Source organism: Hemicordylus capensis, chromosome 3, assembly GCF_027244095.1.
Source record: "Hemicordylus capensis ecotype Gifberg chromosome 3, rHemCap1.1.pri, whole genome shotgun sequence".
NCBI lineage: Eukaryota > Metazoa > Chordata > Lepidosauria > Squamata > Cordylidae > Hemicordylus > Hemicordylus capensis.
The window spans coordinates 128457484-129364224 of record NC_069659.1 but is presented as its reverse complement, the minus strand read 5'-3'; the positions used below and the strand labels follow the sequence as shown (position 1 = coordinate 129364224).

Below are 906741 nucleotides of genomic sequence, written 5' to 3'. Positions count from 1 at the left end.
GATCCAACATGACCCTCTTGCAGGGTCTAATCTGGAAAGCACCCTGGTGGCTACTCAGGGATGGGCCTTCACCGCTGCTGCCCCAAAGTTTGGAACACACTCCCTGCTGAAATAAAAGCCTCCCCACCTCTGACAACTTTTAAAAAGTATTTAAAGATGCATCTATTCACCCAGGCTTTTAATTAAATATTGAAGCTATTCCCACAATCGGTAGAAAGTGGGCTAAGGGAGCCTAGCCTGCTTTCTATCGATCATGGGAGCCACCGGGCTCACAGGTGATCCCAGCTGTTCCCAGGTGGCTAGCCTGCCTAATTCACCCTCCTCTTAAATGAGGTTAACAAAGCAAGCACTCCATTGATCTCATTTTACTGTGCGTGGCGACACACAAGTAGACCCCCAACCAGGAGGCTGGAAGCAGCCTCCCAGGCTTGGGGGTCCCCCAGAATGCCCCATGCACTCATGTGGGGCATCCTGGGACTTCCGGGGGTCAGGCAGCCTCTGATCCTGGCGCCCCCACCATTCTGCATGGAATGTAGGTTGGTATCAAGCTCAGGAAGAATTCACCATCAGATCTTTGAAAGGCATACCAGGCCTGAAATTTTTATCCAGTTCTAACTTACAATAATATATTTCAATGATTTCCCATAATTTCCTATGGGCCATTAAATCTTATCAGATGATGCATCAACCTGATAACAGTGCGTCCAACAATTTGATCCAGGCTGGTAGTCATCAGATGTATGATTTGATAATCACTTACATCAGATCAGAACTGGAGTGGATCCAATAATTTTGTCCATGCACAGTCCTACTGTGCATGTGTACATTTTGTGTGTGAAGGATTGTACATGCATTCATGTAAAAAGTGAAGTTGGCAATAGGTCCCCTTAGATGCAGAGTACCGATAGGATGTGTACAACTAAATGTGCATTGATTGTAATATGTGAACTGTACATGCATATGCTCTATAGACAAGGAGGCTATTCTCACGACCACGCGGAAGTGGTTTAAGGGAGGCCAGCCCAGTTCTGTGTGGTCATGTGGTACAATGGGAGCCGCATGGCTCCCAGCAGCAAACCTTCAAAAATGCCCCTCTCCTTAAACCAGGTTAATGGAGCAAGCACTCCATTAATCTTATTTTCCCAATCGTGAGATGCCGCAGTGCAACGACTCATGAGGAGAGCCTCCCTGTGTGGAACATAACAGGGGCTGTCAGTGGTAAACTTCAGGAAAAAAGGAGAGAGAGAGGACCTGCATTCATTACCACCCATCTATTCCCTTCTCTCATGCACCCAAGTGAGCTGTGCTATTAAAACTGCCCATGCCAACCCTTTGGCAGATACTCATGTTCAGTTCACTGCTGTTACTGAAGCTGTGCATACAATTCCAGTATGGACCTCTGCATGTGAAATTTCAAGTGTGGCAATGGAGTGTACTCACACAGCATTGTTGTGCAGTCAGAGAACTTCGTCTAACTAGAGAATACACATGCATAAATTTGTGTCAATGTGTTGATGGTCTTTTCTGGATTCTTACACATAACTGTTAGCTACATAAAGAAAGGCATGCTTGTAATCTACAGGATACTTGACACTTTGCAGCCCTTAACTTCTGAATGTATACTTGTATCGCTTTATGTTGTTAAAATTATTTTAAGTTTTACATGCACTTGCACAACTAGCCCAGAAATTTATAAAACAGCTATTGTAATCACTAGGCATCACTACCATTAATAGGAAGTGCAGAATGTTTATTGATAAATGCTGGAATCTATTACATACAGTACCAACGAAATACTAGGTCTTTTCACACAACCATTTGGGAGTGGGTTGGAGAGCTCTTACCTCATTAGCAGCACACAAGCAAAACCTCTGTTTGGGTCAGCAAATCTAGGAAATGCACAATTAAGTCAGTCCATTGTTCAAATTGGGAACAGAAAGTCCTCCAAGGTCTCAATCCATGCCTTTCCACTTCGAAGGACCAGGAGGCAGGACCCAGCCCTGCTGAAGCTGCTTCAGCTACAGGATCATACAGTGCACTTTGCAAAGTGGCATATCCATGGATGGCCTCCCCTGTAACCGCAGCTCTATTGTTTTCATGCCTGCTGGGTCCTGATGGCTAGTAGAAGAAGTAAGTGGATCCACATGACTAGATAAGCTAGCTATGAGAGCTCTCCTCTTCTCCTAACTTGGTTAAGAGCAGGGTACAAAAGTTAGGTTACCCTGCTTTGAGCAAGCTGAGCAGAGAGGATTTGCATGGGTTCTCACAATAATGTAACCCAGCTCATGCCCTGATTTTAATGGTTATGTGAACAGGCCTACAGTTTAGTATAAGCCTTTTTCCTGCCCATAATAAAGTTTGGCATTGCATTCATTAAATAGCTAAGCATGCGGAAGAAAAATTCACATCCTTATTTGACAAAACCTTTTGCCCTAGTGAATTTCATGAGAACATCCCCAGTTAGTGTCATGTGACAGTGTTGTTGTCATTGTTTTAGGTTTTTCTGAAATGGAATGACAAAAATAATAAAAATATACATTGTGAGAAGTTGATACAGTAGTGTGGAACCATTCTTTTCATGAGCATTGCACCTTTGTTTTTAAATGCGTTTATTCACATATTGACCGGACAATTTAATTTCCAGGTTGACTTCTTGTTTTCTCTTTATTATCCGAGTAAAAACATTTCTGGTCAGGTGTGGTAATAAGACTAAAATAAAAAGACACACACATTTTGGGTTATGCACCATGTATATTGTTATGAGTATTTCATCTATAGTGATGAAGGACATTCCTGTGCTAGCTACAATGGATGTCAGTGGGAAATATTGTGCAATTTCTTGAAAAGTACATCGGTAGAAAAATTACATGGATAATAGTGAGAAACAACCACAGCATGCTTTGCCCCTATTGCTAGCCAAACTAACATTTATTAGACTATTAAGTCCTTAGTAAGGAAGATACATATTTTGTGTTTGCTTCCCATTGTTGCTTAGAACATCACAGCATTAGCAACAGTGTATTTTCTGCTGATTTGCAGTTTCATGCCCAAGAGAGAAAAAGTAAATGCAGTAATATTGATATGATGACCAATCAATGGCTTGTATCCTAAAGTGCCCCTCTGCTAGCGGAAAGCCTCTTCCACTCACAGAAAGGATGTTTCCACTTTAGTGGAAGAACTTTGCATGACAAAACTGATGTAAAATCCAGAACTGTTCTTCTGCCTCACAACACTGTGAGCTATTTGTTCCTCTGGATTCTGTGCCTTTGCAATTTAAATCCCTTACAAATATGTGCACAGCAAGTACAACAGTTGCAGAACAAACATTTGTCCATTGGAAAGCTAGTTTTGCAATGAGGAACTGCACATGCACCCCAGCCATTAGGGCTTGCTATGCAATGGGAAAGAGGTTCAGTGCGGGGTCATAATAGACACAGCAAGCTACCTGACCTCTTCTAGTAGGTAGCAGGCAGTATCTGGCAGAACATGATAGTACACAATACCAAAGCATAGGCATACACAGTATTGTAATTTCATCCTTGAGGTAATATCAGACTTATAAAATGGTTCAGTCACCAAGAAATTGAATACCAGTAGAACCCTCATTATCTGCACTAGGTTGCTTCTCATCTCCAACAAGTAGAGTTTTTCCTTTATGGTGGATTTCTCTCAGTTACGTGCCTCTGGACACCGTCCAAAGCAGCATCATTTTCATGCAGGGCAGGATCATGCATGCAGCCCAAGCACTGCTTTATTATGATGTGGCAGAAGTTATTGCTGCTGAAGAGCCAAGATGCATTTTAAATGGAACAGTGGGGTTGTCTCGTGGATGGCAGGAACCGCTGAAGCACCAATTGCTTATTTGGATCATGGAAGCAGCCTTTTCAGAACCTTGAGCAGTGTTCACTACAGTACATTATTTTATTCCAGATGTATTCATTCATTATAGCTGCTGTTGCTTCCACATTGTGACTGACACCTAAACTAGCACTGCATTAGTGCAACAGTAGATGTCCAGACTAAGGCTGCACAGTTGCACGAGTGGGGGGAAGGGGCAATTGTTCTCATTCTCCCCTTCCCACTGAAAGCCCCTGTGTGATTTTCAAAAGAATGCATTCAAGTACTGAAAAATGCCTTATCATTCTTCAAATGCCCTGATTTACAAGACCTAAGTACATATGTATGGTTGGCAATATGAAACCCACCCCCCACCCCCAAACATCCAGAGCACTAGGTAGACAGTCCTGATAACATGGCTAATAATCCAAAATGTTTTAGGATGTTCCTCAGTTAAATAAACCTCTCTACATATAGAATAATCACATTTCCCATAAAAATACATATTTGTAGGAAAACACTGGACAGATTAAAAGGGATAATTTTCCGTTTCAAATCCTTGTCTGAATGTGTTCCATTTTAAAACACAATGATGTATATTTCATTTTGCACAGCTTGCATATTTGCATATCAACTGCAGCTAGCACAGGTTGAATATTACATGCTTTAATACAAATAGCTAAATATATTGACAAAGATGAAGGAAGCTCTAATGAGAAACTACTGAACACCTGCCATTGCAAGTGGAGTTTTCACTGTAACTACACTCAGACTATAGCAATACATTATTTCAGGAGAAAATATAGTCCCTTGTGATTTTAGTGTCTCAGTTAGTATGCATATGCATATGAATTAGAGCTGAGCCAAAAGAGACAGGCCATGATCCACAAAATCTTTGTGAGCTCTCCAATTTTTGGTAATGGGGGTGGGGTACAGGTAGGTCATTACAAAAGAGCTAAACAAGTGTTTATTTTGTAATGATGCCAGATTGACGAAGATTTCCTATAGCATGTGACCTGAATAGGAAGCATTTCTGTCACTCTAGATGGACTTCATTTGCCCTTAGTGACATGAGCAAATAGCTAAATCAGAGTCATGACATTATCATGTCCTGTATGTGATCCCTGGTTAACTAGGATGACCACTGGAAGAATGAAACAAAGTACAAAATGAACACGGAAGCAGCACCAAACATGAAAAGTAATTATGAACAGTAGTGAAAGACCATTAAAAAAAAGAGAGAGAGATAGGATTAAGGACTGGAGTACCATTGCTCCTACACAAATTCTGAGTTAAAAGTGAACCTGGAGAACCTGTCTCGGGCTTAAATTACTAATATCTGAACAAGACAGTCTGGCAACCGTAACACACAATACTCTGTTCTGGAAGATGATCAAAGAACACAAAGCCATAGGGGCCAATAACGGAGCTGAAACATAGTATCCAAAAGGCCGTATGATCGATGCAACATTTGTTTGGCAATACCGACTGCAGATGGAAGATCATGTTGCATGCTCCCCTATATTTTTTAAAAAAATCTCCCTGCACACACAAAACTAGAATGTCAAGTGGAAGGGTTGAAGCCCAACCTTTTCCTTAACATGCTCATTTTTATACTGTAGAGCATTCAGATCACAATTCTTCCACTTGCACTCTGAAATGGTTCAGCCCTTTAAAAGTTGCCCCATGAGAGTCTTTTGGTCTTGTGCCTCAGCTGTTTGGTTGCCAGATCTTGCATTCACAGTACTACTTGTTCATTTCAGTGGAGGCAGCCAACCTACTGAGAAGCAATGTGCACACATATTAGCTTCCCACACTGAAATGAAAGAGAACATCCTTTCCAGGTGGGAAAATCTGAAGCAGACATCTGAGCTCTCATTCATGAAACAGTAAGCTGGACCAGGGTGGGTGAGTAAGTAAGTGTGTGTGTGTTTCAATTTGCTTTCATACAGCCTTTTAAAAGTACAGTATAGGCTGAAAAGGATGGAAAGCATCTTTTGGTTTTCCATACACTTATATTAAAATATATATATTATTAGGTCCAACCCAATACAACATGAGTAACAAGGAGATAGCACATTCCAATGATACAGGAGATGATCATCATGGGGAAACCCAACCTGGAACAACAAAAATAAGGATAGGTCAGTGACAACAAGTTTTCTTGCTGAAATTCTAAATTGATCTATCAATGACTCAGAAGCACATATAAAAATTTTCACATGCAAGACCTCAGTACATTCATGTAACTTCCAAAACTGCAAAATGCAAAGGCATTCCAAATTTGGCATTGTATCTATGGAACTAATGAACACATTACTCTTTTACAGAATTTTACTTATGCTGCTGCAACCCACTAACTCACCCTGGGGGGGAAGTAATCAACATCCAGTAAAAGTCACGTTGCCCACTTATTTTGGTAAGAAGAGTAACATTTATTCATTGTCTCAGACCATCAATGAGAAAGCAGATGTTTAGGTTCCACAAAATTACCAACTGATCGTGAGCTCCACCTCAGCGAGGAATGAGAGTCTTTGTGTGCAAATCACTCCTCCAGTACATATGCACAAGCAAGAATTTACCATGCGAGGAAAATTTTCATGCTTTCTACTCTGGGGAGGGGGGATTGTAATTTTGATCCAGATGAGGAGTGCACAGGCAGACCTGAAAAACCAAGCACATCTGCCATGGAGTTGTCAGCCACAGACTCAAGCCTGAGTCGGAATCTAAACAGCTCAGCCGAGCCGGGGCGTAACTATAATAGGGCAAGGGGAGACAGTTGTCTGGGGGCCCACTGCCTTGGGGGGGCCCATAGCAAGTCATATGACTGACTCCCCCAGCTGCACACCCACCTGGGCTTCCTTCAGTTGTATTTATCCTCTGAAATTGATGTGAGTGTTAAGACCTGGAGCTACCGGACCACAAGCAGCATATATGTTTTAGCATTGTGCGTTTTTGGGGTTTTTTTCTGTTTTGTTTTTGGCCCAAATCCGAAACACCCCCATTTTGTTCTTTGTTCAAAATCAGCCAATCCAAAACATCCCAGTTTTGTTCTTTGTTCAAAATTGCAAAATCCGAATCCGAAACATTTTGGATTTTAAAAAGTGGCCCCAGGGGGAAACTAGTGGGTGGTGGTGGTAGTGCCCAATGGGTGGAAAATACCACTCACATTTCAGAGGAATTGGGCAAAGGGCTGATTTTTGGTGAATTTTTGAAGTATAGGATTATTCCCATAGGGAAGAATGGAGGTTTCAGCAAAAGTATAGCTTCATGTTGGGGGGAAAGAGGTGGCCCAGAGCAGGGTAGGGTGGGTGGTAGTGCTCAGTGGGGGCAAAGAAGCTGCCAGAATTATTTCAAAGGAATTGGGCAGAGGACTGATTTTTAAAGATGTAATGGAGTTTGCACGTCTGTAAAGTTCTTCCCCATAGGGAATGATGGACCTCCATAATTCCTGCCCCATAACTGCACTTAGGGGGCACCAGAGTGTCCCAGAGCGAGTGGTGGTGTCGAGCACATAGGGTGCCAACCACCCCCATAGGTTGCTAACCCATGGGGTACTGGGTTCTGTTGTTTCTAAGATGTTTTGAGTGTAGATTCAGATTCTCTAGTAGCATATGAGAGTGGATTCATGGTTTGTCATTGAAAATCTCATATACTACCAGAGAATCTACACTCAGAACACCTCAGAAACAAAAGAACCCAGCACCCCATGGGTTAGCAACCCATGGGGGTGGTTGGCACCCTATGTGCACTACACCACCACTCACTCCGGCACCCCCCCCAGTGCCCCCCAGGTGGAGTTATGGGTCTGCTGAGACCTCCATTATTCCCTGGGGGGGGACCTTAAAGAAGCGTAAACTTCCAACAATTCCTAAGAAATCAGTCCTTTGCCCTATTCCTTTGGAATCTGAGTTGTGGCAGGCACCCCTTGGGGCACTGCCACCCAGCCCACTGTTTTGCCCCTCAGGTCCCCTTTCTGCCCCAGATCTGCCCCAAAGCTCTTTTCCCAATTCCTTTGGAATCTGGGTGGCAGCAGGCACCCATTGGGGCACTACCACCTGAACCACTCTTCTGCCCCCAAAGCCCCCTTTCTGCCCTGAATCCACCCCAAATAACATCAACATCACACATCAACAACAGCAGAGCTTTGGAAAAAATCAGGCAGATTTCCAAAGGTCATGCACATCTACATCCCTCCCGCCCAAAACACAATTGATCTACACACAACAGTGTGAAACAACAACAATGAAATGCACACTGCCCCACTGGCCATTGAGGGTAAAATTTACCCTTAAATTTGCTTAAAAGGAATAAGGAGGCTATTGCCAGCAGATCAGCCCATGCTTTTGCTGGCCAATCTGTGGGCTGGAAAGGCTGGTGTCAAACTGATGTCAAAACTCAAAATGGAGACTGAAGGAGAAAGATTTTTTGCGATTGCAAAATGGAGTTCCGGAGCAGCCGAAACAACAAAACATTTTGTATCCGAAACAGGGATGTTTTGTTTTGGCTACAAAATTTTCTGTTTTGAGCATTGGGTGTTTTGTTTTGGCTACAAAACAGCCGAAATGGCCTGTTTTGTGCACAAAACGTTTTGTATCCGAAACGAAACGCACATCCCTAATATGTTATTAAATATCACCTTCATCATTCTCTTAAATACTGTTGCCTTCTCCATCAAAAGTAGCTTGTATGTGAGTGTATCTTCTTTATGTATTTCAGAACCTAAAAATGATTCTGTATTTGCCCCTTGATGACAAAGGCTAAGGTGTGATTTCTTCAAGACCAGACAAATTTGACTTCTGATTTATTTGTTCATGTGATGAAGGCTACTTAAACATGGATCATTTTCCCCTGAGAAATCCCAAGTGGACTTTACAATAATTTCTTAATTAGAAGTAATTTCAGAAATTTAAAGTAAGAGGAATGAAGTTGCTTGTTGCTTGGTTAAGTATTAAGCAGCTTTATCATGTATTCCTTTTTTATTACTAAGTATAGTCTCTTTGTTCTTTTTAATTCAGTTAAAGCATGTATTGATTTTTAAGTTGAAGACTATTACATTTCCTTATCTTACAGGTCAGTTCCTGGCTTCTGAAGGTAACTTGTTTTATCTCTTCACCATATTATAAGTAAAATTATGAAATTACTAAACAGTGTTTGAACTTTAGAGTGGTGGTGGTTGTATGAAATAAAAGATTAATTAGATGGTTAGATTTAACTGCTTTTCACATAATGAAAAGGTTCTCTCCTATCTCCTCGCACACAATTTTCTTAAAGGCTTCTATCTCCCTTTTAGCCAAATAAGGGAAGTCTTACCAAAAAAAGCAAAAGCAGTTCAAAATGGGTATCACAAATTGCAAATGGAGTGTGTGTGTGTATGTGTGTGTGCACGCGCGCCTCGTCCTGGCGGGTAGACCGGGCCTCCGGCGATCGGAGGCCCGGTCTACCCGTCGCGTCAGGGAGACGTGAAGCTCGCACGCTGAGAGCGCGTGCGCAGAAGGCTTGTCACAGCCTTTTGCAATGAGGAGGAGGCAGAAGGGGCAGCGGGGAGGTATCCTGCCGCCCCAATTTCTACAGTAACTACGGGCGCTGGAGGGGGCAAAGTGGCAGGAGGGGTAAGTAAACCCTCCCTGCCCTTAAAGGAACCCCCTCCACAGTGCCGGACCGCAGCTGTGAGGTTCCGTGCACACCCCTAGAGAAGAGCACATTTGGGTCTGCCAGCACATTCACAGGGATGCCCAAGTTCACATCCCTGCTTGGGCCATGAAGCTCACTGGCTGGCTCTGGGCCAGTTACTCTCTCTTAGTCTCACCCACCTTGATATGAAGTTAAACAGGAATAACCCCATCCATGTACAACTTCCTTGGAGTAAAGATGGGATATAAATATGAAGAAGGTGGGGGAAGTGAATTAAAATGTCTGTTTCAGGCTCAAGCATTGTTTTGCTTGTTTATGTTGCACTTTGGAGTCCTATTCACACAGTATGTTCAACTAATGTACAATATGTGTACAGTGCACATACACATAGCTCTGTAACATGTCCAGTTACATGTTATGTGATAACACACGAAACTGCAACATCACGGTCAGGTCTTTCCTCCTCACCCCTATATTTCCAGCTGAAGATTGTCTAACTAATACTGAAGTCCACACAGACTCAATTCCTCAAGTCCACCACAGACTCAATTCCTGAACAATCTCTTTCAATAGTCTGTCTTCCACATGCGGGTCATTCATGGCTTTTCCAACTCCAACATATATAGGTTTCAAACAAATTAAGAAAATATATATCTTATTAGATTCTACAGTAATGTCACATTTGCATGTGCTCAGTTACAGTCTGGCCAAGAGCAGGGGTCAGCCACCCCTGGAACACGTGAGGTAATTCTGCATGGCACTCCAACTGGCTGCTGGCTGGTGTGAAGATTCATGAGGAGAGAGGCTGAGGATGCATGTGGGAAGGAGGTGAAGCAGCCACACTCCTGACATTGGCATGAGAGGGGCTGCTCCACCTCCTTCCCACACATTTCCTCAGCTTCTCCTGGCTGGCTTAGTTACAGCTGGTTCGCTAGCGGGGAGGCTTGCTTGCTTTCTCTCTCTCACTTTTTAGCAAGGGAAAAAGCAAGCCTCCCAGCTAGCAAACCAGCTGTAACTAAGCCAGCCAGGAGAAGCTGAGGAAGTGCACAGGAAGGAAGTAGACTGGCCCCGCCCCTGATGTTGGCATGAGAGGCATGGTCAGTGGCTTCTAGGCATCACCTCCAGACTTGGCATGCCATTTCAAAAAGATTGCTGAACCCAATGTTTGTGAGGAGAGAAAAAGAGGGAGAAGAAACGTTACAGCTTAGTTGACTGGAGTGGAGAGTGGCAGAGCTACATATTTTAATTCCTCCCCCCCCCCCCGCCCCGCCTTTCAATAGATGGTAAGAGTGGGGGAGAAACATTATTGCTAGAGCCAACAGAAGAACTGAAGCCATGGAGGAGATGGAGACAATTATACTGGCCTGATGGGGAATGGCTGATGCAGCTACCTAAGCTACCTCACAGGGTTGTTGTTGGAGATAAGCAAGTTGTGAAAGGGGATCACAAAAGCAGTGCTTTTCTCTCTCTCAGACTAAGCTACCTCACAGGGTTGTTGGGAATAAGTCATGGGGTTTTTTTGGGGGGGGCGGTTGTTTTTAATAAACTAAGTGCACTCAAGCAGTTGCATGCCCTGTTATTAGGGGATGGGGGTGGATCTGTAACCAAATATTTTTCTATGGTCCCTATAGTGCAGGGATGTCAAACTGTGGCCCTTCTGCAGATGTTGGCCTACAACTCCCATCATCCCTGGCTATTGGCCACTGTGGCTGGGGATTATGGGAGCTGTAGTCCAAAAATGGCTGAAGGGCCACAGTTTGACATCCCTACATAGTGCTATGACAGATGCATGCATGCATGCAGGTATGAAGAAGAAGAACACAGCTACCATACAATGCAGTAAGTCGACATTCTCCATATAATAAGAAAAGTATAAGCATATGTTGTTATTGTTATTTAATGAAGCACAAAACAATAATTAATGTATTCTTGCACTCCATTAGAACAATTATATCTTTATCAAATAAAGTTGTTGCTTGTTTTAAACCCAAGCATTCATGTCTGCCTCTTTATTACACCTGGCAATGCTAAGGTTTGGTGCTGGGTGTTTAGGAGGTTTGGTGCTGGGTGTTAACAGTATGCTGATGACACCCAAATCTACTTCTCCTTTTCATCTTCAAGAAATGGCACTCATTCGTTCATTCATTCATTCGATTTCTATACCGCCCTTCCAAAAAATGGCTCAGGGCAGCTTAACCAAAGAAATAACAAACAAATAAGATGGAACCCTGTCCCTAAAGGGCTCACAATCTAAAAAGAAACATGAGATACACACCAGCAACAGACACTGGAAGTACTGTGCTGGGGGTGGATAGGGCCAGTTACTCTCCCCCTGCTAAATAAAGAGAATCACCACATTAAAAGGTGGCCAAGTTAGCAGGGGAAATGCTAACTTCATTCACTCATTCTCTAAATGCCTGCCTACAGACAGTAATGGGCTGGATGAGGGAGAACAAATTGAAGCTGAATCCAAGCAAGACGGAGGTGCTCATTGTGGGGGCTCAGAATCTGAGGGGTGAGTTAGATCTTCCTGTCCTGGATGGGGTTACACTCCCGCAGAAGGAGCAGGTGCGCAGCTTGGGAGTATTCCTGGACCCAGGCCTTACCCTGGTATGTCAAGTGGAGGCCGTGGCCAGGAGTGCTTTCTATCAGCTTTGGCTGATTCGACAGCTGTGCCCATTCCTTGGAGAAGATGACCTCAAAACAGTGGTGTATCAGCTGGTAACCTCTCAGCTTGGCTATTGCAATGCGCTCTACGTGGGGCTGCTTTTGTATGTAGTCCGGAAACTTCAGTTAGTTCAGAATGTGGCAGCTAGATTGGTCTCTGGGGGTCTCTGGGGCAACCCGGAGATACCATATTATGCCTGTCTTGAAACAATTGCACTGGCTGCCGATATGTTTCTGGACAAAATACAAAGTGCTGGTTATTACCTTTAAAGCCCTGAACGGCTTGGGTCCGAGTTACCTTAGAGAGCGCCTTCTTTTACATGATCCCCACCACATGTTAAGGTCATCTGAGGAGGTCCATCTCCAGTTACCACCGGTTCGTTTGGTGGTGACTCAGAGGCGGGCCTTCTCTGTGGCTGCTCCTGGGCTGTGGAATGCACTCCCAGCAGAAATTCGTAATCTTAATTCCTTACTGACCTTCAAGAGAGCCCTTAAAACCCATCTATTTGGCCTGGCCTTTCAGGGTTTATAATTAGTTTTAATTGTTTTAATGCTAAGCTGGTTTTCAGGGTTTTAATTGTTATGATAGTTTAATTCTTTTTTAAAGATGTTTTTAAATTGGTGTTAATATTTATATCTCTGCTTTAATTGTTATTGGTTTTAATGGTTTCTGTTTTAAATTGTAAACCTCCCTGAGCCAATTAGGAAGGGCGGTATAAAAATTGAATACATAAATAAATAAATAGGCAGCATTTTCACATTCCTTGTTTGGAACACACTTATATTAAGTGTGGCACATTTGGGAACCTCTAGGTTCAAAAATGAGGACATTCAATTAAAGCAAAAAACCTTTGGTTTGCAGGGATAGTTATGGGTATTTGAGATATCTAGTCGGAGATATTTTGCTGGTCCAACAGCAAAAGCTGAGGCATTTGGTAACATGTGCCTGTGGTGAGTGCTGTCATCTCTTTTACTAATTATGCTGATTGTAGTTGATGCTTGCTGGGATGACAGCACTTACCATATGCTCAGAAGCACAGTTTACCAAATTCTTCTTAAATACTGCTGTAACACTAATTTTATAGGTCAGTATAATATCTCAGACAAGACATCAGGTTTCATAGCCCCATGGATTTTGATGCAGCATGTTTGGTATGGATGAAAGAATGGATAGTTTTAAGAAACCCAAGAATTTTGGATTTGGAGGGTGTTGATAGATGATTTGGTTGGCATGCGGATTTATTTTATGATAAGACCAAAGTACATAGGGACTTTCTTAATCATTATATCAGAAGAAGTTTGATAATAGTTTGGGAAAGAAATAAGAATTACTTAGAAAACAAGGTACCTCTGTGGTTATCCCCGCTAGACGATGTTATGTGTAAAGAAATGAATATGAAAACCAGATGGCCGACATATAATGAAGTGTTGAATAAGTGTGATAATAAATAGGAACTGAAAAAGGAGGAAGAACTAAAAAATAGAGTGACCAATATTATCAGCTAAATGAGGTTTTTAAAAAAGATTCAAAAATAGGCTTTGATGAGCAGAGAACAAAATTTGAAATAGAGTTATGTGAAAGTGATGTAAAACTAATTACCAAAATGTACAATTTGTTATTATGTGAAGAAACAAGAGATGAAGTGGTAAAATCAACAATGGTAAAATGGGCACAAGAGGTAGGTCATAATATTAACTTAGAGGCCTGGGAGAAGCTATGGAAGAAAGATCTTAAATTTACAGAGTGTTATAATTTAAAAGAAATTTTAATAAAAATGATGTACAGGTGGTATTTAACACCTAAGAAACTAGCTTTAATGTATAAAAATGTATCTAATAAGTGCTTGCAATGTAAAGATAGCGAAGGGTCCTTCTGTTACATGTGGTGGTCCTGCAGAGAGGTAAAGAGGTTTTGGGATATGATTTATGATGAACTTTAAAAGATTTTTAAATGTGTGTATTTCATAAGAGAACTGAATCCTTTCTGTTGGGCATAATTAATGAAGAAATCTCAAAAGAAAATAGAAATTTATTCCTATATCTTACGACGGCGGCTAGAATAGTTCTTGCTCAGAAATGGAGATCTGCGGAAATTCCAGCAAAAGAAGAATGGCTGATGAAGGCATATGGATATGCAGAAATGGCAAAACTTACTGTATCAGTAAGAGATAGTCATATAGAAAACTTTGTAGAAGATTGGAAACCCTTTTTGCGGTATATGAAAAACAATGTGAATTTGGATTTATTAAAGGGGGTTGGAATGTAAAAATAACAGTTGGAGAATTTGTTATAGTAATGAAACTAACAGATTACTATGGTGATGAAAACAAGGATTATGACATAATAACCAGATATATAAATACGAAGAAAATATTTACATGAGAGCAAATATGGATGTTGCAGTATAACTGTGTTGAAAGATGAACGGGAAGTCACATTTATATGTTGAAAATTAATAAAAATAAAGTGTTAAAAAAAAGTTGCACACCCCCATGGCATGAACATCATAGGCCAATGAATTTCATCACCTTTTACATTTCATTTGGAGCTGCCACACCCATAATTATTCGTGTAAACCAGAGGTCTTCTGCTTTAATCAAATCATGTATAAATGGGGCTTAAACGACTATGAATATTTATTTATATACCGCTCCTCAACCAAAGCTCTCAAAGCAGTTTACATAGAAAAATAAATAATACATAAATAAGATGGTCCCCTGTCCCCAAAGGGCTCACAATCTAAAAAGAAACATAAGGCAGATACCAGCAACAGCCACTGGAGGGATGATGTGCTGGGGTTGGATAGGGCCAGTTGCTCTCCCGCTGCTAAATATAAGAGAATTACTGCTTTGTTGCCTGTATATATGCCCTAATTCAGTTCTAATCATGCATAGCTATGTATGACTAGTTGAGGATGGTGCATCAATGCAAACTCTGCTGAGTCTAATTCAGTGCTGATACATATTTATATACAGAGGCATGTCTGGATGCTCATTCAATGTCTGTTTTTTCCACTCAAATTTGGCTGTGCAAAAGTTTGTGAATTTGGCTGTAAATCCCATGCCTATAATGGCAAGTAGGTTACATAGAATCAGACATAAAGGTTCTAGATCAGAGCTGCACAACTTTGGCCCACCAGCTGTTGTTGGGCTACCAATCCTATTATTCCCCAGCCACAGTGGCCAAGAGTCAGGGATGATGTGAGTTGTAGTCCATCAACAAGTGGAGGGCCAAAATTGTGCAGCCCTGTTCTAGATCATTGTTTGCACCAGCAGAATAAAAATATCCACATTGGAAACTGAACCTGGTGAATGACCATGGCATTTAACTAGGAAACTCAGTAATATCTATCAACTTAGCAGTGTCAACCTTCTACTTTCTTTACTGACACTCACTCATCTGGTTCATCTTCTGACTAATATCTGGAATCAATTAAGATAACCACAAATATATACTTATGGACTGTAACCAAGGATACACCTCCTTTTCTGTACAGAAAATGAAAATCTGTTTACAACTCTCCCTTCTTTGCTTAGTTGCTAACTCTTCATATACTAATGACAGAAACATACAATTTGTAAACTTGTTAGATCGCAAACAAAACATAGAAAGTTCACCTTCTGGGATGTGATATTTATGCCATTAAAAGAATTATAATTCCTCTCTTTCATCCATGCCCTCAAAGCCAAATACATCAATTTGGTCATTCATTTAATCCTCTTTTCTCCCCTGTATCTTGCCTTGCACTATAGGTTCTTCTTTTCAACTTCTTTCAGTATTTATATCAACCTACAGGATATAAATCATTGCAGATCTTTAAGTTACTGATTTAAAAGTTTGAAGGGACATATTCCAGAATTAGTTCTGTTTCCATTGTAAATGCCTTGATTGTTTCCTGCTTTCTAATGTATTAATGTTCATATTGATTACAGATATCAAAATGTAGTAAATAATTATAAACATCCTCATCATTTTCATCTAAGTATCCCCTTCTCTCGTACAGGTCAATGCGGCCCTACATCTTAGAGGTGTCCAGAACACCGTCTAACTTTAGACATGTGTTGTGATTGATACTGCAAGTGCAAAAGCTATGTCTGATCATTAATGGATTTGTAACATAAAAATTGCTATGGATTCCAGACAGTTTTAATTTGCATAAGAATTACTATGTCTTATCTACTAGTTACATGCATGGTAGTTACTAACCAGGTGAAATCACTATAATAAAACCTACAATCCCATTTTATTCTGATTGCTAAAATTACAAGAATTATTTTTAGTTTTCTGCCTCTTGAGCCTGTGCCCAGATTTTCCATGCAGTGGCTGTCAACAATAACCCTCATATCAAGGAACAGGGGCGGAGGGAACAAAAGTTCTCAATAGAAACACGTTAAAAGCTAAGTTTGGTTCTACAGATTTGGAAAATCTTGCTAGATTTGTTTTGCTGAAATATGTACTCTTTCCCAAACAAAATATGTACTAAACATTCTATTAACCTTCTGGAGAAAGCATAAGCAGCATAGTTCTCTCATAAGATCCAACCCACTACTTTAAATTAATTTGTGACCTCAGAAATTTATAAGCACATTTTTCTGTATAAGGGATATAATGTAACCACCCACTGTCTTTTCCCATAGATATATTTGGAAAAATACAACAAAGTTTCCCATGGCATCCTGCCAGGCACCATGGTACTATAGAACTAGCACCCATTGCCTGAATACAGGACACAAGCGGGGGGGGGGGGATCTTGGGGGTGGGGTCATCTGTGTGTGGAGTTATCCTAGAAGCTTGAGTAGCAATGCATTTGTAAAAACAACAAAACAAGTGTCAGGTGAAAAATTAAGAGACTCCCCCAGGTTTACACACACACGCGCTACTTCCACACCACCTTCCCCACTGAAAGCCTCATGGAAAGGTTTTTTTAATCTGCCTGAAGTGGTGAGTCAGTTAGCAGGAGTCTGTAGGTCTATTTACATTTGATAAGTAAACAATTAGCAACTTGCAAGATGTAAATAAAACCAGGCAGTTGCTCCTGCAAGTTTGCAGAGCAGCTGGGGCTTTCTTTGTGAGCTTTGTTGTTTCTTCTATATTGTAATATGGACTTCACCCAGACTTCACAGGGCACAATGCAAATGCATTGAGGAATGAGGAGAGCCCCATTATCCTTGGCCACAGTAGCTGAGGATGATGGAAGCTGCAGTCCAACAACATCTGGAGATGCAAGGTTAGGAACCCCTGCACTTAACCCCTTGCTGTATTTCAAATTGCCAACATGTAGATAAGAGCTCCTGGCTGGATTGGGTCCATATGGAAGGGGGAATCCACATATACTGACCAGTGTGCCCTGAGAAGAAGGCATGAAAGGAGGCACCCAGGCCAGGGAGCTCTTGTCTTCAGCTCCTGAAAAGACCAACAGCCTGAGAAGTTTTAATCATCTGCTGTAATTTGCTCCTTTAAATATTGTAAATCACTTTGGGTGCCTTTGTCAAGGCAGAAAGGTGGTATAAAACTGTCACAAATAAAATAAAATAAAATAAAATAAAAAAATAAAAAAAGAAAGAAAGAAAGAAAGCATCCTATTTGGGACAAGAGATTTTTGCCTCAGATATGGGACTTCCCGTATAATATGGGACTCTTGGGAATGCTCTAGCAATGGGACAGCTGGTGAAAGGGATGGTTTTAACCAGCCACATCCAGTTTGTAGATGACAACTTTTCATAGAGCACAAGGATCTAGCAATGGTTATTTATGATCCTGCTACCTTTAGCAGGATTACTGATTTCTGTAATGTGCTACCTATTAGGATGAAGAGAGCACAGTAAAAACCCTGATCACAGAAATGGGGAGATTTCTTTAAAGTAGAACATTCATGAAAAGTGTACAAAAGAGAAAGACTCAGAACATGGATGAGTTTAAATATTCATTCAGATGTGCTTATATTCAGATATAGTCACAAGATTTTTTTTTTTAAAAATTGCTAACTCTAAGCCCTTTTCAACAGTCCAAATTAAATATGATTGTGTCCATTTGCAGCTTAATTCACAATATATTCACTATTCAAAAGTTGAGGAGAGAATGAGGATGTGGGTCAGTTTCATCTCATATGATGGAGAAAACCAAAAGTAGTATAAGATAAGCATGCTGAAATTATGATGAAACTCACTATACTGTATACGGGACTTGAAAAGCAAGCAAAATATTGATGTGGAACAGGCAATAGCAGATGGTGAATCCAATAACTTTCCAATTGAAATTAAACTCTGCAGTTCCCTTAAAACAGGAACAACTTTGGCACTCCAGCTGTTACTGAACTACAACTCCCATCACCCTCAGCCACAATTTATTGAATAAATTGAGCTGATTACAATATGGATAAATTCAGCTGATATCTATGAACTTTAAAATTAAAAGGCACAGAAAACTGTAATTCAGAACAAGTGTTTGTCAGAACAGCATGCTGTCAGATAGCATGCCATTTCTGATCATCTGAATTCTATCATACATACAGCCCTAGTTTTCTGTGAGGGATTCCATGTTCAATGTGGCATAACTTAAGACAAAGTCTCAACTGATTAACTGCTGGTCAATTACCAGTCTGAACTGGTAACTGAACTGGAACCCTCCTGAACTTAATTGTTACATTGCAGGGCCAGTTCACAATGAGTGACCCACATTCATACAGAAGTACACAGAGGCGTATCTAGGGAAAATAGCGCCTAGGGCAAGCACTGAAACTGCACCCCCTGTCCAAACATCTGACACCCATCTTTCAGATAATTTTACTATAATATCAGCTGAAAAATATAAGTCAAGCTCATTAATCTTTTAAAATTTCAAAAACTATTTAGCAGTGGACATAGCCAGACCAAAAATTGCTGGAAAACTACAAATTTCAATATGCTGGGGCTCATGAAAAACCCAAATACTATGTGGAGGTGTACTTGGGAAACTAAACAGAAGTGCCTATCTAATTCTCTACTATGCATTGTAGCATTACTATTACATCAGTTTTAAAAATAAATGGAGAATTTGGCTTTTCCCAGATACTCTGAAAATAATTAAAGGATATGCAGAATAAAATGTGTCACTGCTTGGAATATATTCTAGTCTTTCAGAAAGACAGTTAAAATGAGAGAAAGAGAGCAAGAAACTCCCAGTGGGCCTTAATATTAAGGATTTCACACTGATTCAAAGACAAACTCACCATTAATAACCATATTATTAAGACACCACATTTAACTCACTTATCATAAGAAGCAAAGTAAGAGCAACTGAATACAATTCTAGCTCATAAGCTTCATCTCAGTATTCACAAGCCTTGATTCTCTGTACATAGTGCCAAACTGAATATGTGTACAGTGACATATTATATTAAATTATTATTTTTTACCTGTAGCCCCTTTGGGGCGCTTCCTATAGGCTATGGGAGGGGGGCATCTGCAAAGGTTACCTCTCCCACTGCTGGCCTCTAGGGCCTCGCAGAGACCATTTGAGCATGTGCAGTGGCCATTTTTAAAAATAATTGTGTGTTTTTTAAAATGGCCGCTGAAAATAAAATGGCCACCACGCATGCTCAAATGTCCTCTGCAAGGCCTGGCATGGCCTAGGGCCTCACAGAGGCCATTTGAGCATGTGCAGTGGCCATTTTGTTTTTAGTGGCCATTTAAATAATAATAATTTTAAGAATTTGCGCCCCCTTCAAGTGGCGCCCGGGGCATGTGCCCTGGCTGCCCTACCCTAGATACACCCCTGGAAGTACACTCCACACATGTAAAAAGCACACAGGTGGAGTGTAGCAACACAGCTGTCATGTAGGTATGCAAAGATCACACACAGGGGTATAGACAGAAAATCAGCCCTCAAAGCTATTATCCTCTCTAGTCTAGCTCAGGAAAGAGAAAATTGGAATGACAAGTAAAAATGGATTAAACATATCAAGCCAGCAACAACAACAACAACAACTCTGAACAATAAGCTTTATGTAAAACATGCAATCTATCACCCTTCAGAACAGTTCCAAGTGATTTTGAACTTGGATCAGATAGCTGATGGTGGAATGTTCAAATCTGTTTATGCCACAGAAGTGAAAGCCTTTGAAGATAGCATGAGATAGAACTCACAGTTACCTTGAAGAACTGGAGCAATGGAGTAGAAAAAGTATACAATTACATCTAATAAGAAAAGATGAAAGGCAACAATGCAGAGAAGTGGTATGCACACATGGAGGATTATCAGGAGTCCTCTTCAGATGTTGCAGGTGTTGTTTTAGACATTGACAGTATCACAGATAAAGCAGGACCACCCATGGTATGGCGTGCATCATAAGAACATCCCTGCTGGATCAGGTCCAAGGCCTATCTAGTCCAGCATCATGTTTCAAACAGTGGCCCACCAGATGCCTCTGGGAAGCCCATAGCAAGAAGGGATAGCAGCATGCCCTCACTCTTTTGCTGTTGCTCCCCTGCAACTGGTATTTAGAGGCTTCTTGCTTCTAAGGCTGGAGGTGTCCTATATCCACCAGACTAGTAGCCATTGATAGACCTGTCCTCCATGAATATGTCTAAGCCCTTTTTTAAGCCATCCAAGCTAGTGGCCATCACCATATCCCATGGCAAAGAATTCCATAGATTAACTATGTGCTGTGTGAAAAAGTACTTCCTCTTGTTGGTCCTAAATTTCCCAGCCTTCACTTTCATGGGATGACCCCTGGTTCTAGTGTTGTGAGAGAGGGAGAAATATTTCTCTCTCTCCACTTTCTGTACTCCATGCATAATTTTATAAACCTCTAATATGTTCCCCCTAGGTTGCCTCTTTTCCAAACTAAAAAGCCCCAGATGCTGTAGCCTTACTTCATAAGAAAGATGCACCAGGCCCACGATCATCTTGGATGCCCTTGTCTGTACCTTTTCCAGTTCTACCATTTCCTATTTAAGAGACAGTGTACAGAACTATAGGCAATACTCCAAATGTGTCCACACCAAAGATTTGTATATAGACATTATAATATTAGCATTTTTATTTTCAACTCCCTTCCTAGCATGGAACTGGCCTTTTTCACAGCTGATGTGTACTGAGTCAACACTTTCAACGAACTGTCCACCGAAACCCCAAGATCTCTCTCCTGGTCAGTCACCAACAACTCAGACCCCATCAGCGTATATGTGAAGTTGGGTTTTACTGCCCCAATATGCATCACTTTATACTTGCTTACAATGAACCGCATTTGCCATTTTATCACATTCTCACCCAATTTGAAGAGAGCCTTTTGGAGCTCCTCTTTTTGGATCTCCTGTTGTGTGCATTCAATTATCCTAAATAGTTTAGTGTCATCTGCAAATTTGGCCACTTCACTGCTTACCCCAACTTCTAGATCATTTTAAAACAAGTTAAAGAGCATTGGTCTTTACAGATACCTGGGGGACCACACTTCTTACTACTCTCCTTTGTGAAAACTGTCCATGTATTCCTACCTTCTGTTTCCTGTCTTTCAACCTGTTAACAATCCACACATGAACTGGTCCCCTTATCCCATGACTGCTACATTTACGCAAGAGCCTTTGGTGGGGAACTTTGTCAAAAGCTTTTTGGAAGTCTTAAATATACTATGTCAACTGGATCACCTTGGTCCACATGCCTGTTGACACTCTCAAAGAACTCCTAAAGGTTAGTGAGGCAACACTTGCCCTTCCAGAAGTCACACCGGTTCTCTTTCAGCAAGGCCTGTTCATCTAAATGTTTAATAAGTTTGTCCTTGAGTATGTTTTCCATAAATTTAGCCACACAGAAGTTAAGCTAATGGGCCTGTAGTTTCCTTGATCCCTTTTTGAAAATTGGTGTTACATTAGCTACTTTCAAGTCCTCTGGTTTAGAGCCTGGTTGTAGGGCAATTTACATATTTTTGCTAGGAGACCAGCAATTTCACATTTGAGTTCCTTCAGAACTCTTCGGTGGATGCCATCTGGCCCTGGCGATTTGTTAATTTTTAGTTTTTCAAGACAGCTTAGTACATCCTCTCTTGTCACCTCAAATTGGCCCAGTTCTTCAGCCTCTGAGCCTGAGAAACTCAGTTCCAAAACAGGTATGTGGTCAGCATCCTCTGTAGTGAAGACAGATGCAAAAAACAAATTCAGCTTCTCTGCAATCTCCCTTATCCTCCTTAATAATCCCTTTCAAGCCCTCAACATAAGAACATAAGAACAGCCCTGCTGGGTCAGGCCCACGGCCCATCTAGTCCAGCATCCTGTTTCACACAGTGGCCCACCTCAACATCTGATGGTTCAACTACCCCACCCTGGCAAGTTTTCTACTTCTGATATATTTAAAACTTTTGTTATTCCCCTTGACACTTCTAGTGATATGCTCCTCAAACTCTCTTTTTGCATCCCTTATTGTCTCCTTGCATTTCTTTTGCCAGAGTTTATGTTCTGTTTTCTTCATTTGGGAAGGACTTCCATTTTCTGAAGGAAATCTTCTTCCCTTTTATAGCTTCCCTGAATCTACTTGTTAGCCATGCCTTTCCTCCTTCTCATTATACATTTCAACTATTTCTATTATTATTGCAGTTTTAATTAAGTTCTATGCTTTCTGGAGTGATTTGACCCTCCTGACTTTCCCTTTCAGCTTCCTTTTTAACAGTCCCATCATTTTTTTTCTAGTCCAACACATCTGTGGTCAAAGCTTCAGCCCAGCCCCACCCCCGACTCATCACTCCCAACACCTGTGTTGGACTTCCTTGGCAATGCTCTGCTTGCATATAAGGCGAATTAGCTATGCCGGATTAACCTATTAACAAAGCTAGCATTTACTACGGGCCCCGCACTTTCAAGGGCCCTACACTAAATGTTTGGGTTGCAAGCTTTTCTCCTATTCCTATAATCTCCTCTCATGTCTGGAGATCTCTCCTCCTCTCTGCTTTGGCAATCCACCCTAGGCGGGAAAAGAGCCATTGCAGTCTTAGTGCTCACCAGTTACCTAGCCCTCGTAGCTTCATTCATTCTGTCCTGCCCTCTCCCAGACTTATTGGTTCTGCTGGAGTCTTGTGCTCCTCCCCCGCTTGGAATTGGTATGTAACTGCAGAGCCAAGGATACTGCTGCTGGTCAGTCTCGCTCAAAGAAGGGAAGTATAACATTTTGTTTAAATCAACCCTTTGCTGTTTGTTCTGTTTGTGTGTGATTTGTTCCCCTTGGTCAAGTGTTTCTCTCCCCGCCCCCCATGAACCGTGTGTGTACATGTGAGAGAAGTCCCACCCCATGTGTGTGTGAGAAAGTGAGTTTTAAGCTGCTGCTTCTTTTAAATCATTTTCAAAGTATGCCAAAACTGTTCTTCTAGTACAAATCTGTTAGAAAAACTCTCCCCATCCCAACAGTATACCTTCTTGTGAGGAAATTAGTCAGTACAAAAGTATTAAAAGCTTTAAAAATAATCGGGGAGGGAGGAGGAATGCTCTGACAAAATGGCTGTTTATAGCTCTAATCTGGTCTCTGTGTGTTTCTTTCTCCCCCCTACCCCACCTTATTAAAAATATTTATATGCTGCTTTTTTTAGCAACAGAGTTCGCAAAATGGCTTAAATAGCAATATATGAGAAAATGGTTCTCTCAACATGTTTCCCCTTTGAATCACTGCTGTTTTGTTTTGCTTTGTGCTTGTAACATGCTCCCCCACCAAAAGTCTATTTTTGTATACTTGCTTCAAATAAAGACTTTGCAAATCAGATCACAAGAAACTCATTTTAAAAATTCCCTTGCCCATGAAAATGATTGGTTTGTCTTTAAAGTCTAAGAAATTGGGGTAACTCCATATATGACATTCTGCTGTCCTATTTGAAATCAAATTGGTGGCTTTTCTTTCTGTACTCTATAGACACACATTATATACTGTATATAGTCTGTAGTATATAGACATACACTATAGCTCATATGACTTTTGCTTAAATGAAATGTAGCAGTAGAAGAGATAAAATTGGATTGCTTGCTGCTTCGATAGGTGTAAAAAACGCTATTTGAATTTGCTTCTAAGTTACATGCTTAGGAATGGAGTGCATACGGCTAAAAATCTATCTATCTATTGACACACACCCTGTTCTTCCTCCAAAGAGGTAGTGTACATGATCTTCTTCCCCACTTTTATCCTCACAACAATCCTGTGAGGCAAGTTTGGAGGCAAGAGAGAGAGAGCTAAAGTCTCATAGTGAGTTTCATGACTGATTGGGGAGTCTTAACACTCCTAGTCTTAACACTCTAATCACTACACCACATTGGTTCTCAACCATGTGCATACTGATTACAGGAAAATCTGATGGCAGGAGAAAAAGGAGATTAATTTTTAGGGTGAAGCAAACTAGTGGGGAGGAGAGTGTTGGATATCTTTAAGGGAGCATGGAAGGGTTTAATTATCAAAATGTGGGGAGGCTGTGGACCCAAGCCCTGGATCTTTTAAGTACCTCGCAACACCTCTGTAAGGGAGAGAATAGGGAAGAGTGGCAGGTTTGTCCATGCAAAACCGGGTATTGGCAGGTATGTTCAGAATTTCTTCTAAAAATACCCCCCCACACACAAAAAAATCTTTCCCTGAGTGTATTTTAGTGTAAAAAGTAGTGAATTCAGCTAATTTAAGTGGCAGGGCAAGGGTTGTGTGTGTGTGTGTGTGTGTGTGTGTGTGTGTGTGTGTGTGTAAGAAAAGGAGTGAGAGAAAGAGCAGAGAGGAGGAGGAAGACAGAAGGTGGTGTGAGGTGGGCGCAAGGCTATGTGTGGCTCCCCAGAGGTGCATCAGAATCTAATCTGGCCCACCACCAGATTTGAGTTTGACACCCCCTGGCATAAGTGCATTTGCAAGAGAGAGATAAAATCCAAGCCCCAATATTTTTATATGGGGGGGGGATTATTGTTGCACCCCCTGTAATTTCCTGCTGGATCCAACCCGGCTCTTGAAAATTTATTGTCACGCTTGCTTTTTATGTGCATTTTGAAAATTTAGGGCCCCTTTATAACATATGCTACAGGCCCCGCACTAGCTTAATCTGGCCCTGAGAATTAGATCACACTATGGTCACCGTTGCCCACTGTTTCTACAACTCTGACATCTCGCACTGGCATCATGTCAGTTAATATGAGGAAATTTGGACTCTGAAGATTTGTCACTCATTGGCTTCTGGGGATGGTAGTCCTACTCATAACTTCTCAAATGGGAGAAGTTTGGAGCAGGACTACAATCCCCAGGAGCCTGCACAACTTCCCAGCAGCTGCATGGGTTTCCCAGCATGCACCACATCACTCCCTGCCTGCCCGCACCAAACTCCGAAACATCACTACACCATCCAGTCACCCCGTGCCAGGTCTGGGTGGCCAGTTAATTGCCCCTCCCCACCAGCGTGCTACCTTGCACATTTGCCCTGTGTGCTGATGTCTCCAGATAGTGGGGGTCGGGAATTCTGACAGAATTCCTGAATTTCCGACTTGCACAGGCCTACATTTTTGCATTAACAGAACCTGCTTTTTTATTTCTAACTTGTTTTACTCAACTCTCTGATTTGATATTCAAACGCTCAAATCAAAATGACAAAGGCTTTAAAATATTTTCACCTTTCGGATAGATGGTATAGTTGCTTTTTAAAATTTTTGATTATTTGTGATACCCTAATTGATATTAAAAATGTAAGAATGAAGCTTTATGCCAACATTTAGTTGCTACAGAACATGGATTTTGGTTTATTGGCTGTATAGCCTTTATACAGACTGTATTAGTTCCTACTAATATTACAGACAATATTAGTCTGTATAGACTAAAGAAAATATTAACAGAAAAGGTTTTAATTTATTCAGATCCTACTGTATCTTGTGGCTTAAGCTGTCTTTAAGAGTTTACATCTTTTTCAAATACTGATGACAAAACATCATGAACAAAATTCCTTTAAGATATACCAACAGACTAGAAACAATCTAGTCTTCATGATTAAGGAAAAATACATATTTTGATTTCTGCAAGTGATTTCACCAATATGTCTTACAAGCTGGTGTGTGTTGTTTGTGTGTGTGTATGTATATGTAGATAGATAGATTTAGAATGTAATTTTAATGCTGTCTTGTTTTGCATGTTTTTGTACACCGCCCAGAGTCTTCGGAGTGGGCGGTATATCAAATGTTTCAAATAAATAAATAGTGTGTGTATACACACACAAACGCATTCCCCAATCCACTTTATTTATTTTTAATTCAGTTAATTTTCTTCACCCCACAAATAGATGGTCATGTCTTTTTCTCCTGAAGGTATCAAGTGATGGAGCTTCCAAAAATTCCCCTTGTTTATTAGGCATGGTTTTCATACTTTCCTAATAACTACTTGTTAGATACACTCAGCCCAAGATTGGTGTGATTATGTAATTATAATTCGGACATATGGCAGCTATTATAGGTATGTTTGAAGCTTCATCTCTAGAGGGAGTTACTAAATTTGATCTGGAAAATAATCATTGAGCAGGATGTTATTATGCAAGGGCTCTATGCATCTTGAAAATTGTGTAGATTAATAAAACGCTGCATCTGCAGGAACGTGGCAGGGAAAGTATTTAAGATTTCTACTAATCTTTGGCTGTGAATCACCCTGAGATAAGAATTATAGGTGATATATAAATATGTTAAATAAATAAATAAGCAAGCAAGCTGTAATAGATACAGCTGCATATAGTTTTTCAAAGACTGAATTTCTGGTTGAAATTTTGGTTTTGAAAGGGCTGATGTATTCCAGTAGGCATATCTAAAACCAGAAAAAGGCCCAAACTCTGACTTAAACTTTGGGGTTTGTCATTTTATAATGGACTATGGAAATAAATTGTGATTAGAGTGAGAGTGAAAGAAAGGAGATTAGAACCACAGCAGAAGAAACCAAAGGTTATGCCCGTTGTTAATGAAGCTTCTGAGTACAGAAGATATTTTTAACCAGCCCAGGAAGATTAGATTTTCCCTCCTAATTACTAAAGCGCAAATTCTTCCATTTAAATCTGTTGGTTTCTTCAATACAACTGATGGTAGTACTGTACCCCAAATGAATTCTGTCTTCCTAATTTAGTAGTTTGGTGAAAACAGGAAAATGCAAGCGATTCAGGAGATGGGGTAGTGTGCATAACCTGAAGAGCAGTAGATTAAGGGTGGCTTAGGAGAAAAAGGAAGATTTGCATAACATAGAGGAAGGTTTTTGTTTTCTTAGCCCAGCAGCAAATATTTGCCAGTGGAATGAGAGCTCTTAAGAAATAGCAGCTGCACCCTGACAGACTGACTGAAAGCTTTTCTGTTGTGATTTACCAGGGACTAAGATCCTTAACTACACACAGCTCTATGTCAGATCCTGACCTTTGAATATTAATAGAAATGCTCTTGCCAAGGATACCTCCTGATGATGAAAAAATCCCTAAAAATATTAAGTATGCTCTATGTTTGCTACAAATGATGTGACTGACCTATATAATACCAATAATATGTTAACTCTGAAGTCATAGAGAGATAGACAACACAATTGATCACATAACTTCTGACTTTAAAACAATGAATTCAAGTCCTTTGTGTAACATTTCAAAGCTGTTTCTCTCTGCTTGGTTCTCAGCCTCACCAGTCAAATTTATATCGGCCCCTTATAGTGTGTGCACCCATACAGAAGTTTTTGCTATTACATCTAAAATGGTGGGAACAGAAAGGAAAAAACAGAATTGAATTTAACATCAAACAGTGCACAAGCTACTATACTGAGATATTGATTTTATATTTATTTAAAACGTCTGTGGCTTTTATATGTAAGCTGAATTCCTCCAACAGCTGCAACACTTAATTGCAACACTTTGTTCCAAGACTGAGATATAGTTCCCAGATCAAGGTTTCAAGAGAGCCAGTGTGGTGTAGTGGTTAGAGTGCTGGACTAAGACCGGGGAGACCCAAGTTCAAATCCGCTTTCAGCCATGATACTTGCTGGGTGACTCTGGGCACTTCTCTCTTAGTAACTTCTCTCTCAGCCTAACCTATGTCACAGGGTTGTTGTGAGGAGAAACCTAAGTATGTAGTATACCGCTCTGGGCTCCTTGGAGGAAGAGCGGGATATAAAATGTAAAATAAAATAAAAATAATTCTGTAGAGAGCTATGGAGCTGATACTCTGAAATGCCTGTTGCATTCTAGACAGCTATGAGATTTGAAACAAGATCTTTGTATTAGATGGGGCTGTCCCTTAGAAGGAACCATATAGCAAGTACTGCAAAGCAGGACTGACCCAGTGGATTTCTGACTCACAATCTAGTGAAAAAAAAGAATGTATCAAAGACTAGACATTCTTAGAATAACTCTAAAACCAGTGAATCGTCAGGGAGCACTAAATCCTAAGGGGATGTGGACCTAATCATCAGTACCTCAGTGGGAGACTATTAATTCAATGCAACACACTCACTCAGAAATCAGTGATGTAGAATCTATATATTTAATTCTCTTGGGTGAGCCTTCGAATGTGCCTCCCAGCGCCCAGCTGATTGGCTGGGCGGTGGAGGCGCCTGATTGGCTGAGGCGCACCCAGGAGAATTGGTCACCAGCTGGAGACTGGGGCAGAAGGTGGGAGGGGGAGAGGTAGCCAGCCCCCAAGAGTGCACAGATGCTCTGTGTGGGGTTGGCTAGTGGTCTATAATTCAAATAAATACACAAATGATATGTTAACAGAAACTGTATTCTGTCTAAAGATACACTGTTCATGGCATCTGACTTAATCATAAGAACATTAAGAGGCGCTCTTACCCCTGGACTTGCGGGTCAAAGTCCAGGGCCTCCACTGCCCCTGCCACAATCCTCTTTAGTCTGTCCTGGATGGTGTGGTCGCCCAGCCAAGCATGATGATGCTTAATTTGCAGGGGAGGAGGGCCTCAAAAGGCCTTTTGGTCCAGGCTCCAAAATCACCTAGGTGCATCTCTGATTACTTGAGAGAAAAGACTGACACCCTCATTAACAATGTGCATATGCAGCAAAAGAACTCATGCACTAACTACTAGTGGCCACATTCTGAAGCATGGATGGGTGGAGCAATTTTCATGGATGGGTGGAGCAATTTTCATGGATGGGTGGAGCAATTTGAAGCATGGTGGGGAGCAATTTTCACTTATTCCTCCTCCCTCCAGAAGCACTTAGTGTGATGTAGAAATAGGTTTCTCATGGCTGATCTCTCCTTCTGCAAAAAATGCTCTGTATAATGTGCAAACATGCCCCCTTAGGGCTGTGCAGCCCTAATGGTCATATTTGTGCACTGCATAAAGATTTCTGGGTAAAGGGAAAATGAGCGAAAATAGCCCCACTGTGTTTGAGCGGCCAGAAGCAGGGTTGCATCCACTTCATGTTTATTTTGCGTGTTTCTTTTGGCTGCACATGCACAGCCTTAGTCAGGAAACTGGCCAATATATACAGATATCTTTCTAGAGGAATGATCTGGTATGAGCATCAGCAAATAACATTCTTTTAAATACTGACACTGCAACAGTGCTGAGGCAAACAACAATTTCTGGATGGCTGCCCAGGAGAACCACATCTGCTACTAACCATGTTCTGCTTCCTCTTGCAGAAAAGTCTTTCTTCTTTTACAGTTGCTCCCTAAGATATGTTATTCTACTAAACTAGAACAGACATTTTATGTAAACCTCCAGTGGCTGAAGAGACTGGACCACAAGCTAAGTATAAGCAACAATGGGGCGGGGGGGGGTTGATATTCTCATATTACATGAAGTTCATGGAAAGCATAGAACACTGGGGGTTTTATTGTTTCTACTGTTGTTCTGGTTACAGAATTAGAACTTTTGAAAATATCAAATACTGTATGAACAAATAACTCACGTCAAATCACAGATGGGCAGCTACAGGCCAACTAAATTACCAAATAATCCTGAATGATGTAAATAAAATTATAGAAACACTTCCAATTATTTTATACTGTAACCCAATTATCCCAGTGGCTCAAGCCACCTGTTTCAAGAAATGGTGATTGCAGAGGAGAAGGCTTTCCAGTTTACTTCCAAGCCTACTTTATTTTTCATTCCCCACCCCAATACACACACACACACCCCAAAACAGTCAAAAATACAAAATAATGACTGCATACTCTTGAGGGGCATTTCTGAAAAGTGGGTGCTGATTCCCATATGTGTGTGTGTTTGTGTATGTGTCCAGAAAATATCACTCAGAGATATTCTGAATGAGAACCCGAATTTTTAAAACCAAAAGATGGCAACTCAATTAGCTTTTATTTGGTAGCGTTAAGACCTGCTGATTGCCTTCACCTCCAAACCTGTAGAGGACAGATAGAAGAAACTGATAGTGGCTGAACAGGTAAGCTTTAATGAGCCTTGTTTTCCCTGCAACCCAGAATCTCTCTTGAGTGGCCTGGATGGCAAGTTAAAGTAAGCAAAGCACATTTGATTTGCAGAAACATTAATCATCTATTAAGTCCTCTAAAGTGCACTTTCCTTCAAAGCCAGTCTAGTAAATAAGATAAATTATTACTGTCACCAATTCAGAAAGATTTCTTTCTCTTCTCACCTCCTATTTTTAAGATGTATTAGATAATTTGACACCCCAATATCAACTGAATACTTTTTAAAAAATAAGCACTTGCACTTCCTACATACCAATCTTATTAATGGTTTCCAGGTTCTGTCAGCTTGAAGAAAGTCCTGTTATTTTGACTGACCTTTTCACCCCATTTCTAAGTGCTTTGACTGTTTTGTCAAAAGCTCTTCACTGTACTCTAGAAAACATTAGCATTAGTATATCCAGGTGAGGGCGGGGGTGGGGGGGACAAGAAGTATTTCACATATTTGACATTTTAGAAGACCACTGATGGCTTCAGATGCAAAATTGTTTTTTGGTATTGTGGCTTCTTACGAGGTACATGAAAATGATGACTGCCATATTAACACATAGATCCTTACATGTCTCTCTCTCTCTCTCTCCCTCTCTCTCTGTGGCCACCTTCAGCTGCAAAGCAGAAATATGGTTCCACTTCCACTCCCTCTGCTCTCCCGTCCAAATCTGGACATTCAGGAGAGCTCCTCTCTGCAATCTGACTGTAGAGAGGAGGGGGAACTGACTGCTTGGGATTCCTTCTTTAATCAAGCACAGCCTCGGCAGCCAATAGCAGCTGGAGCAAGGGAGGAGCGTCTTCCCTCAGCTCTGGTTGCTGTGCCAGCGTTCGGACATAATGCTGGCACCATGGAACCAGTGGTCCAGGGGGCGGACCTCACTACAAACTGAAGGTACAAAGCACATTCTGGGGCGAGAAACCGTGGGTCCCTTTTTTGATGGTTGCCCGCATTCGAACAAAAAAATTTAAACTGGAGGTCCCTTCACCTCCAGTTTCATGTTACATGTGAATGTGGCCTCTCTCTCTCTTTCTGACAGATAAATTCACCCTGCAGCTAAGTCAGGTGATGGCTTACTATGATGGTAGCTGGATTTCACCTTTTTAAATTTTAATGGCAGAGTGGCTGCCATTTTGTGTGAGTGTGGGAGAAGGGGGGAGGGAGAGAGAGAGAGAGCGACTACATAGTTATGATTTGACCTGTCTGAGTCTTGACCCACTTCATTTTTGTCAGTTACCTGCTGGCCCTCTTCTTGTGGTGAACTGGGTTGCACTAGACAGAGCATTTCCCATGGGCACTGCCTGTGGACCTACTAGGGTTCATCCCCACCTGGGCTGGTATCACAATATTATCCAGGCTTCTAAAAATCCACCAGTCTGCCTAAGAACAAACTCATCCATGCTGCAAGCTGCACCCTATTCAAGAAAAAAAAAATCACTTTGCCAGTTGCTTGGACCTCCCTGGCCTACCTGTGTTATCAAATTCATCTTCTTTCCTTTCTCTCTCTTCCTGATCCTGAGCAAGCAGAAACATCATGTAATATATAGTCACTGTGTCTGGTCCAAACAGTATTGTTTTTTAACAGCAAAGGAGTTCAGAAGAACACATACATCAGGCAGTATCCATCTTGTGGCACACAGCTCACAAACAGAAGAGAGAAACACACTGAGCATGCTCAGCCCACCAGACAAAGAGAACCCCACTGGGCATGCGCAACAATCCAAGTAAGTTAGACTACTAACAGTCTAGAGATAAAACTCCTAAACTACAAAAACACTACACACCAAATCAGTGTTGTGGAAGAATGATCCATTTTTAATTTTGTTCTGTAATTACCAAAGAATGGGAGAAGCTCCTGTCATGCTCCCACTGTGTTCTAAAGTATTTGGACTTGCTAAGTGTGTACATCAGCCGAAAGGAAAGCAGTGAGGGGAGGGGATAAATAGTATTTATTTATTTAAATAACACATTTTTATACCACCCATATGCAAGTCCCTGGGCAGTTCACAATAAAAAAACACACAATTAAAACATTAACACAATTAAAACAGATAAAAACTCTAAAACTTAAAACTTTAAAACTAAAAGCCTGAATAAAGAGGTATGTTTTCAGGTCCTTTTAAAAAACATCCAGAGAAGGGGAGGCTCTAATTTTGTTAGGAAGTGCATTCCAAAGTCCCAGGGCAACCCTAGAAGAGGCCCAGTTTCGAGTTGCCAACAACTGAATCAGTGGCAACTGCAACCAGACTTCCCAGATGATCTTAATAGGAAGTGGGGTTCATGAAGAAGACAGCGTTCTCTTAAATACCTCAGACTCAAACCATTCGGGGCTTTATAAGTAATAACCAGCGCTTTGTATTTCACCTGGAAACCTATTGGCAGCAAGTGTAATTCTTTTTAAATGGGTGTAATATAATCTCTTCAGGTAATCCCGGAGACCAAACTGGCTACTGCATTCTGTACCAACTGCAGTTTTTGGACTACATACCAAGACAGCCCAACACAGAGTGCATTGCAGTAGTCAAGACTGGATATTACCAGCATATGCACCACTGGTTCTATCTATCTATATCTATCTATCTATCTAATATACTGCCCAAACTTTTGTCTCTGGGAAGTTAACATAAAACAATTAAAAACGCATATAAAAGTTAAAACAAATCAACAGTTTAAAATCAACCATAAAATTAGAACAGACCATTTTAAAAAACTGAGAAAGCTTGTGCAAAAAGATGGGTTTTCAGGTGTTGTTGTTTTTTAATTGCCAGAGATGGGGAGGATTGTATCTCAGCAGGGAGCACATTCCACAATCTGAGAAGACCTGTCTCTGTGTAGCCACCAAACGAGTTGGTGGTAACTGGAGATGGACCTCCTCAGATGACCTCAATGGGTTGTGGGGCTTGTAGTGAAAAAGGCGCTCTCTTAAATACCCAGGGCCTAAGCCGTTTTAAGGTTGTTTATCTCTGGAAATGGACATAGCTGGTGTATCAGCCAAAGCTGATAGAAAGCCCTCCTGGCCACTGCCTAAACCTGAGAGATCAGGGAGAGGTTTGGGTCCAGAACAACTCTCAGACTATATACCTGCTCTTTCTGGGGGAGTGTAACCGCATCCAGAACAGGCAGATCTAAGCCAATTCCTAAGTTCCAAACTGCCACGATGAGTACCTCCATCTTGCTTGGATTCAGCCTCAGTTTGTTCTCCCTAATCCAGGCAGGCATTTATGGAATTTAGGCCATTTCCTGATGAAGTTGACATGAAGAAATAGATTTGGGTGTCATCAGCATACTGATAACACCCTGCACCAAATCCCCTGATTATCTAGTCCAACGCTTTCACATAGATGTTAAAAAGCATTGGAGATAGAATGGAGCCCTGAGGGACCGCATATATTGGATCTTGTTTTGAAGAGCAGCAAACTCCAAGTGACACCATCTGGAACCTACCCAAGATGTAGGAGCAGAACCTCTGCAAAGCAGTGGCTTCCACTCCCAACCACTTCAGGCGCTCCAGGAGGATACTGAGGTCGATGGTATCCAAAGCCACCGAGAGATCCAAAAGGATCAACAGAGTCACATTTCCCCCATTAATTCCTAACCAGACATAATCTAATAGGCCTACCAAGGCTGTCTCAACCCAATAGCCCGCCTGAAAGCCATTCTGAAATAGATCCAGATAATCTGCTTTTTCCAAGACTGTCTGGAGCTGAGATGCCACCACCCTCTCAATCACCATGCCCAACCATGGAAGGTTGGAGACAGGCCTATAATTGCCTAATTCTGAGGGATCCAATGCAGGTTTCTTCAACAGTAGGGATGTGCACGGTCCAGTGCCGATGGGGGGTGGTTCTTTAAGGGCGGAGGGGTGGCACTTACCCCTCCCACCACTTTTCCCCCACTGGCGTTCCGTTTTTTCAAAACAATTTTGGGGCAGCAGTGTTCCTCCCTGCCGCCCCTGCCCCTGTTGTTAGCCGGAAATACCGGAAGTAACGAGCGCACATGCGCCCACTGCCATGCACACTCCTGCCTACACGTCACACATTGCGTGCACACATCACACACGCAATGTGTTCAAGCAACGTGCAGTGGGCGTGCGCGGCGGGAACATGCATGCTTGTTACTTCTGGTATTTCTGGCTAACAATGGGGGCAGGGGCGGCAGGGAGCAATGCTGCCACCCCGAATTTTTTTAGAAAAAACAGAGCGCCGGCGGGTGGAAAGTGGTGGGAAGGGTAAACGCAACACCCCGCCCTTAAAGGGAGACCCCCGCCTGCACCAGAGCGCGCCTCTGCAGTTCCGTTCACATCCCTATAAGACTCTCTCTAATAACCACCCTGCTAGATTGTAAAAGCCATGTCAGGCAAGGATCAAGAGAATCGGTAGTAAGGCGAAGTGTCCTAAGCAGCTTGCCCACATCCTCGGGAGTCACAAACTGAAACTGATGCAGTTTAACCATACAAGAGGAGCTGCTGGACACCTCCACTGTAGGCTATACAGTAACTGAAGACATATTGAGATTATTCTCATGACTTCACTGCTCTGCTGTTCACCCAAAACACAAGCAGCACTGCAGTGATCAGCATAGCCGGGAGCTGGAGGAGGAAGTCCTATGGCATCCCACAATGCACCACACCAAGAGCACAGTGCATTGGGGGATTCCCCTGCTGCCGGGCACTCCTGCCACCCAGCGTTGTGAATGTGATAGGGAATGGGGTAGAAGGGTACGCTCATGGTCTTCTATCCCACTATTATCCCAGGCTGCCCTGTCACTGAGTGCCGGAATCGAGACCAATTCCGGCTCTTTTCACAATCAAACTACTCAATATAGCTAGTCGTAAGAATGACCTCATTGTCTAAGACCAACACATACATTTTCTAGATTGATAGTACATTGTAGCTATCACAAAACCAGCACACTAGATTCTAGTCATACTTTAGACAACATCTACACTGAAGTTTTCAAACATCCAAGTTTGAATTATGACACCAATACGTTGGGGAGTGTGCAAAATATATATCCCTCTAGGAAGAGGAACTTTCCGTGAGCATCCTTCCCAGGCTTTGTGATTTACACCCCCATAGCATTGTGATGACACACAGAGCTGCCATATATAACAAAAATTGATGGGAAAGCAGCTTTGCCTGAGGGCAGATAGTGTGAGCTACCTGAGTTCAATGCACATTAGAATGCTGAGAGGCAGTGGGAATCCTGGGCAAAAGTGTCATCAAGCGAACGTGTATTATACAATCATGAATGAGGAATAATATTATTGATTATAGAGTTGACTTGAAGGTCAATCAATCATCTTTATTCGGTCCACTGACCAGCAAGTTGACTTGAAGGGTACTTTTGCCAGGAAAAAGGACCACTGGCGTTTTGTTAGCTGCAGTGCAATTGTGCAATTTGCCTCCAAGCCTCAGATAATGGTTACCTTGTTAAACAGTTTTCCCAGTAGGACCCATAAAATACTTACTCTTTGACAACTCTACGGCTCATTTGCTTATAGTGTTCATCTAACTGGAGGACTTACAATAGCTAATATATTGATATAGAATGGCAAGACTGGTAAAGTAAGTTTGGGAGTCTTTTTATACCACATCACTAACTCTCAAGCGGCTGGCAGATGTGTCAGTTTTGGTGACACATTTATTCATTCATTCCAGAGGCATAGGTAGGGGAGAGGGGGCCGTGTTCTTCCCTCTCTCTGGCGGCGGCCCATAGTGAAGGAGATAGTGAAGAAAATAGGGATTGGTGGAGGGCCCTCAGGAGCTGGGGACCCCATGTTCTTTGAACCCTTTCGCTCAATTATAGCTACGCCCCTGGTTCATTCATTCATTTGATTTCTACACCATTTCAAAAAATGGCTGTGATCTGTAACTTTAGTTTGAAAAGACTTTTATGTGTTTTTAATCTTCTTTGTATAGCAAGGAATTTCTGGATTCTTCCTTTGGATATGATTGTTTTGAGATTCACTTCTGACAATCTATCTTTGTTGTGAGCCCCTAAAATGGTCTCAGGTAAATTCATCCAATGTACAATAGTAGGCAGCTGGCTAACCACAGAAGTCGATCTTTCATTCTCTTGGTCTTAGGTTTGATAAAAGCTATTTTCTCCTTTGATCTCAATTTCCTAGCATTCTCCCTTGAAACATTTGTGCCAAACCACAGAAATTGTTTGGCTGGGTGGGGGGTGGGGGCTACTATTCACAGCAGGGGAGCCTTTTAGCAAAAGCTCTGTCTGAAGCATTACTCCCTGGCAACAAGAGAATTTCTGACTTCCCTAATATTACATGGCCATGCGATTAATCAGACTTGTGACAGATTTGCAATACATGCACACAGCTGGATGTGTGTGAACACAGGCTTTGTAGAGCCATATTGCTTCAGATATTATTGGCATATTTACAGTAAAAATATCTTCCCATAAAAAGCTTTCATTTGTATTCAGAAGCAATTTGTTTCTGTCACACACACAAAAGTCTTCAGCTATTTTTGACTAGATGCAGCTACATAGTACTTTTTACACACTTTAGTACTGAAAAATAACATTAGGTATCCAAGAACTCAGCTCTTTATAGACTTGCTACAAAGAGGATACACTGACAATTACTCATTTCCCAAAGTAATAAGCACCCAGGGGGGGAAAGGGGTGGTGGTAATTTAACCATCAAATCCTAGAAATCTTCACATGACACGGCAAGCTATAAAATGTCATTTTTATGAATTGAGATATTGATCAATGATATTGAGATATGGATTAAAAGAAGAACAGAAGGCATCATCACATTAGATCTATTTATTTCCCACAATATGTGACTGCCAATGATCTTTAAATATTTTATAACATGAGCTTCATATTTAAGCTATTTCAAGACAGATGTGGGCTGGGCTGGCATACTTCCAAAGTAATTAAAACTCTGCTTTTTAATTAACTACATCACAATCATTTATAATAACTCCTTTTATATAGTTTTCTATCTCTCTGTGTTAAAAATAAACACATATTTTTTTAAAAAAATTACTTATTTTTGCCCTGAAATTTTGCCCTGAGTGCCCTGAAAATTACCATTGATTAAGGTAATCAATGCAAGGACATACTGTATATGCACTGGGTGTTTCCTCAAACCCAAATACAAAGAAAAGCCATTCTGATGCCATCTATCTCTCTAACTCTGTCATTACAGTGTATTTTCTACCCACAACAAGTTCAGATAATACAACCACATATTTTAAAAATAAAATTCAGGAGAACCCCTTCATCTACGAGGATTCCGTTACATGGGCAGTGGGGACAGCAGACAGCAAAACTGTGGATAATAGGGCAATGGGAACTGGGGGGTTAGGTTCCTGAGGCAGTGAAAAATGGGACAAAAAGAACTGAAAGTCCTTCTTCTATATGAACTCCATTGCATGTTGAAGTCATCTGGAAAGTCTGTCTCCAGTTACCACCGGAACATCTGGTGGCAACTCGGAACCAGGTCTTCTCTATAGCTGCTCCTGGCCTATGGAATACACTCCCAGCAGATATTTGCAGTTTAGGCTCGCAGTTGGCCTTTAAGAGTGCCCTGAAAACTTATTTGTTTGGCCTGGCCTTCCATGGTTTTAAAATTGTTTGGGGTTATTTTAATTGGTTTTTAAAAGTTTTGAATTGTTTATAATTGTTTTTAAATTGTTTTAAGTAGGGTGTTTCAGATGGTGTTTGTTTTGTGTCTCTTTAAACTTGTGCACCGCCTAGAGCTTTTGGATGGGGTGGCCTTTAAATTAAATAAATAAATGGGGGGAAATTGGAGGAGGGCTTTAACATGCTCTGTGTACCCCAGTGGTCCAGCAATGGCCCCCCAAAGTTCAAAATCATGGTTTTTCTGTGGAAAATCACATTTAAAAAAAAAGATTTTCACATAAATGAGCCACAAAATGGCTCCTTTCCTCAAAATGGTGGGTGGAAATGACCTCAGAGGTCATTTCTGCTCATCCCCAACCCGCAGTTACATGAGGCTTAACTATTTAATTGCTAGATTTTATTGTATATACCGAGATTGGATGGCAATTACCCAACAACAGATGCTGGGGTCAAGATTAGCGAAGTTTGCTTGTACATGGTACTTAACTTGAAAGACTTGAATGAGCATCTTCCCGACCATGTTTTTTTAAAAAGCTGCCAAGTAACTGACAAGCTCACTGGACTTATTAAAGATTATTAAAAAGCCAAAAATCTTGTCAATATCAACTGAGAAAGCAAACTAAACAGTTAAAGGAACTTAATTTTTGGTCTTTTTTAACAATAAAAGGTGCAATTCTCTAGTTCAGTACGATCCTATTTATTTATTTATTACATTTCTAGACTGCCCCAACCAAAGGCTCTAGGCAGTACATGGCAAGTTTAAAAAACACAAAAACAAACACCATTTAAAACACACTGCTTAAACAATATAAAAAATTTTAAACAGATCAAAACCATTTAAAATCAATTAAAATAGCTAAAAACAATTCTTAATCTAATCACAATACTGTGCTATATGGAAATGAAAAATAGTAATCTCTAACAGTAATAATAGTAATCTAATCTAATAATAGTAATCTAATAGTAATCTCTAAGCCCTAACAGATCATGTTAAAAACTAAAAAATATTATTTGACTATAAACTAGTCTCAAGCAATCAAATTAATCTGAAATTCAGTTCTTTAAAATGTCTGCAAAGCAATGATTAGTTTTTTCTTAAATGCATAGCAAGAAATCAAACCATTTATTTATTTTCAGTGGCTGACATTAAGGGTGTCATCAACCGAGGTTCGAGCACTGGTTTGGTGCCCCAGGGAGTTGGGAGCAGGAGCTGGCACCACATGGAGGTACTTGTGACATGCACCACCCCAGCAGGAAGCTGCATAGGGCAACGGAGAGCAGGTAAGGACCTGCTCTCCTCTTTCTTAAAGCTCCCACTCCCCACTCCAAACATCTCTTCCCGCGGCACCAAACTGGTTTGGTCCAGCAATGGCCCCCCAAAGTTCAAAATCATGGTTTTTCTGTGGAAATTCACATTTTAAAAAAGATTTTCACAAAAATGAGCCACAAAATGGCTCCTGTCCTCAAAATGGTGAGTGGAAATTACCTCAGAGGTCATTTCCACTCATCCCCAACCCGCAGATACATGAGTCTTAACTATTTAATTGCTAGATGTGGAGCTGGCACCACATGGGGGTACAGTTGCATAGGGCAGCAGAGAGCAGGTAAGGACCTACTCTCCTCTTTCTTAAAGCTCCCACTCCCCGCTCCCAACACCTCTCCCCGCAGCACCAAACCAGTTTGGTGCTGAACCAGTGCTCAAACCTCGGTTCGTGTACATCCTTACCTGACATTCAGAATAACTTACTGAATACTCAGGAGTTACTCTAAAGAACTACTAAATTTCAATAGGACTTCCTCTAGTAAATTTAACCAGGGTGTCAGCCAGAGTACTGAAGATAATACTTGCATAAGCTGATTTGATAGATACTTTATTTACGGCCGATGGTCAAAACAATAAGCTGATTTTAAATGACAGCTGATTTTAAATCTGATTTTAATAACAATCATAAGTTGATTTTAAATGAAAATCATATTTCCACATAATGTCTGAATTACACACCTCCCAAATTAATTCTGTGCCTCACTGGCATTTCATATCTCTTGATACTTCTGCTCTTCATCTTTGGCTTCTTAGTGTACTGACAAGTGGCAACCCCATCCCAAACATAAGCACCAATGTATCTGCCTACAACATCAGTAAAATAGCATGACTTGTAATATTATGCTGATATAGTGATGCTTCTGAAACATCCAAAGGATTTAGACAAAGATATAGCAGGCTCTAAGACACATTGCCCAAGTTATGACTGGCTCTCCATGGCAGATATTTTAGCTAATTTAAATTTAAAAGAGCATAGCATAGTTAGACTAATGTTCAATTTGCCTTAAAAGTTTTAAAACAGGAAATAAATTATGAGGTGGATAATGAAGATTCCTTAAATGCTAAAGATAATGACACCTAAATTATTAAAGCTTTTTAAACACATTGACCAAGATGTGATAAATGTGTTACCTACATGCACACAGTGGGACCAGATTAAAATCCAAATGCCAATCAACCATGGATGTGGATATGATCTCATTGAAGCATGACATCAATAACTTTTTTCATTTGGGTGGTTTCCCGCAAATGACATACATTTGGCTTTTTCTGAGCTTCTTGTTTTTTTTAAAAAAAATGTTTTTAATTAATATAGAAAAGTAAGATAAAGATTACACCTCTGAGCCACCAACTTGTCCAATAACACATAATATGATATAACACACATGTTCATACCCATGTATGTGCTATGTAAATTCATACTTATCATAGTTAATCGTTTACATACAGAACAGATGCAAAAATAAACTAGATCTTGCCCATCAATAACTTTCTAACACAAACCCAGATGATATGAAGAAGAAAATTATTAAAAAGTGAGAAAATAATAATTGAACAACTAATAATCCTGTCTTGAGAAAATGGTAATTGAATTATAAGTAGGAGAGAGAGAGAAAAGAGATCAAATTATTTAAAAATAAAGACCAATATTACTAAAATAAAAATGTTACAGTTATTTTGAATATTATTTTAAATTGCATCCATAGTTTTCTGTATCTGTATTCTGGTTAAATTTCCTGGAAACAAAACATATTCAGAATTTTAATGTATGTTACTAATTGGACAGTTACCTATATCTAAAGACGACCCAAAAAGGAGCAACCATATGAAAAAGAAAAATGCTACTTTGGTGGTGGAACTGAAACTTCTGTAGTGCCTCTGTGGTGACAGAACTGAAACTAACAGCAACACTTCTAAGAACATCAAAAGGATCTATTTGTAACAAAAAATACATATATTTATAGATACTCTTCCCTAATATTACTTCTCCCTAGAAAATCTTCAAAAAATGAGTTACGGGTTTACTTGCATTACTAAATCCATAACCTTTCATATACTTCAAATCAAAAAAGAAGAAAGAGGGAAACAAAAAGACAGGGGGGGGGATGTCATTTCCCGCAAATGACATACATTTGGCTTTTTCTGAGCTTAATGTAGATCCATCACCACAGGAATGCATCCTTAGCAGCTCCCACTTGGAGGTGGGGCTAATATTAGAATTAGGGGTGTGCACAGAACCAGCTGGCCCAGTTCGGTTCAAGTCTGGACTGAACTCAAACCTGACCCGCAAAATTCGGTCCGGCCCCCATCGAACCCCACCAGTCCGGTCTGGTCCGGGGGGGTTCGCAATTTTTTTAAAAAAAATTAAAAATAAATTTAAAATAGCCCCTTTGGGGGGGGTGTTCCTGTAGGCCATGGGGGGTGTCTGCAATGGTTCTCCCTCCCCCCGTCAGCCTCTTAAATCACCACTGCGACCCGGGAAAGTGCTTCATTTTGGCCTGTTCAGGCTTCCGTAATTGTGCATGGCAGCCATTTTGGCCACCACTGGCCTCTGTGAGGCCTGGCATGACTTGGGGCGCAGTGGCCATTTTGGAAAAAACAAAATGGCCACTGCGCATGTGCAGATGACCTCTGAGAGGCCCTGGGTCATGCCAGGCCTCGCAGAGGCCATTTATGCATGTGTAGCGGCGGCCAAAATGGCCATCACATGCACTTAAGGAGGCCCAAATGGGCCCAAATGGAACATTTTCCTGGGCCATGGCGGTGATTTAAGAGGTCGGCGGGGGGAGGGGGAACCTTCATGGACACACACATACCTGTGGCCTACAGGAAGCCCCACAAAGAGGCTAGAGGTATTTTAAATTTATTTTTTAAAAAATCAAAAAAATTCACGGTCTTGTCTGGAGGTTCGGTTCCGGTCTGGATGGAACCGGGGTAGGGTTCGGTTTGATCCCAAACCCCCAAACCTCTGGACTGATCCACACATCCCTAATTAGAATTTAGCCTAAATATAATGGGTTGGATCCAAAGGTATCTTTCCATACTTCTTTATTAACAAAAATAAAAGATTTGTTCTTTTTTAATAATATAATTTCCATACTGCATAATGTAAAAAATCACAATATAACTGACTTCAGAAAGATTAACAACTTCATAGTTAATATCATCATATTTCACTCCAAGCGTCTAAAAAGTGTGGTTTGTTCTAAGACCAAAGCATTCCCATTATGTATTCATGCTCCAAGTATTGAACACTTTTTCACTGTTGATAATATAAGTATGCATTTCTAAAGTCGGAGGGATTGCATTGACTGTACAGGCACCAATTTATAGTAACTGAAAGTCTTTCGTTAGATGCTAAGAAGTTAATGGGAAGGGTTGCTCCAGATTGCCAACATATAGTGCTGGTTTGGGCAATCCTTGGCCAGCATGCATGAAATGGTCAGGGATGCAACGAGAACACCTACCCTGATGTCACAAGAGGATGTCCTGAAGTGCTTTCAAGGCATCCCTTAATTGCATGAGGGGTGTGTGCATCTGAATTGCCCCTCCACACACGCTTCTAAAGCCTGTGTAAATTGATTGTTTGAAAAATGTCTGCATTGACCTCCTCTAAAATTACCAAATGTAATTTTTCTTTCACCAGACAGTGCTTTCCCTCTTGTGTATAAACTACAGTAATGACAAGCATATCAACATAATGATCCAAATGACCTTTACTCTTTCACTATGCAGTTTAACAAAAACATGTTTACTCAGAATCAGGAATCGCGCACGAGACTCTTCCTCTTCTGACAAATGTTTTCTCCATGGGAATGCTTATACTCTCATCTCCCATGGATGCACACATGTAGAAAAGGTTACATCAGAACTAATTGTCTGCACAGCTGTTCAGTAAGTATCCTCTTTTATGAAAAATGCACATGAATAACCAGTGTTAATGTTATAGCTTCTAAAACAATCCTATAAAGAAAAGTGCTACATCAGATCCAGTCTAAATGTATTAGTTAAGGTATTTAAACCAACACATTAATTAAGTCCAGTACAAAATGTTCCTCGAGTCAATTAAGCTGTCTTCTCAACATTAATGACCAACCATGACAATGCTGAAAAACAATGGCAGGGGGAAACATGATGGTCCACCTCAGTGAATACACTGATTTGAATTCTGAAGTATTTTTCAGAAGTTAAAGACAATGAAGCCACATCATATCTCACATGAAAGAAAAAGTAAATTGAAAGTGCTTATATCATAAGAAACTGTTAGTCTTTAGGGTGCCACATAAGGAATGTTAACATATTGCTAACCTTTATGTTGCTCGGGTGTTTTGGTTCAGGGTGCTTGTGTGTTTTTGGACTCAGAAGAGATTAGATATCATATGACAAATAAACCTCAATTCAAAAACTCCCTCATAATAAGCAAAAACAAGGTGACAAACATTTTGATGGTAGAAACAGGAGAGACAATGAGGTTGTGCACACGACTGAAAAATGCCAGCATGGGGGATGTCTGGCGGGTAGGCAGGCTCCCGCCTGCCTCCCCACACACGATCAACCTTCCCCATTAGGCTCTGCCCCTCACTGCGGCACACGATCAGAGTTGCAGCAAGTGGCAGAGCAGGGAGCCGAAGGAGGAAGTCTTCCAGCATTCCTCAATGCACTGTGCCAGGAACAGTGTGCACTGAGGGATCCTCCTTCAGCTGGGTGCTCTTGCCACCTAGCTATGTGTCTGAGCAGGCTGCATGCAGCCTGCACACACACACATGACCCCAAACCTGGGATTAAGTGCACACTTGTGCACTTAAACCCAGGTTAAAGCCTGATGTAAATTCCTGGGCTTGAGGCCAAGCAGCACTGGGATCAGGATCGATCCCGGCAGTGCACATGCGCAGCCCAGCCCAGGCTGGGCTGCCCATGTGAATACCCTCAACTACTTATTACTAGCAAAAATAAAAAAAAAGTAATCTCTGGAGATCAGTAGCCTTTATCATGGCCTTCATCCAAAGTGCCATCAAATATTATTACATATTGATTTCTCTGAAGGAGGGGATTTAGAATGGTAGCAGAGAACGTGTGATGAATTAATCAAGAATCTGTGCTGTGAATTAATCAAGAATCTTATCATTATATATATATATATATATAAAACTATTCACATATGATTTATGAGTCACAATGAATGAAAGGATGAATGAATGACATTTTATTGCTTAGGCTGTCAGCCCATAACAAATATTAAAAATACTGTAAATTGTTCATAAATAGGCTATTTTTGGCAGTGGAGAGTGCCACAGGCCTCACACATGTACATCACACTTCAACAAACAGTACTCGGCAACTGAGAAGAGAAGGAAGGAGGCCCTCAAATGAACATTGAGCTACAGGCCTCTTAGTCCAAAAGGGCTTCTGTTTCTAAAGGTCATTTGTCACAATCAAAGCAATGTGAGCTTACTGGCAAATCCCAGATTGCCAAGTTGCACACACTCCTGCAAAGTATGTTGTGTGCAATCAATCAATCTTTATTACGGTCACAGACCAGCATAAAGTATAAGAGTGATTACAAGTTAAAAGTGAGAGCAGATAAAAGTTATTACATGTAAAATGGTACATAATAATACTAAAAGGACTAAGAAATAGTAAAAGTCATAAAAATGCATAAAAGGCATAAAAAAGGGGGGGGAGGTGAAGTTGTAATGTTAAAAGGCATAAGAAAACAGAAATATAGAAAATATATAAAATCCTGAGTAATAAAACTAGAATACAGCCGGATTGAGGGTTATGAGGAGCAGTAAAAGGGAGGTGTGTGAGCAATTGCAGGGCCTACCCAAGCCATTGGGAGTCAGATTAAGGTTGATAGGACTCACTGCTCGTCATCCGCTGACGAATGCTGATCGCTGCCGCACAGTACCGGGCGACGCTATATGTGATGGCAGGCTTAGAGTCAGAGAGTAGCAAGGAGCTGTAGAATTGGCTTGGATGACCTGGATACTTGCTTAGCAATGGAAGGATGAGAGAAGCATGTATGTTTCTATAGAACAAGCAGTATAGGAGAACATGCTCAGTAGTTTCGATCTGCCCTAAGCCACAGGGGCATAATCGCTCTGCAAGTGGGATCCTTCTATAATGGCCTTCTAGCACTGCTGAGGGGAGGCCATGGCAGTGAGCCAAAGTGAATGCCATTCTGTGGCTTGGAACCTCCAGTTGGGTGAGGTATGCTGCTGGGGAGGCAGAATAACTAAGCCCATCACTGATATGAAATTTTGGAACTCTGCTGAGATCAGTTTGGCGCTCAATGTCTATAATGCGCTGCTTGATGGGGCATGTTGTGTGAACTCAGACATTTAGCCAATTCCCAAACTAAGATCAACAATCCTGGTTGGTACAGTACCAACCCACTTTGACATTTTTCTCAAATTCACACAACTGACCAGGATAATGAGATTATGAAACCTCAAATGTCATAACCCTTTCCCTCAGCCACTCAGAAGACGTAAGAGGTTTATAGTTTATTTCCTTGCCCATTACAGACAGAGTGGCACCCTCAGTTTCAGGCTACACTGCAGCAGATCCTCACCTGCCCATTAAGGAATCTGACAGATGCAGCTTGAAATTCCAAACTGTTATACAGGAGATATAGGAAGGGAAAATTTTATATATTTAGTTAACATATTTATATACCTCCCAAAACTTATGTCTCTGGGAGGTTTACAATAAAAACAATACAAATTAAAACAAAGTTAAAACATGTAAACTTTAAAACAATTTAAAATTTAACACAATCTTAAAAACTGTAAAGGCCTGGGTGAACAAATGTGTCTCAAAAGCCTTTTTAAAAGTTGCCAGAGGTAAGGAGGCTCTTATTTCAATAGGGAGCACATTCCAAATCCTTGGGACACCAATGAAGAAGGTCCATCACTGAGTAGCCACTAGACAAGCCGGTGACAACTGCAAATGAACCTCTCCAGATGATCTCAATGGGCAATGGAGCTCATGGTGAAGAAGACATTCTCTTAAATACCCAGGGCCTAAGCTTTTTAGGGTTTTATAGGTAATAACCAGCACCTTGTATTTTGGCTGGAAACCAAAGCTGGAAACTTATTGGCAGCCAGTGTAGCTCTTACAATACAGGAGTAATATGGTCTCTCCCAAGATCACCTAGAGACCAACCTGGCTGCTGCATTCTGGACCAACTGCTGTTTCTGGACTACATACAAAGGTAGCCCTACATAGAACACATTGCAGTAGTCAAGTCTGGAGGTTACCAGCAGATGTACCACTATTCTGAGGTAGTTTATCTTAAGAAACTGACACAGCTGGCATATCAGGCAAAGCTGATAGAAAGCACTTCTTACCCCCACCTCAACCTGGGACACTAGGGAGAGGTCTGGATCCAGAAATACTCCCAGACTGTCTACCTGTTCCTTCTGGGGAAGTGTGATCCCATCCAGAACTGGCAGATCAAAATTGTCTCCTGAGTTCCAACCCTGCACAATAAGCACCTCTGTCTTATTTGGATTCAGTCTCATTTTGTTATCCCTCATCCAGCCCATCACCGACTCCAGGCAGGCATTTAGGGAGGTTATTCCTTCTCCTAGAGCTTTCCCACAGCTGTTACCTCGAATCTCCACTGGAAGGGAGTGTGTATGTTCACACATCTGCTAGATTTACCCCCAAATCTTTGGAAGCACCCCATACACAAATTGGGCTTTCCCTTCTGAATTCTAGCTTGTCCTGATGTATGTATTTTTTTAAAAATCCTGTTTTTAAGAAAGTGTTCTCAAAAGCAGCTGCCAGGGAGACAAATTGAGGAAGAGTCTTCACATAATCATTAATGTGATAAGAGCAAAGCACACTTTAGAAATGCAAATAGAATTTGCCTTGCCTAGATGCAAAGAGTGGAAAAACCAGTTTTCAGGAAGCATGCTCTTTGAAATTTATAGTTACAAAATCTCGGTGTATGCTCAAGTGAACTTTTTTGAACAATACTAGTCTGTTTTCTTAAGGTTCTCACTGGCTTAAAAGAGGTTTTACAAACAAACTGCTGTAAAGCACACTACGCATGTGTTGGAAATAAGGGGGACGTGGTGTCCGCCTCCTCTTGGAAGCCAATGCCATTGACTAGAAGGAAAGCACGGAGGCAGGCATTGGGAACTGGCACAAAAAGAAAACCCTAGAGTAGGGGTGTGCACCGGACCACGGACCTGCGGTTCGGCACAGGGGTGGGGGGTTCCATTAAGGGGGGGGGCTTTACTCACCCCTCCCGCGCTTTGCTGCTTTGGCGCCATAATTCGTTTAAAAAATGCGCCGCAGAATTGCTCTCCGCTCGCTCGCCGCTCCTATGGCTCCGGACCGGGGCTCCTTCTTGTCTACAAAATCGGGCGGCAGGATACTTCCCTGCCGCCCCCGAAGCCCCCTCAAGCCATTTTAGCTCTTTAAATCTCGTCCCGGACCGAGTCCTATAGCGCTCGGGCAGGCGGCGGGGAGATGTCCGTCCATCCGCCCGCCCCCTTCCCTGCCTTCTGCGAAGTGCAGGGAGCCTTCTGCGCGAGCCTTCTGCGAAGTGCAGGGAGCCTTCTGCGTGGGCGGCAGGGAAATATCCTGCCACCTGATTTTGAAGACAAGAAGGAGCCCCGGAGCGGCGAGCGGGCGGAGAGCGATTCTGTGGCGCATTTTTTAAATGAATTATGGCGCCAAAGCAGCAAAGTGCAGGAGGGGTGTAAAAGCCCCCCCCTTAATGGAACCCCCCACCCTAACCCTCCCGAACCAAAACCACCCCTTGTCCGGACCGGTTCGGAGGCCAGGAGAATGGCCTCCGAACCGGTCCGTGCACACTAGAACCCTAGAGCAGAGGGCAGGGTTGCTTCCATAATGCTGCGAGTGTAATTCAAAGTGGCTTCGCTTATTGGATACTCTGAGACCTAGAAGCCCTGTGCGGGAAAGCTCCTGATGATGCTAACATGGACACTTTCCAGATTACATCCTGCAACGGGGTCCCAACGTATCTCTGAAGTGTGCTTCTGCACTTCCTGTGTTGTGACACCGCAGTCCCTATGCTGACAGCAGGGTGCCGTTCATATTTCCAAAGCCTTGTTTCAATTTTCATTGCTATGATATAGTGCTATAACATCGTATATCCAGCATTTAAAAGTTGCTGTTATTTCGGGTTGTTGGTTTTCGTGAGACTGCTCCCCACTGTTGGGTGCTTTGCTATGTACATTTTGAATGTGATTTGCCTGAACGGAAGCATTTTGCAGCTGTTGAGTGGCTAATCTGGAAAGCGCCTTGGATAAATAAATCTCTTTTTCCTATGTGACCCTCGCTACAGACAGTGTAGAAACAAGTCAGGCCTTGAACTCAGGACCTGCAGATTCATAAAGTTTCCCATTTGCTGTGATCCTACACTACAACAGTTCCTCAAATTACATATCAAGGAATTTGATAGATGCAGCTTTGAATTAGCAAAATTGCTGAGTTTATAAAGTGAGCCCAAGATCCTGCCAGACTAAAAATGTCAAGACATTCCCTGATACCCCATGCAAAGAAAGGAAGGCATGATTATAAACTGTTTCTGATTTTAATAATTAATCATCTAATAGAAAAAGCTGTTCCTCAATAGTTTTGCTAAGCTCACAATCACTTGCACACTTGTGGACTACACAGGTCTCTTCACTGATTGTGAAGTTAGTGGACTTAAGCACACACAAGCTTTGTTGTCAGGACAAAGGAATCCTTCAAACAAATTTCTAGACACAGGCAAAAAGGTTGCTGTTCAGCTGGTGACAACAGAGAATCAATAATACAATTTCAAAAAAAAAAAAAGATCCCCAACCCCTTCAAGAAAATACTATAATATAAGATTACTGTATTGAAATCGGAAGGAAAAAGTCTCCTTATGTTTATGTAGCTTGGAATTCAATACCATTGCAAATAAGATAAAGGAGCAGATTGAAATTCAAAACTGTGCAATGCAAGATATGAGGTAACAATTTCTGACAGATTTATCTTCAGGATAAGGGCGCTGGCTACAAACAAAGACTGAGCATGCCCTTTTCTTGCCAGCTTTCCAGGCATTTCACAGCACTTCAAATGGTCTAAATACCATTGTAGACCCTTCATCTTGGGCCAGCCAACCCATTAAATTGGGCTAAGCGCCTGCTTAGAAAACAAAGCTGGTAAGGATGGCAACTGGCACCACCCCGGTTGGTCCCCTGGGCACCCTCCTGGCCACAGTGGGCAGGAGGGTGAGCAGGCAATGGGGTACCTGCCCTCCTCTCTGCTGTCCCTACCCACTCTGCGGTGGTGGCAAGGAGGGTGGGTGGGTGGGTGATGGGGAACACCAGCCCGCTCGCCCACCTTCCTCACCACCACCACAAAAGTGATGGGTGGGGGAGGAGGCAGTGGCAAGGAGGGCGGGCGCATGCTCCATATCACCCACTCTCTTGTACATATACATAGTATGTGTGTGTATTGTATTGTACATAACATAGTATCTGTCACACTTACTATTCCATCCTTCTATGTGTACCAATTACACTATTTTCCATAAGCTATTATCACAAATGGCAAACATGACTATAGATATTTTTGGTAGTAATGTGCTTCCTAAATTATGAATATTACAAATAAAACAACAGTTGTAAAATGCTATTGCCACAAAGTGATATTTTCCTATTATTGATATTAGTTCAACCTGCCATGCAACACAGTATGAAGCAAACAGTCAAGATTAAAGAGCAACTATGTATCAAAAAATACATTTATTTTAACCTACTGGCTCTTATAAGAGCATTTTTAATAGACCTCATAAACCCAAACCAGTCACTTGCCCCAATTTAAACTCTTTGTGTGTGTGGCAAAATACAGACAGTTAGGGATGTGTCTGATCTTGCCTACTGGCTTCCTCCTGCTGGCCTCCCTCCGTCTCCTCCAGGCTATTTTGGCCTGTTTTCAAAATCAGGCCAAAACAGCCTGGGGGAGACCAGGGGGAAAGCTGGCGGCGGGAGTGGGAACCGCCGGAGACCCCTCCCCTGTGGCCACCAGCAGCACCCCCTGAGGTGGTGAGTGCACCAAATTTTTTTTTTTTTTTTGGTGGGGGGGACATCCCTGGCACCACCAAACTGGGCCTGAACTGACTTGAATTTAAGCCAGGTCAGATCCCTCTTTCGGGGACATGCCTGGTTCAGTTCAAGCCCAGTTTGGACTCGAATCCAATCTGGAAATCTAGTTTTGTGCACATCCCTAGGCAGAGTTTCTGGGCAAGTGAGCTTGTATATTTTCTCAAAAGTGAGGTGATTAAATGCAGTTTAACCACAGTGGTTTGACCAGGATTGCCCAGAAATTCTGGGTTCTCACAATCAGCTCTGCAGGGGCCAGTGATCCTGGTTAACTCTTTAACCAGGATCACCATGACTGTGTGACTGCAGCCTGTATAAACCATCTGGATATACAAGTTGAGATGGTATATAAATGTGTAAAATAAATATATAAATAATGGCAATTAAACATGTTTGGAAAATCTGGCTGAAATTTGTAATGGAGACCCACCCACCTTTATACAGGTAACATTGTTCCCATTTCTCAAATTGTTCTACTTTGGTTTAATCTGAACAGTATACATGTGAAAACTCTAAGCTTGAGCACAATTTCAGTAAAAAAGACATGAAGTGGAGTTAGATCTCATTGATATTCTTTCAGTTTTAAGTATGAACCTAATGCTTAATTCCTTTTGGTTTGAATGGGAAATGAATTTCCATCCATACAGAAAGTCAAATTCATGCACAGATTTCAATTCTAAAAATGTACCTGAAAAATTCCATGAAAGAGAATCCATAGCCATGTTGCTCTGCAATTCCTGCACAAACAACATTTGCAGATGCTCCAATCAATGTCCCATTACCTGCAATTCAAAAAATAAATTCCAATTGAAATTTGGACTCTTTATCCTTTTTTCCTTTGCCACTTCATTAGATCAGCTTGCAGACAAGATGCAAAGGGAGAAAAATCAATCATTTACACGCACTTGAAAGAAAAAATCAGCTAAACAATAACCTTCTTGTCTATAAATAGCTAAATGTTTTCAAAGTCAGACCTGTCTGTATTCTCTTATTTTCAATAAGGAAAAGAAATATGAGGAAGCATAGTCGCAATGTTTGACACCTTCTGCATATAGTCAAATAAACTTGCTCATTATTTGCTTTAAACAAAAAAAGTAACATTCTAAAACAAACTTATGAGGAATAAGTTAAGAAGAACCACATCTTTGCTAACAACATGTTGGGCTATTGACTGTTGGAACATAGATGGTTCCCCACGAAAGGCACACTGGATCCGTAAAATGAGTCACTTACAGTTAAATGTGGCCTTTAAGCAGGTGTACAATGTGCTTAGCACAAAATGGGAAACTAGCAGGTACAATGTTCAAAGCAAAGCTCTCAGTGTATGGTATGATTTGAACACAATGGTTGCACAACTCTCAGGGACATATTTCTGGATGGCATAGAGCATTAATGGAGGCAAATATCGCTCAGTCCTTGCCCTGCACACTCTGCTGCTCAGTAAGGCAGCTGAACTCCCTTCCTGCTCAGGGACACAGTTCCTTCACAGAAGTGGATGGCTGCTCAACATGTGGGCCACTGTGATTTTGGGCCTGTATATTTACACTCAGATCCTAAATCTATTTATCTTTATTTATTTATTTTAAATCAATATTCCACTTCTCTCAGTTTTAAAAAACCCCCAAAGTGATTAACATCTATGAAAACCAATAAAACATTAAAATACAACAACAATAAAAGCAAAATACAACCAACCACAGACCAAACAGCATTTTAAAAACACCAAGGAGCTCCCAGCAACTTGTAAAAAATAATAATAGAAAAAGTGCAGTTGATTATACAAATTGTGTAACGCCTATCTAAAAATTGAGATGGATGGGCAACGTCACAGATAACCACACAACATTGCATCTGTATGGTCAGCCTCCACACAGGAACCAGTTCATACAAATAGAACATCTGTGTAATCTCTAGCCTTCGTCGCCCTATATACTCCCAGAAGTGGTTGTGGGAGTGCTGCTGGATGCATCAACTGGCCCTGTGTCTTTACCTTTCTTTGCTTTTGCTCCAGCACAGGAGAAAGCAGAATAGGGTCCCCCAACTCTCAGGGACATAGCTTTGGGAGACAGAGGAGGATAGATCATAATAAATCACCCCTCCCCCTCACATGATGGAAAACTGTGGTGCATTATGACAGGGTTAGAATAACAACAACAATACCAACAACAACACCATTTAATTGTGTCAATAATACTTCAAGGAAAAATAGAATCCATGCAAATGTACAACTAACAGCATAATCCTCCATGAGTCTCTCCATAAACAAGAAAAACTGCACTTGACACCTTAATGCACTGGCACAACACAGTTTAGTGATTGCTCTGGACTTTGACAGTGAACCTGAACCTGCACTGTGCTATTGCAAAATAACCAAGCCATGCAGCTATGGAAGAAAGACAAGTGATTGAAGAAGGGGTTTGTGGTGAAGAAGGGCTGAAAGCTTAGTCTTCATCCTGTTCCATCCATTGCACTGGTAAAGGGCTGTTCACAGAAACCACAAGGCACTCACTCAAAATATATGTCCAACAAACAGGCCCATAGAACAACTTCAGGATTGAAAAAGAAATTAAAATATCCTGGAATACATTGTCCCAAAACAAAGTTTAGTTATTATTTGTTGCCCTTGACTCCACATGAACAACTTTCCTGAATACTGATGTCAGAGCTGTACATAAAAGTACCCCTTTGTGTATCTTTAAAAAAACACAAACACAAAAAAACCAGCAGCAGCATTTCAATCTTTGTTTCTTCACTAGATTAAGGACATAAGAACAGCCCTGCTGGATCAGGCCCAAGGCCCATCTAGTCCAGCATCCTGTTTCACACAGTGGCTCACCAGATGCCGCCGGAAGCCACAGGCAGGAGTTGAGGGCATGCCCTCCTTCCTGCTGTCACTCCCCTGCAACTGGTACACAGAGGCATCCTGCCTTTGAGGCTGGAGGTGGCCCACAGCCCTCCGACTAGTAGCCGCTGATAGACCTCTCCTCCATGAAATTATCCAAACCCTTTTTAAAACCATCCAGGTTGTTAGCTGTCACCACATCTTGTGGGAGAGAATTCCACAAGTGGATTATGCGTTGTGTGAAAAAGTACTTCCATTTATTAGTCCTAGATTTCCCAGCAATCAATTTAATGGGATGACCTCTGGATCTAGTGTTATGGGAGAGGGAGAAGAATTTCTCTCTATCCATTTTCTCCACACCTTGCATGATTTTATAGACCTCTATCATGTTTCCCCGCAGTTGTCTTTCTTCTAAACTAAAAAGCCCCAGTGTTGTAGCCTTGCCTCATAAGAAAGGTGCTCTAGGCCAGTGTTTCTCAAACTTTTTGGAGTCAAGGACCGCTAAATTCTTCGTGCAGAGTTTCAAGGACCGCTACATTCTTCATGCGCAGTTTCTCGGACCAGCAGTTAGTAAAGGGGTTTCAAGTCTGTCTATCTATCTATCTGACTTCTATACTGCCCAAAACTTGCATCTCTGGGCAGTTTAGAGTGAAAATAATATAAGCATTAAAATAATTAAATTTGGAATCTTTTGCAAACATGGAATATTAGGGGTTCTTAACCTTGGGTCCCTCAGTTAAACTCCCATAACCCCCAACAACAATGGCATTTGGCCATTATGGCTGGGGATTATGGGAGTAGAAGTCCACCAACGTCTGGGTACCCAAGGTTGAGAACCCCTGAATCTAAAAGCCTGGGTGAACAAATTTATCTCCAGTATGTCTTCAGTATGTGCGGGGTGGTGGTGGAGGTGCTTCTGATTACTCAGTGGAGAGGGGATGTTGGGCCATTAGAAAAATTCAAAAGCTACATGGGGCCAATGAAAACAACATACAAGCAAGCCCCACTGATGCAAGAGGGAAACAGCGTTCCCTCTCAAGGCACCTCGACCACAACAGGCAGCTGGGTTTCAATCAACCAACCTTTGGCTGCAAACAATGAGCATGCAAGAACCAGCAGCCCTTCAAGTGGCGCCCACTGCCATACCTTTTCCTCCATGCCCCTGCACCGCATACAGTTTGAAGCTGTAAAGATAGGGAATAAGATAGCTGTAGGAAGATCTCAGCAGCACGTGGAAGCAAGGCACAAGAAGGGTCCCATGCCTCCGTGATACTCTTCCTCTTCCGTGCCATGTGCAAAATTGAGGAAGTGAGTGCCTTGATTTCAGTTGTGGGGGGGTTGACTCCCAGTCAGGGACCGGCACTCAACCCTTTGGGGACCGGCAGCGGTCCAGGGACCGGTGGTTGAGAAACACTGCTCTAGGCCTCTGACATCTTGGTTGCCCTCTTCTGCACCTTTTCCAGTTCTACAATGTCCTTTTTTAGATGTGGTGACCAGAATTGTACACAGTACTCCAAGTGTGGTCACACCATAGTTTTGCATAAGGGCATTATAGTATTAGTCGTTTTATTTTCAATCCTCTTCCTAATGATCCCAAGCATGGAACTGGCCTTTTTCACAGCTGCCGCACATTGCGTCGACACTTTCAACGAGCTGTCCACCACAACCCCAAGATCCCTCTCCTGGTCAGTCACCGACAGCTCAGATCCCATCAGCGTATACTTGAAGTTGGGGTTGTTTGTCCCAACGTGCATCACTTTACACTTGCCAACATTGAACCGCATTTGCCACTTTGTCGCCCACTCCCCCAGTTTGGAGAGATCCCTTTGGAGCTCCTCACAATCTGTTTTGGATTTTACTACCCGAAAGAGTTTGGTATCATCAGCAAATTTGGCCACCTTGCTGCTTAACCCTGCTTCTAGATCATTTATGAATACATTAAAAAGCACCGGTGCCAGTACAGATCCCTGGGGGACCCTACTTCTTTCTTCCCTCCATTGTGAAAACTCTCCATTTATACCTACCCTCTGTTTCCTGTCCTTCAACCAGTTAGCAATCCACACATGTACTTCTCCCCTTATCCCATGACCGCTAAGTTTCCTCAGGAGTCTTTGATGAGGAACTTTGTCAAAAGCTTTTTGGAAGTCCAGGTATACTATGTCAACTGGATCACCTTGATCCACACACTTGTTGACACTCTCAAAGAACTCCAAAAGGTTGGTGAGGCAAGATTTTTCCTTTGCAGAAGCCATGCTGGTTCACTCCGAGCAGGGCCTGTTCTTCTGTGTACTTTACAATTTTATCCTTGAGGATGCTTTCCATCAATTTGCCTGGAATGGACGTTAGGCTAACTGGCCTGTAATTTCCTGGATCGCCCCTTGATCCCTTTTTGAAAATCGGTGTTACATTTGATACTCTCCAGTCCTCTGGTACAGAGCCTGATTTCAGGGACAAGTTATATATTTTAGCAAGGAGGTCAGCAATTTCACCTTTGAGTTCTTTGAGGACTCTTGGATGGATGCCATCCAGCCCTGGCGATTTGTTAGTTTTTAGTTTTTCAAGATAGTTTAGAACATCATCTCCTGTCACTTCTATCTGACTCAGTTCTTTAGCTTCCATCCCTAAAAAGCCTGGTTCAGGAACAAAAACTTCTTTAAATAAATAAGAAGCAGGAAACCTGCCAGGAAGACGGTTGGACCACTAGACAATGAGGGAGTGAAAGGGATTATTAAGGAAGATATAGAGGCTGCAGAGAAGCTAAATGAGTTTTTTGCATCCGTCTTCATGTCAGAGGATACAGAGCATATACCTGTTATTCCCCTTGATACTTTTGGCTAAATGTTCCTCAAACTCTCTTTCTGCCTCCCTTATGGTCACCTTGCATTTCTTTTGCCAGAGTTTGTGTTCCTTTCTGTTCTCTTCATTTGGACAGGCCTTCCAACTTCGGAAGGAAGTTTTCTTCCCTTTTATGGCTTCCTTGACAGTACCCGTTAGCCATGCTGGTATCTCCTGGACTTAGTGGTACCTTTCCTCCTTTTGGGTATACAATCTAACTGGGCTTCTAGTATTGTGGTTTTGAGTAAACTCCATGCACTTTGGAACGAAGTGACTCTCCTTATTTTCCCTTTCAGCTTTCTTTTCACCATACTCCTCAGTTTGGAGAAGTTTCCTCTTCTGAAATTCAAAATGTCTGTGTTAGACTTCCTTGGTGATTCTCTCCCCGCATGTATCCTGAATTTGATGGCACTATGGTCACTGTTCCCTAAAAGGTCGATGACACTGACATCAAGCACCAGGTCCTTGGTGCCACTCAGAATAAAGTCCAAGGTTGCCTTCTCTCTAGTTGGTTCCAAGACCAACTGTTCTAGGGCACAGTCATTTAGCATATCTAGAAATCTGACCTCTTTGTCATGACCTGACTGTGAATTTACCCAGTCTATGTGTGGGTAATTGAAGTCACCCATTATTACTGCCCTCTCTCTCCTTGATGCCTCCCTAATTTCCTGCTGCAACTCCCAGTCACTGTCAGCGTTTTGATCCAGAGGGCGATAGCATGTCTCCAGTAGCACATTCCCTTTCAGGCCTTGTATTGTCACCCACAGGGTTTCTGTGGAGGACTCCAGTCCACCTAGGTTTTCTAGTTTGTTAGATTCTATGCCTTCTTTAACATACAGTGCTACTCCACCTCCAAGGCACTCCACCCTGTCCTTTCCATAGAGTTTATATCCAGGGAGAACAGTTTCCCACTGGTTCTCACAGTTCTACCATGACATGAGATTCTACCTTAGGGATAAACTACACATTAAATGCAAATGAGTGTAACAATGGGGGAATTCCAGGCAGTTCCCAATCCAAACACTGACCAGACCTGAGCTACAGCCACATAGCTGTATTGTGTGCTCTCATGCCCTGGAATTCTGAGCAGCAAGGCAAAAAGTTGGCCATTTTCTTCCCCTCCTGATTCCTTTTCCCATCATGAAGTTTCACGTACATTTTTACAAGGTGGTTTTTTTCCCCCTGTGGGGAAAGAAAAGCAGTTGCAGGGCAATTCTGAGCAGAACACAACAACAAATATTTATATACTGCTTTTCAACAAAAGTTTCCAAAGCAGTTTACATAGAGAAATAATACATAAATAAGATGGATCCCTGTCCCCAAAGGGCTCACAATCTAAAAGAAATGTATGATAGACATCAGCAACAGTCAATGGAGGTACTGTGCTGGGGGTGGATGGGGCCAGTTACTCTACCCCTGCTAAACCAAGAGAATCACCATGTTAAAAAGGTGCCTCTTTGCCCAGTTAGCAGGAGTAACTAGAAAACAAGTTGTTCTAGTAATAACTAATTAGCCTACTTTCCTTTCACTGGCTCTACAACTGGATTAAATTTGGTTCAAATTAAGGTCCACAAGTTAGATCTCTTACACCTCAAGTGTTCATGTGTCTGCCATCTTGGATTGGGGGGATGACATCATTACAAACTACACCATAGAGGTGTCCCTGTGTGTCACTCACTACAACTTTAACAAATTTGGGTTAAATTGGTTAGATAGTCCACAAATTAGCCCTCTTGCTCCTCAGATGTTCACATGGCCGCCATCTTGAATTTGAGTGGATGTCATCAACACACACCACACCATTTGGGTATCCCTACAGCTGTAGCAAATTTGGTTCAAATCGGTTAGGTGGTTCACAAGTTAGCCCACATGTGCCTCAAAAGTTTATGAGTCCACCATCTTGGATTCGGGTGGATGACGTCATCACAAACTACACCATTGAGGTGTCCCTAGGTGTCCCTATAACTGTACCCAATTTGGTTCATATTGGTTTAGGCATTGCAAAGTTGATGACACACACACATGGACGGATGGACACACACACACAGAATGTCGGGTGATCTCAGCCTACTGAAAAGTAAGCTAAAAAAGAGAGTGAAAAAATAAGGAAAAAACCCATTACTTTGATATTTTGGGAAACCAAACTACATGTAAACTAAACTAAGCAAGCAATAGTTGCTCTCTACATGTAAACTAAACTAAGCAAGTAAACTAAACTGGTACCCAGGTTCCTATATAGTGTACATCCTTTCCACGTTAGTAAAACATACAATTATCTACCGAGCTGTGTGCTAGATACCTACCATTTGTTCATTGATTTTGTAAGAGGCTACTTTTGATTTGGGCAAGAGGAACTCTGGAGAGAACTGGAATGAAATCTCCAGTAAAGGGTGGACCATGAACTTGACAAGAGGAAGGAGGACTTGAACCAGAAAGTTGCAGTTTGTGGGATGATATGAGAGGCCTGGAAAGGCAGGCAGCAGCAGAATCTCATTTTGCAAAGAAATCATGATTGGAACACTGAGACCAGCAAAAGGTTAGCCATGGCAGGCTGTACTTGTGAAAAGTCTGTGGCAGTTTCAGAATGGCACTAATCCCAGTAGTAACTGAAAACCTATTACATCCAATTTGGGTTTCCTTCTCTGTGACCTCTGGAGAGAATCTGAACATTATTCCCTTGCAAAATGAAAGTGAGAGCATGCTGCCCATTGTTTCCACAGGAAGTTAAGAGACCCATTAGAGGAACATTAGCAAGGGTGTTTGAAAGAAGCCTGACCTATACAAAAGGAACTTGACCTGAGACATCCAAATCTAGGCCAGAGTGATGCTTTTTTGTCATGGAACCCAGGCTGTTGCTACAACTAAAACTGTCAGGCCTCTAGATAAGGATTTGCAATGGTGATTTTTCAACAAAGATAGGTGGAGGTCAAAGTGAACAAATAATTGTTAAACCAATGACTGTGTAGCATCAAAATCATGTTAGGCATACTGTTCTTCTGAGCCATATGTTTTCTTAAATATTTTTTGGCTTAAGATACAGAACTGGGTTTGTGTAAATAGATTCACTGCACCTGTGGCTTCCAGAGCAATTGTTCAGGCACACTGCTAATCAGGGTCATCCCGCCCATTGAAGTTGGTTAAGCATCCGCATAGGACACAAAGCCAGCAAGGGTGGCAACAGCCTGGTGCTTTATAACTGCTTCCCTTGTAAACACAAAGAAATATTATGCAGCTTTAACTAAGGCTTTATTCAGAAGCAACTCCAATTTTTCTCCGTCTCCTTTCCCTCCTATTTCTTTTTGACCCCACCCCACCAAACACACTCTACAGGATCCCCACTGGGAGAAATGTCCAAACTGTAGGGGAAGAATGGCAGTTCAGTCCCAAAATAGCAGAGCAAAACCAGTTTGGGGAGAAAGCAGCAAAGCAAGAGGTCTGGAGACAGTTCTTTAAGTTTGAAGCCCAACAAAAATTTCTTTAGAAGTTACAAAAGGATAGGAAAGCTGAGCTTAAGACTGAAAGCAGAGAGAGACTAAACAAACAGCCATTTCTGGAGAGACAAAATGGAGACTAACACTGGAAGAACAAAGTGGGGAAGAGTCCTGCACTTTTCTACATGACTCTAACACCCCCCACAGTGGTCACTATGAGACATTGCAGCTGGGAGCTGATGCTGCCAGGGTCCTAGCTCCAATACAAACAACAAAACACAAAGGATTACTAGGAAGAATACAATACCTGGGTCATGAAAAAGCAGTGGCCAACGGGTTCTCCTCACTGTCACCAAGCAGTGGGTAGCATTGCCAGTGAGGAGGGCAAGAACAAGCTACCCATAGCCCACCCTCCTGCTCGCTGTGGCCAGGAGGGCACCAAGGTGGGCAACAAGAGCCCCTGGTGGCGCAGTGGTAAAACTGCCACCCTGTAACCAGAAGGTTACAAGTTCGATCCTGACCAGGGGCTCAAGGTTGACAGCCTTCCATCCTTCCAAGTTCGGTAAAATGAGTACCCAGAATGTTGGGGGCAATATGCTAAATCATTGTAAACCGCTTAGAGAGCTCCGGCTATAAAGCGGTATATAAATGTAAGTGCTATTGCTATTGCTATTGCTATTGCTATTGCTAACAAGGCAGTGGGGGGCACCTGGGCAGGTGGGGTGGGGGGCACCCAAGTGGGCTTCCCCTGGGGTGCCCCTGAGCTTTGAGCTAGTCCTGCTGCAAATGTTTCCCTTCTCTTTGGTTTAAAACCAACTGGCAGGCAAACATGAAGAAAACAGGAAAGCCTAGACCTATAAGAGGCTAAAACACAGCCTTGAGCAAGGATTTTCAGTAGGCAGAATATCAGGTGTCTGTGTTCCATAATGTTCATTGTCCCATAATTCTGGGACACTGTTCCACAATTTATCCCAGTTCTTTTCTTCCTTGAGTTCATCACCTGAGTCTTTGACAAAGTAGTCAAACATGCTAAAGGACCTCCATTTCCAAGCAGTAAATTGCAGTGTGATGTCTCACAGACCTGTGTAGAAAGAAGCATCTACTTCGGTAATCTGAAATAACATACTTTTCATTTGTGGCATACCTGTAGTCAGAAATATATGCCACACCTGCCAGGCTGCTTGGCCATGCTCCCCACTCCCCGCCCCTACACATTCACAGGCATGTCTCTATTGTCATCAGTGAAATGTTGGAGGATATAACTTAGGCCACAAGGTTCCTAATTCAAGCCCAGAAATTCTTGGCAACAGAATACTATGCTGTGCTGATTCTTTAACAGATCTAGTTGTTTCAGTGTTTTATAGTATCTCCATTTGTGTTCCAGAAAGATTGGAACGGCTATGTTTAAGAAAGCACTCCCAGTTACAAAATCCTTCTCTCCTGCAGTCTTCAGATTGCAGAAGAATGAATTTGGGTGGTTTAAAAAAAAAAAAAGCATGCCTAAGCATGACAAAAATGTAAGGTTTTAAGATTAGACCTCAAATGCACTTTGGGCTCCAAAGCAAATAACTGAAAGAAGATTAAGTTGAAACAAGATAAGTGGCTCATTGAAGAGGACATGTGAGAAAAAGAATAGATTGTATTTGAAAAATGGAGGGCGACTGATTAGTATAAAGCATTGACATTTAAGAGCAAATTAAAACATGGATAAAACACAACTGAACAAATTGAGGCATAGAGAGGGAAAGGGTGAGATACAGTAGATAACAAGCTATTGACGCATGTTCAGCGTATGTACAATATTAGTACAGAGTAGGCACAGACAGATCGATGTCCACGTCGCATTATCCACTCTACACATGCACAGTAGTACACTTCCCAGTTGCAACATGCATTTGAGGCCTATGCCCACGTTCAGTTTTTAAATAAATGCATGTGCAGTCATTCACACAAGAACAAGTATATGCATACAGGCACCCGTATGTAAGCAAAACTTAATGTCTTAAAGGGGGTACAACAAACAAACCAAGAATCCTCACATTAAAAGGAAAAACTTTCAAATGGCTAGTTTGGATGATACCATCCCTGCCCACACATTCAATGAACTCCCATTCTGTTAATATCCTCCTGGACATCCCCTCTGGACATCCTCATGGCATGTTCATACTAGGAACATCGGAACTTGCCATATACTGAGTCAGACCATTGGTCTATCTAACGCAGTATTGTCTTCACAGACTGGCAGTGGCTTCTCCAAGGTTGTGGGCAGGAATCTCTATCAGCCCTATTTTGGAGAAGCCAGGAAGGGAACTTGGAACCTTCTGCTCTTCCCAGAATGGCTCCATCCCCTAAGGGGAATATCTTACAGTGCTCACACCCTGCTTAGCTAAGGGGACAAGTCATGCTTGCTACCACAAGACCAGCTCTCTTCTCCTGGTGTCCTTGATGGCTCAGAAGGGCATAGAGGGTACCTGCATGCAAGAGAGGAGCTGTGGAAGAAGAGGCAGCATGCAATACCATGGGCCACTCCCAACTTTGAACCATTGTCCGTGTTGAGTTAGTTCTTAAGTTTTTAGTTTTTTATTGATAATTTGAAATTTTTAAAATTTGTAATTTAAAATGTGGTTTTAGCTTGGTCTTTTAACTTGTTTAATTTTATTAATCTTTTACTTCATATTTTATCTATTTTATTCTTTATTATTGTGAGTCACCCTGAGATTGGTGTCCTGGAGAGGTGGGGAATAAATATTTTAAATAAATAAATAATGTTACATCTGCACCAGCACTGGAAAGAGCTTATATATTCTCCTAGTGAATATCCATGCTCCCTATGGAGACCCCAATACTAAAGAGCTGCAAAGTCTCTGCCTAGCTTTTTAAATCACACAAATTACACAAAGCCTGTGCCTAAATAATTAAACTGGAAATGCCCAGTGAAATAAACATAATCATACATGAATTAGGAAAAAGAGCTTACTCATCACAACGGTAAAATGGGCATTTTCAATTTCATGAATGGAGACCCCTTTTGATGTTTTAACTAGGCAGAAGATTGATTTCAATCTTCTGCCTAGTTAACAGTGTTGCCTAATTTAGAAATTGAGTTAACAGAGTTGACTAATTTAGAAATGGAGCAAGATTTTACTTGCTTTTTAAAAAAAAGTTCAAAGCAATTTTACAGTTAGCACAGCACATTTAGTGCATCCCTCCCTCAGGAGCCACTGACTTCTGGATTGCAGCTGGCTGTTTGGCAAGATTGGCAGAAAAGTGAGCTTAATGAGAATCTGTTTTCCCAACAACATTTCTAAAAAATAAGATGGGGCATAGGAAAAATGATAAAGGGATAAACAAGTGCCAGCCTCCGGAGGTGATAATGTGCAGGAACTGACTGAGGTGGCAGCAGAAGGAAGCCATGGGGAATAGTTAGCAGGAACTGAGTGGGCAGAGTCAGGAGGAGGATAATTTCCAAATGGCCTCCATTCTGTGCCAAGATCTACTTGCTCATCTGTGGAAGAATAGCAATGTGGATAAGGAAGTTATGAAAGGGCAGAGGTTATAAATGTAAGTACATAAATGTAAGTATAAATGTAAGTACACACATATTTATATCACTAATATCCTTGGGTAATTCTACAAATTGTATCATTAAACATCATTATAAAAAGACATTATACTTTCTTATAAAGCATTAGCACATTTTACGTCTTTCTTGGGTTAAAAAAAGGTTTCTTAAGTTTGTTTTTTTCTTAGCAACTTGTATTTGTTGTAACTTATTGCCAATATTTGTGAAATATAAAACCATTAGCATAAAGATGAATTAAAGAGCAACCAGATGGCTGTTCTATATTGCTCTTATCCATTACAAATAAAACCAAATCTTCCATACTCCTTTGTGGGGTTGTTTGCATGACAACATTTGGCAGAATATAAATCTAAAACACCAAGCAGTGTGATCCAACAAGCCAACCAGACTAAAACTTCCAAAATGATTACATTTAATTTCAAAATGTACACCCTTCATTACTCAGATTCAACTTCAGTTGACTTCATACACAAGTCTAAGTTGTTTCTAGTGAGGCTCTGTGCCTTTAAGAGGTACATGGCTCTGTGCCTTTAAGAGGTACCGTTGAATCTTTGTCTGTCATGCAGCTGTTAAAGATACTTCTGTCAGATAATGTGGTCATGGGAAGGAATCTTAAAACAGGTCCACTTAATCAGTCTATTTGCAATCCCAAAAGTTACTGATAACCATTTACACCAGACCAGGTACAAGTCCCCACCCCAGTGCCTGGTGAGGTGCTGCCAGTGACACCAACCCCACAGCATGCAGACCATACCAAACAAACATTTCACCCTTACATTCACCCAATTTCCTACCCACCTGATCCTTTCCTACCCTCGGCTCCATGATGTACACCCATTATTTGTGAAATAAGCTGTGGAAAGCTGTTGCCAGAACTACCCCAAGATGCTGACTAGACACCTTGACTATGTTTTTGGTGTAGACTGGAGAATTAGCTTGGCTAGAGGGAGCAGTTTGGTCCCAGTATCAAATCTGAGCAAGTTTGAGGTCTTAGAAAGATGAAGAGAGGTAGATGCAGTTCAAATGTTTTATTAAGGGTAAAATGGGGATTCAGAAGGCAAATGTTTAGTTAGGCAAGACAATAAATCTTAACTGATATTCTAGGCAAGAATATGACTAATTTAGCTTCAAATCCTAATTACAGATTGATCGACTTGGTTAATGTGCTTAGACTAGAGCCTGTCTTAAAGCTTGCCGTTGAAATTGGGGAGGCTGAAGAGGGGGGCAAGGAGGCTTAGAAGGGCAAAAGATTAGCTTACCTATCCCTCCCGGTTAAGTTGGTTCATTCGTTGCACGTTGGTGGAGGTCTCCTTGCAAGGGACAGGCAGAAAGGCAGGGAAGATAGGCAAGGAGCAAAGGGCTACCACATGCCAATATGAAAGTCCATAGGATAGTGATCCAAGCAGATTCTGAGGTCATGTGCTTAGATATACCTCAAAATGCGCCCTGAGGCAGTTTCCAAGCCACTTGACCCACTCCGAAGGTGGCAGATTCCATGCACAACAAAGAAGTTCTTTGCTGCGTGGCATTAGTCATTTTGAGTGCAAATTTGCCTAGTAAAGGCAAAGGTAATGTAATGTAGACTATCTCATGAACTGGATGTCTTCTGGGTGTACAAGATTACACATCTCCAATTTTGATGCGTTAATTTCCCCGAGTCCTTGCCAGATAGGTGGTTACTTCAAAATGGGTTAAGGAATGTGCTGCTTATTTTTGGGCCTCCCTAGGAGTGCTTCACCATTATCTCTTGTTCCTGATTGTTTCACTTTTTAATGGAGTCTGCTTGCCAGCTACTGCCTTCTCTGGCGAAATAGAGGGATGGGGGCATCCCATTCAGTCTTTGCTATTCTGACTATGATCCTGTAGTCTCAGGCTAATAAAGCCTTCCAAAGCAATGTAGATAGAGGGGTAATTTCTGGTCTACCCTGAAATCGGGCTGACTTGCAAGAAAGCCCAGTTCCACAGGGATGAACATGGAGAACAACAGGGTCTCGGCCAAGCCAGAGCACACCTCAGAACATGGTGCCTCATGGGTAATATCAGGGATGGTAATATCATACCCCACAGCGCTGCAGGGAAGATCAGGTTAGGGGTGAGGAGTAGGTGGGTAGAAAACCGATTTGCACTGATTTTGTCATGCTACAATGCATCATTTAGTTTTTGGAAGCTGATATGGGTTTTGTTACAGTGTTGTTCTTGTTTTAATTGCTTTATGTTTTTATGTTGTGAGCTAATTTGGGTGCTTTGACAGAAAAGCAGCATCCCCAAGCTAACTTGGCAAAGAGGCACCTTTTTAATGTGGTGATTCTCTTTATTTAGCAGGGGTAGAGTAACTGGCCCCATCCACCCCAGCACGGTACCTCCAATGACTGATGCTGGTGTCTATCTTATGTTTCTTTTTAGATTGTGAGCCCTTTGGGGACAGGGATCCATCTTATTTATATATTATTTCTCTGTGTAAACCGCCCTGAGCCATTTTCAGAAGGGCGGTATAGAAATCGAATTTATAATTATAATTATAATTATAATTATATAAATCCTATTATTAAAAAAACTTGTGTTCAACGATACCAAAAGCTCCACAGTGAGTTTTAGTGAAAAGCTGAAAGCAACAATTTTCTTCAGGTTTGGGGAGGCTGTTCTTCACAGCTGAAAAAAGCCACAGCCATCTTCTAGATGCATATTAATTTCCCACACTACCACAGGAGAACTTTCATTCAAAAGCTATTGAAGAGCAACAGTCTTCCAAAATGAGAGAGGGTGTCATGCACTGGACTGGGGTGGGTGCTTCTTCACATACACAAGTCTGTACATGAGCAACGCCATAGGAGAGCAGGCTGAGATTGGCACAACGAGCCAAAAGTCGACCCATGAACGATCAGCCACGTTCAGGCAATTCACTAACAAGAACAGGCAAAGCCAAAGTTCAAGAGCAGGAGAGAGGCTCCAAGGAAATCAATTCTTGCTGTGGTCAGGACAAGAGCAAGATGAGCAGGGGAGTCAGGTAGGTCTCAGTTAAAGCAAGAGACAGACCCAGAAGAAGCCGACACAAGTGGATGTGAAAAAAGGTGGGTCTGGGAAGCAATGCACAGCAAGCTTGTTGCAGGGTTGAGCTGAGAGAGTGGCTTCTCTAAGGTGATCTAATAAGTTTGCAACTGAGGTGACATTTGAATCAAGGACTTCTCTGTTCACAGCTAACAATCTTAGCTACAACACTGCTCTAGCTCCAAAATTATAGTACAAAGCCTGTACATTTAGATAGCCGTGATAAATGGTTATTGATTATTTGTGTTAATAATTTAATACTATTTACTTTTACAGAATCCGCAAGAACTAGTGGGGGAGGGGGGAAATGAAGGTTATCGTTCATTACTGATACTTCACGGTTGAATGATAAATTTGTTTGAAGAAGATACTGTGGAAGCCTTTACCCTTCTTTCTCTGGAATACATCCTATGATGCATCACTAAGAAAGAAGTACTCTGCCGTCTTCCAAAATGGTATTGTTGCTCATTACTGCTCAGTTGACAAAGGACACTAATATTTTAAGAGGCAACATAAGAAACTTAGTCTCTGACAGATGAACAAACTGCTCACACACACTAAGGATGTCCAGACTGAACAGTGTCCCACGTTACCATTACAGAAATGAACACAATGCCATTAGAGAAGTGTGGCATGCCAGATTAACTTGGAATTCATGACACCGACTTCTGAAATGGCAAGCAGGAGACTCAACAAAAACAAATATCACATGAAAAGGACAAACATTAAAAGGCAAGGGTAACACCTGCATTTCTTAGGAACTATTATGCTGTATAATTTTATTATAATTCCCTACCTCCAAGACAGGCACCCATAGCCAATGAAAAGATCAGGGGCTTCACAGGTAAATTAACATCAGGATCTTGACTCAAGTTGAGAAGTACAGGGATCTGCAAAATTAAATAACAACAACATCATTATTGATCATAAACATTATTTGCCTCAATGACCACTTATACTGAAACAGAGTGGAAACAAGTTGTGTCAGAATGAATTTGATGTCTAATTTTTTTATTTCTTTTAAAATTGTGATTGCTACTCTTAGAGATGATTCAAACAAGCACATGATACTTTAGGACAGTTCTGTAGACATTGCATCTGTGAAACTCTTCTATGTTCAAATGTTCTCAAATGTGGAAAGTTAGCATAAGGTTGAAAGCTTTGCTAGAATCACTGTTCCTGATATGCAAGTTTTCCACATTCAGGAAATGTTTAATGGAAGGAGCATTCAAACATGAAGGACAATGGGTTGTTGTTTCTCTTACCAAAAGTAAGCATACAGGAGACTGTAGTCAAAGGGAGGGATCAAAAAGGACTAGCACCCCCTTATATATATACTCAGGTTTATCACTAGCAGAACACAACCAGTTATGTACAGGTGTAACTCGAAAAATTAGAATATCGTGCAAAAGTCCATTAATTTCAGTAATACAAATTAAAAGGTGAAACTGATATATGAGACACACGCATTACATGCAAAGCGAGATAAGTCAAGCCTTAATTTGTTATAATTGTGATGATCATGGCGTACAGCTCATGAAAACCCCAAATCCACAATCTCAGAAAATTAGAATATTACATGGAACCAATAAGACAAGGATTGTAGAATAGAACAATATCAGACCTCTGAAAAGTATACAGCGTACTGTGCTTGATTGGCCAGCAAACTCGCCTGACCTGACCCCATAGAGAATCTATGGGGCATTGCCAAGAGAAGGATGAGAGACATGAGACCAAACAATGCAGAATTGCTGAAGGCCGCTAATGAAGCATCCTGGTCTTCCATAATACCTCATCAGTGCCACAGGCTGATAGCATCCATGCCACGCCGCATTGAGGCAGTAATTGCTGCAAAAGGGGCCCAAACCAAGTACTGAATACATATGCATGCTTATACTTTTCAGAGGTCCAATATTGTTCTATTCTTCAATCCTTGTCTTCTTGGTTCCATGTAATATTCTAATTTTCTGAGATTGTGGATTTGGGGTTTTCATGAGCTGTACGCCATGATCATCACAATTATAACAAATTAAGGCTTGACTTGTCTCGCTTTGCATTTAATGCGTCCGTCTCATATATCAGTTTCACCTTTTAATTTGCATTACTGAAATTAATGGACTTTTGCACAATATTCTAATTTTCCGAGTTTCACCTGTATATAAGGAACAGACCCAGAGTCTGCATTGGAGATTACAGCCCCTGTAATTTTAGAACTGTGAAAGAGTTCCACTCTTCATAATATGACCAGATCTTCTAATATTCTTGTAGAGCAGTTGCAGCTAGAATGTCCCACAAAAGCTGTTGATATCAGGAATGTAAGACCCATAACTCTGTCTTCTCTCTCTATGAGAGTCTGAGGGGGAGTAAGACAAGTATAATGGAGTTGTCTGAGGTGCTTGGCAGTATGTAAAAAAATGTCAGGATCAAGGAAATCACAAGAAATAAGTTGTTGAAGGCCACCCAGAGACATGGGTTTGGGGCAGTACAGAAATATACTATAAATAAATAAACAGCCTAAGAATGCCATAGCTCTCCTGCCTCATGGTGATACTAAAGCAGCAGTTCGCAATGGTGGGACAATAACATTGCCACTCAATGAAAGCAATAAACATGATTCATTAAAAGGGGGCTTTCTGTTTTAAAATGGCCTTGAGACGTGCTTACTTGTTTATAACTTGCTTTCTGAAGAGAGAAAATTTCACTTTCTGTTTATCAATCTCTGTTTATCTGACAGATTAATTTCCTCTTAAGTCACAAAGCTTGGGGTTCTTAAGAGTGACTGCTCTAACTATGCCACACTGCAATTATGTGACTGCTGTGTCAATATGGTAATAGTTGTGTCTCGCGGCTTTAATCCCCTCTTCTGCAGCAAAAGGAACAAGGCTGACTAAATTATGCACTATAAGATTACAGCCGTCCTTTATTATACAGTATGTTAAAGGCATTAGAAAAATCACAGTCATAATGTCTTTGTACTACAATTTCTACTTGGCTGCCATATAAGTGGAATATAACTTCAATCTAAGACTGCATCCAAAAGGCAACTTGCCATGCTGCTGTTGCATTAGCATGATTTCGTGAAATAAAGAAAATAGACCAAAGCAGCTGCCCTTCTGAATGATCTTTTCCTAAGGATGACCTTCCATACTCCTGTGACTGAGCATCTGAGGGTATTGGCTTGTCAGGAACAGCAGCTTCTCTCTTCTGTAGTGAACAACTTGTCTCTTCAGTAGTGATCTACTCTGCCTTGTATACTTACACAGACGAAAACATTGAAACATCCAAGAAAAAGTACCAAGAGAAAGAAGGGCATCAGGAGCCAGGATGCAGCAGTAGGAATAGTGATGTAGCTGTGAGTCAAGGCCCTAGCCCATGTCTCTAACTGGGCTGTTTTCCTATGACAGCAGATATGGGGTTGTGAAAAGTCTATGTTGTCGGTAAGAGGCCACTTAGAGGAGGAATTGCTCTATACACCTGGTTCAGCTGAGGTAAAAAGGATAGTGGCAAAGAGAAGAAGAGGCTTTTCAGTGGTGACACTCAAATTGTGGAACTCCCTCCACTGAACAGTTCCTTGCTGACTTTCAGAAGACTGGCAAAGAACAGTGGGATCTTTTTAGGAGGGGCTTCAAGGAGGGATCTTTGTTCAGATTGATGGGAGATTGTTAGTGTGTGCCTGTTTTATATTCATTTTAACCATAATTATTTATGGATTGACCATTGATTGTTACCAATTTTATTGTGAGTCCATAGGGCAAGGGGTAGCTATCACAGGACCTTATGAAGAGGCTTTATACCAAGTCAGACCATTGGTCCGTCTAGCTTAGCATTGTCTACACTGAGTAGCAGTAACTCTCCAGTGTATCAGATAAGGTTTTTCTCCAACTTATGGAGTCAGCAAGAATTATTTTTCTCATTATAAACTATGCCCTTGAGCCATCTCTATGTGTCCCTAAACCTGTAGCAAATTTGGTTCAAATCAGTTAGGCAGTCCACAGGTTAGCCCTCTTGTACCTCAAATGCTCAGGCATCTGCCATCTTGGATTGGGGTGTATGACATCAGCACAAACTATGTCATCGCTGTGTCCCTATAACTGTACCTAATTTGGTTCATATTGGTCCAGGCATTGTGAAGTAGATAGGGGACATACACATGGACAGACACACATACACATAGACATACGGATGTGTGTGCGCACACACATACACACACACACTCACACACACACAATCCCAGGTGATCTCATAAGCCTACTGGAATGTAGGCTAAAAATTGAACAAGGCACCCCCAAGAGGCAAGAACTGGACGAAACAGGGACAGATTTACTGGGGACAGAATGCAGAAAATAAGGAATGTCCCTGGTAACAGGGAATCTATGGCATTTGCCATATTTATGACAATTGTGATCTGTAAACTATGAACCTGTAAAGAGAAAAAGCAACTATATAAAGGGGCATGACTATGGATATATTCACACTAGCACTTTATTTCTGTCTTACTGCTTAAGGAGCCATGGGTACTGAACCCGTGGATTCATTTGTAGGATTCTCTATCCCTGGTAGTTTTGATGTTAAATCCAATTTGGCTGCCACAAAGATTCAACCATTGCTTCAGCATACCCATGGAAATGTTAAAAATACATGAAGGTCATTCACATGACCAGCCCTACCTTGGTAGGACAGGGTTAGCCAGGTAGGGCTGTCGTCGTCAACAACAGCTGGAGAGCCTCAGATTGCTCATTCCTGATCTAAACATCCTTAACATAATGAAAGACAACAGCCCTGATCTCACCTTATATCCACTCATTGAATGAATTGGTGATGGGAGAGCAACCCGCTCACCCCACCCCATCCCAGCCTCCATGCAGTCAGCAGAAAATGAGAATAGGCTCTACACTGTATGTGCACAGTGACTGAACAGGCCAGTACGTATAAGCAAAATACTTGAAGGAGAAACCCATATCTTTAAGTGTGCAAAGAATGGGGATGGTAGAGCACTTGTTTTGCATGCAAACAGTCCCAAATTCAACACTAGCATCTCCAGGAAAGGCTGGGGAAAAACCCTGCCAGAAAACTGGAGAACCCCTGAGAGTCAATGAACACAATTCTGAGCTAGGTGAACCAATGGTCTAACATGGCATGAGGTAGATCTCCTTTACAGATCTTTTTTGCGTATAAAAGTGGGGTTAAGGGAAATTATGGCATAAGGCAGTTCATATGTTTATAAATTCAATCTCTTAGCACCATGTCTCTCTTAAGATAGATAGATAAACTTTATTACAATTGTAGATCAGACTGTACAACAAAAACATTACATATGTCTCTCTTAATATCTGGATCAATCTTGTGGGCTTTAGTAATGTGGAGCTCCCTGACTTGACACACTCTCCAATACAATCAGAGGCGTATCTAGGGAAAATAGCGCCTAGGGCAAGCTCTGAAATTGCGCCCCTGTCCAAACATCTGATGCCCATCTTTCAGATAACTTTACCATAATATCAGCTCAAAAATACAAGTCAAGCTCGTTAATCTTTACATTAACAAATTAATAATCTAATATAACCTTAATGCATATTCAGAGATAGATGTGGGTTTCTTTTTAGAAAATAGGTACACACTGTAATAGGTACACACATCTCATAATGCTGTTTCATTCAGGCAACTGGGCCTTGCATTCCTTTGTTGCACTGTTTGCATTTCACGCACATGCCTGTCTTACCCACAAAAATGTCATTAAAAGGTTCCCAAATGGGGTCTCTTTCACAGCTTGCTGCCATGTTAGGTATTTCCCTTCTACAGTGGAGGATACACTCCAAAATCATTTCCTCAGGACTGCATGACTAATTTGTTCACTTTGGTTTTCCCTTTCTATTCCCCACCCCCATCTCTTACATTTATAATAATTTATAACTTCTCCTCATTCAGGTCTACTCCATCATCCCAAATCCTCAATTAATTTGTTGACCATCTTTGTCACTGCACTTTGGGGGTGGCAGGGAAAGGCTTGACTGTGTATGTGTGCTACATGTACACCACCTGCAGAATAGGATTGATCAGGACTATTATCTCTTATCCTCATATACTGCTCTTAACATGTTCATATAATAGAATGAGGTTATGATTATTATGCATGATGATATCTTTGACCTAGGTTCTTTTTTTAATGAATAAAAAAAATGAAATCAAATTTAAATAAAAAAATCAATTCAATTTTTTTAAAATCAGATTTAGATGTTAAATAATCAGATTTTTAATTTTTAAAAAATCCATTTTTCTCAACCCTGATTAAAACACAATGACAATGACAGTTTCCAATGCAAAAGGACTTTGCACTCTGTGGTATTTAAGCATTTCAGTTTGGCAACTGAAAGGGTTCCTCTGTTGGAAATTGTGGTTTGCAGCATTTGTGTACAGAATATCTTTTACATACAAAGGTAAGTCCCATTTCCCTACACCCTGAAGGAACTAATTGAATTGTCATTTGCCTGTTGCATAGCAGTAATCAAGGGTCTCTTGTTTATTATTATAAACAGCCTTCTGGCCCTCTAATCATGGAGTCTGATGAATGCTATAAGTTGCAAATGCATGCTATAAGTACTTGCCATTTATTTCAGCCAGCCTTTGCAGCATAAAAGACTCTATTCCCCTTTCTCTCCCTCCAAAGAGGGAGAGAAAGGAAGAATAGATGCTTTCAGGTAGAAAGCTCTGCCTGAAATTATTCCAAAGAGCTTGCGCAGGCTCAAGGTCACACACCCTTTGCATATGATGTCAAGGGGGCATGGCCTCAAGCTCCGAAGAGCGGGAGCAAACTCTTCAGTGTCATTTCAGGCAAGGCTTCCTGCCTGAAAGCATCTATTCTGGAGGGAGAGAAAGGGTAATCAATGCTTTTAGGCAGCAAACGCTGCCTGAAATAAACAGCAAGTGTTCGCTGGGGTGTGTGTGTGTGTGTGGAGTGGTGCCTCTCCAACCGCAGTTGGGGTGGGGTGGCATGGCAGGCACTTTGCGCCCCCCTGCAATGGCACCCAGGGCATGTGCCCTGCCTGCCCCACCCTCGTTACGCCTCTGAATACAATACCTTGTGATAACTGATGCTTGACTAGCAACAGTCAGACTGGTGGAAGCACCAAAGGTCATAACTAATCCATCCTTTTTTTAAAAAAATCAACCCATATTTGCAACAGAAGATAGCAAGAAGTTTTTTCTGACATTTCCATTGTATTTGGGGCTCTCTTGTCCAATATATCTTACTTTTCTAGTCTTTTTCATTACACATCATATTCAAGTTCAGAAGAAACAATATTTTTATTCTTGGATTTCACAAACAATGCACTGGTGTTGACGGAAGAATTTCTGAACTTCAGCCCACGGTTAAAGAATCAGAATCATTTTTATATATTTATTTTTATTTATTTTAACCAATTTTTATACCGCCCAAATCACAACTTCTCTTAAAAGTACCAAGAGTCTGAAAAAGCTGCTGTAGAACACAGTTTTTCAAGGTAGTCATTTTTTAAAAAAGAAGACACCAAGTTTGTACCTAAAGCACTTTTGTTTTTATTGCACTTTATTAACTTTTAAAACTCTCCTCATAGCAATATCAAAATGAACTTCTTGGTAACAAAGCAACTATAGGTACAAAAACAGACTTTTGTAAACAAATACGTGGGGTTGAAAGAAAGTCTGCACTGACCTATCATCCAGTAATGTGGAAAGAACTCTGGATTGTACTTAACAAAAGGAAGTAAAGACAAAGCAACTTACCATTGTAGCAGTAAATGGAATATTGTCAATTAGGGATGATGCTAGAGCAGAGACCCAGAGTACCAAAATGATAGCAACTGTCAAACGCTGGTCCTCAGGCACCACCTGGCACACACATGCACAAAATTAAATAAGAGTCCGTTCTGACATGGAAGCTATTATTTTACAACTAAAATTATCAAGTTGGTTGTTCTTTCTAGAGCCAGAATTGTACAGATTCTCCATGTGACTCAACCGCAATGTTTCATATACTGGTGTGAAGTCTAATATATATAGTGAAAATAGCACAACTGTCTGATTCAACAGAAATATTTTTTAAAAAGAAATACAGCTGTTAACATTTCTAACAGCTAAACTGATCCATGATACATCAATCTTATGGATAACTATAAAATAGGTTATTTAACTTTCTCCATGTAACTCAAGTTACATCAAGGATGTTCCTGTTTTGTCCTCACAACTATTTGTAAGGTAGGTCAGTCTGAGAGAAAGTGATTAGCCTAAGAGAGCTTCATGGCTGAGGAGAGATTTTATCCCCAGTCTCCTCAGTCCAAGTACAATACTCTCTCCACCATACCACACGGTTTTGTTCTTAAAACAAATTTAACTGATTTTAAGGTTTTAAATGTGATTTTATGGAGTTTAATTGTATTTTACTTTCTGTACGCCACCTTGGGATGCCTTATGAAAGGCAGTATAAACACTGAACAACAAATATATTGAACAATAAATAGCATCCAAGAGACCATCTACTTCATCTGAGAGCCATTTAGTCCAACCAGTATGTTCAAAAACTATTCCCTGAATCTTCCTAAGGTACATTTTATTGGGTTCATCTCCACCCATCCAATACCCTTGCCTTTAGTTAAGTATCTGGCAAAACAGAAGTAAACATTTTTACTCAGTCAGAAGCCTTTGGTTCAAATTTCAGCTTCACCATGAGTTCACTTAGTAGTCTTAGGAAAGCTAATATATCTCTGTGTCAACCTTTGTATTTAATGAGGATAAGAACACCAGAGCATAAGATGAGTTCTACAGGACCAGACCAAAGATCCATCAAGTCCAGTGTGCTGTTTCCCACAGTGGCTAGCCAGATGGCTCTGGGAATCCTACAATTAGGGCACAGGGGCAATAATTCACTTTTATTGTTTGTCTTCCAGCAACTAGTATTCAGACACATCGCTTACCTCTGAGCCTGGACGTCCCATTATGGCTAAGAGCCATTGATAGGCTATCCTCCATGAATTTATCTAATGCCCTCTTAAAGCCATCCAACCCAGGAGCCATCACCACATCTTCTGGTAGTGAATCCCAGAAACCAATTATGCAGAAAGAAATGCTTTCTTTTTTCTGTCACAATCTACTATAACTACAACAAATATTTATATACCACTTTTCAGCCAAAGTTCTCAAAGTGGTTTAAATAGAAAAAAAATTATAAATAGATGGTTCCCTGTCCCCAAAATCCTTACAATCTAAAACACACACGACAGACAGCAGCAACAGCCACTGGAGGGATGCTGTGCTGGGGTTGGATAAAGCCAATTGCCCTCCCTGCTAAATAGAAGAGAATCACCATTTTAAAAGGCATCTCTTTGCTGAATCCACTGCCAAGTTTGGCCTGGCCTTTCAGGGTTTTTAATTTGTTTTAATTGTTTTAATGTTAACCTGGTTTTCAGGGTTTTAACTGTTTTGATAGTTTAATTGTTTTAAAGATGTTTTTAAATTGGTGTTTATATTTGTATTTCTGTTTTAATTGTTTTTAATTATTTCTGTTTTTTAATTGTAAACCGCCCTAAGCCAGCATGGAAGGGCAGTATAAAAATCAAATAAATAAATAAATAAAATAAAATAAAATAAAAAAGTATGGAATGACTCTGCGTTCTGTCCACTTTCTCCACTCCATGCATAATTGTATAAACCTCTGTTATGCCCCTGCTTTGGTTCTCTTTAATTAGAATAAACACAAATAAGACAGGGGCATGACAGAGGTTCGGACAATTATGCGTGATGTGGAGAAAGTTCCAATGATTTAAGCCTTTCCTCTTAGGAAAATTCAAGCCCTAGTGTTGTTTCCCTCTGCACTTTTCCCAGCTGCATGATGTTCCCGGAGAACCAGAATTGTACCCAGTGGCTAACATGTTCTGCAATGCTAGGAGGGTAGAGCAAGAGCAGCAGCACCCTTGTAGAGAGACTGCTGCGGAACTGAGCCAAAGGCTTGTCCTAGAGCCAAGTGTGTGCAAAGTAGTAATGCCAGGAAGAAGTGGACAGAGCAGGAAAGAGACTCAGCTTGGTAAATTCTGATAGTTGAAGGGTTGCTTTAGCCACTGCAGCATTGTAATTTGGCAACCTTAAGGGGTAAGGAGACAAAAAAACAGTGGAATGGGGAGTATTGAACTTCATGTATTGAACTAATGAGCCCATTCTTTGGGCTTCTAGTCTTAAAACGTAGTTATAAGGATTAGAAAGACAATTGTATGTACATAAATTTGAACACTGTTGGGTACAGGGATAACTTCTGGGTTGTGACAGCTCTCCCAAATGCAGGCATAGCTATGTTGTTTTCACCCTAGTGCAGAAGCTAGGAGGAAATGCCCATTTATTTATTTATTTAGTTATTTAGTTATTCGATTTTTATACCGCCCTTCCGAAATGGCTCAGGGCGGTTGTGTCATCTATGAGGGAAATAGACATCTGTTTGGCAGTGCTATTGCTCTGTTGACCATATTAGAATTGCATGACAAATAGGGGGGAAATCCATGGTCCCATTGCTAGAATTGCAGCTTTAGCGTTGAATACCGATTTAGAGAAAAAGGCCAACACATACTTTTTGTGTTCCTGACCACAAAATATAGTCATAATTTATGAAGACAATACAGACATTCTCCACCTTGTGAGTGATACAATTTTATTATAAAACATACCTTTATTAATAAAGCTGTCTGTTCTCCTATATATTCTATTAAGTGAAGATGAGCCAAAGCCTAGTTTAAAAAGATTTAATAAAAATAAATCAAATATATAAAATCCACAATTCAAATGTTTATGTAAAATAGCCTTTTCGTATAGAATTCTACTGCCATCTTGATCCCAAAATTTAAGAAAGTCTACAAAGGGTGGCCTAACCTTACTTTTATTAAGATTCTTACAAAGAAAACTATCTATAGGTAAGCACAAATTTATAGAATTAGAATCTATGAGTTCTCTAAAGCAACCTGAGAGCTGTTTCCAGTTCTAACAAATATAAATCCCAAAATCCTTAGAAGCTTTATCAAGGGCGGGAGGGACGGGACGATAAACAGAAAGCTCTGGTGAGGCAGAAATTACGATCAGAACAGATTTTAATTTTTTGTGATAACATATAGGAATAAAATGAGCCCTAATCTATCCTCATTAGCTTAAGCTATCTGAAACTGTAATTTAGAAGACGCTTAGGGGGATTTAACTCAATGGGAAAGTCACAGTGTCTTAAGATTTAAAGATCTGGTTAATCATAATAATATTCCAACTCATGATGAGATTGTGAGGAAATTCTATGGGTGGGCACCCCCATGGCATCAATATATCTGGGTCAAGTCAGGCATTTTGTTTCCCAAGAGTCAATAAAGGAGTGCCATCTACATCCCTTAACAAAATGTCAGAAATGATAAAGGAAAAAACTAAGAAAGGACCATGTTCACAATTATACAACATGATTGCCTCCTTGAAACCTAGCAGAGAAGATAGTATAAAATACTATGGGCAAGGGATTTAGAGAATGATATATAAGACAGTTCTTTGGGGAAAGATTCACAGTATAATAATACAATTTTCATTGTGTTCATCTCCAAGGGAAGCTCAATATAAATTGGTGTTCTAGTTATATACTACCCCTTTAAGATGAAACAGATTCTTGGAAATTAAAACCATTAAGAGTTGGAAATGACAGTGATTATGCAGGTATTTTCAATTTCTTCATGAGTTGGAATATTATTATATGAAGATACTGGGATCAAATTATTGAGATAAATAACAGGTAAAAGTCTTGAACTGTAACTGTGTTACTGGCCATCTTTAAAGATGAATGGAGTAGTACTGGATTACCACAGAACTGGTTAGTTTCAATTTTTCATTAGTCAAAAATTGTGTGGCTCTACTACCAGTGGAAAGCTGTAACTACTCCAACAATGGAGAAACAGCTTGGTAGGACAATGGAGGCTGTAAATATTGACATATTGACAAAATGAAAGACTAGCTTTATGTACTTTGCCTCTCCAAAAATAACCATGGCACATTGACAATTTCTTCACAAAAAGCTAGTTTTCAACATCATCCTGAGATAGCAAGCAGGCAAATATTTTTAAATATTGGGCTTAATTGCACAATAAAGGGCTTAATTGTCCATTCTGGCCAGCCTAGGAGACCATGGCACATGAAGCTGGACCTGGTGGTGACTGATTTTCTGCTGGGGTTGCTCAATAGCAAATTGCAGGTTCTGGCAATAGATAAACATTCTAACTAGCAGGCTCTGCAGGACCTAGGAGAGTTTCCAGTAGGATCTCACAGGGAAGGTAGCTATAACTCTAATAGAATTCCTCATCAGCCATTATTAAACTGGGTATGTTGTAGTCTACCCATGAATGGAAATGAAAGGGGAAGACAGGGAGAAAGTCTCCCTGGAATCAGCGCTTTCTTCTGCAGATGTGCACTAAGCCTGAGGAGAGTAGGGGGCATTGCTACAGAGTGAGTTGATTCCGGTGGGAAAGGCTAGCCAGTGCACTCTCATTCCCCTTGTATCTGGGAACAATGTACCCAGTTTAATAAAGTCTGACGAGGGCTAGAGTCTAGAGTTTAACTGAGCCCCTTCTGTTCCCTGGTAGAATCTGATGACTTCCAGAGCCCCATGCCTCAAACATAGCTGCAGTGATCATAAAGTTTTTTATAAAAAAACTTTTAATTAGATTTGTATTTTTATATTCCAGTGTAATATTTTTGATCGTGTAACTGCTTTATGGTTTTAAATTGTTTTAAATGTTTTTATATCATTTTAAATTGTTTTTGTAAACCACCTTGAGATTGTTATAATGAAAGGCGGTATAAAAATCTAACAATAAATAAATAAAGTCTCACACTCGGTCATCATTGAATGGCCTCAGATTACCACCTTTGCCTTCTTGGATGGGTGTTGATACGAAATCAAGTTGGGCAATGGGAAGCCCAATCCAGACTCTGAAAGTTCTGAGGTGCCCCTCTCAGGTTCAGGGGCAGTAACTCACTTTCCTTTTCAGAAAGGTTTTTAATGTTCCACCTCAGGCAACCAGTACAGTGGGCCGAAGGGCCACAAAGCCTTCAGGACAAATGGTCCCAATTTGGGAATAAAACTACTACTGCTCTTTATATACTGCTTTTCAACATTATGCAAAGACCAAGCTCCCTTGAGAAGTCCATAATGCTGGGAAAAGTTGAAGGAAAGAAAAGGAGAGGACAACCAGCAGCAAGGTGGATGGACTTGATTACGACCGCAATGAATGCACCACTGAGAAACCTTAAAGGCCAAGTTGAAGACAGATCGTTCTGGAGAGAATCTATTTATGTGGTCGCTAAGAGTCGATACCAACTTGACAGCACTTAATCAGTCAATCTACCAATCAATGAATCAATTTCAACAAAACAGTTATCAAAGCCATTTACACAGATGAATGAGAATAAGTCCCCCAAAGGACTCGTTGTCTAAAAAGAAGCACAAGGCAGACACCAGCAATACACACTGGAAGGATGTTGTGCTGGGGTTGTACAGGGCCGTTTGCTTTCCCCCATGCTAAATACAAGGGAATCATCACTTTGAAAGATGCCTGTTTGCCTGATTAGCAGGGAAGAAATTTCAATAATAAAGAGATTTGAGAGCCAGGTCACAACATGAATTGCACATTAAAAGCATTACATGTGAGTTCAAGAGCCTCTGAATAAAAGGAGCTCTTGCCTTGCTTCTGTTTTCATCTTATGGCAAGTATATCTCAGCACATGAGATTCTCAGCAAAATTCAAATAATTCACACTAAGAATTTAGGGACTGGAGTGAGATTTGATTAACACACTTCAATTTGGTGCCTAAATACATAAACATGACGAAGTTGTTGCTTTTATATAATCCTTGAAGCAACAAACTCTGGAATAACCTTGGTTATCTTTATAAATAAGCAAAAAATAAAAATAAAGTTGTTTACCCATCCCACCCTCTATAGTATCAGCAACAAAATGCAGCATGACTGGAAAAGCTAAGGAGATTAGTAGTCATTGCACAAGACACATTTATTTGTATTTGCTGTGCTGGAAACCACATTTTATCAAAAAGTAATAATGCAGACATTTTATTCCCATTTAGAGCAATACTTCAAAAGTCAGCTCTCTCTTAGAAACAGATATACTGGTTCAAATCACTGCTTGAAACCTAATCTTTTATTGGGAATCACACAAAGTTCCAACCCTGAAAATAATCCAGACAATTCCACCTGGCCAAATCTATTTATTCATATACCAGGGAGAACTATGGGGAGGTAAACTACATTTTATTTATAGCCTCTCTTGTCCCATGGAGTCCAAGAGATTTATGTTCCTTTTAGCTTTGATAATCCCCCTGCCCGCACTCCTTACTAAAACTAAAAAAGAACATTGGCCAACTGGAGCCCATGGAATAGGGATTTCCTGGCAACAGCATGCATCACAGAGACCATTCTAATTCCCTCAGACAGCCTCTAGTTTTAAAGATACCCTATGCCAACGGAAGACCAACATTCTAAAGTAACATTCCGTGGCCTATGAAAGGACCTTTTAACTGGTACTTAAGACTGTGCATCTTGTATAGTGCATCAGTTCTGCCAAAGACTTAATCCAACACTTCCACATCTATAAGGTAACTGATGTTCTAAAGCCAAAAACCTCAGTAATCATTTCGAATTAACATTTGAAATTCAACTCTTCTCACCAACCATACACTAGGCTGATTCACACAATCACCATTAGGATAGGCGGAGCATCCCACCAAGGTAGGAGAGCCGAGTGCATTCCCAATTGGCAGTCATGAGAACATTAAGGGAGGAAGAGAGTGTGATTGTCTGCGTGGAAGGAGCTGGTATCTAAAAAAACAAAGTGATGAAGCCAGGCAAACCTCACTGGGAAGGCTATTCCATAAATGGGGTGCAACCACCAAAAAGGCAGTCATGTGAACTAGGCTTGAGCCCAAAAGAGCTGTGTCACATTTTGGTGGCAGCGGGGGTGGCTCCTTAAGGGCGGGGGAGGGTGCACTTACCCTTCCTGCCGCTTTTCCCCCACCGGCGCTCCGTTTTTACCGAAACCCATGGGGCAGCAGTGTACCTCCCTTCCACCCCTTCTTCTTTTCGTCACCATAAGTCACCGGAATTAGCGGCTGCATGTGTGCCCATCATGTCCGCATGTGTGCATGGCAGACAGACATGCTCATGTGCAGCCACTACTTCCGGTGACATGGCAATGAAAGGGGGGAGGGGCAGCAGGGAGGTACACTGCCGCCCCAAGGGTTTCAGTAAAAACACAGCACTGGCGGGGGGAAAGTGGCGGGAGGGGTAAGTGCACCCTCCCCCGCCTTAAGCTGAAATGGCCTCAGCTTCCAAAATGTTTCGGACTCAAGCCTAGTTCACTCATGTGAACTAATGGCAGTCATTTTAACTAGCCTACTGTATTTTCCGTCCTTAGACCTTGGGTGAGATTTTCCCTGATAAAAGGAACTTTTTATTTCTCTCCAGACAGCTGCACTAATTTTTAACCATCTACAACTTAACCTTCCTCCAGCCCCAGGCAGAATTCTCTTAAGCTATTTGATATTGCAGGTGCTCAGACATGTAGACATGAAAATCAGTTTCTAGCTCACTTTATGTATAAGTTGCAAATGTTTATCTTTTGTAGCCACATACGTCCAACCTTTTCAGGCTTCTCATTTTTTCCAATGGGAATCATTGTGTACTTTTATCTCCTGTGTTGAACAATGTAACAGTTAGGGATGTGCACAGAACTGGTTTTGCTGGTTCAGCTTGAATCTGGATTTGAACTGGCTCGGCCCAGTCTGGGCTTGGCAGAACTGAGTCCGCTCCAGTTCAGCCAGCGATCCACTCATGGGGGCAGGGGTATAACAAGGTTGGAGTGGGCCCAGAGACAAAATTTTAAAATGCCCCCTGTCACTGCCTTCCTCTAATTTTTTAAAAAAAATATTCAAGGAAACTCGGGTGGGCGTTGGGTAGGGGAGACATGTCTCTGCCCTCCCCAAGGCAGGGGGCCCTGAAACCGGATAAGATTCCCCTTTACAATTGAAGGGGATTCCCTAGGCTAAAAAGGGGAGGTGGCAAAAGGGGAATCCTTTACCTTTAGTTTTGGAACGGAGGCAGGCAGCATTGGGGGCAGTAGCAGGGGCTCTTCCAAATCCCCCCACTGGCCTCCCAGATGACAGGCAGAGCTGGTTGTGGCCTGGTTCAGGCCTCTGCACATGCACAGAAGTGCATGTCACCACACGATTTGCATGGTGACAAAAATTATTATTTCTTGTTTACACAGTCAGACAGGTGTTATTGACTGGTTTGTTTTATCCAGACATCGAGTCCTTTCCAAGGACCTGGGATGGCTGAATTTTATTGTCAATGTTGTTATAGATATCGTCGCAGAATATAGGCTGTTCCCAGTAAAGCTGCTTTTTGTAATTGGCTGATGGTGATTTCTGTGGCCCCTATGGTGTTGAGGTGCTCTTCAAGGTCTTTTGGAACTGCACCCAGGGCGCCAATTACCACTGGGATTATTTTGGTCTTTTTCTGCCACAGCCTTTCAATTTCAATTTGTAGATCTTTGTATTTTGTGATTTTTTCTATTTCTTTTTCTTCTATTCTGCTATCCCCTGGTATTGCTATGTCAATTATTTTAACTTGTTTTTCTTTCTTCTCAACTACAGTTATATCTAGTCGAGAAGAAAGAAATAACTACTACTACTACTACTACTACTACTACTACTATTATTATTATTATTATTATTATTAATTCGATTTCTATACCGCCCTTCAAAAAATGGCTCAGGGCGGTTTACAAAGAGAAATAACAAACAATAAGATGGCTCCCTGTCCCCAAAGGGCTCACATTCTAAAAAGAAACATAAGACACACACCAGCAACAGTCACTGGAAGTACTGTGCTGGGGGTGGACAGGGCCAGTTACTCTCCCCCTGCTAAATAAAGAGAATCACCACGGTAAAAGGTGCCTCTTTGCCCAGTTAGCTGGGGTTGTGCAGAGGCCTGAACTGGGCCACAGCCAACCTGGCCTGTCATTTGGGAGGCTGGCAGGGGGGGTATTGGAGGAGCCTCCATCGCCACCACTGTTTTTACCAGTGGGAAACGAAAGGAAAAGGATTCCCCTTTTGCTGCCCCTGCTTCTTAAACTAGGATGTCCCCTTTACAAGTATACCCCCCAAGCCAGCCTGCAAGCCAATTCTTAGAATTGAGGGCGGTCCAGTTTGAACTAAGACCAGCACCCACCTTTGGGGGGCGCGTTTGGTTCGAGCTTGGGCCACTCCAACTCGATGCGAGCTGGCTCACACATCCCTGGTAACAGCGATGCAGCTGACATTTTATGCAGCATCCTGAGTCCATTGCTGTTCCATAGGTTCGACAGGTTTTTGTCACAGTAAACACTAACATTGTGAAGAATGATTCACACCTGCATACAGCCACGGATCAGTGCCACAATTCTATGACACACATCCACCAAGTATGTAGAGATCTTCTGCATCTTCTGTTCCTGCTTTATGTTGACTGTAACAAATACAGGTGGAACACTTGCAGACTCTGGCTGCTACCTGTATGTGAATCTGCACAGTCTATCTTCCATAATTATTTTCCAAAGAATATTTACTGGTACATGGCCCAAATCCAACTTTCTGTTTTTCTCAAATATTAACAGCTCCAGTGGTGAAAGAAGACCATAGAGACAAAAAGAAAATATCACTGCCTCTGACATAATTGATTGATTGATTGATTGATTGATTAAGTGCCATCAAGTTGGTGTTGACTCTTAGCGACCACATAGATAGATTCTCTCCAGGATGATCTGTCTTCAGCTTGGCCTTTAAGGTCTCTCAGTGGTGCATTCATTGCTGTCATAATCAAGTCCATCCACCTTGCTGCTGGTTGTCTTCTTCTTCCCTTTCCTTCAACTTTTCCCAGCATTATGGACTTCTCAAGGGAGCTGGGTTTTCACATAATGTGTCCAAAGTACGATAGTTTGAGACTGGTTATTTGTGCCTTGAGTGAACATTTGTTCTATGATCCATTTGTTTGTTTTCCTGGCTGTCCATGGTATCCTCAAAAGTCTTCTCCAGCACCAAAGTTCAAAAGCGTCAATACTTTTTCTGTATTGCTTCTTCAAAGCAATGCATCCATAGAGTGTCATGGGGAAAACCATTGTGCGAATGATTCTAATCTTTGTAGATATAGAAACATTATGGCATCTAAATATCCTTTTCAAGGCCTTCATTGCAACCCTACCAAGTGCTAGTCTGCGGCATATTTCTTGACTGCTGGATCCTTTACTGTTGATGGGCAATCCTAAAAGGTGGAATATCCACCAATGTCTTCATTATCAGTTCTGAAGCTGGTTGCTGTACCCGTTGTCATTAGTTTAGTCTTCTTTACATTTAGTCATAGTGCCATTTTTTCACTGTGCTCCTTGACTTTCATTACTAGAACTTGCAGATCATCCATGTTCTCAGCTGAGTGGTGTCATCAGCATAACACAGGTTATTTATTTGCTTCCTCCAACTTTAAAACCACACTCATTTTCTTCCAAGATGAGTATATGTTCAGCATATAAGTTGAATAAATAAGGAGAAAGTATACAGCCTTCTTACTCCTTTGCCGATCTGTAACCAGTCTGTTTCACCATGTTCCATCGGGAACAAGATGGCAATTCTGACAGAATAGCCATCTTGAAATAATCTTAACTCCCAATAATCTAATCTGTTGAAGTTTCTCTTTCTGTTTCCACATTAAGTCAGGATGGTGAATACTCAACAATCATCAGAACTGGGAGCCATAAGCAGCCAAACCTAGGCAGTATATCTGCAGAAATGCAGCTCAGCTGAAAGGTATCATTCAATTGTTGTCCCAGGACCCACTCCAACCTTGATTTGCCCTAGCTGTAGCTTTTTCAAATTAGTCAGGCTGATGACAATAATGGATGTAGCATATTTCTGTTAAGCCCACTGTTATATTATACAAGAAAGGCAGGAGACAATTCTGTGTTATAAGCATCTCTCATACCAATAAATGGCTGCCTTTCACTTCTGTGCAAAAAATATAGCTCTGCACTTAGGGAGGACATTGCAGCAAAATTTGCTCCCCACTACCAGTACAATGGATGCTCTGACCTAAACTGACTAAGACTCTTTGGAGGAAGCCATTTGCAATGTACATTATTCCCTTCACACACACACACACACACACACGTGCCCTGTCATGATAACTGGCATTTCACTGATAGAGTACAGAACTTAATTTGCTACAAAAGAGTAGCTTTCATCTCTCTGTAATTTCAAAGTAATGGTTTTTTACAATTAAACTTGTTTTAAAATCTGTCCCCCTTCTCTCCAAATGAGTGATCAAAGACCTCCTAACTGTTCTGGAACGTCTGTTAAAACCATCAAAATGAAGGAAGCAAAAAGCAAAGGCATTTTCACCTTCTTACCTCCATTAAAACAAACAATGCTGCAAAAAAAAGGAGCGTTGCCCATTCCACTCTATTCAGAATCATCTCAAAATCATGAATGTCGGCTAACACGAGAAGCCATATAGCTCCCAACATAGCAATCCAGCCTGCATATAAGGGGTGAAATAACATGAAGACAACCTCATCAGTTTTTACAAAAAATTATACAATTGTTCATTTTCTATATAAGTACATTAAACATTTCTATGCTATACCATTGTATATACACTCAGAAATATCACACGTGTGCACACACACACACACACACACACACACACACACACAACTCAGCTTTGGTTGGTGCACCAGCTGCGATCATTCCTGGACTAGACAGACCTTGCCAGAGTGATCTATGCCCTTGTTTCATCTCAATTGGATTACTGTAATGCACTCTATAGACATACAGCTGCTCTTGAAGATTCTTTGGAAATATCAATTAGTTCACAATACAACTGCAGAAGTATTGATGGGATTAAGACTCACCGATCATATTACATTTTCCTTCATGAGCTGTCTGGTTACCAGTTTCTTTCTGGGCATGATTCAAAGTGCCTTTCAAGTCCTTTATGGCTTGTTGCCAGGTCACTTCTCCCATATGAATCTGAGGATATGCCACGCTTGTTGGAGGTTCTGTTGCAGCCAGGCAGGATAGGGCCTTCTGTGTGGTGGCCCCCTACCTGTGGAACGCCCTCCCCTCAAGCGGTCCATTGTGCCCCTCCTTCTCACATTTCAGATGCCTGAAATGTGTTTTAACTGAAGCAACTTTTTCTGTTAATAAGCTTGTGCATTCTATGTTTTAAAATTAATTTATCTCTTACATCTGTGCTGCTTTTATCCCTTGAACTATGACCTCATCATGTCATCAGCTGGTAATGTGAATGCAAATAAGGGGGTCCCCCCCACCCCTCTGTGGCCCCATTGGCCAAAAATGGGGCAGGAGGAGGAAGCAGAGAATACATTTAAAGAGGAATATGAGCAGTCCCTTCTTGGAAAATATGTTTAAATGGTCAGCAATACAAACAGTCACAGCTTTACCATGAACCATTGAAACCACTGGAGAAGCACAGGAGCCAAGAAAAAAGGCAGCAAACTATTTCTATATCATACCCATACCAATCTTTTCTGCTCTAAACCTAAACCAAACATTTAGTCATTTAAATGAGCCTGCACTGCCCGGCTCAAATTTAACTGTTTGTATCAATCTACAGGACCAATATACCTGGTATATACAGAACCTAGAGAAAAGCATTATCTTTGTCTTAGAAAAGTTCTGTTCACAGATAAAAAATCCAGCTGTGCAGAATATATGCCAAGAGGCCCCAAGGAGGCTCTGCAATGAGAAAACTGTCTTTAATAAGCAGTGCTTAAGTTTGCTTGATAATTGCACACCTACATCCAGCTTGATAATTAAGTTTGCTTGATAATTGCACACCTACATCCAGCCTAGTGGCCTGTGAGAACCATGCAGATCCCGGCAGCCCCACGGCACCAAACCCAATGCTTAAGCCCGGCTCTTAGCCACGGTTAAGGGAGCCAGTGCTCTCTTATTGAACTCTCAAACTCTCATTGAAAATAATACCCAAAAGCTAGTAGTTATTTACAAATAGCAGAAACTATTTAGATACGTATAAATCATCTCTTCCCGTCCAAAGATTCTTGTCCCAAGCATAACTTCTCCAATATATCCAATAAAAACCTGTATTACTTACAATATATTTTGAATTGTCATAAATTTGCCTAAACTGCCCTGTTTAATAGTGCCTGGAACTTTTTGTCTGAACTGAATATGTATCTATGCATATTTCAGTGGCACAGTAGTAGTTTTTAACACCACTGTTTTTTCCAAGGTGAGGTTTGAAGATGCTTACAGTAACAGATCAGTAACAACAACAACAAAGGATTGTGCCAACCTGTACTCCCCTCTTCAAAATGTTTGGCAAGAACTTTGAAATAAATTATTTAAAGTTGTGAATGGTAGTATAGGATAGACCTTCATCAAATATTCTGTAAAAGCTTGTACTAATTCTGACTGTTTGACATGGGTTAAAGAAGGTTAGGGTTTCTTGCCACAGAAAAATATCCCCCAGATTCATTCAGTATTCATATACTATTTCAATATACAGGGTTATGTAAAAAGTGATCTACTCTGTTTAATCTTTATAAGGCTTTCCTCCATGGTATCCAGGGTTATAATAGTCATCCAGTGCAATAGAAGTGAATTGATGGATTTTGACTGTAAAAAATAACATTTCAAAAGGCAATGAATTCCCATTGATATGTAGATTGTTAACTGCTGATATTCTTTTTGGCATCATCTTCATGGCTAATGTGTTTCTACGCAACCTGGTAAATGAGAGGACTGAGCACAAGCTTATTTGGTAAATATATGAGGACTATTTTTAAGGAGTATTAGTGGAGAGTAGAACACAGTATAATGATATTTATTCTACTCCAGAGTAATTGTCAATTTTGGCTCACTATGCCAACAGTAATGAAGAGTATGCTGTAAATTGTAATTTCTTCTGTTTGGAAGTCCAAACAGAAGTCATTTTTATCAAGTAATCTAATATGCTTTGATGTTTCTAAGGTTTTCATTGATGCACAATAGATCTTTTGAGCCAACCCAAGAGCATTCCAAAAAGAACAAACAGAGGATGCAACTACCCATTACAAAAAGCATAGGGTTGCCACTGAAACCTGCACTGTTCTCCCATCTCCTTCAGTAACCTATAATTCAACTCACCTCATGTTCTCAAACCATTACAATAAGCATTTGCTACCCTGCCAATGTGATGTCAGTGCTGTGTAAATACTCTGTGTAGAACACCAATTAAGTTAACTACCGGATGGACCAAAGATGAGATTAAATAGAAGTCAGCTTTATATGTACAAGCTATTACTGAACTCTAAGAGTACGTAACTTGGTCCTTTTATCCCATGACTTTGTCAAAGGTTATTTGAAATTCCAAGAACACTCATTCCACTAGATTGCCTACCCAATGTTGACATCCTCAAAGAATTCAAATACATTGGGATCACATCTCTCCTTTTATTTATCCTGTGGTAGACAAACGGTTGGCAGGTTTGGCTTTTTAAAAGCCAAACTTTGGGTTACGGCCCATTTGACCCACGAGTATACCCCTTAGTGGCTGCTTTCCATACTATTCAAGTAAAAATCAAATGGGTTGGCCAACTGACACAATTACTTCCCATGCCACCATTGCTGGCCCCAAGAAGTAGACCGTAGAAAAGCTATCTTAAGATGCCTACTGCTATATTAAACTACATGTGAGTTGTACAAAAACCCATATTCTGAGGCCCAGCATATACACTGTATAAACTCCTATGAGACACCCATTTTTGGTATAGGGATGTATACGAAACATGCTGACCATGCAAATGGCACCTGCACATGCATGGATGCCATGTGCATGCCGTAACCATGTGGGGGTTATTGGGACTCACATCATCCCAGCTATATGGTGGGGAGGCAAGACCAGGTAAGGACCTGCTCACCTTTTCCTTAAAATTCCAGGTCCCCTTGCCCAAAAAGTGCTTGAACTTTTCAGGCACATCCCTATTTTGGTGGTATTAAAATGTTATATACAGGTGAAACTCGGAAAATTAGAATATTGTGCAAAAGTCCATTAATTTCAGTAATGCAAATTAAAAGGTGAAACTGATATATGAGACAGACGCATTACATGCAAAGCGAGAGAAGTCAAGCCTTAATTTGTTATAATTGTGATGATCACGGCGTACAGCTCATGAAAACCCCAAATCCACAATCCCAGAAAATTAGAATATTACATGGAACCAAGAAGACAAGGATTGTAGAATAGAACAATATCGGACCTCTGAAAAATATAAGCATGCATATGTACAGTGGTCCCTCTACTTACGAAATTAATCCGTTCCGAATGCACATTTGTAAGTCGAAAAGTTCGTAAGTCGAAAAGCGGTTTCCCATAGGAATGCATTGGGAACGGATTAATGCGTTCCGGAGCCTAGAAAAAAGTCCCAGACCCCCAGTAAGGCTTGCAAACTGCACAGGAACATTTCTTTTCAAGAATAAACAGGCAGTAAACAGGCAGGCAAGTCAAGGAAACCGCATGTAAAATTCATAAGTCGAGGAAACCCCATCTAAAAATTTGTAAGTTGAAAAAACCCCATCTAAAACCGGATCTAAAACTGCCGTTTGTAACTCGAAAAATACTTATGTCGAGTAGTTCATAAGTTGAGAGACCACTGTATTCAGTACTTGGTTTGGGCCCCTTTTGCAGCAATTACTGCCTCAATGTGGCATGGCATGGATGCTATCAGCCTGTGGCACTGATGAGGTATTATGGAAGACCAGGATGCTTCATTAGCGGCCTTCAGCTCTTCTGCATTGTTTGGTCTCATGTCTCTCATCCTTCTCTTGGCAATGCCCCATAGATTCTCTATGGGGTCAGGTCAGGCGAGTTTGCTGGCCAATCAAGCACAGCACACTGTATACTTTTCAGAGGTCCGATATTGTTCTATTCTACAATCCTTGTCTTCTTGGTTCCATGTAATATTCTAATTTTCTGGGATTGTGGATTTGGGGTTTTCATGAGCTGTACGCCGTGATCATCACAATTATAACAAATTAAGGCTTGACTTCTCTCGCTTTGCATGTAATGCGTCTGTCTCATATATCAGTTTCACCTTTTAATTTGCATTACTGAAATTAATGGACTTTTGCACAATATTCTAATTTTCCGAGTTTCACCTGTATACCAGAGCTACTTGCTCATTTACCCACACTCACACAAGCATACAAAGACAAGTACCCTGTTCCACAAACGTCATACCTGAACTGTTCAACATAGTTATAGTTATTCTATTTCTCACCTGAGCAAACAATCAGAACAGTATAATGAAAATAATAGGCACTGCTGTCCTGCCATGTGATGAGAGAACAGCTGTTAATGTTCTGAACTGTGGGAAACTCCTTTGTTTCCTTTTTAAATCAAGGATTTCTCATGAATTTATATTTACAGATCCAGCACTTCTCAAGAAGTTTGTGCAGAAATGATGTTAATAAGAAAAACAGTTGTAAAGTAGAAGATTAATTTAAAAAAAAACAGCTCATGGATCATGGGATAGGTACAGACCTAACTTTTGCAGGTGGGTCTGTACAAGCTACACCATTCCACTAGTGTGACACCTTCCAAAGTTTTGCATCCATAGATGTATTTTGAGGCTTGGTATCTTATCTTTCCTTCTGCATTCAGGGCCATCAAGCTATTTGGAGAGGCTTTGTGCTAAGCTAAGAGATGTTCTTGGCAGAGCCGGTTTAAGTCTACGGCATCTGCAGGGGGCCACAGCATTTTGGAGGCCCCACATTGGGCCAGGGCATGAGGTTTACTCTCCCCCTTTCCAGAATCTACCAAGGGGTTTCTTTGCTTATTTTTTCTTGGCTACATAGATCTAATTTCAGGACATTATCATTTGCTCTGCTTCCCTCACCCTCCCCTTTTAATGGATTCATCTTTACTATAGGGTCTGTCCCTTTAACATTATAGATCCATATGCCTTCAGACTTTGGTTATCCCATTTTTTCAGATTTTTTTGTGTTCATTGGACATTTAGCATGTGTGATCCTGGAAGTTTTTAATACAATTAAAGGGTTAGGAACATAGGAAGCTGCCATATACTGAGTCAGACCATAGGTTCATCTCGCTCAGTATTGTCTACACAGACTGACAGTGGCTTCTCCAAGGTTGCAGGCAGGAATCTCTCTCAGCCCTATCTTGTAGATGCTGCCAGAGAGGGAACTTGGAACCTAGATGCTCTTCCCAGAGCTGCTCCATCCCCTAAGGGGAATATCTTACAGTGCTCACACTTCTAGTCTCCCTTTCATATGCAACCAGGGCAGACCCTGCTTAGCTAAGGGGACAAGTCATGTTTGCTACCACAAGATCAGCTCTCTTCCCTTTTGTTATGTCTGGAAAATGACTCTCTGGGTCGGAGATCTTAGAGAGCTACAGCCAGTCAGAGCTGGATGAACTGATTGTCAGACTCCTTCTAAGGCATATAGGTTTTCCCTGGACATAGGAAGCTGCCTTGCTCTGAGTCAGGACTTTGGTCCACCTAGCCCACTATTTGTCTTTCCTGACTGGCAGCAGCTCTCAAAGCTCCTCCTCAGCTCTGCTACCCAACAACATTGCAGTTAGAAATTGAACCTAATTCAATTAAGTTGAACCTTCTGCATGCAAAGTGTATTCTGAATTACTTTGATTTAATGACACACAGTGTGAAGAAGTCCTCCCTTTTCTCCACCCTACATCTCCTGCCAATCAGCCTCACTGGATGACTCCTGCAGTGAAAATGAGGCAAATAAAAATGAGGAAAGGAGAAGTTGCTTGGAGGCTGTAAGTTCTCTTTCTTTTGTTCTAGATTGTTGCCAACTTAGCTGAAGCAAAGGAGCAGTCGTGGGATCAAGGTGCCAACAACCTCCCCACTCTTTAGATCAAAGGAAATTAGCTGTGAAAAAGGGCCTCCAAACCTAATTTTGCAGGCCACAAAATTTCTAGAGCCTGCCCTGGTTCATAGGATGGGAGAGGTCTGTGATTAACTTCCTCAGCAGGGGGTGGAGGTTGCTGCTGAGCCACCTTGCATAGTAAAAGCAGGTGAATTTGTTAAAACGGCCAATATAGGATGCACCATAAGACCTTCTCTCTTAGAACCAGTTCACATGACGCTGGTCATTGCTCAGTTCATGTACTGAATTCATCACAGATCAATGGTTTGCACTCAGTTGCAACAGAACCTGGTTCATAAATCCCAACCAAGTGCAAAAATCAGATCCACCTAAGTTCATCATGGGAAGGCAACATTTATATATATCCATTGGCTCAGTCTGTGGCAGTACAGCTGAAAGATGACTCACATATCTTGCGGACTAAGGGGGAAATATGTATGATCTTGTTTTTTCTTCCCATAGAAGAATAGGATCTAGGGATGTGAACAAGTCAGTTCAGGGCTTCCAAAACGAAGCACCGAACTGGCTCCACAGGACTGCATCACTGCTTCCTGCAGCCCCAATTGACGTGGGCATGCACGTGGCTGGGGCGCATGTGCACCAGACATTTCCGTGGTCTGCACTGCAGACCAGCACGTCTCTTAAAAACTGAGCACTGGTGGGGGGGAAAGCAGCAGGGTGGGATGAGCAGGTAAGCAGCTCCTTACCTGCTCTTTTAAAGACACCCCCTGCTGCCCTGGGGAGTGCACGAACTGTTCGTGCACATCCCTAATAGGATCCCAGCCTAAGGTTACAATCCTATGCACATTTTCTTCTAAGTAAACTCTATCAAATTCAGTAGCTTTCTTGACAGTATAAATGCATAGGACTGGGCTGCTAGTATTTGTCTGTGAGGAAGAATGTCTGGCTGTCCATCTATGTAGAGGAGAAAGGGCACACAGACACTTATTTTGGACTCATCTTCCCTTCTCTCAGTGACTACAGCTGTCAGCTATCAATCTAAAAAGGAAATCATAAGAGAGTGAGCTAGCCTGGTGTGCATGTAGCACAGACAACCCACTACGTTTGATGACTGCACTGGCCTAGGAACTGGCTGCACATTCTGCCTTTCAATTTGCCTATTTGTGTACCTGCCCACCATCACCTCTCCTTCTCCTCCTTCTCCTCCTCATTGTCCACCTGAGGATGCAATGGAGAAAGCGCCTGAGATGATGAAAGTACTCCAGGACTGCCATCCTTTCCCCATCCACTGCATGCTCTAATGGAATGGGGAGATTCAACAATCATTTCGCTTTGCATCCGTCACTGAGAAAAGTGGAAATTGTGACACTTCTTCATTTCCTGGGTATTCTGCACAAAGGAAAGAATCAGTGCCACCCTATCTCCATGTCCTGCTCCTAGTCTTCCAAATTAGGCAAGGGAACAGTCCAGCTGTGCCAGCAAGGTTTATCAAGAGTCAGAGGCCTAGCAGACATAGTACTGAACCGCAAGGGAAATATCCAGAGGTACCAGCAAAGTTATCAAATATCAAAGCCCTTAAGCTCAAGTGCTAAACAGCAGGGGAACTATAGGAAGTTGCTAGTGCTAGAAACTAGGAGCTGGTCCACAGGGTTGCTGCCTTAGCTTCCAGAGAGAAATTCAGGATTTCTGTAGGCAGCCTTGCTACTCCACCTTTTCAGGTGCAATACTGGGGCCTCTGATCCTGGCCATACTCAGTCTAAGGATTCCAAAATGGGCTGCTTAATCCAAGTACTGGTCCAGGTTTTGCTCTTGAGGACCCAGGGGTGCCTGTGGGAAGTGTAGATGGTGGTGGTGGTGTGAGTCCAGCCAGGGGTATCAGGTGCCCCAGGAGTGGCATTTTCCTAGGTTACAGTCTTATGGTCTCCTTCAGATGGCCCCAATCTTTTACTCTCGTTCCCATACATTCTGGGCTGTGCAATGGGGTCCTCCTCCAAGAGGTCTCGTTTGATTTTGTTTTGGGGCATGGACTGAACCTGACACCTTTAACATGCAGGGGAGCAGAGGATGACAACTCTGAATCCCCCTCCCTTCCCAGGCACCCTATCTAAAGAGCACATTTTTTCCACATGGCCCTTTCTTTGGGTTGTTTGAAGACTGAGGGAGAGGCATTGTACAGAGCAGTAGATAATCTGGTCATGCATGAATCGTTTGTGGTGAAGCTTTACGGCCACAAACACATTATAACATAAATCCTAGGAGAGAACTAATTCTAAGCAAGACAAGCACTGTTACAGCTCATGCTTTGCTTCATTTTAAAACTTCAAAAGTAGTTTCTAGTTGAGCATACGAGACACCCCAGAGTAATGTACACATTTTATTGTTGCCAGACAGTGCTCCAGGCAAAGGTCACATATTGTTACTCAGCTACCAGCCTCTTAAAGTTCATTCATTTAGCCACGGAAATGATGGCAAAAGCTACCAAACTTGTGTGACTATCTAAGCATCAACAAACAGAAAAATAAAGAGAATTACCTGTGCAAATCCTGCCAATTTGCTAGGTGTCATTTGTTCGCATATTAAGACAAAATATCCCCTGTGATTTGCATACTGCATTCAATGTCCTTTGTTTAAGAGAGGGGGGCATAATGCTGAAGGGGTTTTGCTGCTGCCCTTTGCAATTAGAGGGTTTGATTTCTCTGGTGAATTTCTTCAGAAATCCTTACAAATTATGCAAATGGGTCAATAAATCTACCAACTGGTTTCCAAAGAAATAACAATAACGCAGGGACCTTCTATTCATAGTGGTTCAAAACATTCCTAATGGAATGCTCTGGCAATAATATGATTTGCTGAATAATTTGGATGTCAGATTTAATAAAATGAAGACATTTTACAGTGCTCAAGGCACATCTTTAAAATGCAGGCTACAAGGGCAAAATATTGATGTCACTGAATATGATGGGTGGCAGTAAAGTTTATGAATATGTATATGGTTCACTTAAAGCTACACTATTTACTCCAGTTTAATAATCCACCCCCAGGGCCATTCTCATCTACCCAAAGAAACAAACAGTTTTTGCCGTCTCTGCCACCATCCCTTATATCACTCTAGCTCCTGAATGTCAGTTCTACAACTTCTTTGCTACTAATTCAGTTTTGTTACTAATTCCCTTGCAGAATTCTCAGCAAGTTCCAGAGAAGATATTTTAAAAATGCCTTTCAGTTCCAACTTTGAATGAGTTCACACAGACATGTCCATCTCTCAATTTCTGTAAACTGAGTGATAATTTGTATGTGTGAAACTTGTAGATCAAACCACCACAGATCAAGACCTCTTGTCATCCCAGACAGAACACTTTTTTAGATGGAGAAAGATCACACACTTGATTGCAAGTAGTTTGATGGGGAGATATCTAATTATGTGTATTAGATTGTGAATCAGACCTAAAATTACAGTTCACATGGTGAATTGTTTCCCCTTCTCACTGTTTTCCCATCTTTGACAAGGAAAAGATGCCAAGGATGGAATGATATTGTGGGCTAACATGATGCATGACATGTATTTAATTTGTCACTTTTGACAACAGCACCAGCCAAATACAGTGGGGTACTCAGTCAGGCAAGCTGTTAGACCTAGATCAGGTCGGCACAAATTATGACCCACCAAGCCAAAAACAGCCCGCCAGACATACTGTGGCTTGCCAAATGATTCATAACTCCTCCCCCATTTTTCCCAGGCAGCTCAACCAAGAGATTTATCAAGCCCCTGGTGGGCTGCCTTACATGTCTGGTGAGCTGCATTTGGCTCGTTGGCTGACAAACTGTACGGGCCTAATCTAGAGCAACCAGAAGCAAGCTTCTCATGCCATTGCACAGCTGGCCCACATTATTGCTGGACAACTGCTAACAAGTACAAAAAATAGCCCAGAACACCCACATTTTGCATTGACTGCAAACACTGACTGTCTGAGATAATGCTCCACAATAAGCCTTCAAAATGACTAATTTGACTCTTTCATCTCTGATAAGCACAGTGTCAAAAGAGAAGGTAGAAAGTGCTTCTGTCCCAAACTTTGGCCGCCAGCTTGAGAACTCCTTTAGGTAACAAGGGTTTGTGGGTTCTCAGTGTAACCTATAATGCTCGAGCAGTGGTGAAATACACCTGCCCAAGTAGCCCTTTATTTTGTTATGGTTATGTCATGCTTTTCTGCTTCTTTTCTGTCATAAAATGTTTAATTTAAGAGGGACTTTTGTTCAGATGGTATCAAGTTTGCATACATGTTGTATACAAGAGACTGCACTGAGATTGCTTGGTTACATGCTTCTTGAAAAGGGTTTTAAACCCAGATTAGCACAGGTAAAGCAGAATTTTGGTTGGGTCAAACAAGGATATCCAGAGCCTTAAAGCATTTCTTTCTCCACAGCTTTGCTTGATTTGGGACTGTTCAAACCTACAAGAGTGACAGCTACAGAGAAACAGCCCTTGCTAACAGATTATAATGTTAAATAGGCTTGAACTGACAATTTTACTTTCATGCAAAGACCTCTGGGAGTTTAGCAGCAGAAGCATTTTCATGGTGTCTAAATAGATGACTAACCATTCAGGGAGGTAGGAGATAGGACAGGAGAGGGGCCCCTGAATCAAAGCATCAATGCATATACTCCAGCTCCTTCCTCATCTCACAGTTATTGTATGCATAAAAGACAGCTCTAAGATGTAAATATACTCACAGCCCTTACTTATCACACAGCCAAGAGAACCCCAGATTCTGAAACACAGGCATTCTATGTGCATGAATCACATCTTCTTTTGCAGGGGAGAGCACCAATGCTAAACCGAAGCCCAGGAAAATCTTCTTCCTAGATGCACAGTCTTCTCTGTGTCTCATACACGTATGCTCTCCCTCCCCACATAAGACTGTGTCCACAGGTAGGGATGTGTGAGCTGGCTTGCTTCGGGCCAGACTCAACATCGAGCCAGCCCAGTTCAAGCGGTCCGGGTTCAAACTGAACCGACTCCCAGTTCAAAGAACCGGCACACAGGCTAGCGCGAGGGGTATATTTGTAAAGGGGAATCCAGTGAGGATTCCCCTTTACAAGTAAATGGCATTCTCTAGTAATGTAGAGTGTGGGATGGGTGGGAGAAAAGCTACATTTTACCTTTTGGGGCTCCTCCAACCCCACCCCCCGGCCTCCCAAATGACAGCCTTGACCAGCTGCGGCTCAGTTTGGGCCTCTGCGCACATGCTGAGACCATTTCCATGACCTTCATGCATGCGCACAGGCCATTGGCATCACTGTGGTGATGCCAATGGCCTCTGCACGTGTGCGGAGGTCATGAACCAGGCCGCAGTTGGCCCAGGCAGTCATTTGGGAAACCAGCGGCGGGATTGGAGGATGCCTCCACCTCCAGCAACTGAAAAGTAAAGGTTTATTGTAGCCTCTCCCACCCCCACTCCCCACATTATTAGGGAATTCCCCTTACTTATAAAGGGCAATCCTCACTGGATTTCCCCATTACAATTATACCTCTCAAGCTGGCCTGTGTACTAACTCAGCCCCATTTGATGGCTGGACCGGACCTGGACCAGACTGGGATGGGTCAGTTTAAACCTGGTCCAGATTCTAGATGAGCCAGTTGAATAGCCAGCTCACAAATCCCAATCCACAGGCATCATATGAAATCCAAATGATTTGTTGGATGATCCATAGTAAATATAATCATTTCTCAAAGCTTGATTATATCCAGTTCCTGTAAGCAATATATTTCAGTAAAGACAAGATAAATAAGGCACACTGTAAAATTAAGTATGAAATGGGTTTATGCATAATCAGATATGAAGATATTTAGCCAGGATGCCTGGCACTATAGATAGTGGAATTAAGGAAATTCTTGGCTAGCAAGGAGTTTTATATATTTACTGTTTTCTTTAGATTTAGCCCATTTGGTGATTTAGAATGCTGCTGTTTAATTAAACGTAATTCACACTAGGCTTATGACACTTCATGGGGCAATATGCCCATGTTTGGTTGCAAAAGGTTTTCAAGAGAGGCAGACTTTAAATAATTTGTCTGATAATGCTCTAAACAGTGAGCAGAACTACATGCTTTGCTGTGTTATGTCAGAATCGGGGACTATGCAACATTTAACATCTGATAAGTCAAGATATCTAAAATTGAGGTACTGAGGTCAGTCTCACGATCAATGAGACTTGCCGGGAAGGGGTTTGCAGGGAGAGAGGGCTTAACCCCGCAGCCCTGGGCGGCTGGATCAGCTGCCCACACGACTGCAGAGTCCATCACGGAACAGGCGGGGGCTGCGGGGATTGGGGGCAGCGCAGCCCCCGGAATTTCCAGAATGCCCCGCACAAGCTCGTTTCAGCCTCCCGGCTGGGGTCTCCTTATGTGTTGCCATGGCATGGAGCCACACCGCAGCAATACACGATCCAAAAGATGGAAGAAATTCAGGCAATGCAGGGAATTCTAGATATAGTTTCTTTTCGTGTTGCAGTTTCACTTCTTTCACTTTCAGTTCCAAACTCATGAGGCATGAGTAAGCATTGTATGATTGCCTTTCCATGTATGTATCTGGTTTGTGTTGCATTTGGGTGAGTATACTACATAGGGAATCAATAGCTTCTTTATGAAGGGAATAGCCAGAAAGAGCTGTACTGGAATAAGTGCACGTAATAAGCAACTACCTCACATGAGAGTATTTATCAGCATAACTATTTTTTCCCTTTAATCTCTGGTGAATTTTCTTTTGTAGTGCAAAGAATGGTGGATACAAATTCTGGAAACGAAGGTCCTTCTACACCCCCCCCCCCAAGCAAGACTAATTCAAGGTGAACTGAAGAAAGAAGAAAAAAGAAAGCCATTTGTTAAAAAGTTTAGAAAGGTATGGTTGGGACTGCCTCAGTTTAAAGGGTGGTTAGGGAAAAATGTAATACTACAGCACTGTGCAGAGCTTGTAATATTATAATAAAATGTGGGAAAGTGACATCAAAAACATGCCAAAACTGTAAAGCATAAAAGTGCAGCTTCATTATTCAGCCTTTTGCTGAGTCAAAAGCCATTGTGGTATCTATATAAAACTTAGGACTAGCTGATCAATTTTCTGTCTATTGCATATATAATTTTTAATTCCTCCAGGGAATTTCAAGGTCAAAAAAGGAATTACTGCAGGGAATTTCAAAGGCAAGTAGGGAATTTCTGGGCCCCTGGTAGGGAACTTCGGCTTACGGTGAGGAACAACACTGACCAGTTTGTGCAGCCTGTACTCAGCACAGATTGTCAGATCGTTTGTCAGACCCAAGATGTTGCCTCAGTTACAACAAACATCAGATCACAATTCCCTTCATGGCTATGGGTGCAGGTGTACAGCCCACCCCTCAACATAGCTCAAGGAGCACACATTGTGAAGCAACCACAAACACAGTCATTCTCATGATGATGGACACATTCACACTGCTGTCTCTCTCAAGGAGGCAATTTTGTGTAAATGTGTCGTTACACTAGATATGTGTACATTAGGCATTATTAGATTAGAGATTATTATTGTGTACATTAGATATGTGTAAATGTGTCTCCTGAGGACTCGTAGCCCAATGTCTAAACTGGGAACTGAAATATGTGTGGGCATTAGGTAATATATTAGATTTCTGCATGTAATTGTTTATCTGCAGTGGCTGATTCACACATATAAGACATGATGTGTAATAGTCAACAAGTAATAAACATGTATGTGTGAAATAGCCTAAGATGATCAGAAATCAGAAATGGATACTCATTACAAGGTTCCACATATAAAGTCTGCATTGTAATGAATATGACAACATGTTCTTTCCCTTTAAAGTTTCTTTTCATTAAACTAGTGACTAGAAATAACATTCTAACATCTGTGAATCTGTTGCTAGAATGCACATAAAACACTGAAGCAGTGAGCTGCATGTGCTTGAGTTACCCAGTACTGCTGTGACAATAGAGTTCTCAAGACTGTCTTTGGCTATTTGGTTGAATCTTCAGCTGGTTGTGTTGGGGTCTGGCATCGGTTCCCAATAAAATACCTGTGGGACAACTCTCTTTGTGTGAGAAGGAAGACAGCTCCAATTACATATGATCATTTTTTCACATATATTCCCTGTCTCTTACACAAACACATATGGAAAGAATACTTCTGACTTTTATTTATTTAGTTAGATTTATATGTTTCCCTAATCCCATAGGACTCAGGGCGGCTTACAAGCAATAACATACACAACAACACAATTTCACAAAAATATATCTTACATAGGCTCATAAACCACTACCCTATACAATACACATTCCACATGACATAATAACCATGGATTACAAGATAACTCTACAACCAGCTATCTCAGCGACCAAACACCCGGCGGAACATTTCAGTCTTACATGCCTTACGAAAGGCCAACAGATCATGGAAAGCTCTGATATTATCCGGGAGACCATTTTCTTTTTAAAGACATGTTGAGATCATTCACACAATAGAAAACAGTGTCCTACCCAGGTTTGGCAGCTGTATGTGCTCCCAATTTTTGGTTGCGTGGGCGCAAACAACTAGGTAGAAGGGGGAAGACATGACTGTGCAGAATCAAAGTAGGAGATAAAGATGGATAGCTAACCCTTGCTAACTTGGCAGAGAGGCATCTTTTTAACATGGTGATTCTCTTTATTTAGCAGGGAGAGAGTAACTGGCCCTGTCCACCCACAGCACAGTACCTTCAGTGACTGTTGCTGGTGTTTATCTTAGGTTTCTTTTTAGATTGTGAGCCCTTTGGGGACAGGGATCCTACTTACTTATTATTTATCTATGTAAATGACTTTGGAAACTTTTGTTAAAAAGCAGTACGTAAGTATTTGTTGTTGTTGTACCTTGATTCCACACAATCACTTCTCTTTCCTCCTCCCTAGTTGTTTTCACTCATACAACCAAAAATTTGGGAGCACATGCAGCTCCCAAATCTGGGTAGGGCACAGTTTTTGATTGAATTGCCTCTTTCTCTTTTCTAGTTCCTATTATTCCAATCATGACTCTTGGAAGTAGGTGAAGCAATTGGAGAAGACAGCAGAAAATGAGCATAGTGAGGTCTCTGCCTATTCCTGGTACAAAATTAAGGACACAACCTATGAATAGCTTTGTTTATCCTTCCCTAAACAGCATCACAGTCGGAAAAGGAGTTGTGTAGAGAAGGCTAAACCAAGCTATTCATACAGGTGCTACCTTGATGATGATGATGATGATGATGATGATGATGATTTAGGGAGAGTATTGGTTTCAGACTTCATAAGATTCCACTGAGAATCCTACAGTGTCTTCTGTTCGGGGCCATTTTAATGTTTTCTTTTTGCCCAATATGCTGGGAACGTGTATTGAAAATACTCAGAGTCACTTCAAGCATTACACTTTTTGTATAAGAAGAACACTTCTGTGTTTAGCACTGAAATGTACTACTGTACATGTTGTTGAAAAAACTGATAACAATGAATTAATAGCCCTATTCAAGCACATTAGCAGCTATGTACAATGTACATGGTTAGAACTCCGACTGAAAGCATCCTCACATGGAAAAACAGATTTGGGTGTCATCAGCATATTAACAACACCCTGCACCAAATCTCCTGATGATCCCTCCCAGCGGTAGATATTAAAAAGCATTGGAGACAGTATGGAGCTTGGGCAGCAGGGATGGGGGGGCATATAAAAGTTCATGTGTTGAAAAACAACAGTCTCCAAGCGACACTATCTGGAATCTGCCTGAGAGGTAGGATTGGAACCACTGCAGAGCAGTGCCTCCCACTCCCAACCCAACCGTCAAGAAGGATACTATGGTTGACAGAGGGTTGCTATTATTTCTCACATGATTTCAGGGTTGCCATTATTCACTTACTGAGGCAACTGGAGCACTTTAAACACTCTGCAGCCCTCTATGAATGTGTGCAGCTCAGTTCTGTGCATATTTACTTTAAAAGTCTCACTGTGCTAATGGAGTTTACTCCCAATTAAGTGTTCATAGAATGGCAGCTTAAAATATTCTGAAGGTATCTCACTTTCCTTTTTCTTTTAAAGTAACAGTGTTGCTCTAACAAAAGTTAGCAGGCACAAACTGTATTTCACTAGCGGCCTTCAATTGTGATGGGAATGCTAAGTTCCCAGCAAGAGAAAAATTGATCTGGAAGGAAGCCATCTATATTCCTTATATCCCTTATAAGATGTCCAAGTGTGTTGTCATTCTTCAAAAAGCCGAACTCTCAGTCAAGGCCTTTTTACAGTGCATGGTAAAGATATAAAGATATCTAAGTGTACATGCAAACGGCTGTATGAAGCCCCCCCCCCATTAAAATGCAAACTTTCTATTATCCAGACCCAAGAAGACAAACTGAGCTTACCAAGAGCTAGGTGAATTCCTGGAACAAATGAATTGAGAAAGAACATGAGGATAACAAATCCCAAAACAGTCAGGCATTTGACGAGAAGCATCTTGTCAGTTATTCTGTGCTGTTGACAGGAGAGAATATGGAAACCATGTTAAAAGAAGAAAATGATCATCAGACATATATTTTCAAACAAGCATGCTTTTCTTAGTCATTAAAAAATGACTTGGTCATTTTAAAAAATGTGGATTTACACTATAAGGGTAATTCCATTAAAATAACAGAGGGAAACTGAGGTGTGAAAACAATATTTTAAAATTTAGAAAGAAAATAGGTTTTCGGTGTTCCAGTCAGGAGTGTCATAGGTTGTGCAGGGCAGATCTACACCACGGTGTCATTTTCATTTTAGTTATAGACATTAAAGCAAACCTAATGCCTATCTGTGACAGGAAGAGGCGCTCTTAGCCACGGACCTCGAGGAACTGGTCCGTGGCCTCCTGCCTCCAGGTGGGGCTCCAAATGTTCTGGGGGGCCTCCCCAGAGCTCCACACCCACCCTATCACACCGATATTTGCCATTTGTGTGGCCTGGGGTTGGGGGGTGAGCCGGGCGGAGCAGGCCTCCCCCCGTGGTCATGGTGGCAGTGGGCTCAGTGGCTGGTGGGCCTGTACATCGGGATAGCACTTCTAGTATTTGCAATGAGGTCAGACATGCAGGGGAGGGTTAATTGCCATAGCCAAGGCAAAACCCCGAGGCTGTTCAGAAACGTTGTGATGCTCCATTCGCTGGAGTCAGCCACTGCTTAAGGAGACAGAAGCAGCCTCCTAAATTCAAGCGTGGCAGGTTTCCTGTGCTTTGCCCCAGGGGTATCTGCAGCTAGGCTTCCGTGCCATCACTATGTGCTCTCACACACTTTATTGGTTCTTCCTCAAGCTTTGCCTGGGCAGGATAGCATGCTGGCCCCAGTAGTGACTTGTCCTGGGGAGCTCAGAGGGTGCTGGGGGTTGCTCTCCTCTCTCCCACCACCCCGGCCGTGGAAATGGCAAATATCGGTGGGTGCAGCAGCGTGGTGAGGCAGGCATGGGGCAATGGTGGGACTCTGGAGAGGCCCCCCAGAACATATGGAGGCCCCTTGGAGGCAGGAGCAGTAGCAGGGTGGTGGCAGTTATTTAAAATAAACTTAAGGGGGGTCCTCGTGGTGGAGGGGCCCTTCGCAGCCCTTCAGGTCCAGGCTGATTTTGGACCTAGGTGTGCCATTGGTGACAGGAGCAGAAAATGAATGTGTTTGTTAATGAAGTTTATTATTTTTATTTATTTTATTTGTTTTTACATTTTATATCCCGCTCTTCCTCCAAGGAGCCCAGAGCGGTGTACTACATACTTAGGTTTCTCCTCACAACAACACTGTGAAGTCAGTTAGGCTGAGAGAGAAGTGACTGGCCCAGAGTCACCCAGCAAGTCTCATGGCTGAATGGGGATTTGAACTCGGGTCTCCCCGCTCCTAGTCCAGCACTCTAGCCACTACACCAATAAAGCTGGGAAGCAACTTCCATTGTAAGTTAATATTTACTGCCCAGAGAAGTAAATGAGTACAGCATTTGTTCGAAGAGACAAATGCTGTTCACGGGGAGAGCTTTTTTCTGTGATTAGGAATGCTGGGAATGTATTAGTGGACAGAACATGCATCAGAAGGGAGGGGGCGGCCTCCAGTTGGCATTATAACATGTACACCATACATGGTTACTTAACAGTTGAATAGGACTATAGAGGGGAAAGCAATTCAATTACCTTTTTTTGGAGTTCCTGAATATTTGTTTCCCAGTTTTTATCTTCTTGTGAGATTTGTCTGAAAGATGTCCACACAGACAAACTTGCATTGATAAAGAGAGCACACTTTCAAAATTGTTGTTGAACTGCAGTACTAAAACAAACCAGCTTTGTTGTGAATTACTCTAGCTGAGATTCTGCATCCACTTATGGATTGTGAAATAGAATCAAAACCAAAGGGACTTAAGCACTTATAACTAACAATAGGATTTCAGCCTTTAATGGAGCAGCGGGAAATGACTTGCCTAGCAATCATGAGATTGCCGGTTCGAATCCCCACTGGTAGGAAGATGCTGAAAGGCATTATCTCATACGGCGCGGGAGGAGGCAATGGTAAACACCTCCTGTATTCTACCATAGAGAAAGTATGCAGAAGGATTTATAATTTAAGCAAAAGGGAAAGTTAATCCCAAACACAGGCTTCCAGAGGCTTGCAGAATGTTGAGGACATCGAGATAAGAAAATATTATAGCTCATCTAGTTACCCAGAGAGGGGACTCCTGATTTCACTGCTACTTTTTCTTGTGGAGGAGGAGACACACTGCTGCCACTCTGCAATGCTGAGTGTCCCAGATTTCACCATTGTTTTCTATGAGACACTCTCATTTCCACACAGGCAGTGGCACCATTCCCACTGCCTGTGTACTCAGCAAGATTTCCAGTCAATCCTCATGCCTGATTAATGAACTTGTATAAAACATGAGCTTCCAAATGCGTTTCTCTCATTCACACAATCAATTTTTAGGTATACACATAAAATGTAAATCAATTGTGTGTGAATTGTCCCTAACCCAATCCCAATTTTCTATCTACTTTTCATATTTTTTCTTGAACAATGCACATTTTGATAAGCACAATATCAGAAGCACTTACACCAAGTTATCAAGAACTGAGCTGAAATGGATCCCTACCTATGGAATGTTTTGAGCTTTTTCCTCAGCAGGATCTCCAGAGTAAGAACTTTTTGCATTAAGAGACACTTTACAGCTGTTTCTTCTCGGCTGGCAGGATTGATTCTCTGTGCTGTCAGTCTCCAAACATGGATTTCATGTTTCAGTTCTAAAGAAGAAGAAATATAATCATGTAGCTAGAAGTGAAGATATGCCACATTTAATCAGTTTCCCTAACCACAACAAAAGTAAATGCCAGCAAATGAATGATGCATTCAAGTGAAAAGTTAAGCCACTAAAACAGAAGTGTATAGAGGATAATTGTAATCTTGAATTCCTCCACAAAGAATTTCTAAAATAAATTTAGTTTTTAAGACATGTGTTCATAGTTTTTTGAAGAAGAAAATCTTCTTGTAGATCTATATGCACTAATATTGACAGATGCAATTCTTTGTGAACTTTGGATAATTTCTATTAAAAGAAAATTGATGGTTTCCCCAGATTTGCAAGACATAATCCAATGTTTGGAAAATCCAAACCTCCACCCAGATTCATTTTCACTGAAGTTGAAACTAAGGGAGCTGAGATGTTTCCTATTCCAATGTACTCTCAGTCAAAACTTCACTGGTCATGTGGAATCTTAAAAACATAAGAACAGCCCTGCTGGATCAGGCCCAAGTCCATCTAGTCCAGCATCCTGTTTCTTACAGTGGTCCATCAAATGCTTCTGGGAAACTCAAAGGCAAGAGATGACGTTGTGTCCTCAATCCTGCTGTTGCTCCCCCTGCAACTGGTATTCAGAGGCATCTTGCCTCTGGAGGTGGCCTGTAGACTTCAGACTAGTAGCCATTGATAGACCCATATTTCATGAATTTGTCTAAGCACCTCTTAAGGCCATTCAGGCTGCTGGCCATCACCACATCCTGTGGCAGAGAATTCCAGAGACCAATTATGTGCTGTGTGAAAAAGTACTTAATTTTGTCAGTCCTAAATTTAGTCAGTCCTAAATTTCCTGGCCATCAGTTTTATGGGATGACCCCTTATTTTAATGTTATGAGAGAAAGAGAAAAAATGCCCTCTCTCCACTCTCTCTACACCATGCATAATTTTATAGACCTCGATCATGTCTCCCCTTAGTCGTTTTTTTGTAAGCTAAAAAGCCCAAGGTGTTGTAGCCTTGGCTCATAAGGAAGTTGCTCTAGGCCCCTGAGCATCTTGGTTGCCCTCTTCTGCACCTTTTCCAGTTCTACAATATCCCTTTTGAGATATGGTGACCAGAACTTAACACAGTACTTCAAATGTGTCAGCACTACAGATTTGTCTAATGGCATGAGATTAGCAGTTTTATTTTCAACCCCTTCCCTAATTATTCTGAGCATGGAATTTGCCTTTTTCACATTGTGTCAACACTTTCAACAAGCTGTCCACCACAACCTCAAGATCTCTCTCCTGGTTAGTCACCGACAGCTCAGACCCCATCAGCGTATATGAGAAGTTGTGGCTTTTTGCCCCAATATGCATCACTTTACACTTGCTTATACTGAACCGCATCTGCCATTTTATTGCCCATTCCCCCAGTTTGGAGAGATCCTTTTGGAACTCCGGGCAGTCTGTTGTGGATTTCACTACCTGCAATAGTTTGGAGTCATCTGTAAATTTGGCCACCTTGCTGCTTACCCCAGTTTCTAGATCATTTATGAATATTAGTTAAAGCGGGGCTCCACACAATATCTCTGGACCTCAGGAGCATAATTCCCCATCCCTGCACAAGCATTCCCGTCTCAGGTAAAATAAACCAAGATCAGTCATTACATCCAAATCCACCAATCTCAGGCCTAGCCTACACATCTCAAATAAACCTAGACCTGTACCCAGATTTTGAAGTAAGTTACAGATATTGTTTATTTGAAGCAAGTAGGCTAGAATAAACTGGGATTGGTGGGTTCAGACATCACGCCTGATCTTAGTTTATTTTAACTTTCACAATCAATCTTGGTTTATTTTAACTTAGATGGGGTGGATGCTTGTGTGGGACTGAGAGAGGAGAATGTGCACTCCCAAGGCTCAGAGACATTGTGTGGAAACAAGCTTTAGCTTGTAACATTTGAACCAGCCCACTGTGTGAGCTTAAGCCTTCAATTGTTTGTCAACTTCCACTCTCTGTCTTCAATGTAGAGATTATACTTCACAAGATTAGTCCTATTGGGATGACAAATAAGCATACATTGAACACATGGAGAATGGAATGGTACTGTTGTGAAATTATAATAGTGATTGCTGACTAATGGGTGAAGATATTTGGACAATGTTTTTCTAATGACTCTAGATGCTCCTAGATGGCTCTCATCCTGGGCTACTATTGACTATGGCCACATTCGCACATAACAAGAAACTGGAAGTGAAGGGACCTCCAGTTTTGAAAACTGTATGTCTGAATGTAGGCAACTGCAGTTTCATCAAAAAATGGACCTGCGGTTTGCCTCCCTGAGCTATGATTTGTACCATTTGTTTGTAGTGAGGTCCACCGCCATGGTGCCAGCATTACATTCGAATGCTGGCACTGCAGTCTGGCTGCTTTGCAACCGGAGTCGAAGGAGGAAGTTCCTTCCTCACTCCAGCTGCTATTGGCTGCCGGGGCTGTCCTTCAGTAAAGTGGACAGAGCAAGCAGGCACAATCCTGCTTCCTTCCACACAGGTCTGGTACAAGCTTCCCTCGTACCTAAGGCAGTGTAGTGAATTGCTGCCCCGCATGCAATGTGCATGACTCCATGCATTGCAAAGTTCATGGCACACAATTCTCCCTTCCCCATCAATTCTCTCGCAACCCCACCAGATCTCCTCCTATTTTCCCAATTTTTACCTACCCCCCACAGTGTCATGGCCAGTTCTCATTCACCCCTGCAGCATGCAGAGAGGTTTAGTGCTACAGTTTGAAGAATTTTTAAGCCACAGTACTCTCTGATAGGCATTTTTGCTCTTATGTATACTTAATTTTTAATCTCCAATAGGTTAAATATTCATGGAACCATTATTTTTAGCTATGTCAATTTGTGTAATTACTCTACCTAGAGAGCACTGAAATCTTATTCAACATTTAAATCCCCTTCCTCTTCTTGATACCTGATTGTTTTGGTATATTAAAGATTAATGCACTGTTTAATGTGGATCTGTTCCTAATTGAACATCACATATAGCACCATTGTCAATATGGTATGGTAGCATTAGTGTGTGTGTGGGGGGGTATGTATAATCACTGTGGTTCTATGCTGAAATGGAATTTCCACTTGATTCATTGTATCTGATTATCTTTATTACAGAGGTTCAGGCAGAATATGTGCTATCATGAGTCTTCTTGATATGCTACACCTGCATTTTTCGAGATTTCTTCCTTCATGGAATCCTTCCCACTTATTTTATTTATTTATTTATTTATTATTTAATTATTATTATTTAACATATTTTTATACTGCCAAAAACTTACGTCTTACGTCCACTTGCCTTTTACAAACCTGGGCACAGAACGTCTGCATCTTGCAAAGGATTCTGGGGCATGTTCTTAGGCACACACTCATTTCACGTAAGGCACTGGAAAGGCATTTTGGGCCTCACTGTGGCCTCTATAAATTTGTGCGTGCACTTGAGATCACACTCTACAGTCCTCTGTCAATTGCAAAGGAAGATATGTGCCTGCCAGCAAGCTGTCTTTCAAAGAAGGCTATCCATGAAAACTGATCTGCTAACTGAGAAGCCCAAGGGTTCTTTCAAACTCAGCTTGAAAACTGTGGTACTTGCCTGCACTGCTCTTGTTATACTAGAGAAAAAGATCCCAAACCTCATTTGCTATATAAATCTAAAAAAATATCAGATAGGAAAACTGTTACAGGTAAGTAAATATTCTCATACTGCTATCTTGTCTTTGGAGCTTAAACTAATATACATGGAGTATTGTCAATTTAAGGAGCAGCGGTCTTCTGAAAGTTTTGACCATCTGATTTACAGAATATTTATTTTTCTATGTAAACCACTTTGAGAACTTTGGTTGAAGAGTGGTATATAAATATCATAGTAGTAGTAGGTGAGTCAGTAGGAGTAGGAGTCAGAACTGGCTGATTTTCTGTCTTACTTTTACAAAACCTTTCTCTTTACCTTTATTGACTTCCTGTTGACACAATTCAAGGTGCTAGCTTTAATCCCTACTGTTCTAAATGGATTCATGTGTACGGTTGTGATTTTAATGTAATGTAAGCTGCCTTGATTTTAAAGGAAAAGTTAAGCATTTTGTAAAATTTAAGACAAAAAACAGCAAATCTGAAATTCTGCCCATTATTCATATGGAGATGTATACAAAAATCCAAACTGCAAGCAACCCTCATATGCTCTGAACCCATGCAAAGTGGTCCAGGTTGATAAAGTGTACATAAACAGATTGAAACCAGAAATTTAAGGGATGAAATTCAAGGTAGAGTTAACATGATTGCTCAAAGTATTGTGCTACATCATTATCAATTTATCTGTATGCTAGTCTCATTATATTCCATGTATATTGAAGGTATTAGGCAAATAGAATTATTATAACAGTGTATAATATAAGATTTAAAGCCATTTAATACCATGGTACTGGGTCAAAACTCTTTTCAGTAGTAGTAGCTGTTGTTATATATCATTTTTGTAAAACAACATGATGTACAGTGTACTGTAGCACACAGCAGTTCGCAATGTCACTAGTACGCTCTACATCACGTTGGCTGTAGTATTCTATCGATCTATCGATCAAATTTGTACACCACCCCAAACTTTCCTCTCTGGGCTGTTAACAATACCATAAAACAAGTTAAAAACATATACAAAAAACTTTAAAACAATTTAAAAATTTAAAAATAAACCAGAGATTAAAACCTAAGAAAATTTAGGAAGCTGAGAAAGCTTGGGCGAAGAGATGGGTTTTAGGGTGTTTCTTGAAAATTTCCAGAGATGGGGAGGATTGTATCTCAGCATGAAGCACATTCCACAATCTCAGGGCAGCGACCGAGAAGGCCCGTCTCTATGTAGCCACCAAACGAGTTGGTGGTAACTGGAGACGGACCTCCTCAGATGACCTCAATGGGCGGTGGGGCTTGTAGTGAAGAAGACGCTCTCTTAGATACCCAGAGCCTAAGCCATTTGGGGCTTTATAAGTTATAACTCTCAAGCCCAGTTTTAGAGGGTCTTAGAGGAAACTGGTTATCTTAATTCTTATCAGTTGGGTTTCAGGCCTCGGCATAGCACAGAGACAGCATTGCTCGCTCTGGTAGATGACCTTCTTTGGTCATCTTGATGAGGGTAGTTTCCCTCTCTTGGTCCTTTTAGATCTCTCAGCAGCTTTTGACACTATCGATCATGCTATCCTCCTTGACCGCCTGCATGGGTTGGGTATCAGGGGCGCTGTCTTACAGTCGTTCCATTCTTACCTTAGCGGGCGTGTCCAGTCAGTGCTACATCATTATCAATTTATCTGTATGCTAGTCTCATTATATTCCATGTATATTGAAGGTATTAGGCAAATAGAATTATTATAACAGTGTATAATATAAGATTTAAAGCCATTTAATACCATGGTACTGGGTCAAACTCTTTTCAGTAGTAGTAGCTGTTGTTATATATCATTTTCTTGTTCTTGTTTTTGCATGTCATTGAGGACAAATGCTCTGACCCATGGCCACTTCTTTATGGAGTTCCCCAGGGTTCAGTTCTTGCCCCTGTCCTCTTTAACATCTATATGGAGCCACTGGGTCAGGTCATTTCCCAGTTTGGGGTGAGATTTCATCAATATGCTGATGATACTCAGCTGTATATAGCCATCCCAGACCATTCTGGAGATGCTGTTTCTGTGCTTACTCGATGCCTGGAAGCTGTTAAGGTCTGGATGAATCAAAATAAGCTCAGACTGAATCCCACCAAGACTGAACTACCCTTACTCAGCCCTCGTACTGGCCAACAGCTGGATGTGAACCTTGTTTTAGATGGGGTGGCGCTCCCGCCGAAGGAGCTTGTACGTGATTTGGGGGTCCTTTTGGACTCGCACCTCCTGCTTGAACAGCAGGTGGAGGCTGCAGCCAGAAGTGCCTTTGCCCAGCTCTGTCTGATTTGTCAATTATGCCCTTACCTTGATCAGTAAGCAGTGACCCATGCCCTTGTTATCTCCCGCCTAGATTATTGTAACGCCTTCTATCTAGAGTTACCTTTGAAGATGATCAGAAAGCTACAACAGGTCCAGAATGCAGCAGCTCGTTTACTTATGGGTGCCAGAAAATATGACAGGGTAACACCTCTCCTGTAGTCATTGCACTGGTTGCCTATTTGCTACCGAGTTCAATTTAAGGTCCTGGTTTTGACCTTCAGAGCCTTGTGGGTTATAGCACCTGTTTACCTACAGACCCACCTCTCCCATCCAGTTATATCCCGTCTAGTCAGATCTGCTCAGATGGCCCTTTTGTCGGTCCTTGATTTCCGAGAGGTTCAGGGTGCTAGGACCCGTGAAAGGGCCTTCTTGGTTGCTGCCCCACTTCTCAGGAATTCCCTTCCCCTGCAGATTCATTTAGCTCCTTCCTTGTTGATTTTTAAATCTCTATTGAAGAATTTTCTTTTTCGCCAGGCATTTACCCTGTAGTTTACATTTCTCTCTCTCTCTCTCTCTCTCTCTGTTAGTTACTTTAGTTTTATTTAGAATGTAATTTTAATGCTGTATTGTTTTGCATGTTCTTGTAAACCACCCAGAGTCTTCAGTGTGGGCGGTATAATAAAATGGCGGTATATAAAATGTTTCAAATAAATAAATAAATAAATAAATAACACTTTGTATTTTGTCCGGAAACCTATTGGCAGCCAGTGTAGCTCCATGTGGTCTCTCCGAGATGACCCATAGACCAACCTGGCCGCTGCATTCTGAAACATCTGAAGTTTCCTGATTAAAGAGGCAGCCCCACATAGAGCGCATTACAGAAATCCAGTCTGGAGGTTACCAACTGATGTACCACTGTTTTGAGGTCATTGATATCGAGAAACGGACACATCTGGCATATCAGCCGGAGCTGACAGAAAGCACCCCTGGCCACCGCCTCCACCTGAGAAACCAGGGAGAGGTGTGAATCCAGAAGTACTCCCAGACTGCAAACCTGTTCCTTTGGGGGAAATATGACCCCATCTAGAACAGGTAGATCAAAATCATATCTAGTGTTCTGGCCCCCGCACAATAAGTACCTCCGTCTTATCTGGATTTAGCTTCAGTTTATTCTCCCTCATCCAGCCCATTACTGCTTCCAGGCAGGCATTTAGGGAAGTTATGCCATCTCCTGAAGAAGCTAACATGGAGATGTAGATCTGGGTATCATTAGCATACTGATAACACCCTGCTCCAAATCCCCTGATGATCTCTCCCAGCGGTTTCCTGTAGATGTTAAAAAGCATTGGAGAAAGTACAGAGCCTTGAGGGACACCATACTTAAGTTCAGATTTCAAAGAGCAACAATTTCCAATAGACACTATCTGGAATCTATCCGAGAGGTAGGAGAGGAACCACTGTAAAACAATGCCTCCCACCCCCAACACCCTCATATGTTCCAGAAGGATACTATGGTCGATAGTATCGAAAGCCGCCAAGAGGTCCGAAAGAGCCAACAGAGTCACACTTCCCCTGTCAATTCCCAATTGGAGATCATCCATCAGGCCGACCAAGGCAGTCTCCACCCCATAGCCCACCTGAAAACCAGTTTGAAATGGGTCTAGATAATGTTTTTTCAGCGCACAAAAGTGTTCTAAAATAAGAAACAAGTACAGAGCAGTTCATGCCCTGAAAAAATTACAGAAATTTTAAATAATTATAATGATTGCTACTCCAGTTTTTTCAGTGCACATTTTTTTCTGTTCCAGTGTAGTTTGTGTTTCCAGTGTACAATCTTCACAATGCACAACCATATGAAGTAGGTTAGGTTGATTTGATACTGACACTCAAGGCTACCCAGTGAGTGTCATCGCTGAGTGAGGGTTTGAACCAGGATTTTAGAAGTCCAAGCCCAACACTATTCCACATGTCTAGACTATGGGTTAAAATATATTTTCAGTGAGGAAAAAAAGGGGCCTGGGCAGAGGTTCTTGTAACTAAGTCCAGCTTTGTGGTCTTTTCAGAGTCTTCCATCTAGTTGTGAGTAATATGTTAATGCCTTGCAAGTTTCCAGTACAGTATTCAGCTTATGAACATTGAAAATGGTACCAGTAATACAATACTCCTATTTGGAATGGGAGGATTTGCCTCTCTGTTTTGCATCTGATCCCTACTGTCATGGAGCTCCGACCTCAGCTGGGAAATGTGCCATTATAGAGATAAAAACTGCCTGCTTGTTTTACCATCTCTTTGGCTACTAATCACTTATTTGCACAATAGTCGTGTATATTTTGTGTCCTTTTGCATCATCAGCGGAGCAAGTTCAAAACAATAAATTACTGCTCTTCACTCAACTAAAACCCTGACAATGTAATTTGTTGCCAAGAAAATTGCATCAGCTTTGAAATCTATCAAAACAATTCCCATTTACTCCCTACTGAGAAACTGTAACTCAGAGTGTCAGGCTTCTAGGTCACATTTCCAAAATCAAGTTAGTCGACATTTTTCATTAAAGTATGAGCTTACACTTTGGCAACTGTCTAGAGAAAAAGAATCCTCTCTGCAATTCATTATATTCTTTTCAGTAGTGCATACCTACTTTTTATTCTGGTAAAAGTGTTTGCACAATTAAATAACCGCCTAGGTCAAGAAAATAATGACTGCTGAAACTGCCATCTAAACTGGATAGATTCAACTGTTGAAAAAAGGGTTACAAATTCCAGTACTATAACTAAACAAATGAATATTTTACCTAATACTTGTTCTGTGACAACATAGGCTGCAATAAGAGGGTCCAGTATGGGACCAAGAAGCGGAATACACATATTTCAATTTATTTGTTTATTTTATTTTATTTTATTTTATTTTATTTTATTTCTATACCGCCCTTCCACAAATGGCTCAGAGTGTACAGTAATGGCATTTCTTCAGGACATAAGAAATATTTCTGCAATTAATACTGGTGCACAAATAAGGTTTGGCATTTTCTATTAAATACACTGGCAAAAATAAGCAAATACAAGACTGTATTTGCTGAAGAGTGAATGCACAGGGAAGGCATTCATGTCCATTTTTCACACTTTCAGTATAATGTCTGGAAAAATATTCCCATAGTAAGCTGTGTGGCCTATCTCCACAGCTGAAACTAACATATCATTCTGTGTTGGGGATCTGCAAGTTCCCCCTTCAAAATGTAACACCAGAGAAGGGAAAGGAAAAAAAGTGGGGGGGGGAAGCAGATGCACAAGTCACTCATGCATTCACTTTACTCACTTTTGCATTCAAATCCAATCTGTCTGCCAGTGGAAAACACTTTCTCCAAACACTGAAGGGTTTTCTGGGCCTCACTTTGAATCAGACTACCAATTACGCACTTATCACAATTTATGTAGGGAAGGGTAGTAAACAATCTATAATCAGACAGATTCTTATCCACAGAGATTTAGCAAGGCCAATAAAGGGAAGTGAATATGCAGAAATGTTATTCTCATATGTCCAGCCAGTAGGTGGTAATAGCATATGCTAATAGTGATCCTAATTAGAGGCAGAGTCCTTTCCTGCTTCCTTTCTGTTACCTCTTGCTGGACATGTCTCTTCTTGTAACACAATAAAAGATGTCTTATTTCTAATATCTGCCTTCCTCTGAACTCCCATGGCATGGTGTCAGAAGTCTGAGTTTTAAATCCACAAACTTACGAAATAGCTCATTTTCCTGCACCAGAAGCCTTCAGCTTTGCCAGTCCTGCTGCCTGGCCAGAATGGCAAGAAATATTTGCCTGCTTAGGACTAGCTACAAAGCTCCACAAAGAAGAAGGCATTGTGCAAGTAAGTTCCTTTATGCTATGGAAAAGGAAGCAAATAACATTTATAAATCTTTTATCTTTGCTCATGAGGATCATAAAAATGACTATGACTGTTCTGGCTAAATCTGATGCCCATTCCGTTCCAAAATGGAATGTGCTCTGTGAAAGGGTTTGTTTCTATCAAAGGACACAGCAGCCTGGAGAAAACATTGAGTTATTTGTTAGAGGGCTTTATGAGCTCACTGAGCAATGTGATTTTACAGACAGGAAGGAAGAACATCTTAGAGACAGGCTTGTCTTTGGGATTCTAGATAAAAGGCTATCAGAGTGAATGCAACTCACAGAAAATCTGACTCTTCATAAAACTGTTGAAATCACAAGGCAATCAGATTTAATAAAAGTGCAAATCAGGGAGCAGAGGAAACCAGTTTGGAAGAAATAGCCTTTTCTCCACAAGGCATTAACAGCAGAAAGAGCAGCTCCTTTGGAAATGCAAAATTTAAGTCTGTAGCTGCAAGAGCTGAACAAAATAAACTCCAAGTAAAGCAGCCCAGCCATTTCAAAAGCACACCACAGCCAAAAAAAAAAGCAAAAAAAAAAAAAAGCATGTTCCTGATATCTCAGAGAAGACCTATGCTAGCTTCCAGAATCTCCTCCACTACACAAAGCAGAGACTGTTCTACACAGCCCAGAAGGTCCCTTAGACTGCCTAGGACACATTCTAACACAAACCAGTCATAAAGGCAATCAATATGAGTTTTCTGTGTATGTGATTAGAGGCCATGATATAGATAATCTCCTCAGTAGTGGAGTAGTTATCAGAATGGGACTAATGAAAGCCAGTGGGAGAAAAAGAAGGCACATTTGGGGACACTGACCTACTCCAGGGAGACCCTGTGGACATTGTCTTAAGACAGGATTCTAAGCCACATAGTATCCATGCTCCCTGCAGGATTCCCATTCCCTTACTCCACGAAGTGGAAATTGAACTGAAAAGGATGAAAGCACATGGAATAATTAAAGAAAACACGAAGCCTATACCATGGTGCACTCCAATGGTCCCAGTCACAAAATAAAATGGAAAAATCAGTATTTGTGTAGTTCTTAAAAGGCTCAATGAAGCAATAGTTAAGAGAAAAATATGGACTGTACTCGCAAAGCTGGAAGTCACTTCCAAAAGTGACTGAAGCTATAGTATTTTCCAAATTAGATGCTTCAAGTGGCTTCTGGCAAATACCTCTGATAGATCAGAGTGCCAAACTAACAACATTTATAACACCTTTGGGAGATTCTGTTTTCAGAGCTTGCCCTTCGGGATCACCAGTGCTTCCGAGATCTTCCAGAGGAAGATGACAGAACTCCTTAGAGGCATAAAAGGGGTCACTGTTTTCATGGATGACATTTTCGTATTTGGCATATCACTAGAAGAACATGATAGAACTCTAACCTCTTCCTAAATATGATCCAGGAGTCTGGGCCTAAACTCAACAAAGAAAAATGCATCTTTCACCAAACTGAAATAGAGTTCTTACTAGGACAAGTGATTACTGAACAGGGTATGAAGCCATGCCCCGAGAAAATAAAGCCATTAGGAACCTACAAGCATCTACGTCACTGTATTGAGACACTTTCTAGGAATGGTGAATTATATCAGTTGATACCTGCAGGATCTCTCCACAGAGACACAGCCACAAAACCTGCTACTGCCACCTTTATGAAAATAAAGGACATGATCTCAAATGCCTGTTTTGCACTCTATGATGCTAAAAAGCCTACAATGGTAGTCCTGATGCAAGCAGTTATGGACTAGGTGGTGTTCTACTCCAATTACACGGGTTGGAGTGGATGCCAGTTGCATTCTGCTCTAGGTCCCTTACAGAAACAGAACAACGTTATGCACAATTAGAGAAAGAATGCCTAGCCAGTGTTTGGGCATGTGAAACCTTGTGCGGTCTACCATCCTTCAGACTGTTCACTGACCACAAACTCTTGGTGACACTAATAAAGGGGAAAGATTTGGATTAACCACGACTACGATGTCAACATCTTTGATAAGAATGATGAGGTTCAACCCAATAGCTGAATACATTCCAGAGGGGAAACTGGTACTTGTAGACGCCTTATCACGTAGTCCCATAAGATGACCCAAATCTAGCTCTTCTGAGCTACAGATCCACACCATTGATAGCTACTAGATATAGCCCTGCAGAACTGTTAATGGGAAGACAAATCAGAACATCTGTTCCAACCCTAGAGAAAAATCTGGCTCCAGAGAGGCTCAATCTGTACCGATTTGCATCTTCAGATCGCAAAGCCAAGGACAGCTATGGGAATTTCTACAATATTTATTCATTTACTATTTATTATTTATTAAAACATTTTATACCACCCAAAACTTACGTCTCTGGGTGGTTTACAACAGAATAAAAACAAAGTAAAACATTCGTTAAGACAAAAATGGGGCGGGGGACACACACACATTACAATTTAAAAATTTTAAAATAATATTTTAAAACAGCATTAAAACCATTAAAACAACATTAATTAAAAGCCTAGATGAAGAAATGTGTTTTTAAAGACTTTTTAAAAGCTGTAAGAGATGGGGAGGCTCTTATTTCACTAGGGAGCGCATTCCAAAGCCTCAGGGCAGCAGCAGAGAAGGCCCATCCCTGAGTGGCCGCCAGACGAGCCGGTGGCAGCTGCAGATGGACCTCTCCAGCAGATCTCAGTGGGCAGTGGGGTTCATGCCAAAAAAGTCGTTCCCTTAAATACCCAGGGCCCAAACTGTTTAGGGCTTTATAGGTTATAACCAGCACCTTGTATTTTGCCTGGAAACATATCGGCAACCAGTGTAGCTCCTTCAATACAGGAGTTATATGGTCTCTCCGAGATGACCCAGAGACCAGCCTGGCTGCCGCATTCTGGACCAGCTGTAGTTTCCGGACTACATACAAGGGCAGCCCCACATAGAGCGCATTACAATAATACAGTCTGGAGGTTGCCAGCAGATGTGCCACTGTTTTGAGGTCATTCACCTCAAGAAACGGACACAGCTGGCGTATCAGTCAAAGCTGATAGAAGGCACTTCTGCCCACCGCCTCAACCTGGGACACAAGGGAGAGGCTTGGATCCAGAAGCACCCCTAAACTGCGTACCTGTTCCTTCTGGGGAAGTGTGACCCCATCCAGAACAGGCAGATCAAAATCATCTCTCAAGTTCCAACCCCACACAATGAGTACCTAAGTCTTAGGCAGATTCAGTTTGTTATCCCTCATCCAGCCCATCACCGACTCCAGGCAGGCATTTAGGGAAGTTATGCCTTCTCCCGATGATGCTGACATGGAGAAATAGATTTGGGTGTCATCAGCATACTGATAGCACCCTGCACCAAATCTCCTGATGATCTCTCCCAGCGGTTTCATGTAGATATTAAACAACATTGGAGACAATATGGAGCCCTGGGGCACACCATACAAAAGTTCAGATTCTGAAGAACAGCAGTCTCCAAGGGACACCACCTGGAACCCGCCTGAGAGGTAGGTGTGGAAACACTGCAAAGCAGTGCCTCCAACTCGCAACCCCCTCAGACGCTCCAGAATGATACTGTGGTCGACAGTATCGAAAGCTGCCGAGAGGTCCAGAAGGACCAACAGAGTCACACTTCCTCTGTCAATTGCCAATTGGAGATCATCCATCAGGCCGACCAAGGCAGTCTCCACTTCCAATTCTCCATAGCCGGCCTGAAAGCCAGTTTGAAATGGGTCAAGAAAATCAGTTTCATCCAAGACTGTCTGGAGCTGTGAGGCCACCACCCTCTCAATTACCTTGCCCAGCCATTGAAGGTTGGAGACAGGCCGGTAGTTGTTCAAGTCCGAGGGATCCAGGGTAGGCTTCTTCAGAAGCAGTCTAATAATTGCCTCCTTAAGATAAGGAGGCATCCTACCTTCCCTCAGAGACGCATTTATAATCTCTACTAGGCCTTCTACAACAACCCCACTGCCAGATAATATAAGCCTTGTCGGACAAGGGTCAAGAGAACAGGTGGTAGGCCGCACCATTCCAATCAGCTTGTCTACATCCTCAGGAGTCACAAACTGGAACCGATCCAACCTAATCACACAAGAGGAGTCGCTGGACACCTCCACATCAGACACTGAGGTAATTGTGGAGTCGGAGTCTAAGCTGGCCTGAATACGAGAGATTATTTCCACAAAGAATTCTTTAAACACATCACAGCGGGTAATCGATGGTTTGAGGTTTTGATTTAAGGGAGGAGGGGCACTCACTAGCCCTCTCACAAGGCTGAACAACTCCGCCGGACGTGAACTTGTGGATGCAATACGGGCAGAAAAGAATTGCTTCTTTGCTGCACATATCGCCTGAGCATAGGTCTTCAAATGAGCTCTATGTTGCAATCTGTTGGATTCAAGCTGAGTCTTTCTCCACTTGCGCTTCAGTCGTCTACCTCGCTGCTTCAGCCCCCGTAGTTCTTCTGTATACCAAGGGGCCAGTTTTGAAGCAGGTTGGAGAGGACGCTTAGGAGCAATCATGTCTACTGCCCCAGTGAGTTTGCTGTTCCAATTCTCCACCAGGGCATCAACAGTATCACCAGCAGAGCCAACACTAAATCCCTCCAAGGCTTCTTGAAATCCTATTGGATCCAATAACCTTCTCGGGCGGATCATCCTAATAGGTCTCTCACCCCTGTGAAGGTGGGAAGTGATTGTGAGTCCGACCTTAACCAGATGGTGGTCCGTCCATGACAATGGGGAAATCACAGGATTCCCCACCCACGGAACACCACCCTGATCAGAGTGAAAGACCAAATCAAGCATGTGACCAGCAATGTGTGTCGGCCCCAAGACCACTTGGGATAAGTCCATAGTCATCATGGCCGCTATGAACTCCTGAGCCGCCCCGGACAAATTGGTCCCAAAGTGAACATAGAACTCCCCCAGCACCACAAGCCTGGGGGACTCCAACACCAAGTCCGAGACCAAGTCCGTCAGCTCAGTTAGGGACCCCGTTGAGCAGCAGGGAGATCGATACACCAACAGAAGTCCCAGTCTATCCCTGGTCCCCAGACTTAAGTACACACATTTGATATGGTCCGATACTCTAACAGGGATCCTGATAAAGAAAAGGTTATTCTTATAGACCACAGCCACTCCACCTCTCCGCCCACGGTCCCTCACCCACTCCTCAACAGAGTAGCCTGGAGGAAGAAGCTGGGACCACACTGGGCCCCCAGCCTCCCCTCTGTAATACATACCAAGTTGGCACCTTTATCCAGAATCAAATCATGGATGGTTTTTTATTTGTTCTGGACCGACCTGGCATTACAGAGGAGCAAGGTGAGGTTCCAAGGATGATTGGCACTGCTCCCCAAGGTCAAAGAGCTGGCAGCACAGCCGGAAGGGGAAACAGCTATTAGATTTCCAAGTCCCCTTCCCCTGTAATGGCCTGCTGACCTGCCAACATTACTTCCTTTGTTCCCCACCACGACTGGAATTGCCACCCGACAGTCAGTGGACACGCCCCCTGTCTCCCCATCTCCAGTTAAGCCCAGACACATTCTAAGACTGTCTCACCCAGGACAAAATAAACAGAAGCTCCACTATTAAATGCCCCCCCCATACAAATACCTAGGCCAAGAGACCTGGCCCTTGCCCTCGCTGTCCCCCGAAGTGGCTCCCCCAAAGGGGCAACCCCCTTTGGTGTCACTCCACTGGTGGCGGGCCCGCCACCACTGGCAGAAGCCTAAATAGCCCTGAGCAGGCAGCTCTAGGCAGATGGAATGCAGGAAACTGCCAAGTCACCCTCCTCCCTGGCCCCAATCCTGGAAGGCCTCACCTCAGCACAGCAACCAGTCCTGGGGGGCAGATAACAGACAGGGGCAGCAGGACAAGCAGGACAAGCAAACAGCCAGTCACCCAGTCTCACACCCTGGGGTCTACCTGGGAGCAGATGTTGTAGGCAACATTCAGTTCCACCACTACCACACCTAGAGCCTGGCATTAGAGTCTATATAAAACATGATGGAGAAAAGTCATGGCATCCTGCTACAGTTATAGGAAAGAGAGAGACACCCAGATCATATTTGGTAAAGATGGACAGAAATCTCAGACATCTCCTTGTCATTCCTGAGAAAGAACAACCTTCTGATGTGGAAACGGTACCTCCACCCCCACTTTCCTCTACTGAGACTGTGCCAGGGCCAGCCACCAAAAATAATGATAACAGTACTCAGCTCACTACTTGTTTTGGTTGAATTATCCAGAAACGCTTGAGGTTTCAAGTTGAGTAACAGACCTACAAAATGCCCCCTACAAAATGCTATTGTAAGTGCTATATGTGTTGTTAAAATAAATAAAATAACAATAAAAATAACAACAATAATAAGGGATGTGCAAGAATTGATTTTTCAATTCAATTTGTGCCCAAATCAAATCACCCCTGATTTGTTTTGTGTCCAAACCTGTTCTCCTGAATCACCCCAGATTTGATTTGATTTGGATCGATTTGGACCACTTATAAAGGTCCTAGGGGCACCAAATTTGGGTATTGGCTAGGTCCCCATGGGTGCCACCTACCATCCATATTTCAAGGCAGTGGAGCACTTGGTTGATTTTTAATGATTTTTTATATTTTACTGATTTTGTATATTTCCACCATAGGAAATAATGGAGATTAGAAGTCACCCTATCCTAACCCTAACATGGATCCCCAGCTTTAATTTTTAAAATAAGATAAGCTCTAGGCCTTGTAGAAGTGGAGCTATGGAGCAAAATGTGAGTCACTATTTTTCAAGTATTTGGATTCTTTGGTACTAGCTGGGCTAGGTGCAGAGCATCTGCGACTCTGCCACCTGGCCCGCTTCTCCCCCCTTGCCTGCCCATGTTTTCTGGCTGGCGGGCCAGCCGGAAAGCTGTCCCGCTCCCTCCTCCCACCCGCCCACACATTCCTGACAGGAGGACCAGCACGCCACCTGCTCCTGACCCACCCACCTAACGCTGCCTTTTAGTCATCCCTCTGCTGCTTACTGGCCAGCCGGCCACTTCTCTCCTTCCTCCCTGCAGCTTTCTGGCTTCTTCTCCCCCCACCCCAAGCAGACTGGGCTTTCCACTTTCTGGCCAGCCACTTCTTGGCTGCCTGTCCGCCAGCCTCCCAACCTCCTGCCAGCCACTCCTGCCTTCTCTGCCTGCCAGTGCTGTCGTTTTCCCAGCCAGCCAGCCTTCGGCCAGCCACCACTGTTAACTCCTGGCCTGCTGGCTGGCTGCCGCCATTTTCTCTCCCCCTCCCCACACCCCGCTCACCCCCGTCCCTATCTGGAAGCTCTCCGAACTCTCACGAGAGCTGCCATGCATGGGATTAGCAACAGGTATGTTTAAGAGAATTAATTATATAGATACAATAACTTTTCCTCATAATGAATCCCTATGAGAATTCATTGCACACCTTAATTTCTTCTATACATTTTGACTGTCATTGGACAGTGCCAACTATCAACTGCCATGTGCAAACTACACACACACACACACCCCACACACACACACCTGCAAGGTAGTGGGGTACTCGGGTTATTTTTTAGAAATATTTGAGTGTTTAGATTATTTGGTGTCTAATAACTTTTTCTCATAGTGAATCCCTATGAGGATTCATTATACACCTTCATTTCTTTTGTTCATTTTGACAGTCATTGGATAGTGCCAACTGTCAACTGCCATGTTTCAACTACACCACACACACTGGGGTACTCCATTCTCTTTTAAAGGAATTTTTAAAGTGTTTAGATTCTTTGGTGTGTAATTAATCCTCATAGGGATTCATTATGAGGAAAGGTTCTTAAACACCAAAGAGTCTAAAATTCCTAGAACATAAACTGAGTAGTACCCCACTTCCTTGCGGGTGGGAGGGGGGTGTAATTGGCACAATTTGAAGTGATTCGAATAGAATCTGGCATGATTTGATTTACTGAATTATTTATTTATCTATCAAATTTGTACATCACCTCAAACTTTCATCTCTGGGTGGTTAATAGAATAAAACAAGTTAAAAACATATACAAAAACTAAAAAACAATTTAAAAATTTAAAAATCAACCACGGATTAAAACCTAAAAATTTTAAAGAGCTGAAACAGCTTGGGTAAAGAGATGAGTTTTCAAATGGTTTTTAAAAATCGTCAGAGATGGGGAGGATCATATCTCAATAGAGAGCACATTCCATAGTCTCGGGGCAGCAACCGAGAAGGCCTGTCCCTGTGTGGCCACCAGCCGAGCTGGTGGCAACTGGAGACGGACCACTCCATATGACCTCAAAGGGCAGTGGGGCTAAATACCCAGGGCCTCAGCCATTTAGGGCTCTATAAGTTATTTATTTATTTATTGTTAAATTTGTAAACCGCCTTTCATTGAAACAATCCCAAGGCGGTTTACAGCAAAATTTAAAACAAGATGGTAAGAAAGACACAATTAAGATATTAAGTGAAAAATATTGAAGAAATCTGATTAAAAATTTAAAACAAAAGCATATAAGTAATACAGAGTACAAAGAGCAGCAGCAGAGAATCAAATAAATGCCTGGGCAAAAAGCCAAGATTTTACATTCTTTCTAAAAGCTGCGATGGAGACCAGGGAGCAAACAGCCACCGGGAGAGCATTCCAGAATCTGAGGGCAGCAACAGAGAAGACCCTGTCCCACGTGCACGACAACCGAGCCTCCCTCATTGTCGGCACCCAGAGCAGAGCCCCCTCAGATGACCTCATCAAGTGGGCAATAAGCCTTGGGAGCAGGTGGTCCCTCAGGTATCCCAGGCCCAAATTGTTAAGGGCTTTAAAGGTCAAAACCAGCACCTTGAATTGGACCCGGAAACAAACTGGTAGTCAGTGCAGCTCTTTCAAAATGGGTGTGATGTGCTCCCACCAGGCAGCTCCAGATAAAACCCTGGCTGCCGCATTTTGCACTAGCTGCAGTTTCCTATTCTTCAAGGGCAGCCCCACGTAGAGTGTGTTACAGTAATCCAGCTGTGATGTGACTAAGGCATGGGTAACTGTGGCCAGATCTGCCTTCTTGAGAAAGGGACACAGCTGGCACACTAGTCAAAGCCATGCAAAGGCACCCCTGGCCACCGCCTCCACCTGAGCTTCCAAAAGCAGAGCCAGGTCCAGTAATACCCCCAAGCTGAGTACTTGCTCTTTCAAGGGGAGTGCAACCCCATCCAGAACCAGTAAAAACTCCTCATCCCGATTGGCTCTCTTACTGACCAACATTACCTCCATCTTGTCCAGATTCAATTTCAGTTTATTAGCCCACATCCAACCCATCACGGCTTCCAGCCCCTGATTCAGGACATCCACTGCCTCCCTAGGATCAGGTGACAAGGAGAGATAGAGCTGAGTGTCATCCACATATTGCTGACAACTCAGTCCAAGTCCCCGGATGACCTCTCCCAGCAGTTTCATGTAGATGTTCAACAGCATAGGGGACAAGACCGAACCCTGAGGGACCCCACAGGCCAATGGCTACGGAACCGAGCAGTAGTCCCCCAGCACCATTTCTGGACCCTCCCCCCAAGAAAGGACCGGAACCACTGCAATGCAGTACGTCCGATTCCCATCCCATGTATCGAACGCCGCCAAGAGGTCCAGCAAAACCAACAGGGACGCACTCCCCCTGTCTAGTTCCCGGCATACGTCATCCACTAGAGCGACCAAGGCAGTCTCAGTCCCATACCCAGGACGGAAGCCAGATTGAAAAGGGTCCAGATAATCAGTATCATCCAAGACCCTCTGCAGCTGGGACGCCACCACACGCTCTATCACCTTACCCAAAAAGGGCAGGTTAGAGACAGGTCTATAGTTGTCCAGGATGGAGGAATCAAGGGAGGGCTTTTTTAATAATGGTCTTACCATCGCCTCCTTGAGGCATGATGGCATCCTGCCATCCCTTAATGGGGCATTAATAATCACCTCCAACCATCTACCTGTCCCCTCCCTGGCAGCCTTTATTAGCCATGAAGGACAAGGGTCAAGAGCACATGATGTCACGTGCACACTGCCCAGGATCTTGTCCACATCCTCGGGCTGAACCAACTGAAAAAAATCCAACAGAATAGGACCAGATGGTACCAGAGGCACGCCTGTCGGAACTGTCAAAACTCAACTATAACTAAAACTAGCATGTTGTATTTTGCCTGGAAACCTATTGGCAGCCAGTACAACTCTATCAACAAAGGAGTGATGTGGTCTCTCTGAGATGACCCGGAGACCAACCTGGCCGCCACATTCTGTACCAACTGAAGTTTCTTGACTACGTACAAGAGCAGCCCAACATAGAGCGCATTGCAGAAGTCAAGTCTGGAGGTTACCAGCATATGTACCACTGTTTTGAGGTCGTTCATCTCAAGAAACGGATGCAGCTGGCGTATCAGCCAAAGCTGATAGAAAGCCCCTCTGGCCACTACCTCAACCTGAGAAACCAGGGAGAGGTGTGGATCTAGAAGTGCTCCCAGAGTGCAAACTTGTTCCTTTTGGGAAGTGTGACCTCATCTGACCCCACACAATAAGTACCTCCGTCTTATCTGGATTCAGTCTCAGTTTATTCTCCCTCATCCAGTCCATTACTGCTTCCAGGCAGGCATTTAGGGAAGTTATGCCATCTCCTGAAGAAGCTGAAATGGAGAAGTAGATCTGGATGTCATCAGCATACTGATAACATCCTGCTCCAAATCCCCTGATGATCTCTCCCAGCGGTTTCATGTAGATATTAAAGAGCATTGGAGAGAGTATGGAGCCTTGAGGGACACCATACTTAAGCTCAGATTTCGAAGAGCAACAATCTCCAGTTGACACCATCTGGAATCTGTCCTAGAGGTAGGAGTTGAACCACTGTAAAACAGTGCCTCCCACCCCCAACACTGTCTGATGTTCCAGAAGGATACTATGGTTGATAGTATCGAAAGCCGCTGAGAGGTCTAAAAGCACCAACAGAGTCACACTTCCTCTGTCAATTCCCAATTGGAGATCATCTATCAGGCCAACCAAGGCAGTCTCCACCCCGTAGCCCGCCCAAAAGCCAGTTTGAAATAGATCTAGATAATCAGTTTCCTCCAAGATCACCTGGAGCTGATAGATTTGGACCCAAATCTAGCCAATGCACAGGGGCGATTTGTTCTGTCTCCAAATCTCCCAAATCAGCTAGATTTGAGTACAAATTGATTTGTACCTGAATCGATTCGCACATCCCTATAAATAATTATTGGTGATTCAACAAGGTGGAGGGGAAAGTGTGGAAATTTTAGCAAGTGCTAATAGTGATCCTAATTAGAGGCAGCTTCCTTTTCTGCATCCTGCCTGTACCTCTTGCTGAACTTGTCTCTTCCTGAAACACAATAAAAGAAGTCTTATTTTATAATGGCTGCCTTCCTCTGAACTCCTATGACAGTGTACTATTAAAGCACCTGAATAGTAACAGTTGCTCAGCTCAACTCACTCACACCAATTACAGTTGCTCAGCTCATCACACTGCTAACAAGATTCTTTTTGTTTTAAGAGTTGCCTTCCCACCACTGACATTTCTAGGAGTGACATCTGGAAGTAACTTAAGAAAACTAATCCCTAAACCATGTGAAATGCCCTACAGCAAACACAAACAATCTTGTCACAAACCAAGTCAAGTACCCCAGTCCCTATTAGAGGAATAAACTGTATATGACACATAATTATCATTTCCATGTATCCAGCACTGAAATTGCTGGATACATTGTTTTGTTTTTGTTTTGTTGTTTTGAAGGTGCAGTATTGAGTGACTACAATTTTAAAATACTACCATTTTTATCACTATTAGCTAGGTTTTGTATGAGATGTGCCATTTTGGGAGCATACATATTAAAAGTGCATATTAAAAGATATTTAATCTAAAACAGTTACCTTGATATACATGAAGGTACAAGAGCTAAGAAGCTGCCTGATGCAGCAAGCTCATGCAGATGTTAATGCAGCTGGTTTAACCATGAAAATAACCACTCATATCAATGGTCTATTCATGTGAGCAGCATAATATCTGGGAAGGAAACCCATAGAGGATCACAATTTTTTTTTAAAAGGAAGATTCATGTTTTCCCTAATCATGGAGGGATCCTCTTCCCAGATAGGCATTAGTGCAGTCTGCACTGGGCATAGGAAGCATGAGAGAGGAATGAGGGGGAAATCACTCCCCCTGACCACAACAAGCAACTCACCCTCCCCAATCCTCCCCTTTTCTGAATACCTGTGACAACTTGAAAGGAATTTACTTTGTATATAGTTAATTTCTATGCTATGATTAATCAATAGCTTGATAAAAATCAACAATTAATATAAATAGCCATGCTCCATGGACACACTTCTGTTTATGATTAGAATAGAAGAATTAACATCAAATATACCTCTTCTTTCACATATGGAAAAAGTTTACTCCACACCCAGAAACCCACTTTGCTTCTTCTGTGCACTTCCCCCACCCCCCAGTGGTGCCACAATTGAGCCTGGCGCTTAATCTAATGGTCCACAAAGCCCAGTCTCCATCTAATGTTAGCATCTCTTCAAGGTCTCAAGCAAAGTTTCCAGCCCTGATGTCTGAAATCCTTTAACAAGAGACATCTCTGCTTTTTGTCACTTCAGGCAAAGACAATATACTAGTATTAATAGTGGTAGTACTGCTCAGCCTCCGTCACCAGCTTCGCCTCCCACACCCAACTCCTTGCTTTCCCTGCCCCTCTACCTAGCCCAGATGCTGCCCCTTCCCCCCCACCGCATCAACCTCACTTTCTGGACAGGCTCTGCCCTCCACAGTACCACTTTTTGTTTGCTGATGCAGCTAGCAGCTTCAGCTGCATGCTAGCCTCTCCTGATTGTCACTGCAGCTGCTATTCCAAATCAAACACAGACGCTCACTTTCTCTTCTGCTCTGTCTCTTCAGCATGAAAGCTGAGAATTGGCCTAAGGTCAACACTGACTTCATGAGCTGTGCAGGGATTTGAAGCGGAGTCTCCTTGGTCCTGGTTCAATATTCTAATAAATAACACTCAGTAACACCATTCCTAATTTAATTTGATAGTTATAATTATCAGATAGCATAAATAAGGGATATCACAAAACAACATACAAATTCCCAGATTTATTTATTATGCATTAGTCAGGCAATGCCTAATTTGTCCTTTTAATTTCAATGGGAAATTCCTCATCACATTAGCCACTGTCACCTTATTTAACTAATGCACTAATTTGCCCTTTTATTTCTCAAAAGAAACGTAGAAACATGTTCTTATGTACCTGCCTTATACGGAGGTACAGCTGCCTTATGCCATTGACCCATCTAGCTCAGTATTATTGACAGTGACTGGCAGCAGCTTCTCCAGGGTTTCAGAAGAAGCTGCTTCACCTCCTTGGAGAGGCCGGGGACTGAACCTGAGGCCTGTCATGATCCTCAAGCCTGACCTCTCCTCATCCAAGATGGAGCCTGAAGACTCCAAAGAAGAAATGGGATATGATGAAGTCCCCCACCCCAGGACTCAGAGGGTCCTTATTTCCTGAACCCCCATTTTGATCAGAAGACTCTGAGGAAGAAGCAGGACATGAGGTTTCCTGGGCCTCAAGGGATTCTGAACCCCAATTCAACCTGAGGATGCCCCCTTGCCCTCTTCCTCCCCCTCCAGTTCAGAAGATGAAGCCAAAGTCCCACCAGTTCCACTGCTGTTTCTTCAGCTGCACCACAATCAGCAACTCTATAACAAGGCATTGGGTCCCTTAAGCCTTCCAGCACTCTAGAACAGGCCACCCTCCATTTCTCCTTCAAAAGAGCTCAGTCTGCTGCAGGACATTGCTAAAGCAACATTGTTGCAAGAGCTCCTAGCCCAATCCTTGAACTTAACTTGCTCCTGGATAGACCTGTCCTCGGCTTTGCCTCGACCTGACTTACCTTGCTCCTGTGTAGACCCGAGTTCCTGGGTTTTTTTTTTACCTTAGCTTGTAACTTGACCTTGATTTATGCCTAGCTCCCCCAGTGAGTCCTCACAATGAAAATGGCCCTACCCAGTCCTTCAAGACATGCTGTGGTCTTCTGCATGCAAAGCAGATGCTTTACCATTGTGCTGTGGCCCTACCCCTAAAGGTGACATAAAGGGGTCCCCCATCCAGGCACTGACTACATCAAGAGCTGCTAAGCTTCAGCAAGGTTTTTATACTAGGCGGTATATAAATTAAATAAATAAATAGATAGATAGATAGATAGATAGATAGATAGATAGATAGATAGATAGATAGATAAGGCTGTATCATGTGTCCTTAGACCATGTTCTGGGGGAAAATGATATTTCTTCAAAATATCAGTGATAAAGAATGCAATGAACATATTACCGTTCAAATCCCCATTCAGCCATGAAGCTCACTGGGCCAGTCACTTATCTTTCAGCCTAACCTGAGCAATAATCTCTTTACAGCAAGGTTGCTGTGAGGATAAAAATAACCATATACACTGCTCTGGGCTCCCTGGAGGAAGAGCAGGATATAAATGTAAAGTTAAACAAACAAACAAACAAACCAGTCTCTAGCTTAATATGACTGAATCTTTATATCAATAGTAGAGGAAAATAGGGTTCAGAATGATCCCCACCTCCTCCTAAGCCCCCCAGCTCCCACAAACTAGCAAGGGTTGAGGGTTGCATGTGTACACTGCTGCCATGCTTCCTAGAGGGCAACAGAGAGCAGTGCAGGCTCTAGTCTCAGCTAGCAGGGTCTAGGAAGAGGAGGTTTTTCTGATGGAAGACAATCTCTTTGCCACTGAATACATTAGGGAAATTGAACTCAGAGAACAGGCCTCTTATTAGCTCAGTTTCCCCCTCCCCATTTATCCTGTGAATCTTCATGTGTCCCAATTTGTCATTATGTTATTTTTATCCATGACAGAATTAGGATGGGATCTGAAAGATCTCCAAAGATGTTCTGCTGTCCTTTTGCAAAAGACATATTCTCTTCCAGAAAACAGCTATGTATCCCTTATGGAATTTGAAAACATCACAGGAAAAAGATGTACAGAAGAGACGAAATCATTATTCGTTCACTAAGTCAGCTGAAGAATGTAGGAAGTTAAAAGATACTGTGAACTACGATAGTACCAGTTGCTCAGATTACTAGACAACTGCAATGGCAGAGCTGAAGAAGCAAGAACATGCAACTGGGAAATCAGAACATTTAAAGTTTATTAATTTGAAGAGGAGTTGAAATACTCTGCAGAGCACAAACCTATATGGGTTTACTCTGATGTAAGACCCACTGAGTTTTATGGGACTTGCTCCGTAGTCTTTTTAGGATTGCTTAGTTTGTGTAAAGCATTAACGGCTGGTTTGGGCTATCCTTCCAATCATCCTGATACTCTTACTGTAACAACAGTTGTTTTAAAAATACACATTCTAGCCTATTTTGGTTCTTAGATTTGGGTTATAAGCCCACTTATAATGATATTATAACCGCAGTGCCTGCTCCTGTTTCTTGTGAAGGTTGAACTCACAAGACCATTTTTCCAATCTTGAGAGGATTTATTTTGCACTTACTGTATGATGAAAAGAATAATAGAATAATTCAACAGAATAATTCAAGATGGATTCTTGATTTTTTTTAGACTGCAGAGCAAGCTACAGTCTGAAAATTATCAGAGCAAGATTATCAGAGCAAGCTACAGTCTGAAGATTATGAGATACATGGCCAAGTTTTAAGAAATTTGAAAGGTCTACTAAGAGGCATATGAAAACACATCTCTAGAAGAATAAAATATTCAGTGACCCAGGACACCATTCCATTGCCATCCACTTTTCATTTCTTCCTTCCTTCTGTCTGTATACACTTATATATCATGACAATTAATAAAGTCCTTGGAGTGGCATGGAAGAAACAAAGGACTATAGGAGTGCAGCTTGTACATTGCTTGCTGGGGAAACGATGAAGTTCTCTAAAACTGTTCAAAAAACTTGCAATACTCAGTTAGGTTAAAAAAAAACAGTCTGGGATGCCACATGGAGTGTAAGTAGTCTCATTAGAGTTAAAAGATCTGTCCTGTGAATCCATTTTAATTTAAGCAGCTGAATACAAGATACTCAAAAGGATATGACAAGCGAGGAAATCAAAGCCGTGGAGAACAGTAAACTGGTGCTTTTTATATACATTCAGTGCTTGTTTGATTGCTAATCAGAGGGCAACATGGCAGACACTGAGTTGATTGAAACAGCTGCTTCAAACAATCTATTGGAGGTTATCACAAAACCATGGCAATTAGAGATCGAAAAGACCCATTAAGACATCTTGCACACATTCTGTTACTGCTCCAAAGCCAAATTATTCCAACTCCCTTTTAATGAAATGTTCTTTGATCACCTCTCTCATCTCGTTTCACAAAAAATGTTAATAGAACTAGTACTTTAGCATTTGCTTTTATTGAGCAGGTACTGATTAGCTTCATCATGATATAGCTACTGCTGATTATCAAAAAAAGAACATCATTTACTAATGATGAAAACTGCTGAATCTGACAACAGTAGACAAGAGAGTACTATAGATGGCAAGTCTAATTTAAGACCGAATACGCTTGTTTCCTGAAAGGATGGAACATTTTGGCTGATTAAATATAACATTTATGAGGCACGGTTATATTATTTAAATAACAGTGGCCATCAGCTAGACGAGCACTACATGTGTGCAGCAAAGCTGAGATCCAGACTACCACTGCACTGTTTTGTGAGTGGGGGAAAGGGTGACCTTCAAGGATCTCCCCTTCCCTCTGAAGCCCACCGTGTATCACAAAAAATATATTCAGAGGGTCACTGAAAAAATCCTTAGTAGCCTATGAACACTCAGGGGCTGAAGGGGACTTGGATCTAAATTATGGACTCTAAATTATGTTAATTTATTTTTTAAAAAACCCAAAAAAATCCTGTTAGTATTTATTTGATGTATATGTTCATTCCGGGCCACATCTATATGATTTCGCTCTAAACTCACCAACAATTTCACTTGGCTCTTTGTTGTAAAGCTTTTTGTTCCAGTAGAGAAGCCTTAGGAAAGGAAAGGAGACCAGAAGCACAAGACAAATTCCAACGAACATGTGTCCTGTAAATTCTGCAAAATCGATTCCCTGAGAATAAAAATACAGTTGAAGCAAAATCAATATAACAGCTCTAATCAGTGAAAATCAATGTTGAACATAAATTGCCATCTACTATTATTGTAGTATCTTCTTAGCAGCACAACTGCAGAATGTTTTATTTTTATTTTTGTACTTGGGACGCCCCTTTCACTTATCTGGATTTGCACACACCTGAGATTCTCCTATATTGCTAATTTTGACCCAAATACTCTCCAGTGAAAATGTTCAGTGCAGTACTTTAAAGTCCTTTTGATTTCAGTGGGAGAGTTAATCACATGCTTAGCAGTCTCTTAGAATACCAATCCACATTTAGCTCCTGCTCAATTGTCCTTGGTTTTTCTTTCCTATGTGCAGAACTTTCAACATCATTGTTGAATCTCAGCTCATCTTCAGCCCAGTTTTGCAATTTCTCAAGAGTGTTTGTAATTGTAATATTGGATAGTCAAATGGATTTTATTCCCAACTAGGGCCAGAACCCACAGCAGATCCACGGCTTGAAAGAGGGGGCAGATCCCTCTGGTTTCTGGCAAGTCCAGGGGCAAGCCCAGTCAAGGGGTGGATCCCAGTGAAACAGCTGTCTAACTAAGGTGTAAGGCTAAAGAGGTGGGGGAAGCTGGCCCTGTGTTTTGATTTTGATTAGTGTTGGGGGGTTTTCCTGATCTGCTGGCAAATCTAAGGGTAGTCACCTTCCTTTGAGACTTCATTGATGTGGCTATTGCTTGATACAGGACTTTTGTAAGCAAACCAAATCTCTTGCATGAGCTGAGCATGCTGCTTATTTAAAGCGCCCAAATTCAAAGGCTAGTTGAGTATTCCCAGCTTACATATACAACAGGTTTTCGCACCTCTGATGCAGAGCAGATGATCGTGTTTTATGCTGCCTTCACCCAAAGAGTTTCCTTCTATGTACTAGGATAATCCCTTTAAAACTGTCAAACACACTTCCAAGATTGAGTGAAAAGGAAATACATGATACCACAGTGTCAAACTCTTAAGACAAACTGTCAATTCAGTTTTAAAATTATTATCCATTTTGCATTGAAGTTGTGATGGTGAAGTTTCTGACACTGACTGGCTGAGATGAACGCTCCTATTAACAAACATTCTAAACTGTCCAGGAAACAATGGACCAATTCAGAAAATATTATCCATTGGCCCCACCTACTATACAATGTGGTGTGTGAGTAAGCACATCCCCTTCCCTCTCGTTGTGCACCATTCCATTCAACATAGTCATGTGGGAAGCAAACCTCCCAAACCACCCTTCACATAAAATTTAAATATTACATTAAAGTAGTATTTAAATTGCATGTAGGGGCAGTTCAGACACTGTCGCCCATGCAATTATATAAAGCAGAACAGTGTGCTAGGAAGGGTGGTGGGACATATACTCATACCCCTCATCACATGGTGGGTTAAGCCAGCAAGTAGCATTGTCCAAACTGGCTCGGAGCTGTTTGAGTGTTTGCAGAGGTAACAGGGAACTGCAGAAAGAAGAGGCTCTGAAGGAATCTCATAAGGCTTAAAGTCAGGAGGGGCTGTATGCTATGGTTGTTGTGTGGGAGACAGAAGTTCTAGAGAGTCTGGCCAAGAAACAAATCATCTAAAGGAAAAAGGACAGAGTGGATTGTGGACTGAAAAATAGGAATCTGAGGAGGCCAGGACTGGTGAAGAAATATAGGAGAAAGCAGGATGACTGAGGTCTTATTTATTTATTTATTTATTCAGATCCCCCCCCCAACTTCTGTCTCTGGGCAGTTTACAACAATATAAAACAAGTTAAAACACAGAAAATAAAAACCTTAAAATGATTTAAAACTGCAGCCAAATTTTAGCAGCTTGGATGAAGAGATAAATCTATAAGTACTTTTTAAAAGTTGTCAGAAATGGGAGGCTCTTATTTCCACAGGGGGTGCATTCCAGAGTATCAGGACAGCAACAGAGCATTCCAGAGTCTTGGGGCAGCAACAGGGAAAGTGAGGTCTAGGAAGAACAAAGGGCTATACACTATTGATGGGAAGAAAGTAGGCAAACAATAGAGGATCGTGGACTGTAGGACAGGGAGCAGAAATTAAGAAAAGTTTCCTTCACCTACAGTCTAAACTCTGACAGGGCTGCTGTTCCCTTAGGGAGTAGTACAGAAGAGTCTTGGCAAATGTGGTTTCTGTTGTCACTGGAGAATTATGACAATTATTTATTTATTTATTTATTTATTTATTTATTTATTTATTTATTTAAAACATTTAATATACCACCCACTCCAAAGACTCTGGGCGATGCACAAAAACATGCAAAGCAACATTATAAATTACATTCTAAATTAAAAACTAAAGTAACTAACAAAAACAAATGAAGTAAACTACAGGGCAAAAGCCTGGCGAAAAAGAAAAGTCTTCAATAGAGATTAGAAGATCAGTAAGGAAGGGGCTAGATGAATCTGAAAGGGAAGAGAGTTCCAAAGAAGTGGGGCAGCAACCAAAAAGGCCCTTTTGTGAGTCCTAGAGCCCTGAACCTCTCGGAAATCAGGGACTGACAAAAAGGCTATTTGAGATGATCTAACCGGATGGGATGTAACTGGGTGGGAGAGGCGGGTCTATAAGTAAACAGGCGCCAAGCCCCACAAGGCTTTAAAGGTCAGAACAAGGACCTTAAATTGAACTTGGAAGCGAATGGGCAACCAGTGCAGTGACTACAGGAGAGGTCTTGGTACCCTAAGGGAATGGCAGGGTCAATAAATGGTGCAGGAAGGAACTGAACTTCACGTACTGATTGGACTACCCAGTAAGTTCATGACTGCAGCTTCCAAAGGATTATGTATTTGAAATGTTGGTTCAAATGAAAACGTGGTTAGGAAAGTCATTACATGTAATTTTCCAGCTTTGTGGGGAAAATCATTACTTTTAATTCTACAACATGAATAGAAAATTCATACTGTACATTATCCTAACGTGTGTGATGCAGGGCCAGTACATATAACCAGTTTGCAACACGCACAATCAGGGAAATGTTTGCATAGGTTGGTGTAACCTTAAGTGGTTGTCTCCTTGTGGAATAGGGCTGGTAATGTAACAGGAAAATGTGTAATTTAGAAAGTGATTATATCTACTGAAACAAACTAGTAATCATTGTCACTTCTTCTGAAAACGAAAATCATGAATAGCACATAAGACCAGCTCCTGCAGACCCGCAGTCAAAGAAAGCCTGACTGTTCTAGACAAGCACATTAAAAATAAATAATGGGCTTTAAGCTTTAGAAAGTTGCCAAAAGCTTTGTGCAGTTATCCAGGAGAAATGCTCTGAAACTGTAGGTGACACTTTCACTTTATGGTCTAATATTTTATGACCCCTCAGGAATGGTAAAGATATGAAATTGCTACAATCTCCAAAGCCTCAAAGTCATAGATGCTGAAAATTTATGAGTACACTGCTACTATTTATGGTTATCTATTCTAGCCAATCCTGCATTAAAAAATAGATTTATTTGATGTTTTAAACAATTTGGCAACTCCATGGCTGAGATTTCTAGGTAAAAGCAGAAAAGTGTTATAGAAATAAACAGAGAGGATTCTAGCATTACAGTGATAAACACAGTATAAGTTTCAAGACACATTGCTACTGGCACTAGGATGTCCTTTGCCTGCTAGGCCTATCCAGCAGAACCGATGAAAGGATCTCCATGTATAAAGCTGTACATGCTACAATCCATACACACTTATTGGGGACCCTTGAATGGGAAGGGTCCCCAATTATATATACAGAGCCTACACATGTACACTTTGTCTGTACATATGCTCTTTCACAGGTGATGCCATGCAGGGGAAAAGGCACCCTTTTTGCTCATTTATTGTAAGGTGAGTAATCCTAAACTAAACTTCATTGAGCAACACTAAAATAAATATTCTGGTTAGCACTGAGTAAATCTTTGATAGCAGTTCAGAATATACTTATGTGTGATAGGTCCCTCTTTTCAGTGCTGAAGGCTTTCAGATGTAAATTCCAGACAATAGACTTTTGATTTCCGTTAGAACACACTACACAACTTGCGACCCACCAAGCCAAATGCAGCCCATTAGTCATGTATAGTGGCCTTTCTGGGTCTTAATAATTCCTCTCTTCATTGCTGGTGGGCAACAATCAGCTTAGTGAGTCAGGAGTTAGAAGCAGGAGTTATGTTTTGCTTTTTAGGGTTTCAGTGTTAAGATTTTCTGTACATTTGTTGTTGTTGCAAATGCTGTGATCAGAGAGCATGGAGTCTTTTCAAATTTCACTAGGATTTGAAATTCAGTAGGGACGCGCTGAATCCATTTGGCGCGGCTTGCCAAATCATTTCAGCAGGGCAGGGAACAGTACCTTTAAGCAGGTCCTTACCTGCTCCTCCGCCACCATGCTGCTTTTCCAGGCACGGCACGGTGCAGCTCAGAAGTCAGCATGCAGCCGCGGCATACCATAGTGTGCAGGCTGCTGGGTGAAGCCCCGCGGCTGCACACAGACTTCTGAGCAGCACAATGGCATGCCCAGAAAAGCAACGGGGTGGCAGAGGAGCAGGTAAGGACCTGCTTTACCCATGCTTAAAGGTACTGCTCCCTGCCGCACAGAAACACTCAAGCACTTCCCTAAAATGCAGTTTCTTCCAATATAAAAACAGTGCAAGAAAAAACATGATTTGTCCCCCCAAAAAGGGGGGGGGTCCAAAAACTCAGTTATCCATTTCCTTGGACACCAAGAACCCATTCCAAGCTGCAGTTTTCATACTGGGAAAGCTTTCTTGTCATTCACATGATCAAAGTCAGAACATAATAAAGGTTTACTTCCTTGGCAACCCATGAGCTGGCAAAGTGCTATTCCAAGCCATTCCTACACTTTTAAAGCAGCAGAATATATCTTCTGTCAATTTTCCATGTTGGAATTTTTACCCTTAGACTAATTTGCAGGGGCCTTTCTGTGAAAGAGTACAGCTCTAGGCACCTGATGGCAGTGACAAACATCAGGGGAGGCTTACCACCTTCTTTTCCTGCTGACCAGGAAATATTTATGGGAGTACTGCATAAGCTACTCTATCCTATGATTGTTAATCATATCTTAAGCAATGTTATCATGCTTTCTGATTGCTTTTGCTGTGTTCCCTCCCTGGACTGGGCAGTGATATACAGGCAAAACCTTTACCCAATATACCTTAGAACTCAAGTTCTGGCACCTGCCCAATTCTGTGACATGCAACAACATAGCACAAATATATTAAGTCTCATCCTTTAATCTTGGCAGGATAGCATATTGCTGTAGCATGGCATCCTGGGTTAGTCTGGAATGCCAGTACAACTGTATCAGCCTATTTCCCTCAGTCTTAAACCTGTTTCTGGCAACAAAATACCTTAGAAGATCAAGTTGATACTTTAATTTCTTTCAAAAAATACATATTGCCAATTGCACCTATGAACAAACAAAAAAGAACATATCCTCTGTTGTATAAATGGGTGCCTGCAAATGTCATTTCTTTGTGAACTGAAGAAGAGGGGCTATTAGTAACTGCTGAAAAATATTTATCCAATTTTCATTAACTTTTGTATTTCTACAAATATCTCATCACTACATTTTAATGAATAAACAAATCCAATGGCAAATCCAAATATATTAAAACAATCCTTGAACAAGATGTTTTTCAACCTAACATGGGATAGAGTCCTCTATCCTCAAGAATTCTCTCAACAACAGTAAAGTGATGATTCATATCCAAAATAGTAGCTTCTGTATTATTTTATTTCAATTTCAAACAGACTGCTTTCAGATTTCCATAGCTAGCTCAGAGAAATGTAGATCTGAAGACTGGATTTTATCTTTCTAGTGAACATTTATTTAAAAAAATAAGCTCTCAGGCAATAGAGATGTCTATGTGAATCATGCATTTCCAAACACATATGAATGGCTCCAAACCAGTTTCAAATGTACTCATAAGACATTTTAATGCAACATACAGACTACTTAGCACGGTTTATCCTGCTTAGCTGTCTACACAATCACCTTGTGTGTACACAATCTTATTGTCCACACAAACCTGATAGTTAAAATGCATAAATATCTAGATAGCTATGTTGGTTCATTAGAAAAATAAACTAAAACCCAAAGTAAGATGACACTTCTAATAAAATAAATTAAAATGTCATCAATTAGTGAGCAAGCTTTTAAAGTCTCCAGAGTTCTTCTTCCATCCAGCCTGAATAAAGGTTCTGAAGAACTCAAGAGCTTGCTCACTACTTTGTGACATTTTATTTGGTCTTTACTTTGGTTGGTAGTTCACAGACGCAGGCTGGCCATTTATTTTCCTCCTATACAGAGAATTGTCCATGTGAACTTGGGGGACACTGATACAGCCCACAGTGGCCAGTAATCATTTCCACAACTGTAACAACACTTTCAATGGCAGCCACTCAAGATCTTTGTGGGAATCACACATCTTTGAAAGTTGTGTTTTAAATATAAAGAAAAGGGAAATACAGAACATTCTATGTAAATGAAAGAAGTGCTAACATTATTTGTTTAACATGAAGGAAAGACTAGGAATCTCTACATTGGCATGCTGTGTTCAGTACATGGCAAGCTATGCCAAAGAAAGTGCATGCAAAAACAATGAACCAGAAGTCATAACACTGATGATATATAACCAGATACATACAAGAGCTGTTAGTTTGTATACACCTAGTACGGGCAACAGCTTCGCACAATCGCTGCCAAGTCAGTAAGCCAAGAACCAATAGTTCCCAGCAAGCATGCGCTCCCAGCAGGTATGTCATGTGAACCTGACAACTGCTGGTTCCTCTGCCAGGATGCCAAGATTTCCCGCCCAACTACAAATCTAGATAATAAACCCCAGGCGAATCTTGGGTTGAAGTCGGTAACCCAGCATGGGAATCAGTAGTTGGCAGTACACAGAGGACATCAACTAGGAGCACATGCTCACTGTGAGCCTCTGGTGTCCGGCTTACTGAATTGGTGATGATCATGCAAACCCAGCCAGAGGTGTGCAGTCGTTCACATTTCAGCATAGTGGGACAAACAAATCAGTATTACTAAATATTGCAACGTCTGTATATCTTTTTCATTAACACAATAGTCAGCAATACGCACCGCCTTCCTCAGCTCCTGCTTAGACACAATAATCACATTTGGTGGATCCCCAATAGCTGTGGAAGCCCCTCCAATATTTGTGAAGACTACTTCTGCAATCAGGACATGCCTAGGATCAAGATTAAGCACCTCGCATAACCTGCAGTTATACAGAGGACAAAAACAAAGTCAGATCCTTAATCCTTAAACGTTCTCCAAAAACACTTATTTGTTGAAATATTTTACAAACCATAGAACATGAAGGAAGCAAATGTAATATATATAACTGATCAAAATAAATCTTGGACTTTTCTCATGGATACAATCATTTTAACAGATTTATCATAAGGGGAGCATTCAGAAACCAGCCTTGTCGACTTCTTTTAGGCTGTTCCAGAATAATTGGACTAATTCCAGAATAAACTATTTGAAGTCCACAGTATAACTGAATATTTGACAGCAGACATAAAATAAAGACCTGATTCACTAAATATTAACACATAATTCAGGCTTGAAAGTATGAATTCAGGCTTGAAAGCCCTGTATGTGGACAGGACATTTTGTGGAAATTATGTAGGGAGCAAAGCTATGTGTCTTTGAAGCTGCTAGTGTGTGTTTCTGTTTACTTTGCCTTAATGTACCCTGGCTTCCAGAGGCTGGAACTGCTCTTGAACTTTACTTGGTCCATTTTCCTGCCTTTGAGTTTCCTGCTCATGGTCAAACTTACTTCTTCAGCCTCATAATCTAGGTACTCCATGTCCTGACTTGCTACCTAGCAAAAAGCTAATGAGGGGGACTAGGATGTATTACTGATGTGCCAGGGACTCTTGTTCACTTCTGCAATATACTTGTGCCACAGGATAATCTGAGATATTGCGGCAGTGTTTCAATATTGAGAACCTTGCCCCAGTGAAATGGGTAGAGCTTTAACTACATTCAAAATTTTAAATTCTAGTGTAGTTCTATAGAGGTCAAATTTCTAGATACCCTGAATGACTGTGCCCTAGAACAGTTGGTCTTGGAACCAACCAGAAAGAAGGTGACCTTGGACTTAATCCTGAGTGGCACCCAGGACCTGGTGCGTGATGTCAGTGTCATTGACCCTTTAGGGTATAGTGACCATAGTGTGATCAAATTCAGCATACATGTGGGGAGAGAATCACCAAGGAAGTCTAACACAGACACTTTAAATTTCAGAAGAGGAAACTTCTTCAAAATGAGAGGAGTGTGGTGAAAAGAAAGCTGAAAGGGAAAATAAGGAGAATCACTTCGCTCCAGAATGCATGGCGTTTACTCAAAACCACAATACTAGAAGCCCAGTTAGATTGTATAGCCAAAAGGAGGAAAGGTACCACTAAGTCCAGGAGGATACCAGCATGGCTAACAGGTAATGTCAAGGAAGCCATAAAAGGGAAGAAGACCTCCTTCTGAAATTGTAAGGCCTGACCAAATGAGGAGAACAGAAAGGAACACAGGCAAAAGAAATGCAGGGAGACAATAAGGGAGACAAAAGGAGAGTTTGAAGAACATTTAGCTAAAAGCATCAAGGGGAATAACAAAAACTTCTTTAAATACATCAGAAGCAGAAAACCTGCCAGGGAGGCAGTTGGACCATTAGATAATGAGGGAGTGAACGGGATTATGAAGGAGGATATGGAGGTTGCAGAAAAGATAAATGCGTCTTTGCGTCTGTCTTCACGGCAGAGGATACGGAGCATATACCTGTTCCTGAACCAGACCTTTCAGGGATGGAGGCTAAGGAACTGAGTCAGATAGAAGTAACAAGAGATGATATTCTAAACTGTCTGAAAAAACGGAAAACTAACAAATCACCAGGGCCGGATGGCATCCATCCAAGAGTCCTCAAAGAACTCAAATGTGAAATTGCCAGCCTCCTTGCTAAAATATATAACTTATCTCTGCAGTCAGGCTCTGTACCGGAGGACTGGAAAGTAGCAAATGTAACACCCATTTTTTAAAAAGGGATCCAGGGCAAGCCAGGAAATTACAGGCCGGTTAGCTTAACGTCCATTCCAGGAAAATTGATGGAAAGCATCCTCAAGGATAAAATTGTAAAGCACATAGAAGAACAGGCCCTGCTGGGAGTGAATCAGCATGGCTTCTGTAAAGGGAAATCTTGCCTCACAAACCCTTTGGAGTTCTTTAAGAGTGTCAACAAGTGTGTGGATCAAGGTGATCCAGTTGGCATAGTATACCTGGACTTCCAAAAAGTTTTCAACAAAGTTCCTCATCAAAGACTCCTGAGGAAACTTAGCAGTCATGGGATAAGGGGACAAGTATATGTGTGGATTGCTAACTGGTTGAAGGACATGAAACAGGGTAGGTATAGTTTTCACAATGGAGGGAAGTAGGAAGTGGGGTCCCCCAGGGATCTGTACTGGTACTGGTGCTTTTTAATGTATTCATAAATGATCTAGAAGCAGGGGTAAGCAGTGAGGTGGCCAGATTTCCAGATGATACCAAACTCTTTTGGGTAGTGGAATCCAAAACAAATTTTGAGGAGCTCCAAAGGGATCTCTCCAAACTGGGTGACTGGGCGACAAAATGGCAAATGTGGTTCAATGTTGGTAAGTGCAAAGTGATGCTCATTGGGACAAAAAAAACCAACTTCAAGTATATGTTGATGGGATCTAAGCTGTCAGTGAATGACCAGGAGAGGGATCTTATGGTTGCTGTGAAAAAGGCCAATTCCATGCTATGGATCATTAGGAAGGGGATTGAAAATAAAACTGCTAACATTATAATACCCTTATACAAAATGATGGTCCGGCCACACCTGGAGTACTGCATACAATCCTGGCCACCACATCTAAAAAAAGACATTGTAGAACTCGAAAAGGTTCAGAAGAGGGCAACCAAGATGATCAGGGGCCTAGAGCACCTTTCTTATGAGGCAAGGCCACCTGGGGCTATTTTGTTTAGAAAAAAGACAACTGCAGGGAGACATGGTAAAGGTCTATAAAATCATGCATGGTGTGGAGAAAGTGGAGAAAGAGAAATTCTTCTCCCTCTCACATAACACGAGAACCAGGGGTCATTCCATGAAATTGATTGCAAGAAATTTAGGACCAACGAACAGAAGTTTTTTTTTCACACAATGCATAATCAACTTGTGGAGTTCTCTGCCACGAGATGTGGTGACGGCCAACAACCTGGATGGCTTTGAGAGGGGTTTGGATAACATCATGGAAGAGATGTCTATCAACAGCTAATAGTCAGAGGGCTATAGGTCACCTCCAGCCTAAAAGGCAGGATGCCTCTGAGTACCAGAAGCAGGGCAGTAACAGCAGGAGAGAGGGCATGCCCTCAACTCCTGCCTGTAGGCCACTGTGTGAAACAGGATGCTGGACTAGATGGGCCTTGGGCCTGCTCCAGCAGGGCTATTCTTATATTCTTATAGTTCACTTCTGATAATCAGAGCTGGTGTGGTGTTACTTGTGAACCTGGATATCCTTAGCAATGAATTAATGACATGCCTCAGGCAAACCACTCTAAAGCTCAGCTGTTCATCTGCAATATGTAGATAATAATACTAACCTATCTTACTAAGTTACTGTAAGTATTATTGGTTGCCTTCGGACATCACACCAAACTGGAAGTAACCATGCCAGAAGTTCAGGTTTGTGGTCATCCGAATACGGGAGTCCACAGTTTCATCACAAAAGTAATTGGAGGTTAACAACCACAAATTTGAACTTAATTTGAACTGTCAGTTGCTCTTCAGATTTGGAAAACTCCAGTTAGAAAGTGGTGCTATGTCGTCCGAAGGCTGCCACTGGTTGGAACCAGAGTTGAGGGTAGGAAGCTCCTCCCTCTCTTAGTCTCCGATTGGCTGCTGTGGCTGTCCTTCATGAGAAGAAGGAAGCCCATGCAACCAGACTCCCCCAGATTGTATCATCTGCAAACATGGCAGAGGGAATGGGGGCAAACCATGGGTTCATTGGAGCAAAGGCAGCCATTGAGATAATATATGTGAAGCATTTTGTACATTCAAAGCTTGGTACTGCTGTCATTATGATTTCTATATATTACGTTATTTAAGAAATAGTATAGGATTAAATGGAAAATGCAGTGCATTACCACAAAGAGTTAAGATAGTGTACCAATTGTGTTCTCATTTTATTTAAAGATCAGACTCTTGTTGATGGAGCTCCACAGATTAATTTTGCAAAAGGCTATTCCCTAACAGTCTATAAAAGCAGTGATAACAAGAGATAAGTAAATTGTTGTGATGCTATAAGACTCTGTTATGGATACACTTAGGCAAGATTTTATTTTCATATGAAAGAGCAATTTTGCATAGCATTGCCACATAAATGTAGGTAGGCAGGGTTTTTTTTAACAATAGTTTAAAATACAAGCCACAGAATAGGGTTGTTTTTAAAAAAAAAAAATTTTTTTAAGAGTTCACCACAAAATGTGACAAGAAAATAAGATCATATTTCATGCATCGTTGATAAAAGGCTAAAGCCTTATTGTCAAGGAATCAGGAGAATTTTCTACTAAGCTTCATCACCATGGTAATAGCAGCTTACACCACCATTTTAAAGTTGGACTGAGGAAGCGTGAGAAAAACAGCAACAAGACAAACTGAATGACTAACAGAACCGGGGGGAGGGGACATATTGGGTGGGTTTTTTTAAAAATCTGTTAAAAAATATATGTGTATGTTTAACCAGCAAATTAAATTTAAAAATTTGTCAGGTAACAGTGACATCTGCATATGAAATGTATTTGTGCATTCAGATCATTACCAGCTGAATCAACTTTAAATATACCTAGAACTGATGTTTTAAAAATATGCAGTTTACCCAGGGGCATTATGAGATGAAGCGTAGTGCCTTTCTCACCTCCCCATAATAAGAGGGGGGGCGGGGTTACGCAAAGACAATTGTATCAATTTTATTCATTTATTTTTATACTCCAGCCTAATCTTCAATTCAAATACAAACAAATTCAAATACAAAATACAGTCAGGCAGAAGAAAGGGGAGTCTGCCAAGTGAAGGCCAAGCTACATGTGATAGGGCAGCCATGTTTGCTGTTCACGTGCCTACTACATGTATAAAACAAGGAATGGAGAGTCTAATTTTCACACAAAAAGAGCATGGTGGTGAGAGACACTGAACCCATTGGAACACTTTCCCTAGCCCAGTGCTGAAACCAGAAGTCAGCCACTCAGAGACATAAGTTTGGGCGGGGTATAAATTTAATAAATAAATAAAATAAGTCAGATGGGCTATGGAGAAAAATGCCTGAAGCAACAAAATATAGTTTAGCTTCCCTTCACCCACTTGTTGTATAGTCACCTCTCCCATGACACACACATATTTTCAGGAATGGGGTAGACCTGTGAATAAATAAATATGGCTACTCCATCACATCACACCTAATTTGACCTTTGGTCACCTCAGGCTTCCTCACCTTTCTTTGGAATGGAACAAACAAACCCCTCCCATGAAGAGAGTCTGCTAACTTATTCTGTATGAAGCAGACATGGCAAACTCCACACTGACAGACAACAGTAGTACAAAGAGTCTGTTTAGAGAGACAGTTAATTTTGGCAGTGAGTTCCTAAAACAAAAATCACTGAGTGTGACATCCATGCAAGCATGAGACTCCATGATTTTCATTCTAGAAATTCACTACCAAAATTAACTGTCTCCTACATACCTTGAGCAAGCCACCTAATGGCACAGCGGGGAAATAACTTGCCTAGCGAGCAAGAGGTTGCCGGTTCGAATCCCATGGGAAACACCTATATTGGGCAGCAGCAATATAGGAAGATGCTGAAAGCATCTTCTCATACAGTACGGGAGATGGCAATGGTAAACCTCTCCTGTATTCTAACCAAAGAAAACCGAATGGGTCTGTCGACACTGACTCGACGGTGCAACTTTACCTTTACATACCCTGAACCCAAGATATATGCAGGATACTTTTGATTATGATGAGAAGTACTCTGCATATTGTCAGAGATTATTACTGTACATTTATAGGACAGAATGATGGCATTGTGTTGTAAATCTGTTAGCTTGGCTAACCCAATAGGATTTACAACCCTCTTCAGCACTCCCCGGTGAGTTAACAGAAAGCAGCAGTGGAACTGCACGGATGAAAAATAAAAGGCTCACAAAGAAAAACAGTAAGTGAATTAAGTCTCCTGAACTGAACTAGGTACCCCACTTTAACAATAACTGAGTAATAAGTGAAAAGAAAAGACAGAGCAAAGAATGAAAACAGCAAAGGATGACAGAAGCAAGGAATTAACAGAACAAAGCAGGAAAGCATAAACAAGGCAAACTGGAACTCAGACAAAGTTTTGGAATTCAAATAGCACACTGTCTGTAGCCAGCGAAAGTTGAAAACAGCATCTGAGCAAGTGAGAGACTGCTAAATATATATGGCTCAAGAGAACCAGCAGCCAATCAGGCTTCCCTGAGTCGGCACTTCGGCTTCCTCTCTTGTGATCTCCTGCACCTGCATGACTGCCACTGAGTTTGCCTCTTGAGACGCCTTCTCAAGACAGGTGAAATCCCAGGCTCCTCCCCATCAGAAATCATGTCTGGCAGCTGTTGCGAATCCTCAGCTCCAGAGTCTGGTCTCCCTGCCAAATCCTGTTGCTGTGCCTCTGAGCCCTCACTAGCAGGTGAATCCTCCTGCTCTGACTCTTCTGAGTCAGACGTCTGAGTCATGACACATTGGAAGTAGGGTCTCCTGAAGCTAAGCTGTGGCCCCTGGCTTAAACAAATAATTATTTTAAACCATTATTTTTATACATTTGGACAAAAATATTAGTTCTTTCCATTTTAGGGACAGATGAGGTTTGTAATCAAGAGCTCCCTGATATTTTAAAAAATGTTTGTATTATTATTATTTTTTAAATCTTACATACCACTTTTCAACAATGAGTTATCATACAGCAAAAGATAGGAGAAAATGACCCACAGGGGCTCACACAAACACACACAAAGGAGACATCAGCAACAACCACTGGAGAGATACTTTACTCGGCAGAATAGAGGCAATTTATCTCTCCCTGCTAAATATAAAAGAGTCATCAATTTAGAAAGTGCTTTACCCACTTAGAAGGGGTACAAATGATAGCTTCTTTATCAAAGGAAATAGCAAGCACAAGGTACTGGATCAGGCAGGGCTGTCCTTAGGGCATGGCAAGCAGGGTGACCGCCCCGGGCCCTGCTCTTTGGAAGGGTGCCCCTCACTGGCTGATTTGCCATGGGCCCCACACCCTACCAGGGCTCTCTAAGGACAGCCCTGGGATCAGGGACATGGCAGGGAGTGCATTAAACCCTTCCCTGCATGGTTCTGGCCCAGTTCACATGCCCTCAATGGCGCTTTTCTTTTCTTACAGGAAAACTATAGCATCATCAGATGCATTCAGAGTAACATCTAGCTTGATTTTTAATTTCTAAATGAGCAGTATTGGGACTCAGCTTTGCCTGGAAATCATACTCATGCCTTCTCACAAACAAGCCTTGGGTGTATAGATAATAGTTTGTATTTCCCAGTGGAGGGTATCATGGCATTCTGCACATCTTGCCCTTTGATTGTGCTGTACAAGTCCGGGGGGGGGGGCGGTTGACAAGAAATTATATCCCCACCTCAAAAGATCACAAGCTACTATTGATTTCATCTATTATAAATAATCACAGTATTGATGGGAGTGGGGGGAATGGTGCAACGATAAATTATTGCACCACAGCAAAGAAAGCAACTTATACCCATCAGCTACTTTCTTGTTCAGAATAAATTCATTAATAAAATGGATTTCACTAGGGTAAATGATACCTATTGAAAGGTGAAGTTATTAATAACATTCCATGTACTGTATTTTACAGAAAGACTGAATATTCAGGTTTTATAATGAAAATAATTTTCTCTAAACTGAACCCCCAGCAACCTTTACTTACTTTACTCTGCTACCCCCAAATCCCCTGGATTACTAATATCTTGGTTAACCATATTACACCTGTGTTGAAGGAACTACACTGGCTGCCGATACACTTCAGGGCAAAATACAAGGTGATGGTTATTACCTATAAAGCCCTAAACAGCTTAGGCCCTGGGTATTTAAGAGAACGTCTTCTTCGCCCTGAGCCCCACCACCTGTTAAGATCATCTGGAGAGATTCATCTGTTGTTGCCGCCAACTTGTTTGGTGGCTACTCAGGAACAGGCCTTCTCTATTGGTGCCCCTGGACTTTGGAATATAGTCCTTATTGAAATAAGAGCCTCCCCATCTCTGGCAACTTTTAAAAAGGCACTGAAGACACATTGATTCACCCAGACTTTTAATTAGATTTATAGTTTTAATATTTTTAATATTGGGTTTAAAATGTTTTAAATGATTTTAATTGTTAATTGATTTGATGTTTTAAATTATTTTAATTGTAAACCACCCAGAGACGCTAATTTGGGGCAGTACAGAAATATTTTAAATAAATAAATCTAGGTAACATTCAAGCCAAATAAAATTTCAAAACAATGTCATATAAATAGTTAGGGGTGTACACAAGCCAAAAGTCATGGTTCAGCTTGAATTCGAATCTGCATGCTGCTGAACCAATTTGGTCAAACCGGCAAGCTGGCCAGTCCAGTCCATTTGACCGAACCAGTTCGGCAGTTCAGGTGGCTAATATTTGTAAAAGGGAATCCAGTGAGGATTCCCCTTTACAAGTACAGGGGTGAAGGTCCCTGGCAATGCTAAGGGGCAGCCAGGCAGGGGTGGTGAGAGAGGTAGTAAAATGCTTACCCAACTGGCACAGCTGCCAGAGTGGCCCCAAGTGTGCATGCTGCCTTGTTTAGGAAGCTGCCAGTGTGGTGGCAGAGTGGTTCCAGCCTCTGTGCATGTGCGGAGCCAGATCCACTTTGCCACTGAATGGGCAGCTTCCTAAACAAGGTAGTATGCACACTTGGGGCCGCACCAGGGAGGGTGAGTGGTAGCGAGCAGCGGCAGCAACTACGCCAGCTGGGTATGCATCTTACTGCCTCCTCGCTACCTCCGCCCAAGCATCCATTTCCTGCCGAACCAATTTGCCTGAACCAGGCCTGGTTCAAATAGATCATGGACCGAACCACCCATGATCAGTCCATGATCAAACCACAAAACTGGCCCGGTTCGATAACAGGTTTGGCAGCGAACCATACATTCACACCTTATAAAATGTAATTTTGCTGCAATTCGTATTGGGTTAGTTCAGACAATACTTTACACATGGATGGATGGATGGATGGATGGATGGATGGATGGATGGATGGATTTGTTTGTTTGTTTGTTTCTTTGAAACATATACCTACCAACAAAATCTTGTGTCTCTATTTTGCAATTCAAAATAAGTGCAGAAAAATTAAAATAAGCATAAAAATTAAAAGCAAAACAAATATTTTAAAATAATTAAAAAGCTACTTAACTAACCAAACAGCCACTCGACAAGTATTTATAGCATGCAGAGCAGCTATTCAGATGAACAACCTTACCTGCATGCAATAAAGGAACATGCCTGGAGGGTATTGGGATATCCATGAAAGAAGTCATGATAGGTGTACTCTCAGCACATCCCCCTTTTATGTATTTATTTATCATATTTTTATACCGTCTGATATGTACATCTTTAGGCAGTGTACAAAATTTAAAAGTCAAAACAGATTAAAATACATGACACAATAAAAACAGCATAAAACTGTTATTAAAACAAATTGTTAAAATTATTTTAAAAATTAATTTTAATTAAAAGCCTGCAAAAATGGGAGAGTTGAGAGTCTTGAGGGTCTTCGGGTGGGGGGTGGGAGAGAAGGAGATGCTCTTATTTCAGCAAGGAGCTTATTCCAAAGCTAGGGTAGCCACAGAGAAAGCCCAGTCCTGGGTTGCCACCAAACGATCTGGTGGCAGCCATAACTGGACCTCTCCAGAAGATCATAGCAGGCAGCAGGGCTTATGACAAAGGAAGCGCTCTTTCAAATAGCCTGGTCCCAAGCCGTTAAGGGCTTTATAGGTAATAGCCAGCACTTTGTATTTCAGCCAGAAACATATTGGCAGCCAGTGTAGTTCTTTTAGAACCGGTGTTATGTGGTCCCTTTGTGTTGTCCCAAAGACCAATCTGGCTGCCACATTCTGTACCAATTGTAGTTTCCAGACTACGTACAAAGGCAGCCCCATGTAGGGTTTTTTTAAATCACATGGACCAGTAACGTATCGTCTGAACCAGACCAATATTATTATGTTTATTGTGAGCCTCTTTGATTGACACTTGTCTAGGAGAGAAGCTAGTTAATATTTTTAATTAATAACTATTAAAAGTTAACAAATTCAAAAACCCATAATTAACCAAGTTCTCTACTTTAACTGCAAACTAGCGATTAGCCAGAAAAATGGGGAGAATCTGATTGATGGTACTAATTGCAAAATAGCCAGTTACATAGGATACTAATCCTTCTGTTTGAAAAACACAAGTTCTGCCACTCGAGACAGAAGAAAACAGATCTCAAATGTTATTAGTATGCACAAATCTGTACAATAATTTATAATCATTTCACTGTACAGCAAGGCTGATTAGAAGCCATAACTGCTGCACCAGCTGGCACAGCAAAGTATATGCAAATGTAATAAGATGCAGGATGACCAGATGAAAGTCAATCAAGGTTCAGTTAAAGTTCAGCTAGAGATGGGGGGGGTGCACATGCGCATGTACACACACACACAATCACACACACACACACACACACTGAGAGCCTTGTTTTTGTGAGTTTTTTCAGAGCATTATCAGGAAGGGAGTCCAATTCCATCGCCATTTCCAACAGGATAGGAAGAGCTGGATCAAATGCCTCATTTGACTTGTACAACAAGGAACTTAGATATGCAGCTCCAAGTTCTAGGTCAGAGAACAGAGGGAGGAGCCTGTCAAGCATATCAGCAATCCAGCTATAGCATATTCAACAAAACCCTATAACACAGGGTTTCTCAATGTGTGGGTCCCCAGATGTAATTGGACTTCAACTCCCATAATTCCCAACCCACGGCCACTGGGGCTGGGGATTATGGGAGTTGAAGTCCAACAACATCTGGGGACCCACACATTGAGAAACCCTGCTATAACAAGTATGTTCAGTTCTCTTGAATAAATCAAGCAACTATTAAATTAACATTGCTTTAAACTATGAAACCCACCACGACATAGGAAGAAAAAGCAATTCATAATATTTAGCACTTACTCCAGTAACATTTCATCCCAAAATTATAGAATAAAAAAACCTGAGAATAAATTAGTGAGATTGAGAGATGTATATACCATAAAGATACATTTAAGACACTCAATCAAATAAAATCACTTCTCATGGAACACAGTTGGTCGTGGTTTCAGCTGATACAACAGAAGTCATTTCTATCATCTCCCCAGAAGTTATCTATGGCCAGAAGAGACGACCAATTTTGAAAAGCTTGAAATAGAAAGTGGCTATGATGCAAAACGATTAATATCTAAGCTCTATTCAACTCTGTTAAAACATGAATTAAAATCATTGACCAGAATAAAACTTGTCTGGGAGACGGATTTGTCAAGAACTTTCCACGAAAGAGGATGGGGGAAAGTCTGGACTAGTAAATCTTTATAATCAGTCTCAGCTAAAATTAAGGGAAGTTATATGAAAATAGTCCATAGTTGGTATATGACTCAGGTGAGATTAGCGCATATTGCAAAGAACACGTCTGCTAAATGCTGGAACAATGATTGTAAGGAGAAGGGGACTTACTACCATCTATGGTGGACTTGTCCAACAGTTAGGAATTTCTGGAAATTGATTTTTATAGAGATGGTGAAAATCACTGGCCAGCAGATTCAGCCAGATCCCCTTTTCTCATTGTAAGGTATTTTTTCAGGGAATCAGAGACTAAAATCTAAAGATTTACTGTCCATTTTTAAAATTTAAAATTTATGGAAGGGAGGGGACAACCCAATTCTCTCAAGTTTGGAAAGATAGATTTCTTTAAGAATGACCTTGATGTTGTGGAGTATTATGTGTCTAATGTCCTGTAGTCTTAGGTTTGGGTTTCTTTTTCTTTTTAATGTGAGTTTTTATAAATGTATTGTAATGGTGTCTGGTAATTTTAAATAAAAATTAATTACAAATACATTATTATTATTGTTATCATCATCATCATCATCATCATCATCATCATCATCACAGTCAGACAGGTGTTATTGACTGGCTTGTTTTATCCAGACATCGAGTCCTTCCCAAGGACCTGGGATGGCTGAATTTTATAGTCAATGTTGTTGCTGCTGTTATAGATATCGTCGCAGAATATAGGCTGTTCTCAGTAAAGTTGCTTTTTGTAATTGGCTGATGGTGATTTCTGTGGCCCCTATGGTGTTGAGGTGCTCTTCAAGTTGTTTTGGAATTGCACCTAGGGCGCCAGTTACCACTGGGATTATTTTGGTCTTTCTGCTCGGTTCTTGACTTGTTCTTTTTTGTAGGCCTGCTTTGTTTCATTGGTGTTGAATAGTTTCGCATTATTGACCATTTGAAGTGCATCTTCTTCACTGTCCTTTATATATTCTTCAAGGCCTCTGTCTTTTCTCCTCCTCTACTGTTGGATGGACTTGCAGCATTCCTCTTCCACCTGAGCTGCAAGGGAGGTATAGCCTATCTACATCACTGCAGGGCAATTTGTGTTCTGTGTGCATGCATATCTGAATACTTAAACCAGTAATTCTTAATCAGACTAAGCTAGCCACTTCAAGGACTAACAGCTACTTTGGGGGCAATTTCCAGCATGCAAATCAGGAGGAAACTATTAACCCCCTTCACATTGTGCACCACAGTTTCAGACCAGATTGGCCCCTTGTGACAGGCTTATGTATTTATTTTAAAGGAACAACTTCTAATTCACTTCCTTCTTAAGCCGATCAAGCAGTGATGGGTTTAACACAACGTGCTGTTTGGCTGCATTGAAGAGATCAGTATTTCGATTATACCCCCAAGTACTGCATTTGATGCTGGTCTGGGGCCTTATGATTACCATTCAGGCAGAGTGCTTTAGCAGGAACTTTATCAGTTCCTAATAAGGGTGTGCACCAACCAGTTGGCGCAGTTTGGTCCCAATTCGAATCAAATTCAGACTGAACCACCAATATTCAAACTGGTTCGGTCGAACCAATAGGCTGGTCTGATCAATTAGATGAACCAGCTTGAACCGGTTCAAAGCAGTTTGCGATTGAACTGCTCGAACTGGTCTGGTTCGCAGTGGTCCCGTTCACTATCGAACCAGTTCTGGCATAATATCCACAGCACTGTTAAAAGTATTGAACAAAACCACAAAATATAGTTTAGGAAAGAAACTTGCAAAATGCAGTTCTGAAAGACCAAAATTAAAAAAACCCTGTAACAACTGAATAACAAATTCTCTGCTGACAATTTAATTAAGTAGAGCTGATGGAAGTTCATTCATTTCTGGGTAAGCATCATTTCAATTCAAAGCAAAATTCAGACAGAGGAAAGTTAATAAAACAATTTGCAGATTTTATAAACAGAATAAGGACCACAAATATTCATATACTATCCTCTTAATAGCCATCACATTATAGCTTTGTACTGAAAACTCCTTGATCACTAGGATGGAAACACATAAAACATTCATATTTATTTTTTTGAGATCTAAATTTTACTCCAGGCTAATGAGTTGGATTGAATATGGATTGGATTAAAATCATTGAGGTTTTTTAGATTCTTATGTACTATTTTGTTTGTATTATATATGCACTGCTTTTAGACTGTGATCATCCTTGAGCTCCCTGCCCAAATGGAAAAGCAGGATACAAATATGACAAAACAGATAAATAACTGGACAGAACATAAAACACTATATAATATAAACATGTACCTTATGGTTACTGGAGTAAAGAGCAGCATGGTAGTAACATTGTCCAAAAAGGCTGAAAGAATGGCAGCAATAAGACAAAGAATGATAATCATGGCCCACACTCGGCCTCGAGACAGTCTGTAAGCCTAATGAAAACAGACATACATAAAAGATAATGAAGATAATGATAATAATAGTGATAAATGATAATGATAAAGATAAAGATAATGAAGAGCCAGCATGGAGAGGTGATTAGAGTGGTGGACTTGGACCAGGAAGACCTGAGATCAAATCCTCATTCAGCCATGAAGCTCACTGGATGTCTCTCTGGGCCAGCCATGTATCTCTCAGCCTAACCTCTCTCACAAGGTTGTTGTAAGGCTAAACATAGCCATGTACATCGCTCTGGGCTCCTTGGAGGAAGAGTGGTATGTAAATGGTTAAAATTAATTAATTATGTGAAAGTAACAAAAACAACATTTGGCTCCTGGTGAACAACTTAAATTTGGGTCTTTTGTGGCACACTATCTTAAGTCGTTTTGGATATTCAATAAGACCCATTTATTAGGACTTATTAATTTTGTAATCAATTTGTCAATTTAAAGGAGAGAAACCCTTAAATTCTAAGAATGTGTGTTTCTGAAGACAAGAAAGCCAACTTTATCATAATATAGCCATTCCCCAGTGTGCTTAAGTGAGGTTAGCTTCTCTCCATGATAGAAACTTACTTACTTATCTATCTATCTATCTATCTATCCTATATACCGCCTAAACTTTCATCTCTAGGCAGTTAACAATGACATAAAAACAATTAAAACAAATATAAAAGGTTAAAACAGTTTAACAATTTACAAACAGTATAAAATTAAAACCTACACATTTAAAAAGCTGAAAAAGCTTGGGTGAAGAGATGGGTCTTCGAATGTTTTTTAAAAATAGTCAGAGATGGGGAGGATCGCATCTCAGCAGGGAGCATATTCCACAATCTCGGAGCAGCAATCGAGAAAGCCCGTCTCCGTGTGGCCACCAGACAAGCTGGCGGTAACTGGAGACAGAACTCCTCAAGTGACCTCAATGGGTGGTGGGGCACATAACGAAGAAGGCGTTCTCTTAAATACCCAGGGCCTAAGCCGTTTAGGGCTTTATAAGTTATAACTAGCACTTTGTATTCTGCCCAGAAACCAATTGGCAGCCAGTGTAGCTCCATCAGCAAGGGAGTAATGTGGTCTCTCCGAGATGACCCGGAGACCAATCTGGCTGCCTCATTCTGAACCAATTGAAGTTTCCGGACTACGTACAAAGGCAGCCCCACATAGAGCGCATTACAGAAGTCCAGTCTGGAGGTTACCAACAAATGTACCACTGTTTTGAGGTCATTGATCTCGAGAAACACGCACAGCTGGTGTATCAGCCGAAGCTGATAGAAAGCACCCCTGGCCACCGCCTCAACCTGAGAAACCAGGGAGACGTGTGGATCCAGAAGTACTCCCAGACTGCAAACCTTTTCCTTTTGGGGATGTGTGACCCATCTAGAACAGGTAGGTCAAAATAGTCTCTGGAGTTCTGACCCTGCACAATAAGTACCTCCGTCTTATCTGGATTCAGGCTTCTGGGGGGCTGAGGCCACTGGTAGGGGTGTGCACGGTCCGGTGCACCCCCCGGTCTGGCACGGGGGGGACTGTTGCTTTAAGTGTGGGGGTGGTAGTACTTACCCCCCCCCGCCGCTCTTCCCCCTCCAGCGCTGGTCAGTTGAAAAATCTTCTTGGGGCGGCAGAGGTCCTCTCTGCCGCCCCTGCCCCCGTTGTCGTTTGGAGAGCCTAGAACAGAGACGAGCGCTAGCGGCGCGCATGTGCCCTGCACGGCACGCGCGCTCATCTCTGACGCTGCCACGTGCACGCCGTGACGTATGCGGCGCGCGCGTCAGCGTCAGAGACGAGCGCGCGCCGCACAGGGCACATGCGCGCTGCTAGTGCTCATCTCTGTTCTAGGCTTTCCAAACGACGACGGGGGCAGGGGTGGCAGAGAGGACCTCTGCCGCCCCAAGAAGATTTTTCAACTGACCAGCGCCGGAGGGGGAAGAGCGGCGGGGGGGGGAAGTACTTCCACCACCCCCGCTTAAAGCAACAGTCCCCCGCCCAGCCGGTCCGGCGGTCTTTTGAATTGTGCCGGACCGAACCGTGCACACTCCTAGCCACTGGCAGTCTTCCTATACAGGCTGAGCAGCAAGCTTAGCAGGTGGGACCAGTTTATTCTCCCTCATCCAGCCCATTACTCCCTGCAGGCAGGCATTCAGGGAAGATATGCCATCTCCTGAAGAAGTTGACATGGAGAAATAGATCTGGGTGTCATCAGCATACTGATAACACCCTGCTCCAAACCCCCGATGATCTCTCCCAGCGGTTTCATGTAGATGTTGAAAAGCATTGGTGAGAGTACAGAGCCTTGAGGAACACCATACTTAAGCTCAGATTTTGAAGAGCAACAATCTCCAATTGACACCATCTGGAATCTGTCCAAGAGGTAGGAGTGAAACCAGGCTAGTATGTCTGTTCAGAAATTAATATGCTGAGGTATATTGCCATGTAGTTCAATTTTACTCAAGTGAAATTGAGTAATTCCCTAACATTACATTTTATGAATGGTGTAAAATGTTGCTGGTGTGTGTTGCACAGATGCATGCATCAAGAAAATGGAACTGAGTCCAGGGCAACATACACACAGAGGCACACATTCATTTGCCACCACTTAATTTGCACCGTGGCCCTTTAAGCCCTATTGATACTAAAGGCACGTAAGTACCATTAACTCTAACAGAGTTTAGCAGAGTCTAACCTGAAGAATGTGCCCAGGGTTTTTACCCATCACTTCAAAGATAATTTCTTTAAAAGCTTAATCAATCAGTTGAACCATTTACAAAATGACAGGATGAGCACTATCGTTTTTGCAAGGACACTAAGCAATGGTGAAAGCCCAAATAGGTTCTGAAGCAAGTAATTAGCCCATGAGATAAAACTAAATGGTGTTTTATTTATTCAGTATAATATAGATGTCAGAATATTCTAAACTCAGGTGTTAAATGGGGTATACTTGATTGCCATTAAAAAATATATATACCTACCTTTACTGCACAATAATCAAAAAATCCAGTTTCTGAGAAGATGGCAACTAAAAGCATCTACAGAAAAATAGATTTTAAAAAGAACTGTATTGCTCTGGTACATTTACTTTATGAAAATAAATAATGCTCTAAATTCCTCCCGCCCCCGCTTTGGAGAATACTTCCAGTCAAAATTCAAAACTGCATTTTTATTTCTAAACAATTGTCATCTGATACACTAATGGGAAAACTGTCATCAGATGTACTTCACTACAAACTGTGTTTTGCTTTTAAAAGAAATATTTGTGTTATGTGATTACCCATAAGGCAGCAGGGCACATCACAGTGGGCAACATCCAGACTAACATTGCCCTTTTGTTAGATGGTTATACACATGCAACCACTGCCCCCAATCCCCCCTTCCCTCTGCTACCCCCAAAGCTCCCTGAAAATATATCCCTGAGGGACAGACATCAGGGGCAGCAGAGGGAAGGAGGGAATAGAAAAGCATTGTTGCAGTGTTCTAACATAAGGGTAGCTAGGGATGTGGGAGCCAGCTTGCTTCGAGCCAGGCTCAACATTTAGCCAGTCTGGTTTGAGCTGTCAAAGTTCAAACTGTACTGGCCCCCCAAAGGAGGGTGCCAGTCTGAGTGTGAACCAGACCAACCCCCAGGTCAGTGAACCGGCTCGCAGGCTGGCTCAGGGTGTAGAATTGAACAAGTAAAGGGCATTCTCTAGAATAAATGCAGAGGGTGGGGAGAAATGAGGTAATGTTTACTATTCAGGCACCAGGAGCAGTGGAGGCTTCTCCAACCCCGCTGCCAGCCTCCCAAATGACAGCCCAGTTCCCTAGAGTAAGTGTGTGGTGGGGAGAGAAAAGGTAGTTCTTACCTTTAAAATTCAGGCACCAGGGCAGCGGGGACAGCGGAGGGGTTGGCAGAAACATTTGAGGTGTGTGTTTGGGGCTCCTCCAAACCCTGCCCCCAGCCTCCCAAATGATAGCCTGGTCGAACTGCAGCCCTTTTCAAATCTCTACAAACACACACACACACAGAGGCCATTTCCGTTACCTCTGTGCATACAAGAAGGTCACAAAATGGCCTTCATGTGTGTGCAGAGGCCCAGACCAGGCCGCAGCCAGAACAGGCTATCATCTAGGAGGCCGGTAGAGTGGGTAGAGGCTGCCCCAGCGCCTGAATTTTAAAGATAAAAACTACCTTTTCTCCTCCCCGCCCCCACACACTCATTCGACAGAATGCCCTTTACTAAGTATACCCCCTGAGCTAGCCTGTGATCTGACAGCCGGCTCTTACCAAGGGTAGCATTATTCTGGATATTGCCCAGTGACTTGATAGTTAAAGAGGTTGTTCTCATGTACATCCTAAACTAGGCTTGGGATGCCCAGCCTGGGTTAGGCTGCATGTGAGAACTGCCAGGATTGGGCCCAATCCTGGCGTGCCAGCACCACCTAGCCTGGCTTTGTAGCCCGTCCGCTAGCCAAGGTTAAGGGAGCAAGCGCTTCCTTAACCCAGGCTACTTGCTCGTGTGTGAGCCAGGCTGCTTCCAGCCCGGCCACACACAGAGATGGGCACCAAGAGTGCCCATCTTTGGGGGGAATCCCCCCATGCATTGTGTAGTGTTGCACGGTGCACTGTGAGATTTCCAGATCTCCATCTCTGTTTATCCGTGCTGTTTATCCCAGCAACGCTGGTCACGTGGGCGTGTGGCTTGGGCACATTCGGGGCTGTGAGTGGTCTTATGGGGGTATATAAGTTGAACCCTACCTACCCCCCCCCCCCCCCGCTGCCCGGCCATGCGTGTGCAAAACTTCAGCCCGCGCGCGCAGAAGGCTCCCTGCACTTCGCAGAAGGCAGGGAAGGGGGCGGGCGGACGGACAGACATCTCCCCGCCGCCCGCCCGAGCGCTTTGGCACTCGGTCCGGGCGAGATTTCAAGAGCTCAAATGGCTTGAGGGGGCTTCGGGGGCGGCAGGGAAGTATCCTGCCGCCCGATTTTGAAGTCAAGAAGGAGCGGCGAGCAACGAGAAATTCTGCGGCGCATTTTTAAAAATAATTATGGCACCAAACTTGCAAAGCGCGGGAGGGGTGAGTAAAGCCCCCCCCGCCCTTAATGGAACCCCCCACCCCAACCCTCCCGAACCAAAACCACCCCTTGTCCGGATCGGTTCGGAGGCCAGTGGAATGGCCTCCGAACCGATCCGTGCACACTACTATGTTGTACTACAACTGCCATCCCCCCGGAAATGTAGCCAGTAGTGAAGGATGATGGGAGTTGTAATCTCACAACAGCTGGAGGGCTGCAATTGTGTAGCTGTGCTCTAGAGTAAGTGATTATGCTAAAGCAGTAGCATAATGTGCAAGATGGCACCACCCTTAAAAAAAATGTCTCTAGGAAGTTTGTGTGCAGCATGCCTAACCATCTTGAAGGACTTTCTCTGACTCAAGAGCGAACTGATCCAGTGCCTACACATGGGGGGGGGAAAGTAATATAAAATTTGGCACCCCTAAATTTGCCTAGAGTCGGATGAGCGGCTGGATGATTTTGGAGTCTAAATGCCTGACTGAAACAGCTTATAACACTTAACATTTTTGTCACTCCTCAAAATAATAGTACATTATAACATTTCCTGAGCAACAATTATGCTTCATATTTTTTAAACTCAAAAACTTTTAGGGTACAAGGTGTATATGAAGGATTTTAATTACCATTCCAAACAATAGCGCCAGAGTTTCATAATCAATCCACTCCACTACTTTGACCAGGCTTGGCTTCTGCAATTAAAGAGTGCAATTATCATTTAATCCCATGGATCTTCTAACTAGTGATTAGCTTTGGAAATGCAAACTCCATTTTTAAACAAAACTATTAAAATACACTTTGAAGGAAATTAATTAGTCTTTTTGTAAGAAGCCCAAAGGAGGCACTTCTCTATTGGCTATGTAAAATGTTTACAACTCAAAGGTCTCATTTACAAAGGTCTCATTTACATTAAGCATTTTTATTTTCACCTTTAGAAAATAAATGAGAACTGGATTATTAGGTGCTCTGCTTTCCTTTCTGCTGACAAAATAATTCAACTTCTTCTGTGGAGAGTTTAGAAGGAAAGAAACAATCTAAAAGTTTAAAGGACTAGCAACAAAATGTTCAAAGCTTTTAACATTTTAGCAGAGATGTGTCTGATTTGTCAGGGAAAGTGCTTGGTTTAATTTCAATGAAGAGGAGGAGAAAATCCCAACAAAAATGGTATTGTATCCAGTGTCCAGTGATCAGGATGTTAACAGGTTCTGCCCAGCACACCTGTTTCTTTCCATGTCCCATCCTGATGCATATTTGATCATATAAAGTGTGTGACATTTTAACTGTGCCATCCATATGAAGTGTTCTAACAGAAACACTCCAGAAGGACATCCTAGGTGGCTGCATCACAACTGTGGAAATCTCTTTTCGTAGACTTTGTGCAGATAAAACATTCCCAGTCTCCTAGTCATGGTTATGAGATCAGGAAAGTACCATCAGCTCATGAGCTCTCTTCCCCTCCCTACATCTGCAACTATGTTAAACCCAGGCTAACACCAATTGGGATTACCCAGTTCGGATGATGCGGCAATCCTCAGTTAAATTCACCTGAGGTCGGCGTTCCTCATCATCCAAATGCAGGAAAATCCCGCAACCGCGGTTCCTTTGCCACCTTCAAATTGAGGACTGAACCCTCGGTTTGAAGTGTAGGGGTGAAATGGCAGTTCAGTCCCCAAATAGCAGAGCAAAAGCAGTTTGGCAAGAAAGCAGCAAAGCAAGAGGTCTTGAGACTTAGTATTGAAGAACTACAAGGATTTATTTAAAGAAAAGGTTACCAACAACTGAAAAAGTCTGCAGCTTATTTCAGCTGTAGCTCATGGCTGAAGAGAGAGAACAAAAATAAACAGCCATCTCTGGAGAGACAAAATGGAGACTAACACTGGAAGAACAAAGAGGGGAGGACTCCAGCACTTTTATCCATTACCCTAACCCCCCTAACTCCCCCAGTGGTCACTATGAGACATTGCAGCCGAGAGCTGATTCTGCCAGGCAGAGGCATTCTTACCCCCAGACTTTGGGGGCCCGGTCTGTTGCCTCCAAGGTCCGGGGAGGCTCCTGCACCATCCCACAGTCACTCTGCCACGAGGCCTTGCCACACCAAACCTCTGCTTTTCTGTGATTCTAGCCGCCGCCATGTGCATGGCCGGGGGGTGGGGTGAGCCGAGCTGAGCAGGCTTCCCCCCTCCTGTGATGGTGGGGGTGGGTGGAGCAGCCACTGGGCCTGTCCATCCAGCCCAGCAGCTCTTTTAAACTTTGAGGTGCTCCAGTGTGCCTGCTCAGTTGGAATAGATAGTTGTAATTCCGTGACCGTTTTCAACCCTAACTGTTTTCAAGAGTCACTGGGCCAGATGGACAGGCCCAGTGGCCACTCCACCTGCTGCCTCTGCCACGGGGGCAGGAGGCCTGCTCAGCAAACCCCCCACCCCCTGACTGTGCACATGGCAGCTAAAATTACAGAAAAGTGGTGCTTCAGTGCAGCGGGGCCTTGCGGCGGGGGCGGTCTAGGTGCCGGAATGTGCACCACTGTTGCCAGGCTCTTAGCTCCAACATGAAGTTAGGTAGAGTGCAGCAACCTGGGTTTTGTGGTCAAGCTCCTCCCACAAGCACATCCCCTCTCATATCAGGGCCAATGGTTGCCAGGCAAGTGATACACTTGGCGGAAAAGGAAGAGGGAAGGGGATTGCAGGTGGAGGCAATAGAACCACAGCTGCCAGATCATCTGCTGTATGATTCTTGGCTTCCAAGGTTAAATTCAGGTAAGCCTACCCTCCATTTCACTTGTCATTCAAATGGGCCCAGAGTTTGAAACCAGGAACTGAAAACTGTGGTTACAGGGAATCTGGTTTATTTAATGGACATTAACCATTGTCTGTACCAATGCAGATGTAATGCCACACCATAAAGTTAAACCATGGACTGAAAGGATCTCATGTGAGTGCAAACTTTTTTTTTACATTGCTAAGTCTTTGCATACACAGGAGATAAGGAATGTTATGTCTTTTTACATCGAGATTAGAGACTAATCTTAGACACCAACTAAAGTCCAACTAGAAGCCTCTTTCAAAGGGTAAGTTTTTCTTGTACTCTTCAAAGTAAAAGCAGACTTTTCTTATACTCCATAGCTTTGCTTTTTTGGAGACAGAGTTTTTAGCCTCTGCCATACCTTTATATCCCTGTATCTATCCTATTGCAGAGTAAAGAGGGCAAGTACCAACAGCTACACCAGTGGAACATACAAAATAGAACATTACTTTTGCATGTTCGCAGTACATTCAGTTGTACCACATAAATGTTTACAATCCTAGTGTAAGGTGACAAAGTTCAGATGCCCCATTATAGATGAAAATGACAACCGTCAAGTGAAACTCATTTCAAATTGTTCATGCTTGAATTACAGCTTCAGCAAAAAATGGAGCATAATGGCATGCTTGTCTTCTTTTCAGCTTCAGATACAATCAAAGCTAGCTCCAGACTAACCCATCACAGGCACACTGGGCTAATTCTACAGCATATATATTCAGAAACCATAAGCAAAATTGTGTTCCTCTTCGTTAATTGCTATGCAAAAATCCAGGTGGCTTGATCATAACCACCACTACCTTGCTTATGTACCAGGAGGTAACTATCTCTTGAGTCAATTTCAGTTGTACAAACACACCTGTAGCCCCTTAGGACAGTGGAGCTGGTTCTGTGGTAGCAAGCATGACTTGTCCCCCTAGCTAAGCAGGGTCTGCCCTGGTCACATATGAATGGGAGATTTGATCTGTGAGCATTGTAAGATATTCCCCTCAGGGGATGCTCTGGGAAAAGCATCTAGGTTCCAAGTTCCCTCCTTGGCATCTCCAAGATAGGGCTGAGAAAGATTCCTGCCTGCAACCTTGGAGAAGCCGCTGCCTGTCTGTGTAGACAATAGTACTGAACCAGATGGACCTATGGTCTGACTCAGTATATGGCAGTTTCCTGTGATCATATGTTCCCCTGCAGCCATGACTACTGTTTTGTTCACGACTCAAAGAGGAGGAGAGAAGACATTGGTCATATTTCCCAAGAATGCATTTGCAAGAATTGCATATCCATCAGTGGCTTGCCAAATATTGCAACATATTTTGCCAAATATTGCAACATTTTTGTCCTCCCCAGAATCACCATTTAAAGAAAGCTAAGTTTAAAAATCATTTTGGCAATTTGTCTGTAACAGACAACTAATGAAACTACAGCTCCCAAGATTCCTGGTTTACACACAGAGAAACCCTTCTGCACAGATGCCTCTGCTAAATTCTGAAACCCCTGACAGATTCTAGGGCCATTCATACATTCAGCAGAAGCCTCCTACCTTAATTTGGGAGCTCTCAATTTTCAGTCATATGTTAGACTGACCATCAGTCAAGCACCAGCTGGGTAAGACAATTTTCCTGCCTACGTTGTTATGAAGCTGGGGATGGAATCTGGGTAGGTCCTACCCACCGAGGGCTTGACTGACAATTGAGCTCCTCACCTCTAATCTTGTATTTATCTAAGACATGATTGAAAATACGGAGTGCATCCAACTCCCAAATTAGGGTAGGGGGCTTCTTCTATCCTAATGCCAATCGTGCAAACTGCCCAAATGCTATCCAAATGTTTTCTGCCTCCCAAAAACTGCTGGTCTTGGCAGCAGTTTTTATGCAAAATATTTTGAGTTTAAGAATCAGCACCCTGGAGGTGTCTACAATTAATATATGAGATTTTTCTACTTACATCACCGATCACAGCTAAGGCAGCTAAGGCAGCCAAGGAACCCAGCATCGCTGCTAAAGTTCTGTGAACAATCTGTAACAAAAAGGCATGGCGTTACTACGTCTGTTCCTAAGGCCACAATCCTATACACACTTATGTAGCAGTAAACCCCTTAAAATCATTTTGAGTAGGACTTATCCCCTTTGACAAGCAGGGCCCACCCTGGTAGCATATGCATGGGAGACTACATGTGTGAGCACTGTAAGATATTCCCCTTAGGGGATGGAGTCACTCTGGGAAGAGCATCTGCATGCTTGCATGCAGAAGGTTCCAAATCCCCTCCCTGGCATCTCCAAGATAGGGCTGAGACAGAGATTCCTGCCTGCAACCTTGGAGAAGCCACTTCCAGTCTCGGTAGACAATACTGAGCTAGGTGGACCCATGGTCTGACCCAGTAAATGGCAGCTTCCTTTGTTCCTGTACAAGGGATTGTGCTGCATGTTACAAAAGGCATGAGCCAACATCCTGTGCAATCCAGCACCGGCATTTCTGACCTGCCGGACAGCTGCACACACGAATGGCAGCCCCAGCAGCATTGCAGAGATGGACAGTTGCTTGATGACCTAAAACAGGGCACAGCAGCCCTGGTGAATTGGAAACGCCACTGTTGGATTGTGCAGCATGTTATGGAGTATTTAAGCCTGCTTGAGAGAGGGCTAAGAACCAATAGAAAAAACACGTTAGAACGTTTTAACAGCATACTCAAGCAGAGTTGGAAGGAAATGATGGGCGGGGAGCAAGGGTGGCCCTAGAGGGGGGCAAGTAGCCCCTCAGACAAGCATGTGCCCTCGCCACCCACCTCCCATTTCTGTTTGAGAAATCTAACACATGGACCCAGCATGCAAACCCAGAGATGCACTTTGCCCTTCTGTGACCTTCCCCTCAATATTTTTTTAATAGCATATCAGCATTTTTATAGTATTTTTTATAAGATGGAAAGCAAGGGGGATTCATAATTGATCTTTAGGGAGGGAAAGATCAGCTTTTGAATCCTACCTTGCTCTTTCTCCTCTCTGCATCTCCCTCCAACAATTCTTCAGGACACTGTAAAGAGCTGCTCACTTGACTTCTCTACGTGGATCTTGGCCCTATCTCAGATCAGTATAGCAACAGAAAAGGCTTCTTTGGGAGATTGGAGGTCTTCAAGGGACAGACAAATGTGTGTCCGGGGTGTTATTCTATAAACTAGTGTTATGTACTCTGCCAACTAATGCTATCCTGTTATCCTGTACACTAGTGTTTGTTTTTTTTACATTAAGACATATTCAGGTCTTCTGCTGGCCCCACAAGAGCCTTGAAAATAGTCATCCAGCTACTGGGGAAATGGTAGCAGCAGCAGCAAATAGCACCAGGCAAATTCTGTATTCCTTTTAAACCCATTTAGAACCTGTAGAAATGTGATGGTTGGCTTCACAAGACTTCCTTAGACTGGTTAATATGAATATTAATTTGAAATTTATATTATTTATAACAAATTGTTTGAAGTATATGCTACCCTTACCTTTCTAAAAGTAGATAAGAAAGAGATGTAGAAAAGTTGTCACTCTACATGGAGATGAAGGCTTGGAAAAGCAAAAATTCTAATTAGGAGAAAGACTATGAACTGGGTTTAGAAGGATAATCTAAGGCCATTTTCTATAAAGGACAATTATAAAGGCAACAAGAAGAGAAAACTGAATCGGGGCGTAACTACAATAGGGCAAGGGGAGACAGTTGTCTGGGGGCCCGCTGCCTTGGGGGGGCCCCAGAGGCAAGTCACATGACTGACTCCCCCAGCTGCACACCCACCCAGACTTCCTTCAGTTGTATTCATCCTCCGAAATTGATGTGAGTGTTAAGACCTAGAGCTACCAGAACAGCGTGTCTTTCTCTAGTACCATTAAATGACTTGCTTCGTCCACAATTTACAAAGCCTTTCTAAAAATAATTTAGGATGATGTTCTGTTGTGGCACATAGGTATGTATGTATATGTGTATATATATATATATATATATATATATATATATATATATATATGCTTTTTGTTACCACTATTCAGCCTCATTTAAGATTTCTTTAGTTCATGAGCTGAGGTTCAGTGAGGGGGGCGGCATTTTAAAATCTTGTCTCTGGGCCCACTCCAACCTTGCTACACCCCTGAACTGAATGGCATCATGACAATGACGCAGTGAATAAACGCAGTGTTTACCATTGAATGTTAACAATGAGCTGCTTCAAATGTCCAAAGGAAACCATGAGCAAGGAAACATGGGTGACTTGCACTTCCTCACTGCATGCCTCATTCGAAAATCTGCTTGTTCTGCCTCACCTCCCACCCCTGTGTTGAAAGACTATGCATCATCCCAGAGAGGATATGTATCCCCTTTGTACAAAACCTGGAATCATAGGTAGAGGATACACAAACCATTTTTCCTCTCTCACAGTGAGACGGGTCTCACTATCACTGAGACCCAGTTATGGAGAGTGAGTGTCCCTGCACATGAGCAGGGCAGGAGCCCTGGACGGCCGGATCGACCGCCCACACAATTGCTGGCTCCATGATGGAGCCAGCGGGGACTGGGGGGAGCAGGGGCCGATCAGCCCACGGAAGCTCCAGCATGCCCTGCGCGAGTGCGCAGGGCATGCCGCTGAGACCCCTGGAGCCGGGAGGCAGCTTTTCCCCTCCCCTCTGTGGGTCTCCTCATGAGTAGCTGTGGCGCGGAGCTGTGCCCTGGCTACTCACGATAAAAAAAACCTGGGTTTAGAGGAGGGGTACTTAGGTGGGTTAACCACCTGGGAGCCACCGGGCTCGCCTGCGAGCCTGGTGGCTCCCACAATCAGGCAAAATCAGGCTAGGCTCCCCTAGCCCGATTTTGCCTGATCATGGGAATAGCCCAGCTTCTTTCAAATTGAAGCTGCTCAGCATTTTATTCATTCATCCAAACATCTCAAGCACATTTAACAAGTTAAAGAAGCTGATTAGCTCTTGGGGAGACATTAAGCTGTCAGTTATGGCGCATAACTTGCACCATAAGGGGAAGTAACTTGCCTAGGGAGCAAGAGGTTGCTGGTTCGAATCTCCGCTAGTATGTTTCCCAGACTATGGGAAACACCAATATAGAGCAGCAGTGATAGGAAGATGCTGAAAGGCATCAGCATATACTGCGCGGGTGGAGGCAATGGTAAACCCCTCCAGTATACTACCATAAGAAAACCACATGGCTCTGTGGTCACCAAGAGTTGACACCGACTTGACAGCACAACTTTGCTTTTCCTTTATAATGTGTGGTTTTGTTTCTCATGATAGCAATTTGTGAGTTTTGTTGCAACTAGATAACTCTGCCATAGATGTTCCTATCACAAAAAGAAAACTAAAGCATTTAATTGAGTTTATGTTACTTTGCCAACCTTTGTAAATATTTAAAAGGAATTTAACAAGTAACAATAAATGGTATGTTTTTAAAGACATCGTTGCTGACTTGATTCAGTGTGTCCAGAAGATCTGTTTGACAAATTGAATCATCTTTTACCATTAAATGGGTAATTTCATTGAATGAAATGCAATTGTAAAAGGTTTAATATAATTAAAAGAATTTACTGTTATTCACTGTATCACTCTCAAATGAGTTAGCAATGCTTAATATATTACCCAGAGGAAAGTCAGATTTATTCCTGATGAAAGGATCATTTCACTAAACCCCATTCACTGCTAATTTTATTAGAAAAACTCCAGTTGAACCAAAACTAATATAGCAACCTCTGAGGTTCCCTCTGTTTATTTCTTTCACAATAGAAAGAAGTCTGAGAAAAGGTTTAGGCTGCAGCTTTTTGTTTGGATTGGCATTTCAAAATTACATTTTAACCTTATACAGTATCCCAGAAATGGAGAGAATCTATCTATGTGGTCGCTAAAAGTCGACACCAACTTGACGGCACAATATCATCAGCCCAGAAAGCATAGCAACTAAATTATTTATTTATTTATTATTTATTATTATTATTATTATTATTATTATTACATTTATATCCCGCTCTTCCTCCAAGGAGCCCAGAGCGGTGTACTACATACTTGAGTTTCTCTTTCACAACAACCCTGTAAAGTAGGTTAGGCTGAGAGAGAAGTGACTGGCCCAGAGTCACCCAGCTAGTATCATGGCTGAATGGGGATTTGAACTCAGGTCTCCCTGGTCCTAGTCCAGCACTCTAACCACTGCACCACGCTGGCTCAAATAAATTAAATGGCCCAATACTGTGTGCAGAAATTTGCAAAACCACACTGCATGATTCCTAGTGGCGTCTGGTTCAATGGAGACTTCCTCCCTCTCTTCTGTCTCTGGTATGTATGCCAGGAGTGTAGATATAGTTGAGTAGATGAGTTCAAATAACCCGGGACCCCCAACTCCTAAGCGCCCCCCCCCCAGTTCCACCCCACATTGTCTTCATTATCTCCCTCACTCCAATGGGGCCGCCAGATAGAGGGGCAAACATGGACCCCCTCTCCCCTCGCTATGCCTCTGGTGTGCACAGTGCAGCATACAAGCCATTGCACAGACTGAGAGGCCCAAGCACACTGCCATACACTGAAGGTCTGGTTAGGTGACAGAATACGGGTTGTGCCACACAGTTATAAGGCAGAGAGGGATTGATTTCATGAGCGAGGGAGGGAGAGGGAGGGCTGAACTCCATTCCCCCCCCCACTAAAATTACTTCCCTCCAGCTGTGACCTCCAGTTAAATGATTCGCAGGACTAAGAAAGACCTTCCTTTGCCTGAGACTCTAGCCCTGTTCAGTCATTCTACAAAAAGAAGCCCACTGTATATGCTTACAGTGGGCCTAGTGAATTAGAATCCAATCCCTGTCACATCAGTCACCCTCCCACCTGGGCTCTTCATGCTTAAGGAGTTGGTCCAAAGAGGCAAATTCTCTAAACATGATAGCCGGCAATTCCACGATCAGCAGGCTGGGGTGCCCCAGCCCGCTGATAATGGAAACACCAGCAATCATACTCTGGGTGTTTGCTTCTTCAGACCAAGGCCTTAAATATGAAGAGCCCATTTGTAGAATGATGGGACAGAGCTACTGTCAGTCAGAATAGACAATCCTAGGGCAGATGGATAAATGCCTGATTCAGTATATGGTGGCAGTCATGTCAAAATGACTCCCTCCCTAGTTAACTGGAGTCTACTGTGCGGCTCCTTTTCCACATTTGGAAAGGCCCAGAAACAGCAGCGGGTCGGGCAGGAGAGGCACCACCCTACCTGTCTACACAACCACTCCTCTGCACCATCACTGCTGCAAGGAGGCCAATAGTGGCTCGATTGTCTCTGTGAAGACCATCTTGTCTGTCTGTTTGTTTGTTTTTCAAATTGAATTTTTATTGATTTTAACAGTAATAATATTCATTCATAACAAACATTATAAACAGAAGTGGACTTCCCGCGCATCTCTCTTCGTGAAACATCAGCTATAAAATTTACCCTTGCTATAATAATAATTCAAAACATAAATCTAAACCCTTACAAACACAATTAGTCTACCCAATCTGCATTTTCTCCCTCTCTCTCAATTTCAAATCCAGCTGTAAGGTCCATAGTAGAAAAATAGTTTTTTAGATACACCAAAAATGGTTTCTAATCTTCTTTGAAACATTCTAAGTTTTGGTTTCTTATCAGTGTTGTAAGTTTTGCCATCTCCGCATATTCCAAAATTTTTATCAGCCAATCTTCTTTTGAAGGCAGTTCATTACTCTTCCATTTTTGTGCGTATATTATTCTGGCTGCCATAGAAGCATACATGAAGAATGTTAAATTATTTGTAGAAATTAAACCTTATGTTATTCCCAGTAGGAAGGATTCTGGCTTCTTAGGAAATGTCATTTTAAATATTTTCTTTAACTCATTATATATCCTATCCCAATAGGCCTTAGCCTTCCCACAGGTCTACCACATATGAAAAAAAGTACCTTCAGAATGTCCACACTTCCAACATTTGTTTGAAACATTTTTATACTTTAATGCCAATTTTTTTGGTGTCAAGTACCATCTATACATCATTTTATAATAATTTTCTTTTAAAGCATAACCATCTTGTCTGTTTGGATAAGAACATAAGAACAGCCCTGCTAGGCCCAAGGCACTTCCAGTCCAGCATCCTGTTTCACACATTGGTGCTTTCCAGATTAGCTGCTCAACAGTGGCAAAATGCTTCAGTTTAGGCAAATCGCATTCAAAATGTAAATAGCAAAGCACCCAGCAGGGGGAGCAGTCTCACGAAAACTAACAACCCGAAAAAACAGCAACCTTTTTACACCGGACATACAATATTTTATCAATAAATTGCAACAATTAATTCTGAAACAAGGCATCTGAAATGTGAACGGCACCCTGCTGTCAGCCTAGGGACTGCAGTGTCACAGCTCAGGAAGTGTGGAAGCACACTTCAGAGATACACCATTACCCCGTTGCAGGGTCTAATCTGGAAAGCACCCAGAAGCCTTTGGGAAGCCCACAGGCAAGAGCTGAGGGTATGCCCTCTCTCCTACTGTTCCTCCTCTGCAACTGGTATTTAGAGGCATCTTGCCTCTGAGGCTGGAAGTGGCCTATAACACTCAGACTAGTAGCCACTGATAAATCTGCCCTCCATGAATTTATCTAAACCCTTCATAAAACCATCCAGGCTGCTGGCTGTCACCACATCTTGTGGCAGAGAATTCCACAAGTTGAGTATGCATTGTGTGAAAAAGTACTTCCTTTTGTCAGTCCTAAATTTCTTAGCAATCATTTTCATGGGATAACCCTTAGTTCTAGTGTTATGAGAGAGGGTGAAATTTTTCTATCAACATTCCCCACACCATTCATGAGTTTATAGACCTCTAAAATGTCTAACCTCAGTTGTTCTTTTCTAAACTAAAAAGCCCCAGGTGTTGTAGCCTTGCCTTGTAAGGAAGGTGCTCTAGGTTGCCCTCTTTTTAGTTGCCCTCTTCAGCACCTTCTCCAGTTCTATAATGTCCTTTCTAAGGTGACCAGAACTGTACACAGTACTCCAAATGTGGCCACAGCATAGATTTGTGTAAGGGCATTATAATATTAGCTGTTATCCCTTTCCTAATGATGGCAAGCATGGAGTTTGCCTTTTCCACAACTGCTGCACATTTAATTGACACTTTCAACGAGCTGTCCACAACGACCCAAAGATCCCGCTCCTCGTCAGACACCGGCAGCTCAGACCCCATCAGTGTATATGTGAAGTTGCGGGTTTTAGCCCCAGTATGCATCACTTTGCACTTGCTTACACTGAAACACATTTGCCATTTTCTTGCCCAGTTTGGAAAAATCCTTTTCGAGCTTTTCATAATCTCTTTTGGATTTCACTACCCTAAATAGTTTGGTGTGATCGGAAAATTAGGCCACCTCGCTGCTTACCCCAACTTCTAGATCATTTATGAATAAATGTAAAAGCACTAGTCCCAGTAAAGAACCCTGTGGGACCCCACTTCTTACTTCCCCCATTTAGTGAACTGCATTTATGCCTACCTTCTGTTTCCTGCCCTTCAACCAGTTACCAATCCATACATGAACCTGTCCCCTTATCCCATGAATGCTACATTTTCTCCAGTCTTTGATGAGGAGTTTTGTAAAAAGCTTTTTGAAAGTCCAAGTATACTATGTCAATCAGATCACCTTTATCCACATGCCTGTTGACTCAAAGAACTCCAAAAGGCAAGGTGAGATTTACTCCAAAAGGTGAGGCAAGATTTACCTTTGAGGAAACCATGCTGGTTCTCCTTCAGCAGGGTCTGTTCTGCTGTATGCTTAACAATTTTATCCTTGAGAATCCTTTTCATCAATTTGCCTGCAACAGACATTAAGCTGAACGGTTTGTAATTTCCCAGATCCCCCTGGATCCCTTTTTGAAAATCAGTGTTACATTGGCTACTTTCCAGTCTTCTGGTACAGGAGCTGATTGTAGGAATAGTTTATATGTTTTTGCAAAAAAGTTGGCAATTTCACATTTCAGTTCTTTAAGGACTCTTGGATGGATGTCATCTGGCCCTGGCAATTTGTTAATTTTTTCAAACAGTTTAGAATGTCATCTCTCGTCACTTCTATCTAACTCAGTTCTTTAACCTCTGTCCCCAAGAAGCTCGGTTCAGGCACAGTCATACACTCAGTATCCTCTGCTATGAAGATAGATGCAAAGATCTCATTTGGCTTCTTCACAATCTATATATCCTTCTTAATAATACCTTTCATTCCCTCATCATCTAACCATCTAAACCTCCCCAGCAGGTTTCCTGCTTCTTAAGTATTTAAATGTGTTTTTGTTATTCCCCTTGATGCTTTTAGCTAAATGTTCCTAAAACTCTCTTTTTGCATCCCTTATTGTCTCCTTGCATTACTTGTGCCAGATTTTGTGTTCCTTTCTGTTCTCTGCATTTGGGCAGGACTTCTAATTTCTGAAGGAAGTCTTTTTCCCTTTTATAGATTCCTTGACTTTATTTGTTAGCCATGCTGGCATCCTCCTGGACTTGGTAGTTAGGGATGTGCATCAACAGCAGTTCAAACACATTTTGGGAAGTTTAAAAGAGAATATTAAGAAAAAGGAGAGCAGGACTTACCTGCTCTCTGCTGCCTCATTCAACTTCCTACTGGGGCAGCACGCATCCCAATAACTTTTGTGTGGTATTGCTGACCACACAAATGGTTGCCCTGCCATGTGTATGCTGATGCTGCATGGGTGGTTATTGGGATGCATGCCACCCCAGCAAAAACCTCAATGGGGCGGCAGAGATCAGGTAAGGACCTGCTCTCCTTTTCCTTAAAGTTCCCTTTTGAATTTCCCAAAATGTGCTCAAACCATGGTTTGGAAACATCCCTGTTGGTGGTACCTTTTCTCCTTTTTGGTATACATTCTAACTGGGCTTCTGTTATTGTGGTTTTAAATAAACTCCATGCATTGTGGAGCGAAGTGACTCTCCTGATTTTCCCTTTCAGTTTTCCTTTCACCAAACTCCTCATTTTAGATAAGTTTCTTCTTCCGAAGTTCTAAGTGTCAGTGTTAGACTTTCTTAGCAATTCTCTCCTTGCATGCATTGTGCCCAGAATGGAGCCTGTGCCAGCGTGGGGCAGGGGATGATCACCCTGGTTGCCTCACCCTAAAGACAGGCCTGGGTCCATGACACTGACACCGAACACCAGGTCCTGGGCATTAAATCATCAAGATTAATTCCAAGGTCACCTTATCTCTGATTGGTTCCACGTCCATCTGTTCTAGGGCACAGTCATTCAGCATATCTAGAAATTTGGCCTCTTTGTCATTACTTCAATGTGAAATTACCCAGTCTATGTGTGGGTAATTGATTTCACCCATTATCACAGCACTGTTTCTCCTTGGCGCCTCCCTGATTTCCTTCGGCAACTCCCAGTCACTGTCAGCGATTTGGTCAGGAGAGCGATAGCACATCCCTAGTAACACATTTCCTTTCAGGCCCGGTTTTGCCATGCAAAGAGTTTCTGTAGAGAACTCCAGTCTTCCTAGGTTTTCTAGCTTGTTAGACTCTATCCCTTCTTTAACATACAGTGCTACTCCGCTCCTATTCACCCTTTCCTGTCCTTTCTAGAGAGTTTATGTTCAGGAATAACAGTGTCCCACTGGTTCTCACGTTTCCACTATGCCCACTATATCTATGTTTTCATTAGCAACCAAGCACTCCAGCTCGCCCATCTTGGCTTGGAGGCTTCTGGCACTGGCATATAACCCCATTCAGCCATGAGACTTGCTGGGTGACTCTGGGCCAGTCACTTCTCTCTCAGCCTAACCTACTTCACAGGGTTGTTGTGAGCAGAAACCTAAGTATGTAGTACACTGCTCTGGGCTCCTTGGAGGAAGAGCGGGATATAAATGTAAATAAATAAATAAATAAATAAATAAATAAATTCTTACATAAGTCAGTTTCAGTCAACAACCAGACCAACAATAGTTATAAACACATTAGTATTATTAACAAACTATCAACAGAACCAGGGAATTAACACATCAACATATTAATACGTTGATTGGTCGATGCATCTCTTCCGAATTCTGCTGGCAACTACACAGAATCTAGCAACATTAAGAGAAATTTTAAAATTTTTATCTGAAAGGATGAGAACAACATAGAAATCATTAGAGCTAATTAAGGTAAGACTAGGAACAATCATTTTTTGACGAATATTCTGATAAAACTGACAATGCAAAAGGACATGGTCCACTGATTCAACTTCCAGATTACTGCACAGACATAGTCTATTCCTATAAAGGATGTTATGAAATCCGCCTTCTAAAACAACCAAGGGTAAGACATCACAGTGAGCCTTTGTAGAAGCTTGTCTCAAGTTGGGAGCATAAAGCAAGATTAAAAATTAGCTGTCTTAATAAATCCATTCTCACCTAATCTAGCATATTTAGGAACAGAGCTCAAATCCCTCTGCCATTCCATATCCAGAATGTGCTGCCTCATTGAAATGAGGAACTCCACTGATAGTCCATATTTCATGAGTTTTCTAATTATAATCTTTGATCAATCTGAATTATATGAATCATTCAGTACCAACAGGGCCAAGCCAGACAGAATGAAAATTAAGCCAAAAATTGAAAATATAAAGCCAGGCATTCGGTAATTCTACTTCTAGCTGCACAAAGGTATTGAGTATGCATCTCGGAACTGCCAAAATTGATCAGAATTGAGATTGTACTACTTCCAAAGAGCAAAAATCCTGGTAAACACATATCTGTGAGCCATATAATAACTGATGGAGCAGCTAGCCCGGAAAACCCTAATAGCTGAAGGGGCATGATGGCCTGCTTTGGAGACATAGAATCGAAAAATAGCATTTGCTGACCTCTGGGAAATCTCTTACCTATATTTCTCATGGCCATTGATCTCTTTGACCAGCTAGCACATCCTTTTGTCTCTGCTCTTTATCTGGTTCCACTCTGTCCCCTTCTGGTTTATCTGAAGCATTTACACCCTTGCATCTTAAGGGATGGCATTTTCTGAATCAGATACTGCCCAGCTCCAGGCGTCATTTTAAAAGCTGCTCTGCAACCTTTTTTTAATTTTATTTTAAGCACCAGCAGTCTGGTTCCATCTTGGTTCAAATGGAGCCTGTCCCTTTTGTACAGGCTCATCTTGTTCCAAAATGTATCCCAATGCCTAACAAAACTAAACCCCTCATCCCAGCACCACCATATCATCCATGCATTGAGACCACTCAGCGCTGCCTACCTCACTGGTCCTGCGAGTGGAACAGGTAGCAATTTGGGGTCCTGGACTTTAAAATACTACCTAGCAGCCTAAATTTGGCTTCCGGGTCCTCCCAATTGCATTTCCCAACATCGTTGGTGCTGATGTGAACCACGACAGCTGACTCCTCTTCCAGCACTGCCTAACAGTCTATCTAGAAGCCACATGATGTCCACAACCTTCACACCAGGCAAGCAAGTCACCGTGCAGTCTACACATGGGTCACAGACCCATCTCTCTATGCCCCTAATGATCCCCCAGCAGACAAGCAGCAGCTGTGCTTCCTTCCACTGCACAACACACCCACATGAGTGCTGGCGCAGTGATAGCAAGAGTTGGGAGCAGGAGGACTTTCCTCTCCTGCATCCCAGGATGCCCCATGCCATGAACATGGTGGCTGCTCTAAGGAGAGCAGGATGCCCCATGCCATGAACATGGTGGCTGCTCTAAGGAGAGCAGCCACCACACTCAGCACAGCTGCTCCTCTCCCTGTAGCTCACTGCCGGAAATGGCGGCGGACCAGGCAGAAGCCTCTTAACCCAGAGGCAGTTGCCCAGATAATTGCCTGCTGGGGTTAAATTAACCTCGCTTAACCTCGGCTAAACACCAGGTTAAAAAGTGGGGATAGTATGGTTTGGAGCAGCCAGGAGCCCTTCGTTTCTGCCACTCCAGACAACAAGAGCCACCTGGGGTAAACTAGGCAGCCTTGTTGTGAGAACAGCTTCAATATATTGGTCTTTTCCTTCCATAATTTTCATGGGCACAAACCCATGGTCCAACATGAGATTTAGGTGATGATTAAGTAGGGAAGTTGATGGCAATGATGGTGAATGGTGGGCTAGATGGTGGTGATCCAGTGGCTAGATATGGTCCATTATCCTCAAGTGCAAACCATTACAAGGGCAACAACCAATGAAAGCAATGCTATTTCTTTTTTTAGATCATTCTTACTGATTTATTGATGCATACAATCAAAACTTGGAAAGAGACAGGCATGAATACAGAAATATACAATCAACAATAAGCAAAAGGAAAATATATCAAACAAATTAAGATTTGTATCTGAATATCATCAAAAATTACCTCATACATGTTCTAATCCTCTCTCCTCACATTATTATTTCTATAGAATCCCCTATAAACATTTCTCTCCATAAATCCCCTATAAAGAACGTATTTGTCACTGCAACTCAGGAGATATTGAAACTACGGCACACATACTCCTTTATTATCGAATTTATCTAGATATACGGCATAAATATATAACTCCTCTTATAAGTTATCATCCAGGTTGTACAAATTCTTTTTATCTTGATTATTTCTTAACCGACCAGAATGACCTAATATCTTATAATGTGGCTACATTCTGTCTAATAGACAATAAAATTCATCAGGAGCTCATTAAGAACCAAATCTAGTTGGTCTATGGTGATGCTTATCTATTGTATTACAACCTTGATGGTTTATTTTGCTGGGCTTCTATATGTAAGTATTATTTTTGTACTAGCCTGTAACTGTAATAAAGTATTGGATTGGATTCAACATTTCTGTTATTGTTATTCTGACAAAAAATACCCACTGTTTCTGAAATTCAGTGACTGCTCAATATAGGCCTTTGCAAAGGTGTCTATAGGATGTCAGAACCGGCCACAACTTTTGCAGCCAATCTGTCCGAAAACATACAACTTGACTGGATTTCCAGTTCTCAGCTATAAAAATGCAAAATAACCTCTGATGACTGGGCAAAGAAGCACCTTTTAAAGCATAGTGTTTCTCTAGTGGGTGATGCTGATATCATGTATGTGTGTGCATGTACTTTGAAAAATTGAGAGGCCTTTTGAAACAGGGAACCAAGTTCTCACATTCTTTATTATGTAAACTGCTCTAAGAATTTGTTGTGAAAAGAAGCAAGTAAGTAAGTAGGTAAGTAAGTGCCACGAATAAGAGATTAGCTACTAGACATCTATTTTGCAAGTGGGGGGTGGGGGTTTACAATCCTAAGCATAACCTAAAAGTAAAGTTAGAGGGGCAACTTAAATTTGCCAGCCTATCATATCTTGTATGGAATTCTCTGCCACAAGATGTGGTGACAGCCAACATCCTGGGTGGCTTTAAGAGGGGTTTGGATAACTTCATGGAGAGGTATATCAATGGCTACTAGTCGGAGGGCTATAGGCCACCTCCTGCCTCAAAGGCAGGATGCCTTCAAGTACCAGTTGCAGGGGAGTAACTGCAGGAGAGAGGGCATACCCTCAACTCCTGCCTGTAGGCTCCCAGCGGCATCTGGTGGGCCACTGTGTGAAACAGAATGCTGGACTAGATGAGCCTTGGGCCTGATCCAGCAGGGCTGTTCTTATGTATAACATTTGTGACTTTGGTCCAGAACATGTTTGTGTGTTTGTGACTCACAGCTTTATTTACCTGAGAAACCATGAAAATGTTATCAATAAGGTTTATACAAAATTCCCTGTTAATGGCCAACATCTTGACTAACAGTGCGGTTGTACAATGAACAAAGCTGCACTCCCTCATGAAGGTTGTACTGCTGAGCCAATTTGTGATGCTCTATGATGTTACACAACCACTAGTGGAAAACCTCTAAGATATATACAAGATTGTGCAATGCGTATTGTGCTTCAATGCTGTGGAACAGCCATTAGCAACAATGTTGTGCCATTATGTTGTGAAATACCCCTTGCATAACAAGGTTATGCAACAAGTGTTGTGCAACTTGCCAACAGTTGCTAGCACAAAGACTGGTCTCAAACAGATATTCCTTTCTTTGTCCAACATTCTTCAACTACACCCTTAAGCTAGCAAAACAGCATTACACCAATACTAGTCTGGAATGCAAACTCCCAATTGAACGGAACTCACCTGCACAATTTCCTTGCACAAGCGCAATATCCTTCTGCAAGCACACCATTAGTCAGGATGTTGGCCAATGTTGACTTTAAAAAAAAACTTATATAAATTGATACATTTTTGGTATCTTACTCCAAAGAAGCTGATGAAAATGTATTATATTAAAAATGGATACTATTAGAAATATAATGAAGCGATGGGTGCATATATTCATATGTGGTGGTCTTGTAATGCTATTTCTAACAGACTGAGTTTAAAAGCTCAGTCCAAACAGCTATAGCATGGCTTTTCATTCCAGCAAACAAGGGATCAGCAGCAATATAAAAGCAATAACATCCTAAAAATCCATTTCTGTGCAGTCTGAAAAAGCTATACTATTGATCAGAAACTTATGAGCCTTGTAGTCCTGACATTTTTGAACAGGCCTTTTACATTAACCATCTCTCTCTCTTTTTTTCAAAGTCTTTTGAGAGACTGAAACACTTACAGAAGATAATAGTGACCTATAAAATAAAAGCTTCTTTAACTTCAAAAGAACTGTTCAGTGGGTCTAAAAATGAACATCTGTTATAAGGCTTCACAAAAACAAAGTATAGAAATGCTTTATATATAAGATTAATATTTGCATTATGTTACTTTTGCAGCATTGTAATTTTGTAGCATTTTAATACAGTTTGTATTCAAAAGTTTATCACATCTTATTTACCAAAACAGACATGACCAAATATATTTGGCAAATATCTGGCCGCTCACCACACAAATGGGTGGCGTGGCTTGTTTGCCCCAGCCCCTTCTTCAATCAAGGAGCACGAGGCTGGGGGCTCTCCTGATTGGTTGCTTTGTGGGCTGGGGGCGGGGCTTGAACGGCAATGGCCATGTCGGCGTTCCCCTCGTCAGTCCACTTCTCACAGGCATTGAGAGTGGATGTTCGGAGAGGAGTTCGGTGGTTGGCCTGGGGGCTATAGGAGGCAAAGGCTGGGTGTGGGGGCCACTTGTCTGGCCTGCAGCCACCTGGGGAAAGCATGGAGCTCGGTGCGGGGAGCAGTCAAGGCTTTGCAAGTAGGGCAGGCATCTGGAGGTTTCAGTGGCCGGGCTTTCCCGGCCCAGGTTTGGAGTGAGTCTGGGTGTGGGTTGGTGGTGGCGGCGGTGGTGCCTACTGGGGGTCGGTTTTTCTGGCCGCAATAGTCATCAACAGCATTTTACAGAATCTTAACTGGGAAGTCTTTGAGCAGCATCTTGTGGGGATGTAGGGGGGCTGAGCTGTGGACACTATACATATTGTCCAGCTGTTTGGGCTTAATTCCTGCCATGGACCCTAAGAAAGCCAAAGGGAAGAGTGGGGCTAAACTGGTTCACCCTCCCAGGAGACCCCCTCCTCCTGAGTCCTCCTCTTCAGATGATGAGTCTCTGGGTATGGGTACAGTCAAAGCACTCATTGCTCGTATGGAAGCATTTGGGAAAGAGTGCAAAATGCCCCAGGAGGGAGGGGTATGAGGGGGTCCATCAGGGGTACCAGTGCAGCCAAGGAAGCACACTAGGTCAGCTAAACAGGCTAAACTAATGGAAATGCTTTCTGATAGACTGTCTGCTCTCAAGGATGAAAGGATGAATGCAGCGCCAGTGCCTATGGAGGTGGCCATGAGTCTGGGCCAAATGAGGTGAAATCCTGATGCTGGCTGCACAGCACCAAGACCCCAGAAGGATGGCGGAGACGGCTATGAGCAAGGAGAGGCGGGCTCAGGTGAGTACCCCCAGGGTTTTTGTCCCTGGGGCAGGCCACACTATGGCATCCCGCCTGGCCCTTATGGCTGGTTTCCCGGTGTGTTTGATCAGCCCACACCTTATGCTGCCTGTAACCAGGTATGGCAGGGTTTGCCTGCGCAGGGGTTGGCAGGATGGCCAGCATCATCCACCCCATTAACACCACAAGCCACATCTCAAGAGCCTCCTGGTGATACTTCCCTGACATTGGGGGATCACTTTCTACCTGCTGTTAAGAAGTGCATATGGAAAAGCGACTTTGTTGATGTATCCCAGCTCTTATTCAGGGAGCCCGAGCCAGTGGACAAGCAGGGTGAGAAGGATAGGGAAAAGGAAAAGTCCAAAAGAAAACTGGTAGAACATAATTGGGTGAACTGGGTTTCAGCTTTCACCATATACAGTATATGGGGGTGGTAATGCAGGTGCAGCCGGCTAAGGGGCTTCCATTGGTAATATATTTCAATATAATCCACAGAGGCTATGTGGATTTTATGGGAAATGTGTGGGAACGCTATGATTGTGCCTTCCACCTAAGAGCATCTTTAAATCCAGCCATCCCTTGGGACAAACAACACCAAGAATTGTGGCTGGTGATCATGACACCATCTAGGCCCATCCAAGGGGAGATAGCCAACACTAAGCACATTATATCTAGGGTGCCGGCAGCACCTGCCGCTTTAGGGTCAGGTGCTCAGGGGGTTCAAAGCCCCCTCATCTGCTGGGAATTTAACAGCAATGGCAGATGCGCTCAATCCCCATGTAGGTTTAGGCATGATTGTAAGTTCTGTGGAGGGAAACACTCAGGAGTTAGCTGCCCACATGCCAGGGGTTTCTGGGGAGGATTCAGGGATCAAGGCAGTGGAAGCAAATGAGGTGGTCGTGTGTACCAGGGGAGAGGGTCTGGAAAAGGGGGGCAGCCCAGTTAGGCTACCAGTCTTGCAGAGTTTGTTGCACAATTTCCCTGACTGGGAGTGTGCTGAATACTTATTATCAGGGTTTACGTTTGGTTTTAGGATCCCGTGCCAGTTGCCAAGGGTGCATAGTTTTGCCCAAAATTTGAAGTTAGTTCAGGGGTTGGAGGTGGTAGTGTCCAAAAAGATCTGGAAAGAGGTAACCCTTGGTAGAGTGCTTGGCCAATTCGCAGTTCTTCCGCTGCCCACACTTTGGGTTTCTCCATTGGGAGTAATTCCTAAGAAGGCACCTGGGGAATACAGACTCATTCATCACCTGTCGTTTCCCCGGGGTGGCTCGGTGAATGACGGGATACTGCCCGAGCTTTGTTCAGTGTGGTACACCTCATTTGACGAAGCTGTGGTGATGGTTAGGTCATGCGGGCGGGGGACCATTATGGCCAAATGCGATATTGAGTCTGCCTTTCGCCTATTGCCCATTCATCTAGATGTCTTTGATCTTTTGGGATTTTCATTCCAAGTCAATTATTACATCAACAAGGCATTGCCTATGGGTTTCTCTGTGTCCTGAACCACTTTTGAAGCCTTTAGTTCCATGTTGGAATGGGCTGTGTGGCGCAGGGCGGGCCTTCAATCTTCGGCACATTAACTCGATGATTTCCTTTTCTCGGGCAAGGCAGGCACATCAGAGTGTACACGCCTGCTTCATTCCTTTATACCCCTTTGCGGCGAGTTCAGAGTTCCTTTGGCTGCAGATAAGACCGAGGGTCCTGCTGATAAATTGACATTCCTAGGGATTGAGTTGGATACCAACTATGAGTGTTCACACCTTCCAGCAGAGAAGTTGGTGACCCTTAAAGGTCTTCTGCACGACAGTGAGCATTCTAACAATGTCATGCTCAGGCGTTTACAAAGGCTTATTGGCCATTTGAATTTTGCCTACAGAGTCATGGCTCCAGGCCGGGCCTTCCTCAGACACTTGTGTGATGCCACAGTTGGGGTGCAGGAGCCACATTATCACATTCAAATCACAGCACCAATGCAGGCAGATATTAGGCTCTGGTACACCTTCATCGACTCTTTTAATGGGGTTTCGTTCTCCAGCTGTTAGAGACGGACCTGCAAGTGCACTCTGACGCTGCTGGCGATCTTGGTTTGGGGCTATATTTCCGGGGCCATTGGTGTGTGGAGCACTGGCTGGCTGAATGGGTGGACAGTGGAGTCACACAGGATCTTACCTTCTTAGAGTTTTTTCCCATCATAGTTGCAATCCACATCTGGGCTGAACTCCTGTGGGACTCGACGGTAAGGTTTTGCTGTGACAACCAGGCCACTGTGCATGTTATCAACCACCAGACTTCTAGATCCCCTAGGGTAATGGGATTGGTCTGGGCATTTGTGTTGGTGTGCCTGCAGCATAACATCCTTTTTTTGGCAAGCCACATCCCGGATGTCCAGAATGACACTGAGGATGCCCTGTCTTGTTTTCAGGTGCACTGTTTTGGCCAGCTGGCTCCAGGAATTGCTCTGCAGTCTGCTACAATGCCACATTGGCTGTGGAGCCTTGGCGCCTAGAAGCTGACAGAGCTATTAGCGCTTCCTTGGCGCCAGGCACATGTAGAGCATATGAGCGAAAGGTTCCAGCACTTTAGGTCCTAGGTAGGACTGGGCCGGCTGTGGCCAGCCCTGCCAGAACATCTCATGCAATGCATGATATGTCTTCGATCACAGAGACTGGCTGAAGGGACTTTATCAGGACATTTGGCAGCCGTTTTTTGCTAAGTCCAAGTGTTGGCAGGATCACTCTAGTGATTTTAGAGTCAGGCGTATGTTAGAGGGTTGGTCCCGAGAGGCGCCCACGCCAGGGGACCTGTGGCTGCTGCTTTCCCCAGAGACCTTGCAGGGCGCAATTGAGCACTTTGTTCATCGCCCTATGACACAACACTCTTTCATGCAGCCGTTCTGGTTGCCTTTTTTGGTGCCTTCCGGGTGGGGGAGTTGTTTGTCGAGGGAAGATGTGCCCTCACCTCCAGGGTACTGCAGTTTCAGGACCTGTCCTTTGGTTCTGGGGAAGTACAGCTGCTGTTGCAGTTCTTTAAAACAGATCAGTGGGGGAAAGGACAGCTGGTCACCCTTCACAGATCAGACAATGCAGTGCTCTGCCCAGTTGAGGCACTGGAGCATTTCAATACACTGAGAGGGTTTGATGAGCAACCCTTGATGATGATGGGCGACCCTTCTCACAGTATCAATTCTGGGTTGTGATGCGCAAGGCACTAGATGCTGCTGGGGTTCCCACGCAGTGGATGTCATTGCACTCATTCAGGATTGGGGCTGCCTAAGCAGCATTGAAACTGGGTTACCCAGGGACAGCCATCCAACGATTGGGTTGGTGTGGCGTTCAGGGGTGTAACGGAAGATATGTGCATTAGGGTGCATGGTTGCTGTTGCTAGTGTTTGTTCTTTCCTTGCGGGACCAACGTCACCGGCTGAGCGTGCTCGATTCTTCATAGTCGGGCACTTGTTTGTGTTCTGGGCATTCAATTGGCAAGTGGTGCCGCACACAGAACGCAACTTGGCCTGGGACAGTGGGCCTCAGTCACTTGGCTTGGCCAGAGGGGCATGATGTTTGCCCAATTTTTGCCTCTGTAACTTGGATTTCTAAAGGATAATCCACCGCTGGATATCCTTGTGGTCCACTTGGGGGAAATGACTTAGTTAGGCAGTCAGGGCTATCCCTTATTCATAAAGCATGCGCAGACCTGGGGGTGGTGCAATCGTGGTTTTCAGACCTGATTGTGATTTGGTCTGACATAATCCAGCATAGAGTATGGAGGGGCACACTCAACCCGGGTAGGACTGATAGGACAAGGAGGAAGGTCAACATGGCCCTGTCCCATTTCGTGGGCAGCCTGGGAGGGGATTGCTTAACTCACCCTGACTTAATATTTTCAGAGCCCCACCTCTACCGAGGTTATTGGGTACATCTCTCACCAGCTGGCATGAGGTTCTTTGTGGAGGACTTGAGGCTGAGATTGGCATCGATTATGCGGGGTTGGTGGGTGGTGCTGGGTGTTAAGCTAGGCTAACCCCCACCATGGCAGGTGTAGTGTGGTGGGAAATAACAATGAATCCTTGGTGAGCACCTTAGGTAAGCGCTTGGCTACAAAGAGGGTGGTCAGATCCCTTGAGTCTTGGCGGATCAGGGATGCTGACTTAGCCGCTCAACTCTGTTAGACGACATCCTTCTGAAAGGCTAGGCAGCCTTGGAGGGATGTCACCAATGACACAGACCCGATCTTAGGTCAGCAAAGATAGGCAGCCTCCACTCTTGAGCCATGGGGCTGCTCTGAGCCAAGGTGTTATTGCCCATGTCATCTAGGCTAAGGCGGCCCCAGGTGGGCTGGCCTTTTAAGACTGCACTGTGGGGGTGAAGCACCAATCCCAGATCAGTCTGTTAACATTCAGTTAATTAGGTTTAGATAAAATTGTGGCCCTTTTCACCAAAAGCTTGTGTTTTATGTCTCCATGGGGTGTGGGTGCAATGCCTTTGTTGTATATTCTTCAAAATTGACATTTCATTTAAAAAAATTTCAAAAGCAAATCTTTGACAAAGTCCAATTTCAATTTGGACTTTGAAGAAGCTTGCAGAAGAGAGAAGAAGAGAGACAACACCTGCTCCTAGGTAGACCGCAGGGTGAGAGACTGGGTGCCTGGCTGTTTGCTTCTCCTGTTGCCCCCCTGTCTGTTATCTGCCCTCCCCCAGGACTGGCTGCTGTGCTGAGGTGAGGCGTTGCAGGATTGGGGCTGGGGAGGAGGGTGACTTGGCAGTTTCCTGCATTCCATCTGCCTAGAGCTGCCTGCTCAGGGCTATATAGGCTTCTGCCAGTGGAGGTGGGCCCGTCACCAGCAGGGTCGCCACTGAAGGGGCAACATCAAAGGGGGTTGCCCCTTTGGGGGAGCCACTTCGGGGGATAGTGAGGGCCAGGTCTTTTGGACTAGGTATTTGTATGGGGGGGGGGCATTTAATAGTGGAGCTTCTGTTTTAATTTGTCCTGGGTGAGATAATCTTAGAATGTGTCTGGGCTTAACTGGAGATGGGGAGACAGGGGGCGGGTCCACTGACTGTGGGGCGGCCATTCCGCTCATGGTGGGGAACAGAAGTAGTAACATTGGCAGGTCAGCGGGCCATTACACGGGAAGGGGACTTGGAAATCTAATAGCTGTTTCCCCTTCCAGCTGTCCTGCCAGCTCTTTGACCTTGGGGAACAGTGCCGATCATCCTTGGAACCTCACCTTGCTCCTCTGTAATGCCAGGTTGGTCCAGAACAAATCAGAAACCATCCATGATTTGATTCTGGATGAAGGTGCCAACCTGGTATGTATTACAGACACCTGGCTGGGGGAGGCTGGAGGCCCAGTGTGGTCCCAGCTTCTTCCTCCAGACTACTCTGTTGAGGAGCGGATGAGGGACCGTGGGCGGAGAGGTGGAGTGACTGTGGTCTATAAGAATAACCTTTCCCTTACCAGGATCCCTGTTAGAGTGTCGGACCATATCGAATGTGTGTACTTAAGTCTGGGGACCAGGGATAGACTGGGACGTCTGTTGGTGTACTGATCGCCCCGCTGCTCAACGGAGTCCCTAACTGAGCTGACGGACGTGGTCTCGAACTTGGGAGTCCCCCAGGCTTGTGGTGCTGGGGTGTTCAATGTTCACTTTGGGACCAATTTGTCCGGGGCGGCTCAGGAGTTCATAAAGGCCATGGCGACCACAAGTGGTCTTGGGGCCGACACACATTGCTGGTCACACGCTTGATTTGGTCTTTCACTCTGATCAGGGTGGTGTTCCGTGGGTGGGGAATCCAGTGATTTCCCCATTGTCATGGACGGACCACCCTCTGGTTAAGGTGGGACTCACAATCACTTCCCACCTTTGCAGGGGTGAGGGACCTATTAGGATGATCCGCCCGAGAAGGTTATTGGATCCAATAGGATTTCAAGAAGCCTTGGAGGGATTTAGTGTTGGCTCTGCTGGTGATCCTGTTGATGCCCTGTTGGAGAATTGGAACAGCACACTCACTGGGGCAGTAGACATGATTGCTCCTAAGCGTCCTCTCTGATCCGCTTCAAAATTGGCCCCTTGGTATACGGAAGAACTACGGGGGCTGAAGCAGCAAGGCAGACGACTGGAGTGCAAGTGGAGAAAGACTCGGCTTGAATTGATTGCAACATAGAGCTCATTTGAAGACCTATGCTCAGGCGATACGTGCAGCAAAGAAGCGATTCTTTTCTGACCGCATTACATCCGCAAGTTCACATCTGGCAGAGTTGTTCAGGCTTGTGAGAGGGCTAGTGAGTGCCCTTCCTCCCTTGAATCAGAATCCGGAACCATCGATTACCCGCTGTTATGTGTTTAAAGAATTCTTTGTGGGGAAAATCTCTCGTATTCAAACCGACTTAGACTCCGTCTCCACAATTACTTCAGTGTCTGATGTGGAGGTGTCCAGAGACTCCTCTTGTATGATTAGGTTGGATCAGTTCCAGTTTGTGACTACTGAGGATGTGGACAAGCTGATTGGATGGTGGGGCCTACCACCTGTTCTCCCGACCCTTGTGCGACATGACTTATATTATCTGGCAGGGGAGTTGTTGTAGAAGGCCTGGAAGAGATAATAAATGCATCTCTGAGGGAAGGTAGGATGCCTCCATGTCTTAAGGAGGCAATTATTAGACCACTTCTGAAGAAGCCTACCCTGGATCCCTCGGACTTGAACAACTACAGGCCTGTCTCCAACCTTCAATGGCTGGGCAAGGTAATTGAGAGGGTGGTGGCCTCACAGCTCCAGACAGTCTTAGATGAAACTGATTATCTTGACCCATTTCAAACTGGCTTTTGGGCTGGCTACAGGGTGAAGACTGCCTTGGTCGGCCTGATGAATGATCTCCAATTGGCAATTGACAGAGGAAGTATGACTCTGTTGGTCCTTCTGGACCTCACGGCGGCTTTTGATAATATCGACCACAGTATCCTTCTGGAGCATCTGAGGGGGTTGGGAGTTTCAGGCACGGCTTTGCAGTGGTTCTGCTCCTACCTCTCAGGCAAGTTCCAGATGGTGTCCCTTGGAGACTGCTGTTCTTCAAAACCTGAACTTTTGTATGGTGTTCCCCAGGGCTCCATATTGTCTCCAATGTTGTTTAACATCTACATGAAACTGCTGGGAGAGATCATCAGGAGATTTGGTGCAGGGTGCTATCAGTATGCTGATGACACCCAAATCTATTTCTCCATGTCAGCACCATCAGGAGAGGGCATAACCTCCCTAAATGCCTGCCTGGAGTCGGTGATGGGCTGGATGAGGGATAACAAACTGAGACTGACTCCAGCTAAGACAGAGGTACTCATTGTGCAGGGTCAGAACTCGAGAGATGATTTTGATCTGCCTGTTCTGGATGGGGTCACACTTCCCCAGAAGGAACAGGTACACAGTCTAGGGGTGCTTCTGGATCCGAGCCTCTCCCTTGTGTCCCAGGTTGAGGCGGTGGCCAGAAGTGCCTTCTATCAGCTTTGACTGATACGCCAGCTGCGTCCATTTCTTAAGGTGAACGACTTCAAAATAGTGGTACATCTGCTGGTAACCTCCAGACTAGATTACTGTAATGTGCTCTATGTGGGGCTGCCCTTGTACGTAGTCTGGAAACTACAGCTGGTCCAGAATGCGGCAGCCAGGCTGGTCTCTGGGTCATCTTGGAGAGACCATATAACTCCTGTATTGAAGGAGCTACACTGGCTACCGATATGTTTCTGGGCAAAATACAAGGTGCTGGTTATAACCTATAAAGCCCTAAACAGTTTGGGCCCTGGGTATTTAAGAGAATGCCTTATTCGTCATGAACCCCACCGCCCACTGAGATCTGCTGGAGAGGTCCATCTGCAGCTGCCACCGGCTCGTCTGGTGGCCACTCAGGGATGGGCCTTCTCCGCTGCTGCCCCAAGGCTTTGGAATGCGCTCCCTAGTGAAATAAGAGCCTCCCCATCTCTGACAGCCTTTAAAAAATCTTTAAAAACACATCTCTTCACCCAGGCTTTTAATTAATGTTGTTTTAATGGTTTTAATGCTGTTTTAAAATATTATTTAAAAAATTTTAAATTGTTGTAATTTTTCCCCTCCCCCCATTTTTGTCTTAACAAATGTTTTACTTTATTTTTATTCTGTTGTAAACCGCCCAGAGATGTAAGTTTTGGGCAGTATAAAAATGTTTAAATAAAATAATAAATAAATAAATAAATTATTTTATGGCAGATTTATCTAATAAATGAAAAAAATGGAACTGCACACATTGGACTGAAATAAAAAAGGTCCTGTGGGCATACTTAAAGCAGAGGTAGTTGCTCCAGTTGCTGTTGGACTACAATTTCCACCATTATCACCATCTCCAGAGAGAATGTATTATGGCTGGGGATGATGGGAGTTGTAGTTGAACAACTAGAAAGCCAAGGTTGCCTACCCCTGCCTAAAGTGGTTCCATGTGCCGCAGGGATTGTTCTAATTTTCCCTTCCAGCTGCAGATTTCATTTTGCCCTGGAGTCTGCTCCACTGTTCAGAGGTTGCATCTGAGGGAGTGTGAGGAGCTGTGGTGGGAAAAGAGCCCATTAGGATTGCCAGTGCTCAAGGCCTGGCCTCTTGTTCATAGAGACAAATTCATGGAGGACAGGTCTATCAATGGCTACTAGTCTGGTGTCTATAGGCCACCTTCCGCCTCAGAGGTAAGTTGCCTCTAAATACCAGTTGCAGGGGAGCAACAGCAGGAGAGAGGGCCTGTCCTCACCTCTTGCCTGTGGGCTCCCCAGAGGCTTCTGGTGGGCCACTGTGTAAAACAGGATGCTGGACTAGATGAGCCTTGGGCCTGATCCAGCAGGGCTGTTCTTATATTCTCCAGAAATTGGCATCAGAGTACAGGTGACTATTGAAAGCAATACTGAACATTTTATTGGTTTGATCTTTTGAAAAATATTGCCGGGGGAGGGGGATTCCAGGAATAACTTTACTGTAGAGACTATGAAAACTTCTGGAGTGTATGCAGAAGTCCACACCTGGGTCACTATATCCAAAGGCCAAACTAGATGTAACTTGGACCTGTGTTCAAACACACCCCAATTAACAGTGCAAAGGGGCACCTTTTTAACATGGTGATTCACTTTATTTAGCAGGGGGAGAGTAACTGGCCTTATCCACCCTCAGCACAGTACCTCCAGTGACTGTTGCTGGTGTCTATCATGTTTCTTTTTAGATTGTGAGCCATCTAAATCAATCAATCAATCAATCAAATAAATATAAATAAATATAATCAGACATTGCAGGAGGGGGGTAGTAACCAGAAGTCCAGTTGTTGGGTAGGATGCTATACCTTTTTTCAGCTGATTAAAATTGTTGATGTGATGCGCCATCTTATCATTATACCTAATTCTTTTAGCCAGCCACCAGCCATGCGTAGGGATGTGGCAAGTCTATGCGTGCCGGCGAGAGAGGCACCTGATTGGCTGGGTGCCAGTTGGCTGCTGTTGGCAGCGAGGAGAAACAGGTGAGGCGGCAATGGGCCCAGCCACGTTGGGGAGGCGGCGGCGGGCCCGGCCTCGGGGGTGGGGAGATGGCGGTGCCAGCTCGCCCGGCCGTGGGGGCAGGGAGATGGTGGCTGCAACGACGGGCCCGGCCGCAGCGGGGAGGCGAATGCGATGGCGGGCCCGGCAGCAGCCGGGAGGCAGCAGCAGCGAGGAGGCAGCAGTGGGCCAGCCACCAGGGTGAGGAGGAGGCGGCTGAATGGGAGGGGACGGGACGGATTAAAAGCCAGCCAGAAACGGGGCAGGGGGAAGCAGGCCGGGCGGGTGTCAGAGATGCCCCTGGGAAGAGGGCGCAGACGTTCTGCGCCAGGTCTGCTAGTTTATTTATTATTTCTCTGTGTATAAATATTTGTGGTGGTGGTGGTGTATCTGAGGGTTTTGTCCTTTGATAAATAGTAGCAAGTGGGGGAGGGGGACGGACTGGTATGAATATGGTTTACAGGATGCCGACAATCTAATCTTTTCTTCCTGCTGCAGGAGGACCCACAACTGCTATTTGTACTGAGAGGGAAGCTATCACTAGAAACAATGGCAGCTTCCCTCTTGAGGCAAGAGCAACTGCAGCAGACCCTGATTTAGGGTCTAAATTGGGGAGAGGGCTTGTGGCAGGGCCAGAGGTTTACATCCTCCCCCCCCCATCCCATGTTCTTGATCCAGATTTGGAGGTCCTGCAGCTGCTATAAAACAAACATGCAAGGGCCAACTGGCCTTTGGTCACTAACATTTATTTCCTGTCTCAGCATCTATCTCCTGTTTTGCTGTCTGTGGTACAGCTAATTCTTAATCAGGCTTAAAGGTACTACTTTAGTCTTTATTACATCCCTTCAGAGAATTCCACTGAGATGAAGAATACCCTGTCACAAGGCGCCCCCTGAAGATGCAATGGATATCAAAAATGCTGCAAATTACCTGTGGTGTTTGAATTGGAAGTTGAATATTTAAATGAAACTCCATCAGCTTTTTGTCAACTATATGCCACCAAAGTGTGAAAGTATGCAGTGTTTTTGCTATCTGACCCTATTTATTCCCTTCTAGTGACCTCTGCCAGATGCTGTAGAATAATGCAGTTCCTAAAAATAGGACAAACTGAAACAGAACTTCAGATATCAGACTTTGAGTTTGTCCTGTTTTTAAGAACTGCATTACCCTACACCATCTGACAGAGGTCAGCAGCAAAAAAGAATAAATTAGTTGCCGACAGCAAAAACAACTGAGATACTCTACACCATGGGTGTGCATGAACTGATTTTGGCAGTTCAGTTAGAATTTTGTTCATGGTCACGCAGATGGCCCCCTTGCATACGTGGAGGCCGGAACCATGCCACCAACATGTGGGCAGGCTGCTTGTGGGAGCAGCAGAGCTGCCACCGCTAGATCAGTAAGCACCTACTTTTAAAGGTGCCCTCTTGGTGCCCTTCCCGGCTGCCCTTAGAAGCCTTTTAAAGGCAGGATTCCCCTTTGCTTATAAAGGGGAATCCTCACCGGATTTGCCTTTACAAGCATAGCCCCTCAGACCATCGGACCAGGACAAATTGGTCCGCAATGATCCGGGCTCATTCTGTTTCAATCGCAGACCTAACCTTCTCTCCTGGAGACCGGTTTGGTTCACGATCAAATCAGCCCAGTTAGTTGCGGAACGGTTCATGCATACCCTTACTTTGCACTTTTGTGGCATATTGTATGTAAGCCACCTAGAGATGCAAGTTGAGGCAGTATATCAATTAATCAATCAATCAATCAATCAAATAAATATAAATAAATATAATTGGACATTGCGGGAGGGGGTAGTAACCAGAAGTCCAGTTGTTGGGTAGGGTGCTATACCTTTTTCAGCTGAGGAAAATTGTATTTGTTTCCATGGGATTCACCACATAGAGCAAACTGAGGATTTGGCTGAAGTATGAGTATTAATGAGTATTAATGGGGCTCTCTCAGGGCCCATTCCAAAGTAATGTTATCCTTAAGGTATCCCTCCCCTCAGGAGGAGGATACTAGAAGTAAATTTGTAGATGTGTATGCACATCCATATCCTCTTTGCAATCAGCACTCTCATAACAGCCTCTTCCAGGTTCATCCACACACTGGAACATTTTTTAAATGAGGTATAGAGGGCATGGGCCTGGTTGATAAAGTGGTTTGATGGAATATGAGCAACACTGCTCATATTTGGCTTTCTAAATCCGAATTCCCAAGAAAGCCACAAAGTATAAATCCTAAAAACACAGCCTGGCATATGTTGTTTCTGTTCTTTTTGCTACCACAGCTGGATCTAAAGCTAATGTCACAGTAACATATTTATTTGACTGTGTTTTGTGTTATTGTTTTTAACATTTTGTACACAGTCTTGGCATCTTTTTGATGAAAGGTAGTATAGAAATCTGTTTATACCAACCTGGTTTGGGCAGATTGTGGGTTTTTATTTATTAAAGTGCAAATGAGACTCAGAGCTGCTTGGAAGCAACCACAGGACAGCAGCAACCATGTCATTCCAGGTAACGTGTTTTAAATGGATCTATAGTCAGTCTTCTTCCATGCAGTTTCTTATCAATTTGGGTGCAACACAGCCTTATATGCTGCCTTTAAAAATATGTGTCAACGGTTTTGTTGTGAATCAAATGCTTGATTAGTGGTGGCAGTAAACAAAAACTGGGGGTGGAGGCAAGGAAGGTAAATGTAGGTTTTGAGGGGGTTTGAATGGAGGAAGCACTGGAAAAGCTCATGTGCTTATCCAGCTTCTGCAGTTCTAGGCATAAGCATCTACTAGTGCTGCTGTCAACAGTGCTCTAAGAGCATGGTGGGGAGTTGTTTGTGCCACCCCTCGCCCCTTTATGGATATCAGTACAAAAAAGTATAAAGCATTTATTTTAAAAAATATATATATCAATTAAAAAAACTTCCAGATGAACTAAATTATTAAAAACATTAACAACCAACACAGAGAGTTGTGAATTAATTATTTATTCACCTCTTCAGTTTTAAACTGAATGCAGCCATGCAAGTCCATCTTGAAGAATGGGAAGGACAGTCTGTAAAAATTGCACCACAGGGACCCATATCTCATTCATTTCTTTAAATGATACTTGAGATTTTAAACATGCAGCTACTCCAGTCATTCTTGAAGTCCCCCATAATTTATCTATGAATTTATATTTATAAATTTGTCCTTCATGAACTTCTCTAATCCCCTTTTAGAGCCATCTAAGCTAGTAGCCATATCTTCTGGCAGCAAATTCCATATATTAATTATGCACTGATTTACAACGGCCTTCTTAATTAAGATTCAATATTGCCTTGCAAATTATTATTCCAACATGTTATAAATAAAAATCAATTTTTGAACAAAGTTCTCCTGTTGCAGGTGCCTGTTGGTCTTCTATAGAAGACTGTAAATGTAATTAGGAAAGTAATTGATTTACAAAAACAATTTTAATGAAATTTTTATTTGGTTTTCATCAGCAGAGTATTATATAATACAAGCCCGGGCCTGTCCCTTGCATCCCTGCCTCCCTGCACCAATGGCCTCGGTAGCCCCAACAGCAGCAGTGGTTGACTGGGCCCTTCCTTGATGCCACCACCACCATGGCCACTAGTTCCCCACAGGCCGCTGACATGCTCAGGCCCATCCCTTGTCCTTCCTTCTTTCTCTCTTCCCCTCCCTTCTTTTTCTCTCTTTCTCTTTCCTCCACTCACTCTTCCTATCTTTCTCCCTCACTTCTCTCTCTCTTTCTCCCTTCCTGAGTTAATGACCTGTGCATTTTTTGAATTCCAATACTGAAATTGCTCAGATATCAGAATTGTCAGAATTAATTCCAATACATTATAGGGTCCACTATATCATATCAGAATTGTTGGAAATAATTTTGGAATTTTGGCATTTCTTTCAGAATGTCAGAATTGTTAAAATGGTGTCCACAGCATGCTTTAGCTGTAGCATTCAAATATATCCAAAATACAGTGAAAAATCATAATAATTATATAATTCCTAAAGTGTTTGGCATGTGGGAAGGCTGGAGAATCATTTTTTTAATTGTTCAAATTGTTAAAATTTGGCGGGGGGGGCATTCTCCATCTGAAAAGGTGGTTGCCATGGTGAATCCTTATATGGAAGAGCTTTCAGAGGGGAAAGTGGTGAGAAAAAGTCTTGAGTGGCAGAGCATGCTGGCCAATTCAAATGCATTTTATCACATGGTCTCATGCTTGTCATCCAAACACAGAGCTTTAGGGGAGGGACACAGATCCCTTTATTATCCTTGCCCAACTGATTTATTTGTCCTTTTGCTCATTGAGTAATGTGCTTGCTGCAGTGTGGCCTGGCCTATCTCTGTGTTATTCTATTTTGTTTTTCTATCTTCTTATGTTATATTAATCATATTGTTTGATGCTTCTTTCAGTTGCTTCTGCTGCTTGTGTGTATTGTGTGTGGTTTTTTAATGGGAAGAGGTTATCACCACCACCCATCCCTTTAGTGCAGGCCTCTGTGTATTTGTTTGTCTCAGTCATGGAGTTTAGTTCTGACTGTATTTCAGGAGGACACCATGCCACCTAGACTCTGAGCACAGCCAGGCCAATCCGCATGCCAGCAGGGTACCCCCAAGCCGATCTTCCTGCCGTGTTGCAGGAAGACGTGCATGCTCGTCTACCTGGGTGTAGTCTTTCTCTTTTTTTAGTTTCTGTTCTGCTGTTTTCTCTAAACTAATCTCTGCCTCCACCAACTGCAAACTCCACCATCTGCCAGCCTCTGCCAACATCCACCAACTGCCACCTGCCCATCTGAGGCACTGCTGTTCAGCTCTGAGTACACTCCTTCACAGGGTGCAAAGCTGTATGCCTGCAGCCAAGTGCCGAGCCAAAATGCTTCTGAGTTACCATCTGCCAACAGTATGCCTGCTTGCCACCATCCTCTGCCATCTATATGGCAACTCCACCATCTGTAAGTCTGCAGCCCTGTGCCAGGCCAATGTGCCTCTGACTTCTTTGCCAGCCTGGCTCCACCAGCTGCCAGCTGCCTACCCACCCACCCACTTGCTTCTGCAGGCTGAGGCATTTATTGGTTTTAACCTAAATGGAGGGAAGTAAAAAGTGGGGTCCCCCAGGGAACTGTACTGGGACCAGTGGTCTTTAACTTGTTCATAAACGGTCTAGAAATTGGGATAAGCAGCAAAGTGGCCAAATTTGCAGATGACACTCAACTATTTAGGGTAGTGAAATCCACAACAGATTGTGAGGAGTTCCAGTAGGATATCTCCAAACTAGGAGAGTTGGCAACAAAATGGCAAATGCAGCTCAATATAAGCAAGTGTAAAGTGATGCACATTGGGGCAAAAAACCTCAACTTCACATACAGGTGAAACTCGGAAAATTAGAATATCGTGCAAAAGTCCATTAATTTCAGTAATGCAAATTAAAAGGTGAAACTGATATATGAGACAGACGCATTACATGCAAAGCGAGATAAGTCAAGCCTTAATTTGTTATAATTGTGATGATCATGGTGTACAGCTCATGAAAACCCCAAATCCACAATCTCAGAAAATTAGTATATTACATGGAACCAAGAAGACAAGGATTGAAGAATAGAACATTATCGGACCTGGATTTGGGGATTTCATGAGCTGTACGCCATGATCATCACAATTATAACAAATTAAGGCTTGACTTATCTCACTTTGCATGTAATGCGTCTGTCTCATATATCAGTTTCACCTTTTAATTTGCATTACTGAAATTAATGGACTTTTGCACGATATTCTAATTTTCTGAGTTTCACCTGTATACACTGATGAGATCTCAGCTGTTAGTGACTGACCAGGAGAGAGATCTTGGAGTTGTGGTGGACAGCACATTGAAAGTGTCAAATCAGTGAGCAGCAGCTGTGAAAAAGGCAAATTCCATGCTAGGAAGGGGATTGAGAATAAAAATGCTAATATTATCATGCCCTTATACAAATCTATGGTGCAGCCACATTTGGAGTACTGTGTTCAGTTCTGGTCACCATATCTTAAGAATGATATTGTAGAACTGGGAAAAGTGCAGAAGTGCAGAAGAGGGCAACCAAGATGATCAGGGACCTGGAGCAACTTCCTTATGAGGCAAGGCAAGAGAGAGAGTGGACAAAAAGAAATCTTTCTCCCTCTCTCACAACACTATAACAACAGGTCATCCCATTAAACTCAAGGTCTGGAAGTACTTTTTTACACAGTACCTAATTAATCTATGGAATTCTCTGCCATGGGATGTGGTGAAGGCCACTAGCTTGGATGGCTTTAAAAGGGGCTTAGACAAAGTCATGGAGGACAGGTCTATCAATGGCTACTAGTCTGGTGGCAATAGGCCACCTTCGGCCTCAGAGACAAGAGGCCTCTGGATACCAGTTGCAGAGGAGCAACGGCAAGAGAGAGGGCATACATATACCTCTTGCCTGTGGGCTCCCCAGTGGCATCTGTGTGAAACACAGTGGCAACTGTGTGAAACAGGATGTGTGAAACAGGATGTGGCAACTGTGTGAAACAGGATGCTGGACTAGATGGGCCTTGGGCCTGATCCAGCAGGGCTGTTCCTATGTTCTTAACCCATTTGAAAAGCAATTAGTGGATTCTCGGATATGACCAGAATTTCATTTGGGTTCTCAGGTGTGTGCACACTTTTCTACTGGGATTCACTTATGTTAGTCCAATTTAGATGAACCAATTTACTCCAAATTAAATAAACAGACACCTGAAAACCTGTACTGTAACTATGCAGCTTTTTACATCATTCTGTCAAATTATTCCATAAATATATAACGGGGAACACAAAAGTGGGTTGCTGTTCCATTTTTATGGGAAGGCAAAAGGTAGGCTCCTCCAAATGAGTCTGGAATGATGTTCAAATAGGGAGCCCCCACTCCTGAACTTTTTGCAATTTTATACCATGAAACAAGCTGTTCAGAGCAATATTTATTTATCTACCACTCAAAACTCACATCAGAGTAAAACAGCAAATTTAAATATTAAAACAATTTAAAATTTAAAACAATGTTAAAATCTATAAGTCTAATTAAAAGCCTGGATGAAGAAATGTGTCTTAACTGCCTTTAAAAAAAGTTTTCGGAGATGGGGAGGCTCTTATTTCAACAGGGAGCGCATTCCAAAGCCTCGAGGCAGCAATGGAGAAGGCCCGTCCCTGAGTAGCCACTAGAGGAGCTGGTGGCAATTGCAGACGGACCCCAATGATCTCAATAGGTGGTGGGGCTCATAACAAAGAAGATGTTCTCTTAAATACACTGGACCTGAGCTGTTAACTTTAGAGCATTATAGGTTACAAATACCTCTCAGTTGCTGCCCCCAGACTCTCCCAGTGGGCATCCGCTCCTCAGTCTCCATCACAGTTTTTAGAAAGCATGTCAAATTGTGGCTTTTTATCCAGGTTTTTATATGATTGTCTCCACTGCTGCTTCTTGTATTTTGTACTATTTTTATGCTTGTGTTTTAATTTTTTTTAAAATCAGATTTGTTTTTATACTTTTTAGCTCAATATTTTAATGTGTCTTTTTATAATCGTGTTTTTAAATTTTATTGTGAGCTGCCTTGGGATTTTCTTAATGAAAGGCGGGGTATACATTTAACAATAAATAAATAAATTTAAATAAACCAGCACTTTGTATTTTGCCCAGAAACATAGCCAGTGCAGTTCTTTTCATATAAGTGTAATTTCTATCAGCCAAAGCTGATAGAAAGCACCTCTGGTCACTGCTCCAATCTGAGACACCAGGGAAAGGTCTGGATCTGGAAGCACTCCCAGTCTGCGTACCTGTTCCTTCTGGGGGACTGACTGTAACCCCATCCAGAACAGACAGATCGAAGAGTCTCCTGAGTTCCGACCCCAGACAATCAGTACCTCTATCTTATTTGGATTCAGTCTCCATTTGTTATCCTTCATCCAGCCCATCACTGCTTCCAGGTAGACATTTAGGGAGGTTTATGCCTTTTCTCAGTGATATGGAGAAATAGGTTTTGGTGTAATCAGCATACTGATAACACCTTGCATCAAATTTCCTGATGATCTCTCGCAGTGGTTTCATGTAGATGATGATGATGATGATGATGATGATGATGATGATTACATTTATATCCCGCTCTTCCTCCAAGGAGCCCAGAGCGGTATACTACACACTTAATAATAATAATAATAATAAATTAAATTTAAGTTTCTCTTTCACAACAACCCTGTGAAGTAGGCTAGGCTGAGAAAGAAGTGATTGGCCCAGAGTCACCCAGTTAGTATCATGGCTGAATGGAGATTTGAACTCAGGTCTCCCTGGTCCTAGTCCAACACTCTAAGCACTACACCATGCTGGCTGATGTTAAAAAGCATTTAATTTTAGGATTATCGTTTTCAGAAATTCATTAAACTCCAACTTCAAATTAGAAACACAGAGTTTTGTCACATGTGTGTCCAATTTCAGATCTCTCTGCCTAGCCATTCTTGATTTATGGTTAAAAATAAAAAAATAAATTCCACTGACAATGTTAAAAATTTCCTCCCCCACCCCGAATTTCCAGTCAGAAATTGGATAATGAAATGATATCCAATATCCTTAGGGGTCCCTAAATCCAATTCCAAAAATTATTTTATCAGAAAAATATTGTATTGTTTCAGATCCAAAATTTTCTGTGGTGCACAGGCTGAAGATGCGATGCACCACCCACTAATCTAGCTCATCTATTCCGGTTTGTTTATCCAGATTGCAACATACTGACATGAAGCAGAACATCACATCAGTCTGGTTGCATCAAGCTACATACATCTTTTTTTCAATTATCCAGTTTTATGCTACGTTCCTGCAATATGGCCTTTCTCTAAACATGATGGAGGATGTGTCTCTAAAGTTGCTTTGGTGACTAAACATATAGATAGATCTATAACACAGGAAGCCTAAATACAGACTCCAGCAAAAGAGTGCTGAGGAAAGGACTTGGGCATAAAAGAAAAGATTGTTGTAAAACAGGCACAATGTCCCAGATAAACAGGACTGAAAATCCAAAGCAACTAGGCTGCAATCACAGATTATAGTCCTGGTATAGCCACACACTTCCCTTCTCTTCCCTAACTCCCCATGACATCCCATTTTTTCTTTTGTTTTATTGTATTGGTTGATGGGGCACTGGGTTCTGGAGGTGGAAGTGACTCATGGTAAATTAGAAAGCAATAAAATCCACAAATAGAACCAACCACAAAAACTCCCACTTCTATGAGAGAGGCTGCAAAGGTCAGATTAAAACTGGTCTTGGTCGATGCAGAAACCAAGAATAATGTCTCTTGCTCTTCTTTTTAAACCAGGCAAATAGGGCAGAAATATTTAAACCAGGGATAAGCCAGGATAAGTTTCTATCTTACATTATAAATATTTTATATTGGTCAGTGTTTTGTCACTGAAAAGAAAAACAGAAAAATGCAGGTGATCTCTCAAGGTGTATTCAATAATATGCTGTTGAATATATTCAGGAAACCTAATTACTTAGGGAACGACAATGAGTGACTCTTGGGTCAATTCTAAGATAAAGAACCACACATGTATGCCAGTCAGACAATCTTCATTCCTTTTTATAAAGTATGGCAAGTGGTTCAGATTTAAAGTCAGCAGCAGGACAAGTTATAACACAATCTCTGCCTCAAGGAAAATGCAAAGAAGGCATCCGTTTTGTCACATTCCTAATGCACTATTTGATTCACCTGTAACTAAATATGATGTTTAATGAAACATTTGCTGAGCTGAAATGTTCATTCACCAGCCTATAAGGTTAGAATTACTATGTTTCCCTGGATCCATGAATAGGAAAAGCCAAAGTTTAAATAATATGCATTCTAACCCTATGTATATTTAGAATGAAGGGAGGAAGGGGAGAGAAGGAAGGAAGGAAATGAATTCAGTAGGACTTACTCTATAGTAAAAGTCCTTACAATTGAAACATTAGCTTTTCCACAGCTGCCTGTTCAAGTCTGATTTTTTGTTATTATTCATAAAGGTGAGACCTAGAATTAGTTGCCTTTTTATATTTCAGCTCATGAATTCAGCCTTCTGCTTCTGAATTGCTCACAAATTAACATGGAAACTGATCATGGATCCTACAAATACATTTACAGTTCCAACAATCTTCAAATAATATGCACAACCATTTTACAGGATACTACACAAAAAGCACATTCAACCTCTTTAAATAATGCACTTTAATCATCTAAAACAATCTGATGAAGAATCTTTTGGAGTATTGTAATCAGCTACTGTACTTCGTTGCACTCCCTATCACTATTCAAGAGATTGTCATATTATGTACTATGGGAGAAAGTAATCTCAAGCATGAAAAAAATACCATTCAGATACTGAGAAAATGGTCTCGGTATTCTTTAATACCAACAAGTTCTTAGGCATTTTGCTTCATTCAGAAACAAACTGATTGCTATTGTCACAGGTCTTCAATACTGGTTCTATGGGAGCATTTTCACGGAAACCATCAGAAAGCCATTATATCCGGTTCATCACCATTAAGCAGACTTAACCCAGTACTTCCCATCAACCCACATAACATGACTACAATGTGCCACAAGCAGAATAATGCAGGAGTGACAGCTTCAGGTTAATCTGAATCACATCATTGAGTACAAATGAGTACCCAGAATGTTGGGGGCAATATGCTAAATCATTGTAAACTGCTTAGAGAGCTTCGGCTATAGAGCGGTATATAAATGTAAGTGCTATTGCTATTGCTATCATTCAAATGAATGACTGATTAACGGAAACCAATCCACATAGTTAAAGGGAGCAGGTTTGCAAGCCTGTCTGTCTTGAGGAAAAGATCCTTCACAAACCCCTTCAGATCCATTATCAAACCTTTGTTTCTACTTTGTAACTTCTCAAAAACACCTTTCAAAGGATGCATTTGTTTGCAGTATGAGTGCAAACAAAGTCTATTTCTCAAGTCTCCCCAATGAAGAGGTTATTGGTGTGAAGTTCAGCTCCTTGGTACCAAGACTTGGAGACTTGGTTTACTTCACTCTCATCTGACTGATCACCATATTTCAGGATTGCAGACCAAGTGGCCCACCAGCACCTGAACACGCATGAGGGGATCAATATACTTATTTTTTGCTGTCTGCCTGAGATTGCAAAAACAAGTCATAATACCTGGGCTGGTGGGTGGCATTTGGATTGATGGCAACTGTTGCTAGAGCAGCCTCCATTCCCCCCCACCATTTAAGCATCCATTTTGAGTGAGCCAGACTGCCACATAGTACAGAAGCTTGTGCCCTGAAGTTGCTATAATGGGAAAGGTGGGAACAGCACTCAGTGTCCATGTATTTTAATAATAAGAGTTGCCAGCCAAGCAGACAAAAGTTCTAAGTCAAAGGGGAGTCCAAACAGACCAACTCTGCCCAATGTTACGTATGCCCCCATCTTCATGGCTATACTGCCACTGTATTATGCAGTACCCCAGCTTTCACAAGATTTTGCTGTTTTATTTTAATCATTTCTACTACTATAGCTCTCCTCTATCCAGACTAAATGTGAATGCACAAATATGAAGGATGTGCAAATTATTTCAAGGCTAAATTGATTTGACTCGAATCTGGTTGATTCAAGTCATTCGAGTTCGAAACAAATCTGCCCTGTCACCTCTGGCCAAAATAGAACTCGAATCAAATCACCCGAGATACAATTTGAATCAATTTGAGATTTGATTATCCCTCTGTCATTGCCATTGCATCATGCCCCATGGGTGCCAAATACCACACAAACCCCAAAGGAATTGAGCAAAGGGATATTTTAGGAATTTTTGTGTTTGAAGTGGTTTTATTTTTTCTGCTATAGGGAATAATGGGGATTCAAAGTAGCCCCATTACTCCCCATGTGTAATGCCAAAGTGATCCAAAGTGGGTTGGGGGGGTCGAGCACATTGGGTGCCAACTACTCCTAGCATCTGAGTCATTTCCCCAGCTCCTTAGAGTAAATCCTTCCAGAACTGTTTCAGTGTCCCTGCTCCAGACACACGAACTAGTGTACACATGTATTCAGAAATGGGTCATATTGTGCAGGTCTACCATTGTGCAGGCCTAATATGTTGTTGTTTTTTAAGATAAAATTTTGTTTTCAGAACCTCTTCAGTGAAAGCTGACTTAGAGTAATTACTTATCCTCTATAAGTAATTGTACAGGAAGCAACTTTAACTGAGTTAAAGTTGACATAACTAATGTCTATGGGGAGAAACCAACAAAAGCAACATTGGGACAGCTCAGACATCCCACAGAGCCATGATCAAACATTAGCTTCGCACACCGTCAGGCAGCCTTGGGAACATGCACTTCCCCTCTGTTGCCTGCATATGAGTAAGAAAAATTCTACTTTCACTTGTAGTTACAAATAAACCAGGACCAGTCATGACATCCAAATTGACTGATCCTGACTTATTCTACCCAAAGTGCTTAAAATAAACAATGATCTAAACCCAACTGCAAACTTTATGTTCAGATCATGACTTATTCCAAGACTTTTGGTTAGAATTAGCTGGGATCAGCTGGTTTAGACATCATGAATTTTCTTGGTTTGTTTGCCAATCTTCAACCTTGCATGGTTGGATAAGATGGTTGAGAGGAGGCTGCCCAGCTCCATGGAGTCTTGGAGGAAACTAATTATCTAGACCCATTTCAAACTGGCTTTAGGGTGGGCTATGGGGTTGAGATAGCTTTGGTGGGCCTGAAAGCTGACCTTTGCCAAGGAATTGACAGAGAGAGTGTGACTTCCTCTTTTCTTTTGGGTCTCTCAGCAGCTTTTGATACCATCAGCCATGGTATCCTTCTGGATTGCCTGAGGGATTTAGGGATAGGAGGCACTTTTTTACAGTGGTTCCACTCATTTGTCTCGGGTAAAGTTCAGATGGTGGTGCTTGGTGACAGTTGCTCTTCAAAATGGGAGCTACTATAATACTACCAATGCTTTTTAACATCGACATGAAACCGCTGGGTGAGGTCAACATGGGATTTGTTGCTCCGTGTTATCAATATGCTGATAACACACAAATGTATTTCTCCTTGTCATCAATATGACCCCTTTGGATGGGGTGGTATAGAAATGTGATAAATAAATAAAAATAATAAAATAAAATAAATCAATATCAGGAAATGGCATGATCCCCTTAAATGCCTGCCTACATAAAACAAAAATAAATATATACATGCAGTAATGGGCTGGATGAGGGATAATAAACTGAAGCAAGATGGAAGTGCTCATTGTTGAGGATTGCAATTTGCAAGATGGGATATAACTTTCTGTTCTGGATGAGGTTACACTCCCCCAGAAAGAACAGGTCCATAGCTTGGGAGTACTCTTGGACCCAGGTCTCACCTTGGTGCCTCAGGCTGAGGCTGTGCCAGGAGCACTTTTTACCATCTGCGATTGGTTCAACTCTGCTTGTTCCTTGAGGAGAATGACTTGAAAACAGTGGTACACCAGCTGGTAACCTCCAGGTTGGACTACTGCAATATGCTCTATGTAGAGCGGCCTTTGTACATAGTTCAGAAACTTCAGTTAGTTTAAAATGCAGCAGCCAGATTGGTCTCTGGGATATCCCAGAGAGACCACATTATGCCTGGTCTTAAACAGTGTGTTTCTGGGCAAGATACAAAGTGCTGGTTATTACCTTTAAAGCCCTGAATGGCTTGGGCTGGGGTTACCTGAGATATTGCCTTTCTCTACGAGATCCCCACCATTCATTAAGATAATTAGGAGAGGTCCATCTTTGAGTGCCACCAGTTCATCTGGTGGCGACCTGAGATTGGGTGTCACTCCTGGGTTGTGGAGCATGCTCCCCATGGATAGAAGAGGGTTATCTTCCTTGGAGGCCTTCAGGAGAGCCTTAGAACCATCTTTTTAGCCTAATATCATCTAGTTTTAGTTTTAGTTTTAATCTGGTTTAAATGTGTTTTTTAATTGTTTTATTATGTATGTTTATTTTAATGTAAACTGCCCTTAGCATACAAATTGAATAAAATAAAATATGTAAATAAAATAACTAGAATCAGAAGTAAATTCTTCCAATTCACATGAAGGCAGAGGAGGGGAAAGCATGCATAGGCCCAAGAAGGCACTGTAATAAGTTGTACAGGCCTACCAACTTTGTTGCTGAGATGGAAATTTGTTGTCAGAATCTCTACAGTGAAAGCATCGAGTCAGTTCAGACATCACACAGAGCCGCAAACCTGTAAATAATGCTGATACCTGTATGCCTTTCCATAAATTGTTGCCAAGGATGGTCTGAGTTACTGATTGAATACCACGTAATGGTCAAATTCAGCTGGTAAAGAAAAATATGCAGCAAACCTCAGACTGTAGGTTCCAAACTACATGGATATCCAGAGAAATGAACAAGTTAAAATTGCTTTACAAAAACAATATATGGCCAGTGTAAGAAGCCAAGTTCTTAAAACCAGGTTCCTTGTTTAAAACATAATATACAGGGCTACATACCTGTTGACTTTCTTCATCAAAACCCATGTAATTTTAAAAGAACAAAAAAAATCTTTATTTCATTTGCTTCTAAAACATGCAGTTTTAGCTGTATCATTGGGATGCTGTGATTTCTACTGAGAACAGACATAATATTGTTCTCTAGGCATTTTTTTTAATGCAGCCTTTCCTTGACATGTCTGCTCCCTATTGCTAATGTTTCACCTTCTTGATTGCAACTATTTTTTCTGTACTTTTTAGCTTTATTGTCCATTCTTTCAGTACCTCATTTCCTTTGTAGCTATTTGTTTTACTACCATTTACTCATCTTCTTAAGAAGAAACCCTTTGCTGCCTAATAAAAAGATGCTGAAAGTTTGGATGCATGGGAAATATCTCTCTGTGTGTGGAAGGGTGTTCTTGCACCTTGTTAAATTTTAAAGACTTTATGGCTCTCTTTCCCCTTGGATGCCTAAGGCAGACTGGAAGCTGTACAGTAGCATTCAATTAACCTAGCTTAATTTTCTGCTACCTGCTTGCCTCCATGAGAAAAAGAAAACACAAATATGTGATGCAAGATGGAGTTTGTGCACATCACTCATATCAAAACGTGACACATCTCAAAATTAATTTTATGAAGCCGGTGAAAATATAAAAATGGGAAGCCTTTAAAGTTGCTTTTCTGCTTGATGCTGGGAAAAAGGAACCATGCTGATTGTTGCTAGAAAACAACACTCTTTGTGCAAGAAAGCTAGGGAAAAGCAGACACTTCAGCTGAGAGGAGCACCCAAGTCTTAGAATAGCAAGCAGCACCATCCAGTGGTTGAATATCAAATGCATCCTTAATTTTCAGCCCACGTTATGATTTCCATCTTATTATAGATGAAAAACTCTTATGTCTTCATACAAGAAAAAGATGGGATGTTGAAAAGTTATCCCCAACGAACACAACTGTAAAAGAAATTTAAAACATAGAGGGCAATTGAAGTATAGCTACAATAATTAGATGGTGCTGTCAAAATGAAAGATCATTGCAAGAGTGGAAATCTGTATTTGGGAGATGCATCTGAGCAGGGGGCGTTATACAGTTGTATGATTTGAAAGAAATCATCCAATTTTAGTTGTCTCTGCTTAGGAACATAGGAGCATAGGAAGCTGCCATATACTGAGTCAGACCATTGGTCTATCTAGCTCAGTATTGTCTTCACAGACTGGCAGCGGCTTCTCCAAGGTTGCAGGCAGGAATCTCTCTCAGCCCTATCTTGGAGAAGCCAGGGAGGGAACTTGAAACCTTCTGCTCATCCTAGAACGGCTTCATCCCCTGAGGAGAATATCTTGCAGTGCTCACACATCAAGTCTCCCATTCATATGCAACCAGGGTGGACCCTGCTTAGCTATGGGGACAAGTCATACTTGCTACCACAAGACCAGCTCTCCTCTCCTATATATACTTCAAACAATTGTGAGGGCAGGAACTAAGTCCTGTGTTTTCCAAAATATCCTGCAGCAGAGGTGTGGATCCTTCAACTGTGGAGCCAAAGCACTTTACCCTGCTTCTGAGACACATTTTGGTAGAAATACAAACACAGTGTATATTTATATACCGCTTTTCAGCAAAAAGTTCCCAAAGCTGTTTACACAGATATAAATAAATACATAGAATGGCTCCCTGTCCCCAAAGGGCTCGCAATCTAAAAAACAGCCACTGGAGGAATGCTTTGCTGGGGATGGATAGGGCCAGTTGCTCTCCCCCTGCTAAATAAGGAGAATCATCACTTTTTAAAAAGGTGCATCTTTGCTCAGTTAGCAGGGGTTGCTATCAAGGCCTGAGGGTTATTAGTGGAGCCATCCTTGTTGCTGTGTAGAAAACAGTCTATCCTGAATAGGCAGTTGCTATTGGAGTAGCTCATCTTCGCATGGCTTCCTAAACGTCAAGGCAAGCCTTACTCCATCTTCCTTCTGCACTGAACTCTGTTGGTCCGCCTTAATACCTTGAGGTAAGTTCACAAAGACCAGCTGCTCCCTGCAGTGGCATGCGGACCTGATCCCCAAGGATGGCTAAATCTGCCTCTGGCTCCCTGTGGCCAAACGCTTATACAGGAAGCCCAGTTAGAACAGCATATATCCAGTAGATTCTATTTTATTATTTTGTTTAACTCGTTTTTATACCACCCCATACGCAAGCCCCTGGGCAATTCACAATCTAAAAACACAACACTTAAAACATTAACACAATCAAAGCAGTTTAAAATACAGATAAAAACTCTAAAACACTAAACTTAAAAAAAAAAATAAACTAAAAGCCTGATTAAACAGGTATGTCATCAGGTTCTGCTTAAAAACAGGCTTAGGAGAAGTGTGTTCCAAAGTCCCAGGGCAGTTGTTGTGAGTCACCACCAATTGAGAAGGTAGCAGCCGCAACCGCAACCAGATGATCCTAATTGCTGACGGGGTTCATGAAGAAGAAGTTGTGCTACAAGTTGAGAGCAGGCATGAAAAAGGTGTTTCTGGGAATCTTCCTCCAGTCATCACAAACTCCTCAGTGCTGCTGTGACACCCTTCTGATCTGCTAAACAGCTTCTAATAGGCTTAGAAGCCCTGCTAAATGAGCAAAGAGGCACCTTTTAAAAGTGGTGATTCTCTTTATTTAGCAGGGGGAGAGCAATTGGCCCTATCCAACCCCAGCACAGCATCCTTCCAGTGGGTGTTGTTGGTGTCTTTCTTATGTTTCTTTTAAGATTGTGAGCCCATTGGGGACAGGCATCCATTTAATTAAATAATTATTTTCTGTATGTAAACCGCTTTGGGAACTTTGGTTGAAAAGCAGTCTATAAATACTGGTCGTATCTGTATTCGTATTAGAAGCAGCCAGAAGCATTTAAGTGGTTCTCATTCAGTTCCTAAGCATATTAAACTAGGGCATTGGCCTTGGCCTCCCGAAAAAATGCATCCGTGGAGCTGCTATTTCCCAGAAGGCGGCTCTGTTTTAGACCAGCTCTAACAGGTTTTGACAGGGAGCCATGATGCCTAAATATTTAACTGCAGCACCAAGAGAAAACCAGCTCAGTGATGACTTCATAGCATTTCCACACCCTGGCAAGAGCCCACTATCACCTCTGTGCCTCCCTTCCGCTCTGACACCATCCTTTTTACCTCCTCTTTTCCTACTCCGAGCCCTCCCAGATGCATCCTCCTCCTCTTCCTCCTTCAGCTTCACCATGTAGGCAGACACACCCCTTCCCTTTTTGCATGGAAAAGTATTGCAAGAAGCAGTCAGACTGTGAGAACAACAGCTGGTGGTCAGTGTATGCAAGGAAGGCTCTACACTGGGGAGGGCTGGCAGCAGGCAGGATATATTGCTTGCCATAGTTTTGGAGTAGGACAACACGCACTTGCTGGCCAAGAGGGAGCAAGGAGGCCGGTCATGCAACAGCTGGACTTGCTGTTACTGCACGGACAGAAGGAAGTTCTGGGCTGCATGTTCCTCCCCCTTCAGGGAAACGAGCAACTGCTGCTCCCTTTTCCTTCCCACCTGCCCCTCTCAGGGAATGCTCTGACATCCGCCATTGCTGCTGTTCTAGGCTTTGTGCAGTTTGTGACACCATTGCTGTGCTGTGGCTCTCTCACTTGCTGGCCTGACTACTGCCATCTCCCCAAGACTAAGGATGTGCATGAATCGATTCGGTGCGCCTGCCGAATCGTTTTGGTGGGACAGGTAGCAGTACCTTTAAGCATGAGTAAAGCAGGTTCTTACCTGCTCCTCCACCACCCCACAACTTTTCCAGGCACTGCGCTGTGCCACTCAGAAGTCCGTGCATGGCCATGGGGCTTCACCCAACAGCCTAGATGCGGTGGCAGGATACACATGGACACCACACCATGTTAAGTAATGGCCAGGTGAGTCCCGCTGCCATGCGCAGGCTGCTGGGTGAAGCCCCATGGCCACACATGGGCACATCAGAGTGGCACAGCACCTGGAAAAGCAGCATGGCAGTGGAGGCTGTGTTCTTCTCTTTTCGAGGAAAGTCACTGTTGGGTCACAGCAGCTGGTGGCAGTGGTGCCAGTGTCAGCCATCAAAATGTGCCCTGGGAGTGAGAGTTGGAAAGGAAATGTGGGTGGGTGGATTTCTTAAGGACATTTTATATCTCCGCTTTAAACAATAATTCTTTTGTTGAAGTTGAGACAGAGATGTGAATGCTTTCCCCACGGACAGAATATGCATTTGTTTCACCATTCCTATGGTGTATACCTTTTTAGTTTTTTGAGGGGTGCAAGCTTAAGTAATGGACTTTGAAAATATATGTATTTATAGAGCTTACTTGTTTAAAAGGTATGAGGGGATCTGTTCCCCCACCCCACTTTTTTCATATGAGTGTGTTGGCACTAGTCCTCCTGATTAAGATATTCAGAGACAAAGTAATTTAATAAATAAAACCTTAAATTGCCCCACGGTCACCCTGTTTCTTTCCAAAGCATGTTCCTTGTAGAGAGGGTAAAAAGAAGCACATTAACGCTCCCTGGCCCACAGTGCCCAACACGAAGCCTGGTAATTTTGTCAAGTGTCCATTGTCTGGCTCCTAAATTTGTAAGGCCTGAATAAGAGAGCTTTACCCTCTCTAACCAAAGAGTTGATAGAACCCTGATGAGTCTAGACAGCTATCGTTTCAGGCTAACTATCCTTCCTGCCCTTGGATTGATGCCTGGCTCTTGACTTCAGCTCACCTCTTTACTGCACCAGCTCATCAGTCTGCAACAGGCATGCCAATACAACATCATACAATATGACCTCATGGCAGCATTATTGTAATTTCAAGTGAAAACACAAACATCAAGAGTTAGGATCCAAGGTTGACAGAACAACCACCCAGTCATGAGACTTTCTGCACCAGCACATAAAGGCTTAGGATGGAACATACCAATACTTACAAACAAAAGATGTCATGCCAACAGAACAACAAAATGGTAATTATAATGGTTCTAGAAATTAATGCTTGGTTCAGCACAAATCATTTCAACTTAAGTTGAGCTTTCTCAGAGAAACCAGGGACCCAAACAATGCTTTTCTTTTTAATTTGTTATAATTTCATTGAACAGTCAATTTCCAATATAATAAAAGATGCTGGATTTAAGATAAATGTGAAGTGGCCCATGCTGATAGAACATCATAGGAATAGTTTTCTGCTTAACTGTCAACAACTATTCTGTTCCTTCTTCGCTTGAATAAAAAATAAATTGAAAATATTGTACTTACCTCAAATATGATCAGCACATAAACACCTGCTAAAATGACCGATGCAATTGTTACTTGTGTCTCTACATTTGCATGAAGGTATTGATGTGTCATGGAAAGAGGAACAATATCTGATTCCTGAAGAAAAGCTTGGATGCTTATTGAGGTCTCCCGGCTGTTAAAGAGAGATATCAAAAATGATGCTTGGATAGGTTGAAATGGCAATAGCTGTGTTTTCTACAGCTCAAAATCGATCTCTTTGGTTGAATATTAAGATAGCATTCCTGAAGCTATTGTGGTGTTCTAAAAGTCAGCCAATGTCATGATTTAGAATTTCACAGAACATTAGGAATTAGATTTAAGGTACTGCCACAACTACAAGTGATGCTAATTAGGGATGTGCAAACCAGTTTGTGGGTTTGCGGTTTTAGTTTGGGGGTTCAGCAGTTCGGGGGTTGAACCAAACCCCCCTGGTTCTGTCCAGACCAATCCCCCCCCGAAGTTTGGGGGGTTCACGAACCAAAAATGCTTTAAAAAATTAAGATGTTTTTAAACCTTTTACTCCCCTCAGGGGAGTTCCTGGAGGTGGCGGGGGGGGGTTCTGTAAAGGCTCCCCCTCCCCCCTCCAACCACAGGCACCCAGAACACAACATGGTCACCAGGCCACTGGGTGAAGGTCAAAAACCAGCCAAAGAGTGCCCAAACGGGGTGAGGGGGTAATTTGGAAGGCCGGCAGAGGAAGGGGGAACCTCTGCGGACCCTCCGCCACCTCCACCTCCAGTAACTCCCCCAAGGGGAGTACAAGGTTTAAATTTTTTTTAAAAAATAAGCATTTTCGGTCCACAACCCCACCCCCGACCAAGCCGAAAGGGGGGGAGTGAGGAGGTGCCAGTCCAAACTGGTCCAGTTGGGTTCGAGACCGATCTGGCCTCGAACCAAACCGAGAAAGCTGGTTCCGTGCACATCCCTAATGCTAAGGCAGCATTCCACTTCAGTCCAAAACATGGAACTTCTGAAGGTTTTTTTAAAAAATACAGATCAGAAAATAATGCATGAAATAAAAAAACTAATTTAAGCATCACTTGTGAAGACAGCCTTCTCTTCTGCCGTCTGACTATTCAGATTGTTAGGATGTAGTCCTTTAATTTAAGGAAAGGGAAGGAGGTGTTTAAGTCAAAATCTTCTTTCCAACAGAAGGAAGGGTGAAAGAGGGGCTTCTGCTCTGTACATAGAGACACCTGGACTCACACTCTCTATGAGCAATTGCTGGGTGAGGAGGAAATGGCCATGCAAATCTCTTACACATGTGAGGAGTATTATCAATGCACAGAAACCTGAATCAGAGCCATATGCCCTGTTTGTATAAATGCTGTATTCATATAAAGCTACTATTTTAAGTAGTTTCTCTGGATTAATTAACCAACCTGTTTAACATCTCAAATGTTCTAGTCACGATAACTTGTTCATTTTTCCTAAAATTTAAAGGTAGGGTCCAGTTGTACAAGATCTGCAGAAAAACAAAAACAAAGCATGACATCACTAAGAAGATTAAAGAGATTAATGTTTTTGCTTGATCTTTTCCCCTGCTGCTTTACCAGTTGCTAATTTGATGGAGACAGCTCCTTATAAATAGACACAATATACAGATATTCTAAATGGCAAAGGCAGTCATGAATCCTACATATTATTATGGCTGCTGGCTAACTATTCCTTTGTTAGACTAATAGCCCGGGATGGTTGGTTGATGTTTCATCAATGGGAACCAATAGTCAACAGATAATTTCCTGATAGCTAGGGGTGTGTGTGTGTGTGTGTGTGTGTGTGTGTGTGTGTGTGTGTGAAATAATCATTGCAGTTGAAGAAAGTAACTCCCCTCCACTTGAGAGGAGGGGCAGGTGTAAAGTGCATGTGTCAGAAAAAGAATGAGGCAATTTGGAAGAAAGACAAAAAGAGAGCCAAACTAAACAAGATGATGGAGATGTGCGATTGCATCTGCTACTTGAAATGTTTTTATAAATCGCAGATGTGGGGGGAGAATGACGGGATCCAGATTGGGACCATGCTGTGGTGGAAGGCAGTTTAATGCTTTCCCTCTGTGTCATTTTCCTAATGAAAGTTCCTGATCCGCCCACCCCTAACCTCCAGCTGTTATTTGTCCAGGTATCTGGGCAAACAGCAACTTCAAGGGAACAATTTTCAATCTAAAAAAAGGAGGGAGGGTTAAAAAACAAAAACAAAACCCCACTGTGCCAATCTGCATCAGGCAAACCCAATAGCTGTCATTTAGCAAACATTTTATGCTATACATATGCATTTACAGGTGGATCTCGTTATCTGTTGGGGTTCCATTCTTGGCTGAAGCCATGGATAGTGAAGCCACGGATAATGAGTCACTGAGTGAATAGAGATTAGGGGGTTAGGTTGCCTGAGCACAAAAAAACAGCTAAAAATTGAGGAAATAGGAGCAAAAAAGCAATGTACCATGCTCTCCAGGTCTCCGTCTGTCCAGCCCAAATGCCTGAATTTGGACAATTTCCCACAAAAATTTGGCGGTGGTGGTGGTGTTGTAACAGAAGAGCTACAAAATGACTCCTTACAGCAAAATGGTGACCAGAAATTACCTTGGAGGCCATCTAGGATCTGTGGATCTCAACCCTTTGTTTTACCGCATATCCCGAGGTCGAGTGCGGGGGCCGCGGAAGATGAGATCCACCTGCATACACTTTCCATCGTCACATCTAGTTTGTCCCAGATGTTATAGTTTGAGAAATTTAAAAGCAGCCTTGCTTTTTAAAATTGCTCAGCAAATAAAGTAAATATATATATATATGATATATTGGAAGGGCTGCTGATAGCATTTCTGTGTTCCACACTCTACTAAAGGGTTTCTTTTTAGAAGAGAGTGGAACATAGAAATTATATCAGAACACCTTTCTATATAGAGTTATTCACTGTTGTACACTCTCTATATTTCATTAACGTACATGTACACCAGTGGTCCCTCTAATTTTTTTTCATCTCTGTGCAGAATGGGTTTTGTTCTTGGCAGCAGTATCAAGGCAGTGTCTGCGCACCTGCATTCAGAATGGGGCCTTCCTGATTCAATCTGAGCAGGATCTAAAATGAGCTGAGCAGACATCCAAAAACTTGGGAGTGCGCACACCTTAGAGGGAACAGTGATGTCCACCTGAGCAAAAGAAAAGAGGCCCAAAAGGGGAAAACTACTTGTTACATTAGCAAATGTGTTCCCATCAACCAAACTAATGCAAATTGAGAGATGGGGACATCTGTAGAGAAATCAACAGGAGGAAGGGGTGCTTACCCCTTCCCCTTCCCTTCCCTTCCCTCCTCTTCCCTTCTAATTCTCCTCTGCTCCAGCATTTCCTTTCCGCTGAGTTTGCGGATCAGATGGATAAAACATTTAATAAATAGCCCAACAGGCATTTTCAGAGGACAATCTGTGGATAGAAGCAAGTTTTAAGCACCCACTGAAAATGCACTCTGTGTTCCCAAAATGTATCAACAGTGTTCTGAAGTCACTAGGCTTTGAGTTCTCACTATTATGAATATAAGTCATCTCCTACCCAAGTTTGGGAGCTGTGTGTGCTCCCATTTTCTGCTTGTGTATGAACGAGAAACAAGACCAGGGGGCCAACTGTAAGCAGCAGCTGGGCCAATGGGCTTTTCCTTATGAAAGATTTGGGCGCAGCTCGTAGGCTGGAGGAAGCCCTGAGACACAGCTGCTGCTTAACACACATTCTCTGCTGGCAACTCCAACCTTGTTGTTAATTCTCACACAAGTGGAAAACATGAGTGTGCACAGCTCCCAAACTTGGGTAGGAGGCTTCTCCTATCCTGTTCATAATAATGAAAAAGAGGCTCTTGTATTTGCAGGTGGAAATCTTCACCCTCTCACATGACCTTTCAAAACACGGTAGTGAGATGCTATCCATGTCTTATGAACACAAAATGGCAGCAAATCCAAATCTCTAAAACCTTACCTGCTGCTGACGTCTCCTTCTAAGCCCAGAATCTTCTACTTGCGCAATTTGAATCACAATATATTCTTCTGGTCTCTGATCAACAAGATCGGCTTCAAATGGTCCTCCCAGTTCCACCTTCAGAAGGGCAGAGTCACGAAAATTGGTAACATTCCAAGCTGATAGCAAAACAGTCAAGGACTACAGTTCTGCTTTGATGTGGAGGACCTGAAATTTTAGCTAACCCGGTTCATGCTGCCACCATAAAAAATATCATCCTTTGGAGGGTTTGTTTGTTTGTTTGTTGGCTTTATAGTAATGTGAACAGATTCACCATGCTTACAACCTTGTTCTTTGCTGTTTCTATAACTACTACAGTATCTGGAAATGTGTTCAAAAACGGGCAGCTCTCTTGTTCCAGAAAATTAAAATTAAGAACATTATAAATGCTTATATAAACACTTCTATCGCAAACCCTATCAATGAATGTGTGCAAATCTATAATTGTAATAAAGCAGAACAATAAGAGCAGCAACAAGAAGCTGCATATACTTGCAGGGGGGGAAATACTTGTAGGTCAGAGGAGTGCTCAGTCTCCCTTTGCCCGTGTGGCAACAATGGAGAGAAGGGCTTTGCTTTACCATGAAACAGGGTGGAAATTAGGTCACAAATTATGGCCCAGTTCTCAGCCCATCCAGCACAACCCAACATGGCTACCCTGCAGAGGAAAGAAGGTAAAATGCCAAGAGCATTTCCTCTTGCCTTCTTTGTGATGGTTTGCAATTTTTAGTACTGAGATATATAGATATAGATATAGATATATTATTTATTTATTTATTTACAGTATTTATTCTGTAATGGCGGTCTAGAAAGCAAACAAAAAAACAAATATTTCTATCCTGCCCAAAACTTGCATCTCTGGGCATCTCCATAAGTTTTGAAATTTATGTTTGTAGCAAAGTGTAAGTCTTTGCAGGAAGTTGACTGGCAGCAGCAGAAATAGTGCAACCCCTGCAGGAGAGACAAGGCAACACTGCCTTGGAATGCAGGAGAGGTCAGGCAACTCAAATCTAATTGACCCCAGATTCGAGCTAAGGATTTGGGGGGTTTTCTCCTGAACAAGCACAGGCTTTCTGAGAGGCTGAGTAGAAACTCTGTAACCAGCAAGGCACCTGAATCCCAAAGTGGAGAAAGAAAGATTGTTAACGATAAGTACTGTTAGTGCTTACACACACACTGTTCTACATTTATGAAACTCTAGTACTTGTAACTACGACGCTTAAAGAACATGCATGTTTTATTTCCTCTCCCACATCACCTGAAGAGAGACCCACCCCCATGCTACTACACAAACAAGGGGGGGGGGAGTGAGTGTTGGTCAGATCCTGCCTGATCAGATCTGAGTGGTGGCCATCACTGAAGTAGGATGGACACTCACATTCTTAATCCGCCCTATCCACATCCGCCCTATCCATTTTGGAAGGGCTGTATAAAAATCAAATCAAATCAAATCAATCAATCAATAAGAGAAAAGTAGTCATGAAAAGAGATGGGGAAGGAAAGCACTGGCCAGGAGGTGGCAAAGCAAAAATAGCACAAGGAGAGTGCTCCCCTTCTGGCTGCAGTGTCAAAAATCAAATGAGGAACAATGAGTTCCTTCAGAAGTAGACTCGGGTGTCTGGAGCCTGCACAACAACCCATCATTAACTAACTAAGGAGTTTTTAACAAAAGAGAACATAAATGTCTGGATATGCCCTCAGGCTTCTTTTCTTCCTAAGGTGGCCATAGGGGGAGGAACTTCCTGCTTCTTGTATTGGCAAAGGGAAACAAGGTGGTACACTTATTTCTCTCAACCAACACAATTAATATCCTTGTTTTGGGTCAGGCCTTCCTCCTGTTGCTTGCTGCCAAGGATATTCCATGGCAGCAGAGATGTGTGCACAGCCAGAGATGATTTGGGGCGAGTGGGGAGGCAACGGATTCCTGCAAGGGGAAGAAGGAGAGAGACCTTCCTCCTACTTTGCTCCACCTTCACCATAGTTTGGCCATTAGCATCCTCACACAGAGGACTCACTATATTAAAGCAACAGTAGGCACTTATTTAGCCACCTAATGGTGCAGTGAGGAAAGTAACCTGCCTAGAGAGCAGGAGGCTGTTGGTTTGAATCCCCACTGGCGTGTTTCCCAGAATATGGGAAACTCCAATATTGGGCAGCAGGGATATAGGAAGGTATTGAAAGGCATCATCTCATACTGTGCAGGAGATGGCAATGGTAAAACCCCTCCTGTATTCTACCAAGAAAACCACATGGCTCTGTGGTCACCAGGAGTCAACACCTTCTCAACAGCACAACCTATCCTTTCAGGCTTTTATGTAGCACTTTTTAAGATCATTTTTCAGGCTCTTATATAGCCCCAAAGATCATTTTTAAAGATTATTCCAGTCCACTTTCTCTTTAAACTATTTTGTAATGAGTGGTTTAGCATCACATGTAGTTTGGCCTTCAGTCAATATTTTATTCTTGAATTTCATATGATTTGGGTTCTTTTTGAATGTCAGGACTCCAAATATTATATAGCTTAGGAATTGCTACACTGCCTTTGCTGCACTTGTTTTCTAGAATGGACTTATATCCTACAACATTACCTACAATAGATGATCTGACCTTTCCACAAGTATTGAGTTCAAGGTTTAAGGGTTATAAATTGAATGACTACGCAGAAGATTAATAATACTGCTGGACAGCCACAACTATACCCATTTAAACAAATTGTCAGTAGGAAAAGTTTAAAATCACAACTTCAGGGTGGGGTAATAACTGCCACAGATGAGCTGGATACTGTACAATTCTAATCCTTTTTCAGTTTTTGAATGGTTGTGCTTCAAAAGGTTTGCTGACCTGTATTAATTAACCTAATGACCCAGGGCCTTTTGACAGCCTGTAGCCCATTTTATGAGTACAGCCAATAATTTGTATCTGCAAAAAGCTTCAGGTGCACAGATAATTACAGCGGCTTCCTTTTTCACAATATGACTAAAATATAACCTATAATTACACAAATGGCACATTCTGAAGCCATTACAAAGGAAACTTAAAATTACAGGAAGGAAAAGCTAACTTTATTTTCACTATATCATATACATATAGAACAAAGTGGATAGCAGAACTTTGGCGGGAAGCTTTTACCTTTAAAATGTGACATGCTTTGCCCAAGTACCTGCAAAGCATTCAGTGAAGAGCTGAAAGAGGCCTCATTTGAAGCTCTTAACCAGAAAGTTCGTTGGATATATGTTAATTTAGACAATAGTAGCAACCTAACTTACAAAGCGGTTTCAGCTGTTATTCTTGGGTTTTGAAGCCAACATGCAACTATCGTCTTCAAAAAGCTCTGCACTAAGTTTCCTAGTTTATCATAATTTGAAGCATAAAATAAGAGAGAGAAAACTTATGTCCAATATAGCTACTTTCATGGCCAAAGATTATTTCCCATCACCACTGCAGTTTCTTTTTATCCTTCTCATCTCCCTGCACTTATTCCATTTATCCCAACTACAACACTGTCATCCTATTATTTTCTCTCCTCTCCTCATCTCTACAGCATCTTCCCCAATAATGAGGTTCTGCCACCCTCTCTTCGCTGGCATCTCACATTTTGTTTCTCTGTTCATTTGCATACTTGTACTTATTAAATCTCTTCAAAGTGTTTATTTCTCAAGGATCTGTCTGTTCTGCACCTCTGTTTGACTTTCTGTTGCCAGCTTCTCAAGAGTCCCCTTTATAATATTAATATGGGAGGGAAGCTGGTCTTGTGGTAGCAAGCATGGCTTGTCCCCTTAAGCTAAGCAGGATCCACCCTGGTTGCATATGAAAGGGAGACTAGATGTGTGAGCGCTGTAAGATATTCCCCTTAGGGGATGGAGCCACTTTGGGAAGAGCATCTAGGTTCCAAGCTGCCTCCCTGGCATCTCCAAGATAGGGCTGAGAGAGATGTCAGCCTGCAACCTTGGAGAAGCTGCTGCCAGTCTGTGTAGACAATACTGAGCAAGATGGACCAAGGGTCTGACTCAGTATATGAAAGCTTCCTATGTTCCTATTGCTCACCTTTACCTGTCTACAGGGGTGTAGGATCATATATATTGACATACTGTGCAATATTACGCACACCTTGTAGCATTGCATTAGTGCAGTTGTGTCAATGCAAAAATAGTGCAGTTGAAGTTACACAATGATATGGGCACTGAAAATAATGGCTGTATGGTTGCAAAAATCCAGACGCACTGTTTTTGTGTTCGTGCACGTGTACTTCCACGCAACTGTGAGACTTCACCATTGTAAGATGTGTGTAACGTTGCATGGTATGTCAGTCACTGTCCACATTCTCCAACTTCCATGCAGTCAGCTGAAATTTTCCTTGCATATAACAGTATGTTTTGTAGGGCTCTCTCCATCTGGTTGGGAACCAGGAAATGTGGGGTGGGTTACATTCAGTGAAGATGCACAGAGAAGGAGTGGCAAGTCTTGCCACCCGACAAAAATTTAGCTGATAATTGAAACTGACCCAGTGCATGTATAACAAGCCATGCACAATAAGTATTTTATGCATGGTTGGAAACCCTACCAAAAAAACAGGGACCTGGGCCATGCGGACAAGCCTACAGACATAGTTCTTATGTGCACAGGTCAGAGACAGGGCTTGCCTCTCCAATGCTACTGAACATATGAAAAGCCTAAGAGCCTCTAAATTGTACTGAGAGGTCCTTATGTACATACAGATGTATACATAATAATTGCATGCACATAGGATCTTTTCTGCCTTTCAGCTGAGCATATGGGGGTTCGGGATCAGTTTACAGGACACACAGTTCTGCTCCTCCCCATGCATTCAATGAAGTGCTGAAAGGGGCTTCTGTTTTGCTGATTGTGAGCCCATACAGAAAGGAATGTTACCATCCATGGGGTAAAACAAGCAACAAATGTGTGATTCATAAACTAGCTGTGGTAAAGCAGTCATAACTAATCTTGATGTAAGCGGAGGGGGCAAAAGGCAACACAAAAAAGGAAAGTAAGATGGCATTTGGATGGATGGATGGATTATTTTAATACCAAATGAGAATCCTTATTTTCTCTTTCAGAAAGTCAGTTTCTAATATTTTAATTTGGTTTGTTCCAGCGCTGCCTTCTATTTGCCAAAATAAAATGTTATAGTTTTGCGTAGATTAGAGCAGAAGTTATTAGGAACACAGCATGAAAGGAAGTGCAGTAATGAATAGCAAAGGAGAGCAAGTAATTCAGAACAGGCCAATAAAACTAAAAATTGCTTTCATTATGGCAAAAAGCAGGCATATTTCATTGTCATCTCTAATTTGCTCACCCAAAGTATTTGAGGCACTAATGGTGATTTTAAAGCTACCAGGCCTGAGATCATTGAGGATTATCAGTTAATAATATCCCAGCAACCCTACATGGAGAAACATCAGATCCTATCTAAGTTGACGAGAGAAGGGTAGGAGTGCTTATAACCCAGTTCTCAGAGATGTTTCCTTTCTCAATTACCGATATTTCACACTCAGCGCAGATACTTGGATTGAACTGGAAATGCTTCACAAACATAAAGCCAAGCACACAGAAGAACACTTCTAATAAACAAACGCCTGCAGTTGGGCATGCTGGCACCAAACACCTCCCACAGTAAACTCTCTGAGCTTTTAAGCCAATAAGTCACAGATGGAAAGAGGAAGGGTGACCCAACCATTTTGGAAAATTACACTAAAGCTATTTAATTTGAACCATTGCCAAAGTAGAAAGCAAATGCATTTGTGATCAAAATAGATTTAGAGCAAATCACAGACATGGAAAATTCCCATCAATTCAAGGGAGCACGTGTGGGCTAAGGCGGGGGTGGAGGCATGGTTCGCTGGCTCTGCATTTGTTAGCAGCAGCCCCACCAGCCCAGCATGGAGCTCCAAGTGTGCATTAGTGAGATGGTAAAGCAAGGAAAATCAATAATGGGGAAAACAAGAGGAGGCAAACAAAATGCTATGGAAGCTGGGCCAGATTAGTGATGGTATGGATGGACCATCTCCCTGGGCTTTTGGCCAGAAGAGTGCTCTTAAAAACAAAAAGGGGATTACCGTTATTTTAAAAATCAAAATGTTATCCCAACATACTTCTTTGAATTGTTCTGTCTACTTCTGGGTTCCCACGTGTAGTTCAGGCAAACAGTCCACTCTCTGGATTGCTTCTATGCCACCCTCATAACCAATCACAGTAAGCCGAAAGACAGAAGCAGAGGCACAAACAAGAAATGATTACTTGGGGATGGAGGCATGGGATGGCGCTCTCAGCAGGCACACCGGGATGGAAAATGCCAATACCCTCTACAGGTCACTGTGTCCTGGGGAAGGCCATCCCCTAGTGTTTAACTTCATGAAACATTTTAATTAGAAATTGCCATTTATTTGATTTCTTTAGAATACACATATTCAACAACAAAAAAATGTCCTCAAAGTGGTTTATGTAGAAAAGGAATGAGAAGATAGTTCCCCGTCCTCAAAGGAGTCACAACAATCTCAAAAGAAACACAAGGGGAACACCAGCAACAACCACTGGGAGGGACTGGGCTGAATAAGGACATTGACTAATTAGAGGAGAGCCATCATTTTAAGAAGATGCCCCTTTGTCCAGTTAGCAGGGGTGGGAATGTTCACGACCCCTGCTCTATCACACAGCCTAGAAAGTCAGGAGGGGAAGCTGCACTCTGGCCCTGCACCAGCTATAGCCTGTGTAGTAGATGCCGACTGGACTGGCAGGCTGCCTTTGCTGACCCCTGAGTGACGGAAGGAGCAGGGAAGAAGAAGGGTCGGCTTGACCGTGCAATGCAAACACCCCAGCTCAGTCGTAGCTTGTGTCAGCCAAAGGGGGGCAAACCAGTGAAGTCATGCTAATTAAAGGGCACGGCATAGACTGGGGACGTGTGTCCACGGCCTGGCCCACTCCCTCCTCTCATCATCACTCTGCTTCCAGGAAGCGCAGAAACCCTCTTCACTCCCCCATCATTTGCCCCTTAGTATTGGAGCCTACCCATCCACCTTGTATGGGTTATGACTGACTGTTGAGTCTGAAGTAGTAGAGATCTTGTTCCTGGTATGAACAGCATATGCAGGAGAGTAGGCGAAAGCGTGGCACACAGGCTTCCTGGCAGATCCTGCAGAATGCCTTGGGCTGTGATGTTGTGGCTGGCTGTTCTGGGATTTTCCCCTCGCATGGTCATGGGACAGTGGCATGGGGCTCTGTTTGTGTGTTGTGCACTATGGCAAAACTCTAGTGGCTGAGTGGACCCAGCCATTGGTATACATGCAAAGCCTTCCCACCCAGCCTCCATGATGAGCTGTGGGCAAAATTGTAGCTCTGGCAACAAAGAATAGCTCATATTCCAGTGCAAACTGGAAAGGTTCCCGGTTTAGTTTGTTGCTGCCATCCAAATTTCCACACAGCCTCTGCTACTTACATTTTTGGAAATTGCATTTCATTTGTCACCTACTTATTTTCCCGGGGAGATAGAGAGAGCATCTAAAGGAAATATAAAAGAAAACCAAACCTTTTCAGTCTGCATTATCACTTGGATAACAAACTTGGGAAACAGATTTGTGAATGGATTAATTTACTAATTTAAAAGCAGTCTCACGGGGCAGTATCAGAGGCTCAAAAGAAATAAATCACTGTCAGTATTTAATTTAGCAAGCAACGAGTCAGCCATTTCGTATCAACTATTTGGAATCAGCTTATCATCAGTGACTTAATAATATTATGCTGCTCAATAGTTTATTTTCAAACACACAAACAAAATGTAATTGTCAAAGGATACTGTAGCTATCCGTAGGTGACACAGCCAGCATCTGCCAGGGAGCTCCATTTTCAGGATTAATGCTAAAGAAAATCTGAGATGGTATATAGAAAGGTTACACAGTAATTGCCAAACAGTTTAAAAACTGTGTCTAAAACTATTAAGATCTGCAAACACATTGAAGGAGATTGCTATTTTCTTACCATGATCCCCTAAAGCAGGAATCCTTTTACTAAGATTTACATCCCAAATTCATACCTACCAAACTGTGAGATAAATTAAGGAAGTTTTCACACAAGAATCTTCACACTTTGAGCTTCTTGAATACTACTCATTTCCACACGTGAACGCTGCTAACTTGGTATTAAAAGTGAACACAGCCTATTTTTAAATTATATGTACATTCTAGCCAATTGACATAAGGGATGTGCCTGAACTGGTTCGGCACCTCCTTAGGGAAGTGCAGAAGCGGTTCAGGTGTTGGCATTCAAACTGGTTCGGCGGGGCGGGAATCACTTCCTTTAAAAAGCAGATAAGTAGGACCTTACCTACTCCTTCAGCACCATGTGCGTGCCGACGCCACGGGCAGGCTGCTGTGAGCAGTGCTTCAGCCACGTGCAGCCTTTTGATCAGCGAGCGCCATGCCCAGAAAAGCAGTGGGGTGGAGGAGGAGCAGGTAACATCTTGCTTACCTGCTTTTTAAAGGAACCGAACCCCACAGCTGCCTGAGCCGTTCTTGCAGATCCCTTACACATTATAGATTCAAAAAACGCAAAACGTGGTTTTAGCATCATGTGTGAAAACACTCTAAGGCTCCTCACCCAAAGCTTCATGTCCGCCTTCTTTCCCTATGCCTTGCTGAATGTAAAACTGATGAAGCTGGTTAAGATATTTTGATATTCATATAAAGTTCCTAAAGGTCTGTAGCAAAAAAGCATTTAGGACATTTTATATTGCTACAAGCTAAGACTAGAGAGCAGAATTCTCCCTGTTTGCAAGTCTAATCTTAATTCATTTGTTGCTAGCCCTTTGCATCATTTTTCTATCTTATCTTAATCTCCATAGAAGCTAAAGTATTAAAAAGGACTCTAGTTTTACCCAGTAGTTTTATTGCAATGCATGTATAATTTATCCACAGATTGGTATCATTTCATTCTCCAAAGTAAACACCTAAGGGTGTTCCAGCTCATTTTGGCTCCTCAACCCTTTTCTCCAGTTCAAGTGGTGAACAGAAACCATTGCAGGGCCAGTTCAGGATGTATAGCTTATACAATAAGCTTTCCACATGGTTGCCAAAGGGCAGGCCATATATTTAAAAAAGCATTTAGGGAGCAGATTCCACATCTGGCTGATACACCCCTCTGATAATATCTGTTATAATAACCCACATCCCTCAGGTGCTTTCTCATACCAAAGTTATTCATGCCTTAGGGCTAGGTGGCTCTGGTGTGATGGGAAGGAATCATGTGAGCTACATAACCCATGATGTGGTTCTTTCTAAGAGATATTACCAGAATGGTGTGGTTCAGCAACATTATGAGTTTCCAACCTCGCATTCCCAGATGTTGTTGGACTACAACCCCCATCATCCCCAGGAATGATGAGAGTTGTAGTCCAACAACATCTGGGGACTCAAGGTTGGAAACCCCTGAGCTACATGATAGGAGCAACCACACTATTCTGACAGCACATGAACTGGTACTAGCATAGCTAGGAAAGGTCCGTTCTGTGCCCTAGTCCAAGCCAGGATATTACTTTCCAATTTTTATTTATTTATTTAGAAAATGTATTGACCCCTGACTTCTTTAGACTCGAGGTGGTTTACATGAATTAAAATTCAAAACCCAGGCATGGAGCTGCTTTGAGTTACATGTTTCTAACAGGCTCAAGCAATGTTCCCTCCAACAGGGATTCCCAGATGATGTTCACCACAACTCCCAGCATCTCCAGGTGCAATGGCCTTTGGCTGGGGATTATGGGAGTGGCAGTCCATAACACCCGGGAATTCCTGTTAGAGAGAGCACTGAGCCCAAGTTACTGCTGGGACAGCTGAACAGGCCTTCTGGTCTAGAAAGACAGGGGACTCTGGGGAAATGAGCTAAATATTTATTTATTTGATTGATTGATTGATTGATTGATTGATTGATTGATATACCACCCTTCCAAAAATGGCTCAGGGCAGTTTACACAGAGAAATAACAATCAAATAAGATAAATAAAATGGGGGGGACGGCTCCCTGTCCTCAAAGGGCTCACAATCTAAAAAGAAACATAAGATAGACACCAGCAACAGTCACTGGAGGTACTGTGTTGGGGGTGGGTAGGGCCAGTTACTCTCCCCCTGCTAAATAAAGATAATCACCACGGTAAAAGGTGCCTCTTTGCAAAGTTAGCAGGGGTAAATAGACATCAAACAGTATGCCCATGAGTGATTTTAAACATTCAGTTCTCTGTCTTCTAAGCATTAGTGCACATGGATACATAACTCAGGCAGGAAGGACCTTGTGTTTTTCAGGAACATCATTCCTTCTCCTGGCTGAGTTCTACAGCACTGAACTGGGACTGGGAGTAGGCAATGGGCATGCCCACTGCCTTCATATGGCACAGTGGATCCTATCTACAACACTATCAGAGATTGAATTGGAAATCCAGTACTTACAGAGCATACAACTACAAAAATAAAAAGGCCAGAAACTTTTAGGAATCTTAAGCAGCACCTGTAAAAAATAAGGGAGAAAGGTTTGACAAGGAAAAGAACAGATAAACATATTAGTCCGTCCATCCCCCACCACGTATTTTTAAGGTAGGATTTTGATATACAAGGGAGAAAGTAAAGCTGAAAGAGTGACTTGCCAGGGATTACTCAAGGATGCTATGGCTGAGATTTTCATTAGTTTGTGTGGTAGGGATCCAAGGAGGTGCCTTGCACTGAATCAATCCATAGAAGCTATACTAGCTACTCTGATGAGTTGCAGCTTTCCAAAGTTCCAAGCATAGGCCTTGATGTCCCAACAACATCAAGGAGAAACTAGATGTGATGCCACTGAAAACAATTCCCCACTGCCATTCCGTATCTTCCATGTCTCACCTCCCATTAATGTCCTGAAATCACAACATTCTATATTTCCCTACTTCTGGGAGTGAATGAAATGGAGTTGTTACAGGGGAACACGGAACGTTGGGACATTCCATGGGGAAGGGGGAGCAGAATGTTGCATCCAACTTGGCCCTCAGCTAGAGATGCCACGGATTGGACCTGGGACTTTTTAACCAACAAGGATTTATGCTTTACCACTGCGTAATGACCCATCCCAGCTATATTGCATGTGGTATATGCCTTGACAATAAAATGCACTGGCATCCCAGTACTATATATTTAAAAAGTGCTAAAACTGTTAACCGCCCAGAGATGAAAGTTTGGATCGGTGTACAAATGTGATAAACAAACAAACAAAAAACAGTCCTGTGATTTGGAAAATTGATAATAAAGACTTTGAAATTAAAAAGGCATCATCAGTGGATAATCAACAGTATCTCAGAGTTGCTAATGCTTGTGAGATCCCCCCCCCAAGTCATATGTATTTAAAAACTGAGGCTACAGCTCTTTTTAATTATAGAGCTGCCTACCTCTAGATTATCCCAAGGCTCCTTTCTGTACATTGAAGGCTGTACTATTGTTAAAATTATGCGATTTTATATATTAGTTTATAAATTTATTTAGCAAATTTAATGTTGAACAGCATCCTGTGCATTAAACACAATATTGATTTAAACCTTTCAAAATAAGATTAAAATTATGATTACTAAAACAGGCCAACATTACTGCAATACAGTTAGCTGCAAGAAAAACAAGTATAAACCCTTGTTTTTCCAAGAAAAACAGTATAAACCCCTCCCCTGCACTTGCTCCTTCCCTGTGATCATTTACTCACCCCCACTCTCTGAATCAAATATATCCAATTTAGCATAAGGAAATAAAAAATACAAAGTGCCTCAAAATGTGAAATATGCATTCCACCCTATGCAACACCAAAAGTTTTATGGAGCTTCTGAGAACATTCCTTTTATGAAAACACCTCCTGCTCCCAAAGGTCCTGTTCCCAACAAACTTGTGGGAACAGCCTCCAACACAGGACTGTAGTGAGCAGCCTCCTCACCCCCACTAGAGTTAATAGGAAGTGAACTCCTGTGCTTGACTGACAGGCTGGCAACCCCAGGTCTTGACCTATCAATCCACCAGGTGGGTGAGACATGAGGGCTGCTGCTAGGGCTTCTGGGAAGGAGGAAAAGGAGGAAGAAGAGGGAGAGTGCAGAGCAGCATGGATTTTGCTCCCACATGGTGAATGCTGCAGGACAATCTCTCAGGGTGAGATATTTGCAGAAGGCTTGAACTTGCCAGGAATTTTGGTGAGTTTTCAAGGGAAATGAAGCCAGGGCATTTTGGCTTCGGAAATCTAGCATAGGGGGAAAGTTGTTTAGTCAGACGTTGCATTCGGAATTTATTTTGCTTTCTGTCTTTGCATATTCCTAAATATCTGTTCTTTGTAACTGTGTAACTAAGTTCCATTATGTACCGCCCAAGAAAGATCTGGGTGCTTTGAAAAATTCTTGTAACCAACCTAAGCATTTTTAAGTGCATCTAAAAAGCTAAAGCCTCAGATGGACCAGTCTGTAGCGACTGAATAAACTGTTTTTGTTCTTTTCTTTGTACAAGAGTCTCAGAGTTGGTTATTAACTCAGAAGTAGGGAGGTGGGGGAAAGCCCACTAGTGCACAGTGTCTCTGAGAGTTCAGCTCAGCTACCAGTAACCCACATGCACTCAAGCGCATGGGGAGCAGGTTTTTGTTTGTATTTGCCCAATAACCAGTTCAAGAGAGACCCCAAGACTAAAGCACTCTAGTCCAGAGGTCCAATCTTTGACAGTTTTTAGAGTGCTTGGTGGCAGCAAATTTAAACTGCCAGAATATTTTCTTTTTCTTTGGGGGCTTTTGAAAGTAAAAGATTTTAAACCAACCAGGCTGCTTCTCAGAGCCCTCAGAGCTGTGACTCAGCTGACAAGAGTCTTCCTCATGAGCTAGCTGAATGAGAAAGCTGGTCAGAATTGGCCAGCCAGGGAAGCAGTAACCTGGCTGGGTCAAGGGAAAATTCATTACAAGGACAATAAGTTGTGGTCAGATAAAAAGACAAAGAAAGACTTTTTATAAGCACAGGAGCACTTGTCTGCACCCAAAGAGCATTCTGTAAGTGAGTGTGGTGAACTTGGGTACAGAGGGACTGAGAGCATGCCAGCCAGCTATCCAATGGCCAACACACAGTGATGCAGTCTTCAAATTCAGAAGAGCAGGCACTCTCCAGGACAGCCCCATAGCCACACCCACTCTGACAGCCATGCCCCATGGCCACACACCCCACTTCGATAAATACATTTCGGGGGGGGGTTCTGTTACAAGAAGTCAAGGATCATGCAGACTCTGGGGAATGAATGACATGGAATGCCCTCTGAAATACACTGAGACCATAGAGAACTGCTGCCAGTCAGTGTACACAATGCTGAACTAGTTGGATCAAGGGACTGGCTCCTTGATAAGGCAGCTTCTTATGCTCCTAAGACAAGAAGAATGGTAGTAAACAATTGAAATAACAAGACCAGCACATTATTTCCATGTAGAAAGCCAACAGCTTTGCATCCCTGCTGAGACCCTGGAAGAAATAAGTTCCAGGACTGCGTCCCTACCCATCCCTGCAGCACTACACCACTGCCCCCACAGCACCACCACACTTTGTATTAATGCCCCCTGTTGTCCCCAGGTTCAGCACTGCTCTGCCAATGCAAGCACTGAGTGCAAGGAGAGCCAGTTGCTGCCTCGTTTTCTGCCCCCTTGCCCCACACAGATTGTCTACAGAGGCAAACACTGAACCTGGAGTTAACACCACAGTAGGGTGAGGTTAGGGAGAATGAGGCAAAGACAGTTTCTCCTCATGGGATTTTGGCCACCCAAAATTCCAAATTGTGGATAGAATTTCTCTCCAGGTTCAATGCTTTCCTCTGTAGACAAGTACTGGTCTAGATGACGGCAGAGGTTATGACCACAGAGTGTGTCAGCACCAGGCAATGGTGGTCCATCTGGGTGGGGCAAGGGAGCAGAACGAGGGAACTCCCTGGCTGCCTCGTTCTCCCTAACCTCATCCCACCATGGCATTAACCCCAGACATGTGGGCTGGTCTTTCACGAGGTTGGGGAACTGGGCAAATGACCAGATCATGCACCTGGGGTTAACACTGGCAGCACAAAGTGAGGGAAAGTGAGGCAGATGGGTCAGGGTAAGAAGAGTGGGAATAAGCCACACCTGCAGCTCATTTTCCATACCCTCCCCACCTGGATAGGCTACCAATGACCCCAGGAGGCATGAGTAGCTGCCACACTCCCATTTCCCCTCTACCTAGGTGTAGCATACCTACTTAAAAAATGCCTGAATAGGGAAAAACACTTTTAGATTCTAGCTCAAGTGCACATATCATAAATCTTATCACAGTCAACCCATGTGCTTCAGAAAACATAAGTACATTCTTTTTGTTAACAGGAATCTCATCGTAAGTGACAGCCAGGATCGCCACTTCACATATTACAGTTCTGCATGAATGACTCCCACCATCTGTAAAACTTAACATCGCCAAAGAAGGAGAACAATTTTCAAGGATATTTCTGTAAGGGTCCAGTGGTGCACCCTTCAGTAATTTGTGGGATAGGACTGTTCACTTATTCAAGAAACACTCTAAATTGGCTTCAGTTGCCCTGAGAAAATTACCAAGTAGTCAGATTAGCTACATAGCACTGAGATAGCATCACATTAACTGTGTGATCCCTTACTGGCTGGGATCACACTAGGAATGAAGGAAAAACCTAAACCATGAGAAAAGCAGCACTGAAGCAACAGCATATAGGAGAAATAATGGTAGTGAACACTGTATACAAACACACACACACACACTGTGAAAATTTGAAGTTTTAAGCGTTTGGAGATAGGGGGAAATATTGCTATTTCTCTGCTCCTGAAAGCACTACTTTCAACCAGCACAGATTCAGCACAGTCCTACATGCTTGTAGTGCAGATCTGGATAGCATTTGTTCTATTCGTGGCCATTGAGAAAATCTTTAGATCCTTGAGAAGCAAATGCCATGGGGCTCTGTCCCGCACCACCACCCTTTTTCTTCCTCATCCACACCAATCAAAACCAATTCTCCCTTCCCTTATTCTAATCTGCAGGGTTGCAGTCCGAGCATGACTGCATGATCAAGGAGGCAGGGCCTGTTTTCCTACCCCTGCTGTTGAACTGCTCTCCCAGGAAATGCACATGACTACCCACCCAAGAGAGCTGGACCTCAGGAATTTGTCCTGCTTTCTCTGCCCTTTCAAGGTCTCTCATCTCTAGCACAATGTTTTTTTGTTTAGATCTGCAGCATGCATGACTCATAGCTCTCATTGGAGCTTTGCGGATTTAGGCCATCTCAGCATCTGGTAACTTTAGTGTGTTTATTCAACAATACAGCATCAGAAATATTGGAGGGAACCATTTGTCAGGACTACATTTTTGCTGCACTATAAAAGAAACAATACAGGAGGAACTGCCAACTGCTCTACAGTAAAGAGAGCAATTACATCTGGCTGTGCTTACACAGCAATGATACAGAACAAGGAAACACCATGCTACTTTTAATGTATTAATATAACTATAATTAAAACAGAAAATTGGAAGTTAAGAAGAATGGCTGAGAAAAAAACAAATATTGGGCACAAGACTTTTTTTTTTTTTTTGCAAACTTTATACCTATATACTGAACATCCTTGTTGACACCTGGGTTGTGTGCAGCAGAATAGTTTGCAATATGGTGTATTAGCTATTTATTAGCACTAATTGGCCAATTGGCCAGATATGAAACAGTACTTTCATACAGCTTTACTACCTCAGGTAAGTAATGAGAAAGTGCTTGCTAAAGATCTACTCTACATGTGTAAGGTACAAATTTTCATGCAAGAGAATACAGAAGTGGAGTGCTAAACAGAAACAAGGGGAGATAGATTGACTGCAAGATGTTGTGCAGACTGCACCATTTCCACACATGAATATCAGAAATAGTCAGTGTAAAAAAAAATTAAAGCCTGTTTACACATTAAATTTGCTTTAAGTCATCTTGAGTATGCCCCCGCTACAAGATTTGCAGTTATGGATTTTGGTTTCTGCTGACTGTGGTTTCTTAGTAGCAGAAAGCTTAGGAAGTTCTGAGGGGGTGCGGGGAAGAGTAGAGTTAAAGAACTTGGTTAGCTCCCTGAGGAAAAGTATGAGAAGACGATTCTCTCTCAGAAAAGTGCTTTACACATGACAGCAGAATGGTGGATGCCTCTTTTCTGTGCATTCATCCTTCCTGGTAGGGTGTCAGTTCATTGAGGAAGTGCCATGCATTTGAGCTAACCCATGTAGTTGTGAGCTTTCCATGGTTGAAATAGCACCATGGAATTAATCAAAAATAAAGAAAAGTAGTTCCACTGTGCTGCCATGATATATAAAGGGTACCCACACAAGCCCTTAAATCTGTATTTCTTTCAGATATCACCCTACCTGGATCCCAAGACCCAGGAAGGAACTCACTGCCATAAATTATTAATCCTTGGAGTTAAACTATGTTACATTTTAAAAATCATATGTATCAAACAATATCAGTTTTATTTAAATATGACTGAAAGGCTAACCCAGTCATCAAAATGAAATATGACATGACAACAATTTCATAGTGTAATTTTTAAAGAGTTGTTCAAAGAAAAATCTTCATACAAAGACAACACATTTTCCTTTCATATAAATTATCACCTTTAAAGCTTAAGAGATACTGTTTGCTTAATCCCTTTTGCTGAGAACATAAATCTGACCAGATTTTATCTATTTCATTAGGGTGTCCTGCTTGAAAATCAATGGCATGATATGACAAAACATAGGGAGTGTTATTTTACTCATTTGCTGAAAGCAAAATCGATTCTATGACTCCTTCCCTTGGCCCTTAATGCTTGCAGAAACATTAATAGGAACAAAAGCTGGACTCGTACCTCATCTTAGATAAATTGAATTTGACATGAAAGTGGTCCAGCATTTCAGATTTCTCTGAGGAAGCGGATCTGGAAAAGCTGGGCATTTCACTTCCCAGTTGAGATCGTTGCTCAAATTCTGCGAAGCTGTTTTCCCAAGAATCATCATCTGTGATGAAATCTGTATTGTGAACAGCCATGCATCTTAACCTGTAAAACATTGATGACAACTATCAGCACAAACCATACTCTGGTATGTATGTGTGTGTGTATGTATGTATGTATTTCATTAATATACCGTCCCATACAAATAAGTCCCTGGGTGGTTCACAATATAAAACCATTAAAACATTAACATGATATCCTAAGGGTTGGCCCTGTTGGTTGGAAGTGCTGCCTGTGACATCAAACAACAACAAAAATCAAGGAGGCTCAACTTTTGTGAGCTGTAAAGGGGTAAAGGCTCTTTACACCCAGAAGATGAGCTTGCTTTCCTATCCTGTAGCTGCACACCTGGGTGAGGTGTGAAGATGATATAGCCTTAAGCTACTTTTTTTTTTTTTTGGTAGTGCATAGGTGTGGGGGAGAGCATGTGAGAGAGAGATAATTTAAATGTGCTGACCTGTTTCTTGTCTTTCCCAGCAAAGTATTGAAGTGGAAATCCATACAATATAGCCATGCTCAATTTGCAGGGACTCCAGAGTGAGGGGGATCAGTGGGAAGGAGAGATCAGCCCCTTAATTATGATGACCACCTTAACTACTCTTTGCAGAAAGTGATGGAAGAGGCATGATTTGGCTAAGTTGGGGGGAAGTCCGTGTGGCACATGTGATTTCATTAAGACTTTCCCCTACCTTTACCCTCACAATTAGAAGAGCACTGCAATGTAGGAATTACTGGGGAATAGCAGCCTCTATTTGCTTCACTCTCAAACAAGCTCACTTGACATTCAGCTGAGGAATGATGAAAATTTATATATTCTATACAGCATGGGGGGGGGAGTCTCTTTCTTAATCATGATTAAAATGAACAACCTAAAGGTATGCACTTACTTGGGAAATCTGTACTTGTCTAGGATCAAAGTTAAGATTAATGGTTTCAATATGCTTCAAGGCACCAAGAAGCCAATCTAACAAATTCTCTTTCAGTTCATGAGAAGATGACTGGAGACAAAGGAAAAGCTACTTCAAGCTGAAGAACCTTAGACCAAACTAGCATAGATAGTTGTTTCTTTCTAAGAATCTTTAACATGTTCTTCTAGTCATTCATGACAGCCTACACATGAAAGATGCTGAAAAAACACTTCCATGCAATGATGCAGTGCTCCAATTGGAGCTCTGATGCTGCTTGTAAGCCCCATAAAATAAGATCTGGACCCTCCACATAGACAGCAGCACCACATGTTCCTGGTGGCCGCTAACTCTGAAACGGGCCATTTTTCCACATGATCAGACCATCACACATGGTAAGAGACATACAAACAGTATAACCCCTGCATACACAGAGAACACAAGAAAGAAATATTTTCAGCACATAGGCTGGAATGTTTGAAGTACCCCATAAAAGAGTGAAATCAAAATGAAGAGGAAAATTGATTCCTACTGGACTGCTCCTGAATAGTAGGCAGGATCTAGACTAAGCTACTCATGCTCCTGATATAAATTAGACACTGTAGTGGCCCTATGGGTGAGATGGGGAAGCAGTAAATGAGCTCCTCTTCCCTTCCTGGCTGCAAGATGGGGTGGTGGTAAACAAGTTCCTCTCCTTGCTCTGGCCATCTCTCTCTCTCTCTCTCTCTCTCTCTCTCTCTCTCTCTCTCTCGCCTTACCCACCACCACTGCATTAACCCTAGGCTCATGGACTGATTATTAACCTAGTTGGGGAACTGGGGAAATAACCAGCCTGCACACCTAGAATTAACATGGCAATGGGCAAGATGAGGCAGAGTGAGGCAGCCAGGGCAGGAAGACAAGAGCAGGAACCAACTGCACCTCTGGCTCATTTTCTGCTTTCCCGCATCCCGCCCATATGTACCTCTACCAATTAAACAAGTGTTTCATTACTATTTTCCCATCATTTCAGTTGGACAAGGTCATGACTAGCTTAATCTGGTTCCGGCCCAGTGTGTTCTCTGAATCTTCCAAAAGAGGAGTCCAAAATCAGACTCTCCGTCACTTCATAGGGAGCCTGGGTCCACCATAAGGAATGACTTTTTAACTACTGAAAGAATACCAGAGGAGAGTTGCAGAAGGTTCTAATGGCTTCACTGTCCATACATAAATATTATTTAATATCTTTAGGCTACAGTTCAGTGCAGGGTTAAGTCATCTTCAGCCAGCATTAGCTGTTCATAGAATTGTGGTCCTAATATCAAATAAAAATTGCTTACCCATTTTGCTCAGTGGAAACTTTCAAGAGAGGGGTCCTTTCCGTAAAGCAGCTATCTTTGGGTCTTGTGCTGAAGAATTTGGGGAAACTGAAGTGATACCTTTAAAGAGAGAGAGAAAGAGAAGTAACAAATAGTAAATATATTAGATCACATCCCCGAAGCTGTATGAAGGGTTGGTGTTGTTTTAAGTGAGAGTATATTAGACCGGGCAGTCCTATACTCCAATTGCATCCACTACCAACTAAATTAGCTACCACCTGGGCAATCCTATACTCTAGATACTCCAATCACAAGGCAGCATGCTGATGATGCCTCCATGTGGACCAGGTATAGAAGGAGAATTAATGCATGGAAACAAAGTCATGCCTAGTGACAAGCAAATCCCATCCAGTCAGGTTCTAAAAATGAAACTGAACAAATGATTCCCCCTCTAAGTACAGAAAATTGTTCTTTATTTTTGTTCCCATGAAGGAATGCAACTGTTCCCACTCTTATGTAATTGGTTCTGTTATAGTCAGCATTTCAATGTGAAATGGTCACCTTTAAAAAAGAGAGAGAGAGAGAGCTCTTTTGCCTTGATAGTGGAGTTAGTCCATTTTAGCTCCAAAAGAGTAATTTGGAGTTCAGTACTAGGAAGGTAGCCACCTAATGGCATAATGGGGAAATGGCTTGACTACCAAGCCAGAGGTTGCTGGTTCCTACTGGTATATTTCCCAGACTATGGGAAACACCTATATTGGGTAGCAGCGATATAAGAAGATGCTAAAAGGGCATTATCTCATACTGCATGGGAGAATGCAAAAGTAAACCCCTCCTGTATTCTACCAAAGACAACCACAGGGTTCTGTGGTCGCCAAGAGTCGACACCAACTCAATGGCACGCTTTAATGGAACCTTTAACTAGGAAGGTAAGGAAATGACTGTTTCTCTGGGAATTTCAGAAGTTCTCCAGGAAGTTCAAAAGTTCATTTCCCTTCATTTCCCTTCAACGTCATACAGATCTGTGTGTGCATACACTGTACACAGATTGTACATGTGTTGGACATAACATGTGAATAAGGCTCATGAGTAATGAAAAAGTTCTTCATTAGGGTTCTTTGCATTAACTGTAGTCTCAGTACCAAAATTTAGTCTTCTCTGTAAAAACAGGAGAGTATAGCCTTCCAAGCATAATCAAAACTGTTGTCAAAACCTTGTCTTTTTATTCCAACATTTATTGTGAGCACATTTGCAACGCAGGTGCAAATGTTGTCAACAATTCTGACGATCAGTTCTGCATGAAGACAACTGCAATGCTTACCCTTTACACCTGCTACCCAATATATTATAGAACTGATCAATCAGTCCTTTTTTTAACATAAAAGGGTTATTGGTCACAAGATCATGTTGTACCATGATAATAAATTTGGCCCCTTCTATTCAAGCTTATTGTGTCGGCGTGCTCCTTGGGACTGGGGTGTGGGGACAATAGTCTCCCTTGCTTGAGGCAGTTTTGTTTTCATAGATGTGTCCCAAGAATTTTTGTTCACTTCTTGCCTGTTCCTGGTTCTTCAACTCTATGGGGAAAGTCACAAGACCACTTATCACATGGAGGATACTTTGAAAATGATTAAAATAATACAATTTCCTGCTCTTTTTATCCCAGCCCTTCATTGCTTTTTGCCACTAAGTTCCATTAGCTATGCCCATCTGGTTGTCTGTTAACTGCCCTCTGAGTCTGTGAACATTCCCTTCCATTGAGTAACACAGGGTCAGTATGCAGGGAGTGAGTTACTTCTTAGGTTTTTTTCTTCAGATTTCTGAAATTGGTGTATTTGCAGGTTACCTCAAGTCTGCTGGTACCTCCCTCTCACCTGCAGATGCTTCAGTTATGCATCCACAAGGATCACAAGATTTCCAGTGTTTTTGGAAATAGATGTAAGAGTATGGTAAAACATCACTGGACAACTTAAATGTAAATAAATGTAGGGAAACCTTTACAATTTCTTTTCTGTGAAGCTAAACAAATTTACAAGCTGTATGTGGCAACCCACCAGGATTGTGCTAAACCTCTTGACATTGTTTCCTCTCTAGTCCTACTCAGCCATTATTTCAAAAAAGCTGTATGCAAGTATAGCCATCCCAAAGAGCGCTGGAAGTTCCAACATAGTATGTTATTCACCCCAACCACCCATTGTCCCCACACACACCCATCAGTCAGCCCCCGCCCAAGCTTGCTGATCATGGAAACACCCACAATCATGATTAGGGTGTTGGCCTCTTGAGACCAGCGCTGCCCTAACCATGAAGAGAGTGGGCAGGGGTGGTGAGTGATGTGCCAGTATGGGATTTCTGGCATACTTTGAAATGACTGTGCTCACATACATTATTTTTTTTTTGAAATATCATCTGAACACGGCTTCTGTGACAGCAAAAATAGGGTTATCAAGCAGCTGGCAGACCACAGTGCATAGAAACATAGGAAGTTGCCCTATACTGAGTCAGACCATTGGTCTACAGGTGAAACTCGGAAAATTAGAATATCGTGCAAAAGTCCATTAATTTCAGTAATGCAAATTAAAAGGTGAAACTGATATATGAGACAGACGCATTACATGCAAAGCGAAATAAGTCAAGCCTTAATTTGTTATAATTGTGATGATCATGGCATACAGCTCATGAAAACCCCAAATCCATAATCTCAGAAAATTAGAATATTACATGGAACCAAGAAGACAAGGATTGTAGAATAGAACAATATCGGGCCTCCGAAAAGTATACAGTGTACTGTGCTTGATTGGCCAGCAAACTCGCCTGACCTGACCCCATGGAGAATCTATGGGGCATTGCCAAGAGAAGGATGAGAGACATGAGAACAAACAATTCAGAAGAGCTGAAGGCCGCTAATGAAGCATCCTGGTCTTCCATAACACCTCATCAGTGCCACAGGCTGATAGCATCCATGCCTCGCCGCATTGAGGCAGTAATTGCTGCAAAAGGGGCCCAAACCAAGTACTGAATACATATGCATGCTTATACTTTTCGGAGGTCCGATATTGTTCTATTCTACAATCCTTGTCTTCTTGGTTCCATGTAATAATCTAATTTTCTGGGATTGTGGATTTGGGGTTTTCATGAGCTGTACGCCATGATCATCACAATTATAACAAATTAAGGCTTGACTTATCTCACTTTGCATGTAATGCGTCTGTCTCATATATCAGTTTCACCTTTTAATTTGCATTACTGAAATTAATGGACTTTTGCACGATATTCTAATTTTCCGAGTTTCACCTGTATCTAACTCAGTATTGTCTTCACAGACTGGAAGCAGCTTCTCCAAGGTTGCAGGCGGGAATCTCTCTCAGCCCTATCTTGGAGAAGCCAGGGAGGGAACTTGAAACCTTCTGCTCTTCCCAGAACGGCTCCATCCCCTGAGGGGAATCTCTTACAGTGCTCACACTTCTAGTCTCCCTTTCATATGCAACCAGGGCGGACCCTGCTTAGCTAAGGGGACAAGTCATGCTTGCTACCATAGGACCAGCTCTCCTCTGGGTCATGCAATGTACAGTCCTGACACAGGCTATCATCCCAGATTTGTAAGAAATTCTATACCAGGCAAGTATCAGTTACATGCTGAGGTGCAAAACTTTTAAAAGAGGATTTAAAAGTAGAATTAGAGATACACTCTTTCTTGAATAATTTAGTGCCTAAGAAGGTATATGGTTCTTTCAGAGGAGGCACAAGATGCTGATCTAAATCAAAGGCCACTGCTTTCATGTCACATATCCCGTATCAGTGACACAAATCTAATTAATGTCTGTGGAAATCCCTGAGGAGTGAGCAAAAGAAGCTAGACAGAAAATACATTAAGCAGCAAACTGGTTCAATATGATTGTTGTCCTCAACATTTGGAGTTCATAGAACAACTGGAAAGTTAGCAAAGCAGGCCTTCAATGTTACACAATGTGCTAACTCAAAAATGTTCATAATTCAAATTCCGCTGCTCCTAAATGCATCAAATCACTCACCAAATTCAACCAAAACACACACACACAAACACACTACCGTACATACCACATTTTACCACATGATCCCTAGTTCCGGAATGTTATATCATCAAATATATCATCCCTCATCAAAGTAATCTTATGTTTCTTTAATCTTTATTCAGAAACAACTCCATATCTCCCTTTCCTTTCTGATTCCACCCCCAGATCCCCACAGGGACAAACTTCTACAATAATTAACAAAACATAGAAGATTGCTAGACAGAACACAATATGCAGTTTGCTTGTTTGTTTATACCGGCACAATTGTGCCAGCATAGTTAAGCAGAAGAATGTTTTCAGTGTTCCACTATTATAAACCCTGAACATTCTATTGCTTCTCAAATCAAAAACATTTGTCCGATCTGCCTGGCCATCAGCACACATTCACTAGGTAACAAGAGACACCTACCTTGCAAATCTGGTGAAAAGTTGTTTGAATAGGGCTAGTCGATCAGGCTAATGCCAAAGAGGAAACATAATAGTTTTTAATGTATCTAGACCGAGCTCAATTTCTAAAATGAGAGGTCTTGAAGTTCAAGTAAGCCTGGAAGTCACACTTTCTGGGATGGTTCAGACAATACGTCTGCTAGCCCATCCTAACCACATGGAGAAGGAGCATGTTTGTGTGCATCTTTTCCTATCTAACAATGTCCTACCACCACCTAATCACACAGGTGTATTTAATCAGTTCAGATGGCTCTATCCATCACCAACACAGCATCCCTCCAGGGGCTGTTGCTGGTGTCTATCCTAGGTTTCTTTTTTAGATTGTGAGCCCTTTGAGGACAGGGAGCCATTTTAGTTATTTAGTTATTTTGTTATTTATTTCTATGTAGACCACTTTTGGAACTTTGTTGAAAAGCGGTAGATAAATATTTGTTGTCTTCATTAAGGGGCAAATCAGATAAACCACCCTTCCTCCTGCAATTAGGCAATGGCAGGATGTTGCAATGGTGAAAGATGTGGTGCACCCATGCACCTCCCCATATTTAGGATGGATTGTTCAAGGTGTTGGCTGAACCAGCTCGCTGTACTGGAAGCCATTACACCTAAAATCTCAGGTGTGTAGGGACCAGCTATAATAGGACAGTTTGAGAAAATCATATGTATGTATGTATATATATATATATATATATATATATATATATATATATATATATGGCATACCCATGGCTAATCCTGTGCGTTGCAGTTCTCACGGGATTTCTTGGCAGGGCAGAGCAGAGCACAGTAGGGGGAGCCTCTCTCCTAGCCAGCCTGCCAAGGAGGGAGGAAGATCGAAGAGGAGGAGGAGGAGGAGGAGGAGGAGGCTCCACTGCGAGCTGGCGAGAGAGCACACGTCGGCTCCGACCGACTGCCTCCTCACAAGGATGGCTGAGCAGGCGGTACATGAAGGGCAAGAATGTACTGGCCGAAGGGATGTGAGGAGAGGACGAATTAACTAAAGGGAAGTGGGTGGAGAACGAACTGGCTGAAGGGATAGAGACGAAATGAAGACGGGGCAGGGAGCTGGATCAGTTGCGGGGGCGGAGAGACAGGGAGAACTAGGAGTGCAGATGCTCTGCCCTGGGTCAGCTAGTATATTAGAAAAAGCTAAGCTGTGGATCTTGGATCTGAAGACTGGTGAACTAGGAACACTTGTTTGACCCTCAAGGAACTAAACTGGGTTCACACCAAATTTGAAGTGTGATCTCTTGCCCCTCCTTCCCCAAGAAAACAGGCTTGGCTGTGTTTTGAGTTAATGCAGCATATGTCTGTTAAAGGAAAAAAAGAGTAGTCTATAGATTAAATGCATTGAATGTATAAAAAATGGCCTGATATCTTGCTGGATAGACTCTGAGTTATTCTGTTTCTAACTAAATAGACTAGAACAAATATTTCTGGCTGTATAATCCTCTTTAATACTGTTATACAACTATGAACAGATTTGTAATGGCAACCTTCTGGATACATGTTGCTATTTAACCTGTGATATAAAAGCATTAGCTCTTCAAAAGCTTGTTTTCATCCATTCCCGATATATTTACCTGACAGGTTTGGGGCACAGGTATTGCTGTCTTTAGTGGAGTGAATGAAGACAAGACAAAAATAATAATTTAAAAAGTGAAACCAAAACTGTCATTTCCAAAAAATGATGATGCAACGTTTGTTCTAAAAAAGAAACATGAAAAACAGGGTGGGGGAGGATTCTCTTTTTAACTGGCCAAACTTCTTTTGGTGAAAGAATGCAAGGGTTCTTTTCAGAAAGAAGAGCAAACTACTCCATCGGACCCACAGTTTGCTTCCATCCCTCCACCCCCATGGGATGCTCCCAGATGATCACAATCTTCAGTCTGGCAGCCGGCAAATGAGGTGGGACTGGCTGGGTAGACTTCTTCCAACCCTGGAAAGACAGCCTGCACCAGCCAATGGGATGGAAGCCCATGGGAGGAGCTTCCTCCCTTAACTCAAGTTTGGGATGAAATCCCAATCCGGTCCAGACAACACATTGGAAGGAACAGACCTTTGGTTGGGTGAGTGGAACTCACTACAGACCAAGGGTTCTTTCCTATGTTTGGGGATGAAATTGGAACCACAGTTGGATCCAGGAACCACAGTTCTGATCATTCGAACATTGGGGTGGGGTGGGGGGCCAAACCAGAGGCAAGTTTGCCTCAGGTTCCCCGTTATGTCCAAAAGCAGCCAAGGTTTCTTCTTTGATCAACATTTGTAGTATCTGTTCTACACTCCCTGTTAGAAATGGAAGCAAACACAGTAACCCTGTATCCTGAGGCAATATGCCCTGTCAATCTGTAAAACTGCTATTTAACAACAACGACTGATATGATCTGCATATTTTCTGCAATGTGGTGTCATATTTGTTCTTATAATCAATACTAGTACAACTGAAAATCAAAGAAAAACCAGTTACCTCATCACTCCTTCTCCTCCCCTTCCTCCTGCCCCACCTTGGCTTTACCATTCCTTTTATCAGACACATTCATTAAAATCAGGTTTTCATCTAAGAGGTTTACATGATGAAACAGCTGTCAATAAAATCCTAAAGAGGATTGGTGCTCACATGTCACTGGCATGACTGAAGGGGCAAAGTTGCTCCTAGAAAGATTAGAGTTTGGATCTATCTGAGGTTGCTTTATTAAAAATAAAAATAAAAAAAATTAAAAAGACTGCCAAAAGCACATTACATAAATCAACAATAGCAGGCGAAATAATCATCCTAAGAATACAGAAAATATGCATTCATTCAGGCTTACATGTTCTTCCGTGGGCTTATCTGCTGCATAACACTTCCTACACAAGAGACAAGGAGTGATGCCTCACCTCACATATTGAAAGTATTTTTAGAATGAGGTATCTGTGAGTGTGCTATTGGCACATTCACATAAGAATTGTCATGCCAGATTATCTAGTCCAACATTCCTAATGTTGACCAGCAAGATGTGCCTAGGAAGCTCAGAAGTGGGCATCATGGGAAGAGCTATTCCTAATTTGTCCCCAGCACAGGGCCTTTGAAAAAGGAGGCTCCATTCTTACCTAATGTGGCCAAAAGCCATTTATTCCTGCCGTGATCCATAGCATTGACAAGTGTTTCCTTCTGCTTGTCCTGAATCTACTGCAATGGGCCCAGGGCCCTTTCCTAGGGAATGGGGCAAGGGGAGCAATTGCTTTGGGCTCCACCTATGGAGGGGGCCCTTTCCAAGGTATGGTTCAGTATTTGAAATGCTAGGATCAAGCTTTTTCATTCAAGCCAGTAAAACTAATCATTTAAAATATAACCCCAGGTTCAAGAGTTACTTCAGTATTTGGGGTTGTTATGTTGACACAGGATACAGTGACTGACAAACTACATGGGATGGAACATGGGATGGAACATAACATTTGTACAGTTGTGCAAGGGTAAAAACTGCACAAATTGTGTGACAATGTAGCATTATATTTAATGGTTGAACAGTCACATAACTTAGTTTGTGCGATTTTTGCACTTCCTCAACTATGCAAAATGTTACCTTCAACTTCATGTGTAACATTGTGTAGTATATCAGCCAGAGAAAAGGGGGATGGACCTCAAATCAGCATTCTGTCCCAAGGCCTCTCAGACTCTCAAAAAGGCCGTGAATGGCCCAGTTACAGGCTCTGGGTGGCTCTCAGCAGCATGAACTTGGGTAGGTCCCCATCATCTACCTGGAGTCCCTACCTTCATGCCTCACCCACCAACCCAACCAACCACAGTAAGCTACTGGGCCCATCCCTCACCAGGAGGAACAGGCTGTGGGGTGAGCAAGTGGAGGCAGCAATGGCTGCTCCTTACAGCCACCAATTGCTCACCCTCTGGGGTGGGGGTGGGGGATGAGTATGTCACAATAACCCTGAAAGGAACAGCAACTACCCTCTGGCTTTGGATGGAAGGGGGAGGACCTTGTATTGACCTCACAGAGGAGGGGTCCATCCACCTGAGTGGGTCCAAGCCTCCCAGGGGCCCAATCTGCAGTGCCTGCAATAGTGGCTGCTCATGCTCATCCTGAGCTGACAAAAGCATCAGTTGCTGCCCAATGATACTGATCCTTGATGCCAACTCTGCTTTGCCAATCAGTTTTCATCCACGTTCTAGTCTTTTGAGAGAGAATATCACAATTCTCTCTTCACTCTCTTCACACCATTCATAATTTCCTAAACCTCTTATGAGCCCCCTTATTCAAGAGAGTTGTCAACATGAAAAGCCTCTGTATATTTAAAAAGAGGTTTACACGACAGAACAGCTGTCAAACCTCTGCCCATCTCAAGAGGATTGAAAACCACATGACACTGGCATCTTTCCAAAACTGGACTAAGAGGTCCAAGAGTAACCTTACAGCCACATTTTAGACAATTAAAAAGATATAAATAGCCCACAATCCAGGTTTTGCTTCTCTAAGGGCAGCATCAAATATCGCAGTGCTGCCATGGAAGCCACCAAAAATGTTTCTCTTTTGTAAATCCTCTAACATACATAAGCATCTCTCCCTATGAATCTGGCTGAGCAAATTGCAGCTACCCCTGTGCTGAACATCCCCTGGGCCAATTGCAACTGGAGTAGACTCTTACTACACGATTGGGCAGAAGAGCTATGTGTGAGAAGCCAACATGGAACATTCTTTCATTTGCAGCCACTTCACCATCATAATGTATGGCATTGGCATGAGATTCATAAAGAAGAGACTCTAGGCTTGCTGAAAGTGCCTGCTTTATTATTTTTCTACAGTGCTTGGGTAAGGAAGATTTGCAGATTTACTAAGTAAATGTTAGGGATGTATATTCACATGCACATGCAGTTCCAGTGGCAACATAAACAGGTCAGCCCCATTAGATCATTGGGACGGTAATATATGGCAGGGCAGCGATGCCAGGGATCAGGCTTCAAAGGCAGCCCCACCCAAGAATTCTTGAATGGTTCAAGTCTATTTTTGTACAGTGATGTTGGTTAAAGGGGCCCCAGCCCCTTCCCCTTGGGTCCCTAGGCTTACTCATGAGAAAGGCTGGACAGCAGGATCAGCATTACCTCCAGTGAAAGGAGCAATCCTGCATGTGTGATGATGATGATGATGAATGCGACTCTTGAGCAGAACACTCTCTCATGAGAGTGGAAGGCCATGGGGATACCCCTTCACAACTCATGAAAAGAACCATCCAGGGGGACAGAGGGATCAAGCAGAATCACTAATAATGTGTGATGAAAGCCCTTCTCCCATGAACTGCTCTCTCATGAGAGTGCTAGGTCATGGAGACACACATGCGGGCCAAATGGCAGAGGCCACCCAACCTAGTTGTTCCGCACAAGCAAGCTGCGGACACAGGTACCCTGGCAATATCTCTCCCTGTCCTGGCGACTGCCGTGAACAAGCAGTCAAAGTGGGTCCTCTGCCAGCCCATCTGCCCATTTGAACATATCCATCTTTATTTTTTGCTGGAATGGAGACTATGCTCTCCTGAGGTCACTGGAAATCAAGGCTCCCATCTCCTGTGATTCCCCATGGCAGCAGATCTGCATACACCACAATGCCAGTCCAAACTCAGGATATATGAATGAGAGCTGTCCCCAGTCCTGGTGTTTCCTCATCTGTCAATGCCCAGACACATGGACACCTGATGTTTTCCCGGTCTGGCAATGCCCAGACACATGGAGTGTCAAATTCTCCTTTGGTTGTATCAAAGGCTTCCCTGGAGAGGAGGGGATCACTGTGCAAAAGTTCTATCATTAATCAGAGAGAATGGGGGCCCCACACAAGCATGCCCCCCCCCTTTTTGGATGGCTCAAAATTTTTGGATGGCTCAACAATTCATGAGGGCACAATCTGATGGAAGACCAAAAGGTTGGTGAGCCTAAGTTGCTCCCCAGTTGACTGGCCCTCTCATGAGTGTGCTAATCCCCTGGCAGCAATCCACCACAGGGGCAGAAGTGTGGTCTCCATGCACTGCTTTGCCTGGGTGAGCTATTGCAAGAACATCCTTGGTCTCAGTGGGCCTCAGTGGATCCCTTGCCCTCCCTCATATACATATCCTCCCCTAGGAAGTCATCATGTTCTCTTCCCTTCCTGGAGTAGCAGAAAAATAGTGCCCCTCAGCATCCCCCCGCTGCCAGAAACTGTGCTTGTGTGAGACTGTTTTGTTGCTGTTTTGAGGGCAGGGCTGCGATTGCTGTCAGTTGAAGGGCTTACGTGGCATTTAATGAGATTTAAATGCCGTTTCCCTGCCGAGGGCGGGCAGTTCATTCCGAAAAGGCATGCTCACACTTGGCACGCCCCCTTCAAGATCATGGCCAATGGCTGCAGTTCTGCAGATGTGCTGATGGCTTGCCCACAGTTTGGAGATGTGAGTGCTATGGAGCTTGCTGGGATGCAGACTCAGTGGACCAGGAAAAGGGAAAGGCTCTCCTGCCCTGGAAATGTAGGTTGCCGGGCTGTAGTTGAACAAACGTCTGTGATGCAAGTCACAGTTAGAAAAATTAACTGCAGGTTCAGCAACCTCCAGTTTCATGTCACATGCAAATGCGGCCAGAGAAAGAGAGAAAACATAACTGCAGTTTATTCTGGATCACTTCCCACTTACTGCAGTTCTGCGGTCAAAAGTCAAAGTCTTTAAGCACAACACTTATAAAGTGACACTGGCCTGCCAAGGTGTTTTATGTTAATTGAGCTCCCTGTAGCAGAAGGGGTTGCAGTGAGAGAAGAAGGCATATGATCAGGTCAGGGTTCTAAAAGAGGAAGGAGTGTGGGTGGAGGAGAATATTTTGAAAAAAAGCAGGCGGGATATCAGAGATTCCAGTAAGTGAGAGCCCACCTCCATTTAAGGTTCCACTTGCTCAACCACTGAAAAAGAAGAACGATGTCCACGGCTGCCATTACTGCTCACCACTGCCTGCTAAGCATCCACATTGGGCCCTGCCACTTGGTGAGCTTACCAGGTGACAGTAGGTGGTGGCAGCAGCAGTGGACATCCACTTACTTCAGGCTATTTTGATTTATGAAATGCCCCAGCTCCCTGATGCAAAGCTGAACATGAAGCCGCACTGTAATACAGACACAAAAACGCTGATTTGGGGCTGTTTTAAGAGAGCCATAATTTCCAAGTCACATGCAGTAATAATATAAAGTAGAATAAAGGAAAGTACTTTATTTTGCACTAGTCAGACCTTCACTGGAGTAATGTTTTATAAGAAGAACATAGAGATGGCTGCTTGAGGCATTATAGAAATGTAATGATAAACAGATCACTAATAAATTAGAATGGGTTCAGAGAAGGGCAGTGGAGATGGTCAAGGGGATGGGAAATAAGCTGTTGCAAAATGGTCCATTTGGGCACTTGTTTCCATCTTGAGCAAGACAAGCTACCTAGGCCAATTATTGCACCAAGAGGCGGCATGGTGGACAAGAAAGTAGGTCATATGATCGGCTATATTGTGCAGAGAACCTGGGAAAGGCAGAGTCCGCCCCCAGAACACCTGCATTCTAAATGAGACTAAAACTCAATTTGGAATTAACAGTGTCTAGGGACAGAATGAGGTTCTAAGCAACCAACTGGCCACACCCTAGTGGAATCAGAACAACTCCCAGACACTAAATGACATCTTCTGCACTATGAGCTCCACCATCCATTGAGATCATCTGGAGAGGTTCATCTGCAGTTGCCACTGACTCGACTTGGGGCTACACAGGGATGGTCCTTCTCCATTGCTTCCCCAAGACTCTGAAATGCTCTCGATGCTGAAATAAGAGCCTCCCCATATCTGACAACTTTTAAAAAGTATTTAAAGACACATTTATTCACCCAAGCTTTTTCACTGGACTGTGGTTTAAATTTGTTTTACGGTTTTTTATTTTTAATCTCTTTTATGTTTTTTTAAACCAACCAGAGATGGAAATTTGGTATAGAAAATAAATAAATAAATAAATAAATAAAATAGAGTCCTTTTGTTCCTGTGCATACAACTGATCAGCACTGACCTCTGCTTCCTCTGACCAACCAACCCCACTTACCCATAAAACTGCCACCCACCTGTTTCATGCCTTCGGAGTCCCTGGACTCCTAGTTCAGTAGGAAGAAATCTCTCTACTCCACTTTCCTGCCTTTGTAGCCCCTGGACCAGGAAGTCCAGGACCAAACTGCTATAACTTGATCCATGATCACCATCCGGTTGACAACTTTTGAATGTGGAGCTGTGGTGGATGACCTACAAGGCCCTCTCCAACTTCCCAATTCTATGATTCAAAAGTCCTATTCAGACATTATGTTGTGTGTGCATTCAGGAGTCTGCACAGACATACATGTTTTTGTGTAAATAACTGCACAGGCATTTATTTTAAAAGTGAACCTTTAAAATTATTTTAAAAGTGATCCTGTACCCCAAAATGTAGGATACAGACAGGAAGTGTACTGCTGCACATGCACTCAACATAATGTGTAAATAACTGTGCATGCATACACACACCATTCTCAGAATTCTTCCCATGTCCACAAAGCAAATAAACTATATTTGCAGAATTCCTGAAGATCATTGTGTTCCAGGTCTCTGAGAGGTAGTCGTACGGATATGAAGTTCATATTATGAACATTTTAAAATGTTGTGCTGAAAAATGCAAAATGCTACTTGGAAGGCAGCCATTTTCCATGTAGAAGACAAAGGGAGCCCACTTCTTGGTCCAGGAAAGCCTTCCTTTCATCAGTGCATCAGACCAGCTAGTCTATATCAACTGACATGCCCCACAAAACTGCTGGGTCAGGTTGGGTTGGATTGGAAATCCAATACTCCTACTGGATCAAGTTAAGTGGCCCACAGACCACATATTGCAGTCAGTTCTGGAGTATGTCCTAGCACTCTTGGCTTGTGAAATACTGACCAAGTCTTTTGGCCCTGTTGTTATATTACATGAGTTGAGAGTATGGCCTAGAACAGGGGTGGGGAACCTTGGCACTCCAGCTGTTTTTGAACTACAACTCCCATCATCCCCAGAGACGATGATTGTGGCTGGGGATGGTGGGAGTTGTAGTTGAAAAACAGCTGGAGTGCCAAGGTTCCCCACCCCTGGCCTAGAAGAACACATCCAACACTCACCAGCAGCTGCACATTGCAAAGGAAGATCAGTAGTGGTGGGCAAGCTGCCTTTCAAGACAAAACGAGATGTTAAATGCAAGGGCTGTGAAGTCATGTCGGACCAACATACATTTTGGACCCAATATGCCATCTGTGAGACATTATCAGAAGGAGTAAGATTTCAGCCACGACAGAAGGGGGAGACATTTGCCAGTCGGAACTCCGACTAAAATCCCTCCTGTTGTGGCAGAACTCTGTCGGACATTCCTGTCAGATCAAGTTAAATGGCCATTGAGACACCTCTGAACCGAGAGTCAGCATGCGGGCCGTTTAACTTTAAAATGGCCTGTGTGGTGCCTTTCAGGTGAAACACAGTCTTTTTGAAAGATTGTGAAAGAATATTGGATTTCCGTTCCAACCTGACCCAACAATTTGGTTGGCCCTCCCAACAATTTTCTTTTGGGCCAGATCTGACTTGTTTTAGACTACACGGGCCTATTGAATGCATCGCAGGCCTATTAAACATGCATTGGAGCTTGTGCATTGCCTATGTGTGTATCCTTACAGACTGGCACACAGGAACAAAAAATTAAGGCAAGTGCAATACTTTTCGAGTGATTGCTTAAAATCCCAGTATGACAATAAAACAGCACACATAGTTAGGGTCAAATTCTGTGTGGTTGCCTGCAATGAGACCAAAAGACAAGTAGCTCCTCATAAATGCTCATCACCCCAAGTAACTGAACCCTGAATGAATGTATATTGTTCTCATTGTCATAACTAGTATTATACATCCCTTTTATGTCCAGAGCAGTCAACAGTAATTATGGAGTTTGTTCCCTTAACATAGACTTATGATTTACTTTGGCAATTTAGGTATCATTTTATCTGTACAAAGACATTTTTCCTGCATTCGGTGAACATTTGGTTTAACTAGAACATCAATTTTAAAAAAACACCAGATGTTGGAAAACATAGCAAAAGTATGTACACATAGCAGCTATAAAAACATATATTTGTTCTGAAACCTGCTGAGAGAATAGCACTCCCCAGGTAATTGGCTGTTTACCTTCCTAATCAAGCTTCTTTCCCACTCCTTATATTGCAGGAAGTTGTTACATAAAACATTTATTGATTATGGAGCCAGAGAATGAAAGCAACATGTATCTGAAGAACAAATCCCATTTTTGCTTGGTCTTACCGTCCTTGCATGGCAAGTGGGCTGAAATCTTTCCCCAGGGTAATGCAACAGTCTGGTTCTGATTCACTGTTTGGATAGCATTTTTGTGGTTCTCCCTGCACAGCTATCATTTCCTTCAATAGTTTCAGTTCACTGAAGTTGTTGGAAATTGGTTCTGCTGTCACATCTCCAAGCAAGTCCACATGATGCGGGACAGGGGCCTGTGTCAACTCCATATCTACTTTTCTAGAGAGTGTGCCATCATCTTTGTTGTCCAAGTACATAGCTCTGTTGCCTGATGAATTTTGCTTTCTTTCCTGAAAGGGATGCCGACGAAAAAGAAAGAGAAAAAGAAAAAGAAGTTATTCAATAATGACTTCTTTTACAGAAGTCTACAACAGGTACTAGTGAAGTGCACGGAACCAGTTCATTGCACATCCAGGAGGCAGGGGGTGTAGCTTTAAGGCACGGGGAGGGTGTCCTTACCTCCCTTGCTGCGTTTCCCTCTCCGGCGCTGCTTCCAAAACCGCTGTCACTGGGGCAGCTGTATACCCTCTTGCCACCCTGGTCAGCATAATACCGGAAGTGGCCAGTGCGCAAGCACACCGCATGCACACACCACTGGCCACTTCTAGTATTATGCTGACTGGGGCGGCAAGAGGGTATACATCTGTCCCCATGACAACAGTTTTGGAAGCAGCACCAGAGGGGGAAACACAGCAGGGGAGAGAAGGACACCTTTCCCGTGCCTTAAAGCTCCTCCCAACACATACCTTTGAACCAGCTCGAACAATGGCCTTTCAAACCGGTTCAGCAGTCTGTGAATAGACTGCCAAACTGGTTCGTGCACATCCCTAACAGGTATACAAATCTATAGTGTTTCACCCACACAGGGATTGTGCAACTACTAAGTATGAAAATTAAATTCTCTAAGCCCGGGATGTCAAACTGCAGCCCTTCAGCTGTTGTTGGACCACAACTCCCATCATCCCCAGTCACAGTGGCTAGTAGCCAGGGATGTTGGGAGTTGTAGGCCAACAACAGCTGGAGGGCTTCAGTTTGACACCCCGACTCTAAGCTCCATCATCTCTCTAGAGCCAGGTGTCGAGTATATTTAAATCTATGGTGGTAGAAAGCCCATACATACTCCATTTGCCACCCACTTGGCAGTTCGATTCCATCTCCACTGAAATCAATTGATGTTTTGCCATTGAGTTTAAGAGAAAATGGCCTGCATCTCTAGTCCTTACAGTAAAACTGACTGTTTCCAGTCTTTGACCTCTGACCATTCCTAAGCTTTTCTTGAATTTCTTAATCTAGCCACAAAAGCTGAAGCAGGAACAAGGGAAGTGCCCATGTACATAAGCCATAAATGCATATATTTGGATTATTGCCATTTATACTGCTAATATATTCCTTTGGCTATCAATTTGGTGAAACTAACCAAAACATATACTAATTGACTAATGAATACCTGCAAACCATATGAACTACTAGGCATTCCATTTGTATAGGCTACATTACCTTCACATATATACATTGTAAATATCACTGTAAGCTTCCTATGGTGACCCAGTTGGTCAACATAGCTAAGGAGAGAGGCAGGCATCAGCCATATTTATTTGGGGTGTGTGTGTGGATACTGCTACAGGGAAGAGTTAATCAGGTTATCTGACACACACACACACACTACAACTACAACTACTAATGCTTTTTAACAAAAAAATTATCCAAGCGGTTTAGATGGCCGCATTCACACATAACACTAAACCGGAGTTAAAGGGGCCTCCAGTTACTGTCTGTGTACATGTGAATGTAGGCAACAGCACTGCAGTTCTGACTAAAAATGGACCCACAGTTTCCGTATAGTGAGTTTCACTGCCTGGACCTCCAAGTTTAGTGATTTATTTATTTTATTATTTACATTTTATATCCTGCTCTTCCTCCAAAGAGCCCAGAGCAGTGACTACATACTTAAGTTTCTCCTCACAACAACACTGTGAAGTAGGTTAGGCTGAGAGAAAAGTGACTGGCTCAGAGTCACCCAGCAAGTATCATGGCTGAATGGGGATTTGAACTCAGGTCTCCCTGGAAGAGCAGACACAGCTGAGAAGGTGAACAAGCTTTTCTAAACATCTAGCCTTTTCCCCTTCAAACAAACTAACAGGAAGAGGGGAGTTTTGCGGGAGCTGTTTCTCTTTAAGGGGTAGGTCTTAGTCTGTGTGTGTGTGTGTGTGTGTGTGTGTGTGTGTGTGTGTGTTTTACTTGTTAGGGTTACTTGTTAGGGTTAAGATATCACAGGGCTAGGAGTTGTTAGGGTTACCTAACTCCAGTGTTTACTTAGTGGCTGCCTGGAGGGGGTGGAGTCAGCTAAGGCTGGGAGAGGCCCCACATTCCTTTCTTTTGACTCACATCCTGTGTGTCAGTTGGAAGGCTGCTCTACATATGAGGTGAAGGCCTGAGAACATAGCGAACAGGGATAGCAAACAGGATGTAGGGTTTTGCAGGAGTTTAGCAGGAAGTGTGCAGGGGAGCCTGGATCAAGCCCCTGCGATCACAAGGATCACAAGGAGCCTGGTGGAGAAGAGAACGTAAGTACATATTCCTCCCTTGTATCCCTCATATTCTTGGGAAAGGCTGTTTGGACAGTTAAATAGCTGACCATTACAGCTGAGACCTATCCTTCTAATAAACTATCTCATAAACGGACAATAAACTCTCTAAATACTGTAAACAGCCAACAAAAACAGTGTGAAGATAGAAGGTCAGCAGGGGAAGGGGCACTTCCCAGTGTATTGCACAGAGTGCCACATGTATGACTATTTGCCCCATGGGCAGAAGTCATGGGTGTGTGCTCGGTGCAAGGAGCTCCTGGCTCTCAGGGAACAAATCCGTTCCCTTGAGACCAAGGTGGCGGATCTGGAGAAGCTCAGAGAGAAAGAGAGGCATGTGGATGAGACCTTCAGGGATGTGATGGAGGCATCCCACTCCAGGGCTGGTAGCTCCTCTGCTGTCAGGGAGAATGAAGGTTTCGGGCACGGAGGACATCGGTCTGAGGAAGAGGGAAATGCTCCTTTAGAAGGGACTACTTCCATGGATGATGAGCCCATATCCTCTCACACAGGGGCTACTCCTCTGGTGGGTGGGGGCCTCATTGTAGTGGGTGATTCGATCATTAGAGGGATAGAGATATGGGATTGTGACCCACGTGTTGACCGCACAGTGCGAAGGTTGCAGACATCACGCAGCGTCTAGACAGGCTCCTAGGCAGTGCTGGGTAGGAGACAGCTGTCATGGTGCACATCGGCACCAACGATGTGGGGAAATGCAGTCGGGAGATCCTGGAATCCAAATTTAGGCTGATAGGTAGCATTTTGAAGTCCAGGACCCCCAAGGTAGCATTCTCAGAAATGCTACCTGTTCCACACGCAAGTACAGTGTGACAGGGAGAGCTGAGGGGTCTCAATGCGTGGATGAGACATTGGTTCCAGGAGGAGGGGTTTAGATTTGTTAGGCACTAGAACACATTTTGGGGCAAGCAAGGCTTGTACAAAAGGGATGGGCTGCACTTGAACCAAGATGGAACCAGACTGCTGGCGCTTAAAATAAAAAAGGTTGCAGAGCAGCTTTTAAAATGACATCTGGGGAACAGCCGATGGGAGCTGGGCAGTATCCCGTTTGGCAAAAACCATCCTTTAAAGTGTGAGGCCGCAAAGAATTCAGATAAAACAGAAGGGGACAGAGCAGAACCGCATAAAGAGCAGACGGGAGCCTGTGCCAGCAGGTCAAAGAGTCAAAAGAATAGCATACATCAGGGGAGAGATTCAGCATATAGGTGCTTATATGCCAATGCCAGAAGCCTCTGAGCCAAGATGGGTGAGCTGGAGTGCTTGGTTGCTAATGCAGAAATAGATATAGTGGGCATAACAGAAACATGGTGGAACAGTGACAACCAGTGGGACACTGTTATCCCTGGGTATAAACTCTATAGAAAGGACAGGGAGGGGCGCCTTGGAGGAGGGGTAGCACTGTATGTTAAAGAAGGGATAGAATCTAATAAGCTAGAAAACCTAAGTGGACTGGAGTCCTCCACAGAAACCCTGTGGGTGACTATACAAGGCTGGAAAGGAAATGTGCTACTGGGGACGTGCTATCACCCTCCGGATCAAAATGACGACAGTGACTGGGAGTTGCAGGAGGAAATCAGGGAGGCGTCAAGGAAAGGCAGGGCTGTAATTATGGGTGACTTCAATTACCCACACATAGACTGGGTAAATTCACATTCAGGTCAGGACAATGAGGTCAGATTTCTAGATACGCTAAATGACTGTGCCCTAGAACAGTTTGTCATGGATCCGACCAGAGAGAAGGCGACCTTGGATCTAATTCTGTGTGACACCCAGGACCTGGTGCATGCTGTCAGGGTCATCGACCCTTTAGGGAACAGTGACCACAGTGACATCAAATTCAGCATACATGCGGGGAAAGAATCACCAAGGACGTCTAACACGGATATTTTGAATTTCAAAAGAGGAAACTTCTCCAAAATGAGGAGTATGTTGAAAAGAAAGCTGAAAGGGAAAATCAGGAGAGTCACTTCGCTCCACAGTGCATGGAGTTTACTCAAAACCACAATACTAGAAGCCCAGTTAGATTGTATACTCAAAAGGAGGAAAGGTACCACTAAGTCCAAGAGGATGCCAGCATGGCTAATGGGTACCGTCAAGGAAGCCATAAAAGGGAAGAAGACTACCTTCCGAAATCGGAAGGCCTGTCCAAAAGAAGAGAACAGAAAGGAACACAAACTCTGGCAAAAGAAATGCAAGGTGACCATAAGGGAGGCAAAAAGAGAGTTTGAGGAACATTTAGCCAAAAGTATCAAGGGGAATAACAAAAACTTCTTTAAGTACATCAGAAGCAGGAAACCTGCCAGGGAGGCAGTTGGACCATTAGTCAATGAGGGAGTGAAAGGGATTATTAAGAAGGATTTGGAGGTTGCAGAGAAGCTGAATGAGTTCTTTGTATCTGTTTTCACAGCAGAGGATACTGAGCATATACCTGTTCCTGAACCAGGCTTTTTAGGGATGGAGGCTAGAGAGCTGAGTCAGATAGAAGTGACAAGGGATGATGTTCTAAACTGTCTGGAAAAACTGAAAGCTAACATATCACCAGGGCCGGATGGCATCCATCCAAGAGTCCTCAAAGAACTCAAATGTGAAATTGCCAACCTCCTTGCTAAAATATTTAACTTATCCCTGAAATCAGGCTCTGTACCAGAGGACTGGAGAGTTGCAAATGTAACTCCGATTTTCAAAAAGGGATCCAAGGGCGATCCAGGAAATTACAGGCTGGTTAGCCTAACGTCCGTTCCAGGCAAATTGATGGAAAGCATCCTCAAGGATAAAATTGTAAAGCACCTAGAAGAACAGGCCCTGCTAGGAGTGAGCCAGCATGGCTTCCACAAAGGTAAATCTTGCCTCACCAAACTTTTAGACTTCTTTGAGAGTGTCAACGAGTGTGTGGATCAAGGTGATCCAGTTGACATAGTCTACCTGGACTTCCAAAAAGCTTTTGACAAAGTTCCTCATCAAAGACTCCTGAGGAAACTTAGCGGTCATGGGATAAGGGGACAAGTACATGTGTGGATTGCTAACTGGTTGAAAGACAGGAAACAGAGGGTAGGTATAAATGGAGAGTTTTCACAATGGAGGGAAGTAAGAAGTGGGGTCCCCCAGGGATCTGTACTGGGACCGGTGCTTTTTAATTTATTCATAAATGATCTAGAAGCAGGGGTAAGCAGCGATGTGGCCAAATTTGCAGATGATACCAAACTCTTCCGGTTAGTGAAATCCAAAACAGATTGTGAGCAGCTCCAAAAGGATCTCTCCAAACTGGGGGAGTGGGCAACAAAATGGCAAATGAGGTTCAATGTTAGCAAGTGTAAAGTGATGCACATTGGGACGAAAATCCCTAACTTCAAGTATATGCTGATGGGATCCAAGCTGTCAGTAACGGACCAGGAGAGGGATCTTGGGGTCGTGGTGGACAGCTCGTTGAAAGTGTTGACTCAATGTGTGGCAGCTGTGAAAAAGGCCAATTCCATGCTAGGAATCATTAGGAAGGGTGTTGAAAATAAAACGGCTAACGTTATAATGCCCTTATACAAAACTATGGTGCGACCACACTTGGAGTACTGCGTACAGTTCTGGTCACCACATCTTAAAAAGGACATTGTTGAACTGGAGAAGGTACAGAAGAGGGCAACCAAGATGATCAGGGGCCTAGAGCACCTTTCTTACGAGGCAAGACTACAACACCTGGGGCTTTTTAGTTTAGAAAAAAGACGACTGCAGGGTGACATGATAGAGGTCTATAAAATCATGCATGGTGTGGAGAAAGTAGAGAGAGAGAAATTCTTATCCCTCTCACACAACACTAGAACCAGGGTCACTCCATGAAATTGATTGCCAGGAGGTCTAGGACCAACAAGCGGAAGTACTTTTTCACACAATGCGTGATCCACTTGTGGAACTCTCTGCCACAGGATGTGGTGACGGCCAACAACCTGGATGGCTTTAAGAGGGGTTTGGATTACTTCATGGAGGAGAGGTCTATCAATGGCTACTAGTTGGAGGGCTGTGGGCCACCTCCAGCCTCAAAGGCAGGATGCCTCTGAGTACCAGTTGCAGGGGAGTAATGGCAGGAGAGAGGACACACCCTCAACTCCTGTCTGTAGCTTCCAGCGGCATCCGGTGGGCCACTGTGCGAAACAGGATGCTGGACTAGAGGGGCCTTGGGCCTGATCCAGCAGGGCTGTTCTTATGTTCTTATGGTCCTAGTCCAGCACTCTAACCACTACACCACTGTTGGCTCTCATAATGTTAGTGATGCCAGCATTACATCCAAATGCGGCACTGCAGTCTGGCTTTTGCTCAACGGGAGTTGAGGGAGGAAGCTCCTCCCTCGCTCTGGCTGCTATTGGCTGCCAGGGTTGTCCTTCAGGAAGCCTGTTCCCCCTCCTCTGCAATCTCGCTGAATTCAGAGAGGGACTTCTCTGTTACATCCAAATTCAGATGGGAGAGCAAGGGGAGAGGGGAGTGGACCCGCGGTTCTGCGTAACATGTGACTGCAGCCATAGAAAAAGACAACCCTTTTTCTGTGAAGTTATACCTTGATATATGCCCTTAATTGATTATTCTGTTATAATGAAGACTTCAAGAAATGCTCAATGTTTTTCCCCCCAAAACAAAAATATTTGGCCTGAATTTTTTTGTACATTTAAAAGGATAAAGGGGGGGAAATAAGGAAGCGAAGTTAGGAACATAGGAAGCTGCCTTACACTGAATCAGACCACTGGTCCATGTAGCTCAGTATTGCCTACACAGACTGGCAGCGGCCTCTCCAAGGTTGCAGGCAGGAATCTCAGCCCTATCTTGAAGATGCAGAGAGGGAACTTGGAACCTTCTGTTCTTCCCAGAGCAGCCCCTTGAATGAATTTAGGTCACTAATGTATGAAATCAGTTTCTCAAAGGATAATTTTCAAACTCGGTTGTTGTTCAGCAGATCTATTGCATGGCAGCACTAGGTGATGCTTGCCACCTAGTTGCTCTACGCTAAATTTCAGGCATATGGTTTAGATTTTATTACTGATATAATATTCAGTGTTTATAATGGAAGAATATAATTTTTACATCTCACTTTAACTATAGATGCATTACTATGCTTGTTTGAAAAGCCCAATTTATCTCAGAGAGAGAAATACACATACACATACTATCAGGAACAGACTGATTTAAAAGAAGTGGTGTGGCTTGCTTGAAATGTGTGTGCTTGTATGTCCACTGGCACACAGTGCTTACCAGCTGTGTGTGAGTGGGTGGGGGAACTGATTGCCACAGCTAAGTAGTATTTTACTAAGCTTGTCCATTTTACAAGGCAGCATTAAATACACATTTAAGCAATGATTCATAGCAAAGACCTCTAGGCACAGTGTTATTCTGAAAAGCATGAAATGCGGTATATTTGGAATTTGTCATCGCTTTCCCCCACCTTATGGTGTGTCATTTGTTAAAGGCACTGTAGCAAATGTGAATTTTTAAAAAACCAAAAAAAAAACACCAGACAAGTATACACTGACCCCTTGTGGCAAACGCACAGTTTTTAAAATTGATATTGTTAGTAAAAGGCAAAAGCGCAAAACAAACTGTGATCTGTGCAAAATGGGTACAATAATAGCATTTAGCAGACCAACATCTGACCATATTAAAACATTATGTGTTTATTTAGCGCTGTCGGTGACAACAGCATTACAGGATAGCATCAACAAAGGACAGATCCCTTGTCTGAGAAGTGCACACTCTAAATTTAAACGGTGAGGGTGCAGAGGAGAGAGATGTGCATATGCTTATATTAGCTGGGTTGCTAAATGTTTTTTAAAATTTCAAAATGAGCAATTCTCTTCATAACTATTAACTAGTGCTGCTTGGACACTTTAAGAAGAACCAGGGGGAGTACACTGAGTACAACATCCAAAAGGAAAGCTGCATCATCACCCCAAAACCATTGAACAACAAAGCTTAAAGCTGGCAGTATCATCAATGAAGCTGGAAAGGAGCAGTAGAAGCTGACAGCTGGATCTAGTAATGCATTGTGCAGAAACAGTGGGTGATGATTATGCCCACCAGTTTTCCTTCTAACAGGGATTTCCAGATGTTGTAGACTACAATTCCCATAATTCCCAAGCAAAAGCCACTGCATCTGGGAATTCTGTGAGTTGTAGTCAACAACTTCTGGGAATCCCTCTTAGAGGGAACACTGGTGCCCTCCCCCATCTATATAAACAGCAGTATGTATTCTATTGAGTGAGCCTCAAATTAACACAGCCCATCATGCAATTCCACAGCATCATGCACATTTCTGTCTTCGTTCTCAGCATATGTAGCTTTTAGAGACCAATAGCACAGCGGAGCTATTATTAACTAGCTACCCCCTGCTAACTGGGCAAAGAGGCACCTTTTTAACATGGTGATTCTCTTTATTGAGCAGGGGGAGAGTAACTGGCCCTCTCCACCCCCAGCACAGTACCTCCAGTGACTGTTGCTGGTGTCTATCTTATATTTCTTTTAGATTGTGAGCCCTTTGGGGACAGGGAGCCATCTTATTTATTTATTATTTATCTGTGTAAACTGCCCTGAGCCATTTTTGGAAAGGCGCTATTGAAATCAAATTAATAATTAATTAATTAATAATTAATAATAATAAACTGTGATAAACACACAGCTTTCCCATTTCCCCCTTGGTCTCTGGTCAAACTGGTTTTTCAGATTTTGTAGCACTACAGGCAATGCTGGGGAAACAGACACTGGTTCCCAGCCGTGCAAATGGTACTGCTGCAAAAGACTTGGATACATCATTGCTGTTGTACACACTTACTGGAAACAGTTCCCATGACAAGCAAAACACCTTCTCCAGGATGACCCCCAACCAAACTTCAGGCAGTGTTTTTTTTTAACTAGTTTTGATCTTTGCTTCAAAATTGTTGGGTTGAGAGATCTTATCCCATGCTGTGCCATGCTGAGTGGCCCAAAGGGGTGAACCTTAAAATAAATTTTTAAAAAGGAAATGACCATGGTTCCATGGTAAAGAACAAACTTTAGATGTAGAAAAGCTTCCATCCCTGGCATCTCCAATTAAAACGATCCCAGGCATTCTGATTCAGAACCACCTCTGCCAGAGATTCTGGAGGGATGCTATCAGTCAGAGTAGACAGTAGCAGATTGGATGGCCTAACTCAGTGTAAGAAGCTCCATGTAAAAATGTTATTTCAATCTGTTAAACTGAAGTGCTTGTCCACACTTGCAGACCTTTCAAAAAGGAGGAGAGGAAACAGTGCAAGACAACTCCTCTGTGAAACACCCTCATTTAAGAAAAGTTCTCTGATTTCCCTTAGGAGTGAAATGTATCAGACCAGAAGCCGTTTGTGAACCAAAGCAGTCAAATTTCACTACCCTGTCAGTTTGCGACTAGAACTCTTCATAGATGCTCTAAAACTATCGAATGAATTTACTTGGCAGTGGGAACATCAGCATGCCAGCTCTTTTCTGGCCCTAGGCATGTTCATTCGAACACCAAAAGGTCAACTGTGCAGTTGTGCATGTTCAATCTGCACCAGGGGCAGGCAACCGTGGCTCTCCAGCTGTTTAACCACAACTCCCATCATCCCCAGCCACAATAAATGGTGACCAGGGATCATGGGCGTTGTAGTTCAACAACACCTGGATGATCCAAGATTGCCTAACTCTGTTCTACACTGTTAGACACTTTCTCTCTTTCCCAGTTCCCACATTATGTTGGCATATTTATCAAGCTACCCCTGCTAACTGGGCAAAGAGTCAAGAGGTAGCTCTCTTCTATTTAGCTAGGAGAGAGAAATCTTCCCTATTCAGCCCCAGCACAACATCCCTCCAGTGACTGAGCTAGTGTTTCCCTTGTGTTTCTTTTTAGATTGTAAACAATTCTGGGACACGGAACCATCTTTCCAATTCCTTTTGCTATTTACCAGTGGACTGCGTTGAGAACTTCTTGTTGAGAAGTTGAAGAAAAATATCCTTAATAATATCACCAGTACTGGATTTAGCACTAGTGCAACAATAATATTAAGGGAGAAGCCACTCTTCTTGTTCTTTAGAAATAATTATTTGTATATGTAGGTTACACAGGAAACTACCTTATGCTGCATCAGGTCAGTCTAGCTCGAATGGTCTACACTGGCTGGCACTGGCTCTACAAGGTTTCAGACAGATCTATCCCAGACCTACCTGGAGATCCCAGGGCTCGAACCTGGGACCGTCTATATACAAAGCAGATGCTCTTCCACTGAGCTATAGTCCTTCCTCATAGTCATACCTGTTCCATGTGTCTAATTTTCTGAACCATGTATTTAAAAAAAAAATTAACACACCAAACAAAACAAAACAGAACTGGAGCCACCCAAAATAGAGGGTTCCTGGGCGGCATGTGCACCATGAGCCCAGACTCTCAACTTAGTCTCCTTCCCACATGATAATGGCAAGAGGAATATCTCCCTAGGACGGAGTTTATATATTTATTGCTTGAGCGATTCAAAGTATACACCCTGCTCTGATTAAGATATTGAAGAAGATTATGGAGGATCAGAGAGACACAGCAGGCCTGGATGCAAAAATAATCTCCTTTTCACGGTGACCCAAATGTATAACCAGATTCTGTTCCTATTTTGAATCCTTGAAAGCATTTTGCATTTTACATTATAGAGAAAAAGTAATATTTTGATGTTGCCATAAAAGATGACTTCATTGGAAGATATATTGTCTTACAAAAAGTATCACTCCCTTCAAACACTGCTGGCTGCTACTACTGCCTTGGAGTGTTATGGGACAGGGCAAGAAACAGACATGTCATGGATTCTGCTCAGTGAGCATATTAACCTGGACAACCACTTGGTTACGGTCAGCTTAGTGCCATGACAAACACACCAGAAACCAGTACTGACATCATCGTTGCCGTCATCATCATAAATATTTATATACCATTCTTTTTAGAAAGCTCTCAAAACTGTTTACATAGGAAAGAGCTGGTCACACCCCACAACTGAGTGCTGTTCTTAGCGAGAATAGATTGGTTGTGCCACACTGGTTGTGTCACAGCCAATATATGGAGAGAGAAGGAGGAAGACAGAAAGCCCTATTCAGAGTTTACACTCCACGTGCATTCAGGCACCTGTGCAAATGTACGTTTGTGTGTGAATGACTGTACATGCATTCATTTTAAAATTCTCATGCTGGTCGCTGACCGAAATAAAGAGATTGATTGACTGATTGATTTTAAAATTTAACCTGGGCACAGCTCCCTCAAATGCATGGTATAGCTAGGCAGTGTATGCTGCATGTCAGTTCAACGTAACATGTGAAGAACTGCACCTTTGTCTGCTGTACACAGATTGCACACATGTTGAACTAAACATGTGGATAGGGTTAAAGAGCAAAGGAGAAAAATTAAGGGGAGCAAAATGAGACTGATAGATTTTTAAAAGAGCAGAGATGAAAATAAGATAGAAGGCTACAGTAGTCCCAAGTTGAAAATGGGTTCTGGATCTGCAAAGGTTGGAGATGGGGCTGTGAACAGAGAAGAGGCAGGGCCTGGGAGCTAGGTGTTACGGTTGTGAGCCATCATTATGGTTTAATAACATACATGCCTAAAGCTTTCCTGAGTAAGAGGACCCACTGCCTCAGCTAAGTTCTCAGCGGGTGGGGCAGCTTGTGCTCTCCAGGGTACGCCTGAAGGAACAGTGGAACGGAAAGCCCTCAGCACAGATAGAGGGAGAATAAGAAGTACTCTCTTTTTGTTGGCTTGTTGCTTCTGAATTTAAAGAAATGTCCATGCAGTGCTTCCTAGCTTGCTCATCTTATACATGAATATTCCATTTCATATTAATCTTAGGTACAAATTGAATGCTTATAGACCATCCATATCTACAAAATCACAGGTTTTGATTTTGCAAGCTCTGGCAAGTCTAATTCAAAAGCACTTTTGGGTAAAGAAATTCTGCTTCTTCCCTCCTTTTGTATATAAGATATTTTATTTACACACACACACACACACACACACAACATATATTCCTGCCTCATGATCTGCCAGCTGGATAGTAAGTTGAAGTAGTAGAAATATACATAAAACCTCAATAATTAAAAAACATTCTGTGAGGTAAAACAAGAGAGTATAACATAACAGCAGAAGTAATAACCTTAATTATGAAGACACTCCTCATTTTGTGAATTCCAGCCAAAATGAAGTACATAACCCACCTAAGCCACAAATCCAGAGGAGTATGCATGGATTAAGTAGGGCTGCACATGCAGAGCCTTTCTAAACAAACCAGAATCTCACCAATCCCCCATTTGACACAAAGGAGATTCAATTCCATCCAGCCTCCTGCTTCCCCTTCTGAACATCCAGTGGGAACGCTTTTGGCATTTAAAGAAGACTGATGGATCACAAAGGGAAATTGTGTGAACAGCTCCTAAATCAGGGCTTCCCAACTTTGAGTCCCCAGAGGTTTGTTGAACTACAACTACCCCTGCTATCTGAGCAAAGAGACACCTTGTAAAGTGGTGATTCTCTTATATTTAGCAGGGAGAGAACAACTGTCCCTATCCAACCCCAGCACAGCATCCCTCCAGTGGCTGTTGCTGGTATCTGCCTTGTGTTTCTTTTTAGATTGTGAGCCCTTTGGGCACAGGGGGCAATCTTGTTTATGTAATATTTCTTTTTCTATATAAACTGCTTTGAGAACTTTGGTTGAAGAGCAATATATAAAAATTATTAGTATTAGTAGAACTCCCATCACCCTCAGCCACAATGGTATGGTGGCTGGGGATGAGAGCAGTTAAATTCCAATGACATCTGGGAAGCCAAGCTTGGGAACACCTGCTCTAGTTGAAAACCCAGTTCCTCAACCACCTAGCGATATACTCTCCAGAACGGACTTTGAGTCTTCAGTTGAATCAGCATAGATCTCCAGGAGACCACTGAAAGCAATCATGGAGATCTTAATGAATTCAAAGAGTGAAAAATGGGGGAGAGACTGGGAAAAATTCTAGGAATAGCTTCAGTCAGAGTTGGTAACCCTAGGATACACAGACACACATAGTGGCCAGGTTCAAACATAGCACAGAACCAATGGACCCGCAGTTCTACGCCCCTGCCCCTGCTCTCCCATCCGTGTTCAGGTGTTGGGGAGAGGGGCCTCTTGGGGGAGCTGGCTGTGCGGGCTTCCTTCTTGACAGGAGGATAGACTGCACAGCCAATCTGGCTGAAGTGAGGGAGGAGCTTCCTCCCTCAACTCCAGTTCCGTTGGGCCCAAATTGAGGTGCCAGCGATCGAAGGTACACAGTGGAGTTTGGCAAGGGAAACTGCAGGTCCTTTTTCACCCTTAACTCTGGTTTGCCAAGTTCAGACATGCAGTTTTGGAAACCAGAGGTGAAGGGACCTCATGTTTTCTAGTACGTCCAAACTCAGCCAGTACCTCTAGCTAGATCTGGGCATTTGCCTTCTTTCCATTTCCATAGATTTCTGTTTATCCCTCTGTGTCTCAGTACTATTTAAGTGTTGTCTGATAGATGGAAGGAAGGAAGGAAGGAAGGAAGGAGTGGGGGAAATCCAAGAGTATAGTCGACATTAATATACTTTCTAAGGTCAAAAAAAGTAGTTGTGGATTTTATTTTCAAAAATACAGGGGCCTAATTTGTGCCAGAGCATAACTGGCATTTGCTGTCAATGTCAGGACTGAACACTGGATAAGATGAAGAAAGAACAGAGGACGGACTTGGAGTGCCTTTCTTTCCACCATGGTTTCACACTGCAGAGCATTAAAGGAAGGACTTCCAGGACAACAGGTTGCACAGACTTGAGCCTCAGTATATTTCTTTCTACAAACTAAGCACTGCAGAAATAGAAAATCAGTGCCTACTTCCTCCCCCCCCCCAATTTCTCTCTCTTTCTAGAAGATTAGAATGGAGCAAAGACTTTAGAAATCTGTCTAGAATAGACGTTTTCCAACAGCCTTTAAAGCTAAACACCAAGCTTTCATAAAAGACATCTCAGAAAAATATGCTATTGTACCCAGAGTGACACCTCAAGATTATTGTCATTCGGCAGTGTCAATCTTCCTTATGTCTAACTTGATAAACGGCAGGTATTTCAAGTTTGCTGTGGCAGCAGCATACTAATGTTCATGATGCACATTTGCACCCCTCCTTACCTAAAATTTCCTTCAGAGAAAAGATGGCAAGTAGACTCCTTATCTATTCCCAAATCACCCACTAAGAAATCTGCCTTCACTCTAAGGTCATCTGATATGCAGTACGTTGTTATGTTGTTAATATGGCATCTCCATTCTGAATCGCTGTGGACCTATTATAGTCAATAGGGAATGGGAGCCATCAATTAATTGGAAAGGGACAACCACATATTTTTGTGGCTCATGAAGACATACAAATACAATTTTCTGCTTCCAAGAGCAGCAGCAAGTACCTGCCCTAATGTTATGTGTTAATACTAAGGGTCAAATTTGAAGATAATTAGGTAGACTTTGTGGCATAAATACTTATATCATTACCATGCCCTTGCAACTGCATGTGACCATCTTTTATCACTGAAACAAACTTGGTTTCTCATCAGGAAAAGGATCCAAGTTGAGGTTTCAAGTACTATCCAAGGAAGCGTTTGACCGCTGAATTTGAGTCTCAAAGCACATTTCTAAGGACATTTCTATCCTACCCCCAGTTGGATACATGATAAATAGGGACATGCAATACCTGGAAGGAGTGGAGAGAGGGCAGAAGCACGGACCTGCCTATGCTCTCACCATTTACTGAATGAACAGCATTCACATACATGCACATAAGCTTTCACATGCATACAGGCACCACACACATACATAAATATGTAAACAGGAGATGGAAGGAAAGGAAGGAGTGTTCTGCTGCACCTGGGCGGCTTCTGAGTTTGTGTATGCTCTGTCTTCCCCCAGCACCCACCCACTCCCAGTACATAAGGCCAGTGCCTGCCAGAAGCACAAGCAAAAAGGCTTTCACTCTGTGGCTCTCAGCCTGTGGATTGAAGTCTGAACATAAAGGAGAAAGAACCAGACCGACAGACAAATGTTTGTATATTTTTATTTTTGTGGTTTTGTGGAAATTGGTTCTGAGGTGTTCTATTGCTTTACAGTTTTACACTTTTATGAAATGGCTGAGCAGTGCAAAAAGGAATTGCATGCTTCCCCCCTCCCCCGCCCTGTAAGTATGGTAGTAACAAGGTCCCCAAAAGCTTATGATAAGGAAAATAAATCTTCTATATCTGTGGCCCAGAAATCTATAATGATGCACAGGTTAAAAATAGCTGTTCATTTGTGTGTGTGTGTGGCAGCGGGCGGTGGGGGGGTGGGGAGATCTACCCCAAGCATCCTGGAACATACAGTATTAACACTACCAATCTGTCACTTTCCGAGAGTAGAGATGGGGATAAAAACCCTTCACAGTACTACTTGGTGAACACTCAAAGCAAAGAGTTAACTGGCACCTGGTCCCTGATCTAGGATTGTTATGTGTAGGCCTGTCTTTTAAGGTGTGAGAACAGAATAGAGCACCCCTGTCTATTTTTAACTTTCAGAGGTGGATAATAACTTCAATAATGATCTGGGCAAAGGCATGTATGAAGTCGTTTTGAAATATACAGTGTTTTCTTACAGCACAGGAGATAATTTTTAATGGATTGGAAGTTGATGAGGAAGGACCTTTCAGGGGTTACGGCAAATATGGATGCGATGCTGACTCTGACTGAAACTGGGATAGTGGCTGTTGGACCTGTTGTGAAGGTACTAGATCAAGAACAAATCCATAGCCCAGTGGACCCCAGGACAGGTACATCTTAAAGACATTTGTGGGACACTAAGGGGCACCTAAGCGATGCTTTGCTGGACTGGGAGGAACATGCTGGCCCATGCTAGTAAAACAAGAGACTGCACCAGATAATGTATCCATAAGGATTGATTTTACATTCTCAGATCCAGATTTAATTATTTTAGAAGAGTGGCATGAGTCTGCTACAATGGAAGATATGCCATTCGATTCCATCAGTATGGAGGGAATAAGAGAGAGGGACCACGCCGGCAAAAAAATAAATCAAGGACTACCTAGATCCCGCCTTTTTTGGAAATGACATTGGAGGCAGTAGATTCCCTGCATTGTTTAGACTTCAGTATAAAAATGGCCACTGAAATGATCAAATGGCAGCTGGAATACAGGCCTGTAGATTTTGCAGGGCCCCTGCTAACTGAATAAAAAGAGGCACCTTTTTAAAGTGGCGATTCTCTGTACTGAGCAGGGAGAGAACAATGGGTCCTATCCAGTGGCTGTTGCTGGTGACTATCATATTTCTTTTTTAGAATGTGAGCCCTTTGGGGACAGAGAGCCTTTTAATTTATTTCTATCTATGTAAACCACTTTGGAAACGTTTGTTGAAAAACAGTATATAAATATTCATCATTGTATTCATTAGCCACTGTTGGAGGAGTCTGGGATAATAAAGGAGACTTAAAATGTGCATGTTTCTATTGAGCAGATTATAAGAAATCTAGGGGTATTCTTGAAATCTAGGCGTATTACACTCAAAAGCACTCAAAAACCCATCACTAGAGAGTGCCCCTTCCTTAAATATGGAGATAGTGTGTCCTGACTAAGCAGCCTTCCCTTACTCAACAAGTTCTGGCAATATTTCCTACAAACAAGGTAAATATACCGTTTGCAACAAGAGTACATTGCCCCCAACTCAGGTGAATTCCCACCATACACTGGGAAAGCTAATGGGCAGATGCAGCCATCTCTTTTGATGAACACCAAGCACTCCATCGGTGATTGGTGCCTTTAGTGTAGAGCTCATCTGAGATTGTTGGCCAAAAACCACACTGGGGATTGGGAAGGGCAGCAGAGTTTCCAGGGACACCGCGTGGCTGCTGGTATTGCTACATTGCTTTTGGTTTCTAGTGCTCTTTGTGTGTTCTTTATTTTGCTGATGGGAAGCAAAGGTTCGCAACTAGATTATGCGTGTACAAATTCTACTGTAGCAGCCACTACTGCAGGTGCATTTATAATGCTTAAAATGCCCTTGACACACAACACAAGATGAGGAATTGCATCAAAGTGCTGTTTATTAAACTCAACTTCCACCTCTCTTGAAATTAAAAAAGGGAGTATTGAATTATCTCTTCATCAGTTTTATGTCAGATGAAAGCAACAATAAACTGGAAACAATTCAGGGCCAAGTTAAACTGAACCACACAGTATGATTGCTGTGCTTCCTTCCTGAAGAGTAGGAATGAAAAGCGGGCAGGAAATTGTCTTCCTACAGAACTGGGATGAGAGTCAAAAGCTAATCAGCTCCCAAGAACTTGATCAGAAGTTACACAGATGCTCTGTAAGAAAGAGGAGCTTGAGGGAGCATCCCCTCTTGTGCTCCGCAGTGCATTTCTTTTCCATCCAGATTGCCCCATGAGACCAAACAGTGAGATCAATATTGCCTACTTTAGATGAATATGATAAGAATTTAAATAATGTCTTGGCTGGATGAGCCGAAAGGCTGACTGGTCCAGCAATTCTGTTCCAACAGCCGTGAGCCAGATGTCTCTAAAAACTCCCAAGCCAGGTATGAAAGTGATGGCCACTCCCTGTGGTTTGCCCCAACATCTGGCCATGATTGATATATATACGTGTGTGCACACACACACGCACACTTTCCATATGTGTGTGTCATTTCCAAATGAAGCTGAGCTATTTCAACCTTCCCCACAACATGAAAAGCATTCAGGTCCTACATCCAAAAATATAGGGTTGCTTCACATATGTAAGGTACTAGTCCATCAAAGGAGATCCCCATATAGAACCATTTCTGCATGTAAATTCACATGCTGGAGCAGGAACTACCCAACTACAAATGCACATTTCCATCCCCACACATCACTGTGGGCTTCGGAGCACATTGTCGCATATGTCTATATATGGATGAGTCAGCTTGTATACCTGATATAATGGTCATGTTTGAAATGACTGCCGGTAGCTACTTAAAGATATGACAGTGCACATCACTGAGGGATAGTTCAAACCAACAGCAGCTGCTAGACACAATGTCAGAGCCACAGCAAGAATGCACCCACTTTAGCATCAGTAAGGGACATGCCAACATGACCTTGGCTCATCCTTTAATTGCCCCTTTACACATACTCCAAAGCCCAGTTTAATCCTCAACCAGATTTTGGGGTGGATTTCCATCCCCAACTGCATAAAGGTGTGTAAACAAGCAAACCACTACAATTTCCGCTATGCTCTTGATATCAAACTCTTACTTGAACTCTGGTACACAATATATCCATAAGTATGGTCCCTCACCAGTTATGATATTGATGTTATTAATTAAAAAAATAAGAGTAGAGTAGAGAGCAGAAAACTACTCAAAAATAAATGGACTTTCTATGGTGGGGTGTTTTCCGTTCCCATTATAAGTCAATCGGGAGAAAAAACACCCCAGAAAATGAATAGGATTTCTATGGTGGGGTGGTTTCTATCCCATACCCATGTTAAGCCATTTGGGATGGGGGAGAGCACCCTGTTTCTCTTTGGAAACTTCAAATTTGTTTCCCCAGATGGCCGTGTCTCAAAACTAGTCTGAAACAGCATATAGTTCTGTGCTCCGAAAGTTAGGGCAGATGAAACCAGACCCTCCCACAATGTCAGACCTAATGTTTGGAACAAGTAAAGCATTTGGAAGCATCTGACCATGCAGAAGCAGGGATTTTAGCCCACAGAACAAAACCAAAAGCATCACTACTGCAGCAACCACAGCGTGTCAGCTTCAGTAAGCCTGGCATCAATGCTTCAAACATCTGCAGTACGTCTCAGGTCTTTTCCCATTTCTCCTACTGGGATATAGCCCAGAAAGGGGATTGTTGAAGCTTGGTTCCAGGTGGAGAGAGCAAGAAGATGCAGAGGTAGAATGTGTCAGGTGGCTCTGAACAGCTTGCTGAAACTCACCAGGGAGTTATTCGCATATGGCTTCATACTGCGGGATAAATGTTGAGTGAAGCCACTTCAAATTACACTTGCGGCATTGAGGGAAGCAGCCCCTCCCCTCTGCCTCTTGGGTTTGCTTTTGCTGCAAGTTCATATAGTGTTTTCCTTCTTCTAGATTACTAAAGAGCTATGTCTGCATTTGTAAAGGGAGTATCCCTTTTATCATGCAAATGATTCTACATCAGTGCCTCTCCATATTTGCTCTGGTGTTTTCAGAAAAAGTAGCTTAAAAACATCTTTCTACAAACCCAGAAATACCTCGAGATAAGCTAGAATTTGCAAGACAAAGTCCGACTTGTGTGTGGAGTGGATCCAAGGATCTCGAAGGGACTTCGGGGTAGGTTTGGCTGATGTGGGAACGTGCACACTCTCTCCCAAAGGAGATTTGGGGTAGAAGCCCTGAGTGTGAGGCCTCCTGCCAGTGAAGGTACCAAGATAATGGGTTACATGACATGGAGAAATGACAAAAATGGTCTACAACCAGCCTATTACTTTCCCACTGCACAGTGCTGAGATGGGGTCTCCTTCCTCCAATGAGAGGCCAGACCAAAAGAAGTTTAGTCCAGAAGGAGGAAGCTGTGAGTGAAGCAACTCCCTCCCCTGCAGTGTGTGTGTGTGGGGGGGGTGTCATTGTGAAGTCTGAGAGTGAAATACTGCCAAATACTGCCTGAAGTCCTGCAGAGCCATTACCAGTCAGCGTAGACAATGCTGCTCTAGATGGACCTACTGTCTGACTCAGCAGGCAGCAGCTTCCTATGTTCTGATGGAAGCACCTTGACCTAACAAACTGAAAGTGTATATTTGCCTGCTAGTCCTGGCTGGAGTTTTTCATGCCAGTCAGGAAGCCCTGTGAGCAGCACATTTGAGGCCTTCCTACTTCTGTGGCACAATGCAGCTGAGATGATCTGAGGGCATTACAGGTAATTTAAGGTTCAATGACAAAGCCACATGCAAGGAGAGAAGAGTGATTCCCAACCGGAAACCATTACAAGTATTGGGGCTACATTTGTGCTGAGGCAACAGCCTAGCTACATTCCTGGGTCTGGCCAACAGTTGATGAGCAGCTGTTAGGTTTATAAGACGCTGTGCCTTCTGGCAACACAGTCCAAGCAAGCCAGGGAAGTACAATTTGAAACTATGGTGGAAATGTGATGCCGAGACATCCTATCCATATGAGATATTTGCCGTAGGGAGCAAGCTGGAGGACTGCAACAATGAAAAAGTAGGCCTGCAAGTTGTGCAGCAATGTATACAGTTATGGAACAACACTTACAGCCACTTGCTGAAATACTTGTGATCAAATGATCATCCATCTCACATGATTAAAGGATGTGCCAAGAGTGCATCAGTGCATCCACCAGTGACATTAGGGCACGTGCATTCTTGCTTGGTGAAGAATTCTTGCCTGGTGAAGAGCCTGATGTTCTTGTGTGTGCAAGGCAATGTTCATCTGAACCTGCCCTCAGATAATTGTGGTGAGGTATAATTCCCCCGCCCCCCTGTATAGCTGGCAAAGGCTCTCCTGAGCAAGGGGTTGACCTGTAGGTATGAGAAACAAGAAGCCAGACACTAATGTCTTCTAGATACTGAGCTACAAAATGAGACTGCCCTTCTCCCAAAACTGTATAGACCTTTAAAATCATGGCTAGGATTTTCTACTGCTCCATATTTATCTACTATCACCTTCTCCAAGTATCACTGGGCCTTTTCTACAGCCCGTTTTAATGCACTGCCATCTGCATTACTTTATGGCAGATTCCATCATTGGCCGATAGAAGTACGAATTTGCCCTTGTGGCTCTAATGAATTTGAGATGGTTGCTCACATCCTGCTTGACTGTGAATTGTATAAAGAGGTTAGGAAACGCTTCATTGTACCCTTATTATCACAACGTCTTGGTTGCTGTCGAAGCAGTATTCCTAGTGATCTGCTATTGAATTTTCTTCTTGAAGATAAGGATACTGATATTTCTTACCCAGTGGCAAAGTTTTGCTACATTGCTAGCAGAATCTGGAGTATATTGATGTAGGGTGAGTCTTGTGGAATTATTTGAATGTATTTTGTGATTTGTTCTTGCTATGTATTTATTTGTTTTACTGGTCAATGGACTGAATAAAGATGATTGATTGATTGATTGATTGACTGATTGATTGAAGAAGCCAGACATACCACCAGAGATGCAACCACATTCACAAAGGGGAAGCAGTGTCATCTGTGTTTGGTTTGGATGGACAGAAGATGTTGGTATTGTGTATACCCAGAAAGTTTGTGCCCAGGGCAGCTGACAAGAAACCATGCAAAAATTGTGATTGTGGATGACTGGCATGTAAAATGCACTTGAAAAGCTCCCAGATTGCCTTTAGGTCAGTCACAGTGTGTCCTTTCAGCTGAAATGCTGAGGATCAAACTGTTGAAGTATGGATACTCATTAGTCTAAGTTTTGAAATGTTCATTTTTTCTTTGCTAAAACCTCACATTCTCAGTGAGTTGTGCAGACACAAATGGCACCATGGTTGGGAAATGACTGCACTCCTCTGGAGTGAAGTGTTAAATTATTCTGAGTTATGTGGCCTGAAGAAGTAACCAATGTACTCACTGTAACCAATGAGACTATTCAGGAATAGGAAGTTCTACTCATGTGTGAAAATGTGACTCCGGATGAGGGTTAAGTGATGAACACCCCTCATGCCCAATTAATGGACATGCCAAGATCACTTTTGCACGTCCTTTAGTGATATCATGGTGGGTGTGTATTTGTCACAACCCTGACGTTATCGTATGCAGCAGCCACTGTTTATTTAAACTGGCCCTGAAAATGTGAGAAAGGACCTCTGTAAGGAAAGTGTGGTGGCAGGGAGAGATAGGCTACCTGCCTGCAGCCAGATTTCTCTCTCCATTCATTTGGTGCAGATGGTATCTTGAACTACTGTAACAAATTGGCGGTTAAAACAAAATCAAGACGAGGCATTTGAGGGGATGGGGTCATCTGGAGAGATTCTAGTTTTGTTTTACAAACAGTCAAAACTCCAGCCAGATCCAGAGGACTGAAATCAAAGCAGGCTGAAAAGCAATATTTGACACAGAGCTTTGATAATAGGGCAGATACAACATTTTTGGCTGATTGAGTCTCTCAGCTGACCAACTTGGGACAAAATTGCCAAAGATTGTAATTAGTATTCTGAATCAGACAAGGAAATGCTCTGAAGCACAGCTGGGTACTAAAACTGCTTCTTGAGAGGTTAAGCAAGTCAAACTTGTGTTCGCATTCCCTTTGTCCACCCCCATGCACTCACCATCTTTTGCCAACTTGTACTTCTAAAAGGCAAACTTATCACATGAAGAGTCATCCCAAAACAGCAAGACCTTGCAACATAAGCTCAGACAAAGGAGGATTATTCAGATTTTTTCCCCTCTACACTACTTAACTTCTTAGTTTTAATTTAGCATAAAAAATTATTTGCAGCAGAAAATTGTTTTTGCAGTTTTAAACATATGCGAGTTAGTGAGCATAACATTGGAAAGCAAACTAGCTGAAATAAAAACTTCAAGAGAATATGCTTTTTTAAAAAATATACTAATTGTTTCAGTTCCTTTAAATTAGAAAGTAGCTAAGTATGCAATGGAATACTCAAGACAAAACTACTGAATATTTATTATATTTATTTAACTAAGATCAGCAGTCCTAAAATATGGTAAACCCTAGTTTTGGTCTCACACTTAAAATACAGTTATATGAATAAGGCAAATTGAGGTTTCTGTTAAGATCAGTGGATGTCAGAGAGCCAAGACTTGAGGCTCAGGCCTTCACTTACTGCTGCCCCTTGTAGTGGCTTGCAACTGCAGCAACCTTTGGATCTCCAGGTCCTAGGCCGGTCCTGCCTGGTGAGGCGCTGCTTTAGCTTGCCTCCAGACAGGAAACTATTTTATAGCTGCTTCCTTCATACACACAAGGAAATCTTAAGTAGATTTTAACTAAAAGTTTATTCAGCAACCACTCCATTTTCTCCACTTCCATTCCCTCCCTTTTCCTCTTGATTCCTCCACCCCAGGCCCGCTCAACTTAGGCCCCCCAGCTGTTTTTGGACTACAACTCCCATAATTCTCAGCCACAGCAGCCAATAGCCAGGAATTATGGGAATTGTAGGCCAACATCTGCAGGAGGGCCGAAGTTGAGCAGGACCTGCTCCACCCCCACACCCACCCCACTCTCTAGAACAGGCCTGCTCAACTTAGGCCCCCCAGCTGTTTTTGGACGACAACTCCCATAATTCTCAGCCACAGCAGCCAATAGCCAGGAATTATGGGAATTGTAGGCCAACATCTGCAGGAGGGCTGAAGTTGAGCAGGCCTACTCTAGAAGATCCTCCTTGAGACAAATATCCAAACAAACAAACAGCAAAAGATTACTGGATAGCAGACAACACATCCCTCCCCTTTGTAACAACCAAAAATTGAATTGATTTAAAATTTAGTGGCAAAGACTTTTAGGTGGTCTCCTGTCATTCACACTTCTCCTAAGTCTTGGGTTCTCTGGCGCAGGAGCTGTTTGTTCTTCTAGTACTGAAGATTGTCAATCACTTTCATCAGTCTGCTCTGTGAGGTAAAAGCTAGAGGGAAGATCAAAGTCCTCTTCAGTTCCTGTCCTGAGATCAGACCCTCATATGAACATAAGCACAGCCCTGCTGGATCAGGCCCAAGGTCCATCTAGTCCAGCATCCTGTTTCACACAATGGCCCACCAGAAGCCGCTGGAAGCCTAGAGGCAAGAGTTGAGGGCATGCCCTCTTTTCTACTGTTATTCCCCCTACAACTGGCACTCAGAGGCATCCTGCCTTTGAGGCCGGAGGTGGCCTATAGCCCTCCGACTAGTAGCTGTTGATAGACCTCTCTTCCATGAAGCCATCCAAACCCCTCTTAAAGCCATTGAGGTTGTTGGCTGTCACCACATCTTGTGGCAAAGAATTCCCCAAGTTGCTTACCGGGCAAAATACAAAGTGCTAGTTATAACTTATAAAGCCCTAAACGGCTTAGGCCCAGGGTATTTAAGAGAGCATCTTCTTCACTGCGAGCCCCACCACCCATTGAGGTCATCTGAGGAGGTCCATCTCCAGTTGTCGCCGATTCGTTTGGTGGCTACATAGAGACGGGCCTTCTCAGTTGCTGCCCTGAAATTGTGGAATGTGATCCCTGCTGAGATACGATCCTCCCCATCTCTGGCAATTTTAAAAAAACACCTGAAAACCCATCTTTTCACCCAAGCTTTCTCAGCTTCCTAAATTTTTAGGTTTTAATTTCTGGTTTATTTTTAAATTGTTAAATTGTTTTTAGTTTTTCTATATGTTTTTAACTTGTTGTATGCTATTGTTAACCGTCCAGAAAAGAAAGTTTGGGGCGGTGTACAAATTTGATAAATAAATAATAAAGTGTGCATGGTGTGAAGAAGTACCTCCGTTTGCTGGTCCTAAATTTCCTGGCAATCAATTTCATGGGATGACCCCTGGTTCTAGTGTTATGGGAGAGGGAGAAGAATTTCTCTCTTGTCTCACAGTGCAGTATGCATGATGGAAAGTCTTGAGCTGTTCCATTTCCATCATCCAATAGGATGGAATCTCCTTGGATTTTGCTTATTATTTTTTGGTCCAGAATACTGGGAACATCCCTTTCTCATTTTATAAGGCAGCCTTACTCTTACAAGGTCCCCCACCTGAAATGTTCAGTTTTGCACCCCATTTCTACATACAATTATATTTTTGTTGCTTCTCCCTTACCCAATCACAAATCTCTGCATCCTCAGGGAAAGATGCATGGAAAGCCATATTGATGCCATTGGGCAAGTTTGGTTGTAGCTTTGCATTTCCTGTAGTAGACTGAGGAATGGTTCAATAAGCAAATAAAGTTCCATGGATTGCCTCTTTCCATGATTGTTGTTTCACAGTAGCCAGTTGTGAACTTCCTTTCACTAATCTGTTCATTCTTTCCACTAAGCCATTCCCTCGAGGATGGTACAAGGAAATATTCTTGTGTTTTATCCCATGGTTATGCAAATATTGCTCCATTTCAAATGAGTTTAGCTGTGTACCATTGTCAGTTATCTATATCTTTAGGAAGACCTTCCCTTGCAAAAACTGCAGGCATGAACTAGATCACCTTGTTTGTAGTAATGTTGTCAGCAAATGAAACTTCTGGCCACCTGGAATAGTAATCTACCATCACTATAACAAATTTTTGTTTTGCAGGTTGGTTGTCAAAAGGCCCCATTATATGTAGAGCAAGTTTTCCCCAGGGACCATTGGGAGACTCTACTGGAGTCAAGAGGGTGGTAAAAGAGTTCAGCAACTTGTCAGATACAGTACAAACCATAAAGTGCTGGATTACATTTTCAATGCGTTTGTCCATACCTGGCCACCAAAAACTTTCTCTGATTTGCCTTTTATTCAAGCTCATGTCCAGGTGACCTTCATTGGTGGTGCCAGCAAAAGTGATCAAAATTGCCAATCAATCAGTCCTCAGCACCAGCTCATTGAGAATCGACAGCTCACTCATTACATGCATGTATACTTTAAGATCTTCAGGTACCTTGTTTTTGCATGGCCAGCCACTAGTTATATAAGGTTTAAGTTCAGTAACAACAACAACAAATATTTATATACCTCTTTTCATCAAAAGGTTTCAAAGTGGTTTACACAGAGAAATAATAAGTAAATAAGATGGCTTATGTCCCATTATCAGTAAGCACTTGATAAGCACGGAGGGCTGCTTTCACTCCTTGAGTGGATGAAGTGATTTGCATAATTACTACTCCTTCATCCTCTTCATCTGGGATCTTCTCATATGGAGAAGTGGAAGTCAAGATAAACAATCTGCAGTTGTATTCCAAAGACCTGGAAGATTTTCCATCTGGATATCAAAAGTCATGTGATCCATTTGGCTATTCTTGGGGTTGCTTGATCTCCAAGTAGTAAATAAATCAGATAGGGGTTTATGATCTGACCATAAAGTGAAATTTCAGCCCCACAAGTAAGTCCTGAAGTGACTCACCACCCGGAAATATGCTAGAGCTTCTTTTTCAATGACAGAACACATCTTCTCTGATGCAGTAAGCACTTTGCAGTAAGCAAAGGCAACTGTAACTTCCCTGTCCCCTTTTTGTGGGGTCAAAACAGTACCCCAAACCATATTCACAAGCATCAATGATTACAACAGTGAGCCTGTTGGTGTGTCAGAAGAAGTGAGAACAGGGCTTCTCACCGGTTTGATAGTCTGAAAAATAGCTTTGCAGGATGCATCCCAGTTAGCCACATTCTTTTTAAAAAGAAGATGCAATTGAGTAACTTTGGAGGCAAAATTGTCTATAAAATTTAGAGTAACAGTCCTAAAATGATCTAAGTGTCCCTTGTTGTGTGGCTCTGGTGCTTCCTGAAATGCTTTCACCAAGTCTGTTTTGGAATGTAGGCCACTCTGAGATATTGTGTGTCCCAAGTACGTCACAAAGTGTGTGCAAAATTGACATTTCTCTGCAAATATAAGAAATCTGTGTTTATAGAGTTTTCTTAAGACTTGTTAGTTTAGCATCATGTTCCTCCATGATTTTGTCATACACTAAAATGTCATCCTGATAGTAAGTGATGCCATCTGTAGTCCCAAAAATTGCATGCATCATTTGTTGAAATACCAAAGCTGCAGAGGCTAATCCAAAGGGCATTCTTTTGTATTGAAAAAGATCCTCTGGGGTAATGTAGGCTGTGTGTTTGTGAGAATTTTTGAGCAGAGGAATTTGATGACAGGCTGAAGACAAGTCCAAAGTTGTGAAGACTGAGGACTCTTTCAAAGTAGGCAGCATTTCATTGATAATGGGTAATGGATGACAATCCACTGCCATGTTGGAGTTCATATATCTTAAATCTAAGCACATTCCAAGTATACTGTTTGATAAATAAATAAATAAATAAAATAAAATAAAATAAAATAAAATAAAACTACAGCATGCTGACATCATAGAGCCTGTGGATTCATCAGAATGGGTCTCACCCATTGTTCTTGTGTGAAAATCAATCAGATTTCGTCTCTGGGCAGTATTTATTTATTTATCAAATTGATAAATTTAAGAGTTCCTCTCTAAGTAGTTGGTGCAATGCTATGGCTACATTTCTCACTTTGTGTTGTACATTTACCTTCATCTGAATTTTATGTTTGAAATGTATGGCAGTACAAGGAGTATCAGCAAGAAGGTCCTAGAAATCAGCAATCATATAAGCATATGGATGCTCCAACATCTGTACTATGGGTTCCATGCTATTTGGGTCTAACACTATTGGTAGATCTTTCTGATGTTTCCATCCCAATATTGAGACTCCTTTTTGTGACACATACACTTTGCTTTCTGCAGTAGATCTTTTCTATTCCAGGACAGCAGTGACGTACCCATTGATGGCAATAGAGAAATATTCATATCCCCATGGGTGGATGTCTGAAGGCTGCAGGTGCAGACCTGATGTAGTAAGGAGTTTCATATAAAGCATATGGGAGATGATAGTGTATGGAAAATCAGAATCAGCCAGCATCCACACTTCATGGCCATTGAGTTTCATTTGACAATGTGGAGAACCAGGCTCTGACTCTCACACTTAAAACGCTGTCAGGAAGTGCTTCATCTGCCTCATCCATATCATATGGTGAATTAGTAATAGAGTGGACAGCAGCCTTGCAACCCTTAGCAAAGTGTCCCCTTTCCTTGCACTTGTTGCAAGTGACCTTCTGTGCAGGACAGTGAGCAAAATTGGCTTTGTGGGCAGAGTCTCCACAGTAGTAGCAGTGGTTGCTCCTCCTTTCTTGTGCTGCCACTTTCTGGGACACTGTCAAATGAGAGGATTGGGTTTGGAAGGATTTCGCTTGAACAGCCTAGATTTCACGAGGCTGGTTTGGAGGTCCCAAAGAGAGCAATCTGGCACAGCAAAGAACCTCTTCCACCCTCCTGGCCGTCTCTATAACTTTATCCAAGCTAAGTTTCCACTCCAATAGCAGTTTTTTCACACAGTTTGGAGCAGTTTGTTTACCCTCCTCTGTTTTCAGGAAGACCCTCAAGATGTACCTGTTTTCTCAAGCTTTTAACTAAAGACTTAAATGTAATGTGTTTTTATCTTTGATATTGTTTTATTAGTTTTGAAATTTTTAACTATTTTAATATTTGTTATGTTTTTAATTTGTACACCGCCTAGAGATGCTTATATCAGGCGATATAGAAATATGATTGATTGAAAGATAGATAGATAGCTAGATAGCTAGATAGCTAGATAGCTAGATAGATAGATAGGGGGGAGCCACTACTGGGCAAACGGGTTCAAAGAACCCGGGCCACTGCCAATCAGGGCTGCGCCTTGTGGCCCCGACACCACCCCCCACATCTGACGTCAGATGTGGGGAGCATTATTTCACTCCCAAACGGGGCCATGCAGCCCCATTTGGGAACAAAATCGGCCAATGCTGCATTGGCATGGAGAGCTGCTCCTGGCCTCGCTGCCAACACAGCAGGACCAATCTGCCTCCCAAACGGAGCCGTGCGGCCATGTTTGGGAGGGAGATTGGCTTGCACTGCTTTGGCAGCACAGCCAGAATGGCTCTCCCTACCTTTAAAGGCAGGGAGAGTTGCTCCAGCCTGTGCTGCCCAACGCAGCACGGGCCAATCTGCCTTCCAAACAGGGCTGCATGGCCCCTTTGGGAGGGAGACCTCGCCCCTGCGTCAGACATCTGATGCTGGGCAGGGCCAGGGGCCGCAGTGGCCAAACACAGGCTGCCGCCAGCCTCACTCCACAGCTGGCTTGTTGTTGTTGTTGTTGTTGTTATTTATTTACATAGTCAGACAGGTGTTATTGACTGGTTTGTTTTATCCAGACATTGAGTCCTTCCCAAGGACCTGGGATGGCAGAATTTTATTGTCAATGTTGTTGCTGTTGTTATAGATATTGTGGCAGAATATAGGCTGTTCCCAGTAAAGCTGCTTTTTGTAATTGGCTGATGGTGATTTCTGTGGCCCCTATGGTGTTGAGGTGCTCTTCAAGGTCTTTTGGAACTGCACCCAGGGCGCCAATTACCACTGGGATGATTTGGGTCTTTCTCTGCCACAGCCTTTCAATTTCAATTTGTAGATCTTCGTATTTGGTGATTTTTTCTATTTCTTTTTCTTCTATTCTGCGATCCCCTGGTATTGCTATTATTATTATTATCATCATCATCATCATCATCATCATCATCACCACATTTATATCCCACTCTTCCTCCAAGGAGCCCAGAGCAGTGTACTACATACTTGAGTTTCTCTTTCACAACAACCCTGTGAAGTAAGATAGGCTGAGAGAGAAATGACTGGCCCAGAGTCACCCAGCTAGTATTCTGGCTGAATGGGGATTTGAACCCAGGTCTCCCCGGTCCTAGTCCAGCACTCTAAACACTACACTACGCTGGCTCTCATAGATGGATGGATAGATAGATGTTGCAGGAGCATTCACAAGCTTCTCAGGCTCATATGCTTAGCTGGTTCTCATTGCCAAATGTTTTATAGCTGCTTCCCTTACACACAAGACAATCTTATGTAGATTTGACTGAAGGTTACGTTAAGCACGCAGATGCTCTTCCCAGAGAAGCTCCATCCCATCTTACAGTGCTCACGCGTGTTGTCTCCCATTCATATGCAACCAGGGCAGACCCTGTTTAGCAAAGGGAACAAGTCATGCTTGCTACCACAAGACCAGCTCTCCTCCCATTCCGACACCAAAGGGTGTTTTGTATACAAAACAAAAAGGTAAACATCTGCCCTCAAATATATTAAAACACAAGATTCCACTTTCACGTCACTTAGAACCTAGCCTCCAGAAATTATTATCTGCATTACAAATATAGTATAATACAAAAGATGGGATAAATTATTGCGGCCAGAGGACCCAGATAATCCATCTACAGTTCTGGTGTTAGGGCTTCTTCAAAGAATTCTAGTAATTGTAGTTGATGAAGGTGTTAAATTCTACTAGACATCCCTAGCCCTCTTCACAGCAATGGCTGCAACCCCAGGAAAACCTTCACCATTCCCTGGACTCTGCTAAAGTCCTTTAGAACGTTAAACCACAGAAGGTGGCTGCTTTCTCCCTTGTGAAGGAACACTAAGAGGATGAATAGGGGCTTGTCTTGCCTCCCTGCTGGTCCCAGTAGGTAGTTTTAGGGGTGGGGGAGTGAGAAGCACAGCTTTGAGGGGCTGAGAATTTGGCCCAATTTGCTTCACTTCGACCCAGCTTTGGCCACCATATGGTGCCTCTGAAGCTTCGCACAGCCCTAGTGGACAGCAAATTGAATCAGACAGTCAGCCCGTCTCAGCCTCTGTGGGTCTTCCTTGAAGACCCAACAGCCCTCTAGCCGAACTGAAAAGGAGGAGAAAATCACTGTAGCACATCAACAATTTTAAGTATAGGGGTATTTTCAGTGGTAAATTCAGTACTAAACACCAAGTAAAAAAATAAACCAAATGTGAAACACTAACTCAATAGCTAAAACTCAATAGCTAAAATGTCAAACACTAACTCAATAGCTAAAACGTTCACACAAAGGAGAGTTAGCCTGAGTTGAAATTAATTGGCATTATTTATTTTTTATTATTATTTGCACAGTCAAACAGGTGTTATTGACTGGTTTGTTTTATCCAGACATCGAGTCCTACCCAAGGACCTGGGATGCCAGAATTTTGTTATAAGTATTGTTGTTGTTATTATAGGTATTGCCACAAAATGTAGGCCGTTCCCAGTAAAGTTGATTTTTGCAGTTGGCTGATGGTGATTTCTGTGGCCCCTATGGTGTTGCGGTGCTCTTCAAGGTGTTTTGGAATTCCACATAGGACTCCAATTACTACTGGGATTAATTTGGTCTTCTTCTGCCACAGCCTTTCAATTTCGATTTGGAATCTTTGTATTTTGTTATTTTTTCTGTTTCTTTTTCTTCTATTCTGCTGTCACCTGGTATTGCTATGTCGATTATTTTGGCTTGTTTTTCTTTCTTCTCGACTACAGTTATATCTGGTGTATTGTGTGGCAGATGTTTGTCTGTTTGTAGTCGGAAGTCCCATAATATTTTTTACATCTTCATTTTCTAGAACCTTTTCAATTTTGTGGTCCCACCAATTTTTGGCTGCAGGTAGCAGAACATTTTTGGAAGATGTTCCAGTGTATCATTGCTGCTACCTTGTCATGCCTTTGTTTGTAGTCAGTCTGTGCAATCTTTTTACAACAGCTACTTAGGTGGTCCACACTGTTTCATCTGCTTCTTTACAGAGGCGGCACTTGCTGTTTGTTGTTGACTTTTCTACTTTTGCTCTTATTGCATTTGTTCTTAGTGCCTGTTCTTGTGCAGCCAGTATTAAACCCTCTGTTTCTTTCTTCAAGTTGCCTGTCTTGAGCCACTTATTTAATATTATATTAGTATTATTATTATACATTTATATTCCGCTCTCCTCCAAGGAGCCCAGCTAACATGGCTAGGTTTATCTTCATAATAACCCCATGAAGTAGGTTAGGCTATGAGGGAAGTTGCTGGCCCACAGTCACTCAGTGAGTTTCATGGTTGAGCAGAGATTTGAACTCAGGTCTCCCCAGCCCTAGTCCAACATTCCACTCTAACCACTACATCATGCTTTTTTTACTATCCATTATCTAATGGCTGGGAAAGGTTTCTTGGAACTGGTTATGCGTTAAGGAGAGGCGAGGAAAATAGCCTAGCAATCTACTGATTTTGACTTGAGTTTACAGATGTTGCTGCCTGAAAATTCTTTCCATGCATGACAGGATTACATGGATTTGAAGTAATTCTGAGAAAGAGGCGAAGTAATTAGAGAACTGCTAGACAGTGTTTTTTTTTTTAAACCCTCACTTTAGCTGTGCGCTCTCTCTTCATTCAGCTTTAAAATAATGTTCAATGACTGTACCCTGCCTCATATTTTACAGCCCAATCCTATTTAAAGTGAAGGAGCTTCATGGTATCTCTGGGACAAAATGTTAGAGAAGATTTAGCAGTGTGTGCATGTTTAAAAAGCTCTCCTATGTTACAGATATTTGTTAAATCTTCAGGATTAACACCCTAACTATTTTCTGCTTTTAACAGGATTTAGTAATAACTTTTAATTGGTGGTTCAGAGTTAATCCCCTGGTGAAAAAAGAGTAGCTAAGCATCCCAGAATCAGTTTCCCCCCTTTCCGCTATGCTTCCCGTACAGTCAATGCATAAGTGCTGGAATATTGCTGTACTATCCTGAATTGGTGCGGAGAGGTTTTCTGAAGCAATGGCTTACTAACTGAAGACTGAACAAGGGAATGCTGTCTTTCCACACATCACATGCAGCAGAACAAGGGGGTAGAATAGGCTATACCCAGGGGCAGAGCCGCCACTGGGCGAACTGGTTCAAAGAACCCGGGCTGTCACCAACCAGGGGCTGAAAGCGCGGCCCCAGTCACGCCCCTCCCCCCGTGTCAGACATCAGATGCAGGGGGGGGGGATTTCGGCTCTCCCTCCTTAAAGGCAGGGAGAGCCGCTCCTGGTCTCGCTGTCAATGCAGCGAGGCCAATGAATCTCCCTCCCAAACGGGGCGACATGACCCCGTTTAGGAGAGAGATTGGCCTGCGCTGCATTTGCAGCATGGCCGGAATGGCTCTCCTTGCCTTTGAGGCAGGGAGAGTTGCTCCAGCCCACGCTACCCAATGCACCATGGGCCAATCTCCTTTCCAAACATGGCCCAGTGGCCCCATTTGGAAGGGAGACCATGCCCCCACGTCTGATGTCAGACATGGGAGCGGGGCCAGGGGGCTACCGCAGCGGCCGCACATGGGCTGCCGCCAGCCTCGCTCCACTTCTGGCTATACCACTTCAAACTTCAGATCAGGACTCAACAACTTCAGCTCTCCAGCTTCTGTTGGACACTCCCATCAGCCACAGACCAGTGATCAGGTATGATGGGAGTTGTAGTCCAACAGCAGCTGGAGGGCCAAAGTTGTGCAGCCCTGCTTTAGATAAATGATCAAATAACTGACATATAACAACGTCACATGAATCCCATATATTTTATAGTCTTGTTTTAGTGTGTGTGTGTGTGTGTGTGTGTGTGTGTGTGTGTGTGTGTGTGTGTGTTTTAATGAAAGGCGGTATATAAATACAACAATAAATAAATAAAATATGCTCCATTTCCATTTCACTACAGTGTCCAATAACCTCCTCCCCACCTTCAAAATCTAGTGGCTGGATCTGGGCCCAGACTGGAAACAACCCTAAACACTACCAATGTTTCTGAATGAGTTCCCTGAGGTTGGGACTCTTCTCACCACTGCCCCTTGTGGTGACATGCAGCACTACAGCAGGTTTTGAGTTCCAGGCCCTACACTGACCTCACCCTTGTGAGGCCTGTTATTGGCATCCTTGAAGACAGGAAGAGTGTACGATGCTTCCTGTTTCAAGCAGGCCTTGCCTCAATATCTAGGTCTGCTTGTGTGTTGTCTTACTCTTTCTCCTGATTACTCCTTGGCTTGACCATTGTTGTGTTCCTGGCTCCTGACGACTGCTCAGTTTGACCTTTACTGTATTCCTGGTTCTTGGCTCCTAGTGTGACCCCTTACTTTTGACTGTTGATCCAGTTTGAGCTCTGGCATGCTACTGGTTCTTAGCTCCTGTCTTGACCCTCCTGGCTCTTGCCTGCCTGGCGTGAACCCTGGCATTTTCCTGGCTCTCCCAGTCCTGGCTTCAGCCTTGCACCTCCAGACCATTGCTCAGCTACCCAAAAGCTTCTCTCTATCATGGATTATACAGGTGAAACTCGGAAAATTAGAATATCGTGCAAAAGTCCATTAATTTCAGTAATGCAAATTAAAAGGTGAAACTGATATATGAGACAGACGCATTACATGCAAAGCGAGATAAGTCAAGCCTTAATTTGTTATAATTGTGATGATCATGGCGTACAGCTCATGAAAACCCCAAATCCACAATCTCAGAAAATTAGAATATTACATGGAACCAAGAAGACAAGGATTGTAGAATAGAACAATATCGGACCTCTGAAAAGTATACAGTGTACTGTGCTTGATTGGCCAGCAAACTCGCCTGACCTGACCCCATAGAGAATCTATGGGGCATTGCCAAGAGAAGGATGAGAGACATGAGACCAAACAATGCAGAAGAGCTGAAGGCCGCTAATGAAGCATCCTGGTCTTCCATAACACCTCATCAGTGCCACAGGCTGATAGCATCCATGCCACACCGCATTGAGGCAGTAATTGCTGCAAAAGGGGCCCAAACCAAGTACTGAATACATATGCATGCTTATACTTCTCAGAGGTCCAATATTGTTCTGTTCTACAATCCTTGTCTTCTTGGTTCAATGTAATATTCTAATTTTCTGGGATTGTGGATTTGGGGTTTTCATGAGCTGTATGCCATGATCATCACAATTATAACAAATTAAGGCTTATCTCGCTTTGCATGTAATGCGTCTGTCTCATATATCAGTTTCACCTTTTAATTTGCATTACTGAAATTAATGGACTTTTGCACGATATTCTAATTTTCCGAGTTTCACCTGTAGTATCATCTATTCATTGCTGTGCATGCGGTCATTTATCTGGTTTACTGCTCTGAAAAAGCATACATGGCTGTCATGGAGACCAGGTCTCCTAGCAAAGGAATTTCTCAGCACATTCAGGCATAACAGGGATATTTTAAAAACCAGATCAGAAAAGCAGCCAGCACAAAATCCAGTTCTCTGCACCCAGACTGATCACACAGGATAATCTGATTGTCCCAAGCATGGCTTCCCATTTTAATAGCAGAGCCTTCCTGTCCCCACCACCACCCACACTCCTTTAGAATATAGCAGTGCACTACTGCACATTTCTGCCTTGGAGCCAGAATATAGAAGTGACCAATTTAATCCAAAACAAACCTAGAACAAAAAATTTAAATGTTAAAACTATAGGATTTGTTACCAGACAACACCACTCCATCTTGGAATTTAGCACTGAATCTGAGCAAGACGATTACAGAGATAGGCATTTGGTGCCAGGAGGGAAAGCAAGCCTCCATTTGGACTCAGATAAGAGAGTCATGCAACTTGAACTGCTGCCAACAGCCTGGGGAAGCAAATCACCCTGGAACTATTCATTCTTAATGACACTTAATTCCATATGGAAATAGTGTCTTAAAGACAAGCCTGAGAAACTGAGTGACTACACCCTAAAATGCAATCAGGGCAAGCACTATTAATTGGATTTGATGCACTTCTGCCTTTTTGTCACTGCAGCCCATCTGAATACCAGCTTCCTCACATGTGCATTTCCCCCTGCTCCCCAATAGATTCTTAATTCTCTCCTCTGTTCTTGAACATTTCCCCACCTTTGCAGCTCATGCTAGGAGACCCCAGAAGGTGGAGGGAGGATCTAGTCTCTGCTTTTAAATGTGTGTGCGGTCTTCCAACACAGACTTGCTACAGGCATTTTGCAATACTGACCGAGATTCCAAACCACCAGGAACCTCTAATTCCCCAAGCAGTCCTTACTCCATGTCCCGTTGGAGTCCTTGAGTTGCCCTCCCCACAGACTGTGGGAAGTTGGTATAAATAATAAAACTTGTTTTAAAAAATGTTGTGTCTCAGAGTACCTCAAAGGGCAAACAGACTAAATCATGTCTCAGCAATGTCTGGATTGTAATCCATGTTATTCATGCTTGCAAATTTGGTAGAGTAACACCCCCATTGGCCTCAAAGCATAGGTGCACACATGTTTAGGATACAAGTGTTGTAAGCATTTAAACAACACAGAAGCTTCATTAGTTATTGTTTCTAAATTGTCAGGAGCCCATTTGCATGTGTGCATGCGCATGTGTGCACACACACACGCACGCACACAGAGCACTTTAAGGTCACAGGAAGCAGACCAATGGCTGGTGTCTCCACTGTACTGTCTCACAGCATCTAGAGCTAAAACAAATTTGCTCCTAAATATTCTCCTCAAAGTTCTTTCTGTGAATTTGTGTGTCAAATATTCTCCAGTTATTCTCTGAATGCTTGAATATTCACATACTGTATTCAATGAATAGACTATTTCATATATAGTCTATATAGGCCCAACTATATTTGATGTTATATTTGATGGTATATCACAGTGGTTTTTCAAATATTCTACCTTCAGGAAAAACCTCCTATATCAACACCAGCCAAGTAGCCTCTGTGTGTCTCCCACAAAGCTCCTCATGTTGAAGAGGATTCCAGAACATGTTCTTGAGCAAGTGTTCCCAATGTTTTATACTCAGATATTTTTGGACTACAACTTCCATCATCCCCAGACATAATGGCCGATGTAAGTTGCAGTCAAACAACATCTGGTGACTCGGGAGAATCCCTGCTATAGGGTATGCACACTCAGTTCATAGAGGACAGTATTGGGCTTCACCATCTTCCATTACTGAGTGTGAATCCTAGAACACACCCAGCATCTCCTATAGCTGTGCATTGTAGAGGAAGGTAACTAGTAATGGGCAAATTCTTTCAACAATTCTTCTTTTTGTGGAACTTCTCATAAGCAGAGATTCCAAAAGATACTTCCAAATATGATATACCAGTGCATTTGAAACAACTGATGGTTGGCATGTATTTAATATTTTTTAGCCAAGTTGAAATTTGTGTGTTGTGTGTGGGGGGTGTGTGTGTTTTAATCTTGTATCATTTGATGTAATTTTATTTAATGGAAACATGCAATTATAAGTAGCATTTGACAGCTTATAAAATTATGTGTTTGCTGCCTGCCAACATCAAAATCCAGAGATGCCTACAAGTCAGCTGGAGAAGGTTCTGTAAACTAGGCATCACCACTAGAATAGACATTTTTCTGGTTACAGAAGCTTAATTTAGAATATGATGGCACTCAATGTAGATTTATGTTGATATTTGAAGACATGGAAAATGTGTCCAAATCCTGAATAACCCCAAAGGATATATCCCAGCCCCACCTTTTTAAACCTTCCTTTAAGGTGGGAGCAGAATCATGGCAATAGAGTGCCACCCTTAGCCCATCAACACAGAGATGTTTTAAAAGGAAACCATAGCTGATGCTAACTAAAACCATCAAGAGCCACATCAGGAGTTTCAATAAGGTAAAACATTTCCTCTGTCTGTCTCAGTAGAGAAGGCCTGCCAGGGTAACCAAGTGGTTTAGGGTGAGATGATCTTACCACTCATGTGGTTTGATAGCACAACACACAGGCAGCTCATGTGGGATCACAAATAAAATAATAGATGTGGAACAATGGGGTAGAAAATACAGACAGCAATATGCATTTTCCCCCAGCAGGATGGTGTCTGGTGCCCACAAAAATCCCTTAATTACAATCTGTTTTAGAACTGCCTCCACAGCACATCAAAACAATGCCTCAGTCAGTTCTCTTCGTCTATTATTTAATTTGTTATAATTCTTAGCCTATACAATTTCAAAGTCCCAGGGGTAGGCAATGATGTGTTTTTTTTAAAAAGCAAAATTAAACAGAGAAACAGAACAGACAGGCCCTTCAAATATCTAAACTTGAGCTTCTAAACATTAATTCTGGCCATCATAATCTACTTCAAGTCTCCCCTCACTTCCACAAGATGCACAGACAGTGGGTTGTGTCCTAAGTAACACCTGAGGAAGGATAGTCACCTCCCCTTCCTCCCCCACACCAGCCCCCTGTGTCCCTGAAGAGTCTCTTCTGAGGGCTCGGGGACCCCTGGGAACCAAATGGGACGCCATGGGAAAGAAAAATCTTTAAGGGAATATAAAAAGATTGCAGAAGGGAAATCTGAGGAGGCAAGTCCACCCGCCAAGCATTACACCTTTCCCTTAAGAGACCTCTCTAGTGGGTGGTCTTCTTGTCACCATCCTTGAATTTCCCACCTGAAGGCTGTTTATTATCACACCTCCTTCTTCCCCAGATGTGATCTAAGCTCTTCATCAGATGCAAGGGGGAGTATAAAGAGAGTGCAGGAGGGAAATCTGAGGGCTGCAGGGGGGAACCCTGAGGGTCCTCCCCACAGGTAGTCTTATCCACCAGGGAATTGTTAAAGCAAAAGTGGAGAGGGAACCCTGGGAATGTTGTAAAATGAACCCCAGAGATCCTAAGGATTTTTACATGGAATATGCATTAATTCAACCATCAGATCACATCCACGTTCAATGACAAGACTGTAGAAATCAGGGATCTGGTGCATCTGGGGACAAAAAACATGGATCTGAGGCACAGATCCTCCTGGATCTTCATGGTTTTTATGAAAACTCCACCATCAAGCTACAGATCACATCCATGCCCGTGGATGACACCATGCTTTTGCTGGTGCACCAGCTGCACCCACTTCTGCTTCAGATGTACAACCTGGATGGCTTTAAGAGGGGTTTGGATGACTTCATGGAGGAGAGGTCTATCAATGGCTACTAGTCAGAGGGCTCTGGGCCACCTCCAGCCTCAAGGGCAGGATGCCTCTGAGTACCAGTTGCAGGGGAGTAATGGCAGGAGAGATGGCATGCCCTCAACTCCTGCCTGTGGCTTCCAGTGGCATCTGGTGGGCCACTGTGCGAAACAGGATGCTGGACTAGATGGGCCTTGAGCCTGATCCAGCAGGGCTGTTCTTATGTTCTTATGGCCATGGTTACCCATGTCTTAGTTACCTCTCATTTGGATTACTTCAACAAGCTCTGTGTAAGGCCCCTGAGCCCCACCTAGATCGGCCATATATTTCAGCTGGTACAAAATGCAGCTATCAGGTTTTAAACAGACACTAGTATTTACGTCACGCCATAATTCTTCCAGCTGCATTCGCTGACACCTTGTTTCCAGGTGCAACTCAAGTGCCAGTTATTAACATCAAAGCCCAACTGCTTTAAAGCCAAGTTACTTCAAGGACACCCCCTTTCAAGTAGCTCTACCCATCACTTAAGATCCTGTATGGAGGCCTTACTATGTGTTAGGAACATAGGAAGCTGCCATATACCAAATCAGACACCATTAGTCCAGCTAGCTCAGTATCTACCCAGATTGGCAGCAGCTTCTCCAAAGTTACAGGTAGAGTCTCTCTCAGCCCTCTGGAGATGCCAGGGAGGGAACTTGGAACATTCTGCATACAAGCATGCAGATGCTCTTCCCAGAGTGGCCAATCCCCAATGGGGAATATCTTACAGTACTCATACATGTAGTCTCCCATTCAAATGCAAACCAAGGCAAACCTGGTTAGCAAAGGGGACAATTCCTGCATGCATCCACAAGACCAGGTCTCCTCCCTTACATCACTATGTTCCATGTCATGTTCCATCACCACCTTACAGATTTCACAATAGTCTGAAGTTTCAAAACTGACCAAAACGCAGGGGAACTCCTTGCCACATGAAGCAAGACTGGCTCCTACCCTGCCAGTATTTTAGCATAAGCTTACTATTTCATCAGGCTTTATCTATTCTCCCCCAATTATATCTGCTTCCTATTGTTATTGTGCTTCAAGGACACATTATTGAACTTTAGAGCTCCCAGAGACAATTTCTATTCTTTTCTCTCTCTTTTTTAATTTATAAAATATGTAGACTGCCTCAAACCTCAGTCTCTAGGTTGTTTACAACATAAACAACCTAAGGTTTATGTTAAAACATAAGGTCTTAAGGTTTTTAAGAATGAAAACCTTAAAACAATTTAAAACCACGGTCAAGTTAAAAAGCTAGCAGGGTAAAAAAGAAAATCTAAATGCTTATTGTTAACCCAAGCTTTTTAACTTGATTGTCTCTAGACTTTAACTTGAAAGTCTCTAAACTTTTTAAAAGCTGTCAGAGATGGGGAGGCTCTTATTTCAGCAGGGAGCGCATTCCAGAATCTTGGGGCAGCAACAGAGGAGGCCCATCCCTGTGTAGCCACCAGACGAGCTGGTGGGAACTGCAGACAAACTTCTTCGGATGATCTCAATGGGCAGTGGGGCTCATGGTGAAGACAACATTCCCTTAAATGGCCTGGGCCCATTTAGGGCTTTAAAGGTTATAACCAGCACCTCGTATTTTGCCCAGAAACTTATTGGTAACAAGTATAGTACTTTTAATATAGGAGTAATGTGGTTTCTTTCAGATAACCCAAAAACCAACCTTGCTGCTGCATTTTGTACCATCTACAGTTTCTGGACCGCATACAAAGGCAGCCCCACACAGAGGACATTGCAGTAGTCAAGTCTAGTCTGAAGATAAACAACCTCAGAACAGTAGTCCATATGCTGTTAATCTTAAGAAACTGACACAGCTGGCATATCAGCTGAAGCTGATAGAAAGCGCCTCTGACCACTGCCCCAACCTGAGACACCAGAGAGAGGCTTGAATCCAGAAGCACTCCCAGACTATGTACTTGTTCCTTCCAGAGAAGGGTGAGCCCATCCAGAACTGGCAGATCAAAATTTACCACCCTGCACAATAAGTACCTCTGTCCTATTTTGATTCAGTCTCAGTTTGTTATCCCTCATCCAGCCCATCACTGCCTCCAGGCAGGCATTTAGGGAAGTTATACCTTCTTCTTCTGATGCTGACATGTAGATTTGGGTGGCATCAGCATACTGATAACACCCTGCACCTATCTGCTGGCAGTTATTCACACATGGCTTCAGGCTTTGGGGTAAATGTTGAGCAAAGCCACTTCGAACTACACTCGTGGCATTGAGGGAAGCAGCCCCTCCCCTCTGCTCTCAGTTTTCTTTGGAAACAAGTCCACATGCAGTGCCACATGCAGTGTTTTCCTTCTAGCCAATGGGGGTTGGAGAGAGCTCCCTACAGAGATAGATCTGCATTTCTGAAGAGAGCATACCTCTTATCATTCTAATGATTCTACATCAGCGCCTCTCCCTGTTTGCTCTGGTGTTTTCAGAAAAAGTAGCTTAAAACCAGCATTTTTAAAATCCAGAAATACCTTGAGATAAGCTAGAGTTCTCAAGACAAAGCCTGACTTGTGTGTGGAATGGGACCAAGGACCTCGATGGGCCTTCAGGGTAGGTTTGGCTGGTGTGTGAATGCACACACTCTCTCCCGAAGGAGATTCAGGGCAGAAGCCCTGTGTTTAAAACTTCCTGGCGATCTCTCCCAGTAGTTTCATGTAGATGTTAAAAAGCACTGGAGACAGTATGGAGCCCTGAGGGTCCATGTCTCTTGGAAGCCCACAGGCAAGAGATGAAGGCATGTCCCCGCTTCTGCCCATGGCTCCCCTGCAACTGGTATTTGGAAGCATCTTGCCTCCATGACTGGAGGTGGCCTATAGCCATCAGAGTAGTAACCATTGATAGACCTGTCTTCTATTTGTCCAAGCTCCTTTTAAAGCCATCCAAGCTAGTCGCCATCACCCCGTGGCAGAGAATTCCATAGATTAATTATGCACTGTATAAAAAGTACTTCCTTTTGTTGGTACTAAATTTCCTGACCATCAGTTTCATAGGATGACCCCTGGTTCTAGGGTTGTGAAGGAGGAAGTTGGGTTTTTTTTCCCCCTGTTCACTCTCTCTACTCCATGCATAATTTTATACAGCTCTGTCACGTGTCCCCGTAGTCAGCTCTTTTCCAAACAAAAAAGCCACAGATGCTGTAGCCTTGCCTCATAAAGAAGGTGCTCCAGGCCCCTGATCATCATGGTTGCCCTCTTCTGCACTTCTTCCAGTTCTACAATGCCCTTCTTAAGACACAGTGACCATAGCTGAATTCAGTATTCCAAATGTGGCCACACCATAGATTTGTATAAGGGCTTTATAATATTAGCTTTTCCCCCCAAACCCCTTCTTAATGATCGCTAGCATGGAATTTGCCTTTTTCACAGCTGCTGTGAACTGAGTTGACACTTTCAATGAGATGTCCACCAAGATCCCTCTCCTGGTCAGTCACCAACAGCCAGAGGTGATCTTGGTCCTGGCCCATGGCCTCCAAGCCCCGGGGGGGGGCCCTCCAAAGACTAAGGTCCTCCTGCCGCCATGAGCACTCCTCCTCCTCCTCCTCACTGCCACGAGCCTTCCTCCTCTGCACCGCTGTGAGGCTGAACCGCCTATACTCCAGTCACCATGTGCGCAGCTGGGGGTGGGGGGGTGAGGTGAGGAGGCCTTCCCGCCCCCCTGGCAGCGGCAGGCAGAGCGGGAGAGGCCACTGAGCCTGACCGTCCGATTTAGCGGCCTCTGAGAACTGTGAGGCACTCCAGTGCGCCTGTGCAGTTAGAAAAGAGTGTTGCAAGCCCCTGAGGTCATTATGAAAACTGTCCATATATTCTTACTCTGTTTCCTGTCCTTCAACCAGTTACCGATCCACACATGAACCTGTCCCTTTAACGCATGACTGCTAAGTTTACTCAAGAGCCTTTGGTGGGGAACTTTGTCAAAAGCTTTTTGAAAGTCCAGGTATACTATGTCAACCGGCTCACGTTTATCCACATGCCTGTTGACACTCTCAAAGAAAAAAGCTTAGTGAGGCAAGACTTTCACTTGCAGAAGCCATGCTAGTTCTCCTTCAACAAGGCCCATTCTTTTATATGTTTAACAATTTTGTCCTTAAGTATGCTTTCCATCCATTTACCCAGCACAGAAGTGAAGCTAACCAGTTTGTAGTTTCCTGGATCCTTTTTTGAGAACTGGAATTACATTGGCTACTTTCCAGTCATCTGGTACAGAGCTTAGTGTAGGGATAAGTTATATATTTTTGCTAGGAGATCAACAATTTCACATTTGAGTTCCTTAAGAATTATCGGCTGGATGCCATAATGGCCCTGGTGGTTTATTATTTTTTACTCATCTTCACTCACAAGTAGACCATAACCTTACTTGTGAGTACAACTGCAACCATACTCAGAAGTAAACCTTGTGTCCTTTCTCAAGAGTAGACCTACTCACAAGTAAGGCTGAGGTTACTCGAAGCAAGGATGTACTGTCTAGTCACAAATAATTTTTATCATCAACTCAAGAGGAAAGCCAATTGTCTACTCACACTAAAGATGTGATATTTACTCATGAGTAGAGAAATGAGTAGAGAACTACTCGCAAGTCAGATCAGGTCTACTGGCAAGTAAGAGTAGAAAGCCTACTCACAAGTAAGGCTGTGTCTACTTGCAAGGTTCTCATATGCTAGGGCATAGGGTCTACTCATGTGTAAAAGTTCAAAGCCCTGCTATATTACATAGTATTTGGGTAAAGAACTGTGCCTTGTAGACATGCAACCAACAGAAATAAATTGTGTATATCTATAGGAAGTTATTCTGGCTGGATTGGGGACTTTTTGAATTTCTGACTGGACATTTACTATATATATGACATTTTGTGGGTAGCACTGCACCCTGTAAATATGCATCAAGCAAAAATTTATCAGGGGCACCTTTATCAAGTAATTAGGGGAACTGCACTTGTTGAAATTCTGCCTGGATATATCCCTCTGCAGCCCAATGTCTCGCTGAAAGACCAAGACAAAGTGTGGGTGCATGGAGCCTCGTTTCTAAAGCAGCATAATATTGTGAGACTGTACAAAGTCCTTACAGCTTATACGGCACTGAAGTTAAGAGAGGCATCTTAACTAGCAATTTCCATGCTTTTTCAAGCATGAGTGAAAATGGAAAGCCATCTTAACTGTCATCTTAAACCAAAGGTTTTTGGATGACTGAATTTGCAGGCTTTTTGCAAAGGAAAATCTGTTTGGGCACTGTGGGAAAGAGAAACTTAACAGTATCTCTTCCTATGCTGGCTAAGCGGCACTTCCATACTCATAGGCAGTTTATCTTTGATGTAAAGTAAAAGTAAAGTGTGCTGTCAAGTTGATTTCTACTCCTGGCAAACACAGAGCCCTGCGGTTTTCTTTGGTAGAATACAGGAGGGGTTTCCCATTGCTTCCTCCCATGCAGTCTGAGATGATGCCTTTCAGCATCTTCCTATGTCGCTGCTGCCCAATATAATACCAGCGGGGATTCGAACCGGCAACCTTCTGCTTGTTAGTCAAGCATTTCCCCGCTGTGCCACTTAAGGTGATCTTTGATGTAGGAAGTTCATCTTCAAAGGCAGTTTGCCACCACTTTATGGGCCCTTGCAAGGGCCTCTGCCATCTTGCTGCAGCCTCCCTTTTAAGTCCATTTGCCACCTCACTCTACCTTGCGTATAATTACTGTCATCAAACAGCCCATCCTGTTAAGCCCTTGTACAACTGCCATTTGTAAAAATGTATAAATTTGGCAGTGAAATGTCCCATTTCCCCACCACTCTCAAGAATACAGAACCTGTTTCCCAACAGAAGCACATCAACAGGATTCACCAAGTCGCACGGGCAGGACTCATTCAGTCTCACAGCTTCTATATTAAAATTCCACAGCAGTCTGAAGTTTCATGACCAAAACCCAAGGGGGGGGGGACGCAGGGAAACCTGACCCACAGTTCCAAATCTGGGGCAACTGCAGCATTTAAACACCATTGTTCACTCAAGACCCCAAAGTCTAATTCAAACCAACTACTTTGAAAAGCGAAAACATGGCGACTGCAGCAAATGTGCCTATACCCATTTCAGCTCTAAAAAAAATTGATCAAAAGTCTACGTCTCCAATTCTTGCAAAGGGTGCATATGTGGGACTAGTTACACCAGTATGTGCCTGCAGGCATGACTTTGAATGTGCATCCTACTGAAAGAAATGCAGCACAAGTTACTATTACTAATGATGCGGGCACAGTAGTGCCAGTATAGTTAAGATGAGGAGTGGTTTCAACATCAAAACAATCTTTCCAATCTACCTGATTGCATGCAGTCATCAGCTAGGTGAGAAGAGACACCACCCCTCCAAACGTGGTGCAGATCCATTGAAAAAATGGCTGAGATACAGCCGTTTAAATATCAGTCCTATAGAGAGACACCTCACAGGTTTGCTACGTGCTTTTTGCCATTGGATAATGTATCATATATATTTTTAATGTTCCTTTAAGTGTTTTTTAAAATGCACCCAAAGTGAAATTAAATTTAATTGTCTAGGGGAGAAAATGAGTTAATTTCTTACCCTTTTAGCAGATACAATGATCAAAGACATTTCATCTGAAACACATTCAGTAAAGAACATTCAACAATCACACAACATACAATTTCTCATGTTGTACTGTGGCAAATTATACCACTGAGTTACCACTTCCAGACTTTCTTTTTAACCACACTTTATAGAATTTGCCTCATTTATTAAGAAAAGCAAGAATATTCGAAGAATTTTTACCTGCTTCTGTAGATTTATTCCAATCTTCTTCAAACAACTAAAATAATCCGCAGCAGGAACACAATCAGATGCTAAGAAAGCAAAAGGTGATCAGCATTTCTCTGAACTGCAAGTTTCTATGTGTAAAAGAAAAGGTTCCAGAAAAACTGGATTCAGCATCTATGAGTCTACAAGTGCCCATTTCATTCTCTGCACACACGTAAATGAAACAAAAATTCCTAGGGCTGCTATCATGTGATACCAACTTAGAAGCTAGTGCTTGGTTTGACTGCCATTAGCAGTATTCATTGCATTAAACAAAGCTCTTTTTAATCCCCCTTCAGTTGTTACAAGGAGCAAAAAGAGAAAAAGAACAGTAGATTGCTGCTGCTCTGTCTATACTGAGTGACTTTAGAAAATCAAATTCTGCCAAGCTCTGAACAAAAGTTGTTTCAGAAAGTAGTGATTTAGAAACTGAAAACAGATTAGGGAAACTAGACAATGAATGTTTATTCATAACTCTCTTTTGTGCAATGATCTTTGGTTCCAACCATCAGTGTTGTGAGCTGTCTGTATTATCTGTATTTAGAGTGAAGTGTTTAAGATGTTTTTCCAAAGGATAAGGGGAGCTGGTTGTGTGTGTAACCAAGTCTAACTCTGAAGAAGGTTTTCTCTGTTCTGAGGTCTCAGCTGAGTTACAGGAGCGAAGGCTGGCTCTGGAGGCTGAACTGAAGCAAGAAAATGGTACTACTTTGTTGGCTAGGTTTATTTATAACATGGAAATACTGCTAACAAAAGAACAAAACAAATCTAGCTGCTTCCCAGGTGCGAGAGAGTATTTTTTACCCTCCCTAATACATTCATTTTTTAAAATGTATTTGTTATGCCCATACACATGTATGCATTCAGGATAGCGAGGCCAGCCGAAGCTGGTGATTCTGTATTTTAAATTTATTTTTAAAAGCATCATCCTATCTTTCCTTTAAGAAATCCAAGGCTTACAAAACAATTAAAATATAAAATAAACAGTTACTGTCATTTGTTAGTTGCTGTGCATGTTCGCAATCCAATCGCTGCCGGAGTCCACTTCATGGACTTTGATGGTGTTGAGGAAGAAAAGGAAGAGAGGTTTGGTGAGTAGGAACTGTCACACTGGCTTGCTCACTTTCTACCTTCCTACTGTGGGATGGCAGTGACAAGCAAGCCATAGCAAGGGAGCAGCAGTGGCAGCTCAGACAGACAAAAACAGCAAGGACATAATGGGTACCAAGTGGCATCAGCAAGCAGCTGGCCCAATTTTGGACTAGGTTGGAGTGGCAGCACTTTCAGGTTGGTCAGAAGGCCAGTTCTTGCCTTCCTCTATGTATATATGAAAGAATGCCTATGTGTGTTGAATACGTGTGACAGAGAGTGTGTCTTTATGCTAATATACAAGTCATCTTGTGCATGTCGATGTATGGCTGTGTTTGCATATGTATAGTAGTGGAATGCACATGCAAGGTTAGCTCTGAGCCCTAGGCCCCAATATTCCTGGTTCAGACATGCTGGGGGAGGGTTTATCTCCTGCAGGAGATTTATAGGCTGATGGGGGCACCATTGGCAGATAATTATCCAAAGGAACAACATGGGGAAATTTCATCCAAATTGCTTCTTTACGCACAAGCAAAACACAGTAACATTTGGGTTATGTGTAGAGGAGTGGTTCAGATGAGGTGCGCCCCCTGAATCACAGTCCCTGCAGGCCGGGAGGGAGCACAAGGCTATAGCACACATCCTTGGCCCATGGAGTTAGACTGGGAGAGAACTACCACCCAAAACACACACACACAGAGCCAATTCTGACTATGAATTCCTACGAGCAACTAGGCCTGGAAAGGGGAAAAAACAAACTCCCCCACGTCTTCCATTTTTCGGAACATGAAGCCTTCATGGGATAAAGGGCTTACAAGTTTGTCTTGGCCCAGTGAAATATTTGGGCACTTGATATGTGGATACTGTTTGCAGAAGTTTTCACATCCAAGAGCATGGGAATTGCTCATGGCTGGAGGTGGCTGACAGCGGTCAGAAATTCTTGAAAGCGAGCAAGAAGATGCTCTGAATTGGCCCTAGTTCTACCAATATGAAAAGTATCATTTCTGCCTTACAGGAATCATGCAGAGAGAACAGGATAGGGAGAAGAGAAAAAATGGTTTGTCTGCATTCCTGGCAGACTTGGAGTGCTATGCAATGAACCAGAAGGGATAAAGCATAGAGCGGGGGTGAGGGGGAAAGAGAAGGGATATGGAGATCTACTCTACTATTCTTGTGTTATGAGAAGAATACAGACATGGCACATCAGCAATTACCAAGACATTTGGTAGCTGAATATACATGTAAAAGCTATTGCACAGGATTTCACATGGGACGGTCTTATCCAACCACAATCAGTGAACAAATATTAGCACTGTTCTCAGTGGACAGGAACAACCATACCAAGCTCTCTGGAATTTTTGCCATGTTAATACTCTCTTTACTACCACTCGTGTTATCCTCATGTTATCTAAAATAAGACACGTTTTTAAAATATATTTTAAATTTACAGTCCATTTCCCCAAGGCTTCAGGCCAGGTAGTTATCAGTATCTCTCTACTATTAAAAAGATATCGTTTTCCATCCCAACTATTCATTCTTTTCAGAAACACAAGTCCCCTTGTATTAGCATAAACTATCCCATTTATTTATTTATTTATTTATTTATTTGAAACATTTAATATACCGCCCACTCCGAAGACTCCGGGCAGTACACAAAAACATGCAAACAAGGCAACATTAAAAATTACATTCTAAATTAAAAACTAAAGTAACTAACAAAAAACAAATAAAGTAAACTACAGGGCAAAAGCCTGGTTAAAAAGAAAAGTTTTCAATAGAGATTTGAAGATCAGTAAGGAAGGGGCTAGATGAATCTGAATGGGAAGAGAGTTCCAAAGAAGTGGGGCAGCAACTGAAAAAGCCCTTTCACGGGTCCTAAAACCCCGAACCTCTTGGAAATCAGGGGCCGACAAAAGGGCCATCTGAGATGACTGGATGCGATATAACTGGGTGGGAGAGGCGGGTCTGTAGGTAGACAGGTGCCAAGCCCCGCAAGGCTTTGAAGGTCAGAACCAGGACCTTAAATTGAACTCAGAAGTGAATTTTCCACCCTTCAACCATAGAACTCACTAATCTGAATATGCAGTCTATAATTCATATATCCAGGGGGCTGACGCTGTCCTCCATCCCAATTAATCTTTACATCCCTAAACGCCATCAGCTTTTAATATTGTTTTAATGACAAAAAAACACCCATAATCTTCTCTAACATTTCCAGGAAAGTCTGGGTTCCAGATTGGTTCCAGGAAAATTTGGGGACAAACCTTTTCCCATGACTCCTCTTTCCTGCCTATATCAGAGGTATACAGGCCCGATACTATTCCCTTCTTCACCTGAGGATGCAATTTGACCTTTTACCCCATTATACTATTACCCCCAAGTGACCATTATAATGGTACCCATAAGACAGACCTTTAGCAATTGCCAACAGATCTCAATGTCATTTTAATTACTTTGAAGACAAGAATAGGCAATACTCAAAATACAACAGGCCTGAAGACAAAGAAGCCTCTGCTCTCTGGGGTCTCAATCAGAGGCGTAACTAGGGAAAACGGCGCCCGGGGCAAGCACTGAAATTGTGCCCCCACGCCGCGTCCCCAACATACATCTGACTGACACACGTTTCAGAAAACTTTTATTTTAAAAAATTACAAAAATTACCAAAAATTTCAAAATGCACTATATACTTAGGTTTTTCCTCACAACAACCCTGTGAAGTTGGCTTGTATCTCAAACATCAGAATTATGATGCAATGATGATTATTATGATTAAAATGCCCCTCCCTCAGGCCCTGGTTCTGTTCCTGACTTTCCCTTGTGAGTGACTGTATTCTAACAAAACGAAAACCAAGGACTCCAAAGTAATTCGAGGGACTAGGGTGATAGTGCTAAAGACTCCTTATTCTCCCACTGTTAAAGAAAGACTCCCCTTTTCCAAAACCGCGTGCTATTTACACCAGAAAAGGTTTCAAATGGAGGGGGAAGCATTTATGCATCTATGCTTTGTTTTATGTTACGATTTCAAAGTTAGAAAAACCATAAAAGGGCCATTTTAGAGAAGATATGCACTGCCTTAGTTGCAAATCCTGCTTTTTTGAGATTCCCTGCAATTGAATAAAGCGATAATATGCACCTTTGCTATTTAAATTGTTTGGAGAGTATTTATGACAATAAAAAATGAAATGGCATTTCAGATGCAACATTGGTTGCCTAAGACCACTCAGATTTAACTAATCTTCATCACATTGACAAAAAGAGCAATTAAAATTAAAATCCATGACTAAAACCAAACCACTTTGGGGTTGTTTTTAATGAAAGGTGGTATATAAATTTTACAATAAATGTTTAGAAGTATATACTTTCACCCCCTGCCCAACCTACAATTAATTCCAGCTTATTTTCAAAGGGCTTCAAGTTTTATTTACAAATTGCTTGGCAGCACCAATGTTTAAGTAATCGCTAATTGCTCCTAATGATAGTTTTACTTATTGTTAAATTTATATACCACCTTTCATTAAAACATTCTCTGTTCATCTGATTTTCAGTCTGGTTAATTAAATCGGTCGAGGTTTAGACTTTCCTGATGGGCTGAAACAGCTAATCCATTTTGATGACGACATATAATTAAATTAGCTTGCATTACATAGTGAAAAAGTCCAGGAAGGGAGAGATGGGGGGATGTGGAACCCAAGGTTCCACATCCCCCCATCTCCCCCTCCCTGAACCTTTTCAGTTAAAACCTGGTTAGATTATAGGGGAGGAAGGACTTGAATGAGCAAAAAGGGGAACTGGTTTGGGTGTTCAGGAAGTTGTTCAGAAGAGGCAGTTGTTCAGGAAGTTTGCTCTGGTGCATGTCCTCCTCTCGACGCATGCGCGACTGGTGGCGGGGCGCGCCGGGGAGTGAGAGTCAGAGACTTGGAATACGAAGACGCCGTGGCGCCCAGTGCTGGATGAGCAATGCCAATGGGGGGGGGCGCGCCGGGACTGGGGGAGGGGGACTGCTCTGCCAAAAAATATATATATATATCAAAAAAAAATTTTTTCCAGCAAATCGGTGGGGGCACTTTTTGGCGCCCCCTGCCAAGTGGCGCCTGGGGCACGTGCCCCCCCGCCCCCCTATAGTTACGCCTATGGTCTCAATATTTCCACATCAGAAAAATGCATTTTTAAAAAAGTATATAAATGCAGACTAAATATATATTGCAAAGCTAACCTGAGATCTGTATAACTGAGATCTGCAATTTTACAAAGGACTTTAACAATAGGGAAAGGCAGTTCTGATCTATATTGTGTCAGCAATGTATGTGGCACTTTCCAGAGAACTCAAGAAGAAGAGACAGATCCCTGCCCCAAAGAATTTCAACAGTGGAGAACATGAAGAGGGGAGAAATGTTCCTGCAGAATTTAAGAGATTCACAGGAGTAAGATGAAGATAAGAACTGGAGGAACCCTAAGCTGGTGAGAGATGGTGCACAATACCAAAAGCCAGCTCAAACATTTTCCCCTGGGGCCTAACTAGTTCACTTCTTGCCTCATTTGAGGTGATGTCCTTGATTAAGGCTCCACTTCCTGGTCCTCTGGGTGAACTCCACAAAAAACGAAAATGGTTTTGCAGTAGCCTTCATATCTTGCCTCGTCCAGAAATCTAAAGCAGAGATTCTCAATGTGGGGTCCCCAGATGTTATTGGACTTCAACTCCCATAATCCCCAACCCCACTGGCCTTTGGTCAGGTATTATGGGAGTTGGTCCAATAGCATCTGGGGACCCAACGTTGAGAGTCCCTGATCTAAAGGAACACCATATCTCTGTTAAGCTTGCTACTTCAAACATCATTTTTGAGTACACATACCAGTTTCATGTTTCAGTTGCTTCCTTTGCATGTTATGTGCGCCTCACTGCATGCATGTAAGACAAATTTATTTATTTTAAATGTCACAGTTCATCAGGATACAACAGGGCTACACACATAAAATAGAAGCACAGAAGCAAATAAGAAAGCCACAGCAAAACAAATTAAATTATCAAAAGTACAATGCTTGAGAGGTCCCACTCTAAATGTCACAAATGTTTTCCATTTTCTTCTTCCCATTGAAAATGAATGGAGAGAAAGCTTATATTCAGACCTGAAGTGTAAAATGGTATCTTGGATGTACACACTAGGTTTCATTCCAAACCCACAATGCTAAAACAGAACATCGCATTATAACTAGGGATGTGCACGAATCAACTTTTTCAATTTGATTTGTGCCCAAATTGAATTACCCCCAATTTGTTTTGTGTCCAAATCTGTAACCCAGAATCATTCCCCGATTCACTATTTGGATTTGGATTTGATTAGGATCAATTTGGACCACTTATAAAGGTCCTAGAGGCACCAAATTTGGGTGGTGGGTAGGTCTCCATGGGTACCACCTACAACCCATATTTCAAGGCAGTAGGGCACAGTTGATTTGTAATTATTATTATTATTTTTTTTTACTTTTTACTGATTTTGTATATTTCTGCTTAGAAAATAATGGGGATTCGAAGTTGCCCTATCCTAACCCTAACATGGATTCCCAGCTTTCATTTTTTTAAAAAAGCTAAGCTCTAGCCCTTGTAGGAGTGGAGTTATGGAGCAAAATGTGCGGTCACTACTTTTCAAGTGTTTGAATTCCTTGGTGTCCACTAACTTTTCCTCATAATGAATCCCTATGAGGATTCATTGCACACCCTCATTTCTTCTGTTCATTCTGACTGTCATTGGACAGTGCCAACTGTCACTGCCATGTGTCACTACGCGCCCCCCCCCCCACTACAGTACTCAGTTTATTTTTTAGGCATTTTTGAAGTGCTTAGATTCTTCATTTGCCTTCATTTCTTCTGTTTATTTTGACCCCACTTCTTTGCGGGGTGGGGGTGGGGAATTAGTGGCATCCCATGTGCCAACTACCCCCCAGCCCACAAGATACTCAGTTTATATTTTAGGGATTTTTGAGGTGTTTAGACTCATTGTGTAATGAATCCTCATAGCAATTGATTATAAGGAAAGGTTATTAGACACCAAAGAGTCTAAACACTTGAAAAAATTCCTAGAACATAAACTGAGCAGTGCCCCACTGTTTTGCGGTTGGGAGGGGGGATGTAGTTGGCACATGGCAGTTGGCACTGTCCAAAGATAATCAGAATGAATAGAAGAAATGAAGGTGTGTAATGAATCCTCATAGAGATTCAGTGAGGAAAAATTATACACCAAAGAATACAAACACTTGAAAAATAGTGACCACACATTTTTCTCCATAACTCCACTTCTACAAGGACTAGAGCTTAGCTTAAAAAAGAAAGAAAGAAAGAAAGCTAGGAATCTGAAGAAATTCATAGGAGGAATCCAAATCTTGAATAGGTTCGAATAAAATCTGGTGTGATTCGATTTGGACCCGAATCTAACCAATGAACCAAAGAGGCAGTTTGTTCTTTCTCCATATCACAGGAATCAGCTAGATTTGGGTGCAAATCAATTTGTACCCAAATCAATTTGCACATCCCTAATTATAACCTATTTTGCATTTTCATTACCACTTTGAAAACTGGTGTGGGAATTGACAGAGACATCACTACACAATTGGCTTATAGAATTAAATTCCATAAGATGTAGTGATGGCCACTAGCTTAAATGGCTTTCATAAATGTTAGGCAAATTCATTAAAAATTAGCCCTACCAAAGGCCATTAACTACTAGGTTCAGAGAAAGTACATCTCCAGTTAAAATGTAGGCCACATAGCAACTCCAGTTAGTTCCTGTTGCTGCCAAAAGAGGATGGATATGCCTTTCATGTCCTGCTTGTGATCATTCCAGGAGATTTCTGGTTCATCACTGTTGAGAGGCAGTGCTAGATGGACCTTCAGGCTCATCCATCAAAGAAAGTTCTTATGACTAATATCACTGCTTCCATGTTCCATGATCACAGTTGGTCCAACTACTATCAAATGTTTCACTTTTTTCCTATTCTCAGGCATTCTCAACTTGGGTCCCCAGATGTTAGACTACAATTCTCACCAACCCAAACCAAAATGGGCATTTTGCAATTGTGGCTGGGGATGATGGGAGTTGTAGTCCAACCACCATCTAGGGACCCAAGTTTGAACACCCCTGTTGTAAGTGGTAGTTTCTTTGCCACTTCTAAATTTTCAACAAGATGTTCAAAAAATTAAAGCCTGGAAGCTTTCTTTGCAAGTCTGAAATTGGACAAGCATTAAAAAAAAGTTAATGCTTTAGGAAAGCCAGAAGGAATGCGCCCTATAATGAATGCAAGGGCCTCACATTGCTTGGCCAAATATCAAAGTAAGAGAGAAATAAGAATGTGGTAATCTACTACTGTAAACCAAAACCTCACTGTACAATTTACTAGCTTCAGACAGCAGAGCAGTAACAGGACCCTTTCCTTGCAGCATAATCCTACACAGTGACAAGTCAAAGGGTAGGCACTGATTAGCAAGCTTTAAAGGAATTCTTAGGAAACCCATTGCAAACGTGCCAGAAGTGAACAAGGCACGAATTATTACAGCAGAACTGTTGCCAATGAACCCAAGTTAAGGATTAACCTTTTGGAATACTATAAGACAGTTTGCTTTACAATAAGGCATATTCTAACTATTAAAAGAACTCTCCTGAGATCAATAAGCGGTCTTTTGAAATATTAGATTGTTTTTATTTTCCAATCACACTGGCTTGTAATAGGCACCAGAGAAAGTTACTTAGATAACAGTATTACCAACTCTGACTTTGACAATCAGCTGATATTATGTTGGGCGTTTAAAAAAAAAACTTGTTCAGAATTCATACTAACCTGTTTTTTAAAAAAAATACCTTTATCACTAACTCATTTTGCAACTCCAGCTCCACATTTTAGGGTGCATTCTCAATATCATTTAAGTGATAACCTGATTCAACTACTGCGTTGTTAACCCACTCATACTTACATTGGGGAAAATGCTAAGCTACTAATTACTCTTAAGTTGACACTTGCTCCTTCTTATCACCAATGTCCCCCCAAACAGCAGCCTACATTCAACAAACCCATCATTCCCTTGGTACTGTAGACAGAGGACAATGGCTCCATTCTACTACAGAATAGGAACATGGGGTGAACCAGAATAAAGTGCGCTATAATTTTATCACGTGTGCGTGGTATGTCAGACTAAATACACAAAACTGTAGCATGGGGGCATAATTGCCTCATCATTGCCTTGGTGAAAGATTAATTAAGGCACTTGGATAACTCTGAAGGGTGGAGAGCCTCTTACAAGGAACTCTTGCTTTGTGGGCAAGACATTTTAATAGTGCTGGTAATGCTTCAAAGTAGCATTCCTTGAAAAGGTTCCATTTTAGAAATCATTCCTTCCCCAATAGCAAGAAGAGGGAAAGAGAGGAATCTCACAAGCTCACAACTAAAGCCCAAATGGGTTTAAGACTTTAGCCCGGAAATTAAACTAAACCCAAGAATGAACTTGGACCTGTCCAACAGCATTATTTTTATGTAGACACTTAATGATTTTTTAGAACTTGGGAAGCCACAAAATCCCTGGAAGATTTCTCACCATAAAAAGCCCTACTAAACTGTTTGTGACAGATCTTTTATTCAGAGGGAAATTATAAATTATACATGGCACAATTATGTACAGTATACTTCCCATGTTAAGAATTCTGTTGCTCACAGAAAGTTATCAATTCAAGATACATTATAAGAGCTAAAATATAGACATTGGAGGGTGGAGTGAACTTAATGAGTTGTGTGTTAGTTTAGTTATCTATTGATGAATGTAAGGAATACTGATAACTGAATGTTCCAAAAAGTTTTTTAATAAAACAAAACAGCTAGTAAAGTTAATTGAAATATGTATAATACTATTCAGTCATTGCACAGTAGTTCCAATATACAATCAAGAAGATGCAAAGAACACAACACTTAATTTGAAAAGGGGAAAAAAAACCTATTGCACCCACAATTTAAAATATTTCAATTATTTAAATTCCACACTACCAATATTTTATAAACATTTACAACACATCAGTCAACACAAAATTCTACCTGCAGTGCAGCATAAAGGGGGAGAAGGGAACCCTCAACTATCAAAATAGATGTTCCAGCGCCCATTTATGGCACCCACTTACTTGAGAGAAAGTTGCTTCAGTTATCAGCCATTATTACTACAATGAGTAATACATGCTCCCTGTGTTCAGTCATCATTAGTAGTTCTCTGGTTATAGGACTGCTCCCCTCACTCAAACTGTCCATTGTTCAAATGCTACGTAGTGGCGTCTCGCCTCAGTGCTTACAACTTCAGTCCCTCACAAGGGGCGTTCCCTCTCAGTGGCCTGTTAAATAGTCCTGTGTTGAGTCTGAAGCAAAAGAATCTGCATCTTCATTGTCGGAGTCCTCACTACTATCATCGGCAGTTGGCTCTCCGGTCAATGCTATTCGAGCATAGTCATCCGTGTCTATCGATTTACAGAAATGAATGGCATATTTCAGTTTTTCTTCTAGCACCTGTTTGCAAGAATACCTGGGCAGCTTCAGCAGAAAGAAGCATGTATATGATTCAGGAAGGAAGTGGTCTGGGGGGTTGTATTTATCCAGAACCTGTCAAGTCAAAAGAGAAAATGACATTTCACTGAACCAACCAATACAAACATTATCTTTACTCCATATCAAAAATATGATCTAATTTTACTCCTCCAAATAAAACAGCAAATCTCTTCAAATCTTTATCTGTTGTGCTGTGTGTGTGATGTATATTATAATCTCCCTTCAACATTTTAACACGAGTTTCCTTTTTTTTTAAGTAGGCATTTTCTTGTTTAAGTCAACTTTATTAAAAAAGGTTTTAATAAACAAACAAACTTGAATTTTAAAAAAACCTGGTTGGTTTAAGCCATTAACATTTTTTTGAAAATGGTAATTTTAGTCCACCTCAGCGCAGGTAACAATTTCTCAGTAAAAATGCAGAAGAAAAATGGTATGAATTTTTTTCATGCTTCAGTCACAAGTAATACATTGCACAGTGATTTTGGAACACACTAGTTACATGCTGGCTACATAAAACAGCAGCTAAGTGAAAAAATGGATAAACTGTGCCTAGTAAGGAAACTTCCAGAAACATAAATGTTTAAGGAAATACCTAAGAGATATTCATCAACCTGCATATTTTGTTTGTTTCTGCTGTGGGTTCTGTACCTTTTTTGGTGGGGGTCTTTTGGGGGGAGGGGGCGGTATATCACATATTATTTTATTGTTTTAATCCAATTGCTAGCTGCTTTGGGCAGCCCATTACTAGGATGAAAATATATAGCATAGTTGTGTAATAAATACATTTACTGATGGCCATAATCCAAAGTGCTCACCACCACACTGATGTATGCTCCTATTTGAACACCACCACACACACGAACATTCCTGTGGTACATGCCGAGTGCTTTCCTGCTCTCACAAAAAAACCTAACCACCCACACAATATTCTGAACAAAGGGACGGAAATGAATTGCAACCTACTACCAACCTGAAGCTCTCCAAGTCTTACCTGGATGACGAAGTCCCTGCCTCTGAAATCTGCAATTGTTCTCGGAAGCCTCGTCCTGCCCCATACAAAGCGCAGAAAAAGAGAACGTTCTGTGTTTGAGAAGGATTCCATCACCTCCCAGAACCACTGTATAAGAGAAGCAGTGGGCTCAATCCCTTTATACGTGGCAACCGATTTCAGAAGGTGCAGAGGAATATCTGGACTCCCACACACCTGAAAAACAAAACAAGAGGACAGAAAAGAGATGCTGAGAATCTATCAGAGAGTATGGTTCTTTTAAACTATTATTCTAATGATATCTAAATTCCTTTTCAGTGAGATTACCATTATTAAACATTTGTAGATGGGAATGTACTGTGCTTAATAGGATATTAGAACTGAAGTTTTCCTAGCATCCTGGCCAATGACTTGCTTCCTCGAGCACTACAAGATGAAGAATGGCTTTTAATCTACATATACTTGGTGTTTTGTTTACACTCAACAATGCCATGGATTAAGAGAGATGCACTTTTAAAGTAGTAAATCAGACATATAGGTTGCTACTTGTTGGCCACTTGTGTGAGTAGCAACTGTTTCTAAGACAGATCTCTTTGCCCATGCATATTTCTTTATTAAGCACTTGAAGCTGTACTAGGGATGTGCATGAAACAGACTTTGCATTTCGTTTTGAGAACATTGGCCCATCTCGGAAGGCTGGTCTACCTGCTGTGTGAGGCGGGTAGACCAGGCCTCTGCCCTGGACTTGGTGCACTGGCCGGCCTAGACCAGTCCTCCGAGGACAGCTGATGCACTAAGTCCGGAGTGGAGGCCTGGTCTTCCCGCCGACCCCAATCAGTAGACCAGCTCTCCCCAGAAAAACAGCCCTACAAAATTGTGCTCGGAACAATCGAAACGTTCATACTCAAAAAGGGGACATTTTGTTTCAAACTTAAATGAGGCTGTTCATTTGACAGGTGTTTTGTTTCCAGCATGGAACACTCACAATGGCCTCACAATTTCAAGCTCGAAACATTTTGCACATGTTTTGAAAATGTGCAATCTGCACATTGTGCAACATGCAGTGAGCAATCTGTTCAAAGCATGCTTGGTTCTATACCTATTAAGACTAAGATTCACCCCTGCATGACCTGTCTCTATCCATTAATAGCCAATAACTGCACATCCTGAGTTGTATTTGATCAGCAACTTGGCTGATCCAAAAGAGAGAGAGAGAAAGAAGCAGAGAAGCGCTCAGAAGGGAAAGCAGGCAGAAGAAAAAGTGAAGAATTCGACTGGCAAGCTAGGCAAAGAAACAATTCTCTTCCCCATATACATGGATACAGGAAAGACAAAAGGAAAAACCATGGCAAGAGGAGTAGAAGTAGAAGCTGCCCTGAGCCATTTTGGAAGGGCGGTATAGAAATCAAATAAATAAATAATTAATTAATAGGGTAGATCTGTGTGAGAGTTTGGGTGCTGTAATTACATATGTGAAACCTTCCCAACTTCTAATGCATAGTCAACAGACTCTGGACAAAATGAACTACCAGGGATGCGCACAGAACCAGTTCCATGCACACCCGAGGAGGGCCAGGGGGTTGCCGTAAATGGGAGGTAAGGCGCTGCCTACCTGCCAGCCCCCGTCCCACCACTCCCCCCGCCCCGCCGGCGCTCTTCCAGAAAGCGGGCGTGAAGGGCCACAGCGTGCCTTCTTACAGCCTGGATCAGCGCCACCACACAAATGTCTGACATGCATGTCATGCATTTGCATGGCGACGCTGGTCCATTGAAAGCAAACTCCCTCCCCCACCCTCCGAACCGGTTTGAACACCGGTTCCCAGAACAAGTTCAGCACTCCTAGAATGGAGCGCCAAACATTTCCGTGCACATCCCTATAAACCACTTCCAATGATTATGCTGAAAAGTAATGTATTCATACATGAGTTTTTAAAAATGCAATACTTTAGGCATTTAACATAGTATATACTTTTAGTGCTCTATTTTTGCCTTCCAATTTAAAGCTCTCAGCATACAATGGAGGGGGAAAGTTATTTTTTAAAAAATTCCTGAAATTCTATACATTATAAAGGTGGACAGGGGCTTTAGTGAAGTGGATAATGCTTATGCTTGTTACTGATTATGCTTATGCCCAAACATATTTCCAGATTTGGGGATTTATTTTAGGACAGAGATTGAGAAATATGGAGAACATCTTGCTGCTGCCAGTCTTGCCAGTTTCTTAATTTTAATCCCTTTCCTCACCTATCTGCACATGCAGACTAGTGCATTTCTTGAGAACTATTTATTTCCCCCCAACTTATTTGCAAAGCTGTTTTAGATCATGATGGTAATGGTGCTGCAGAATACCTGTAGCACTCACTTTACACTACAGTGGTAAGCATACTCCACACTTGAGGTGGCAGGGCAAAGATAAATTAACCTTTTCCTGACCCTGATAGGATGGGGAAATTTAAAGCGTTTCAGCTAATTCCTTCCCTGCTCCTCCAGACAGAGCAGCAGTTGAAGGTCTCACTGCAAGCAAGTGATTTGATCTAAGATTTAATCCACGCTTTTTATGCACAAAGAGGCCCTTGTGGCACATTTGGATAGGTCAATTATATAATTCTTGAGTAATTCTTTGGTCAATGGTGATGCATAACTAACTGTAATGCTTCTTCTAAAAGCAGTTACAAGAGTTTCAAGTATGTGCTTTCTCAGGAAGCTACAAATATATGATTTGATTGTATTACATCTGATGAGAGACTTCAAATACACACCATTGTTTCCAGTTCATATCCTGTGAAAAGGGAAAGAAGAGGAACCGGGACAACACGGGCCATTCCTTCCCGAACTGCAGCAACTTGCTCATCAAATTCATGAAGTCTGCAAACACACAGAGCAAAATATACATTTCTCAGAGAAATGAGCACAATCAATATGCTTAATAGCACAACTTTAAACAAGGAATTCATAAGTTCTCTGAATTTTCTATATACTATGCTTAAAAGAATTCTGGAGAAAGTTTTCCTAGCAAGTTAGTCTATTATTCCAACAGATACTCAGATGTTTTGGAAGTTTTAAGGACAAGAAAGTATCATCTTCCAGTACCTGCTGACCTGCTATCTTGCCCAAATCCCAGCATCTCTCTTGTCCCCCCGCCACCACCCCCAAAACTAGATAAAAGAGTGATCTGAGCAGCCATTTTTCTGAAATACAAAAAATGAGGCAGAACCATGCAATTATTATCTTGACAAACTAAGATACTACTGTTCCACTAACCTGTAGTTTATTGCCAGCCTCACATACTCAGCTCGATTATCCAGTGTAATATGGGTGTATTTGGAACTAAGCTGAATGTCTTGACCACTAGCGTTTGGCACTGTAAAAGGCAGGCTCATGGCTTCAAATTCTTCAGAAGTAGCTTCATTGTCCCGGATGTACATAAGCCCCGGAATAAAATCCTTATCAACCTAACAAATCCAAATAGAGCATTTTTCACAGAATATCTGTATAACCAAAATGGAAGTTGTGCAGGCACTGCATTGACATAATTACGCTCTACAAGCAAGCAGTCACACACGTACACATGTTTAGAGCTGAGATATTAAAAAATGGCTTCTGGCAACTAAAGAAGTTGTGAGGTATGAAAGAGTTTCTCTTTTGAGGAAAACTCTGAAAATGGGAGAATTGGAATTTGGACTGCCACTGAGACCCAAAACATGCGTAAGCTTATAAAAAATAAATATTTTTGAGCCCAGGGTAGCTCTTCTCTAATCTTATAAAAGTTTAAAGTACAATGAGGCAACATAACACAAATGAAAACATACCAAGGCTGGTAATGGAGGACCTTCTCCCCACAGAGTGGTGAGGGTAGAAGGGGGAGGGACAGAAAGAATCACATTTGCTACCCTGAGTTTCTTGGCAGAAGAGTGGGATATCGATGTCGCAAATTAAGCAAGGGAGACATGTTGTAAGAAGAGCTGTAAAGTATAACTTTCCAAACAGAGTCTTTCACATAGGAATCTGTTTTCTAAAATAAAAATGGGTATATTCCTATCTTAATCATAAGCCCACCAGCAATAAAGCTACCAGCAGAATCACTCAAGCTTAAATCAAGCACTGATTCAGTTTAACTGAGGGCAGAACAAAAATTTCAGTTTAACTGAACAAAAATTTCAAAATAAGCATATTATTTTGAGCTGTATGAAGTTACACGAATATGGTCTACAGTTTCTAAACACACTTACTAACAAGTAAGTCCCATTACACTGCTTACATGTGAGAAAACATGCTTAGAATCATCTTGTTAAAGCCCTGATCAGAGAATATTTTTAATATGGGCTAAGAGAACACAAGCATCAGGATCATGCACATCCTACACCTGCCCTTCTTTTCCCATGCCCTCTTTTCCACAGGTGCGAAGTAACATCTCTATCCAGTGGGACAGATATTTTTTGAAAACTGACATGGTCCACCAGCAGCTACAATAATTAGACCAGAACAGGCCTCAGTCTTAACACTTCATTGGTATTAAATGAAAGAACATAAGTTTGTGCTTGCCTCACTGAGATCAGCTATTGTTAAGTTCATTCCTGCCAACTGCTTCCAGACAGGTTCTGCCAGGTTGAGGCTCAGAGGGCTCCCAGTCCGAATAGCAATCCCCAGCAAAACGCCTAGGTGGTTTTAAAAAAACAACACACACATATATATATACACACACACACACGTTTGTATGCATTATGCAAAGCTTGGTAAAAGGTGTTACAATGCTGATGTGCAAATTACCGAGGAAGCGAAACATGTTCATGTGCAACAAAGACTTTGCTGCAGGGTTTAAGAGAAAGCAGTCTCTGTTTGCTCCCGATTCGTCCCTTCCATTGGGAGTCACAATCAGAAGCGGCGTCAGACCATTCTGAAGTTCCTCACACATTTCTGCTATTGATTCACTGTACCCTCCACCACAGTCATCCACAGATTCACCTAAGGGGAGGGAGAGAAAAAAGAGATATTTTGCGTCATTTTCAATGCTGATGACAACATTTAAAAGCTATTTACAGCCATATCTGTAAAGATCTAGTAAACTCAGAGCAAATGAAAAGTTGCCAAATGTGCTTACTTTGCACTCGGCTAACCTCAAGGGGCACTAAAGCCATGCATTTCAAAATATTTGTGGGTCATTAGATATGCATTAGAGCTACCAAAATATACTCATAAGCTACAGAAAGGGGCAATCAGTGCCAGAAGCACTGTTTATAAAATTACTCCTCAAAAAACCATGGCTTGCCTTTAATCACAATTAAGGTTCCAGAGCTGTTCATCTTTCAAATGTCATAATCATTAGAAAGGAGGCTTTTTTTCTTCTTGTCTGACCCAGGGCAAAACAAATGGAAGGATAAGCAAAAACACCTAGCAAATTATGCATTACAGAAAATGATATGACATTAGGGAAACCTTACATTATTAATCATTTATTTCAGCATGCCTGTGAGAATGGGCGTACAGCCTTAAATTAGATTACTTTAATCTGAAATCAATTTCATTGTTCACTATTAGCACTAAGTCAAATACAAATCAAACTATTTTATCTAGTATAAATGAATTAAGTGGCTTCATTTTTAAACACAATCATAGACACACACACACACTTGAATGGCGAGTCGATTTCTACAATTTTACACACTGGAATGGTTTTATCTGTGTCTGAGAAGCATGAAATCGTTTAATCATCAATCACATTTACCAAATATTAGTGTAAATTGCCTAGGGGAAAAAACCCTTGATGTATAATTTTGACATTTCATCTTGCTTCTCTTCGACTGCAATATATTTTATAAAAATCGGGCGAAGGTGGGGGTTCTTGGAGAAGTTAGATACACAAAAACTAAATTTCTTACCAACAAACTTTACTTTCCAAACACGATGAGGTAATAGAAGACTATCTGGACTGAATGAGCTCATTTTAGCACACATTTGTCCAAAAACGGATTTTGTGCCATCTGGACCAGCCAATCCTCCTTTACTTCTAGAGCGCTTTACCTGATAGTAACAAATGAGGAACACCTTATCACAATGCACATCTGGTACACTGCAACAATAAAAGCTTACTGAGAAAGGCAGGTTTCTTACCTGTAACTGTAGTTCTTCCAGTGGTCTTCTGTGCATTCACACATGGGTTTGCGCCTGTGCAGAGCCACCATCTGGATATTTCTAGAGCTTTACCATGTTAGGAATAAAGAGCAGGAAACCTGGTTCCCCCTACCTGACAGATCACCACACTCCTCAGTCTGAGTGACCACCGCAGCTAATAACCATAGGCTGTATAAACTATAGGTAGTACTAAACTCATGTTGCAGTGGGGAGCAAGCGTGGGATGTGTGAATGCACAGAAGACTACTCAAAGAACTACAGTTACAGGTAAGAAACCTTCCTTTCTTCTTCATGGTCTCTGTGCACAACACATGGGATAATAGCAAGTTTTCTTACCTGGATGGAGGGTGCAGCTCAATGGAAGGAGAATCACTGAGAAGCAGACTGAAGGATAGATACACCGAATGCTGCCTGGGACCTGGAGTGGACATCCAATGAGTACTGTCCAATTAATATTGTTGGACAGGACCATGTAGCAGCCTTGCAGATGTCAAAGATGGAAACGCTTCTGTAAAAGGCTACTGAAGTTGCCATTGTGTGAGTGGAATGTGCCCTGATAGAGACAGGCAAAAGCTCAGAGGCCAGATTATATGCCAAGGAGATAGTCTCTTTCACCCATGCAGCAATCCTCCGGGATGAAACAGGTAAGCCCTTCAACATATGATATGTTCAGCATATGATATAAACAGAAGATGAGAGACTTGTAGAAGGATCATGTCCTGTCTATATAGAAGGCTAGGGCTCTTCTAACATCCAAGGTATGACAGACACACTCTTAATCTGTGGCAGGTGAAGGGAAGGAGGTAGGTAGTGTAATGTCTTGTGTCAGGTGAAACTCAGACATCACCTTAGGTAGAAAAGTGATGTCTGGTCTCAAAACAACTCTATCCCTGTGGAAATAGGGAGCATCAGAACACAATGCTCTTAACTCACTCACCCATCTTGCTGAAGTAATTGCAATCAAGAACACAGTTTTCAAAGATAACAATTTAAAATTACATGTAGCCATGGGCTCAAATGGGGCTTTCATCAACTGCCACAGAATTAACAACAGATTCCAAGGTGGGGAACACTTCGGAGCCCCATGAAACATATGAAGGATCCCTTTCAGAAACTTGTAAACCAGTTTATGAGAGAACCAACCAGACATCAAATGACAGTCAGCTATAGCAGCCAGATGAACTTTCAATGAGGAGTGGGACAAGCCACTGTCCTTCAGTGTAAGCAAATACTCAAGAATTAATGACAAAGGCACCTCAGAGGGAGATGAGCCCTTAAGGCCAAAAACTTTGAAAAACGCTTCCACTTAGTGGAAAAAGTCTTCTGTGTGGAGGGTTTTCTCCCGGCTGTCAAAACTTCCTGCACCTGGCTACTGAACGCAGTCACACTTCTATCCTCCAGGTTGTGAGACGCATGTAAGAATCCCGTGACAGAGGGCAGTAAACCAGTGCAGTTGGGCCACCGGGGGCGACTGGGATGCACCTGGCCCTGTCCTTGCTGATCTTCTGGAGGACTTTTGGTATTAATGGAATCAGTGGAAACATATAGAGAAGCTGTCTGCCCCAGTGGAGGAGCAGAGCATCGCCCTCTGACAACGGGTCCATCCTGCCCTGCTGCAAAACCTTGCACAGTGTTCTGGACTGATGCCAACAGGACCAGTAAATGGGTTTCGCACAACTGAAAAACCTTGAGCAGGATACCACTGTCTAATTGCCACTTGTGGGTTTTGGAGGCTCAGGGCATCTGCCATATTGTTGACTTTACGTTAGATAGATACCGTTGATGGCCAGATTTTCCAGTCTAAGCAGGGACCGAGATTGAGCCAGACTGAGCAGGGACCAAGATGCTGTTCCCCACCCTGCTGCCTGTTTAAATATGATCTGGCAGTCATGTTGCTTGTGAGGAGAATCACCAATGATCCCACTATCCATTGGCGGAATGGCCTGAGTGCCCGGAACATCGCCATGAGCTCCAGATAACTGATGTGATAGTAACGCTCTGTCCAAGACCAATTTCCTGAGACCACCAGATCCTTGAAATATGCTCTGCACCCCGTGTTGGAGACATCCATGGTGATAATGAGGTTGTGGGGGCCAGCTTCTGGAACAGTGTGCCCTGCGATTGGTTGGAGACCTTCATCCACCAAGAGACTGCGCTTTGCACCCTGTGAGGGGCTGTAAGAAGCCTCCGTAGTGAGTGAAACTGTGGCCTGAAGCTGTTCAGGAACCAGGCCTGTAATGTTCATAGACGAAGATGAGTCTGTGGGAGCACTGCTGTGAATAATGACATCAGAACTAGAAGTCGCTGCATAAATCTTGCACTGTGCCTTCGTGATGTGCAGAAGACGTCTGCTGCTTGCTGAATCAAATGGATCCTCTGCCAAGGCATAGAGACTACAGAAATCCTTGAATCCAAAATTGTGCTAATCCAATTGAATCCAAAAAACTCTATGGAATGCCCCGAGTTAATTTTGAATTTTCTTGATTGACCTTTAGACCAAGGCGGCAAAGACGACCAAGGGACAATACTATGTCTCCCATTAGTTGCTTTCTTCTGGGAGCTACAAGAATCCAATTGTCTTAAATGGAAAAATCGTAATGCCTTGGAGCTGGAGGTGGGCCGCCACCACAGCCATGCATTTTGCAAACACAAGCGGGGCAGAGGCCAGTCCGAACGAGAGAACAGAATATTGGTATATTTGAGCACCCGCAAGGAACCTTAAGTACTTGTGATGGTGAGGCACAACGGAAATATGGAAATAGGTGTTCTTTAACTCTATGGATGCAAACCAAGCACCAAGGAAAAGGAGACGGAGGATAGTAGGGATGGTCACCATGCAGAACCTGCTGTATGTCACAAAGTACACTGAGGGAAATAAGTATTTGATCCCCTGCTGATTTTGTCCGTTTGTCCTCTGACACAGAAATGACCAGGCTATAATTGGAATGGTAGGTTTATTGTAGCTGTGAGAGACAGAATAACAACAAACAAACCCTCAAAAGCCCAGTGCCCAAAAGTCAGCGATGGATTTGCATTATAGTGAGGGAAATAAGTATTCGATCCCTTCACAAAAGATGTCTTAGTACTTGGTGGCAAAACCCTTGTTGGCAATCACAGAGGTCAGACGTTTCTTGTAGTTGGCCACCAGGTTTGCACACAACCCAGGAGGGATGTTGTCCCACTCCTCTTTGCAGATCCTCTCCAAGTCAGAAAGGTTTCGAGGCTGATGTTTGGCAACCCAAACCTTCAGCTCCCTCCACAGATTTTCTATGGGATTAAGGTCTGGAGACTGGCTGGGCCACTCCAGGACCTTCATGTGCTTCTTCTTGAGCCACTCCTTTGTTGCCTTGGCTGTGTGTTTTGGGTCATTGTCATGCTGGAATACCCATCCACGACCCATTCTCAATGCCCTGGCTGAGGGAAGGAGGTGCTCACCCAAGATCTGACGGTACATGGTCCCGTCCATTGTCCCTTCGATGCGGTGAAGATGTCCTGTCCCCTTAGCAGAAAAACACCCCCAAAGCATAATGTGTCCACCTCCATGTTTGACGGTGGGGATGGTGTTCTTGGGCTCATAGGCAGCATTCCTCCTCCTACACACACGGCGAGTTGAGTTGATGCCAAAGAGCTCGATTTTGGTCTCATCTGACCACAACACTTTTGCCCAGTTCTCCTCTGGATCACTCAGATGTGCATTGGCAAACTGCAGACAGGCCTGTACATGTGCTGCCTTGAGCAGGGGGACCTTGCGGGCACTGCAAGATTTCAGTCCTTCATGGCGTAGTGTGTTACCAATTGTTTTCTTAGTGACTATGGTTCCAGCTGCCCTGAGATCATTGACAAGTTCCCCCCGTGTAGTTCTGGGCTGCTTTGTCACCGTTCTCATGATCATTGCAACTCCACAAGGTGAGATCTTGCATGGAGCCCCAGACTGAGGGAGATTGACAGTTATTTTGTGTTTCTTCCATTTGCGAGTTATCGTGCCAACTGTAGTCACCTTCTCACCAAGCTGCTTGGCGATAGTCTTGTAGCCCAGTCCAGCCTTGTGCAGGTCTACAACCTTGTCCCTGACATCCTTCGACAGCTCTTTGGTCTTGGGCATGGTGGTGAATTCGGAAGCTGAGTGATTGCTTGCTTCTATGGACAGGTGTCTTTTATATAGGTACTGTAACAAGCTGGGATTAGGAGCACTCCCTTACAGAGGATGTTCCTCATCTCAGCTCGTTACCTGCATATAGTGAAAAGACACCTGGGAGCCTGAAATCTTGCTGGTTGATAGGGGATCGAATACTTATTTCCCTCACTACAATGCAAATCCATCGCTGACTTTTGGGCACTGGGCTTTTGAGGGTTTGTTTGTTGTTATTCTGTCTCTCACAGCTACAATAAACCTACCATTCCAATTATAGCCTGGTCATTTCTGTGTCAGAGGGCAAACGGACAAAATCAGCAGGGGATCAAATACTTATTTCCCTCACTGTAATTCATGCCCCTTAAGTTGAGAATAGGTCTTAGTCCTCTGTCCTTCTTGGGGACCGTGAAGTACCAGGAATAGGAGCCCATGTTTTTGTTGCGGTGCACTCTTTGGATGGTTCCTTTTCTCAGGAGAAATTTTACCTTTTCCGTTAAGTGAGAAGAGGAGGCGTTGAACGGATCCCTGAAAAGGAGGGCAAGGAATTGAACTCTATTTTGTATCAATTTCCTCACAATTGCTAGGACACAGAAGTCTGATGCAGAACTTTCTCCAAGCCTGCTAAAAAGCCGACAGTGGCAGGCGAGCAGTGACATCATTGCCATTTGGTGAAAGATGGCCTTGGTTTAAGGGTTCAAAGGGCTCTCACACTGGCACTAGAGTGTCTCCTTAAAGTAGTCATGTGCACGGACCGGTTCGGAGGCCATTCTAAAGGCCTCCAGACCGGTCCGGGCACGGGGTGGTTTTGGTTCGGGTGGGGGGTTCTATTCAAAACAGGGGGGGCTCTACTCACCCCTTCCAGTAAAATTCCGTATTTCTTGAAGTAAGCGGGTGGCATACCTCCCTGCCACCCGCTTCATTCCCCCTCCTCCGTGGCTGCTAGTGCTGCTAATCTATCTTCGCTTTGAATCAATACTCAATCGGGCGGCAGGGTATCTCCCAGTCCCTGCCGCCCGGCTCTTCAATGCCCCCCGACTTAGGTTGAATAACCCTGCCGCCCCAGGACCCCTGCTGCCCCTTCCCTTCCCATGCTCAGGGGGTCGGCAGGAGAACTCCCCCGCCGACCCCGTCCCCTTCCCCGGGCGGCTGCGCTCTAAAGTTAGAGCGGGCGGCGGGAGAGCTCCCAGCCGCCCGCTCGCTTCCCCGGCTGCAGCGCTGCAAATGGCTTCTTGGAAGCCTTTTGCGCAGGCGCACTTCCAAGAAGCCATTTGCAGCACCGCAGCCGGGGAAGCGAGCGGGCGGCTGGGAGCTCTCCCGCCGCCCGCTCTAACTTTAGAGCGCAGCCGCCCGGGGAAGGGGACGGGGTCGGCGGGGGAGTTCTCCTGCCGACCCCCTGAGCATGGGAAGGGAAGGGAAGGGAAGGGGCGGCAGGGGTCCTGGGGCGGCAGGGTTATTCAACCTAAGTCGGGGGGCATTGAAGAGCCGGGCGGCAGGGACTGGGAGATACCCTGCCGCCCGATTGAGTATTGATTCAAAGCGAAGATAGATTAGCAGCACTAGCAGCTGCGGAGGAGGGGGAATGAAGCGGGCGGCAGGGAGGTATGCTGCCCGCTTACTTCAAGAAATACGGAGGCATTCTTGAGGGGGTAAGTAAAGCCCCCCCCGAACTTGTTTGGAATCCCCAACCCCAGTGCCGGACCGCAACTCCGCGGTTCCGTGCACACCCCTACCTTAAAGAGACTGCAGATGCCATGGTGCGGAATCACAATTGGCACAGGAATGCAGCTGCTGCTTTGCCACACAGAGGCCTTTGTTCAGGAAAAGAAGTGTGGCATCCTTCTGTTCCTGTCGGAGTTGGAGGAAAGGCACCAATTATTCCAAAATGAAATGCTGGTAACATGTCCAGCATGCTTGGTGGTTCGCCATCCGCACTAGGAGACTGGCTGTTCATACCTGCTTGCCCACAGAGTCCCATTTTTTGCCCTCTCTATCAACAGGTGTGGTCAACAAGCACTGCTTGCTACGTGATTGGGCTGACTCCACCACCAGTGAGTTTGGCACAGGATGTTTTCTTAGAAAGGTTGTGTCTTTAGGCTGCACTCTGTACATGTTCTCCCATTTTTTGGGAGGTAGCAGAAATGGTAGGCTGATTTTTCTCATGATGCTTTAACAACTTGGGTAAGAGTTGGTATCAGTGGCAATGCCACTGGGTCATGAGACTCATTTTGGATAAGCTTAAAAATGGGATCTTCCAACTGAGTCGTTTGTAGGTGGATTGCCAAACCTAGCAAAGTAGCCATTCGGACCAATTGCTCTGTGTAATGTTTGAAGTCCTCTGGTGCAGGATCCTCTACTGGTTCCTGTGTGCCATCCTCCATAACTGGTAGAGTCGTGACCATGTCAGGGGTTGCTTCAGAATCTGTTGACTCTGTGCTTTCTGTGGATTGTCCAGGATCCTCTGGTACAGGGACATGTGGTGCCATTGGAACCTGAGGTGGAGGGTTTAGTGGCAGATGCTGAGAAGGTAGTTGGTCTGGAGCCAGAGCAGCAGGAGGCTGGACCGGCAGAGGCTGTGGAACCTCTGGTGCCCTGGGCCTATTGGGCTCCCAGGGATGGGGGGGCCTTGAACATGGTCTGGGTTGATTAGGAGATCCAGATCGAGATCTGGATTGAGACCTGGTCCTGCAATGAAACCCCTAGGCTTATGGTAAGAGTCATAGTAAGGTCCCTCTTTAAAAGAATAGTATGATTGAAAATGAAGAGAGGGATAATGGTGTTCAAGTGCATAGTGATCGTAGGAAGGCATGTAATGCCTTCTGGAAACCTGGTAACATTCAAAGGGGACCTCATAACAGAAATCTGGATTATCACCTACCTAAGAAGAGTAATCATCTGAGGAAAGTCTATAATACTTTATTCTGTCATGTCTCTTAGGTGAAATAGATGAGCCCCGTGAATAGCTTCTGTGCTTCTTATGTCTAGACCTCCTAGGTGAGATACCTGGGTCTTACTCCTGGAACCCCTTGACCCTAGGTGTTGAATCAGGGCTAACTGGGTCATCCCTGGAAGCTATAGACTCAGGGTCATTTGTATGAGGCAGCAGAGGAGGCGCAGGCACCAAGGGAGAATTCAGATGTTAATTTTATTTTTCCTCTTCCCTTGTGGTTGCTCTGTGGGTTGGACTGAAGGCACTTGTACTTTAGCCTCCTCCTCCTCCTCCTTCAATACTGATGGTATAGCCCCTGTCAGTACTGTGCCTGAAGGCAGACTCTGGTCCATGGCAAGGGGAATGGCAGACTTCTTCGCTGCCTTCCCCACTGGATCAGAGATAGGCTCTGCATCCTTTCTAGCTCTCGCGAGACCTTTCTTCAGGATCAACGTCGGGGCTGAGCGTGTTGTAGCCGATGCCTCCCCACTCAGGAACAGTGCAGTAGAGAAGGAGGAAGGAACAGTTGGGCCCAAAGCCCCCATGGGGGGCAGGAGAGGTGCCTTTTGTACTGTTAAATTCGGGACCGCAGGGGCGATTGGAGCAAAAGCCATGGCAGGTGCCAGGGCGTGAGCAGGATAACGGGCATTTTGGGGGGCCACCTACATTGCCAAGTCAGAAGACTGAGATTCTCCCAAGTAAGGCGGGAAGAGTGAGGCAGGTGCTGGCTTTTCCGACGTCCTGCCCACTGAAGAGCTATGAGACAGAGCTCTCTCCCAGACATGCTCAAAGGCGGGTGGCCCGATTACGGCGGGCCTGTTTTTTGGAGCCCCAGCAAACCAAACACAAATCAGTGCGATGTGCCTCCAACCAAACAGACCAGGCACAAGGAATGGCCGGAGGAGGGAAGCTTGGCGGAGCACTGAAAGCACTTCTTAAAGGACATTTTTGTGGGCATAAGGAGGGGAAAAAGTGGAAGGAACATGCAGTAAAATCAAAAATGCAAAATGTGACAGAGGGAAATTTAAGATAGAAAGATAGAAAACACAGAAATAAGAAGTAGGTGTAATTTCCTAATAATAAGTTCAAAATTGTCCAGAGAACACACGGCAAAGCTGAAGGCAGCCAGAGGTGTAGCTGCTGCAGTGGTCTGAGGGAGTGTGGTGATTGACTGAGGGAGTGTGGTGATCTGTCAGATAGGGGGAGCCGGGTTTCTCACTCTTTTTTCCCTAATATGGTAAAGCTCTAGAAGTATCCAGATGGTGTCTCTGCACAGGGGCAAACTCATGTGTGATGCACAGAGACCACAAAGAAAAAATACTGGGATACTTCCAAGTAATGGAGTAACTCTGTGTTTCCTTCCTGGAATTAATAACCTTAAGTAACTCATTTCAGCAGGAATTTTTAAAGGTAAACATACTATTACATTAATAAGCGACTAAGCAATTATCTGGAGAAAGTCATGACACACTCAGCATTACCCACTGTGATGAACGAATCCAGTCCCATGCATGGTATGGCAATTCTAAACCTATGTAGGAGAGTACAAGAATCTCTCCTTAATCATGTATGTGAGTGAGTGAGTGTGTGCGCGCGTAGGCATAAGTAAAATATATTCTTTGCATTTTTGGAGCTCTAAGTTCAGCCCCGCTAGCATTTTCAATTGAAAGCTCAGGTAGGTGGGTGGCAAAGAGTCCTCTACCTGAGATTAGGAGTGTCATTTCTGGAAATAACTGATAATATTGAGCTCATTGGTTTGACTTTATACTAGATAGTTCCTTAAACATTCATGTTTTAAGGATTTTCCTTCTCTATGATATATGTTACATGGAGACACAGATCTACAATATATGTCTCTATGATATATGAGGATATATCCAATCTTCTTTGGATTCCACAGTTAAGACTAATGATCTTGTGAACAGCCAAACACCAGTTTCAACTAATGCAGCATAGGCATTTGTATATCCCTCTACCTGTAATAGCATATTGCCAAAATTTGCAATCTCTTCTTCCTTGCCTCTGACATAAATGCAAGTCCCCTTTTATCTCCAGCAAAGACAGAATGTGCATTACTGGGCAGGGGGGCAGGGCAGGAATACTTTAAAGAGAAACTTGGCAGCACACATGACATTATGATAGAGCACAAGACAAGTTGCTTCAACAGGTTTTATATAATCATAATAAAACAATACTTTATATTCAGCCTTTGAAGGAATTTCTCTTGAAAAGACATCTGGCCTAAGGCTTGACATTAAACTCTTCCACGTCAATGACTGGAGAAGAAAGCTCTTATCATAACCACTTCCTTCACCAATGTGACTACATGTGATGCCCAGGAATTCAGTTTCCTGAACCTTAGTTGTACTTGAGGCCATTTTGAATGAATCCAAGCCATGTGAGCAAAGACAGACAAAACTCATGAGAAAGAGAGAAAGTGGTATAAGAAGAGCTAAGAGGATTTTCTTCTCATATTCCACATTTGGGTTTTAACAAAAGTGTCTTAAGATATAACATGCTACACTGGCATCCATAAATGACCCTTGATGTCTTCTCCTGTTTTCTTTCAGGCATACTTTGTTTTAAAAATCAACTGTATAAAAAAACTAGAGACAGGTGAACCTTATAATTTGCTGAAATCAGAGGGCAGTAAATCTAGCTTCAAACTGAACTTTTCCTCTAAAGTCTGAGTTAATATACCTCCTTCCAAAGCATCACAATTAGAGACTGTGACCAAATACAGGATAGGAGAAACTCTTCAGTATGTTAAACCAAACAATTTAGAACCTTCTAGGTCAAGAACAGCACTGCCCTAACAGCATATCAGAAGTTATGCACTGCCACAGTCTTCTATCTGATGGACACAAGGAGAACAGGAGAAGACACACACAGAGCCCAGCTTGTGCAGACTTTGTCTACACAATTTGTAATACACCCCCCCCAATTTGTAAACACCCCCCCAAATGATGCACATTGATCCCATACATATTAAGTTATACAGGCATAAGCTTCATGAAGTATCAAGGACAACTCCAGTCCTCTACCATTTACAGGCACAACTGGAACATCTGCAGAAATGTCTCACTGCCACCAAAAAAGTCTGATGTATTTCTTGCCCTTCTGGTACTGTAGACCATTGCAGAGCAGACAGTATTACAGCAGAATTAGTCAGAAAGGTGATGGTAAAAGCAATTGCCAGCATTATGAGTGGTCATTCTCTAGTTCCTGAGCATAAATACTAAGATTCCCAGATCTAGTTTTTATGCCTACAGCAACCTCATATTTAAAGGATTCACAGCATAACATTCTTACCTGTATTCTGTTGAGTTCTACAACTGGCCCATGTTGGCGATCTCTCACCATTGTTGCTTGTACAACTTTTCTAAAAGCTGCCTCCTGAAAAGGCAAAAGACAAAACAAAAAGGTGTTCACAACATGGTTCCATCCTTGAGTTATGCTTGCTGAGTGAGATAGAATACGATCACTACTAAACTTCTTTGCATTGGCAGAACACAGCACTGTACTTGGAGAGAAAATATATAATTGCTTTCTACACAAAAAAGTTGGCAAAATTTTACATAGCAAAGTGAATGAGATGATGATTCCCTATTCCAAAGAGACTCAATCGTAAACCAGACCTACCCAAGGAAGACACCAGCAACCACAGGATGGAACACTACTGAGTTGAAGACAGTTGCTCTTCCCCTTCTAAATATAAGAGAACCGTCACTTTAAGAAGGCGCCTTTTTGCCCAGTTTACAAACATGCCAGAACAGCAATGTCCTTGTGCCAGCAACAGGCTCCAGCCAATGTAAGGTGAGAAAACTGGGCACAGGTAGAGGCATGGTGAGGAAAGAGTGGAATTGAATTCTATGCCTATTCAGGGGCAAGTCCTGCGCCCTGTGACACACAGACCTTATGCCTGCACCCTAGGCCTTTTTGGCAAGTGACTTCTAATAGAATGCTAAGAACTGAGATAAATACCTTTCCTTGTGATATCAAAATTCCTCGCAAAGTATCAAACCCCACTGATGGCCCTTGGCCAGTTTCATCTAGGCGTCCCTCAAGATCAAACATGGGGATGCAAGGACAAAAGAGTTCAGAGATGTGATGCAGTAACAGTAATCTGTTCCTCAAGGCAATGATAGGAATTTCCTGTAGATGATTGTATTCCATAGGAACCTGAAACAACATCATCATAGTTAGGGCACTGAATGATTTTGCCACATGAGACACAATTACAACTAGAAATCATTCAATTAGCCAGCTTATCTGTTGAACAGCCAGATATTGCCTTTGTATACTGTCTGGGGTCTCCAAAGCTTTATACATGGCACAGACAAGTAGAAATTCCCAGGTATAGTTCACTGCCCAAAGAGTATTGCCATCAATGTTGCTGGGTGCGCTACACTGTACTCCTGCAAGGTCTGAGATGTTCTGAGACGAAGTTTCAACGTCAGCCAAAATTTAGATTGTGGTGAAATTGGGAGCCCGTATAAGGGCTTATTACAGTAGCAGTAGAGTGCGTGTGCGTGCGTGCGCGTGAAGTCAACTTGGCTGCTGCAGCAAAGATGTTCTTGGTGGCTGCTCCTGGTAGCTGCCATTTTCCCCACAAAGTGCACTGGACATACTTTTGTCTTGAGACCTTCTTGGGGGTGGGGGGGTTTGAGGGGGGAGGGGGGAAAGGGAGAGACAGAGCACACGCTGCCATGAAGAGGACCTAAAACTACTACACTGCCACACATACACACAAAAGTAGTTCTAAAAGTTTAAAAGGTGGGGGCAGAACTGTGCTACCACTTCCTTGGGCAACCCCCCCCTCCCCAGAAGTCTTTTGATTAATCTTCTCACCCAGTTTCTAAAATGGTCTCTCCAAATTCATCATCCTCTCTCAAGGGGGATGGCAAATTGTGGGGTAGGGGAGTTGTTTCAATCAGCTCTCTGGAGAATGGGTTAAATCTCCCATTTCCATCAATACCTTCCAGGAGACCCACCTGACAGTCAAGATATTCAGGCTGTCCGGAAAAAAGAGTGAAGCCTCCAATCCCCATTAGACACTGCAATGCAGCTTTGACTTTTAAACACACTTTATAAATTATAAACACTTCCAAAGAGTTTTCATGGCTTTACAGTATGTGCAAATTCAAAACCCACAGCAGACTACACAGGGCACAGAGTCAACAGGACTGGGCCAAAATTACTCACTGTATTTCATGAACATTTTTGGCAGTTAAAACAAACACATCCCTTTTGACTATTTTTCAGAAAGACCCAAGCACACTTTTACTTTTTCATTTACAATGTATGCTCACTCAGTTTCATTTGTCCTCAGTGAAGTAATCACATAGTCAATTATTAATGGCTATATGGCATTGTGACATTATCCTGTTGACCACATGACCTCTGACTGGCGGGGACTGAGGGAGCATCGCCTCCCCCTATGGACTTTGTTTGCCTCAAGTGACATTATGTTGACAAATCTGGTGGCTACATAGGATAGTTGTGTCACTCCATTCGCTAAATAATCTCCAGTTAGCCAGAACTGACAATTTGATTGATTCAGGAAGAAGTTAGGGGTGTGCACGGAACCGCGGAGCTGCGGTTCGGCACAGGGGTGGGGGGTTCCATCAAGGGCGGGGGGGGGGGCTTTACTCACCCCTCCCGCGCTTTCCAGTTTTTGCGCCGTAAATATAAAAAAAAATGCGGGCTACAGGATCCCTCTCCGCCCGCTTCTATCCTCCACGATGGCTCCGCTGCTCCATCCTGTTTAAAAAATCGGGCGGCAGGATACTTCCCTGCCGCCCCCTGCTGCCGCTGAAGCCCCCTCAAAGCTCTTTCGCCCCCTTAAATCTGCACGCGCGCAAAAGGCTTCCTGCAATTCGCAGACGGCAGGAAAGGGGGCGGGCGGGCGGGTGGAAGGGCATCTCGCTGCCGCCCGCCCGAGCGCGGTCGGACTCGGTCCGGGCAAGATTTAAGGGGGCGAAAGAGCTTTGAGGGGGCTTCAGCAGCAGCAGGGGGTGGCAGGGAAGTATCCTGCCGCCCGATTTTTTAAACAGGAAGGAGCAGCAGAGCCATCGTGGAGGATAGAAACGGGCGGAGAGGGATCCTGCAGCCCACATTTTTTTTTATATATTTACGGCGCAAAAACTGGAAAGCGCGGGAGGGGTGAGTAAAGCCCCCCCCCCCCTGCCCTTGATGGAACCCCCCACCCTAACCCTCCCGAACCAAAACCACCCCATGTCCGGACCGGTTCGGAGGCCAGTAGAATGGCCTCCAAACCGGTCCGTGCACACTACTAGAAGAAATGGCAAGTAAAAGAAAACCTGGTACTTAAAAACACTTTCCCCAGATGTGAGTGGAGTGGGGTGGGACGGTAGCAATCAGCATTAAAATAGTTAATATTGTTTAGAAAACAAGTCTGGGATATCCTTTCCCGAACACCTCCTGAAAGCACTACTTTTGACATCAAGAGGATATTCAGTGCAGCTCCAACCATAATGCCAATCACTAGGACAATGTGATTAACAGGCAAGTGGGTGGAAAGAGAAGGCTGATAATCCTTGACCTATAACCACTGAGGACCAATATTAATTTATCCATCTATCATATTTATATACCACCTGATGTGTTTATCTCTAGGCAATGTGAGCCCTTTGGGGACAGGGAGCCATCTTATTTGTTTGTTATCTCTCTTTGTAAACTGCCCTGAGCCATTTTTGGAAGGGCAGTATAGAAATTGAATTAATAATAATAATAATAATAATAATAATAATAATAATAATAATGTGTACTGTTTAAAAAACAACAAATATAAAACAGAGTAAACACAATTTCACAGAATAAGAAGTTAACACAATTCCATAAAATAAAAACAGAGCATTGGTTTCACTTACCGTGAAGGCTACTTCTGGCTGCTGAAGCCAGGGACATCTCCATGGGGTATCCCTTTCAGGAGCTCCAAGGCAGGTCAGAATTTGATTGGTTAAAGAAAAGAAGACACGCCTACCCGAGCCTGAGGGGGGATAACCCGCCCCCAGTTCTTTCAGGCCGAGAAGGCATTAAACAGGCATGCACCCTAGGAAGAATAAAAAACAGGCAGATAACAAGAAAAAACGGGAAATAGAACTGAGGAGCGACCCGGTTATTGAGAAGTGGGAGGCCCATTTGTCGAAAGAGAAAAAATAGGTCAGAGAGCCACAGCTGGGTGGGCCGAGATGTCCCTGGCTTCAGCAACCAGAAGAAGCCTTCACAGTAAGTGAAACCAATGCTACCTTCTCATTGCTGCAAGCCAGGGACATCTCCATGGGACATACCACAGCTGGCCAATACAGGCGGGAGCAGTCAGACCTACTGTCAAGGGAGGACTTGTTGCAACACCCGCCGTCCAAAGAAGGCCCGGGAGCAAGCATATTCGTCGATTTTGTAGTGCCTGGTGAACGTTGAGGATGACGCCCAAGTGGCTGCCTTGCAGGTCTCATCAACTGATGCATTTGTGGAGAAGGCTGCTGAAGTTGCTGCCGCCCTTGTTGAGTGCGCCACAATGGAGGCAGGTGGTCTGAGATGCTGTGCTTCATACGCCATCACGATGCATGCTTTTATCCATCTCGCTATGGTCGAGGAGGACACAGCTGAGCTCATGGAGCGAGGATGAAAGGAGACAAACACAGTGTCTGAGATTCGGAAGGAGGATGAACGTTTGATGTAGACCTTCAGGCAACGTCGTACATCTAGCTCGTTCCACCGCTTTTTGGTCAGGTGGGACGGGTGAGGGCAAAAAGATGGTAAGAACACGTCTTGAGACAGGTAGATAGGTGACGATACCTTTGGACGGATGAAGGGGTCAGGGATCAGGCAGACAGCGTCTTCAAGGAAAATGGAGAAGGACTTATTTACAGACAAGGCCCAAAGTTCAGATACTCTCCTGTCCGAAGTAATGGCTACAAGGAAGGCCAACTTGAACAACAGAATTTGAATGGGAATGGTCCAAATTGGTTTGAAAGGCTGTGATGGAAGAGCGCGAGGAACTACATGTAGGTCCCAAGTGGGAAATCTGTGGACTGTTGGTGACGATAGAAGGGAGGTGCCACTTAAGAAATGATGACAGTGAGAGTGAGCTTGAGAGACCTGGGAGTCTCTGCCAAATAGCAATGGTAGTATTGACGCCGCCTGCTGTTTTAGGGTGTTAGGGCGTATACCTTTTTCCAGTCCCTCTTGAAGGAATTGAAGATGATGTTGGAGAGAGGCAGAACCCCATGGTATGGAATGTCGGGCCATTCAAAGCAGGAACATTATCCAGGTGTACTGGCATATTCTTTCTGTTGATGCCCAGCGGGATGCTAGCATAGTGTCTAACACGCCTCCAGAGAAAACCTGTCAACTGAGGAGCCGCTGCTCAGTCTCCAGGCGGCAAAACGCAACCAGGCTGGGGTAGGATGGAGAAGTGGTCCTTGTGAAGAGTAGGTCATGATCTGGAGGGAGCTCCCATGGGGGGAGACTGCTAGGTGAAGTAGCTCCGGGAACCAGGGACGTTGGGGCCAGAACGGGGCTATGAGAATGACTTCTGCCTGGAGGAGCCAGATTCTGCGTAGGACTCTCGCCAAGAGGGGGGTTGGAGGAAAGGCATACAGAAGCCCATCTGGCCAGTGGGCTGACATGGTGTCAACCGCTGTTGCGGATGGACAGGGGAATCTGGATATGAAGCTGGTCAGCTTGGTGTTGGATGGGGCTGCAAAGAGGTCCAGTACTGGTACTCCCATGCGTTTTGTAATCTGACAGAAAACTCTGGGATGTAGACTCCACTCTCCTGGGGAGACATCCGTGCGACTGAGCCAGTCTGCCACTACATTCAGTTCCCCTTTGATGTGATGAGCGAGAGGAGAAGTACAGCTTCTTGATGGAGAGAATGGGACAGAGTCCCCCACTGCTTGTTGAGATATGCTTTGGCCGCTATGTTGTCAGTTTTTACTAACACGTGGGAGGAGTGAAGAGAGGAATGGAAGGCCAGAAGGGCTAGCCGGATGGCCCGAAGTTCCCTCCAATTGATGCTGTGCTCTCTTTCTCGGGAAGACCAGAGACCTTGAGCGGACTTGTTCAGGTAGTGAGCTCCCCAACCCCGATCGCTTGTGTCGAAGGAGAGAATGACCCTGGGTGGATCTAGGAATGGTTTGCCGTGGAGAAGATTGTGGGGTACCAACCACCACTGTAGCGAGGACATAGTCTGAAGTGGAAGGCTCACCATGATCTTGGATTTCTTGGCTATTGCCTTCTGATATGGGAGCAAGAACCATTGGAGATTGCGTAGGTGAAAGCGGGCCCATGGTACAGAGTCTATAGTGGCTACCATCAGGCCCAAGAGCTTCACTAGGGTGCTGAGGGGGGTCGTTGGGGCTGATAGGACTAGTCTGACCACCGACTGAAGGATGAGGAGACAGTCCGGTGGTAGGGATAGGGTGGCCGCTTCTGTGTCTATGATGACTCCTAGATTGCACAGTTTGCAGGATGGAATCAGCTGGCTCTTCTCTTGGTTCACAAGAAAACCGTGACAGTCCAGAGTTGACAGCATGGTTTGGGGGTCCTCTTGTGACTCCTGTAGGGAGCGGGACTGCAGAAGCAGGTCATCCACGTATGCAAAGACCCACACCCCTCGCAGGTGGAGGTGGGCTATTAGTGGAGCTAGGACCTTTGCAAACACCCGAGGGGCAGAAGAGAGGCCCAAGGGAAGGGCTGCATATTGGCAATGACGTCCTGCGTATTGGAAACAGAGGTACCTTCTGCTATCCGGGTGGATTGGGACATGGAGGTACGCTTCCTTTAATTCGATGGATGCTCTGAGGTCGTGGCGGTGAAGTGCCTCCGAGATTGACCTCAGGGTTTCCATGCGAAAGCGATCTCGTCAGACCCACTTGTTTAATTGGTTTAAGTCTAGCACGGCCCTTTTGGTGCCGTCCTTTTTTGGTACTGTAAAGAGAATAGAATAAACTCCTCTGCCCTCCTCTAGTGTGGGAACCAGCTCGATTGCCCTGATGTCCAACAGGTGTTGTATTGCCTGGAGCATTTGGGAGTGTTCTGCGAAGGATCGAGATCTTGGTGTCGAAAGGAACGTAGGAGGGAGGGGAGTGAAATTCTATCCTGTAGCAGTGCCTGATGACCTCTAGAACCCACTTGTCCAAAGCTGAGACCTCCCAGGCATGAAGAAACTCGGACAAACGCCCCCCATGCCAGGTAGGCCTTGCGTCATTGCTGTTGCTTTGGTTTCGAAGGAGGAGTGTGCTTGAAGGAGCCAGAGCCTCTGAAGGAGTGGCGGATCCTATTCCAGAAGCCCCTTCTATTGTCTGTGTCTCTGAAGGAGTGAAAACCTCGAAAGGACTGGTTGGATTGCTGGTATTGCAGGGGCCTTCGAAAGGGAGGCCTGTCAGATTTCTTCAAAGCGGAGGATGGCAAAGCCTTCCATTTGTCTTTGGAGTCTATCAGCACATCTTTCAAGGCGACTTCCCTGAACAGTTTTGTGGAATCATACGGCACAGAAGTAAGGTTGATCCTTGAGGTAGCATCCACCTGCCAATTTCTGAGCCACAGATGGCGTCTGCCCACCACTGACGCAGCAGAGACTCGTGATGAGAAGCGAATTGCATCCAGGGTGGCATTGGCCATGAAGGCCTGTGCCTTTTGGATTTTTAACAACTGTTGACGTATGCGTACTGGGTCAGAAGGAGGGTTGCTGAGAAGGTCATCTACCCAGAGCAGGGACGCTCTAGCTGCCATTGAAGCTGCTGAGGTGGCGCGAGTAACCAAGGCTGAGTTATCATGCACGCACTTGAAGGAGAGTTCCGCCTTCCTGTCACCTTGAGGGAGGTTTCACCATCCTTCGGGATCAGGGAGCCAGTTGAACTATGGGGGCATCTGTACTAGGGGTCTTCAGCATGTCTGATGCATTCTGCTGAACGGAGTAAAATTTATTGCAATTGCCATGGGTCTGTGGTTCGACGCCGGGAGGAGCCATTCCTCTTTCACCACATCTGAAAATAAATCAGGCATAGGTAACAACATATCTTTTGCCTTTGCCCTGGGAAAAACCAGATCCCCTTTAGTTGCAGAGTCAGACTCCTGTGCGGGTTTAGTTTGCAGGCCAATTGTTTTAATAATCTTGTTCATGAGAGGTGAGTAGTCCTCAGCCACAAAAAGACCCTGGGATACAGGGGAGGGATCCTCTTCGTCCCCATCAGACCACTCGCCCTCCTCCTTATCTGGGATAGTATCTGAGTCGGGATCAGGGCCCTGAGGTTCGGGGAAGGGGGGTTTCCCGATCATGGTCGGAGGCCTCTGAGGAACGAGGATCCAGATTGGTTGTAATTGTGGCAGTCAACTCAGTATGCTTTTTCTTAGCCTTAACCTTCTTACGGGTATTATTATTATTATTATTATTATTATTATTATTAATTCGATTTCTATACCGCCCTTCCAAAAATGGCTCAGGGTGGTTTACACAGAGAAATAACAAACAAATAACAAACCCTGTCCCCAAAGGGCTCACAATCTAAAAAAAAACATGATAGACACCAGCAACAGTTACTGGAGCTACTGTGCTGGGGTTGGATAGGGCCAATTACTCTCCCCCTGCTAAATAAAGAGAATCACCACATTAAAAGGTGCCTCTTTGCCAAGTTAGCAGGGGTAGGACTAACAGAAGCGCTAGAAGAAGAGTCTGGCTAGGAGACCTCTGCCTGGTTTTTCGTTTTGTCTGTTTTTATTTAGGTTTTTTGAAGGGTGTAACTTGTTGTATGGTGTCCACAATTGCATTCTTAAACCACGCCTGCCATTCTGGAGGAATCACTCTGGGGAAGGAGATGGCTGGACTCTGGCCGGTAGCAGCCGCAGCGCTTACTGGGCCCAAGGAGGTAGCAGACATTTTAGAAGCAGAGCCCCTGTCTCCAAACCCCCCCCCCCCCCGCAGAAAGTACTTGCAGTTGCAGTAGTGTCTTGAGATGATGCCGCCATTTTTGCCAGCTCTTGGCGTTGGGCTTGAAGGGAGATGGCCCGGATCTCCTGCGAGTTCGAAGGCGGGTTGGGCAGGGGGTGCTTCCTGAAGCAGACCTCTTCTGTCTCCTGGAGCCCTTCTCTGCGACGGGCTGCAGCTGCGAGCATCTTGCGGCCCAAGGGTGGGAGACGTGAGGCGGTCCCGATGGCATGCAGCGAGGGAGACTGTGGAGTGGCCGACGCTAACACTGAAGAGGCAGGGGTCTCGGGTGGCTAAGAAGCGGCTGAAGGTGCTGCCTATGCCGCAGCAGCGAGACGATCGGGTGGCTGAAGAGTGGCCAAAATGGCTGCCGGCAGGGTGGCAGGGGAGCAATCAGGTGGCTGTTTGGCGGCCGTTGTTGCTGATGGCTGAGCTGGTCATGCAGGAAATGGGCCGTGGAAGGGCCGTGAGCGCCCAGGTCCAAAGTCCTTTTGTGAAGGTCCCCTCAGGACTAAGACTATTTTTCTGCCCCACAGAGACTGCTCCATGCAACGGAGGAGAAAGAAGTGGGGGAGGGAGGTGGGAACGAAAAGCTGGTTGGTTGGTTGGTTGGTTGGTTGGTTGGTTGGGGAAGAAGCTGAGGAGAGACAAGGAAAAGGTTGAAGCAATGAAAGTTTGCGGGGAGAAAACAGCTCGAGAAAGAGAAAAAACGCCCAGGGTGCAAGAGAGAAGAAGAAATGCTGCCTGGAGCTGCCGAGGACAGAAAGAACTGGGGAGGGGTTATCCCCCTCAGGCTCAGGTAGGTGTGTCTTCTTTTCTTTAACCAATCAAATTCTGTCCTGCCTTGGAGCTACTGAAAAGGATAACCCATGGAGATGTCCCTGGCTTGCAGCAACGAGAACAAACAGTTTAAAATGGTTAACAATAGCATTCTGTTCATACTTTTTACCACAGAGTATAAAATACTGGACTTTAGAAAATACCGTTTTACCTGAGTAGGGAGCTTGCCTGCATTAGCAGGCTTACTGGTGGACCAAGCTAAGGTATGAGCTGATCCACAAGCCACTCGGTTGATCTTTTTACCCTGAAGTGCTGCAACCAGGCGTGGTCTTTGGATAGCATTAGTTGTTCCATCTCCAAGCTGTCCTTCATCATTATCGCCCCAAGTATATACTTCACCTAAACAAAACAGCTATTTTACTGCTGAGCAATGATAAAGCTACTAACTACAATCACCGCTTAGTGATGTTGTCAGATAAAACATTCTGTCATTTCAAAATCCCAGTCAGCAACAAAACCTATCCATGTTCAAATTTAAAAGAACAAAGAGTTAGTAGAAATCTTTTAACTCACTACTATTATACTGTAAAAATATAATAATGATACTAATGGTATTTTATATAATAAATCTTTTAAATATTGGTTTTATGGCTACTTTGTATCAATACTCACTAACTGTGGAACAAACTAGGAGGAATATTGGAGCCAACCTGTGGGTCAGTTGCCAAGCTCAATAGTGCTACTGATGCTCAGATTTTTTCCCTCCCACTCTGGATTGGATCCAAAGGTACAATCCGGAACACATTTTCTGCTCACAGAAGGGCTGCTTTCTACCTGGCACTGGAAAGTTGCGCAAGAAAAAAGAAGCCTAAATACCAAGACATTCTTCTGCTTGGGCAAGAGCTTGCACAACCTTTTGCTCAAACAGAATCATGCAAGTCACTACTGAACTTGCCGTATTACAACATTGTATGACGTTTTGTGCAAGCATTTGTGGAACAGTGCTTGAGGAAATTTCCCTCCTTCCCTGATGATTCTTTGGATCCAACCCAGTAAAAGTTATACCATATGGAAATTTTCTGAAAGTTTACTGCTTGGCCATGGTCTCCATTAGCTGAACATACTAAAGGGTTTGAAAAAGTTCCCTTCACAAGCATTTCATAATACAAGCCTTAGCTACAGTTAAGGCTATCCTCTAGCCCAGGGGTGGGGAACCTTGGCCCTCCTGCAGATGTTGGCCTACAATTCCCATAATCCCTAGCTACTGGCCTCTGTGGCTGGGGATTATGGGAGCTGTAGTCCAAAAACAGCTGGAGGGCCAAGGTTCCCCACCCCTGCTCTAGCCCCTCTACCAGCAAGTGTTATCTTTCAAGTTCAAGTACTCAAAAACAAAATAAATCCACACACATTCCCAATAATGACAGTCAACATACCATCTTCAGTACAACACACGCAATGTAAAGAGCCAGTTGCAATTGCAATGACTTTTTTCCCTTGCAACCCCTGGACTTGTCGAGGTCTCCGAACATGGTCGTCTGATCCATGGCCTAAACGATGGTAATCTCCTTTGCCCCTGCATTCAAAATACGTGGCATCAATATTTTCTTCTCAAGCAACTGACAATTCCTAATTATACGTGCCTGATTTAAGAGCACAGAAGAGTATGCATACAGTTCCATACTCAATCATGATTGAGACAAGACAGCGGTTGTGTTGGTTAGTAGGTAGGTTGTCTGACTAGGCAGGTGGTGTTCAATCCCTGGTCAGCGTTGTATTTTGAAGGATACTGATAGAGCCAACATTATCACTGGGTGCCCAAGTGGCATCTGTGGCATTCAGTACCTTTCACCAGTTGCAGCTAGTATGTCAACTATAACTCCTCCTGAACAGAAATTGCTTCGCCACAGTTATCCATGCACTGGGAACTCCTCAATGGGACTACTGCAATGTGTTTTACTAACTTGGTTCCTGATAAGTTTTCAGTGCTTTTATTTGTATATTACATTTATAGCTCACCTTTCTTCCATAGCGGAACTCAAGACTGACTCCCATCTTGGCACTAACCATACTTACTTAGCTTCAGCAAGGTGGCTATACCATGCGCCCTCAGACCATATCATGGGACTATACCATGGGCAAAAGAAGAAAAAAAAAACTGCACAAGAAATACTATTCTGTCCTAAAGATTCATCTACAATCAGCAACTAATACACTTACCATGTATATACTGCTCCAGACTTTGTAAGAGCCACAGAAAACTGAGAGCCACATTCCACTTTAATTACACCAACACCTGTGAGAGAATCAATCTAGAAGAGAAAATCTGAACGTGTCAGAAGACAGAACTCCACAGCATTCAGCCTATAGTTCCATCTCAAAATTCAACTGATTTATATTAAGAACATAAGAACAGCCCTGCTGGATCATGCCCAAGGCCCATCTAGTCCAGCATCCTGTTTCACACAGTGGCCCACCAAATCAAACAGTGAGTTTGACATTGACCAAAACTAATTTATCATTATTAAATGTAAAATTTGATCTGTTCCTGAGATGATGACAATTTGTTTGACCATCTCTAAAAAACAGGTGTGGTTAACAAAGCTACAATGTTTTCATCCACAGCAAAATAAACTGGGGGAAATGAAAGCAACATCTGGACAGACAATTTGCAATGCCACTTTCTTACAAAATGACCCCCAAGCAAGAAGGCAAGAGCCATATGGTAAAGCCTCAGAGAGAAGGTAAGACTGACAAGCAGTGCCTTGGAGTTGCAGAAATAGTTCTGCTGAATTCATCGGAATATATCAAGCAAAATGTGTCCAAAATCTGGAAGATGGAGTTTTTCAACTCCCTCCACCCCCCATAACCAACAGCAAACTGAACTCAGCTAGAAACTACAGTCATCTGCCTACTTTCCTTTCACTGTCCCTACAGCTGAACTAAATTTAGTCCAAATCAGTTAGACAGTTCACAAGTTAGCCCACTTGCACCTCAAGCATTCATGTGTCCACCATCTTGAGATGTGGTGGATAACATCATCACTAACTATTCATTTAATGTTCCCCTAAGTGTCCCTACAATTCCCATTTGCACCTCAAACGTTCATGTCTGCCATCTTGAATCAGGGTGGATCACATCATTACAAACTATGCTCTTGAGAGAACCCTATGTTTCCCTACACCTGTAGCAGATTTTGGTTCAAAACTGTTTAGGCAGTTTACAGGTTAGCCCAATTAGTTAGGCAGTTCACAAGTTAGCCCTCAAACATTTAAGCGTCCACCATCTTTAATTGGGGTGGATGACATCACAAACTATGCCACTGAGGTGTCTCTATGACATCATCACTAACTACGCCATTGAGCCATCCCTATGTGTCTCTACAGCTGTAGGAAATTTGCTTCAAATTAGTTAGGCAGTTGACAGATTAAACCACTTGTGCCTCAAAGTTTACATGTCCACCATCTTGAACTGGGGGAGGGGATGACATCATCACAAACGACACCGTTAAAGTGTCCCTGCAACTATACACGATTTGGTTCATACTGGATCAGGCATTGCGAAGTTGATAGTGGGGGGCACACACAAGGACACACAGAATGCCGGGTGATCTCAAATGCCTACTGGAAAGTAGGCTAAGAATATCTGAATGGGGCAAGAATGATGGACATAATCAAAGAAGAATCAGGCTTAGTTTGTCATGTTTTCTTCAAACTAGTTCAAAATGAATCTATCAAAGTTTGAGAAATGGTTAAAATAAGAATATGTTGATGTAGAGATGTTCTCAAAGAACAATGAATACTTCTTAGACCTCTCTCGTGTTATATTTAAAGAACTAGAGATAAACATCTTACTAATAATGCCAGTGGAATTATCAATGCCATTAGACACTTGTGTAACTTTTTATTTATGCCAGCTAGCTAGTCATTAATGCTTATAAAGTTATTTAGCAATTTGGTTCTTAACAGTGTATAATTATGGCCATTTTGTTAAATCTGTGAAGGGAATTTTGAAATCTTAGCAGAACTGCTTGAAGAGAAATATATTTCCTGTATCATTTTAATTCAAATGGACAAAAGGTAAGTGCACAGTGTCTGGAGCCTGTAATAGGCAGGATAACTGCCAATAAACTGAATCCTGACAAGACAGAGGTGCTATTGGTTGGCAATGCATCTTTTCTGTATGTCTATTGCTGTATTTTTTTTTAAATAGAAAAGCAGCCCAAAAATATATCAAATACTTAATATTCTCAGCTAGCAAATGTTCAACATAAAAGAAATCTAATACTATAAATGTATGATTAAGCAAGATTAATTCTCTCCCAAACCTTTCTAGTCTATGAAAGATCTGAAACCTAAGTACCTTCATGGGCACTTTACAGCCATCACTGCCACCTCTCCCAAGTTTTCCGTAGTCTCCATCACCCCATGACCAGACAGTATCATCATCTGTCAAGCACAGTGTCTGTGCATCTCCACTGCCACAAGCTATGTCAATCACTCGGTAGCCTTGGAGTGCTTCCACCTGCAAGGCAGACACAAATGGTTTGTAAAGAAATCTCAGTTATCTAAACTTTAGAAAGCAAAAGAAATAGGAAGCACACTAACTTATACAGGTCCTCTTATCCTTACAATAAATACCTTCAGTTTGGTGGATGCTAAAAATAATTATCATCCTGTTGGACAGTTCAGGATTTGGGGGCCAATAAATTCAAGCTGATAATTTAAGTCATAGATATTTAATTTCTGGGGAGTGGGAAGAGAAATGTTTTGTAAAACAGGACGGGAACACAATTAATAGCTATTTTCTTAGAAAAAGAGTGTATTCTAAAAAATTAATACCTTTCAGACAATATACATTTTAAAAATAGTTCTAACATGCAGCAGATCCATAATAAATCTCAAACAATACTTTAATCTCTAATGTATTATGCTTGAATTCTGTGTAAAAGGAAGAGGGGGGTGAAGACATCATAATTAGAGCCAGGGGCAATTTTGCAGAAAATAATCATACAATTGAATACCATCTGAACACCTAGTTGCTTATAAGTTAAATCCCACTAATTGCATTAGGACTGCATGTATGCTTGCATTGTCTCAAGTTATACAGCCAGTGATGAAAAGTGTAACTGAACTGAGGTTAACTGTTGCATAAGTAGTGATTATATACTGGAACTGACGGCAGTGGGCACAATTCACTAATAATTTCTTGAAGACAAAGTCCCCACTGGAACAAAAAGGTAACTGCAGAGGTGCACAGATTTCATCTGTCACTAATTCATTTCAATGAAGTTGCCCCAGTGATGCTGCCAGCATAACGCAGGCTTCATTTGTAGGCAGGTTTCCCCATTTGCAAAGTACAAACAAGAAAAAGAAAAAGACTGACAAGCATACTTCAGAGACAACCTCACCAGTTTGGGTTTTAGCTGATCCTCACTATCCCCATGGCCAAGACGTCCATATCTTCCCTTGCCCCATGTGTAAAGATCCCCCGCAGCAGTAATACATGCACTGTGTGCTCCGCCAGCTGCAATGTCAACCACTTCTATGCCACGCAAAGATTCAATCACACGAGGACGATCACAAGGACTGAAATACGAACAATTTTAAAGCAAAATGAAAAAATCAAGTACAGAATTTATTTGTAGCATACAGCAGTCAATATATTAAATATAAGAATAGAATAATTCAACAGGGCTCCTTAAAAATAACAGTTTGAACATTTCATGGAACAAACAGCCCTAGTCAGAGATGTTATTGTAACGGAATGGGTCAAATATTCTGCTCTGTTCCTAAACCTGTGAAATGGCATAACTGAGTGGGTGGGACTAAAACATACAGCCAAAGTGGCTTTGGCCGCAGCTTCCCTCACAGTGGCTTCTCTTCCAATTACGGCATGCTATATGGGTGGAATCCTATGAATGTGAGAGGCGCCAAGGTCTGCGACCCCACACACTGTTGCTGTACTGAAGATGGCCTTCACTAGCTTCCAAACACAGTAGCAACATGCAACTGTGGCCTATCAAACTAGAGCATTAAGACTTTTCATTTGTTATTATGTACTGTAGGATGTGTCAAATAAGTCAGTTCACATTTTATGATGTTTCAAGGCTCACATCCTAATGCATGTATGGCTTATTCTCTTCTCAGCAGTTTCTTGATTTACCTTCGGTTACCATGGCCAAGTTTGCCATCTTCTGCCTCACCCCAGGAATAGACTTCTCCTTCCGAAGAGAGTGCCAGACAGTGCTTTCCTCCAGAATTCACAGCAACTTTCTTTATAAACACATGCTGTATGGATTCTAATAATGTTGGGGTCGACACAGATTCTGTTCCCCCGATTCCAAGCCTTCCACCTGCGCCATATCCAGTGGCATACAACTAAAACATAGAAAGGATTTGATATCTGTACAAATGTCTCACATGTGAACATAAATATTCAACACTTCTATGGAGTCCAAAATTTACAGTCAAAAGGGAAGACTATGACAACTACTTACAACTTTATCTATGGAAGAACATTTGACGCACCCAGAGGCTCTTAGCCCCTAGTTTTCTTCCTCTACATAATCCGAGTAGATTCTCTTGTCATCGGTACAGCATAGTTGCCCTTTTTGCATAGTCAAGTTCCACAGAGTACTTACTGCTAATGGATAAAATAATGAAACCACATCAGATAAATAAATGATTTGGTTTGCTCTCAGGCCAGTGTTAAACTATCAATGGGAGTATCACTAGCATGGAAAATAATCGCACCATCCAATCATCCCATATGATCTCATTATTTCAAACATTGCTAACGTGGTGTGGGAGTTGATCACACAGAAACGGCAACTGTGCCAAGCAAAAAATCTGAGAATTGACTTTATTGTCTCTCAATTATGTTCTGCAAATTGCTATATAAGCAGTGCCAACAGGTTGGAATTTTCAGTATACTATTCGTATCTATTACAACGAAGAAGTTCCAAACTGAAAAAAAGAACAGGTCACTTACCTGTAACAGGTAATCTTTCTGGTGATCCATGTTCCCTCACAACTTTGATTCTGTGGTTCGCTGTGGCCCTGTGGAAGAATTCAATAGCTCCATGAGGTGCTCTTCAGCTCCACCAATCCGCATGCATGGCGTGACCGCTATTTTTGGCGAGAGAATGCCTTTCCCCCTGTTCCTGATTGGCCATTGCGATGAGTGAGTAATATGGATGGACCATACTAGCTCCTGATAAATCAGGTAAGTTACTATTACTGTGGGAGGAATAGTGTTGGCCAGGCAGGGGTTGTGAGTGAACATGGATAACCAGAAAGATCACCTATTACAGGTAAGCAACCTACTTATCTTTGAAGTGACCCATGTTCCCTCACAACTTGGGTTATCAGTGAGCTCACCTAGATGGTTCTGGGTGATAGGATATGATTACAGCACCTTTTAAAGGATCACCCGGCCAAAGTTGACTTCTGTCACTGAACATAGCATAGTGTTTGACAAAAGGAAGGTCAGGGGACCATGTAGCTGCCTTGCAAATGTCTGTCATGCTGATGCCCGACATGTGGGCTGCTGATGTGGCCATAGCTCTAGTGGAATGCACTTTTACTTGGGAGGGAGGCTTGACTCCTCATTTGTTATAACAGATGAAAATTAGTTCCACGAGCTGATGAGAGAGTCTGTCTTGATACAGGTTGACCTTTTTTTGTCTCATTTAAACAAGATGAATAACTTGTTTCTCTTTCGGAATGGATTCATCCTGTCCATGTAAAAGAGAACAGGTTCCCTGACACCCAAGGAGTGCATGGATTTTTCCAAGGGTGTAGAAGGTTTCAGGAAAAATGTTACTAAGACATATCTTGATGAGAATTCTGAGAATATTTCCAGTCTCAAGGATGGGTCAGTGCTCAGAAGAACTTTGTCAGTGTAGAATTTAATTAAAGGGGAGTCAGCTCAAAGAGCTGTTAGTTCGCAGACTCTCCTTGCCAATGTGATGGCAACCAAGAATGCAGTTTTCAATCATAGGTATTTTAATGAGGAGAAGACTAGTGGCTCAAAGGGAGGCTCTGTTAGTGTCAATAAAACTAAGAAGAAGCTTCAGGGCTCAATGGGCTCTCGTACTGATGGAAATAAATTATTAATCCCTTTAAGGAATCTCTTTGAATCATGGTGGGAGAACATACTGTGTCCATCCCAACCTGGATGTCTAGCAGAGAGCGTGGCCATGTGAACTTTGATGGACGTATTAGATAGCCCTGACTGCTTGAGGCTCGTTAGGTATAACAGAATCTATGGGTCAAAGCCCTTTGTAGCTGCATAGTGCATGAACCTCTTCCACTTGCTCTTATAGCTTCTCCTGGTAGACTCTTTGCTTTCACTGAGGAGGATATCATCTAATAATTTAGCTTCCAGGCAGTTAGGTTCAGCACTTTGAGGTTGTGATAGAAGATGCAGCCAGACCCTCTTGAGAGCAGATTTTTGCATTGTGGGAGGCGCTGGTGTTGGCCTTGTGACTGACGTAGTAGGGTGGGAAACCATGGCTGACTGGGCCACCACGGGGAGAGCAGAATGCCCAGAGTCCCTTACTGCAGTATTTTGCTCACAATTTTGGAGAGCAGAGGAAAGGGAGCAAGCAGGTAAAATAAGTGTTTCCATGACATTTGAAAGGCATCTCCTATGGAGCCCTTCCCTAGGCCCACCCTGGAACAGCAGAGTTTGCACTTTTTGTTGTTTTGTATTGCAAACACGTCTGTCAGTGGGATTCCCCAGCGCCGGAAGTGATGTCCAGAATTTCTTGGTTCACCTCCCAATTATGCTGCTGCGAGAAGTCCAAGTTCCTGCTCAAAGTGTTGTCCACTCCCTTGATGTGCAGGGTGACTGGGTGTATGTACATGATCGTTTATGCACCATTCCATTAGTTGTAAAGCCAGGTTGCAGAGTGACCAGGAGACTGTCTCTCCCTGGCAGATGATGTATGCAATTGGCTGTTGTATTGTCGAGGGGAACCGGTACCACTCTGTTTCAAGAGGAGGAGGAATGATTTCTGGGCATGTAGCACCACTAGCAGCTCTAGAAAGTTTTTGTTCAGAGACTGTTGCTGTAGAGTCCATTTGCCATGGCCATGAAAGTCGCACCGTGTGCTCCCCACCCTTTTAGGGAGGCGTCTCTTATTAGAGTGATTATTGAGATTGGGATGTGGAAGGACATGCCCAGCAATAGAGATTTTTGTCTGGACCACCACTGTAGAGAGCGTAACACAGGAGGTGAAAGAGTCAGCCATAGGTTCATTTGGAAAACTCATAGTCTCTTGTCCTCTGGGAGATGTCTTGTGTATCTCATGTGTATGTGTATGACATCCTCCCTGCCGCCCCTACATCACTGACTATCACTGTTACTCATATTGACTAGACATCCCTAAATGCTAAACAATGCAACATGCCCTAAATGCTAAAAAACAAACAAAATTTAGCCACTTTATAAGTGACATAGGAATCTCTCTATCCTAAAGGAAACTTACCATAAAAATCATCCAAATGTCCTGGGAATTTCACTAATAATGGTAAAATTAAATCAGATTTCAAATCTTGATAGAAACAGCAGCGCCAAAGGACATGGGCTATTGTTTTGCTCTCACCAGTGCCATAAGGGCATTGCTGCTGTGAAACAGATACACATTGAAATCTACCTTCCAATAATGCTGAAGGAAGGTTATTGAAGCAACCCTAGAAAATGCCCAGCAATATCTGGAGCATGCCAAAGAAGAAAGATTGAGCATGGGTGCAATTACAGAGGATTCCCTCAGTATCTTATAGGAGCTAGGCAGAAGACTTATATTATTCCGCTGATCAATGTCCTTTACTCAGTGTTGAATAATTTATTTTGACTGTTCATGACCCAAGGAAAGTAGAAAGTTAAGAGAAAAACCATATGAAAACAAATTATCCTCTATGCTCCTCTGACAGATAGATTGGAAATTATCCATCAATATTAAGGGTGTCAGTCCTACAGGAATAAAATTAATCTTAAGCCAGAAATTAATAATGGCCATCCAGATTCTGGCTTCTACTCTAATCAAACCTCCTTCCAGCTATAGTGCAGCATTGGCAACACATCTCGGTGTTATAAAGAGGGCTCTTAAAAATCCAGACTGGATCCTCGCAAGTAGATTATAGTTAGCATAAGGCCCAATTGCGCTCCATGCAATTGTGCTAAAGAATTTTGCCAAGAACAATTTAACAGCCACAGGGAGAAAACTTCAAGCCTGGGCACAATGAAATCACAAAATAGTCATAGCACTTCGCTGAGCTGACAATGCAGTAGGCTTGTGCCCGAAACGTTTCGGAGGCCATTATGAAGGCCTCTGAAACGTTTTGGCGCTGGGGGCAGTTTTGGCACCAAAACACCAACGGGGGTAGCACTTTAAGGGCGGGGGAGGGTGTACTCACCCCTCCCATCGCATTTCCCCCGCCGGCGCGCTGTTGATTTTAAGCCCCTCGGGGCGGAAGCATTCCTCCCTGCCGCCCCATTTCCCCCGTTGGCCGGAAGTGGCCGGAAGTCACGAGCGCGCGTGCACCCGTCGTGCGTGTGCGTGCACACAGCAGAAGGGCGCGCACGCACGCATGACAGGCACACACACAACAGGCGCACGCACGCTCGCGACTTCCAGCCACTTCCGGCCAACGGGGGAAACGGGGCGGCAGGGAGGAACGCTGCCTCCCGAGGGGCTTAAAATCAACAGCGCGCCGGCAGGGGAAATGCGGCGGGAGGGGTGAGTACACCCTCCCCACCCTTAAAGTGCTACCCCTGTCAGCGCTGAAGATTTTCGTGCACATCCCTACAATGCAGCATACTTGGCCTGTGCAGTTTTTCCACATTGGCCTGGAAACCTAAATATTTGAAGCATCTTAGCTGCTCAATAGGTTGGTTATTAATATGCCAATTAACAAATTTTGGCCTAGAAGGAAAGACCATGATTTTCTTTTTAGAGTAATTTATAACCAGATAGTCTTGTTTACAATATTGTTCAAGGGTCTTAACAGCTCACCTTAGGCCAATTTGAGTCTGCAATAAAATAACTGTATCAGCATACAATAAAATAAGCAGATGTCTCTCTGCAAGCTTAGGGGCATGGAGATCAAGTCCTTACAGTTGCTTAATTAGAGAACTGAGAAAAATATTAAACAGAAAAGGTGCTAGAATACAGCCCTGTAAGGCACCCTTGTAAGTGGGGATGGTGTTAGACAGTTGACCCATTAAATTACATCTGACTCTAAGGGTAGTTTTATCATAACGTTTGTACATTAATAGCAGCATACATTTATCACTTGTGTTTTTTAAACTTTGCCCAAAGAGAATCTCTGGATACCAAGTCATGGGCTGCACTGAAATCAACAAATGCTGCAAAGGAGGACTTTTTAGAGCTACTGGCATATTTTTCTATAGGATTTGATGTGAATGATCTCTCCATGTATCAAAACCTTTTCAATTTCCCCATGGTCTCATCAGTTTGGGTGCTGAAGCAACCCTTCGAATGGTAAATTTTCAATTTTATCCTCTCAAGTTCTGTTGAAGTGATGCTGATCTAAGCCAGGTGTGTCTTGAGAGAGATACAGCACCAGCAGTATTATGGAATTCTGTTTCCATTAGTGCTTTGCTGAACTCAGGTGCTGACTGGTAATTGCTACTGATTTATTCAGGGCAGCCTTAAATTTTTCACCAACTGCTCTGGGACATATTTTAGGACTTCCGTCAGAGTGTCCTAGACCAGGGCTTCTCAACGTGTGGGTCCCCAGATGTTATTGGATTTCAACTCCCATAATCCCCAGCCCCAGTGGCCTTTGGTTGGGAATTATGGGAGTTGAAGTCCAATTACATCTGGGGACCCACACGTTGAGAAGCCCTGTCCTAGACATGGTGGTGATATTTCACCATGCACGCCATGTAGTTGGCTATCTTTATTGAAAGACAGGAGGCGGAATAGAATCTACGCCCCATGGTGTCCAGTTTTCTCCCTTCCCTATCCACCAGTTTTGAGAGCTTCCTTCCAGATTTGCTACTAACAGCATAATCAACAACCAAGGAATTTGGAGGGGGATGCTTGAAAAGGAAGGGGCAAAACACATCTTGGATTCTGTACAGGCTTTCTAGGTGCTTTGATGTGAATGTAGAAGCTGATGGTGTTTCCCAACAAGTTTTAGATGATTTCACCAACACTGGAAGCATAGGTAGAGCTGTAGGTTGAGATGCAGAGGAGCTAGTTTCATAGACTGGATCTTCGATCTCTTGTACCAGTGTTGCAGTTCTAAGCCCAAAGCCTTAGTCATGTTGGCTACCAGAATCCTATATGACTTTGTTTCCTCTGCAGGATAGTTGGACAGCCACATCCTCAATCGGGGAGGATAGGAGGGATTCTCAGTTTGAACAGAATCCCCTTCAGAGGAAGAGGTGGAATTGTTTTCCCTTTCAGAGTGCTCTTAGTGTCTTTCTGGCAATTATGGATATGGAAAGTGGTGTATAATTTCCAGATCTGGGTCTCCTGGGCAAATAATAGGTATCTCCTTCACAGGAGACAAAACTGGGACCTCGCGTCTTTTGAAAGGGGAGTCAGAAAAGAGTTTAGGTAAGAGCCCCTGATTTCTAGATGCAAGTTATCTCTCCAGATCCTCCCTTAATTCATAGTCTTCCACATTCTGTAATAATTGAAGACATAAGGTAGGCCAGGTGATACCAAGAGAAAAGGGTTTCTATCATCTGTGGCCTCTAATGTATCCTGGGTCCAGGGCTCCTGGTGAGCTCCACTAGTCTATTGGTCTGGTTAAAGAGAAATATTGAGGGGCAGATTGGTGGTATCTCTCCTTCCAAGGGTAGGAGGGAGAACATCACAGAGCAGGGCGGACAGAAGGAACTGAAGGTGCCTTAGGGACTGAAGTAGTCTCCGAGTACTCTTCATCATCTAGACCATGAATGGGGAATCCTCTGAAAGTGGAGCCCGATGGGGTAGTTGTTGCAGAACCCACGAGACACTCCAAATTTCTTGCTGGAGATTTATCTGGTGGGAGAGGAGATCTTGCCCTCCCTCTTGCCGAGTCAGACCCATCTCTGTCTTTTGAATGAGTTGGAGGTGTTGAGTGAAAAGTAAATTACAATCATTGACATAGGCTTGCTCGTGGTCGGTCAAAGTCGTTAATATTGGTGCGGATACTGTAGCTGTCGAAATAGAGTGCAGCATCCATGAAGTTGGTGAAGACAACCTGGTGGAGGCTTTGGACATTGAGGTCAGTGTTTGCCATGATCCCAGTGTCAACAGTCTTGTGGAGTCTGACGTCGAGTAGTATCTGGAATTGCTCTGAAGCTGTGTTGCTCTCCTTGAACTGTTGATGGCAACAGTGTATGTGGGGATGTCCCCAAACCAATGCTGATGTGGGGGCTGCTCCCGATATCGACATCCAAGTCTTGTTGGGAGATGTCAAAATGCAGTGCCGCTTAAAGCCTGAAGGGTTTGATGAGCCAGAACATTCATGCTTTTTCTTCTTATGGTGTCGATGTTGATCTTTTTCGATGGAAGCGGACTTTTAAAAAGTAGAATGCCCATGGTCTTTGTTAGCAAGAAGTGGTCAAGGGACTGAACTTGGGGAGATCTCCAATATCAACCTCGAAGGCCAACAATCGTGTGATATTGCTCTCATCAGTGTCAATGGGCTCAGCATTGGAGTTGGGGGTCAGAGTGCAGTTTTGTAGAGTGTCACTCTTAGATGAAGCTCCCTGCTCTTACATGTTTGTTTTGAGGAGAACAGGCAGATTCTTCAGGAACTGATGTTATGATTTTCCCCTAGACAAATTAAGCACTCATAGTGCCTGTCAGGGGACGGCAGAATGCCTCTACAGGACGTACAGCGCTTGAAATTGTTTTTAGGGTCCATTAGAACTAAGGTGGAGGTGCAAAGAAGAAAGAGAAACCTTTCACCAAGCTGGACTCAGAAGCCAGGAATTTCACAGATACGATCAAGTTAAAATCAATATCCAAAAGAGTAGTCAAGAAAACGGTCCGAAAGTCAAAGTCAATATTTTTCCACAGGGACAGGAACAAATAGAGCAAATCCTTCACAACGTGACACATGTGGTGGTGGAGAAGGAACTGAGGAAAAGGCGCTCTCCCGCTGAAAATAATGGTCGCACCACACGTGCAATTTGGCAGAGCCTAAGAGCCCCTCATGGAGCTACTGAATTCTTCTGCAGGGCTACTGCACAGGTGCAGAACCCAAGCTGAAAGGCAACATTGATCACCTTATCTGAAGCACAACTACTGTCTCATGTCAAAACAGGGCTTGATGAAGGTGTTACAGTATTGTGTTTGCTGTTGGCTTAGCTACTCCAGTGTCACAGAAGGCTTGGGCCCCAAGTTGAGTGCTAGAGGGCATTTGGGAGATGTTAGAATTTGAATTCTGAGGTTAAGCAACAACTTATGTTAAAATTAAACCACATAAAGTATTACCTAACATTTTCCAATGACACCTTGTGGGCACAAATTATTTGAGCAATTTTGGTTGTTACTGGTATAGAATGGTTTCATATTCCACACGTTACAGTATTGTGGTTTACTGCACCAGAAGACACCTTGCTGCCTGAGTTACCTTTTCTAAGCCAACAATTTTTCTTTAATGATTTGCAAATCATCTCTGTCATTCAAATTATTCACCTTCACCAATAAATTGAACCCACATGGCCTAATTTAACATATTGTTATATGCTCTTACCTTCCCATCAGCAGTCACTGCAAAAAGTGTCTGCTCACCACCAATTAATTGCACTGGTCTAAGTGTGGCAAGGGCTTCACATGGAGTTGGAACTTTGACCTTTGCTCCTTCAATGCCTCCAAGCTGTCCTCTGTGGTTATGGCCCCACCCATAAATAGTTCCACTGCCTCCAGCAGAAAGTGTCCAATCATCTGGCCGCCTGTTGAGAAGACTGGTGTGACAGTGGGAAATTCACTGCGCCCTCAGCAGTTCACATACTCAGAGTCTGAATGCCATTCAATATTTCATGACACCCCCTCCCTCTCCCCTCTTAAAAAGAAATGCCCAGGTAACCTGTTCATCCACTGCACCAGCTGTTCATCTTGCTCTCTCTTAAAAACATCATGACTTTCATGTAGAGCATCCATATTTTCATTATCTGCCATTAATTCTCGAATCTTCTTGGCCACCTACAACGTAAGTTATACCACTTAGTGATCAGTTACAATTAAAATAGAGCACAGTATAATTTTTAATGCAGCTTTATCCACTGTTTGTACTGTTCTTGACTGCTAAAGTAGTCAGTCAATCGTGCACTAGGATCTCCTATGAAAATGACGAAGAAGGCAGCACAGCAAATTGTTGGCAAGCTTAAAACTATGTCCTAGTAGAATTCTTGGCATGACAGGCAACATATTTAATTTTCTCACATGTACACTGCTGCTCAGAATAGCTTTTAAACCAACATTTTTGTATTCCATTATTCAATTATTATGATAAACCACTTCTCTAGTACCTCATCAAGGAAGAGGCGAGGCAACGGTGTTCGCTTATCAAGGGCCACAGCAACCCTAGAAGCCATGCAGTATCTTCTAAACCAAGCCCATTTGTGTGTCTCTGCACAGCAGGGAAGTGTATCCAATTCCAGATCACAAGCAAGAGCTACAAGCACCTACAAATAAAAGTAATTCAGTTCAAATGCAAAAGGATTTTCTGACCATATAATATCACTATTAGTTGTCTCCAAATGTTAAACATGTTTCTAAATATTTAAGTGCATGGCTTGTTTTGTTGTAGAAATCATTTCCCCCCTCAAGTCACCCCCTTCAAACTATGCAAATAGTACTTCAGACTGGACTAAGGCTTCTGCCTTTGTTGGTTCAAGTTAGCAAAATCTTTGCATCCCATGCCATGTTACCTTAAAGAAAGGACTGTGAAGCAGTTGCTTGCCACCTCTGACAATGGGATCTTCGTAATCAAATTGCCGCTGCAAAGCTTCAGGAAGGCCTTTTACCAGAGCAGCTAAAGCACTCCCTGTGAAACTCTGGAAAAAGAAAAGAAAAATAGTAGTAGCTTCTTAAATGGCTATTGATAATGATTGCCTTTTGTATTCAAGAACTGGTAATTTAATTGTTACGTTTCACTGGGGGGGGCGGGGCGGGGGTGTGTGTGAGCTCATCTGTGTAATTATACTAACAAAAATTTGCTTCTACACTGGTACAGCCTGAACAAAGCATTCCAGATTTCTTTCTGCACTATTGTGTGGCTGTCATTGCACAAGTCAGTATAATTTAGGATACTGGAGAAGAAATTCATTTCACTTTTGGTGAAGCTAACACCAGAATAAAATTTGGAACTTGCATGAAAATCACCCAACAATGAGTCATATAATAAATGCTATTTCTGGAAATAAAACACAACTCATTTTTAGAGGGGTGAATGACATTCAATGACACGTTAGTGTAGGAAGGTTGCTCATAATGCGTCTTACCATTTAAGTCAGAATTACCTTATACTAAAAAATTCATGTTTTAGCCATAGAAATGTCTGAACTGCTTACCATAGCTCGAGTTTCACCATCATTATCTCCCAGTATTCGGTTGATGTTAATTGATTGGCCAAACTCTGTTGTTAGCAACTTTCGTAGTCTTTGTAAGGCCCACATTCTGTGGCCAGCAGCTACAAGTCACACAAGCGGGGGGAAGAACAAATGCAGATATTTTAAAATAGAGTTTTGTGGTTGATATATAAATTAACTTATTCTGCAGAACTTTGCACCTACCTAAAGCACTGAGCTGGGCACATGCAGCTAGCGAGGCTGCTAAGCGAGGCACAATACTTCTATTAGAAGCAAAATTCAAACGGAAATCCAGCAAACATGTTACTAAATCCATTGAGGGGCAAGAAAGTATGCAGCGATCAGAAAGAAGATCTTTTGGACCTGTGGGAAGAACACAGTAATATTAGCCACTCTGCAATCTAACATTTTTGCTCACATTAATACATTCATTAACTGCAGCCCAGTCTGGGCAATTTGGAAAAGGGGGTGGATTTAAATATACACCATCATTAAATCAAAGCATGGCAATGGTAACTTCACTCTGCAACATGCTAAAAAGGGTCTCAGAGCAAAAGGATCAGGTTTTCAGCTAACATTAATAAATCTCAAAACTGACTATATGCTGTAAAGGGCAGGACAAAGAGCAGCATTCTGTCTTCTGCTGAATATTAACATTTAAAATGCATGGAGTGTGGGCTCTTGGGGAGGCCACTTGCTCCCTGGAGAAAGGATCTTATGCAACTTTTGTAGCCTTCCCATGATGCCCCAGGATCAGGACCTCCCAGTTTCAGGACTGTCTGGTGAGCGCTGCAATGCAAGGAGGCTCTGATGGCAGCTGTAAAGACTTGGTAGAGGAAAGTAGCAAAGAACAGTAAAGCACATTATTGAACAGTCAACGGAACAGAGAACCACCAGGGCACAGAAGGAAAACGTAACCCTGGGGAACATGACTTAGCAGGTGAAGCACCCACAATCAAGAACCAAACGGACCAAATCAACGGAATTCTCAAACCACATCCATAAATCACAGATGGGTCAAATAACGTCCGTGCACTCGGGAGAAAGAACCTCCACAATAAGACTACCAATGTTCCTTTCTCCCCCAGTGTAGGAGGGTATCCATTGTAATTGGATATATCAAAGCAGTTGCCGTGGGGAGGGAAAGTGAATTTATAGTAAAGATGGAAGACAGATCAGGTGGAGACCACTTGCTGGAGCATCATATGTCCAAATACTGCCTATGCAGATTGATGAACATTCAGCTTGTAAAGATGGACAAACTGAGAGGTAGGTGACTAAGCTGCCGCTTTGCAAATCTCTGAAATTGTTGCATCCAAATGGCCATGTTCCTGTTAGAATGCGCCATTATCCTAAGACGTGGATGGAGGTGCATGGATTTGCACGCTGTTGATATACAAGCCTCTATGCAGCACACTAGTGTAGTCATGGAAGGCCTGAAAGCAAGGGACATCAGTTGGAAGGAAATGAACAGCACATCAGTTTGGTGGAAATCTTTAGAGCATCTTAAATAGATTGAGTGCCCTCCTGACATCTAGCTTGTGCCATAAAATTTCTTTTGGATGTACATGAGGATGACAAAGGGAAGGGAGTATAACATCCTGATTTCTGTGGAATACTGTATTCACCCTAGGACATAAGGTGGCATCTGGATTGAGGACCACAGAATCAGGCTGAAATATGCATAGGTGTTTGCACATTTAAAGCACTTCCAGCTCCGAGCTGGGAGAAAAATGGCCATCATGGATGGGAAAAGGCCATGATTTTTTCTGATGGCAACCAGGAACATGACTTTCAATTTCAGAAGCTTGATAGACATAGTGCTGGGCAGTTTGAAAAGGGATTGAGTCAGAACATTGAGTACTTTGTTAAGGTTCCAGGATGGGGACCTATGAACTGTAGGTGGAGCCAAATTAGTTGTGCCTTTGAGAAAACACATGATATCAGGATGGATGGCCAAGGACTTCTTAGCATAGGGTGAAGAACTGAAGAGTGTGCCAACGCTTGCCATTTCAAAGTACTGGGTCATAATCCTTTATCAACTCCTGATTGCAGAAAGTCCAATTGTTGTGTGGTAGATGCCTTCAGTGAATCAATGTGTTGTACATTAGACCATTTGAGGAAGGCGGATTAAATGCTCTGATAAATCCTAATAGTGGACTGACGCTGAGAAGCCAGTATAGTGTACCTGAACCTTTGTTGAGTACCCTTTGGAAGCTAAGATGGCCTTTTCAGTATCCAGGCATGAAGATGAAGCTACAAAAGTTTGGGGTGGAGAAGAAGGCCTTGAGAAAGAAGGTTGTGTCGATCTGGTAGAGGCATGGGTGAGAGGAGAGGTGATAGAGAGGCCAGTGAGATCCAAGAACCAAGGTCTCCTGGGCCAGAATGGCATCACCATGATTAGTATAGGTTGTTGCTCTCTGACTTTCTGGATCATTCGAGGTATCAGGGCAATGGGATGAAACATGTATAGTGACCCAAAGCCAAGGGGTCACCAGGGCGTCTACTCCTGCTACCTGAGGGCAATAGTATCAGCTGCAGAATCTTTGGGTTGTGTGTTGAGGAGCAAAGATTGATGGCCAGCTGGCCATACTTGTGAACAATCATGTAGAACACCTCAGGGAAGAGCATTAATTCTGCATGGTCCAGCCGATGTCCGCTTAGCCAGTCTGCCTCCGAGTTGTCTTGTCCCCTGGGACGTTGTGCTTGGAGAGACACTAGATGTTGCTCGGCCCAAGTGAACAACATATTGGTTTCTTCTGTCAGGGATTGAGAGTGAGTGCCACCCTGTCTGTTGATGTGCACCTTCACTACCACATTGCCTGTTCAGATCAACACATGATGACCGGACCTTGTCCCTGAAGTGTAGAAAGGCCAGGCAAACTGTGCTAGCTCTAGTCAATTTATGCTGTGGGCTGCCTTGGCAGGGGACCAAGTGCCCTGAGCAAGAAGATGCCATGGTGAACCCCCAGCCAGTGATACTGGCATCTGTCATGATCTGAACTCTGTGATTGGTTTTGCAATAAGTGCCCTTGTAAGGTGCTGGAGATGTCCACCATTCCAGATACCGGTGTAACAATGATGACACAGTTATGTTGATGAGTCTCGTGGCCAAGATGCTGTCTTAGTGAGGCAGAAATGTCCACTGAAGTACTTTGGAGTGCCATCTGGCTCAAGGGACTATGTCTAGACAGGATATCATGCTCTCTAGCAGTTGGGCTAGGGCCATGATGTCGGCCATAGAGTGTGCCCGAATCCTCTGAATGAAGGAGCACATTTTGCACTTCCATTCTTGCATCAAAGTAAAGGTCCCATGTTGAGTATGAGCATGTACGCCCAGGTGTTCAATCTGCTGTGATGGGACAAAGGAGCTTTTCATTCTGTTTACGAGGAAGCCGTGGGACTATGGGAGAACTAGGACCTGGTTGATGTCCCCCTGAGCTTGGGAAAATGAATGTGATCTGATGAGGAGGTTGTTTAGATACAAATAGACATGTAGGTTTTGCAGCCACATGTGTGCCACCAGGGCGACTATCACTTTCATGAATAACTCTGGGGACTGAGGACAGCCTGAATGGGAGCATCCAATATTGAAAGTGTTTCCCTGAGTAGGAGAAGTGAAGAAATTGCCAGTGTGCAGGTAGAATTGGGATGTGAAGGTATGCTTTCTGTAGATCTACTGATGTGAGATAGTCATTTTGTTGAATCACCTAGAAAATGGTGTGTAGAGTTTCCATCCAGAACTTGCGTTTCTTTATGAATTTGTTGAGATTCTACAGGTCTAACACCACCCTCCATGAACTGTGGCTTTTTTATTACATCAAGCAGGCTGTAGTGCAGTGGTGGCATCCATGGTGTTTTAGGAATTGCTACTGGAATTTCTTCGACATCCTGCTCGATGTGGAGGCCACTGCTTAAAAAACCTTGAAAGGCCGACCCCATGGGGTGCTATTTGAAGAATCCAGCAAAGCCAGTAAAGTATTAGCTGTGTTTGGATCCAAAGTGGCTTCATCATCATGTTCCACAGTGAAGTCAATGTAGTCTCCTCTATCCACATGTTGCTGTTGTTGTGTTGGTGTCAAAGGGGACTGGCACTGGTGTTTGTGCTGGAGAAAGTTGAAGTACCCTTCTAGGTGGCACAGCAGTAAAAGGTGAGCGCGGTAATGCTGCTGACATTGTGGTCGGCAGTTGAAGGTGTGCTATCCTTCAATTTTGACTTGCTTCAATGTTTTTTATGTGGCAGAGAATCCTCCTGCTCCGAGGAGTGGCTCCTTTTCTTATCCCTATGTCAATAAGCCAGCTTTAGGACTTCCTTTGGCCGTTTGAATTCCGGCTCTGTTCTCTCAGCAGCGGTTTTAGACTGCATATCAGCAGATCCCTGCACAGCCCGGCAACGCACCTGTTCTTGATACCGATGTTGAGGGGTAATTTGGCCTCGGTGTCCATGGATGAAGCACCTTGTCATATAGTGCTGCGCATAAATGCAGCGCCCGATTTTTAAAAGTTTGTTTAGGAAAAGAACAACATATTTTGCAATGCTGCTGGGTTGTGCTGCTCTCCTAAGCACATGAGGTATGAATCATTGTGGTCTGTTGATGGCAATTTAGCCATCAACACCTGAATGGTTTTTTTGGTCTCCATCGCCAGTGAAGGCGCGCCCCAAGGCTTCAGCCTCGTGGCTCCAAAAACAAAATTCCAGAATACCGTAACCAGTCCATTAAACGTCAGAATAGTAAAAAACAGTCCAAGTCCAATAGGAATAAATATAAATATATAATTTCTTGTCTTTATCTCAAATGAATCTAGATGAACTGAGGAGCCAGCAACGAGGTGTTGATGCACTGACTGTCAAATACAAACTGAGAAAATGGAACCCCCAACTGTCAATTACAACAGAGCATGTGCAAGGCAGAGTGGGCATCATGAGGAGTTAGTCAATCTACCCGTGAGGTCCCTGTGTAGGCGCAGAACCCATTCCTTATTAACGCAATGGATCACGATCCAGAACCAGCACATAGGCTGAACCACAAATAATAGTTCCGCAAATAACGAGATTCTTCTGTATTTGCTTAGTCCCTTGTGGAAGAAGATCCACAGGTACTCATAATTGCTTTCATTAATATTGTTAATTGTAATTTAATAATTAATGCACTGAAAATTGACCTCGGCCCCCGCACACCAAGTCATGGTTGGTTCTGGCCCACTGGGGTATTTGAGTTGAGCACGCTGACCTAGATGGGTATTGTTAAAAAGGGCTGCTTTTGTCTGGATATTAATGATTAATAAAGGTGCTTCTGTGAGGCAAGTTACATGTACAGTGTTTTGTGTTATTGTATTCCATGGATTAGAAACCAATATCTCCTTCCTTTCTCTTCCTTTTTCTTATTGTTTCTCATGTGGCTAACACAAATTTTCCTGATAACAGGGTTCAGTTAAAAAATGGAACAAGTAAGCCAATGCAATTAATGATTCTGTCTTCATGTAAAATTTGATATTCACCTGCTGCTGGCATAATAGGATAAACAGTGAAACGCCAGCCCCATCCATTCACAGAACCATCACTAATGAACTTCCATTTTAATTCATCGCCTGGAATGCGCAGTTCACTTGACCAATCAGACCATTCACGACCTGAAAGGTTGAGATGAGTTATACAACTACGTTTTGACTGTAAAGCACCATATACAATGATGGAGTTCCATCAATAACACTTCAATTTTACTGAGGACCGTACAAGACATTCCTAAAAATATATAACTGTGAAGCACTAGCTGCATCATTATCCCCACAGCAGAAAAATAAAAGCAAATAAGAACCTGGACTGAAGTGTCATTGGATCTTTCTCCTGAGATGCTGAAGAAACAAACAGCTTTAAAAAACAAAGCAAAAAAGTTTTACAGCTGTGCTTAAAGTGGTGGCTTTGTCTCACAACTAGATTAAATAAAAGCTAAGATAAGTAGTTTTACAAAGCACAAGGAGCATATGAAGTTACTAATTTAAAATTAAAAGAAAAAATAGTCTTTCTAAATATTGTACAAAGGAATAAAAACAGTAGCACAATGATACAAGGTTTTACTTTTGCTTATGAGTGTGGCAGGGGAAAATTATTTGATTCTATTGCTTTGAAAGCCCTTTCAAAGTACATGTGATATTCAACACATACTGTACGATCTGTGTCCAGTGTATGAATATACAGATCTGTACAGACAGCCATTCACAAATTATGTTCAACACATATACAATAAGTAGTACATGTCCTTTCTGATCCCCGCATTTGAGAGAGCCTACACCCATGTTTATGTTTAAAATTAACACATGTACATATGCAGACACACCTGTATGCTTTACAACATGTCTGAATAGGCGCAAATCCATATCCAATGTATAGAACGTTAAAGAGTATGAAAGCTGTTCTGACAGTCTATTTGATTTTGTTTGAAGGCTACTGATCCCATCCCCAAATTACTCTATAAAAAATTACAGTACAGTAAGTTGTGTCAGTAAGCCATGATAAGCTTAAAAAAAATTAACACCAATGAAGCAATTTGATATTTAGTCTCATTACCTGATCGGACAGAGACTATCCTGTTAACTCCATCCATGACAGTGAGTGGGTCATGGCGTCTCTCTGTGGAACATTGGCGGTCAAATTCCACTCTAAGTCCTTCAGCACCTAGATAGCAAAAGCCACAAAAGTAGTTTGATATTTTTTACACCAAAGCAATTTTATTCATTCATTCATTCTTTCGATTTATATACCACCCTTTCAAAATGGCTCAAGGCAGTTTACAACAGGATAAAAACAATTAAAACCAGTTCAAAACTATAAAAACAGAATAAAACCAATTTAAGCATTCAAACAGCTAAAAACCCTGGAAAATCAAGGCAATGATTTAAAACAATTTAAAACAGTTTACAGTAATTTAAAAACCCTGGAATGACTTTTTAAAAGTCATCTGAAAAATCATTTTGATTTTGATCAAAATGTTTTGTGCTATATATTTAATGGGGTGTCTTGTCCTTTCCAGCAGGAAAAATTTAAATAATCATTGCATGATGAACATCTGAAGAGCAACTGACTAGTACCTATAGTTTATGCATATACTTTACAAACAAAGCTTACCTGTTAGAAGACACCTTAATTGGGCTAATTTGCACTTGTGACAAAAGCAATTAATATTAAGCTTTTATTAAAATATTAAGAAATACAGACCACTAGAGAGTAAAAGGCTGGAAAGATGGCAATTTATCTGGAAATGTGTGCACCCTTCTCAAGAAATTTGCTATTATTTTAACAGACAATATGGATGCAACTATTTCTAAATTCATCCAAAATACTGACCTCCTTAGTTATTTAGTAATTGTTAACAGATATTAGAACCATTGTGCTGCATTAAGTGCTAGAATTGCCCTTTTAACACTCTTTAAGCATCACAACTGTGTACACAGGGAATATTAAGTGATACATGAAATGTGAGCCACCCCGAGCAGTAATGTACTGGAGGACCAGGGTATGAATATTTTAATTAATTAATTAAAGTCCTTGGGTGACCTTAATTACAATTCTCATATTATTTTATTGATCTACATTAATCAAAGAGATCAAAACTTGTCAGCCGCAAAAAGGATAAATAAAACAGAAGCACACATATTTGCAAAGCTTTAGAAAGGAAGCTGAAGGCCCAGATACAATTCACAGTAAAAAGCGACAAAAAAAATTCCATCCTTCAGGATACCTGGTGGAAATTTAGTACCTGGTATTTTAACAGTGCCACTGGTGGAAGTATCATCTGTATATGGATGACTACTTTCCACCACCACAGGTTGTGAAGACAGACGACCACTTTGTGAATCAGTTGCCACATCTTCCAGCTCTGTAACACACAGCTCTAACAGCATATCAGCCACCTGAAAATATAATATTTGCTTTGTGACCAAGCAAAGACTTATAGATGTTCCTCAAGTATACATTTCTGTCACAGGTTAGTTCAATGGTCAGATTACAACCAGAAACAAAATTACAGGAGAGCGCAATATTCTCCATCAGAAGTAGAACATTAGGGAAGTTAAAAAATCATCCAAGTGACTGGTTCAGGAAAGCTACACTACACACTCCCCGCTAACTAAGAAGAGGCAGCTTTTTAAAGTGGTGATTCTCTTTCTTTAGCAGTGGGAGAGCAACTGGCCCTATGCATCACTCCAGTGGCTGCTGCTGTTGTCTATCTTATGGTTTAAAAAAAAAAAAAAAAGAATGTGAGCTTTTGGGAGACAGGGAGCAATTTTATTTTATCTTATCTTTTTCTCCCTCTCTCTGGATAATGACAACCACCAATATTTATATACCACTTTTCAACAACAGTACTCAAAACAGTTTACAGAGAGAGGGAGAGGGATATCTATATAAACTGCTTTGGGAACTTCTGTTGAAAAGCAGTATATAAATATTGGTTGTCAAGATGAAAGCAAAGGAGGAAAAATCCCCTGATCACCAACAAGGCATGGGGAAGTAGGAGGCTAAATTATTCGGGTAAGGAATGAAACTGCCTCCTAAAGTAAGTGTGGCTACTGACTCCTTGTCTATTGTAGAGAATAAGCACTAATATTTATTTATTTTATTTTAAAACAAACAAATAAATAAATAAGCACTAATATTCTCAATGCCTGCAGAAGCCTTTAACTTTTCAGCAGCAACTTATTTCAGCTTGTTGGAGCCAAACTAGATGGGACATTTTATGAGTAAATAACATGCACACATACATTATTTGCCCTGGAAGAAGAAAAGCTTGGATCCAATGGGTAGGGTTACCATCCCCTATTCTGTCATCACCATGGTCCTGATCCACATCAGGGGGCCTATACGCATGCTATTTATATCCAAAAAAGCAAGTACGCTGGGATCAATGATGCAACTAACATCACATCTCACCTGGCTCTTGGAAAGCATTACGCTTAAAGAACAACCAATGACGCAACCTTTAACGAACCTGAGGGTAAGCAGTGCCCATGCCAGACAGTACAGCTGAAAGAACGTCCTTTCCCTTCTCTCCAGCACGAGTGGACACAGCAAGTTTTAACAGGTCAACCATGACTCTGGTGTCATCTGGTACCAGAAGACCAGTGAACTCATCTAAATATTGGGGCTCTGGACCAGAGACTTTACTTTGGCTTTCCACATCCTTCAAATTAAAATGGAAGACAAAACAGATGAAAAGAATAAAATGGAAGCTTTTACTGTAACTAGTCATGGTGCCTAAAGATAGAACCCTAAACAAGACCAGATTTATCACTTATCAAGACAATCCAACATCTACAGCTTTGAACCCTGCAGTCTCATAGGCTAACAGCTTAATTGCATTCTCCTTGCTAAATCTCTATCTTTAGAACTTCAAAATACAAATAAAATGATACGGTTTCTAGAGTGACAATTTTTTGGAATTCAAAACAGATAATAGACAGATAATCATGACAGTAATTCCAAGCTCCACTTAGGAAAGGATTTTTATCCAAGTTTCTCTTTAAAAACTTTCCTAATTGAAAAATTGAAATGTTTTTGGACAAGAAATGAAAAGAGGCCCACAGATACTCTGAAATCTGATTAATCAGAAATGCTATAGCATCTGGCCATGCTACAACCCAGCTTGTATGCTGTCATATATTCAGCATAAAGTCTATCCACCAGCACCCACGTCCAGTTACATTTGGAGAAATATAATATATCCCCACATCTATTAGTTAAAGTGAACAACCGTACTTCTTTGGTTTTTGTCATAGTCTCTGCTATTATACTGGCTGCTCCAGGATCATCCGTGACAGGAATGAAAGGACGAGATGAAGCTGAGGAAGCTGAGGGAGTCACAGCAGAGGGAGTCACAGCATCCTCTGCTGAAGTCACCTAACCAAGCAGAACAATGTGACAGTAAGGGTTTGTTGAAGCCAATTTACAGGATTTCACAAAGCCAAAACTTTAAGCAGCACCACTAGCCATAAGAGAGCAACACAAACTGCAAGCATTTTACAATTGTCCCTAAAAACCACTTAAGAGTCAGAATAAAACAGGTTGCCTATGATCTGGTAGAGATCCATCAACATCCATAAGAATGAATAATGCGCCTGCGCAGGACCGTCGTGGTAGCATGCTGCAGCTTGTTGAGGAGACCGAGCCCTGCCCCCACACCTACAGCAGGCTATTCAAAGGTGGGCCGGGCGCCATGTTCTTCAGTTCTTGGATGATCGCTGTGGAGGACGATCATCCGGAATCAGTGAGTTCATCATCGGAGAATAGTGTGCACATTCAGTATGCACATAGCGTAGGCACTACTAGTGCCATTTTGGAAGGGCGGTATAAAAATAAAATAAAATAAAATAAAATAAATAGGGGCGGGGGGGCGGGGAGGTCTTATGTCGACGGATCTCTATCAGATCAATAGTTACAGGTGAGCAACCTGTTTATCTGGACTGAGATCCGTAAAGATCCATGCCCCTGCTAACTTGGTAAAGAGGCACCTTTTAATGTGGTGATTCTCTTTATTTAGCAGAGGGAGAGTAACTGGCCCTATCCACCCCCAGCACAGTACCTCCAGTGACTGTTGCTGCTTATCATGTTTCTTTTTAGATTGTGAGTCCTTTGGGGACAGGGTTCCATCTTATTTATGTATTATTACTTACCCTGAGCCATTTTTGCAAGGACGGTATAGAAATTGGAAGAAGGAGGAGAAGTGGTGTTTAGCTAGCTCCCAAGGCTACCCCTGATAGGTTTGCAGCTGAAGAAGCGGAGGCACAGGTTGAGTGCGCCTTGATTGCTTCTGGTGGTTTCACATTCTGTGACTTGTAGGTGAGCATAATGAGTTCAACTAGCCATCTGAACATCCTTTGTCTTGAAATGCAGGAGCCTCTCACAGTGCCCTTGTGGGCTACAAATAAGCGTTTGATGGTTCTGAAGTCCTTAGTGTGATCCAAGTAATATATAAGCGCCCTGCAAGGAGTATATTGCACATCCTAAAGGGGTAGATGGACTCTTAAAGAATGTAGGAAGAACTATGTCCTGGTTGAGGTGGAAGATGGACACCACCTTGGGTAGAAAATCCAGGTGCATACTCATTAGCACTTTATTGGGATAAATTCTGGTGTGTGGTGAATCTATCTGCAAAACTGTCAATTCACTAATGTGTTTAGCCATAAAGGCCAGTAGGAGGGCAGTTTTCAAAGTCACTAGCTTGACAGTTGCAGAACTCATTGGTTCAAATGGGGCTTTGAATAAAGCCGAAAGGACCAAGGATATGCTCCACGGTTCAACAGGTATACAAATGGGTGGATATAGATTCATGAGGCCTTTCAGGAAAGCCTTACTATCTGGGTATGAAAAGAGAGTCTTTTCATTACAGCCTGGATGTTTTGAGGCGAGTGCTGCTAGATGCACCTTTACAGATACATTAGCCAACCCATGTGATTTTAGAGTAGTCAAGTAGACGAGCACATCCTTAATTGTGGCTTGTGTAGGTTGAAAACTATGTGCCCTTGCATAAGCTTTGAAATGAAGCCATTTACTACAGTAATTTCTGCTGGAAGACTTCCTTTGGTTAAAGTAGGAGTTTATTTAAGAGCCAATCCACCATGCTGTTAGATGGAGTATGAGAACGTCTGGATGCTGTATGCTGCCATTGTCTACTGTTAGGAGATCTGTTTCTTGTGGAAGTCTTTGGTACTGTTTCCCTGATAATTTGAGTACCTGTGGAAACCATGGAGTCACCAGAATACCCAATGTTGGGGCAATTAGAAGACGGGCAACCACTCGGCTGATCAGTGGTCACGGAGGAAACATATATGGGATCTCTTGCTACCAATCTAGCTGGAAGGCATCCCCCAGTGATCGTGGGCCGTGCCTTGTGCTGGAGCAGAAATGAATGCATTTTGTTTTCTCTGAGGTGGCAAAGAGATCTATAGTCAGCTGTATTCAACTCCCAAAGAGAGGTGCAATGTATTCTGTCTTGATTTCCCATCCAAGCTGTTGCTGTTGTGGGAGAACTTGACTTAAGTCGTCCACCAGGAAGTTGTCCAGGCCCTTTATGTGGATGGCCATCGGATAGACTTGATGCTGGATGCAACAATGCCATAATTGTAGGCTAAGTGCACAAAGACTTTGGGACACTGACCCCCTCGATGGTTGATGTAGGCCAGGCAGTGGTATTGTCTAACTGCACTTGTACAATTTTCCACTGTAGAAGTGGTAGGAAGGCTTTCATTGCTTTATAGACAGCCAGAAGTTCCAGGAAATTGATGTGCAATTGTGTTTGTTGAAGGGCCCACTTGCCCTGAATCTGATGTGTTCTGCAGGGGGGGCAGAGAGACGTCTGTTAGCCAAATAAAAGGAGCCATCATTTGGAAAGGAATCCCTTCCAGTAGATTTCTGCCCATGAACCACGAGATAAGTGAGCGTAGAATTTGATCCGGGATCACTAGACGTGGGTCTTGACGATCCACATTCGGGTGGAAAAATGACAGAAACCCAAGTGGTAACCTGCACACCTTTAATTGGGCATGTCACACCACTGTGTTGCAGGATGTCATTAGACATAGGAGTTTTTGAACAAGTTGGGCCTCCTCTGGAAATGGAGAACCATTTCCATGGATGCTGCTGGAAATGGAGAACCAAGTCTCTGACACATTGGAAGTGTTCCAGAGACAAGTATGACTTCCTAGTTTCTGTGTCTAGGACCACTCCAATGTAGTGGATTACACGAACTGGCTCCAGTTTGGATTTTTTTCAAACGTGTGATGTGTGCGGTGCACGCGCGCCACGACGGGCGCATGCGTGCCGGCAACTTCCTCTTTTTCCGAGCAACAATGGGGCCAGGGAGGAACGCTGCTGCCTAAAACTTTGCGTAAAAGTCAAGCACCGGAGGGGGAAGAGTGGCGGGAGGGGTAAGTACTACCCCCCGCCCTTAAAGCTAGACACCCCCCCAGTGCCGGACCGCGCCTCCGTGCCAACATCTTATGACACATACAAAAATTAAATGACAAAATACAAAGTAGAAATGCAACATGCAAGATCAATAAATATATAGAACAATAAATGCAAAAATGGGAGAACTGGTAAGTATGGGTATCCAGACAAAACCCAAGATGTCTTCAGGATAAGAAAATGTAATAAGTACATACAGTTCAGGTCATGAGTCCTTGAATCAGAAAAAAACAAGCGACATGCTCTGTGATGACTGATGGTAGACTTGTCCTCTTGACCCTTGTCCAACATGGCTTGTTCGATCTAACAGGGAGGTTGTTGTAAACAGCCTGGTGGAAATTATAAATGCTTCTCTGAGGGAGGACAAGATGCCTCCTTGTCTTAAGGAGGCAATCATTAGACCTCTTCTAAAGAACCACACATTAGATCCCTCAGAGTTGAGCAATTATAGGCCTGTTTCCAACCTCCCATGGCTGGGCAAGGTAATTGAGAGGGTGGTGGCCTCTCAGCTCCAGGTGGTCTTGGAGGAAACTGATTATCTAGACCCATTTCAAACTGGTTTTCGGGCGGGCTATGGGATGGAGACTGCTTTGGTCAGCCTGATGGATGATCACCAATTGGCAATTGACAGGGGAAGTGTGACTCTGTTGGTCCTTTTGGATCTCTCAGTGGCTGTCAATACTATCGACCATAGTATCCTTCTGGAACATCTGAGGGGGGTGGGAGGCACTGTTCTACAGTGGTTCCGCTCCTAACTCTCGGATAGATTCCAGATGGTGTCAATTGGAGACTGTTCCTCTTAAAAATCTGAGCTTAAGTATGGTGTCCCTCAAGGCTCCGTACTTTCTCCAATACTTTTTAACATCTACATGAAACCGCTGGGAGAGATCATCAGGGGATTTGGAGCTGGGTGTTACCAGTATGCTGATGACACCCAGATCTACTTCTCCATGTCAACTTCTTCAGGAGCTGGCATATCCTCCCTAAATGCCTGCCTGGAAGCACTAATGGGCTGGATGAGGGAGAATAAACTGAAGCTGAATCCAGATAAGATGGAGGTACTTATTGTGCGGGGTCAGAACTCTAGAGATGATTTTGATCTGCCTGTTCTAGATGGGGTCACACTTCCCCAAAAGGAACAGGTTTGCAGTCAGGGAGTAGTTCTGGATTCACACCTCTCCCTGGTTTCTCAGGTTGAGGCGGTGGCCAGGGGTGCTTTCTATAAGCTCTGGCTGATACACCAGCTGCGTCCGTTTCTCGAGATCAATGACCTCAAAACTGTGGTACAGCTGTTGGTGATCTCCAGATTTGACTTTTGTAATGCGCTCTACATGGGGCTGCCTTTGTACATAGTCCGGAAACTTCAGCTGGTTCAGAACGCGGCAGCCAGGTTGGTCTCTGGGTCATCTCGGAGAGACCATGTTACTCCTTTACTGATGGAGTTACACTGGCTGCCAATAGGTTTCCGGACAAAATACAAAGTGCTAGTTATAACTTACAAAGCCCTAAATGGCTTAGGCCCTGGGTATCTAAGAGAGCATCTTCTTCATTATGAGCCCCACCGCCCATTGAGGTCATCTGTGGAAGTCCGTCTCCAGTTACCACCAACCCGTTTGGTGGCTACACAGAGATGGGCCTTCTCGGTCGCTGCCCCGAGATTGTGGAATGCGCTCCCTGCTGAGATACGATCCTCCGCATCTCTGGCAATTTTTAAAAAAACACCTGAAAACCCATCTTTTCACCCAAGCTTTCTCAGCTTCCTAAATTTTGGGGTTTTTAATATCTGGTCTATTTTAAAATTCAAAACCCGATTTCAGGGGTTTTAATCACTGTAACTGTTTAATTGTTTTAAAATGTTTTTAAATTGTTATATTGTTTTTAAATTGTTATATTGTTTTTAATTTGTTTTAGCTCTTTACTGTTTTAGTGGTTTGTTTTAATTGTAAACCGCCTTGAGCCATTTTGGAAGGGCAGTATATAAATAAAATAAAATAAATAAAATAATAGATGACAAAGCAAACAAGGGAGAGCACACTACAGCCACCCCGGGATAAGTAGCTGTTTCGCACAGCACTTCATCAGGGGCTATTTTGTATATTTATTGATCTTGGATCTTGTATATTCATTGATCTTGAATGTTCTATTTCCACTTTGTATTTTGTCATTTAATTTTTGTATGTGTCATAAGATGTTGGCAATTCATGTGGTTTGACCACAATTGGATAAGACGTTAGTTTACCAACATTTTGGCGACACACCTGTCTTGTGTGTCCACATTTGGCCAGGTGGCTTTGGCAATTTCATAAAGGCGATCTTTGTTACATATTCTATATCAGTTTGATTGTTTTCAAGTGTGTTGAGAGTTCATTTATTTATCATTTATTTTTTGATGATGGGCTTTTTGCTCTCCTTCTCTTCATTCCGTGAACCCCGTTTTTCCTTGTCTTTGTTTGTTGGGGTTGGCTTGATTTCCCCTTGCCGTGAAAACGGCATTTGTGATAAGGCTGGTACTGCTTCCTAAGATCCCGGGGCTCCTGCTGTCTGAATGCAGACTTCTGTCTCAAGCAAGCATGATATTTAGAGCTGATGTAGATGTGGTGAAAGTTTTGGTGGTGAATTTAGATTTTCTCATTTTCTCCATGGTGGAGTCTGTCTCCTCACTGAAGAGGTCCTTACTGTCAAAAGGTAAGCCTTCTATTTTGTCTTTCATGTCACCCTGTAGATTGGTAGAGTGAAGCCAGGTGTGTCTCCTCAGAAAGCTTTCAGCGGCCAAGGAAAGTGATTTTGACTCTGCCAGTACTACTCAATACTACTTGAGTATTGATTTTGGCAATACTCAACTGCTGGCAAGTAAGTGCTGCTGATTTGTTCAGTGTTTGTTGGAAATTTTTCTTGAATTCTTCTGGAAAGAGGATGCCCAGATCATTCTGAAGTGCCTGCCATATGCCATGGCTATATTTAGCAGTGCAAGCCAAATAGTTCACTATTTTTATGTATAGGCATGAGGTGGAATATATCTTTCTCCCCAAAATATCCATTTTTCTCCCCTCTTTGTCTGCAGGTGTAGTGCGGCAGCACCCTGTCTTAGAAAAGGAGATGGTGCAGTTGACGACCAGTGTGTTTGGAGAGGCGTGTTTTAAAAGGTACCCCTCCTTTTCATGTATCCATTACAAGCTTTCTAATCCTTTAGAAGTGGGGGTTGTAGTATGAATCACCTCCCATGCACATTTTGCAGCTCTAGAAATGACCTGGAGAACTTGAAGTGCCACAGGTCGAGTGAGACTTTATCATAAAATTATAAACAGGGTCATCCATAGTGGCTAGCTCAGACTTGTGATCAAATCCCAGAACTGCTGCCATCTCCCTAACGTGATGGTGATAAGCCTTCATTTCTTCATTAGGCAAAACATGTGTGGCCAGAGGTACATCATTAGGAAGATCGTCTAGGTCCTCTGATTCATCACGGTTGGACTCGAAGTCTGAAGAGCCGTGATGTTCAGAAGGTGAGTGAGTTGGTGATGGCAGTATATACATCTGAGTCTCAAGGATAACCTTTTCTTGTGGTGCTGGAATAGGTAAGGTTTGAGACCCCATATCAGCGCCTTTGAACACAATCTGAGTACTCTTATTCACCAAGTGCTTTGCAGATGACCATGAGACCATTTAGTTGCAACAGAAAAAATTGTACAGTGGGTTTCACCAGTAAGGGTGGGCCATCACCTCCCACTAGAGAATGGAACGTCAGAACTGGAGTCATTGCAAATGCCAGGAGATAAGACAGACTTTGGTTGCAAGGATCTTTAGGGTTGATCTTCTTGAAAATTATAAGCTAAGCCAGGTAATCTAGTCCCCAGATACGCCAATGCAAGAGTCGCCCCTGCAGTAGACGAATGTGCAAACCCACACAAAGGCCACAAACATGGGCCTGCCAAATGGGCAGCAGAGAGAGCACACGGTGCTGGAGTGTATTGGTCTGGAGGAAAACTTTTGGATGTGGATGTCAAAGGAGTACTTGACTCAGAATCCAGTATGGAGAGCAAGGTGCGGGCAGTGGTAGGATCCAATAATGCCTCCCTGTCCTCTTCCTCAACATCAAATGTCAGTGTCAGAGCTTGGCATTGTGCAGTCACCAATCTTGATACCGACAACACCGGAGTATGTAAAGTAGACATTGGACTTTGCATGGCCAGTGTCGATGGAAGATGTGACGACACCGATGGAGATTTTTGGTGTCGATTAGGTGTCGACGGGGCCAGAGTCGAATGAAGTGGGGGCCGGAGACAGATAACAGACAACAGGCCCTTGGCGTTGAAGGGCAGTCGCCATAGAGTGGTTTCTCTGATGTTGGCTGCGTCTCCATCGATGTTGAGGTTTTCGATTTCGAGCTTTGGCGATCAGTCTCGACTGCTGGCACCGAGGATTTTGGTGGCAAGCTTTGTATACCGGATGGGGACAAGCGTTCTTTCTTTTGTCAAGTCCACAGTCTTTGACTTGTGGCGAAGGTGAACAGGTATCTGATCTCAAATGCTTTTCCTTCTACTTCAAATGTCTCGATGTCGGAGTTGACTTCGACGGAGCCTTTGGGCTTTTAACAGTGATCAATGTCAATGGTTGAGCTGGTTTCGAGGAAGACGGCTTAGGAGTCGACATCAGGTCTTTAGAAGCCGATGTCAAAGTTGCAGGGTGGGGTTCTCCCAGCATCGAAGGGCTTAACACTTCGTCATAAATGGTGGCACGAAACTGCAAAGCCTGATTTTTTCACATTTGCTTGGGAAATAACAAGCATATCTTGCAAGAGGAGACATTGTGCTCCTCAAGCAAATCAGACACAAATCGTGGAGGTCTTTCAAAGGAAGCTTGGCATTATAGCTCGTTCAAATCTTGAAAGTCCATTTCTCCTCAGCTGTGTTAGGTTATCCAAAATTGTAGTTTAAGTCCGTTCAAGAAGCTCATATTAACGCCAACCAAGTCCAGAAGCTGTTAAAAGTCAAATACCAAAATCAACAGTCCATGGTTTGGTTTTTAAATAAACACACACAAAGAATGTTTGCCAACAAGGAGTAACAGCTCAAGGACTGGATGCAACAGCGGTCGGAAAAGAACTAAATAACATGACGCCCGGCCTGGCTTTAAATAGCACGCTGTAGGCGTGAGGGCGGGGCTCAGTTACCTCAACGAGCTCCAGCATGCTACTCTGAGGGTCCTGAGCAGGCACATTACCCATTCTTATGGATCTCAATCCAGATTGTGTGGTGCTCATCGATCTAGGACTTAAGCCAAGCATGGATGGCTGATTTGCCATAACTTTTGGTGGAATTTCTATACCAGAATTATATTCTTGAGACACTCTTTAAACAACAGAGAGATTTGAAAATGAGAAATTTAAAATGTTTATTTTAGCATCTACTTTGTGAGCTTTCTTCAATTGCTCTAATGTTTTCAAGGGCTTATAGCTTGTTTTCCCAGATGTAGAAAACGCCCCACCTACTCAGGTTTTGTTTTGTTTTTAAATCTAGTAAAATGAATAGAGAACAACCTGTTGAAAGATTTTTCCACTGAAAAGTTAGATCCAAAGATCTGTTTTGTTTGCCTATTGAGTGAGTGTTTTCCAGGATCAGATCAGTACTACTGCCCACCTTTCAGTAGTAAAAGAACATGCTTTCTATTGGGGAGGGGGGCAGGAAATTACCTCCACCCTCCTGTCTTGCCATGGAGTTGGGCTCAACCTCTCTTCTACATCCGCTGCTAGCATGTTTTCTTCTCCACTAGGAGCACTGCCTGTGGAAGCAAGGTCCGGAGGTGGTGCAGGAGATGAAGACAGACATTCCACTGGTGCAATCATACTTGCAGGCATTAATGCTCCAACGACAGCATCCCTAAATCAGAATTAACTATTCAGCATATTCTTCTGCAATATTACCCAGCTGCCTGACTGGGCAGAAAACATGCCAACTTAACTAACTTAACAAACCAACCCAGGGTCTTAGGACGAAGAATGGAAAAACAAAAACAAACAAATGCAAATAGTCTTTTCATTAAGATGTGATCAAGTTGTATATCATCAGAGCAATTCATCAAACACTGGCAACGAATTCTCTCCATCCAAACATTCCTAAGAGATAAGTCCACAAACAAAAATATATCCTATTATCCTGTTTACAAGTAAGATTTTTTAAAAAAATAGGACCAAGGTACAGAGGACCTGAGGATAATCAAAATAATCTTCAAAACTAAAATGTAGATAACTTGAATTAGTTATTCAACATCTCTATTTATCTGCTTGGGCTAGGGAAAGGAACATTGGTCTTACCTGTGAAGGGTTCTTTTCCCCCGTAGCTGGAGCTCATCACTAATGGGATCAGGTAGTACTGCTCATGTCCATGACAGGCCGGAAGTTAAACTTACTAGTTCCTGCCACCAGAAGGCGTCAATCCCAGTTTCCTGGACTGTAGCGAAGAGGCGCAGTACAGGAGACAGCAAAATAACTATAAGAGCAAACAACTATAGAAGAAGAAAGGTTAAAGAAGAAAAAGTCAAAGCGAGGTGGAAAGCCAGAGGGGGAAAACTATGCACTCCAATTCCCAAGAGCTGCCACCACCCAGAAACGGCTGCCCACCTTGTTATGGTGACAATCCTATAAACATATAATAATACACATCGATACCGAAAAGTGGAAGGCTCCCAGACATGACATGCGGGAGCGTCTGATGAGCTCCAGCAACAGGGAAAAAGAAGCCTTCAAAGGTAAGACCAATGTTCATTTTCCCCCTAAGCTGGAACTCATCACTAATGGGACATGTCCAAGTGGTATGCAGTCTGTGGGAGGGTAGTATGTCCTCAAAGCACCTGTTGGAGCACCGTACGGTCAAAAGCCTCCTGCAGAAGCAAAAAGGTCTGGATTTTATAAATGCGTATAAAGTGAGTAACCGAGGACCATGTTGCGATCTTGCAGATGGCTGCCAGTGGAGCGTGGGTGGAGAAGGCCACAGAAGTGGCTGCACTGCATGTGGAATGAGCTGTGATCCCAGTTGGCACTGGTAGCCTCTGTGCTGGGGATTGGGAAAGAAGGAGACCCTATAGGCAGAACTCCGAGACCCTATATGCGGAAGTTATGGCCGTCAAGAAGAGGACCTTGTATGAGAGGAGCTTAATGAGAATGGACGCCAAGGGTTCAAATGGTGGCTGGGTCAGGGCGTTCAAGACCTTGTTGCAACTCCAAGAAGGAAAACATTGGATGGAAGTGGGGGCCAGGCTGGAGGCACCTCTCAGGAAATATGAAATGTGGGGGTGACATTTCTGAGAGCCCGGAGGGCACAGGTCCTGAACCGAGGCCAGGGCAGATATCTGGCGTTTCAGTATGTTGGGTCTAAGTTGGAGTTCCTGCCCCTCCTGAAGGAAGGCAGCTCCAGGATTCCTGATGACTGGAGGTTGAGATGGAGCCTGCGGGACCACATGGAGAAGGCCACCCAAGTGGCTTGGTAGATTCTCGGAGTGGAGGGCCGGCGAGAAGAGAAGATGGTGTTCTGCACTTGAGAAGAATAGCCTGCTGCCGTCAACTTCTTGTGCTCAACCTCCAAGCGCAGAATTGGAACCAGCCTGGGTCTGGGTGGACGATCGGACCTTGAGTCAGGAGGTCCCGATGGAGCAGTAGACTTCAGGGGGGGTGGATTAACAGCTTGAGCAGATCCGGGAACCAAGGATGTCTGGGCCAGCAAGGAGCTATTAGGATGAGCTCAACGCATTCTAGTCGCAATTTGGCTTCAGGAGGATGGTTGGTGAAGGGAATGCGTAAAGGAAACCTGATGGCCAGCAGGCTGTGAGAGCATCTGTGTCCTCCGCTTCATGTCTGAGGAACCAAGAGAAAAAGCAGGGAAGCTGCGTGTTGGTGTTGGTGGCAAAGAGGTCCACTAGCAGGTGTCCCAGCTGACTGGTGACCTGTTTAAATGTTAGTGACCAATCCGCGGGATCCACCTGTTGGCAACTTAGCCAGTCCACCTGGGTATTGTCTACTCGAGATGCTCTGCAAGAATTGACAGCAGGTGCGTCTTCACCCAATCGAAGAGGAGGATTGCTTCTTTCATCAACGTTCTGGAGCAAGTGCCGCCCTGGCAGTTCATGTGGGCCTTGGTTGTGACATTGTCCATGCAAAGCAAAACATGTCTGCCCGCCAGGAGATGATGAAAGTGGTGTAGGGCCTGACTGGCTGCGCTGAGCTCCAGACAACTGATGCCCTTCCTTGCTTCTTCATCGGACCAAGTGCCCCAGGCTGACCAAGTGCCCCTTGACAGACCGCTCCCCGGCCTGAGAGGCTGTTGTCTGTAATGATGACAATCTGATGGGGAACCACCAGAGGAAGGCCGCGGTCAAGGGCTGTGGATAGCCACCAGTGAAAGGAGTTCTTGACGTGGTTTGTGAGGTGCATCGGCACGTGGGTCACTGCCATGATCTTATCCTGGAAGGGCAGGAGGAGCCACTGGAGTGGGCAAGCATGCCACCTGGCCCAAGGAGTGCAGTCTATGCAGGCTATCATCAATCCCAGAACCTGGGATAAGAGCAACAGGTCTGCGGAGGGAGCAAGGCACAATGGTCGAATGAGAGCAGCAAGCTTGGCCAACTCCTTGGCCCACAAAATGGAGGCCCTAGCGAAAACAGAATTAGCAGACGCCACCCGCACTACGGTGGCAGAGGCTTCATGTGCCTTCTTCAGCAGCAAATCTGCTTTCCTGTCCTCTATTGTCTTAAATTGCTCTTGTTCCTCAGTATTAATGAGGGTCCCCGAGACCATCTGTATGATGGGAGGATCTATACGGGGGGCAGCCAGAAGAGAGGCAGCCTCCTGGGAGAAGGCGTAATGTTTCCTAGGGTAAGAAACGATAGGCCTACAAGAGGCTGGTTGTTGCCATTCCGTCGACATGACCTGTTTGAATAGCTTAGGGAAAGGAACCGATGACTGAGGAGTAGATGAAGAGGGAAAGACGTTCTGATCCAAGTCTGAAGCCTGCATAGTGGCAGAAGGAGCTACATCATTTATTGTCCTCAGCCTTGGAAAGTAAAATATCAAAATCATTAGAGGAAAATAAGTGTGCTGATATTGGTGCACAGGGGCGGATTCCTCATCAGAAAGCCCTCCCTCTTCCCTCTCAGGGTCAATCTGTGCGAGCTGATTTGGAGATGTTGGTGACCCCAGGTTAGCCTGACTCAAATCCGAGTCTGATCTCAAAGGCACTCGGCTAGGCGGAGGTAATACTGGTAAAGCAGGGTGGGCAGAAGGAAGGGCAGGCTGGGTAGGAGGGCAAGGCTAGATCAGGGGGAGGTAGGATGGGGAGGGCAGGTGCCCTTGGTTGTGGGCGTTTATAAGGCACAGGAATTGTCCGGGACAGTGAGGAAGAGGAGTGTCGCCTGTACCCAGACTGAATCAAAACACTTAAAGGACAGCGGTGAGCCGAAATAAAAAAGGTGGAAATAAAACCTCGGTGTCTCTTCGGCTGAGCAAACGCCTTCTCATCCAGGCAGACTGCAAAAAGACCAAGCTTTGCCGAGAGGCGATTGCCGAGAAGGCAAAGAAGGACAAGAGCAATGTGCTTGGCCAATGATGCCGCTTGAGACGCCCTGTGCACACCGGCGCCGTGCCCGGGAGGATGAGGCGGGCGAGAGCTTTCCGAAAGAGAGCCGGCCAGAAGCTCCTCAGCGAGGGCGCGCTCCATTATCTGAGCAAGGCGACTGCATCTAAGTGCCCCCCTCAAATGCAAAGAAGTAAAAACAAAAACAAAAGCCAACTGATCCAATTAGAACTGAAAAAGCTGTTTTGTTTTTAAAAAAATTAAGAAAAGCAAGAAAACTAAGTCAGCTCCCTTCCCACCCTTGCACAATCTAAGAGGCAGAAGGGGGCAGAGAGAAAAAGGAAGAAATAGGCCTAAGAAGTAGCGAATAGCCAATCTTAAGTAGAGAGCAAACTCTCCATGCTGCACGCCTCGAACAGACAGGACTGGAACTGGGGATTGGCGCCCTCTGGCTGCAGGAACTAGCAAGTTTAACTTCCGGCCTGTCTTGAGCATGAGCAGTACCTGATCCCATTAGTGATGAGCTCCAGCTCAGCGGGGAAACTTGCATATGAAAAGCCATACTATTGGAACTACCCAGGGGTCTTCAGTACCACAGCAGCAGCAGAGATGCATATGGCAAAAAACAACAAAAACCCAACAAACCACCCTCTCAACTTATCTGCGATGGAATCAACAAACTTCAGATTGTATTCCCACATGATTAAGCAAGCAAATTTTCTACTTTCAGAAGATGTCACTAAAGCTATAATACCCAAGAACATTTTTATACTACAAGGCAACAAAGCTGAATCTAACCATAGATCTTCTGTGCACATACTTACCTGGCATACATTATCTGCAATGCTGTCAGTATATGAGATAATGCCTGCTGTTTGGCAAGGTTGCCATCTAGTGACAGAAGGATCTTGGCAAGTGAAGGCCGGTTAGGTTTGGAACAGTTTGCACCACTAATTTTATTACTAGCAGCAGAAGAATCTGCATCTGATGGGACACCTACAGTAAATAAAAGAATTGAAGATTTTCTATTGAGAAAATTGATAGTAGACTTCTCAACTATGGAAGAATAGGTCAATCCAAATCAAAATCCAAGATACTGGGCTAATTTATTCAATTGCACTAATTGGTCAATACATAGCTAAACATTAGGTAAGTGCCTCCCCCCACCCCATGATACTTCTGACTGTTAATATTTACTCCTTTTTTCATTTTCATTTTTCCATTCCTCTTCCTAACTACCTAACTACCTTTAGTTTTCATTCTGGTCAGTATTTAAACACCCAAATTTGGTGTCAAGTAAGCTTTCATTCTACCATCAGAATGGCCCAGTTCAGACACCAGTTGGAGCTAGGACTGAATCCTGGTTTCATGAGACATTCCCTAGCGCTAGGGAGGAATTCTACTTTCGACCATGGCTTAGTGCAAGCCAGGATCAGTCATGATATCTGAACTAGTCAATCATGGCTTAATCTAACCAAATTTCCAAATAAACCAGAATCTGAAGTGGAAACCCAACCAAACCTTACAGTGAGCTGCATAAGAGATGCACTCGGTTGTTGCTGTTCCCACAGGGACGGAACAGTCTTTGCCTGTCTCTCAACTTACATATGAGAAAGCAGCTAAGCTGCATAATGAGATATCTGAGGAATGAAGAGCTATTCTGGAGGACAAGAGAGAATTCCCCAAGGAAGAGATTAAGACACCTCATCATCAGTTACCTATTCCCATGATAGGGTCTCCTTATTTTATAACAGTAATTTCCCCTCCCTGCTTTTTCTCCCACTTTTCTTGCCACATTTGTGTATATTATTAAAAGAAAAGAAGAAACGCTAGCCTTATATTACCCAAATAAGATGCGCCTAAAGGGTCCCTAGCTGTTTGAAAGAGAACTGGCTCATGCACAGAAGGTGTAGCTACATCCATTGTTGTCCAAGCCACACTATGGGAAGATCCACAAGCAACTCGAGTGATCTTCTGGCCTTCTAAACCCTGCACCAGAGTTGGCTTTCTGTTGACTGTAGTAGACCCATTGCCTTGCTGTCCATGATCGTTATCACCCCAAGCATAAACCTGCCAATAAATCAAATAAGTCTGTACATCATCCTTTTCAGCGAGTTTTCCAAATACTGTATAGCATATTCAAAATTTCGGTTTGAGTCATAGAATAATATCCAACGTATGTAAATCTTTTTGAAGCATATGGGGAGCAGCAACTGTTTTACATCTGCAGTCTTAACATTTCTGAAAATTTAAGGTTTCAGTGTTTCAACTGGATGCCAAGCAGCACAGAAACTATGTTTAACAAATAAGTAGTTCCTATTTCTAAGAAGGTCTTAACTCTTAGAAGTTTCAAAGTCAGTCTAAATGAAATTGGAACAAATAACTCATTCTGATTCTGGAGAGGCTTTAATTCATTTCTGATTCCATTGCATTAAGAAGAAAGGAAATGTGTAGTAAATATTTTGCTTTGAAACTGCCAGCTACCAAAGCCCAAACCAGACCAAACTCGTATGAATACCAGGAACAAAAAGAGACATATTTCACCCAGTATATCCAACATAACATTCATAGTAAAATAATTTCATTAACATCCTCACTGCAGCTTCTTGGTTGCCATTTTACATTATGTGTACTTGCTAACAAAAGATTATAACAAAATACATTATTTCACACACACACACACACACACACACACACACACGTTTATTTATTTATTTGTTTATTTATTTCCCATTAGCTAAGAGAGATCTAAATAGACTCTTATTACTTAATGCAGGAGACAATCTAGCAAAAAGTTGCAAAATATTCCATTATATGCAAATAATGGTTTTTGCATTTTATTCATGAAAATATTCAAACTATAATGGAATATTCAAACTATATTGGAAACTATAATGGAAAACATTCTCAGCACTATTAGGAAAAAATGTCTCTACTGCCCAATAAGCAAGCAGCTTGAAAGTAAGGATGTGCACGAAATGCTTCATGCATATCCCAGGGGGCAGGGAGAGCTACCTTTAAAACAAGGCAGGCAGGTCCTACCTGCTCTTCCGGTGAGGTGCCGCCCCGTTGTGGCACTGTCGTTCTTTAAATCTAACCTGAAAGCAGCAGCTGCACTGCCGACCCCTTTAAACCTCTGCACCACGCGGATGAGATGCTGCTCCCAGCCGCTCGGCTGTTGGGAGAAGCACCCCATCGGCGCAGCACTTTAAAGCGCAGCTGCTGCTTTCAGGTTAGCAATGTCATGCCGCAATGGGGCGGCACCTCAGAGAAGAAGGTAGGATCTGCCTGCATCCTTTTAAAAGGTACACCTCACCCTGCACCAAAACCTTTTGGCTGCAGGAGGCCAAATCATTTCGGCACCTCTCCGAAGAGGCACCTAAATGATTTGAGCACATCCCTACTTGAAATATTAATACTGGCAGTGATTCTTAAGCGGTTCATTGCATTAAATCATTGTTGAATTCAGGGTTTCAACACTTAAATGTAGGACTTCAAAATTCAGTCCAGAAACGTGATGCATTCACGTTTGAGTGCAAAAGAGAACTGAGCATCACACTCAATCTGGCAGACTCCCTGTCCATTTTTTTTCCCCAAATGGGCTTACCTGCCCTGTGTCAGTGACCGCTAGGCAGTGGAGTGCACCTACAGCCACGTGCACTATCTTCTTTCCCCTCAGTCCTTCCACTACTTGGGGTTTTCGTACATGTACATCAGTACCATGTCCAAGCCTGAAGTAGTCTCCTTTGCCCCTTAAAATAAAACAAAACTGTTACATCACTCCAAGCACTAACATGTTGACAGCACTTACAAATCAAAATGCTTGAAACTAGTATTATCTCTAACAGGGATTTCCAGATGTTGTTGACTACAACTCCCAGAATCCCCAAGCAAAAGCCATTACAGCTGGGGATTCTGGGAGTTGTAGTCAACAACATCTGGGAATCCCTGTTAGAGGGAACACTGCTTGAAACAGGCAGAGAATATGAGCAAAAAGCAAAGATTTCTTAAACCTGAATAGGAAAAAAAATTAGGCATTAGGGACAGCTGAAATTTTACTAGGGTTTTTTCTCAGTTCTCACCAAGCTATTGCATGGAACAGTTTTTCCTCTTCCTTTCCCTCACCCTACTCATCTTTGCCATCTCTATGCTATTTCATGCAATGTAAAAGTGAGAGAAGGAGGAAAAGCAGGATCTCTTCCACCTATGGCTCAGCAACTAAAAGGAAGGGCACAGAAACAGCATCTCTCAAGAGATCGTTTACTCCCTAGCCTACAGGTAAAAAGTATCTAGACTTGCATTTTTCAAAGGGGGCCAATAAATCAAAGTTACCTAAAGAATGTGCCTTAGTATTTTTTGTTGCAGACTCTATGTGAGCATGTATCAGAATAAAGGACTAATATCGAAGTGTGAGAATTATTTTATTTATAAAGGTAGTCATTAACAGATTTTTGTTTGTGATTTTTAAGATACCTCAAAAAGTTGCTAGAGATATAATATATCTCTATATATTATATAATATACTGTACTGCATACTGTTATATATGGTTATACTCTTCCTACCAATCTGGCTGACTTTATGGCCATTGCTAAGAAATAAAACTAAATAACAATAATAATGATACAGACCTGGCTTTAGAAATGTCCCTTTACTTGGGATGAAAAGTGCACGCTATAAATAGTTTAATAAATATGTTGCATGTGTTATAAAACATACCACGTCCATACCACTCCAGACTTGGTAAGAGCCAAAGAGAACTGAGCACCACACTCAATCTGGCAGACTCCCTGTCCATTCAGCCTTTCAATGTTTTGAGGAATGTTGCATCCTTCACTTCCTCCTCGACCCAATTTTCCAAAATCTCCATCTCCCCAGGAAAATACTAGCCCTAAAAAAAGAAAGTTGGATTAGAGATTGCAACTGCAATACATACATTAAAGTTGTGGTAAGGAGGATGCTTCTCACCTTCATCTGTCAAAGCCAGAGTCTGGGCATCTCTGCTCCCACAAGCAACCTGAATGACTCTATGACCAAGGAGCACCTTAACCTACAACACAGAAAATGTTTGAAGCGTATTCATTTCAAATTGTATACAGTTTGCTCATTGAAGAGAAACACACTAAAGACTCAGGCATCAAGTCAAGTAAAACCTCTCTAACTCAAGGAAAACTGCTTTGAGCTTCCCAAAAGATTAGAATTCAGTTTTCAGTACCAGCAAGCTAAAAAAAAGGAAAAAGAAAGATTCGGTAAGCATTTTGAGATTTGTAATGGAAGAATTTAGGGAAGAAAGAAAAAAGGAAACCTAAAAGCTTGGTCAGCCTTCGTCAGTCAATTAAAAAAAAAAAGCAACACAGTGACTGGGTCATTTCTGATCCAATTAAGACACACCCTGACCAACAGGGTTATACGGAAGCTTGCTGTTCACGCTTCTCATTATTTTCTTAAGAGACTTCTATCCCACCTTTCAGGCACAAAGGCCTCATAAGATCATTAACAAAAAAGTGTGAATACCACAATAAGACACAGATAAAGATATATTATAAACATGAGTACATAGGTATCTTCCAGGCCAATGGAAGGGCCTCACTGTCTTGCCTCATCCACTGCTGCAGCTGATGGAAATGTTTATGGGCCCATGTTCACTAATTTACAGGTATTTATGGAGATTTCTCTCAGCGGGTGGGAAAAAAGGTTATTTCTCTGGGGGACTGGGGAAATACTGTTTTGGCAGAAAGCTGGGATGGGCTTTAAATCAGGGAATCCAGTGTTGTGTAATATATCCTCCCCCCACCTTTTTTTTTTTTTAACATATTCTATCCCGCTCTTCCTCCAAGGAGCCCAGAGGGGTGTACTACATACTTAGGTTTCTCCTCACAACAACCCTGTGAAGTAGGTTAGGCTGAGAGAGAAGTGACTGGCCCAGAGTCACCCAGCTAGTATCATGGCTGAATGGGGATTTGAATTCAGGTCTCCCCGGTACTAGTCCATCACTCTAACCACTACACCACACCGGCTCTCATTTGCATTTGAATAGTGTAGATCTCTGTGGGTGCTGAAAAGAAATGTAACTTTATATGATATAATATGAGAACTTGCTATGAATTAATAGCAGTCAGATTATTGTACAAATTGTGAACCATACAGATTGACTCAATGCTTTAAGTTTAATATCAAGGGCAGAATTTGAAAAGCAATGAATTGTAAGAATATTTGTTATAGTACAGGAGGGCCTCGTTAATTGCGGGTCCAGCACTTGCAGTTTCGCATATCCGCAGCGGGTAATTAGCAACCAACCTCAGTATAGTATGCACAGGAAAAGCACAGAGGAAAAAGGGTAAAGCCTGCGTATCCGTGGGTCAGGGTGGCCAGAAATAACCTCTGAAGTCATTTCCAGCCACAATTTTGACTGTCAGAGAAACCAGAGGCCATTTTATGGCTCAAAAACAAAGCAAAGCCTGCAATTTTCAAGTGATTTTTGGCACCACTTTCAACAGCAGGGCACTTTGAGGGGTCATTTGGGGTGACTGGGAGGGACAGGACAAAACCCACAATTTTGGGTCAGTTTTCCAGGAACCGAACCCCCCACCCCCACCATTCCCATTGCCCTAATGCCCCTTATTCACAGATTCACTATCTGCACGCACACACACACACAGAGAATGGAATTCCTGTGAATGACAGGGTTCTCCTGTATTACCTCTTACTGGTTTAATTCAGAGTGTGTTTGTGCAACCACACACAGGAGTTCCACTGTCAAATCCAGATTAAACCCGCCCACTCCTTAGTGCAGAGTGGGTTAGACAGAGAGAGACAGAAAGTATGCACCAGATATTTGGCCCATTGTTTTAAAATGTCTCCCCTCTTCAGATCTGGTGTAGGATCTCTTGGCTATGTTTCCATTTTTATTGTGCATCAGCAAATGTATGTGTTATCTTAAACAGGAAACATTTTATGACTTTACCATCTTTGGTTTAAGTTGTGTTGTATTGTCCCCATGTCCCAGCCGACCATATTCACCAAGGCCCCATGTGTACAATTCACCGCTAGAAGTGATGGCAGCACTATGAGAACTGCCACAGGCAATATCACGGATACGTTTTGTTTTCAGTGCTTCTATCAGCCTTGGTTTATCACAGTTCCTAAAAACAAGTCACATACAAAAAATGAAATATTTTGTTTTAATTTACTTTATATTTTATATTTAAAATAATGCAACACCCATTTATTATACAGATTGTGGTCTTTACCCCCCCCCCCCCCATCAGATACCTGCTTAAAATATTTGGGAGCTATAAAAACAGAACCCAGATTCACTTCTGATGAATTGCAAAAGATCACTGTCACTAACTTACCCTAAGGAAATAAAATTATATCGGGCAGAGTATTTTGCATAAACTTCCTATTTCTTACTGCTTCCTTGTTTAAATAAACCATCTCAAAGAAGTATCACTAACTATGGGTGTGACAAAATCCAGCAAGCTCAGAATAGCAGCAAAAATAAATATCCTTACATTCTACTGAAGTGTCCAAGTTTCCCATCATCTCCTTCACCCCAGGAAAATACCTTCCCATCAACAGTTAAAGCCATAGCATGGCGACCACCTGGAATAGAAAGGAGTACGAGAAGGTGGACAAGGTAGCAGCAAGGAAGAAAAATCAATAGTGGGGGAAAACCTCTTAAACAGCTGTGTTAGCAACAGTATCTTCCATGCACTCCAATCCGCGACAAAATGCCTTACTTAATTATTTTTCATATTAAAATTTCAGAGTGGCTTACATCAGGGAGAAAACCCAAGCCTGACTGATTCATCCAAACAGAATTCAAATGACAGTTTGAAAGTGTGTGGATAGCATCCAAAGTGGCACTTACAGGATTGTTTGCAGTTGTGGTGCTCTGCCAAGTTTGCTATCTATCACTAGCAGAAGAGGAACCACCTGAATGTATGTTGCACAAGAATCCTGTTCCCTATTTGCAGGTACAGAGGTTATGCAAGAGAGTGCACTTGCACAAAAACTAGTCTGGAACAGAGGTGAATGCCTTTTCATAACAGCCAGGCATAATGTCCTTATGCTCGTGCAAGACTAGATATACTGCCCTCTGTTGATTCCAAATCAGAATGGAGAAGGTATATGGTAGAAATCATTACAGAATAAGCATTAGATTTTTTTTTAAAATGGTGTGGTGGTTCACTTATTGACCCCCAGACTGACTCATGACAGCAAAACTAATTTCTGGGAGAAGTTTCATATATTTTGCACTTGGTCAGATTTTGACTTCTCTCCACTTCAAGAGCCAGAAAGCAGCAAATAGACCAGAGGAAGACTGCTTCAACTATGCTGGTGATTCCACAGCAAACACAAAAAATGGACTTCATGTCTTTAAAATGCCTATGAAAAGATGCAAATTGTTTGCTTCAGCATCACTGAAGGACAGGCTGAGAGATTAGCATACAACCGACTAGAAAGAAGCATTCCATTTTGACAAAATATTCTCACTGATATATAGAACACAATAAGGAATAGATACCTGAATGAACAGCAACTTTCTTCACTACGTAATTACTCAGAGCAGTAATCTGTCGAGGAATAGGCACAGTTCCACTTGATAATCCTAATCCTAGTCTTCCATTAGTGGCCTCTCCACAGGCATATACTTTACCCTCAACAGTCACTAAAAAGGCAGAAGATATTTGATGCTCCATTATTGAGAGAAAGCAAAGTTTTATTAATTTTTTAAAAAAATTGCAATGCCTTACACACTGGTACATTAGTAACTGCACGATGGAGAGCTTCCCTACCTGCAAAAAGGCTTTTGGATCCACCAGCTACCTGCACCACATTCAAGGCAGAAAGCGTCTCAGAAAATGAAGGAACCTTTATCTATAACATATAAATAGAGAAAATGAATTGTTAATCAGACCTAAAAGAGCTGCTTGCAAAAATCAAAATGATTCATTATCTTTGACATCTACTAGATTTGCTTTTATTTATTTGATTTATATTCTGCTCTATTCCATAGAGTTTGATAAGCTTATAGCACTTTTAAAAAATAGTCCTGTATGCTAGAGACTCAGAAAAAACTAATCAAAAAATGGCTCAGCCCCAGCTGTGGTGATGATGGTGTCTCTTCACCTCTGGCCAAGGAGATGACAGATGTTAAGTCACAGCTCCTGGAATGATCCTCCTCTTCAGCAGTAGTACCAATTTCCAATGGCAGCTGCTCCCAAGTACTTCAGAATGTGATTGCTTCCAAGTACTTCAGAAGTAGTTATCCTTCAGTTAACTAGAAGGCATGTGCGGTCTTTTTAAAAAGCAAAACAACTTTGCTCAATTTTTGCTGCTTACAAACAAGTTTCATGGGAAATGAAACATTCTAAATATTTAAGAACAAAATATTTAAAAACAATAATACAATTTCTGTAAATCGGATATTCCGGTAAAAATTCAGCATCAGTAACAGTACATGAGCCAAAATCTAAAGAACCACTCAGAAGCAGTTCTGTTTCCCCAAGATAGCTAGATTTTCACATTTCTCAATCAGTAACTCCAGTGGAAAAGGCAAACTGTTTTTGGAAGTGAAGGGATGTCAAAAGCACATCATCGCGTAACATAGGGGCTTGCTGTCAGAAGAAAAAAAGAAAAGAGCAACAAAAAATACACAAGATACGTCCAAGATTTTGTTGTTAAATTTACTGTTACATTTCTATACCGCCTTTCACTAAAAACAATCTCAAGATATTAAAATAACCATATGAACGCTAACTCAATAATATGCTGCTACAAAAGTTTTAATTACCAACTAAAGTATTCCACTATCCTTGTTTAGCAGAACAATTCATGTCTATGAGTTTTGTTTCTGTTAGAAACTGGGAATTGTAGGTGTAGAGAATTGCCAGAGCAGGTGAAATTGGTGCTCTCCGGCCTCTCTTGCTAGTTTAAACTGTGCAAGCTGTACTGCAAGTTACATAGGCCATACAGGATCAATGTTTTAAGATAGCAGTTGCCCAAACAGGATAAAAGTAAGATGCCAATAGAAATAATGCCTTTAAGTTCCAGTCTTAAGGAATGCAAATGACAGAAGACAGTGCTTTCTGGAAACAAATTCCTACGAAGTATGTTCATGTTGTAAATCTTAGTGTTTTAGGATTTTTTGCTCTTTAGGAATATAGGAAACTGCCATATATAGGATTACCATTGGTCATCTAGCTCAGTTTACACAGACTGGTAGCAGCCCCAACAGCAACAGAGCTCTCTTCCTGTTCTGATCTGTGCAGAGAAATAGGTTTCTGAGAGGACAGCTTCCTCCACACACGACTGCTATAGCGATGCAAAATTCCCTGCAACCAGCAGCAATAAAGAGGACTAATTGTTGCCAGAAAGCCTGATTTTAAGGAGCATGGAGCACATTGCACCCCCTGCCCCCAATGAAGTTGGAACTGGAGGCATACAGTCTCCTCCATTTTGGATACTTCAGTTCACAGATCACGAACCCTTCTCCTGACCATATTTGGCAAAAGTTCACAGCCGGTCGTTTGGCAAGAGGAAAGCATCCCCAACGTCTCTCTCATTATCTTGAGAGATGCAACAGAATCCAAGCAAGATGGAGGGAATCCAAGCAAGATGGTCTAAGTCTCAACCTCATTGTGGGAGGTCAAGACTTAGGAAGTCATTTAGATCTACCTGTTCTGGATGGGGTTGCACTACCGTGGAAAGAGCAAGTACGTGGTCTGGGAGTACTTCTAGATCCAAACTTCTCCCTGATTTCTCATGTTAAGGCAGTGGCCAGGAGAGCTTTCTATCAGCTTCAGCTGATGCTCCAGTTATGTCCATTTCTGGAGATTAAAACCTTAAAACCATCTCAGAGAGACCATATAACTCTTGTATTGAAGGAGCTACACTGGCTGCCAATATGTTTCTGGGCAAAATACAAGATGTGGTTTATAACCTATAAAGCCCTAAATAGCTTAGGCCCTAGGTATTTAAGAGAACATCTTATTCATCATGAACCCCCTGCCCACTGAGATAATCTGGATAGGTCCATCTGCATTTGCCACCAGCTCGTCTGGAGGCCACTCAGGGACGGGCCTTCTCTGTTGCTGCCCCGAGGCTTTGGAATGCACTCCCTATTGAAATAAGAGCCTCCCCATCTCTGACAGATTTTAAACAGTCTTTAAAGACTCATCTGTTCGCCCAGGCTTTTAATTAATATTGTTGTAATGGTTTTAATGTTTTAAAATATTGTTTAAAATTTTTTAAATTGTTGTAATGTTTTAAATTTTTTGGTGTTTTTTTTTAACTAATGCTTTACTTTCTGTTTTTATTCTGTTGTAATCCGCCAAGAGACATAGGTTTTGGGCAGTACAGAAATATGCTAAACACATACATACATACATACATACAGTGGTGCATATGCTGGTAACCTCCAGCCTTGACTACTGCAGTACCGTCTACATAGGGCTGCCTTTGTATGTAGTTCAGAAACTGCAGTTGCTACAGAATGCAGCAGACAGGTTGGTTTCCGGCGTTGCCCAAAGAGATCATATTACACCCATTTTAAAAGAACTACACTGGCTACCACTAAGTTTCCGGACAAAATACGAAGTGCTGTTTATTACCTATAATGCCCTAAACGGCTTGGGTCCGAGATATTTAAGAGAATGTCTTCTTCATCAACCCCACCACCTGTTAAGATCATCGGGGGAGGCCTGGTTGCAGTTGCCACTGGCTCGGTTGGTGGCAACTTGAGACCTGGCCTTTTCTAGAGGAGAGCTGGTCTTGTGGTAGCAAGCATGACTTGTCCCCTTAGCTAAGCAGTGTCTGCCCTGGTTGCATATGAATGAGGGACTAGAAGTGTGAGTACTGTAAGATATTCCCCTCAGGGGATGGAGCCGCCACTCTGGGAAGAGCAGAAGTTTTCAAGTTCGCTCCCTGGCATATCCAAGATAGGGCTGAGAGAGATTCCTGCCTGTAACCTTGGAGAAGCTGCTGCCAGTCTATGAAGACAATACTGAGCTAAGTAGTCCAATGGTCTGACTCAGTATATGGCAGCTTCCTATGTTCCAAGATGCATTTCCTAACTAAATTAGAGTTTTCCCTTCTGTGAATGTTTTTAAGGACCTAAAAACATATCTGTTTAGTCAGGCTTTTTAGTTTATACTTTTAAAGCTTTGATTTTAGAGCTTTGGTTATAATTTATTTATTTATTCATTCAATTTTTATACCACCCTTCCAAAATTGGCTCAGGGCAGTTTACAATAAAACTGTAAATTTTAAATTGTTTTAATTATGTTAATATTTTAATGGTTTTATATTGTGAACAGCCTACAGACCTTTTTTGTATGGGGCAGTATAGAAATGTACCGTAATAAACAAACAAAACCAGCAAGTAAACCTAATTCAAAGGATATACCTCAAGGGAATAAAATACTCCTTTTTTGCAGAAGAGATAGCATTGCCTCTCTGCCGCAACTCAGATAAGAAGCAACATTTCCCAACCCACCATTAACAGCCCAATTAGTTGGCAACAACCAGAGCAGAGGCAGTTCATCAAAATCTAAAAATATATATCTTTGCACCTGGAGGAATATCTCTGTTCCCAAATGAGCCTTAAGTCCACCAGCTATTCAGATCTACAAGCACACTTCCACAAGCAATTCTCGACTTTTGTTTAGCAAGTCACACTCAAGACTGACCATTCAACTATGAATATTGTTTTACCTGAGTTTCTGTCCCTCCAGGGAGGGAGCTTGACTTATGAATGGCCTCCGGTCATGTTTTTGAGTATAGGTACTACTAGTCAAGGCACATGGCCTCAGAATCTGCATGCTAGTCTCCTTGGACCTTCACAATACAGGTTCTCAAAAGTGTGAGTGGTAGCCCTATGCTACTCACCCTCTCTTCTCCCTCTTTCCTGAGAGGAGATCTGACCATGTACCTATCTACAAGGATACCCAACACACCAACTGTTGCAAGAACAGTTTATTTTGAGGCTGCATTCAGCACTTGCATTCAGAAACTGACAGCCTCCATCTCAGATACCTGAGGTCACGGGATCATACCTGAGCTCACAGGATCATGAACTCTGTACATGCCCATATTTGGCAAACTATGCAATTTGATCGCTTAGCACAAGCAAACATGGGCAATGCTGGCCAAGGTCAGAACAACAAGTGACTGTAGGGAGGCTCTGAAAGAGAAGGAAAGCTAGCAAAGTAGACCTTCACAAAGGAAACAGTTAATTCCCTTCTTGCAAAAGAGAAGTAGCTTTGCTAATCTTCTCCTCAGGAACTCAAATATGCATGGTATGTCCCCACCCCACCATAAACACACTAATGCCAAAGCAAAGACCAGAAGGTGAAGTCATTAAAATTCAAAAGGTCTCTCTTTCTCTCCACCTGGAGACTTATGCATGGCCCCAGGGCATGAATTTGCCTGTTTGAATCCCAGATCCAAACATATGTTTAGAGCACTCATGACATCCAGAGAACTCTCAGAATCTATCCTGGAACCAAGGAGAAGGGGCCCTGCACCCACACTTACATGGACCTACACCACTTTGGTTCTTCAGCCTGAGAGTGGTCATGCGGCACCACTTGCCTCTTCTTTTTCCTCCTTTCCAATCTTCCCCTGCAAAGAGATCTGCCCGGGTATTTCCCTGCAAGTGCAGCGAATGAACCAACCGATTGGGACTGGTAATTCTATCCCTTCAAACTCCTCACCCCCTTCTCTTGCCTCCTTTAAGCCTGCATTTTAGTCCTTTCTCCAGTAAGCCTTAAGTGGATTCATTGACAATTCAGACCTTAAGGTAAAACAGCTCTACATGAGATTTTTATTATAGCTAGTTAGATTTTTTTCCTCTTCCTGTACCCCTCTTATCCTTGAATAAATCTGATTGTATTGCACTTCTGCCTCCTCACTATTTTCCAGTCCAAAACTTTGCTTAAATTGATACTGTGGCAGACTGCTCCATATAGTCACGCTGATTCCCCACATTAGCCCCAAACCCCAATTGGAGTGTTTAGCCAGCACTCCAGAGTAGTTCCATTAACACAGCAGACCAAGGATAGGTAAAACTAACCTTCTGCCTCTGAGTCTCCATGCCCCCTTTCTCTTCTTCTCCCTGCCTGCCTGCAAGCCCTTTCTACAGCAAGCCTTAACCTGCAATTTGGACCCTAAGTTAAAATAGCCTCTAGTGAGATTCTTGTTAAGACTATCAGTTAAGATTTTATTGCCTTGCTTAAATAACATTTGCCTTCCTGTATCCCCCCCATTTATCCTTAATAAAACTTTAAAACTGCACTTCTCCTCATGATTTTCCAAAACGCGAAACTTGCTCGAATTGATACTGTAACCAAGCTGCTCCCTCAAGCCAAGCAACTCCCCCACACTAAGCCAAAAGCACAATCGGAGTGTCTAGCCAGCACTCTGGGGCAGTTCTAGTAACATAATCCAGACCTTCACAGGCACAATCAGGATGGGCACTTACTAAATCTCTCATTCACATCAGTCCCATTCCTGCCACCAGCTTCCCAGAGATTGGACAAGGAGCACAACATTAGTTTTCATTGACTGACTGATTGATCGATTGATTAAGTGCCATTAAGTCAGTGTCGACTCTTAGTGACCAGATAGATAGATACCAATTAAAAAAATAAATCAGTACCTTAGAACCTTTCAATCCTCCCAGTTGGTCTTTATCATTCAGGCCCCAAACAAAAACCTTCGTCCTTATTGTAGCTGCTGATTCCAGACCTGCAATCTTCTTTCTAACAAGACTAAGCATGCAAACAAATTAGTTTAGTGAGATTATTAGGATATTAGCATCATAGTGTACCCTGATCAACTATTTACATTTGCAAAAACCCTACTGCAACTTTTTCTGTGAAAAATTGACACAGTAAGGCCAACATGTTATGATGTGGAAGAAAATATAATTGACTTCAATGAAACTTAAGTACATGTAAAAAATGTTTAGGATTATGGCCTAATGATTAATAGGTGGCCTTCATGCTGAGACTAAGATGGTCTTGTTTTCTTTTCTCTTTGTACGTGCTGTAAAGAGCAACACATTAAATCTTTACATATATTAGATACGTGTCCATTTTTAAAGTGTTTAGCCTTCATGGTGTTGAAGGAATAATACTTAATAGCTGCAAATGATGCCTTTTCTCCCCCACCCAAGCCCCCTATTAATCTTCCTTTACCCTTGGTGCAGAGAGGGCCTGAGTATCAGTGGCAGAGCACATACTTGGCATGCAGACAGTCCCAGGCTCAATTCTTGGCATCTCTAAGCAGGGCTGGGAAAAACAGGTTGCTTACCTGTAACAGATGATCTGGTAGTGGTTCCATACATTCATAAAGACTGGTTATGCGCCAGCGCAGACCATGCTTTGGATAGAATTCTCTAGCTCCTAGCGACACCCAACTGCCGGCAGTACGTGACTGCAGTACCCTTAAACAGCGGTTAGGCGTCCCTTTCCTCAGTTTCTTGGTGATAAGCCATTTAGTTCAACTGAGCACGACTGGTCTTACGACTGGTCTTAAGTATGCAGTATCGTAACTTGTCTGTCTTGGCACCATAGCTTGTCACAATATGCAGCGGGGACGGATGGGAGGGTCTTATGAATGTATGGAACCACTACCAGATCATCTGTTACAGGTAAGCAACCTGTTTATCTGGATAGTGGTTCCAGACATCCATAAGGACTGGGTGAATCACAAGCTGCCCAAAAGGTGGTGGGTGCATCAAGCTACGGAAGGATCCTCTTCAAAACCGCCCATCCAAATTCTGCTGCAGCTGCCAGACTAATGTCCAAGGCGTAATGCTTGACAAATGTCTGGTGTGAAGCCCATGTCGTCGCCAAACAGATGTCCTGAAATCTGATGCCTCACAAGTGTGCCGCTGAAGTGGCATACGCCCTGGTGGAATGCACTCGAATCACTGAGGGCAGAGTGATCTTCTGTAGATCATAAGCCATCTTTATTCATTTCAACCAACCAATACATCAACCTTTGGCGCGAGGGAGGTTGACCCTTGTGCAGGCCTTTCTCACAGACGAAAAGGAGTTTTGTCTTACCGATTCCATGCGTGGCTTTCAGATAGTAAAGAAGAGCTCTTCGAACATCCAGAGAATGCACAGCTTTGTCCAACTGCGTCTCTGGATATCTAAAGAAGGTTGGCAAGACGATATCCATATTGAGGTGGAAGTCAGAGACGATTTTTGGCCTGAAGTCCAGATCCAAACGCATTATTACGTGGTCTGGGTAGATCCTGGTATACGGTTCATCCACCTGGAGGAATCCAAGTTCGCTAACCCTCCATGCTGTGGTTATTGCCACTAAGGAAAGTGTCTTTAGGGTTGTCAATTTTAACGATGCAGTAGCCATGGGCTCAAAGGGACCTTCCGTAAGTGCTCCCAGGACCAACGAAAGGCTCCATTGCTCTGTAGGTTGTCTCACAGGTGGGTACAAATTATTTATTCCTTTAAGCAAGTCCTTACATTTAGGGTGAGTGAAAACAGTCTAGCCATCCCAGCCTGCATGTCGTGATGACAATGCGGCCATGTGGACCTTTATAGAAACATTGACCAACCCCGCCTGCTTCAAGGAGGTTAGATAGAGGAGGACCTCCTTAAATTCAGCCTCCTTTGGTAGAAAGTGATGCTCCCAAGCATAGGAGCAGAATCCTTGCCACTTTGCTCTATAGTTTCGCCTTGTAGATATTCGGCGAGTGTTCAGAAGAATCTTCTTTAGAAGCCTATTTTCCAGGCAGTGAGATTGAGCACTGACAGGTTGGGGTGGAGGACCTGACCCTGATCTTGTGACAGATGATCCTTCCATTTGGGAAGACGGATTTAAGTCCCCTTCAACAGTTTGAGTAGCTGTGTGAACGAAGGCTGTCAAGGCCACCATGGAGCTATCACGATTGCCAGTATCTACTCTTGGAGGAATTTGGCCACTACGCGGGAAAGGAGCGGAGTCGGTGGATACACATAGAATAAGCTCCTTATCCACTGAAATTGAAAGGCATCGCCGATGGATTGTGTGCCCAGACCCATCCTGGAATAATAAATGTTGCACTTCCTGTTGTGTTCCGTCGCAAATAGGTCTACCTCCGGTCGTCCCCATGTTGAAAACAGATTTTGGAGGATTTTTGAGTGCAGCTCCCATTCGTGTTGATGCAACACAGTTTCTCTGCTCAACGAGTCAGCCAAGCAGTTCAGGGAGCCCTTGATATGTATCGCTTGTAAGTGGATCCTTCTCGGAATACACCAATTCCATATCTGCAAGCTGAGGTTGCATAGTGCCCGCAACACAGTCCCCCCTTGTTTATTCACATAGGCTATTGCCGTCGTGTTGTCCATCTGCAATTAGACCACCATATTCCGCAGGTTGTTCTGAAAGGCGAGCAAAGCTCTGTATGCCGCAAGCAGTTCTAGGAAGTTGATTTGCATCAGAGCCTCTTTCTGAGTCCACAGGCCTTGCGCCTTTCTGTTCCCCATGTGAGCTCCCCAGCCACGCATGGATGCGTCCGTTGTCAGGGTACATGATGGCAAAGGTGTCTTGAATGGCACCCCCTTTAAGAGATGCACCTCCTTTGTCCACCACTGCAATGAAGACAGGACCTTGCATGGTAGTAGTAGCTGCATGGTCTGTAGATCGAGCCTGGGATGGAAATGGTGGAGGAACCATAGTTGTAAATTACGGATTCTTAAATTCGTATATGGTACCGTGGTTGTACAGGAGGCCATTAGGCCTAGAAGAACCTGTATTGTCCTCGCCTTCTGTTGTGGCGTCAGTCTGGAATCGTCGCACCAGGGTGCATATGCGAAGGTATCACTCCTCTGGCAGATATGCCATCTGTTGAAGCATATCAAGTTGCGCTCCGATGTACTGTAAGCTTTTTGACGGTACTAGATGCTATTTCTTCCAGTCGATCTGGATCCCTAAATGGTCTAGCAGGGACTTCACCACTTCTGTGTCGGAGAGTAACTGTTCTCTGGTTCTGGCCGTAAGGAGCCAGTTGTCGAGATACAGGTAAAGCGAAAGTCCCAGCACCCTGAAGTGAGCAACAATGACAGCCATGCATTTTGTAAATACCCTTGGCGCCATCATCAGCCCAAAGGGTAGAACACTGTATTGATATATCTGTGTCCCCAAGGTGAAGCAGAAGTACTTTCGATGGTTCTGCTGTATGCCTACATGGAAGTACGCATCCTTGAGGTCGAGCATTGCAATCCATTGCTCCTTGTGGAGCAGGGGAAGGATGGCTTACAACGTTGTCATGTGGAATTTTTGAACTCCGATCTACCAATTGAGCCAGCGCAAGTCCATTATTGGACGCATACCTCCATCTCGTTTTGGTATCTGAAAGTACCGGGAATAGAATCCGGTTTGGCTCTCAGCCCACTGCACTGGTGATATGGCCTCCTTCTGCAGCAACTGCAGCACTTCCTCCCGCAAAATTGGAGTGTCTGGGGTGAACCTCATCCCCTGAAAGGGAGGGATCTCTCTGAACTCTAAAGCATAGCCTGTCGTAATTATCCTTAGGACCCACTGGTCTGATGTTATATGGTGCCATGCTTGGGCATGGATGGCCAGTTTGATGGTATTTCCGGCAGGCGTCAAGGTGATATTTTCCCTTGTGCTCAGGTTAGTGATATTTGGCTCGTGGGGAGAGGAGACCATGATCTTCCTGGCTAGCGAGCTCAGAGGCAGATCAAAGCTGCTGCTTTGGTTGTTGAGCCGCCCTATTGTGGCCTTGTTGATTAGATTTGTTTCGAGGTTGGAATTTTCAACGGTTGTAGCATTGGTACTGGCGCCTGTAATCCCTCTGATCAGGCTGACGATAATAACTCTGCTTTCTTTGGTAAGGCTGGTACCATTGGTACGCTTGGTTTTGGGTAGTGTTATATTTCTAGTTAGTAAAGGAGTGTGCAGTTAACTTGGATTTTTTCCACTGTTCCATGGTCATATCCGTGTCATCTGAGAAGAGGCCCTTTCCTCCAAATGGTAAAGTTTCCGTACGATCTTTCATGTCTTGTTAAAATTGAGTAGCCCTCAACCAAGCGTGACGTCTAAGTATAATTGATGATGTCAGAGTATGTGACTCGGATTCTGCCAAATGCTTCGCGTTGGCCAGCTGTTGACTTGTTGTAGTAGTAGTGCATAGGATGGTCGCTTCAAACTTCTTAAGGAATGTCTCATGATCTAAGGATGACCGTTGATAATACAGATGCTCCCACAGTGAGTGGGTATATTTTGCCTGGCAGGCGATATAGTTTGCAATTTTTATTGAGAGGCAAGCGGTTGAATAAGTTTGCCTTCCCAATACATCCAATTTGCACCCTTCCCTGTCTGCTGGAGTTGAATGACGCTTTCCCACTTTTGAAGTTGTCGCACTGTCTATCACCAAGGAGTTTGGCATTGGGTGTCTAATCAAATCGTTGTTCTCCTCCTCTTGAATACGGTACAAGACTTCTAATCGTTTGGAGGTAGGAGTCGAAGTCTGGAGCACTTCCCAAACAGACTTTGCGGCCCATGAAATGTGAGGTAACGTTGACAAATATACTGGTTGCAACCCCGATGCTTTGTTCATCATGTTATACACCGGGTCATCTAAGACCAGTGTCTTCTGCTTTACATCGAGGCCAAGGACACGAGACATTTCGGCTATTTGTTCGTGATATCCCTTCATCTCCTCATTTGGTGAATTGGAAGGGAGGGCAGCAACATCATCGCTCTGATCCGGCAGCGTAGGTTCCTCTGGTGCCTCCGGTTCCGTAGTGTCCAACAAGTAGTCGTTGTCATCGTCATCGCCCTCTGTGGAAGGCAGTGGAGAGGTAGGAGGATGTTCCCCACTAAGCTGTGATGAGCCACCCACCTGAGTCCCTCTATGTCTGGGAGTGGTAGCTGGGCGGATAAGTAGATCCACTTGAAGTGAAACTGATCTTTTCAGTGGTGGCTCTCTCTGGGGGAGTTGTGTGGTCTGTAGAGAGAGATTTCATTGCGACGGCGGGATGCACCTGTTCTGTTGGACAATCAGCTTGTAGGGAGACCATTCTTTGTAAAGTCGAGGCAGCAGTAGTCTGCACTGCTGATTCCTTCAGTTGCTTTGGAGAAATCGGGTGTTCTCTTTCGCTTAGCCATAGTTGGAAGTGAGAATACTCCTCTGGGGAGACAGTGCAAGTATTACGCCATCCGCCATGGGGAAGAAGGGAGTAGTGGGACATGTACAAGACAGTGTTTTTGGGATTGGAGTGGTGTCCTGGAATCTCTGAAAGGTGTTGGAAGAGCGGGTAGTGCCCTCAGACTGTAGCATGCAGTGGAGAATGCCATCTGGGCTGCTGTTGCAAACTGCATCTGGTTGTAGGTCGTAGTCAGCTTCAAGTTGCAGCACAGGTTCGATTTCAGTATCATGAATAATTGCCATCATTTCGAACTGTCCCGCATCGGTGTCAAGGTTGGGATCAAATACCCTTTCTTCCTCATAAGGGTCCATTATGTCGAGCTGCCCTGTAGTTTATCCTGGGCGTTGATGCTGCTTTGATATAGAAAGCTCTGTTGATGCCTGCCTCGATGTTGAGCTGCTCCTGGGCTACCTAGGAGCTTTTTCTATCGATATCGATGGAGACTGACTCGGTGTTGGTGCCAGGGAAAAAGAAGCCGCTCAACGTCAAGGACTCCGATAGGACTGCAGACCTGTAGGGGAAGGTGTGTATTTGGAGCCGGTCCCGACATCCTTTCTTTTGTGCTTTTTAACTTTCTTTGCTTGGGGTTCTGGTATCGGTGCCGAGGTCTTTCTTTTTAAGCTTGGTAGAGTACCCTCCAGCTTTCTAAAGGCTTGGTTTCCAGTCAGAGCCGATACCTTCGAGGCCGAGGTGGTCGGCGTCGAGGCGATTTTTGCCACTCTCTTCACCGAGGCAGCTCCAATAGTTTCCGATGTTGAGGTGGCTCTCCGTCCAGCCGACGTCGAGGTGGTATCTGCCACAGCCGAGGCCTTTAAAGGGGTGACTTTTGATGACGCTGCCTCCAAGACTTTAGACTGCATTCCTGCATGTCTCGACTCCAAAGTCTCTCAGCGTTTAGGCTGTAATGCCTGTTCCAGCAACACCACTTTAAGACGGGCTGCGCGGTTTTTAAGCATCTGCTTATTGAAAGTAGAGCAGACGGAGCAACTCAAAGTATTATGGGCCTCTCCTAAACAGAATAGGCAGAGTTCATGCCCCTCCGTGGAAGGGATCTTTCCGCAGTAATCGCGGCACCTTTTGAAGGTGGTTTTCTCTCTTTGCTTCTCTTTTTTCGAACTCATAGGAAAGCTAAATCAGGGAGGGGGATATTACCGGAGATAAGTCCGGTTTTTTTCGTTCTGAGTCTTTAGCCAGAGAAGTCCGTCGTCCGTTCCAAGTAGTTTTCTTTCTTTTCTTTCTTTCTTCGTTTTTTTTTTTTTTTTTTGAAGTTATCTGTCGTTGTAGTCCAAGGATTGGCGAAAAGATTTGTCAAAGTCCGTGCCAGTCTGGTCAAAGTCCTTTGTCAGTTGTATCCATCAAATAATCATTCTCTGAGGAGCTATAGTTTCCGAAGACGCGATTGCTTAGGCGGTCAAAAAGAAACTGAGGAAAGGGACGCCTAACCGCCATTTAAGGGTACTGCAGTCACGCACAGCCGGCGGTTGGGCGTCGCGAGGAGCTAGAGAATTCTATCTGAAGCACGGTCTGCGCAGGCGCAGAACCCAGTCCTTATGGATGTCTGGAACCACTATCCAGATTGTCTGGAACTCTGCTAGTCAGTGTAGACAATATTGGGCTAGTTGAACCTATGGTCCAACTCAATTTAAGGCAGCTTCATATGTCCATATCTGGCAGCCCACCTTTAGTACCTATTGTCCTCCCCTTACTCTTTGGGCTGTACTACTCCACTGCGTAGCAAAGTGTTCAACATTCTTTGAAAACTAGCATACTAGAAGTAGACTATCACTTTTATAATAGCAAATTCAGGCGGTTGTGTGCCCATTAGACTGGAGACAACACTGAGCCACTCAAGAATAAGGCAGTGGTTTCTACATACTTGGGGGACCTCCCTATGTAAGCTCATCAGTCATGTTTTAAACCCTCAAAACATAGTTCTGTGAGCTACCCAGAAGTAGGGAATATTCTGGATATTGAAAGAGAGACAAGAGAAAAAGAAAAGACCCCCCCCCTAAAGGCCTGCTTAAACCCTTTAACATTAAGCATCGGGGGGGGGGGATGGGGGATCCATGCCTCTGGGAGGATTTGAGAGGAGACTCCTATTCCAGCCTCTGACAAAGCCTTCTTCCAAGAGCCTTCCTTCCTAAGGAAAGCACATTGGAGGGCAACGGGGGGCGGGGGAGGGGGAAGACTTCTTACAATCTCCTCTCCCTCTCCGCACAGTCATCACCCCCCACTGGCAGACATCCCCAAAACTTTATCTTTAGTAGGGGAAGAATTCAAAAGAAAAGGTGTTATTTTCTCTCTTTCTCTCCTGAAATTCCCCTTGCAAGACAAGGCTCCTCTTCTAGGCTAGCTAGCGCTCTGAATACCACCACTCCTCTTGGGGGCTTAGAATGCACTGAAATGACTGTTGCTTGTCCTACCTGTTATATTTTTAATGCAAATTTATTCAACTTGTATATGCTATGAGAAAATAAAAAGGAATCTTTGGGGCACAAAGGTTAGCCATTCCCAAGAGTGCTTCCAGAGAGAAGGCATGAGGGGGTGGGGAAGCACCCCCCATTTCTGTTTCTCAAATCTAACATGTGGGACACAGCTCGTCCACTCATAAATGCACTTTACGCCTTATGTGCCCCCCTTTTTTTTGGTACTGCCACTGCCCAGCCCTGAGGAGAGCTGATCTTGTGGTAGCAAGCATGACTTGTCCCCTTAGCTAAGCATGGTCTGCCCTGGTTGCATAAGAATGGGAGATCTGATGTGTGAACACTAAGATATTCCCCTCAGGGGATGAAGCCACCACTCTGGGAAGAGCAGAAGGTTCCCAAGTTCCCTCCCTGGCTTCTCCAAGATAGGGCTGAGAGAGATTCCTGCCTGCAACCTTGGAGAAGCTGCTGCCAGTCTGTGAAGACAATACTGAGCTAGACACACCAATGGTCTGACTCAGTAAAGGGCAGCTTCCTATGTTCCTATGAACATGACAGATCAAAACAGGGATTTTGAAATCTACTTTTACACATACCAATTTGAAAAGCTTCCTTGTTGGAAAATCCCATACCTCCCAGTGTTTGCTTTATCATCTTCTTCCTCCTCATTATCAGAAGCAAGGAAAGGAACTGCAGCTAAGTCTTCATCCTCTGCCCGGATACGTCCCAATATGCTGAGACCATGTATTTTACAATCTATACCAGAGCTTCTGCACTGCTTTATAGCAATCTCAATATACCTATGATACTAAAAGAGAAAAAAGGATTATATTTTATTATTTTGTTCAATCTTTAGGAATTTTTAAAAAATATTTCATGTTTTGCTAACATGATTTATAAATATTGACTATTTTATCCTCTTTCATCTATTAAATATAAAGAATACTACAAAACTAGAATTACACTACCTATATTCAACATAAATTTCAGCTTGAAACTAGTTTATTTCCAAAGGGGTCAAAACGTGTCAGAGACAAATATATATGCACACAGAAACGATGCTTGGAAGGGTGGCCGACTGTGGTACCGAACAGTTTAATGCTTACGTTTTTAATCTGAGCAAAGAATAATTCAGCTGAAAAAGACACCACAGTAAGAATTAGAACCCAACTATATGTACTACATTGTAACCAAGGCTCGGCTCAGAGCTTCACAGCTTCGGCTCTCTGCAGATGCTGGACTACAACTCCCACCATACTTCACCACTGGCCACTGTGGCTGGCAATGATGGGAGCTGTAGTCCAAAGTTGCGAAGCCCCGGCTTAGCTGTTCTGTAATGTACCAAGTATAACCTCTTCCATCCTTCTTTCACTAACTAGACAGTAAGTGAAAAGACAGAATAGAGGTGCGCACAGAACAGGTTTTACGTTCCATTCCAAACCAGGAATGGAACGCAAAATGGCCAAAATGTTCTGAACAAAACACCAGGGCGACCCGGTGTTTTGACAGAACAGAAGCATTCCATTCAGAACATTCCTAGTGTTCTGGGTTTTTTTTTTTTTTTTAAATCAACATATTCAGGGTAGTGCTGGGGGGGCGACAAGAGAGGTACCTTTAACACTGAATGAATCAAAACTCTCTTAAGAGCAGTACTGGGCCAGCACTGGGGGGGGGGGCGGCGGCAAGGGAGGTGCTTTTAATATTAATCCAAGTTCTCATACCAGCGGTACCAGGCCAGCATTGCAAGCCATTGAGGCAGTGCTCCAGCTAGCATCCTATGAGGTGGCGGCACGTCTCCAAGACCAGGTGAGCTCCAGAGACATGCCACCACTGTGCAGGATGCCGGTCAGCTCTGGCCAGCAGCAATATTGTGGCGATGTGTCTCTGGAGCAATCCTAGCCTCAAAAACATACCGCTGCTGCACAGGATGCCAGCCGCAGCAGCGGTGCATTATCCAAGGCTAGGTGAGCTCTGAAGACGTGCCACTGCCATGAAGGATGCCGGTCAGCTCTGGCCAGCAGTCCATGCTGCAGCAACATCTCTGGAGACGAGTCTGCTCCGGGCTGGCCTCCTGCAAGGCAGTGGCATGTCTCTGAGGCCAGGTGAGCTCCCGGGACTTACAGCTGTCATGCGGGATGCAGACCAACTCCAGTCGGCAGCCCACACAGTGGTGGTGCATCTCCGCACATACACCGAGATCAGGTGAGCTCCAGAGATGCACTGACACACGGGATACCAGCCAGAGCACCACAGCGGTGGTTTGCAGTGCTGACCCAAGCTAGTATGAGAGCTTGGATTAATTTAATGTTAAAAGATACCTCTCTCAACAAGCCCCCACCCCTAGCACTGCACACTCAGAATATTCTGAACAGAATAGGCTTGTTACGTTTCAGGTTCGGAACAGGCTTCTGAAATGAGGGGTGTTCTGTTCCAAGCTCGGAACACTCAAAACTGCCCACTCCAAAATCAGAACATCCTGCACATCCCTTTTTCAAGAGAATGCCTTCTTCTTCATCAACCCTGTGGCCTATAAAGATAATCTGGGGAGCAGTGTTCCCTCTAAAGCATGCGAATGTGTGTGCACTCATTTGTTTTCTGTCCGCTCAGTTAATTTTATAACCCACTCAGGTTAAATCATGAAGACCCCATTCTGAATGCACGTGCGCACACACTGTCTTGATACTGCTGCCCAGAACAAAACTCATTCTGCACCCATAAGAAAACGATTAGAAGGAACACTGCTGGGGAGGTCCAGTTGCAGTTGCCACTAGCTTGATTGGTGGCGACTCAGAACCGGGCCTTTTCTAGAGTTGCAAATGAAGAGACAAAAGTTCCACGGTGCTGTAAACTTATTTATTTGAGCCCAACGCGTTTTAGCCAAAGCCTTCTTCAGAGGCGAAATCTTATACAATGTAATCCTGTTAAAAAAAAACCCTTCTTCAAAAACAGGAAACCATATCTTGGACTACCAAAGTTGATGGAGCACATTTGCTGCTATCTTTCTAATGTGAGATAGCAGCAAATGTGCTCCATCAACTTTGGTAGTCCAAGATATGGTTTCCTGTTTTTGAAGAAGGGTGTTTTTTTTTAACAGGATTACATTGTATAAGATTTTGCCTCTGAAGAAGGCTTTGGCTAAAACGCGTTGGGCTCAAATAAATAAGTTTACAGCACCGTGGAACTTTTGTCTCTTCATTTGCAACTGTATTTGGTGCTTCTCGTTTTTCTTCATCTTTTCTAGAATTGCCCTGGGACCCTGGAATGTGCTTCCTAATGAAACTAGCATTTCCCCTTCTAAATGTTTTTAAGAAGGACCTGAAAACATACTTGTTTAGGCAGGCTTTTAGTTTATACTTTTAAAGCTTTGGGTTTTTGAGTTTTTATTTGTATTTTAAAAATTGTTTTAATAGTGTGTATGTTTTAATGGTTATTTTTAGATTGTGAACCATCCAGGGACTTCAGTATGAGGCAGTATAGAACTTTATTCAATAAATAAATAAAAATAAAATCCCTAAGACAGAAACTGCCTCTGTTCTGGGGCTGGCACTTCCCATGTGTTCTTCTAGGAAAATGAGAAACAACACTTATTAGCTCCTCTGCAGGTCTAACTGGAACTCATTCCAGCTTCCTACTGTGTTAGATAAAGCGATATTAGAAGCAGACAGAAACAGAAGAAATGCATCTTCTACGGAACTTTCTTCACAACAGCTACCTACCTCTGTGCAATCGCCAAGGAGAGGAACTGTAGTGTCTGTTGGATTAATGTTGATTGTCTTCAGCTCAATGAGATTATTTAAAGAACTCCCACCTATACAACAAAATTATATAAATTCATGTAAAATTAATTTTATGTGGCCAGAGGATTTTCAGTACTACCATATGATGGGAAAAACAAAACAGGTTATGAGCATGAGCAGTAATGAGACTGACTTTCTCTCTATTAACTGTCATACCTGAGAGCCAGCGTGGTGTAGTGGTTAGAGTGCTGGACTAGGACCGGGGAGACCCGAGTTCAAATCCCCATTCAGCCATAAAACTAGCTGGGTGACTCTGGGCCAGTCACTTCTCTCTCAGCCTAACCTACTTCACAGGGTTGTTGTGAAAGAGAAACTCAAGCATGTAGTACACCGCTCTAGGCTCCTTGGAGGAAGAGCGGGATATAAATGTAATAATAATAATAATAATACCTGAAACCACCACCAAAGAGGGCATGTAGCTGCTGTCTGCAGGATCCACTATCATTTTCAGTCGGTGTATTAGGACATCAGCAAAAATCTCGAGTCGAATCCAGTGCTAGAAAATATATCCAAGTCCATTATTTAAAATACTCTTGAGGACATCATATGATCTACAGTTACATGTGAATAATGTATTCCTTCTTAGAATTCAATAACTGCATATTGGATGGAATTAAACACTATATACATTTTTTAAAATCTACAGCTGTATATATTTTGAATGAATGGTGAGATAATTACATATAAAAGTGAAGTGAGCTTGCAGAAAATTAAAGAACTTACCTTTCCTTGGGAACCTGAAGACTGCCAGCATTGTTCACCACCATTAATCAAACGTGAGGCCTGATTCACAGAAGATGACACATTCAAATTTTTAACAATTCTTGACCAATCATCCAGTAACATTCCTCGCTGGCTACTGTGACGTCTCTTCAACTGCTTTCCAGAACGACCACAAAATACTGGAGATTGACCTATTGTAAGGAATTAGTGTTGCAAACATGAAAACATCTATACTTCTCAGTGATCATTCAAAAGCAAGTTTTCAAATTCAGTAACCAATGGATTATATTGACCTATCCCCTCTATTGAAACAATTCCTCAAGCCAATTCCATTCTTTAGAACTCTCAGCGAATAAGGTCTCCCAACAGCAGCTGTGGGTGAATAACCAGTAAGGAGAGAATGCTTAACATAAAAATATCTCCCTTTGGCTGAAAGCTAAGAGGGTTGTGTTTCTTTGTAACTGGAGGGTTTTGTAAGAATTTTTAAAAATTCTTAAATTTTAAATTTAGTAGCATATTCAACAACTAAACTGAGGAGAATATTAAGTCAAATATTTTCTACTTTGCTGCTGCTTTAGTACCAAAGAAAAACAGGTCTATCAAAATGTTTAGTTGATACTTAAGGTTGGTTTCACAGCCACAATCCACCTCTGCAGGGGTGGGGGACCTATTAGGATGGTCCACTTGAAAAGGCTGTTAGATCCTGTAAAAGTCCAAAAATCTAGTATTTATTTACTTATTTATTACATTTATATACCACTCCATCCAAACGGCTCTGGGTGGTGCACAACGATAAAAATAAAACCCACAAATCAATCTATTTAAGAACAATTATTATAGAACAATTATCTAGGAGGAAGACTGCTGGAGGTGGCCTAATTAATATTATAAATGCATTGCTGAGAGAGGGTAAGGTTTCAAAGATTAAATACTAATTCAGTCTTTAGGAGCAATACTAGGGGTGGCATTGAATCAATTACTTTTGTAAGGTTAAAGCAGCAACAGCTCCAAATCGGCATAAACCCTTAAGTCTGTGAGTGTCAGACACCCCCTCCCCGCAAAACAGTTCTAACAGCTCCTCTTCTAAGCTGCTGCATTTCCCCTTTTGACAATGGGGAGTGAGGCAAGGAAGAAGGCACTGCACAGAACAACTCTGCAGCAATGACTCCTCCTCCCCCCCTTCCCATTAGCCAATTGGCTTGCTTGACAAGGCCTCTGCATTATCACAAGGGCCTCTGAAAGAAAGCACATTGGCCAATGCGAAGGGGAGAGAAGGTAGCAGTGTGTGGTCTCTTACACTTCCACCTTCCATCATCCTCTAACTGGTCATCAGAGGTCAGTCATGAGTCTTTTGACAGGCCTGGGCCAATGCCCAATCTGTCCACCCCTGGAGTCAGCCCTACATTACAATTTCTGAATTAAGAAAGCTCATCTTACAGCTTGGTGTATGAGAAAATTCTGCATGCGACAGTAAAGTTTGTTAAAGAGGAGTTCTCTCTCCCCTCCCTTCTCTCTCTCTCCCTCCCGCCTCCAGCTTCACTTCAATATTCATGGGGGTTCCATTCCACAGCTGTGCCGGGGATATGGAAACTGAATAAAGAAGCATTGATTCCTATGGGATCATGGGAGTTAGGTTCCCAGTCGGCCATTTTTGGCCGAAAACCAGCTGATTTTTGCAAGGGAGAGCTCCTTAGCAGTCTCTGCCACTCCCCCCAAGTTGCACTGTGACCCCCAAATAGCCATAAAATGGCCAAAAATCAGCCAAAATTTGCTTGATTTTCATAGGGGAGAGTGTCTTACCTTGCTCTGCTGCTCCCCCCTCCCAAGTAATGCTGTGCCCTAAAATGGCTGAAAATCACGGCTTTTTTGTTTGTTTTTTGATGGGAGCCATTCTGTGGCTCCGACTGCTAAAATGGCTACCAGAAATGACCTCCGAGATCATTTCTGGCCACCCCCATAGACACGTGAGGTTAATGTGGGGTTTTGGAGGGGAGTCCATGTATGTCAACTTCAGGTGTCATTTTCCCAGCCTCGGATACGCAAAATCACAGATACCAAAACCACAGATAAAGAGAGGTGTGTGTGTGCGTGTGTGTGTGTGTGTGTGTGTGTATGAATGAATGAATAGAGAGAGAGTGAGCGTAGAGTTCTGCTATTTTCATACATTTATCTTTTTGTCCACTTAAAAGTGCAGTACATACGCAGCATAATGTAAACCGCTCTGAGCCTTTTGGAAGGGCGGTATAAAATTTTTAATAATAAATAATAACAATCTCATGAAACAGCAATTTTAGTTAAAACAATAACCAAAATATACCTGGCTCATTTATTCTGCCAAAAGTATGTCGTGTGTTATGTTTCCTGGTTTTGAAACAAGTTTCACAAAAATCAAAGTCATCACAGTTTCTGCATTTAAATCTAGGTCCATTGATGGGAAACATCTGGCAGCCATCACACCTAATAGTGGGGGGAAAAGCAACTATAGTACTCAATTCACAAAATATTTAATACATAAAAATTATCGTTTGATACAGTTTACTACAAGGTTTTCTGTATTTGAGCCTCTTTCATGTCCTCAGCTATTGCTACTTCATGTGGGGGTCGTAAATCAAGCAAAGTTTTATATGGAAAACAACTTCTGATGAGGTAGTACTAGGCTATTCTGATTTTGCTGAAGTATATTTCGGCTAAGTTTGTTTTTTGTTGACTTTTAGCTACTGGCCAGGGGTTTGATATTGTTTTATTAACTATTTGTTTTAGGGAGGAGCTGTAGCTCAGTGTTAGAGCATATGCTTTGCATGCAGATGATGTCAGATTGTCAGGAATGCTGGCATCAGACTTCACACTTGCTATTGCCTCCAGTAAGAATCTGGGACATTCCTGCTTCTCCCAGCCTTCAGGCTCTTTGCTATCTCTGCCCATGTGGGCCTGTCATTGGATCCACTAAGGACACAAAGAGTACAACAGACTTCTTGTCAGGAGCACTCACTGCCTCAGTATCAAGGTTCCTCAGTCCGATGCACATCTCTTATGACTTCTAGTCTGCTCCCAATTTCCAGCTCCTGCTTGGCTTCTGGTGACTGCTTGGCTCTGACCTATGGCATGTTCCTGACTTCCTACTCCTGCATGATCCCTGGCTCCTGGTGACTTATCGGCTCTGACCCTTGCTGTGTTCCTGACTTCTCACTTCCTTCTGGTTTGTACGGTTTCCAAAAACAGGTTGCTTACCTGTAACTCATGATCTGGAAGTGATCCATTGTAGTAATAAGGAATGGGTTCTGCACCTGCACAGGGACCTCGCAGGCTGATTGAATAGCTCCTCATGACCCCCCACTCCGCCTGCACATGCTGTGCTGAGTTTGTTAAGAGTGGCGGTTGGGGCATCTCTCCTTCAGTTTCTCACAGACCGCCAATGTCAACGATCTGCAAGTCCCAGGTAATGTTACTGGTATTGTCACCATCACTGCCTCTCACTGCAGCGGGGATGGTTCGATAGGGACTTATGACTACAACGGATCACTTCCAGATCATGAGTTACAGATAAGCAACCTGTTTATCTGAATCGTGATCTGTTGTAATAAGGAATGGGTTCTGCGCCTGCGCAGGGACCTCGTTGGCTTATTGAGTCATGACGCCCCACCCCGCCCTCTTCAAAGTGGGAGCTGAGACTTGTAGGGATTCCCAAGCAGTTTTGGCTGCTTTGGTAATTGCTGGGATCATTGTAGGAGCAACTGGGTGAGACATCTTGGACTTCCCCATCATGTTGTAGATGGGGTCAACAGCATCTGTGTCTGGGGATTTGAGATCCATTCCCAGAGCCTCTGCAATATCTCTAATAAGGGCATGATATGCCTTTAATTCTTCATTTGAGGAAGTAGAAAGCCGTGGAGGCACATCTGATGGAGGATCCGATCTGCGACTGACATCATCAGAATCAGAGCCTTCAGAAGTGACATCTTATGCAGAGCACACATCAGGTGAGGAGGGTGGTTCTGAAGGCGGCGGGGTAGACTTCCTCTTCCTCTTTCCTGCCAGTTTCTCTGATGGAACCGAGACAGCAGGAAAGGTCTGAGCACTTGGCGCCTGCAGAGGCGCTGTAACTAAACGTGCGGCAGGATCTTGTGGCTGAGGTACCGATTGTGGCTCTTGACGATGAAAGAGGTGAAGATCTCCTAGTTGCCCTTGACTGGAGTGTTCATCATTAGGCAGCTGTTGCACTTTCCACCGCAAATAACCTGCGTGGTCATCAGGAGGCATGTGGCGAAAGCCACAGGAGTGAGCTGGTTGTGATGGTGCAAGCACACACCTTGAGTCCTCAAGTGTTGTGTCGATGTTGACGCCCTCAAGACTGAGATCTGTATTGTAGAAACACCTGAAGTTTGGATTCTTAAGGGAGACAAGGATGGCGTCTTGGGTGGGTGGGTGGGCTCTTCTTCTTCCGGCTCAACGTCGAGTCCCGTGCTTAAGAATCCATGGTATGTCAATCCAGAAGGTGTACTCGATGTCGAGTCCAATAGGTCTTGTAAAGTAGTTGAAGAACCGTGGTGTTGACTGTATTCATCTGTGCGCAGTTCCTCATGCGCCTGCAGTCTTGGGGTTCTCGGTGTCGAGGGAGATTGAACTGGGGTGCGCACCGGAGATAACAAATGCACCATTTTCGCTGCCGATGTCAACTGCATTCCAGATGTCAAACACACTGCTAACGTTGTCGAAGGGGCTGGTGCTGCTGACTAAAACGCTGAAGGTGAGGCATTCGCATGCCCCACTGCTGCCATTGCAGACAATATAGAAGTCTGGATCCTCTGCGTCGATATCAAGGCCGAGGCACATGGGCTCCATGAAGCTGGAATCGGAAGCGAGTCATCGGAACCACCACCATATGTTTGCATCAACGCTAGAGAAGGTGTATGGTGTTTTGTGACCAGTGGCTCAGCAGCATCGTCGAAGTTACTCTCAGACGCACGCTGTTGCTTTCACCCTTTGTGCCTATGCTCCTCTTTGGAGACATCCTTCAGCTTTTTTAAGAACTCCATCTCCAGACTTAGAGCTAGACTGCGCAGTTTTAGACTGCTGGAGTGCAGGTCCGCAGTCACTCGGCTCAGCCATTGACACCGAGTGGGATCCTGATGTCATCGAAGTTGAGTGGGCATTCGACATCGATGGGGAGCCTGGGCGAGTTGGACGTGGAGTTGACGGGCAGAGTGCTTCATCATACAGCGCCGCCCGGAGACAAAGAGCCCGATTCTGTCTGGTTTGCTTAGAGAAAGAGCAACAAACTTTACATGCTGCTGTATTGTGCTCTTCTCCTAGGCACATCAAGCATGCATCGTGGTGGTCAGTCGACGGTAGTTTAGCCCGGCATTTCACAAAGCGTTTGAAGGTATTTTTCACCTCCATTGTGGAGGGAGAGCTGTTATCTTTATGCCCTAATCGTAACACAAAGCAATTCCGATGTCCGTTCCTAGGTCAAGTCCAAAGTAAACAAGTTTCCGTTCATCAAGTTTGAGTCCGTTTTACAAAGAAAGTCCATTTATCATTCCAAGGTCTAACCCAATTATCACTACCAATAAAATCGTTCAGCAAAAGAAGTCCATTTTCCAGTCCACGTCAAAAATAGTCAGAATAAGCAAAATCCGAGGAGCTATCACTATGAGGTTTGAACGCTTAGGTGGTCAAAGAGAAACTGAAGGAGAGATGCCCAAACCGCCACTCTTAACAAACTCAGCATAGCAAGTGCAGGCAGGGTGGGGCGTCATTTGGAGCTACTCAATCAGCCCGCGAGGTCCCTGCGCAGGCACAGAACCCATTCCTTAATATTACAACGGATCACGATCCAGATCATCTTATTACTTCTGATATCTTACTCAAATGGCTGTTAGTTCTTGTCTGCTACCGAGAATAGGAATAAAACACCTGGCTCAATATGCTTTGGAAATCACAATGATTCATCTATTGAAGTAACACTGCTGAAGAAGGCCTTGCCGTGGCCCAAACCCTTCTGGCAACATTAGAAAAGTACTGAAAGCAGTGTTCCCTCTAACAGGGATTCCCAGATGTTGTTGACTACAACTCCCAGTATTCCTAGCTGCCTTTGGCTGGAGATTATGGGAGTTGTAGTTAACAACATCTGGGAATCCCTGTTAGAGAGAACACAGACTGGAAGAATGTTTTCCTTGTACGTTTTGTGACGAATTTCAATTCTCTACAAGACACAAAGCTTGCATTTCCACCTCATTTAAAACTGTTGGTTTTTCCATCTATTTAAAGTAGAAATTTAGAAACCTAGAAGAAAGTCTCATTAGTGACTGTTTTGCAAGTTGCAGCACTTTCTTTACATTTACTTTGAAGACTCCAGTAGTGAAGTCTATTTTTGAACGTATACTACATAGAATTTTTTTTAACTTCTGTTTTTGATTGGTATACATGTTCCTTAACTTTATTTACTGTTTTTATAGATACTGTTTGCACTGATATTTTAGCTAAGGCTCTTTATTAAATGATTTCACTGTTATCCAAAGGTGTTCATGCTGCTGGTCAAAGTGGGCGACAGCAGCTGAGAAGTTCCTGCTACTCCTCAGTCACAGTCGGGGGGTGGGGGCAGTGTTGCACTGCCAACAGGGATTGGGGAGGATGGAGAGCACAATTTGGCTGGGTAAGCAGGAACATAGGAAGCTGCCATATACTGAGTCAGACCACAGGTCCATCTCGCTCAGTATTGTCTACACAGACTGGCAGCGGCTTCTCCAAGGTTGCAGGCAGAAATCTCTCTCAGCCCTATCTTGGTGATGCCAGGGAAAGAACTTGGAGCCTAGATGCTCTTCCCAGAGCAGCTCCATCCCCTGAGAGGAATATCTTACAGCGCTCACACTTCTAGTTTCCCTTTCGTATGCAACCAGGGCAGATCCTGCTTAGCTTAAGGGAGCCAAAGTGTTTTGGTGCATCTCCAAAGGAGGCACCAAAATGCTTCTGGCTCATCCCTAGAATCTGATTAGTGCACACCCTTACTTTGACTGGCAGTGGATTCTAGGTCAGTGGTTCCTTTTTGGCCAAGATTTGTGCACTCTGTTTCAGGCATAAGGGAATGGGGAACTCTAATAAACCCACAGTTTCCCATGGGTAGGCCCTGCAGACACCAAAGTAGGCTGGGTGGTGCAGCATGATGGGTGTTACCTACCACCTACCACCCAACCCACAAAACAAATGGATAAGTGGTTGATTTTTCAAAAATTTAACCTTTCCCCCCCCCAAACCCCTCATAGGATCCTATTGGGGTTTTGGGGAAAGGTGTTTGGTTTTGGTTTGTTTGTTTTTTAATTGTCTGCTTGCTGATTTTCTTTTGTGGGTTGGGTGATAGGTGACACCCATCATACCCTGCCACCCAACCCACTTTGTTCCTCATGGGCAGGTCTTAGGAACACCAAAGGGGTGATTAGAGTGCCCCATTGTTCCCTATGGCTGAATCACAATAATCACTTGAATTGATTTGAGCTGATTTGTCAAAGCAGCTGGCGGCTGTTTCGATTAATCTATTCAATTATTTTGCTATTCGATTTGAGCTCTAAACAAACCACAAAATAAGATTCGTGCACATCTCTGACTGCCTGGCTTCACCCCAATATGAGCTGCTCCTCCTCCTCCCAATTCTGGCTTTGGACTTGTGCCCCCTAGGGAGTGTTGCCAGCTACCTGCCACAGGTTCAATCCCTGGTAATTCAGATAGCTTGGGAAACACCTCTGTCTGAAATAGTGAAGATCTGCTGCTAATCAGTGTCCAAAAGACTGAGCTAGATGGACTGATTCAGTATCAAGCAACTTGATAGATTTATTTCATGTGACATTTTCAACTTTTCTCTTGCTAGCCACTTTATGGTGCCTAGACTCAACAACTCAGATGCAAGAACTCTAAAATAAATACCTCTACAATACCAATATAAAAGGAAGATGTAGTATTCAGTAAAATTACTAAAAGAAAATATTACAACTTACGTAACCCCTGGATGAATACTGGGGACCAGTTCCATTTCTGACAATAATCCAGTCCAGTGTGACTGCTGAGGGAAGTCAACAATGACATCCTTACCATTGGCACTAAAAGCTATGACAAAGAAAATGAGAATGCTGCAGTTAACTCTGAAGTACCTACACAGAGACATATACAGGTAAATCTTTTCCAAGATTGATATTTGGGACTTATAAAACCAGAAATGCAATGTTTTAAATTGTATAATGGTTTTCAAAATTTGAAAAGATTACATTTTTGTTCATTGTTTAATCTGGGCAAGTGAAATGCAGAGATTTTTGTAATTTGCATCAAATATTTAAGTATTAACACTGAATAACTCAACATCTAACAAGTGGAATTAGCAATCACTTTCTCTTGAAAATAAAACAGTTTAAAATGTTAAGCGAGCATGCTGTTGTACTCCTTGTAAACGTATTGCTTCAAGATGCATGGAGTGGACCACTTTTTGAAAGTTGCTCATGTCAAAATCTCCCTGGATACATCAAAGTGAAGGTCTAACAAGCAAGTGCTCCCCACTTGGACAAATACATTCAGAGGTTCACATGATGAAGCTAAGGACTGTACTATTTATTTATTTATTTATTTATTTATTTATTAGATTTATGCCCCACCCAAACGTACGTCTCTGGGCGGCTAACAACAATTAAAACACATTAAAAAGTTAAAGCAGTTAAACATATAACACATATAAAAGTTAAATTAAAAACCTGAGAAGGCTTGGGTTTAAAAAAAAAAGCGTTTTCAAATTTTTTTAAAAAATAGCCAGAGATGGGGAGGATCGTAACTCAGCAGGGAGCGCATTCCACAATCTCAGGGCAGCAGCCGAGAAGGTCTGTGTGACCACCAAACGAGTTAGCGGTAACTGGAGACGGACCTCCTCAGTTGACCTCAATGGGCGGTGGGGTTCGTAGTGAAGAAGACGCTCTCTTAAATACCCAGGACCAAAGCCATTTAGGGCTTTATAAGTTATAACTAGCACTTTGTATTTTGCCCGGAAACCTATCGGCAGCCACTGTAACTCCATCAGCAAAGGAGTAATGTGGTCTCTCCGAGATGACCCAGAGACCAACCTGGCTGCCGCATTCTGAACCAACTGAAGTTTCCGGACTACGTACAAAGGCAGCCCCACGTAGAGCGCATTACAGGAGTCCAGTCTGGAGGTTACCAACAAATGTACCACTGTTTTGAGGTCACTGATCTTGAGAAACGGAAGCAGCTGGTGTACCAGCCGGAGCTGATAGAAAGCACCCCTGGCCACCACCTCAACCTGAGAAACCAAGGAGAGGTGTGGATCCAGGAGTACTCCCAGACTGCAAACCTGTTCCTTTTGGGGAAGTGTGACCCCATCCAGAACAGGTAAATCAAATCATCTCTGAAGCTCTGACCCCGCACAATAAGTACCTCCGTCTTATCTAGATTCAGCTTCCGTTTATTCTCCCTCATCCAGCCCATTACTGCTTCCAGGCAGGCATTTAGAGAGGATATGCCATCACCTGAAGAAGTTTACATGGAGAAGTAGATCTGGGTGTCGTCAGCATACTGATAACACCCAGCTCCAAATCCCCTGATGATCTCTCTCAGCGGTTTCATGTAGATGTTAAAAGCATGGGTGGAACAGGGAATCTGTTTTCATTTGACGAAGGAGAATACACCCTCCCCCATAGGGCGGCAGAATTGGCTAGAGCAGGCATGCTCCAGTGAGGAGACATTTGTTTCAGAATCCCTGCCCTCTCCCTGTATTTCTGAAGATGGAGGATTGTTGTGAGTGTCTTCTCTCTCATATGCTGTAGGGACCCGTGGAGGCTGCTCTCAAGGCCTTACAGGTGAAACATCTCCAGCTTCTGGAAAGAGTTCCTTTTCCAGGCAGTCACTGGAATGTCTCATGATTGACAACTGAGAAATGACTATTCACACCAAAAGGCTCTACTTGCTTGGCTGATTTAAAAATATAAACAATATTTATACACCACTTTATAACTAAACCCAAAGTGATTTACATAACAAAAGGAATGAGAAAAAATGTTCTCTGTCCTAAAGTAGCAAATAATCTAAAAAGAAATACCAGGGAGACACCAACAGCAGTCACTTGAAGAGCCACTATGCTGGGCTGAATAGGAACTGTTGCTATCCCCTGCCCACCTGCTGCTAAGCAAGTTATTATTAAGAGGCACCACTTCAAAATATGTCTCTGCCAAGTTAGAAGAGCTTAACTTCTATTATTTCATCTATTTATTTTACTTTACTGAACATTTTTGTATACTGCAAGTCTGGACAGTTTACAACAAAACAATAAAAACAACTAGTAAAAAGGTTAAAACATTACAACAATTTAAAATTTTAAGCATTAAAACTATTAAAAACCATCTATTAAAACAGTATCTGATTAAAAACCTGGGTGAACAAATGTGTCTTGACTGCCTTTTAAAAACTGTTAGAGATGGGGAGGCTTTATTTCAGCAGGGAGCACATTCCAAAGCCTCGGGGCAGCAATAGAGAAGGCCCGTCCTACAGTTTTAACTCTGTAATGATCTTTTTAAAGTGATTCCTTGATATGAACTAAAATATCAAATTAGAAAAATCAATCTCTGTACTATAACTTTGTCAAAGCAGGCAATTTTGTACTCTGGTTAAAAAAAAAGTTGAAGTATATCTAGACAAAGTATTATATAAGTAAATTTTTACTTATAATTAAGTAAATTAATTTTAAAAACAAGCACCAGAAACCTTATTCTGTTTAATATTTTCAACAATTTTCAAGGGGGCTTACAGCCAAACACTTTATGGCTGTAAGCCATTTTCAAAAAAATCTAAAGGGGGGAAAAATCAACCTCAGAACAACAACAACTAAGTGTATAGATAACACACAATCAGAACAGTTGATAAGCTAAAAGCCTAGACAGTTCTTTTAATAACTGTTCTGTCATGACTTAACCTTATTAATATAGCCTCCCAGAGAAGTGCATTTCACAGCTGAGGTGTCATCACAGACAAGGCTCTATCCCTGGTCACCACCACCTAACTTCTTAAGGCAAAATCTCCTTCAGAAGGGCCTCTAGTGAAGATGAGTTGAAGCAGGAGCCTGCAGTCCTTTACATACTTGGACCCCAAACCAAACCATTCAGGGCTTCAAAGCTGAAGTTAGCACTTTAAGTTGTCCCCATAAACAGGAATGTGAAATAAATTCTAAATGGTTGACCATTACTTTGCAAGCATCACAAAACCTGCTTCTCAAGAAATAGCTACTACACATGACAAAGTATCCTTATGCACAACTCAGCAAACCAACATTTTATTTTATGTATGCACATTACCTTTTACAACTCCTACACTCCTATGAGTAACAGATCCCCACTTATACTTGGGTGTGGTTACTGATGATTTTACACGCACTTTGTCACCGATCTTTATATGTGAGGGAGAGCTCTGCGGTGGGAATCCTATAAAACATCAGCAGCAATTATATATTTGCTGAACACGAATGCGTGGTAAATACCATTAGAACAATCAATTCAGTTTTCAACTCACCTATAAGCTCAACGTGGATATATCTGACCCAGTAAGTGCCACCTTTTTGTTGCCAGTCACACTGCACATTGAGATCATGCAGCCCATCACGGTCCAATTTAATCACTTTGCCTACATCGCCCTCACAAACTTCCTCATACGTCCTGCAGCACCTAACCATCATCCCCACCTAGGGGAAAAGGGAAATTAATACCACCATGTGAAGTTTCAATAATAGCCAGCATTTCAGTTAATATCTACCCACAATAAGTAGGGCTTCCCCTAAATCTAAAGAGAAATCTTATTATTTAGGAGAAGCTTGCCATCATTACATAATCCCTTCCCAACAGCTGGGGGGCTAGCGTTCTCCCTCCTCACCGGCCAGCCAGTGGGTGCTTTCCCTCCACGCCAGTTGGCCCAGCAGCAGGCACTCTCCTTCCTTGCCTGCCCGGCAGCAAGCGCTCTCCTTCTTGGCCAGCCTGGTGGTGGGCACTCCCCCTCCCCGTTCCCTCCCGCTGGCCCGCCAGCAGCCACCATTTTTTCTCTCCGCACCCGTTGCTAGTCCAGCAGCTGCTCGCGAACTCTCGCGAGAGCTGCCACATATGGGATTAGCCACGGGTACGCCTAGGAGAAATAAATATATAATTATTATTCTACATAATACACCTTTAAAATCAACCCACCCACCTGCATATACAAACACAAAGAATTCAACAATACTACAGAAAGCCTCGCACAAGACCAGGAGCTGCTACATACCCAAGGTTTATGCATGACTAAAGAAATAGTTAAGTGAAGCAGTAAACAGGTTGGTTCATACAAGGCTCTAATTGCCTCTGTGGGGTAAGAGCACAGGATGAAGCCAACCTTGCCCACTGCCATTGGCATTTCATGTTGAATTCAGGCCTGTGTAAGTAAGAGTCCAATGATCCACTCAATCGTTGCCACTCAAAATTGGGGGTGAAATATTGTGAACATCACTCAATGGACTCTAGGATAATATTCCAACACTGCATCCAGCACACAGAACTCAGGCAGTTATTCGACTGAAGCATGATGTGAATTGGTCCAGTATGGAGCTTCAGTATGTGAGCTGAACTCAGCCAAATGTCAGAGGACAAAGGGGGAAAGTCCCATAACTGATCTTATGAGGGAAATGTCCTCAATTCAACATATGTTTAACAATTATATTTAAACTCTGTCAAGTTAATCTCATTAAAACAAATGTTTTAAAAGCATCAAAAATCAGGTTGCTTTTTACTTGTGCTCAGCTCAAGAGGATTTATGCTTGCTGTCCAGTTAAAGTACAATGCATACTGTGAAGACTCTATAGCAATGGCCTTCAAAATCCAATTAAGAAGGTGGCGTTGCTTCATATGTTTGAGAACAGACTGTAGCATAAGGAAGTAGTCCCTTGCTGTCACCACGAAACAAGGATCATTAGAAGGGATGTGCACGAACCTGTTCGGAGGCCCTTTTACGGGCCCCCAAACAGGTTCGAAAGACCGGCGGTTCGACCAGTTCGAAGGTGGGGGGGAGATACCTCTAAGGACTGTGGAGGGTGCTCTTACCCACCTACCCACCCCCACCAGCAATGCAGTTTAAAAGGGTCCACCGGTGCAGCAGCGTACCTCCCTGCCACCCTGTTGCCTCCTCGGACCAGAAGTGACTGGAAATACCCGGCGCGCAAGCGCCTGATGTGCACACATGAGCCAGGTACTTCCAGTTCAGTGAGGCAACAGGGTGGCAGGGAGGTACACTGCTGCCCCACTAGGCCCTTTTAAACTGCAGCACTGGTGGGGGAAACACGGTGGGGCAACACGGTGGAGGTGGAGGGTAAGTGCACTCTCCGCAGCCCTTAAAAGGTATCCACCCTCCAACAACCACCACCCCCGCCGGTTCGGTGCACATCCCTAGTCATTAGTTCCTTCTCTGGAAAGCAAGAGCAGCACACAGCAAAGCAGCAATGGACTGTAACAGCTGGGAGGTTAAATAGGCAGCTTTTTTGCAGTTATCAAAGTATTTTGCAGCTTCTGTATTTATCTACTCCCCCATGTGCATCTATACTTAGTATTTAAAACTCCTTCAATATCATGCTTTCCAAGCAGGAAATTCCACTCCTCCACTAATTCCAGTATTTCCCGAGGTTTCACAGTCAAGCTTACCTGAATGTTTTCTCGCACATAAACAGCATAATCATCATTACTTAAGAAATCAGCTCTTTTTTTGTAAGTTTGGCTTTCTGTTACAACAGCACCTGTGGACTACAAAACACACACCCATAATTATTATCATCCAATTAGAAATAAAAAATGCTCTGTATATTCCCCAGACAGAATATGACTTGTTTCCTGACTCCAAATTATACAAACTTATACAAAATACTGGTCTCTACCTATCCGAAACAATTTAAGACTTTATCCCTAGCACTTACTGCAGGATACGCAGCTTCTGCTTCCTCCACATCTTCTATCACCTCTTCATCTGAATATTCATCCGATACAGTGTCGGCATCTGAGAGGTCAGTAATTTGAACATCAGGGTGATCCAGAAGCCAGCCCACCAAAGCTTCCACCCCTAGAACATAGTAAAGATGGATATCAGTCTTGTTCATTTAAACCCAAAGTTCAACAAAAGTTAAGTTTGCCGTTTGGGGGCTTTGCCCACCCACTTCCATCACTTTGGATGTCACAAATCATTCTGGATTAAAAACTCACACTATTCAATTCCACTTTTCCACCCATCTTCACAACTTCTGTCAATGTGTTATTTCTAAGTACAACTTTCCTTTCAGTCACTATTCTATATCAAGGAGTGTGATGAAGCTCTGTCTCTTTTCACTTATAATTGTCTCTGCTCCTATTCTTTATCCCGTTGGCTCCCCTTACATACCCAAGGTTGCATCTATCCCAAACACACAATCTGGGAGATACCTAACTCAAAATTTCCTTTATTTAACAAAAATCACCTAAAACTTGTGTCTCTTATGTTTACAACGGTATATCCAGTAACATTGTGTTGATTATCTTAAATTGGATCTCTGCTCCCTTTTCCCTCTCTTACCATGCAGGCTGGAAACAGGGGATTTTCAATGTTCAAAATACCAGTTCCCACACCAGGAGGCATCAGATTGTGGAGCAAGCACCCCGAGAAGTGCACTGGCGGTGGAGACCCTAACTGCCCACCCAGCACTGGTGCGGGGGTGGCTGGGCAGCACAGTGCTTTTCAGGAGCTTTGAGGGTGAGGGCAAGAAATGATGCAGGGCAGCCTGGAAAGCCCAGGTGGCTGCTGGGAGATCACACTGGTTTCTGGGGATTGTAGTCCTGCTCAGAAATTCTCCCATTTGAGATGTTCTGAGTTGGACTCTAATCCCCCAGAAGCCCACACATCCTCCCAGCAAGTTCACAGGTTTCCCAGGCTGCCTTGTATTACTTCCTGTCCACACCCTCAAAGCTCCCAAAACTCACTATGCTGCCCAGCCACCCTTTTGCCAGTACTGGGCAGACAATTAAAGGGCTACCACCACCAGTGCATTTGCCCCATGATCTGATTCCTCCTGGTGGTGGTAACTGGGATTTCAGAAATTGGAAATTCCCTGTTTCCAACCTGCACAGCCCTACTATCCTCCATGTTCTTAAGCCTCTTTTTCTCTAAATATCAAGGTATTTCTATCTCCTCAAAAATTCTACTTCTCTCCCAAGACTTTCTCTGAACCATCATGGACTCGCTATTATACATGGTCCTAACGTGTACCTCTCTAGTATTCTGATTCCAAGTGCCAAGTGCACGATGCCACCAATTCCCTGTTTGGTAGCAAAATATTAGTACCTGGTAACCCAGAAGCACTTCCAGATGTTCCTGAAAGGGATTTCAGTGCAAACTCAATATTCTTCCTAGGGAATCCCATTTCCATAAGTTGCACTACAATTGGAAGTGGTGGAATAGGGGACACTTTGCGCTTCTTCACTTTTGTAGGCCTGATATGCTGGACTGTAATGGGCGTTGTAGCCTCACTTGAACTACAGTCTTCAAAAACCGGAGTTGAAGGATGTGCAGACTCTACAGCCAGATACTGACACACAGCCAGTGCAGCAGCCTACAAGAAGACATGCACACATCTAATGCATTTAGTGCACGATAGGAGTACAATATATGTTATTTAACCACATATCTTGAGGCACATTCAAAACATCGAGAGAGAGAAAGGCTTGAGAAACACGAGCCTCTGATACTGGAGCCTAATGTAGTGAGATTTTATGAGCAACATTACCTTCTATGATTAGCAGCAGTCTGAGGCCTCTGGATAGTTCACACCAAAATAATAGGCACATGATCTTTTGCCCTGGTGTGGTCAACAGACTAGAACCTCCTGCCTGTTGCATTTCAGATTCCAATTCCAGCCCTGATCCTGGCTACTGATACTGTCAAGATGGAACACAGGCTCAAAGCTTGGGTGTCCACTGCTTTTCCCCTGACATGTAGCCTCAGCAAATAACTAAGCAGATAAAGTGTATCTGATGAAGTAGGCTCTTGCTTACTAAAGCCCACGCAACAATTAAGTTGTTAGTCTTTTAAGATGCCATAAGACACCGTTTTGGCTGCAAAAGACTAGCACAGCTATGCCTCTGAAACTTTTGTAACCAATATACCAGATAGTTGAATTCACAAAGCTAAATATGAAATCAGCGTCCTAAAGAAATATACAAATAGTTCATGTTCAGATTCCAGCATTTCCCCAGTTTAATTTGTTTAGATAGGCAATGACTTCTATCTGAATAGATGAAAGACCAAGATAAATAAGGTACAAGTGCAGCAAATGTTATAATATTTGGATACATATAGTGAATTACAAAATACCTATTTAGAGACAAGCTAAATTTTACAATACAGTACAATCCTGAAATGTGAAGGAGGATGGAGAGAAGGGGTGAGAGAATACATATGTACAGAAAGAGGGAGAGAACTAGAAAAGCTATTGAAAGTAAAACCCTTCAAGATTAAATTATTCAACAACAGAAACATCCAACTACAATTTCAAAAAGCAACAATGGAGGAGGTGGCTGGAGAGAATGAAGCTGGAGCAGACAGTTCCATCTGTCACTACTTCCACTATCACCACCTACAGGACTAGGCAGCCCATGACCCCTGGAGCAACAGAATCAGGCTGAAGACTTGTAGCACAGAAAGATGGTCCCTCTCCTTAACAGGTTTTTAAATTAAAGTAAGTTGTGTGATCCCTTGGAGATATACTCCAATTAGGTATCTTAGAATTTGGATTATGAAAAAGCTGTACATTTTGTTCAATATAACCATTAAAAAACCTCTGAGAGAAGTTAAACAAGACCTACATAGATTGAGCGATCTTAAAACTAGGGATGTGTGAAATGTTTCAAGCTCGAAACGGGCTGTTCCGAGTGTTCCAAGTTTGAAACATGATGACCCCGTTTTGTGTCGATATGTTTTGTGTGCAATTTTGGAGGGCTCGTCTACCGACTGGGGTCAGTAGGTAGACCACGCCTCAAACCAGACTTGGTGCATCGGCCCGCCTCAGAGGACTGATCTACTGGGTAGACCTGTCCTCTGAGGCAGGCTGACGCACCAAATCTGGGGCAAAGGCCTGGTCTACCCACCTTACACAGGGAGTAGACCAGTCCTCCAAGGAGGGCTGATGCACTAAGTCTGGGGTGGAGGCTTATAATACACAATAACAGAAGTTAATGCACTACACAAAAACCAATGTTTCTTTCAAAACATGAAATAAGAAAAACTTCTCAGTGAAAGAATATCACTGTACAACAATCTTGCGATACTTAAAAAGCACAGTATAGACAGGGCAGGTCATGCATATTGTAAGAGGAAGGATCTGGCAGTTATTAAATCCCATTTCTGCACGAACACCTTATTCTCATTCTGGAATAAGTTTAAAAACCAGTCGGTAGACCAGGCCTCCAAAATGGCAATCAAAACATTTCAACTCAAAACGGGATCATTTTGTTTCAAGCTTGAACCAGTTTGTTTCAAGATCCTCAAACTGTGATTTATTAGGAAGATGTGGCAAATAACAACATGCTAGGAGATACATAATGTGAGGATGAACACGATATACTATTGTAAAAGCAACATGAACTTTTAAATTGTCTGCATTATGATATGCCTCAACAGTAGGGATGTGCAGAATGTTCTGAACTCAGAACAATCTCATTCACAACAGTGAGTGTTCTGTTCCAAAACCGAACACCTTTCAAACAAAAGGCTTGTTCCATCAGAACAACCGACTCGGCCAGTTGTTCAGACAGAATGTGTCAATCATTTGAAGGGTATTCTGTTTCAGAACATAAGACTCACAATGGCCCATTTTGAGCAAAAATGTTCTGAGCTTGGAACATTCTGCATATCCCTACTTAACAGTCCTTAAAACTAAAAAACTCTACATTATGATTTTTTTTAAGTGATAACCTCTACGAATAACTACAAAATCGTAAATAGGCCCAAAGTGAGGTTTTTACCTCAAGTTCTTGCTTATCAAATATTGCCTTCACAGGAGATGGCTGTGTTGCCGCAGTCAGTAATTGTTGCAAAAGAATCATAGGAGGCTGAGGTCCTTCAGGAGACATATCTACTACATCAGGTGATGCCACTGCACCCTCATCTTAAACCACAAAAATGAATTTTAGTTACAAGAACAGTCACACAAAAACAGTAATCCTCTTCACATGAGCAGCTATTCCTAGGTTATTTGGCTCTAACCCAGGGATGAACACACAAGAAAATGCCCCAAATCCTGGTAGTCCAAATCTGGGTAACCCTGCTTCTAACCCTCACTCTTAACCCAGGATAGTGAAGAGCAGGAACCCCATTATCTAGACTTGTCAAGTGTGTCTGCTTTTCCTGGTGTTTTCAGGTCCCAGCGGGCAGTCACCATGTCAGAGAGAGTGCGAGCACGCGCACACGCGCACACACACTGTGGCTCAAAGGGCTGCTAGCTGTGAATGTGCCACTCTGCATAGCACGCTCTATGGTCCAACACTAGCAATGGCTTGAAAAAGGCTGGGCCTGCCTCCTCCCCATTCATGGCCTAAGTGAGGCTGCTGACATCATGGGGTTTCCCACCTCCCGGCCATGCAGTGCATTGTGGAAAGGGTCTCCCAATTCTTGGGGGACTTCCCTGATCCAAGCCTGCTGCTGCAGTGTTTGTCTGGGAGTAGGGGTGCAGAGCCCAACAGAGGCACTACTCATCTGTCCAGTATGGGTTAAGGGTTCTTCCAAACCCCAAACCACCCCCCTTCTGATCATGTGCAAGCATCCAGTTTATATTTTAATCATTTTAAATGCAAACACTTCCCCTTTCTTTAAACATCTGTATCTTGCATAACCTTTTCCCAAGTCACAAAATACTGATTTATAGGAAACAGTTTTACTCTTAAAATGCCTACTTCCAGAGTTCGTTCTTTCTTTTTCTTTTATCAAGGTGGCTCATAAAATTAAAACCATATATATTTGTATATAAAATTATCCAAATTCAAAAGTACAGCAATAAAACCATCACAATAATCACAGCAACTTTTAAACACACACCAAACAGCAGAAGAGTAACTTTCAAAAAATAGCTATCATTTATCAAGGCAGGCCTGCTGGATAAAAGACTTTCAAAGTTCTGCTTAAAACTTGAGAGGGAGGAGAGTTGCTGGAGATCAGGCGTTCCAGAATGCCAGAGTTCCAGGATGCCAGAGTCACTATAGAGAAGGCTCAGACAGATTTTCTAGAACTATGTTAGAAGTTCAAATGTTTAACACACACACACCCCAGTGTCAGAGGAGGCCTAAGCATCTTTCTTATCGTGTCTGGTAAAGGTATGATTCAACAAAAAAGGTTACCTGGGATATCATTTGATAATTAGTATCGAATCAGATTAAAATTATTTTTCTTAAACTCTAGAATCCACACATTTCTAGCAGGTGATAGTGGCTGACATCTGGACAAGAACTATGCATTTAAGCAGTATGAGTTCCAGACTACTACTGCAATGTTAATGCAGGGGAAGAGGTGGTTTTCAACCATCTCCCCTTCCCTCTGAAGCTGTATGGCAGTCCCAAGACTTGGCCCCTTTGAGACAAGCAAAATTGTTCTATTCAGAAAGTTTGAGCAAGGGGGAGAATGGGAACTAAACCAGCTCTACACTTCTGTCTATTTTATTTTAAATGATCATCTTTGTATTTTTATTTTGTTGTAAATATGCCTTTTAGGGTAAAAATGGTGAGATTATCTGAAATCAGCTTTTGCCTATTTATCTTAGCAATAGGACATAACATAACATACAGATACATATACACTGTAGGTGAGGCCACACATACATGTGGCCTCAACTGCAGTAATCACGCATATGTTACAGCTATATATTTAACCTTGAAGCTGCCTCCATATATAAAACAGTACATGTCTTATAAAGCTAATTCAAATATGCCTTATATTATGGATGATGTTCATCACCAGCATAAAATAAATTAGAGCAATATCAATTTCTAGCAGAATCCAGCAATATACTTTCTTCTCCTCAAATGATATCCAAAGTCAATATTTTGTTGCTGATCCACACCTTTACCTGACATTATAAAGATTAGGCCTCCTCTGAAAATATTTTTTTTAGGATGTGTGCACTTCTAATGTGCATTGTTTGACAGTAGCACTAAAATTCTTCCATGGCCATGACAACACTCAGGTATATTTGCACTAGTCAAGTGTCCTGACTGGAGGGAAAAGACAGATTTAGTCCCTTTACCCCACCTCAGCAAGATACAGCATGTCCCACATAAATCTAATTCCTAACACCAAAAAGAACACATCTGTTCCCCTCAAAGGGGTAAGGGGGAAAGGTGCATGTTCTGCTTTCCATGTTCTTTCCTTCCCTGCAACATAACCCATATAAACAGGTTGCTTACCTGTAATTTCTTATCTCTGGGGATCCATGGTCACTCACAACTAGGTCTTCTGTGCCTGAGCAGGAGGCCCGCGGAATAATCTATAGCTCCATATGGGCACTCTTCGGCCCTTTAAGGCGTAGTGATATCGGAGCCTACAAAGCCGGCTGCAGAGCACCTCCCTCTCCAGTTCCTGAATTGGCCACTGTGAAGGGACTGATGACATTGAGAGATAAAGAAGACAGAAGACAAGCCACAGCAGCCTAGGTAAGTAAACAGTTCATGTCAAGCTAGCAGAGGGGATGGCCAGGCAGGTGTTGTGAGTGACCATGGATTCCCAGAGACCATAAGTTATAGGTAAGCAACCTGTTTATTTCTGTAGGGATCCATGGTCCCTCACAACTGAGTGAGTAACAACTTCCATAAAGAGGTGGGGGGGTGTTAGCTGTTACAGTACTTTCTTCAAGACCGCCCAACCAAAATTGGCTTCTGAAGCAAAATGCAAGTCCACAGCATAGTGACAGATAAAGGGCAGGTCCAAGGACCAGGTGGCAGCCCTGCAAAAATCCTTCATACTGATGCCCGACATGTGGGCAGCTGAGGTAGCCATGGGTCTAGTGGAATGTGCCCAAATTTTAGGGGGCAGCTGAACACCTTGCTTCTTAGAAGAAAATCCGTTGCAACAGCCAATTGAACAATCTTTGTCTAGAAATGGCAGTCCTTTACTAGCTCCTGAATAGGAGACAAACAGGTTGTTATGACACCTGAACACCTTTGCATGATCCAGGAAATAAAGAAGACACTTGTGGTCATCTAGGGCATGCATGGAACGCTCGAGAGATGTAGATGGGTCATAGAAGAACATAGGCAACACAATGTCCTGATTGGTATGAAAGTCCCTAACAATCTTTGGATAAAAAACAGGGTCCGGACACAGGACCACCTTGCCTGGGTAGAATTTAGTATATGAGGAACCAGCCCTTAGAGCCGTGAACTCACTTACACGTCCTGCAGACGTGATGGCCACAAGGAAGGCAGTCTTTAGACACAGCAGATTCATGGAGGCTGGCAACAGGGGTTCGAAGGGGCCCTCTGTAAGCGTGGACAGCAAAAGAGAGAGACTCTAAGGCTCAACTGGTGCCCGCACCAGGTGGTACAGGTTATTAACTTCTTTCAAACAAAACACCCCCACTTAGAGTCAGGATGAACAAAAAGCGTTGTTCGTTTTTGGAACTTGCCATCCTGGTCGGGGTGGCAAGCCAAAATGGCAGCAAGGTGGACCTTAAGAGAGGCGTTGGAGACACCCAAACCCTTGGGAGAGGCAAGGTAGAGTGGAATCTGATGGATCAGAGCCTGAAGCCAGTCAAAGCCCTTAGTAGGTGCTTAGGTTATGAAATGCTTCCATTTGCACATATAGTCTGTCTCATAGAGGCCTTTCTCTCATTTAACAGAATCTCATCTAAAAGTTTAGCCTCCACGCTGTTAGCGAGAGGGTCTGAAGGGCATGGTATAGGACCAGACCCCATCTCTCGTGAGGCAGTCCTGTCAAGGTGGAAGGTGAAGGTAAGAGTTCTTGTATAGCCGAAGGAGAGCTGGGAACCAGGGTTGCCTGGGCTACCAGGGACAGACCAGGATGTACTGATAATGACTAATATCATAGGGTTCAGGTTCCTGAAAGAGTAACCCTTGTGAAAGGAGATCAGGCAGGGACCACCAGAACAGGTCTCGCAGAATATTCTCCGGAATGACTAACCACTTGTTTTGACTGTTTAGGTTTGGACGGAAAACAGATAGCAGCCAGAGTTGTAGTTTCTGCATCCTCAAGCAAGCATTTGTCACAGTCGTGGTTAATGAAGCCATGAGGCCCAGCATATGTTGGACTGACCAAGCCCACTGCTTGAGGGAAGACTGGAAAGCAATCACCATGGAGAAAATGGCCTGGGTATGTTCGACAGCTAAGTATACACGCTTCTGGTTGGCATCCCAAATCGTACCAATGTACTGAACAACATACCGCAGGGTCAGGACAGATTTCTTCAGATTGACAGTGAGTCCCAGATCTGCCAGGAGAGATAGGGTAAGTTGTAGGTTGAACAGGGTAGACCTCTCCCTAGCCGTGATAAACCAGTCAGCCACAGAAATGCTCTGTACACGCAGATAGACAATGACAGCCACCATGCACTTAGTGAAAACTCTAGAAGCGGTATAAATGCCAAACGGGTGCACCTTGTACTGGTACGCCTTTGTGCTCAGGCAGAATCATAGGAACTGGTGATGCCAAGGCCTTATGGAGATGTGGAAGTAGGTCTAGGGACACAAACCACTCCCCTTCCCGCAACGGCGGAAGAATAGACTGCAGGGAGATCATGTGCAACTTGGAAGTTCTGACAAATTTGTTCAATTCTCTTAAGTCCAGGATGGGACGGATCATGCATCATGCTTAGGAACCTGGAAGTATCTAGAATAATATCCGGAATGCATGGAAGAAGATGGAACTGGTTCTATGGCACCCTTTTGGAGCAGCACAGAAATCTCTTTTTCAAGGATAGGAATTGAGTGGTTGTATTTTATGCCCGCGTGGGCGAGTAGAGAGTCAAATTCAATAGTAGAGCCACTGGCCACTATGCACAATACCGAGGAGACTGATGTTACTTTACGCCAGGAAGGGAGGAAGGGGGCAAGATGGATAGAGGCTGAGGGAATGGGGATAGATACTTCCAGGTCCTCATCATTGAAACGGACTGCTTGGATTGGTCCCGAGGCTTTGATTTTTGTTGGCCCTTTTGGCACTGATGGAAGGACTGTTTAGTGTGATGTCTAGATCCACGTCTAAAATTTCTCCAGTCCTGGTAAGGCAAAGGTTGTTATCGCTGCTTATAATTAGGGTAGTACCTGTGCTAGGAAGACAAGGTTTGAGACTGAGCTAAGTCTTAGTGGTATATCCAGACTTTTCCATTTCTCCATCATCTCACCTGTGTCTTTAGAGAATTGCCCTTTGCCATCAAACAGCGGATATTCAGTTTTAGCTTTCATGCCCAGCTCCAAAGGTGTGGACCTGAGCCAGGCATGCTGATGGAGAGCGATGGACCCAGTCAGCACTTTGGACTCAGCTTCCATTTGGTTTTTAGCTGTACTCAGATGCTGCCTGGTAAGATCGGCAGATTTGGAGACTGTCAATAGGAATTTGGCCTTAAAGGGCTCAGGAACATCAGCAACATCCTCTTTCAAGTTGTACCAAAGGAACTGCTGCTACTTGGCCATGCAGGCAACTTTAAGGGAAAGGCAAGCCAAGGACTAGAACCTTCTTGTCATAGAGTCCAATTTCCAGCCCTCTTTATCCACTGGTGCTGAATGTTTCTGTGTGGACTCTGCTTGTAGTGCACAGTCTACCACCAGCGAGTTTGGTGCCGGGTGTTTGAACAGAAATGGGCAAGAAGCCTCTTGGAACCAATACAGATTCTCCATCTTTGTACAAGGAAGAGTGGATATCACTGGTGCAGACCAAGCAGCTTTAGAAGCAGCGATTAAGGCCAGAAGCATAGGCAGTACCATAGGATGAGCTACAGATGTAGAAGCCAGACAGCCATAAAACAGGATCTTTCATTGTATTCTCAGGAGGAGGTGCCTCCAGGCCTTGGGCCTTTGCCATCTCTTGTATTTGCACACACTAAGATTTAGTCTCCTCTGTTGGAGAATTAGATGGTTGGGCAGCTACATTATCGTCCAGCGACATACCTAGTGGAGCTTCCGAGACCTCGGAGTCAGGTTCTGACACTTAAGATGACTACCCATCAGTATCAGGATCCTCAGGTAACAGAGTCCTAGGATGGGGTCCTGCAGGAGGAACAAGCTGTGTAGGCACAGATGGTATTGTAGGAGCTGCTGGATATGACGCAGGTGATACTGGCAGCACAGGTGTAGGAGCCCTGGGCAATGACTTAGCAGGCCTCGAAAAGGCAGGCGGTGTGGCAGGGCCTTTAAATGGATCAGCCGGATCCGGAACAAAGCATGCTGGAAGAGACTCTTGAAGACTCATTCATTTCCATAGCCTATATTCTTGGAAGTCATATGGCAATTCCTGGGAGCTATAAAGGGAGCGAGTGCAGAAACGTTCCCTTGCCCTCAAATGCAGTGGGGGTCAAAGACCCCTGGGGAACTGCTATAGACTAGGGGGTCCCTTGGAACATGGGAAGCAGAAAAGTGCAAGCATTCCTTCCAGGGCACAGCTGATGGGCAAGCCAGCATCGAGATGGAAGGGCCACCCATGGGAGCTTTGGGAATAGGCAGAGGTGAGCTAGGTTCATCAGTGTCAAGACCTTGGGGCAAGGTGAAACCGTTAAAAGTGGACCTGATGGCATTCAATTTGCAGAGCCAAGTAGGCACTTCAGTTCTTGTAGAAGTAGGTTTACCAGCACCAGAGAATCTAAAGAAGGTGCAGCAGGCTGCAACAGCGAAAGGCAGAGAGGAGACTGGGCAGGCATTGACTTATGAGAGATGACAATGGGCGAAGGTGGCACTAAGCGTATAGGTGGGAGAAGAAGAGCAGTTGACTCGATGCTGAGAGAGGTTCTTGCCTGTGGTGTCAATGTTGCTGCAGGCACCATCAACGCCAGGGCCAAAGTCATAGTGTCTCGCGCCCGAAGGAGCTGATGTCGCGATCGAAACAGGAGGCAAAAGTGATGAAGACATCCAATTCCTCGGAGCTGGAAGAGTAGGAGTCTATGCTAATGGAGTCAGCACCAAGCACACCAACGTCAAAGAATGTCCTGGAGTGCTGAAGTCCCTTGATGCCAAGGGTTGGTCGGAACTGAAGCTCCCAACATCGGAGGCTTGAAAATGGATGAACGCCAGGGTGAAAATGAGCTGGTCAGCTGTGCTGTAGAAGGCGACAGAATCTTAATGGTAGGTGACGTCAACGACTTAGGCATAGAACTCAGGGCTGAGTACAACTTTGGCAAAACAGAGAGCGTGAAACCCAGTGCTGAGAACAAAGCATGCTTCTCACGATTCTTGTGCGGCTCGGAGAGGAGAGCTGGTCTTGTGGTAGCAAGCATGACTTGTCCCCATAGCTAAGCAGAGTCTGACCTGGTTGCATATGAATGGGAGACTTGCTGTGTGAGCACTGCAAGATATTCCCCTCAGGAGATGAAGCCGCTCTGGGAAGAGCAGAAGGTTTCAAGTTCCCTCCCTGGTTTCTCCAAGATAGGGCTGAGAGAGATTCCTGCCTGCAACCTTGGAGAAGCTGCTGCCAGTCTGTGAAGACAATACTGAGCTAGATAGACCAATGGTCTGCCTCAGTATATGGCAGTTTCCTATGTTCCTCTCTTGTAGACGAGCCACGTCGGTCACGCTTATGTTTCCAGGCGTGCTCATGTCTTCTCTCCAAAGGCTTCTTAAAATCCACACTTGAAGATGCAGTGGACATTGACGGGGTTAGCGCCATGGTGGGTGCTGACAGCGCCTATTTTGGCAGCGGCGAGCTCAGCCTTGGGGTCTGCAGATGGAGAATATTTTCATACAAAGAGGCCTTCAGTCGTAATTCCCTGCTTCAGCAGGTCTTTTTCTTAAATGACAAACAGACCCTGCAGGTATTGCTATTCTGACTAGCCCCCAGACATACGAGGCAGTCAGCATGGCCGTCAGAGGAGGGCATAGTGCCCCTGCAGATCGTACACCTTTTAAAACTTTTAGGAGTAGACATAGCAAAGTCCAAAAAATTATCCGAGGTCAGCCAAATCAGAGCTAAATTGCCAAGTCCAAACAGAACCACGCAAGAGAGTTAGATAAAAGAGTTGTCAGGAAGACAGTCCAAGTCAAAACCAAGAAAACAGACCAAACAACAATATTCACTTTATCACAGGAACGAGGGAATAGGAGATCCTTCAGGAGGCAGCACAAGTGGCAGACGAGACGGAACTGAAGAGGGAGGCGCTCTACAGCCGGCTTTGTAGGCTCCAATATCACTACACCTTAAAGGGCCGAAGAGTGCCTATACGGAGCTATAGATTATTCCGCAGGCCTCCTACTCGGGTGCAGAAGACCCAGTTGTGAGGGACCATGGATCCCTACAGAGATCTAATACAGAGAGACCATTACAGATGGAAAAATCTTGTTTGTTGAGGTTAGGAAACTTCTTCCTTGCCAGGTGGAACTTCTAGTAAGTCATGAAGTTCACCATGCTGAGAAACTGGAGAAGATATCTTACAAATAAGTACCTCTCTCTGTTACTCTGCCTAGTTCAAAAGAGACATTAGGAGAGGCTGAACATTGGAATCAATCTTATGAGAACAAGACCAATCAAGACAACAACTGGTTACCTGTGGGATTTGAGCCAGCCTCTTGCACTGCTGGTTGAGATAAGATTTGCCTTAGTTTATCTTGGTGAGAAAGCAGGGCTCGGCCTGCCTTTAGTATGTACAATTTTAACTGCTGGCATCTCAACAGATCCAAGTCTATTTGGCCTGTCCAAAACATATTATAAGAATTTGTTAGCACTGTCAGTAGCAGGTATTTATACGCTTATATCTGAATACTGGTATACATTTTAGTATACAATTAAAAGCCTTTTAAAAAAGGAAATATCTGGAGGCAGAAGAGATCCAACTATTGTTATCATTTCCAAGACATGCTACGCTTGCTAACTGTGATATATTTTCTATTTCTATTGCAGAGTATGCTTCTGTCATTTGCATTTTCCTACATAACTCCTGGCTTCATTAACTGAAAAATGAACTCTCATTTTCAAAGTGCTTCTAGCATGCTTCCTACAGGTGCTTTTAGTTGTTTCAGGTTGATGAAACAACTTTCTTCAGATCTACCCACCTTAGTACCACCATCATTAAACAGCTATTAATAAGAGAATAAAAATTACAGGTCAAGAAAGCAAGATATACCTGAAAGACCCTGATTGGGAGACTTCATTCGATGTTTTTCAACTTTACTTCCAGCCAAGTTTACCAACTGAGCCCAGACAGACAGCATGGGTTCAGTGAATGGTAAGTTATTCACATTAAAAGGAATTACAGGGAGCTAGAAGAAACAGAAGATGTTTTTGTTTCACATCCTTATAGCTTAAAAAGTAAATTGTATTTATTCCTTTGCTTTCAACTTGATCTTGTTCCTAGGTTTATGCCACAGCAGCTCATGTAATTTCCCTACCCACAAAGAATTACTCATCCTCCTCAAAGGGCAGTATTTCTCACACATTCACACACTCAGGGAATGCAGTTCTCTTGTCTGAAATATTGTCCCATGGATTTCACTATGAAACAAGAAGCAGATGAACTAAAAGCTCTGCTCCACAGATTTAAACCTGCAGGTCAAATCAAATCAAATTTATTATTATGGCCCATGACCAAGAAAACAAAGAATAAAAACAATACAATACAGTAAAAATATACAGCATCAAAAGAATAAATTAGATAAAACTTAGTTACAAGGATAGTAAGGTCATACACAGCTAAGTTTATCTTGTCTCATTTTACATGCCGCAGCACAAAATTTTGCAATCCTCTCTGTAACCTCCGCACGGCGCTCCATTAAAAATAAGAAATAAACCTGCAGGTGATTTGTACAAATAGCAATGACTGCTGCCTTAAACAGAGGAATTGTAGGAAAATCAATCTTTTTTCAGGGTGCACACATTACTGCTTATCAGCCAGGACAACAAACTGAGCACATACACATTTACACATTTATGTTTCTCTCTTGTAAATGCACTTACTGGTTTTAGCTGATTGAGTGGACAGACTCTACATGTTCTCATGTCATAAAACTGCACTGTGATTTTCCCTTTGGGGGTGATCCTTGTTACTGTGCCTTCTCCAAATTCATCATGAACCACTTGGCCACCTAACCGCAAGCGACTGTCTATTCCACCAATCACTGCCAAGACAGCCATTAGGCCTCCCACCTCTGGACTGTCAGTGTCAGGGAAGTAGTCTTCCAAAACAGTCTAGTAAGAAAGAAGAATAGTACCATTAGCTGTTGGGAGGACTTCCCATTGCAAAAGCAAATACACATTGTTACATACTTTGAAAAGCAATCAAACTTTATATTAAAGCCAATTTTAACAAAAATGAGTTTTTTTAAAGATGTGGGAACTACCCCTTCTGACTGTTTTCCTGCAAAGATGTGGGTGATGGAGGTTAGCTGAGAGTTGATGTACTTGTTTATGAGTCCATTCCACTGGCTCAGTGAATGCAATGTCCTCAGCAGTGCCACTATCTCTTCTGCCAAAGTACTGCTGTGAGTTGCAGTTAGAGAGGCTTGAGGCCTGGCTTTCCTCCTCCTCAGAGTAGATTCTGTGAAGTAAAAGGGGGAAACTCAGACACTAGCATGAAAGAGAGATGAAAAAACTACAGCATTAAGAACTAAATACTCTCTTACCTCTGAGCAGTGGGATATCAGAAGAACAAGTAGTAAGCAGGCTTCCCAGGAAGCCAAACAATTTTTCCACAAGGAATTTCATGTCCCTTGATCTTTCAGTTTTATCCCAGGAGGGAAGCACTGCCTGTAGTAAGTGCACTGCGAGGATCTAAAAGAACAATTAAGCACTCTCAAACTACAAGGAATACACTATGATTTGGCCACGTAAATTTAGTTGTACAGTATAAGAATAAAAGATCGTTTTTCTTATATAACAGATTAAATATGCCACCAAAAATAGTCTCTAATGTGCCACTATTTTAAAATGTTGATGTTTTCTCCATGATGTGTCAGATACAAAATAATTTCTTCAAGAAAATGTACGTACATATGTTCTGACGTATAACTGCATAAACTTGCAGATGATGCCTCAAGTAGAAGCAAGAGTATGCAGGAAAGCTCTTCAGTTTGTGGAGGTGCTTTTCACAAAGAGTACAATGATCAAGATACAAGGTCTTGAGCTTGCCCAGAAAAATTTGACTTTTTTCTTTTGAATGGCTTGCCATGCCATATCCCAAACCCCTATGAAACAACCCTCCAATTTCGAGAGAGTTTTGCTGTCTGTTACTGGGGGCTTCTCTTCGAAACATACAAGTTCAAACCTCTCTTTGGGACACTGAACTAATCACAGAGTTCTTTAGATCTGGGCCAATTCCTATGTGCATTCAGCCAGCAACATTAAATACAACAAGCCACAGTCCCAACTTCCTCATTCAAATCCAGGCTAAACGCAGCAACATCAAAGCTATTCAGCACGTTTATCCTGCTTAGTCATTTGCAAGTTTTCTTAGATAGCTGATCTTGAATCAACTGAATAGATTATATGAACTGTGGCTTTAAAACTGTTCTATGACTCAACTATCGACTTAAAATTGCACTGGATACCTCTAGCAATGTAATGTATTACCTGTCGTTGTAGAGATGTAGCTGTGAATGATTCGTGTCCCTCTACAATTTTCATCAGCAGAGTTATCCATTGTGATGTACTAAGAGTGCTGCACATCTGAGGCATGAGTGCTATACTTCGGATGAATCCCAATGAACACCAGCTCCTGTGCTGTTCTTTATTAACTAATGAATTTGGCAAGGAAGCTAGAAATATAAGAATTTACTCTTGTCATCTCTTTTGCCCAGTGTTTTTACATTTGTGTATTCTGGCATCTAATACCTCTGCTATTTAAAAAAAAAAATCTAGTCTTCAAAATTTAAGGAAATCATTTCCAATAAAACGACCCCACACTAGAGAGTATAAAGACATCCAAGTTTACTTTTTCTTCTACCAAACTGTTCACAATATTCTATAGGTTTGCCTAGTTTATCTAAGTGTAATAGCGTGGCTATAAAACCTATAAAACAGAAATTTATAGACAAAGTACTGAAGTTCCAATTACACAAAGGACTATTAGCTCACATTCTGCACAGCAGAATGTGAATGGTTCACCATTACCCACGCTGCTCCACGCATCCAAACATTGCCTGAACTGTAGTGGGACAGCACTGTTCTACTACAACTTCAAACTGCACAATCATACTATGCTACACCCATTGGAAATAATGGGCAACTGCTGTTCGACTAGGAACTGGGGAAACACACAAAAGTGAAGATTTGATCAGTTAGTAGAAGTACTTACTTGATTTATCTATAGTTCCACTCTCTACCAGCATGCGAAGCAGCCCACACAAAGTTCTGGTTGCTTCATTCTGCATTACTTCCGCATGGACTCCAGCAGAGAGGCAGAGAGTTTGCAGTAGATTTACTGTACTTGTCAGCATCATGGAAGTGGGATGGACGTTTCTTTCAACTTGTTCTCCTTCTAGAGCAAAAGTCAAAGTAAATGACTACAGGCAATACATGTTAACAAACTTAGTTTTCACAGCCAAACCTATTCAGATCCCCTAATATATATATTTAAGGTTCAGCATCTTAAGTAGAAATGTCCCAGAATTTCTTTTAACCTTGCAAAGCAATACCAAAAAAAAAAAGGTAGGAAAAACCAATTTAGTTTTGTATTACTATGCACACGAACTTGCACACTTTCAAAATACTATAGTGGAGACAGCAGATAACTGAAAAGGTATAATATTGTTCCAGTTATCTGCCGCATCATTCAACTGCCAACACTGGTACTGCAGTTAACAGCCAAGGGAAAGCAAATTATAAACCTTCTTGCAGTCTTAGAGAAAAGTTATCTAGGCTACATCCTGGAATTTCTCATTTAACTCCACAGACAGAGAAATCAAAGAATAAAGTAACTGTCTGGAGAAATATGGCATTCATATAATGTATCAAGTTTTAATGTGCTATTTAACCACGTCTATATTACTACCTACAAAGAGTTAAGTAATAAAATGAACAAATTACACCATGCAGGGAAATTGGAGATCAAACTGTCAATGGCACATGGCTTCTGCAGATACGAGAGAACATACTTCTACCTCTCATTATAAAGGAGAGAGATAGAAGTACATGATACCAAATACCAAGTCCCTGTAGGTGTAAACTTCTCCTTACTCCCCCAGAACTACCACGAAAGTGCACTCAGACAAGTCTGCCTACCCTCAATCATGCACCAAACATTATATTTACAAAAGCTGGACAGAAGCCAGTGAATTCATAAAAGGAACATACAGCAACTAGGAGTGTGCACAGAATCGGTCCGGGGCCATGTAAGAGGCCTCTGGACCGGTTTGGAATTCGGCCGGTCCGTCGGGGGGAGTGTGGCTTTAAGGGCAGGGGGTAGTACTTACCCCTCCCGCCACTTTCCCCCCTCTGGCGCTCTACTTATGAGCAAAGTTTTTGGGGTGGCAGAGTTCCTCCCTGCCGCCCCTGCCCCCATCGTTTTCTTGAAGAAGAAGTTGGTGCCACGCATGCGCCCGTCATCGCCACCACCACGCATGCCGCATACGTCACACACAACGCACCGCGACAGGCGCATGCGTGGCACCAACTTCTCCTTCTTCAAGACAATGATGGGGGCAGGGACGGCAGGGAGGAACTCTGCCGCCCCAAAAACTTTGCTAATAAGTCAAGCGGCGGAGGGGGAAAAGCGGCGAGAGGGATAAGTACTACCCCGCCACCCTCAAAGCCACACTCCCCGGACACCCCTACCAGCAACTGTTCATAATGTTAGCACTGGGGGCAGGGGGGGGACTAGATGGCATTAAATCCATTCCCATGATAAATACAACTGTCATGCTCAAGAATTCCAGTGTTGTCAACTTTTCTACATTCTTTTGGGTCTCAAAATTTAAAAATAGAGCAAGGTGTATGCAGGTAATAACTATAATTAAAATCTTTACATAGCATTTTTTCCTCTTAATAGTTTGAGTCTATCTCTTGAAAAAGTTAGAGTAAAGCAGAACAAGTCCAATTTGATCAAGCTTCACAAGTACTGTACATTGTAACTGTGTTAAGCATACAAGTTGCCTTACCAGAATCATCTTCTGTATCCGAGTCTTCTGCCGCAGGTTGAGAAGCAGGTGGTGGTTCAGCGAGTTTGAGATCATACTTTCCCTCTTTTCCCATCCTGTAAGAATTAGTACTCCCAGTGTCCCACTGAACTCTAATCCAGCCATCTTCACCCAATTCTCCAATCACACGACCCAAGCCTGGAGGGGGCCCATCCTGAACAAAGCAAGAATAAATCCATTCCAATTACAATCAAAACGCTTCAGCAATGGGAAACACAGGGGCCGACGTTTTAACTACTTTCACCATTGTGAAATAGTTTTTTGCCCATGTGCTATAAGTCTGCACATGCAAGTCTGCTACCAAACTGCTCAAATAAAAGCATCATAATGAGGATTTTTAATGGAAGATTTTTTGTGCAGCCCATTATAGAGTCACATACAGAATTTATAGTGCTGAGTAAGTGTGCAATTAAGGAACACTAGATGTAGATCATGTTAAAATTTCAAAAATAAAAACACAGGGCAGTGACAAATTTGAAATATTTCAATTGCATATGCTGTTACAAACGTTTCTTGGATGCAAAAAGATCTTGCAGTAAAACCATCATAGCAAGTTTAAAGTATACAGGCGAGAATTATGATTGTATTTTAGACTGAACGGATCTCTAGCAAAATGAGTTGATAGACACAAGCAGTACCTGATCACCCCATTTCCAATCTACCCCTCTCATCACTCTGGTACCAATCTTCATCATGGCTGCCAGCTCTGGCCCCGAGACAGGAAGCTGAACTGGAGTCGTCTCCTTTCTTGATTCTTCGAGGACTGTAGCAGATGCACCACGGGAGGAGGCAAGCATATCTTCTTCAGCATTGTCTGAACTAGGTCCTAATTCAACAAGAGATATCTTGAAATCTAGTAACCATTAGTAGATAAATTACAACTCGGACAATGTATACACAGTGTGAAGTAAAAACAAATATGACTGTCTTAAAAGAAATAGCACAATGGGTGAGTTCAGACGTCATATCAAAATTAAACCTTGGCTTCTGTGTAGTCTTTTAGCCTCAGTAGCATGCTCTTCCGCCCTCCCCTTTGTGTGCAAGAATCATTCTATTTTTATCTGTACTAACAAGTCGTTCACTTGCGACATCCAAACTGACCAATCTTGGCTTATTGTAATCAGGACTCTTGAAATAAATCACAATCTGAACTCCCTTCATACGACAACTGAAACCAATGAACCTATTCCAGCTTTGAAAATAACAGGTTGTTGACCTGTAACTTATGATCTGGTAGTGATCCATTGACATCCATAAGAATGGATACTGCACCTGCGCAGGATCTAATGGTGAAATGCTGCAGCTCCTCGAGGCTTCCACACCCTGCCTCCATGCCTCTCGTCATGCTATTTAAAGGCGGGCCAGACACCATATTCCTCAATTCTTGAACGACCGCTGATGAGTATGATCATCCTTAGTTGGCGAGTTCACTTTTGGAATCCTACTGCATGCACAATCATTACACTCATAGAGGAAACACTAATGCAGCAGGGTGGTTTGGGAGGGTCTTATGGATGTCAATGCATCACTACCAGATCATAAGTTACAGGTGAGCAAACCGTATCTGGATCGTGATCCATTGTGATCCATAAGTATGGGTGTTTAGCTAGCTCCCTTTGGAGGAGGATGCAGCAGTAGTCATTGTAACATCCACTTTAAAACACTTCTCCTGAAATTAGCCTCAGTCGCAGAGCATGAGTCTATGGCATCAGATTTGAAGAATGCATGAGTCTATGGCATCGGATTTGAAGAATGGTAACTTTGTGGACCACGTTGCCGCTTTGCAAATGTCGTTAAAACTTACACCAGATAAGTTTGCCGCAGACAAAGCATAGGCCCAAGTGGAGTGAGCCTTGATAGCTTTTGAAGGATCTACATTCTGTGATCTGTAAGTTAGTATAATTAGTTCCACTAGCCAGTGGGACGTTATCTGTGGAGATATGCAGGAACCCTTAGCAGAGCCTTAAGTAACAAAATGGCGTTTGGTGGTCCTGAAACCTTTTGTATGATTGATATCTTGGTTAAGGTAGAAATCTGACACTACCTTGGGTAGGAAGTCTGGATCCATACACATAAGCACTTTGTCAGGATAAATTTTGGTATAAGCTGAGTCTATACACAAAGCTGTCAGCTCACTATTGCATTTAGCCGTTGTTATGGCAGTAAGGAAAGCTGTCTTTAAAGTCACTAATGTGACTAATGCCCGGATGTTTCGATGAAAGTGCTGCTAGATGGACTTTCAGTGAAACATTTACCAAACCCTAACATTTCAGGGTTGTCAAATAGAGGACAACCTCCTTGATTGTAGCCTGGTTTGGGTTGAAACATTGGGCTATCACATATTTTTTGAATTGCAGCCACTTTCCCAAATAATTACGTCTCGTGGAAAGCTTTATTTGGTTAACTAATGTCCTTGTTAGAAGCCTATTTACCATGCTATTAGGTGCAGCATGAACCCATATGGATGTAATATTTGGCTGCTGTCTTGTGACAGAAGATCCACTTCTTGTGATAACTTGTGGTATCTGTTTGACAGTTTGAGTACCTGTGGAAACCAAGATTGCCTTGGCCACCATGGGGTCACCAGAATGCACGATACCAGAGTGGCCAACAGGCGTGCTACTACACGACCAATCAAAGGCCGTGGAGGGTACATGTGAGGGATCTCTTGTGTCCAGTCCATCTGGAATGCATCCCCCAATGACTGTGGGTTGTGTCCCGCTCTGGAGCAAAATCAAACCCATTTCATGTTGTTGCAAACAGTTCTATGGTTGGAGAGATCCCGGTCTCGAAGAGTGGTGGAATATATTGAGTTTTTAACTCTCATCCATGTTGCTGTTGAGCAAAAGCACAACTCAGACTGTCCACTAAGACATTGTCCAGACCCTTTATATGAATCGCTATAGGGTAGATCTGCGGTCTGATGCACCAATGCCAACGTTGTAGGCTGAGGGTACAGAGGGATCGCGACACCATCCCGCCTTGCCTGTATGCGAGGGCAGTAGTATTGTCCAGCTGCACTTGTATTATTTGGCCCTTTAGAAGTGCTAGGAAGGCTTTCGCCCCCTGAAACACAGCCAGGAGCTCTAAAAAAAAAGATGATATGGAACTGTTTTTGGTGTGGATTCCATTTACCTTGTTTTTGGTGGCCATTGAGCACTCCAACCCAGTAGGTATTATGTTATCCAGACAGTTGGATTCAACATCTGAAAAGGGACACCTCAAAAGAGGTTTCCTTTGGTCATCCACCAATTCAAAGAGCATAGTATCTGAGTGGGGATCCTGAGACGCATCTGTTGGTTGTCCACATTCGGGCGGAAAAATGAGAGAAACCAAAGTTGTCGTTTCCCCATCTTTAATCTTGTGCATAACACACCACTGTACTGCATGGCACCATGAGGCCTAGCAGTCTTTGTATGAGCCGAGCAGGTAAGCTGGATGTTGTTGGAAACTCTGGACCATCTCCCTAATGCAGTCATAGCCTTCTTGGGGTAGATATGCCCGTTTCATTTCCATGTTTAGTATTGCACCAATGTAACTTATGACACGAACTGGTTCTAGATGAGACTTTTTCCTATTGACTTGGATCCCCAAGGCTCCCTGGTTTCCCCTGGCTGGCAATGAGCAGAGAGGGCCAAGGGGAAGGGAGCAGGCTAATCGAAAGGAAAAAACCTCAGAGCAACAAAAAAGGGCGCCTGCTTGGAGTAAGACAGGGAGGAGAATGGAGACAGAGGGGATTGCCCCTTCCTCCTGACACGTGACAAAGCTTGATTGGCCCTGTCTGGAGCAGGAGGCTCATGACAACCCATCTTTCCAGCGGATACAACCCTCTTCTGAGGGAGAATGTAACTCGCTTTGGTCTTTTGATGTTATAAGCCAGTCCAAATACAGGTAGACAGCAATGCTTTACATTCTCTGGTGAACTTCCACTGCCACCAGGCACCTGGTAAATACCCTTGGGGCAGTGAAAAGGCCAAAGGGCAATACCTTGTATTGGTACACTTGTTCTCCCATGGTGAATCTAAGTTATTTCCTGTGTGTTTTTCTGATGCCAATGTGAAAATACGCATCCCTTAAAATCCGGTGTTGCAGGCCAGTTTTCTTGATACAGAAGTGGTAAGATCTCCTGCAACTCTATCATTCGAAATTTTTTCACGTCGACAAATTTGTTTAACTAGCGAAGATCCATAATTGGACAGATTCTCCCCCCTCTTTGGTATCTGAAAACAACAGGAGTAAAATCGCTCCTGTCTGTGTGCACAATGCACAGGGGTAATTGCATCCTTTGCTAACAGCTCCTGCACATAATCATTTAATGACGGGGTTGGTTGGGTGAATTTCATCCCAGAGAACCTTGAGTCTTGAACTCTGAGGCGTACCCCATGGAAACTATCTTGAAGACTCAGCGGTCCGATGTTATGCAGGGCCATGCAAGGGCATGGCATGCTAGCTTGATATAGTCGGTTGCTGGTGTCAATGATGGGGTCAGAAACCTGATGTTGTTGGTCGCACACCATTATATTGTTGCCCCTAATAGTATAGGTGTAGGAGATTGGGTCAGGAGAAGTAGCTGCAATGGTGAGAGGCCACAAACCTCAAAGATGCTTCTGAGGCTCCTCTTGCTTGGTATGTTGTCCTTGGTTGTTTGTGTTCTTTTTCTGGTTTATTGTAAGGGTGATATTGTTTCCTGAAGTCCCTCCTATCATGTTGTCTAAAAGTTGGTCTCTGTTTTGAATAAGACTTATACTTTGAAGTGTAGGTAGAAGAAAAAACGGCTGTAAGGTCTTTACCGTGAATTTCAATTTCTTTAACTTCTCCATGTCATTTTGTAATGAGGAAGAGTGAAGCCAAGCATGGTGTCTTAATGGTAGTCATAGACCTAGACTCAGTTTCGGCCAGATGTTTCGCTATGCTGAGTTGTTGGCGAGTGAGCGCCAAAGATTTTACGATAGTCTGTTTGAATTGCTTTTTAAAACTTCTGGCGACAATGTGTTCAAATCCTGTTGAAGTTCTTCCCACAGGCAGTGATTATATTTGGCCATGTAGGCCAAGTATTTCAGTGTTTTGATGGACAGGCAGGCTGTGGAGTAAACCTTCCTGCCCATAGGGTCTAATTTTCTTACCTCTTTATCCCCAGGTGTGGTGTGACATCTCCTCGACTTTGTAGAGGTTGCACAATAAATGAAAAGCAAGTTTGGAGCCTGGTGTTTCAAAAGGTAAATATTGTCTGGTTCTTGAACACAATACAAACTCTCCAATCTCTTAGAGGTAGGAGTAGAAGCATGTTTGACTTCCCATGAGCACTGTGCTGCTCTGGAGATAACAGGAACTATCAGTAAAGCCACCGATTGTGTAGACTGTGACTTGACCACAAAATTACAGACAGGGTCATCAATGGTTGCCAGCTGAGATTTTAAGTCCAGGCCCAAGTCATCAGCTATCTCTTTTATTTGTAAATGATAAGCCTTCATCTCTTCTGTAAAAGAGACATGCTTGACAGGTGGAACATCATTAGGTAGGTCAGCTAGGTGGTCTGGGTAATCAGAATCGGACTTAAAATCCGAAGATCTATGGCAATCAGAGGAAGACCGTGCAGATGACGTAGGTACTAGTGTCTGTGTCTCAGCAGTAGTAGTTAGACTCGGGTTTTGTGATTGAGTCTGTTTTGTGATTGAGCTTGGTTTATGTCAGGCAATGTCGAAATAAGTCTTTGGTGTTGAAAGAGCATCTAGACATAGATCCGTCGGCATCAAGGGTGCAGAAGACTGGACTGGAGTAGGTGCCAGTGAAATTGACCTTGCTCTCTATGTTGAAGATTTCAGTGTCGACGGCTGTTCTATGTCAATAGCAGCCAACATCAGTGTCTTTGGACGCTTGGTCTCAATAGTCTGCAGACCCGGTGGAGAAGGGGACCGATCTCTTGTCAAGTCAATGATCTTTGCGTTCTTTGGTCTTGGTGCCCAAGTAGAGTCTTCCTTAGATGACCTTCCCTTTCGACTTCAAGTGCCCAGAAGAAGTTCCCCCTTGTGAAGTACTGAGAGGTTTAGGGATCTTGAAAGCCATTGAGGTTGAGGAGGATGCTGAGGGTTTCGACTGTTTTGGTGCAACAGTTCTCTGAGTCGACATCAATGTCGAACTCTATGCCGACAGGATGGGTTCTCCCAGCGTCGAAGGACTCAAGACATCATCGTAAATTGTAGAACGAAGCCTAAGAGCCCAATATTTTCTTGTTTGCTTCGATAAAGATAGACAGATCTTGCATATTATGCCCTTCGCCCAGGCAAATAAGGCACAAGTCATGAAGATCCTTAGAGTCGAGTTTTGCATTGTAGCCCTCACACCTCTTAAATGTTTTTTTCTCTTCAGCCATAATCCTTAATTTTAATCAATCTGTTCCGTTGTCAATAGCACTGTCATTGTAGTCGAGCCATACATATTTATTATTTATTTATTCATTCAGTCGATTTCTATGCCACCCTTCCAAAAAATGGCTCAGGGCAGTTTACATTAAAACAAAACCATTAAAATCAATTAACAGTTAAAAACAGAGATTATACAACACCATAAAACCATTAACAATTAAAATATTCAACCAGGTTACAGCAGATTAAAAACATTTACAACAATTTAAAAACCCCTGGAGGGGCAGGCTAAACAGATAGGTTTTGAGGGCTCTCCTGAAGGCCAATAATGAATTCAGATTACAGATTTCCGCAGGGAGTGCATTCCACAGCCCAGGAGCAGCTACAGAGAAGGCCCACCTCTGAGTCGTCACCAGGTATGCCAGTGATAACTGGAGACAGACCTCCTCAGATGATCTTAACGTGCGGTGGGGATCATGCAAAAGAAGGAGCCCTCTAAGGTAACCTGGACCTAAGCCATTCAGGGCTTTAAAGGTAATAACCAGCACTTTGTATTTTGCCCGGAAACATATCAACAGCCAATGCAACTGTTTCAAAACAGGCATAATATGGTCTCTCAGGGTTGCCCCAGAGACCAATCTGGCTATCGCATTTTGAACTAGCTGAAGTTTCCGAACTACATACAAAGGCAGCCCCACATAGAGCTCATTGCAATAGTCAAGCCTGTAGGTTATCAGCTGATGCACCACTATTTTGAGGTCGTCCTCTTCAAGGAATGGCCACAGCTGTCAAATCAGCTGAAGCTGATAGAAAGCTCTCCTGGCCATAGCCTCCACCTGAGATACTAGGGTGAGGCCTGGGTCCAGAAGTACTCCCAGTCTCCGTACCTGCTCCTTCCATGGGAGTGTAACCCCGTCCAGCACAGGAAGATCTAACTTGTCCCTCAAATTCTGAACCCCTGCAATGAGCACCTCCATCTTGCTTGGATTTAGCTTCAATTTGTTATCCTTCATCCAGCCCATTCCTGCCTGTAGGCAGGCATTTAAAGAATGAATGCCATTTCCTGATGATGAAGATGAAAAGGAGAAGTCGATTTGGGTATCACCAGCATACTGATAACACCCAGCACCTTCATGTAGATATTAAAAAGCATTGGTGACAGAATGGAGCCCCATTTCGAAGAGCAAGTGTCACCAAGCTCCACCATCTGGAATCTACCCAAAAGATAGGAGCTGAACCACTGCAAAGCAGTGCCCCCTATCCCCAACTCCCCCAGGTGATCCAGAAGGATACCATGTCCAATGGTATCAAATGCCACCAAGAGATCCAAAAGAACCAACAGAGTCATACTCCCTCTGTCAATTCCCCGGTAGAGGTCATCCATCAGGCCGACCAAAGCTGTCTCAACTCCATAGCCAGCTCTTAAGCCAGTTTTAAATGCATCTAGATAATCAGTTTCCTCCAAAATCACCTGGAGCTGGTTGGCCACCACCCTTCTCAGTCACCTTGTCCAACCAAGGGAGATTGGAGATCAGCCTGTAATTATCCATAGTCAATAGACCGAATAAAACAATCTTTTTTTTTGGTAGACAAGTGTGAACTCTCAGGAGAGTAACTTAATCAAATGAGGAGCGACAACATGTGCTCTGTTCACGATGGCGGTTGGGGGGGAAACTAAGTAACATGGCGTCTGGCCCACCTTTAAATAGCACCATGCTCGAGGCATGGAAGTGGAGCACAGATGCCTCGAGGATCTGCGGCATTCCACCATGAGCACAGGCGCAGTACCCATTCTTATGGATCTCAATGGATCACGATCCAGATAATCTAGTTTGCCTTTCTGAAAAGAGACTACACACACACCCCTTTCGTTCAAAATAAAAAAAAATTATGAAAGAGGCACAGTTGAGCTGAGGAAAATATTCTAAGTTATTTAAGCAGACCAGTGAAATTACCAATACGACTAAAAATAGCAAATATACCTATGAGGCGTAATGTAGTTTGTGTCAATGCCAACATCCCAGAATTTAAAAGAAGGTTCAAGGTGTTTGCACCATGCTGTAAGGTTAGCATGTTGAGCATGACCAATAAGAAACGTGCTTGTGGAATGGTTCCAAGACTTGGTCCTGCAGGGTTCTCATTCGTAATGGTTTGCAGAGGAACAGGTTGGATCCCTAGTGGAGAGACAGGATATCTGTCAGCAGGCATACGCAACTTATCAACTGCTTATGCTTATCAACTCAAGTAAGTTTTATTTAGGAGATGTATCTGTCAACCATTTAAATTATTATTATTTTGCCTCTGGTTATTACCAAGTTGCTACTATTTTGCCTCGGATTTCAGACATTCCCAGTAGAATCTCCAAAACAGAAATAGATTCACCTTACAGAACTTCAACTGAGTAAAGCTTGCAATTACAAAACCAGACTTCCTTTGTCACATGGTCAGTAAGCAGACTTGCTATCAGACCAAATAATCAACAAGGAACCAGACTGAGCCAAGGCCAAGACACGCACATCAGGAAAGGGAACTCATCAGTTTCCATCCTTCCCCTAGACCAGGCCTGCTCAACTTAGGCCCCCCAGCTGTTTTTGGATTACAACTCCCACAATCCCCAGCCACAGTAGCCAATAGCCAGGGATTTATGGGAGTTGTTGGCCAACATCTGCAGGAGGGCCAAAGTTGAGCAGGCCTGCCTTAGACAGTTAACTAACTCAGAAGCAACATAATAAAGCACCTTTCTCCACTAACTTGAGCTGGTTTACAAAATATCAGACACCTCACAGGCAGATTTGTGGGCCACAATGTAAAATACAAGTATGTCTATATCATAAGCAATAAACTGATTATCAACACCCAAGAAATGGCAACAAGTCGAAGTGCTCACCTAGTTCTTTGAACCTGCTATTGGCATCAAGTAAGATGTTCCGAACATTTTGAATCGCCCACGAATACAACTTCCCAAAAGTAACTTCCAGGAGCATACGATTGAAGGGTGGAATCAGGTCAATGTCCTTCAAGCAGTCTGTTAGAGGCTCTCTTTATTTTTTTAAAAAAGGCATGATTTCAGTATTTCAAAATTACAATCCCATCTTAACATCTGCTATAGCTGTTGCAACATAAGGAGTGACTTGTGAAGTAACTGCTGCTACAATAGCATCTTATTCCAGGCAAGCAGGACAAAGCTGGCCATTTAGTTCTCAAAACCCTTCAAAATCCCTCCTCCTCCACCTTTACTGAACAGCTTCCTGGAGCAAGACTGGCCTTAGGTAAACAAGATGCCCCCATAACACGTGGATGCTGAGCTAGGATCATGAACGTCCCCTCAGTTGTACAGTACTTCTACACCATACTGCCAAAGTTATCCAGTGTTAGCTCTGAAACCCCCAGACTTGAACTGCATTCCTACTGTGCAGCAGAAACACAGGATCTGACCTAAAGAAACACAGACTGAAAGGAAGGGAACACCCTCAATTACCCAATATTGGTTCCTTCTGGAATAAGCCTTTGCCATCCACAGAACATTGCGTATTGCACCGAAGGCAGCAAAAAGCTTTTGGTTGCCAACTTCAGAATTGTATCAATCCCTTCCAAACGAACTTCTGCTCTTTCTAGCTGCAAAACACAGAGAAATAAATTAGTTGCAATATCTGTGGAAGCTCCATTAGGCAGTAAGGCACTTCCACACACAGGAAACCAGCCATACTCTACCTGCTTCAGTAAGCATTTCCTCATTTTTTCTACATCAACTGGTTCTTCTTTCAGGGCAAATTCGACAATAGTGCTGAGGAGAGCAGACTGAGGATATAAGCCTTGGACATTTTGTTTCAGCCATTTGTATTTGTGAACAGCTGTAACTGTACTTATCAGTGGCTGCCATTTATCCTAGGAAACAAAATGCTGCATATTTAGAGTCACAATTTTATGAAGTAATCCAACAAGTAATTGGTATACTGACATTTACAGTAGAACTTGAGGTTTCAATATTGCCCAAGCTAAGTAAGGGCTTCACAGATTTGTCCTGCAATGAGCAACGTGGTTCTTATGTACACATTACATTTTTATTCCAAAAACTGAATCAGAATTCAGTGGGCCAGACACACTGGGGCTAGTTTTAGCTACAAAGGCAAGTCAACACTGATATTAATATCTACTTGTATGACATAACAAAAGAAGCTTTTCCAGAACTCGGGGCCAGTTCACCGAGTCACCAGCCCAAATATCCCCATATCCATGATTTTCTCCTTCACATAGAATACCTACAGCATGGGGTATATATGCACTGACCCTCAGATATGGCATACCAAACCTATTTCTAAAGGGATAGTACACTTGTTATCATGTTTATGTATTTTCTGGCATATAAACGCTAGGGATGTGCACGATGATCTTCGGCGCCGGCAGGGGTAAAGCTTTAAGGGCGGGGGAGGGTGTACTCACCCCTCCCGCCGCATTTCCCCCGCTGGCGCGCTGGCGGTTTTAAGCCCCTCGGGGCGGCAGCGTTCCTCCCTGCTGCCCCGTTTCTGCCCTCGGCCAGAAGTGTCCGGAAGTCGTGAGTGCGCGTGAACGCTTACACAGCAGAGGGGCGTGCGCGCGCGCACTCGCGACTTCCAGCCACGGGCAGAAACGGGGCGGCAGGGAGGAACGCTGCCGCCCCGAGGGGCTTAAAACCGCCAGCGGGGGAAATGCGGCGGGAGGGGCGAGTACACCCTCCACCGCCCTTAAAGCTCTACCCCCGCCAGCGCCGAAGCGCCGAAGCGGCCCCTAGCCCGAAACGTTTTGGAGGCCTTTACAATGGCCTCCGAAACGTTTCGGGCACATGCCTAATAAACGCCACACATAAATATTCCACATATCTGACAGTTACTGCAAGTATGTTTCTGCATTCAGTGTTTGATACTCTACCTTGGGTGATTTGACTGGTAGAGGTCTTTTATCAACTGTCACAGGGCTGTGGGGTATGACACATGGATCTTCCAAATCACTTTCCTCATTCCCAATTTTGGATTCTTCCACATCAGAAGACTCTGATTTTTTAGGGACTAGCAACAAAAAAATAAAAATGCAAACATACCACATTTTTATAAGCCAATCTTGCCTATATGGCAAATGTTTTAAGCTTCCATAGAAAAATAAATACTATTGCTTTATGAAAAATGACTGTTGATTAAGTGAAGGTTTCAGAGTTGCACACAGGTATCTCGTGAGTGCATTCAAAGGATCACTTCTTTCCACCCCACCCAAATACTCAATTCCATTGTGAACAAGCAGAACTAGGTACTCTAGCAAGAAGTGATGAACTGAAGGCACCATATTTTCAATGAGCTGCAGCAGATTTGCTTAAGAACAAAACAAGTGCCAACTGTATAATACCACTTAAGTTAATTAACAAAATACAATTTCTAGGTACATATTTTAAAGCTTCTTTTTTACCTCTCTTTTTTCTTCTCTCTCTAATTATCTTCTGAACTATCCTTCTCCATCGGGGCAAAGAGCTTAGACTTTTAAGCTTGGACATAATGGAAAGATCATTGCACACTGCTGGACGCAGTTCATTGAAAAGAAATCTCAAACGTTCAATAACTGGAGCACAAACTTCTTTATAAGATCTTCCTTGTTCCTGATGAGTCTTAAAGCAATAGTGTAAACAAGTCACAGTTATTAAGGAAACAAACAATTGAGAGGGGGAAAGGGGAAAACATTTTAATTCCAATGAAACAACTATTAACAAGAAAAGAAATGAGTCATTTCTTCGTTTGATGCTTACCTTGATCAATGAACATTTTGCTTGATAGACAACACGACATACATCTGCTACAGATTTTGGAAGTGTTCGGTGTTTAACTTGGTCAACGCCTAGCATAGCAGGATGAACAAGAGACAGTGCTATATGACCTTGAGGAAGAGAAAAAGAGAGAGTGGATCTCATTGTAATATTACAGAAAATGATTAAACTAGTATGAGAAGAATTTGACAGTTTGTGTCAGGTACAGATACCTAAATCCTCATGCTTTAGAAGGCAACATAACAGCAGACGTCCTACTTCTTCCACTGGGTGCTCTGGAGGGAATGTAATTGGCGTTGTCAAGTGACACTGTTTGCAGTACCTCTCCACTTGGCATAGGAAGTCCTGCATACAAATATGTACAGTTACAGAAGTATCATGACAGCTTAATAATTCATGCATTGTAGCTGGCTAGACTTTTTATTTAAAAGTATCAAATGTCTTGGGTCTGTAGTGATTACTTCAGGCTAAGTAAATGATCATCATGCCAAATTCTAAAGCATCCCATGAACTAACAAAAATCCCTGACAGGGACAGTTTTTCCATGCCTTATGCATATGCTACACAAGAACAAACTTTGAACAGCATATATACACACACTCACACACGTCAAGGAATTCTGCAGCACCATAAAGACTAACACATTTATTGTGGCAAACCCTTCCATAAATTAAGAGTCCATTTTGTTAGATGTGTGAAATCTTATCCTCCATTAGCAAGTGTACATACATGTATAGGGGTACTGAAAAGAAAGGATTCCAGGGCCCAAAGAGCTTGCCATGCCAACACATCTGTCCCTCCACCCCACACCCAGCTGTTGTTCCAGTGGGCTGGCTGGAGTTGCACCAGAGACAATATGAAGATGACAACCCACAGATGAGTTCTCCATTGACTATTATTTAGATTGCTGTTCAGCATAAGGAAAGTACAACCCTGTGAGTATGGAGGCATTGAATTGTAGAAAAGGACTGAATCAGTCAAGGCTTCATGATGCCCTCCCAAATGGAAGTTAATTCAGGCTAGAATAGCCTATGTCCAAATCCAGCCTTTGTTAAGAGGCATCTGTTTCTATTCTTTATGAGACACTACAGAAGGATTCACAATGGCTGCCTTGTGTACCTTTCCCCCAGGAAGCCCAGATATAAGGCCTAAGAACAGCTGGCCTCCTCCTCTCACAGATAGTAAACTGCACAGGGGGGGAAAGCTCGAGGTTTTATAGACTTCTGTAATGCATACCTTGATCCATTTGGATACAGCTGCCATCAAAGCCTTTCTTCCCGTATTTAGCCTATAACAAAAGATGCAGAATCTGCCCTCCATCTCCACATGAGATACTGCATTCCTTCATATTTGATTTTGATTGATTAAGTGCCGTCAAGTCAGTGTCGACCCTTAGCAATCACATAGATTCTCTCCAGGATGATCTGTCTTCAACTTGGCCTTTAATGTTTCTCAGTGGTGCATTCATTGCTGTCATAATCGAGTCCATCCACCCTGCTGCTGGTCGTCCTCTTCTTCTCTTTCCTTCAACTTTCCCCAGCATTATGGACTTCTCAAGCGAGCTGGGTCTTAGCATAATGTGCCCGAAGTATGATAGTTTGAGCCTGGTCATTTTTGCCTCAAGTGAAAATACTGGATTGATTAGTTCTATGATCCATTTGTTTGTTTTCCTGGCTGTTCATGGTATCCTCAAAAGGTATCCTCAACACCAAAGTTCAAAAGCGTCAATGCTTTTTCTATCTTCCTTCTTCAAAGTCCAGCTTTCTCATCCATAGAGTGTCAAAGGGAAACCACTGTCCAAACGTTTCTAATCTTTGTAAACACATCACGGCATCTAAATATCCTTTCCAAGGCCTTCATTGCAACTCTACCAAGTGCTAGTCTGCAGTTTATTTCTTGACTGCTGGATCCTTTACTACGGATGGTTGATCCTAAAAGGCAGAGGTTACCCCCCACTTCAATGTCTTCATTGTCAATGGCTTAGGCCCCTGGGTATAAACGGCTTAGGCCCTGGGTATTTAAGAGAATGTCTATGTTATAAGCCCGACCGCCCACTGAGGTCATCTGGAGAGGTCCATCTCCAGTTGCCGCCAGCTCGGCTGGTGGCCACATGGGGACGGGCCTTCTCGGTTGCTGCCCTTAGACTGTGGAATGTGCTCCCCTACTGAGATACAATCCTCCCCATCTCTGACCATTTTTTAAAAGCACTTGAAAACCCACCTCTTCACCCAAGCTTTCTCAGCTTTTTAAATTTTTTAGGTTTTAATCTCTGATTTATTAAATTGTTAAATTGTTTTAAGTTTTTGTATATGTTTTTAACTTTTTTTATGCTATTGTTAACCGCTCCAGAGATGAAAGTTTGGGGCGGTGCACAAATTTGATAAATAAATAAATAAATTCTGAGGCTGGTTGCTGTACTCGTCATTAGTTTAGTCTTCTTTACATTTAATTGTAGTCCCATTTTTTAACTGTGTTCTTTGACTTTTATTACTAGAGCTTCCAGATCATCTGCATTCTCAGGTATCAGTCATCAGCGTAGCGCAGGTTATTGATGTTTCTTCCTCCAACTTTAAAACCACGCTCATCTTCTTCCAATCCAGCTTCTCTCAGTATATGTTCAGCATATAAATTGAATAAGGAGGGAGAAATTACAGAGCCTTGTCTTACTCCTTTGCCGATCTGGAACCAGTCTGTTTCACCATGTTCTTCCTGGACTGTGGCTTCCTGCCCTGTGTATAGGTTTCTCATGAGAACCATGAGATGTTCTGGGACGCCCATTTTCCTAAGGATATTCCACAACTTGACATGGTTGATGCAATCGAAGGCTTTTCTGTAGTCAATAAAGCACATATTGACTTCTTTCTGGTATTCTTTGGCTTTCTCAATTATCCAGCGTGCATCAGCAATGATGTCTCTTGTTCCTCGGCCTTTTCTGGAACATCTGGCATTTCCCTTTCCACCTAGGGCTCTAATCTGAGTTGGATGATCCTGAGCATTATTGTGTTAGCATGAGAAATTAATGATATTGTGCGATGGTTTGTGCAATCTGTTAAGTCTCCTTTCTTTGGTATGGGTATGTAGACTGACCTCTTCCCATCTGTTTGCCACTGTGTTGTTCTCCAAATTTGCTGGCATAGTTTGGTTAGAGCCTTGACTGATTCTTCTTCGGTTGTCTGCCATATTTCTGTAGCTATTCCATCAATTCCTGTAGCCTTCCGACTTGGTAATGACCAGAGTGCTGATCTAACTACATCTTCCCATACTAGAGGTTCTTGAAAGGAGGGAATATCTTCTAGAGTATCTTGGATGTTGACGTCCCTGCTGTACAGGTTTTCAGTATACTCCTTCCATCTCTGTTTGATCTTTTCTGAGTCAGTTACTATCTGTCCTTTGGCATCCCTTAACATACCAATTTGAGGTTGGAACCTCCCTCTGAGTTCAGAGGTCTTTTGGAATAATTATATTCCATACTTCATATTATGGCCATCATATATCATATAATACTTTATATTATATAATATACATATATAATACTTCATATTATAGCCACTAAAGAGTGCATGGAAGTTATCTTCGAAGTGGCAGATAGATTAACAATGTGCTTCAAATCTCTCACATTATGTTGCATCTAAGCAGCATTTTACAGTTAAAAACAGCAGCAGATGCTATTAGTGTATTGCCTGGTATCATCAGTGTATGCAGGGTGGGTGGGGAGAAGATGAATCAGGCCTGCTGCAATACTTCCACAGCATGAAACAACGTCACAATCAGCACTACTTCTCTAGAACAAAAAGGAGCCAGAGAAAATTGGAGAAAGGCCCCTTTATCTGCTACACCTCTCTTTGGAATAATCAGTAGGGTAGGGATGTGCACAAACCACAGTTTGAGCACCGTTGGGGAGCAGGGATAGGCAAGGAAGAGGAGAGCATGTCTTTACTTGCTCTCCACCGCCCCATGTAGGTTCCTGCTGGGGTGGTGCACGTTCCAAGTACCCTGGTCTTGTGGTAGCAAGCATGACTTGTCCCCTTAGCTAAGCAGCATCTGCCCTGGTTGCATATGAATGGGAGACTTTATGTGTGAGCACTGCAAGATATTCCCCCCAGGGGATGAAGCCGCTCTGGGAAGAGCAGAAGGTTTCAAGTTCCCTCCCTGGCTTCTCCAAGACAGGGCTGAGAGAGATTCCTGCCTGCAACCTTGGAGAAGCTGCTGCCAGTCTGTGAAGACAATCCTGAGCTAGATAGACCAATGGTCTGACTCAGTATATGGCAGTTTCCTATGTACCCCCGCGTGGTGCCAGCACACACATGGTGTCCACGTATGCATGGGCACCATGCGCATGCTGGCACTGTGCAGGGGTACTTGGGATGCACACTGCCCCAGCAGGAATCTGCATGGAGCAGCAGCAAGCAGGTAAGGACCTGCTCTCCTCTTTCTTAAAGCTCCCATCCCTGCTCCCCAACGGTGCTCAAACCATGGTTTGTGCACACCCCTGCAGTAGTGTTATTCAGAGCTTCAGAGGACAGGTCAGATTTGGATCTAATTAGGATGACATCTGTCTGATTCAGCTCAAGTTAACAGAAACAGGCCTGATTTGAATTTGATCCAGTTCAGCCACAGCTCCCATACTCCTCCAACCCCTGTACTTAGTGGGCGGTGGTACCATTGTCTTTTAAAATTTCATTTTGCTTTAAATAGCGAAGGAGCAGCGGCTGCTTCACTTTTTAAGCAGTGAGAAGCTTCCCCAGCTCCGTTGTCTCTCTTTTATTCCTTTCCCCTTTTCCATGGCATGTGCTCTTCTGGTGACAGACCCTGAAAAAGACCTATAGCCAGAAGACCCAAATGCCTTTCCTAGGTGGGGACTGTGGTCTTCTCAGAGACATCCGGTAGGCAACAGAATGCTGGAGTAGACAGGCCTCGGGCCCAACCCAGCAAGGCTGTTCTTATGTGAAAAAGGAAGCCTTTTAAAAAGAGAAAGCGACGGAAGACATTACTCCCTCACTATTTGGAGCAAAATTAGTTTTCTGGTTTTTTGGGGTTTTTTTTTAATGCTCCTCCCCACCCTGCCTACAAGGATTGACAGAGCATTCCCAAGGATTCAGATCTGAAGTGCAGAGGCCCTTTGAATCAGGCCTGAATCGAATACACACACACCCTGAACCAACACGGCAAACTGGAGCTCCCTCCAAAGTACCGAGGCTCACTCCAAAATTAATCCAAGCCATTTTGCACAGCCCTGTTATTCAAGCATCCTATCCACAGTGGCAAGTAGTAGAATTCCCCCCAAATAAGGTCATCTTATCAAACCAGAAACGTTCTCTAAGGAGTCAATTGCCACTGGACAAAGAACATTTGACTATAAAACTTCCCTAACAAGGCCTTGGCTGCTTCCTCCCCTCCATCCCTATTCTTGGCTGATTAACTCCTAGCTACTTATCCATGTAAATGGATCAGGACAAAGCGCTGTCCCTGGCCCAAGGTTATCAATAAACTGACACTTTGGGCTCAAAAAACCAGAGTCCCTGGGTTCCTCTCAAGAAAGAGTTGAAGGGTTTCCAGGAGCCAAGATTCCCAGTGTCAGTTTCTGTGGTCAGACTTTTTTGTTTCACTCATGGCCCACTCTTCCTCCAAGAAGCTCACGGTGCCACACATTATTCTTTGTTAAGACATAGTAGTGTTACCTTCACGGTATGATCCTGGATATTGTTGTCTGCAATTGCTTGCAGAAATGGCTGTGAGTGGTCACTTAGGGTGAGTCGATGGGAATATAATTTTGATTTGTTAGGAGTAGTGTTACCAGGCGAGCTGCAATGGTCTTCATCCTTCTCCTCATTATAACTGTAATGTATTTGACTAGTCTGTAGTCCTCCAGAGAAAATAGAAGACTTCAACCATTCTATAAAAGAAATGGGAGTATGATAAACAGAACTTCAGAAATGTTTATTTTATCATATTTATATACCACCTATATATACATCACTAGATAGATTTGATTGTTTTGTGGCAGCCCTTTCTTTAAAAATCTCAAACAACTTCCAATAATTATTTCTAGTACAAATGAAACTTCCTTATAGTGAATTCACAGTTGCAGTTAGTACATTGCTAATACATTGTTAGTACATTGCATTGCTAATAGTACTATGTACTTACAAGTATTATGCTTATAGTGCAAGTATAATATTGCAGTATATCCCCAGTGTGCATGTGCTAACCGAGCCTGTGTGAGAGTACGGTGAATGTTTTAGGCACTTTTCCCCCTCAGAAGCAGAAGTTGTTTTGAGTGTCTTGAGGGAGTATTCCTCAAGCTGAGAAATTTCCTGCTGTTTATGTTCAAGTCCTCCCCCTGCCGCCCACACACTGAGTTCCATTAATTATGCCTACCTGTCTGTCTATCAACTGCCCTGAGTCCATGAACATTCTGCTCCACTGGAGCAGGTCTTGCGGGGGGTGAAGGGTTAGGTGTTTCCCCCCTTCCAATTTTTGAGAAAATGATATATCTGCAGATTACCCCAAGTCTGTGGGTACCTCTCACACACCAACAAGTGCTCCTGTTATTCCAGCTCTTTCAGAAAGAGGTAGTCTGGCAGTACTCTTCAGAGCCTTGGGCAAAGGTCCTTCTCTGCTACCTAAGGTACTTTTCTTTGTACTGGGGGTGCCAAAGATTGAACCTGGAACCATATGCAAGCAAACACGTGCTCTGCCACCAGGCTATGTCCCTTTGCTTGCACAACTAGGGAATTTAGTCTAGATTCTTCCATAATTCTGGAAACAACTGCAATCTAGAACTTTAGACCTAGATCTAGTCCAGATCTTCAGCAAATGTTAAAGCTTTCCCTTTGTTGTTTCTTTGTTCAGCCTTAACCTTTACTGCTGGAAAGCAACAACTCCTTTAAAAACTCCCTCTCTTACGAGTACATGCTAGGGAGCAGTCTAGAAACTCTCTGGGCTGATAAATGTGTTTCAAAATTCGCCTTATTAGGTTTCACTTCTGAAACATTACTACACCAAGAGGTTTAATGAAGAACTGTCCTCATTAAGATCATTTGAACCTGATTTGGGGTGAGTAGGAAAGGATACGGGGGGGGGGGTTTGCCATGATCGCATAATACCTTGCTATTTTAAGAAGTTTTAATAGTAAAGAGCAAGAGGTTATTTAAGCCCTTTTCTTACATTTTCACTTCTTAAAGAACACATGTAGACTTTTATTCCAAATTACTAAAATATACTTTTGCCTGGGATCTACATTACAAAATCAAACTACAGTATGTTATCAATCAATGTTATCAATTTCTGGCCAAACATACATTAAGATGTTGCCTTGAAATAATGAGGCAAAGTCCACCACAACCCCAGTTTCTGATTTATTAAAACTACACATTAAGAAGTAAAGTTATTCTTACTGGCACATTCAACTTCAACAGGAGAAAGTGGTGTACTCATTGCTAGATAGGAAGCATGTAGTCCAAGAAGCAGCCCTAAATTCCTTTCAGTGTCTATGAGAGGAGATGATAAACTACCAATATCTGGTGTTGTGATCACTTCCTGGTCAGGCTACAACAGAAAAGACTGGGTATCAGGTTTATGATCAAAATCAACTCTTCCAAACAAAAAACTATTAAAGATCAAACAAATCATTTGTGGCTGTTTTAAGTACATTTAACTTATTTAACAGGGACTGAAACTTGGTACTCCACTATGATATGCAGGAAATACAAAAAGGGTTAAGTAAGGGCAGGGAGAGCACAAGCCACAGTTAATGGTAGCTGTGCTGTGTGGGGAAAAGTCACATGGCCACAAATTTACACCAACATCCTGCTCATATAATCCTATGTACTGTATTTCACTTAGAAAAAGCCTAACATTTTCAGTACAGCAGCTACTCTATTAAAAATTGTCTAAACTGCCCTGAGCCATTTTTGGAAGGGCGGTATAGAAATCAAATTAATTAAATTAAGTAAGTAAGTAATTATTAGATTTTTGGCAAACAACTGATATGATGTGCAAATAAATTCAAGAATTGTAGTAAGCGTTGACATTTTAGACCAGTGGTTCCCAACCTGGGGGCCTTCAGATGTTGCTGAAGCATCTCGGTGGAGCGTTTGGGGTTTTTTTTTTTACATTTTATATCCCGCTCTTCCTCCAAGGAGCCCAGAGCGGTGTACTACATACTTAGATTTCTCCTCACAACAACCATGTGAAGTCGGTTAGGCTGAGAGAGAAGTGACTGGCCCAGAGTCACCCAGCTAGTATCATGGCTGAATGGGGATTTGAACTTGGGTCTCCCCGGTCCTAGTCCAGCACTCTAACCACTACACCACACTGGCTCCTTTCTTCTTATTGACCCATGGGAGGCGGAAGATCTCAGCTGGGCACTTAAACACGTGAACCTCCAACATCGAAGCTGCGCCCAATGTAGAAGGCTTATGCTGAGCTGAAGTCAGCGGCTTCGACACCAACATCTTTGAGGCAATAGACTGAGATGCCTTTGCTAGTATCCCAGCTGCATCACTTTCTTGAGAAGGCAGATATGGCCACACTTACCCATGCCTTAGTCACGTCATGGCTGGATTACTCTAACACGCACTACACAGAGCTGCCCTTGAAGAATATCCGGAAACTGCAGCTAGTGCAAATTGCGGCAGCTAGGGTTTTATCTGGAGCTGCCCGGTGGGAGCACATCACACTCATTTTGAAAGAGCTGCACTGGCTACCAGATTTTTTCCAGGTCCAATTCAAGGTGCTGGTTTTGACCTTTAAAGCCCTTAATGGTTTGGGCCTGGGATATCTGAGGGACTGCCTGCTCCCAAGGGTTATTGCCCGCTTGACAAGGTCATCTGAGGGTGCTCTGCTCCAGGTGCCGACAAGGAGGGAGGCTCGGTTGTCATGCATGCGAGATAGGGCCTTCTCTGTTGCTGCTCCCAGACTCTGGAATGCTCTCCCATTGGCTATCCACTCCTCGATCTCCATCACAGCTTTTGGAAAGCATATTAAGTCTTGGCTTTTTACCCAGGCTTTTATATGATTGTCTCTGCTGCTGCTTCTTTGCATTTTGTACTGTTTTTATGCTTGTGTTTTAAATTTTTAATCAGATTTGTTTTATATTTTTAGCTTAATATTTTAATTGTGTCATTTTTATTATTTTGTTTTTAATTCTGTGTAAACCGCCTTGGGATTGTTTTAATGTAAGGCGGTATAAATTTAACAATAAATAAATAAAAAATTAAAAAATGTGGCCAAAGAGTAGCAGGACGAAGGGCATCCTCAAATAAAGCAGCCCTAAGAGAGCTCTGCTTTTCTTTGTCTGTTGCAAGAATGAGGCACAAATACTGCAGGAGTTAGTATTGTGATTCTTCCCCAAAGTAAACAAAGGTTGTGGCTATTGCTCAAAGGCAGCACCACACCACAATTAGTTCACCTTTTGAAGGTTTTCTTTGCACCATCTTTCTATCCCATCCAGGACAACAGGTAGAAATAGTGGCCGGATGAACTTTGATGGAGATGTTGGCCAACATCTGCTGTTTCAGGGCCGTAAGGTACAGTAGCACTTGGCAAGAAGTGGTGGAGTACAAATGAAACCCATGCCTCTGTGCATGCAGCCAAAATCGCTTCCACTTGCTGTTATAGTTGACTCAAGTGGATTTTTTCTGTTCATTGAGGAGAATATAATTTAAGAGCCTATCCTCCTAGCTGTCAGTTTGAGAATTTTCAGGTTGGGATGACGGAGCCTTCTGGCCTCCTGAGTTAGAAAATCTTAACGTTGAGGCAGACGTCTGTGGCAAACCTTCGAAAGTCTGAGTGCCTGTTGAAGTTCCCACAGTGTGAGCACTGTAAGCCGCTCTGGGATGAGCAGGATGTTTCAAGTTCCCTCCTTGGCTTCTCCAAGATAGGGCTGAGAGAGTTTCCTGCCTGCAACCTTGGAGAAGCCACTGCCAGTCTTTGTAGACAATACTGAGCTAGAAGGAGCAACGGTCTGACTCAGTATATGGCAGCTTCTTATGTTCCTATGATAGCAGGACCAGGTCTGGAACAGTCAGCAACATTTGGTCACTGTCCACGCTGGGCCTGAAAACTGACAAACCAAAGCTGCAGCCATCATAGACAAAGCTTGGTGAAGTGCACAGTGGAAAGCATGAGGCCATCAGACCCAGCAGCTTCTGCAGCTCATGAGCTTTCTGTCTGGGGTACTCCATCAAGATTGATATTAGGTCTCGGATTCACAAGAAGCGCTCCATGGGAAGAAACACACACTGTGCATCTGCACTGTGAATGGCCCCAATGTAAGTTATGTGCTTTACCGGCTGGAGCTTGAACTTTTTCCAGTTGACCTGGATACCTAGGTCCTCCAGAAGGCTTAGGACTGTGGAGACATGAGAAGCTAACTGATGTTGCCTCTTCCTGTCAGGAGCCAGTCGTTGAGGTATGGAAAGAGGACCAGTCCCTGTGACCGGAGGTGCACTACGATCATGGCCATGCATTTTGTAAATACACAGGGTACCATCGCCAGTCCCAAACAAACAAAATTGTATTGGAAAGCTTGGTGACCCACTGTGAATTGGAGGTGCTGTCTCTAATTTTGTTGGATTCCAATATGAAAATACACATCCCGGAGATCCAACGTCATGAACCACTCCTCCCCAGGGAGGAGGAGGAGGATGCTCTGTAACGTTATCATGCAAAACTTGTGATATGTCCAAATGACAATTCAGTTGCTGGAGATCCACAATCAATCAGACCCATCCCATTTCGGGTCCTGGAAGTAGTGGGAGTAAAAACGCCACCACTGACCTGTCCACCGAACAAGTGATTTTGCCCAAGAGAGTCTGAACAACTCCCATTAGAAGGGGGGAAGCAGGAGTATACTTGATCCCGCTGAAGGATGGTTGGGTTGTGAATTCTAACACATAGCCTGTCTGGATTATGCGCAGGACCCAGAGGTCTGATGTTATGTTGTGCCATGCAAAGGCATGACTTGCCAGCCTGATGTTGGAGGCCACTATGATGGGAAGCAGCAAAGGAGTCGATGGCAGTGACTCTTAGACTACGGCATTGATTGTTTCTCATTTTCTGATTATAAGGTTTTCTATTAAAATGCTGGTACTATTTTTGAATGTTCTTCTTGTCTGTTTGTTTATAGGACTATTGCCTCCTGCTGAACTGGCGGTACTTGGGAGTTGTAGGGCTGTGAAGAGGCTGAAAAGGTCTTAGCTGTAAGTGTAGACTTTTTAATGGATTCCATAGTAGTGTCTGTAGTCTCACAGAAGAAACCTTTTCCATCAAAGGGCAAGTTCTCCACACAATCCTTCATATGAGGCTGAAGTGCAGTGGAGCGAAGCCAAGCGTGTCTGCGTAATGTGACGGCAGTAGTAAATGTACGAGATTCCATTTCTGCCCGGTGTTTGGCATTGCTGAGTTGCTGTCTAGTTAAAAGGGTAGCTTTGGAGTGGACATCATTGAATTTAGCTAGGAACTCTGGTGAAAGATTAGTTTGTTCTTGAAAAAGTTCATCCCAGAGGGAGTGGGCGTACTTAACAAAGCGGGCAGTGTAATCAGCAATTTTAACTGCCAGGCATGAGGTCGAGTAGGTCTTTTGACCTAAAATGTTCAATTTTCGACCCTTCTCTCCCAGCATGGTATGATGCCTGCTGGTCTTAGACGATGAAGCACAATCCACCACAACAGAGTTGGGGGAAGTGTGTTTAAGACAAAAGTCATTATTGTCCTCCTGGATCCTGTACAAAATTTATAATGGTTTGGAGGTGGGAGCGGAGCTCTGCAGAGCTTCCCACATGAATTCTGCAGCTTTGCAAATAACCGGTAGAATCGGAAGGTGAACTGGCTGAGTGGGGGCCGCAGAATTAAAGAATTTGTAGAGAGGATCATCTACATCTTGAGGTTGCTTTTTTAACTGCAAGCCAAGTACAGAAGCCATTTCAGAAATTTGTTTGTAATAAGAACACATCTCCTCATTCAGAGACATGTTATCAGTCGGCAAGTACTTAATTGGGGGGTCGTCAGTATGGTCAGAAGAAGACGAGTCAGAATCAGTGTTCCCTCCAACAGGGATTCCTAGATGTTGTTGACTACAACTCCCAGAATCCCCAGCTGTAATGGCTTTTGCTTGAGTATTGTGGGAGTTATAGTCAACAACATCTGGGAATCCCTGTTGGAGGGAACACTAGTCAGAATCATAACCATCTGTCAAAATGACAGTATGAGGTCCTGAAGGGGTTGAGCCTCTGTCCCTATGGGCTGTTTGAGTCATAGATGTAGTGGTGGTAAGTGCCGTTGTTTGGGTAGGCTGGGTTTTGTTTTTGTTTTGGGGGGGGGGTTAGGACATGGCTTAGGTACTTCAACCATTTGTTGCCATGTATGTCAAACAAACAAGATGTCTAGGTACTGAAGAATGCTCCTCTGCTCTCGGTGGCATAACTTGTGTTGACACTGAAACCCCTAACATGGTCATAGAAACATAGGAAACTGCCATATACTGAGTCAGACCCATTGGTCTATCTAGCTCTGTATTGTCTTCACAGATTGGCAGCAGCTTCTCCAAGGTTGCAGGCAGGAATCTCTCTCAGCCCTATCTTGGAGAAGCCAAGGAGGGAAATTGAAACCTCCTGCTCATCCCAGAGCAGCTCCATCCCCTGAGGGGAATATCTTACAGTGCTCACACTTCTAGTCTCCCATTCATATGCAACCAGGGTGGACGCTGCTTAGCTAAGGGGACAAGTCATGCTTGCTACCACAAGACCAGCTCTCAGAATGGGTAGAGGTATGACTTGCATCGACACTGAGACCAAAACAGCGGCAGGCTTAGGAAACTCTGGTGAAGGGATCATTTGTGTAGCAATAGGGACCACTGACACCGAGGATTGATGGTGAGTCTTCCAGAGTCTGTATTCTTGGTAATTGGAGGAAAGCCCTGAGGGACTATGTTGAGCTTGCAAAGCATCACCCCCTCAGAATGCACAAGCCAAGCTTTGTGTTGCTACATAGTCGTTTGGGACTTCCCATGGATGTGGACATGTTTGCATCTGGAACGGTTGAAAAGCCAACAGTCAAATGAGTGGAGAGTTGAGCTCAGGATAGTGAGGTTCCTGGGGTCCTCGAGTAGTCCCATCCTCATCAGCGTCAAGCCCATTGCTTAAGAACTCGTAGAAGGTTGAAGCCAACAGGGTACTCTCAGTTGTGCCAGCATGTGTAAAAGATATTGAGCAGTACCCTGTCCTAAGTCTGGGTCAGGTTCAACACTGTCTACTTCCATTTTGAAAGAAACTGGAGAGGATGTAGGTCAAAGGGCATGCTGGGCACAGAGAACAGCTAGAGACTGAGTCTGCACCGGAATTGCCGCAGGTGACAGGAAGTGTTCACAGCCCCAAGCAGTCAGTACAGTAGCCAGTATCAAGTGTGTCACTACCACTGAGGTAGGGCATCGAGCCGTGGGCAAAGAGGAACTGAGCTCCATAACGTCCGCTGTCGATCGACGAGGGTTGATAGAGACCAACTGCAGAGTTGTTGGAGAAGGCATTGCTCATGAAGGGGCGGACAAACGATCATGATCAGTCTTGGCACCCTTTTCACTATGTTTCTTGGAAGGCGATTTCCCTTGAAAATCAACAGCCCAATGTAGTTTTCAGGGGTCAAATCTGAGAATGGCTTAGGTGTTTTAAAGGTATTGGTCGATGACGTTGAGTTCGTGTCGAGGTTTAGACTGCATGCCCAATGTCAATCTCTGTACCATACCTAATGTCAAGGGTACGGGAGCGTCCACCAGGGACCCTGGCATCAGCATCCCAGGGTGCAGGGCATCATCGTACAAGGCGGCTTGCAAACGAAGGGCTCTATTTTTTCTGGTCTGATGGGAAAGGTTGAGGCAAATCTTACTAGTAGAAGTGTTGTGCTCTTCACCCAGACAAAGTAAGCAGAGCTCTTAGTCATCCACTGAGGGGAGTTTTGAATTACAGTGGAGACAGCATTTAAAATGTATTTTTCTTATCCATAATGAGTAAATAAAATAGAAATAATATTCAAAGAGTCGAATTGAAGTCAGTTCTGACAGTAAATCAATCTAACAGTCTACAATAAATTGTAGCTGGGGATGATGGGAGTTTCAGTTCAGTAATGTCTGGAGGCCCCCAATTAGGAACGATTGAGCAATATTTTACAGAAACAATCAAGAAAACAGTGATTTTGCAAGTTGAAGATGATTAAATTATGTGGCAGGGGTGGGGGGAGAACAGTTCTCCTGTATATATAGCATACTGCCTCTGTACAACCAACAGATATCCGCCACAATAAAGCACATAATCATAGATTAACTCAATGTATCTTCTTTCCAACAGCTCCCCTTTATTCCATTTATCTCTTTTCCTCTAAGGAACTCTGGATGAAAAGCATTAATTTTCCTCTGTGAGTTAGGATTAGGCAAAGAGATGGTGACTGGCCCAAGGATATCCAGTGACCTTTGTGGCAGAGCATTTTCTTCCATTGGAATCTGATGTTCTATCTACTATACTACACTAGTTCTCAGACAGCTGAGAGAGTGAAACAGGTATTTTATGTATCAAAGAAAAAACCTTTATGTTAAAGTATCATTTGTTAAATTTGTTGACTTGCTAAAAAAAAAATCAAAAGCCAAAATGAGGTGCAAAAGCAACAGTGTCTACTCTGAATAGCTGCATCTCCCTCTCACCATTATCTCTGGAAGTGACTGCCCATCAGCACATGCATCTTTGCCAAAATAGTCTCAATGTTACAAAAAATTCCAACACTGCAGTCAGATTCCTATAAACCAACTTGCCCTCCATAGGTAAAAATCAGAATGTAGAACATGAGCTTACTTGGAAGATAGCATGTCATTTTCATTATGATCGAGACCAAAACTAATAATTTACTATCTAATATGCACATGAAGGTGAGCTTTTAACTGAGGGATGGGGAGAAGGAGAACCAAATACTTTTTCTCCCTAAACACAATTGCACCAACTGCAGATCATTTCTCTAGAGTTTTACCTCCATATATTGGCCAACACAGAATGCATGCATCGATTCTCTTGTATCTTCAAACTGCAATGCTGCTTCCAAAGCAACAACTGGGTCCTCTCCTGCAAACTGAGCTAAAAAAAAAAGGAGAAAAAAAAACAATGTGTTCAAAAAGACAACTGAATAGCAGCATGCAAACAACAGTCTTCAGTATCTATTTTTGTTAGGGAATAGAAATCTCACCAAGTATACTGCTCCCAGTTAATGACTGTGTTTGAAAATCCTTTATATCATAGACTTTGGCATCAATCACTGTCCAAAAGCCACCATCTTTATTGTGATTCTCTAGATCAGCTTTACGTATAAGTGTTACTTCCTCATTATTTCTGCAGTTCTGTCCTGTGAAGAATGAACCTAACAGGCAATATTATGTTATTTACATGGTCCATAAAATAAAGTGAAAGTCATAACCAAAAAGTAAAGAAAAACACTGCATAATTACATATTCTATGACAAGTATATTTTGTAATCAGACACAACTGACTTCATAGTTCAGATTCTCAACCACCCGAAAGGATTTTAAAACATGCATAGACCAGTTAGAAATTCTACTAAAGAGATCTGTTGTACTGTATTCTAAATTAATTGGATCCAAAGGATCCCTCCCTTCAAACTCTGGAGGGCAACTTTGGATCTAACTTAAAGTTTCCAGGAAAGAACATACCCATTATTCCAGGCCAGGCTAAGTCTTCGGTGTCATCTCTCTCTTTTCCAGGAGCTAAATGGTTAAATCTGTCCAGATGCTCTAGAAGACCAGCCAATAAAGGAATTGCACCAGCTTCCTGTATGAGCCCAGCATTTTTACTTAGAAGGAGTACTATTGATACCACCAACTCTGGAAGGAGTACACCTAAAGGAAAAATAAACAGTTGAGCAAAAACCTGGAGGCGTAACCTGTATGCATGCTAACAAAGCTGCTGCATTTTCTCTACTCTTGCCTTATAAAAAATTTCAATATAGTCTATAAAAGGATACAATCAGTACCTGTTAGGTCTCCATCTACAACACGAGATACTTCTGCAAAATGTCTATGACTAGTTGAAGCAATGCTAGTTGCTACAGGTAGTATGTCTCCAATATGTGTACACAAAAGAGCTGTGTACTTCTTCAGCAAAGAACCAACTCCTAAAAGTTCAGGACCTGTCAAAATAAATTAAAATATTCAGGAGGGACACATCATAAAATTGAAATCAGCATTTAATTATCATCATTTTAGTTACTAGGAAAGCAGCAATTCAAAAAAGCAATTTAACAGAAAGTTGCTGGGTTGGTTTTCTTCACAGTCTGTGCTAGCAATAGTAATCTTTTTGTTTGTTTTAAATACACTACTTACTGTACATATTAGGGATCTGTCCAACACTATCTCCTGGATACAGCTTACTAACAAGTAAGCGCTGAAAACGCAGCAGCAAATCCAAGGACGCACTCCTCTCTTTATTGTAATGTTCATGGTCCAAGCAGGAAGAAATACGACGAGCCACATCTTTCAGTTTAGCTATCGTCTGCGAAGCAATGTTCCTAATGGGAATAACATGTTAAACAGGCTTTAAAAGATCTCTCAGTTAAAAAAAAAGCTAGCCATGCAAACACTGACTAAGCTTTTGTTGTGGTTTTTCTTGAGAATTGGGACTCAATGCCTTTGGATATTATTTGCATCATGACATGATCCAAAAGAGGTTAAAAAAAAACCAATTCCCCCAAGTGGAAGCTTATACAGTTTTTCCATATCCTTACCCTTTCTCAACATCCTATAACACCCATAGGCAATTTAAACTCCTGGAAAAATACTGCACTGAACTGTTGTGTAAGGATGTATTCTTAAAGATATACTACAATAATATAGGACAGCCACAGTTAAGAACAAAATCATCTCTCATCAGGAAGATATGAAGCCATTGGCAAAGATCCAAAGAGCAATTTTAGGTGCGCCTAAGGGGTTTTCCATACCCACTGGAATATTTGATTTGTTTTTTCCTCCTCCTGCAGCCCCCCACCCCATGTTTCAAACTCAGCTTGGAATTCTCATCCGTTTTAAAAGCAGTTTGCTGTGTGGTAAGGAGAAGTGTCCATGCAACGTTCCCCTTGAAATGGCAGGCTGGCATATTAATCCTTTTAACATGTGTGCTCACAAATGGGTTACAATATCTCCCTGTTGCATCTCTTGTGCCTTGATTACTACTCTGCAGTAAAAACTAAGGGCGTGCACTGAACCGGCTGGTCCGGGTAGAGTCCAAGCCAGACCCAGACCAGACCAGTTCAGTCCAGCACCCCCTCAACCCTGTCCCCAGTTCAGTTTGAGTCAATTTTTTTAAAATTACCCCCTCCAGGAGGCTTCTCCAAGGCGGCGGGGGAGGGGGGTTGCGGAGGTTCCCCCTCCCCATCTGCCTCCCTTCTTCAAAAATGGCTCTGTTCAGCCTTTCTTCAGTCTTTTCAACCTTTCCCCCGGTGCAGCAGCCATTTTTTAGGCTGCTGAGCCTGCGCAATAGGCCTGTGTGTGGCCTGGGCAAAGACAATAGTTTGGGCACAGGGGCGCAAAGACAACCATTTGGGCACAGGTGTATTGAAAAACTACCTTAATAGCTGCTGAATTAGTTGAACAAGAGGTAAGCTTTGTTTTCCTGCAGATTCATAGATCCCTGTATTAATAAGGTCTTTATCCAATGGTGTTCTACTCCTATGAAGTGTCGATGCATTTGCTTCTTGTTCATCAATTTCTTTTTCTTTCTGGGCTTCTTTTTTTGCCTCTATATCCTACAAAATGAGAACAGTTCAATGTGAAGCAATTCATTTCTACAAAAGATTGCTGAATGGAATTATGTTTGTTGAACCTTTGGCTATACAAGTTTGCATTAATGGCATAGTTGCTCACGGTACTTTAATTTTTTTTTCTCCTTATGAAATGCAGCTAGCAGACTGGTATTTATTTCAGGTTTCTTTTCTTCTTCCGAGTCAAAACACGATAAGAGGAGCAGGCCAAAATCCCACATCCATTTCCTAGGAGAAATACTAGCTTAGGGAAAATGACTCCTAGTATGGCCCCTTCAGTCAGATTTCCTTCTAGAAAGGCCCTGCCTCCTGGTGGCTGGAGAGGAAAGAACCTCAGTGGTTCTCTCACCAGCTAGCACCAAATAAAGAGAATCCAAGAATGGCGGGACAGAATGCAAACAGAGGTTGTACTAGAAATAGTCGCTGAGTAGACTAAGCTGATGAACAAATATGCAAACTAAAAGAAGAAACCTGAAAGCATCAGGAACATGAATTTTGCAGCAACTGGCACAAAGAAAAGCTTTGTGTCTTTATAGGATGGAGGCAAGTAGATCCTACTCATGCACCAATTCACTTTTATTCCTGATCCTAAGGCCCATGTTCCTCCATACCAATACTATGCTCATCTTGCCTTTTCTAATCTAACACAGAGTAAAACATAAGGTTGCAACCAAAACACACACAACACTAGACTGAAATCAGCCACACTGATTTCTTAGGCTGAAGAGCTATATTCATGGTTAGAACTACAAATCTTCCACTGCCTACAGAAAGAGACAAGAAGATGATGACTGGAATGTATCAATATTTATTTTTTATTCAAAGTCCTGAAGAAACTCCCTTATACAAGCAAAGAGCAGCAAGATGGAGCCGAGACAACCAAAATCTGCCATCCCCAAGCGTAGCAATGCATTATCAGCAATACCACACAACCACAACTGAATCCCTCAATTTTTGAGCAGTTGTACGAAGACATACACACTGGGATTGTGTGGCTAGAGACTATGTGTTGATTGTTTATTTCAATAGCCATCATCACAGGAATGGGTAATCTCAACATTCAAATACCATGTTAGGTACCTTGACCTAGAGTTCCAGGCAGTGACAGAAACCCACAGTGAGAAGCGAGACAGAGCTTCTTCAACAAAAAGTTAAAAAGTTGTTTTTTTAATTAATCAAATTAAAAATTAGTAGCACACACACACTTGAACAGCAGTTACATACCACTTGTCTACCCATGTTGGAACAGTCTTACAGATTAGACAGTCTTACCTAACTCTTTAAAAGCAAAAAAACCCCAAAAAACTCTCATTTACTGTCCACTAAGAACAAACTCAGATATTTTATTTTATTTTACATTGTTTTACTTACTTATATTGTGAACCGCACAGGGACTCTCTTGTATGGGGCGGTATATAAATTTAATGAATGAATGAATGAATGAATGAATAAAGGTATGAGCTATATTTGAAAACCAATTTATTTCATTTGCATCTGTTTCTAGAATACCTATGTACCGTGAAAGCATACCTGGATTTCAGCAGTGATAGCAGCATTCAGTGCAGATTCCAAGCCTCCGTCGGCCATCAAGCTTCCAACTAACAGATCAATCATAAATCTACGGCCTGGGCTTACATTTGTTTCATTACCTGAAACTAAAAAATTGAGAAAACTTACTTGACTAGAAATCCGACACATACCACAAACCAATGTATCCCTAAACCATGGCTTTTCCCCCTGATGAAGCATACCTGCACTGGGTAAAAGTGCTGAAAGAGCCCGAGCTCGCTCCTCTGCTGTTGGCAGCAGTACAGACCACCCACTTTGTAACACTGCTTGGGCAGCTGACTGCACAGTGTTCAGTACACCAGCATTGCTTGCTAAAGTCACCACTGTCTGCTTCAAGCTGTTCAGCAAGACACTGCCTAAACCCAAACCAAGACATTCTGGATCCACTTGATGGCTAATCGCAGCATGAAGCTGAAAGAGATCAAGAACATAAAGGTTAATTATAAGTGATGGAACTAAAACACATTCAGAAACAAGTCTAACTGTAGTAGCTTTATTGCGGTCAAAGACCAGATTAACTAATCTAATATTCTGAAGCATTCACAGATACTTGTGCTTCAATTTCATGCAGCTACTGAAGCACAGCCAATTGCCATCACAGGGCTTTCCATCCGCTGTAGAAATTAAGTAGTAAATAGCAATAGAATCTCTTAAAGCAGTAGGACAAGGCATGGTAACAATGACAGAGTATGGCCTTGGATTCTGCAGACTGAATCCCACCTTGGTTAACTCCCTAGTTGACCTTAGACTAGTTGCCTCTCAGTTACAGTTTGCAGGAAGTAAAATTGGAAATCATAATTAACTTTCACAGAGGGCTCTTGCAAGGAGTAGAGAAATAAGAATTGTAAAGCATTTTGCAAGTTACAATAAATATTTTATTACAAAAATGAAGTTACAGCAATACAACAGCCACTATGTAACCAATGTTACATATGTTCAACTATTTAGATCCAATTTCATTCTTCAATCCTTTATCTCAATTAAATTTAACATACCTGAAGTCTTAGGAGGTTCAGAGTAGCCACAGCCATACATTCTTTTTCCTGTGGGGGTGGCCAGTCAGAGGTGCCATCCATCCCTTCTGTCACTTGTCTCAACAAAAGATCTAATTGCTCAAACGTCATTGGGCAAACATCTACCACAAAAGGCACACGTAAACCAATGGACCATTCTGAACAAGATGACCAGGCGAAGCTCTAGAAGAAAAGTACAGTTATTCAGGCACATTACACAACACACTATTACAAACCCCTCCCTAGAATAAATACATTATCAGAGACCCCCAAAAGCAGGTCATCAAATAGGTTTCCAAATTGCCATAATTTATAAACACTATGAGCTAAACTTCAAAATAACTTCAAGACAATCCTTAGGAAAAGGATATTAGTATTTATTTATTTTTAATTTTTTACATTTTATATCCTGCTCTTCCTCCAAGGAGCCCAGAGCACTGTACTACATACTTAAGTTTCTCTTTCACAACAACCCTGTGAAGTAGGTTAGGCTGAGAGAGAAGTGACGGGCCCAGAGTCACCCAGCCAGTATCATGGCTGAATGGGGATTTGAACGCGAGTCTCCCCGGTCCTAGTCCGGCACTCTAACCACTACACCACGCTGGCTCTTTATCAAGGTGCAACCAGTTTGGGGCCACCAACCCACACAATGGTAGAAAAATGATCTGAGACATGAACAGACTCTCCTCACCCAATCTCCACTGCTGGACTCAGAACATATAATAATGTTGCCCAAGCACACAAATTTGCCCCTCCCTGTATGTGTATGCACAAGCACACACATGTGCACACATGCACTGGCAAGTCATATGCATAGCTTGAATAATAAAAGCTATGCATATAACATACCCACAGGCTTTAGATTCAAATTACATGTGGCATGCAGATGCACAAGAGATTTCCCTGATTTTTTCCCCCCTAAATCAAGAGCAAACAGCTGTGGAAAACTACAAGCTGTGGAAAACTTCTGTGGAGTTCTGTCATCTAAAATAGACCCCAAGTCCACATATGTTTTTCCCTACAGAAAAGATGTGGCTTCCCTGAGATGCTTTAAGGTTTTGCTTTGGGGTTTTTTTAAACCAATCACCTTAGAGAAGACATTCATGAGGCAGGCGGCAGCTTGCCATCCTTAAATCCTCCATGTCCTCATTCACATTAAGTTATCAAGCAGTCTAAAGCAATTTAGAGTAATTTAAAAACAAACCCAATACTAAAAGTTCAAAGAAAAAATATTTAAAAGGAGTTAAAATATAAAAATATACCAAAATATTAAAATACTAGCTGAACCAGGCGCAGACCATCTGCGCCTCTAGTCCCCCCCCCCCCCCCGGCGCCGCTTTCTCCCCTCAAGCCCACCCGCCAGTCGCCGCTTTCTCCGGCCTGCCCGCTGCTGCTTTCTTCCCCCCCCCGACATCCACTTTCTCCCCCCCGCTGCGGATTTTCTCTCCCCCCATCCACCCTCCGCCGCCGCTTTTCTCTCCCCCATATGCCTGCTGCAGCCTTCCCCCCATCCGCCTGCCCGCTGCCACTTTTTTCTCCCCCCCCATCAGCCCATCACCACTGCTTTTTACTCCCCCCCCATCCATCCATCCATCCATCCATCCATCCATCCATCCATCCATCCATCCATCCATCCATTTATCTGCTGCCCGCCACTGCCATTTTCTTCCCCCTCTCCTCCTCACTCGGGGGGGCTGGGCCGAGCCGGGACGCCTCCATTATTATTGCCGGAACTCTCACAGCATGTTGTGAGAGTTCCGCCGCCAAATCCTGGACACGCATGCCAGCTAAAAGAATTAAATATATAGATACCAAGAAGCCTCAAACGTAAAGTGGGCGAGTTAAAGTGTCCGATAACAAAAGGAAATCTAAGAAACCTAGCGGCCCATTCTTGCACCCAGATAGGTAATGCTGCCTAAAACATTTGAAGTATAGGGTGGAAGCCTACCTGAGCCGGCCCACAAGCGATGCCAACAATGTGCTTGGAATCTAATCCAGGAAGAGCAGTTGGCTCAGGTTTAGTGATCCTCAGGGTGTCAAAATGCTGGCACTGATCATTGCTACCCCAGCTGTAAACTTCACTATCTTCTGTGAGTGCTAAACAGTGTGTAGATCCAGCTGCAAGATCTATTACTTTTTTCCCTAGAAGGGGAAGGTAGGGGGAAAAACCATAATGGGAATAATCAACAATAGAACCATATCTGAAAACCACACAAAAAAGATAAGCCAATATTAACTTTGCTCTTGAAATCAGTTCTGAAACAGAAGAAATTGCTGTTTCCTCCATCAAGAACCAAGTCTCTGGAGCTTATACCTGTGTTCTGTAACAGTGTGGAGTATATGTAGTTGCAGTGCCAACTGGAAAACTGTACCCCACATGCTGACATGGTCAAGTGCAAACCTTGTACAGACCACTGAGCTCAAGTATATACCTTGTCTGAAGAGAAACAGTGTAATGAGAAAGCTCCTCCTCATGATGTACTGTGCCACATGCCCCAGTGTTCCCAATCATAGGGAGAATATTTCTCAGACTACAGCAAGTGTATCTGAAGACAAACACTGACCTTGCAGTATTGGTGGGGAGCACTTTCCAATTGGCATTGTAACCATGTACACTGTCCATGGTTACAGAACATACTAGCAGGATTTCTGTCTGCTTTAAAAAAAAACAAACTTACAAGTTATAAAATTTTATGTTCGCCTAAATGGCAGTTGCTTCTTCACCTACCTTGCAAGCCTTCCAGCAATTTAGGGTATCGAACATGTTCTTCTGTTCCATGGCCAAGCCTCTGATTGTCACCCTTTCCCCAAGAGTAGACCTGCCCATCTTTTGTTAGAGCAACAGAAAACTGACTCCCACAGCGTACTTTGACAACATCCAAATCTTGAAGCTTCTCTATCAGTTTGGGAGTTTTGCAACCATCACTGCCACCTCTTCCTAACTTGCCGTAGTCGCCATCACCCCAAGACCATACTTGACCTGGAAGAGTAGATCTCATTAGTAGTAGTAGTAGTAGTAGTGCATTCAGCTCCGGGGCCACAACAAAATAAGGTTTACATAAAAATTAAAAGCAGATGTAGACAGATTAGAGTTTACAATGCACACTTGCAGCCACAAAAGCAAAGGAAGCAACCTTTTCAACAAACACTTTGGTGATCAGAAATTTGTTGATGTTTGTTTCAACAGACCTTTCCATAAGAATGATCTAAATAATTAAATATTCCTCATGCAGAGTGCAATACAAAGTAAATTCCACACATACTAGTATCTACGATTATATGGAATTTTCTCACAACTACCACCCAGAGCCACAACAGACATCAACCAAAACCAAGAAATGTTCTCCTAAACCTTCAAATATCTTTCATAGCCAAAAGCGAATTTCATCATAATACTACTTTGATTTCCTTCAAATTTGGCATATCTGAGGATATAAAAATCTCTCCCAGTTAGGAACAACCTAAGCCTTAGACACAACCTGTTTAACCCCTTACAGTATGCCTGCAAAAATCTGCATGATTGATTTAAGCGGCAATATTCTTACACCAAAAGTCCTTTTCATAATGGTTTCAGTATTTTGACTGTGCAAACGGCACTTAGGGAGACTACCCGCCCAAGTGATTTATTGCAGGCCTTAAAAATGCACAAGTGGATGCTCATATCAACTAAATGCTTCTACATTCCACATCCAATTATGATGAAGAGTACACTTAGAACTATTTTAAGCCCCTAAGCACTGTATTCAGAAAGCTTTCAAATTCAAGCTACACAAAATATCCTCAAATTTCAGCTCCATATAGGAGCTGGGGCAACAATTTATAGAGGTTTGCAGAAATCAACTTTTGCAGTTCAATTTGAGCTCGAATTGAATTGCAAAAACTCAAACTGGTTCATCAAAAACAGCCACCTTAGCAAATCAATCTCAAGTCACTTGAATCAATTCAAGTGATTTGACCGCCACTTTGAGGCCCATTTTCCAGGGAAAATGGACCTCGAAATGATGCTTTTCTCAGGGGATAGCTGGTCTACCAATTGGGATCGGCAGGTAGGCCAGACCTCCACTCTGGGCTTAGTGCATCTGCCAGCCTCAGAGGACTGGTCTACCCGGGTACACCACTATGAGGTGGGCAGATGCACTAAGTCCAGAGCGGAGGGCTGGCCTACCCACCAGTCCCAATTTTGAGGCCTGTTTTTCAGCAAAATGGACCTCAAAATAGCATTCGAATCACCCAAATAATTTTGGGTCAAAATCAGGGACAGTTCTCCTCAATCCTGAGTTGGGCCCTCTATTTTGAGGGTGATTTGATACGGGGCTCAGGTTTGCCAGTTACCCCCGATTCAACCCGAATCAATTCAAGGTTGAAAAGAATTGTACACCCCTAACAATTTAGTCTTCACTATTTAAGGACAGGAATAACTTTAGAATACTATTAAAAGGTCAGCCTTTAATCTAATTGCTTTAAAGCGTTAGACATCTCGTTGATTTTCAGTATTATGGCCCATGACCTATACAAAAACAATCACTTATTTTCAGGTAAACACTATTTTAATAAGTTAGGATGGAGGTATATCTAAACATTCATTTTTAGAATGCATGTCAAAAACAGGTTGCTTACCTGTAACTTATGATCTGGATGTGATCCATTGTAGCCATAAGGAATGAGTTCTGCACCTGCGCAGGGACCTCGCGGGCTGATTGATTAGCTCCTCTCGACACCCCTCCCGCCTGCACGTGCTGTGCTGAGTTCATTAAGATTGGCGGTTGGGGCGTTTCCTTTTCAGTTTCTCACAGACCACCCATAGGGACAATCCACAAGACAATTAGTTTCTCTCCACCAACTGATTCTGCAGCTGGGATGGCTCGGGAGGGACTTATGGCTACAATGGATCACATCCAGATCATAAGTTACAGGTAAGCAACCTGTTTATCTGGATTGTGATCCATTGTAACCATAAGGAACTTTTAAAGGTTTTCTTTGTCTCCATTTCGATAGCCTGATAACTAAGGCAAACAATCCCTTCATCAAATCAGATAGTCCGTAAAGCAAACTCAGTCCAGAGTCCATTCCAAGGTCAAAGGAAAAGAGGCAAACAATCTTTCTAACAAATTTGTCTGTCTAGAGTAAAGAGTAATCTGTGTCCAATTCTAAGTTCAAAGCCAAGTAATCTAATAGTTTTAATGTACTTTACTAACGAGGAGCAACAGCTATGAGGTATGATCGCTAAGGAGGTCAAAGAGAAACTGAAAAGGAAACGCCCCAACCGCCAATCTTAAAGAACTCAGCACAGTACGTGCAGGCGGGAGGGGCGTCGAGAGGAGCTAATCAATCAGCCCGTGAGATCCCTGCGCAGGCGCAGAACCCATTCCTTGTGGTTACAATGGATCACAATACAGATCTACAAGTTGTGCTAGCTATTTTGTTAGCAACTAAATATTCTATTCAACCTAGCATGCAAATCCAGAACAGAACAGAAGAGACAGGCACTCAATTTCTCAGTCATCCCAAATGAAAGAAATGCTGGTAGACTTAATTATGATGTTGACTGCACTACTAACCATTTTCAGTCACAGCCAGAGTCTGAGCATCACCACTCCCACAGGATACATCAATAACCTTCAATCCTTTCAGCCCTGTAACCAACACTGGAACTGTCTGGTCTTCACTGGAGCCTTCAAAACACAATAATAATGTGTTTGGTCAAATTATTTCAAGACAGATTTGAACCTTGTAACTTATAGGCTAAGAAACTCAACAGCAACATACCATGGCCTAGTCTGCCATAATTCCCTCGACCCCAGGTGTACAACTCTCCTTCAGCAGTGATTGCAGCACTGTAAGTACTTCCACAGGCAATATGTACAACATGTTTTCCAGCCTGCTTCCCAGACAGAGCAGAAATCATCTTAGGTTCTTCCAAAGGTCTATTTAGAAGACAAGGTTTCAGAAGTTTTCAAATTCGGCTACTCATATAGACCTTTTAAAAACATCCCCCCCAAACATTAACTACCCCCCCCAAATCCAAGCAATTAAATTTCATATACAAGTATGCGTTCAGCAAGTTGCCAACATCAATTTCTTACTCTATGTCCGCCAAATCTAGGAGAACTATTCGCTCTATCAAATTTCAGTATGTAAAATGCAAGGGATTGGATCCTAACCTTTGACAGAGCAGTATTCCATTGTTGAAAACTCCTTCCAGTCACAGAAGGAGCTTCTCACAAACAATAGCATGCCACTCTGCAGAAGATTAGGATCCAACCCTTTGTGTCTTGTCTCAGTAAGGTAGAGACATGGTTCTACCCTATGATCACAAAACTCTGCATTCCAATAATGTATTTATTTTTACATTTATCTCTCTCTTTTCCTCCAAGGAGCCCAGAGCTGTGCATATTATGTTTATCCTCACAAAAACCCTAGGAGGTAGGCTACACTAAGGCAAGATGGATGGATGCCAAATTTTATCAAATCTGTTCTCATTCAACTCTTTTAGGAACTAAATACTGACACTGACCTAACTTTCTAATGTGTAGGTAAAGTCAGTCTGGTTGCAGTTGCATTATCATAAAGCATATAATATTTACGTAATATTACCCCTTAATGTTTTAATATAGCAAAATCCAACAATATTGGATACATCACTGACATTTTTGAAGACTCTAAATGGTAGACTGGAACCCTGGTTACTTCTAAGCCTTGTATAAGAAGTGAGCACTGCCTTTCACAAGATGAAACAGGAAACATTGAGATAATGAGCATTTCAGAGCTTTTTTTTCTTTGCTTTTTTTAAACACTTTTTAGCATTTGCTCTCTTTTCATCTCATTCCTCCTGGTCAGCAGAAAAAGATTCATCCCTACTACATGCCTAAAAAGATGCAGGAGAGAGATCCCTCTTTGCTGATCAACACTGCTGTCCATCGTGCCGATTGGCTGTTTCAAGATAGCCAATATGCTTGGCTGGGTTGAAAGAGAGAGAGGGAAGAGAGACTGACTAGCATGCTGAAAGAAGGTTTCCTGCTTAGGTAACTGCACATCAGTGTGCATCAGAACAGCAAGGTGAAGAAATATTTGCCATTTTAACATGCTGAATATAGAAAAGAACTGGAGGGAGGAAGAGAAGGACCCACAACATAGCAAATAAAATAAAGACTTAAAAAGGAGTGTCTTCACCAATTCATTAGATGCAGATGTGGTACTTACATTATTTGATCTCACAATGCAAATAGGTTTATTGTTTGACATATACCTTCAGAGAAATTAATTATTTGTTAATTAATGCAACAAATAAAACCTGTGGTTGCAATTGGCCCTTTCAGGACACAATTACTGTACTTGACTATTTTATGCTCAGGCCAACATTCGCCAGTATTCTAGGACACGTACACAGTATCGCCATGGCCCAGTCGCCCACCATCTCCACAACCCCAAGAGAAAACTTCTCCAGTTGCTGCTAGAGCAAGATAATGATGGCCATCTGAATGAGCGGCAATCTTGATAATGTTTCTGGACGCGAGACTCTGCACCAGTTGTGGTCCCTGGCAGTTAAAAATAAACACATCTGTTAGAACACTGAATGCCTTGCAGAAAGGTGGAAGAAAGGGCATGAGCACTAAGGAGTTTTATACAAAGTCGCAGACAGAGCCTCATGAATGAGCTTCAATTAAGTTACTGACATGAGAAGTCTCAACAGTTGGATCTTTTTCACAGTTTATTTAGAACCCCAAAGTCCAAACTACATGTGACATGGAAGATCCACAATCAGCTCTCTTTAGTTTTGGTTTTAAGTCTTTGATGGAGCATGAGGGTGGGGGGAGAGAAATTGGCCTAGGGCTACAGCACCAGGGAGGAGTGAATGAGTGAACGTGTTTTTAAATCCTTCCTTCTCCCAGAACTGCTATTTGCTGGGAGGGAAGGGGGCGGGGTTATACAGGAGATCTTTGACTATCACGGGTTTAGCTTTTGTGGGCAACTTCCTGGTACACAAGTTTAATTATTATAGAGGTAGTTTTGGTCTTTCATGGAGTTTTCCAGCTGGGATTTCAAAGTTAAAGGAAAATCTTTTAACTTTCAAATCACTAACCCTGCAAATAAGCAGTTGGTACCACTTCTCAGCTAAAGCACGACTTCAGAATTGGGGATAACCCATTAACATTTAAATCAACTGAGCAGTGACACAGGCTGCTCATTTGCAGCGTTAGGGATTTAAAAGTTAAAAGGAACCTAACACAGGAACACAAGCCCATTTTTCAGGTTAGATTTAAGTTTTGAATAGTGCAGTTTTAAATTCCACAGTACTTTCATGGAACACTTCCCTCTCAATATGCAAAGGTCTACCGTATTGGTGTTTTCACTCCCCATCGCACTTCCAGGAGTGAGGTGTATTTAATATCAGGGACATGTGTGCAAGGGAGAGTGTTAACCTCACTTCACACAAGCCACAATCTAATTTAGCAGCTATTTTTAAGGCTACATATAAATATCAGAAATCTAATCATGACCTCCACATCATATCTAGTTAGGGCCCTACAATGTAATGGAAATAAAAATCACATCTCCACAACTAACTTTATGGCAAAAACATTTCCTATATCAGTTAAGAATGAAGCAACAAGTAATAAGCTATTCCCGCGGACAATTCAGTGCTGCACTTATTAATAACTGAAAATATAGCTTATTTAAAAATAGATATAATTCATCAATTACCAGGCTAATGGATGGGGGAAAGCCATTTTGCTATTACAAGTTCCACTGTATAATTGCAATAGCAACATTATCTTAATAAAACATTAAGTAAGCAGAAGCCACCTACCAGTGCGTCGCTGTTGTATGCTTGTGTGTAAACACGCCCATTTCTAGACAAGATTAAAAAGCGCTTCTCTGCACATGCAATCTGCATTACTCCAAGACTGGCAAGTCCTTCACACTGAATTGGACCACTCACATTTGCATAATATTTCCATCCTATTAACCCCCATGCAATGACTTCTTGCAAAGCACCCTGGGGGGAAAAAAATCAGTAATTTAAGAATCAACTTTAGAACCATACTTTCATGCATCAGCACCAGAATCTCTAACAATTACATTGGTTCAACTATTTTTCCAGTTAGCTCCAGCTTCAAGTACTCTGTTAGTAGCAAAAAATGTACATAAGAAAAATGATCAAAGATTCTTTTTCAAGAAAAGGGTAAAAAACTCATGATCACACATTCCCAAAGCTATGTGGAAGCAGTTGAGCAAAAGATTTAATGTTCTCTCCTAGTGTCAACTTAAGAATTTCTCAAAGACTTTAAATCTGACTTAATAGTATTTTACCCCCTGGAAACTGAAGCATATGTTCAAAAGCTTGACAGCAGCTGTTGAAGATGTGAAAATACAAGAGACTTTATTCATACTTGGTGATAGTGTATAATTATGAGAAAGATCCCAAGAGAGGCAGGCAGAAAATTAGCCCATACTTCTCTTACCACTGCAGTCCCCCATTCTGCCCTGCTCCAGAAAGTCAGGAGACCCAAGAACTGCCTCCAATGCAGCATAACCAGCAGCAGCGCAAACCGGAAAATTCATGCTATGTGAATTTTCCATTCTCCGTTTAAAAATTACTTTTTAAATTACTTTTTAAACAGAAGCAAGTTTCATCAACAGTTTATGAAGTATGGCACAGGTGTCAGCTGTTCAAAAGAACAAAAGTTAAGAATTCCTTTGTGCTTGCATAATCCCTTATATGAGCCTACACAGTTCATTAATATATAGCTTTTCATTTAAAAAAGAAGTACTCCAAGTACTTTACATAGCAAAACATTTTTTTGAGTGTCCCTACTCAAAAGGTTCACAGACGAGAGACATCAGCAAGCAGCCACTGCAAAATAATCTGTGCTAGAATGAATAGGGAGAGTTGCTCTTCTGCTGCTAAATACAAGAGAAAAATCACTTTTAAAAAAAGGTACCTCTTTGCCAGTTACCAGGAGTTCATGTGCTTGTCTTTTTCTAAGAACTATCAATAGAATCATTTTACTAGATAGCATGTGCAAATTACCTTATGTGATGTAGGCGAGCTGCACTGTGGAGGCATACAGGGAGTGGCTAGGCGATCTAAGTGAGCCATAATCACAACTGCTGTTTGTCTTAAATCAATTGCTAGCTCATTGTCCTGTGGCAATATCAAATACCTCAGGAAGCTTTCATTAGGACTTAGAGGATAGGACAACATCTTTTAAAAAATAGAGAGAGAGAGGATTAGAAGCAAGATTTCTCAAACGATGCCACAGTGCAAGTGCTGCTTCATACATTTGTTCAGTTACACTTCAGAATTATTAAAAATCTTAATGGGAGAGTCAATATCTAAGTTTTAGGTTTGTATTGGGTTCTATTGTAAAGGTAACCTGCCAAAATGATACAGCTTTTTACTGTAGAAGCAAGTGTGCTTGGGATAAGTGTACAGAACTCTGGTATAATAGAATGCACAAGCATGACTGCTCAGCAAGTGTTCCCTGGTCCAAGCCAAGAGTTACTTAAATAGTTTGAGTTTTTATTTCAGCTGAAACTAAGTACCAACATATTAAGCTGGGTTTGTTGTGTGTGTGTTTTTACTGAGATAGACCCTTGGTCCATTTATGTCAATACTGTCTACACTGACTAGTGGGTTTCTGGGGGGAGTCTTTCCCAGTCCTATTTGGAGATGTCAAGATTTACTTTCTCCATGCAAAGCATGTGTTCAATTCATCCATAGCATTCTAATAACCAACACTTAAGAAGAGAAAATATTCTAAAGATGTACAATCTACAAGACAATTCCTTAAAATAAACATAGATATGAATTATTAAGTCTAATTGATTTCAGGCAAATTTAACACAACACTTCAATGAACTGCACAAACATTGTAAGTTTGCAGTGAACTACAAACAGTGAACTGCAATGTCAAATGTAAGTTTTGCACGGTATACAAAATATGTTCAAAAAAAATACCAGTAATATAAAATGAAAGAAGAAATATCCCCACCAGTAAACATTGTTTAAAGGCAAGTGTGTGTAGGATCACAGTTCAAATGAATTCAATATGTAGATACATACCTGAAGTTCGTCTTCTGTATTACTTATATCTTTATTACCAATTATACTCTGAAACCTTTGCAACAAAGGAAGGAGGGGGGCACTTGTTCCTTGCGCTGATCGTTCATTATCTGTTTCCCGTGTGCCATTGTCCCAGAGTTGAAGCAACAACATAACAGCAGATAACATTTGGCTTTAAAAAAATAGAAAAGCATCATCAAAACTGAATGACTGTTGGAAGAAATCTTACATAATTACCATGCCCATCTTCATCATTTTTGAGGACAAAGCTCACGCCAAGATTTAATTTAAGTGATTACTGTGTGATTCGCTCTGATTACAATGAAGTCCTTATCAGCGTAAGCAGACTTCAGCATGACAAAACTCTTGTATTGCCCACCTTAGCGTGCCTCTCTGGACAGCCAGTTCTAGTAGAATAGCAAGTGCCAAGTGCTGGTCTTGCAATGGAATGTTTCCCGATCCTTTTGAACCTGGAGCTCCATGGATGTCCCTAATTCAAAAGCAGACATTATGAAAGATTAATGTCCTATACATACAAGTAAAATGGTGTATTGTCCAATATTTCTCCAGAAAAAAAGTTTTAAAATACTGTTAGACCACACTGATTAACTTGCTCAATTTCTTAAAGGTAAAGGTAAAGTGTGCTGTTAAGTCAATTTCGATTCCTGGCGCCCACAGAGCCCTGTGGTTTTCTTTGGTAGAATACAGGAGGGGTTTGTCATTGCCTCTTCCTGTGCAGTATGAGATGGTGCCTTTTGGCATCTTCCTATATCGCTGCTGTCCGATTTAGTACATGCAGATTATTAATACATTACTATTCTTCTTGCCAACATTTATACAAAACACCAAGTATATGTATATTTTTATGAATCAGTCTAGGCTATTCAATTTTAAGAACAAAAAGTTGCATGCCAACAGTTCTCATTCACTGTACTGGCTCTTACAATAAGAGGTGACACTTAAATGTTTAACTCCAATTTCCTTAAAATCAAGGGGGAAAGGGGGGAGGGAAGCCAATTATATTATGATAGAACTACTCTCAGAAATGTTTCAACAAAAAACTTGAAAAATTATTGAAGAGCCAATTCAACCAATATTTAAAGAAGAAACTTACCCAGTTACAACAGACCTTAGAAATTTAGTTGCTCTCTCCACAACTTCCAGCCATACAGATGACACTGTTCCTTCATCAAAGAGAGATGCTTCTGGTAGTGCTCGTAGGGCATCAAGAGACTCCTGTAACAATTCGCTGCAGAGATCGGCATCCTCACCTAACGATGTTATATGCATTAATCATGTTAGGATATTTTGTATTAGAAGAGATACAATGCAACTTAAGATAATGGCACTATCTCTAAACCGATTTACACACACTTGGAATCTAGCTGATAAATAGAAGTCATAGCATTCCTACGACTCTTCCATCTCCAAAATGGTAATAAATAGTTACCTACCTCATGACATGGAAAGACGATGAAGATCTCTCTCATACACAAACATACAGCTTTGCAAATGAAGGCAAGGAGACAAGAGAACCAAACAGTTCTGCATTCCCAGGGAGATTTGGGCTTCATCCACACCCACCTTTACTGCATAGCAAACTAATTTTGCAACTATATGTACTTCCAAAAAGTTAAAAGTTGCAAACTGGCATGGAAGTTCAAATGAAGAGACTCAACAGATGCACACAGTTCCTCAAATAACTCTTTTGATCCCTGTCTAGAAGTACTACATAAATGATGAGCCACTGTGTCTCAGAGCCTCACCTGCAAAATGGGATTTTTATACTAGGTGGCATATACATTAAATTGATAGATTGATAGATTACTGGCCTATTTAATAGGGCTGTTGAGAAGTTCTTAAGGTCAATAAACTCCTTGACCTTACAAACAGGCTGGGTTTATACATCTAAAATATCTAAATGAAACCACCATGGTGAAAAACAAAACCTCCCCTACTAACTGAGCAAAGAGGTACCTTTTTAAAGTAATTAGTCTCTTTATTTAGCAGGGGGAGAGCAACTGCCCCTATCCATCCCCAGCACAGCATCTCTCCACTGGCTGTTGCTGGTGTCTATCTTATGTTTCTTTTTTAGGTTTTAGTGAGCCCTTTGTTTGGCTGATTGTTTTTATAGATATAAACAGCTTTGGGGACTTCTGTTAAAAGCGGTATACAGGAGGACATCAATATTTGTGGGGGTTCCATTCCACAGTTGTACCGCGGATATGGAAACTGCAAATATCAAGGCACTGATTCAATGCAGAATTGGGGGTTAGGTTCCCAGTCACCGGGAGAATGGTTTTTAAAATGCTGATTTGGGGCCAAATTTGAAGAGGGAATGCAGCGGGGAAGCTCTTTACCATGCTTTGCTGCTAACCCCCATGTCACACTGTGCACCCAGAATGCTGAAAAATTAGCCAGAAATCACCATTTTTTGTTTTAATTTTTAGAAAGGGAGCCATTTTGTGGCTCCAAGAAACAAAATGGAGACCAGAAATTACCTCCACAGTCATTTCCGACCACCTCCAACCCACGGATACGTGAGGTCAACATGATTTCCCCCTCCCCCCTTTCCTCACAAATGCAGAAGTCGGGTGTCTTTTACCCGGCCACAGATAAGCAAATCTGCGAATATGAGGTCTATCTGTATAAATATTCATCATGTTCTTGGGAGTGGGGGAAACAGCCCAATCGGATACACAGCACCACACAACTTTACCTGATCTCCAGGCTCTTCGTAGGAATGCAAATGCAAATGAAAGGGCAGCTCTAGATCCTACACGAGCAAGACCTTCTACACCTTTGCCAACAGGTCTGGGACTGCAACAAACAAGCATCTATTAGTGGGAGGCAGAGCAGAATTAACTCTTGCTTGAACTAAAATGTACAAAGTCTTCAGATCTGAACACCAAGAAATCAAGATACTCAAACAATACATATCTAGGATAGGGTTAGGGAAGGGCTATACCAGCACACTATAGGAGTAGAGTATTTACAGCTGTGTTGGTATTCTTATTCAAAACCAAGATAATAAGCTGCTAGACGTTCCTCATGCTGAGGAACATCACTTTAGTGAAATCACAACTGTGAGTGAAAGAAAAATACCAGACAGCACAAAGAGAAAGACATTATTTGAACACGTCTTGTACCTTTTCTTATCTGCAGCAGGCAGAGGAATAATGCTGCTTTTCCACTTAACCTTGACATTCTCCTGAAGAACAGTTCTATTTAATGCAATAAAGTAACGTTCTAAAATAGCAAGCCTCTGTTTCAGTCTCAGAGCAGAGAGTGTAGTGGTGGCAGTTCTCTTGGCTAGAGCTTGCTGCTCCTTCACCAGTACATAAAGGCACTCCTTCAGCTCATTCACATCTAGAATGAAGAAAATAATATTATCCATCTAATACATATATAATAATTATGCAATAACTGAACAGAGCTTGAAGCCTAAAGTTGTGTGACATGGATGGATGGGTAGGTATAAATAATAAATAGCATCCACTGTTATTCTGGAACTGTATGATTGTAATACTTCAAGTACAATGCAGTAGAATTTTAAATCAAGCTTTTTTTAAGGGTACATATTTAACTTATTGTATTCTGAGATACACAAGAGCTACTTTATAAGGAGCAAGTTGCAACAGAACTGGATACATAGATAGGAATATATATAAACAGACAGATGTTCGTCTAATTAGGGGCTTATTTTCACAATAGTAGCCATGTGTAGCCACATTATAGAACTGGAGAAGGGGCAGAAGAGGGCAACCAAGATGATCAGCGTCTAGAGCACCTTCCTTATGAAATAAGGTTACAACACCTGACCTGGGGCTTTTTAGTTTAGAAAAAAGGTGACTGAGGGGTGACATGATAAACGTCTAGAAAATCATGCATGGCATAGAGAAAGTTGATAGAGAGAAAATTTTCTCCCTCTCGCATTACATTAGAACCAGGGGTCATCCCATTAAATTAACTGCCACGAAATTTAGGACTGACAAAAGGAAGTACTTTTTCACACAATGCATAATTAACCTATGGAATTCTCTGCCACCAGGTGTGGACAGCCACCGGCCTGGATGGCTTTAAATAGGACTTAGATGAATTCATACAGCACAAGTCTATCAACGGCTACTAGTCTGAGGGATATAGGCCACTTCCTTGCCTCAATGCCAGTTGCAGGGAAGCAACAGCAGAAGAGAGGGAATGCCCTCAGGCAGTTTTATGGGACTGTGATAAAGAGGTAGACAGTTTTAATTCATTACTTTCATGGTGTTCTCACATCAAAGAGCCCCTATCCTGCACCAAAGCAGCTATTTAACCTCAAAGATGCTCTTGCAGTAAATAGGGTTAAATATCCACTTCTTAGAGGATGGATTTCACCAGGAAAATAGCATGGATTAAATAACTGAATACTCTGCATCGGAGTCTGGATCAGTGCCCCATGGGGCTATTTTCAAGTGGAAAAAAGACCTTAGACCAAGACACATTAACATTGACCCTTATTTTACATATACTTTCCAAATAAGTTATTTAATCATATTCATTATTTCAAACTAATATGAAAGACAATTATGATGCCCCAAGTACACCAACATAATAAATTGCAACCACATATAAATACAAAGTATGTGGTTGCAGTTTATTATGTGGTTGCAATTTATTATGTTGGTGTATTTGGGGTGTCATAATTGACTTTCATATTCATTTGCATTTGTCAGTTTTATGAAAACCTTATTTTACTGGCAGATAGATTATATCACCAGCATCAATGGAATGTTCATTTTTCAGTGACCAGTGAACTGATAATAATCAGGAAATGACAGAGGGACCTGATAGGCTCCAACAGCCACAAACACAAAACAAAAATGAGCTCAACTGTCAATTTTATTCACGCCCCTAACTTTTTTGGGATTTGTTGACCTGAAATCTTCAGGTAATTTAATACCATGAAGGGGGGGGGGTTCAAAGTGCTTTGCATAAAAGGTCACATTAAGTTAACTAAACCAGTGATGTTTAGTCTTTTTAAAAAGTTTACACCTCAAAACCAGATAATGAGAGACTGTGCTGTTCTAGAGTTCCCAGCAGTATAAGCATGCTCCACGTCCCCACCTTGGGGCACTTTGTCTCTAGTGTAATTGAATGAAGGAGCAGTGCAGAGACAGGAAGGAGTGTGGATGTGACCAATGGGCCTCCCAGTTACTTCCACCAACTTGGCCACTCATGAACTAGAAGATTTTTATTAAAAGTGGGGGTTTGTAATGAGACATTCACTACTTCCAAGTAGTCGCTTGGAATGTGTTTTTCTTTTTTCTGTTTCATGACTGCCCTGAGTGGAATATACAAGCCATTTGAGGACACAAAAATGGTTCACTCTGACCAACATACAGCGGTCATGATGGCTAAATGCAACTTTACTGTCGGATTTCTATCCCTAAAAGGTCTTTAAGAAGTGTGCCGTCAAGTCAGTATCTACCCCTGGTGACCACAGAGCCCTGTGGTTGCCTTTGGTAGAATATAGGAGGGGTTTACACCATTGCCTCTTCCCACAATGTATGAGATGATGCCTTTCAGCATCTTCCTATATTGCTGCTGCCCGATACAGATGTTTCCCATAGTCTGGAAAACATACCAGCAGAGATACAAACCGGCAACCTCTGGCTTGCTAGTCAAGTCACTTCCCCACTGCGCCATTAGGTGGCTTTACACTATAATAAAACTTTACCTAAATTTGCCCTTCTTCAAGTGGCACTATTTGAAGCAATATCTAGTCCTTATAGTAGTTGTAGACTCTGCAGACTGAATCAGTTTCCAGTAGTTTTTTATTACATATTTCTTGTAATGAAACACAGTGTTGAGCATTTTTTGAAAGCAGTATTAAAAAAAAAAATGGAAATCAGCACTGACCCACCATAAAGTCTTGAGAATGGACCAAACCAATTTCACTAATGATTCCTTTTTGTGACCGGCTCATCCAATGTTAAAGTGCTCTTAAGTTACATAACAGGTTTTTATCATTAGCAGACCTGGAGATAAGCATTCTAAGCACTGCCAACAAGCCTGCATAGGTGGCAACACGACATTTCTTGCATTTTATGTGCCGATATTAATTATCTTGAGTTCCCTGGCTCTTACGAAGCATTGCAGAGCAGTGCCCAAGATTGGAGACTAAACAAAAAAATGTTCATAACTGAACCCTGAAGACACCATAGAAAAGCAACCAGAGAAAGGATTTCTCATATAATTCAATTTCCCTGAATTTATGAACACTGGCTGAGAATTGAACTCATTAGTACTTTGAAGATTTAAATATATATATACATATACACACAGAGACACACACAAGGAAAGGGAAGGTCGACGATCTGGCTTCCACCAGTCTTTTTTAATAGCCTCTCCAGCCTATATGAGCCTTTATATTTAGGGTTCATCACCATTATCATCGATAGATCTTTATAGCGGTACTTGACCAGATACAGTTAACAACTACAGTTCAGAACAACCTTACAGTCAGCAAAATCAATCTATCATGTTAATAAGAACTAGCTGAACCGGGCGCAGAGCATCTGCGCCTCTAGTTCTTCCTTGTTCTCGGCCCCCCTCCCTCTTTCTCTCCCACCGGCCTGGCAGCTGCTTTCTCCCCACACCCTGCCAACTGGCCTGGCCGTCACTCCTCCCCCCCCCCACCAGCCGGCTGCCACTTTCTCTGCTCCCCTCCCCACTGGCTGGCCTGGCTGCCACTTTCTCTCCCCCCACCCCACTGGCTAGCCTGGCCACTACTTTCTCTCCTCCACCCCGCTCGCCAGCCGGGCCGCCACTTCCTCTCCCTGCCCGTCAGCTGGCCTGGCCACCGCTTCCTCTCCCCACCCACTGGCCGGGCCACATGGCCATTTGCCTTCTCCACTATTGCTTTCCTCTCCCCCTCCCCTTGCTCACAAACTCTCATGAGAGCTGTGACACATGGGATTAGTGATGGGTACGTCTAAGAGAATTAGATAGACAGACAGACAGACAGACAGACATGACTATGATGGATTTTTATATATTGCTTTTCAACAAAAAGATCCCAAAGCGGTTTACATAGATATATATAAATTTATTTATATTAACCCCATTTAGATAAGAAAAGTTCACCTGGTAAGGTGAACATCATTCCTTACCGACTGAGGAAGCCTGAACCATTACTTTGCAATTTTTATACTCAATATTACAGAATCTGGCAACACAGGAAGTAACAAATATATTCTTATCCACAAAAATGTATGTTTCATAAAATTCCATAAATCTTCCCAGCAAACTCATTTAAAGGGGTAAAATCAATTTACCGTGTGGAGTGCTGTAAAAAGCGTAATGAACTCCTGAATCACAGGACAACTGCGCAAATTATAAGGTATCTTTTTATATCGGCATCCATGCCAATGAAAACACATTAAAACAAGCCAAGGTGATGGGCAAGATAACTTGCAGCGACTGAGGAGGGGTAACCCACCAGTTCTTAAAACATTTGGGAAGTTTTCTTATCTCCTCCTGCATTTCAACATCCAGGATGTGTTGCTCCATTATTCTAATGGTCTGTTCATACCCCTTAGCAATAAAGAATACAGAGAATCTAAATGTAAGAATTTTTCCCTTCAGCTTTAATTACCACAGAGTGGGATTGGTCCTCCAAAACCAGGGGGGTCAACCCACTTGGGCAAAAGCTGAGTCTTAACCAGTATTTAAATGCTGCCATCCATGCTCTGGTCTCCACTTTGTTCACCCCAGCCTCCAACCTAAGGGCAGAATTAGATACACCTTTTGACACCTGGAGGACTGCTCTTAAAATTTTAGTTTGAATAGCTTCTAACAGAACAAAGTTAGTATAAGTTTCCAATTGAGCTCCACAAAGCAGATGAGCCATTGATTTAGCCTGAAACAGCTTAATGGCTACCAGCACAAAATGCTGCCCACCCCCCCACCCCCCCACCAAACTGGTAAAATCTCAGAACTGCAGCAGTACTTCACTGCACTGTTTGCACTATATAGTCCAAATGTGCATTTCTCCCCCCAGAAACTTGAAACACCATCCCCAAATACTTAAAGCACTTAACCTGTTCAATCGCGTTGCCATTAATTTTCAAATTGTACAGTTTGGGTCTCTTAGCAAACACCATTATTTTGGTGTTCTGATAATTTATTAGTAAACCATCTTCTGAGCAAAAAGGAGCAAACACTTTCAATTCTCTCTTAAAACCAATCTGTGATAAAGATAGAATAACTGCGTCATCTGCAGAAAGTGGTACAGACACCTGTCTTCTTAGCTTAGGAGGGTACATTTCTGCCCTGTTCAAATATTTGACAAGTGAATTAATACAAAAATTAAAACGAGCACTAGAACAAATCCCTGTTTAACACCAATACCATAGACATTTAATTTTATTTATAACATTTATATCCCGCTCTCCCTTCAAGGAGCCCAGAGCAGTGTACATGGCTATGTTTGTCCTCACAACAACCCTGTGAGGCATGTTAGGCTGAGACATATACGACTGGCCCCAAGTCACCCAGTAAGTTTCATGGCTGAATGGGTATTTGAACTCAGGTCTCCCTGGTTGTAGTCTAACACTCTAACCACTGCACCAAACTGGCTCATCTGAAAGGTCACCACTAGGATCAAGAATCATAAACACTTATCAATTGCCCTAAGACATGACCATAACGAACCTCATGAGGTAGAATCAAAGTTGAATTTAAAGTCAATAAAGGCAGCATATAGTGATGAACCAGGTTTACTGCCATATTTTTCTACAAGATGCTAGAGTATTCAACGCTGGAGTACTCAACTTTGATCTACCAACTTTGATCTACCGCAGCCTGCTCTTCTGCTAAAATAGATTATTGTTCCAACCAATCTTGCAACTTCCACTACAGATATCTTGAGTAAAGTTTGCTAATAATAGCTAGTAAACTTATTGGCCTGTACTTGCCCTGACCATCCCTTTTCCCTTTTTTGAAGACAGGGATAACTACGGCAAAACCCCAATCATTTGGTATATTAGCTGTTTTATCAGGATGTAAAAAGGGCTGCCAATAGGGTGGCCCACCCATCAGCATCCACCTTTATTAGCTCAGCAGGTATGTTGTCACAACCCAGGGCTTGGCCCAGTTTCAATTAAGTTATAAGCCTATCAACCTCCTCAATGGATACTACTGCCCAATCAGTTATAATCAAATTGCTCAAGTCTAACACTCTGCGTTCCCAGACTGGCTCCTGTAAAGGTTCTTAAAATGGTCCTCCTACACCTCCACCAGGATATAATAATCCGCTCTATCAATGCCCTTATTAGAATGCTCTGTGGTCATATGCCAGAAGGTGACATGATCCCTATTTTTCACCGAGTCAATTATTAGCTGCCAAGAGTCTTTCAATGCAGTAATCTTTTTATCTCTTAATGAGAGTTTATATTGCTTCTTTGCCAACACTACCTCTTCAGCCAAGGCTAACCCTGGAATTGACCTATATCGTTTGTAACAGTCAACTAAATGTTTTTTAGCAATAAGACAATCCCAGTCAAACCAATCTTTAGATCTACACTTTTCTGAACCAACAGATCAGACTGCAAAATCTGTATCATGGAATTATAATGGGCACTTTTAGAATTAGCCACATCAGACAGAATGCTCGATTGCAATTCATCCCATTAGTTATTTCTTACTAAATAAAAAGCTATGAAGATGACTGAAGGCCAAATTAAATGATAAATGAATTTCTATGATAGGATCACCGGTTTCTCTTAAAATCAGCTACAAGGGGAGACCTAAACTGGACTGGGAATATGGTGCTGGGGAATGGAAGGAATCCAAGTTCCACCCCCCAGCTGCGATTTGCCTTATTATGAAGAACACACAGTACATGTATTTTCCCCATGATGTGGCAGAACATAGCTTGAGAAGGTGATTTAGAGCAGGGAAATGGCACCATGGTCCAAATCCAATTCAGAAATTCCTGTGGCTAGTTTAGAAAAGTATTAAAAGAGGTGGGTGATCCATCTAATGTCAGATATCTCATATAGTTTGACTCTAAAAAGTACTTGCTATTTGGCAAACATAGACTAGCTTCTTAGCTGAGCCCGAGTAACTGGTCCATTCTTAAGCAACCTCATACCTCACAATATCAGCCCAGAACAGCTATATGATGTTAATAGTATGAGCTTTTAAGAAGGCAAAGACTACTTGCTCAAGGTCTCTTTGAGATACAACAAATGCTAACCAATGTAGTGGCCTCCAAGGTTTATTGATCTATCACAGCAATGAAGGAGGCACGGGCTCAGGGTTCACATCCCTTTTGATGGAGCGACTTTCAGATGACTTCGGAAAGAAAGCCAAGCTGGAGTTCTTGGTGTACCCTGCCCCACGGATCTCCGCTGCAGTGGTGGAGCCCTACAACTCCATCCTGGCCACCCACACCACCCTAGAGCACTCGAACTGCTCATTCATGGTAGACAATGAAGTAGTCTACAATGTCTGTCATCGTAAACTAGACACTGAGAGCACAACCTATATCAATCTCAACAGGCTGAATGGGCAGATTGTGTCATCCATCAAAGCTTCCTTGAGATTTGATGGTGCCCTAAATGTTGACCTCACAGAGTTCCAGGCCAACTTAGTGCCATATCCCAGGATCCACTTCCCTTTGACCACCTATGCCCCTATCATCTCAGCAGAAAAGGCCTACCACAAGCAACTCTCAGTGCCTGAGACCACCAACACCTGCTTCAGGTTCTCCAACCGGATGCTGAAATGTGACCCCCCATCAAGGCAACAGCATGGGGAGACAGTGCACAAAGATGGCAATGCCATCACAGTCATTAAGATGAGGAGGTCCATCCAGTTTGTGGACTGGTGCCCTATCTTTTTAGCCTGGCTTTTAATGATATCTAGTTGTAATTGTAATTTTAATCTGCTTTTAATTGGTTAGGGTTTAACTGTTTTTTAATTTTAATGTAAACCACCCCAAGTCACCTTTGGAAGGGTGGTATATAAATCTAATAAATAAATAAATGATTAACAAATTACCACTTAGACAAGTGTGCAAGTTCTGACAAAAATCATCATGAAATTTTTTCTCCTGTAATGTTTAAAGCTATATTATGTAGATTTGCTTCCTGAGCAAAATTTCTAGCACAAAGCTGATAGTTTTCTTCATTCTCTCAGGATTTGTCAGGCAACTAAGATGCCTCTCATTGCTCAATATTCCCAAGAACTATACAATACTACTTGCCTTTCCTGTATTGTGAAACAGAGCAGAGCTATTTTGTCAATCTAATGCAGGAGAATATGCAAGGCATCCTCCCTCCCCCCATTTAAAAAAAAAAAGATTGCAGCTGGAATTTTCTGATCAAGTCATGTTTCAAATTTGTGCATATGTGTATGCTCTACAAATATGCTCTCTTTTTATTTTCAACTCAGAATTATCAGTGGTCACACACTAGCCTCTGTGTGCAATATGTTGCAGTCCAGTCTGATTCCTGGATTCTTAGACACTCACAACTAAGCTTAGTGGGAAAGTCAAGACATGGTATATAAACATCTACTAAATCAAATAAGGAGATACAAAAGGTTTTCTTGGATATTGGTGTGGTAAACAGTCTAAATCTTTTATAAGAGGCATTTCAAAATATCCAATAGGACCTAGCTGTATAAAGGCTAAGTGACAGAACAGAGCTAGTTTATTTGTTGCTGTTACCATAGCACCTCCAGACTTTATTTTGTAAACAAAAGCACATGGTCATATACAAGTCAGCATTTTCTAACAGTGACTCCTGTCCAACATCTGCAGCATGCTTGCGTTGCTCAAGACCTACTTTGAACAAACCCAGCTGTATCGGACTTCCCTTGCCCTCTCAAAAAAAGTTATATCCATCTATAAATATAGCTGTGTTTAGTAGGAAAGATATTCACATCTTCAGTATACAAGCCTGAGTAGCTATTCTGCAACTTTCACTACTGAACAGCAAAGATCTACAAAAGCCATGTTCACTTATTAAAACCACCACACTGTGGCCTAGAGTCAGCTCTTTCAAAGCACTGCTTTATTAACACTACTTATCGAGCAACTTCAAAACTAAAAAAAAGAAGTGAAGGAAATTATCTGGTGCAACAGCATGCCACCCCCAAAACAGTACCTAGAGTTACTGTTTCTGGTGTCTATCTTATGGTTTCTTTTTGAACTGTGAGCCCTTTGAGGACAGGGATCCATCTAATTGATTTATTATTTCTCTATGTAAACCGCTTTGGAAACTTTTGTTGAAAAACAATATATAAATATTTATTGTTTATATTGATTTCTTGTCAATGTAAATTCCGTGTGTTATCTGCTGTGTTTGTCCAGTTTGGTTCAGAGCAAACATACAAATACAGAGAATAAACCTGTTTATCATAACTGTTGAAGTAAAATTGTGTAAGTTTTTCTGTCACATCTTCTCACTTATGGGCTTCTCATTGATTACCAACTCAATTCTGTTGCTGAGACCAGAAATCAAAAGAAAGAGAAAGAGAAAGAGAAGTGATTTGTTACCTCCTTATAAGTAAGGCATTATAGAAATCTAGGATTTCAATATGCTGGAACCTCAGTCGACACTAGGTGGCCAAGATTATCTTATGCAATAACAGAGTAAGTCTGGGAATATGGGAAAGTATCTAGGATGCCATCCAGACCTTTATCAGAAGCTCCTTTCATTAGCAGAAGAAGCACTTGCACAAGTCAGGAATGTTTTGGTAAACAAGATCCAAAATACAAGATCGTCACATTAAGAACCAATAAAATCCAACTTGGAATCAATCTATATTCAAAGAAGCAACTCTTTTAAAAGGGCCAAACTTTCAGACAGATTCACCAGGTTTACATGGTTCCCAAGCAAAAATAAAAAATACTCCTTCCAGCAAGCACCCCTCAGCATTGACTTGTATCCACACACGCACACACACCTACCCACACACACCCTACTGCGAGGTCTGGTGCTCAGTTCTCTCCTGCCTAGACAACTACCACCAGCAGCAGTCACTGCTCCTCCTCCATCTCCTCCTCTACACTGCCGTCTGCTTCCTCAATCCTCCTCTGGAAAGGAGTTGAGAGGGGACAAGCATCTGGGGAAGGCAATGGAGCTGGAACAGCTGCCATTGTCGAGTGGCTTGGTTACTCTGGTTCACCTCAGACTCAGGGAAGGATCGGACAATTGCTCTGGCACTCACTTACTGCCACCAGACAGTGCAGTGGTAAACTCTGGCCCCACTGACAGGACAACAGTGCAGGCCACCACTATGCTCAAGCTCACAACAGCACATGCCCAACAATCACCAAAACAGCAAGGGGGTTGAATTTGCTTTTAAAGGTCAATTATACATATGTGATGGTTTCATTTCAATATAGCACACAATAGAATGTTTTTGGTTGTAGCAGATAATTTTAGTAGCATATGCCACCAGAGCAGAATAAATATAACAGATAATAGTGTATCCCACTATGGACAGAGATCAAATATTTTAGTACAAATGAGTATACAGTTAGAAAGTGCCTTTAATTGGCCAGACATACATACATTTACAATTTTATACACACACACACATTGTAACCTTCAACTGGCAACCCCAATCCTAAAAGCAAGTGCAATTGATTTCAGTGAAATATATTTCTGAGTAAGCGTATAATTATTGCCTCAATCCATTAGCAGACTGTACTAGTAACCTATGGACCTTCTAGAAATTTGACCCAAAGAAACCTCAAAAGATACAATTATAGTTGCTATGATAATTGCTTACAATACCTCACTGCAACTACTAAGGTAATTGTAACCACTGTGGGCAATGCTTTTGAAGCAATTTCCTGAGGTAATTTGTTTAGTAGCAGCAGCAGGAAGCACTAAGATATTATATAGCCTAAAAAGTGCTACCTTCCTCTCACAAATCAAGACTTCATTGGTTACTGAATGGTACTAGCTAGGAAACCTACATTTCATTTATTAAGAGAGCCAGGACAAACTATAAATAGATGTAATTTATTTTTTAGAACACTACACATACTCCTACAATTTACTGCCATTTAACACTGCATGCGAGTAAAATACTTCGTCCAAGCCCATTTAGCAATCGAACCTGTTTTGCTATCAGTTTTGTGCAGATGTTTTTTGAAAGATTGCTTAAGCACATACTTCCTTGAGGGGGAAAAGCTTCCTGTTCAGAACAAGGGAACCTTGTGTGGGACAGATAAGGTAGTCCCAGTCTTAAAGAAGTAGATCTCCATGGGCTGTGTGCGCGTGAGCTGGGGTATGGTTTGTGAAGTGAATGTTAGTGAAGAATGACTGTTAGTGAAGAAAATTCTGTTGGAGGAGAAAATTCGTCTGAATGGGGTTTTCTTCTCCAACAGCCACCACCAAAGATACCTCAACACACACACACACCACATGGAGAACAATTTATTTAAGGTTGGGGATAACATTAAATGTCTGTCAAGGTTCCTTTGCTAATAAGGGCAGAAAGCTCTTCTCAAAAAAAATATGTCCAAGAAGTGGAGTATTGCCAAGGAATCCAACACAGATATTTTGGACTTCAGAAGAGGAAACTCCTCAGAAATGAGGAGAATGGTAAAAAGGAAGCTGAAAAGGAAAGTTAGGAGGCTCAAATCAGTTGGACCCTTAGATGTTGAGGGTGTGAAAGGGATTATTAAAGAGGATACGGAGATTGCAGAGAAGCTGAATGAGTTCTTTGCATCTGTCTTCACAGAGGAGAATACTGACCATATACCCTCTCCAGAACGGAGCTTCTCAGGATCAGAGGCTGAAGAACTGGGCCAGTGGGGAGGGAAGATGTTCTAAATGGTCTTGAGGAAACTAAAAGTTAACAAATTGCCAGGGCCAGATGGCATCCACCCAAGAGTTCTGAAGGAACTCAAATGTGAAACTGCTGATCTCCTAGCAACAATATGTATCTTGTCCCTACAGCCAGGCTCTGTACCAGATCACTGGAAAATAGCCAATACAGACCTGTTAGCTTAACTTCTGTGCCAGGCAAATTGATGGAAAGCATACTTAAGGACAAAATTGTTAAAATGCATAAAAGAACGGGGCTAGCTGAAGACACAAAAAGATCTCTCAAAAACTGGGTGAGTGGGTGACAAAATGGCAATTGCAGTTCAATCAGAGGCAAACTTAGCCATGGATCATGGGGATTTGGTACGTGGCCTCCTGTCTTCTGGGGGGCCTCCATATGTTCTGCAGGAACTCCCCAGAGCCCCACCACTGCCACATGATTACTCCTAAGCATCCTCTCCAACCCACTTCTAAATAATCCTCTTGGTATACAGAAGAACTATGGGGGCTGAAGTTGCATGGTCGATCTCAAGAAACGGACGCAGCTGGCGTATCAGCCAAAGCTGATAAAAGGTACCTCTGGCCACTACCTCAACCTGGGACACCAGGGAGAGTTTTATGTCCAGAAGCACACCCAGACTGTGTACCTGTTCCTTCTGGGGAAGTGTGACCCCATTCAGAACTAGCAGTTCAAAATCATCTCCCAAGTTCCGACCCCACACAGTAAGTACCTCCGTCTTATCTGGATTCAGCCTCATACTGTTACCTTTCATCCAGCCCTTCACTGCCTCCAGGCAGGGACACCATCTGGAATCTGCCCGAGAGATACGAGTAGAACCACTGCAAAGCAGTGCCTCCCACCCCCAACCCCCTCAGAGGTTCCAGAAAGATACTATGGTCGATAGTATCGAAAGCCACCGAGAAGTCCCAAAGGACCAACAGAGTCACACTTCCTCTGTCAGGCAATTAGGCAATTATAGGCCTGTCTCCAACCTCCCATGATTGGGCAAGGTGATTGAGAGGGTGGTGGCATCTCAGCTCCAGACTATCTTGGAGGAAACATATTATCTGGATCCATTTCAAACTGCTTTCAGACAGGCTATGGGGTTGAGACAGCCTTGGTCAGCCTGTTGGATGATCTCCAATTAGGAATTGACAGGGGGAGTGTGATTCTTTTGATCCTTTTGGATCTCTGTGGTTTTCTCTGTTATCAACCATGTTATCCTTCTAGGATGCCTGAAGGAGTTGGGAGTGGGAAGTCTAGCTCTTCAGTGGTTCTGCTCCTTCCTCACAGGTAAGTTCCAGATGGTGTCACTCAGAGACTTTGTTCTTCAAAACAAGAGCTCCGGTATGGAGTCTCACAGGCTCCATAATGTCTCCAATGTTTTTTAACATCTACATGAAACTGCTGGGGGAGATCATCAGGGCATTTGGTGCAGGGTGTTATCAGTATGCAGAAGACACCAAATCTTTTTATCCATGTCAACTTCATCATGAAATGGCATATCTTCCCTAAATGCCTACCTGGACGTGGTAACGGGATGGATGAGGGAGAACAAACTAAGGCTGGATCCAAGCAGGATGGAGGTACTCATTATGGGAGGTCAAGACTTAGGAAGTAGTTTAGATCTGCCTGTTCTGAACAGGGTCACATTCCCCTGGAAAAAGCAGGTACATAGTCTGGGAGTACTTCTGGACCCAAACTGCTCCCTGATTTCTCAGGTTGAGGCAGTGGCTAGGAGTGCTTTCTATCAGCTTCAGCTGATTCACCAGCGATGTACATTTCTGGAGATAAACAACCTTAAAACAGTGGTGCATATGCTGGTAACATCCAGGCTTGACTACTGCAATGTGCTCTACGTCGGGCTGCCTTTGTATGTAGTTCGGAAACTGCAGTTAGTACAGAATGCAGCAGCCAGGTTGGTCTCCAGGGCTACCTGAAGAGATCATATTACACCCATTTAAAAAGAACAACACTGGCTGCCAATAAGTTTCCGGGCAAAATACAAAGTGCTAGTCATTACCTATAAAGCCCTTAATGGCTTGGGTTCGAGATATTGAAAAGAATGCCTTCATCAACACCACCACCTCTCAATATCATCTGGGGAAGTCCGGTTGCAGTTGCCATGGGCTCGGCTGGTGGCAACTTGAAACCGGGCCTTTTCTAGAACTACCCCAGGACTCCAGAACTTGCTTCCTAATGAAATTAGAGTGTCCCCTTCTCTGAATTTTTTTAAGAAGCAACTAAAAACTTACTTGTTAAGTTGGGCTTGTAGTTTATAGTTTCAAAGTTGTTGTTTTTTGGAAGCTTATTGTATTTTAAATTGTTACTGGGGATGACCATGGGGCCCATCATACAGCACGTTCACAAATTCAGCTAACCCAACAAAGGGGTCCGGCTTGTGTGGGGCTCCCAACTCTCCGTGGTAGCCGTTAGAACAGCGCTGCAACTCCCCCTTCCCTGTGAAGTCTTGCATGTGCCCAAAAGCGAACTTGACACTCCATGTGTCAGAGCCTGGCCGCATACGAAGACAGCGACATGAGGTACATGAACAGATCTTTAAACCTATTCAGAATTCTCCAGTTCAGTCCAACGTTGTGCCATATGCAAATCTCCCAGAACAGGGCATCACAGGAGAGGGGAACCCTGATTTCCAGGGATCCCAGGAGCTACTGATGTAACAAGCAAGGGGTACATATGCCCACACTGGAGGATGGACTGGCAGGGGGCAAGCCTTGACAGCTACTTGGCAGCACCTGTCCCTTCAGCTTTGCTCCATACAGCAACCTGGCTCGATATAGAGCCAGGTTTGGCAAGGCAAACCACAGGTCACTTTTGGCTCGAAACCATGGTTTCATCAATTCAGACATAACAGAGTTCCTGCCTATGCCCCGTTTAACCTGGTTTTGTCTTAATTCGGCCATAACCTTTCACAATTCTAAATCAGCTGCTCTATGCCCATGTACAAAATCCCCTCTCCATCATCTCAGTCCAACACTAAGACTGCCCCAATTTCGTAGTCTTTTGTTGTCTCAGTTAAGAGTCTGAGGTTCTCCTGAGAACTCTTGCTTAAGGGGTTGAAAAGTACCCCTACCAAAGCCAATCCCCAACCTCTGCATTCAAGCATTTGTCCACAAACCCTATATATATATATATATATTAGCTGTTTTAGAGCAGCAAGGCTTCCTCCTAGAATACATCTACTTCCAATCATTTTGCAGACCCTGAAACCTCTGCTGCAGAAACAATAGACTTTGCAGGTATCCGATACCATATTGCACAAAACAAAATAAGAACTCCATATTTTAAACAACTTGTAAGAACTAATCAGCCTACTTTCCTTTCACTGTCTCTACAACTAGACTAAATTTTGTTCAAATCGAGGTCCACAAGTTAGATCTCTTGTGCTTCAAATATTCATGTGTCCACCACCTTGGATTGGGGTGGATGACATCATTACAAACTACACCATTGAGGTGTCCCTGTGTGTCACTCACTGCAACTGTACCAAATTTGATTCAAATGGGATAGACAGTCCACAAATTAGCTGGCTTGCACCTCAATCATTCACACAGCCATCTTGAATTGGAGTGGATGACATCATCACACACGATGCCATCTGGACATTCCTATGTGTCCCTACAGATGTAGCAAATTTAGTTCAAATCAGTTAGGCAGGTCACAAGTTAGCCCACTTGCACCTCAAATGTTCACGTGTCTGCCATCTTGGATTGGGGTGGATGACATCACAAACTATACCACTGAAGTGTCCCTACAACTGTACCCAATTTGGTTCATATTGGTTCAGGCATTGCTAAGTTGATGGGGGTGGGGGGCCCGCCTAAATGGACACACACAAAGTAAGCTAGGTGATTTCATAAGCCTACTGGAAAGTAGACTAAAAATGAAATGTTACATTACCTGGCTGTTTGCCCCAAATCCAACTCTCAACAATTGATTTGGCTCTATAAGTAGGTAATGGAGTTTCATCTTCATCTTTCCTTTCTTTGTCATTCTGATCTTCCTTCTTTGATACAGTCTGACCTTCAGTGCTTTCATCTGCAGAACACACAAATGCAACTCTGTATATAGGGTTTTTTGGTACAGAAATCCTTTTTGCATCCAATAATTTAATTTAGCTCCTATAATCAAGAACATTCTATATCCTTAGATTAATTCTGACACCATCATTAAGAATGGGAGCACGAGGGAGAGAACTGCTAACTTAACCATCACAGGTGCTACAGCTCACATTTCACTGACTGACAGTGTCCCCTTCTACTTAGAAATCTGCAACTCATGTTTAAGCATCAAAATATCTGTGTAATACACAAACTGCAAGTAATACTGCTATTACTGTATTATTAAACACTGGTTTTCCAATTAATCAGGTTTCATATTTCTATGTATTTTAATCAAAATAAGCTAAACAGAAATTGCTTGTTGCCTCAGTTTCAGTCTCCCGAGCACTATATTCAGAGACTTTTGGAACTTATTCTTTAGTGTGCAGACAGCTTGCACATACTTGCTAAAAACTGGACTTCATGCCCATTACTAAAATCTATCCTTCCACCTCACTCCCAGAGTAAACGAAAAGATCAAACAGTGAAGCAGTTTATAAGGAGTGAACCATGTTGTCAAGTTTGGGACAATCAATGTTTTATATTTTAGATGCTATGTATTTAAAGGAACCATGAACTGGAAAACAATAACTCCTAAATCTTGGTGAATCCATTGTCTCCATTACAAATAAACCTGCAAAGAAAGTTAGACTCATTCATTTTTATTGAACTGAAGGGCTATTTTATTAATATACAAATCCATCATATGATATAAGAAAATGAAACCAAGCCTACCTTTCCGCAAAGATGCTTCACCACTTTGGGCAAGTTCGGTTCCAGTGTATATAATTTCACCATCTTTGACCATTTCATTCCATAGGCCACACAGGCCATCCCGTGTAAAAGCAAGCTTTTAGATAGAGAGAAGGAGAAAGAGTTAAGATTTTTTGTTTCCTAAGTAGCATGTTTTTTATTGTACTGAATGTTTTTATTATACTGCAATCTTCATCTCAGACTTCCTCCTGAAATGCAGATATTGCACAAATTAGAAGACTGGGCTTCAAATAGATGCACCTCTCTCACACACCCATCTGACATGTCAGATCACTTCTTAAACTGATGGAACTTTCAAAAGCAGTTTGTAAAATAACAAATGTGTCAGTTTAAGAGAGTTTGTGTGAGAGAGTATGTCAGTCAGACATCCTGTGGGACATTCCCAAGCTCTTGGTGACACCAAAAAGCAGTTTTCTAAATCCCAACATTAGAAAACTCAATAAATCCTGATACAGTGTATCAGGCCATCACAAGAATTCAAGAGTCATCACAAGAATTCAAGAGCATTAATGCTTTGACAGACTGAAGTAACTGTTGTGGGCATTGCCAACAGTGAATGCCACATCTAATCAGGGTGGTACAAGTCACTGGGTTGTGGGGTGGTTATTGTTTTTTAAGGCAGATTAAAATTAGTTTATTTACATCCATTTTTTAAATATTAACACACAAAAAACATGTTTAAAATTAAATCTTGTCACAAACATGCTACACCTACATTTACAGTCTCTTAAATATGAATCTCTCACACACACAAGCAATACATCATTGGCATTCACTTCATCCATGAAATGATGAAAATGGCTCTAGTCTGTCTGGCACTGCCCTTGTTTTTGGAAATTTCTGAGCTTCAGTTTCTGTTCCTAAGCAGACTAAAGTAACATGAGCAAAGGCACAGGCTGGACACTAACAGTAAGATTGTTGCTTGTGGTGGGGCTGGGTTAAGGCAGAAGGAAAACATAGGAAAGGAGACGGCATAAAAAGAAACGTTAAAGCTAATGAGTTTTAAAGACAGCCTAGGCAACTCAAGAGACTACTGCAGTTACAAATGTGAAACACTGTTTAAAGCATAAGTGCTATTCTGTGTGCAGGATTTACTTCTTACCATTCTTAATGTTCTGAGGCTGCATCTGCAGCTTGATACAGGTAATAAGTAAATGTAACCATTATATAAAAAGCCAGGTATTATATAAGACTTCTAAATTAGTAAAAATCAAGTTATCTAAAAAAATTACAAAAAGTATATCCTCCTAGATATTTTAAAGGCTCTTTTGAGTTGCACATTAACATGTTCAGATCTGAAACATTTAAAAAATGTGTGACCTACTATCAATGGGAACTCTAACTTAAATCAATGATTTCAATCAAATTTTTCCCTTAGCCATTTAAATCAATATTTAAAATCAAGCTACCCTGCATCTAACGCAGACTGAGCCTACATCGACAAAACCATCCATTACAATCACTTCCCAAATGACAGATTCCTTGCCAAGGTACATTCTCTGTGTAAGAAATTCCGCATACTTTTGCTTCTAATGAGTGGTACCTAGAACAGATATATGCAGCAAAATGTGCACACAGCATAAACTTGCACAGACAGAATTCCCTACACAAAAGAAAATTCCCATGTAAGAAACTGATAATGGCTTCATTAATCTTCATTCTCACAGCCCTGCAAATAAGTCTGCAAAAATCATCTCCCCTGTCTTAGTCATGTGTATTACACTGTAAAAATGAAACAAATCTCTTCCAATCCACAACAGTTGTTTTGCCTGGTCACCAACTTGCTCAACAGAGATAAACAGGCAGGTATTTACTTACAAGTCTAGTATCAAAAAATGGAACTGTCATTGTAGCTTTTTACAAGGAAAACAACATATTAGGCAACATTATTCTATTATTTACACAGCCTGATCCTAAAAACCCAAGAAGAAATTATATCCCATTTGCAGATCCAACTACAGAAGTTTAATGTTCTAGCTGAAGTAACTCTTAAGGGTTGTTTTCTCTAAACTTAATATATGTCAAACTGTTTACTCTCAAAATTAAGGCTGTAGTAAAAATAAAATATAGAAATAACAGCTGTCAGCCTACACCAGAGGGATCATCTGTGTTCCAAACCTCAGCAACATTAAAAATAAACGTGTTGTGGGTGGTGTAGTTGCAGCTAAGCCTGCATTTCATGAACAGCAGATAAGATTGTAAACCTCTCCCCCCACTCAAATGAGCCACTTCTGCCTGCAGATGGGAGCTCACATGAGTGAAAGTGTATCCAAACAAAAGAGACCCCATACATACATAACTAGCATGTCAGAAGAGTTAGAATCAGTCTTTTTGGCAGGGGGAGGGAGAACATTCTATCAGTTCCAATCTGAAATGACACTAGAGAGACAAAGGTTTGCCATCTCATCTGCTCTTTCATACATACTGCTATATCGTTTCCTACCTGGGTCAATTGCTGAGCATTCACTCAAAATAAAAGGTCACAGTGACAACCCTTTCCAGTACTATTTGTCATTTCCTGTAATTGCTATGAACAGTCTATAGTAATTTAACACTATCCACACTTTACTGAATACACTTCAGAAAGCTTCAACTCTGTGGTGCATTGCTACATATGAAGTAGTATTACAAAAGTAGTAATACTTCAAAACCCAGTAATACTTTGAGACTTTAGAGTCCTTTGGGGAGGCAAGCTGGTCTTGAGGTAGTGTGCATTAATTGTCCCCTTTGCTAAGCAGGGTCTGTCCTGGTTTGTATTTGGATGAGTGATTACATATTAGCACTCTTAGAAGCCAGAGATGATTTCTGTACCAGAGGCCACTTTGCTCCCCAGGCAGTGGACCAAGGAGCTAGAAGAATATTTTGTTGCAACTTTTCATGTATGGTCAGAGTCTATAATAAAATTAAACCACCATATTGTAGCAAGAGCTTCACTGTATACATGTTTGGCAGGGGTGGGTCATGGCTAGTTCAATGCATATGAAACCCAGAGAGAGGTGACATGTTAAAGTGTTCATGTTCTCTCTCTTTATACATATTCCCCGACACACCCCTCTTCTCCTAAGTGGAATGCTGAGCATGCTAAAATTGGGTTGGGCTGCCAAGGTCAGATAGCATTACCTTGCAAACTACCACTTCACTAATTTTCGTTATGCAGGCAACTACCATACAAAATTTCAGTCTAATGCCAAGCTCTTACTATAACAGAACCTAGGTTTTTAAGGAAGAGGCATATTATGACAGTGGGAGTTGGCCAAGCCATTTCAGGGGAAGGGAGTTTATACATATTTAAGAGCTATCCCAATTTCCATCTCACAAAACTCTGACTATCCCGATGACTGTCCCTCAGGCCTGAAATCTTTACTTAATATCAGTGAGTGCAAAGATCTTAGTCCCGCAGGAATCAGTTCCAGAGGAGCGTGCTGACCTGGCATGTGCAACTGAGACCTGGTTGGACCACCTCGAATAGGTAGGTCTCCCCCTGCTGCATCCACCAGATTTCTCAGTAGTGGAGCAGGCAAGACTCACGGGACAGGAGGAAAAGTCACAGTAATCTAAAAGGATTCTGTCCCTCTGTCCAGGTGTCCTGTTCTGCAATCTTCACATTATGATCATTTGTAGCTGGTGGTGGGCCTTTAGGACAGCACTGGGTTGCTAATGAACCACCCGGCCCCATGCAGCAGCCTCCCTACCTGAGTCAACTGCACTGGGCTCAGGAGCGGCACTGGGTTCCCCCAGGTTTACTGCAAATGGGGATTTTAAGTGAAACAATTCAAGCAGGGGCATAGTGAGCTCACCAGCAGCCCAGGAACAAAGTCCTGCCAGTGGCTCCCACCCAGAGATGTTTGTATGCACACAAACCATGTCCCTTGAGTTGATGTCAGATGTATGAGGTATGGCCACTATAGGGAAAAGGGTCCTTTTGGATCTTCTCCTGGTCCTCCCCAGTCAGCATTTCATTGAAATACTGTCTAGCTGGGTTTTTTTCCTCCCTCTGCCTCACTGGGAGGGAGGCAGGGGAATAAATCCGGAGCCAGCCATCATTTCAATGAATTACCAGCTGGGAAGAAGAGAAGTGCACACCACACTCCCAGCCAAAGAGCCCTTCATTTACTGGGGTGGGGGGAGATTTGGAGGAGGCAGAGAGAGGGTACCAAGGGAAAGGAGGGTGCCTTGGCAGCCCAGGGCCAGTCCCCCCCCCCATTGTCTGCACATCCCTGAATCCAAGTGAACTGAACACACTCAAAAATTAATAGAAATGAACTGTTTACAATCTATTCAAATGATGTTTATGTGGATATGACTCTACAATTAGACAAATTATAAACAATATTTACAAGCTGGGGCAGAAACACCTTGTTTTCATATTTTGCTATTTGTTAGACTTTGTTTTGAATTGTTGCAAACCAATTTGGGTTTTGTTTTTGTTTTAACTATACAGCAGATTTCGAATTATAAAAATGCAGTTCTTGACACAGAAAAACCCTCTTTCAATCAGCAAAAAGAACTGCTGTTCTTGGTGCTTACCCTTGTATTGTTAAACACCAAATAGGGTTATCTTATTTTTTAAATATATATTGTGGCTATAGCGGATTTTGTCCTCCCCCACAACTCCCCTTTCTCAATAAATCTTTATAAAGAGCCTTACCTCAATGAACTTTGAGGTTTTCACTAAGGTAGGATACAACAATGCCTCCACAGTCACACAAATGTCTAGTAGTCAGTAGTCCAGGTGGGCTACTAAGGAAGTGGCCTGCAGTCACTTCCCATTAAGGAAGTCCTCAGACTTATGGCAATGTTATTGTCACACACTTGCCTATGGCCACAGTCTCCAACTGCCTCCCTTCCTCTGCTCCTGTTCAAATTCTATTGAAGTGCTGGCGAGGGGGGTAACTGTCACCCTATTCCTCCTCTAGCCATCAGGGAGAGGGGTCAGACTGTTCCTTGCTGGGAGTCTCTAGGGCCAAGTCACTCCCATCTCTCCTCACCCCTAGCCATCCAAACCTTTTAAAAAGCCCTGCAATCTCAATCATCCTCTCCTGACTCCATCCTCCCTCCTTCAGCTGTTGCCTGTCTCGCTGGCTGTCGCAGCCCTGCCTTCTCCTATTTGCCACCAGGAGGCAACCTGCTAGGCCATGCTGGCACACCCACAGTCGGTCAGCTCCCAGGTCCTCTGGCTCTCCCTGGCAACCGGGGGAAGGTCCCAACTGGCTCTGACTGTACCCAGGTGCAGCATGGTCCTCTCTCGGCCCCCGACTAGGTGATAATTGGGAACTCATGCAGCTGGTGGGAAGACCTGACAGTTATAGATAGGAATTTGATTTCTGAACCAAAACTAGATATTCTTTTTCCCCACTGTTACTGTCAAAGCTGGTAGTGTGTCCATCACAGACATGCAACAGAGAGGCTGATAGTGAAGAATCAGAAGATGTTCACCCTTGCCCAGTGCTCCCTCTAAAGCATTTACATGTGAACTCGCTCACAGGTTTTTTTTAAAATGTCTGCTCAGTTAATTTTAGCTCCTGCTCAAGTTGAATCAGGAAGGTCCCACTCCAAATGCACATGCGCACACATTGCCTTGATACTGCTGCCCAGAACAAAACTCATTCCTCACACGGATGGGGGAAAATGAGAGAGAACACTGCCTTTGCCACCCACTTCCTTCCTGGCTCACTCTTATTTTTTGTGGAAACAACTAGGTAGCTTGCCTCCATTTGCTCCTCTGCCTCCTGGACAATAGTTAAACAGAAAAGGAAGAAGGGTGGGCAAGAAGAGGTACGTGGACTGTGGATGGGCCAGGATGTCGCCTTCTCACTGTTATAGCACAGGAACTAATCCTGGGAGAGGAGTAGAAGCAGCAGCAGCGGTAGTAGCAGGTGGAGCCTCTTGGGCAGGTGAGTCAGCCAATCAGTGTTCTCTCATTTTTTTCATCTGCATGAGGAATGAGTTTTGTTCTGGATGGCAGTATCAAGGCAATGTGTGCACATGTGCATTCGGAGTGCGGCCTTCCCGATTCAATCTTAGCAGGATCTAAAATTAACTGAGCAGACATCAAGAAATGTGTGAGTGGGCACATGTGTGCACAACTTAGAGGGAACAGTGCAGCCAATCCATCTGCAGCCTCAGATGCAGCAGTAGCTGTCACCAGAACCGCCAGTCCCAATGACAATGTGAGCCTGAACTGCCATTGTCACTTCTGCTTCCTCCTCCTCTAGCGCTTGCACTAGCAGCCATCTAGTGGAGCCTCCACTCCTGCAACAAGTGTTGTAAAGTTGAAAAAAAATTGGCAATTTACCAATGTCTTACACACCACTTGTCTTGACTCAGAGTTTCTTGTCAAGGACTACCTGAATTAGGCTGCCAGATCTTCTTCATCCTAATGCTAGCACAGTTATAGCCGACAAGATTTCAGGATCAGAAGACCACTAGAAGCCCTTTGTGAGCTACTGTCCATTGACTTAGTTGCCTACAGTTCATCCCTGCCAATCCATTATGACAGTTGTTAACAGAGCTCATTGCTACCTTAGTATAACAGATAAATTGGCATCCATTCTTAGCTAAGGCTACCTTGATACATGAGACAACTGTCGTCCTTAATACGCTTCAGCTGACTTGTTCGCTGAAGATGCCGGTTATCTCAACAGCCCTAAACAATTTGGGACCAGGACACCCAAAGCACAGACTCCACCCATATAATCTTGTCTGATCATAGGAAACAGACATAGGCCTTTCTGAGGATTCCTAGCATCTCCAGGTAATGCTGGGAAAGACCTCTCTCTCTAAAATCCTTGGAGAAACAACAGCATGTCAGTGTAATACATTGAACCAAGTGAATCACTGGTCTGACTCAATATAAGGCAGCTTCATATGACCCTATGTATTTCCATCTGTCTACCCAAACACTTTTTCTTGAAAGATAGGACCTGGATATTACCAAGAAACTCAAATACCAAGACAGTGGCCCTCACTATACTACAAGTGTAAGCAGTGACAAGTCCCATGCCCTTTTTCTTTGCACACCGCCTATCTTTTATAGATACTAATATAAATCATCATCATCATCATCAATTTTATTTGTTAGCCATCCCATAACAAATTGTTCTCTGGGCAGCTCACAACAGAGTATTAAAACAATCAACAAAAACACATAGCACATTAAATCATGACTGACACAAAATGGTGAAAAGAAAATACAAAATACAAAGCAGCTTAAAAACTCATTTTAAAATTAGTTAAAAATCAGATCAAATCTGAAAACCTGAATTTAAAAGGCCTGGTGAACAAAACAAAAATAGATATAGTTATGTAAGTAATCAGCCAAGGTGAAAGCTATTTTCCACAACACACACTGACCTTTAACCCAGTCTTGTCTTTAAACAGTCACCTAGTCAGCACTGGCAACCTTATGTCAAGGCAAATGACATTTGCAAGGCCTTTTTCCCCCAACCCCTTGAGGGCAATAGTGGCTTCAGCAGTACTTGAAGTACTGGTAACCAGTGTTCCTTGTAACAAAGAATTCCAGGTATTGTTGACCACAACTATCAGCATCCCCAGCTGCAGTGACCTTTTGCTTGCGATGCTGGGAGTTCAATTCCCAGCATCGCAAGCAAAAGGTCACTGCAGCTGGGGATGCTGATAGTTGTAGTCAACAACATCTGGGAATCCCTGTTACAGGGAATGCTGCTGATAACACCCCCAGTGGCTGGCTTTTTCTCCAAAATGCATCAGCAAATGACCTTGCATCACATCAGCACATTCTAGAGTAGGGCTGCACAACTTTGGCCCTCTCTGCAGATGCTGGACCATAACTGCCATGTCCTGATTATTAGTCATTGTGGGTGGCGATGGAGGGAGATGTCGTTCAAAAACAGCTGGAGGGCCAAAGTTGTGCAGCCCTGTTGGGGGGGCGGGCGGCAACTGACAGGAGCTGCTCACTAGGGAAGTTATCAACACTTCAAAATTTGCTGAAGTTGCCGCTGCCTGCAGAGGCATAATTTAAACAAAAAGGGGGGGGCACAGCAACTCCACTAATAAGGCAAATAAGAAGTTTTGCAAACTGCTTAATTTTGTGGGCTTAACTGCAAGAGTTCTTTAACCCTTAAAATCTTGTTGTCCAAGCACAAATTCAGTCATAACATAAGCATTACAGATTAAATCCAATCACAACTTAAGCACTACTAAAAAAAGATTATGGAAAGTTTTTGGGGAAGTCTTTACTGTGAAATTCTCCACTCATGTTTGTATAATATGTTTGCTTTAACTAAAGGCAAAATTTTGCAGGAAAATGCATATCATCTGGCACCAAGTATTTCCAGAATAGAATTCTGAGAACAACTTCAACCGATCGCATCAAAAAGGTTTGTTCAAGTATTGATCAATGTAATCATTCCATAAATTATGTTTTTATGACAATGTATTTCCTGCTGAATGCCTCATCATGCTTAACTATCACTTGACAGAAAAACATCACTTCCAGCATCTACATCTGCTCTAGTGATTGACTGATCTCTATGTGTATCATCCAGTAACATAGAAGTCTTTCTTGCTGATGGGCTACCATTTACCAGGAAAATTGTTTTTCAACAAAAAAAACCCTACCAATTTGAGTTATTCAGCTACAATGGATTATTTTCAAAAGCTTTTTGACAAAATGAAGTGATGTGAAATTTATTTTCATCCTATGCTTAAAAAAAAAAAGAGTATTATTATTTCATTTACTTCCTAAATTTTCTTCATCTTTAATGCAGGGCTCAACAAATTCCAGACACCAGTTCACCATGGCGTCTGGACATTTAAGCATGGTGCATAAGCCAGGTGGTGAATGAATCCAGCCAGGAGGAGAGAGCAAGCAAATTGAGAGCAGCTTATGACATTCACCTCCTGATTATGTTTGTCAATCACTTGTCTGAGCCAGACACAACCGGGAGAATGGAGCTTCCCCACTCCTGCTTTGGTTGCTCATTCCTCCTCCTGCTCACATCCGTCTGGCTCAGGCAAGCGACAGACCAAGATGACCAGGAAGAGGAGGGAGAAATCCACCTCTGACCTTCCTTGCTTACCTTCCATTGCCTGTCTGAGACAGATAGATACAACTAGAAGGAGTGAGTTAGTAAACTAGCAAAGCAGAGAGTCAGCCCCTCCATGAAGTCAAGGACCTCATTGCGGAGGAACAGCAAGTTCGCACCTCCACAGAGAGCAGAGCGCAGTCTGGCTCCTAAATGTTTGGGCTGGCTTCTAGAGCCAAAGAAAATTTGTTGAAGTCTGCTTTAAAGTTTTACATGAACACACATTGTGATTGCTTCATCCAATAAACATAGTACTAGAAACTATGGACAAATCTGAGCTCTCTCTTTCAATATATAGGTATATATTGACACTGACTTTGGAGCTCACTCAGGTTTACTGTGCACCATCTACAAACAACTCACTGCACTTTGCACATCTTGTTAATTCCCAATTGTCTGTGCCTTTTCTATCACAGACAGCAAACAGTGGCCTTATCCCACAAGACCTGCTCAAGCCACAAGGAACATTTATTTTGTTTTAGGTGAAGTAAGTCACAGGATGCTACAAAGCACAAACACACAAAGGCAAAGAATGAAATTTTATTTCTCTAGAAGGCTCCCAGTAAGCTAAATTTAAAGTGAGCATCTATAGTTAGCATGCAAGATACATACTCACACTGCCACCACCCACAGTGCAGTGGACTTTACATGTTTTACTGGAAGAAAATCCACCCCTCATCCATCCTGCCCCAGACACATAGAACTACAAAGCATCGCAACTGACTGTTCTTCAGTACTCTGGTTTCTACAAGCGCCCCAAGCCTCCACCTAGCAAACTCAGAATGCAGGGAGCCAGAAAGCAACACACATCAGTGAGTTCTGCTTCCATTCCCTAGTGCACTCAGGACAAGAAGAAGACACCTGCATGAACTCAAGCCTTAGCATTCAGATACTATGCACTGTGGGAGAATTGATGCCTGTCTATCTGCACAAAAGAAGTTTAGTACTTCCTCCTCCTCACTCCATTGGGGGGGGGGACCCATAACGATCAATTCAGTGACACCTATGAACATCATGTTACTTTCTATGTTGTTCGGTAGTTACTAAAGACTGAAAACTACAACAAAATGACCACTATATGGGTAAACAATATACCTACTCAAAGCTAAAACAGAGCCTACATCTTAAGGCTATTTGTATTGTCTGAATCCATACACTTGTAACAGATTCTGCAATGTTGATTCCCAGCAACAGGGCAGTTTTAAGGAGGAGGCAAAAATATCAGCTAAAGACTAAAAGTGTTCTGGGCAATTATTAAGACTTTGATGATGTATGCCCATCCACTCAATAAAAGTTTGGCAAGTTCACTGCCCAGCCACTCAACAAGAAGTCTACAATTTAGACATTTTTAGGCTCTTTCCATAATAACTGTATCAGATTTCCTTAGCTTTAATGTGGAAGAATATAGAGTTTCTATATATAAATCAAATCAACAATAGTTTAAAAAGCATTTATAGCAGTCTTCCCAGAAACATAAAATATTGTCTATTTAAGCAAGAACTAGCTATTAGCCACTTAACAGGAATATTAAATGTAATCCAATACAGCTTTAAAGAAAAATGTACACACATGAATATCAGAAGAGGTTTTTCAGCTCTAAGCTGAATCATTGTCAGGTCAATATGCTTACAAAATTTTTCATCAGTTTCAATCTCCTATCTGTCTACTTCATTAGCTAAACAGTATCATATTACTGTAAATACCCAAGAGGAGTTCTTACCTGTAAGTCTGTCTTCAGCCATTTGGAGTCAAACCTAGTCTGAGCAGCCAAACAAAAAGATTCAGAAGACATCTTCCCTTTTCCAACCAGCTTTTTCAACTGGCTACAACCTGTCACAAATACATATTATTGGAGTCAAATAAGAATCTACACATATATTGGCACACACAGAGAGGTTTCCATCTTCTCTAAAAGCCATTTGCATGAAAGTCTCACTACAGCAGGTTGAAGCCGACACCCAGATAGTGTTTGGGGCAGGGAAACAAAGTATTAGCACTCTGTTTACAAGAGCACTGTTTATGCCATGCAAACCTACTCCCATCAAAGCTAAAGTCGAAAACATTCCCTGCTATTGCACCATACTGCTGGCATGACCAGAAACCCGTGCTCTTATCCTTCAGACTTGTAACTGGTGCATGAAATAAATAATTGATCAACAATTATGCAAGCCAACAAACCCAAACGGTCCATCCCTCCTCATCTTGGAGACAACAGGGTGGAGGCAAGCTAGCCGGCTTACACCAAAAACCAGGGTAAGGGGGAGGGAGCGCTCCACGTGTATCCCCTAACATAACATTTCATCTTGTCCCACTACATACACTGATCTGCTTCCCCTACTAGCAAGGCCTGTTGTCACCATACATGCACACACTTTTTTGCTGCCTGCCTCTAGTTGCAAATCTCTCTGCTGATCAGCAGCTAAAAAAACGGGGGGGGGGATTTGCAACCTTGGGCATCAACCTGCAAGGCCACAATATTGCAGTCCACCGTTTGCCTACTAGCAGGACATCTCTGAAAGCAGGAGAATGAAGCCAAAGCCAGGTAAGGGAAGAACTAAAAAAAAAAACCCATGCACACTTTGTATCCAAATACTTTCCCCTCGCCAGAACGTCACCTGCCAAACACCATCATGCACGCACTAGTTCGCACCAAGCCCTCTACCTCCCTACATCCAAGACCTTCATCATGGGCAGCGAAGAAAATTTTTCCCCATCCACACCCCAGCCTCCAGAAACCACCAATAGGCCATCCTCCCTAGCACAAAGCCGCTTCTTGAGAAAGATATTCGCCTCCCCCACTCCCTGAAACAATTCCCTAAATTGGCATGAAACACACACACACCCTCCTTCCCAGCACGGAGCTTGGCCCCCGCCCCACCTATTCCCCTCGTGTCAGCCAGGGACGCCCCCTCCCAAGGGGGAGGCTCCTGAGCCTCCCTTCCAGCCCCTGTCAGTGCACAGCCAGGGCCAGGCCCTTGTCGTCCTCGACTCTTTGGGGCTCCAGGGAGGAAGGATGGGGGAGGTTTGTGGAGGCCTCCGCCCAACCCCGCTCGCACTGCTGGGGTCTGATGGGGTCGCCTCGTACTCCCGCAGAGTCCCGCACTCACCAAGCCTGGCTGGCTGGCTGGGCCCAGCTGTCCCGGGGTGGGGGGTGGGGGGTGGGGGAGGCCAAGGCGGGTCCCTCTCGCCTGTCAGCGGCCCGCACCCCTTGCTCTCTCCACACTCCTGGCTAAACCGGATACAGAAGGAACCCATGGCTTCCCTTCTGACCAATCAGAAATCAGTTTCGGGTCCGGTTCCACCAATCCGCGGGCAGGAGGCGGGATTTTTCATCTCCCCTTTCGCATCGCGGGGAAATCATAGAGAGGAGCGGAAAGAAGAAGAGCTCTATTTTCCATAGAGGCGCGGACTTGTTTTTGCGGCTATAGAGGGTGGGTTTATGGTCGGACCGAAGGAGGCAGGTTAGAAGGAGTGGTAGAGGTGCTTTGATTTCTTTCTCTCTCTCTTCTGCATCGGAATGCTCTGGAGTGTGTTAAAATATAGCTTTGGCATTATCCTTGTTTTTTCTATGTTTACAGTAGACTAGCCGTAGAAAGCTTTTCTCATCGTAACCTTTGGGGGTTGCGGGGAATAGTCTGCAAACCAATGCGTGCTTGCTCTTCTTGTAGTCTGAATGGTGTGGTAATGTAGGCGCATGTTGTAACCCAAAAACAAAGAACTACTTATAGTAATCATAGACGGCATGGTTTGTATAACTATAAACACAGGACCTGGGTATTCTCAATGCTGAATATTATTATCTCTGTAGTGCAGCGGGGGAGTAACCTGCTTAGGAGCAAGAGGTTGCTGGTTCGAATCCCCGCTGGTATGTTTCCCAAACACCTATATCGGGAAACAGTGATATAGGAAGATGCTGAAAGGCATCATCTCATACTGTGCGGGAGATGGCAGTGGTAAACTTCTCCTACCAAAGAAAACCACAGGTTTTCTGTTGCTGTGCACACACAAAAAACACTCCAGATTTGTCTTGCAGAAGTAGTATAGTCTCTGAGAGGATTGCAATTGTCGCTATTTTGGTTACAATTCTGAAAGCTCTTATTTTGAAGCATTTTCAGTTATAGCAGCAGTAATAATGGTTCTCCAAATGTGAATTGTTTCATCATCATGTCTGAACCCCTGACTTCTTCATTCTATCTTGTGCCTTTCTTTGGCTTTGATGTTTAACATCCTTTTGCTAAGAGTAAGACTAAGTCACCTGTTACTGTATTTTACTCCTTACATCTCTCTACAAATCTGTGTACCCCTAACCACGTAAAATAACATGTTCCAGTTACTTTCTCTGTTACAATCCAAACTCCCGCTCCGCCTCTAGTCCCTCCTTCTGCCACTTCAGTCTTGGAGCATAAGCAAGCCACAGCTTCTTTTTCTCTCTTTGTCACACACTCACACACTCCTTTAGCCACACCTAACAAACTCTATTTTCACACTCGCAATGAAAGCCTGTGTTTACTCAAAAGTAAGTCCCACTGTCTTCGGTGACACCTGCTTCCTAGTAAATGTGCTTAGGATTGTATGCTGAGATCATAAACACACTTACTAGGGACTCAGTCACGTTGAGCACAGCGGGACTTGTTTCTAAGTCAAAATGCTCAGGATTTTACTGCAAGGCTGCAGTTCTAAGCATATTCTCTTGGAAATGGGAACCTTGAATTCGGAATTCCCTGGTTCTTAGGACTGCACTGTAAAATACAGTCTCTTTCTCAAATGTCATGTATGCCTTCAGCCAACTATAAGATCCTGTATGACTCCACAAGCCTCTCCTCTTTAGTTTGCCCCGCTTCCCAACTTGTACTTGACATCTGTCCGCTACTACCACAACTTCCAGACTTTTATTCTAACCTGTCTCCTGCCTGCTTCCCCCTCTACCACAATCTGTGAGCAAGAAAGAAGTAGTATGTGAACTTCTCATAAAGCCTCTTGAGGCAGAAAGATGTTCTCTCTGAAGAAAATTCTTTGCTGGAATAAATATTGAGGGTTATTCAGCTGTACAGTACAGCCATCAATTTCAACAGGGCTGGCATCAAGGATTGGCAAAGTCAGGCACTAGCCACAGGCCCACACAGCCAACCCCCATGCCCCTTATGGAGGGGTGTAGGAACCTTCCATATTCAGGTGGAGAGGCAGGTGGGAGAAGACAGCAAGAGATTTGTGGTGGTACTGTTTCCTTCCACCCTCCCCTCTACAAAAGGACTTCCTCCCAGAGTGTGGACAAGAGGTAACAAATCAGGGCAAAATATATTATAATTGACCATCTTAGATGGTGTGTGTGTTCCAAGTTCAGTTGATGTGATAAAACATTTTACCTTCCTTATATCTTTTGTTGTTTTGACCCACATGGTAACCACATGTCTGTAAAAGCTCCAATTTAACTATGAAGTTGAGGTTTGCTGCTTATTCTGGGCCGTATGCTGTAGTTTAGTGCCACCAATACTGTCCTGACATGTCATGTGGGTCTTCAATCAAATTAATATATATTGGTGGTTCTGTACAGTATTTAATTGCACTGGGATAATCAGTGGTTATGGTAAACTCTATGCAAGCTGCAGCCCAGACCTTCATATACATGTATAACATGGAAAGCTGAACAGATATCTCATGTTGTTACTACAGCATTCATTTCAAGGGTTTCAGTCTGAATATTTAACTGCCACAAGCCATAGAAAATAGACCTGTCAAGAGGAACTGGATCTTCGGACTAAAATGCAACCTTCAAAACTGCAATGGTTGCTGCATTGTCTGAGCAGGATCAAGGATGCAATAAGAAAGGTTTATTTTCTTCTTTTTGTGATAAGGTGTTTTGCTAAGTGTATAAAAATGAGCTGTTCTATGACTGTTCAAGTTGCTTCCAGACTGAGGGGCAGTTTAAAGTGTTGCATAACAACATTTCATTCACATGCACAACATCATTGCCTAAGGACTACTTGCTGCATAAGAGCAGCACAGGTGTTGTAGCACAGGATACTGCATTGGTATAGGAAAGTGGATCAACACCAGCCATTATTGTCAGGTGCAGCACAGAAATGATGCACAAAGCAAGTATGCAGCATGAACTGAGCTAGAGAGATTCTGTGGGAGAGGACCAGAGACAATTCATTTGCATCCTAATGCCCATCATTAGGCCAGCTACATTAGTGCAACTCTGCATCTGATATACCACGGTAAGTAAGCAGTTATAATAGGACTGCAGAGCCAGGCTGGACTTGCCCCACATAGGATTTTACTGTAGATTTGTACTGCAAGCCATTTTCTGTGTACTACAGCGATTTTGCTGTATGCATTTTACTTAGAACTAAGTGCTGCTTACTTCAGTGTGGTTCACTCAACAGATAAGTGTGCCTAGGGTTACAGTCTTCATGAAGCTGTAGAAAGTGTTCAGCTGAAGCTGCAGTCCCATGCACTTTAAAAAATAATAATTTCCCTGAACAAGAGGCTGTAATCAATTAGGAAAAGTATTTTAAGATGGTAAGTATGAAAAGTCCATAGGCCTGATACTATATAATAGCCACTATAGATTCATCTAAGACAGGGCTGCATAATTTCAGCCCCCCTGTTTTTGGACTGCAACTGCCATAATCCCTATCCACAGTGGCCAATAGTGAGAGATGAAGAGAGTTGTAATCCAACATGTGCAGGAGGATCACGGTTGTTCAGCCTTGATCCAGCCTTCCAGAAGTTTGTGTGAGTGGATGGTGCTTGCAGGGATGATCTGGTACTGTTGATGTATGAAATGAAGTTAAAACACACTGCAATGAAAGCATCTGAGTCCGTGCAGCCTTTTGACAATCTTATTTAATTTGTCAATATTTCTAATAAAGCAACCTGCTAAACTCTGCTACATGCCTCTCCAAAACTGGGACCTGTTACAGTTTGCTTTCACTGACACTGAAGGAAATTGTATTAATATTTAACATTTTAAATCACACAAATCTTTGTTAATGTTTTGTAATGGAAACTAGGATTCTGGGAACAGATAATTGTTATAGATTAGCAACCCTATTTTTATTGGCAGTGGAATAGTGCTTAGATACTACATTGATGGAGGTACCTGAAATAAACATTATAATTATGAAATGGCACCTGAGTGTAGATAAACTCTTCTCTTTTAGCAGTGGATAATGATAATTATATGTTCTGTGAAGGCAATACAAAACAATTTCTGTAAGAGCAAGGCAGAACTATTCATTGCAGGACAATGTAATCTTTGTTCCCTAGTACACGAGCATTTTGTTACTTAACACTCCTGGCAAACTGGAAAGGAAATTGTTATTAGATATAAAATAACAGAAATCTGCTACTAGGTGATCAGTAAAATTCATGCAAGTAACCATTTGTACCAGGCAAGCCTCCATGCTAGCACCTAATGTCAATTCTGAAGTATTGGTGCTGGTCCTTATGAACCAAGGTAATGTTGTTTTCCCATGTGTATTTCTAAACAGCCAGAATCTGACTGGGTGGCTTGCCTACTTTTATGTTCAGCTTTGCAATTCTATGAATTGCAGACAGCAAATCTGTTCTCAGATAAACACGCACACCTACAGTTTTTATATCAAGTGAAGATGCCCATTTTCAGGCTCCCATCAACCCATGAGGGTATGGAGCAGGGCATCTTCAGTAGTATACCACAAGTGTGTAACTTGCTCTCCAAGAAGGCCTATTAAAGCTTATCCCTCTTTCTTTTTTAGGAAGCATGTGAAGACTCAATTGTTCAAGACAACTTCGTTTCTTTCTTTTTTTACTGATGGCATTTGATTTTAAAAACTAACAATTTGCTACTGGCTGATTGGTAGAGACATTGATTTGGTGATGTTTATGACAGTTTATTTGCTTTATTATGTATTGTATATACTGTATTATGGTTTTTGAAACTTCAGCCCCTCTTGGGTTTCCTTTTTTGTAAACTGAAAAAGTAAACTATAAGCACAAGACATGAGTTAGTATATACATGTTTAGTCTATAAGCATTCCCATGACAAATGAGAGAAACCCAAAATAATATGTCAGTGATCTGATCCAATGGCTTTCCATGGGAGCTGTTTTCTATTACGTCATTTATTCTGAATCGCATGAATTATGCTTTCAATATGACTGGGATGTCTGTATCAGGGACAAATCTTCTACAAATTATGACACTTCCTTACCTTGATAAAATTGTGAAGGATGCATGACTCACATATACTACATAACCATCTGGGTGACTTTCAAAAATATTATGACAAATAGGAGATAATTTCCTGAGTCATGAAAATGAGCTGACTAAATCTTCAACACATTTTGGAAGTGAAAAATGACTCAATCAGCATATTGGACCTTAGAGTGAAGATAAAAACTTTCCAAGAGACCAAGTTCTCTTCTGTGCCATTCCCATTCATTTTAGCAGACCTTGCCAGCTCAAGACACACTCAAAACAATCCCAATGCATTCTGAGCATATTATCAGTCATCTGGTAAGAATTATTGCTAGTGTGACCATAATGTTTTCTGCACCTTTCAAAGCTTCTCTTTTCAACCTCCTTTAGGTTTAAGCAGCATTTTTGTTATGTCTATTTTCTAGAACTTACTAGTGGTAAACTAATAATAGTAATTTCTTCCAGTGATAAAATAGAAGAAAGATCTGTATGAAGTATTGTTGACCTTCAATATTATTGTTACTGACCTTAAGGATAAATCCCTGAAGAATAAATCAAGATGAGATGGAGATGAATAGCAGCTGGCTGAACGGCTTCTCCAGCAAGTGCCAAGGACAAATATCTTGATTGTCCAATGGGTAGGCTGACAGTGCAGTAATGCATCATGTGTACATCATATATCAGAACATTTCTAGGACTAAAAGCTGTAATATAACTATAGCTTGTAGAAAGGTATCAGATCAACATTTTATATTGGCTCTCCTTTTCAGACAGGTAATATTGCCATCCTCTAGAAAGGGCAAGTGAGACACAAAAACTGAAAAAACTTTGATCTTCTAGTCTCCAAGGTGGCAATCTGGCTGTGCTGTCAGCATCATATAGACTTACTGGCTGGCATCCAAACTAATGTTCCATTACCAGAACAAGAGAGGTTGTGTGCACTTAAGTTTATAGAGTGGCAGAAATTTGCAGTGCTCCACAATGTTGCACAAAATGCACAGCTGTTCATGGAAGATCGCCAGGACACATTCATTGTTGTGCATAGGCACATAGGGAGCTGCCTTATACTGAGTCAAGCGATTGGTCCATCTACCTCAGTATTGACTACACTGACCGGCAGTGCTTCTCCAAAGTTTCAGGCAGGAGTCTCTCCAGCCCTACTTGGAGATGGCAGGGAGGGGATGTGGGACCTTCTGCATGGAAGTATGCAGGTGCTCTTCTGCTGAGCTATGACCCCATCCCCTAAGGGGAATAACTTACAGTGCTTGCAGGTAGTCTCCCATCCAGATGCAAACCAAGGTGGATACTTGCTTATCAAAGCGGACAATTCATGCTCACTACCACAAGACCACCTCTCCCAACATCTTCCCCTAGCACAACTAGTCAGGAACGAATTTTCCTTTCTTTCCACAGCATCATTGCACTACATCCTTGTGCTAGGACAACAGCAGTGCATGCATTAATGCAACATAAGTCTGGATGTAGGCCACTGGATTCCTCTTGTTATATATATGGAAAGGGAAAAATATAGGACACAAGCCCTATTCAGATATTATGCTGTATGAATGTACAGATACCTTTACATTCGGACATGTGTTTGTGTGAATGATTGTAACTGTGTTCATTTTAAAAGTGAACCTGGATGCAGGCCCTTCAAATGCATGGTACAGATAGGAAATGTACTTTTGTACCTGCATTAAACATAACATGTGAATGACTACTGGTGTACAGATCTCTACCTGTGTACTCTGTACACTCATTGTACAATTGTTGAACGTAATGTGTGAATGGGCCTTCATAGAGGAAAATTGAAATCCTATTGAAGTTTATCCCATTGAAATGAATAGGACTTACTTTAACTGTGTTCTTAAGTTCTATTGATTTCAGCAGGACTAGGGCTGCAATCCTAACAGTAAGGACCACTGGATGAGTACATAGTGTAAACTGGTACAGCCAAATGAGTCACTATGCGCAGCAGCTGCCAAGTAGAATTATCAAGGGTCAAGACATGTTGGCTCTGTTCACCAGCCAGACAAAAAATTTACATTACTTGTCAGGATTTTTTCACTCACCAATTATCATTTTTCACTCATAACAGACAAGTAGACTTGTGGATTTCCAGAGCCTGATAATTATTATTTATTATTATAAGTAGAATTATTATTATTAAAAGTATTTTTCTATTTGATAAGTAATATCTATTTTGTGACATTTGTATCCCCCACCCTTTCTAAGAAGAGCTCAGGATGGCATTAATGGTTCTTCCTCTCTGTCCTCACAACAAGCTTGTCAGTGAGTGACTGGCCCAGGGGCATAGAGACCATGGAGCAAGGGGGGGATGAGTGTCGCCCAGCTGCCAGGATCTGGGGGAGCCACCAAGGTTCCCCCTTGCCCTTGGCCAGGGTGCCCTCTTGCCCCCTCCCACACCTAGCTGGCGAATGAAGTGCTCTCTGGCTAGAAGTGCAAGGCATGCTCCTCTCCTCTCTAGCATTCACTGAAATGCTAGCTGGGCAGTGGCGGGGAGCCCAGCTAGCTAGCGTTTCAATGAAACATTTAATGGGGAGGGATGGGAGAGGATCCTAATGGACCCTCTCCTGGGTATTGGCCCTGCCTCTGCATCTAATGTCAGATGAAAGAGGGCAGGGCCAATACTCAGATGAGCGGCCCATTGGCCCCAGCAGAGCTTCCCTCCCACAATCAGCAGTTCATGGAATCACTGGGAGCTCCTTTTCCTGCCTTCTCAAGAAGCTCTGCCATGGGCTGACAGGCCCTGTTCTCGGCATTGGCCACACCCCCTTGTGTCTGCTGTCAGACACAGTGTGCATGGCTTGGGGTGTGCGCACACACTTTGTGCATGCAATGGTAAAGCCTAGAGGACGGGGTAGCTGCCAGAGGACTTCTTCCTCTGGCCATGGACAAGCTCCATATGCCTCAGGACTGGCCTAAGGTTGCCCCAAAGCTTGATGACTGAGCATGGATATTGTGACAACCTTCCTTGCTTTGATTTGTACCTAGTTTTCACACTTGTTTTCAATACATTTGTGTTTAATTTAAAAATAAGAAGCAAAACTTGAACCCATGGAAGTCAGAAAAACTTTCTGGATCAGCATACACATTGGAATTGCCAAATGTTGGGGTTGGTATTTATCTGACCTGTAAATTATATTAGGCAAGTTAATTTGCTTGATGGGAGGAAATATTACGGCAAGAGTTTCTTTTTGGCAGCAATAACCAGCTACAACCCATATTTTGTAAGAAATGATTCCTGCTTGCACAACTGCTAAGTTTTCTGAAATGCTTGTCTATGTATTTGCATTTGTTACATGTCACTAGATCCAACCTCTGGCGGCAGCAGCAGCCTATAGCCCATAAACTTCCATTGGGGTATGAATGGGCAGAACAAGCCCAAACTGTCTGGGTAAAATCCTGTCAACTGGCAACTTCATCTGCACAAGCAATTTATTTTAATTCCAATGTATCATTTACACAAATCAAACTTAGTACAGCAAATAAAGGCAGAAGCCATTTTAGCACTAGCATTGCTACTAACCTGAAACATAAAAGTGTCTGTTCAATTATTTTTGTTTTTAAGTTAACTATATTTAAATTTAAAATTTAGGGTTAAGGGAATGACCAAATCCATAGAAGTAAAATGTTATGGGGCAGTGAGCGGTCCTGTATTGAATTAATGAGTGTTTAACAATGATGTCAGTGGGTCAGTTCAAATGATACCATCCCTGTTCATCCAATTGAGAAAAGGATGCACCAAGAGTAAGCCCATCATGATGTTCTCCCAACACATTCCTTTATCATGTGCTCCATCCAAATGGTTCTTCTACATGTGTTCCAAATACCTGTTAGTATTTGAAGCAAATATAGAGGGACCATTTGGATGCACAGCCCCTCCATAGGATAAAGGGATGTGCTGGGAGAGCATTGGGACATCCCAGTGGGTGTACTCTTGGCATGTCCCATTCCTAATTGTGTGGGCAGGAACAGTATCATCTAAACTATGCTAGCTCTTCTTGGTAGTCATATCTGTGCAAACAGTAGAGATTTGTACAAAGAGTTTTTTTGCGATTCGTTTAGACCTCAAATCAAATTGCAAAAACTCAGTTTGATTCATTTAAATAGCTGGACATTGCTGGCCAATTTGACAAATCCAAAATTTTGGGGGAAATTGTAATTTGTCCATAGGGAACAATGGAGAATTCAACTCACCCCATTGTTCCCCATGGGTAGCTCCTAGAGACATGAAAGTGGGTTAGATAGTAGGACATGATGGATGCTACCTACCACCCTAGTGACAAAAGAAATGGGAAAGTGGGCTTTTTTATTTTTATTTTTATTTTATTAAGCTTTCAAAAAAGAAATCCATAGTATCCTATGGGGGGCTTAGATTAAGTACAATTTAAAAATTGCCCACTTGCCCATTTCTTTTGTGAATTGGGTGACAGGTAGCACACAACACACTGTACCATCCAACCACCTTTGGTATCCCTAGGACCTACCCATAGGGGACAATGGGGTGATTTGAGTTCCCCATTGTTCCCTATGGACAAAACAAGCAGAGTGAACATTTTGTAACTCTGCCTTGAAAAACAACACTGCAAAAGAGAAGCACACACAGTCCTTCTCAACACACAACAACACATTTTGCAAAACATAGTCCAAAGATGGCTAAAAAAGAATCACTGACCCAGAATCCACTGCCAATCACAGTTCCTGTGCTGAAGTAACATCATTGGCTCAAGCTGCTCTCATACATAATTATGACTCCATCCTTACTTGCAACAGCTGCCACAGCAGCACCCTTAGCAGCCAGAAGTCATAACCTCAAGTAGAATGTCTTCAGGCACATTTTGACTAACTATACCTTGCAATGCAGACTGCAGAGCAGACCAGAACAGTGAGAGAAGCACGACTTAGTCTCAAGGCGAGACATGGAGCTCATCGCAGTAATCACCAAGAAATATTACACAGAGAGCTATATTGTCCATTTCTCACCACAACAGCACCTCATAAACAAACTAAGCCACAACTCAAGGAAGGAAGGTGGGCATCCAAGTTCTGCCTTTGTCAATCAGATCTGAGGAGAGCTGGTCTTGTGGTAGCAAGCATGAATTGTCCCTTTTGCTAAGCAGGGTCTTCCCTGGTTTCATTTGAATGAGAGACTGCTTGTGAGAACTGTAAGATATTCCCCTCAGGGGATGGGGCCTCTCTGGGAAGAGCACCTGCATGCTTGCATGCAGAAGGTTCCAAGTTCCCTCCCTGGCATCTCCAAGATAGGGCTGAGAAACACTCCTGCCTGCAACCTTGGAGAAACCGCTGCCAGTCTGTGTAGATAATACTGAGCTAGATGGACCAATGATCTGACTCGAACAGCTTCCTAAGTTCCAGATAGTTAACAGCAAGCAATAGCACACTAAGCACAGCAAGCATATTATATCTAGTTACAGTGCTGAGAAAACCACAAAATCAAACCTTCCTTTATTCCATCCTGCCTGCTACAGAGTAGTGGTGTGCACAGAACCGCACCTCTGAGGTCCAGCACTGGGGAGGGGGCCTCTTTAAGGGCAGGGGAGGGTGTACTTATCCCTCCCGCCACTTTTCCACCTCCAGCGCTCCCGTGGTTTTTTTTTAAGCATTTGGGGCAGCAAGGTACCTCCCTGCCGCCCCTTCCCCCGTTCCTCAGCAAAAAGCCTCAAAAGCCTGACTGCGCGTGCAAACATCGTACACGCACATCACAAACGTGTGTTGCATGCGTGCGTATGCCAGACGTGTGTGTGTGCACGCTCGTGACATACACACAGACGTGACTTGCACACTTGACGTGCACACGCACAGTCAGGCTTTTGAAGTCTTTTGCTGAGGAATGGGGGAAGGGGCGGCAGGGAGGTACCTTGCTGCCCCAAATGCTTAAAAAAAAATGGGAGCGCTGGAGGGGGAAAGCGGTGAGAGGGGTAAGTACACCCTCCCCCACCCTTAAAGGTCCACCACCTCCCTGGTGTCAAACCGCTGACCCAGCCCCAGGTCCAGACCGGTCCGGAGGCCTTTAGAATGGCGTCCGGACCAGTCCATGCACATCCCTACTACAGAGTGAGAGAGGAAGTCAGATCAGCAGTCATGGCCTGATGGACCAATGGTCTAACAAGAAAATTTTTAAAAGCCTCTAGATCAGTGGTTCCCAAACTGGGAGCCTCCAGATGTTGCTGAATTACAACTCCCATCAGCCCCACCTACAATTTATTGTGACTGGGGATGATGGGAGCTGTAGTTCAGCAACATCTGGAGGCTCCCAGTTTGGCAACCACTGCTCTAAACACTTACTATGAGAAGAACAAGTATTCTTTCTTCTCTAGTGTAAGCATTCATCCCTGCCTGCCTGCCTGCCTGAGTCTGTATAACACACTCAGATTGGTGCTGGGCTCTGGCTGACAACCTGACACATGGCACCAGTCCATATCTCATCATCGGCCATGGTGATGGCGTGTGTACATGTCTCTGTGTGTCAGCAGCACTAATGGGCGAACTGTGACACATCCAGGTTTGGGGTTGGCCAGCGTGGGGCAAGCTGCCAGAGGTGTTGCAGTGGGTGAGGGGTGACTGAGTTGCTCAATCTCCATGGCCAGCTTGGGATAGCCCAGCAGTGGGAGTTTGGCCTTCAGGAAGACCAGCCGCTCCACGATGTCAGCGTTCAAGCATGAGCAATGGGGTGTCGCCACGCCCTTGGCCATGGAGAACACCCTCTCACTCTGGACGCTGGTTGGTGGGCATGAAGGGAACCATCCAGCAACCACTACCAAGTCCAGCCACACTTGGCGACACATTGACCCAAATTGGATTGGCTCCATCTCCCTGCCTGCCACCTATTACTGCAGCTACTGCAGCACACACTGCTCAGTACTGCTGCAGGGCTTAGTGGGCTCCTCCCGTACCCCTGACAAGAATTCTCAGCCTAATCTACTTCACAGGGTTGTTGTGAGGAAAAACTTACAACAGGGCTCCTTGGAGGAAGAGTGGGGAAATAAATAAATAAATAAGAAAGAAAGAAAGAAAGAAAGAAAGAAAGAAAGAAAGAAAGACACCAAGGAACCCCTCTATGAACCACCAGGTGGAACCCAGAGGCAGAACTTCCAGTTCACTTGGCCCTACCACCAGGAAGTGGCAGTAATGTGGCAGGGGTGGACTGCACACTAGCAGTAGGCGCTCCAGCACCCTCCTCCTGGTTGTGCCCCAGCCTCCTCTCCTCTGCTTGACTAATCCCTCCACCTGGGCAGCTGGTGACCACTTTGAACTTCATCTTTGGGTCACATAGGCAGGACAAAAAATGTGCTGCCAAAGCCCCCAAGGAATTGCTGAGCCGATCCAACACTCCAGTCTTCAGCCAACCTGCCAAGGTGATTGCTTCCCCAGCGGACAGCAAGGTCTGGAGCTCACCCATGGTCCTCTCAAGGAGACAAGCGGTGGGCAATGCCTGTCTCAGCACACAAGCTGTTCTTGGCAACAAAGCAATTCGGCTTGAGTGCCAAAACAACCTCAGAAAGCAGTGCCCAATCCTGGTTGGACAGTTCGCACACTTCCAAGCCACGGCTCCTTGCCGGGGCATGGATGGCTGCCTCTTGCTCCTGCAGACACTGGAGCAAGACAAAGGTGGAGTTCCACCAGGTCAGAACATCCTGAAGGATCAGGTGTTCAGATAGGTGGAGCTCCAGCTGTCTCTCCCTTTTTGCTCCAGTGGAAGAAAGCTGCTATCTTGCAGCACCTCTCCACAAGAGCATTCGTGGAGGCGGCAGGATGTCACCCAGCGCCTGCAGTGGGGATGTCTCTCCTGGCTGCAGCCCAGAAGTGCCAAGTGCGTTCTGAACAACCAGGTTCAGACTGTGTACCACACAATGAATGGACACAAACTGAGCCTTCTCAGCTGCCCTAGTTATATTGGCAGCATTGTTGGTGACCATGAACCCTTGGTGAAGGTTTGACTGCCGAGATATCCATTCCCCCACCTGGCAATCCATGGCTGCTGACATCTCACCTGCAGTGTGGTCAGTGCCTAGCACAGGGCTGCTCAGCTTCAGCTGTCCTGCAGATGTTGGCCTACAACTCCCATAATCTCTGGCTATTGGGCACGGCGGCTGGGGATTATGGGAGTTGTAGTCCAAAAACAGCTGGGGGGCATGAGTTGAGCAGGCCTGGCTAGCACCTCCACATGTAGCACATCCCACCTGTGCTTCACTGAATGGGAGGGGCTGCTCACACCACCAGCAGCAGATGCCCCCTTGCTCTCCTGCCCCCACCAGCGCACCGTAAGGGACTGGAAAGCAGAGTGCCTTCCACTGGGACTGGTCCACAGATCCACAGAGAAGTGAACGCCGGTATCAGGCGCTGCTGCGCACAGCAGCTCCAACACAGCCTCCCCGCATGACCACGAACAAGGAGGGCACCACCCACCTGCTAAAGGTGGTGCATGAAGAGATTTGGTATTCAGGAGTAAGCAGTCAGAGCAGTCGGCAGAATCCAGCCTTCTCCACCACCTGGAACGGCCGGGCATCCAAAGCATTTATTTCCCCAATGGCCTGGGTGATGAGATGAGGCTCTGGGCGACCAGAGCACTTGCCTACTGACTGCACCCACCATGCAGGCAACTTCCCTTGTGTGGGAGCAGGAGCAGGTGCCTTGCTGCTACTCGAGGACACACCAGGCCTATTGCTGCCAGCAGGAGCATGGACCCTCAGATGATGCTGTCGCAGGTATTGCAGCATCCTCATCATCCCAAGATGTTTAGGGCCCTAACCCTTGCTGACCTGTGCCATGCAGTGGATGCAGACAGCATGGTGTGGGTCACCATGGCAGAGCTCAAAGTGGTCCCACACCATGCTGCTCTCGGCTCAGGACCATTTTGGTGGTGCTGGTACTGGGGCTGCTGGTTCATTCTGGGGGCCGCCACTGCCCTCCATCCGGGGCTGAGAAGGTCCAGAAACAACCAGAATGACTCCCACCTGCTCTTCCTCAGATGGGGGTGGGGGTTACACTGCCAATGGGGACTGGGGAGGATGGAGAGAGCGATCTGGCTCGGCTAGCAGTCGACAATACTTCCTTCGCTACCATGGGAACCTGGAATAGGGAAGTCACCAGGGCAGTAGACATGATTGCTCCTAAGCGTCCCTTCTGACCTGCTTCTAAAATGGCCCCTTGGTATACTGAGGAGTTGTGGGGGCTGAAGTAGCTGGGTAAGCAACTGGAACGCCAGTGGAGGAGAACTTGGCTCGAATCTGACAGAACACAGCATAGGACCCATTTGAAGGCTTATGAAGTAGCCATGCATAAAAATTCGGTCTACACGCATTGCTTCCGCAGGTTCACATTCAGCAGAACTATCCTAGGTTGTGAGGAGTTTGATTTCTGCTACTTCTGTCTAGCAGGGAGATTGTTGGAGGTGGCCTAGTTAATATCATAAATGCATCGCTGAAGGAGGATAAGGTGCCTCCATGTTTGAAGGAGGCAATGGTTAGACCGCTTCTTAAGAAGCCTTCCCTGGATCCCTCAGCGATGGATAGTTATAGGCCAGTCTCCAATCTCCCTTGGTTGGGCAAGGTGATTGAGACAGTGGTGGCTGACCTGCTCCAGCCAATTTTGGAGGAAACTGATTATCTAGACCCATTTCAAACTGGCTTTAGAGCTGGCTATGGGTTGAGACAGGCTTTGTCGACCTTATAGATGAGCTTTACCAGGAAATCGACAGAGGGATTGTGAGTCTGCTGGTTCTTTTGGATCTCTCGGCACTGTTTGATACCATTGACCATGGTATCCTTCTGGATCACCTGGGGGAGTCAGAGATAGGGGGCACTGCTTTGCTGTGGTTCCACTCCTATCTCTCAGGTAGATCCCAGATGTTGGAGCTTGGTGACAGTCGCTCCTCAAAACAAGAGCTGTTATATGGAGTCCCTCGGGGCTCCATCCTGTTATCAATGCTTTTTAATATCTACATGAAACCATTGGGTGAGGTCATCAGGAGGTTTGGTGCTGGGTGTTATCAGTATGCTGATGACACCCAAATCTACTTCTCCTTTTCATCTGCATCATCAGGAAATGGCATTCATTCCTTAAATACCTGCCAACAGGCAGTAATGGGCTGGATGAGGGAGAACAAATTGAAGCTGAATCCAAGCAAGACGGAGGTGCTCATTGTAGGGGTTCAGAATTTGAGAGATGAGTTAGACCTTCCTGCTGGATGGGGTTGCCCTCCACCGGAAGCAGCATGTACGCAGCTTGGGAGTCCTCCTGGACCCAAGCCTCACCCTGGTATTTCAGGTGGAGGGCTATGGCCAGGAGTGCTTTCTATCAGCTTCGGCTGATTTGACAGCTGCATCCATTCCTTGAAGAGGATGACCTCAAAACAGTGGAGCTATTGCAATGCGCTCTACATGGGGCTGCCTTTGTACGTAGTTCATAAACTTAAATTAGTTCAAAATGTAGCAGTCAGATTGGTCCCTGGGGCAACCCTGAGAGACCATATTATGCCTGTTTTGAAACAGTTGCATTGGCTGCCAATATGTTTCTGGGCAAAATACAAAGTGCTGGTTATTACCTTTAAAGCCCTGAATGGCTTAGGTCCAGGTTAACTTAGAGGGAGTCTTCTTCTGCATGATCCCCACCACACATTAAGGTTATCAGAGGAGATCTGTCTTCAGTTACCACCGACATGTCTGGTGGCAACTCAGAAGCAGGCCTTCTCTGTAGCTGCTCCTGGGCTGTGGAATGCACTCCCGGAAGAAATTCGTAATCTGAGCTCATTATTGGCCTTCTGGAGAGCCCTTAAAACCCATCTGTTTGGCCTGGCCTTTCAGGGTTTAAACTGTTTTTAAACCGTAAAGGTTTGGCCTGTTTTTCCAGGGTTTTAAAAACTGTTTTAATTATTTTAATAATGGTTTTATGTTTTTACAGTTTTTGATTTTAATAGTTAATTGATTTTAGTTTTGTTTTAATGAAAACCAAAGATGGAGGGAAGAGCTGGTCTTGTGGTAGCAAGCAACCCTTTAGCTAAGCAGGATCTGACCTGGTTGCATATGAATGAGAGACTAGAAGTGTGAGCACTGGAAGATATTCCCCTCAGGGGATGGAGCCACTTTGGGAAGAGCAGAAAGTTTCAAGTTCCCTCCCTGGCTTCTCCAAGATAGGACTGAGAGAGATTCCTGCCTACAACCTTGGAGAAGCCGCTGCCAATCTGTGAAGACAATACTGGGCTAGATAAACCAATGATCTGAGTCAGTATATGGCAGCTTCCTATGTTCCTATACTGCCCTGAGCCATTTTTGGAAGGGCAGTATAGAAATCAAATAAATAAATGGGAAGAGCTTCATCCCTGAGAGGAGAGGACGCCCGACCCATTTCTACCTCAGCCAGCACAGGCAGCTGTACTGCGGGACCAGGCTCCTCCAGAAAGGTGATTTCTGCACAGCACCACAGCAGTGGGGATAACTTGGAATATATTATATTATTATTATTATTATTATTATTATTATTATTATTTCAATTTCTATACTGCCCTTCCAAAAATGGCTCAGGGCGGTCATATAGGCCCCTCTAGACATTACCCATGACAGCCAGCAGCATCACCCCTCCCTCTGCCTGGCAATCTGCTCTGGCTCTGCCTCACACCCTCCCAGACAACTTGGGTTTTTAAAAAATTGAAGCCCTAACTCTGATGGTGGGGGTGGAAGAAGAAGTGCCTTTAAGGGAGTGTGGGGTTGTGGGTGGTCTATTTATGCTCTGTGTGCCACACATAGTGCTATCTATAGCCCTGTAGTGTATACAAAAAAGCTAGAAAATTAATTCCCCCCAAATAAAGAAGCAGGTTTTATTTGGGGGTGGGGTGCTTTTTTGAGGGATCCAAGCAACAATAGGGCAAGTTAGTCTGTTGGAAGGGAAGGCAAAGGGCAGGGAATGACTGTGGCCTGTCTAACCCAAGCGCCTCTCCTCCTGTCCTACAGTCCTACTAGTACCTAATCCATCCCTTCCCCAAACTAGGACCTATTCAAATAACTCTTCTATAACTTGACAAGGTGGGGGGGGGGAGGGATCACCTATCTGGTGTCTTCAGCTAGGGGCTTCCGGTGTCTTTGGCTGGAGTCTGCCAGATGTTGTTCTCAGAGGCACGTTTAGGCTAGAGTTGCCATGCCCCCCCAAATTCTGGGTTTCAACTGGATTTTAAGCTTCTCTCTCAGATTGCTTAGCCCACCCAGATTTGCCTAGATTTCAGCTTTCACTAAAACCAATCAATAAATTAAAAAGCTAGGCTCTAGCCCTTGTAGAAGCGGAGTTATGGAGCAAAACGTGCAGTCACTATTCTGCTCAAAAATTATTTTCAAGCCAATTTACATAATAGGCAAATTAGGGACCCGGATTTGAAAAACCAGAATATGGCAATCCTATTCTGAGCCAAAGAGACACTGGGGTTTGACAGCTGTAGGGAGGACAGATATGCAGCAGTCAGGCACCCACCCGCCCACCCAAACAACCAAAACAGAACAACTACCCCCAAAGGTAAACAGAACGAGCCTGGCAGGCTGAGCACTACACACCAGCCTATAAAAACCCAAAACTAATCCTTTAGGCAGCACACAGATAGCAGCAGCAAAGGTGGCAGCAGTGCTGCAAAATAAAATGTAAAAAAATAAGCACAGCACCCCAGTTATTATAGCCACTGAGGGCTGGCTACAAGAACTGAGAAAAAAACGAACATGGAATACATTTCCAAGTAGCACCCAGTTAAATGTGGAGTGGGGATCACAGCACTCCACTTACTAAAGAGTCCTGGCTACAAGCAATGAGAGAGGAAGGAAACCACACAAGGAAATAAATTCCAAGCAGCACCCAGTTCACACCAGTGGGGCTGCTGTTTAAAACAATTAGAAGGAAATAAAAGCAGTTGCTGGCAGCACGGCAAATTAAAAGGATTAAAAACAATACAGAGAGTCAGATAAGCCTCTGTCTCTTCACTTAGTCAGCTAGGCAGGCAAGCAGGCCCATACCACAACCACCACAACCACCACCAGCCTCTCCTATCCTCTTAATGCTGTTGCAGTTTCTATTTGATCCCTCTCTCCTGAGGCACAAATGGCTCTCTGTCTCTCTGCTTCCAATCAGCCCCTTAAATAAATTTTGAAATTCCCTCCTTTGGCCTCCCCCCTCTCTGCTACCTCCCCCCAGTCAATGGGGGCACCATTGCCCATGCCAACACTTGATTTGAATGACAACAAGCCAACCAAGAAGCAAGGAGATCTCAAGCCAATTGGAAGCCAGGGCCAGAAAGCCAATCAGCAAGGGGAAAACAAAATGGTGCCCACAACACAAATCACTCAAATAGAATCACATTGAATTGCAGCTGATTCAATCTGACATCGAATCAGGTCCTCCATTTTAGGGGTGATTTGATTTGAGGTCAAATTCATGAATTGCCCCAAATTTGGCATGAATAAATTCACATATGAATCGAACTGCATATCTCTAGCAAACAGCCTATCATTGTTTGAATAAATTTGCTTAAAATATTTCTCTCCCTTAGTAAAGTATGGCAGATAGCACAGTTGTTAAAGCTGACAGAAACTGTAAAATTAAGGGATATAAGGCAGACGAAACCAATTTTTGCAATATAATTACAATCCTTAATAGACTTCTGGAGTGAGGAGATGCTTATAACTTGTTTCTCAGTCTGTTAAATTAAACCATTTACTTAAATGCAATAATGAAAGTAGGCTATTTCACTCTATTGACTAAAAGTTACTGAAAGTTTTTCTCTCCCCTTTTCCCTCTCTCTCCTTCATTTAAAGTATTTCATTAAACACTTATTGAAATACTTATTGAAATACATGAGAGAGCGAGAGAGAGAAGAGAGAGCGAGAGAGAGAACGTGTGTGTGTGTGTTTATAATACTATCAAGTGGTTATGATATTTATATTTCTATATCATATCTTAAATTTGTAAGAATTGTATATCATCAAATCAAAACTAAATTTCTATCCCCCTTCTACCAGCCTTTTGAAGGTAGATTACAGACAGCAGATCAAATGAAAGCACTTGTGCTTGTTCAGCCTCTAAGCTCCTTAGAAGAAATGGGCCTTATCTTTCTGGCAAGGAGCTATCAGAGAGGGGTGCTGATTAACCTTACCATGCCTTGGGACATTTGTGAGAAATATTGCACAATATTCCTGCAATGCCAGTTTCAGAATTATTCCAGTTTCCATGTAAATGTGCAAGCTCCCCCTAATGGGTAGAACTTGCACAATGTAAAAACCAGAAAAATAAAATATAAAAGTCATGCTGCAATCATAAGCATATTTACAAGGAAGAAAATCCAATTTAAAGAAAAGGAACTTATTTCTAATTAAACAGGTGCAGGATTGAGCTGTGAAGGTTGTTTCTCAGAATAGGTCAATGTAGGCAGTTATTTGGAGGGGTGTGTGTGTGTGTGTGTGTGTATGCATGTGTGTGTGTTTGTATTGGCTTACCATCTGGATCAGCCTATACTGTTCACAGTGTCATCAAACATTCTTGGAAGCAGCTTGCAATGACATGGAAACAAACCACAATATGTGTGTTGGGTGTGTGGTCCATGTGGAAACTTACTAGTATTTATCTATCTATAATTCTATATAACTCCTAAACGTACCCATCGCTAATCTCATGCATGGCATCTCTCGTGAGAGTTTGTGAGCAGCTTGCCTGGAGAACAGCGACGGGGACAGGGAAACAATGGTGGTGGCAGCCAGTTGGCCGGAGGAGGCGGTGACAGGCTTTGCATGTAGCAGGAAGCAGGAAGTGACCACAGGCAGCCTGGAGGAGGAGGAGGCGGGCCAACCCGGCCTGGCCGGCAGGAGCAGGAGGCAGCCGTTACCAGGAGTGGGCGGGAGGAGGTGGCGAGCTGGCTTTCTGGCCAGCTAGCCAGAAAGCGTGGGGGTGGGGTGGAAAAGAAGCAGGCCAGTCGGTCAGCCAGCCAGCCAAAAACCACGGGGTGGGTGCGAGAAGCGGGTGGGGAGGAGGAAACAGGCCAGCCAGCCCTCCAGAAAGCATGGGGGAGGGGGGAAGAAGCAGGTGGGAGGGGGAGTGACTGGTCAGCCAGAAAGCCAGGTGTGCCAGTGAGGGGAGAGCAGCGGCGGTGAGTGGGCTGGCCGGAGGCGCACATGCTGTGCACCCGGCCCAGCTAGTACATGAATACCTTGCTACATGCAAAGTACTAGGTGGAGACAATTTCAAGTGCCTCCCCCAGCAGATACATCATGAGAAGCAGCACCCAAATACATACATAAGTAATATTAGTAGCAATATTTTATTTATGTAGCATCATTCACATACATACCTGTCACTTCACAAGTAATGAATAAACAAGTTCCTCACAAGGGCTCACAATTTAAAACTGACATAAGAGAGACAACAGAGCAGGGTGGATAAAAGTCAACCATTTTAAAAAATAAATAAAATAGGATCTTTAAATTTTTAATTGGATTTTTAAAATTTAAATTGGATTTTAAAAATAAAATGATTTTTTGAAAAAATCTATATAAAGATAGTTTTCTATTTAAGATATATTATAGTCCAAAGGTTATTCATCATGAAATAAGGATTAGTTTTTAATTATGTAGCATGAGGCTGTATATACGCAATGTTTAGATTTTTTGGTAAATGAATTCCATTAATCACAATGTCATGCATTTCCAGAGGTTTCTGTAAGATTATTTTGGGCAGTTTTTCTATCTAGAAGATATTATCACAGATTCTTGGTTTTGCAGTTCTCAAAACTGTGATTTTATGTCTGCAGAGATAACATGCCTCTTCTTCACAGCAAAAATGTTATAGAATAAACATACATAGTTGAGAAAAATACCTCTTAATCCCATTGTTCCTTTGCAAATCTATGTGCATAGAATCAACCCCTTACCTCTTAAGAGCTAAGTTTCAAGAACTTCAATGAATAGAAGATTGTTTGGAGTGGAATAGATCTGTACAAGGAGATAAGTGTGAGGAGGGAGGGGCAAGCAGTAAAAATGAAAGTGAAACTTTTTAAGCGGAGTTGCAGACTACTCCACAAGTCTTGGGATTGATATAACCTAGGACCCCAGTTCCCATAAACTGTCTCTAACACTGAACCACACTGGTCACAGGCCTAAAAGCCTGAACCAAAGCTCAGCCATTTTTTGTAGCAAAATACCAAGCTCATAGCTGTCTTCAGAAATGCAGATGGGCTAACTAGCCCTCCCTTTTCTGTTTCCTTTCACACCAGAGATGTCACTGGTCTTTTAGAATGTAGATGAATCGCCTCTAATTGCTAGGTTCACTCCAACAAGGAAGTCAGCTTTAGCCGAGATAACGAAAAGCAATAACTATAGAGGGGCCCTGATAGGCTCCAAGACTTCACCAATAACAAACCTGTTGACACATAAGCGAGATAAGGCCAAAGAACTAAACAAAAGGAGGTGGAACAAACTGTGAATTACAGAGATCTGGGGACTGTTACATGTCAGTGCTGGTGTCAAATGCTTGTTGTTTGATGCTGATGGAGATTGATCTACGTATGTAGTTACTAAAGTGTCTTCTTCCGATATATTGCTATGTCATAGATATGTAGAACAAATAACTTAGAAGAGTATAAATAGTTACTTGAAGCTTTGTAGAATTTGCATTTGATTTGGGCATTGCATCTCCCCTCTTGCCTTGCTTTCTGCAGAAGTAAAACCTTTTTCACTTTTCCCTGTGTGGCATCAATTCTTGGCGTCGATACCACCCAGACAAAGAACCGGATTTTTGGTATATCAGGATCTTCGTGTGGATGGGCTGTCGTTTATCAACATATTCTCTCCTTGGAGAAGAAAACCTATAATGGTGGCAGGCCGTAAAAAAGACCCAGTTTGGGAATATTTCAATGAAGTTCCTCTACCTATGGATAAGGCACGGCAGGCATGCATGCAAAATACAAACACTGCAACAAATAAATGCAAGACCTGGTGGCCCAAATGAAACAACATCATGAGAAATGCTTTGATGAAGATGACAAAAGGAACATGTTTGAACAGGCAGGATGTTCAGGTTAGTAAATGTTTTGATTTCATCAGATTTCTTAAAGACTGCCTTGAAGAATTGTCATGTCTGAGCAAAAATATATTTGTTATTATTAGTGCATGTTACTGTCATTTTGATACAGTTGTTATGAAGAAATAAAGACCCGGAACAAGCAAATATTCATTTTTTGGGCAGTACTGAGTGGCAGTGAATACTATGAGTAATACTAAATAAGCAGAAATGGTATAAATAATAAAATAACAGCATTGACTTTTTTGTTTTGTTTAGGGTAATCCATCATCAACCTAAAGGATTCTGGAAACTAGTGATTCTCAACGTTGGGTCCCCAGATGTTATTGGACTTCAACTCCCATAATCCCCAGCCAAAGGCAACTGGGGGTGGGGATTATGAGAGTTGAAGTCCAATAACATCTGGTGACCCAATGCTGAGAATCCCTGCTAAACTATCCACCCTCTTCGATATCACCATCCTCCTGTTCTACAGTTTCAGAGTTATCTGTCCAGGATAGTGTTTCAGTCACATCATATACATCACATATCCACAGTATATTACCTAAAAGAAAGAAAAAATCCAACCATCCAGGAGCCAGCATAGATACATTTGTGATTTAAAAAAACACAACCCAGCAGATTAGAAAAAGAGTTAACTGATGAAAAAATTGCCGAGTTTGTTTATGCGACAAACTCTTCTTCCTGTCTGGTTGAAAACCCACACTTCATTAATATGGTTCAGTCACTGAGACCAGGATACAGTCCACCCAGCAGAGCAGATGTTGCAGGGAAACTGCTGGATAAAGTATGACAGAAAAATGGAGCAATGTGCAACAGGTCTAGAGGGTGAAATTGTTAACCTAAGTCTTAATGGGTGGAGTAATGTCCACAATGATCCTGTTGTATGTGCTTGGATAATAAGAGAAGAAGGGAATGTCTTTCTTGCAGAAACAATTGATACATAAGGAAATGCATACACAACAGAGCAAAAGCTATAATAAAATGTGATCAAAAATTCAAATGTCTAGAACTCAGTTTAGTCACAGACAATGCTGCAAATGTATCCAAGATGAGAAGAGATTTAGAAGAGCATGAAGAGAATACAAAGCTAATAACATATGGTTGCTGTGCTCATTTGCTGCACCTCCTAGCCAAAGACCTCAGAACAGAGGAAGACAAAGCAAGGATAAACTAGAGGGAAATATATAGCTATATTTATAGCTATATATATAAGCTAAGTTATAACAACTTAGTTCAGCATGGTATGAGGACTGCGTGGATAAGCCCTTCTCACAGAAGCGGCTTGATGGAGTAGCTTTCCTCCTTGCCGATGTTAATGGCATCTCTGGCTGCTCCTGCCATACACTTCTTCCTGGCGACATGGACTTCATGCATTTTAATCACACCCTGGCAGATATACAAAACAAATTCTGTTCTTGCCCTTAAAATGTGATCAAAGGATACACTTAACAAAGTCTGTTTGTTTATATTTGCTTTTATATCCTGCTCTTCCTCCAAGGAGTCCATAGCAGTGTACATCCATCCTCTCAACAATGAAAGTTAGTGAACACACTGGAAAATATTATTGTGCAGTTATGTGATGAAAGAACACCTAATGGCACAGTGGGGAAATGACTTGACTAGCAAGCCAGAGGTTTCCATTTCAAATCCCTGCTGGTATGTTTCCCAGACTATGAGAAACACCTCTATCGGGCAACAGTGATACAGGAAGATGCTGAAAGGCATCATCTCATACTGTGTGGGAGGAGGCAATGGTAAACCCCTCCTGTATTCTACCAAAGACAACTACAGGGCTCTGTGGTCACTAGGAGTTGACACTGACTCGACAGCACACTTTACCTTTATATAATGAAAGGAATTTGGATGGTTGAGCTTCTGTGTACATTACATTACCCCAAGGTAAATCAGGTTTCCCAAAGGTAAATCAGGTCACCCCACCCATAGTTAGCTATGGTCCCTGTTCCCACATTATGTTAGAGCAGGAATTGTGAGGAGTCCAGTCTAGGTCCAATTGCCTTTGCTCACCTGGATTCATTAGGCTTTGCTCTGATCCTGCACAACCTTCATACTACCACATTTACTTTTAAAAAAAAATCATCTTGCCATCAGGTAACCTTCCTTCCATTCAAGTGGCAGGAGAACAGTCTGTTCAAACTATCACAATGCAACTCGTGAAATGCAAGACCTCGAGCAGACTTCAGAACACACACTTAAATTTCTGTTAACTGCTGCAGTTAATTTCTTAATACGTGTTTTATGATCTTGCTTTTCTGTTGATGAGACTGCTCCATTACCTAAAGGAACATCTTTCAGAAGAGTATTCGTGTTAATCTGTAGCTACAGCAAAAACAAGAAAGGTGCCGTAAGACTCTGATGTTTCTAAACAGAGTGAATGCTTGGCCTGGAAATTATTTCCATCTCAATAAATGGGAGATCTGGGTAATGAGAAACAATGATTATGAAACAACCACTAAATCAATGTTGTTTTAGGTCATGCAAACAGGAGTATTGTGTGTAAAGGCCTTGCTGGTTATGGCCTACTGCTAACAAATGCATGGAAAAGCCATAGGAAGTAATAGCAGTTTTCAGCAGCACTGATAAAGTTACTTTTGTATTTCATTGTCTCCAGAGGAGAGACAGGAGACACAAGTAATATGAAGGAAAAAGAAAATAATTGCAGGGTTTTGTTTTGAGGGTGTTTCCATATGGGAGCTTCCCATGTTCCTTGTTTTGACGCTGTAAGGAAAGGAGGCTCTTCCGGATCACACCAAAGGTCTATCTAGTCCAGCATGCTACTTCCCATCATGATCAGCCAGATGACACCAAGTTAGGCCCAGCCCAGAGTTTTCTGTTTAACCATCAGAAGATTCCCAAACTCTGTAACAAAACCCAAGCACCAATGTGTATTTTAATGTCTATGAACTAACATAAGGTGTGTAAGCTACATAAGAATTCTTATGTTTAAGTTCAAAAGTGTTTCGCGACTTATGATAAATACAATATTTATTTATTTATTTATTATCTTTACATTTCTATCGGAGGATAGAAATGGAGCTCTTTATCCCCATAACAACCCTGTGAGGTAGATTAGGCTGAGTGACTGGTCCAGAGTGACCCAGTGAGTTTCCTGGCTGAACAGAGATTTGGTCTCCCCAAGACCTAGTCCAAAATGACACCACATTGTGTTATTTAAAATAACTTTGTGAAGTTACCACTTGTTCCTTGAGCCTCTGCCATACTCTTTATCCCCACAACAACCCTGGGGGGTAGATTAGGCTGAGTAACTGGCCCAGAGTGCCCCAGTGAGTTTCCTGGCTGAATAGAAATTTGAACTCTGGTCTCCCCAAGTCCTAGTCCAAAACTACCCCACATTGTGAAGTTACTCCTTGTTCCTTAAGCCTCTGCCATACTCATAACATGTAAGGGGAGTTCTGGGTGGGGGCAGCTAGCATCACATAGGCATGATATATGACAAATCCACCCTGATCATAGATGAATGGGAGGGAGAGGGAAGTACTTGGTCGGTGGATCATGTGGGTGGAATTTGGGGCACTCTCACTTAGAAAAGGTACCAGCCACCACTTTAAAAATATGAATTGAGAGAAAAAAATAAGTTTTCCTATTCTGAAAAGAAGATGCTAGTTTTCAACTGGAAGTATTCATGTAATAAAAAAGCCTGCTTTCTGAAAACATCTTAGATGGGGCAAACGATTGCTGTAGGTGGGGTGGGGTGGCATACCTATTGGTGTACAACCTTCCTGGCTATGTGGCCTTCTGTTAAGAAGTACAAGATCTTCTGAACTTAAAAAGTCTATGTAAAAGATGTAAATTTGGTTTAGGCATGGCTTTCTAGCTTATGACCTGCTGCTGTAAAGGGTGGTTTTTCCGCAGTTTTTTTTTCAGGGGAATTGTTTTGTAAACAAACAAAAAATTTAAAAAAGAGCTTTCTCACTGATGATAAAAATTTTCCTAGTTCATTATACTAACATTGGAGCAGGGGCGTAACTATAATAGGGCAAGGGGAGACAGTTGTCTGGGGGCCCACTGCCTTGGCCCCCCCCAGACAAGTCACATGACTGACTCCCCCAGCCACGCACCCGTCCTGGCTTCCTTCAGTTGTATTCATCCTCCGAAATTGCTGTGAGTGTTAAGACCTGGAGCTACCAGAACAGCATGTCTTTCTCTAGTACCATTAAATGACTTGCATCGTCCACAATTTACAAAACCTTTTAAAAAATAATGTAGAATGGTGTTGTATTGTGGCACATAGGTATAAATTTTTCTATACTTTTTGTTACCACAATTCAGCCTCATTTAAGATTTCTTTACTTCATGAGCTAAGCTTCAGTGTGGGGGGAGCCCATTTTAAAGTCTTGTCCCTGGGCCCACTACAACTTTGCTACACCCCTGCATTGGAGAGAAACAATACAGACTTAGGTTGAAAACCAGTGCATAATTAGCTGGAAGTAAAGCCCCCTTGAACACTGTTCTGGGGAAATATGTATAGGAAGGCTGTTAAATGTGTACATATTCCCACAGCTTTTGCGAAGCTGCCTGCAGGTACACAATAATTAATCTGGAGGAACGATTCGCCACCGCAAGAGCCGGCTGCAACGTCCCCTCACGGTCGCTAAAGCCAGAAAACGAAATCAGTCCCAAGCAGCTTTTCAGGCTGCTCAATAGCGACGTCACCAGCCTGCATGGGTATGACGTCATGGTGCAACGCGATTATGTCATGGGCAAGTGATCCACTTGCGTCTCCCGCACTTCCTCAAAAGAATGTTTTCTTGAGGGGTGGTGATGCTGGAAAGAGGCAGTCGTCCTTCTCCCCCTCTCTTCCCGGGAGTAGCAGGAGCCTCTAACTTGACTGTGGGGATTCCGGTGACAGAGGGCGCTAAGATCTCAGTAGCAGCAGCCGGCAAACTCCGGGGGAGGAGTTTGTGGTTTAGGGCGGATCCCATCCAGCAGCCGCCGGTTCCTGACCGGCTTGGGAAGAGAAAGAAACAGGATTGCCGAGCTGCTGGGCGTTCTTGGCGCCACCAACACAGTCACCCAGACATGAGGATGACGGTCGGTGCAGCAGATGCGGGGTCGCCGAATCCCGGCCCTGCTGCAGTCTCTCTCGGCTTGAGCGTGGCCGTGGTCTCCAGCCTGGTCAACGGCTCCACGTTCGTGCTGCAGAAAAAGGGCATCGTACGGGCAAGAGGACGAGGTAGGGGGGCTCCCACGGCACGGGCCGCTTCGCCATCCCCATGATCCTTTGTTGCGGCGGCTGGTGCTGCAGAAGCGGCCAGGGCTTGGTATCTGTGTAGCAGTCCCCATCCCCTCCCACTTTGCTTTTCCCAGCCGGGCTTTCACTCTCCTCCCCGCCCCCCTTCCATGGTACCCTGCCTGCGCGATGCTGTCTCGGCACACGCAGGCACAGCGCAGCCCATCCAGGCCTTGGAACACATCTCCTCCGTTTCTGTAGCACACTCCCAGGCTCCTGGTGCCAAATGCATTACTTCTCCCCTAGCCTTTGCACCTCTGAAGGCGTATAGCTTGGTTGTGTCCTCCATCAAACCTCGGAGTTACGGCGAACGTGCGTGTGCGCGCGCGCGAGATCCCCATCCAATGCAGCAACATTGCTTCCTGCCTGCACTTAAGAACCGAGCTTTGGACCCTTCCGGCAGGTACGGCTACTGCAGGCGATGTCTCATTAAGCCCACCGGCCGTTCATTGTCCCTGTCGCTCCAGCTACTTTCTTTCCAACTTTTTCCCCAAAAAAATTCCACCTTGGCTTGCTGTGATCCTTTTGCTGCTGCAAAATGTCATTACTCTCATGAAATGGTAACAAGAAACTATTCGAAGTCTCCAATACACCAGCCAGTAGAGCAATTCGGGGCGTCCGCTCCGGGTCCAAGGACAAAGCCGTTGAGTCTGGCCACCGATATTAGAACTCCTTTGCGTGTTAGCTATCTCTTTCTGGTTGGGTATAAAGCAATATTGAATGAATTACCCACCATCTATAGAAAAGCGACTTAATTGTCTCTGGCTTGCAAGGGATTTGAATAGTAATGAACAAAATGTTTGAACACAAATGAGAATCCACAGGTTGGCTGGGGCTGGGATCCAGAGAACATGCTAAATCAGTTTCTTTTTTCTTTGAACAGCAGACTCATTTCATGACACAAACTGATTATGAAAGTTTCCTCTGTTTTAAAAAGGGTTTGCTATTTGGCATGTGGGGGTACTGTTTGAAAAATGCAAGCCCCAAACCCCTTTGGGTGTACAGAAGGAGTAGCCTAGTTCTCTGGATTTCTGCCATGAGCATTAGTTCTACTACAGACATAATTCGCGTCAAGCCCTCAAAACTGGAATTACTAATAAAAACTATTCCATTCCAGAAACTAGACTTGGAGGGAAATTATTGCCCTCAAGCTGTTCTCAGTCCTGTTACAAAAGCATTCACTTCTGCTACCTAAACAAGATCTCCTGTAGCACAACATAGGAAATTTCCCTGAGGCAAAATTTCATTATGTGAGGTGGCTTCATTATGCCCATTCCTAAAATTCTGTGATTTGGATCTTTGAAATAAAGAACTGAAGTGCAGAGGGGAAAGTAATGATTATCAGCATGAACTTATCTTGACAGGTCTCAGTTTGAATAAGTCACAGTTATTAATATACTTCAAAGTATTGTGTAATAGTTTCAGTTTATAAACAACTTTAGGAAAGAACACTGATCAAAAGATGATATTTAAGATATGTTCTCTGAGTTCTTCAGTGAAGTATGATTGTGATTGAAACCAAAGTGGCACATGTGTTAAGTTAGGACATCGTTTCAAAAGAAAATTGAAAGCTCTAAACTTACTTGGCTCCCCTTCACTAACTTATGCAACAGATTTTTATTTTTGTCTAGAGACTGTGTTACCTGTTTTATTACCTAGTGGACTGCAAAGCAATGCATCTACATGCACACAGTTGCCTCAGTCCAGAGATGGCAATCCTGTTTGACAAATCCCAAGTGTCAGGGAGCCAAACTGCCTAGAAATTTAAGCGTGGTGCTTAGACAAGGATATTCAGAGGTAGGAGTATTTAATAAGATCAGTATTTGTCCCAGGCAGGTATTTTTCCCTGTTTCTGTTCTAAATATGTTACTAGTAAAGAGGAAAAAGAAAAGCCCAATAACCCTCACCCTCACAATATCCATCAGTAACTCTGGTAATTTTGTCAAGTATCCATTGTCTGGCTCCTAATTTTTTGTGTTGGCTCCTAGGTCCAGAGAAAAGTTTTCAAGGCCTGCAGCAATCCTTGTGGAAGCAGCCTTCCACATGTGGATTGGGTACTTCAAATGCAAATCAGATGCACACCCAGATGCGGATATCATCTATCTGCATTATTTTTTAAGGAATGTGTATTTGAAATGCAAATCCAAATGTGCACTCTTAAGAACTTCCAAATGTACTTGGGAATGTGCTTTAAAGGGACATCCGCATGCACATCCTTGCTGCAAGTAATAGACAGCTTGCATGTTCAGTTGTGCATCCACGTTTCACTTACGGTTCCTGATCCAACAAGCACAAACCACTACCATGAAGGCCTGGTAGATCTCTGGATGAGGGCATGCTCTACTTATAATAGGTTTATAACATAGGTTTTTCCACTTTGGACTTATTAATCACATATTAATCAGTACCGTATATAATTGAATTGCTTAATGATCCCCTCCCCCACAAAAGTAACAATAAAACATTCTGTGTTCAGCATTCAGTCTAAATTAGGGCTTTCAGAACGGCGCTTTAGAAGCAGTTTCAAAAACAAGTCTTGGATCCATGTCCTTCATATTCAGGGGCTCTAATTCTCCTTGCCTGGAGCGTGGTACATTTTGTATGTATGGGTTTAGGAGGACTAAGGGCAGGTACACACATGCACGCTCCTCCCTTGATAACTTGTTGCATCAAGTGTCGACTTGTGAGTGAAAATCATAACAGTTTTGCTATAACCTCAAATCAGTGTTTTCAATAGTTGGCTCATGCATTCAGCTTGAATAATCAAGTGGTATCTGTGAATGGGTTGGTCTTCCAAACCTTAGTAAAACTCTGCCTGTGCATGCTCCTGGGTTAAGTTGGAGCTCAGCAGAATTTTAAGTTACGTAGCTCAATCTTGTTTACTTCCCACCAAGTCCAATGGGGATTACTTTCAAGTAAGTGTGCACAGAATTGTAGACATGCAGTCTGATCCTATGCAGAATTAGAACAACCTACACTGTTATTTCAGTGGGATTAATTAGGTATGCTGAACTGCATAGAATTTGGATGTGTGTTTGTAAGCTGGCTGCAGTTTGATTATTCTTAGTTCCTTGTACCCATTCTTCTTTTATCTGTTGAAGAGCTATGGCTATTTTCTGCCTTAAATAACTATAATTGCCAAACATACTGGAAAGGTAGCTGTATTAGCCAGCTGTAGCAAAGACATCTGGGTGTGCCTTATAAAATTATTTCTTTGCACTGCTCTGAATTAAACAGGTGCTTCAAGAGCATATTTTACCTGAAATGTAAATAAAGGCTCTCCCAAAATATGACACATTACTTGGAGCTACATTGCTAACAGCTGACAGCATGATCTAACATGTCTATTTTGCATTTTCCACAATCACCTACTTGTGATGTATTCAGGGCCTGTTTGCTGTTTTGTAAATGAACAAAAAAGCAATTGATTTCCTCTATTCTGAATGAGAGTCAAATGAAGAGTTTGATTTCTCTAAAGATTTAGTTAATTCCTGTCTGTTTTGAAGGGAATGCTAATGCAAGTATGTAACATTCTGTTTGTAGAATTTTGCTTGGGAATTGGTTTTGGAAATATAATTTTGACAGCAGTACAACAGTGTCAGTTTGATAAGAAAAACATGGCCTTTCATATTAGTATAATAAGCCAAAGCATTTGTGATTTTCCATTCTGAATATTCTATTTTTTAAACCTGTTTGCTACTATCTGCTGAAGTGCTGAACAGCTGAAATGCTATGCCACAAATTAACATTTGTATTTTAATTCAAGTTTGCAGGCATTTGTACAGAGAACATTCTAAGAAGGCTAAGACTACAAAATGTATTTATGAACATACGAACAGCCCTGCTGGATCAGGCCCAAGGCCTACCTAGTCCAGCATCCTGTTTCACACAGTGGCCCACTAGATGCCTCTGGGGAGCCTACTGGCAAGAGGTATGTGCATGACCTCTCTCCTGCTGCTGCTCCCCTGCAACTGATATTGAGAGGCATCGTGCCTCTGAGGCTGGAGGTGGCCTGTAGCCACAAGACTAGTAGCCACTGATAGACCTGTCCTCCATGAATTTGTCTAAGCCCCTTTTAAAGCCATCCAAGCTGGTGGACATCACTACATCCCATGGCAAATAATTCCATAGATTAAGTATGCACTGTGTGAAAAAGGACTTCCTCTTGTCATTCTTAAATTTTCCAACCTTCGGTTTCATGGGGTGACCCCTGGTTCTAATGTTGTGAGAGAGGGAGAAAAAAATTATCTCTGTCCACCCTCTCCATTCCATGCATAATTTTATACACTTTGATCATGTCTCCCCTTAGTTGGCTCTTTCCTAAACTAAAGAGTCCCAGGTGCTGTAGTCTTGCCTCATAAGGAAGGTGTTCCAGGCCCCTGATCATCTTGGTTGCCCTTTTCTGTACCTTTTCCAGTTCTACAATATCCTTCTTAAAATACAGTGACCAAAGCTCTATGCAGTGCTCCAGATGTGGCTACACCATAGATTTGTATACGGGCATTATAATATTGGCATTTTTATTTTTACTCCCCTTCCTAATGACTCCTAGCATGGAATTAGCCTTTTTAACAGCTGCCATGCACTGAATCAACATTTTAAATGAGCTGTCCACCATGACCCCAAGATCTCTCTCCTGGTCAGTCACTGACAGCTCAGATCCCATCAGTGTATATGTGAAGTTGGGGTTTTTTGCCCCAATATGCATTACTTTACACTTGCTTACACTGAACCACACTTGCCATTGTGTCACCCACTCCCCCAGTTTGGGGAGATCTTTTGCAGCTCCTCACAATCTGTTGTGGATTTAACTACCCTAAATAGTTTAGTGTCATCTGCAAATTTGACCACTTCTCTGCTTATCCCCAACTGCTAGATCATTTATGAACAAGTTAAGGAGCACTGGTTCCAGTACTGATCCCTAAGAGACCCCACTTTCTACCTACCTCCATTGTGAAAACTGTCCATTTATTCCTACTCTGTTTCCTGTCCTTCAACCAGTTACCAATCCACACATGAACCTGTCCCCTTATTCCATGACTGCTAAGTTTACTCAAGAGCCTTTGGTGGAGAACTTTGTCAAAAGCTTTTTTGAAGTCCAAGTATACTATTTCAACTGGATCACCTTTATCCACATGCCTGTTGACACTCTCAAAGAACTCCAAAAGGTTAGTGAGGCAAGACTTTCCCTTGCAGAAGCCATGTTTCTCCTTCAGCAAGGCCTTTTCTTCTGTATGTTTAACAATTTTGTCCTTAAGTATGCTTTCCATCAATTTACCCGGTGTGGAAGTTAAGCTGACTGGCCTGTAATTTCCCAGATCCACCCTGGATCCCTTTTTGAAAATTGGAGTCACATTGGCTGCTTTCCAGTCCTCTGGTACAGAGCCTGGTTGTAGGGACAAGTTACATATTTTTGCTAAGAGATCGGCAATTTCACATTTGAGTTCCTTCAGAACTCTTGGGTAGATGCCATTTGGCCCCAGTTATTTGTTAATTTTTAGTTTTTCAAGACAGTTTAGCACATCCTCTCTTGGCACCTCAAACTGGCCCAGTTCTTCAGCCGCTAAACCTGAAAAGCTCAATTCCAGAGAGGGTATATGGTCAGTATCCTCCGCTGTGAAGATAGATGCAAAGAGTTCATTCAGCTTCTCTTCAGTCTCCTTATCCTCCTTAATAATCTCTTTCACACCCTCCTCATCTAAGGGGCCAAATGCCTTCCTGGCAGGTTTTCTACTTCTGATATATTTAAACAAGTTTTTGTTATTCCCCTTGACACTTGTAGCTCCTCAAACTCTTTTTGCCTCCCTTATTGTCACCTTGCATTTCTTTTGCCAGAGTTGTTTATTGTTGTTGTTTTGTTCTCTTCATTTGGGCAGGACTTCCATTTTCTGAAGGAAGTCTTCTTTCTTTTTATAGCTTCCCTGACTCTATTTGTTAGCCACACTAGCATCCTCCTGAACTTGGTGGTATACATTCCAACTGTGCTTCTAGTACTGTGGCTTTCAATAAGTTCCATGCTTTCTGGAGTGATTTGACCCTCTTGATGTTCCCTATCAACTTCCTTCTTACCAATCCCCTCATTTTTGAGAAGTTTCCTCTTCTGAAGTCCAGCTCATCTGTGTTGGACTTCCTTGACAATTCTCCACTTGCATATATGCTGAACTGGATCACACTATGGTCACTACTACCCAATGGTTCTGCATCTCTGACATCTTGCACCAGGTCCTGTGCATCACTCACGATTAAGTCCAAACTCGCCATCTCTCTGACTGGTTCTGCAACTAACTGTTCTAAGGCACAGTCTTTTAGCATGTCTAGAAATTTGACCTCTCTTTCATTACCCAAATGTGAATTTACCCAGTCTATGTGAGGGTAATTGAAGTCACCCATTATTACTGCCCTGTTTCTCTTTGATGCCTCTCTTATTTGTTTCTCCAACTCCAGATCACTCTCAGGACTTTGATCCAGAGGGTGATAGCACATCCCTAGTAACATATTTCCTTTCAGTCCTCATAATGTTACCCATAATGATTCTGTGGAGGACTCTGATCCACCTAGGTTTTCTAGCTTATTGAAATCTATCCCTTCTTTGATATACAGTGCCTCTCCTCCCCCATCCTCCCCTCCCTGTTGCTTTTATAGAGTTTATATCCAGGAATAATTGTGTCTCACTGGTTCTCACCATTCCACCAGGTTTCCGATACATCCACTATATCTATGTTTTCATTAGTAACCAAGTATTCCAGCTCACTCATCTTGGTTCGGAGGCTTCTGGCATTGGTATATAGACACATATATGCTGAGTCCCTCACCTGGTGTTGGCGTGTGCTATCCCCCTTACCATCATTTGACCTATTTCGCAAGCTGTCATGGGTTTCCTTCTGCTCAACTACTGGCTCTACTCTGTCCCCTGCTGGTTTATCCAAAACATGTTCACCCTCACACCTTAGGGGATTTTGCTGGCCGAAGCAGATACCACCGAGTTCCTGATGGCAACCCCCCAGGCATCAACCTGGGACGGCAACCCCCCAGGCTCTGCAACTTTCTTGATTTTAAGTAGCAGCAGTCTGGTTCCATCTTGGTTAAAACTGAGCCAGTCCCTTTTGTACAGGCTTCACTTGCCCCAAAATGTATCCCAGTGCCTAACAAATCTAAACCCCTCCTCCTGGCACAACCATCTTATCCAGACCCCTCAGCTCCACCTGTCTCACTTGTCCCTGTGTGTGTAACAGATAGCACTTCAGAGAACACTACCCTGGGGGTCCTGGACTTCAGTATACTACCTAGCAGCCTAAATTTGGCTTCCAGGGCCTCCCAACTGCATTTCCCAACATTGTTGGTGCCAACGTGCACCACAACAGCTGACTCCTCCCCAGCACTGCCTAACAGCCTACCTAGATGCAGCGTGATGTCCACAACCTTCACACCAGGCAGGCAAGTCACCATGCAGTCTATGCTCAGGTCACAGACCCCTCTCTCTATGCCCCTAATGATCGAATCACCCACTACTAGGAAGCCCCCACCCCTGGAGGAGTATCCCCTATGCAAGAGGATATGGGCACATCACCAAAGGAAGGGGTCCCTGCTAAGGGAGTGTTTCCCTCTTCATCAGACTGATGTCCTCCTTCCCTCAAACCCTCATTCTCCATGACAGCAAAAGCACTATCAGCCTGGGAATGAGATGCCTCTATCACATCCCTAAGGGTCTTATCCACACACCTCTCTGCCTTCCTGAGTTTCTCCAGGTCAGCCACCTTGGCTTCAAGGGAACAAACATGTTCCTTTGGACTGAGCACGCACCCACGACTTCTGCCTCTCAGGCAGATAGTCATACATGTGACACTCTGTCGCGACACTGGGAAGCACCCCCTCCCCTGCTGGTATTCTATCTTCCTAACTAGTTTTATTGGCTGTTTAGAGTATATAGGGCTTGAAGCTATGTACTGGGTGCAGTTGTCAGCTAATTAATTTTTTTCTGTTTTGTCCTCCAAGAAAATTACAAATGTCAGGTAGTACTCAACTTATTCTTGTGCTGGGTGTCTCCTCTGTGATGAAGGGGTACCATTTTTGTACCTCCTTACAGAGTTCCCTGCCAATCTCCCATTAAACTCCTGCAAAACTCCTTTGATAGCTGTTTGCAAAGTTTCTCTGGTCTGAGCCTTGTATTCAAGACCAGCAGTCAAACTGACTCAGCTCTGGAATATGAGCACTCCCACAAGCTGGGGCCCTCACCTGGAATGAATGAATCCCTCACTCAGGCTTCTCCTCTGTCAAAGACACAAACACTTCCAGTCAGCCAGAAATCAAACCCTAGAAAATTACCGTCCCAAGAAACTTAGTTTCTCCTCCCCCACCTCACCATGTTTTCTTGGTGATTTATTTATTTTGTTTCCTTACTGTGTTCCCTTGCTTGATATTTTCTTTAGGAGAGAAAGACCAACTTGTTGCTTCTTTCTTCAAGAGCAGCAGGCAACGAAATTCAAAAACTTAAGAATAAGAGAGTTGGTTTCATTCATTCATTCATTCATTCATACATTCGATTTCTATACAGCCCTTCCAAAAATGGCTCAGGGCGGTTTACACAAAGAAATAACAAACAAATAAGATGGAACCTTGTCCCCGAAGGGCTCACAATCTAAAAATAAACATAAGATAGACACCAGCAACAGTCACTGGAAATACTGTGCTGGGGGTGGACAGGGCCAGTTACTCTCCCCCTGCTAAATAAAGAGAATCACCATGTTAAAAGGTGCCTCTTTGCCAAGTTAGCAGGGGTTTACATGTGGATTTAAGGAATGCACAGGCATTCCAGGCTGAATGTTGATATTCCTCTTTATTTTTAAAAATCCATATATCAGTAGTCACAACCATTAAGACTGACACCAGAAACAAAAGATTGACACCAGAATGTATGTTGCTTAGGTTTAGGCAAATTACTTAGAATAATAATTCTTAGCATTGATATATGTTTGTTCATAGTGCTTCATGTGCATTATCCATGCATGCAACAGCCCTATAAGGAAGGCCAGTACTAGATATCAGAAGCAGGAACAGCTTGTGGCGTACATATATCTTTGAAGAATTTTTGACACATTTTCTCATTCTTCACTTTTCTAGGAACTTCATATTTAACAGATATAGTTTGGTGGTCAGGCACTATTGCAAGTAAGTACCTTCTTCTCAAGGCTACAATTACACTTTCCTGGGAATAAATCCTGCTGAATTTGGTGGGACTTACTTAGGATTGCACTGTGTTGTAACTGAAGGAGTAAACCAAACTCGTTCGTTCTCTCTCTCTCTCTCTCTCTCGAATTGTATTTTCTGTTAGATGCCAAAGCATGCAGCTCATTAGCTAGATTGGTGGTATTTTTCCAGTTTTGTTACTAATGTTCTTCTTCTGATACTAATTTGTTCCTCGTTTGAAGGTTTTGAACAATGTGTCTTTTAAATGGTCATTTGATTAGTCTGTTATATATGTTGACTTTTAAAAATTATTATTAAACAAAGCCCATAGATTTTACACATTCCAAGTCTTCTAAAACTATTAAGCCAACGATGCTTTAACTTTCTGCTGTTTGCAGTATGACTCTTAACATGTTTCATCTGTGGACTTGGGAGAATGTTTAGGTTTTAAACATGACACCAACTGACATTAAAAATAATCAATTTTGGCTAAATATAGGGCACTTATTCAGGACATTAGGCTGTTCTACATTTATAGGAGAAATAAAAAGAAGAAATAAATTTTTAAAAAAATTTCAACATAAACAACTCAGTCTGAGCTAGCTGACGGTGATCCATGTTAAGACATGAGAAATGAATAGGCAGTTATATATCCTACTAAATATCTTCTAGAAACACCCACATCACTTGGGTGCAGCATATTAGATTTACTGAAATTTCTATGCTGACCCAGGCACTTCCTAGTTTAACTGATGACAGTGTAGTGACAATCAAATAAAACACTACAATGCCAGAAATGCAAAATTCAGCTAATAGTCAGCCCTGCCATTAACCTTGCACTGAGCACCAATTTCACACAACCACTTTCCAATGTTTTTGTCTCAATAAGACTCTTCTGCATAGGGGGGCTTTTGCCTGCCAGGATCCTATGTTATCCCACTCAGACCCTCCTGATGCAAAACAAACACCCTCGGGGCATTGCCAGGGTATTGTCTGGATATATTATAGGCAAGGGCTCTTTTCCTCTTTTCTACATAGCTCTTATAGTCTTGCATAATCTACTACAAACATATAATACAGAGGTTTGGTATAAAAGGCTTTTCTTGAAAAGGAAGAAAACGTTTACATTGAAAAGGCTTGCATTAAATGAATAACTTGCCATCACAAAAAAGGCTTGCATCAAAAATAAATGTGCAAGTTAAAACAAATCTCCTTTGAGAATTTCTTTTTTAAAAAACCAGTCCTCTCATGTCAAGTAGGAAGGCCAACTCAGTCCAGAGTTGTGTTTATCCTTGGCATTTTTCCACCCCATTCAGTTGGACTGAAGTGGGGGTGGGGGTAGACCCAGAAGTAGTTGTGGGACTAAGCCCTCAGTTATGGAGTATGAAGAAAAGACAAGTACTGGGAGCCAAGGTAGATGAGCCAAGGTAGAAGAACCAAATAAATATCTTACATAATCATTATAGTGAGGGTTAGGCGATTAAAATGGTCTTGGTTTACTGCTAATTAAGGGATTGGATGAATTTTGATTTTCTAATCTTTGAATAATTTCATTTCAGTGGTTTTCCAATACTGACACACAGCCATGTCACCAGCTGTTCATTCATGTATTTATGTGTGAAAAAATCTCATGGCAGTTCACAACAAAAATAGTCAACAGTTAAAAACAATTAAGACAAAAACAATTTAGAACAGGTAATGTTCTTTTAGCAGATATGTGTCAAAAGTACTGGAGGAATCCTGAGAAGTTGATGTGTAAAAAATGGATTATGAAAGCCTGGGGTTGCTCAGTGTTGAAAGGACCTGAACTGCTAAGGTTAAGAAAAGAAAGGTTAAGAAAAGAAGCAGAATTGCAACATTGATATGGATAGTTACATATAAAAGTTTGGCTTCACTGTAAATTTAAATGATGTACTAGTAGAATTGTGCAATAGTACATGTTGAAAACTACACACACACACACTCTCTCTCTCTCTCTCTCTCCAGGTGACAATAGAAAGCATCCTAGAATTTCAGTGGCTTGATGTTGTGAACAATTGTCATAAGCTCCCTTTCCCCTGTTTGCTCTTGCACTGAGCCTCCAGCCTCAGCGCCTAGAACTGGTGTCCTTTGAGGGTGGCAGGGTATCTGTTACCGTCACAGAACACCCATCTTGCTGAGCCGGCTCAGTTTGCCCCGGCTTCTGGTTCACGGTGCAGTGGGAAATGACTTGCCTAGCAAGCATGACGTTGCCAGTTCGAATACCCACTGGTATGTTTCTCAGACTATGGGAAACACCTATATCGGGCAGCAGCGATATAGGAAGAAGCTGAAAGGCATCATCTCAGACTGTGCGGGAGGAGGCAATAGTAAACCCCTCCTGTATTCTTCCAAAGAAAACCTCTGGGCGCCAGGAGTCAACACTGACTCGACGGCACCCTTTACCTTCTGGTTCACAGAGCTCCCTTCTCCTGGAACAACCCATTTAAAGATCTGCAACAACCAACCCTTTCACAAAATAAACATTGCTTTGGCTCTTGGATTTTCTATACAATGAATTTGTGGAATTTATATTATTAAGAAATGGTAAACACTTCTCAAAAGAGTAATCAGTAATGCTGGGTTGTAAAGCTCCCTTAAATTACAAGGAGTTCCTGCCCATGATGAAGTATTTCTCAGATCTTGTCAAATTATGCATGCAAGGCACAGCAAAGTTGAAGTGGGCCCTGGAACAAAAAATGAACCTCAGGGACCCCTGCCTTCTTTACCTTCTCCCTGAGTCCTTGCTGCAGAAGAATTGTAAGGATATGTTGAAAATCACCACATTCTCCGCTGCTGGAGGGAGGACATCCCCTGTGGGTTATCCTTCCCAGTTGCTCCAGAGGCAAGGCTATGCTAATGAACTGAAAAACTTTAAGAGCCTGGGAAGGATAGCACAACTCAGTTTCTGTAGTCGTGGGTTCTGCTCCAGAGACAGCCTTCTCCTTCCTAAGGCCTTTTTAATGCTCTTTTCCTCACTCTTAATTGCTTACCCTTTCTTCTCTAGTGCCTTTTTTGCTTTCTCTTGTCTCTTCACATTGATTCTTTTTTAAATATAGATCTTAAAACCCCTTTAGTTTTTTATCTGCTGATTTAATCCTTTCTGACCCTGTACTCTCCCTCCCTTCCCCAAAGAATGCAGCAACAGGGACAGGTGATTAGGAGCATTTTACTGCCCAAGTAAACCCCAATATTTTCCGCCAAAATGGCCACTAAGCACACTGAGCAACACCTGGTCCTCGTCACTATCTCCCCCATGACTGACCCAACCCAGGAAAGGGCCCCTCCAGCTCGACATCCATGGCCTCTGTGGCCTTTTCTGTTTTTTCTGTCCGGTGTGGGGGGGCAAGCACAGCAGAACTCACAGGTAAGGATGCAGCTGGGCTTCCTTGCCCTCCTCCCTGAGGCCTGCCTTTCTTGGCAGCCACCTCAGCATCCGCAATCTTGTGGCTGGATCCCATGCAAAGGGGAGGAGTAGGAACCCACCAAGAACAGCCCGCATAGCCAGCAGGGCCTAGCATCTGAGTTCGTCAACAGCTAGGCCACCCCAAGGAAGTATCGCAGAAGCCACCACCAGACCCAGGAATGGGAGGAATGCGATTGGAGACGGAGACGTCACAACCACTATATGCCACCACCCCAACCAACAGAGGTGGCAACAACAACAACAGGCAGTGGAGGAAGCACCCGCATTACTCAGGCAGCAGCAGTGAGACAGCTGGCTACTAGTAGAAAACATTACCTTCGCTGGATCGTTGGAATCGTGAGATCTAGGCCATCTGGGGATCCCCTTATAGATCTAACTCAGCCAATGCCTCCAATCCCAATGGGGAGCTATCCAATGGATCCCTTACACCTGATGTAAATCCCCTTCCCGGGCCCAACCTAAGTAATGAGGTCCTACTTGCCTGGCAGACTTGGTTGCAAAATATGCTCTCTCAGTCTCTTAATCAATCCCTTATGATGCTCTCTCAGTCCCTTAAGTAATCAAAAGGGGGGAAGCATGAGTACAAAAGGAGGGAGTCTTCTTCTTCCTTATCCTCTTTCTCTAGCCCAGCTGCCAAGAGATCTAAACACACACACAAAAGGCATTCTGAGTCACATAGCGCCCATAGGCACAAGCATTCTTCTGAATAATCTGACTATGAGTCTCTTGATTCCCATCCTAATGTCCCAGAAGATCCTGAAGGGGCAAATCCAGGGGGCCTTGACCCAGAACCTACCCCCCCGGGCTATCCCCAGGGACACACATCCTATTCCCTCCTCTCCATTAGGAGACTCCAAAGAGGATGGGGAATAGTTTGGTGATCAAAATGACTCATTTGCTACTTCTCAGGGGTTATTTCCTTCAGAGGATTCTATCCACCTATTAAATAAGGTGGTGTCCACCTTGGGCTTGCAGCTATTTCCAACACAGGAGGAACAGTACACACCAAAAGGGGCATACTGGTTTTCCAAAACTAAAAGCCAGGGACAATTATATCCCCTTTCTGGAGCTCTTTGTTGACAAAGTAAAACAAGAACGGGCTGCCCCGGTGGCAAGGGCATAACTACCATTAGGCAAGGGGAGACAGTTGTCTTGGGGCCCCACTGCCTTGAGGGGCCCCCCAGAGGCACATCACATGACTGCCCATGTTGCACCCCCTATGAATTATGTTGAGTCTCTTGGAGATCGGCAGTAGCAGAGAGTAAAAAAACTAGATTCAATGTGAACTAGATATTCACTGTATTCATAATGGGGATGTGACTGTGAGTGCACTATATATTGTGAAGTGTGTGTATATCAGCGAGGGGCCCATTTTAAAGTATATCAGCCCAGAGCCCATGTCTCTGGGCCCACTCCAACCTTGCTACGCCCCTGCCCGGTGGGGCAGTAGGATATAAATGTAAAAATAAAATAAATCTGCTACTGCATCCTTCGGCAGAAGGGTATTGCAGCAGGCGCTTTCTCAGTAGTCCGTGATGTCCCACCCAGGTTTTTTCAGTTTACATAAAATTACTCCTCCTCCTTTGGCTGTCTTTTTTCTGCTAGTAACTGACATGGACGTTAGAAATTGGGTTGGGCTATCCTTCCCAGGGTTCTTAAAGCTTTTCAGTTCATTAGAATAGTCCTGCCTCTGGAGTATGTGGGAAGGATAACCCACAGAAGATGTCCTTTATTCCAGCAGCAAGAAGAAGCCCTCACGGTGAGTAACCAATGCTCCTTTCTCAGCATACCCTTTCTCTCACACCTATGTAAATAATACCACACACTCCCATGATATTTATCACATAATTTTACATACATTTGTGCATACACTTGTGCTTTCACGCACACTTGTGCTTTCCCCTGGCTCAGAAACATTTTTCCACATACCTACTGCAATCACCTTGTATATTCATACAACAACATCAACACTTCTATCTTTCTTATTTGCCTGTTCATGCTGGCTGTCTGAATACACACACAGCCCAGTCAAACCTTTCCATAGGAAACTGAGTCCCATGTCTTGCCCAAGAGAGAATTCATCTTGTTTGAAGCCGAGGTGACTATTTTGATCAGGAGCCAGCAGCATGCCAGTGAGGCAGGGAGCTAGGAGCGGTGAGAGCAAAGAGCGAGCTGTTGCTCAACCAGAGAGCACCCCCCCTTCAGAGGTCCAGGGGCATTTGTGTCCCCTCCACTGCTCAGTTATACCTATGCCCTTGCATACATGCATGAATGGATGGAATTCTAGCTCACTTCCGATTCCTTACATATACCAGTGCCTCACATATCTGGCAGCCCTGGATAATAGAGAAATTAACTCTCTAATGAAAGACAATTCAACACTTCCTCCACTAGATATCAGTCACCAGTTAGAGAGAAGGTGGTATTCTCACTTTCCTTACTTGCCCTAACTATAAAATTCTAGATCTCACTTCCTATTCCTGATTATTGGATTAAGATAGCCAGAAATTGCTTACAAGTCTAGTAGAGGTCTGGGGCGGGGTGAGTCCCATCCACTGAGCAGTCCAGTGTCATGCAGAATAAGAATTGCCTCCTATAGTACATTGCCTCCATGACAGCTTCTTATGTTCCCATGTTCCTTAGGCCCATTCTACTTTGCAATTTAGTTCAGCACTTTGCCTCCCTTTTAGCTGGCTTGCTGAAATACAGGTGTAATGCCTTCTGCTTTGAAGTGTCAGTTTGGAGTTTAGGTACATCTACAGGTGCTTTGGGGGTGCATTATGTTCCAGACCTGTTTTGCTTGGTCCCATGGCCATTCCCACAATAGGGGATTTCATTACACCTATTAGTTTTGCCATTGAATTTTATCTTTATAAGTCTCAAAAAGCAAACTGGAGCAAAATGGCCCATAAGCTACTTCAAAATAGTCCGTGAAAGTGAACTAAGGTAGAACTATATGTATATAGAACATTATGGAGATCTCTTATAATCATGTCATGATGGAGATCCATTTAGATAAAGCTAATTTAGTCTTATCCCCCTCAAGTTGCAAAGGCTAGAACTAGTTGGCTGACATCTCTGCCTTCCATTCCTAATTCCATAAAACATTGTCTACTTTCTGCTCCAAGATGGTGCCAGGTACACACACTGCATGATGTCTCAGCAGAGTGATAGCTCTAAGGCAGACCTGCACAACTTGTGACCCATCCAGCTGAGAGCAGTCCCTTGGACATGCATGGCAATCTGCCAGGTCTCAAGGAAACTCCTGCTTCCTGCACCTAACAAGGATTGTGAAAACAGGGGAGTTGTCAAGCAGCTGGCAGGCTGCACGCACTTATCATCTTTAATGGGGCCTGAGGCAGCCAGCTCATGTGGCCACTTTGCAATGCCACACCCACATGCACATTCTGCCTTGTGGGTATCTGATTAAGTCCCTGGTCAGGACAAGTTTAGCAAACCAAATTTTTGAGCTTTTACAGTGCTTTAGAGATATAAAAACTGTACTGTATCAGATAAAGCAATGCTAATCCTTTATATTTTGATAACCAAAGTGCATCCATTCTTTCTGTACCCAAAATAATCTTGGCAGAAAAAATAGCAGATTTGTGCTTTTTGCAAGCTGTTCTATAACCCAATTCAGACATTATGCTTTACTAGTGTACAGGTGTCTGTACACTTGTACCCGTGTCTGTGTGAATGACTGTACCTGTATTCCTTTAAAAAGTTAACCTGGATACAGGCTCTTCAAATGCATGGTAGAGATAGGAAAAGTACTTCTGTACCTGTGTTCAGTATAACATGTGAATGACTGTACCTGTGTACAGATATATATACCTGTGTACAAGTAAAATTGTCATATGAGTGTTAACCTAATGTGTAGATGGGCCTTATATGGTTCTCCATTTACATGTATGGTGTTCATAGAGTGTTCAAAATCTACATTTGGGAGAGAATAATCTGTATGTGGCCAAACGGTTTTGAAGATTAGGGACAAGCCATTGGCTCTGTTGCTCGCTCTTCCCTGTACACACATAGCTTAATTAATTACTTCCTGGTCTAATTAAACCAGAGCCACCTAATGGCTCAGCAAGGAAGTAACTTGCCTAGTGAGCAAGAGGTTGCTGGTTCGAATTCCCATTGGTATGTTTCTCAGACTATGGGAAAGACCCATATGAGGCAGCAGCAATATAGGAAGATGCTGAAAGGCATCATCTCACACTGTGTGTATTTCCTCCTGTATTCTACCAAAGAAAACCACAGGACTCTGTGGTCACCAGGAGTCGACACTGACTTGATGGCACAACTTTACTTTTACTAATTAAACCAGCAGTCGGGTTTAAACTGGCAAAATGTGGCTTGAGCAAGCCACCAAACTAGGATTGCAAACCATACTTTGATAGTGGTTTGGAAGGCTCACTTAAAACATAGCTTGCCAGTTTGGATATAATGGCCATATATCACTTCATTTGGCCAGGAAGTAATGTGTTAAGCCATATTTGTGAGGGGAAGAGAGAAGGGGAAGAGGAGGTGGGAGTACTTTAGCCTGTGACTTGTTCCCAGTGCTTCAGACCATGACTTGGAAGATCTTCTCAATGCACCCATTGTCTTGAGAGGCCACAGAGTTCCTACAGACAGGTCCTTAAAATTGCAATTAAGCCTAATAGCCACCTTCCTCTCCTGCTTGTCCACATGATTCAGAGCTGAGCTTTGTGTACATGTAAGCCTCACTGGCACATTTTTACTGGCTCTAAACTACATGGGTTGTGAAGCTATGAGACGCAGACTCACATGAATAGGTTTTATATAAAGGTGTGCCTTGGTAACCTTTGTTCTTCTATCCTCTCTTCCTTTTTGAGAAACTAGCATGTGTTTATGCTGTGATACAGGTCTTTGTATCACAATACAAAGACCTGTTTGCTTTTTAGGCAAATTTACAAGACCTGAGCCTTGTTCTGTAGCTTTAACTTATGAAAGTGGGTGGATTCAGATGTATGTATTGGTTTCATGTAAAATCCCCAAGACTTGGGAGCATATACTTCCCACTCCCTTCCCTCATGCAAGTCAAAAGGTTTTTTTTAAATTGCAGTTAGAAAAAAGTCAGCATTGATCATGTCATCTGAACCATCTGATCTTGCTTGTTATAACAAGCAATAAAATAAACCTTAAAATAAAATAAAATAAACTTGAAATAAACCTAGAGCTGAAAACTCACTTCAGACCTTGGCTTTGAGCGACATCTGAACCTGCCCGGTAGATAACTAGCATTCTTGTTCCTATTTTCTTAGATTATTTTTCTGACTTTTCCCTTCCTTCCATTTTCCTTAAATAAACTTGCTTTAAAGATGATCCCAGAGTTTGCCTTAGGTTTTAAATGCTCTGTTCTTAAGCCCACATTTGCTTCTATCACATAACTATATGCTATAGATGGAGTCTTTGAGACAGGAAAATTAGAGAACCCTGAGTATCCTTACAGTACTATGGTTAATATATGGTAATTAGCTGGAAGCAGCAATGTCATATACAATGTGACAGATTATTAGCCTATTCCCATGCTTGTTCATATAGGCTTGGTTCTAAGCCATAGAAAATCTAAACCATCCTTTGCATGTAACATGCAAAGCGTGGTGTAGAGGTTAGAGTGCTGGACTAGGACTGGGGAGATCCGGGTTCAAATCCCCATTCAGCCATAAAACTAGATGGGTGACTCTGGGCCAGTCACTTCTCTCTCAGCCTAACCTACTTCACAGGGTTGTTGTGAGGAGAAACTCAAATATGTAGTTCTGGGCTCCTTGGAGGAAGAGCGGGATATAAATGTAAAATAATAATAATAATAACAACAACAACAACAACAATAGGAGGAGATAGAAAGCCTTGCCATCACGTTGAAACTAACCATAATTTAAAATACCCAGGATCAAACATAGTTTGATAATCTGGTTTCTTCTCTAAGCATAATTTGAATAAACCACAGTTCACAGTTTAGATGTAACAGGGAACTGAGGCTAGATTAAGTAAAAGCAGAAGCTTTAAGTCTCTTATATGCAAAGGAGGAGGAGAGGGGAAAGGAAGTACATGACTCCAAGGCTTGTGTAGGCTTGTTCTTTTACCAACAAACTGTTTTGTTATATCTTAACCACGCCTAAGGGCCTTGTCAGACATGGAAGCTTCTAACTAAGCTTCCAAAAACAAGCAGAGAATTCCCTCCACAGACAATCCAACAGTAGCATGGTTTGTTTTGCTGTCAGTGGTTTCTTTTTGCCCCTCACTCCTCCATTTGCCCAAACCATGGCTGTTTCTCAGCTGCTCTGTGTCAAGACTTTTTCAACAGAATAATAAAGAGAATAAAGCTGGTTCGGATGCAACGTGATGACAAATTCAGCCATGCTTAAAACATGCAAGCCAACTACACACCTTTGTTTCAAAGCTCGGTTTGTTTGGCCAAATTGCACCTCGGGTGAATTTGAGAGGTGCACATTTGGTTGGAAAAGCTCAGTGGGGAATCTGAGAGTCAACCAAGAGTCTACACTGCTTCTGAAACAGTCCTAAAAATAATCCCTGGACTGTTTCTTAATGTGAAAAGTATAATTGGTCTGTAATTATTGGCTGGAAATGTCTTGTTTTCCTTGAAATTTTACAAAAATGCTTAATAGTAAAATGCAGAACCATGCTTGTTCAGTCTTGAATAAGCACTGAAAATGTGTTTATTTTATTCTCTATTGTTTATCATTCTTTCCACAGTGGCTCTCGGTCAGATTGGGAATTTCTTAGCCTACACTGCAGTTCCTACTGTTCTTGTGACCCCCCTTGGAGCTCTTGGCGTTCCATTTGGGTAAGGATGTTATTTATATGCTTTTTGTTCTATTTAAATATACATTTCTGTAAATGAAATGAATAGCCTAATGCCAGTAAAAAATAATGTTGACAATGAAAGTAAATATTAAGTATCTGTGTTCTTAATTACAACTCAATACAGTATGCCATACTTGTTCTAGGCATTCTTTGCAAATTAAATACCATAAATGTCTTTTGTGCACACTAGCCTTATACAAATGTATTCAGTTTTCTATTCATCATAGTTTTACTTTTGTTTAGTTATTTCTCTTTGGCTGATTCTTTTTTTAAAAGCTTAAAACATGGAACTTTGTTCATGTTTTCCATTAGTTAACATCTCCATAGTATACCACCTTCCCTGCCCCGACTTCTTATTTGAGGGTATGAATTTGATCTTATTGGATTTGGCTGCACACCCGACTACCACACTATGGGGCTATAGCGAGGGCATGCGAGAGGAAAGCAGGGATGAACCAACCTTGCCCTGGAATGCATTATCATCCTGGGGGAATTGGAATTATCACCAGTGTTACAGCCACCGTTTTTCATGACGATCGCCTTTTTTGTTTTTACCCACACTTGACCAGGGATGATTCCATGTCCCAGGGCAATATTCAAGACAAGAGCTCCTGCTACCAGCGACACAAGATAGCTCATAGCCCCCAAATGTCCCGCAGTGGGTGGATACACCGTCGGCCTCTGCTGCGCCACCACCAGGTGCCCTGCAGCAGCCCACGCACCTACGGATCATGCAGGCTTGCAGCCCGCACACCCTACCTGCCGATCTCCTGTTGTGGAGGGGGTGAAAAGGCGCTGAAGGCCAGGTACAGCTGGGCCTGCTCCGCCTGCCCATGCAGTGGGGCCCCCCGAAAGACCTTTAGGTCCAGGCTCCAAAATTACTCAAATGTACCTCTGATTGAGCATGACACCATTCTGCATTTAGTATCTTCTGTTGGGTGGGTTTATTTATTTAACATATTTGTGTCCGGCCCACTACCGAAGCCTCTAGGCTTTACAGCCTAGAGATACTGATTTGGCTGATAGTGATTTGGGTGTGGGGAAACTTGGTTACCCCTTTGCATGGGCAGATTACTATCTGGTAGGGTATGTGGTAAGCATATCCTTAAAACTCTTCCACTGAAATAAAGGAGACTCAAGGCTGCTTAACTTTTGCTGGAATTGTGTATTTGGATCCCTACTCTCTACCCCAGTAGTGAAATAAAATCTTCTTTTTGGGTGTCTGAAATGATGATATTGGCTGAATTTTATGTATGATTTGGGGTTTTCATCATCTTGCTTTTTCATCTTATGTTTCTTTTGGGGGAAAAACAACAGGTTCATTTTCTGGAATTATACCTATGACTAAAAAGCCATTTGATTCCCTATACAACAGAGATCACAGGCAACTATCAGGGCTGCTTCTAAAATGCTACCCTGTATTTCTGAGATGCAGATATATATAATAAGGTCTAGACATTAGGTGCTCACAGATTTATAGACATGCATGCAGTTCTCAAGAACATCCACGTCTTTCGAAAACAACATTAGATAGGCCTTGTAAATTAAATTAGGTGCTACATATCTCTCTGGTGTATTGCACTCAAATCACTGCTAAAATTATTTTAAGAAAATAAGTAATTTATAGATAAGATCCAGTTCACACCCAGTGAAAGTTCCAGTTTTATGATCATGGCGGTGGGGGTCCTCCTTGGGAAAAGACATGTTAAATATAGGTACATGAATAATAATAATTAATAATTAATAATAAACAAAATTTGTTAGTCACCCATAACAAATTGTTCTCTGGGTGGCTTGAAAAACAACATTAAAACATCCAATGAAAACACATAAAACACATCAGATCACAACACATTAAAAAAAAAATACAAAATACTGTACCCTACAAAACAATTTTAAAACTTGTTTTTTAAAGTCACTTTTAAAAATCAAATATAAAAAGCCTGGGTGAAGATCTTTACGTGGCATCTAAAAGAACAAAGTCATGGTGCCAGTCAGGGGCGGAGCCACCACTGAGTGAACGGCTCCAAAGAACCCAGGTCGCCACACCTCAGGGGCCACCCTGCGTCTGATGCCAGACGCAGAGGGCCTGGCTAACTGCTCCCTGCGTCTGATGCTGATGCAAGGGGCGGGGCTAGGGAGGCTGCAGTGCTGGGCTGAGCCCGGGCCACCGCTGGCCTCCCTCCATGCCTGGTGCCAGGTGAATCTCACTGGGGAGGCTGTTGTATAAACAGGGTGCAACCACCAAAAAGACACACGTACACACACACACACACACACACACACACACACACTGCATGCCCACAAAACTGATTCACTCGATGATCCCTAAACACATCAGGAAAGTGGCCAGATCCCACCTGCACTTCTTTCCACCAAACTGATGCCTAATATTAAAACATCCCTTATCCACAAATGAGGAGACAAGGAAGTGTTGTCATTGTTTTTTCAAGCCTACTGCCATTCTCATTTTTTTTTAAAAGGCTGATAAGTTATTTTACCTTGGATTTAAATCTAACAACATGGAAAGCTTGAATTCAAGTGTTCTCTTTGACATTCTTTTTCAAAGATCAATTTTAGCTTCCTATTTACTGAAAGAAAAACTCAACATTCTTGGCAAGTTGGGCTGTCTACTGAGCTGTGCTGGTTCTGTAGTTCTCATAATCCATTCTCCGAAATCTGAAAGTGTCACTACTCAGGCCGAACTTGAAGAGAAGCTCACAAACCCAGGTATTGAATTTTTTGGGTAATAGGGTCACCAAGTAACCTGAAGTTGCTGTGTTAGTTTCAGGGAACAAAAAACCCTGAGCCAGTCGATCCAACAAGAGATATTGCTTCATTTACTTTGTGTGTATTGCCAAGTAATTCTGTTTTGTGAAAAAGGACGGGTCATGATGCTGCTTCTTTGATTGCAACATTTTGTTCCACAATCTTAAATGTTTTTACTTAGAAATCAGTTTAGCCAAATTAAGAGCCCTTTCTCACGACCAGTGAGAAAGGGCAATAGGATTTGCAGGGAGGAAGCCCTGAAGAGCTTACCTCCCTGCAAAAGAGCAGTTCCCTTTCCTTGGGCAGGCGGATCGCCCACCCAGACGAGCACCAGCTGCTGCTGGTAGCTCCAAGGGTCGGGGTGCTGGGACGCATCGCCCCTCCCCCTGGAGCTCCAATAATGCAATGTGCAAGTGTGTGGTGCATTATGGGTATTCCCCCCCCCTTTCCCTGAGAGTGCTAGGTTCTGCTAGCAGACAGACGACCAATGAGGTTAAGGGAGCGCTTGTTCCCTTAACTCCGTTTTAGAGGGAGGCTCCATAGGCAGGTTTGCCACCGCAGTGCTGCCGGGATCTGGCCCGATCCCAGCGGCACACACGCGTGTGCAAATCCAGGTTGGGCTTCCTTAACCCAGTTTCGCACATGTGTGCAAATAGCCTCTAGGTTAGACTTGTTTTGCAGTAAGTATAGTTAGGATTGTAGCTGTAGAAAATCATAGTAAGGATAGTAAATAAGCCAGCAAGCTTTCTTGCTGGGAAAGCTTTGTGCTGAAATTCTTTGTTTCAAGGAGAAACTAGCTACATCCCTGCACAATTTGAGTCAGCAATTATACAGGATTTGCAGCCACTATAAATATATTAGAATGTATTTTTAAAATAAAATTATGGGTTTGAAGGCTATAAATTAGTAAATTATTTAGACATAATCACTGTTATAATTGTAACTGATAGGGCATAGAAACAAATATCTTTTCACTCCTAAGAGGTGCTTTTTAAAACAAACTAAGAAATTAGGTGACAAAAGAAAAGATTCACTGCCGTGTGTAGTAGAGACATATGGGCTATTTGGAGGTCGATTTAAAGGTGCTGTACAGAATTCTGAAATAATTCTATGAAAGTAAGAATGTGCATAAATAGGAGGCTCAAACATGATATACTGATGGACAACATATTTTATGGTGGTCATACTGCATGCAGATTATGAACTTAAAGGGAGATCTTATGGATTATTATCAGTTATAAACACTGGCTGACATCCTACCTAACAAAGTGCTTTGTAACAAACAAAGTTGCATTAGCGCAAAAAGATCACATAGCCATGTTAAAACTGGGCATTTGTGGAATTGTGCTATTACACTCTAGCACAAAAGCCCCCTTTAAAACACATGTGGTGTGCCACAGGTTGCTCAACACTTGTTTGGAACACAAGCTCCAGACTTAGCTCAAGCAGCTAGCACAACAACCTTCTTCAAGCCTTTGTTAATCAAGATGTCAGTCATTGGCTGACATGATTTGCAGCATACTGAGGTTGCTTCTGCATCACATGTGCTACTGTGGTGGTGCTAAAACAATGCCAACACTGTGTTGCATAGGAGTGTTCTTGTGCTAATATGTAAAATGGCACAGGAGAGGAGAGCTGGTCTTGTGGTAGCAAGCATGACTTGTCCCCTTAGCTAAGTAGGGTCCACCCTGGTTGCATATGAATGGGAGACTTGACGTGTGAGCACTGTAAAATATTCCCCTTAGGGAATGGAGCTGCTCTGGGAAGAGCAGAAGGTTCCAAGTTCCCTCCCTGGCATCTACAAGATAGGACTGAGAGAGAGTCCTGCCTACAACCTTGGAAAAACTGCTGCCAGTCTGTGTAGACAATACTGAGCTAAGTGGACCTGTGGTCTGACTCAGTATATGGCAGCTTCCTATGTTCCAATGTACAGTCATGCTTGCATGATGCTGTGGCCACTGGATATAATGGCTGTAGCACTGCACGAGCATGAAAGGATGACCCTGTGAACTACAGACTCAACACAGTTCAGCAAGTTATACGCGAGACACCTACACAGGAAACTTAGGGAATAGTTAGAACAGGAATATCTCCTTGCAGAGGAACACGCTAATTTCAGGGAAGGCCATTCTACCATCAACCAGTGCTTAGTTCTGTAGCACCTCGTCAAGAAATACTCCTCCTGGAATGCAACCTCCCTTTATGCTGCCTTCATTAGTTGCACAATTTTACATATTAGTGCAAGAATACTCTTGTGCAAGAGCACTGGCATTGTTTTAGATACCTGAAGCGGCACTGGCAGTGCAAAACCACCCACAATATGCTGCGCATCACGTCAGCCATTGTTTAAAATGAAAGTGGAAGGAAGTGTTATCGCTCAGGGACAGTGGTACAACCTGACATAGGTCTTGCTGAACTTATAGTGGGGAGGGACAATTTAAAGCACAGCATGGGCACGCGAGAGGGAGCAATTTAATCCTTCCCCTGCTGGCACCTCCTCTTCCTATCTCCCCAAATACTGCCTCTCCTAGCTATTTTTTTCTCCCAGTGAAAAACTCTCTTCTCCAGGGACGTAGCCAGACCCACAGAGGTCCAGGGGCAAAATCTTTGTAGGCCCACAAATGCCCCAAGCCACGCCTCCTGTGTCTGACATCAGATGCAAGGAGCGGGGCAACAAACATCTCCCCACCACCACTGCCCTTGCCCCTCTGCCACTTACTTTTGCCCCTGTGATGGTAGGGGGTGCTGTGGCTGGGCTAGGCCTCTCCTGCCAGCTGGCGTGCCTCTCTCTCTTGCCGGCCATCCAAACTGTGTGCATGCGCAGTTCGACTATTGACATCCCTGCTAACTTGGTAAAAAGGCACCTTTTAATGTGGTGATTCTCTTCACTTAGCAGGGGGAGAGTAACTGGCCTTATCCACCCCCAGCACAGTACCTCCAGTGACTGTTGCTGGTGTCTCTCTTATGTTTCTTTTTAGATTGTGAGCCCTTTGGGGACAGGGGTCCATCTCATTTAATTATTATTTCTCTGTGTAAACCACCCTGAGCCATTTTTGGAAGGGTGGTATAGAAATCAAATAAATACATAAATAATAAAATAAATTGCATGCCCATGATGTCACGGGCATGCAACTTCCATAGTTGGAACTGTGCAGGTGCACAGTTCGGCCAGCGAGAAAGAGAGAGGCACACCGGCTGGCTGGAGAGAAGAGGCCCGGCCCAGCCACAGTGCCTGCTGCACGGGGCCAAAGATGAGTGGCAGTGAGGCAAGGGCAGGGGCAGCAATGGCGGGGCAAGGGCAGGGGCGGTCTGCTCTGCTTGGGGGCCCCTTGGGGGGGCCCTGACGCTTTAGGCGCAGATACATTTGTCCCTGTTTGTCCAATGGGCGCTACACACATGTTCTACTCTCTGCGCTCCACTGGGAGAGCAAAAGAGCTGATGAGAAGCAGTCTGGCGGAAAACACAGGCAAGGAAAGTGTTCTACTGCCCAATCCCACTTTCCGTGCTTTAATTGCCCTACCCCAATGCTTTATAGGGTCTAATAGCAAACTATTCTGACATATGGGTCTGCTGCCATTGCATTAGTTTGTCCCTCAGTAGTATAATACATACTTGATAACTCTGGCATCTCCAGTTAAATAATGTAAAGTAGCAGGATTGGAAAGAGTGTGGAGAGCTGCTACCAGACAGAGTAGACAGTACTAGACTAGATGGATCACTGATCTCAGTTAGCATAAGGCAATTCCTTATATCATATGGGCCATGAAAAAATAGACTACGTCTTAGTGTAGTTGCAACATGAAACAGTTGGGAAAGCACTTCATAACAGTAACTAAGTTTGGATACCAGTTGATGGCATTTCTTTTGCTTTGTTTAAAAGCAATTTGTTGCTGAACTTTACCTGGAGGGGAGAAATTATATACATTTTAGACAACAGATAATTTTCCTACACACCATTGCATGTTAAGCAAATGACAAAGTGCTTTGTTGGATCACTTTTAGTTTAATTAGTGGTATGGGTGCTAGAGATATTGGATAACATAATTCAAAGATTGCTATTGTGTCTTCAGCGAAGGAGAAATGACTATGTGCCATTTTTAAAAGCTGTTTTTACAGCACTTGACTTCTGCCAAAATAAAGCTATATTTCAAAGCATTCTATTATTTCCTGTTCTGATGTAATCTGATTGACTGAAGTTTTGCATATATGTAGTGTAACATGAAAATATCCTCTTTGAATTATGTCGAGATGTATCATTTTACTTTTTCTTTGCTTTTCAGTGTTCGTGGGTTACCTCTGCATCGTTCTTCTAATGCTGCTTTTGCTTATCTTCTGGATTGCACCAGCTCATGGACCCACAAATATCATGGTTTACATCAGTATTTGCTCTTTGTTAGGAAGTTTCACAGTACCTAGTACAAAAGGCATTGGGCTGGCTGCTCAAGATATCTTTCACAATAATCCATCGAGTCAGAGAGCACTGTACCTCTGTTTGGTTCTGTTGGCAGTATTAGGATGTAGCATCATCATTCAGTTCAGGTACATCAATAAGGCTCTAGAATGTTTTGACTCCTCAGTGTTTGGTGCCATCTACTATGTGGTGTTCACCACTCTGGTGTTGCTGGCCTCAGCCATCCTATTCAGAGAGTGGAGCAATGTGGGGGTAGTTGATTTCCTAGGGATGGCTTGTGGATTCACTACTGTATCTATTGGAATTGTTCTTATACAAGTCTTCAAAGAGTTCAATTTCAGTATTGGGGATTTGAATAAGCCTAACATGAAGACGGATTAAGACCACAGTATCTAAGGGACTGGATAACCAAGGGGTGACAGAGCCTTTCATTTCTTGGCCAAGGGAATGATAGAGCCTTTAATTTCTAAGCCCAGAGAATAACAGAGCATTTCATTCCTTGCTGGAATGTGTGAAATGAATTAGTGGCCTCCATCCAGTTTCTCTAAGACTATTGTTGTCCTGCTACAACCATCTAATGGTATTTAATGAATTATCTTACAACCCTCACAGCAGATGGGTAAGAACTGCATTGGCACAATGACTGATGTAATTCTTCACCCTAAAAGGTGATTAGTGTAGAGAAGGGATGAAGTATTCTGCATTTTAGGATGTAGGTACCTTTCAAAATGGCTACCTTCTAGTTGCATGAATAAGTTATTTCCATGCTCGGTTTGGCAGGGGGCACAAGCTGATAAACTCCTTTGAAAAATGTAAATTGGATTTTCCTCCTCTATCTCTCATTAGTATGTAGCAAAATCCATGGTTTTCACAGCTTTATTTGAGGAGTCCGAAAACAGTATTTCAGAATATGTATATACCCTTTACTCTTCCTTCATTGACTGCCTCTGCAATTTGGACTGATGATGAGGAATTCATAATCAATGCCAAGACATAAAGCAGTACATTTGTCTTTTAAAAACTTTGGTCTCTTACCAACGGAAAGTTGCTCACAGAGCTAAGTAAACATAGCATTGAGTTTACAGGTATTCCTGTTGTTCACAATAAGCATTTGAAGTGCATTTACACATTATGTTAATCCAGGAGCTTTTAATGATCAGCAGAAAAGAATGTGAGGGTTATGGCAGATTGTAACCACTTTTCTACCTTTTTTTGGTAGATCATTTGTAAACAGTTGGAAACTACTTCAGTGCCTTTTTTTATTCTAAAAAATATCACATGCATTTGTGTCTTGAAAACTTCAGTGGGCAGTTCATTGTCTCATAGCAGTCCATTGTTTCTGAACATTTGGCTGCTCTCATGCTTATAAGCCAGTAAAACAGCCAGAAAAAGCAGTATATTCAGAGAAAGCCTTCAGAGCCTAAATTTATCATTGAGGAGGTGACTCTGTGGTAACCTGTGTATCTCCGTGTGTGGTTTTGAGGAGAGGTGTTCTTCAACTGCCCATTCACAGTGTTCCAATTTTCCTAACAAAGTACAGTGAACTGTCTCTAGCACCTTTCAAGTTAGGTTTTCAGCTGGTACTTCTTAAAGTAAAGAAGGCTTGTGATAAAGTGAACCTGTAAGATGGAAGGAAAATTTTAATTCCAGTAAAGGGAATGATAGCTTAGTGACCCAAATGGCTCTTGAGCTACTCACAAGCCCAAGGGGAGGACCTGGTAGTAATGGCCATTCACTAGAGATAATGCCAAGGAAAGCAATATTATTATTATTTATTCAGTTTTTATACCACCCTTCCAAAAATGGCCCATGGTGATTTACACAGAGAAATAATAAATAAATAAGATGGATCCCTTTCCCCAAAGGGTTCACAATCTTAAAAAAAAAAAAACATAAGATATACATCAGCAACAGTCACTGGAGGTACCTCTTCATCCCGTAAGTTGAGTTATGGAACACTTATTGTAGAGAAGTGGGAAGCTAAAGCTAACTTGATATATTGGACTCAGAAATTAAAGGTTTGTTTTCCTTCCCAAATCTTCAGATTTAATGTAACAGCTTGAGGATATTTGCAGGCATAACAACAGTTTAGTACTATGGCCTAGCAAAAGAATTGTGTATTTCATGATAAAGGCATAATACTTGGCATATATTCAAAGGGCACCCTATGAAACTCAAATTAAGACAGGAAAGCATTCCTAATGTTCTTGGAAGCAAATCTCTGAGTTCAGTTACACTCCCAAATATGGATGCTTATCTGGGAGAAAGCCTCACTGAATTTAGTGAGTTCCTCCAAAAGTATTAGGAAGACTTACAGGAATATTAGGAATGCCTCTGTATCCTGATTTGAGCTTCAGAGGAAACTGTTTGTATGTACCAAACATTACTCACAACTTGCACAGTGCTATTGTGGCTGGGCCACGGCACTAGTATTTGATTTTAATTCATTTGAAGCTCATTAAAAGCCTCTCCTGAGAATTTAGTTCAGTGGTATTCACTGTTTAGGTGGCAAGGGCTGCTGGCATGCCCCCCCCCATCATTGGTGCATGCCCCCTTGCCACCAGCATGTGCCCATTCAGCCGCCACCGATGCCCCCCACTGCACCTTCTGCCATGGTGGAAAGTGCAAACTGAAGGTGCTACCCAAGCACCTTCCTTTCATGCCTCCTGCCACTGCTCAGAAGATGCGGGGGAGTGTGCGTGCCCTGTTGGTTGGGAGCACATGTGCCCAACCGGGGGGGAACAAAACATGGGTCACCAGTGGGATATGTGCAGGCCGCCAGCGGGTTCTGTGTGGGCTACCAGTGGCCCAGAGGCTGCACAATGAAGAGCACTGATAGAGTTCTTTACACTGTGGATGACAGCTGACCAACTGTAACGTACAGAATTAGCAAAGTTCTGACAATACAAATAATCAGTATAATAATCAGTGTTGAAGTTCTGCAATGCTTGTTAATATTTTTGCAAGTTGTAAATGGGCGGTCACTTTGGAAAATGGAATCTGCATAAAGTAAAGACCATTTCACATGTTATGGCTTCAGAGTGTATACATTATGTGTACACTGCCATGTCTGAATTAGTCTTACTCATCTGTTTCAGCATGTGTACACTTCACATAGACAGTGAACAACTTTAAGTAATAATATGTCAAGTCGCCCTCCACTGTAGTATTCTGGCTTGAATATTAGTTTCATAGGGGAAATGTTCAAGTTTGCCATGTATAATAATAAGTTTCTGGAGGAATTATTCTGAGGTATTACATTTTAAGCAAGGCATGTTTGACATTTCATATTTTTAGGAAAAAATGATTTTAAAATGTACAGATGGGGCTTAGAGTTATTCACTTCTTAAATTAATGATGGCTGTTCCTGTTCTTTAAAATATATGTTCAGAGATAAGTCACATTTTATTCTAGCCTTTAACCTCCGATGACCTCAGTTGAATTCTTCCTTGATATAGATAGGTACATGGATATGAATTTTATTTAATTCTAGAAATTATGGTAAATGCTTTTTATTTGCTTTTTATTCTTTATTGGAAAAGTGCCTATTTAGCTTGCTGGTCCTTATGCACATTTAAAATCCTATACACAGCTATTCTTTGCCAAACAGGGCATTTCCTGTGCAGGCCAGGGATGGCTAATGTCTGTATTCTAAGGAGCCACTCTATTTCCAACCACTGGTCCATGGGCAGAAATGTTTTTCTACTCAGATTCAACCCTTCACAATTGATCTCCATAGTAAGGTTGGCACCATCTGGAAAAGCATTCTAATTACTTATGGTGCTTATGCTCTTGGTCACAGTTACAATACTTTCTTTTATGTATTTCTTTATGTATTACATACATGTTATGTAATACATAACATGAACACCTGAACACTTTTTATGAGTGTAGCTGCAGACAAACTTTTACCATAACTTGATTTACATATGGTGAGCTTGCCTGAAAAAATTATCTTGGGTACCACCAGTTGGCCATCCCTAGTCTAGACAGTAGTGCGTGGTAAGTCTTCCTGCAATCGTCTGAGGCTATTATGATACTGATACCTCCTTCTCCAGTGCACCAGCTCTTTGCTTGTGACACTTCTTGATCATGTAGGCAGTTTTGTGATCTCTGGTTCTAGTTTTGGATATGCTGCCTGGTGGTATTAAATGGCCAAAAGCCAGAATGTTGAACAATATTTTTAGTGGCCTTGCATATAATTTCTATCTGCAGCATTTTGCATTATGAATGCTAAACAGATTATAGATTTATTTTTGCTACTTTGTGGAACAATTTCCTTCTGTTTCTTCTGTTTGTTCCTTGGGGATAACACCACCTTGAGTCTAACTGTAGAAGTTTTAACAGTAATAGCAGTGCTAGTACAGGACTCTACTTTCATTCCCTATACTGGTCTTTTTGTTTGTTTTCTTTTCTGTAATGACTATAGTAAAAAGTTGCAGTAGTCACATTGACAATTTCTCTTCTTATCTACAATATACTATATTAGGAAATAAATATGCAGTTATCTGCTGAGCTTTGGTCTTCCTCAAACCTGGTCATGTTCTTATCAGGTTGTTTCACTGATAGCCAGAAGCCTGGTTACTTAAAATAATTGAATTTATGTTTATTAAAATGTTTTCAGTGACTGTATTTTGATGGGAATTACACTACATTTAAGCCCACCTAAAAGGCATTTCATGGTGTATCTCTGGTTTGTTACTTTTTATGAAGTAAGATGTACACAAGACCCTTATTTCTGTTGAGTAACATGCTGGAGGATTTACAGGCTTTAACAGCTGGTCCCTTTGAATCTAGTAGAATAATAAACTTTTTTGATAAAAGCCAAAAATCCCCTTTGTTATATCCTAAATACTTGGGTATGTGTTTTTTAAAAAGCTAAGAAACTAAGGTTGCAACCCACAGGCTGCATACACTGGAATAATATCTCTGCAGTCTTTGGGCACAATCCACTCAGAAATCTCTTGGGGGGAAAATCCCATGAACCAGCCAGATTAATAAAAGTTGTAGAATATTTCTTGCATAACAGCCATTCATTTTGATGCATCTTCCTCAGGAGATGATCTCAGTAGACTATGTCCTACTCTGTAGAGCTACTCCAGGAATACCTAAATAGCTTTTCGGTTGCTGCCCACATAAAATGTCTGTTTCGATACCTGTTCCAGATAGTGTGTGTGAATGAGAGAATGATTCCTATTTATTAACTAATATGAATAAGCTCATTTCATATATATTACAGGTTTTGCTTCTTAGTAATTATCTTGGTTTATATTGAATGTAATTATAGTGAAATAACAGCTCCAAAGGTGAAGACACTGGACTTTGAAATATTACCATGGAAGCTGTGAACTTTCAGGATGAAAGTTCTTGTATCTACAAAGAGGATCTAAATAAATTGGACTGAAAGTCAGATTATACTTGCATGATGGACCACTCTCACTTTCTAATTTTAACAGAGAACTTAAAAGACATTAGAGCTCTTTGGAGAGTATAATTTTACTATACTGTTGACGTTTACTGCCATACTACATTTATAGCTAGCCTAGGTATGCTTCCTGCCTTCATGGAGATAAGTTTAATCCCTTGGAGTCAAAGTTAAGTGTGATAGAACTCACGAATGCTAATGATAAATGCTTTACTAAAAGAAACTTAGGAGCACTCATGTCAAAGCACTTCTTTTATTGCAATTGCTAACTAGAAAAAAAATCAAAGGCATTACGTGGGGAAAATGAAAGATGAAAATATTGCACCTCAGTTCTATGCATATTTGCTTAGGAGCAAGTCCCATTATTTTCAGTGGCATTAACTTCCAAATAAAAACCACTATACATGTTATCAATGGCAAACATGTTTTCCCCAGTGTGTAAAGTACTCACAGTAGGAAGCCACAGCCAATTCCAGCTTCCTGGTACATGTACTTTGCAGATTAGTTTTTGTCACACATGCATTAAAAATGCCAATGCACACGTTACCATGTAACATATGAAGCGGACCTACATACAGACCTGTTAACTGTATCCCCTCCCCTGCCGCCAAAAGCACACGAGTTTGCACTTTGCGGGGCGGGGGGTGCGTGCGAGGGGTGATTCTTATGTAGAGCTAATAGAAGAGGTGAAGAGAGCTTTTGTTTGCTTTACTTGAGAGTGGGAAGGAGAGGTGGTTGAGGATGATATGCCTTGCATTATTAAAATGTGAATACAAACAACAGAAAAGGTGGATAGGAGCAAAACTCAAATGTTCTAGGCTTGGTTGCCGAAATGCTCTTGTGTTGCAATATTAAAAAGAGGACTATTTTATTAGCTTCCAAAACAATTTGTATATATAGATTTGTTAAATGCTCAATTAGCTTTGCTTTAAAATGATAGTTATAGGCATGTTGTATTTGCCTTGTGTAAATTAGCAAAGGCTATTTATTAAGGTTTCTGACAACAAACCTATTTATTAATATGTATTGTTTTAAAATAAAAATACATTTCTATCTTGTCTTGTTTGTTTTTGTTGTTGTTGTTTGTTTTGGCCTATCTACCTTTATGGAGAGAAATAATTCCATACAAACAATGCTACCACCACCAGATTTCCCCCTAATTCATAATTTTAATAAATCTTTTTTTTTTAAATCCCCAAAGCTCAAAAGTGCTGGTTTACCCATAAGACAGGGCACGACAGCTTCTGAGCATTCCAACTTTTGACCCATATCTGGAATAAAAACAAAAGGAGAACTTTAACATTTGTCTACAATTTAGGATGGCATCTCTGAACCACAAGATTATCAGTAAAATGCTTTTAACTTGATAATACTGTGTTATCTCCAAACCAACTGCTGGCAGCTTGGGGATCTGCTCTACCCTTCAAAGGTCCTGTAATTCTTGTTTCACTATGGTAGGGAACCATAAATAATCTGTTCCATACTTCCTTGTTTTTAACAGTGGCTGTGACCAAAAAACAAAACAAAAACACAGCCATACATTGCTTTTCTTTTGGCATATTCATACATATTAATACATTAGTCCCAACACTTAACTAATCTTATCACTCAGCTGCATGGCTTAATCTGAATAAGGATTTAGCTCTAAATCCTATTCCAAATGCTTAGACTCAGCCATGGGAAACAGGAAATGTGTACCTTCAGGCACATGCTAAGGGTATTTCTCTCACCACTGAGTAATCGCAGTCAGCCCTTCCTACACTAAATTAGAAGTAAAGGCTTCTAGAGGAGAAAGGATGGCTCGCAGGTCACCTCAAGCCCCAGCCTTTCTTGTTATAATACATAATAGTTATACGTGGAACTTGCCCTATTAATGTAATAGTCGTGAAGGAGATAGTAAAATACAACTACTGGAGACCACAATCAAATACTTGTCTGCTAATTTCAAACAAATATATGGACTTTTTCCTTCCTTACCTTTGCCGCTCTTGGTTATGTGGACAAATAATAAGGCAGTTCACACAAAAGGACACATCTCCTACCCAAGTTTGGGAGCTGTGCGCACTCCTATTTTGTATGGATGTGCACAAACTGGTCCAGAGCCCATTCTAAGGGCCTCCGGACTGGTCTCGACCTGGGGCCGGTTCGGCGCTGGTGGGGTGGACCTTTAAGGGCGGGGGAGGGAGTACTTACCCCTCCCGCCACGTTTCCTCCTCTAGCGCTCCTGGTTTTTAATGCATCTGGGGTGGCAGAGTACCTCCCTGACGCCCCTACCCCCGTTCCTCTGCAAAAAGCCTCAAAAGGCTGACTGCACGTGCACACCACATCCATGCGTCACATGTGTGCGTACGTCAGATGTGCGCTTGCGATGCACGGACGTGACGTGTGTGCACATGTGCAGTCAGCCTTTTGAAGTTTTTTTGCAGAGGAACGGGAAGTGCCAGACTGCGGAGGTGCGGTTCTGTGCACACCTCTACTATTTTGTGACTGAGTGGTGCACATGCGCCAGGTACCTCCTGCTACTTCCAGGCAAAGAGGGGAGGAGGATGCAGGGAGGTATGCTGCCGCCCCGAAGGACGCTTTGATAATGGAAAGCCGGGGGGGGGGGACTGGAGGGAGAGGTAAGTGCACCCTCCCCTCCCCTTAAAGTCTGACCCCCTCTGCCACCTTCAAATGTCCCCTGCTTAGTTCCATGCACATCCCTAGAGCCTGATTGTTTGCTAAGCCTCAGCTGGGTGGGATGCCTTTCCTTCTACCTCTTTCCAAAGCTGAGGACAGAATCTGGGTAGGGTGTGCTTGTCTGGGGCTTAGCAAACAATCAAATTCCCAACCTGCCACCTTGTTTTACATTCACAGTCACAAAATGGATCGCTCACAGCTCCCAAACTTGGATAGTATACATCTCCTAATCAAGTACTGATTGTGTGAACTGCCCGCCTGTGTTATTTGTGAAGCCCCACACCAGAACAGAGAACTAATTATGGGTGTGAACTCAGTAAATAACTAGAACAAGGTGAGAGCTACAGGCAGACCATTTGTCTTCACTGATGTGAACAGCAATAAAGACTTTAAGTCGTCATGGTACAGTTCTTTAAACTGTGCCACTCCTAGCTTTTGATAGGACAGAAGAAAAGCTCTGCTGGAACTACAAAAAAGGCCCATCAAAGCCAGCATTCTGTTTCCTACAGTGGCCAACCAGTTGCCTCTGGGAAGCCCACAAGAATTAGATGAAGGATATACCCCTCACAGGCCACAGAGATACTCTTATGATACCTAAACTCTAGAACATTCTGTACTAGCTTCAGATCTGGAGTACCTTGGAAAGTATTTTCTTTCCCCAGGTGTGCAAAGCACAATTATCTGCCAGTTGGGGCAACGGAGTTTAAGTTTGACATGTGAACTTCCTGTTATTGAAAGTGATTTGAAACCAACAATAATGGAAATCGTAGGAAAAGCATATCCATACTTGGCTGACTCACTTGGTGATAAAAATTACTAAAAATGAACCAGCCTTAAGAGCCTTCTTAATTCCACAATAACTCCCTATAACGGACTGTGATAGCTGAGGTATGGATCTTTATAATGGTTTCTTCTTCGTCTTGTGTCTGCTTTAGTATAAGAAAGGAGTAAAATCATAAGTATTTAACTTCACTCACACAGTCTAACCTTAACAGTCTTTTGTTTAGGATTTGGAATGGCCAAATTCTTTGGCTGAATGTTTCAAAAATGTGTTGGGCTTGACATTGCCCATCTTCAATAACCCAGGTTCACTACACATTGCAATCCATAATTTTGCAGCTGGTTGAAAAGAAAGGTAACTAAGCGGTCTGAATTATTCAGTGAGGTAGAGCACCGGGTTACACATGCCTAAGTACTATCTTTGAGAAAGCCATCTTGAATTATTCATGGTTAAATGCTGGCTAGAATAAACACACATTTTAAGAAAGAAACTCCTCAGTAGATGCTGCAGTTAAGAGAATTCCACATGAAAAGGAGGGGCAGCTGATAATAACTTTTACTTCTACATAATTAAAACACACTGGCACATTCATTACACTAGGCCATAAATATACCACAGAGGTGTGCTCTATAAAGCCACTACCACCATCACCACGTGGGAATCATTGTAGCAGTCACTTGTTTTTGAGCAATATGGCTTGCAGAAGTAAAAACCTTTACATCTAGAAAATGTATTTATTGTAACTATAGATGGATCTATGAATGAATTGCCAATATCACATTTTGGGCTCCCATAGCCCCTTTCCTTAAATAGCAGGTTATTTCAGGAGTATTTCAGGTTATTTTAGAGGGTCAGTTCCCTGACAGGCTAGAATGCTGGAGACTTTGGGTGTTTTTGTCTTTATAAATATACGTACAGGCACAGCCTGGTGAGCAGGTAGGCAGTACTTGTCTTTCAAAGCAGCATCAGTTTCCCACAAAGCAACCACAGAACCTTGGAGCCCCCTCGCCATCCCAAAATGTCCTCTAAAGCTTCCTCTTGCTCAGCCAGATTTTCTGCCTCTTTTGTCAGTTTTGATTGTCTCATTCCCTATTCAAGTAAGTGGAGTGTGTTTTATAGCCACTGGTCATCACAAGCCATTCATGCTCATTTAAGAAAGCTATCAGTATCTATTGAAAAAGCATATTTTGTTTTCTCAGTTTAAGCCTGTGGTGGTTGAAGGATGGATTTACAAAAGGACAGGCGGGGGTGGGGAGCTATTTTCAGACTTGATTTGAATAGATGGAGATATGGGTTGATTATGCTGTCATTACTCCTGACCTCTACGCATTAATTTGAAGGTCAGGCTAGAACTTGTGTGCTTATGTGTGTACTGTATATCTATGAGGCTCTCTCTATACAACTGAGAATCCTTTTCCCCCCTGGTTTCCAGTTGTATGGAGAGAATAGCATTTTAAAATATCTCTTGGTTCTATGTAAGAGTTTATTGTGTGCTTTAAGAATTTGTTCTGAGGGATGACAGTAACAGGTCTTCCTATCAGATTTATTCACAAACATTATTTTTCATCGTGCTTTTAAGTACTAAAATGAACTTTCAAACAAGAGATAGAAAAGGGATAGGAATTCAGATAATAAAGACAAATGAGTATTCCTAGCTCCTGAATCTGCTCCTGCCTTACTCCCCATAGTTAAAAAAATTCTTTGTTGGGATAAAAATTCAATTAATAATTGGGCAGAAAAGGTGGGAAGAAAGAGGATGTGTGTATCTATCTTTGCCCAGGGGGTTCCCCCCCACTTCTTCTTCCTCTGAGATGGAATCTACAGTTTATGTCCAGTGACTACACCTCGTTAATGAGATTTTAAACCCTCCAGGTAAACTTTTCCACTATCTTGTATTTGTATTGGATACCTCAACTGCAAGCTCATATTTCTCAATGAACTCTGTCCTTAAGCAATTAGATTTTCATCAGATGGAGGGCAGCAGCAGGTGCTGCATGGAACAGAATACAGAGTCAGCTCACAGTGAAGCTAGAAAATTGCAGGTTAGGCTCATCTAGGTCTGTATACCCAGCTGCATGCAGTTACCTTTTGCATCAATGCATTTCTCTGGAAAGATACATACCCAAATATTCAGTGGTCAAGGGCCAAGAAGTTAAATAGGAACATTGAGACAAAGGACACAGTTTTGACCTCAGTCAAGAGTAATAGCCTTGTCTATAGTCTACAAGCCAGGCCCAAAATTGTCATCATTGGCAGGCTAGAACTTCTTGATCCTCTGCCCTGGCACAAACAAACTTGCTGCTGCTCTTCATCCTTCACCCTCCTCTACATACACTCCATCTAGTGCCCACTACTGCTTTGAAGCTGGTACAAAGCTGTTCTAGTTGTCTATAGACTTAGAAACACTTCCCCAAAGTAGCTGATGCCTTAGGGGAGCTGACCATTTCATGTCATAGGAATTTAGGAAGCTGCCATAGACTGAGTTAGACCGTTGGTTAATCTCGCTCAGTAGCATTGTCCACCAGGGATGCACAGCTATTGGACTACAACTCCCATCATCCTCAGCCAGTGGCCAATAAGTGGAGATGATGGGAGTTGTAGTTCAACAGTTGGAGGGCCAAAATTGTTCAGCTTTAGTAGGAACATAGGAAGCTGCCTGATACCAAGTCAGGCCCTTGGTCCATCTAGCCCAGTATTGTCTACACAGACTGGCAGTGGCTTCTCCAAGGTTGCAGGCAGGAGTCTCTCTCAGCCCTGTCATGGAAATGCCAGGGAGAAAATGTACTAGGGCAGCACAACTTCATCCCTCCAGCTGTTTTTGGACTACAATTCCCATCATCTCCACCCACAATGGTCAATAGATAGGTCCACCCACAATGGTCAATAGATAGGTATGATTATAGTCCAGTCTCTACAGGAGGGCTGAAGCTGTGTAGCCCTGGCCTACAGCAACTGGTAGCAGCTCTCTAAGGTTTCAGGTAGGAGTCTTTCCCAGCCCTACCTGGAGATGCCAGGGTCAACTGGCTGGGACACAGAAACTAAAAGCAGTAGAAAAGCTGTTGGGTGCCTCATTTAAATAAACTGACATCTTATACGCTATTTTAAAATGGCCCATAAAATGAGTTCCTGTAACTAGTCATTCTCTCTGAAATGTAGCAGGTATGATGCTTTAAGGCAGTAGAATATGGGCTAATAATGTCATGCCAATTTCATTCTAATTGGGTTGGAAAGCACCAAAGAAAGTTACATGCATTAGAAAAGCAAGTAGGTCTCCACTGCAAGCAATGTAAAATGAATGATTTGTTTTCTATTTGTTTTAACACTGAATCGTCTGAGTGCTGCAAGTTTGCCGCCTATTTCCCATCCCTTGGGATGCAAACTTCGCTAAAATTACCTGCATGGCTCGTAGCAGATGGCAGCATTTCATCATTTTTTGGTAGCATGGATTCTGGCCCACTAGGCATGTTTGGGGCAGCAAATCCCACTGAGCTGAATGAGACTTGCTCCCCAGTAAACGTGTTGAGGATTGTGCACATCCACGGAGCATAGTCGGTCTCGGCACTTGCCAGTCCTCCAGAACTGAACTGTAATCTCCAAGAATTGGCATCGATCTCCGGGCGATTGCAATGACATCGTATTGTGAAAGATATTGGAAACAATTTGGGGGTGGCGGGGAATCTCCTGAAATAGAGTCAGAGTTAGCAATCCTAAATGCGACATATTTTAAACATCAGGGACTAGATCTATGTGTTCACGTGTCAACCTGAAGCGCAGACAAGTCGATAACAACGATAATGTAGGTAGAAACCCTACATTACTTAGGAGGATAATGGGGCAACCTCGTGAGAGAAGCCCGAAGCCGGCTCGTCGTACCAGCCACACACCCACCACCACCACCACAACCATCCCAGTCAGGCCCGGGGCAACTCTTCCCCCGCCCACCGCGGGAAAAGAAGGCGGAGCAAACAACCACTTGATCCCGCCCACGACAGTCGGGGCGGCATACGTCAGCCTGTTCGTTCGCTCCGCCTTTTCCGGTCAGTGCTACCGGGGATTAGGGAAGAGGTTGCGCACGCCGCTGGGGTTGGGCGCACGGCGGGCGACGGTTTTAGTCCGACTCCGAGGCAGGCAGGAAGGAGTGGCCGCTGCTCTGCTGCTGAGGGGAGCTCTCCATGGCGACGGCGCGTGCTTGGGCAGGCCCCCTCTCGCTCCCGTCCCCTCGTCCTCGGTGTCCTCCTCCTCCCTCGCCGCCGTCGTCCTCTCCCGCTGCTGCTGCCGCCACCACCATGCCGGCCGGGGCCCTTCTGCCGTTAGGCAGGATGTGAGGAAGTGTTGCCGCCGCCGTCGCCACGAGAGGTGAGGAGCTGGGCCCGTGCGGAGCGCGGCGGGGCATGTGACTCCTCTTCCCTCGCCAGTCTCCGCCCGCAGGAAGGCGAAGCCGGAACTGGCGCGGGTGGCGCTGCTGGCCCGCCTCTCTCACCTGCCTGCCGAAGCGGCGCTCGTCTCGAAGTCGCCCTGACGCAGGGTTTCCTGTCCCTAACTAGGTGGTGTCCCCCACCCCCAAGTTGTGCTCTTTGCTGTGGAGCGTGCGGCGGCGCCAGCACTGCGTTCTGTTCGGTGCTGTACCGGATGGCCAAGTGCATCGGGGACTCGAGCCCAAAGCAGGTCGGGGCGCCTCGAACGACTAAGGGGGATATTGAACATGCGAGTCTTTAAGGGGTGGCAAGAGTGTGCGTGTGTGTGTGTGTGTGCGAGCGTGCGCTGGGGCACGTAGACATGGGTGCTGTCCCTTGTGGTGTAGTCGATCTCCTTTAATGAGGGAGGGAAGGAACTTTTGCCCCCCACCTTTGCGCTCACTTGCTTTCTTACCTCGTCTCCCAGAACCTCATTGCAAATCTATGTACTTAAGGTTACTTAAGAAGCTGTGTTTTGGGACACCTTTTCTAGTTGCACTTGGAGTTAAGGCCTTTGAAGAATGTAAACAGCTTTGAGAACTTTGCTATCTAAACCACTTTGAGAACTTTTGTTGAAAAGCCGTATATAAACAGTCTTAATAGTAGAGTGGCCGGTGGGTGGATTTTTCTCACTGTTTCCCTAGATGCACACACACACAACTGGCTCAGATCCTATCTTGCTTGGTGAATGTTTTCTCCCCAATATCCTGCTCCACCCTGCTCTTTGTGGTCTGAAGGTGAGGCCAACTCAGTGTGCCATGCTAAGCCCTCGCAATATCTTTAAGGATAGGTGCAGAGCCTTCACCTCTGTTACACTTCTTGCCAGCTAGCTACCTTCTTGATAGTCTTCAACTGGTTGGTGAAGATTTTCACATTTTAAAAAGGTTTGCTAGTGATTAGATACTTATTTTGTGGTTTATATAGTTCCTAATGTACTACTGCTCATACTGTAGTCTTTGCTCCCTACTTATGTTTAGCTGCATTTGACTTTATACTTATTTTTAAAAATCTGGTTGTGTATTTAAATTGAGATTTTATTTTATTTTTTTTGTAGTGGTTTGAAAACAGTTTAGTATTTGACTATTTTTGTACTGGTTTTAGTATTGTAAACTACTTCAGGTGTCTTGGCAATGAAGTGGTTCATAAATATTGGAACTAAAAAGTAGCTGAAATGGAGCTTGTGGTTTGTCAATATCTTTAAGTGTGGAACTGTAGTGTGGCAGGTGAATGAGACTAAACAAACTGAAATGAATCTAGAAAAGATAGAGATTATGCTGATGGGTAATCCTACTGCTCCTGAGGAGGGAAGCTATGTCTGTGTTAAGGGAGTGGCATTCACCCCATCAGAGCACTTACAGAGCCCAAGCATTATCCTGGACCCTGCTTTGCTTCTGGGAATCGTATGGAGGATCTCCAATCAGTTTTGCTTAATTTGCCATACTTATTCATCTTTACTATTAGCCAGTCGCTGAGACCATCTGCAGTTCTTTATGTCCCTTCTTCTGGAAAGAAGAGCCTCAAACAGAAGACTGACATCAGCTGTCAGGAACCAGACGAACATAGGAAGCTGCCATATACTGAGTCAGACCATAGGTCCATCTCGCTCAGTATTGTCTCCACAGGCTGGCAGCAGCTTCTCCAAGGTTGCAGGCAGGAATCTCTCTCAGCCCTATTTTGGAGATGTCAGGGAAGGAACTTGGAACCTAGAAGTTCTTCCCAGAGCGGCTCCATCCCCTAAGGGGAATATCTTTCAGTGCTCACACTTCTAGTCTTTCTTTCATATGCAAACAGGGTGGACCCTGCTTAGCTAAGGGGACAGATCATGCTTGCTATCACAAGACCAGCTCTCTCTGTCTCACGAGACTGTCATAAACAAACCTCCTTAGTACATGGTGTCTTTTTAGTTGTTTACAATTCTAAGCCATATTGGGAACCAATCTTGGTTAAAAAGCAGGACACAGAGCACTTACCACTGTAATGTGCTTTACATGGGCTTCACCTTGAAGATTGCTGCTGCTGGTACCAAATGCCACAGTTTGCCTTCTGATGGGTGTGGGGAGATAAGAACATAAACAACCAATTCTACCGCATTTGTGTTGACTGACTGGGAACTTCCAGCACCAATTCAAGTGGTGCTGCCTATCTTTAAAGCCTTTTCCATCACAGCATCAACATATTTTAGACACTGCCTCTCCCCTTATGAACCTCCATGTTGATTGCAATCTGATCTCTTGCTATCCAAAGTAAAATAATTAATGTGTAGTGAAATAGTTGCTGGAGGGCCTTTGCATTGATTGTCCTGAGGTTATGGAATGGTCATTCTAATGGCCTTCCAAAAGGACTGCAATACCAACTAGTTTCAGGTGAATTTGGGAGTCTGAGTTAATTTGACAGATAAGCTCTTGATTTGATTCTTGCTGGCTACTGACTGACTTGTTTTGCTAAGTTGGTTTACAGATATGTGTAGTTCTATACTTTTAGATTATTTGTTGTAAAATTTGTTTCAAGAAGGAGGCATACAATTCTTAAATTCATCTTACGCTAGGTTGTGTCTTTGTTCAAACTATTTCACGTAGCACTTTCACCCCAGATGCCCAATCAAATTATTTTATTAGGGGGCAGTTGCTGTTAGTCATTAAAGAGGTGCTGTCCTATAACCTCTGACTTGACTCTTTCCAGTCAGCACACCTGAGATTAAACAAAACCTTTAGCACAAAAACCTGCATGCTGGTATTGTTAGCCTTGATTTCAGGACTCCTGTAGTAAAAACACACCCACACTAAAAATGAGGAACAAGCTTGCAAATCCACTCTTCCTTTATTGTTGGATAATTAAATGACATCAATATTTGTCCTATTCAGCTCCCAATAACTCTGCTGTGTACAAAGAGTTGCTTAAGATTTTGTGTCATTTTGGTTGTTGGTCTCAAAAGTTTTACTAGAACTGTAGCTCTGGATTTTTTCTAATAGTCAAACATGGCTACCTAAAATTAATTACTTAGAAAGTAAATCACTTGTTTGTTCAACTGGCCAGTGTGAGCTGACTATATACAGCAATATTCTTGCTGTTCATGGTGTTCTGTGATTTTGCTATAAAAATGATACTGGAAGCAAGTTGCAGTTCATTGTGTAGATTCTTATGATTGTAATAGTCCCAGGGTTTCTTTGTGATAGGCCTTATACAACTGTATCATGTGACACGTTCATGAAGAGTTTGCTATAATCTTGTGTATGTCCACACAGAAGTTGCTTTGTTAAGATGAAGTCAAATTGTATGCAGCTGAAGTACAATAGTTTCATAAAAATGCGAAGCTAGTGCTATTCACAGAGCTAGTGGAAATCTAAAGGGAAACTATTTTGTATTGATGACGCTGATTGTAATCTAGCAATTTCTGCATATCTTGTCCATTGCCTAAAATGTTGACTAGTTAACAGAGTCAGCTCACTATATTTAACCTGTCAAATAAAAATTGTAGCTTACTGCTTGGAAAACACAAAACATCCTCAGTGTTCAAATTTGCTTCTTACATCATTTATTTAAAGTGCTCTTCCAGTGCCCCGGGGTCTAACCTCCTCAGTGGCTGCTGATGTAAGTACCAATGTCTCTCCTCAGGGTTTGACAATTCCCTTAACCCCAGATGTTGCTGAGTAGTTGAGAGATTTCATTGTAAGGGAATGCAAGGTGTTATGCAACTTCTCCCTCCATGCCCCAGTAGTACCACAGCTGGTTCCCCTGCTGTCCCGAAAGGGCCTCCTATCAGACCCAGACATACTGCTGGGCGAATGTCTTTCTCCTCTACTGACTTCAGCCCCAGGAGGGAGGCCATTCCACTTTCAGAACAGGGCCTTCTTGTACCATTCAGGAGAAGGGACACTAGACGCAAAAGGAGGGTGCACCATGCATCTTCTGAGGAACAGCCATCTCTACCTAAGTGCCTAGATATGCAACCAGCAGTCCCTCTTCCTCCTGCGATACCCCAGGTGTTGCCTCAGCCTATCCCTGTGTTGCCTCCTGCTATACCGGTGTTGTCCCCACCTGTTTCTGTGGTGATTCCAACTGCTTCGGTTGCACCTTGGTCTTTCCGCATGTTATCCCCCTGCTCCTGTATTGCTCCCACCACTGCCAGTTCTACCACATCCATCTGGGAACCTGATCTTGCCAAGGTCAGATTCTGAATACTCTCTCTGACCCTCTTTTCCTGCAAGTGCTGATATGGAGGGAGGAAAGTTGTCTGAGGAAGAAGTCACACAAGTACCCATCTCCTCATGTCTGTTCTTGTCCATAGATTTTGAAGTCCTTCTTGCTAAGGCTAAGAGGACTATTCATGATGTTACTCCTATTGTGGAATCTTAGCCCTCAACAGACTTGGACCAAAGTGTCTTCCCTTCCTCCTCCACCCCTTTTGCCACAGTCCCTTCCCCCCATGTTTTGTAAGGTCATGCTAGCAAATGGGAAAGGCCCGTCTCCTCTGAGCCAGTGGGGGTCTGCCCCAAGAAACATTACTCTCTTCCACAAGACGTTAAGTCACTTCTGACGGCTCCTTACATTTACACTCCTGTGGCTCACCTCGTATCTGGCTGTATTCTGCATCCTGAGTGACTTATTTTTGAGCAACTGAAAAAATACCTGAAGATAAAATTGCGATCTACTCCTCCCTGGAACTCCCCCTCCGAAGGGACCTCCTCTCACAATGTCCCCTTCTTCACTCAGACCCCGAGGTTCCAACTCTGTGCCTGAAGGTTGAGCACACAAGGTTAAATGCTCAGAACTATGTGCCCCCCTCCAGGATACTATTCTAGCCTCCACCCAGCCACCAATTACATTTACTAGGACAAATGGGCAGCCTTCTCTTGATGGGCATGTAGAAAACACACTGACCCTATCTCGGTGGGAGTTCTCGAGGTCCTGGTTTTCCTCCAGTCTGGGCTTGAGTTGTATTTCTTCCCTAGCACTCTGAAATGCCAGATCTCCACCCTGGTGTTAGTTCTGGACTTGTTCTCTCCTGGGTTGGCCACACTTCACCCACATATTACAAGATTCCTCAAGGGGCCATCCAATCTGCCCTCCACTCTGTTCACAGGTTCCCATCGTGCAGCCTGAACAAGGTCCTGAATACACTCACCCAACCACCCTTGTCCTCTGCCTCCCTCAAAGACTATCCTACAAGGTCCTGTTACTGGTAGCTGTCACATCAGCTCGTAGAGTATCTGAACTGGGGTGCTCTCTCAGTTAGGAAAGAGTTCTGCATCTTCCAACTAGACTCCGTAGTCCTGAAGCTTGACCCCATTTCTGAAGTAACTCTTCTTTTCATTGCTCCCAGGACGTAGTACTACCCTCCTGTCTGTCACCATCCCTTCTAGGGAGATAGCGTGGCACACCTTTGAAATCTGCAGGGCTCTGCTCATCTATATTTGTCATACCAGAGAATTCTGCAAATCTGACTCTCTTCATTTCGTTACAATCCTCTTCACTAGGCTCCAAGGTCTCCAAGGGTACTCTAGATGGATCAGGCCTTGCATCCTCCTGACCTATGAAAACCTTAATTTACCATTCCCTACCGGAATTACGGCACATTCTACTCGCAGTGCAACCTCCGTGGCAGCCTTGTTAGCATACACCCCTCTGATAGATATCTGTAAAGCAGCTACATGATTGCCTGTTACTTTCTTCATTCAGCATTACAAAAAAGCTGCCTCCTCTCACCCCAAGCGGCCTTTGGCTGTCAGGTCATACAACAGGTAGTCTAGAGCATACATCCTTCCTTTCCCCTTTCTCAGACCACTTGGGCATGTTGTATTCTGATGAGCTCCAGCATAGGGGGGGGAAAGAACATTAGACTTACTGTGAAGTGTTCTTTTTCCCTGTTACTGGAGCTCATTGGGCCCACCCGCAGATGTATATATGGTTTTTCTGGTTTGGGAAGTCTACCAGATTTTGGGTGGAAACAGGTCTCAGGATACTATAGTGTTAGTATATACCTCTACGTTCGCTTGTCTGTATTGTTCTAGTTGTTAACATGTTGCCTTCCTAGTCTTTCTCTCTTTCTGCATATGCCACAGTCTACGCTACAGTCCCAGAAGTGGGGCTATGTGGCAACAGGAAACTAGTATCACATGATCTGGCCCTGTCTCAAGCATGCTCAGTCCACAACCCATTCTGATGGGCACCAGTCACAGGAGGAGGAGAACCCTTCACAGTAAGTCCTGTGTTACTTTCTGTACTACTGAAGGGAATTCCAAAGAAGCAGAATTAAGGATAGACGGCATGGTTTGCATTAAAAAGTGCTTATTGTGAATACATTTGGCATGTTTAGATGCTTAACTGAATAGGTAGGCTAATAGAAATTATTGTATTTATAAGTTGTAAAATACCTCTTTAGTTAATCTACCTAGAAGTTGCGGTGGTGTCATGTACCCAGAATGTTGGGGGCAATATGCTAAATCATTGTAAACCGCTTAGAGAGCTTCGGCTATAAAGCGGTATATAAATGTAAGTGCTATTGCTATTGCTATGTGTCTGCAGCACTCTTTCCAGGAGGGGCAACAGCTGGAACCTTATACCCATTTATCTAGGAGTAAGCCCCATTGAATTCATTGGGGCTGACTCAGTTGGAGGGGCGGCAACTGCCTCCTCTTGCCTCTCCCTCCGGACACCTATGGGTGGTGTGTGTGTATAATACATAGAAAATCATTTCTGCTAGTGAAGGCAAACAAGGTCTTGTTTAGAGGAAACACAGAACTAAAAAGCACATAGTAATACCATCATATCATCCAATGACTGAAAATGTTGCTCCTTCCCTAAACATGAACCAGCTTGTCCTTCATGAGGTATGTATTACTGTAGTCGATCAGTGATTCCCAGCAGGTTAAACAGGATGGGGTCAGTTGAGGTGGTAAGAAGCAAAGTAGATCAAGTAGGGTGCAACAGCAACTTTGGAATTGACAGTGAAGCCAATAGAGGAGTTGAGGATTTCTGAAATCCTCAGCTTTATGGAAAGGCTAAAAGGTCATATCTACTCATGAGTTATAACGTGATTTTTGAGTATGTGGATCTCTGCTATTGGTCATTAAACCACTAGATTTTTCAGGGGAAGAGAAGGCTTCTAGGGAGAAGTGGTGTGTTTCTTGCAAAGAAAAGTGTTCTTTACTGTTAAAGTGCTAACATTCTGCCTTTTATGATGTATGTGTAGTGAGAACATTTAGGGATCTGGTATTCTTAACATTACCTTCATAGGGATTTTGTACAACCACATTGGTGGTTTAGTACTGGGAACATTTATGTTCAAAATATCATGAATGATACAGTAGTTTGTGATGAATGCCGTGGCAACTGAATGGTAGCTTCTAATATAAAATTTGGAATTTGGTTTGAAATACTTTTTTTACTTAAGTTTTGCTTGAAAACTGTGATGTATCTAAAGATACTATTTTTTAACTAGAGGTTAGAAATCATGTTTTGTCTCTTCACATAACCTATTAGAGTGCAAACTTATAAATTAATAGAGAACAAACTTGATTTTGTTGGCTAAAAGTAGTGAACTACAAGAATACTAAATTACTTACAAGTAGTTCATTTGAAACTAATGGAACAGCTTAGTTATGTCCCATTGAATTAATGGGACAAGGTATTATAAATAATACAGGTGGACCTCATTATCCGCAGGGAGGTTCTGTTCTTGGCTGAAGCCACGGATAGAAAAACCGCTGATAATGAGGCATTGGGAATTGGGGGATTAGGTTCTTGGAGGCTAAAAACTGAAGAAATAAGAGAAGGAAACTGCTTTACTGTGCTCTGGGTCTCCAGTTGTCCAGCAATGCCCCCAGCCGCAATTCCACCATCTTTCTGCGGAAATTGCAGGACACCCCCTGCCCCCGGGCCACGTAATGGCTCTGTGATGCAAAATGGTGGCCAGAAATGACCTTGGAGGCCATTTCCGGGAACTGCAGACATGCTTGTTTTAACTCTCTTATTTACAGTGTATAGTGAAGTCAGGTGTCAACTGCCCAACCATGGATACGTGAAACTGCGGATGTTGGGACCACAAGTACAATGTCCACCTGTATTAGGCTTCTTGCTTATATAATATTAAGTTATACATAGTTCTGTGTATATATCCTGAAACTTCTTACAAATATTTGTCACATTTTAAGTCACATTATCACTCAACAGTGATACAGTTGTGTTAATAACACTTCAGTATTTTACTTTAAAGTTATAAAATATGTTAAAATGCAAATATCATAATGAGATAATGTGCCAAAGAGAATTATGGTCACTAAAGTGTCCAAGACCTTTACAGAATTATCAAATGCACAAGAATGAAACGTATCACAAGAATGTGATGAGAGCATGCCATTATTGCAAAAGTTTAGGGCTAAAGAGGCATTTAGTCTTATACACACTGATTGAAGAAAAATACTTTCTATTTTGTATTTTAGAAATCATAGCTGCCAAATAATGCTTGGCTCCTTTAGACAAAATGGCTGGCCTTATAAAATCTGATGGTCTCTAGGTTTTTTTTAAAAGGTTACATTGCAGTGCACAAATTTTATACAAGCCACAGTAGTACACCGTGTCACTAACTCATGGAGTGTTTTGAGTAATAGAATGGGGCAAATGGAAGCTTAACAAGTTAGCATAACTATGGTGCTCTGAAATGCCTATGCCAGGGGTTCTCCAACTTGGGTCCCCAGATGTTTTGGGCTTACAATTCCCATCATCCCCAACTGTCATGGTCTACAATAATTGTAGTTGGGGATGATGGGAAGTGTAGTCAAACACTTGGGGATCCAAGTTTGAGAACCCCTGGCATAAGCATTAACGGCCTATGTAGATTAGCATCAGTTCGGGGGAGGTAGTAAAGACTGACTACAATCATGATGATTTTATACAGCGTTTCAGGAAGAAAAAACTTAAGCATTTGATATAGACTTGTTAAAAACTACCCACATGTCACAATCTAAAAACAAATTAGGGAAAGGGTATATGACACACAATTTCTAATTAGCACAGTTTAGGTTGACGACCTTTCTTTTTCCGTGTAGCTCATTTGATTAGTGAAATGGAAGACAAATGGCTTCAAGAGATCTCTATAAAATGTCGCCAAGGTAAGGGAGTATCTTATATTTTGTAAAGATCATACATCAAACTGGATAAGCGGAGATACAATTCACTCTTGGTCTGATATCTGGGTAATGTCGACCTTTTAGTGCTTGTGTTTATAGAATTTTATGCCCATAAACTTTAAAATAAAAGTTTTAAAGGTAGTTACAGTACAAAGACAAATGGTTCTGAGCAGTACAGTGGGTAGTTTAAAACAAAGTACTTTGCAATCTACTTGGAAACGTGCAAAACCTAGCCCGAGAATGTCACCTAATCGTGTCTAAATCAGACAGGGCCAAACCCAATATGACAGTAATCATATTTTACAATGCATCAGCATTGGCCTAATGTGTTTTTTCAATTGTAAATAGCCTGCAGTGGATGGCTGATGCAGATTGGGACCATAGTGGGGAAAGGAGGGCATGAAGCCTATCTCTATAAGTGATGTGCACAGACTGGTCTGGAGGCCATTCTACAGGTCTGTTCTGTTCTTGGGGCGGTTCGAGGTTCATACACCAGGGTGGGGGTTCCTTTAAGGGTGGGGGGAGAGTGTACTTACCCCTCCTACCACTTTCCCCCCGCTGGTGCTCATTTTTTTAGGAAGCATTTGGGGCAGCAAGATACCTCCCCGCTGCCCCTTCCCCCTCTTGGCTGCAAAAGGCTTCAGAAAGCCTTTTGCGCACATCGCAGAGACGCGGCACTGCGCAAAAGGCTTTCTGAAGCCTTTTGCAGCTGAGAGGGGGAAGGGGTGGCGGGGAGGTATCTTGCCGCCCCAAATGCTTCCTAAAAAGCACACGCTGGCAGGGGAAAAGCGGCAGGAGGGGTAAGTACACACTCCCCTGCCCTTAAAGGGGCCCCCACCTCGGTGCCAGACCACTGCTCCGTGGCTCCATGCACATCCATACCTATCTCTCACTGTAGTCCCAATTTGGAGCAAGACTCCCATGCATGCTACTTGTTCTGGGTGGTGGGGCGGGGGCACCACACCACACCTATCCATAGGACTGAGAGTTTTGACAAGGAGGTTGATCTCTTGGGTTGCAATCCTATGCATGTTTTTTTCAGTTCCATTGAGATATATAGGTTGTCTTGTAGTCTCAGAGTTGCAGCTAAAACAGATCAGAAGCTGCATGTGATACAATGGTTGCTGGTCTGCCAGTTCAGAATGCAGGTGGATGACTGAATTTCTCTCCTTTGCTGACGCCCCCCCCCCCCCCAACTCTTTAGGCTCATACACAGCATGCTGGGGAAACAATCGAGCTAGAAACGTTTCCTTTACATGTCACATTTTGTATATGCAGTGAGGGCTTTATGTGGGGAAGCATTCAGTTCTCCATTTGCAGTCTGAAATGATGCAGCATATATTGTCACTACTTGCAGCATTGGAAAAATTATAGGGATTTTGCTTGCATGCAAATGGATGGACGTTTTACCTTAGTGAATTCTATTTTACTTGCACAGTATGCCTCTTTTAAGCTGTAATGCTCCTTTAAGTGGTTCACAACCATCCAATTGATAAGCGAATCTTACTGCACTTGCAATGATTCAGAATATCAAGTGCTGTCTGGTATCATGTGATTCCTTGTTCTGCTTATCTAAAAGGAGATGGTGGCAAAGACTTATAGGAGGAGAAGGTATCTTCTTCAGAGTCCCCCTGCCTGGTCCAGTAGGTGTTCTTACTGCTATTGCTGCTGCTGCTACTCTGAGCAGATGCTACTACTAGTAACCTATTTATTATTATATATTTTTTAATTGCCTAGCCATAGAACTCAGGGGCAAAAAATTAAGAATGATTGTAAAGCTATGGCCAAGAGTGTAAAGGTAGTAGGGAAGTATCATGCTCTACTCCTTATGTCCACTTCATTGTAGCTTTATTTTTATGGGCTATGCAGCTACATCATCAGTCTGTACTTGGAAAGCAGCTCTGGCTGGTGATTTGGGGGGCTCTCAGGAAAATGTCCCTGGATTTTTTCTGACACCTTAGTTTGGCCTGATGAGGGGAGAGGCGGGGGGCGGGGGGGAAGGCCTGCAAGCATTTAGTATATTCTCTCACTTATATCTTAGTTTCATTTCAAAAGGAATATCTCTTGATACAGCAGGGAACAACATGAATGACCATGTGAAGGTTGCTTGTGTTTGCTGCTGGGTAGCAGGGGTCTAGCAGCTGACCTTAAGCAAGATGGTTGGATACTGAAGAAATTTTGTTTTGTTTTTTACAGAAAGTTCCCAGGGGGTTGCACATTGTTATGGGCCTCTTTTGCCCAGAACCAGATTTAATTGCTTCCTTTTTCCTAAGTACTGTTAGCTTTCTCATTCATGTCATCCTTGAAAAGTTTGCACAGTGATACCCTGCATATTCTGTGTCTGTATTGCAGTTTCAAAGGAGTGGAATTGAATCTGTTAATTGCTTATGGCTGTTTCCAGCATTTTAACCTTAAGAATAGGCATATGCCTCTCAGCAGCAATTATTTTGGCCCTGAGTGTGTCTTGGATTCTTCTGGAGTCAATTTGTCCAGATTCATACTCATTTCATCAGAGGGGAAAGGTGTGTGTGTGTGTGTGTGTGTGTGTTTAGCTGCAGCTTCCTGTCCCAACCAACTGGAATGGGGAAACTCTTGGGGCCATATTTATGCATACAGAAGTCTGGATTGTGTCTTTGTGATAAGCACTATTGTAACAATGCATATTTTTGTTTAGGTTTCAGTTTGGCATCACCTTGTCTCCAGTACCACCAGAAGCTCTGTTCCTTGATCAATGTGACTGTTTGGAATGCTTCAGCAACTGACGAAATGACCCAGAGTAGTGGAAAATATGATTTCTACATTGGTCTGGCATTGGCAATGAGCTCCAGCCTTTTCATTGGTGGGAGTTTCATCCTGAAGAAGAAAGGCCTCCTTCGGTTGGCCAGGAATGGCTCTATGAGAGCAGGTACAGGTCCTTTCTTCTGCTTGGTTTGAGCAAACCAAGTTCACAGCACACCAGTTCTGTGTTTGGGTTTTTTCAGTGGCCACATTGCACAATTGCAGGAGCAGTATGCTTGGCAGATTCTCAGATTGACTTCCAAATTAAATACAGGAGAACTTCATTATTTGCAGCTCAGTGTATCAGTGGGGTGTCTGATAGACACCAGCTTCCAGTATCCATGAATATGAAAGGGTTAAACCCCATGTATCTGCAGTTCCTAGAGGGCCGGAAGTGACTACAGCAGTCACTTCCACCCGCCATTTTGTCTAAAGGAGCCATTTTGTAGCTCACTTCTTGGTGGGGAGGGGATCATATTTTTTCTTCAATATTTTGTGGTTTTGGGGGAGGCATTTAGTCCTTTAGGGGGAATTCCTGGGCTCATGGGGGAATTCCTGGACATATCCAGACCTCACAGAGCACACTACAGTAGGTTTTTTGGCCGTTTCCCTTCAGCCTGGAACCTAACGCCTCTTTTCCCATAGCCATAATGCCTTGTTACTCGCACTTGTAATGTATCGAAGGTACTGATGCATTTATGTTATCTTTTAAAAATATATACATGTAGGTCAAGGTGGCCATGCATACCTTAAGGAGTGGCTATGGTGGGCTGGACTTCTGTCAAGTAAGTTACTGGAGGTTATGGTATCTGAGAATCAAATGTAACAATACTCTGAATTCCAAGGAGAAAGTGTATTTATTGTGAAGGAAGTTGAATATCTGATATGGAAAGAGAGTGAGAAGGGCAACCCCTATACAGGGCCTAGGACACATTGGGCTTTATGCTGGAGAAGGCTCTGTGCTGGATGGGAAGGCGTGGCATTCCAGGTGAAATAGCACTTTCTGATCCCTTCCCCCAGGTATGCTAGTAAACCTTCAATTTCATTCAGATTGGAGAGGGGAAATAATCGTAGCCAGCTATATGCCAACAAGCCAGGGGTTTCAGTTGTATGAGGATGAGGTGGGGGTGTGATTTTCAGCTCTTCCCCACCCCTTCCCACCACAGCTGCCTATTATCTTTGAGAGCTTCTTGTTAGATTTCCTTGTTGTGAAATCTACAATTGTATGTATGTTTTAGTTTTATCTATAGGGTCAGTTTGAGTTCTGTTCTAAGACATGCCCTTTTACTTCTTCATTTGTAGTGGGAGCTGGTGAAGTTGCTAACTTTGCTGCCTATGCATTTGCACCAGCTACCTTGGTGACTCCTTTAGGAGCTCTCAGTGTTCTTGTAAGGTAAGAAATGTGGCACCTTTTCAGCGAAGCAGAACTACTTTGCAGTGTTTGCAGCAATCCTTCCTTGTCATGTATCTCAAATCATCCAAAGGAGGATTGTGTCATAAACTTAACAGTTGTGGTATTTGTTAAAAAAAACACTGCAATGCTTTTCCATATGCTCAAATTGTATTTTATGCTGGCTGTACTATAATCTTAACCTTGCATTTGTCTTGTTTCCATTGATAAATCAATGCTTTCATAAACTTTCTGCTGTTACCAAGATATTCTCCCAGAGTGGTTGAACTCAGTGGAGAACCTGTTTGTGTATGGGTGGCTAGAACGATTTGTCCCAAAGTGTAGTACTCTTACACTAATTAATGTTGAATTTGTTAAATCATATTGATGGAGGTATATTTTAGGTTGCATTAATGGTGTTGACTTCATAATTGATACAGTGATTGGACTTTATATGTACAGTATATCTATGTTTTATATAAACTAATTAGTTGCACTCTCCCTTTTGGAGTGATTTGAAGTTAAGCAAATCCAAAACATTCAAAATTAACTTGCCTAACTTTTATTGACAATGTTTAATATCCTGCCCTTCAGTGTAAATGTTTCCAGGGCAGCTTACAGGATAAACCACATAACAGCAGCATCAAAACTGCTGTTTTATCAGAAATTAAGTCTTGAGAAAAGAGAACAGTCTTTGCCTAGCACTGGAGTGAGTGCCAGGTGAGTCATCTCAAGAAGAATCTTCATAAGCAGATGCCACAATCAGCAAGGCCCATCACTAGCTGGGTCTCTTGATGGCACTTGGCAAGCCCTTAAAAGTGATCCTAGTATGTAGGCAGACTTGTTTATACACAGCCTTCTGACCCTGTCAGGTTTCCAATGTAGCTTATAAGCCAAAAGCAAACAACCCAAACTGCAATGGGGTGGCTCAGATTTGCAACAAAAACTAAGGTACGCAGTTGTTAGTACCGTATTGTGACATTCATGATTATTAAGAGCAGTGTTTGACTTGTGATCTGTATTTGTATGTTTCAGTGCCATTCTCTCATCATACTTTTTAAATGAAAAACTTAATCTACATGGGAAAGTTGGGTGTCTGCTAAGTATACTGGGCTCAACTGTGATGGTCATTCATGCTCCCCAAGAAGAGGAGATAGAAACCTTGAATGAAATATCCCGCAAGCTAGGTGATCCAGGTGAGTGAAAGTGATGAGCTGCTTATTGAAGTAAATAGCAGCACAAAACAAAAGGAGATGTATTCTATGTATTACTTACAGTTATGATGCATTTGCTTCTTAAAAGAAGTGGAAAAGGCTTTAAAAACTGTATGTGGATGGAGAGCTTTATGTGTTCGAGTATAAACAAAGTACTTGTCTTCCCTGCCACAGCTTGCTGAGAGAAGGGCTTTGAGTTATCACCATAGAAATAGAAAGTATTGATGCCGAAGAACTGAGCATGAGACCCAACTCTAGCCACAGTAGTAGAATGTATTGTCACTAGGCTGATTTTTTAAAAGATTTTATTCAAATGTCAGTCCTAAGCAGTAGCTATCAATGGTAGAGATGACCTTGAATACTTGGGGCTTCATATTTGAGCTTGAAACTTAACTAGATTCAGCAGTATTTAGTGTACTCTTTGCTGTGGTTGAAATCATGGCATTAGATAGTGAACGGTTTTGTGTCTGTTTTCAACAGGCAAAGGGATATAAATTAAAATTAAAAACAAACTTCATGATTGCTCTTGAGCAGAAGCATTGATAAAGGCTAGTCTGAGCTGAGTTCAGATAGGTTGTGCAGACCTAACATTGCAGTTTTGCAACACTTAAAAATGTACTTTATTTCTCTGTATAAGCTGGCTGTAGCTGATGTGGTTTCTTCTAATGTTGCAGGTTTTGTGGTCTTTGCAACGCTGGTGGTTATTGTGTCCTTGATACTGATATTTGTGGTGGGACCACGGCACGGCCAAACCAACATTCTCGTATACATAACAATCTGCTCAGTCATTGGAGCGCTGTCTGTTTCCTGTGTAAAAGGCTTGGGCATTGCTATAAAGGAACTCTTTGCTGGAAAACCTGTGCTAAAACACCCCTTGGCCTGGATTCTGCTGCTAAGCCTTATTGTCTGCGTTAGTACACAGATCAACTATTTGAATCGGGCCCTGGATATATTCAACACTTCAATAGTGACACCAGTATATTATGTATTCTTCACAACATCTGTTTTAACTTGTTCTGCTATCCTTTTCAAGGAGTGGCAACACATGGCAGCTGATGACGTTATTGGCACACTTAGTGGCTTTCTCACTATAATAGTGGGGATCTTTTTGTTGCATGCCTTTAAGGATGTCAACTTCACCCTAGCAAATTTGCCAGTCTCTTTTCACAAAGATGACCGAGGAATGAATGGCTCTCTGACAAATGCATATGCCCACTTTAATGATGAAGAAAGTGTAACCCGTGTAAGTGATCTGCAGTCCACTGAGGGCATGTCCTCTAGGAGAAATGGAAACCTGACTGCACCTTAAAAATACATTAAGAGCAATTCTGTAACTGTGTTTTGTTGTGAAATTTCCATTTTAAGCACTTGTCAGAAAAAGCAGGTGTAATTAAACAGTTTGTAGACAATCATTCATTTTTAGTTTTACTAGCTTGGATCAAGAAGAGTGGTGGATTTTTTTGCCTTATTTCCCCCCCCCCCATTTATAAAAAAATTACTAAGGGACCTCAAAACATGTTTTGCTTGCATATGAACATGTAAATATTACGTTTTGGTTTAAGACATATTGCACTAATGACTATTTTAATGAATAAAATGCTTTATTTCTGAATTGGTGAAATTGACTGAAACAAACAGGCATCTTTCATGCCGCCTCTGAATGATGGAGATGGTATTTTCAACACATGGAATAGCTGTTAACTGGTACGTCTTTAAGTCTTTGGCTGAATATGAAGTATAATACGCATGGGGACATAGCTCAGTGATAGAGCTGTCTGCTTTGAATGTAGAAGGTCTCAAGTTCACTCCTTGGCATCTCGAAGTAGGACTGGGAGAGACGCATGCCTGAAACCTTGGAGAGCTGCTGCCAGTTAGTGGTGTGCACGGAACCGCAGAGGTATGGTTGGACGCTGGGGGTGTGTTTGGTTCTTTAAGGGTGGGGGTGCACTTACTCTCCTGCCACTCCCCCCCAGAGGACACTCCGTTTTTAGTGAAAGCCATGGGGCAGCAGCATATCTCCCTACTGCCCCTTCCCCCATTCTTGGCTGGAAGTTGTGCATGTGCCTGTTCCTCTTGCATGCGCACCATGCATGTGTGGTGGGTGCACGTGCAGGCGATACTTCCGGCCAAGAATGGGGGAAGGGGCAGCCCCATGGCTTTCACTAAAAACGGAACAACAGTGGGAGGGCTAAGTGCATACCTCGCCCTTAGAGAGCAACCCCCCCCCCCAGTGTTGAACCTTCGAGCCAGCGCCGGCATCAAACCAGTTTGGAGGCCTCTAGAATGGCCTCCATGCCGGTTTGTGCACATCCCTACTGCCAGTCAGTATAGACAGTACTGAGCTAGATGGGCTAGTGATTGGTATAAAGCAGCTGCCTATGTTTCTGTGTACTACTTGGGTGAGGTAAATACTTAATTCCTGCGGGTTCTTTGTCTTACCTGCAAGTCTCATTTTACAGAGATTTTTGCCCATAGCAGGTGGTACTTTTATATGCTGCACTATAATGCAACATATGTATCTTCATACACTAGTAGCAGCTAGTCCAGGAGTGTTCAACCTTAGGTCCTCAGATGTTGAACTACAACTTTCAACACTCCCAACCCCAAAGGGGCTGGGGATGATACTGCAGGGTTGCACAACTTCAGCCCTCCAGTTGTTGAACTACAGCTCCTATCATCCCTCACTATTGGCAACTGTGGCTGAGTATAATAGAAGTTGTAGTCCAAAAACAGCTGGAGGACTAAAGTTGTGCAGCCCTGTTGTGCATGATTATTGTAAGGCAGAATTGGATGAAACTTTCAGGGGTGGTAGACCATGGCTTGGGCTTCATACCACCACAATTTCATGTGGTGGTGCCTGAGTTTGAGAAGCAGGTGTACCCCTGCTTTCCATTTCCCCTGCTAACTGGGCAAAGAGGCACATTTTACGGTGGTGATACTCTTTGAGCAGGGGGAGATTAACTGGCCCTATCCACCCCCAGCACAGTACCTCCAGTGACTGTTGCTGATGTCTATCTTATGTTTCTTTTTAGATCGTGAGCCATTTGGGGACAGGGATCCATCTTATTTATTTATTATTTCTCTGTGTAAACTGCCCTGAGCCATTTTTGTAAGGGTGGTATAGAAATCAAATTATTAATAATAATTTCTACATTGTTTAGATGCTTGGGGGTACTAGTAGCCCCTTTTCAGAGCTGGCCTTTTAGGGTTTCCATGAAGGAGGAGCACCCCTTCCCCTTTCACAGCTCTGCTTGAATACTTTCCTTCGGAGAGGAATTTGTATTGCACTCCTGTCCTGGTGGTGGCAGCAAAGCCGCTGTAGTAGCATACTTGAGGGCCTGTGCTGAATGCAGAAGAGGGTGTGTGTTGTTGCTCCTTTTATGGGGGGTGGAAGAAGCAGGCAGGCAAATTCTCTAGCACAGGGGTTCCCAACCTGTGTACTGCAGCAGATGTTGCTGAACTACAACTCCCATCTCCAGCTACAATCAACTGTGGCTAGGGAAGATGGGAGTTGTAGTTCAGCAACATCTGCTGCAGTAGCACAGGTTGGGAACCCCTCCTCTAGTAGAGTTGAGCCAGGATGTGCAAAACAGCTCAGTTTCTTAGCAAGGCCAGAGTTAAAAGAAACTAAACTAATGCAGAGACAGACAGAAATGTGTAGTGATTTTTGATGAAGCAAGAGGCAGGCAGGTAAAGCATGGGCAGTGATGGAAATGTGCAGTGGTGAGTCTGCACTAAGGTGGATGAAAGCTGAGCTAGTGTGCACAAGCAACTGTTCCTTCGCACAGTCAGAGTTAAGAGGCTAAACTGCACTAACAAGCTTGGCAGTCAAGTCAGTGGAAGAGCAGGTGGAGTGGAGCTGAGCTCCTGTGCAGTAGTAGCCAAATCCCACTAGCCGTGTTGGAGGCGAGACTGAGCTGAACTAATCTAGAGGCTGGCAGTGCATCGTGGTGGAGCGTGACGCTGGATTCATCGAAGCAGTAAACCTATGACTTGGAATGTGTGCAACCTCCCATCCCAGGTAGACAGCCTTGACATGGCTACAGATAGGAGTGGCACTTAACAAATGTTTGTGATAAAGCAGATGGGAGATGGCAGTGTGGAGAAGCAGCTGTCCCCTACTGGGGTCAGAGGTGAGAGACTAACCATTAACACAGAGGTAAACCTATGTTGAAAAACAAGAGAAAATGTGGAGGGGGAAAATAGTGCTTGGTACAGCAGCCAAAGAGTGGTGTGAGGGAGGCATTCAATGTCCTAGCAGTGAAAGGTTTATAGCTGCCCTTTAGCACAAGTTCAAAGCAGGTTCAGTAGAACATTAGATATCACCTCTCATGCTAAACACCCATTTACTGTACTTGGAATGCTGTTTGCTGGGTAAGAGACGCTGGGCACAGAGCCTCAGGCAACTGTGCCAAGCCTTGCACAACTGATTGCAGGCTGACGAGTAAACCCTCGTTCTTTTAACACAGACTGCAGTGTGGTGTTATGTGACCCTCTCTCTGGTTGTGTGTGTAACTTCTGCCTGAAGGAAGGCCCACCCCTTCTGTGTCCCAATAGTGTTACTGTGAGGGACAGGAATGTGCATTGTACTGCAACTCCACCAGATGCCCAAGCTATCGTGCACAGCAGTCTGTGGCACTACCTTCTTCCACCTTCTCCCTCCCTCCCTACCTGCTATACAGAGGGCACCATAGTCCTCTCAAGGTAATACATGAGGGAACTACACTATTGGGTGCCTAACCACCAACCTACCTACCAGGGCAGAGGGCTGGTTCTCCAAAGCCCGCAAGTATCAGAGTGTGCCGTAGAGGAGGTAAATTAAGCAACAGCCCTCCGTTGCTTGTGTTGCACTTTCGCACACAGATTGATATCTGTAGCACTCCAGGCAGCAGCTAAAGAAATGAAAGATGCTTCATAGAACAGACTATTTCCTACTTTGAGAGTAATCTGTATCTTGGAATTTAGCCTCTCTGCCTAGCTCCAGTGACATAAAATTCTAACAAAAAGGATGGCAATGCAACACTGAGGAACAGTAGTCATCGGTTGTAGGATAACTCATGTGTAGGATAACTCATGCATTTTTGTACTAAGTTAAAAAGCAAGGGGCAGATTGCATTTCAAGATTCAACTGAATGCCTTAGTGCTGTTTGTAATTTTAACCTGACGGCAAGTCTAGAAAGTATCTGTTTCTTATGATTTACATTTTTGAACACTACTGGATCTTTGCACTGAATATATGACAAGAGGGATAAAGCTGCACTGATTCCTCCCCACTCTTCCTGAAAATCAGTGAACGTCGTCTTCAACTTGTTTTAAGTTGTGAGCCCTTTGGGGACAGGGAGCCATTTTATTTATTCATATCTATGTAAACCGCTTTGGGAACGTTTTTGTTGAAAAGCGGTATATAAATGTTATATATATATAAAAAAATTCTTTAACCTATAGTTTAGCTTTTCAAATGAGCTCGGAGTTGGAAGGAACCTTGGAGATCTTCGCGTCCAACCCCCTGCTCAGTGCAGCAAACAAACGACAGAAAAGGCTTGATTTTGGAATTGTGCTGGTGACTGGGAGTCTACCATAGCAGAAGGGCAATTGATAAATTGAGAAACTGAAGTATGTAGTACACCGCTCTGGGCTCCTTGGAGGAAGAGTGGGATATAAATGTAAATAACAACAACAACAACACCTTCCTCTCACTGGATCAGTGGCTGATGGCAGAACCCAGGCAAGGGTCAAAAGTCAAGCACCATTTTACAACCACAGTTGTATTTAATATGTTTTTAATTCAGAGTTTAGTTTCAGGAGTGTTTAAGCAACTGAACCATGATTCATAAAAGTAAAATCATAAATATTCACAGGCTTAGCAACAGAAAGAGCTAGATGTAGTGGAGTACACAGTCCTTTTCTGAGCATGAACAAAACTTGGAAAAGGGTATAATTCTAATTTAAGTATCCAAAGTGTGCTCACTCTCCTTCCAATGTAATATAGAAAACAGGCTTTAAATCTCTCCATTTTGTATTAGAAGCTTTAAAAAGCACCAGCAGAAGCCACTAAGTTGTTAAATGTATGAACTGGTGCTACAAAACTGGCCTCCAATTTGACACATTTAAAATAAACTATTACTTCCATCTTATAGTCTTGTTTGTTTGTTTGAAAAAAATCCCCTTAAAACCTTTATTTCCAAAGATAATTACAATTGGGGCCACAGATGTTCCTAGAGAAAATATTTCAGTGAATAAAAATATTCATAGAGTTGCAAAAAAGAAAAGCGTTTCCTTAGAGGTTAGGTGAGTAGCTTAATTATTAATTAATGTAAGTTACAAAATACACCTCTACAAATGTTAATTTTTCATTCTTACTAATAGTTGAACAAGTGAAGACAAACCCAATATACACCAAACTATTCCAAAATGATTACAACAGCTAGAGATATTCAAAGGGTTTTAAGACTAAAAACAGGTTGCATTCTAAAGCCTCTTATCAAAAGTATATAAAAAGTTTTCTTTAAAAACCCGTGTACAGTTATTGTGTTTTGAAACAAGACCTGCTCCTTTCAGAAGGCTTAGGCAATACTGGAAACACTGTGTCCTGTTGCCAAAAGGAGAACAAGGCGGTGGATCTGTTCTAGTTGCTAGCCAAGGACTGATGAATGGGAGGCTGGAAGCAGCGGACATGCTCCACTGGGGTGCCTTCTCCGTCACCAGACTTTAAATACTTGTCCAATATAGTAATGATCTCATCATTCAGGATCTGGAACTTGCGGATTCTCTCAACCATTTTCTTCAAAGGCTGAAAAATCAACGTAGTATCATCAGACCACCCTTGGGGCCCCAGTAAATTTCACAAAAATAAAGTGGAGATAAAGGTAGCCAGCAAAGTTTAGTTTGTTTCTATACAGTCAAAATCATGAGAAATCGGGATTCTTTGTCAACATACCACGTTCTTTATGACCTCATCTTTGCCATCATGCTTCTGTACTTTCAGTAAGTGGTAGCAGAAATCCAGGACATCAAACCGACGCTGCTGCCCCAGAAGCACGATAATCATACAGCCAGCCCAGTGCAGTCCATCTCCAAAACACTGCCTGAAGCACAATACACAGAACAGGCTGCTTTAATATACACTAGGACAAGTCAGCATGAAGCATTAGCCTTTGAAACACTTCACTGTACTAATGTTTAGAGTTCGAACACCCAGATAGTTGGGCAGGATGCCTTATAAACCTTACTGCCACTCCAATAAGCAACACTGAATGCCTGATCCAGTCACTTTAATACAGGGCTGCACAACCCAAATACTCCAGTGGGCCAGAACCAACCATGACTTAGTGTGTGGGGGCCAAGGTAAGTGTTCAGCACATTAATGACGACATTAAAATTAATTATTAAATATAAATGGAAACAATTATTAACTACTCATTAAAATATTAATGGAAGTGATTATTAGTTAACCACAACATGAGGAGAGAAAAAGAGGCTGCTAGCAACTGTTCCTCCTCTTTGCCCTTCAAGCACTTTCAAAGCTTAGTTTTGAAAGGGGGCTGACCCCCATCAGGGCCATGGGGCAAGGCAGCACTTTGCACCTCACCTCAGGCATCACAAAACTGAGACCACTCCTGGGGCCAGAAAAAAAGTCCTTGCGGGCCAGATCCGGCCCCTGGACCTTATGTTGTGCAGGCCTGCTTTAATATCTGCTTTGCCCTACAGTGCTACACTACCACCGCAAGGAGCTCCTGTGGCATCTGGCTGGGAAAGCAGAAGGCCACTTTGCATACTTGTCACTTTGACTATCCTCCATCACCTTCCTTCAAAAGAACGAGCCAGTGACAGGCAAGAACACCTCTGCTGAAAAAACTTAAAAGTTTAAACCACCCCCCCCACCCCCCCCACAAAGGGAAAAGGATTGCAGGCTTCTTTAGAGGTTGATGATTTTACCACGAAGAAACAAAAGATAGTCAAAACAGTGTTGCCAATATCACTGTGGTAATTCATGTTAGAACGTCTTCATTAACCAAAAAGCACTACATATTTAACATTTTAATATGATATTAGCACTTTGCAGACTCCTTTCCTCTACCAACAGTATTCCATTCCTTCTCTGTTTGCTGTATGATAAAAGAAAAATAATACACCATTATCTTGGGTGTGTGCATCCCCATTTAGGTGGCGAAATACAAAGCACTGTTCAATTCTACACCTTAGCAGGCACTGTGATACTTACTCCACAGTGAATTCATGTGCTCCTACAGGTATACAGTACACAAACTGCATTGCACTCCACAGGCGGTGAAATTCCACACATTCGTCCACGTGCATCACACCATTGCTGGGAAGAGGGCCACGCCAGATTGGATCATCAAGAAAGGTCCGGATTCTGGTCAAGATGACTTCAAACATGGATAGGCCACAGCAGAGGCGTTCCTTGGTCAACAAATCTCCTTCTCTTGCTATGGCAATTTGCTATGGTTGCAACCAAGAAGAACTTCTCAGGACATAAGTAAGAAATTAGTCTGCACATGTGGCAGACAAGTGCAACCCAAGTTTTAAGTACACTGCTAGAAGTTGCTTGCTCCTCTCTCTCTGTCTGCGTGCTGAAACCTGTTTTGCCCCACTATGCAGAATGAGCACCCAGTTTCAAACAAAATGATACAAGACACAGACTATAGTATCTGCTCAGCAGTGAGCTCAAAAGTATGCTTGGTCTGCTTTGCCTCATTCTCTCTTGCATGCGTGCACATGTACACACATCTGGGGGGAGGGGGGCATTTTTTTCTGGAAGCTAATATCGGGACACAGTTCAGATGAAAAGCAGCTGCTTAGTTTGAAATAGGCTCTGGGTTTTTCTCTGTTCAATGAATCATAAGGGAACAAATGGCTTTTGTAAAAGGTTACCAAACACGTCAGCTGGTTCCCTGAAATTTGAACGGTGAGTCCTCCGGGTAAGAATTCTATGCTCTGTCAGTTACGTTCCTCTACGTAAATATCACCCTGGCACTGCCACCTGGCATTTAGCCACTATGCACCTCTAAAAATGGCTGCATCCACCCCTCACTATGAGCCAACAGGTGGTATCAGGCTCTCTCGTGCTGCGAATGTTTGAACAATACAGTTTTGTTGATAAAAGAGGGAAGGTTATACCTGAGGTGTTCCTAGTCTTTCTATCAGTGGAACAAGGTGGAGTGGAGCATACTTTGATTCTAGTCTCTTCATTTTAGCATCAAGTCTTTCACCCTCTGCAAGGAGACAAAGCAAACCTTTCAACAGGAAAGTCATACTAAAAAGTACAGATTCTTTTTAAAAACAAAAAACCCTTTTCCAATTAACTTTTGTTACTGGTAAAGCATTGAGTGACAAAGTTTAAAAAAAAGACAAGTCAGAAGGCTCAAAATGGTTTCCTTCAGCTGCTCTACTCTGCATTTTGCTTTATGCACAGAACATAGATTTATGCCTTCACTATATCTTGTATATTCCAGGGTAAAAAAATTAATGGCAGGACACTTGCTGTGGGAGTTGCTTATTTCACTCTTAAAATAAAGCTATTGTGCTCAAACATACTTTTGTTCCCACACGCATTAAACTCAATTAAGATAAACCTATCATACACAAAATGCAAGACTCCAGAGAATGGAATTTTATATACAGCTAAACTTGTAAAAGAGAGCAATATCATGCACACATTTGATTTACACACCATTTATGAGTAGGAAATGTTCTGGAGCAAGTGGGTGAACTCAACTGGCAGCGATCCCAGCAAGTTTCTTTCCTGTCCACTGAGATTTTAGTAGCCTGCATTTAAGATGGGGGCCTAAATTTCATGTTGCAAATGAGCAGGAATGCTGTTTGCAAAGGCAACAAGCCAGATCTTTTGCTGCTGACAATGGATGAGGAAAGAAAGAAACAAGCTGTGTGGAAACAAGCTTCAGGAGCAGCAGAAGTTCAACCACTTCCAGCACAGCACTCATCACAACATGAAACTCCTTCCCCTGACTTCAGAAGGCAAAGCTTCACTTGCTTACTCCACAAGCTTCACAGCATGCCTGCACAATCTGCAAGTCACCAATCAACACTGTTTTTGCAGGCAAGCACAACCAAGAGGTTTATTGAACTCTTAGTGGGCATTTGGGGAGGGAACACAGCTCAGTGGTAGAAGAACACATGCCCTGCATGCAAAAGATCCCAGGTTCAAAACCCGGCATCTCCAGGTAGGATTGGGAAAGGCTCATCGGAAACCCTGTAGCACCACTACTAATCAGTTTAAACAATCTGGACTGAGAGAGACTAATAGTTTGGCTTCATTGAAGGCAGCTTTATAGGTTCACCTAGAAGGGTCAGAAGGATGTGAATGAAAAGGAGTCAAACCCCATACCTTTGACATGAACTCTTGGCAAAATATTCTGGAATGGTGCCGCATGCAACAGATCACACACTTCCTCGAGGGACTGCAAAGAGAACAAGACTCACTGAGAACTCCAGACACCGCACCATGTGAGCATACAGAGATGGTCACAAAGCCCCTGGTGAGCCAGGGGCAGCTTGTACTCCCTGGGCCTCCCTTCTCAACACCAAGTTGCCTCGAGCTGAGACACAATGTTGGAGATCCCTTACCTGGATCTCTCAAGCACTAGGTTTTACACTGTAAAGCCCCCAGATTAGACTTTGGTTAGAGTGCTGGTGGAGGTGGTGGTGGTGAGGCTTTAACTCTTCTACCCCAGCCATTTTCCTGAACTAAGTTTCTCACAAAGCTACTGGCCTTGTATCAGGCTTGTGCTGTTCTGCTGTGGGGCTAATAAGCGTTGATAGGGGGGATTTAGATTGGGAAAACAGTTCACCTCCCCACCCCCAGGTGCCTGTTTCCTACAGCATCACTGCACCAATGAAAACTGCAAACCCAGATATCTGCTCCAGATTAAAAAACAAACTGAAACGGTCTTGGGAAACCAACACAGATCTCCTGTGTTGTGCTGCTTCATCCAGCCTCAGGTTCACTACAGTGAGAGCTTCTCCTCTTTGATGCAGAATAGGAATCCTGTTCTATAGGCAAGATTGTTAAGACAGCCAACATATTTTTTCAAAAAGCAGGTGACTCATTGTCAGTGTACCAGTGGCAGACAGAGATGTGAACTGAGCAATGAGTCATGCTTTTATTTTTATCAACATTATTAATCCATTATCACCTCTAAGACAGCAACCACAAGGGAAGCATTCAAAGATTCTGGAAAACTATAGTGGACTCTTGGTTATTTTGAAGCCATCTTAAAAGCACAGTAATCCAATAAGTTATTAATTCAGAAAATTAAATAGCACTGGCCAAACAATCGCTCCAGGGAACTCCTCTCCATTCCAACCGCATAAGGCCGTCAGACAAAAAGGAAGGTGAAGCAATTTTGCACAGCAGATCTGGGTTTTAAAGCCGGAACTAGTTTTTCAGTGACTGAACTCAATAGAAGAACATACACATCATAAAAAGAGCACTTCTGCATATTTGCAACAGCAGTTTTCCTCATCACCAAATACATACAGCTAGTCGCAAGATGGTTTGGCAGGACTTTCAGAGCAGAGAATACTGCTTACAGGCAGGCTTGAGCCTAAGCATTTAGGACTACTGTCTGCAGTCCAGTCACACTACAGATCCCTGACGGCATGGTTATGTCACTGACTGCTCCCGGAAGTCTCCAACCCCAGGATCATTCAGGTGTGTGAAGTATAAAGTCCCATGGATGGCTTTTAAAATAGCATTTAGGAGCACATGCAAAGGGGCAATAAAGATGAACACCCCCTCACATGATTAAAGGATAGCTCAGTAGCACATCAGGATATCTTTTAGTGATGTCAGGAGGGGCATGTTCTCGCTGTGTCCCCACTCTCAACATGTGAGCTGGGCTGTGCTCCCCTGATGAATTGGTCCATTCCTAACTAGCACTTCTCAAATCAAATTTCATAACATAGTACATCTTATATAATTGCCCAACCAATACCACTTAGACTGGGCATATTAATTTGAGACAAATTTAAGGTCAGGAATATTGTTTTATGTTGTTGTAAACTGCCCAGAGACAGAAGTTTGGCATGGTCTACAAATTAGAGAGAGAGAGAGAGCACACGAATTGAGGATCCTAGAAGAATTCGTCTTTACTACAATCCAAAGGCAATCTCAAGTAAGAGAACAACACTACTCCAACTCAGCATTTTTTAAAAGCCATCCATGATCTCATACACACAATTCCATTGATTTGGAAAGCTAAAATAGTGATGGAAGGCCCCAAAGGGAACAATGCTCTGATTTACTCTTCCACCCATTAAATTATTCTGAGCATATTCTTAAATGTTTAAGAACTCACCTGAGCACATATCTTTTATTATACAAGGCTACAATTCCACAAAAGCACATAAAGTAGATCGGATGCAAAATTCAGCTTCCAGAGACTCTCTATTTTTCTTTTCTAAGCAACCACAATTTTCTAATCATTATGGTTGTGAAGATGTATCTAAAAGTGTCTAGGCAAGGGTCTAAGCAGCCAACAATCTGCTTAATTAGTGATTTAATCTGTTTTGCATTACATAATTTTGGATACTTTGACACAGAATTCTAACTTGGGGGAAAATTAACTTGTCTATTAGATGGATTTATGTAGCAATTAAACTGATCAAAGGCTACTGCCCAAATTCAGGTCTACACAACTGTGGCCCTCCCAACTGTTTCTGGACTTCAGCTCCCAGCATCTTCAGACACAGTAGCTAATAGTCAGGGATGATGGGAGTTGTAGACCAACATCTGCAGGAGGGCAGGCCAGCATCTGTAGCCCTGCCCTAGTTTAACTAAGCTGAGTTTGGTGTTTTAGGTTCTGGGGGTGGAGAGGGGAGCAGAGCACCATCTACAAGTCACAGATCTTGCCAGGCTAGGGCAAACACAATACTCAGGTCAGTAAAACACTTCCAATAAGCCCTAAATCCTACTGTGTCCCTAAAGTTTTATATTTATTTTCAATTGTTTGTGTAAAACTAAGAGAACAGGAAAAGCATTCCTCGGCCACAACCCTCTTTAATTGCTTTTTTTTTTTTAATGAAAGGGTATCTTATCACAAAAGGGCTAGCTATTTCTGTACCAATTCACTGCTGCTTTTCCAAAGATACATGATATAAAACACAAGCTACAGCTCCCATTCCTAAACTGGACACTAGAGGGCATTGAGAGAACATAACCTTTCTTCATCATTTTTTAAAAAGCCTATGTATGTAATTCTTAGTCTGAATTTCAGCAATTTCCAGAATAATTGCTAAGTAATGTTATATGGTTTTTAGAATAAGAGCTTCAAAGTTATGAGTGAATTTTAAAATTGCCATTTTTGGGTATACATTTTATACAATGTTTTAATTTTAAGGATTTTATGTTACGTCATTTACTACTGTACATCCCTCTTTTGGTCATTGACCGTAAATAAAGTAAGTAAAGTAGTCTGAATTTCTGTACTGGCAAATTACAAGAATTTGCCTGCCCCTTCCTCAAAAGGTTATGCCAGACAGATGCTTAAAAAGATCAGAGTGTTCAGAGACAAAGATGGCTGAAGTTTGTAACACCTGAAAACAAACCCAATTGTAAACAATGGTGGCAGATACGCATTACTTCAAACCACCACTTACCAGGCTTTGCTCAATGAGGAGGCAGAAGAGAATAGCATTCCCCACTTCTCGCAAGTTTTGGAAACACACAGTTTTCAATTCTGCATACTCAACAATATCCTTCAGCTGATGGTGAAAGAATTCCAGAATACCTGAAGCAGAAGAAAAAAGTAGTGGAAAGCAATAGAAGTCAAAGTTATGCATTTCAGTGCTGTGACTCAGCATGTGTGTGAGGAAGCAATGCAACAATTCAATTAACTAGCTGGCCTGGGCACAGAGCATCTGTGCCTCTAGTTGTCCCTTTTTTCTCCCCCACCCCATTCTCGGCTCTCCCCCGCCTCTTTCTCTCCTCCCTTGCCACCATCTTTCTTTCTCACTCCGCTGCCGCCTCTTTCTTTCCCCCCTCCTGGCAAAGCGCTTGTGAACTCTCGCGAGAGCTGCCACACACGGGATTAGCCACGGGTGCATTTTAGCAAATTAGATAGATAGATAGATAGATAGATAGATAGATAGATATTAGCATATTGTGAACCTACATATTTAGTACTCAGGGTGGCTTTACTTAGTTGTAGCCCTAATCCTGCAATCTGAAGTTCAGGTAGTGGCTCAAATGGGTATATGGAACCAGCCAAAATGGAAAATAAGGTAGTCTGGATGTAAACTAAGTAGACATGTTTCAACACACTGAACTGTGTTCATACTCAAGAGCTGGTTTACCTTTGTGTGTGGGCTGGCTGGCAACATTAAGAATTTTCACATTCTCCTGTATTTTAAGGCATCGCTTGTTTACATAAACCCACATGAATAATTTCACTAAAACAACTTTTGTCCTAGAGCTGAAATCACAGGAAAACGTGGGTATAGAATCGATGGCAATATATAACAGAATGGCAGAAGTCTACTAAAATCATCCCAGCCCAAATCTGACAGTTTTTAGATGGACCACCCAGAAGGTCAGATAAAGCAGAACTAAAGAAACATTAGTTCATGCCTCCCGATTCTGCTCTAGGCTGAAGTAAGAGAAGTTACGATAAAGAATATAAGAGGTTCTTATAAGCTGGGAGTTCTCCAGTGGGTCCCCAAATTATACTACAACTCCCATCATCCCCAGGCACATTGGCCTTTGGCCACTCAACTGGTTATGGGAGCTGGAGCAGGGGCAAGCTTCGGAACCCCTGCTAAGGAGTTACAATTTGGATCACTTCTTGGTAAAGACAAAAGCATCCTCTCTTGCAATCAAGTGTCTCTGCCAAAAGGGGGTTGGTTTGCTATCCATTTAACGGACTCCCCATTATGCTTACAAGAATAAGCATTTTGTCTAAAAACACCATGGCCCGATTTTACAGTGGCTTACAAGCAAACACCTCACCCTTTTTAATGATGATGGCTAATGAGACAATTCATCAGCTCAACAAGAGAACTGCAGGAGTCAATACTTTGTACATCTTGTACTTGAGTTCAGCCTTGGTAACAAGAGTCAAGCACCTTCTATGATGCAAAAATTAACCTAAAGCAAGTTCAAATGAAGTTTATGAAGGCTGATTAATACAGGGAGGAGAGGGAGAGGAAATGAAGGCAAATAAAAGACACTCAAAGCCAGGAACAAGTACACTGATTCATTAGTGTTATCAAAAACTGCGTAAGTTAGGCTTAGGGAGGAGAACAAGTCTTAAAATCAGAGTCAAACAATAGCCGCTCATCAGGCATTATTCTTCTCAAGCGGGACCCCAGGGCAGCTCCTTTACCAAGTCAATGCATGTTTAAAAAGCTAAGCAACCATCCTACACATCTACTGAATAGAACATGCTTATCTGTCATCCCAGAAGCCAAGATAATCACTTAGTAACCAACACCATGTCAGGGGCTAAACAATACTCAGACCACCTCTTCCAATGAAGACAAGCAATAAGCAAGAATGTTATAGACGTGCTTTGCAGGTGGAACCTTCCGTGAAACCAGCCCACAGCAGTCTGTGGACCTGGTAGAAGGATTCGGGGTGGGGGGGTGGGGAGACCTAAGGGTAGGGAAAGAGGCAGGAGACACTGTGGACCTGGTAGAAGGATTCGGGGTGGGGGGGTGGGGAGACCTAAGGGTAGGGAAAGAGGCAGGAGACATGGAGTTGAGGTAGCAGGACCCAAGAAGAAAGGGGTTCTGAGGGAAGACGCCTCAAGGACCAAGTAACAGATCAGGCCCTGTGCTGTTGGCAGGCATATAAGTGTACAATGTAAGATGACATAGGAAGTGAGGGCTGAAAGCCAGTGGCACCAGGCAGGAGCACAGAAGATTGGGGGATGGAGGAGAATAAATGGGATCTACAGCCCATCTCATGCCCACAGAATGGGTCTGGAAGAAATCTGAAAATGAATTGTCCCAAGGCATAGCGACAGTAATGAATTTTTTTTCTTCTTAAAGCAGTATTTGCACATCTAAATAGTTATTAATCTAAAGGAGAGTTTACCTGGGGACCCATACTCGTGTCTGGGCAATCTACAGATTTTTGGCATCACTTCCATTAAGGTCTTCACATATTGCAGGATTGTGCCTTGTAACTATAAGAACATAAGTATTCATAAGATTATTAGTTTTCCTGAAGTAACCAAACTTCAGACACACACACACTCTTAAGCAAGAATATGCATGCCACATGTGAACAGCTATTGCCACTCCCTTCATATTCTGAGTACCTTCTCTTCCTCACCTCCCAAGAGTTTATTTCATTCAAGGTGGCACACCAACAGTATAAAGCATGTGATCTCAATGCTTACAAAAATCAGAGACTTATCATGGATTAATACTCATTCTGTCTTCACACAAAATTGTTGCTTTCCATTTTCAAACTATTTTCATTTGTACTTCAGCCATTTATGATTATCTGAACAGAATACCCAGTCTGGTAAGTGCCTGTTTAGACATTCAGTAAGCTGTACAACAGGAACATATCCCCATGCATTAGAATCAATACTGAAATAAAGAAATGTTCATTCATGAGTCAACATACCAGACTCTTGACAACTTTCAGCAGTTCTTCCATTACCACAGCAATACCTTGATATCCCAGAAGTCTGCAGATAACTTTGAAATGAGGTGGACCAACAAAGTTCCTGTAATTGCTATAAATGCTCGAGTATGCTAGATTCAAAGCCTAAAAGGGAACAAAACCATAAAACACATGGATTTCATGAGCAGATATTTCTCTCTTCTCTACAAAGTTGATAGTATCCCTTCATGAGCCATGACGTTTTTCTAATCCAATATTTTTATGCAAAACAAAAAGAAGACTTTGATTCCATTCTTATCGCTAGGAGGAAACATGCAGAATTTTTACTCAAAAACAGAGTAAGTCCAAGGATACAATTGATTACTTTGAAACATTTCACCGATATAGAAATCAACATTATAAGTGCAGAACTGATGCAAATGTACACTGATGACAATGTACCCACTTGGCAAACAGTACAAAGCCAAGGAATATGAAATGTCAGTGGCTGACATCCAGATTAAGGAAGTGTCAGTGTTACGTGAGAAGTGCTGGTGTTGCCACTGAATTCTTGCATGGGGGATCCGATCTTGTGCTGGCTAGCCAGGTACAGCCAGAATTCTGCTGTATGGAAAGTGGGGCTGGGGCGGCGATGGATGAGATAGCCAGTGTGTCAATAGCACTCTAGTGGGAGAGGACACAGAAGAGAGCCAGGGATGAGATAGCCAGCGTCAGACTGTCAGTCAGGGAGGATGTGGAGGGGTGGAAGCCTGGATAAAGAATGAACTGGGGACAGGTCTGAAAGGGAAGCTGCAAACAAAGAAAGGGGGTTGGGAATTAAGAGACAGGAGCATCGGTTACTTACCGTGAAGGTTTCTTCTTGCTGTTGGATTTGAGGACATCTCATGTGGATAATCCTTCCCACATGCTCCAGAGGCAGAATTTATGTTAATTCGCGGAAGAAGCTTTAAGAACCCTCCAGTAGGTCCAGGTGTCCACTGGATGGGCTGACATGTTCTCAAATCCAGCAGCAAGAAGAAGCCTTCAGAGTAAGTAACCAATGTTCCTTTTTCTGTTGCTGGATGAGGACATCTCATGTGGGTCATGCCACAGCCAACGGACCTTGGTGGGAGAGTCTAAACCTTAGAGTACTTGCTGCAAAACTCTTCTGCCAAATGCCACTTGAGCAGAGTGATATGCTTCCAGTTTGTAATGTCTGGTGAATGTGGAAGGAGACTTCCAGGTAGCTGCCCTACAGATTTAGTGGAGATGTGCATTTGTAGGGAAAGCAGCAGATGTTGCAGCAGATCTAGTGGGGTATGTCCAAATGTTAGTAGGAGGATGAAGATTTTGTCTCACAGGCCAGTGAGATGCATGCCTTAATCCATCTGGCTACATAGTCAAAGATGGCACCTTTTGTCCCATGAAGATGGGCAAAAAGGACACAAGCAATGCTACCGTTGTACAACGAGTGGCCATGCGTTGGATGCAGACTTTGAGACATCTTCTCACATCCAATTTATGCCATGCCTTTTTGGTGGGGTATACAGGACTGAAGGAAGAAAGAACTATATCTTGTGACTGATGAAAAATCGAACACAACTTGGGATTAAATGAAGGGTCTGGTATGAGGTGAACAGAATCCAGAAAAAAGATGCACAGGTTTTTATTAATGGACAATGCCTGTAGATCAGAAACCCATCTTGACAAGCTGATGGCTATAAGGAATGTAAGTGTGAACGATAGGAGATGAAGATATATTGATCAGATTGATATATTGATCAGCACGCGCATGTCACAGAGACATAAAGCGCGCGCACAATGTGTGCGCACGCAGAGGACTCCTGGGAGCTTTTCATAGTGAAAGGGGGGAAGGGGTGGCAGGGAGGTATCCTGCCGCCCCAATTACTACTAAAATTACAGGCGCCAGAGCAGGAAACCTGCGGGAGGGGTAAGTAAACCCTCCTCCCGCTCTTAAAGCAACCCCCCACCCCAGTGCTGGACCGCAGTTTGTCAGTTCTGTGCACACTCCTACACTCTGCATATTAAGAGTGGAATAGAAATGCTGATAAACTGTAACTGTTTCCTGGATTGTTACCATTTGGTTTTGAGGGAGACTCCATACCTTACGTCTCCTCTGAATGTGTATTTCTGAACAATATCTCATTTATCAGACAAAGGAATTAGCGGAGAAATCAACTGATTGAAGCAAGAAAGTAACGACCATCCAAACTGGTAGTTTTTCTTTTCTCAATCTCTACAGTCAAAGCCTAAACATGTTTTACTCGTTACCAAACCCCACTACATTTGGGGAAAGCATCCAAAGCTTGCTTTGTCCCTTGCTAACTGAGCAAAGAGGCACCTTCTGAAAGTAGTGATTCTCTTTATTTAGCAGGGGGGAAAGCAACTGGCTCTATCCATCTCTAGCACAGCATTGCTCCAGTGGCTGTTGCTGGTGTCTATTTTATGTTTCTTTTTTAGATTGGGAGCCCTTTGGGGACAGGGAGCCATTGTATGTATGTATGTATGTATGTGCGTATGCATGTATGTATTGATTTATATCCATTTAAACTGCTTTGGGAACTTTTGTTGAAAAGCATTATATAAATATTCATCATATTGTCGTAAAGCGTACTGTTCAGCACAACATGCACCAACACAAGATCGTGCACCACTGGTATTCTGCAAACTATCCAGGGAGACTTACTTTCCAGTAAACGTGCTTTGGATTGCAGCTGTAGAGAATTTTCTGCAGTCTACTGCTGGCTAGTAGAACATAATTATACAGGATCAATACCCATATCCCCGAAATTGTAGCTGCAACCCTACACCTCTATGTTGCAGAATATCATTGTTTTAGGAGTGATTTAGATAGTGGCTTTTTCCTTTTGTGAACTGCAAACTGCCACAGCAGATGTCTGGCAGATTATTGGAATCCATGCAGAAAGGTATTCTGGGTGAAATTAATAAATCCTGTTACTAGATAATGGTTGATTGAAAAATCAAGTTGTAAATAAACACTTGCTGGAAACAGCACACTACTCAATACTGCAACATATAACTAAACACATGAGGAGCAGATACTGGCAAAGCCACATGCTTCTGCATGTAATTGATAAGATAAGGTCTCAAGATAAGGCGAACAAGTCTATCAATGGATACTAGTCTGAGGGCTATAAGCCACCTCCAGCCTAAGAGGCAAGATGCTTCTAAATATAAGTTGCAAGGGAGTAACAGCAAGAGAGAGGGCATGCCCTCAGCTCTTGCCTGTGGGCTTCCCAGAGGCATCTGGTGGGTCACTGTGTGAAACAGGACTAGATAGGCCTTGGGCCTGATCCAGCAGGGCTGTTCTTATGTTCTAAAATGATTCTCAAGTCAGTAACACTTTGCTAAAACCATTCTTTCCCATTCTTTCTCCATTTCTAATCATCTGTTGGAGGACAGGAAATTATTACAGCAATTTCATTTTTTAAAGTGCAGACCCCATTAATTTGTATTAAAGTTTTAGATGTTTTTCAAACACTCGAGATTCTAAAACAATGATAAATGAATATGGGCATTTAGCTAAGAATATCTGAATTTAAGCAATTTCCCTTTTTTGCTATTATAAAAAAGGTCCATGGAAATATCTATTGTAGGGGGAAAGTAGCAGGACAAAATAGTAGGGATATGATAGCTATGCAATTACACATTAAAAATTGAAGAAACAACAAATAACAGTTTAGAGTATAAGCAACTTTTGTACACTTAAATAATGAAACTATTGATATATAGAGGTTAGACTAAATATTTAAAACTTAAAACTCAAATAAATACATAAACAGAATCGATAGCAGCAACTTCAAGGTGATCAAGGCAAAAAGCACTCTCTAAAGCCATTTATTTCCCCTCCCCAACACAAGCAGTTCAGTAATGATGTCACTGAAGAGCAGGGCATTATTCACTCGCATCAGCAGTGAAGCAAAACCCAGACACACAAAAGCTAGTGCACTCCAGCAGTGCATTCTCTGCGAGAAAGGAAACAAGAGAAAGCCAAGGCTGGATTTTTCCCCATTCTCGGAAAACCTAGGCAACAGAATCCTTAAGACAGGATGCTCTCATCTACGAATCTAGGTAAAAGATAACAAAGAGGCCTCATTGTTAACATCCCTGTGGAAGAGAACAACAAGTGTCAAAACCATGGGAACTTGGTCCAAATAGTCTGCAGGGGGGAAATTTTCAGCCACAGACCATGAAGAAAACTACTTGCTCAAAAAGGATACCGAAAACCTAGCCATTATTTTCTCCCATACAATTGAAGAAGACTGAGAAACGGATGGTGAGTATAGACTTTTAAAACTTGATAAAATAGGACATCTCTCTGTCCCCCATATTTTAGTACAAGAAACCTTGACACACACATCTGAACATGGGAGAGTGAAGAAGTGTGTTACTGGAAAGCTATGCTGAGAAGAAAAGTGGGGAAAGTATAAAACTATTTCATTTTGTGAAAATGCATGTATGTTCATACAATTTGTTTTACCCAATGGTCCATCTCAGCAGGCTTGTTGCCAAATAGAATCTTTAAAGTTTTATTTGGACTGTTTTAGGTTATAAAAATTAAGACAATAAATGCCTCCAGTTCTTAGAGGTTAGCTTTAGTTGTTTGAATATCAAGTATTAAATTTAGAAAACCACTTTTAATGTTCTAAAACATACTGTTTGTGTCATGTGTATTGTATTTCTATTTAGAACAAAGCCTCTGAAGGACAAAGGACAAAAACGATGACTGAAGTGTCTAAAAAAACAGGTTATGAGAGGCTTTACATGTATTTCTATTCAGCTTTTAAAATGCCACTAGGAAATGTGACTGCCGTAATTCACTATGGAAGCTAAATAGAAGTCCTCTGTTTGCCTCCACAATATCAGTAATGTCAATCTTGGTCAATAATACATTCCAAATAAGTTGTCTGTGTGGCAATTTTACACATTTGCTCACCATCACCTTATGTGGAGATTACTAACAGGGAGTCCAATAATGCTTGCTAACCAAGAATATGGCATTGCAAACTTGTTTCTCTTACAAGTCATGCTAAAAGCTGATACAAAGATATGTGCATGACCTCTTGATATGAACAGAATGGATTCTGCAGTACTTGCACCTACTGAATGTTCCATGTACCTCATAACCTTTTCACTGCCATGACCTAGGGGAGTAGGGGGCAGGAATGGAAAGTGAAGCACTGCAACGGGAATTTTAGTTAGAAGCCCAAAGCAACCAGCAGTAACATTTGGGTACTAAATTTCCATTTGTGACTTTGAAATAACCTGTTTCAGGAAACCTGTTTCCAAATCAAAAGCAAAAGGTACTTCCAAGTGACAGCTATGTACATATTTCCAAAGATTCTAGTTGTGCAGCATGATTTGCTAAGGGAGGGCAAGATACCACTGAGCCTCAAGCAGACGGTGATAAAACCACTATTAAAAAGCACCCCCCCTGATTCCAACCACCTTGAAAACTATCGGCCTGTTTCAAACCTTCCCTTTTCAAGCAAGGTGATAGTGCATGTGGTGTCTGTTAGCTGCAAAAGGTCTTAGATAATACAGATTATATAGACCCTTTTCTTTCTGGCTTTCACCCTGCGTTTGGGACTGAAACTGCCCTGTTCGCCCTGGTGGATAACCTCCACTGGGAACTAGACAGGGTGAGCTGGTTCTGCTGGACTTCTCAGTGGCATGCAATACCCTCAGCCATGGTATCCTTCTGGACTGACGCTTAGGTATAGGTATCGGGGGTGGTGCACTGGAGTGCTTCTGGTCCTTTCTTGGGGGGAGGTTCCAGAAGGTGGTGCTGTGGGACTTCTGCTCGACTCTTTTGCCTCTGGCTATGGGGTCCCACAAGGCTCAGTATTGTCCCCCATGCTGTTGAACATTTACATGAAACTGATGGGAGAAGCCATTAGGAGATTGGACTGAAGTGTCATCAATATGCAGATGATACTCAGGTCTACATTTATTTGACATCAGATCCTAGGGAAAACATGGATGTACTGAACCAGAGGCTGGGGGCAGTGATGGGCTAGATGTGGGCTAGCAAACTAAGGTTGAATCCAGACAAAACGGAGGTGCTGCCGGTCAGTAGGAAAGCCAATCGGGATAGGGTGCTTCAACCAGCTCTGGATGGGGTTGTACTCCCCTTGAAAGAGTAAGTGTGCAGCTTGGGGGTATTGCTGGACCTGGCTCTGCTTTTGGAGGTAGTGGCCAGAGATGCCTTTTCACAGCTTCGGCTAGTGCACCATCTCTGGCCCTTTTTCCAGAAGGCAGAACTGGCCATGGTTACCCATGCCTTAGTCATGTCATGGCTGGATTATTGCAACATGCTTTACATGAAGCTGTCCTTGAAGAAAATTTGGAAATTTCAGTTGGTGCAGAATGCAGCTGCCAGGACTCTTTCTGGAATTGCTCACTCGGAGTATATTACACCTATTTTGAAAGAGCTACACTGGCTGCCAATTTGTTTCTGGATCCAATTCAAAATGCTAGTTATTACCTTTAAAGCCCTTAATGGTTTGAGCCCTGGATACTTGAAGTACTGCCTGCTCCCAAGGGTTTCTGCCCAGCCAACAAGGTCGTCAGAGGGGCCTTTGCTCCATGTGCAGACACAGAGAGTAAACTGCCATGCACACAGGACACAGCCTTCTCTGTTGTTGCCCCCAGGCTCTGGAATGCTTTCCCAGTGAACGTCCACACTGTGACATCTCTGTGTGGCTGCTTTTAAAAAACTACAAACCTTTTTATTTGTTCAAGCTTTTACCCCTTAGGGGCTGCAGTTTTATCAGCTTTCCTGATTCTGTTTATCTATTTTATGGTGGTTGGGTTTTTGTTTTTTCTATTGGTCTCTTATGGTTTTTACTGTTTAACTGATTAAGGTTTTAAATGTGATTTTTATGGAGTTTTATTGTATTTTAAATTTTGTAAACCACTTTGGGATGCCTTATAAAAGGCAATATAAAAAGTGAACAAATTAATAAATAAATTTGAAGCAACACCACAAACACCAGGAGCACTCAATAATTGTAGCTTCAGTTGTAACAGAGTGTGGACCTGATGGGAGACCACTGGGAGTGTCATGTAAGTTGCTCTGAGCTTTTCCCTCCCTTAAAAAAAAAAAGTAGCACATAAACTTAATAAGTAAATGCCTGAACAGCAAACCCTTATGTAATTGGTTTTCCTTTTATTATAAATTAAGGCAAAATGCTCTTAGAAATACAATTCAATGTTTCCAAATAGTTAGCTAGATTGTTTTCTTAAATTGCAGAATACCAGTGGCTTGTGATCATCTGAGATCCGCTTGTTGGAACTTCTTGGGTCTCCTGAACCCTAAAGCCATCGCTATTTCAAGTGAAATATTCCGAAGACAAAGGGTATCACAATGGGAGTCGTAGTACAAAATGTAACTGGAAGCACAGCCCTGGTAATCTGGCCCAAAATGGCGAGCTGCACTGACAGCTTTTACAGCATAATGTACAATCCCAACTGGGACAAAATGCTGACAGGCTATACCAGAAAATATTTTCAGAAAGAGGAAAGAGTGCCAGCCAGTCGTTCTTCATTTGTCATTGAGAACTTGATTCCGTTAACAACGTATATTCTGTGTGTAACATGCCAGTCTGCAAACCCATCCAGCGACCAATGCAGAATTTTTAACACTCTCAAACAAGACCCAGCATCCACAAGTAACAAAAAGAAAGAGCTGGCAGTGGGCATATGGCTAACCAGCTCAGTTCTGCTTCTTATCATCGTTGGTATACTCGTATATGGTTGTATGCATCTATGGTGGCGCAGAAGAAGAGAGGGTTCAGAGGGACAGAGCATTACAACAGAGAACAAGGGAGAGGCATGGGGAAAAAGTGAATCATGCAGTTCAGAAGAGTTCAACAAGCAGGTCCAGTCTGCCCAAGGAGTTGAGATTAGAAATGCAGATGGTGTCCAACTGGCCACCATAATTGAAAATCCTTTAACATCCAAGAAGTCCATCATGTTGGGTTCCAAAAGCCAGGATTTTGTGCCTATGTCTGTACATCAGTCTGCCACAAGTTAAGTGTCCCAAACTGGGTCATGCCACTGTATATGTTTTACAGAGCACAATGTGTATATTTGTACCTATTTGAGGATTGTTCAAGAAAGCTCTGCTGTACCCCATCACATTCCTAAATCTCAACCTCTTAAAGCACAGTCATTCTAAAACAGCACATCTACATTTTGTTAGAGAAAAAACAATGCATAGGGGAGAAATCGAATAGTCTCCTTTATTTTTCTAGGATAGTATGTTGGGGGCGGGGCGAGGGGGGGTGAGACAAGTTAATGGCTCCGATCCAAAGAGCTATGGCATGCCTGATGGCTTTGTACACACTCCGTGGGATTTCTAAATTGTGTCTTTGAACAGTAAATCACCACATCAAAACCTGCCTTCGAAACTTTCCTTGGGTTCAAAAGTGGTTTATCATGTACCATGGGGAGCTGCTGTTCAAGAAACATGAATCCAAAGCTCCCACTAGAGACACAAAACCATTTCTTTGGATCTTGGCCAGAACATAAATTGGAGCAACTATGTAAGCCGTTTCAAATCCCCGCTGGTACTATATCAGGCAGCAGCGATATAGAAAGATGCTGAAAGGTATCATCTCATACTGCGCGGGAGGCGGCAATGGTAAACCCCTCCTATATTCTACCAAAGAAAACCAGAGTGCTCTGTGGGCACCAGTAAGTCAAAATTGACTTGACAGCACACTTTACTTTATTTAAGCAAACAAGTGTGTGTGGGGGGAGGCGGGGGGGACAACAAACTAAAACCTATGAAACGGTGTCTTCACTGTTTTAAGGCTGCAGTCATCTCCAAAATTCACTGCATTCCAATAGATAAGAAGGGTAATTGGACTAAGGAGGTGGGGAAGGAAAAAAGGATTATCCTGGTTTTAAACACTGCCCATCTTCAATTCTTAGATCTGTGTAGAAAGTTTCTCTCTCAGCTCCATAGCGATTAGTGGTACCATTTATGAAGTTACGGTCTTTTGATTAAAGCTGCCAGTTCTATTGTGATGCTATATGTGTACTTTATTAAATGGCTGTGGAATAATATGTATTGTTCAAGTGAATATGCCTTTGCCCAGCTATAAGGAAACATGTATAGCTGCCAAACTGGTCACTGCTGTAATTTCCAATTGCTTTTCCTGAAATTCAGTTATCTAGCTGTCCATCTAGCTGGCTGTTGTGATAATGTATTGCCTAAGTCTCAAAACAGGCAAATCTACCCTCTTTAGTTCACACTACAGTGCGCAAGAAATTCATTACATATTCCAGTTTTTATTACTGTAGCTTAGAGTCATATGTGGATTTTCTAAAAGGCTGTAAATATCAGATACACATTACTGAATTCAGGTGCCACACAACTGTGTGCCAAATAAATGCTGAGCTCTTTTCCCTTTGGGAACTATTCACTCACTGAACCCTTGAACCAGGTGTGGTTTCACTGGCTTTGCAGAAACTCTTCTTTTAGGTAATCAAATTAATGCCCCCAGGGGCAAAATAGAGGTGTTGGTTGTGTTGGCCATTTATGCAAGAGGCCATTGTTCTGTTACTGTTTAGAACAAAGACATATTTTCTTCAGTCAGTTGTGTGTGCTTATGTCTCTCACATATCATTTCAAATAAAGTGTTAATGAACACCTAAAACTTGTATCATGGGAGGAGAGCTGGTCTTGTGATAGCAAGCATGAATTGCCCCCTTTGCTAAGCAGGGTCCACCCTGGTTGCATCTGAACAGGAGACTACATGTGAGCACTGTAAGATAGTCCCCTCAGGGGATGGGGCTGCTCTGGGATGAGCACTTGCATGTTTGCATGCAGAAGGTTCCAAGTTCCCTCCCTGGCATCTCCAAGACAGGGCTGAGAGAGACTCCTGCCTGCAACCCTGGAGAAGCCGCTGTGCAGACAATACTGAGCTAGATGGACCCAGTATATGGCAGCTGACCCGGTATATGGCAGCTTCCTATGTCTCAGCACATGGCAAGTTTGTTACCATGATTTCCCCCTTTTAAAACTTTACCATGATTTCCCCCTTTTAAAACTCAAGGTCTATTTCAGACGTACTGTTTGCTGGCAATATTCCATTACAAATTTAAAGTGTTTCAGGAATTTGGTGCCTTTGCTGAGACTGGTAGTAGGAATCTTACTAGAATATTCCCAGATTTACATCTCTCGTCAGCATCTCATTTTTGCAATTTGGGATCAAGGGGGGAAAAATAATCTCTTTTTAGATCTGCCAAGATTTTTGGACCCTTTGATTATCTATATGGAATGCCTGGATGTCCCAAATACATCCAAGAAAGGCTCAAATGGCAGGGGATCAATTTATGGTATCAATTTTTACACGAGAGATTATATCTCCCTGTGAATCTTCTGTAAATATTTGAAATTTCACCTGGTCATTGCTCTTCCCCATGCTTTTGAAATCAGGTCATAACACTGGTCTTCCCTGCGTGGCATGTGGGCCACAAGAAGCCCTCATGGACCCCAGTGGTGGCCCCTGACATGCTTCTCCCCTCCCCTCCCTCCTTCTGTTGGCCAAAACGGCAGACAGGGAGGTAGAGAGAGGAAGAGCGCGCATAAGATCTGGCAAGTGAAGCCTGCCCAGGTGGGAAGTGGCAGTGAGGGCGGTGGACTATAATTTCAACAAACTTGCCTGCCACCAGCACTACCAGAATCTGAGTGGAACCAGTACCCCAGCCAGAGCACTGCAGAGATGTTGCCCTGCCTCTCGCTGGCCTTCACGCATGCACAGAGGCCATTTGAGGGGTCATCACATGTGTGGAGGCCAGTGGCAGTGGGGCAGTCTCTCTGCAGGACCCTGACTGGGGTGCTGCTGGTTCCGCTCAGATGCCAGTGGTGCTGGCGGCGGCAGGTGGATTTGTTGAATTTATACCGCTATCCTCAACACACACACACACACACACACCACTACCCACGGCAGGCTTCATTGGCCAGACCTTGTGCTTTCTCTCTCTCTCAACCCCCCGCCGCTGTGGTGGGGGCCACTGTCCTCGCCTTCCCCCTGCCACGTGGAACGAGCTGCAGCCCCCACTCAAAAAATAGTGAAGGGCACTGGGTTATAACATAAGAAGTTTCTACTGCTAACAATGTGTTCCACATTATGGTGTCTGGAGAGGGCAAAGTGGGTGGGGAACATTGATATGCCAACTAACAGGGACTGTAGGAAGATGTAGCCTCATGTATTAAATTGACCACAATCTCAATAATGAGTATAGTATAATATGCCCAATATTGGCACATCTTGATCTGGTATCCCCAACAGGTAGCTTAATAAAAATCTAACACCACAAAACACATTTCTCTATTTAAACATTTTTCTCAAATGTGTATAATTTATTCCAAATGCAGAGTTGCATTTCACTGGCACAAAGCAAGAGTCCTGCTTATGATTTATAAAATGCAAAAAACAATCCCTTCTTTCGGGAGAGGGATGATTGATAAAGGCAGAAAGGACAGAGGACTAGAAGGATGACTGCTCCAAACCCAGTTACTGTATAAATCCAAGATGACTCTAAATTTAAGATGATCCCCTTAAAAATGCAGATTAAATACAGGTCATACCCAGGAGTTCACATAATTTTTCCGATCCAGTTCGAGTACACCAGCAGAAATGGTTTGGTACTCATATTGCATGTACCAACAGAGCAGCAAACTCTCTGGCTTCCAGTGCTCCCAACAGCAAAGCCTCCCTCCCCCACCTGATGCTAGAGTTCCATTCACAGCCTGTCTGCTCCCCTCACCCCGACTTTCCCTGGACCCCCCCCAACCACCCCCAAACAAAACAAAACAGCAATGCAGAAGGGCACCAAGGTGAGACCCTTTTCTCTCTCCATTGCCATCACCATCCTCATTCTCTTCCTGGCCCTTTGGCACAGGCTGCCCTGGGGTACATCCTACTAGCCACCATTTGCTTTTGGTTTTGTGTGGGGCCTGGATCCTGCTGGCTTGTCATGTTCCTTGCCCTTCTCCAGGGCCAGGCTTGATGCTAAGGCAGCGGCGAGAGGCCAGTGAGTCGGGGCAGGTGAGCTCCTCTGGAGCATCTGTTGCTGCTTCTTTCACCCCTTTGCCAACAAGCCAGACACAGGCATGCACAACCCCAAGCAATCCAAACACTCACTCACACACATCTTGGGCTGGAAGGGCCACTGTCACTTTAAAAGCACGGCCTCCCTCCATCCCCAAGCAGCCAAGACCTCAGCAGGTTTCAAGGTGCACTTGCTCCAAAAGCAGAAAGGAAAAGGCAACAATGTGGGAAAAGGCACTGCATCTTGCAAAGCCAGACTGAGAAGGAAGAGAAAGGCAGGCAGGCAAGCGAGGGAGGGAGGGAGCCAGCCAGCTGGGAGCAGCCACGCTGGGAGCTCACCTTACTTTGAGAGTAAAAGAAGAAGGGGAGAGGAAGTGCACAGCCCCCCATCTTTCTCATCTCACTTTTTGTAAAGTTCTAGGCATGGTTTGGCTGGGCTACTGCTCGGGTCCTTTGCAAGGGAGAGAGCTGGGAGCAAGCTAGGCAGAGGACTCTGAATTTAAGACGACCCCCCAGTTTCTAAAATCAAAGAACTTGGGGAAAACCTTGTAGTGGATTCAGGTAAATGTGGTAAGCAGGATGGGTGGGTGGGTCTTGCAGTAAAGCAGAAAGACGCAATTGATAATGAACAGCACCACACATAATCACCTGGTAAAGCATAAACATCCTAGACAGGTAACAGGTAGGGATGTATACGGAACCAGTTTATGCACTCCTGGGGGGGGGGGAGTGTAGATTTAAGGAACAGGGAAGGTGCTGCCTCCTGTCAGCCCCCACCCCATCAGTTCCCCCACGTTGGTGCCCTCCAAAAAAGTGGGTGTGCTGGGCAGCAGTGTTCCTGCTTGCAGCCCTGATAAGCATCGCCACACTTATGGCCAGCATGCCCACTTTTCTGGATTGGGGGGGAATGGCGAGGTGGGGGCTGACAGGGAGGCAGCGCCTTCCCTATCCCTTAAAGCTACCCCCCGCCCTTCGAACCGGTTAAGACACCGGCAAACCGAACCAGTTTGGCACTCCAGAAAGGGAGTGCCAAACTGGTTCTGTGCACATCCCTAATAGCAGGGTCAGGCATTGGCCTGGTTTGGATCCAATGGCCAAACCATGGTTTGACTGTTGTGTCTAAATCTGTATATGTATGTTATGTCTAAACCTGTATATTTATGTCTCTGTATGTTAATCTTCACATGTATCAACTCTGCTTTTGAGGATCAATGTTTTATCAAGCAAAAATATGCTAAAGATGTAAGATGTAAGAGAAATGCAATGCAAGTTTTAATAAAAAGTCTCTCTATTGCAAGCAAAGCTGAAATATGGAAACAAATTAACCTTTGATCCATGAAGATACTGGGGCTGTGCATTAGGCTGCTTATCTCTCTGGAATTCCTGGGAAAAGGGCAGTACTGTTCGAACAAACCTATATAAAGCAAGACAACAACACAACAATTTACATTTGTACAATCACTGTATATCCATCTTCTGGGGCATCACACCACTTCTAAAAACAAATTTGCCTGCAGCTCCAGATTGCCTACAATGTGGAGCTGCAGTGCTGAAATCCTAAACAATATGGTGCTTAGGTATTTGGTCTTTTAGGGATTTCTCATCATGCTTCACAGTTTGCCCTTCACTGGACAGTTACTTTCCTAACAGCTAATGTTCTATAGAGGAATTGTACAACACTTTTTAGAATCCACCAGTGTTCACTATATTATTTTAGTTTATTTTGGCATTTTTTAATTCATTCAAACAGACAAGATGTGTGCTCTCACAATAGACTTAAAAATAATTTAAAAAATAGTTCTGTTGATTCACCTTAAATTAGATATATTCTGTTCCCTTACTTTCTGATAAACAAAATTATTTTGGTAAATCTGCTCTGGGACACTATACTGCTAAATTGTTGGCCTTGGCATGCTAGATAATCAGGTCTTGTTACCTTTTAATCTCTAGATGATGACTGTCCTAGCAATTTATCCATTTTCATCAGCATGGCACTAAGCAATCACTAAGCAATCAGGGCAAAGTAGATTACACAAATCAAAATGTTCTTACCAGGGGTTGTTGGGGGTTTTTTTTGGGGGGGGGGAGAAGAAGAAATTGATAAACACTTGATATAGGTTTTTAAATATTTATAGAAATATTTATAATAATATTATATAATATTCGTTTCACTTTCAAGCAGTCCAATTCCAAGCATGAATGCAAGTCAAGAATTTGGTCAAATAGGCATCACCTAAACAATGCTAGCAATAAATAGGTGGTGAAATACTATGTGCACACATGAAGGCTCCAATTCCAATCTACAATAGCTGGACAACGATAGTATATAAATGACAGACCGGGGGCGGTGGGGGGGGTGCAGTTGTAGTGCAGCAGCAAATAGACCTTATTGCTTCAAATCCTGGTGTATATTTGGATACACAAAGGGATTGTAGAACGTGACAAAAAGGATCAAACAAAAATATAATGCTCCCACTGAGAAATAATACCAGTCTACTTTACAAAGCTGCTGTAGTTTTAATACTGTACACAAGGGCTCTGAATACTTGAACACACTACCTGAATGAGAAGTACCGCTAGCAGTGGCAGCCCCAGAAAAATTGGGGGGGGGCACAGAAGGGGCAAAGTGCATTTCGCGTGGGTGAGCTGTGTCCCACATATTGAAACATTGATGTGGGGGCAAGCCACTTGCCCCCCCAGAGCCACCCTTGATTACTAGTAATCATGACAAAGCAAAAAAGAAAAAAGAAAGCAAATTATATAACAAAAAACCTCACACTTTGTGCTTATTATAATCATACTCAGCATTTAAATAGCACCTCAGATTGGGAGTGAGGTGGTGGGGGTGGGGGTGGCAGAAGCTAAGAGGCTTGTTTTGCCTAACTTCATCTAGTGAGTTTGGCGCTAAGGTACATCAGAGACTTCTCTCACAGCTCCCACTTTCAGCTATGGTGTTACATCAGCTCTCCTGATATGAGGAACATCTACTTCACTGTCGTCAGTCCTACAGTCTCTTCTCTTTCTTGGCAAATGTCGCCACGTCAACAATCTTTGCCTTTGGACCTGGGTGCACAAAGAACTGAAACCCAGCAATTAGTAGACAGCCACTGCTCTAACAGCAGGCTGTCTATTATCTAATCTCACTACATTATCCAAAGTAAAACAATTACAAGCAGCCAGGCAGCTTAATGTGCAGTTTACAGTAATGCTTTGCGGGAATGACCTCAGCACTGAAAGCTTTTTGCAAATGCCTCAAACCCCGGAGCAATTTTAAATTAGTATCAAATTCAGAATGCACAGAACACTTCAAGAGAAGGGTGCCTTCTTTATGAAGTAAAGGTGTGAATGATAATGTTTGACTGAGTCAAGGGGTTGGAATCCAAATGGTGCCCTTCTACATGCAAAGGGTTGTTTCATACTCCACCCTAAGGCACTGCATGAGGAATACACTTCTGCTTGCAAAACAGCTTGTTCAAGAAGGTGCACAAAAGCAGGATAACTACAATAAACATACCTACTGAGGCACTGCCTGACCTCTTACGCAAATTGTTCGTAGCATTCTGAGTGTTGCTTTCCTTTTGCTCACAGTTCTTTGGATCTAACCTTATTATTATCCTAGCACTTATTATTTCTAAAATACGTCCAGGGCTCAACTTACAACTTAGTAAATACAAGAATTATATTTTCCTGTTCCTTGCAAAATAGTTCATATAGCAGCTAATTTTCCATATCCAATCAAGAATATAATTATTTACTGCAAAAGTAGAATTAAAGCCTTAGAACAGGTCACAATCTAGTCTTCCTAGGATCTTGGAGTGGTCTGAGGGTGCAAGTCAACTCAACGCTCCTTGGATAAAGACTGAGCCCTTAAGTATTTCTGAGTCCAGACTACCCCTCCTAAGCTTTACCTTCCTGTGTGGAGTCAGGGAGCTTTAAAGGGGCCGCTGTCTGAAGTCTGGAACTCCTCCTCCGCTGTACCTACTCATTATAATCCAATAAATGATAAAAGCCAACAAGCCCAACAGGAGCAGATAGAGAAATTATGAGGTAGGGGTGTGTGTGTGATACACAATGTTCTAATTCCTGCATGGATGCAGAGATATATTATCTAATTTGAGACAAAAATGATCATGCATGCTCAGTGGGACTGTTTTCACAGAAGAGAATGAGAAACTCCCGGACATACAGGGCTCCAAATTGCAGCTCTTACACATTTGTTTGTTTAATACATTAATTTGTTTAAAAGGAAAAAAAGACCTTAACTTGGCAGAGTTTTATGAAGAGTTACTTTTAACAATTCTCAGCTTTTAAGAAAGATGTCAAAATACAGAGAATCCAAGGCAAACATGTCTATTGTTGAAATGAGAAACAATGGAACAATGCCATACTAACCTGTTAGTGGACCCATTGTAACAGTAATTTGGAAGGAAGTCATAGTTGAGCTCCCAGAAGACATGAAGTGTGATCCTTCCATAGGGAGCTGATACGTTATGGTTGGCTTCTCTGAACATGGCATCAAAACTGTCCAAAGTCATATATCTGCTCAGGAGTTTGTGTGTCATCTTGTTTATTTCTACCAATCCATCTAACTCCTGATAACAGTTTTTAAAATAAGGAAAGGAAAGGGAAAGAGGGAGGAAGAGTGTAATAAGATGCTTGTCAAAAAAAGATGAAAATCTACCACAAAAGATATATGCCCTGCAAAATTTGACTAAGTAACCAAGAACATCCATTTAAAAGGCCTTTCTAATACAAGGACTGGAATTTTTTTTTTTTGCAGTGGAATTACAATGCTTTTTCATATTTAAAAGCTCTTCCTAATAGTAGTCAATAGGAGGCTTTTTCCGATACACAGAGATTTTATTCATGTGTCACACCTACTTTAAGTGATCTGATACTGTCTAGCAATACTACATTTCATTAATGCAGCTGAAGGTAGTAAAGGTAAAGGTAAAGTGTGCCATCAAGTCGATTTCGACTCCTGGCGCCCACAGAGCCCTGTGGTTTTCTTTGGTAGAATACAAGAGGGGTTTACCATTGCCTCCTCCTGGGCAGCATGAGATGATGCCTTTCAGCATCTTCCTGTATCACTGCTGCAGTACTCAATCTAAATACTACAAACTTAGCGAACCATGGTCCTTTCATCTTTACACAGCACATGGTGTTGAAAAATTAGCACTCAGATGAGGCTGTATATGACACTTATTAAGTAAAGTTGTGCTGACGAGTCGATGTTGACTCCTGGTGACCACAGAGCCCTGTGGTTGTCTTTGGTAGAATACAGGAGGGGTTTACTCTGAACTGTTGAAGCTGAATAACATGCACAGCCCCACTGGCACTATGTGAAAATGACTATTCCCACCACTCTATGGGAAAAGCGCCAGAAAGATTCCCAACTCTCCCCACATACCAGACATCACTGGGGTTATCCAGGGCTCTGTTGATTTTAAAGGGGTGTTTCTTTACACTGGTGCAGAGAACACCACCGCACTACACACAGGTAAGCTTGCCTCCATGCAGTGCCAGTGTTGTGGTGCAGGTTATTTGAAGCTGAATATGTGCATAGGCCTAAGAGTTATTAGGCAGGTGTCCCATCATACTGTTGAATTTAATACATCATCACACTTTCCAATTATGAACAATTTCACCAGATTTAGATTACATATGCATTTCTCCTGCCCTTTTCTCACACATGCTTACTAAAGGGAACAGGAGGATTGTGGGATAAAGCTGCAGATAAAGCTGCAGAAAAATAAGTCAGAGGAAGTTTGAAGATGAGGGAGAGTTAAGAGAAAATAAGAGTCTCTGGAACTGAAGATCTAGGATGGAAGAATGACCCAGGGAATGAGATGCAAAAAAGCCACAGAAGAAAAACCATTCAGGGATCACTGGATGAAGCCACAGCTAGCCTCTCAATCTCCTTCCCCATGCCTCTCACTATCACCTTGGCTTCCTTTTTAGCTTGTCATAATAGCAGGCTTAACAGGCACAGAGAATCTTTCATCCCTCCCCAATTCAAATGCTTCTGAGCAAGCAAAGATTGAGGCAGGAAAGCAGTTAAAATGTTTCTCTGCATTTCTTCTCCACCCACTGCTCAATTAATTCTTTGTAACATTAGGAAGGCACAGGTTTAAGACATGTTACTGAGCATGAGATTTTTTTCAAATTCCTGATCTAATATTGATCTGAATAATGCCAAAGCTTCTCAATACTCACCACAATGGAGGTCAAATCTTCACTCTCAAAGCGGCCAATCGACAACTCCATTGATTTGTACATGGCAGCTGAAATTCTTTGCGTGATCAGGCGGTTCAGATCTATTGACCGACCAAGAAGCTGAAGCAAAAGAAATCCCAAACAGCTGTATCAGAGGGGTGTGTGTATTAAAGAAAACCTGTGTAAAAACAGGTTCCTAACCTGTAACAGATCCATGGTTACTCACAACTGGGTCACCTGTGCAACTGGGTCCCTGCAGAGGAATCTATAGCTCCGATTAGGCACTCTCTGTCCTTTTAAGGTGTAGGGATACCAGAACCTATAAAGCAGACTGTATAGCGCCTCCCTCTTCGGTTCCTGAATCGGCCGTTGCAAAGAGACTGATGACATTGAGAGAAGAACACACACACAAAAAAGAACTACAGGTAAGTCAATACAGAGGTACGCTAGCAGAGGGGATGGCCAGGAGAGTGTTGTGAGTGACCATGGATCCCCACAGAGATCATATGCTACAGGTAAGCAACCTGTTTATCCCTGTAGGGATCCATGGTCCTTCACAACTGGGTGAGTGACTAGCTCCTGCATAGGCGGTGGGTGTTGGTGATTAGAGAACTTTCTTCAGAACCGCTTGACCAAAGTTGGCCTCAGAAGCAGAGCGTAAGTCCACTGTGTAGTGTTTCACAAAAGGCAGGTTGAAGACCAAGTGGCAGCTTTGCAAATATCAGTCATGCTGATGCCCGACATGTGAGCTGCTGAGGTAGCCACAGCCCTGGTAGAGTGAGCCCTGACCTTGGCAGGAGATTGAACACCTTGCTTTTTGTAACAGAAGAAAATCAGTTGCACAAGCCAATTTGATAGTCTCTGCTTGGAGATGGCGGAGCCCTTGTGAGGCTCAGAGAAAAAGAGAAACAGCTTATTTGAGCGTCAGAACACTTTCATGCGGTCCAGGAAGTATAGGAAGCACCTTCGAACGTCTAAGGCATGCATGGAGCATTCCAAGGGTGTAGACGGATTGAGGAAGAATGTAGGAAGGATAATGTCCAGATTGATGTGGAAATTAGAGACAATCTTAGGATGGAAGGCAGGGTCAGGACGAAGAACCACCCTGTCTGGGTAAAATTTGGTATAGGGAGAATCAGCTCTCAAAGCAGTGAGTCCGCTGACCTGTCCAGCCGAAGTGATAACAACGAAGAAAGATGTCTTCAGGCACAACAGTTCATCAAGGATGTAAGGAGCGGTTCAGACGGGGCCTCTGTGAGTGTAGAAAGTACAAGTGAGAGGGTCCATGGCTCCATTGGCTCCCAAACTGGAGGGTAGAGATTGTTGATCCACCTCAAAAAATGTTTAGAGTCAGAGTGGACAAAAACAGACTTGCCATCCCAGCCGGGTGGCAAACGTATATAGCCATGAGGTGGAATTTAAGGCAAGTATTAGGGAGGCCCAAACCTTTGAGAGGTGTGAAGTACAGTAGTATTTGTCGGACAGATGCTTGGAAGGCATCAAAACCTTTCAAAGACACATAAGATAGGAAACACTTCCACTTGCACATATAGTCTCTTCTAATTGAGGCTTTCCTTTCATTCAACAGAATCTCACCTAAAAGTTCAGCCTCCATGCCATTAGCAAGAGAATGTGAAGAGCATGGTGCAGGACTAAGCCCCTGTCTCTCATCAGTAGGTCTTTCCGCAATGGGAGACAGAGGTAACTGCCCTTGGAGAGTCTTAGTAGAGCTGGGAGCCAGGGCTCCTTGGGCCACCAAGGGCAGACCAGAATGCACTGACTGTGTTCTTGAAGAATTTTCACCACTACCTTGGATATAAGTGGGAAATGGGGGGAAAAGTAGTATAGCCTGTCCTTCCATTGTAACTGGAAGGCGTCTGCTAGGGAGTTCATGCCGATGCTTGCCCTGGAACAGAACAAATTACATTTTGTTTTTGTTCTGTGGCAAATAGATCAACATTAGGGACACCCCAAGTGTCAAAAACTTCAGAGAGGATGGAGTCATTCAGTTCCCACTCATGGAGGATCGAAAAAGAGATACCCCTACTGAGTGAGTCAGCCAGAATATTATCCTCTCCTTTAATACAGATGGCAATAGGATGGATCTCATGCAGTAGGCACCATTCCCACAATTGTAGGGACAGGTTATTCAGGGATCTTGAGATTGGATCTTGATGGCAGGCAATAGCAGTAGTGTTATCAAAATTAACCTGGACCACCTGCCCTTGTAGGACAGAAAGAAAGGCCTTAAAAGTGAGGGAAACCACCATTAGTTCTATAATCTGGAGCTCCTGCTAATGGAGGTTCCACAAGCCTTGCATCTGCAGGGGACCACAATGCATGCCCAGCCTTGTAGAGAGGCATCATTGGTGACTGAGGTCATGGGGGTTAGAAGACAGAAAGGGATACCTTGTGAGAGGGAGTCAGGCATTGCCCACCAAGACAGGTCCCGGAGAACAGAATCAGGTACCACTTTGTTTGACTGTTCAGGTTTGGTCTGAAGACAGAGAGCAGCCATATTTGAAGTCTCTGCATTTGAAGACGGGTGTTGGCCACCACTGTGGTGCACTCAGCCATCAGGCTCAGAAGGCGCTGTATAAAGTGGGCCCTCTGCCTGGGCGAGGCCTGGAAAGCTGCAACCAGGGCTAAGATGGATTGGATGCGCTCGAAGTAGGCATGCCTTGTGACTGCATCCAGGAGAGCACCAATATATTGGATTGTGAGTGGAAGGATCAGGACAGACTTCTTGAGGTTGACACTGCAGCCCAAACCTGCTAGGAGAGAGAGAGTGAGCTGAAGGTTGTAAAACAGGGTCGATTTCTCTTTGGCGGTGATAAGCCAGTCATCTAAATACGGAAAATCGAAACGCCCTGCATGCTCAGATGTGCAATCACTGCACCCATACATTTGGTAAAATCTCTGGGGGCAGTACAGAGACCAAAGGGGAGCACCTTGAATTGGCATGCCCGTGTACTTAGGCCGAAGCGCAGAAACTGATGATGGCGGAGCCTTATGGAAATGTGGAAGTATGCGTCCTTAAGTCAAGGGAGACAAACCACTCCTCTTCCCATAGGAGCGGGAGGATGGCCTGCAGTGATATCATACAGAACTTGCTAGTTCGAAAGAACTTGTTCAATCTCCTTCGGTCCAAAATAGGGCAAAGTCCTCCATCATATTTAGGAACCTGGAAGTATCTGGAGTAAAAGCCGGAATACAAAGAGCAGGTTGGAACAGGTTCTATGGCCCCCTTTTGTAGAAGCTCAGAGACCTCTTGTTCAAAGGCAGAAGTTGAGTGGGTGTATTTTAGTCCCGCATAAGCGGGGAGAGTATCAAATTCACAGCCGGAGGCAACTATGCACAACACCCAGGCGTCTAATGTTATATGAAGGGAGCAAGGCGGATGGAATCAAGACACAGATACTTGCAGGAGCTCTAGGTTTAAAAGCCTGCTTAGGCTGATCCTATTGTTTAAGATTTTTGCTGGTTTCTCTGATGGTGTTGGAAGTATAGAGAACTGTCTGGAGACTCGTCTAAAGTTGCCTCTATCTTGAGAAGGTTTAGGTTGGTAGTATTGATTGAACCCATAACAGTACCTGTTCTGGAATGCAGCCTGTTGGGGTGGAGCAAAAGTCTTGGCAGTGTACTGAGACTTGTTTAGATTCTCCATAGTGTCATCGGTGTCTTTGGAGAGCAGGCTGTCACCGTCAAAGGGCAGGTTTTCAATCTTGTCCTTCATATTGACCTCTAAAGGTGTGGAGCCGAGCCATGCATGGTGGCCCAACACAATCGAGTCTGCCAACACCTTGGATTTGTTGCTTGGCAGTGCTGAGGTGTTGGCAGGTTAAGTCAGCCAACTTGGCGAGAGAGGTCAGATGCAGTCCAAGCCAAGCCGAAAAATCAGTCAAAGATTTTGTATCTTACTTTCTTCACAGGAACAAGGGAAAAGGAGCAGACCCTTCACGAGGCAGCACAAGCGGCGAACAAGAGGGAACTGAAGAGGGAGATGCTCTACAGTCTGCTTGATAGGCTCCAGTATCCCTGCGCCTTAAAAGGGACAGAGAGCACCTAATCGGAGCTATAGATTCCTCCGCAGGGACTCCTGTGAAGGCACAGAAGACCCAATTGTGAGGGATTATGGATCCCCACAGAGGTCACAAACAAATCCTACAGCTATATTAAAAATGCTATCACGAACAGAGTAAAACTTTATCTTAATGTCATACCAGATATGAAAACAAAGATGACTATGTAATCAAACATACTTTATGGATGACATGATGAAGACGAGTATGTCTGCTTAAGAAGGGCTGCATGTCTGCAGGGATTCTCTAGCATCCTTGTAGTGATGACCTGTTGCACAGCCAAGTGGGTGCATGGGGTGGGGGGGGGCTATTTCTATTCCTTTCCCCTCCTTCTAAAAGCTCTTTCCACCACTTGCATAAATATGTTCCTGAGTGCTGCATGATCCGTAGGAACATATGCATCCAAGTGGGAAGGGCTTTTGGAGGGAGGCAAGAGAAGTAAAAATCACTGCCCCTTCCCCCTCCAAGCTCACTCAGCTCTGCAATGGGCCATTGCCGCAGCAATGCGAGAGGCTCCCTGCGGAGACTCAGCTCTTTTTAAGCAAACGTACTGCTGCACATCATGTCGGCCTGTGTGTATTATAAAGGTTTAAAGTCATAAACATTTAGTGCTAAAAGGGGTAACTTTTTGAACAAATCCCTATGAAAATTATTCTCTCATGTGCTCAGAAGAGGACTCAAAATGTCAAGAACAAATTGAGTGCAGATACTAGGTGTTATTATGGTCTGCAAAGCTTATCAAAGAAAGCAGACTATTTCCACGTGTTTTATTGAATTTACCCATAATACAAGATGCGTGTGTGCATGGCACACATATACTACAAGTGTTAATTCCCATTTAAAACTAAGCCAGTGACTGTCATATGTCGTGGCAGCAAATCCATAAGTTAATAAGTGAAGAAATACCTTCTGTTGTCTCTCCTAAATCTAGTGCCAATTAATTTCATTGTGTGAAATTTCTAGGGTTATGAAACAAGAGAAAACCACTCTTTCTAACCATTCTGTCCATACTGAGAGTTCATACCCTATCAGCATATATGTGGTTAGATTTTTTTGGCCACATTATGCATCACTTTACTCTTACATACACTAATTCTCATAAGCCATTTGGTTGAACATTCATTTAGTTTGGAGTGATCCTTTTTGAGCTCTTCAGTGTCTTCTTGGGTTTTCATAATCCTGAATAATTTTGTGTCATTTACAAACCTGGTTAACCCCTGCCTCACCCCTGACTCTATCTAGATCATTTATAAATAAATCACGATGTTCCTAACAAAGATTCTAGAGGACCCCTATGACTTACTCGAAAACTATCCATTTATTCCTAACTTTTATTTTCCTCTTCTTTAATCAGCTACTGATCTAAAGGAGACCTATCATCCTATGATTGCTAAGCAGTGTAGATAAAAATAGATCTCAAACAAAATTGGCTTTTAAAAAAACTTCTGTTATATCACACATCCCTTAAAGATAATCTGGTTTAAAGTGGTATCTTATTGTAATGTGAACAAAGCAAAGCCTACATGGATAATCTCTTAAAACTGAATCCATGATCCATATACTTTAAGTTAAAGTCTGATTTTCAGTCTTGAAAAATGAACTATGAACAAAAGTGTGAAACTTTTGGGATCAAGCATTATAAAAATATGCTGCAATAGGTCAATAACTTTATTAATTATTGTTCTATTTAGTAATATAGAGCCCCTGGTGGCGCAGTGGTAAAACTGCTGCCCTGTAACCAGAAGGTTACAAGTTCGATCCTGACCAGGGGCTCAAGGTTGACTCAGCTTTCCATCCTTCCGAGGTCGGTAAAATGAGTACCCAGAATGTTGGGGGCAATATGCTAAATCATTGTAAACCGCTTAGAGAGCTTCGGCTATAGAGCGGTATATAAATGTAAGTGCTATTGCTAATATTTAGGTTCAGTCAACTACTGATATTTACTTTCAAAATCACATGTGCAAATTATTTCTGTGTCTCTCTTGATAAAAAATAATTTTTAAAAGTTCTCGGCATGGGTCTGCACCTACCCGACCACCCTCACATTTTAATGAGGGCCAAAAAGAATTTTTTAATTTCAAAATTGCTTTCCAAAGCGAATATAATTTCTGTAGTGCAACAAGCATGTGGGCTATATGATAAGAGGTTTTGGATAATGGTCCTTTATAGTACAAAAACCCCCTCATAGTTGCAAATATATATATTCTAATCATTCTAAAAACCAGTTGGTGTGCATGTCTGTTCGGGAAAATGTATGAATTAGAGCACTGGAAACCAGAGTTGAATTTTGGTCAATTAAAAATTGGTCTTTTCTCCTGGTGATTTAAATCATTCCAAGCTGGTGTTATTTAGAAACCTTATATGGGAGATTTTGTCAAAAGTTTTTTCAAAGTCCAAATATATCATATCTGCCTAAGTTCCTCACAATCTCTGCACTAAGTAAGATTCTGGTAATTAAGGAGATCATCTGGCTGCTGTTGCTCATAAATAATAAGCTTGTGTTACAAGTCATTGTAAGATGGGACCTTAAGTAAAGAGCAGATAGCAGAAGTATTAACACACCAGAGTTGAGGAAATTTAAAGATTAAAAATAAAAATCAGACAGTACGAAAATTGCATAGGGCGTCACTCACCTGGACATGCCTCTGCTTCAGCAGTGTCTCATACCGGTTGGATGCTAACAATGGAATTGTCGCGCCCTGATTCTTGCACTCAGATCTTAATCTTTTATCCAGAAGTAGGCTATTGAAAAGGGAGAGTGGCAAATTGCACAAGATGTAGCAAGCTATACATTTTAAAAATGAAATATTTTAGAATAGTTTAATGGGCATACTTACCTTCCTGCCATAACCTTGTAGTATGCAAATATCTGATCTGCCAGTTTGTAGACAAACTGGTCAAAGCACAAGTTGACCTGAAGAAATCAAACACAAAACACAAAATATTTACTCAGATGCTACCTCCCTAGTGGCTTTGCTTCTGTAACCTAGCCTTGGCTGCACTGGACCACATGAAATCTTGTTCCAATGACGTAGACATTAGGAACATCTGATGTGTGGACAGCCTTAATTTTCATTCATGGTTCATTCTCTCAGCTTCTCTTTACCCGAACAAACTGCCATATATGCTGCCACTCAAAAGAATTTCAGCCTTCACGACAGAGAAGACTATCTTACCTCTGCCTCAATTTCATCATAAAGGAACTGCTTCTTGAACTTGGTAAGTGCATAGTGAGCACTATCGTTGTAAAGGTCCAAAGAATATAGTACATACCTAAATATGAGAAGAAAAATATATTTGCAATCACATATGTGAAATTTCTCTATTACTACCTTGAAATAAAACATTTTTAAAAAATAAATAAATAATGTTTTGTCTTCGGCGTGGCGCCATACCCACCCATCAAAGTACATTTTCCCCTCCCAAAATTCTAATGGTAAGTATTCAGATTGCCATACAAAGCAGCTAATCTGGAAAGGAATCCAAGTTTCTCCAACTCTACTAGACTCCCATTCCATTGATTGTTACTACAAATTATAAGGGATGCTGCAACTTTATACCAGTCTTAACTTGGTTACATTATTCAAACCAAAAGCCACAAAACTTCTGCGGCACAAAGGGTGTCTAGAATATCTAGGAACTGGTCAGCAGGTCCCCTATAGGTAAGACTTACACTTCCCCTAGCTGTTCTCGTTCTCTTTTGAGTGACAGCAATTAGAGCTCTTCTAGAGCAATTAGAGCTCTTGAAGCCCTTTGAAGCAAACTTCAAAGTTCTAACATGGTGATGGAGATCGGAGGAGAGAGAGGGGGACTAAAAAGTGCAAGAAAAGGGAGGTGAGGCAGCAGAGCTGAAACTGTACCCATCCTCAGGCAAAGAGTGAGATGGCTGAGAGGAACCCTGAAAGCTCTCTGAGCAAATGGCTGAGGCATGCCCTGAAAATAAGTTTCTGAGGAAAAGCTCCCAGGAAGATCCTAACATCAGGGAAAACATTTGTCTGCTCCAACATCTGATTCCCCCCCACCGCTCCCATCAACCGCCAAGATGCATTTAAAAAGAGAGAGAGAGAAAGTGAGAGAGAAGTGTGGACAAGCTCTAAGGTCCCTTCTCTCCCTCGCTTTCACATCTTCAATTCTTACCTCTCCTCTCTTTACTTTAAAAGAAGTTCCTTCCTAACCTGGTCACGCAGGGGCCCACTGCACATATGCAATGCATACACATGCGCGGCAACCTCCAAAATGGCTGCCACGATGGAGGAAAGGCCCTGAAAGGGCCTAAGAATGCCCGAAACAGGCGATTTTTGCCACGAGGAAGGCTGGCAGGGGGAGGGGGAAGCTCCATGGCCCGTGGCCTTGGAAAAGCCCCCCAGAAGGGTTAAGTACAAAATATATATTTTTTGAAAATGACTTACAAACCCCCCAAACTTCCGGGTGTGTGTGTGTCGGTCCGGAGTTGGACCAAACAGGGAGTGGTTCGGTTCAACCCCGAACAGTCGAACCAAACCAGTTTGACATTGAACACATCTGACATTGAACCTGTTTGCACATCCCTATGCTAGACCACCTCTTTAAGCTTCTAATCTTGTTTTCAGCAGAATTTTCTGTATCTACTACTAAATTTGAAAGAAATATAGTAGTCTTACTCCATCATTGATGCTTCCTTGGTCTCCAAAATGTGATCAGTCAGAATCCAAGGCATAGACATCTCAATGGGGAACTGGATTCTTCTGCCCATTGTCAATTCCAAAAAGAACTCTCTGAACCATAGCTGGGACAAGTCACAGCACTGCTGCAGGGTTTCTTATTGTAGAAGAAATGATACTACATTAGATTTCTTGTATAAGACTAACATATTTTTTTAACACACAAAAGAACAGGTTGCTTACCTGTAATGATGTTTCTTCAAGTGGTCTTCTGTGCATTTCACACATATGGGATTTGTGCCTGCACAGAGACCAGCCCTGGAACTTTCAACAGAATTAGGATAAAGGTTTTTGGCAGCATCCTCACCCCTTTTATATCCATGTTGTGGCTGTCCTGCTCTATCCCTTCAGCTGAAACCACTGCTGCAGAGCCTAGAAAGAGAAAAGGGAATAGGCTGCAGGGGGCAGGAAGGGTGAGTTGTGTGAATGCACAGAAGACCACTTGAAGAAACATCATTACAGGTAAGCAACAAGGTGTTCTTCTTCGTGGTCCCTGTGCATCACACATATGGGAGATAGCAAGAGGCGGAATTTTGAGACTACCTTAGGCAAGAAGGTTACATCTGGTGTCAGATAAACCTTGTCCTTGTGGAAAATCAGGAAAGGTGGGTCCAGATGGCGAGTTCTAAGCTCATATACTCAGTGGGCCAACGTGACTGCTACCAGGACAGCTGGTTTGAAGATAAGTAAATATAGGACCATGGTAGCCATGGGTTGAAAGAGCTTAGTGGTTAACACGTCCAGGACAAAGGATAAGTCCCAGGTGGGCACCAACATAGGAACTGGCGGAAACAAGTGATCAAACCCCTTGAAAAACCTTTTAACAACAGGACACTTGAAAAAAAGAGATGGCAACATGGTGCAATGAGATGGCTGCAAATTGCACCTTCAGGGAGGAGATGGACAAACCCATCTGCTTCAGCTCAAGCAGGTAAGTCAGGATGTCATCCACTGAAGAGTGCTGAGGGTAAATGTGAAGCTTTTTGGCATATTCCACAAACAGTTTCCATTTTGCTCCGTACGTGAGTAAGCTTAAGTGCCTTGTGGGAGACTGTACAGACAGTCAGCATGGCTCATGTGGGATCAGATGCCATGTAGTTAGGGAGAGCACCAAGAGGTTCAGATGTGTGATGTTTGACCCTGGAAGGAGCAGCAAGTCTGGTTGACAAGGGAGGCTGGGTTGAGTTCTGCTATTGGCATGAGGGTGGTGAACCACAGAATGCATTGCAAGTGGTCCATCCAGATTTTTCTGAAAGACCCATGTGATCAGAGGGAATGGGGGGTGGTGGAGAGAAGCATAGATGCATTCCCCCAACTGATCTGATAGGAGAGCATCTCCTTTGGAGCATGGACTCACAGCAGCACATCTAAAGAAGTATTGGCTGTGGCAGTTCTGAACGTCTGCAAATGCACTGATGGTTCGTGTGCCCCATAGCTGGAAAAGACAGAGGGTGTAAATGCCATTCGTGAGAGGGATAGTTCTTCCAGTTGAGGGAATCTGTGATGTTGTTCTCCTTTCCCAGTATGCAGGTGGCTTTCAAGAAGATGCCATTGGTTATGCACCAGCTCCAGAAATCTAGAGTCAATTGGAAGAGTGTCCTGGATCTCGTGCCACCCTGTCGGTTGATATAAGCAGTCGTGGTGGTGTTGTCAGTGACAACCATGATGTACTTGTTCTGCAGCAGGTTCCAAAATTTCTGGAGAGCAAGAAAAACAGCCAACAGCTCTAGGTAATCTATGTGGTGGACCTTGTCAGAGTATGGCCAGATTCTGAAGCAGTGTGGGCTCTGCAGTGGGTACCCCAAACAGTGCATGACACACACGTAGAAGGGTCACAACTGGTGGGGGGAGGCTGTGACAGGGCATCCAGTTGTCAGATGGTCCAAGTTTGTCCAACACAGTGCTGTTTCCGAGACTGCAGGCGGGATTGTGAGTTTCTTCGATTGTATGTCTATAGGAGAAAGTATTTAGGAACCAAAATGGAGTAACCCATGAACTTCTTCCAAAATGGCAGGGTTAGCGCTGTTGTAAGAGGGCCTGACCTCAGTTGGGTTTCAATGAATTCTGTTAGGTAGCTGTATTTGACAACAGAGAGAATCCAGTGGTCCATTGTTATAGATTGCCATTGTTCAAGGTGTGGGGCTAGCCTTGTAAGGTAGGCAGACTTCTTTGTGCAGGTGGACTGCCAGGACCTGGCTCTGTGGTTGCCTGAGCTGAGGACTGGATTGGAAGCTTACAAAAGGAATTTCATGTGGAGCTACAATAAGTCTCAAAATGTGGTTGGGTAGGGCCTATTAGACATGGATGGTCTGTTCCACTGTCTTCCCTTTCCTGGGCAGTTGAGGGGTACTGCAATGACCTGCATTGGCCAACTGCTCAGTAGCTGCAAAACCACTCTTTTCAGAGGGTAAGAGAGAGCTGAGAGACAGGAACAGACAAGCTTAGTCACAAACGTTGCAAGAAGTTAGTACCGGAAATTCCACCGTCGTCAGGAACAGGGAGGAACACAAATCATGGTCAGCCACGGCAAATAGGCCCAGATTTCCAGGTCCAGGTTGCTCAAGGTAAGGGCTGGTCACCACGGACGTTGTTTCCAGCACAGACCCAGTTTTCAGGCTGCTCTAGATAGGCAGCATGCTGAGAGTCCCGCCCAACTGCAGCTAAGCCTTGTCAAGGAGATGCAGCTGGGTCACAGCTGGAACACCTGTTCCTTCTGGACAGCCTCTCCGACCTACGGCATTCCTCCCTCCGAGCCTGTACTCTAGCCAGACATCGCTGTCGGGGATCTGGGGCAGGCACTTCGACTTCAGCAGCCTTGGAGGCTTCATCAGGAGGAGGGAGGGAAGGAGGCAGAGGGGCATGCAGGCCTGTCAGCTCTGGTTCTGCTGAGTCGACCAGAGTTTCAACCTCCTCCCTCTGCTCTAGGTCTTCATCTGAGAAATCCTCCTCCATGACCCCCATGGGAGTCATCACAAGTATCTGTCATGGAGTGGACTACAGACTTCAACTTTTGTAAATGTTGTAATGTGACATCAGTCTTGTCACCAAATAAATGTTCCCTGTTGAAAGGCAAATCTTCAATTCTTGACTTTGCCTCAGGGGTGAGTGATGTAGACTTGAGCCACGCATGTCTTTGCAAGACAATCAATGTGGAAATGTAATGAGAGGCACAGTCTACAGTGTGACATGTGGAATGTAGTAGCTGCTTTGTGATTTCCTCACTCAAAACGTTGGAGAGTGCCTCTTTTTGATCCTGTTGGACAATTTGGTCCAGGAATGGGGATACCTTCTCGAAAAGTGTGTGAGCATAATGTGCCATATAAGCTTGGTAGTTGGCAATATGTAATTGTAAACCTGCTATGGAATAGTTTCTTTTCCCGATAGCTTCCAGCTTTCGTCCATCTCGATCTGCTGGTGTTAAAGACATCTTGCACAAGAGACTGGGTTGATTCTATTACTACAGAATTGGGGACCAGGTGTATAAATAAAAAGGCACAGTCTGTTTGCTGTGTGCGGTACATGTGCTTCAAGCAGCTAGCTGGCTTGTCCCATGTGAATGTGACCACCTCCAGGATGAGAGGAAGTGAAAGTGAGGTCCTAGATTTAATAAGGTTGAATATAGAGTCTGGCGCCACAGAAGTGTTTTGGTGGGTTTCACCACCAAGGGCTTTAGCCATCTGTTCTCTTTGTAAACATATAGTTCTTCAGCTGGAGAATCTGATCTGAAGTTCAGTTCCAGCATGTTACCCAAGCATCCCGGAGGTGAATCTAAGAGAGTTTCTGGTGGCAGTGAGTGCGCTTCCACATCAGATTCATATTCTGATGTGGAGATAACCTGCATCAAAGTCAGGATCTGTTGGAGCACCAGGACCAGAAGGATTTGTAGGGTCTGGTGAAGCTCCTGAAGGGGCAGGCAACGTGGTGGCATGTGGTTGTGGCAGATTGGGCAGGCACAATGGTATAGGTTTTGGTCGCGGCATTTTTGGAGCATGGGACTCAGTGGATGGATTCGTTGAGGCAAGTGTTGTTCTGTTCTGGGTAGGAGCAATGATGGAGGTCACTCTTGACGTAAGAAGGGCTGCACTCCCTATAGTGATGAGCTGGGAATGTACTTTGAGATCAATGGCGAGATAAAGATCTAATGCGTGTTTGAGGGCAGTGCCAAGATGGCGGTGAACAATGGAGATAGTAACCATATTTCAAGACAGCCCAACCATCACATCGTAAGTATTCTCTTTCAAAACAAGAGTGTCTGGTGTACTCATGGGAGTAAGTCATGGTGGTAGCATTGGTGCCTATAAGCCTCCAAGGTATAGAGATAGTCCCCATAGGGTGACTATGGGGGTAAAGGTCTCCTTGGTGGTGATGGTTGCATTCCTCACAATCTCTGTGCTCCTTGCACTCCTAGTCAGGGAGCAAATCTCGGCCCCTAGGTAAGAGCGGGAATTCCTCACCTTTGAGATTGGGTTTGAAATCAGGCAAATCAAGGGGCTCTTCAGATGGGAGGTGGGAACTTAGGAACCTCCATGGTTTTAGTAACAGCTGTAGAGTGTTTCTTCTTTTTCAAGGGCTCAAGGTTGGTAGCAGCCGAGATCAGGCATTTCTTTTTCAGGAGCTTGGTCTTTGTCTTGTTCTTAGGCTGAGTGGGGTTGTTGCCACGGTGGTGGTCAAGGATAAATTGGGTGGCAAAGGCGAATGGGCTCAGTACCATGCTGGGAACTGTGGGGGAAATCAGGCAGGGAGATGCAAAGACTGTTTCAGAGGCCACGGAGGCTACTAGCCTTGGCAAGAACGGCGAGCCAGATGCCATTTTATGGGAATGGCACCGTACCAGCTGTCCTGAAAGGCAAAGGGATTGCTGTATTGGTTATCCCCAATGATGGGTAGGGTTGTTGGTAGTTTAGCTGTGCATGCAATAGAGCATTTAAAAGAGACTTTACTAGCCATAAACTGTGGAGGAGTAAAATGGGGAAGGGGGGTGGGATTAACCGATAAGAGATAAAAATACTACTAAAAAGAAAGGAGGGAACAAGAAGCCAGGAAGGCAGAATAAACAAGGGGTAAATCAGAAAAACAAGTACTTCCCTTCAAGAGAACTGACAATGACTTTCTCCCCACCCACCCTTTTTTTTTTGAAGGCCCAAGGCAATGTGAACTTTGTGGTGGTTTTCAAAAAAAACTTAAGGGCTAGAGCAGGACAGCCACAACATGGATACAAAAGGGGCGGGGATATTGCCAAAAATCTCTCTCAATGTCTTGAAGGTTCCAAGACTGGTCTCTGCGCAGAAGCAAATCCCATGTGTGTGATGCAGAGACCATGAAGAAAACCAAAACAGAACTGGTATTGTAATAGTGCAATATCATACAATCAAATGAAGATGTGAGAAGCTTACAAGAATGGTTTGTGGAAAGAGGATATCAGTGAGAGGCCCAATTGAGATGCAATTGGGAGGCCCAAGTACTACAACTGCTACTTATAAACACACACACAATTTATTACTGAAAACATGGCCAGAAGAAGCTACAATTTAAATAATGGTTTAGTTGCGTATGTGTGCATGCACACATACACAGCTCTCCCAGCTTGTGCCAAATATTGTGAAGGTCACTTTTTTTGCTCTTAGCATGGCAGGGAATTAGCTGTGGAGATGTAAATATCTTCAAAAAATCATTATTCCTCTGATGAGGCAGTAGGACTGACTCATTCCATATGGTATGCATTGATCAGAAGGGCACTAAATGAGAATACATTTTTTTGTGTGGACAGGCAGGAGTAGGAAGAACAATTAAAGCAGGTAAATTACTCTAAAGACACCATCGGGGTGCCAAGGATTCCTTCTGACTTGTCCTACCAGAAGTGCTTTCAATAGTCTAGAGCAGTGGTTCCCAAACCTTTTATTAAAAGACCCACTGAAAACATTTTGCTTCCTTTATAGTTTGCCAAAGATATGTTAGCAAGGTTTGGAAGCACTGAGCTTCAGCAAGAAAACTGGGCCAGAAGGATAGAATCTGCACCGTGTGCACCATGGGATATTTACCAGGCCAGACACAGAGCAGTTTACAGCAACCCATCTGCTGTGTACATGTCATAAAACTTGCTTTGCTGAAGTCCTTACTACAGCTGGCACAGATCATCAGCTCTGCTATACTTACAGTCCCCATCTAGGCCCAGCTCAATGCTGCTGATGGCAGCACAATCACAAACCCACCCACAAGACATGGCTGGGTGCCAATTTATTGTTTGGGAATCACTGGACTAGAGAATCAAAACATGGACATTTGTGCTAATGAAAAACAGCATCGTGTGTGGAAAGCACTAGAACATGAACAGTTCCCATTCAGAGCAAAGAATTTCAGTAATAATGTGAACTGCGAAGACAACACAAGGTGGTACAATAAGGACTATGATACATATCAGTAGGTGAATCCACTAAAACAGAATGCTTCCGATTGCAGCCAACAGAAGAGCGAATGGCAGCCAAACAGAGAAAGTATGGCATCCAAGACAAGATGTTTGGTTTCTCTCGTTAAAAGAAAACATTTACTTCAGAAGGCATTTTTGCTTTTCAGCAGTCTATCTTATTACACTGATATTTTGAAAGAAAGAAAGCTTATGCCAACTAGGGGGAAGGGGGGCATACAAAGCATCTAAACACTTAGCTGCCTGTTTTACTTATCACATTCTGACATATTAAGACTATAAGAAGAATTTTGCTGGATCAGACCAATGGTCTACATAGTCCAAGATCCTGTTTCCAAGAGTGCCCAGGCAGCTGCCAGGCTGCTATGTTCTGACAGGCCGACACTTTAAACAAGCAAGCCACACACAAAAATCGGAAACATTTTTCCAGGTCATGTTAGAGGTGTTAGGACATGCTAAAGCTGGACACTGATCATCTACGTATCTTACCACTGAAATTTATCAAGTGAGTGTAGAAGAAAGACTCTCGGTGGAATTTTTCTATGTCCAATATGGTGGGCCCCTCAAGGCTACTTCTCAAGGTTTTCTTGGAACCACTTTTGTCAGCAATGAGGGACTCTAACATGGTTCTCACCATGTAAAGCTGCGTTATTAAACAGAACATTCATGATAGGGGAAAAAACACATATGGAACATTAATTCAGCATCACTGAAACACACTGTCAAAAGAGACTGCTCCACTTCAAATTGAAACCTATTAAGAAAGTTCAAGAGTCGTTAACATGAGGTAGAAAGGAAGAAATAGAAGCACCACAATTTGCAGTAGACCAGTTTATGTCACCACATTATTTAAAAATAATAAGTATTGCCTTACCACCATAGTTTAAAAGAGTGGGATAGATGTACGACTGCCTCAGAAACTTGTTTATCACATGCAATAACTTTTCCATTCCCAGAGTTCTGAGCTGCTTCAACAGCTCAGCAGAGTTTAAGGACTCTGTCATAGTGCGAACCATGTAGAGCTAAAAACCAACAGAGAAGGAAGAGGCGAGGGGGAGAAGAGAGAATTCGTTAATAAAAAACACAAGGGTAAAAAAGAAAAGAAGAACATATAACCAGAGAAAATGTATATTAGTTTGTTAAGAAAGGGAAAGCAAGACAGTGAAAAATGCAGAAGCAATATGATCCCCATATAAGGTACACAGGTTTATTGTTTTGGCTACTCATTCTGATAAGACTCAGAAAACTGTCATAAAGAGAATGTAATTTGCTTTCTTGTACCACTGCATATTATGGGGGGTAGGCAGGAACCCACAAATACCTCCATGTTATCCTTGGCCAAATTCAATGGGACTCTGCTGACTATAAGACATTTTATTTCACTTTTTAAAATAAAAGCTGTCGCAAAATATCTCTCAAAGATTTCTAGTTCCAACTCAGCCAATGTATTACTTGGGAATCATGGAAGGGGTTGTAACCTTAGCACAGACCACACTCTTACAAACCATTGCTTCACAGTGAAATGGTTTGAAGATTCTTTTCTCAATAACGAATAGGTGGTTAGATCCAGGATAGGGAAAGCACTGAAAAACGGAACAGATAAGATTGCAGTCGACAGTGAAAAGAAGACCAAGAAGGGGAAAAGTGATGGATTTAGACCACAATCGAGTTATTCCATGTGTACCCAAAGATATATGAACATGCAGAAGTATTTTCCCCCAATGACAGCAGAGCACACACACACCACCTCCCATATCCCTAACACAAACTGCCTTTGGGGTACAAAAGTGGTTTGTTGCACTGGAAATTGCCGTTCCAGAAGAACAGAACCCAAGCCCTACTGGGCATAATTGGCTCCTTGGATTGTGGTTTTTAAATCTAAGGCTGCAATCTCAAGCACACTTACTAAGTAGTTAGTCCCACTTATCTCCCATTATTAAAGCCAGGATGATGCAGTGGTTGGACTAGATTGGGGAGACTCAGATTCAAATCCCCAGTCAGTCATGAACCTCACTGAGTGACCCCTGGGTCAAGTAACTCTCTCTCTCTCAGCAGGGTGGTTGCAAAGATAAAATTCTAACTCCTGTATGTTGTCAAATGTAAATAAGGAGAAACCAACAAAAGCTTAAATGGGACTTCGTTTTAAGTAAACATGCTTAAACATTTTCATTAACATGCATTGTAACTACAATGTTTTTTCATTTAATATATTCAAATATGTAATTCTGGTTTTAAAGATTGAACAAGATGTTACTGTATCAGATATGTCCTAATATTAGAATTATTTCTGGAAAAAAATTAAGAAGAAAATGTTAATCAACTGACAAATCAACTGTAATAATGCAGTTTCTGATTTCTTCCCACAAAATTAGGAATGATTTTGTTTCATTTGTACATAATTCATCCAGTTCCCCCCTGAAGCAGATTTTGCAGGTGTTGCATACTGCATAATCAACTTTGATGCTTGAGATCTCCCCTTAACATGGTAAAGAGCTCCCACACAGTTGGCAAGGTAGATCTCACATTATTCTAATGATATGAGAGGAAGTACCTGCAATACATTCTCTCATAGGTCAAAAAGAAAAGGAAGAAAGCATCAGAACCTTAACAAGTAAGCAAGAGAATAAACGAAATGAGATACAAATTTATACTGAAAACAGGCTGAGAAATTAAAGTTGGGAATGTCAATATGAATGCATGAGATACAAACCTACTAGGACACAGCTGAAACATAATTCCCATGAAAATTAAAAGCAGTGGAGGAAAAGCTTGGGGAGTGGGGGGAGGGGGGAATAATTAGTGAAAAAATTTAAATGACAGTAACCCTACATGAGATTTTTAACTAATCCAGATTTGCACAGGATTTGTACAACTAATCTTTTTAAATGGGTTCATTCTGCAGTAATTTCTGCATCAGTCAGTGACACACATACAAGAACCAGTACAGAGAAATTTACCTGGGTACTAGAGGGTCCCACTGCTCGCCTCGGGACTTTGACGTCAAAACCACTTTTCGGATCCTTCTCCCCCCTCAATGCAGGGTCATTAAATGGCTCACGCCCACCTTCCCAATCACACACAGTCTTTCTGATGGCCTGGAGAACACTAGCCATGATCCAAGAGGACAAAAAATCAAGAGCAATGTCCTTTTAGAACCACAAGTTATGCTTTCTTAAGGCACTAGTTTTCAGTCAATGGATTAGATAATCCAAGGATTACAGGCATCCATGAATTCTTACCCTGGAAGTCTCTAATTTTCAGCAGTGGGAAAACAACAGTTCCCTTTAGATTTACTTTCACAGCTTCAAGCACAACTAACTTGCATTATAAACACTATCATAGTCAACAGTGATAAAAAATGAAACACAAAGTCTTTTAAAATGAGAACACGAACGCTACTGCAAGTGCATGGCTTTGTAACAAAGCTAATCTAAACTGGAAGTTAAATCTGTCATTTCTTTCCCTCAAAACAGAAAACAAAACAAAAAACCCAAGAGGATTGCAGTTTTGTCAGCAAATTCCAAACATACCACTAAATAAGCAATCCACTAAAAGACCAATTCAGATGAAATAATCTGCACTGTCCCCCTTTCTTCTTCCCTGAATTCTGGCAAATACCTTGAATCCAATACATTGCAAGCAGCCATCCAATATCTGCTGTCTGGCTTGTAATAACTCCCTTCCTAGCTGTGAAAAAAAATAGGCCCCAACAGCTCTAGCCGCACCGCACATCACCCAGGTCATGTTTTATCCCGGATCTTAGGTTGTCTAGTGTTTGGGAGGCTGTACTGGGGAGGTGAAGGGGGATCAAGGTTTGAGAACCGCATCCAAAAATTACCAGTGTCAGGGTTTTTTTTGGAAAAGCCATTATAGTCACAATGGATTCCACTGAGTGGGCATTGCAGCGTTCTCCCTGTGTTCTCTTCAGCAATGTTATGTGTTTAAATGAAAAGCTAAAAGTCATGAGAAAGTGTCAGCCACTACCTTTGGATGACATTCTTCTTCTTTTTGATAGCCTGTCTCAATGGTTCTCTAAGCGTGACTTGGGCAAAGTCCTGGAGAGCAGCATAGATGGTATGTCGAATAGCATGATTGAAGACACTTTCCATCCTGCCCATCAATACCTGCAGTCCTTTGATCATTGCAATAACCTGCATGGGGAAAGTTTATGACTTTGCATAATAAACCACACAAGTCATAAGGAGAAACAAAGAAGGAAAATCCTTGTCTCTCTGCCAAAAGGTATCTCTTCTCTTACCTCAACGAGAGCAAACTTTTCTTCACTGGTATAATTGTATCGTGTTGCTCTTTCATACTCCTCTGCATTATCTGGGCAGTCTTTGTTAGAGTATTTGTCAGTTGGGTGCACCAGTTTCCATGAATACTGCAGTTGACACAGAGTAATGACGACACAGAATGACCAAAATCAAATGAGAAATCACAATAAGACTTGCCATATACTGTACCACAAAATGTGAATGAAAGCTTATTTTCAGAAGTGCTTCTGGGCAGTCCCTTCTAGCCCCCAAGATAGGAACATAGGAAACTGCCATATACTGAGTCAGACCATTGGTCTATCTAGCTCAGTATTATCTTCACAGACTGGCAGCGGCTTCTCCAAGGTTGCAGGCAGGAATCTCTCTCAGCTCTGTCTTGGAAAAGCCAGGGAGGGAACTTGAAACCTTCTGCTCTTCCCAGAGTGGCTTCATCCCCTGAGGGGAATATCTTGCAGTGCTCACACATCATGTCTCCCATTCATATGCAACCAGGGCAGACCCTGCTTAGCTATGGGGACAAGTCATGCTTGCTACCACAAGACCAGCTCTCCAGCAAGAACCCTAATCTGGCAAAGAGGTCTCGCTATGGAAGGAAGCTTCTGAATAAGCAGATAACAAGGAAACAGACACACATCTGCATTACAATGCTCATCCAAGCCACACAGAACTGTCTGGATGCATCTTTTGGTGTATATGGGGATACACATCCCTATCCAGGTCTTCTAGTTTTTGCACACAACTAGTTGTGAGTAACCAGACTTGGAATGGGACCAGCATCTAAGAATGCAATTATGAAAAGAAGTACTTTACTGCATAGCAAGGCTACTCAATTGCAGCCCTCCAGCTCCCAGCATCTCCAGCCATGGTGGCCAATAATCAGGGATGATGGGAATTGTAGACCAACATCTGCAGAAGGGCCAAAGTTGAGTAGCCCTCTATAGAGTACCAAAGGCTCAGAACAATTCCTTCACTCATTCCAATAAGGCTGGTAATAAAGCATTGCATGCAAGTTAAGAATATATGATCTAAGGACTCTTTATAAACAAGAAGTCTGTCTTTTCCTACAGGGTTGTTTTTCAGAGTGTTCTACAGTTTATCCGCCTACATACCACTTCCATAACGTGTGCGCTCCACTGAGACAGAAGCTGTAGACCTTGAAGAGAAAGATCAAAGAGTTTTCGATACTCTGAATCTGTTTTCTGAACTTCCTGGCGGCCTGATCCAGTCACTACCTGAAATGAAAGCATGCTTTTTGCAACATACAGTCCATATAGAACTAAGAAGAAGTTGTGAGTGGACAGGTCTTTTTCAGATTTCAAGTCTTTATAAATGTTAAGTCAGCGGCCCTGTTCGCATGTTACCTTAACTACCTTGGAGACACTTCATTGCAGGGCAAGGCCAAACGGATTCAGCTGTGTCTAGATCAGTGGTTCCAAACCTGAGTTCCTCCGGATGTTGCTGAACTACAACTCCCAATATCCACAGCCACAATAAATTGTAGCTGGGGGTGATAGGAGTTGTAGTTCAGCAACATCTGGGGAACTCAGGTTGGGAACTACTGGTCTAGATGAAAGAATCACCTGCAAATGACCCCGTTTCCTTCCACACCTGCCTCCTGCTTGACAAGGTTTGCATGAGAAGGAAACCACATCGTTTGCCCTGCTCAGAGGATTCCTTCATCATCACACCACAGGAAAGTGGAGTTCATACTGCTCTAGTAAGCTACTAACTGGTATGGTACTAATTTTCCACCAGGCAGCAGCAGTAGCAGTAGAGGGAGAGTAGAGGGCCACTGTGCGAAACAGGCTGCTGGACTAGATGGGCCTTGGGCCTGATCCAGCAGGGCTGTTCTTATGTTCTTATGAGAGACAAAAGAGCAAGACCCCTAAGACCAGCCTGAGGAGAACCAACTGCCATCTGGCCCCTCCCCATGAGAACATTTCTTTAATTTTTTTTAAAAAAGTTTATCCTTGGGGATAAGATTATATTTTTTAAAATCTGTAAGCCATTCTGAGCCTATGGGACAGAGTGGGATAAAAATCAAACAAATAAACTGAGTCTTAACCTATATTTACACCAGCATTTTTCCCTAAGTGGTATTGTCTAACTCTGCTCTGGAAGCTCTATCCTTAACTGGAAAAGGTGGGGAGGGGAAAAGAGGGAGTTGTGAAGACAGACAAATATATTCTGCATCTTCAAAGTTACTCATTTTTCTTACTTCTCATACTGCAGGGCTGAAGCATCAAAAACTAGGAAGTGTGCTTCGGTGATCAAATTAAAGCACACTATTGCTTCCAGCCTTTTCACAGCCTACATATCCATACATAAACTTGAGCTAATTTATTTAAAACCCTCTTTAACAAACAATGTGATACAAATTATTGGATAAAAATTCAGAAGCGGCTCCTCACTTTGCTACTCAAGGCGAAATGCTTTACTGACACCGCACCAGAACAATACCACCCCTAACTGCTCAGTAGAAGGAACAGTGGCACATTTTAAGTTTAGATTTCCAATACAAGAGATGACCTGCATGTGAAAACTGTACGCATTCAGGTTAAACTTGCGGCATGAACCCACACACCTCACTATTGCTGTAACGAGCCAGTTCTGAAATGAAACGCATGTGGTCGTCTCTGATCTGAATCATCTGTTCGCAGATGTTGTACTGGGGACTACTGCTGGAAGAAGTGCATGTCCATCTGTTGACGGAAGCAGAAATAGGAGATTACCATTCATTCAAAAGATACCTATAATGGCAATGAGCTCTCAAACAGACAAACAATTTAAAAAAAACCCACCCCCTCCACATTTCCTGACCACTACAGTCCTTTGATGATTTCAATTGATCATTAACAGTTATTGGTACTGAGACATAGCGAACAACCTGTACCAAGAAACCAATGGTAATTCTCTTTTTGGTAAGGCTGGAACAAATTGTTATATACAAATTGTTACAGACCTCACAGCCGCCATTGAAGGCTCGTGTGTCTCCTCCTCTTCTCTTCTCCTTTTGCCAAGATCCAGCTGAACTCCACCACCCCCCTACTGTCCTCCTGCCATTTGATGAAGGCTTGACTCTTCCATAAGCCACCTACATTGCTGCAAGGGCCACTGTATGGCACTGCATAGTCTTTGATTACTTTGCAAAAAGCTGATTCAATGATGCTATGCCTTTCTGTTGATGCATTTTTGCAGTATTTTTACTGCATCATATGTGCAGAAAAAAAGCTAAGTAATTCCTGAACATGTGATGTGAACCCAGTAAATGGCATGTGAGCAGTGGATGCTGCAGAAGCTAAATGGGTGCTGAGGTGGTGGGAGCCCAATGTCAGAGCAAACACAAGTATAGTAATAACTAACTAAATGGGGGAAAACACGTGAATCATGTTTGCATCTCCCATAAAGAGCAGCCAATGAAGTGAAGAGGGTACAGGGAAATCTGCAACTTGACAACAATGTCACACCTGCATTTTTATTTACTAGACATTACAAAGGGAGAGAGGAGGAGATGTAGGGTTTCAGCAGCAGCCATGTGATACTCATAATTTCTCGTTTCAGCCTAAGATGTTTAGTTTTCCATGCATTCCATTGTTTTTAATTCTTCTCATTGTTAGGTGCTGCTAACATAGGCTTTCTGAAGACAAGAAAATGCAAAGCATTACTTGTCGATGGGTTTGTTTGAAAGACAAAAAAGCAGGAATTGGAAATTCTGTTCCTCCTTGTTCTATCACAGGCAACATTCTCCAGACACTGTGCTGTGCTACTGAATTATAAGAATTACTGGGGGGAGGGGGGAGGAGAGAATAAAGATGGTACTGTTGCCCCAAATGCAAACTATGTACACCTGTCACTGCAGACATGAGGTCTCCTTATCCCTTAACTCAACCCACGATTTCCAAAAAGATTGAAGCTTCAAATTTAAGGTGGAAATTATGTAAGGCTTCAAGCCTAGGCACACCGATTAAAAAAGCAAGTCCCATTATATTCAGTAAGACTTATTTCCAATTCACCAATTCCTAGTAAGAGACTTACAAAGCATTCTCTCTCTCTCTCTCTCTCTCTCTCTCTCATAGATAGATAGATAGATAGATAGATAGATAGATAGATAGATAGATATAGATATAGATAGATAGATATACACACACACACACGTATATATACACATATATATACACACACAAAAATAATTTTTCTTTAAGTGATCTATGGGAATAATTAAAAGCAAATTATCTTGTCCTTGCCAAAGCAGACTGGACTATCTTTTAAACTCTTACCTAGATTTATTTTCTTCATAGTGGGCACTTGTCTTAATGTACCTTGCAAGTTCAATCTGCATGTCACCAAACAGTGGAACTACTTGCAGCTGCTGTACTCAAGAAAGAAAACACATTAAGCAAAGTATTAAAATATATTTCACCACCAAACTCAGAACTTGGAGTAAAGAAAACTTTAGAGACCGGCTCCTTGAATGGGATGCTTGCAGAGATGCACAGCTCTCAAGGTTTTCAATTTGGTACTGCTATTATAAGAAACAGAGAAGCTTCTCGCGGTAGCTGGTTGATCTTAACCATGTATCACCAAAGACGACTTTCACAACCTTATGCTTTCAAACTATGCCTACGGTATATCTTGAAGGGAGATTTCGTAAACCTCCAGTAGAACAGCACCTTGGTCCCTTTGGCGCCTGCCAAGTGGAGGATATTATACACTATGTCTTTTACTGCCCCTTCTATGATGTGATTAGGGACAAAACATTGAGGCAGATCATAGATACATTCAAGGGCTTAGACGCAGAATGTCTGATTTACCTGCTTGCAGAAGCAATCCCATATGTTAGCTAACAAGCTGCCACATTTGCCTTGTGATCTTTTAAACTTGGAAATAAATTTACATCTACTATGCTTTGTTCCAAACTGCAGTGCTGGTCTCAGTGTAACTAATTCTATATCATTATTTGCTGAATTTTATTGTATGCTGGATTTTGTTTTAATTTTGTTCTTTTTAAGTTGTGTTACGACCAGTGGTTACAACAATAAACAATAAACTTATCACTACTACTATTTTACCACCACCCAGCCCCAGCTTCTTTTAGGGCTTATCCAGACAATTAGCAAATGTGTAAGCCAACCACACTTTCACTTTTGTGCAATAGTTTGACGACAACTCATTTGCATGCAACAGACTTCTTGTTATACCATGTATAAAGGAATGCAGAGTTGCCTTTTACTCTTTAAAAAAAAATCTCTAGATAGACTTGCACACTGATAGGAAGTGCACCACCTTCCAATAACAAAAACAAACAATCGGTTTTAAAAGAGGCAGAACCAGAGTAGCTGTGCTACTCAGTGTTCCCTCTAAGGTGCCTATGACATTCATAGCACCAATTCTATCAAGGCAGGCAGAAATCTTACTATCAAGATACAAAAATACTGTCGTTTGTGTTAGCAAAATGTCATCCTCACAACAGAAATGCCAAGTCTTGCTTGCAGTATTTCCTCTTCCACAAACACTTCATTGTGGAGGCAGGAGAAAAACTTGCTCCAGAGACGAAGTGAGAGGTGTCTCTTAGCTGTGTCCATTTAAGCCATTCTTCAAAAAGCCTGCCTCCTAGTGGACAGACTGGAGAACACCCAGTGTCTGGACCACTGAAGAGAAGCAAGGAGGAAATTACACCTGATCACGTCTGGTATCCCACATTTTATTCTGGTATCCAGCAATGTTGACATTTTCCCCAATCTCTATAAATAGCCGTCATCTAAATATCTGTTGGCTTTCCCCTAGTTGTTGAAAATGTGCAGAAGCTCTCATTTTGAAAATAATTTTCTTAACGAACCTTAAAAAACTTGTCAATCTTGGTCAAATTTATTCTTTTCTTGGCATCCAATTTATAGATGTTACTGACACTTCCATCCATCAGGTACAAGCCAAAGCCCATTACCTGAAAAGAGAACACCAGACAAACCATTGTTTCCAGGTCACATTAAGGGTTAACTGACAAGTATGAATGTTCTTTTAGTTTTAAAATCTGACAGAGCCCGGCAAACCTTTCCAAAACACAAACGCATTCAAATTAGTTTGACAGAAAATCATGACACAAACTTCTAACTAGAATTAATATTTAACAAGCCACATAAAATAGCATTCATATTGTCTTCATTTTTCTGTTCTGAGCTGTATTAATCCTGTGTTTCACATACTGTGTATCAATTACTAACAGCAGTCTCAAAAGGTGTATCAATTACTAACAGCAGTCTCAAAAGCAAGCCTGAATTTTTGTTTTCAAATGTTGAGAAAAGCCAAATCAAAAGACAAAATCCAGCAGCTCAATGCTGCAAGGCAGGGCAGCCCTTTGCCCTTTCTCTCACACCTCCCCAAACCAATCCACAGTATTTCATCACAGAAAGGTGCTTGGAGAACAAATACATGGTGCAAAGAACAACAAAAAGATATCCCGGCCCACTGGCCATGGCCAACCTGACTTGGGGATGGGGACTGCTTGCTGGCCCTTAGAGATGGCAACCAACCAGACCCTGAACAAAACCCTGATGTTATCAAGACCTCCCAAGAGAATCTGGAGTTGTATTTCCACCCCACTCAGCACTCCAGAAGCAATCTGGTGTATAATGCACACATATCCATATTTTTCCTCACAGTTCACCTTTCAGAAGATGCTTGTACAGAACTCATCGAGTGCTCTTTAACTCATCCAAGATTTAAAAAAAGTTTAGGAGGTTGCTGCAAGAGGTTTGTACGGTGGTGGAGGGGGAACAGTACACAAGCACCACTAGGAAGGGTCTTGCGCCAATCCATAAACTTATTTTTGTAACTGAATTGAGGGAAGAGGTGTTGCATTTTAAAAAGCAATATGGGAGGTGTTTTTCTGAAAGACTGTGGGGCGGGTGTGTGTATATGTGAATATGTATACTCAGGAGTATTGCAAGGGTAATGAGCGGGGACCTTCTTGCCTACAGCAATCAAAACCAAGGAACCGAAACAGAAAATAGAGACCATATTTCCCTAAAACTGGCAAATTTAAAAAAAACAGACCCACACAAGCAAATCTTAAACAGTTTGCTGTTTAAAAGAGGCTGTGTGTGCTTCCAATTAAAATGATTAGTCACTGTAACATACTTTGGAGGGTATTAGAAGTACGCGATTTACAAGATTACTCTTCCTAAAAGATTAAGTCAACCATTCAGACTCTTAGCGCTTTATAAGACTCCCCTGAGCACTACAAGCCATAAAAACAGGCTCCTGCATTTTCTGTACATTAAATAATCTTTTTAAAAGCAGCTAAATACACGTAGAGAAAAATAAGCACAGTATGTTCTAGGATCCTTAGAACATCCCAGCCAATTCTAGTTCCTACAATACACAGCTGTGGGCGTTTAGGGAATAAATGCCTAAGGTACGGTGCTCCAATTTAAAAGCTGTTAAATCAGTTTTCCTATACACTCTATAATTTTCAGTTTTAAAAAGGAGACAACTGAAAATCCCCTTTACACAAATACATTGCTCTTTCCAATGCTTTTATGTATTGCAGCAGCTTTTTAAAATTATATTCATTTAGCTAAAAGCATAAAAGATGGATACTGAGCAATTTGGTTCCATGAAGTACTGAACTGGTAGGCTTGCTTTTGTATACCTTTTGCACAATACAGCAAAATGACCAAAAATTGTACTGATTCCATTTTGTATTATTCATTTCCCTTTTCATAAAAAATGACTTGCACTGTACATGTGGAGGAGGAAAAAATCATACACCAAAATTCTTCAACAGGCATACTAATTATTCAGATATCATCATTAGCAAGGGGACTCACCACTTCATGAACCAGAGACAGAACTTGTTTAAGAATAAGCAAATGTTCATTAATTCCCTGCTGCTTCTCCTGGCTATGCTGTTTTAGAACATCTGCAATGTTCACCATCAGTTTTTTTCAAAATACTGGTGTTTGCAAGCAACACATCTTACTTTTAGGAGCATGTGCTTCTCACTAGGTGTTAGGTACATTTTGTTTTCATAGTAATCTACGCATAAGTTCACAATATCTGCAAGCAGCTCTTCGTAGCCAGGAATCACTTCAAGCTGTTGCTGCAAAGACTAGAACAAAAAACAATTTAAGATTATATAGGACAATAAAGAAAACATTTGAAGGGAGAATACATGGTATGCAATACTATAAATGCTCAGCATATACAGAGAGAAATATTGGTATTTTTATTACATTAACCACATAAAAAGGCTATACTGTACAAAAAAAATTAAAAGAACATTTTTAACAAGGTGCATATTGCAGTATTGCTTGCTTAAAAACATACTTGTGTAATCTTGTTGTGATTGGCAAGAAACATGGAGAGGTTCTGGGATTCTTGGATAGACTGAGGATCAGCCATTTTACGTAGAAACTGGGCAGCCCTTTTAAAAGAATAGAAAAAATAATCATTATATTCTCAGCAATAAGTCAGTTTAGATGGTCTATGGAACCAGGATTAATCCATAATTTTGCCCAACATCCTGAGCCTCATTTACTCTCCCCTCCTCTTCATGCACCAAGGAAGGAAGGACTCTACTTCCAATCCTGATTTAAGCCAGGATTTGTTGTGAAGTCCAACATCAGAAAATCTCAGCTTGTTCTCACCAGCGTTTGAAAAGAAGTCAGGATATGAATGTGGGATTCAATTCAGTATCATATGCTGACATTCTCAAACTCTTGCTAGAACAAGATAAGGATTTGCCAGATTCAAATGTCACAGCAAATCCTGGTTTGTTTCAAACCACGATCAGAAGTGAAATCCTCCCTCACCTCTCACATGAAGGGGGAGTGCACAAGCCCATGCTTGAGGATGCTGCACAAACCCATGGTTTAAATCTGGTTCTGTATGATGTCTGAACCAAGCCAGCATCTCTCTCTATGGTGCTGCCACTCCATCACTTCCATTGACTCCTGCAAAAAAGTGTGTTTGTTCTGACATAATTTATACAACTGATTTGTATATAAAGGACAGTTGCTGTATCTTAATGAATCATCATCACTGCTATTCACTATTGCTACCCTACACCTTGGTGCACATACTATGTCATGGAATACAATGGCAAACATTCTTCAGCCACATGGAATTTCAAAAATGGATGTAAAAGGCTAGGCAGTTGAGAAGTGAGACAAAGGTAGTTATCCCACACATTCCTTTCTGCAGAGATCTCATTATTTTTCAGAAATAACAATTTACAATGCAGGTGACAAGGGGAAAAGAACACAGAAGGACCACGCTACTCCTTTACTGATGAAGCTACACTGGCTGCCAACAGTTTTCCGGACAAAATACAACATGCTAGTTATAACTTACTAATGTTTTTAAGCCCGTTGGATAACGGGCGCTAGTGGAGCTGTGCGCCACCCACCGCCGCCCGCGGCTCCGGCCGAGCTGTGCGCCACCCACCGCCACCCGCGGCTCCGGCCGGGCCTGCCACCCACCGCCACCCGCGGCTCCGGCTGGGCCCGCCACCCACCGCCGCCCGCGACTCCAGCCGGGCCCACCGCTGCCCGGGCCCACCGCCGCATCCAGTTTCCCCCACCGCCTCGTCCGGCAGCCATGTTGGGCGGCCAGAAGCGGCCGCCCCGAAGAAGCCGGGTAAGCGGCGGCGCGGCCAGGCCTCGGCCATGGCTCCGCCGCGCCGCGTCCTCTGGCCGAGGCGGTAGCTTTGCCGCTGCCTTGGCCAGTGTCCCCCGCCGCCGCTTACTCGGCTTCTTTGGGGCGGCTGCTTCTGGCCGCCCAAGATGGCCGCCGGGTGCTGGCAGTCGTGTCTCCCTTGCTCTGTTCTGGGCATGCGCTTCGCGCATGCCCAGAACAGACCAGGGAGGCACAGACGGACACCAAGCCTTTTATTAGAGAGGATAAAGCCCTAAATGGCTTAGGCCCTGGGTATTTAAGAGAGCGTCTTCTTCACTACGAGCCCCACTGCCCATTGAGGTAATCTGAGGAGGTCCGTCTCCAGTTACCGCCAACTCGTTTGGTGGCTACACAGAGACAGGCCGTGGTCTCTGCCCCAAGATTGTGGAATGCGCTCCCTGCTGAGATACGATCCTTCCCATCTCTGGCAATTTTCAAAAAACACCTGAAAAACCATCTTTTTGCCCAAGCTTTCTCAGCCTCCTAAATTTTTTAGGTTTTAATCTCTGGTTTATTTTTAAATTGTTAAATTGTTCTAAGTTTTTTGTATATGTTTTTAACTTGTTTTATGCTATTGTTAAGTGCCCAGAGACGAAATTTTGGGGTGGTGTACAAATATGAGAGAGAGAGAGAGAGAGAGAGAGAGAGAGAGAGAGAAGCAAGCTATCCACTGACAGGACACAAATGTAAAGAAATTTTTCTCAGTAAGATGAAAGAGTTTCTGTTAATGCTTATGAGCAGTTGAATTGCAGAGTGAAGGACTCGCTACCTGTATTCCTCACCGTGAGTGTACATACAGACATCACAGACACATCACGGACCTACATAGTCAACTCACTCTTTAACATATGACGAAACACAGGCCAAGAACACAAATAATCCAAGCTGGGTACAACCCAACTTCTTTCGTTCTATCTTGTCAAACAATTTAAAAGACAAAGCATGGTCTACATTAAGTGGGCAGCATCACTGGTGAAAATGACTGCTGCTGTAGTTCCACACACTAGGGATGGGCATGAACCTGTTCAGAGGCCCTTTGATGGGCCTCCAAACAGGTTCGAGAACTGGGCGGTTCGAAGTTCGAAGGTAGCAGGGGGTCGCACTTTAAGGGTGGGGGAGGGTGCACTTACCCCTCCCTCCGCTTTCCCCCTGCCAGCACCCAGTATTTCTCAAGTCCTACAGTGCAGCAGCGTACTTCCCTGCAGCCCCGCTTGCTCTTCGGCCAGAAGTAGCTGGCACGTGTGCACCCAGCAGGCGCTTGCAACGTGCACACACTCCCACCCGCTGGGTGCAGGCGCACCAGCTACTTCCAGTCACTTCTGGCCAAAGAGTGAACGAGGCGGTAGGAACATGCGCTGCCGACCCGTAGGACTTGAGAAATACTGGGCTCCGGTGGGGGGAAAGCAGAGGGAGAAGTGCACCCTCCCCCGTCCTTAAAGTGCGACCCCCCACGCCGCCATCGAGCCACCCGGTGTGGTTCCGTGCACATCTCTACCACACACTAGCTGTAACATACTGAAGTGGCTCATGATGTGGACTGATCCTACTGCCTGCCACCATGGGGCAACCCACAGGAGGAGGAAGACGTTCCACATGATAGTGGCTCATAGTGACAACCAGTCCTAACATAATCTATGGAAGTTAGATAGAGCCATTGAACCTGGAATCAGTTTTCAGCAGCAAACACCTAATGTATAGAGTAGGTCCTTAGAGACCACACAAAATCATGTCAGAGGTATAGAGGAAAAGCCAGTGCAGAGCAATACAGATACAATGGTTAAATGATTGAACACTATTTAAGCATTCATTATTAAGTCCTCATGAGCACCGCACTTAAGAACATGGTAAGTTAAACCCATGCAAGCAAAGCAAAGATAAATTCCCCCAGGCCTCTCAGACCCACAACTGGCATAGATTCAAGCTCACAATTTTTATGATATACCATTAAATTAAGTGACTGTTAGTTGGGATGTGTCAATCCAGTTGCTAGCTAAGAAATGAAGATGAATACATCCTCCCATCCCTACTACCCTTATGATTGCACTGAAAGTTCAAAAGCCCACACTAAATTCAAGGGGCTTTACACTCAAAGAGACTACATGGTTGTCTTCCCCACAAAGAAAACCCTGAGTGAAATGTAGTTTTTTCTGATAAAAAACAATGTGAGAGACTGTCAAGGAGGCCAAGTGAGACTCCACCCAATGGAGTAAGAGAGACACTTCATGGCATAGGGATCTAGATCTGGTGCCTCCCTGGCAATTTACGTGTGCTTTCACCATGACATTGTTTGTTCAGACTAAGACATGTTGGTATGAGAGGTTGGAATGCTTGGAGTGTGAAACGAATGGCTCTGAGCTTCAGCCAGTTGATACTGTGGAACTGCTCCCGAAAGAGACCACTTCCCTTGAGCCGAATGTTGAAGGCAACCAGCCCCATTGTCAGTATCGCCCTGGGATGGTCCAAGAAGGTCTTGCAGCAAGAGTGACGAGGTGGTTGGGTCCACCAGAGAAAAGAGAGAATGAGCTGGGATGGAAGTTTGACTCCGGGTCGCCAACACACTAGATTGTTCTGAAAGGGCAGGAGGAACCACTGGAATATGCACAGGTGGAAGCATGCCCAGGTCACTGCTTTCAGAGATGCTACTATAAGACTCAGAAGCCTGGCCAGGGTGAGAATTGGTACTGTGGTGGGTGCAGTTACATGGCAGATCAACCAGAGGACATTCTGTATGCAGTCTGGAGGGAGGATGAGGAGGTCTTGAGAGGTGTCTATTATTACCCCCCGGTGGTGAATTTGGTTGGAGGGGAGCAGATTACTTTGGCCTGGTTGACCAGGAATCCATGTTCCGAGAGTGCCTGAAGAACATTGCTCACATCTGATCGTGCAGTTGAGAGGGAAGGAAGACCAGATCAGGAGATCATCTAAGAAAACAAAATCATTGCTGAATCATTGAATCAAGCTGAATCATTCACCAGAGCGTTAGAGAGGCCACATCATCATCATCGCCGCGAGGTCCAACTGTGTTCCAGGGTCATTTGGGACCTACGGTGAAGTCCAGTTGTTCCTGGATCTGGGTAGGAGAGCGGATGGGCCTGACAGGCCTTCTAGAGGTGTTCTCCAACAGAGAGCACCAGCAAGGACCTGTTGGTCATCAGCATGCTTGCGGCTGTGGAGCGAATCATCACCGCTTGTTGGTGAGGTCTCCTCGGAGGAGGAAATGAGGAGGTCTCCCTCCCCTTGGAGAACAGGACATTCTGGATTTTTACTGGCATCTGGGCCATAGGGGGCCAAGAGACTGAAAAAGAGGAGAAATAGAAGCTTGGGGTTTTTTTTGGGGGGGGTGTTAGAGAGCGGTAAATGATGAGAACACAGTCGAAGAAAAGATGAGAATATGTAGAGTAGTGAAAGAATATAAGGCTTGGCTGAGGGGAGAAGGAGGTCTCTGGAGCAGGATGAAGGACTAGAAGAACTGGGTAGGGTTCTCCTTCCCAGGCTCTTAAAGCGTCTCTTAATTTACAGAGTCCTGCCTTCTGGAGCAGGTAGGAAGGGTGACCCACATGAGATGTTCTCATCCAGCAGCAGAGAATATAAATATTTTAATAGATATTTAATAATTAAGATTTAGCTCAGAGGTTTGTAACCAGGGGTAATGATACCCCTAGAGGTACTTGAAGGGCTCCCAGGGGTACCCAGAGTCCTACTGCCTGCCCACACTGCAGCTGTGCTATACTCCCCATCTGAGGATCACCAGCTTGAAACTGGCACATCTTTAGCAATGTTTTCATTGCAGAAGACCCTCCTCCTCTGCTCCTGATTGGCTAGCTATGCTTAACCACCTCATCCACTCAACCTGACTGACAGGCTTCAGTCAATATTCTCTACCAAAGAGAATCGCAAGACCTTACTGAAAACTAAATGTTTGCAAAAATGAAAGAGTGAAACAAACACAGTAGTATACAAGAGGAGGAGGAATGACAGGCAGTATCCTTTGCTTCTCCTGCCCTCAGTCATCCTGATGGACAGGCTAATGGTTCCAGTGTTCCCTCTAAGAGGGATTCCCAGATGTTGTTGACTACAACTCCCAGAATCCCCAAGCAAAAGCCATTGGAGCTGGGGATTCTGGGAGTTGTAGTCAACAACATCTGGGAATCCCTGTTTGAGGGAACACTGAAGGGGTCAAGGAACCGCTATCTTTACAAGTCCTAAAAATAGTTTACATAGAAATACAGGGGGGAAATGATAAAAATAAAACGTTACTCATGAATATTCCTACTGAAATAAATAGGGTAGGTAAACTTGTAAAAAACTACACACACACATTCTATAGGGGTACCTGAGCTAAACATTTGTGACAGAAGAAATGCACCGTTTTTTTAAAAAAGGTTGGGAACCACTAATCTAATTGAACAGAATCTTTTCCAACATAACCTTTATCTCCAGTGGAGTGCTTCTGGAAAAATGCTCATGCTGTTGAGAAATGCTACTGCTAACTAACACACTAGGAGCCTATTCCCACAATCACTGGAAAGCAGGCTAAGGGAGTCTAACCCGCTTTCCAGTGATCATCAAAACCACTGGGCTTGCCCGCAAGCCCGGTGGTTCCAAGGCGGCTAGCCTGCCTAAATCCCCCTCCCCTTAAATGAGGATAACAGAGTGAGTGCTCTGTCAACCTTGATTTTTTGTTCATGTGCCGCCGCAGCGTGCAGCGACACATGAGTAGACCCCCGACCGGGAGGCTACAAGCAGCCTCCAGGTCTCGGGGGTCCCCCTAGAACGCCCCGTGCATGTGCACAGGGCATCCTGGGACTTCTAGGGGCCATGTGCCCCCCGATTCCCACAGTCCCCACCGGCTCTGCGACCGAGCTGGTGGTCGTGTGGGCGGCCGATGCAGCTGCCTAGAGCTGCAGGCTTGATCGTCTGCAGGGAGAGAGGGCTAAGCCTGCTCTCCCCGCAGAGCCCAGTAAGGCGCTTCACACCAACCTTGTGAAGCACCTCTAGGTCAAAAGTGGGTATCCACGTGGATTTTTCTGGAAGAGATCTATGAATAAAAATAATCTCTTATCTGGCTCAGGCACATTTCCTGAGAAGAACTGGAACAGACTTGGATAAATAGTATATGGGTACCAATTCCCAATCTTCTGACTGATCTGGATGAGGTTCCAATTATTATTTTGTTTCAATGCAAAAGATTTTCCAGGAAAGAGAGACAGTCTTTTTATACTTCTTTTTTTTTTTTGGAAATATGGATGCATAAATAAGTTGTTTTATAGGCAGAACTAAAAATGTGCTATCTGGATGCAGCAAACTAGCAGTGCCATCTTGTGGTCACATTATGCTGTCATACAGTCGGCTATTCATAAGACATGTATTTCCCCATAACGGGCAAGCACTGCAGGGAGACTCAACCTGGTAGTCGTTGCAGAATGTTTATGCATCAAACCTACTCACAAAACTGTTAAGTGTGCACACAGCATATTTCCAGACACACAAAGCATATAGCTTCTTGTCAGACACACCCACAACCCCCCCAGCAAAGTACCTCCAGTGACTTTTGCTGGTGTATATCTTAGGTTTCTTTTTAGATTGTGAGCCCTTTGGGGACAGGGTTCCTTCCATCTTATTTATTTATTTATTTATTGTGTAAACCACCCTGAGCCATTTTTGGAAGGGCGATACAGAAATCAAATGAATGAATGAATAAATAATAAACAACAAAAGCAAAATGTGTGGAGCAGTCCTGACTCAACATGCATGACAACCATCTGGGATTATCCTAATCCAACGATATCTCAAGCAGTTCAAATGGAAAACTGGACCTTAAGGGGATGGGGGAAGGTGTTAACTGGACCTTAACACATCATTGTGACATAAAACCCCGTATTAATTAGTACCTTTCCCCCCTCATCATGCCTACCACCCACCACCCCCTTTCCATTGAGCACATCTGCATAAAACCAGTATTGCAAGATGCCTTAAGATAAGGCTTGGACAAGTCCTAAGATCTCACACACTTTTTCCCTTCAGAATACCTCACCGCTTGTAAGCTGAATGATCATTCTTCACACTGCACTTCATATTTTTCAGTTCATCTAAAACAGCAAACATGTTGATAAATTTTCCAAGAGTGATCAGATAGGCTTCAGAGACAAAGTCCTTCCTCCTCTCTGCATGACACAGACGCTTCACCTCCCCACAGAATCTTTCAATAGCATTCCTCTGTTGATAAAAAGAAATCCAAGCTTTAAGAAAGCTACATTGTGCAGCCACTTCACGGCAAAATGTTACTGCTTTTAACAAAGTTGGGCTGTACCCAAAGATTTCATTCGTCAGATTTTTCTGTGTAATATTGAGAGCAAAATGTGTTTTCATACAAGTTGCTCATTTAAAAAACAGGTACATATCATGGGACAAGCAGGCAGATGAGGCAGAAAGAATGCTGGAGAAGGAACAATCACGGAAACCAATAGAGAGGAAGAAAACCTAGCAATCAGTATCTACCTACCTGAAAATACATAAAATTCATCAGCTTTGTGACTTCTGGCTCCAAAACCTCAACGGTTTTTTCATAAATTTCGACTCTGTTTGGTTGTTCATTACACTTTACCTAAAAATGAGAGATAAAAGACTTGCCAAATTACATAAAAATTACACAGTTCCTTCCCCAACTGTAAGAAATTACACTAAGTCACATAACATCAACAGTTTACCTCACAGCTGGTTCTAATGGGTGCTGGGTTATCTAAATCAAAACACTGTAACAACAAGAAAGTTGTGCCCAATAAAATTTGCTTGGGATGTTTCACTGGATAGGTAATGCATATGTTCAGGGTCTGTAAGACTGCCATGTCAGGAGGCTGCACTCATTTCAGTGAATGCTTTTCCTCTCTCAAAGGTTAATAACAGCACCTTTTCAAAGGTTAATGACAGCACTTCTGTGCTTCTTGGAGAACTAAACTAAACTCCTTGAGACTTGTGTTTTGGGCAGTATATAAATGTTTTAATTACTTACTAACTTAATTAATTAAATCTAGAGCAGCAATGTCTATCATATTGTTTGTGGGCTACTGAAAGTCTATGAGTTGTCTTTTAAAAAATGTTTAACCTTTAAAAATATTTAGCCTTTGCCATGTGCAAGGAGTTGGGCAAGGAATGAGTCACAGTTTCTTGCCCCTACCTGGTAGCAAAGGCTGCCCTCAAACGGTTATGCACTTCCTGTTTTCACCCTTTTGCCTGCCAGCTGGAGAACCAAGAAAACTTAAAAGACAGACTGCAAGCTAAAGCAGGAGAGGGATGATTCAGGAGGATACAACTAGCAAGTCCACTGACTGAAGCTGGGAGCCCTGGAACCATGCTGCCTTAATCGCTGATGACAAATCTGTAATGGGAGTAGGGCACAGTTTCAATTTGACTCTAACTTCTGGTACTATTGAATGGAAGGGTCATCCCAGATGCAGCATCTGCCTGCCTTCCAATGACTGGCAATTCGCACAGATTTTTTAGCTGCATTACACCCTGTAATAGTAAATTGATTGTAACACCTACAGAGTGGGAGGGCACAAAAATGCCAGATGAGGTTCCTACATACTGGAGGACTCCCCTAAGCATGCAGAAGAATCTTGAGGCATAAAAACACTGCCCACATAATGGTGCAGCACTCAAAAGTTGTGCATGTTCATTACCCTCATGCATCTAGGGGTGTGTATGGACCACGGTTCATGTATTGGTCCAAATTACAAACGCTGCAGACCAAATCACAAACTAGTCCAGTGATTCAAGGCAGCGCCCAGGGGTGGTGGTGGGGGTGGCGAGCAGCACATTTAACAGTAAAAATAAAGGGCCTTGCCACTCCAAGCAGCTTCCTGTGGTGGCTACACACACACACACACACACACAACAGCCCGCCCACAATGCCAGCATGGCTCCATCACTCACCTGGCTTCCGTGCATGCGCAGTCCAGCTGGGAAGGCTCTCCATCTTTCCTGCTAAAGGTGCCAGCCGCCATCGCCACTCCCCCACCCCACCCCACCCCCGGCACTGCCTTGAACTGTTGGACTGGTTTGAGGTTCGTCTGAACTGCTCCACCGGACTACAGACCAGACCGAATTCGGACTGGTACATTAACTGTGGACCATGCATGCCCCTACATGCAGCCATGAAATCCTGAGAGCCAAGGAAAGAGGGAGCAGGTTTTCCCCAACCCCCCTCCAGCAACAGTGCCATTATGGGGGTTCGAGCACCTAGAGATCAGGGAAGTAATGTCTCTTGCCATGTTTATCCACCACAGCAAATACACAAAAGCCCCTGCAATGGCTCTGGGAATAGCTGCGGGGGGTGGGAGGAGCAGAGACTGCCAGCTCATACACATATGGCTTTGGCCCAAAGCCATCACAGGGACAGAATGTGGCCACAGTTCTTCTGTTCAAACAGAGGGGTGGCTGAGGCAGCAGCTGCCCCCAGAACCAGATCCACTGAACCAGAATTTGTGTGGGTGGGGTGGATGTGGTAAAAGGAGGAAAAAATTTCCTCTTCTTCATCATGACCACTTGCCCCCTGCTCTGCAACATTTTATTATGGGACCTCACCAATGTTCCCTCTAAGGCGTGCACACGTGCCTGCACTCACATGTTTTTTGATGTCTGCTAAGTTAACTTTAGATCCCGCTCAGGTTGAATCAGGAAGGTCTAACTCTGAATGCATGTGCGCACACACTGCCTTGATACTGCCACCCAGAACAAAACCCATTCCGCACAAAGATTAAAAAAAATTAGAGAGAACACTGGACCTCACTATATTTCCCTAGTAATTCAAAACATAAACTGACACTCAAGTTCTTCCATCAGAACATAGTCAATATGGAAAGTATGTTCTGATAATAGGAAATGATTCATTGGACACTGCTAGCTCCTCTATATGGCATTTCTTTAAACCTGTAAATGAAAAATTTGTTAAGATATATACAGCAGCCCGTGAGGAGAAAGCTTTGGGCTTTGAAAATAGTTCATAATTTGGAAACTACTCAAGTAAAAGGCATCCATGCAACTGAAAGAGAAAAAAAATCATAATTCTCAGGGTGAATTTTGCCTCTTTACCTGAGGAATGGCTCTTGAGCAGCTTCTCCATGTGTACAGCATAATAGCATACTCTTGGCCTTCTTCCAACATTTCATTCTATATATTAAAATTAATAAATAAAAGGTGGGATGCAGACAAAATGATACAGAAGTAAGAACACAGAAAAGATTACTAAAGCTAGAATCAGTAAAAGGGTCGAGAAATAAAATTAGGATACTTACACAAAACATACTATTTCAGAAGAGATACCACCTTCCCTCAGGACAGAACACCGACTGACATTATTCTGAAAACAATCCTCAAGAGATTGACTAGAAAGTCAGTTGTAGTTCTTCCATGTAAGTGTATTTAGAGCAGGGCTGCTTAACTTCATCCCTCCTGCAGATGTTCACGAACAACTCCCATAATACCTGGCTATTGGCCACTGTGGCTGGGGATTATGGGAGTTGTAGTCCAAAAACAGCTGGGGCGCCTAAATTGAGCAGGCCTAATTTAGAGCCACTAATTCATTGTTTTTAAGGATAAAAATATCCAAGCCTTGACAAATTTTCTCTGGAGTTGGAAGCCAACCTAAAAATTAAGGAACCAGACAAAAGAAACCTGACAAAATAATTGGACTTAGTGACAGACATTGTGGAGGGTGAAAGATAAATGGGCTTATCTTTACTCCACTTAAAATAACATACTTAGAAATGAAACACGGCTGCCTGGGACAAATACAGATTTTATTTTATAACTCTGCCTCTGAATAACTTGGTCTAGGCACCATAGCAAAAATTTCTAGGCACCAGGGAGCCATTTGCGATTTGTCAAAATGTGGCTTCATCCATTTTTGAACCAAATTGACCTAAATACCAGGCAAATAAAAGAAAGCAAAATTTGCAGTGATGCTGGATTTTAAACTGTGCTTTTGCAGACTCACAAAACAGTCACTTTTCTGGGACTTAAAAACTTTTAAATACAACAGGCCTTTATGTTCCCTATTTCAGTGGAAAGAAAGACTAAGCAGTGATATTTTCCAGGAATCATTCAAGTCTGGAAAGTTTCATGAAATATCACAGCTGAAATAGAGCAGCTGGTTCATTTGAGAAGCTGTAAGTCAATTTAAAAAAACATTCATTTTAATCTCCTTTAAACTTACTCTGCATTCTGGACCCCACCAACCTACATTTGCATTTTATTAGCAACTCCCACTGAATGTTTTGTTGCTGGACCTAAAGAAATACAATAATAATATGGGCAGGAGGTAACTAATTTATTTTTTAAAAAATACACATATAAAAAATAAAAACAGTGAAATTAAGTTAATTCTAAGAATTCCAGCACAGAATATGTGAAATCACAATCAGGAAAATGTTCCAAAGCACTGGCAGAGCGTATGCCAATGTTCCCTGTAACAGAGATTCCCAGATGTTGTTGATTACAACTCCCATAATTCTCAGCCAAAGGCCATATCGGTTGGGAATGATGGGAGTTGCAGTCAACAACATCTGGGAATCCCTGTTACAGGGCATAAGCAAACTGGTTAACTTGATCTTTAACAAATCATACTGGTAAAAGAAATGTCTGCTTGAATGAAACAAACTGATGTGATTTCTTATTTCTTTCAACCCCAATCAAGTACTAAGAGAAGGATTAACAATAATATTTACCATACTAGAATGAACAGTTGCTTGTTCAATGTATCTTGCAATGCCTGTGACAAATGCATTCCTGTCTTCAAAATTGGTATTGAAGTTTGGCTGCATGAAAAGGAAACACACATCAAAAAACGTGCCGAGCCTTAAAGTAAAAAATATTCGGGCCATGATAACTCAGAGCGCTTCTAAGCAAAAAACAGTAACAGATACTTGGTTGTACAGATACCATACCTGATAAAGCAAGGACGAGGGAGGGGGTTCGATACATGGTTGTTGATCTGGCAGTGGTAGTTCTTCCAAAAGATCTACATTGGACAAAGCATCCTCCAAGGTAACTTGAGCAGTCATTGTGATTCTATAACAAGAAAGCAAAACATTCAATTGGCAACATTCAAAACAATCAGGAGGTGGGTGACCTGCGGTATGCTCAAGGGCTAGAGGCGCAGTCCCTTAAGGAGGTGAGGCCGTGTGAGGCTTACCACTTCCTGGCTCATGTATCACCACATGTAGGAAATGTTCAGAAGAAAGTGTATGCTCGATGGGGCTGAGGCACTGTCATCACTGAAAGATATCAGGAAAACAATCACACCTTGGTGACTATCTCAAAAACAAATGCCAAAATCTTCCCTATTACAGCTCATACTGTTTAGCTGAACAAATCACCACAGCCTCAGTGCTTAATTTCTTGGGGCTGCTATCTGACACACTCTCTGACCTGGAACCCCAGGTGTAGTAGGGTCTACTGGAGCTATTACTATGTACATTCTCAACAAAATATAAAAGTATATACAGTGAGGGAAATAAGTATTTGATCCCCTGCTGATTTTGTCCGTTTGCCCTCTGACACAGAAATGACCAGGCTATAATTGGAATGGTAGGTTTATTGTAGCTGTGAGAGACAGAATAACAACAAACAAACCCTCAAAAGCCCAGTGCCCAAAAGTCAGCGATGGATTTGCATTGTAGTGAGGGAAATAAGTATTCGATCCCTTCACAAAAGGGATTTTCTATGGGATTAAGGTCTGGAGACTGGCTGGGCCACTCCAGGACCTTCATGTGCTTCTTCTTGAGCCACTCCTTTGTTGCCTTGGCTGTGTGTTTTGGGTCATTGTCATGCTGAAATTCCCATCCACGACCCATTCTCAATGCCCTGGCTGAGGGAAGGAGGTGCCCACCCAAGATCTGACGGTACATGGTCCCATCTATCGTCCTTTCGATGCGGTGAAGGTGTCATGTCCCCTTAGCAGAAAAACACCCCCAAAGCATAATGTGTCCACCTCCATGTTTGACGGTGGGGATGGTGTTCTTGGGCTCATAGGCAGCATTCCTCCTCCACACACGGCAAGTTGAGTTTATGCCAAAGAGCTCGATTTTGGTCTCATCTGACCACAACACTTTCGCCCAGTTCTCCTCTGGATCATTCCGATGTGCATTGGCAAACTGCAGACGGGCCTGTACATGTGCTGCCTTGAGCAGGGGGACCTTGCGGGCACTGCAAGATTTCAGTCCTTCACGGCGTAGTGTGTTACCAATTGTTTTCTTGGTGACTATGGTTCCAGCTGCCCTGAGATCATTGACAAGTTCCCCCAGTGTAGTTCTGGGCTGCTTTGTCATCGTTCTCATGATCATTGCAACTCCACGAGGTGAGATCTTGCATGGAGCCCCAGACTGAGGGAGATTGACAGTTGTTTTGTGTTTCTTGCATTTGCGAGTTATCGTGCCAACTGTAGTCACCTTCTCACCAAGCTGCTTGGCGATAGTCTTGTAGCCCAGTCCAGCCTTGTGCAGGTCTACAACCTTGTCCCTGACATCCTTCGACAGCTCTTTGGTCTTGGGCATGGTGGTGAATTCGAAAGCTGAGTGATTGCTTGCTTCTATGGACAGGTGTCTTTTATATAGGTACTGTAACAAGCTGGGATTAGGAGCACTCCCTTACAGAGGATGTTCCTCATCTCAGCTCATTACCTGCATATAGTGAAAAGACACCTGGGAGCCTGAAATCTTGCTGGTTGATAGGGGATCGAATACTTATTTCCCTCACTACAAGGCAAATCCATCGCTGACTTTTGGGCACTGGGCTTTTGAGGGTTTGTTTGTTGTTATTCTGTCTCTCACAGCTACAATAAACCTACCATTCCAATTATAGCCTGGTCATTTCTGTGTCAGAGGGCAAACGGACAAAATCAGCAGGGGATCAAATACTTATTTCCCTCACTGTATACTTTCTCAACAAAAAAATTCTCAAAACGGATTACACAGCAAAACTAAGATGGCACCCTGTCCGCAAAGGGCTCACAGTATAAAAAGAAAGCAGACACCAGCAACACCCAGTGAAAGGATGCTGTGTTGGGGTTGAATAGAACCAGTTGCTATCTCCCTGCTATATATAAGAGAATCCCCATTTTGAAAGGTGCCTCTTTGTCTGGTAAGTTACTCCATAGTACTCCTTCCTTTATTATTATCCCAGAATTGCAAACAGATTCTCATGGTAAGAACTGGTATGCACTGGCTCACAACAAAACCCTGAACAGTTCCCTTGTCCAGGAGCACACAATTCTTGGCTGGCCTTAGTTGCTGAGCTGAAAATTGCACCTGCTTGCCTCTCCCTGCTCCAAATGCCTTCAGAGAAGGACCAAGGAAACCTTGCATCTCCCTTTTCCACCAGAAAGGAAGGCATGAGTTCACCTGTTCAGCCCGTTTGGCCAAGGTGACCTGAACGCTCAGCTAAGCAGGCACCAAAGAAGATACCTTCCTGCCTCCCTTTCCTGCTCTGGTGTAGAGGGGAGAGAGAGAGAGAGAAAAAGAAAGAGAAACTTGCTGGCTTCGTAACCTCATGGCTGAGTTGCTCTCAGGACATTTATCTCATTGATTAAAACTGATGATTTTTCAAAAAATGAGATTTTTAAAAATTAAATTGGATTTTTTTATTTAAATAAATTTTTAAAATTTAAATTGGATTTTAATTTTTTTAATCATAAAAAAGAATCTAGGTCAAAGATATCAACATGAATATTAAATTCTAACTTCTATTCTATAAACATGTTGAGCAGTACAGAAGAACCTCAGTATTCGCGGGGGTTCCATTATCTGCAATTACCGTGGATATGGAAACCATGAATACTGAGTCATTGGGGCAATAGGATCACAGGTTTTAGATTCCTGGAAGCCCGAAAATTGCCAAAAAAGGGGTAGAAAAGTTTAAAAGAGCAAAATAAAGTGTCCACTGTGCTCTGCAGGCCTCCAGCAATCCAACAATGCCCCCCAGAAGTTGGAAATCATCCATTTTAAAGCACTCTTCAGCAATTTTTTGTGGGGGTTTTCAAGTAAATGAGCCACAAAATGGCTCCATTTCACAAAATGGTAGGCAGAAATGACCTCAAGTAAGATCTTAAGACAAGCTCTTCATTTCATTTGGCTTTTAAATGATTTTGCCAACCACTGCACATTTTAAAAAGATTTTAGCTAACTGGCTGGCCTCGCTTTAATGGGTTCTCTGCCTGCCCCACTGCCCTTACGTTACATGCTGTTTTAATGTTTTGTATCTTTCCCTTTTATACTGAATTTTCCATTTTGTGTGTTCTGTCATTTTGGCAGTTTACTGCTTTGTGAAAATATCTATATACTTATTTATCTCAGCCAACCTGCATGGGGATGCATGGGGATGCGTGGCAAGCTCCGCCCCCACTACAGCCACGAGGTGGTGTCGGCAGTGGGCCCGGCCACGGGAATGGATGCAGAGTCGGAGACAGTGGCGCCCTGGCCCGGCCACAGTGAGGAGGCAGTGGCGGGCCTGGCCCGGCCCCCAGCGTCAGGAGGCAGCTGGACTACCATGAAGAGGAGGCGGTGGTAGAGCCACGCCACTGAGAGTAGCCCGGCTGGGCAGGCGGCAAAGCCGTGCTTCACCAGGTTGGGAAGAAAAGTGCTGCACTGACTGGGGCAGAAGGTGGGGGGAAGGCAGGAAAGATTGGGGCGGGAGGGGAGGGGGGTCCGCCAGCCCCAAAGAGCACACAGATGCTCTGTGCAGGTTCAGCTAGTATATATATTAAACCAGTTTATAAATACAGTACACTAAAAATCAATCACGTTTGCCAGAGGGGAGCAGCTCACTTTCTGTGACAAGTGAGGATGTGACACCATACCCATGTCATATTTCCTTTCCTACTTTTTTGGCTAACTTTTGAATAATGGACAATTGATTATGGTTCCTTACACAGATATACCTAATTCCCATCGCCTCTGCAGCATGCTTTCATAATTTCCATTTGATAGCATACCAGTTTACCTTGATAGCACTCATCAACTCTGTCACTAAGCAAGCACCAGTTGTGGATATTAGTCCTAGCCCACAAACAGCATATGCTCACTAATTCAGAAACAGTGACTCATCTTCAAATGGTGTCTGAACATGTGTCTGCAAGCTAAAAGAACAACAAATGGACTAATAAAAATAAGACCTGTTACTAGGTCATACAGACAAGCTCAAACCCTTAACAAATGGACAAATTTTTACAATGCCAGTTATTTACACTCTTTGTTGAGAAGAGGTGGAATAAAGGTAGCCAGCAATCAACCTACAACCCAATCTCTGGCTACACCACAAATTCAGTAGTAGTGACCTGATTGGCAGATAGTGAACTTAAGCATAACTTTTACGTAAGCAAGCAAATTGAAGCCTTGGTTCATTTGTAAGTTTGTGTATGACATTATCTCTCAGGTGAATATCAAGGTATTATAATGAAATTTTGTAAACACACTCAGGACACATTTCTGTTTTGTCCTCCCATTTTCAAAAGGAGGATAAAAATGCAAAAAACAGATGTAATAATTCTTGAGATAGCAATGAGAATTGGTGTGCACATTCAGAATGCAATTCAACATTCCAAGCACAAATCCCAGATCAATCCCTGCATCTTCTTCAAGCAGAAAGAAGGAAAGATCCAAACTACATGGCAATACAATCAGAGGTGCACCTAGCTAATTTTGGATCCCAGACCTGAAGGCCTTTGGAGCCCCCCCCCCCCACTTGCTGGTGGGCCTTTTCACCCTGCTCCATGTTAAGCATCATTCTTCCCCCCCCCCCACACACACACAGTGGCACACACAATATTTTTAACACGTGGGTTGTTGAGAGCACAAACAGCAACTGATATTCAAACATGCAACTAAACATATTCCCATCCTACATACCTCTTTCCCCACTCCCCACTCCCCGCTCTGTCTCAAAAGCAACCAGCCCAGGTCATAATCCCACTCGGCTGCTTGGTGCACTGCTGGCCAGCAGCCACCACACCACCTAGGACTAAAGAGGATTTAGGGCCTCCCAGGGGTATGGAGGCCCTGGACTTCGGCCCTGAAGTCCAGGGGTAAGAGTGCCGCTGAATACAATATCTAAATTAAATCTGCTCAAACATTGTGCTATACTAGCTTCAACGGGACTGAAATTCATATATTGTTGCTTAATTAGCTTGTCAACTGAGTTCAGAGTTGCTGAATGTCTCGTATAGATGCAGCCAGAGAGAAGTTTTGCATTGCAAAAGGTTTATGGATTTTATATGAAAAAGGAACAGGCCATATGCAGTTTAAGATATTTGCATACTTCTTACACTTCCTCTTTAAAATCTCTAAGCAAGTGAGAAAAATCAGTATCTGATAGAGAAGCAAGAGAAAAAGAGCCTATCAGCACAAATACTGCAGTTCAAAGAAGACGACGACGACATCAGCAGTTTACTACATGGCTAGGTCTAGTCTATATATAAGCCTATTCTGTGCTTTTAACCAATTAGCAAGAGGGTTCTACTTAATTCTAGAAATTACACCCATATTGCTAAATGGAAAAACAAAAACAAAGCTGCAAGTTTTAGATAGATGCACAAGCAAGTGAAACATAGCACTCAGCCTTGTTAATTAAAAGAGATCCAGAAATTTGGGTCAGGTTGTCATCAGTATACTAGTGATACTCAGAACACACATATGCGCGCTCTCTCTCCTTTCCATCAGATGCTAGGGAGATAGTGGAGGCCTTCAACTGGTGGCAGAGGACAGTGATAGATTAATCCAGGCAAGCAGAAGTATACCAAAGGATGAGTTGATCCCCTGTCTAATGTAAAAACTTATTTCAGTGGGGCTGCCTTCTCCTTTTTGCTTCACCTTTTTGGTAAGTTTATGTTATGAACCTATTTTGGAATGAGGTAACAGAGAATGAACTTGATTTTACCTGTTCCCTTTAAAATTTAAACTACAAGGGAGCTAGGTCTAATTTCTGAGATTATAGCTTTCTCATTAGCCCAAAGGGAGTGGATTGAGAGAGCATTTGGGGTTGTAAACCGATTAATTTACCCCTGCTAACTTGGCAAAGAGGCACCTTTTAATGTGGCGATTCTCTTGATTTAGCAGGGGGAGAGTAACTGGCCCTATCCACCCTCAGCACAGTACCTCCAGTGACTGTTGCTGGTGTCTATCATATGTTTCTTTTAGATTTGTGAGCCCTTTGGGGACAGGGATCTATCTTATTTATTTATTATTTCTCTGTGTAAACCGCCCTGGAACATCTGCAAAAAATACAAGCTACCTGTAGCCAAAAATTGGTGGGACCATAAAATTGAAAAAGTGGTAGAAAATGAAGATGTAAAAATATTATGGGACTTCCGACTACAAACAGACAAACATCTGCCACACAATACACCAGATAGCAATACCAGGGGATAGCAGAATAGAAGAAAAAGAAATAGAAATAATCACCAAATACAAAGATCTACAAACTGAAATTGAAAGGCTGTGGCAGAAAAAGACCAAAATAATCCCAGTGGTAATTGGTGCCCTGGGTGCAGTTCCAAAAGACCTTGAAGAGCACCACAACACCATAGGGGCCACAGAAATCACCATCAGCCAATTACAAAAAACAACTTTACTGGGAACAGCCTATATTCTGCGACGATATCTATAACAACAGCAACAACACTGACAATAAAATTCAGCCATCCCAGGTCCTTGGGAAGGACTCAATGTCTGGATAAAACAAACCAGTCAATAATACCTGTCTGACTGTGTAAATAAATAATAATTTTGCAGGATTGGAAACATCAAGTTGGACCACGACTGGGTGACTGGTTGGCAGATATGATGGAGCTTATAGCCAGGGAGGAAGTTGCGTTGAGAAAGGTGGACAGATCCTCCAAATTTACAGAACTATAGAAAACATTTTTGGACTTACTGGTATTTGTGTTCTAATAGTACACACTCACACAATCAATGTTTGATTCATGGAAGAGTTGTTTTTCTATTTTATTCATGGACTTACTTTTTTATTTATGCTTACCTCTCTTCTCCCCCTGGCTCGGGGGAGGGGGGGGAGAAATAGTGAACACAGGAAGCTGCCTTATACCGAGTCAGACCATTGGTCCATCTTGCTCAGTATTGTCTACCCAGAGTAGCAGCAGCATTTCCAAGGTTGCAGGCAGGAGTGTCTCTCAGCTCTACCTTGGAGATGCAAAGGAGGGAACTTTGAACATTCTGCATGGAAGCATGCAGATGGTCTTCCCAGAGTGGTTCCATCTCCTAAGGGGAATATCTTACAGTGCTCACATGTAGTCCCCCATTCAAATGCAAACCAGGGAGAGCCTTGCTTAGCAAAGTGGACAATTCATGCAAACTACCACAAGACCAGCTCTCCTCCTGTCACTACAGATAGTGACTGTATTATGCACAATTGTGGCATTCCTTTGGTATATTACAATCCCTCAATAAATAATTAAGAGCAGAAAAATCGAGCTCATCGTTTGGGGGTGTTCTTGCATAGATGGGCTGTGGCCAGGAGTGCTTTTTATCAGCTGAAGAGGGCACACTAGCAGCATCTTTCCCCAATGAATATGGATTTGGCCACTCCCATTCATCCAGGTTAAACTACTGCAATGCAGCCTATCTGGAGATGCTTTTAGGTAGGGATGTGCAAAAAATTTTGGGCACAGAACGATCTGTGCCCGAAATGAGCAATTTCGGGTGATTCGGGGCACGAAAAATTTCGGGCACGAAAAATTCGGGTGATTCGGTTCATGGTTGATTTGGGGGGATTTTTTGAAGTTTTTGTGACTTTGGGGCAGTTCGGGGGCATAGCATGGGATCTGGATAAAAAGAGTGGGGTGGGGTGGTAGTGCCTAATGGGTGCAGGCTACCACCCCAATTTCAGGGGGATTGGGCAAAGGGCTGATTTTTGGTGAATTTCTGAAGTTTTCATGTCTTTGGGGCAGATTGGGGCAGAAAGTGGGGACTGGGACAGAATAGTGGGGTGGGGTGGTAGTGCCTAATGGGTGGAGACTACCACCCCAATTTCAGGGGGATTGGACAAAGGGCTGATATTTTGAGAATTTTTGAAGTTTTAGTGACTTTGGGGCAGTTTGGGGGCAGAAAGTGGATCTGCCCCAAAAGGGTGGGGTGGAGTGGTAGTGCCTAATGGGTGGAGGCTACCACCCCAATTTCAGGGGGATTGGACAAAGGGCTGATTTTTTGAGAATTTTTGAAGTTTTGGTGTCTTTGGGGCAGATTGGGGGCAGAAAGTGGATCTGCCCCAAAGGAGTGGGGTGGGCTGGTAGATAGTGCCTAATGGGTGGAGGCTACCACCTGTCCCCAATTTCAGAGTGACTGGGCAGAGGGGTGAATTTTGGTGAATTCTGAGGTTTGTCTTCATAAGGTGAAGTGTGCTAAATTGATTACTTCCTCATATTCATAGTAATTGAGAGTGTGAAAAAGTGAAAGTGGGGTCATGAGAGTTGTCTAATTGAAAAAAATCTCATTTGCTATGATAGAATGAGAATTCACACCTCAGAAGTTTTTGCCCCCAATCTGCCCCAAAGACACCAAAACTTCAAATATTCCCAAAAAAACAGGCCTCTGCCCAATCCCCCTGAAATTGGGGTGGTAGCCTCCACCCATTAGGCACTACCACCCCACCCCACCCTTTTGGGGCAGATCCACTTTCTGCCCCCAAACTGCCTCAAAGTCACTAAAACTTCAAAAATTCTCAAAAAATCAGCCCTTTGTCCAATCCCCCTGAAATTGGGGTGGTAGCCTCCACCCATTAGGCACTACCACCCCACCCCACTATTCTGCCCCAGTCCCCACGTTCTGCCCCAATCTGCCCCAAAGACATGAAAACTTCAGAAATTCACCAAAAATCAGCCCTTTGCCCAATCCCCCTGAAATTGGGGTGGTAGCCTGCACCCATTAGGCACTACCACCCCACCCCACTCCTTTTGCCCAGATCCCATGCTATGCCCCCAAACTGCCCCAAAGTCACTAAAATTTCAAAAATTCCCCAAAAATCAGCCCTTTGCCCAATTCCCCTGAAATTGGGGTGGTAGACTCCACCCATTGGGCACTACCACCCCACCCCAAAATTTTGCCCCTGGGCCCCTTTTTTACCCCCCGAATCGATTCGGATTCGGATTCGGATTAAATCCGAATCCGAACCGAATCAAGGGTGATTCGGGTGGCCCATATTTGGGCACAAAACAGAACAGGGGTGATTCGGTTCGGGTCCCGAACCGAATCACCGAATTGCACACCCCTACTTTTAGGAAGTATTCAGAAACTTCAACTGGATCATAATGCAACTACCAGAATATGAAGCACTCTCTAGGACCGTTCCACCTACACTGACTCTTAGTTTGTTCGCAAGTCCAAAGTTCTGGCTTGGGCCTTTTAAAGCTCTAAAATGTCTAGGGCTGGGATACCTTCAGAATGACCTCCACCCATACGATCCTACTGAAACACTCAGACCAACATCAGAGGACCTGCTTTGTGTCCAACAAGTTTTCCTCTGGCAGGCAAGTGCTTAACAGCATCATTTTTATTTTATTTTTTTGCACATAGCCAGTTTCCATGTGCCATTTTAAAACAGGTTTGGGCACAATGAAACAGGATCTTCTCCTCCACAAGCTCCAAAAATTATAACTGCACATGAACTCCAATACATATCATAAAAATAGCCCTGCTAGATCAGGTTGAAGGCCCATCTAGTCCAGCATCCTGTTTCACACAGCGGCCCACCAGAAGCCTCTGAGAAGCCCAAAGACAAAAGGTGACCCCAAGATCCCTCTCCTGGAACTTATATACACACGGCTTTAGTTCACATCTCCTCCGGAATAGAGGGTGCAAGTCCACATATCAGCTGAATTTACCCTGAAGTCTATCAGGGACCAGTTCAGACAAGACTTCCCCGAATTATGGCTGAGCATTCTGGCTTAGCCCAAACACTGTCCGGGATTTTAAAAAAACAACCTTTAATTGTGGCATCTCTTTTGGGGGGAAATGAAGTTTCTGGTATGCCCCGATGCTTCTTTGTGAAGTATGGAGGGGTCATTGCCAATAATTCGGCTTTTATCAAAACCCGCACTTTTGTGATATAGACCAGTGTTTCTCAACCTTTTTGGACTCAAGGACCGCTAAATCATTTGTGCAGAGTGTCAAGGACCGCTACATTCTTTGTGTGCAGTTTCCCGGACCAGCAGTTAGTAAAGGGGTTTCAAGTTTAATTTTATTTTAAATATCTAACAGATATAACATCTAACATTGTAATTAAAATAATATCATAAAATAAAATTTGTTAAACAATAAATGTTAAACATCCTGCGATATTTGAAAATTGTGATTTGAGATAGTAGTATCTAGCAGGATTAAGATTAAATTATTGGATTCCAAGGAAAACACTCTTGGGGATCAAAGATTTTTTTATTTGTGCGTCCATATCAAAAATGTGCTGTTTAAGAGCTGCTTTAGCTCGAGCATATCCCATTCTTAATAAAGGTTCCGGGCTGAAGCCATATAAATTTAATTTCTGGTGAACTGCTCTTTTCAGAAGAGAGTATTGTCTGCCAATATCAGGGGAGCCAGACCAGTAGGATGATAGTTTTTTAGGGATATGGTTGACATTCAACCATATCCTGGATTCAACCTCAGGGTTGGCTGCTTCTACATGGGGAACTACATTGGATATGCATTGAGGAACTTGAAAAATGTTTCTCATAAATGTTTGCACCATGCCTCTAGTGCAGGGAGTTGCTATACAAAGTTGTGCTCCGTAGAGGAGTCGAGAGCGGGGTTTTGCCAGAAATAATTTTACTGCCGCAGGAACACGTGTCATATTTGCGCAGCAACATCCTCTGTAGAAATCAATACTGGAGCTGAATCAAACTGCCATTTAGAATCTTTAGATTCTTGGGCAAACTTGGAAAATTTTATATTCTTGGGCAAACCACACTTGCGAGGGAGGGAGGGAGGGAGGGAGGGAGGGGGGCGCCTGCGGCCCGATAATGATGCCCCCCGCCCCCGATACAAATTCCGTCACCCCCGAGCTGCTGCTTCTGCTGTGCTTCTTACCCAAAGCGGCTCTCCGACCCTGGAGCTACTGCCGCCGCCGCGTCCTGCCGCTCCTCTTGTGGGCACTGGCTCTCGCTCGCTGTGGGGCCAGAGCTTGCGGTTTGCGGCGTCTTGCGCGGGAGGCGCAGCGTCCTGCTCTCGGGCTGGCTGGGCTTTGAGGCGGCAGCAGCAGCAGCCGCCTCTTGCTCGCCGCCACCGCCGCCTCCTGCGGGCTTCCTTGCTGCTGCTGGAGCTCCTAGTGCCCGAGGTGCTTCCAAGCTGAAGTCTGCCGCGGGAGACGCCAGCAGGCAGGAAGGGTGGGTTTCAGCCTCGGCACAAGCCTGCCCCGATTCCTGCACTCACAGGCCATCTTCCCGCCTCGGCACAAGCCCCGCCCCTGCTCCACCCCTATTGGCCAAGCTTATACCGGGGAGAGAAAAACAAATGGAAACGGTTCGGCTCCAATTGCTGCCGCCGCCTACTCTTCAGAGCCCTGCCTTCCTAGCAGCTGGGTCGCGGACCGGCACTCAACCCTCCGCGGACCGGCAGCGGTCCGCGGACCGGCGGTTGAGAAACACTGATATAGACAGATATAGATATAGATTTTTTTAAAAAATGATTGCTAGGTGGATTTCCGGAACACCAAGTGTCAGCAGAGGGCACTGCTTGGCAATTTGTCTCACCGATCTTCCGCAACAGGAATTTGACAGAATCTTTGCCCCCACGAGCTGCCTGCTCTTTTCATGGCTCTGTCTCTTAAGCTGGCTGGGACAACCAGCAAGCAGTGGAGACCAATCTCCTCATGGGGAAAGAGGCAGGGAAAGGGTTAGCCGACACTTGATTTTGGAGGCCTGGCAAGTGTGACCACACTGACATGAATCGCCTTAGCTAATGAATTATATCCTGGATTGCACAGAAGCAAGTTAGGCTGGAAAGCACTTAAAAAGGGACCAGGACAGGTTGGGTGAAATTCTTAATAGATTTAAATAGGTCATGTTTGGACAGATACCTGGGCTTTTCTGAGGCTGGATTCCAGCTACAGTGCCTTCATGCAATGAGCCTCCCTCCCTGTCTTCCCGCACCCTTTGAGGAATGCAAAATGCAGGCTTCTTCTGCTGTTCAGAGCCTTCATGCTTTCGACCCCTCTGATTAAGAGGGGGAGGGGACATGAGCAGAAAGTTCTTCAGTGCAAACGCCCCAGACCCAGGAACAGGATCCGTGCATTCCAGTGTGACTTGTGCATAAGAGCCTTCCACTGGATTGGACCTTAGAGATGGTATCCTACACTCCATGCCTATACTACCTGGGAGCAGATCCCACTGCCTGCAATCCCAAGAAAGATGTTTTCGACTGGAGTGCTCTTGCAAAGTTCCCATTCGGTTTAATGGAGCCTGAGGTGGAGAACTTCTCAGTAGATTACATCCGAGGTCTAATATCTCTTTTTTCCAAGGAGGAGGGTAAAAAATTAGTATTCCTTGCAAAGAGAATGGAAATCCTTCTCTGGGAGCATGCTGCAATCAAGCCCTGTTGCACAGAGGGATTGTCAATCTTGCAGAATGTCAAACTGACACACAGAGAGAGAGAGAGAGAGAGAGAGAGAGAGAGAGAGAGAGAGAAGAAAAAGGTCTCCCGCCTCCTCTTCCTCTGGGATGTGATTGGTTGGAGAAAAAACCTGGAGCAAGCTATGGGAACGCACACAGGAGAAAGATCCGCAGAGAATGTGAAGAGGAGCCGACGCTACGTGAACGGTCCATCTAACCAACCGAATTAAACAACTGTGAATCTGCTGCGAAGCAGATTTGCTCTTCAGATACTCCACGGCATGAAGCCATGTCTGGATAAGTTCCTGGTCAGCCACTGACAGCTCAGACCCCATCAGTGTATATGTTGAGGTTTTTTAACCCAAGATGAATCACTTTACACTTGTTTACACTGAACGGCATTTGCCATTTTGTCTCTCACTCATCAGTTTGGAGAGATCCTTTTGGAACTCCTCACAATCTGTTGTGGATTTCACTACCCTAAATAATTTCATGTTATCTGCTAATTTGGCCACTTCACTGCTCACACCAACTTCTAAATCATTTTTGAACAAGTTGAAGAGCACTGGTCCCGTTACTGATCCCCAAGAGACTCCACTTCTTACTTCCCGCCATTGTAGTAACTGTTCATTTATTCCTCCATTTCCTGTCCTTCAGCCAGTGACCAACCGATCCACAGTTGAAACAGTCCCCTTATCCCATGACTGCTACTTTTATTCAAGAGCCTTTGGTGGGAAACTTTGTCAAAAGCTTTTTGGAAGTCCAAGTATACTATGTCAACTGGATTACCTTTATCCACATGCCTCTTGACGCTCTCAAAAAACTCCATAGGGTTAGTGAAGCAAGACTTGCCCTTGCAGAAGCCATGCTGTTTCTTCTTCAGCAAGGCCCATTCTTCTATATGTTTTTGTCCTTCAATATGCTTTCCATCAGTTTACCCAGCTCAGAAGTTAAGCTAACTGGCCTGTAATTTCCCAGATCCCCCTGATCCCTTTTTGAAAATTGGAGTGACATTAGCTACTTTCCAGTCCTCTGGTACAGAGCCTGATTGTAGGGACAAGTTACATATTTTTGCTAGGAGATCAACAATTTCACATCTGAATTCTTTCAGAACTCTTGGGAGGATGCCATCTGGCCTTGGCGGTTTGTTAATTTTTAGTTTTTCAAGACAGTTTAGAACATCCTCTCTTGTCACCTAAAACTGGCCCAGCTCTTCAGCCTCCAAGCCTGAGAAGCTCAGTTCCAGAGTGGGTAGATGGTCAGTATACTCAGCCGTGAAGACAGATGCAAAGAACTCATTCAGCTTCTCTGCAATTTCCTTATTCTCCTTAATAATCCCTTTCATGCCCTCATCATCTAAGGATCCGACCACCTCCCTGGCAGGTTTTCTGCTTCTAATATATTCAAAGAAGTTTTTGTTATTCCCCTTGACACTTCTAGCTATATGCTTCTCCTTCCAGAACCTCCTGACTGCATTTCCCAACATTGTTGGTGCCGACATGCACCATGACAACTGACTCCTTCTCAGCACTGCCTAACAGTCTATCTAGACATCGCATGACATCTGCAATCTTTGCACCAGGCAGGAAAGTCATGGTGCTGTCTATACGCAGATCACAAACCCATCTCTCTATGCCCCTAACAATTGAATCACCCACTACTAGGTCTCCAACCCCCAAAGGAGTAACCTCTGAAAGAGAGGATATGGGTGCATCACCCAAGGAAGGGGTCCCTCCTAAGGGAAGCATTCCCCTCTTCTTCAGTCTGATGTCCGCCTTCCCTAAGACTTTCATGAAGAACAAATTCCACCATTCTAAACACAGATACTCCATATCTTGTACAAGCTATATACATAGCTAGCAAAACTGTATATAGTTTGAGCATCCAAGAATGGGATCTTTGGATGTAGATTCATTTCTCACAAAAGCAACACACACACACACCAAATTATCTTCACATGCTCATTTGCACAATTTCCTCTCTTTTGCTTCTTCTCAGTGGATTCTGGAATAAGGACAAAGGAAATGAACATATTCATGTACTGGGAAAATCAGACAGAAGCCTGGGGACATTTGACGACAAAATCCAAGTGGGAAAAATGAAGGGAGGTTAAAATTACAGCGCACACAGCAAAAGCAGCACAGAAGCTTCTACCAGCTCCTTCCTGATGTACAGCTTCCTCATATCATTATCTGAACTGAGCACAATTGTGGCAGAAGAGCCACATTGCTATGCAAGAGCTATTCTAGTTGGGTATAGCACACATGTTTACACTGTATTATTATTATTATTTACATTTATATCCCGCTCTTCCTCCAAGGAGCCCAGAGCGGTGTACTACATACTTGAGTTTCTCTTTCACAACAACCCTGTGAAGTAGGTTAGGCTGAGAGAGAAGTGACTGGCCCAGAGTCACCCAGCTAGTTTCAAGGCTGAATGGGGATTTGAACTGGTCCTAGTCCCTGGTCCTAGTCCAACACTCTAACCACTACAATGGCTGATATGCCACCAGGAGCACACTGCACCAGTAACAGATATACTTGCAATAGTTCCCTTCACCTTCCAGATGTAATCCAACCTACTGGTTTAACTTTTAATTCCCACCTCAAGCCCACACTAAATAATTTGGGGCCTCTATTACCACTTCCTTCCCTATGCTGCAATATCCATAGTTAGCTTAGGTCTAGTCCTCACTGGAGTGATAAAGCTATACCTGGGTTGCAGGAGGGACTTCACATGATACTCCTCCACACACAAGATTTGCTTCACTCAGAAAACGCGCAAGTCAAAAATAAAGGTTCACTTGCTCCCTTGTGTGCTAGCTTTCTGTGAGCAAGAATCTCTCTGCACAAGGGAGCATCTGTGAACTCCCACCTTTAGTCTGAAGTATACAGACATGACACAGTCTACTACCTAAGTGAAAACTAGAACTTGCGTGTGATTTCTGGGTAACATTTCCATATGTTAAGCAGAGATGTGGGTGTTCCATAACATTTTGAATTGGAAATTTTTCTGGAAAACATTTCTGAAGAATTTCCCATCCAAATTTTTCCTATTTGCATAAAGTTTCCTTAGAAAATGTCACTATGTTGTGAGGCCCTAAATATTTACATTTCTTCACTGCTTTTCTTTCCTTCCTTCAGTTTGAATTTCATTATAATGATGCCACACAATCATTTTTCCCCTCTGATTATGCATTATTAGGACCACTTTCAAACAAAAAACTCTAAAAAGCTAACAGATCTTATGCAGAAACTTCCAACTCCCCCAGTTAAGGAAAAGAAATGAGATAATGCTCTGCGTGTTTGTTGTACTGAAAGTGAAATAAAAATTAAGTTTTACTTGCACTTACACTTGCAATCGAGAGATGAAATGAGAATTTTAGTTTTGGTTTTGATTTTACCTGTATAGTCAGGTACATTTTGAACTTGATGATCCAAATCAAAATCATGTGAGAATATTTACCTTCCTGTTTACAAATCAACAAAATATATAAGTACTCTCTCACACCATTCCTAGAGGTAATCACCTGAAAAACACTAATTATAACACTGAAATTGCCAGGCTTCCCTAATATTGCACTGGCATCCATCCATTGTTACTAATGAATTTTATGAAACAATTAATTTTTAGAAACTGACATTTTGCCATTGAAAAATAAAGTATGGCAAAGTTTCCATGTTTGGAAAACTTTCCAGAGAAGATATTCAATCCCACTTCTCTGATATCGCAGGAGAAATACAGAGAAATACAGGAGACATTTCCAATATTTATCATCAGAAAGTCTAGTTCACGGTGGCAGTTATGTAACACTGGTGTCTGAAGAATGCTATTGTGAATTATAAACATTGCCTCAAACCCAACCAATGACCTGCAGTCTGGTCACAATCTAGTTATGCCTGAGTGATTTAATTTATCCCTGGGATTCAGGCAACCTAAAATAGCTTAAAATGCAAGTATTCTGACATCCAATGTCAGATTTCATGATTCTAATTTAATTTTGGCACTGGGGTTCTCATAACAAAATATATATGTGCAGTAAAACCCATACTATAATGCAAGAAACTGCATACTGCTGAGACTGTTTGTAGATAATAAATAAAACTCTTTGCTCAGGCCAGGCCACTTGAAACTGAACTGATGCCCTTGGATTCACTTCACAGTGGTTAAAGAGTGAGTGGCACAAAGAAGAATGGATTTTTTCACTCTCTCAATACATATCTATTAGCACATATCCCAAGCCTCTTAAAGATTAAAGGTAAAGTGTGCCATCTAGTCGGTTTTGACTCCCAGCGACCACAGAGCCCTGTGGTTGTCTTTGGTAGAATACAGGGGGTGTGGCGTTTACCATTGCCATCTCCCGTGCAGTATGATATGATGCCTTTCAGCATCTTCCTATATCGCTGCTGCCTGATACAGGCGTTTCCTATAATCTGGGGAACATAACAGCAGGGATTCAAACCGGCAACCTCTGGCTTGATAATCAAGTCATTTCCCCGCTGTGCCATTAGGTAGCTTCTTAAAGATTAGTTACTCCCTAAATAATCTTTAGCTCAGTGTTCTTCATTGCAAAGTCCAGAGGCAAATGGTGGTCCCCATCAACCCCAAGTGCAGCCCCCTGTTTATTGGGCCTATGTGAAGCTTTGGCTGGCAATGAATACTATGCACAGTTCCCATGACACCATGTGGAGATCACTATGCAGAGCATCCCTGCCCAGCACTGGGGGTGAAGCACTCCTTTACGGGAAACTGAGTCCTCTTGAAAGACATACACAGAGTGCTGGGAACTGCAGTCTTTCCCAGTGCTGCATCTCTCTTAAACGGCTCTTCCAGCACTGAGAAAAGCTCAGTATTGTGTGGAGGTCAGTACAGTGGGAAATGGGTCTCACATGCAGTATAAATTTCTTTGCCTAAGTAGCCTCCACTTGAAAAAATAGTGACGACCACTGCTTCAGCCATTTTATAATAAGGATGAATTTTCCTCTCCCTTTCAGTGGATAGCCTCCAATACACGAGTCAGCCTTGTAGTACTTTATCTGTGCTATAAGCATTTGTGAACTAGAGTCAATTTCATCGGATGTTATAAGGTATTATCCTCAGTTAATGGATATACCTTATGGATATGCGAATAGAGAAAAAATATTGTAAGCAGTAGGGCAAAAAGTTTATGAAATGCAAAAAGGTACAATCCATGATAGTTCAATGCAAGGCAAAAATGTATATAAGACATGTATATGTACATAAGTAGAATGACCATTCACACATCTACCTTTTCTCTAAAGCTGCACTCCTACTCAAGCTTTCCTGAGAGCAAGCCGAAATGAACACAGTGGAGTTTACTGGATTAAAGTGGAACACAACAAAGCGATCTTGTATATTTGGTGCTATGTAAAGCAGAAGTTTTAATGTGTATTACTTACTGCAACTGTGACAGGCCTGAAATAGCCACTTGCCTAGCTGCCTTTAGAAAGAATTGCCACCAGCTGACCAAGCAGGAAAGTGTTTAGAAACTGGAAGATCGTTGGTTCTTCTTTTTGCTCTCAGGTCAGTCACGTGTCACAAATTATTAACCAAACGCACAGGCAGGTAAGCAAGCGAATATTTTTGTGAGCTTATCTGCAAGGTAGACTGAAGTGCAGAGTCACAAGAAGCAGCATTGCTTCCAAATTAATAAGAGTAAAAAGCTTACTATTTTGTAGGGAACCAGCTCATCTTCACCGTGAGTGGGAGAACAAGTAACGTAGAAGCTTCACTGTTTTGAATGTTTCGCGACCACGCACAGCAAGATGCAAAACATCATGAAGAGCTCTTACCCGCACCGTGTCGGTACTACTACTTAATGGGCAGACATCTTTTACAATCATTATTCCCTCGACCCCACGAGGAGGCAAATCATGTCTATTCCCAGCGGGGCGGACACAACTACTTCCCCAAAGTCCCCACTGCGTCGTAGGCGGCAACTAAACCAGAGATGCGACCCCATGGCTCGTCTCGGGCTCCAACCCTCGGCATTCCTCCACACAGTGGCTCACCAAGTGCACGAACTGGGCAGGGGCGCGGTAGAGCCGACTCATCTCGGGCTCCGGGTTTTTTTTGTTTTTACTTCTCTGGAGACTGAACTTGAAGGAAGCCTGGAGGAGGCCCGCCCAAACCCACAGGCGAAACCTTCCTCTCCCCTTTTTCGGTCTAGGCCAGGCAGCGGAGCAAACACGCCTTAGGGGCTCTTTCCCCGTTGCAAAGGCACACCTCCCCTATCCCCAAGCCTGGCATGCTCGCAGCGGGAAGCCAACACAACTTAGCAAAGGGCCGAGAGACTCTGCGAGGGCAGAGAAGGGGAAGGAGGAGGGGCACGGAGAAGGGGAAAGTTTCTCTCGCCCAGCCTCGGAGCGAGGACGCCCGCGCGCGGCTTTCCTCCCCTTCCAGCCACTCACGAGAGCAGCGAGTCGCGGGGGCTCACCTCCCTTCGGCTTCACCCCCCGACGCAACGACGAGAGGGTGCTGCCGCTGCCGCTGCCTCCGCGGGTGGTTCTCGCCCGGGCTGCTTGCCTTTCCCAGGGCCGCACGAAGCTTGGGAGGTTCCTGTCTGAGTCACTCAAACAGGGAAACTGTGCCAGGAACCACCCTTCCTCCCGCTCCAGCTCCTCCCCGGTCCCGTCCCAGACCCTCGGCTTCCCCTCTGGAGGGCAGCCTGCTGCTGCACGGCCCTCAGCTCCTCCTTCCCAGCCAGCAACCCGCCTCTCTCCCCACCCCCGTAGGCCCAATGAGCTCAGGTCGGGAGAGCACTGAAGGCGTCGTAGTAGAGAGAGGCAGAAGAGCTTCACCTTCTGAAGCCAAAGCAAAGCAAAGGCACCTCATCATCCCACCGTAAAGTTAATTAATTTTGATAAACTACCGCTCTCACTTCTGTACTCAGTGACTAACACAAACATTAAAAACGCATCTAGACATTTAATTGCCGCTACATACTTTGTTAAGTAGCCCTGCTGGGGCCTGTATACAAGCTGAAGAAATATGGGAATCGCTCTGGATAAGGTCACAATCTGTCATTGTTTGCTTCACAGCATGAAATGAGCATATTTATTATCTATACACCTGAGCTCAGAACACTCTCCGACATTGGCAAAAGCTTTTTAAGATTATCATAGCAGGCGTTCCTCCACCTTATTTTACAATTTGGTACTAGAAAATATGGTGACTAAGTATCAATCCGGTCTACAGAAACAGGAAGATCCCCACATCTTCCACCTCCCTTGTGGTTTCACCACCTTTCTGCTTGAAGGTGCTAACTTGCTTCTTCATTTAGACTATGTCTCAGTGAGAAAACATACCACTTTTCTCCCAATATGGACAACATTTTGCAGATATATGTTTTCATGAATTCAGAGAAGCAAAGAAAGAAGAAAATCCCATGAAGGTTAGTATACAGCACATTCGATAGATGGTTGTACTGTTCTACATCAGCTGTATCCCTCTCATAAGGGACATTTTCTTTTTCAATGTCAAAATCACATCTATTTTATATTAACAGTGATTTTGAACAGAATTGATCATTTTGTTCAACAACAGGCCACATATATGCCAGCATGGTGTAGTGGCTAGAGTGCTGGACTAGGACTGGGTAGACCCAAGTTCAAACCACCATGCAGCCATGATACTAGCTGGGTGACTGTGGGCCAGTCACTTCTCTCTCAGCCTAACCGACTTCACAGGGTTGTTGTGAGAAAAAACCTAAGTATGTAGTACACCCCTCTGGGCTCCTTGGAGAAAGAGTGGGATAAAAAATGTTAATTAAATAAATAAATAAATAAACAAACATCTATCTATCTATCCCAGTGGTGGTACTCACTACCACTGCCACTACCAATTCATGCTCAATACCAGCTCTCCTCCCCAATTATGAGAGAGATAGTACAAATAATACTCATACAAAGGTATTAGAAAAACACTTTTTAGTTTAGTGCTCATGATGAAAGTTGCTATTTTCAACATGAATCTTCTCAAACATTACACTGCTCACATAAGTAGCCCTTTCACATAAGCATTTTATTGGTGCTTATCATCCATCTCAAGTAAAACCTGAACTGACTAAGGTGGATCAAACACAGAAGCAATGTCATTTGTTACAAAAAGGAACAGAAAACTATAGTGGTTCAAAGCTAGTTTTTCCATAACTGTTGATAATTCACAGATACAAAGCAGAAGCAAGATGCCTACGTGAAACAAAGCTAGATGGTTGCTTCTGAGTAAAACACTATTTGTGGAAAAAAGCATGCCAAGCTGTTCCAACATTTTACATCACAACATAGCTTAGCATACTGGCATAATAGTACATGAACTAGGTCCAAACATTTTAGCTGTCAGTACTGATATGTTTCCCAGACTATGGGAAACACCTATATCGGGCAGCAACAATATAGGAAGATGTTGAAAGGCATAATCTCACACCGTGCGGGAGGAGGCAATGGTAAATCCCTCCTGTATTAGGAACATAGGAAGCTGCCATTTACTGAGTCAGACCATTGGTCTATCTAACGCAATATTGTCTTCACACACTGGCAGCAGCTTCTCCAAGGTTGCAGGCAGGAATCTCTCTTAGCCCTATCTTGGAGAAGCCAGGGAGGGAATTTGAAACCACCTGCTCTTCCCAGAGTGGCTCCATCCCGAGGGGTATATCTTGCAGTGCTCACACTTCTACAGGTGAAACTCGGAAAATTAGAATATCGTGCAAAAGTCCATTAATTTCAGTAATGCAAATTAAAAGGTGAAACTGATATATGAGACAGACGCATTACATGCAAAGCGAGATAAGTCAAGCCTTAATTTGTTATAATTGTGATGATCATGGCGTACAGCTCATGAAAACCCCAAATCCACAATCCCAGAAAATTAGAATATTACATGGAACCAAGAAGACAAGGATTGTAGAATAGAACAATATCGGACCTCTGAAAGGTATACAGTGTACTGTGCTTGATTGGCCAGCAAACTCGCCTGACCTGACCCCATAGAGAATCTATGGGGCATTGCCAAGAGAAGGATGAGAGACATGAGACCAAACAATGCAGAATTGCTGAAGGCCGCTAATGAAGCATCCTGGTCTTCCATAACACCTCATCAGTGCCACAGGCTGATAGCATCAATGCCACGCCGCATTGAGGCAGTAATTGCTGCAAAAGGGGCCCAAACCAAGTACTGAATACATATGCATGCTTATACTTTTCAGAGGTCCGATATTGTTCTATTCTACAATCCTTGTCTTCTTGGTCTGTCTCATATATCAGTTTCACCTTTTAATTTGCATTACTGAAATTAATGGACTTTTGCACAATATTCTAATTTTCCGAGTTTCACCTGTAGTCTCCTAATCATATGCAACCAGGGCAGACCCTGCTTAGCTAAGGGGACAAGTCATGCTTGCTACCACAAGATCAGCTCTCCTCTCCTAATTCTATCAAAGAAAGCCACAAGGCTCCTATTCTACCAAAGAAAACCACAGGGCTCTGTGGTCACCAGGAGTTGACACCAACTAGATGGCACAACTTTACTTTAACTTTACCATCTCAATGCTTATGGATTTTTGGCAACCTCCCTAGAGATGGGAAAACAGGTGAATGCTTTGTTGCACTTGCAGATTTCTCTGTGATGGTGCAATGTTCTCATCTATTTCTCATGTCTAGGGGCATATACCTTTTCAAAAATCACCATGAACATTTGCCCCCCACCCCCTCAGACAGTACCGACCAGGGGTTTAGGGAGCTTGGTCCTGGCGGCTCCCCCCCCACCTACTTGGCTTCACAATCATGTGCACAAAGTGCATGCACACCCCAAGCCATGCCCCCTGTGTCTGTTGTCAGATGCAGGGGGTGTGGCTAATGCCAAGGATAGGCCCGAGAAGACATGGAAAGTAGCTCCCAGTCAGCGATTCCATGAACTGGTGACTGGGGAGTTCTCTTGGGGCCGACAAGCCCATCCTCGGCGTTGGCCCTGCCCACTTGTGTCTGATGTCGGACACAGGGGGAGGGTTGGAGGCGTGTGCACATTTTGTGCACACAATTGTGAAGCGTAGGGGGCAGGAGCCATTGCCACTGAAGCAATTATTGCAACTGCCTACTCAGACCCTCTCCCATCCTCCCGTCAGCGTTTCATTGAAATGCTGGCTAACTGGGCTCCCCCCTGCCCACCAGCACAGCCAGTATTTAAGTGTAATACTGGCTGGGAAGAAGAGGGGTATGGCTCACACTCCTAGCCGGTAAGCAATTTATTCACTGCCTGGGTGTGGGAGGGGGCAAGGGGAACATCCTGCTGATGGGGTGCCTTGGTGACCACACACATACCCTGACCCTGGCGGCCAAAGGATGGTTGTCCGCCCTTGCTCCATGGTCCCTGGTACCAATCATTCCAGCTGGCTCATGCATTGTAATCGAAAGAGGATGGCTCTGTAATCCTAGCAATGGTCATGAAGCTTTCCATACAGAGCAGTTTATGGCTACATTTCACAGTCTTTCTGCACCTGTAAGCTGCAGCATAAACTGGTCCTAAGATATGAGAGGTTAGATTAAAACTCAAACACTGCATCCTTCATATCAATCACAATAAACTTTGAAACACTTCAAAAGTTTAAGATATGTGTTAGGATGTTGAGCTTTAGTCGCTTCTAAACGTGTGACAGTAGCCAATGATACTTAGGTATTGGCAAAATTAGCCATCTTCAAACATAAGGTACTAGCTGGCCCCGTGCATAACATCTGCACCCTAGTTCTCTGCCTCTCACCCCTCTCCAAACCATCTGGCTCCCTGCCCTGCTTCCCCACTCCACCTTAAGCCACCTCCCCACTCAGTCAGCCTCCCCCACCCTGCCAGAGCAGCACTGGCGGCCAAAGTCAGCTCCTACCACCAGCCTCCGTCATATCGTCCTGCCCAGTCTTCTCACGAAGAGAATGGCCGAGCCAGGGCTTCCCTTCTGGCCTGCACGGATAGCCCTCAGGGAGCTCTTCTGCCCCGGCTCGGCCGCCCTCCTTGCAGGAAGACTCAGCGGGGCAACAGATGCCACTGCTCAATGTCTTTTTTTCTTTCTTTGCCTCCGCCACCACCTCGGCATCAGGGCCGGACTGGGGGCACTGAGAGGACGGTGGAATGTATGTGGGGAGGGCACCGGGTTTTGAGCAGAATGTGTAATTGTAGGTGGGAGTCAGGGCGCAGGGGTGCCCAGTGGGTAGTTAGCACTGGGATTATGCCCTGTGGGCCAGTCCAAGCCTACTCGGCATCAGCTGCCCCTCCGTCCACCACTCAGCCCCACTCCATGCCGTCTGTCTTCTCTTGACAACACTCTCTCTCAACTCTCGCGAGATGTACCACATACTATGGGATTTGCTACATACGTCCTAAGGCTTTTCTTTATCGAGAGGGGGTGGATCGTGATTGGCTTGTCACCGCCTTAAACATGGCATTAGCTAACCCTCCCACCACCCACCCTCTCTCTCCTACCCCTTCACCCCCTGGACTGGTAGCTTTGGTCAACAACTGGTAACAGAAGTGGAGACAAGGGCTGATGTTTAGACAATATTTTTACTGTCAAGTGGAGGTCAAATTGCATGATCTGATACCTCATTATATGGTTTACCAAGCCATTCCTTCCAGAATTTAACAGCAGATGGACAGCGGCATAACAGCCAATTACATTTGAAATACACATGTTGTATAGGGAAGCAACTATCTTTACATGTTATGTAAGCTAATGGTACAAACACAGTCCCATCCCATTGCACACTTGCACTCTTGATAGCAGTTAAGGTTTATAATCTTAAGAATGGACACTTTAAAGTTACGAATGGCAAACAAATGCTAAGATTTTATATTATGTAAGAAGTTAATCATGGCATTAAAAAGTACTGTTCCTGTGTCAACACACATTCATTTTTATTGAGAATTTAGTAGAATTATACCAATTGCTATGCTACTGCCAATACAACTGTAAGAATTTCAGAACAGCTGAAATATAAGCTACATGTTGCAGAAAGAAAAAGTGAATACAGTACTGTAAATAGCTGCTTCTGGGTAATACATTACTGTCATCCATTACCATTCAGGGGATAGGCTATGCACAAAAAGATTCATGAAAATCCTTTTAAAACACTGATTTTACAGGATGCATTTTACAAATTATTCCTCACAGAGGAAAGCAAAAACCATTACCTTGACAGATTATAATTTAATATAGAAATAAATGACATAGAAAAAATTGCATCATTAAATACTGTACTTTATTTACAGGTGAATGTTTCTGCAATTTCAAAAAACACAAAGTGTGTCCACCCATTTATCTACAAATATAATAAGTTAATCCTGGTATACGGACTGCAATCCAATAACCACTGGGGGGGAAACTGCCATTAAAATCAGATGATATTCTGAGTAAGCAATCAGTGACGAATGACCACAGTGTTGGAAAGATGTTGAATTTTGCTAACTCTGTTCCATTCCAGCCATGAGTGACAAGGCTAAAGATTCCACTGTGAAACAAAAAAACAAATTAAAAAATGAATTTTTTTTTTTTTAGAGTTTGACATTTGTACCCCCCCACCCCCACTTTTATAGAAGACATTTGTTAACCAAAACTTGGCACAACCGTCAAGTTTTTTAAAATTAGTTTCAAGTTATATTATACTTTTCTGGCAGTCTGCTTAATAATATATACTGAGGTCATTCTCATGACCATCAGCGCTGGGGCTGGGGGGAAGGCAGGAGCCTACCTACCTTCCCCCACATGACTGTCTCCTCTTGGGGGCACTGCCACTCGCTCACCCACATAAGCAGTGCTGCAGCAGTCGCCCAACATGGAATTGGGAGGAGGAAGTCCTGCATCCCATAATGCCCCGCACAGGCAGCGGAGAGGCAACCTGCTGCAAAGCATGAAGACTGCTTTCCCTGGCCTCTCTGCAGTTGGGGCTCTATGGCCACTGCTGTTTTGAGCCCTGGCACTGCACGTGACCAAAAAGTGAGGTAGGACAGATTCCTTTCCCATCCTACCTCACCTTTTGCCCCGGGTAGCAGAACTGGGCTACCCAGGGCTACAGCTGCTGGGTCAAAAGACCTCCTGGTTTCCCATGTGACACAGGCTGCTTAGGTAGTACACTACACACTTCACCCAAGCAGCCCATGTCGTGTGAATTACCCTACCATGTTGTCCCTACACCTATTATATATTTTGCAGAATTTGTCGGTTGGTGCATCATAAAGTCATACTTCCTGATGACCTACAGATACCAAATTTTGCATGAATATACCTGCCACTCAAAATCAGCTCAATGCACTACTTTTTACAGTGGAATCTAAGAAATTGTTTACTTTTGGGAGGGTTGTTTTTTAGAAGAAATTCTGAATATAAGCATCAGATTTTTCCTTTTATTGTTCTGAACAGATTGAATGTTAAATATCTGTTCAATAATTCAAAAATATAATGACTAAGAGAAACAGATCTTTCTCAGATTCAAATTTACTATTATTCAAATTTACCATATATGGTGATTATTCAATAAAATGATCCATGTTTGAAGTTGAAATCCTACAAATGTGAAACTGTTCTTTTACTTCCCTTTTGCAAGCACGTTAATAAAAAAAATTCTATTGCATATATTTAATTTCTTGAACTTTCATATAAGTATAATCTATGTAAAATGAATTTGCCCAGTCAACAACAGGCCTCACCTACTAGGAGGATATAACTCGCTGCTGGTAAAGGACAAATGATTAGGGATGCTAAGACTAGAGTTATGCTTAGAAAAATATTTTGGGCTGGAAATATTTAAAACGTCCAACACACTTTGCAATAAATGTCTAACAAAAGAACTTTCCAATTGACCTTTCTTTCTGAATACTCACAATGTGGAAAAGAGCCTCTACAGACTGCTTTGTTCAGTACTGTCACAAGGAACATGTGACAGTTTTTAAAATCCGATTCCATCTTTGTTATGGATTCCATCCTAAAATACAGTACAGGTAATTTAAGGAGACAGTACAGCCACAAATCAAAGTGTAAGAAAGAAAATAATCCTTATTCCTTTTTAATGAAAGACAAAAATCATTTTTTTAAAGCTTTGAAACAGCAGAATAAAAAGTTTAGTTGGGAATACAAGCGTACCTAACAAAAATGGAACTTTTACTCTTGGCTCCTGCCTCTGTACGCCAATCTGACACATACAAGGCTTTTCCCTCCTGTGCATGGGAAAATGCATATACTGAACATGCAACGGAATAGTGTTACATCATTCAATCTGTCTGCCCCATCTATGTCATACTCATTTGCCATAATGTGTATATGTTACGTACATTCCAACATGTATGATATCCTTCACTACATTATTTTGAAGGTTATTGGGCATACACTCAATGGCCTTATATCACAGAAAATGAATGAAGGCAGAAAAGGTGGGCACATCCCGTTGCCCCACTATACTGCATGGGAGATGGCAATGGTAAACCTCTGTATTCTACCAAAGAAAACCACATGGCTCCATGGTCACCAGGAGTTGACAACAACTCAACGGTACAACTTCGCCTTATTCTAAAGGAAGTATACAAATACTCAGAGAACACATCAGTTATCAAGATATTTGACACCATAAACATATAGTTGTGTTCACAACACAACTGTTCTAGCCTTTTAAAGATAGTTTGGTCTTTGTTTTTTGTCACAAAATTAAACAAAATCCTTGCCTGATAAATCCATAATTTCCACAAGGTAAAAAAGCTTGAACTTTCAAGTATCTACGATTTGCTAATAGCAACAATAAAAAAGAACGATTCAACCACATGAGATCCAACTTGGTGCTTACACCAGATGGAAGAGAGTCACAAGAAAATATAAATATATATGTATTAAAATTTAGTTTTTGATCAACTACCACTTATTTATTTTCTGAATGTGCAATTTCCAACCTTATATTTAAAGGACATGCTGATTATGAAGCCAACATGTGCCTAGAGCTGATAAGATCCAACTTTAGTGAATTTTATTCTTGTTTACATTAGGCTTTTGCCTTTTCTACTGCATCCTACTCATAATGCTTTGTGCAAAGGATAAATGTCAGCAAAAATCCCAGTGCTGTAAAACAATCGAAGCACAAATTATTTTGCATGTGCTTACTTCCAAGCTCCCAATCCGGCTTGCCAACGATCTGCAAACATCAGTACTAGGTTCAGTACTTTCATTATAGCTTCCTTCACAAAGCTGACCTGAAAATGACAAAAAAGGAGGGAATTATGGTCGCCATTTTGTTTTGAGGCTCAGGATTGTACAGTTCCTCTGATGCATTTTCCGTTTTCCAGCTATCTACACTGCTTTTACTTACCTGGAAAAAATGTTTTGTATAATCATTCAGCAGTTTCCAGTACTAGGTCAGAGGTATCAAACTTAAATCCTAGGGGACATTATGAATAGGGATGGGTCCGGACCGGTCCGGAGACCATTGTAAAGGCCTTTGGATCGTCCGGACCGGTCCGGACCTGGCCGGTTCGGGTGGAGGGAGTAGCTGTAAGGGCGGGGAGGGTTTACTTACCCCTCCCGCCACTTTTCCCCCTCCAGCGCTCGTATTTACTGTAATAATTGGGGCGGCAGGATACCTCCCTGCCGCCCCTTGTCCCTCTGCAATGCTGCCTCCAGGATGGGGTGGGCGCGCGCACGGCACGGCTCTGCGAAGGCGGCGAACGAGAAGCTGGCACAGCACCGAGCCGGCCTCCAGCGCCTCTCCGCCCGGCGGCTCCCCCACCCTGAGCCACCGCCAGCAGCCACTGAGAGGAGCCCCGCCAGGGAGGATGCGCCGCCGAGCACAGCCAGCCAGCCGAGCGCCGCCTCCTCCGTGCAGAGGCAGCAGCAGCAGCCGCCGCGCCCAGCCCACCCTCACTTCCGGCTCCCAGGCGACTTCCCCCCACATACAGCGTGGCTGCCTTCCTTCTCCTCCTCCCATCGGGCCACGCTGTATGTGGGGGGAAGTCGCCTGGGAGCCAGAAGTGAGGGTGGGCTGGGCGCGGCGGTGGCTGCTGCTGCCGCCTCTGCGCAGAGGCGGCGGCGCTCGGCCGGCTGGCTGGCTGTGCTCGGCGGTGCGTCCTCCCTGGCAGAGCTCCTCTCAGTGGTTGCTGGTGGCGGCTCAGGATGGGGGAGGCGCTGGAGACCGGCTTGGTGCTGTGCCGGCTTCTCGTTCGCCGCCTTCGCAGAGCCACGCCACACGCGTGCCCGCCCACCCCGTCCTGGAGGCGGCATTGCAGAGGGACAAGGGGCGGCAGGGAAGTATCCTGCCGCCCCAATTATTACAATAAATACGAGCGCTGGAGGGGAAAAGCAGTGGGAGGGGTAAGTAAACCCTCCCCGCCCTTAAAGGAACCCACCCCACAGTGCCGGACCGCAGCTCTGCGGTTCCGTGCACACCCCTAATTATGAAGCTCTTTTTATAGCCCAGATATGGCCTGCACACACGTATTGACTATGTTCCATACAAACCCATCCCATTTACAAACTACATTCAGTGCCAGGAAGCCAATGCCCTTAACAGGGCAAGTTACCAATTGCTCCTACTATACTTCACAGTGGTTAACTTCTAAAAAGAGAGGTGCCGGGGTTCATCCTGGCTGGAAGCTATGTGCACATGCACATACCACAGTCCAACAGTCCACCCCTTTTCAACAGAAGCATTCAGGCTTTAGAACTTCCTCTCCAAGGACACCCATTTGACTCCCCCTTACAAGTTTTCCAAAATCAATTTATCATTTTATCCCATCAGGCCTTCCATTTGGACCAGTTGTTTCTCCCTTGGTGTCTTTGGCTGCTCTGCTCTTCAGTTTTGTTCTAACTGACATATTGCAATAAAATGTCAAATGAGTTAATGTTTTTTTATTCTATGCTACTTTGCAGACTTTGTGGTAGAAAAGCAGCTTTAATATACACACAATGTATACATCAATGTTAATATCTCAAAAAACACTTCAAGTTGGGATCACAAGCACTGCCTTGTGACCTAAATATATCATACAAGTTTTACTTCATGTACCTTTTCTCTCAGCAGACAGCGATCATGGATTGTAGAGAGGTATCTATAATGAATTTTAATCAGCTGATCTAAATCTTTTGCTTCTTCCACTTGATGCTGAAATTCCAAGCCTGTGCTATGAAGAATCTGTTTGTTTTTTTAAAAAAAGGAACAAGATTTATAAAACTTATCTCATTTCCCCCTTAACTCTTTGTTTTCCTTCTCTACATGTCTAAGGGGGAAAAAAACTTATTCAGCTTCAGTTTTTCTCTAGAGACACAACTAAAGTAAAGTTGTGCCATCGAGTCGGTGTCGACTCCTAGTGCCTACAGAGCCGTGTTGGACCTGAACTCATTCACTCATGCGTTGGTAACATCCAGATTGGACTACTGCAATGCACTCTACTTGGGGCTGCCCTTGAAGACTGTTCGGACGCTTCAGCTGGTTCAGAATTCTGCTGCAAGGATGCTCATGGGTGCAAGTCACTTCACGAGTATTACACCTATCCTGCATCAGGTTCATTGGCTACCGGTCCGCCTCCGGGCTAGATTCAAGGTGCTGGTATATTGACCTTTAAAGCCCTACACGGCTAGAGGCTGGGGTATCTGTCGGACACATTTGCCCATATGAATCTGCCAGGGCCCTCCGTTCATCATCTCAGGCCCTGCTCACGGCCCCGCCACTAACAGAGATCTAGTTGGCGGGTACTAGAGACAGGGCCTTTTCGGTTGTAGCCCCTTGGCTTTGGAATGCCCTCCCTGAAGAGCTTCACCATGCTCTGTCCCTCAGTGTTTTTAAAAAACATCTTAAAACACACCTTTTTAAGGAGACTTTTTAATGCTCCTTTTTTTTTGGTTATATCTGGTAGGTTCTTTACCTTTTTATAATTTTCAGTTTTTAGCTTTTAAAGCAACCTTTAATTTGAACCTAAAAATGATTGTGGTTTTTAATCTGACAATTTTTTTTGTTTAATTTAGTTAATTTTATTACTTTTATTGTATCTTGTATCTATCTTATTGTTGTGAGCCGCCCCAAGCAGTAGTGCACTGGAGGGGCAGGGTATAAATATTTTAAATAAATGCTTTTCAGCATCTTCCTATATTGCTGCTGACCGATATAGGTGTCTCCCATAGTCTGGGAAACATACCAGTGGAGGGGCAACCTCCAGCAACCAGCAACCTCTTGCTCCCTAGGCAATTTACTTCCCCACTGCTCCATTAGGTGGCTAGAGACACAACTACTCAACAGTTATTATCTGATATCCAGCCACAGCCTTCAGAGTCAAAGAACTGAATCAATTCCATAGGTTTATTAAAACATAAGTTTGCAGTCTACTACTGTTCCAAGTGATAATACCACTGTCAATCACATCTCTTAAATGCAAGAGCTGACCTATTAAAGGTCTAGCTTAGAGAAGTTAGTTGGGGATTGAAATATGGCGAATGATCTATTGGAAGCAAGCACTACTCTAGATAGGCCACTAAGCTGTGTGTCACAATATCACAAATATTTTCATTTTCATCATCTTATTATTATTGTTATTGTTATTATTAATTCAATTTCTATACCGCCCTTCCAGAAATGGCTCAGGGCAGTTTACAAAGAGAAATAAAACAAATAAGATGGCTCCCTGTCCCCAAAGGGCTCACATTCTAGAAAGCAACATGGGACACACACCAGCAACAGTCACTGGAAGTACTGTGCTGGGGGTGGATAGGGCCAGTTACTCTCCCCCTGCTAAATAAAGAGAATCACCATGGTAAAAGGTGCCTCTTTGCCCAGTTAGCATTTGAGTAGGAATGATTAATGATAACACAAAGAACATCAAGAGTGGTCATGGCTCAATCTCCCCTGCACCCATATGAAGTCATCACATCTGAAACTCTCCAAAATTCAGAGTAATCTAGCCAGACTAATCTATTTAATTACTAACTAATTTAGTAGCCATCTACTAAATATAACATCATGTTGCACAAAAGCCTTCTGTTTACAGTGTTCTGAAACTAAATTTCTAGCAGGAAAACAGTAATACGGAAAGATTAATCATGTACTCCAGAAACATTTTATTTTAGCATAATGATTTAAACTTAAGACTGTAGACATTGGTCAGAGTCAGAACTGCATTTCGGAATTCCCTCACTCCAACAAGGCAGTGCCTCACAGGGCAACTGCCCCAGGAAAGGAGGGGAGTCGGGGGGAGGCTCTGTAAAAGCTGCCAAACACCGGTACAGGAGCTGGGCGACTGCAGCACGGCTGGAAAATGTGCAGGAGACTAGCAGGAAGTGCCAAAGGCAAGCTGGGCACTTGGGCGGGGCAGCTGGGAGGTTCAGGAACACCTGGGGGGTGTAGTTCCTCCTGAATATCTCCATATGGATGTGTAGCGGGTGGGCAGTTTCTCCATAGCAGAGAAGCACAGGAGGAACTACATCCTCCCAGGCATCCCTGCGTCTCCCAGCTGCCCTGCACAAGTACACTAGAGTTCCCTTCGACACTCCCCACCTGCCCCCAGCCTGCATGTTTCCCAGCAGTGCTACAACCACCCAGGTCTCCCCATGCCAATACTGAGTGGCTTTTAAAGAGCCACCACCACCACCACCACTGTCCTACACAGGGGCACTTGCAGTTGCCCTGTGAGGTGTTGCCTCCCTGTGGTGGAAGCTGGGGATTCAAAAATGGAATTCCGACCTTAACTGGGGCACACAGTCCTATTTAAAATTAGAATAGCCATTGAAGTGAAAATGGTGACTGTGCTGTCTAGGGATGTGCACGGAACCATGGAGGCATCGTCCGGCACTGGGGGGAGTGTGTCTTTAAGGGCGGGGGTAACGTTGTTGCGCGCGCGCCATGACGAGCACATGCGTGGCACCAGCTTTTCCTGCTTGTTAATTTGGAAGACAACGACGGTGGCAGGGGCGGCAGGGAGGAACTCTGCCGCCCAAAGAATGTTTTAGAAAAGTCCAAGAGCGGCCGGGGTGGGGGGGGGAGTACTACCCCCCCGCCCAACTGCCAGACCAGCTGAATTCCGGACCGGTCCGGGGGCCTTTTGCATGGTCCCGGACCAGTCTGTGCACACCCCTAGTGCTGTCTAGCTATCAGTTAACACCTAAATGAATAAAACACATGTCAGGAGTCAATTTGAACTGTTCAGTTAAATGTGTAACTTTACAGAAGTTATGATAGCAACACGCACCCTAGTCATGATGTAGTTGTGCAGGCTGTTAACAAAATGCATGAGTTTCATTCTTAGAAGGAACATGCGATGAGTCTGTTGTTTTATGGATTCCAACTGTGACCCAAACTGAGGAAATGGTTCTTGTTCAAGCAAAGCTTCTCCTTTATTCTGGGGCTTTTCTGCTGCCCTGACTAGTTCTTAGGGGAGGAAGAAACAATGGAACAAAACATCAGGGAAACCGGCAAGGATGTGTGAACAACTAAAGTTCTTACACTATTGCTAGTATTATTTTAACTAACTGAAAAACATTTTCCTCACTAAACTTCATTAGTAAAAATGTGCTATTCTTAAGGATCTGTTAAAACAAAATAGGAAGTGTTAAGCCAAACATTCAGAGATATAACATAAAGTAAGTAGGCTGTAACACATCAAAATCAAGAGATGTACATACGTTACTAGAACTGCCACATCATAGCATTAAACTACTTAAGACTCCCAAGATGACTGGGCTGTGTATATTCCATGATTTGCAGCATTCGGTACCATGCCCATAATTCAGTATCCTGAGCATTTCAGCTTTCATTTAAAAAGCTGGATGTTCGTGTCCTGCATAATCATCTGCCTCCCTCCCTCGCTAGCTAAAGCAGAATAAATTATTCAAAACACACACATATACATACACAAATAGCCTAAGTTACTCAATGAGATAGCAAAACTGAATTTGGTTTAGTAGGACTTGTGCGTGTTTTTTGGTTTGTTTTTTGTTCAGTAAGGTGCCCTGCTCATTAAAGATAGGCAACCAGCCATATCCACCCCATTTTTGACTCAATTCAGTAATAATCTATTTATTCATACTCCCTGTAATCAACTTTCACCTGCATATAGCTCACACTTATACCACAATACCTACCCCTTTTAGTATCCTTCCCCTTCACATTCTCTCTCATTCATGATTTCCCTACCCCTTTGCAGGTTCTAAGAAAACCTTATGGGTAGAGAAAGCATTTGGCTCTTCTAGAAGCTCGAAACAATGTAGTTAAAGCCCAATGCATATTTTCAATTCATCAAAATCAAACTGGTCAATCTTACCATGAAATCTTAATACATCCAGACTATACTTGGCCCATTTTATTTGTAACAATAGGAGAAATACTTGATTATAGATTTTTTGACACTCCACACTTATAACTATATCCACAGGCCAAGGGACCTAAGGAGGGGGAAAGATTGTTGATGAAAGCAATACCTTAAATTTCAGCTTTAAAATTTTTGTATTGCCACTTTTCTTCCAACTAATATTACCTTATAACTCAATATTAAGCCATCCAAGGTATGAACAGGAAGCTTCTTCTTTGCTAAATCAATGTTTTCACATGATATAGATAGCCTACATTCAGAAACATATAATTAGTTACTGTTTGGAGTGAGATGACTACCAGCTTAGAAAAAAAACATTGTAAAGATAAAATCAACCCAGCTACAATGACTTCTGCAGTGAACTTTGTAACAGGATATCAGGTATCTATTTTCACAGGAATAGCTACATTCTAAATAGAGGAACAGAAACCTAAATGCCCTCAAATTAGATTGCATGCAAACATTAAAATGTATTTTGTTTTACTTTTAAAAAATCATCTGGGTTGTGTTTTTGAAAATCTGGATTGGGCTTCTGTAGCAGATTAAAGCCTTTGTCTCAGAACAAGCCCACGTGAGGGAAAGAAAAATGCTGAATCATCCCCTCTGTGCTTTCCGAGCAAGGCTTCTCAAACTTTTCCTGTAATTTTTGGTAGGTTCTAAAGGCTGCTACCACACTTTGTTAATTGACAGAGCTTGACCCCTCCCCGCCCCCCAGACCTGGGTGGAAATCCCAGGGAAACTCTCTTTTGTTATTGGAAAAGTATATAAAAACCTTCCATGTTCAAGCCTATACGTGCTGAGAAAACTGGTAGATTGCTGAACATCTGAGGTGTGTGCGCGCACCAGAGTGAGACTCCCCCTTCCAGCCCCCACTTTCTCCCGAGTTAAAAAGCTCACTCAGAGAGGCTTGTATAAAAGAACTAAAGGAAAACAGTTTTATTCAAATGCTACAGACTGCTTCTGTCTGAGGCTTTCTCAGCTTTTACTTACAGGTAAAAAACACTCAGTAAGAATACTGAAGTAGAAAGGTCGGCTTCCTACAAACACTTCCCCCACCACAAAAAAGCCATATTCCCTCAGCCAGGCTGGACACTACAGCTCTCTAATGCTTGTACACAGTAGGGGTGTGTCCGAACCGGTCCGGAGGCCATTCTAAAGGCCTCCAAACTGTCCGGACCGGTTTGGACCTGGCTGGTCTGGGTCCGGGTGGGGGGCCTTTCTTTAAGGGCGGGGAGGGCTTACTTACCCCTCCCGCCTCTTTGCCCCCTCCAGCGCCCGTATATTACCGAGTAATTGGGGCACTGGAAACCAGTCGCCCCCGCCCACAAGCGGATTATGGCCAAAGCCACTGCTGCCCCTGTCGCCCGCCCGCCCTCCCAGCTGCCTGCCCTCCCTCCCTCCCCCCCAGCTGCCCACCCGAGTCCTCACCAGATGTTGATTTAAAAATAGAGAGGAGCTCGCGAACAGAGCTCCTCTCTCGGCAAAGTCCCGGATGCTACTGAGGCTTTGCGTGGCGCAAAGGACGCCTGGGAGTTCCAGCAGAGGCCCGGTCTACCCGCCGGTCTACCTGGCCTCAACCCGGCGTGTAGACCAGGCCTCCGCCAGAACTCCCAGGCGTCCTTTGCGGCATGCATGCCGCGCAAAGCCTCAGTAGCTTCCGGGACTTTGCCGAGAGAGGAGCTCTGTTCGCGAGCTCCTCTCTATTTTAAATCAACATCTGGTGAGGACTCGGGCGGGCAGCTGGGAGGGAGGGAGGAAGGGAGGGAGGGCAGGCAGCTGGGAGGGTGGGCAGGCGACGGGGGCAGCAGTAGCTTTGGCCATAATCCGCTCGTGGGGGGGGGGCGGCTGGTTTCCAGCGCCCCAATTACTCGGTAAATATACGGGCACTGGAGGGGGCAAAGAGGCGGGAGAGATAAGTAAGCCCTCCCCGCCCTTAAAGAAAGGCCCCCCTTCAGTGCCGGTCCGGACTGCTCCGGACCAGGCACATCCCTAGTACACAGCCTGGCTTTGGTTCAATCCCTTTCCTTTTGATAGTACTGGGAAGCAGGGAAGAGAGAGAGATGCTTGCATCCAATTTGGGGGCTTAATGATGTACAGACTGGTGTCTCCTTTTCCTCCTCCTCCTTCTCCAGTCCTCTCAAAAGCAAAAGGGATGGAGTCAAACAGATTGCTTCCTTGTAATAAGTGATCTGGTAGTGGCATTAATAAAAAAATGGGTTCTGCACCTGTACAGAACACTTCAGGAAAAATTCATGAGCTTCTCGTAGCACCAACCAACCACCACTGCGCATGCCCCGTGCTTACTCATATCGGCAGTTTGGCACCTTATAGTTCAGTTTCTTGATGGCTGCTCCAATGCAGCCTTTCAAGTGTGTGGACTTGGAACACAATGTTTGTAGTATGTGTTGTAGGGATGGATGGGAGGATTTTATGAATGTTACTGGATCACTACCAGATCACCTGTTACAGATAAGCAACCTGTTTATCTGGCTTGTGATCTGGTAACATTCATAAAAAGTGAGTGACTTATGAACTACATCACTCCTGGAAATGGGAGCATACAGCTACTGCAAAATTCGCTTGAGTACACCCCTCCCAAAATTAGCTGCTGCTACTGAGCAGAGGTCTACCATACAGATGTCCAAATGTCTCTTCCGATGCCCACGTAGCAGCCATGCAAATATCCTTGAACTTAATCCCTGACAAATGTACTGCTGAGGATGCATATACCCTTGTAGAGTGGGTTTTTACTGCTTTAGGTGGATCCTGTATCTTGTAGGCCAGGTAGATTGCCTCCACTAACCAATGAGAGATCCTTTGTCTAGAAACTGGATTTCCTCTATCTTTCAGCTTGTAAGTGACTAACAGCCGTTTAGTTTTTCTAATTGCAGACATCCTCTTCAAATAGAACTAGGCTATGTCTATACATCTAGTCTATGCATTGCCCTGTCCAGTGGTGATTCTGGATTGCGGAAAAAGGTAGATAATCTTTGTCCTGAATTCCGGGTCCAATCACATCACTACATCATCACATTTTGTGTACGGCTCATCAATATGCAATGCGGCGAGAGAGCTCACTCTTTTTGCCATGGTAATAGCAACCAAAAACACTGTCTTAAGCGTAAACATTTTGAAGTTTAACTGTCGCCATGGGTTCAAATGGCCTTTCTGTTAGAGCTGATAAGACCAAAGAAAGGCTCCATCTATCCATGTGCCTCCAAATTGGTAGGTATAAATTGTTCACCCCCTTTAAAAACCTCTTACTATCAGGGTGACTGAAAACAGTTGTCCCATCACTCTCCATGAAAAGAGCAAATGGCAGCCAAATGTACCCTCAGCAAGGTGTTTGCCAGGTCATCTGCCTTTAAGGTAGTCAGGTAACTTAGGTAACTTAAGCTGTCCCTTATGGAAGCATCCTTGCCCTTGAAGCTGTGTACCTTAGCATATGCTCTGAATAGTTTCCATTTCGCCCTGTAGCTTTTTCTTGTGGACACTTTTTTAATCTTTTAGCAAAATGTTGTCTAAAAGTTTATCCGCTGTGCTTGCAGATTTGGATGTAGCAGACGTCCTTGTTCCTGGGTGAGCAGATCCATTGTTTGCTTTAACCATACATATACCCCTGCTGACAGTCTGAGTACTTGTTGAAGCCAATGGTCGCCTTGGCCACCACGGGGTGATCAGTATTCAATGGGTGTTATCCCGTAAAATCTTTGCCACCACCTTGTTGAGCAGTGGATATGGTGGGAACAAATAGAATAAGCTATGCGTCCATTGGAACTGGAATGTATCTCCCTTCAATCGTCTTCCTAGATCAGCTTTTGAGCAGTATTGGCCGCATTTGGCATTGCTTTTTGTTGCAAAAAGGTCTACTGTGGGTTGTCCCAAGGACTCGAACAGGCCTTTTAAGCAGCTTGTGTTTACCTCATACTCGTGCTGTTGAAGGAGCACTAGAGACCTGCTCAAGGCATCCTCCAGGGTTGTGTTTATCCCCTTTATGTGTATTGCCACTAGATGTATCTTCCATGGTATGCACCAGTTCCATATCTGCTGACTTAAACTGAAGAGGGTGTGGGACACCCCACTGCTTGTTCACATATATTTTAACAGTTTATTGTCCATCTGCAGTTGGATTGTTTTTCCCAGCAGATGTTTTTGAAACGACTTTAGGGCTTGAAAAACTGCAAGCAACTCCAGAAAATGTATATGCAAATCTCTTTAAATAGTGCTCCAGAGCCCCTGAGCCTCCAAGTCCGGCATGTGAGACCCCAATCCTGTCATTTATCTATCTGTCACATTTGTACACTGCCCCAAACTTTCATCTCTGGGTGGTTAACAACAACATAAGACAAGTTAAAACATACACAAAAATCTTAAAACAATGTAGGCAATCTAAAAATTAAAAACAGATTAAAACTTTAAAATGAAAAAAGCTAAAAAAGCTAAAAAAGCTTGGCGGAAGAGGTGCGTTATCAAGTGCTTTTTAAAAATGGTCAGAGATGGGGTGGATTGTATTTCAGTAGGGAGCACATTCCACAGTCTCGGGGCAGCAACTGAGAAGGCTTGTCCCCAAGAGCCGGCGGCAACTGGAGACTGACTTCTCCACACGACCTCAATGGGCACTGGGGCTCATAATGAAGATGTTCTCTTAAATACCCAGGGCCTAAGTTGTTTAGGGCTTTATAGGTTATAACCAGCACTTTGTATTTTGTCTGGAAACCTATTGGTAGCCAGTGTAGTTCTATCAAGAGTGATGTGGTCTTTCCGAGATGACCCAGAGACCAACTTGGCTGCTGCTGTACCAACTAGAGTCTCTGGACTACATACAAAGGCAGCCCCACAGAGAGTACATTGCAGAAGTCAAGTCTGGAGATTACGAACATATGTACCACTGTTTTGAGGTCGTTCATCTCAAGAAACGGGCGTGTATCAGCCAAAGCTGATAGAAAGCTTTTCTGGCCACTGCCTCAACCTGAAATACCAGGGAGAGGTGTGGATCCAGAAGTACTCCCAGACTGCAAACCTATTCCTTTTGGGGAAGTGTGACCTCATCTAGAACAGATTGATCAAAATAGTCTCTGGAGTTCTGACCTCACACAATAAGTGCCTCCATCCTATCTGGATTCAGTCTCAGTTTATTCTCCCTCATCCAGCCCATTACCACATCCAGACAGGCATTAAGGGAGGTTATGCCATCTCCTGATGGTGCTGATATGGAGAAGTAGATCTGAGTGTCATTAGCAGACTGCTAACACCCCACACCAAATCCCCTGATGATCTCTCCCAGCGGTTTCATGTAGATGTTAAAGAGCAACTGAGACAGTATGAAGCCCTGAGGGATCCCACACATAAGTTCAGATTTTGAAGAACAATGATAATCTGTCTGAGAGGTAAGAGTGGAACCACTGTAAAACAGCGCCTCCCACCCCCGTCCCTTCAGATGTTCCAGAAGGATACTATGGTCAATAGTATGGAAAACAAGAGATCCAAAAGGACCAACAGAGTCTTTTATGCCAACTTCTGGTATCGGTACCTAAAAGGTTTGTGTCCTTTATCCAACATAACAATGAATTCAGAACAGAGTCTGGTATGCATAGATGAAGGTTCTGGCTGTCCACATTCGGGCAGACCACTGCCAAGTACCACTGTTGTTTCCTCATGCATAATCTGGCATAGTGGTCTGTGGCCATGCAAGAGGCCATCAGACCCATTAATACTTGAATTGTCTGAGCCCTTTGTCCTGGACTTTACTGCATTGCTAGAACCAACTTCCGTATCCTTTAACTACAGTCTTCTGGTACGAAGGCTCTCTGCTGAACCATATCCAGAACTGCACCTATGTATTATAGTCTTTTGACAGGTACTAAATGAGACTTCCAATTGATTTGGATGCCCAACCTTTCCAGGAGAGTTGTCACGCAATTTATCTGGGAAAGTATCTCTTACCTTGTTTTTGCTGTCAGAAGCCAGTCATCTAGTGAGGAATAAATTGTCACACCCTGTGTGCATAAATGTGCCACTACAACAGCCATGAATCTGGTAAATACTCTGGGTGCTGTCGCCAGCCCAAAGGGTAGCACATTGTACTGGAAAATGTTGTTGCCCATCATGAACCTCAGATACTTTCTGTGACTTTTCAGTATTCCAATGTGAAAATATGCATCCTTTATGTCAAACGCTGTAACCCATTCCTCACCACATAGAAGAGGCAGGATAGCTTGCAACAATCACCCGGAATTTTCTCATATCGACATATAGATTCAGCCATTTCAGGTCCATTATAGGGCAAATGCCCTCGTTCCATCTGGAGATTTGAAAGTACCGGGATCCCTATGTCTGTTTGCCCACTGTACTAGAGAGATTGCACCTTTCTCTAACAGTGATTCCACTTTCTCCATCAATGCCATTGTTGCTGGTGTGAACGTCACGCCCGCATAGACTGGCAAAGTCTTGAACTCGATGGCATAACTGGTTTGGACTATACAAAGCACCCACCGGTCTGATGTTATATGGTGACATGCTTGAGCATGACTTGCCAGTCTGATGTTGTGACTGACATTGATGTTTGATGTTATTGTTGGAGATATCACTGGTGTTATTGATACCACTGCTTTTCTGGAATTCTTCTGATGTCATAGCATCCTTTTCCTAAACGAGAGAGTCCCATAAGGAATGTGTGTATTTGAATAGGCATGCCATATACTTGGCAATCTTAATGCCTAGACATGCATTCACATATGCCTTACGGCCCAACACATCTAGCTCTCTCTCCACTTTATCTGCTGGAGTGGTATGACATCTTTAGCGGTAGATATGCAGTCAATAACTAAAGAGTTTGGATTTGGATGTTTGAGCAAGTAATCATTCTCCTCTTACTGTATTTTGTACAGTTTCCAACTTTTTCAAAGTTGGTGTTGATGTGTGCAGCACTTGCCAAGCCATCTGAGCAGCTTTTGTTATCACCGGAAGCATAGGTAAATATACTGGCTGAGCCTTGTTTGTTCATAAAATTATATACAGGATCATCCAGATCACTAACTTCCCGTTTCCAATCCAAACCAAGCACCTCCGCCGTCTCTGCAATTTGGAATGATAGCACTTCATTTTGTTGGGACATTGTCCTTTGGGTCAGAATCACAGTCATCCCCTGAGGACACTGACTCTGCAGGACAAGCCCCAGACTTGCTAGTGGAAGATGAATGGGAGCCGGAACCCACATTCTTATCCGTTCCTGAACCCACAGTGACTTGTGTCAATGTTTTAACTGGCACTTGAGGACTTCCAGTGCAGGGGGAGTCATCTGTGTTGCTGTCTGGACCAGTTCCATACGCCTTCTACTTCCCAAATTCCACAGTCAGCTGGGCGCATAGGGGTAGAATTTGTGGACACATCACCGCATCCACCAACAGACAATAAGCCTGTCACAGAAATCCCAGATTGCAAGGGGGTAAATGACTATAGCACTTCCATTAACTCTTCCTCCTCCAGATCAAGACCATGGCTTGAGAAGCCCTGAAAGTCGACCCCGAGGGAATACCGTCATTCGATTACAGCATGGCGAGGATGATCTGTGCTGCCTTGGGGTTGAGAAGTGCCTCAGAGTCATCAGCGTTATCGTCAACATGAAACACCACTGGCAAGTGGTCTCTCCGCTCCGACATAGACATCAACACCGGGGTCCTCGGCGTGCGGTTCCTCTGCTCCAACATAGACACCAGTGTTCTCGGCATCAATGAGGATTGGTGTGGGGTAGGTGCAGGCAACAGAGAAGCCACTTAATGCTGAGGTGCCCATGTCAACATCATAGCATCTCTTCCTTTTTCTGGCATCCATTTTTATGGTGATGGATGTGCTAAGCCAAATGGAGAGGGAGTCATAGTGCTGGGTACTGACAAACACTCCCCCCCCCAATTCACTCTTCTCCCTGTGCTTTTTTAAGGGAGGAGAGCCAGAGTCATCCTCTTGCTTGCGCTTCCTATCCCTGTCTCAATGGCAAGAAATGTGCCCCTCAGGAGCTCTCGGCTCCTTAAAGGGAGAGTCCTTTGATGTTGACAGTCCTGGCATCGGGGATTTAGACTGCGTTTGGATTGCAGTTCCCGATGCCGATTTCAAAGTTTTAATCACCTCCTCCGGAGATGTGGAAGCACCCTTTGGAATTGGGGCTTCCTCCAATAACACCACTCTTAAGCGTGCAGCTCTATTTTTTAAAGTTTGCTTTAAGAATGAGCTGTGTTATGCCCTTCCCACAAACATGGGAGACAAAGGTAATGACAGTCCATAGAGGGGATCTTCCCCCTACATCGGGTACACCTCTTGAAGGTGGTCTTTTCCTTAGGTGTTGGGTTTGAAAATGACATTCTGAAATCGATTACTTTACCAGTCTGTAGTCATACACTTTAAATTGCTTTGTGGTGGTAAAGAAGTCTGTTACATGGAGAATAACTTTTTCCAGTCCAAGTCACACACAAGAGGTTACAATAGAGTTTCCAACGGGTAGTCCGAAAAAGAGTCCAGTCACAGTCCAAATCAAAACCTTTAAATTTAGCCACTAATATATTTCTGAGGAGCCAAGAATGGCATACATTGGCAGTCAGAAAGAAATGGAACTATAAGGCGCCAAACTGCTGATCTGAGCAAATGCAGGGCACATGCAGTGGCAGTTGGTTGGCACCGTGAGGAGCTAACAAATTTTGCCTGAAGTGTTCCGCGCAGGTGCAGAACCCACATTTTATGAATGTTACCAGATCATGAACCAGATCCAGGCTGATTGACTAAAGGCAAAGATTTCAGAAGACAACAGAAAGAGCAAATAGAAGTGCTGGCATTCCAACTGCCATGGTTAACAAGAGGGAAGGACTGCTTAATATTTAACATGTACTACTCTCATACAGTCTCTCTCTTGCAGAGAAACAAATTTTTCCTTAATACTTCCTTTAATTCTTTCACACAGTAAAGAGGCTTTTTCCATGTATATGTATTACCTTAAACTATCTTCTGGGTAGCGCTGTCCAACTGCTTCTTGAAGCTGGACATTAAGGAATGGTTCACTCTGCCATGTGTCTTTCTCTCTTATTTTATCAAAAATAGATGTGTAGAAGTCGTACATAGTGTCACCAGCCTCAAGCAAGAAGAAGTTTCTCATTGCCTGCAAGTATTCTACCAGCCTAAGCAAGAAACATACATACTTTTTCAGGTTACACTTCACAATACTTTGAGCTTCAGTGCATCAATTAATGCTTCATTATTTGTAATGAAACCTTACAAATGTAAAGCATTAATGCAATGGTTCAGGTAAGTTTACTCAAGTTCTTTCACAGAATACTGGTACATTCTTTTGTAAAATACTACAATATTCAAGTGGGGGTTACAATACTCAAGTTGGGGGGGGGGGATGTTATCTTTCTTAACTGTGTCATCCAGGCTTCCTGGTATAGCATCAGCATTGACTGAATGGGCAGAGAGGCAAAGATGCTGTGGTCCTTTGGAATTTCCAGCTCCCTGCCCAGCAACCAGCCAATTTCAAGTGTTTGCATGCGATATTAGACTCTCAAGACAGACCTGGTATTCTTTTGGTGTACTGACAAATTTGCCACCCAATGGTCTCCCTGACTGAATCGACAAAGATTATCTTGGATTTCTTTGATGACATGCATAATGGAAACCATGATTCAGTGCTGGGGCTCAGCATTGGTATAAAGGTGGCAAACTGAATGTGTCTGTTTTCACCTGCGGTGCCCTGAAGAGCCTGGTTTTTTGTTTTGTTTTTGGTGGCACTTCTTAAATCAAACATACCTTTCAAATTCAAGATCTTACAACCTACTTAGCATAGGTTCAATCCATGAATATGCGAGGAGACACAAGCAATCAAACAGGGATAGTATTTTATAATTTTACTTAAGGAAATAGATTTGAAGAGGTACAAGAGATATAAAGGTCCTCCTGACAAGCAAATCTAATTTATCCCAGAAATGGAAGGGAGGAAAGGAAAGGGACAAGGAGCAGGTAAAAGTTCATTACCAAAGGTGCAGGGAAAACTTAAATGGCCAGTTTAAGGTCTCTCCCAACAATTACAGATACTAGGGTCCTGGGAAGATGGGGTGCACAATATTGGGGTGTGGAAATGCTGCAGCGATGGACATGGAGAAGATGCATCTTATGGACCTCCCCTCTGAAAGTTGGGTCTGGAGTCTTCTGGTTTAATACTCTCAGTCTTTGATTGCTCTTGGGGTCAGCCCTACGGAAGAACCAGCCAGCTGGGTTCTCTCTCCTCCTGACTGCTATCCCCCACACCTCTCATGTCAGCTTTGATCTGTTTGGTGCTGTGCGTTTTGCAGCTTTTTTCTGCGTGCTGTTTTGCCTTATTGGAGGGTTCTGCCACAGCTTGTGAGGTGCTGGAGGAGTGGGTGAAAAGCACCATGCTTGGCATTTTAGTGGAGATGGTAGTGGAAACTGCCATGCTGCAGGGCTGTTTGGGCAGCAGCAGGTCAGAGATGGTGTCAGGAGCAGTCTCCTCCCACATTGTAAGTGCATATTCTCTTTGCGCAGTGTAGCGCCCAGTTTTACAGCCCTAATGGTGAAAGACCCAATTATTCTTCCCCTGGATCAGCAGCCTGAGACGAGGAGGGCCTAACAGTGCTCATCATGCCCTACACTGTGCTGAGAACTGGGAGGATGAACCAGGAGACTTCAGCTAAGCGGGGGGAAGACCGATGTTGAATTTTTCCCTTTAGGCACCAGTGTATTCCAGAGTCTAACAGATTACTCCATAGCCAACAAGGGACAGTAAAGAAGGAGAGAGAAGAAAAAAGGAGCTTTGAGTTTGTTTGGATTTTTTTAAACAGAGATATGTGAAGAAAGAAAAGCAGATGGAATTAGCGAATCAAAGAGAAGGCCTCAGATTGGAAAGTAGAGTTGTCATCTTTGGAGCTGGATCGCAGGACCGAATGAACTGGGTAGGGTCATCCTTCCCAGGCTCTTAAAGTTTTTGTCCCAATTTGTATAGTCCTGCTTCCTGAGCATGTGGAAAGGATGAGGATGATGAAAAATATTTATGTACTTTTCAACAAGAGTTTCCAAAGTGGTTTACATAGAGAAATAAAAAATAAATAAATATGGATCCCTGTCCCCAAAGGGCTCACAATCTAAAAAGAAACATAAAGACACTAGCAACAACCACTGGAGGAATGATGTGCTGGGGATGGATAGGGCCAGTTCCTCTCCCCCTGCTCAATAAAGAGAACACACTTTAAAAAGGTTCCTCTTTGCTCAGTTTGCAGGGGAACTGCTAACTGAGATGTCCCAACTAGAGATGTCCTCAGCCAGCAGCAGAGAATGCTTGGAGGAACCCTCCATAGCTCCCCATGCACTTCTCCCACTTCACCCTATGCACTGTCCCAGCCACCACCAAGGTGGTACAGGGCTCAGCTTCCCATAAAGGAATCCCTATACACACCGGAAGCATGAAGTACTGAGTGGAGACTGCTGTCTCTGCCTAAAGAAGAGTCCCAAGTCATCCAGCTGCTTCCTCCATTCATTCCGAGGACTTGATCCTATGCAATTAGGCACTACCAAAACAGAGACTACTCAAAATCTAAATCCAGACCCTCTGTAGTTTTCTGCACATTTTTATATAACTGGCCATATGTCATTAGTTCCAGTATATTTCCATTCTTACCTGTAATCTTTCTTCAAAGTTTGCATTAAATTTCCACAGCACTCCAGATATTGCTTGTCTATATGAGGATAAAGACAAGACCTCAACGTCAGTTCAAATGTCTGGCATGTAACTGATTCAGATGATCTGTCCACACAAACGTCATCACCAGTAAGATTCTCATGACAGTCACCTTGTTCTAAATAGAGTCTACAAAATAAAAAGATTGATTGAAATGACTTTGTACATAGCTATCACGCATGCAAAACAACAAGTTAGTCTTTGCAGACAAAGCTACAGTACACTACAAGGGCATTCCATCTAAGACCATTATTCCAGTTCTTATATTTAATGCCAAAAGTAAAATGGATAGATAAGATGTTCAAATCTAATATGCTCAGATGAGCAAAACCTGCTGAAGAAACTCCATGGTTTAAAGTTACTTCCTGAAGCTTCCCTCAGAATTTCCAGCTGTGTTACTGGACCAGGCCCCAAACTGGGGGAAACATTACCAATTTCTAGAAATTCCAACTCATACTTGCTTTGTAGGGTTAAATGGCAACACTTAAGAGGCCTGTGACATCACACACTGATGTCTAAATGGTATGACACAGGTTGCAGTCTGTGCACTGACCAAACCCTTTTAGCCATCCACACAGCTTGAGAAGTCTGAGCAGATCTAAACAAACTTGCAGATGCTGAGATATCTTCTGGAACCTGTCAGAGTCTTCCACCCTCAGTATGGTAAGGTAGCCTGAACATTCAGGCCATTTTCAGCATGCTCAAAAGCCCAACTCAAATTCTGGTTTGGGTACAATTCAACAGCTACACTAGTATTTATATGATCCCAGTGCTTGAAAAGCTGTGACATAATACCATATTCTATCCAAAAATCTATAATTAAAACCAAACTTCATGGTGCTGCATCACAACTTGGCAGCTGATCAAGTCTATGACTACATTTTTCTACAATCCTCACAAACTGGTAAATAGAGAAGCTAAACAATTTCTTCTGCACATCAGACATTACTTAACCTTCAGTTATCTCAGAGACTTGTCAATGAGTTGTGCTCCTGTATTTCTGCTTCAGTTGGACCTTATTATCTATCCCCCATTATTCTGCCATTTTTAAACTTTAGGACCAAACTGGCTGGTCCTAATTTGTTGCCCATGGCCCCCAGAATGAGGGTTTAAAGCTGCAGTTTTATTATGACAGTTGCTTTAGCAGTTGAAAAAGCAAAATAAAAATTTTGAGTACAGGTGAACCTCACTATATGCAGACCCATCATCTGCAGTTTCACATATCCGCAGTTGGATATTAACACATGACCTGGGCTTACGCGGGGGAATCAGCCCACAAGATCCAAAAGAACCAGCAGAGTTACACTCCCGTCGATTCCTTGGTATAGATCATCCATCAGACCAGCCAAGGCTCTCTCAACCCCATAGTCCGCCCGAAAACCAGTTTGAAATGCCTCTAGAATCTAATCCATATCCTCCAAAACTATCTGGCATTGAGGTTAGTAGCCACATTCCCAAGCAGTGTTCACTCTAATTGTTTCAACCGTGTGCGGGATGGTTTTGTTCTGTCAGCAGTATCAAGGCAGTGTATATACACATGCATTCGGAGTGGGGCTTTCTTGATTCAACCTGAGCGGGATCTAAAATTAACTGTGCCAACATCAAAAAATCGTGAGCACATGGACACGCCTTAGAGGGAACACTGTTCCCGTCATGAGGGTATTTTCATTCCATTTACAAGACAACAGTGTTCCCTCTAAGGGGCTCACGCTTTTTTATGTCTGCTCAGTTAATTTTAGATCCCACTCAGGTTGAATCAGGAAGGTTCCACACTGAATGCATCTGCAGACACAAAGCCTTGATACTGCTATCCAGAAAAAAAAACTCATCCCACATACAGATGGGGGAAGGGCCATAAAGAACACTGCAAGACAAATATTTGATCTTCTGCTCTATTTTTGTTTCTTAGCAAGCCCAGTTCTGTCCCATTATATTTAATACTTTATATTGTGTAAGGTGTCACACACACTTATTTTAAATTATTTATTCAGCTCATTTTGTTTTTATTTCAATTATTGTATATTACACCTTGACCATTGCCATGGCCAGTAACCAGTGCAATGAAGACTAATAATATATACATAATCTTCAAAACTGGCTCTTGGCAGCTTCAGTTCCAAGCCACATGCTTGCTTGCCAACTTAAAAAAAGGAATTCCCTGTTAGGTCTGTTGTACAATCAAAGTCGAGTCTTTGACAAAAAACAGAGAATCTATTAATTTGAATCTCTTCTTTTACCTTGCAAAAGTAATAGCCAGCAAGGGATCATGAACATCATCCAACTCTAAGTGTCTTTCTGCAATAGACTGCATCTTTATTAGACTCTGCTTGGTAGCCTGTTGTTCCGTAAAAACATCCTGAACAGGTTCCTCCCCATGCCTTAAGCGTGACTGCACGGACTCCAGGAATAATGCGTATAGGCTCTTTCTTTCTGCATCTGAATTACATGGGGAAATATGGGTTATTTTTTTACTCTCCAGAAACAGCTATTTATTTAACCCAGGAAAATAAACCCAAACTACTGTATTTACTGAAATACAAGATGACTCTGAATGTAAGAAAAGCCCCTTTAAAAAAATAGAGGTAAATATACAGGTTAAACCCCTATTTACCCCCAAAGAAAAGACTATGAATTTAAGATGCTCCTCTGATTTCTAACATGAAAGGACTTGGGGGAAGATGGGCATAGTATTGGGATTCAGGTAAATTCAATATTTGCACCTTTTTACATTTCAGTGTACTTCAGAAAAGAATTAAAATAGTAAGGTACTGTGACACACCCCAGTTCTAAGCATCTGTGCTGTTTATTTGCCTTTAATGCTACTGTATTATTCATCCAAAAAAAGGAAGTAATGTCATGGTCTGAATTATTTATATACATACATACATACATACATACATACACACACACACACTTAATGATCTGTCTATGTCCTTAAGACTTAAAGTCATTTAATGTTCACATCTCCAAGAGCCAGTGCAGATAAAATACTTAAACCATGGTTATACAGTACAGGGTAGGCTTTAGAAAGCTGGCTTCTCCATTCCACATACATTCCTGTGGCTGCTCCTGACCTTTTAATCATGGTAAAGAAAACAGGCCCATTACACTGTGTATTTCACTGCATAGGCCCCAAGTGTAACAGGGCACAAATTCACAATCAAATATTTATCTCACACAGCTGCTTTCTTGCAATCACCACAGCAGGGCTTCACAACTTTGGCGCTCCAGCTGCTGGACTACAACTTCCATAATTCCCAGCCACAAGGCCAACAGTCAGGGATGGTAGGAGTTGTAGCCCTACAACAGCTGGAGGGCCAAAGTTGTGCAGCTCTACAGATTCTCTTACAAGATTAAACTCTATTATGTACTTGGCTCTTGGCTAAGACATGTTTACCAAGCCACAGGAGTTTGGACTGACTAATGCATTTTGGAGCCCCTTCCCCAGATCTGAAAGCAAAGATGTGGTGATAGTAATCTAAATCACTCTCACACACAAACATCCAAACATGAGATGGGAAAATCAGTTATGTGTCTCAGAATGAAGACAAGAGGCAATTAGATACCAGAACCTATTATCCTAACGAACACCTCACTATTTCCCAAATTGACAAAGAACTTAGAAATAATAATAAAAGGATATTATTTAAGTTCTATCTTCAGAACACAAACAATTTTAAATAATGGCTTATTATCAGAAGGAGGTATAAGCACTAGCTCTGTGAGAAATGTAGATGGTTGCATTTGAAATTATGTAGTGCAAAGAACTTGGAGAGTTGCATGCCACTAAAAATCAAGACATAATATAGTAACATGCACACAACCGCAATTTTCACCTCTTGATGCAGCCTGCTGTGGAGAGCCATCTGTGCACTGCAAGTTCTTCAACAACTGCATGGACTTTCCAGCCATAATTATTTGCTTTAGCACTGGCTTCAAAAAAGAGACCATGGTGTGCTGTCTGCTTGAGGGTGCCTGATCACTACCCGAACTGGCACTAGCATTATCACTCATTTTATCTTCATTCTCTGTCTTTTCTGATACACTATACAAAGTGTAAGTGGCATACCAGAAATCCCTGTGGTTAACTGGAACATTTTTGTTTCTGCAAAGACAGACATGAAACCATTAGTTCTTCCTTTGATAAAAATATAAATGCTTCCCTATGAAAAACTTGTTTAGACTCTCATTTTTTAAATCATCTGAAGCAGGTTGGAGGAATTTTGAGAGAGGAATATTGGCTCACTAAACCAAAGACATGATCTAATGCTCCTGGAGATAATGTTAAAACAAGCAAGTTAGAAAAAACTGCTACTTTCTGGGGGTGGAGCCTTGGGTGAAAAAAGAATAGTGAAGTCCAGAGAGATGCTTCAGTTTGCACAACTTTGTCTGTTTTTTGTTCCTCTGGATTCAATTGCTTGCGTAATTTAAATCCCTTGCAGTGTGCACAAAATAAGCCCTAGTGGCTGAAGTGCAAACAATTTCTCATTGCAAAGCAAACCTTAATGGCTGGAGTGCAATAAGTTCTCCATAGGAAAGCATTTGCAGCAGATGCTTGCAGACATGAGCACTTTAGATCCCTGAGTCCTAGCTCAAAACAAGCCCTAACGGTGGCAGTGTTAAAAGTTCTCGTTTGGAAAGCTTGCTTTGCAATAAGGAACTGTTTGCACTCCAGCCATTAGTGCTTACTTGGCAGTGGACATTCTAATGCCTGTGCATTAGAAGTACTGCAGTTACTTGTATCGGAAAAACTTGGCATATCTCATTATGTCAGAGGCTCACCGATGTTGGTGGTTGATCTGTAAATCTTGTAATCTTAAACTCTCTTCTTCAATCAAAATGTTTGATCTAGCCTTCTGAAGTTTCAGCTAGATTAGTATTTTCATATGCAGAAGAGGCTTTTATTAATAGAAGGGCACTTTTGGATCCCATCCAATCTCCACTTGCATGACACATTATCAGCATCTTTCTGTCTGGTTTCAACAGTCCAACTACTCCATTATACATTTTAACAGTTGCTCAAGTTGTCATTTGCTGTCGATGGCATTTGCTCAGAATCATTCAGTTTTGTACAGCAACATGCTGCTAGTTACAGTCTCAATTTCCCTTGCCAAGGCTAAACCTGATCTAGGAGTCAGCTGCCTGCTTTGAAACTGACTTACTGGACTGCATTCTAGAGAGCCCCAGGTTAATATCATATGGGGTTTCTACTGCTATAGAGACAAAACTCCATGACTGTACAGGATGTATATAGTTGGCAATAAGGAAGGTGTGCTTGTGGGACTGCAGCTACTGTAATCTAGTCTGTATTCTCAACTCTGAGGGCCCGTGTATCTCAGAGAGATGTTCATTATCCATACCTCTGAATTATAAATTCTTTAGCAGGATCAAATAAGTTACCATGAACAATCCACTCATCCACTGTCTGTAAATAAGGCCTTACTGTTTCAACCCAGAGAGAAAATAAGAGAGAGACCTGAAATAGAAATCTTCAGATGTATTATTGAGGAATTTAGAAATATTACATGCATTTGATAGAAAGTAGAATATTTATTATTAGAAAGTAGCATGTATATCTGCCCCAAAATGTTTAAAATATACAGCCAGAACTCAGAGGATCCATACATATATGTAAAGGATTGCTGCATGCACTAGAGGCAATTGCACCTTCCACTGGCAGATCCTAATGAGAGGGTTGCTCTAGCAAACCCTAGAACTTCAGGCAGTTTTCAACTCTCCGCTTCTGGTAACAAACACCACTATGTACAATGCACTGGATCCCAATCTTAAAGTGCAATCTTTATCCAGAAATAAATGACTTACAAAACAACGTCTTCCTGAAGAAGGCAAGCAGTTTATTTTATTTATGTATTGTTAGCCCCCTTTTAGAGATATGAAGGGCTTGGGCAAGTGGGGAGGAATCCTTTTTTCCTGGGAGGAAAACACCCTGTTTCCCCCTGGAAAAAATCAAAACAGTTTTTCCCCACAGTTGTACCCCCGCAGGCCTTCACATGTCTAGCCCCTTTTCATCACAGACTCTGTACAGCTTCCAACAGTTCAAACATATAAACTTGAAAGAGTTAGAACTAGTGGCTTGTATCCACACTAAATTACTTCTGAGCAGCCCTACTGAAATTATAGTAGTTCTTTAGAATAATTCCAAACAGTACTATTGAACAACTTTGCCTGGATGTCAGCCAGTGAAGACAAGCTAAACACAGAAGCACAAGAGCAAAGCAGGATATACCATTTAAAAAACAAACAAACCACCAGGGCCTTCCCCAGTTGCCCCCAGAGGAACCTTCCCTGTACGTGGTGTAGTGGTTAGAGTGCTGGACTAGGACCAGGGAGACCTGAGTTCAAATCCCCATTCAGCCATGAGACTTGCTGGGTGACTCTGGGCCAGTCACTTCTCTCTCAGCCTAACCTACTTCACAGGGTTGTTGTGAGGAGAAACTTAAGTATGTAGCACACCGCTCTGGGCTCCTTGGAGGAAGAGCGGAATATAAGTGTAAAATAAAATAAAATAAAATAATAATAATGTGTTATTCTGCGACGATATCTATAACAGCAACAATATTGATAATAAAATTCAGCCATCCCAGGTCCTTGTGAAGGACTTGATGTCTGGATAAAACAAACCAGTCAATAACACCTGTCTGACTGTGTAAACAAGAAATAATAATGTTAACCAGATCAGCAGCACCAAGATGTATAGTTTTGTACTGTAGTAGAGAATAAAGAGATACTGTCATAGCAACTCATGAACCAAGGCATTTATGGATCTGGTATTTCAGACAGAAACAATAGCAAAATTCTAAAAACAGAAATCATAGTGAAGCAATCTCATCTACACACCGTTTGTTCAGAGGCTTCTCCAACGTTGTCATAGTCAAGAATAGCTTTATACAGTGTATTAAGCAAATGTGATGCTCTTACAACATTTCGAGTGTCAGGTGGTACCTCTGCAACGCCAGTGCTAAACACTTTATGAAGTACCTTCAATTGTGCTAGTCGGTGTGACAACTTATCTATGACTATGGAAAGAGTGATTGTTGTATCTGAAAAAACAAGAAAACACTCATGTCCTGAACTGTATGATTATTAGCACACAACTAATTTTCACACAGCTTAAGGTTTATATGAACTTCTCTACTACAAAGCAAAGCCTTTTACCTTTGTTGATTATGGACTTCTCAATTTCAGCCAGTTCTTCCTTGAAATTAATGAAGTATTTATAGAGAGCCCACATGAAAGCCTGATAAGTTCGAAATGGGGCTTCTGCAGATTTCTTGGGAGTGGAAATAGTTCCCAGTGTTATACTTTCTGAGCTATGACCCATCACTTCATCAATAAATTTCTGCAACCTAAATACAACTTGTCCATATGCTGCTATCCGCTCCAGCATTGATCTTAAAGAGTTCTATAAAACAAACCAAAATGTTTCAGTATGGTATTCTAACAACAAAATCCCTCCTTTATTAAATCTAAAGTTACACATTGCTTTTTATGAACCAGGCAAGACTCCATTAACATGAATATGCAAATATACAGAAGTAAAAAGTTATCAGTTACCACATTTTACACACATGTATTTCCAAATACCAAAAGTACTCTTTGCAGCTAGAGTCACTACAGAGTCAGATCTAGATTGATCACTAAACTTACATGGGTCAAATGGGTTACCATGATGTCATTCCTTACAGTAATCTTTCCCTCATTCAACTGAAATATAAACAGTTTTTTTACACCCGAAAGAAGCCTATAAAAACAAAACACAAACAGATAATAATCTTCCTTTTTATATTCAAGCAAATGGATCAAACACACCACATATGCACAAGAACAGAGGATGCAATCCAGGGGAATGTTTGGTATGTGCAAGTCCCATCAATTTCAACATAATTCCTTTGGATTGCAACCATGTATTAGTTGAATGGTGTCATGCCTAAGAGGAAGGGTTTCAGTAGCGCTTAATTAGTGAAGGAAAAACAATGCGGCAGCATTTCTTGAACTCTGCTTGCTTTTACAGGGTGCACTCCAAGTTGAGACTGCAACTAGGGATGTGCAAGAACCGGTTTAGCGCTCCTTTTCTGGAGCGCTGAACCGATTTGGAAGTCTGGCGTTCGAGCTGGTTTGAAGGCAGGGGAAATCCTTTCAGGGGCAGAGAGAGTACCCTTACCTGCCCTGCTGCTCCCCCCCCCCACACTGGCACTCTTCCCAAAAGTGTTAGTACAGGGCTGCAGTGTACCTGCTTGCAGCCCCAGTGAACATTGTACCGTAAGTGATGCATGTGCGTGCACTGCTTCCGGCAAGACGTCCACAAGGGCTGCAAGCAGGTATGCTGCAGCCACACACCAACACTTTTGGGGTGAGCGCTGGGTGGGGGGAAGCGGCAGGGCAGGTACAGGCACCCTCCATGCCCCTTAAGAAGCCCCCACCCCCGGAATGCACAAACTAGTTCATGTACATCCCTAACTGCAACAGGAAGGTGCTTATATTTCAAAGTTCGGACACAGTATATATTATCAAAATTGTCTCAGTTTCCATTTATTTTGCATAATTCACTTCTCATGTGCCTCCCCACTGAAATTAATGAAGTTTGCACAAGAAAGGCAGCAAAGCCCTTTGAGAAGCACTCCTGTGGCTATTAATTTGACAAACAAAACATTCTAAGGCTGCAATCCTATATAGTACACACTTACTTGGGAGTAAACCCATTGAGCTCAACAGGAGTTAACTTCCAAATAGACAAGCACTGGATTACATTGTGTTATTTCAAGAACAAATCTAGTTTAGCAAGAGAACCAAATTCCTTTTCCAATCTGTTGCATTTGAAACGTAGGAAGTGCAATTACATAACTGTTATGATTAGATAATCTCTTTTCTGGAGTATCATTTATAAACTGTCTACAAAGACTTGTGGATTTTTAAAGGAGTGTTCCACATGAAATGGATTTCAAGTGGTAACTTCTTTTGGCCTGCTGCTTACCAGATTATTTCGCGAATGATCTGAGTTTCAGTGACAAGAATTCTCTCTTCTGGCATGTACAAGGGATCACTACTATATAAGTGCTGCTCCCTAAAGAGGGGGAAATTAGTAACATTTTGAAACAATTGACATTACTGGTAAAGAATATCAGACATTATTTGCACTCAATTCTTCCAAAGCTCCAGTGGGCTTCAGTAATTAATGGAATAGTCTATCCTTAAACTTCCAAAAAGGCATAAATATAATAATTGTTCTGTAGTCTGAGCCTGTAAAGCTTCTTCCAATATTTTAAAGAAATCACATTATTTCCTTGTTTCATTCAGTACTAAAATTATAGCCTGCACAAGTCATGAAGACATATTTACCATATAAGGTCAGGAGGGTAAAGGAAGTGTTGTGATCCTTCAGTATATTTCATGGTAATTTCATGCAGAGTAACAGAATCAGAATGTTCTTGGCAGAGCCTCTGAATTTAGTCTCATTACTACGGTTACTTATGTACTTGAAACAAAATAACCAGGAGTGAGGATGGCAGGGCAACAAGAACCACCAACAAAGTAGCACAATGACATCTGGGAAAAGGTACCAGATATTGCAGCTGCTAATCATGTTCAGCATGAATGAAGTCTTTCCAAACACGAAAAATACGTACCATATAGCTGCTAAATTAGAATGAAAATGCAAACTATGGGGAAAACGAAGAACTCTACCAGTCCAATACTGAGCAACTATATGTTGCTCCAGCCAGGTACGTGCATCAGGTTCACCTGCAGATAAAACAAAATATTTCATTTAGGTGAAAAGTTTCCACTTACAGAAAAGGGAAAACTTACCATATGATACAATCACACAAAACAAACCTATACACTCCAAATGAGTGCCACAATCAGATCTATTCAAACAAAAAATTGCAGTGCATATCAAAACTCACTAAGAACAGGATTGATAATACTTTAAGAAACATTTCTCCCATATGAATTAAAATAAGCTTAAAGAGATGCTATCATAGTATGCCATCCGGTGTATACTTGAGAGTCACTGTATTCAACAGGAGTTTTTCCAAAAGTGGTAACAAGCCTGTGAAACTCCCTCCCTAAGGAGGCCTTTTTTGCCCCCTGCCCCACTTGATGTCTTTTAGATCCTGAAGGCTGTGCTTTCTCCAAGAATCTCTGGAGCCTTCTGAGGTTTAAGGGATTTCTTTGGCTGGCTGCTTTTGCTGGCTCTTTTAATTTTCTTCCTGCTGCAAAAGGCAGGATATACATGATTTAGATAAATTAATGAATAAGGAATAATTTGTAGGTCAAGTAGAGTGTTGTCAGTTTTAAATGGAACAGCTTCCCTACTTCACTAGACCAACACAGATGCAATGCTGGCTCCCTCCAAATTGCAGTAAACTCCCCTCCTAATAACTGTGAAGCAGCTTGGCAGCACCAATGTTAGCTGTAACTAAGATTAGTCAGTAATGAGGGCTTCCCTTAACAGAGGATCTGAAACCTTGGTTTAAAGTGTGTTACAGATCTTAGGTTAAGGGATCCCTAGTTAGTCTTATCTCTCATGTCTGCATTGCTGAACAGTTTCATTATGGTTAGGGGAGGGTAGCAGCTGAAAGAAGAGAGTGTACATTAACGAGGCCTGCTAACCAGTGCAAAGAAGCCACTGTTACCTCTGCATAGACTCACTAAGGTTATAGTGGCAAACACAATGACAGATATTCCAGAATTCTGGTGAACGAAATGTTAAGCAGCAGATAGGGCAACTGACTGGTGTGAGTAGCTTGTGAATCACTTATCTAAGTAAACAAAATATCACTCAACTGTTTTATTTTTTCCAGACTGAAGCTAAACATCAGGATACAAAGTTTCATATTGGCTAAAAGCAACAGCAATATACCACATAATAGTAACAAATACACAAAGGCACCAGCTCAATACAAGATCCTACCATTATTTTTGAAAAGCTTTGGAGAACAAACCTTTCCAGGTAATATGAGACACCGACTTCTTGTTTTGATCTTGATCCTCTTGTGGTGTCCTGTCCACTTGAATACCAGAGTCTTCTCTGCTCAAAGGCTCTGTATCTTCTTCATCCTCACTTACTTCAGACCACTCCTGTAAAATGTTAACATATAAAGCTTATTTTAATTCAAATCAGGTGGGAAACCTACAATGCATTCTGCTGGATTGTTAACATACTCTTAGACAACAAATAATAAAATTGCGACTTCTTTTTTTACAAAGTATATTATAATATATCCTAGCCCTTAAATATGTCCTAGCCTCTAAAGTGAAATCAGCATGTGAGAAAGGGTTTCAGAAATTCCATATACACAGCAAGAATACAAGAACTGCCTTACTGATGCAGACCAGATAGTCTTTATCTCCAACACTGCTAGCCAGATGCCCCATGAAAGCTAACAAGCAAACCACAATTATTACAGCTATCCCTTATCCCTAACATCCTGCCACAAGAAGCATATTACTGCTGTACACACAGCTTCCGTTTTAGCTTTAGCCAGAGACATATCTATTCCCCATCAGGGTATGATTACACATGCAAATTTACAACAGTGAGCAAACACTGCTTTAAATTGGTATACTAGCACAGGGACAGGAAACAAGGTTGCTTTTGTGAGCCACACAGCACAGCCACAATTTTACCACCATCACAACAGCAATGGTGCCTGTCCTAGCCTGGAAACTGATACCGTCAGAAGCTGTGGCTATAACCATGCTACAAGCTTTAAGGACCACAGAAGAGGCAGAGTAGTAGAACCTTGCACTATCCCTTCAAGGAAAGCTATGGTAGCGATGTGCATGGAACCGCGGAGGTGCAGTTCGATGCTGGCTGGGGTGCCTCTTTAAGGGCGGGGGAGGGTGCACTTACCCCTCCCGCCGCTTTCCCCCTGCCAGCACTCTGTTTTTAGCGTAATCCATGGAGTGGCAGTGTACCTCCCTGCTGCCCCTTCCCCTGGTTCTTGGCCAGAAGTATTGCCTGTACGTGCGCCTGTCGCATGCATGTGCGACGTGCACGGACAGGCAATAGTTCTGGCCACTGCCAGCCAGGAACAGGGGAAGGGGCAGCAGGGAGGTAAGCTGCCACCCCATGGATTTAGCTAAAAACAGAGCGCCAGCAGGGGGAAAGCGGCGGGAGGGCTAAGTGCACCCTCACCTGACCTTAAAGAGGCACCACCCCGGAACTGAACCTTCGAGCCAGCGTCGCCTTCAAACAGGTTCTGAGGCCTTCAGAATGGCCTCTGGGCTGGTTCTTGCACATCCCTAAGCCATGGTTCTAAGGAAAGGAAACTGTCGTCTCTTTCCCACTCATTAAAAGGGGGGGGGGGCTGCAGTAGTGTAGCATGAAAACCACCAGGCGTGTCCATGCAGCAGACTCAGTTCTGAAGAATCAGACTGCCAGGTACTGCATCTAAAAAGAATTAGGGCACTGAAATTGAATTAAGATAAAAGGAATGTAAAAATGTTCAGAGGAAAGAGAGAAGACATTTCAAAACTGGCAGAGTTTTCACTACAGAAAGTGATTCACTGTCAATTGAAAGGGGCATGGGGATTAGGAGAAGACTATGAACTGCAGAAATAGCTTTTGCCAGTTTATCTTGTGACTGTATAATATAGTACTCTATTTTACTTACTGGCGTTTCTACATCAGGACCAAAATCAAATTCTTCCCCTTCCATCAAATATTTTCCCCAATCAAATTCTTCTTTTTCTGGAAGAAAACATAAGAGATACATTGACTTACTTTCAAATGCCTCTTTGATTATTTCCCAATCCATTCCTTGTAGCATAGGATGTTTATGAGGATTAAGCAAGAAGGCAGACCTACTGCAGCACTGAAATATTTTAAATAAGAACTGCTGAAGTTTGTCAGTGTACATGGATAACCTAACAACAACAACTCATAAATAAGGCAGGCCTTGATGTGGTTTTAACAAATCTGTTACATAAGACTGTAAAGGTGGTAAAACAACAAGTATTACATTTGATTTCCAATATGTTATTAGTTCATTAATATAAGTGGCATACTAAAACTTACCCACTTCTTTATCTCTGGGTTTTTCTGCATAATTAGTGTTGGAAGGAGAATCCGATAGACACAACAAGAGAGAGAGTATGGCATAATGGGTATCTGTCTTAACACAGAAAACAAACAAGAAATACAGTGAAGGGAATACATTTGTTAGCAGGTAATGAAATTAACTGGTACAAAATGTATATTTAGAAGTGCAAATAATAGCTTCAGCTTATCCCATATCTTAAGCATCTACCACAGGAACAGAAGCAGAAACAAAAAGACCAGGCTATATAAGTCAGGCTATATACATAATGTATTTCAATTAACTGAGGTCTCTGTTTCATAATAACAGCTTTTAACCCTGTAACAAATTGACCAGGGTCAGAGACACGTTGCTGGAACTTGGTATATAGGCTTTGTGGCAAACTTTCACTGTTCAATTGATTCAATGCTCATTTCAAATGTTTTAGCACAAATTATTTATGGTATTAAGAGATACATAGTCTGAACAAGAAGGTACTTTGCTGTACCCAGAAATTCACTTGAGCACCGATTTAGGCCTATGTAGAAAACCTTGCAAAATATAAATCTTTTTACAGTTTGCCTTGACTCATTAAGCCATGGATTCTTCAAATTCTGGCTAAGTCATACTCTATTGCTGGGCTTCTCAAAGTATCCGGTGGGCCCTCCTATACAAATATTGTATACTTGTACAGGAGTTATATACAACTGACTGCTCCTGCTCCCAACCCAATGTCTATATTTACCAATTATATTTGCCAGAAAGCATTTGTATCTGCCCTCTCTCCACCACATCAGTGCAACACTAGCAGCTATGGGTCTCCTTTTTTTATTGGCCAATAATACTGGCGTGGATAGAGCAATCTACAACTTTAGACTTAGCCAAAGGATTCTTCTTCCTTGGGATCCCTCCTGTGGAAATCTAAAAAACATGTAATGGGTATACATACAGCTCTACCTCCTTACTTTTCTATACATTTGTATGGCTCAATGCCTAGATCAAAAAAGGGTTCTGCTACTTCACTTTTATTATTAATTATTATAGTTGTTGTTAACCACGTTTGATGAGTCTCACCACAACAGCATTTGCAAGCTCTTGTGCACCAGCCTATCAAAAACAAATATTCTAATAAACCATGGTGCTGCGTTTCTCTTACCTGCCATGTTAAGTATCTAATGGCATATGAAATGGCAGGTAGACTCCTAGTAATGTACACACACAGTACATGAATATTTCAGTGCTAAAACCTCCAATGGTCTAAAGAAAATTGTCAGGGTGGAAACCAATTGTATTGTTACAAAGTGACCAGCATCAGAACAAAGGTAAGAAAGGAATAACACAACTGAAAACTGTCTTCAAAAAACACTATATACCTTTGTTCCTTCAGTGGCTGGAAGAGGTGAATTCAGAAATTCTTCTGTTAGTCTCTTCCAGCTTGCAGCTTTAACAAGGTCTGAGTGAACAATCAGCTTTTCATAAATTCTAATGTTAAAAAAAGATTAAGCATCCATCAATTAAACTTACAAAAAGAAGAGAACTAGCTCAACATCACAAAAATAGAAGGATCTTACCCCTCTATTATCCTCTCCAGTTTGTGGCTGCTGACATCAAGAAATCGATGAAATCTAGATGCACAAATAAAAGAAAACTTTTTTTTCCATCACAGAAATCAAGCACTGTCAATGAAACTATAAATTAATTAACTGAACACTTTTCTTTACAGATTTTTTTTTGTTCAGGATATATTTAGCATTCAGCTATTTGCATTCGGTATCTCCCAAGTATGATTTTAAAGGGACAAATGAGTATTGTACAAATGAGGGACAAATGAGCACCATAAGCCACCTAATGGCACAGCGGGGAAATGCTTGACAAACAAACAAAAGGTTGTTGGTTCAAATCCCCACTGGTACTATAGATATAGGAAGGTGCTGAAAGGCATAATCTCACACTGCGTGGGAGGAGGCAATGGTAAACCCCTCCTGTATTCTACCAAAAGAAAACTACAGGGCTCTGTGGATGCCAGGAGTCAAAATTGACTTGACGACGCACTTTACAAGCAACATAACAGTTACTACTCCAGAGGTTTCACAACCTGTAGAATCACTGTGCTGAAGAATCAAGAGGACTTTATGTTTTATTTTATATACCACCCTTCCTAAAGTGGCTCAGGGCAGTTTACATTAAAATCAAACACACATAACAAAACAATTAAAAATCAAAAAGCATCAGATTAAAATTACAATTATATATCATTAAAATCCAGGCTAAAAAGATGGGTCTTTAAGGCTCTCCTGAAGGCCTCCAAGGAAGATAATCCCACGCAGAGAGTACTCCACAACCCAGGGATGACAACTAAGAAGGCCCAATCCGAGATCTCCACGAGATGAACCGGTGGCATCCGGACAGACCCCTCCTGATTATATTAATGAGCGGTGGGGATCTTGTAGAGAAAGGTACTCTCTCAGGTAACCTGTAGGGATGTGCAGGAACAGTTCACCTCCCTGGGACAGCGCGCGGGCGGGGGGGACCTTTAAGTGAGCAGATAAGGCACTCCTTACCTGTTTGCCCCTTTCCTGACACTTTCACCCCACCTGCGCTTAATTTTGAAAGAGATGTGTGGGGCTGCAGCATTCCTTCCTACAGCCTCGATCAGCATCGGCATGCACATGGCCAATCGGGGCTGCAGGAAGGAACTTTAAAAATATCTTTTTAAAAAGTCTCTTTAAAAATCAAGTGCCAGCGGGGGGGGGAGTGGTGGGGAGGGGCAAAAAGGTAAGAATTGCCTTACATTTTTTAAAAGGCACTCACGCCGCTGCTGCTGCCCATCAAGCCGGTTCGAACACCAGCATTCAAACAGGTTTGGCACTCCAGAAAGGGAGAGTTGAACCCATGCACATCCCTAGTAACCCAGACCTAAGCCATTCAGGGCTTTAAACAGTTAATAACCAGCACATTTTACTTTGCCTTGAAACATATCAGCAGCCCGTGCAACTGTTTAAGAACAGGCATATTGTGGTCTCTCTGGGATACCTCAGAGACCAATCTAGCTGTTGCATTTTAAACTAACTGAAGTTTCCAACTACATACAAAGGCAGCCCTACATAGAGCGCATTGCAGTAGTCCAACCTGGAGGTTACCAGCTTGTGTACAACTGTTTTCAGGTCATTCTCCTCAAGGAATGGACAGAGTTGTCAATTAATCACAGCTTGTAAAAAGCGCTCCTGGCCACAGCCTCAACCTGAGGTTACCATGGTGAGACCAAGTCCAAGAGCACTCTCAAACTATGAACCTGTTCTTTCTGGGGGAGTGTAACCCCGTCCAGAATAGGAAGTTCTATTCTGTCATGCAGATTACGACTGCAGATTACCCAGCAATGAGCACCTCCATACTTCTTGGATTAAGCTTCAACTCTCCAACGTCTTAGGCACAGAGCTTGTGCTGTAACTAAGAGTGTCAGAGACAGAGGCGTAACGGGGGGAAACGGTGCCCAGGGCAAGCTCTGCCCCTGAAATTGTGCTCTCCCACTGCCCCCACCCCCCCACATACCTGTGCCCCCCTGGCTGGAGTGAGTGCGGTGGCGGGCGGCGGCAGATCGCGCGGCGGCGGGAGTGAGTGTGGCGGTGGTGGGCGGCGGCGGATCGCCGAGGCGCGCCTGCGAAGTTGGGAAGCGATGCCGGGCCAGACGGCAGGCCTCGGCGCCGCTCTGCTGCACTTGGCAATCCGCTGCCACCCGCCGCCGCCGCACTCAGCGATCCGCCACCGCCCGCCACCGCTGCACTCGGCGATCCGCCGTCGCTGCCCGCCACCGCTGCACTCGGCAATCCGCCGTCGCTGCCCGCCACCGCCGCACTCGGCAATCCGCCACCGCCTGCCACCGCCGCGCTCACTCCCGCCGCCACCTGCCACCGACGTGTGATCCGGGGGAGGTCAGGGGGCATGCCACTTTTGGGCGCCCCCCCACGTGACCAACCAGAGTGGCGCCCAGGGCACGTGCCCTGCCTGCCCCCCCTATTGTTACGCCCCTGGTCAGAGATTCAACTTGTGTCCATATCGAAGATAAAATATATGTTCTACCACTAGATTATAAGAACATAAGAACAGCCCTGCTGCATCAGGCCCACAGTCTATCTATTCCAGCATCCTGTTTCACACAGTGGCCCACTAGATGCCACTGGGGAGCCCATAGTGGAAAGCTGAGGGCATGCCCTCTCTCCTGCTGTTGCTCCCCTGCAACTGGTATTTAGAGACATCTTGCCTCTTAGGCGGGAGGTGGCCTATAGCCCTGAGACTAGTAGCCATTGATAGATCTGTCATCCATTAACTTAAATAAACCATTCTTAAATCCTTCAAGGCTGTTGGCTGTCACCACATCTTGTGGCAGGAATTCCATAGGTTAAGTATGTACAAAACTATGCCTCTTCCTTCCAGCACAGTGGGTAATGCATACTGGAAATATTACTTTGTCAGTGCTGAATTGCAGGTCTCTTGCTACTCTACCCTAGAAGCCCCTGAACAATACAGCTGCACCATGGGAACATTTATCCAACAGTTGCACCAGTGGACAAACCCAGAGAAAAGCAGCTCCTGCATCATATAAAAATGTTTTACAAGGTATCTCAGCTATAGCTATTAATATTAAGTGTTAAGGACACTTGAGACACAAGGCTGCAAACTCAAATGAAGTTAGGACACTTCAGCAGGGTGGATTTGATTTAAATCAAACTGATTTAAATCACGATTTAAATCACTAGCAGGGTGGATAAAAATAAAAAAAATCCAATTTAAATCAAAAAAATCCGATTTAAATCAAAATCGGATTTTTGATTTAAATTGGATTTTTTTATTTAAATCAGATTTTTTTTATTTTTATCCACCCTGCTAGTGATTTAAATCATGATTTAAATCAGCTTGATTTAAATCAAATCCACCCTGCACTTCAGTATAAAGTTATTTAAAAACTGGAGTATGGTGATGGGTTAAAAAAAATTGGAGCCTTTTGTTTAACAAGAAAAGAGACTGTAGGGGTGTGATAAGGCTTTACAAATATTAATAATGTGATAGGGAGAATAGAAAAACTGCTTTTATAATCAGCCAATAAAACTATCAGGAACCAGTTCAAGCCAAATAATAGGGAAAACGTCTTCATAAAATGCACATTTAACAGAGAGAATTGCAACAGGTATGGGGATCATCAGCAGCCAGAAAAGATTGGACAAATGCATTAAGAACGTCTATGGCAACATGATCATGACAATTTCTTTTTTAAAGCAAGGGCCACATTGCACTGGTCCTGCACACAATTAACCGCGCCAACATGCCCTGAACGCACACGTCCTGCCGTTGTCTAAGCGCGTCGCGGGTGAAGTTGCATCCAAAGCGCCTCTCCACATGCCTTTTAAATACCGAATTTGGCGATAAGGAAGCAGTACACACCCGCAAGGGGGGAAAGACACGTGCGCTGGGACGGCGTGATTGTAACCTAGTGCCCAAAAACCAGCTCAGACCCTCCAGGGTCAGTGGCAGTATATCCCCGGCCTGCAGATGCTGGGGACATACAACCACCACCAAATGACTCAGTGGCTGTTGTGTGTCCCGAGCACGAGGATATCTCCTTCTAAGGTCCCAAGCAGCGCCCCCCACCCCTCCTGGCGCCCTTCGCAACAAATGGACCCAAGAGACGCACCCGGCCCCCGCCCGGACGAGCAGCAGACCTGAAGTTGGACCAGGCGAAGTTCAGAGCCGCCTGGAAGTGGCCGCGCTCATCCTCGCTCTGCTCTGACAGGCCGGTTACCCGCCGGATTAGTTCCCGCAGTGTGAGGTCTTGCTCCTGTTCGAAGTGACTCCAGTGCGCGGGAGGAGTCGTCGCCATGGCAGCTGCGGAGGCCGCCATTGAGAGGAGCCTCGGGGGAGGGAGAGAAAGGAGAATAAAAGAGGTTTCCTAGAATGACCGTTCGGCGCCTCGGTTTGTTTTGGTCGCCATCATCCTTCACATCTCGCCGCGCGGCAAACTCCTCGCGAGACTTCCCCCCACCTGTCTACTGGAGGAAGAGCGGTTGAGGGTTATCGAGCATGCGCAAGTAGCCAAGCATCGTTCTCTCTCCCGCGACCCCCGCCCGCCAGGTTTAGGAGGGGAGTCCTCCGAATCTGAGCTGCCTTGGGGGGCGGTTTTGTTTGTGTGTTTGTTTTTGATGCAGGATTGGATTTGTATCGTATTCCTGCTCACAGTGTATTCGACGTTCACAAGATAATCCGTAAACGGTTTCACTTCCTGTGTTCCCACTACATCTGGTGCAATACGTGAGAAACTTAATGAGACGAGTGAAGTCCGGTTGCAGACAGTAGGACTCGTAGCTGTGGGCAGTTTGATTTATTCTCATCTTTAAAATATTATTTGTTTTTATTTTATCATATTTATAAACCGCCTGACGTGTTTCCCTAGGTTGTTATTATTATTACATTTATATCCCACAGCAACCATAAAAACACAAATGGTTTTACACAATAAAAACAGTAATTAAAACAGTTTTAAAAACATTTTAACTAAAGGCCTAAGAAAACAGGTGTGCCTTGATCTTTTTAAAGGCTACCAGAGTTGGAGAAGCTCATATTTTGAGAGGGCATGCATTCCAAAGGGGCGGGGGGGGGGCATCTTTATTTTATTTATTTAAAATATTTATATCCCACCCTTCCAGGACACTCCTGCTTGGGGCGGCTCACAACCATAAAATAGATACAATAAAAGCAATAAAATTAACCAAATTAAGTAAACAAGTTAAAAGATTAAAAACCACAATCAGTATTAACCCCTGCTAACCTGGCAAAGAGGCACCTTTTAACGTGGTGATTCTCTTTATTTAGCAGGGGGAGAGTAACTGGCCGTATCCACCCCCGGCACAGTACCTCCAGTGACTGTTGCTGGTGTCTATCGTGTTTCTTTTAGATTGTGAGCCCTTTGGGGACAGGGATCCATCTTATTTATTTGTTATTTCTCTGTGTAAACCACCCTGAGCCATTTTTGGAAGGGCGATATAGAAATTTATATATATATATAGTTTCAAATAGCAAGTTATTTTAAAAGTTAAAAATTGAGAATTATAAAAACTATAAAGCTTCTATAGTTTTTATGAAGTTTCTGAACCATCTTCAAGGGCACCCCCACACAGAGTGCACTGCAGTAATCCAGTAACCTGGATATTACCAAAGCATGAGTGACTGAGATCAGGTCCGACTTCTCCAAGTAGGGTTGCAGCTGGCATACCAGCCGTAGCTGGTAAAAGGCATATCTGCACACCGCCGTCACCTGCACCTTCAAGGACAGTGTCAGGTCCAGAAGCTGCTGACTTTGTCTTTCAGAGGGAGTGTGACTCCATCCAAGACCAGATTTACTTCATTATTCAGATGATCAGTTCTTCCAACCAAGAGTACTTCCGTATTATCTGGATTAAGTTTCAGCTTGTTTGCCTCCATCCAGTCCAGAACAGCCTCCAAGCCCCAATTCAAAGCATCCACTGCCTCCCTGAAGTCTGCTGATTTAAAAGATAGGTAGAACTGAGTGTCATCAGCATGCTGATGGCACCGCAGCCCACATCCATGGATGATCTCTCCCAGTAGTTTCATGCAGATGTTAAACAGCATGGGGGACAAAATAGATCCCTGTGGCACCCTATAGGCAAAGGCCAAGGAGTGGAACAGGCATCTCCCAGCACCACCTTCTGAGTATGACCCTCCAGATAGGAGCAGAGCTAACGTATAACTGTGCCCCCAAGTCCCAACCCAGAGAGACGTCCCAGGATACTATGGTCGATGGTATCTAAAGCTGCTGAGGTCCATGAGGATCAACAAAGTCACACTCCTTATCTTCTGGCATAGGTCATCCACCAGGGCAACCAAGGTAGTTTCTGTCCCATATCCAGACCGGAAGCCAGACTGGAAAGGACCTAAGTAATCAGATTCATCCAGAACTGCCTGGAGCTGAGACACCATAGAGAAGGCCTGGTCCCAAGTTGCCACCAAACACACCAGTGGCAACCATAACTGGATCTCCCCAGATGATCTTAATAGGTGGGAGGATTCATGACAGAAAAGGCCCTCTCTTAAATACTCTGGACCCAGCCACTGAGGCCTTTCGAAATGATAATCAGCACTTTTTATTTTGTTGGGAAACATATTGGCAACCAGTGCTGTTCTTTTAAAATTGGTGTTATATGGTATCTTCTGGTTGTCCCAAAGATCAATCTGGCTATTACTCAGAAATATGCAGTTGCATGTGAGATCAAATATCACTCCGGCTGTACAATCGAATGGTACAATTATGCCAGTGTTGCAGCAGCACTGACGTCATAGGTGTCCTTGTCAATCTGACCTTGCAAACTTTGCAAGAAGTGCCTCTCCTCACACCCTTTGCAAAGCATGAACAGAGAAGAGGAGGCTGCTGCAACCTTCCCTCCTCCCTGCTCCCCATTCTCTTTCAAAGCTGGCAGGGGTCAGTTTTGAAAGGGACCCATCCCCCCACCTCACCTCAGGTGCCTCAATTTTTGGGGCTGCCCCTCATCACCACACTAAAATGGAGACATTACCCACATAACAAACCAGTGATGCTACAGTGCCCTCTGCTGCATGGGTCACTGTGCACAGACAGCAAGTTGCCAGAAACAGCTGCCAGGAACCACAGTATACGCTCACGCTACCAATAATCACCTTTTTGAGTGCCTTCAAGCAAGAGCAGGAAAAGAACTTCCTGGGGAGGGGAGAAGGCATGTAGGACAAATACAGAGCTCCCCACTACCACCACCACCATCACCACCACTCTCTGCACTGGTCCAAATTATCCTGGAAAGTGGTATCTATATGCAGGGAATGACCCTTTTGCTGGGAAGGCTCTGGAACAAGCAGCAAGGGAGCCTCAGCCACACACATGCAGAGGAAAGACTGGTGGCTCACTGCACAGATAATGGGAACCAGGTAAGCAAGGTTCAAGCCCAGCCAGGGGAAATGGCAAAACCAAAGCCAAACTCACCTTTCTCATAATTGGCCAGCAATACCCATGTCAGAAGTAAAAGAGGAGGAGCGGGCAGATCTCAAACCCCACATGGCATATCCCACATAGCAAATGTCTAAGCAGTTGGCCACAGCCAGGTGAAAAACACATCATGGAGCAGGTCATTCTCCTAGCCCAGGGGTGGGCAAACTTGGCCCTACAGCGACCACCTACAGCGACCACCTCCACCTACAACTCCCATCTTCCCTAGACACAATAAACTGTTGCTGGGGATGGTGGGAGTTGCAATTCAATAACATCTGGAGGGCCAAGTGTGCCCACCCTTTCCTTAGCCCCTAGCTCTCTGATCCTACCCAACCATAAACACCAGGAACACAGAGGCTGCACAAAGAGCTCTAGGCTTCAGCTGGGACAGCACAGTTCTCATTTTGGACAAAAGGTCTAAGGTTTGAGCCATGGATGAGGTGCCCCATTGGAAAGGACTGGAAGGTGCCCCACAAACAGACATGTTTGAGATATAGTGGTGTCTCATCTAATCTGCAGGGGCACTGCAGGGGCTAACCACAAGGTTGCCTTTTGCATCAGCCATCATATCTAGCTACATGCACTTCATGCTCATTTGCCTGACTGTGTAGCTATCCACCATCCCATATCCCCCACCCCTGCTCCCTAGCTCATTGCCTTATTCATCACAGCAGCAATTACACGGCTGCTTGTAAGACCTGAGGGGCTTCCCGCCTTCTTACCATGGATCTCATAGATGCAGGGAGTAGTGGAGAAATTGCAGGCCCTGGGCCTTGGTAACAGAGAGGCCACTGTCCCCTTCCTTTCAAGAGTCCCATCTGGAGGCCAGCTTTCAGTGCACCCCCAGACCAGAAACATAGCCATTTTTCTTTGCTTATTTGGAAGATAGGTTTTAGCCTGCTGCATTCCTGAGATGACAGGTTGTTCTGATAAGACATTTCCTGGTGTCCCCAGGTCAATTAACGTGACTGGGATATGCCACTCTGATTGCATCTGAGCACATACAGAGAACCAGGGCAAGAGCATGCAAAAGAGACAAAAGGTCATGGAATGCAAGCTTCCTTCCACCCCTTAAGAGAGCCGCTATAGATAACACAACTCAAGGATATTTCTCTCCTCCATACATAACAGTTTGGGTGAGTAATGCCAGAGAGAGTTCTCCATTTCTATTCAGAACTAGCTGGGCCGGTCGCAGAGCATCTGCCCCTCTAGTGTGCTGCCGCCACTTTCTCCCCCCACCCCCTTTTTTTTGTCCGCCTGCCCCCGCCCCACCTTCTTCGCCCTCCCACCAGCTGTTTTCTTCCCCATCTGCCCACCATCTTTTTCCCTGCCTGCCTGCCTGCCCGCCGGCCGTCTTCCCCACTCACCTGCCGGCTGTCTTCTCCCCACCCCCTGCCATCTTCTTCTTCCCGCCTGCCTCCTTCTTTGGCTGGCTGGCCAGCCACCTGCCTGCCCGTCTCCTCCTCTTCCTGCCTATCAGCCGGCCACCATTTGCCATCACTGTTTTCTCCCCCTGTCCCTGTTGCCAGGGGCGGAGCCACCACTGGACAAGCAGGTTCAAAGAACCCGGGTCACCACCAATCAGGGGCGGCCCCAGACACTCCCCCCGCCGCTGACGTCAGAAGCAAGGGGTGTTATTTTGGTCCCAAACAGGGCCACATGGCCCCATTTCGAACCAATATCAGCCCGCAATGCATTGGCAGTGCAGCTGGAGCAACTCTCCCTGCCTTAAAGGCAGGGAGACCCACTCCTGGTCTTGCTGCCAATGTAGTGGGGCCGATCGATCTCCCTTCCAAATGGGGCCGTGCAGCCCCATGTAGGAGGGAGATCAGCCCGCCCTGCACTGGCGGTGCGGCTGTAACAGCTCTTCCTGTCTTTAAGGCAGGGAGAGTTGCTCCAGCCCGTGCTACCCAATGCAGCGTGGGCCAATCTCTCTTCCAAACAGGGCCGCGCGGCCCCGTTTGGGAGGGAGACCACACCCCCGCATCTGAGATCAGATGTGGGGGCGTGGCTAGCTGCCCCCTGCATCTTATGTAAGACGCGGGGGCGGGGCCAGGGGTCCGCAGCGGCAGCCACACACGGGCCACCGCCAGCCTCCCTATGCTCCTGCCTGTTGCTATCTGGGCAGCTGCTCACGAACTCTCGCGAGAGCTGCTACTTGCAGTCAAGCACCTGTGAAGCAACTCTTTTGTTTAAGACAAGCACCCAAGTGATAACACCCAGGATGCAGCTTGATCACACAGAATCACACCATATATGGAATAAGTACTCAAAATATTTGACTCCTCACCACTCATGCCCTCCTGCTATGTTTTTGACTATAAAAGCATCTCCCACGAGGGCATTGCTCTCTTGCACCTCCCCCTCCCACCTCTCTTGCGTTTTGCCTCGTGTTTGAGCCTCCCGGAGAGAAGGACCCCACCTAGGCCCCAGGTAGTTATGCTCTATCTCTTCCTTTCTTTGCTCTATCCCTTCTGCTGAAACCTTTCAGCCCCCAAACCTCTGTTCTCCATCCTAGCACTCTAACCCTACCCCTCGAGCAACCTAATATACATTGGGAATACACAATTTCCAGAGCGTCTGCAAACCCTTTATGGGAAGACTGTCATTAGCAAACCTACCTTTATTTTGCCTTAATTGCCCTCTTTTCGCATTCTGTACCCCTACTACCCCTTAATAAAGCAACTCTTTGTTTTCAAGGCATATATCTGTGTTTCTTAGGCTTCAGCTTATCCTAACTTCCAGTGCATCCATACCACAATCAACTTTCCTTGGTATTTTAAGGTTGACATAGCTTTGTATCCACTGGAGCCAATTTCCCCCACTTTGAGCAAAGCATAGTCACAAAGGTGATTACTACCACACTTCAGAGCAAACCTAGTGACAAGCTGAGGTAAGAAACAACCCAGGGTGGGTGGTGGAATTCCTATCACATAACCTTTAGCCTCGAAGTAACAAGAACTTTGACAGAGTGAAAGATTATATTCAGCAGCATCCAAAGTAGAACAGCATTGGAAAGAAAGAGCATCAGTGGATTTGCCAGCCTTTCCATTGTACTGTGGCTCCTGTGCCTTTTGCAGGTTGTATGACAGAATAGCAGGTGTTTGGGTCTGACTGCACCTGTCATGTAACTGTCATAGAGGTGTAAAGCTAATGGGGACTGGAACAAATAGGTTGGCAATCCCTCAGATAAACATCTGGAATCACACTTGGCTGTGGGGGTGCCTCTTATGGTCTGTACAGCCTTACATATACGGAAAACCTCAGCTGTGCTGAGGTGAGGCCTTGCAGGATTGGGGCCGGGGAGGAGGGTGACTTGGCAGTTTCCTGCATTCCAGCTGCCTAGAGCTGCCTGCTCAGGGCTATATAGGCTTCTGCCGGTGGCGGCGGGGTCGCCACTGAAGGGGCAACACCAAAGGGGGTTGCCCCTTTGGGGGAGCAACTTTGGGTGACAGCAAGGGTGAGGGCCAGGTCTCTTGGCCTACGTATTTGTATGGGGGGGGCGCATTTAATAGTGGAGCTTCTGTTTTAATTTGTCCTGGGTGAGACAATCTTAGAATGTGTCTGGGCTTAACTGGAGATGGGGAGACAGGGGGCGTGTCCACTGACTGTGGGGAGGCCATTCTGGTCCTGGTGGGAACAGAATAAGTAACGTTGGCAGGTCAGCGGGCCATTACACGGGAAGGGGACCTGGAAATCTAATAGCTGTTTCCCCTTCCGGCTGTCCTGCCAGCTCTTTGATCTTGGAGAGCAGTGCCGATCATCCTTGGAACCTCACCTGGCTCCTCTGTAATGCCAGGTTGGTCCAGAACAAATCAGAAACCATCCATGATTTGATTCTGGATGAAGGTGCTGACTTGGTATGTATTACAGAGACCTGGCTGGGGGAGGCTGGGGGCCCAGTGTGGTACCGGCTTCTTCTTCCAGGCTACTCTGTTGAGGAGCGGGTGAGGGACCGTGGGCAGGGAGGTGGAGTGGCTGTGGTCTATAAGAATAACCTTTCCCTTACCAGGATCCCTGTTAGAGTGTCGGACCATATCGAATGTGTGTACTTAAGACTGGGGACCAGGGATAGACTGGGACTTCTGCTCAACAGGGTCCCTAACTGAGCTGACGGACTTGGTCTCGGACTTGGTGTTGGAGTCCCCCAGGCTTGTGGTGCTGGGGGACTTCAATGTTCACTTTGGGACTGATTTGTCCGGGGCGGCTCAAGAGTTCATAGCGGCCATGACGACTATGGGCCTATCCCAAGTGATCTCGGGGCCAATGAACATTGCTGGTCACATGCTTGATTTGGTCTTTCACTCTGATCAGGGTGGTGTTCCGTGGGTTGGGAATCCTGTGATTTCCCCATTGTCATGGACGGACCACCATCTGGTTAAGGTCGGACTCACAATTACTTCCCACCTTCACAAGGGCGAGGAACCTATTAGGATGATCCGCCCAAGAAGGTTATTGGATCCAATAGGATTTCAAGAAGCCTTGGAGGGATTTAGTGTTGGCTCTGCTGGTGACCATTGCCTAACCACCATTAGGCAAGGGGAGGCGGCTGTCTGGGGGGGCCCACGCCTCGAGGGGGCCCCCAGAGGCAAGTCACATGACTCCCCAACACCCACAGAGCTTCAGTGCCATGGAAAAGCCAACCCCAAGTTCAGAGCAAAGGTTGCATGCATGCAGCAAAGTCCTTGTCTGCAGAAGCAACTCTGAGCCGGGAGCGCTCTTCCCCATGAGAGGGTGGAGGGACGGGGTTAAAGCGAGGGAGTGGAGTTTTCTAGAGAAGCTGGCATAATGGGGATGTGAGTGTGAGTGCACTATATATTGTGAAGTATGTGTGTATCAGCGAGGGGCCCATTTTAAAATTTTGTCTCTGGGTCCACTCCAGCCTTGTTACGTCCCTGCCTGGTGGAGAATTGGAACAGCAAACTCACCGGGGCAGTAGACATGATTGCTCCTAAGCATCCTCTCTGACCTGCTTCAAAATTGGCCCCTTGGTATACAGAAGAACTACGGGGGCTGAAGCGGCGAGGTAGACGACTGGCGCGCAAGTGGAGAAAGACTCGGCTTGAATCCGACAGATTGCAACATAGAGCTCATTTGAAGACCTATGCTCAGGTGATACGTGCGGCCAAGAAGCGATTCTTTTCTGCTCGTATTGCATCCGCAAGTTCACGTCCGGCAAAGCTGTTCAGGGTTGTGAGAGGGCTAGTGAGTGCCCCTCCTCCCTTGAATCAGAATCTGGAACCATCGATTACCCGCTGTGATGTGTTTAAAGAATTCTTTGTGGGGGAAATCTCTCGTATTTGGGCCGACTAAGACTCCATCTCTACAATTACCTCAGTGTCTGATGTGGAGGTGTCCAGCGACTCCTCTTGTGTGATTAGGTTGGATCGGTTCCAGTTTGTGACTCCTGAGGATGTGGACAAGCTGATTGGAATGGTGTGGCCTACCACCTGTTCTCTTGACCTTTGTCCAACATGGCTTATATTATCTGGCAGGGGGGTTGTTGTAGAAGGCCTGGTAGAGATTATAAATGCGTCTCTGAGGGAAGGTAGGATGCCTCCTTGTCTTAAGAAGGCAATTATTAGACCGCTTCTGAAGAAGCCTACCCTGGATCCCTCGGACTTGAACAACTACAGGCCTGTCTCCAGCCTTCTGTGGCTGGGCAAGGTAATTGAGAGGGTGGTGGCCTCCCAGCTCCAGACAGTCTTGGAGGAAACTGATTATCTTGACCCATTTCAAACTGGCTTTCGGGCTGGCTATGGGGTGGAGGCTGCTTTGGTCGGCTTGATGGATGATCTCCAATTGGGAATTGACAGAGGAAATGTGACTCTGTTGGTCCTTTTGGATCTCTCGTCGGCTTTTGATACTATTGACCACAGTATCCTTCTGGAGCATCTGAGGGGGTTGGGAGTTGGAGGCACGGCTTTGCAGTGGTTCCTCTCTTACTTCTCAGGCAGGTTCCAGGTGGTGTCCCTTGGAGACTGCTGTTCTTCAAAACCTGAACTTCTGTATGGTGTTCCCCAGGGCTCCATATTGTCTCCAATGTTGTTTAACATCTACATGAAACCACTGGGAGAGATCATCAGGAGATTTGGTGCAGGGTGTTACCAGTATGCTGATGACACCCAAATCTATTTCTCCATGTCAGCACCATCAGGAGAGGGCATAACCTCCCTAAATGCCTGCCTGGAGTCAGTGATGGGCTGGATGAGGGATAACAAGCTGAGACTGAATCTGGCTAAGACGGAGATACTCATAGTGTGGGGTTGGAACTCGAGAGATGATTTTGATCTGCCTGTTCTGGATGGGGTCACACTTCCCCAGAAGGAACAGGTACGCAGTCTAGGGGTGCTTCTGGATCCGAACCTCTCCCTGGTGTCCCAGGTTGAGGCAGTGGCCAGAAGTGCCTTCTATCAGCTTCAGCTGATATGCCAGCTGCGTCCATTTCTTGAGGTGAATGACCTCAAAACAGTGGTACATCTGCTGGTAACCTCCAGACTGGATTATTGTAATGAGCTCTATGTGGGGCTGCCCTTGTACGTAGTCCGGAAACTACAGCTGGTCCAGAATGCGGCAGCCAGGCTGGTCTCTGGGTCATCTCGGAGAGACCATATAACTCCTGTATTGAAGGAGCTACACTGGCTGCTGATATGTTTCCGGGCAAAATACAAGGTGTTGATCATAACCTATAAAGCCCTAAACAGCTTGGGCCCTGGGTATTTAAGAGAACATCTTCTTTGTCATGAACCCCACTGTGCATTGAGTTCATCTGGAGAGGTCCGTCTGCATTTGCTACCGGCTCGTCTGGCGGCCACTCAGGGATGGGCCTTCTCCGCTGCTGCCCCGAGGCTTTGGAATGCGCTCCCTAGTGAAATAAGAGCCTCCTCATCTCTGACAGCTTTTAAAAAGTCTTTAAAAACACATTTCTTCACCCAGGCTTTTAATTAATGTTTTAATGGTTTTAATGCTGTTTTAAAGTATTGTTTTGAAATTTTTAAATTGTTGTAATGTGTGTGTTCCCCCACCTCCAATTTTTGTCTTAACGAATGTTTTACTTTGTTTTTATTCTGTTGTAAACCGCCCAGAGACATAAGTTTTGGGTGGTATAAAAATGTTGTAATAAATTTTAAAAAATAAAACTCTGGCCTCTGCACCAGTTGGAGGGCTGCCTGTGGAGAGCAAAGGGAGACCCAGAATAAACACAGTAGTCAGTGGAAGAAACACTTGATCTCTGGATCTGGATACATGGTTGGTATTTGAATGAGAGTGGTGTGAATGAATGAGAGTGGTGCCATGTGGTTGTTCATGCAGTGCCTTCCTCCAGTAGTCCTAGCCACACTGCCCCCTTAAGGGGAAGAGTGCAGTGGCTAAGACAATGCCTTTTCCTTCCTGTGGAGAACTGCAGTGGAACTCTGTGCAGAGACTCTTTGTTCCACTCCATGTGCCAGACTGCAGTCCAAAAAAACAAATACGGCTCATAAGTGTTTGGCCAGGAATAGCAATGGCTGAAGTGGAGTACCTGTCATTCACCAATAGGGTGCATAATTACCCTTTGCCTCCTGTGTGGAAGGCACTGCTCCTCACTGTTGAGGAAGGAAAGGAAAGATAGTCAACAGTTCAGCCAAAATACAGCTGGCAATACTGAAAGGGGTTCGGGGATGGGAGGGGGGAGAGAAACACGAGAGATATTTACAGCATTCATACTTTGAGGCATGGGTATTCCACATGCCCCACCCCCCTCTGCCCCGGCTACTACCATGCCCAACATGATGTGGGGCCAGGTATAATCACTCCAAAAATATAAATATTACTGGTAAAACTTATGAGATGGAATCTGCAGCATCCCTCATATGTACCTCAATGAAGCCTGTTGCCCTATTCAAGAGAAGGAAGACATTTTCTTCCCCAGAGAAAGAGAAGACATAGACGGAGATTAAGAAAGTGGGGGTGGATAGAGGCTCTGTTGTTGGCATTCTGCCCTGTGATTAGTGCACACCGATGGTGGTTCCTTGGAGGCTGGAGGAATGGCTGGTGTGAAGTTGCATCTTCCTGTATTTTCCCCTGTCCATGTTCTTCTTCCTTTGTGCTAGACAGGAACAGGATCCTGTCTATCTTACCCTGGCATAGCAGTGATCTCAGCATAACTGCACCATAGGATTGCTTGGTAAGTAAACTTACATGTTGGTACACATATACAAATAGTTCATAGAGCTCATGATTTCAGTTCAGATGAACTTCAGCAAGCAATGATGTATGTTGCTTGCTGGCCTAATCATTATACTGTACACTATAACACTGTTATGCAGGAGGGGTCTTAGCTGGTTGGTGTTTAATTGAAAGTGTTTGGGCTGAGACTGGAAATTATTCTGTGCTTCTTCTGTGCTTTTATTCACATTGAATAATACATTCTTGTACCATAACAAGACATTTCCAAAGGGTCAGAGAAGCTGCTGTAAGTCCCAGTTTCTTTTACCTGTTGAGGAGGATTAAGTTGAGAAATCGTGCTTTTAATCCATATTGGGAACCAGGCCTGACCTTTACAAATGCTAATGAGCATTCTCGCTGCACAGCCTGTCACATTCATTTATGTTCATTTTGCTTTCATTGCTTTTTTTCCCAACAGAACTTTCAAGGATCCCTCTTGCTTCAGAAAGAGCTTCCAAGTTTGGCTTTATTAGTACTATTTGGATGTTTCTTGCAAAATGTAAACAGTTACTGGAACCGTTCTAGGGAAGTATATTTTTCTTTGTAATAACATCTAGTAACTTAAACCTGCTGTCTCAAATTGTTATTCTCTTTCCACTAGGTATCTGTCAAGAACCTCAAGCCATGCTTCCCAGATTAAGGTTGCTGTTTGCATTACAAACATAAATTGACAAAATTAATCAGAGGAACATGTGTGAGAAAGGACAGATCAGTAGTTAGGTACATAACTATCCTGTAGATGTATAGCCTGTTTTTTTCACACTTACTTGTGAGTAATTCCCACTGAGTACAATGGGACTTAATCCCAAGTAAACAGTGCATAGGAGGACTGCAGCCTCTCAATTCATGAACTCTAATCACAAATGTAGTCACAAATACAATTAATTTGGATGACATTCCAGGTAGTCTTGTGTATATGAAAGCATTTTAAACTTCTAATTTCAATGGATGTGACTACACTGGCCTGTAACCAACCTCAAAATCGTGTTGGGGGGATTGCAGAAATCAGGGGAGGCAGGTTATAAAATGCTCAGTAAAAACAGTCAGTGAGGCTGGGGAGGAAAGAGAATTTTTTATGTGGCAGGTACACACCACGCCACCAGCTTGCTATGGGCCTGTGGCTACAACTTGCAGTCCTACTGGAAATGTTACCATACATATCAGTGGTTTTGGATAAGCCTAAATTCAATAAATTGTGTCTACAAATTCACAGAATGTTGAAAGAATATCACATAGCCCTTTGATAAAAACTATGCCACAAACCCAATTTTCTGCAAAATTTCAGCAAGCCAAACTTTATTTGTTGATCAAAGCAAGAATTACTGCTTTGTTGGGATTAATCAGAGTCCATTAGGTTTAAAACTGTCCCCAAAGAGTAAAACAATAATTCCCTTAAATCAGATTTCTTTCTGTGGGGCCTACTTGTCAAAGTGTTCCAGGACACTATGCAAAATGGTATATTTGCAGAATACATTGATTTTGTTTTGATTCTGTTGCCGGACATTTTCATGTTATGCCTTTTGGTAGAAGATAACGTTATTACTATAGTAAAAAGCAGGTCCATCACAGAAAGTGGGTCCATCACCAACAATTTTGCAAATACAAGTCCATTTGTTCCTGGACTTGTATCTGAACACAGTGAACCATCCTAAGATTCATTGAAAGTGCTGATCATGCTTTTAATACTGGACAAAGGTTGAATGCAGATTTCATCATCCCAGATCAAGAAACTGTGGTTTGCTGGGCCAGGATAAAGCACTAATCCCATGCACCCCCTCATCTCCCCACCCATTTCCTCCTCCTTTCATGTGCATACAGCTGAAAGGAAATAATACAGGTTTCTTAAATCACAATTGCTCATTACATCTGAACTGAGGAACTGTGGTCTAAGCACTCCATACAAACTAGTTTGTATGGAGTGCTTAGACTATAGTCCCCCAATTTGGTTGTAACACAGAATTGTGGTTTAGAAAACCAGGATTCCTTCCTTTCATCTGGACACACAAGAAGAGCAGGAGTGGGCAGGCCTGGTGCTTGGTCCAATCAAACAAACCACAGTTTGTTTGATCGAAATAGTGGCATCTGTGTTTGGGCAACAGGTGCCTTACAGCATCCTAATCTTTACTTTGTGTGCTGTCGAGATCTGTCTGTATACATTTGGAACCATAACTTGCCATCTCATCCTACTGTCTCATCATGAAGGTTCTCTCTTATTGTGACAAGAACCATTGATGAAGTATACTAAAGTTAGTTCAATCAAGCCACAACTTGGACTTGTTGCCCACTTTGACTTTGAATGATTGTGTCCTTCGCTGACCATGAGCAACAGCCCGTGGGGCCTGAGGCTGGAAAGTCTAGCAGGTCAGGATAAAGCTGCAGGATTTTGGCTGGCTCCAAGCACAAAATTGACTCTTACAATGTCTGGAACTTAGCAGAGCTCTTCTATACTCCTCTGGGTCTTACTACCCCTCTCATGTGATCCACCCTTCCTAAGGAGCAGTGTGTCTCAATGAGATGGAGCCCCAGCTTCTGGCCTGGAGTCTGTAACTCCTCCACTTTTCTGTTAACTTCTGCCTGATGTGTTGTTGTCTGACACCGGGGAGTACAAGGTCCTTGGAATAGAGGGACTAGTCCCTGAAGGAAATCAGGCTCAGAGAAGATTGCTGTTGAGGGTCCTGGCTCAGGGTCTGCAGCTCAGGGCTAGTCACTGAGGCTTAGGCTCTGTGTTGGGGTACAGATCTGGTTCTGCAGCTAGTGCTGCTGGCCTTCCTAGACAGATTAGAAGCTGTTTCTGTGCAGAGGCGTAACTATAGGGGGGCAGGGGGGCATGTGCCCCGGGCGCCATCTTTTCTGGTCACGTGGGAGGCGCCGCCATGACCAATTTTTTTAATTTTTTTTTATTTTTTTGTGAATACAAATGTTTCCTGCTCAGTGCAGCAGTGCTGCAGCAGTCAAGGGAGCGCGTCGGTGCCCCCTTCCCCACGAGCGGTCCCTTCCGCGCCGCCTGCCCCCCCCATTGCTTTGCTGGCGCCTGGCGGCCAGTCAGTGGTCTGGCTTGGCGGCGGCGGGCGCTTGTGAGGAAAAACCAGGGGGGGCGTGGTGGGGGGGCGCCATTTCAGTGCTTGCCCCAGGCGCCGTTTTCCCTAGTTACGCCTCTGTTTCTGTGTGCTGGGAGTCCTGGCTGCCTCCCTGGCTGGGGCATTACAGCCTCCTATCTTCACAATCCCTGTAGAATTTTGAGTTTAACACCAGGAAGTTAACCACTCCAATCAATATGATGGCGGACAGCTGACATAGTTTACCTAGTTATAAGAGTGGGTGGATCACAAAATGGATTGCTGAAAGATGCAAAATACTATTGGACTTATGATTGCTCTGACAGAAGGAAGTAGGATTTTAATCATTTTTATATGGGAAAACATTGTAAAACATGAGTTAGCTTATCTCTCTTGACAGATTGTTTGCCTTCCATGATAATTTCCTTGTTCCCAGATCTCAAAAAACATAACAAGAGTATGCTAGCTTAATTTGATTTTTTTATTGTGAGATGCCCATCTTATTTGTTCATTGTAATGAGAAAGTCTTTCAGGAGCCCTTTGAATTTCAGAGTCTCCATGCAATCATACATGGTCTCCATTGAACTTGGGCAATAACTTCTGGCTTATTCAAAAGTATCACAAAGATCAGAATCTCCAAATCTTTTCCCAATTACACCTAACAGATGTGTGGCAGGTGTGGAATTAATCAAGCTGTACTATCAGATGTCTTATATAGTGACTCTTTTCAATGGATTTATTGTGTTTTAGCATACATTGCTTGATCAAAGATGAAGGCTGTTGTTCCAGTTCAAGCTGGTCTTCTGTTTCAAGCTTCCTTTTAGAATGCCATGAACAGTAGTCTTCTGTGCTGCTTACCTGCCAACATATCCCTATTTTCCTATTCAGGTTAATGAGAAAACAGGGACATGTTGGCAGGTATGGTGTTGGTGCTGCTTCACTTAGATCTGGAAGGTAAGGGATAGCAGTGTTCGAAATGCAGTTGTTTTGAAGTCTAGTATAAAAAACCTGCTTGTCCAGGAATTATATGAGCCATCATTGATCATTTTCATTTTAAAAATATTTGCTAGTTTGGTTCTCAGTGCTAATGCTGTATTGAAAAATGTATTTGGTAGCCCAAACACAATATTTAGAGGAGCTGATGTCATAATAAGTGTTGTTGTCATACTGTATGCTCATTTGTGTTTGTATCAGTTTTTCTGACTGTTCTTATTTTGTTGAGAATTAATATGAACTTCAATTGAGACACCCTGCTAACAGGCAAAAACTTGGAGTGAACAATGTTTTACTGCAGAACTATCTCACTAAAGATATGTCATTGTTTGCATACTACCTGACAACAACTAAACAGAAGAAATTATAGTGCATATTATATGATAGCCCAATACTCTTGGCCTCATAAAAATTCTTATTGCTATTACACACAGTTTGCACCATATATTCTGAATTTGTGTACAATGCTTCCACTTATTATTCCATTAGATTGTGGATCTCTGCAAATCATTTCCATCCCTTGGCCTCAGTTAGGCAAAAAGGGGGGCAAATTATAGCTTTGAATTCTTAAACTAGCAGGGTACAAAAATCAGTGTTCAGTCAGCACCTTTAAGTGCATTCTGACCCTCCACATCTCCACGCCCACCCACACCCCTCAAAAACAGGACATGGTTGTATATATTGAGTGTAGCTACAGTACTATGCAGTTATGTTTCACTTAGTCATTTTTGATACTGAATATGTGGTTTGTTGTATCTATTTTGATTCTAGTTGTATATAGAATGTATATAGTTGTATATAAAATGTTGGTTACTCATTGGAATGCTTAGTTATTAACTCAGTGTTATGTGTGTCTGTCTTGAGTTGGTTGTATGATTACCTAGCCAATATCTTAAAGAGATTTTTGTGGACAATGTTGAACACAAGTTTATTTAGTGGTGCTATTTGCTACTTAAGTCCATTGAGTAAAAATATTCCCAGGCTGTAGAACAAAGGAACACAATAATGTGTCTCACACAGTGACCTAACCCTGGCTGGAACCAGTTTTATGCTTTTACCATAAACTGCCTTTTTAACAGAGGCAGCCTATTTCCCAGCACATGGGACAAATATGTGTAATGTTTACATAATGCTTGGAACATTGTAATAGCAGCCTTTTAAACCACGAGTTGGTGGCTCCTCCCTATGGAATCTGCACTAGCTAATTGAAATCAGCGCAACAAAGAGTGCTGTAGAGTGTTTTTAATGTCCTGCGGGACAGAAGTCCCACCAGACAACATAGAGACAAGGCTACGATGCATTAACTCTGCTTGCACCATCTGTGCAATACATCCACGACATTTGACATAAAGAAATTGTATACTAAAATGTTTAGACAGCCACTTCATATTTTCCTAGTAGCTCTAACATGCCAGCATCTGGAACTGTTCCAGCCCCAGTTTTATTCATGACTCATGCTCACTCCACACAACTTGGACCTTTTCTGGCAGAAATGAGAGATTTTGGTAGGCTTCACTGTAACTACTTGTGACTGCCCAAGTTGTCACAGTAAAATAGTACTTTACTTTCAATACTTCTCTGGCTTTTCTTGGGTCCCTGAAGAATCTTATGGATAAGTACTTGTTTCTGAGATCTGTAGGCTAAAAGGCCTTAAAGAATGGCAAACCAGAGCCAGATTTGGCGGTAATTCTCACGATCGCCAGGAGGCTTGGACTGGGCGGCAGTGTTCTCATTAACAGGGAATCCCAAATGTGGTTGACTACAACTCCCATAATTCCCAACCAAAAGCCATTGCAGCTGGGGATGCTGGAAGTTGTAGTCAACAACATTTGGGATTCCCTGTTAGAGGGAATGCTGGTGGGTGGGGATGGGGAAGGCAGGGTAAGCTTTACCTTTCCCACAGACAATCAAGGGGGAGGCGGTGGGAGCACACTCCACTCTCCCATGTGGACAGCCCTGCTCCATGAAGCACAGAACAGGGCAGAGAGATCTTGGGCTGGAACTTGTTCCAGCCTCCAGGCACCCCACAATGCAACATGCTGCACACACGTTGTAGTGGGGAATTTCCCAGTCAGACGGGAGCTCTATGTGCCTGTCTCTGTGTCCCCTTGGGCCAAGGAGACACATGATGCCCAGCAGCCAGGTTAAGGGTGTGAGTGCACCTTTAATGTTGGCTGGCAGCCGGGGGTTTGTTTAGAGGGTTAGGCAAGTGGAGAGTGGAGAGTCCTTGTTGTGCACAGAGAGGGATCTTGTTGTGCATAGAGAGTGGAACATCGGAAGAAACTCTACCTGTCTACAAGCTCCAAGAGGTATAGCAGCTCTCCCTCTGAGCCTCAAAAGCTCCCAGGAACCTGTGAGATGCCTCACTGCTTTTGGAGAGCCTCTGAAACTTACCAGGATGGGATCCAGCCCAGAAGGAGGGTAGGAGCTTTCCACTGCAGTTGTATTGGGCCCTGGAGGTACTTGGAATGCCTCCAAAGCTCCGTGTAATGTCTCTTGTTAGATTCCACCCTCCAGCTCAGAGAAGTGAGAAGACAGAAAGGATCTTGTTGTATTCTATCTAGTAATTTTTTATGTTTTGTTGTTGAGAACTTTGTCCCAGTGGGGATCCTGTAGGGAGGGGAGGGGGCGGGTGGAGTCAAAAAGTAAAAGGGAGGGAAAGGACAGAAGGAAATGGAGTTGTTTCTGAACAAACTCTTAGTTAAATCTACATAAGATTACTTTGTCTTTATGAGGGAAGCAGCTATATAACAGATCTCACACATTGTGGGTGGCTACCAAAGCCGATGCAATTCCTGCACAGAGCAAAGGGATGGATTAGAAGACCACCAAGGTCCCTTCTGACCCTAAAATTATATATGTTTTTCTCTGCAAAGAAAGCATAGACTCTGCAGCACTCCCCCTGCTTCCACTTCCTCTTCATTTCCCATCTCCTCTTCCTCTTTTAAAACTGAGTGTGCAAGGAAGAGCAGGAGGTGGCCATTCGCCTACCTGCTGGATAGAAGCAGCATGTTGCCTTTGCAGCAAGAGCTACCCACAGCTAGGTGCAGCCGCCATGCTCTCATCTGTACCTGCTGGCCAGTGGGTCGAGAAGAGAGTGGGGCAGCAGGACCAGCAGCCGTGTGCTGTGCGTCCACTGCTGCCCCCTATTCTGTCTCCTTCAGGCTGAGTAGCCACTGCAGCAAGGTTAGCAGCCAGGGAGGGTTGGACCTAAGGCAACATTTGGTGCTTTGCTTCAGATACCAAACTTTCTTGGACTGCTACTGTTGACAACAGCATAATTAGTGGTGAGTGAACTGCCTGGTCCCTTTTAACAATGTGAGAAATCATGACAGTAGCAGCAATGATTAGATTTTATCTCTGCATTACTGAAAGCATGAGAATTACTTAAGTCTTCATTTTGAAATACGCTGGTCTTCTTTTGAGGGAAGATCTCTCTGGAAACCCTTGGGGCAACCTTTAAAAAGTCATTAAAGACTTACTTTTTCACCCAAGCTTTTTAATTTAATTGTGATTTTAAATTGTTTTAAGGGGTTTTACTTTTGTGTTTTGGCTTGTTTATATGTTGTTGTAAGCCACCCAGAGATGGAAGTTTGGGGCAGGACACAAATTTGATAAATAAATTTAAAAAAATGAAAAGCAGTGTTGCTGCTAAAAAGTCAAATAGCATTTGTGTAGTGACATGGCTGTACTTGGCTGGAACAATGCAATGAAATGTACAGGGAAATTTACTCATCTATGTTGGATATCTTTCAGGATGCTTTCATACCACAATCAGAAACGTCACAACCAAAATATGATCTTTTACCTGTAAACTTATATTTTATTTAATAATAATAATAATAATAATAATAATAATAATTATTATTATTATTATTATTATTATTATTATTATTGGCTGGGGATATATATTTTTAGGAAGAATGGTAGGATAGTACTAATGAAGCAAGACATGCTGAAAATTCAGGTTAAATCCTTTCATTCTAGTCTCTTTTCCTACCACTGTAGACTGCCCCCCACAACAAGAAATTGTTCTATAGGTTTTGAGCCCATTTTACACCTGCCAATAGCATTACTCTGATATATGAGAAATGGAGAAGAGACCCAGAGACCCCGCAGTGTACGGACTGTACTAGGAAATCAACAAAAGGATGAAGAAAATAATCAAAGGCAAGCAGCAAAGTCCTTTCTTTGTGGAAAACAGTAATGGAGCCCTTATCACAAGGCACAGGATGTTTAATGCTTCAACCGCCACCCCTCTTAATTCATTCTCTGAAATTGCCCTGAGCCGATCACAGCCATTACATCTGAAGATCTGAAATCATGTTCTGGCACCAGACAAGGAGAGGACATTTCATAAATAAGGTATTTTCTTTTTCACCTAGACGTATGAGAAAGTATTGCACTAAAAATAAATGTTGCTCATCTAATGTGTAGTTGTGTTTAGAGCAGCAGAACAATAAGAGGAATGGATGTCTGTGTTTTTCCAATCAGATATTTCATAAGGCGCAGAAGTAGGACTCATGGTGTATTTCCAGTGTAGCAGCCTTTGGTACTGGAGTTGCTCGTTGTTTCTGAATACACTGCATCCCGCAGTTGCGAGAGGACAACGCTACAAGTATTTTTGTACAATAGAGAATGTGCTCTCTAGAGCAAACAAGCCCTGTTTGACAGCTCTGGTACTCTGCGGAAATACTGATGACCCATTTCGCTCTTGATAATGTCTCAAATGCTGGGAATACCACAGCATCAATGTGAGCATTGATATGAAATATGAGCCACACCTTAATTTCTCAGTTCCAACTGGTTTCTCTCTACCCTGTGACATCCAGAGCTGCACTTAGGTAATTTTGGAGCCTGGACCTCAAGGCTTTTGGAGCCCCGCCCCCTCCGCTGCAAGTTAAGCATCATTTTTTAACACATAGGTTCTTGAGGGCAAAAATCACACCACCCAGGACAGACTAGAGGATTTGGCGGGGCCCAGGGTATGTGGAGGCCTTGGACTTTGGCCCCGAAGTCCAGGGGTAAGAGTGCTTCTACATTAACATAAGAATCAGAGACTGTGAAGTACCTTTATGGGGCTTATTTCCAAGTAGATGTGTCCTTGTTCAGATGAAATACCAGGGGCGGAGCCACCATTCGGCCAAGGGGTTCAAAGAACCCAGGCCGTGCCCAATCAGGCACCGCGCTTTGTGGCCCCCACCCACCCCCGCGTCTGATGACAGATGCAGGGGTGCTGGTTTAACGGGGGCCATGTGGGGAGTTAAAGGGTTGCTGCATTTGCGGCGCAGCCAGGAGCTGCTCTTCCCTGCAGAGAAGAACTGCTCCTGGCTGTGCCGCAAATGCAGCGCCAGCAGAAGTTTAACTCCCAAAGGGGCCGCATGGCCCCTTCGGGAGTTAAATGGCCAGCGCTGCATTAGTGGCACGGCTTGGAGCAGCTCTTCCCTGCAGGGAAGAGCTGATCTGGGCTGTGCCGCAAACACAGCACCAGCCCAAGTCTAGCTCCCAAAGGGGCCGCACGGCCAGCCCTGCACCGGCCTGGCTCGCTCCCTCCTGAATGGACCTGTGGGGCTCCATTTGGGAGCCAGGCCATGCCCCCCGCATCTGACGTCAGATGCAGGGGGCAGAGTGAGCGGGGCCGCCGCCACGGCCACACACAGGCTGCTCGCGGTCAGGCTCCGCCACTGTGAAATACAATATGGCTCCATCTTTGCCTACTAATGCTGATTAGTCTCCTGTCACTGTCTGCATCCCGTAACAAGAACAAACTTCCTGAGTTAGGACAATTATTGGTCTAGCCTGCCATTTGCCTCTGACAGCTCTGGGTGACTCAGATAAACTGTCCAGATCAGGAGGGCAAAATAAGGGCACTCCAACATTCAGTCCTAATTTCAAACTTTAAATCCTGCTAATCAAATTATACAGTTACAAAACAAGTAATTGCTACCTGGCCATCTTGTTGTTTGGCAGAATGCTAACTTACAGTACAGGAGGCTAGTGAATGTCTCTTCATGAGGGGTTAATGCTGCATAGGGGGAGACATAAAAACCTAGTAAAATGTCCCCACTTCCACCTGATAGGAGAGGTTGTCTGCAAGTGTAAAGAGAGAACAAAAGCAGCGGCTTGAAAAATAGACAGCTTCTGGGTGAGACAGACAGAGACTGCAATAGAGAAGTTGGGTGGAAAACAGAAGCACCTTAGGGTGCTGAGTTTTCTCTCTGAGAAACTGATGTAACCCATTGCTGCTTGTAGGAGTGTCCTGCTATTAAAGCTCCATCGCAGCTTGTGTATGTGTAAAGAAACCAAATACAGGCACTCCCCAAGTTACAAACATCTGACTTACAAACATCTATCCATACAAACAAAGCTCCATTGCATATTACATTAAGGAAGTCCCCAACTTACAAACACCAGTCTTGAAAAACAAATGAGCCAACACTCTTGGGAACTAAATGTGTTCTGAGTTATGAACATCCAACTTGTTAGAGAGCTCAGAAGGGGAGATTCCTTTTTCTACCCCAGCAACAGCAGAAGTGCACAGGGCATTTTCCAGATTATACACTAAAACATGGGTTAAATGCTTTGGCTTGGCAGGAACGTATTGAAACTCCTACAGAGGGAAAATACAGCTATTTTTCTGCAATGGACTTGCGGTGTTGTAGCACTATAAAAAAAAGATAAAATCCGAAAGAAGGCACCAGAAATGTGAATGGCGCCTTTCTGTCCGTGCAGAGAATGCGGTGTCACAACACAGGAAGTACAGAAGCACACTTTGCAGATCCGTAGTGACACTGTGGTAGGGTTTAATCTGGAAAGTGCTCAGGTATGGGAGCACTGCCAGTTAATGTTGTCTGGAGACATGGAGTTAAAGTTCCAAATAAAGACATTTGTTTAGGAAATCCATCAGAGATAGATTGAGACCTATCATGCCTCATGGCTAGCTACATACAGGAAGTGGGGAAGGGAGAAGAAGGAAGTCTCTCCCTGCAGGTGAGAGAATGGAACCTGAAACTATCAGACTAATGAAGGGGAAATAGAGTAGGGAAAGTGTAGTCAGAGAGGGAATGCCCTTACTGACGATCTCTATCCCTATTGCTCCTAATGGTCAATAGGGTTGCTGGTGCTAAGAGTCAATGCCATCAGGAGCTGCATCTCCAACACAACTTATAACCAGACTTTTGGAACACAAGGTGATTCTCACTGTGGAAAGAAACTGGGCTAAGGGAGCCCAGCCTGGTTTCCCCCCATCATGAAAACCACAGGACTCACGGGCAAGCCAGGTGGTTCCACAATGGCTAGCCCACCTAAGAACCTCTTCCTTAAAATGGGGTTAGCGGAACTGCATTTTACTGATCGTGTGCCACTACAGCGTGGCTCCGTGCTTCAGTGACACATGAGTAGACCCCCGACTAGACGGCTACAACAAGCCTCCCAGGATGGGAGATCTCCCTAGGATGCTCTATACACTTGTGTGGGACATCTGGGACTTCTGGGGGCCAGGTGGCCCCCAATCCGCACCATCCTGACCGGCTTCATGACAGAGCCTAAAGTCATGTGGGCAGCCAATCAGGCTGCCCAGGGATGGCTCCCTGCTCGTCCGTGGGGAGGGTGGGCTAAGCCCACTCTTCCCGCAGCACCCAGTAAGGCTCTACACACTGATCGTGTGTAGAGCCTCAACTTGTCTTTAAAGTTGGGGATTTCCTGATTTGCATAAGCACCTTGTAAAGTTGCCAAATAGGGACTTTTATAGAGGATATTAACATAACATATTTTGGGGACCAAATTCTTTTATTTTTGCATTAGAAGAAATAGAGACTAGTTTGGGGACCAAACAACTTTTTTTGCATTTGTTGTGGTGTCCGAAGTTCTGGGTAGCAGCTGGAACCTCCCCCCCGCCCCCGCTCAGAACACTTTGCTTTAATGGGCAGCTTATCTTCCTTTGTTTCCTTCCCCTGCCAGCATCCTACTGACCATCTATCCAATGGGTAAGCCAGAGGGGAGGTTCTGCTTCAGTGGTAGGCTGCAGAGCCATGTGATGCAGGAGCACGGATAGGTGGGCCCAACAAGTACGGCTTGCTTCCTAAATAGGATGCCGCCATATACCGAGTCAGAACATTGGTCCATCTAGCTCAGTATTGTCTACACAGACTGGCAGCAGCTTCTCCAAGGTTGCAGGCAGGAATCTCTCTTAGCACTATCTTGGAGATGCCAGAGAGGGAACTTGGAACCTTCTGCATGAAAGCATGCAGATGCTCTTCCCAGGGCAGCTCCACCCCCTCAGAAGAATATTGTAACAGTGCTCACTCATGTAGTCTCCCATCCATATGCATCCAGGGTGAACCCTGCTTAGCCAAGGGAAAAAGTCATGTTTGCTACCACAAGACCATCTCTTCTGGTGGTGGCTGTAGTGAGGAGTTAGCAGTTAGCTAACTAACTTGACTCAGTTAGCATTTACCCCTACTAACGAATTAAAAAGGCACCTTTTAAAATGGTGAAGCTCTTCTATTTATCATGGGGAGAGCAATTGTTCCTATCTAACTCCAGCACAGCATTCCTTCAACGGCTGATGTTGGGTAAGAAACAGGGGCCCTGAGAACTCTGCACCTACACAGTAGACTGAGCAGGCATACAGCTCACCTGGTCATCAACTTCACAGTGGTGAGCCATATTTATTCTCATATTATCCAATTTTCATCAAAATATGCATATATATTACCAATAAATGTATGCAAATTTTATGCAAAATAGAAACTTTTTGGAGAATTTTTTTTGTTGAACAGCACCCTCTATTTCCACTTTTTTGGGTGATGGATAAGTACTTTTTTCACCCTCTGGACTTGGCAACCCTAACCTTAAGCCTCCAGTGGTCCCTCCACCAAAGAAAGGAAGAACCAAAGAAACACTGCATCCCTGCAACTTCTCACTGTCAGGGAAGCCTGTAAGCACACTCACTTGCAAATGGGCTCTCCATCACTTCAGTGTTTTTCACATTTGGATCAATTGGGCTGCTTAGTAAGATGTTGCCTTGACACGTGATGGGTTGGATGTGGGCTAACAAACTGAAATTGAATCCAGATAAGACGGAGGTACTGTTGGTCAGTAGGAAAGCCAATCGGGATGAGGAGTTTTTACCAATTCTGGATGGGGTTGCACTCCCCTTGAAGGAGCAAGTACACAGCTTGAGGGTACTACTGGACCCGGCTCTGCTTTTGGAAGCTCAGGTGGAGGCGGTGGCCAGGGGTGCCTTTGCACGGCTTCGGCTGGTGCACCAGCTGCGTCCCTTTCTCGAGAAGGCAGATCTGGCCACGGTTACCCACGCCTTAGTCACGTCGCGGCTGGATTACTGTAACGCGCTCTATGTGGGGCTGCCCTTGAATAATATCTGGAAACTGCAGCTAGTGCAAAACATGGCAGCGAGGATTTTATCCGGAGCTGCCCGTTGGGAACATATCACCCCCATTTTGAAAGAGCTGCACTGGCTACCGGTTCGTTTCCGGGTCCAATTCAAGGTGCTGGTTTTGACCTTTAAAGCCCTAAACAGTTTGAGCCCGGGGTATTTGAGGGACCGCCTGCTCCCAAGGGTTGCTGCCCGCTTGACGAGGACATCTGAGGGGGCCCTGCTCCGGGTGCCAACAATGAGAGAGGCCCGGCTGTCGTGCACTCGGGACAGGGCCTTCTCTGTTGCTGCCCCCAGACTCTGGAATGCTCTCCCAGTGGCCATTCGTTCCTCGGACTCCATCACGGCTTTTAGAAAGCTTGTAAAGACTTGGCTTTTTACCCAGGCTTTTGCATAATCGTTTTTACTGCTGCTTCTGGGTGTTTTTATTTGTTGTATTGTTTTATGCCTGTTTTTATATGTTTTTATACTCTTAGCATGATGTTTTTATTGTGTTTTTATTGTATGTTTTTAACTTTTATAAACCGCCTTGGGGCTATCTTTTAACAAAAGGCGGTATAAAAATGCAAAAATAAATTAAATAAATAAATAAATGCAGACTGAGTTGTCAGAGATGGCACTTAACTTGTGAATGGTTAGAGCTACCCTCTTTGAAAAGAAGAGCACAGAAGATAATAAAAGGGAAATTGCCAGTTGCTGCTGGGTGAACATGTGTCTTGCAGTTTCCTTGACAGCTATCTCTCCTGCCCCCACCAGGCAACTAATACTGAGTATAGCAGAGACAAAGTAGGTCACTGTTGGGAAGAAGTAGTAGGGGGTAGGGAGGGGATCTTCACCTCTACATCAACAGGGCATTACATTCTCCAGCTATCTCTTTGTGGGTTGGTTTACAGGAATTATGCATGCCTTCTAGCAGCCTAAGAAGAAGAATATTACCCTGGAGAAGTGCCTGAGCACTTAATTTCTCTGTTGATTTCTAGGGTGACCCTATGGCCCTATTATGCCAGGTGGCATGGTCACAATCTTATGCTCAGCTAACAGCAGAGTCAACAGCACAACAGTAGCTGTAGTCACAAAGCAACAACTGCCACTCCCAGAGCATCCCTGTTAACTTCATTGTGACACACAAATCATGACACTGCACATTGATCATAACTCGGCATTACCCAGCGAAGGCATCTGTCAGATGCTGTTCACATACTGTACACCTTGATATATGAGCTCTGCATTTCCTGGCTAGGGTTTATATGCTCTCGGTGCTATATCATAAGCAGCTGCTGCTGTAAGGCACTGAGTGTGTGTATTTTGAACGGTGTATCTTGAACTCACCAGTGCCTTACTTTCTGTGGATTGTCAGTAAGCTATAAAGATGCAAACTTTAACAGCCCAAGGTACCCTCTAGAGTTCACATCTGTCTTCACAGCCAAGGTGAATATCTTTGGATTCTCTGCTCTGCCTTGATGCTGTTCTTTAGCATGCACTGCCCATAGCTGTGGAGACAGATGTGAGGAAAGAAAAAATCAGAGAAGCCATATATAGAGAACAATTGCACTCAACTATAAATGTTAAAGAGGAAATGAGGGAAGCAATGAAATTCACTGGTTACTGAGTGTATGACCTTAATCATGCTTTTGTGTTCTTTTCCCTCCTTCCACAGTTTTTCTTTTTTGTTTCCCTCTCCCCTGTATGTGATATTGGGAGCTGCACAGGCTTGGTTGATTGCCTTCAGTTCTTTAGTTGAATCATGGTATGGAGTTGTATTTAAGAACAAAACTCAGCCACCTTTAAGTTTAAAACTTTAAGTTTTAAAAAACTTTAAGTTTTAAAACTTTAAGTTTTAAACTAAACGTTTAAAACCTAAAAACTAAACCACTGATGTAACAAAATAGCAGACGTTCTATTAGCAGAAACGTCTGCTATTTTGTTGCATCTGTGGTTTAGTTTTTAAGTTTTAAACTTTTGAAGGCTTTTAAGCTTTTACAGTTTTAACTTTTATTGCACATGAAAGAAGGTCATTGAAAAAGCTTTTCTATTTTATTCTATTGATTTTATTATGTATTTTGTAACTTTTACATATTTTAAATTTTGTACACCGCCTAGAGATTTACATATCAGGCGGCATAGAAATATGATAGATAGATAGATAGATAATGGCCAGCATGGTCAGCAGACCCCAGCCTGCCTGAGGTCAGCTGACCCCTAGGGTCATAAAACCCTGGCTTCTCGGCCAGTCTGGCAGTCTGAATAATGGCAGATTACCCTACTTGCATTTGACCTGGGCCTTTCTCCCACAAGTACTCCCAGCCTCTAGCCAAGACATGTTAGTTTCAGAGTTAGAATTAGAACCCTGTCAGTTGTGGGCATAAAGATTGGGGGACAGTAACCTGGGCCTCTCCATTGACGCGCCAATGGAAATATTTTTTTAATTTTGCCACCTCCTTTGCAGACGTAACATGACATTGCCAGGGTGGGACTGACCCCTAAGCAAGCATAGGATTGAATGCAGGCCCATTTCTATCCCACTGTGACCCTAACTCCACCCAATTTGATGGCATGGCAGGGTTATGCTGGAGATAATCCCCTGATGGCCGAAGGGTATTGCTTGACACAGTTTTTTGCTGCTAGGGTAGTGTTGCCCTCTGCCATCACAAGGCGGCTTAGGAGCAGACTTGTTCCACTCGGCGGGTATAACTTGTGATGATAAACAGAGATAGAATTGCTCTGTTCATCATCACATGCAATCTAACACTCCTCCCCACACACACCCCCAGCCCTGCTACTACATACTTGTTGTATTAAAAAACAATTTTAATTACACGAGTGACTTGGGGAAACACTCCCAAGAGAGAAAAAGCACAGCAGGCAAACATGATTTGTGTTAAATTATATGATTAGAGGAGATATTTTCCAAGCTCACACCTCATGTGCTCAGGCTCTGGAAACAAACAGCTTAGCTGCTGCACTGTAAGAAGTAGGGCTGTCAGTTGCTTTGAAATGTTTTTTAGCTGATGAATCATCTTTCTCTCAACTGTCAATCAATCAATCAAATGTTAAAAAGCTGCATATTATTAAAACCTTAATATAGGTGCCTCGTTGAGAGGAAGTGTGAGGTAACCAGCAATGTAATAAACAAAAGCTAAATGAGTTTGTCTTTTTTCGGTTGTATTTGTTGGCACTTTTTGTTTGGTCTGTTTTAATGTGTTTTTAACTGTATATTTTTCTAATTGTATAATTTTCTGTTTTGTGAGACACTCAGAGAACAATTTGTTATAGGATGGATGTCTGGCCACCACATCCTCACTGCTCACCTCAGTGGCTGGAGAGGCCCCCATGGCGGTAGCCAAATGTCCAGGCAGCGCCAGAGCAGGAGGAGAGGTGGCAGAGTTCTGTGGCATGGACAAAAAAAGTGGAGCCCACTCAGAGTGGCCAGTGGGCAGAGCAGGGCGGGGAAGCACAGTTGGCACCTGTACCCATAGTGGCAAGGGCCAGAACTGGAGATGGATGGATGGGCTTGGTGCCCCTGTTCTGGCTAAGTTATCCCCTGAGGATGATTGCATATGCCTTCCTTAGCATCTTTGAGCATATTGTGGCAGCACCCAGCTGGCCTGAACCAAAATGGGTTCATATCCTGGGCTAGGGCCTATTTGACGGGTCCAGCACAGGCAGTGTTAAGGGCTCTCCCCACCGATGAGGCAGTGGAGTACGATATAGTGAAATCTGCCATACTAGATTGCTATGAGTTAATGGTTGCTCATAGAGAGCTTCGGCTATAAAGCGGTATATAAATGTAAGTGCTATTGCTATTGCTATGAGTTAACAGAGGAGGTCTACCACCACCGTTTCCGATCCATAAAATTCATGAAAGGGATGCCAAATTATAGGAAGCACCTTTGACATGGCTAAACCCCACTCTTCCATGGAGACTCATATAGTAGAGAAAATAGCATTGGAATAAGTAATTCAGGGTGTACCAGGGGAGGCCTAGACTTGGATAATATGCAGTAGGCCCAGCACATTGAAAGTTCCACTCACCTCTTGGAAAACTATATGGAGGCTGAAGTTGCCGAAGGTCCCCAGGAGCAACCAGGGGTGTGACTCATAGGGAGCGTGTCCGTGAAGTGAGGATAAGCCCAGCAAGCAGCAGACCCATGGGGCCAGGACAAGCAAGAGTCCATCCCGAGCAAATGGTTCCAGCCTAACCCCCATGCTGGACCATAATGCTTAAAGAACTGTTGATAAACAATAAAGGAAACAATCTTGTTTCCTCTGCCGCCTCACCTGAAGAGAGACCCCCACGCTACTACTCCAACAAGAGGGTGGGGGAGAAGTGAAAGTTGGTCTCAGATCCTGCCTAAGCAGATCTGAATGGTAGTAGCAGAGGTACCCTAAAGTAGGATGACCCCTCACAGAGGCATGTAAACACTTTGAGAAAGAGCTAAAGAATCTTCTTGAATCTTAACCTGAATCCTGACCTCAGGCTACCTAAAATGCCATACAGTGGACCAAGATGGCAAACGTCTCTCTGCTTCTGAAAGTAGAGCTTGTAATGTGCTGCTCACTTTTGCAATGAAAAGAGTTCAAGTGATCAGTAGCCAGCTGTTCTGCAGATGTCAGACACAATTTGCATGCTCTGCAGGGATTGTTAGACACACAAAACCAGTCTGTGCCAATTTTCAGCCACTGTTTGTTTAGCTAATTCTAATGGCAAAAACATGAAGGGGCAGAAATACAAGTATTTCTTCATCTTGGGATATAAAATGATCCATAACAGTAGTTACACATCTGGGAAGTGTCATTCAAGAAAGTCTCTATGTTCTATCTACCTAGAGTTGCTTGCTTTGGCTGAACAAAATCAAGTTCAGCTTGTATGTGTGCCCTGCCATGCAGAAAATCAGCAAAGCTGTGAGCAGAAAAAAGATAACTCTGTGTTATGCAAGTGATTGACACCTTGGAATTGAAGCCTTACAAAGTACTGATCTGTAATTGGATTGAAAAATCCTTAATTGGATTGAAAACTTATATAATATGTTAAAATAAACACTAATTGGTAGAAAAGATCCTTTGTGGTCAGCATGCCTATCAGCTTTCCTTGCTTATGAAAGATAGCATTGACTTCAGCCCTGAACTTCTTTTTATCTGAACACAGCCCTAAAGTATTGTGACTCACATTTCAGCTGATTGATATGCAGCAGAATTAGAAAGTTAGATTCTTGATAGCCTTACAAGACACATACAATGACTGAGATCTAAAGAGTTACTTAGGGCTGAGCATGCCTGATGGGGTTGTTGACTTTCCCCTGTGAACGGCTTTTATCTTAATTTCAAATGTTGCTTCTCAAGTGGGCTGCCCAAAGGCCCCTCGCACACATGGATCATGTTGTGTAGTAGTAGTAGTTGTAGTAGTTGTAATTATTATTATTACATTTATATCCCGTTCTTCCTCCAAGGAGCCCAGAGCGGTGTACTACATACTTGAGTTTCTCCTTACAACAACCCTGTGAAGTAGGTTAGGCTGAGGGAGAAGTGACTGGCCCAGAGACACCCAGCTAGTATCATGGCTGAATGGGGATTTGAACTCGGGTCTCCCCTGTCTTAGTCCAGCACTCTAACCACTATGATAAAGTATGCTATGAACCTACAAAGCCATCACTTCTGCTTTCAAATGGTGATTAAGCCCCATGCAAATGTGCAGACATTTTGTGGACATGTTCATGGCAAAAGCTGGTGCATAGAAAGTAATGAAAATGTTGCACTCCTGTTGCACTCAGATGTGGGGGTGGCTCCCCCATGAGGCAAGATGAAGCAACAGCCTTGGGCAGCAAGTGCTCCATGGGGCTATGAGTGTGGGCATTCTGCCCCCCTCCACTGTGGTGTCACCTACCTGCCTCTGCCTCATCTCACCTCCACTGCTGTCCCTTTTGTTTTTGATGTTAGCCCCTCTTGGCCCCACTCCATCCTTGCTGATCCTGTCTCCCCGGGTCAGAGCAGCTGGAGTTGACTGACACCCCCTCTCTTCCCCCTCACCTTCCAGGTGCGATGCCCATTCTGTCCTGGGGCCAGTGCATACCACAGCTTGCTGTAGGAGGGCAGGCAAGCAGCGTGAGTGTATCCAAGTTCGCCGGCCTCTGTGTCTCCCTTCCAGGGTCACAGCAGCCTAGTTGAGCCAAAGGCAGGCACTTTCAAGATGCTGATCGCAGCACCAGCCCCTGTCTCTCACTGCCAGTGCTCCACTAGCACCAGCAACTGACTTGCTCTGGAAGGGAGAGAGCAAGACAGTCACTGGTGCTAGTGGAGTACCAACAGCAAGGGACAGGTCCTGGCTCTGCGATCACTGTTTTTGAAGGGCTTGCCTTTGCTTTCACTGCTGAGGTAGTGGAAGTGAGGCAGACCGTTCAGGGGATAAGCTAGGCTCTATGGGTAGGAAGGCTCTATGCCTCAGAACCTGGGCAACCCCCATACTGGGAGAATCAGAGGAATCCGAGCCAGCACTTCCACCATGACCCAAGAACACAGTCCTGCCTTCCTCCTCCAACTTGGAGGGGCCCCGTGAGGACCTGCCTACTCTAGTAAAGGTTCCCCAGAACCGTTGCAAGCATTGCTTAGGAAAAACAGGCAAGGCTCTTTTAAGCAATAGAGCAGACAGGGAACCATCGAACCAGCAAAACTGCACTCCCATGATCCTAACTGCCCTGACCATCCCAGAAGGGGTGGATGATCAGTTTTATCACAGACTGCTGAGAGGTCCAAAAGTTCAACAAGGTCACATTTGCCATGTGACATAAGTTTTGGGCGGTATAAAAATACGTTCAATACAATAAACGAATAAAAATAAATAAATGTTGCAATCTGTGACCGTTTAGCAAAGCACCAAGAGGAAGGTGCCCTCTCCAGTTACAAAGTAGTGCAGAGCCTTATTGTTGCAGTTAGTCAAGAACAAGCATGGAGATCCTAGTGCAGTATAAAGTAAATGAGATTTATTAGGTTAAGTACATTTTAGATAGGAAAGACTTATCCTAACTATGAGCTACATAGGGAAGCTCTTCTCAAGATCCATGAGAAGAGCTTCTGTCGGGTCTGCGGGGAGAGTGGGATTAGCCTGCTCTTCCCACAGATGATCCTGCCCAGAGCCCTGGGCAGCCAGATTGGCCACCCACACAATTGCTGGCTCCCTCATGGAGCCGGCAGGGGCAGGCGCGTAACAACGATAGGGCAAGGGGAGACAGTTGTCTGGGGGCCCCACTGCCTGGAGGGGCACCCCAGAGGCACCTCACGTGACTCCCCATTGCCCCCTGCCCAGCCCCAAGGCCCCTCAGCCACTTACCCTGTTCGCCGTCTCTCCTGCTTGTTCTGCTGGCCGGCAATCGAAGCAGCAGGCAAGCTGCAAAGAGCTCCTTTTCTGCCGCCTCTCAGCTGATCGGCGGGTGGGCGGGGCTTCCACGGAGGTCTGGTGTAGGCCTCTGTGAAGCCTGAACTCCAGTAGGGCCCAAGCCAGGCAGGAAGGAGGAGGCAGCCAGAGAGGCCTCCACTGTTCTCTGCAGCAGAAGACCCCCTGCTGCCAGGTAGAGTGTGAACTCCTTTTTGTGGTTACCTTCCCCACCCCCCCACCCGGATATATAGGGATCTGCTTGCCATAGGGCTTTGATATGGGGGGGAGGGACTGAGAAGTCTCTGACTATTTATTTTTAAACAGCTTGGAAAATTTGCTGGCTTAAAAAAAAACTATCTAAAAAGTCCTATAAGTGGCTTGTTTCATGGCAGAAAATTACAAAAACTTCTGGAAGAAACAGTATTATATTTATTTTATTCATTCATTCATATATTTATAAATGCACTTATGTTCAAGTTGTTTTGCAACCCAGAAGGTCTGAGTGAGAACTGTGAAGCATGTCTTCTGCTTTTATTTTATTTTATTTTTCTTGTGTGTGAACTGCTCCCCAATTACTTGCAGGGACTTCAGGGTAAATCTGGCCAACATGTGAATGCAGCACCTCTATTCCAGAGGAGATGTGTCTTAAAGGGCTTTAAAAGCCTCCTGTGAAAAACCTCCTGCAATCAAACTTGACTGAATTTGTTCAGAATTCTGAGAAAACAAACATAGGCTCACCCTGCATGGTTGAAAGTCTCCTTTGCTAATCTGCAGCGAGGGGCCCATTTTAACCATTCATCTTTCTAGTGTGTTCTAGGCATTAAAAGTAAAACAAATGTATAGTACTCAATGTATATCACTATATATTGTGACGTGTGCGTGTGTGTATTCAGTGAAATGTATTTCCAGGCAGCATACTTATTTTGGAATATCAGACTTAAATCCTTGGGGGCCTGGGGTGTGCGGAGGCCCTGGACTTTGAGTGGGGGGGCCCCATTTTAAAATCTTGTCTCTGGGCCCACTCCAACCTTGCTACGCCCCTGGGCAGGGGTGACGAGGATTGGGGGCCGGCCAGCCCCCAGAAGTTCCAGGATGCCCTGCACAAGTGTGTGGGGCATCCTGGAGAGACCCCTGAGCCCAGGAAGCTGTTTGCAGCCTCCCGGCCAGGGGTCTACTCATATGTCACCTCATGCTGCAGCAACACACAAGCAACAAAATGAGTTTAAGAGAACTCTCACTCCATTAACCTCATTTAGGCACGTGGTTCCCATGATCAACAGAAAGTGAGCTAAGCTCCCTTAGCCTTCTTTCCATTGATTGTGGGAATAGCCTCAATGAATTGGGCAGGGGTGGGGGGAGAGAGAGATGCTCCCATCTGCTCTCCAAGGAGAACGGAAGTAAAGCTGACTCATTACAGAAATACCTGAGGAGTCAAGGCAAGGGTCATAGAGTAGAGGCAGGACAGGTAAGGGGACCCTCACTAACCACTTCTACTCTCAGTGCTCCTAGTGGTCATTAGGATAGTTGGTGTGAAAGGAACTACGTCTAGTGGTCATTAGTGGTCATTAGGATAGTTTGATGCACTGGAACTTCATCTCCAACATGCCATTCATCTCTTGACACTGATAATCATCCAGGGCCAACAGTCCTTTCCAATTATCTGTTATATATATTGATACATAAACCTTTTATTGCATGTTAAAAGCCTTTAAGAAGTCTGGGGATTAGGCAGGAAATAAATGGTGTCAGACAATGAATAAAATATGGCTAAATGCAGTTGTGAGGCTGAATAATTCCTCTGTTGGAGAGGGAGCAGTAGATAGATTTAAAATCAAGAGAAAAGGGAACTAAAATTTGTTTGCTTTTCTAAATGGGAAATGCTTGCTGCTTGAGACTTGGCTACTAAATCTGATAGTGTTGAGTCAAAATACTCTTGGTTTTGAGTCAAAACTCATCATTTTACCAGCATGTTAACATGAAAGTGCAAATATGAAGAGAGGAATTACTGTGGCCCAGAGGCAAATACAATTAATTGCTGGGTCAGAGGCAAATGGTGTTGTCTATGAAGGTGGGAGAATGATTTCTGCAGTGAACATAGTGAAGGAGGAATGTGTTAACCCCCTCCTCACTGCACATCACACCCCTGGGCCTCCTGCTGCTACCCTTTGAAGATAAAGGGGCCACTTCTGGTCTATTTTTGCATTTAAGTGTTTCTTCTAAAGATGTGTTTTATGTAACATGTTGTTCTTTGATCCTGCCTAAAACCTCCTTCTTAAGACTGCTGCAAATTGCAGAGCTTGGGGCTCTCCTCCCATAAAGACCAAATCTATCTTCGCTTTTGTATTGATTAGCATCCAACCTGAAAAAGCATTCTGGAGTGTTCAAAAGCTTGCTGACTACTTTGTGGAATTTATTTGATTCTAGTTTTGACTCTTTGGGAGATATGAATCGATACCTTCTAATAAATGTATTACCCTCTGTTGGCTTTTTTTCACCCTAATGGACCGACACAACTACCTATGATTCTTTTGTGTTCCAAGGATTATTTTTCCAAAAAAAACCCCATGATGTCAGATCTCATAGTTGCTTTGAAATCACTTCCTGATCCCAGATATTTGCATGCTAGTTGTGATTACCCACTAAGGAGAGGAGAGGAACTACATACAGGATCATAGTCATTCTAATTCTATGACCCTGTTTCAGACATAAACACTGATATACAGGTACATCCACATCACAGATGTGCAGCCAGATCCTATGCATTTTTAATTAGGAGCAAGTCCCATGGAGTTAAATGGGTTTTGCTTTCAGATAAATATGCATAAAATGGACGTCTTAATAGTGCAACCTCCTCTCCCTCTTTCAAGTTAATGCTCAGAACTGTAGTCTATGGGAAGGGTCTGTCTAGGAATATGTAAGAGAATTCCTAGCACCTCACTAAACTGCAGATCCTGGGATTATTTGGGGGAAGCCATGACAATTAAAGCATATGACATCTATGTAAATTTCTAGTACAGATTGGACCAGATGGCAAAATCCTTCTGAACCCTGGCTCAAACTAAACTCTCTGGAAACTTCGTCTGCATGATGTTTTTACTGGTCCAAGTGATATGTAACACAAATTTGATTTACATGACTGGATTAAACATACTTAGGTCTGGTGTTTTTATGCTGAAAATCATACCAGTTTAAAGAGCGACAAGTGTCCCAAACTATAGCTTACCATGCTTTTAAAATGTTTAAGTGCCTCGATAATAACAAATTTATTATAGGTGTGAAATTTCTTAAGCTTCAATTCGTTGAATCCCCAGAAAGTCAGGACTAAGCATCACTTAAACAAATACAGCAAATTGGTTGTTATTAACTTAAGTCCCAATCATTTAAATGGGACTTAGGAACCCAAACATAGGATACCACCCAATAAATATGTTAAGTCTTTAAGATACCACAAGACCCGGTTGTTTTTGCAGCAATGGCTATCCCTCCAGAAGTTCAAGAAAAGTACAGAAACCACTCCTTTCTTTTCGCTTCCCTCTTCTGTGGGCCATTTGTAAATAATCATCTGAGCACTGAAGTTCAGCTGCTTGTGAGACCACAACTATAGTGTTTGTTTTGAATGAACTGCCATCGCCGAGCAGAAATAGTTTGTGCATAAGCAAGGAAGGAGAAGAAGGAAGAATGGTTCCTGCTGATAAAACAAATTGCTCCGGTGTACTGTTCAATGCCTCGGGAAAGAATGAGGGAGAAACAAACTTTTTATATGCAGTGGTAGAAACATCTGCTGAGGAGGGGTGCTTTCTTGGTCACTACTTTGAGCAACAGCAGTCCCTAGAGATAATTTAAAATAGCAGCTAATAAAATACCACTGTTTATGTAATGCTAACAGTGTGCTAGTTGCTGCATAATACACAGAAGTGGCAGAGTCCTTAACCAGTCTGAGCACATATCTTCCTTCCTGCACTGGAAAATTAATTAGATACTGAAGAAAACGGAAATGTTTTCTGGTGGCATGGTTGCAAGACTAACAATAGCAGCAGGGGCATAGCGGGTTTCCCAGGAGCCGGGGGACAAAGAGCAGGAAGGGGCCCCCATCTTGCACGTGCCCCAGCACCCCCAAGCCATGCCCCCTGCATCTGATGTCAGATGTAAGGGGTGGGGCAACCTACCTAACCTCACAAGCTCCACATTGCCCCACATCTCCCCATCAGCAGCAGCACTGCTCACCCGGAGGCTGCCCAGCCTCTGTGAGCCCCTCCCCATTTTTTAAAAAGATACCTTCCTGCACCACTGCTTCTGCCTCCTTGGAGGCCTCCAAGTTATCTGAGGGGCTACCTCACCACCACTGCTGCTGCACCCCCACCGAGCCAATATTTCTCATCTTCACTGCCAGGGGTTGGGGGTGGGGGGTGAGCAGAGCAGAGCAGAGCAAGCAGCGGGTGGGCCTTTCCAGCCTGCGCAGTTTGAGTATGGACATTGCATGCCCATGATGTCACGAGCATGCGACATCCCTACTCAAACTGTGCAGGCGTGCAGGAGAAGCCCACCAGCAGTAGCACCTGCTGCCAGCACCATGGAAGGTGGCCTGCTCTGGTTAGCTCAACCCCCACCCCCTGGCAGTGAAATGAGAAATATCAGCGGGTGGCGGGCAGCGGTGGCAAGTGGTGGCAGTAGCAGCGGGGCAGCAGCGGAGGTGGGGCAGCCCCCCAGATCACTGGTAGACCCCTTAGGAGGCAGGAGGCTTCTGCTTGTGGAACCCTTGTGGACCCTCTGGGCCCAGAGGCAATTGTCCCCCCCCCCCATGTCCAATGGACGCTATGCCTCTGCATACCACTGTATGGTCTTCATTTGTTACAGCCATACAGGAAGGGAGCTGCACCTACCCACCCACAATCATCCCACTTTGCCCCCCAAATAATGAAAGCAGGTAATGATTAATCAATAAAACAATCCAAAGTCATCACTACACTTGACTTCAGTGGGATCTGAACAGCCTGTACACAATTGTATCCTTTATATGTAGAAAATGTCTCTGCTGTTCCTGAGGAAAAGGAAGAATGGGGGGAAAACAGCATCCAGAATAGTTAGTTATGACTAAGCGCCTCTTAAATAAATAAGACAAATTAGTCTTGACTAATTTAAATTTTAATGGGACTTTGCAATGGCTAAGTCTGAATGCTGCCCACTTTTCTGTGCCTTCAGTGTTTGTACTCAAGATAGAGAAGGAATAATGAATATTTAAAGGGGAAAACATCACAAAATTGTTTGAAAAGATTACTTCCTCTTCCATGCAACACAAACTCTTTGTTCACATGTTATGTTCAAGACATGAACACTGTGTACAGTGTTTGCATGCACAGGATAGTTATTTACCTTATTTACATATGTTCAATACAGTAGTCCATTTCTTATCTGTGCCTCTGTTTGATGGGACCTGTTTCCATATTCACTTTTTCAATGAAGACATGTACAGTCATTCACACAAAAACATGTACATGTGTGCAGACACCTGTATGCATGAACATAATGTCTGAATAGGGCGAAGAGATCTACAAAAACTAGGAAGTAAGATGTGATACCTCAAGTGATAACTTGTGAACTGGGACATTTTCATTGCACTCAATGTTTCTGAAGCAAAGTTAAAGCAAAGTGTGCTGTCAAGTCAGTGTCGACTCTTGGCACCCACATAGCCCTGTGGTTGTCTTTGGTAGAATACGGAGCGATTTCCAGATTGAACCCTGCAACGAGGTCACGTCGTACCTCGGAAGTGTGCTTCCACACTTCCTGCGTCATGACACTGCAGTCCCTACACGGAGAGCAGGGTGCCGTTAACATTTCCAATGCCTGGTTTCAAATTTAATCGCTGCGATATTGAGCTAGGAAGTTCTATATCTGGCATTAAAAAGCTGCTGGTTTTTTTCAGGTTGTTAGTTTCCATAAGACTGCTCCCACAGCTGTTTACATTTTGAATGTGACTTGCCTGAAGGGAGGCATTTTGCTGCTGCTGAGCAGCTAGTCTGGAAAGCACCCAGGAGGGGTTTACCATTGCCTCATAGGAACATAGGAAGCTGCCTTCTACTGAGTCAGACCACTGGTCTATCTAGTTCAGTACTGTCTACACAGACTGGCAGCAGCTTCTCCAAGGTTGCAAGCAGGAATCTCTCTCAGCCCTACCTTGGAGAAGCCAGAGAGGGAACGTGGAACCTTCTGCTCTACCCAGAGCAGCTCCATCTCCTGAGAGGAATATCTTACCGTTCTCACACTTCTAGTCTCCCTTCCACATGCAACCAGGGCAGACCCTGCTTAGCTAGGGAGGCAGGTCATGCTTGCTATGAGAAGACCAGCACTCCTCTCCTGAGAAGTAGGAGATAATGCCTTTCAACATCCTCCTATATTGCTACTGCCTGATATAGGTATTTCCGATAACAGTTAGCACATTGTTAACACTAGTCTCTACCCATTACTTTGTTATTAGTTATTCCTGGCTGCAGGACTCAGCTTTAGGGGAGACGGTGACATTTTATCTGGGCCTGGAGGTCCAACAGGGTCTGGACATTTCATCTAGGCTTGGAGGTCCAACAGGGTCCATTACTATGAGGAAAAATATGAGGTTGAATTGTAGATCATATTTGAAGGTTATTGTGCACACTTATTTCCCTTGTATCTATGTGGTGTCCAGATCCTGTAAGAGCTTATAATTAGTAAAATCTCCAATTAGTAGCCGAACTGAAGGTTGCTTGCTTGTTCTGAACCGTGAACTGTCGGTCCAGGCACTCCTTGAGAGCAGAGTGGGCCAGGTCAGACATGACGGGCTACCCAAGCATCTTCCCTGCCCAGGTGCATTGTCCCCACCTCACATAGTAACTGGTGGTGGGAATGTCCAAATCATGCCTAATCCAAGGTTTAGTTTGGGCATTCTGCCCCCCATGTGACAATGCTGGGCGGTGTCCTGGGCGGTGTCCTGGGCGGTGGGCAGATGTGGGCACACTCACTCTCGATCATATGTGCGGAAAGTGGAAGGTTGACCATTGTACAAACTAGTCTAAAGAGGGATGTGTGTGTGGGGGTGGGTGGGTGGGTGGGTGAGTGCTAGCTACAGGAAACTAGTGTTATTTTGCATATGTATTTTAACATTTTATGCACTCATTTATTTCCACAAAAATGAATATATCTGTCCTGAAAAGGCTGTATAGATACATGCAGCATTTTTTGACTAGATAAAATAAGTTTTGCCTAGATTGATCTCATCTGTACTTGTGTGGTTATCCATTTATTTATTGTTCCTTCGTTACTCAGTGCCTAGCAGTCTCGGTTGCTGCAGCCAGTTGCCACTCACAACAAGAGGTCTTCTCCTTAATGTTTCATCTGTACAAGTCATGAGTTGAATAATAAAAAACAGATTTCTAGGTCACTGCCAAGACGGATCATAAGCATTACTTCATTCCAAAGCTCTGCTGCACAGTTTGGGCTGTCATGCATTATAGTGTAAACCCAAGTTTAATATTCCATAACATACTCAATGCAAAACAATAATCACAACCTCTATAACAAATATCAAACATGTGTGTATATAACACAGATAACATTGTTTAAGACAACATCTGTATAGACTTTAATACTGGAGGAGGAGACAGCAATAATCACATGTCAGTAGTGAGAGAGCATGAGGGAAAAAGAAGTACAACTGGATAGGGGGAAATGAACCATTAGCTAATATACAGTTAGTGAATCCATCAGTGAGGATTTTTCTAATTCCTTTAAGAGAAATCTACTGCCCACTATGGGAATACACACTAAATAATTTATCTAATAAGGATTCCTTCTGAAATACCCTGTAAATGATCTGATAACTCACACAATCCTGCAGGAGGGCAGGAATGCAAGAAACACAGCCTGCAGTTAAAGGTGGTAGAAAGAAAAAGGCACTCTGCACATATGATAGTTATTCCTGGTCTTTTTCTTTCTTCCACCATTAATTGCAAAATTGTGTTTCTTGCATTACTGTTAACTGCAGAATGCCCTTGCTCCATATACTCAGGACTAAAGAGCAGGGATTCCAAGGCAATTGGAATTTTTCTTGGCAGGGGTGGTGGGTGTTAGGGGTGTGCACAGAACCAATTCTGGCAGTTTGGTTAGAATTGGAAATGAATTTGAACTAGACCACTGGTCCTCAAGCCGGTTCAAGTCAAACCAAACCCCAGTTTGGTTTGGGGGTCGAACTGGTTTAGAACTGGTTTGATTTGGTTTGAGGGGTATGCTTGTAACAGGGAATCCAGTGAGGATTGTCCCTTACAAGCAAAAGGGGGAACCCTGACTTTAAAATACTTCTTCTAATGGCGGCCAGGGGCGGGCAGTGAGAGGGCACTTCACCACCAGTCTGGACCATGTCTGGTGCTCCAGTGTGGCCATGCTGTCACTGCTGCACATAAGGTAACTTACTACTGTACACACACACAGCCTCCCTTTTCCAACCTCGTAGGGTTCCCCTGATTCTTGTAAAGGGAAATCCTTGCTGGATTCCCCTTTGCAAGCACTAGAACCAGTCGAAACAGGTCCGGTTGGGCTCGAACTCAGACTGACCCTTTTTGGAATACCAGTCTGGCTTGAGCTCAAATTGGTTGAACTGGTCTGGTTCAAATCGAACCCATGGACTAATTAGAGTGGTCCTCCCTCCAAGTTTTATTGGTCTTCTCAAATTCAGGGAGTTTCCAGTGTCTAGAGCTGGCAACTAATTGAGGCCCTGCTGAATCTCTGGAATATGGTGACGGCTAGGGCTATTGAACGCTGGAGGAAGAGTCAGGATGAATATGACTGAACACGGACTAGAGCCCCTTTTAGGGACGACTCCGTGGCAGGGAGGGCAGAGAAGAAACATTTTTTCGCTGCCTCTCTTGCATCTACTCATGGCAGTCCAGCAGAACTGTTCCATGTAGCAAAGTCATTGCTCCAGACATCCCCCTAGGTAATGGCGGAGGAACCATCAGATCCAGATTCCTTTATTATGGTTGTCAACCAGCTAAATAAACATCATACCATAATCATCATACATAACAAGCTGGAAAAGAGGATACTTTGATCAATGAAGCATCTCTTGACTAATTTTACAAGCTACAAAACAAAATTCAGCCACATTTAAGGAAACTGAATCATTATAATCAGACAACAAATGTTGAAGATAAAACATATCAGTATGGCTGGGATAATTCACTAAAAGTGAAACCATCTACAGTCCATTGTGATCAGCTGCATGACACTTTGCAGATAAAGTTGTTCTCATTGTGCGAATTTGGACCAGAGTTTTGGCAGTTCCAGCAGATGTGCCTTGGGTTCCATCTGGTCCAATTGTGTTGGATTCTTTTCAGTTAGTGCAGCCTGAGGATGGACAAGATCCTGAAGACAAGATCCTGGGCAGTGTGTGGGCAACATCGTGCACTCTTGACCCTTGCCCTTCATGGCTAATAGAATCTGCCAGGGAGGGTACAGGCAGATGGTTAGAGGCTATAATCAATGCTTCAGTAAGGGAGAGTAAGTTACCACCATGCCTCAAGGAGCAATGGTAAGACCATTACCATTAAAAAGCCCTCCCTTGATATCTCCAACCTGGACCCATGTGCTAAACTATAGACCTGTTTCTAATCTACCTTTTTTGGGCAAGGTGATAGAGCATGTGGTGGCATATCAGCTACAGAGGGTCTTGGATGATATGGATTATTTCAATCTGGCTTCCATCTGTGGTTGCCGTAGTGGATGACCTATGCCATTAGCTTGTCAGGGAGAGTGTGCTGGACCTCTCAATGGGGTTCCATACCATGGTATCTTTGGGGACCATCTCTCAAGTATAGTGATTGGAGGTACTGCTTTGGAGTGGCTTAAGTCCTTTCTTGGGGGGAGTGTCCAGAAGGTGGTGCTGGGGAACTACTGCTTGGCTCCTTGGTCACTGGCCTGTGTGGTCCCGTGTGGTTCGGTTCTGTCCCCCATGCTTTTAAACACATGAAACCACTGGGAGAGGTCATCAGGGGACTTGGACTGAGTTGTCAGCAATATACATATGACACTCTGCTCTATCTCTCCTTATTACCTGATCCTAGGGAAGTAGTGGATGTCTTGAATCAGTGGCTGGAGGCAGTGATGGGTTGGATGATAATAACCTGAGACTGAATCTGGGCAAGATGGAGGTGCTGTTGGTCAGTAGGAGAGCCAGTCAGGATGAGGGGATTTGACCAGTTCTGAATGGGGTTGCATTCCCCTTGAAAGAGCAAGTGCACAGCTTGGAGGTATTGCTGGACCCAACACTGCTTTTAGAAGCTCAGGTGGAGGTGGTGGCTGGAGTGCACAGCTTTGCACAGTTTCAGTTAGTGCACTAGCTGCGTCCCTTTCTCGAGAAGGCAGATCTGGCCAGTTACCCACGCCTTAGTCATTTCTTGGCTGGATTACTGTAATGCACTCTGTGTAGGGTTGCCCTTAAAGAATATTTGGAAGCTGCAGCTAGCGCAAAATGCCACAGCTAGGGTTTTATCTGGAGTTGCCCGCTGGGATCATAATACACTCATTTTGAAAGAGCTACATTGGCTGCCAATTCAAGGTGCTGTTTTTGACCTTTAAAGTCCTCATGGTTTGGGCCCTGGATATCCAAGGGACCGCCTGCTCCCAAGGGTTTGTGCCCACTTGACAAGAACATCGGAGGGTCTCTGCTGACAAAGAGGAAGGCTCGGTTGTCGTGCCTGAGGGACAGGGCCTTAGTAGTGCTCTTTGAACTGGACTTCCAGTTCTAGAAGCCTGGTCCTCCACCACCCGGGACCCCCTAAAATGTCCCACAGCTGGTGGCAGCAGCCCACCCACCCGTCAGTCATGCAGGCTTGCAGCCTGTGCAGCCAGCCAGCCACTTGATCTCCCGTTGAGGGGGTGGGTGCTGAGGGCCAGGTGTGGCTAGGCTGGGTACAGCGGGGCCTGCTCTGCCTGCTTGCCCACCTGATCTCCTGTTGTGGGGGTGGAGTGCTGAGCACTGGGTGTGGCTGAGCTGGCTCCACCTGCCTGATCTCCTGCAGCAGGGGTTTCTTTTAGGAAAGCTATAACAGTTAGAGCCACCTAATGGTGCAGCAGGGAAGCAATCTTCCTAGAGGGCAGGAGGCTGTTGGTTTGAATCCCTGCTGGTGGGTTTCTCAAAATATGGGAAACTCCTATTTCAAGCAGCAGTGATATAGGAAGGTGCTGAAAGGCATCATCTCATACTGCACAGGAGAAGGCAATGGTAAACCACTCCTGTTTTCTACCAAGAAAACCACACGCCTCTGTGGTCACCAGGAGTTGACACCGACTCAACAGCACAACCTTTCCTTTCCTTTATAACAGTTAAGAGAACTGATTTTTCTTCTTCTATAGCATTGTATGAGTAGCAGTTGACAACACAATGAATTATGAAATTTAGGAATACCCTATTGTCAAAAAAGGAAGTTGTTTTGCAATTTGTCAACCAACGAGAAGATTGCTTTTCATCTTAGCACAGCCTGTGATATATGCTGCATCGTTTTAATTCAGGTTAACTCAGGCCTGTTGGTGTTTATAGAAGGATTATTTAGATGTGAGGCTGCACAGCTTGTACATGTTGCAATGCAAGTGTTTATAAGTGTACATTATTGTACTGGTGACGTTTCTTTCCTATTCTGGGGGCAGGGGAGCCTTTGCATGCTCTCAGCAATCCTACCTTTGGTGCCCAGAGGAATTGGTTAATGGTGACCATGAGTGCAAGACAGGGTTCCCTCCTGCAACAGCTGTCTTGATATGGATTCCTGAATGCACTATTTCTCTGGGCCAGGCTATTAAAGGTACAGTATGTGTAGGGCCACAACCCTGGTGGATACAAAGTTGCGGTTCTCTTAAAACCAGTGCCAAAGCTTCCCTTGCTTCGATGGTGGTAGGTTGCGGTAGCTGGTTTAGAGGCTAAAAATGTGGCATAAAAGGCCCAAGAACAGAATAGACTGACAGCCCATGTAAGCATTCACATGCTGTTAGCTATGGAAAGTACAGTATTTCACGCAAAACACGATACTTTAAATTATTTTATTTTATTGTTAAAAAGAAAGCATGCAAGACGGAATTCTGAAGAAGACTCAATGCGTGTAAAATGCTGGGGTGGTGTCCTCCACCAGACCCAGGTTCTGGGTTTCCCAGCAGCTGCTCTCCAGTACTTACCTTCTGCATCCTCCATATTTGCAGAGCCCCTGGTGGCGCAGTGGTAAAACTGCCGCCCTGTAACCAGAAGGTTGCAAGTTCAATCCTGACCAGGGGCTCAAGGTTGACTCAGCTTTCCATCCTTCCGAGGTCAGTAAAATGAGTACCCAGAATGTTGGGGGCAATATGCTAAATCATTGTAAACCGCTTAGAGAGCTCCGGCTATAGAGCGGTATATAAATGTAAGTGCTATTGCTATATTCTGTACCATCAGAAAGGGATTACAGATGCATGGACCAGGGGCAGCCTCTGGGTGTAATGGCAGGCTGAGCACTGTTGGCTGACCCCAGCCTGGCTCTGACCAACTGACCCCATAGACCTATACAACCCTTGTCTTTGGGTCAGCCTTGCCGTCAGCATAGGAAAGCACTCATCTTGCCTCTGTATCACTGACTTCCTTGGTACTCAACCCTACTCTGGTCCTGACTAACCCTTCTGCCTCTATCCTTCTGTGTGACTAACTCACTACCAGGGCTTGGCCCATGCTCAACTGCTCCTCTTGCCTCTGGCCTTCTGCTTCTTGCCCACCTACACTTTCATTGGACCTCCCTTCCACAGCCAGTCTCAGCCCCTAGCCAAGGCTTGACAAGGTGTGATCTAGAGGAGAAAAGTGAATCTTGTGGTAATGAGCATGAACTGCCCTCTTTGCTAAGCAGGGTTTGCATTTGGATGGGTGCCTACATGTGAGCGCTGTCTGCTGTAAGATATTCCCCTTAGGGGATGGTGCCATAGCTCAGTGGTAAAGCATCTGCTTGCACGCAGAAGGTCCCAGGTGCCTACCTGGCATCTCCAGGTAGGGCTGGGAGAGACTCCTTGGAGAGCCACTGCCAGTCAGTGTAGAAGCTTAATGGACCAGTGTGTGACTCCATATAAGCTAGCTTTCTATGTTCAACTGGTGTCACCGTAATAGCAATGGCAGCTGTGTCCTTTCCCCTGTGCCTCCCAAGAGGCATTCTGCTATAGTCTTACAGGCAAATAAACTTCTTCACAGCAAATATTTCCAGGGCCGGACTGGGGGCACTGAGAGGGCAGTGGAATGTATGTGAGGAGGGCGCCGGGTTTTGAGCAGAAGGGGTACTTAAGGGTGGGAGTATTCACTGCTGCCGAGTGCAGCGCGGCAGAGGGGCGCCCCGCCGGTGGGGCGCCCCGGGAATATGCCCTGTTGCCCTGTGGGCCAGTATGAGCCTGAATATTTCTTTGTTGCTGAACTTTAAGGAGATGGTTAAAGATTTGATTGGTTTTATGTATTTCATTTCATTGAGTCTTTGGGATGAGGTAGATCCAAATAAGTAAGATCTGTCACTAGTTTAAAAAGAAGAAAACGTCTATGCATAATGCATAAAGGATATCCTGTATTCTGGGATGTGCGTGTTGGTTATTCCAATTAATCTGGCACTGATAACAGGGCCATAGCAATTGGGAAAGGCATCAAGCTATGGTTACCTACTCCACTCAGAGATTTCTAGGGATTTCCCTGAATCTCATTTGGGGTTTTTTTGCTGGAGAAGTTAAAAATCTAACCCTTTTAACCTACAAAAATATATAGGGAAAACATGTAGGCAATAAGGAAAACTGAGCAAAAGCACTGGGATAACAGACAGGGATTTGGTCTTTTTTCATTTAAAAACGTCATGTGTCTTTTAATTTTATAATAAATTAAAATTTAAAATAAGTAGAAATGTTGAAAGGTACTAGAAATTTTACCTTTGAGTTAGGCTTTGTGCTTCTGTGTTGGATGTTGGGAAGTCACACACAAGTGACATGCAAGTTGATGCGGCAGAAGTTTAGTCTCACTAAATAAATCAAATAAATAAATAAATAAATAAATCAAACAAATATATAAATCAAATAAATAAATATAAATCAAATAAATAAATATAAATAAATAAATAAAATCAAATAAATAAATAAAAGTGGCGGGTCTTTCTCCCAGGTAAGTGTAAAAAGGATTGCAGCTTTAGGGCCAAAGAGACGAGGTTTTCTGTTTGGAAACCCGGGGGAGGGGGCGCTTTGGATCGGACCGTGAGAGGGAAGGTGGTCCTACCCTTTCCTTCCTTCCGCTGCCCCATCCAAATCGCCTCCCCCAAGTTGCCGTTAGCACAAAGTGTGCCAAAAGTGAGGAGGGCGGAGGATCTGCGCTCCGGGCCGAGGGCTGGAAGCTTCCCGTCGCTGCCCGCAGCTTTTTGAAGACGAAAAAATGAGACTGGAAATCCCAGACATGGAGCGTAACGGAAGGTGCGGTCCGGCCCTTGGGTTCTGCGGAGTTGTTGGGTGGGTTTTTTTGTTCATTTGGGAAGAGGCGTGCGCTTAAAGAGAAGAGATGCTTGGCACGCCGGCCCAGGAAGTGTGCTACCACCACAGCGGATCCTAGGTTCAGAAGGCGGCGGCGGCGGCAGCCGGGGCTTGGGTTGAAAGAAAGGCGGGTATTGCTTGCTTTTCAGCCTCTGGCTCGCTCTCGCCGGCATGTGGGCGTGTTTCTAGGCTGGGAAGGCGCGGCGGCAGCGGCGGGCGGCAGGAGGAGGAACGGCGGCCGCCTCCTTCGCTTCTCTCCGCCTCCCCTCAAGTTTGTGCCTGTTTTTAAAAGAGGCACGAGCCTGCCTCCCTCCCGGAGTGCCGCCTCGGCAGCAGCAGCAGCAGCAGCGCCTTGAAGTACGGGCTGGCAGCTCCCTCAGGCGTGGCCAGAGCACCATGAAAAGCCGGCGGCGCTGGAGGTGGCGCTGGCAGCAGCACCGGCGCTTCGCCCTGGGTTTGCTGCTCTACACGCTGCTGCTCCTGCTGCTGGTGTCCTATGTGCTGGACTACGGAGCCAGGAGAGGGCGCGCGGGCGAGGAGTTGCTGCTGCCCGTGCCGCCCCGCAGCTGCCCCAACCTGGAGGAGGCGCTAGGCGAGTGGAGATGGGAGCAGGAGCAGGAGCCGCCGCCGCCGCCGCCCCGAGCAGCAGCAGCAGCCGAGACAGCAGCGAACCATGAAGGGAAGACAGCTGAGAGGCAGGGCGGCGCGGAGAGCAAGGCTGGCGGGAAGCGGCACATCTACCTGCACGCCACTTGGCGCACCGGCTCGTCCTTCCTGGGAGAGCTGTTCAACCAGCACCCGGACGTCTTCTATCTGTACGAGCCCATGTGGCACATGTGGCAGGCGCTCTACCCGGGCGACGCGATGAGCCTGCAGGGCGCCCTCCGGGACATGATCCGCTCGCTCTTCCGCTGCGACTTCTCCGTGCTGCGCCTTTACGCGGCGCCCCCGGCCCCCCGCGACCCGCTCGCGCCCTTTCCCTTAGCCTTCGGGGGCAAAGCGGGCAGCAACCTCAGCACAACCAGCATCTTCGGGTGGCGGACGAACAAGGTGATCTGCTCGGCGCCGCTGTGCCCCGACGCGCCCTGGGCCCGGGCTGAGGTGGGCCTCGTCGACGGTGCTGCCTGCGAGCGAAGCTGCCCGCCGCGGGCACTGCGGGAGCTGGAGGCCGAGTGCCGCAAGTACCCAGTGATGGTGATCAAGGACGTGCGGCTGCTGGAGCTGGGCGTGTTGCTGCCGCTGCTGCGGGATCCCGAGCTCGACTTGCGCGTCATCCAGCTCTTCCGCGATCCCCGCGCGGTCCACAATTCCCGCCTGAAGGCCAAGCAGGCTCTGCTGCGGGAGAGCATCCAGGTGTTGCGGAGCCGACAGCGCGCCGAACCCCGGGGACTCCCCCGCCGGCAGCTTCTGCTGCCCCCAGCCGCCGCGGTTCTAGCCGGCGCCAGCGGCGTCCGGACGCACCAGCAACACCGAGCCGAGTTCTTCCTGGGCGGCGCCCTCGAGGTGATCTGCCAGGCCTGGTTCCGCGACTTGCTCTTCTCCCGTCGCGCCCCCGCCTGGCTGCGCGCCCGCTACACGCTACTGCGCTACGAGGACCTGGTGTTGGAGCCGCAAGCCCAGCTGCGCCGCCTCCTGCGCTTCGCGGACCTCCCGGAGTTGCCCGCCCTGGACCACTTCGTGCTGAACATGACTCGCGGCGGCGCCTACTCGGCCGAGCGCCCCTTCCTGATCTCCTCCCGCGACGCGCGTGAAGCCATCCACGCCTGGCGGGAGCGCCTCAGCCGGGAACAGGTGCGGCAGGTGGAGTCTGCCTGCGGCGAGGCCATGGCCCTCCTCTCCTACCCGCTCAGCGACGCAGAAAGCCGGGAGGCGCAACGGGATTCCAGGGGGCGCCCCGCTGCTCCTCCGCACCCAGGTAGCGTCCAGCGCAGCCTCCTCTCATTACCAACCTCGGGCGGGCCTCGCTCTTCCTCCTGCTCCCGCTCCTCTGTGACTTCATGAACCCGACAGGTAGAAACAAGGGCATAGCGAGCTTCCTGGGGGACAAAGAAGTGCGCAGGAAGGGGCCCCCCAAAGCGCGTGCAGGGCTCAAGCCATGAAGCTGATGTCAGACGCAAGGGGTGGGGCAACCTATCTAACCCCCCCTGCTACACGTTGCCCCACATCTCCCCATCATCAGTGGCACTGCTCGCCCAGAGGCGCCCCTGCTGCTGCAAGCCCCCCCCCCTTTTTATAAAAAGATATCTCTCCACCTCACTGCTAGTGCCTCCTTGGGTGCCTCCAAGTTATTGGCGGGGGGGGGGGTGCCCTGCTGCTGCTACCACTGCCCTGCCGATATTTCTCGTCTTCACTGCCAGGGGGTGGGGGGAGAGCCAAGCGGAGCAGGCCACCCCCCGTGGGGGCAGCAGGTGCTGTGGCTGGTGGGCCACTCTGGCCTGTGCAGTTTGAGTATATGGACATCACATGCCTCTGATGTCAGGGCATGCAACGTCCATACTCAAACTATGCAGGTGCGCAGGAGAGGCCCAGAAGCAGCGCCTGCCACAGCCGCCACAGGGTGGCCTGCTCCGCTCACGCCCCCCCCAGCAGTGAAGATGAGAAATATCGGTGGGGGTGGTGGCAAGCGGCGGCAGTAGCCATGGGGCAGCACCTGCAGTGGGGTAGCTCCCCTGCTTGTGGGCCCCTTGTGGTGCCCCTGACATTTGTGGCCCCCCGTCCAATGGACGCTATGCCTATGGGTAGAAATTCAGCAGTACACACTAGTGGCTGCACCAGCAAAAATGTGGGGGGCACAGAAAGGGCAAAGTGCATTTATGGGTAGGTGAGTTTGTGCCCCACATATTAGATTTGTGAAACAGAAATGGGGGGCAGTGGAGGGGGACAAGCCACTTTTCTGGGGGGCACTTGTCCCCCGTCCCCCTCTGGAGCAGCCCTTGGACAACCCTTTCCTGTCGTCCCTGATCAATGGAGTTGCCAATGACTGCCACTAGTGCACTGTCAGAAAAGAGGTGTCTCCACTTCACTTAACAAAATGAAGAAACAGCCATAACATTTATCAGAAACGGAAAGGATTGTTGTCCACCTCCGCTTAACAGAATGAGGAAGATGCTCATAACCTTTCTTGGAAAAGAGAAGTGTAGTTCCAGGCACTACTTGGAAGGAATGTTTGGAAGGAAAAGTGGCTGCCGCATGGACCAACGATGCAGGGAGAGAGCAGCTGAACAGAACTTCCCGACTAACTGCAGTGGAGAAGCAGCCATTTTTGATGCCCTCCCCTTCCCCAGGAAGCCCTCTGTGCCACCTGAAAATATGCCCCGGAGACATACACAGCCCTTGGGGACGTATATTCAGGTGGTATACGGTACAGAGGACTTCCCCCAGGGAAGGAGAGGGGGCCAAAAATGGCTGTTTATCTGCTGCACCAGTGCAGTTAGTAGGGAAGTTCCGTTAGGCTATTCTCTCACTGCCCTGGCACCTCCTTGCTGTGTAGGTTAGCCAGTATCTCCTTTCTTATCAAACTAGTGTGTGGAGAGCCTGATCTAAACATATTTGCAGTACAGCCTGCAGAGTGCTATAGGGTTTACTTGCAAATACACATAAGACTGTAGTCCTGATGTCTGAAATGAGTAATGTGCCAGGCCAGGCATTAGCATGGTGATGCTCACTTCCAGCCTGATGGTTCTTGCTTTTGACAAATAAGCTGCCTTTTGAATATACTTCAGATTTGCTGCAAGAAGAATGCAGTGGTTGTAAAACAGGCCCCATCATCTTGGAGATCCTTCTTTAGGCTCAGCTGGGTATTGATATGCTTCAGCGGTGTAGTTTGCTGATGACAACAGCTTCACACATTCCCTTTTGTAGGTGTAATCAAAAGAAGTTTAAGTATACACTTAAGCATGAGTGCAACCATTAAGTGTCTGGAAACACATGCATCATGAAAGTCTTCTTGTGAGGGAGCTGTGATTGGCTGCAGCTTGTTGGGTAAGGTATGTACAGTGGCAGGCTTGCTGCTGCATAATGTATGAAATGGTACTCGGTAGTGAGGAAAAGCACTCTGCACAAGTACAGATGCACCCTTTTAAAGTGCTAATATGTAGTAGGTTATTGATTTTTTTTAAAAAGAACTACTTACATGTGGTGTGGGTGATTAAGAGACATTGCAGATGTTGCCCCAGGCACATAAATTACAGAGCAATGCTCAGAACAAAGCCGCACTTTGCTCAATATGGCTTCCTTCCAGATAAGTGTGCATAGGACTGCAGCCTTATGGCCCAGCTCAGACATGCCGTCCAGTCCTGTGTATGTTCACTTATGAGGAAGTCACACTGAATTCAGTAGAACCAAATAAGTGTGCCCTGTAAAAGAGAAGCCTGAGCTCTTTTTTTTTTTTTTTTTTGACAGACTGGAAGGAACACAATAGATCACATTCAACCTAAGCGACAGGTTTTTTAAAAAATGCTCATGAAAAATTGTCTTAACAGAAAAAAGGTTCATTTGCAAAACAGAACATTGCAAATGACTCATTTACCCCAAACTAGTCATGTCTACTGAGAACTAAGTCCCACCCGTTTCAGTGGCATTTCCATATACGTGTGTATAGTATTACAGCCCGTGTTTTTTACAGCCTGCGTTAGGAAAACCCAATTAACACTTTGCTTCAAACAATAGAACAAATGGAAATTACTTTGTGATTATTACCTGGGCTTTTGAAAACAATACCGATGAATGGTGGAAGAATTATCAGGAGTAGAAATGATTAAAAAAACAGTTTCTAAAATCCAGAGAGGCCACTAGTCCTGATCTTACTGAGAACAGTAGTGAAAATTTCACTTGTTTTATTAACTTTTTAATTGACCAGATAGCAATGCAATGAAGTTGCAGTGACTAACATCTTGTCACATATTTTTCACCTCCCCACTTTCCTGTTTGAACATTCCCACAGGGCAATCAATTAAAACAAAAACATATGCAACACATTTATACACTTCAGTTAACATAAATTCATATCGGCACGCACACACATGCAATAACCAAAGCGGGTGTTAAGCCCACAGCATCAACCTCTCAAAAACACTAGCTGAGGCAACCAAAGCGTAAACACGTCCAGAAAATCATTCTGTATTCCATGAAACACCTGGTCTTTATCAGATTTGTGTAAAAAACAACACCACTTACTTGACCAAATTGTCTCTTTTGAAGACTAGGGACACTTCTAGATAGGGTGTTTCGACTGGGATTGACATACCATGTTTGTTTGTTTGTTTATCATATTTTTATACCATCTGAGATATGTACATCCCTAGGTGGTGCACTCACTGTCTAGAGATGTTGACTCACTTTTCACTGTGGGGCTGGGGGAGGGCCTTCACACGGTGTCATAATCCATCTGTCGTCCACCTGTATTTTCCCTACACTTTCAGCAGCATAACAGCTGTTTCAGTCCTCATAGCTTACTTTTCAGTAGGCTTATGAGATCACCCAGCATTCCGTGTGTGTGTGTCCCCGTCAACTTTGCAATGCCTGGACCAATATGAACCAAACCGGGTACAGTTGTAGGGACACATAGGGATACCTCAATGGTGTATTTTTTGATTTTGTCCACCCCATTCAAGATGGCGGGTGCATGAATGTTTGAGGCATAACTGGGCTAACATGTGAACCACTAACCGATCTGAACCAAATTTGCTACAGTTGTAAGGACACATAGGGACACCTAATTGGTGTAGTTTGTAATGATGTCATCCACCCTGATCCAAGATGGTGGACATGTGAATGTTTGAGGCACAAGAGGACTAACTTGTGGCCTGCCTAACTGATTTGAACCAAATTTGGTACAGTTGTAGTGAGTGACACACAGGGACACCTCAACTGTGTGGTTTGTGATGATGTCATCCACCCTGATTCAAGATGGCGGATGTGTAAACATTTGAGCCACAATTGGGCTAACTTGTGAACTGCCTAACTAATTTGAACTAATTGCCTACAGGTGTTGGGACTCATAGGGACAGCTCAAAGGCGTAGTTGGTAATGATGTCATCCACCCTGATTCAAGATGGTGGACACGTGTGTTTGAGGTGCAAGTGGCAACCAATTTGGACAAAATTGGGTACAGTTGTAGGGACACATAGGGACACCTCAAATGCATGTGATGATGTAATCCAGTCTAATTCAGGATGGCGGATGCATGAATGTTTGAGGTACAAATGGCTAACTTGTGAACTGCGTAACCGATTTGGATCAAATTTGGTACAGTTGTAGGGAGACATGTAGGGACACCTCAAACACATAGTTTATGATAATGTAATCCAGTCCAATTCAAGATGGTGGATGCATGAATGTTTGAGGTGCAAGTGGTCTAACTTGTGAACTGCCTAACCAATTTGGAACAAATTTAGTTCAGTTGTAAAGATAGTGCAAGAAAAGTAGGCAGATTGGTTCTTACTAAAACAAATTATTTTATTTTGAGAACGAGGCATGATAAAATGGGGAGAGTCAGTCAACTGTGTACCAGCGATGCTCTGTTATGTACCACCCATTTGTATGGATGGGACATAGCACAATGTAAATGTCACAGACCTGTGGTGAGGAACAAATATTGCGATTCTGCATATGACTGCATGTGGGAAAATAACAACAGGCTACATGGAAGCAAGTAGTGTAAGTGCTGTAGAGCTGCATTTTTATGCACGCTTACCTGGAAGGAAGCTGCACTGAGCACACTGAGTACATTTACTCTATTCTGAGTAAACATACAAAGCATTGCTCTGTAATTTATGCTGCTTGAAGACATGTTATTCAAGACTATGTTACTCAAGAAATAATATTCTATTATTTGAAGCGTCTTTATCTAGTGTGAATTGCTGAACAACGTGACCCTGACAAATTTACACTTTTGTGAAATGGGCATTAATATTTGCAAGTTCGTCTGGTTTTCTCAAGTGTCAAAGCCTCTAACTGCAATTCACTTGCTTCACAAAAGTGGGTGTGCTCTTTGGTGATCTCAGGACTTCCTCCTGCTAAAAAGTTTTTTTTTTCTGGCTTCCTTTCTAATGCACAGATTTACATCCTATTGCAACAACATCCTCTTAGTTATTAAGGATTGGCTGCCACCCAAGCAAATTAAATGCTGTCTGATAAAGTTTCAAATTAACCTTGGGAAGCTTGAGATATATAAACTCTTGCAGACTGATTCTGATGAAGGTTTTTTTTTTTAACATAATGAGTCATAAGGGGTGTTTAAGTTTGCAGTCCCATTTGATATAGATACTTCTTTGGCTGTAGACCAGGCTTCCCCAAACTGCGGCCCTCCAGATGTTGCTGAACTACAACCCCCAGCATACCCAGCCACAATAAATTGTGGCTCGGGATGCTGGGAGTTGTAGTTCAGCAACATCTGGAGGGCCGCAGTTTGAGGAAGCCTGCTGTAGACTCATAGCATTGGAGGGGGTCTTAAAAGCCATCTAGTCCAGCCCCTTGTTTGATGCAGGAATCCTGGAGCTACAGCACCACAACATATGGCTGTCCAGTTTCTGCTTGAAGACCTTCAGCAAAAGAGGCCTTCTTTTGGTCACTGCCCTAGATAACTAGTTCCATTGTCAACCATTAGACGGTTGCTCCTAATGTTCAACGAAATAGTAATAAGATGAAATCCTGCTTGGAAATCATGGTTTTCTGAATGTAGCCTAAGATTGTATTAGCTTTTTTTGCAGCTCTAGATCTATGCATTTGACTCTCCCCAACTTAAGTGCAGGGTTTTGCATCTGTCTCTCATTTTGAATCTTGTTCCTCTCTTCTGAGGTCTTTGATTGTTTCTTCCAGTTTTGTGTCATCTGCAGATTTGATTAGAACTTCCTCCACTCCGCTCCATCGTTTATTGAAGAATACTGGGCATACCAAAGAATTCTGCAGCACCCCATTAAAAACCTTTCTCTGGTTTGATGAGCTGCTGATGAGCATTCTTTTGGAATGGGTTTCCACCTAGTTGCAAGTCCATCTGACTGTATTATCATCTAGCCCACATTTAACCAGGATTTCAGATATCAGTGAGGCTAGGATATCTTGGATCCACTTGTGGGACCCCCCCTTGATTCCGAGTCTGGAGGCAATGGAGTGTCCTCTGGCCTGATAAGAGGGGGCTGGATGACATCTTGGGGTGTGGGGTCTCTGGGGGTCCCCACGGGTCCTGAGTCTTCCAAGTACAGCTGTACCTTGGTCCATCTTTGTCCTCCTCAGAGGTTTCATCCAGGGTGGACGGGGGCCATGGCTGCGGATTACGGCAGCAGCGTGCCTGCCCACCTGCCATAGCTACCACCGTCCCTGCCACTGTTCCTGTAGAAGCATCCTGCTTCACCTTGCTTGTGTTTTCTTCATGATTCTCCTCCTCCTTGTGTGTTTGTCCATTGGCTGCTGAGCCAAGCAGTAGATGGAGGAGGAGGAGGACCATAAGAAGGAAGCAGCCCTTCCCTATCCTGCTTGCCTTCTCTTTGTTATCCTCTGATCATGCAGCCATTACTGCTGGTTTGCTTTGCCCATCCATCTCTCACTGCTGCTGCAGCAGCAGCTTGGCTCGTTTGTTCATCCGTACATTGCTGCTGTTGTCACTGTCTCTCCAGCACGGCACTTGTATCCTCTGTTTTCTGTTCCAGGAGGAGACAAAGCCAGACAAGTGTGGTGCTGGTGAGACCGTGGCGACAGACTAGGCGAGCAAGTAGAGGAGCCAAGCAGGGTGGCTTTCCTCCTCCTCATGGTCCTTCTCTTCCTTCTTCCTTTGTGTGTGTGCAGGGTCTGCCCAGCCAGCCATGTTCCCCACTCCACCAGAGTTGGGTGGCAAACTCACCTCTGACCCTCCCTGCCTTATTTTACTCCTCCTCCTTGCATCCGTCTGTTGCCTGGCCCTGGCCCAGTCAGGCAATGAATGGACATGAGGGGGCAAGCAAGGCAGGGATGAGTGAGTCCTCCCCCCAGCTTCAGTGGAGCAGAGGATGTTGCTGGCTGGATTCTGCGCGCACACACACATAGGGTGGCAGGGCTCCGAGCCTCACAGACTCAGTGATGCTGGTGGGGAGGGTGATGGTACAGCAGCTGAGTCTGCTGGGGTGTGTTCTCCAAATCTGCAGCTTGAGGTGCCTGCCTCAGTTCACCTCATGGGGGAGCCACCCCTGTCTGGAGATAACATCAGCAAGTTCTTCTAGTATCCTAGGATGCAATTCATCTGGCCCAAAAGACTTGAACTCATTTAAGTTAGGTAGGTGTTTCCACACCTTTCCGGTCTTGAATTGCTGTCCTGACCCCTCACCATTCCTGCTGCTTGTGTGAGGTTACATACAGTTCCTCTTTTGGGAAATGATAAGAGGCAAAATAGGAGCTGAGCAGTTCCACTTTTCTTTGTCACCCATTAACGGCCTATCGAGTCTTGATTAGGTAGTCTAGATATGTAACTAAAAAAATAAATACACATTTCACCATCCTTACTGAGCAGTGGACCTACCATTTCCTTTGTTATGTTGAACATACCTCACAAAAGCACCTTTGTTGCACTTACCACCCCTCACCAACTTCTTGTTTTCAGCTGAGTTTTCCTGTCTCTGCAAGTATTCTGTATTCTTCTTTGGTGGTGACCTGTCTTTCCTTCCTTTTCTTATGTGACCTTTTTTATTTCCAGCCCATCATAAGCTTCTTGTATAGCCACATTAGCTTTTTAGATGTCTCTCATTTTTCTTTGCTTTCTCATTAAAATTGTTTGCTTTTTTAGTAACTCCTTCTTCAGGAACTCCCACCCATCTTGGGCTCCTTTCTCTGTTAGATTATCTAGCTGTGGAATCCTACCTAGTGCTTCTCTGAGCTTCTTATAATCAGGTTTCCTGAAATCCAAGGTACGTATTTGACTATGCTCACCTTTATCTTTCCTTAAAATCTTTAGATGGCCACTTTCTCTGAAAGTCTTCACTCCTTCACCCTCATTGACCAACTCTTTCCTTTTGGATCGCTGATCCCTTGTTTCTTCCTCCACCTTCTGAAAGAGTAAATTGTCAGTCAGGCATGTCAGGAATGTGTTGGCGATTTGATGCTTAGTGGAGTTTGTTTCCCAACAGAGATCAGGTTAGTTTAAGTCCCACATTACTACTAATTCTTGCTTCCTTTTAAACACGAATAATTTGTTTCAGGAAAGCATAATCAATATCCTCTTCTTGGTATGACAATCTGTAGTAAGTTCCAACTATCCTGTTGTTGTTTTTATTTTCTTCTCCATTTATTTTTACCCAAATGTTCTTTGCTAGGCTATTATGTTAATTCCTGGATCTCTCTGCAGGTGTACACATTTCTGACATATAATGCTACCCTTCCCTTTCTGTTGTATTTTTTTCTTTTTGAACAAGTTATATCCTTTTGTTGCTGCATTCCAAACTTGAGGGTCATTCCACCAAGTCTGTAAATACCTATCGAGTCATATTTCCTTTCTGTACTAGGAGTTCAAGCTCATCCTGTTTATTTCCCATAACCTGAGCAATAATGTATAGATATCACAAGCCATGGATTTTATGTTCCAGTATCTTTACTGCTGTGTCTCTGATATAGAAATCAGTCCATGAACAATCTGGGATTATCCTGAATCAAGAATGAGGCTGTATGTTAAGCATTGCTAGAACTTCATTGTGGTTTTCTGTTATTATGCTACACTACAGAGAATATCAGTAGATCCAGATAAGACTTCAACAGTCCAGTCCTGTTTATTCACAAGGGCTGCAGTTGCATGTCCGCTTCCTTGGGAGTCAGTTGGATACTACTCAATGTTTGAATACATATGCATAAGATCAGGCTGCACATCCTTTGATCTCATTGGCCTCTCTTCAAAGTCTCAGGGCTGCAACACTGAGTGGATTAATCAGATTTATTTAAAACCCCAGGCAAATTTTTAATTGATCAAGATACTTTTAAATCATTTAATCAACTAAATGTTGCAGTCCTGAAACCTCTCACATAGCAGGGAATACTTCTTCTAAGGGTGGTGCTTGCTGAGATATGTACATGCACTGTGTAAAAACAAAATATGCTTTTTTAATTCATAAAATTTATTGCGACTCATCTGTAAGTTTTGTTGATCCATTAAAATGGTTCCCAGCCTTCGATCTCCAGATGTTGTTGGACTATAACTCACATCCACAATGGCTTTTGGTCCAACAATATCTGGGGACCCTGATCTGTTGAAGCTCATATGATGGAATAATACCCCTTTAAGTGTTCTAGCTGCGATAGATTCTTGCCTTCCTTCTCACAAGAACACTTAATAGCAGCAGCATCCGCACATTCCTGTCATTTTGCACTTCTGTGTGATTTTAAAAAACGGATGACTGTTTAATTCTTTCCACTTCTTCTGAACTGTTAGAACCTATTTAGGACCTGCTTCTTTTCTCATTTGCACTTGCTTTCACCAAAGTGGTATGAGTTACAAGCAGGAGTAGAATTTTGCCTCTGGGGCCACATTTCCCTGAGTATTTGCTAACAGATACTTGGCAGCATTCTGGCCTCCTTCCTTCCTTTTATTTAACCTCTCCATGCTATAGAGCCATACTCTGAAAACATTAATACATAACTTAAATTTCTTAAATAAGGCCATCTTTAGGCCCTGCATTTGCTGTAGAGTGGCAGTGGGTAGACAAACATATCTATAAGTGTAGTGATGATCAAATAAAATTTGTATAGGCCGATTTCAGACATAACATGAAACCAGAGGTTGGCCGAATCTGTGGTTTCAATTCGGAACTATAAATTGCATTGCAGATGGACTCTGTTTGTCCAACGGAGGTCTGGCAACCTCCAGGAGAGGGGAGTCCTAGCTCCCTCTGCCCAGCCACCGAGGCCTATCTCAGCAAGCACCATGGTGGGCAAAGCATCAGAACATCAGCAGAGCAGTTGCAATTGCCCATGATCTTGAAGGGGGATGCCAAGTGCGATCGTGCCTTTTCAGAGAGGTCAGTCTGTCCTTGGCATTTAAATTCCTTTAAATGTCATTCCATGGCAGCGCTTCTTCTGACAGCGATGGCACCACTGCTCCCCAAAGAGCCCTGCACCAAAATAGTCCAGCACAAGCACAATTTCAGTGTAGGGGCTGGAGGGGGCACTATTTCCTGGGAAGAAAAGGGAACATGACTTCCCAGGAGGGGATCTGTAGATGAGGGAGGGCAAAGGATCATGGTGTGTGTGTGTGTGTGTGTGTGTGTGTCCTGCCATGACCTAGGATGCTCTTGCAATGGATTTCCCTGGCAAAGCAGTCCTTGCAGACCAAACTAAATTCTGGATCCACTAGCAGTTTGCTGCTGCTGGGCTCACCCTCTCATGAGAGGGCCAGTCTACTGGGGAGGACCAAAAGGTGTGAGCTCTAGGTTTCCTTTTGAACTGTGTGCTCATACGTTGAGCTAACCCATCAAAAGGGCCTCTGCTTGTGTGGGGTCCACAACACTCCATGGTAAAAGATAGAACAGAGTCTCTGCAAACCCCACCCTTCACTTCCCTGTGAAGCCTTGCACACACCCAGAGGAGACTGAGACGCTCCATGTGCCATAACCTGGCCTTGTGCATGGACAGGGGAAACACTGGTTCTAGGATCGGCCTTTAAATCCATTAAGAATTCCCAGGTTTGATCCGGCATTGCTCCATATGCAGATCTGCTGGTGCTGGGAATCACGAGAGAAGGGAGCCTCAATTTCCAGTGACCACAGGAGAGCGGGTTGCCGTTTCAGGGCACAAGCAAGGATGCACATGTCTACATGGGCAGACAGGCTGGTGGGGAGCACGCTTTGAAAGCTGCTTGGTGGCAGTCACCAAGACAGGGAGAGCAGTCACTGGGGTACCTGTGTGACTGTGCCGCTTGACAGGCTGACAAGCCTGTGATGTGACGTGGTGGCATCCCTGTTGCCAGGCAACTCCATAGCTGTAAGGGTGACAGAAGGGGTAGGGCTGCTGCTCTACCCACTCTGCCGGGGTAGCGGCAGCTAGCAAGAAGTGCCACAGGCATGGAGTGACCATGATCCCAGGTGCATCTACAGTGCCGCCTCCATGATTGTGGTTTTAAAATCAGCACGAAACTGCAGTTATGGCAGCATCCAGGTTTGGATATAACACTTTGGTGGCCAAACCAGAGGTCTCGGTGGCAAACTTTTTCGCAAACCAAAGGTTCAGATTGGAGCTTGGCATGGCAAACTGCAGGTCACTTTTAGCCCAAAACCACAGTTTCCCAAATTCAGATGTACTGGAGTTCTAGCCTCTGCCCCATTTAACTCCGGTTTGGCATTATGTCTGAACCTGGCCATAGGATCCATAGCAGCTGTACTAGTGAGGACTGGCAGCTGGGTCCACACTATGTATGTGAGGGGTCTCTCCTGCTACCTCTTGGGAGAGGAATAGAGAAGGGGACAAGTGGCACAGAGGTTCTGAGGATGCATCTGCTGTTGCAGTGGGCAGGGAGGTGCACGCAGGTGAGATGACATTTCCACTGCTGGGTCCCCTGGGTCCAGTATGGGAGGTTTCGTTCTCCCCTGCTGTCAGTGGCTGCTGTGCTTGGTGTAGAGTGGAGCAAAGGGCTGGATTTTGAGAGCATGGAGACACAATGCCCTCTTTATAGAGAGAGCTAGAAAGTGCAATTGTATTTTGAACTTTTATCTTTCAGTGTTTTCCTTGTACCTCTTTTTTACTTAGTAGCTATAAGTAAAATCCGGAATAATTAGATGCGATGGTCTCTTTTAGAAACCTCCAGAAGGCAGATTAAAAATGAGAAGCTGGTTTAATAAAATGGCAGTTTTACAAAACATAATAAAGAGCTTTTGGGGAAAGCAATTACTATGGGGGGATTATGGCAAGTAGCTGAAAGGAATCTATTTATGTCCTTGAAACAGTAAATACACTGTAAATCATTCAAGTGGTAATTTTGGTGTGCTGTGAAAGAAAAAGCTTGCAAAATTGTTACAGTACAGTTATGTCCAAGCCAACAGGCTTCCTGTCTAAGAATCTGGTAGGTTGAAAGCAAAATGTAAAAGTATAGAATACTTCACATGGAGCCTCCTCATTGACATAAAAACCCAAGAAGCTCAGATTCTTCAGGCATTCACTGTTGACAGCAAATGAATGGTTTCAGTTTTTCCACATAAAGGCACTGTGCCACCAGGAATTTCTTGGTTTATTTTCAGCATGCCTTGTTTGTTGGGGGGAGCCAACTCTCTCTCTCTCTCTCTCTCTCTCTCTCTCTCTCTCTCTCTCTCTCTCTCTCTCTCTCTCTCTCCCCCTCCTGCCCCCGGTCTTCTTCTTCTTCAGAGTGTCTGCAACATAACAGTGATGTGGTGCCAGGAGACTATTGGGTGGTGGCCTACTGTGATGTAAGGGGCTGAGAATACAGTTTCAGCTAGAACTTCTCATGACCCCAGAGTATAAGCAGAAGCCATTCCTCCTGCAAGTTCCTCCTGGAGAGTTTTGAGAATGGCTGCAGGAAGGGAAACTTCATAGAATCCTATCCGGCTGTGTAACCCCCAAAGCATGTATTGCACTGTTGAGCCGAGGGAACTGCACACACATCTGGATTCAGAACACAAGCACTAAAAGCTCTGTGGTCCTAACAACATGGCTCAGTCCCCCAAATAGAGCAGACTTAGCTGCTTAAGCTGCAGTTTGGACCAAGATGTTTCCATTGCTTCATATGTCTTTAGGCACGTTGTTAGGGGGAAGTTGTAAGTGCAGCATGCTTGAGTAGGATATGCTATTTTTGATGTTGATTTTGCTTGCAGAAATGCCCACAGGCAGGGGTGTAGCTAAGGGAGAGGGGCTCGTGTTTGCCCCTCTCCCCAGTGGTCCCTTGGAGTGAAGGAGATAATGAAGAAAATAGGGAGGGGTGGAACTGGGGGGCCCTCAGGAGCTGGGGGCCCCAGGTTCTTTGAACCCATCCGCTCAATTATAGCTACCCCCTGCCCACAGGTCATTCCTGTAATATGATCATTGGAAGGTCTAACACGTCACAAGTCACTGTATTTGATGTGTTTTGCATCAAAAACACATTGGCATCTCTTATGTGGCAACAGTTCTGTGAGGTCTAATTTGTATTATTGCATGGCAAATAAGTGAAAATAGTAATTTCTGGAGTGAGAGTGACTGATGATATGTGGAATCTGTAAAGAGTGACATTCCCTGTAAAGAGATGCATTAACTCCAATCACCATAACTGCATCCTGGACGTATAGCTTGCTTAAAGGTTGGCAGTGGGACCACTTGATGCCCTTGTTGCAGTCAGTCCAGACACATTCCTCTCCAGGGTTAAGCTCTGAAAACAAACCCAAGTTTCAAATGGAAGTGAGCTGTGTACTGGTGCTGATTGGCTAGCTCCCTGCCATATTATAAAGAAGCCTTACCTATCAATCCCTGGAATGGTTCTGCACTTCTAAAAGGTTTCCTTTAAAAAAATTTAATAAGGCAAGAAGTGAATGGTTAAGTGCTTGCTTTCATGAGGTGTGTTCAAAAATCAATGTGGACAACTTAGTTGAAGCACAGAGGGAAAGGAAGACTGACGGCTTCACCTAGCATTCAGTTTGCTGGTATGTGCAGTTGTGAACTAGGCCCACTTCATGTTGAGCAGTCCCACTGAATACATTTCAGTAACTGAGCATGAATGTTACCAAAGTAACTATGGTGAGATAACTTCTTTCTAGAAATAATGGTCATCTCCCCCCCGCTTTGTGCGTTTAGCTATCTACTACTATACCAGGATAGTATACCAAAGTTCCCAGAGTGGATTACACAGAAAAATAAATAATACATAAATAAGATGGCCCGCTGTCCCCAAAGGGCTCACAAGGCAGACACCAGCAACAGCCACTGGAGGGATGTTGTGCTGGGGCTTGATAGGGTCAGATGCTTCCCCCCTGCTAAATATAAGAGAATCACCACTTTAAAAGGTGTCTCTCTGCTCGGTAAGCAGGGTATCTTTCTAGCTCATGCTATTACATTTGAGTTCTTCAAATAAAAAGGAATGGAAACATGTTAATAGCCACCTTGGAACCTACTGGCTGACATCCTGACTAAGTTTATTTGAAATAAGGGTGGCAGGGCTCTGAGCCTTGCTGGCTCAATGATGCAGGGGATTATTCACACATGCTTTCATGCCATGGGGTATCTGAAGAGTGAATCTGCTTTGCAGCAGATTTGCATGCTGTTTAATTTGGGGAATTAAATGGACAGTTCACATAGGGTAGGCTCCACTCCGCAATCCCTGGCAGGCAAATCCTGTGCGTTCCCCATGGCTTGCTCTGAGTTTTTCCTCCAACCAATCACAAATCATATCACAGAGAGGAGGAGACAGCGAGAGAGCTTTTTTGTTTTGTTTTGTTAGTTTGAGCTACAGAGGAATGGAAGACCGGCATTACAAGTTGCCAAAAGCTGGATCAAACAGCAGAATGCTGAACCCTTGCCTTTGTGACTGCCTTCATCACCTCATGTCCCCCCTCCAACAATTTAAGAGGCAGGGGAGTTTAAAGCAGAAACCAGAGCTTTCGTTCTGTTGTGAAGAAAATTGCAGGCTAATGGAATCAGCTCAGACAAAAAGGCTCAGATTATATCCATTCAGCATATCTGAAGCCTATGTAAACTCCCCTTCATTGAGTTTTGAAAGCCGAGTTTTGAATGGTCACTGGCATGGCCACTCCACACATCAAGGGAGAAGCAGCGGGGCATAACAGAAGCCTTGGATCCCCTCACCAAAAGCTGCTGAAACTAGAGGATTTATTAAAGCTAGACATACTTCGAGCTAAGACAGAATGTGCAGCCTCAATTCGGGAAAACCAGAGTCCTGTCTGTACTGGTCCCTGATAGCCCACATTTAGTTCAGGGTAAATGCAGCTAATATGTGGACTGGCACACTCCATTCTGGAGGAGATTCAAAGTAAAAGCCCTATGTGTGAAACCTCCTGGTGAATATCTTCTCTACTAGATTTTCTGTTCAGCAAATTCTGAAAACTAGGAAACAGAGCAGCCATAATCCAGAGAAAAATTAATCACGTTTTGCCACGACGGTTTCAGCACTTAAACCTGCTCAACTGTTCGCTGAAATGGGGCCAGTGTGAAAATTTCTTTTACATGATTGAATTATTTAGCCTGTAATACATTGTGTGAAATATCTGATTCACTGAAAAATAGCCAATGCTGAGTTTTGAAAAATACTGTTGAAAAGTCATTCTATCAGAACTGAAGTGATAGCAGGCATTTCGAACATTTCTTCCCTGTACGTATTCAGCAGTGCCAGCCTTATCACCTGCTGGTTCAGACTTGTTAACAAGCTGAAAGTTGTGTGCTGCTGAAGTATGACTTGCAATTTCCAACAGCAGATGAACTAGAATAATGTCTCTTTCGTAATTTCATCCTTAAAATTAGTAATTCTTGCTCCAGTCCAGCAAGAGAAGCAAAGATATAAACAGAATTGCTATATATAGAAGCAAAGTTCTGTGGGTGTATAGTTAATGCAGTGTATATAGCTGATGCAGTGCATACTTCATCCACATTATGATGCTCACTGGACCCCACTGAGCTGGTGGGAAGCATCTTTTAATGTGTATGTTCCTACAGAGGTTGCCCAGGCTACATGCAACAAATTGCCTGTGACCAAAGCTTGAGCTGGAACCATTGTCATTACACTCTAAAAGTCATAATACACATAGGTACAAAACAGGAGCAGCTGTATAGGCGTGGGGAGGGAGGCAGTAAACAAACTGCAGGTTCTGCTAATGCCCACTCACCTCTCCTGGACCTGGCTGCCATGTTCTGCTCCTCCTGCCGCTGTGTTAACCTTAAGCACGCAGGATGCTCTTTCACCCAGTTCCTCAATCCAGGTGAATGAACAGCCTGCACGTCTGGAGTTAACACAGCAGTGCGGGAGGCAAGACAGAACAAGACAGCTGGGGTGGAGAAAAGCAGTGGGTTGATTTGTTAATACCTATGTGTAGGTGTTAGGCCCATAAATTCTTCTCATTCAGTTCAGTGCAATGTTTCCATTTTCCTCTGCTTAGACATCTAAAATGTCAATGTTCCCAGTGCTTTAACTTTTATTGGATTGTCGCTGTGTGATTTTCTTTGATCCCGGTATTTTGCCATGAGCAATTTGCTAGTTATTACATAGAATGTCTATAATCATTGACATTGCCAGTGTTAAGGAAATAACCTAATACATTTATTATTTTTAATTATTATTATTATTTATTTAAGCTCATGCTTAAACCGGCACCATGGAAATCATTAGGACTTTTTAAAAAGTGCTTAACTTCAGCTAGATCATGCCAATAACGTTACAGATCAGCTTGTTTTCTCTCATAATTGTCAGCGCTACAACTTTGCAAAGATGAGGGATTAGTCAAACTAGGCTGTTTCCTCTTCAGGCATTAATGTGGGTCAATTTATGTCTCCTGACACTCATGCAAATCCTTTGCATTTAAAGGATTTAACTGAACTGCATAGTGGAGGAGAGGGAAATCCCCAGTAAGAGAGAGAAATCTAGCTCTTAGATAACACTGGTGGTTGAGATCTAATAGGAATAAAAATGTCAAATCCTCACATGTAAGTAAAGGATAGTAATGAGATGAGTCCTTTTTCTCCCAAATTTGGAACTGATGAGAAGATGGGAGAAGCAGGGAGTATTCTTAAAGCCCCTCCTGCTGGGAAAGGGCTTTGGGAGTGGAAGCTGCTGGACAAGGAGCTGCCGTGGAATAGGCAGGAAGCATGGTAGGCATTCTCTTCTCCCTTTCAGCACGGAGGGTTCTAGTTTGCCTGTTTAATTTTAAACATATTTCCAAGTTGGATGGATAATATTCAGATGGATAAAGTCCTCCTGGCAGTTGTGTATGTAGTTCTGTGATTATGGGTAACCTTTGAGAGAAGGAGCTGTGAACAATCTATTGTTCTAAGAGAAATATTGCATCCTTTTACATAACATGTGGATGAACCTTGGGGAACTGAAGCAAAAACTGATGATACTGAATGTTGAACTTTGATGTACAAAACAGGGATGGTGATATTTGTCAGTGGATCACCTTAGAATCTGGTAGGAGTGTGTGATCTCTTTTATGATGACCTCTTCACTGAGCCCACTGAAAAGGAAGCTCATTAAAAGAAACTGCTTTCCTTATTTGGAGTTCCGAGGGTGGATTAACACACCCATGGTTCTCTCAACATGAAGTGATTCTTTTTCAGTCACCCTTTCACTACTTGATCCTTGTGGGATTGAGTTGAGCAGAATTGAACATGACTTTGGTTCTCAAACCAAGTAGGTAGTAAGCTTCAAAAACCAGGTTTGCTTCATTGTATGGAGAGGTATAACCTTGTCCTTCATATGATTGGCTTTCAGTTGGAACTCTCCACCAGAGGGTGACTGGGGTGGGGGCGGGGACAGGGTGAAATCTGTGCATCAAAAACTGAATGTGTAAATTCAGCAAAGACACCAGCAAAGGTGGGGAGGGGATCCTTATTTAGTCAGAATTCTTTTATTCATCTTCCTTTGTCATATAAATGTGCATGTTGGATGGCCCCTTTGGCTGGTTTTGTGTGTCTGCAAGGAATGTCAAGCTGTGTCTTATGACCTTAGCTTCATCACAGGTCAACCTGATTAACCTCATACTGTTGAAAGAGTCTTACAAGGTATTTAGCTCCAGGGAAACACTGAAGTGTTAAGCTCTGACAGTGACCTATATTGCCACCTTGCAAGGCTGGGAGTGTACATTTCACTTACTGCTTCACTGAAAATACATGGTTTAATAATATAGCTCCTAAGCACTTCTAAAGGAATCAGACTCAATAACCAATATGCGTATATCAGGAGAAGCTCTGCTGTGACTGATATTTTCACATTAACACAGGCCTGCTGCTAAAGATTTAATTTTTAACTAGCTGGTCTGGGTGAGGAGCATCTGCTTCTCTAAATCTCCCTGTTCCTTCCCCTCTCCCCCCATTCTCAGCCCCCCACCACTGCCATTTTCTCCCCCCCCCACAGCTGCCTCCACTTTCTCCCCTCCACCTGCCGTTTTCTTCCCCCCAGCTGCCACTTTCTCTGTCGCTGCTTTCCTCTCCCTGCAGCTCACTCACTAACTCTCGCAAGAGCTACGTCGCATGGGATTAGCAACGGGTACGTCTTAGATAATTATATAGATAGATAGATTGATGATGTGTGAAATGTATCCCTCTTCAACCCTATCTGCTTAGATCCATAGCTATTTTTTGTCCCTAAACTCTGCATGAGGATGTTTTGTGCCCCCTTAGCTCCTCCTGCTTTCTTACCCCTCTGCAGCTGCAGTCCCACTTACTTTTAGATCACTGCAATGTGGACCAGAGTCTGTAGGCTGTGGTGCCTGAGCCATATGTGGCTCTTTTTTAGTATGACTCATGGATACATAGGAAGTTGCCTTATATCGAGTCAGACCATTGGTCTACGTAGCTCAGTATTGTCTTCACAGACTGGCAGCGGCTTCTCCAAGGTTACAGGCAGGAGTCCCTCTCAGCCCTATCTGGAGACGCCAGAGAGGGAACTTGAAACCTTCTGCATTCAAACCTGCAGACACTCTTCCCAGAGCAGCCCCATCCCCTAAGGGGAACGTCTTACAGCGCTCACGTCATCTCCCATTCAAATGCAAACCAAGGCACACCCTGCTTAGCAAAGGGGACAACTGAAAAGTCATATTGACTTATCCATAATGTCAAACCTTTGTATGTTGTTTACTTCTTTACACTTTTAAGTGCACTATCGTATAGAGACAGAGGACTCTGCACAGCCAGAAGCCAACCAAAGCTGCAGAAGGTGCTCTGAAGGAAATGCTAGGGGAAAACACAAAAAATGTGCAAGAGGAAATAAATATTGATAATGCTGTTCTAAGAGAAAGGCAGCTGAGAATTTTGCTGCTGGTGACGGCCATTGTCTAAGGCCCAGTTTGAGCATCCAGACAGGTTGCTCAAGGAGGCCTTGGGCCTGGTTCTGTAACATCAGTAGTTTTAGAAATAAAATAGAAAAATTCCCTAAAAAGACAAAGGAGCCAACTAAAAGACACAAGTCTCGAGTCCTGCCTCAAAATATAAATCTCAATGTTCTCACTAAAAATGAGAAACTCTCTAAAGGAGTCCGAGAGCAAGGGTTGTATTGAAAAGGGTTGAAACACTAAAACAACTGTTTTGATCATGAGTAGCATGCAAGAGGCTGTTAGTTCAAATCCCTGATGGTGTGCTTCCCAGACTGTGCCTAGTAAATACATTTGTAGTCACCTATATTGGGCAGCAGCAATATAAAGTGGTGCTGAATGGCATCATCTCAAACTGCCCGGGAGGAGGCACTGGTAAACCACTCCTGTATTTTACCAACAAAATCACATGGAATGTGATGTCTAGAAGTCCACGGCACAATCTTTCAATAAACAGAATAGAAGGGGATCATTTTGAGCTCTGTTTGAACCCCCCCCACCCCACATATTCTCTCTCTCTCTCTCTCATCAGTCACAATTAGTCAGCAGTTAGTTTCCCATGAGAGGCTCTTTCTCGTCCAACCCCAACAACTGGGATGTTTGAATACTCTGTGACATCATGTTGGCTCAGCCAGTGGCTGGGTGGGGAGGAGTGCTAAACAGATGACAGCCAATATTTAATTCATTGCAAATGATACTGACACTCCTTTGCTGGACATTCACATATTAAACAATACAATTGTAACTCAGGAATTGTTTTGCTTTTGAATAAGAATTTCCAGAATGATGGCCTGCTAAAGAAAATGTCTCAGCTTTGTTTCTGTGTAGGAAGCCATATAGAATACTAATTGTGTGTACTAGCTGAGTCAGACATCTATATAGGCTACTCTTTTGCATGTTTACTCAGAAGTAATTTCCACTGTATTCAAAAGGGGTTATTCCTAAGTAAGTGTGCATAGAATTTCAGCCAATTTTGTAGGTACATAAGATCATTTCTGCAAGTTTCAAGAGAGCAGATCAACAATAGTATGGAAACTAGTTCATCTCTTTCTCATCCTGCTGATTCAGCTGCTGTTGGAGAACTTAAATGAACCCACTTGGAAACTGCCAGCACTATCTATAGTATGCAAGATTAATGTGAAATGCAACACCCAAAGTAACTACAATGAAATCAATTTTTAAAACGTATTCATTTTTTTTAAATGTATGTGACCTGGAAAAAAATGAAATGGGTATTTACCTATAATACAACATCATTTATTACTACTTTGTGCCCAAGTAATCATATACAAGGATTAACTAAATTTTGTCCAGTGTGGCTGTCATTTGGAATAGTTTTACTGGACTCCAGCTTAAGCATTATCCTTTTGCTGTATGATCAAATATACCTGATAAAACTAAGTCAAATACATAAATACTCAGGGTGGTTTTAATGCAGCCCTCTTTAATTTTTATTTTCACAGTATAAGGGTTTCGTGAAACACAAGTCCCAGAAAACTGTTATGTTAAATTAAGAACTGGTCATGAGGTCTGTTTCTCAGATAACAAGATAAGTTTGTTCAGACTCTGTTTAACCCAGTTTCTCTTTGGCTGAAAAGTGGTGAGTGTGGGGCAAGAATATGCTGCTTGGGAGTGATGACCGCCTGTTTCCCAAAGGAGGTTGAGTAATCCAGGACAGGTGAAGAGAAACAAATGGGACAACTCATTAGTCAAAGAGGCAGACTTTCTTCTAGTGCTTCCCAGGACCTTCATAGTAATATTTCTAGACCAATCATGCATTTTAATTGTAGCCTTTGCAAAAACCTTTAAATATTATAACTGGAATTCAAAGCACTTTACTTTAAGTCATTTATTATCAAAGAGAAGAGAATGAGGTTGTTCTCACGGGTAGCTAAGACTGGTTAGGGCAGCTAAGCCCAGGCCTGTCTGCCTGTGGGAGCCGACCAGCTTCTGCTGGTGCTTTGTTGGCACACCTGCCTAGAGAGCCCATCTCTTAAATGGGGTTAAGGGAGCAAGCGCTTCTTTAACCACATTTCCCTGACCATGTGCAGCACTAGCTGCTTTTAGCCAGCACTGTGACACTGATGGGTGTAATGCGCTTGTGCAGTACATTGTGGAATTTCTGGGAGCCAGGGCAACATGCTGCCTGGAGTAGCCGGTGACCATTGGGGCACATGATCAGGATGCCCGCCCGCTCTGCCAACTCATGACAATGACCTCAGTGATGCTGATTTACTAGCAACACATGGCAAACAGGTTGCTTGTTGGAAGTAAATGTTTTTTTCTTGCTGAACAAGATTAGGTCTCCTTCATAAGTTATGTTGATTTATTCTACCTGCTGCATGAGGATAGCAATAGCAATAGCACTTACATTTATATACCGCTCTATAGCCGGAGCTCTCTGAGCGGTTTACAATGATTTAGCATATTGCTCCCCAACATTCTGGGTACTCATTTTACCGACCTCGGAAGGATGGAAGGCTGAATCAGCCTTGAGCCCCTGGTCAGGATCGAACTTGTAACCTTCTGGTTACAGGGCGGCAGTTTTACCACTGCACCACCAGGGGCTCGGATGTCTTGGCTTCTGTCCGTAAATAAGAATGTGTACATCCATAAGGCTGCTTAGCAGCTTCAAGCTTGCTTCAGAAGTCAAGAGTGGAGTGATTTCACACATGTTGCATTTTACTAGAGGCTGTAAAATGTTGAGCAAGGATTTCTCATGGTAGCTAAGAGGACCAGGCTATGCTCAGGCCAAGGAGCTGCCTCCAGGATGAGTCGGACAGAGAGAGAGGAGGAGGAGCATCTTCCTGTAACGGCTCCTTCACAGTTCTCAGTATCCTTTAATTCTCAGCTATCTCCAGAAAGCTGCTCTTTTCCGTGTCCACTAGCAGTCCTATTCCTGACAAGAAAATCCAAGTTCCTGAAGGAAAAAGGAAAACTGCAAGAGATAAAATGTCTTAAACTGATCAACCTGTATAATTTTAACTTTGGTAATATATTACGTATTGGTTTTGGAAATCCCTGTTGCAGAACTCGAATTCTGGATATCATAAGCTTCTTACCATAACACATTATTGTATCTATCACTGTATTGTTTTGAAAATCCATTGGTGCCTTAGAAATAAAAGGTGTTAAAAACAAGTTTAAGTTCTAGGAGTCCAGTTCAAGACACATTTGCTAACAGCCCTGTCAATGGGACTGCACCAGCAGCCTGTTCATCTTCAACTATGAAGCTATTCTCCCGAGCAGCAGAAGCCAGGCTAAGGGAGCCCAGCCCAGTGCCTGCAGCGCGTGAGAACCAATGGGCTCGAGGGCGAGCCTGGTGCCTCCATGGCGGCAAGACCGCTTCTGGACCCAGCCTCTTCAATGAGGTTAACGGAGTGAGCGCTCCATTCACCTCATTTTTTTGCCGCCACAGCGGGCACCCTCAGGGAGGGAGGGGGGAATCCCAGGAGTGAGTGTGTGCCGTGCATTACTGGGGCTCCGGGGGGCGGGCGGGGCGGGGCACAGCACAGCAGCGCTTCCCTTCACCTGCCCCCTGGAGCTGCTGGGTGAGCGGTGGCCAGGTGTGGGAGTGCTGGAGCCAAGCTGGCACACTGATGGTGTGTAGAGCCTTTATAGCTAGTAACAGCACAGTATAATCTTTGCTTAACTTTCCTTCTCTAAGAAATAGAGAAATATTGGACCTGAAAATCCAGTACTCTGAACAAGCCCTTATGCTTTCTGTCCGTACAAAGGTATTCTTTTATCAATTCACTTTGCTCCTTTGAAGAATTCGCAATAATTTCTTATCACATTTTCTTCTATTCCTGCTCAACCTGGTTCATGTGTTACCAGTTAGCTCACACTGGTCTTCATCTGTGTTACGTACCACAAAATGGCATGTGAACATGGCACTCACATTGGGAGGAGAAGCTTTTTTTTCTTCTTTTCATTCTGTCCACTACTACAGCACAGCTTTATATGGGAACTATACACAGAAAAACCACTGTAAGTTAATAACATTCATACAGATGTTGCTATAATAGGCAAATCACACTGCTTATTCTTCCTACAGTGAATACTCTAGTTTCTTTCATAAAAATATTCAGTGATTAACTGCTATTGAGCCAGGGATGTAACAAGGCTGGAGTGGGCCCAGAGACAAAATTTTAAAATGGGCTCCTCGCTGATACACACACACACTTCACAATATACAGTCATGTGACTTGCCTCTGGGGGCCCCCTCGAGGTGTGGGGGCCCCCAGGCGGCAGCCGCCTCCCCTTGCCTAATACTAGTTACGCCCCAGCACTGCTAGATCACTCGTGATTGGAAATACAGACACACACTCTCTTACATCCTGCCTTTCATCTGTCATGGAATGCATAATGGCATATGTAGAGTTCCTAGGTAGTCTCTCTTCCAGGCACTGACCAGAACCCAACTTACTTTGTTTCAGTGAGGTTGTTGCATCATTTGCCCTCAGGTCATATTAGAAATCGGGCTGTTAGGTTTGTGAGAACTAACTAGGGGAGAGTTGCTCATAGACCTGTATACAGGTTAGCCTCCACATTTCACTGGCAACATCTAAGGTTATGTTATGTAGATTGCCAGAATCACACACGTGCTGACATGGGAAATATTAATGTGATGTAAGCAACCTACATGATGCTCAACTGATGCAATTTGAAAGCTGTTGCCCTACAGTGAGTCCTGGAGTAAATGACCAGTAGCTAGGGTTAGGGTCAGTAGTTTGCTCTACTGACTAAAGAACCGGAAAATCCTGTGAGAAAACCAAAGTACCAAATTGGGGATAGGAAAATGAAATATTAATGTAACAGGGCAATTTCCATTGAGAATAAAACCTTTTCAAATAATGCTTTAAACGTTATATGTTGGTGTGTGGCATTGCTTTGAAATATATACTCTCTGCTTTGAAATATATTGTGTCCTGGCGTGAGCTTGTGATGCAGTTGAAATCAGGAAGTTCTGTAAGCTATGCAAGTTAAACAGTGATAAAGAACGAGGACAGACGGACTCAATGTGATTCAGTTATGAGAGATTATTGGAATGTCTTGAATCCTCAAACTGAAATAGGGAAAGAAGAGGAGGAGAGGTTATGTAACGTTGGGCTAGATATGTGTACAACAGATAAGAGCTATCATGAAAACATCTTCTTGACCTGAAAACATGTTTTGGATATTCAGACTGGGGAAAGGAGAGGGCAAAATGATTCAATCTGGACCAATCAAGAGTACACTTTACATGTTATTTGAACTTAGGCTAAAGGGTCGGGGCGGCTTGTTAATATTCAAGGTTAGGAAAGGCGTCTAACCTAAAAGATGTCCCTGCTGCTTGAGTAAAGAAAGCATCCAACTCTCTAACAAACAAGACCCTGATTCTGCTAGGTATCTGGCCAGCATCATGATAAGAGGCATTGAGACATAGTGGGCAGGGGTCAATAAATGTTGGCTCCGTTCACCAGCCTTTACTTGCTGAACTATGTTGGCACATAGGGGATTTTGGTCAGGATTTTTTTCACTCCTCAGGCATAATTTTTCACCCATCACAGTCCAGTAGACTAGTGGATTTCCTGAGCTCTGATAGTGGGTAAGATTAATTTCATAATATTAAGATTAATTAGTTGAACTTAAGGCAGGTAGGGGTGGGGTGTGTGTGTGTGTGTGTGTGTGTGTGTGTGTGTGTGTGTGTGTGTAAGTAAGTGAGAAAGCAAGAGCACACTTTATAAGTAACTAGGAGTTGTAATATATTCGTGTTTATGTGCTGATTTATGTACATTCAGGAGAAGAGGAAAGACCTATGATGTGTCAGATTCACTGTGAGCAAATAAAGAGTGCCTTATTCAGCACACTGCTTGTATTTTACTCCATCTTAAGTGAAAGATCCCAGTTGTGGCAAGAGTTCCCAATGAAGGTCATAACTGCCAGATTTTGGAGTCCCTAGGTTCCTTGGGTATCCTTTGGTTCCTTGATTTCCCCCTCCCCAGTATGTTGCCCTATTGGAAGTCATCAAGTAATGACCAGTAGCTAGAGTCTTTCTCCACTGACCAAAGGACCAGATAACCCCACAGAAAACCTATCTAAAGTACTAAATTGGGATAGGAGAAATACATATGATAACAGGGAAATTTCCATGGAGAATGAAACCTGCTGAAGTGAATGCTTTCAACATGTTATATTGGTGTGACATTGCTTTAATATATATCTTCTTTGCTTTGAAATTCATTGCACTATATTGTATGTTGAAGCAAGCTTGTGACACAGTTAAAATTAAGACCGTTAATTTTTTTTTTTAAGCCCGTGTGTGTCAAAGGGAGATAAGGGACAAGAGGGTTTAGATGGGCTGCACTTTATAAAACAATGGAAGGAAACATGTTTTGGACCAAGCAGAAGAGGACACCTATATCTTATTTGGATATTTAGGCTATAAAAAGGAGATTTATCAAAGTCCAAGATTAGGTTAGGGGAAGACATCTCCACTCCTCAAGAGAGTCATGCTGCTTGAGTTAAGAACACCATCCAACTCTATGACAAGTAAAGGATCCTGGCTTTCACTCAGTGCCTGGCCAGCAGCAGTGTTGTGGGAAGCAGAGAAACAATAAGTAAGATAATAGGTTTTTTAATAGTTAATTGGTTGTTAGTAATTAAAGGCAACTGAAAGAATCACAAGCAACTAGATGTTTGGACTCGGGATTTTCAACATTGGGTCCCCAAATGTTATTGGACTTCAACTCCCATAATTCCCAACTAAAGGCCACTGTGGCTGGGGATTATGGGAGTTGGAGTCCAATAACATCTGGGGACCCAACGTTGAGAATCCCTCATCTAGAGGACTGATTTATGTACATCGAGGGGGAAAGGAAAACCCTGTGATGTTGTACTTTGTGTCTGAGCTATTGTGAGCAAATAAAGCCTAATTCCACATACTGCCTGTGGCATTACTTTCCATTTTTGTTTAATGATTCCAGATACTGTCAGAGTCTCCTGAAAAAGTCTAGAATCCCTGGGTTTTGGGGCATCCTTAAGTCTCTCTCTTCACATATCATTGAACTTGAACAGTAACAAGTATCCACTGTTTGAATCCCTCAGCCCAGTATTCATTGGTTCCTTGATTTTCCCCCTTCCCTCAACTTTGAACCTGATGGTAACAAAGCCAACCCAAGGCACGGAGCAACTAAGTCACAAAAGGAATATCTGAGTCAAGCCTATGCAAATACACAAAATTGCAGGAATCATTTCTTTTTGCTAACAGATAATGAGCTATATTCTGTGCTGTCTCCCATTGAAGCTAAGGACTCACTGTACTGCTGCACAATGTCAGAGGGAGGCCCAACACAGTATAGCAATGGGGCTGCTGCAGAATAAAGTGCTTTTGGGCAGTAGCACAACACTCATTTCTATTGAAAACCATCCAGAGACATTGTGCTGCATCTGGAAGTGCTTTCAAGTCACTCCACAGCATCCTCGTCACAATACCATTTGGGTTGCCTTGGATGTTGTGTTGCAGCCCTGGCAGATCCTTAGCAATGGGAGACTACAGAATGTTGCCCAATTTTTTTCTTTTTACCAGTTAACTTCTACTGACTCTGTGGCTGATGGATCTGTTGGTTTAAAATTCATTTGCTATAGATATGTAATGCAATTTAATGACAGAAGAATGTGAGTGGGCTGACACTAGAAGTATATTAGTGCCTTGTTATATATTTCTTTGGTTTCCAAGAAGAAGAGCCAGGCACATGAAGGCTTTTGAAGTTCTTATTCAAGCTTTCACTTTTCCCTCATTTTTACAGGTTAACTGGGGACAGATGACATGGAAGAGGAACTGTGCATCCTATAGACATTGGATATACCAGCAAATGGCAACTTCGACTGCAGGTTCTGCATGGCAGGACAAATTCCAATTAGCTTTAAAAAAGCGAACACTATTGTAAAGACCGTTTCCAAGTATGAAAGTGACATGGTGCAATATGGATAATTGTGGCCCTCTTCTTGTGGAGTGCTTAATCTTCCAGTTTTGAATTGACATTGTACTGTCAGTGAAAGTGCTGCTGCTTCCATAAGACTTGCTTCTCTTTTTCCACTGTCAGCACTTGGACAGCCCCCTACAATAGGAAGATGCATACAAGAGCACTATTATGTGTTTAGCACCTCTTGTGTTTTCAGAAACTTGATTTAAGTGTCTGTTCATTTCACAGGGAGAGAACCTCAACACAATGCCTAGGGTGAGATTCAGAGTCTCAAGCAGAGAAAGTACCATTGCCACAAAACATCAGTTTTTAACTTGTTCAAACCTGGCACCCACCTTCAACCTCAACCAGCAACATGGGATCCTTTTTTAGTTTCTCTCCTTTCCCTGTATTTGTTTTTCCTTTTTTCTCTTAAACAACAAAAATGGTGATGGTATTAATGTGACCCACCAATTGAAGACCACTGATGACCTAAACACAGACACATAGTTCGAAAGAAAACAACTGCAAATCATTTCTTTTAAAACAACTGCATACAATACAAGTTTACTTTCAGCTAAAAATAGATTCTTGAAGGGATTATTGAAACATTGTAGTCATTGTGGGGTCTAGGTAAGCTTGTAAAAGAATATCAGTACTTCAGTAAAAATTGGAATAAACTGTGATTAACCAACAAATTATTGAACTGCAGTAAACACTGAAAAAGAGAGATCTTTCCAAGTCAGAAAGATCTCTATTCAGATTTAAATGCAAGTTAAACATCTTCCGATACAGAATAGTGCTGCATTGTATGCTTGATGTAAGCATAGGCCTGGAATCCTGAAGGTAAGGGTTTCTAAAATTATTATTGAATTGCACTTTTTAAACTTCAGGATACACTGAGTGACATCTAGACTAAGTTATGCATGAGTAATCCCATTAATTTCAATAGGATGACTCACATGGACTCATGAATAATGTCCAGATATCCAGCACTGCCTTTGCCTGTGAAACGTTCAGCAGGGAGCCTGGCTGGTTTTTGAAGGTGATCTGAATTCTGCTAAATGGGTGCTTTGTCTCTACACACATTTTCCAGCTAAATCTGCAATAGAAAGTTTGCAAAGCAGTTTGTTTAAAGTTAGGCTTAAAGTCTAAGCTCTAGCAGCTATGCTTCCTCTGGGCCCCAACACACTTGGTACTCAAGATGCCAAGGGGCTGCCTGTTCTCACTACTTTTAAACTATTCCAAAATATACCTCTGTTCTGTGGAAGAGACAACACAGGGAGCACAAACTGACTACTAAGTAGGCCCTGGAGGGAGAGCTTCACACCTGCTGGGTCCCAGAAGTCTGCAGTCCTCCAGCCTATATCTGTTTACACAGAATTAAAGTACCACTGCATTCAAGTGCTTACTCCTAGGCAAGTGTGCTTAGGAGTGCAGTTCTAGACTCACACTGTGAGATGGAATTGTGGGAGTGGGGTTTTTGTGTGTGTTTTTTTACACTGCAGTCATGAAAATATGAAGAAAGTCACTTTGCCAGCTAATAAATAGGAACCAAAACTTTTGTTTATATAGAAAAAACCTAATTAAGTAAATATGATTTATGATTTCATAATTAACTTGTGTAGTTTATTGCTGTCCTGCATTACTCTTGAGTTTTTGAACATGTTTCCAAGCATGCATGCCTTTGGATCTCATTGATAGGAGCACTGTCTTGCTGAAAATAAAAGTGTGAAGACTGAAAGATTCAAGAGCATAGCATTGTTTCTATATTAACTGACATGCTATGCAAGGCTATGGCAGCATGTTAATAGAGAAATAGTATTGTGCTAATGTCACACAAGAGTAACCTCACTGAAAATAATGGTTTTACTTTTAACATCTGTATAACTTATGTTCACACAATGTTCATGGGCCGATGTACTCTTGTGTGGTGTATTGACTACCAAGAGTAAGCTCATGAGTGCAATGCAATGAAGAATTCGGGGATAGGACCTCCAGTTGAGTTTCCCCTCTTCTTGCCCATAAAGTGTGGTAACTGAGTATGACACATGTGTATTTCTCTCATCATCCCCCACTCCACATCACTAGTTGCTTGTAGATAAGGACACATCCTACATGATGATGTCACATCACTACACCTTATTGGAGAAAGGGGAGCTCAACCCAAGGGTTGCTGTTTTGGAGGCAGCAACTCTACATTATAGCAAGTTTGGGCCTCATTCTGGAGGCAATGCAAATCAATCAATTACACACAGTTTACAACCATCAGTCCCAAATGAAAGCCCCTGTTCCTATTCCTTCTGAACAAGTGAGAAATTATGCATACTTCTCAGCTCTGAATATGAAAGAGGTCAAATGGGGCTTTTCACACGGAGCACATTCAAAATCACCACAGGGTACAGCTTAGTGTAATTCCATTGCTTAAAGAAGAAATTATTCAAGGTGGTGTGCTGTTGGATTTTCTTTGTTTGGTCATATTAAACCCAACCTTTTTTTATTGAGCAATTTCCATTGCTCTGCCACATATGATCTTTAGGAACAATTCATTTGTAATCTCCAGTTTTCAAACATGCATTTTCACAAAACACATAAGAGTTCACAAGTGGGAGGAAAACTACTTCAAACTAGCAATGACTAATTTTTTCTGCAGGCAGGCCACATGTCCAGCATATGAGGAAGTGCCATTCTCATGCACACTAAAAGTACATATGCAGCCTTGGTTTTAATTGTTTGCTCGATTTCTAGCTCAGCTGACAAAGCTGTACAGGGCTGAGTATACTGCAAATCCTTGGACTCTTGCTCCTGCTAGCTGTACCTATGGCACCCAGACTTCAGAACAACCCAACTGTGTCAAACAGTGGCAGCAATAAAACCACCATAATCAGCATACACTTAGATGACTGACATCCATAGTCTTAAATGCACTCAACTCTGTTCTCAATTATGGCCATAGTACTTTACTGCAACCACTGCAGCTGCAAAAGTGCCACTACAAACACAGGGACTGCTGTTGACTTCTCACCCATTACACGTTGTTATTCCACCTGCCTAAGGGTAGTTAAATTGTATGTGCATAAATGCAGCTTAAAAGTCTCAACTCTTTGGTACACATACCCCCAATAATTCCTTGAGTGACTAAATCCTGAAACAACGGATTTAGACCTAAAATAGCAGGAAAGGATTGAGACTGGCAATTCCTCAAGAAGCAGGTTTTTCAAGTACATTGTACTAACCGACATTGGATAAAGCTGATATTTGCCTATCACTCAGGAATAAGCTGTGTTTATGGTACCAAATTTATTTTTCCTTCTATGAACAGCTGTCGCTTCTGCTTATGGCTCATGGACTTGCTCTGAGAGCTGTTTTCTTCTGGTTATTTTTCAAGACAGTTTCTGCAGGACTGCAGCATGCCTCATTGTGGGAACTAAAACTTCAGAGGCCTCGTATCAGCTATCTTTTTTTACTTTAAAGGTGAGGTCGATGGACTCTTACTTGGGAGTGAGCCACATTGCAGTCAATGGGACTTATGTCTGAATAAAACATGGAAAGGTTCAGGCGTTCTAAGTTCATAGCCATCACAAACAGACAAAACCCTACAACAAACATACCCTAACGATTGCTTGGCATCTTTAATACTTCAGTATTATGGATGTAACTTAAAGTCCTGGCCTGAACAAGGTCAGCTATTGCTGGCTAGAACATATGAGTTGGAAGTTGAAATAAAATTCAACTAGCAACAGTACTTTGACAAAGTTAATTACAACAGTTGTAACTGAAAATTAGTATGCAAAAAGGTAACAGAAAAGCAAGAGAGACTTGTGGACTTTTATTAAACAGGTTGTTTCAAATTTCAGTTCTGTTTCACAGACTAAAATAAAAATGGCAAGTCAGTCATTCTCCCCCACCCTGCATCTCATGGTGGGGAAAAAATATTGGTAAAGAACATCTTCATCTTTTTAAGCATAGTGGCTATGTTAAAATTATGGAACAGTCGGGGGGGGGGGGGAGAATGCTACCTCTTTGAATCCAAACATTGCTTTAATTTTGAATCCTGCTTTTGAGAAGCTATGCTTTCATGAAGGGAAGTAGTCAAGAATTAGCTAATTGTATCATGAGGCCACTCATTCACAATTGGCTTACATATATTCTATGTTAAATGAGCATATCTGTACCCAAGACAAAGTATTCCCTTTTCACATAACATAATACTCTAGTATTACAGAAAAGGCACAGCACTAGTTTTAAACATCAGGGTAATAGTGCAATATGCCACTAACACACACACGCAGTGTCAAACAGAGAGAAAACACACTTTTTTTTTTAATCCCACTGTCATAAAGAGTTACACTCATGGTAGGCTCATCCTTCTGGAACTTGGACCAGATTCCATTAGTACTTCTTGTGCAACCTGTACAGAATTCTGCAGCTGCATTTGCATTCAACACTGTCTTCACAACTGTAACAAACAAACATCACAGTCTACAATTGTCACAGGATGACTGGTAATTTCCTCCATCTGATAAAGCTAAGAGTTTAGCCAGACAACCAGAGTGTATTATGGGTAAGAGAAAGGAAGTGGTAAAACCTGGACGGCAAACCAAAGGACTTTGCTTATGATGCAGCCACATAACTCTTACAGAAATTCTGAGTAAAGTTGTCCAGAGTTAGGAGAACACACACATTGATACTCCTCCTTTCAGACACACAATTAATACTAAACATTTCTAATAAAGAGGATTTTTTTTTTGTTTCCCTTGAAATGAAATGGAGCTTTGCTTTTAAAACAAGTCCCAAAACAATGTTTCTGCTAATGTGCTCACAGTATATAATGTCCTCTTTTGCGCCTATGTTTTTCAAGTATAAGACAAACATTGCACCTTCCGTCAAGAATGGCCAATATGAACATCAGAATTTTCTAATGTTTTCCAGGCTGAAAAGCTTTTGATGGCCCTGAATAAGCTTAACCCACTGCTATAGTTAATATTCCCAGACCTCTTGTCAGAGAGGTAGTGCAGCAAAACGAGATGATTATAACACGCTGCTTTTACATTAAGGTGTTTTTTTTATTTTAGACAAGACCCTGACCAAATTTTCACTTGTCTGGATTAGACATAGTCAGCATCTTGAATGAAATTAAAAAGGAGGTGTGTTTGTCAAGGTTAGCATCCAGCTTAATAAAACCATTTGCACAACAGACATTAAATTTGCTAAGAACCTCCACTGACACTGGGACCTGCGGACATCTTGCGTCCTTGGACATTGGGGCTATTGCTGAATGTTTTCCATTTTTTAACTGAGCCAGTCATCACGCATCCAATGGAAATACCAGCCGAGTGCCTCTGCTCATCACCTCAGGTGCTTCTGTTCCCAGATCACGTTCGAGAGCCTCCTCTGAGCTACTTTTTGTCTTCCTGCCATCAAGGCTAGTAGTAGCAGCAGTATGTGAGCCAGAAGATCCATTAGCAGTTATTGTCGTGTCCCCATATGTTAGTGTCAGGTCACTGTCATTCAGAATAAAATCGGAATCTTCATCTCTAAGTTGCTCCTGGTTCTGAAAAAGGATCCAAGGTTTTGTTTTGTGTTTTAAGAAAAAGAGTACAGCACACACAAATCTTTACCAGCAGTGATCATTTTAAAATGCCTAAAATGTTATAGAATGTCTGCATTCTCACAATCACAAAGATCCTGGCTTAAACGTTAATCAGGATCAGCAAGCCCTGCAGAGCCGATTGTGAGAACACAGAATTTCAGAGCAATCCTGGTCAAACTACTCTGGTTAACCAGCATTTAGCCAGGGTAGATAACCAAGATTCAGTCTTAGGATTTAACCAGTTATCTGGTTAAATGCTGGTTAACCATAGTGGATTGACCAGGATAGCACTGAAATTCTGCATTCTGACAATCAGCTCTGCAGCACTTGATGATCCTGATTAACTTTTAAGCCAGGATCCTTGTGATTGCAAGAATGCAGCCAATGTTAAAGGCAAACCTAGAATGTTTATAGTTGGAAACACATTCTTTGTGCATGGTTGCCACTAAATTTGCTTGGAATTCATTTCACATTTAACAGTCTTGAGAGCAGTAAACCCAATCTAGATTAAGTGAACATATATGTGCGCACATGTCAGGTGCAGTACCTACTGTATACCTATTTCTCCTTCCCCCTCACACATTACATTCACAAACCAACAGTCAATCAATACTTGGTTAATGCTGCCTACTCCTTTCTTTGTTGATCCCTCCCCCACCATTTTTTCCCTAGGCCTTGTGGTGTTGTCATAGCACTGGGAACTTTTGAGTGGTTGGAAGGCTTATGAACATTCCTGACCCAAAGAAGTGTCATTTCAATCAACTGAAGCCAGAGCTCTTTCAGTCAATAGCATAGATTTCTAAAAGAGGCAGTTTAGATGTTGCTCAGGGTTTTTATTATTATTATTTGATTGGAATTTGATTTCATTGGAATTATTTCTGGTGTCTATTCTAGTCCATGAAATGAAAGAGCCCAATTGCAAATGGAGCAAAAAAAAAAAAGGTAAACATTTCCAAGGGTAGCCTACAAATTAGTTGATTTAACATGGTCCCAAGTAAAGAGTCCAACTAATAATTCTTCCTTTTGTCAAATGAGGCATTATATTTGTTCTCAGTTCTCTGGGTCCTTGCCAGGAGTATTTCACAGTGGGAAGAGAACTGCTTCCACTCATGTTCTTTACTAGGCTCTGCCTTTCATGGTTTGAGCTTAGATATATAGTTTAGAAGCAATATTTCTTGTATCTCTCTACCCAATTGGACAAAACGGATACAAAAACCATTATGAAAGTTGCATTTTACATAATCTTGACCCACAACTTTGCTTAATATTCAGACCCAGGATCACATTGCCTCAAGTGGAAAGAATATGTAAATACTCAGATGAAGCCTAAGTAATCTGAAACATTCTTTTGAAAAGAGGCAGAAAAACAAGCCATGTGGATCCCTAGGGATTTGAAAACCTTCCAAAAATAGCCCTAAACTGGCCTCTCCAATTCCTTACATTCTTACAGATAGCATCACTTAAATTCACTCAAGTAGTATTTGCTTGACTATTAGTCATCCCACCCCCTCACTTGCACAAACACACACATACTCTAAGGCATCCCCAGACACGCCTGTGTAATGGTCTCCTACAAGTCCTCTCTTCAGATAACCCTCAATAAAAGTGTAATGCTACATCAGAACTGGCACTTAAACAGAGATGTAATACTTTGTTCTCAATATAAATTCCTCATTAACATGATTCTGAACAATTCTTATGTTTGAGAAACATTATCAAAGATCTTGATCTTAATATATTTTGACATCCACAAAAATTGCACTCTAACAATAAATAGTATTTGCATAGTAACATCTTACAATGCTTTGCCCAGCCATTCAGGGTTGGCTGTTCCATATAGCATTTTTGGAATGCTGGTATTCTGATTCCTTCTGTAGCTTAATCCTGTATAGGAATACTGCCTATACAGTATACCAATGAGTAAAGATACACCACTCAAGTCCCACGGTTCAGCTCAATTTTGAAAAATTTTGTCTCTTAAGAAAGTTCATCATGACCAAGCACCACTGAAATCAAGGAGACAAGTCAGTTGTGACTAACTTAAGTCATATGGGACTTGGGAGCTTTCTGGATCCTAAATTATTTTATCGACTTTTAAAAAACTTTTTGTAAATGTAGAGGCTATTAGCATTCAACTCCTGGACCACAATCTTTATTTTACTTTAGTTTATGGTCAACTATTCCTGTTGGCTGAAGGCCCCAAACTTCCATAACTGTCTTATTTCAATTCCATAACAGAAATACAGGCCAAATCACCTGCATATAGCAAGATACAATTCAAAACAGTTGGCAAAAATATGAGATCTCAGTTATTTGATCATGCTGTTAAGTATAGAATTTAAAGAAGAATCTAAGTTTGACTTCTTTAATGGTTGGGATGCTGTTTGTCATTTGGCCATTTAATCCTAACTGAGCTCTTCTTACAGTGTTGGTACACAGATCCAAACTAAGAACAATCCAAGTTAAACAGACATCTTATTAGCTTCTGACAATGTAGCTCATAACTGAGTCCAATGCAATTGTTAGGTCTACAAGAACTACCTAAACTCACTGACTTAAGAACATAAGAAAAGCCCTGCTTGATCAGGCCCAAGGACCATCTAGTCCAGCATCCTGCTTCACAAAGTGGCCTCTGAGATGCCTCTGGGAAGCCCATAGGCAAGAACCAAGGCCATGCCCCCTCCCCTACTGCTACTCCTCTGCAACTGGCATTCAGAGGCATCCCGCTTCTGAGGCTGGAGATGGCCTATAGCCCTCGGACTAGTAATTATTGATAGACCTGTCCTCCGCTAAACCCCTTTTAAAGCCTTCCAGGCTGTTAGCTGTCACCACATCTTGTGGCAGATAATTCCATATGTTGATTATATGTTGTGTGAAAAAGTACTTCCTTTTGTCAATCCTAAATTTCTTGGCAATCAGTTTCATGGGATGAACCCTGGTTCTAGTGTGCGAGAGGGAGGAAAAAAATCTCTATCCACTTTCTCCACACCATGCATGATTTTATAGACCTCTATCATGTCTCCCCTCAGCTGACTTTTTTCTAAACTAAAAAGCCCTAGGTGTTGTAGCCTTGCCTCATAAGCAAGGTGCTCTAGGCCCCTGATCATCTTGGTTGCCCTCTTCTGCACCTTTTCTAGTTCTACAATGTCCTTAAGATATGGTGGCCAGAACTGCACTCAGTACTCCAAATGTTGCCTCACCATAGCTTTGTATAATTTTGCATGATAAAATTAGCAGTTTTATTTTCAAACCCCTTCCTAATGATTCCAAATATGGAATTGGCCTTTTTCAAAGCTGCTGCACATTGAGTAGACACTTTCAATAAGCTTTCAGCGACCCCAAGATCTCTCTCCTGGTCAGTCACTGACAGCTCAGACACTGGGGTTTTTTGCCCCAATATGCATCACTTTACACTTGCTTACACTGAACCACATTTGCCATCTTGTTGCCCACTCCACCAGTTTAGAGAGATCCTTTTGGAGCTCTTTGCAATCTCTTTTAGATTTCAGTACCCTAAGTAGTTTGTCATCTGCAAATCTGCCCATCTTGTTGTTTACCCCAAATTTTAGATCATTTATGAACAAGCTTTTTGAAAGTCCAGATATACTATGTCGACTGGATCACCTTTATCTATACACCTGTTGACACCAAAAGATTAGTGAAGCAAGATTTCCCTTTGCAGAAGCCATGCTGGTTCTCTTTCAGCAGGGCCTGTTCTTCTATATGCTTAACAGTTCTATCCTTGGGAATGCTTTCCAATTTGCCTGCAACAGATGTTAAGCTAACTGGCCTGTAGTTTCCCAGCTCCCTCAGATTCTTTTTTGAAAATCATTGTTACATTGGCTACTTTCCAGTCCTCTGGTACAGAGACCAATTTTCGGGATAATAAGTTATATATTTTTTGCAATGTTGGCAATCTCACATTTGATTTCTTTAAGGACTCTCAGGTGGATGCCATCTGGCCCTGGCAATTTGTTAATTTTTAATTTTTCCATCAGTATAGAACCTCGACTCTCATTACCTCTGATTCAGTTCTTTTTGTTAATTTTGTTGCAGGACAAGGCACTGGTCAATGGTACCTTACTTGTCTGGAAACCAATCTGTTCTGCAATGAACTTGATACGTTTACCCTACTCTTCCAATTTTTCCACTCTTCCTTTTTTTTTGGTCTGTTATGGTTTAATGTGTTCTGTGTTTTTATCTCATGTTTTAATGTGTTGTAAGCCACTCAGAGAACAATTTGTTATGGTGTGGCTAACAAATAAAGTTTAGTATTATTATTTATTATTATTATATTCAGTTAAAACTGTCCACATATTTTAGATACTCAACTAAGGATACTAATCAGCCTATAGGCTTTGGAACTTTTTTCCCACAGGAATCATAATTTACTTCCATCCCCTAAGTAAATGGCCCATATTATTAAATGCATAGTTTTTAAAAAACATACTATATAGAGTTTTTAAAAACAGGAGCTATATGTCTACTGATAAAAATAATTTAGCTCCAATAGAGTTATAATAGTTATAGCCAGCGGTCCCTCTAATCTTTTTCATCTCTGTGCGGAATGAGTTTTGTTCTGGGCGGCAGTATCAAGGCAGTGTGTGCACATGTGCATTCAGAGGTGCCCCTTCCTGATTCAACCTGAGTGGGGTCTAACATTAACTGAGCGAACATAAAAAAAACACTTGTGAGCACGTGCATGTGCCTTAGAGGGAACACTGGTTATAACTATTATAGTTATGATAGTTTAATAGTCTATATGAGTTAATGACTTGGCTTTTTGGCTGGGTATACTTGAGAGTCAGAGCACTACTTAAATTAGGGGTGTGCACGGACCGGTCCGGGGCCATGCAAGTGGCCTCCAGACTGGTACGGAATTCAGCCGGTTCAGCGGGGGGTGCTTTAAGGGCGGGGGGTAGTACTCCCCCCTCCCGCCCGCTGCTCTTCTCCCTCCGGTACTGGACTTTTCTAAAACGTTTTTGGGGTGGCAGAGTTCCTCCCTGCCGCCCCTGCCCACATCATTGTCTCCCAGTTTTACAAGTAGTAAAAGCTGGCGCCACGCATGCACCCGTTGCGGCGCGTGCTCGCCGCCGCGCGCCGCATATGTCATTGTGACGTATGCGGCGCGCGCGCCGGTGGTGACAATGGGTGTATGCATGGCGCCAGCTTTTACTGCTTGTAAAATCAAGACACAATGATGGGGGCAGGGGCGGCAGGGAGGAACTCTGCCGCCCCAAAAACATTTTAGAAAAGTCCAGCACTAGAGGGGGAAGAGCGGTGGGCGGGGGGAAGAGCGGTGGGCGGGGGAGGGAAGTACTACCCCCCCGCCCACCCTTAAAGCCACACTCCCCCCAGTGCCGGACCATGCCTCTGTGGTTCTGTGCACATCCCTAACTTAAATTGCCTATTTAAGTTGTACACAAGTATTTTAAAAGTGTCAATATGAAACAGGCCACTGGAATATTAAGCATCTTTAAGCAAAAACACACATAATCTGTCACTGAGGAAAATCCTGTTGATGGAAGAACTTACTGGAAACAATGGCATACTTACCTCATAAACCTGGGGACTAGTTAGGCAGCGAGCAATCAATCCACACCAACTTGGAAGAGTTGCAGTTAGTGGAGGGCCACTGTGCGTAAGAATGGGCTTGAGGTAGCTTTAACATGTCATTAAGGAAATTAAAGACATATCCTTACTACACTCACACCCACCCAACCCCCCCTCCACTTCCTTTGATCCATTCTCATACCTATTTTCAGACAATGACTTGTATAATACCATTTCAAAGCCAGCCTTAACCCATTCACTAGAATGGATGAGGCTAGTCCCATGATCACTAGAAACCGGGCTAAGGGAGCCCAGCCTGGTTTCTAGTGATCGCTGAAACCACCAAGCTCACGGGTGAAGCCGGTCATTCCACAGCGGCTAGCCCACCTAAAAACTCCTCCCCTTAAATGAGGTTACCTTGTTGGCTTGATTGTGTGTTAGCCGCGGCTGCTTGCCTGACACAATCAGGGTATGGGGGGTTGGGGTACCCCCAGAAGGCACTGCATACCTGTTCGGTGCCTTCTGGGGGCCGAGGTGCCACGCAGTGGCGCTCCCCTTCCCCCAGAGGTCCCTGGCAAGCGTTAGCCCGCTCTTCCTTCCAGATCCTCCTCGGCTCCACACTTTGATCGTGTGTAGAGCCTCTGTATGTTAATGGAGTAGCGAGGCTAGGGCAGTGGAAGCTGTCTATGTACAATAGTATCTCCACAATACAGAAGAGGATCATGTTATTCTTCCACATCATTTTGAACATTTCTAGACTAGTACTAGGCATCACTAGAAATAAACTGCATGAAAAAACTCTCCATGCCAAGACCAAAATGCTATTATGTGCCATATTATACGCAGCAGCAGCAGCTTGGAAAAGTAGTTTGGGGGCGACTATCTCCATGTCATGAAAATACAGCATAGTCCTTACATGAGGCAAACGGGAGAGAGACTCCCACAAGGTAAAGGTGGAGATAAAGATAGGGTTAAGCATGTGAAGGTTGTCACCTTCTTTAAAGTCCAAATCATTTTTTCAGGTTGACTGCTTCTGGCAAGTCAGGTATTAATGCCAAGGGTGGCTGGCCAGTAAGGGCGGGGGCAGCTATGGCTCCCTTCCCCCAAATACAGGATCCAGCAGAATACTGGACTTACCAGCAGCCAGAAAACTCTCTCAAGCAAGGAGCTTTCTCCAGCCTTTCTTCCCCGTGCCTGTAATTTCCTGGCTGGAACAGATGCTAATCAAGCTGCTCCAGCTTCTGATCCCTAGTGGGTGGCTCCTGGCACTGCCCAGTCAAAGAAGTAAACATTGGGTTGAAAATGCTGCCTTTTGGGGGGCAGGGGCAGGCTGGAGCCCCCTAGCAATCAGACTGGCTGGAGCAGCTTGATAAGCTGGCCCAACCAGTAAGAGAAAACAGGAAGTTAGAGGGACAAGGCCAGAAGGGATTTCAGGAAGCTCTCTGCTCATGAGAGTTCACTGGCTGATGCAAGTCTGATCTTCCTGTGTTTTTGTTGGGGAGCAGGGGGAGAGAGAGAGAGGAGGGGGGATCTGGATGGCAAGGCATGGAGAAAGAAAAAAAGAGAGAAGAAGCTTAGTGAGAGGGGGGCTTGGTTAGAAAGAAAGGGGGAAAGAGGCTTGGTGGAGGGCTTGGTGAGAGAGAGAGAGAGGGCTTGGTGAGAGAGTAAAGCCCACAACTGGCTCCATCTCTCACCATCCCTGGCTCTGCCCATCATCTGCCCTGCCTAGTAGCACCCACCCACCCTGCAGTGTCAGGAGCCAGCAGCTGCCACTGGCAACCAACCTCTCTTGGCTCTGGCTGCTGGTGAGGTAGCCTTCCCTCAGAGTTTTCCCTTGGGGTTCCTCATTGGCTTTTTGAGACTTGACTGAGGCTGGGGATATCATTTATTGTTTAAGCAATAAAATGAGCTGATCTTATGGTTTGTGGCAGCAGCACATGGAATTATTGTAACAGGACTAACCACCAGCAGAGTGACTCAAAACATGAGGCTATGCCCAATTCACAAGCACAAAAAAGTTTAGGACTGGGATTTCAAGCTGCTAACAACTAATTTAGGAAACCAAACAAAAATCAAAAGATCTGTCCAGAGTCAAGAGACTGTGGACTGGATCATCCTTGTTATTAGAAGGATGGAAATTTCAACCTTTGCTTCCAAAGGAAGCCAGACGTTACTCCCAAGTGAGTGCTCTTCATTCATGCATAACAAACGTTGTTTATTTGTGTTTTGAGTGCAACAATTCAAATTCAATTTTGACAGATGCAATCAAGGGCCAGTATGGTGGAATTATGGTGGAATAGGGTTAGGGTGCTGAGATTAAGTCAGGGAAGTCATGGAATGGCTTTGGGCAAGTCACTCTCTCTCTCAGCCTAATCTTCCCCACAGGGTTTTTGCAAAAAAGACTATTGAGTTCCGATATGCTTTTTCAAGTCCTTGGAGAAAGATTAGGATAGAAGTATAATCATGTTTCAATGGGTGGCTCAAGCATTTGGCGACTTGCTTTCCATTAGGAAACAGTGCAGGGTATTATTACGGCCATCCTAGCACTGTACTATTGCTTAGGCCTTTTGTGAGCTGTGATCAAGTACCGCCTCACTTGGGCATCGCTCTTGCAGGAGGACATGACCTATTCAATCTTCTACTAAAGATCAGTCTGAACCAACTACTCCTCTTTTACAACCACCTCTTGCTCTAAAGCTGTTTGTAAGAGTTTGGAAAGGATACTTGTGGTCAAAACTATACCATAGCCTGAAGATCCAAGCACTTTCCTGCTTTGTTCTGTTCCTCCTTTCAATATCTGGACCATCCTAAGAAGTAAAAAAACATTTGGTTATATAGAATAAAGTAGTGTGCGCCATCGAGTCGGTGTTGACTCCTGGTGACCACAGAGCCCTGTGGTTGTCTTTGGCAGGAGGGGTTTACCATTGCCTCCTCCCACACAGTATGAGATGATGCCTTTCAGCATCTTCCTATATTGCTGCTGCCCGATACAGGTGTTTCTCATAGTCTGGGAAACATGACAGCAGAGATTCGGACCGGCAACCTCATGCTTGCTAGGCAAGTCATTTCCTGCTACGCCATACAAAGCACTTTATGCACTGGAGAAATAACTGATGTTAAGATTCCCGAGTAGAGAGATATTTCACCAGAAATTTGGGGCAAATGCCTTTCAAGTCAGCTGTTCTTGAGCTACATTTAGCAAGTATTACCATGTCAAGCAACAATGCCCTCTTCGGCATAATTAAGACCAAATCCCCCCAAATTCAGATGGAAATGCTCATTTTCATTCTGGCAACTAAGGAAATGTCAATGGAAATGACACAGATGATGGCCACATGGACCTATATGGAAGGACAAGCTGTACATAAAAGCTAACAAACAATAGTCCTGCTGGATCAGGCCCAAGGCCTATCTAGTCCAGCATCCTGTTCCACTCAGTGGCCCAACAGATGCCTCTGAGAAGGCCACAGGCAAGAGGTGAGGGCATGCCCTCTCTCATGGTGTTTCGCCCCTTTAACTGGCCTTTGAGGCTGGGAGGTGGCCTATAGCCTCTATACTAGTTGCTATTGATAGACCTGTCCTTCATGAGAGGGAATTCATTAACTGGTCAACAGTTCTCTTTTCATGCAAATGAGGAACAACATTCACTCATGTTATACTCATTTGGAACATGAATGACAGGAGGCGGAGTGCCACCATAACCTTCTACACACATGGCTGAAAACAGCAAAGAGATATTTCAGGATGTGGCAACTTAAAATTGACACCATGTGGTAAGAATTCAACTTGGTCACATGAAATCTGAGAAAACTCTCCTCATGTTTCCTTTCCAACTTTCAAAAAAAGGTAAAGAGAATCAGCAAAACATATTTTACAGTCAAACTGAGTTAACAGAATGGATCCCACACCAAGGTGAAGTTCAGCATCCAGTTGTCCAACTAGGTTTGTCTATTTCCCAGAGTGTTGGAGTACATTTGGGGTACCTTTGGATCCATGAGGGGTGGGAAACAGTCCTATTGTGGAAAACTCTTTTAAAAAACTCCGAGGTAAAAGTCATGCCTCAGAGTAAACGTGGTAAAGATATGTGTGTGTGTGTTCGATTTTGCTGTTCAGAGAGACTGAACAGCAAACACATGACAGCTGGTCATAGTCATAGTCATGTTTATTTACGGTCATAGACCAAAATTCATGACAGCTGGTCAAAAAGGCCAAATGACAGTAAGGGAAATAGCACACGTCGATGTCAGGTAAGAGACCAGGCATATATGTGTCTATATACCAATGCCAGAAGCCTCTTGAGTGCTCGGAGGCTCCCAGCTGGAGCTCTGAGCACTCCAGCTGGGTGAGCTGGAGTGCTTGGTTGCTAATGAAAACAGATATAGTGGGCATAATGGAAACCTGGTGAAACAGTGAGAACCAGTGGGACACTGTTATTCCTGGATACAAACTCTACAGAAAGGACAGGGAGGAGTGGATTTAGGGTGGAGTAGCACTGTATGTTAAAGAAGGGATAGAATCCAACAAGCTAGAAAACCTATGAGGACTCGAGTCCACCAAAGAATCCTTATGGATGACCACAGGAGGACTGAAAGGAAATTCATTACTAGGGACCTGCTATTGCCCTCTGGATCAAAAAGCTGAGGGTGACCTGGAATTGGAGAAACAAATCAGAGAGGCACCAAAGAGAGAGAGCACGCAGTACTAATGGGTGACTTCAATTACCCTCACATCGAATGGGCAAATTCACGTTTGGGTATTGACAGAAAGTCCAAATTTCTAGATGCGTTAAGTGCCTGTGCCTTAGAACAGTTGGTCATGGAAGCAACCAGAGAGAAGGCGACCTTAGACTTAATCCTGAGTGGTGCCCAGGACCTGGTGCAAGATGTCAGAGTTGTAGAACTATTGTGAAACAGTGACCATAGTGTGATCCAATTCAGCTTATATGTGCATGGAGCACTACCAAGGTTGTCCAACACAGATGTGTTGGACTTCAGAAGAGGACATTTCTCAAAAATGACAGGATTGGTAAAAAGGAAGCTGAAAGGGGAGGTCAGGAGGGTCAAATCACTCCAGAAAGCATGGAACTTGTTCAAAACCACAATAGCAGTTGGAATGCGTAGCAAGGAGAAGGAATGTTACCACCAAGTTCAGGAGGACGCCAGTGTAGAGCAGAGTCAGGAAAGCTATAAAAGGGGAGACTACTTCCTTCAGAAAAAGCAAGTCCTGTTCAAATGAAGAGAACATAAAGGAACATAAACTCTGGCGCAAGGGGAGAATAAGGGATGCAAAAAGAGTTTGAGGAGCATATAGCTAGAAGTGCCAAGGGAAAAAACTAAAACTTCTTTAACTATATCAAAGCAGAATACCTGCCAGGGAGGCAGTTAGACCTTTAGATGATGAAGGCATAGAAGGGATTATTGAGGAGGATAAGGAGATTGCAGAGAAGCTGAATGAGTTCTGTGTGTCTGTCTTCATGGCTAAGTATACTGACCATCTACCCACTCCGGAACTGAACTTCTCAGACTCGGAGGCTGTAGAACTGGGCCAATTTGAGATGACATGAGAAAATGTTCTAAACTATCTTGAAAACGAAAAATTATCAAATCACCAGGGCCAGATGGCATCCACCAAAAAGTTCTGAAGGAACTCAATGTGAAATTGCTGATCTCCTAACAAAAATATGTAACTTGTCCCTACAATCAGGCTCTATATCAGAGGACTGAAAAGTAGCCAATATAACTCTGATTTTCAAAAAGGGATCCAGGAAACTATAGACCTGGTTAGCTTAAGTTCTCTGCCAGGTAAATTGATGGAAAACATACATAAGGACAAAATTGTTAAATATATAGAAGAATAGGCCTTGCTGAAGGAGAACCAGCATGGGTTCTGCAAGGGAAAGTCTTGCCTCACTAACCTCTTGGAGTTCTATGAGTGTGGATAAAGGTGATCCGGCTGACATAATATGCCTTTACTTCCAAAAAAGCTTTTGACAAAGTTCCCCACCAAGGCTCTTGAGTAAATTTAGCAGTCATGGGATAAGGGGGCAGATTCATGTGTGGATCGGTAACTGGTTGAAGGACAGGAAACAGAGGGTCGGAATAAATGGACAGTTCACACAATGGAGGAAAGTAAGAAGTAATCTGTACTAAGAACAGTGCTCTTTAACTTGTTCAGAAATGATCTAGAAGTTGGGGTAACCAGTGAATTATGAAAAGCTCCAAAAGGATCTCTCCAAACTGAGGGAGTGGGTGACAAAATGGCAGATGTGGTTCAATGTAAGCAAGTGTAAAGGGCAAAAAACTACAACTTCACATACATTGATGGGGTCTGAGCTGTCAATGTCTGACCAGGAGAGACATCTTGGGGTTGTGGTGGACAGCTCATTCAAAGTGTTGACTTAGTATGTGGCAACTGTGAAAAAGGAAAATTCCATGCTAGGATTCATTAAGAAGGGGACTGAAAATAAAACTGCTAACATTATAATGCCTTTATACAAATCTATGGTGCAGCCACATTTAAAGTATTTTGTACAGTTCTGGTCACCGTATCCTAAGGAGGACATTGTAGAATGGGAAAAAGTTCAGAAGAGGGCAACCAAGATGATCAGGAGCCTGGAGCATCTTCCTTATGAGACAAGGCTTCAGCATCCGGGGGTTTTTAGTTTGGAAAAGAGGAGATTATGGGGTGATATGATAGAGGTTTTTAAAAATTATGCACAGAGTAGAGAGAGTGGACAGAGAGAATTTTTTGTCCCTCTCTCACAACACTAAGGGTCATCCCATGAAACTGAAGGCTGGGAAATTTAGGACCAACAGAAGTAAGTTTTCCACACAGCACATAATCTATGGGATTCTCTGCCATGCAATGTGGTGATGGCCACTAGCTTGGATGGCTTTAAAAGGGGCTTAGACAAATTCATGGAGGACCGGTCTATCAAAGGCTACTAGTCTGGTGGCCACCTTCAGCCTCAGAGGCAAGATGCCTCTCAATACCAGTTGCAGGGGAGCAACAACAGGAGAGAAGGCATGCCCTCACCTCGTGCCTGTGGGCTTCTCAGAGGCATCTGGTGGACAACTGAGTGAAACAGGATGCTGGACTGGATGGGCCTTGGGCCTGATCCAGTAGGGCTGTTTTATGTTCTTATGAAGTTAAAGTCCTCTATAGATAACAGAGATAACTAAGCAGCACCAACAGATACTGCTTCTAGGATGGAGGTGCAGCTAGACTACTCCAACTCACAGATGGAGTCTAAAGAGAAAAAGGCAGTTGAGGCTGCTTAATACTGGCAGCTAAGTTCAGCTGGGGACACTTGCTCACGGAAGCTGAAAGGAAAACTAGAGGAAGAACCGACACAAGGCAAGGGAGAAGGAAGTAGCTGGAATCACAACAGGCTTCCATTGCTTGTGCCCAAGGCTGAAGAGGAAGAAACCAAAAAAAGCAGTCTGCAGCAGAGGTAACTTATAGTCATGAAGATCAGGCAAAGCAAGGCTTTGCTGAGCACTTGATTAAAACCTTTGGTCTGAACAGTCTGCATTAAGGAACCTACAAGACAATGTCTGTATACATGAGTGACCACTGGGGAGGAGATGGACTAGGGAAACTAGCCATTTAGTTTAATCAGGGGAGAGATCTATATTAAGGTTTTTGCTACCTGCTCCTTCTCAATAGGCACCTAAATATTAGGCAACATCATCTTTATTCTCTATACTGTAAAATTATCTTTTTGTTCTAAAAGGTTTATTTACAAATTAAAACTTAACATTTAGGTCATGTACACCATGTCTCTGATTCTTTCCTATGTCCCAAACCTATTCCAGTCTATCAAAGGGAATTTAAGAGGGTTATTATTCAGAGTTTAACTACTGGCAGCAGAAGTGTAAGAAGGCATTTATTTTATAAAAGAAACCTCCACAAAGGTTGTGGAGGCAAGACCCCTAAGGGAGATGCCCAACTCCCTCCTGGAATCACTTCACCATGTTCGCTCCCTCAACATTCTTGAGCAACACTTAGAGACCCACTTTTTTAGAGGTGCTCTTAAAATGTGTCTATTCCAGTAGGTTTTTAAATTGTAAATCTGGCTCTAACTGGGTCTAGTTTTAACTGATTCACTTTATATTGTTTGTGAGCTGCCCTGAGCAATATTGCACTGGAGAGTGGGGTGGGATATACATGTTTTAAATAAAAATAATACTTTCAAGTTTCTTCTTTGCAATCTGGCACATATCTGGGATAGCTGTACTGCACTGTGGAGTCTCTGGAGGTAGATGTGTGTCTTCATCTTCCTGGTTCACCTGCACCCTAGGGAGCCCTAAGTTTTTAGTCCTTTTATATCTGCTAGGACAACATACACTGAGGGAAATAAGTATTTGCTCCCCTGCTGATTTTGTCCGTTTGCCCTCTGACACAGAAATGACCAGGCTATAATTGGAATGGTAGGTTTATTGTAGCTGTGAGAGACAGAATAACAACAAACAAACCCTCAAAAGCCCAGTGCCCAAATGTCAGCGATGGATTTGCATTGTAGTGAGGGAAATAAGTATTCGATCCCCTATCAACCAGCAAGATTTCAGGCTCCTAGGTGTCTTTTCACTATATGCAGGTAACGAGCTGAGATGAGGAACACCCTCTGTAAGGGAGTGCTCCTAATCCCAGCTTGTTACAGTACCTGTATAAAAGACACCTGTCCATAGAAGCAAGCAATCACTCAGCTTCCAAACTCACCACCATGCCCAAGACCAAAGAGCTGTCGAAGGATGTCAGGGACAAGGTTGTAGACCTGCACAAGGCTGGACTGGGCTACAAGACTATCGCCAAGCAGCTTGGTGAGAAGGTGACTACAGTTGGCACAATAACTCGCAAATGGAAGAAACACAAAATAACTGTCAATCTCCCTCGGTCTGGGGCTCCATGCAAGATCTCACCTTGTGGAGTTGCAATGATCATGAGAACAGTGACAAAGCAGCCCAGAACTACATGGGGGGGGGGACTTGTCAATTATCTCAGGGCAGCTGGAACCATAGTCACCAAGAAAACAATTGGTAACACACTATGCTGTGAAGGACTGAAATCTTGCAGTGCCCGCAAGGTCCCCCTGCTCAAGGCAGCACATGTACAGGCCCGTCTGCAGTTTGCCAATGCACATCTGAATGATCCAGAGGAGAAGTGGGCAAAAGTGTTGTGGTCAGATGAGACCAAAATTGAGCTCTTTGGCATCAACTCAACTCGCCGTGTGTGGAGGAGGAGGAATGCTGCCTATGAGCCCAAGAACACCATCCCCACCGTCAAACATGGAGGTGGACACATTATGCTTTGGGGGTGTTTTTCTGCTAAGGGGACAGGACACCTTCACCGCATCGAAGGGACGATGGACGGGACCATGTACCGTCAGATCTTGGGTGAGCACCTTCTTCCCTCAGCCAGGGCATTGAGAATGGGTCGTGGATGGGTATTCCAGCATGACAATGACCCAAAACACACAGCCAAGGCAACAAAGGAGTGGCTCAAGAAGAAGCACATGAAGGTCCTGGAGTGGCCCAGCCAGTCTCCAGACCTTAATCCCATAGAAAATCTGTGAAGGGAGCTGAAGGTTCGGGTTGCCAAACATCAGCCTCGAAACCTTTCTGACTTGGAGAGGATCTGCAAAGAGGAGTGGGACAACATCCCACCTGGGTTGTGTGCAAACCTGGTGGCCAACTACAAGAAACGTCTGACCTCTGTGATTGCCAACAAGGGTTTTGCCACCAAGTACTAAGACATCTTTTGTGAAGGGATCGAATACTTATTTCCCTCACTACAATGCAAATCCATCGCTGACTTTTGGGCACTGGGCTTTTGAGGGTTTGTTTGTTGTTATTCTGTCTCTCACGGCTACAATAAACCTACCATTCCAATTATAGCCTGGTCATTTCTGTGTCAGAGGGCAAACGGACAAAATCAGCAGGGGATCAAATACTTATTTCCCTCACTGTAGCCAACAGTGGTAGGGCACTTCCCTTCACAATAGGGGTAGTACATCTGCTTTCAGATCACAATAAAATTGGATCCATCTACTGAATTTAGTAGACACAGATAAGTTTGCATTTTGTGCCCTTGCAAAAGAGGCACCTATCTTGAAAAGTAGCAAGTCAACTTGGCAAGTCAACTTCGTGCCTCTCATTCAAAGTAGCAAATATCAAGTCTTTTTCAAAACTCAAATATTTTACTGAAGAGCTATGTTTTGTTTGACTAATGGTTTTGGAAATATTTTCCATTTTTTAAAAAGCTGCAAAGTTTTTGAATTAGTCCACATTTTCCTGAATTCATGTTGTTTTTCCTTAAAAACCCAAGTCAAACTTATTTCATGTGATGTACAAAAGGATTTAAACCAAATAAATGCAAAGTTATGCTGAAGGATTAAGCACCACCTAAATACTGTCCTGAAAGAAACACACACTACTTTGTCTCTGTAACCTAAGTAAGTCCCTTATGCTTTTCTTGGGGAGGTAATGAAGGATTTGATAAATGCCAGCCAGACTAAGCTCCAGTAGCATTTAAATGTAATCCTTTTAATGCAATAGCAGAACCACAAAATGACTAGGCCACCTGTTTTCCAGCTGTTGTTTGCTTTAGCTCTCGTTGCTGTTTCACCTTTAAGAGTTCCTGAGCCAGGTCAGAGGAAAAAGAATCCTAACACAGATTAAATCAAATTTCCCACTTTGTCAAGTGATTCTTAAAACTAGCAAGGGGAATTAGGCACATGTTTGGCACATACTTCCATCCTACTGAAGAAGGCTGCTCTATTTAGAGAGAGCCAAGCTTCAGTGCTTAAACTGCATTCATCATCTTGTATACCAATGGATTTTGTTTATACAGGTGTAAGAAAGAGGCAGCTTCAGAGGCATGGGCTTCTCTATCAAGCGGAGCATAAATACGCGGATTGCATACGGATGAAGATTTCTTGAATCATGGCAATGAGACAACAGAACTAGTGGACAAGCTAGTAAAAGCTTCCGAGTGAGATGTTCTTCATCTACAGCCACACAGAAACTGTGATATCTTACCCTGAGGCTGAGGCTTGCCTCTGAAGAATACAATCACATGGGCAGGGCAGATAAGCTAATTTCACTCCACAAAATTAGTAGTCTCCCTCATGGCAGAATAGCAATTGCATGGAAAACTCCCTGCACATGCTTGTGTGATGTGATCCCCAAATGTGTGCTTCCACATCACGCAGTAAATCAGTTTTCAGTGCTGCAGCTACATTTATAGTGAGCTCAGGAGACTGCAACAATGCTCAGTTCAACTTGGCACCAAAACCTATTCCCGTGTGCAAACAGTTTCATTAAGCCCAACATATCAGCTTCCCCTACCAATACTTTTGACCCAAGATGTTCATTTGCAAGTCAGAGGGCCTTATAGAAGACAATATTAGGGTGCTTTGGATTCACCATCTTACTCTCTCTTAGATCATTCACAAGTTTTACTGCATGACTGAATCAAGATGTGGATTTTAACATACTAAATTATAACAATAATTGGGTGCCTTGACAGAAAAGTGAATTAATACAGTACATATTAGCAGAAGTATTTTTAAATGAGTGCCACCATGCATGGATCTTCATGCTAACAGCTCTGCTACTGCTTATATAGGGTGGGTTCACTCTTAATGTAGAATTCAACGTTTATGCAAGCTCCCGCAGAGCCAGGAGCACACACTCCCCTTCCCATCCTAGTGTACATGCCTACTTAATTTGTGGGTTATGATATACCGAAATTGGTGAATTCAGACCTAGTGATTAACCTCAGCATATCTTGACCCAAGTGCTAACTTTCAGACTTCAGGTTCCCTGCAGAACATACTGTAGGTTAGGAATGATGATACTGGTAGCAAGGTCTGAGCCCATCAATCTTGGCATACCCTCCTCACCTACAAATGAAGTAGACATATGCATGAGGATGGGAGGGGGAGCACACACTCCCAGTGCTGTGGGAGCTCACACTAATCTCAGGTTCTGCATTAAGTGTGAACCCACCCATAGTCATCCTGAGATGATCAGAAGCAAACCAACAGTCCCTAGATATTGTGGTCCTCATTTGTTTTCAAGAAGTATTCCCAACATGGTCCAGAATCCTTGCATCAATTATGTCAGCAATAGTAACGCCAGAACCTCTATATTGTGTTTGTTAAGATTTTTTTCTTATACAGATGTTCTAGAGGAGCTCATGTTTTCAAATACATTACTGATGACATCAACTTCACTTTTCACATAAGGAAAGAAAAGTAAGAGGGACTAAGTATTTTATATAATAAGCACTCAAACAATTTTAGTTCTAAACACATGTTCATATAGCTGCAAAGTTGGCCAGAGCGATATTTGATAATCATGGACCAGTTGAGAACAGTTAATTACTCACCCCTTGTAAGACTTGAAAGCTATCATTGCTGGGTGGAGGATCTTGGTCTGGGTCAACTCCAACTCTGCACAAACATGGGGAGCAGGGAGAAAAAGAAATGAAGTTGGCTGAACTTGAAATGTGTCACCATATTAGTGCCATTATAAAAAGTGGATGTCGAACTAGCAATTTCAGATAATGTCTTGTACAGATGTTATGCAGCCACTTTAGTTATGCAGCTTAAGTGGACAGATATACCCTTACAATAAGAAAGTGATGTAACACTTCTGTAAAGACCTTAAAACAACACTTTATAGAGCTGCACTTCACATGTTATTTTGCAAGGGGGGGGGGGAAGAGAGAGAGAGAGAAAGAGAAAGAGAAAGAGAAAAAGAGAAAGAGAGCGTACCATGTTTCAGTTTGATTAGGACTGGAAAGACACAGGTTTAAATTTCCACCCAGCAATGAAACTCAGTGGGTGACCTTGGCAAGTCACTCTCTCTCAACCTAGCCTACCTGACAGAATTTTAGTAGGGATACAGTGGTGCCCATGTATGGTCTCCAAGCTGCTTGGAGAAAGAGTAGGATATACTGTAAGTGTGACCAAAAAAAAACAAAAACTAGTGAAGCCTGAAAGTATTTTAATATGTAAAATAGCTACCTTTCAGTGTTTATATATAATAGCTAGATTTCAGTTTTTAACTGGAGCAATGTTACTTTGGGCATGATGAGTGTAAGTTTATGACATGAATCTTTGGCCAGGCTGTTGCAGATACATTGATATACGAATAAAGCGTCTTCCCATAATCAAGCTTCAATATCAGGAAATACAGGAAAAGAGCAAAGGAAAGCTTTCCTTATTACTATAGAGGCTGGATTAGTTTGGTTCTATTGTGTAACCAGTAGTATGGAATGCTTAGATACTTAAGGTCAAAGGAGCCAAACAGCAACAGTATAAGTAGTTAAGAACCAGGTGTATAGAAAGCCAAGCAGACATCAGTTCAACCTACTGAAGAATGCACAGGCATAGACCATGAGCAAGTATTCTTCAAAGTAGACATATTGAAGTACGAAAAAAGCTATTAGACACAGCAAACACATCAACCAATGACCCAGAAGAACTCAGAAAATTAACTCAGCACGAAGTAGATATTGTGGCAATTCCTTGCTGAATGCACTCACTAACCTCAGACCAATTAAGTGTTAAATTAACAAATGGATAGCAGAAATGGGACAGGACAGGCATTGTTAACATTTTCATTTTTTAAAGGATCTCAGGCATCAGATCTGTAAAAGCGAAATTGCCTACCTGTTAGGGCCAACTGTATTGGACAGCAGGTGAGACAAACCACTGGTCTGTTCAACAAATGTCTTTGATAGCTGCCCTTGACCTTCCACAGATCGTTTGGGGAAAGGAGGTACAAGGGCTAAACTACAACTGGGCAATATTATGATGAAAATAAACCTCTTATGTTAATGCTTTTCTTAGTATCCGATCAATTAAAATTTAAAATTGAGTTCTTATATCCTTGCCTGTGTGAGTTTCTGTGATGCACATAATTAGGGTATTTACTTTACACATGGCAATCTCTTTCAGTGCATTTCTTGTACTTCCCATTTCCAACAATTCATGTTTTGTCCAGAAGGCTATATTCTTGACTCACTTTCACATTTCTTTTCTTTTTTCTTAAAGTGTACAAGAGGGACTTCTTGAACAGAGGCCTTCTGAGACAGAGTGCAAATGAGCACCTAATCATCTCTTCAACTAACTTTTGACAGGGTTAACTTTAAGGTTTGTAGATCAAACTGAACTAAAGCCTAGTTTTTCCATGATATTGGTAGAATTACTCTAACAATTTGCAGTCCATTAAGAACAGACCATAATCAGATCTTTCAGCATCCCATAACACAGAATAGTAGGTATCCACAGGCCTTATTCAGATACTTTGTCATTGTTTTGAGTCAGTATAGTTCTAGCTCAATACAACACTCACACAAAAAGAGTACAGCCTCCTAATGTAAAACAAGTTTTCCCTTGCTTGGATAGTTCAAAGATAATTTATGAGATCAGTTTCTAGGCAGTCAACAACTACTTCCACCCCTTACATATATTTTGCTTCAAAAACAAAATGTTCTTTTTTGGTATTTGATAGACTTCATTTGAGAAGGTATTCTCTGTATGTCAATAAAGAATGAAATTCACAGTTTCACAAGAATAACCCAGAAAAGGCCAGAATTCAAGTCAGCAAACACTGATCTAGTTATAAAGTGTTTGTCAGGGGGTGGAGAGTGACAAGTGTAATCTGAATTGTAAGACATCTAGGAACACATTTGCCTCACACAGCTTTTGCTGTCTCCTTTAACTTCTAGATAACACACTATGGAAAATTGGAACTGTAGTCGTCAACACACATGAAGCAAAGTTTGCACAAAATCAGGAGAACTGTAGAGTCTTCTGCAGTATGAAGAAAAAGACATGCAACAGCAGGCAGAGAATACATACACTTTAGGTTAGAAAGATGAAGAAAGCCAAGTATCAGGTAGCGTTTGTTACCAATCGAGTTACATTGTCACCTGAAGTACAGCCAGCGGCTTTCATCCATCTCTTCCACCGAAGGAACATGGTCACCAACTCTAGTACAGCATAAGAATGGAATGTAAATAACATGGAGGGAAAATGGACGTGAACCTTTGGTGACATCCCCCTCCACCCCAGCTCTCGAACATATGCTAATAAATAGTGAGGGTTTTGTTTTTAGCTAGAAATCAGGTCATCATCATTATGAACCAGATGCCTAAAGCTGCAACAAGGGCCTCCTTCCCTCTTTCCTATACTCAACTCTTTTCTGTTCCCCTTTCCCCATCCCACTGTAGCTAATCCTTCCTTCAGTTTCTTCTCTTTGAGCTATTCCTCTGGCTTCTATGAAATATTTTCTTCCACTTCCCCTTTCCTAGCCCCATTTCTCCTAGCTGCAGCCTTCTTCCCTAAGCCTTCCTGCTTCCTTTGCTGATCCTTCTTTAATACAAATATGGCAAATATTTATATGCCTGAAGTACTCTCTTATACTTCTTTCACCCCTCCTTCTAACCCCAACCATTACCTAATCTGCTCCTTCCTTCAGCAACCAACCATGGACTCCCTGCCTCTAAGGTTCCAATCACTGTTCAGAGATGTTGACATCAGCATAGCTGAATGGCAAATGAGCAATAAAGTCAGGAATACTGGTGAACTGCTTTTATGACAACATTCATCCTGGTAATCATTCAGAAACCAATACTTCCTGGGGAAGGAGATGCAAGTAGAGGAGGAGAGAGGTCTTGTGGTAGTGAGTATTAATTGTCCCCTTTGTTAAGCCAAGCAAATCTACCTACTGCCTTGATTTGCATTTGGCTGAGAGACTACATGAGTGCTGTAAGACATTGCCCTTAAGGGATGGGGCCAGAGCTCAGTGGAAGAGCATCTGCATGCTTGCATGTACAAGGTCCCAGGTTCATTCCTTGGCATCTCCAGGTGGGGCTGAGAAAGACTCCTGTCTAACCTCAGAGAGTCGCTGCCAGTCAGTGTATACTGAGATAGATGGACCAATGGACCAACTCAGTACAAGGCAGCTTCCTATGTTCCTAAGTAGGTTGCATTCCAATGTGTTTACACACACCAGTGTTTTCAGGCTCACTAAAGCACAAACTTGTAGTCTAGAAACAGCTAGAGAGCCTCAGGTTGGTCACCCCTGCCTTAGTCTATTGCAGCAAATGCAATGTGGCTTGTTAAAGGGTAACGTCTATAACAGCATAAGCTTTGATGGCCTAGAACCCACTTCAGTGTCTAGACAAACATTGCCCAGGGCCACCTTTGACTTATGCAGAGATGGATAAATTGCAATTGTGGATGATGCAAGTTGAGGCCAACAATAGCTGGGAAGCCTTATGTTCATAGGCGTAACTATAGGGGGGGCAGGGGGGCATGTGCCCCAGGCGCCACTCGGCAGGGGGCGCCAAAAATGCCATTTCATTTTTTATTGTCATAAATACTCTCCAACCAATTTAAATAGCAAAGGTGTATATTATCGCTTTATTCAATTGCAGGGAATCTCAAAAAAGCAGGATTTGCAACTAAGGCAGTGCATATCTTCTCTAAAATGGCCCTTTTATAGTTTTTCTAACTTTGAAATCGTAACATAAAACAAAGCATAAATACATAAATGCTTCCCCCTCCATTTGAAACCTTTTCTGGTGTAAATAGTGCGCAGTTTTGGAAAAGGGGAGTCTTTCTTTAACAGCAGGAGAATAAGGAGTCTTTAGCACTATCACCCTAGTCCCTCGAATTACTTTGGAGTTCTTGGTTTTCATTTTGTTAAAATACAGTCACTCACAAGGGAAAGTCAGGAACAGAACCAGGGCGTGAGGGAGGGGCATCATAATCATAATCATCATCATTGCATCATAATTCTGATGTTTGAGATACAAGCCAACTTCACAGGGTTGTTGTGAGGAAAAACCTAAGTATGTAGTGCATTTTGAAATTTTTGGTAATTTTTGTAATTTTTTAAATTTTTAAAATAAAAGTTTTCTGAAACATGTGTGTCAGTATGTTGGGGACGCAGCGGCGGGGTGGTGGTGCAATTTCAGTGCTTGCCCCGGGCACCGTTTTCCCTAGTTACGCCTCTGCTTATGTTGGCCATCCCTAGACTAGAAACTACCTCTCTGGAACAAATTTTACTCTTATTTACAAAGGTAGGTGGACACAAAGCCTTAGTTAAACAGGTACAATAAGTTTCTAAAAATTAATCAGAAAGCTACTGGCTTCTAGAAGCTTACAATTAAATTAATGTTCATTGGGTTCATCAGGAGCCAAAACCACGCTTTTAGCAACAGTCTAATTTCCTTCCTCTCTTATGATTAGCAACAAAACTAGCTTAAGTCAGCTACTTTCTGCAGAAGAATCCTGCCAGTGGGTTTTGGTTTCTTGACTCACAAGTCTCCCTTTCTCTTTTAAGGATCTTTATTTGAAGATGAGTTCCTTTTGTGTACAACTACATAAAGCCTGGATTTTTAACTAGATGCACTGTTTAGCTGCACTTTCAAAAAACATTGGGAGAGCATTTTCTAGTGAAAGCTAATTATAGATGTCTATGAAGAACAGTAGTCAAGCAAGCAGGCATGACAGGAGATTTAGGCCTAGAATGGCTGCACAATATACGTCAGGGAGAGCTGTGGCTCTAAAGTAGGGCATCATACCTTCCCCAACCACCTTATACCTACAAAATGAACCTACACAGAATCAATAGGTCATATTGTCTAGTAAGTGTGCTGTGGATTGCAGCATTGGATTCACAGTATAAGTAGTGTTATCAGCAGTGTTCCCTCTAACAGGGATTCCCAGATGATGTTGACTACAACTCCCATAATCCCCAAGCAAAAGCCATAGCAGCTGGGGATTCTGGGAGCTGTCAACAGCATCTGGGAATCCCTGTTAGAGGGAACACTGGTTATCAGTAACCTCCACAATTCCCACTTCAGCTCTCACTAGTAGTATTATGAAATACACACATGAACACAGCCACCTTGCAGATGAAGCCTGATGAGGCAGTTGTCTCAGGTGATGGAGATGGAAGATTAGCCACCTCTGCCAGCCCATTGCCCACCTCACCAACCCCACTGGGGCGCACACAACTGGCTGCCTTTACCTGCTGGCACTAGTGCCTCTGCCACTCATGCTACTCTCCCTACCTTTCTACATGGCAGCGGGTGGGACAGGAAGGAAATAGAAGGTCCCTCACATACTTCCTTCAGCTCCACGTCCTGCCCCATGCCCTTTGGGAAGACAGGACAAATGACTGCAGAGCGAAGAAGAGCAGCAATGTTGCTGCCACCCTAACTAGGTAAGGAAATTTGGTGCTGGTGAGGTGGAACTGGCAGGTAGGAGAGGGCTGGATTTTGCAGGGCGGGAGGAGATATCAACTGGCAGGAGAGGATCACATCAGAGTAGATGCGAGTGGAAACAGGCTTGGACAGGGGGCAGATCAGGGTGGATGGGGAGAGTTGGTGTGCAGAGTGCAGCATGGGAGGATGGAAGCCATTATCTTGCCACACTGCCCCAGGTACCAGGGCACCTGAGGTGGGTCTATATACACCTCACCTTCAATTCCAGGCTAGAACTTTTGACAGACTGATTTTCTTCAAACATCTTGCAGGTCAGAGAGTCAAATAGGGGCTTCTTGATTTTTCTCCTGTCCTAAAAATCTCATGAGTAAATCCTCAGGATTCAGTGTTCTTCAGCTAGTTATAGAGGGAGGGTTTTTGTTTTCACTCACTGGTGCTGCAGTAGTTAAACAAGCAACCTACTGTTTTTGTATTAAAGTGGCACACGACTGCCATCTCCTGGATTAAGGGCTTCATCTTGAGTTGCCACTGCAACAATTTTGCTGCAGCTCAAGACAATTTACTATACTGGGGGTAGCAGAGAATTTCTTAAACGTAGCTAAAGGAAGGGAATAGATGTTAGACTGAACCACATTCAGAATTCCTAAATGCTTATCTCACACTGAGGCAGATTCTCTTGTCCATGGCACTAATAGTAGAACTATTCTACTGATTCCTGGTAGTAGGCTAATATTTTAAAGTTTCATATAAGTGGTCCATCCCTTCATCCCATAGATTATCAAGCACAGTGGTTAATCCTGCCCTATATAATACATTTTCAATCAGCATACTGGGGGAATTTAAGCACTAGCGGCTAACTAATGTCAACCAAATCTACAACACACAGTCAAGAAATTTCTTACATGGAATTTTCAGTTGCCTGAAAGATGAACAAAAACATCACGACCAGCCAGACCAAAGTTAAGTTTGTTTACTCTTTTCTCCTGAGTTGTCAGAAGCCAGTAAGGTACCAGAACACCTATAGTTATTTTTAGCAATTGTAATAGATTTTTCTAAAGGTTTTTAGTACACTGAAACTAGCTCCAGTTTTTGTATTATGTATACAATTCAAGATTAAAAGAACTAGCTCCAAGTGGATTCTTGGATACTACCATGTGCAGCACAAATGGTGTGTTAAAAGTGGGGGGAGGGGCAGGCAGGCAAAGGAATGACAATCTATAAAGACATCTTTAATTATAGTACACTAGCAAGAATATAGAAAATGGAACAATTCTGTTTAGACAACATCATCAGGTTTGTTATAAAAACACATTTAGGAGGAAACAATCTGATTCCTGCTCTTGTATTTCCAATAACTTTAATGAAAAGTTGTTATGAAAGCATTCCTACGTGATACATGGCAGAGCTTTTGGGTCACTGTGTCTGTTCTCAGGAAGAGCATCTTAAGTACAAGCACCTTGCCATTTTTTCAACATCTGGTTACAAATACCTTCCTATTTAGGAGTTGTACAGCAAGGCTCCAAATTATTATTTTTTAAAAAATTACAAAAACTAAGAAGTAAAAGGTTTATGAAGATGGCGATAGGTAGAACTTGTCATGCAAAGGCTGACTCCCCTGCACCCAGCCCCGGTAGAAAATATGTTTCTTTTGAGTAACTTGGAAGATGCAAAATATGGTTGCAACAAAGCATTACCTTAAGGGAATATATCTTTAGCTTAACAAGTGGGACATGAATACATAAAACCCCCACAAAATTATAGAGAGAAGCTCTTCTTACTGTAGACTATGAGCACCTCATGAGAGTCAATAGCCCTCATTGTTTCAAAGCAAGATGACTGGAAGACCCTAGTAGTCTAGGTAAGCATGATCATCTAGTGTGAGTTTGCCTGACCTTGGTAGTCTACCCCATGATCTCAAAGCTACCTGATGCTAAATATTTAACACCTTAATAGTAACAAGATCATTATATTTTTATTCAGATTCAAGATGAGTACCATATAAGATAGATCACATGTAAAAAGGCTGCCGTTTCCCCCCTAAAACGTGTGGTGGTTTGTTTTTCAACATTGACAGCAAACAGAGAGGAATAGAAAATCTCCCCTTAACTGTATTCACAGTTATTTATTATGCTGGGTATTCATGGTGTATATAGCTATAACTATATAATTAAATGGTATAACTTAAAGAATTTCAGTTATCTTATGAAAAATGTTCAGAAGAGTTAAGAAGCCAGAAGTATTTATGTATAGCTGAGTTGGAGAGAAAAAAAGAAGAGCCTGGAGTAGTTTCAATCTAGGTAATCTACCACAAAACCATATGAAGAAGATCTCACAGCTACCTCGTGTTAAATTTAATACCAATCAGTAACAAAAATTTTATATTTAGATGTATATTCAAGATGGGTACCTTATATTCAACCATGACAGCATGGGTGTCGTGCCTCCACCAATAATCCAGACAGTAAAGAACACAATAAGAAGAGTTGTGGAGAACATCATCCGATGAGAATAAGTTGCAGTGTCTCTTATGGCTAGAGCAAATGCCATGGCTCCCCTAAGACCTGTATAACATAACAGAGAGTGATACTAGAGTTACTTTGTGCAATACTTCCTCTTAATGGGGGAGAACTGGGCTGTTCAGATTTGCACAGCAGATTGGAATGCCAGCTGATTTGCCCATCAGAGGGAGCCAATTTTTAGACAGAGTTTCTTACATTTAGTAATATGTGCTACATTTCGTAAGGAAGAGGCAAGGCTGTTTGTAGTGTACGTACTGGGGGGAAAGCAGCAGTTTCCACATGCCCAGTAGATATGCATAATTTATTCTGCTTCCAGGTTCACACCCAATTTTGAAATCTCAACAAGGACAAAGAAAGTAGGAAAATATTAAGAATCTGGGACGGTGGTACAATAGCCGTGCAATACAAAAAGGCTAGTGTCCTGAGGAATACAGGCTTAAGGCTGTTCCATGGTTGTTTCTTGTATGCAAAAGGGAATTTTGGATTCTGCAAAACTAATTATTCACTCCATTTTGTTTTACCTGAGAACATCATCATGTGCTGAAAGTTCCAGCTGATCTTGTGCCTTCTGCCCAAGTTCAAGAAGAAAGAAAGTGGATAGATGTGTGCAGCTCGGCCCAGGAAGACAGCTATCTAACCACACCATGTGGTTAAGGATCTTGCAGCATTCATGTTACAACATGATTAGGCCGATCCTTTAAACTTAATATGCTTTTTTTTTTTTTTGCAGATATGCTGCTTAGGACAGACATATTTTTTCTAGGAGAGCATCTGCATCTTTGACAGCTGCATGACAGGGAGAATTCAACAGGTGCAGTTTACCTCTCCACAGTAGGAGAAGCTGCACATGTTATGCCAGTGACAGCAGTTAAAAAGGTATAAAGATCTCTTTTTGAGGGATACCACAAGTTGAAGCTCAGTCCACATGAAGAGTTTGGTTAGTTTAGCAATCCACTAGCACACCACAAGTACAGATTCAAACAGGCACACCTGAAGTAGTAAATCCTTGTGGGTTGACTTTTCATGTATTCATCTGAGCACTTGAAGAGTACTTTTCAGGCTATGGCTGACGTACATTTTTAATGTGGGTGTATTCAAATGACTGCCCATGTGAAAGTTAAGGTGGAACAGTTCCTCTATGGGGCTTGATAGAGGGCTGACACAAGTGTCCTTGGAGGAAGACATTCGAGTCAGGACAAGTGAGGTCTCTAACCAAGTCAAGTCATGAAATGTGAATTCATATGAACCCTACCACATCCCTTTCTACGCATCTACTCTTTCAAAGAGTCAACGGTGTCTCCATGGGGGCAAGAGCCCTCTCAGAAAAACAGCTGCCCCTCCATCTACCCCCACCCCTAATTGCTGCTTAAGAAGTTTAATATGTGGGACACAGCTCATCTACCAGAAATGCACTTTGCCCCATTAAGTGCCTCCATTTCCCCTTTTGGGGGATTTTTGCATGACTATCTTTTGTGGTGTGGGTAATTTTTTCCTTACAAGATAAGCAGTGGGCAAAATATTTACCACACCTTGAACAAACTTTAAAAGGTTTACCAGGGGTAAGATAAGATTGCTTTGCCATCCCTGATCTAACCGAAACCTGAAGTAGATAATCTTAAAACTGGTGAATGACGACATGCATGTGTGTTGACGGTCCCAGATGGATGTTGGGAATGCCAACTTTCACAGATTTATTTGCTTGTCAGTCACGAAACAGTGAATGCTGACCATTGCCTCTTGGTGTCTGTTATTGGTATACCATTGAATCATTGCAGATTCACAATGGTCAGCATCTAGGGCTGTTGGCAGTCACATGTGAACATCAGCATTCATTTTTCAGATATTCATTGTCACTAATCATAGTTGTTTCTTTCCCTAATATTTTTTTACATCAACAGCAAGAACAAAAGAAGAACTAATTGGATGTTTCCTCAATTAGTATGCTGAATATTGGCTGCACATATTGTTGACAGATACAACTTAAAGGTTTTCTTTTATCTTATGAAAAGCATTGTTCAGATGAGTTCGAGAGTGGACTTGCAGAAAACAGTCTTGTAATGCTGTCACTGCGGATTCAGAAGCTTCAGGTGTGCAATAAAACCAGAGAAAGGTACAAGGAAGTACTGTCAAAAGGGATTCAATTACCTTTTCGTTAGATTACAATTTTCTCCAAGGGTTGAACCACGTTACAGGTAAAATATGAGGCTTCTGACTCCACATTCTACTCATAAGGCAAGTATGGGAGTATTTCGAAGGGGAAATTGGCTGATGGAATGTGGGAGTTAACCCTTCCTTCACCTGTCCACTTCCCTCTGAAAATACTGCTCCTACCAGCCTGAATTGGGTTTCCTCCATCAGCTGGGCTCCAGGACCAGAAGTATGGCCAGCTAAGTGAAAAGTATCTTCAGAGGGGCATCTGCAGGAAATAATTTGCAGGCAGGCACTGAAGTAATTAAGTATAATTCTCATCTACAAATGTGCAACCATGAGTGATGTGGCCAGGGACTTGCATATGGTATTTTTATACTAGCAGTATAAAAACGTGTTAAATAAATAAAACCACTTCTTCGGGTACCAGAGTTTTCCTTTTTGTCATCTGACTTAGACTCCTTTTGCCTCATCCACCTCCAAAGATCTCTCAAATATCAAAAGTGGCTTGAACTGCAGGCCTCAAAAACTGCACTGTGTTTATTGTTTAAAATATTTATATCTGACCCCTTCAGCACTATGCTCCTCAGAGACCAAAAAAAAAAAGGCAGCAGAACAGTAGAAAGTTCTGTTGGAGACTGGCATCTCAGTTAAAAGTTAATAAGCATTTTAGAAGGGGAAAAGACTAAAAAGCCTCGCTAAAAAAAGTCAGTCTTCAAGTACTTTTAAAAAACCTTGAGGGGGAACCCAGCAGAATTCCTCTGGGAGGGCATTCCACAGCTAAAGGGCCACAAATGAAAAAGCCGTCTCTCTGGTGGGGTCAAAAACATGATGTGGATGGAGGGCCCTGTCAAATTTGTATGGATGAGTGCAGTCCAACAGCTACCCCAGCCCCACGCTGTGTAGAGATTTAAAGGTCAAACACAGCACTTTGAAACAAGCTGGCAAGCAGTTAAGATGCCGCAACCTAAGTGTAATACTCATGAAGCTATTAGCACCCATGAGCATCCTTGTGGCAGCATTCTGGACCACCTGAAGCTTCCGAACCATCTTCAAGGGCAGCCCCATGTAGAGCACACTGCAGTAATTCAATATGGATGTAACCAGTACGTGAGTGACTGAAATGAGTCCAACTTCTCCAAACAGGGTCATTGGCACACCAACCATAGTTAGTAAAAGGCACCCCCTTCAGAGTTCCTGCTTACAATGTTTTGGATCAAGCACAGAGATAAGATGTTCTACCAATATCTATTAGATATCAGGAGGATATTCTGCCATCTTATCTGCTTCCTTGCTTTGATTACAGCAAGAACACACAAGACACAAAGACTTGGGGAAATTTTGCTGCAGTTTCCTCTGCAAAACCAAGTTATTTTAGAAATGCTAAAAGGAGCACTTATAGCCACATAACATAGGGAAATACACATTTAAAACTGAGATATTTCCGTGCATAAAGCACTGTATGTGTGTTTGTGCACACATGCAAGATGCTGAAGACTTGCTGTACAAATTTGAAACACAATTAAGCAACTTGCTAGAATACAGATAAACTGAGAAAGGATACAAAAGCTCCAATAATGAAAATGGGACTGAATACGTGCTTCTGGAAAGTAAACAGGGCTAACCCCATATAAGAAAAAATGAAGTTTTCAGCCAGAAAGTGCAGTACTTCAAAGAGCTGGGGAGAAAGTTGAAAAAAGTTCACACTTCTTATAAAGAGCAACACACATGCTACATTCAAAAGATTCTGCTCTGAATAAATGAAGTCAAAGGTATTTCAAAGCTATGCAACTCAGGTTAAGACAAACTCCATTTAATGACATGTAATTTACCACCAGTTTTATTTTGTGACAATAAAAAACAACTCAGAACAATTGCGGTCCCCCCCACCATATTTGTTCCAGTTATCTTCTACGGTCCTCACCAATGCAGACTCACCTTGCTTTACGCAAAAGAGTAGACACAAACACACACATGTACACCAGGAGCCCTTTATACAATACAGCAGTGGCATGCAAGTCACAGTGGCACCATGAGATGAAATGTGGTACCATACAGGTAGGGCCAATTATTCATGTCCTTCCCACCCACCCATTGCTCCCAAACCCAGCTGAAGAATTATTGAAGGGAAGGACCTGGGCATTTGTCCCCAACCACATGGTGGCTTGCCTTTAATTGTCACAGCAGAGCTAAAAGGTGAAGTTACTGGGGGCAGAGTCTAGACCGTTGCAGTTCAAATGGTACAATCCAGAGAAGACTGCACCACATGATTCCCCCCATTCTGCATTTCACTGATCACTCTTTGTATAAACTGTGAGAAATAGTTATCCGATTTTACCAGGTACAGTATAAGCAGCTTAACATAATGAATGCACATAGTGCAAGTAGCCATGCTTCAATATTTAAACACAAACGTTGAAGAGACACTATCTTTCTCACCTGCTTGGTTCGGCTCCTTGACTCAACTGATAGATTGTTGTAAGTGTAATGAGCTTGTGTGATCCCACAGAACAGAACAGCTACCACACCTGCCAAGAGTAGCAGCACATCAAGAAACATTGATCATATTTTTCCCTGACTTAATTATTCAAGATTTCCTATCAGTCTTCTCTAAACGCTAATGCTTATATTTACTTACTGTCTCTATAATGGTTTTGTCAGCCAGCTCCTTCCAGTGTGCCTGCACAGTGTTCATTTTCTAAGGAGCAGTTCTGGGGCTTAAGCGTCTTGGAGAGTTCAGTTCCCCAATTCTGTGCAGGGAGAGGCTGTTGCAATTTGTGGGTGAGTCAGAGGCACTCAACTACGTATATCCCAGAATTCAGTCCTACCACAGAAAGACTGGCTCCATTAGTGGAGTTCCGCCCACTAGTTCTAGGTTCTCTGCCCTTCCCCTGCAGCAATCTACACCACAGCCCATGGAGTTCTTTGACCCTCAGCAAAGGCTTTTCCGAAAAGAACGCCTTTGTGGTGGGTGTTTGTTTTTTCATTTCAGGGGGCTATCCAGGGGGGAGCAAACTGTTGCAAGAATTCCGTTTACTGGTGGTATCATTTTGTATGTGAACCTGCATTTATACCCAAAGGTTTAGTCACATGTTACATTTTAGTCTGTGGTTTGATGGCATTTATCCACACTGCTCCAAGACAGTCCTTATTGCCTGATGAATTAAGAGAACCATTAACAGCCTCACAGGTCTATATGGGATGTAACACACACTGTACTATCAACTACTACGAACATAATCCATACATTTTGCAAGTTTTTCTAAAGTTGTATGAATACTGTATTTACCCAAATAGAAAACTCTGAATTTAAGACAACCTCATTAAAAATATGGGTTAAATATCTTATACAACTTAGCCAAAAGGAAGAGGACCCTAAATTTAAGATTATGTGTGCCCCCCCCCCCATTTCTAACATCAAAGAACTTAGGGAGAAACTAGTCTTGGATTCAGGTAAATACAGTACATTAGTAAGGCTATTGCTACAGAGAAAGAGAGAGAGAGCGCGCGAGAGAGCGCGCACGCACGAAAACATGAACAAGACTGGGATCCATACAAGAATACTATCAGCATCTTGCACCCTTGGTCTGGTGTTTCTTGAGCAGCAACCCCTTCACCCCATGCCAGGTGGCAACCTTTAAGCTACTGTGACTGAGCTTAAAGGTTGAGGTATGGTAATGGAATCTGCTGCTCAGAAATAAAAGGCACCCTGGGTATGTCCAAACCCTTGAACACACCTAAAGTAGCTTTTTGGAGTCCAGCCTATGTTTTCTGGAGTGAACTGAATGTACTCCAACCACCCAGCTGCAAAACTTGCCCTGTAGCTGACTAATTTCGCACACTGCAATATCTATTAGAGAACACGTTTCTCAGTTTGGCTCAGCCAAACTTACTTTGCAATGCATGAATGCAATTCTGCAGATAGGCATAAAACACCTCATGACATTAAAAGAAATTAGCAGGCCTATAAAGTTGCATTTTCTCTATAAGGAGATACAGTATATCAGGACTGGAGTACAGTGACAAGAATTCTAGTTCTAAGGGCCAAAAAAGTTGCTATCACTATATATGCCACTTTTCTCATTTCAGAGTTAGACATGTGTGCAAAAAACTCAAATGAAAACAAAGTCATACTGCAGACCTACGCAGGTATTGTAGCCAACATCAGGTGTTCTTTAAGACAGGGGCACAAGTTTAAATCTAGATTTTGACAGGTGGCAAAGTCAAGCAGGTGAAAATTTCAAATATAACACCAATCACAGCAACATAAAATTGCTTGGTCCCAGAACTACATATCTTGCACATCTACCAGTCTTACCTGTAAAACCACAAGCTTCAGCCAGCAAGAATGTACTCCAAGACATCAGAAAGAAGAGAGCTGTCTCCAGCAAGGGGAAACAGTGCAGTTTTGTAAATTTGGTTACGTAAATATTTTGTTAAGGGATCACAAAAACCACAGATTATTTTCTATAGCCAATGGAGCTCATTTACATTTACGTTAATATGAGAAATATGCAATGTGGTACATAGGCAGCCCATGGTTCTGCTTAACCTGCATGATTAAATGCGCCTAGGCCAGGCCTGGGTTTTTGACTACACAACAGTCAGATTCTGGCCTTGTCCAACTGATTTCCTAGTATCCCCTCTGTGTCTCTGCTTATCAGTCTGCTTATTTTTCAGTTGCCCTGCATGCATGCATGCATCCCTCCCTCCCTTCCAGTTTCATTGATCTCCTACAGGGCCTCTATGCTTCCCCACTCCAGCTGCCTTTGGTAGCAGCTCATGACTTGGACCTTAACCTGCAACCAGCTATGCCTCCAAACTGGCACTGCTGTGGAGCGAAATTCTCCCAGTCTGAACACCCTCTATGAAACAAGAGACACAGCGGGAGCAGTGGTTAAAAGAAAGCTTTGCTAGTAAAAAGGAGAAAAGCCTGAAGTTAATGAACAAATACCAACAGTGAAGGATATCAGTGCTGTCAAAACCCCTGTTACTGCTCCCATCATGAAAGAGCCGCTGAAGATTCCAAGGAAGACTCCGACACACTTAAAAAAGGCTGCTGCATCAAAAGTGTGAACATTTCCTCCTGTGGGCTGATATGCTACAATAGAGCTGGAAGGACAGGGGAAAGAATAGCTGTTAACACAATATTCACCCCAGATAAGACATGATGCAATAGTCATTTCTGGAGTCAGATCATTCTCATCTGCCCTACTGCTCCCATTAAAGCACCAAGCAAATGCGAAAATAGTAGTCTTTACAAATCTGTCGCACAAGACAGAGAGAAAGTGGTCAGTTCTGTATTAACTGGCTTCTGAGTAACCCGTTTCAATATTTTACTTACGAAGACAGTACAATAGCAACAGCATCATTTAGAACGCTCTCTCCAAACAGCAGTGCATAGAGATCAACATCAGCGTGAAGATCATTAAAAATTGCCAGTACAGTGACTGCAAATGAAAGTAAGAGAACAAGAGAGTTAACATTTGTCTTACTGTATGTATTTTGAATAGATGAAAAACCTCTTTTCTATGTTTCCCACACAGGTAAAAGTTATCCAGTGCAATACAACACAAAACCAGTTGCCAAAAGGTTTTCTAAATATTTCCCCAGGGCTCAGTTCCCACATTAAATTTGTTTGTTTAATCACCAATCACCACAAGCTAACTTGTACCATGTTAATTTCATGATATTACCTAGACATGCATCCTCATGTGGCAACATACAGTATTTATTAAATGTGATAAAAAAATCTTCCTGGCATTGATAGATACTTGCTGTTGCCATATGGGTTATGCTTAAGCAACAGTGAACACATAGCATAGGTGACTAGAACACATCCAGAGTGAGCTTGTGAGTGGGATAATCACATTTCATGAAAAAGGAGGAACAACTACTTGCTAATGGTTAAGAGTAAATATTAAGCATATTCAAGAAAAACAGAAACAGAAAAGAAGCAAATTACAGAGCTCCAAAAACAGAGTCCTGACTGAGTGCCACCAAGGCTTGTCCCACCTCTGGATAAAATTTGTATACCCAATGTTGACAGTTTAGTCTCCCACAAATCAGGTTTGCAGTCTGGTGGAGTCTAGAGCAATGCTACATTTATGATTGTCTGAGCTGCAGTTAAAAAGCTTTAACAAATGCTGCCTGGTGACAAGACTCCAACATACTCTCTGAGATTCTGAACTAGTTACTCATTTATGTTCTCAGTTTCAAGCATTTATTACTCTAATGCACAACTCTGCAACAAAGCCTACTGGCCAATAGTGACCCACCCCCTGGATAAATCCCACATACCAATTATTTGTACTCCTATTGCGAGAACATCAAAGGACCCCTTCTTATGTTACAATTACACCAGCAGGGTAAGACGTTGGTGTGGTTAAGACTCCTCTCATGTGGGCAGGGCTTCTTAGGGTACCTTTGCAGCATGGGTAGGATCCACACTGCAGAAGTTCCTACACTACCAAAGTTACATAAAAAGGTAACCCAAAGCCCAAGCCACACTCATCAGAAGTATGGAGTGCCACTATATTTTCACTGTCCTTGGAGCGCGGTGACAGCAGTTGTTCTGCTGGCATCAGTTTTTCCAGCCTGCTGCAACCAGCCATCCTGCATACCCCTTTATATGCATTTTTCTCCTATTTTGTAACACAGTGGCCCATTCATAATCAGCTGGAAGGGCAGCAGATATGTTCGAATTAGTTCTGTATTTCAGAGTTCTCTAAGCAGTTCCACTTCAATGTGTGAAAAACACCACTCTCTATTGTCATAGAATTTTAGAGTTGGAAGGGACCTTGGAGGTCTTATAGTCCAACCAGAGAAGCAAAAAAAGGACTCTCAAAGTCCCTCTGTATTTTGTAGCAAAAAAGCACTGCTATCCTGAAAAGAGGAAGAAGATTCTAGCAGAGTTTTAAGGCTACGCAGATCAGTTTATGCTCTATGGGAGCCCCTGATAGAGGCACTTTGAGAAAGTTTATTCTCTCTCATTTGTACTTTATTTCTGTGATTGGGTGCCCTCCTCTAGTCCAACACCCGCTCAATGCAAGATGCATGTTTAAAATAAACTTTTCTTTTAACGTTACAATTACCGTGCCTTGTAGGAAAACCTTTGTCTGTCTTGTGCCTCACCTTCTTCCCACTTAGAAACAATTATTCCTGGTGACACATCATATCACTTTTTAAAGCTAAACTATTATGAAGGTACCTGTAAAAACTTTAGTATTTTAAGAACCTGCAGCCTGGACAGCACAGTACCTGGATCAGTAGCAGATATTATAGCTCCAAAGAGAAGACAGTCTGTATAATAAAACTTATCAGAGAGCTGTCCCACAAGCTTCATCAGTTTTACAACACCATATATAAGATTCCTGTGAGAGGGGAAAAATGCAGTCAGGCCTATCTTTAACTTCTTCAAACCAGATTTACTAAGTTGGCAATACTATGAAGATGTACAGGTGAAACTCGGAAAATTAGAATATCGTGCAAAAGTCCATTAATTTCAGTAATGCACATTAAAAGGTGAAACTGATATATGAGACAGACGCATTACATGCAAAGCGAGATAAGTCAAGCCTTAATTTGTTATAATTGTGATGATCATGGCGTACAGCTCATGAAAACCCCAAATCCACAATCCCAGAAAATTAGAATATTACATGGAACCAAGAAGACAAGGATTGTAGAATAGAACAATATCGGACCTCTGAAAAGTATACAGTGTACTGTGCTTGATTGGCCAGCAAACTCGCCTGACCTAACCCCATGGAGAATCTATGGGGCATTGCCGAGAGAAGGATGAGAGACATGAGACCAAACAATGCAGAAGAGCTGAAGGCCGCTAATGAAGCATCCTGGTCTTCCATAATATCTCATCAGTGCCACAGGCTGATAGCATCCATGCCACGCCGCATTGAGGCAGTAACTGCTGCAAAAGGGGCCCAAACCAAGTACTGAATACATATGCATGCTTATACTTTTCAGAGGTCCAATATTGTTCTATTCTACAGTCCTTGTCTTCTTGGTTCCATATAATATTCTAATTTTCTGGGATTGTGGATTTGGGGTTTTCATGAGCTGTACGCCATGATCATCACAATTATAACAAATTAAGGCTTGACTTATCTCACTTTGCATGTAAGTCATCTGTCTCATATATCAGTTTCACCTTTTAATTTGCATTACTGAAATTAATGGACTTTTGCACGATATTCTAATTTTCCGAGTTTCACCTGTATACCATGTACATCTTTCTCCCAAGAATTCCTCTTACTGTTGACAATATGCAACCCCTTGTATAAATGGTTACTTGGAAGTAAGTCCCACTAAGTTAATAGGGCTTGCTTGGTCTCTCTCTCATATTTGAAAACCTGGCTGAGGGAAAGGGGGATAGAAAGAAACATGACAGTGAGGAGGGTGCACACAGACTAAAGTAAGGAAAAGAGGGAGGAAGCTTTCCTTTTTGTTCATAAGCACCAGCACACATAGGATTCTGTACCAAGAGGCGCTCTTACCCCTGGACTTCCAGGCTGAAGTCCAGGGCCTCTACACCCCCTGGGGGCCCCCAAATCCTCTTTAGTCTGTCCTGCATGGTGAGGTTGCTAGGCTGCCGGCCTGCACTGCGCCAGGTGGCTGAGTATGACTGTGACCTGCTCTAGGTGCCAAGAGTGACCTCGGCTTTAGAGACAGAGGGGGGAGTGGGGAAAGAAATATGTGGGGTGGGGATATTTTGCTTGTTGAAATTTTTCCATTAATGCATATTTGCATAAATATATCTGTTTTATATGCTTACATTCTTGTGAGTTCAGTTGCTGTTTGTGTCCTCAAGAACCCATGTGTTAAAAATACCGTGTGTGTGTGTGTGTGTGTGTGTGTGTGTGTGTGTATGGGGGGGATGATTCTTAACTTGCAGGGGGGGGGCTCCAAAGGCCTTTAGGTCCAGGTTTCAAAATTACCAAGGTGCACCTCTGTCTGTACCAGATATCTGATATGCAGAGACTTCCTCCTGAATATGGAGCTGAGGAGGGTGCATGCACCCACAGGGACTCTAGCTTTCCTCATGCTGAGCTGTAGTGACTTCTGCAGCCTTGTGTGATGTCAGAAACAAGAACCTGCTCCCTCCTGTTGTGGGATGGGAAGCCACACATTTTGGCTAGCTACCAAGGACAAGATCTGAAGACCTCTGCTGTTACATATAAGGTCCAAAGCAACTACAAATCCAATACCCTTTTTATTAGTGTTTAACAAGTCAGCAAACGAAAGCATATCCAGTTGGGAACAAGAGCTTAGTTCACCTGATGTTCAAACAGCAGTTGTGCCCCATAAAGTTTAGATAGCTTTATCCTATTTTTTAATCCTAGAGTGCAGATTTCATAGCTTCCCTTCCTTGTTTGCTCCAATCCACAACCACTTCCAAAATTCAATCCTGTTACCAGTTATGTGCAGGTCAGTCACACTGACCCAAAAGATGAAACAATTTAAAGGTAATCAAATTCATCTACCTTTGAGAATAAAAATAAAGCCTTGATTTTTTTTAAAGGTACACTTTTAATTTGCAAAGGCCAATAATTAACTGTACACAGAACAGTCTTATCTCATTCATCTGGGTGGACTCATTCAAGATTTAAGTGATGATAGTCCCAACAGATGCCCCACAAATCTAATTGTTCTGCAAAATTCTACTCACCCAACAATGAAACAAGAGACTGCAGTTCCGAAGAAGGCATATGCCAGAATAGACCCCAGATTTCTGAAGAAATGCCTCTGTTAGAAGAAAAATGGATAAGACCCAAATATTTAAAAGAATTATTCCCAAACTCCAAAATGAAAATTAGTACTTGTAGCATTAGAATAAAGAAACATCCTGCTGTGAGGACAAACCACTGAGAACACTGCGAATTTGCAGACAAAGTGTTTTTTGGGCATTCTTAAGTTAACACTTTTGGTCTAGCCACAGAAAGAAGAAAGTCAGTGGAGAAGCTGCTGGTTTCTCCCTCACTCAGTCAGGTCCAAACTACATTTATGTTTAACACAGTTTGAGCATGCATGTGTTTGTTTTTCAAGTCAAAACAGCTTCAGGTGACCTACAGCAGCTGTGCAAACTTCCATTCTGGGTAAAAAGCACCAAAAGGTGTCCTATGGGACAGGGACCTCTCTGAGGCAGCATTTGATTCAGTAGTTACTGCAGGTGGGGGAACAGTGGATAGAGACATGCCCTTGCATGAATGCAGGTATCCCTTACTTGCTTAAGTACCCCACTGAATTCAACCCATTATTCAGACGTCCAATGTTGTTCAATGGATTAGATTGCAGGGGGTGGGGGGGAGCCCAAATGTAATTATGAAAATATTTAATTGTATTAAAATCTTATTAACCAACACCAGATTTTGGAAAAACCTAACATTAATGCAGGATATTATTAAGCCCAAGGGCTCAATAAGATACTTTATTTTAATCTACAACTTTGGAAACAAAAGGACAGAGCTGATACTGTATGTATACGGAAGAAAATGCTTGTCTTCAAGAGGACAACAGTAATGCAATGTGGCTATCAACAATTCAGCATTATTGACAAATCCTGAAATGTTAACTGAAACCTAAGCAAGGAAATGAGCATTCAGAAAATGTGTTTTATGCTTACTTTCTTCAAACTATAGCCCGCGTGGAAAATAATGGGAGGCAGGAGGATGTTGAAGAACACTTCTGGATCAAAAGTTACCTTCCAGAAAAGAAAGAGAGTGAGGGATTGATACAAAATAGTTTCCAGATGATTTGTCTCAAAATATTTGCAGTTTTGCCTACTTCTCTTCCCACATCACACACGCACTCCCTCTCCCCTTCCCCCCCTTTCTCCATTAAATCACTCCAAACAATTCATAGACCTAGATGTATCTTAGGAAACTAGGTTTCATTGCAACAACCTGTAAAATGTGTTTGGTTCACCATCTGGCAGAAAGCTAGCTGAAGAATATATTCCACTACCCAAGGCAAATTCAGACAGCCATCTTTCCTGCAATGGGCAGGCCAGATAATATCTGATCTGACATTTCCCACATGATGAATTACTTGCACACAGATTTCGTAGATCCTTCACAAACTTTTGAAGCCAGCAGGCTGAGTAAAGGCAATCTATGTTCACTGCCCTCATCACTTGGAACGTGGCGGGCAATCTTGGCTTTTCAGCTGCTGTTGAACTACCAGTGGCAGATTAACAGAGAAGCAAGGTAGCCATTTGCCTAGGCTGGCAAAATTAGGTGGCAGCTGCAGCAAGAGTGGGGGGGGGGCGAGGAGAAATTCCCCCCTTTTGTGTTAAGAGGAAAAGACCACCGCCGCATGGTGGTGGCAATACTTGTGAGGAGGGTGGGAAGGATCCCCTTTTACCTGGATGGGGGGGTGGAAAACTCTTCCAACTCCCCTCCCTCCTCCCAAGTGACTGCACGGGCCTCTCTGCTGAGCAGCCCGTTTCTGGCCTCCCTCCATGTGGCTGCTCAGCAGAGAGGCGAGAGGCCTGTGCAGTCACTTGGGAGAAGGGAGGCGAGTTGTAAGGAGCTCGCCGCCCCCCCATCCAGGTAGAAGGGGGAACTCTCCCCTCCTTGCCCACCCCCGCCATGACCCATCCCACCCTCCCTCCCTGGATAAAACAATATACTTTGGTGGAGGAGAACTCTCCCCTCCTGCCCCCCACCTCACCACAGGTAGTGCTGCTGCCGCGCAGCGGTTTTTGGGTGGTTTTTATTTTTAATTAACACAGAAGGGGGTGACTTTCTCCTCAACCCCCCCCCCCACTGCAGCCACCACACCTGGGCAAAGGGAGAAAGTTTCCTCTTGCCTCCCCGTAGCCTACAGCTGCCTCTGCAGAGCGGCTTTTAAAAAAGTATTATTTTTTAAGGTAAAAGGAGAGCAAAAGCCTTTTAGCCTATGGGCAGCAAAGAGGTTAATCTGCCCCTGTGAACTACAACTCCCATCATCCCCAGTCACAATTTACTGTGGTTGGGGATGATGGGAGTTGTAGTTCAACAACAACTGAAAAGCCAAGATTGCCCACTTGTTGACTGTATGGTTTTGGACAAGCTCTCAGCCTGTAACGTAAGATTGTCAGCAACCTACCCTACAGGACTGTGTGAAGAAGAATGAGAAATCACTAATGAAAAGTATATATTATCACCATCCTGAATTTGAATCAGCAGGACACTATAAATCAGAAATAAAACACACTGCTACCTCAGGCCAATGGTTTTTGAGAGCTATCAATAAACAGCAAATATAGGATACTGGGGCAATAGGATCACTACACAGACACACACACACACACACACACACACACACACACACACACTCGAACCATGAGACACAAATTATTCTGCATATTCAGCTTTGAAGGACACCCAAGTCAACAGACAAGGGAGGAGTGAGTGGGAAGCATTCATAAAAAGGTCCACAATTAGAAAATGTAATCCTCACTTTTCGCAACATGTCATTCTGTTCCACATTGTTTATTTTTCCAGGACTTATTTCTCCTTTTAATGTATATTCAAAGTATTTTCCACTGATGTTGACCAACAGGGTTGTGAATGCCCGATCTTCTTGAGAGCAGCTGAATGGCTTATCATGACCACTGGTGGAGGGTGTGCCATATCTCAAGATGACTCCCACAATCAGTCCTGAAAGATAGGTTTATTACAAATATTTATATACTGCTTTTTAACCCAAATGTTCCCAAAGGAACATGAAAATGTGGAAAATGGTTCGCTGTCCTGAAGGGGCTCAGTAGCTGACAGACACATTAGAACATGTGTTTTTGTGGGTTTTTTTGAAGCCGGATGCATTATTGATTATATAGCTAGTGCAAAAGGTACTGTATTTTTAAATGCAATACAAGTACAGATGACTTTAGTAGAGAATGCTTTCCCTTCTACTTATACATAATAACCAAGCTCTTTTTCACACCATCCTTTTTGTACAGGGGATTAAGCCCGTCTTGCAGCAGCAAACATGAACTGTGCCATGCAAAGTGGGGTTCACCTGGGTTTGCATTTAGATGGGTGACTTCACATACAAGCTGCTGTCTGCTGTAAGATATTCCCCCATAGGGATGGGTCTATCTTAGTGGTAGAGCATCTGCTTTGTGTGCAGGAGGTCCCAGTTCAGTCCCTGGCATCTCCAGGTAGGACTGGGAAAGACTCCTGCCTGAAACCTTGGAGAGCTGCTGCCAGTCAGTGTAGAGACAGATCAATGTCCTGACTTGGTATAAGGCAACTTCCTATGTTACAGTTTTAACTTCAGTGGCTAGAACCCGATCTATTTTTGAAGACTATTTTTCCCAACACACATGTTGTTTCTTAGGACATGACAAGGAAAATAATTTGCTGCAAGAAAGGTAACATCACTTCAGAAAAGAATATGTCCTTAATTTCACTAAGAGGAAGTTGAACAGAAAGCTGTTATCACAGATGGAAACTGAAAAACTGAACCAGTCCGGGGTGGGGCGGGGGGGAAGAGACAGAAATAGCAAGATACTACAAGCAAACAATAAAACAAACCACCAGCAGCAGGAAGAGAGTGCTACGAAGAAGTTACAGGAACACTGCCAGATCATGAACCTCTTGTTTTTGGTTACTGCAGAAATAACCTAGCCCCACATTTAAATAAGGCTTCTAAGAACAGCAACTCCTTAACCAGAGCAGTAAACCAAAACAAAAACAAAAAAAAAGTGGGAACAATTCACTCTTCATTATATCCCCTCAAAGCTCTTCCTCCCATCTAAATAGCTATGGATGCTTTTGCAAGACACAACAGGGTTTGGTTACTCTATTATAAGCAAGTGTGTTTATGAGCACAATATATGCACTGCTTACTTAGCTAATCATCATCATCAACACAATAATAACTATCAAAACAAAAATAATAACTATCAAAACAGTTCAATCACATTTTGCAAGGAGATGATATTGAACAATGGCTAACAACTGGGAAAACTCATCTCATCATGAAAGACCCAGCAAAAGGTGCAGTTCCAAGTAATTATAGACCGATATCCTGTTTGCCAAGCATGTTCAAATTATACTGGAATAATAGCAGATGAAGTGATGCAACACTTATTAACTAACAAACAGCTTCCAGTTGAACAGAAAGGAAATTGCCCGAACACCAGAGGCACAAAAGACCAGCTGCTGATTGACAAAATGATTTTAGAAAATTACAAGAGAAGAAAAACCAATCTAAGTGTTGAATGGATTGACTACAAGAAAGCCTTCGACTCATTGCCTCACACACGGATACTAAAATGTTTAGAAACAACTGGTGTCAGCAAAAACATTCACATATTTATTTTAAAAAGCAGTGAACATGTTGAGTACACAGTTAACAATCAATGGCGAGACACTTGGACAGGTTAGCATTAGAAGAGGCATTTTCCAAGGGGACTCACTATCCCCTCTGTTGTTTGTAATCACCATGACTCCACTTTCACAAATACTAAACAAAACAGGCTTCAGATACCAAACATCTAAAACATCAAGTAAAATCAACCATCTGCTGTACATGGATGATCTGAAGTTGGATGGAAAGTCCCTGTCAGAAATCGAATCACTGCTAAACATTGTCCGTATATTCAGTAGCGAGATAGCAATGGAGTTTGGACTAGACAGGTGTGCTGCATTAATAATGAACAGAGGGAAAACAACAAAAACAGAAGGAATATAACTGCCCAATGGAAGCAAGATCAAGAACCTGGAAGAGAAAGAGCATTACAAATACTTGGGCATTCTCCAGGCTGATAACAACGTGCACACTGAAGTTAAAAGAAAAATTGGAAGTGAATACATCAGGAGAGTCAGAAAAATCCTCAAGTCCAAACTCAATGGCGGGAACAACATACAAGCCATAAACACCTGGGCTATACCTGTTATCAGATACACTGCAGGAATAATAGACTGGACCCAGGCAGAGCTAGAGACGCTAGATCGTAAGACCAGGAAAATCATGACCATCAATCATGCTCTGCACCCCCGCAGTGATGTCGATAGGCTATACCTCCCTCGCAGCTCAGGTGGAAGAGGAATGCTGCAAGTCCATCAAACAGTAGAGGAGGAGAAAAGAGGCCTTGAAGAATATATCAAGGACAGTGAAGAAGATGCACTTCAAATGGTCAATAATGCGAAACTATTCAACACCAATGAAACAAAGCAGGCCTACAAGAACGAACAAGTCAAGAACCAAGCAGAAAAATGGAAAAATAAGCCCCTGCATGGTCAATATTTGCACAATATAAGTGGAAAATCAGACATCACCAAGACCTGGCAATGGCTTAAGAATGGAAACTTGAAGAAAGAAACAGAGGGTTTAATACTGGCTGCACAAGAACAGACACTAAGAACAAATGTAATAAGAGCAAAAGTAGAAAAATCCACCACAAACAGCAAGTGCCGCCTTTGTAAAGAAGCAGATGAAACCATGGACCACCTAATCAGCTGTTGTAAAAAGATCGCACAGACTGACTACAAACAAAGGCATGACCGTAACAGGGATGATACACTGGAACATCTGCAAAAAATACAAGCTACCTGTAGCCAAAAATTGGTGGGACCATAAAATTGGAAAAGTTGAAGAAAATGAAGATGTAAAAATATTATGGGACTTCCGACTACAAACAGACAAACATCTGCCACAAAATACACCAGATATAACTGTAGTCGAGAAGAAAGAAAAACAAGTTAAAATAATCGACATAGCAATACCAGGGGATAGCAGAATAGAAGAAAAAGAAATAGAAAAAATCACAAAATACAAAGATCTACAAATGGAAATTGAAAGGCTGTGGCAGAAAAAGACCAAAATAATCCCAGTGGTAATTGGCGCCTTAGGTGCAGTTCCAAAAGACCTTGAAGAGCACCTCAACACCACAGGGGCCACAGAAATCACCATCAGCCAATTACAAAAAGCAGCTTTACTGGGAACAGCCTATATTCTGCAACAATATCTATAACAACAGCAACAACACTGACAATAAAATTCAGCCATCCCAGGTCCTTGGGAAGGACTCGATGTCTGGATAAAACAAACCAGTCAATAACACCTGTCTGACTGTGTAAATAAATAATAATAAAAATCATCAACACACATTTGTACTTATCCAAGTACAAATCAAGAACATTAAGTCAAAATGTATTTAGAGTTCTGCCAAAGATGTGTTGTCTCTCTTACTCCAAGTCCAGTTTATTGGTTGTTTTAGCCAAAGCCAAGACTGTGAATTCTAGATATAGTATACTCCCAGTAAAAAGAGGGATCAAAAAGAATGTGATACATTTCTGCGTATCTGCGGTTAGGGTTGGGGTCAGTCAGTCAATCTCACTCTCACTCTCACTCTCACTCTCTCTCACGCACACACCCCTTCGCATATCTGCAGTTTTCGGCAGCACAGTTCTACCTTTCAAGGTCATGCTCTTGCAGCATGTGTACATAGGTTGTGAGAGAAATTTGGACGACAATGGAGTATTTGGTCTGCATGTTTAGAGGATTTTTGTGCTTTTAAAAGCCATTTTGGGTAGTATTTGGTATCTTTAGGGAGCCATTGCTCTGGAGCTATTTCTGTGGAGCATTTTTTGAGCCATTCCTGTGGAGCTTCTTGGAGCCATTTTCTGGAGCCTCTTGCAGCATTATGCTCCCCATGTAAAATGCCAATTATTGATTTTATAAATGTAATTTTTTAAAAATTAAACATTTCAATTTTTAAAATTTTTAAGATTAGAGTACTGTATTTAAATTGCAAATTTTAAAAAATCTAAATTAAGAAGTGATTTTAATTCTCCATTGAAAATTGATTCTCCTCTCACTCCTCGATTCTCACACACTCCTCCGTGTGTGTTTACTTGAATTGCATTTAATTTTGTGCTGGCTCTTTGGCAAACCTACCAAACAATCAGACCAAGGGATTGTGCTGCTAAATGCTGGATTTCAACTGTGGGGTGAAAAAACATCATGATTACACATTATCTGGGAGGCACTGCTGAAGGAGCTTGGGAGTGGGAACGCGAGGTGGCCAAGGTACAGAGCTGTACTCCATGCTTATTCTGCTTTTACCCTGTCTTTTCAGTGATTTTCATTGGCTCTAGAACCTAACGCCACAATTCTATTGATTTAAGGTTTCATTATCTGCAGTTTTGTTATCTGCGATTGTAGGCCAGAACAGAACCCCTCAAAACAACTAGGGCAAACTGTAGTTTTTACCTAAAGGGGGGTGGGGGAAGAAAGCACTGGATACAAGCCACATTTTGTTTTTATGTCACAATATATGAGATAGCTCCTCTATGTTCAGAGGCAGCATACCTGAAATATTGGAGAACCCAGCAGAGAAGGTTTGTTGTCTCCATGATCTGCTCTAAGTTCCTCTGACTGGCAAGAGGAAGGACTAGATAGAATTTTAGTCTGATCCAGCAGGGATCTCTCTTCATATTCTTTAAAGGTGATAAGCTATAGTACAAACCAACAGATTTTAACAATCATGCCAGTTCCCCAAAACAATTGTCATTTGGAGGTGCCATTTTCCCCAAAGGAAAATGTTTGTGGGTTGAGTTAGGGAATTTTCTGAAGCCTTGGAAAACTATAATTCTCATGAAGCTTTGGGGAAAGCCTCAACAGTTCAACCTGTACAAAACCACCAGAAGTCCATAGAACAGATATACCCTGAAGATAAACAAAGATCTCTCCATTCATATACAACAGCTCCAAATGGTAAAAGAAATAAAGGCAGAGGGAAGTTCCATGACAGATATATATTTTTCTATTAACATCATACGGCAGATGCAAAGCAGCAGCAATTTACAGAGAGAAAACTGGACACTTTCTTCTCTTATGTTTAAAGTTTGGGAATATAACCATATGTTGTGCCTCATCAAGTATACCTAACAACGTTATTGTGACCTTGGGTCACAAAGCCATTCAACCTGGTGCATTGACAGGTTGCAGAGATCAAAAGAAGAAGCTGCAGAGAAATCTCATTACGTTTTTCAAGACAGACTCCCTGGTGAGAAAGGATTATGAAAGGTCAAGAATGCATCTTAGATACCCTGAGCACTGTTTGGTTGTTCTTTAAATAACTTTGAGGGAACCTAATTTCATTTTAGAAAATTCAGCTTCTGCAGCATCATGTACTGCTTGCCTATTTGAAACAATACACATAACCTAATTTTCAGTCAACTTGCAGAAGCGGTATCAAAATGAACTTGGAAACTTATACCAACAAGCATAAACAAAAGGAGTATAAGAAGATCTGCAAGTCACAGATTTATTCTAAACACATACCAAAAGTAAAATGTCATAAGAAATCCACCACACAGCCAAATTATGAGTTCCTGGAGGCATGCAGAGGTATGACTATGTAATCTTGTTCTACTTTCTAGCCAACTGCTGACATGAATTAGCAACAAGCATAACCCAGGAAAGCTGTGCCTCTAAAAATAAAGTCTATGTAGCACAACTGGTGCAAAGGCCTAATAATAAAGTAATAGCTCACAGACAGTGGCTGACATCCTGATTCACGAAGCAGCAGTGCTTCTGAAAAATTCAACTCACTCAGCTTCACTGCTGGCTCAGTCATGGAAGCAAATTATGAAAACCTCCCCTTCCCCAGGAAGCTATGCTATCTGAAGATATGTTCCGTATGGACAGAGAGTCCTCAGGCATATATTTTGGGCTGACAAAAAGGGCTTCCAGGAGAAGGCATGGTCGTGGAAATTACACACACACACACCCAATGGAGATTTGTATTTATCTATCTGTTTATCAATCAGTTTTGTACACTGCCCCAAACTTCTATCTCTGGGCCGTTGACAGCAACATAAAACAATTTAAAACAGAAATTAATACCTTAACACATTTTAAAACCACAAGTCCAGTTAAAAAGCTTGGGTGAATGAATGTGTCTTTAGAGACTTTTTAAATGTTGTCAAGAAAAGGGGAGTCTTATTTCAGCAGGCAGAACATTCCAGAGTCTTGGGGTGGCGACCAAGAAGGCCCGTCTTTATGTAGCCACCAGACGAGCTGGTGGCAACTGCAGACAAACCTCTCTGGATGAACTCAGTGGGGCTCATGGTGAAGATGACATTCAGCCGGGTCTCACGATCAGTGAGACCCGGTTCTTGAGAGTATGCGGGGAGAGCTGGCTAAGCCCGTTCTCCCCACACACAAGCAGGGAGGGAGCCCTGGGCGGCCAGATCAGCCGCCAACATGATTGCCGGCTGGCGAGACCCCTGGAGCCGGGAGCCGGGTTTTCGCCTCCCCTCTTGGGTCTCTCGTGAGCAGCCACGGTGCAGAGCTGCACCGCGGCTACTCATGATTTTAAAAAATGGGTTTGCAGAGCACCCACTCTGCAAACCCAGTTTTAGGGGAGGGGTATTTAGGTGGGTTAACCGCCTGCGAGCCCGGTGGCTCCCACGATCAGCCAAAATCGGGCTAGGCTCCCCTAGTGGAATAGCCCCATTATCTTAAATACCCTGGTATTTAGTCTGGCATTGGCCTAAAACTCTTCAAGAGTACACACTGGTGCTTCTCCTTTTGCACCAGTGTTTTGTTAGGATGTCAGCTACTGAGCTGAAAAAAAGAAGTTAGGAAATCAGACCTGAAGAATCATTGCCTGAAGCTGACTAACAGAGGATTCCATGGAGACTGAGCCATAGGAACATAGGAATATATGAGTCATATACTGAGTCAGACCATTGGTCTATCTAGTTCAGTATTGTCTTCACAGACTGGCAGCAGCTTCGCCAAGGTTGACGGCAGGAATCTCTCTCAGCCCTATCTTGGAGAAGCCAGGGAGGGAACTTGGAACCTTCTGCTCTTCCCAGAGCAGCCCCATCCCCTGAGGGGAATATCTTACAGTGCTCACACTTCTAGTCTCCCATTCATATGCAACCAGGGTGGACCATGCTTAGCTGAGGTGACAAGTCATGCTTGCTACCACAAGACCAGCTCTCCTCTCCTCACCCAGCCATGAGATACAGAAGACCACCCAAGCTATTTATAGCTTCTATTATATTGGAGTCGCATTTTAACTTAGACGGCCATTTCTGACGGGTTAAGGTCTTGCAATAATAAGAATTAGAAAGATTTGAGAATATGCTTCAAAATTCTGTAAATTTATCTTACTAGCAGGTATCTATAGATATGAAGGAAAGGGCACCCTTTTCACAGAGACAGTGTCTACATGTTTGTTTTTAATCAAACACAAAATGACAATAATATTCATACCAAAACAAAATTTGAGAATGTGTTTAATACAGAAAATAGGAAGTTACACTCCAGATTTGAGGTTCTTAAACAGAAAATCTCAGGGTCTGGGAAAACACATACACGAATAAAAGGAACTGAGATTTAGGAAGTCTCATCCTAGAAGGAATTTTTTTCTTTGCTTAAAGGCTTGCTGTTTATAGTAGCCCTGAACTACAGAGAAATTTGTTTTAAGATGGCCACTCAGTGGCACTGACCTGTCTGAGGCAATGGCTGCATTTTCATGAGGAGCATAATCACGGCTAAAGAGTTAACTGCCATCAGTGAGCTTCACACACTCCTATCGAGTGCAGTGTGTCAGAGAACAGCCCAGAAACTCTGGGTTCTCACAACATGCTCTGCGGGAGCACCACGGGGCTTGCCGATTGTGGTTAACTCTTTAACTGCATTTGTGCTTGTTGTGAAAACGGGGCCCATGTAAAAAACACCCATCAGGAAATTATGCTTCAAAGTGTTATCAGGCAAATACAGGAGATCACAGCTCTAATAAACAGTCTGAGAAACATGATTTAATACATAACCTTTTTATCCTCCAGATAGCCCCCACTGTACTTTTGCTTAATTATGTTAAGCAGGTTTCGCCTAAGAACTTTCAAGAATCAGTATTGTATGTGCCAACATCTGCTAGAATTGTGTTTATAGACTACTGGAGGTGAAGTACAAGTCCAATAAAGGCATTGTGGTTAAGTAAAGTCCCAGAACAATTGCTACTTGTTACACTAACAGTACTCCATGAAGCAAATGTAACATATTAAAATGCTCAGCAGTCTTGGGAACTGGTTGTGCCATATATTTGAAACAGAAGCTCAATGTCCAGTTGTAATCAAGTCTTAGCGATTTTTTGTGTTCCTATTTTAATCCTTTCATCATCTATTTCCTAAATGAAAATATTTCCTAAAGGTTATCATAGTGCCTTATAAGCTATTTTCAATATTGTTTTTCAGACATTTACTACACAAGGTTTGTTAGAGGGAGGGAGAGAGAGGGAATTCTAAGTCTGAGAGGGCTACTTGTGGCTCCTGAAATATTTTTGCAGTTATTGATTACATGTTGAAGGTGAAATCAAGAATCTGAGCAATGGTAAGAAAGGTTCTAGTCCTTAAGACAACTGCCAAGGTCATGCATTCTACGTAGAAACAAAGATGTATCCAACTAAAACCAAAAACTGCACAAGTTATCTTGTTCCTAAACCCATTCCATTGCCGATGCATACCTGCAGTTAGCAGTGCCAGAATTCTTATTCATCTTAGCTGCCCACAAAGATATTTCAGGGAGAGGAGGTGCATTTCCTCCTTCCTCACACAACACAGCATGTCTGTTCAGGCTTATGGTCTCTTTTTGACATGTTTCCCCTGTTGTACACATCATGAAAATGCAGGGGGGGGGAGAAAAACACAGACAAGGACAACTTCATGATGGAACACACAAAAGCTAGCAGTGAAATTAATCAGATTGCCTTATCTTGTGCTCCCTGTTTGCATAAGATGAACAAATATAAAGTAGCTGAAGTTCATGAGCAAAGGGTTTTGAGTTAGAGAGCATCTATAAAAACAGGCCATCATGCTTTCTTCAAAGTGTCAGAGGAATTCTGATTTTGCATGTGTCTAGGAATGGTTAGGTTCTCAAACAGTCTCACAAAACTATAATCCCTTAGGAACAAGAGGAAGAAGGGGAGGAACTGGAATAGAGGAGCAGCTATGACTGATACACCAGTCTAAATTTGAAGGTGAACATAAGATATACAAACGTTCACCCTATTACCCATTTCAAACTCTGCTAAACATTCTATATATCTTAGGCAAATGTACCTCACCATGTTATTTTTGTTCTAGAATCATGTGCTGGGGGTGGGGCCTTGTCAATCTTTAGTTAACTAACCAAAGTCTTTGGACCATTGGATGATGTGTCCAAGTCTTTTTGAAGTGGTCTACATAATAATGTCTGTATTGGGATTTACTCTGTTAACCACCCACATAGTTATTTGTCCTCCATTCCTTAAAATGTAACATTCAGAAGGGACTTGAACCATTTTAAAAGTAGGAAGTGAAACTGTTGGCAGTATCATGTGAGCTTCCCAGAGCATCAGGCCACCTCAGTGAATTAGATAAACCTACAGTCTGCAAAGAAATTCTTACATGATTATTTAAAGATGATTTTTGCAGACAAGCACTAATTTTCTTAACGTGGTCTCCTGCTGACAAAAGCTACTGTAGACAACTCAAGCATTGCTTGAATCCCTGAACAATAAGAGACCAGCCAGTGTTTGTTCACTCTAAGTTGTCTTAAGAGTGGAGTCTCATTGTTATCATCATCCCAACGTACACATCCTGATGTTCCATTCTTCCAGAAATTAATAGTTAGAATTTTATCTGTTCCTATTATAACAATTGATTAGACATCTCTCCAAACAGATCATGGCAGCCTACATTGTTTCCTACCCACATTTCACACCAGCCCTGTGAAGTAGATTCACCCAGTCCAAGGTAACTTAGTGAGTTGTACAATAACAGTTCTATGTGATACAGTTCTATGCAATTCCTTTTTCTGCAATAAGCAGTTATTTTTCAAACTGCCAGTGGAGCATATTCGGAAAATGTTAATCTGAAATAAGTGTAATACTGTGCTAGAGAAAAGAGAAGCTATCAATTCTGACAAAGAGTTAAAACTGCTGCTTCACAAGATAAACTTGACAGGGGTGGAAAGAAAAATGAAGACATATTTCACTTCCCTTAGTTTCAGCTTTTGAGGACCACAGTGTAGTTAAGGGACAGCTGTTGGCTAGAGATAACGATTCTGCTTATGTTGAAGCATTAAGCTTCACCACTTGAAAAGCATCTAGAACCTTTGAGTCTTTATCAACACTAGAAAGCAACAAACTCTGCAAGCTGCACTGAATTTAGGGGTGTGGAGATTCAATGATATAAAGGGTTAATAATTGGTTTATGGATAGTGACATTTTTATCTGACTTTGGTGAAAAGAAGCAGATAAACACTCCATTCATGAAATTACAGTGCATTTAGCTGGCTGGTTCTAGTTCTGTCTATATGTAGACAGTAGCTCTGTAACAACATGGGGCTTTTGATGGCATCCCGAAAGGACCAGTAGGAAGAGTTCTATAGGGAAAGACATCAGGCAATGAGTTTGAAGAGACAACTGAAATGTGATTTCCTAGAACTCACTAGAGATTGCAAATGAGGATTAAACTGTTGTTGAGAGTGTCAGAAGCTGTGCTGAAAAATGGCTGCGGGGAAAAGAATAGAGTGCTGAGAAGGAAAATGTGGCTCTGGAAGGACATACCTCATCGCTGACTACAGAGAAAAGTAAAGAGGAAAGAGTAATGGTGGCTCTAGTTTAGAGATGTCCACAAACCAAGGTTCATGCACAGGTTCGGCACCACCAAGGAGTGGGGAAACTGGAGCTTTAAAATGGAGAGCAGGTCCTTACCTGCTCTCCATCACTGCATGCAGCTTCCTGCTATGATGGCACTCCCCCCCCCCCCGCAGAACCCGCGCACGGTGCCACAATGCACATGACATCCGTGCATGCGCAGGCACCATTTGCATGGTCAGCATGGTGTTGCTGGTAGGTGCTATCCTAGCTATAGCACTGGTATGACACACAACTAGGTACCTGTACAGCTCAAGTCAGTGAACTACAGCTATCCAAGAACGGCAATGTTTTTAAAGAAGCAATCTCCTGTTAGTCCCAACGTGCAGCCACTACAATGAACATATCAATTGTACACCATCATGATAGTTCAAACCGCTGGGCTTTCAAGCACCATACACGGACTTTTTAATAATACACCAACACACCAAAATAGTTGTTTGTGGCATCGCTTTCTTTTTGTATTGCTCATTCTATAATCATGCACCTGCATGCAGATATGCCAAAGCCAGTATTGCACTTAAATTGAAGACATCAGCTTCAAAGCTTAATGTTGATAAAACAGTCATCCCTCTCCAACAGCGAGGGCTCCATTTTGAGAAAACCTCACCGTTGGTGAATTCATGGTTGGTGAGCCTTTGAAATCAATGGCAAACAGGGGGTTAGGGGGATTGTGGTCATGAAAGGACTACAAAATACAGTTAAAAAGGAAAAAAATCCCTGAAAATCACCAGACTCCCAAAAATCACCCCTGGAAATCATGGGGGAAGCCCTCAAAATTGCCAAAAAAAATTTCACCAATCCGTGGATACTCAGGTCATGGTTAGTGAGATCTCCTGCAATTCCCAGTTGCAGATACTCAAAACCGTGATTGGGAAACCCGTGGTTGGTGAGGGATGACTGTATTAGTTAAGTCCCTGTTTCTCCACCTGACCACTTCACAGGGGGTCGAGTGAAGGGAAACAAGAAGAGAGGAATGTTTGGTTGCTCTGAGCTCCTTCGAGGAAGGGCAGGCCAAAAATAAAAATCTATAAATGACCTGTCTATGGATTGAGCATTTCCTCAACATGCAAAACCACTGAAAAATTTTGCTTAAGAAGTCAGTCTATGAGGCAAGAAATCTAGTACGTTTTACATAAGAATGCTGAAGGACAACACAGTTAGCCTGTAACACACAGCTAGGCAGGTACAAGACAACAAAAACGTGCATTAATTATTGGAGTCAACAGCAGGGAGAAACTATCCATAGCAATTTAAATGCTTTGGTGAGGACTCTTTCTAGCACAAGCAAATTAAGCAGGCACTGGAATTAAAGGAATTAAAATCTGTCAACAAAACAGATTTTTCATCCTTTATTGCTTCCAAAAAACTAAACAAAGGCTGCAATCCTACATACACTTTCCTGAAAACAGCCCTCAGTGAACAAGTGGGATTTTTTTTCTGGGCAAACAAGCATCGGATTGCACTGAAACGCTCCCTTCACCTTCTTGACACTTCAGCTACCCAAACTGAAATATTTCCATGGCTTTCACAGACAAGCGGGTCCAAAGGAGGACCATCACAATAATTCTGAAAAATCAAATGCCATTTCAAACTACATATTTTTGCCCACATGGGCAGTCCTAATATGCTCATCCAAACACTGTAATATGTTAACCAGACAATCATACAAACACTAGGGCTCAAACATGTATCACCATGATCACATGAACTGCTGCCACCTACAGCAGTCAGTTCACACTTTACACTTGCCCACAGGAGAGTGAGCTCAGGGGACTGTCAGGACTGCTCATGGGGGTGGGCGAGGGGGTGCTGGTGGTTCTGTAAAGGATTTTTAAAATACATGAATTGACCCTCACAAGAAGTGGGTTGGGATGGGTGGCAGAATCAGACCAAACCTTTTTAGCAATTACTTTCTAGCACAGGGATTCTCAACGTGTGGGTCCCCAGATGTAATTGGACTTCAACTCCCATAATTCCCAACCAAAGGCCACTGAGGCTGGGGATTATGGGAGTTGGAGTCCAATAACATCTGGGGACCCACACGTTGAGAAACCCTGTTCTAGCAGTTACTTATTCTAGACATTACAACTATTTAGACTGAAATTCTTATAATATATTTGTTACATTTTTATCCTACCCTTCCTAGTCCAGGGAGCTCAGGGCAGTACACATGGTTCCCCTCTTATTATTTTATCCCTACAAAAACCCTGTGAGATAGCTTAGAGTGAACTATAGCAATTACCTCAAGATCATCCAGCAGAGGTCATGCCTGGGTGGAGATTTGAACCGCATCTCCCTAGTCCTCATCTAACCACACCATCAATGGCTCTCATTTGAAACCTTAAAATGTAGACTTCAGTGAGAGGCGGCATGGTCAGCAAGAGCCGCTCACTTGGCCTGTGAGCTGGCTGCACGAAGGGCCTAGGCTTTGCCCGAGCCCTTTTGCACCTTTTAATGGTGGCCACTTTTCTATTGCCCTGTTCTGAACCATAATGAGGGGAGGCCAAAAGATGATGGTGCCTCTTAGAGGCCTTGGCCTTTAAGGGCCCTGCCTCGTTCCTCAGTGCCAGGATCCTCTTGAATTAATTCAAGGGGTTTGGGGGTGGGTGGGGTTGGTTTGTTTTAAATAGGAAGGAAAATATTGCTCACCAAAAAGGCTGAGCAAAGTAGCAGAAGTTGCTCACCAAAAAAAACCCCAACAACAACAATTGCGGAGATTAGAAGAAGTTGAGAGCTATGTTAATGGGCCAGGAGCCCCAGCACATGTGTACCAGGAGCTAAGACAGGAAGCAAATGAGGATCTGGCTCCCAGGGCATGCTAGAAGCAGGGACGGACTTCCTGTTACCCGAGAAAATACCTGAAAACATCCTGTCTGCTGGGAGCAATGAGTGCAAGTTAACCCTTTGTGGATAATGACCTCTACTCTGAGGGAGAAGAAGAGTAGTTTCCCCATATTCAAATTATGTCTAGAATTTGGGCAGCTGAGCTCAGGCATGTAGGAGAGGCTATACAAAAACAAAGCAACTCTTTAGGTAGCATCTGAAGGTTTCTTTCCTTCAGAACATAGCAACTTCCTCTAGAAGCAAACCTTTACCTCCAACTTCATCTTTCCAGCTGTCTCTGGAGCAGCTCACTGTTTACACAAGTAATTCCAGCATCATCCCATCCTGAGCCTGGGATTAATGGATCAACACAAGACACAAATTAATGTCTTAATTTCATTCTGCGAGAACACAAAATCATGTTTGCCTTCCAACAAAATATTCAGATAAGCATCAACCATGCTATTCACCATTTTTGTGTCAAGCAGAATATATATTTTCATAAATTTCTACCTACCAGTAGCCTCCTCAATCATACATAAGATCCAAATGCAAATAAACTTCTAGACAGATGCCCTAAACTGTTTATCCAATTTTTAAAAATGCATGGAACCACTGAACTGTACGAATTAGGTTCTATCTCAATACATCTATATGCAGAGATAACATAACCCAACCTAAATCTGTCAACATTGCTTACACAGAACGTGTTCTCCGAAGGCAATATGTCAATCACTTACAGTGTGCTTTCAACTTTAAGTCATGCTGCTTCTGTGTGTTCCAGTTAAAGCTAGTTTAACATTATGTGCTCTGGAAGCAGTTAAAAATCTTGTGTATGCAAAAGATCTGAACTTACTAGTTATTGTGAAAATTGCTTGATTGGGCTAAGATAAGTTTAGTCCATCATTCAGTTTCCAGCTGTGGACAACCAGATGCTTAGTTTTCAATCCTTTACCTAATAATCACCATCATGGATTTTGTCTTAATTGACACTATGTATGAAATTCCTGTTTTTAGCAACTTGCACACTATTCCTAACTTAGACTTCACTGGTGCCCACCTGCAAAATGGTAGAAAACTACTATTCTAATAAGCAAAATGCCAAGAAAAGGAAAAAAAAACTTGCTAGGTATCTACATTGCACATCTCTGTCCTTAATGTCTTCCAGAATTCTTAATGTCTTCCAGAGAGAGAGAGAGAGAGAGAGAGAGAGAGAGGTATTAAGTACCTATAAATTAATGTTACTTATTTGCTCTCTCCAATTCACACCATGTGTTTCAATGTCTATGCTTATTTTAGAATTCAGGATACACAACTACTTTGTGGCACAATGTTATAGCAGAATGTATTTATGTCGCATTTCACACAGTTCCTAGGATACCAGCCAGATTTGCTACCTAAATGGCAACCTCAGCTGGAGGAGGGAAAACAAAAAAAAACAGCTATTGCTTACACCCACCCAGACATGCACACACAAAACAGTTGCCTCCCCCCACTCACTAAAAAGCCATAAATGCACCCAAACTGGTTTTTAGAATACCAAATGATTTCTGAGAACACAGTCAACATTTCATGTCATTCCACACACCCCAAGATACCGCCAATTAAATAAATGCACAACAAGACAATCTGTCCATTCATTAGTGCCAGAGTTCATCATTCCTGCTTGCACTTCATCCTTCACAGATGCTGCTCTCATCAATGGCAGCTTTCTTTCCCTAGATGGCTAAACACCACCAAGTGCAAACTACTAAAAGAAAACATCTACTCAATGCTCTGGAAAGCTTCCTGCATGAGAACAGCTTAAAATAGCCAGAATCCTGAGGAGTTGTTTTTAATGATCAAAATTATCCAGGCACAGTAGAACTTTTATAATTAAGGTGAGCTGTTACAATGGCATTATGAACCCTGAACATTCTATCAGTCATAAAAGCCAAGCCCTTCATCCATCTACTCCACCTGTCATTTGGGACTGAACAACTAGATAAGAAGTGCCACCATCTCTTCAAATTTCAGGCATACTTCAGGCACTGAGAAATGGTTAGGACACAGCCATTTGAAAATTTTATCTTTAAAAGCTCATTTCACTTCTTGTTGGCACCTTATATTCAGCCAAAGGTAACCTATTCTTCTTTATCCTGCTCCCCTTATCCTTTTCAGAGTATCAAAAAATTCAGCTCCATAATGGAATCCATTCTTAATTCATAATTCAAGTTATTAGTTTTTAAAGGCCCCATTACAACAGGGTAATCAAGAGAGGGTATACATCACAGCACATGTCCAATAGCCAATTTGCTTCCGGGAAGAATCAATTTTTCTCTTCAGTAAAAAATGTTGCCACCTACCTTTCTCTTTAGGTGGATCAATTGAATCACCATAACAAGTAGACCTGTATGTCTAACATGACCCTCATTCAGAGAAGGTTGCTAGCTTTCTGAAACTCTCATGTCTGCAGCAACTGCCAAATGTACTGTCTTTTTCATGTTTTCTCGAGAGTCCCAAAGTAAAGGGGGAAATAATTGATATATTCCTGTAAAATTGGGAGGTAGAAACACCTTTTAAAAATTAGCAAGGGGCAGACACAAACGGAACCTTTTTTTTTTTAAAGTGGAGGAAAATCATGCAAAGCTTCTTTTAAAAAACCTGAGGGGAAAAATAATAACATAAGAACAGCCCTGCTGGATCAGGCCCAAGGCCTATCTAGTCCAGCATCCTGTTTCACACAGTGGCCCATCAGATGCTTCTGGCAAGCCCACAGGTAAGAGGTATGTGCATGCCCTCTTTCCTTCTGTTCCCCTGCAACTGCGATTGAGAGGCATCATACCTCCAAGGCTGGAGGTGGCCTACAGCTACCAGACTAGTAGCCATTGATAGTCCACCATAAATTTGTCTAAGACCCTTTTAAAGTGATCCAAGCTGGTAGACATCACCACATCCGATGACAAAGAATTCCATAGATTAATTATGCACTCTGTGAAAAAGTACTTCCTCTTGTCAGTTCTAAATTTCCCAGTCTTCAGTTTCATGGCATGACACCTGGTTCTAGTTTTATGAGACGGGAGAAAAATGTCTGTCCATCCTCTCCACTCCATGCATAATTTTATACACCTCTATCACGTCTCCCCTTAGTCGCCTCTTTTCTAAGTTAAAGAGCCCCAGATGCTATAGCCTAGCCTCATAAGGAAGTTGCTCCAAGCCCCTGATCATCTTGGTTGCCCTCTTCTGCACCTTTTCCAGTTCTACAATATCCTTCTTAAGATACTGTGACCAAAGCTGTACACAGTACTCCAAATGTGGCCGCATCACAGAATGGCAAGACCCCTGTTCAAAATGAGAGGTGAGAGAAGAGAAATAATGGGAATATCCTTTTTTTAAATGCAAAGAAAACATCCTTTGAAAAGTGGGGGATGGGAGAAAGAGATAATGGAACAAACCCCATTTTAAAAAGAAATAATACTCTTTAACATCTACATGAATCCGCTGGGAGAGATCATCAGGCAGTTTGGTGCTGGGTGTTATCAATATGCTGATGACACCCAGATCTACTTCTCTGTGCTGACCTCATCAAGAAATAGCATATCTTCCCTAAATGCCTGCCTGGAGACAGTAATGGGCTGGATGGGGGAAGTTGAATCCAAATAAGATGTTACTGACTGTGGGGGGACAGGACCCCAGAGATGGTTTAGATCTGTCTGTTCTGGATGGAGTTATACTCCCCTGAAAGATCAGGTACATACCTTTGGGACCAGGAGCACTCCCAAGCTCTCCCTGGTTTTTCAGGTTGAGGCAGTGGCCAGGAGCGCTTTTTATCAGCTTAGGCCGATACGTCAGCTACGTCCATTTCTAATGACCTTAAAACAGTGGTACCCATGCCAATAACCTCCAGGCTTGACTACTATTAAGTACTCTATGTGGGGCTGCCTTTGTACTTAGTCCAGAAACTACAATTGGTACAGAATGTGGCAGCCAGACTGGTCTCTGGGACAATACAAAGGGACCAAATAACACTAGTTTTGAAAGCATTGCATTGGCTGCCAATACGTTTCCGGGTGAAATACAAAGTGCTGGTTCTTACCTATAAAGCCTTTACTGGCTTAGGTCCAGGCTATTTAAGAGTGTGCCTCCTTTGTCATAAACCCTGCTGCCTGTTACGATCCTCTGGAGAGGTCTGGATCCTCTGGAGAAGTCCCGGATGCCACTGGCTCATTTAGTGGCAACCCATGACTGAGCTTTCTCTGTGGCTGCCCCAGGGCTTTGGAATATGCTCCCTACTGAAATAAGAGCATCTCCTTCTCTGTTTTCAGGAAGAACCTCAGGACTCTGTTTCTGCAGGCTTTTAATTAGAATTAATTTTAAAACTTATTTTAATATCTATTTTATTCTATTGCTTTTATTATGTATTTTAATTTGTAACTTTTAAATATTTTCAATTTTTTACACTACCTAAAGATGTACATAACAGGCAGTATAGAAATAAAATAAAATAAACCCACCTCTCCAGCACACACATTGTGCTCATAACTCTGACATAATCCACATATCCTAAAGCTGTGGCACCATGTTGGAAGTCTCTGATTGAGATGTAAGTGGGATCATAAAAGGAGTTATGTGACAGAAAGGGCATTTGTTCAGGCCAAAAACTTATTCAAGTTTCATATCAGAACTTCCTTCAATTCTAAAAACCATGTTTGGCTTGGCTTCCTTTGTGGATTTCTTGTCTCTCACTAGCCTGTTGCAAATCAGGTGGTCTCCATGCATCTCCTTAGGCCAGAACACCCTCAAAGTATTCTTATGATTGCGCCTATTGTTTGAAAACCTGCTTCTATCAAGGGGAGACATTAAGCAATTACTTACCTGGATGTACCTCTTTCTGCACTAGATGCTAAATTTGCAAATTTCTCCCCATAAAGCGAACAGCCAGCTTATGTGTGCAGATGAGTTAGGTGGGATTTGTTGCGGCTTCCATAAATGTTACTTTTGTCTTAGTTTAGCTTTAGCTGTGCCGCATGGCTCCTAGGGGAATGCAGGCTTCAACATGCTGCAAACTTTTGTTTTGTTAACTGTGACTTAAGACCTAAGATCTACTGAGCCTCCTGTCTAACACCAGTCAGGAAGAAAGGTACCTTGCTTGTGCATTTTAACCATTTTGCCTTGTTTGCCTGTCAACTACTGCAGTTTACATTCTAGATTTTGATTGGTTTAAACTTGAGCTGGAAACGTGCCCTGTTCTATCTCCCTACATGCCCGCTCCAACTAGACCCTCTTTAAAAGGTTTTTAAGTTAGTTTTGTCTCATAGGAGACTGGTGGCAGCTCTACCGGAGGATTTTTAAACAAACCTGGGGGAGGTCCAGGGCAAGCAACCCTCTGCCAGATCCCCACAGGTTCAAACATGTTTTACTTTTTAGGTTCAAGGACACAATCCAGAACAGTACTTTAGACACATGTAAGAGCTTTTAGGTGCACAACAGATTCAGAATTTGTTTAGTATTCTGACAGTAGACTCCCTTTGCTATTTCAGAAACTGCTGCTGAAACTCCCTCAGGCTTCAAGATTCAAAATGTTGCTCAAGTCCAAACTCCTGCTAAGCCAAGGCTAGAACTAGATACTTGGCAACCAACACTGAATTCCCAATGCAAGAATTACCTCATACATGCAAAGCAGGAGCAGAGTTGGAACATTTGTAAGGAAGAAGCAGTGGGCCGGAGGAGGGTGTTTAACCCTTCCTTCACACACCGGTTTCCCTCTGCAACTCCTATTTTCCTCAGCCTGGATCAGAGACTGGGTTGCATGATTAAGTGGAGTGAAGAGAGGGGTTGTAGAAGAAAGCAATATTTGTTAAAGCATCCTCTCACCACTCCTTGCAAATGCCTTCCTGCCCCTATGTTGCATATTGGAAGAAAACCCAAGATCAAGAACCCTACATTTTTCTACCAAGTGTCCTATTCTGCTCAGAGTCCTAAAGGCTAGCATCAAATTGTACAGCCAATATACATTCTTTTTGTGAACTGCCTAGAGACTCTGGAGTCAGGTGGTATACAAATAAAATAATAATACAGTAGAACAAATCTGCAAAAGCTTGCCAGTGTAGAGAGAGATACCGTTAGATTCTGAAGCAGCATTTTATAACAGCAGCTTACCTTTCCCCAAATTTGTTTCCCCTCCCACAAACATGTTCACAAAATTGAAACTCCAGCATAACCTCAACATACCAAGTGATAGACCAGTCAAGCCCAGGATGCACTCTGCTGGCGACATCACATCCCACCAAATAATTGACAAGAAGCCTGTTCATGGAAATAAATTAACTTCTTTGTTGTTTTCAGTTTAGCACGTTTTCTTTAAAATATTCTTATTTTATAGCTCAGGTATAAAATGAGAATATTAAGGCTGATAGAAAAAAAGAATACAATATTGGTGAAAAGATTCACACTTACCTAACCCCTATATGAAGCGTGCAAGCTTCTGCATTGCTCTATTGTAGGTGTGATATCACCAGCAAAGTGCATACTGAGGACCTGCAGGAAAAACAAAAATTGAAACTATCAATTGAAGTTATGGGCCTGTTGATATGCCTTTCAGAACAAACTGAGGGAGACATTCAGCTACCTTTACTTAACAGGTGCCCATATAGAATCATATAATATCAGAGTTGAAAGGGACCCTTTGAGGTCCTCTAATTGAGCTCCCTGTTTGGTGCAGGAAAATTCTAGCGCATTCCTGAGAGATGGCTGTCAAGCCTCTGTCTAAACACTTCCCACAAAGGAAAGCCCACCACTGTGTGATACACTTTCAAACCCATTTGGGAAATCCCTCCTAATGTATAATCTAAACCTGCTTCATTGTATTTTCAGCCTATTGGCTCTAGTCCTGCCTCCAGAAGAAAGAACACAAGTTTGTTGGGTCTTCTGTAAAACAACACTTCAGATAACAACACTTCAAACAACACCTGCACCAAAGCATCCTTAGAATGTGTACATCTGGCATAACGATGAAGGCTTTATCCCACTCTTCCTCCAAAGAGCCCAGAGTGGTGTACATAGTTATGTTTATCCTCACAACCACCATGTGAGGTAGGTTAGGCTGAGAGAGAAGTGACTGGCCTGGAGTCATCCAGTGAGTTTCATGGCTGACTGGGGATTTTAACTGGGGTCTTCCTGATCCTAGTCCAGCACTCTAGCCATAAATTTAAAACCTGTGCTCCTACAGTATAGATGCTAGATATGGTACTGGTCACACCATTCCTTGGTATTTACTTGGCCACAAACACCAGTCTCTTCCCATACCAAACCTACAGACTGAATGAGCAAACATTTAACCAAACATTAACAGAAAATTTACAATGGTCACTGGGAACAGATCTAGTCTCCAGGCCCCAATTTGGCCATCCTTTTGTTATATCAGGAGTCCACAACTTTGGCCCTCCTGCAGATGTTGACAGATGTACAACCCCCTTAATCCCCATTAGCCATTGTAGCTGGGGATGAAGGGTTTTGTAGTTGAAAAACAGCTGGAGGACCAGAGTTATGAAGTCCTGTCTTAAGTAATGCAGGAAATACAGGCAGAAATAATTAGATGCAATTTCTTATTAAATGTTAACCAAGTACAATATTAGGACATGTCTACACTAGAATCAGAAACTAGTATTTAATTGTGGTGGTTTCTGTAACAGTATGTTGTACGGTCACCCCTCACCAACCATGCACTTCCCAATCATGGTTTTGAGTACCTGTGACTGGGAAATTGTGGCAGGTTTCACCAACTGTGACCCGAATATCCGTAGTTTGGTGAGGGGTTTTTTGTTTTTTTAATTGGGGGCAGGTTTCATGATTTTCGGGAATCAGAGTCATTTTCAAGGGTCCCCTTCACTCTTCTTACTCATTCCTGGTGATTTTCCCCCATGTTGTACTGTATTTTATGGTCCTTTCGTGACTGCAATTCCCCTAACCCTTGTTTGCCATTGATTTTAATGGCTCTCCAACCGTTTTCCTGGAATGGAACCCTTGCGGCTGGCGAGGGACGATGAGTTTAGAAGAGGAACAGCAAGTGAAGGGCTGGAGTGAATAGTTCAGAAGATTTAGAGAAAGACCATGCAGTACACCTATACTAGCTGCAGAAGTATTATATAAATAAAGAACAAGAGTTAAATTAATCTAGTTGGTTTTTTGAGTCTGAAATATGGTGCAAGTGGACAGTTTCCTCATGAGGTCCTTTTCTCTGCTAGAGATATGAATCTCCTCAAAATTGGCACAAAGTTACAATTCTTAGATTCATACCATGCTAATTTTTTTGCTAATTCAACAATGGAGGCATCATAAAAGTTTAACAGCAACACAGCATCTCCATTTAATAAAACAAAAAAGCCAAGCAAAGTAACACAAACTATTGAGAGCTGATGTCCAAGTAATTATTTTAAAGGATAAGTACATGTATTATGTCGTTCAGCATTTCCCCAACCATTTTCTGCCTGAGGTTCACATTTTAAAAGGAAAAAAAGATTTGGCACACACACACCCTCAGTACAGACACACAGACTCCCAGCGACAAAGCTGATGCACAATTTTTGTTTGCATTGTGTCAGAAAGGACGAGACTCTCCCAATCCATTAAGGGGTAAATCATGTACAAAAGCAGAGAGTTTAAATCCCCCTATTTTGGGAGCCAACTCAGAGGACCAGTATGGCGCACTGACCAGTGTTCTGTCACATTGGTTGGGAAGTTATATTGCTCTAGTTGCCACATTTCCTTATCAAACAATAATTAGATAATATGACAATAATTTGAGATTGAGTCAAAACAAATTCTATCACTGTTTTTACTCATCAACTAACATTGCATCAAATAGTGATGGTTATGCTAATTTCAAGGCAAAAAGTGAGTGCATTTGCACAATCAATGTACCGACAGAGATCAGGGAGCTATAAGTAACCAAGGGCCTCTTACAGAGAAACACTATCATAGTGCAAGCAAAGTCTTCATGCATGGAAAGAGCATGCATTATCAATGTATCAAGCATACATGCCCCATTTCACAAAAACACCCCCCACCCCTGAAAAAGATTTGTGCATTCATCACATATTAGCTAGTGTGGTGTGGTGGTTAGAGTGCTGGACTAGGACCGGGGAGAACAGAGTTCAAATCCCCATTCAGCCATGATACTAGCTGGGTGACTCTGGGCCAGTCACTTCTCTCTCAGCCTAATCTACTTCACAGGGTTGTTGTAAGGAGAAACTTAAGTATGTAGTACACCGCTCTGGGCTCCTTGGAGGAAGAGCGGAATATAAATGTAAAATAAATGAATAAATGATGTGCATGTGGTTCTAACATAGAAGTAATACTCCTAAGGGAAATTGCTAACTGCTATTTTAAGTAGCAGTTAATAAACCTGACTGCAAGATTATCTATACATGTCTTTCAGGTAAATTGGCCCAAAAAAATGCCCTTTTCTACTTCATAATTGTTTTCCAGCACTTTCCTTTTAAACCTAGCCACACACTGCTGCACCACACTCTTCTATACTTGCCACACCTGCACTACTAATTTAGAAGGAAACTGTGGTAAAGGGAAGGGCTGGTGCCTAGTATGACACTGGCTTCCTAAACATGGAAATGCTTCAGTAATTTAGGTTACACGTGGCAGAAAAGCCACGGGCCACACTGGAGCCCATTTACTTATTCATTTTAATTTTGTCCTGTTTTGTATTTTTAACCAAAATGAGGAACTAAGCATTACCTTCTAAATAGGATATGGAAGAGAAAATAACTAAATTCAAGTTAAGTTAAGATTGTGTAAGTGTGCTACACACACACACACACCCCAGAAGGCAAGCTGGTAGCCTTCCATCTCCCAGTGCTTAAGCCTTCCTCCCATAACTAGTTCTGTGTCTCTCCCCCTTCAAATCCCTCCTCAAGACTCACCTTTTCTGTGAAGTCTTTGACTTAATTCTTCATCTTCAACTGAAGCAAAGCCTATACACATACAAAAGCACCACAAATTTCACCTCCAGCAAATCCTGGCATCTCCTGGCCCTCTGTTGTCTCCTTCACTATCCATGTAGGCTACAAAGCTATTTTAATTGCTTTTATTGTGTTTTATTTCTACTGTGATTTAAGCTGTTGTACACCACCTCAAGATTTATATGCAAGGTGGTTTATAAATATAATAGGAAAGATACATAATAAAATAAGCTTCTTGGGGCAATATTCTGTGTTCTGCTTCTGTCATTTTCAAGTGCCACATACAGTAATGCCACTATGTAAACAAAATAGAAAGGTCTCACTTTAAAAAAAAAAATCTAACAATAGTAACCAGCATCCTGACTAATGAAGCACTGGTACTTCTGAAAAGTTCAATTAGTTCAAAGCTCACTTAGTCCTCAAGGATGTGTTTCTGGGGTGACAGAGGGCTTTTGTGGGCAAGGAAAGGTTGTTTGATCCCCCTCAACACACTCACTCACTCTATAGCCAGGGCTACATTGGTCCTGAACTCTCCAGAAGCACCAGTGCTTTCCCATTGCACTGATGCTTTGTCAGTCAGAATGTCAGCCACTGCCAATTATCTCAGTTGTACAAATACAGAGTTTGGAAACCAGAAACTCGTTTCCTCAGCATGAAGTTTTAGATGTTAGCGTAAAAGTTTCCAGAGATACTAGCTGTGCTAGTCCATGACAGCAAAAAATAAGCAAGTGTTAGATTAACAAACTTATTGAAGTATAAGTGGATTTTAGGCCATAAACGCTTATGTTTCAAATAATGTATTCGTCTCTAAGGTGATACAAGACTTTGGTTTTAGATTTTATATTTACAAATCATCTTATTTATGTATTTTCCTATGTGAACCCCTTTGAGAACTTTGGTTGAAGAGCAGTATATCAATCTTCATAGTAGTACAAATGGACCCAAAAAGGGGGCTTTCCAGTGTTTTAATAACACACAAGCTTAAGAGATACTGCCTATAATTTATTTTATTTATTTAACAAATGTATTGACCACCTGACTTCCGTAGACTGGAGGCAGTTTACATAAATTAAAACAAAACAATGAAAACAAGAGGGGGGGAAAGGTGAAACAGACACACACACTCACATTCAAAACTAAAAGCCTGTCAAAATAAGTTTTCAAAAGCTTCTTAAAGGACAGAAGGGAGGTGGCATTACAAATCTCAGGAGGCAGGGTGTTCCATAAGGAGGGAGCTGCAACAGAGAAGGCCCTCCCACGAACCTGGGCCCCATGTACCTTCACTGGGCCCGGGACTCTGAGAAGGCCCACCTGAGACGACCTCACAGGGTGGGTAAAAGTTGGACGGGAGAGGAGGTTCTGAAGGTACACAGGCACCAAACCCTGAAGGGTTTTATAGGTGATAATAAGCACTTTGAATTGGACCCAGAAGCAAACTGGCAACCAATGCAGTGACCACAACAAAGGTGAAACATGGTCATATTTTCTGCTGCCCATAAGCAGCCAGGGTGTGGCATTTTGGGCCAGCTGAAGCTTCCGAGTCTTCTTCGAAGGGAACCCCAGATAGAGCCCAGTGCAACTGTCCAACTGAGAGGTGACACGGGCATGAGTCACGGTGGCCAGGGCCTGCCAGTCTAGTTAAGGCCACAGCTGGCACACCAGACAAAGTTGGGCAAAGGCTCCCCTGGCCACTGCTTCCACCTTCTGTTCCAGCAGGAGCTGTGAGTCCAGGATGACCCCCAAATCGTGAGCCTGCTCTTTCAAGTGGAGCACGACCCCATCAAAGGAAACATTCGAAACCAGAACCTGGCCAGATCGAGAACTAAACAAGAGCAACTCGGTCTTGGAGGAATTAAGCCTGAGCTTGTTTTGGCCCATCCAAACCCTTACAGCCTCCTGACACTGGGTCAACACATTCATGGCATCCCCAGATCGGCCCGGGGTGGCAATGTACAATTGTGTACCATCAGCATACTGATGATAACTCACCCCAAACCGATGAATGACCTCACCCAACAGCTTCATATAGACGTTAAAAAGCAAGGGAGCGAGGACAGAGCCCTGCAGCACTCCACAAGAGAGAGGCCATGGGCTAGAGCACCCATCTCCAATGCAAACTGTCTGAAACTGTCCACTAAGGTAGGAACGGAGCCAGCACAAAACTGTGCCCCCGATTCCAACACCCGCAGATGATCCAGAAGGATGCCATGGTTGATGGAATCAAGAGCCGCTGAGAGACTTAATAGAACCAAGAAAGGCACACTCCTCTCATCGAGGGTCCACTAGAGGTCATCCACCAGAGCAATCAATGCCGTTTCCATGCTATGCCATGGCCTAAACCCCGACTGAAAAGGGTCAAGGAAGTCCACTTCATCTAGGATTCTCTGTAGTTGAGCAGCAATGACTCAAAAAGGGAAGGTTGGAGATAGGTCTAAAATTATTTAATATATCTGGGTCTAGGGAAGAAGACTTCAGGAGAAGGTGGACCACTGCTTCTTTCAAAGCTAGAGGAACCTCTCCCTCTCTCCCTCAGTGATGAATTTACTAGCTCCTGGACCCAGGATCTCTCTCTCTCTCTCTCTCTCTCTCTCTCTCTCTCTCTCTCTCTCTCACACACACACACACACACACACTCCACCCCACCCACCCAGCTGGCCGAACAAATCAACCAGGAGGGGCAAGGGACAAGTGAACAAGATGCTGAACTCACCATATAGTGAGTTGGGCATATATGTCACCCATGAAACTTCAAGACACTAAGAAGTATCTTTCCAGAGTTTTCATTCACTTTGTTTGTATACTAGGCTTCTTTATATTATAGACTAGCGCCTGGTTCTAAAATATTAACGTTCCTTAAGAACTGACACAAGCAGCAGTTCTAGAGAAGTCAACATGGCAGACCATCCAAGACAATAAGTATGGCAATATTTCTCATAATCGGACATTACTTATGAAAGTTGAAACCATGTAAAGTACCCTTCTCCAAAATCCAAAAGACTGCAAATGTACAATTGTTACTCTAAAAACAGACATTTGTCTCAATTTATATGTTTTCATTTGCGCATTCAGGATGCTTACAACCAGGGTGGCTTACAACATTCAGTGACAACTGCACAGCAATGCAGCAGGGAGCAAATGACTAAGGAAGTTGTCATAGGTTGAGAAGCCTCAGCAGAGAAAACTGCATAGTTTCCCAAGCATTTGACTTTCAGGAAATCATTCAACAGACATTGTGGGGGAAATCAGTTGCCTTTTCTTCATGTAAACACTCATCAGTGCTTCCTTAGCAGAACAAACAGCTGCACCATGGAATTTTAAGCAGTTTGCCCAGTTATATAGAAAGAGGTTTTTTCCTTCTTATTAGCAAAACAAACCAAATACATTGGCAGCACAACACTAACAGACCCTGAGTTTTAAAATGCTTTGTCTGAACAGAATTTGAATAATGTTTGTAAGAACGGTTTGACATCCAAGGATAATATGGACCAATATAAGACTGTGTGCTGTTGTAGATTCACATGCAGTCCTCTGCACCAACCATTAATCAAATCTGGCGAGTAGCAAGTTGATAACTCTCAGTTCTCTGCCATGTCCAACAGTGAAAACATATACTTTTACTTTATCATGAAACTCCTTTAAAGGATTTGCTGTGCTTGTTTCATTGCCTAATCACTCCCAACAACTCAGAGTTCATTGTGTAACCTTTCCTGGTGCCTAGCTCCACTACAATCGGGTAGGTGCCAGGAAGCATCAACTGTCAAAGATAGCCAAGGCAAAAGGACATGCACACAGCTAGCCAACAACCAGCTTCCAGGGGGACAACATGAATGTTTAAAGAGATTTGTTTTCATTCAGTATGGAGTTCAGACTAGTCAAGTGGGATGTATTTCAAGGTAACAGGATGCCCCTTCTGTATACAGCAAAAGTAAGGAATGTGGTGGGTGATCTGTAAATAGCACATGACAGAATCTCACTGTCAGACTATAATTCAAATATTTACTGTCATGTACCCTAGGGGGTACAACTTCTGCACCACCCTACACATTACTAGTTCAAATCATCAAGCAACGTTCTAATAATAAGGCTTGAAGATTTCCCCAGAGAACAGTTTGAAAATGTCATAACAATAGATCACCATTAAGAAAATTACATAGCTGCCACCAAGTATATGTGACAGGAAAATCTAGTTCATATTCCTACTATCTCATTACGTAAAAAGCAACCAACATTCACACATTTGCCCCATCATGATCCAAAACAAGCCTCCAAGCTACAGGATGCAATTATATAACATGAATTTTAGAGAGCTATATTACAGCTGTCTGCACATAAAAAGGCAGCAGATGATGCTCCTAGCAGTTTAACCTTTTGCTTCTCATTAGTTTTGTCTGCTAGGAGCACCAACACAAAAACACCAGAGCCTCCCCCCACCCCATGAGGTTGCTCATTCTTCTCCAAAAGGGAATGAACCGCAGAGAGTAGAAGTACAAATGAATACATATTCATAAAGTCAGAGTGCAGATAACCACTGGATCTTGGAAAAGTGGTACCAACAGGAGCCATATGCATGAACTCATAGAAGGCAAGATAAAAAGAGGGGAAATAGAAAGTAGCGTCATATTTCCTAGCAAAGATACTGAGTGAAAGATAAATGACCAAGTAAACTGAGCTAATATTTAACCTTCCCTTCCTCCCCTAAAAAAAAAAAAAAAAAATCCCTCCTGACCTCTTACAGCATCTCACACACAAAGAAAAACATTTGCTCAGATACAAAACAAGCATTAGTTTGTCCCCGTCTTGGGTCTGGCTCTTTTTGGGCATATTCACTGCTCTCACCCACCCATTTAGAAACCAGTGCAATACTTCCTCCCCTGAAGGGGCCAACATAATTAACAAATAGCCTTGAAATCCATAAGTCTTCATAAATAAACAGAACTATGCAGAAGGCATCACATTAAAAATGTTGTTGTGCACCACCCAGAGCCGCTGTATAGGGCGATATAAAAATGTAATTAATAAATAATAAAAACAAAAACGGTTTGTCATCATATGTGAATCGTTTGGTGAAGGAGCCAGGGAAAGAGGAGCGAAAGTGCCCCTAGAAGAACGGGAAACACCCCACACAAGTGCCCACGCTCTTCTTGTTATGTGAGAAGAAAAGCAAACGTATAACAGCATCCTTGACCCCCACCAGCAAATCACACGCACCCCTTCTTTTGCTCCTGCCTGCGGGGCAGAAAGGACCGTCGTCGCCGCTCGCGTCTGAGACTCACCATAAATCATAGCCAGGCCGGTCTCATGGAGGAAACGCACCCGGCGGTGCTTGAAGAGCCAGATGGTGAGGATGGTGAGGGTGAGCAGGAGAATGAACGTCAGGAGACTCACGCTGTCCTGCCGGTGACTCTTCTCTGCTTCTTTCTCCGTGGCAATCTCCTCCATGGCGCTGCTGCTCCGCTCCCCTGCGCACAACCGGGGCGCTTGAAGCAGCAGGAACAGCAGGAGCAAAGGATGCGGCATCATGAGCTCTTCTGGAGTACCGCTGGCGCCCGCCTCTGTCGCCCTTGCCTGCCCGCAGCAGCGCACCACGCTCCTAGCCTCTGCAATGCCCGGCCAGCTTCCGTTCTCTCTCTACTCGGCCAGCTCCTGCCTGCCTGCCAAGCCAGGAACAACTTCAGTGCGCAGGATCTCCAAACTCCACCCCCTTCACGGGTTTTCTCCAACATATAGGCCCCGGCAACCAAATACGTTTGCCGGTGGCCGTGCTGTTTTTCAGCTTCTTAAAGGCACAAGGTAGCCGCTCTGCGTCACCTCATTCCGGCTCCGGCACTGAAGCAAGCAAGATCTACACATGCAGAGGAACTAGGTGTTGGGATAGAGACTTGCTCCGACCCTAAGGGGGAAGATACCATCTTGAATCCTCCCCTAATTTTTTAAAACCTCTCTGCAAATAGAAAGCGAACACATCAGAGATAAAGGGTTTAGCTCAGCCCTTTCCATGCTGTGTTCGAGTGTGTGTGTTTTTTGTAAGGAGTTTTTTTTAATATGGAAAGAGCCGGGGAGCATTCAAAAATAAAATTCCTCCCTCAAAGGCCTTCGGGGGGGGGGGGGACTGAAGTGGTGCAGTCCATTTTGTCACTGCATTCTGCTGCATGTATAGACCAGGCCTGAGTGCGGAAAACACCTGGACAAAGTTATCAACCCTGTTATCCAATGGCTATCCAATCCTTGCAGTTGCTGTCCCGTCGCTCGCAGATTACAAACCCAGAAATGAAAGTGAGATCATGAAGTGGGCGGGGGGAGACTCTCATGGGATTGCCGTCAACTCCCATCCAGTGCTGGTCCAGCAACAAAAACCAACTGTGTTTTCCAAAAGAGTTGCACTCAGAGCTGCTGTTGTGATGGCGTGGCTGTGTGTGAATTGCAGAATCGTGAAGGCTCGAGTTCCTGTAACTCACGGGATCGCAATCATGCTATGCACACTTCACTGGAGAGTGTCACGGCATCGCAGACAGCAAACTTCCCGTACTGCCTTGCCAACCACGCCATTTAGGGGTATGAGCGCGTGCATCTCTCTCCCTCTCCTGCTACGAAGTTCCACTTTTCATTTCGACACAGGGCGGAGAAGTTCGTACTGTCCCGCCCCAAGATTTCAGTTACTGCTACAAATAGTATTTTTGTGTAGTATCACTCTAGCTCAGTGGGACTCGAAATAGCTGCTTCAGAGGGAAGTAGTCACTTGGCGGGGCGGATTTTCAGCGGGCAATCCGTGCGAGGCGAAATAGTTAGCCGCCTCTCCCCACGTACAGCGGCTCTGTAAGATCAGTGTCCTCCGCTCCGAAACACACGCGGTTGCTTCTTGCTTAATAAGAGGGACTTCCGGTTTGGGGCAAGTTTGTTTAACACGCCTCTCAAGCTTGGCTCGACCTTCCTCTGTACTACAGGGTTGCATTGCTTCCGCAGATATAACTGCGGGGAAGGGGGCAAGCAGGGGCGGTCCAAGAAACGTAGCATCTGTGGCTGAGTACTCCACATTCTCCGGCCATCGTCCAGAAGGCAGCAGCCGTGACATAAGGCGAGCACTGTCTGTCAGACTATGCCACCCAGCCAGGGCGTTCCTTGCTCAAGTTGTGGAGAAAGTAGAGCTGCAGCCCAGTGCCTCAGGGAGGAGTAAACGACCAGCATGCCCCAGTGAGCCGAGTAAAGGTGGGGACAATGAAGGGGCTGGGAGGCTGGCATGTCACTGACTGTCTATCACTGAATGGCTTAACATTATTTGAATACTTTAAACATCACTAAATGGAAATTTACGTGTATGTGCTAACATTATTACATCAAATTGAGAAACTTCAAGTTATTACCTGCTTACATGTTTGTTTCCTTATGTCCTCTCCTTTTAGTCCCTTGACATTTTCTATTAACAACTGGAATAATTAATTCCTTAGAGGCTATTTTCTAGCAGCATTTCCCAAAGAGAATGTATAATGTTTATCATATATTCTTCAAAGTAAAGTAACATCCAGCAAAATTATTCATTTATGTATTGGAAAGGTTCTGTTCTACATTTATGTTTAAGATTACATACAATGTACAGCCCAACTCCATGCATGTTTATTTGGAAGTAAATCTACCTACAAAGATTAGAATTGTTAAGACAATGGTTTTTCCCGTGACACTCTATGGATGCAAAAGCTGGGCTTTGAAGAAGCATTGATGCTTTTGAACTTTGGTGCTGGAGAAGACTTTTGAGGATACCATGGACAGCCAGGAAAACAAAACAAATGGTTCCTAGAACAAATCAATCCAGAAATTTCATTTGAGGCACAAATGACCAGGCTCAAACTATCATACTTTGGACACATTATGTGAAGATCCAGCTCCCTTAAGAAGTCCATAATGCTGGGAAAAGTTGAAGGAAAGAGAAGAAGAGGACGACCAGCAGCAAGGTGGATGGACTGGATTACGACAGCAATGAGTGCACCACTGAGAGACCTTAAAGGCCAAGTTGAAGACAGATCATCCTGGAGAGAATCTATGTGGTCGCTAAGAGTCAACACCAACTTGACAACACTTAATCAATCAATCAACTCCCAGGTAAGTGTGTTTACAACCTTAATAGCTAAAAACCTTAATGGCCAAAAATGCCATTAAATTCAGGGTTAAGACCTAAAGTTAAGACAACATATAGTCCAATGATCCTATTCAGACTCAACATGCACAAGAGAGCCAGCGTGGTGTAGTGGTTAGAGTGCTCGACTAGGACTGGGGAGACCCAGGTTCAAATTCCCATTCAGCCATGAAACTTGTGGGGAGACATGATAGAGGTCTATAAAATCATGCATGGTGTGGAGAGAGAGAAATTATTTTCCCTCTCACACAATACTAGAACCAGGGGTCACTCCATGAAATTGATTGCCAGGAGGTCTAGGACCAACAAATGGAAGTACTTTTTCACACAACGCGTGATCCACTTGTGGAACTCTCTGCCATAGGATGTGGTGACAGCCAACAACCTGGATGGCTTTAAGAGGGGTTTGGATGACTTCATGGAGGTCTATCAATGGCTACTAGTCGGAGGGCTGTGGGCCACCTCCAGCCTCAAAGGCAGGATGCCTCTAAGTACCAGTTGCAGGGGAGTAATGGCATGAGAGAGGGCACGCCCTCAGCTCCTGTCTGTGGCTTCCAGCGGCATCTGGTGGGACACTGTACGAAACAGGATGCTGGACTAGATGGGCCTTGGGCCTGATCCAGCAGGGCTGTTCTTATGTTCAATGGGTGACTCTGGGCCCGTCACTTCTCTCTCAGCCTAACCTACTTCACAGGGTTGTTGTGAGGAGAAACTTAACTATGTACACCACTCTCAGAGGCACTCTGGACTCCTTGGAGGAAGAGCAGAATATAAGTGTAAAAATAAAAAGATTAGATTGTGCATCCTTCAGATCAATAGGCCCAGTGTGTATCCTTCAAATCAGTATGCCTAGCTCTGCAGAAGAAGTGCTAAACAGATAAGAAATGCAAAAGTTAGCAGTTTCTGGCCTCAGTGGCTAGTGTACTAGATGCAATTCTGCGCATGAAATAATAAAAGGAATTTGGGATTCTCAAACACGGGTTCCCAGATGTTGTTGGACTACAACCCATCATCCGCATCTACAATGGCTAATGTTGGAAGTTGTAGTCCAACAACATCCGGGGACCCAAGTTGCTCACACCTGCCATAAACCATTTTTATTCAGACTACATTTATAGCTTGATCCTATTGTTTTGTGTTCTCCACTTCCCCAGTACTTAGCATAAGATGGCTTCATGTGTTCACAGCATTTACCTAGCTTTGAATGTTCAATGAGAAGTATTAAACTGAACTGAAATATTATAGTAGGAATACAAAATTAATGTAGATTGTTTAAAAATTACTGGAACTTTGAATATGAATATTAAACCTTTGCCAGGATTATATGTGAATATGAGACATAATCAAATGGCAGACAATTTTTTTAATAGAGTCACCCATAATCCTTGATGAGATCCTGGAAAATGCAGTAAAAAGAGTTAGTCTAAACCTGCAGCCTCTTACTCAAAAGGTGAAAGAAGTGCGCCAATAATACAACAGTTATTGGGCAAGACCTAATCTGAGATGGGGTTTACTAGAACTAGGCCATGGTGCTTTGAATCTTAGTACTCATAGTACAGGCGAATTCAATAAGACCGTGCCTCTGAGCATATTCAGGGTGCTTTTTCTTTTACACTGAGTAGTCACAAAGATCCTCCCCGCTCAAAAAAGGATGAGAGCGTTCAGAGCGAAATACCGCAATTTAAGCATCTCTCGTTGCAGAAATTCACTTTCACATCCCGCTTCTTGAAATGAATTGCTGCAAAGTACGACGGTCCGATCTGCGAGGAGCCTCTCTTCCTTTCTGTAAACATAGTTTATCTCCGCCTCCTCCTGGGACAGGATGGAAGGGGAGGTGAAGGAGTGGTTGAGGATTCGCTGGCGAAGTTGATTGACGGAAACGTTTCTAGATATGCCAAGCTGCTATTGGTGACAGGTCCTTGATTGGGGCGGAGCCGCGGTCGCCCTGGGATACGAGTGAGGAAGAAGCCGGAAGCAGGCGCTAAAAAGCTGCGGGCGGGGCTGCCGCTGCCTCATTTGGGCAGCTGCTTGAGGCGTTGCGGGTGGTTGGTCTGAGGAGGCGGTGTTCTTGGGCGCCCTGTAGCCGTGGTGTGTGTTGTGGCGGGTCGAGGGGCAGGGGGAGGAGGTGCACCATGGGCTGCTTCTTCTCCAAGCGGAGGAAACACGCCAAAGACCCGCAGCCGCCCAGCGCGGAGAGCAAAAACCAAGACGCCTCTGGGGCCGAGAAACAGCCGCAGTACAGTTGGGACCAGCGAGCCAAGGTAACCGCCATTCCGCCTTGCTCTCGGGCTTCTCCGGGGAAAGATGGGAGACCGCGAATACACGCATCTTCCCCTCCGCCGTCCAAGTCGCTTCTCTGGTTCTCTCTTCTTGTCTGCTTCTTCTCCCGCCTTGGCGAGGATTGTTCGGCTGCTCCTTCTCGCCTTCTGCCCGCTCTCGCCTCGACTGGCTCGTCCTTCCCTCTTCGGTGGCGGTGGAGGGTGGAAGCCGCCGCCTACGGCTTTCCCAGGGACTGGCTGGTCTCCTGTCCCGTTAGGGATGCGTGCGGGCGCTCAGTCAGAATGGAGGACTGGCTGCCCCCTGGATCCCCCTGGGACCAGCCACCCACGCTGTCCTCGCGGAATTGGGAGTGGTCAGAGCGGTTTTCCTTCCTTCAGTACCTCTTCTAGGTGATGGGGTGGGGGGGATTTCCAAGGTTCATTCTGAGCGTGGTTTGAGAGCCTTGGCAGGAAAATAACGTGTGTGTGTGTGTGCAGCACATAAACAAAGCGACCTAGCCAGGGATTGGTGGCTTTGGACTGCTTAGTACAGTGCCAGCTCTTATTGTAAAACGACCATCATGGGGTTAAACACGCTGCTCTGCCATTGAGATGAACTTCTTTCTTGAAGCATGAAATGAGAAAAGTTTATTTACACGAATCGTTTGTCTCTTATTCCTTCCCTGTGTCAGCGATTCCCCTTTTTAAATCCTTGGGGAATGTGCTTGTTATCTTCACTGCTGTGTTGTAAATAAGGTAGTTAAATATCACTTCCCCCCCCATGCATTTTTATGGAATAGGAGTTTGCAGTCTTTTAAAAACAGTCCTTGTCATATTTTAAAAGCTAGCAAATTTATGATGGCATAAAGTGTCATGGATTACAGTCCACTTCATCAGATGCATTGAATGTTCATGTATCTGATGAAATGGGCTAGTTGAAATTCTGAAAGCTGATGCCACACTAAAATGTTAGGGGCTTGTTAGTGCAAAACAGTCTTGTGGTACTCTTAAAGACTAATGTGGCTACCCATCTGGGATTTAATCTGAAGTACTGATGGTAAATATTGAGCCCGACAGTGGCGGTGTTTGCATCAAGTACACAAGATTTCCTCAAGTTTCCCCTGCCATCCCTTGTGTATAGGGTTGAGGCTGTTGTCATCCCCATAGGATTCTCTCTGTGTTTAACTAATTGCTGTATTCTTTCTTTCGACTTTGCAAACCTCTTAGACTATGAAAACATTGGGGTTTTGTTCCCTTAGCATTTATTAGCTGTCCTGTGCATTGGGCACTTGAGAAATGTGTGCATATGGAACATTTGAATCATGTTATGGTCTTGTGCTTTTCTTGGTATTTCCACTGTAGATAACTTCCATATAGTCTCTGTTCTCATTACCACAAGGGGAAGTGAGTCAATCTCCCTCGCTCATAGGAGGATTGCCTATTACCTGTTTCTAGCCTTAACTGGTCAGTCTTACCGTTATTGATTGCACATTAAGTACTATAAGATGGGAATATTTTTGAATGGAATCTTTCTTGTGGAGTATAAACTGCTACCAGCTTGTTGATTTGAATCTTAAAAACTTCCCCCAAAGTGACATTGTAATTCTTGGGTAACTAGAGCAAACCTGCAGTATGCTGTAACTCATGTGTTAATGGGTGTCTAACTGCAGACTGCATATGTCCTCTTTCTAAAACTAACTGCATTGCCCAAGTCTTTTCTCAACTTTCTGACTCATTGCCCTACATAGCCATAGTGGCTGAAAGTCATGGATCCTATCTATGCTTTTTCTGGGATTGACCAAGAGACTACGTGATACATATAAATGCTGCTGCCCATGGGTTTTCTACCACATTCCTCTTAGTAGTTAAGAGGCTACCAAGGGCTAAAACACTAATTCATGTGAAGGGATTAATTGTCGTCATGGGATATCTAGTGCCTATGCGAAAACATTACAGCTTTCCTTTAACAGTCTCCCTAAGATGTAAGTATAATAGTGATAAAGCCTACTCTTAAATGCTTGTTAGTTTTTTTGGGTTATTTGTCTTGGGATATGAATATGATGGATATTATATACCATTTTCAAACAAAAGTTCTCAAAGTGGTGTGTGTAATATCTATCTAAAATAAACATTTGTCTTGGATACTTTAAACTGAGGTTTAATAAAGTGCAAATGAAGACATGGATGCTTTAAAGCAGGGTTTCTTAACTTTGATCCCAATATTATGTTGGACTACAACTCTCATCATCCCCAGCCACATATGGGGACCCAAAGTTTAAAAACGCTGCTTTAAAAGTACATGGAAGCTACCTCACTTCACATAACTGTGTAAGGGAGGGTGGACTGAGACTAATTTGCTGAAGACCTCTGATAATAGAATCCAATTGTTGCTTGTCTGAAGCTTTGCCTAATACCAGACCAAGCCAGTGTGTGTTGGCTACTAGAATTGCCAGTTGATGGCTATACATAGAATTCTTCTTCAAAATCTAGTGTGTGAAGAAGATGCATTAAGTAGTTTGCCAAACAATGGCCAGATTCCACCCTTTTCTTTGACTTATCAAGTATTTGACAGCAAACACAGCATCCATTGCTTTAAGGTCTGAAATATTTTAACTGAATCTTCAAATTGAGACAAAATGTAAGTAAGTCAAATGGACTTATAACCTGACTCTTCAATATTGGGGGAAACATTCAAGTTGACTTAGAAGAAATTGAGATATGATGCAGGCATTCCATAAACAAACAAAACAGTCTAAAAAGCAAACAATTGAAAGGGGCAATAGAGCCTTTCTAGGAAGGGAGTTTGAGTCTGGGTACTCTGGAACCTCCCTCCCTAGACCCACCCCTGCATTGTACTAGACAAGCCTCAGATCTTGGTGGGATGTTGAGAAGTGCTTCCCTAGCAGGACTTGATGTTCTGACAGGTTCTTATAGAAAAAAAAACAATCCTTCAGGTATCCTGCTCCCAAGCCACTGAAAGCTCTATTTGGAATAAAATGTACCTCTGTATTTTCTCAGATACCATAGTAACTATCGAATGAAATTGAATGAATGAACTATGCTTATGCCAGAAGCTTTTTAAAAAGCCATTAGTTGGCCTGGTATGTCTGAATGCAGTACAAATATTTGAACTTGAGTGGCTTTTGACTGAAATGTGGAAAAGGGTGTAAATCTAGACAGAGTTCTACAACAGTAATTTTTACATTTAACCTTGGTTAAATACCCTTGTGCGTCACCTAAAGCTTTCAAGTGGATTATGTCAACCACGGGTTTAATATGTTCTAAGACTGGTTGTGGGGGAGGGTTGGAATTAAGATAAAGGAGGCTTCTTTATAAGAGTCCTGGCAAAGAAGACTCAAGGTAGATGCTTCATATCAAGGGCTATTTTTCCCCCAGAAGGCATTCCTTCTTATTGTTGGATAAATTATCTGAGTTTTTACTTTAACTGGTGTTTCATTTAGTAATTTGTTTTGAACTATACTTCTCTATTTGTGTGTGTGTTTTTATTCCCAGGTGACCTTTTCAGCAAAAGATGCTGCTAGACTGTAATGTATATCCTGAGTGTCTTGAGCTAGTAAAAAAATAACATTGGGGTGACAATGCTGTCATATTGAAGGCATGCATACAAAACCTAGAATGGAGGGAGGAGAGCTGGTCTTGTGGTAGCAGGCATGACTTGTCCCCTTAGCTAAGCAGGGTCTGCCCTGGTTGTATTTGAATGGGAGACCATGTATGGGCACTAAGATATTTCCCTCAGGGGGTGGAGCCGCCCTGGGAAGAGCAGAAGGTTCCGAGTTCTCTCCCTGGTTTCTCCAAGATAGGGCTGAGAGAGATTCCCACTTGCAACCTTGGAGAAGCTGCTGCCAGTCTGGGTAGACAATACTGAGCTAGATAGACCAATGGTGTGACTCAGTATATGGCAGCTTCCTATGTAATTGGCTACTGAATGAAATCCTAGAACTGATTTCAAATTGGTTGAATCCCCAAATGGACAGAGTGTAGCTAAAACTGGAGCAGTTATTAGTGTGCCTGCAATCCTTCTGTTGCGCTTTGAGTCAAGACACTGGGTGCAATAAATGATGATGATCTTATTCTTTAAATTAGACAAGATATTACTCTACTAATACACTAACTATCAGCTAGTTCAATTATTTTGATGAACTATGTACAAACAAATATGTGATTTCAAACCACTAAATGTACAGTTGCACAAGACTGAACAGACTATACACATCCCTACTACCATAGATTACTACCTTATTGAACTTTGCTAGGTTCTTGACATTCTTCTGCACCTAAACTTGCCCTGTTTTGCACAAATCAGACATGGGAACCAGTTTGTGATAAGGTTCAACATATACAAAAGATACTTCTGTAGATACAGCACACTTGAAAGTACATGACAGCAGTTTAGCATTTGCATAACTTCTTTCCTGTCAGTTCCCCTTAGTTTGACATAATATAGAGAAGTAAATGCGGTATGCCCTTTCTGTGTTAGGTAGGTATATAGAACCTTTTACAGCAGACATACAGCCCTCAAAACAATACAGTAAAGCAATATGGAATTGCACAAATACCGAGTCACCTTTGAAATGCTTAGATCAGTTCATGGGCACACAACTCAAATGCCCTGGTGGGCTGAAATCAGCCATGAGGTGTGCAGGGGCTGGGGTCAATTTTCAGTGCATTAATTATTACATTAAAATTAATTATTTAAAATATTAGTGGAAATTATTAGTTAGTTGTATAGCTTACTCTCCCTGTCAAGGGACCTACAGTTCTAACCAAGGATAGTGGCCAGAATATAGGTCCAGTCCCTAGTTAGTCAATGGGGCACCCAAAGTGCATGCCAAGTCCTCTCAGCTCCCTAAATCACTGTTGCTTTCAGGCTGCAATTCTAGGCATACTTGGGGCACCTGCTCCCATGGAAGTGGTGTTTGTTCTTGATAACATCCACTTTGTTGTTGATGCTGTTACTGACTCACTGTAATGCACTTAGTTGGCTTCATCTCCTCCATTCAGGCATACTACAGAAGAGTTGGCATCTAACCCATGCTGACTTTGCAAGCAGCATATCTCATCACACTTCTTGCAGAGTTTGCATGCTGTACGAGGAGAGAAGAGGAGGCTGCTAGCAAACTTTCCTCCTCCCTGCCCCCCATACACTTTCAAAGCTTGCAAGGGTTAAATTTGAAAGGGGGCTGGCCCCCACAAGGGCCATGGGACAAGACAAAATTTTGCACCTTTCCTCAGGCACCACAATACCTTGGGCCACCCCTGGGGCTAGCAAACAAGTCTCTTACAGGCCAGACCCAGCCCTCGGGCCTTAGGTTGTTCAGGCCTGGTTTTGGTAAACTGCTGGTTGCCTTTCACATCTTTGGAGGCCAAAGTAAGCCTGGTGTATTGTATAAGGTAAGAGGTAGCAATTCTGTTAAAATGTGTAAGGCTTAAAACCATGGCTAATAACTTGTTTCAGTAGGATTAAGTATACTAACTTGCTCTGGGTTTCATTAAGGTGTACTATAAAACTAGTTCTAAATATAGCAGACCATCTTCAAAAATGCAAGAGGCATTGATGCCTGTTGAGTGTTATAGCAGCCAACCCCACAAATAGGAAAAAGAGGAAGTATGCTGTGTGGGCTTGTACTTCTGGTCAGCACACCATGCTGAGAGCTCTGCTGATAGTCATGTGATTTGTCTTGTGCCATGGCTCCTGAACCAGGCTGTTTTCTGTTAAGCCATGGAGAACTGAGATTCCTCCCCCCCAGCTCAAATCTGCTCATACCTCTTGGTCTTGGTGATATTAAGGGATTTTTAATGGGGAAACCCCCCCACATTTTAAAAAAGCATTTTCCTTTTCTTTTTATATGTTTTCGCTTTCGCGGTTCCCTTAACTCTGTTTCCCATAGACTTTAATGCCTCGCCAACCACACGGTTTTTCCAGAACGGAACCCTCATGGTTGGTGAAGGATATCACTTTTTGTTCTTTAAAAATAAAAATAAAAAATGAACTCCATAAACTTTTTTAAAAGGGTATTTAAAAATCAATAGCCACTTATTTTGCACTACCACAAATTATGCAGTCGAGTTTCTCACATTTGGGGAAATCGCAGGGGTCACCACACCCGCAGTGCAATGGATGAGCCTCACCCTGGGAAAACCTCCTTCATGATCAAGGTATCTCCCTACTAGTTGAGAAACTAGTGCTAATTTTGACTGTATTTTATAAGATGAATGTTTGAAAGTCCAGTGAGAGTTAGATGAATAGGTATTTGGTTGGAAGTTGCTATTTGTTCCTGAAAGAAATTGGCAATAACAGATATTTTTGAGGAAGTCATACTAGATTGCAACAATCCTGCAACTGTATTGTTAAAATTGCCAAATCTGTGTGGTGGTGGGAGGACAAAAAAGAAACAGCTGTTAGTGCTTGGCATGGAACCCACTTTTTTCCTTGCCTAAGCAGAGTTCTTCCCCTACCCCTGAAAGCAACAGTTCATTCTCTATCCTTCTCTATTGAACCCTCAAAGGTGTGGGGTAATTTGAGCATTTGTAGTACTAATTCTGCATTTGACATTAAGATCTTGTAGACTGTTTACAATAAACTGACTCTATTGCAGATGATCTTTGACTTTATTTGAAGACATCATCTAATATTTAGTTGAATGTCTCTCTGTTCTGTCTAACTCAAAAGCTTTATTTACCAACAAGTAGTTAATTTAAACACTTTTCCTTATTGTTTATATCTTATCTTTGGAGATCAACAGAACAATTGGATTACTTAATATTTATATAGGTATAAGCAAAAACAAAGTTGCTAAATCCTTTTTAAAATAGAACAATTAAAATACTTAATACAATTTAGAATATTGCTTAACATATATTCAGTGCTAGGAATGTGAATGAAAAAGTTTAAGACTCTGTTGCTTGGATTGATTGAAAATATCTTTGGAAGAGAACCAGATTATTAACATAAATATGATTCTAAATTGTATGGCCTAACTTTCTCTCAATAACTCTTTCCTCCCAAGTGTAAAATGGTCAAGCTACATGATTGTGTATTCTCTTTCAGATTGATCCTAAAGACTACATGTTTTCTGGACTAAAGGATGAAACAGTAGGACGTTTACCTGGAAAAGTTTCAGGGCAACAGTTTGTTATTCAGGACTGTGAAAACTGCAATATCTATATCTTTGACCATTCTGCTACAATAACTATTGATGATTGTACAGGCTGCCAAATATTTTTAGGACCGATAAAAGGCAGCGTATTTTTCCGTGACTGCAAAGACTGTAAATGTGTAGTGGCTTGCCAACAGTTTCGTTCCCGAGACTGCAGAAAGATGGACGTGTTTCTGTGCTGTGCTACCCAGCCCATTATTGAATCCTCTACAGGTATGAAATTTGGGTGTTTTCAGTACTACTATCCAGAGTTGGCTTTGCAGATGAAAGATGCTGGGTTGAGCATTTTCAACAATACATGGAGCAATATTCATGACTTCACACCAGTCTCAGGAGAAAACAATTGGAGTCTTCTACCTGAGGGTGCCAAAGTTGAGGACTATGTATCTCTGCCAGCTGCTGAAGAACTGAAAGCAGTCAGGATTTCAACTGATGCCAACAGGAGCATCATTCCAATCACACAGGGCAGACGTCAAAAGTGCAGCGAGGAATCGTGCTTGGCAGTATTCTTTGCAGGGGATTACACAACTGCAAATGCTAGGAAGCTAATTGATGAGGTGAGAAGCATTTTGCTTTTACAGCTTGACCTATTTCTTTGAGCAATTATATAACTTTTTAAGATACTGACTTAAAATACTGAACTTCTGCTTAGCAGCCTGCTAATGGGAAGCTGCATTTAGTATAGCCAAGTTGTAGAATGTCGCTCACTGCTATTCTGGAGGAGTTTTCCTTTGCAGTAATAAATGCTTTATAGACTGGAATCTTAGTGTGAGGTGTACAGTTGTCTGAGAATCCTGGTATTCCAAATAGGCTGCATGATAGACTCCTATTGCTTTTCTTCTAGCTGTTTGCAGGGAATCTACAAGTGCAAGGATAGTCAAAGACTATGAAGTGTGGATAGGGTAGCTCAATCTGCTGTCTATACATGGCTCTGATGCTAAGGAGAACAAGGGAGGATTTGTAGAACATCAGGAAAAATGAAGCAGTACTCCAGGACCACTAGAAATGAGTCTTTAGCTTTTGTGCTTTTCAAAGCTGACCACAAATTTTCGTTCAAAAGCTGTCCATTTGTATGTAAGGTATACTGAGGTGAGATCTCAAGCTTTGTAGAATTCAGCCCTGGATCATAGTTTAGAACTCGGATTAAAGAGAACTGGTTGTAAGTTACTACTCTGGCTGTAGTAATAGCTAAACACACCCTGCTTGTGGTATCTGTATAGCGAGAGTAGGTATGACTACGTGTTGTACATTAGTGCTATATAAATTCTCATAATCAGCATGGACTCAATTTTCCAGGGTTGCTGTGCGATGCCTGATTATTCAGTCAGTGACTGAAAAAGCACCTCTAACAAATTCAATTGTATATAACTTGTTTGAATTGATTGCATTACCATAAGTAATGAAATACTCCTCCATGTGCACAAACCTGTTCAGAGGCCCTTTTACAGGCCTCTGAACAGATTGAAGTACCTGGTGGTTTGAAGGCAGGTGGGGGGGATAACTTTAAGGGTAGGGGAGGGTGCACTTACCCTCTCCCCCCGCTGGCGCTCTCTGTGAAACCAGTTTGACAGAGCATCAGTGTATCTCCCTGCCACGCCATTCTCTCCTTGGACCAGAAGTAACCCACCCACGTGCACCTAACGTGCACTCACATCTGTCCTACGTGCATGTGTGCGGGTTACCTCCAGTGCACCCTCCCCCTCAAAATTGCCCCCCACCTAACTGCTCCCCACCGGATCCATGCACATCCCTATCATGTGGCTCTCCTTTCTTGGATTCAAGCTATTGCCAAATCATAAAGGCAGAATTCTTGTAATGACTTCATATATACCCACTTGCAAAAGAACCCACTTGTAACTGTGCTGTATCTCTTTGTAGCTTGATAAGCTGGTATACTGTCTAGCTATGGATAACCTGAGGTTCATTCTAATAGAGATTTTATAATAAATGAATGAGGAACTGGCTTAATATTATAAACCGTGTTTATATATACCATATTCTCTCACACCCTGCTGCAGGTGTACAGTTTTTTGCATCTGGCACAAGAGGATGTGGGGTTGAAGTAATCAATCACCCTACGCCATGCACTACCATTTAAATACAATATATTACTTACAGTTTGGGGAAGAACCAGTGGTAAAAGCAAAGTAGAGGGGGAGATGTGTGAAGAACCTCCCATCTCCCCTAGGATTCCTCGGGCTACATCCTAAAGATATTCTTTGGCTTTTGGAGTGGTGGCAAGCTCCATTGCAAGGGCAGATGAGATGGCTCTTTGGCATATACCTCACAGGTTGTACACAAGTGCAGGGTATGCAGGAGGTTTCCCACCCAAAAGTGATTGATTTTCTACAGAGAATACTTGGGTGTGGGTTATACTCAGATGCTGAGTATATGGATGAAAATATGGGCACTGACTAAGCATGCAAGATTCTAAATTGCATAATATAATACATGTGTATTAAAAATAATTTTTAGTTCTTAAAATTAACAGATGACTGGCAAAGGCTTTTGGTTGGTACAGACTAAAGAAGTTTCAATGAAAGCTGATGATGCTGTACGAGTGTTCCAGCAAAGAGCATCTGAATTTATCCCTCTACTTGAAAAAGGTATGGATTTCTTCTGTTGCCTATAACTGATTTAGTGACATGCCAGAGGCAATGAAAAAGTAGAATATCATACTGCATGTAATGGAGATGGCTGAATTTCACATTTTGGTTATATTTGAGTGACTTATACTGACTTGTATAGTAGATAGTTTAAAATATGCCAGAAACCATGTTGGTGATAAAATAGTGCCTTCTAACAAAATTTAGACATAAGGGCCATGCTAAGCTACTAGGTACTGTATAAAGGGTTCAGAGTTGGTCTACAGAGCCACTTGGCTCAAGAACCACTGAAGCTAACTAAAAAAATCATGAAGAGGCTGTCTTGAAATTAGTCAACATGTACTTGGTTACTTTGCCTGGATAAGGTTACTAACTGTCCAACAATAATTTTTCTGAAAATAGTCTTTTACAGATAGTGATTTCCTCAAAAGGTATTGAAGCTTCTTTTACTTGTTCCGCATTACTTCACCCTTAAGTGATTTGAAAGCATTGTTGTGAAACTGGAGAGGGGGGATGTTTTGATATAAGGAAGGGGAAATAGAAATAAGTATCATGTTGTGAATGTGTAATCATAGGTTCTCATGGGAGTAAGACAATAAGAGCACCAGATGCCCAACAACCTGGGCCATATAACTGCCTGATCTTCCTCCATCTCTGTCAGATGCTGCCAGGGCAAGGGAGAGAAAAGGGGTGGGCTACTAAGAAAAATTGTAGATGACTACAGCATCACTGCATAGATAGGTCTGCTTCAGAGGACTGCTAATCTTTGCCTTGGAAGGTGCTTATTTCCAGGTGCAGGGCTTTTCTTGCAGGACTGATGTGCAGGTGATTGACCACCAAAGAGGGTTGCCTCTTAGGGGTCAAAGGAGTCCAGCACCCTCATCCTGATCAGGCCACTTGCTATTGAGAGGTGGTTAGTTTATTTATTTGCTACATCTTTATACTGCCTTTCTGCTTTGACAAAGCCACCCAAAGCAGCTTACAGTATTAAAAGAAGCAAATTACAGATTAATAAAACTTCTCAGGCTCTTGGTCTTTTCAGGAGCTGAAGACAAGAGCTCACTGACCTGGGCGCATCCTTTCTTGCCTCAGTGCACACTGGTCTTTCCATACTCCTGGGAAGGTGAGGGAGGGGCTGTCACAACAGTCCTCACAGGCCAGACCTGTGAGGTTGGCTTTGTTCTAGGGGTGGGTTCAATGCAGAGAGCTTGAGCTAGCTGCTTTGCCAGCCAGTTGTAAGAGGTAGCTGCCACTAAAAAAACAACCACCTCTAATTCGGAAAAATGCTCATGTAGGTCTTGGATGCCCTACTTTTCCATATGCATGATTTGGCATTTGATTGTTAAGGGTTAGGGTTAGAACAGGCCCTGTTTACTGAGTGACAGTGATTGCTGGCTTGTTTGGCCAAGCATTTGCATATTTACAATGGGGAAACCATGAAGGGTGGTTAGAGCTTACTTCATAGCAGAACTCCTCTAAAGACTAATGCTAGTTAGGACACATTGATCTCAATACTATGCTTAACATTGAATTTAAAACCTCATCAAAATATCAAGCCTCTGTTGCGGAAAGAAATGAACATCACTGAATTACTGGGTAAAGAAATGAGCACACTACATTAACTAAACACTAATTGGCCTCTACAAACTGTTCTCAATTGTACAGCCATCTTTTTGCTGAAGTGCTACTGTTAGTCTTCTGCTTGAAAATAAACATAGGCTGACTTCACATCCAATACACTTACCTTCTGCCTCGCCTTTAGAAAAATAGTACGCTGTTCTGGATTTAGTGGATACTATTGTATCCAGGCAGCAATCCTAGTAGCACAGTCCACCAGGGATGTGCACGGACCGGATCAGTGCCTCCTTTGGGAAGCACCAAACCAGCTCGGGCACCCACAGCCAAACCAGTTGAGCAGGACAGGGAGCAGTTCCCTTAAAAAGCAGGTAAGCATTTCTGGGTGTGGCACTCATTCTAGCAAAGGCTGCGCATGGCTGTGGCACTGTTCTCTGCAGCTTGCATGCAACATCGTGCACACATAAAATATTTTGTTTCTCCTTTGGTACAGGACTTCTGTGTTTTACTTTCTCTTCTGTCTGGTTGCTTTGGTTCTTACTGTGATGAATGGGCAGAAATGCCAGCAAAGGCTTCAATTGGTCAAATCTTGGAAACCTTATAATGTGTTTTAAAAACACACACACTTCTGTTTCCTAGGACCTGTTGTTGCACTGGAATTCAGTGGAGATGGTTCTGTAGCAGCTTGCCAAGACATTGTTGTTAATGTATTCAGTGGAGCCAAGGTGAGTACCAGATTTCTCTGGATCGTGAATTTTTACTATATGCCATGTTTTATCTATTTGCTCACAACGTTTTGGGTTAGATTCAAAACTCTCCTTGCACTAGCTTTGCAGGTCAATGATCACATTAAATCTTACTACTTCCACTAGCAGGCAGCCATATCTGCTCACAGGAGGACTATTTTTGGCGTAGCAGAAGAGCGTATCTGATGAGTTATTCGGTTTGCACATGCTCTTGTGTAAGGCTTTCCACATGCTCTTTTCAAAGTATTTTAATGACCCACTAGTTATATGCTATAGCCTGAATCTTACTTGCTATGTTACTTGTAATGTGACCCCAGTACATTGTGCTGCATTGTGAGTAATATTTTTCTATAACTTGCAGAAGCACTACCATAATTTTCTTCTTCCCCTCATGGTTCTCTGGATCCATGTAGCATGAGTGGAAGGCAGTTCTCTCACAAGTATGGGATGATCCAGCTGATTACTTTACATGCAGGCACACTCTGGCGCACACCCTCTGTTCTACATGTAGCCTTGTTGCATGAATGAAATTTTGCTCTTGCCTTTCTGGTGTGGGAATATATTAAAGCCTCTCTCCAAGCCTGTAAGAGAATCTACTAAAAGCAACTGAACCAAAGGAGTCAGTGCAAAAACTAACATGTACCTACCATCTCAAAACAGCATAATTTGGAAGTCGAACAGGAGAATCCTGTTTGCTGGCGTGGCGAATAGCAAATTTGCCAAGAACGTGGCATTAGGGCAATGGGAATCAGGTTGTTAGGTTTTCAGATGCCAAAAATGGTGGGTTTTGCCCCACTGCCCCCCAAATGGCCCCTCAAAGTCCCCTACTGTCATTCACAGTGCCGAAAATCATGGTTTTTGCCTTGTTTGAGCCATAAAATGGCTCCCAATCTTTCCGGAGGTCAAAATGGTGGCTGGAAATGACTTGCAAGATCATTTCCAGCCACCCCAGCCCACAGATATGTGCATTTAACCCCTTTTCGCAGTTTTTTCTGCATGTACTAAAGTCAGGTGCTAATTAACCAACCACAAATATGTTAAACTGCGAGTGCTAAATCTGTGGTTAACAAGGTCCTCCTGTACTTTTTGTTGCATAGTGGAGAGTAAACTATTCCTGTTTCTCGATCTACCAAGATTAATATACTGTATTAATAATAAACCATACTGTATAATCAAGATTTAGATGGCTGGTATCATAACAGTAAGTGTGGATACTTTTTCCTAGTTTGTGTTCACATAATTACTAAAAGTATAAGAATTATGGATCTGTCAAAGAAAGCTTATAGATGTGGATATAGACATAATTGCTTTTCCTTTTATTCTAAAAATAGATTTTTGTATCGGAGGACAAGGCATCTGCTTCCAGAGAAGTAGACGGCTTCTATAACTTTGCTGATATGCAGATGGGAATGTGAAGTGTATGTTACTGATGGCTAACCACCTTGACAACTGATGTGTTAGGTTTGTATAGCACTCTGCACGGAGAGTCAAACAAATTCTAGGAAAAAGACTTTCATCCTGCCTTTAAACAAAATAAATAAAACTGAATGCATCCCAGAAATGCCACCTTACATTATAAATACTTTCTGCAAGATCTTTTTATAAAATGAAATTGTGTAACTTTAATCCTGATCTGATTATTTCTAATTCTTTTATGCACATGTTTGAATGTTATAAGCAAAATTTCTATCAATAATAATCTGATAGGTTTATAGAAGTTAGTTGGCTGTAACAGATTTGCAATTAAAACTTTATCTTTGGGCATAAATCTACCTTTTGTAGGCAGCATGCTTTACAAAATATGGGTGCATTGCTAAGGTCTTAATATCAGTGGGCAAGTATAAGCATTTAATTCTCCCAATGTGATTTTAAAGTGCTTAACTTTGGCTGTGAAAGAAGCCAGTTACCTAAACAATTAGCTCTCAAGTCCTGGCTTTTAGGATCCAGTTGCTTTGGCTAAACTACACAAGGACTGTACAAAAGCTCAGATTTGGGATTTGCAGAGGCATGTGGGGTAGTGCTTCCAACGTGAAGTCTTGCAGCTCTTGCTGCTTTGGATATTGCATCAGGACAAGTCAAAGGATATATTTTGACACTTGAAGGTAGTGGGCTTGCAGAAGCACAAGAGATTTGTGCTTATGATTCCTGCTTGATGTCCAATCCAAAATGGAAGGTTGCAAATCCTGCCTTTTGATCTGCCCTCAGAACTTAGGAAGTACTGACTTCATTCTAATTTTGTGTCATCTGTAAACTTTGACACACCTCCACAATCTGGAATAGGGAAGTAAGAAGAATCTGCAGGACTTTCAGCTGGTTTGGAATGTCAAAATGAAGATTACAATAATTAAAAGGGTTAACAGAATCAGTCTTGCCATATTATGAGTATAGTAATTAATGCAATTGAGTACAAACCATATTTCTTCAGCCATGCTGAACCATGCTTTGAGAAGAAAGTGTGCTATGAGCAAACCAAGTAGACATGATGTGTATATATAGGACTGAGGTCTAAAAATTGTTTTGAGTTTTTTAAAGCAAATTGATGTTGCTTTGCTAACTTAATTTCTGTAATCACTGTGTGTAAATATGTGCTATATGTAAGGGTTTCTCTCCTATATTAGCACTTTATGCTGACTAAAGCCTACAGAATATTTAGCTGAGACTTTGGCAGGAAACAAAAGTTTAGAGGAAGTCCTGTGTAGGGAGAGAACACAGTAAACCAAATGGGTAACTACTTCATCAAAATCAGTCAACTTTTTATAATGTTTCCTGATTTTTTTTATACTGTCAACATTGAAGGATTCTATGTAGTTTCTGAATACCTTTGTGAATTATTGCTAATCCAATAATACCTCTTATTCTTTACAATGTAAAACAGTTATTTCATTGGTATCTATTGTATTACAGTAAGTGCTTTATTGGGGTTTTATATGTTTGTTGCTTTTATATGCAGCTTGACTAGCGCTTGTGAACTGTGATTTATAATAAATATTTAAATGAAACTTGCCCTTAGTCTTATTAAAGTATAGAATGGTGAATGGTCATATAAGCAAACACTTATCATGCATAAGGAATTCAGCTTCTTCCATTGCTCAGTTCAATTTACAAATATGAGAGAGGAGTAATGTTCCAACCAATTTTAGCATTGTATCTATGGCTTCATGTAACTAATTCCAAATTCCATCCCATAGGACTCTTCAGTACTAATTTGCAGGCATATCCTCTAACCTAGGAAAGTATGTCTGTAGTGTCCAGATCCTGTATCTTTAAGTAATCATGATAGTGACTTAATATAATGGCATGGTTTCTCAAAGTACAGATAAATAAGCTTGGAAAGGGGAGTATAAATCCAGGATCAGATTGGAAGGCTTAAATCTGCTTGAAAATTGAAAGAATACTGCTATTCTGCCAGATGTCTTTGCAGACAAGAATGCTTACTTAGAGAACATGTATGAGTACTGCCCCAAAATATTAAGAAGTTCTAGTAAGAATGGATCTGCCTACTTCCCTTTCACTATCCCTACAACTAGACCACATTTGATCCAAATCGGTTAGACAGTTAAGTTACCCCACTTGCTAATTTCATGTGTCAGCCATCTTGAATTGGGGTGGATGACATAAGCACAAACTAGACATTGGAGATGTCCCTACAACTGTACCAAATTTGGTCCAAATTAGTTCCCTCAAACATTCATGTGTATGACATCTTGAATCAGGATTGATGATGACATAGGTTACAGACTAAGTCCTTGAGGTATCCTTGTGTCCCTACACCTGTGGCAAATTTGGTTCAAACTGGGCAGTTCACAAGATAGCCCAATTGTGCCTCAAATGTTCATGCATCTGCCATTTTGGATTGGGTTGAATGACATCACAAACCACACTATTGAGGTGTCACTGTGTCATTCACTAACAGTGTATCACAGTTGGTTCCAATTAAGAACATAAGCACAGCCCTGCTGGATCAGGCCCAAGGCCCATCTAGTCCAGCATCTTGTTTCACATAGTGGCAGACCAGATGCCACTGGAAGCCACAGGCAGGAGTTGAGGGCATGCCCTCTCTCCTGCTGTTACTCCCCTGCAACTGGTTCCCAGGCATTGGTCCAGACATTGTGAAGTGGATAGTGGGGCACACACGGAATGCCAGGTGATCTCATAAGCCTACTGGAAAGTAGGTTAAAAATCAAACTGTGTGTACTTGCAAATCTGCAATCCTGCTTATAGCTACAAATCATAACCTTTGATCCATAATACTTTAAAATAACATGTTAAACAATAAAAACCTGGACTGCCACTAGCCTCTTGTATTGGTTACCATTGTCACTGTCTCCTGCAGTAAGAATCTGAACCTTCTAATTATAGGGCTGAAACTTGCTCTTAAGGTGTAGTGTTTGACCAGGGTTGGGGTAGAAGTGGAGTGCATCTTTTCAGAATGCTAGCTTTGCCAGCTAGTCCATCTGTTCTGTACTTGGGCATATTACTATCCCTAATGGAGATGAGATGCAAAGGTCTGCATTTTTATATAGGAATGTGAGTCAGTGAGAAGGATGAGTAAATGGACCTTAGTATTGCATGATCTCTACTTTAAAAATGGAAAGCAGGACTGAACATAAGAGCACCCCTGCTGGATCAGGCCCAAGGCCCATCTAGTCCAGCATCCTGTTTTGCACAGCGGCCTACCAGATGATGCTAGAAACCACAGGCAGGAGTTGAGGGCACACCCTCTCTCCTGCTGTTACTCCCCTGCAACTGGTACTCAGAGGCATCCTGCCTTGGAGGCTGGAGGTGGCCTATAGCCCTCTGACTAGTAGCTGTAGATAGACCTCTCATCCATGAAGACTAGACACCTCTTCCAGTTGTACAATGTCCTTTTTTAGATGTGATCAGAATTTTATGCAGTACTCCAAGTGTGGCTGCACCATAGTTTGTATAAGGGTATTATAATACAGGTGAAACTCAAAAAATTAGAATATCGTGTAAAAGTTCATTAATTTCAGTAATGCAAATTAAAAGGTGAAAGATATATGAGATAGACACATTACATGCAAAGCGAGATAAGTCAAGCCTTAATTTGTTATAATTGTGATGATCATGGTGTACAGCTCATGAAAACCCCAAATCCACAATCCCAGAAAATTAGAATATTACATGAAACCAATAAAACAAGGATTGTAAATAGAACAATATTGGACCTCTGAAAAGTATAAGCATGCATATGTATTCAGTACTTGGCTTGGGCCCCTTTTGCAGCAATTACTGCCTCAATGCGGCATGGCATGGATGCTATCAGCCTGTGGCACTGCTGAGGTGTTATGGAAGACCAGGATGCTTCAATAGCGGCCTTCAGCTCTTCTGCATTGTTGGTCTCATGTCTCTCATCCTTCTCTTGGTAATGCCCCATAGATTCTCTATGGGGTTCAGGTCAGGCGAGTTTGCTGGCCAATCAAGCACAGTAATCCCATGGTCATTGAACCAGGTTTTGGTACTTTTGGCAGTGTGGGCAGGTGCCAAATCCTGCTGGAAAATGAAGTCAGCATCCCCATACAGCTTGTCTGCGGAAGGAAGCATGAAGTGCTCCAAAATCTCCTGATAGACGGCTGCGTTGACCCTGGACTTAATGAAGCACAGTGGACCAACACCAGCAGATGACATGGCTCCCCAAATCAACACAGACTGTGGAAACTTCACACTGGACTTCAAGCATCTTGCATTGTGTGCCTCTCCATTCTTCCTCCAGACTCTGGGTCCTTGGTTTCCAAATGAGATGCAAAAGAGCCCCTGGTGGTGCAGTGGTAAAACTGCCGCCCTGTAACCAGAAGGTTACAAGTTCGATCCTTGACTCAGCCTTCCATCCTTCCGAGGTCGGTAAAATGAGTACCCAGAATGTTGGGGGCAATATGCTAAATCATTGTAAACCGCTTAGAGAGCTCCGGCTATAAAGCGGTATATAAATGTAAGTGCTATTGCTATTGCTATTGCTAAAAGTTGCTCTCATCAGAAAAGAGGACTTTGGACCACTGAGCAACAGACCAGTTCTTTTTTTCTTGAGCCCAGGTAAGACGCTTCTGACGTTGTTTGTTGTTCAGGAGTGGCTTGACAAGAGGAATACGACATTTGAAGCCCATGTCCAGGATCCTTCTGTGTGTGGTGGCTCTTGATGCACTAACTCCAGCCTCAGTCCACTCCTTGTGAAAGTCCCCAACACTTTTGAATGGCCTTTTCCTGACAATCCTCTCCAGGCTGCGGTCATCCCTGCTGCTTGTGCACCTTTTTCTTCCACACTTTTCCCTTCCACATAACTTTCTATTAATGTGCTTTAATACAGCACTTTGGGAACATCCAACTTCTTTTGCAATTACCTTTTGAGGCTTTCCCTCCTTATGGAGGGTGTCAATGATGGTTTTCTGCACAACTGTCAAGTCAGCAGTCTTTCCCATGATGGTGATTCCTAATGAACCAGACTGAGAGACCATTTAAAGGCTCAGAAACTCTTTGCAGGTGTTATGGATTGATTAGCTGATTGGAGTGGGACACCTGGAGCCTAGACTGTTGAACCTTTTCACAATATTCTAATTTTCTGGGATTGTGGATTTGGGGTTCTCATGAGCTGTACGCCATGATCATCACAATTATAACAAATTAAGGCTTGACTTATCTCACTTTGCATGTAATGCGTCTATCTCATATATCAGTTTCACCTTTTAATTTGCATTACTGAAATTAATGAACTTTTGCACGATATTCTAATTTTTTGAGTTTCACCTGTATATGGAGTTTTTCAATCCCCTTCTTAATGACCCCTAGCATGGAATTGGTCTTTTTCACATCTGCCACACATTGAGTCAAGACTTTCAGTGAGCTGTCCACCATTACCCCAAGATCCCTCTCCTGATCAGTCACTGACAGCTCAGATCCCATCAACATATACTTGAGTTGGGGGTTTTCATCACAATGTGCATCACTTTACAGTTGGCAACACTGAACTGCATTTGCCATTTTGGCAAATTTTGCATCAGACTTGCATGGAGCCTGTGAGGTAGTGGTTCATTCACATGGCTTTTAGGTCACCTGCCTCAGCAATTCTGCTCTGGTGGACAGAGGATCAAGTATAGGTTGCCACCTTCTAACTGTCTGATGGGTGTATTGGTCCATGTTCATTCTAGAGTATGTAGGTTGGCACTCACATCTACCAATGGAACCAGTCTTGGGTGTTGAAAAGTTAGCACATGAGTGAGCTGACTATGACCAGTGATAACATGAACACTGGAACTGAAAGTTGCCTGGATTAAAATCCTTTCAAAACAGGAATGTGTTCTCTTCGATAAAGGAAGGAAAGGAAATGCACCACCAAGAAGATAGGGATAGCAAACCTATGACAAAAACAGGTTGGTATTGGTTGAAATAGGGTGCAGTGTGATGAGATAAAAGACCTTACTGAGAGCATGTTTTAATGGTAACACCTCAGTTGTATAGGCTACAGAAATAAACATATTTATTCCTCTGAAATTCTTCCCCCTAAAATAGAGAAGTTACTAGTTCTCTAATAGACCTAAACTCCTATTCTATTTTTTGTGTATATTGTGGCTTGGCTTTCTTAATTTTTTTTAACACTCTTTAAAAAAGCTTTAGCCTCTTTTAGCTTTAAAGCATTAAAGCATAGTCCATTTCCAGGCCCAATTGAAAGTGCTGGTTTTGACCTTTAAAACCCTAAATGGCTTGGGATCAGGTTACCTGAGAGCGCCTTGCTCCATATGTCCCAACTCGGACCTTAAGATAATCATTGGAGGCCTTGTTCCAAGTGCCCCTGCCAAATGAGGTGAGGCGGGTGGCTGCTAGGGAGAGGGCCACTGTGCAAAACAGGATGCTGGACTAGATGGGCCTTGGGCCTGATCCAGCAGGGCTGTTCTTATGGCCTTCTTGGAGGTGACACCCTATTTATGGAATCATCTCCTCTGTGAGGCTTGCTCGGCACTGTCACTATGTTCTTTTAGATGCCAGGTGAAGACATTTCTGTTCACTCAGCCTTTTAAAATGGATTTTAAAAGTTTTAAGAACATTTTGTATTTGTATGTTGTACTTTTTGTCTTGTTGTGACTTGCTTGTGTGCTGTATTTTTATTGGATATTTTTTACCATTGTGTTGAATCACCCAGAGAACAATTTGTCATGGAGCAGCTAACAAAGTTGGTTTTATTATTATTTATTTACACAGTCAGACAGGTGTTAGTGTCTGGTTTGTTTTATCCAGACATCGAGTCCTTCCCAAGGACCTGGGATGGCTGAATTTTATTGTCAGTGTTGTTGCTGTTCTAGATATCGCAGAATTTATATTATTTTATTATATTATTTTTATTATTATTTTATTTATCATATTAATTTATTAGTCCTTTAGAAGTGCATAAAGAACTATGCTCTAAGGAGGCATGCCCTCAACTCCTGTTTGTGGCTTCCAGCGGCATCTGGTGGGCCACACTGTGTGAAACAGGATGCTGGACTAGATGGGCCTTGGGCCTGATCCAGCAGGGCTGTTCTTATGTTTTGATGTGGAATCAAATCAAATCTTTATAGTTACAGTCATTCAACCAGCAAAGTTCTGATGTGGATTGCTTGCAGTGTCTTAACCTGTTAACATCTGGTTCTAAAACACCTTAGTGCCTGGAGCATCTAATAAATACTCCTGCACTTTAACACTGAATTTAGAAGATATACATAAAGTAGAGCACCTGATCTTTCTCTTTTTTGTAAGATAATTGAAGCACAAACTGATTTTACAATACAGTTCCAGAATGTGTATAAAAAAGAAAGTGACATGACTCAAGTAAGTAGAGCCTGTCTGTTTCATATAACATGTCACTACTATGTTCTGTCCAGGGCTGCTTTGTTTCAAACAAAAATAATAAACAGAAAACTAAATGGGTTTGAGACATTTTCATGCACCATCTTAAGCTAACTCCACTGGGTATTATTAAATGTCTTCATTTTGAACATTCCCCCCACCCCCCAGTGATAGTTTGCAGCTTTTCAAGCAAGCATGGCCATGACAGTGCTGCTGAAATTGAAATTTGATTCAGATGTGGGGTTGTAAGCTACTCTGTTCATGACACTGTTCTCTATGAGAGGTGGCTAGTAGGCTAATTGTGAGCATGTGAAGCTGAATTAGTGTACTAGCTTTAGTAATTTTGCAGGTTCTAAAGTTACACAGCTATGAGCCTGACCTTGGTTTTAGAGATCTAGCAAATTTCTCATGCCAGTTAAAGGAATCAATTTCTGATGAACTTTGTTTCTCCTGATAAATGTCACTTTACTCCATTTATACCTCATAATGTAGACTGCTGGCTTTGTTAGTTGCAATACCTGTTTAGTATTTGCTGCTGTTGCTCCTTTTGTGCAGCTAGGTAAAGCATTCTTACTGACATTTTGCCCTTTGTATGAAATTACTACAAGCCATGATCTAATAATAATAGCATGATTGATTGATTAAGTGCCATCAAGTCAGTGTCGACTCTTTGTGACAACATATATTATCTCCAGGGCTCGTAGTGGTGCATTCATTGCTGACATAATCAAGTCCATCCACCTTTCTGCTGGTTTTTGTCTTCTTCTCTTTCCTTCAACTTTTCCCAGCATTATGGACTTCTCAAGGGAGCTGGGTCTTTGCATAATATGTCCAAAGTATGATAGTTTGAGTCTGGTCATTTGTGCCTCAAGTGAAAATTCTGGATTGATTTGTTCTATGATCCATTTGTTTGTTTTCCTGGCTGTTCATGGTATTCTCAGAAGTCTTCTCCAGCACCAAAGTTCAAAAGCGTCAATACTTTTTCTATCTTGCTTCTTCAAAGTCCAGCTTTCGCATCCATAGAGTATCACGGAGAAAAACATGGTCCAAACTATTCTAATCTTTGTAGGTATAGACACGTCACGGCATCTAAATATCCTTCCCAAGGCCTTCACTGCAACTCTACCAATTGCTAGTCTGTGGCGTATTTCTTAACTGCTGGATCCTTTACTGTTGATGGTCGATCCTATAAGGCAGAAGCTATCCACCAACATCTTCATTATCAGTTCTGAGGCTAGTTGCTGTACCCATTGTCATTAGTTTAGTCTTCTTTACATTTAGTGCTAGTCCCTGTGCTCCTTGACTTTCACTACTAGAGCTTGCAGATCACCTGCATTCTTAGCTATCAGTGTCATCAGAGTAGCACAGGTTATTGATGTTTCTTCCTCCAGCTTTAAAACCATGCTCATCTTCTTCCAATCCAGCTTCTCTCAGAATATGATCAGCATATAAATTGAATAAATAAAGAAAAAGTATACAGCCTTGTCTTACTGTTTTGCCGATCTGGAACCAGTCTGTTTCACCATGTTCTGTCTGGACTGTGTCTTCCTGTCCTGTGTATAGGTTTCTATGGAGTGACATAATAGCGTGATACTATATTGGGCAGCAGCGATATAGGAAGATGCTGAAAGGCATCATCTCATACTGAGCAGGAGATGGCAATGGTAAACCCCTCCTGTATTCTACCAGACAATCACAGGGCTCTGTGGTCGCCAGGCATCGTCACTGACTCAACAGCACACTTTACCTTTACCTGTATAAAAGATGAAGAAATAGTTCTGCAGTTTGTCAGGGGCAGAGACAGATTACTTTGAGCATAATTCACAACAGAACAATAGACAAAAATGTATACCCTGTATGACAGGGGCTCAGTGAGCATGTACTATACACCAATGGGAAACTATGGTGCACCACGGATAAGAGACTACATCTGGCTTGATGTCATGCTGTCTTTGGGGAGTGAGTTGCCCAAAGCTATGCAGCAAGTTTTATAACTAAGTGGGACTGAAAACAAGGGCTTTCCCCCTTCCTCTTGTTGGAATATATTTGCAATTTGCTTGAGCAGCAAAAAGGGGAAAAGCATGATTAGTTTGAATAGCACTTAGCTAGCTAGGACAGTTGGGCTTTCTGTGCCTTGTACCTCCCTTCCCCCTTGCCTTGAGGATATCTGACACTAGTTGAAGGAATGTCTCTGAGGGGAGGGGAAACCAGACCAAGACTACTCTTGTGAAGTGTGAGTGAGAAATGGCACTTGGGAGCAGATCGTAACCTTTAGTGTTAAAAGTAACAAAATGTGCAGGTGTGGAATGTGTTTATGGCTCAGTATATAAGAAGATGAATTGGCAGAAGGAGGGGCCGGCTGCACCCAGAAGCTGTTTGCTAGCAAATGAAATAAAGCATTGTTTTGAAACTTTGATGCTTGCTGGTGCTTGGTTTAAATTACCTAATCAAGAAAATGAACAACAGGGAGAATCTCTCCCTTTTAACCCTCTCCTATTCACTTTTTGTAGTGTGTTTCCTCCTTTCAAATTTTATATCAGAGTGTCCTGTGGCTGCCAGCAGAGAGCTTTAAGTCCACTAGTAGGAGTGTGATTTTGATCTGCTGACTTCGGTGTTTCTCAGCATTCTACTTGTGACAAGTTGTGATTGTGTACCCTACTTATATATTCTTTCTCAAAAGTCAAAGTAACAGCAAATCTTTTGTGTGTATTAAATTAGTTTGCTTTTTCTCAGAGGTGTCCAAAACAGTTTACAACAAACTTAACTTTTGTTCAGGATGGAACAATGTCTTGTGTCAAGCAGTTCCCTTTATTGATCTTTTCCTGTTGTATTTAAGCTAACAATGTCTATTGGAAGCAAGTTATAGGATTTTAAGACTATGGTTTTGTTGCTCCTTTCTTGTTTCTGAAGTTCAATTCTGCCTGCTACTTATCAAAATTGGTCATAGCACACTTTTTGATTTTTGTGTGCACACAGTGAGAATGTTAATGTTACTTTTGGCCTTGTTTTTACTGATACCAGAGTCTATATGTGACCTATGTGAATCAACAGCTCTGAAATCTGGAGCTCCTCTTACTCACTGACAAAATAGTGGAAGAGAATGAAATGTGTATACAAATTAACTGGAAAGCTATGCTATATACTAATGGGAGGCTCCCATGTAGCCTTGGCCTATCATATTAACCCAGCAGTTAATTCCTACTTTGTTCAAAAAGGCTTATGGCCAAGCTAAGTGTGATTAGGGTTACATGCATCCTTATTTCAGCACAGGCCTCAAACTGTACATCTGAAATGAATGATTATTACTAATAAGCATCTGTTTCAGGTGGACTGCTGCTAGCTTTGCCCTGAAGTTGCAAGCATATGGTTAAGAGTTATTGCTCAGTCCTTAACTTAATTATGTACTTGTAAGACTTGCCTTGCTCTGGCTTGCCTTTGATTAGCTTAGCCGAAGAGATGCTCATCCTTCTTCTTCACAGTGCCAGCAAACGTAATAGGGCCCCCTACTG

General features: G+C 43.1%; 11 protein-coding genes, 2 long non-coding RNA genes and 1 other non-coding gene across 38 annotated transcripts; 8 read left to right on the top strand and 6 right to left on the bottom strand.

Annotated features, from left to right (window-relative positions):
• Positions 1-4229: 4229 nt before the first annotated feature.
• On the bottom strand, positions 4230-292836 carry OCA2 (OCA2 melanosomal transmembrane protein). Its single transcript, XM_053312437.1, has 24 exons — positions 292570-292836; positions 246679-246974; positions 231882-231980; positions 229514-229702; positions 223075-223132; positions 220437-220509; positions 212591-212748; positions 210014-210096; positions 208611-208764; positions 163427-163498; positions 159319-159384; positions 156615-156671; positions 153518-153642; positions 139623-139761; positions 132359-132491; positions 105412-105559; positions 104462-104519; positions 102689-102797; positions 85789-85916; positions 76984-77043; positions 74060-74164; positions 67098-67191; positions 51254-51347; positions 4230-5957 (listed from the first exon to the last, which is right to left on the bottom strand). The coding sequence occupies exons 2-24, from the start codon at positions 246939-246941 to the stop codon at positions 5873-5875; spliced, it is 2550 nt and encodes an 849-aa protein (XP_053168412.1). The 5' UTR covers positions 246942-246974; positions 292570-292836; the 3' UTR covers positions 4230-5872.
• Positions 292837-302279: 9443 nt separating this feature from the next.
• HERC2 (HECT and RLD domain containing E3 ubiquitin protein ligase 2) lies at positions 302280-504263 on the bottom strand. 4 transcript variants are annotated; one of them, XM_053306133.1, is made up of 93 exons: positions 504218-504263; positions 502831-502940; positions 492007-492121; positions 491072-491209; positions 475462-475681; positions 475032-475132; positions 473427-473583; positions 472692-472802; positions 472313-472484; positions 471278-471451; positions 470054-470242; positions 468628-468779; positions 467011-467168; positions 466803-466916; positions 463973-464224; positions 463193-463386; positions 461227-461427; positions 460414-460642; positions 460193-460317; positions 458469-458647; positions 457230-457414; positions 456881-457036; positions 456561-456746; positions 456080-456250; positions 455867-455970; positions 448255-448405; positions 446536-446750; positions 441070-441202; positions 440840-440967; positions 440506-440701; positions 439978-440114; positions 438784-438957; positions 438551-438687; positions 437960-438111; positions 437055-437246; positions 429349-429536; positions 428672-428864; positions 426871-427053; positions 426147-426331; positions 425201-425348; positions 424919-425115; positions 424536-424766; positions 423706-423841; positions 423130-423273; positions 414404-414546; positions 411726-411993; positions 410332-410474; positions 410063-410161; positions 407919-408087; positions 407705-407830; positions 404357-404465; positions 398689-398828; positions 396372-396562; positions 396039-396144; positions 395568-395659; positions 392484-392659; positions 383902-384013; positions 378038-378119; positions 377767-377910; positions 376751-376841; positions 376201-376378; positions 374205-374286; positions 373956-374127; positions 372846-372990; positions 371083-371308; positions 370063-370234; positions 365368-365554; positions 356472-356612; positions 355705-355896; positions 354475-354628; positions 353286-353393; positions 352220-352351; positions 346925-347083; positions 346703-346821; positions 346061-346186; positions 345659-345814; positions 345217-345332; positions 344884-345082; positions 336317-336531; positions 335562-335739; positions 334514-334675; positions 332372-332463; positions 331588-331727; positions 330366-330553; positions 321406-321603; positions 320734-320817; positions 310111-310252; positions 309002-309196; positions 308777-308889; positions 307496-307686; positions 306994-307099; positions 304238-304450; positions 302280-303300 (listed from the first exon to the last, which is right to left on the bottom strand). In XM_053306133.1, exons 2-93 carry the CDS (start codon positions 502900-502902, stop codon positions 303028-303030), a joined length of 14520 nt encoding a protein of 4839 aa, XP_053162108.1. In that variant the 5' UTR covers positions 502903-502940; positions 504218-504263; the 3' UTR covers positions 302280-303027. The 4 variants fall into 4 exon arrangements, with proteins under 4 accessions (XP_053162108.1, XP_053162109.1, XP_053162111.1 ...); XM_053306134.1 differs by having other exon boundaries at positions 426871-427050; XM_053306136.1 differs by having other exon boundaries at positions 456080-456235.
• LOC128349580 (uncharacterized) lies at positions 415678-423803 on the top strand. 2 transcript variants are annotated; one of them, XR_008318859.1, is made up of 4 exons: positions 415678-415747; positions 418264-418375; positions 418586-418754; positions 423483-423803. It is a non-coding gene; the product is annotated as an uncharacterized LOC128349580 (long non-coding RNA). The 2 variants fall into 2 exon arrangements; XR_008318858.1 differs by lacking the exon at positions 415678-415747 and adding an exon at positions 416901-417079.
• Positions 482556-486953, top strand: LOC128349435 (tubulin alpha-8 chain-like). The gene is made up of 2 exons (XM_053305705.1): positions 482556-483208; positions 486812-486953. The coding sequence occupies exons 1-2, from the start codon at positions 482634-482636 to the stop codon at positions 486951-486953; spliced, it is 717 nt and encodes a 238-aa protein (XP_053161680.1). The 5' UTR covers positions 482556-482633.
• A 218-nt stretch (positions 504264-504481) lies between the features above and the next one.
• Positions 504482-512849, top strand: LOC128349224 (uncharacterized). Its single transcript, XR_008318632.1, has 4 exons — positions 504482-504590; positions 506781-506936; positions 508853-509932; positions 512628-512849. It is a non-coding gene; the product is annotated as an uncharacterized LOC128349224 (long non-coding RNA).
• An 18259-nt stretch (positions 512850-531108) lies between these two features.
• Positions 531109-564788, top strand: NIPA1 (NIPA magnesium transporter 1). Of its 4 annotated transcripts, none has more exons than XM_053306502.1 (6): positions 531112-531591; positions 540766-540813; positions 551015-551105; positions 553695-553855; positions 558175-558433; positions 563593-564788. In XM_053306502.1, exons 1-6 carry the CDS (start codon positions 531180-531182, stop codon positions 563651-563653), a joined length of 1032 nt encoding a protein of 343 aa, XP_053162477.1. In that variant the 5' UTR covers positions 531112-531179; the 3' UTR covers positions 563654-564788. The 4 variants fall into 4 exon arrangements, with proteins under 4 accessions (XP_053162478.1, XP_053162477.1, XP_053162476.1 ...); XM_053306504.1 differs by adding an exon at positions 535415-535579 and having other exon boundaries at positions 531480-531591; positions 558175-564788; XM_053306501.1 differs by having other exon boundaries at positions 531113-531591; positions 558175-564788.
• A 6618-nt stretch (positions 564789-571406) lies between these two features.
• Positions 571407-587763, top strand: NIPA2 (NIPA magnesium transporter 2). Of its 4 annotated transcripts, XM_053306505.1 has the most exons (7): positions 571407-571546; positions 580689-580751; positions 583444-583674; positions 584276-584332; positions 584850-584940; positions 585973-586133; positions 586826-587763. In XM_053306505.1, the coding sequence occupies exons 2-7, from the start codon at positions 580706-580708 to the stop codon at positions 587458-587460; spliced, it is 1221 nt and encodes a 406-aa protein (XP_053162480.1). In that variant the 5' UTR covers positions 571407-571546; positions 580689-580705; the 3' UTR covers positions 587461-587763. The 4 variants fall into 4 exon arrangements, with proteins under 4 accessions (XP_053162480.1, XP_053162481.1, XP_053162482.1 ...); XM_053306506.1 differs by lacking the exon at positions 584276-584332; XM_053306507.1 differs by lacking the exon at positions 580689-580751 and having other exon boundaries at positions 571410-571546.
• A 4151-nt stretch (positions 587764-591914) lies between these two features.
• CYFIP1 (cytoplasmic FMR1 interacting protein 1) lies at positions 591915-680544 on the bottom strand. Of its 6 annotated transcripts, XM_053306784.1 has the most exons (32): positions 680286-680542; positions 661418-661499; positions 661170-661293; positions 660951-661040; positions 659317-659394; positions 656729-656830; positions 656261-656442; positions 648877-648973; positions 648530-648658; positions 646388-646492; positions 644829-644920; positions 643136-643253; positions 641661-641783; positions 640533-640658; positions 640259-640425; positions 639232-639379; positions 636764-636917; positions 629794-629950; positions 628330-628426; positions 627991-628067; positions 627787-627895; positions 621072-621191; positions 619248-619447; positions 616182-616269; positions 602767-602910; positions 602227-602317; positions 599790-599920; positions 596518-596590; positions 595290-595384; positions 594373-594611; positions 593089-593236; positions 591915-592941 (listed from the first exon to the last, which is right to left on the bottom strand). In XM_053306784.1, the coding sequence occupies exons 3-32, from the start codon at positions 661284-661286 to the stop codon at positions 592777-592779; spliced, it is 3762 nt and encodes a 1253-aa protein (XP_053162759.1). In that variant the 5' UTR covers positions 661287-661293; positions 661418-661499; positions 680286-680542; the 3' UTR covers positions 591915-592776. The 6 variants fall into 6 exon arrangements, with proteins under 6 accessions (XP_053162759.1, XP_053162762.1, XP_053162758.1 ...); XM_053306787.1 differs by lacking the exons at positions 636764-636917; positions 661418-661499 and adding an exon at positions 637149-637296 and having other exon boundaries at positions 680286-680544; XM_053306783.1 differs by lacking the exon at positions 661418-661499.
• FNDC9 (fibronectin type III domain containing 9) lies at positions 606686-612459 on the top strand. Of its 5 annotated transcripts, XM_053306791.1 has the most exons (4): positions 606686-606858; positions 607124-607202; positions 607477-607534; positions 610043-612459. In XM_053306791.1, exon 4 carries the CDS (start codon positions 610157-610159, stop codon positions 610823-610825), a length of 669 nt encoding a protein of 222 aa, XP_053162766.1. In that variant the 5' UTR covers positions 606686-606858; positions 607124-607202; positions 607477-607534; positions 610043-610156; the 3' UTR covers positions 610826-612459. The 5 variants fall into 5 exon arrangements, with proteins under 5 accessions (XP_053162766.1, XP_053162768.1, XP_053162769.1 ...); XM_053306793.1 differs by lacking the exon at positions 607477-607534; XM_053306794.1 differs by lacking the exon at positions 607477-607534 and having other exon boundaries at positions 607124-607211.
• Positions 680545-685714: 5170 nt separating the features above from the next.
• On the bottom strand, positions 685715-725958 carry TUBGCP5 (tubulin gamma complex associated protein 5). Of its 2 annotated transcripts, XM_053310258.1 has the most exons (24): positions 725644-725958; positions 721501-721554; positions 721303-721411; positions 719929-720025; positions 719525-719601; positions 717851-717986; positions 716531-716645; positions 715879-715968; positions 714555-714648; positions 714063-714309; positions 713745-713947; positions 712247-712362; positions 710723-710991; positions 709124-709322; positions 706999-707015; positions 706827-706884; positions 704134-704316; positions 695321-695405; positions 695108-695228; positions 694037-694215; positions 690868-690993; positions 688971-689059; positions 687707-687807; positions 685715-686337 (listed from the first exon to the last, which is right to left on the bottom strand). In XM_053310258.1, the coding sequence occupies exons 1-24, from the start codon at positions 725820-725822 to the stop codon at positions 686291-686293; spliced, it is 2991 nt and encodes a 996-aa protein (XP_053166233.1). In that variant the 5' UTR covers positions 725823-725958; the 3' UTR covers positions 685715-686290. The 2 variants fall into 2 exon arrangements, with proteins under 2 accessions (XP_053166233.1, XP_053166232.1); XM_053310257.1 differs by having other exon boundaries at positions 706827-707015; positions 725644-725956.
• A 46517-nt stretch (positions 725959-772475) lies between these two features.
• CHST7 (carbohydrate sulfotransferase 7) lies at positions 772476-803148 on the top strand. 2 transcript variants are annotated; one of them, XM_053306824.1, is made up of 2 exons: positions 772476-774403; positions 801242-803148. In XM_053306824.1, the coding sequence occupies exons 1-2, from the start codon at positions 772885-772887 to the stop codon at positions 801244-801246; spliced, it is 1524 nt and encodes a 507-aa protein (XP_053162799.1). In that variant the 5' UTR covers positions 772476-772884; the 3' UTR covers positions 801247-803148. The 2 variants fall into 2 exon arrangements, with proteins under 2 accessions (XP_053162799.1, XP_053162798.1); XM_053306823.1 differs by having other exon boundaries at positions 772476-774498.
• A 2063-nt stretch (positions 803149-805211) lies between these two features.
• SLC9A7 (solute carrier family 9 member A7) lies at positions 805212-881930 on the bottom strand. 4 transcript variants are annotated; one of them, XM_053306822.1, is made up of 18 exons: positions 877186-877319; positions 868395-868475; positions 847925-848124; positions 846105-846182; positions 845151-845227; positions 842723-842835; positions 840807-840912; positions 840428-840574; positions 839781-839881; positions 837902-837990; positions 837027-837140; positions 833836-833947; positions 833203-833356; positions 827490-827549; positions 824937-825000; positions 815268-815350; positions 812547-812652; positions 805212-806951 (listed from the first exon to the last, which is right to left on the bottom strand). In XM_053306822.1, exons 3-18 carry the CDS (start codon positions 847934-847936, stop codon positions 806706-806708), a joined length of 1662 nt encoding a protein of 553 aa, XP_053162797.1. In that variant the 5' UTR covers positions 847937-848124; positions 868395-868475; positions 877186-877319; the 3' UTR covers positions 805212-806705. The 4 variants fall into 4 exon arrangements, with proteins under 4 accessions (XP_053162797.1, XP_053162796.1, XP_053162794.1 ...); XM_053306821.1 differs by lacking the exons at positions 868395-868475; positions 877186-877319 and adding an exon at positions 881713-881930; XM_053306819.1 differs by lacking the exon at positions 868395-868475 and having other exon boundaries at positions 877186-877772.
• Positions 881931-881990: 60 nt separating this feature from the next.
• RP2 (RP2 activator of ARL3 GTPase) lies at positions 881991-897399 on the top strand. The gene is made up of 5 exons (XM_053306825.1): positions 881991-882298; positions 889365-890030; positions 891965-892079; positions 894294-894379; positions 895732-897399. The coding sequence occupies exons 1-5, from the start codon at positions 882170-882172 to the stop codon at positions 895813-895815; spliced, it is 1080 nt and encodes a 359-aa protein (XP_053162800.1). The 5' UTR covers positions 881991-882169; the 3' UTR covers positions 895816-897399.
• Positions 888334-888495, bottom strand: LOC128352622 (U1 spliceosomal RNA). The gene has a single exon (XR_008320541.1). It is a non-coding gene; the product is annotated as a U1 spliceosomal RNA (small nuclear RNA).
• Positions 897400-906741: the final 9342 nt, after the last annotated feature.

Coding starts and splice junctions, on each gene's coding strand:
- SLC9A7 (XM_053306819.1), bottom strand. CDS start 877,432: ATGATGCCGCATCCTTTGCTCCTGCTGTTCCTGCTGCTTCAAGCGCCC. Junction 839,882..840,427: donor GTTTTGACAGCACTGATATC/CTTCACTGTTGG, acceptor TATTTACGTAAC/CAAATTTACAAAACTGCACT. Junction 837,141..837,901: donor CAAGGAGCCGAACCAAGCAG/GTGAGAAAGATA, acceptor CTTTCTCCCCAG/CTCTTTGAAGTACTGCACTT.
- CYFIP1 (XM_053306784.1), bottom strand. CDS start 661,286: ATGACTGCTCAAGTTACCTTGGAGGATGCTTTGTCCAATGTAGATCTT. Junction 640,426..640,532: donor AAAAGTTTGCTCTCGTTGAG/GTAAGAGAAGAG, acceptor TTCCCCATGCAG/GTTATTGCAATGATCAAAGG. Junction 629,951..636,763: donor TCACTTGATAAATTTCAGTG/GTAAGATACGTA, acceptor TTCTACAATAAG/AAACCCTGCAGCAGTGCTGT.
- RP2 (XM_053306825.1), top strand. CDS start 882,170: ATGGGCTGCTTCTTCTCCAAGCGGAGGAAACACGCCAAAGACCCGCAG. Junction 882,299..889,364: donor GTTGGGACCAGCGAGCCAAG/GTAACCGCCATT, acceptor ATTCTCTTTCAG/ATTGATCCTAAAGACTACAT. Junction 892,080..894,293: donor TATCCCTCTACTTGAAAAAG/GTATGGATTTCT, acceptor TCTGTTTCCTAG/GACCTGTTGTTGCACTGGAA.
- FNDC9 (XM_053306793.1), top strand. CDS start 610,157: ATGGGAGTCGTAGTACAAAATGTAACTGGAAGCACAGCCCTGGTAATC.
- HERC2 (XM_053306133.1), bottom strand. CDS start 502,902: ATGTCTTCTGAATCTTTTTGTTTGGCTGCTCAGACTAGGTTTGACTCC. Junction 334,676..335,561: donor ATCAGCTAAAACCCAAACTG/GTGAGGTTGTCT, acceptor TCTGCCTTGCAG/GTGGAAGCACTCCAAGGCTA. Junction 321,604..330,365: donor CAGGCAAGCTCCCTACTCAG/GTAAAACGGTAT, acceptor ATGTTGTTTCAG/GTTCCTATGGAATACAATCA.
- TUBGCP5 (XM_053310257.1), bottom strand. CDS start 725,822: ATGGCGGCCTCCGCAGCTGCCATGGCGACGACTCCTCCCGCGCACTGG. Junction 712,363..713,744: donor GAGAAGCCTCTGAACAAACG/GTGTGTAGATGA, acceptor TTTCTATTTCAG/GTCTCTCTCTTATTTTCTCT. Junction 686,338..687,706: donor TAGAGGCTCTTTTCCACATT/GTGAGTATTCAG, acceptor TTTGTTTCACAG/TGGAATCTTTAGCCTTGTCA.
- LOC128349435 (XM_053305705.1), top strand. CDS start 482,634: ATGGAGCGACTTTCAGATGACTTCGGAAAGAAAGCCAAGCTGGAGTTC. Junction 483,209..486,811: donor TGCCCTATCTTTTTAGCCTG/GCTTTTAATGAT, acceptor TTTGCTAATAAG/GGCAGAAAGCTCTTCTCAAA.
- NIPA2 (XM_053306505.1), top strand. CDS start 580,706: ATGGAAGACAAATGGCTTCAAGAGATCTCTATAAAATGTCGCCAAG. Junction 584,941..585,972: donor GCTCTCAGTGTTCTTGTAAG/GTAAGAAATGTG, acceptor TGTATGTTTCAG/TGCCATTCTCTCATCATACT. Junction 586,134..586,825: donor CCGCAAGCTAGGTGATCCAG/GTGAGTGAAAGT, acceptor CTAATGTTGCAG/GTTTTGTGGTCTTTGCAACG.
- OCA2 (XM_053312437.1), bottom strand. CDS start 246,941: ATGTACTTGGACAACAAAGATGATGGCACACTCTCTAGAAAAGTAGAT. Junction 212,749..220,436: donor GTCACCTACGGATAGCTACA/GTATCCTTTGAC, acceptor TTTTGCTATCAG/CTTGGAATGTTACCAATTTT. Junction 156,672..159,318: donor TGGCGCTATTGTTTGGAATG/GTAATTAAAATC, acceptor ATTTTTCTGTAG/ATGCTTTTAGTTGCCATCTT.
- NIPA1 (XM_053306501.1), top strand. CDS start 531,180: ATGCTGGAAAGAGGCAGTCGTCCTTCTCCCCCTCTCTTCCCGGGAGTA. Junction 531,592..540,765: donor CGTACGGGCAAGAGGACGAG/GTAGGGGGGCTC, acceptor TCACTTTTCTAG/GAACTTCATATTTAACAGAT. Junction 551,106..553,694: donor GCTCTTGGCGTTCCATTTGG/GTAAGGATGTTA, acceptor TCTTTTTCAAAG/ATCAATTTTAGCTTCCTATT.
- CHST7 (XM_053306823.1), top strand. CDS start 772,885: ATGAAAAGCCGGCGGCGCTGGAGGTGGCGCTGGCAGCAGCACCGGCGC.